Source organism: Bubalus kerabau, chromosome 18 (assembly GCF_029407905.1).
Source record: "Bubalus kerabau isolate K-KA32 ecotype Philippines breed swamp buffalo chromosome 18, PCC_UOA_SB_1v2, whole genome shotgun sequence".
Classification (NCBI taxonomy): domain Eukaryota; kingdom Metazoa; phylum Chordata; class Mammalia; order Artiodactyla; family Bovidae; genus Bubalus; species Bubalus kerabau.
This window is the reverse complement of record NC_073641.1, coordinates 14039526-15192958: the sequence shown is the minus strand read 5'-3', so window position 1 is coordinate 15192958 and position 1153433 is coordinate 14039526. Positions and strand designations below refer to the sequence as shown.

Here is a 1153433-nt window from a genome sequence, read left to right as displayed (position 1 = left end):
GCCATCGGATGCTGGAGCAAAAGGCACCTACCTGGTGTTATTTAAGAGAGAGGTCCTACCTGCAAAATCCATTTGTGAATTCCAAAGCAGCTTGCTTTCAGGGTACATTCTGAAATACTGGCCTTTCCACCAGATGCCTAATTATTTCCAAGGTCCAGCCTGAGTGCCATTTGAAGGCAGCAGTGTTTGCCTTCACTTTCCAAGGTTGGTTTTGCAAGACTAGCCCCTTAGTTCTCATTAGAACTGGTGGTTCTTGACCTTGGCTGCGCATGAGCATTGCTTGGTGAGCTTTAAAAAATTGCTGATGCCTGGACTCCATCCCTAGATGTTCAGGTTTAATTGGTTGAGGTTGAGTCCAGGCGCTAGAATTTTTAATAAGTGCCCCAAATGATTGTACTCTGCAGTCAGGGATGAGAAGCACTATGTTAGAGCATATAGGACACTTGTCTCATGGTTGGTAACTGAAAATTCTGGTTAGCATAGCTTTCCATTCTTTTTATTTGTTTGAGTGAAAGAAACTTTGTGCACTAATTAGTAATTATTTTATTTATTTAAAAGTTCAGTCACATTTAAGTGCTGAATTGAAATATATATACCAGCTCCTAGTTATAATTTGTTCTATAATTTAATCTAATGTTTTTCAAAGGGTTTTTTGGATCATTCACATTACAATATGTGTGTGTGTGTGTGTGTGTGTGCTCAGTCATATCTTGATTTTTTGCGACCCCAAGGACTGGGGCCCACCAAGCTCCTCTGTCCACGCGGATTCTCCAGGCAAAAATACTGCAGTAGGTAGCCATTTCTTTCCGCAGGGGATCTCCCTGACCCAGGGATCGAACCTGTCTCCTATATTGGTAGGCGGATCATCAGTCACCGTTGAGTCACCTCGGAAGCCCTGTCAGAATGGAGGGTATTTGTTGACATGCAGGTTCCTGGGCTCCCTTCCAGACTGAATGGAGCCCTCTGGGTGGAAGCCCAGGAATCTGCATCGTGGCAGCTGTTCAGGGGTTCTTGGTGAGAGACTGCAGCAATACTTAACAGATTTTAATGAATGTTAACACTGTTTGTCCTGAGGGCATTAGTAAATCTTAGTACTTATAGTATTTTATTTTGTTTTGTTTCTGAAATGGCAAGGCTTCTAGCCCTGTAGCCCTTTGTCACTTCTCTGTCAGAACCATTAAGTATTTATCTGTGTAGGCTGTTTGCTGATGAGAGGGATTGCCTGATTTAACCTTTCTGGCATTCCTGACCAGCTAAAAGATCCCTTGTATCTTTCCTCAATTCTGTCACAAAAAAGGAAGAAAAAATGAAGTGGCAGCATGATGTCACTGGTGTGCTTAAGAACCCCATGACTGTCTATTTCCAATTAGCAGTCTCCCTGCTGGCTGGCTCCTAAGTCTTTCCAAGCTTGCCCTGGTGTCAGGTTATCCAGCTGTTTGGTGTTTGTTGATTTATTTGCATCAAATAGTCCCCTAATAACTGTGTCTCACAGGATCAAACACTTCTGCTTTTTGGCATGGTTTTCTCTCAAGAGTTTGGAGTTAAACAAAGCCAAGTTCTATCCATGATGTTGCAAATCAGTTTTAGAGAACACAATATAATTGTGAAGTAGCTGTAAAGAGGTTTTTTTCCATGTAGATGAAATCTTTCATATCCCTGCTTTGCTGTGGTCCCTCTCCTGGTTCTGGTCTTTCTAATGGCAAACAGATTCTCAGTGGGTGCCTTACTCGTACTCTCAAACTTTTCTAAAATCAAGCTGCCTTGTATCTTATTCCCAGTTACACTGAAGAATTAATGTGATGAAGTCTGAATCGAAGAGTCAAACTGAACACATGCTAAGGATCCTATTCCCATATCAAACATATAGAAATGGCCAAAAACAATTATTCAAAGTCAAAAGAAGCCAAGAAGAAATCTTGAAAATGAGAAACAGTCGTTGACCTAAAAAGCTCAATAGATGAGTTATAGGACAGTTTAGACACAGGTAAGGAGAGAATTAATATTTGGAAGATAGAACTGACATCGTTTTCCCTATGTAGCAGAGCGCGATTGACAGAAATTGAGAAATGAAGGATATGATGAGAAATGCCAACTTATATCGAATAGGAACTCCATAAAAAAAGAATATGACAATGATGGAAAGCCAAGATTCACAGAAGCAATGGCCAAGTATTTTCTGAATACGAAGATATAACATTTTAGAAAAAGTCAGAATGCCAAGAAGGATTGAAAAAGAAAAAAAATCCTTCTGTAGGTTCCAATTATAGTAGAATGGCAGAATACAAAATTATAATATCCACCGGAACTACCTACAAGGCAGTGGCCATCAGACTGACAGAAGACTTCTCATCAGTAGATGCTGGAAGATAATAGCTTTTATTCTGGAACACTCTACCTCAGAATTTCATATCCAGCTGTTAAGAGCTCAACTAAGTCTATTCAATTGCCGCTTTATTCTTTTGGTAAATTTTGGTGGCTTCTAGTAATTGGGAGTGAGTGAAGTCCCCTTCTGTACAATTTTGCCACCAGGTAGAATGTAATAATGAAAACAAATATTATACAGAATTCTGCCCCACTCCCAAACATTTTTGGTAAGCAGGCATGTTAGGGGCCAGAGTGAGGCACTCAGCCCATGAGGAAGGAGGCTCGACATACGCAAAGGTGGGATCGAGCCTCAGGAGTCCCCCTGGAAATCTTTGAGCATCTACCCCCATAACCAGAGCCTGCCTACTTTACTACTTTGTGCTCTCATCTACACCTCTGACTTTACGGGGGGCTGTCCCCCACCACCTCTTTCGGAGAAGGAGTTAACTTAGAGCTCCAGTTAATAAAAACTTCTGGGCATGACAAGAGTGTTTTAACCTAGAAACTCCTCTGAAGGTTCTCTAGCCTGCCTGACAGGCTTGTCCGGCCACATGTGATTGCTCACAGCCTCCCAACCGTGAGAGGCACGAGATGCTTTAAACCTTCAAAAAACAGGTTCCTTAGAAAAGTTAGAAAACCATTAGTATAAGTATAGTGGGCTGATTAGAAATTGTATTGGTGAAGGGTTTTCATTTATTGAGCCAATGTTTACTGCTAAGTCTCCACATCCCCTGCCCTTACACACATTAATGAATATATAGAAGAAATAAGTATTAACCTTTGGTATTAATCACATTAGACCTTAGGCTAAGTAAATTCTTTCCTTAACTAAAACCCACTACACCCTTACCCTATAGGAATGTAACTTTATTTGGGTGGTGTCTGTTTTAAGAATAATCACCCCTGGAGAAATAAGTGTCCTGGTTGACTGACCGCTGTCACAAGGAGAGGGTCATAAATTGTCAGCAGGCCCCCTGGCCAGAAGATGATGTAACACCCCTAAGACCTCTGTATACATTTGTATGAAGCACCTGACTTTGATAAAAGTCAGGACTGCTGACCCCGCGTGACTTCTGCATAACATCTTAGTGTATAAAAGTAGACCATGGAAAATAAAGAATTGGGATCAGTTCCTCGAAAGATTGGTCTCCCCATGTCTCTCTCTCTCTCTCTCTCAAATTCTGGCTGAGTCTCCATCTGGAGCACGGAACCCACCATGCTTACTAATTATGCCTGGGCTTCTAAGATCCGACCAGGGAGGCCTCAGTGTCTCCTCTCCTTCAGGAGAATGGAAGGATGCCTGCGGCCTACGTAAGTGGTGCAAACTTCTTGTCTTGAAGTTTTATTGGTCTCCCGCGTAAACCAAGCTACTCAGCCTCTTTTCTCCACTGAATTTTCCTACTGAGCTATCCTCATTCTATTACTCTTTACATCTTTAATTAATATCTAATTGAAGCCATTGTATCCTGATCCTCGCCAACGCCGTCCCCGCTTCGAATACCCTGGATCAGCCGAGGCAGGACCCCGGCACAGGCATAAATACTAATCATTCCTGCTCTTAGAAGGTCAAGGAAATTCCAGTTTGGCATCTTTTAGGCATTTCAGCCAATGCCTTGCATAAAGTATTTCATAGAGGCAGATGTGACATTATTCTAGAAGAAGGATATTCTTGCTGGATCAAATGACACGAGTCCTCCTTTAAATGGTGGAATGCTGGTCAAAAGGGAGCGTCCTGCTTTGCAGGGAGGTAAGTGGTTGGGCTGACCCAGTTCTGTACCCTATTTATACAGGAGCACAGAAGGTGTCTACTCAATATTTCTAACCAATCCATGTAGCCTGACCACCAATTATTTCAACAATGAGAAATATTTCTATAAAACTGTGATAATTAACATGCTCTCTCTGTGGTTTTGGATAGCAGTCTTTATGAGGCTTGCAGAAGTTGCCTCTGGGGAGTCTTGAATGGAACCTTTTAAATTCAAATTGTAACTAACCACACTTAGAGTGTTTATTATTAATTAGGGTACTCCCAGTCTTAACCAACCACAACTGTAGATTAAAACTAGCATACATTTTCATAGATGTATGTCATGCTGCTGCTGCTGCTGCTGCTAAGTTACTTCAGTTGTGTCCAACTCTGTGTGACCCCATAGACGGCAGCCCACCAGGCTCCCCCGTCCCTGGGATTCTCCAGGCAAGAACACTGGAGTGGGTTGCCATTTCCTTCTCCAATGCACGAAAGTGAAAAATGAAAGGGAAGTCACTCAGTTGTGTCCGACTCTTAGCGACCCCATGGACTGCAGCCTACCAGGCTCCTCCGTCCATGGGATTTGCCAGGCAAGAATACTGGAGTGGGGTGCCATCGCCTTCTCCGTATGTCATGCTATCTCTGCTGAAATATTTAAAAGTAAATTATAGACTATATAACATCAGCCAAATAATATTTCTAAGAGTGAGGGCAAAATTTTTAAACATAAAAGAACTTGAATAATTTACTACTTACAGATAGAGAGAATTCATAAAGAATGTCCTAGGGGCTTCTCTGGTGGTCCAGTGGTTAAGAATTCACCTTGCAATGCAAGGGACACTGGTTCAGTCTCAGGTCCAGGAAGATCCCACATGCCACAGACCAACTGAGCCTGTGCGCTGTGACTACTGAGCCCATGCGCTGAAAATACTGAAGCCTGAGCACGCTAGCGCCCACACATCACAACAAAGAGTAGCCACCTCCCCTAACCCACTCACTGCAACTAGAGAAAGCCTGTGTGCAGCAACGAAGACCCATCACAGCTAAATAAATAAATCTAAAAAAAAAAAAAAAAAAAAAGCATGGATGCAAATAAACCTGGAAGGAAGATATGGGATGCAAAAGCAAAGCAATTTATGTACCTGTTTAAAAGCGAAATATAACTAAAACTCTTGGTTATAAAACAACAAAGGTTTAAGACTGAGTAAGTTTGGGAGGGAAGCTAAAGCAAGCAAAAATTTGGAAGGTGGAATGCAGGTATCAAATAACTCTAGATTTAGTTGCGAAAATAGGAAGTTAGGTATGTATTTTAAAATCTTAAGGGTGACCGTTGAAAAATAGAACTGGAAAGTGAGATCAGGAGTGAAAAATAAAGGGTTATGAATGTAAAGTTGTAGGAAAAAATGGATGGAAAGATATCTGCTAAACTTCCTGGTACTGAAGGCTGGCAGGAGAGTAAAGATGGGGGGATAAGGCTTGTGAAAAAAGAGATAGCGAACAAAATGATTAATTCTGCGTGGTGGGAATACAGACTTTTTTGGTGTTGTTTAAAAAACTAAGTCTTAAAACAGGAAAATGCATGTTGCAGCTTTGGACCAATTTAAGTGTAGCTGCTGAGAGACAAAGACTTGGGTGCAAGGCACATAAACTGAGCACTTTAGGAGCTGGGATCAAGCTCATAGTAGAAGCTCAATTCATGCTTATAGCTACAGATTTGTCTCTAAATGCTGACATATTTGATTTCTGGGAATTTCAACCCCCTTGAACCACTTTCTCAGAAGGTCCAACGTTGCTCTTGTCACTCTCTGCTGTACCCTCTCTCCATCTGTTCTTCCTGGGGTCCCTGCCCCAGCACACCCCACAGTGACTAGAACTTTTAGCTCATCCCACAATATTGGGCCTTCAAGTATATTCAGGACAACTAAGGAAAGTCTGTTCTCAGACAATGTAGGTGCAAAGGTCCCCACTGGGCCCTCACCTGTCCCATTGACATTGTCACTCCTCTTCTGTTGGGAGGAGGCTGCTGGGAGGACCTAGACTGGGTAGGAGCCATACAGCCTGAAGGGTCTTAGACTACTTGGGTTTGCATCCCTGTCCTGCTCCTCACCAGCTCAGGATCCCAGGCAAGTTACTTAAGCTCATGCTGTCTCAGTTTCCACATCTGTGAAATGGGGATAATAATGGTGCTACTTCACAGTATTTCTGTGAGAAGAAAATGAATTATTTTACGGTGATGGCTGAGAACTACTAAGAATTCCTGGCACAGTGTATACTTGTCGACTATATGGAATGTGGGAAGGTGGGGCTCTGAGGAGCGGAGGAATCTCAGAGAAGAGGTTCAGATTGTGCTCTGCCATCTACAGGCTCTGCGTCCGTGGAGGAGTTCTTTAGCCTTTTAAAGTCTAAGTTTTATGTGTGTATCATGGAGAATATAGCATCTGTACCAGGTGGTGTTGAGGATTAAAGGAGATAAAGGATGTAGAATATCCAGCAGTGTTTGTCATACATAATAATCTTTCAGCACATGTTATATTGGTAGTAAAATGTCTCACTGAAGGTTTAGCTTGTGTTCTGTGTGAGAGATGAAATCCCTGGGATGAAACTCAGGGAGTAGCTTTGTTCTTTTTGGGGTGAGGATGGGCAGGGGAAGAAAGAAGATGGAGTTGGCACTGGGAAGAGGAAGGGATGGGGAAGGTGGGGGAGGGAGCAGAGAAGGAGAGGGAACGGGAGCTGGCAGAGTAGGGGCGGGCTGAAGACAATTAGGACAGCCCTCCTTGATTGTTTTGAGAGCTACTGAATTTCAAAGCTGAAAAGAAAACTCAGCTTGCCATCAGAGGTCTAGATTCAGGGAACTGAAAGGGAAAGCAGGCTCTAGCCACATGAGTGAATTCTTATAGAGAGCTCCTGAGAACTCTGACATCTGGTGAACAGGTCAGGAGGGAGGGGGGACCATCAACTAAGAACTGCTGTCCTGGGAACCCACGTTAGGGTAGGCATCCTTCGCTGAACTTGGAATTGAAGGCCAGTGTCCCCTCTCGGAAGACCAAGGGTACTGGATCAGCACAAGGTGGACGGACAATCAGATTTCAACAGCCTCTCTGGTGGCAGCAAGAAGCCTGGCGGAAGGGAACCACTAGAGACCGGGGTTTGCCTTGGTTAGCATGGAAGGTAGGCTGGCCTTGATCTGGAGGATATAGTGAGAAAAAATACTGGACATAGTGCTGTGTGGTAGGTGGGTGATTGAGCCAGTTCTGGATTTGTTTCAGAAAAGAGATTGAGGGAGGGAGGAGAGAAAGAGAGCAAGAGAGAGAAAGGGAGGGAGAGAGGGAAAGGAGGAGAGAGGCGGGGAGCTGTTTCCTGAATCAGCAGGGCAGGTCTTTCCTTTTCTGTCTTTTTGGAGGAAAAATGGGGGAGTCCTTTACTACTGCCAGAGTTGCCTTTTTCCATGGGCTGAGGTCAGGAAAGGTGGCTACTCTGTGACAAGAGTCTCCGGGCTGGACCCATGCCTCTCCTCACACAGGATACCCACAACAGGAATTTGTACCCACTTTGAGTTTCATCCATGACTTCTGCCGCACAATTATCACAACAACCCTGAGAATCAATATTTCTATCCATTTTACCAATGAGAAAACAATCCTAGAGAGATGTTGGAACTTGCTCCGGGTCTCACGGGGAGGTGCTGCTGTCTGATCTAAAATGCCACATCGCTTCCACTCCCCCATTCCCTGCCCCATGCAGTCTCTCTCAGTCCTTGAGTGAGCATACCCCTAATGTTAGAATTGAATACAATGGCAGTTCTATCACATGATTTCATTTTTCTTTATTGTTCTGAGTCTAGGCTTCTTTAAGTCCATAAATAATACATAAATTAGTATGTTGAGCTGATTGCCACCTTTTTTCAACAAGCCTTCAGTTCTTCCTGAGATCAATAAAGCTTAAAAGAGAAGAAAAATGCCAGCTCAGCTTGTGTCTGGATCCTGGACCTTGCTCTAATTCAGACCCCTTTCTTAGCGTTTAGGAAGCCATGCTTGACAGCTCAGCTTTCTTGTCACTAATGAGATGGGATGTGATTGTGCATTCCAAATCTAGTAAGGATGAAGCCAGTGCACTTGGATCCACAATGCTGATTAAACATGGGTGCAAAGAAATTTCTTTTTGAGGGGATGTGTAAGAGGAGAGGCAGAGGTTTCTTGTGTGTGCAATGCTTCCTCTGAACCATGGCTATGCTAGGGGCTGCTCAACTTTCCACAGGGGACAGCAGAGATCAAATCACATAGGCAAAATTAAAGAAAAAAAAAATAACCAAATACCAGGGGGGAAAGGCTGGGGGGAGGGATAGATTGGGAGTTTGGGATTGACATGCACCCATGGCTATATTTAAAATGGATAATCAATGTATAGCACAGGGAACTTTACTCAATACTCTGTAATACCCTAAATGGGAAAAGAATTTTAAAAAAGGATTGATGCATGTATGTGTACAACTGAATCACTTTGCTGTACTCCTGAAACTAACATAACTTTATCAATCAACTACATTCCAATATAAAATAAAAATTTTAAAAAGAAAATTAAAAAAGAAAGAACTGGAAAACAAATAACCAAAGAAGAAAAGAGCAACAATTCAACATGATGAGAAGAAACAACACCCTAACGTGCTCTTTGGCTCAACGCCTCATACAGAAGAAGCTACCCAGTAAGAGCCCAGAGAAGCTGCCAGTTCAGATGGCATTTGGTGCCAAGTGGGAAAGGGAGCCTCTGTAGGCACACAAAGATCTATGTGGGCTGAATTTCAGGTCCACTCACCTCTCATCCAGGCCCCCTTGCACAGGGGACCCCCCCTTATAGCTGTGCATGGGGCCCTGAGGGTCCGCAGGTAATCATGTCATATTTCTAGCCTTTCCTTTTGTCAGATTTTTTTTTTTTTTTAAAGATTCAGGAGCTACTTTATTTTTTTAGGACTATGAGGCAGCAGCCTCTGACATGATATATAGATAAAAGATGTCACAGGGATAAGAGCTGGAGAAAGCTTTAATGAGAAGAGCTTAGACCATTTTCAAAGCACCACCACGGTACACGGAGAGGCCCCAGAGCTGGTGGAGTGCTGGGTGACACGCATGGGTGCCACACCATGGCTGTGGGCTCTTGCTTGTGCAAGGCCTTGCTCTGATGAGCTGGGCAATTGGAGGACTGTTTGAACAGACCAAAGAAAAATATCAAAAGGCAAATTGGAGTCAGGGAGAAAATGAATAGCCCATGATCTCCAAGGGAGATTACAGAGGTAATGACAAAGCAGTCAGGTTTTAAAAGGAAGTGTTATTCGAAGAAAGGTAATTTTGTTCAACTTTTTTTTTTTTTTAATGGAAAAGAGGATGAAGAGATCAGTACCAGCTAAATCATCACTGTCAGATAAAAGATAAATCTTTCATTAGGAAACATTTCTTTGCGTGCCCTTTTGACACTGAAGAATATATTTGATGTAAGGATTTGTGGCTTTATCAAAACTGTAATATGCTAAAATAAACAAAACCGTGATGCGATGTTTTATTGGAGAAGAGCAGCAGTGGGGAAAAAAAAAAGGAACAGAACTTTCAAGATTAATAGTGTATTTTCCCTATAGGGGGAAACTCTTTTTAATCGTTTTTTAAGATCTGTACTCAGGAATGTTTGCACATTCAGCAAACACGGGCTTGGATAAGGAGAATGGCTGCTTTGACCCCTAGAGATTCAGGTGCAAACTCCCATCCAGAGATTTCCTCTGCCTGCAGAGCTTGGTTTCCTAAATAGGTTTCTTGCCCCAGACCACTGCTGAGATCTTGCCTCTATCCTCAGCGGGTATGTTAACTGTCCACCACCCCTCCCAATTTCCCAGTTCCCAAACGTCTGCAGGCACAGGTTGCCATTCATTCTGGGGCCAATGAGAGAGAGAGAGAAGGTGTTAGTCACTCAGTTGTGTCTGACTCTTTGCGACCCTATGGACTGTAGCCTATCAGGCTTCTCTGACAATGGAATTTTTCAGGCAAGGATACTAGAGTTGGTTGCCATGTCCTCCTCCAGGGGATTTTCCCGACCCAGGCATCGAACCTGGGTCTCCTGCATTGCAAGCAAGTTCTTTACCATCTGAGCCACCGGGGAAGCCTGGGGGATGAATGAGGAGAAATTAAAGAAACTCTCCCGAGATGTGATCAGCCACTGGTCCTGCTGGGACCCAGTGCTTCTGCATGGTCCTGGCCTTCTCTCTTGCCATCACACCTCCCCCCCATCCCCCTGCCATCAGCACAGGGCTGCGCATCCACCAAGTCTCCGTGGGATTTGTGTTTTGCCCACATCATGACCCCTGCCTCTGACTTCCTTAAGGCTGCCTCCAACCCCCATATAAACTGTTCCCATCCCCTGGCAAGAGCTCTGCCACTGGGCAGAATCCCACTCATGACCCTGGGCTGTAATTCTGGGGTCACCCCTGTGTGAAGCCCCAGTTTCTCTGTACACCATCTGGTGACTGCGGGGTGCCCTCCTACAGCCTGAGCTGTGCCAAGGCCTCAGTATCTGACCTAGCCTCCTGGACAGATGTGTTCTCCAGGTTACCAACCCCCTAGTCTCACCTATAAAACTCTATCCTAGTCAGGGAGTTCTTGGCTTTTCGTTTTAGAGTGCTGCCATTAACACAACACAGACACACCCTCTTGGAACATCTGCTCCAATCTCTTGTGGATTATACTTCTCATCCTCCACTTAATATGGGTTCTCTACCAAGTGTCTCCATTACTCGCAGTATGTGCTCCCTTAGAACTTAGCTTCTGCAGGGCCCATTTAGCCTTTGTGTCTCTCCTCTCCCTCTCTGTGTGTCTCTCTTTCTGTCTCTGTATATCTGTCTCTCCACCTCTATGTATCTTTAGAGAGAGAGACATATGTAGACATTTATGTATTTATAGAAATAAAATCATGTATTTATACAGATGTTCGATATAGGCATTTCTCTGGTTCTGTAGTAGGCACTACCCCTGGGCCCTGCCCAGATCCCCATTACTGGGCCAGTGGGCTCATCCCCCAGCTGCCATGAGCATTGCCTGCTAAAGCTCCCAGCTGCTCCTTTCCCTGGAGCATTATCTATCCACTACAGATAGGAAGGCAGACCCTACCATCCCAGGGGAGACATGTAGCTGGCTCTCCAGGTCAAGACTAGACTTTTTCTGAGGTCACAGCTTTTCTAAGCACTTCCCTCTTTTCTGCACTGCTTCACTTGCTCCCTCATAGGTTTTTCCTGAAGAACACTCCCTCAATAAACCATGTGTGCTGGAATCCTTGTCTCAAGCTCTGCTTTTAGGGAGCATGATTTAAGCAGGAACTCAGTTTACTTCTCTGCAAAGTGAAGTAGGAAGCTGGGTTAATGAGCTCTGAAGTCCCTTCCTACCCTGATGACACTTGGTGCTTTTCCTGTGCATTGTCCACTTCTATTTCCCAAAAAGACAAGGCTTAGAAGAAAACTAGTGGTCAAACAGGAGATGGGAAGAGTGAACACTGACATTTTAGGAATCTGTGAACTAAAATGGACTGGAATGGGTGAATTTAACTAAGTTGATCATTATATCTACTACCGTGGGCAAGAATCCCTTAGAAGAAATTGAATAGCCCTCATAGTGACTTAGCAGCAGAAGCAGCAGCATAGTCAAAAAAGAGTCCAAAATGCAGTACTTGGATGCAGTCTCAAAAATGACAGAGTGATATCTGTTTGGTTCCAAGGCAAACCATTCAATATCACAATAGTCCAAGTCGGTATGCCCCAACCAGTAATGCTGAAGAAGCTGAAGTTGAATGGTTTTATGAAGACCTACAAGACCTTCTAGAACCAACACCCCCCCCAAAAGATGTATTTTTCATCATAGGTGACTGGAATGCAAAAGTATGAAGTCAAGAGATACCTGGAGTAACAGGCAAATTTGGCCTTGGAGTGCAGAGTGAAGCAGGGCAAAGGCTAATAGAGTTTTGCCAAGAGAACACACTGATCATAGCAAATACCCTCTTCCAACAATGCAAGAGAAGACTCTACACATGGACATCACCAGATGGTCAATACTGAAATCAGATTGATTATATTCTTTGTAGCCAAAGATGGAGAAGCTGTATACAGTTAGCAAAAACAAGACCTGGAGCTGACTGTAGCTCAGTTCATGAGCTCCTTATTGCCAAATTCAGACTTAAATTGAAGAAAGTAGGGAAACCACTAGACCATTCAGGTATGACCTAAATCAGCTCCCTTACCATTATACAGTGGAAGGGACAGATAGATTCAAGGGATTAGATCTGATAGACAGAGGGCCTGAAGAACTATGGACGGAGGTTAGTGACATTGTACAGGAGGCAGTGATCAAGACCATCCCCAAGAAAAAGAAAGGCAAAAAGGCAAAATGGCTATCTGATGAGGCCTTAAAAATAGCTGAGAAAAGAAGGAAGCTAAAGGCAAAGGAGAAAAGGAAAGATATACCCATTTGAATGCCGAGTTGCAAAGAATAGCAAGGAGAGACAAGAAAGCCTTCCTCGGTAATCAGTGCAAAGAAATAGAGGAAAACAATAGAATGGGGAAGACTAGAAATCTCTTCAAGAAAATTAGAGATACCAAGGGAACATTTCATGCAAAAATGAGCACAATAAAGGATAGAAATGGTATGGACCTAACAGAATCAGAAGATATTAAGAAGAGGTGGCAAGAATACACAGAAGACCTATACAAAAAAGATCTTCATGACCCAGATAACCACAATGGTGTGATCACTCACCTAGAGTCAGACATCCTGGAATGCAAAGTCAAGTGGACCTTACGAAGCATCATTGTGAACAAAGCTAGTGGAGATGATGGAATTCCAGTTGAACTATTTCAAATCCTAAAAGATGATGCTGTGAAAGTGCTGCACTTAATATGTCAGCAAATTTGGAAAACTCAGCAGTGGCCACAGGACTGAAAAAGCTCAGTTTTCATTCCAATCCCAAAGAAAGGCAATGCCAAAGAATGCTCAAACTACTGCACAATTGCACTCATCTCACACGCTAGTAAAGTAATGCTCAAAATTCTCCAAGCCAGGCTTCAACAGTACATGAACTGTGAACTTCCAGATGCTCAAGCTGGATTTAGAAAACGCAGAGGAACCACAGATCAAATTGCCAACATTTGCTGGATCATTGAAAAAGCAAGAGAGTTCCAGAAAAACATCTACTTCTGCTTTATTGACTATGCCAAAGCCTTTGACTGTGGATCACAACAAACTGTGGAAAATTCTGAAAGAGATGGGAATACCAGACCACCTAACCTGCCTCCTGAGCAATCTGTATGTAGGTCAAGAAGCAACAGTTAGAACTGGACATGGAACAACAGACTGGTTCCAAATCAGGAAAGGAGTATGTCAAGGCTGTATATTGCCACCCTGATTATTTAACTTATATGCAGAGTACATCATGAGAAATGCTGGACTGGATGAAGCACAAGCTGGAATCAAGATTGCCGGGAGAAATATCAATAACCTCAGAAACTCAGATTACAACACCCTTAGGGCAGAAAGTGAAGAGGAACTAAAGAGCCTCTTGATTAAAGTGAAGGAGGAGAGTGAAAAATTTGTCTTAACACTCAACATTCAGAAAACTAAGATCATGGCACCTGGTCCCATCACTTCATGGAAAATAGATGGGGAAACAATGGAAACAGTGAGAGAGTTTGTTTTGGTGGTGCTCCAAAATCACTGCAGATGGTGACTACAGCCATGAAATTAAAAGACACTTACTCCTTGGAAGAAAATCTATAACCAACCTAGACAGCATATTAAAAACCAGAGACATTACTTTGCTGAGAAAGGTCCATCTAGTCAAAGCTATGGTTTTTCCAGTGGTCATGTATGGATGTGAGACTTGGACTGTGAAGAAGGCTGAGCGCTGAAGAACTGATGCTTTTGAACTGTGGTGTTGGAGAAGACTCTTGAGAGTCCCTTGGACTGCAAGGAGATCCAACCAGTCCATTCTGAAGGAGATCAGCCCTGGGATTTCTTTGGAAGGAATGATGCTAAAGCTGAAACTCCAGTACTTTGGCCACGTCATGCGAAGAGTTGACTGATTGGAAAAGACTCTGATGCTGGGAGGGACTGGGGGCAGGAGGAGAAAGGGACGACAGGGGCTGAGATGGTTGGATGGCATTACCGACTCAACGGACATGAGTCTGAGCCAGCTCCGGGAGTTGGTGATGGACAGGGAGGCCTGGCATGCTTACAGTCCATTGGGTCGGAAAGAGTTGGACACAGCTGAGCAACTGAACTGAACTGATTGATAAAACTGAAATGGCTGTGTTTCTGTGTAGCTTGTAAGATAATTGACTCAGGCTAAGGGATGTCTTAGCCAATTAGATTGTAGCACTTACTTTGGGCCTCTGGCAACAGGATCTGGAGAAGTTCTGGGGGTGACCACCACGGAGTGTTTTCATCAGCCTGGGTGCTATTTTCACATGAGGTTCTTAACTTGCTGAGCCATGCAGACATTTCAGGGTCCCAGGTTCCTGGAATGTAGACCCAGGCAGTCACTGATACCAGCCCAACTTGGTGCCTGGTGACAGCTATGTAGACATTTAAAGTATCATGTCATCTCCACGTGAGCAATATGTAGATCATTGAGAGAAACAGGCAGGCTGTGTTCCAAATTATTTGTCTAGAAAATGTTAGTTGTACACAATGATGTTATCGACTGTTGTCAGTCTTGGCTTGGGTCATGGAAAAACTGAAGATGAATTAGATCATGCAAGTTAATAGCGCAAACAACCCTGCAAAAAAAAGTATCTTCTTCCAAATTAAAATTCTTACAGCTCCTGTGTGGCTGTTCTAAGCATACAATGTCTTGCTTTTATGCACTTTGCAGTTACCCACATCTGCCAGAACTGTATCACGTGGCTGTTGTCAAGGAGCCATGAATTGCTTTCATTTAGGGAACCTCATTAAACTTATCTATTGGACATGTGGGTTTTGGCCTGGAACTAAAGACCTGACTGCTCTCTTGTCTACTGACTTCACCTTGTTAGCATAACAGGCACTCAACACTCATGTGGCTGCACAGGCTGAGTCATCAATGGAAGATAATAATTATTCCCAAAAGTTTCTATGAGAGTTGCTTAGGAGACACTTAAAAGGTGCTTGCCACACCTCCAGTAGGGCTCTAAGCCAGCCCGCAGTGTCCCCTGAAACACACATGCCTACCTGGGGTTATGGGAACACAGAATTCAGAAGTAAGTGATCTGAGTACAGTCTGGGACAGAGACCTCCTCAGGAGGTTGTTTTGCTTTGATCTGTACTTTGAACTCTTCATGGGGGACGTGGTGGAAGAGGAAGGATTGTGAAGAATTAATATTTTCTTAAGGCCTTTATGCTAATAGCATTGCCTTTTGCCAAAGGGAGCCAAGGAGAAGACTGCAGGCTCCTTTCACCTCTTGCTATGTGGTCTCTGCATTCCTTTTCCTCATTCCCAGAGGCTTCAGTCTCCTAGGGTCCAGGACAGGTAGTCTGGAAGGGTTCAGTGGAGCTGGGCTCTGGAGGCAGATGACCAGGCTCTAAAGACCACTGTGAGCTTGGCCAAGTCAGTCTGCTTCCCAGGACATAGATTCCCTCATCTGAAACAGAAGAGATGGAGGGAAAATATCCCTTTCAATCACAAAATTGTGTCCTTTTAGATAAGATCTAGCTCCAGAAAGTGTTAGTTGCTCAGCTGTGTCTGACTCTTTGCAACCCCATGAACTGTAGCCCACCAGGCTCCTCTGTCCATGGAATTCTCCAGAAGTGGGTATCCAGTCCCTTCTCCAGGGGATCGTCCCAGGGATCAAATCTATGTCTCCTGTGCTGTAGGCAGATTCTTTTCCAACTGAGCCACCAGGGAAGCTCTAAAACTTACTGATGGATGAAGAAACAGAGCCCAGTCACTTCTCCCAACTCCTAAATCTGTGCTCAGAGTCCCTCAGCAGTGCAGCCAGCCTCCCTGTGACTGCTTACTGAGCCATTGTCCCCGTGACGACTTCCTGAGCACCTTCCAGGCTTGGTGTCCCTGGTCAGACTACCCAGCCTCAGCTTTGACCACGTTGGCAACCCAGAGTTAGTTTCAGGGTTTGGTTTGAAGGTGGACTTTGGACAGTTCCTGGCACCTAATTTGCATGCATTCCTTGTGTCCTGTGTAGGTGGAGTGGAGGTGTAAAGGGTAATTCAAATTTTTTTAGAGTTCCAAGTTTCTTGTATATCAGAAGAAAAGGTAAGGGGTTCAAGACTGCACTACTCAGTGGGGAGGGGGTGCAGTGGACACAGATACCCTGGGACACTTGGCACTGGGCCTGAGCCCTGCTCAGATCACAGTGTGGTGGAGATGGAGGGGGATGGGGAGTGTGACACCAGCTTGGGGATAGAAGGGTATTCGATCCTTAGCGCACTTCCTGGTGTCATTCACTTTAAAGGGCTGTGGACTACTTCCTTAAAAGAGTCTGGTGGGCTCTAGGCAGGGACATTGATGTGAATTGTCTTCCAGAGATGAGCTGAAAAAATACTTAGCTGGCTTACCAGGATGGAGTTACAGTACAGGGACCTGAGGGAGATTTCCAAAGCACTTGGCAGGAATCCCTTTTGGGTGTGGGTGTGTGGGGAGGGAGGGAGAGAAAAATAGAGGAGCCAAAACCCAGAGGCTGAGTTTGAGGAGACATTTCTAAGTGAAGCTTTCCACCATCCCTTTGTTGGTATGGGGGACATACCAACTCTCTTAAGGGACATCCCTTTAAGAGAGAAAGAGGCTAGCACATGTCTGGGGAAATACAGAGTTTTCCACCAGTAAACCTAGGAACCTCCTAAATTCTAAGTGGGGAAGTGAATGCTTAGTCAAACCCTTGAATTAAAACTTGATATCACAGTCTGAGTGGGAATGGGTGGGGTGAGGATTGAGAATGGCTTGGGTGTCTCACCTGAACAAATGAATCATGGAAAAGAGCTTAAGTCATGCAGCCCTGCCTCGCTTCCACCACAGAACCCCTCACATGCAGCTCAGCCAGATGAGCACACATCTTCTGTTTCAGTTCTTCCACTGAAAGGAAACTTACTCATCATATCTCTTAACAACGATAGACTTGAATATTCCGTGGTGGGGTAGGCTTAATTATTAAAAGCTGCTTCCTTGTGTGAAATTAAAGAAGCCTCCCCTTGGTCATAGTTTTGTCCTCTAGATCTAAATATTCGAGTATATTGACTTTCAGAGTATTTTCATTGAAATTCCTGAAGGGAGGGTGTTAGCGCTCTGCAGCCACCTTTGCTCTCCCCCTACCAAGTGGCTGGGGCTTCCCTGGTGGCTCCGCAGTAAGGAATCTGCCTGCCAATGCAGGAGACACGGGTTCAAACCCTGGGCTGGGATGATGTCCTAGAGAATGATATATAGCAATCCACTCCAGTATTCTTGCCTAGAAAATCCCACCCAGAGGAGCCTGGCAGGTCTACAGTCCAGTTCAGTTCAGTTCAGTCGCTCAGTTGTGTCCAATTCTTTGTGACCCCATGGAGTGCAGCACGCCAGGCCTCCCTGTCCATCACCAACTCCCGGAGTTTACTCAAAATCATGTCCATTGAGTCAGTGATGCCATCCAGCCATCTCGTCCTCTGTCGCCCCTTCTCCTCCTGCCTTCAATCTTTCCCAGCATCAGGGTGTTTTCAAATGAGCCAGTTCTTCACATCAGGTGGCCAAAGTATTGCAGTTTCAGCTTCAGCATCAGGCATTCCAATGAATATTCAGGACTGATTTCCTTTAGGATGGACTGGTTGGATCTCCTTGCAGTCCAAGGGACTCTCAAGAATCTTCTTCAACACCACAATTCAAAACATCAATTCTTCAGCGCACAGCTTTCTTTATAGTCCAACTCTCACATCCATACATGACTGCTGGAAAAACCATAGCTTTGACTAGATGGACCTTTGTTGGGCTACAGTCCATGGGGTCACAAAAGAGTCAGGTACAACTTGGTGACTAAACAATGACAACCAAGTGGCTGACGATCTTCAGCTCATTCAATTGTTGATCATACATGACACAACTCTAGACCCATTCCCGTTTCACCCAATGTGCTCTGGCTTGTCAGTGTGAGCTGTGACCCACCTCCTTTCTTCTCTCTGCAATCCAGGAGGATCATAACACCAGGCTTTCTTGTGTATGGAGTCTGGGAGTCTTTTGAGCCTCTCCAAGAGATTTTCTGGTGCAGTCTGGCTTGCTCTGTGCCTGCTGACCATGTGTGGCAGCCCAAAGGCAAGGGGTTTTCTCATGTGGGAATACTGAGACCTGGTAAAATGGATGTTCCCAACAAGCATGGGAAAAGTAGGTTGATAAAGACTTGCCTGTTCTCTTTGAGGGTCTGCATATGCCCCAGATTTTTTCTCATTTTCCCCCAGACTATGGCCTCCTAAAGCCCAGGGTTACAGCACAAAATTAACTTTGGCCCTGAAGAAGAATGGATAATGATCTGACATCCCTTACCTCCATCCGTCCATCCACTCACATATGTAATCTTTGGTCAGTATATATTGAGCACTATTTCAGGCCATTTACTAGGCTTGGTGATAGCACCTGTGAGATGTGGGTTCCTGCCAACTAATTTTTTTCGTCTTCTTGAACCCCACTTCTCTGAGCAGCCAGAGATCCAAAGATTTAAGAAGATCCAAGCAGATTAAGACAGAGCCTCAAAAGGGTCACAATCTCAAATAACTTTAAATTGAGTATTTCCAATTGGGGGACAAAATTTCTCAATTAAGTGTGTATTAGAATCTCAGGCAGTTGGGGTGGGAATGGTGGTAGGAAAATTGGAGAGAGAGAAAAGTAGTAAGCTTAGTTCAGAAAGCATATGCTTATATCACCATTATGCCTTTTACTTAATTGAAGTCAGTATACTAATTTACTTGAAATTTATATAACTCTAAAAGAGGGTGAGAGGTTTTCATATTTAATACAGTGGGACCTGGAGTTTAGATAATGCCAAGAGCTCCTGTCTCAGATTTGGAAGGGTGGCCTCTTCCGTTATTCTGTTTTCTCCCTTCCTCCTGAGATGGATATAGCTATTTTTACTCTCACTGCTTGTGGCTTACAGTTCACTGATTCTGATGAATGGGGACTCTTTCCTTGGCACATCCTGTAGATCAGCTTCTCGGATCTTCTCTCCTTTCTCTGGCTGCTCAGAGGCAGGACTCTCATAGAGAAAGAGAAAAGAGGTTAGTCAGCAGGAGCCTGCATCTTGCCTCTGCGCCCTCTATCCACTCTCTGGCTGCTTTTCAGACCACTTTCTCCAGGATATCCCAAAATCTTGCTGCCTCTATGGCCGGGGATCTCTGGCCACCCCAAAACTCAAAACTTTCCCACAGGGCAAGGTAGTCTAGGTCAAAGGTGACAGATTACTTCCTGGCCAATCTGAGATCCCAGAGGATCACACCTAGGGATGCAGAACATCTGACAATAATGCAATTCATAGAGGGCAGGACACCTTTTTTTTAAAAAATTGAAGAATAGTTGATTTACAATGCTGTGTTAGTTTCAGGTATAAAGCAAAGTGATTCAGTTTATATATATGTATATATACATACTTTTTCGGATTCTTTTCCATTTTAGGTTATTGTAAGATACTGAATTAGGCAGGACACTTCTTAACAGCAGACAGGGAAATATGACAGGGTTTATAGCATCTCATCCAAATGCCTTTCCTGGCTGCTGGAGTGGGAGACAACACTGCCCTACTTCTGGGTTCTCATCCCCATTCCAAAATGTACACTTTCTTCCTGGCAACAGTCTCCAGGTCACATTGCCCAAAGACATATCTTACTCTAGGTTCTGGAGAACATTGTTCCCTTAGCTAATCACCTGTCCGCTGTAGGTGGGATTTGCGTGTGGCCAGGAAGACAGGGTCCAGTAGGGCCCAGCTGAGCACTTGGTACCTGGGGTGTGCATGCTTAGTTGCTCAGTCATGTCCAACTCTTTGTGACCCCAGGGACTGCATGGGATTCTCCAGGCAAGAACACTTCAGTGGGTTGCCATGTCCTTCTCCAGGGGATCTTCCCAACCCAGGGATTGAACCCAAGTCTCCCGCATTGCAGGCAGATTCTTTACTGTCTGAGCCACCGGGGAAGACTGTGGTAGGCACTCAATAGAAGTTGGTTGAATGGAAGGCTGATGAGGCTGGACAAGGGATGGTTTCTGCCAGGTTGAAGTCTTGAATTCTGGAAAGAGTTTTCATGGAGGGGAATGTTTCCTTGTATTTTGAAAGTGAGGACCTGGTACATATTTTTACCCACTCTGTTACCCACAGAGAAACTGGGGTGGGTTCTATGGATTAGGCAGTCTGGAGCTGAGAAGGAGAACCTAGCGGTCTTGGTGTGCCCACACACTGGGAGACAGAGGGGCAGTGATGGTTGTCCAACTCTGGAGGCCCTGAGAAGGAGGTGGCCTGCCTCAGAGATGGCCAATTAAAACTCCTTCAGTCTCAGTCAGTAGGAACAGGGCTGGCCATGCAGTTTGCAGGGCCTACTGCAAAGGCAGTCTCTTGTTCAAAAACGATTTAGAGTCTCAAGATGCTGACAGCAGGGCACTAAACTCAGCACAAGCTCTTCTCAGTGCGCGGCCTGTGTGGGCACCCGAGGCCTCCGGGGCTGCGAGGCGTTGCTTCTTCTTGTTTCAGAAGCAGCTGAGTCGGCTTCTCTGCAGTGCATCCCTTTTCCCTCTCTCCTGGGCCCAGTCACATCAAGTCCACTTTGCTCTTGTTCTGGATCCACTGCATTTGTTCCATCTTGTTTCTTTGCTCTGTTGTTTAGTTCAGTTCACTTGCTCAGTTGTGTCCGACTCTTTGCGACCCCATGAACTGCAGCACGCCAGGCCTCCCTGTCCATCACCAACTCCCAGAGTCCACTCAGACTCATGTCCATTGAGTCGGTGATGCCATCCAGCCATCTCATCCTCTGTTGTCCCCTTCTCCTCCTGCCCCCAATCCCTCCCAGCATCAGAGTCTTTTCCAGTGAGGCAACTCTTCTCATGAGGTGGCCAAAGTACTGGAGTTTCAGTTTTAGCATCATTCCTTCCAAAGAAATCCCAGGGCTGATCTCCTTTAGAATGGACTGGTTGGATCTCCTTGCTCTGTTGTTAGGTGCTTACAAGTCTGAGGTTCTGCGCAGCTAGTAATGCTGTTGCCATTTCGTAAGGTCACCATGCCTCTGGCAGAAGTGCCTTGTATACATTATCTTTATCTATTCAGAAACACTTGGTGGTAAGTAGTTTTATCCCCTTTAATAGAGACACAAAGTGACTTGGCCAAGGCCACACAATTTCTAAAAGACTGAACCAAGATCAGGATGGCTTCAGAAGCCCAGGCTCTTTCCTTTTACCACTTGGTCTTGGCACAGTTGTCTCTTGTTAATTTTGTTCATCTTCAGGGCCTTGTGGTTTCCCTGATGGCTCAGCGTTGAAGAATCTGGCTGCCAATGAAAGCAACATGGGTTCTATCCCTGGGTCAGGAAGACCCCCTGGAGAAGAAAATGACAACCCACTCCAGTATTCTTGCCTGGGAAATCCCATGGACAGGGGAGCCTGGTGGGCTACAGTCTACAGGGTCGCAAAAGAGTCAGCCACGACTGAGCAACTAAACAACGACAACAGGGCCTTGCAGATTGCAGGCCCTCAGTATTTTGCTTTGTTTTCTGAGTGCCAGGGTATGGGGTAGGAGAAGCAGTCACATGTGGAACTAGAGTGAATTAGGGGTCTCAGCTCCAGGCAGCTCTCTGTCTCCCACACCTCTGTGCCCTCCTGTCCTGGTCTGAGCTCAGTGGGAGAGACCTGGGAGTGGGAGAGACCTGGGCAGTGGAAGGCGCTGTGGTACACTGGGGCCTTCTGGATTCTGGACCCCATTGACGTTAGGGCTTCCCTGACTTGGGCCTGACTTGCACGTCTTTCTGCCTCTCACAGGCACTGAGCCCATTCCAGCCGAGTGCATCTTTCTCCTGGGTCATCTGCCTACACCTTATCACTTCTCCAGCAGGGATGTAGGCTGATAATGTGGGAGTTAAGCAATTCCCCTCATTTCCCAAAGGCTTGGCCAGCGTGGGAGTGGAACAGCTACTTTTTGCTCTCTTCCCCCAGGCTTCACCCTGACTCCTCTCCACCTTCCAGAGGGCCTTCCAAACAGAAGCCTTCCCAAGCAGAGGACTCTCCCAGTCACAATAATTTTTCCAGGAAAGAGAGCGAATGAACATGTGAGCAAAGAGGTTTTTACTGTGATTCCACTTCCCACCTGAGGCAGGAGGGGCACAGGAGGTGAGTAACATTCCAGACAAGGCTGTTGTGTGTGGCTGAGGCCTCATCTTATGTTTAACCAGCCCTTTCAATTGGAAGGGTGCATTTGGCCAACACTATACGACTCTCGTGGAGAAGGCAATGGCACCCCACTCCAGTACTCTTGCCTGGAAAATCCCATGGATGGAGGAGTCTGGTAGGCTGCGTCTATGGAGTCGCTAAGAGTTGGATACGACTGAGCGACTTCACTTTCAATTTTCACTTTCATGCATTGGAGAAGGAAATGGCAACCCACTCCAGTGTTCTTGCCTGGAGAATCCCAGGGACGGGGGAGCCTGGTGGGCTGCCGTCTATGGGGTAGCACAGAGTCGGACACGACTGAAGCGACTTCGCAGCAGCAGCAGCAGCAGCATACGACTCATGTACAATAAAACCTTGTTGCCCTCCTGCTTTCTAAAGCAAGACTCATATGCACCCATGACTGTACTTGACACACACACCCACTGTGGACAGGTGGTGTGGCCCGAAGGCCTTTGCTCGGGGACACTGTTGTCGCCCCCTGCAGGCCTCATAGCCTGACGCCTCATTAGCCCGGCTCTTTGTGACTTAGATCTATTTGGTGTTCTGTCTCACTAGGTTCCTCCGAGTCTCCGAGTTTGTCCACTAAGAGTCTTCATCTTGTTTTCCTCTCAATAGGATTAGGTTAGTGCCTTTGTGCAGCTTGTAAATAGTGGCTCAGAGGGTAAAGTGTCTGCCTCCAATGCGGGAGACCTGGGTTCGATTCCTGGGTAGGGAAGATCCCCTGGAGAAGAAAATGGCAACCCACTCCAGTACTCTTGCTTGGAAAATCCCATGGATGGAGTAGCCTGGTAGGCTATAGTCCATGGGTCGCAAAGAGTCGGACATGACTGAGCAACTTCACTTTGTGTGGCTTGGGATCTCACTTAGCTGAGTTCCTTTCACCCTGGCTTATAATGAAGAATAAATTGAGAGGATTCCTAGGTATGTTCTGCTGATTCTTGCTGTTCAGGGAAAATGGGGTGGTGCTGGCAGATCTCATTTGGAAGCTGTCACTTCTCGGTCTAGAATATTTAGCAGGACGGGTTTTTACATAAATAATGTGGACAATTGATGATATGTACCTGCTGGGCCCTCAGGGATTTCCTCTTTGAAACAGCAGTTTAAGCGATGAGATTCCGAGAAGCTGAGCTAACTGGAGTTTCCATTTGGAAGATCTTGATCTCTGGAGTCTTCCGCATGAGCTAGTTTGGCTTTCTTGCTGTTTCACTCATCTCTGTTCAGATTTTGTAGCAGTGGAGGAAGACTAAAACTTCTGATGTTTATTTGACTATTGAGGTGAACTGTCAGTTTGCTGAAAGGGTCTCTCTTGGACTGCAAGGAGATCCAACCAGTCCATTCTAAAGAAGATCAGTCCTGGGTGTTCATTGGAGGGACTGATGTTGAAGCTGAAACTCCAATACTTTGGCTGCCTGATGCGAAGAGCTGACTCATTTGAAAAGACCCTGGGAGGGATTGAGGGCAGGAGGAGAAGGGGACGACAGAGGATGAGATGGCTGGATGGCATCACCGACTTGATGGATGTGAGTTTGGGTGAACTCCGGGAGTTGGTGTTGGACAGGGAGGCCTGGCGTGCTGCAATTCATGAGGTCGCAAAGAGTTGGACACGACTGAGCAACTGAACTGAACTGAAGGGGTGAATGGAGTGTTTTTATGTGGACCTGGTTATTCACTTGCTTCTGTGTGTTAGAGAATTAGACACGAGCACCAAGCTTAAAATAAAGACAAGAGCATTTTATAAAGAACACTTTCCTTTTTTTCTTCTCCTGCAGAAGGTGCCGCCTTTCAGCTGTAATTACACCTTCTGTTTACCGCTGTGAATCAGTTACACAGGTCCGGGCAAACTGTTGCATCGTCATGTTTCTCTTTTGATGTATAATTGTGGTTGAAAGACAAAAGGCATGATTGGATTTCAGGAGGGAGAAGGAAGCTGGAATCTGAGATCACAGCACTCTATAAATGTCAGACTTCAGGGAGAGGATTCTGTCTCCTGACTTGGGGTGTAGACCGTGCCTCAAAACCCAGGCAGGCATCCGTGGACACTTAGAAAAACCATTTCCCTAGAATAGGTAAGACGAGGAGAGGTGGTAAGAGACTGCCCGAGACTTTAGCCACCAGAGACTAATGCTGATGAAAATTGTGCATATCTGAAAGAGCGAATCACTCTTCTTTTTTTCAGTGATTGCCCTGGATTTTGAAATTAAACCCAGTGGGGAGAACGTACCTGCCTATAAGGTCGGGAGCAGCACGGGGTTTGTGGGCTTGTGAACTGAGAGCATCTATTTTTCAAGCTCTGGAGCTCTGTGTCTGCCCGGCTGTAGCTGCTATGTGGCAGATTTCCCTTTTTAGCCCACTTTAGGTGGAGAGGAAGCCCATTTTACCCTGGGAGCCTGTTGGGGAGGGGAAGGCATGGTGACTCAGGTAGTAGACCCCAGCCCCTTCTTCTGTTCTCACGTCTGGGAGGCATTTGTTCCATTGCTCATGCTACCCTTGGGGGAGGATGTAAACCTTCCAAAGTAAAAAACAGCTCTCAGAAAGCCTTCAACATTTCTGATTCAATTAGAGTTTACTCAGTGCTCAACAGAGGTGCTGGCACGTCTCTTTTTTAAGGGAGGTTTGGCTTCCAAAGGCTGTATGGAGGGTGAACATTGTATATAGTCAGATTTATGCCTGAAGTTCCCCTAACTCGCCTGCGTGTACATGGCAAGATGTTCAGGACAGTTGGGGCTGGGAAAGCGGCCCTGTTGGTGGGAAGGCTCATGTCACCCTCTCCTCTGGAGCTCACTTTGTGCTCCCTGATAGAAGGCAAGGAGGACTCGCAATATTGAAATTGTTCTCCCCTACCTCATCCAGCCAGGTAGGCATTCTTGGATTTTCTTAAGTTAAATCCATGTAGTATGCAGGTTCATGGTACCAATGAGTGGTCCAAAAATATGCATTTGCTTGTGTGGAAGAAAAGAGAAGGCAAGTGAAAAGAAGAGAGAGAGGGAGAGAGACTGGGAACGCAGGTGTTAAAAGCCCCAGCCTGAGCTCAGGGACTCTTAGGTTTCACTGTGACATGTTTATAGGGCCTCTAGCTCTTGAGTCCCTTGGACAGCAAGGAGATTAAACCAGTCAATCCTAAAGGAAATCAACCCTGAATATACATTGGAAGGACTGATGCTGAAGCTGAAGCTCCAATACTATGGCCATCTGATTCGAAGAGCCAACTCTTCAGAAAAGACCCTGATGCTGGGAAAGATTGAGAGCAGGAGGAGAAGGGGACAACAGAGAATGAGATGGTTGGATGGCGTCATCAACTCAATGGACATGGAGTTTGAGCAAACTCTGGAAGATGCTGAAGGACAGGGAAGCCTGGTGTGCTGCAGCTCATGGGGTCTCAGAGTTGGACACAACTGATCAACTGAACAACAACAGCAAGCTAATAATAATAGCTAATATATTGCACTGAAAAATAGAAAAATAGGTAAATAAAATAATTGCTGGCATATTGCTAGGCACTGGTCTAAGCACTTTTCATATATTAACTCATTCGATACTCACAACAACTTTAGAAGGAGGAACTTTATCCCATGTTTAGATGAGGAAACAAAGTCTTAGAACCCATTCACAGTTTGTCCCTGAAGTAGCTTAACCTGAAGATGATGCAGAAGCCTGAGGGCAGAGCCCCCAGAGGAACTGGAACTCTTCTTCTTTCCTGGGATGCGGTGAGGGTGCTGCAGCGGAGGACCTGCCCTTTTGGGCGCAGTGATGCACCCAGGTTCAGCTGCCTTTCCTCTGTCTCTGGGCTTTAGCATGGCCTGGTCATCCCCCTCCTCCTCCTGCTCATGCCTCCTTGGCTCTGGGAGCTGGATGAGGGTCCAACCACCTGCTCCTCCCCCTCCTCCCCACTTACTCTGTTGGCGCTCTGGCCCCATCCCGGGGCTCTTCCAGACCCAGACACAGTGCTGGGCTCACAGTACTCAGTCAGTGTTCCTGCATGGGTGTGGAGTAAGTACGGAGGTATAGGGCATCACTTTCTATCCAGTTTCTAAAATACTGTCTCCTCCCATTTAACACCAGTAATCTGCTTCTAAAAGTCAGATGGTCTACATGAAAAATGCCAACTAGAGCCTATTTCTTATTATTTGAAGTGGGAAAAATTACACTGTTACACATCAATTCTAAGTCTCCACACAATTTCCTAAAACATCACGGAAACATAGTAAAACATGCATGCATGCTAAGTCGCTTCAGTCATGTCCAACTCTGTGCGACCCCATGGACTGTAGCCTGCCAGGCTCATCTGTCCATGGAATTCTCCAGGGAAGAATACTGGAGTGGGTAGCCATTCACTTCTCCAGGGGATCTTCCCAACCCAGGAACTGAACGCACATCTCTTATGTCTCCTGTACTGGCAGGTACCACTAGCACCACCTGGGAAGCCCATGGTACAACACCTACGTGGAGCTAGAAGACTCTCCTATTGGGATGTAAGATGCTTAAAACATTCCTTCCTAATCCCAGGCCATTAGTGTGGTTGTTGACAAGCAACGTCTCTGTGTGCAGTAAGATTTCCTCTTTCAATGTCATGGCTTTCCTCTCGTTTCCAACTTTTTCTTCAATACTTTCTCAGATTTGAGGGGACTTGTATAACACTAAGCAAAAACCAGGGCAGATTACCCAAGGCTTGCAGAAATATGTTCCGGGCAAGAATACAACAGGCAGAGAGTGGTTCATACTGAATATGAAATCTTACCAGTTGAATTTGGAATGTTATTCAAGTCTTTCACCACACGTTGTTTTGTGGAAAATGATGCACTGAGTTTTGCAGATGTAAATATAATTTTCCCCTCAAATTCATACTCTGTATGAAAAAGATTCGATCTGAGCCAGTGCCTTTTCCCACACAGGATAAAGTTAGTAGAAGAGATTTCCAGAACCAGTTACCAAGAAGTGTGGGAGTTTTCAGCTGTTAATTTCCTTATGTTGGCTGGCTTGAACTTTGCTCTTGATAGAATCAGGCCTTGGGGTGAACCAATCCTTTTGCACAGTGGCTTCAGCCAAACAGGAGGGAGATAAGCCTCATGCCTTCTGAGCAGCTTGCCTACATCCTTAGCCCTCTGTCCTTGGATTTTTATCTTTTTGTTTGGAAAAAATATCACAAGGACATGGAGCCTAACAGCATTGATTGTCTTGATAGTTTGTTGATTAAGTCCAGGAGATGCTGGCATCTGCAAATACATCTTATTAGGTGTGATCAGGCAAGTAAATTGTCCCTGCCCTCCAGCATGCAGCAATAATTAACTCTAACACTAATAACCAAAAGGTAATCACAGCACGTGCAAAGCTGGGCTCTCTTTTGTCTGCATGCAGAACCTCTTTCCCACCATGGCTTCAAGGTGTTAGTCCTGAGACTTGGAACAGGTTCTTTGAAAAAGAGCCTTTTCTTCCAGTAAAATTGTTCCACATATTATTATTTTAATTTAATTAGGTTTTAAAAAGGTTAACCATGACATTTTAATAGCTTAAGCTCACATTAATATTCTGAGAACACAGTTTAGCCCAACCAAATGTGATTCAAAAAGGATGTTTTTCCAGAAAAGGAATTGGCTTTTAGGACAATTACTGAAAAATAGCTTTCATTTGATTCAGACAGGTATCTTACTATTAAAAGATAGTTATTGAAATAAAATACGTATAAGACATTGAAAAATGTTAAAGCCTTAGCATGACACTGTTTATCTAGTAGAAAGGGAGTCTGGGCAGTGTGTTTATGGAGATTATCCCAAAGGTGGCTGATGTCCTTCGGCAATGAGCGAATTAGTGAACTGTGCTTGTGATGTGCTAAGTGTTGTCAACCTAATGTTTTATTTATTTGGCTGAGAGCTGCTATCTTCATTAGGGAGTTTAGAGAGCAAAGATGATATTTATTAGCCTGGCAAACTAATAAACTCTGCTCATGTTTCTTCTTTTGCTGTCATAGCTAATTCTGGTGGTGGTGGTTTTTTTTTGAATAGCCATTCAATGTGAGAATGGATCCTGTGGGAAGAGGAATTGACCATCCCTTCCTGTTGAGGGAGGCAGCGAGGAAGAGCACAGCCTTACATGTGTGTATGGCCGCTGGGTGCAGGCGTTGTGCTTGCTCTAGGGATTCAGGGATGGGGAGGCTGTGGGCCAGCCCTCCAGACACTCCCAGTTAGCAGGGAGCTGACACCGATTATACAGCTCACTCTAATTATACAGTGGAATAGGCGCTCTTCTCTCCCCAAAGAAGCACAAGGGACAAGTAATTAGTTCAGCTTGGTGGGATTGGAGATGGCTGCAAAAAAGAAGGGAGGAGCTGGGGCTGGAAGGACTGGAGAGATGTTGCCGGGAGAAGGAGGTCCTCTGAGGCCGACAGTTGATTACCCCAGTGGTTCTCGAAGTGTAACCCCCAGCAGCAGCAGCAGCACCTAGAACTTGTTGGAAATGCCCATTCCTGGGCCTCCCACAGGACCTGCTGAGTCAGAGTGGCAGGAGAGTGTGTGTGTCAGGATGTGTAACCATCTTTCCAGGTGATTCTGATGCTTGTGGAAGTTAAGAATGGTATGTATTCATGGTCCCTCTGGTCCACTGTGAAAAGTTGGACTTGACCAGAGCTCTGAGTTTGATGGGGGCGTGAGATGGAGAGATGGGGTAACAGGCAATGCAGTTGAAAAGGTTAATTGGGATCAACTATGAAGGAAAGAAGGGGAGGATAATAATATTTATATTGGCTATCTTTGTATGTGTATGTGTTCATAATAATGATGGTTCCTGAGCCAGGTAACAGGACCTACCATGAAATAATTTAAACAAAGGAAATACATTGAAAAGATATCATGCTATCTCGTTGCTACACAAGGGAGAATTCAACAACCAGAGGTCAGGAAAGATTTTTTTTTCTCTGTATTTCATATTATTTCCTTAGGATAAATTCCCAGATGTAAAGTTACTGGTTCAGAGAGTGTGAACAATTTCATGGCTCCTGATATGTATGGGTACACAGCTTCTAAATGGTGGTAGTAGCAGATGGGGCCACCAGTGTGGAGCAGAAACACCAGTTTTACTGCATCCTTATCAACTTCACTTCTACTGTTTCTAATGAGGGGAATGATACACCACTGTTGTTGCTGGAAATCAGTTGGCTATTACAGAAGTCAACTATTTAAAATTGCTTATTTACTAATTGTATGTGTTGCTTGAAAGGAGGTTTTTTCCTTATTTTAGCAGGATGGGATTTCCTCTCTAAATTCTGTCCAGAGATTCAGAATAAAAGTCATTCTATTGAAATAAAGAGGAAATCATATTACTTTTGGTTGCTACAGAGGCAGTCAGCTTACTACTGATCCACCCTCATGAGAATCCTCACCAGTGACTGAATGGTCCAGAGGGTCAGGAAACAGTGTCCAAATCCCAGCTCTGCCACTTACAGGCCTTGTGATTTGCTGTGAGTTTCTGCACTCCTGTGAGTCCCAGTCTCCTCATCTGGAAAATAGGACTAATTTCTTCTCTCTGCCTGCGTGGTATTTTGAAGATCAGAACAAGGTCAGGTCCTGGAAAATGCTTAAAGCCCTGTAAACACGTAGATACTGCTGTTGTAACACTGGCTATATGAACATTCTCCCTGAGCTTGTGCCGGCTCAGGACTTTGGCTGTTGACTTTCAAACAAGCACCTCTGGTTTAGTGCTAGACTTTCTCACTTTTCACACAGATGGGACTTAATTCACAGATGCAAGTTCAGGAGAGACCTGGCTGGTGGCTCCGGCGTTCTTCCTCCTGCCAGCAGGTAATAGGCATCACAGACAGGGAGAGGACCTAAAATTTTATACCTTTTGGAGGCATGGTCTCCTTCCTCCCACCCCTCCTCCCTTCCCTGTCCTGAGCAAATAGAGAGCCACCCGGCCTTCACTCTGAAGGCTTTGATGTATTCATTCACTGCCCTTGATGGGGGTCTTCAGTGTACTGAGCAGTGCTTTACATTTCTCAGGTATGTTTAGAGTGATGCATGTATTAGCCACTTCCATCATGAGAAGGGCTCAGAAGCATGATCTTCTGAAGTCTAGGTGGTTAGGTGACTTGATCATGAGGTGGAATAAGCAGTGGGGTCTGGCCCTGTGCTGGAGCCCCGAGTGCCGGCTTGAGCACCTTTCCCCAGCACCACACTCATCAGCCCTTCTCATCCTTCTGTTTACAGTGGATTCCATTCAGCTCTGCTTTGAAGAGGGAATGGAAATGATGGGATTCCCCTCTATAACCGCAGTTCACCCAAGGCCTAGGTTGGCTTTTGTTGTGTGAAATGTGGTCCCACACGTGATTAAGAAGAGGAAGCCTGACAGCCAGAAATTAAAAAGCTAAAGGAGAACAAAGTACCATCTGGGAAAGTCCCTACTGACCTCAAAAGCCAGGCAGTAGGTCCGCTGAGGAAAGGGAGACTGCAGATTGGAGGAGGGGCTGCGGGGGCTCAGCTCTGCTTTCTGATGGAAACATGTCCCCTCCAGTCAGTGGAATGACAGGAGATGACTGTGAGGGATAAAGGGAAGTAAGTGAGCCAGATAGAAAAGCTTGCAGAAAATTGAATAAAACCAGCAGAAGATGAGATGGGCCAAAAAAAAAGCAGCTCAGAGAATCTCAGTAAGAGAAGTCACCTGTGATTCTCAGGCCATCTTCATGTCAAGGGAGAGTAAAAGGTGCCATGGTAGCTGGCAGTCTACATCACCTGTCAGATGGGATGGCCAGGCTGAGACTCAGGCTGGGAGGGGCAGCTTCTCTCTCTCTCAAGCCCCTGTGTACCTGGTGGCTATACAGCAGGTGAGTTTCTCACCTGACCGTCTCTTCTACTTGGACCTTGGAAAAAGCAGAGTTGCCCAGGCCAGCTTTTCCTTCCTGCAGGTGGAAGGGTGACCCTGGAAGGCTCAGGTGACCCTGGAAGCAACAGGAGTCATGGGATTGTGCTAGACAAGGCCGGCCCCACTGGTGTTTAAGATGTTAAGATTTTCAAGCCATTGAGATATTTTTCACACAAATTAAAGATGCCATTACATATCAAATATTGCCTGACCCACATTAGGTAACCATCTTGGAACCGGACTTGGGAATTATTCTGCAGCATGAATCCACAGGTGAGTCAGAGAGGTGGGACAATTAATTCAGTCCAAGGTGATTTTTTTAAAAATCCAAATTTCCAGGAAATTGCCTGATTCTCTCCTTTAATTTGAAGGAAGAATAGTTTGACTGTTGGTTCCTCAGTCTGCTATGGGCTGTATCACCTCCAGTGAGCAGAAATAGCCAGCTCTCAGGCTTTACCTTCTGACCCCTGAAATAGAAGAAGGAAAGAAGGAACCTCTTTTCTGTGCCGGCGTCCCTACTTTGTCCTTCCCTTTTCCCTCTTCCCCAGTCTTGTTCGTACTCTCAGCTGAGAACAATACGACTTTCAGTTCAGTTCAGTTCAGTCGCTCAGTCGTGTCCGACTCTTTGCGACCCCATGAATCGCAGCATGCCAGGCCTCCCTGTCCATCACCAACTCCCAGAGTTCACTCAGACTCACGTCCATCAAGTCAGTGATGCCATCCAGCCATCTCATCCTCTGTCATCCCCTTTTCCTCCTGCCCCCAATCCCTCCCAGCATCAGAGTCTTTTCCAATGAGTCAACTCTTTGCATGAGGTGGCCAAAGTACTGGAGTTTCAGCTTTAGCATCATTCCTTCCAAAGAAATCCCAGGGCTCATCTCCTTCAGAATGGACTGGTTGGGTCTCCTTGCAGTCCAAGGGACTCTCAAGAGTCTTCTCCAACACCACAGTTCAAAAGCATCAATTCTTCGGCGCTCAGCTTTCTTCACAGTCCAACTCTCACATCCATACATGACCACAGGAAAAACCATAGCCTTGACTAGACGGACTTTTGTTGGCAAAGTAATGTCTCTGCTTTTGAATATGCTATCTAGGTTGGTCATAACTTTCCTTCCAAGGAGTAAGCGTCTTTTAATTTCATGGCTGCAATCACCATCTGCAGTGATTTTGGAGCCCCCCAAAATAAAGTCTGCCACTGTTTCTCGACTTTAGAGACCTGTAACCCAGATGCTGTCTGACTGTTGTTATCCCGTGTTTTGGGGCCATGCTTCCAGTTGGTGGCCCCATAAAATGACTTGAGCCTCCCTCTCCTTCTTGGGAAGCTCGGTGTTTCCCCATATCTCCAGGAATTGTAGACAGCCCTCTGTTTCGTCTCTAGCTCCAAGTTCCTGTTTCTGGTGAATTCTTTCTTGATCTCTTCTCATCTTTCCTCCTGTACACACTATCCTTTAAGCACATCATCTCCCCCACATGGACACAGCCCCCTTTCTTTCAATTCTCCAGGGCGGCCATGCACATAAGGCCATGACTTTATTGAAAGACCATAGGTTCTGAAGCTGGTTACATTGCCATAATACTTAACAGACGATTTTCACAAAATCAAAAGGAAAATTGGATATTAGATACCCCTGCTGTTGGAACATCCTCATACTCCCTGGCTCTGCTTGCTAGTGTGGTCTTCTTTGGTCTTCCACATTCTTTTTCCTTCCTGATCTCTCTCTTTTCCCTCTTCCCATTTGCTTTACCTTTGGAAACCTAGCAGATCACCTCCCCTTAACAGATCAGCTTTGGAAACCAACTCCCAGGAAGAAGAAGAGGAGACACTGAGCTGAGTCACCCCAGTTATTCTCCTGAAACTTATCGATCATGGGATGCACTGGGGAAGAGAAACTCCCAAGAGGAGGGATTAGAACCCGGGTGGGGAGAGCCCAGGATACATTCTCATCTTGGAAGTGATCCTAAGCCTGTTGCAACTTGTTAGTTTCTCATTGTCTATTCTCAGCATGGCCTGACTAAATTTCATCTCTAAATGTAAAACAATGGCCGAAAAGAGTCTGTGGTTTTCAGTGCTTCACTGCTTAGAGAGCTTCAGCATGCATTCTTTCTGCTGTTTAACTGCCACCATCCTTCTGTAGATGCAATGTATCATGTGCTGACCAGAAGACATTTTAAACATTTATGGGTTTTTTAAAATTTATTTTTTCCTGCTTCCTATAATTATCTTTTCTTCTAGTTGTATTAAGATATAATCAATCTATAGCACTATATATAAGTTTAAGGCATACTGCAAAATGATTTGCCTCATATCATGAAATGATCATCATAATGAGATTAGTGAATATTCATTATCCCATATAGATACAAAATTAAAAAAATAGAAAAAAAATTTCTTTGTGATGTGAGCTCTTAGGATTTACTTTATTAATAACCATACAACACTGTTAATTATATTTATCATGTTGTACATTATATCCTTGAAAATGCTAGTCACTTAGTCGTGTCCAACTCTTTTAACTCCATGGATTGTAGCCCACCAGGCTCTTGGAACATCCTCATACTCCCTGGCTCTGCTTGTTAGTGTAGTCTTCTTTGGTCCATGGAAATCCAGGCAAGAATACTGGAGCGAGTTGCCATGCACTCCACCAGGGGATCTTCCTGACCCAGGGATTGAACCTAGGTCTCTTGCATTGCTGGCAGATTCTTTACCATCTGAGCCATCAGGGAAGCCCTGATATTTATTTATTTGAACTTTTACTGTTGAATTTCGTTTTCCTCTTATTTCATGACAGCTGTCATTTAATATCAACATTTATTGAGAGATGGAATATACAAATATAATTAAAACATGCTTCCTGGAGAATTCCCTGGCTATCCAGTGGTTAGGACTCCTAGCTTCCACCGCAGGAGGCATGGGTTCCATCCCTGGTTGGAGAACTAAGATCCTACAAGCTGTGTAACATGGCCAAAAGATAAATAAATAAAAGGAATAATAAAAAAAAAAGACATGCTTCCTGCCCTTGAGGAAATCATGATCCAGTAGAAGATAAGTATAGCATATGCTATTATCTTTAACATGCTTCTGAAAATATTATCCTACAATACCTGTGCAGTAGGGAAGGGGGATGATGATCTGATGTGAAGAATGACAGAAGAACAACTTGGTGATATTCAGTTCAGACTTGCACAGCTAGTACGTGATAGACCAGAATCGGGCTTTATTCCTGGTCCATTCCCCTTCCTACTTCCTCCACCCACACTGGGTGCATCACTCCCACTTGAAGCACATTCCCAGAAAAAGGAAGTATTCTGAAGATGATTGGATTGGTTCCAAAAATGGAGAAGGAAACTCACTAGGTTGTGGGGAAAAGAATATGTTGTGGTAGGGAGTAGTTTTCTTTTTTCTCTTAAAAGTCAGTGTTCAAATCTATGTCAGTCCCATAAATCATATCAGGGTGATTTTCAGGAGAACTGTTTGTTCTCTAAAAGATGTTTAGATGAGGTTTATTTTGGGTTAGCTAGACATGAATTCTTATTTTGAGAAGGTTGTTATCCTGTTCTCAGGTAGATTTTTAAGCAAATGTTACTTGTGAGAGCTGAATAATTGTTGACATCCCCAAAGCTCAATAAATGTTTATTGAATTCACATTAGGCAAATTGTGTGATAAAATCTATTTAGGCACAATTCATTATTTTTAAAAGTTTATGTTGACTGTTCTGGTAGGAGAAACCCAAAAAGGAAGCCATGTTACATGAATATACAAAGCTCTCAGGGTGGTAGAATCCTAGAAAACAGGCAGCAGAGCAGACCCTGAGCTGCTTTTCTGCACTTTCCAAACCAGGTGTCCACAGCACAGTTTCATCTCCTGTGTACCAGGCTTTGTGCATTCCAGAACAGCCAGCAGCCATATTGAAGTACATGTGCATGTACTTCTGTATCCAGAGCCACAGCGCAAAGTAATGGAGAGCATCTTTGTGTCATTATTGAGCTGCTGATCAAACAGTTCCCAAAACTGCCTTACTTCTGGTCTTGCTTCCTTATTGTTGGGTCAGATTGATTTGAGGCTTTTGATTATTTGCATAAAACTCAGAACGAATGAGAGAAAACTTATCTACTGTTTCAGATTGTCTTTCTGTACTCTCCAATTAGTACAAATAATTGAAAGTTGTCTGGTTCTAGGATTTCTGGTTTGAACAGGGTCAAAGTTCTATAGTGCTATGTACAAGTTATCAAAATATGTGGAGGTCCTTTCTCTGCTCTGGTCACAGACAAATATATGAAAGTAGTGTGTGTGTTAGCCTGTGACAAAAAAGTCATGGTGGTTGACATAAATTAACCAGCCCCTGGCCTGGTGCCTGGCATGAAAGCTCAATAAATATTTGTCGACTGTCTCACTATAGCTTCAGTAAGTGTTTGTTGACTACTAATGTAGATTACATTATCATTTCTTTCTTGAAACTATCACCATGAAATTAAGCACTTATTCTCATATGGCTTAAATATGCCTGGTCATATTACTTGGTATTATTTGATAAATAATAACATCATTGTTTGAGAAGATTAATAATTGTTACCATTTATTGTTTGCTAAGTGCTAGGATCTGTGTTAAGTGTTTCATATGTGTTATTTCATCTTGCTAGAATTCTATAATGTATTATTATCCTCACTTTATCAATGAGAAAATTGAAGCTGAAACTGTTCTTATATTCTGATGAAAATATTCCTAACTTTAAAATATTTAAATTAATTAATCTTTTATTTATAAACAATGTGTCTTCTTTAAGAAATCTTTCCCTATTAGAAGGCCTAAAATATATTCATCTAAATTTTCTTCTATAAGTTTTAAAGTTTTGTTTTTGACATGTAAGACTATCTGGAGTTGATTTTTACATGTGGTGTCATTTAAGGATTCTGTTTTATCTTAGTCCCTATGGAAAATTATTTTATTTTCTATCTCTATGTAGCTGAGTTTCTCTTTTCCCCACTGATATGCCTTACTAAATCTGACATACATGGGTGATCCACATAGGCATTCCCATAATGAGGTGTCATATGGCAGTTTAAAATACGCCACCTATATGCAACAATGTGAATGAATCATTGCAATATGCTGGATTAATGATGAGAAGATGTCATGAATCAAGGATTGTGATGAACTGAATTCTGTCTGTTGGAGGTCCTAGGGAAAAACAAACCAACCAGCCCAGGGCTAAAAGAAGTTAAATGATTTGCCCAAGCTCATTTGGCTGGAAAAGTGGTAGAACTAGAACTCAAAAATGGCTCATCCAATTCCAAATGCCAAGGTTTTCCATTAGATGGTGTGGTACAGCCAGTTCACAACCTCTCTAGAAACATATCATTCCTTATGAAGGCATCAGCACTTAATCATCGATTATTCCTACTATCTCAGCTCTGGAGACATGGCTGTTATACCTACTGGTAAACAGAATACCAAACAGTTAGAAGGCTCTAGATCTTGCTCCCTTCCTGAATCCCTGAGGTCCTCAAACCACTAGTTACCCTCCGCTCCCCTGCATCTTCTACCTCTGCCTCTTCTAGGCTCCTTTCCATTAGTGGCTAGGCTTGGATTCTTGAGTTTGCGTGGCTATGCTTGCATCTTTGCATCTTGATTGAAGAAGCACAAAAGCCCCTTTGGCCACTGCCATATCCCCTCTCAGCACTGTGTCCTGTCGGTCCTCAGCTGTTTGTCTCCCTCTGCCCAGAAAGCCCTGCAGGAGCAAGGTTAGCTGCCTCACTGTTGCACCTGGTGTCTAGTCTCCTGACCAGCACATAGTATGCCCTCAGTCAATATTGATCTAAGGAAAGAAGAAAGGTGCTATATTAGGTTAACCAAAACATTCGTTAAGATTTTTCCATAAGCTCTTGTGGAAGAACTGAAATGAACATTTTTACAGACCCAATAGTTACATGTTTATATTTCATACTTATATTTCTCCCCTTGGCTTTTTAGAAGAGTCTTGTTTTAGGATGAGGGAATTTAAATGGCCAACTGGTGATTTAATAAGCCAGCATTGACAAGCCCACTGTGACCATGTTTTAAGTTCTAGTAACTGGTTCTTGTTTCATTCCTAGTTGATAAGCCTATGCCTTTGATTTCAGCTCCAATAAACAGATCCCTGCTCCATTCCTCTGGCAGCTCCAGGGAACACAAACCCTGCAATGAGCCTTGGTCCTTGACTATTTCCCTGCCGCCCTCACTACATGCCCAAGAGGCAGTTCTGCCCTCAACCACGGACTTCTCTGTGCAGCCTGAACCCCATCTCCCTGATGCTCTGCCCTCATGCTTATTGCTGGGGCCTGGCAGAGAGCTGCCCTACCCAATGCGTGTCCAGCCTCTGAGTCCACTCACTCTTCTCCACGTGAGTGCCTGCTCTCACATACTGCTGAGCCCTGGAGTGACCCAGCCACCATCTAGGGTGTCCTTAGAGTCACCACACGCAGAACCACTGATGCCCAGATCCTTATGTTCTGTGAAGATGGAGGGATAGGAAGGCAGGAGAAAAGCAGAGAGGAAAGTCCCAGGAAACTAGCAGGAACCAGTATTGCTCTAGGTCCCACACCCTGACTGGAGAGAAGATTCTATCCCAGTGGGAGTGGTGGCCCAACTCTGAAGAGTGTGAGCACGTGTTGTGGGGGAAACATAACTTGTTTGTCTTCTTATCCCCAACACCTGCCGTGGAACCTGCCATAAACAGGTTATCAGGCAGCAGATGTTATGGAGTGGCATGGACACATCCCAGCCCAAGCTGTGTCCCTCACACCCTGTGTGACATTGAATTAGTAGGTTCACCTCTGGGCCTCAATATTCCCATCTGTTAGATGTGGATCATAGTATTTTCATATCATTGATTCAAGGAAAAAGTAATTTAATGAATTTGGGAATGCGACATCTGTAGCCTCCAATATTTTTTCAGCATGAGCTCCTATTCACAGGAAGTTTTAAATATGCATCCTGTTAGATTTTATATATATATACATAAATGACACACATGTTCTGCTACATATTTACATAGTATGTGTTTTTAATGGCTGAAACAAAAAATAAATAGATTTTCTAATATATTCTTCCTGTAACCTAATGAATAATCTTATGAAACCTTGGGGTGTGTTTATCTTCTTTGGAGGGCATGACTTTAAAGTCTGATATATATATATATATCCTTAAGGAGGAAGAGATAAACTCTTGAACTGCTCTTATTCACAACACTTCTGACATTAAATGCATAGGATCTTTTTAATACCACTTCAACCCACTGATACCAGCTGGGTGTCCCACAATTCCATTCCATTTTGAAACTATCTACCTGGAATTGGCATTAGATCCTAGGAGTTAAGGGCTTAGTCCCACAAGCCTGCCCCCACTTTAGATACCAGTCACAAATCCCAGATTGTCACTTCTGACCAATCAGCTATAAACTCAAGTGTTCCTACAACCCCCTCCTTAGGTTTGATGATTTGTTGGAATGACTCACAGAACTCAGGAAAGTGCTTCATTTACTATTACTGTGTGTGTCTGTGTTAGTTGCTCAGTCAGGTCTGAATCTTTGCTACCCCATGGACTGTAACCCAGCAGGCTCCTCTGTTCATGGAATTCTCCAGGCAAGCATACTGGAGTTGGTTGCCATTCCCTTCTCCGGGGGATCTTCCCAACCCAGGGATTGAACCCGTGTCTCCTGCATTGCAGGCAGATTCTTTACTGTCTGAGCCTCCAGGGAAGCCCACTTAACTATTACTAGTTGATTATAAAGGATAATTCAAGAATAGCCAAATGGAGGAGCTGCAGAGGTCGAGGTACAGGGGAAGGGGCACAGGACCCCCATGCTCTCTTCCTAGCCCCTTGATGTGTTCACCAACCTGGAAAATCTCCAAAGTCCACTGTAGAGGGGTTTTTAATGGAGGTTTCATTACATAGGCATGATTTATTGTATCACTGGCCACTGGTGATTAAATTCAGTCTCCAGCCACTTTCCCTCCCCAGAGGTGGTGGGAGTGGGGGCTGCACAGCAGTCAGCAGTCGAAAGTTCCAATCGTCTGATCACGTGGTTGGTTCTTTTGGCAACCAGCCCCATCCTGAAGCTATCTAGGGGCCCATCAAGAGTCACCTCATTATAGTAAAACTCTGGTAAGGTTGAAAAGGGCTTGTTATGAATAACAAAAGACACTCCTATTACCTCTACCCCTCAGGAAATTCTGAGGGTTTTAGAAGCTCTCTGTCAGGAACCAGGGGCAAAGACCAAATACCTATTTCTTATTATGTCACAGACATCTATGAATCACTGTTCCTATTAGCATTTTAGTGGTTCAAAAGTAATGCCTATTGCCCACTGATATGTGTCTGATCAATAAAGTACATTATTGCAGTGGTAAAAATACACACCATTTCTTCCTCCCCATAGGAGTCAGTAAAGTTATTTTCATATTAAATTTTTAAATACTGATCATAAACATTTGTATTTTTCCTGAGTTGGCTCTCAAGCAGAAAAGGTTGCTCACCACTGGTTTAATGTCACTAGTAACCACATGTGTTTTTTGCCAATGTAAATTCTTAGGCTTGTTAAGGCAAAATGCTCCCTAGGGTACTCTAAACAGATGTTGTGGAGGCATTACCCACATCAACAGAGAAAACTTCACTCTTCTGCTTGCTCCATCAAAGAAGTTACATGGGCAATAAGCTGGGCAATATTCCTTCATTTAACAAATACTTATTGAGTGCTGGACACCTGGCTAGTATTTGGAAATGAAAGATGAAACATGAACAATGAAGGTTTTACCTTCATGGAGTTTACGTACTAACTGATGTGAAAGACAACAATAAGAACCAGCAAATGGAACGATTACAGGTAGGATGAGTCTAGGCTAGGAGTCGGAGAAGGCAATGGCACCCCACTCCAGTACTCATGCCTGGAAAATCCCATGGATGGAGGAGCCTGGTAGGCTGCAGTCCATGGGTTCGCTAAGAGTCGGACACGACTGAGTGACTTCCCTTTCACTTTTCACTTTCCTGCATTGGAGAAGGAAATGGCAACCCACTCCAGTGTTCTTGCCTGGAGAATCCCAGGGACAGGGGAGCCTGGTGGGCTGCCGTCTATGGGGTCGCACAGAGTTGGACATGACTGAAGTGACTTAGCATCAGCAGCAGGCTAGGAGTTCTCAGTGTTGAGGCAGGGAACTGGGGGATAGGAGAAGATGGGTGTGTGTGTGTGTTAGTTGCTCAGTCACATCCAACTTTGTGACTCCATGGACTGTAGCTCGCCAGGCTCCTCTGTCCATAGAATTCTCCAGGAAAGAATACTGAAGTACATTGCCATTCCCTTCTCCAGGGGATCTTCCCAACCCAGGGTTCAAACCTGGTCTCCTGCATTGCAGGCAGATTCTTTACCATCTGAGCCACGAGGGAAGCCCAGAAGATGGTAAGGAACCTCATGAGAGTCAAAGAGCTTTCCAGGACAGACGACAGCCTGTCTTATCAATAAGAAGCCTTAGGGAGAGTGTGTAAGCAGCACAGAACAGAGTGTTGGAAAGCAATGGGTAGGAAAGGGTCTAGCAAGCGTGAGACTAGAAAGGATGCTACTGTGGCTGGAGAGTGTTAGCTCAGGAAAGAAGGGGACAAGGCACAGATGGAGCGGGAGGCAGAGCCTGGATGACGCAGGAAGGCTGGGACCATGGCCTGGCTGACCTCCTGAGGTCATGGTACGGAACTGGGATTTTATTTTAACTGCAATAAAAAGTCACTGAAGCTGTACACCCAAAACTAACACAACATTGTAAATCAACTATACTTCAATTAAAAAAAAAAAAAGGGCATAGAAGGGCAGGGGAGGCAGTGTGCCTGGGATATGCTATGAATAGAGTCTCAAGCATGGAATAGGGAGACACTATGTCCATTATTAGGCACGGTGGGTATGGCTGAAACCTCAAACATGCTGTTGCAGAAATGCAGCTTGAAATCTTTTTTTTCTACACAGTTCAGCTTTCAAATTCCCATTCTTCTAGGTAGTGGAAACTTTTGCCTACAGTCTAGATTGTCTAGACAATTCAAGATAAACAGTCACTTCTTTGTTTGCTTTGTCATTTTAGGATTCTGCCCCTCCTCCTTTTCCTCCTTTCCCCCCACCCGGCCGGGGGTGCTCTGAGTTCTGGGGTTGATTTCCATGCTGTCCTGTCCCTGACCAACTGGATTCTGCTCCTTGGGTCTCATCATCCTCTGTACCCAGTGGCTCTCCTGAGATGAATAGCCCCTCTGGGACTTTTACCATCTTTTCCCACTCTTGTCAGGTTCTTGCCAATCAAACACATTTTGGCTATTGAGACTACCAACTCTCTCATGAAATAAAAAAAAAACTACTTAGAAACTCAGTTGACTTGTACCCTTTCCTGTCACTGAGATAGGTGTGAATGTCCATTGGTCAGAGCTCTTGGATCTTTGGGCACCAGGTTTGGGGGACAAAGAGAGGCGTGGGGCAGATGCAATAAGAAAAAGGAGGCTGATAGATCCAAATTTCCTCTCTCTCTTTTTTCATCTAGTAAAGCTTTGAATAGCTTCTTATGCCCTTTTGCAGTCACTCCCCCCACCTCATTATCTGTAGCAGGGAGTTGGGGCAGAACACTAGAGAAGATATTCTTTTTGTGGATCTGTACTTTTCAGGAAAATGTGCCTCAGTGGTTTCTGTTGCATCAAGGGGATAAGGACATTATACTAGGAGTGCAAAGATTAAAAAAGTTGCCTAGCTTCCACCGTGAAGTACCAAAAAAGATCCTGCTTATCAAGACAGGCAACGTCTAGCTAGAAAAAGATGTTTTGGACATTTATGAGCTAAGATCCTGGACTAACCAAGAGACAGAGAAGATGAGTCAACAAGCTCTCTGTTCCCAGAGATGAGATGTTTCCCAGGTTAGAAGAGCAGAGGTGAAGAATGGACTGCTGTCCACTACAGAATATGGTATCTTAGCTTCCAGAAGAAAGTGAGAGACAGAGTTAAAGAATAAAGCCTAGTTTTCTGTCACAGGAAATGATTCTCTTTGTGTAGCCTTACACCCTGCAGTACCGGGGTCGGCGGGGGTGTGTGTGTCGGGGTGGTGGTGCAAGAACACAACCCAGGGTAAAATGGAAGAGACCAGAATGAGGTTTCAGTTAATTCAAGAGGCAGAGCGACTGTTTAGTGACAAGGGTGAGGCTTGGGGAATTTGTTTTTCACAGAATGTGTGTTATGTGTGTTCTAGGAAACCTTGGGAGTCAGCCCTGTGAAAGGAGATAAGGTTAGGAGGATTGAAGCCTAAAGATGGTAGATAAGATAATCAGCTAATCACGTGCATCTTGGGTAGGGACCAGGATACAGAACTGTGAGGCTCAGTGGGTTTGTGTGGCTGTGAGGCTTCCATCTTTAGGAGCTGGAAGGACTCAGGTTTCCTGATGGAACTCTGACCAGAGAACCAGGGATTCCCACCAGCAGCTTCTTGTGACTAAAGGAACATTTATGAGACTGTGGCCCCCAGAATAAGGACAACGATCACAGGTAGTGTCAAGCTTTGGATCCCTCAGAGTACTTTCTGCTTTATCCAGTCAATACTAGGTACCTAGAGAACATACAATGAATAAATAAAAATGTGACTCTGTATTGTTTTGGTTTGCTAGGACTGCCATACTGGGTGGCCTTGTTGTTGCTGTTTAGCTGCTAAGTTGTGTCTGACTCTTTTGTGACCCATGGACTGTAGCCCAGCAGGCTCCTCTGTCCATGGGATTTCCCAGGCAAGAATACAGGAGTGGGTTCCCACTTCCTTCTCCAGGGGGTCTTCTTGACCTCGGGATCGAACTTGTGTCTCCTGCATTGCAGGCGGATTCTTTACTGCTGAGCACTGGGTGGCTTAAATAACAGCAGTTTATCTGATAGTTCTGGAGGCTAGAAGTCCGAGATCAAGGTGTCCATTGGGTTGGCTCCCAATGAGGACTGTGAGGCACAATCTGTCGTGCACACTTCTTGTAGCTCGTGGTCATTTGCCAGCAATGTTTGCTGTTCATTGACTTGTAGGTATGCCACCCAGATCTCTGCTTTCCTGTTCAACGTGCTCTTCCTGTGTCTGTCTACACAAAGTTGTCTTCTTATAAAGATACTAGTCATATTGGGTGAGGGGCCACCCTACACCAGCATGATTTCATCTTACTAATTACATCTGCCGTAACCCTATTTCCAGGAGAAGAAAATGGCAACCCACTCCAGTGTTCTTGCCTGCAGAATCCCAGGGATGGGGGAGCCTGGTGGGCTGCTGTCTATGGGGTCGCACAGAGTCAGACACGACTGAAGTGACTTAGCAGCTGCAGCAGCAACCCTATTTCCAAGTCAAGTCCCATTATAAAGTACTGGGGGTTAGGACTTGAGCATATGAACTCTTGGGGGTCACAGTTCAACTCATAACACCCATCTTTTGAAATTCAACCCATTATGGTGTCCCCAAAGTATTGCCTGTGAAATATGACTTCAAGCCACCCACTTCTCTCCAGCTCTTCTTCTGCTCTTTAATCCAGGCTGCCATCAACACCCACTCAGACTCCTGCTCTAGCCCAGGGAGTTGGAGTCACACTTCGTATGTGCAGAGATATAAGTTATTCTTTAGCTTTACTGAGTTTCTACCTCTAGTCACCATAGTGACTGATGTAGGAAGCTCAATCTAGTCACGCCCAGGTCAACTCAGGGAACTTCAGTGATTTCTCAGTTTTCTTGAGTTTGTGCTCCATCAGATCAAGTATTTTTCTCTCCCTCCCTCTCCTTGGCAAGGCAAGACTGTTCCTTTTGGGGGGGACATCATAGTGATGTGGCATTACTGGGGCAGGATTTGTGGTCACTCTGAGCTGGCATCTGCATTCCACAGCGCTGTCCGGTCTCGACTGTTGGCTCCTGTGAAGACCCCCACCGGGATGTGCTGCAGCAGCCTGGGTCCACGTCTCAGGGCCAGGCTGCCATCTCTAGCTGCATCTCATCTTCCTGACTGTGGTTCTCATCAAGCTCCTCCCCTGGAACCTGGGAGGGTTTGTCTGCTGTCCCTGCAGCTGCTGGGATCTACAGAACTCCAGAAGGCTGACCCCAGGACCAGTGGCCTGGACACCTTGCGCAGTGATTGGTCATCCATGGATTCATCAGTGTGGTTTTCCAGGGTTCCAGAACTCCAGGTAGCAAGTCAGCACCAGCCTCTCTTATTCCCAGATTTCCCGAAATCTGTTTGAGGGTTCGATTGTCTGTTTTCGAGGAACACGCCGTCGTTGGAGTCTTATTTCCTTGTGTGTCTTTAGTAGAATAGAAGCCTCCCGTCACCTTTGTATCCCTTGGAATTAGCACAGTGTCTGGCATGGTGTAGATGCTCAGTAAAGTGTCTGCTGGGTGAATGATTCTCCAGCTATCTGACACCTCTGGTGGATGACACACCTTAGGACTCTCAATGCAATGGGGAAATGGTGGGCTTTGGAGGCAGAGCAGACCCTCCTTCAGATCCCAGCCCTGCCCTTTGCTGCTTGGGCCACCTTGGGCAAGTGACTTTTTCTCTATAAGTTTGAGCTTTCTCAGACATAGATGGGAAACTACTTCACAGGTTGAGATTGGGTGTAAATTAGATAATGTATATTAAAGCACTTAGCCTACCTCCTGCTGCTTAAGTAAGTGCGCTATGAATGGCTTTTTATTATCACTGTGCTTTCTTTAGCTCCTGTGAGCCCCTCAGAATTTGCAGTTAGAATGCTTTCTGTGAGGTTTGAAGGAGGGACCCATCCTGCTTAGCCTCAAATCCTTCCTTGGCTGAGGGTGGGTTGAGTTTTCAAAGTTCTCAACAGGAGGATGTGAGAGCAGTCAGGACTGATGCCTCCACTTCCGGCTCTCGCTGAGAGCTATGATCGTCCTGGGTTTGACTCTCACGTGTCAGCTGGAAGGTTGCATGACAGTGGCAGCTGTTGACGTGCTCAGAAGGGATGAAATTTACTGTGGTTGAAACATGAAAACCACTTCTTTTTCCTTAGAAGGCACCAGATAATGGGTTTGAACTTCAAGTTCCAGAAGCAGAGATAGATCAGGAGATTCTAGACTGGGGGGCAAGAAAGGAATGTATTTTCCTGGCCGGAGTTCCTCTTGGGATTTGGTGAAAGCTGCTCCATGAACATTGGTCATTTGCTCTCATTATAGTCATAAAACAGCGGGATCTCGCTGCCTTCTCGTCTGTCTGTTCTTTATTTCACTAGTTGTATTCAGAAGGCTGGGAAGTGGTGACATCACTGGTTTCTGTCTCTAGGTCTGAGTAGGTGCCAGCTTGAAGGCCTGCTCCTGTTTGCCACAATGAGGTCCCTCTTTGTTGGGGAAATTTTCCAACGCACCATTCCAAATATTTTGAGCCCTGTGCTTTTATTTTTACGGGGGAACTGAATGAAGTCTAGCGGGTCTGAAATGTAGGTGAGTTGGCCAGAAATACTGGCCTCCTTGTTTCTAGAAGGCACCAGGGGAAAATAAAATGACAACAAGTAGTACATACACACCAAAAATCATTCTAATGTTCAGAGTGGAATTTAATGGAATAAGCAATGAAACAGAAGGCTGAGTTCCAGACGTGGCTCCAGCAACAACTGGCTGCCTTGGCTCACTTGTTTGTAAAACAGGGACAACAATAGTAAACCCAATAAAATCACTGCCAGTTAACTAAGCTCCTGCTAGTGAGAACTGATGGCATTTTTTAGCATGATGTGCTGGGTGCTGTTATAGACGGAGGAAACCGAGGCCAAGGGAAGTCATGTCTGACTCTTTGCAACACCATGGACTGTAGCCTGCCAGGCTTCTCTATCCATGGAATTCTCCAGCAAGAATGCTGGAGTGGGTTTCCATTTCCTTCTCCAGGGGATCTTTCCTACCCAGGGATTGAACCTGGGTCTTCTGCACTGCAGGCAGATTCTTTACCATTCTTGAGCCAGCAGGGAAGCCTAGATTACTATTAAGCTCCCATGGTAAGAATTGATGGCATTTTTTTTTAGCATGATGTAGGAAACAAAGGCAAAGAGAACTTCCAAAATTTGCCCAAGTTTGTGCAACCAGGAAGGCCAGGACCAGGACGGGGCCCAAGGGGTCTGACCAGGTCTGTCTGGCCCTATCCATGCTGTCTTCTGACCTTGAACATGAAGCCCTTCACAGGCTGCTGGTGAGCAGTGCAAGGTGGTCCTTTGCTAGGAGCAAAATGAAGTGATGGTAGAAAAGTGCATTTTCTGATAAGGGATGTGTGTACACTGTAAGGGTCTAAGTCTAATGTTAGCCATTTGATGAAGGCCTTCCACACACATCTCTTTCCCTCTCTTCTTAAACACAGTGTAGACAAATATTTGTTTATACCCTAACATATTTAGCCCAACCTGCATACTCTGTGTCAAAGCTGTTCCAAGTGCTTTGCCTGCGTTATTGAACACCAATCCCCAACCAACCAGGGAGGCTGAGAATAACCCTTTTTACTGATAATAAAACTAAATCACAGAGGTTGGAGCTTCCCTGGTAGCTCAGATAGTACAGAATCTGCCTGCGATGGGGAGACCCGGGTTCTGATCCCTGGGTTGGGAAGATTCTCTGGAGAAAGGAATGGCAACCCACTCCAGTATTCCTGCCTGGGGAATTCGATGGACAGAGGAGCCTGGAGGGTTACAGTCCATGGGATCACAGAGTCAGACACGACTGTGTCTGACTCAGTGACTGGCCCTGGGCCACAAAGCTAGGACTGAACCTGGGTTTGAACTCAGGCTCTGGCTCCAGGGCCTGTGCTCTTACTGACCAGAAGTTCTCAGTTACAAACCAGTGGGCTGCACAGGGCAGCATGAGAGGAATGGGCATGTTTGTGGTTACTGATCCCTGAATCTGTGCCAAGCACTGTGCCAGGAGCTACACAAGACTTCACTCATTCAGTGCTTCCCACAAGCCAGAAGTCAGGTGCCTCTGTAGCTCCGCCTTGTAGCTCAGGGAGTAAAGAGGTAGAGAAGTTAAGTCAAGTGCCCACATCATACAGCTCATAAGTGTCAGAGCTGAGGTTCAAATTTATGCTCTGTGGCAGGAGGTCCAAAGTTCTCCAGCTGCTCAGTGTGGCCCAGTAAAAGGTCAGGCTTGCTAGCGGGTGTGTGTATGGGGTGTGTGGTATATTAGGGTCTCATTTGGCTGTATGCTCTTTGCTCTCTCCCACCAGCTTCATCCAATATGTGAAGTAGCTGATATCATGAGCTGCATCTCTTTGACTCATGTATCTTTCTCAATCGATTCTAAAATCAGAGGGCAGGGGTATAGTTTGTTGTTTTCCTTAAGTCCTAACACAGGATAAGCACTATCACAGAAATATGAAGAGGGGACTGTGAGGCCAAAGAGGCAGGTCTGCACAGGAACACCTTCACCGAGGAGGTGACTTTGGAGCTGGGACTTGAAGAGAAGGGCTTTTGCCTGGTGGAGACCCAGAGGCTTGATGAGCTACACCTGATTGGTCTTTGCTCATCTCTCAGCCTAAGCACAGGGCAGGGCTCCCGGCAAGGGTTCCCTACCTTTCTAGGGGATGGGAAGATGATGAGCCCTGGCTCATGACTGACGTGCAGGTGAGCAGATGCCTGCCGGTGGCTGGGGAAGTAGAAAAGCAGAGATAAGAGGATACAAGGTTGGGGTGTGAGGAAAATCTAGGGAGAGTTTAGAAGTCAAGAAAACTCAGGAGCTTAAAGCAAATGGCCTTTGAAGTTAGGTATTTCCTTGGAAGAGAAACCAAGGCAAGCAATTCAGTTAGGTGAGGAGCAATTCAGTTAGGTGAGGAGCAATTCAGTTAGGTGAGGGGCAATTCAGACTTTTTCTAATACAGAATGCCAACTTTGCGAGAGTTTTTTTTTTTTTCCCTGTGAATTTATGGTGGGTAAAAGCATTCAGGAACTCTGGGAAAAACCAATGCACAGGCAGAAAATCAACTCTAGCTGAAAATAAAGGACTGGAAAATTATTATTGAAGAATTGTTTTTCTGTGGTTCATCTTTCCATATCCGAGACAAGAATTTCTTTCATCCATGTGATTAGTGATTGGATTTTCTACAGGACACTTGTCATGTCAAGCAGGAAATGGTTCCAAAGAAGAGGGTGGGTGGGGCTGCACAGAAAGAAAAAAGTGGCAGGCTGATGCTGTTGAGGGGGTGCAATTGGATTCAGCAAAGGCACCCTGCTTGCACCATGAGTAAACTCTTAGGCATCAGCAAGCCTGAGCTGACTTTTGAAATGTAGTTGAAATCCTGTGGTAATACACCCTCAGGAGCTCCAAGTGATTTGACTATGGTGGAGCTTTGCCAGCTCAATTCAAGTTCACTTCATCTTTCTATCTTGCTCTCTTTCTTTCTCTTCTCCCTTCTTTCCTCCCCACTTCTCCCTCCCTCCCCAACTGCCCCCCCCACCCCCGTCTCTCTCTCTTTCCTCTCTACTAGGTATTAGTAATACTCAGATGAAGACTTCCTTGGAGGTCAGGTGGTTAAGACTTTGCCTTCCCAGGCAGGTGGTGTATTGGTCTGGGAGCTGAAATCCCATGTGCCTCATGGCCAAAAACCCAAAACATAAAGCAGAGGCAATATTGTAACAGATAAAATAAAGGCTTTAAAATGGTCTCCATCAAAAAAAATCTTAAAACATTCAGATGAAAAAGAGATAGCCTCTGTCCTTATAAGAGAGAGAGGAGTAAGTCGGCAGGACAGTGCAGTGTGGTAGGTGTTGTGAGAGGATTCTGAATGGGACACATTGAAGGGTCATCTACCCAAACCTGGAGCAAGGTCACCAGAGAGACCATACTGCCTGGAATGAGTTAATTACCTGGTTGTGGCTGTTAATGTCTTCCTTGGAGTTAATGCTTCAACTCTGTTCTTTTTATTTCACTCTCTTCTTGGAACCTTCCCTTCTAGCCCTTCACTTTTGACCCTGCCTTCCCTGTCCATTGGAGCTACCATCAGTATCCACAGTCTCTTTGGCTCCTACCCACTTCCTCACCCGCGGTGGTCCAGCTGTGACAGCTGGCTGTGGTTATCTGGTTCACTCCCCGGCCTTGCTTTCCTGGGTCCCTGTGTAATCAGTCAGGCTTCCCCAGGTGTGAGGATGAAAGCATGCTCCAGAGTGGGGATGAGTTGTGAAGGTCACTGGAAATAGAAGGCGAATAGATGGCACCCCACTCTAGTACTCTTGCCTGGAAAATCCCATGGACAGAGGAGCCTGGTGGGCTGCAGTCCATGGGGTCGATAAGAGTCAGACATGACTGAGCGACTTCATTTTCACTTTTCACTTTCATGCCTTGGAGAAGGAAATGGCAACCCACTCCAGTGTTCTTGCCTGGAGAATCCCAGGGACGGGGGAGCCTGGTGGGCTGCCGTCTATGGGGTCGCACAGAGTCGGACACGACTGAAGCAATTTGGCAGCAAATCTCATCAGGTGTGCAGCCAGGCCTCCAGAGGATCTAGACCATGGTTCTGGGGTAGGCAGCATGGTTTCCATCTATCATGGGCTATGACAGACTCTCCCAGTTCAAGCAGCTCTGTTGTGCAGGATGTTCAGTTCAGTTCAGTCACTCAGTCGTGTCCGACTCTTTGCGACCCTATGAATCGCAGCACGCCAGGCCTCCCTGTCCATCACCAGCTCCCGGAGTTCACTCAGACTCACGTCCATCGAGTCAGTTATGCCATCCAGCCATCTCATCCTCTGTCGTCCCCTTCTCCTCCTGCCCCCGATCCCTCCCAGCATCAGAGTCTTTTCTAATGAGTCAACTCTTCGCATGAGGTGGCCAAAGTATTGGAGTTTCAGCTTTAGCATCATTCCTTCCAAAGAACACCCAGGACTGATCTCCTTTAGGATGGACTGGCTGGACCTCCTTGCAGTCCAAGGGACTCTCAAGAGTCTTCTCCAACACCACAGTTCAAAAGCATCAATTCTTCGGCACTCAGCCTTCTTCACAGTCCAACTCTCACATCCATACATGACCACTGGAAAAACCATAGCCTTGACTAGACGGACCTTTGTTGGCAAAGTAACATCTCTGCTTTTGAATATGCTATCTAGGTTGGTCATAACTTTCCTTCCAAGAAGTAAGCGTCTTTTAATTTCCTGGCTGCAGTCACCATCTGCAGTGATTTTGGAGCCCAAAAATGTCTGACACTGTTTCCACTATTTCCCCATCTATTTCCCATGAAGTGATGGGACCAGATGCCATGATCTTAGTTTTCTGAATATTGAGCTTTAAGCCAACTTTTTCACTCTCCTCTTTCGCTTTCATCAAGAGGCTTTTTAGTTCCTCTTCACTTTCTGCCATAAGGGTGGTGTCATCTGCATATCCGAGGTTATTGATATTTCTCCCGGCAATCTTGATTCCAGCTTGTGCTTCTTCCAGCCCAGCGTTTCTCATGATCTACTCTGCGTATAAGTTAAATAAGCAGGGCGACAATATACAGCCTTGACGGACTCCTTTTCCTATTTGGAACCAGTCTGTTGTTCCATGTTCAGTTCTAACTGTTGCTTCCTGACCTGCATATAGATCAGGATGTTCGGCTTCTCTCATCTCTGAGTTGTCTACTCTTGCTGATGATCTTGCCTGCTGTTTCTTCCCCTCTGCATCCCCCCTTGCATTTAAGCATCTTCAAGAAACTTCTTCCCCAATTTTGCATTTAGTTGGCATTTTTTGGGGGCAGCACCTTTTCTTGACACTGTGTGTGTGCCAGGAGCCACTCGATCTTAGAGCAGGGCCTGGGCATGACAGAAACATAGATCTCTACCAACTGGCTGACATGGGGGTGAGTTTCCATTCCTGACCATACACTTAGACCTAAGCTCCCAAGCATTCTGATCTTAGCTCCAGGGTCTAGCCTGGCACCAGGGTTCCTACAAGAATCTACTTCATGCTCCTAATTCTGATCCCACCCCTCACTCTGACATCACAGCATTTTACCTTCTCAAACTATTATTGCTTTAAAACAATGTTGTTGGAGGCTCAAGAGGAAGGCAATATGTGTACAATTATGGCTGATTTGTGTTGTTGTACAGCAGAAACCAACACAACATTGTAATTTTCCTCTAATTAAAAAAATAATAAAAAATAAAACAAGGCTGTCATGCCTTAAGATGGACCATGAGGGCTATTTTTCCAGGTTTGTGGAGTGACCACCCTGCTGCAAAGACTTGCAGTCTGTAGTCTGAGCTCAGCTCTGCTGCTTTGGTGCCCAAGGCACTGACTGGCTGTTAGTTCTTTCTTTTGCCTCAGCAGACTTCCTTTTGTTCCTATTGCTCTACTTGTTATAGGTGTAGATTATATTCCTTTAAAAAAGTCTTTCTTTTGTGTCATATCAAAAGTTCTTCTTTTTTAAAATGGAGGACAAGAAGCTCTGGGTCAGGGGTTCAGACCAGGTTCAAACAAGGCAGTCCAACTCCATAAGCCCTCTGATGCCCTGGAACATCTCCCAGATGACTCCTGGAAAGCCTCCAAGGTTGCAAAGCTAGTCCTTTGGAGAAGGTCCACAATTCCCCCACATGCAGTGACGCTCCTTTGGACACTCTGCAGAGCTGAAGAAGGAGGAGTCCATCTAGAGGACTATAAATTCAGTCTCAAAATAACCTAGTAGAGCTATTAGATATTGGTGATGTTTATGAGATCATTCAGGGCATGTGCTTCTGTGTTGTGCAAGTCGCTTCAGTCGTATCCGACTCCTTGTGGGCCCACGGACTGTAGCCCACCAGGCTCCTCTGTCCTTGGGATTCTCCAGGTAAGAATACTGGAGTGGGTTGCCATGCCCTCCTCCAGGGGATCTTCCTGACCCAGGGATCAAACCCACATCTCTTACATCTCTGGCATTGGCAGGCAGGTTTTTTAACCACTAACTAACCCCACCTGCGCAGCTCCCTTCAGGGTATATGTTAGTGTATTTATTGACCTTACTAGGTCTCCCACCTTCTGCTCTTGCCAGATCTGCCAGGGAGCATATATTATGCACTTGGGTGTAGTCAGTGTTTCTCTAATTTAAGTCTTTCATATACTCATTTTCATCTTTTTGACTTTGTTAAACTATTATTTATTTAACTCTTTCTGTAAATCAGCTCAAGCAATTAAGCATAAATATCTTAATCTTGTCCTAAACAAGTATCCATGAAATCATATTTTTGGTTTATTACTTATATTTTCCTAATTAACATTAAACAAATTCAGAATAATTATTATAAAACATTTGCTTGCATACAAATGAAATCCTTTTATACACCTGCATGGACCCATGTATCACACTTTGTAAAGGACAGGCTTAGAAGGAACTTAAAGTGACTAGATCCTTTACACTGGGAGAATCTATTCTATCTAACTCATCCACCTTCTCTCAAGATAGGATTTCCGGAGGATTCTCCTTGATGCAGCTATTCTGGATGCTTTATTATTGTGGAGATCAAGGTCACTTTCACCAGGAACTTTAATTTTTCACAGTGACTACGATTCTAAACTCTCTTAATTCAACAAATATTTGAGTCAGCCTAGTGCCTGTGAGGTACTGTGGGTGGGGCACTCCTGGCCCTACATTTCGCAGCTCCCCTTTCCTGTGAAGTTTCAGAGGATGGTGGCAAAGGCAGGCAGAGTTCCATGGGCTACAACACAATGTGCCAGAAACCCCAGTGAGGAAGTCTGTGGCTTGGGCTGGAGGCCTGAAAGGAAGCTCTCCCTCCTCTGAAACCCAGGCCATTTGATCACTCATCAGTCACATCAGGGGACAGAAAATGGAGCAGATGAGAGAGCTTGGGGGAGAAGAAAAGAGAGAGAGCTGGGTGGCCAGATTTCCTTGTGCACTTTTGTACCTGCCACATGGAGAGAAAACCATTCATGGCTAGGAACTTTGACCACACTGCAACCTCATCCTTTGTAAACAAGATCTAGTCGCATCCTGGACTCTTCAGGCCAAGGCCCTCTGTGATCCCTCATGGGGAATAGGAAGGGAGACCCATGGCATCAAGACAGATTTTCCAAGAGTAAGATTGTCTTCAAATGCGTTTGTAGATTTAAAGTTCCATTTGGGGGCAGAAATGTTGGTTCTTTCTGCCATCACCTCTATGGCCAACCTCCATTCTGTATTCAAATATGAATTAAATCTGTAATTATCCACAAGAGGAAATTACTGTGATAGGAATCCCTGGAATAACCTCCCTGAGGTCCTGGGTCTCTCCAAGAAAATGCTCCTTTATGAAAGAAGCTTTTTTTGGTTGCCAGCCTGTGCTAGAGAGTAGGAAAGGCATATAGCCTTAGGTATGTGTTGTTGTTGCACATGGATTGGGATACTGCATTTAGAATAGACGTGTCAGTGCAAGGATGGACGTTTTGCTGTGTGATTGTCTTTTAGTCATGTACATGTTTTTGTAAGGCCCATGTTTGAAAGTAGCCCTCCACAAGAGGCAGAACCAAACTGGTCCCATTTGAGAAGAAGCCCAGTGCCCCTCCCATGGGGTCAGCCGAAGGAACAGGACCTGTGCTGGGTCCCTGCCACTGCTCTTCCTCCCACTGGGATGCTATAAAACATTGAGATGGCACCAGTGCCCCTTCCGACCATCAGGATGAGCATAATTCTGCCTAGTGGGGTGAGAAATTATAACCCTGAGCTCCCCACTTTATTCAGGGACCCTTCCTTTTCTTCCTCACTGGATCTGAGGTGAATGGGAGGCAGAAGGAAAGCCATCTTGGGTTTTAGCCATTCTGTGAGTCTGGCTGTCTGTGCACACTGCTAGCAGCATAGAAGAAAAAGAACCTGCTTTATTTCTACCACAGAAATGAGCAAATTAGTTTTTAGCAGCTGAATGCAACATCGATGCTGCCACCAGATCACCAGGTGTCTAAAGAGAGCGGATGACTCTTTAGACCACAGCAGCAACACATGGCACTTCATGCCCTTGAGAGCGACTCCACTGGAAGGTATCTGCAACCTAGCAATTGCTAAAGACCACTTGAGACATCTGTCACTTGAAAGAGGCCGTCTAAGGGACATGCTGCACGTCACCTTCGCTCCATCCTCTAAGCACCATCTGTATATTAGTTCAGGTTTCCAGGAAACAGCACACAAATGCTTTTGAGTCCCTTAAAGAAAGGTCTAGCAGGAGAGATGACTGAGGGTTAGTTATGCCTTTGTAAGTCCTGAGAGTTAGTACAGCAAAGGATCCGTTTTCGTAAGTGTTTTTGTATCTTTTGTATATCTCTTTTTGAACGTGTCAGTCATTACACAATTCATACATTTCCTGAAATTCATTGCTAGGAAAAAGCTTTTTTGACCAGATTAATTTATTAATTCTCCCAACAAACCTTTACTGAATGTCTGTTGTGTGCCAGGCACTGGGGTAGGGATTGGAACGTAGATGAACCAGGATGTTTTCTTGTATTTGACATAAGCACTAAGTCAGCCAAGGTGTATTCAGTTTTGCTAGATCTGGCAGGAGCGCCAAACTCAACTGAGCTTTCAGTACATTGACTCCTTCTTTCCAAGGAGGACTTTTTTATACTCTTCTCATTTTTATTGTTAATTAAAGCTGTATTATAAAGAGATATATTCTCATTTAAATTTTTTTTATAAGACAGAAAAGTTCATAAGTTTTCTGCTCTTCATATCTGCTCTTCAAACATCCTCTAATTCCACTCCTAGGTGTGACCGCTATTAACTGTGTGTTGTTATCATCTGGCTACTAAGCATGCACGTGAGCACACACACACACACTGACATTCCAAGAACAAGGAGATCCACCCCAGGTGCAGACTGAGGTGCATTGTTAGGAAAGAACTGTAAAAAATAATGAAGACTCCTAAAAGTCAGTCTGTTTTTTATTAGCACCATATACCAGCAATTCTAAACAATGTCACAGATAAAATACTCCTCCTTATGGGGTGGACTGCTCTCACCAGTTCACCTTCTCCAATGCTGTAACTCTGAACATACATATATACATAACAAATGCATATGGATACGCCTATATATGCAGACAGGTGTACAAATATGTACTTGTACAACATATATCTTTTGCAAAGTACAGATGGGTTATCAGACATTATTCTTATAATATTTTTCTATTTATTTATTTTGGATTTCTTTCTACATCATTCTTACACATCCAGATCTTTCTGCTGTGCTGTTCTTAGTCACTCAGTCATGTCTGACTCTTTGCGACCCCATGGACTGTAGCCTGCCAGGCTCCTCTGTCCATAGGGATTCTCCAGGGAAGAATACTGGAGTGGGTTGCTGTTCCTTTCTCCAGGGGATCTTCTCAACCCAGGAATTGAACTGGGGTCTCCTGCATTGCAGGCAGATTCGTTACCAACTGAGCTACCAGGGAAGCCCAGTTCCTTCTGAATGATTGCCAAATTTTTTGTGATATGAATGTATCCTAAATTTTTTATCCAAGCCTTCATTGTTTCGCTATTAGCATGATAAGTAGGTGAGTTTTACTAATCCAGACTGATGGTCTTTTTCTTTTGTTAGGTACAGCTGCCTCATTTACATTTATTTTTTTATAACATATATTTATTACACTTAATTTTATTACAATATTTGTTTGGTGATAGTATCTGTTTATATTATTGTTGCAAAATTTATTTTGGTTATTTTGTTCTGTCTGTGCCTTCTTTGCTTTGCTTTGTCTTCCTGTTTCTCCTAATAATATTTGAAACTTTGATAGTTAAACATCTCTTTCTTGTTTTGTCAATGTTGGGCAGATTTACACCTCATCGTGAAAGAAGAGGAAGATTTATACTTTGCACATCCTCTCAGCTTCTTTCACTCATCTCACTTTTATTATTATTATTTTCTATATTACCAAGATTTACAACTTACACAGAACTGAGCTCTGAGAATGTAATTACACACTCAGTGGTCACCAATAGTCCTTTCATCCATGGCTTTCCTGATCATGACATGACTTCAAATATTTTTTTACTTATCTTTGGGTTGGCTGGATTTGTTGTGTCTTTTTTTTTTTTTTTAAAGAAGGGCTCATAAGTGCTATGTTATCAGATTCTTTGCATTATTAAAACTGTCTTTAGACATAAAACATATAATTCTCGGGTCACACGTTTTTCTCCATCAGAATTCTGTAGATATTGTTCACCTACTGCTTGTATTGAATGTTGATATGGAGAAGGCTGAGGTCAGCCATTTTCTCTCATTGGGAAACATGCTTTATTTCATTTCTGAATGTCCATAGGAATCTTTTTTAATTCTTGAACTTCATGGTTTCCACTAAGATATGGTTCAAATTTGAGACTGTATTTTTCCTTGATCAAAAAGTCTATTTTCTGGAGATTTTAATCAGTGGATTCATATTTTTTTGTTATTTAAGAAAACGTTTCTTCCTTGTTATATTGAATATTTGTTCTGCTTTCCACTTTAGGAATATTAGCTATACATATAATGAGCTTCCTCACCCATCTGTCATCTTCTCTATACTCTTATTTTTTAGAATTCTCCTTCATTTTTTGTTATACAAATTTCTTAAGGTATACCTCTATCTCCATATGGCTTCCCTAGTGGCTCAGCTGGTAAAGAATCCACCTGCAATGTGGGAGACCTGGGCTCGATCCCTGGGTTGGGAAGATCCCCTGGAGAAGGGAAAGGCTACCCACTCCAGTATTCTGGCCTGGAGAATTCCATGGACTGTATAGTCCATGGGGTTGCAAAGAGTCAGACATGACTGAGTGACTTTCACTTCACTTTCACTATGTCCATATACCTAGCTGTGTTATCTACTCTTGCTGCTTCTGATGTAACTTTCATTCTTATGCTTTTATTATCTTAAACTTTTTTCAAATGTTACTTCAGGTTATATTTTATTTCCTTTTGATATTTCATACTCCAATCTTTGATTGTCTGATTTCTTTTCTATCTCTCCTTAAAGAGCCTAAGTTCTCTTTCTTTAAAAAGATGTGTGTGTCCAGTCAGAATGGCTGCGATCCAAAAGTCTACAAGTAATAAATGCTGGAGAGGGTGTGGAGAAAAGGGAACCCGCTTACACTGTTGGTGGGAATGCAAACTAGTACAGCCACTATGGAGAACATTGTGGAGATTCCTTAAAAAACTGGAAATAGAACTGCCTTATGATCCAGCAATCCCACTGCTGGGCATACACACTGAGGAAACCAGAAGGGAAAGAGACACGTGTACCCCAATGTTCATTGCAGCACTGTTTATAATAGCCAGGACATGGAAGCAACCTAGATGTCCATCAGCAGATGAATGGATAAGAAAGCTGTGGTACATATACACAATGGAGTATTACTCAGCCATTAAAAAGAATACATTTGAATCAGTTCTAATGAGGTGGATGAAACTGGAGCCTATTATACAGAGTGAAGTAAGCCAGAAAGAAAAACACCAATACAGTATACTAACACATATATATGGAATTTAGAAAGATGGTAACAATAACCCTGTGTATGAGACAGCAAAAGAGACACTGATGTATAGAACAGTCTTATGGACTCTGAGAGAGAGGGAGAGGGTGGGAAGATTTGGGAGAATGGCATTGAAACATGTAAAATATCATGTATGAAACGAGTTGCCAGTCCAGGTTCGATGCACGATACTGGATGCTTGGGGCTGGTGCACTGGGACGACCCAGAGGGATGGTGTGGGGAGGGAGGAGGGAGGAGGGTTCAGGATGGGGAACACATGTATACCTGTGGCGGATTCATTTTGATATTTGGCAAAACTAATACAATTATGTAAAGTTTAAAAAATAAAATTAAAAAAAAAAAAAAAAGATGTGTGTGTGTGCTCAATCGTATCTGACTCTTTGTGATACCATGGACTGTAGTCTGCCAGGCTCCTCTGTCCATGGGATTCTCCAGGCAAGAATACTGGAGTGGGTTGCCATTTCCTTTTCCAGGGGATCTTCCCAACCCAGGGATTGAACTTGCATCTCTTGGATCTCCTGCACTGGCAGGCAGATTCTTTATACCACTAGTGCCATTTGGGAAGCCTCCAAAGTAGATATAAGTATATGAAAATTTCTTCTCTTTTCTGAAGTAATTCTCTTTCTGAATAGTTTTTAAAAAATCTGCTGTTATCTGGTAGGTTCATTTCTTGTTAGGTACTATCTTTACATGGGTCCCCTTTTGCTTTCTTTGTGGTAATATGTGAAGGAGACAAGTCTACACAGGCGGAGAGTAATAGGGAAAGTCACGAATGTCAATCTGGGCAACATCTTCACAGAACTCTTTCCAGATTTCCCTTCTTCTGCCTGGAGGGCTTGTCTTGCCTCAGATTTTTGTTCTTTTCCATTTGGGCGGAGCAGATCACCCGAACGGGAGGTCACTGTGGCTCCAAGTAGAGCCTCCAGCTCATGATTGATTGTTCAAACATTCTTTATAAAGAATTCAAACAGTACGACAAGATGTACGTTGAAAAACAAGTCTACCCCACACTTAACCCTTTCCCCTGAGTAACCACTCTTACTGGTTTTCTATGTCTTCCGGACCGAGAGTCTATGTGTATACAACTTGGTAAAATAGTATCTACAACGCTTGTGTTTTCTTAATAATAGATGCTGGCAGTTGTTCCATATTAGCAGATATCTTTCAACTTCAGTCTTGTTAATAGCTGCAGAGTGTTCTTTCAAACTCACACTCAGGGCATACTGAATAATTCAGGCTTTCTCAGCCAGCACATAATTTCTGATAATAATGAGGGGGTATTTTCCTTCCTCTTTGTTTCTTCTGTGTGTTCTGCCACCTCTCGGGTTGCCTGAGTTGTCAGCATCCCCTGAAGGCCTAGTTAGGATCGGGGACAGAGCCAGGAGGGATCTTGTTGGAGATGAAAGGACGATCATTAATTCCTGCTTGTACCTACATCTGCCGAACCGTAAAGTACAGGACTAGGAGGAACAGAATGGTGGGCACTCGGTTATACAGACATTAAAACAAGAAAGAAAGTTATGTAAGTGAACATGGTATCGAAAGACTCTTCATTTTCTCTCTAGTTCCCCTTTCTACAAGGAACGAAAACCCGGAAGATACAAAGTGTGTTTAGTTTTGGCCAGTCAGAAGTTTGGCTTGTACAGCTGTCTTCAGTCTATACTCTAAATGTTTTCCCTAAAAACAATATAGTTATATCTGAGATAGGGACAAAAAATAAGTTAACCATATCAGATAGATTAAGCAAACAGATTCAAGAAGGGTTGAGATAAACCACTGGAAGTTTTAACCTCAGTGAGATTGTTCAAACACGAATCTTGGATCTGATCTCCCAACTTGTATTTATTATCCTCCATGAAGACAAATAGGAATCTCTCCAGGGGGTTATTTGGAGTGCTTTCCCTGGTGAGGTAAGACTCTTTCCTGTGGCACTTTCAACCAGAGGAGAATTCAGCATAAACAGAGTCCCCACATAAACCCTCTGTACAACCCTTCATATTGCAGATCTGATCTGTTGGTTGCAGTGAGACTGGAGAAAGGGCGGGGCACTCTTAGTTAAAAAGATTCTTGAAAAATTTATTATATGTGCTTATTACGTGCCTGGCACCATGCAGAGCATTTTATGGGCATTATCTCATTTAATTTTCACAAATAGCATCATGAAGAAGGTGGAGTCATCTTCCTAGGATCAAATTCCGACTCTGCCAGTTCTAATTCTTGGTGAGATCATTTAACTCCTCTGTCTCCCCATTTTTCATAAAATGAATTAAATGAGGTATAATGCAAAGAAAGGTCCAAGCAGAGTGCCAGGGACCTGGTCAGCACTCATTAAATGTCTGATTATATCTGTACTATTACTCTTAGTACTCCCATTTTACAAATGAAGAAACGGGTCCACAGAGGGAGTGTTTTTGCCATGTCACCCAGCTAATAACGTGGAGCCAAGATCCAGACCTGGGTCTGTCCCATTGTAGAGACTGGGATTTTAAACATGAAGCTCTCTGGTCCCTTCATCACACCCAACACTGAAGCTCAGATGTGGGGCTCAGAGCTCTTTGGGCATGTCAGGTACTCTAACAAGACAAAATGCCTTTGAACTTCCATCTATAATAGGTGTATTCTGAAAAATTATGTTCGTGTTGAATCCTGTTTTTCCTTGGCTTTCATTACATGAATAATTTTATGATAGTACCTTTCTTGCTCAATATTTTCACTCAGAGACTCATAAACACATCTGAATCCTAGTTTACTCTCTGGAATCTTTAGTATTCTTTTGGAGTTTTCATCCATTTACTATAAAATTAAGCTCCAGCTAGAGTTATTCATAGGACTAGCTCACTAACCCTTTGTTGAATGCCATTAGGAATCTCACTAATATGTCCCTTCATCAATGAGTGAGTGCATTGCTAAAATATTCTGCTTAGAACAAAAGATTGTTTTGTGTAAATCCAGGCAGGCATTTATATGTGAGAGTTGTTTTTGTTATGCCTTTCAGAAGTGTGACATTATATGTGGAGATAAGAATATAGGTTTTGTTATTTTAAAATCTTCTTTAGAAGATAAAATCTTTTTCTAGAAGCTCAAAAACAAATGGAAGCACCATTGATTCTAATTATTTGTGGTAATTATTGGGTTGGCTTAAAGCTCATTTAGAAAACCTGAATGAACTTTTTGGACAACCCGATATATTCTATGAATGAACTTTTTGGACTACTCAGTATATTCTATGAATATTTTTTTTTGTTGCTGCTCAGTTGCCCAGTTGTGTCTGACTCTTTGCACCCCCATGAACTGCAGCACATCAGGCCTCTCTGTCCCTCACCATCTCCCGAAGTTTGCCCAAGTTCACGTCCATTGCATTGGTGATGCCATCCAGCCATCTCATCCTCTGACACCTACTTCTACTTCTGCCTTCAGTTTTTCCCAGCATCAGGTACTTTTTCCAATGAATCAGCTGTTCACATCAGATGACCAAAATACTAGAGTGTCAGCTTCAGCATCAGTCCTTCCAGTGAGTATTCAGGGTTGATTTCCCTTAAGATTGACTGGTTTAATCTCCCTGCTGTCCAAGGGACTCTCAGGAGTCTTCTCCAGCACCACAATTTGAAGGCATCAATTCTTTGGTGCTCTGCCTTCTTTACAGTCCAGCTCTCACGACCATATGTGCTGCTGCTGCTGCTAAGTTGCTTCAGTCGTGTCTGACTCTGCGTGACCCCATAGATGGCAGCCCACCAGGGTCCCTCATCCCTGGGATTCTCCAGGCAAGAACATTGGAGTGGACTGCCATTTCCTTCTCCAATGCATGAAAGTGAAAAGTGTAAGTGAAGTCACTCAGTCGTGTCTGACTCTTAGCGACCCCATGGACTATATCCTACCAGGCTCCTCCATCCATGTGATTTTCCAGGCAAGAGTACTGGAATGGGGTGCCATTGCCTTCTCCACAACCGTATGTGACCACTGGGAAAACCATAGCCGTGACTATATGGACCTTTGTTGGCAGAGTTAAGTCTCTGCTTTTCAACACACTGTATAGCTTTGTCATAGCTTTCCTGCCAAGAAGCAAACATCTTCAAATTTCATGACTATGGTCAGCATCCGCAGTGATTTAGGAGCCCAAGAAGAGGAAATCTGTCACTACTTCCACCTTTTCCCCTCTATCTGGTGTGAAGTAATGGGGCTGAATGCCATAATCTTAGTTTTTTAAATATTTAGTTTTAAGCCAGCTCTTTCACTCTCCTCCTTCACCCTCATCAAGAGGCTCTTTATTTCCTCTTTGCTTTCTGCCATTACAGTGGTATCATCCACATATCTGAGGTTGTTTATGTTTCTCCTGGCAATCTTGATTCTGGCTTATAGCTCATCCAGCCCAGCATTTTTCATGATGTGCTTAGTGTATAGATTAAACAAATGGGGTGGCAGCAGACCACCCCATCATACTCCTTTCTTAATCTTGAGCCAATCAGTTATTCCATGTTCCATACAGGGTTCTGACTATTGCTTCTTGATTGGCATACAGGTTTCTCAGGAGACAGGTAAGATGGTCTGGTACTCCCATCTCTTTAAAAGCTTTCCACAGTTTATTATGGTCCACACAATTTGTTTGCCGTATATGCAGAGTACATCATGTGAAATGCCAGGCTGGATGAAGCACAAGCTGGAATCAAGATTGCCCAGAGAAATATCAATAACTGCAGATATACAGATGACACCACCCTTATGGCAGAAAGTGAAGAGGAACTCAAAAGCCTCTTGAAGGTGAAAGAGGAGAGTAAAAAAAGCTGGCTTGAAACTCAACATTCAAAACACGAAGATCATGGCATCTTGTCCCATCACTTCATGGCAAATAGATGGGGAAACAATGGAAACAGTGGCAGACTTTATTTTTTGGGGCTCCCAAATCACTGCAGATGGTGAGTGTAGCCATGAAATTAAAAGATGCTTGCTCCTTGGAAGAAAAGCTATGACAAACCTAGACAGCATATTAAAAAGCAGAAACATCACTTTACCAACAGAGATCCATCTAGCCAAAGCTATAGTTTTTCCAGTAGTCATGTATGGATGTGAGAGTGGGACTATAAAGAAGGCTGAGTGCCAAAGGATTGATGCTTCTGAACTGTGTTGGAGAAGACTCTTGAGAGTCCCTTGGACTGCAAGGATATCAAACCAGTCAATCCTAAAGGAAATCAATCCTGAATATTCATTGGAAGGACTGATGCTGAAGCTGAAACTCCAGTACTTTGGCCACCTGATGCAAAGAGCTGACTCATTAGAAAAGACTTTGATTCTGGGAAAGATTGAAGGTAGGAGAAGGGGACGGCAGAAGGGGATGGTTGGATGGCACCACCAACTCAATGGACATGAGCAAGCTCTGGGAGGTGATGAAGGACAGGGAAGCCTGGCATGCTGCAGTCCATGGGGTTACAAAGAGTTGGACAGGACTAGCACAACAACAACATCGTCAAAAGCTTTTGCATAGTCAATGAAACAGAAGTAGATGTTTTTCTGGAATTCCTTAGTTTTCCCTATGATCCAGAGAATGTTGGCAATTTGATCTCTGGTTCCTCTTCCTTTTCTAAATCCCTCTTGGATATCTGGAAGTTCTTGGTTCGCATAATGCTGAAGCCTGGCATGCAAAATTTTAAGCATGACCTTGCTAGCATGGGACGGAGAAGGCACTGGCACCCCACTCCAGTACTCTTGCCTGGAGAATCCCATGGACGGAGGAGCCTGGTAGGCTGCAGTCCATGGGGTCGCTAAGAGTCAGACACGACTGAGTGATTTCACTTTCACTTTTCAGTTTCATGCATTGGAGAAGGAAATGGCAACCCACTCCAGTGTTCTTGCCAAAGAATCCCAGGAACGGGGGAGCCTGGTGGGCTGCTGTCTATGGGGTTGCACAGAATCGGACACGACTGAAGCAACTTAGCAGCAGCAGCAGTTAGCATGGGAGATGAGTACAATTGTCTGATGGTTACCACATTCTTTAGTATTACCCTTCTTGGAAATGGGGAGGAGGATTGACCTTTTCCAGTCCTGTGGCCACTTCTGGGTCTTCCAGATTTGCTAACGTATTGAATGTAGCACCTTGATGGTATCATGTTTTAGGATTTGAAATAGTTCTACTGGAATGCCATTGCATCCACTAGCTTTATTAACAGCAGGGCTTCCTAAGACCCACTTGACTTTGCTCTCTAGAATGTCTGACTCTGGGTGGCTGACCACATCATTGTAGTCATCCAGTTCATTTGGATCTTTTTTTATACAGTTCTTCTGTGTATTCTTTCCATCACTTCTTGATCTCTTCAGTGTCTACTAGATCGCTACCATTTATGTCCTTTATTGTGCCCGTATTTGGGCAAAATGTTCCCTTGATTCTCTAGTTTTCCTGAAGAGAGCTCTAGTCTTTCCCCTTCTGTTGTTTTCCTCTATTTTTGTACATTGTTCATTGAAGAAGGTCTTCTTGTCTCTCCATTTTATTCTTTGGAAATCTGCATCCTTTCCCTTTTCCCCTTGCTTTTCACTTCTCTTCCATCTTTAGCTATTTGTAAGGCCTCCTCAGATAACCACTTTGCTTTCTTGCTTTTTTTTTTTCCCCTTTGGGATGGTTTTGCTTGCTTCCTCCTGTACAATATTATAACCTCTGTCCATAGTTCTTCAGGCACACTGTTTATAGGTTCTAACCCCTTGAATCTATTTGTTACTCCCATTGCATACTCACAGGTGATTTGATTTAAATCGTACCTGGCTGACCTAGTGGTTTTCCCCACCTTCTTTAGTTTAGGCCTGAATTTTGCTATGAGAAGCTGATGATCTGAGTCACAGTCAGCTCCAGGTCTTGTTTTTGCTGACTGTATACAGCTTCTCCATCTTTGGCTACAAAGAATGTAATCAGTTTGATTTTGGTATTGGCCATTTGGTGATGCTTTTGAACTGTGGTGCTGGAGAAGACTCTTGAAAGTCCCTTGGACTGCAAGGAGATCCAACCAGTCCATCCTAAAGGAGATCAGTCCTGGGTGTTCATTGGAAGGACTGATGCTGAGGCTGAAACTCCAATACTTTGGCCACCTCATGCAAAGAGTTGACTCATTGGAAAAAACTCTGATGCTGGGAGGGATTGGGGGCAGGAGGAGAAGGGGAAGACAGAGATGGCTGGATGGTGTCACCGACTTGATGCACATGAGTTTGGGTGAACTCCGGGAGTTGGTGATGGACAGGGCGGCCTGGTGTCCTGCGATTCATGGGGTCGCAAAGAGTCAGACACAACTGAGCGACTGAACTGAACTGATGTGCAAAGTCATCTCTTGTGTTGTTGAAAAAGGTTATTTTCTATGATCAATTCATTCTCTTGACAGAATCAGTTAGCCTTTGCCCTGCTTCATTTTGTTTGCCAAGGCCAAACTTGCCTGTTACTCCAGGTATCTCTTGACTTCCTACTTGTACATTCCAATCCCCAATGATGAATAGAACATCTTTTTTTGGTGCTAGTTCTAGGTCTTCTAGGTCTTCATAAAACTGATCAACTTCAGCTTCTTTGGCATCAGTGGTAGAGGCATAGACTTGGATTCCTGTGATGTTAAATGGCTGGCCTCGGAAACCAACCGAGATCATTGTGTCACTTTTGAGACTGCACTCAAGTACTGCACTTCAGGCTCTTTTGTTGACTTTGAGGGCTACTCCATTTCTTCTAAGGGATTCTTGCCCACAGTAATAGATATAATGGTCATCTGAATTAAATCTACCCATTCCTGTCCATTTTAGTTCACTGATTCCTAAGATGTTCATGCTTATTCTTGCCATCTCCTGCTTGACCACATCCAGTTTACCTTGATTCATGGACCTAACATTCCAGGTTCCTATGCAGTACTGTTCTTTGCAGCATCAGATTTTACTTTCATCACCAGACACATCCACAACTGAGCATCATTTCCACTTTGGCCCAGCTGCTTCATTCTTTCTGGGGCTATTAGGAGTTGTCCTCTGCTCTTCCCAGTGGCATATGGGACACCTTCAGATCTGGGGGACTCATCTTGCAGTGTCAAATCTTTTTGTCCTTTTACATAGTTCATGAGGTTCTTATGGCAAGTATACTGGGGCGGTTTGCCATTCCCTCCTCCAGAATGTATTACAAACACTGAATGTGTGAGCATTGACCCATTGCTCATAGGGGAAATGTAAGGTTAGGTTCCTGTGAGCCTCTAGTCAAAACATTTCAGCTTATCAATATATAACTTTGTTTTATGTGTCTGTCTGCTTAAAAACACCTTTTAAAATATATATTGCTGACTCATTAACATGGAGGTCATGGTCAGTAATACTGTAACTCATGCCTTGAAGAAAGCTTATATACCACGTTTTTCTTCCCCTTAAGGCACATCTCAGCCTTCTTGTGCTTGGGAAAACCAGATAGCACTTCAGCACCACACTTGGGGGCCATTTTAAACAGTGAAATCACTGATAAAAAGGACAAAAAATGCAAAAATGTTGGTATTATGCATACTGTTAAAAGAACACTTGCATTGTAGTATGAGAGCTGAAACACAAGAGCAGAGCATCTCCTTGTTCAACTTCTGTCCAGGGCATGTATAAATTTCCACTGCTCTGTGCACATAGAGCATGATTGGCAAAGTGTCCCCAGCCAATGAGGGTGAGGTTACAAGCAAATTTTAGCAAGGAAGCAAATTTTCATATACGGAATCTTCAGATAATGAGGAACTACTGTATTTTGCTTTCAAAATGTCCCTTTTTGCTCCTTTTCAGGTTTTAATTTGGGAACTATGAGAGATTAATTGCATTTATGGCCACCATATTGGTCTCCTGGTATCAGGCTGTCTGTCCTATAACTCTTGGTCCCCTCCTACATTAATTCCAGACTTGGGCATGTGACTTGGCTTGGCCAATGGAATATTAACAACTCTGTGCAGGTAAAAGCTTTAGAGGTACCTGTGCATTTCTTCCTTTTCTTTTGGACCCCTGCCACCATCATGAGAACATAGCCTCCAAGAAGGGAGTGGGAGATACGTGGAAGAGAGTGAAATTGTCTTATACAAGGCCATTTAGACCAGCTAGCCATTAGTTGACCACAGATGCATGAGGGAGCCCAGCCAGCTAAGATCAGCCAAACCTGGCTCAGGTCAGCCAGTTGACCAACCCAATCCATCGACCATGAGATATAAACAGTAGATTTTCTTTTTAAAATCCACCATATTTGAGGGTGGTTTTCTGCACATCACTAACTAACTGATCTAGAGCCAGACATTCTAGAATGTGAAGTCAAGTGGGCCTTAGAAAGCAACACTATGAACAAAGCTAGTGGAGGTGATGGAATTCCAGTGGAGCTATTTCAAATCCTGAAAGATGATGCTGTGAAAGTGCTGCACTCAATATGCCAGCAAATTTGGAAAACTCAGCAGTGGCCACAGGACTGGAAAAGGGCAGTTTTCATTCCAATCCCAAAGAAAGGCAATGTCAAAGAATGCTCAAACTACCGCACAATTGCACTCATCTCACACGCTAGTAAAGTAATGCTCAAAATTCTCCAAGCCAGGCTTCAGCAATACGTGAACCGTGAACTTCCTGATGTTCAAGCTGGTTTTAGAAAAGGCAGAGGAACCAGAGATCAAATTGCCAACATCTGCTGGATCATGGAAAAAGCAAGAAAGTTCCAGAAAAACATCTATTTCTGCTTTATTGACTATGCCAAAGCCTTTGACTGTGTGGATCACAATCAACTGTGGAAAATTCTGAAAGAGATGGGAATACCAGACCACCTGACCTGCCTCTTGAGAAATCTGTATGCCGGTCAGGAAGCAACAGTTAGAACTGGACATGGAACAACAGACTGGTTCCAAATCAGGAAAGGAATATGTCAGGGCTGTATATTGTCACCCTGCTTATTTAATTTATATGCAGAGTACATCATGAGAAACGCTGGACTGGAAGAAACACAAGCTGGAATCAAGATTGCTGGGAGAAATATCAATACCTCAGATATGCAGATGACACCACCCTTATGGCAGAAAGTGAAGAGGAACTAAAAAGCCTCTAGATGAAAGTGAAAGTGGAAAGTGAAAAAGTTGGCTTGAAGTTCAACATTCAGAAAATGAAGGTCATGGCATCTGGTTCCATCACTTCATGGGAAATAGATGAGGAAACAGTGGAAACAGTGTCAGACTTTATTTTTGGGGCCTCCAAAGTCACTGCAGATGGTGACTGCAGCCATGAAATTAAAAGACACTTACTCCTTGGAAGGAAAGTTGTGACCAACCTAGATAGCATATTGAAAAGCAGAGACATTACTTTGCCAACAAAGGTCTGTCTGATCAAGGCTATGGTTTTTCCTGTGGTCATGTATGGATGTGAGAGTTGGACTGTGAAGAAGGCAGAACGCTTGAAGAATTGATGTTTTTGAACTGTGGTGTTGGAGAAGACTCTTGAGAGTCCCTTGGACTGCAAGGAGATCCAACCAGTCCATTCTAAAGGAGATCAGCCCTGGGATTTCTTTGGAAGGAATGCTGTTAAAGCTGAAATTCCAGTACTTTGGCCACCTCATGCAAAGAGTTGACTCATTGGAAAAGACTCTGATGCTGGGAGGGATTGGGGGCAGGAGGAGAAGGGGACGTCAGAGGATGAGATGGCTGGATGGCATCACTGACTCGATGGACGTAAGTCTGAGTGAACTCCGGGAGTTGGTGATGGACAGGGAGGCCTGGCCTGCTGCGATTCTTGGGGTCGCAAAGAGTTGGACACGACTGAGCGACTGAACTGAACTGAACTGAACTAACTGATCCAAGGATTTGAGCATCTCCAGTTTTAATTTCGGAGCTTTAGCATTCTAGATCCTCTAGAAGAGCATCAGGCAGCCACTTCAGCTGAAGGTTGATGCCTGCCTGTCTGTCATGTGAAGATGGAAAAGATCAATCATTTCAACTTAGACCAGGGAAGAGAGAAGGGAGATAATGGTCAACAGGGAAGGTCATTAGACTGGGGTAGAACTCAGAGTGTAGTTTTTCACATCTACCTTCTCAGGTCTTAATGAGTATCTTCCAATTATTTTAATTTAACTTTGGCTTGGCTTGGCTCAAATGTGACTGTTAAGCTTTTTTTCCCCTTTTACAGGTAATAATGGTTTTTTAAATTTATTTTGCACTGAAAGAGGAGAAAAAGAGGCAGCCAGGGAAAAGGTGGGGTAGAGGAGGAAAGAAGGTAGTAAATTATGTACAGAAAATAATTTCTCTCGTTTCAGTCTCAGAACATGAAGGGAAATTCACAAGGGGTACCATACATCAATAACAACACTGTGTTTCTCTAGAAAAGCTACTGGCCCCAAGGCATAATAAAAGTTACACTTAAGAATACCATAAACCTTTTAAAAGTCACTGAATCAAAATAATCTTCTGATAAAATATTAATTCTCAAAATGAATTGTAAAATATGAACACAAAACAGCTTAGGCGATTTTTATTTCTGACAATAAAGTTAAAATATCCTGGAGAAAGTGACAGGTACTAGGAGGTGGTTCTCAGAATCAATGAATGAAAATGTGAGTCTGAAATTGCCTCAGATTCTATTCCGTCTTTTAGTTCTCAGTTACTGGGAAGGTGCCAGGCTCCATGCTTGGCCCTATATGGGGCTTCAGGCCAGGCTGTCAAAAGGAAATCTCAAAACACAGTTGGAGCTCAAAATGCAACTTTAGGGTAACTCATCACCCTTTGGTTGGTCTGAATTTATTTCCTGGACACTGGCTCTTTAAATGAAAGATAGATCTTAGCTAAAGATACAAATCAGAGGCAATTATTTTAAAATGCAGAAAAAAATGAACTCACTTATTGAAGGACAGCTCTGAGTGGAAGTAAAAATTCTGTGAAGTAATTAGCTGAAAATTACCTTACGGAAATTTATGCTAATCTAGTACTTTACCGCTAATGTTAAAAGGATCAGTTCCCTTAATTTATAAATTTTACTGTTGGGATTTTTGGTATAGCAAATATTGGTTTTATCACATATACCTGTGATAACACAGGTCTCTGGAGTCAGACTCCTTGCATTCAGCTCTTAACTTCATCTGCAAAAACCTGTAATTTTAGGTAAACTCCTTGACCTTTCTGTGCCCCAATTTCTTCATCTATAAAATAGAAATAATAATGTTACCCATTTCCTTTCTTTTGCTCTGTGAATTAAATGAGGTGATGTGTATAAGGGGTCATTCCATGTCAGCTAATAATAAATATACATTAGTGTCAGTTAAGAAACCCAAGCCTTCATCTGACATTTCCCCAATACATTGTCTGACCTGTCCTGAGTGTTGGTTTCAGATCCACCAACCTTCATGCTCGCCTCTGCTTTTCCTCAATGGTAGGTGAATTTCAGATATTACTATGAAAGTCCTTTCCCACCAGGAGCACTGCCCTCCTGTGTAACGTAAAATCAACATAAGTACTTCCAGATTTGGATAACAATATTTAATTCAGCTTGTTTGTATAGGAGACTATATGAATCAAGACTCTTCAATGAACCCATTCCTATGCTGATCCGCTAAAAGTTTCTTTCCTGTCCTCCCAAACTCTGCCCATTACCTCCAACCTCAACTGTCCTGCTCATCCTCTGCAACCTAGAAATTTCCTGGGCTTGAGAAGTCACTGCTGTGTCAGGGCTGGGCCCTGGTGATGACATTTTATGAGGTTAGTTAAAGCATTTGTTGACATTTTTGTTGGATGTCTATATGCAGTCTTTGGACATAACTGAACTATAACTCTTTACAAATTCGCTCATTCATATTTTCCTTACGTTAAAACAACCTCCTATTTATAGTTGTAAATCTCTGGGGATTTCCTGCTCCACCTTAGGAAATCCGATGTGCCTGGTGGACTCTGAGGCCCAGATACAACTGAATGTACATCCTTGTTTTCCTCCCAGCCCCCTTTCAAATCTATTTAAATGCAATTCCAGTCCAGAGCCTTTGGCAACTCCCTCCCAATCTCCCTGAGCCAACCCCCTGATTGACTGTTGATAGATCAATTCTCATCTTGCCTCGTTTAACTCATACGCTCTCTTAAGCTGCTGTTACACAAACACAGAGTGGGGGAGGTCAGGGGGGTTATAAATAATTTAGAGTCCACGACGAGGTGCAGTTTGGAAAGGCCTGACTTCAGCTGACCCAGCCTCCAGCCATAATTCCACATCGCCATCCACACTGCCCTTCATCAATCTTTCCTCTTCCAATTAGCCCCCTTCCCTAAAGAAAGTGACATGCTCACAGTTACAGGGCATCCAGTAACAAAGTTAATTAGGAGTTAGGTCTCTAAGTAGTATCGCCTTTCCCTGGGAAAAAATTCCTCCTGTTACCAGAAAATGGAGTTTGAAACCAAGCAAAACAGAAAATGCCATGATTGAGCACAACAGTGTCTCTGTGAAATGGAGCCGTGCATGGTAGCATGTTTGTTTGGAATAGAAAAGACAAAGGCAGAGTGTGTTGTATTATTTAAATAATAATAATAATAACAATAATGGCTACCATTTACTAAGCGTATACAATATGCTATGCGTTGTGGCAAGATTTCTTATTTCTTATTTTGATTCCCATGACAGCGCTATTCTTCATCAGAAGGCCTATATGCTTACCATGTGCTCAATAAATTAAAAAAGGATATAGGTGTGGTAGGGATAATATTTGGAGAAGGGAATGGCAACCCACTCCAGTATTTTTGCCAGGATAATCTCATGGACAGAGGGGCCTGGTGGACTATAATCCATGGAGTTTCAAAAGAGCCAGACACAACTGAGTGACTGAGCACACAGGGATACTATTTTCAAAATATTGAGGCAGTACGTTTAAACTTTTTTCCTGCATAGTGTCTGGTGGCCACCCTCCCCTGTAGGATCTGGGAAAGGGAAGCAGTACTGTAGGATGTGCATTGTGGGTATACGGGAAGGTCAAGGATGGAAGGGGAGAGGAAGTGGAAATCCTGTTGCTGGGGTTGTGGGAAGAAGAAGGGCATAAAACACGGGGAAGGTGTGCTGGCAGCATGTGGATCCTGGCCTTGCTTGCTCTGGCTGGAGTCCAGGGGGATATGAAAATGTGTGTTTATGGGAGGGAGACTGTTAGGTGGAGTTACAAGCTGAGAGTAGAAGAGATCTTGGGACTCATGATGAAAACTATCTTGCAGAATGAACCACAACATGGGGCTGCCAGGCTATGAGGCAGAAAGAAAGCCTGGGCAAGAACTCTAGAACCTGAATGGGATGAAATAGATGCACAAATTCCTGTAGGTCAGCAGTGATGGCTGGCTATTTCCCAAATTTTAACTCATTTATCTTCTAAAATAAGAGAAGCCTATTTCCCAGATTTTAACTCATTTGCCTTCTAAAATAAGAGAAGCCTATTTTGGGGACAGAAAATCACCCAATTGAAAGCCTACATTATAGCTAGATATGACTGTAGAAGTAAATTATGGACAATGAAATGTAAGCAAAAAATTGAATAGAACTGGAGTGGCTCCTTAAAGGAAGCTGACCCATCAGAGGGACACTCCCTATCCTTCTTGCTATTGCTTGGAAGCTGGACAAAACGGCTGGAGCTTCAGCTGCCATTCTGTAACACAAGCACCTTGTAACTAAATGTCTGGGGAAGGTAAAAAGATGTGTAGAGTGTATATGCAGCTCCTCCCAAAGGATCGATACTTTTTACTTGTTAATGTCTAAAGTTTAGTTCTGTAAGCTATTGACTAAGATTTATATCTATGATGTACTCTACCTAGCTATGAAAGAAAGTGTTAGTTGCTCAGTCGTGTCTGACTCTTTGCGACCCCATGGACTGTAGCCCTGCCAGGCTCCTCTGTCCATGGGATTTTCCAGGCAAGAATAATGGAGTAGGTAGCCATTCCCTTCTCCAGGGGATCTTCTTGACCCAGGAATCAAATCCGGGTCTCCTGAATTGCATGTATACAAATGTTAGATGAATATGCCCTTTGATGGAGCAATTCCACTTCCAGGAATGTATCCTTATGGATATACTTGAACATGTGCTGAAATATATATACATATTAAGAGTAGCATCGTGTCAAATAACAAAAGCCTGGAAACAACCTAAATAGATAGGTATATGAAACTGATGGAATAAATTCTAGTATAAAGTGGAATACTCTGAAGCTATGAACAAGACTGGGCCCAAACTGTTGATCTACTTCTATTGATCTTGCAGGGAACAATTCCAGCATATATCATTAAGTAAGAAAGTTCAAGGAACAGAAGTATGAATACAATGGTACTATTTCAGTAGTGGCCCAGTTGGTGGAAAAAATTACAGAGGAAACCAAAAATTGAAGAAAACATTTCTTTCTCATAATTACTGAAAAGCATGTGCTAAGTGTGAAAGCCTGAAATTGTGCAGTATGCCCTGAGTGTGAGTCTAAGAGACAACTGATTCCTTATAATAATATAGATATTTATGTTCAGCTGAAAGGTTTGATGCTCATGACATGGCTGAGCTAAGCAGGACCTTAGATCAGCAGTCAGAGAGGTGATGGGGTGGCTGCCATGTGCTGCCTTTGCTGTTCCTCAGATGAGGCAGGAAGAGGTCTGGGGAAAGCAGAGGGAGGTTCAAATTTGGAAACCAAAATGAGGAAGGGACAGGAAGCAGGGAGGGGCAGTGGAAGGCCAGGAGACAGAGATCCTGTGCTCTGGAGGGTAGATGGGGAGCAGCCTTTCTCTCTAACTTCCTTGTTTCTTTCCCGGATCTTCTGTCCGTGGGGAAAACTCCCCATGGAGAAGTTCTGCTCCATCACCCGCATTGGAGAGGATTTGCTGAAGGAAGAGGGGAAGGAGGCTGTAGCCCTGCACCAGAGCTAACTAGGCAGCTTCTCTGAAGGCAGGTCTCCCAGGGCTCTCCATGGGCCCAGCCGTCTCTATGTACTTGACATGAGAAATTCATTAATCATTCAAATGGACAGCTTCATGGTGGGCAAACAGCTCTGTGTCACCATTCCCCTTGGGAATAGCATGTGAACAGAATTAGATATTTGTAAAAACTGGGTGACAGATGGGCTGTTTGGAACAGTTTCATTTACGGTCATTAAATGGCACCTTTTGCAACAGCATCTGGGATGTTGGTGGTCCCTTTCAGGAACAAATTGTAAAACCTGCACAATCCAGTGTTCGGTTCCATGTGTTTCCCAGAGTTGCAGGGACTGCACAATTGGGTCCTTGGTCTCCCCTCTCCTGGGGCTGAAACTACCACGAACCCTGCTGTCTTCCTCTCCTCATCTCAGCACCTTCGGGGCCTCACCCCATCCTGCTATGGTCCTTCACCACTGGGAAGCAGTTTTCCATTCCCGGAGAACAGACACTGGGGGGATATTGTCCTAACACAGCTAGAGGAATGCCTAGCCACCCCTGCCTTAGCCTGGCCCATTCCTGAATCTTCTTTCCTTTCTAATTTTGTTTTAAAAGTAAAATACTCAAGTGAAAAATATTGATCTGTGTTTCCTGTTCAGACATTGTCACCAGCCCTCAGGAAGGCTGATGTGTGTTAGGTACTATGGGCCTAGGGATCCTAGATCCAAGGAATGCTAGGATCTCAGAATCCGCTTGTCACCCTGCGATGGGCCACGGAGGCCCAGCCCCTCCCCCTGCATGTTTGGGCCAAGCCCCAGAGTTGTAAAGTGCCTTCCGAGGTGGCACAGCTGGGCGTCCCATGCCCCACAGCTGTCCTCACAGCCGTTTCTCTCGATTCCCATATTACATGGATGCAGTGATGTGGTGTGTGAGAGGCTGCTTTTCCAGGGAAAGGGGGAAGGCCCTCCTTTGCTGTTTCTCCCATTCTGAAGTGAATATAGAGCCCTGGAAGTGTCAGGCTCAACGAGGTTACGTCTCTATACACGTTGATGGTGTGGACATTCCGTCATCCTCTGACCCCAGGGTCAGAGGTCATTTCCCAGAGCCTTCAGCCACTAACACCCTTCTCCACTCTTGCCCTCACATGCCCTCATCCCCTCTGAGGTGGAACCTCCCTCTCCCAGCAGCCCCTCCAACAATCCCCTCCAGCCTTCACCACTCCTGAGGCTCGCTCCACACTCTGACTCAACAGGCGGGTAGGTTTCATGTGTGTGTCTTCTCTCCCTGGCCTGCTTCATGGAACACACAAGTCATACTTGAAAAGGACAGTGAGGTCTGATGAAGAATCAATATTGTTAGCCTCACGAGGGCCTTCTGGGGCCAGAAATTTCCTGCTGGATATGCCTTGACCTTCTTCCCCATGACATCTGCTTTCCCTCAGGCTCTGGTATTGAAGGGCTCTCTGAAGCATGTGAGTCAGGCAGCAGAAGTTTCAAGTGGAAGCTTGGGTTAAGACACATTCTTATGAGCTCTTGGAGCAGTGGGGATTGGGGCTGATGCACTAATCCAGAGAGTGAAGGCAGGGGGCGTCTCCCAAGGATAGCTGGGTGATGAGGAACTTTGGCGGCTTTGGGTGAGCAGAAGCATGGACCATGGGGCCAGGAATAAGGTCTCAGTTCAGAGTTTCTGCCAAATTCTTGCCCTGTTGGCTTTGTAGAATCTTACCGTAAGGCAAGACTACAGACAGCAAGACCCAATGTTCCACATCCCTGACCTGCCCACTTGGCACCTGCTTGTATATATCCAGTGACAGATATCTGACTGCTCCGGGAGGAAGTCCATTGCCTATTGGGTCCCTCTAGTGCCATCAGCTGAACTTTATCTCCTTGTGACTTCTGGCTGACTCAAGGTCCACTCATGGAATAACAGATAACAGTTTATCTTTCAGATAATAACACTTTAAATATTCAAAGGGAGATACCAGTTTCTTCCCTGCCTGCCTCTACTCTGAAGTCTCCTCTAGGCTCTGCATTTTCAGTGTCTTGGATGCCCTTGTGTGGACTTACTCCATCCATTAAGAGAGTATCATATAGTGGACAAAGCATAGGCTTTGAGTCAAATGAGGGTTCTAATCTACATTAACTTTGGATCAGCATCATCATCTGAAAATGGGGATAAAGTGCTGTAATGGGCGAGTTATTATTGGGCAAGCTCGGGCATTCTCCATAGGTTCAGATTGTTCCCCATTGGGGCAGGCATGCATGGGCCTTACCCTACTCCTATGATGGCCAGTGAAAATCAGAAGAAAACCAAGAAAGACCTTGACCACATGCTGGGTGGTTTTCAGTGGAGTGAAGTTCCCATGGAATCTTTCTCGGGGACTGATCAGCAGAGTCTCTGAGGATGGAGATGGATGCTGCTCACTTGAATGGAGGCTCCCACTTGGATCGCCAAGTGGTACCATTCATGGTGCTCTGTCCACCTGCTATTGCTGGGTAGAGAGCCCTCTATCTTCTTGGACAACTTCCCTTTAATTTGCTCCCAGACTTCTGGGTACAAGAGTTCCAGTCCATGGAACTAGCTCACCTTTTCTCAAAGAGTGACGTGAAGTGGGGCTTAAACTTGTACTCCCTAGTGCAGGGAAGAAAAGGAAGAAAAACAAAATGGTTGTATTTCTATATTAACATAGTCTTAGCAGGTTATTATTATGAAGGTACCAGAAATGCCTGGGCTTCCCTGGTGGCTCACTGGAAAAGAATCCACCTGCCAATGCGGGAGATGTAGGTTCGATCCCTGGGTCGGGAATATCCCCTTGAGAAGGAAATGGCAATGTCCTCTGATATTCTTGCCTTGGAAATCCCATAGACAGAGGAGCCTGGTGGGCTACAGTCCATGGGGTTGCAAAGAATTGGGCACAGTTTAGTGACTAAACAATGACAACAACTAGAAATGCCCAGCTCTTGTCCTGGCCTGGCCATGGAGGATGCTCATTGAGTGAGGGTCTTGATCCTCCCTAGTAGTAATCCTGTGAAAGGTAAAGTGTGTGGTTCCCAGTTGAAAGCAACACTTCAGAAGCAGTTTGCCAGGGCAGAGCAATGCAGAAGCATTATTTCCCTTAATCGGAGCACCTTTCTTCCACTGAACTGTGTTGAAGCTGCAAAATCATTGTTGGGACTTGCATCATTCTTTTAACTTTCACTGGGCTGTTGTAACTAAACTCCTAGTTTTATTATTGCTTGTGAACCACATATAGTTTAGCCAAATCTCTCCTGTTCTCTACTTCTGCAATTAGTTAAAAAACTTATGTTGTATAATTTCTTCTTCCACCTGTATGTCATTTTGTTTTAGAGAAGGCAATGGCAACCCACTCCAGTATTCTTGCCTGGAGAATCCCATGGACGGAGGAGCCTGGTGGGCTACAGTCCACAGGGTCGCAAAGAGTCGGACACGACTGAGCGATTTCACTTCACTTCACTTCAAAGCTTAGCTTTCTTATCTGAAAACTGAAGGATTTGGGCTTTGTGATCTTGAAGGTTTTGTCCAGCTCTGACAGCCTTGTATTTCATAAGTTGTGTCCCTCCTTAGATTTTTTCAGCAGTTTAACAAATATCTCACATCCAATTTGTTTTTCAGCTCTGCTTTCACTGCAAATCTGGGCCTTCATCCTCATCTGACAACTTCCAGCCCTAGAGCCAAGGACAGAACTTTGTCAGGGTGATGGTTAATTTTGTGTGTCAAGTTGATTGGACCACGGGTACCCAGATATCTGGTCAAATGTTATTCTAGGTGTGATTGTCAGGGTGTTACTGGATGAGACTAACATTAAAATCTGCAGACTAAGTAAAGCAGATTGTCCTAACCAATGTGAGTGAACATTATCCAATTAGTTCAAGGTCTGAATAAAAAAAGGTGGCTGACCTCCTCTGAATAAGAAAGAATTCTTCTTGCCTAATTGTCTTTGGGATCAGATATTGGAAATTTCCACCCCCTGCACCCCCAGTCTTTGGACTACAATTGGAACATTAGTTCTTCCTGGGTCTCCAGTCTGCCAGCTTTCAGGCTGAAAACCATTGGCTCTTCTGGTTCTTAGGCCTTTAGACTCTGATATAACTAAATTGACAGTTCTCCCAGGTCACCAGCTTGCTGACACTTTGCAGATCTTGGGACTTGTTTCCATAATCATGTGGTTAAATTCCTTATAATAATTCTGTCTCTAACTTTACATATATAGTGGCTCAGACGGTAAGCGTCTACCTACAATGTGGGAGACCCGGGTTCAATCCCTGGGTCGGGAAGATCTCCTGGAGAAGGAAATGGCAACCCACTCCAGTATTCTTACCTGGAAAATCCCATAGACAGAGGAACCTGGTAGGCTACAGTCCATGCTGTAGCAAAAAGTCAGACATGACTGAGCCACTTCATTTTCTTTCTTTCTTTCACTTTCTATGACTTATACATATATACATTTTGTTTTTCTATATGCATAAATTACACACTTTTATACATCTAAATCATATATATATATATAAATTCATGTCCAACTCTTTGCCATCCCATGGACTGTAGCCCGCCAGGCTCCTCTGTCCATGGGGATTCTCCAGGCAAGAATACTGGAGTGGGTTGCCATGCCCTCCTCAGGGGATCTTCCCAACCCAGAGATCAAAACCAGGTCTCCCACTTTGCAGGTGAATTCTTTACCATCTGAGCCACCAGGGAAGACCAAATTATACATATTTGCATACATATATGGAAACAGTGGAAACAGTGTCAGACTTTATTTTGGGGGGCTCCAAAATCACTGCAGATGGTGACTGCTGCCATGAAATTAAAAGATGCTTACTCCTTGGAAGGAAAGTTATGACCAACCTAGATAGCATATTGAAAAGTAGAGACATTACTTTGCCAACAAAGGTCCGTCTAGTCAAGGCTATGGTTTTTTCCAGTGGTCATGTATGGATGCGAGAGTTGGACTGTGAAGAAAGCTGAGCACCGAAGAATTGATGCTTTTGAACTGTGGTATTGGAGAAGACTCTTGAGAGTCCCTTGGACTGCAAGGAGATCCAACCAGTCCATTCTGAAGGAGATCAGCCCTGGGATTTCTTTGGAAGGAATGATGCTAAAGCTGAAACTCCAGTACTTTGGCCACCTCATGCGAAGAGTTGACTCATTGGAAAAGACTCTGATGCTGGGAGGGATTGGGGGCAGGAGGAGATGGGGATGACAGAGGATGAGATAGCTGGATGGCATCACTGACTCGATGGACGTGAGTCTAAGTGAACTCCAGGAGTTGGTGATGGACAGGGAGGCCTGGCATGCTGCAATTCACGGGGTTGCAAAGAGTCGGACACCACTGAGCGACTGAACTGAACTGAACTGAACTGATAAATAATATGTATATATATATATAATTAGATTTATAATTATACCTATGAAATTTATAATAATGTAAATATAAAAAACATATGCACTATTGGTTACTCTGAAAAAACTTGATTAATACTCCAGGAGAAGTTTCCATCTGTGTTGAGTGAATCTCATCAATTAATCCACTAAAATTAGGGTCAGCAAACTATGGCCTCCATCTGTTTTTGTAAATAAAGTTTACTGGAACACAGCCACGCCCACTTGTTTATGTACTGTCCGTAGCTGCCTTCACACTACATTGACAGAGGTGAGCAGGTTATGGCAGAGACCACCTGTCCTGCAAAGTGCAAAACACTTGATTTCTAGCTTTTTCAGGAAAATGTTTGCTGACCTCTGCTTTAGGATATAGTTGTTCAGTTCACCTTACCTACTCACACTACTTTTCTTAACTTGCTTCTTTTCTTAATTGTCCACCTCTAAAATGTGGGCCATGTGCATTTCTGAATGTCAAGGCTTTAGCTCCAAGCTGGTTTTTGCCATGCCATCTCGGAATTGCTGCTTTTAAGGAGATGGACTGTTTCTAGAGCCATTTGCTGAGTGGTCTAGATTTAGTGCTTTCCTGGTGGCTCAGACAGTAAAGAATCTGCCTTCAGTGCAGGAGACGAGGTTTGATCCCTGGGTGGGGAAGATCCCCTGTGGAAGGGAATGGCAACCCACTCCAGTATTCTTGCCTGGAGAAGTCCATGGACAGAAGATCCTGGCGGGTTATGGTTCATGGAGTTGCAAAGAGTTGGACACCACTGAGCAACGAACAGTTTCACTAGATTTCCAGGTTCTGCCACTATCAACTACAGATGGAAATATTTAGGTGAGATATAAGAAAGGACTTCTCAATGATGTTGGTACCTTCGGACATCAGTACTGTCAGGATTTTGGGAACTTTACCTGGAGAACCTAGAGAATAGTACAAGGAAAACCTAATCATTTAAGTCAGGTGAAATTCTGTTCTGAGCTGGAAGGATGGATTAGATCTGTGGTTTCTGAAATACGGTATGGTTTGCATCCAGTGAAGAGCATGTAAGATAACTTTCAATGATATGTGGGTCAACACTTCTTATTTTAATATTAATATCCTAATTTTAATGAATTATATAAACATTCCAACTTTAATGTGTATTTTAAAGAGGTGAAACCAGCATATCTAAGCTCTAATTTTATGATCACTATTACTTAGGATAGGGTTAAAGAAAAGCAAATCAATAGAGTTGATTTAAGGGAAATATTAAATGAATAAAATTACAGGTATTATGCAGCAATGGCAAAAACTGCAAAAGTGAAGCTCAAATGACAGAGATTGGGAAAACACTGATTGGACTCAGTGACAAAGTTACTGCCTTTGTCTCTTGCTGTCATGACCTCTGTAAGAATTTCAACACAATTTAGATCTTTAAGGTCTCTTTCTTCTACCCGCTGTCAGTGTGACACAAGAGATTTTGGCGGGCTAACATGATTTTCAGGTATTTGGTGCAGAGGCCCTGCAGCCTGACCCGGGTAATAGAGTTCATCTCCCCGGTAGCCTGGGCAGCTTATCATCTGTGCCTGATGTGTGGCCACTGATGAAGATGGAATGGTCGGGCCGGCAGTGTTATTAACGCCAGTGCCGCATCCATGAGCATCTGCAAGTGAAACTGAGTGAGATGCCCTTCACTTAAGCCCACGAGGACAATGAAAGCCAGTGTGCCGCTTGGCTGGGGGCCAGAAGCCGGCCTGCTGTCAGAGTAAAGAAATTCATTAGAGGAGAGCTTGCAGCAAGGACTGAAGAGAAAAAGGAAGAGGGGGTGGGTGTTGATGGAGCGACAGCAAATTAAAACTTTGTCCATTGCTCCAGTATGTACTTCGGTCCCTGCTTCTTGAGGGGATATATGATGTAGTGGCCCACGAGAGGGGCTTTCAAATGCCTGTGATCATCCAGCCATACCACACCCCCTTCCATGCCCAGAACAGAGGGCAAAATGATAGTCTGCGATCCACTGGTCAGAATTTGCAAATTTAAGGTATGAGGGCGGTCATGTAGCCTGAAGTGGGCCAGGAGTAGGTGGCACTGGGAAGAGGTGGAGACTACAGCAGCCTCGGAGCTTCATGTCCCATTAAAAGGGGGAGTCACTCTGGGCACCAGCCTTTGTTTTGATGAGGAAATCCAGGTCCTTGTTTCTAGATGGCTGATGTCTCTGCACATATGCATGCTAAGTCGCTTCAGACATGTCCCATTCTTTGTGACCCCATGGACCGTAGCCCACCAGGCTCCTCTATCCATGGGATTCTCCAGGCAAGAATACTAGAGTGGGTTGCCATTCCCTCCTCCAGGGGATCTTCTCGACCCAGGGATCAAACCCACATGTCTTGTGTCTCCTGCATTGGCAGGTGGGTTCTTGACCACTAGCTCCACCTGGAAAGCCCCTGAGGTTTCTAGATGTGGATAGCTTAAAAATACACAAAACCTCTCAACTTAAAAATCTTTAACCTACATTTCTAAAAAAATATTTTTTAAAGATAAAAGAAAAGGAAAACACTGGACTGATAAAACCCATGTCTTGTGGGTCTCTATGGAGGAGAAGGGGACGACAGAGGATGAGATGGCTGGATGGCATCACTGACTCGATGGACTTGAGTCTGAGTGAACTCCAGGAGTTGGTGATGGACAGGGAGGCCTGGCGTGCTGCGATTCATGGGGTCGCAAAGAGTCGGACATGACTGAGCGACTGATCTGATCTGATGGTAAGTAGAATAATCCCCTAGACAAAGATGTCTGATTCTTAATTCCCAGGACCTGTGAATGTGCTTTGTTACATGGCAAATGGGCTTCCCAGGTGGTGCTAGTAGTAAAAAGTCTGCCTGTCAATGCAGGAGACACAAGAGACTCAGGTTCAATCCCTGGGTTGGGAAGATAACAGGAACAGGAAATGGTACTCCTTCCAATATTCTTGCTTGGAAAATTCCATGGGCAGATGAGCCTGGTGGGCTATAGTCTGTGGGGCCACAAAGAATTGGACACAACTGAGCGACTGAGCACCACCACAAAGGATATACAGATGGAATTAAGTTGCTAATGGCTGACTTTAAGATAGGAAGATTGGCTTGCATTATCCTCATCGTCTCAACACAATCACAATTGTCCTTAAAAGTGGACAGAGGAGGCTGGAGAGTCCGTGTCAGAGTGATAAGATATGAGAATGACTCAGTGCAGAGCTGCTGCTTTGAAGTTGGAAGGGGACCATGAGCCAAGGAGTGTGGGTGGCCGCTGGAAGGCGGAAAAGCCAAGGAAACAGATCCTCCTGTAGACCTTATGGAAAGGGAATCAGTTCTGCTGACCCTTGATTTTAGCCCAATAAGACCCATTTTAGATGCCTCAGCTACAGAAGTGTAAGGTGATAAGTCTATGTTCTTTAAACCACCAAACTTGTAATTTGTTAAAGCAGCAAAAGAAAATTAATACAGCCTCTATTTTCAAACTCCAATATGGAGAATGAAAGGCAAGTCCAGTCAAAGAGGAGAAATGCTGTGGTCCTCTATTTGCCCTTCATCATAATGAGGGAAGGACAAGAGAGAATGAATGCTAGGCTTGGTTTCTTCAATTCCTCAGTGACTGTTTTGATGAAAAAATACCTGCCCAGTTAAGCAAATACATTTGATCTTTTAATTCTGAGATACTCTGGCCTGTCTGGGAACAGTTTTGGAGCAGTGATCCAGGGGCTTTCTAGGTCAGTACACCTAAATCAAAGCCTTTGACTGTGTGTATCACAATAAACTTTGGAAAATTCTGAAAGACATGGGAATACCAGACCACCTGATCTGCCTCTTGAGAAATCTGTATGCAGGTCAGGAAGCAACAGTTAGAACTGGACATGGAACGACAGACTGGTTCCAAATAGGAAAAGGAGTACATCAAGGCTGTGTATTGTCACCCTGCTTATTTAACTTATATGCAGAGTACATCATGAGAAATGCTGGGCTGGAGGAAGCACAAGCTGGAATCAAGATTGCTGGGAGAAATATCAATAACCTCAGATATGCAGATGACACCACCCTTATGGCAGAAAGTGAAGAGGAACTAAGAAGACTCTTGATGAAAGTGAAAGAGGAGAGTGAAAAGGTTGGCTTAAAACTCAACATTCAGAAAACAAAGATCATGGCATCTGGTCCCATCTCTTCATGGGAAATAGATGGGGAAACAGTGGAAACAGTGTCAGACTTTATTTTGGGGGGGCTCCAAAATCACTGCAGATGGTGACTGTAGCCATGAAATTAAAAGAGGCTTACTCCTTGGAAGAAAGTTTATGACCAACCTAGACAATGTATTAAAAAGCAGAGACATTACTTTGCCAACAAATGTCCGTCTATTCAAGGCTATGGATTTTCCAGTTGTCATGTATGGATGTGAGAGTTGAACTATAAAGAAAGATGAGTGCTGAAGAATTGATGCTTTTGAACTGTGGTGTTGGAGAAGACTCTTGAGAGTCCCTTGGACTGCAAGGAGATCCAACCAGTCCATCCTAAAGGAGATCAGTCCTGGGTGTCCATTGGAAGGACTGCTGTTGAAGCTGAAACTCCAGTACTTTGGCCACCTTATGCAAAGAGCTGACTCATTGGAAAAGGTTGATGCTGGGAGGGATTGGGGGCAGGAGGGGAAGGGGACGACAGAGGATGAGATGGCTGGATGGTATCACTGACTCGATGGACGTGAGTTTGAGTGAACTCTGGGAGTTGGTGATGGACAACATCCAGGATGTTGCAATTCATGGGGTCACAAAGAGTCGGACACGACTGAGCGACTGAACTGAGCACCTAGTTTGGAGACTAGGTGGGGGAGACCCTCAGTGCTCCCCAATAATCTGTGAGATTGGCTGTTTTCCTTCGTCTCCCTTGAAGTTGGGTTGGGGCTACATGGCCAGTGGGATATAGACAGACGTGATACAGGCTACTTCCAGGCTTGGCCCTTCAATGAATCCATACGATCGCTTTCTCTTTTCCTGCCCATGGTGACCCTGTAGTCCATTTTCCCAGCTGATTTAGGTACAAGGTGGAGGAGCGCTGCCCCATATGTATTCTGAGCAAGGAATATACTCTCATTTTGTTGAACCATTAAGATTTTAGTATTGTCTATGGCAACATTCGGAGAAGGCAATGGCACCCCACTCCAGTACTCTTGCCTGGAGAATCCCATGGATGGAGGAGCCTGGTAGGCTGCAGTCCATGGGGTTGCTAAGAGTCGGGCACGACTGAGCGACTTCACTTTCACTTTTCACTTTCATGCATTGGGGAAGGAAATGGCAACCCACTCCAGTGTTCTTGCCTGGAGAATCCCAGGGACAGGGGAGCCTGGTGGGCTGTTGTCTATGGGGTCACACAGAGTCGGACACGACTGAAGCGACTTAGCAGCAGCAGCAGCAGCATGGCAACATTACTTATCAGTTATTAAATCCAAAATGGACAAAAAATCTGCCTTGGGGGAATGTGACTATGGAAAGATAAGTGATAAGTTGGAACCCAGGAGAGAAGATGTGTGATGGTTCAGAGAGTAACCATGTTTTTCCAAGTGTAATCTGTAAACCATTAATGGTAACTGAGCATATGTAGATGGCAAACTTTAAAAATTTTAATGGGCAAATGTTTATTTGACTATGTAGTAGAAAAAATTTTACTCAACATCAATGTCTATCCTGTAATTTAATAATTTTTGCTTAGGAGTCAATTAGAAGTAGAGTTAGAAAAAATTTAAATAACAAATGTACAAGTGGTACATAGGGATGGAATAAAAATGCGGAGGTGGCAATAACTAAAATTTAGGGGCCAGGAAAATAGGCCATAGGAAAATCAAGGAGGCTTGGAATATATCTGAAAAGAATAGAGAGCTGTCATGGCTTTTGCTGTGAGAAGTTATATATTTAGCTAGAAAATTCTAGGAATTAAGGGGGACCTAAAATTATCAGCTCCTTGCTGCCTTTATAATGATGTCCAACTTCCTTGGCCTGGCATTCAAAACCTTCTAGATTTCTAGCATCTAACAGTAATTTAACTTGTTTGTTTAATTTCTATTGGCTGTTGTGTATGATTCCACAAGTTAATTCCACTCAACTTGTAAGCCGTAGCTCAAACTTCATCCTCCGTGAAGCTTTACCTTATTGTCCCTCACCCTAGTAAAAGTGATCTCACCCTCTTGAAAAGCCCTAGACCACCTATTAGGTACTAACCAGATATACAATCCTAAAGTCATTTCTGTGAGCATCTTTTCTTCCCATTTAAACTCTAAGCTCCTGGACAAGACTAATCTTATTCTTACAATATTTCTTTGAATCTTTCATACTTCATGATAATTTTCCATAACACACAATCAATATGTTGTAATTTTTTGTTGTAAAACATCTGTTTCTCATGCTTCAGAGCTTTTCAAAGTATAAGCCAAGAATTGCAAGGTATGATGGAATTGAATTCCTATGACATGAGGATAATTTAATGAGCTTTCTGTGTGATGAAACTTCTAGGCTCTAAGGAAGGTGTCTATTGGGAATTATATGAGGCTTGCTGTTACCTGGTTTATTATAATGGTCATGTTGTTGAAATGTTTTCAGGCAGGATGTTAATGTAATGGTAGCTGCTAAAGTAAGTAGACTTCAAAATTAAATAATAGAATTTTACTTCCCACTTATATAATAGTCAAGGAAAGTCAGCTTTCCTCAACACAGGTATCCAGGCTCCTTTCATCACATGGCTCAGCCATTCTCTAAGCCCTGTTGCCATCTGCATCCTACTGGAAGAAGATGAAAGGGAATGTGAAGCAGATACTCCCACTTTTAAAAACCTCTGATTAGGAAATGAGATACATGATTCTAACTTGAATTCCATGGGTGAGAACTGGTCATCTGGTCACATCTAGATGTCAAGGGGCCAGGAAAATGTCATCCCTTTGAGAAATTATGGATTGGAGAGTGTGAACTCTACTTGGATGGTTGACTGTTTTTTGCACACAGCTGGGTCAGCCTGCCAGCTGCCTTCCAAGTTTAGCCACCACTTAATTTGACATTTACAAGGAAATGTGGAAGAGCTTGAGAAATAATTGGAGCAACAGAGGAAAACGGTGGAATAAGATAACCGAGAAATAAGCGAAATGGAAACAAAGCCCATCTGGGTTCCTAAACGACTGTCTTCATCTTTTTAGGAGATGGAGAGAGGCTAGCTTAGATGCTGGAATTCAGGTGTGCTGGCTTCTGGAATGGGGAAGCATAGGTGCAGGGTGACTTTTGTTTGTTTGTTTTGGCTATGTGAATATGTTTTTAAACCTTTGTGTTTTGTTTTATTTAAAAAATTTTTAACTTTTTATTTTATGTGGAGTAGAGTTGATTAGCAACACTGTGTTAATTTCAGGTGTACAGCAAAACGGTACAGTTGTTCATGTATCTGTTCTTTTTCAAGTTCTTTTCCCATTTAGGATGTTACATAATCTGTGTGCTTCTAAGAGTTGCTTTGGGATTCTGGCCGAGAGGAGGAGTCATACTGCCAGTCCCTTCCATCTGGACTGCAGGCCAATTTATGCTGCTTCCCTGACTACTGGACGTGGGCCAGAACCCAGAGCACTGGCTTTAGGTAGAACGCTTCTTTTTTGTTGTTGTTGGATTTTCACTTGTTCCCTTATTTAACTTAGAATAATTTGGTATAATAGAGAATATTACCACTTAACAGGCTTGAAAAGTGAGTCATGGAAATGCCCCAAGCTCTCTCATGAGTGAGTCAGGACTAGACCCTTAATCCTCTGACTCTAGTTTCAAGGCCCAATGCATTATAATGCAGTCTCCCCTCTGGGAAACAGTTGGCTTTCGGTAAAGAGGAGAAGGTCAGTTCTGCCCTTCAGTCTTCCAGGTTCATTTTTTCTAAGACCGTTTGCCCTCTTGGTTCCTAACGTCAATCCAGACTTGCTCTGATCTCCTTGGTTGTGCTGACTTGTGCCTGTCCTGGAGGTATTTGCATCTTTTTCTAGGCTAAATAGGAAGAGATGTGGCTTTACCGGTGGCACCCTGCGGGAGGGTATCAGTGAGCATGAGGGCCTGTGGCAGCACCTGTGAAACATAATTAAACAATCATATGCTCCATAAAGCCAGTCCTGCTTCAGCCAGCATTGCTTTAACCATCTCCTCTTGCCAGAGCATGAATCTCACAAGTCAGATTTTAGAGCTTCAAAGGCTTTTAGAAATCACCCAATCTAGCTATTTATGTTTGGGTAATAAATATATGAGTACTTGAAAAGATGCTTACTCCCACTAGTGAGTAGAGCAGTGCAATTAAAGTAAGAAAACAAAGTTTTCCTCGGGCAGGTTGGCAAAAACAGAACCATATCCAATGTTACCAGACAGGTGGACAAATTGTCTCTCTCCTACACTGTTGGATGAGTATGGATTGATAACAACTTTTGGGGGGCACTCTAATACATTTCAAAGCAAAACCTGAAATAATAAAAAATTAAAAAGCAATGTAAAAGGCAAAAAAAATAGCAAAATATTAAAAGCAAAAATTAAAGGGACATAGTAATTTCAAGTGCAAGAATCCCTATATTTATGGAGGTGTACAAAATTAGATGTTCATGAATGATTGTGATTAATTGTGATTATAAAAGAAAAATGGAGAAAACATGAATGCATTTCAATAGAGAAAATGTTGAATTAACTATGGAAAATCTATGTTGCTATTTTGTAGAATTTTGCATAGATTAAAAAAAATGAATTAGAAATGTAAAATGATACAGCTGTTTTGGGAAGCACTTGGCAATTCCTCAAAAAGTTAAAGAATTATCATATGACCCAGCAGGATATAACCAATAATCCTGAAAGCCTATGTCTACACAAAACTTGTGCACAAATGTTTGTAGCAGCATTATTCATAATAGCCAACAAGGTGAAACTGGGCTTCCCAGGCGGCTCAGTGGGTAAAGAATCTGCCAGCAGTGCAGGAGATACAGGAAACATGGGTTCGATCCCTGGGTTGGGAAAATCCCCTGGAAGAGGGCATGACAACCCACTCTGGTATTCTTGCTTGGAGAATCCCACAGACAAAGGAGGCTGTGGGCTATGGTCCATAGGGTCACAAAGAATTGGACATGATTGAAGCACCTGAGCACGCACCCACAAGTGGGAACAACCAAAATTTCCATCAGCTAATGAATGGGTAAGCAAAATGTGGCATAGCCATACAATGGAATGTTGCTGCTGCTGCTGCTAAGTCACTTCAGTCATGTCCGACTCTGTGTGACCCCATAGATGGCAGCCCACAAGGCTCCCCTGTCCCTGGGATTCTCCAAGCAAGAACACTGGAGTGGGTTGCCATTTCCTTCTCCAATGCATGAAAGTGAAAAGTGAAAGTGAAGTCGCTTAGTCGTGTCTGACTCTTCGCGATCCCATGGACTGCAGCCCACCAGGCTCCTCTGTCTATGGGATTTTCCAGGCAAGAGTACTGGAGTGGGGTGCCATTTTCTTCTCCGGCAATGAAATGTTACTCAGCTGTAAACAGAAATGATGTACTGATTCTTGCTATAAGGTGGTTGAGCTTTGGAAACATTATGCTAAGTGTAAAAAGCTGGACATAAAAGTTCATGGATTGATTATGTGATTCCATTTATATCAAATGTCAAAAAAGAGGCAAGTTCATAGAGATGAAAAATATGTTGATAGTTTCCAGGGACTGGGGAGAGGGAAATAATAGCAGGTGACTGCTAATGAATACAGATAGAGTTTCTTAGGGCAGTAATAAAAATATTCTAGAATTAGACAGTGGTGATGGTTACACAACTTTGTGAACAATATATACTAAAACCACTGAGTTGTAAACTTTAAAAGGTATACATGTGAATCAGTTCTAATGAGGTGGATGAAACTGGAGCCTATTATACAGAGTGAAGTAAGCCAGTAAGAAAAACACCAATACAGTATACTAACGTATATATATGGAATTTAGAAAGATGGTAACAATAACCCTGTATACGAGACAGCAAAAGAGACACAGATGTATAGAACAGTCTTTTGGACTCTGTGGGAGAGGGAGAGGGTGGAATGATTTGGGAGAATGGCATTGAAACATGTATAATATCATATGTGAAACGAGTCGCCAGTCCAGGTTTGATGCACGATACTGGATGCTTGGGGCTGGTCCACTGGGACGACCCAGAGGGATGGAATGGGGAGGGAGGAGGGAGGAGGGTTCAGGATGGGGAACACGTGTATACCTGTGGCAGATTCATGTTGATATATGGCAAAACCAATACAATATTGTAAAGTTAAAAAATAAAATAAAATATATAAAAAAAATAAAAGGGTGAATTTTATGGTATGTGAACTGTATCTGAAAAAAAAAAAGAGAGAAATTCTGTTTGTCTGAAATAGAGGGGTGTCCCTGATACATTGTAGGTTTCAGGAACAAGTTGTTGAACAATATATAGGTTATTTTTTTATTGGAGTATAGTTGGTTTACAATGTTGCATTAGTTTCAGGTATACAGGGAAATGCTTCAGATATATCTCTCTATATATTCTTTTCTAGATTCTTTTCCCTTATAGGTTATTACAAAATATTGAGTATAGTTCCCTATGCTATACAGTAGGTCCTTGTTATTTATCTACTTTATATATGGTAGTGTGTATGCGTTAATCTCGAACTCCTAATTTATCCCTCCCCCAGTCCCCATTTCTCCTTTGGTAACCATTAGTTTGTTTTCTATGTCTGTGGATCTTTATAGCTTATTTTTATTACAACAAAACACACTCTTATCAGTTTTGGAAAATAAAAAGTCCTATAAATATTTAAAGGCAAGAAACTTTTACACAGGGAACTGATTACAAAGGTGAAAAGCACCCTTACACTGGGGAGGCAGAGTGAGGAGACAGTATTCTTGCCAGAGCGACTCATGTGCGTGGCGGGCCCATCTCATGCGAGCTGAACCCATGGAGGAGTTGTAGCCATGAGAGAGAAGCCACAGGAAGCAGGATGAGGGGGAGAGATAACTTTTTCTTCTCCCCTCCTCCTACTGTCCAGTCTTCCCCTATCATAGCCTACTGGTCATATCTACTCAGAAGCCAGGGGAAAGAGAGCCTGAGAAATGTAGTTCCCTGAAGTACAGAATAGAGCAGAAGAGGAATGGGAAGTGTCTATGAAAGCAATCAGGTGTTGACCTCCAGATTGTATCTCTTTTGCAATCTGGTGTCCATTCTCACCTGCCAGACTTAAGATGTGTCATATAAGCCAAAATATTCTCACCCTCTCAACAAGGGGAGACCCGAAGTCACCTCATTGTCATCACCTGCTTCAAGCACATAGCTTCTGGTTGATCGCATCCTTCCCAAAGGTCTGGGTGTGGGTTCTCATAGTCTGGTGGTTCGCTGACTTAATAAAGTTAAAATCTCTGACACTTGGTGTAAGAAATAAGAGAACAGAAAACAAAAAAAGAATTGAATGATAGAAATGTAACAAAATATTCATAGCTGTTAAAGCCATCATCAGACTTCCTTGATAGTTCAGTTGGTAAAGAATCCACCTGCAATGCAGGAGACCCCAATTTGATACCTGGGTCAGGAAGATCCCCTGGAGAAGGGATAGGCTACCCACTCCGGTTTTCTTGGGCTTCCCTTGTGGCTCAGCTGATAAAGAATCCGCCTGCAAGGCGGGAGACCTGGGTTTGATCCCTGGGTTGGGAAGATCCCCCAGAGAAGGGAAAGGCTACTCACTCCAGTATTGTGGCCTGGAGAATTTGGACTGTATAGTCCAAGGGGTCGCAACTGAGCGACTTGCACTTCACTTCACAAAGCCATCATCTCTGTCACTGGTCATGAGAGCACAGTTGATGTTTATATCTTCCTCTTTCTTCCACCCATTCCATTTTACCTTGCTGTTAGTCAGTGCTCCACTTGGTTGGGGTTCTTGACCTGCTGGGGTGATTAAAATCACAAATCCTGCAGGTTCTGAGCCTGTGCCTTTTGTGGATGGCTCTATACGTCTATTTGGAAGTAATAAGCAGCATCTAAGATTATCCCTGTGGAGAAGGCAATGGCACCCCACTCCAGTACTCTTGCCTGGAAAATCCCATGGACGGAGGGGCCTGGTGGGCTGCAGTCCATGGGGTCGCTAGGAATCGGACACGACTGAGCGACTTCACTTTCACTTTTCACTTTCATGCATTGGAGAAGGAAATGGCAACCCACTCCAGTGTTCTTGCCTGGAGAATCCCAGGGACGGGGGAGCCTGGTGGGCTGCCGTCTATGGGGTCGCACAGAGTCAGACACGACTGAAGCGACTTAGCAGCAGTAGCAGCAGCAAGATTATCCCTGGGCTCCTGTGATGGCCTCTTTGCCTCCACTGTGTGGAAGCAACCCAATATCCCTCTGATAATTGAAATCAACCCTATTTTCTGTTGATCCAGGAACATGGGGAAATCCTACTAGCTAGATGGCAGTCTCCTCGTCCTCTTCCCTATGGAAGCAGTCACTCCTTGGAACACCTCCAAGATTGCAGAGACAGTAAGCAAATCTCTGAGAATGGGTATAATAGTGAATGGAGCCAGTCCTCATCTCTTGGTTCCCAGATCTGTATGTTCTGATTATAGAAGAAAGAGCAGTGACCATTTATTTCAGTTTAAAGCATATATTGCATCCTCCGGGACAGTATCCCGCCTCACAGGGTATGGCCTCCTATCTGACTCTGTGACCGAGTCTGTAACAACCCATTCCATCAGGCCAGCTTCTTCAAGGCATTTGAGAGGTGTGTCAAGGCCAGTGAATTCCATGTGTGTGAAGCCACTGCTGCACCGCCTTCACTATAAAATGTATTCCTCGTTCAGAATGTCGTGTGAGATACCCTCATGATAAATGAGGCATTCCCTAAATCCATGGACTGTGCTGCTGACAGGAACATGCAAAGCTCATTATACTAGGGAAGTTTTAGTATCTTGATGTAATTGAATGTAAGCAGTTGAGTCCAAGGCTCAGTCAACCAATCAAGGACACTGTTGGAGCTATTTCTGGCTGCAGGAGCTACAACATTATCTGGAATCTTGAGTAAAGGTATCCTTATTGACAAATTTGGCCTCATCTAATTTTATTTTCTATTCTTAGGCTGTTAGCCTTAGAATCTGACTGCACAGTTGTTCTCTAGGTTTCTGCTCTTAAGAATTAGCAAGAGTGTACAATTCCTTTGGTGTATAGGATGTCGTTCCCAGAGCACACCTTGCAATTCATCCCTTACAGTGGGATCGGATTCTACTTTTGGGTCCGGAGGCAGTAAGATCTAGTAGGAATGGGTCTTGAGAATAGTATCCCATTGCAAAAGTGCTTAAGGTAAGATCATTATTTTACATTACAGTGACTTTAAGCAAGGGAAGGATAGTTTCTAGAGATAAGGGAAGATGGACTGCTTGCAAGGTTCTAAGCATCGTCAAACTATTTAATATTCAAATGTCCTCCTCTCAAGGCTCAGGATCCTACTCCTTTACAACTAGTTCTGACATTAATATATGAGACATAGCTAGGTTTTGTACTCAGGTAACAGTGTTATTTTGTGACATGTACTATATGCTTTGGGACCAAATTTTCAGACAAATCTACCCAGTGAAGAAAGGCAATGCCAAAGAATGCTCAAACTACCACACAATTGTACTCATCTCACATGCTAGTAAAGTAATGGTCAAAATTCTCCAAGTCAATCTTCAACAGTGCATGAACTGTGAACTTCCAGATGTTCAAGCTGGTTTTAGAAAAGGCAGAGAAACCAGAGATCAAATTGCCAACATCTGCTGGATCATCAAAAAAGCCAGAGAGTTCCAGAAAAACATCTATTTCTGTTTTTATTGACTATGCTAAAGACTTTGACTGTGTGGATCACAATAAACTGTGGAAAATTTTGAAAGAGATGGGAATACCAGACCACCTGACCTGCCTCTTGAGAAACCTGTATGCAGGTCAGGAAGCAACAGTTAGAACTGGACATGGAACAACAGACTGGTTCCAAATCAGGAAAGGAGTATGTCAAGGCTGTATATTGTCACCCTGCTTATTTAACTTATATGCAGAGTACATCATGAGAAACGCTGGGCTGGAGGAAGTGCAAGCTGGAATCAAGACTGGCAGGAGAAATATCAATACCTCAGATATGCAGATGACACCATCCTTATGGCAGAAAGAGAAGAGGAACTAAAAAGCCTCTTGATGAAAGTGAAAGAGGAAAGTGAAAAAGTTGGCTTAAAGCTCAATATTCAGAAAACTAAGATGATGGCATCTGGTCCCATCACTTCATGGCAAATAGATGGGAAACAGTGGAAACGGTGGCTGACTTTATATTTTTGGGCTCCAAAATCACTGCAGATGGTGACTGTAGCCATGAAATTAAAAGAGGCTTACTCCTTGGAAGAAAAGTTATGACCAACCTAGACAGCATACTAAAAAGCAGAGATATTACTTTGCCAACAAATTTCCATCTAGTCAAAGCTATGGTTTTTCCAATAGTCATGTATGGATGTGAGAGTTGGAATATAAAGAAAGCTGAGCGCTAAAGAATTGATGCTTTTGAACTGTGGTGTTGGAGGAGACTCTTGAGAGTCCCTTGGACTGCAAAGAGATCCAACCAGTCCATCCTAAAGGAAATCAGTCCTGAATATTCATTGGAAGGACTGATGCTGAAGCTGAAACTCCAATACTTTGGCCACCTGATGTGAAGAGCTGACTCACTTGAAAAGACCCTGATGCTGGAAAAGATTGAGGGCAGGAGGAGAAGGGGATGACAGAGGATAAGATAGTTGGATGACATCACTGACTGAATGGATACGAGTTTGAATAAATTCCGGAATTGGTGATGGACAGGGATGCCTGGCATGGTGCAGTCCATGGGGTCGCAAAGAGTCAGACACGACTGAGTGACTGAACTGAACTGAACTGAACTCAGTGACTACTAGAAATAAGAGACATTTCTAAAGACATCAAGGCATCTCAGTGGTTCTGTGCCTGACTTTATAGTTTCCTTTCTGAAAGCTCTCAGCACCTTTAGAAGTAGCTGGCCACCTAACAGCTTACACCAGTTGAGTGCAGGAGTCATTTGATTTCCCAAAGCCTTGTCTTAACTGGCACATGATCCCAGGCAATCTTCAGCTGATAATTTAAGTGAAGATGTTGCCACTGCATGCCAGATATGACTTCCATTTGCAAGGAGACCATCATTATATTAATGCTATAACAGGTGAACAATCCAAACCAGAATTCTACTTTGAAAACCTGTTTGTTTGTTTTTTCAAACCAATCCAAGAGCTATATCATCCAGGAGAATGAGAAACTTCTCTAGAACTTAAAATAGACCGAATCTATAGTGTGGTGAATATGCTTTATGCTACTGAACTGCACACTCAGAAATGGTTAAGATGATGTTATGAGTGAATTTAGTACAGTGAATTGGTTTCAGGAGATGGAAGAACGGAGAAGCCAATAGAAGATCTTGAGATCATCCAGGGATGAGCAACAGCAACATCCCTCTGCTAGAGAAGCAAGAGGAGAAGACAGCTGGACAGGCCTCCAGAGTCAGGGTCACACTCCAGAGCCGAACGTGGGGGGCCTGGTCCTTCTATGGAGGGGATGCCATAGGGAGCTGAGGAAGGCTTCCTCCTGCCTCCTCCCCTCCAGCCTTCCACCAGGACCTTCACTGGCAGAGCTGACCACAGATATAGGAGCAGAGCAGAGGAAGAACAAACAGGCAGCTGACTTGCACACAGGGCTCTTTGCAGATATGTATAAAGGAAAAAAAAAATCTGGAAATGTACAGTCCAGTAACAAAGCAGACTGCATCTCTCAGGAGGATGCAGCCACTGCTAGACAGCCTCTCCCCTGGAGCACCTCCTGCCTTCGAGGAGAGGCCCCGCTGTGTGCCAGGAGCAGAGAGATGCAGCCAGCCCACATCAAACCGTGAGAGGGTCTGGTCCCTCCAGGCAAGTGGTCACGACACCGTCGTCTGTGATCTTCCCGACACTGTCTTTCAGTCAGGAGGAGCAGGGGCCATGCTGGCAAAGCCGGAAGCAGAAGGGGAAGGTGGCTGTGCTGAATGGTGAGTGGGGGTTTTTCGGGAGCACAGGCTGGAAGGGGTGGGGAGTGAGTCGGCTGAATACAGACCTGCCCCTGTTACTGTGTCAAATCCTCAAGAGGAGCCAGACAGCAGGGAGGCGGGGCAGGAGGCTGGAAGCCTCAGAATATTTTGGCTGCCCGTATATTTGACTCTCTCAGTTCCAACACGTTCACCTCAATCTGGCAGTCAGCAGTGCTTTTTCCAGTAACACGAATCAAATATTCTATTGGGTCGGTGCAGAGCAGTCAGGAAGGGGCCCTGCTCGGGGAACTGGGGGCATCACTGTTGTCAAACTGGTGCTTCGCTGTCAAGTAGGCACAGGTCTGGCCACAAAGGCTCAGTTATTTAGTGACCCAGACTCGACCGTGGGGACAGTGGGAACTGTGCCCTTGTAATCACCAGCCTTCATTCTGCATGGATCAGCACTCTGCCTTCACTGAATTACGTAAATATTCATGTTTTTATGTAACGATGAGGCAATTGCTTAAACAGAATACATAGTTTTTTGGTGGCTGTTTGTCTGCTGCCTGTAAGGGGTCAAGGGCAAGGCAACCTTCAAGTACTTTGCAATGCTGGGAGTGCCCACGGCAGGGCAAGGTCCGAAGAGCAGGAAGGAGTCCCCTCACTCTGACAGGCCTGTGGGATCGCTCCAGGGGCTTCGTTATTAGTATTCTGGCCCAGTGCTCCCCTGTTGCTGGCCAGGAGCTGAGGTGAATACAGACGCCTGCGCAGGCAGGAGGTGTGCCTTCCCTTGCCAGCCCAAGATTTAGAGGAGGAGTGGCTGGTCCTCGAGCCCTGGGAAGAACAGGGGAGGCATGGTCGAGCCTCCCCCAAGCCCGCGGTGCTGGGCTACTGAGGTTGGCCACTGAGGCCTGCCCATCTGCCACCCCGCCTTGGTTTTAATGAAAACCGTCCATGGGTTGCTGCTCATTCCTAATTATCTGCTCTGGCCTGGCTGGCCGACGTGTTTATTTTGCGGCTGCCAGCCTGGTGGAGATGGCTCTTTCATAAAGAATCACACCCCTTTCAAGTTGAGTTTCCTTTTTGCCCATCATTTGTTTTTGCAAACATTTCAGGATTAATTGAACACTCTTCCCCCTTCCAACCAAAACACATGGTTGCGTTCCCTGTGCAATATGGCAATCTTGGCATTTGATCATCTCCGCACGCTTTAATTTCTGAGTCCCCAGTGCTGACAAAAGGCGGGTCTCAAGTAACCTCAGGCCGCTGACTTGGAGCAAATTGAGTTTCATTTCAGATTAGCCTCTTCAGTTTCTGTCTCTGAAAAGCTCATTTTCTATAAATTTAGGTTTGGGTATCTGCAGGCGCACCTTGAGTGTGCAACTGCATATCTTTTGCTCATCTTTTTAATTATAACTATGGGTTTGGAAGCCTCACACAATATGTCATGTTTTGAGTAAGGGAAGAAGGAGGAAAGAGCTCTGGGCAGACTTTAATAAGTGTCAGGTAAAACTTGTTCTTCTCTAACATGATTTCACTATTAAGACCCCATTGGAAAAAAACAAAGCTAGGAGTTGAAATGATTGTCGTTTTTTATTTCTGCTATGCACACCTCATTTTAAAAGGCAAAACAAAGGTAAAAACTCTATCAATTCCATTATCATTCTCTTCCTCTGTCTAGGGTTGCTTAATCCTGGCTGCTCAGAAGAATCACTGGGGGTTTAATTTTACCCATATGTGAAGTCAGAATACCTGCCTTCCAGAGATGTCCATGTCCTAATCCCTAGGACCCGTTACCTTCCCTGTGATTAAGTTAAGATCTCATGGAATGGAGTTGTCCTGAATTATCCAGGTAATCATGGGGGTCTTTAAAAGTGGGAAAAGGCCTCAGAAGAAGAGGGGAAGAAGGAGATGTTACTATGGAAGAAACAGAGAGAAGCAACATTGCCGGCTTTGAAGATGGATGAAGGGGGCCTTTAGAAGCTGCAAAAGGTAAGAAAACAGATTTTCCCTGGAGTCTCTAGAAGAAATGGAGCTCTGTTGATACCTTTGGTTTGGTCCAGTGAGACCCTGGAGGACTTCCGACCTACAGAACTATGAGATATTTGTATTGCTTTAAGCCACTAAGTTTGTGGCCATTTGTTCCAGCAGCGGTAAGAGACAAACACATCGTGTAAATTTGCCTTTGGAGAGAGGGCTCTGCAGGTGATTCTTGTACAGCAGGTTTGAGTGCCCGTGGGCTGTGCCGTGTCCATTTCCTCACACCTGCTTGCCCCCTTGGTCCACTGCAGTCTGGCCCCTATTCCAGTAATATCTGGACTCTTCTTATGCACCAGCCACCTCTTGTTGACAAATTGAGTGGACACTATGCCCTACTTATGTTACTGCATGTTTGACACCACTGGGCCATTTCTTCCTGCAGAAGCAGTTCCTTTCTTTGGCTTCCCAGATACCACTCATCTGTTTTCCCTCTTACCTCCTGATTATCTTCGTGATTCTCTTGGCTACTGCTTTTCTTCAGCCCATTCTTGAGTGTCAGTGCTCTGAGGGTTTGATCCTAGTGTCTGCTCTCTTCTTGCCCTGTGTGATATTCTTGGGATGTTTTGTCTGTCACTTTGGCTTCTGTATATAGTGATGGATACCTAATCTCAATTATCTTCCCTAACTTTCAAAACCATGCATTCAACAATCTACTTCAAACTCAACATGTCCAACCACCTTAATTTCATTTTCCCACCTCAATTCCCTTCCTCTTTATGTGGCTTTCTCGTCCACGCCATAACTGAAGTCAGAAACCTGGGAGTCATCCTGTCTCCTCCTGCTCCCTCGCCTCCTCCTCTCCTGGGTGTAACAAATCATGTCTCTTCATCTATTCAGTATCATCCTGGTTCAGGCTACTTTGATCTCTCCCTAATTATTGTGATGGCCAAAGCCACTTCTCAAAAATAAAAATGTCATAACTCTACATAAAACACTTTATCATCTCCCTCTTCCTCAGGAATAAACCTCAAGCTTTTCACTTGTCTTCTAGATGCAGTGACACTCCCTTCCTGTTTTCCTAACATCATCCTCTCCCATTCTTGGCCTCTTTATCCCCTGCCTACCCCCACCCAACCCTGGGCCCCATCCATTAGGAATTACTTTAGTCATCTAAACTCACCACACCTCCTCTTGTCCCAGGCTTTGCTCATGCTCTTCCTAAACATACATTTTTCTCACCTGAGATTAGCTAAGTCTTCCCCAGGCCTCAGCCTCTGCTTAGCTGTTGTCACGGACTTGGGTCATTTCTTGGGCTGTGTTCACCCTTCCTTTAGCGTCTTGATTGCCTTCTGGAGAATAAACCCTTTTTTGTGTATCCTTGGCTAGATGGTAAACTCAAGTGTCTGTTATCACTGAACCTAAAGCAAGTTATTTCCTTTCTTTCCTGGCCTTGGTACAACTGGATAGATGAACTGTGATCTGAACTGATCAATCAGATGCCTTTTTCTAAAACTTGAATATTGAATAAACAATGCCAGGAGAAAAGAAATGGGGATTCCTCCTTGCCTGGGGCAGGGTTCTGACCGGACTGTTCTGACTCAGAGACTCTGCCTGGGTTCCTATTTTCCAACCTTTCAAATCCGCCCTGATTTCTGTCTTTTTATAAGCCTACTTCTCCATCTATTCTGTTGATTCTACTTGGACCAGTATCCTTTCACAACTTTCTTAATGTCTTCCTGACTGTGTCTGGTCTTAGCTGGGGCATGCAGGACCTTTCGTTGAGGCACTCGGGTTCGTTAGCCATGGTGCGCTGGCTCAGCTGCCCCACCGCGAGTGGGATCTTATTTCCCCAGCCTGGCATAGAACCTGCGTCCCCTGCCCTGGAAGGTGCACTCCCAAGCACTGGACCACCAGGGAAATCCCTACATTTCTTTATTTTTGAGTTAGAAAGAGTTGGTTTCTACCCTTTTTTCATATACAAACTACTCCATGGCTCCCTTGCCCTCCTATGTGTTACCAATGAACCTAAAACAAGTTAGGTTAGATGCTTTAATTACATTAATTTAATTAACTTAATGTGATCTAAGTTAGAATTCACCTAGTTAAAGCGAATTTTTTTAAATTGTTAATTAATTTTATTACATTTTGGAGTATAGTTGATTTACCATTCTGTGTCAATTTCAGGTACATAGCAAAGTGATCCATTTATACATATACCTATATTCATTCTTTTTCATGTTCTTTCCTCCAAACTCACTTTTCCTTTGCTATTCTCAGGCATGAATCTCAGCCCATCTGAAGCTTCGAGATTTATATTTCAAGGTTTCCCTTGGCTGCTTTTTATTGATTTGTAGATATCTGAAACCATGAATGCTACACTCAATATTCTTTTATATTGTTTCTTTTTTTTATAGGAGTACAGTTGCTTTACACTGCTGTGTCAGTTTCTGTAGGACAGCAAAGTGAATCAGCCACACATATACATATATCCTATGGGTATATTCTTATTATGGTAATTATTACTCCACAGTGTATTAAAATATCACTTCTCTGTTTCTCCTTTTAGACTGTAAACTTCTTGAGAGCAAGGCCAATGCTTTGTTCATTATTCTACATCCAGAGTGAAGCACAGTGGCTGGTACATAGTAAACATTCAGTAAGGAATTAAGAAATGTATGAATGCATTTTCATTCTCTGATAAGGTCAGAATAAATGTGGAAAAGAATCACTGATGCTAATGTTTTCAAAACTATTGCCAGTTTATAAATTATCACCAGAAAGTTTCATTAATGCTTTCTCTGCCCAGTGACAGAAACATGCATATAATTGTGCAAAACCCAAAACAAACTAAAAATACCAAAACAAGAACTTCTACTTTCAAGGAGATAGAATGGACATACTTTTCCCTTTTCTCTCACATGAGTACAACAAAAATCCCTGGACAAACATCACTTAGCAAAACCACAATGAGGTGTTATCTCACACTTATTAGAATGGCTATTATCAAAAAGACAAGAAATAACAAGTACAGCAAGGAGGTGGAAAAAAAGGGAACCCTTGAGCGCCTAAGAATTGATACTTTTGAATTGTGGTGTTGGAGAAGACTCTTGAGAGTCCCTTGGACTGCAAGGAGATCCAACCAGTCCATTCTGAAGGAGATCAGCCCTGGGATTTCTTTGGAAGGAATGATGTTAAAGCTGAAACTCCAGTACTTTGGCCACCTCATGCGAAGAGCTGACTCATTGGAAAAGACTCTGATGCTGGGAGGGATTGGAGGCAAGAGGAGAAGGGGACGACAGAGGATGAGATGGCTGGATGGCATCACTGACTCGATGGACATGAGTCTGAGTGAACTCCGGGAGTTGGTGATGGACAGGGAGGCCTGGCATGCTGCGATTCATGGGGTCGCAAAGAGTCGGACACGACTGAGCGACTGATCTGATCTGATCTGACTACAGAAAACAGTATAGAGATTCCTCAAAAAATTAAAAATAAAACTACCTTATGATCCAGCAATTCTACGTCTGGGTATATATCCAAAGGAAATGAAATCACTATCTCAAGGATATCTGTACTTCCATGTTCCTTGCTGCATTATCAACAATGGTCAAGATATGGAAACAAACTTAGTGTCTATCAAAGGATGAATGGATAAAGAAAATGTAGTATGTATGTATACGGTGGAACAGTATTCACCCATTAAAAAAAAAAAAAGGAAATCCAACCATGTGTGACAAAATGGATGGAGCTTGAGAGTGTTATGCTAAGTTAAATAAGTCAGAGGAAGACAAATACTCTATGATTTCAGTTATATATAGAATCTAAAAAAATTCATAGAAACAGATCAGATTTGTGGGATGGGGCTGGAGGAATTAGAAGGTGATCAAAAGGTATAAACTTCCAGTAATAACATAAATAAGTTCTGGGATGTGAGGTACATGATAGCAATAGTGTTAGTCGCTCAGTTGTGTATGACTCTTTGCAAACCCACGGATTATAGCCTGCCAGGGTCCTCTGTCCATGGGATTCTCCAGGCAAGAATATTGGAGTGGGTTGCCACTCCCTTCTCCAGAGGATCTTCCTGACCCAGGGATCGAATCCAGGTCTCCTGCACTACAGGCAGATTCTTTATCATTGGAGCTACAGGGAAATCCTGATGATGTACATGATAACTATAGTTAATCAAAATGTATTGTATATTTAAAAGTTGCTAAGAGAGTAGCTCTTAAAGGTGCTCATTTCAAGAAAATGTAACTGTGAGGTGATGGATGTTAACTACACTTATTGAGTAATCATTTCACAGTATATACACGTATATCAAATAATCACATTTATATATCTTAAAATTATAAAATATTATATAATTTAAAATTTTTATTTATAATTAATAAAATTTATTTATAAATTAATAAAACAATATATTTTATTTAAAATAAAATTTATTGCAATAAAATTAGAAAAAAGAAAATAATAAAAATAACCCTAAAATGTAACAGTATACACGAAAAATAATGTGTAATTAGTCATCAAGGAGGGCTTCCCTTGTGGCTCAGATGGTAAAAAATCCACCTGCAATGCGGGAGACCTGGGATCCTTGGGTTGGGAATATCCCTTGGAGGAGGGTGTGGCAACCCACTCCAGTATTCTTGCCTGGAGAATCCCCATGGACAGAGGAGCCTTGGGCTACAGTCCATGGGGTCACAAAGAGTCAGACACAACTGAGTGACTAAGATCAGTCATCAAGGAAATGCAAAACTAAAATGCAACACCACCACTACACACCCACCAGAATAACCGGAATGAAAAAGTGTTGATAAGGATGTGGAAGAACTGGGACTCTCATATGTTACTGATGGGAATGTAAATTGGTGTGTGTGTGTGTGTATGTCTGTTAGTTGCTCAGTTATGTCTGATTCTTTGTGACCCCATAGACTGTAGCCTTCCAGGCTCCTCTGTCCATGGAATTCTCCAGGCAAGAATACTGGAATGGGTAGCCATTCCCTTCTTCAAGGGTAAATTGGTATACTCACCACTGAAAACAGGCAGTTTCTACTAAAGCTGAACATATACATAACACTGTGACTCTAAATGGATGGAGAAACATACAATGTTTGTGGCTTGGAAGAAACAACACAATAAAGATGTCAGTTCTCCTTAAAATGATTGACAGGTTTTACGCAATTCCCATTAAAATCCCAGAAATTTGTTTTACGGATACAGATAAGATTATTCTAAAATTTATGTGGAACGGAAAAGGGACTGGACTAGCTAAAACAATTCTGGGAAAGAATAAAGCGGGAGGAATCTGTCTTCATGGTTTTACTATTTATATAACTATAGTAATTAAGATTGTGTGGCTTTGGGGGAGGACAGACCCATAAATCAGTGGAACATAATAGAGAACAATATAACCTTTCCAACAAATGGCACTGGAACTTGGACATTCACAGGCCAAAAAGAAAAAAAAAAAAAAGGAAGAAATGGAAGAAGGGAGGAAGAAAGACCTAAATCTCATATCTTAATATAAAGCTTAACTCAAAACAGTTCATGGATGTAAATGTCAACTATAAACACTAAAAAAAACATGATGTCCAAATAGCCAATAGGTAAATTAAAAATATGTTTGTATTGAAATAAAAATATTGAAATAATCCAAGAGAACAAATAAGAAAATGATAGCTCTAAATCCAGCCATGTCAATAATTAGATAAAGTGTAAGTTATCTAAACACATGAAGAAAGCTGATTTAAATATAAAGATATAGATAAAAGTATAGAGAAAGATATGACATGCAAACAAAAATCAAAAGAGAGCTGGAGTGACTATATTAATATCAGACAAAGCAGACTTGAGAACAAGGACTGTTACCAGCAGTAAAGAGGCAGTATACAATGACAAAAATATCAATTCACCAAGAAGATATAATAATTCTAATTGTGTATTCAGGATTTGTTGCAGTTTGACAAAATAACAAGTTGGTTAGTTTTTTGGGGGGATGGGGGTGGGGAACAGCCTTGGGAGAGCCTAAAAAATGAGTTTAGTATATATCAGAAATATAAAGTCACATTTATTGTTTCCTGCAGTAGTTTCTAAAACGAATTCTTAGTTGTTTCTCAGTCAATGAAACATCCCTTGGAAGTGTGTATTCCTCTGCCATCATAAAGGGTAGGAATCCTGAGCAAATATGGCAAATGCCTTCTGACAGGCTGACTTCTGATTTCTGACCCTAAAAGGTATGAGCGTGTGAAGCTATAACTCAAGCCTGGAGTGAGCAATCATAAATGACCCCGCACTTACTGCCCTCAATCCCAGTTTACAGCATGCTGCTTTTCAACTTCATGAAAAGCACACATCTAGAAACCAAAGCAATGAGCTCCGGGGCTCCACAACCTGCTTCTCACTGGCTGCAGAAAGCCCCGGTGGGCAGATCTTCGTCTGACCTGCTGCTAGGAGTGTTTCTAGTTTCCTTTCTTTACTGCGTGGAGAGTCATTACCTGATTCTCATTCTTTCTGTATTTCCTCACAAGTTAAGCGAGAGGTTATAGGCTAGTCTAACTACTGGATTTTGACCCATCTGCCAACTGTTTCTTTTCATCTCAGAATAGAACATATGAAGGGAAATAAGTAACCAAAAAGACGTTCATAGATTGCTGCAATAAAATAAAAACAGGAGATGAAATTATCAGGAATAAATATCAAACCTAATATTTATGTTTAAAAGATCAGTTTCACTGTAATCGGCATATAGGAGGTCATTGTAAGGAACCCTGAGGAAACTGGTAGCAAGGTCACTATCTGAGAGTGAAGCTGGTAAAAATGGATTTAAAATGAATGAGGACAGAGAGTACCCACGTACATGTATAAGCCTACAGACCAATTTCACTCATGATAATCGATGCAGAAATCCTAAAGAAAATATATGCAAACAGATAGCATATTAAAAGATTAATATTACATGACCAAAGGAATTTATTCCATAAATGCAAGGATGTTTCAGTATTTGTATATTTATTAATGTGGTTCCCATTAATGGATGTAAATAGAAAAATCATGTGATCATTCTATGAATGTTGTAAAGGTTTTTGAGAAAATCCAATGCCTATTCTTTATTTTTTGAGAAGTTTTAACAGAATGGAAATCAGATATTATTCTTTTGTGCCAAGCCCAGCAATATAAAATAGAGAAAGAGTAGGAGCATTCCTATTTAAATCTGAACAAGGAATAGACACTATTACCATTAATTGTCATGGTCTGGTGGTGTTCTTTAGCACAATTAGAGAAGAGAAAGAAAAGAATGGTTTAAAAGCTGAAGTAGAGGACATAAAATTCAAATTATTATCAGATAATATAGCTTTTTGCCTCAAAAATGCAAAGGAGAGGAAATTGAAGTACTGTTACAGTCAGGGAATTCATTAAATTCATATATGGAAATCAATATCTTTCATATATGCAAGCTATAATCAATCAGAGCAAGATATGCCCAGAATAAATACAAAATGTATGGAATAGTTATAAGTAAACCTAACAAGAAATGTTCAAAGTCTATAGAAAGAACATTTTAAATACTAGCGAGGATCACAAAGGGAGAAATGAACAAATGTATACCAAATTCATAGACAGGTAATTTTATTTTCCTCAAGATATTATAATACTTCTCCCTAAGATATACTAAAATTATAATATACTTTCAATAAGCTGCAGACTGAAGTTTTTTGGAAGTATGCAAGCTAACTCTAAAATTTATATGGAAAAATAAATAACCCAGGAAAGCTAGGAAATTTCTAAGAGAATAAAATGAGAAGAGATTGTCTTTACCAGATACAAAAACATAATATTCAAAACAGTATTAACACTAAAACTTAAATAGACTAATGAGGAAAAATTGTCTGGACGCAGAGCCTCACATGTGGGGAAATTTATTGTGTGGTAAACATGGCTTTTCAAATCAGTGGGTGGGCTAATTTTTTTGTTAGCACTCAGCTCTGGTCTTAACCTTCTGTGCTTTCATGAGTTACAAAGGTGCTGGCTGAAAGCCAGTATGCTCTGTTTCTAGATTCCCTCATCAGCTTGCTTTGGTTAGGTTCTGTGAATGGGAAGGTTTTGTTAGCGTCGTGCTTCCCTGGTAGCTCAAATGGTAAAGAATCTGCCTGCAATTCACTAGACCTGGGTTCAATCCCTGGGTTGAGAAGATCCCTTGGAGAAGGCAATGGTTACCCACTCCAGTATTCTTTCCTGGAGAATCCCATGGACAGAGGAGCCTGGTGGGCTACTGTCCATGGGGTCACAAAGAGTTGGACACAACTGAACGAGCGACTAACTTTTTTGAATGGAAGGCATTGGTTGGGATTGAGGAGTAAGAAATAAGAAAAGGCCATTTTTATGCCTCCAATGTCTCCTCTTGCAGTGGTAGCAGTAACGGCTGGTAATTTGGGCTCCACTCTACAGAAATTTGTATGCAGGTCAGGAAGCAACAGTTAGAACTGGACATGGAACAATAGACTGGTTCCAGATAGGAAAAGGAGTACGTCAAGGCTGTATATTGTCACCCTGCTTATTTAACTTATATGCAGAGTACATCATGAGAAATGCTGGGCTGGAAGAAGCACAGGCTGGAATCAAGATTGCCGGGAGAAATATCAATAACCTCAAATATGTAGATGACACCACCCTTATGGCAGAAAGTGAAGAGGAACTAAGAAGACTCTTGATGAAAGTGAAAGAGGAGAGTGAAAAGGTTGGCTTAAAACTCAACATTCAGAAAACGAAGATCATGGCATCTGGTCCCATCTCTTCATGGGAAATAGATGGGGAAACAGTGGAAACAGTGTCAGACTTTATTTTTTGGGGCTCCAAAATCACTGCAGATGGTGACTGCAGCCATGAAATTAAAAGACGCTTACTCCTTGGAAGGAAAGTTATGACCAACCTAGACAGCATATTAAAAAGCAGAGACATTACTTGGCCAACAAAGGTCCATCTAGTCAAGGCTACGGTTTTTCCAGTGGTCATGTATGGATGTGAGAGTTGGACTGTGAAGAAAGCTGAGCACCGAAGAATTGATGCTTTTGAACTGTGGTGTTGGAGAAGACTCTTGAGAGTCCCTTGGACTGCAAGGAGATCCAACCAGTCCATTCTGAAGAAGATCAGCCCTGGGATTTCTTTGGAAGGAATGATGCTAAAGCTGAAACTCCAGTACTTTGGCCCCCTCATGCTAAGAGTTGACTCATTGGAAAAGACTCTGATGCTGGGAGGGATTGGGGGCAAGAGGAGAAGGGGATGACAGAGGATGAGATGGCTGGATGGCATCACTGACTCGATGGACATGAGTCTGAGTGAACTCCGGGAGCTGGTGATGGACAGGGAGGCCTGGCATGCCGCGATTCATGGGGTCGCAAAGAGTCGGACACGACTGAACGACTGAACTGAACTGAGCATTAGTGAGAAAGATGGAGGTTTTGAAAGTGAATATCACTCAGTCGTACCTGACTCTTTGTGACCCCATGGACTATACAGTCCATGGAATTCTCCAGGCCAGGATACTGGAGTGGGTAACCTATCCCTTCTCCAGTGGATCATCCTAACCCAGGAATCCAACTGGGGTCTCCTGCATTGCAGGCAGATTCTTTACCAACTGAGCTATCAGGGAAGCCCAGTATCATTAAAGTTTAAGTTCCTGAATTTCTGTTCAGTGTTTACGGTGAGATTCCAAAAAAAAAGAAAGAAAGAAAGAAAGAAAACCAATGGCCATACTGCCAGCAGTTATGATCAGTGAGCACCATCTGCTGGTCTCCAGCCGGGGGTACCAGGGGCTTCATGATCATTGACTAATCTCAGTTTCCCCTTTGTTACTTTGGTCCAATGTCTTTGTCACTAATTCAGATCATTGAATTGCCCTCTGCTTGAAATATTTAGAGTGCTTTCACAATTCCTGACAGGACACTAACTAATGTAAGGAGAAAATAACAATTATTCAATAAATGATAATTGGTGAAACTAGGTAATTCAGAATGTTGGGGAGTGGAAATAAGGTTTGGTTCTCTCCCTTACATCTTATACCAAAATACATTTTAGATGACTCAAAGATTTGAATATAAGAGAAATAAACCATAAAAATACAGAAGAAAACATGATGGATTAAGAAAAAATCTCAGGGATGTTCCAGATAAAAAACATTAGAAAAATTTAATCCCATAAAAATGTTGGCATAACAACAAAAAGTCCAGCATGTATAAAACCAACAGGAAAAATATTTACAATGTCTATCCATAGACAAATACCAAAACCCCAACAGAAAAATCCACAAAGATCCCAGACAGAAAGTTTACAGAAAGAATATATAAATGATTCTTTTAAAAAATATACTCAGAAGTCATTAGTGAAACCATCAGGTCATGGGCTTTTCTTTGCTGGGAGGTTTTGATTACTGATTGAATCTCCCTACTTGTCAGTCTGTTGAGATTTTCCATTTCTTCATGATTCAGTTTTAGTAAGTTGTGTGTATCTAGGGATTTCTTTCTTTCTTCCATGTTATCCAATTTCTTGGCATGTAATTGTTCATAGTAGTCTCCTATGATCCTTTTTATTTCTCTGGTATTAGTTGTAATGTCTTCTCTTTCATTTCTGGTTTTGTTAATTTTCTTTTTTCTTAGTTATTCTAGCTAAAGTTTTGTCAATCTTGTTTATCTTGGAATGTGTTGGATATGTCTGTTATCTTGATTGTGGTGATGGTGTCATGAGTGTTTTATAATTTGTCCAAACTCATCAAATTGTGTTTATTAAGTATGTGCAGTTTTTGTGCACATGCTTAATATACAGTGAAGTTGTTATAAATAGTCTCACTCATAATAAGGAAATGCACATTAAAACCCTATCTACCTACTTACCTATCTATAACGAAATCACTTTGCTGTATACCTGAAACTAACACAATATTGTAAATCAGCAATACTTCAATTATAAAAAGGGTAGATATCATCAATAATAGAATGCGTAAATAAATTATAATATATTCATAAAAATTTGCAAATAGATACCATTTCTACTTACCAGATTGGTAAAAAAAAAAAATCCGCAAATTCTTTGACATTTTACCTCTTTAAGAGAGGAAACAGTTTTCCTCTGAGTGTGGACTAGACTTCGAGGCTCACTTTTCCTGAATAAAATGTAGTAGGTGTGATGGTTTGTGACTTCTGAGACAAGGTCAGGAATGATCACGATAGGCACTGCTGTTTCCTGAAGTGAAATAAAGTGAAAATCACTCAGTTGTGTCCAACTCCTAGTGACCTCATGGACTGTACAGTCCATGAAATTCTCCAGGCCAGAATACTGGAGTGGGTTCCCTTCTCCAGGGGATCTTTTCAACCCAGGGATCAAACCTAGGTCTCCTGCATTGCAGGCAGATTCTTTTCCAGCTGAGCCACCAGGGAAGCTCTGCTGTTTTCTACTTGCTCTCTTTTGGATCACTTGCTCTGGGGAAAGCCAATTCCTATGTCATGAATACTCTCAGGGAGCCCTGAGGAGAAATCCATGTGCTGAGAGAAACTGAGCCATCCTGCCAGCAGTCAGCAAGGAGCTGAGATCTTCTGCTACTAGTCCTGTGAGTGCGACATTTTGGAAGTGGATCACCCAGCCCCAGGTCAGTCTCTGGATGGCTGCTGCATTGGTTAACCAACAGAGACCCTGAAGCAGGACTGTCTAGCTATACTCCTCTTAAATTTCTGTCTTGCGTAAACTGTGAGATAATGCATGTTGTCTTTGGCTATTTAGTGTTGTGGTTATTTGTTACACAGCTTAGATAACTAATGAACTTGCTCTGTGGTAGGTATGTGGGAAGAGGCACCCTCATAAATTGCTGGTAGGGTATACACTGGATCAGTGCCATGGAGACATGTTAGGTGATATCTATTACAGTAAAAATGTAATTCCACATCTATAAATAGTTCCAAAGATATACTTGCACATGCGTGAAATGTTAATTAAACAACCCTGTTTATTGCAGTATTGTTTGTAATGGCAGACTGGCAACAGTCTAAATGTATATTGTTATTGTTGTTCAGTTGCTCAGTTGTGTCTGACTTTTTATGACCCCATGGACTGCAGCACGCCAGGCTTCCCTGTCCTTCACTATCTCCTGGAGTTTGCTTAAGCTCATGTCCACTGAGTCAATGATGCCACCCAACCAGCTCATCCTCTAGTCACCCCCTTCTTTTCCTGCTCTCAGTCTTTCCCAGCATCAGAGTTTTTTCCAATGAGTCAGCTCTTCGCATCAGTTGGCCAAAGTGTTGGAGCTTCAGCTTCAGCATCAGTTCTTCCAATGAATATTCAGGACTGATTTCCTTTAGGATTGACTGTTCGGATCTCCTTGCAGTCCAAAGGACTCTCACGAGTCTTCTCCAGCACCACATTTCAAAAGCATCAATTCTTTGGCTCTCAGCCTTCTTTATGGTCTAACTCTCACATTCATATGTGACTACTTGAAAAACCATAGCTTTGACTGTATGGACCTTTGTTGGCAAAGTGATGTCTCTGCTTGTTAATATGCTATCTAGGTTTGTCATAGCTTTTCTTCCAAGAAGCCAGTGTCTTTTAATTTCCTGGCTGCAGTCACTGTCTGTAGTGATTTTGGAGCCCAAGAAAATAAAGTCTGTTACTGTTTCCATTCCCGCCCCCCCCATCTATTTGCCATGAAATGATGGGACCAGATGGCATGATCTTCATTTTTTACATGTTGAGTTTTAAGGCAGCTTTTTCACTCTTCCTCTTTCACCATCAAGAGGCTCTTTAGTCCCTCTTTGCTTTCTGCCATAAGGGTGGTGTCATCTGCATATCTGAGATTATTGATATTTCTCCTGGCAATCTTGATTCCAGCTTGTGCTTCAGCCAGCCTGGCACTTCACATGTTGTACTCTGTATATAAGTTAAATGTTGGGACTAGTTAATTAAATATGATACACCCACACAGTGGAACTCTATACAGTTGTTAACAAATAATATAATTCTATGAACAAGTAACAAAATAATGTGGATAATATACTACAATTTATGTAATGCAAAAGAAAATAATATGTATAGATTATCTTTGGATGAATGCACAAGAGACTGATAACAGATTGGGGAGGAGATTGGGGATCAGGAGTGGGTGAGAACTTTTTCACTATACATCTTTTTTTGTGTATCTTTTGAAATAAATTTCTTATACCATGTGCATTCATTATATATTCAAAAATGTCAGTAATTGGGAAGCTAAAATAGATGAAAGGTCACCCATGTTAAGAGATAGTTTCTAAATGTGTAGCTGACAGTGAACTGGAAAACCTTCTACTGCAATCATGATAGCTGCAATGCCTTCATGCTTGGAACATAACTTAAGAAGACTACTACCTAAACCGTTGTATTTTCTCCTGTTTAGATAAAGAATAGATTTGCAGGAGGTGAGTGGTCTGTTTAGAGTCAAGAAAAAGAGAAATTAGATAGTATGGATTTGTCATTATTTGCCCAAACCAAGGAAGAAAGGCAATGGTTAGCAGACATGATGTTGAGTACTTTCCTATTAGGAGGGAATATTTTATGTAGCACAAGAGCATTCAGTTCTCTTGGTTTAGATTCTGTACTCAATTTAGCAATTACTAATTGGGCTTCCCTAAGGTTTTACAAGCAATCCCTTTCATATTAAACCCATATATTGTAGTCACTATAAAACCACAGCCCCCATTAGAACTTTTGAAAGGGCACCTTAGTTTATATATCAATCTTTTTGGAGTTAGATGTGCATGACTCAGGCCCAAGAGCCTGAATAACAATGACTACTGTGATATGATGAGTCTTTTGGTGCAAAAAACCGAGGAGTAGCATCCCATCTCCTTCTGAAGCCAGTGGAGTAGCCAGCCATCTCTTTTGTGTCCTCTTTTTATTTGTGATAAGCACAAACAAAGCATGAGGGAGAGCTTACTGCAGAGCAGTCCCTATGAAAAAGCCCTGTGTGATCTGATGGTGACCCAGCTAAGAGAAGAAGGCTGATGAAAGCTCAGCTTCCACAATTATCAGAGGGACCAGATAGTCAGCTCACTGTATTCCTTTAGTCCATTTGGAAAGTCTTTCACTTTTATAATTTGAGAGGAATCTGATCTCAGAATCTTGCAAACTCCCAGAATTCCTGATATCACAGAAGAATATCATTTGTACTATAAAACACATGTATAATAAAAGTCAAATTGGGATTTAGATGTTGAAGCATCAGCTAAGTACCCTCACTAGCTAAATGCCTTAACTATCACATCAACCTGGTGGCATCAATTTGGATTTCCTTTTTGCGATAGCCAAATAGCACTAGTATAGGTTATCTTCAGTTTAGTTCAGTCGCTCAGTCATGTCTGACTCTTTGTGACCCCATGAATTGCAGCACGCCAGGCCTCCCTGTCCATCACCAACTCCCGGAGTTCACTCAGACTCACATCCATCGAGTCAGTGATGCCATCCAGGCATCTCATCCTCTGTCATCCCCTTCTCCTCCTGCCCCCAATTCCTCCCAGCATCAGAGTCTTTTCCAATGAGTCAACTCTTTGCATGAGGTGGCCAAAGTACTGGAGTTTCAGCTTTAGCATCATTCCTTCCAAAGAAATCCCAGGGCTGATCTCCTTCAGAATGGACTGGTTGGATCTCCTTGCAGTCCAAGGGACTCTCAAGAGTCTTCTCCAACACCACAGTTCAAAAGCATCAATTCTTCAGTGCTCAGCCTTCTTCACAGTCCAACTCTCACATCCATACATGACCACAGGAAAAACCATAGCCTTGATTAGACGGACGTTTGTTATCTTGGTGACTGTGAAAAGTCAACTGTACTGAGTCCAGGTCTAGGAACCTTACTTAGAGAGGATTTGTTCACCAACTTGAGAACATGGGAAGGTTAACCTCTGTGTCCACCCCTGCATTAATCTATCTATTCACTTGTTTGTTTATTTAATTCACCAACAGTACGTTGTGGGATTGTCTGCTATGAGAAGCAGCTGAGGGAACTTCAGCTGTACCACCCAAAGAGAAGATTTAAAGGGGCCATGAGAGCTGTTTTCAAGGGTATGACGAAGGAGGAGGCTTATCTGTGTTTTTCCAGAGGGCACAAGTAGGGAAAGTGAGTTGATGATAAAGGGTGTCAGACTTGGGCATAAATTATAAAAGAAACTTTTGACTTTGGAATGAGCTGCCCGACAATGGAATGTACTGCCTTGCAAAACAGTGATCTTCCAGCCAGTCAAGGGACCTGCCAAAGCACAGATAAGGAAGATGGGGCCCAGAAAGATGAAATAACCTGGATAAAAATGCATAGCCAGTTAGTGTAGGGGGTCTGGCTTGGCACCCAGAATTCAAGTCAGCCCAAGCCAGTCAACCCTTGGCATGCAATGATTTAACTTTGTTCTTTCAACCTCAAAGCTCCATGGTTGTCGTAATTTATAATTTTGATGAAACACACGCTCCAAGGCTAGCGTGTGGGAGTGAGTCCCTGAGCTCGCAAGCAAATACTCACATCTCCAAGAGACTTTGAAGTGCTCTGCTTGTAGAGGACACAGTCATTCTGGTGATATATTACAACTTCTTTCTCATGATGGAAAGTAGTTAATGGGCAAATGAGCAAAAAAATAAAGTAATGAGCAAAAATACAGAGATAACCTAGAAAGTGAAGGTTCCTATCACAAATAAAATTTCAGATAAACTTGAGTGTCCTGGCATGTGAAATTGGGAGGTGACGCGGATGGTGAAATTGTTTCACAGAATGTTCCACAGTTTTGGCAATGGGCCACAGAAGTGTTGGGAAAATGTTCAAGAAGAACAAGGGTATTCTGTCTTCATTCCATTGTATTCCACAGTCTCCCTTGATCCTTTGCTGTAAATCACTTGAATGACTTTGGTCATGAGGAAGGAGAGAAAGAGAGGATCCATAATGAATCTTACTATTCAGGCAGGGAATTGCACATTGCCTGTCCTGTACTTCCAGGCGGGCCGGGGGAGGACCTGGCTCTGTGTGACTCAGATGTTCCAGGTTGATGTAAGACCAAATACAGTCCCCCAGTACAGCCACCGAGTTGAAGATGTCCATGCCTTCCTCTTCAAGGAATGCTCCTATTCCTGTCAGCTCTGGGCCTGAGAGCATTGTTTCAGAGATAACCACTCTCACCTTTCCCCAGGATATCAATAGATTTGAATCCTGAAGACAGAACAGGACTTTTGGGGAATGCCTCAGCCCCCCAAGTTTTCCTAACGTAGGAGTTCTCAAAGTGCAATCTCTGGACCAGCAGCATCTGCATCCCTTGTTAGTACTTAATAGATCTACAGCTGGAACTTGTTAGAAATGCAAATTTCCACTCTCCTCCCCGAACCTCAGAAGCGCTGAACGGTAAACTCTGAGGGTAGGAGCATGTGTGCATGCTCAGATGCTTCAGTCATGTCTGACTCTTTGTGACCCTATGGACTGTAGCCCACCAGGCTCCTCCATGGGATTCTCCAGGCAAGAATACTAGAGTGGGTTGCCATTTCCTCCTCCAGGGGATCTCTCCAACCCAAGGATTGAACCTGCGTCGCCTGTGTCTCCTGCTTTGCAGGCAGATTCTTTACCCACTGAGCCACCTGGGAAACCCTGGGGGTAGGCGGGGTCTTAGCAATTAGTGTTTTGACAAGCTCTGCCAGTGATACTGATGGGTGCTGGAGACTGAGGACCGAGAGAAGACATTCAGGAGTGGGAAGAGTGGCTTGGGTTTAATGGTTGGTTCAAAGTCCAGCCTTGACTTCCCAACCTCCTTCTCCCCTGAAAAGGAGAGAGCTCACGGAAGCCAACGCTGACCCATGTCATCTCTGCATCCAGAATCTACGAGTTATGCTGGGATTTCCTGGAAGACAGAGCAGTAAGTAGAAAACGCTTGAGACACTTTCTGTTTGGCTTTCTGAGGCCTTGCCAAGGTTTAAGTGGCACCCAGATTTTTCATAAATGAAAAATTGAGATGTCAGCACACCCATGAACAGGGAGGCTGTTTGCACAAATCGTGCCGAGACCCCCAAACCAGCTGCTTTCTGCACATTTCTACCTGCGAGGCTGTCAACACAGCACTTTTACCAGCTCCAGTTTTACTTGAGAAAGCCAAAGCCCGACCATTTACAGGATTCATCTTTTAGGATGAGACCTTTACCAAATTAAATGTTTAATAACTAAAGTAACAAATTCTTCGTTTGTATATGTGTGTGTTGTTCACCCAGTAAATACTTCAATCCAGTTATTTCCCTCCCCTGCTTAGTCGCTTGGCTCTTGTTCTGCTTCTTTATGGCAGGCTGTGTTTACGTGACAGCTGTTTTACATTGATATAAACATGCACCCCACTCCAAGTGAATCAATGTCAGGAGAACAGCAGGAAGCCTATGTCTTCCTGTTACATCCTACCCCTGCTGTAAATGTGTGTGCCCACTAATGACAAGCAACATTTGCAGCATCCGCACCTGGAAGCTAAGAGGTTGTCCACATTCCAGGAAGAGCCCCCGGGGTTCGGGAGGCCTGAATGAAAAACCCCAGTGGACCTTCCATGGCAGGGCTCTGCCACCCACTTTTTATTTAAACTCATAGTGTGTTTATGGGGTTGATAAACAGGGTAAATAAACAAACTGCTGGGAGGAAAGAGTGGGAGAGGAGAAAGACCTGAATTCACGTCAGCAGTCCTGTGTAGCAACACCTCGTAATTGAGCGGATTGTTTGGGAACACATTACTAACACTTCTGGGTCTTACCTGCTTAAAAAACATATAATATCTGTCAGCTCTGAAGGTTCAGATTTCCAGGTGGTGCTCTGGTGAACAGATGGTTAACTGCTTAGTAAAGTCTGTTCCTCTTTTCATTGAGGCCAGCTGATTTCAGCCCTTAACCCTGAGATCTCGGCTCTTTTTCTTGTGGTCTGAAGGAAGGAAAGAGGGAAGGGAAGGGTAAAAAATTTAGGTATTATGAGGAGAAATTCTGATCACTAAGTCCTGAAGATATATCCTCATTGGAAATTTAACTTTAAAAATGTGAGACGTGGTTCCCTCTGGCTGGCAAGTGGTCAGGGAGGCTCCCTTGCACGCCTCCACTCTATTTTCCTGGTTGTGGGTGCTGGGGGCCAAATGAAGAACTGGCCCTGGTTCCACTGCTTCATTAAGGCCTATATAAAGTTATTCTGGGTTCATGGATAGAAGTGGGCCTCTCCTTATAAACCTCTCTCTAGTAGTTAAAGAAATGGTGATCTTTTGTGAATAGACCAACCTGGGTTAGCCTTTACTTGGTTGGCAGAATTCATTCTGAAAGCATGCGTGTTTTTATACAAAGCTCTATGTGCTAAATAAAGGTCAAGGGAACAGTAGGCAGCCGGTTTCATCCCATTATTTCCTTCCCATGTCACAAACCAGTTTAGCCTCCAAACCTTCCTGACAATGCAAGGCTTTGCAGGTGGCTGTGGGTGAGAGGACTGTCCCACTGTTCTGTTTACACTCATTGTTCTGAATAGCATTCAGGATCCTTGTGGGATCTGGTATGGATGAGATTGTAGCTCAGTCGTGGGGCAGGGACTGGCTCAAGCTCATGGGGAGTCTTGGGCCCCCACAGGCATCTGTGATATGAAAACAAAAATTAGAGAGAGGGGAGGGATTGATAGGAAATTGGTTGGAGGAAAGATCCAGCAGGATATATGGGTTATAAAACAGAGCTGTTCTAAAAATGGGGGCCCCAGAACAAATCGATGTGTTCCCCTCCAAATATTTTACCATGTGCAGTCACACTGAAATGAACTAGAAGAGACAGACTGAAGGTAACATGTATTGGGAGTCCTTGCTATGTGGTGGGCATTGTTCATAATATATGGTGTGAATTCTCTCTCATCGGCCTTAATGCAATGGATTCTTTCATTTAATCCTCATAATAACCTCTGATGTAGACAGTCTTATTGTCCCTAATTTCACAGATGAGTGAATGGGAGTTAAGGAACATGCCTGGGGTCACATGGATGGTTTGAGTGGAGACTCAGGGGTGCTAATTCAGATGCTATAAATTCGGCGTCTACCCTGAATCACTGGAAAAATGAGTCTCAAAGTTTAATGAACCTATGAATCATGGAGAGATCTTGTGAGGAGCAGGAACTAATTTCATTGGTTTGAGGTGAGACCTGGAAGTCTATTTTTCACAGGCTCCCAGTTGCTGCTACGACTGGTGAGCTGTTCCTGGCTTAACGGCCTCCTCCAGGCAGAAGGCAAATGATTTGACTAAGAGCCCAGGGCCTGGTCTCCCATCTCCAGACAACACGCTTCCCATGGTACACCTGCCCTGGCCACCATCCTCTCCTTGTTAATCCAGGAAGGAGATGGGGAAGAGAGTTCTGGAATTTCCACGGTTGTGCTCATCCCTAGGCTGCTGGGAAGGCCTGTGAACCCCCACCCACGCACCCTCCTCCCTCGTGTTTTCAGGGCTCCCAGGGGCAGCGTGTGCAGCAGCGAGAACACAAGCCATGCTACTCCAAGCTGTGGCTTCCCGTCTGTCACCCCTACCCTTGGCTCTGCTCTTGTATTCTGAGCAAGAAAGCCTTGTGTGCATCTCTTGTGTGTATCTTGTGTGGGATGGAAAACAGCCCTGGACTGGAAGGCAGGAACAGGAGTTCCATCCACAGCTTACGTCTTGATCTGCTCAGTGACCGGAAGCTAGAAACTTAACCTTTCTAAGCCTTTCTTTTCTCTATCTGTAAATGGAGCTAATAAAACTAATCCTCATTCTATAGTTGAGGAATACTCCAAAGATTAAGAAACTTGTATGTGTAAAATTATTTGAGCTCCCTCAGAACTAAGTGCTTATTATGGAAATGTATAAATAATAATATCATTATGGCCAAAGTCTGTGAATGCCTTCTGTGGCATTCAGCCACTCCTGAGGCTTAATGACCAGCTCTCCTCTTTGGTTTTAAAAAGCTCTCTTCATGACAACCTTTCCCTGAAGTAGTCAAAGGAAATGGCCTGCTTGAAATTCACATTCAATTTCACCATCAGTCAAACCCCATTGAAGTGCCAAGACACTGCATTTCTAGAGAGTGAATTCCTTATTTCTGACCCAGGCTGGAGCCATGCATGGCTGGGCTTCTGTACAGAAAGAGTAAAAAATGAGGCAGCTCCATAGAACATACTCGATACAGACATGCAGATGGGCTACAGTGCAACCCAAACTGTTGCTTTGCTGCCTTAAGAACAGTCAGTCCATTGATGAGTTCGACAAGTTCATATTCCCATCGCCAGTTTGGGGGTGCATGCGGGGGGCTGGATTAATCAGAACAGCAAGAGAGAATTCTCTCGGCAGGTGTCCAGAGCTTGGGATGGATGGCAGGCTCTGAGAACACGTCTGACAGGCACTTTCAATCCCTTATCCAAAGTGCCACTTCGCACTTCCTCTGCAATATGCAGGGAAATTGTTCTTGTCTCAGGGCTAGATTGCTTTATTCGAAAGGGGGAAGTTCACCCGGTGTATTGTCTGCCAGGGAATCAGGCAATCACGTCACTGAGATGATGATTTATCTTGTACCTGGGATGTCTTAACAATCTCTCAATCACTTCATTACAAGGTTATGTTTCTGCTTCCCCCGTCTCTTGACAAGCGGCATGGAGTTCTCCTGCCTTTTCCCATTTGATTTTCATTTGTTCTTCCACTGCATGCATTAGGAGGCTAGGGGTTCTCATTGCTGGACTGAGGACTCAGAAATTATTTCTAAGCAGCTGGGACAGGGCTGCACAAATCCAAGTGCACTCAGAGACCCAGAGGGTTTGTTTTTGTTCATTTCCTGCCAAATAAATTATCTTTCATTTTCATGTAAAGAGATGAAATGGCAACTGGAGTCCACAGTTCTCCAAGTGCCCCTCATTCTAATTCATCGCCCCTCTCACAGACTGTCTCCCAAGGCTGGTCGCTCTGGTCCACCTCCCTCATTGGTAGTTTAAATTATGCTCCCTTCCTCTAGGTCACTTCGGCTTCCCTTCTCCCCTCTTTGCTCTTTTCTTCTTCTTCCAAGTCTTTGTCTCTGGAACCATTTCCTATTTTCCTTGTCGCCTTAGGTAAGACTCTGGTTTCCAAATTGTTTTCCTCTAATAAATCTCACCAAGTAAACCTAGATGTAATCCATTCTGTAATCGCAGCATGACCCCCTCAATTCCCCTCTCCTCTTTAGTTTTCAATTATATCTTTAAATGTCAGAATTGACTATCACCTTTCTGGGTGGGTTTGAATCCATCATAGTGGTAGAAGTATGAAAATCTCCCTCAGATGCTATGGGAACAAAATGCCACCCCTCAGCTGGTGCCCAAGCATCATCTGGGCACCTGTTTTCTGGTTCTGCCTGACTGACCATGGCAATGGGAGTGAAATAATTTAGGTTCTAGGGGGAAAAGGTTTATCCCAAATTTCAGGATAGCTCATTCTCTTCTTTTAATGGAACACTGAGTACTTTTTATTTAGGTCTATGATTTTCTATCTTTTTATTTTAATTTAAAATTTTCATATTGAAATATAGTTGATTTACAATGTTAGTTTCAGGTGTACTACAAAGTGAGTCATACATATGTGTGTGTGTGTGTGTGTGTGTGCGCGCGCGCGCGTGCGCGCTCAGTCATGTCCAACTCTCTGCGGCCCCGTGGACTGTAGCCTGCCAGATTCCTCTGTCCATGGAATTTTCCAGGCAAGAATACTGGAATGGGTTGCCATTTCCTCCTCCAGGGGAATCTTCCTGACCCAGGGATCGAACCTGAGTCTCTCATATCTCCTGCATTGTCAGGTGGATTCTTTACCACTAGCACCACTTGGAAAACCCATATGTGTATATATGTATGTAAATATATATATGTTCTTTATATTCTCTATTAAAGGTTATTGAGTATATTGAGTATAGTTCCCTGTGCTATGCAGTAGATGGTTTATTTTATATAGTATTGTGTGTATATGTTAATCCCAAACTCCTAATTTATCCCTCCCCTCTTTCCCCTTTGGTAACTGTAAGTGTGTTTTCTATGTCTGTGGGTCTATTTCTGTCTTGTAAATAAATTCATTTGTATTTTTTTTGAGGTTCCACATATAATAAATGACATGATATTTGTCTTTCTCTGTCTGGCTTACTTCACTTAGTATAATAATCTCTACATACACCCATGTTACAACAAATGCAGGATAGCCCAATCTTTGTTTTTTTTTTCCTTTTGGCCCCACTTCATGGCATGTGGAACTTCTCTGACCAGGGATTAAACCCACACTCACGCAGTGGAAGCAGTGAGTCTTAAACCAATGGACCACTAGAGAAGCCAGGATAGCCCAGTCTTGGTGGTAGGCCAGAACTGAGTGAAGTACTCTCAGGCTGCTGGCTGCCACGTGGGAGCACGGGTTTCACCACTAGCTGGCTTTACTTTCCAATAGCTGTTTGAACTTGAGCTTCATATCCCCATCTGTAAAACAGGAGTGATAGTATGTACCACATGGGATGATTATGAGGCTAAAACAAACAAAAAAAACTTTTAAGTAAAACATTTAGTATGGAGCCTGGCATATATTATGAAAATGATAGTTAATTCCTTTAGTCATCAAATACCTACAAAGTATGGAACTACAAAGATCCATTTATAATGTGAACGTACTTCTGAAGAACTTTGTCTTCCCTGCACGGTTCTTCATCACTTTATACTGAACTCTTTGAACCCTGTCAATTTACAAGTCAGTTCTCCTTTTCTCAACCTTTATTTTTGGCCCTGAATACCGACATGGCCCAGCCTGAATAGAGGTGGAATCCATTCTATACAACTTAACCCCTAGAAGAAAATACCTTTTTCCTCCACAGAATTTTTTTCTCCCAGTGAAGAACCATAATAGTTATCATTATTATGTAAACAAAAGTTCCTTTATGGATTTTGGAGAGGGCTTTATCTATGTGGTTTTAGAATGCTCTATTACACTTAACAATCACAAAGCGTTGATATCAAGCAAACAAAATAGTTCACATTTTCTTCATATAAAGTGCCCTTCACTCACTTACCTCATTCAGTGCATTTGATAAAATATATTTTTGAGACAACTTTCCAGTAGTGGAGCCAGCTGCTAGATGGTTTATATTTCTTCCCAATAAAACATCCAGGATACCATGCTGACCCCTCATTTACATGTTCCTTCTGGTAATACGCTTAAGGGGCACCGTTTCACTTTCATTTTAAGTGCTTTAGATTTTAAGGAATTGAGTTTTGTTTGAATTTATTTTAGGGGCGTGTGTGTGTGTATTACTGCCTGCCAGTATCCCTCCCTTCTTTCCTCCTTTTTATCTGTCTTTGCCCAAACAAATGAATGACACCTATATGCTTTTCAAGTATAATAGTAAGATTCAGCACCTATTAAGCACTGGAAAGTTCTCTTTAGTTATTTAAAGTAAGGATGCAGCGAGTGTGGTCTATGCTGTGTGCTTAGTCGCTCAGTTGTGTCCGACTCTTTGCGCCCCCATGGACTGCAGCCCGCCAGGCTCCTCTGTCCATGGGGATTCTCCAGGCAAGAATACTGGAGTGGGTTGCCCTGCCCTCCTCCAGGGGATCTTCCCAGCCCAGTGATCGAACCCAGGTCTCCCACATTGTGGGCAGATTCTTTACAGTCTGAGCCACCAGGCTCTAAATCAGGTGATTCAAATGTCAGTATACTGACTACATTCAGGTCAATTGGCCTTAATCTTTAAGCCCCTGGTTTGATTTGACTTACCTAGATCGACCATTTTGCCTCAACAGCCTAACTTTCCTGCAATATACTATATTATTTGTTTTCTATTATTCGTTATTATTATGACTGTGAAACAACCAAGTAGAAACGAAAATTATGAAAGAGGTGTACCAGGAGGACAATTTTCAACCTCTGTCTAAATTAGGCTTACAGTTACAACGGGTCTAGACTAAGGCTCTGAATGAAATTCCGGGGCTAATCATTTTTTAAAATTGGTTTAACTGTTTAATTTAATCAAAACCCCTACTAAATTGATCAGGTGTCAAATTGACTGATAACGTATCTGGCATGGAGTTTATACAGCAGCTTATCCAAAATGGCCACTACAGCAACCGCATTCACTCATTCATTTACTCATTCGTTCAGCACAAATGCCTGAGCATCCTTCTGTGTTCTCAGAGTTCTGGCAACTGGAAATACAATGAGGAACAGAGCAGTCTAGAAACGAAATAGACAATAAGCAAGAAAGCATTTAATCTACTTAAGCAATTGACTTAATGGAAGTGCTCTAGAGAAAATGAAAGTGAGAGATTGGAGAACAGCAAAGGGGATCATGTGACTGAATGATTTGGGTGAGCCAGCCTGCACAGGTGATATCTGAGTCACCTCCTTTAACTGTGGTGAACCCACTATGTTCTTTCTCTCAGGCTGTCCCCACTGTTCTGGGAGGAAGCCTGACATTTTTCATTTTTAATCAATTTCCCTACAGTTCACAAGAAACTACTCCTAAACTGGCCCACCACTGTGGTTTCTCAGAGCTTTTGATTCTGCAGGTTTTTACAAATTGTAAGAGATGGTACCGATGAGCAGATTTTTCCAAAAGCCACAAACATGTCTTTTTCGATTTTTTCCTTTGATTTGTGATTTAAGAGCTCTTTTTATTTTCCCACAAAATAATGGACACTGTAAACAGAACTTAAGCAAAAACTCTGGCAAAAGTCCATTTCAGGATATAGACATGAAACAGTTGTACCACAGAGTGTCTCTTCCCTCCAAATTTCACTTCTTAAATAGCATTTTAGTCAAAAGTCCAAAAGCTTGCTCCAAAAAAGCAAATGCCTTTGAAATGCTTGTAGTTCCAACCATGAAATGTCTGTAGTGAGTTTTTGGTTTCGTTTCAAACATTTTTTTCTCCCTTACTGATTTCATCTAACTGAAGTATCCGAAGCAGTTGGGATTTTTTCCCACATTTTGTTTAGTTGAACTGAAGATGCTAATTGAATTTAGGAGTTTGTCCAAGAGGAGATCATGGCTGTAGGAATGTATGATTGCCCATATGGATTCAACACGTCTGAAAGAGCAAGGTTCAGCTCTGTGGGTTTAGGAAGGCAGATTTCCCCCAAGGCCTAGGTTATTCTTCAGAAATTATACTAACAACTAACATTTTCTAATGCTTTCTACATGCCAGGTGGCCAAACCAGAAATAAAAGCCAGGCAGTCTGGATCTGAAGCCCACTCTCTTAACTTCCACCTTACACTGTGCCTCAATCGTAATCAGTGAGGGTCTTGGGAGGTGCACACTCAGCCACAGACATAGGTGAGACCTATGCGGTTTATGTGCCAGCATCCCTCCTGATTGGTTGAAGGTTCATTCTGATTGGTGGGTGCCCATACTATATTGATTGTTAAAAATTTTGGCTCTATGATGGTTTTAATACATTTCCTTCATTCTCTATATAAGGAGGAGAGAAATTTTTCACTACGTGGTATCCAAAGCATCTTCCATCAAAGCACCTGCCAAAGCTATAATGCCAAAATAGCTGATTTCCATGAAACTGTTCTACCTGGTCCTACAGATCTCCCCTCTCTGGTCTTCTGTGTGGCCTCATTTCCTCTCTCTTTATCTAGATACACATATAAACACATGTATTATATATGCCTATATCTCTACCTATCTACTGAGAGAATGTATGACATATTGGTGCTCTCCAGGGGTCCAGGCTCAATCTACTTCCCAAAGAATACATTCAAATACATTCTCCTGGTTAACTTTCAACCAACAGGTGCTCGTTTACCACTGACACATCAATGATCTACATCTATTTCTGGGCTCCTCTTCTCTCCCAAGATACTGACCTCTATTTCAAAGCCTCAGTGGCTCAAGCTCAACATATCCGAAAATAAAACATGTTATCTTCCCCCAAAACCTATTCTCCTATATTCTTCATCCGTCAACTCCATCTTTGTTAACACCAATGTTGTCAACCTGGCATCCCAAACACTATGACTCCGGGTCCCTTGCTCACATAATATTAATTGTCAAGCCCTATTGATTTTACCACTGAAGTATCTCAATTGTGACTACTTCTCTCCACTTTGACTTTAATTCAGGCTTCCTTATCTCTCTCCTGGATATTTTAAAATTCTGAATTGAAGTATAATGTGCATACAGAGGAGTACACGCCTCCTAGTGTACAACTGACCACACCCACGTGACCCACACTCGGGTCAAGAAGTGTAGTGTCACTTGGAGTCTTATCTCCTCCATGACAGGGTCTCAAATTCCTGTTGATATTTAATGACTTTAAAGCTCTAATATGTCTCAAAACTCAAATATCCACAGTGGTGCAGCATTTTAGGTTATTGTCAGGTATTGCTAAGTGTGTGTGAATGATTTAAGAACACAGTTTGGTAAATGTGGGGAGGAAAGGCAGGGCCACTGGGGAATTAAGAGATTAAAAATAGTCTCCACCAAGGGATTGAGAGTTCTGAGAGGCGTGGCCCGGGATGCCGACCTTGACTACCAAAGACGAACTGCTTGATAGTTGCTCGAAGGACAGGCTCCTATGTAACTAAATAGGGTAATAAGACTCTCTTGCCCCCAATGTTCTATTCCTTTTATTCAATTACTTGTTGAAAATACAAAAGTTGGGATGAAACTCATGAGGGCTTCAAAGTTAGAGTAGGTGAGCCCAAAGGATTAAAAATCCACTTATGTGAATTACCCTAGTTTGTTATATCACATTCATTCTCAACCTCATAATAAATCAAAGTAAAATTCTCTGCATTAAACTGTATTTGAAGAGAGGTCTTGAACAGCACATTCCTTATTCCTAATTAAATCCATGGGAAAAAGCCTCTTGGAGCAAGCCGTCTGTAAGGTCCTCATTTCTCTTCTAGAAGGCATCTTTCTCTAACTTTAGAATTGCAATTTGTACCTTCTATTGCTGCTGCTGCTGCTGCTAAGTCGCTTCAGTCATGTCCGACTCTGTGCGACCCCAGAGACGGCAGCCCACCAGGCTTCCCCATCCCTGGGATTCTCCAGGCAAGAACACTGGAGTGGGTTGCCATTTCCTTCTCCAATGCATGAAAGTGAAAAGTGAAAGTGAAGTCGCTCAGTCGTGTCCGACTCCTAGTGACCCCATGGACTGCAGCCTACCGAGCTCCTCCGTCCATGGGATTTTCCAGGCAAGAGTACTGGAGTGGGGTGCCATCACCTTCTCCGTGTACCATACCTTCTACTAGATTTATGTTTTGGCCACTACTGCCACTTATTTAAATAGCTATTTGTTTAGAAATGCTCTCTCTAGCTTTCTTTATAACCATTAGAAGAACATTCAGATTTATTTTTTGATGACTAAAAATAGATTACTATTCAGGTCAAAAATTGTTTAAAAGGTTTACTCCTAGGGTGGCTTTCATGCAGAGAACAATTGTTACATGTCATGGAACAACTGTTACATGTTACATGTCATAGAGTTATGTCAAAATAATTTTTAAACCCAATTGAATAGTGAGAAGTTTTCAGATGCAATTGAATTGCTCCCAACTCTATCAGACACTGTTCAGTTGCCCTTGAAGATGTATCAACAAGCAACTCAATTGCATCCGATTTCTTCAGAAACAATTGAATTGCTTCAGAGTAATTCAAATGATTCTCACCTTCTTGGGCAGAGCTCAGCTGTATAAAAAAGGAAAGACATGTAGTTAAAGGAATTCTCAGTGAATGTCAGCTAAGAATTCACCGGATGCTTTTCTGAGCCAGAAAGGTTGTTAGACTGGAGCAAGGGAAAAAAACATGCGGAGTACAGTAACATACATGAACTATACATTTACTCTTTCAGTGAACAGTCTACGCTGTGCCAGGCGCTCAGGCTGTAGAGACTAGGTAGACTACTACTCATTTCCCTCCCCAACTCAATTCTTCTTCTGGTTATGGTCTCTGACTTTGGGAATGAGGAATCCACCCTTCATGCTGGATCCATGTAGTCTTGGGGAATTTACCTCCAAAATTCAGAGGTAACATATCATCATGGTTTAAGCCAACCACTGGATCGTATTTTCATGACCACGATGATTGATTCAAGAGACGCATGTGACTTAACCTAGTCCAGTCAGAGGGCGCCTCAGACTTGTAAAGAGGACTTTACAAAAACATTTGCTATTTTGCCCACTTGAGAGGTTTTAGCCACTGTGTGGCTGGTTTTAACTACCACAAAGAGCTCAAGCTGTCAGGAGTTCATCATGGAGTCTAAGCATTAAACCAATATAGTAGGAGGCTCTGCCATAGGATGGTGAAAAATAGTCACAATGAGTTATTTGATGTCTGAATCTAATTGTACCTGAATCCAGCCCTGTATTCCCATCTCTTGTAGCCCCATATCCATTTTTCAGTAACAGATGGGAATGAAATGAATAGTGTGTCTATAGGGGAAAAAACCTGAGCTGAATGGGTCTTCAGTCTGAATTAGCATCAAGAAAACTGATACAGGTTTTCATTAGGAAATAGTGAAAGAGGCAGGTACTGGGATATTGTGTGGTGAAAGGAAGAACTAAGAAACAGAAAACAAAATAATAGGAAAATTGTTCTTGCGTAGCTTGGGGAATGGGTATCAATATTTGAGAGTCACCTCATTTAAAAGTCAACTTTCTCTAAACTTTGAAAAGAGCTATATAAGTATATAATTCAATCAGTACTTAAAAAAACTAGTAAAACATTGGCACAAGGTTGATGATATATGTTGCACTCAAGGCAGAATTTCATAGGTCCCATGTATCTATATTTAAATTTCAGGCTTAATTCCATAGCAGGACATTTAAAAATCCATTTTACAATGTAAAGTAATAGTATCATTTGAAAACTGCCGTGGAGTAGTTGGGTTAATTGTAATGGTTCACTATGTATTTTTCTCTGTGACATCATGGTGAAAATTTGATTCAATTATGGTGGATAATCTGTTGGGAAGAAGTGCCAATGATGTTTTTAAAAGGAGCTGTGGATACTTTGATTTCAAAGTAATTAATTCCAAGGGGACCCTTTCTGAGATGAAATAGTGAGGTTATTTGGTCATGAGAGCATTCATAGTCATGAAGGAAAAAGGAAGCACCATTCTTTTATTAAATTGACATTGCATCAGGAAAACGAGCTAAAAATGATTGATTGCAAATATAATGTAGGGGAGAGAAGCATCTGGTTCAGGCATAAATAACAAAGGCTCTTCAACATATGGCACTAATTTGTGATTATGCTTGTGTAATCTCACCTTTTCAAATGGATGTGCCTATCTCAAGATGGGCTATTCTGGGTACCAGCATAGAACAGGATAGTACAAGTGAGAATCATTTTCTTCCTGGCCTTTTCTGTGAGAAAGGGTGTTCAGTATTAACACAGGGGCTTGAGGCAAGTAAATGTTTCTGGCTCTAATTCATCCATAGTCATAGCTGCAAACCCCAAACCTGCATTAAGTCTAAGGGCCTTGGTTAGAAATCCCACTCAAGATGCTGAAGGCAGAGCACTTCAAAGGTTTAACTGAGGCTTAAATTCTCCTCATTTCTAATGCAAAACCAAAAGCCTAACTTTGGAGAAGCACAAGCAGATAGGATTTTTTAGGCCTGCATCACCATACCCAAAGGAAGTTTGCTCTGTTTGGCTTTAAGGAAGCCAGAGAGCACTAAACGCCTCTTTCAAAGTTGGTGGTATCAACAAACCTTCCTTCACTGGTGAAGAAGAGGACCAGCAGCATCTCTTCTTCCTTACACTCTGGTAGTACATTGGTCCCTGCTGTTGCTTTGTCGCTTCAGTCATGTCCAACTCAGTAGGCTCCTCTGTCCATGGGATTCTCTAGGCAAGAGTGCTACCGTGGCTTGCCATGCTCTCCTCCAGGGAATCTTCCTGACCCAGGGATCGAACCCAGGTCTTCTGCATGGCAGGCAGATTCTTTACCACTGAACCACCAGGGAAGCCCACAATGGTTACTAGGCATCTTTAATCCCAGTGCAGCCCTGTAAGCACCAGATGTTGGACCTCATCACTCTGCTCCTAAGAGCTCACAGAATACACAACCAAAAGTACACTAGCAGACAGGCCTATTGATATCCAATAGACCTCAGATAATAAAGAGTAATATTTCCTTTGGATTTAACGCTTGGGAAAAATGTCCCTCCCCCTGGCCCCTGTTACGTTTCAGTCTGCTTTCTCTCAGTTAGATGAAGGGCTCTAACTCCTGGCATGATCCAGAGTGCTTCTGCTCAGCCTGACCCTGACTCAAGACAGCTCAGTTACTCAGCCCACAGCCAGCTGTGGCTGTGACCTTGAGCATAATTTCAGGTTACCGTCCTTGACAATACCAAGTCCTGTTCTTATAACAGCTGTTCTGTCTCTTCCTGGAAGAAACTGTTCAACTTTTCACAACTATTTCTCATAAATCTAATTTTTAAATTCAATTTTTCTTAAAACAATAGAAAAGTTGCTGCTCTCTGAGCTGACTGGTTTCCTTCTTCCCTCTAGCCAGCTGCCTGCCTCTCCATGGGGCAAAAGCCTCACACGATGTCCTAAGTGTCTAAAGCTAGACAGGAAGTTTTACTAAGTCTAAACTTTAAAAATGGGTATCTGACTTTTCATTTTTTATTTAATCGCTGACACATCTGAATTCTTCTAGCAATAGAACTTCAAGTCTTATCACTCTGGGACAAGAATCTCTCATGTTCTGATCTCAGCAGTTGATTTAATAGGATTTTTGAGACTTCCTTGATGGTCCAGTGGTCAAGACTTGATACTTCCACTACAGTGGGCACCAATTTGATCCCTGGCTGGGGAAACTAAGATTCTGCTATGCTGTGTGGCCAAAACCAAAAAATTTTTAAAAATAAAAAATAAATATTTTCCCTCAGAAATGGCTTAAATGTGTGTTTCATGATTGTGTAGATAAAGCATATAGTTCTACTTTTTTCATACTTGAAAAACCTCATTTTGATGCCTAATAAATTTTGAAATACAGATTTCAGCTCAGATTTTCTAATTATGAAACCCATCCTATATTCTAAATTTATCTTCCAAAGATTTATAATGTGCTCAGTAGATCCGCCGTGTTCCTTGCACCCCCATGGACTATAGCCCACCAGGTTCCTCTGCCCATGGAATTTTCCAGGCCAGAATACTGGAGTTGAGTACCATTTCCTACTCCAGGGAGTCTTTCTGACCCAGGGATTGAACTTGCATCTCTTGCATTTCCTGCATTGGCAGGGGGATTTTTTTTTTTTTTTTTAACCACTAATACCACCTGGGAAGCCCCGTGAAAATCCAATTGAATAGTAGATGAAAATATATTTTGGACTCATAATAGTTTCCTGCTCCAGGGAATACAAACAACAAATTGAAATACAAACAAACAACACCTTTGTACCCAATTAACCTTTTCCTGTAAGTATGATGGTTGCTGAAATGCTTTGATATCTCCAGGAAAGTGCCATTCTCAAAAATCTACACCTAATATGGTGAGAAGGATGGGAGATGATTTAGAGGACAAAAGAGCAATTGAATGTCTATTGGAAAAGTCTTTTGTGTGACTAGTCTTACTCTGGAAACTGTATTGTATTTACCTAAGTTACAAAAAGTAGCTGTTGGCACACATTTCTATAAAACTTTGGAAACACCAAATTACATCAGCAAGAACTACCACACTGTAGACTGAATAGAGTGTCAAGTGTGCTGGTAAACAGCAAGCTACATATGGGCTCTGTGGCAGCAAAGGCTCTGGAGCAGCCTGGGGAGGAAGGAGATGAAAGGCTCTGGGCACTTAGTGCTTTCTGGGAAGACGTCATGGCTCTCCACAGGAGCTTAGAAAGCCAGAAGCAGCTGTCAGCTTGGGCCGAATGGAAAGTGCATGACATATGCTCAGTCTGAGCCTCTTTCATTATTATGTTTCATCTTGGTGGGTGCTGAGTCTTTAAACCTAATGGAAGGAAGTCTTGTAAAAATAAATCTCAATGTTTTAAGAGTAATTATAAGCATTATCCATACCAATGGTGGTTATTCATTCATGTAGTATTTTGAGGACTTGAAGAGATAGAGAAAACACCCCTGATTTTGCAAGCTGATTCATTTCTTTCCTGTTCTCCTCCTTGCTACTTTGAATAAGAGGCATTGAGCCAGAAGTTACATAATGCGAGCAGCATTAGGCATAGTTTGTATATAGACAGCTGGAAAATATCAGTAATCAAATTAAAACATGACTTCTGTCAATACTCAGTAACAGATGAACCCGTGGGAGACATCTCTGTTCCCTTCTAAATGAACCTTTTGACCTTCTGCCCCTTTTCCATTCCTCCCAGATTGTCCTTTCCCCCCTGTCTTTACCTGTTAATATTACATGATATTATTACAGCACAAAACACAAGCCTTTTAGGGGCCAGACATGATTTCTACCTCTGATCTCTATAGACTTAATTTCTGTGCAAGGCGTTTGACATTTATCTTTCAATGGCTTGCAGTAGAGTTAGCACGACATGTCCTGATTTGACCGCAAAGTCCAGATTAACCTCTTTCCTAGCATCATTTCTTATGTAGCATTTGCCTCGGATTTTGGGGTTTTGTCTTAAACAAAGTCTTATTATTAACAATGACGTTGCAATAACCAGGATGGACTGGATGGATCGCCATTGTGCAGTTCTTTCTTCTGCCAACGTTGCATCTAGGAGTGTGCGAGGAACATGTGCACTGAACAAAGTTCTCACTTTAACATGTAAATTAAAGATGATCAGCAGTAACCTGTCTCTTTTCCTGACCTTTTAAAGATACAGTATCAGCTAATATTTCCATCTCAAGGACAGCAAGCAGGACACTCACTGATAAAAACAAGTGCTGGAAACAGAAGGGGTAAAGGACAACTTGCTCATGCCAGCCCACAGTGGTGGGGGAAGTGATTGACTCTGTCACTCCAGCTGGATACTGATCATCTAGTCAGTTGTGCCAGGACCTCTAGGAGCATGAAGCAAGGTCTCCAGGCCACTTGGCATGAGGATCAGTGGGAAATTGGGGAAATTACAGGTTGTACCATGGAATATGTCCAGTAAACAGAGGCTGAACAATTCTGCCATAGTGCATACAGAGAAGACTATTGAAATGCTTTTGTTGCAACAGCTCTCTCGTTTATCATATGGTGCAAACCAACACTGATTTATTTTATTGCTTGGCAGCACTTTTTATTTTACAAAAAAAATTCCTGTTGTCAGCATGAGCTTTATTATTATGGATGAGATTAAATCCACATAGCATAAAATTCACCATTTCAACCAGTATAAAGTGTTTAATTCAGTGGTTTTTAGTATGTTCACAGTGTTGTGCAATCATAACCACCGTCAAATTCTGGAACATTTCCAGAATCCCCCCGCCCCAGTCCGTACCTGTTTGCAGCCACTCCCAACTTCCCTCTCCTCTTCTGGCAATTGTCAGTCCGCTTCATTGTGTCTCCAGGGTTTTGCCTATTCTGGATATTTTAAATAGATGAGTCACAGAATATGAAGGCTTTTGTATCTGGATTCTTTTACTTAGGTTCATCCACATTGTAATGTATATCAGTACTTCATTCCTTTTTATTTTTGAATTATATTCTGTTGTGTAAATAAATATACTACATTTTGTTTTCCATTCATTTAATGGACATTTGTGGTGTTTCCAGTTTTTGGCTACTATGAATAATGTAGCTATGAATATCTGTGGACATAAGTTTTCCATTTTCTTGGATTATATACCTGAGATTGGAATTGTTGGATCATATGGTAATTTTTTGAAAGACTACCAAACTGTTTTCCGAAGTAGCTATATCATTTCACATTCCCACCAGGAAAGTATGAGAGTTCCAACTTCTCTACTTCCTAACCAACACTTGTAACTACCTGTTATTTGATTAGAGCCATCCTAGTGGATGTGAGTTGGTATCTTATTCTGGCTTTGATTTACATTTACCTAGTGATGGATGATGGAGAAGGCAATGCCACCCCACTCCAGCACTCTTGCCTGGAAAATCCCATGGACGGAGGAGCCTGGTAGGCAGCAGTCCATGGGGTCGCGAAGAGTCAGACACGACTGAACGACTTCCCTTTCACTTTTCACTTTCCTGCATTGGAGAAGGAAATGGCAACCCACTCCAGTGTTCTTGCCTGGAGAGTCCCAGGGGTGGTGGAGCCTGGTGGGCTGCCATCTATGGGGTCGCACAGAGTCAGACACGACTGAAGCAACTTAGCAGCAGCAGCAGCAATGATGGATGATGTTGAACATCTTCTCTTGTGTATAGTGGCCATTTACAAATCTTCTTTGCAGAAATGTGTATTCAAATTCCTCGTACATTTTTCAGTTGTGTGGTGTGTCTTTTTATTATTGAGTTGTAAGTGTTCATTATATGTCTGGATACTAGCCCAGCGAGAGATACATGATTTACAAATATTTTCTGCCATTGTGTCGGCTGTCTTTGCACGCTCTTGGTAGTGTCCTTTGATGTACAAAGGCTTTTAATTTGGATGATGTCTAATCCCATGGACGGAGGAGCTTGCTGAGCTACAGTCCACGGGTCGCAAAGAGGTGGATACGACTGAGTGACGTCACTTTAATTTTATCCATTTTCTTTTGCTGTTTGTGACTTTGGAGTCTTATTTAAGAAACCACTGCCTGTTTTAAGGTTGTGAAGACTTAACCTTATATTTCCTTCTAAGCATTTTCAGTTTTACATTTAGACCGTTTTATCCAGTTTTTATATATGATATGTGGTAAGGATCCATCTTCATTCTTTTGCACGTGGCTATCCAATTGTCTCAGCACTATTTGTTGAAAATATTCTTTCCTGGTGAATGGTCTTGGCATCCTTTTTGAAAATCAGTTGACCATAGTTATATGAGTTTATTGCTGGACTCTTAGTTGTATCCATTGCTCTCTATATCTGTCCTTATGCCAGGGCCACACTATTTTGATTGCTGTAGCGTTGTAGTAAATTTTGAAATCAGAAAGCGTGTGTCCTCCAACTTTGTTCTTCTTTTCATGATTGTTTTAGTTGTTCAAGTTTCCTGAATAGCCTGGCTTAGTGTTCAGCTAATGACTGAATAGGAAATGCCTAGAACCATTACAGAGGGATTTTATGTGTGTATTGGGACATGCCTTCAACACTCAGACAGGAGCCTGACAACCCTGCCCTAACCTTCACTTTCTGCTTCTTCAGAGTCTCAAAGTCAGCCCAAGGTTGAAGTGTAGGGCCTTCTCAGGTCTTTTATGAGCATGAAGACAGCTAACTATAAGTTTGAGCTTTAGCATGTGTGTCTAAGTTTCCTGCTCTGAAACTTTCTTCCCAAGCTTCTTCATCTGCTGTTTTCTCCAAATGTTGTTTATTTCACTGGGTAGCAGCGACTAAAACATTTGCTTATAAATGTTTTTCAACAAAAAGTCCTTGCCCCTATTATCAGCTTTAGCACTCTTAAATGAGAGTTTCTGTCAGTTGAGGTAAAGACAAACCTTTTAAAAACAGTAATTTTGTTGAAGTATAATTGATGTACAATTTTGTGTTGACTTCTACTCTACAGCAAAGTGATTCAGTTATACACACACATATATATATATACACACACACACACACATCTTTTTCATATTCTTTTCCATTATGGTTTATCACATGTGGTTCCTTCCCTGTGTGATACAGCGGGAGCCTGTTGTTTACCCATTCTACATGTAATAGTTTGCATCTGCTAATCCCAAGCTCCCAGTTCATCTGTCCTCCTGCCCCTTGGCAACCACAAATCTGATCTCTATGTCTGTGAATCTGTTTCTGGTTTGTAGATAAGCTCATTTGTGTCATAGTTTAGATTCCACATATAAGTGATATCATGATATTTGTCTTTCTTTTTCTGACTTACTTCATTTAATATGATAATCTCCAGGCCCATCCATATTGCTGTAAATGGATGTTTCCTTCTTTTTTATGGCTAAGTAGTATTCCATTGTGTATATATACCACATCTTCTTTATCCATTCATTTGTCAATGGACTTTTGCATCATTTCCATGTCTTGGCTATTGTAAATAGTGCTGCAGTGAACATTGGGGTATATGTATCCTCTTGAACTATTTTCTCCAGATGTATGCCCAGGAGTGGGATTGATGGATCATAAGGCAACTCTATTTGTAGTTTTTTTGAGGAATCTCCATATGGTTTTCCATAGTGGCTGCACCAATTTACATTCCCACAAACAGTGTAGGAAGGTTCCTTTTTCTCCACATTCTCTTTAGCATTTGTTATTTGTGAACTTTTTAATGACCATTCTGACTGGTGTGAGGTGGTATCTCATTATGGCTTTGATTTGCATTTCTCTAATAATTAGCTGTGTTGAACATCTTTTCATGTGTCTGTTGGCCATGTGTATAAAAGACAGCCTTTTGAGAAGCTCCTCCAGAAAGCCAGACAGAACAACCAAGAACAGTTTGCAAAGGTCATCTGTTTTCTCTCCTCTACCAGTAGCAGGAATGCAGGCTGCTATTTTCTAGGCTACTGTTGAGCTGGGGGACTGGAATACATTAAAGTAAGATGCCACAGAGCTCACTGCTCTTACTGAGATTCAGTCATCTTTCTTGAATAAGTTCTCCCTGGGTTGCTGCACGCTTTTAGTTAGTTTCCAAAGTTCAAAAAGTTGTTGATAATTTTTTTAAAATCAGTTTTTTTTATTGCTCTTATGTAGGGGCAAGATTTCAGCATTCCTTATCCCCCTATTTTGAAAAGTTAAGAACTGAATTTTAACTTCTCAAGAAAGTCAATGGTAAATATGAAATCTGAGCAAAGTCACTTCCATTTTACATTCACCATTGAGTCAGCAGTGATAGCTCTGACCACTGAAAACAGGGGGTAGAAATTTGCTGAAGAACTATCCTCATTTACTTGAGAAGTTGGTATTTATTCTAAGAATACCACGTTTAAGATAATTTAACAAGTACAGCTGCAGAAAGTGTGTTTAGGCATCACTCTGTGAAATCACTTTTTTTGAAGGTTGACTCTTGTTCCAAATTCATTTGCCTCATTTTTAATTCTAAATTCTCTTGCACATGTACCAGAAAAAATGAAGTGAGAGATGTCAATGTGTTGTCTCCATTAGTAAAGAAAGAATTTGTAAACAACTGATGCCTGTTTCATATCTGTGACATCACATGCTTCAGACAGAAATCAGTTGGATTAATACCAATAATGATTCATTTTTTAAAATCAAATCAATAGAGTCAGAGTATCTTTTGAAAGCTCATTGTATTGAATTTGAAATATTTGACATTATAGTGAATTTCACTGCGAATACAGTTCAAAAGTTTAACATTGAAGATAAAATAATTTGTTTTTGTAGTCATAATACAAACAAATTTTGGGAAGGCACAGAATCATAGTAATAACAGTGTTCTCACTAAATTAGGAAACTATAGAGCAGAAATATATTTGGAACTGGTTGTATGCATGTATGATTCACAATTGTGTATTCAAACAAGCTGTAGTATCCTACCAATAAAAATAAAAATTGTAGTTGTTAAGATTTACAAATATTTTTGTATCTGCATAGAGTAACTGAATCATAAAAATTTTGGTGACAAAGCTGATGCTGAATTCATAAAGTTATTTCATCCTAGCCACAATTGTTTTCTCCCCTCATTGTTCATTATCAAATGGAATTCAGAAAATTTTAAATCTTTGAAGAACCATAAATCCACCAAAGTGATCTACAATGGTATATTATTTTGTAAATGAGTTCTTTAAGTTTTGGTTGTATTTTATTCAGAAAACAGCATTTAAAGATCAACAGAGACTGCATATTTGGCAAGTTTTATCCTATAAAATTAGTTATAAAACAAAATTACTCTGAATAGAGGCAAAAAGGTAGTATGTGTGAAAATACAGTGTTCAAATATCTACACATTTCAATAAGAGCTCTTACACCTAGGTAAGAAGAATCTTTAGAAACTAAAACAGACAAAATGGAGAGAAAATTATTGTCAAAAATATGCAATAATTCTTAGGAATGAAGGATTAGCATCTCCATACATAAAGACTACATCAAATTTCCTGCCCAAAGAATAACAATAATTTTTAGAAATCCACATGAGTGCACATTAAAGAGGGAAAAAAAGCTGGTGTCAAATGACAAAGCTAAAACAATTTAGTCACATGTTTGATATCCTTTAGGGCTTCCCAGGTGGCGCAGTGGTAAAGAATCCGCCTGCCAGTGCAGGAGCCGTGGGTTCAATCAGCTGGGTAGTTTCCCTGGAGTAGGAAATGGCAACCCACTCCAGTATTCCTGCTTGGAAAATTCTGCAGAGGAGCCTGGTGGGCTACAGTCCATGGGGTCATGAAGAGTCAAACACAACTGAGCTACTCACACACACACACACACACACACACACACACACAGTCCATGGGGTCATGAAGAGTCAAACACAATTGAGCTACTAACACACACACACACACACACACACACACACACACACTCAGGAAGCAGAGCATGATCGACTAGGAAGTCAGAGATTTCCTTCTAAGCCAGCAGGTTTTATTTTCTAGGATAAGATGAGCCGGCTGAGGTGGAGGACTCTGATTGGCATTTGGTTTTCTTGTCAGGCATTTCCTGTAAGTGCAGGATGTCTTATGTTTAGATTTGTGACTTGGGCCAGACCACTGTGGAGTCCTCCGTTTTGTGGTTTCTGACATGCAAATTCACTTTATCTCAGGTCAAACACTACACACCAGGAATCAGAATGACAGCAGGCTTCTTGCTGGCACCACAGAAACCTTGAAGACAATGGAACAAGGCCTTCAAAATCTGAGTAAAAGTGACTTCTTAACCCAGTCAAATGATCCATCACGTGTGAGGGTTGAATAATGACATTTTCAGATACTTACATTCTTTCCAAGCACTGTCTCAAGAAACAACTGGAACATGTTCTCTAGCAAAACAAGACAGAAGATCTAGACAGGAAAGGACAAGAGTCCAGTTAACAGGTTCCAGGAGGGCCTTGAAAAGAGAAGCCCCAAGAAAACTGACCTGGCACCCTGGGCTCTTGAGGGCAGGTTCCCTGAGGCCTTGGTACAGATGTACCCTATTCCTTTGTGAAAGACTATCCCTTTAAATGGACAGCAATTTACACTTGAAAAGGATTTCTTAAATTTGTGATTTCATTGCAGCATTCTTTTTATTATGAGCTTGGGCTTCCCTGGTAGCTCAGCTGGTAAAGAATTTGTCTGCAATGTGGGAGACCTCAGTTCGATTCCTGGGTCAGGAAGATCTGCTGGAGTAGGGATAGACCACCTACTCCATTATTCTTGGGCTTCCCAAGTGGCTCAGCTGGTAAAGAATCCACCTGCAATATGGGAGAATTTGCCTGGGTTTAATACCTGGGTTGGGAAGATCCCCTGGAGAAGGGATAGACTAACCACTCCAGTATTCTGGCCTGGAGAATTCCATGGACTGCATAGTCCATGGGGTCACAAAGAGTTGGACATGATTAAGCGACTTTCACTTCACTTCTGCATTCTTTCCCTATTTGTTTACAGACCATTAAGTGATGCATAAAGAGAGGTATCACTGGAATCCTAAATTTCCTCTCCTGTGAGAGAGAGAGAATCTTGTGTCTTTGAACTTTAAATATACTTCACTGTCCCTTCTCTGCTCTATCTTATGTTCTGGCAGAAGACTAAGTTCCATAAGGATCGCTGGTTTCCTTGGGGCTCTCTGGGTATGAGTCCTTCTAAGATTGATTCATGTGGAGCACTCATGATGGACCCCTGCACTGAGGCATAAGTGAGCCACTTAATTCAGAAATAGGATGGCTGTCCTGCTTCCACACATCATTGGGAGGTCTAGTTAGGCCTGAAGGTGAATGACCTCCTTAACAAGAATGTAGAACATTTGCTGAAAGGAAAAAATTATAGAATAAAACATTAGGCCTCTCCTTTCAGAGAAAGGAACCTAGCATAGTGCTGTGTCCCATAGAACTTTCTGTTATGGTGGAAATATTCTGGGTCATCTAATCACTTAGCTGTGGCTATTAAGTACTTGATAGTGAATGAGACCAAGGAACTGGAATTTTCATTTCATTTAGCTTTAGTTCACTTAAATTTATATTTAAATAGCCATTCTTGGCTAGTGGCTGCCATATTGGACAATGCAGGTCTAGAAAGAAGTTGTCAGTGTTTCTGGTTCAGTAAGTTATGTTTATAACTTCTTAGGGTTTTCTGAACCCATTATTTCCTCTCCTTTAGAGACAAATTATAACCTAGAACTCCAAGGGTTAGATGAATTATTTCAGGGAGAAGGGAAAGAGGGAAAGTAGAGGCTTCAGTTCAATTGCTCAGTCGTGTCCGACTCTTTGCGACCCCATGAAACGCAGCACACCAGGCCTCCCTGTCCCTCACCAACTCCCGGAGTTCGCCCAGACTCACATCCATCGATTCAGTGATGCCATCCAGCCATCTCATCCTCTGTCATCCCCTTCTTCTCCTGCCCCCAATCCCTCCCAGCATCAGAGTCTTTTCCAATGAGTCAACTCTTCGCACGAGGTGGCTAAAGTACTGGAGTTTCAGCTTCAGCATCATTCCTTCCAAGGAATTCCCAGGGCTGATCTCCTTCAGAATGGATTGGTTGGATCTCCTTGCAGTCCAAGGGACTCTCAAGAGTCTTCTCCAACACCACAGTTCAAAAGCATCAATTCTTCGGTGCTCAGCTTTCTTCACAGTCCAACTCTCACATCCATACATGACCACAGGAAAAACCATAGCTTTGACTAGATGGACCCTTGTTGGCAAAGTAATGCTATCTAGCTGCTTTTGAATATGCTATCTAGGTTGGTCATAACTTTCCTTCCAAGAAGTAAGCCTCTTTTAATTTCATGGCTGCAGTCACCATCTGCAGTGATTTTGGAGCCCCCCAAAATAAAGTCTGACACTGTTTCCATTGTTTCCCCATCTATTTCTCATGAAGTGATGGGACCAGATGCCATGATCTTCATTTTCTGAATGTTGAGTTTTAAGCCAACTTTTTCACTCTCCTCTTTCACCTTCATCAAGAGGCTTTTTAGTTCCTCTTCACTTTCTGCCATAAGGGTGAAGGGATGGAGCCAAAGCAAAAACAATACCCAGTTGTGGATGTGACTGGTGATAGAAGCAAGGTCCGATGCTGTAAAGAGCAATATTGCATAGGAACCTGGAATGTCAGGTCCATGAATCAAGGCAAATTGCAAGTGGTCAAACAAGAGATGGCAAGAGTGAACGTCGACATTCTAGGAATCAGCGAACTAAAATGTACTGGAATGGGTAAATTTAACTCAGATGACCATTATATCTACTACTGCGGGCAGGAATCCCTCAGAAGAAATGGAGTAGCCATCATGGTCAACAAAAGAGTTCGAAATGCAGTACTTGGATGCAATCTCAAAAATGACAGAATGATCTCTGTTCGTTTCCAAGGCAAACCATTCAATATGACAATAATCCAAGTCTGTGCCCCAAACAGTAACACTGAAGAAGCTGAAGTTGAACAGTTCTATGAAGACCTACAAGACCTTTTAGAACTAACACCGAAAAAAGATGTGCTTTTCATTATAGGGGACTGGAATGCAAAAGTAGGAAGTCAAGAAACACCTGGAGTAACAGGCAAATTTGGCTTTGGAATATGGAATGAAGCAGGGCAAAGGCTAATAGAGTTGTGCCAAGAGAATGCACTGGTCATAGCAAACACCCTCTTCCAACAACACAAGAGAAGACTCTACCCATGGACGTCACCAGATGGTCAACACTGAAATCAGATTGATTATATTCCTTGCAGCCAAAGATGGAGAAGCTCTATACAGTCAACAAAAACAAGACCAGGAGCTGACTGTGGCTCAGATCACGAACTCCTTATTGCCAAATTCAGACTTAAATTGAAGAAAGTAGGGAAAACCACTAGACCATTCAAGTGGAGGCTTAGGGAATGAAATAACCTCAAGGGAAGACTGTGGGAGCAGCTAAAAATAAGAAAGGCAGAAGTATTGATATTGACTAGTTTTGGTAGACGATGGAGGGCAGGAGGAAGGAAGCGAGTTTAGAAAGCCTGTCAAGGATGAATGACTGAGTCTGGGTGCTCAGCTGGCCCATTGCTAGGGGAGCCCAGCCTGGGAGATCACACTGCAAATAGCGTGAACTCACTTCTTTCATTCATTTTTCAAAATTAATTGCTCATTTTTTAAATAATATCTATCAATTTAAATACTTAAAATTACAATGAATAAACAAAATGTGTTTCACTTTGGTTAGCATAATCAAGGCAGTGATTCATTTTAAAATTAATAGATGAAGTCTAATGTGAACATTTACTAACCATTTGAACACCAGAAAGTGCACAATGACACATGTGTGCACATACACTGCAAATCTCATCTAACAGCCTTTCTATAAATGATCTAGGTACTTCCCTAATTGATTGACTGAGGAAACATGAGCAGAGATCTAAAGGAATTTCCTGTCCCTGCTCTAGAATGCATGATTTCCTTCCCTCAACTTGGCAGTAGGGCCCTGACCTACATTATAGAACTTGCACATGTCTCTCTTTCACACACACACACACACACGTACTCCTTAATTTTTCATAAACCTGTGGATAAATGAATAGATAACCAGTCTTCTGAGGCTTTTACTTTCTCTCAGAAGAAATATCAAGTTTCTCCAGTCCATATTTGGCCAAATGTCTTCTGTCTTCAGGGAAGTATCAACATTTACTTCAAACTATTGTGGATCTGGAGGACCAGAAAAATACTCTTTGGAAAGTAATAAAAAATTTAAATAACTTAGATTTGATTCAGAACACTCTTACCAGGGTACATTGCCTCAGGAAAAATATTGACTATCATAGGGAACTGTGTGAAGGTGCTGTATTAAGTTTGATGGAAAAAAAAACCAACTCAATGCTATTTATTTACAACAAACACAAATAGCTATAGCAGTACTCAAAGTAATATGCTCTAATATATTTAGGACTTTAAATTGGATCTGAAACCCTTCTTTCAAAAGTAAAAATCTGTTCAACAAGTCTTTATTTCAAGATCTCAAAAGATTGGCACTTAAGCAAATTTCAGCAGATTAGTGAGGGGGAAAAAAAATCATTCAGGAAAAGAAAAACAGACATTTTGGATAAAATGTTCTTCAGAGGGGCTAGAAATGCTATCATCTTTTCTTTTCTAGCTCTTTCAGTTCTCATACCAGAAATTTCCAAGTGTCCAGGAATACGAATAGTCATATACGTTTGTCGGTCAGTTACATTAATTGGGTCTGTCCTCTATGCCAAATGTGAACTGACGGCATGGGGGAGATTCAAAAGAATTGCAAGATCAGATTTTCCTCTCTGCATGTGAGAAACTGCATATGAAAAGCATATTCATAGACTAATATACAGTGAGAGCATATGAATAGTGGAAAATCTCGAGGTACATAATTAATGAAGGCTCATTGAGTACAGGAATTAAGAGAATTAGGTCAAGTTAATCAGGAAAAGTTCTTAGGAAGTGATTTTGAAGCCAGATTTGAAAGGTAAGAGAGAGTTTAATGGAATGGTATGAGAAAATACCTCCCCTTTTGCCTGACCATCTCCCTTTGAGGATGATTATAATTTGGGGCTTGTCTTGTCATTGTTGCTCTGGTTAATGGTATGAATGAAGCCAGGCCTCGTGGCACTGCAGATGCTGTTGTGCCAAGCTACAGATCAGGCAGAGGATGGGGTACTATTCTATGATCCCTCTCTTTGAGTGCCAGGTTTCAAGCCAACTTCAGATCAAATGAGGGTACAGATCCTTCTTAAGAAAACAAGAGGCAATTGAGGACAGGAAAGCATGCTGTGCTTTTTGAAACAAAAGAGTAGCTTAAGAGCAGAGGCACCTTGGAGTCACAGGGAAAGGAAGGAGCACCCTTGGAGGAGAGTGGTCCTCTATGGACCCCTGGGGGCGGTTGATGAGGGCTTGATAGGGATCTAGGTGTTTCCTAGAGGTTTGGTGGAAGGGTGTAGCTGAATATCTGCTTCTATTTAGATAAGGTGGTCACTTCTGTCAAGGATGAGGAAGGGGTGGAGACGGGCAGGGGGGTGCGTGGAAGAGTGATGAGTTCAGGCAGTTGGGACATGGTGGGCAAATGCTATGACTGAGCAGAGTGAGGATGCAGTAGGAACGAAGTGATTTATTTATTTTTTTAAATTTATTTTTATTTATTTGGTTGTGCTGGGTCTCATAGAGTCGGACACGACTGAAGCGACTTAGCAGCAGCAGCTGGGTCTCAGCTGTGACAGATGGGATCTTAGACCTCTGTTGTAGCATGTGGCATCTTCAGTTGGTGCATGTAGGATCTAGTTCCCTGCCCAGGGAGTGAACCTGGACGCTCTGCATTGGGAGCACAGTCTTAGCCAGTGGACTTCCAGGGAAGTTTCCCGGTGATATATTCTGCTGAGGGAATGTGTGAAGATGTTACAGAGTTTTAAGCAACATTGACTCAGGCCCTGAAAACTGAGTTGTTGATTTTCAGGTAGAAAAGCAGGGAGGGCACTTCAGATAGTGGGAGAAGCTGGGCAGAAAGCATGACAGGGCAATATGTCCAAAGAGGCTGCATCTGCACTAAGGAGGAAAGTCCCCTTCCTTTATCAGGGGAGATGGGGGAAATAGGGAGAGGAGGGAATTTTGGTCACTAGGCTTGTTAAAGCCAAGCAATGTAATGACTCCATCTTCTAGTTCAGTGTTGCCATTGGCAAAGTCCAGACAATAGCAGACTCTACCCATTCAACCGCCTGAAGTCTTCAACAAATAAATTATAAGGAAAAGAGAAGAATTTGGGTGGGGGGAGGTTTAAGGAGGCTTAAAGTACATCTTTATCACTTGAGTGAAAAACTACACAGGAGCATAAGAAAGGCAACAATAAAAATCAGAGTGGTAATTACTTCAGGAGGAAGGGAAGAGCTTACGATGGGGGCATATGATGGGGCAATATTCTATTTATTGACCTGAATCGTAGTTATAAAAGTGTTTGCCCTAATCATTTTCTTAAGCTGTACATTTGTTTGGTGAAATTGTCTGAGTTTCTGAAGGAAGGTTTTAAAAATAAAGGAACGAGTGACACTTTTCCAAGAGTGAACTGACTTTCATGCAGAGCTGGGTATTACGTGTAGAAGAGATCTTGCCAACATCCACCCCGGCACCATTCTCAGTGAGGTGAGCTGAAGTGTTGATGACAGGGAAGCCCAAACACCCTGACAGTGGCAAAGATCAGCTTGGTGTCGCCCTGGCTGTTCAGAGCTTGGGAGCTGAAGGCACAGCGTGCTCTAATTTGTGAACCACCAGCTTCCACAACTCGCCTTTCACAAAGCAGCAGCTTATATTAAAAAAAAAACAATGAATACAACACCCATGACCACAGGTTCCCCTGACCAGAAGGTCTCAGGTCTTTGCATTCTACTTTGCATGGGTAGGGGCTTCCCTGGTAGTTCAGCTGGTAAAGAATCCGCCTGCAACACAGGAGACCCTGGTTTGATTCTTGGGTCACAAAGATTCAGTGGAGAAGGGATAGACTACCCACTCCAGTATTCTTAGGCTTCCCTGGTGTCTCAGTTGGTAAAAGAATCTGCCTGCAATGCGGGAGACCTAGGTTCAAACCCTGGGTTGAGAAGATCCCATGGAAGAATTATCCTTTTAGAGAAGGAAATGGCAACCCGCTCCAGTATTCTTGCCTGAGAAATCCTACGGACAGAGGGGCCTGGTGGGCTACAGTCCATGGGATCACAAGAGTTGGATACAACTGAGCGACTAACCCACCACCACTTGCTTGTGTAGCTTAAATTTAGATTGCTTGGCTTAAAGTATATTAATCAACTCTTCAGTCTGCATTTTAAGATGAGGATCAATGTGGTTCAAGGGCAGAAAAAAAAAATGCATGAAAACTCCATGCCTTTCTCTCTTATCAATAATCTCTGCATTGTGCTGGTTGGGTGTTGAGTTTCGGATCACATCCCCCAGTTCCTCAGTTTCGCGTGTTTGTTTTGGAGTAAGGAGTTAAACATCTCAAACTGTGGATTCCAGCGCTGAGCATACACGAGTACAGGCAGACTTTAAGCTGGAATTAATAAAGCAATAAGGAATATGGCTAAACAAATACGTTCCCAATCCCCTTTGTCTTCTTCAAACAGCTAATGCAGATGTCTCTGTCCTTATTAGCCAAGCACTTGGCTTCGCCTGCCCTTCCCCTGGCACCGGTGGAAGCTGCATTTCTTAAACAACACTTTCCTATGAAAAAGGCTGTCAGACTCTCTTAAATATAAACAAGAGAAAGTGACTAGGGACTATTTTTGTGTGTGTGATGCTTTTGGGTACTGGTCCCTGTAGTAATTCTGGCTTGCTTACTGTAATGAGTGAGGTTTGGACCTTGCTGTCCTCATATGTATATTAACTCTTCACACAAAGGCAGGGAGGATATGGTGTGAATAACAAATAGAGGATCAGATGCTCAGGTCAACAGGGCTTTTACAAATGAACACTGTTCAATGTCCTAGCCAAGGTCAACTGAAACTGGAATGCTACTTGGCAGAGGGAGAAGAGACTGAGAAAGTGCTTTCACAGTTTGAAGGCAATTAACTATCAAGAGTTAACCAGCAAGTGTCAGCTATATTTATAAAAGAAAGTTCACTTTTGAATAGTTTTCATGGTGATCTCTTGCATGGAATTTGTGGAAGAGTAAAGTCTCAGCTTTCTACTACCCTTTTGGAATGGGTCATTCTATGTAGCTGAGCACTCTTTATAGCCAGAAATTTAATGAAGGTCAGAGAAGGTTGTGAGCACACATTTGGGGAGAATTGCAGCAGCCAGGGACAGTCTGGGAGCTGGGCTTGTAGGGGGTGGGTGGAGCAGATGAACTCTGTCTCCTCTCTACAGGCTGAGGACACAGTTATCAGCCAAGAACAGAGATGAACCTAAGGGGGGAATGGAAGTAGCTGAACGGTGCTTGACATAGATGACTTCCAACCTGGCAACAACAACTCTCCGAGTTGGTTACAAAGGAGGAAAAATAGGGAGTTAGGTAACTTGCTTGAGCTAGTGAATGGGGCAGGTATGTCTGAGTACAGATCCCTTACACTGAGATGTCTCTGGAAAGAACGAGATGAAGATTGACTACTCTTTTTCTGTCTGCTCAGCATCTTTGGCCTCTGGAAATGGTCTGTCAGTCATGTAGCCTTCCCTTTCCCATGGCGTGGATGATGAGAGGGAGTAGCAGGGTTTGGGCTGGCCAATCAGATTGCTCAATATCCCTGGGCTTAGTGAACTGTGTGGGAGTGAAGGCACCCCACTTCCACTTGCCTGGAAAATCCCATGGGCGGAGGAGCCTGGTAAGCTGCAGAATATGAGGTTGTGAAGAGGCGGACACGACTGAGTGACTTCACTTTCACTTTTCAGTTTCATGCATTGGAGAAGGAAATGGCAACCCACTCCAGTGTTCTTGCCTGGAGATTCCCAGGGACGGGGGAGCCTGGTGGGCTGCCATCTAGGGGTTCGCACAGAGCCGGATACGACTGAAGTGACTTAGCAGCAGCAGCATATGAACCAAGGGGGCCAGGGCATTTTCATAGATGATATAGATGCTGGCAAGAGGGGTTCTCTTTCTTCTTGCTGGGACTGGAAGCCAGAAGATGGTATAAACCTGGAGCTAATTGGAACATGTTTCCTGCCATTTGGAGTCTGTTTGAGGCTGAAGTCATTGTGATGTATAATTTGAGGATGCTTTAACATAAGGGAAACATCCTTTTTTGTTTTCTTGAGCTACTTTGATTTGGATCTGTACTATTGACTGTGTATGTTGATTAATATAACACCAGTTGCCCACATTTATCCTGGTGGTAAAGCTGATGGTACCTCTGGGAAGTGTTGAGCTGCTAATCAAAAGCGAATGTGATATTTTGAAAGATAAGGACTTCTGTTTCTAATAAGGATGGCCTAACACTGGTTATTCAAGTTTTCTTAACAGGAAACCAATTATTATCTTGTATGTGAGTCAAAAATGGCAACTTCCTTTAGGTTGGTCTAAGTTCCATAATAACTTATTCTGACATATAATTAGGGTGTTCTGTCTGGGAAATACCTAAACTTTGTAAAAAGGTGAGCTGAGTTAAAGGAAAATAATTAAAATATGATCAGCGTACAGCAACACTGAACCGGATTTTTCTCAGAGTCTGAGCAAAAGGGAAAATGAAGACGCTTTAGATCTTAAACCGCAGGCCCAAACAGCATACTTCTTTCTGATAAGCTATAAGAATGTCAGTGTCTGAAATTACTCATTGAAGATAGGTACCAACAGACATCTGGGAAAATCGTCTCAGCAGCAGCCCACCTAGGAAATGATCCGTTAGGGCTACAGCTAAGACTTGGGTATTTCTGAATTTCAGAAAGAGGGTTTAGGTGAGGACCTTACAAGAAAGCCATCGACTTAAGCACAACTACTGTAGGCTATAGATATGCTATAATCTTCCAAACAGGGAGGTATAAAGACAAGTCTTAACAATTCAATACAGAATATTTCGAAAAGAAGGTTGTTGAGTACTAATCCAGACTTGTATCTGGAATGAAGATACTACCTAAGCCTGAAATCCCAGGTTCCCATGACTGGCTTAATACACCTCTTTAGGCCTCCTCAGGATCCACTAAGCCGCTACTTCATGTTTCTTTGGCTTTATAAGATAATTGCATTAACTGGTGTTTGAGGGGGTTCCACTTTCAGGGAAAGAGTTACTACTTCCCCTTTTTTTCTGAGACGATATTTCTGAAAGGATCCTTGAAAGTGCCTTCTAGCACTTCTTGTCTCAAAGATTGTGATCCCTATTGCACACAGGGATCAAACCCTCCTTCCAACCCTGACACAAAATTTTAATGTGACAGATGCATTCAGTCCCAGACACATTTGCAAAGCCCTATTATCTTCTGAGGGCTAACTGGCTTCCCCAAGCTCTCGGCTCTAATCTCTCCTAACCTCCTTTACAGCATGGCATTGAACAACTCATTAGTACGTTAGCAAATACACATGCATTTATGTGTACATGTAGTCTGTCTTAAATATGAAGATAAATGGCAACAAGATAGGCAAATCTTTGCCTTTTTAGAGTTTATATCCTCTGAATAACTTACATGCAAATACAGGTTGGCAGGGGGAAACTTCTCAACTAATTGTCCCAACCCATTCCATAAAGACACTTCTCTGTATCCACATCCACCTTTTTCCACATCTTAGTGGAGAAGCTGTCCCATTACCTGTTCAAGACTAACCTTGATATCTGAGACATTTCCCATCCTTGACTCCTCATGGCATTTTCTTCTTTAATCAATTCGTTATTCAGCAATCTTGGCCTTTTCCATTTTTGTTATCTAGTTTCCCTTTGCAGATAAATAAAAGCCAAATATAGGGTAATCAGATGGTGATTGTATGAAAGCAAATACACCTATACAAGTCACAGAATAGTAATGCATTTTTTGTTGCTTGTATATTATTAATCAGTTTCCTAGCATGCTTCTTGAACTGAAGAAAATTAAACTCTTGGCAAACAGTGATCCCACAAAGATAGTACCAACTGGTGAAATATTTTTGAAATAATTAGCTTTTCCCATCTGTCTTAGTTCAGGCTGCTGTCACAAAATACCATAGACTGGATGGTTTAAGCAACACATACTTATTTCTCACAACTCTGGAGGCTAGAAGAGATGCCATAAGATTCAGGGTCTGGTGAAGGCCCTTTTCCTGGTTTGTGGATGGCTGCCTTTTTGATATATTGTCACATGGTGGAGAGGGGAAGGAGGTTAGATGGTACTCTGGTCTCTCCCTGTAAGGGCACTAATCCCATCATTAAGACTCCACCCTCATGACCTCAGTTCAGTTCAGCTCAGTCATGTCCATCTCTTTGCAACCCCATGGACTGCAGCATGCCAGGCTTCCCTGTCTATCACCAACTACCAGAGCTTGCTCAACTCATATCCATCGAGTCAGTGATGTCAGCCAACCAACCATCTCATCCTCTGTTGTCCCCTTCTCCTCCTGCCTTCAATCTTTCCCAGTATCGGGGTCTTTTACAATGAGTGAGGTGGCCAAAGTATTGGAGCTTCAGCTTTAGCATCAGTCCTTCCAAAGAATATTCAGTACTTGTCACCTCATCTAGACCTAATTACCATTGAGGGCTAAGTTTAAACAGATGACTTTAGGGAAGGAGGGGAACACAACATTCCATTCACAGCACCAGCTCCTGGTAATTCTGCCTAAATTTGCTTTGTACATATTAAGACTATATTGTTAGATGCCTATTCAAAAAATTTTTAAACCATTAAAACTTTTTCCTTTTATCAGAGCATAATGATCTGTTTTATTTCTAATATTACTGTTCAGATGACACCACCCTTATGGCAGAAAGTGAAGAGGAACTAAAAAGCCTCTTGATGAAAGTGAAAGAGGAGAGTGAAAAAGTTGGCTGAAAGCTAAACATTCAGAAAACGAAGATCATGGCATCCAATCCCATCACTTCATGGGAATTTGATGGGGAAACAGTGAAAACAGTGTCAGACTTTCTTTTTTGGGGCTCCAAAATCACTGCAGATGGTGACTGCAGCCATGAAATTAAAAGATGCTTACTCCTTGGAAGGAAAATTATGACCAAACTAGATAGCATATTGAAAAGCAGAGACATTACTTTGCCAACAAAGGTTCATCTAGTCAAGGCTATGGTTTTTCCTGTGGTCATGTATGGATGTGAGAGTTGGACTGAAGAAAGCTGAGGGCCAAAGAATTGATTCTTTTGAACTGTGGTGTTGGAGAAGACTCTTGAGAGTCCCTTGGACTGCAAGGAGATCCAACCAATCCATTCTGAAGGAGATCAGCCCTGGGATTTCTTTGGAAGGAATGATGCTAAAGCTGAAACTCCAGTACTTTGGCCACCTAATGCAAAGAGTTGACTCATTGGAAAGGACTCTGATGCTGGGAGGGATTGGGGGCAGGAGGAAAAGGAGACATCAGAGGATGAGATGGCTGGATGGCATCACTGACTCGATGCACGTGAGTCTGAGTGAACTCCGGGAGTTGGTGATGGACAGGGAGGCTTGGCGTGCTGCAATTCATGGGGTCACAAAGAGTCGGACACCACTGAGCGACTGAACTGAACTGAGTTTGTCTGAAAATAGTATTGTCACAGATCTATTTTATTAGCATTTCCTTAGTCTATTATTTCCATCTTTTAAACCTTTTGTGTTAAGTTCTAGGTGTGACTCTTATTCCTAATTTGATTTTGTTGTTATATTTAAAAAAATAACCTGAGAACTTCTGTCTTTTAAACCCACTTGATGCAGTTTCTTGTGTATCTGAATTGATTTCTGCCTATTATTTTGTTTTCCCATGAATCTTTCTTTCTTTTCCTTTTCCAACTCCTATTGGATTTAATCTTTTTTTAAATTAACTTTTAATTCTTTTATTGGTTTTGGAAGTTAAGCATTCCATTTTTTTTCTTTTTTTGGTTTCTTCCCTTAACTTGTACCACTTGACTTAAAATCTAAATTATTGTTGCCTAGTATTGTGGTTCTGTCTTATTTTTAAGATCTTGGACATCACTTATTATCATTAAAACATGTTTAAATTACCCACAGAAAATGAGTCTCTTCTCAGCATGGTGCTCAATTACTTCCTTTTGGATTCAATTTCCTTCTATCTGAAGTGTGTCTTCCACTAGTCCTTTCAGTGAGGGTATGTGACTTGTAAACTGTTTCAGAATTTGTTTCAAAGTGTCTTTATTTTGCCCTCATTCTTTAGTGATAGTTTTTCATGGTATCTAATTATAGATTGACTACTTTTTTCCCCAGTTCTGTGAAGATTTGATTCTTTTGTTTTGGATTTTATTTCTTGCTGATGAGAAATGTGCTATCAGCTGATCCTTTATAGATACTCTACTTTTTTTCTGGCTGTGGATAAAATTTTTCTCTTGATCCTTGTATTCAGGAGCTTCATTACTATGTGACTCAGTGTGCTTTACTTTTATTTATTTCACTTTGGACATTGTATGCATCCTCATCCTAAAGGTCAAGCATTTAAAAATTCAGGAAAATTCTCTACTCTTTTATCAAATATTGACTTTCATCTCTTATCTCTGGCCAAAAGTCAGTAATCTATGACCTGGGGCAAAAATCTTGCCATTGCTTGTTTTTATAAAATTTTATTGGAACACAGCCATGCCCATTTGTTTACATATTTGTCTATGACTGCTTTTGCATTACAGCTTCAAAGTAGGGTAGTTGTAAAAGGAATTCTATGGCCCATGAAGCCTAAACAATTTATTTTTTGATTCTCCACAGGGGAAAAAAAATTGCCAATCTCTGCTCTGCACCTTCATTCTAGAACTATTAGACATAAGTGGACATCTTGAATTTATTATATTATATTAATAATAATCTCAAGTTGGAATAATTTTTTTTTTGCTGCATTCTGGGTAATTTTATTTTTTTTTTAGTTTGGCAATTTTCTGCTTTATTTTGTTCTGCTTGATTTTATTTATATCACTTCTACGTAAAAACTGGTTAGCCAGTCTGGCATATTTTTGAAACCAGAAATTTGTCTAGCTTTTAATACATCATCCTAACCAAAACACTCATGACAGCTATCAAGAAGTGATCTGATCATCTTATGTATCAGGTTTCTGCAGATAAATAGAAATCAATTCAGAGAAAGAGAATATATGTAGAAAGAGATTTGTCTAAGGAATTGACTCACAGAATTATGGAGGTTGGCAAGTCCAGAATCTGCAGGGTGGGCCAGAAGTGGAGACTTCAGGAAGAGCCAGCGATGCAGTTCAAGTGCAAAGGCCGTCTTCTGGAGAATTCACTCTTGTGCAGGCATCTTTTGCTCTATTCAGTCCTTTAACTCATTGGATGAGACCTACCCACATTATAGTTTGCAATTTGCCTTACTCAAAGTCCGCCAGTTTAGAGTTAATCTCATCCAAAACCATCCCCACAGAATCAACCAGAATAATAATTAACAAAATATCTGGCACTGTGGTCCAACCAAGGTGACACAATCTTAACCATCACAAATCCACCCCCTGGCAACTTGGCACCCACATGCATCTTAAACCATGTTAATCTCTAAATACAGACAGTTATAAGGTCATACTTATGCCTAACATGATACAACTATCCTATATCCAACTGAAAATACACTAACTCTCCTCTCAGAAAAGGATGTCAAATCCTTGGTAATTTTTACTTTTCTCCTTGATATCCTTTAACTGAAATACTATGAAGTGAAGTGAAGTGAAGTGAAGTAGCTCAGTCGTGTCCGACTCTCTGCCACCCCGTGGACTGTAGCCTACCAGGCTTCTCCCTCCATGGGATTCTCTAGGCAAGAATACTGGAGTGGGTAGCCATTTCCTTCTCCAGGGGATCTTCCCAACCCAGGGATTGAACCCAGGTCTCCTGCATTGCAGGCAGATGCTTTAACCTCTGAGCCACCAGGGAAGTGGCTATGATGTGAAGTTAAAAATACTTAAATACTATGATATGAAGTAAATACAGTTTGTGTTATATGTTAAGGGGGTAAGAGAGGGGGAAAAACAAAGATATTTGCTATATATACATATACACACAAATATATTCATAAATATATTCATTGGAAGGACTGATGCTGAAGCTGAAACTCCAATACTTTGGCCACTGATGTGAAGAACTGACTCATTTGAAAAGACTCTGATGCTGGGAAAGATTGAAGGCAGGAGGAGAAGGGGATGACAGAGGATGAGATGGTTGACTGGCATTACCGACTCAATGGACAAAAGTTTGAGCAAGCTCTGGGAGTTGGCGATGGACAGGGAAGCCTTGCATGCTGCAGTCCATGGGTTCGCAAAGAGTCGGACATGACTGAACTGACTGATATTCAAAACAAAATAAAGAAGACATATTCGTGGCAATTACAGTCCTTGTTTCTGTGACTAGTGTTGTGGTTGTAACTGGTGTTTATAACTGTGTCTTCCAAAACTCATTCTGTATTTCTTTTGCTCTCAGCAAGCACCTCATCTGCTCATGGTTCTTAGTCTGGTGGGGTGACCCAAATCTTCATTCCTGAAGGATCTCAGTTACTAATAGTCCTTTTTGGATTGGGTTGATATAGTTTTCTATCGATTGTAATCACAGGACATGGCAATACTAAGAGAAGTCCTAAGGGATCTCCTCGGAGAAGGCAATGGCACCCCACTCCAGTACTCTTGCCTGGAAAATCTCATGGATGGAGGAGCCTGGTGGGCTGCAGTCCATGGGGTCGCTAGAGTCGGACACGACTGAGCGACTTCACTTTCACTTTTCACTTTCATGCATTGGAGAAGGAAATGGCAACCCACTCCAGTGTTCTTGCCTGGAGAATCCCAGGGATGGGGGAGCCTGGTGGGCTGCCGTCTGTGGGGTCACACAGAGTCGGACACGACTGAAGCAACTTAGCAGCAGCAGCTGCAAGGGATCTCCTGCACTCCAGACACCCTTTCTTACCTCCACCGTGGCACAGCAGTCCAATTTCTCCTAGGTAGTCAGAATCACTCGCCCCAGCCAGCACAGAGACTCCCTTTCTGAACTGTTGATTTAGAGGCATAAGGAGCCCAAAGTGACTGGGTGGCAGCCCTAACTTCTAGCTCAGTGGAATCACTATTGTGTCTCCCGGTAGAAGCATTCCTCTATTAGGAACTAAAAACTCTAGGGCATCAGATCATAAGGTTGCAGAGAGAGGAAGCAAATAATTTGCTATTCAGTCACTAGGGGTAATAGAAGTGTCATTCTTGTTTCTACCCCTTGACCCCCTGACCCATAAATCCTGGCTGTAGGAGAGAAAGCACCATTTATTGGAGATGTGAAGCATAGACAGCCTCCTAGAGAACCTGTTCCAGTCCGAGATGCTGCCGTCTAACTGGGGCTGTTACCGAGTCTTCAAAAGGCTGTACCATTGTTTTATCAAGCCAGTTGCTTCAGGCTGGTGGGAACCATATTAAGATCAGTGAAGTCCATGAGTATGGGCCCATTGCTGTACTTTATCTGCTATGGAGTGATTTACCAGTACCATGACAGTAGATGAGTCCATGGATGGTAGTTTTGACAGAAACAATGAATGCAGGGAAGACAACTCTGTATCCATAATAAGTGTCTCAACTTTTTTCCCCCTGGCACATGCTCTCCTGTCACTTCTCCTTTCTAAAACTGTGTATAATCATAAACATAGCTGACTGACTTGTTGCAGGTACCAGAAATAAACTAGAACTGTGGGAAGCTCATGAATGAGTTAACAGTATTTAAAAACCAGGAAAAATGTAATAGATCTTTATATAACATCACTGAACCCACAAGAGTATTGAAGCATTTATATGTCATAAATCAACCTGGGCTATAGAAATGCTTGAGTAAAACCTCTGCAAATATATACTCAGGGGCTTCCCTGGTGGCTCAGATGGTAAAGAATCTGCCTGCAATGCAGGAGACCAGGATTCGATCCCTGGATTGGGAAGATTCCCCTGGAGAAGGGAATGGCAACCCACTCCAGTATTCTTGCCTGGAAAATCCCAAGGACAGAGAAGCCTGGCAGGTCATATAGTCCATGGGGTCAGACAAAATTGGGCAAAACTGAGTGACTAACACTTCCACTTTCCCCTTGTACTAAACATAACCATCTTGGAAAGGGAAACACCAGTGGCCCATATTTTAAACTAAAACGCATACTGCTTTTAGGAAAAAAGGAAAGTCATTTAAGGCAGTTAATTAAAATGCCATTTAAGCAATTACAGTGGGTAACAGGATCATAAAATCATTAGCAAAGTAGAAGCTTGTCACTGAAGCTCGCATATGATCTTACTGACTAGAAGATCAGGCTTCATAGACATCAGATAACTGAAGTCTCCAAGCTTCATCAAGTCCTCAAGTTTCAGTGTCCTGGTTTTTTTCTCAGAAGTACTAAAGCAAATAAAAGGAAAAGCTATGGTAAGAAAAATATGGCATGACTTGTGGTAAGAATTGATCTGAAGTTTTGGCATAAAAACTTGTTCTATATATATAAGCCAGGTAGGTCAAGTACCTGCTGAATTCTTACACATGTTAGCACTTTGCCAGCTACTCTGGGGAAGGACAGAAGAGAGATTAAATGCTATGAGATGCTTCTGCCAAGGTGAAAAAACCTAGCCATACTACAATTAGAGCCCAAGACAGTGGGTTTTACAAGAATTAACCATGCTGTGCCAACTAATAATATTATCTATGGACATCAGGGATGAACTCACACCTGGAAATATTATATATTATTTGGTTCCAATTTGGATGAAATCTTTTTAGTATTCCAACCACTCAGTTGTTTGTGTTGCCTGGAATAAGAGCTTCCAAGGAAGCTTAGCACTCCCGTCCTGCTTCAGTTATAAACTCCATGCCTATGGGGGCTTATTTCTCTGGCTCTAAGTACATACCTGTAAGGCCCTGACCAGGCAGCTCCTGGTCATATAAAGTGTGATGGGACAGGGTGGCTCATTCTGGGTGCAGCACTAAGGTGGCTCCCCCTTTACAGTGCTGTTCCCCAGCTCTGGACGCAGATGTCCCCGTGCCTACACCTTTCGGCCAAGCCTCATCCGTTCTGCCTCTCCTCTCCTCTGCGTGGAGGAGGTTGGCCACCTGCTTCCAATTCTGTCTCCTCCCCTTGACGGCCTCCATAGTGCCTCTTTCCCGAGATACCAGCAGGTCTTTTAAACACCACTGACACCCGAATCCACTGTATCCTGATTACTGCACTGTGATAAGTGGCAGAGGAAGAAAATCTTTTAAGTGACTGTTCTCAGGGGCCCAGTGGTAGTGTTCTGCTCTGCCTTTACCTGTGGCTTTTCCTCAGACTCCTGTCAACTCACTTCTTTTTCACCGCTACACACACTCCCTGGACAACCTCATTCACACCTCTGGATTCCACGTCTCTGTTTTCTCTGATGAACCCCTGGTTCCTCTTTCAGGTTTCTGAATGCGGACTTCTCAGGGATCTCAGTTGTAATCCACAGAGGCTGGCTTGAGCAGAAATGTGAATTATTAATATCAAAGAAATATTGTATATCAATAGCTCTCAGAATTGTTGGCAAACTGAATAACAAGACTCAGAAAATGGACTGGGAGAAAGGGAAGCCAGAGTTACTCTCCCTCCCTCCTTAAAGTCACTGGTCATCAAATCCTATGGATTATGCATTATAAATGTTTCTTAAATACATACCCTTTAAATTTAATTTTCTTTTATTTTTTAAATTTATTTTTGATTGAAGGATAATTGCTTTACAATGTTGTGTTGGTTTCTGACGTACCTCAACATGCATCAGTCATAGGTAGGCATATGTCCCTTCCCTCTTGAACCTCCCTCTTACCTCCCACCACATCCCACTCCTCTAGGTTGTCACAGAGCCCTGGTTTGAGCTCCTTGAGTCATACAGCAAATTCCTCCTGGCTATCTATTTTACATATGGTAGTTTATGTATTTCCATGCTACTCTCTCCATTCATCCCACCCTCTTCTCCCCACCACCACTGTGTCTACAGCTCTGTTCTCTATGTCTCTGTCTCCATTACTGCCCTGCAAAGAGGTTCATCAGTACCATCTTTCTAGAGTCCATATATATGTGTTAGTATACGATATTTCCTTTTCCTTTTCTGTCTTTCTTCATTCTGTATAATAGCCTCTAGGTTCATCCACCTCATTAGAACTGACTCAAGTACACTCCTTTTTACGGCCAAGTAATATTCCATTGTATATATGTACCATAGCTTCTTTATCCATTCATCTGTTGATGGACATCTAGGTTGCTTCCATGTCCTAACTATTGTTAATAGTGCTGCAATGAATATTGGGCTGCTTGTGTCTTTTTCAATTATGGTTTCGTCAGGGTGTATGTCCGGTAGTGGGATTATTGAGTCATACAATAATTTTATTCCTAGTTTTTTAAGGACTCTCTGTAACTGTCCTCATAGTGGCAGCATCAATTTAGGTTCCCACCAAGAGTGCAAGAGGGTTCCATTTTCTCCACACCCTCTCCAGCATTTCTTGTCTGTAGATTCATTCTGCCCACTGTGAGATGATATCTCATTGTAGTTTTGATTTGCATTTCTCTAATAATGAGCAATGTTAAGCGTCTTTTCATGTGTTTATTAGCCATCTGTATGTCTTCCTTGGAGAAATGGCTGTTTAGGTTACTCTGTCCACTCTTCCATTGTTTTTTTTGTTGTTGTTGTTTTTTCTGGTATTGAGTTACATGAGTTGCTTGTATGTTTGGGAGATTAATCCTTTGTCAGTTATTTCGTTTGCTGTTATTTTCTCCCATTCTGAGGGTTGTTTTTTCACCTTGTTTATAGTTTCCTTTGCTGTGCAAACGCTTTTAGGTTTAATTAAGGCCCACTTACTTATTTTTGTTTTCATTTCCATTACTCTAGAAGATGGGTCATAGAAGACCTTGTGTGATTTATGTCAAACAGTGTTCTGCATATGTTTTCCTTTAAGAGTTTTTGTAGTTTCTGGTCCTACATTTAGGTCTTTAATCCATTTTGAGTTTATCTTTATGTATGGTATTAGGAAATGTGCTAGTTTCATTCTTTTAGCTGCAGCTGTCCAGCTTTCCCAGCACCACTATTGAAGAGGCTATCTTTTCTGTTGTATATTCTTGCCTCCTTTGTCAAAGATAAGGTGCCCAAAGGTGTGTGGGCTTATCTCTGGGCTTTCCATCCTGTTCCATTGGTCTATATTTCTGTTTTTGTGCCAATGACATAGTGGCTTGATGACTCTAGCTTTGTAGTATAGTCTGAGGATTGATTCCTCCAGCTCCATTCTTCTTTCTCAAGATTGCTTTGGCTATTTGGGGTCTTTTGTGTTTCTATATGAATTATGAAATTTTTTGTTCTAATTATGTGAAAAATGGCATTGGTAATTTGATAGGGATCACACTGGGATCTGTATATCGCATTTGATAGAATAGTCATTTCCACAATATTGATTCTTTCAACCCAGGAACATGGAGTATCTCTCCATCTGTTTATGCTGTCTTTGATTTCTTTCATCAGTGTCCTCTAGTTTTCTGTATACAGCTCTTTTGTCTCCTTTATGCCTAGGTATTTTATTCTTTTTGTTACAATGGTAAATGAGATTGATTCCTTAATTTCTCTTTCTGATATTTCATTGTTAGTGTATAGGAATGCAAGTGATTTCTGTGTACTAATTTTGAATCCTGTGACTTTACTGAATTCATTGATTAGCTCTAGTCATTTTCTGAAGGTTTTTTAAGGGTTTTCTATGTATAGTATCATGTCATCTGCAAACATGATAGTTTTACTTCTTCTTTTCCAGTTTAGATTCCTTTTATTTCATTTTCTTCTCTGATTACCATAGCTAGGACTTCCAAAACTATTTTGAATAATAGTGAAGACAGTGGGCACCCATGTCTTATTCCTGATCTTAGAGGAAATGTTTTCAGTTTTTCACCATTGAGAATAATGTTTGCTGTGGGTTTATCATATACGGCCTTTTTATGTTGATGTAGGTTCCTTCTAAGCCCATTTTTGAAGAGTTTTTTTTCCCCCTATAAATGGGTGCTGAATTTTGTCAAAAGATTTTTCTGCATCTATTGAGATTATCATATGGTTTTTAATTACATTGATTGATTTGCATGTATTGAAGAATCTTGCATCCCTGGGATAAACCTGACTTGATCATGGTATATGATCTTTTTAATGTGTTGTTAAATTCTGTTTGCTAGAATTTGTTGAGGATTTTTTTATATTCATCAATGATAATGGCCTATAACTTTCTTTTGTTGTGCTGTCTTTACCTGATTTTGGTATCAAGGTGATGGTGGCCTCGTAGAATGAGTTTGGAAATGTTCCTTCCTCTGCAGTTTTTTGGAAGAGTTTCACAAGAATAGACATTAGCTCTTTTCTAAATGTTTGATAGAATTCACCTATGAAGCCATCTGGCCCCGGGGTTTTGTTTTTTGGGAGATTTTTGATATTCTCTTAAAAAATTTTCTCAGACCCTTTCTTTTTCACTTCTTATTCTGGGACCCCTATAATTTGAAGGTCGGTATGTCTGGTTCCAAATAGGAAAGAGAGTACGTCAAGGCTGTATATTGCCACCCTGTTTATTTAACTTATATGCAGAATACATCATGAGAAATGCTGGGCTGGAAGAAACACAATCTGGAATCAAGATTGCCGGGAGAAATATCAATAACCTCAGATATGCAGATGACACCACCCTTATGGCAGAAAGTGAAGAGGAACTAAAAAGCCTCTTGATGGAAGTAAAAGAATAGAGTGGAAAAGTTGGCTTAAAGCTCAACATTCAGAAAATGAAGATCATGGCATCCGGTCCCATCACTTCATGGGAAATAGGTGGGGAAACAGTGGAAACAGTGTCAGACTTTATTTTGGGGGGCTCCAAAATCACTGCAGATGGTGACTGCAGCCATGAAATTAAAAGACACTTACTCCTTGGAAGGAAAGTTATAACCTACCTAGATAGTATATTCAAAAGCAGAGACAGTACTTTGCCAACAAAGGTTCGTCTAGTCAAGGCTATGGTTTTTCCAGTGGTCATGTATGGATGTGAGAGTTGGACTGTGAAGAAAGCTGAGCACTGAAGAATTGATGCTTTTGAACTGTGGTGTTGGAGAAGACTCTTGAGAGTCCCTTGGACTGCAAAGGAGATCCAACCAGTCCATTCTAAAGGAGATCAGCCCTGGCATTTCTTTGGAAGGAATGATGCTAAAGCTGAAATTCCAGTACTTTGTCACCTCATGCGAAGAGTTGACTCATTGGAAAAGACTCTGATGCTGGGAGGAATTGGGGGCAAGAGGAGAAGGGGACGACAGAGGATGAGATGGCTGGATGGCATCACTGACTCGATGGATGTGAGTCTGAGTGAACTCCGGGAGTTGGTGATGGAAGGGAGGCCTTGGCGTGCTGCAATTCATGGGGTTGCAAAGAGTTGGACACGACTGAGCGACTAATCTGATCTGATGTTTAATATTGTCCCAGAGGTCTCTGAGACTATCCTCAACTCTTTTCATTCTTTTTCCTTTATTCTGCTCTTTAGCAGTTATTTCCACCATTCTATCTTCCAGCTCACTTATCCGTTTTCTGCCTCAGTTATTCTGCTGTTTTTTTAACTTTAGCAATTGTGCATTATTAGGGTATTTTTAATTTCAGTAATTGTGTTGTTCATCTCTATTTAGTCTTTATTTCTTCTAGGTCCTTGTTAAATGTTTTAATTTATTCTTGCATTTTCTCCATTCTGTTTTTGAGATTTTAGATCATCTTTACCATCATTACTCTAAATTCTTTTTTGGGTAGTTTGCTTATTTCCTCTTCATTTATTTGGTCTTGTGGGTTTTGCCTTGTTCATTTGCACTATATGTCTCTCTTTACATTTTTTCCTAACTTACTGTGTTTGAGGTTTCCTTTCCCCAGGCTTTAGGGTTGTATTCCTTCTTCCTTTTGGTTTCTGCCCTTGGTGGGCGAGGTTGCCAGTGGTTAGAGTAAGCTTCGCATTGGGAGGGACTTGTGCCTGTGTTCTGGTGTGACAAGGTGCTTTGTTTTTTCTCCCCCTTATCAGCAGGATTGTGTGAGATGGTATGTTTTGGAGTGTCTGTGGGGATCCTGTCTGCTGGTGATTGGGGTTGTGTTTAGGCTTGCTTGTTATTTGGGTGAGACATCCTGCACTGGGAGCTGCTGGTAGTTGGGTGATGCTGAGTCTCACAGGCAGAGGCCTTCAGGGGCGTTCTCACTAATTAATACTCTTTGGGGTCAGGAGTTCTCTGGCCAGCTAGTGTCCTGGACTCAGTGCTTCCACTCGAAAGGCTCAGCCCAGATCTCTAGCCAGGTAACCAAGGTTCCACAATCCTCGTGTTAATGGCATTAAAGAGGATTAAAACAAACACTCAAAAACAAAAAAACAAGAAGAAAGACAAACCCCAGACAAATGGTAAATACAAAATCAGATAAACGAAAACAAAGGAACACACACACACATATACACATACACACACACAAAACCAAACAGTCCAAGGAAAAGAAAGTACAAGAGTAACCCAACAAGCAAAGGAAACCAAAATGATATCAACCAATTAAAACCAAAACACAAACCTAAAAACAAAACCAAAGCAGAGTGCCAAGTGAAGAATAAAGCAAAGGAGGAAAACAAAACGTGGTGAAGTAGAGAAAGAAAAGGAAGAAAAGAAAAAAAAAAGAAAAGTAAAGTTAAATAGAAGTATATAAAAAAGATTTATGTATATTAAAGAATAACTACAGCAGGAAAAGAACAATAAGAAAAGCAAACACATAAATAAAACAAAACCAAAATTTAAAAAAGAAAAATTCCACAGAACCACAAAAAGCCAGCACAGAGATAGAAGTATATAAAGGAAATAAAAAGTGTGATTTAAAAAAATGTTCTCAAAAGTTTAAATAGAGTTAACAGAAAAAAATAAATTCAACAACTGGAGCAAAAGAGAAAAGAAAAAATAATCCAGAACCAACCAGTCAAAATATAGGAATAATAATAAATGTTTTTCTCAGATCTCAGTTGTCAGCATTCTTTCCCTTGCTGTAAGTCACGGTCTACCTCTGCCTCCTAGGATATCCTCCAGTACTGGACTGGTCTCTGGACCTGTTGTGGGGACAGCTCAGGCTCTAACGTGGCCCTACATTAACCTTGCCTTCAGTGTCCGCAAACGCCAGATCTACTGCATTTTCTTTTCTGTAGACACAGTCTGCCTAGTTGATTGTGTGGATTTAAACTGTAGCTCGTACAACTGGTGGAAAGGTTTTTGATCTTCTTCCTTACCCACACTGACCCTGGAGTTCAGCTCTGGTTTTATCTCCATGTCTGCATGTAGGTCATCCACAGTTTACTCCTGAGGCTGCTCTGGAAACTTGGGTTTGCCCCAGGGAGGTCCATGTGTGGACATAGGGCAGCTGCTTGGATTGCAAGGACCCTGGTAGTGCCAGATACACAGGGGAGCTGCTGGCCATGGGAGCAGGAGATACGGTGCTATTAGGGTGTTTTTCCTTAGCCTCTGGCAGCTCTGGTCCAGTGAGGATTGAGCATGGAGGTGGTGCAGCTGCTTGGATCACGGGGACCTTGGTGGCACCAAGTGTGCAGGATGACAACAGCCTCAGGCTCAGGAGCGGTGGCGCTATAGAGTCTTTTTCTAGCCTCTGGCAGCTGGTGTCCAAAGGGCCTGCCTGGCTGGGGTCCTTCTCTATTGCTCGGCACATCAGGCACTTAAAGGGCCACCCTCTCTGGGGTCTTTCTCTATTAGTCAGCTGCTGGTGCTGGCACATGGCGGGAGGCTACAGTGATCAGTGATGGCTCCACCCCTACACATGACTCCGCAGTATTGCCTTGCTTCCATGGCTGCCCAGCTCTCTTCCAAAGGCGTTCGGCACCACAATCTCCTCCCTCACATCCCCTCCGGCCATCTCCCCACAGTCAATGACAGGCCTCACTCTGCAAATGCTCTCCAATTCCTAAGCTCCAGCTCCCAGATGCCATGTGTTCCAGGGGACTTGCATCCCTGTCTGGGCTATGGAGGGCTGCAGCAAGGATCGTCTTTGTGGTTCTTACCCCATTCAAACTGTCACAGATCAGTTGCTGCACTCTATAACAGCCCCACACTCTTCCCCTTTGTCCTAAACAATTGCTGTGCCATAGGGGTCTGACCTCTGCTTCAGTTCCCCCACCCCCCTGGGTTCAGGTCCAGTCCTGCTCACTCTCCTCTTTTTCCCTTCCTCCATCCTACCAAGTTTTGTGTGCATCTGTATATTCCTTTCCAGTGGTCAGGGACTCCTGCCAAATCTTAGCTGTATTCTATGAGATCTTCTGCATCTGAAGGTATATTTCTGATGCATTCAAGGAGAGAGATGTGCTCCACATTCACCCACTCCTCTGCCATCTTCTCTCTGCAGTGCATCTCATTTTCTGAAAGCCCTCTGCACGGCTTTCAGCAGATCCCTACAGCAAATTCAAAATTCATCATTTCTTGTCTAGATTACCCAGGTGCTCCCTAACTATTCTCACAGCTTCTGACACCACTCCAAGGCCCTTGTTAGAGTTGCCATCCCATTTTTTATGGGATTATTTGACTGCCTCTTCTTATTTTCTAATTCTACTTTCTTCAGCTTTGTTAATCTCATCTTTTCAGCTATCTAAAGGTAGAACAATGAGAGAAGCATCTCTAGATAAATGGAATTAAGTTGTATCATGACAGCTTAGATTACCACTGTCTGCATTTTCTCACTCTGAGATCAAGAATGCTCCTCTGTAAAAACTGACTCTTAGGAAAGAGTAAACTGAAAGGAAAAGATGAGAGGCCAGGTATATCAACTTTGTTATCTGCTCTGGACTTTGATTATAACATGATGCTTATTCTCATTGTTGAACTCAGATTGCAGTAATAGCTTCCTAGATGATATCTAGTGGGCCACAGCTCCTAGCATATATTCTTTTATATTTCCAGACTATTGAATATAGGCTATACCTATGCTTCTGTTTAACCAATAGCATTTGGGAGAAATGACCTTATGTTGGTCCTGGGTCTTGGGAAGACTTGGCAGATTTTACTTCTGTGCTTTTGGGCATCCTGAGTTGCCATATTGGAAGTCCAGCTACGTTGCTGGAGAAATTACATGGAGATACCTGCTAGAGAGGCCATATGGAGAGGACAGGCCTGGAAATTACATGGGGAGACAGCGAGTCCCAACTGTCCCATGTCCCAGCTGTACCCAACCTTCCAGTTGTCTCCACCAAGGCATCAGTCATAGGAGACAGCCATCATGGATGTTCCAGTTCAGTCAAGTCTGCAGAGGACCACAGCCTCAGCTGATATCATGTAGAGCAGAACTTCCCAGATGAGCCCAATCAATGTGCTTAATTATAAGGGTAATGCATGGTTTTTGTTTAAAGTCACTGTTTGGAAGTGGTTTCTTACACAGCTATAGATAACTGAAACAGGGATCATTGATTATATGTGTGGTCCTGTTTAATTATTCATTTAGGTGAACTTCACTTCCAGGCATGTAGTATGTTTTTCCATGGGTTATATTAACTGTTCAATGCTGAATCCCTCTAGTTCAGCATCGGCACAAGGCTCTGACTTTGTTTTTTAAAGATGGACTCACATGATGGCCCTTATCAATATTTGAAGCCCAGAAAAGCACACACATAACAAACTCACAGGCTTCGGGCTATAAATTTAATTGACCAGATTCTTCCGCTCTTTCCTACATCAGACTTAGTGTAGCAGAATTACCTTGACTCGTGAAGATAGTTGTTCAAGACTTGAAATAATTGATCTCAAATTCCTTTGGAAAGAAGTAAGGAAAATGATAAGCAGAAGAGGAATGAAATTTTAATTTGGAGAAATTTTATGCACTAAGAGAAAAATAAATAATGTCCATCATATTTAAAGATGCTATCATTTGACCCACTGACAGCATAGACTGAATGCTGTATAATGGTGATATTATATTCCCCCTTGTATAGATAGAATGGAGTTGCCATTGGGAAGCAGCTGGCTGGCCAGGGGCTTTGTTTCCCAGAAACTTCTGTATCTAGATGTGGCCATGTGGCTAGTTCTTACCAGTGGGAAAGTGGAAGTGATGTCTGATGAACCAAGGCTTTTCAGAAGTCATTATGCCTTTTCTATGCTGTCTCTCTCCCCTTGTGCCAGCTGGATATAAATGACTTCAAGGCCTTGGGATGGCAGAACTCCCAGATGGAAGAAATGTGCATGTCTGAATCATGGTGTGGAGGATCATTTGCCAACTAGGAACAAGCATTGTAAAAGTTACCTGGAAGAAATACACATCTTTTGTGTTTGAGCTTTCAAAAACTCAAGGTTTATTTGTTATAGCAGCTAGCATTCCCCTAATGAATATAGTCATTCATTCATTTGGAAATTCATTTAATTTTTTTCATAGACGAGATCATTGCTTGTTTTGAAATTGTGGATATGTCCATTTATTTTCCTTAGCCTCAGTTGTCATATCTATAAAATGGGACTAATGGTATATACTTCATAGGATTATTGTCATTCTTAATAAGACATTGTAGTATCTCATTTATTGAGCATTATCATGTATCAGACCCTGTGCTAAACACTTCACATAACTTATCTCACTGAATCACCTCAATAGTGCTATGATATGTTCTATTAATTTCCATGTTTCTCAAATGATAAAAAAAAAGGAGCTTAGAGAGGTTAAGTACCTCTCTGATGTTTCATGGCCAGTAATGGCAGAGTTGGGCTTTCAACCGAGGCAGGCTGACTTCATAGACCACATGCCTGAGCTCTAGGCTGCTCTGATTAGGACCAGAACAAAGCCTGACACATAATAAATGCACAATAGACATGAATTCTATTTTCCTTCCACTTCAAGGAAAGAAGTGGTATAGACTTAGGATAAATGTGTCCAGTTTTGGCGAAGTGCACAACACATACACACAAACACACACACACAAACTTACACAGCCTTACTTTTGTTTACACTCATATTTGGCTTTGTGTGTTCCAATTAGAAGTAAACTAGAATTACTTATGTTCACTGCATACATAGGTCTTCTCAATTGAGAATATTATTATTTTGTGCTCATAGCCCAACTTCAGCTTGCATGATCAAAAGAACACTGAAGAAATGAATCCCAAAATGACTAATGCATTTTAAAGCTGCTTGTGAAACATTCGTGTTATCGACCTGCTGGATGGAAATTGACAGAAAACTCAGCTCAGAATGGACATAACTCCAGGAAGTCTAGGAATTCTGGGTCCCTGAAGTCTTTCACATTTCACTTAATATACCACATATTTCTTGAAGCAAGCTAGTTTAAAACATCCAGTCTGAGGTATATCTTAGAAATAGACTGACCTTTATAGTTTTGGTCATGTGGAATTTTATAAAGCTGAAATAAATTTCAAAAATTACAGTCCATAGTAGGAGTGCTAGTACTTTCTCTAAAGTCATATCAGCTAGTATTAGATTGTCTACAGAATCAAGTTCAGAGTGCTTTTTCAAAACGGTACAGTAATTTTCCCCATTCTAATTGCTATACCAAGAGTAATTTGTCTTCTGGGCTTTGGAGCTGCTGAACCACTTTCTTCTTTCGCTTGAAGTTTCATCAAGGCAATATGCTTAATCAATGTTTGCTGATGTTTATGGTCTAATGCTTACTGACAGCAGGTGCAAAGAAAAAAAGAGTACATCCCCATCTGCATAAAAATCTTTCTTAAATTCCCTAGCATGCTGTTTTGCTGTAATTTTAGTAGACAGGTGATTTTTCACGGCACCTTCACGAGTCTTTTCCCCCTCCATGGCTGGCTCCGTTTTCTTACCTGCTGTTCCAAGAAGCTGTGCTCTGACGCACACCACCGCGTGGTAGCTCCTTTCAGGGTCTCTACTGAGCTTGAGATGAACTCTCCTTGGTGCTTCATTTCCACAGTCTGGTCCAGCAAATAGCCTCTATCCCTGAGTAATTTAGAAGCTGTTGTTAATGCATCAGTTAAGCCAAACCAGAGATGGGGTTGTACCTTTTGGATAACAGCAGAGACCCTAAAAGAGCTTCAATGACCCAAAGGATCTATTTCCAATGGTATACAATGGAAAGGAATTTAACCAAGGGAAGTCCATTAACCTTAATGATAAGTCACTTGGATAATTATCCATCAAGGCCCTGGAAATGTGCATCTAACTACAGCCTCCTCCTCATTATTTGTTTACTGAAGCCAAAGGAGGTGGCTCGCCTTTCTGCTCCCCATTAAGAAAGGGGAGTTTGTAAACTGAAGATTGTGTGTACGATGCTCTGGGCAGGCATTTTTTTCATTTTGGATTCTGCATTTCAGTTGGTCTTAGATCCTTTTAGGCAAAGAATACAGTTTATTATCCATTTCTCTGAGGAGGAGAGAAAAGGAGGAGGGTTTAGCCTGATCGAGAAATTCCTGTTGACCCCTCTGGCTTATCAGTGTTTCTATGTCTATTCCTGTTCTGCCAGTATACAAGGGTGCACTGAAAATCATTTGAGTGTTAATGTAGATTTTTAATTTTAAAGTGGTATATAAAGTTAAGGCATTGTTTTACTCCATAGAATTAAAATTTTGGTAGCACCATGCGTGGACTGCAAATGTCTTTGGAACTCAGGAAACGACAATAAAGACAGCAAAACTAAACTACAATATTAAATGACTGTTTATTTAACTTGCTGTTAAGATGTGGAAAATATACAACTGCCCTAAGCAGAAGCCCTCCAAAGATTCCCTGAGGATATGACAGACATTTTAAAATGTAACCTGGTTGTGAACACATCACTGCCAAGATCCCAGTGCCTCTCTCCTGCCACGCCCTACCCCCAGCGCACACATTATTTCTAAAACATTACATGATGATCGTGCTAAATCAGCTTAAAAAATAAGAAAAAAGAGAAAAAGAGATGGGGAGTGGAAATCTAGCCCCTCAGGGGGTTCAAAGTTCAGACATAAAACGACAAGCAAGAGAGAATTAAACAAAGCCTAGAGAGAGAAATCGCAAAACAAGATGCATCAGAACCAATAGAAATTCAAGATCAATTGTGTCAGCAGATCAAAGGCAAGACCCAGCCTAGTGAAGAGTGTTAGCTATCATCAGGGGAGACATATCCTACTTGCTAGAGTGAAATAGACACTTTGCTTCTCTGTGGTGATCAGGCTGACTTTTGAGTAAAGATAACCAAACTGAGCAAAACAGATACATTTACACATAGATTGGGATTAGAAACTGAGGGAAAAACATATTAGCCCTGTAAAAGATGTTCTAGAGAGTTTAGACCCTAGAGATTTTAGAGGCTAGAGTTCATCATCTCTATTAAAGGAACTGTTCTGCCTAAACAGAATCTAGATCCCATTGACAGGTATTTTGCAGGAAGATTCCCTCTGACTGCTTCCATGAGTAACCCTTAGTGCTTATCTGGCAGATAAGCAAAAAACCTGTTCCTCCATTTAAATTTAGCAGACTTAAATAAATGTATTGTTGGCTGAGAATCAGGACCATGGAGTGATGGTAACAGTCATGGTAGAAAGACTTGGCAGGAGCAACTGCACAGATTTGTCCAGACTCTATTTAGAGACCTGCATGAGATGGAGGGTGATAGACTGCCAGTACTGTCTAGCTGCCAGAATCCTATATTCATTTCAATACTGAAACATTTAAAACAACGCTCAAAATGAACCACACTGTTCATGCAGTACAAGTGATATGCATACCTAGATAAGCAAAAATTTTACCAAGTAGGACTGTGACATTGAAGTCTTCTGAATGTTTATCTTTTTGGTTAAGATAAGAAACAGTGCTCTCTTATCAAGATAAGACAAGGGACCATATTCCTGATGGCCCACAGTCAATAGTAAAATAATCTGTGATTCCTAAGGAACAGAATGGTGTAAACAGAGCTAAAGCATTGCAAACAACTGTGATTAAACAGATGATTCAAATGCAATAGAACTGTTATATCTTGGTTATCGACAAGCAAATAGAGGAAAATGGGATAGTTGGGCTGTTAATTGAATATCTGTATAAGCTCTGTAATGATCATTATTGGGAAGTAAATTATTATCACCATAGGGTAACGGAGAAAACTAACCCACAGAAGAGTAAGATTGGCCCATCTGCTCTACAGAATGGGTAGATATATTTTGGATGATCATTCAGTTTCTGATCTGTTGGTTAGCTCATTGTAGCATAGTACCTGACTCCTGCTAAATACATATTAAGGTATAATGGAATCAATTTGCTGTGCACCTGAAACCAGCAAATTGTAAAACAACTGTACTCCAATAAAATTAAAATAAAAAACACATATTAGGATTTTTTTTTTTAACTGAAATAGTCCTGTCAGTCCATAATCGGTTGATATGGAAAATTATCTCCTTGAGACTCCAGACAGGTAGTCCTTTCTCAGGTCCTCCAAAAATCTATCAGTTAATAAAGTCTAGGCAGAAACCTTAAGATTTCAGATGAAACTTGGGCTTTATCTTAATTTCTTTGGCTTGAATAAAGAGAGGATGGTGAATCATCACTTAGAATAATTTCTTCAGTAGAAAATATATAACACCCACAGCAACCATCTAAAACAGTTCTCACTTGTGAATGAGGATCCAAAAGAGAGATTAAATGAACAAATGAGCTAGCTAATTTATTCTCAAAGTATTTTCAAACCTCTCAATCAGATTGTGGATTCATCCATTGTTCCTTAAAGTGCTTTAAATTTTTGCTTTATATAGTTAAACACTATATTATTATATGCATAAAACTATAAAATAATTTTTCTTTCTGATGAATGTTTTATCATTATAAAGTATTCCTCTTTAGTCTAATAATGCTTTTTGTCTTAAGTTTTACTTTCTCAGATATTAAAATAGTCACAGTATTTTTATTTTGGTTAGTGTTTGGATGCTATATGTTTTTCCATTGTTTTGCTTTTGATCTTTATATATCCTTATTTTTGATATTACATCTTTTAAGCATCATATTTTTGTTTTTTGTAAATATTGGCTGGTTACTTTTTTTTGTCTTTTAACTAAGACATTTGGTTCACTTCATGTATATTGAGATTTAAATCTACCCTCTTACTTTATTGTTTCTATTTCCATCTTTCTTGCCACTCTTCAGGTTGATTTGTTGCTGTTCAGTCGCTAAGTCACGTCCAGCTCTTTGCAACCCCATGAATTGCAGCATGCCAGGTTCCCCTGTCCTTTACTATCTCCCCGAGTTTGCTCAAAGTCATGTCCATTGAGTTAGTGATGCCATCCAACCATCTTATCCTCTGTTGCCCTCTTATTCTCTGCTTTCAGTCTTTCCCAGCATCAGGGTCCCCTCCAATGAGTCAGCTCTTCACATCTGATGGCCAAAGTATTGGAGTTTCAGCTTCAGCATCAGTCCTTCCAATGAATATTCAGGATTGACTTCCTTTAGAATTGATTATTGCTAATAATCCTTTAGGACAAAAATTATTAGCAAGTGTGATCTCCTTGCTGCCCAAGAGACTCTCAAAAGTCTTCTCCAGCACAACAGTTCAAAAACATCAATTCTTCAGCACTCAGGCTTCTTTATGGCCCAACTCTCAAATCCGTACATGACTACTGGAAAAACCATCGCTCTGACTAGACAGACTTATCAGCAAAGTGATGTCTCTGTTTTGTAATATGCTGTCTAGGTTTGTCATAGCTTTTCTTCCAAGGAGCAAGTGTCTTAATTTTATGGCTGCAGTTACCATCTGCAGTGATTTTGGAAACCAAGAAAAAAAATCTGTCACTGTTTCCACTTTTTCCCCATCTATTTGCCATGAAGTGATGGGACCAGATGCCTTGATCTTCATTTTTTGAATGTTGAGTTTTAAGCCAGCTTTTTCACTGTCCTCTTTAACCCTCATCAAGATGCTCTTTAGCTTCATTTGAGTAGTTATTATTTCATTCCTCACCCTACTTCCTAGCTTGGTAGCTGTTCTGGTTATCTATTGTGGTTTAAAAAACCACCTTAAAATTTAAGAGATTACAATAATCACTTTAGTTTTATCGTGATTTTGTAAGTTAAAGACTCAAGAAGGACTTACTTGAGTAGCTCATTTCTGATTTACATGGTACAGCTGTAGGATTAACTTTTGGATGGCTTCTTGTATATCTGATACATGGTGGTGCTCCTTGGCTTCTCTTTTTCTTTTTTTCTCTCTCTCCAAAAATGCCATTTTGTAGAGTCTCTTTACTTTGCTGGTTTTAGAAAAGGCAGAAGAACCAGAGATCAAATTGCCAACATCAGCTGGATCATCAAAAAAACAAGAGAGTTCCAGAAAAACATCTATTTCTGCTTTATGGAATATGCCAAAGCCATATTTGAGTGTGTGGATCACAATAAACTGTGGAAAATTCTGAAAGAGATGGGAATACCAGACCACCTGACCTGCCTCTTGAGAAATCTGTATGCAGGTCAGGAAGCAACAGTTAGAACTGGACATGGAACAACAGACTGGTTCCAAATAGGAAAAGGAGTACGTCAAGGCTGTATATTGTCACCCTGCTTATTTAACTTATATGCAGAGTACATCATGAGAAACATTGGGCTGGAGGAAGCACAGGCTGGAATCAAGATTGCAGGGAGAAATATCAATAACCTCAGATATGCAGATGACACCACCCTTATGGTAGAAAGTGAAGAAGAACTAAAGAGCCTCTTGATAAAAGTGAAAGAGGAGAGTGAAAAAGTTGGCTTAAAACTCAACATTCAGAAAATGAAGATCATGGCATCTGGTCCCATCACTTCATGGGAAATAGATGGGGAAACAGTGTCAAACTTTATTTTTTGGGGCTCCAGAATCACTGCAGATGGTGATTGCAGCCATGAAATTAAAAGACGCTTACTCCTTGGAAGGAAAGTTATGTCCAACCTAGACAGCATATTAAAAAGCAGAGACATTACTTTGTCAACAAAGGTTCGTCTAGTCAAGGCTATGGTTTTTCCAGTGGTCATGTATGGATGTGAGAGTTGGACTGTGAAGAAAGCTGAGCGCCGAAGAATTGATGCTTTTGAACTGTGGTGTTGGAGAAGACTCTTGAGAGTCCCTTGGACTGCAAGGAGATCCAACCAGTCCATCCTAAAGGAGATCAGTCCTGAGTGTTCATTGGAGGGAATGATGTTGAAGCTGAAACTCCAATACTTTGGCCACCTGATGTGAAGAGCTGACTCATTTGAAAAGACCCTGATGTTGGGAAAGATTGAGGGCAGGAGGAGAAGGGGGTGACAGAGGATGAGATGGTTGGATGGCATCACCAACTCGATGGATGTGAGTTTGAGCAAGCTCCGGGAGTTGGTGATGGACAGGGAAGCCTGGCATGCTGCATTCCATGGGTTATAAAGAGTTGGACATGATTAAGCGACTGAACTGACTGAAGCGTCATGAGCTGTTTATAAATTTTGGAGATTATTCCTTTATCGGTCACATCATTTGCAAATATTTTCTCCAAACTTGTGGGCTGTCTTTTCATTTTGTTTATTGTTTCCTTTGGTATGGTATCTGTTTTTAATTTTTAAAGGAAGCTCCATATTGTTTTCCACAGTGGTTGCACCAATCTGCATTCCCACCAACAGTTCCCTGTTCTCCACATCCTCACCAACACTTGTTATTTCTTGTGTTTTTGTTTTAAGGATAGCCATTCTAACAGGTATGAGGTGATAACTCAGTGAACACTTTAAATCCCTCCATTCTTACATATATGCTATTGTTGTCGTGTATTTTTAATTCTATATCTAGTTTAAATAACATAAGAAATTATTATTACCATTTTAAATAGTATTCCTTGATATTTTTCCATGTTTACTGTTTGGTTGCTTGTCATTCTTCCCTGTATCTTTGAGCTTCTAACTAGGATCACTTTCATGGCATGCCCTATAATATGTGTCTGCCAGCAACAAATTCCCCCCACTTCCAATTTATCTTTTTATATCAAATTATCTATGAGAGTGAGTGAGTGAAAGTCCCTCAGTTGTGTCAGACTCTTTGAAACCCTATGGACTGTAGCCTCCCAGGCCACTCTGTCCATGGAATTCTCCAAGCAAGAATACTGGAGTGGGTTGCCATTCCCTTCTCCAGGGGATCTTCCCCACCCAAGGATCGACTTGGGTCTCCTGCATTGCAGGCAGATTCTTTACTGTCTGAGCCATTGTTGCATGTTGCTCAGTTGTATCCAACTCTTTGCAACCCCATGAACTGTAGCCTGCCAGGCTCCTCTGTCCATGGGATTTTCCAGGCAAGAATACTGGAGTGGGTTGCTATTTCTTTCTGAGCCATCACGGAAGCTCTTAAATTATCTATATTCCACTTTTATTCTTGAAGGGTGTTTTCCCCTACATATAGAATTTTAGTTTTCAGGTATTTTCTTTGAGGATGTCAATCTATCCTGTCTTAACTTTCATTGTTTCTGGAAAGAAGTGTGATGTCAATCTAATTATTGCTTCTTTAAAGTTCATATTATTCTTTTGCTAAATTCAGACTTAAATTGAAGAAAGTACGGAAAACCACTAGGTCATTCAGGTATGACCTAAATCAAATCCCTTATGATTATACAGTGGAAGTGAGAAATAGATTTAAGGGCCTAGATCTGATAGATAGAGTGCCTGATGAGCTATGGAATGAGGTTCGTGACATTGTACAGGAGGCAGGGATCAAGACCATCCCCATGGAAAAGAAATCCAAAAAAGCCTCCCCTGTCTGGGGAGGCCTTACAAATAGCTGTGAAAAGAAGAGAAGCGAAAACCAAAGGAGAAAAGGAAAGATATAAGCATCTGAATGCAGAGTTCCAAAGAATAGCAAGAAGAGATAAGAAAGGCTTCTTCAGCGATCAATGCAAACAAATAGAGGAAGACAACAGAATGGAAAAGATTAGAGATCTCTTCAAGAAAATCAGAGATACCAAAGGAACATTTCATGCAAAGATGGGCTCGATAAAGGACAGAAATGGTATGGACCTAAAAGAAGCAGAAGATATTAAGAAGAGATGGCAAGAATACACAGAAGAACTGTACAAAAAAGATCTTCACGATCCAGATAATCACGATGGTGTGACCACTGACCTAGAGCCAGACATCCTGGAATGTGAAGTCAAGTGGGCCTTAGGAAGCATCACTATGAACAAAGCTAGTGGAGGTGATGGAATTCCAGTTGAGCTATTTCAGATCCTGAAAGATGATGCTGTGAAAGTGCTGCACTCAATATGCCAGCAAATTTGGAAAACTCAGCAGTGGCCACAGGACTGGAAAAGGTCAGTTTTCATTCCAATCCTAAAGAAAGGCAATGCCAAAGAATGCTCAAACTACCGCACAATTGCACTCATCTCACACGCTAGTAAAGTAATGCTCAAAATTCTCCAAGCCAGGCTTCAGCAATATGTGAACCGTGAACTTCCTGATGTTCAAGCTGGATTTAGAAAACGCAGAGGAACCAGAGATTAAATTGCCAGCATCTGCTGGATCATGGAAAAAGCAAGAGAGTTCCAGAAAAACATCTATTTCTGCTTTGTTGACTATGCCAAAGCCTTTGACTGTGTGGATCACAATAAACTGTGGAAAATTCTGAAAGAGATGGGAATACCAGACCACCTGACCTGCCTCTCGAGAAATTTGTATGCAGGTCAGGAAGCAACAGTTAGAACTGGACATGAAACGACAGACGGGTTCCAAATAGGAAAAAGAGTACGTCAAGGCTGTATATTGTCACCCTGTTTATTTAACTTATATGCAGAGTACATCATGAGAAATGCTGGACTGGAAGAAACACAAACTGGAATCAAGATTGCAGGGAGAAATATCAATAACCTCAGATATGCAGATGACACCACCCTTATGGCAGAAAGTGAAGAGGAACTAAAAAGCCTCTTGATAAAGGTGAAAGTGGAGAGTGAAAAAGTTGGCTTAAAGCTCAACATTCAGAAAATGAAGATCATGGCATCCAGTCCCATCACTTCATGGAAAATAGATGGGGAAACAGTGGAAACAGTGTCAGATTTTATTTTTGGGGGCTCCAAAATCACTGCAGATGGTGACTGCAGCCATGAAATTAAAAGACACTTACTCCTTGGAAGGAAAGTTATGACCAACCTAGATAGCATATTCAAAAGCAGAGACATTACTTTGCCAACAAAGGTCCGTCTAATCAAGGCTATGGTTTTTCCAGTGGTCATGTATGGATGTGAGAGTTGGACTGTGACGAAGCCTGAGTGCCGAAGAATTGATGCTTTTGAACTGTGGTGTTGGAGAAGACTCTTGAGAGTCCCTTGGACTGCAAGGAGATCCAACCAGTCCATTCTGAAGGAGATCAGCCCTGGGATTTCTTTGGAAGGAATGATGCTAAAGCTGAAACTCCAGTACTTTGTCACCTCATGTGAAGAGTTGACTCATTGGAAAAGACTCTGATGCTGGGAGGGATTGGGGGCAAGGGGAGAAGGGGTCGACAGAGGATGAGGTGGCTGAATGGCATCACTGACTCGATGGACATGAGTCTGAGTGAACTCCGGGAGTTGGTGATGGACAGGGAGGCCTGGCGTGCTGTGATCGTGGGGTTGCAAAGAGTCGGACATGACTGAGTGACTGATCTGATCTTATCTGATCTGATTATTCTTTTGGTTGCTTTCAAGATTTTCATTTTTGTTTTATGGATATTTGCTTGCTTTCAGCAGTTTCATTATGATATACCTTGCGATTTTATACAGAATTATAATGCTTGACATTTGTAGAGCTCCTTAAAAATTAGGCTTAGTGATTATCATTATTTCATTATTTGGGGAGAAAATTCTCAATCCTTATCTCTCTAAATACTGCTATGCCTTTATCTCTCTTTTAACCTTTGGTACTTCCATTACATGCATGTTAGAACTTTTTCATTAACCCACCCATGTCTCTTATAGTGAAAATCACTCAGTCATTTTTGACTCTTTGCAACCCCATGGACTATACAGTCTATGGAATTCTCTTGGCCAGAATACCGGAATGGGTAGCCTTTCCCTTCTCCGAGGGATCTATCTTCCCAGCCCAGGGATCAATCCCAGGTCTCTTGCATTGCAGGTGGATTCTTTACCAGCTGATCCACAAGGGAAGCTCAAGAATACTAGAATGGGTAGCCTATCTCTTCTCCGGCGGATCTTCCCAACCCAGGAATTGAACTAGGGTCTCCTGCATTGCAGGCAGATTCTTTACCAACTGAGCTATCAGGAAAGCCCCATGTCTCTTATACTCATTCCTAATTTTTTTCCATTCTTTTTTTGTTTTTGTATTTTATTTTGGGTATTTTCCCTTCTAGTTCATGAATTCTTTCTTTTGGTGTATCTAATATGCAATTAAACCTTCAATGAGTTCTTCATTTCAATTATTATATTTTTTCAGTTCTAGAATTTATATCTTGTTCTTTTAAAATATAGTGTACAGATTCCAAATGGACATACTTATAATGTTTGTTGTTTATCTTGTTTTGAAATTACATCATCTTGTCGGTTCATGTGCCTGATAATTTTTTATTATTTACTGGACATTATCTTTTCTAAAATGTGAAAATAATTTGAAGCATAAGAGGATTTATATTTGTTTTTAGTAGACAGCCAGGGCCCAGATCACCCTCATACTAAGATAGGGATTGGGGTTATTTTAAGATAGGCTTCAGTGTAAGTGAGGGACAGGCTACTCTAGTTCACTTTTTTCCCCTAAGGTGCAACCCGTAGGAATTCTAACCAAAAGCATGGGATGTCTCCTCTTCCCTGGTGAGTCCCGACCTCTCACTTTCATTCCCTTGGTGAGGCTGACAAAGATTAGTGTTTAACTTAATTTCTTGGATGACTCTTTTAATTGCCAGATGCTCCTAGGGGAAAATCTGATTTAAATGCTGAGCATAACTTTCTGGTATTTCTTTTTTTTCTTGTATCTTTGCCTCACAGTTCTTCACTGTCTTCGTTGTTCTCCTATGGTCTCAATATTTCTCAAAAGGGGGGCTGTTCTACATTACCCAGTCTAATATTAATTGGAGCAGGAGTCCTATTCTCAAAGTACTTAATTTAATATTTATAAAAGAAACTGAATTTTATCTTATCCTCACTAGAGCTGGAATTGATTCAGAAAAAATGCTAAGAATAATGAAATATATGCCAGTTTCGTGTTACTTTTTAAATATGATAGAATATGTGGGTCTTCAGTTCAGTTCAGTCGCTCAGTCTTGTCTGACTCTTTGCGACCCCATGAATTGCAGCATGCCAGGCCTCCCTGTCCATCACCATCTCCCGGAATTTACTCAGACTCACGTCCATCAAGTCGGTGATGCCATCCAGCCATCTCATCCTCTGTCATCCCCTTTTCCTCCTGCCCCCAATCCCTCCCAGCATCAGAGTCTTTTCCAATGAGTCAACTCTTCACATGAGGTGGCCAAAGTACTGGAGTTTCAGCTTTAGCATCATTCCTTTCAAAGAACACCCAGAACTGATCTCCTTTAGAATGGACTGGTTGGATCTCCTTGCAGTCCAAGGGACTCTTTTTTGCAAATTCAAGGTAAGCAAAATCTGTTAAATCATAAATGGACATATTCATTTTAAGTTCCTATACCATTGTCACTCACCCATGTAAAGTCTTCTGACTTACATCATTAAATAGGCCTGTTATTCAAGATATACTTTTATGGCTAAAATAGAAGCAGAAAATCAGTTTCTCAATCCAGAAAAAGTAAATAAATTTTGTGCCACAAATGGACAGGGCAATAGTTGATAACTGTTTATGATGTTCCAAGCCCAAGTGAATAGCAACATCTGAAGAACAAGTTAATATCTATATAATTTAAAAATAATAATTAAGCAATAGCTGGCAATAAGACAGTATGCTATGTTCTACTGAGAACACAACTTTTGATAACTTGTCTTTTTTTTTTTTTTTTTCAGAAATTTGCAGTTATCTATTATCAAGAGCAGATTCCCACCTGATATCAAGATACACATTACAAAGTCATAGTTCAATAAGACAAAAGTGTGGTGCTTGCCAGAAGCAGGCAGATGATGCCCCAGTGAAACAAAAAAGAAATCTCTAAAAGACTCACAAGTCAGATACTCACAAGTACCTGAAGACTTGATGAATATAATGAGGTGGCATCCCAAATCAATGTTGAAATAAGAGGTTAGTTAATAAATCATCCTGGGACAAATGGCTTTCTGTCTGAGAAAATAAAATTGATCCTCCATATCAAGTGAAATAAAAACCTATGTGTAAAAGGTAAAATTATAAAGCTACTGGCAGAAAGTAGAGGAGAATATTTTTGTGACTTTGAGCAACAATCTCTTAAACAAGACTCAAAAAAAAGCACAAACCATAAAAGGAAAAAATGATGAGTTTGACTGAATCAATATTAAAGATTTCTGAGTAACAAAGGGGACCATGGATAAAGTTAACAGATGAGTATCCTTCTGGGAAAAGATATACAGAGCATTTTTAAATGGACAAATGATCCCAATGGAAGTAGTATATACCATACACAAGAAATTCCTCCTTCAGATCTCTAGTCAAACATTACAATCTCAGAAAGGACTTCCCTGACTTTCTATCCAAAATACTACTCCCCCCTTACTTAAAAAAAAAAATTATTTATTTATTTTACAATTATGTTTTGCCTGTGCTGGGTCTTTGTTGCTGTGCTTGGGCTTTCTCTAGCTACAGCGAGTCGGGCTACTCTTCATTGTCGTGTGCAGGCTTCGCATGGCAGTGGCTTCTCTTGTTGCTGAGCATGGGTTCTAGAGTCAAGCTTCAGCAGCTGTGGCTCTTAGCCTTCATTGCTCCGCAGCATGTGGGATCTTCCCAGACCAGGGATCGAACCAGTGTCCCCAGCATTGCAAGGTGGATTCTCAACAACTGGAACAGCAAGGAAGCCCCTTCCTTACTTTAATCCCTTAATTTTTTTTTCTTTATAATACCTATCAAAACCCAAGATTATATGGTTATTTATTCATTGTTTTTCCCCCCTATAAATTCTAAGCTCAGTCACGTCAGATCTTTTTTCTACTCTGTTCACTTAGCTCTACTCTGTTCACAACCCCTGACATACAGTAGATGCCCAATAAATATCTAAGTAAATCAGTGAATTCTGCAAATAGACATGAAAAAGAGCAGAATCCCATAGAAAAGAGATGAGTAGGCAATTACCCAAAGGGAAAGTCCTAATGGCCAGTAATACATGAAAAGATGGTTAATTTCATATCAGAAAAATACAAATAAAAAGAAGTATGATATAATGTTCAATGTCCATCAAATTGGCAAAAGATCAAACATCAGATGATAAAAAGAAAGTGGAGAAGTGGAAACCCCCAAGCACTGCTGGTAGGAGTGTAAATTGACACAGCCATCCTAGAGAGCCTTCTGAAAGTAGTCAACAAAATTAAGTGTGTATGTATTTTGCAACTCCAATGATCCCATTTCTAGATGTCTACCTAGAATAACTCTCACATTGATCCCAAAAGAGAAATGTATGCAGTTTTCCACGGAAGCATTTTTTTTTTTTTTTTGTAGTAGCAGAGTAGAAAGCACTCTGCATGTCCTTTACCAAAGAACTTGAGCACTATAATGTTATATGCATACAAAGGAATATTATGTGGCAGTCATATGAAATAAACTAAATTTACATGTAGCAGCATGGAAAGAGCTTTTAGTTCTTTTTTTACTCATTGAAATAAAGCAACAAAAAAAAGTGAAAGTGTTAGTTGCTCAGTTATGTCTGACTCTTTGCAACCTCATGGCCTATAGCCTGCTAGGCTCCTCTGTCCATGGGATTCTCCAGGCATGAATACTGGAGTGGGTAGCATTCCTTTCTCCAGGGGATCTTCCTGACCCAGGGATTGTACCCAGATCTCCCACATTACAGGCAGATTTTTTTTTTTTTTTTTTTTTACCATTTGAGCCACCAGGGAAGCCCAAAATAAAGCAATAGATTATTTCAAAACTAACCTAAAAACAGATAAGCAAAATGAAATAAGTAACCATCGATTATCTATTTCCTATGAGTCTGTGGCTCTTGGTACATAAAAGATCCTCAAACTCTAATAAAGGCTTTCTCCCCTTAGCAATTTTGGAATCTTAAAATCCACCTGGCCTAGGAAGTTTACTAATATACTTACGTTCATTTCAGAGGATCGCTTCATCTGCAGTCTCTGGTCTGTCTTTGATTCTAAATGCTAACCTTAGGGAATGACCTATGGGGTATATAGTATCGTTCCTGGGTCTTCACTTGCTTCATAGTTTTGAAATTGGATGAAATTTTTAGGTGAAGGCCTCTTCAACTGGAAATCTTGTTAAAATGTGGATTTGGATTCAGTAGGTCTAGGAGGTCCTATCTTGGGTTGTTAGACTAGATTTTTAACAACCTGCTCAGTCCTTTTTAAAGAAATGCTACTAGGGAGGTGGGTGGGAGGCTAAAGAGGGAGGGGATATAGGTATACATATAGCTGATTCTGGGCTTCCCTGGTGGCTCAGCTGGTAAAGAATCTGCCTGCAGTGTGGGAGACCTGGGTTTGATCCCTGGGTTGGGAAGATCCCCTGGAGGAGGGCATGGCAACCCACTCCAGTACTCTTGCCTGGAAAATCCCATGGATGGAGGAGCCTGCTAGGCTACAGTCCATGGGGCCGCTAAGAGTCGGACACAACTTAGCGACTTCACTTTCACTTTTCACTTTCATGCATTGGAGAAGGAAATGGCAACCCACTCCAGTGTTCTTGCCTGGAGAATCCCAGGGACAGAAGAGCCTGGTGGGCTTCCGTCTATGGGGTCGCACAGAGTCGGACATGACTGATGCGACCTAGCAGTAGCAGCAGCAGGAGGACCTAAGATTCTGCATTTCTGACAAGCTCTCGTATGTGGCCAAAATTTTTGGACCACACTTTGGGTACAAGCCTCACCAGGAACACCCTGTGGAAGGGGCTACTTTAGGATCTCTGAAAGCTCACTGTGGGTCCAGAACGTTCCCTCAATTTATGTACGTTCAGCAAAAGATTTCTGGTGACGAGCATTTAGGGGAACTGCACTATGAGACAGAACAAGGGCTTGCTCCCCCAAAGCCACCACAGAGAAAGGCAAGCACATTCCCCGCAGAGCATTGTGCAATGATGTACCGACTCCCACTTATGCTTGAGCTGTGTGCACATGTCTCATCTCAACTCCACGCTTAGTGACATAATGTTGGTAGCTTGAAATCACCTTTAATTTCAAGGTATTGACACCATGGAAATGGGCAAATGCTGCAATTCAAGGCTTTTCCCCACAAAGAGCCAGTTTACCGGTATACCACTCTGACCACAGTGTTCAGTGAGGAGACTACACAGATCCCCTTGTGTGACCCAGGGGCGGGAACAAGAAGTTTCTGCCATGGTTTCTGGCTGGGATAGGAGTCATTTCCAGAGGCATCTCATAGTGACTGGCCCATCTAAAAGGGTATGGCAATTACCATATGTAAAGTAGATAGCCAATGGCACTTTGTAATCTGACTTAGGGAACTCAAACCGGACTCTAACATCCTACAGGGGTGGAATGGGGCGGGAGATGGAAGTGAGGTTCAAGAGGGAGGGGACACATGTATACTTACGGCTGATTCGTGTTGATGTTTGGCAGAAACCAACACAATGTTGGGAGAAGGCAATGGCAACCCACTCCAGTACTCTTGCCTGGAAAATCCCATAGATGGAGGAGCCTGGTAGGCTGCAGTCCATGGGGTTGCTAGGAGTCGGACACGACTGAGCGACTTCACTTTCACTTTTCACTTTCATGCATTGGAGGAGGAAATGGCAACCCACTCCTGTTCTTGCCTGGAGAATCCCAGGGACGGCGGGGCCTGGTGGGCTGCTGTCTGTGTGGTCGCACAGAGTCGGACACGACTGAAGCGACTTAGCAGCAGCAGCAGCAGCAACACAATGTTGTAAAGCATTTACCCTTCAATTAAAGATACATTAAAAAATAAAAGCACATGGCAGAGAAAAAGAAGAGATTACATAAGAAAATAGGAAATAGGGCTTTAAAATAAACTCCAGTTTCTTCTCTATCCATGGTCCTCATTCTAATCATATATAGGCCAACAATGAAAGAACTATGGCTGCAGTGAGCTGTCTGTAGCAGAAGCTGAAAAACTCTTGAAAACAAATATATTATTTTAAGTATTCATAGAAATTAAATTCAGGAATGGAAAAATAGAGAAAATCAATTATTTAGAACAAGAAAAATTTCATTAAAAAATTAGTGAATCTTTAGTGTTCACTAGGAGCACAGATTTCTGCTTTATTGACTATGCCAAAGCCTTTGACTGTGTGGATCACAATAAACTGTGGAAAATTCTGAAAGAGATGGGAATACCAGAGCACCTGACATGCCTCTTGAGAAACCTATATGCAGGTCAGGAAGCAACAGTTAGAGCTGGACATGGAACAACAGACTGGTTGCAAATAGGAAAAGGAGTATGTCAAGGCTGCATATTGTCACCCTGCTTATTTAACTTCTATGCAGAGTACATCATGAGAAACCCTGGGCTGGAAGAAGCACAAGCTGGAATCAAGATTGCCGGGAGAAATATCAATACCTCAGATATGCAGATGACACCACCCTTATGGCAGAAAGTGAAGAGGAACTCAAAAGCCTCTTGATGAAAGTGAAAGTGGAGAGTGAAAAAGTTGGCTTAAAGCTCAACATTCAGAAAACTAAGATCATGGTATCCAGTCCCATCACTTCATGGGAAATAGATGGGGAAACAGTGGAAACAGTGTCAGTCTTTATTTTTCTGGCCTCCAAAAATCACTGCAGATGGTGATTGCAGCCATGAAATTAAAAGACGCTTACTCCTTGGAAGGAAAGTTATGACCAACCTAGATAGCATATTCAAAAGCAGAGACATCACTTTGCCAACAAAGGTCCGTCTAGTCAAGGCTATGGTTTTTCCAGTGGTCATGTATGGATGTGAGAGGTGGACTGTGAAGAAAGCTGAGCGCTGAAGAATTGATGCTTTTGAACTGTGGTGTTGGAGAAGACTCTTGAGAGTCCCTTGGACTGCAAGGAGCTCCAACCAGTCCATTCTAAAGGAGACTGGTCCTGGGTGTTCTTTGAACTGAACTGAGGAGCACAGAGGAGTCACTGCAGTAACTGGGGAGTTGAGTTCCTATTCAGTTCAGTTCAACTCAGTCGCTCAGTCGTGTCCGACTCTTTGTGGCCCCATGAATCACAGCACACCAGGCCTCCCTGTCCATCACCAACTCCCGGATTCACTCAAACTCATGTCCATCGAGTCAGTGATGCCATCCAGCCATCTCATCCTCTGTCATCCCCTCCTCCTCCTGCCCACAATCCCTCCCAACATCAGGGTCTTTTCCAATGAGTCAACTCTTCGTATGAGGTGGCCAAAGTATTGGAGTTTCAGCTTCAGCATCAGTCCTTCCTATGAACACCCAGAACTGATCTCCTTTAGGATGGACTGATGTGATCTCCTTGCAGTCCAAGGGACTCTCAAGAGTCTTCTCCAACACCACAGTTCAAAAGCATCAATTCTTCAGTGCTCAGCTTTCTTCACAGTCCTATTAAAAGACTACTAATCAGCTTATCTAATAGCTTTAGACAAGTTCTATATTTTTTCCCCACACTTTGATAACTTGTAAAATAAGAGTTAAGATAGCTTTCATCCACCTCACTTCACAAGTTCCACAGCATTTTATGATAATAAATTAGATTGAAATACAGGTTAGTAAATACCTGTGAACTACTTTGATTAAGAAAGAAATGCCTATGTTGTTGTTCAGTCACTAAATCGTGTCCCACTCTTTGTGAACCCATGGACTGCAGCATGCCAGGCTTCCCTGTCTTTCACTGTCTCCGGAGTTTGCTCAATTCATGTCCATTGAGTGGTGATGCTATCTAACCATCACATCCTCTTCTGCTCCCTTCCTTTTTTTGCCTTCAATCTTTACCAGCATCAGGGTCTTTTCCAATGAGTATTGTCTTCTGCAATGGGAGACCTATGTCTTCTTAGGATTAATTCAATTCCACACAACCCAATTAGAAAGTCTAGTAAGTATATGGAAGAAGCAGACTATGGCAAACCTCACTGAACCATCACAGGAAAGAGCAGAAAGACACGTTGACATTTGTCACTCCAAAAACATGTTTTCTTCATTTGTACCCACTCTAGTATTCTTGCCTGGAGAATCCCATGGACTGGGGAGCCTGGTGGGCAACAGTCCATGGGATCACAGAGAGTTGGACATGACTAAGTGACTAAGCACACACAGTCCTATATTATAGAGAAGAAAGTTCAATATTATGGCCACTTCCTATGTGATATCTGTTCTGTGGCTACCTTGGGTCTTTCATTGCTTCTCCTTGGCATTCACTAAAAGAACATTGGAAAACATATTTGAGAAAGTTGAACTCTGGCCTTTCAAGGAACCAGTCACATGACATAATTTCTATTCTGATTCAAAATTATTTTTAAAAATCTAGTTGCAAAACATTGAAGATATGGTCCTAAGTTTACTAAAAACGTGTGCCTTCAAAAATATGGGAAGTTATTTTCCAAATTATTTCTACAATTATCTCAGATCAGTGGAATTATGGATGATACTAATTTGCTGTTATATGTATTTTTACATATCCTAAATTTTAAAAAATGAAGATATATTATTAGAAAAGAATAACACATTTTGATCACTTTTCCATGTATAAGCCTATCACTTTCAACAGCACTTTAGATTCTTAAGGCAACACCTTCAAATAGGAGAGCTAAAGGATATAATTTGATTATCCTTCAGTATGGCCATGGAGTTCATATCTGAGATGTATTTTGAAAGTAGCTGCTGATCAGACTCTTCATAGCTCTGTAAGAGGCATTCACTTAGATGGTGAATTGAAGTTTTAGGATATGCTGATTTGTGGTGTCTCTTAAAGTGACGTTTTTCTGTTTTACCACCCTGTACTTCATCTTCAGGGTTATGCTGACTGCCTTCAGTCTTCAAAATCCTATAACTTGCAAGGCATGGCTTGCCAGCTGGAACTAGACTCACAGCAAACTAAGTATTGACATCATCTGGCCAAATGCAAAGCCAAGGAAATGAACATGCCTGATATATGTGTGTCCTGATTTACTTTGGAACGTTCTTCCACTGCATAAAAAGTCAGTTGTACTTTTTCCATATTGCATCCCAAACCCACATACTACCGGCCAAAGTTTAGAGTGTTCTAAATGGTAAGGAAAGACAGGAAAACCTGCCGCATCATATGTACTCTCAACTGTCTGATTAGGGAGGGATTATTCAGTGTTATGTTTAGAATACTGGAACTCCAGGATTTGCATTCTAGAAGGAGTGACTTCACCTGGTTATAATTTGAGTTTTACTGAGAGAGTCAGCAGAGCACTCACCCACCCCTGTGGAGACATTACCTCATCGGTCCTCCATGTGATCCTTTGGGAGAGATGGGTCAGGCGTGCCAGGGAAGAGAAAGTTCCTGTCTCTCAGGAACTCAGCTCAGAGGTGTGGGTCCCTGTCACAGAGGACAGGGGCTCCTGAGTCCATGGTGGGGCTTCTGTCCCTGGGGCTTCTGTCCCAGCAGGAGAGATGTTTCTCTAACTCAGCACACCCCCTGTTTCTGCTCCACACAGTAGATTCAGGGGGCCTTCTGGGGGGAGTTCTATTTGTTGGCATTCTCTTCCCTCCCAATTTAATTCCTTGGCATACCCCAAAGCCTTTTTGAATTTAGCTCAAAGTATCAATACACAAACTTTCTTGTTTGGTCTCCTAAAGGTCAAGCTGTGGTGTTTGATCTCTTTATCCAGACTGTCAACTTTTTATCACAGGGATGATATTTTATGATTTCTGCCATTACTCACAGCTCCTGCCTAGCTAGCCCAGTGCAGTGCCTACCTACCTCCGCCTACCTCACCCCTTTGTACCCTTCTCCAGGCACTGTTTTTGTGATTTGTGCTTACTGTTTGGTGTGTGCTTTCTCCTACTAGAATGTAACTTCCTTAAAGGCAGGAACTTTTTCTGTATTGTTCATTGCTGCCTCCCAAGTACCTGGCGCACAGGAGGCCCTCAATACATATACATTGAATGAAAGAACTAATATTTACAGGAGCAGCTCAGTAAGGTTATATATTTTTGTTATTAATTACTGGGTGCTGGTTCTTCAGTCATTCTGCTTGGAAAATCTTCTTTTTTTCTGCATTCAAAGCGACCAAGCAAAAGATCACAATCGATGACTTTTGAGTTTACACAGATGATGAGCCTATTTTAAATGGAGAATAGATGAAGGAGAGCAGAGAAACAGCTGAATTTCATATTTAGAGAAGATATACTTCCTGGCATTGAAGAGAGCATTTCATAGCAAATGACTTAGAAAAAATGCACCGTCTAATAGAGGGGCCAGGGAGAGTGTCACTGAGGTGCAAATAGGAACATAGCACTTTACCTTTCCTTGTGTGCTGTGTGCTTAGTCGCTCAGTAGTGTCTGACTCTTTGTGACGCTATGGACTGTAGCCCACCTGGCTCCTCTGTCCATGGGGATTCACCAGGGAAGAATACCGGAGTGGGTTGCTATGCCCTTCTCCAGGGGATCTTCCCAACCCAGGAATCGAACTGGGGTCTCCTGCATTGCAGGTAGATTCTTTACCAGCTGAGCTACCAGGGAAGCTGGTACCTTTTCTTAGACTTACAGAATCCCAACAGAAGCTGAACCCTAGGTGAGGAAACAGGAGTGCAGAGAGTTGAAGTAATTTACTCCCAAGTCACACAGCAAAATAATATCAGAGCTGACCTTTGTCAATGCAATATGCTAAATACTATTTAAAAGAAGTATTTACTTATACATCTACTGGGACCCCACTACTAGTAAGCTTCCAAGGTTTCTGGAAATCCCATAAGTTGCTTAGCTAGTTTTACAATCAGTGATCATGTGGAATCAAGTGCAGAATTTTGTACAGATTGTGGTTGAGTTCAGTTCAGTCGCTCAGTCGTGTCCGACTCTTTGCAACCCCATGAATCACAGCACACCAGGCCTCCCTGTCCATCACCAACTCTCGCAGTTCACTCAAACTCACGTCCATCGAGTCAGTGATGCCATCCAGCCATCTCATCCTCTGTCATCCCCTTTTCCTCCTGCCCCCAATCCCTCCCAGCATCAATCTTTTCCAATGAGGCAACTCTTCACATGAGGTGGCCAAAGTACTGGAGTTTCAGCTTTAGCATCATTCCTTCCAAAGAATACCCAGGACTGATCTCCTTTAGAATGGACTGGTTGGATCTCCTTGCAGTCCAAGGGACTCTCAAGAGTCTTCTCCAACACCACAGTTCAAAAGCATCAATTCTTCAGTGCTCAGCTTTCTTCACAGTCCAACTCTCACATCTATACATGACCACTGGAAAAACCATAGCCTTGACCAGATGGACCTTTGTTGGCAAAGTAATGTCTCTGCTTTTCAATATGCTATCTAGGTTGGTCATAATTTTCCTTCCAAGGAGTAAGCGTCTTTTCATTTCATGGCTGCAGTCACCATCTGCAGTGATTTTGGAGCCCCCAAAAATAAAGTCTGACACTGTTTCCACTGTTTCCCCATCTATTCCCCAAGAAGTGATGGGACCAGATGCCATGATCTTCATTTTCTGAATGTTGAGCTTTAAGCCAACTTTTTCACTCTCCTCTTTCACTTTCATCAAGAGGCTTTTTAGTTCCTCTTCACTTTCTGCCATAAGGGTGGTGTCATCTGCATATCTGAGGTATTGATATTTCTCCCGGCAATCTTGATTCCAGCTTGTGCTTCTTCCAGCCCAGGGTTTCTCATGATGTACTCTGCATAGAAGTTAAATAAGCAGGGTGACAATATGCAGCCTTGACATACTCCTTTTCCTATTTGGAACCAGTCTGTTGTTCCATGTCCAGTTCTAACTGTTGCTTCCTGACCTGCATATAGATTTCTCGAGAGGCAGGTTAGGTGTTCTGGTATTCCCATCTCTTTCAGAATTTTCCACAGTTTATTGTGATCCACACAGTCAAAGGCTTTGGCATAGTCAACAAAGCAGAAATAGATGTTTTTCTGGAACTCTCTTGCTTTTTCCACGATCCAGCGGATGTTGGCAATTTGACTCTGGTTCCTCTGCCTTTTCTAAAACCAGCTTGAACATCAGGAAGTTTACGGTTCACATATTGCTGAAGCCTGGCTTGGAGAATTTTAAGCATTACTTTACTAATATGTGAGATGAGTGCAATTGTGCGGTAGTTTGAGCATTCTTTGGCATTGCCTTTCTTTAGGATTGGAATGAAAACTGACCTTTTCCAGTCCTGTGGCCACTGCTGAGTTTTCCAAATTTGCTGGCATATTGAGTGCAGTACTTTCATGGCATCATCTTTCAGGATTTAAAATAGCTCAACTGGAATTCCATCACCTCCACTAGCTTTGTTTGTAGTGATGCTTTCTAAGGGCCACTTGACTTCACATTCCAGGATGTCTGGCTCTAGGTGAGTGATCACACCATTGTGATTATCTTGGTCATGATTATCTTGGTCATGAAGTTCTTTTTTGTATAGTTCTTCTGTGTATTCTTGCCACCTCTTTTTATTTTTTTATTTTTATTAATTTAATTTTATTTTATCTTTAAACTTTACATAATTGTATTAGTTTTGCCAAATATCAAAATGAATCCACCACAGGTATACATGTGTTCCCCATCCTGAACCCTCCTCCCTCCTCCCTCCCCATTCCATCCCTCTGGGTCGTCCCAGTGCACCAGGCCCAAGCATCCAGTATCGTGCTCGAACCTGGACTGGCAACTCGTTTCATACATGATATTTTACATGTTTCAATGCCATTCTCCCAAATCTTCCCACCCTCTCCCTCTCTCACAGAGTCCATAAGACTGTTCTATACATCAGTGTCTCTTTTGCTGTCTCGTACACAGGGTTATTGTTACCATCTTTCTAAATTCCATATATATGTGTTAGTATACTGTATTGGTGTTTTTCTTTCTGGCTTACTTCACTCTGTATAATAGGCTCCAGTTTCATCCACCTCATTAGAACTGATTCAAATGTATTCTTTTTAATGGCTGAGTAATACTCCATTGTGTATATGTACCACGGCTTTCTTATCCATTCATCTGCTGATGGACATCTAGGCTGCTTCCATGTCCTGGCTATTATAAACAGTGCTGCGATGAACATTGGGGTACATGTGTCTCTTTCCCTTCTGGTTTCCTCAGTGTGTATGCCCAGCAGTGGGATTGCTGGATCATAAGGCAGTTCTATTTCCAGTTTTTTAAGGAATCTCCACACTGTTCTCCATAGTGGCTATACTAGTTTGCATTCCCACCAACAGTGTAAGAGGGTTCCCTTTTCTCCACACCCTCTCCAGCATTTATTGCTTATAGACTTTTGGATCGCAGCCATTCTGACTGGTGTGAAATGGTACCTCATAGTGGTTTTGATTTGCATTTCTCTGATAATGAGTGATGTTGAGCATCTTTTCATGTGTTTGTTAGCCATCTGTATGTCTTCTTTGGAGAAATGTCTATTTAGTTCTTTGGCCCATTTTTTGATTGGGTCATTTATTTTTCTGGAGTTGAGCTGTAGGAGTTGCTTGTATATTCTCGAGATTAGCTGTTTGTCAGTTGCTTCATTTGCTATTATCTTCTCCCATTCTGAAGGCTGTCTTTTCACCTTGCTGATAGTTTCCTTTGATGTGCAGAAGCTTTTAAGTTTAATTAGGTCCCATTTGTTTATTTTTGCTTTTATTTCCAATATTCTGGGAGGTGGGTCATAGAGGATCCTGCTGTGATGTATGTCAGAGAGTGTTTTGCCTATGTTCTCCTCTAGGAGTTTTATAGTTTCTGGTCTTACATTTAGATCTTTAATCCATTTTGAGTTTATTTTTGTGTATGGTGTTAGAAAGTGTTCTAGTTTCATTCTTTTACAAGTGGTTGACCAGATTTCCCAGCACCACTTGTTAAAGAGATTGTCTTTAATCCATTGTATATTCTTGCCTCCTTTGTCAAAGATAAGGTGTCCATATGTGCATGGACTTATCTCTGGGCTTTCTATTTTGTTCCATTGATCTATATTTCTGTCTTTGTGCCAGTACCATACTGTCTTGATAACTGTGGCTTTGTAGTAGAGCCTGAAGTCAGGTAGGTTGATTCCTCCAGTTCCATTCTTCTTTCTCAAGATCGCTTTGGCTATTCGAGGTTTTTTGTATTTCCATACAGATTGTGAAATTATTTGTTCTAGCTCTGTGAAGAATGCTGTTGGTAGCTTGATAGGGATTGCATTGAATCTATAGATTGCTTTGGGTAGTATACTCATTTTCACTATATTGATTCTTCCAATCCATGAACATGGTATATTTCTCCATCTGTTAGTGTCCTCTTTGATTTCTTTCACCAGTGTTTTATAGTTTTCTATATATAGGTCTTTAGTTTCTTTAGGTAGATATATTCCTAAGTATTTTATTCTTTTTGTTGCAATGGTGAATGGAATTGTTTCCTTAATTTCTCTTTCTGTTTTCTCATTATTAGTGTATAGGAATGCAAGAGATTTCTGTGTGTTGATTTTATATCCTGCAACTTTACTATAGTCATTGATTAGTTCTAGTAATTTTCTGGTGGAGTCTTTAGGGTTTTCTATGTAGAGGATCATGTCATCTGCAAACAGTGAGAGCTTTACTTCTTCTTTTCCAATTTGGATTCCTTTTATTTCTTTTTCTGCTCTGATTGCTGTGGCCAAAACTTCCAAAACTATGTTGAATAGTAATGGTGAAAGTGGGCACCCTTGTCTTGTTCCTGATTTTAGAGGAAATGCTTTCAATTTTTCACCATTGAGGATAATGTTTGCTGTGGGTTTGTCATATATAGCTTTTATTATGTTGAGGTATGTTCCTTCTATTCCTGCTTTCTGGAGAGTTTTGATCATAAATGGATGTTGAATTTTGTCAAAGGCTTTCTCTGCATCTATTGAGATAATCATATGGTTTTTATTTTTCAATTTGTTAATGTGGTGTATTACATTGATTGATTTGCGGATATTGAAGAATCCTTGCATCCCTGGGATAAAGCCCACTTGGTCATGGTGTATGATCTTTTTAATGTGTTGTTGGTTTCTGATTGCTAGAATTTTGTTAAGGATTTTTGCATCTATGTTCATCAGTGATATTGGCCTGTAGTTTTCTTTTTTTGTGGCATCTTTGTCAGGTTTTGGTATTAGGGTGATGGTGGCCTCATAGAATGAGTTTGGAAGTTTACCATCCTCTGCAATTTTCTGGAAGAGTTTGAGCAGGATAGGTGTTAGCTCTTCTCTAAATTTTTGGTAGAATTCAGCTGTGAAACCGTCTGGACCTGGGCTTTTGTTTGCTGGAAGATTTTTGATTACAGTTTCAATTTCTGTGCTTGTGATGGGTCTGTTAAGATTTTCTATTTCTTCCTGATCGAGTTTTGGAAAGTTGTACTTTTCTAAGAATTTGTCCATTTCTTCCTCGTTGTCCATTTTATTGGCATATAATTGTTGATAGTACTCTCTTATGATTCTTTGTATTTCTGTGTTGTCTGTTGTGATCTCTCCATTTTCATTTCTAATTTTATGGATTTGATTTTTCTCCCTTTGTCTCTTGATGAGTCTGGCTAATGGTTTGTCAATTTTATTTATCCTTTCAAAAAACCAGCTTTTGGTTTTGTTGATTTTTGCTATGATCTCCTTTGTTTCTTTTGCATTTATTTCTGCTCTAATTTTTAAGATTTCTTTCCTTCTACTAACCCTGGGGTTCTTCATTTCTTCCTTTTCTAGTTGCTTTAGGTGTAGAGTTAGGTTATTTATTTGACTTTTTTCTTGTTTCTTGAGGTGTGCCTGTATTGCTATGAACTTTCCCCTTAGGACTGCTTTTACCGTGTCCCACAGGTTTTGGGTTGTTGTGTTTTCATTTTCATTCGTTTCTATGCAAATTTTGATTTCTTTTTTGATCTCTTCTGTGATTTGTTGGTTATTCAGCAGCGTGTTGTTCAGCCTCCATATGTTGGAATTTTTAATAGTTTTTCTCTTGTAATTGAGATCTAATCTTACTGCATTGTGGTCAGAAAAGATGCTTGGAATGATTTCTATTTTTTTGAATTTACCAAGGCTAGCTTTATGGCCCAGGATGTGATCTATCCTGGAGAAGGTTCCATGTGCGCTTGAGAAAAAGGTGAAATTCATTGTTTTGGGATGAAATGTCCTATAGATATCAATTAGGTCTAACTGGTCTATTGTATCGTTTAAAGTTTGTGTTTCCTTGTTAATTTTCTGTTTAGTTGATCTATCCATAGGTGTGAGTGGGGTATTAAAGTCTCCCACTATTATTGTGTTATTGTTAATTTCTCCTTTCATACTTGTTTGCCACCTCTTTTTAATATCTACTGCTTCTGTTAGGTCCATACCGTTCCTATCCTTTATCGAGCCCATCTTTGCATGAAATGTTCCCTTGGTATCTCTAATTTTCTTGAAGAGATCTCTAGTCTTTCCCATTCTGTAGTTTTCCTCTATTTCTTTGCATTGATCGCTGAAGAAGGCTTTCTTATCTCTCCTTGCTATTCTTTGGAACTTTGCATTCAGATGCTTATATCTTTCCTTTTCTCCTTTGCTTTTCACTTCTCTTCTTTTCACAGCTATTTGTAAGGCCTCCCCAGACAGCCATTTTGCTTTTTTGCATTTCTTTTCCATGGGGATGGTCTTGATCCCTGTCTGCTGTACAATGTCATGAACCTCATTCCATAGCTCATCAGGCACTCTATCTATCAGATCTAGGCCCTTAAATCTATTTCTCACTTCCATTGTATAATCATAGGGGATTTGATTTAGGTCATACCTGAACGGTCTAGTGGTTTTCCCTACTTTCTTCAATTCAAGTCTGAATTTGGCAATAAGAAGTTCATGATCTGAGCCACAGTCAGTTCCTGGTCTTGTTTTTGCTGACTGTATAGAGCTTCTCCATCTTTGGCTGCAAGGAATATAATCAATCTGATTTCAGTGTTGACCATCTGGTGATGTCCATGTGTAGAGTCTTCTCTTGTGTTGTTGGAAGAGGGTGTTTGCTATGACTAGTGCATTCTTTTGGCAAAATTCTATTAGCCTTTGCCCTGGTTCATTCCGTATTCCAAGGCCAAATTTGCCTGTTAACTCCAGGTATTTCTTGACTTCCTACTTTTGCATTCTAGTCCCCTATAATGAAAAGGACATCTTTTTTGGGTGTTAGTTCTAAAAGGTCTTGTAGGTCATCATAGAACCGTTCAACTTCAGCTTCTTCAGTGTTACTGGTTGGGGCATAGACTTGGATTACTGTGATATTGAATGTTTTGCCTTGGAAACTAACAGATCATTCTGTTGTTTTTGAGATTGCATCCAAGTACTGCATTTCAGACTCTTTTGTTGACCATGATGGCTACTCCATTTCTTCTAAGGGATTCCTGCCCGCAGTAGTAGATATAATGGTCATTTGAGTTAAATTCACCCATTCCAGTCCATTTTAGTTCACTGATTCCTAGAATATCGACATTCACTCTTGCCATCTCCTGTTTGATCACTTCCAATTTGCCTTGATTCATGGACCTAATATTCCAGGTTCCTATGCAATATTGTGCTTTAGAGCATTGGATCTTGCTTCTATCACCAGTCACATCCACAGCTGGGTATTGTTTTTGCGTTGGCTCCATCCCTTCATTCTTTCTGGAGTTATGTCTCCACTGATCTCCAGTAGTATATTGGGCACCTACTGACCTGGGGAGTTCCTCTTTCAGTATCCTATCATTTTGCCTTTTCATACTGTTCATGGGGTTCTCAAGGCAAGAATCCTTAAGTGGTTTGCCATTCCCTTCTCCAGTGGACCACATTCTGTCCAACCTCTCCACCATGACCCGTCCGTCTTGGGTGGCCCCACAGGACATGGCTTAGTTTCATTGAGTTAGACAAGGCTGTGGTCCATGTGATCAGATTGGCTAGTTTACTGTGAGTATGGTTTCAGTGTGTCTGCCCTCTGATGCCTTCTTGCAACACCTACCGTCTTACTTGGGTTTCTTTTACCTTGGGCGTAGGGTATCTCTTCACAGCTGCTCCAGCAAAGCGCAGCCGCTGCTCCTTACCTTGGACGAGGGGTATCTCCTCACCACCGCCCCTCCTGATCTTGAACGTGGAGTAGCTCCTCTCGGCCCTTCTGCGCTCACAGCCACCGCTCCTTGGACGTGGGGTAGCTCCTCCCGGCCGACGCCCCTGACCTAGGACGTGGGGTAACTCCTCTCGGCCCTCCTGTGCTCGCAGCCACTGCTCCTTGGATGTGGGGTTGCTCGTCTCCGCCGCCGCCCCTGGCCTCAGGCTGGGGTAGCTCCTCCCTGCCGCCGACCCTGACCTCCAACGCAGGGTTGCTCTTCTTGGCTGCTCCTGTGCTGTCGCATCCTGGCACTCTCGCCCCCGCCCCTAACCTCAGCCACGCTTTTGCGAGGTCCGTCGCAGCCAGCTCGCTTCTCAAAAGGTGGCTTAGGGCCTAGGAATTCACACTTTTTTAAATTTTGCACCAAGCAATATGGAAGAGTCAGGGGAAAAAATGCTTTGTGGGGAGTGGGACTCGAACTCTATAAGCTATGGCTCTCCATTTCCCGCCCATAGGTGAGCTACAAGATCAGAGAACAAGGATGGTGGTTATATCAGCTCTAATCAGGTAACGGCTTGGTTTAGATGAGTGAGACAAACCTTACAGGAAGACAAAGGTCCTTAATCCATCTGCTTCAGGAGAATTCGAATTGCCTACTGCCTGGTGAGTTTGCAAATCATCACCCTTGCTGTAGGGGTGGGGAGTGGAAGGAAGGCTTTTCAGTACCCCCAGTTTGTGGCTGTCTTTTGAAAAGCTGAGCAGAGTTAGAATCAGGGATTTGCTACCAGGCTGACAGCTTGAGTGCTGCTTTTTAAGATTTTGTTTTTTTAATGTGGACCACTTTCAAAGTTTTTAATTGGAGTTGTATGATACTGGTTCTGTTTTCTGCTTTGGTTTTTTGGCCACAAGGCATGTGGGATCTTAGCTCTCCAGCAGGGATTGAACCTGTACCCCCTGCATTGGAAGGTGAAGTCTTAACCACTGGACCACCAGGGAAGCCTCGAGTGCTGCTCTTTGATCTGGAGCAGGGCAGAATTGCAGTACACTTCACTCGAGGAGGCCTTGAAATAGGAGTACTACTTCTCGACTCAGCGCTCCTGGTGATCCTTGCCCGTGGCATAGCTTTCTGACTGCCTCTCCTCTTTGGCTGTGCTTGTGGACAGAGAATAATGCTGGAGTGATTCCAAGAGGTTTATAGACAAATTAAAACCATTGCTTGGGGCTGGTGCACTGGGACGACCCAGAGGGATGGAATGGGGAGGGAGGAGGGAGGAGGGTTCAGGATGGGGAACACATGTATACCTGTGGCGGATTCATTTTGATATTTGGCAAAACTAATACAATTATGTAAAGTTTAAAAAATAAAATAAAATTAAAAAAAAAATAAAATATATATGAAAAATAAAAAATAAATAAATAAATAAATAAAACCATTGCAACAATTTGAAGCAAGTTGATGCTCTCTGTATTAACACGGTACCTGTATTACGGAAATACTAACTTTGATATTGTAAGTTCACTCGGGAATAGGCTGCTTAGAAATACATTGTTCTTAGTGGAACAGAAGTTAATGGTGCACAGGAGCTGAAAGCTGATGCTCTGTGACAGCATAGAGGGGTGGGGTGGGGAGGGAGGTAGGAGGGGTTTCAAGAGGGATGGAACATGAGACAGGGGGCTCAGGGCTGGTGCACTGGGATGACCCTGAGGGATGGGATGGGGAGAGAGGTGCCACGGGGGTTCAGGATGGGGAACACATGTACACCCACGGCTGACTCATGTCAATGTATGGCAAAAACCCCACTACAATATTGTAAAGTAATTAGCCTCCAACTAAAATAAATGAATTAATTAAAAAAAGGGGGGGGGGAATGGAACATTTGTATACCTATGGCTGATTCATGTTCATGTATGGTGGAAACCATCACAATATTGTAAAGAAATTATCCTCTAATTTTTAAAAAAGTGCAAAAAGTGTTGAGGTATATCCTGCTGTTGTCTTTATGTTGCGGTTTCTCTCTTCTCTACCCTCACTCTTTTATCCATCCTTTCCTGTTGATCCTACCTTCCTCCTGGCCGCCTCCTCCTCTCTCTTCCTCTCTCCTTTTCTCTTCTCTCCTGCCCAGGTCTTTGGCCTGCCAGGGACTCTACAGTCATCTTAGTTCTCTGATCAGCAGACAGGACTGAAAAGAGACAGAAAGAAGTTCCCAGCCTCTCCACAATTGTCAAGATGTTCGTGAAAGTGACAGTCGCTCAGCTGTGTCCGACTTTTTTCGACCCCATGGGCTATACAGTCCATGGACTCCTCCAGGCCAGAATACTGGAGTGGGTAGCCTTTCCCTTCTCCAGGGGATCTTCCCAATGCAGGGATCAAACCCAGGACTCCCACATTGCAGTCAGATTCTTTATGAGCTGAGCCACAAGGGAAGCCCCAGGATGTTCTTAAATATGGTAATTTCCCTCTATTTAAATAGAATATTTAAGGCTGTGGTTTCCTTTGCTGTTGAAACAAATGACCACAAACCCCATGGCTTAAAACAACACAAATTTATTATCTTATTTCTGGAAACAAAGGAGTCCTAAAAATTCAAGGTGTCAGCAGAACTGAGTTGTCCTGGAGAATCTGTGACTTTGCCTTTTCCAGCGTCTAGAGGCCACCAGCATTTATTGGCCATGGTCCTTCATCTACCCTCAAGGCCAGTAGCATAGCATCTTCAAATGCTCCCCTCCTCTGCTCCCACCGTCACTGGTCCTTCTCTGACCCTCTTCTTATACGGACCTTTGTGATTATGTTGGGTCTACTAGGATAATCATTTATTGATTTCATTTTTTTTGGCTGCACAGAGTCTTAACCACTAAACCAGCAGGTAAGTCCGTGGGCAAGGAGAGCTTTGAAACAAACTGGACTTAGGGTTTGAAGTCCAGCTCTGGCATTTGCTGTGAGATCTTGGATGCATTTGTTTAACTGTAAAATAGGAATGATAATTCTTCCCTCGTGAGATTGGAGGACTAAATTAAATTATGTATATAATATACCTAGTATGGTTCCTGGCATATAGAGGATGCTTCCTAAAAGTTATTACTTTTAACTCTTTCCTCTGTGATTAGACAAAAGGTCAAGAATGTAATTATAATGTGGCCAAAAGTAATTAGTCTGAGAGGACTCAAATGGATGTTGAGCAATGGAATTTTAAAATCAGAGGATACACCCACACAATCCAATGGGAACTGACAAAGCTATTTCTTCTAATCTGGCTTCAGTCTAATTACATTTTATGTCTTCTAAATTGAATGAAGATGTGGAAGGGAAGACTTGATCTGTCTCACATCTATATCTAAGGAATTGTGGAAACATAACAGGATTTCTCTCATTCCCAAATTTGACAGAAACATACCCTAAGGATGCAGTGGATCTTTAGGTACCATCTAGGACACCCTCCTAACAAATGTCAGCACCTTGTCTTAAACACTTTCCACAATGGGAGGGTCACTACTTTTTGAAATAGGTCATTGCATTTTTGTCTAGTTTTTATTAGAAAGTTCTTCCTTATTTTCAGCCAGGAAACTGCTTCCCTAACTGTTCCATCTTTTGATTCTAATTGTGCCCTCTAAACTTAAAAAACCTGATACAATTTTTACAATAACAATCCTACAGAGGCACCCACTGTGAGTCTTTTCTTTTCCAAGTTAGAATTCCAGTTTTTTCTAAAACCATTTATCATTTACTTTTCTTTTTGAGTCTTACCCAATCTTCCGATTGTCTTCTCTCACTGTGCTCCAGTTTATCAATGCCTCCCTTAGAATGAGTTGCCCAGCGCTAAAGAGAATCATTCCAGATATGGTCAGATTAGTGTACATATGCTGGAACTTATATTTTCTGTTGAATCTGGATATTTTTTCATCAATGAAGTCTGATTGCATCAGGTTTTTCAAAAAGTAACCTCATAACTCTGTCATTTGGCTTATTCTGAGCTGGCAGTCAATCAAATCACCAGGTGCTTTGCAAACAAGCTTTTGTTTCCCCCTTATCCTTACTTGTCCAACTGATTCATGATAACTTTCGTTGTACAAACAATATCATGAAAAGATACATAAAAATGAAATAAATGACCTAGAATCTCATTAGGCCCACTTTGGCAATTTTCAACTGTCCAAGTTTTTTTCTAGCCCTTGCTCTTAAGCTTACATAAATTTTATATACATTTCAGCATAGCCTAGATAATTTTTCATGTTCTGACTTTGAGGGCTAACAAAACAACATTTTCCCAAGCTACTGTATTATTTTTTATAATTATACTTTAATATAGCTGCATTAATTCCATAGTTAGATGTACCATATTTACTTATTTACTCTCTGTCTCAGACATTGAGGTGGTTCTATCATTGTACAGAAATTGGTTACTTTGGGGGTGATTTTAATGTAGTCCTGAAATCAAATGATGTTTTGGGCCACAATGAAGATTTTATGTTTCTCTATCTAAAATTTTCTCCTTTTTCATTGCCATCCTTGTCTAGACTTATGTGGGACCACTTCCCCTATCTTCCTCCCCTTTGCTCTTCACATTTTTCAATTCTGGATACATATAATAGAAAAATAAGACAAGATTATGAGACTTTAAGCTTTAATATCCATATTAATACCTCCAGCGGGTTTGTAACCCTCTCACCCTGGCACAACAACCTCTCTCAGTGCCAGCCTGTGACTTCCTGTTTGGGGCAGTTAGGAAATCCAGCCCCACGCCAGACTACTCCTTTCTTGCGGTAAGCTGATGCCTGCAATTAATGGAGGCCAAAGTTTCTAAGTTTCTTGGGGGCAGGCTCTGCTTTGCTTTCACTTATCATATTCCAACTTAGTCATGGAAGGCTCTCAGTGAATACTTCTTAGGAGAAGGAATGAAAGAATATAATTAAAGATAGGACTTAACAGTTTAATTCAGCCTGGGGGAGATACCACTTCATTCACACTAACGAGTAAATTGCTGGTATTAGATAGTTCCCCGGGCACAGGTTTTACTACGAGGAAGGGCATGATGCACTCCAGTCCTATCTGAGAAGGTGGCAATGGACTTGAGACACCCAAATAGGAATATTATACTTTTTCCAGGGGCCAGTCTTAGGTTTATAAAGCCTAAGACTTTATATCCCAGACTATTGTATCGGTTGCTTTGTGACCTTCTATAATTTCCGACTTGGCCTATTTTGGGGAGAGACACCCCAATTGCAGGATCTTAGTTCCCTGAGCAGGGATTGAACCCACACCCGTGGCAGTGAAAGCATGGAGTCCTAACCACTGGAATGCCAGTCCCTCAGACTTGCCCTTTTAATTTGCACTGATGTTACCAAGCAACAGAACTTGCCTTTGCTGCTACTACAAAACAGCAAATGTCTGGGGAGAGGGGTTGGGGAGGGGAGACACTGGGAAATAGTGAGTCTTGGTAGTATATATATATTGAGCCCCTGCTGCTGCTGCTGCTAAGTCGCTTCAGTCGTGTCCGACTCTGTGTGACCCCAGAGGCGGCAGCCCACCAGGCTCCTCTGTCTCTGGGATTCTCCAGGCAAGAACACTGGAATGGGTTGCCATTTCCTTCTCCAATGCATGAAAGTGAAAAGTGAAAGTGAAGTCGCTCAGTCGTGTCCGACTCATAGCGACCCCATGGCCTGCAGCCTACCAGGCTCCTCCGTCAATGGGATTCTCCAGGCAAGAGTATTGGAGTGGAGTGCCATTGCCTTCTCCAAATATTGAGCCCTACTACTTCTTTATTAAAGATCTAGCCAGGTTACAGATAGAAGATTGATGTCCTTATCTGGTATTCCTCACCTCACCCAAGTCAGGGCCTGACCCGGGTAAGAAGGAATATTAGAGTGACCCACTGAATGAGTTTGTCTAGGACTCTCCTGGTTTTAAAACTGAGAGTTCCACATCCCCGGAGCCTCCCAGTCCTGGACTAACCAGGACAGTTGGCCCCCCTCATCCAAAAGCTGCTGGCAGTCTTGATTGGATTCTCTGAGAATTAAGCTGAAAAAGGCAAAAATAGTCCTAGCTCCCTGGACATCTCTTTGCTCTCTGGCCCTGCCCCTTAGCAATGGCCCATAGAAGGTAGTCCTGCCTCCCCAGGCTGAATCAAAGTTCTACACGATGTGACCTAAGAAGCTATGCCTGTAGTAACTCCCCTATCCGAACTTGTCTTCCCTACAGACCTGTCAACTGATCAAGACATCTTTGGAACCTAACTGGATATTTCTAGAAAATCCTCTAGAATCATCTAGAAAATCATAATTGCCCCTGCAGATTAATTAGCATTCCCATTCAGATACGTATGGGTAAGTTTCACACACCATAACTTAGAATAGTATTCTGAAATTAGAGGACAGCAGATTGGAATGTTTCAGTGGGGCCAGGGCAATAACGAAATCTAGGTGTGGTGCTCTAGTGAATACCTCAGTGCCCTTCCTGTCTAACCAGAGCAGCAAGAGGCCCTAGGTCCTTTGGAAGAAAGTACCAATTATTTATGATCCAACTTTTGATTTGTGCCTTCACTTACTTTCCAGAGTAGAGACACTGCGTGCTACCACCTTAGACAGTGAACATCCGTGTGATTCACCAGACACCGATTCGCCTCTTGTCACTGCACAGATGCATGGCCTCTGCATTTGGGTCTCATTCATTAGACCACCCCCAAACAGCTCCTGGTACCAGACTTATGTCCATTTTATTTTTTCCTTTTGCTTTGCTTTTCATAGATCATTCCTTTTTCTATACACACATGCTCTTTTCTTTAAACTTCTTTCCCTCTTTCCCCTGATTTAGAGGTACCTCAGGAAAATCTTTCTTCTGACATTTTATCCTTTCTTGTCCTTCCTGTGTCCCTTTTATGGGTATATACATTCATATATTAATATATGTGTGTGTGTACACCTTTGGACGTGTGCACATACACACCCCCTTCATCTATATCTTAATAGTTTTCTGATGTATACCTATTTGAAGTAAAAAGAACAGTCAGAGATTTTACATTAAACATAATACAGACTTGGGAGCTTTACCTACAATTTCTAGATAATTTGAAAGTGCTCAGAAGATTTCCTTTAAAATTTTTACCAAAATCTCTGTCTGCCCCTCTATGGTCCACTAATTTAACCAGCTTTCCTCAAGTACTGCTGCTGCTGCTGCTAAGTCGCTTCAGTGGTGTCCAACTCTGTGCAACCCCATAGACGGCAGCCCACCAGGCTCCCCTGTCCCTTGGATTCTCCAGGCAAAAACACTGGAGTGGGTTGCCATTTCCTCAAGTACTAGTATTCAGCATAAATAGAAGAAAATAATTTCCTACCATTTTTTTCTTTTTTTTTTTTACTTAAAAAAAATGATAGCTAACATAATAGCACCTTTTTCTAGTTTTCATTGTAAATCTAAGGCATGTGCAATAATATTATGTGTTAAAGAGGGTTTTGTGGACTATGTGGAAATTTAAGCACTATTTTACTAGGAATTATTAGAAAGTGAGGAAAAGCAGGTGGTGAGGTGGTTTATGGAAGGAGACTACATGTTTGAGAAAATAAAACACAAAAGCACATCAGGCTTTTGAGCGGCATCTTTTATTTGTTAGGGGAGGGGACTCAAATCTTTAAGAGAGATGGGAAACCTGGTATGTGATTGAAAATAGAGCAGAAGGATCCAGTGTGTTCTGGCAAAAAAAAGAAAAGGAAGTGAAGATGTTAGTCACTCAGTCATGCCTGACTCTGTGCCACCCCATGGACATGCCAGGCTCCTCCGTCCATGGGATTTCCCAGGCAAGAATACTGGAGTAGATCTTCCCCACCCAGGGACTGAACCCAGGTCTCCTATATTGCAGGCAGTTTCTTTACCATCTGAGCCACCAGGGAAGCCCGTTATATTCCAGTGGGTTCTGGCCTTAAGTGGTCACTGAGGGTTGTTCTAAGAGGAGGTAAACCCTGGACAAAGAAGACATGTTCAGAACTGTGGGTCTGTGGGCAAGCTCGATGACTTCCTGGCTGTGAGAAAAGACAGTCCGCTGGTCTTGCCCTTGATGCTGGATCTACTTGCCTGAGGTCCTGACTGCTGGGATGGGAGAAGGTTAGGGGTGCGGCTCCAGGTTATCTGAGTTCCAAACAGTGGATTTCAGTTGCGTTTGTATGCCAGAGATGTTTTACATCTTAGAAAGGTCTTTTTATTAATTCACATGGCAAACCTGTAAAACATAGCCATTATCACCATTTTTATAGATGCTAAGTAATTTGCCCAAGTTAATAGTATATTTGACTTCTTTCTCTCCCTCAGCTCCGAAAATCAAGCCCTGTTGATTTTCCTTCAACATGCTACTCACCCCTTGCCCTCTTGTCATTCCACTGCTACCTATCTTGTCCTAGGCCTGTAGAATTTCATGCCTGAAAGTGAAAAAGTGTTAGTTACTCAGTCGTGTCTGCGTCTTTGGGACCCCATGGAGTACAACCCATGAGGCTCCTTTGTCCATGGGATTCTCCAGGCAAATAGTGGAGTGGGCAGCCATTCCCTTCTCCAGGGGATCTTCCCAAACCAGGAGTTGAACTGGGCTTCTTGTATTGAAAGCAAATTCTTTTGCCATCTGAGCCACCAGGAAAGCCCTCTCCAATAGCCTCCAAACCACCCTCTGTGCTCCATCCTGCCTCGGCTTCAGTATATTCAAATATTACTGCAAGGGTTCAATGTCAGATTCATTGTCACAATGCCGCTTTTGCTACATCACTTCTATAGTCAAATCATCAATGACATCCCCATCTCACTGTGGGATAAGGACTAAATCCTTCAGCCTGATGAGTAAAGTCTTTCATGGTATTTCCTCAGCCTTCTCTTGCAGTCTTAGTTCTCTTTACCCTGCATGACAAACCCTTACCGTCTTTGTGCATTAAACAACACTTGCCCTCCACATTCACACATCTGCTTGCTGTGTGTTCCCACCTGAAATTCTGACTCTTCTCGCCTCTTACCCATCAGAAGCTGTGTAGCTCAGACCTCACCTTTCAGTGAACAGCCACACTTAGGGTCTGTACCACGCCTGAGTGATGAATCATGTAGATCTGGGTGACATCTCCTCTGTTTAATATTGTTACTTTACTCTTCATGGTTATTAACGTTTCATGAATTTCCCCATTTTTCATGTTTCCTCAGTTATATAGGCAGCTTGGAGGCAACAATCCTGTTTTCTACTATTTTGATGTCACAAGATAACATCTTGAAATGTTAATCTTTGTGCTTTTGTTTTCCTCTTGTCCTTGCAAGTGACTTCCCCCCTCTTAGGCAGAGGCCTCTATACTGCCTTGGGGAGAAAAACAGGAATAAGAGAAAAAGTAGGAAACTGTTAATGTTCCAGATTTCCTTTCTTCCTTAACTTTCGAAACAGAGTTTTTGAAAATTCAAAAGGGGAAGTCTGAAGACTTTGCACCATCCCCAAGGTTTATGCCATAGCCATGCAATTGGAAAGAGAATGTGGCATATTGGCCACAGTCCACTCAGCTGATGGAGACCTGCATCTGCCTCAAGATTTTCCTGAGACTTAATCCAAATATTCCGCATAGACACCTTCCGCCAATGTCCTGGTCCAGGATGGTCATGGTGGCATCAACCTGGAAAAAAGGAGGGCTTTGATCACCTGGAGGAGAGAGAAGTGGGCAAGGAAAAGCCGAGGGTTAAGATCTGGGAGGACAGACAGTGGGGAACTCTGCTGTTACCATTTGTCTTGTCTCGTGGCCACTAACCACGTGTGGCTGTTAAGTACCTGAAATGGGACAAATGTGACAAAGGAGTTGAATTGCAATCGTCACCGGTGACTGGTGACTACTATGTTGACTCCTGTGTGGAGCACCTGACCACTGTCTGTCTGATTCCAGTGTCTCACAGAGTCCAGCACCATTCCTGATGCTCGATAAATATTTCTAGAGTAAATGAATGGCACACATTATAAAAGCAATAAATGTGAGTTGATCACTGGTCCAAGATAGACCTGAAACCTCATAACTTCAATATTTTCTGTTCTGTAGATCACATATAGACACTACTGCAGCTTACTCCATATAAAAAACTTTATAGGAATTGATTTTCTAGGGGTGCATAATTCTAAAACCATTGACATCAACTGACAGCTGGCTATTGAGCCTGACCGTCACTGTGCTGCTTTGAATCTGAAAGCGCCTAGATCAAACTTGCCAGAGCTTCAAATGACCATCTCTGTAACATTCCAAAGGGAACTGGGGTAACATGCTTTTTCATTCTCCCAGTTGAATTGAGCGTTGTTTTATATTATATTTGTAACTTGACTGTGCCAAGCCTTACCAACCTGCGGATAAAGAAATATGCTGCTGCTGCTGCTAGGTGGCTTCAGTCATGCTAGTATTCAGATTACAACAGCTATAGTACTTTAGGCCCTCTCTAGGTTTCTTTGGTGTTTTTACCGTTGTTTCTACTGTACTGTCGTGTAAGAGAACACTGGAACTAGGCACAGCTGACTTTTCCTTGGGGCTACTCCAAATCCCTAAAGGGCCCAGGCTTCAAAGGGTTCTAGGGTTGACCTCTGTTCTTCCTGGGCCCTGAATCAAGTCTCTTATGCTCTGAGTCCCATTATAGGTTCTGCTTTGTTTTTTTGTTTGTTTCAACGAACACTAATCTTTCCGCTTCTGGCTCTCCCCATTCTTTTGGGGATCAAAATTCATTCATTAGGCAGAAGGATTAAACTGAATTAGATAATCAACAAATAATTATGGATTCTATTTTGTATAAAGATTTTATGTTTTAAAATGAATATGTGTGTGCTCAGTCACATTCGACTCTTTGCGACCCCATGGACTGTAGCCTGCCAGGCTCCTCTGTCCATAGGATTTTCTTGGCAAGAAAACTGCAGTGGGTTGCCATGTCCTCCTCCAGGGAATCTTCCCCACCCAGGGATTGAACCCGTGTCTCCTGCATCTCCTGCTTTGCAGGTGGATTCTTTACTGCTGATCCACAAGTAGATACCTAACATATACTATCATCTTTAATATCCAGACATCTTGCTGGACTCCCACCTTCCATGTCCCTTTCCTTCATCTAGGAAACCTGAAACTCCCGGGCATCTCAGTTCATGGCAAGAGACCTGTGAGGATCACTGGTTACTCAAGTAGCCAGATGCTGAAACCTAGCTTTGGCTCAGTTGGGAGCAGTCACTCCTGAACCTAGAGGTTGTTCAGTGTGTATCAAAATCACCTGAAGGGCTTATTAAAACATAGATTGCTGGACTCCACCTACAAAGTTTCTGATTCAGTAGGTCTTGGGTAGGACCCAAGGATCTGCATTTCTGACAAGTTCCCAGAAGATGCTGGTGCTGATCTAAAGACACACTTGGAGAATCACTGCTTTGATCATCTGGTAACTAGCTTTCTAGAAAAAGAGCTCATGGATGCATGACAGTCCTCCAACTTCATCTTAGTTTTTCCTTGCTCTAAAACTTTTGTCAATAAAGACCTTTCTTGCCTGAATCCAAGAAGATAATTTTGGAATATGATGAGAATTCTCAATACCTTCATTTTTCTATTTTAAAAAAAATATCAGTTTGGGGTTTTTAATAAGCTTTTGAACAGCTTGGTTTATAGGTGGCAGAGAGCAGTGAATCACTGGAGAGTCAGGACACTGAGTAATTTTAGTAAATCTCGCTGTAATCTCACTGAAAACACTTGACTAATTAGGTGGAGCTCTGTCTGCTGTATGTATGAGCCCAGAGGAACAGGTCCACTGCCAGATGGAGATTGTTATTCTAATTATATAAGATAAATTATTCCCTCCAAAAGGTCAGACAGAAGATGACTCCTTTGCTTTTTATTATTTGGGTGAAATTTCCCCAAAGCCTCAAAACATTTACTCAGTTCAATCAATCCATTAAAAAATCCAGTTACCTTACAGATGTTTTATCTACATAACTCTGAAAGGTCAGCTGGATGAGATTTTTAATATCACCAGATGTTTTGCTGTCAGGAAAACATAGCTTCACTTGAAATGTTGGGAGAACCTAGATTTTTCTCTGTGCTTAATCACCCTCCTGGTTAATAAATTGTACTTTCAGTGACCACATTTCATTGTTGAAATTTAGACTCACTTCTTCATGTTTCTATCTTGTGTAGTAGGAATGAGCAATACTGCTAATTATCTATTGGTAATTACTCTTAATTTATTTGAAGACAGCTAGTCACTCTTTATCTTTTTCTTTTTCATGCAAAATTACCTCCAACCCTTTTTAAAGCTTCCTTCATAGATCCTCATTTAAGTCTCCTTAATTTGTTCATAACTGTCCTTATCGACCCAGTTTTTTACAGGCCCTTCTTTTGTTTCAGTTCAGTTCAGTCGCTCAGTCGTGTCTGACTCTTTGCAACCCCATGAATCGTAGCACACCAGGCCTCCCTGTCCATCACCAACTCCTGCAGTTCACTCAAACTCATGTCCATCAAGTCGGTGATGCCATCCAGCTATCTCATCCTCTGCCGTCCCTTTCTCCTCCTGCCCCCAATCCCTCCCAGCATCAGGGTCTTTTCCAATGAGTCAACTCTTCACATCAGGTGGCCAAAATATTGGAGTTTCAGCTTCAGCATCAGTCCTTCCAATCAACACCCAGGACTGATCTCCTTTAGGATGGACTGGTTGGATCTCCTTGCAGTCCAAGGGACTCTCAAGAGTCTTCTCCAACACCACAGTTCACAAGCATCAATTCTTTGGTGCTCAGCTTTCTTCACAGTCCAACTCTCACATCCATACATGACCACTGGAAAAACCATAGCCTTGACTAGACAGACCTTTGTTGGCAAAGTAATGTCTCTGCTTTTGAATACGCTATCTAGGTTGTTCATAACTTTCCTTCTAAGCAGTAAGCATCTTTTAATTTCATGGCTGAAATCACCATCTGCAGTGATTTTGGAGCCCCCCAAAATAAAGTCTGACACTGTTTCCCCATCTATTTCCCATAAAGTGATGGGACCAGATGCCATGATCTTCATTTTCTGAATGTTGAGCTTTAAGCCAACTTTTTCACTCTCCTCTTTCACTTTCATCAAGAGGCTTTTTAGTTCCTCTTCACTTTCTGCCATAAGGGTGGTGTCATCTGCATATCTGAGGTTATTGATATTTCTCCCAGCAATCTTGATTCCAGCTTGTGCTTCTTCCAGTCCAGCATTTCTCATGATGTACTCTGCATAGAAGTTAAATAAGCAGGGTGACAATATACAGCCTTGACGTATTCCTTTTCCTATTTGGAACCAGTCTGTTCCATGTCCAGTTCTAACTGTTGCTTCCTGACCTGCATACAGGTTTCTCAAGAGGCATGTCAGGTGGTCTGGTATTCCCATCTCTTGAAGAATTTTCCACAATTTGTTGTTATCCACAGAGTCAAAGGCTTTGGCGTAGTCAATAAAGCAGAAATAGATGTTTTTCTGGAACTCTCTTGCTTTTTCCATGATCCAACGGATGTTGGCAATTTGACTCTGGTTTCTCTGCCTTTTCTAAAACCAGCTTGAACATCTGGAAGCTCATGGTTCATGTATTGCTGAAGCCTGGCTTGGAGAATTTTGAGCATTACTTTTTGTTTTGTTTTGTTTTGTTTAATTTTATTTTATTTTTAAACTTTACATAATACTAGCATGTGAGATGAGTGCAATTGTGTGGTAGTTTGAGCATTCTTTGACATTGCCTTTCTTTGGGATTGGAATGAAAATGGACCTTTTCCAGTCCTGTGGCCACTGCTGAGTTTTCCAAATTTGCTGACATATTGAGTGCAGCACTTTCACAGCATCATCTTTCAGGATCTGAAATAGCTCAACTGGAATTCCATCACCTCCACTAGCTTTGTTCGTAGTGATGCTTTCTAAGGCCCACTTGACTTCACATTCCAGGATGTCTGGCTCTTAGTATTTTTATTTAGTTTTTAAAAAATAATTTTATCTATTTACTGATTTATTTTTGGCTGCGCTGGGTCTTCGTTGCTGTGTGGGCTTTTCTCTAGTTGTAATGAGTAGGGGTACTCTACTTGTAGGGCAAAGGCTTCTCATTGCGGTGGTTTCTCTTGTTGCAGAGCACAGGCTCTAGGTGGCTCAGCTCTAGGTGTGGGTTCAGTAGTTACAGCTGGTGGGCTCTAGAGCACAGGCTCAGTAGTTGTGGTACACAGGCTTAGTTGCCCCACGGTGGCATGTGGCATCTTCCCGGACCAGGTGTCGAACCTGTGTCCCCTGCATTGGGAGGTGGACTCTTTACTACTGAGCCATCAGGTCAGCCCTGGGCTCTCTTTTTAAAGCTCAGACCAAAACTGTGACTCCCTGCTCCTAAAGGATGTGCCCTCATCACCTGGGTCCTGAGCAATGCAAGCTCCTAAGCCTGTGATCCCTGGATTCCCCAGCCTTGTTTTGCCATGCCTCCATCCTGTGAAGTGGGAAAGTCTCACAGCCAGCCTCATCAAGTTTGAAGAATATGGTAATGTTGCAGAATTTTGTGTCTAATAATTATTTTTTTAACATATGAATTCAAAGAAGCCATTAGATTTATATAAATTGACTCAGTTCACAGTAAAGTGAAATTGACATTGGGTTAAATAAGTGAATGCAAATCATCGAGTTCATATTTATTTGGAGTTCACACTTAAGGCAGAATTAAAAAAATATTTTTTTATAGAAATAAAAGTTAAGATAGCTCTCATGGGTATGTGATAAAAATACTTAATTTTTTAAGTTGTGAGAAACCTGTTGCTCTAGGCTCTTGCCAGGGGAAAATCAAGCCAGGAGAAAATCAAGTTATAGACAAGAATTGTGGTGTTCTTTATCCTCATCCTCCACAACCCTGTTACATTTTGTGACCCGAGGGCTTTCCAGCTCTTTTCTTCCAGTGGGTTCTATGTGGCTCAAACCCTTGATAGCATTACGATCTTTTCATTATTCTAGTTATGGTAGGGCAGGATGAAGAAGAGATCTCTCCTCACAAATTACACTTAGATCAGCATGCAGCCTATGAAGCTTACAACCGGTATTTTCATTTCTGCCTGCTCATCTTTTGTGATATTGTTATACGTTTCACTTCTCATATACTATATAATGCATTTTCAGAATGCATTTTCATTATTCTTATTTTTTAAAAGTTACTTTAAAAAAGATTTTTTAAAAGAGAAAAAATTTCTATTTATTCACGTATTTACCATTTCTGGCTCTATTCCTTTATGCATTTCCATCTACCTGAAGATTTCATTTTCCTTCTGCCTAATGAACTTTCTTTAACATTGCTTATAATTCATGTAAGCTGGCAATGTATTTGGTTTGCCTGAAATACCTTTAGTTTGCCTTCAAGTATGAAAATTCTCTTTTTATGGGAAAAGAATTTTAAATTTCTATTTTATTCTTTTCATGCTTTAAAGATGACTTTTCGTCATATTCTGACTTGCATAGTTTCTGATAAGATGCTTACTGTAATTTTTGTCCTTCTTCCTCTGTGTATATAATATCTTTTTCTTCTGGCCACTTTACATTTTTTTTCTCTTTATCATTGGCTTTAGTCATTTAATTATAATGTGCCTTTTTAATTTTTTGCTTTTTCTGCTCAAATTTATTGAGCTTCTCAAATCTGTGAGTTTATGGATTTCATCAAATTTGAAAAACTTTGTCATTTCCTTAAATATTTTTTATTCCCTTTCCCCCTGTTTTCCTGAAACTTCAGTTGCACATATATTAGCCCACCTGATGGTATCCCACAGGTCACGGCTTGTCTCTTATTTTTTCAGTTTCATTTTGAATATTTTTACTATTGTGCCTTCAAAGTCATTGAACTTTTTAACATTTAGTCTTCTTTTAATCCCAGTGCATTGTTCATTTCATATGTTGAATTTTTTTTGTCATTCATTTGGGTAATTTTTATATCTTTACTTTTCTCTACATTATGGTCATGTTTTTCTCTACTTCTCAAGCATTTGAAGAATTTTTACAACAGCTGTTCTAACTTTTTTTTTTTAGATTCTTATATGCCAGTTCCATTCTCTCCCTCTTTTGGATCTGTTTCTATTGATTGAGTTATATTGATCGGTTTGGGGCTTTATTTGCTGCTACTATGCCTGCCTACTAATTTCTTAATGGAAGTTAGACATTGTGAATTTTGCATTATTGTTTGTTGGATTTTTTTTTTTTTTTTTTTTTTTTTTAGATATTTGAAATACAACTTTATTCTGATTCTAAACGAAAATTTTGTGGTATATTTTCAAATAATGTTGGGTTTTGCTCTGGTATACAATTAATTTACTTGGAATTAGTTGAAGCTTTAGAGGCTTCCTCTTAACTTTTGTTAGGACAAGTCCAGAGCAACCTTTAGTATAGGCTGAAGAATATCTGAGGATTCTACTCCATGTCATGTGGATTATGATCACTTCCATCTTGCCCTGTGTGAACTCTGGAAATTGTTCTGTTTACTCCTTCCTGATGGTTATTTCCCTGTATTCAAGTAGTTTGTTCTCAGACATATACAGATTAGCACTCAACCAGAGACTCAAGGGGACCCCTCAGTAGACTTCCTGAGATTACTCTCTGCAGATAGTACTCTGACTCATAAAATCTTACTACCTTGGCCTCTCTCTTCACTTCATAGATAGAGAACTCTGATTTCCCCTTTCATGCAACACAGCTCAGAACTGCCTTCTGACAGTTAGCTGGTATGGTTGTTCCACTGGCTTTGATTGTTATTCTTCTGTTAGAAATCACAGACTCTTGATATCTGTTGTTTAATATCTGTGGTAGGCAGCTTCTAAAGTGGCCCCCAATGGTACCCACCTTCTGGTATTCATACTTTGAGTGAAGGTATGATCCAATAAGTAACAGATACATAGCAAGTGTAGTAGATATCATTTCTATGTTACAGAATACTCTGACTTCCATCTTGCTAGCAGACTCTCCCTCTTGCTTGCTTTAATGAAGCACAGTCTCATGTTAGGGAGGCCTACATGCCAAGGAACTAAGAGTAGCATCTGGTCAACAGCCAGAGAGTAATGGAGGCCCTCAGTCCAACCACCAAGGGGACCTGAGTCTTGCCAAAGACTGTATGAGTGAACTTAGAAGTGGATTCTTTTTCAGTCTAGCATAAACATGACACCATGGCACTGGCCAACACTCCAGCTGCAGCCTTGGGAGAGACTCTGAGCTAAAAGATCATTCTTGAAAATTTGTGACAATTTCATACTACTTAAACCATGCCTGGCCTCCTGAGCCACAAAAACTGTGAGGAAATAACTGTGTTTTTTTGAGCGCTAAATATGTGGGTAACTTGTTACTCAGCAATAGATAGTGAATAAAGTCTGAAGATCATAGTCTGCTATTTTTGTTCTGTCATTTAAGGCAGGAAGGATAAATTAGATATCTGCGACTCAATCTTGATTAGAAAGAAGTCCCAGACCATTCAAATTACAGCTTATGAAGGTGAGACCCAGACATCAGTGTTTTGTAAAACTTTCCAGGTAATTCCAATACACAGATAACTATGAAAATCATTCCCTTAGATCAGTGATTCTCAGCCATTAATGCAGGAGATCCCGGTTTGATTCCTGGGTCAGGAAGATCCCCTGGAGAAGGGATAGGTTACCCATTCCAGTATTCTTGGGCTTCCCTGTGGCTCAGCTGGTAAAGAATATGCCTGCAATATGGAAGACCTGGGTTTGATCCCTGGGTTGGGAAGATCCTCTGGAGAAGGGAATGACCACCCACTCCAGTATTCTGGCCTGGAGAATTCCATGGCCTGTACAGTTAATGGGTTTGCAAATAGTCAGACACGACTGAGCAACTTTCACTTTCACTTCAGTCATTAATGCACATGTGAATCATGGAAGGATCTTGTTAGAATCAACGTTCTGATTCAGTAGTTCTAGACTGGACCTGGGATTCTGCATTTGCAACAAGCTTTCAGATCATCCTGATGCTGCTGGCTTGAGGACCGTGCTTTGGATAGCAAGGACGTAGATTATTGAGTGCCTTCTTTTTATCCCAATTACTGAGGAACTTGGAACAAATTCCTTAGTGTCTGTACCAAAGAATATTTGGAGATATGAAAGGCCTCTCCAGTGGATAAATCAGAGAGCTGCTTTCTGAGAGAATGAATACTGGACTATTACCTATGCTTCCTCTCTTTTCTTAAGAGTCTTAGTCTTGGTATCTTTTGCTCTCATGCAAATTGGACTCCTGGTGTTCTGCCCTAAAGTCTCAGAACCCTGAGATAGGTATGCAGATTAGGTTCCTTCTTCTGCAGCTCTGGCAATCTTCACTCTCTGTGTTTAAGCAAATGTATTTAAGAAATATCTTTTTATTTTTAGCCTTGTTAGTTTTACTATAGGGAAGGTTCAGATATCAAAAATGACTATCTTTCATTTTTATCTCTGCTCATTTCTCAGAGGATGGAATGGGGAGTGGAGTAGATAGAAATGGCATATTCCATAATTTTTTTTTATCTGTGACTGAGTTCCTGACATTTCCCTCTAGGAGACTTATTTGTTGCTGTAAAACCCTTTTCAGCAATCTTCCAAATTATTTCAGATTAACTAATGAAAGTAACCAATGAATTTAACTGTGTAGAAAACAAAGCGGAAAATTTTAAGCTTTGTTCCATCGGGATCAAAAGAGACTGTTTCTTTTGTAGAATAGCTAGTGCACTGCAGGCTTATGAAATGACAATAACCCAGTGTTTTTCCCCTTGAGGTGGAAAAATCAGCCACTTACTCTCTCTTCACAATTTTCCAATAAAGCTCAAGGGGCAAGCCCGACTCAATCTTCCTCATAGAACATAAGGACCTTTAGCTGTTATTACCCTGAACCTAAACCCAACTTAGCCTCTCCAGAAGAGGTGTGGTTAGGGAGATGATGTTGCTGGTAAGTAGTCCAGCAAAGTCCTTGTACAAGTTCACAGATTATAAGAACATTAGGATCCTAGAATCAAGTAGTAATAGCATCCAGTGGAAGACATATTTTCTTCTAATTACAAAGACTCAGGGGTTTACTTTCAAAAGTCTAAGGAAAGAATCCAAGTGAATAACTGCTGTTCGAGGTCCGTAATCCTGATTGTGATCAAGATGAGAGTAAGTGTAAGAAATGATCACACAAGATGTGATCAAGTGTGAGAGTAAGGCACACTGCCATAGTGTCAGTTACTTTTGCTGTGTAACACACAGCTCTAGAACCTAGTGTAGAGGGAATGAAAGTGTTAGTCACTCAGTTGTGTCTGACTGTTGGTGACCCCATGGACTGTAGCCCACCAGGCTCCTCTGTCCTTGGAATTCTGCAGGCAAGAATACTGGAGTGGGTTGCCATTTCCTACTCTAAGATATCTAGAGATTGAACCCAGGTCTCCTGCATTGCAGGCAGATTCTTTACCATTTAAGCCACCAGGGAAGCCCATGGCTTAAAGCAATAAATGCTTATACTTTTTACTTATTCTTTGGGAGTTTTTGTTTTTATTTTTTACTGGAGTATAATTGCTTTACAACGTTAGTGTTAGTTTCTGCTGTACAACAATGTGAATCAGCTCTATGTATACATATATCTCCTCCTTCTTGAGCCTCCCTCCTTTCCTCACATCCCATCCCTCTAGGTTGTCACAGAGCACCGAGCTGAGCTCCCTGTGCTATGCAGGATGTTCCCTCTAGGTATCTGTTTTACACATCAGTTCAGTTCATTTCAGTCGCTCAGTCGTGTCCAACTCTTTGTGACCCCATGAATTGCAGCACGCCAGGCCTCCCTGTCCATCACCAACTCCCGGAGTTCACTCAAACTCATGTCCATCAAGTTGGTGATGCCATCCAGCCATCTCATCCTCTGTTGTCCCCTTCTTCTCCTGCCCCCAGTCCCTCCCAGCATCAGAGTCTTTTCCAATGAGTCAACTCTTCACATGAGGTGGCCAAAGTACTGGAGTTTCAGCTTTAGCATCATTCCTTCCAAAGAACACCCAGGGCTGATCTCCTTCAGAATGGACTAGTCAGATCTCCTTGCAGTCCAAGGGACTCTCAAGAGTCTTCTCCAACACCACAGTTCAAAAGCATCAATTCTTCAGCGCTGAGCTTTCTTCACAGTCCAACTCTCACATCCATACATGACCACTGGAAAAACCATAGCCTTGACTAGATGGACCTTGGTTGGCAAAGTAATGTCTCTGCGTTTTAATATGCTGTCTAGGTTGTCATAAGTTACTTCCAACGAGTAAATGTCTTTTAATTTCATGGCTGCAATCACCATCTGCAGTGATTTTGGAGCCCAAAAAAATCAAGTGCCACTGTTTCCACTGTTTCCCCATCTATTTGCCATGAAGACGTTGGTGTATAAGTGTCGGTGCTGCTCACTCAGTTTGTCCCACCCTCCCCTCCCCCACCTGTGTCCACATGCCCATTCTCTACATCTGCATCTCTAGTCCTGCTTATGGGCACTTCTTCAGGCCAACCAAGCTGAGGTGCGATTGTTTAGATTGGTGTCACTCGTGTGTATACGCGATGTAGGAATAGCTGGAATAGAGCCTCTGTCCATTAGGCCTCTCACCCTCCAGGAGGCTAGCCTGGCCTTGTTCACATGATGGTGAAAGAATTCCCAGGGAACAGCAAGAGCTGGTCGATGTGTAAGCACTTTTCAAGCTTCTGCTTATGTCATGGTTGTTGATGACCCATCTGTCAAAACGAGTTACCTGGCCATGCCCAAATTCAAGGAATGAAGATATAGACCCACCTCTTGATGGGAGAGGAGTGAAGTCACATTGAAAAGGGTGTGGATGTAAGAGATGGCAGTCTACAGTAGGCAGCCACAACTTGCTTCTCCTGCTTCCAACACCCTGGTTAAATCATCCCATGCATCAGTTATTCCAGACAGTCAAGTAAATCAAGACTGGCTGCTGATGGTAACATTCAGAATTACTTACTATCAGTCGTACTACCAGCCAGTCACCTCTAGGGTGACTTTATTCCATTTAAGTTACTCTTGTCTCTTACCAAATACACTTCACATCTCTAGCCTCTACACGTGTAGTTGCATCAGGCTGGAGGGCCCACCTACAGGATATTTGTTAGTATATTATTAATATATTAATCTAATGAACTCCTCCAGATATGCTGATCCCAAGTTTAAATATTACTGCAGTTGAATGCTTTTGCGACCTGCTCAGGTGGGTCTAAGTGAGCTCACACCCTTGCCCTCTTAGATCACAGTGTTCATAACTCTAGGGTTGTCCTGTAATATCACATCAAAATATTTTGTCTATCTCTTGTGCTGGTCTATAACTCTTAGAAATTCAGGGAAGGCATTTTGTCTTCTTCAGTCTTTGTATTCCAGGTGACTAGCCCAGGCTCTGGCTCCAAGGGGGGGGCCTAATCATTGTTGACTGGGTATATGACACATAGCATAAGTAATGCTATATTCAGGTAGTTTGTGGTTTGGTTGTAGAAATAGTATACTCACCTGTGAAACATCTAGGCAATAATATTAATTATTTGCTATATGAAACAAGAGCAGGTAAAAGTATTTCCTAATTCAGTTTATAACATCTAATTCACCTTAAATTCTTCCTTTTACAACTTTTCTGTCTCCCTCTACCCCCAAATGTAATCTGTCATCCTTTCCCATGTCTCTGGAAACAGATGCATTGGGTCCTGATCCACATTACCTGGGCTTCCCTGGTGGCTCAGATGGTAAAGAATTCACCTCAATGCAGGAGACACGGGTACGATTCTTGGATTGGGAAGATCCCCTGGAGAAGGGCATAGCAACCCACTCCAGTATTCTTGGCTAGAGAATTCCATGGACAGAGGAGCCTGGTGAGCTACAGTCCATGGGGTTGCAAAGAGTCAGACATGACTGACTAACACACATGGGCATACCACATCACCTACTGACCTTTTACAAATTACTTAATCTCTGAAAGTCTCAGTTTCCTCATCTTTTTTCTGAGGTTCTCTGAGGATTAAGTAAGTTAAGATACTTACAAGCACTTGGCACTGTGATTAGTAAATGTTAGTTTCAAGTGATGTTCCTAATATCACTAACCCCATTACATATCCAATGCTACTCCTCCTGCTTTCATTTCAGTCCCTGTTATTCCTCTCCTGGACTCTTGTAATCACTTTCTCAATACTTTTACCCCCCATCCATCCTACAATTTCACCTGATTGCCTTTCCTATAGGACAATGCTGACCACTTCCTTTAGATGCCTTGAAACCGTCTCTGACTTTCCTTTGGCTCATGACTCAAGTTCAGACTTCCTAGCAATCTCCGAGTGATACTAGACAACGGTCAGTGGCCCTGAATATGCCCACCTGTTTTAAAGATCCTTGTTTTGTGCAGATGCAGATGAGCGATAATGCTCATGAACCTTTTGCTCAGGGCCCATCATTTGTACCTGTTCCTTCCAAGGCTTGGCATGTTCTCAGCTGGGAGTGGGGTTGTAGGGGGGAGGGTTCCTGAGCCAAGGAGCACAGCCACACCCTGGAGGGTAGTCCTGGGGTGATGGGCGGGCCCAGTGGGCTGCTCGTATTCCTCCCCACCTGCCCAGATTTCAATGATAGCCTGCCCCTGGCCACCTCACAGAGCATCTGCCGGTCTTTGACCTCCAAGGGTCAAAGACATATGAACTGGAAGCCTCTCTGCTCCTGCTTGGGGGCCACCATGCCTCAGGCTCCACAACCGTCTCACACATCCACCTCCATCCCAGCGGCACCATCAAGAGATGGGGAACCTTGGAGGCTTTCCTCTGCCCCCAGAAAGTTACTACAGAGGAAGTTACCAATGAGGCATGGCTGATAACGAAGTAATAAAGCCAGGAGAAATTTTTAAAACCATCAGTAACAAGAACCCGATTTCTCCATGCCTTGCCACAGGCAAGATTGAATTGTCTTCCCAGTTTCTCTGTTGAAAAAGATAATAAAAAATCAATCCCAGGAGGAGGCCAAAGTATAGGGGGAAAATATCATGGAAATATTTTGAGCAGGTAATTAATAAAAATAACAAAATGTGTTGTTCTTGTGGAATTTGTGAACCTTGGGTTTATAAACTTTGGAAAATCTGTCATTTCACCTGACATTGTACTTTTATCATGGCACTGTAGTTTTTTGGGGGGCTGTGCCACTCAGTACATGATATCGTAGTTCTCCAACCAGGGATTGAAACTGCATCCCCTTCAGTAGAAGCAGGGAGTCTTAACCACTGGAGCGCTGTGGAAGTCCTAAAATTGCATTCTTTTTTTAATCTTTTTTTTAATTATGATTTTTTTTAACTGGAGGATAATTGCTTTTTAATATTGTGTTGGCCTCTGCCATATATCAACATGAATCAGCCATAGGTATACATATGTCCCCCCCCTCTTGAAACCCCCTCCCATCTCCTACCCCATCTAGGTCAAAAGCCCCTGATGGCATTTGCTTCAGGCCCCATAAACTGAATCTGTCCCCACAGCACACGAGGCTCCCTCCTCACTGGATGTTCGTTTCCGCTGACAACACAATGTAAAGGGCGTCCCCTCGGACAGAACTGACGTCCCCTTTGCTAGACCGTCACTGTGCTTCCTGCAGGCGCCTTTCCCGCTGCCCATTGCACAGCGGTCAGAACTCACTGTTACCTCCTCTGTGGGCGTCCTCAGGCCAGGAGGCTGGTCTGATCCATCTTTGTATTCCCTGCACCTCATATTGTGTCTGTTGTGTAACCGCTGCTTCATAATGCTTCTTAACTACAAGAATGAAGGAATAAATGGGTGAATATCTGGATAGACCAGATAGGGCAAAATCAGAGATTCACAGAGACATGGAGTTTGCATGATATCTTGACAGATGAGTTTTGTAGTTTTTTTTGAAAGAGCAGAGAAGTAGGGGACGCTCAAGGTAGTTATATCAGCAGAAAAGCTCTGTCAGTGGTTATGGTGGGATGAAGGGGTGACTAAAGCCAGAGCGCTGTAGATGGAGCTTTTGGGGAAAGTGGAATTGTTCTATATTTTCATCTGTCTTTTTCATCTATATTTTATTTTTGATTATTCTATATTTTGATTATGGTGGTGGTTGCATGAATCTACACATGTATTGACATGGAGTGTACAACCACACATCAAAAGAAAAAAGTAAATTTTACTGTATTTTAAAAAATAAAATTTCTGTAAAAGAAAATTAGGGCCAGACAAATTGTTTGGTATTTGTGACAGACTATAAAAAATTAATTTGATGAAAATAAAGGATTAAGCCTTTTACTTGCATGATATTAATATAATTTTTAAAATAAAATAGTGCAAATAATTCTTATTGGGAAATGGTGGCAGATAAAAGTGAACTGGCTAAATATTGGGCCTTAAGTTAGAATTGATATTTAGCTTTGATTCAATACATAACAGAGTGTGTTCCTTACAAAGACAGGCAGGTTAGGAGATCAATCAGGGATAAGAATGGGTGTAAATTATTCATACAGAGATGGCAATAGCAATACATACAGTGAAAGTCAGAGAGCCAAGACAGATTGAAGGGAAGAGTTGACAACATATAAAACATTTTTTTGGATACAGGGAGTGGAGAGAGTCAAAGATAATTTCAGGATTTCAAATCTGACAGAGGAACAATGAGGCTGAGAGAAATGGTGAGACTGGAAGGAGAAGGTGATTATGGGAAGAATGAAAGGAAGTTCCCAGAAAGCACAAGGTACCCCCTAGGAGATGGAGGCCCACATGGGAGGAAGACTGGACTTCCTGGTATAGGAAGTATTGGGAGGAGGCACTTCCCAGACCTCCAGATGCCCTATTCCACCAAAGGAGAACTGTCACCCAGAAGAGCTGGTTTCTCAGTTAAGCAGAAAATGTCAGTCAGGCTATCAGGGGTTATGGTAGGATGAAGGGGTGACTCTAAAAACATGGGTCTATAGATGGGGTTTTTGGAGAGAACTCCATCTATAGAGCTCTTACTGTATGTCAGGCTGCATGCGAAGCATTTTAGCTACACTCCACCTTCTTTAATTTTCTCAGCAACTCAGTGATGTCAATGCTATTTTATCCTCATATTATAAATAAGGAAATCGATGCTTAAAGGGTTTAAGTAATTTTCCCAAACTTATAACTAGGAAAAAGAGGTGCTAGAGTTAAAAAAAAAAACAAACAAAAAAACCTCTTGAACTCGACTAGTACATTATATTACCTCTCTCCAATAACCTAAAATCACTTTTGGATTCTATTTATTTTACGATATCATTAAGAAAATATGCCCCAAATTGTATTTAATGTTAAGGATATCACAATTTCTACCAAAGTGGCAGAGAGTCTTCGTCTATTCTTTTTACTTCATGTTGCACAAAGTGTTGCTTAGTGTAATAAGCTAAGGTTTGAGTCTTTTGGACACACAGCAGACCACAGTTACATCTTGGTGTGTGGTGGAGGCTTTTTCGAGCGCCATGTTACTTCCACTTGAAGTCTCTCTAGAACTGTTGACATTTCTTTTGGAAGGATCCATTTCACTGAGTTCTCTGTAGTTGGTTCTGGGGATGCTGAGCACGCATGCTCTGTTCAAAGTATGCGAGTGAACTGCTTCTCTCTGGTCAAAGTGGACTCACCTGTAACTATGTCTTGCTTGGCTTCATTTCCCCAAGAATGTAGCTCTCTGTCCTCGCCAAACCAAAGATGAGTGAAGCAGTGAGTCACACGCATGATCATCACTGTTTTCTCAGTATTTTACAAGGGAACCTACAGACACTTGTATGTTTTCATTCTTTCAGCTGATCCTTCTTGTGTAGAGCAAGAGATCAGAGCAAAGGGATGTGAATCACTGGAAATGATGAACAATGGCCTCAGGCAGAGAAAAGTATATGTCAGGTATGTGGTTTTGCCAACCCTAAAATATTTGCTTTCAATGCACTTAGCAGGGTTATAATTATAGGGTGTTAAACTCTTTGAAGTGCTGTGCCTACACAGCAGTACATTTGATCATTTAAAAAAAAAATAGCAGCTTTATTGAAATGCAGTTTGTGCATGTACCATCACCAATATCCAATTTCAGAACATTTTCATACCTGATGAGAGATTGTGTACCTGTTAACTTTTGTTTCCTATTCCTCCCTCCCCTAGCCCCTGGGAAATGCTTGTCCACTTTTGGTCTCTAGGGATTTGCCTGATCCGGACATTCCATACAAACAGAATCATACAGTGTGTGACCCTCTGTGTCTGGCTTCTTTTACTTAGCACAGTATTTTCAAAGTTTTTCCACTCTGTAGTACGCATTACTTTTCATGGCTGAGTAATATTCCATTACATGAATTTACAACATTTTGTTTATCAGTTCATCAGTTGATTTACATTTGAATTGTTTCTACTTTTTGGCTATTATGAATAATGGTTCATTAAACATTCACATACAGGTTTTTGTGTGGAAATGGGTTGTAAATTCTCCTGGGTATAAACTTTTGGATTATATGGTAACTCTATGTTTGGCTGTTTGAGAAATTACTAGCCTGTTTTCCAAAGTGGCTGCATTGTTTAACACTTCTACCAACAGTATATGAGGGTTCTGATTCTTCCACGTCCTTCCCAACACTTGCTATCATTTCTCATTTTGATTATAGCTATCCAGTGGGCATAAAATAGCACTTCCTTGTAGTTTCTAACTTTATCATATAAAATATAAATAACATGACATTTACCATTTTAACCACTTTAATTCAGTGACATTAAGGACATTCGCATATTGGGCAATCATCATCACCATCCACTTCCAGAAGTTTTTCATCATCCCAAACTCCCTGTTCAACAATAACTCACTACTCCCCTCTCTTAATTGTGGTTTGGATTTGTGTTTTTCTAATGGCTAATGTTTTTCTAATGGCTGACATCTTTTCATATGCTTATTGGCTGGCCATGTGTACCTCTTCTTTGAAAATGTGTCTGTTCAAATCCTTTGCCTGTTTTTAAATTGGGTTGTCTTTTTATCATTGAGTTATAAGAGCTATTTGTATTTCCTGGATACAAGTCCACTATTAGATGTATAAGTTGCCAATATTTTCTTGGATTCTGTGGAATGTCTTTTGCTTTCTTGAAGAAAGCACAGAAGTTTTAAATTTTGATTGTCTCACTTACCTACGTTTTCTTTTGTTGTTTGTGTATTTGATGTAAATCTAAGAAACCATTGCCTAATCCAAGATCACAAAGATTTGCCTCTATATTTTCTTCTCATTATTGGATAGTTTTAGCTCTTACATTTAGTCTCTGATTTTCTGTTGCTTTTTTGAAGATGGTGTAAAATAGGGATCTGTCTTCATTCTTCCTGGTGAATGTCCTGCTGTCCCAGCACCATTTGTTGAAAAGGCTCTTTTCCCTCACTGAGTTGTCTGGCACATTATAAAAACTTAATTGGCCATAAATGAACATTTACATCTATTCCATTGATCTATATGGAGAAGGCAATGGCACCCCAGTCCAGTACTCTTCCCTGGAAAATCCCATGGACGGAGGAGCCTGGTAGGCTGCAGTCCATGGGGTCGCTAGGAGTCGGACACGACTGAGCGACTTCACTTTCACTTTTCACTTTCACGCATCGGAGAAGGAAATGGCAACCCACTCCAGTGTTCTTGCCTGGAGAATCCCAGGGACAGAGGAGCCTGGTGGGCTGCCGTCTCTGGGGTCACACAGAGTTGGACATGATTGAAGTGACTTAGCAGCAGCAGCATTGATCTATATATCTGTCCTTAGGCCAGTACCACACTGTCTTAGTTACTGCAGCTGTAGTAAGTTTTGAAAGTGGGAAGCATGAGTCTTCCAACTTTGTCCTTTTTTCAGATTGATTTGGTTCTTCTGGGTTCCTTGCATTTCCCATTCATTTTATCATAGCATGTCAATTTCTGCAAAAAAGTCTGTTGAGATTTTTGACAAGGATTGCATTGAATCTGTAGATCAGTTTAGATGGTATTGACTTCCTTAATAACATTAAGTCTTTAGATTCATAAATACAATACCTTTTTGTTTATTGAGGTCTTCTTTAACTTTTTCAGCATTGTTTTATACATTTTCTTTTGTTAAGTTTGTGTGTATGTGTTGGTTGCTCAATCGTATCCGACTCTTTGCGACTCCATGAACTGTAGCCCTCCAGGCTCCTCTGTCCTTGGAATTCTCCAGGCAAGAATACTAGAGTGGGTAGCCAGTCTCTTCTCCAAGGATCTTCCTGACCCAGGAATCGAAATTGGGTCTCCTGCATTGCAGGCAGATTCTTTACCATCTGAGGACCAGGGAAGCCCTTTTTTTAAGTTTATTTCTAAGTATATTAATTCATTTTGGTGCTATTATAGCTATAGTTGTGATCTTAATTTCATTTCTGGATAGTTCACTGCTAATTTATATAAATACAATTGATTTTTGAATATCAATATTTAACACTACAACCTTGTTGAACTTGTTTATAATCATGTTTTTAGTGGATTCTTCAGAATTGTCCATAGATAAGATCATGTTATCTGCCAAGAGAAATAGATATACTTCTTCCTTTCCAATCTGAATGTCTTTTATTTCTTTTTATTGCTGGATTTCCCTGACTCATTGAGTATTTTAAATCCAATTTAAGATGAGTTGGAGAATTTAGAATTTCTTTTGTCAGAAGAGAAAAAGTTCAGAAGGGCTAGGCCCAAGAATATCTAGGAATCCAGAATCTTGCAAATAAATCCATTTGTTGGTTTTCTTTTTTCCTCATTCCCAATTAAGCCATCTAGAGAGATTCTTCTCTGATCCCTTATTTAGAAAAGAATATGTATTTGAAGCAGAGTACTTTTTTTCCTTTATAAAACTGTATCCTTTGATATTCTCCAGTGTTCCAGAAAATAGCATTCTTCTAGTTCTCTTTCACCCCAACCTTCTGTATCATCTTATACCACCATACTGGATACAAAGTTTGGCAAATGTAAACTTTAAACAATAGAAACCATACAAGTAACCAACTTAGTTTACTTTTCATTTATATACCTGGACTGGCACCCTCAAATAACCAGATTAGTGACTATCAGTTTTCCTTTCCTGGCTTCCTTACCCTGGCTTGGGATATCTGATTTTTTAAAAAATATTCCCATCTATGTCCATGTTGGGAAATAAACATCCCAACTTAAAGGCTATGTGTATTATCTGGTCTTTGCTGAACATGTGGTATTTAGCCTCCTGATTACCTGGCCAATGCAGAGAATTTAAACATAAATCTAATTTTAATTTTCTCCCAATAAGAACTGAAAAATATGTCTAATTATAAGAATGCTACATACTACAATGGGAGAATATTCAGTTCCTACTGATAAACTTGACACATCTGAAATCATGTGTTATTTTTGGAATTCCTATATTGCTCTTTGAGCTGTTAGGGCTATTTTTCAGGGAAGCAGCTGTAAAGCGACAGGAAGAACACCGTGCTCTGAGCCCCAGCCTGGGCTCGGGTTCTTCTTCTACAGTTAGCTAGGTGTGTGGCTTTGACTAAGTTAAGTCACTTAAGATCTCAGGGCCTGAAATGAAGGGATTAGACTAAAGAATCCTTGCAAGCTGTGCTATTCTGTGGATGAGAAGTGCTATTCGCAAGCTGAGTACTGTGTCATTTCGAGAGCTATGTACGTTCAGCAAGAACATTGCAGATGCAGTGAAATCACAGCTGTTGGTAGCAGAAGCTCTTGAAGGAGGGCACATATGTGAGGTTTTGTTTTTACATTTCTACCTACAAGCTTGTATGTATAGTCTTTCCTTTCAAAGACCACAGAGGGGTGGGTGATCATATGATGAGAAAGGGGTACTGGAGAATGAGTTCTAGGATTGGTTCTCCCAATAGTTAATAAATAGACAATCCTTAAGAACAGAGTTCATCTAAACAGAAGGCAGTGTAAACCCACAGTCTGCTTCACTGGCTCATGCACAGGCTAAAGACTTTCCTCTCTGGTGCTCCTCCCTCCTCGTCCTTGTGACCAGTCCTGAAGCAGGGGCTGGCGGGCCAGGTGCAGAACCAGGAAAGGTCCTCCAGCTGCGGGTTCAGAACCCAGTCCACCAGCGTATGACTCCTCATCCTGGTTCTCCCAGGACAGAGTCTGCTTATGCCTGTTATTTCAGAATAATTGCTGATAGAACCCCTGTCCTCTCCAAAGTCTCCTAGTTTAAGTAATAAATTATATAGTCACCATAAAAGCATATTTATTCCTGGATTCATGTATTCATTTGCTTTTAAAAGTAGTAAAGTAGCTTAAAACATTATCCAGTCCCTTCACTTGCTTCATTTTCTTGCCTAAAGAACATTATTAGCTCCCATTTATTCTGTACCCACTTGCAGCACATTCTGGGCCAAAGTTTATACGTGAAATCTTATCCTCAGCCACTCGACACAATGAGTAGTATTAGTTCTCTTGACAGATGAGAAAACGGAGGCTCTGAGAGGAAAATCAAAGCCAGAACTTGAACCTAGGTCTGTTGGCATCAATAGTCTTTTGTCATTATTATCATTATTTACCATTATGTGTGTTCAGAAACAAAACGGGTTACAGCAATCTCCTTTGCATTTCTAGATTTAGAGTGCTGATAATAAAAGGAATGAAGCGTTTCAAATGGCGTCCACACTCATTGTGTAGGCTTTCTGTTCCTCAGTCTCCTCTTCAGAAAAGTGGGAAGGTTAATAGTTTCTACCCCATAGAGGTGTGCTGAGGATTGAGAGCCGATACATGTAAAGTGCTTAGACCAGCCCCTGGTACATTGTAATCTCTCAGTAAGTGTTAGTGGTACCATCACCATCGATTTAGAGTTGAATTAAGCGCTGCCAGTGCCCACAATGCCTGAAGAAATTACGAGCCTGGCTGCTGTCGTCCTCAGCTGACGCATCCTCCATGACCACACCGTACCCTCTTACCTTGCCATCTGCCTCTGGTGATAGTAATTTTATGGGGAATCCTAGTTCCCTATGGAATCAGGAATTGAACCTGCACCCCCAGGGACGTCCCCTATATTACCTTTTCATTAACATCTCTTTGCTGTTATCATTTCAATGAGTACAAAACATGTAAGAATTTTATGTTTTCGCTATCAGCACATATGGTTTTCCTCTGGCTACCAACTCATTTACCCAGCTTGGAAAAACTAAAGGCCTCTGCAGTAACATTTGAAACATAATTTGAAAAGGAAACTATTTAAAACATCGGTGGTAGTTTCTCAGTTTTGCAGCAATTCACAGTATTATTTCATCCCTCAGTTTCTTTACCTCTGAAAGGGATAACTAACAACAAGTTTTGAGATTCTTATTAAAGTTTAGTCTTAAGATGAAGGATTGGTAGTTAACTTGATTTAGGCATCATAATGGTTGAAAATTTTAAAATGCTGAGAATCATGTAGCAAGCATACTTTTAAAGTTAAAAATGATTTCTTCCCTATTACCAGAAAGAATAACATGTTCATGGCTGTATAAATTCCTGGTGTGTTCTTTTTTTAAAAAAATTTATTTATTTTAACTGGAGGCTAATTACTTTACAATATTGTAGTGCGTTTTGCCATACATTGACATGAATCAGCCATGGGTGTACATGTGTTCCCATCCTGAACCCCCCTCCCACCTCCCTCCCCATCCCATCCCTCAGGGTCATCCCAGTGCACCAGCCCTGAGCACCCTGTCTCTTGCATCAAACCTGGACTAGTGATCTGTTTCACATATGATAATATACGTGTTTCAGTACTATTCTCTCAAATCATCCCACCCTAGCCCTTTCCCACAGAGGCCGATAGACTGCTCTATACATCTGTGTCTCTTTTGCTGTCCTGCATATAGGGTTATTGTTACTGTCTTTCTAAATTCCATATATATGCATTAGTATACTGTATTGGTGTTTTTCTTTCTGACTTACTTCACTCTGTAAATAGGTTCCAGTTTCATCCACCTCATTAGAACTGATTCAAATATATTCTTTTTAATGGCTGAGTAATATTCCATTGTATACCATAGCTTTCTTATCCATTCATCTGCTGATGGACATCTAGGTTGCTTCCATGTCCTGGCTATTATAAACAGTGCTGCGATGAACATTGGGGTACACGTGTCTCTTTCAATTCTGATTTCCTCAGTGTGTATGCCCAGCAGTGGGATTGCTGGGTCATATCGCAGTTCTATTTCCAGTTTTTTAAGGAATCTCCACACTGTTCTCCATAGTGGCTGTACTAGTTTGCATTCCCACCAACAGTGTAAGAGGGTTCCCTTTTCTCCACATCCTTTCCAGCGTTTATTGCTTGTAGACTTTTGAATAGCAGCCATTCTGACTGGCATGAGATGGTACCTCATTGTGGTTTTGATTTGCGTTTCTCTGATAATGAGTGATGTTGAGCATCTTTTCTTGTGTTTGTTAGCCATCTGTATGTCTTCCTTGGAGAAATGTCTATTTAGTTCTTTGGCCCATTTTTTGATTGGGTCGTTTATTTTTCTGGAATTGAGCTGCAGGAGTTGCTTGTATATTTTTGAGATTAGTTGTTTGTCAGTTGCTTCCTTTGCTATTATTTTCTCCCATTCTGAAGGCTGTCTTTTCACCTTGCTTATAGTTTCCTTTGTTTTGCAGAAGCTTTTAAGTTTAATTAGGTCCCATTTGTTTATTTTTGCTTTTATTTCCATTATTCTGGGAGGTGGGTCATAGAGGATCCTGCTGTGATTTATGTCGGAGAGTGTTTTGCTTATGTTTTCCTCTAGGAGTTTTATAGTTTCTGGTCTTACATTTAGATCTTTAGTCCATTTTGAGTTTATTTTGTGTATGGTGTTAGAAAGTGTTCTAGTTTCATTCTTTTACAAGTGGTTGACCGGTTTTCCCAGCACCACTTGTTAAAGAGATTGTCTTTTCTCCATTGTATATTCTTGCATCCTTTGTCAAAGATAAGGTGTCCATAGGTGCATGGATTTATCTCTGGGCTTTCTATTTTGTTCCATTGAGCTATATTTCTGTCTTTGTGCCAGTACCATACTGTCTTGATGACTGTAGCTTTGTGGTATAGCCTGAAGTCAGGCAGGTTGATTCCTCCAGTTCCATTCTCAAAAAAACTGGCATGGGTAGCCATTCTCTTCTCTAGGGGATCTTCCTGACCCAGCGATAGAACCCAGCTCTCCTGCATTGCAGGCAGATTGTTTACCATCTGAGCCACCAAGGAAGCCTTATCTAATATATATATAAAAGATTTTTATATATACATATATATATGAAGTGAAGTGAAGTGAAAGTCACTCAGTTGTGTCTGACTCTGCAACTCCATGGACTATATAGTCCATGGAATTCTCTAGGCCAGAATATTGGAGTGGATAGCCTTTCCCTTCTCCAAGGGGTATAAATATATACATACTATATATATATATATACACACATACATATATATATGCATGCATATATATATGCATATATGCATGTGTGTATATGTATGTATATATGTATATATGTGTATGTGTCTATGCATAAATGTACACACACATACATATGCATGTATACACACATGTATGTATGTATACACGTGTGTGTATACACACATATACATATACACATACATATACATACAACTGTATGTACATATGTGAAGTTGCTCAGTCATGTCCGACTCTTTGCGACCCTATGGACTATAGCCTACCAGGCTCCTCTGTCGATGGGATTTTCCAGGCAAGAGTACTAGAGTGGGTTGCCATTTCCTTCTCCAGGGGATCATCCTGACCCAGGGAATGAACGAGGGCCTCCCACATTGTAGGCAGATGCTTTACCATCTGAACCACAAGGGAAGACACACATACATACATGCACACACAAACACACATATATGTACACATACATGCACATATAATACATGCATACACATATGTACACACATACATGTGTATGTATGTATACACACATATGCGTGTGTGTATATGTATGTATATATGTGTGTATGTGATTGCATGTATATAGGTATATATGTGCATGTATGGATATACACATACATACATGCATACATACATATATAATGTGTATGTATATACATATGTATATGTGTATGTTTGTATGTACGTATATATATATACACTCATTTTTATATATTCTCATATATATAGCTTATACATGCATAGTAATAAAAATGAGATGAAACTAGTTTTACAGTATATTTTATTTCACTTCATGAAATATTATAGATATCTTTGTATTTCAGTTATATTCAGACAATCATATTCAACTATTTTTGGCAGCAGAACTAATTTTTCAAAACAAGCCACCCTACATGAAACATAAAATTCAAGCTTTTGAGGGCAAGACAGGAATGGGAGATCCAGGGCCCCACTCACTCAGGCTCCCACTGGCTTTCTTCCTTCCATACCTACCCTCCATCCTGTGGGCCCTAAGGCACAAGAAAGGCACCCGTGGACCCAAGAGTCATTAGAAATATGTCATAATGTATTTAGCCAATCTCTCTTCATTTAGGTTATTTCCAAAGGCTTCCTACTATAATCAATACTGCAGTGAACATCTTTATAGTTAATCTTGGCACATATGCTTATTTATATATTTATTTATTTCCTTGGATACTTTTTTTTAGAAACAGAAAATCTGGGTCAAAGGGTATGCCTATTTTAAGAGTCTTTGTTTTTTTTTTTAATCAATGTTGCAAAAGTTGTCTTTCAGAAAGTCTGTACAAATTAACCTGCTAACCCTGGATATTTTCATTAAAAATAAAATCCTGGCCAAGTATGTTGGTTAATAGCAAAACTTTAAATAAAATTTAGAACCTATACCAGATCCTATTAACTTAATAGAGAAACAGAGACAAGCTCTCCTCCCACCCCCCCACCCAAAGAATTCTATTCTTTAATACTTGAGAGAATTTCAAAGCAAAGACCCTGTCCTCAAAGAGCTTATATTTTACAGTAAAAATAAAATAGAGAGCGATAAATAAACATGGAGAAACTCTTGTTCATGCCTATAAACTGAGCTTAGAATAGGACTAACAAAGCAAATACTCTTGGAGTAGGAAGAACCATGAGTTAAACTGGCCTCAATAGTAGAAAGCCACAAGAGTTAAACTGGCCTTAATACTGTGGGCACTTCTGCAGGCATTGCTGTAAGAGAAGATTCAACCCAACCACACAGTATAGCTTTGTCTGCCACCATGATCATACATTTTGCCCCCTGGGCACTGGGATTATGAGTTTAATGGTCATCAGTGTAAGGGAGAGTTCTTGAAAAAGCCATCTAGAAATCGCTCCATGAAATCAGTTCCAGATACCTGAAAGTGCTGTCTTGCTCCTGATCATCTGCCACTAGACCTCTAACCCTAAAATATTAAGGTGTAAGGAGGTCACCCTGGGTGGGAGCTACAACCTTGGGTGAAATAGCAGTGAAACATCATCTCCTTCAAATTGGGTAGAATTTCTTTTCCCTTTTTTTCCTTTCAAAGAAGTCATTGGCTTAATTTTCCCAGGAGGTTCTTGTGTTCTTGCACTGACTATCTTTGAAAGTCAAAGTTGGCTTAAAGCTCAACATTCAGAAAATGAAGATCATGGCATCTGGTCCCATCACTTCTTGGGAAATAGATGGGGAAACAGTGGAAACAGTGTCAGACTTTATTTTGGGGGTCTCCAAAATCACTGCAGATGGTGACTGCAGCCATGAAATTAAAAGACACTTACTCCTTGGAAGGAAAGTTATGACCAACCTAGATAGCATATTCAAAAGCAGAGACATTACTTTGCCAACAAAGGTCCATCTAGTCAAGGCTATGGTTTTTCCAGTGGTCATGTATGGATGTGAGAGGTGGACTGTGAAGAAAGCTGAGCGCTGAAGAATTGATGCTTTTGAACTGTGGTGTTGGAGAAGACTCTTGAGAGTCCCTTGGACTGCAAGGAGATGCAACCAGTCCATCCTAAAGGAGATCAGTCCTGGGTGTTCATTGGAAGGACTGATGCTAAAGCTGAAACTCCAATACTTCGGCCATCTCATGCGAAGAGTTGACTCATTGGAAAAGACTCTGATTCTGGGGGGGACTGGGGGCAGAGGAGAAGGGGACGAAAGAGGATGAGATGGCTGGATGGCATCACCGACTCAATGGAGGTGAGTTTGAGTGAACTGCAGGAGTTGGTAATGGACAGGGAGGCCTGGTGTGCTGCGATTCATGGGGTTGCAAAGAGTCAGACACGACTGAGTGACTGAACTGAACTAAAGGTCTTTGCAGATCTTTCTGCAAAGAAAAGCTAACTAAAAAGTTTGATGTTGGGAACCTTAAGTATATAGCAATGCTTTTCTTTTGTACTGGATGCCTCCTTTTATGGTAGGTTGCTAAAGTGAAGTGAATTGAAGTCGCTTAGTTGTGTCTGACTCTTTGCAACCCCATGGACTGTAGCCTACCATGCTTCTCTGTCCATGGGATTTTACAGGCAAAAGAGTACTGGAGTGGGTTGCCATTTCCTTCTCCAGAGGATCTTCCCAACCCAGGGATTGAACCTGGGTCTCCCGCATTGTAGGCAGACGCTTTACCATCTGAGACACCAGGGAAGTCCTAGCATAGTGCATGAATTTGAAGTCTTTAAAACTAAACCAAGTGAAAGTCTTTTCATAGATAATTTCCTAGATATAAGTCATCCTTCAGGTTATTTTATGTCATAGGTTGCTAGAACATTTCCAGGCCCAATGCTGCATGTGAGCAGAGTACTAAACTGCCTGCCTTTTTGATGATTTGAAGCACACGTCATCAATGTGACTCAACTCTCCCAAAGATTCTCAATGGTGGCAACACACTGGAACCTCTTGGAGAACTTTGGAAACAGATCTCTGGATCCAGTCCCACAGACAGTCCCAGATCTTCTGACATAATTGGCCTGGGGTGGTAACTGGGCATGGAACTATTTTAAGAGCTCCCTTGTGATTCCAATGTGCAGCCAGAATTAAAAATCTGGATTTAACCCAGTACTTCTCTGGTTTCTTATTTTTGTCTAAGAGTTGAGTTGAATGGAAAGTAGTCATTTTAAGGAGACTAGAGAAAAAGAGATTAGAGAAGTGATTTGTCTATTTTAAGAATGTCCCACTCTCCAAAGAAAGTGTTAGCCATTCAGGTGTGTCCAACTCTTTGTGACCCCATGGGCTGTAGCACACCAGGCTCCTCTGTCCATGAAATTGTCCAGGCAAGAATACTGGAGTGGATAGCCATTCCCTTCTCCAAGGGATCCTCCCAACCCAGGGATCGAACCTGGGTCTCCCGCATAGCAGGCAGATTCTTTACTGTCTGAGCCACCAGGGACGCCCACTCTCCTGAAATAATGCATAAATATTGGGACAGAATTATTGTTCTCTGGCCTTAATTGACCTGGAAGGAGGTCAGTATCAGGGCAAGACCATGGGCAGTGTGAAAGGAGACAGCATGAAATTAATATCGGTTTAACATAAGTAGCATCTTCTTATGGTGTGTGTGTGTGTGTGTGTGTGCTAGGTCATTTCAGTCGTGTCTGACTCTCTGCGATGCTATGCACGGTAGCCTGCCAGAGCTACAGTGGGGATTCTCCAGGCAAGAATATGGGAGTGGGTTGCCATGATCTCCCCTAGGGGATCTTCCCAACCCAGGGATTGAATTCATGTCTTTTACATTTCCTGCTTTGGCAGGCAGGTTCTTTACTCCTAGCGCCACATAGGAAGCCCTCCTTCTTATGGCCTCACTGCTCAATGACCTTTGTAGTTCTAGCCATCATTCCAAACTAAGTTCTTGGCACTTCGGAATAAGGCCACACTTTTTCCTCAGGATCAAGCATTTCATTACTTAATTTGTCTGGGATCTTATTGTGAAACTCATTACTAAATCCATCAGGGCCCAATGGGTGTCAGAATGATTTAGCAGTCTTATAAATTTCTCTATATTCTTTTGTAGTTCTCATTGTATGTTAAATGCTTTGGAATTACAGGAAGATGTAACTTATAAAAATGATTTTTAAAATATCTTTTTTTAAAAAAAGAGGAGAAGAGAATTATGGAAAGAATCTTTTAAATCCCCAAGTTAATATTTAACTACTCTGCTACTGCTAAGTCACTTCAGTCGTGTCCGACTCTGTGCAACCCCATAGACAGCAGCCACCAGGCTCCCCATCCCTGGGATTCTCCAAGCAAGAACACTGGAGTGGGTTGCCATTTCCTTCTCCAATGCATGAAAGTGAAGTCACTCAGTCATGTCCGACTCTTAGCGACCCCATGGACTGCAGCCTACCAGTCTCCTCCATCCATGGGATTTTCCAGGCAAGAGTACTGGAGTGGGGTGCCATCGCCTTCTCCAAATATTTAACTAAGTTAATATTAAACCTGTTCTCATTCAAGTCCTTGATTGCTTTATTAGAAGTAATTACTTACTTTGGTTTAAGAGGATTGGCTAGAGCAGGTTACTCGCTTTCATGTCTCCTTCATACCAACTTTATATTAAGTATTTTAAATGCGTTTTAACTTTTAAAGTTTTGCAAATTAGACAAGAACCTGCAGAAATAAGAGGTATGCTATTTTTTCCATCGATATATTACTCCTATTAAGAATATCATTCCCACTAATGTCAAATGGACTTTTGGTACCTAATGATCTTGACAAGAACAAATACAGCCATGTGGATTTGGAATCAGGAGAGAATAGGGTCATTTATCTGTGGTGCTGTGGGAGACACATTTTCTTTTTCCATTTTCTTCCTCCGTTTTCTTATTACAATTACTGTTTGGGTTCATTATGACAACCTTCATCATTATGACTTTTCGAGCTCTCAAGCTGGAGAAAGATTAATGGTAGAAGGAAATACGGTCTTTGGCTTTAGAGCTACATCTAGCTGTTAATATAACATAGCAGAAGTACATGGAATCCATTTATTAGATTTATGCTTGTGATGGAGAAAGTGGTATAAGGTATAAAATGTTAAGATGTAGAACCTGAAATATTGGCAGGTGGCATGTATATTTAATCCATTCATTCACTTTTTCATTCAACAAATCTTAAGCATCAATTATGTGTGCATGCCATTCACTGAGCTAAAAAATAGGCTTTCATAAGACCTAATCTGAAAGGGATGTTGGACAGGAAGGGTGCACGGGGGCAGGGGAATGGGGGGAGCTACTTACCTGGTTTTGCTCATTCTGAAGACTATTTTGATTCTGAATATTTGGCAAGAGCTCCTGGATCTAGGTGTCTATAAAATTGATAACTAGAGGTTGTTTAAGACAAGCTTTGTTAAAGATCAGTGAATCTAGATATGAAAACTGTATCTTTACCAATTCATCCTGTAGTATATGGGCAATAAATGTTCCAACAGTGAGTCTGATACGAGCCTCTAATTTTTCCTCACCAGAGAAATTGGTAATCCTTTTTTAATGATCACAGCAAAGAGAAAAGTTCTGGTCCTGAACTTGGTTGTTTTCTTCCAATGTAGCTGTGTATCTATGTGATGTCCTCCTGTGATGGGTTTAGAGATACCTTCCTTGCCACAGACCTCTTATTACTAGCCCTAGAGAGTGATTAATTAGACTTCGTTGCTTAACATTGGCAAGGACTACTCTAGGTCTGTTTACAAGAGCTCTCCAAGTGTTCTCTCTGTGGGATTTTGTTTCTCAGCCCTATGGCTTTGGGTAGGGCATTTAAAAGACGCTTTGAAGCAAAAAGAGTCATTTCCTGCTTGGAGGTCTAACTGTAAAGACCTTTGTCATAGCTCAGAATTAGGGAATCGTGACCAATTGCTGTGCAACTCTATTTGACACCCTCCCTGGTAGAAATAGGTAAGGAGTAGCTCAGGGGTGTTTCCCTTAAATCTCTTATTACTCAGTATCATGTAGGTTAAAGTCAACACTGCTTGGCACAGAAGATACAATTGAAGAGCAGTGTCCCTGTCCCCATGGAGCTCAGAGTCTGGTGAGGGACTCACACAATTATAAAATGATGTGATTAGTGCCATGATAGAGTGTAGGAGTGTGGGGCAAGGTGGGTAGAGGGTAATGTGTTGTAGGATTATCCAGAAAGTTGACTTAACCCAGAAAGTCTATAAACATTTACAACTTTGCTAAGTATCACAATTTTTAGAATATTGATCACTCCAAAATAGCCTGGGTAGCTCAGTTGGTAAAAAATCTGCTTGCAAGGCAGGAGACCAGGGTTCGATTCCTGGGTTGGGAAGATCCCCTGGAGAAAGGAATGGCAACCCACTCCAGTATTCTTGCCTGGAGAACCTTATGGACAGAGGAACCTGGCACACTACTGTCCATGGGGTTGCAAGAGTCGGACACGACTTAGCGACTAAACCACCACCATCACCATATGAAAATATAAACTGGTGAATCCTGTACAATGTTTGTCAAGGTAGCATTGTGTTGCTGTTTAATTTTATCAGCTCTTAAATTGTGAGATGTATTAAGGAGTGGTCAGGGTAGATTTTCCACTAAGATCCTATCAGAGCTAGGGTTTAAAGTCAAATGACAGTAAGTCAGAGAAAATCAAGAAGGGAAACAATCTTCTTTGCAGAGGAAATAGCACTCGGAAAGGTCTGACAACAAGAGGCAGTGGGTTAGGAGAGCTAGGTCTATACTTTCCATGGCAGTGGGGACGGGTGCCTAGGACTACAGAGGAATGGCGCTGAATGGGTCAGCAGGGGTATGATCATGGAGAACCTTAGGTACTGAATAATGAGTGAGTTAAAGCTTATCTTGAATGAAGGCAGTGGATGAAAGGGAGATAACCAAAGCCTTTGAACAGGAATGGGACAAAATCAGATTTGTATTTTAAATAGAACACTATGGCTGTACTTGGATCATGAACCGGAGAGATGAGACTGGAGACACAGAAGACCCTGGAAAGGCTGAGGCAATAAATTAGGGAAAGTAAGCTGGTAGCATGAACTTGGGCAAGGAAGACTGGAGGATAGAAAGAAACAATGGACTAGATAGGTAATTACTTGGACTGGATTTGGTGAGGAAGGGATAATTGCAGGGGGAACCCTATTCAGCCTGGGTATCAGCCAGTGGGTACTGAATCTGTCTTGACCAATAGTAAGTGTTCAATGAAAGGAAAGAAACTATAACAAACCATATAAATAGATCATTCCCTTCCTTTATCATCAACACCATATTTTAAGTATTTTTATGTTATCTTCTGTCTTTTAAATTTTTACTATTTGTTTTGAATAAGAAATGCATTCATATGTTTCAAAATTCAAAAACTTCTTAACAAAGTAAACATGAAGCAGTCTCTTTCCCTCTCATCTACTTATTTCTTATGTTTCCTTGCAGGGGTCTTTGTGCAGATACCAGCAAATACAAATACCTATTATCCCTTTCTTCCACAAAAGGCAGAAGCCTACTTGATACTGTGACTTTTACCTCGATCTTTTTTGTTGTTTTGTTTTGCTTTATTTTGTTTTTTCAACCTAATAGTACATCCTGCGTAACTTTCCCTATCAATATCAGTTCAGTTCAGTTGCTCAGTTGTGTCCGACTCTTTGTGACCCCATGGATTGTAGCGTGCCAAGCTTCCTTGTCCATCATCAACTCCTGAACCTTGCTCAAACTCGTGTACATTGAGTCAGTGATGCCATCCAACCATCTCATCCTCTGTTGTCCCCTTCTCCTCCTGCCTTCAATCTTTCCCAGCATCTGGGTCTTTTCCAATGAGTCAGTTCTTCCCATCAAGTGGCCAAAGTATTGTAGTTTTACCTTCAGCATCAGTCTTTCCAATGACTATTCAGGACTAATTTCCTTAGGATTGACTGGTTTGTTCTCCTTACAGTCCAAGGGATTCTCAAGAGTCTTCTCCAACACCACATCCAAAGGCATCAATTTGTCAGCACTCAGCTTTCTTCACAGTCCAACTCTCACATCCATAATGACTACTGGAAAAACTATAGCTTTGACTAGACAGACCTTTGTCAGCAAAGTAATGTCTCTGCTTTTTAATATGCTGTCTAGGTTGGTCATAGCTTTTCTTTCAAGGAGCAAGCATCTTTTAATTTCATGGCTGCAGTCACCATCCGCAGTGATTTTGGAGCCCTTCAAAAAATAAAGTCTCTCACTGTTTTCATTGTTTCCCACATATTTGCCATGAGGTGATGGGACAAGATACCATGATGTTAGTTTTTTGAATGTTGAAGTTTTAAGCCAACTTTTTCATTCTCCTTTTTCACTTTCATCAAGAGGCTCTTCAGTTCCTCTTCTCTTTCTACCATAAGGGTGGTGTCATCTGCATATCTGAGGTTATTGATATTTCTCCTGGCAATTTTGATTCCATCTTGTGCTTCATCCAGCCTGACATTTCACATGGTAATCTCTGCATAGAAGTTAAATAAACAGGGTGACAATAAACAACCTTGACATACTTCTTTCCCAATTTGGAACCAGTCTGTTGTTCCATGTCTTGTTGTAACTGTTGCTTCTTGACCTGCATACAGATTTCTCAGGAGGCAGGTGAGGTGGTCTGGTCTTCCTATCTCTTTAAGAATTTCCACAGTTGTGATCCACACAATCAAAAGCTTTGGCATAGTCAATAAAGCAGAAGTAGATGTTTTTCTGGAAGTCTCTTGCTTTTTCGATGATCCAGTGGATGTTGGCAATTTGATCTCTTGTTTTTTTGCCTTTTCTAAATCCAGCTTGAACATCTGGAAGTTCACAGTTCATGTACTGTTGGAGCCTGGCTTGGAGAATTTTGAGCATTGCTTTACTAGTGTGAGATGAGTGCAATTGTATGGTAGTTTGAACATTCTTTGACATTGCCTTTCTTTGGGATTGGAATGAAAACTGACATTTTCCAGTCCTGTGGCCACTGCTGAGTTTTCTAAATTTGCTGACATATTGAGTGCAGCACTTTCACAGCATCATCTTTCAGGATTTGAAATAGCTCAACTGTAACTCCATCACCTCCACTAGCTTTGTTCATAGTGATGCTTCCTAAGGCCCACTTGACTTCACACTCCAGGATATCTGGCTTTAGGTGAGTGATCATACCATTGTGGTTATCTGGGTTATGAAGATCTTTTTTGTATAGTTCTGTGTATTCTTGCCACCTCTTCTTAATATCTTTTGATTCTGTTAGGTCCATACAATTTCTGTCCGTTATTGTGCCCGTCTTTGCATGAAATGTTCCCTTGGTATCTCTAATTTTCTTGAAGAGACCTCTAGTCTTTCCCATTTTGTTTTCCTCTATTTCTTTGCATTATTCATAGACAGTGACTTTCTTCTGTTTTGCTTACAGCTGCATAATATTCAATGGTGTGGATATACTGGAGTTTATTAAACTGGTTACTCACTTAGATTCTTTCCAGTCTGCTGGTATTATTTTAAAAAATGCTTCAAATAAGCATCTTATATTTTCATCATTTTGTATGTGGGTATGTGTATCTGTCAAAATATTTTTGACATATCAAAAGGAAAAACATTTATAAGTTTGATACATAGAAGTATGTTTTAAAAATTGATCACTCTACTCAGGAAATTTTCTTGAAGATACCTTGGGTTTACATATTAAAATATGATCTGATTTGGCATGGTATCACCCTATTATTATTCAGTTGTATTAACCTTTAAAGTAGCAGCTGTGATATACTGATATTTTTGTGTTACCTGAGAAGATAACTTCCAAAGCACCACAAAAACAAGGCTTGGAGTCACTAAGCCTCTATTTGTTAGTAATAATAAATAGGAAATTTAAGTGATAATTTTATAATTTTTCTCCTCATATTTCTTAAATCACTCATCTTTCTAAGAGATGACAGATCCCTGATGCTAGCTGGTCATGGGCAGGCAAGAGGAGATACATTTATTACATGTTTAACATTTCAAGACTGTCTATGCTCATACTTTTAAAATCAGGTGTTGATCAGAACAAACAAGTCTTTCTTGGATCTGGGCTATTTTATAGGTAGAACTGAGTTTTAGATAAATGTGTTCAATTATACATGTTTTAGGTAAATTTGCAGTAGAAACAAGACAACTTTTCCCTTTAAATCTCTGCTGCAAGAAACCAGCTTCCAGCTTAGAGCTGACAATACAAATTCCAAGAGGCTTACTACCCATGGAGGCACATCTATTCTTCCTATCCAGAGGTGTGGGCTTTGGACATTGGCACCTTGTGAAACATTTACAGCCCCCCTGCCGCCTGGGGGCACATGATATTTCATTTCTGGCACTCTCGGAGTCAGGGAGTCCTCCCTATGCTAACTCTAGGTCTGTAAGGTAGAGCCCATTGAGTCTGTTGTAGTTCCATTTGCATTAAAGTTTTTGTCAGTAAGGAAGTTGAGATGATATTGAATTTCTCCAAGTCTTACTGAGAGGCAGAGATGCTGCTTAGATCTTGAATACCCTTAAGCCTTCAGCAAGAGAGAAAAAAAAAATGTTATGGTAAAAGGGTGGGGTTGTCTTGGCTTTTCCTCTGTTTGTAATGTAAGCCCACCTTGTGTGGGGTGCCTGCACACCCATCCAGCATCTGGTATCCATCAACCTTCATTATGCCCAAACTGCCTTCCCCAGATGTTCCTTTATCTGGTCTCTCAACTTTGGACTGAGACTGTTCCCTCCCTCCCTTTTTCTCCCTGCCATAATTCTGCCAAGAGAAGGACTCTGCCCTGTCCCTACAGTTCTTAAACCTTGCTGTGCTTCAGAATCCCTGGGGGTATTTGTTAAAATCCTGGGCCACTTGTCCTGTGTTTCTGAACTTGCGAATCTGCATTTTAACCAGCAGGCTCCATCTCCCACCCTAGGTCATTCTGACTTGGTTAGGAGATGACACTTTGAACAACCCTGTGCTATTCATCTCGGTGGGAGGGTTGCCAGGGAAGGGGAGCGGTGTTAGTTTCAGCTCTGCCCACCCAGCCCCAGCAGTCCCTGGCCTGGCTTCAAATAAGTCACTCTAACTGTCAGTGCTTCTCTTTCCTTCTCTAAAGCACATGAGAGCAGAGAGGGAATTGCACTGTGTGCTGTGCTTAGCCACTCAGTTGTGTCCTACTCTTTGTGACCCCATGGACCATAGCCCTCCAGGGTCCTCTGTCCACGGGGATTCTCTAGGCAAGAATACTGGAGTGGGTTGCCATGCCCTTCTCCAAGGGATCTTCCTAACTTATAAATTGAACCCAGGTCTCCCACATTGCAGGTGGATTCTTTACCATCTGAGCCACCAGGGAAGTCCACTTAACTTAAACTCACTTGTCCCCTTGTCTTTCCTTCTTGTCTGGCTGGAAAACTCCAGCTCCAAATGGTGCTACTATCTGGCTTCTCTTCCCTGCATCCTGGCTGTTGAGTGTGACTGGAGAAAACCAGGGACTCAGGCCAATCATCCCTGCTCAACCAAGCTCTCAACCCTGCAAATACCACAGTGCCTCTCCAGACAGCTCACTGTCTCATTCTGCATAAGGACAGTCCCAAACGTTCTCTCTCCTCAAACTTCAGACCCAGCCTCTTCCCCCACATCCTAACTTATGAACTTACTTTCCAATTCACAGATAAAATAGGAGCCATGAGAAACCCACCACCAAACCTACAGATGCACCTCTTTCCACATCCGCTTCCTTCTATTGAGTTGCCTCTCCTAGCTAAGCCAGGACCTTCCCAGATGCTCTGGCTCTCGTTCCTCAATGTGTCCCTCATCTCCTCCATCTCTTCTCAACCTCTTCCTCTCTTCCATTTCTGGGTCTGCCAAAACATTCCTTTTGTTTTTAAGTAAAAATAAAAAACATTTTTCACTTTCACTGAGAACTTTATTGAACAACATATTCACTGTTTTGTTCCACTATCTTCTGCCATTTTTCAGGCAACTTCATAATTCTGTCTTCCCAAAACTTTTAATCTTTTTGAGCAAAGAACTATTTCAGGTGCATTTTACAGTCTTTCAGGGAATTGAAATTTTTCCATTAAGAGAATTTTGGAAAGACGTAAATAAATGGAAATCTGAAGGTACAATGTCTGGTGAAGATGGTGGATGAATCAGAACTTCCTAGCCAAGCTGTAAGTTTTTGCCTGGTCAGCAAAGAGACTTGCAGTCTTTCATTATCCTGATGAAAGGGTATGCATTTGTTCTCTATTGACTAATTTTGGATGCTTTTCATCGAGTGCATCTTTCAGTTGGTCTAATTGGGAGCAGTACTTGTTGGAATTAATCATCTGGTTTTCCAGAAGGAGCTCATAATAGAGGACTCCCTTCCAATTCTACCATATATACAGCATCACCTTCTTTGGATGAAGACTGGCCTTTGGTGTGGTTGCTGGTGGTTCATTTCACTTGTCCCATGATCTCTTCTGTTCCACATTATTATATAGCATCCACTTTTCATTGCCAGTCACAATTTGTTTTAAAAACAGAATGGTTTCATTACATTTATGTAGAGAATCACATGTGGTAATATGGTCAAGAAGGTTTTATTTTCACTTAAATTATGTAGAATGCAAACATAAAAGCAATTAACATAGCCAAGCTGGTGCAAATGATTTTCAAAGCTGGATTGGATATTTGGGGTATGTTGGCTATTTCCCGTGTGGTATAATACTGATTTTTCTAGTTAATGTCTCAGTTTGATCACTATCAACTTCAATTGGTCTACCCAACCATGGAGCATTGTCTAGTGAGAAATATCCTGCACAGAACTTTGCAAACCACTTTTGACATGTTTGACCAGTCACAGCACCTTCTCCATACACTGCACTAATCTTTTCTAGCATTTCAGTTGCATTTTTACCTTTCTTGAAATAATAAAGCATATTATGCCCCAAATGTTGCTTTTTTCTTCCATCTGCAATATTAAAATGGCCACACAAAAATTCACCAATTTTGATACTTTTTTTAAATGACAGCTGTCACAATTATAGTCCAACAAAGTTGTTTCGAATGAAGTTTAAGGCAACTAAATGCTACTGGAGCCATTGGATGAACCTTTTGGCGAACCCAGTATATTCTTACTACCCAGAAATTATACTGTTAACATATTGCTATATTTCCTTTTAGTCTCTTTATACATATATAAGCATACATTTTATACACCATTGGGCTTTTTCTCTGTTACAGTTCAAACAGGGGAGCACTGTCACCATGCTATGGGATTTATCATATGAGTTGGACCTTCCACAGTTGTGAGGAGGAGAGAAGTAAAAGTCCATGATGGGGATGCTGGGGATGCAGTGGAGTTGTTAACCAGAAAACTAAGAAGCCAAACACATTATCCTGACTATCCAGGTGGGCGCAATATCATGTGTCCTTATACGAGGGGAAGTAGGAGATTTAACCACAGCAGTCGGAAATGTGATGACAGTTGGAGCCGTGTGAGGAAGGGTCCTGAGCCAAGGAAAGCAGGTGGCCTCCAGAAGCTAGAAAAGGCAAGGAAACAGATTCTCCCATTGAGCTTCCAGAAGGAACCCATCCTGCTGACACTGGGGCTTCAGTTGAGTGAAACAGATTTTGGACATCTGGCTTCCAGAATTGCGAGAAAGTAAAGTTGTGTTGTCTTAAGCCACTAAGTTTGTGGTTCATTACAGGAGCAAGTCATAAAGTGAGATCACTAAGGGAATGGGTCTAAAGAAAGCTATCCAAAGCTGTTACCTCTGTATAGCTGAGCTCTCTATGGACCTGCGGATGCATCTGGTGCTGGGCCTGAGACCACTGTTGTTTGGTCAGCAAGATCAGAAGCCAGACATACTGGACACAGAGCAGAGAAGAGCTGGAACCATCCTGGTCACCTCTTGATCTATCCTGTACTCCATCTGGCCACAAAGGCCTTCGGAAAGCAATTGTGGCCTTGTCAGTTTTGCCTTCTGAATCTCACACGAGTTTCTCTCTGGGCCAGATCTAACCCATGTAGGGAACAGAATTCAGAGTTCAAGGACCTGTGGTTCCCAGCTAAACTAAGGCTACACAGCATATTCCAACCCAAGATCATGTAGCTGATAGGTTTTCGTCTGGCTTCCCCCCTCTTCCCACTTAACATAGCAAGAACATTGTCCAATATCACTGAATATGCCTCTTAAACTAATTTGTAAGAAATTCTGATAAACCATTATTTATTTCACCATCCCTGTATTATTGGTAACTTAGAATGTTTTATGTTTCTCTATATTACAAACAGCACTGCAGTAACTCTGTGCATGTAAATCTTTGTCGGTATCTCTGACATTTCTTGGGAATGGATTCCTAGAAAGATGGTTACTGGGTTAAAGGAAATAAATTTCTACAGATCATGGTGATTCCTGCCTAGCTGCTTTCCAGAAATGATGTATCAACTTTTGTTTCTACTAATACCGGGCCTTGGCCTGCAGTGAATACTGTGTTTTCAGTCCTTTCAGTGAGGCATTTCTTGACCTTTTCTGATGCTGGTGATCATTATTGCTTGAGATTTGGATGTGAGCTGAGCAGGCTGCAACACATACGTCCAACTGGCTGGTTGGGCTGGAGACACCTTCCTCCTCCCCGCTCCATGGACATTTGTACCTTCAGAAGCTGCATGGGAAAGGGGAAACCTGTTCTGATAGGGAATCCAGCATTTTTCAGTCAATGACTTGGGCAAATATATTACTTAAAATGAAACATGTACTCAGTAAACACTGTGTACAAAGGAAACTGTCACTCTTGTTTCACAAATAAAGAAGCAGAAATAATAGGAAAGCAAATGACATCTCCAACTATAGCTGGCAAGTCTCTAGCTGAGTCACAATTAGTATTTACATTCCTAAAGTTTTCATGATTTAAGACATTTCAAAGTCTTGTGGTTATTGGAACAAAAACTAGATTCTGTATCAGATATAGGAAAGGAATGATCTTTGATTTAGTGTTAAAACACTAAAGCATTGGCTAATTCCTACTGCAAAGATTTAGATTAATAAGGATAGTTTCATGGCACACTATTTTAAATAATCTTTTTGATTCTCAGCTTTATTGCAACAGAAATAAAAAAATAAAATATGATTGTTTCATGGAAGTGGCTCAAGGAGAAAAGCTGCCACGCCAGAGGATGTTGTGTAGGGAGTGATTAGGTAGTCTGCTGCATGTTTTCCCAGATTTATATTTCAGCTGAAATGTAGTGGTTAGGTGGAGGAAGCAGTAATTGGTACATTGAGAAAAGAAATTAATACTGACTTATCTTTTTCCAAACTGCAAAGTGTATTTTTTATCTACCACCTCAGAATGCTAATAAAAGAATCTAGTTTCCATTTATCAAAATTAGAGATGTTGACATTTCTGATGACTGGTTTGTATGAAATCCTATTTTAGTGTTATCAGACTGTCTGAGATCTTTAGGGAATTTCGGTGTCAAGTGAGACAACCAACAAACAAACATCCACTTAACATGTACAGAATTATAGAAGGCTGAGCTATGAGGGGCACAGCAGAGATGATCAGCAGTTCTCAGAGTGGTCTGCAAACCAGCAGTATCAGCATCCCTTTGGAGATGATCAGAAGTGCACGTTCTCAGGGCCCACTTAGTCCTACTGGATCCGAATCTCTGGGGGGTTGCGCCGGCCAATTTGTGTTTTAACAAGTCCTCTGATGCATGCTGAATTTTATTCAAGAACTACTGATTTAGAATGATGTCTTCATTCTGCAGGTGAGGATGCTGAAGCCCAGCGAGGTTGGGTTTCACTCCCTAAATCATATAAGATGCTAACGGCGTATTGGGACCAGACTCCCTAGTCTCTAGGCAATTTCAATAGTCTTTATACAACACGTAGTTTCTCTGAGGTATGCAGTGAGGATGAAAAGTGTGTTAAGCATGTTCTGCCAGTGTAGCCAGGCCAGCAACGGGTGATGTGCTTGGGGAGGAAAATTTAGTGCTATAAGAAGTAACATGTGCAAAGCTTGCTACTGTTGTTTAGTCGCTAAGTCATGTACGACTCTTTTGAAATCCCATGAACTGTAGCCTTGCCGGGCTCCTCTGTCCATGAGATTTCCCAGGCAAGAATACTGGCGTGGGTTGCCTTTTATTTCTCCAGGGGATCTTCCCCACCCAGGGATTGAACTTGCATCTCCTGCATTGGCAGGCAAGTTCTTCACCACTGAGCCACCAGGGAAGCCCATGCAAAGCTTAGCCACTAAGAAAATTCATCTCTGTGAAACAGCCAACCAGCGCGTCAATGACCTAGATGAATAATCTATTACTATAGGGTTGGCTATTTTAATAATAAGCATTAGGGAGAACTCTATATTTAGAGATCACAAAAGTTCTCACAGAATTCTGTATAAAATCTGCTCAGTATCTGCCTTATAAAATGTAAAAAAGCTGTGGAGCTCTACCCCTTTGTGGGTATTACCTTGTTCAAAAGATCTTATTCATTGGGGGCAGGGGAAAATGTGGAGAAATTACACCAAATTGCATCCACACAGTTTATGATCTCAAATCAAAGAGAATTTTTTTTTTTTGAAAGAGAAACTCTTATCAAAATACCAACGGGAACAGAATTTGATATAACTGATTTTTGTGGTATGTTAGAATCTCAGAGATGATAAAGAAAAAATCAAGTAGTTTCTCACTTATACTGTGACCTTACTTAAATAATTAAGTTTCTCTTCATTTAATCAAGTTGTCTTTCACCAGGTGGAAGAAGGGATTTATTTGATCGAATTTTTTTCATAGTCAGCAAGAACATCTTAAGTCTTACAATCATCTAGGGTAGGATACCTGAATTTTAACACTTCCACAGTTCAACAAGGATCAGATGACCCACATGGCCTTGTCTTAACTAAGATATAGGTCTATCGCACATGTATCCAAAAATACCCAAGACATTGATTGGCACTTTTCTTTTAAGTTGTGACCATAGTCTATGACTTTAGAAAGATTTGTAGCAGATATGTATGGAATTCTCATATAAATTCATAGGTACATATATATGCTACAATGGCATTTAATGAAAATCAGGATGGGACTGTGGGCAGAATATAAAAAACCAGCCCAATAGGAATAGAAATGTAATATGAACCACATATGCAATTTGAAATTTTCTAGAAGCCACATTTAAAAACTACAAAGGAACAGATGAAATTAATTTTAATAATAGTTTTATTTAACCCAGTATATCCAAATATTTTTAATATGTGATCATATAAAAATTATGAGAATTTACATTCTTCCTTGTATTTTCTGAAATCCACTGTGTCTTTTATACATATCTCAATTTGATAAGCCATATTTCAAGTGCTCCACCAGCCACAGGTGGCAGGTGACGACAGTGTAGGACAGGACAGGTAGGTATAGACTCACTAATCCACTGAACATATTTCCAGATGCTTCCCATAGCCTGCCTTCCCCCTAATCCCAATTTTCAAATTGTCAGGCTTACTCTCTGATCTCTATAAGTAACTCTGAAATGCCCCTGGGGTTTCATTCTCCACCCTATTCTCCTTTTCTCTCCTTTTTCTTCTTAGCCCCTATGACTTTAAATACTGGCCTTGTGCTGATGACTCTCAAATTTGTCTCCAGCCCAGACCTCTCCTATGAGCTGCAGACAGTCATATCCAACTACGTATTCGACATTTCCTCTCGGATGTATAATTAACACAGAAAATGTAACATGACCAACATAAGTACTGATTACCAACCCCCAGTATAATCACCATATTTGCTGCCCCATAAACCTTTCTTAAGGCAATAAATGGTACCACTGCCTATACAGGGGTTCAGCTAATTTCTTCTCTTTCCCACACACTTACAACCTACATCCAATCCAACAGCCAACTCTGTTGTCTCTGCCTCCATAATGTATCTGTATTCTAGCTCCTCTTTACTTTGACTATTATAAGCTGAGTCCAAGACACTATCACCCGCCTCTGGATCACTGCCGCTGTCTCCTAACTAGTCTCCTATCTATAGTTGAGCTGCCATTTAGTCATCAGATTGAGCTTTAATGCATAAACTACATCATATCTCCTTCTTGCTTACAACTTGTCCATTGGTAATAAGGACAGAAAAAATTCTCAGATTCATTAGTCATTAAGGAAATTCAAATTAAGTCCCCAGTGAGATATCATTTCATACTTATTTAGAATGACTATCATAAAGAAGACATACAACAACAAATGTTGGTGAATATGCTGAGAAATGGGAGCCTCATACATTGCTGGTGGGAATGTAAGATGGTGCAGCCACTTTGGAAAACAATTTGGCAGTTTCTCCAAATGTTAAATATAAAACCATCCTGCAAACCAGCAATTCCGCTTTTAGGTATCTACGCAAGAGGAATGAGAACATCTGTCCACACACAGACTTGCATGCAACTATTTATAGCAACATCATTCATATCAGCCCCAAACTGGAACGACCTGCGTGTTCGTCAGCAGGTAAATGGACAAACAAACCCTGGTGTATCCAAATAGTGGGACATGTTCAGCAATAAAAAGGCATTAACTATTGACACATGCCATGGAAACTTACAAACATTATGCCAAGCGAAAGACGCTGGACACAAGAATATACTATGTATTATATGATTCCATTTGCATGAAATGCTAGAAAAGGCACATTTCAAAAAGCAGATATTAGATGAGCAGCTGCATGGGGCTAAGTGGGAACAGGTGATAACTGTAAGTGGGCATGAGAGGTTTCATTGAGAGGATAAAAGTATCCTAAAACTGATTTACGGTGATGGTTGCACCCTTTAGTTGAACTACTTTTAAAAAAAAGAATTGCATGCCTGAAATAGGTGAATTCTACGATATATAAAATGTAGCTTAATAACAATGTTTTAAAAATAGCTTCCTATTGAAGTTGGAATAAAACCCAAACTCCTTACCATAGTGCACAAAGCTCTACACCCCTACCTACCTTTCAGACCTTGTTTCTTACTGGCCCCCTCTTGGCTCACAGTATCCCAACTCCACTGGTCCTGGTTTTATCCCTCTAACATGCCAAGATCATTACTGTCTTAAGATGTTTGTTCCTCTGCTAGGGATACTGTTTTCTCAGATCTTTACACACCTGTCTCCTTCTCAACTTTGGAAATTCAGCCCAGAGAACTTCTCCAACTCCATCAGAGCCAAAGCAGAGATCCCCTACCCACCATAGCCCATGTCATCTTTTGCAACTTGTTTATCATCCTTGTGGCAGTTACCAGCACCTTGAAATTATATGCACTGCTGTGGTATGAATGTTTATGCCCCTTTCCCAAATGTATATGTTAAAATCTTGACCCCTGAAGGTGATGGTATGAAGAAATGGTAACTTTGGGAGGTAAAAGTTACTAGTGTCTTTACAAAAGAGGCTGCAGAGAGATCCCTCACCCCTTCCGCCATGAGAAGATTCAGAGAGGAATCAGGGACCTGGAAGAGGTTCCTTCACCCAATCATGCTGGCACCCTGACCTCAAACTTCCAACCTCTAGAACTGTGAGAAATCCATCTTTGTTGTTTGTAAGCCACTCAGTCTGTGGTATTTCATTATAGAAGCCCAAAAGGACTAAGACATGCACTTAAGACATGTGTTTGTTTTTCATTTATGAATCTTTATTTTGTATGGGCTATGGCGGGTAGGGGATCTCTGCTTTGGCTCTGATGGAGTTGGGGAAGTTCTCTGGACTGAATTTCCAAAGTTGAGAAGGAGACAGGTGTGTAAAGATCTGAGAAAACAGTATCCCTAGGCAGAGGAACAAACATCTTAAGACAGTAATGATCTTGGCATGTTAGAGGGATAAAACCAGGACCAGTGGAGTTGGGATACTGTGAGCCAAGAGAAGGCAATTAACCAGAGAAAGCAATGGCACCCCACTCCAGTACTCTTGCCTGGAAAATCCCATGGGCGAAGGAACCTGGTGGGCTACAGTCCATGGGGTCTAGACCAGTTGGGCACGAGTGAGCGACTTCACTTTCACTTTTCACTTTCATGCATTGGAGAAGGAAATGGCAACCCACTCCAGTGTTCTTGCCTTGAGAATCCCAGGGACGGCGGAGCCTGGTGGGCTGCTGAGTGGGGTCGCAGAGTCGGATACGACTGAAGCGACTTAGCAGCAGCAGCATAGACCATTAACAATGTTGTGATAGCTTCAGGTGAATGGCAGAGGAACTCAGCCATACATATACATGTATCCATTCTCCCCCAAACTCCCCTCCCATCCCGGCTGCTGCATAACATTTAGCAGAAATCCATGAGCTATATGTGGAACCTAAAAAGACATGATACAAAGGAACTTACAAAATAGAAAGAGATTCACAGACTTAGAGAACAAACCTATGATTGCCAGGGGTGGGTAGTGGGGGAAAGAAGGGGGGAAGGGATAGACAGGGAATTTGAGATGGGCGTGAACACACTGCTATATTTTAAAATGACACATGTTTGCTACCTGCCTCCCCCTGCTAGCCCCCAGGTTCAGTGTTGAAACTTTCCAGCTTTTGGCCTGTGTTCAGAACAGCAATTGCCGACACATAGGAGGTATTTATGAAGCCAGCCTGAGTGACTTGCTGAATGTTCTTTGACGTTTCATTAAATGCTCTGGGCTGAAAATTATCCTTCTCTAAAATAACAGATAATAATTATATCTGTCCTTCCCACCTAACAGGGCTCTTTGTGAGGGCTGAAGCAGAATTATGCAAGAGCCCTGTGGACACAAACCTAGCTCTTATTATTTTACGAGAGGCTTACCTTGTGATTCCCTTGGACCACCCTCCTGTTTACGTATTTTGGGGTCGGGAAAATACCGTAAGCGAATGATACTTTATATACACCGGGCTAAGGGAGACATTGTACAAACCGCCATTTTATCTATGTGGTTATTTGAGGAAACTGCTCTATTGTTATGCAGGGCAAGCAATGCTCTTTCTGGGCACCTAATTCCATAAGTAAAAGAGGATCTCATGCAGTCTCCTAGGAAGCCAGCTATTCTTCCGGTGACGATGAGGAATCTGTATGGAAGTAGATCTGTGTGCCCTTTTCCTTGCCATGGAAAGGGAACAAGGAGAGAGCACTTGGCATGTCTGCTGAGAATGTAAAACCCCTAATTCCAAATATAGGAAATTGAACTTCAGAACAAGCTTGTTTCACATGAGTCACTAAATGGATGTTGGAGGGTGATGACTTTTCACAGCTCTTTATCCAAGCTGCTGAAGAAAGTTGTTTTCAACCTTCTCCGTCTTTCTTCCCTTCTTCCCTCCCATCCTTCCTCTTTCTTTCTCCTCTCTCCCCCTTTCTTCCTTTCATTTGCAGTAATCTTTCTTTTAACACTTGATTTTTTAAAGAGTAGTTTTAGGTTCACAACAAGATTAAAAGGAAGGTTCAGAGAGTTCTCAGTTGGTAAAGAATCTGCCTGCAATGCAGGAGACCCCAGTTTGATTCTTGGGTCGGGAAGATCCTCTGGAGAAGGGATAGGCTACACACCCCAGTATTCTTGGGCTTCCCTTGTGGCTCAGCTGGTAAAGAATCCACCTGCAATGTGGAAGACCTGGGTTCGATCCCTGGGTTGGGAAGATCCCCTGGAGAAGGGAAAAGCTACCCACTCCAGTATTCTGGCCTAGAGAATTCCATGGACTATACAGTCCATGGATTCGCAAAGAGTCGGACACGACTGAGTGACTTTCACTTTCAGAGTTCTCATATACTCCCTGCCCCCACTCATGCATAGCCTCCCCCATTACCAACACACCACCTCCCCCCTCCCCCAACCCAGTACTAATTTTTGTTACAACTGATGAACCTACATGAGCACGTCATTATCACCCAAAGTCCACAGTTTACATTACTCTTGGTGAACGTTCTGTAGGTTGGGACAAATGTATATTGACATGTAACATCTTTATAGTATCATACCGAGCATTTTCAGTTCCCTAAAAATCCTCTATGCTCTGCCTATTCATCCCCTCTGATCCTGATCTTTTTACTGTCTCCATACATTTGCCTTTTCCAGAATGTCATATAGCTGGAACCATGATACATGTAGTCTTCTCAGATTGGCTTCTTAGTCATATGTATTTAAGGTTCTTCCATGTCTCTTCATGGTTGATAGGTCATTTCTTTTTAGCAGTGAATAATATTCCATTGTCTGAATGTACCAAGGTTTATTTTTCCATTCATCAGGATACTGAAGGATGTGTTGGTTGTTTCCAGGTGCTGGCAATTATGAATAAAACCTTTATAAGCATCTATGTAAGTTTTTATCTGGACATAAGTTTTCAGCTCCTTTGGATGAATATCAAAGAGCATAAGTACTGGATCATATAGTTCAGTTCAGTTCAGTTCAGATGCTCAGTCGTGTCTGACTCTTTGTGACCACATGAACTGCAGCATGCCAGGCCTCCCTGTCCATCACCAACTCCCGGAGTTTACCCAAACTCACGTCCATCGAGTCAGTGATACCATCCAGCCATCTCATCCTCTGTTGTCCCCTTCTCCTCCTGCCCCCAATCCCTCCCAGCATCAGGGTCTTTTCCAAAGAGTCAACTCTTCGCATGAGGTGGCCAAAGTATTGGAGTTTCAGCTTCAACATCAGTCCTTCCAATGAACATCCAGCACTGATCTCCTTTAGGATGGACTGGTTGCATCTCCTTGCAGTCTGAAGGACTCTCAAGAGTCTTCTCCAACACCACAGTTCAAAAGCATCAATTCTTCAGCGCTCAGCTTTCTTCACAGTCCAACTCTCACACCCATACATGACTACTGGAAAATTCATAGCCTTGACTAGACGGACCTTTGTTGGCAAAGTAATGTCTCTGCTTTTTCATATGCTGTCTAGGTTGGATCATATGGTAGAAGTATGTTTAATTTTTTAAGAAACTGCCAAGGTGTCTTGCAAGTTGGCCATACCATTTTGCACTCCTCCTGGCCATAAATAAGAGTTCCCGTGCCTCCACATTCCCACCAGCATTCGGTGTTGTCAGTGTTCCAGATTTTGGCCATTTTAATACATGCTTAGTATGTGTGTAGTGGTGCCTTATTGTTATTTTTATTTGTGCTTCCCTGATGACGTATGAGATGAAGCATCTTTTCAAATGCTTATTTGCATCTGTGTATCGTCATTAGTGAGAGTTGGACTGTGAAGAAAGCTGAGCACCAAAGAATTGATGCTTTTGAACTGTGGTGTTGGAGAAGACTCTTGAGAGTCCCTTGGACTGCAAGGAGATCCAACCAGTCCATTCTGAAGATCAGCCCTGGGATTTCTTTGGAAGGAATGCTGCTAAAGCTGAAACTCCAGTACTTTGGCCACCTCATGTGAAGAGTTGACTCATTGGAAAAGACTCTGATGCTGGGAGGGATTGGGGGCAGGAGGAGAAGGGGATGACAGAGGATGAGATGGCTGGATGGCATCACTGACTCGATGGACGTGAGTCTGAGTGAATTCAGGGAGTTGGTGATGGACAGGGAGGCCTGGCATGCTGCGATTCATGGGGTCACAAAGAGTCGGACATGACTGAGCGACTGAACTGAACTGATCCTCATTAGTGAGGTATCTTTGGCTCAGTTTTTGTTTCGGTTGTTTGTTTTCTTATTGTTGAGTGTTAACAGTTATTTGTATGTTTTGGATAATAGTCCTTTATCAGTTGTGTCTTTTTTCCCCCAGTTTGTGGCTTATCTTCTAATTTCTTGATACCATATTTTGAGAAGCAATAAATTTAATTTTAATGAAGTCGAGCCTACTAATTTTATTTCATGAATTATGTCTTTGATGTATCTTAAAAATCATCACCATATCCAAGGTCATCTAGGTTTTTCCCCTATGTTTCAATTTTAGATTTTACATTTAGGTCTGTGATCCATTTTAAGTTAATTTTTGTGAAGGGAATAAGGCCTGTGGGTAGATTCTCTTTCTTTTTTAAAAATGTTTCTTCTTTTTTAGATTTGTTTTTTTGCATGTAGATGTCCAGTTGTACTCGCCCCATTTGTTGAGAAGACTACCTTTGCTCCATTCTTTTTCTTCTTTCAGTGTACATCTTTACAAATTTTGCTGGATATTCTTGGGAGTTATTTTAAAGGCTATCAAAATCATGCTTCCTCTCAAAAAAGGAAATACAATTTCCCAACTGTCTTATCATTTTAAGCCTTTAATCCCCTTATAAATTCTTTATTGCAATGTTTCTTATATTTAAAATTGTCATTTTTTTTGTTGTTGTCCTTTAACTTCAACGTTAGTTTTTCTAGGATAAAATATTCTGTTTAGAATACTTTTCTCTAAAAAAATTGAGTAGATTTCCTAATGTCAGTTAGCAACCAGTGTTTCTGCTGAGAAGTGTGATACCATATTGATTCTTGTTCCAAGTAATCTTTTCTTCTGTCTCTCTCTTTGGGAACTTTCTCCTGGTATTAGGAAATTTAATTAAGATGTGTCTATTTAAATCTATTTAGCATTCTATGCGGAGAAGGCAATGGCAACCCACTCCAGTACTCTTGCCTGGAAAATCCCATGGACAGAGGAGCCTCGTAGGCTGCAGTCCATGGGGTCACTAAGAGTTGGACACGACTGAGCGACTTCACTTTCACTTTTCACTTTCATGCATTGGAGAAGGAAATGGCAACCCACTCCAGTGTTCTTGCCTGGAGACTCCCAGGGACGGGGGAGCCTGGTAGGCTGCTGTCTATGGGGTCACACAGAGTAGGACATGACTGAAGCAACTTAGCAGCAGCATCAGCAGCGTTTTATGGGAACTTTAAATCTAAAAGCTAGTGTCACTGTTGAGTTTGGAGAAATTTCTTTGATTTTTATTTTTTTATTCTGTGAGTTTTAGTATTCTTCCATTCCAAAGTTCCTATTAAACTATTTCCACTCCCTTAGTTGTATTTTTTCTACATATTTTGGTCATGGTTTCCTGTACCCTATATGATTATATTAGCCTTAATTTTTAAGGATTTCTTCAAAATTCCTGGATTGATGGCAACACACAATTCTACTTTTCTAGGGCTAACATTTTGTGTGTGTTAGTTTGGGATCTGAGGCTTGGAGTTAAAAATCTGTGATGAATTTGCCATATTGATCCAGGTTATCAAGTGATCGTTTCTATGAGGCTGGATCCTGCTTATATTACATGTAGAGGTTCCTAGTCAGGGATTTCATAATGCTTTCCTCAGACAAACTTTTGGAAGAAAAATGTTTTTTGTGGATGCTGTTGTTGTTCAGTCGTTCAGTTATGTCTGAGTATTTGTGACCCCATGGACTGCAGCACGCAGGCTTTTCTGTCCTTCACCATCTCCCAGAGCTAGCTCAAACTCATGTCCAATGAGTTAATTATGCCATCCAACCATCTCATCCTCTGTCGTCCCCTTCTCCTCCTATCTTCTCTCTTTCCCAGAATCAGGGTCTTTTCCAATGCATCATCTCTTCACATCAGGTGGCCAAAGTACTGGAGCTTCAGTTTCATAATCAGTTCTTCTAATGAATATTCAGGATTGATTTCCTCTAGGATTGATTGGTTGATGTCCTTGAAGTGCAAGGGATTCTCAAGAATCTTCTCCAACACCACAGTTCAAAAGTAGCAATTATTTGGTGCTCAGCCTTCATTATGGTCCAACTCTCATATCCATACATGACTACTGGAAAAACCATAACCTTGACTAGACTGACCTTTGTTAGCAAAGTAATGTCTCTGCTTTTTTAATATGCTGTCTAGATTTGTCATAGCTTTTCTTACAAGGAGCAAACATCTTTTAATTTCGTGACTGCAGTCACCATTTGCAATGATTTTGGAGCCCAAGAACATAAAGTCTATCACTGTTTCCATTTTTTCCTCATCTGTTTGCCATGAAGTTATGGGACTGGATGCCATGATCTTAGTTTTTTGAATGTTGAGTTTTAAGCCAGCTTTTTCACTCTCCTCTTTCCCTTTCATCAAGAGACTCGTTAGTTCCTCTTCACTTTCTGCCATAAGGGTGGTGTCATCTGCATATCTGAGGTTATTGATATTTCTCCCAGCAATCTTGATTCCAGCTTGTGCTTCAGCCAGCCTGGCATTTCACATGATGTACTCTTCATATAAGTTAAATAAGCAGAGTGACAATATACAGCCTTGATGTACTCCTTTCCCAATTTGGAATCAATCGGTTGTTCCATGTCCACTTCTAACTGTTGCTTCTTGACCTGCACACAGGTTTCTCAGGAGGCAGGTAAGGTGGTCTGGTATTCCCATCTCTTTAAGAATTTTCCATGGTTTGTTGTGATCCACATGGTCAAAGGCTTTAGCACAGTCAATGAAACAGAAGTAGATGTTTTCCTGGAATTCTCTTGCTTTTTCTATGATGCTGAATTCTATGATGTTGAATTTCTATGATTTGGCAGTTTGATCTCTGATTCCTCTGCCTTTTCTAAATCCAGCTTGAACATCTGGAAGTTCTCGGTTCATGCACTTTTTAAGCCTGACTTGGAGAATTTTGAGCATTACTTTGCTAGCATGTGAAATGAGCACAATTGTGTGTAGCTTGAACATTCTTTTGCATTGCCCTTCTTTGGGATTGTAATGAAAACTGATCTTTTCCAGTCCTGTGGCCACTGCTGAGTTTTCCAAATTTGCTGGCATATTGAGTGCAGCATCATCATTTAGGATTTTAAATAGCTTAGCTGGAATTCCATCACCTCCACTAGCGTTGTTCATAGTGATACATGTTAGGGCCCACTTGACTTTGCACTCCAAGATGTCTGGCTCTAGGTGAGTGATCTGGGTCATGAGGATCTTTTTTTATTGTTCTGTGTATTCTTGCCACCTCTTCTTCATATCTTCTGCTTCTGTTAGATCCATACTGTTTCTGTCCTTTATTGTGCCCATCTTTGCATGAAATATTCCCCTGGTATCTCTAATTTTTTTTTTGAAGAGCTCTCTAGTCTTTCCCATTCTATTGTTTTCCTCTATTTCTTTGCATTGATCATTGAGTAAGGCTTTCTTATCTCTCCTGGCTATTCTTTGGAACTCTGCATTCAGATAGGTGTATCTTTCCTTTTCTCCTTTGCCTTTAGCTTCTCTTCTTTTCTCAGCTATTTGTAAGGCCTCCTCAGAGAGCCATTTTGCCTTTTTGCATTTCTTTTTCTTGAGGATGGTTTTGATCACCGCCTCCTGTACAATGTCACAGACCTCCATCCATAGTTCTTCAGGCATCATGTCGATCAGATCTCATCCCTTGAATCTATCTGTCACTTCCACTGTATAATCATAAGGGGTTTGATTTAGGTCAAACCACTGAATGGTCTAGTGGTTTTCTCTACTTTATTCAATTTAAGTCTGAATTGTGGATGTGGAAAACAAAAATTATTCCATTATTGCTCTCGTTCCATATAAGTCAACCTTGGCCATTTTAGCTTATTATATTCCTTTTATCTGTAAATATTTGTGATTGTTCTTAATACTGTATTAATCTATATGGAATATAAATGGAGTCATCACAGGGAAGAAAGGAAATTTTTGTCCTGTAATTCTTGAGAAGAGATAGTTCTTTTATGTGGTTCAGGGCTGGAGGTAGAGGGCTTTTTAAAACATGCTGCTTGGTGAATTAACCTTATGTCAGTAACACCTTTATAAGTTCTAGACATTTGAAAGGAAGAAAGATCATTAGAGAAAGAAAGTGGTCATGCTTCTCAACTCTGTAGTCTGGGAACCAGTCAAAGGAATAATAATGTTCCAGCCAGAGTAATCAGAGCAGATATGGCTAATAGGTTTCAACTTGAGTTGAAATAAATGATTGATAGGGTCTGCCTGGAGCACAGCTGTGTTGGAAAGGATTTTGAGGCCACATCTGGGTTCACAGGACAAAGTGTGATTAATGATGTCTGCCAAGGTTGTGAGAGGATGTGGTGGTGGTGGTAGCCATGCCATGTATTTTTAATACCCGAATAAGAATCTTCTGATGAATAGAACTATTCATCCATGAGGTTGCCAGATTGCAGTTGGAAGATTATGGGCATTTCTGACAGCGTGAAGATAAGATGCTAATGCTGTTTTACTAATTTTGTTCAACTTATAGTCAGGATGATTTCCTGACACCCCAATGCTTGTAAGTTGAAGAATAAAATATGTCATATCTGTATACCCACTGCTTGGTTCAAACTCAAGCCAGGATCACAATGCATCCTCATGCAGACACAAGCATGACGTTACACAGAAAAATGAGATATTAAGCTATTCAAATGATCGTTCTAATAAAAATCTTTCTGTGTCCCAGAAAATAGGGGTGGATTATTTTTTTCCCTTGCTCTATATTACTACATTCAGTAAGTATAGAAAGAGTATAGAAAGAAGAGACTGGTATTTACTGACAATACTTCTGAGATAAATATTGTGAATATTTTGGTTTAGAACCCTCTAGACTGTTTTCTATGTATATGTTTAATGGATCATACCATGCATACCATTTTTAGCCTAAACTTTTAATTTGATGAAGTCTAGACCTCTTTCTAAGTTAATAATAAAGATGACTACATTATAGTATCTAATGGACCAATAATATTTTATTGTGTGTGTGTATATATATATATATATGCACACCATCATTTATTTAATCAAGCTTCATAGATTGTTTCTCATAGTTTGGTATTATAATAACACTTTGATGAATAACCTTGTGTATAAGTATTAGTGAACTGATTATTTCCTTAGAGTAATTTTCTAGAATATTTACTAGGTCAAATTCATAAATCTTCATTTTCATTTTCAGAGTTTTGATAATGTCTTCCAAAAGGTATTAACAATATACACACTAAATTTTAAAGAGAGTGACACAGAAAGCACAATAAATTGTTAAGATCACTACTCTGAGTGAAGAGCCTGAACTATTTTCCACCCACATACTCACATACTCTCTTTTCTTAACTCATAATATTATGTATATTTGACTATGGAGACCATTATAATTCAAAACTGCATCATCGAATTCAGAAGTTGGCACTCAGGCCTGTAGAGTGAAGCTAGATATGCTCACAGGGGTTTTCTTTATTCTACAGACAAAATACTCTATGGCTCCAGCTGTCTTGACAGTCTGAGCTCTTGGGAGGCACCAAGCATTCTTTTCTTGTACTTCCTAGGACATGCTGGGCTTGTGTGGACGGATTTTGCAGGCCCTCGGTTCCATTATACTGGTTCATCTCTGAGGTTACCTGCAGGTCTGCAGAGCTTGGGAGACTGGGGACTAGAGAGGGCTGGTGAAGTCTGGAAGAGGAAGAGGCTGCACTTCCCCCGAGGAGGGGCAAGGTGGGGTATTGCTCAGAGTGAATGTGATGAGGAGTTTTCAGTTACTGACTTCCTCTTGTACATAAATGCGCTTTCTCTATTCACCCCTAGACTCCTCTCTTATCCCATTCCATTGCTTTCTTTGTCCTTGAAGTACTTTTCTACCTTCAGAATGTTTCCTTTGTCATCTGTGGCACTTGAACAAGTATTTGGTGCTGTATATAAATTGTCATTGTTGTTCAGTCACTAAGTCGTGTCCAACTCTTTGTGACCCCGTTGGACTGTAGCCCACCGGATACTGGAACAAATAAATCACAGTTAATAGTATCCTATATCATAGGTAACAGTATCTATAAAAAGTAGGAAACTAAACATCACAGAATCATTTTGGAGGAAAATAAGCATTTTAGAGAAGTTGTCTTTATTTAATTTTCAAATAATAGCATGAATATTTAGTGATTCTATCTTCAAAGTTTAATTCTTCTCATAAAATGTTATGTTGTTGCATTTTAAAAACTGGTAACCAGAGTAACTAGGACAACTACCTCTGCGTGTAGGAATGCACAGTGAGTGAGAAAACATGATGGGAAACTGTTAGCTTATCCGATTTGCAGGGCAAGTTTCCAAACACACCCAGTCTGAGTAGGTGTCATGAACAGTCATTATCAGTAATAACAGTTTAGTTTCAGACCTAGAAAATCCTGTTGGCAAACACACACATACACACATGCACACACACATATATTTCCCAGGAGACTAGGAAAAAGTACAATTTTCACATGTCATTTGTTTTCTAAGATGATGTTAATAGAAAATTTTTCTTTTTGTTTAAAAGAAGAGTTACAGAATTTAAGCGTAGGGGAAAAAAAACTACAAACGATGGAGAAATTAGATATGTACTGAAACTTAGTTCTGGAAAATTTTCACTCAGTTTTGTATGGGGAATTTGTAATTTTTTTTCTTTGTTTACAAAGTGATACATATATGCCCATTGCAGAAAATGTATATATGAAAGTTTGAAAAGGGGAATAACAATGACTTAAATTCCCACCACCCAGATATCACTCAAATATAAGCAGTTTGGTTTCTTCTTCAGTATGGAGAAAGAAATGGCAACCGGCTCCAGTGTTCTTGCCTGGAGAATTCCAGGGATGGTGGAGCCTGATGGGCTGCCATCTATGGGGTCTCACAGAGTCGGACACGACTGAAGTGATGCAGCAGCAGCAGCAGCAGCAGCAGTATATATATACATATGTATGTATGTATGTATGTATGTATATATATATATGTATGTACGTATTCTTGCCTGGGAAGGCTCATGGACAGAGGAGCCTGGAGACTTAGCGACTAAACAACAACAATATAATAATTGTTTAGTCACTGAGTCTCCAGGCTCCTCTGTCCATGAGCCTTCCCAGGCAAGAATACTGGAGCGGGCTGCCATTTCCTTCTCCCAGGGCTCTTCCCGACCCAGGGATCAAAGCCATGTCCCCTGCATTGGCAGGCAGATTCTTTACCACTGAGCCACCTGGGAAGCCTTCATGTGATTATATACACACACATAATATCTCTTCTTTATCTTCTTCTCAGTTTGGATCAGATTTTATACATATTTTTGTATTTTGTTTTCTTTACCAGAAGTTTTATCATGACCGTCCCCTCAGATTGTTAATATTTACTTAGCAACTATTGTTTTAGTGCTTACAATGTGTCAGGTATTTTTCCAGGCACTTGGGATATTAATTAAAAACCAGACATGGCCCTTGGTGTTTGTGGTTGATTAAGAAGACATGCGATTAAAAAGCAACTACAATGAAATGAGGTAAGTAGTATAACATGAAATAGAAAATGAGAGAGTAGCACCTATCTGAAGAGATTTTCTAGAAGTGAGCAGATAGTCAAAGGATTAGTAGAGGCTAGCCTAAAAATATGATTGTTTTTATGGCTGTATAATATTTCATAGTATGCTGCTGCTGTTGCTGCTGAGTAGCTTCAGTCGTGTCCAACTCTGTGCGACCCCATAACGGCAGCCCACTAGGCTCCCCCGTCCCTGGGAGTCTCCAGGCAAGAACACTGGAGTGGGTTGCCATTTCCTTCTCCAATGCATGAAAGTGAAAAGTGAATGTGAAGCCGCTCAGTCGTGTCCGACTCTTAGCGACCCCACGGACTGCAGCCTACCAGGCTCCTCTGTCCATGGGATTTTCCAGGCAAGAGTACTGGAGTGGGGTGCCACTGCCTTCTCCAATTTCATAGTATAAGTATGCCCAATTTAACTAGTCTCATTACTGAGCAGGAAGAGTGTATCTGATTCCTTACTACTATAAATACTATTGTAACGAACAAACTTATACTAAAATCTTTGTCATCATTGCTGATTCTTGTATCAGATTCCTAGAAATTATTAATAAACCACTAGGTGAAAGAAAAAAAAAAACCTCTTGATATTTCTTGAAACATATTGCTGAATTACTTTCCAGTTACATTGACTCTAAACCAACACCTGAGAACATGATGGTACCCATAATGCTACTCTCTTGCTATTAAATATTATCATTTAATAAAGGATACAAAAATGATAAAAAAGCAACATATTTGACTGTGGATTAATTGATCTGTATTTAATTACCAGAGACACTGAATATTCTCTTTTGCATGTATTGGTCTTTGGGGTTCTTCTTTAGTATAATTAAGGGCTTCCTTGATGGCTCAGATGGTAAAGAATCTGCCTGCAATGAAGGAGACCCAGGTTCAATCTCTGGGTTGGGAAGATCCCCTGGAAAAGGAAATGGCAGCCCACTCCAGTATTCTTGCCTGGAAAATTTCATAGCAGAGGAGCCTAGTGGACTACATCCAAATTACCCCTTTATGCCTCTTACCCAATTTTCTTTTGGAAGTTAATGGATTTTTCATGAAAATTTTTAAGAGCTATTTTTATATTAGGGATTATTTGAGGGGTGTGTATGTGTGTGTTTGTGTTTAGAAGGGTGGTTTTAGGAATGATTTTCCCTCTAGAAGTATCACATTACTTGAATTATTTGTTTCCTGTCACCATACCTTGCTATGAACAAGAATGGAAGGTTACTGAATGAACACAGATGCTGAGCAATGTTGATAAAAGGGCAAGCATTCAGGGCATAATCTTGCTTTAGGTTCTCCTGTTCCAAATGAATGAGCATGGGAAGCACTCTAAAAAGAATGTCAAAAGTCTTGTGCTGGACAAATTTGAAGGCAGATAGGGATTTAAGATGAAGTAACTCTTAATGTACTGACCCGTTTAGGTCTATTTCCTAACTACACAAAGCCAGGAACAGGAAATGCCCACTGAGAGTAGCTCCCATCTCCAGTGGAGGAGAGGTGTGGGAGTTAAGACCCAGGGCCACATCTGTAGGTCTCTCGTATCAACCCTAGAGATGAAGGTTGGGAAGGTACCTTACCTGGGAGGAGTTGCTGTGAGGTTCAAGAAAGAAGTGGATGTTTCATTGGTCATCAAAATATCTATCACAAGACACAAAGCTTCAGCCTAGGGTTGAGGGCTTTTAGGGACAAAAGAGCTTTTATCAGAAATGCTTCATCTACCTTATTGCCCAAGAGAGAGTTTGCTGTAAAACCTGGACCAGAGAGTCTAATTTGACTGGTTTCATGTGTTTTAGAAAAGAACTTGGAAATCTGTAGGAGTGCTGTTTTTATCTGTGACTTAGTTCTAACCCAAGGCTAAGTCTAACCCAGAAAACTACCTTCTGTTCAATTGTTGGTCCTATACTTAAATATTTAAAATTCCTTATTATCAAGCTATAAATTGATTTTACTTCTTTTTCAATAAATGTGAATAATGCTATCTATATAGAGTTTGGTATTGTGCTATTTAACTTGACATCATTTCCCAATTTCATTAAATATCTTCAAAACTTCATTTAATGACTGTACATTGTTGTTTAGTTGCTGAGTCATGTCTGACTCTTTTTTGACCCCATGGGCTGTAGCCTACCAGGCTTTTCTGTCCATGGATTTCCCAGTCAAGAATACTGGAATGGGTTGTGTTTTCTTCTCCAGGGGATCTTCCCAGCCCAGGGATCAAACCCATGTCTCCTGTATTGGCAGGCAGATTCTTTACCACTGAGCCACCAGGGAAGCTAATGTTTGAAACAGGCATATCACATTAAATTGACCAGTTTCTAAATTATCTATTATTTTAAAAATTATAATAAACTCTATAATGAGCACCTGTATATACAACTCTTTTTTATGCATTTCTTATTACCTTTTTAGGATGAAAGTTAGAATTGGGCCAGCCTGGGGAATTTCATCCCAAGCATTTATATGTTAAAAAATGGGTATCATGCTGTACATATGGATTTCCACTCAGATTTTTCACTTAGCAGATTGTGAGCATTATTCCATGTCATTAAATATTCATTGAAAACATGATTTTTCTTTAGTGGCTATATGTTAATTTTATGATAATTTAATTTTTAAAAAATATATTATAATCTATCATTTTTTAGCCATTCTCTTAAATAATCCAGTTATTTCTACCTTTTTGGTGTTACAAATATTGTTACTGTGAACATCTTTATGTACACATTTAATTACAAAACCAGAATAGAATAATGAACTTCCTCATCCTATTATCCTGTGTCAACAATTATCAACAGATGCCAATCTCGTTTTGCTTATAACCTCCAAATCTCCATTCCCCAGAGGATTATTTTGAAGCAAATAGCCCAGAACATTTTTTGTCTCATAAGACATAATAGGAAAATGACCATTGTGAGGCAGATATCATTTCATGGTTTTTTTGTTGGACATATCTGACATTTTTAGCTTAGTAATTTATTTGAAAAAATATTCAAAGATTCATAAGAAGTAGAAAAGAACATTGTTGAAAACGTGGTTCTCAAACACATCATTTTTCATTAGTAAAATTAAGTAAATTAGTTAAAATTAAGTAAAGCTTAGGTTATGCCTGGTTGCCTGAGAACAAGGAGTCATCACTGATAGTCTCTGGCCAAAGACTCTCTGAAATAGAGGAAGTAGGTGCCACCCTTCCTGGATAAACAAATGTTACCTCTAATCTCCACAAATGGTAAAGACAGAAAAGGTTGAAAATAACTAGGAGACATACTTACTTTATAAATCATATACAATTTTCTGTCACTTCATTTGTGCCTTTAGCACTGCAGCTTGAAAGCAAAAGGGTGATGGTTCATATGAGGGACAGATTGTTCAGTGTGGCCCTTCTAAAGTCAGTGAAGGGGCTTTTTTTAGAGTGTGGTGCACCAGTTACCCATCCACTGGGAGCCATGGGAAGGAGACCACAGCGATAAACATATCACTAAAATATTTAAGTACGTCATAGATCAGGTACCAGCAGCAGATGTTCCCCTTTTTGTAATCCAGCTGAATTTTCTCTGCACAGAAAATTGTCAGCCACTTCCTCACTCACACACTCCAGCTTCCTCCATGAACCTCCTACCCTAGCTTGTGTCAAGGAAGTATGTACAAATAACTTGCAGGGGACCGAATGAGGTATTAGATGCTACTTTGTTGTTGTGGTTGTTATAATTCTTTTTCTTTAAATTTTATTATTATTATTATTTTTTTTTTTTTTTTTTTTTGCTTTACAATATTGTATTGGTTTTGCCATACATTGACATGAATCTGCCATGGGTATACACATGTTCCCAATCCTGAACCCCACTCCCACCTCCCTCCCCATACCATCCCTCTGGGTTGTCCCAGTGCACCAGCCCCAAGCTTCCTGTATCCTGCATCGAACCTGGACTGGTGATTTGTTTCTTATATGATATTATACATGTTTTAATGCCATTCTCCCAAATCATCCCCCCCCTCCCTCTCCCACGGAGTCCAAAAGACTGTTCCATACATCTGTGTCTCTTTTGCTGTCTTGCATACAGGGTTGTTGTTACCATCTTTCTAAATTCCATATATATACATTAGTATACTATATTGGTGTTTTTCTTTCTGGCTTACTTCACTCTGTATAATAGGCTCCAGTTTCATCCACCTCATTAGAACTGATTCAAATATATTCTTTTTAATGGCTGAGTAATACTCCGTTGTGTATACGTACCACAGCTTTCTTATCCATTCATCTGCTGATGGACATCTAGGTTGCTTCCATGTCCTGGCTATTAGACACTACTTTTAAATTGCTTCACTCACTGTAAATACTACAACAAAAATATTTTTTTTTCCAACCATAGGACCAATATTTCCTTCATTCTGTTTTTGAAATCATCTGTATGTTCCTCCTTTTCCCTCATTGACTTTATTTACTTTTTGAGGAGATAGTTAAGAATTTTATTAGGATTTATGTTCCCAGATTTTTTAAATATTAATTTAATTTATTTATTTTGGTTGCCCTAAGCAGAGACATTACTTTAGCAACAAAGGTCCATCTAGTCAAAGCTATGGTTTTTCCAGTAGTCATGTATGGATGTGAGAGTTGGGTTATAAAGAAAGCTGAGCACCAAAGAAGTGATGCTTTTGAACTGTGGTGTTGGAGAAGACTCTTGAGAGTCCCTTGGACTGCAAGGAGATCCAACCAGTCCATCCTTAAAGGAAATCAGTCATGAATATTCATTGGAAGGACTGATGCTGAAGCTGAAACTCCAATACTTTGGCCACCAGATGCAAAGAGCCAACTCGTTCGAAAAGACCCTGATGCTGGGAAAGGTAGAAGGCAGGAGGAAAAGCGGGTGACAGAGGATGAGACGGTTGGATGGCATCACTGACGCGATGAACATGAGTTTAAGTAGGCTCCGGGGGTTGGTGATGGGCAGGGAAGCCTGGTGTGCTGCAGTCCATGGGGTTGCAAAGAGTAGGACGCGACTGAGTGACTAAACTGAACTGGGCCTTCATTGCTTTGTACAGGCTTTCTCTAGTTGCAGCAAGGAGGGGCTACTCTGGTTGCAGTGTGTGGGCTTCTCATTGTGATGGCTTTTCTTGTTGTGGAGCCTGGGCTTTAGGTGCTGAGGCTTTAATAGCTGTGGCACGTGGGCTCAGTAGTGTGACCAGATTTTTAAAACAAATTTTACTGAAATATAGTTGATTTGCAATATTGTGTTAGTTTCAGGTGTACAGCAAAGTGAATCTGTTATACAAATAAATATATCCACTCACTTTTAGGTTCTTTTCCCCTATAGGTCATTACAGAGTGTGGAGTAGAATTCCCTGTGCTACATAGTAGGTCCTGATTAGTTATCTGTGTTATATATAGTAGCATGTATATGTCAGTCCCAATATCCCTATTTATCCCTTCCCTCCAACCCCCTTAATAACATTAACACTCCAACCTCTCCTTAAAGCAATCTGATTCAGTCTTTTTTTCTTTAATAACATTTTGTTTTCTTATTATTTTCTCCCACCATTGTTTTATTTTCAATAACTTTATTTCCCCAACTTTGCTATATTTGCAGGTCACTACCTAAGATTTGATTGACTCTTACCTCCTCAGTCACCTCTCTATCCTCTTCCTTGTGTTAAACAAAAACAAAAACAGTCAAGGGCATGTATTCGCCCCTAAAATTTTTGCCTTGCTTTTCTGCTAGTGGAAAGTTAGCCCAACTAGGATAACATTACTTTTTATCTCTTTTTTAAAAATCCAAGACTCTAACTAGAAAAAGTAACTTTTGATAAGCTTTGCTTTGCAAACCTAGCCTATTTTGAAAGCAGTTTTACATATGAAGTCACGATTCAGGATTGAATACTAGATGAAACAGTTAGGTTTCCTGAGGTACTACATGTCTCTATACACATTTCTCTCTCTCAATTTCTGTTACGATTCCAGAAAAAAGAGAAAAAGGGTGAGGATATATGCTTAAAAGAAGAGAATTAGAATTTATGGGAAATTGCTTGAATAGTACCCTGAAAAAACAAACAGTTACAAAAACATTCCTTAATCAGAAATAGTCAAAGGGGTATCAGTTGGGAAAGTGGTCCAGAAAATTGAGGTTTGATTTAGGGGAAGATAAAGGGTGTGTTATTTCTCTTTAAATTCAGGATGAACCCAGGATTAAATTAAGCAATGATTAACAACACGATTATGAGAAAGGAGGATGTAGTTTTATATTTATTTAGTCTTATATTTATTTAAATTATCTCTTAATTATATGTCCCATTTAAGCAGAGCAATTATGTAGGAATATTAATAAGTATTTGTGTTTGTCTGTTTTAATAAAGAGTTTTACTTTCATGCAAAGAAGGATAATTACAGGGGAAAACACACTAATCTTTATTTCTTATTTAATAATGCCCACGGGACATCATTTTTGGGGACAGCAAAGCCATAACCACCAGCAACACTATGATAGTTGATACTATTTATAGATTAAATGTTTATAGTTTAAGTCCTAGTAATGGAATAGGATCCTTTAAAGATTGATCAATGAAACACCAAATTTATAAAAAAGACAGCAATGTTAGGCCAATTCAGTTGCCTTTCTCATAACAAATAACCATCAACAAATATTTTAAATTACATAATTTAATCACTTACTATTTGCATAACCAATAGAATTGGGTAATATTTGAAAAAAAATATTATATGTATTTTTTTGTTCCTGGAAAAATCTTAGTTGTCCTATTTTCTCTCTATTGTATCAATAACATTTATCAGTCAGGACATGGAGAATAATACAGTCTAAAATAAAGCAATGTTGACTTTCAAAACAGGTATTAAAATCCAGAGCAGAGAAAGTCATCTGATAGCCAAAACAGTTTTGATTTTCAAGAGCTCTTCAGTGTCTTAAGAGAGAATAGGTTTTGAGAGAGATTTTGAAAACTTGGCTTCATGTATGAAATTCTATGCCCTAAATTGGTATTGTGACATAATATTAATAAGAAATATATAACAGAAGTGGGGTGTTTTTAAAGGTGTAAATTTGAGAGAATGTCTGCCATGAGCTCTCAGGAAGCTCCATGTTCATGGGTTCTTGGGAGGTGGAGGAGGAATGACTGAGGGAGATGTCCAGGGCTCCCGGGACTGTGGTTGCTGTAGTGGAGGACAAGGTAACTGCTAAGTAGCAGACTTGAGAGAGAACAGAGATGATTCAGGTTGCCTTGATCAACAGAAGTAGGCTATGATGGGGCCTCAGACATTAGCAGTGGATACAATGAAGAAACAGTTGTGTTTTGTTTTTTTTTTCTATAATGTTTTTTATTTTTGGCTCTGCTGGGTCTTTGTTTCTGAGTGGGCTTTTTATATAGTTGCAGCAAGCTGGGGCTACTCTCTAGATGCGGTGCAAGGGCTTCTCACTGAGGTGGCTTCCCTTGCTGCGGGGCATGGGCTCTAGGGTTTGCAGTCTTCAGTAGCTGCAGAGCCATGGCTCAATAGTTGTGGCCCCAGGGCTCCAGAACACAGGCTCAGTAGTCGTGGCACCCAGGCTTAGCTGCTCCACAGCACATAGGAACTTCTCCAACCAGGGATTGAACCCATATCTCCTGCACTGGCAGGCAGATTCTCTACCACTGAGCCTCAGGAAAGCCCCAAATGAAGACATAGGTTGATGTTCAAAATCTGAGGGAAGAGTGTCACCCAAGCAGAGGCCAGCACATTCAGTGGACGCTAATGGGAAACAGGCTCTCTGCCGGGACCAAACATCAGTACCCCTGAGAACCCAGATATTCTTGGCTTTGAACATGTAGTAAGAAAAAGGAATGTGTTTCAAAATAGAAATAAATACATTGCAAGGATGATGGCAAGATTAAATCTGCCATCAGCAGGAATGGGAACCAGATAGTTCCTTTCAGTTAACAAAAAATTGTTTTCATTTTATCCATCTGAGTCTTGTAACTATGTGAAATTTGCAACAGAAACACTTGCTGTCCACAGAGACCATGAAGCTTTAGAGAGACCATAATACCTGAAAGCGTTTTCATGTAATTATCCTAGACCACAATGAAATGAATATCAGAGACATTCTGATTGTCTACATCAACATTACGCTTCTCGGGCCTGATTTAAGTGGCCCTCACAGCATTTCGCATAGTTGACCACCCCCACGCCCAACGCCCATCCTTGAAATACCCATTGACCTTGATCTGAGGGACTCACAGACTTCAGTTCCCTTGCCTTTTCTCTGACCCTTCTTTTCCTTTGAAGGACACTCTTCCTTTGTGTTCAAGTTCTTGCCTGGGTGGGGCTTCCCACTCCAGTTTCTGGGGAATCTCATCCATGCTTATGCTTTCGCTATCATCAAGGGTTGGTGGCTCCCAAATCTAACTCTCTAGCCCACTTCTCTCTGCAGAACCTCAGATTCACATACTCAGTTATTTCCAGGATAATTCTGCATCAATGTCTCATAGCCTATAAAAATTAGCATTTTCAAACTCATCTCTTTGTGGCACACTGCCCTGCACAAAATAGATGCTCAAATATTTATCATAGGCATAAGGTATTACTGCCTGTTTTCTCATCTTTCTCCATCAGACTCTAAATACCTGTGAGCAGGAATTAGTGTCTTCCTCAAAATCTGTTGCTTCCCCAGTATCCAGCATATGGGTCTATATGACTTAGTAGATGCTTTAATTAATGTTGCCAGAATGAATGATAATAGAGAATAATTGCTATGGAATTTAAAAGAGAGATGACTCTAGAATTGGGAGGTAAGTAAGGGAGATGATTCATAGGAATATTCTAATTACTATCGTTGCATAGCAAATTACCCTCCAAACTTAGTGGCTTAACATAACCATTTGTTTTGATTTGATTTGAGGGTCAGGAATTTGGCTAAGGCTTGGTGGAGCAATTCGTTACTTGGATGTTGATGGGGAGTCACCTGAAGGCTCTGTGAGCTGGACATCAAAGAGGTCTCCTTCCTTGATGGGCATTTATGCTAGAGTTCAGACGGGCTGTTATCAGAATATTTAGATGAAGTCCTTCCATCATGGTTCCTGATTGTCCCTACAGCAGGCATTCCAAGACAAGCAGGCATCAGGCACATGGGCATTTCTGATGGAGCCTTGAAAATTATGCAGCCTCCCCTCTGCTGCTTTCTATAAAAGAGAATCCCTAAAGATCAACCCACACTTAAAGAAGGGGGCCTAGACTCCAGTTCTCAGTGGGAGAAGTGTCAAAGAATTGGAGGACATGTTTTAAAACTGCCACCAATGGGACTGGATTTTAGTTGAGTTTTGGCAGAAAAATAGAATTTAAGCTGTTGCTGGATTTGATTGGGTGGCTGGTGCTGCTGCTAAGTTGCTTCAGTCGTGTTCTACTCTGTGCAACCCCATAGACGGCAGCCCACCAGGCTCCTCCGTCCCTGGGATTCTCCAGGCAAGAATAATGGAGTGGGTTGCCATTTCCTTCTCTAATGCATGAATGTGAAAAGTGAAAGTGATTGGGTGGCAAAAAGGGCTAAATAGGCTTCTAGTTGCACTGAAACTTATGGGTGAGAAGATTGGAGCAGAGTCTGCATCACAAATGATGAATTATCCAGTTTGGCTCATGCCAAACTGTAAGGTCTGTGGAGTGAAACTTGGAAGGTGAACCTGGAAAGATATGGGGTCTTGCATGCTAGGCTAAGAATGTTGGCCTTCATCTTGCTGATTTGTAAGAGAGTGGCATGATCAAAGCAGAATTTCTGGAAGATTAACCTGGCATGGGAATATAAGATAAAATGGAAGAGCTGGACTACTCTAAGCTAGAAAATCATTCAGAGGGCTCATGCTGTAATCTTACCGGTGATAGAAACCTGTGGAAGGGAAGCTGAATTTAACATGGAAAAGAGGCACTGAATGAGAAAGTTACATGAAGGAAAAATCAACAAGACTTGATAACCAATTGGTTGTGGAGGGAATCCTGAGAGCTAGGGCATGATCTGTTTCCTACTGAGGCAAAATAATATGGCTCAGCCTTCCTATGCCAGTGGTGATCTGAAGAATTCCTTACCTCCCGCTCCTGCACTGGGCATCTAGATGAATAAGTACAATTAAGCTTCATCCAAGTGATATAATATATAATAGTTTGAAGTTATGAGCTACAATAGTTGGAAGAAAGGGCTTCCCAGGTGGCACTAGTGGTAAAGAGCCCACCTACCAATGCAGGAGACATAAGAGACAAGGGTTCGATCCCTGGGTCAGGAAGATTCATTGGAGAAGGGCATGGCAACCCACTCTAGTATTCTTGTCTGGAGAATCATGGACACAGGAGCCTGGCAGGCTACAGTCCATAGGATCTCAGAGTCAGACACAACTGAAGCAACTTACCATAGCCTAGCATAGCATAGTTGAAAGAAAACATCAAAAGTACTCTGTTTTCAAGATTTATCCTTTGTCTCTTTTCCCTGCCACCTGCTTCATGAATGTCATATGCTGACTCCTTACATTAGATACCACAAATAATTGTTAATTTATTTATATTTTTTTCTTTATGAAAACTACTCAAGGAAAAAAAAAAAAAGCCAACAACAATAACAGCAAGAACAGCCAGAACCACCAATTGAACTTCCTACTACCTGCCATTTTACCCTGTTTGAGATGAGCTCTTGACTTTCCATGTGATCATCCATATTTCCATGAGTATGAACAGGCTGAGCTATGGAAATCACTCATTGTTTTTATTTATGGCCTATTCCACAGCCTTGAAATTAAGTTTACATCTGGTGTTAGTAGATATTCATTACCTTTCTAAAATGCCATTTAAAAAACTGATTGCTTGGGGACTAGATGGCAAAGAAGGGGCTATTTCACACCCTGATGGTTGACCCTGTTCATAAAATACCACATTTAGACAGTCTTCTATATTTATGGGGCTTACTGCTACTTCTACAAGTGGGCCAAGCTAACTCTCCTGGGCTCCTTTGCATCTTTCTGCTTTAAAACAATTGTTATGTTATTTCTGGAATAAAGCTTTTGGGTTCTGTAAAAATAATACACATGTTGACAGCAAGACATAAATAATGAACCATCCAAAGCAACATTCTAGCTAGCTAACACGATTTGAGTGGCTTATTTATATTGGCATTTAAAAAAACACAACAAATGGAAAGAGGAGAAGAGGCAACCCCCTAGAAATGAAAAACTAAGAAGTAAACAAGTCGTTCTTCACAAAGAACTTCCTGCGATGTATGCCTGTGAGGCTCAGAAATCATTCAGTCCTAGAAGTTGTAAGCCAAGCCTTCTCCAAGGTGCTTTTCTTTCCCCCAAAGAAGTCATAACAGGTATATAGAGAGATCTATAATGCCTTCCTGTTGGGGAAATGAAAGTACTTTCAAAACAATCTCATAACATTGTGATGGAGGAAATGATGGCAGGTTTTATATTACCCCATTCATACAGGTGATGGAGGCCATGATAAATGGAGTTGGTGACAAAGTCACAAATAGATGCTAGGCCTTCTGATGTATAGCTAGGACTTCAGTAGTTAAATGAAAAATATGTTTCTGTTTTGCTCAGCCCTTTCTCATCTTGTACAAAGAACTTTTCTCTTCAGTTTTAACCCTTGCTCATTCCTACATAGATATGTATTCCTCCCCACCATCCCCAAGAGATAAGGCTCTTGATTAAAATTTAAAATTTTGATCTTATATTACAAAATGATATCCTAGTCAATAAATGATAAGATTAAAAAAATTAGTTGGAGTGTACCCCCATCCCCAACAACAGGTTCATGATCACAAACAGATGAACTATACCTTTGGGTAGTACAGTGGTTCATTACTGTTTGAAGGTCATGTGCCCCTTTGGAAATCTGATAAAAGCTAAAGATGCCTCCCCCTCAGAAAGATGCACACTCACAGTTACAAGGGCTCCTGAACCCACTACCTCCTTCACTGGGTTCATGAATGGCCTACATAAAAGTCTAACATACAGATCTTCCTTGAACTACAGTGGGGTTGTGTCCTGATGAACACATCCCAAGTGGAAAGTGCATTTTATACACTTACCCTACTGAACATCAGAGCTTAGCCTAGCCTACCTCAGACATGCTCAGAACACTTATGTTAGTAGTTGGGCAAAATCATCTAACATGAAACCTATCTTATAATAAAGTGTTAAATGTCTCAAGTAGTTTATAGAATATTGTACTGAAGGTGAAAAACAGCAATGTTGTATGAGATCAGAATGGTTGTGAATGAATCAGTTGTTTCCACTGGTGATGGCGTGGCTGATTGGGAGGGAGGCACCCAGGCTCATCAGAGAGTATAGCGTGGGGAAAGATCAAAATTTGAAGTATGGTTTCTACGGAACATGTATTGCTTTTGCACCATCATGAAATAAAATTGTAAGTAAAATCATTGTAAGCAGAGGACCAACTGTATTACAAAGAACATAACTGGAGAGAGAGGGACCTTAGATTAAATCCTAGCCCTATGTTACTGAGGGACTTTAAGAAAAACTATTAACTTTCTCAACACCAAATTTTTATCTATAAAATGATGACTGTACCATTGGACTGGGTTATGGAGGCGATTAAATACCCAATGCATATAAAGCATAGGGCTTCCCTTGTGGCTCAGATGGTAAAGAGTCTGCCTGCAGTGCGGGAGACCTGGGTTCGATATTGGGAAGATCCCCTGGAGAAGGCAATGGCAACCCACTCCAGGATTCTTGCCTGGAGAATTCCATGGACAGAGAGGAGCCTGGCATGCTACAGTTCATGGGGTCACAGAGAGTTGGACACGACTGAGCGACTTCACTTTCTGTCACGTAGAATGTGTCCAGTATATGACAATTCTTTCCCCTGTTGAGATGTTTAGCAGGGAAATGACTGGAGTTGCGGGCAAGCCTCTTGAAGCTGATATTCAGGCCCACTTCAAGCTGATGGCTGAAAACATTACGCCAGGGGGCAGATCAGTACAATTAATCAAGAACTGGAGCCTTTTAAATTCTAAACCATTCTAGTTTACCTTGTTAGCCAAATCTTTTGACACTCCTACATTTATGATGGTTCCCTATGGTGTGAATTCCAACCTTCCCAGGATAGAATGCAAAGCCCCCACATTTCTCAGTTTCCTTTGCCTCCAGGGAGCATCATGTGACTGAGGTTCTGCTAATGAGATGCACATACAGAGATGTGGATACAGAAGTGATTTATGTGAGGGAGCAGGTGGGGTGCAGGGCATCTATTTTGTAGGCACAGATGGTGGGAGAGGCAGTGTGGTTCTAGAATCATCAGGACCAGCAATTCCTTCCTCAGCCAGTTCTGCGCTGTGGTTCTGGGGACTGTTTCTGGAAGCTCACTCCACAGACTACTTCTTTATTTCTGCCAAAAAACTTTGTGAGGATTCTAATATTTTTTCATAAATCACTTTCTACTTTAACCACATTAGAGTAGATTCTGTGGTTGGCAACCAAGAACTCTGAGTTGTACAATGCTGAAACATTCCATTATTTCATTTCATCTTCCTCCCGCCACCACCATCTCCTTGCTTTAATTATGCAACACTGATATAGTCACTAAGCCATGTCAGACTCTTGTGACCTCATGAACTGTAGCCCACCAGGCTCCTCTGTCCATGGGATTTCCCAGGCAAGAATACTGGAGTGGGTTGCCATTTCCTTCTCCAGGGGATCGTCCCCATCCGGGGATAGAACCTGGGTCTTCTGCATTGCAGATTCTTTAGCAACTGAGCCACCAGGGAAGCCCCTGTGAAACACTGGCTAAGTGTAATAATGGGTCTTAATATTCTAAGAATGGAGTTTCTGTACAAATGAGGCTTTCTATAAGTAAGGGCACAGACTGTTCCCACCCTGTAGGATCCTGAGTGGTGTCCTTGGGCTGCTGGCAGGAAGCTGTCTTGCCAATAGGTTAAATGCTCCTCAAGTGTTCTTCTACCTTATTCACTTCACATGCAGGCAATTCTTATTAGTTTGGCTGTTTTAGGAAGGCAAGTAGCTGGGACGGAACTTTGGTGAGCAAGACAGTAACAGTGGTAGTTTGAGCTGAAGCTTTTTATGTAATTATTATTTTTATTAAAGTGAGGAACTGTTTGGGAATGAGGCTACAATTGATCCATTAACAGATTTTTTTCTTCCTACACAACTTTTTGGGTTCTTCTAATTGACCTATATAAGTCTTGGACTGAGCAGAATTTAGATTAATGTAGTTTTAATAAATTGATTTAAAAAGTCATGTGGTGGCAATCACTTTATCCATTCATTCAATAGTTATTTATTACGAGCTATTTTATGTCAGATTTTGTGCTAGGTGCTAAATAAATAATATTTGGTTTGATTTTGCCCTCAAGACTTCTCATAACCGGGTAGAAAGACAGTTCTGCCACAGTGTGTGCTAAGATCTATTTCTGCCATAACTTGTAATGTCTTTTTCTCTGTAAGTGCATTCTTTTTTCACAAGTATTTGAATCTCCAGTAAGACAGATCCTTTCTTCTACCTGAAACATCAACAATGTCCTTAAATTTGACCCTATTGAGGTCAGGAGTACATCTCTAAATTTAGGACCACGAAGAGTTTTTGGATGGCATTCAGATGTCTGCTTCCCATCTGGATTGGGTGACAAGTGGATTTAGGTCAACAGACCTGTATTTCTTAGTTTCCTGGTGTGAAGCAATAGCTGATTTTAGATAATTCAACCAGAAGGAAGTGCGATTGGTAACTCAGAGGATTGAAGGAAAAGCCAGAGACTAGGACTGGAGTACTGGAATCACAGCAGCTCTAGATATTGTTAAGAGGAATTAATTGATAGCTTTGTCTAGATATCACTGTCCTTGTGTTACTCTTCTCAAGATTCAGAATCCAAGGATGGCCTACTCCTGAAAGGACAAGACCATCAGAGGGAAACAGGCAATACCTGAGAAATGAATTGGGGTGCTCTTATCAAAAGGAGACAGAACAGGTGCAGGGCAGCCAGGTACCATGTGTGTCTATCATTATGTTTATGCCCCAAGGGTGTCTCTGGGTATAGCATCAGTGCTGCCCCCTGTCGCAACCATCCCAAGCTAGCCTGCTTGATGAGGGCAAGATAGGAAACAATTATTTTTCTTGTGTAAGAAGAAAGGAGGGAAGGGAGGACATGAGCCATTGAGGGTGGAATTCTCAACTTTGCCTATTACTATATTCACCTAGGGACTTTGCTTTTTAACTTTGTACTTTGAACTAATTTAAGATTTACAGAAAAGTTGCAAAATAGTACAAAGAGTTCCTTAATATCCCTTACTCTGATTCCTCTGATGTTACATAAGCATAGTATAGTTGTCAAGGCATTAATATTGATAAAATATTATTAACCAAACTGCAGACTCAAATTTCACCCTTTTCCCCTCTAATATCCTTTCTGTGGTTCCAGAATTCTACCCAAGAGCCCACATTTTATTTAGTTATTACTTTGTAGTTTCTCTTAATGGTTCCTCACACTTTCCTTATTTTTCATCACCTTGATATGTTTGAAGAGTCCTAATCAGTAATTCTGACCAACATCTCTCCATTTGGATTTGTCATGTTTTCTTATGACTGGAGTTAGTCATACATTTTTTGGTCAAGAATACCAGAAAATTAGTGATGTACCTCATAGCAAGGGGTTCAGGATGCTGATATTTCCTATTACCAGTGATATTTATATGGATAAGTTGGTGTGTGTTGGGTTTCTGTACTGTAAAGTGGATTTAACTTTGTGGTGGTAGATTTCATATTTGTAAGTATTGTGGGGGAAGTACTTCAAGTCTACACAAAACCTTTTTCTCAAACTTTTGCCTTGCTGATTTGAGCACATATTTTTGGATCTTGTCTGTTGCATTTGGGGCTTCCCCAGTGGCTCAGTGGTGAAGAATCCTCTGGCCAAGCAGGAGACATGGGTTCGATCCTTGCGTCAGGAAGATTCTCTGGAGAAGGAAATGGCAACCCATTCTAATATTCTTTCCGGGAAAATCCCATGGGCAGAGGAGCCTGGCCGAGTACAGTCCCCGGGCTTGTAAAACAAACATGACTAAGTAGCTAAACAGCAGCAGCAGAAGCTGCTACATTTATTCTCATGCACAATAAATAGTGGTGTTTGCTTAATGGTGATTCTTATTTCAAATTCTTTCTTTCTACATCTGTTAATTGGAATTGTAAGGAAGAATTATCTCTGCATACCCATTTACCTTCTTATTTCATTATTTATATGAGTATGGATTCACAAATATTGATTTTATTCTATGGTTTAAAACCCACATCATCATGATTTATTTTGTCACTTAGATTATTCTGGCTTTGGCAACTGAGAACTCCTTTAGGCTGGTACCTGTGTTCTGCTGACAAGGTCCTATCTTTTTTTTTGAGCAATTTCTTAGTTTGTGGCACCATGAATCGTTGTAGGCTTATCTTGTATTTCGCCACTTTGGCCCTAAGATAAACCACTTCCAACTTGGGGAACCTGTTAAATCCTGTTGTCCTGACAACAACCCAGACCAGTTAAATCAGAAGATCTTGAGGGGTGGACCCAAAGGGTCAGTCATTTCTAAAGTTCCACAGGTGGTTCTAACATAGAACCACATGTGAGAACCAAACGAAAGTGATGCTTTTCTAACTGTCACATGGATATGAAGTCCCTGGGAATCTTGTTGAGATTCTGATAGAGTGGGTCTGAGGCAGGAACTATGAGTCTGCATTTCTAACATGTTCTTGGGTTGGCTGAATGGCAAACCACACTTTGAGGGGAAAGGGATTGGAAGGCTTTTTTCTTCAAGTACAAAAACCCTTAAACATTACCTCTAGGGCTGCAAGCTGGCTTATGATTGAGGAGAGTTGCTACTTGCTAGGTTACTATTCCAACCCACTCCAGTACTCTTGTCTGGAAAATCCCATGGATGGAGGAGCCTGGTGGGCTGCAGTCCATGGGGTCGTGAAGAGTCGGACATGACTTAGTGACTTCACTTTCACTTTTCACTTTAATGCATTGGAGAAGAAAATGGCACCCCACTACAGTGTTCTTGCCTGGAGAATCCCAGGGATGGTGGAGCCCGGTGGGCTGCTGTCTATGGGGTCACACAGAGTTGGACACAACTGAAGTGACTTAGCAGCAGCAGCAGGTTACTATTCAGCATTGTTTTATCTTCTAATTAGTTGGGGTGGGTGGTAGAAGGAACTGCTTGCTATGCAGTGTAGACAGGGTCAGGGAGGTTGCTGTAGGAATTGAAAATGGAAGTTTTTGACTCTGAAAGTAAACCACTCCAATGAATAAAAATGAGTAAATGTGTTCGCTTTTCTTCTATTTCTAAACAGGCGAAGAGTCCTGAATAAATCTTTTTGAAAAATGAAGAATGATAATAAAAGAACACTTCATGCTGAAAGCATAACAACAACAAAAAAAATCCCAGATGTGAATATCCATCTTATCTATCTTGGAAAGGCAAATGCCAAAGAGTGGAGTCTTCTGTGTGAAATAGGTCACCATTTTGAATTTTATGTAAACAGAATTCTCAAGGGTTCTCTTTGTGTATTAGCTCAGTTTTCCCAGCTGTTTGCAGAATATGCATATTCCTGTCCAGCTGCTAAGCTGCCTTCGTCTCCCCAAGATAGTTGTCCTCCAAGAACAAAGAGGTCCAGAGAGACACAGACTGCAATCCGTCAAGCTCGTTATAGTCACTTTCTACAGAGCCGTGCACACGTGTGCCACAAAGCAGCTCTCTGATCTTCAAATTAGGATCATCTTCAGTAATCCTTAAGCTTCAGTACTCTTGATACATGTGTGGGGCATTCCTTAAAGATGCAGATCCCCAAACCTTTGGCTGGAGCCACGAAACAAGCACCTTGTTCCTCTGTTTGTATCTTGGCCATGCGAAGCAAGTGCCCCACATACAGCACATGGAGAAGCGTTGACCTAAGAGAACAGATTGCAGCATCCTCTTGTTTGGTCCATTGGTGGCTCAGATGGTAAAGAATCTGCCCACAATGCAGGAGACCAAGGTTCGATTTCTGGTTTGGGAAGATCCCCTGGCAAAGGGAATGGCAGCCCACTCCAGTATTCTTGCCTGGAAAATTCCATGGACAGAGGCTACAGTCCAGGGGGTTGCAAAAGAGTTGGACATGACTGAGAATAACACACACACAGGCTTATTTTAATTTGCTAGTAAAACAGCTTCTCACCCTTCTCGATCTCTAGGTCAGAGACTCCAACAGAGGCAAATCATGATATTATTGGTCCTCCCCTGTCCTTTTCAACTATCACTTAAGAAATTCTCTACTCCTCTTCTGACACCTGTATACTACAACCTTTCCTTTCCTAGCTTCTCAAACACAAACAGAAAGTTAAGATGCTATGAGAGCTTTTTATTCCAGCTGGATGGTCAGAAACCATCATGGTGCATATCATGATACACCCTCTGATATAAATCAAAAACCCCAGTCGAGACCACCTCAGTGTCCACATTTTTTTTAATTTAATTATTTTAATTATAGGCTAATTACTTTACAATATTGTATTGGTTTTGCCATACATCAACATGAATCCACCACGGGTGTACATGTGTTCCCAATCCTGAACCCCCTCCCACCTCCCTCCCCATACCATCCCTCTGGGTCATCCCAGTGCACCAGCCCCAAGCATCCTGTATCCTGCATCAAACCTGGACTGGCGATTCGTTTCTTATATGATATTATACATGTTTCAAAGCCATTCTCCCAAATCATCCCCCCGCCCCCCACAGAGTCCAAAAGACTGTTCTATACATCTGTGTCTCTTTTGCTGTCTTACATACAGGGTTGTCGTTACCATCTTTCTAAATTTCATATATATGTGTTAGTATACTGTATTGGTGTTTTTCTTTCTGGCTTACTTCACTCTGTATAATCAGCTCCAGTTTCAACCACCTCATTAGAACTGATTCAAATGCATTCTTTTTAATGGCTGAGTAATACTCCATTGTGTATATGTACCACAGCTTTCTTATCCATTCATCTGCTGATGGACGTCTAGGTTGCTTCCATGTCCTGGCTATTATAAACAGTGCTGCAATGAACATTGGGGTACACATGTCTCTTTCAATTCTGGTTTCCTTGGTGTGTATGCCCAGCAGTGGGATTGCTGGGTCGTATGGCAGTTCTATTTCCAGTTTTTTTAAGGAATCTCCACACTGTTCTCCATAGTGGCTGTACTAGTTTGAATTCCCACCAACAGTGTAAGAGGGTTCCCTTTTCTCCACACCCTCTCCAGCATTTATTGCTTGTAGACTTTTGGATCACAGCCATTCTGACTGGCGTGAAATGGTACCTCATAGTGGTTTTGATTTGCATTTCTCTGATAATGAGTGATGTTGAGCATCTTTTCATGTGTTTGTTAGCCATCTGTATGTCTTCTTTGGAGAAATATCTAGTTCTTTAGTGGCCACATTTTTATAGATGTTTACTTTGTCACAAAATTGAACTTTATTGGTCACAGGGCAGCAGGCAGATTTATTATTAATAATTAAGACTTAAAAAACCTACCTACCAAAGGTGAAATCTTAAAAACCTACCAAAGGTAAAGATGATATTTCATGTTTATAATCCAAAGATCATATGGTATTTAAGATTTGGGGAGTATTGAATATGAATATGTAACTTTGCAAAAATATCTGTTCTGAATTCATAATGTTCTCATTTTATGTAAGGAAAAAGGATAACTGACTTCAAGTTTATCAAGTGCTAAACTTGGGGGGAAAGTCATGACACATGAATAGACTAAGTGTGTGATGACTTGTCCTCAAAAATCCTCCATCTCTTAGAGACAGGACTTGACACTGACCGTCACACTTGGCCCACCCACACTGCAGAGATTGGCAGAGACAACAGAGCCTCTCAGAGGCAATATCTCCCATAACCTGGGAGAACAACACGGAAAACTGACGCCAGTGTCCAGTCACAAAACAAAATGAACACTCAGTGCCTGGGGTGCTTGTTCCAGAGCCAGACTTGGGAACATGTCCAGTAGAATGCGCGATTCCTGATTACCTTGGAGTAGCCTGACCCTGTCCTTCCCCCTCTATAGGCTAATCTGGCTCTGCCTTTCAAGCTACACTATCGGCTTCTCAGGAGTAATGACTAAGTTGTTTTTATTTTTCTTGCCCTTGCTGACAGTGACACAGCAGGAAAAAAGCCACGCTTTTATAACTATCTCTGGTCCCAAAGTCTCCAACCTTAGGGACATTTTATGAGATGTTCTCTTGGAGAGGTGCTTTCCTGGTCACCGAGGAAGGTGTTTATAATTTAATTAGTAAGAAAGGTGAGCTGTAGGATTTAAATCAAAACTGGTCAAGTGGTTTGGTTGTACCCTAACATTTGTCTATAGGTCCAGTTGGGTTGACTTTGGGGAACTATCCTGACCTTCTGATCATCTTCTATTTATAGAGTCACCCTTTGAGCTTGCATAGTTCTGGTGTGGAAATTCTCAGCCTGAACCTGAGTCGTATTTCCCTCATAGGTCAGCTGTGGAGATGATTAAGTACACTGCCTGCAACTGCATGTGTCCAAGTGGAATCCATTTTGCTGATCACAACTAGCATTTTTATTTTCAATAAAATGTAATAAAAAAAATTCCAGTGCCCATAGGAAGGGTAAGTATTGTTTCATGAAATTTTATTTATATTTGTATGCATGTACATGTGTCATGAGTTGCAATGTAAAATATATTTCTTATTTGAGCTTAAAAAGTTTAGGAAATATTGATCTAGTACTTGATTTTGATCTGTAAGGGTTAAGAGCATGAATGCCGGGGTCCAATTGCTCTAATATGAACCCTGGCTCCGTTACTTTCTAGCTGTGTGGCTTTAGGAAAATAACCTGACTTCTCTGTGCCATAGTTTTCACACATATCACGTATTAAATATGAGAATAATACTGGCTACCTTATAGGGTTGATATGGGGATTAAGAAAATTAATACTTGTCAAGTGCTTGAAACTTTGCCTGGCACATGCTAAGTGCCTTATATAGGAGTTTGTGGAGGAAAAATCTGTTTTGCAAGTATCCTTTTATAACCTTTTATATATCCTTTATAATCCTTTATATATCCTTTTATAACCTTTTGTGTTTTAAATCAAGACAATAGAGTCCCTGCCCTATGGATATTTGTAGTTTAATATATATGTATACTTGAACAAGTCCCCTTCTGAGTGCAATATATTGGAATATTTAAGAACAGGCCTTGGACCAGATTGTCAAATCACTGTTCTGCTACTGACTTGCTGTGTAACCTTTGGCAAGTTATTTGGCCTTGCAGATCCTCAGTTTCTTAATCTATAAAGTGGGGTTAACAGACAGTCTCATAAGGTTGTTGCCAGGATTACACGAGACTATCCATGGATGCTTGGGTAGAAGCAATAATAGCTATTAGCATTCTTCCCATTGGCAATTCAGGTCATGTCTTTGCCTCTATTCTGATGTACTGAAAAGTAGCCCTCCTCCTCCTTCATGTGAATGGCTTGCTTAAGTCATCATTTTACTTCAGCTGTGGTGAATCAACCACATAGGGGCTCAGATAAAGACCAATACTCCTGACTAGAAAAGCAATTGTGAGGCCCAGGATTGGATTCAGACTGCCCCACTGGGCTCTCTCTTTAGCCTCGCTCTCACAGCTAGTCAAGGCCCTAGAACTGTTCTTTTACCTCAGCGGGTCTTCACAGCCCCTAGGATAATTCCGAAGTGTCACAATGGAAGCCTGACAGCCCGAGGTGTTTTTCAGTATGGCTCTCTGTGACGGTGGGGTCACATCATATTTCCTTCCCCTTCATCTTGGGGGAGGAAACTGATCCAGACAAAGCTTGCTGTCCAACATGATGAAGCACTTTGTATGATGTATCGCTTCTAAATACAGTGATAGCATAAAAGGGCTCATTAGCTGAAGGGGCTTTCAGCTTGAGTCCTCCAGTTCTTAAGGACCTTTGGCAAGGCTGTTCTGACAAAGAGAAATCTAAGATGCTTGAGGACTCCTGAGCTTGAGGACCTAAACTGTTTTTCTGTCACTCTCCCCTCTTCTTCTGTGGTACATTGTTCCTGCAGCACTACCATAGCTTTCAAAAATTAATAACGGAGCTATATTATGCAGCATCAATCTCTTGCTTGACCGTAAGCTCCTCAAGGGCAGGAGACTTGCCTTATTCATCTTTGTATCCCCTGCAAGCACTGGGCACACATCTCAATCAACATCTGTGAAATTGAATCTGGTTGAATTTATCTCCCAGGTTGCAGTGCCAGAGCTCAGAATAGGAATGGAGCTGAAGGTGAGTGAGGAATCATTTTTTTTTTCCCCACTGCTGAGCTGCCTGCTGGCTTCTGAGAAATTCAAGTCACCCCATCACCCTGAAGGCTACCCGGGGGAGAGGCTGTTAAGGTGATTCTATTGGTATCCTTGGTGGAAGTTCTTTCTCCTGGTTCTTAGAGGTAAAGAAAATGAATCAACTAGTCCTGCATTTTGTTGGTTTGCAAGCCAGGGCTAGGAGAAAGTAAAGTGGAAATGTGATCTCTTTTCATCCTCTGCTTGGCTGATGTAGAAAGACAGGCAATGGTGGGCCAGCACTCCTCTCTAATTTAGCTTTGTCTAGTATCTGGTACAGAGCTGGGCATATTCTTGGTCCTAATTAAATTGTTGTTTAGTTGCTTATTCCTGTCGGACTCTTTTGCGACCCCAGGGACTGTAGCCCACAAGGCTTCTCAGTCCATGGACTTTTCCAGGCAAGAATACTGGAGTGGGTTGCCGTTTCCTCTCCAGGGGCTCTTTCCGACCCAGGAACCCCAGCCTCCTGCATTGCAGGTGGATTCTTTACCACTGAGCCACCATAGGGGCATAATTTGTCATTTCCCTCCCTTTCAAAAGGTACACACATCTTTATTCAATTGCCAAACAGAAATAAAGAGAGAAAATAGTCTTTTGAAAACCCTCCATGTGTCTAAGCCAGGCAGTCTGCTGAAGCTGTGTATATATTTGCTCTAACTCTGCTCATAGGGAGACAAGACAGGTGTGAACGTCTTCATTTCCAGTTGAGGATACTGAAGCCCGTGGAGCTCAGGTGGAGAATCTGGGATCGGAGATCAGCTCGGTTTGGACGCACTCACCATACCATGAAGTTTCCCCCTTTCTCCTCCAGCACGCAGGTGATTGTGTTTCCTTTTACCCCTAAAGCCCCGCTACTTCTGCTTCTGGTCAGTTTCCTGGATTCCACTTTTTCGAAACAAAGTCCAGTTCTCCAAGGCTGCACTGCCCTCCTCGGCCATCTCCTTTCCCCCTGGGGTTCCCAGGACCGCCAGCCACTCCTTGGCTAAATTCAGAGTCCCAGCCTTCGGCTCGGATTCCGGGCTCCACTGCAACCCTCCAGGGCCGGGGGTCTCCCTCGGGTCCACGGGGCCCCGGGGCCCCGGGAGCTGTGGCGGGACCCTGCAGCCCGCGCCTCGGCCCCGCCTCCCCTACCTAACGCCGGTGCGCCTGAGGCGCCGTAGCCTCCGCCCACCGGGGCGCCTGTCCTGCCATTGGCTCCCCCTGCTGCCCGTCTCTTTCGCCGGCCCCGTTCGGTCCCAGAGGCAGGTTTTGCCCGAGAAGCCGCAGTCCCGGCGGCTCCGGCGCAGAGTCGGAGGACTGTGGAGCTGAGTGCGGACCGGCACTGGCATGTCTCTTCTCCAGGGAGCTCCCGTCAGCCGCCAGGCCCGGGCGGCTGCTAACTTGGCTGCAGGCTCCGGCGGTCCGGCCGCGGCCATGTAGTCACCGGTGGGGCTCCCCGCAGCCCGGGAGCAGCAGCGAGAGCAAGCCGGAGCCCAGCAGCTCGCGGCTTCCCCGGGAGGCGCTGAGTGCGCGCCTCGCACCCGCCGCCCCTTGGGCCGCACTTTGGGTCCGAGAGGGAAATGGGGGAGAAAGTTTCGGAGGCGCCTGAGCCAGTGCCCCGCGGCTGCAGCAGTCACGGTGCTCCGACTCCCGCCCCTGCGGTGGCTGCCGAGTCCTCGCCCGGCGCTTCCTCGGCGGAGTCCTCCTCGGGCTCGGAAACTCTGTCGGAGGAAGGGGAGCCTGGCTTCTCCCGCGAGCAGCCGCCGCCGCCGCCGCCGCCGGGTGGAGCTCGGCCGGCCGCCGCGTGGGCTCCGGCGCTCTCGGTGCCGGAGCGTGGAGTCTCAGCGCCACCGCCGCGCCCGGGAGGAGCCGCGCCACCCGCGCCCCGGGGCAGCAGCGCGTCCCAGGAGGAGCAGGACGAGGAGGTGGGCCCCGCCTTCCCCACCTCGACCCCTCTGGTCCGGGCTGCCAGGCGACCCCAGGTCTCTACCCCGCACGCGAGTGGTGGGCAGTGCGCACTGGGGCATGGAGCTGGGAAGGGACCCCAGGTGCTGTGCGCCGTGCCCCGGGTAATGACAGTTAGGAGCCTCGCTGTGGGTCATTGGTTTCCCAGTGGCTGTCACTTGTGTGTGTGTGTGTGTGTGTGTGTGTGTTCGTGTACATGTGCTGGCTGACAGTGTGCTTATACAGTATCAAAGCAGCAAACTCCTTCAGGTCTGGATTTGCTCCGCTGGGTGTGTGAATGGATGTGACGCTGACCACCTGGTTTGTCCCCACAACTAAGACTTCCTTCTCCGAAGTGGGCGTTGCTTCGCGCCGTAGCGCTTGGGCACAGGGGAATGGGGCGAAGGGATGGGTGTGAGAGTAGAGTGGGTGTGTGGGGGTGGGGGGCAGTTGGTGGCAGTACCCGCGAAGTTGCGCTGCGGGTTTCGGTGGCATCTGCCCCAGGATAGCGGGAGGGTGATTTTGGCTGTTCTCCCGGCGTCGGTTCTTCGAGAGAGGGGGACTTCTAGCTCTGGGCTGGCAGCGCTGAACTGAGCTTCTGCATCTCCCATTTGGACTCGTTCCGGGGTGTCCAGATGCGTGCCGGTCGCCAGACTGAATAGGGAATGCAGCCCCTTCTTCGGGAGACTTTGTCCATCCTGGTTTATTCGTCCACCCTGGTTTCTTGGAAGAATATTTGTGTGAAACTTGTGGGTCGCGTCCTGATACATCGAGACCGTGACTTGGTGTCCTCCCGCTTGTTTTCTCTGGCTTTTTCCTGTCTTTGGAGGACAATTATGGAAGCATAAGATTCTTGGTATCTTTGATTGTTTGCTTTGGACGTTTCTTGTGGGGAAGTCATCTTGATCAGGCAGGGCCATAAATAAAACACAACAGAACCGCCTCCTTGTGAAGTTAGTTCCTCGGTGCCAGAGTTGTATTTTCCTTCTGTCTGCTGGGGTTAGCTTTAGTAAGTAATTGTCTTTGCTCCTCAGCACATGCAGACTGAGGCCAGTGCTCTGACAGTAGCCTCCTGGGGACGCCAGCCTGCAGGCAAAGACTGGATCTGGTACAGAATGAGAAGAGTCAAGTCCTAGCCCCGCAGAGATGGAGCAAACCCTAGAGGTTGGCCAACCTTCTGGCAGTAACCAGGACCCATTCCCCAATGCCTGGTGGAGCGTGGAGATCCTGGACAGGGGTCTGGAGATATTTTTCCTAGAACTGCCTGTGCTCCTGAACTGTGAGACCTCGGATGAGTTGATTCCCTGGAGGTCAGTTTAATAATCTGTAAAGTGAGGGGTATGACTAGTGAACTTCAAGGTAAAGTTTATTGTCACACGAACACTCCCCTTTTTTGATCAGGACTTTAGGATGGATCCAAAGTTCAGATGGATCCAAAGTTCAGGTTGAACCTAAGAACAGAGTACCAAGAGTTAAGCTGAGCACCCCACCTGTCACAGAGCTACCTGGGGATATGACCCAACTTAATGATTTATTAATACTATTAGATTCCAATATAGTGTTGCCATTGGTAGAGAAGGTGGTACAGTTAGTTGCCCTGTGTTTTCTGGGAGGCTGGGAGTATGCTTCATGATACATAACAAGGTCTTGCAGATCCCAGGCGGAGGAAGACAGGAACTTCTCACTTTCGATCGGGATCCTGTAGCTGGTTTATTGCTTGGCCTCAGGGTGACAGTGTTTTATTTTCTTGGAAGTGGATGTAATGATAGCTTATTTCACAGGCACTGCAGTGAGGATTGGTTGATTGAAACACATTTTGAAAAGTGGAATGACTAAATAACATTGGTCAGTATTTGTGAAGTCTCAATTGGATGTAAAGTGATACAGTATTGCAATTTATTGTGTAACTTAACCTGTGGCAGGGGATGCTGGAAATTGTCCAGGAGTGGAAATCTTGACTTGCTCTGAGAATTTTAAAGCAAGACTGAAACTGTGGAGTAGAGAAATGATAGTCTTTGTGGCAGGGGTTGAAGTCCAGTGCACATTTTCTGGCTCTTACACTGGTGCAGGGAGTCCCGCCTTCGAGGGGGTGCAGTGGGTCTCTTTGAGAACCTAATGAAAGCTCTCCATCCTCTCCTCAGGAAACAGGCATCATTATAAATACCATTCTAGTGGGTTGAGTGAGGAATACTGGGTTACACAGTCTCAGTTTGGTAGAAAGAGGTGGGTTTGATTTCCAGCTCTGCCACCTTACTGTATGTGGGGTGTGGACTCCTCCACTGATGTAAGGCCTGATTTTCCCCCTCTTAAATGGAAATGATAATAGTAGAGCCATTTGGCATTTTATACATGCCACCTAATTTAATCCTAGCATAGTATCTAGAATTGAATTCTAAGTGAATATTAATTTTTCCGGTTCATTTGTGATTAAAAATGTTGTGAAAGGACGTACAAGTTTGGGCTGGCTTATTTTATTTATGCATAATTAATCTGCTCCCTACTTTCAGAGGACCGAAGGCTGTGGCTTTTCTGTTTATTACCATTGTATTAGTACAAGCTGTGAAGCAGTTTTGGTTTGTATCAGATGTATTATGGCAAGGCACTTGTAGTGTAGTATTAGTTTTGCAATAGCAAGGTACTGAGTATAAAGCCTTTAAAAGGCTTAAGTGAAACCCATAAAATGGAAGAAGATTCATTTAGATTTAAAAATTGTATGTCTAGCTTGGGATAATCACTGTTTTCCAAAATGTTTTTTCATCACTTATTGCATCAATTTTTAAAAAGCAGCAAAATTAAATTTCCTAGTGTATGATTGTAGTGCTAATTTTTGGTGCACCTTTATTAAAGCTGCTTGCATACACTAGCGGAGGAGGTGATGGCACCCCACTCCAGTACTCTTGCCTGGAAAATCCCATGGATGGAGGAGCCTGGTAGCCTGCAGTCCATGGGGTCACGAAGAGTCGGACACGACTGAAGCGACTTAGTGGCAGCAGCATACGCTAGTAATATCAGCAGTGATGAACTACTTCATATTTTATCTTATTGTCAGTATTTGTGTAAACTTACAAAGTCTCATAGACTTACATCAACCCTTTAAGCTTTTGGTGTCTAAAAAACAATAGTTTAACATGACAACAGTTGTAATTTTCATGTATCTAATAATCAAACACATGAGAGAGATGGTGTATGGTTTTTTGTTTGAATAAAGTGCCTTTGATTTTCCCCTTGATTCCCCAAACCTGTGGACTTCGGGGTCTCTGCAAGTTGAGGGTAACAGGCTGTGTTTCGAGTAGTCACGATGAGCTAAATTGGAGTGTCCCTCTTACCACATTTCTGCGATTTGCTCTCAGGCACATCTCTGCCCTGTCCCTTCTCAGAGCACCTGTGCTGACCCTCATAAAGTACTCAGTGCTGCCTGTTGTGTGTCAATGAACTCCTGAGGGCAGGAATTTTGTATTTGTGTGTTAGCCCAGTGTTTCTTATACATTAGTGGAGGCTCAGTACATATATTTTGAATGAAAGAGGAAAATACATCTTTGAAAACAGTTGCACATTTGACTGAAGGGTGACCATATGAGTATTCTTTTGTTGTGAATTATGCTTAAACCTCTAGATTTCTTTTATATATATATATATATATATATAAAAGCCTCATGGATCCCAGTGAAAATATTATGAGCAGTTTTTCCAGGTAAATTTTGAAGAAAGTCAAATCAGTGAGGATCCACTCACAATGCCTGTGCAAGGACTTGTGTGTTACTCTGCTTTTCACTGTGTGTGTTAGAACTTGAAACTTTCAGGGATTCTTAGCATGGTAGAAAAAAGGCTTAGTAGCTAAAAGGATTTTCAGCTCAATATAAAGCGTTTCATTCATACTTTGCTACCCTAAAGAATTTACTTTACTGCCAAGCGGGGGAAAACAGTTGCCCTTATTAACAATAGGCACAATTAGGGGCTGTTGTTTAAATGTTCTATTAATGATCTGAGCTTGAAGACTGCTTTTAATATCATGCATAGATGAATGTCTAGACTTCATTGGTGAAGAGAATAAGTAGCAAAACAGCAGCCCTGAGTTCAGTGAAGCTTTTCAGGGAATTGATATTTTATGAATCACAGCAGCTACATAATTAAAAAAAAAGTAGTACGTAAATCTTGACACATTTATCATTGAGTCTTGTCTTTGACTCCCTGATTCAATAAGAGTCACAGGTTTACAGTGTCAGACAGCAGACAGCCAAAGTATGCTGAGTCTGACGCCTGAGAAGCAGCACCCTGGGTGCTGAAGATATGAAGGTGGGCAAGACAGAGATAGTCTTGACCTCACGAAGCTTCTAGTCTAGTGGGGGAGATACTCCTGAAACTCATGACTCTTCAGTAATTGATTTCCAAGGTGATAGGTAGATGGGGAACAGGCATCGAGGGAGTTTATACCTCTTCTCACCTGGGAGGTGGGAACTGCCTTCCTGGGGAGTTATTGGAGAAGGGAAGCGATAGAGTAATGTGGGTAGCAGAGAGAGCTTGTGGGTCTAGGGGCTAAGAGACATCTGCGTTGTGTGCATGAAGCAGAGAAGGGCCTGGCATCAGGGCATGTGGGAGAGAGAAGCAGTGGCTGGGTCATGCATGGGCTTTGGACTTTATTCTGAGGCCCTGGGAGCACACTGAAGGGTTTGAAGCAAGGAAATGACTCAATCAGACTGGCATTCCCGGAGGTCAGGCAGTGTGGAGCCCACCTGTTGATGCTGCAGTGTAGCTGGTTGAAATGTTCCAGGTTACCTGGGAGCTGACGACCTAAGAAGATGGCACCTTAGTAAACGGCATGTTGATGGAAAGTGGAGCTCAGGAATCCATGTAAACACACAGGAAATGGAACAGGAAATGAGTTTAGGTCTATTCGAGAGAACACCTTCGTGTCTGCAGTGTTGGCTTAAGACTAGGATCTCTTGAAGGAAAACCTTTAGTGATGAATGGAGACTGAGAAGAGGGCCTTGCAAATGCTCGTTTCCACAGTCAGTTGCAGGGGCCATTGACCTGAGGTGAAAATAAGGGGTGATTGCCCAGAGGGGGCGTGAGATTCTCTGGCCATGGCAAGTGCGGTGTCTGTGAGCTAATAACACACGTTCTGAGAGTCTGGCTTGTTTGCATGCATGTTCCGAGAGAAGGAAGGGTCAGCGTCAGGGAAACAAGGCTTTTGCCTTTTCCACCCCGGGTCTGAGGTGTTCTAGGAAATGTCAATCCACCAGTGTTTTGGAGCCAGTGACAAAGGCTGACCATATGTTCGCTCACACTGACTGGATATGGTGTTGCAGCCCAGCGGTTTGTGTTTTTGCCCCTGTGAAGAAGGGGGTGAGTGCGCATTAGAGTGCAGGCTGTGAAGATGGCGAACTGTGGGGAGAATCCTGGTAGAAAAGTTCTCTCAATGCAAAGGATCCGTAACCAGGTGGCTTGGTGTTAGAGGAGACTGAATGAGGTTGTGTGTGTGTGTGTGTGCACGTGCGTGCATGTGTGTATGTGTTGGTGTACATGCCCTTGTATATCTAAGAAGAAATAATTGTCCTTTTGAGATGAAAGATACCGTAGGTCATTTATGAGCAAGGTCGCACATTTTATGGTGATGCCTGGGAAGGACTTGTGCTCCCCTTCACCATCGCTTCAGACCAGCAGCCAGTGTTCCCTGCCCTGGGGTCAGGGTCTGTAGGGCCTAAGGGTAGAGACTAATGACCCGGTTCAGCCACATCTAGGCTGTGTGCCTTTGGAACAGTTATTAATACCGAGACTGTTTCCTTCTCTGTAAAAGGGACATGCTAGTATTTACTGCAGAGGGTTGTTATGAGAATTTTATATAGGGGTCCCAGCACAATTCCTGACATACAGTGTGCATTCCATGATGGCGTTTGCTAGTATGACTGCGGAAAAGCTGGTTTATGCAGAATGTCAGCGCCATAGCCAGGAATAATCAGCACCTGGACGTCCCTTCCCTGATGGATTATGCTGCCAGCATGGTTTGCTGATGGTTCTGGGAGGCCCTTTCATTCATGAGTAGGTAGATGTGTAACATAGAGATCACTTTTAATTTCATGGACACAGCATTTCTTACGATATACTAATAGCAAAGCTTTATGGACTATGGTTCATTAACTCTTCTGTAAGACACGATCCCTCTTTTGCTCCTGGAACCTGCTGTTAGTGATCCCTTATTAAATGATGTCCTCAAAGACTCTGTGAACATGCAAATTACTAACTCAGCCCAGGAAGTTAGTCAGAAGGCGGCATGTCAGCCATGTGGTGAGGCTGGTGGCATGACCCGGTACTTCGTGATGATTGGGGGCTGAGAAGAGAGTGACAAGGAAATGAAATGATTTTCTGGAAGCCAACTTTGGTTCATATAAGAATTGGGTGGAGGGGCAGGTGGTCCAGGGGCCACCCCCACCCCCAACTTCACAGAGAGGAATCTGTTAGAAATGAGATAGAACTGTTAAAAATGCAAGAACTTAAAAGTCTCTTTCATCCCTTTGGAGCAGTGTAAACATTTCAATTTTTGAAGGCAAAATTGCAAAAACCTAGGATCCACTTTTGCTACAACTCAGATAAATACTGGTGCAGTGACTGCAGGTGGCTTTGCTTCCACCAGCCTGGTGCTCTGCCCCGTGTACCTGTTTAGGTTGACATTTACACAGCTTTCCATCACTCTCTTCAAGGCTGATTGTGCCCTTTGTGCCTCTATTTAGTCTGGTATTAATCAGATATTTCTTATTGGGTCCTGTTATTTTGGGGTAGAGCATAAGATCAAATACAGTCAAGCAGAAATCTCTTTCTCCATCAGCTTGTGGGCACTAATTTCTTTCCCCCTTTTTGTCCTTTTCTCTCCACCTTCAGAATTCCTGGAAAGGATTGGACAGTAGTCACGTGTCAATGCATTTCTCTCCTAAGTAAGGCTTAGGAGAGAAATGCATGCATGCATGCTCAGTTTGCTTCAGTCATGTCCCACAGCCTGTGGGCTGCAGCCTGCCAGGCTGCTCTGTCCATGGGATTCTCCAGGCAAGAATACTAGAGTGGATAGCTGTTCCCTTCTCCAGGGGATCTTTCCAAGCCGGGGATTGAACCTGGGTCTCTTATGTTGCAGGCTGGCTTCTTTACTGCTGAGCCTCTGAGGAAACTCCTAGGAAAGAACACCCTTCCCTAAATGTGAAACGTCAGTTCAGGACCGTGGTCAGCGGTACACATACACATACATTTAAGTGTATAGAACTTGTGTGGAATTTCTGGTTGCTTCTCCAACTTCTTTTAATGAAAAAGTTCACTTCTTATTTAATGATTTGAATTCATAACCAGGTACATGTGTCTCTGAAACAGCTGATAAATTTGTACCCTATGCCTGCACTCTTTTGCTGGCCCATCAATTCTCCTGTTGGACACAGTCCATATACTTTTGATTATGATACTACTTCCACTGAACATTTCAGTTCTAATGCTTTGTACTGATATTGGGGGCAGGGTTTGGTAGAGGGGAGGCTGGGGATGATGACAAATTGGCTTTCTTTTCTTAACTAATTTCATAGGCTATGGTGTGGAAAATGAAAACTTAATTATTATGGTGTGGAAAACTTTATAATGTTCTTGACTTTGTATTTGGGGGGTGTTTTCAGTGGCCAGCGACTCACAGGAATGCCCACTTTAGTGTGGGTAGCAGAATATACATTTGAAACTCATCTCAGGTGTGGGCATTTTGGCCTCTGCCTTAAGACTTGCTCAGTTACTTTTTTTAATAAGCTGAGCAGTTAGGTAGGTAGCTTCTGGTAGATGATTTTATGCCTTTCCAAGTTTGTTTTAAAAACAAACAAAAAATAATAAGATCATCATACCTTGGGATTCCAGTGTTAACATTTGTTTTTTCAGGCATTTCTTTATGCAGAGATGGATGTACCTTCAAATGCAGGAAGGGTCCCGGTGCCTCACCAGTGATAGGGAAATAAAGTAAAATCAAGTTAAAGTCGGTGGTTAAAATCTTATGTCGCTGTACGCCGCCCTTGAGACTTATATTCTCAGAAATTACAGATTCACAATTGCTTCTTAGGGCAATCATTGCTAGGTAAACTGCATTAAGATATTGAAATAGAATGCAGTTGTGACGAAGTTCATTTTATGTATAAAGGTTTAAAATGATTAATTTCACAAAGAGGTTCTTGATGAATAAATTGGCTCCATAGGAATGTGTCCAGCTCCTGGACACTCAAACTCAGGAATTTGCTTTGCCACTCCTTTAGTTTTATTTAGTTAGTTTTAGTTTTTTAATTAAAAAAATGCAACTAGAATGGAGCGAGTGCTTAATTGAAAGCACCTGAGTCGTAACTAAAGTCATCATCAGCCCAGGCTTCTCCGTTTAAAAGGGCAGCTCCCAGGCTCCTCACCAAGATGCAGCCACGAAGAGAGCAGCTCCAGAGAAAAGGGCAATCCCGAATGTTTGTTTGGAGGGAAAGGACCATTGAGGAGTTTTACTTAAGGAGAACTTCTGACTCATCTCAAGTCAGTAGAGTACAAATCAGGAAGACCCAAGAAAATGCCCACCTTCCTGTTCTTCTGCCTCTTATGAGACGAGTAAGTCAGATTGCTAGGTTAAGCCAGCGTGGTCTTAAAGACTCAGCGAGCACATGTGAGCATGAGAGAGTAAAGGAGAACAAGAAAACCTGCTGGTCAGGTAAGGAAAGACTTATCTTCTTTCCCTGTTACATTTTGATACTTTATATATTGTTGAAATTTTACTTTTGTATGTTTTATTTCATGTACCACTTTGGAAATGTTTTTTGTTGTTGTTGTTGTTGTTGTTCTACAAACACTGTTTGCCTATAAGCTACCCCAGTTCATTGTTGGCTGGGAAGAGGAGTATGGTTCAAAATGGCCTCTTGAGACCTTTTGCTGCTGCTGCTGCTAAGTCGCTTCAGTCGTGTCCAACTCTGTGCGACCCCATAGACGGCAGCCCACCAGGCTCCCCCGTCCCTGGGATTCTCCAGGCAAGAACACTGGAGTGGGTTGCCATTTCCTTCTCCAATGCATGAAAGTGAAAAGTGAAAGTGAAGTCGCTCAGTCGTGTCCGACTCCTAGCGACCCCATGGACTGCAGCCCACCAGGTTCCTCCATGCATGGGATTTTCCAGGCAAGAACACTGGAGTGGGTTGCCATTTCCTTCTCCAATGCATGAAAGTGAAAAGTGAAAGTGAAGTCGCTCAGTCGTGTCCGACTCCTAGCGACCCCATGGACTGCAGCCCACCAGGTTCCTCCATGCATGGGATTTTCCAGGCAAGAGTACTGGAGTGGGGTGCCATCGCCTTCAGAACTCACTTTAATCCCTGGTGATGGTGGGTCCTAGCCCTGATGCTGAGTCTCTATAGGACAAGAGAGAACATGGAAATACTAACTGTGAACTCTCTTAGTTTTCTTTATTATAATGTCAGTGTCACTTTGACTTTTTAAGAATTCCATTTTTTAAATGAAAACATTTCTACCTGGAGAAAGCTGACGGCAATAGTTTTAACGTTATAGAATAAGTCCTGTTGGGAAGAGTTAGATTGTAGAGTAACAGTGTGACAGTTGTGTACCCTGGTACTGTCATGCTGTTTTAAATTCCTTTAAAATTATTTGAGTCATCACTTTCTGTGTGTTATGTTACCTGTCATTCTGTGTTCTAATTCATCCCTGTTTCTTTCAGCCCCTTCCTACCTATAGCTTAGTCATCAGCATTTTAAAAAGAACAGCAGAGATCACTTTGGTTGGAAGACTGTCGTAAAACCTTTGTTTAAACAGAATATTTGGGGGAGAGACTTTTTTTGGTTACTCAATCTTATGATTCACTAAAAATTAACTGAAAAGCTCTTTTGTTCTCACTTTGTTGTTTACCTTTTTTCTTGATGTGGATTTTCTGCCTTATTTTGTGATGAACAAGCTAGCTTTTCTTTTTAGCGATTAGGCATATTATAATGCTTTAGGGATCTCACTTTGGCTATCAGTAATCTTCAAAGCCTTCTGAAGATGGGAAAAGTGCATAAGAAGTAGTAGAAAGTATAAAATTGAGTGTGCTATTAACAAAAGTAGATGATCTTGATTTCTTTAACTTTAGAAGTTGGAGTTAGCAAAGCACTTTTTCTTCTGAGAGCTTTGCTTCATTATCTTTGCTCCTGGGTTATGCCAGATCATGTATATATTGTTAATATTTGTAAAGTACTGAGCAGTTTTCACAGCCTTTCCTGATACTATTTAAACTGTTCTCTCATTCTCATTTTTGTACACACATCTTCTTGTCGTGTAGTTAATAGTTTCTCTGTCTCTCTCCCACTAGACTGTATGATGTTGAGAGGGTCACTTAGCCAGTATGGTAGTGTGGGCCAATTGAATTGTCAATTAAGCTTAAAAAGACTTTGGCAAACATTGAGTAAATGCATGTAAAACACTCAGAATGATGTCTTAACACACAATGTCCCTCAGTGGAAATTTGGGGGCAGTGCTTTATTGTTACCCACTATATGTCCTGTGCGTTTGGCATTAAGAGTTTAAGTGTCTAAAGAACTTTAAAGATCAGGGTGAAGATTTAGTTCAGTTCAGTCACTCAGTCATGTCCAACTCTTTGCGAGCCCATGGACTGCAGCATGCCAGGCTTCCTGGTCCATCACCAACTCCCAGAGCTTACTCAAACTCATTTCCATTGAGTTGGTGATGCCATCCAGCCATCTCATCCTCTGTCGCCCCCTTCTCCTCCTGCCTTCAACTTTCCCAGCATCAGGATCTTTAACAGTGAATCAGTTCTTCACATTAGGTGGTCAAAGTATTGGAGTTTCAGCTTCAGCATCAGTCCTTCCAATGAAGGACTGATTTCCTTTAGGATGGACTGACTGGATCTCCTTGCAGTCCAAGGGACTCTCAAGAGTCTTTTTCAACACCACAGTTCAAAAGCATCAGTTCTTCAGTGCTCAGCTTTCTTTATAGTCCAACTCTCACATCCATACATGACTACTGGAAAAACCACATCTTTGACTAGATAGACCTTTCTTGGCAAAGTGATGTCTCTGCTTTTTAATATGCAGTCTAGGTTGGTCATAGCTTTTCTTCCAAGGAGCAAGCATCTTTTAATTTCATGGCTGCAGTCACCATCTGCAGTGATTTTGGAGCCCCCCCACCCCCTCCAAAATAAAGTCTCTCACTGTTTCCATTGCTTCCCCATCTATTTGCCGTGAAGTGATGGGACCAGATGCTATGATCTTAGCTTTCTGAATGTTTAGTTTTAAGCCAGCTTTTTCACTCTCCTCTTTCACTTTCATCAAGAGGCTCTTTAGTTCTTCTTCACTTTCTGCCATAATGGTGGTATCAGTTGCATATTTGAGGTTGCTGATATTTCTCCCAGCAATCTTGATTCCAGGTTGTGCTTCATCCAGCCCAGCATTTAGCATGATGTACTCTGCATATAAGTTAAATAAGCAGGGTGACAATATACAGCCTTGACATACTTCTTTCATGATTTGTAACTAGCCTGTTGTTCCATGTCCAGTTCTAACTGTTGCTTCTTAACCTGCAAACAGATTTCTCAGGAGGCAGGTCAGATGGTCTGGTATTCCCATCTCTTGAAGAATTTGCCACAGTTTGTGGTGATCCACAGAGTCAAAGGCTTTGGCATAGTCAATAAAGCAGAAGTAGATGTTTTTCTGGAAGTCTCTTGCTTTTTTGATGATCCAGTGGATGTTGGCAATTTAATCTCTGCTTCCTCTGCCTTTTCTAAATCCAGCTTGAACATCTGGAAGTTCACAGTTCACGTACTGTTGAAGACTGACTCAGAGAATTTTGAGCATTACTTGTGTGTAAGATGAGTGCAATTGTGCAGTAGTTTTAACATTCTTTGGCATTGCCTTTCTTTGTGCTTGGAATGAAAACTGACCTTTTCCAGTCCTGTGGCCACTGCTGAGTTTTCCAAGTTTGCTGGCATATTGAGTGCAACACTTTCACAGCATCATCTTTTAGGATTTGAAGTAGCTCAACTGGAATTCCATCACCTCCACTAGCTTTGTTTGTAGTGATGCTTCCTAAGGCCCACTTGACTTTGCATTCCAGGATGTCTGGCTCTAGGTGACTGATCACACCATTGTAGTTATCTGGATCATGAAGATCTTTTTTATATAGTTCTTCTGTGTATTCTTTCCACCTCTTCTTAATAACTTATGCTTTTGTTAGGTCCATACCATTTCTGTGCTTTATTGTGCCCACCTTTGCATGAAATGGTCCCTTTGTATCTCTAATTTTCTTGAAGAGATCTATAGTCTTTCCCATTCTATTGTTTTCCTCTATTTCTTTGCACTGATCACTGAAAAAGTCTTTCTTATTTTCCTTGCTATTTGGAACTCTGCATTCAAATGGGTGTCTTTCCTTTGCCTTTCACTTCTCTTCTTTTCTCAGCTATTTGTAAGGCCTTCTCAGACAACCATTTTGCCTTTTTGCATTTTTTCCCCCTTGGGGATGGTTTTGATCACTGCCTCCTGTACAGTGTCACGAACCTCCATCCATAGTTCTTCAGGCGCTCTGTCTATCAGATCTAATTCCTTGAATCTGTTTGTCACGTCCACTGTATAATTGTGAGGGATTTGATTTAGGTCATACCTGAATGATCTAGTGGTTTTCCCTACTTTTCGATTTGAGTCTGAATTTGGCAATAAGGTGTTCACGACTTGAGCCACAATCAGCTCCCAGTCTTATTTTTGTTGACTGCATAGAGCTTCTCCATCTTTGGCTGCAAAGAATATAATCAATTTGATTTCGGTATTGACCATCTGGTGATGTCAATGTGTAGAGTCTTCTCTTGTGTTGTTGGAAGAGGGTATTTGCTATGACCAATGCGTTCTCTTGGCAAAATTCTGTTAGCCTTTGCCCTGCTTCATTTTGTACTCCAGTGCCAAATTTGCCTGTTACTCCAGGTATCTCTTCACTTCCTACTTTTGTATTCCAGTCCCCTGTAATGCAAAGGATATCCATTTTTGGTGTTAGTTCTAGAAGGTCTTGTAGGTCTTCATAGAACCGTTCAACCTCAGCTTCTTCAGCATTACCGGTCAGGGCATAGACTTGGATTACGGTGATACTGAATGGTTTGCCTTGGAAACGAACAGAGATCATTTTGTCATTTTTGAGATTGCCTCCAAGTACTGCATTTTGGACTCTTTTGTTGACTATGATAGCTACTCCATTTCTTCTAAGGGATTCTTGCCCACAGTTGTAGGTATAATGGTCATCTCAGATAAATTGACCTATTTCAGTCCATTTTAGTTCTCTGATTCTTAAGATGTTGATGTTCACTCTTGCCATCTCCTGTCTGACCACTTCCAATTTGCCTTGATTCATGGACCTGACATTCCAGGTTCCTATGCAATATTGTTCTTTACAGCAGCAGACTTTACTTCCATTACCAGTCACATCCACAAATGGGTGTTGTTTTTGCTCTCGGTCCATCTCTTCATTCTTTCTGGAGTTATTTCTCCACTGATCTCCAGTAGCATAATGGGCACCTATTGTCCTGGGGAGTTCATCTTTCAGTGTCCTATCTTTTTGCCTTTTCATACTGTTCATGAGGTTCTCAAGGCAAGAATACTGAAGTGGTTTTCCATTCCCTTCTCCAGTGGACCACATTTTGTCAGAACTCTCCTCCATGACCTGTCTGTCTTGCGTGGTCATACACAGCATTTCTTACAGTTTCATTGAGTTAGGCAAAGGATGAAGATGGTGGAGTAGAAGGACGTGCATTCATCCTCCCCTGCAATAACTCCAAAATTACAACTTGCTGCTGAACAACCATCAGTAGGAGAATGTTGGAGCCCACCAAAAAAAGATACTTCACATCCAAGGGCAAAGGAGAAGCCCCAGCAAGATGGTACGAAGGGTGAAATTGTGTTTAGAATCAAACCCCATACCTGCCAGAGATGCTCGGAGAGCTCAAACAAACCATGTGCATGCCAGGACCCAGAGACTGAGCCAGAACTGTGTTCGAGTGTCTCTTGTGGAGGTACGGGTCAGCAGTGGACTGCTGCAGGGGCTCTGGGTGCAGTAGACCTGGGTATGGCATAAGCCCTCTTTGAGGGGGTTGCCATTAACCTCACCATAGAGCCACCAGAACCTACACAGGACTGGGGAAACAGACTCTTGGAGGGCACAAACAAAAGCTTGTATGCACCAGGCCCAGGAGAAAGGAGCAGTGATCCCACAAGAGACTGCCCCAGACTTGGCTGTGAGTGTCCAGGAGTCTCTGGCAGAGGTGTGGGTTGGCAGTGGCTTGCTGCAGGGTTGGGGGCACTGAGGGCAGCAGGGTGTGCATGGGACCTTTTGAAGGTCGCCATTATCTTCATTCCCTCCACCATAGTTTGGCCTCAGGTCAAACAGCAGAGAGGGAGCACAGCCCTGCCCTTCAAGAGAAAACTGGATTAAAGATTTACTGAGCATGGCCCCACCCATCAGAACAAGACCCAGTTTCCCCCTCAGTCAGTCTTTCCCATCAGGAAGCTTCCACTTTAAGCCTCTTATCCTTCTCCATCAGAGGGCAGACAAAGTGAAAACCACAATCACAAATAAGTAACCAATCTGATCACATGGACCACAGCCTTGTCTAACTCAATGAAACTATGAGCCATGCTGTATGAAGATTTATTGTTACTGCTGCTGCTAAGTCGCTTCAGTCATGTCCTACTCTGTGCAACCCCATAGATGGCAGCCCACCAGGCTCTGCCGTCCCTGGGATTCTCCAGGCAAGAACACTGGAGTGGGTTGCCATTTCCTTCTCCAGTGCATGAAAGTGAAAAGTGAAAGTGGAGTTGCTCAGTCGTGTCCGACTCTTAGCGACCCCATGGACTGCAGCCTACCAGGCTCCTCCATCCATGGGATTTTCCAGGCAAGAGTACTGGAGTGGGTTGCTATTGGTGGCCTAAAACCCAAGATCATAGGTTTAATTTGCTGAGTGGGTTTCAACAAATGAAAAGTTTTTGATGTTAAACCAATTCTTATTTTGCTGTTAGCATTGGGAAACTGTATTCTGCCAATTCTATTCATTACAACCACATTTGTAACTCTGAGCCATTTTTGGCCAGATGTTTCAAGGAATTATTTTAATTGCTGTTGACATTTTGACAACTAGCCTTAAAATTTTAACAGTGGTACTGGGCTGTACTCATTGGTGCTCAGGATAAACGGCTGTCAGTAGAAATGTCAGAAATTCTGGCGACTTTGTCAGGACTGGATGAGTGTTGGTGGAGAAGTTAGGAGTTCTGAGTTGTGCCTGTGCTCCTGGCTAGGTGAGATATTAACCCATGGAGTTCACATGGGATGAAAGGTGGTCCTTTCCAGCTCCCATTTTTGTTGTTTCCTCTTACTACAGAAACTTTGATTTAACATTTTAAAGTTGTCATCAGTATATAATTTGTTACAGAACTGTTCATTTACATTTGTCTTTTGACAAATCTGCTTTTGCGCATCTTGTAAAATTATTTGGTATGTTTCTGTTGGTCATAATAATACATGTTGAGTGTGCTCTTACCTCCCAAGCCCTGCAGAGGAATTGGACTCTGGGTAACAGGGCCAGTCTTGTATTTTTCTTGACGCACTAAGTAGCATGCTGTTGTGTGCACCAGGAATTACTGTTGTAGGTGAAATGATGGTTTGTAGTGCTTTCAGAGGCTTATTGCAGAAGAGCATCTGCAGATTCTTAGTTCAGTAGCAGAATCTGCTTATTACAATAGGCTCCAAACAGAAAAGACTTGGGTTTCCTGTCTGGAATTACTCTGGGCCATACATCCTGTCACAAGCCTATCTAGACCAGAAATCTTTGGTTTTTAAAACAATCATTCTTAAATTTAAAAGATTTATATGGTCTTTAGCTTCCCCAGCAGGCTTCCCTGGTAGCTTAGCTGGTAAAGAATTTACCTGCAATGCAGGAGACCCTGGTTCAATTCCTGGGTCAGGAAAATCCCCTGGAGAATGGATAGGCTACCCACTCCAGGATTATTGGGCTTCCCTTGTGGCTCAGATGGTGAAGAATCAGCCCCTGCATTGCAGGAGACTAGTGTCCAATCCCTGGTTTGGGAAGATCCCCTGGAGGAGGGCATGGCAATTCACTCCAGTATTCTTGCCTGGAGAATCCCCATGGACAGAGGAAACCATGGGGTCACAGGGAGTCAGACTCAACTGATCAGCTAAGCACAGCTCCCCTAGGCCAGCCAGGGCCCTCCTGTACTGTTCTGGATCTTAGCCACCCACCCCATGTAGTGGACTAAAGTTTGTTTGTGAAGGTAAATTAGAATCTATCAGGAGAAATTACATTTACCAGTGTTTTTTATTATTTTATTTTCTTCAAACCAGAGGCTGGCACTTCTAATCTAAGCTGTTAGCCTGAGCTTTTGGGATTAGTTGGAGCTTGGAGTGTGAAGTTCCGTAGAGATATTTTAAATGGTGATTTGGTTTCTAGGGCTTCCCTAGTGACTTAGGTGGTAAAGAATTTGCCTGCAATGCAGGAGATGCAGGTTTGATCCCTGGATTGGGAAGGTCCCCTGGAGTAAGTAATGGCAACGCACTCCAGTATTCTAGCCTGGAGAGTTCCATGGACAGAGGAGCCTGGTGGGCTACAGTCCATGGGATCGCAGAGTCACGACTTAGTGACTGAACATTAGTTCTCAACATCTGATTGCCTGGATGAGGGCCCTGCCCTCCCTTCACTAACTCCCTTCTGTGTTAGTGAAAGTTGAGCTGGGGGAGGGAGAATCCACATGCTCAGCCTCTGCTGTAGCCACTTGGTGGCTCTGGGTATCGTCCTGAAGGTGTAATGATTTCTCTTTGTCTTTAGGACACCCATATGATGCCCAAGACTCCTTCCCATATTGGGGCAGATTATTTTAACCCGAAGCATTATCTCCTGCCACTTTTCAGCTCAGTTCTAATGGAGAAAGACTGTGAAGGCTCAGAATTTAAGGCAGAAGGTGGTAGATATCATCTTATGCCTGTTAGGATGGCTGTTATCAAAAAGACAAGTGTGGGCATTCTCCCATGCTGTTCTTTTAGTTTAACTCAGGTAATAGGATTGATACATCTTGTGGATGAGGCTCTAAATAATTGCCACATATCCTTGTTCCATTGGGGCTTTACACTTGAATGTGTATTTTAAGGCCATTTTACCCAGAACCCGAATCCAGAGTTGAGGAGTGGTGCTGTTTTATGGCACCTGTACGATGGTTTTCTTCATGGTGCCACAAGCTGCTGTTTTTCTTTGTTTTCTCTCCCCTCCCTTCACGCGAAGGTTAAGACTGAGTTATAGAATTAGTGCAATTTTTTAAAAAGTGGGGGTGAAGGCCCCCCTCCAAATAATTCATAGCCAGGTTCCAGCAATGAGGATAATGTCATCAGAGCCTCTTTAAAGGTCCCTTTAGAGATCGTTTGTGGTAATTAAAAGGAAAATGAAACACAGATTTTTGAAAAATGATAAATATAGGTTTACCAGGTGATTTCATGATGCTAGATGGAAGCCCTGCTGAGAAACATCCTGGGTACTCACTTTATACTCCCAAGAAACCTGTAATCAGATGGGCACTGTTGTGAAATTGTTCAGATACCGTTACCTGCGGTTTGTAGAAATTTATTTTGACACTTAAGGACATCTAAGGATGTAAATTTAATTACTGCTGCTGCTGCTTTCTCTGTGGGCTTGAATGAAAAGTGGCAGATTATATACTGAAATTGCCACTAAGATGTAGTTTTTTTAAGTTTCATGGGGGCTTAAAATTTTCTAAACTTGCAATATGGATGGATGACTTTTAAAGCATTAACAGAGTCTTCTTGGGCAATCGCACTCATTTAACTTGGAGGGGGGCAGATTTCAGTTTGATGTGGTTCAAACAGCTGCTCACTTAGGATATTCTAGAAGAGTAGAGCTTGAATACGGTATGTTTTCCATGTGGGTCTCCTTTTAATCCAGACTGACAGTGGAGCTATAGATCTGGTATTATTAAAGTCCAGAGTGGCAAGGAAGCTGAGCCAAGTCCACTTCTTCTTGGGTCTCTCTCTTGCACTTTTTTTTTTTTTTGGCAATGTTTCTTTCTTTCCTTTGCCTGTTGGCCTGCACGTGTGAGAAGCAGAGAGAGAGGTCTTGTTTAAGTATCAGATGGGTGGACGCAAGTCCTAGAAGAAGTAAGGGCGTTAATGTTAGCATGACGTAGCAACAGTAGGTGCCGGTGAAGATGCTCTTGTTGAAGGTGAGGACTCCTCCCTGGTATCCAGGCTGCAGCTAACCCTCCGTGCTGTGGGGTAGAGCTGGTGTGAAAATGCAGGGTTTCTTTGGCCGAATCCAGAGGTTTTAGTGAGCCCTGCTGTTCTTGAAGCTCTGTAGGAGTTAGCAGTGGGAGGGACAGGAGATGTAAAAGCGCTAAGAAATCTGGTCAGTGCCTAATGCCGCAGACAGTCAGGTTAGGAGGCCAAGCACAGGCAGAGTGAGTTGCCCTTTCAGCAAGCGAAACGGTGCACATTTCAGCAAGCGAAAGTGTGAATGGGAAGGGCGCTGAGCACAGAATCAGCAACATGGTGGGATGTATCTGGGAGCTGGCTTTCCTGGTGCCCTTGAAGATGCAAACGTTGGAAAGAAAAAGTGCTTGTGTCAGATTAAAGGATTTGCCCTGTCCAGTATGTTCAGCAGATACAGCTGTAGTCTTAGGAAAGTCTTGTCTCTTTAAAAGTGGTAATATTTAGAAGGAGTGGTAATTGGCAGTTGATTTTTTTTTTCCCATTTGTTTATGGTTTACTCTTGCTGTAATTTTAAATTACTGGTAAACATATACTACCGGAATTGTAGTATTTTTCTCTAATATCAGCTTATTTATGGCTTCATAACTTTCTAATCAAGAGTACTAAAAAAAAAAAAGGAGTACTTCTTTAAGCTTATTTCCCTAGATAACTGAGCAATATTTCCAACTAATACTTTTTTAATAACTGTTTTAACAAGCTTGTTTGTTGTGAAGACAGTTTAGGGAGAAGGCATGTCGGGTGTGAATTTACCAGGTAAGCCATTTTTGGTGCTATCTCTTGAAAATAGCACTTTTTTGCTTGGGTATCTTTTGGTTACTCAGTAGTTGAAATTTACCAAGTTTGGAGAGCAATGGTGTTTTGAGCCCAGCTGGAATTTCAAACACTCCTTCAATCTTCTTCTCCTTTTCTTCAAAGTACATTTGAAAATCTTGAAGGATAAGCTCTCACCCTCTGGGTCTTTGGCAGGAATCGTGGCCTTAATTGGACCAGAGCCCCCTGCACAGTGGAGGACTTGCCTGATGGCCATGGCAGCCTGTGCCCTGGCAGCTTCCTGAGTCCTTGGAGCCATGTGAACTTACTTGATCCTCAGGCATCCACAGACCAACTGGTCTTATGAGGCGGAGCCTGTGATTTTTATAAAAGGTGGTGTCTCCAAGCCTCACACACCTGTGGGCATGATGACACAGACATGCTGGGTTTCCAGGGCCCTTGGGTGCTGCCAGGGTAACTAGTTCCCTGTGTTTTCAGGTGCAGAGGAAAGTGAATGGAGAAGGAAATGGCAACCCACTCCAGTATTCTTGCCTGGAGAATCCTGTGGACAGAGGAGCCTAGTGGGCTGCTGTCCATGGGGTTGCACAGAGTCAGACACGACTGAAGCAACTTTGCATGCATGCATGCATTGGAGAAGGAAATGGCAACCCACTCCAGTATTCTTGCCTGGAGAATCCCAAGGACAGAGGAGCCTGGTAGGCTGCCATCTATGGGGTCGCACAGAGTCGGACACGACTAAAGTGACTTAGCAGCAGCAGCAGGGAAGTGAACCTACCGAGGTTAAGAGAGACTGTTGCAAAGTCCCTTGGGACTTTATCTGTCTCCTTCAGGAATCTGCAGGCATAGGGGAAAATTCCTTCACCTGCGAGTTAATGGGTGCTAGCTAGTCATGGTCTACCAGTGTGGGGGCCGTGTGTGACATGGAGGCTGCTGGCAAAAGCCGCAAAGTTGCACGGCCGGGGAGCTGGAAAAATGAGTTTATGGCATTAGTGGGGAGAACTTAGAGGTGGTGTTACTTACGTATGGCCAAACAAAGGTGGGAGGATGAGGTTAGTTCTGCTTTTATAATTAACTTGAAGCTCCCAGATGAAGCAGCTTTTAGCCCCACCCCCTCTTTCCTGGCCCAGCACATCTTCCCCTTCACTTTTCCCTCAGGAAAAATAATGAAGAAAGCAGCCTGTGAGCCCCGGGTGCCTGTCTGGCCAGTTCCATGATTTCTTCAAAGATTCTCTGTCCCAGTTATTTTTATGCTAACCACAGTGTGTATGCTCTGGACTTTTGAAATTTACAGTTACAACTATGCTATTAATCTCAACTCTGAAAACTAAACATTCACTCTTCACCCCAAGCTGGCAGACAGCCTGGATGATGCATGAGATGATTGAGAGAGTAGCAGCTAGTCCTATAAACCTTGCATCATCTGGCCGATGAAATCAAGGAGTTGGTTTGCCCTCAAGGAAAGGTGTCTGGGTGTCTAGATTTCTTTGACTCTTGAGGAGGGCAGTGAGATCCCAATCTTAGATTAAGCTATGAAGCAAATCTTGTTGGAGATTTTCTGTGCTGCAGAAGGAAGACCACGCAAGGGACCCCTACTTTCTTATTCTTAGAGGCTCCTATTCTTTGAGCTGGCAGACTTCTTTTGTGCCAAAAAGACATGGTACTTCGCACACGTCCAAGCAGGAAGGGGCTGCTGGGACAGTGATTTGGGGAGGAAGGAACCTCTCAGGGTCCACAGGTCAGAAGAGATGTGGGGACCTGTCTTGTGGGAGGTGCATCTATCTATACAGCTGAAGACAAGTCATCCTTTGTGATGCTCTGTTAGAGGGGGTCACCTATGACAGGGAAATCTATTTTTTTTTAAGCTTTTAAACCTCTTTCGCTTTTTGCTTTTCTTCTTCTCTGATGTTTTAAGTGGAAACTGGGACGGTGGTAATTCATTGCCTTGGGGATAGAAAACTGAAGCAGTTGGAAGAACAGGTTCTTCTCAGTCTGTGCCTAAGAAATAGAGAACACTGTGTGTCCTGGCCTGGGGGATGGTTTTCCAGCGAGGACAGGGAGACAGGAAGCAGATTGCCTGAACTGGGAAAAGGGGTCAGGGTGGGTGGGGTACTGGGGGTGGGGTTCATGATCTTTGGTGGCAGCCTGACCCACTAGCCCCTGGGTGGGGCCTGGGAGCTCTACAACTTAGACACCTGAGCTTCCTGCTTTGACAAAGATCCTGGGGCACCTGTGGGCATGGCAGTACGAGCAGGCTGGGTTTCCAGGGCCCTTGGGTGCTGGCTGAGCATGAGCATCAAGCGTGGCAGCCCCCCCTTGGTGCCACATTGCAGGAACCGCTCTGAGGGATCAGTTTCTTGACCGTGGGCTTTGGAATTGGAATTAATTTGACTTCAAGAAAAGAGTGGTTGTTTTGTTTGTTTGTTTTGGTACATCTAACTTTGTAAATTGAGGTCTTAGACCCGCTGTACCCATGATCCAAATGTAGGTTCCTGGATTGAAATGCTGCATGTGTGCTAAGCTGATTCAGTCGTGTCCGACCCTTTGCGACCCTATGGGCTGTAGCCCACCAGGCTCCTCTGTCTGTGGGATTCTCCAGGCAAGAATGCTGGAGTGGGTTGCCATGCCCTCCTCCAGGGGATCTTCCCAACCCAGTAAATAAACCCCCCTCTCCTGTGACTCCTGCATTGCAGGCGAATTCTTTACCACTGAACCCCTGGGGTAGCCCGATGAACCATCGGGGAAGCTACTGCCCCATGTACTTCTTGGTCCTGCCCTTCTGTGTGATTTTACTAAAATAGTGTGAGATTTGTGCAGACAGACCAGATGAGGCACTGAGAGCTCCCTTCGTGCGTCCCCTTTGCCCTCCCGGCACGTGCGTGGCTTCTGGCACTGGGTGTCACTCACCGGCCTGCGCTGTCCTCAACACACTTCGAGCTCCATGAGAGCAGAGGCCCTGCCTTACTCATTTTCACGGCCTCAGCAGCTGCCTCCCGTGTGCAATAAGTCTTTGAATAACTAAACACATGGAGAAAACTTTGCAGCTTAAGGGAAGCTCTGAAATGGGCACTGGCCCTGAAAGACTAATCCAAAAAGAACTCCGAGATAGAACCTCCTCACTTTAGCTTGATGACTGTAGGTGGGTACAGAGCGTAAGGTTTTCACATTCGTTCCACGTCCGCTTGTCAAAGGGGAGTGATTCAGAATGGGGCTCAATGCAGATTTTTTTTTTTATTAAAATATTTTTTTCCATTACAGCGTTGTGTTGGTTTCTGCTGTACAACAGTGAGAATCAGCCATGGTTTTGCATACCTCCTCTCCCTCTTAGGCCTCCCTCCCTTCGCCACATCCCTCCCCTCTAGGTTGTCACAGAGTACCAGGCTGGGCTCCCTGTGTTGCGCAGCAAATTCCCACCCTCTGTCTGTTTTACACAGGATCGTGTGTTTATGTCGCTGCTGCTTTCTCCGTCCGTCCCACTCTCTGTTTCCCCCACAGTGCCCACAAGTCTGTTCTCTGTATCTGTGAAGATCTTAAGGTTTTAAACCATTTTTGAGGCGTACATGTTGAAGTTCTATGTAAGAATCAGTCTCTAGAAGGCTGGCAGTGCTGGCTGGCCAGCTGTGAGCAGTCAGGCAGATCTGCCTGGCGAAAGGCCAGTGCAGGCTGGCTGGACCTCCGAGTGGACAGCTCAGGGCTCCCGGTCCTCTTCCCATGACTGCTGAGAGCTGGTCAAGGAGAGGATGAAGCCCAAGGCCGGCCCTCTTGTAGGTGAAGGGCTTCTGTTCTGAATTGACAAGTTCTGTGTGGCCCTGGGGAAACCAGGGTTTTGCTTTCTCAAGCCCCCAGGGTAAGCAGCTGGCAGGGGCATCTGTGTGAGTGGGTGTGGGTGCTCCATCCTCTGAACAGGCAAACATTTAAAAATGTTTGCAAAAGCAAATTCTAGAGAGAAGTCCAGGACTTTCTTATGCAGATACTTGGTAAGTCCTGCTCCTTTTTTTTTTCTTTTGCTAATTAATTTCCCTGACAGCCTTGCTGGTAGCTCTTCGCCACAATCAGTTGCTGAATTGTAAAGCTCAATTATCTGTGTAATAACATGCTATAAAAATATATAAAGCCAGGAAAAAAAATGATTGCAACCAAAGAGGCTGAGCCTTGGGAATAGACACCTTGTATATTCACATCTGGGCTGAAAGGAGACCACAGGATCTTTCAGTAATGATTTGATAGACTGACTTTCTTTCTAAAAACGTAAAAGAAAACACTTAATTTGAGGATGAGGCACTTAAGTTACCTTCAAATACAAGCAGAAGCAATATCTCATTAATATATTTGAGTCTTGTGATGCAGTGTATTAGAATTGGCTCCCTAACTTTTGAAAATGTTAAAGCATTTCTACACAGGCCTTTTTAGAAGCCTGCTATGTGCTAGGCACTTGTGCTTACATACATAAATTTTTTTAAAAGAATTTTGATGTGGACCATTTAAAAAATCTTTATTGAATTCGTTATAATGTTGCTTCTGTTTATGTTGTGGTTTTTTGGCCGAGAGGCATGTGGGATCATAGCTCCCAGACCAGGGATTGAACGCAACCCCGCTGCATTGGAGGTGAAGTCCTAAACCACTGGACCTCCAGGGAAGTACATTATATATTTTTTAATCCTGCCTGTGATCTTACAGGGAAGATAGGAAGATCTCCATCTCTCAGTTAAGAAAAATGAAACTCAAGAATTTGGTGTAAAAACCAGTGCTTCTCTCACAGTTGGTCAGTAGAAGCAGAGAGGAGCTGATTTTTTAAAAAAGTTGTTCATGAACAGATTGACCAACCTTTTGTAACAGTTGCTTTTAAAAAATATATATATATAAAAATTTGGAGCAGAATTGCTGAACCCTATCTGAATTCTTGGCTCATAAAATTGTGAAATAAGATGAAACAGTTGTTTTAAGCCTCTAAGTTTTGGGATAGAATGTACCACATGCCAGATAAGCATCTTCCATGTCTTGGTTCTTTGTTTCTCTGGCTGAAGAGGCTTACTGTTCTGTCATAAGCCGTCTCTCCGACAGTAGCACCTTGAGGTAGCTTATTGTGGGAGCACAAATGTGGAAAGGCCAATGACAGTTAAGGAAATAAATTACCAGGGATTTCCCTGGTTGCCCAGTGGTTAAGACCCTGTGCTTCCATTGCAGGGGAAATAGGTTTGATCCCTGGTCAGGGAACTAAGATCCCGCAATGCTTCATGGTATGCCCCCCACCAAAAAAAGAATTCACCAAAGCAGACTATTAAAGGGGGAAAGATAATGCCTGGGAAAAGTAGAAGCAGAATAACATTTTTAGCCTGTGTTTCCTGCAGCCAGGGTGGAATAGAGAAATAGGTGGTATGACAGTGTTTTTGGTTTCAGCTTTGACTGTATTCAAATTCCCTTTGGAGCTCTGACACGCCAGACTCCAACTGGGAGATTGCTCTCTGCCTGCATGTCTGGTAAAGGCTTCCAGGTGGTTCTGTGAGCGGCCAGGGACGGTAGAAATGTTGGCCAGGCTCCCAGTGGCATATGGAGAAAGGCCACGTTTATTGCACGTGTATTTACCCAGGGCCTTCATGCACAGGAGCCGTGCTGGTTACTCTGCATACATCCTTTCAGTCCTCACCGCAGGTCCACTAGGTTGGGGGGAGAATCCTCATGTTATAGGTGATGGGACAGGCGTGTCTGAGAACTGTCATTGGTGCCCAGTCTTCTAATTGGTAATAGGGATATGATTGGAACTCATCTGTTTGTCTTTCAACTATCTAAATTTTTACACTTGGTTTTCTCCTGATCTTCATTTTCTTTACTTTTCTTTCTTTTGGCTGCACTATGCAGCATGCAGGATCTTAGTTCCTAGACCAGGAATTGAACCTGTGCCCGCTGCAGTGGAAACATGGCATTCTAACCATTGGACCAGGGAGGTCCTTCCTGACTTCCAGTTTTGACTTGAGGGATTTATGTAAAGGACACTGACCTGTGTCCTCAGATTAGCAAAGGATTTTGCATACTTGGCACTACTTACTGCATTGTTGATGAATATTTTGTAACTTTTAGAAGACTTGAAGAGGGTATGGGGGTGTGTGTGTGTGTGTGTTTGAAAGCATAGCTCCTTGTAAATTTATATCCTCGCCACAACCTAACTTTTGGACAAATGTTAATGTCTCATTACAGAGCTAACCGCTTTTCTCTTCATTGAGGGACAACAAACATGGTAGCTTGAAAGGCCTCAGATTAATTGGATGCAACTTCAGGTGTTTATCCTGATTATCTTTGGGTGGATCCTCAAATAGCAAGGAAATTAAAAAGTGTCATTCCTATTAGGAGTGTTGTGCTTTTCATTTCCTTTAGTAGTCTGAGGATTGCTAGTACACATTTCTACAAAAAGAGAAAGTTTTTTTTTTTTTTTTCTGGCTTAATTTTGCTGAACTGTTGGATATTTTGGAATGTGAGAGAGAAGAAACGGAAAAACATGCCTACCTCTCTCCCTTTCTGGGGTGCCAGTGTCTATATTTGGTTGTTAAGCCAGCAAAAGGAGGTTCCAACGGAAACACCATTTATGAATATAGTATTGTCTCCATGCAACATTCTGTGTGCCAACCTGTCACCCCAGGGCAGGCCCATAACCCATGTGGAGGGCAATGTGGATGGTGAAAACAGTGGCAGAGAGGAGACTGGTGGTGGTTTAGTCACTAAAGTCGTGTCTGACTCTTGCAACCCGTGGACTGTAGCCCACAGGCTCCTCTGTCCATGGGATTTCCCAGGCAAGAATACTGGAGTGGGCTGCCGTTTCCTTCTCTAGGGGATCTTCCCAACATAGGGATCGAACCCACGTCTCCCGCATTGCAGGAGGATTCTTTACTGCTGATTCACCAGGTAAGTCCCGACTCGCTTATCTAATAGATTTTGGCCATCATTTGGTTACTTCTCCTGGAGTCTCTCGAGTAGAGGATTTTACCCTTGGGTCTTGATGTGGTTCCTGTCCTGAACCTTGGATCCCTGAACACAGTGGGGGCTCCCTGGGTGCTGAGTTAACTGCTGTGACTTGGCAAGTGGGAACACGTGGGTGTATGTACTTCACTTACTCAAAGCTGTCAGGTCTTACCAACCTTTTGTAAAAAATATTTTTTTTTCTCCCTGAAAACTCATAAAAATTCATGTTACGATTTCAGAGCCCACAGGATCCTGTAGAATTTTGTTGAGCTGCTTATCCTCTTTTCTCCTAATAGATACATCTCTCTCCTCATGCACACAGGGACAGATGTGTGCTTGTGAGTCTGTACAGGAGCTCCTGTATATGCCACAGTGGCTTTGCTGAAGGAAATCAACTAATTTCCCCCAACTGGTTCAATGTGACTAAGATATCTTTATGCATCTTCTCAAGACTCCATTCCAATGACTATTTTAAATTTCATTAACCTTGCCTACATTTTGCCAGATACCTTTTCAGTATGTCTATTTATTTTATTATCACAATGATGCTTTGCTTGCTTGTGTATCTAGAAAGAAATAAAATTAGTGGATTTAATTTTTTTTTTATGATGAACGAGGTCACTTTTTGTGTTAGTATTTAAAAATAACAGTTACCCAGGAATGATAGTGCATCATTTCCAAAATATTCTCTAGGCAAAGTTGTCCTTCATCACGCTTAACTCTGTAAGGTGAAACCCTGATGCAGAGTAAAAGGCATAGCTGGTCGTTCTCCGCCAGCACTTTTGTTAGAAGGTGATGACACTGTATGGTGTGTGGGTGCATCTCTGAGTGGGAGGATACACGGAACTACAGGACTGTCCTTTTCCACCTCAAAATGATGTAGACTTACACCTGTAACTGTTTCAAAGGCTCAGGACAATTTTGAATTGAGCATGTTATATGGGACCTGTGCTTCCAATCTGCCTGCCAATGCAGGAGACGGGTGTTTGATGCCTGTATCGGAAAGATCCCCTGGAGGAGCAAATGGCTACCCATGCCAGTATTCTTTTTTTTTTTTTTAATTTAAATTTATTTTAATTGGAGGCTAATTACTTTACAATATTGCTTTGGTTCTGCCACACATCAGCATGAGTCCGCCACCGGCGTACATTTGTTCCCCGTCCTGAACCCCGCTCCCACTTCCCTCCCCATACCCTCCCTCCGGGTCATCCCAGTGCACCAGCCCCAAGGATTCTGTACCGAACCTGGACTGCATGCCAGTATTCTTGACTGAAAAATCTCATGGCGGGCCACAATTTATGGGGTCACGAAGAGTCAGACATGACTGAGTGAGCGCTCAGTCACATGTGGGTGTGGTGTTTTTTATTTAAAAAAAATTTATTATAAATGAAGAAGTTACAATGTGAAATTCGGAGAAGGCAATGGCACCCCACTCCAGTACTCTTGCCTGGAAAATCCCATGGACGGAGGAGCCTGGTAGGCTGCAGTCCATGGGGTCGCTAGGAGTCGGACATGACTGAGTGGCTTCACTTTCACTTTTCACTTTCATGCATTGGAGAAGGAAATGGCAACCCACTCCAGTGTTCTTGCCTGGAGAATTCCAGGGACGGGGGAGCCTTGTGGGCTGCCGTCTATGGGGTCACACAGAGTCGGACACGACTGAAGTGACTTACCTTACCTTATGATGTGAGGTTAGAATGGGCAGATCATCCGTGATATTATTACAGCAGTCAGCCTTCATGGACTTTAGAAAAATTAGAACATGTTTTATTTTGTAAAAACAAAGCAATATGTAGCATTCCTGGTTGTAGAGAAGAATTGAGCTCTGTGGGCAGTAGTTTCATTTATGGAATATTAACTATGTATAAATTGTGACTGAACATTCTTATGAGTTTTTTAAGGGAACATAAAAATGCCTTTTTTTTTTTCCCCCCCGCTGCTAATGCTTTTTTTCCTTCTGCCTCTCTGTCCATCCTTTTCTCCTACCTCACTTGAGGATGATTCTGGTTTTACAGATCTCGATTTTTTTCCTTATGTCTCACCAGAAGTGTTAATTCACTTTGCTAGAATGGTAGTGATCTCAAAAGTGGAGGATTATGACTCCAGGTGGGGCTTCATCAGCCTGAGCAGGTGCATTCTAAGTAAGAGAGGTACTGTTTTAATGCAAATGTCCCCCCTCATTCCGGGGAAGGGAGATGTGGATAGGAATTGACACAGTGGTTAAGCCAGAATTGTTTCTAAATAGATTGTTTTTTTTCCCCCTGAATTCTCTGGGAACCAGCAGCAGTGTCTTGTTAATAAATGGAAGAGAAATATAGAGGCAGAGAAGTTGAGGGTGACTGTCTTAATTCTTTGTTCTGAGGGATCACAAATGCTTAAGGAAAATGAAGTTGGAGGCTCACATAAATACTTGGGAGCCTCAGTGATACGTGCTCATATGAGAGTGGAATTGAATTCAGGGACCCCAGATAAGACGGGATGGTTGTATTAAAATGCCGTAAGCCCTACTGGGAGGCAACTTAACATGAGCCTTAACAGAGTGGCTTTAGAGTGAGGGTCCAGAATTTTTCCTGTCCTTTCTTTGTTTTGAAGTGTGCTATTGTCTGAGAAGGAGCCAGCGAACACTAGAGTAGTGTCTAAGAACCAGGGCATGCAGAGTGAACCAGGGCTCTGCTGTGCTGTGGACAGAGTTTTCATGTCAGGTATAACTCCACTTTGCATCTTTCTATGCTGTGGATTTTTAGGGAAACACAATGTTTTGACTGAAAATGCCTTAGCCACATTTCCCTCCTTGGGTGGTAGGTATGTGAGTGTTAATAATTTATTACACTATACGTTTAGGTATTTTTTTGTTCATTTAAAAATAAAAAGGGCTTATGGAAAAGTCATCAGTGTGTCAGCCATGTGAAATTCATTATTTATTCCTCCATCTACTCAACATACATTTATTGAGCACCTACTATGCACCGGAGCCTGTCCTGGCTCTGGGAATACAGTAATGAATAAAAGCAAGTAAAAGTCCCCGATCTCATTACTTTAGAGAGGGACAGACAAGACGTTAAGCCACATGTTAGAGCAGGCTGTCAGCAGCCTTTTTCCATAAGGGGCTAGAGAGTAAACAGTCTAGGTTTTGTGGGCCAGGGGGCTTCTGTCTTTGGAGTGAGAAAGCAGCTATAGACGTTATACACGAGTGGGTATGACTCTGTGCCAACAAAATGTTACTTACAGAATCAGGTGGTGGGCTAGATTTGCCCTGCAGCCTGTAGTTTGAAGACTCCTGTGTTAGCTGGTAGTGTGTCCTAAGGAGAAAATAGAAAGGGAATGGGAAGGTTGGGGTGTGGGACAAGGTATGTTGCAGTTCTTGACACAGTGGTCAGGGAAGACCTCACTGAGAAGGTGACTTACGTAAAAGTTTGGGTAAACTGGGTTCAGCTATGTGTATATCTGGGGAAAAGAATGATCCAGACTGAGGGAACAGCACGGGCAAGGGTCCTGAGGTCAAACATAGGTGGGGAATTCAAGGAGTGGGAAGAAGGTCAGGGTGTTGGGAGCAGAATAAGTGATGGGAGAGTGGTGGAAGGTGAGGTCAGAGGCACAGTCTGAAGGTGAAGGATGAGGTCACATCATGGCACCTTGTAAGCCTTTTTTATTTTTCTTTGCAAGTCAGTTGGGTAGTCATTGGGAGATTTTGAGTAGAAGGCTGATAGAATGTAACTTTTAATAGGATCCCTGGTTTCTGTATGGATAACAGACTGTAGGGGGGCTGGGGTGGAAACCTAGAGAACCAAGAGGTATTCAGGTAAGCAGGTTAGAGGTGATGTGCTTGGACAGGCTTGTGGTGGCGGACATGGTGAGAAACAGCCACTCCGCGATGCGCGTTGGCCATGGTCTCAACAGGAATTGCTCACCGTGGAAGTGGGGTGTGAGGACTGGAGGAGTCCACGATGACTCCAAAGTAAACTGGGAGGGTGGGGTGCTGCTCACCCAGTGGGGAAGCTGGTAGGACAGCCAGCAGCCTCCTGCACAGAGCCCTGATACGGCATACAGCCTAAGACTCGAGGCAAGTCTGCCACCGCCTGGATGTGTGTGTGCCGTGGTGGCTTTAAGTGTCCCCGGGCTGAGGTCCTGTGTCCATGCTGAGGTTTGTCGCAGGCTTGGCCTTTTGCTGTGGTTCATATCTTGTGCTGGTACGAGTTCCTGAGATTTTGGGGGTAGGTGATGTTTCCACTTACAAATTCTTTGAGTGAACCCATTTTAATTCATGAAGTTGTTGAAAGAAATCCTGATACCCAGTGCATCACCACATAGGCCCTCAAACACAGGGAGATATGTAGGCTGACATCTAGCAGCTGCAAGAGCCAGGGTCTTAAATGAATCGTCGATTCTACACACTGCTGATGGTTCTCTGTGCTTCTCATGGAAGGTGTAATACTCTCCCGCTCCGCAGTTGCTGTGCATATAAATAACATGTAGAATTCAGTGCCAAAAAGCAATTCAGGAAATCATGTCTGTTTAGAGGGTTCTATAAATTGTCTGCTAAAACATCTGCAGACTGTTTTTCAAATGCAATGCCAAATTTAAGACAGTAAAAGTATAATAATGATTTGAAGACTCCAAGTGGTGGTTCTTGTTTCTAAGGAGATAGATGCTTTGGCCTTACCTTTATCTTGTTAGGGAGTTGTATGTCAGTTTAAGATTTGGCAAATCTAATACAGTTATGTAAAGTTTAAAAATAAAATAAAATTAAAAAAAAATAAAAAATAAAAAAAAAAAAGAAAATAGTAAATCCTATTAAGTGCTGGTGGGGAGGAGTTGAGATTTCTATTGGACATCCAGGTGGAGATGTGAAGAAGGTAGTATAAATGAGTCTGGAGGTGAGGAAAGACAAGGCTAGAGAGACAGAGATTTGGGGAGTCTTTCGTGGTAGACAAAGTTGTGGGACCAATGGGATCACTGGGAGAGTTGACATAGATAGAAGAGAACTAAATTCCTAGGGGCAACAAGCGAGGAGACTAGGAGGAAAGGCCAAAAGGGAAGGAAGACCAGTGGTGTCCTGGAAGTCAAGTAAAGATTATGTTTTGAGGAGAATGTGATTAGCTATGTTGAATACTGTTGGAAGGTCAAGGAGGGTTGGACTGAGAAGTGAGCCTTTACCAGGATACAAGACATCATCAACTTTAGAACAGTAATAGATAGTGTAGTGTGTTTATGATGGAACATTTGGGTCAATATTGCAAATGAACTCAGTATGTATACAGTTTGGGCAGTTGTGGCCTGTATTAATCATTGCCATTTTTCTTCTAACCACTTACCATTCATCATCATTAATATTTTAGTAGTACTATTTATAGAAAAACCAAGTCTATAACAAAATTCTTTTACAAAACCTTCACTGGTTTTTCTCAGTTAAGCTATGTGATTTTGGAATCTTGCTTGTTGTCAGTACAGTTTCACATCCTTTTCTTTCAGATTTGCTAAAAATTTGTATGTATTTATTAAATACACTTTAGCTCCTCTTGGGCACAATGCTATCAGTGCTTCCTTTTTAAAAAAAATAAATTTAGGTCACGGTACTATGAAACAAGGGACAAGGAGCATTCTTGTCAGTAGATCAGAGATATAAGGGAAGTTGTAGCCTATTTTGCCAAAATCACATGTTGATTATGTATAATTGCTTCATCTAACATGGTCAGGTTGAATTTCTTCTTGTAAATCATAGAGGAAACTTTTTCCTGTGCTTAGAGGATAAAATTAATAGATTAGAAAATTGGAGCAAAGGGAAAATTAAGGGTAGAGGGAGAAAAGTCATGAAGAGGTTAGCATACACAAGAATGTGTGAGGGTAGATCCTATGTAGTTGCTGGAAAAGGGCCAAAATTTGAGTCTGATTTTGATAGAATTATAGCAGTTTAGGTCAAGAAAGAAGCATTATTGTTATGTGGTTTAGTGTTAAAGAAGGCAAAAACAAACTGGTTACTCGGGTGAAGGAGAGCTTCCCTACATCATAGGGAATGGTGAATGATGAGAGTGCAGTGTCCTCAACAACGTCACCATAGTAGGTATTCCAGAGTTACCTAGAATTGCATCTTACATTGAGGGACAATGCTAAAAGCATACTTATGTTAAGGATCCAAAAATTCTGCTTAAAAATTTTTTTATTTTATATTGGATTATAGTCAATTTACAATATGTTAATTTCAGGTGTACTGCAAAGTGATTGTTATACATAAACACATATCTATTTTTTCAAATTGTTTTCCCATTTGGGTTATTACAGAATATTGAGCAGAGTTCCTGGTGCTACACAGTAGGTCCTTGTTGGTTATTTTAAATATAGAAGTGTGCATATGTCAATCCCACAGTCCCCATTTATCGCCCTTCCACCATCCCCATTGGCAACCATAAGATTGCTTTGGTTCTCTAAGTCTGTAAGTCTGTTTCTGTTTTGTAAATAATTTCATTTGTATCAGTGTTTTTAGATTCCACATATGTGAGATATCATACGATATTTGTCTTCCTCTGATTTACTTCACTTAATATGTGAATCTCCATGTCCATCCATGTGGCTGCAAATGGCATTTTCATCCTTTTGTATGGCTAAGTAATATTCCATTATATATATGTACCATATCTTCTTTATGCATTCCTCTACCAGTGAACACTTAGGTTGCTTCTGTGTCTTGGCTATTGTAAACAGTTGCGCAGTGAACATTGTAGTGCATATATCATTTTGAACCGTGTTTTTCTCCAGATATATTACCTAGGACTGAGATTGCAGGGTCATATGGTAGTTCCAGTTTTAGTTTTTTAAGGAACCTCCATACTCTTCACCATAGTGGCTGTATCAAATTACATTCCCACCAACAGTGTAAGAGGCCTTCCTTTTCTCCACTTCCTCTCCAGAATTCAGTTTGCAGATTTTTTGATGATGACCATTCTGACTGGTGTGAGATGATCATGTAATTTTGATTTGCATTTCTCTAATAATTAATGAGGCTTCCCTGGTGGCTTAGAGGTAGAGAATCCATCTGCCAATGGAGAAGATGTGAGTTTGATCCCTGTGTTGGGAAGATCCCTTGGAAAAGGAAATGGCAACCCACTCCAGTATTCTTGCCTGGAAGATCCAATGGACAGAGGAGCCTGGTAGGCTACAGTCCACGGGGTGGTGGAAGAGTTGGGCACAACTTAGTGACTCAATAACAATGATAATTAACAATACTGAGTATCTTTTCATATGCCTCTTGGCCATCTGTATGTCTTCTTTGGAGAAATGTCTCTTTAGGTCTTCTGCCCATTTTTTGATTGGGTTGCTTGTTTTTATGATGTTAAGTTGCAGGAGTTGTTTGTAGATTTTGGAGGCTAATCCCATGTCAGTTCCATTGTTTGCAAATGTTTTCTCCCATTCTGTGGGCTTTCTTTTTGTTTTGTTTATGGTTTGCTGTGTAAATGTTTTTGAGTTTGATTATGTTCCAGTTGTTTATTTTTGCTTTTATTTCCATAACTCTGGGAGATGGATAGAAAAAGATATTGCTGTGATTTATGTCAAAGCATGTTCTGCCTATGATTCCTCTAAGAGTTTTATAGGATCTGGTCTTACATCTAGGTCTTTAATCCATTTGGAATTTATTTTTGTGTATGGTATTAAATAATGTTGTAATTCTTTTACATGTAACTGTCCAGTTTTTCCAGCACCATTTATTAAGAGACTGTCTTTTCCCCATTGTGTAGTATTGTCTCCTTTGTCAGGGTGCATGGGCTTATTTCTGGGCTTTCTCTTCTGTTCTGTTGATCTATATGTCTGTTTTTGTGTCAGTACCAGTACCATACTGTTTTGATTACCATAGCTTTATAGTCTAGTGTGAAGTCAAGGAAAGTGATTCCTCCAGCTCTGTTTCTCTTTACGAAGATTGCTTTGGCTCTTTGAGGTCTTCTGCATCTCCATTAATGAATTCCATAAAGTTGCAGGATACAAAATTAATGCACAAAAATCTCATGCATTTCTATACAGTAATAATGAAAGATCAGAAACAGAAATTAAAGAAACAATCTCATTTACCATCACATAAAAAGGTAGTTTTACCCCTAGGTATTTTATTCTAAGGAGGCAAAAGACCTGTACTCTGAAAACTGTAGAATGCTGATGAAAGTAATCAAAGATGACACAGACATATGGAAAGATATACCATGTTCTTGGACTGGAAGAATCAATATTGTCAAAATGACTATACTGCCCAAGGCAATCTACAAATTTAGTGTAATCTCTCTCAATTTACCAATGCCATTTTTCGCAGAATGCTATTGTTTTTTAGGGAAACTTGCTTTACTGATAATTGATGCTGTCAGTTTAAATCATCTCCATGTTTTTAACAGTTAAGAGAATGAAGTGCAAGCCAGGGACTGACTTTGGTTATTAAGCCTCTTTGGGCTGTTTGCCTCCCTGGGGAGGGGAGGCAAGGGAGAGCTGCACCTCTTCCGTACTGCAATTCCTTTAGATAAAGAAAAACATACTTGGCAATTGAAAACATGCCCTTCCTGCCCTCAGACTCCATTAGATGGTCCAGTGTGAATTCTGGTTTTGGTGCTGATGGCTTTAGTGAAAGCTGGAAAAGGTAAAGAGGTTGCTATAAACACATTTCTGGAGAGGTCCTGCGTCTGATACCTGTGAGTCCAGCTGTGTGATTAGCTTAGGCAAGCTCCGATCCACTTGTGGACTAGCCTTTCCCTTTGAAAGTCTTTTTCTTTACCATCCCAGCTGTCTTACACTGTTCAGGGTTTAGCAAATTACTTTAGAATATTTCATATTATACATCATGAGTCATTTCTACCTAGGCCTATATATGTCTCCATTTGTCTCCCTAAAAGATTTTAAAGTAAAGCTTCAATGTGTTTTCCAGCATTTATAGCAGCTGCTGTCTCCCTGTCTCTTATTGGCTTTCTTTGGTGTAGCTCAGTATTTAGTGGAACAGTCTGAGATATTGTCAGACCACTAATTGTCTGCTCATTTGCCCTGGATGCTGGTACAGGAATGACTGAGAATGTGCAAACTAACAGTAAAACAACTTACTACAAAGCCAGTGCTTACTAAGTGTAGTCAATGGTAAAGGATATCTGTTGTTGCTAAGTTGCTTCAGCCATATCCAACTCTTTGTGACTCCATGAACTCTATCCTGCGAGGCTCCTCTGTTCATGGGATTCTCCAGGCAAGAATACTGGAGTGGGTTGCCATACACTTCTCCAGGGCAACCTCCCAACCCCGGGATTGAAACTGCATCTCTTATGTCTCCTGCTTTGGCAGGCGGGTTCTTTACCACTAGCACCATCTGCCAAATCTGAAAGATTGCTGCTGCTAAGTCGCTTCAGTCGTGTCTGACTCTGTGCAACCCCATAGACGGCAGCCCACCAGGCTCTCCTGTCCGGGGGATTTTCAAGGCAAGAACACTGGAGTGGGTTGCCATTTCCTTCTCCAATGCATGAAGGTGAAAAGTGAAAGTGAAGTCGCTCAGTTGTGTCCAACTCTTAGTGACCCCATGGACTGTAGCCCACCAGGCTCCTCCGTCCATGGGATTTTCCAGGCAAGAGTACTGGAGTGGGGTGCCATTGAAAGATGTCTATGAGTTGTTAATGTGCACATTTAGGTAGAAATTTTTGTGTTTGTTTTGAAACTTTGAAATAGTTGGGTTAAAACAGTTGATTTGCAAATGAAGTTGGAATAAGGGGCTCTTTCAGAATAAAGTGCAGGATTGAACACAATTTTTAGCTCATTACATTTGATCTTTATTGATGAGAACAGGCCATTTTAGGGCAGTGGTTCTCATCCTGGTTGTCATTTGAGTTTGAAGGGGAAAAACAATCCCTGGCCGATCTAACTTTCTGGGATGGAACCTCACTGCATCAACCATAGGAAACTAACATAGATTGCTGGAAAAAAGTTCTCTGAGATCAAAGAGTAATCTTAAACTCACTGCTATTCAATAACTCTCTGAAACTCTGAAAAATTATAGCATAGATGCCTGTTATTTCTTCCTGGCTTCCTTCTTTTCTAGATAACTGTCCCTACCCATCTGCTGTGCATTGTTTTCTTTAATGTCATCTTGCTCCACAGCTGATTGGACCAAGCTGGGTACCTGACCCTGGGGAAAACAATTGGATTGGCTCTTCAGATGATCAGGAATTGAAATACAGAGAGTTGTTAGGGAGCTGAGTGTAAAAGTCGTGAGAGTATATAGATGTATTACCAAGTCACTTTGCTGTATAGCAGTATTAACACAACATTTTAAATCAACCATACTTGAATAAGAAATTAAAAAATCAAGGTCATGTGGACATTCAGAAGCAGTCTTGGAAGAGTTGTAAGCAAGTGAGTGGACAGAGAAAGCTTGTCTCAGTGACAGAGGAGAAGGAAGCAGAAGAGGGATAAGCATAGAGACCATTGGCTCTAGAGTGCAAGAGAATTCTAGAGCTGCTGTCTTGATTCTTGATGCTGTACGATTTGGGGGTTGAATTTTTTTGATGCCCAGTTGTCCTTATTGCATGTGGACTTGGGCGAAACCACTATTTGTGTTTATTAAATTCCTGTGAGTTTCAGTTCTTAGAATCAAATGAACCCTGATGGAAATAGAGAAATGGCATAACAGAAGGCTGCCTGAAGGATTGATAGTATCTCTGTCCCTCTGTAGCTTCCAGAACCTGTCCCTTAATTCAGCCTGGTCTCTGGAGAGTTTTTAGTCTGGACTCACCATATTGGTCCTCTTAAAATTTTATTGTCAGACTTGTCTTGTTGGGACGCATTCTTAGGGCTCCAAACTGATTTTGGTAATACCAAAATAGTAAAAGGGATGTATCAATACATCCTACAAACTTTGAGCATAACTCTTTTACAGAAACTTACCAGCAATTATTTGCTAATCAACAATTTATATTAACTTTCTTGGTAGCCTAGTAAACCATTTATATTTTAATAGCTTGGTGATTATCTTGCAAAATTGAGAATTTGACTTGGAAGATCTACAGAATTTCTTCCTCCAAAATGATAATTATAATTTTTATCCAGAGAGCACACATAACTTCTGGTTGTTTTATATGAGGCATTGCATATTTAAGAACTTAAAAATCTCTGTTATCATCACTTTAGGGCTGGAGGCCTAGCAGGCCAGTTGCATTATGTAAATCAGAAAACAAGTAGGAAAAGAGTTCAGCAAAACTTGGCCTTGGGGGCGACTTACTGGTCTTGAATCTCCAGTGGACAACACACCGTTTTTGCAGAGGTGGAGCATACCTGGAGAACATCTTCAAAATAAGCATCCACAACCTCAGTCTTTAAAAATATGACTTTGAGTGGAGGGTGGGAGGGTGTGCGTGACTCCTGAAACAGTTAAATGCCGTCTAGAAGAAAGGCGTCATGCTTTGACTGGATGTATATCTTAGTTTGATTTTTAATTTTTATCCTGCATTCCTTACATAGAACCCACATAGACAGAGTCAAACGTGACAGCCGTCCATTGCTTTCCTCTGCCCTGGGGAGATTTACTGCCCTGTTCCCTCGCGGTTAGAGTTTTCTCACTCTGCCATTGGAAATGTGTGACAGTTGCCATATTTTTAAGCTGTAAACTCTGGCTTCTTGGGCTCACATTGAACTGCAGGCAGGTCTGAGGCACAGCTACGCTGCTCTTGATAGTTGTGAGTTGATTGCCTTCTGAGGAAGGCTGTTGGAAGGAATGCAGATTTATTTCCTTCGTGTGTTTAATTTATTCTTCTGTAAAGTAGCTCTGCTGGGGTGGAAGAGATCTCAGGAGTACTTTTAAATAGCAATCCTAATGATGCCATTAATACTGTGAGTAAATATTGGTAGTATAATAGGTGGGAAGCATGGTGGCTGAGCAGGGACAGGGGGCCAGTAGACCTGTGCTGATATCCCCAGCTGTGAGGTGGGGATGGGAAGGCCTCTCTTGTATGGTGTGTATTTGGTAGAAGAGCTTATTAGCTATTACCCTCCCTTGCATCTGTCTGGAATTTACCTACCATTCCTGTGCACATTGTCTGCAGCCCAGCACTCTTTTCTAAAAAGTTTTTTCAGGGAGTTTGTTATAAAGTTCTTTACCCTAATTTACCTTGGTGAAGTGTGGTATGTGTTGGTGGCTGAAAGAGGTGCTTGATCATAGTCAGTATAAAATATTTTCTAGGCTAAAGATTATTCTGGCCTTGAGATGTAGAAGAGTATCTTATACAATTCAGGTATTATTGGTAAGTGAAAAATCAAGTGTATTAAATATATATACATAATGTTACATATATACATTATGTATATATATAGATATTATATATATACACATAAATGTTATATATGTTCTATATAAATAATAAACTTTTTTATGACTATATATCTTAGTATGGATGAGTTTGAATTTTTTTCTTTCTATTGACCTAATTTTCTTTGTGTGTCTTCAGACTACCTGAATTAGTGGTAAGTGCTAGTTCCTAGGTATTTGGCAGCATACCTCATAGCAGCAGACTTTTTAAACATTTTGTTAGAGTATAGATGGCTTATAATATTGTTTTAGTTTCTCCTGTACAGCAAAGTGACCCAATTATATATTCTTTTTTATATTCTTTTCCATTATGCTTTATCACAGAATATTGGATATAGTTCCCTGTAGTATACAGTAGGACCTTAATGTTTATCCATTCTGTGTGTAATAGTCTCATTTGCTAATCCCAAACTCGCCATCTTTGTCTCCGCTACCCCCCTCTCTACTGTGAACCACAACCCTGTTCTCTATACCTGTTTATCTGTTTTGGCTTGTAGATATGTTGACTAGTATCATATTTTAAATTCCATATATAAGTGATATTATGATATTTGTTCACTGATGCTGCTACAAATGGCATTATTTCATTTTTTATGGCTGAGTAATATTCCATTGTGTGCATACACCACATCTTCATCCATTAGTCTGTTGGTGGACATTGAGATTGTTTCTGTGTCTTGGCTGTTGTAAATAATGCTGCTGTAAACACAGAGGTGCATGCATCTTTTTGAATTATAATTTGTCTGCGTATGTGCCCAGAAGTGGGATTACTGGGTCTTGTGGCAGCTCTACTTTTAGATTTGTGGGGAATCTCCTTACTGTTTTTTATATTGGCTGCACTGATTTACATTACCTCGAACAGGGTAGGAGGGTTCCCTTTTCTCCACACGCTCTCCAGCAATTGTTATTTGTAGACTTTTTGATGATGGCCATTCTGACTGGTGTGAAGTGATACCTCACTGTAGTTTCGATTTGCCTTTCTCTAATAGTTAGCAACGTTGAGCTTCTATTCATGTGCCACTTGGCCATCACAGCAGACTTTTCTTTCAGATCTTCTCTTTTTACTTCGAGAATCATGTACGTTTTGCATTCTGCCACAAATACAGCATGTTAATTTCTTTAAAATGACTGCTTAACACCATAAAAGGGATACATTAGACAGATGTCCCATGTCCGTTCTGTGGCTTCCACGTACCATCACGTATCACGTTCACTTTGGAGTACAGCTGCTGTAGTTTGAGAAGCCTGATTCTGGAGCCTCGGATGCCCACATTTCTTGTGTGGAAGAAGGCCTTAAAGTTATTTTTCGAGGGAAATCTGGCCATGCCTATTGCTGCTTCCTCAGCTGACTTCTCTGCAAAGGTGGGAATGCCTTCTGCTGAGGGATAGTTTCTTCTGAGCCAGCACCACCGTCTTGGTTCACATAACATACTGGGGTTTGCACTGGGGGGCAGTGGAAGTGTCTGTTCTCCTCCAGGTTCTTTGTGAGGAGTCCAAACAAGAATCTGTTGCCATTCAATTATCTAATGCTAGGTCGGGAGCATAATAGTTACGAAGAATTGCCTTAAGGGTATGCTGTCAATCCTTGTTCTTCTAATTAGGATATTTTATTATGACCAGGGCTTACACGCCTATCATCTGGTCCAAAGTATCACATACCCAGTTTCATAACAGTCTCAGAAGTTCCCAAGATCACTCTGGCATCCTATTGCATTCTGAAGCTGAAAAGGTTGAAATTTCAGTAATTAAGATCTTTAAAATACAGTTTCGGAGAATTCAAAAGTGGTAAAGTGTTTTATTTTTTTTCACAACCAGGGTGCCTGCCTGTGTTCTTCAATTTTTAAAATACATACATAGCATTAAATTCTTCTAGATAGTCTAAAGTTTGTTGCTGCATCAACTTCAGCTCACCAGACAGCTGAGTTCCTAAAAGCCTAGGGTTAGACCCTTGGAACTGGCTCTTCAGCATCCCTTGAATAGTGCTGGTTGGAGGCTGTCAGCTTACACTGAGGCACACTCCTGAGAAAAATCCCCTGAAACCCTTATTTACCTTAAGGATCCTGTTACACAGTCGCCTCATTATGAGGCCACAGGGGACAAATTTCTCCCTGGCCTTGGTCCTGAGAATTGTGCTGCTCCCGAGTAACTAGTTTGTTTGTTCTTAGGGACCTTGTTTTTCATGTAACTGATTCTGTTTCTTTCTCATGCTGATGATGAACATGATAAAATGTCTAAATTGTGGCCTAACTATAGTGCTCAGAGCTGGAAATCTTTTTCTGCTTTCATTTGATTTTTAAAAGTTAAACTCATCTGTTAAAAAAAAAAAAAATCTTACCTTTTCCCCCTTGAACTCTTATTTCTTCCTTTGTAGAAATTTGCACACATTTGATGAACTGCTTTAAGTAGATTTTGAACACAGGGACAAAAGAACCCTAAGTGACCCTCAGTGACTGTGGAAGCACGTTCACTGTAGTCTTGGCCAAGGTCAGCAGAGCTCCATGGAAGGTGTTAGCCCTTTGGCTCTATTAATAGCCACTGCACCCTGGGTGTGAGTGTCCTGGCATAGGTCCCAGGGATGGCCCAATGATGGAACCAAGCTCTGCCCAGTGACCCCAATCAAGCCAGCCTGGCCCACTCTGCTGAAACCCTAGGCCCCTCTGCTTCCTGTCCTAGGATAGTGCTCCCTGTCACCCTGCTGGTCCTGCCCCTTCAGTGCTCTAAATATGACCAGACCTGCTGAAAACCTGAGCCCGCTTCCAGGATGTGAGCCCTTCCCTGTTTGTGTTTCCACTGAAAATCTTAGGGCCTAAGTTCCCAAAAGAGAGAGGTCTGTACCTTCTTGTTTTTGTACATCAGGTATATCCATTCACATAGGCAGATACAAACACCACCAAATCTCTGTAGCTTAGAACAGCATCAGGCTCTTCACAGGTCCACAGGTGTATCATGGTCACTTGGGGACGCAGAGTCGCTGAACAGCCTCTGTTTCTAACCTTGCTGGGCACAGTGCCAGAGGAAAAGAGCCCCGAGGGGTTTCCATCAGCAGTTAAATGTGCTGGTCTGGAAATGACGTGTGTTAGTTCTGCTCACAGCTTATTGCTAGGCCTCGTTACATGGTCTGCAACTAGGAAGGCCAGTGTTGTCCCGTGTCCGGAAAAGGAGAGGACTGGAAATAGAAGGCCATCACACTGATGATTCTCAGACTAGGTTTTGGAATTAGCGTGATGTTGTTGTTGTTGATCGTCCTTTCCCTGTCTCTGTTCCCTCCAAATCAGTTTTCTGGAATAGGTAAACTTCAGCAGAACAGTAAATTAAAAGCTGGTTAGTACAGGGATGTGGACTGGAACCAGGTATGCGGCTACTGCAAATGCATCCCAAGATAAACTGTGTATTTGCTGAAGGTGGGCATTAAATGAAACTTTCTAGCAGCCCATGTGAAAAGAGAGCTTGTGGGAAGGAAGCTTGGCCCGTGAGATGTGAATTCTTAACCTGGAGACAGGGGAGATGTCTCTGCAGTCCTTGAAATTGTTTGCAAACTGTGGGGTGTGCATATGGAGAGGACTCACAGCTTTCATCAGAGTCTCAGGAGCATATGTGACCATACCCACCTCCCCACCCCGCTCCCCGCCCCACGTAAGGTTAGAAACCACTGCCATGAGATAGAGACCATTTACTCAGAAGAAACACTACAGACTTGTGATGCTAATCCCAGGCAGGAATTCCTCCTAGGGGGGACAGATTCTCCCCTCACGATGGACACAATGATGAATTTCATAGGCATGTTTGGTACACACTCCATGATATAGACTGATGGAATTCCACAGATGCTCGGTCAGTAGGAGCAAGTCTATAAGAGACTGGGAGCGGTAGGTTTAATATCCAGAGGTGATGGTTGGAACAAATGAGGTCAAAACTGCTTCTCTGCTGATTTTGGCTCACTCTAGACGCAGAATAGGAAAGAAAGATGGATTGCATATCCGTCAGGTCATGATTCCTCAAACTTGTTTCCCTTCACCCAGCTTTTGATAAGTATTTGGTGGTACTTACGTAAGAGAGTAAATTACTAATTGTACCTGGGATATTGCTTTCTTGTGTTGAATATTTAGTAAGGCATATGTGGCCAGGGTATGAGGTAAGCAGAAGGGCATGCCACCTTGACTTGAAGATACTTCAAAGTATGAGGAATGTACCATGATTGTCTTTAGAAGTCATCTTGTTTAAGAGGATATTTGCTTTTCATCTTACTCTATAGCTCAGAATATTTTAAACAGGGTAATTTCATTTTTAAAGGATACTTTTTATTAAAAAATTAATATGTTATTTTGTTAAATACCAGAAAATTAAATTATAAAAAGCCATTTGTATATGACCTAGAGGTGACACTACTCTGGAAATGTTGATAGCCTTCAGGGTTTTATGTACATAAAAATAAAACCAAGATGTGGCCCGTAAGAGACATATAAATTCATAATCTAGCTCTTCCACTTAACACATCTTAAATACTTTTCCATATCAGAAAAACTAGACTTTTGTTTTAAATGATTGCACATTGTATGAATGTCCCATAATTTCTTCCCTAGTGGCTCAGTTGGTAAAGAATCTGCCTGCAATGCAGGAGACCTGGGTTCGATCTCTAGGTTGGGAAGATCCCCTGGAGAAGGGACTGGCAGGCCACTCCAGTATTTTTGCCTGGAGAATCCCATGGACACAGAAGCCTGGCGGGCTACTGTCCATGGGGTCACAAAGAGCTGGACATGCAGGAGCGAGTCACAATTTCATTTCACTTTTTTTGTACATGTGTTTTATTCTCCTTCATTAAAAAAGTTGTACACCATGCTTTGATCACATACTTTCACATGAATCTTTTATGCAGTTGTGTGATCTTCCTCTTAGGATAAATTCCTAGAAGTTGAATTGCTTAAAGAAAGAGTTGATACATTTTTAAGATGTTGCATGTGTATGCCATGTTGTCCTTTAGAAAAACAATATAATGTATATGAATATTTATCTTTACTTTTTGCTTGTATTAAGTAGTATTGTTGTTCAGTCTCTAAGTCATGTCTAACTTTTTGTGACCCCATGGACTGCAGCTCGCCAGGCTCCTCTGTCCTCCTGGAGTTTACTCGAATTCATGTACATTAAGTTGGTAATGTTATCTAATTATTATTATTATCTTTCTTTAAGATTTGTTTGTCTGGTAGATGAAAATATCCTATTTCAGTTTGTAGTTCTTTGATTACTGAAGTAGAAAATTATCATATTTTGTGGACAGTTTAGTTTTTTTCTAATTTACTAATTTGTGTCCTTTGACATTTTTTTATTGGATCTTTTTCTTTCTGATTTGTAAGAGTTCTCTATATTCATAGGGTACTGGTTCCTTCCTGTCAGTTTTAGTGGTATATGAATGGGTTAAATTATCCATTTTTTTGTGGCTTAAAAATTTCTCCTATTTTAAAACTTTTTTGGCCATATCTTCTGTTTTCTTGGTTAAATTTTCATTGACTTCATTTCTGTATCGAAGATTTTAAAATTAACTACCTAGTCACCTTTATGAATTGTCAAGGATTGCTTATTACACTATATGGAAGTTCCAGGTCAGGAGTTCTTTAACCTTCTGTGTCGTGAGCCTGTTGGATGTCTGGGGAGGTCTGTGGTAGTCTAGATAACTGTGTTTCGAGGGAAGGGTGATGGGAGTGGTCCATTCTGGGAGTGGGTAAAATGGGGATGCATGGCCTGGAGAGAACTTAAAAATAATACTAAAATGGACAAAAGAGCCAGTCTCCTTTTCATTGTCACCATGCACTGGCAGTTCTGAGCAAGTCAATAAATGAATACTTGTCCCCATCAGGATGGATTTCTTTTACCTCTTAGTCCTTCATTATATCACTAGCATGTGGACCCAAGCGATACTTTAAATGCATAAAACACAAGGGTTACAAAGGAAACCAATCATATTGAAATAGTTATCAAAATATTAAAAATGTATAATACATAAAAGTATTTGCTCCCTTATTAAAGCCCTGACTGACAAGATCTAGCAGTATGTTTAATAATTGTAATTTCAAGGTAGTGATGATGTTAAATGCTATTTCACGATGTTTAAATTATGAGATATGAAAACACCTGAAGGTTTCCATTGGTGACAAAGTTACAGGTTGCAACTAGTTTGTAGTCAACCTTCATAGTGACAGGGAATGCTAAATTTGAGGTTTTGAACAAAAACATGGAGTTGTTTTCTCACCCCAGTTCATGGCCCTCTGAAATCTATCTTTGGATTCACTGGGAGTCTGTGTACCAAAGGACTCTTTTCTAAATAGAAAAGTCACTGTAGGCTTCATTTTAAGGCCTGTCTATCTGCACATAGTCCAATGAGATAAAACTAAGAAATGGGCTGGGTGTTCTGTAATTCTTGAGTAGAGGAAGAAGCAGAAGGACTCCATTACCAAGTGAGCCAGAAATACAGAAGGAATACTTGGGGATTAAATCTGCTGATGCTCAATAAGTAGTACATATACATACATACATACATATATATATATATATATATATATATATATATATATATAGTGCATTACATCAGCCAGTGCAGAGAGCAGTATGCAAACCGTCCCTCCATGAGAAGTTAATGGGGTGGTGATACATAATTAAATGTAAGCTGAAGTGATAGGCACAGGGCTTGTGAGGGAGGACTCCTTAGAGGTGACATTTAAGCAGAGAGCTAAAGAATGAGGTGGAGCCAGCCATGTGAAGATGGAAGAAGAGTGCAGTGAAGAGCTTGCAAGCCGATCAACTACCTGTGCAGAGATTGTGAGGCAAAGAAGAATCTGGATTGAGAGGAGGATTTCACTTGAGGATTGAGAGGAGGCCCCTGGGGGCAAGCAGAGAGCAGGAGAATGTAACAAAAGGGAGTGGAAAGGAACACAGGGTCGTTCATGCAGGACCTAGCAGGCTTTGAGAGAGATTTAGAATTCAAGAATGAAGGAAGGGCATCGGTCCATTTTACACTTCCATGTGGTATGTTCAAGTTAGTCTGGAAAAGGACCACTCTGGATGCTGGGTGATGCCTCGTGTGGAGAGAGGCATGAAGCTTGGAGGCCTGTGAGGAGAATGTAGAGGTTCCTGAGGAGAGAAGGGGGCCGGGTGGGCGTGTAGAACGAGAGATGGAGAAGAGGGGACAGGAAATAGATGACCCACAACTTCACAACAAGACTGGGTAAGAAGTGTGAAGCAGAGGCAGCAATCAAAGATGATGCTTGAGTTTTCAGTTTGAGTAACTGGGTGCCATTTCCTGAGCTGAGGGGACAGGAGGGCCACAGTTGTGGAAACGGTAGTGATTTAGGGTTCTGCTTTGTATGCGCTTGAGGTGTTTATTAGACACCCGAGCATCAAAGTTTTATAGATAGTTGGGTACCTGAGTCTGGAGCTCACAGGAGAGCTTCAGGTTGGAGATAGAAATTTGAAGCCATTAGCATAGAGATGATATTTAATGGCGTAGGAACAGATAACTTGCTGGGGGAAAGGTGTAGACAGGAGAAAAGATTCTGGTTTGAACCCCGAGGAGCTCCATTAAGTATATTGATAGGTTCAAGAGAAGGAACAATAGGAGAGTGAGAAGGGAAAACCAGAGAGACAAGGGCAGTCTGCACAGGATGGTGTAGAAACCAAGAGGGAGAGCGGGGTCAGCATGTTGGTTGCTGCTGAGAGGCAGCTTACGTTAAACAGTGCACGAGAAAAACTGAAAGGGAAAAAAGAAAAGTAAATGTCTTACATAATTAAAAAGCAAACTTAAAGTTAAAAATTGGGCCTAGATAGTTAATAATTATCCCCCAGTACTCTTGCTTGGAAAATCCCATGGACGGAGGAGCCTGGTGGGCTCCATGGGGTCGCTAAGAGTCGGACACGACTGAGCGACCTCACTTTCACTTTTCACTTTCATGCATTGGAGAAGGAAATGGCAACCCACTCCAGTGCTCTTGCCTGGAGAATCCCAGGGATGGGGGAGCCTGATGGGCTGCTGTCTCTGGGGTCACACAGAGTTGGACATGACTGAAGTGACTTAGCAGCAGCAGCAGCAGTTAATAATTATGTATTATGCATTTAAAGCTTTGTTAAGAATAAATCTCATGCTAAATGTTCTTACTACAGTAAACAACAAAGAACTTGAAAAAAGAGAAAAAAACATTTATCCTGGCTCTCCAGTTGGAATTATTCCTCAGGATAACTAAATAATTGTTTGGTTTCTCTTTACAGATGTTTCTCTTTACAGAAGTTTTATTTTGTTTGCTAATAAATGAAGAAGAATTTATCTAGAATATTACTGTTTTGCCAGCAGTAATAAAATACAGTTAACCCTTGAACAAGCCAGGTTTGACCTGCATGGGTCCACTTATATGTGGATATTTTTCAATAAATACTATGGTCCTATAAATTCTGTGGTTGATTCTGTTTGTGGATGTGGAACTGTGGTTATAGAGGGCCAGTTGCAAAGTTATATGCAGATTTTCAACAGCATGATGGTTAGCACTCGAACCCCTCTATTGTTCAAGGGTCAGTGATAATGGATTTAGGGAATGATCATTAATAACCACTAACATCACACAGAGATAACTGAATATTATGAACCTCCAAATGGAAGTAGACAATACCACCTAGGGTATATTTTAGCAGAAAAAGAACAACACCACAAGTTTTATGTTCAAGTCTTGATTTTGTTCAAGTCTCTGGACCTGTCAGCTTACTTACACGAAATACAAGGGAAGAGAGAGACCTGTTAAATGAGACCTTGGGGATACAATCAACAAAGTCTGAATCATGGAAAACTGCATGTAGAACAAACCATGTGGCTTTGCCAAGTGGGGTGAATTGGATAAGAACAGAGTATGAACCTAAAGATTAAAAACTCCTTTAAAAAGATATGAATGGCAATGTGTGAATGCCACATGCATATCAGTTCAATCAAATGAAAACCATTTTGAGACAACTAGGGACACTGAGCGATGCCCAGATATTTACTAGTAAGGAATTAACTGTTTGGCTTTTTCAGATGTGATTTTTGTGGCAATGATTAAAAAAGTTATCCTTTAAATATATAGATAGAAATTTTAAGGGGTGCAATGAAATGATGCCTGGAGGGTGGGGAGGTGGGTAGGGACAGAGGAAACAAGAATGACCATGAGTTGATGATAAGGCCTGGATCATTTTACTCTCCTTTTGTCTAAGTTTGAAATTTTTCTTTCTAAAATGACTCTTAATCTTACCCCCCATCAAGAATCACTAGATATAATTATGGTGTTATTACTCATAATTATACATGCTGAGATACTCAATTCTGAGAGGAATGAAATTCAGTAGCTGAACACTTTGTCAAATACTGGTTCTTAATTGTATTGCACTCTTACTTTGTCTAGTGTTTTTTCTGGGACGGACATGGCACTAATAATACCTTAGATTATGATTTGCTGTGAATTGTATGTTATTGCTTGTGTTCTTAATCTAAAATTAAATCTGTAGCTTTTGAACATAAACTGTCCCATAAGTGTGAATTATTGAACATGTATCAATTAATTTCTCTTTCAATGGACTTAATGATTGTTAATATATATATTAATAAGCCGACATAGGCTAATGCTCAGATATATTTTATTAAGAGAGGAATGATTTTTGGTTGAGTCATTTATCTGACATTTATAGAATTAAATATGAGAAGTACTTGCAGGATAGACTTGGGCAAAATCCACTTGATACATTTTTGGTTCCTGTGAAATGTCAGGGGAAGTGTATTTTTTCAAAAGTAGGGGCCATTAGGAAGGGCCTTCCTGGAGTGCTGACTTAAGGAAGTCTGTGTGGAAATTCCCTTATTATTGAGGTATTATCTTTTGAAGCTATTGATATGCACTGTGTCATATGGTGTCTCATATTACAATAGCCACACATATGTTCTAAATTCAAAATTTGATTTTCAGCATTTGTTACAGTTGCATGTAAAGTTCATGGTAGCAAAAGGAAATAAAAAGGGTGAGAATGTAAAACATAAATGAATTCGGATGGGTGTGTGTAGGCTTTTAATGTGAGGTGTTCTTCAGTACTTAATGTTATGCAGAAGGTGGGACTCCATATTCCATCTCCATCAGACCAGGCATCAGAGTGCTGTTTTTTCAAATTTCTTTTTGGCTTCAGCTGCTTTTTTTTTTTTATAATATCAGGCTTTTTCTTTTGACATTCTTTTTATTTTGCCTCGTTTAAATTAGTTTTTTTCCCCCGTAAAACAACATATTCCTCTGGGTTCAATCTCCCTCCAAAAAATTAAGCTGTATTCCTTCTGGTTAAGTCATCATTAAGTATAAATGCAAACGGAAAATCCATTTACATTCCTAAATTGTTGCCGATGTTTCTAAGGGATTTATTTGGAGGGAAAGAAGAACATGACTTGATTTTTATCATATTCAAGTGACCCAAATAGCTTTCAGAAGTAGAAAATGAATTTTGACAAAGAGTTTTAATAGTATTTGCAGTATGAGTTTGTGTTCTGTTTTATAGAATCATATAAATAAGTATTCATTTACAAATCTTTTTTTAAGTTTTGAAATATGCTCTTTGATTTTTTGGTACCTATAAAATTTTGATAGTTAATAAACTGTTGAGGAAAATTTCAGTTTGACTTACTTTTTCCTTTTTTTCAGATTTAAAAGGAAATGTTAAGATTCCATTAGATACATGTGTGAACAATATCAATAGCTCTTAAATTCTTTATGTACTAAGGAACTACAGATCAGATCTTCATTTCTCCAGGAATTAAAGAGGTTATGGGCATTTTTGCTAGTTTTCGTTTAGGCAGAGGAAAGCATGAAAATGGTTATTACACGTTTATTGTGTCAATCAAAATCTGTACTCTGGGTAATCTTTGTTCATACTTTCCTACCATCTTACTCTACTTGATTTGTTTCTTAATTCACATTATTGAGAGAGAGAGACAGAGAGGGAGCTCATAAGCTCAGCTCAGTTTATGGATCGAATCTCCCTGAGAGAGGCACGCATGTCTTGGGAATTATTATTGTTCCAGAATGGGGGCATTCTAGGGCTGGCTTCCAAGGGCTCACGGTGGGGATGGTCAAGCCTACAGGAGCTGGGATCCAAACTGACACTATGTAATATCCCAAATAGGAGCCTAGAAGAGATGAGCACAAAGACACAGTTCTAATGAGTTAGGGTTCTTTGTTCTGGAGAGCTATAGTTCAAGTAGTTGATTTTTTTTTTTTTTAATTGAAGTTGAAGAAGCTGTCACTTACAGGACATTTCTTAGCTCTCTGAAATGTACTTGACCGTGTCATAGCAAGGCTCTAACCTCTCATCAAATGGGCATGGCCCAGTATATCCATTTTGAAAAGTGATTTATCAAGGGATGGTATACCCTGATAACAGGGTCAGAATGTGAGAACTAAGTTGGGCCTGAGAAGTCCTGAAGTGTAGGGATTAGAAGTGGGGTTGAGGTGTGGGCTTCAAGACACACAGTGGTCACATACCAAGTGATGAGCATGTGTCCTTTTTTAAATTTTTTTCTTGCAGGGGGAGGTCCTGGGGATTTCATTATAAATACCAGGAACGCTTAGAATCACTGTTAACCCACCTTTTTCATGTTACTGATGATGACACTAAGGCTCAGAGAGTTGAAGAGCCATACTTCATACCATTTTTCTGAGTCATCAGAAAATTCTAGATTAAGACCTAAGTTTTTGTTACTACTTGTCTGGTGTTTTTATGGGCACACAGATTTCATAAACAGTTATCTAAAATGTGGCATCCTAGGCTTAGTTCTTCCAGGCTTTGAAGTGCAAGGGGAAAAGTGACTTCAGTTAGTTTCTCAAGATGAGGGGCAAAGAGCATGTCCAGGGCAATTCTGTTTTGAGAATGTAACAACAGAGCCAGGGCTTCTGGGAGCTGGTAGTGGTATTGGGCAATCTGGGGTTAAAGAATGTTTATTTCAGCTTTATGATTTTCAATTACACATGTCCATCATTCCCAGCCAGTGGAAGATGGTTAGGCAAGCTGATTTTTTTGCTTTAACTAACTTACTGTCTACGTGTAAAGGGAGACTTAGATGAAGTTTTTTCTCCCAAGTAATTAAATGTCTTAAAAGTACTCTTAGAGTATTTGCTTGGCTGCCCCGTTATTATTAACAAAGAGAAATATTGGCTGTAAAGTTATGTGCTTTTATAATAATAAGCCACTTTAAACTGCTTGGAATTCTCTAGCAGCCTTTGCGATTTTACTTTGAATTTTAACTTTGTATGTTGCTGCTGCTGCTAAGTCGCTTCAGTCGTGTCCGACTCTGTGCAACCCCATAGATGGCAGCCCACCAGGCTCCTCCGTCCCTGGGATTCTCCAGGCAAGAACACTGGAGTGGGGTGCCATTTCCTTCTCCAATGCATGAAAGTGAAAAGGGAAAGTGAAGTCGCTCAGTCGTATCCAACTCTTCGCGACCCCATGGACTGCAGCCCACCAGGCTCCTCCATCCATGGGATTTTCCAGGCAAGAGTACTGGAGTGAGGTGCCATTGTGTGTTAGCCTTCTTATTTTGTCCTTCCAATTGCAGTGAAGTCCGCCTTTCCTCCCCTTTCCTCCTCCTCCTGGTAGGGCATTCTTCCCAGATTTGAATCCCACCCCCACCCCACCCCTGCTTTTAGTTTTAGAACATTTTGCAGAGGAGTATCTTCTTTGTTCATGTAAGACCTGAGATAGTTGTATCTTTTGCTCCATATAATGCTAATGGCTCTGATTTTACTATAACAGGTTAACATGTTCTGGAATTGAGATTGGTACCATGAGAAGTTATAAGGCATTTGATAACAAGTGAGACCATGTGCCTTTTTTTGTACCTTTCACTGCCCGCGCCACCTCTGCCACCGCCAACCATTGCTTCATATTATTTCCCTTGACAACATGCAATGGGTAAATGTCATAAACTCCTCATTTTGCCATTCAGTCAGATATCTGGATGAGAGAACTTTCTGGTCATTAATCACTGATAAAAGATATACTTAGAGAAAATGTTTTGTTATAAATCATTTTGACTGCTTTTAGGAGCCCCAGATTTATACGGTATGGTGTGGGTTATAGGCAGACATCAGAAATTGAATTGTGACAGTGACATATTTTAAATCGCAATTATAGACTCTGATTTTAATCCTTTACTTCTTGCTGAAGCCTTGAGCTTCTCTAAGTGCTAAAAATTCTCTTCAACTGCTACCTTTGAAAAAGTAACAGTCTCTTGCTACTTAACTTGTCCTTTTAGCTTATGTAGGAATACCAAAAATGTGGTGATAAAATGTCAATCTTGCACAAATTTTTTCCAGAAAGCTAGTATTATTTTGGAGAAGGCAATGGCACCCCACTCTAGTACTCTTGCCTGGAAAATCCCATGGATGGAGGAGCCTGGTAGGCTGCAGTCCATGGGGTCGCTAGGAGTCGGACACGACTGAGTGACTTCACTTTCACTTTTCACTGTCATGCATTGGAGAAGGAAATGGCACCCCACTCCAGTGTTCTTGCCTGGAGAATCCCAGGGACGGGGGAGCCTGGTGGGCTGCCGTCTCTGGGGTCGCACAGAGTCGGACACGACTGAAGTGACTTAGCAGCAGCAGTATCATTTTTGGGAAGAATGCAACATTTATTATCTAAGTTCATACAGATATTATTAATTTCTTTATTAATCTGTTTTAACACTAAGTATTAGAAAATCATTGTACCCTTTATTTTCCGTTTAATTCTAAGTCAGGTTTCACTTATTTCTCAGCTTTAGTGGATAATGCCAGATGTGCTGTGAGAACTTTATGGAACCATTTATTGCAACCAAAGAATAGGCTAGATAGTAAGACTGCTCTAGCCCCAAGCAGCTACCCTGGCTGATAGAAACCACTGTCAGACTTGAGATTGACGTCATGTTTCTTCGTAACACCTTGGCTTAAAGCCTGCAACTTCTACAATCTTATTGTTATCAATGTGATTGAACTTTTAAATGACTTTTAAAATAACCTTTAAATTAGGTGGTCCAACTCAGCTATTTAAGTCATTTCTGTTAATTTCACAATTGGAGATTTGTCCTCTGCCTCCAAATATCATAGAACGTGGGTTGGTTTCCACAGGGCATGTCAGTGCTTCTTAAACAGGCTTCTAAATGACCTTCATATGCTGAATCCCTGGCCAAGTAAGCTGGCGGCTCCTAACCTGTATCCCCATTCTCCTCTGAAAAGTGACAGTTTTCAAAAGTTTAGCTCCAGAATCATTGACTGGGACATCATTTAAATATTTTGTATATCTAGAACAACATTTTAAATCTTTAAGGAAAGGGTGAGTTGGAAGAGCTCTCTTCAAAACTAGTTATTCACACCTCTTGAGTCACTCTGTCCTCCTGCTCCTGAGTGACTACCCTTTTACCCTTGATTCCAACAGCTAAATAATTCATTTCAAAATATCTAATAGACTCCCTCCCCCCAACAAATGACTTAGATATTGAGTAAAAAAAATTATTACAAGCAAAAGCTATGTGTTAACTGTATCCTGAAGGCTGGAAGTTATCTAATGTTTTGCATAGATCAGCCAGTTCTTAAGAAAAACAGTACCTAGAATTATTTGCATTGTTTTATTAAGGAGGAGAAACATGAGAAGTTAAAATGTCCGAAATCTAATCCAACTCTGCTTTAGGTGCTTTGTAGTTTGATTGAAGCCTTAGCGTCCACATAACCAAACAGAGACGTGGGGGTGATGGGGTTTGGGCTACCGCCATGTGGTACGGGAAGTAAAGGCCCATTATATACCCACACAGGTGGAATGCCTGTGTCCTTTGCCGCTGGTGGGCCATTGTCGCTTCTTGGGAATTGACTGGACCATTCAGTTTTGGTGCCTTGAGCTTTGCTGCCTTAAACATAAAGGGGAAAAGACCAAGTTTGGGGATGAACTTTAGAAATACAGAGGTCAAGGCAGGAATGAGGCCCAAGTCTAATAACCTGCACTTTAATTTTATCTGATGAGTTACTTTTATATTGTGTGTACAGTTTGAAGGAGATTCTTAAGTTTAAGTGGTTAATGTAGCCCGTGTGTGTGTGTGTGAACTGCATTTAGTATTTACATGCTCTTTCAGACTTTGTGGCAGTGTGGTAACGCTGACCATAATATTTTTAAAAATCTTAATTCTGCAGCAGCTTTTTGTTATAGGTCCTAGTTGTTTTAAGGAAGCTTTACTTAGTTATTTTTACCAGAGTTCACTGTGCTATGATTAGAACAAGAAGATTTGGGAAAGTTTAACTTGGTATGGCAGAGATTCAAGCTGAGCAGAAAAAAATACTTGGTGAATAAAGAATGTACAGGATGCTCAGGAGTAAAGTCCAGCAGAAGCAGAAAAATAAAACAGGGTGACTGTCTCTTGCACAGTTTACATTTTGGTTTTTATGCTGGAAATGCCTCAAGTGTATATTTAAGTAGTAGCAGAGAAAGACAGTAATGAACTGGTAATTTGACTTCATTTTTTTCTTAAATTAAATGAGTCTATCCTGTCTGTGGCATTCCTATTGTGTTTTTATCCAAATCTCTGAAGGAAATGTCCTTATTAATTTTAATATTTGATTGCAGGCTCACAATTTCAGAAGAGATTGGTGGTCGATTGAACTGTACCCTGAGATATTTCTAAATGAAAGCCTTGTCAAATATTTTATTTTCCTTCTGTGTTCCAATATTTGAATTGTCATCTAGTGAAATGGCTTTTGTATGCTTGATGTACCAGCGTGGCTAAAATGAAGTTGGTTTTTACATTATTTGCGCAGTGGTTGTACTTGCAGAATTAATTCTTAAAGTAAAAATCTTAAAGTAAGACCTTCATTTAAAATAAAAAGTAAAAACCTTCATTTCAGGTTTGAAATCACGATCATCTAGTATTAATTGAAACTATTTGAATTATAAAGTTAAATTTCAGGATACCTTTACATTTTATTTTTCTATTGAAATGTCTTATTTTAGCTGGGTAGTTTGGACGTATCTTCATAAGTGTGAGTAATAGATGTGTACATTTTACTTCCAAAGCACATGCAGTAGCACTTGCAATAGTAAAATGTAGTAAAATAATCAGGCAGTTGTGAATTTTGAGTAACTTTTAAAATGTTTATCTTTAAATTTATGTAATTGAATTTTCATTAATGGTTTGTTGTGTTTAACAACTGGCCTGTAAATTGCTGACAATTTAACAAGGGGTTTTCCTGGGCTGGTACAAGCGGGCTGCAGTGTGTCACGGTGCAACCCAGACACACAATGTGCGGGAAAACCTAGGCTCAGAACCACCACATGGTCACTTTTGTTCACATCCCAACAATCGAAGCCAATATTGTGGCAGAGATCAAAGTGAATGGACGGGGAAGACTAGAGGGAGGAGCTGCAGGGTCAGCTGGCAAAGGGTATGGCTGGTGATTCAGTGCATCACACATGGTTACTAGATGTCTAGTAACCATTCCATACCAGACAGTGTATCTCCATGCCCAGGACCACTGAAAAAAATATATCTGTATTATGTTAATTTTCATTTAATCATGTCTCTGAAATGCTTAAATCATATTTCTTATGGAAGTAGCCTTGGATATAAATTCTAAGTTAGCAGATTTGCTTAAGATAGTAATCCTTTTCTTTTTTAAAGTATGTCTCATACAGTGTAACAGCTGTTACTCAGGAAAGATTTAGGGATAAAAAAATGAAGTCTGAAATTCTGCTCTGTATGTTGTGAGGCAGTGACAGGCAACCGCAGCTGAGGGGTTGTTTTTTAAAGTAGGCTGTTCCTATATCATTTAGTATATTCTTTGATGCTAAGTTTTTCCCTCTAAAGACTTTTGTCTGATAGTAATGTTCATTCTTACTCTCCATTTATGTTTTGGCCCCGTGTGTCCCAAGTAGCACAGCTATCTTCATAGAATTTGTCAAAATTCTTCTTTGAATGGCTGATTCACCTCTAATTTGGGATAGGACCATTGATGAATTAATTAGATTCCATATCTGTTATGTTGTTCAGTTGCTCAGTCCTATCTGACTCTTTGAAACATGCCAGGCTTCCCTGTCCTTCACCATCTCCTGGAGTTTGCTCAAACTCATGCCCATTAAGTTGGTGATATCATCCAACCATCTCATCCTCTGTCATCCCCTTCTCCTCCTGCATCAGGGTCTTTTCCAATGAGTCATCTCTTTGTATCAGGTGGCCAAAGTATTGGAGCTTCAGCTTCAGCATCAGTCCTTCCAATGAATATTCAGGGTTGATTTCCTTTAGGATTGACTGGTTTGAGATCTTTGCTGTCCGAGGGACGAGCACCACAGTTGAAAAGCATCAACTCTTTGGCGTTCAGCCTTCTTTATGGTCCAACTCCCACATCCATACATGACTACTGGAAAAACCATGGATTTGACTAGATGGATCTTTGTTGGCGGTGTAATGTCGCTTCTTTTGAATACGCTGTCTAGGTTTGTCATAGCTTTTCTTCTAAAGACCAAGCGTCTTTTAATCTTATGGGTGCAGTCACCCTCCACAGTGATTTTGGAACCCAACAAAATAAAGTCTGTCACTGTTTCCATTTTTTTCCCCATCTATTTGCCATGAAGTGATGGGACCACATGCCATGATCTTAGCTTTCGGTATGCTGAGTTTTAAGCCAGCTTTTTCACTCTCCTCTTTCACTTTCATCAAGAGGCTCTTTAGTTCTTCACTTTCTGCCATTAGAGTGGTGTCTCCTGCATATCTGAGGTTATTGATATTTCTCCCAGCAATCTTGATTCTAGCCTGAGCTTCATCCAGCCCAGCATTTTGCATGATGTACTCTTCATATAAGTTACATAAGCAGAGTGACAATATATAGGTTGACATACTCTTTTTCCCAATTTGGAACCAGTCTGTTCTTCCATGACCGGTTCTAACTGTTGCTTCTTGAACTGCATACAGGTTTCTCAGGAGGCAGGTAAGGTGGTCTGGTATTCCCATCTCTTTAAGAATTTTCTACAGTTTGTTGTGATCCACACAGTCAAAGGCTTTAGTATAGTCAAGGAAGCAGAAGTAGATGTTTTTCTGAAATTCTCTTGCTTTTTCTGTAATCCAGTGGATGTTGGCAATTTGATCTCTCATTTCTCTGCCTTTTATGTATCCAGCTTGTGCATCTGGAAGTTCTCAGTTCACGTACTGCTAAAGACTAGCTTGAATGATTTTGAGCGTGACCTTGCTGGCATGTGAAATGAGTGCAATTGTGTGGTAGTTTGGACATTCTTTGGCATTGCCCTTCTTTGGGATTGGAGTGAAAACTGACCTTTTCCAGTCCTGTGGCCACTGCTGAGTTTTCTAAACTTGCTGGCATATTGAGTGTAGCACTTTCACAGCATCATCTTATATATTATAGTAATGAATAGAAAATAGATTACTTTTATTCAAGACTAGGATGATTTTAAGAGGACTTTAAAATTGTGTTTGCCATTGTCCCAGGTATAATTTTTTTTAACTTTATATACTGTACTTTATTTTATAAATTGTATTTATATTATTATCTATTGCTGTGGACAAATTCCTCCAAAATTAGCAGCTATTTATTATCTCCCAGCTTCTGGTGATCAGGAGTCTAGATATGGCTTGTGCCTGCCTTGGCCTCAAGGTTTATCATAAGAGTACAGTTAAAGTATCATAAGACTACAGTCAATGTGTCAGCCAGGTCTGAAGTCCCGTCTGAGTCCTCATCTTGGAGACAGGCCACTTGATTCATTTCCTGATGGCTGCTGGACTGAAGGTCTCAGTTTTGCATGACGATTGGCCAGAGAACTCCCACAGTGCCTTGCTACATGGGATTTCTCCATAGGCTGACCAAAACCAAAGTGACAGTCTTTCCATCACGTGGTCAAGAAGCAAGTCACTAGGTCCAGTCCACATTTTAAGGGAGGGATGACACCAGGGCATGGTTTTGAGGAAGCGGCAATTGTTGGGTCTTTTCTAGTGGCTGCCCACCATAGTTACACTGTTGTATTTGGTGCCCTATAAAATTCCTATTTTTCAGATTAGGAAGTGAGAGGTTGGAGAGGTTAAATTATTTGTTTCCAAGGCTCAGATGCCAGTATGTAATGTAACTGGTTCTTCAGATTGGAATCGTCTCCATCCCAGAAGACCAAAACGCTGAGGCCAAAGCAAATGCTCGGACAGAGACTTGATGAAGGAGGTACTTGTTGTTCTGTATTACCCTCAATGTGCTAGAAATGTAGTCAATATTCCATACACATGTGTAGGGAAGAATGATGAAATGGTCATGATAGTGTGACTTTCTTAGCTGTTCTATTGCTCTGGTTTTCTTTGTGTTTATTTCCTTAACTGTAGACAAAAATACCATACCATATAGCAAACACATTTAAATACTTTCCAAGCTTGAAAACGCTAATCCTTCAGCTTGGATTATTCATGCTGCTCCAACCTGTTTAAAGATCATTGCTCTCCACTAAAATAATATAGCTAATTTATCAACAAAGAGGTTACAGTTACATTTAGGCTTTATTTCCTAATGAGGTATAGAGAGCAATATGATAACTATCTACCAGGAGCCGTTTATGTCCCTAAATACCCATGTTGCCTAAGAAACAGAATTCAATCTCAAATGCAAGCCGAGAGATAATATAGTTTTCCTACTTTTTCTTTTTTTAAACAGTTCTTTGGTCGTAGTGTTGAGTTGGCTAAAAAGTTCATTTGGGTTTTTCCGTTAACAGCTAATGGGAAAACCAAAGGAACTTTTTGGTCAACCTACTAGGTCTTAAGAGTCTTAGAAACATGCATGGATTTGGGCATAGACTAACGTTACTTTTAACTTGTCTTAATTTTTACTTAAGGAAGACAAATTATCTGTTCTACTTGAGGCAAATACTCCTTTGTCTGCTTCTCTAAGTACCCACCTTGAACATTTGAATTAGTGTGATTTTGAACTTTGCCTTGTTAACATGGATCCTGGTTTCAGAAGAGGCCAGCCATGTGGCTCTGTTGTTTTGCACATATTCTGGGAGCAGTTCACATAGGAGTCTATGGTGGTTCCCAGGGGCAGAGCTGTGCTGGGTCCATGATAGATTTTCAGTGTTTCCTTCTTGAAATCAGCCTTGCTTAGCTTGTCTTAAGTGTGACCAGTTGGCAAACAGAGGTGGTTAGGTTCTGAAGGAGTTGCTGTGGAATAGCTAAGTCTTACCTGCTGTGAAGTAGGTAAGTCTCTCTAGGAGCTTCTTGAAAGAACTGGGGACCCAGAGACAGTGATTGGCAGTCAGAGAAGATGCTGGAAGGGAACTTGAGAACAGAGACAGTGCTGCACATGTTGGGGCCTTGCAGTGACTGATTCAGAGAAGAGATGGAGCAGGGAGGGAAATGTTCAGATGAAAAGGGTAGATAGAAAAAAACATTTAACTTTTTAGTTAAATGTTTTTATACATTTAAAATACAGAAGCCCTTTTTAGTACAAATTATGTAGCAAAGGTGGAAAGGAGGTTTAGAGGAGAGAATAATCACTATGTCAATATACCTTTTTTTCCCCTTTTGTTGAAGTATAGTTGATTTTCTGTGTTTTACATTAGTTTCAAGTGTGTAGCAAAGTGATTCAGTTACACATATATTCTTCTTCAGATTCTTTTCCATTTTAGGTTATTATAAGGTATTTAATGTAATTCCCTGTGCTATACAGTAGGTCCTTGTTGTTTTTCTATTTTATAAATAGACTGAAGCGACTTAGCAGCAGCAGCAGCAGCAGTGCATATCTGATAATCCCAGCTCCTCATTTATCATTCACTTCCCCTTTCCCTTTAGTTGCTTTCTGTGTCTGAGTCTTGTTTCTGTTTTGTAAGTAAATTCATTTGTACTTTTTAGATTCCGCATGTAAGTGATATCATATGATATTTGTCTTTGTCTGACTTCCTTCATTCAGCATGATAATCGCTAGGTTCATCCATGTTGCTCCAAATGGCTTTCTTTCTTTCTTTTTTATTGCTGCATAGTATTCCAGTGTGTGTATGTGTGTGTATATATATATATGTGTGTGTGTGTGTGTGTGTGTCTCACATCTTTATACATTCACCTCTCGATGAATACTTAGGTTGCTTCCATGTCTTTGCTCATGTAACTAGTGCTATGAACTTGGAGTGCATGTATCTTTTCTAATTAGAGTTTTTATCTTTTCTGGATGTATTAAAAAGGTATATATATATACCTGTTTGATAGAATAAAATGGGTTTCTTCAGAATTATGTTCAGATGATTTTTTAGCATGAAACAAGATTCTTGTGAGAGATGAGAGGATCACACAAAATACAGAAATTCTGCATTGCTGGGATGTGCTTTCTCTTAATTGTATGATGTGTAGTGGCCAAGTGAATACATTATGACGCCCCCCCCCCCCTTTTTTAAAGGAGTGTCTAAACAGACTTAGTTCTGCCAACTTACTTACATTGAGATTATGAGTTTTGATGAAACCTATAGAACTAGTTCCAGTTGTATTTGTTTTAATATTGATAGCTGACTTATTTGTTGAGTGCTTTACTGAACACCAGGCATTAAGCAAACTTACGTTCGTTACTTGATTGAACCTTTACTACAAACAGCAACACTGTGAGGCAGATGCTGCTTTTAGGCCATTGAATCAGCTCAGACGTGTTGTGTTGTGACTGGAGTCTAGAACTTTGGTGCTAAATGCTTTGAAACTCACTTGAGTATTAGGATATTAATGCTTTTGTTAGAATATTGCTGTGCTTTAAAATGGTTTAAAAAAACATTTTAAATGTAGAATCATGAAACTTTTATGGAGGAGTTAGGCTTCAGCATTTTGAAGCTGAGGGAGAGAAGTAGAAGTGATTTACTCCAGTTACATAACTGGATGGTGGCAGAGCTGGAGCGAAAACCCAGGTATTTGGCTCCCAGTCAGCCATAAAAGAAGACAAAGAGCCCATTTTATATGGAAGACTTAAATGGAAAGAACAGTTATCCGGATGTTAAGAAATGTCCATTTTAAGGGCGAATTGGCTGAAGACTAATAATCTCAGCCATGTTGGGTAGCCTTTGTCCCAAGTTTCTTCTTCAGGAAACCAGCCTAGGTGGGTCCAGCCTGCTCTGCAGCAAATGCTCAAACCTAGGAGCTCTGAGAAAATGTAAAGAAACCACCCTGAGAAGTTTTGCTCTCAAGGAGTCTACACCCCATCTTGGGAAACGAGATGCATCACTTTGCTGTGATGCTGCACTTACTCATGTGTCGAAATGCAGTGTGAAGTGCCTTTGTGTTATCATTTGCACGGTGGAAATGGGCTCATTAATATACAGGCCAACCCAGCTGAAGCATATAGTACCTGTCCTGAGTGCAAATGAGTGGCATGATTCAGAACTTTTACTGTGTGTGTGTGGTTTTTTTTTTTTTTAATCCACAAACCCTTAGTCCTTCTTTTGAATTTGGAAAATATTTTTGAAAATTAAACTCCTTAGTAACTTGATAGCTTTAAAAGTTGAAGAGTGGCATACGAAAGTTGGGGATGGCAGCGTGAAGGCGGTGAGCCAAGAGCCTGGTGATGAAGAAAGGGACTCGACGACAGGGCAGAGGAGGTGGGAAAGGCCGGTTTGGGGGAGCTGGGAATCCACAGCGGGGACTCTGTGAGGGCTGGGAACTTTCTGTTCTGTCTTAATGGGCCCCTGTACATCAAATACTGCTCAGGTTGTTGTTGTTTTGAAATAACCTTGAAATGTGAAGGCTGTCTCTCCATTGTCTTTCATGAGATTTATCTTCTCTAGCATATTTTCCTCAGAAATTGCCTGTTTGCTTGCTGATGAGGTTGGGAACGTTGTTAAATCCTATTCCATTAAATTCCACATTTAACCCTTTTCCATTTATTCAGTAATTGAAATGGCTTCCCTGGGTATGTTAACTCTGTTTAACAGTGGAAAATAAGCTTGTGCGTATCTCCCATCAGTCACAGGGTTATCTGGTCTTTTGTAATTGGGGAAGAGGAAGCTGTGAGGAATATTGATGAGAAGACAGTGTGGGTGGGACTCTCAATTCGATTAAAGAAACTCTGATAACCTCACTTGATTAGGTTCACTGGGTTTTCCATGTAATGGAGAGATGAATCTAAGATAGCTTGCTTTATTGGCTAAAAGAATGCTTTTTGCATTGCAAGCGCATCTTTTTGCTTCTGTGATTTGACTTTATGGGAAAAAAAAAAAATGCCTCTCCGTTTTAAAGTACTATGAAGTGTTAGGTTCACATATGTTTTATAAATTGTTAAATGAAATGTTTTCCTTCTCTAGTGCCTTGGAAAGGCAAAATGCCATTTTATACCTGTGAGACATAATTCTTGGGTATATAATGCAGGTAAGTTCAAATATTGGTTATATCGGTTTCATTTTTCTCAAGCAAAATTGAGTTTAGAGAGCCCATATATCTTACTTTGCCCAGTAGTATCCAATATCTTTCTCTCTTATATCCATTTACTTTTACAGTTGTAGAGTAGATGTTGTTCACCATACTTCTGGGAAGATTCAGTAGAGGTAAGAAACTTACCTGAAAAATACTCATTCCAGAGGTTTTTAAAATAATTTCTGCTTTCTGGACTGATTGCTGATCAACTACATAAAACTGATCTGTCTTTTCCTTCTCTTAATGACTGAATTTATTCACTGTTCATTGTTGTTCAGGTTTTTGGATGTCTAGACTGAATCAATAGCCTATCTAGTTTACTGGGTGACAAGTGCAGATAAAAATTATCATTGTTTTAACAGAGGACACTGCCTTATCACCAAGGAGAACATCTTCAGAGTTTCTAATAGTTAAGCAATCTGCAATCTGATGACAGTTGGACAACACCCAGAGACCCTTTAAAACTCCAATTGTATCCTCATAAAAGGACACTACCCTAACATTGCATGAAGAAGAAATTGCATATTCTCTGTTAATGTGCTGATATTCCATCCCCGCATCTCCCCCCAATTCAGTGGCAATAGTTTTCTTCAGCATCTTATAACAAAGTGAAATCGGTATCTGTAATATAATTCCCCCTATACATTTCCAGTTAATCGAATTGTGCTTTTGTAAATGTATCATCCTGATTGAAAGATGTGTGTGTGAATCCTATCAGCAAGGGAAGTTTAATTTCCATTCAGTTTGAGTTGTGCTTATTTCTATGTGTTCTCTCTCCTGTCATTTTCCTTATTAATCATGAAGATGACTGGAAAATATGCTTTGGTTACTGATGGGTATGTGGGGATATTTAGCCCTGGTAAAATGTGGTAAACCATGAAAACAGTTAAATGAAACCTGCCTATGCAGGAGATGGCAGAGCTGAAAATAAAGGAGGGAGGTAAAAAATGAAGCACGCTTTCGAAAATTCCTCTCTAGTGCTCCTATGTGGAGGAATATGTGTGTGTTGAACCGACCAAAGAAGGACTGTATGCAAATTTAGTGTCCACAGGTAAACATTTATTTTCTGGATACTAGTAAGCTTTGGACTATCAGTTTGCCTTTTCCAGTGTAAGCTGCTACTTGCTGCTTCAGAACAGCAGTTCCCCTCTGAAGAGAAGCACTGATTGGAATGTGTATGGTATATAAAGAGAACCTGGAAATAGATGAACACAGGCTACATTATTCCATGTTTTCACTTTGCATCATGAAAACACATAGATTAAGTTGGTTTTTAGGCACAATTGTGAACGTGCCCTTGATTCTCCAGCTGAACATTGAGGTTGGCCTGTCTAGCCTGAAAAGGAATGCATTTCCATTGTAGAGAAGACAAAGTGTCACAGAAACCAGACTGTTTCCAACCGAGTTGTATGAAAGCTTAACTGTTCATTGTAGAATAGTTATGGGTTCCTCCCCTCCCCTGCCCTCTTTCCTTTTAAATCAATATCAAATTAAACCCAGGCATGTGGGATTGTCAAGGCAACATGGCATACAGTCTTTCAAGAAAACACTGAGGGGCTTCCCTGGTGGCTCAGTGGTTAAGAGTCCACCTGCCAGTATAGGAGACACAGGTTCGTTCCCTGGTCTGGGAAGATCCCATGTGCTGCAGAGCAGCTGAGCCCGTGCGCCGCGACTATTGAGCCTGGGTTCTAGAGCCTGGGTGCCCCAACTGCTGAAGCCCACCCGCGAGCCCATGTGCTGCAACAAGAGAAGCCATCACAGTGAGCACGCCTGCACACCACTACTGGAGAGGAAGCCCTGCTCGCCAGAATTAGAGAAAAGCCCGCGCGGCAACCAAGACCCAGCACAACCAAAAGTAAATAAACAAATAACATTTTAAGAAAAGGAAACACTAAGAAGAGAACCAGTAACCCGCAGTTGGAACCCGAAGATAAAGGGAAGTGGGATTTTTGTAAGGAAGCATTGTGAGCCTACACAGTGTGGTAGGCAAAGACCTAGTCTTTGAGGCCCGACGCTGTGTCTTCTCTGGGTCAGTGATTCGCTGACATGTGCCTGCTCCTTAGGAGCCAGACAGTGTGCTCTGGCTTGGCAGGAGAGCAGCAGCTAATAAGAAATTTTATCCTCAAAGCAGCCTGCAGGGTTGGTGGGAGAGCAGTTACTGCCTGGAAGTAGCTGGGCTGGGACCTGAACTTGAGTCATCATATTTCCGGCGTTATCTCTGATACAGGACATCTCCACACAGTCTCCACCTCATCTGGGTGCTGTCGCTTCGTCAGACAGCCTCTGGGCAAACAAACACTCAAGCACTTTTCAAATGTAAGGTGGCCTTTGATATCCAGGTTTAAAAGATACCTAGGCCAAAAAGTGAATAAAACAAGTCTCTTTTCCTTTAAAACTTTCATCTAAAGTCAGCTTAGCCCTACATACGTCCTGTAAGTCACAACTTAAATTTGGATGCATTTTCCCATGATATTGGCAGTGTAAACGCCATCATGTATTCATTGAATCATTCAATCTGTCATTCAGCAAACTGTGATTATTCGTACATGGGTTTTATGGCTCTTAGGGATGCAAAGATGAAGAGAGTGGAGTCTTGGTGAGCAGTTTATAGCTCACCAAGAAATAAGAAATATCAGATATACAAAGAGACAGTCATAATGCTATGGAGAACGTGCTGATGTAAAGGTGGGAATGTAAAGGATTGAGGGAATAACCATCGCAGAGTAGATAGTTCTGAGTCTTTAAGGGTTGGTAGTAGTTTGCTGGCTGAGGAGGTGGTGGAAGGACTCTCTGGCACATGGCGCAGTGCTAGTGAAGACGGGGATGGGCTTCACCGCTGAGCATTGCCCAGGGTGCAGGAGTCACTGTGAAATGTGATGTTTATGAGCAGTAGCTTCTCTTCTCCAAAACCAGAGGCTGAGTTTGTATAGGCTTCCATCATCTCCAGCCTCCAATGACCAAGACTTATTTAAAGAACATCAGTGAGTGTTTAGTAAAACTTCATTGTTTTGTCTGCACAACACAAAATATATTGTCTGCATAACTCAAAATTTATGATAAATACAGTAAGGCTGGTCTGACTTGCTGACTGTGGTGTAGGAACCATTGGTCTCATGTTACAAGTCAATGGTTTTGGGCATGCTTTGGGGAGGGATTTTAGTGTTTGAGATTCAACTGTTTTTTTGATGGTAGCAAATATTTTTGAAATATTCTTTATATACAAATAATTATCTTAATTATAAAGATAAAAGAGAGAAAATTAAATTCTATTATTCAGACATTCGTTAGTGGTGCTTAAATTTCCCAACCCCTATGCGAATTTTTTAAGTTAATTTTATTTAATAAAGGAACGTGCCTTCTTAAAGTTTAATTTCTGTTAGCAACAGACAACAATTAGTCTCTCAATGCCATTGCCTTGCTTAAAATGTGGGAAATCAGATATTAGTATGTAGTTTGTTTTCAGTTTTATACATATGTCAAGTTAAGTTTAGGCAAAGTAGTACCAAAAGCTATCGTTTCATTTCCTCCCATCTTCTAGTCCCCATTAATATCTGTATCCATGAGGATTCAAGTCTGCATCACGAAATACAACCTGAAAACAGTGGCTTTGACCTCGTGAGAAGTTCTATTTTCAGTGAAGGAAAACCTCTGGTAGGCAGTACGTAGGTGGTGTGATAGCTTCTCTGTTCCCTCGGGGATCTAGATGTTTCTTTCCCTGTTGTGTAAGCTGGCTTTGGTGTGCGCACATCCCCTCATGGTCTTAAGACAGCGTCTGTGCTTCTGGTATTGTATCTGCATTACAGCAGGACGAAGGGAATAGGTAAAAGGCACACTCCTGCTGTGTGCCTGACTAGTACCTCCTCTAACCACTGTTTAATTCTAGGTAGGCATGTTGCTATTTGGAAACCAACCTGGAGTCTGCTAGTGAGAAAGAACGAGAAAAGGATACTTGATAGACAAGTATCGTGTATGAGCTTTCCTGTGGCTCAGATGGTGATGAATCCGCACGCAATGCAAGAGAACCAGGTTTGATTCCTGAATAAGGAAGATCTCTTGGAGAAGTGAATGACAACCCACTTCAGTATCCTTGCCTGAAAAATCCCATGGCAGAGGAGCCTGGCAGGCTACAGTCCATGGGGTCACAGAGTAGAAATGACTGAATGATTAAGCATGCATGCATACTGTATGTCACCATACCCAAGGTAGGGATCTTCAGGTATGCCTGGTTAGAGCTTCGGTTCTTCATGCATTTGCCCCATCACTTTGAAGATGGAATTAATATTCACTCCAGGTAGGGATGAACTGAAAAGAAAAAAAAAAAAAAAGCCAAAGTAGACACCTCTATTGGCCACTAATAAATTGAGAAATAGGCTACACAAAGAATTTCTTAATAGTTTTAACTGAAGGGTGTATTCTCAAATATTGAGCAAGGGGGAGTTCCAAGAGTCAATTTTAGGTCCACCTAAGTTTTTATTTTGAAAGAACCTGCAGAATGTAATACTAATCTATTATATAAGCTTGCTTTTTCCCCCCTCTAAAATAATGCTTTTCAGATGCTGCTGCTGCTAAGTTGCTTCAGTCATGTCCGACTCTGTGTGACCCCAGAGACGGCAGCCCGCCAGGCTCCCCCGTCCCTGGGATTCTCCAGGCAGGAACACTGGAGTGGGTTGCCATTTCCTTCTCCAATGCATGAAAGTGAAAAGTGAAAGTGAAGTCACTCAGTCCTGTCCAACTCTTCGTGACCCCATGGACTGCAGCCTACCAGGCTCCTCCGTCCATGGGATTTTCCAGGCAAGAGTACTGGAGTGGGGTGCCATTGCCTTTCAGATGCTAGCCAAACCAAAAGGGAGCCATGCAAGAGAGTTGGTATTTTATTGATGGTGGTAGTAATCAAAACAAGTCATTTTGCCTTATACTGTGTCCAGTATTCATGGTACTACTTAACCCTTCAGTTTTTTTTTTTGTTTGTTTGTTTGCTTGTTTTATGAGCACTTGACATAGATCAGACTGTATTCTAAGCTCCTGGGATATAACCATGAAGAACAGAAGAATAAACCTCTACCCTCATAGAACTTGCAATCTAATGTTGAGTGATCTCTTCATAATAATTGGTTATTAAAGAAAAACACTCTTTGGACTATTATTGGCCTTCCATTTTGTTTTTCTATCTTTGAAACTTTTGTAGACTGAAATGTGATGGTTGATTAATTAAGCCATAGTCTTCCATTTCAGAGAGACCATACACAAGCAATCAAAAGTCATGAGCAGAAAAATTTCTTTGGAACTGTCATGTCATTTCATTTTAAGCTCTTCATTTCACATTTCCATCATGTAAAGTACCTTAATTACAGAATTCTTTTCTTTTCCTAATTAAATATTGTAATATAGTCAAGGATTTTTGTTCTTTAGGCACTTCTTAATGTGTTCAAGAGCACTTAATATTCTGAACTTTGGGCGTGTAAACAGTTTATTTTAAAATTAAAGGGACAGTGGCATTTTAAGAGAGCTATAGTCAAGTAATTAGCACGCTGAGCTTGCTGGATGCCTTTTATTGCTTCCATCTGTTTAAAGATAATGAAAAGAAACTGGGGAAAAAAATCTTCTAGAAGACTAAAGATTGTTAGCTGCAGAATGTGCTTTTGAAAGGGAAATATTTGGTCTCTCTAAGATATTTATGCAGTTACAAAATCTTTAACACATTTGATATTTCATTGCTGAAGCCAGTATTGGTACTTGTGTTGTATGCTGCTTTGGTTGTTGTGCATTTTCTAGTATTAAACATAGAAAGTCATAAATCCTTAAAAAGATACCCTTTTTAGGAATGGTCTTCATCTGTTCATAGAAGTCTGACAGGTACAAAGTGATCCATTAACTTGGTTCTTCATTATTCATCATTACTGTCTTCATTGGTTGAGTACCTACCACCTGCAAGGCCCTGATATCACAGAAGTGAACGAAACAGATGAAATTCCTGCTCTCATAGAGCTTGAACTCTAGAAAAGAGAGGCAATTAAAACTAATAAAACAGATGCATGCTCGTGCTTAGTTGTTCAGCCGTGTCCCGCTCTTTGCGACCCCCATGGACTGTACTGTAGTCTGCTAGGCTCCTCTGTCCGTGGAATTCTCTAGGCAAGAATACTGGAGTGGGTTACCATGTCCTTCTCCAGGGGATCTCCCCAACCCAGGGTTTGAACCTAAAATCGCGTGCATCTCCTGCATTGACAGGCGGATTCTTACCATGTACCACCTGGGAAGTCCGTGGGAATAAAACACACAATTAATGCTAAATAGTGAAAACTTCTGTGGCGAAAAATAAAGTTAAGGGAAGTAAAGGGAAAGTAAAGTTAAAGTAAAGTTAAGTTAAAGTAAAGGGAAGAAGTGATGGGAGGGGTTATTTATGTACTTGTTTAATCAGTTAATTGTGTGGCAGGTCCTTGAGAAGGTGATTTATTTGGATAAAGACCTAGGGAAGTGAGGGAGTTATTTCTTCCATAGCTGTCAGGGGCTAGAATGTTGAAGATAGAGGGAACCAAAGCACCAGGTCATGAAAGAGAGGGTGTCTGCCTTCTGACCTGTTCAGAGCACATTAAGGAGCGGCTGTGGTTGAAGTGGAGTGAGCAAGTGACAGGAAGCAGATGTGCTCAGAGAGATAGCAGGGAAGAGCACAGAGGGACTTAAGCACCATTTGGAGAACTCTGCTGCTTATACTGCTTGAGAGGAGAGGCCAGAGGAAGGCTTTGAACAAAGGAGTGAATGATACTTCGTAAGTCTTCAAGCCAAGATCATGCTGGCTCTTGTGTTGATAGATTGTGGGAAACCGAGGGAGGAGCAGGAAGTGCCCAGCTGGGAAGCCGAGGCAGTAATGCACAGGGTGATGCGTGGGCCAGGCTGCTGGTGTTGGTAGAAGCAAAGGTGTTGAGAAGTGGCTGCATCCTAGGTTTTGAAGGTAGACCCAAGGATTGACTGATGGACTTGGATGTGGGGTGTCAGGCAGACAGGAGATACTGGTGACTCCATAGTTTCTGATCCAAGGAACAAAAGTATAATTGCCATGTCTGAAGAGCTGAGAGATTGCTAGACGAGGTAATAAAAATAAAGTTTGGTTTTGGACATGTTAACTTTGATGATATGTTTATGAGATTGTCAAGTACAGATATTCAGCAGGCAATAGAGATAAGAATTTGAATTTAAGGGGAGCTGTTGCTGCTGCTAAGTCGCTTCAGTCATGTTTGACTCTGTGCAACCCCGTAGACGGCAGCCCACTAGGCTCCTCCGTCCCTGGGATTCTCCAGGCAAGAATACTGGAATGGGTTGCCATTTCTTTCTCCAATGCATGAAAGTGAAAAGTGAAAGTGAAGTCGCTCAGTTGTGCCTGACCCTTAGCGACCCCATAGACTGCAGCCTACCAGGCTCCTCCATCCATGGGATTTTCCAGGCAAGAGTACTGGAGTGGGTTGCCATTGCCTTCTCCATTAAGGGGAGAGATTAAGGCTAAAAATACCAATTTGGAGTAATCACCATAAAGGAGGTATTTAAACACAGGGCTGGATGAGGTCATGAAGGAGATCACTGTGGAAGAGGAGAGAAGAAGAAGGAAAAGTTAAGACCTGTCCAAGGAAAAAATAGAAACTGACTCATGGAAATGGAGAAAATGAATACAAACTTTAATGTTCAGTATGTTCAAGTATGTTTAAGGAATTAAAAGATGAGATGAAGAATTTTGTCAGAACTAGAAATTAGAAAAGCAAGTGGAAATAGTGTAACCAGAAGATAATAAAAATAATGAACTTAATGAATGGGTTTAATGGAAGATTAAGCTCCATTGGAAAGTTAATTAAGTATATTCTTACCATGTGATCAAGCAGTTATACTCCTTGGTATTTATAGAAAGGAGTTAAAAACTTATATCTACACAAAGACCTGTATACAGATGTTTATAGCAGCTTTATTTGTAATTTACCAAATTTGGAAGCAACCAAAATGCCTTTTAGTATATAATGGATAAATAAGCTGTGGTATATCCAGAATGTGGAATATTATTCAGCATTAAAAAGAAATGAGCTATCAATCTGTGAAATGACACAGAGAAGCCTTAAATGCATATTACTAATTGAAAGAAGTCAGTCTTAAAATGTTGCATTCTGTATGATTCCAGCTTAGACAGAAGTCTGGAGTCGGTAAGAAGACCAGTGGAAGGAGAGATGAATAGGTGAAGCACAGGATTTTTAGGGCAGTGAAAACACTCTGTATGATACCAGTGATGGATGCTGTTGTTGTTTAGTCACTAGGTCGTGTCTGACTATTTTGTGACTCCCTGGACTGTAAAGGCTCCTCTGCTCATGGCATTTCCCAGACAAGAATACTTGACTGGTTTGCCATTTCCTTCTGCAGGGGATCTTCCTGACCCATGGACTGAACCCATATTTCCTGCATTGGCAGGCAGATTCTTTACTGCTGACTCACCAGTGAAGCCCATAATGGTAGAGACATGTCAGTAAATATACATTTGTCTAAACCCATAGACGCTTCCTCGGTGGCTCAGTGGTAAAGAATCCGCCTGAAGTGCAAGAACTACAGGAGATGCGGGTTTGATCCATGGGTCAGGAAGATCCCCTGGAGGAGGAATTGGCAACCCACTCCAGTATGCTTGCCTAGAGAATCCAATGGACAGAGGAGCGTGGCAGGCTATAGTCCAGAGGGTTGCAAAGAGTCAGACATGACTGAAGCGACTAAGCACAGCACACACAGAAGGTATAACACCAAAACTGAACCGTAATATAAACTATGGACTTTGGTGATTGTGTAGCAATCAGTGTAGGTTCATTGATGGTAACAAATGTACCACTTCAGTGAGGGATGTCGATAGCGGGGGAAGCTATCCATGAGCAGGGGCGGGTTTACATGGGTGTCTCTGTACCTTCCTCTCAATTTTCCTGGAAACCTAAAACTGCTCTAAAATGCAAGGGTAGGGCCAGTCTTATGCAGAATTTTAAAGAAGTCAACTGAAAGATGAATCATATAAAAATCTTCAGACTGCAGCAGAGAAAAGAACTGAAGAGCTACATGAGGTCTGGTAGGAAGGTTTTATGTACAAGTCACTGGGGTCCAAAAAAAAACAAAAAACAGAGAATCCAACACAGCAATATTTGAAGAGATTGTGGCTGAGAATTTTTCAAAACTGATCAAAGCAGAATGGGAGAAGCATTTATACGATAAAGGTAGAGAATTCTTTTGAAGAGTTTTTTGTCAAGGGGAACAGGGAAACTAGGTGATGGCTTATAGAGCATGGGGAAAAGCAAGGGTTTTGGGTTTCATTTTAGATATTGTAACATGTTTATATGTTGATAGGAATGATCCAGGAGACAGTGGATAGAGAAGAGTGGGGACCCCTGCTTGTACTACATCCTTCAGTTGGTAACATTGACTAGGAGCCAATGGCAAGAGAATTACCAGCATGTCTGCATAGCTGCCTCCAAGTCCCTATTTGGCTTTAAATGATGTAGATAGGAAAGTAGATCAGCTATCACAATATTTCTTAAAAAGCAAAAAAGTATTTTAAATTGTATAATTCTCAGTACCATTGACTTGTTTAGTGTTAATAGCATATTTAAGCAAAATCCTTCTCTTGTCTCACTCTGCGCTCCACCTAAGCCTCCCCTCCCCAAGCCATATTAGATATGGAGGCCTCTACTTGGGACCTCTGGGGTTGTTCTTTAGTGGGAATATTTCTACTTCAGAGTTCTTATGAGAGCTGACTTGGGTAGGAGACAACTGAGGTCTGAGTTCTATTTTCTTCACTTATTAGATGGGGAAATTGGACAAGTTAGTTAACCTGTTGGAGCCTCCGTTTCCTTGTGGGTAAAATGTGGTGGGATGGTTATTGTGAGTGTTGATTGAGTCAGTACAGCTCCCTGGAATAGTGTCTAGCACATAGGAAATAGTAAATGTTTCTTGCTGTCATCTCTGATTCAGGGAAAACCTGTTGGAAGATGAATAGTTCTCATTGGTTGTAAAAGGTTTATAGGGTCTCTTAAAAAAATTCCCATAGCTGGGCTTTATCCCTTGAAGTTGTAATTTAATTGGCCTATGGTCAAGTCCCTAAGCCATTAGTACTTTGTAGATCATTAGTACTTTGTTTAAAGACAAAAATAGTTCAATTACTCCAATTTGTAACTAGGGTTGCACTTGCCCTAGGTTTTTGATTCCATCATTCAGCATCCCCTGCCCCCAAGAAACTTTGTATTAGGCGTCAGTTTGCCAAGACCATGTTTACAAATGTGCTTTGGGTTGAGCCTTCAAAATTTGACTTATGTTTTTCATTCTGGGAGACTTTGAAATGTCTCTGAGGGTAATGATGTTTATCTCTACAAACTCCTAACCAGCTAGAAAAAGTATGTATCCTTCTCGTTCCCCATGTCATATCTGGTAATCTGTGTTCTGCTGTATGCTTCCCTTATATGGAACTTTGTAGTCTGGGAGAAATTGCACAAATCACACCAAATGAATTGTGCGGCATGCCAAAAATAAAATGGAGTATTCATTCCTGTACGTTTGCTTTTTTTCTTTTTTTTTTGCACGTTTGCTTTTTATGTGACTTAGAATGTACAGCCTTTGGGACAGTTGTTATCACATTGACTCCATTATGGCAAAGAAAGCTAATTTAGTGGTGAAATTGGCTGGAGTGTCTCCCCTAATAGAAATAAACATGAAACCACTTTAGTGTCTCTTCTTTTCAAGGACTGCTGTTTTTCCATAAAAGTTGCAAGCCTGCAGATTGATACAGAAGCCCCAGCAACTCATGTGGCTGTGACTGTATAATTTAAAATTTTATTTCACCATAAATTAATAAAATTGAGAAATGTGAGGCCATTTTAAAATCACAGCATGCAAATGAAATTTAGGAATAAATTTTGGGCATAGCTAGTAAAGTGGCCAGAAGAGTAAACAGACGTTTATAATAAAATGTAGCAAATGCTGGGGTAAGAATAGGTGCTGGGGTGCAAGCAGGCACTTAGCAGGGCAATTCACCAGCGTCTTGAAGGGTGGAGGGAATCAGTCCAGGGAAAAAGGCAGCATCTACACTGAAAGCAGGAGGCTGAGTAGGAGGAGCCAGATGTGAAGAGGAGTGGGTGGGGGTTATTGAATGGTAAATATCACGAGATATTTATGCTTATTAAGTAAAAGTATAATAATAACATCCCTTGTACTCCCTGGTGGCTCAGAGGTTAAAGCATCTGCCTGCAATGCAGGAGGCCTGGGTTAGATCCCTGGGTTGGGAAGATCCCCTGGAGAAGGAAATAGCAATCCACTCCAGTATTCTGGCCTGCAGAATCCCATGGATGGAGGAGCCTGGTGGGCTACAGTCCACGGGGTCGCACAGAGTTGGACACGACTGAGCGACTTCACTTTCACTTTTGTACTTGCAAAAATGAATTGATTTGGATGATGTTATGTATAAAGTTCCTCTACCCATGGTTAAGCTTTATACCAAGGAATGATACAAGAAAATGTAGAGGCATTTAACTCATTAGATTCTCTCCTTTCAAATGGCTTATCGTTCATACCTAGATAATTAGTCCTTGTAAAATAGAGGATTGTCCTAAATAATACTACTATAATATTATCACCAATGTCTTGTTCCTCAAGGTGTGTGTTGCGGGGGGGTGGGGGGTGGTGGTGGTGGTTGGAATTTCTTGTTTTATATTTTTCATTCTTTTTCATGAAATCCGTTCCCATATTCGGAGAAGGCAATGGCACCCCACTCCAGCACTCTTGCCTGGAAAATCCCATGGACGGAGGAGCCTGCAGTCCATGGGGTCGTGAAAAGTCGGACATGACTGAGCAACTTCCCTTTCACTTCTCACTTTCATGCATTGGAGAAGGAAATGGCAACCCACTCCAGTGTTCTTGCCTGGAGAATCCCAGGGGCAGCGGAGCCTGGTGGGCTGCCGTCTATGGGGTCACACAGAGTCGGACATGACTGAAGCGACTTAGCAGCAGCAGCAGCATTCCCATATTAGGATATATGATCATCTTACCATGTTTTTGTTGGCCCTTGTACCTTCTTCTTCTTTTCATTTTTAAAAATCATCTGTGGCCTGGACTAGACTGCCAAATGCTTTTGGCAGCCTTATCCAGTTCAGTGAACCCCTAGTTGCTGCCGTTCTTGCTGTTGAGTTGCTAAGTCGTGGCTGACTCTTTGCAACCCCCATGGACTGTAGCCCTCCATGCTCCTCTGTCCATGGGATTTCCCAGGTAAGAATATGGAGTGGGTAGCCATTTCCCTCTCCAGGGAGTCTTCCCAACCCAAGGACCAAACCTGTGTCTCCTGCTTGGCAGGTGGATTCTTCACCACTGAGCCACCTGGAAGCCCAGCCCCCAAGTTAGCATCCCTCAATTCGTGGTTTATTTCAAGTTGTCACCTAGTTAGTCTTTGTTGATGTTGATTCCCCACTCCACCATTTATCATTATAAATGAATTTTGTTCTGTTCTTCATTTTGCTGCCCACAAACTGAAATCTTGGTAACACTGTTTGCCTGATGCTTTTGGTCTCTGGGATGCTGCTGCTAATAGTATCTCCGAGAAATGATTGAGTTTTTGTTCTCCAGCAAATGGGAATTGAATTTGGTATTCACATTGTCAAAATGCAATTTGTTTTCATCTAGTTATCATAATTTGAAAGTGTTAAGGACCAGCTCCACTGTCTATCAGTAGTAAGACTGACTTTTAAAAGGATTGCATTTTAGAGTTTGTCGTAATAGTTGATGACTTAATTTTTTCCTCATGCATTGAACTTTGGATTGATTAATTTATTGAATCACTTCCTATTCGCTCTATATTACGGAAAATCATCCACTTGAATTCCAACAAGGAGAAAGTAGTTCTATGGGGTTAATAAGTTAGCCCATGGCTTTGCACTGATTGCCAGACTACTCAGAGTGCAATCAAAGTTGGGTGAATTTGGAACAATTTGATTTTGTAATGATCACAATTTGAGATGCAAAGGAAGAACTAGAGTTATAATTTTTATCTTTAGCTTTATATTCTGTAATTAGACATCAATACCCATGGTCAGAAAGCTTAAGCAGTTAAATCTAATTTTAAGTTGATTTTATATACAGTTTTCATCCTCACAGAGTCTCCATTACAGCCCTTCTGAGTATTAGCTTCACCTCTACTTAATTACTTGCTTTGACATTTTAGTTCTTTTGCATGTAGCAAGTGCGTGAGATGTTTGAAATCCAGTCTCCAAGCTTTGCTCCCACCTTTTTAGAAAGGATTTGAAAGATGGCTTTTTTGACTTAGGATGGTAATTTGTACCTATTTAAGAAAGGACTTGAGCTGATTTGGGGAGGTCCTGAAGGTGGGGGGTGGGCGGTAATCTTAGGAGTAGCTGAGCAGCTTTACCCCCCATCCTAGTGAGGTCCCCAAAGAGGGTCAGTTTCCTTCCCTGTAAAATGGGGCAGCAGTAGTCCACACCCCACAAGGTGATTGTGAGATCTAAATGTCAATTCCAGTAAAGTGGTTAGCAGTGTGCCCGGCACATAGAAGTGTAGCTATGTTCACTGTTACGGGTTTTGTATAATTTTGTTTCAGAGAATCTTCAGGACATCAGACTTACTGTCTCAAGAAAACTGTCCACACTTGCAAGATATGATTTGCTTAATAACCAGAGGTAGTAGAGAGAAGCTGGTGGGTAGGAGGAAAGCTGGCCTTGGCTGAATTTGATCTCCAGCTGCTGGTTGCTTGGAGACCAGGCGCAGTGGGAATTAACTGTTGTTGCAGGCAGAGGAGGAATCCTGTGCAGGAGAAATCTGAAAGCTACCCTTGATGGGAAAAGTCGGGAAGTGGCCTAAGTTCTAAGAATAAGACCTTAGTGGCTATCGCAAGAACGAGCTGTCCATGATACAAGTTCCTTTTTTAAAATCTCAGTCTAGTGCCTGTGTAAGAATTCAATTCAAGGATAACTGTAGAATCAACATGAGAGAATTTGCCTTTCACCCAGAATCTATTATATCTCAGGCTTAGGTCTCAGAGAAGCTAGTTGTAGAGAGATACAAGGGAGATGTTCTCAAATAATCTCTAGCTCAGGATGCTCTGGGTCTAGGGTGCTTCCTGCATCCTGGCCATCTAGAAATGTGCTCCGTTTCTATAGAAAAGATGCCGTTGATGGGGAGAGGCTGGGGTACCATTTCTTCTTTAGTGAAAATGAGCAGAGATGATGGTTGCAGTGATAGGTCTCTGACTTCAGAGAGCTCGGTTTCTTTGGGAGACTTGCAGGGCTAAAGCTGCCTGGGGTTGTTTGGGTGAGATGGGAGTGGGGAATGAGGGCTCTGGGAGGGAGCTGGTGAGGACCCTACAAACACAGGATTGTAGACTATCGCAGCCCTTGGGAGATTTTTTCCCCCTGAACTCAGCAGTTGTGGGGCCGGGTGGGGAGCAGAGGTCAGGAAAGCAGAACAGAGCCAGGGTCGGCAGCGCACTGGACTTAGAAGACGGACAGGCAAGGAGAGTGTGCACTTGACCCTGTGAGCTGCAGAGGGTGTTTGAAGCGATTATCCACAACACCCAGAATGGAGAAAAGGGCCTGGGGAGCTCTGCCAGTGCCTAGGGGCACTGTTTCTGGAATGAGTGAGCTAGTTCAGCAGGGAGCATAGAGGAAGGAATTATACTTTTGGCCTGGGTCACTTGGCGTCAGCATTTGAAAAGAGAGTGACATGTGAGTTGCACCTTGAATGAAGAATAGATGTTTGCCAGGAGAAAAGGGGACAAAGGCAGAGTCGGAGGACAGAGCTTATCTCCCAAGTGTGAACGCCTGCCCAGCGTTCAGCGAGTAGGGGAAAGTGACAGGACACGAGCCGGGGAAGCCAGGTTACTGCTGGGACGTGCAGGGCTTTGTAAAGCCCTGTTAGGGTTTGCTGGTTTACCCTGCAGAATTGGGGTGATTCCCAGTGAAGGTGTGGCAATTAACCTTGTGCACTACGTGGGTATAATTTCTGTGAGGCTATTACAGAAGCTTACAGTCGCGTGTGTCCTGATCTTATTCAAAAGGAAGTATAAGAACAAATGCTCCAAGGTCAAATATAAATGCCTCTTGGAATTCCTGTTACTTGGAATCAGTCATAGCTCTATAGATTCTTCTCCAGTGTATCTGCTTGGCTGTTTGTGGGTCTCAGTATTAGGAAAGATGTAATTAAAATATTTTAACTTTCAAAATACTCATTTGAAATAATTTGCCATTACCTAATCTTTGATTTACTTTTCTTCTGGGTTGATCTATTTTTCTAGCGTGTGTGAGCTAAGTCGCTTCAGTTGTGTCCGCCTCTGTGTGACCCTATGGACTGTTGCCCACCAGGATTCTCTGTCCATGGGATTCTCCAGGCAAGAATATTGGAGTGGGTTGCCATGCCCTCCTCCAGGGGATCTTCCCAACCCAGGGATCGAACCTGCGTCTCTCACGTCTCCTGCGTTGGCAAACGGGTTCTTTACCACTAGTGCTACCTGGGAAGCCCCAGTTTTTCCAGAGTTTGTGACAAATCAGGATTCTGGAAGCCACTTAATTATGTTATCTGATGAATGTGAGTTGTATTTTGGATAAAATATGCTAATTTTCCAGGAGGTTTTGCCTGGGGAAATTCTGAGAAAAATAACTTTCAAGGTTTTCTTTTCACTGAGGATTGCAGGGAGTGTGCACATAACAACACAAGTTTGGTGCTGACTTCTTTATAAGAACAAGCACAGAGTCCATTCCAAAGGAGATGAAAGGCTATGTTTAGGAAGTCCATTAGAGAAGTAAACATGAAGTTTTTGCTCTTTTGTAATTGAAAAGGTGAGATAAAGGTGAACATTTTTGAACAAACTGAAACATGGCTCATGTATTGCATTGCTGCACAGTTTCCGTATGTTTTCATTGCTGCTCTATCAGTTAGGAATGCCTTTAGCTGAACCTCAACTAGTAGTGGCTTCCCAGCATGGATTTTGTTTAACTTAAAAAACAGTCTGAAAATAGGTGGTCTAGCGCTGCTCAACGGAAAAGGCAATGGCACCCCACTCCAGTACTCTTGCCTGGAAAATCCCATGGACGGGGGAGCCTGGTGGGCTGCAGTCCATTGGGTCGTGAAGAGTCGAACACAACTGAGCGACTTCACTTTCACTTTTCACTTTCATGCATTGGAGAAGGAAATGGCAACGCACTCCAGTACTCTTGCCTGGAAAATCCCATGGACGGAGGAGCCTGGTAGGCTGCAGTCCATGGGGTCGCTAAGAGCCGGACACGACTGAAGCGACTTAGCAGCAGCAGCAGCAGGGCTGCTCAAGGATGTTGTTAAGAATGGAGACCCTGTCTTTCCATTCCACCATCTTGGGGGCATGACTTTTATCCCTTGCCTCACTCTTGGCATTGTTTTTATGTTCATTGGAGGCAGAGGCCTTGGTGGTGGGGAGGGAATGGCAAAGGGCCAAAGAGGCCCTGCCAGCTTAGTCTACTCCTTGGTAGAAATTTTTCCCTAAGATGGATCTAGCAATTTCTGTGAATGTCATGTTGGCCAAAAGTGGGCTCCATGCTTCCTCAGCTGCAAGTGAAATTTTCAAGTTCTTTGTTAGAGGAGGACTAGGAAAAACCATCTGTTAGAGGTAGCCAATCCATAGCATCTGCCAGAGCGATAAGATATTCTTTTGTTCATAGAAGTGATGATTTTGGGGATAATTCCCTTTAAGAGTTAGCCATGCACCACCACAAACCCCTATAACATCATGACTGAGCAAGGACTATGAGAGGTCAAGTTGAGCTCCCTCAAGTGAGGTCTTACACAATGTCCAACTTAATTTTTTCCCTAATATAATTCTGAAAAATCTAACTGATTCACCAACTGCATCGAGTGTTTCATTAGCTTAGATTGTGTTAAGCATGACCAACTCTGCAAGGTACTTAATGTCATTAAAATTTGGGGGAAAAAGTGCTGTGTAATTTTAAAAGCATCTTATAATGTCAAGTATTATGTTGGCAAACCAACCTTAATTTTTCCCATTTTTAGCTGAGCTAGAAACTTACCAAAGATGTGCATGAATATTCTAATTCCTTCAAATCTGTGTAAGTGCCTTAATTTTGTTTAAATTAAATATCCCATGTGTTTTATGATGTCTGGTGCTGCTATGAATACAAACCATGTTATGTAAGTGTTGGTTACAAGTAACAAAATGTAACTGAATTATACGTATGTATATATAGGCTTTAGTTGGGCTTACCCAGCTATGCATACTGACCTAGCCTTCCCTAGCTTCCTTTCCTGGTCCCAGTGAAAAATTACCCCTCACCATTGACACCTGGGAAATATTTTTTTTGCAAGTTGAGTGGGCAGTCAATTTAAGTGCATCTTTTTACTTGAGCTATTGCAAAGTATTATTTGAATGCATTTATATTTTTTATTATATATTTTATGTTGCTTCTCTTTATATTGTTTATATTCCCAGGGATATTTCCAAGGTAGAAGAAAGAGAAAGGATACCTAGTATCTTAAAAGCAAGTAGTATAAAACCTTTCTGCTTTTGTCTGCTCCACACAGTGATTCTCAGATCAGTTCTGTGTTGCTGTGCAGACATGAAATCCATGTATCCAACTGCCACCTGGGCTGCCTCCCACATTTAGTTCTCTACTTTGTCATTGGTTGGTACTTAGGCTGCCTCCTGATTATCCAGCATGTGTAACCCCACAGTGGTGTGGCGGACACTTCCCAGGTCTCACTTCATGGGCCATGGACATCCCTTTACACCTAATTACCTGTTCATTGATTTTACCCTGGGAGAGTTTCACTCATCAGCAATGCAAGCCCTGTCAGGGTAAGGGGCCACTTTTATCAGAGTGCAACCTCTCTTAGGCCCCAGAGAGAGGGGATGACACAAAGGACTCTCCAGTGAGCATTCCTGTTGATGCTGCCTCTGGTTCTGTAGGGCTTCCCTGGTGGCTCAGTTGGTAAGGAATCCACCTGCAGTGCAGGAGACCCTGGTTCGATTCCTGGGTTGGGAAGATTCACTGGAGAAGGGATAGGCTACCCACGCCAGTATTCTTGGGCTTCCTTTGTGGCTCAGCTGGTAAAGAATCCACCTGCAATGTGGGAGACCTGGGTTCAATCCCCGGGTTGGGAAGATCCCCTGGAGAAGGAAAGGCTACCCATTCCAGTATCCTGGCCTGGAGGATTCCCATAGTCCATGGGGTTGCAAAGAGCTGGACACGACTGAGCGGCTTTGACTTTCTGGTTCTGTGAGAGCACTTTCGTGGACCTTCACACAGGAGCAGAGCTGTTGGGTCACAGGGTACGCAGATACATGGTTTTACATCCCCAGTGCCCAAGTGCACCCTCTAGTGGTCACCCCAGGTGCATTTCTGTGAGCTTTTCCCCTTTCCCCACATACCTGCCTGCACTAGGTATTGTCCGCTGGTGCCACTAGTGATAACCTGCCTGCCAGTGCGGGAGGCGTCAGAAACACAGGTTCGATCCCTGCGTTGGGAAGATCCCTTGGAGGGGGGCACGGTAACCCACTCCAGTATTCTTACTTGGAGAATCCCATGGACAGAGGAGCCTGGTGGGCTACCGTCCATAGGGTTGCACAGAGTCAGATACGACTGACGTGTCTTAGCACTTATGCACTTTGCTGATATTTGCCAACTTGAATGGTGTCAGGTAGTAACTCCTTGTTCTCATAGTTTTTCTCTGATTACCAGTGTGTTTGAGCATGTCATCAACTACATATTTTTTAATGTGTAGTTTTCTTTTCAGCAGATTGCTTGCTCACACCCTTGTTTTTCTAATGAAGGTATCTTTCTTTTGTCGATTTGTCGAGGTTTTTATATACCTGATTGTAGAAACGAATTATCTGTACCGTTGTATATGTATAAAATTGTATCTCCCTACAATCCTCAGCTATTTATTGACTTCATTCATGTATCCTCTATACAGAAATTTTAAATTTTGATGATATCATAGTCAGTGTTTTTGTTGTTTGTATTTATGGATTCCTAGGCCACTAAACTGGCTCATTTCTTGGTGTTATATTTTTCTGAAAGTAGTTATTGTGTCTTAATTTTGAAGGAACATCATTTTTACTTACAGTGATCTCTCCTGTGAGATCACTGTGCCTTTCCAAAACATAAATTGCTGTATTTTTATCTATTTGAACTCTTAATAGTCTAGATTTTTTAACTACTCTGTTGACAGACCAGTTTCAACTTCACTGAAATAGTTGAAAGGTTTAGCTTCTTTAATGGCTTTTGAGCCTTTAACTTTTGTCAACATAACAAACTGGTCATCTAAATGAAATTGTACTTTGCATTTTTATGTTTAGGTAAACATTTAAAAACAGCATTATGTAGTATAAGGCTTCCTAGATTTCACAAAATCTGAAAAGTCATGTTATGGAAAATCTGTTAATCTCAGCTTTGTTTCCCAGAAAAGAACTTAGATCTATAACGTGAAATTAAAGTTTCACAAGAATGTGCCTAGCCATCGAATCATAGCATCTGATGTTCCCTTAAAATAAGAATGACTATGTGATGTGGGAATTTTTATAGTCTAACCTTGGGAAGTGTGACTTGGGAATAAAATTATTTTATTGACTTGTGCTGGGGACAAAGTGTAATGACTAACTTTTTGAGAGAAGGAGAAAGGTAATAGGTAATAGTTTGGGGGAGAGTGCCTGGCTTCCTTTTGAATACTACACCCATAGGTTAACCCCTTGCTTGCTTTGCTATCAGAGAGTTTCTAGACCTCATGGGCAGTCACAGAGATAATGAGAGTATTTATGGGAGTTCTGGATGGATGACAGAGAAGATTAAAACTACTAAGGTTCTGTTTTGCTTCCTCCTTAAAGAGAATGTTAAGCTGATTAGGAATGGTAGGAACAAACCTTGGGAAGAGGGTTTTCACTCATCTTAGAAACCTAAGATGAGTGAAAAGACTGGACAAAAAGCACCTTTCCATCTAAATGAGTTCAGAGTCTTTGTTTTGGATGAGTTGCATCCCAGTGCACTGAGAAAAATGTATGGATGAAATTGCTGAACTTACAGCTGACCCAGCCTTCAGAACTCCTAGGGTGAGAACGGCGCCAGAAATGGAGATGGTGTTCTCTACTTTCTAAAGGAGATAAGAGGTGGAGTGCATCTTGGTGTAGACATTGGGCAGTGTTCTAGCCTGATTGACTGTGATACTGTTAACAGTCCTTGGTTGTGAACAGCAGAGTCTAACTCTGATTAACTTAAATAGAGATGGGTCTTATTAGAGGGATATTAGATATCTTGATGGGAGCACGAGACAACCAGTCTCAGGAAATACCAGACACTAAGAAAGCCAGAGAGTTAAAGCAGTCAGCTTATGCTGAGGGAAAGTTGTCAGAAAACTCTCACTGGCCCTGCTTTTAGACATTCATTGCCGCCTGCTTGGGCTCTTGACTCTGCCACCAGCATGCGTTGTGAATTGCCCTGGCTTTTTTTGAGCCATTCCCTGCAAACGCAGAATCCCAGGTAGGCACAGCAGTTTGCTGAGCTCAAACTACCTGTGTTCTGGCAAGAGATGCATGTATTTAGCTTCCTTTGTACTTTCTTTAGAAGAAAGTGAGGCTCCCTCATCCCCACCAAGTCTCCCTCACTAATAGAACCCTCGTGTGTAGGAAGAGTGTCCAAAAATTGGAGAGCATTCAGGGATGGTGTATCTGAGCCACCACGACTCAGACGGTAAAGCGTCTGCCTATAATGCGGGAGACCCAGGTTCGATCCATGGGTCAGGAAGATCCTCTGGAGAAGGAAATGGCAACCCACTCCAGCACTCTTGCCTGGAAAATCCCATGGACCAAGGAGTGTGGTAGGCTAGAGTCCATGGGGTTGCGAAGAGTCGGACACGACTGAGCAACTTCACTTTCAGGGATGGTATGTGGTCACTACAGGAGTCATGTAACAGAGATCGCCTTTGGGAACCAGCAAGGTTAACTATGGGCCATTCAGAACAAATAAAACTCCTTTTTGTTGGGATGCTTCAGTTACAGTGAGTGGCACAAAGATGGTTATTCTGAATTTTAGAAAGATCTTTGCTAAACTCCCCCACCAGCCCAGTGCCTCATGTACAAGTCATAACTGATGGAACATCTGACCTCAGAGATTGTTGGGTAATGTGAGTGATGCCCTGAGGCATCTCTGGAGGGCATGTCCAGGCTCCTTCACGACTTGGCTGAGAACATCAGGGGGTGCGCATGAGACCCGCTTTTGAAGTTAAGCGGGAATGGATATAGTAAGTACATTGGGACAAAGAGCTGACTCTAACGGGATGAAATTTCATAGGGAATAGATACTATGCCTTATTCTGATATTTGAAAAACCAGCAGTGTTTACGTGTTGGATAAAGAAGTTAGCACTTTACAGCATCACAAGTGGAAGTGCCTTGAACATCCCAGTTGAATGGAAGCCTTGTGTGAGTCAATAGTTTGACGTCTTTTTTAAAAAAACAGACAAAACTCTTAAGGTGATCTTACAGTGTTTGTGAAAATAAAGTGTCCATCACAAAGGAGGGATTTCCCTGTTACTTTCCTGGGATCCTGTGACATATGAGGTATGCGTTGATTCTGGCCACAATTAAGAATGCTTTTGGGGGGGCAGAGAGTGACAGGAATGCAAAGGGATATAAAATCATGGCATGTGAGGGGCAGTTAAAGGGGTGAGTTGTTCCCCTGGAGACCTGGGGAGTGTGGCCGCTGCCTGCACATACAGGCAGGCATCCAGAAGCAGGGGTAGGTGGTGTGACCATAGAGGTGAAGCTGAAGCCAGTGGATCTCAGGATTTCTAGGGACTTCTCTGGTGGGCCAGTGGTTAAGAATCTGCCTGCTGGTGCAGGGGTCACGAGTTCAATCCCTGGTCCAGAGAGATCTCACATGCTGAGGAGCCGCTATTGAAGCCCGTGCCCCTAAGAGCCCGTGTACTGCGACAGAGAGTAGCTCCTGCTTACTGTAACTCAAGGAAGCCTCCACGCACAGCAACCGAGGCCCAGTGCAGCCAAAAAAAACAGGGGTTTCTAATACCAAGAGCTAGGTGAGTCCACCTTGAAGGGAAGTGTCATAAATTGCCCAATGCTTGTGACCACTCACTGTGAGCAGCTAGGTCATGGGTCCGTTTCAAACGTTTCACTGGCATATTTGCAAACACTGTTGTCACAGGTTTTAAAGTTGCCTGATGGTTGAAATTCCCCTAAAGCTCTCCTCACAAGGCTATTGAACACTTTTTAATATCTGTACGAGGTTAGCAAAAGACTCAGAGTAACTTTCAGACCTGGGAATATTAATTTATCATAAAGCTGGAAGGGAAGTTCTTATCAAAGGGAGCTACGTGAGATGATCAATATTTGATTTGAGAAGATGAGCTCATAAACCAATCAACTGAGCACTTGCTGAGAAGGACGTTTTTCTTAATTGGCATCAGGCTGCCATAACCCAAGTGGCCACCCTTTAGGGGGCTCGTGGTTTCCCATTAAAGGTGTTTCCTTTAAACTTATTTTCATCCTTCAGATGTCAGTATGTTAGAATTGTCTGGCTGATGAAGTAAATTCTAAAAGTAATTGTTATGGGAGTTTAACTTGCCAGAGACTTCGAGCAGTCTCTTTCATACTTTAAAAAATATAAACAAGTTGCAAAATAATAATTCTGTCAAGAAAATTACATATTGATTCATCATCCAGTATTGGGAATTGGGCTAAAGAGTTTGTTCCTGGAACATCTCCTTTTGGAAGGTCATTTAGTGGAGGAGCAGCTTTTTGGGCTTTGTACACTGTGTAGGCTGCATCGATTGCCATGCACCTCGGTGGACGTTTATTGAGTACCTCTTGCATTCATTATTGCAACTGAGGCAAGTTCTAGGGCCTGGCCCCAGAGTGGAAATTAAAAGTTGAAAAAATGATGTTTTCCAGATTTTTGGCCTTTATGATGCCAGCCAGTGTTTGTGTCTTCAGCAGAGGTATTTATTGAGAGATTAGCATAAAAGTAGTCAGCCTGCAGCACGATTTGAAAATTACAGCCTTGTAAAGGATCCCAAGTTGGAAATGTACAGTCATGAGAAACCACGCTGTAAAAGTCTGTGCTGATCCCTGGACTCACTCGGGCATTGCTCTTCCCAATCTCTAACCTCTCTCTTCATGTATTGTTCTGGGGCAATGAAAGCTCCTCTGAAGGTAAACATGGCCAGCTCTCCATCACCTGGTGAACACGCTGAAAAGGTACATTCATGGACCCAACTCCCCCATCAGCTGGGATTCTCTCAAGGTGGGGCCAGGCTTATCCAAATGCGAAGTCCCACAGAGTCTGAGAACCCTCTGTTGTGAAAATTGAGAGCATTTGAAAAATAGAGAGCTGGCGAGTGCTTTATCTGATTAGATTTTGGAAAGGTTCCTGTGCCAGTGGCAACAAATGACGGTGATGTGAGACTCGAGGTAGACGGGATGCGGTGATAGTTCAGAGGGGAGATAAGGGCCGGGATCAAAGCTGCCAAGGGGGTTGGTCAGGAGGTGGCAGATCCAAGTTGTATTTCGGAGATAGAATTGACCAGATGTGGTGATGACCGGATGTGGCTGAGTGGACAAGGCCTCCCTTGCTGGCAGAACTCAAGGGCGCTCTGTGTTCAGAAAGCTGTTTCAGAAGCACCGTGGGGGCAGCTGCGCTGGTGGCAGGCGTGGGTCCCAAACCCCTTCTGTGTGTGGCGTTTGCTGTCTCTGGTCCCTAACAGAGGAGAGAAGCCACTTAGAAGCCTTGTGTGTAGACCCCACAAAAGAGGGAGCCTGGTGAAATTTTTTCCTTCCCAGCTGCCATAACCTTCTAGCCCTCTTTCTTGCTTTCTGCTTAAACTTGATAAACTTGGTACTCCTAGAGCAACTGTGCTGTATGAAAAGCACCCAGAGCTACACCATTATAGCAGTTCTAAAGAGTCCCTTGGACTACAAGGAGATCCAACCAGTCCATCCTAAAGGAAATCAGTCCTGAATATTCAATGGAAGGACTGATGCTGAAGCTGAAACTCCAGTACTTTGGCCACCTGATGCGAAGAGCGAACTCATTGGAAAAGACCCTGATGCTAGGAAAGATTGAGGACAGGAGGAGAAAGGGGCAACAGAGGATGAGATGGTTGGATGGCATCACTCACTCAAGGGACATGAGTTAGAGCAAACTCCGGGAGATAGTGGAGGACAGGGAAGCCTGGCGTGCTGCAGTCCATGGGGTCACAAAGAGTCAGACATGACTGAGTGGCCGGACAACAATGAGATGAAAGCTGTGGGCTTCTCGGTGGGTTGCAAGCTTTCCCCTGTGTTGGAGCGGCGCTTTTGAGCATGCACACTCTCCACTGTGCTCTGTGCAGGACTGTCAAATGGCTTTCACTTGTCCAGTGCCTTTGGGCTGATGGTGGAATTTGTCATCCTCCAAGGCCTATATTCTGAATAGCTGAGAGTTGATGATGCACAGGGAAGCCTGGCATGCTGCAGTCCATTGGGTCGCAAAGAGTTGGACACGACTGAGCAACTGAACTGAAGCTCAGTGTAGATTTTTTTTCTTCATGTTACAGTTGCTATTACTCAAATATTATTGTTCTTTAGCACATGAATTTACAAACTCCCTGAGTGTAACTAACTCCTGTTTTCCCCCTTTGGATAAAGGCTGATCTTGTTCACCCTGAAGAATGAAGGAGAATGTGATATCCATAGCAGAGCCTGGCTTTATTGTTAACATCCGGTCTGTGGCCTCCACTTGAAATGCTGCTCCTAGATTGAAGGTTGAGCCAGGAATGGCTGGAAATACACTTTGTGAACCTGGGTCTCTTTCAATTTTTTAGTTCCTGGCTCTTTTCGTACTGGAAAGAGACACCAGATCAAGGCAGAGTTCCATGGACTTTTTTTTTTTTTTTTCTTTATAGGATTCACTGGCTGGTAATCTAATTTATTTGCTTGTCTGAGAAGGAAATAAGGGAAGAGCCAGGCAGCAGTTACGAGGCCTGTCTCTGTGCTCTCGTTCATCCCCCTTCAGGGTCCCTCCTGTCCTTGTGGACAGTCCCCTCCATCCCTGCTGCTGAGCCCCCGCCCTTAGTAATTAAAGAGGAATGAGAGTGCCAGCCCAGCTGTGCGCTCAGTGTCTGCACTGCCCACAGATCTTATTTTAGGGCAAGGCCTTTCCCCCCAGCTTCTTTAGACCCCCTATTAATTCAGATGCTTTGTTTACTGAACAAACAAGCTGTGGTTTCACAGAGAAGAGTGAACAAGCACTGTTCTTCTCGGGGGAGAAAAGCTCTTGGTGCAGGTGTGCCCGTGCTGAAGCGACACCAAGGTCTCCCTCCATCCCTCGGGTGCCATTCTTCCCCCACATCTCCCCCTGGAAGGCAAATCTAAAGTAGTAAAGAGTCAAGACTGCAGTGATGGCCTTTCCCCTGGGCAGACACGGGATTAGTCTTCTTGAGAGCAGCGGTCCCTTGACTTGGAGCGCATACACACGTGGGAGCAAGATGCTCCATCTGAAGAGCCCAAGGGGCTGGGCAGGCCTCCCTCGCATCTGGCCGGTTGTTGACACCCTTCCGTGTCACCTGCACCTCTGACCTCCTAGTCACAGGACATGCGCCTTTGGTCACAAGAGAGACTGTGGCAGAGCACGTGTTCAACTCTAGGCGGTTTGAACAGCGATGCTCGCAAATCCAGTCTGGTATCCCCCCTCACACCCAGGTGCATCCCTGTGCACACCGAAGGTGCTAACTTGGAGAGTTCAGGAAGCAAAAATGTGTCAGGCTACCAGGCTTGCTGTCACACGCACTTTTCACAGTCATGGTATTTCAGAGCTAGAAGGGAGCCTGAGAGATCATTTCCATTCTCTGTATTTGACAGGAAAAGACATCCAGAGACATCAGATAACTTTGCCCGGGTCCTGACACTCCTGAGCAACAAGAGGTGGGAGTTGAGCCCAGGCCTCCAGCTCTTTATCCAGAAGCACTCTTGCAGGTGCTGGGTGGAGATGGCCAAGTCAGCATTCGACCCAGTGTGGCCCAAGCACCTGCCTCAGGTCCCCTGGGGCCCATCGAGGAGGCAGATTCCGGGCCCCGCTCCAGGACTGCATCAGCATCCAGGAGGGGTGGGTCTCAGCTACCTGCATTTGGAACAGACTTCCTGGGCAACTGACCCCCCTGATGTGTGAACACTGCTGGAGGAGACCCTACTGGTTTAGCTTTGACCCCATCCTTCCCTTGTTCAACCGCAAGCTTAATTGTGAACATGCCTCCTTAGCCCTAATTGCTTTATGTTTCTTCTTCTCATGCTAAAGGGCACGGCTTGGCTGACAAGAGGAAATTTCTGGGAAGGTCTGGGTAGCTTTGGGACCATCTGTGGTGGCAATCGTGCGGCTGCTGAATGCTGACCCACCTGTATGTCTGTCCTTTGTCTTCTCTCGAATTGCCTATTCATGACGTGACAACAAACTTGCCTTCAATTGTCACCACTGTCCTGCACACCTCTTCTCTTAACTAGCATTCTCCTCCAGTCCCTGCACCGCCAAATAGCTTTACCATCATAAACTCCTCATTATAGGATCATTCTGGGGGTTGGATAAAGGTGATGGATCATTGGTTAAGGTGACGGGTAACTTGAGAGTAGGCAAGAGGAGGGGACGGCCGGGCAGTCTAGTGTGTTTGTGTGTATTTTAACTGCTTTAATGTGTAGACAGGCATCCAGACTTTATTTTAGATCATAAACACACTTGTTCCCTGACCTATATGAAGTCGTCTGGTTGGATGGGTCTGCTATCACTTCCTGTGGACATAAGGAAGCAGAGCCAAGAGCCAGTCATGGATAGACCCACAGCCCAGAAATGGATTAGAAAGTGTCAGGCACACCTGGCCTTAAGTGCTTGATGCCTAAATTCTGGGGGCATGGAGGTGAATTTCATCAGCATTGTCAGTAATCTCAGTTATAGTTCCTTAAGTGCCTTCATATGCTTGTGAGTCCCCAAAGGGCAGTGTGAGGAATCACCTAGACACTAAAAGTTTTCACACCTGAAAGATGCTATGTCAGTGCTGATGCTGAGAGCAGGGAATTGTACCAAGAGATACGCTAAAAATAAAGGTGGATTCAGTTTAGTTAGGGCTCTAGAGTTGTGACTGGTTTAAATTCTAGATCTGTTGTTTGACAGCATTGCATCTGGGCAAAGAGGACAATCGTGGGGCCTATCTCTTGAGACTGTTAAATTAGATAATACATAATAGCGTTCAGTACAGTGCCTGGCACAGGAGTGAGGGGATAAATGTTACGTATTGTTCTTACTGCCTGAGAGGGAGAATGCCATTGGTAATAACCTACTTATCTGAAGAGGTGAAGGGGGTGTGGGACAAATCATTGCATATGTAAGCTAGAAAATCATCTGAGTGTTTCTTCTGCAAAGGTTGACCTTTGTTTTTCTGTTGTTGTTTTCTGCATTGTTTTTTGGCTGTTCCCTTGGCTGGTGGTATTGAGGAGCTACAGATGGAATGAAAGATGGGAAAGGAATGGTGGGGTCTTTGGAAGAAAGAAGTACCCCCTAGGTGAGGCTCAGCCCCCAGGCTCACCTCTGTTAGAAAGTAAGACCCTGAGTTTTAGAAATGGGTATTCACTTCCTTCTGATTGAAGAGCAGCTCCCTCACTGTCCTATATAGCACAAGCTCCTTTTTCTCCAGGGTCTTGTCAACATTATTTTGGCTGCCACTTATGGAGAAGGCAATGGCACCCCACTCCAGTACTCTTGCCTGGAAAATCCCATGGATGGAGGAGCCTGGTAGGCTGCAGTCCATGGGGTTGCTAAGAGTCGGACACGACTGAGCGACTTCCCTTTTACTTTTCACTTTCATGCATTGGAGAAGGAAATGGCAACCCACTCCAGTGTTCTTGCCTGGAGAATCCCAGGGACGGGGGAGCCTGATGGGCTGCCATCTCTGGGGTTGCACAGAGTTGGACATGACTGAAGTGACTTAGCAGTAAAAGATTAAACACCTTAATTCAGCCTCAGCTCTAGCTATGGATATTAGCCCTTTGGCATCATGTAGACTGAAGCAAGGTACCCTCATCAACATAGAAACTGACAGGATGCCCCTGTCCTGCAGTTATTTTGTTTCTTTGGACCATTCGATGAGTTCTGCTGGCTGCTGACCACGTGCATATAAAAGGTACATGTAATAGCGTTTCCCACAGTAACCTAGATCTAGTGTCTGACCTGATGGAGTAGACATCTGTCTTCAAACTGCTGTTCTCTAAGTTGACCAGTCTTCAAGTCTACCAGTTAGGATCAGGGCTGAAGGACCACTTAAAGTAATGAAAGAATGCCCCAAAGCTGATTTAGCTGGCACTCCAGCACCTCTGGAGCAGATTTCCCTGGTCATCTGTGAATATGTAACATTAATGTTCCAAGGCCTGTTTCAGTTCAGTTTCAGTTCAGTTGCTCGGTCATGTCTGACTCTTTGCGACCCCATGGACTGCAGCACTCCAGGCTTCCCTGTCCATCACCAACTCCTGGAGCTTACTCAAACTCATGTCCATTGAGTTGGTGATGCCATTCAACCACCTCATCCTCTGTCTTCCCCTTCTCCTCCTGCCTTCAATCTTTCCCAGCATCAGGGTCTTTTCCATTGAGTCAGTTCTTCACATCAGGTGGCCAAAGTATTGGAGTTTCAGCTTCAGTATCAGTCCTTCCAAAGAATATTCAGGACTGATTTCCTTTAGGATGGACTGGTTGGATCTCCTTGCAATCCAAGGGACTCTCAAGAGTCTCTTGAGAGACTTTCTAAAGCATCAATTCTTTTACGCTTGGGTTTCTTTATAGTCCAACTCTCACATCCATAAATGACTACTTTGGGGAGTCATTAAATGTTGTATGTCCTCAGAAGATGACCTAAGACTGAGATTTGGTTTGCCCCAGATAAACTAGACCCCTGAGACACATCATCCAGCTCCCTTTTTTAGCTCGGAGATAACCAGTGGGTCAAGGTTAAATATTAGTGTTCCCCTTAGCAGTGGAAGGGGGGCTGACATAAGACGTAGAAACTGGTGTTCATGTGGACCTAGAATCCAAGCATGCTCAGAGAGAGTGGAGTGTGAGGGCTTGAGTTGGGAAGACAGGTACTATACCTTAGGAATTACAGTATTGGCATACAAATGTTATGTGTTTTTCAGCCTAATCTCTTAGATTTTGGAGAGAAGGCCTCACTGTTTTAGGTACTAATATGGGAGCTTAGTTTAAACGGCACAGTAGGGCGAGTGGATGTGTAAAGGAGATCCGTGGGTTCCATTCCACACTTGAGATGAAAGCCGAGGCAGTGCTTGTTCCACAGAGCCTGTTTCAACATCTTGCCTTCCAAATAGGGTAGACATTTGAGTGACCCTTTTCCTGCCTGGCCGTGCAGGCCGGCGTGCCCACAGCACTTGAAGCTAACAGTGAACCTGGAGAAATGGGAAGAAGTCTATTGTATAACCATTGAGGAAACGTGTAGTCATTTCTTGAATCTTCCAGCTGTACTAGAAGCTCTTTTCCTCTTTTCCTTTTTATGTTCTGTTCTCCAAGAGCACTAGTTAATAATTCACACGCAGTTACCAATTAAGTAGAAACTTCATCTGAAGCAACCGTAGGTTCAATTAAATGTGTTTGGAAATCGGGTGCATAAATTGTCCTGGAAGGCATTTGTTTTATATGTATGTATATATAAATATTCATATATATTCGGGTGTATATCTGTGAATGTGGGTGTGGGTATAAGTGCATGTGTCTTTTTATACATACATTTGGCTAAAAGTTAGTGATAAAAAATTGCCTGAAGGGCTAGTTGCCAGTCACATGTCTAATTAGTTAGTCAGGTTAGTTGTTGTTGCTGTTCAGTCACTAAGTCATGTCCAGCTCTTTGTGACCCCCTGGACTGCAGAACGCCAGGCTTCTCTGTCCTCTGCTGTCTCCCGGATTTTGCTCAAATTCATGTCCGTGGAGTTGGTGATGCCATCCAACTATTTCACCCTCTGCCACCCCCCTTCTCCTTTTGCTTTCAACCTTTTCCAGCATTAGTCTTTTCCCATAAGTTGGCTCTTCGCATTAGGTGGCCAGAGTATCGGAGCTTCAACATCATTCCTTCCAATGAATATTCAGGGTTGATTTCTTTAGTATTGACTGGTTTGATCTTCTTGTAGTCGAAGGGACTCTCAAGAGTGTTCTCCAACACCACAGTTCGAAATCATCAGTTCTTTGGCATTTGGCCTTCTTTGTGGTTAGGCCGAGATGGTGTAACAGTTGCTTTGTCAGTTATAGGCAGGGAGATTTTCATTGTTATCCCACTTCCTGGAAGGAGTAGGACTCTAATTTTTTAGGGCTTACAGTAGGTGAGAGGAAGGGTTATGGAAAGGGGTCACCTTGACAGTTGAGAAATGCTGCAGGGAACCAGAATTTGCTGGTGCTAAGTCAGCACCTCTGCACTCTTGTGGGAGATGGAGGGCCTGCTGCTGGCCTCTAAGGGTCCTACTGGTTCTTAGAGTATAAGGACAGGAACAGAGGGGCAAGGCTTGGACTTGGTACTTAGCAAAATAACAGCTACACACATGGTCAAAGGAGTTCTGCAGAGGTAATCTGGTAAGTTCTAAAGGATCAGAGAAATAAAACTAGAAATTAGGAATATTATTAGGAACTAAGAAATAATTATTTCAGGAGTTAGGAAATAAAATATTTCTTAGGGATTAGGACGTAACATATTAGCATAGTTATTTCAATAGAATTAAAAAATAAAACATTTGTATAGTTCTTTTAATCAGTTCAGTTCAGTCGCTCAGTTGTGTCTGACTCTGCAGCCCTATGGACTGCAGCACCCCAGGCTTCGCTGTCCATCACCAACTCCCAGAGTTTACTCAAATTCATGTCTGTTGAGTCGGTGATGCCATCAACCCTCTCATCCTCTGTCATCCCCTTCTCCTCCTGCCTTCAATCTTTCTTAGCATCAAGGTCTTTTCCAATGAGTTGGCTCTTTGCATCAGGTGGCCAGTGTATTGGAGTTTCAGCTTCAGCATCAGTCCTTCCAATGAATATTCAGGACTGACTTCCTTTAGGATGGACTGGTTTGATCCCCTTGCAGTTCAAGGGACTCTCAAGAGTCTTCTCCAACACCACAGTTCAAAAGCATCAATCTTTGGCGCTCAGGCTTCTTTATGACCCTACTCTCACAACCATACATGACCACTGGAAAAACCATAGTTTTCACTATACAAACCTTTGTCAGCAAAGGTTGTTTCAATAGAGGCAAACATAGTTGATCATTTGGCTTTTCTTCCTCTCTAGAGAATTTTTTTTCCAAAAGAAATCATTAATAAGAGAGTAGATATGGAAGGATAAAGTCTCCTCAGAATGGTAGTCATTGAGTTAGCTATGTATTTCATAGAAACGAGTAGATTCACCATAATTTTGTCCTTTGTTTCAGGAACCATGTGTAGGAGAGAGGTCTTCTTTCTGTGTGCGTGACTACAGTAAGAGGATGTATTTCCTACTGGAGTTTGCTTTAGAGGAAAGTGTGGCAATAAATTCCATCAGAGCATGGGGGTTAGAAATGTGGGCACTAGAGTCAGACCATCTAGGTTAAAGTCTTGGCCCTGACAGTAGTTCTGTGATTTAGGGTGGTAGTAACCTCTCTATACCTTAGTTTCTTTATCAGTAAAATGGGGATAATAACATTCCTTAACCTCAGACTGTGCTTATAGGATTAACTGAGTTAATATATTTCAGTACTTAAACAGTATCTGGCCTAATAATGTGCATTCAACAAATATCAGCCATTAGTAGTTATTACTCCTACTATTGTTATTATGTTTTTATTATAGCTGTATATGGAGGTTTTATAGAAATGTCTTGTTCTAAGTAAGCAACCTGAAGATTTGAATTTCCTAATTTGGAGATTTGAAAATTAGATTAAAAAATCTGTCATGGAAGTAAGACTATTTTATTCAGATTTAAAGGAAGGGCTCCTCTTTGTCTTTCTCAGCTGTCCCCTGCTAGGACAAAGTTTTCCTTCATTAGCTCCTCTGCCAGAATGAAACTTAAAAGCAGCATATTTCACAATATCAAAATTCCGATTGTATGCTTTGAATTGGATTACTTCCTCCTTAGCCCATAATCAGCTCTTTCCCTGTGCTTCTTCCCTACTCTCACCCTTACATTTTTATGCTCTTGAAAAAAATTACTTTCTGGGTTCCAATTTCTCCTCACTTCATTTCTCAACTTCTCCCCCTTCCTCCCCACTCCCCACCCCCTCTTCCCCTTGTAAGAGTGTGTGACGTCTGTGGGCAGGAATTATAGCACAGACACTTTTGGTATTGTCAAATACTTAATTTGGTACCTTATGCATGGAAAGCGTTTACACAAAATTTACATTGTAAAAGCATAGCCATTACATTAATATTTGAACCTTACTTTAGACTTTTTATCTCAAGGGGTTTTGAGTTGGCTGTTGTTTGGAAGGCTGAAAGTCAGGTGTGCAAAGAATGTTCTTCCTTAAAAAAAAAAAAAAAAAAAAACCTTTTTTTTTTTTTTTTTTAGTGGATTGGGTGGAAATCCTAACTTCAATTGCTTACCTGAAACTGGTTTCATAACTTTGTTTTCCAGCAGCTGATTTCTTTTTTTTTTTTTAAGGAGAAAATTGATTTTTAAAAAGACACTGGTCCTAAATTCAGTTATTTTCTGTTGTATTTGAACATGATGCAGTAATTCTCCAGGTGCATACATGTGGCACGGAACATTAGCTTGTGATAATGCTGCATAAATAGTTGAACTGTCCCTACGTCCAAAACTTAGATCCATGACAGTTGTCAGACTTTTCCACTGTCAAGTAAGCCTTTGGTTTACCAGATGTTTGAACATCCATACAGCATGATTCACTCTCAATGTAAGGTCAGGTAGCTTCAGATTTATCTTAGCACCGTTCCCACTGGACTCAGGTGCTTCTACCTTCGAGCACATCCATGCCAAGTAGATCAGGGTGAGTGATCTATACTGTCCAACATAGGTGTGCCAGGGCACATTGGCAAGAGTGCCAGCAGCTTTGACATGCCCACTCAAATAGGTATGAAGTAACCTTAGGAATGTTCTGGCAATCATACCTCTTGAAGCACTATCTGGAAGCAGTTCTGTTCATGGTTACAGACCAAGGTTGGATGTGCTGAGCCTTTCTGGCCAGGCTGGTTCCCACAGCTGCCCTTTAGTAGAGCTGAATTTCACAGAGGTTGAACCTACAGGGGTGACCTGTGCTCTGGTGAGGAAAAGGATGAAAAGGGGCTGACTTTTAATACTTTACTCTATTTCTTTGGGCAAGAAAAGAACCAGCCTTCCCACAGACTCTCTTAGATGGGTATTAAATAGAATGGTATCTTTTCTAGTACTTCTGGAATGAGACAAAGAGGAAGCATGACTGCTATATTGAATAAGGTTAACTTACAGAAAAATTATTCCCATTCAGTGATTTCACGGAATGGGAATGAGGGTGATGTTCTGAACTTTTAGCTAGGATAGGGGATAGGTGGGGAGAGATGGGGAAGGAACTTTCTTAGACCAAAACTGACCATTAAGGCCAGGCAGCCCTTCTGGTATGTGGGGACCAGGGATATACCAGGAGCATTTGGGGGAAAATGTGGTTTAAAAGGCTTACATGCGAATTTATCCTGTAAAATGATATTCTCCTCATCAGAACAGAACCACAAAAGGACTTCTTCCAGGCATTTCAGGCACTTTATTTCAGGCATTTTATTCTATCCTTGGAGAAAAAAAAAAATGTTAAAGAAGGATTTGAGGGTCTCCTAGTAACAGTGTCTTAAGTGTCAGTAACTGCTCTGCTTAAACACTTTCTCTTTTTGCAATTTAAGCTTTAGTGAAAATGAAAACAGTTGGTTACTTTGATCTCTGTAAAAATTCTTCATATTCGTGGAGACCATTAATTGCTACTTAGTATTCTTTTCTTCAGGCTATCTGATCCCATGCTGCGTTATCATTTTATCTTGGGTCTCCCCTGAAACAGCTAGTGAGCACTTAGAAGAGATTCCAGGGCCAGATTGGATCTGTTTTGGACCCTGATCAGGATTTCTTCAGTCTCAAGGAGAGGAGGAAATGGGTCTTCTTGGAGTACTCACGTCTACTGAACCCCTAGTGACCACTCTGTACTCTTCTGCTTCCTGGATATTGACTTTTCTCCTGGCAATTGACTTTCCCTTCTCAGAGGGTACTCTCTCTCTCACTTTCCTTTCTAAACCTACCTCCGCCCCATCCTTCCTGAGAAAGTTCAGCCCAGTGCATGCTAAGTTACTTCAGCCATGTCCAACTCTTTGTGACCCTATGGACTGTAACCAACCAGACTCCTCTGTCCATGGGGATTCTCCAGGCAAGAAGACTCAAGTAGGTTGCCATGCCCTCCTCCAGGGGATCTTCCCCACCCAGAGACTGAACTCACATCTCTTTATGTTTCCTGCATTGACAGATGGATTCTTTACCATTAGCGCCACCTGGGTAGCCCACTTATTGTTTATTTGGTCTACCTAGATCTTAAAATCCAATGGCTTCCAAATTGTTGTAAATTCTAAGCCTTGTCAGTATGTGCTGGTTAGTTTTGGCTCTTTGTCCCTAAAGTTGATGAATAACATTTCCGGTGACTAGGTAACCTTAGTTTCTGATTAGTTTACTTTATATTCTGAAACTAATTAAAATGGACGGTAGCTGGTAGTATTATACATTGTGTAGTACTGTCCCTATGGAAAGCATAAGTGTTATAAGAGGGCAATAGAATGTCAAATTTTCTACATTCTACTGAGTAGTAACGTAGATCATTTGGGTTTTGGTTTTCTCACATGACTTGGGTACACCTGGAATAGGCCTCCTCTGTTGCAAAGCTTTAAGTGCATTATAGGCATGTGATGTGGAAACTTTTTAGTCCTTGCAGTCACATTCGTCTCATCAGCAATAATTAATCTATGTGGGGTAAAGGAATAGCTCTGATTTCAATTCAGTTCAGTTCAGTCGCTCAGTCGTGTCCGACTCTTTGTGACCCCCATGAACCGCAGCACACCAGGCCTCCCTGTCCATCACCAACTCCCGGAGTCCACCCAAACCCATGTCCATCGAGTCGGTGATGCCATCCAACCATCTCATCCTCTGTCACCCCCTTCTCCTCCTGCCCTCAGTCTTTCCCAGCATCAGGGTCTTTTCTAATGAGTCAGCTCTTTGCATCATGTGGCCAAAGTATTGGAGTTTCAGCTTCAACATCAGTTCCTCCAGTGAACACCCAGGACTGATCTCCTTTAGAATGGACTGGTTGGATCTCCTTGCAGTCCAAGGGACTCTCAAGAGTCTTCTCCAACACCACAGTTCAAAAGCATCAATTCTTCGGTGCTCAGCTTTCTTTATAGTCCAACTCTCACATCCATACATGACCACTGGAAAAACCATAGCCTTGACTAGACGGACCTTTGTTGGCAGAGTAATGTCTCTGCTTTTGAATACGCTATCTAGGTTGGTCATAACTTTCCTTGCAAGGATCAAGCGTCTTTTAATTTCATGGCTGCAGTCACCATCCACAGTGATTTTGGAGCCCCCAAAAATAAAGTCTGACACTGTTTCCCCATCTATTTGCCATGAAGTGATGGGACCAGATGCCATGATCTTCGTTTTCTGAATGTTGAGCTTTAAGCCAACTTTTTCACTCTTCTCTTTCACTTTCATCAAGAGGCTGTTTAGTTCTTCTTCACTTTCTGCCAGAAGGGTGTTGTCATCTGCATATCTGAGGTTATTGATATTTCTCCCAGCAATCTTGATTCCAGCTGGAAACTCTATTCCTGTCCCCTCACTAACTGGACTTGTCGCCTTGGACAAACTATTTAGCTTTTAATGTCTCAGTTTCTTCATTTTTAGAGAGCCATGATACCCACCTTGAGTGCTTCACAGGATTGCTAATTTCAGTGTTAAGTAATGAATGAAGGAGAATTTGAAAAGCTTTGGAATATTTTGTCAGTATAATATACTTAGGGCTGCTAGTTCATAAGTATGTATGGGAAGAAGGTTTTCATATTTTGGTAACCACATGAGGAATTGTGTGTTTGTTTTCATTGCTGGGGTTAGTATTTGCTTTAGTTTTCTTCTAGTTATTGCTTTCCAGTCTTGAACTAAAACTTCATAGGTCATTAGCTGTTAATTTTCAGAAAATCTTCAAACTCCCTTTTCTTGAAATACTAGAATGTTCTGAAAGACATCTGGTTCTTCCCTTCTCTTACCTCAGTTATGATCACTTCATTCAAGCAGTTGACCCTTTATGCGCCTTCTTTGTGTACTTGTGTGAATTTTCAGAGAAGAAAGAGTTAAAGAATTTTTTATCTAGCACTGTTGACAATTCAAAGAGGTGAATTTGAGGGGCACCAGAACCATAGAACTGCTGGTGAAGTTGTTGCCTCTAATGACCTTATTCCTGTAGTTCTGGAGTGTGAATGTGCCCACTGGTGATTCTGCAGATGATGCCTTTATGAAGGGTGGCTGCTCTCTCCAGCGTTATGGAGCCTGTGGGACATCGTGAACTTGAATATTGACAGCCGCTGTCAATTTAGGTGGTAAATAAGAAACGGGCACTTTCATTTCAACATGCTTATTGTGTGACTGTTACTGAGTCCACTCTGTTAAGTGACATAGTACTGCCTAATTTTATTTTATTCTCCAGGTAAGTCTTTTAGAGTGACAGTAAGGTAGTAAGTCAGGTTAACAACTTGCCTAAGGTACCAAAACCTGGCAAAGGGGAGACTGCAATTATTACTGTTGTCAAGCGTTAAAATAGAATTGATTTCCTCTTCCCACGTATATGCTAAGAAATGTTGACTCAATAAGATAAATTTCCTTGGGACAAAAACAGGGAATTTCAGATCCCTTTGCTGGAGAAATCTTTTTTGAGAAATCATTACTTTTTTGTACTATTGGTTAAGATGGTTTAATTCTAAATTACTGGTTTTTCCAAGTGGCTTAATTTCCCTAGGCTTCTTGCCAAAGCCACAGAAATATAAAATATTAAGGCCATTTTTAATGTGTGAACATTAAATTGAGTAAAACCTTTTTTAGAGTAGGCAGGTGATAATAACAAAAGACTACATAGAAAATGATCTAGATAATGGCCATCTTTTAGTTGTTTATGGTAATGATCGTTCATGTCCAAGATTACGGCTTTATTAATAATGTACAATTAATTAGTGGTACCCAATTTTATTTTGACTACACAGAGGGAGGAACTATGTGTGTGTCTATAAATTATGATAGGAGTTCAAGGACATACATAGGATATCCCTAGTGAGAGTCTGATTTATTTTTGTGTAGCCTTGAAAGATAATTCCTTGTTAGACTACAACCTCTGATAAGTTATACAAAAGGTGCTTTTCCTTCTCTCATTCTTGAGAGTTCAATTCCACCATAAAAAAAAAAAAAAAAAACTTTGCAAGGAATTAAAAGAAAATTCAACCTTAATTCTAACTTAACTGTGATTGGATCAGAGATTCAGGCACACTTCTTCCTCTTATTACTTTTTCACATCCTGTTTTTCCTATATAAATGCTTTTGTGCTTATATTCATTCTTTGATCAAGTCCACCCCTCTTTGATTGGGTCTTGCTTGGTCTTATTTTGTTGTTGTTTAGTTACTAAGTCGTGTCCGCCTCTTTGTGACACTGTGGACTGGGACCTGTCAGTCTCCTCTGTCCATGGAATTTCCGGGCAAGAATACTGTAGTGGGTTGCCATTTCCTTCTCCAGAGGATCTTCCTGACTCAGGGATCAAACTCATGTCTCCTGCATTGGCAGGTGAATTCTTTGCCTCTGAGACACCAGGGAAGCCCGTGGCCTTACTTTAGAGCTGTCCTTAAATCACATGAGCTAGACCCAGCTTGCAGAACAGCTCATGTTCCTCTTCCATCCCTGAAGGTGATTTTCTTTTTTTAGTATATTAGCGGCAATAGCTGTTCACCACCAGAACATTCAAGTGGGTCTTTTACTGACTGCTTCCAGGTAGTGGGCTCATTAAACTATTTTGCTAGAAGATAATTAATCAACTCGTTTGCATTTCATTCTTCATTTTTTGATTCCCCAACTGTTCTGCAGTAAGTTTCTCAATATGCTTTGAAATAGGTCAGTGTCTGGCAGGTAAGAAGAAAAATGAAAGGGGTGGTATTAGACAGTCTTGTAAAAAAAACTGAAAAATGAAAATCTTTAGCTTACATGAATACAGAAATTTTGTGTGTGTGTGTGAAGCTTGACTGTATCATTTTTCATTGGATTAAGAAAGCTCCCAAACAAACAAGCCACGACAGTGTAAAGGTTACAAGATTTCACAAGATTTTTTTCCTGGGGACTAGTAAATCTCTTGCCCCATTGAACATGTTCTTGGGACTGAAAGTTAGAAGGTCCTCTGTTGGGAGGTAGCAGCTAGCCTCCCATGGTACCTCCTTACTGATATCTCACATCCTGTGCTTTGCATAGCTTTCAACAGTCTTTAAAGATCAATATTGCAATCATATGAAGTGTAAGAGTTTTACAAATGTTGATGCCTGTAATATAATTTTACAATTGAAATACATTTTAAAGCAATCCAAGATTAAAATATTTTAAAATGTGTGAATATTTTACAGGGAAATGAAAGTTATAAAATAAAGGCTTTATTATTCATTTTCACATTGTTTTAATAAGTGAAACCCTTTGAGGAATACCCTAATTTCAGGGAAACCCTTTGAGGAACACCCTAATTTCAGGGAATATCTGAACTACCAAATGTCTGTTTTATTTTCACTTTGCCACAAGATTATGAAAGAAATCCACTTGCCACAGTCAGAGTATGAGCAAAATGTGATTTTTAGATCATGTATTTTATATGTCCATGATTGTAAAACACCGTGCTAGTAGCTATGAAATCTCCTAAGATACAGCCCCAACTCACCAGGCGCCTTCACTCCAGATGGGACCATAGCATATTTAGAGATAGCACAGTAACACATGGGTGTGTAACTATGGAAAGAGAAACAGGCCAGCAAGTACAGTGGAGGGTAGGAGGCCTTCAAGATTGCGATGATTACAAAAAAGCTATAAACAAGGGAATGGTTTTGCTCCAACTCTGAAGGTATGCATAAGGCTTACATAGGTAGGGATAGAATATTTTAGGTAAAGGAGATGATGTGTGCACGTACTTGGGGGAAAGCTCAAGCTCTTTAAGTGGGCTGGAATAGAGGCTTTTTAGAGGTGAGAGTAAGTTCAAATGGCATTTCTACCACCTGCCAATGGCTTTCAACGTGGACTAAGCATCAGAATCATCAGGGAGATCAATGAAAGAATAAGTTGCCCAGAGTCCACCCCAGACTTCTTGTATTTGAATTTCTTGGTGTGGAGCCCTAAGCTTGGTTGTTTTTTAAAAGCTCCTTAGGTGACTATAAGGTTTGGAACTGAGACCCATGGCATAGGTAAGAGAAGCTGGTGAAGGTGTGCCAAGGGCATGCCGTCTCACTGGTTTATGGCAGCCAGTGGTCCTTTTCCCTTACCTGGTCAGAACTTGGAAGCTGGGAAGTACTCTCACTGTGGCTGATGCCACTTCCAAGCTATTGTTCCTTCTTTCTCCTTAGAAAATCTGCACTTGTTTGAAGCATCTGTCATCAGGCTTTAGCAGCCCCTACAGGCTTTTGTGTCTCCCTAGACTCACCTGTTCATTCATGAGTGTCATCTCCTCATTTTTCCCCCTTTCCCTTAATGTTCCTGTCTTTCTCAGTAACATCAGCACCCATATGATGGTTGAGTCAACATTTGGGTCTCTCAGGTCTTTGGCTTTCTCAGTCCAACACCTTCTTCTCTCTCCGAGTTCAGCCATGCACACATGTTCATAGCCATACCCTGGCATAATAGTTCTTGACCCATGGTCTGTGGACTTCTTGGGGTCCACTGGACATTTTCAAAGGTCTGCACGGTCACAGTTTTCATAATAATACTAATATATTATTTTTACTGTGTTGATGTCTGTATCATCTGTGGACAAAAGCAATGGCGAAAATTCTGGCACCTTCACACCAAAAGGTAGAAGCTGTTACTTTTTTCTTCACTCTTACTTGCAGTAAATAATGCCAGTTGCACTTAGGAATGTTATTGATGGAACAGTAAAATACTATTAATTGTATTATATCTCAGCCCTTTAAAGCACGTCTTTTTATTATTCTGTGTGCTGGAATGGGAAGTAGCATGAAACATCTCTGCAGAATGAAGTATGGTGGCTGTGGCAAGGAAAGGCACTTGAGTGAGGGATTGAATTGTGGGGTGAACTAGTCACTTTTTTTCTCCATGGAACACCATTTTTGTTTGAAAGCATGACTTGGTTATTTGGCAGACATTTTCTTGACAGAAGTCAGCTTGCTTCTTCAGGAAAATAACTGATTATATTTGTTACCAGTGATAAATTTAAGTCTTCAAGTGAAAATTAGAATATTGGAAAACTTAACATCTACCGTCCTGAGATTGAAGACTTCTTGGATACTTTAAAGACTTTTCTGATGTATCATTTTTTTTTTTAATCTGTGTAATGTAAGGAAGCTGTACTTTCCAAGTGACTAAAACATGACTTAACAAAATTCTGCATGGATAAAAGATTTGTAAGATCTGTCCATTCGAAATGCAATTTGGACCAAAGTGCATGATAGACCAATGTGTGTAATTTATAGAGTCTGAACTATTCATTAATATGGTTTCATATTACTATCGTAACTAACCTTTAAGAGATTAACACTTGTTGAGGCTTAGTGTGTAATATTAAGGAATAATATCCCCAATTATCTGAAAAGCTATTATAATATTTCTCCCTTTTTCAACTCCGTATATCTGTGCAAGGTCAAATTTTCTTTATATACTTCAACCAAGATAATATATTGCAGTAGACTGAATGAAGAATCAGATATGGAAATGCAACTTTCTTCTTCTTATATTAGAGATTTGCAAATAGATTTCCATTGTATTTTGAAAACACAGTTATTTGTTTATAGGAATAGTATTTATGTTTACATGTAGTGGATTTAGTTTAAAATGAATTAGTATTTTTTAATTTAATTTTTATTTTTTCTCTTTTGGTCATACCCTGTGCCTTGCGGGATCTTAGTTCCCCGGAGATGGATTGAGCCCAGTAACTGGCAGTGGAAGCACTGAGTTTTAACATTGGACTCTCAGGAAAAAACACCATGAATTAGTGTTTTTAAATGTCTGTTTTAATTACTATTGTGGTAACTATTAACAGGTATAACCACAATAATTTGTAATAGATATGATACTTAGTAACTTTCAAGAGTTCAAAGGTACCCTGAACCTTTGGTATCCTAGGCCAAGGCAACAACCAACAATATACCATCTCCAAAATCTGAATTTCAAATATTTCATTATCTGAACACCACCACTTCCTATCCTTTAGCATAGCTACACCCTCATTTTTGCTTGGGAGTCTCTAGTTCACTGCCCCTCCTGTTTTGCAGCCCATCAGCCCTCTCATGGCCTGGCTTCCTTCCGAATATAGAGTGTATAGTCTGGGCTCTCACCAATCCCTTGCCCCTCTCTCTGTCTTCCCCAGTGAACTGGCCTTAACACAGCTCTGACTTTGCAGAATCCAAGCATCTGCTCCCTCAGCACCTCTAGCTGAGTATTCCGGAGACAGTCACACAACCAAGCCCATTGGCTGACCTTGGCTCTGCTAGGCCTCTCGCTGCTGTTCCCATTCCTTGAGATGACCATGTCACATCACCTTCCCTTCTCTCTCCTCTAACTTTTTAACCTCCATTGCATTGTCTATCCCTGTCCACCCACCCCTCTTCGTTTGCCTATTGGAACCGCATGTACTCTTGGTTTTTCTTCTCTATTTTACAGGGACCTCCTCTTTGGGTCCATCTGCAAGGGCTGAAATAGTTTAGAGCTTTGTCCTTGACTCTCTTCTCCATCTAGACATTTGCTTTAAGTGACCTAGCTAATTCCTTGATTGTGCACACACCTGTGAGGTGGTGTTTCCTGTCCTGATGTCTCCCGTGAGGTCCAGATTCATAATTCAACTGTCTTCCTGGTGTCTCCACCTTGAAATCTACTAATTAATAAGCACAAGATAGAGTTCTTGGTTTCTCTTCTCAAAAGTAGCACCACCATGTACCTTCAGCCCCCATCCCCCAAAATGTGAATGGCTCTTCATTTCCCCATGTTCTTTAAACCTGCAATCCAAGCTCTGCACATTCTGTGGTCTCTACCTTTAAACTGCCTCCTTGCCACCTCCTCCAGTGTCACTACCCTTGATCTCTAGGACACCACCTTTTCCTCACTTGAATTCTTGTATATTACAAATGTTCCATCTTTGGCTTCTCCTTCCTGCAGTCCATCCTCCATTTATTAGCTTGTATCTTGTTTAAAACATATCTTGTTCAAAGCATGCGTTATATCATTCCTCTGCTTAAAATCTGCTGCAGTGACATGTCAGTCCACTCAGGATAAAGCCCAATTTCTTTTTGCCACCTCCAGGCAGCCCTGTGTGATCTGGCCCCTTCTCTCACTCTGCCCCCATCCCCACCCCCGTGCCCCAACCCAGCAAGGTCTCTTCAACCACAATGGCTGTTATTCTTCCCTCATGAATACTGAGTTCTCATCTCAGTCTCTGAAATTACTCTTGTTTCTTCTCTTAAGTGCTGTTTACCTTAGATGCTATGGTTGTGTCTTCTCCTCATTTAATTCTCAAATACTGACTTTCTTAGGAAAATATTCTGATTGCCCTAGCTGAGGCAGGACATCCATCCCCCACCCCAGGCCCTGGCATTCCTGAGCATGTTATCCTACTTCTTGTCTTCAGAGGACCCATGTCCCCTGCTGATAGTCATCCGTTGCTATTTGAGCAGGAGTTCTGAAGGCGCTTTGCCTTGGTGACCACTCCGTCCATAGTGCTGGTCTTCTGGTAGGAGTTCAACACATATTATTGTATGAAGAAATCAACTGGCAGTGCAGCTGTGGTTGTGAAACTGGAATATGATAGATGCTGCATGGACGCTGTTTGCGGTCATTTTTGGTGTTCGTGGTAGCCTTGTTTCATTTTAAACTTGTTGGCCTTACAGCCATTTCCCTCCCTTCTTTCCATGTAGTATTAGAATGTTGAATGAAAACTGATACTTCTGTGCTTGCTTTATTGGGAGCAGAGAGAATATAAATCGTAGTTTAAAAGCAGAATTATATTACTTTTGTGTTTCTTAGCACCGAGATATTTGATAAAAATGTGTCTGTTAAAAAAAAAAAAAATGTGTCTGTTGCTGTTTCAGAATGGGAAATTCTGATAGTTTATCACTCTCCACTCTAATCCCATACACATTTTTGCCCTGTCTCTTCTTTAGTGTTCAGGTTGTCTTTAATCTTGGTAAAATCCTCTAAGCCTTAGATTGTGATATGATACACATAAATGACTTGTGCTAATCTTGTTAGAACTTGTTAAAATTGGGCAGCCTATTGGAATTTGATAAGCCAAAAAAGGCACACAAGCAGAAGAATATTGCTTATTGGAAAACTTTGCCAATAGTTAAGATATTTCTTTTTTTCTTAAACTTCTCAATGCATTTCTTGTATAGACTATTTAGCAATTTAGATCATTGAGAAGTGTGCGTTCTAGTTGATTTGTCCTGGATTAAAGATTCTCCTGCTTCAAAGTGTATCTTCTCCATGGGGCCTTTTGCTTTTGAGGATTCATCTGTTGTGATGTGAAGCAAAACTGTGAGCAAGTGTTTTCCCTGTATGAAAATAAGGCTATGGGGGAAAAATGTATTCACACACACATTCACATATATGTGTGTATTTTGCTGTAAGATGTTACAGGAAAACCAATCCAATACACACACACATACAGATACACACAAACGTACATATATACACACTCATATATACATACATACACTGTATAGAATTTCTAGATAGCAAGTTCAAATATTTTTAGTTTCTAAAGCAGATTGGCTAATTTATGGCCTTTTAGGTCTTTACATATTCACAAATAGAACTTGGGAGTGATTTAAGATTGATTAGGAAATATATTTTAAATTTTGGGGATTGCATTGTAAATGCTATTTTCATTGCTATTTATATTGATACTATAATGTACATTTATTATGAATCATAGTTTATTATTAATCACTAATGTATTATTAATCATACATTAATCATAATCATATATATCATAGTCATAATTACATAGTCATTAATGTAATTAATAATTGTTAAAAGGATTATTGATTATCACTAATGATTATTCTATTGAAGTTACTTCTAGTGCATATTTTAAACATTTCAACAAATGGTGGTTAATTTAAATTTGAATTTTAGTGACTAAAACTTGGGTAAATATTTCTGCATTGGTTTGATATGCATTGAGTAATTCACATGGCCTTTGAGATAAATTATACAACTTGCTTTTCTCTAAATTTACCTTAAATGTATTTTGGAAGATGATGACACTGTTGTCTGATGTCTGGTGGTGCCTGGGTGTGTTTTCTTTTGTGTTGTTTGGCCTCTGTTCCATTTTATAATTAGCAAGGTGCGTTACTGTGTATCTCCTTACAGAGGTCTGTACCTTTTAGATCTAATCTTCTGTTTCATTTAATGGTTTTCCTGCACCTGTATCTTATTTTAGACAAGTCACTGTGTCTTTACCCCTCTAGCATCTTACAGCACGTTAGACCTTGATTTTCTGATCTGGTCGCTATTGGAATTTAGATGTGTCTTCAGTTAGGGTTTCACTTCAAAGATCATTTTTCCTTTTTTAGAACTCTGTTTTCAATAAAAACAACATACAAATAATGGGGGGGGGGGAGTGGATATGAAATGGAAGAACTAAGTCAAGTCCTGATGCTAGAATTTCACGGCCTTGAGCAAGTTGCTTAACCTTTCCTAACCTTTCTGTTCGCTCTTTTACCAAAGGGAAATTGGTGATCATACCTACCTCATAGGGTTGTTGTTGGGGGAAAAAAGTGAAAAATGCCTTATAGATATTAGTTTTCACCTCTCAGAGGACTTTGCTGTACCAAAAACATGGACTTTTCAAGTTAAAAACATGTAAAAAATATTAAATTCACATACAGTTCAGAATATACAAGGCTGTTGTATTCGTGTTTATTTTATTTTCATTCACTTTTATATATTTTTTTATTATATCTATTTTTCTATCACTGAAAAATATTTTTTTTTGAATATTCCTTTTTGAAGGGTGATGGTTTTTGCCCAGATAATTGTGGGTCTGAGTGAGTACCACTTCCAGGAGCAGACTTAGAATTTCCATGATGAAAAAAGTCTCTAATGTTGAATTTCTTCTTGGCCCTCTCCTCTCTCCTTCCATAGGAGATGGGAGTGTTTGGCTTCTGGGAATTTGTAACTACCCTTGTATAAAGCAGAACATCTTAATCCCAAGTGGACTATCACCTTTCTGACATAAGGTTCACTTTTTTAAAAATTCACTCACTACCACCAAGAATTTATGAAGAACTGAAGATAGTCTTTCTTCTCATGGACTGATAGTCAGGTGTAGAGAATGTAAGACACGAGCAACACATGAGTAATTATATATGGTCAGATGGTGATGAGCGCTAAGACAAGGTGTGTGTGTGTTGGGGAGTGTGTGTGGTGGAGGGGGTTGTATATTGATACAGGGAAGGCCTTTCAGGTAGCATGACATGTCTGGGAGGGCAGAATGAAGTGAACAGGCTGGTTTCTAGGATATCTGTGGCAAGAATCCTTCAGGAAAAGGAATGGCAGGTACAAAGGCCCTGAGGTGGGACTGTGTGTGCATGCGAAGAAAGAGGTTGATGTGACCTGAATGGAGTGAGGGACAGGATGTTAGGAAAGGAAGTCAGAAGTGTCAGGGACTGAATGAGATAGAGCTTTGAGGCTGTTGTCAGGGTTTGGGCTCTAATTCTGAATAGATGGGAAGCAGCTGGAGGATTTTGATCAGAGGAGCAGCATCTCACTGGCCCGTGTGTTGAGAATAGACAAGAGGGAAGATGGATGGGAGCAGAGAGATAGGTAAAGAGGCTGAGGCAACAGTTGAGAGGGGACAGAGCCGTGGCTTCAGCCAAGAAGTAGTGACATGTGACCAGAATCTGGATCGAGGTTAGATCTGCTAGAAATCAATATGAGTTAGGTGCACAGCTTCATGGCTTCCCCAGGGTAGCCACATTGCACTTATCACCTCATTTCTCACACTCTTCAGGAGTGTCTTCTCAAAGGTGGTCATGAGGGAATGAAGGGAAAGTTCCTAGCCTTTCTGGAATTCTTTTGGTAACTGGAGGAAGGTTCAATTCCCAGCAAACATCTTTAGGAAAAAGATGGCACTGACATGACAGATGTTCTTAATATTAAGCTCATTTTGTGTGGCATGTATGGCATAAGCCACCTTAGAAATGATACCTTTTAAAAATGTTATTAAAAAGTTAGGATAATCTTGAAGGTATTACATAGTATAATCATTTTCATCTGGAAGGTATTACATAGTCTCTGAAAGAAGTATAATCATACTCATAAAAAAAAAATCCCCTTACATTTTGAGTAATATGTGGGTTTTATACTTGAATCCCTGGAGGGATTGGGGAAGTGTGGTAGGGAAACAGAACTACTTTTTTCCAGTGAGTAATTCTCAGGGTGAATTCTACAGGCATGTAGCAAAGGAGAATTGTTGTTTCATTGGGGTATAATTCATATACCATAAAATTTACCCATTTTTAGTGTACAATTCAGTGGTTTTTAATAAATTAAAGAGTTGGATAGCCATCACCATAATCTAATTTTAGATAATTTCTCAAAGATCCTTCATGACCGTTTGCAATCTTTCCCTGTCCCATGCATCCAGAGGAATGGTTTTGTTACTCTTAGGAAAGTCCAGAGTTCAGAAATGGCCATTCATTTTGTATATAAAAGATCAAATAAAGAAAAATGATGTTTATGCTCTAGTTTGAACTCCTTAGGCAAATAGAAAATACAAGCTGTCTTAAAACACAAAGATAATGATATTTTGAGTCATAAACTTTTATAGGAACATGAAGCATGAACACATGCAAACACTGTCAGCTTATCCATATTTAATTAGAGGGCAAGAATGCTGTAGGTAGGTGAGGTTGGCTGGTGCGTTTTAATGATGGATTATGGTGGAAGAGGCCAGAAGGCTCAAATGGACTAATTTTCATTAACATTATGGTTTGTGTTCCAGAGTTTATGATTAAGACACATTCTTCTTGAAAACCTGATTTTTTTCCCCTGTAACCATTTATATCTCATTATGCCATGTCTGTTTAGAGTGCCAAATTTATCCTTCTAAAAGTAGATTTCATTGGATCAACTTTGTCAGTGTATTGTGTGCTTATTAAGTGCCATGTGTATTCCATCTGTGAAAGGGGACTCTTAACAACTACCTCCAGGGTTGTTCAAAAGACTTACTAAGTGTGTGTGTGTTAGTTGCTGTGTCTGACTCTTTGCAATCCTGTGGACTGTAGCCTGCCAGGCTCCTCTGTACATGGGATTGTCCAGGCAAGAATACTAGAGTGGATAGCCATTCCTTTCTCCAGGGGATGTTCCCAACCCAGGGATTGAACCCCGGTCTCCTGCATTGCAGACAGATTTATTAACAAGTAGTGTAAGCAACGCATATGGCAATAAAGAAATAACTTTTCAGCAATGTGCTTAGTTGCTCAGTCATGTCTGACTCTTTATGACCCCATGGGCTGTAGCCCACCAGGCTCTGTCCATGAGGATTCTCCAGGCAAGAATACTGGAGTGGGTTGCCATGCCCTCCTCCAGGGGATCTTCCCAAGCCAGGAATCGAACCCAGGTCTCTCATATTACAGGCAGATTGTTTACCATCTGAGCTATCAGGGGAGCCCATGAGTATTGGAGTGGATAGCCTATCCCTTCTCCAGGGGATCTTCCTGACCTAGGAATCGAACCGGGGTCTCCTGCATTGCAGGTGGACCCTTTACCAGCTAAGCTACCTATTTTCAGCAATAGGTTGTCATTAATAATCATTACTCCCATCTGCAGTATTATGTCCAGTCTTAAACACAAGACTGTACTGTGTGTACCTCCTGCTCCTCTACTTTCTCCTTTCATGTCTTTCCATGCTTGAGAATCCCCCATCTTTCAGAGAAATGGAAATTTCATGTGTTTCAGGGCGCTGGGTACCCTGGAGGAGGGACGTCACTCAGCCCAGCTCAAGGGCTCTGGAGTGTTCTGGCATAGGATAAGCCATGAACATTTGGTGCCCACCTAGGCACAGACATTGCCCTGCCGTCATCTTTACAGTTCTTCTGGGGTCCTAGTTTTTGGATGGGGACCCATTTGAAAAATGCTCCCGAAGCTAACTCTGGAGAGTGCATATTGGAGGAGCAGATTTCCTGCTTTTTATTTACATGCAGTAATTTGGAATTCTGCTTGCACAAATTCATTTGAGATCATCTGAAGATTAAACTTACTGTGTGCTGTCTGCATTTCCCTGTAGCTTCCTTTTTTTCTGTTCTTAATGGGGATAGCATGAGCATGTTTAGAATGATAATGCCAGAAGCCTCACCGTAATTAAATACATGTGCCTCTTCAGTTCTGCAGAAGTCCCCGGTGGGTTTCTAATCTCTGCTTTACTAGTATGTAGGGATTTTTTTTTAAGATAAAAACAAAAGATAGAAATGATAAAAAAAAATCTGAGCTAAATACATAATTATATAGTCGAATTCTGTGGTGTGATATTGGACAGCAAAGTCAAATAATGTTTCACAGAAACAGTTTCAGGTTCCCCCGAGTCTGCTGTGACACCTCCATTTGAGATGCTGTGAAATGAGAGCCTCTCTGACGACAGAACTGCTTTTTCAGAACGTGTTCTTACAGCCATATGCCTGGCATTTACCATTAAATATTAGTTAAACTGAGTGCTCCAAGCTTTTGGATTTTTAATCCGAAGACATGTTTCCATGGTTCCTTTAGAATATTCACTTTGCTGTAATGAAGGGTTAATGCATCACCCAACCCAAATTAATCAATTTAAAGTCCTTTTGCATACCGTAATAATAATTTTTAGGATTTTTGAATATTTCAGTCGGTTGGGCAGTATGTGGCAAACTTTCTGTACATTATTGGCTGTTATCCTTCAACACTTCTCCGAAGTACATAATGTTGTTGTGGCATCTCGATTATAGACAGGGGATCAAGGGTGAGGAAGGTGAGTTAACTTATCCACGGTCACACATGCTGTAAGTGACTGTGTCTGATTCCACAACCCCATGGCCTCAGCAGTTAACTCTCTGCTGCTTTGGATCTTAAACTGCACTCTATATAGGAATCAATTGAGGGGCTTGATTAATATGAAGATTCCTGGGTGCAGTCCTAGAGTTAATAAATTAAATCTAGGTGTGGCCCAGGGATCTGCATTTTCAGCAAGCCTCCTGCTGTGATCCAGGGACTTCTCTGAGAAATACTGCTCTGCTGTCCCCAGAGTCCTTTCCATCTTCACCAACACAAAGGATGTTAGGGGAACACAGAGACCTTCATGATCTAATCTCTGTGATCGCGACTGTACTATGTGCCCAGGGCAGAGGAGGTGAGTTGGAGGACAAAGCCAAGCTCCAAACCTACCTCTTATTCACCATGCTCTGTGAAATGGGAAGGCAATTTATAACTCAAAATTTAACTGAAACTCATTGTAAAAGGAGGTGGCGTTTGAGCTTAATAAGACATGTTATCCTATATATTCTTTTAAGGAATGTTTATGACTTGTCATAATGAATGTTCTTCATAGCTTCTTTCACTGAATGATACTCTGAAAAGATGTAGAATTTTCCAGGGAAATGTGTGTTCTATGCGAGTAACAATGGAAGAAATAAATAGTAATTTTTGTTCTTTAAAATGATCAGATAAAGCTCTCAAACTAATGATTCATAAACATTCTTCATCTTTGGGTAGTCCATTTCATTCTTCAAACCAGACATTTTGAATAATTGCCATCATGTGAAAAGGGGATTTAGTTCTCTGGGGATGAGCTAGCAGAGTTTGACTTAGATTTATGAAGAGCCACAACTGAATTACTCGTTGTCTAATAAATGTTTTGGCCACAAGAAACTTTGCTCTAAGGCCTCATTTAAATGTCTAATAATCATAGTAATAACAATACAATTTCATCATAATCAGATAAAAGTCAAGAAATGACCAATGCAATGCTAGCCCTGCAAAGCTATTGTGAATTTTCCTTGTGGTCATCCCCACCATAGCTTTGAAACTTTGTGGTGCCCCTGGTTGTTAGGACATCGAGGCTCCATTTTTTGTGCCTTCCATCTTCAGGGGATCTTCCCAACCCAGGGATCAAATCCGGGTCTCCTGTATTACAGGCAGATTCTTTACTATCTGAACCATCAGGGAAATCCCTGTCTCCCTTCAGGTCAACCTCATTTCTCTTAAGAAGTTACCAGGAGGAGACCAGGGCTCTCCTGTTCCTGGATTCCAATCCCTCCTCATGAAATCCTGTGAACTAGCCACTAATGCTGAAAAAGGTTGGTCATTTTGTGGGCTATAAATGCCAGGATGGCTACATAACAGGTTGCCACTCATTGGTGAGCCAGCCGATTTTCTGGCACCTTGTGAGTGACAGTGGAATCACAGCTGGGTATTTTTCATCCTGAGCTGAGCTGCATGCAGGGGGAAGATGGCACTGGGTGGGTGTGTTGGTCTGCTGGGGCTGCCTTAACAGAGTATCAGGGAGTGGGTGGCTTACAGAGCAGACATTAATTTTATCACACTTTCAGAGGCTGCAAGTCCAAGATCAAGGTTTCAGCAGGTTTGGTCTTTTCTGAGATCTCTCAGCTTCCTCTTCCATTGTCTGCACACGGTCTTTCCTCTGTGCCTATGTTTTAAACTCCTTTTAAGGACACCAGTCATATTGGATTTAGCTTTTCATTAGCTTTTTAAAGACCCTGTCTCCAAATATGGTCACATTCTGAGATAGTGGGAGTTACAACTTAAACATAACGAATTTGTGGGGGATATGAATCAGTCCCCAGCAGTGGGAAAGCTGTTAGATCCTGGAGTGATGGAGACCAAGGGCATATGCTGTGATAAAGAGCAGAGCCTTTCAAACTCTTTTAGTCAGTGGAATCCTTTTGTGTTGGTTTCGTAAAGATGATTCCTTCTTGTAGCGTGCTTTACGGAAGACTTACTACGAGGATAGGACCTGTGTTATTGACATTAGCAACAGCTACCATTTGAGTACCTGAAGGTTCCAAACCCTTTACACATGATTCTTCTTCTTCCAGGGAGGGGAGTGGTGCTGGTAGATCTATTTTAAAGGTGAGAAGACTGAAATGCAAAGAAATGAAGCAACTTTTCTTTAAAAATTTTTTTCTTGGAGTCAAGTTGCTTTACAGTGTTGTAGTAACACTGTAGTTTCTACTGTACAGCACAATCAGCTACATGTATACATATTTAAGTGACTTCTCTAGTCATACAACTACTAAGTGGGATTCAAACCCAGTTCTGTAAAGCCCATCCTAATTTTATCACACTGTCTGGCCTTTGCAGCCTGCTTGCTTCTATTATTTGTAGAAAGAGTATGGAAGATGGAAGACAATTGGAATCTTGGCTCAGCCACTGAAATCTGGCCAGCTTGGGTCATGCATAGCTCTGTTTGACCTTCAGTTTCCTGATAGGTGAAGTGGTGTGGGGGTTAATATCTCTATATCACCAGATGGCGGAGAGGGTGAAATGAAGAGTGTGAATAGACCTCTCACAGTCTCAGTAAGCCCTCAGTCATGTTGAATTTTGTTGGTAAGGGCAGAATTGCATGAATGCACAAATATAGTACTGGAACCCGTCTTACCTAACTGACTCTGGGAAGCCACTTGAACTCTGAACTTTAGTTCCTTTTCTGCAAAAAGGGAAAAAAAGTAGTGGCTGGCAAGTGGTAAGCATTGTTGAGTGTTCCAAATTCCTTATCAGGATCCTGTTTGCTGTTGGCTTTCTGCTTTGTGTAAACTAGGCCTTCTGTTGGTGAAAGGGAAACACTCATTTTTCCCTTGGTGATAGTGAGCTGCACATTTGGCTGTCATTAAAGTTTTAGTTAGGCTGTTTGTTGCAAACCCGTTTATTAGCAATTAATCATTTAAAACAGCAATAACATCCCCAAAAGTTCTTTCAGTTTCCATGTGTTCCCTTTGTCCAAAAGTGAATTTATTTCCTGGGGTGGTGGCAGTGTTTCAGAAAATATAAATGATCAGGGGAAACACAACATTAAAAAAATGCTGACACTTAAAAATAATGAGAAAAATGAGTAGATATTAGTAAGAATTTATATTGAGAGGTAATTACGGGCCATGCACATGGAAAGCATATTATTTTCCTTATTTGGGCTTTGATTGACTTTCAAACTTAGGGTTCCCCTTCTTTTATATCTGTTACTTTATCCAAAGGCACCTAAAACATTTTTACAGGTGGCTGGTTTATAGAAAATTTCTATAAAATTCTTTTTATCCTTTTTTCTGTTAAAATTATGAAACATTCCACACTTCCAGAAAAGCACCAAAAATGTCACAGACACTACCCAGATTTAGCTGGTTTTGACATCTTGATTTGTTTTAGATGAAAAAAAAAATCTCAGTTTTCTGAAGCTTAGAAATCTTTCACTGTGCTACCTTATAAACCAGAGAATGTGTGTTTTGGGCTCGACCGTATTACCTTCAGAGATACTGAAGTTTCAAAATTCATTTTTATAGCTAAAATGACATTTTTGGCTCTTTATCTCTTTTCTCTTTTAGATTTAATGACCAAACTTATGTTTGATTATATGAATTCAATGAAAATTCAATGAAGTTCAGATGAATTCAGTGCAATGTTGATATTATATCTGAATTTGATAGTTTAGTATAATATTAAAACTAGTCTCAAATCAACATACTAATGCTGGCACTCCTTCACCAGAGGCTGAATGTGGAAAAGAACCACTGCCAGAGTGTTTAAAAATCCCCACTTGGTGACTAGCTAGCTTTGTGATTCCCAGCCTCTCGGAGCCTCCTTTTGCTCCTGTGGGTGTTGCAGTAAAGTGATTTTAAGCTTTAGAAAATGAAGTATTTCACCAAAGTTGGTGCCATACAGGTATGTGGACTGTGAACTATTTCAGCCTTGTGACTGCTTAGCTTTTCAAGCTTGGTTTTTCTGTTAATAGTTGTCCACCATATAACTTGATCCCCTTGGCTCCAGAAGTTTAATGGAAGGAGAAAGGGCTAGTTTTCTGCTGCCTCTCTTCTTCCTTTTCTGTCAAGCCTCCTCGAGTTGATGTGATTCATCTCTGCTTTGCCCCTGATATAGTGCTTCTAGTTTAGTTTCTTCTATCTCTCTCTAGATTTATTAATTTTAATTATGGAAGTGATGCTGCTTTCCATTCTGACTCATTCTGATCTGATTTGCCAGAGGAAGCAATGATAGTCTTTTTTTTTTTTCCCAAACAGAAAGAAGTTTGTTTTACACTCGGCTGTGGTATAGAGTGTTGTTATATTTTATAATATATATCATATCAAGGTCAACAAATTACTACTTTTATTTTTCTTTCACTTGGTAAGAACCAAAGAGAAGGGGACCTTGTAGCAGCACCTTGACCTTGTTAGATGGACAGGGCTTTTATCACTCATCATTTTCATTCCCTTTCATCTTTCTTCCCTAGACATGAGCCTACAGACGCTTGTGTATCTTCCTGAGCCCAGTGGATACACTAGAATGTCTCTACTAAATTCTTACTCTCCCGTGCCTAATACAAAGTAATAGACCACGTTTTTGGAAACAAAGAATTTTAGGTATGGAGTCTTTTTAGTTAGAAAAACATATCATCTTCCTTCTGCTAGAAACTTTGGTTTATTTTTGTTTGCTGGAGACCTCGTTCTTCCGGTTCCCATATCGACTGTTTGAGTCTAGTCTGTGGCCTCCTTATCTTGGTTCCTTTCCCTTACTGTGTGAGAACGGCCAAGCTCTCAGATCGCTCCCAGCCAGTGCTTCCCCAAGAGGCACTTATTTTGTAAGTCATTGGGACCTAATGATTTTTTAAAAACATAGTTTTTTTTTTTTTTTTTTTTTTAAAGGAAAAATCCCCTTTTGTTTATGTATATGGGGATTCCCAGCTGGCTCAGTGGGTAAAGAATCCACCTGCAGTGCAGGAGATCTGGGTTTGATCCCTGGTTTGGGAAGATCCCCTGAAGGAGGGCGCGGCTACCCACTCCAGTATTCTTGCCTGCAGAATCCCATCGACAGAGGAGCCTGGCAGGCTACAGTCCATAGGGTCACAAAGACTTGGACACAACTGAAGTGACTTAGCACGCACATTATGTGTATACACTTTAAATTTTCCGGGAGTACATATGCCTGTGTAACCAGCACCCGAGGGAAGAGACACTTACTGCAGATGCCCCTTCAACTGCCTTCAAGTCAGTGCCACTTCCCTTCAATCACTGCTATCCTGACCTCTAACCCTGTGCATTAATTAGGGCTGTTTTTTTTGTTTGTTTGTTTGTTTTATTTTTTAAATTTTATTTTTAGACTTTACATAACTGTATTAGTTTTGCCAAATATCAAAATGAATCCGCCATAGATATACATGTGTTCCCCATCCCGAACGCCCCCTCCCTCCTCCCTCCCCATTCCATCCCTCTGGGTCATCCCAGTGCACCAGCCCCAAGCATCCAGTATTGTGCATCGAACCTGGACTGGCAACTCGTTTCATACATGATATTTTACATGTTTCAGTGCCATTCTCCCAAATCTTCCCACCCTCTCCCTCTCTCACAGAGTCCATAAGACTGTTCTATACATCAGTGTCTCTTTTGCTGTCTCGTACACAGGGTTATTGTTACCATCTTTCTAAATTCCATGTATATGCGTTAGTATGCTGTATTGGTGTTTTTCTTTCTGGCTTACTTCACTCTGTATAATAGGCTCCAGTTTCATCCACCTCATTAGAACTGATTCAAATGTATTCTTTTTAATGGCTGAATAATACTCCATTGTGTATATGTACCACAGCTTTCTTATCCATTCATCTGCTGATGGATATCTAGGTTGCTTCCATGTCCTGGCTATTATAAACAGTGCTGCGATGAACAATTAGGGCTGTTTTTGAACTTTCAGTGAATGCTCTTATGCAGTGTGTCCCATTCTGTCTTTTTTTTTTTAAGTTTTATTTATTTATTTGGGGTTGTGCTGAATCTTCGTTGCTGCACTCAGGCTTTCTGTCAGCCTGAGCACTTTCTCAGCCTTGCAGTCAGCCCCTGCAGCGAGCAGGGGCTATTCTTCATTGCAGTGCAAGGGCGTCTCAATGCGGTGGCTTCTCTTGTTGCAGAGCATGGGCTCTAGGCACATGGGCTTCAGTAGTTACAGAACATTATGGTTCACAGGCTTAGTTACTCTGCAGCGGCATGTGGAATCTTCCTGGACCAGGAACTGAACCCATGTCCCCTGCATTGACAGATAGATTCTTATCCACTCTACCACCAGGGAAGTCCTGTCCCATTGTATCTTGTATTACTTACCAAACACTTTGTCTGTGAGAATGGTGTTTCTTATTGTGTGTAACAGTTTACTCTTTCTCATTTCTGTATAGTATAGCATTAGCTCCCTGTTACTCATGTGACAAATGATAACAAAGCTAGTACCTTAAAATAACACACCTTAATTCTTTCAGAGATCTGCTGGTGAGAGTATGACATCATTTTTGCAGGGCCCTTGTCAAGGTGTTGGCAGGGATCCTTTTTACTGTGGGCTCTGAAGGGAGAATCCATTTCCCTCTCTTTCCCGGCTCCAGTGACCCTGTATATTCCTTGGCTTGTCACTGCTTCTTCCACCTTCAACGTGCATCACTGCAGTATCTGCCTCCTCGCCACCTCACCTCTTCTATCATCAAATCTCCCTCTTCCTTGCACACGTGCACACACAAATGCGCACACGACACAAGTACATTTCCCTTGTATATATATCTAATAATCAGTTCTTTGGAAAGTTTAAGTTCAACCCTTCAAGTTAATGCTAGTTTTCCAAAGTGGCTGCATCAACTTAGACCCATCCAAAAGTGTAATAGCATGCCACATACCTTTCATAAAGAATAGAGCATAGTTTGAACCTGACTGTTGTGCTTCAGAATTTAACTTATTGATAGACCCGCATTTTATTTTTTTAAATTTACTTATTTTTAATTATTTATGTTGTTGCTTTTATACATCAGCATGAGTCAGCCAAAGGTATACATGTTTCCCCCCATCTTGAACCTTCTTCCATGTCCCACCCCATCCCACGCCTCTATGTTGTCACAGAGCACCGGATTTGAGCTTCCTGCATCATACAGCAAATTCCCACTGGCTGTCTAATTTTACATATGGTAATGTATATATTTCAATGCTGCTGTCTCAATTTGTCCCACTCTTTCCCCACTGTGTCCATAAGTCTGTGCTCTATGTCTGCTTCTCCATTGCTGCCCTGAAAATAGACTTATCAGTACCATCTTTCTAGATTCTGTATATATATGTTAATATGTGATATTTGTTTTTCTCTTTTTTGATTTACTTCATTCTGTATAATAGGCTCTAGGTTCATCTACCTCATTAGAACCAACTCAAATGTATTTCTTTTCACGACTGAGTCATATTCCATTGTATCTGTTTGCCACAGCTTCTGTATCTATTCATCTGTTGATGGGTATCTAGGTTGCTTCCATGTCCTGAAAAGTGAAAGTGAACATACCAGTTGCTCAGTTGTGTCTGACTCTTTGCCACCCCATAGACTGTAGCCCCGGAGAAGGCAATGGCACCCCGCTCCAGTACTCTTGCCTGGAAAATCCCATGCACGGAGGAGCCTAGTAGGCTGCAGTCCATGGGGTCGAGAAGAGTTGGACACGACTGAGCGACTTCACTTTCACTTTTCACTTTCATGCATTGGAGACGGAAATGGCCACCCACTCCAGTGTTCTTGCCTGGAGAATCCCAGGGACGGGGGAGCCTGGTGGGCTGCCGTCTATGGGGTCGCACAGAGTTGGACACGACTGAAGTGACTTAGCAGCAGCAGCAGCAGCAGACTGTAGCCCACCAGGCTCCTCTGTCCATGGAATTCCCCAGGCAATAATACTGGAGTGGGTCGCCACCTTCTCCAGGGGATCTTTCTAACCCAGGGATCAAACCTGGGTCTCCTGCTTTGCAGGCAGATTCTTTACCATCTGAGCCACCAGGGAAACCCTGTAAATAATGCTGCAGTGAATGCTGGGGTGTCTTTTAAAATCATTGTTTCTTCAGGATATATGCCCAGTAGTGGGATTGTTGTAGACCTACATTTTAGACCCGTTATTTATAATCCAGGATTCTCCAAGTGTGTTGATGTTAAGAGTCCTGAGAGATACCCCTGTAGGAGAAATGTTTCTTTTATCAAATGAATTGGTGAAATAGTGGCATCTACTTGGAGATTTACTTTGCGGATGAACATGTGAAATGTTTTAAGCCTGTTTAGTCTTACCTTTGTTTGAATTAAGTCTTCCAAGTGGGTTTAACTTTGACTCCGTTTCCTTCTATTGAGATCTCAAAGAAAAAGAGTTCCAAGGAATACCTTTGAAAATTCAGAATTAAACCATGGTTTCTTTTTAAAAGAAAAGATTTTATTGGTCTTTAAGAATATTTTTTAGGCTCTCAGAAAAGCTGAGAGGAAGATACGAGGTTTCCTATGTGCTCCCTGTCCCCACACATGCGTAGCACCCACCCTCACCCTGACCCCATCAACCGTGCCCACAGGTGATGCGTTTGTCACAGCTGATGAACCTGCTCTGACACATCGTAGTTGCTCAAAACCCATAGTTTACCTTAGGGTTCACTCTTGGCCCTGTTTATTCTGTGGGTTTAGACAAATGTATGCAGGCATGCCTTGTCTTGTGCTTCACAGGCACTTTGATCTTTTTTTTTTAAAAACAAAGAGTTGTAGTATTAAGACCTAGTTCATTGCTAAAAAAAGGCAATTTCTTTAGAATATTATGTAAACTTAGTTAATAAAGCAGTGGAAGTGATTGAGAGGATTAACTCCAGTTTTGAAGGAACTTCCAATGTGGGTAAAATGCTATCAAATAGCCTTGCATGCTGTAGAGAAATCCTTCTTAAAAGGACGCGTCCATCAATGTGGCAAACTTTATTGTTGTTGTTGTTTTTTCTTGTTTTAATTTTTTTAAATTTATTTATTTTAATCAGAGGCTAATTGCTTTACAATATTGTATTGGTTTTGCCATACATCAGCATTATCTTAAGGAATTACCACAGCCCCCAACCTTCAGCAACTACCAACCTCATCAGTCAGCAGGTATCAACACTGAGGCAAGACCCTTCACTGGCAAAAAGATTACAACTCACCAAAGGCTCAGATGATGGTTAGCATTTTTAGCAGTAAAGTATTTTTTAAATTCAGGTATGTACATTGTTTTTTAGACATACTTCTATTGCACACTTGATCGACTAAAGTTTAGAGTAGACATAACTTTTATATGCACTGTGAAACCAAAAAATTCATGTGACTCGTTTTATTGCAATATTTCTTTATGGCAGTGGCCTGAAACCAAACCTGTAAGGTGAGCCTGTAATGACATGTATTCATCATTATAGGATCATATGGAGCATTTTCATTGCCCTAGAAACCCCTGGTGCTCTGCCTATTCGTTATTCCCTCCTAACCTGTGGCAACCATGAATCTTTTTAGTGTCTCCATAGTTTTGCCTTTTCTCAAATATCAGATAGTTGGAATCACACAGTGATTGACTTCTTTTATTTGATAATAGGCGTTTCAGGTTCCCCACTGTGTCTTCATGACCTGGTAGCACATTTCCTTTTAGCACTGAAAAATATTCTGTTATCTGGATGTACCACAGTTTATTTATCCATTTACCTCCTGAGGGACAGGGTGTTTCCAAGTTTGGCAATTATGAATAGGACTGCTAAAAACACTTGTGTATGGGTCTTTGTGTGGATGCAAGTTTTCAGCTCCTTTTGTTATATTTATACCAAGGAGCTTGATTGCTGGATCATATGCTAAGAGTTGTTTAGTTTTGTCAGAAACTTCCAAATTGTTTTCTACAGTGGCTGTACCATTCTGCAACCTCCTCACAGTAAATGAGAGTTCCTGTGGCTCCATATCCTTGTCAGCATTCTAAAAGGTGTATGAAAGTGAAGGTCACTATTGTGTCTGACTCCTCATTACCCCATGGACTGTAACCTGCCAGGCTCTGCTGTCCATGGAATTCTCCAGCAAGAGTACTAGAGTGGGTTGCCATTCCCTTCTCCTGGCATCTTATTCTTATTTTGATTTGCATTTTCCTGATGACGTATGATGTGGAGCATCTTTGCATATGCTTATGTACCACTTTGGAGAAGGCAATGGCATCCCACTCCAGTACTCTTGCCTGGAAAATCCCAAGGGCGGAGGAGCCTGGTAGGCTGCAGTCCATGGGGTCACGAAGAGTCCGACATGACTGAGCGACTTCCCTTTTACTTTTCACTTTCATACATTGGAGAAGGAAATGGCAATCCACCCCAGTGTTCTTGCCTGGAGAATCCCAGGGACGGGGGAGCCTGGTGGGCTGCCATCTATGCAGTCGCACAGAGTCGGATACGACTGAAGCAACTTAGCAGCAGCAGCAGCATGTACCGCTTATGTATCTTCCCTGGCTCACGTCTTGGACCCATTTTTAAAATTGGGTTGTTTTGTTATTGTTGAGCCTTAATAATTATCTGTATATTTTGGATAACATTTCTTTATCAGAACAGTATTTGTTACCTTTTGCAAATATTTACTCCCTATGTGGATTTTCTCATTCTCTTGACATTGTCTCTTTGCAAACAAGCTTTAAATTTTAATGAAATCCAGCTTATCAATCCAGGTTATCTCTTGGTCTGGCTCTAGGTTTTTTCCTTGTTTGCATCTCCTGATGACCCTCTTTATATCATCACAAAGACTCCCTCCTGCTCTTGGCACCTAGAAGCTACTTAAGTCTCCTCCCTCAAACAGCCCCTTTCTTTTACTGCTTAGGTATTAATCTTCTGCTGGTATTGGTCTGGTGGAGAAGGAAAGGCAGAGACTGATATGGCCATGGAAAATGAGTAGAAGAAACTTAAAATAATCAGTTTTTGTTGAACATTCTCTCCATAATTCCTTCATCCTCCTGCCTTGGGAAATACTAATTACCAAGCAAACATGATACAGAGGACATTGATCAAATGATAATAATTTAGACTATTAGGTTTGGGGTTAATTGCTTATCCTCTTTTTCTGCATTTCTTATTCACTTGGATCAAGATCTTCAATAGAATTTTTTATGTTTTAGTTTTGTATTTCTTATTGCAACTAACAGTTACGGGAGAAATAGACCTTTGTGGGAATGTTGTGCTTTTACTAGTGGCTTAGTTGTCTTTACTTTTCCCCACAGGGGCTGGTGAGGCCAGTAGAAAATTTGAACTGAGGTTCTCTTCAGAGGTTGGTCATCTCAGTTTTAGATTTGAATACTTAGAAATGGGGCCTGGACCACATGGCCTCTTATTATTATTATTTTTTGCAGACCTTTAAATTCTTTCCCCAGTTTTATTGAGATATAGTTGATATGCATTACTATATAAGTTCAGGGTATATAGGTTAATGATTTCAGTAACTTTTTGATGTGGCTTAGTTTCCTCTTGGAAATTATGGTAATCATGATAGCTAGAACTTATTTCCATATACCTGTTACTACTAATGCCCTATATATTATAAATATATATGTGTGTGTGTATATGTATGTGTATGTGTGTGTGTATGTGTGTGTGAGTGTACGAGCTTCCTAGGTGGCTCAATGGTGAAGAATCTGCCTGCCAGTGTAAAATACTTGGGAGATGCAGGTTCAATCCCTGGGTCAGGAAGATCCCCTGAAGGAGGAAAGGCAAGCCACTCCAGTATTCTTGCCTGGAGAATCCCATGGACAGAGGAGCCTGGTGGACTACAGTCAAAGGGTCACAAAGAGTTGGACATGACTGAGCGCGTACACACACACACATATATATATACACCTATATACACATATATATATTCATTGATCCTCATGATAACCTCATGAGGAAGGTATTTTTGATACCCTCATTTTACAAATAGAAAATTGAGGCACAGAGCCTTAAGATTACTCAGCAAGCTGGTAAGTAGAGGGGTCAGGATTCACATTCAGGAAATCTAGCCCCGGAGTCCATGTTCTTAATCCTTCTGGTAGATGGCCTCTCTGACTACACAACTAACCAGTCCAAGTTTTCTTGGTTCTTTCTTGTCCCTGGTGTGCAGAGCATTGTCTTTTGCTGGTAAATCATATTTCTCCAATGAAAATGATTTCTTCCTCTCCCTCTGTATTTTCTTAAACCCTGTATCTAAATATAATGTCCTAAGCCTTTTAAGCCTTTGCTTCTTGTGTTTATGTTTTTACTGCTCTTTGCACACAGCCACCCCCGCCCCACCCCCCTGCCCCCCACTAACTTCTTTAAATGTAACATTTTAGGTGGCGTATTTTTTCTTTTCTACATTTTGAGTGGGAGCCCCTGCTCAGCTGTGGCCAGTGGAGAAGCACAGGGTTTGCTTGCTGTACTTTGTGGTGGAGGGGGTGTGCTACCTGTGTCTCTGCTGGGCTTGTTTTGTCTTCTGCTCCACTGAAGAGCTGACTTCTCTATTCCACATTCTCTCTTTCTTCTGCTGGTTTTTGTGTCAGTTGCTCAGTCGTGTCTGACTCTTTGCAGCCCTATGGACTATAGCCTGCCAGGTTCTGCTGTCCATGGAATTTTCCAGGCAAGAGTACTGGAGTGGGTTGCCTTTTCCTGCTCCAGGGGATCTTCCCGACTCACGGTATTTGTATCTATTTTCTCTACCTAGGGATAGACCGCTGGCATTCTGGCCCATGAAGTCAACAGACTCGGGTGTGTCACTTCTAGGGGTACATGAAGACTGTAGGAGGTACTGGGCCCATGCAGGGTTCTGAGGAAACTATTCAGACCTTAACCTTCCTGTGTGCATGTGTGTGTGCTAAGTTGCTTCAGTCATGTCCAACTCTTTGTGACCTTATAGACTGTAGCCTGCCAGGCTCCTCTGTCCATGGGATTGTCCAGGAAAGAATTCTGCACTGGGTTGCCATGCCCCTCTTCAGGGGTCTTCCCAACCCAGGGATCGAACCTGCATGTCTTATGTCTCCTGCATTGGCAGGCAGGCTCTATACCACTCGCACCACCTGGGAAACCCCACCATACCAGTACTAATGGGTTGCCTGACTTTACCTCTCCCAAATTGCATCATGATATATTGTCACAGGAAATCACCTCCTCTACTTTGTCTGGGGTGTCAAAGAGACATTACTGAGGAAAACAAATAAATCTAATGACTTGGAAATTAATCCTTTTGCAAATCAAGTGGCTTCTATTTTTTTTTAAACAAAATTGAGGATGACTCAAAATAGTTTGTCAAGGAATACTGATTATCATAAAATTATATTGAATTATCTATGGTTTGGGAGACATAAATCTCAGAAGGAACTCAAAGAATTAAGTACCACTGGTATAGTAAAACTTTCATTCTCTAAAATAATTCATATGAACAAGGTTTTTTACTTTGTATTTCTAACACAAAAAAATGGGAATAGAATTGCTGTTGAAACTCTTTTTATTCTGGTAATAAAGAATATTTGTTCATGGATAAATGAACTACTTTGAAAAAATAAACTATCACCATTCATCTCATTAAGAAATGCATTTCCAATAAAAAATGACTTATGCTTGCTTTAATTTTTAGCTATTACAATTGGACATTTGTTTTGGAAAATTGCATTGTGTTAATATTAATAATTGAATCCAGATGAAGTTTTAAAAAATTAGAGCCATTTGATCACAGGAAATAAAAAATTTAATTTTAATAAGTTTTTGTTGCAGAGAAATATTGATAGTGTGATCAATAAAAACCTCCATAGAAGTATTACATTATGTGGGAGAAATGAAATGGAAGTACAAGTTTAAGGGGGGAAAAAAAAACTATAAAAATAGAGGAAAGCAAAAGAAAGGTTGTTCATGTATTTTTAATATGGATCTTGGGTATCAAATCCCTGCAGTATTTAGATAACAATAGACACATTGAAAAGCTTGAAGAAAAGAAGTTTCATTTAAAAATGTCAATATTTACGAAATGCTAGAAATTAGATTCTGTGCCACTATTTAAACCTAGGTTGAACAAGCTTAGATGTCAACTTTAAATTGAGTTAGGACCTATATCGTTTTTCACATTTCTTTGGATGAGTTTGGAGACCAAAATATTTGCAAACCACTTCTCCAAGGACTTTGACTTGGGCAAGTAAGGCTCATGACCTCCTTGTTCTATTTTTCTGGCCCATCACCTCGGTCACATTAATCACCGTAGTAGAGTCCCATGGCCAGAACTGATGTTACCTTTATCAATTGTTTCTTTTCTTCTGTTTTGACTCAGCCCCGGGTAAGTCAACATTCACTCATTACTCACATGCCTCCCACTGTATCTCACAGCCGGAGGGGACAGAGTACCCCATCAAGGAGCTGGGGTCTGTAGAGAGAGACTGGCCATTTGATAAAGGTGAGGAGCACTAAGCTAGAGTGAAGCAAGAGTTTTCCATGGTGCTTTGGTCTTTAATAGGACACTTTTCTAGCAGAGCCAGGACTTTCACCTAAGTTGAGTCCTGGAGGATGAAGACCCAGGATTGGATCAGGACTGTTTCATCAGGTGAGAAAGGTGGAAAGGAAGGATTTACTTCCAGTAAAAACACTGCTATTAAGATAGAAAGAAGGCCAACATTCCTGCTCTTCACCTCCTCCCCCCATGATTTTGTCCTATGGTCTTTTATACATTTTCTCTTTAAATAATGATCCAGACAAAGGACAAAATATTTTTAATAATACAGAGTCATAGCTTATGCTCCTATCTGAAAAGGAAAGATTCCTTTGGCACTTTTAGTTTTGAATTTTTCCTTGCAAATCGTAAGTACCATATCCAATGTATTAGTTTTGACATATGGTTACACCCAGTGTAGCCTCAGCCAAGCTGTCTCTGGGGATTACAAAGGCATAGAGTTAAATTTCCCAAGTTGGAAAAGAGACTTTCAGAAATGAATTTCTCACTCCACTCTGAGTGACTTTGCTACAATTTCCCTGGGGAGGTTGCTAGGCATTTAATAGATCTCCATGTTCAGAAAATTCTTCCTAGCATTTCAGTCTTAGGTGTTTTTTTTCCCCTCCCTTGGCCTCAGTTTTATGTTGTTGAGGCTGCATCTAATTGCCTTTATGTTCATATTTATAAAATCTCTCTTGAAGGTTCTCTCTTAACCTGTTGTCATTCGGATACTCCTCAGGTATTAGTTGTCCTAGTCATTTCCAGTTAGCAAAGCCCAATTAACTAAGTGAAGAAAGGGAGGAGGCCACGTGAGAACCGAGTCCAGGCCGGTTCCCACCACCTCTGCACTGCTGTCAGCCTTCTTCCACCCCTAAGCTCTCCCTGGGACGTGAGGGCTCCACTTCAGCTGTGACCGTGCCTTGTTGCTCTTGGCACTGCACAGTAGCTTACATCCTGTGTGCTTAGAAAAGAGAAAGTCATTTTTTTCAAAGACTCTTTTCGGTATCTATAGGGCTTATATCAGAGAAAGCGATGGCACCCCACTCTAGTACTCTTGCCTGGAGAATCCAGGGACGGGGGAGCCTGGTGGGCTGCTGTCTATGGGGTCGCACAGAGTCCTACACGACTGAAGCGACTTAGCAGCAGCAGCAGCAGGGTTTTTATGGTGTCACACACACATATACACACACACACACACAGCGACACACAAAATTTGAAACCATTGTTAGCTTTGCTAAGGAAATAAAGCATAAGCAAAATGAAAGAGGCCATATTTGAAAGTTGGGGTTTTTTTTTTAAAGCAGCCCTAAAGCTTGCCCTTAAGGTTATTAAAATATAACATCTTCTTACTCATTAAATCAGACACCTGGCCTCTTTTAACTGCTAGTATTTTGTTAGTTTATAGAGACTTTTCCTAGTGACGGTTTTTTGCATATCTACTAAACCTGAGGGGCCCATGAGGGTCTGGATCCGCGTGAAGTGCCAGGCAGAGCATGGTCAGAATACGCCTGATTGTCTCACTGTGCGCATGCGCCTGCCTCCAGCTAGATCACGTGGCACAATCATGGCTGCCACATCCCCCAGGCGGCTGTTACAAGAGAAGGAGGCTATGGGGTTGCTGGTTAACCTTGAAGATATCAATTACAAGGTTTTTGTGTGTGTTTGAAAATGATTCAGTTTTAACTTCTTCAAGAAATACCAGTTTTGAGGTTTTCGCTAATTCCTAATCTTCTCAAATTTACTTGGATTGTGCCCTGTGGGTGCAATACTTTTTACTCTTTTCTTCTTCCTTCTGCAAATGTATCCTGCATTTGAGGTCTTTTTCCCTCTTGGTTACTCTCTATGCTATTTTGTTTCTCTTCTTTGCCTCTTACTTGGATGTGTCCAGTTGAGTTCGCCAATAAAGCTTTGCGTTTTGCAAGAGTGACCTTGTACTATTCTTAGTTATATCTTTGTATGTTCATGTGTTTAACTGGCTGTGAAGTCCTTCTTTTGGTCTTTAACAGTTAAGTGCAGTTATAGCGTGGCATTTCCCAAGAAACACTGAATTTCCTGAATCCTCTGGAGGAGAAGCAGTAGATCTTTCAAATACAGAGGTGTTGGAGTGAGTTAACAGAAGTCATGTGCATGTGTTTGGAAATTATTTTCTTTTAGGAAGCTAAGTATCCAACTGCAGTGGATAGCATGGAGTTGCTTTGAAGTCAGGTGAACTACTACCAAGAAGACACCATATTTACTGATGAACCTATTTGCAGGGAAGTGATGGAGATGCGGACGTAGAGAACAGACTTATGGACCCAAGCCGGGGAGGGGAAGGAGAGGATGAAAGGCATGGAGAAAGTAGCATGGAAGCATATACACTACCATATGTAAAATAGATAACCAATGGAAATTTGCTGTATGACTCAGGGAACTCAAACTGGGGCTCTGTAACAACCTAGAGGGGTGGGAAAGGGTGGGAGGTGGGAGGGAGATTTTAGCGGGAGGGGACACATATATACCTAGGGCTAATTCACTTGAATCTGTGGCAGAAACCAAACCAATATTGTAAAGCAATTTCCCTTCAATTAAAAATAAATAAATTTAAAAAGATGAAGGCACCATCTTGCTTACTTCCTTTTGCTTGATGATTTAAAAAGGTTTCTCAGACCTCAAGAGTTGCAAATAAGGATGTAACTAATCCTTTTTGGAGGAAATATAAACTAATTCGATTCCTAATAAGCCTTCTTCCCAGTAGGAAATCACAGTGAATTAAAGTTGGAAAAGAAAAGCAAGTGTTTTTAAAGTCTTCTTTTCCTCCTTAAGCTGAGAATGTCCTGTTTGTAAACTGTCAGCTGAATAAACATTATGAGCAAATGTTTAGTGGGTTATACATTATCATGAATTATTTACAAAGTGAGATGAAGTAAAATATTCTTGCTTCACTGTTCAGTGTTTCACAGATTTGCTTTTCTTAATTCATTGAAATTTGGGCAAACATCAAGATCTATGACGTTAAGACAAAATGCAATTAAAACAGGCATTTTTTTCTTGAAGTATTTGTGCCTTGTGTTTTATTTCAGAAAGGTTTGTGATCAGCTTGTCTGATTTATGCTCAGGTTTTTTTAAAAAAATATTTTATTGAAGTATAGTTGATTTGTAGTAAATTCTACTGTATAGTGGAGTGATTTCCTTACATGTATATATATAGGTTTTTCTTCATATTCTTTTCAGGTATGGCTTATTACAGGATATTGAATGTAGTTTCCTATGATACACAGTAGGACCTTGTGTTTATGTATTCTGTGTATACTAGTTTGCATCTGCCAGTCCCAAACTCCCAATCCATCCCACCGCCCGCCTTCCACCTTGGCAACCACAGGTCTGTTCTCTATGCCTATGTGTCTGCTGCTTCCATAAGTTCATTTGTGTCATATTTTATATTCCACATTCAAGCAATATATTAGTCGCTCAGTTCTGTCCAACTGTTTGCAACCCCATGGACTGTAGCCCATCATGCATCTCAGCCTGCCATGTTCCTCTGTCCATGGAATTCTCTGGGCAAGAATACTGGAATGGGTAGCCATTCCCTTCTCCAGGAAATCTTCCCAACCCAGGGGTCGAACCTGGGTCTCCCCCACTGCAGGCAGATTCTTCACTGTGTCTGAGGCACCAGGGAAGCCCTACATCTAAATGATACCGTATGGTATTTGTCTTGCTCTGTCTGACTTACTTTACTTAGTGTGATAATCTCTAGGTCCACTCATGTTCCTGCAAATGGTAGCTTTCATCCCTTTTTATGGTTGAGTGGTATTTCATGGTATATATGTACCGTATCTTCTTTGTCCATTACTCTGTTAATGGACATTTAGATTGTTTCCACGTCTTGTCTATTTTAAATAGTGCTCTTAAGAACATTGAGTACACATGTCTCTTCAAATTAGAGTTTTGTTTGGATATGTGCCAAGGAGTAGGACTGCAAGATCCACGACAACTCTAGTTTTAGTTTTTTGAGGAACTTCCATACTGTTTTCCATAGTGGCTACACAAAGTTACATTCCTACGAACAGTGTAGGAAGTGTTAGAAGATTCCTTTTTTGCCACATTTTCGCCAGCATTGTTATTTGTAGGCTTTTTAATGGTGGCCATTCTGACCAGTGTGAGGTGTTACCTCATTGTAGTTTTGATTTATATTTCTCTAATAATTAGCAATATTGAGCATCTTTTCATGTGTCTATTGGCCATCCATATGTGTTCTTTGGAGAAATGTCTACTTAGGTCTTCTACCCATTTTTTGTTTGGATTGTTTTATTTATGTCATTAAGTTGTATAAGCTGTTTGTATGTTTTGGAAATTAAGCCCTTGTTGGTTGCATGATTTTCTACTCAAGTGTTTTTAAGCTTTGGCTGCCATCATTGGGCCATTACCTTCATTGAGGACTGGGAAGAGTTGCCTTGTACAGAGATGTAAAATATCAGTAGTAGGAACTGACATTCTTGTTTTAATCTACTGTTTCTGCAGCTAGTGTTTCTGAAGCTAACATTAATTGAGCCCTTATCATGTATTTCTGCAGTTGATGAGAAGGCCTTTGGTAGTTCATTGTGAAATAGGATCTCAAATGTTGGTTAGTGATAGATATTGTGAGTTTACTAAAATTTTTTATTAGGAATTTTTTTGGATTTTTTTTTTTCAAGTGCAGTTTTGGCATCTAACATAATCACATTATAGATGTATTGGACTTGTAATTATTTTAGAATTTTTGATATACTTAAATATATTAGATGTTTCTTATAGAGTTTTTTGAAGTTTTGATGCCAAGGTTATGCTGGGTTTTAGAAAGTGAAGTGTGAAATTTGATTTCTTTCTTCTATATCATGTAATGTTTTAAATAGCATAAAAATTCTGTCTTAAAAGTTCGGTATTGCTCCCCTGCTAAATCACTGTCAACATTGTTTATTTCTGTATAGTTATTGAATTCTTCAGAGTCTACTTCTTGAGTCAATTTTGATAATTTGTTTCCTTAGGAATCATCTTCTTCATCTGGTATTTCAAATTTTCAGTATAGAATTATATATATCCCATTCTACTTGTATTAAATCTCCTTTGTCTCTTTGGTTATATCCATTTTCTTATTTCCAAGGTTGTGTAATTGTATTTTTTTTTCTCTTCCTTGATGAGCTTTGCAAGAGTTTTGTATATTTTATTCATCTTTTCAAAGAACCAGCTGTTCTACTGTTTGTATTCTAATCCCTTAATTTCTGCTTTTATCTTTTTAGTGATTCTTTTGGTTCCCTTAGGTTTGATTTTTTTCAAAGCTTGAGTTGAATAATTTAATTAAAATTTTTTTCTTATTTAAAAATGACAGTGTCTTTTTTTTTTTCCAGTGTTATTTCCTGACCTTGTTTCTCTTCAAACCTTAAGCATCTCTCCTTCCATCTTCACTAGAGGCTGATGATTCCTACGTTGGTGAGAACTGAGACAGAAGAGAGGTTCCAGACATTCCCTTACCCATCCCCCACCCAGCATCCTCTCTGCTAGGCTCTCTTCCTGCTTGTTGAATAGGGCTTTCCTGGTAGCTCAGATGGTAAAGAATCTACCTGCAATGCAGGAGACCCTGTTTCAATCCCTGGGTTGGGAAGATCCCCTGGAGAAGGAAATGGCAACCCACTCCAGTATTTCTTGTCTGAAAAATTCCATGGACAGAGGAGCCTGACAGGATACAGTCTATGGGGTTGCAGAGAGTCAGACTGGACTGAGTGACTTTCACTTTAGTCACAATTAACTGTTCAAGCTCCTGTGTAAAGGAAGTTTCTCTTCAATGCCCCCATCCTGTCTCCTCTTGCCTAGGCAAATGAAGCTATCCTATGGAGGATGGGGAGATTGGGGAAGTGTTGTCTGAGGGTACAAACTTTTAACTCACGGATAAATAAGTTCTAGAGGTCTACTGCGCAGCACAGTGAATGTAATCAACAATATTATAATCTTCAAAGTTGCTAAATGATTGCATCTTGTCTGTGTAAAAAGGAAATGATAATTATGTGCATGATAAAGACGTTCTGTCTTGCTACTATGATAATCATGCTGCAATATATAAATGTTTTAAATCAATGCAATATATACCTTAAATGCACACAAAGTTATATGTCAGTTATATCTCAAGAATGAAAGAAACCACCCTAGCACTTCTCCCTTCTCTCTTATACCTGAGATATATCCTTCCCTGACCCTGCTTGTTATAGCCCCATCTTTCAAGAAATTTGCTCTTGCTCATGCTTTTCCACCAGATGCCTGCTATTTCATTGTTCTATTGCACAAACTTCTGCAAAGAGTTATTTATACACACTGTCTCAAATTGACCTTTCTCTCAGTTCAGTTCAGTTCAGTCGCTCAGTCGTGTCCAACTCCCTGGGACCCCATGAACTGCAGCACACCAGGCCTCCCTGTCCATCACCAACTCCCGGAGTTCACTCAAACTCATGTCCATCGAGTCAGTGAAGCCATCCAGCCATCTCATCCTCTGTTGTCCCCTTCTCCTCCTGCCCCCAATCCCTCCCAGCATCAAAGTCTTTTCCAATGAGTCAGCTCTTTGCATGAGGTGGCCAAAGTATTGGAGTTTCAGCTTTAGCATCAGTCCTTCCAATAAACACCCACGACTGATCTCCTTCAGAATGGACTGGTTGGATCTCCTTGCAGTCCAAGGGACTCTCAAGAGTCTTTTCCAACACCATAGTTGAAAAGAATTAATTCTTTGGCGCTCAGCTTTCTTCACGGTCCAACTCTCACATCCATACATGACCACTGGAAAAACCATAGCCTTGACTAGATGAACCTTTGTTGGCAAAGTAATGTCTCTGCTTTTCAATATGCTATCTAGGTTGGTCATAACTTTCCTTCCAAGGAGTAAGCGTCTTTTAATTTCATGGCTGCAGTCACCATCTGCAGTGATTTTGGAGCTCAAAAAAACAAAGTCTGACACTGTTTCCACTGTTTCCCCATCTATTTCCCATGAAGTGATGGGACCAGATGCCATGATCTTCGTTTTCTGAATGTTGAGCTTTAAGCCAACTTTTCCACTCTCCTCTTTCACTTTCATCAAGAGGCTTTTTAGTTCCTCTTCATTTTCTGTCATAAGGGTGGTATCATCTGCATATCTGAGGTTATTGATATTTCTCCTGGCAATCTTGATTCCAGCTTGTGCTTCTTCCAGCCCAGCATTTCTCATGACGTACTCTACATCGAAGTTAAATAAGCAGGGTGACAATATACAGCCTTGACGTACTCCTTTTCCTATTTGGAACCAGTCTGTTGTTCCATGGCCAGTTCTAACTGTTGCTTCCTGACCTGCATATAGGTTTCTCAAGAGGCAGGTCAGGTGGTCTGGTATTCCCATCTCTTTCAGAATTTTCCACAGTTTATTGTGATCCACACAGTCAAAGGCTTTGGCATAGTCAATAAAGCAGAAATAGATGTTTTTCTGGAACTCTCTTGCTTTTTCCATGATCCAGTGGATGTTGGCAATTTGATCTCTGGTTCCTCTGCCTTTTCTAAAACCAGCTTGAACATATGGGAGTTCATAGTTCATGTGTTGCTGAAGCCTGGCTTGGAGAATTTTGAGCATTACTTTACTAGTGTGTGAGATGAGTGCAATTGTGTGGTAGTTTGAGCATTCTTTGGCATTGCCTTTCTTTGGGATTGGAATGAAAACTTTTCCAGTCCTGTGGCCACTGCTGAGTTTTCCAAATTTGCTGACCTTCTCTAGTTTCTCTTAAACTCAGTATAGACTTTCATCCCCTCACTCCATAGAGACTACTCTTATTGGGGTTATTGATGCCCTTCAATGGTGACTGAACTCCAGTGGTCAGTTCTCAGACCTCATGTATTATGGTTAGTCCTTCCTTTTTTGTCATATGTAGTTCTTATTTGACCTCCAGGGCTGCTCAGAATCTTGGCCGTCTTTATACATCACTAGTTGCTCCTTATCACTCTTCTTTGCTGGTTCCTCCTTTCTCCCTTGGCCCAGAGTGTATTCTTAGTCTTCCTCTCTTGTCTATTTTTACTCGGTCCTTCGTGATCTTACCTGGTATGATGGCTACCACATCTGTATACGTATGGCCTCTGACTTTAAGTCTCTAGCCCTGAATTTTCTCCCAGACTCTAGATGAGCATATCCAACTGCCTACTTGATATGTATCTCTACTTGAATGACATATAGGTATCTTGGACTTAACGTGTCTCACACTGAGCTTTTCATTTGCTTCAAATCCTGTTTGACAAGTCTTTCCCATCTTAGTAAATGATTTCATCTTTCTACTTGCTCAGGCTATGCTGAAAGCATCCCTAACTTTTGATCCTTTCTCATGCCATATCCAGAACAGTTCTCTTAGCCTTACTTTCATACATAGCCAGGATCTGGTCAATTCTCGTCTTCTTTTTGCTACTACCCTGGCCCGAGTCACCATGTCTTCTCATTGTTGGTACTTCTGTGGTCTCCTAAATCATGCCCCTGCTTCCATCACGGCCCACCTACATCCAAAAGAGCAGCCAAAGTGATCCTTTCAAAATGTGAGTCAGATCAACCTGCTTTCCTGCTCAAAACTCTGCAGTTACTCCAGAGTACAGAGGATTAAAGCCAAAGTCCTTAAACATGACTAGGGCCATTACTTCTTAGACCTTCCCAACTCCTATTGGGTTGGCCAAAATTCATTTGGATTTTTCCAGAACAGCTTACCGAAGAATCCAAATTAACTTCTTGGCCAACCTGATACTTTTCCCCTCCCTTGCATGCTGTCCAACATGTGGCTTCCTTGCTGTTGTTTGGATGTGCCAGGCATGCTGTTGCCTCAGGGTCCCTGCCATGGCTGTTTCAAGCTTCTGTCTAGAAATTCTCCCCCTGGATATCCAACAGGTGAATTCCCTCAACTCCTTTGAGCCTTTACCAAATGTCATCTTCTCCTTGAGACTCACACTGGCCACCCTATTTAAAATTGACACCCCTCCCATCCACTTCCAACTCCATTGACGGTGTCTAATTTTTTTTTTTTTTTTGGTTTACATTGTGCTTTAAATTTTCTACGAGATTATATAACTTTCTATATCTGTTTATTATCTGCCTCCCTCATTAGAATGTAAATTCTAGAAGGGCAGGGATCTTTGTCTTTTTATTTTCCACACAAATGTGTCCAGAGCACATGGAATGGTGCTTGGCAAATAGAGGGATCTCAATGAGTGTCTGTCAGATGCATGTGAGTGAAGTCTACAATTTGACTGTGAGAAATATTGGCAGCAGCTCATATACTTTGATGCTCAACATACTCATTGACCTTGGTTTCTAAATAGCTCTCTGGGATTTATGTCTCTTTCTGAGTGGAGAGAGATGACCACTGTGAGAGGCAGTCACAGGGGCAGTAGCAAGGGAGATGTATTCAGGAAGCAGTGCTCTCCTTAATTCCCAGATCACTGTTTGAAGTGGAGAATGAAACTGCTGGTGTCATTTTCATTGAAAAGATACATGCTTGAGTCAAGGAAGTGGTGCTGTGCTGTGCTTAGTCGCTCAGTTGTGTCCAACTCTTTGCAATCCCATGGACTATAGCCTGCCAGGCTCCTCTGTCCATGGGATTCTCTAGGCAAGAATCCTGGAGTGGGTTGCATTCCCTTCTCCAGGGGATCTTCCCGACCCAGGGTTCAAACCCACATCTCCTGTATTGGCAGGCAGATTCTTTACCTCTGAAACACCAGGGAAGCCCCAAAGTGGTAGAAAGGTTATAAAGCCAATTCCCATGTTTAAAAATAGAGTCTAGTAATGAAGTGAAATGAGGGTGTGCTGTGAGCAGAAGCATGGGGATATTTCTGTCTTATCATTACAATGGTTACTTGCCAGATTCTGCTAGTCCTTAGTGTTTTCAGCAAGCTTGATGTTGGAGGTACTATGAATATTCACTCCTTTCTAAGTCTTCAGTGACATTTTGGTGAGAAGTTAGGAGAGGCAGCACCAGGAACTTAGATGGACACCACTTTTAATAAGAAGTCTCTTCTTTTAAGATGTGTCTATAGAGATCTTTGTCTAGAATATTGGCTGATCATTTCCAATTCCTGAAAGATGGTTCTTTCCATTGGTTATTGAAATATCTTTTTAAACACAATGAAGTCTATTTTAGACTTCTTGACTCTAGCTCTCCTATTAAGCCTAGTTTATTAAGTGGCCTGAGAAATAGCCCAGAGCCAAGTTTGCTTCCCTACTATATGGCACTGCTGTGGGCTAACATCACTAAAAAGAGCTTTAGCTATTGCATTGCTGAATGTGCCCTTTCAGAGGATGTCCTTCTAGAAATCTGGAGAATGTCATAAACCTTAGTGATAAGAAAATTGCTAATTATTTTTCATATTGCATAGAGGTATAAAGAATTTGATACATTAAGAGAAATTGCTTAGAAATTGCTTATTCCTTTATAAAAACTTGAACTTTCTTTGTGGCTGTCTAGGAAAAGGGGAATCTGCAGAGATGGTACTCGAATGTTTTTCCCAGGAACGATCTCAAATTGGTTCTTTTTTCCTTTTTAGTCAGATTATTGCATAATACATTTTTGTCACTTAACTAGGTCATTTAAGAGGAGAAACCAAATTACTTAGAACTAAATCACATTTTTATTAAAACCTGATGCTTTATGAAACTGACTTCTCTTAGTTTGTCTCCTTTTTGTTTTTTGTTTTTTTTTAAAGAATACTTTAGGCAGAACATTTGGTGATGGTGAAACTTAAACCAGGCACTTTCTCCCAAATCAGTCTCAGGAACACCGCCCCACATCTCCCTTTGCCAATATGTGGCCAGGATATTTCTGGGGATGTCAAGCTGAAGGGAAACAAGGAACATATTTTGGAGGTTTGACTCAAGGATATAAAGTATGAGATTGTCACTTTTAGTGGAATTACTCTTATTTTATTTCCAAGCAAATATGATGATTGCCTATTGGGCCACCTTATTAAGCAAGGTATTAATTTTTTTCCAGGCCAAGGAAGGAATTCTTTTTTTTTCCTTTAGCCACAGTTCTATCATTATTCTTGAGATTTTAGTTGTTGCTTTTAAATACACTTAGAAAGCATGGAGCACAGAAGTACAGGGCAGGGTTTTGTGTATTGAACTGTCTCCCTGGTTAACCAAGCATATTTCATGGTCAGAGCAAGTTTAAAACTCATATATGGTAAACTCCCCAACCAGCTGGAACTCTGACTGCTAGTAATGAGTTAGAGATTTGATTTTGGGTCATTCTTGCCATAACTTAGTAACTAGTGATTATTTTTGTACATTATGAAATATCAAACCTTTTCAAGAAATATTAAGTTAAATGGTTCTTCTATAGGCTGTAACCATCCTTTTTTTTCTCTCTCTCTTTAAATGTCCCATAAAAAAAAAAAAAAAAAAAAAAAAAAAAACCAAAGTGGTTCTTTCCTTATTTACCACCTACATCTCCTGTGCTCTTAATGAACGATTTTGTCATTTTTAAGAAATGCCACTACTTTTCTGGTTGTATGATTTCACCTTTTCTTTTTAAATTTCTGCCAGTTGTGTTTAATTTATGTCTTAAGGATGAAGTAGTATACTTTTCTTACTAGAACATCTATATTAATCTTTTATTTGATCTGAAGAGATGCTTTAAAAATGGCTTCATATTTTTTAGTTTTAAGTATTGTTCATGAATTTGTGCTTTAACAGAAATCATTACAGTACATGTGTGAGACTTAGTGTTAAGCCTCAAGAACATATGCATATTTTATCATTCTCCTTACATTCTTAATCTGATTTTCAAAATGATTATAAATATTGGATGTGCCCATGACTTATTACCAAGTAAGATCCTCCTTCCGCCAAAAGAATAAGATACCTGGTGAGTCATTTGCTTCAGATGCCTTCAGAGCTTTAATGATTTTAATATCAACAAATAAGAGTGTTGAAAATATGGATATTAAAAGCTTTTAACCTTTATGTATTCATGCCAAATTAGTAAATGTCTCTTCTTATAGTACTGGCTTACAAGATCCCTCAACATTTCTTAGATAGCTTGCTTACCCATTATCCAGGTATGATGGTATTTCAAAATTTGTGCTTCTCTTTTGGTCTGCTAACTGTCTAGCCTTGTCTTCCTGTGTCCTTGTATCTACTAAAAGGATACAAGTCTGAAGCAAAAAAAAAAAAAAAAAAAAAAGCTTGTACTTTTTAAAATGCAAGCATTTATTATGTATCAGCTCTGCAGTAGGCACAGTGATAATGTGCTGGAGGCTCAAAGTTGACTCTGTTGTGATATCTGATTTTGATGGTATTCATTCATTTATTCATTAAACAAGAATTTATTGAGAACATGTTATGTGTCAGGCATTGGAATATAGCCATATTAAAACAGATAAAAGTGAAGTTGGCATTCCTAATTGGGGAAACAGATAGTAAACAAGGTCTTGGGTTAAAAATATGTACATTGTATTAACTTGTATACATATACCTAATATGGGCATGCATGCACTCAAGTTAGTGGTAAGTGATAAAGAGAGCAAAGAAGCCAGTGGAGGGAGCCAAGATGGGGATGGGAAGGCAGCCATAGGTTCAAAATTTATATACGGTGGTCAAGGAAGGTCTTACTAAGGAGATAACATTTAAATAAAGACCTGGAGAAAGTGGATAAAAACCTTGCCTAGCGGAAGAGATAAACACATAGGAAATGTTTTGTTTGCTTGCCTTTTCATTTTATTGGAGTATTGTTGCTCTGTGATGTATTAGTTTACACTGTGCAGCAAAGTGAATCAACCATATGTTCCCTCCCTTTTGGACTTCCTTCCCACTCAGGTCACAACAGTGCAGTAAGTAGAGTTCTCTGTGCTATACAGTATGTTCAGATTAGTTTTCTGTTTTCTACATAGTATCAATACTGTATCTGTGTCAATCCCTCTTTAAGTAAGAGATTGACAGGGTCAGATCTTCATTTTGAATAGGTCATTCTGGCAAAGGATGTGGATTTAAGGGGATGTGACAATGTAACAGATTGGTTTGGAGGCCATTCTAATGGTTCTGGTGAGAGATGGTGGCTTAACCTAGGAAGTGGTGTGCAGGGAGTTGGGGCTTGAGACAATGTGGTCAGTATATACTTAGGAAGTAATCTCAGCAGAGGATGAAACGGTTGGGTGGCATCACTAATTCAATGGACATAAACTTGGGCAAACTCTGGGAGATGGTGAGGAACAGGGAGGCCTGGCGTGATGCAGTCCATGGGGTCGCAAAGAGGCACAACTTGGCAACTGAATGACAACAGCCTCAGCAGAGCTTGGTAGTTGCCCCGAGGGGTAAGGTGAGAGAAGTCAAGTAATCTTTCTAACCTACAATAAGAAATACATTTTGTATCTCAGTTCAGTACACATGCTGATAAATATGCAACTGATTACGGAATACGTTGCTGAAGTGGAGTTACTTAGAACAGTCCTTTACCCAATTGTCTGTAACAATATTCTGATATTTTCTAATTCACTCAATTTTGATTTCTTTAAAATGTTGACTTTGACTTGTTAAATAGATTCTGCTGATGGATCTTGACCCACAGAGTGGAAAACACCTGCTCAGGTTTATTCATGTCATCTTCTAACAGGCAGGATATCCCCCTCGGAGTTCTTTGTGGTCTCCAGTCTCCAGACACCTTCACTCAGCAGAGTAGGGAGAGGCAGAAGGCAGGAAAAGGTATTATTTCCAAGTGCACTGTGCTGTGGAAGCATTTCCTTTGAGGAAATAACATGCTAAGGCAACTGATGATGTCTCAGGGGGGCAGTTGAAGAGCCATACACAACATGTCCCTGCCAGTTACCTAGGTAACACATCACTGCAGAGAAGGTGGTTAGTTGTGCTGGAAACATCTTTTATGCAGGTTTTTATTTGGTGGAGGGAGTGGAGAGGGAGAGAGAGAGAAAGTCTTTCTCTATTCTCTTTGCTGCTAAAGTTGCCTGTCCTCATTAGATACAGAATGGCAAAATTTGGGGTGCTGCACTTTTTTCTGTGGGACCCTAGGTTGGGCCCATGTTGGAAACCATTGTTGGTTTTCTCCAACCAAATAGCTCAGGTTTTCAGCTACAAAATGGGAGATAATACTACCTACCTGGTTGGTTTGTTTCATGAAGATTATGTGAGATAACATGTAGAAAGCACAGTGAAGTATAGGAAGCATTTTGAATAAATGACCACTGTTATTTTCTTCATGCAACTAAAGTATTATTGGCATTAGACCATTTTGACCATTTTAATTAACACTAGGAAAGATGTGGGACTTTTCTGAGTTTCATATTATAGAGTAAGTTAAAATCAAAATTCTTATGCTGGTGTGTGCTGAAATTTTTAAGAGTATAAATCTCCATAAAAATGCATTTGAATTCAGATAGGAAAGATATTAAAGTGTATCTAAGTTGAGATAGTTCTATAGGCGGCTTCTGAAAGGTCTTGGCTCTTTGTAAGAACACACCCTGAATTTGGAGTAAACAAAGCTTTTTTATGACCCATAAATTACATGTAAATGCATATGATCTTGAATATTTTAATATTCTTGTTCTCACTCTTTGCATGGTAGGTCTCCAGTGCATTTCAGATAGCTAAGCTTAATTTCTGAAATATGAGATTCCTTTGAATGATGAAAAAGTCATGGCTGTAAAAGGTTTGATTTCTGCTGAGCAGTAAACAAGCTTAGCTCAAAGATGTCACTGGGAGAATCTATGGAAACAGGCAACAGAGGACACCTCCATCAGAAGAATTTTACTGAGACCAATTTTCACTTTCCCTTTAAGTAAAATGTAGAAACAGGATGAAGGAACCCTTTCTTTTGGAAGGGGTTGGCAAAATGCTCCTTAACAAAAGTCATGATGGCTATCTTTACACCAGTAGGTACTAAATATAACTTTTTAGGGAAATAGCACCGAGAAGTCAGTCCCCAATATTTGGGTCTGGTGGAGGTACTGGTGGGATAAGCTAAGGGGAGGAAAGAGGGGGGACTGCTGAGTGCTGTGTGTTTCCTTGCTTTCCTTGAGTTGTTGTTGTTCAGTCGACAAGTTGTATCTGACTCTTTGCATCTCCATGGACCACAGCATGCCAGGCTTCCCTGTCCTTCATTATCTCCCAGAGTTTGCTCAGATTCATGTCCACTGAGTCAGTGATGCCATCCAACCATCTCATCTTTGAGTACTATTTTCTTTTTTGGTAGTTTTTGCTCTGTTTTATAAACACAATACTACATTTTCCATGAAGTTAATTGAAGCAAAAACATATTTAGCTGTTAGATTTGCTTTTTGGAAAAGGAAAGAATTGGAGCAGCACTTAATTGACCCATTTAATAGGACAGATAAGGTAAATGTGTGTTTTACTTGAGTGAGTACAATGATCATGCAATTAGGGGTGGTATTTAGTTATGGATTTTGGGATGCAGTCTGAGTAAGAATAGTATGGTTTTTATTGCCAGGTTTTGAAGGGAATGTGTCTGGTAAATGATAAAGTATATTAGGAAATAGGTCTTTGGAATGTGTGTATGTGTTAATGAGGACATTTAAGTTACAAGTGAAATATTTCAAGGGGCTTTGTTTAAGAGAAATTACAGAGATGATGGTGTTGATTAGCTCTATTCCCTGGAATTCTATGTATTTAAGCAGTGTGGTACACACTTTGCTTGTCTACAGCATGCCCAAGCATTTAGTCTGAAGATAGCATTCTTTTTCATAATGAAATGTACATTAACTATGCAGACCCTTCATAGAGCAGTGTTTTAATCATGCTCTATTGATTTATACATCACTTCAATGCTGCGTATTGAGGGCCTCTTGTTCTGCTTTACTCGGATTCTCATTCTCTCTACCTGACTTGCATAATGCTCTGCGACCCTGTTAAATTTTTTTCCCGTGGGAAGCAGTCATGACTAGGAAGCCACAAAAGGTCAACCGTGTTGTCGCTCTCTTTCAGCTTTCTTAGGTGCAAAGAACCAGTGATGGGCTTAGAGAAGTGTTGTCATTGTCCATAACTGATAGTGGGCTATCAGAACTTCCTTAAAATGAATAAATGCTGAGTTTCCAGCTTTGGCATGAACCTGAGTGATTTATTGGAAGCTGCTGATGCCAAGTGGGTGTTTTACATGTACTGAAGGAGTGGGGTGATAGCGAGAAGACTGTCAGTGGTTCCTGGTTTCACTACCAGGGGACCATTCCAGGCAGGGCCATTGTGAGCAGCCTTATGAACAGTGATGGTTCTCTGAAACTCAGGTTGTTGCTACAAGCTACCCAATACAAATGGGAATATGTTATCATTTTTCTTTTGTCTTAATGTTAATTTGAGAAGAAATGTAAATCTAGTTGGTATGGATTAAGGATGCCTGCATGGACTGCAATAAATAAGTCGAATTCCTTGCCCTCCACCTGCAACTTCTAGAATCTCATTTGGATGGAAAGACTAGAGCTAGATTTTACACAGGAATAAAACTCTGCTTGCTTCATTATTATTCATGGTCAGATCCCCAAATCTCCTCCCTGAAGAGATGTATTCTTCCCAGCAAATTAAAACATCCTTTTTTTCTAGAGGCCAAATGATGGTGGTGTCAACTATTGATGAAGATGAATAGGTAATTCTTTTCTCAAATTATACATTCCTTCCCCCCGCCCCCTACTGTTCAGGATGTGTTGGGGGGTGGAGGGTTTGCTCATTTAAACCAAGAGCCAGTATTTCATTTCCTCTCCTCTCCATAGGTTGTATGCATTGTGTTAATCTCCTGGTTAGGTAATGGAGGAAAATATTAGAAAGTGTGATGGCTCATTATAAGGGCATTTGACATAAGCATATTTGCTGATGACGGATTGCCGGTCAGTGGTAATTTAAAGGGATTCTGAGCAGTGGTTAAGGTAGAACATTTTTCTTGCATTAATCAGTTAGAATCAGGATAGCCTAAATTACAGAGATCTGTCAAAGTCTTTAAGTGAAAGGTAGATTTTAGAAGCTGGTTATCAGTTGAACATATGCACATCTTATGCTTACCTGCTGTGTTTCTCCTCAACTTAATCAAATCCTCATGAAAGAAGATCTGGGTTAACAACTTGCTGTTTTACTTTATGTACTGGTATATTAATTCATTCTCAGAAAGGAAAAAAATACTTTAAAACACATTTTAGGAAATGAAAACTGGGGCTAGAGTGGGAATATTGACTTTCAAAATTTTCAAGATATTGGCAGTAGAAACACATCAAATTCTAACCTAAATAGATCTGGAACTTTAATCAAGTGTGTCTTGAGCAGTGTGACCTAGTTACACATACTCCTTAAAACAGACATTAGTCCACCTCTGAAAATTATTGGAGTGGTTATGTTTTCATTTATTGGAAAATATCTTGGATGTGCTCCCAGGTGAAAAATAGTTGTTTAGAGGCATTTTGGAGCTCCCAAAGAGATGCGTGAGTGCATGATAACACTTCAGTTTCATCATGACATGCTTTATGATAAAGCAGCTTTGGGCACAGCTTAGCAATATCCAAAGATCAGAACAGCTGTTATCTGCAGAGCCACTGGGGTGTATCTGTCAGATGTTTGCATATAGAACAAGGTGTTCCAGTTAATATGATAGTTTAATTACATCACCTTTCCTGGGAGTTTACTTGATTCCTGGTTCAAGAGCATCCAGTGAGATGGCATTCTATCAATTTCTCTTCCTTTAACAGCGTTCATTTTTCTTACTATTGGGTCTAGGTTATGTATATTAATTTCTAAAATATATGTTGAAATAAATAAGTCTTATATATAAATAACTTTTTCTGTCCCTCCCTACTAAATTCCTGAATGCTAAGATGTCTTATTGTTTTAGCACTTTCTTTCTCTGCAGAGCATGCATAGATATTAGGAACTCAGGAAATGTTGTTATTAGCTGGTAAACAGGAATAATCCACAGATCTTCCACTGGCTGGCAGCTCCAGAGACACTTGGATCTTAGATGGAGTCCAAGGTACTTTGTGCTGTGCTGTGTAATATAGGACCATTTTCCATTGCTCTCAAAATTCTCTATCTGAACAGTTTTCTACCTCCTTTGTTCCTTTATAAATAGAACTTAGCTGAAAATAGTTTGTCTCTGAATCTATGTACTTTATGTTCAAGACTAATTAGATTCTTAATGTTTTACTTTCCAGAATGGAATGGTGCTATCCAGCAGACCTTTCTGAGATGATGGAAATGTTCCAGACTCGGCAGTGTCCAATATGGTAGCCATTAGCTGCACATAGCTTTTAAGCTCTTGAAATGAGGCTGAATCAACTGTGGAACTAAAATTTTCATTTAAACTGAACTTAAATAGCCATGTGTGGTTGGTGGCTACCATATTGGACAGCACAGTCCTAGAAGCTTGAAAACAACTCAATTCATGTGTCTTTCCTGTTTTCCAGTTGTTCTTTATTTTTTCTCTTAGTTCTACTTACTCTTCATTCCTTCCATCTGAACAACCTGTTAGCATTGTATCTGGGAACATGTTTCTTAGGAGACACTGCAGAAATGATGAGAAAAGATTTTCAAAAAATCTCTTGTGCCTTGTATAAATACAAGTGATGTAGAGAAATGGAGCTTTTCTAAGAATTCAAATATACAAGTGAATTTTTGTACCAAAAGTACAGCAAAAAAAATTATTTAAGCCATTGAAACAATTGAAGTGCTCAGCTTGCTATTTTGGAGCTAAAGGAAATGTCTGTATTCAGAATTAATTGAATAGAATAACTACACCGAGTATAAGGAGGCAGTTCAAAATGATTTAGGTTTCACACAAAGTTAATTTCATTTTAATTACTATTACCTGCAAAAAGTGATGCCAGACATGGTAGTAAATATTACTTTCACATGAATACATGTATTTGTCCTCTACTGTATCTGGTGCATGATTTTTCCTCCCAGTAGATGAAGAAGTACTTACTGTAGGATTCATGGACCTTAAGGATTTACAGATAGCCTGAGACTGTTAGCAAAGTGTTGTGTTTTTTTTCGGCCTCTGTGTTTGGGGAAAAGAGTTGTAATTTTTGTAGAATCTGAGAACTTCAAAGGTCAAGTCACTTATTAGATTGAGATATTCCTGATTGCAGGGGCTATGTTTACTTACCACTCTATCCTCCCATTTCCGTTATAGTACCCTCACATTCAATCAACATTTTTGGAATGTAATTGGAAACCATTTCTTTCAAAGTTGATGCATTGCCTTTCTTTTTATCCAAGTGTTAAAATGAATCCATAATAACTTTTATTTTTTCTTTGCTTCTGGTGTAAGGTTTCTACTGCTCTCCCTCATATGGTGAAGTGGAACACTTAATCCTAGAGGAAATAGCTCTGGCATTTGGAGGATCAGGAGAAGTTAATGTCCCCATTTCCCACCACTTGCTTTCTGTTGAAGCTGACTGATTTCACTGCAAACCTTAGCACCATCCTGTTTTAACCTTACCTGACCTTCATACCTCTCTTTCTTTCCTTTCTTCATCCAGGGTGGGTTAGTGACTCAGTTAACTATTTTTTTCAGAAACTAAACCTTAGACTGTTTAATGAGCATCTCTCTGGGCTTGCCAGGTGGCTCAGAGGGTAAAGAATCTGCGAGCAAGGCAGGAGACCTGGATTCGATCCCTGGGTCAGGAAGTTCCCCTGGAGAAGGGAATTGCTACCCAGTACAGTATTCTTGCCTGGGAAATCCCATGCACAGAGGAGCCTGGAGGGCTACAGTCCATGGGGTCACAAAGAGTTGGACACAAATGAGCGACTGAGCATGCACTGCCATTACTTATATCTGCAATTCGGACAGAGGCACAAGATGCAAAATGCCAGAAGTGGAAGACACTTCAGTAACCATGTGTTTGGTTGCTTTCTGCTCTTTAATGTGTGTGTGCCTTGGCTTATGTGTGCTTCCCAACCTGCTGACACACACATGATTTGAGCCATGTTTTTACTCTGTACCACTCACCGAATTACTGTTTAATAAGATGGTAAATAACCTGGAGAGTCAAATGCAAGTTCCAAGGAGAGGTAGGAAGGCTGTAACAACTATTAGATAACTGAAAATGGCACTTGGTTAGTGTCAAAGGAAGAGACTCCTACTAGAGTTATTCTATCAAATTATGTGACTTCTTGGAAAAAAGTTAGAATATGAAAAAAGATATGAGTAGTTGGTTTCATAGTCTTATATTCACTTACTGGCAGCAGTGGCCCATTCCTTGTTTTCCCCTCTGTTCTTCAGTAGTTTTTGAGTCATGGTGAAGTGACAGGTCCATCTTGATGATAGATGGTGTGATATATATATACACACAGAGAAGATCTTGATAGCAATGAAGGAAAGTACTATTCTATGCTTGAATATGACAAAGGATTGGGATTAGGGACCAGGGGGAGTGCTATCCTTGGTTGAACATGTTTGCATCCTCTCAGCTATATCTGGGCTATTGGGGTAAGTGTGTTGTCTATCCTATAAAATCACTGTGAACATGTCATTCATACAAAATAAACACACAAGCTCACATCAGAGCCAGAGGACATTTGATATATTACTTATCTTTTGATGTGTAAGATATTATCCCCGCAAACTGAATCTAACAATGCATAAAAAGACTTATATACCATGATTCATCCCAGGATCATAAGGATGCTTCATTATATGCAAATTAATTAATGTGGAACACCACATAGACAAAAGAAAAGATGAAAACTACATGATCATATCAATAGATTCAGAAAAGGTATTTGAATGAATTCAACACCTATTAATGATAAAAAAAAAAATAACCTCTCACCAAAATGGGTATTGAGGAAGCATATGTCAGCATAATAAAAGCTATTTATGACAAAACCCACATCTAACATAATACTCAATGGTGAAAAGTTGAAAGCATTGCTACTAAAATCTGGAACAGTACAAGGATGCCCACTCTCACCAATTCAGCATAGTAGTTTTTATTTTTTTCTGTTGACATATAGGTGGTTTACAGTATTGTGTTACTGTGTACAGCCTATTCAACATGGTATTGAAAGTCCTAGCCAAAGCAATCATATAAGAAAAAGAAATAAAAGGTATCCAAATTGGAAGGAAAGAGGTAAAATTATCATTATATGCAGATGACAAGATATTCTACATTGAAACCCTGAAGACTCCATACAAAAACTATTAAAACAGTTAAATGAATTCAGCAGGGTGGCAGAATACAAGATTTAACATACAGAAATCTGTTGCATTTCTTTATAGTTAAAATGAGATATCAGAAAGAGAAAGTTAAAAAAAAAATTTTTTTTAATTACCTAAAAAAATAAAATACTTTGGAATAGATCTGACCAAGGAGGTAGAAGGCTTATACCCTGAGAACTATTAATATATAATATTGATAAAAGAAATGGAAGATAATTCAAAGAAATGGAAAGATACCCCATGTTGTTAGATTGGAAGAATTAATATTATTAAAATGGTCATACTACCCAAATCAATCTATAGATTTAATGCAATCCATATCAAATTACCTGTAATATTTTTCACAGAACTAGAGCAAATAATCCTAAAATTTATTTGGAACAAAAGACCCCAAGCAATTCTGAGGATAAAGAACAAAGCAGGAGGCATAACCCTCCCCAGACTACAGATAATACTATGAAGCTACTGTAATCAAAACAGCACAGTATTGGCACAATGGTGCAAAATAGAGAGCCCAAAAATAAACCCACATACCTACAGACAATAAATTTTCAATAAGGAGGCAAGAATATATAAAGGAGAAAAGAACATTTCTTCAGCAAGTGGTGCTTGGAGAGCTGGACAGTGCATGTAAATCAATTAAGTTAGGACACTTCCTCACATCATACACAAAAAATAAATTTACAATGGCTTAAAGACTTAAATATAAGACATGGAGCCATAAAACTCCTAAGAGAATATAGGCAAAATATTCTCGGACATAAATTGCAGCAATGTTTTCTTAGGTCTGTCTCCCAAGACAGAAGAAATGAAAGCAAAAATAAGCCAGTGGGACCTAATCAAACTTGGAAGCTTAGGCACAGCAAAAGAAACCATAAACAATATGAAAAGAAACCTACAGAGTGGGAAAAAATATTTGCCAACAATGTTACCAACATGGGATAAATTTCCAAAATATATCAACAGTCTCATACAACTCAAAAAATGGGCATAAGACTTAAATAGACATTTTTCCAAAGAAGATAAATGACCAACAGGCACATGAGAAGTTGTTCAATATTACTAATTATTAGAGAAATGCATATCAACATTATAGTGAAGTATCACCTCACGCCAGTCAGAATGGCTATCATCAACAATAAGTGGTGGAGAGGGTATGGAAAAAGGAATTCCGACAATGCCTGTGGGAATGTAAATTGGTGCAGCCACTACGGGAAACAGTATGAAGGTTCCTTAAAAAGCCAAAAATAGAGTTACCATATGAAACAGCAATCCTACTCCTGGGCATATATCCTGAAAAAACAAAAAGTAATTCAAAAAGATACATGTGTCCCAGTGTTCATAGCAGCACTGTTTATGATAGCCAAGATATGGAACCTACCTAAGTGTCCACTGACAGAGGAATGGATAAAGATGTGGATGGACTATTGCTTGGCCATAAAAAAGAATGAAATAATGCCATTTACAGTAACATGGATCGACTTCATATGAAGTAATTCAGAGAAAGACAAATATCCTATGATACTAGTTGTATGTGGAATCTAAAAAAGTGAGCAGTTCAAGGAAATTGTTCACAAAACAGAAACAGACTCACACCATAGGAAACAAACTTATGTTTACCAAAGTGGAAAGGGAGGAGGAAAAAATTAGGAGCTTGGGATTAATAGATATACAGTGTGTAGGTGTGCGTGCACACTCAGTCATGTCCAACTTTTTGTGACCCCATGGACTGTAGCTGGCCGGCTCCTCTGTCCATGAAATTTTCCATGCAAGAATACTGGAGTGGGTTGCCATTTCCTTCTCCAGGGGCTCTTCCCAACCCAGGGATCAAACCCATGACTCTTACATCTCCTGCATTAGCAGGCAGGTTCTTTACCAGTTAAGCCACCAGGGAAGCCCCAAGATATACAGCACTTAATATCAAATAGGTAAACAAGATCCTACTGCATAGCACAGGAAACTATATTCAATATCTTGTAGTAACCTCTAATGGAAGAGAATCTGAAAAAGAATATATACATATATGTATAAGAGAATCACTTTGCCATCCACCAGAAACTAACACAGCATTGTAAATCAACTATACTTAAAGAAATTATTCCCCAAGTTTAGCACTTTAAAAACAAAACAACACAAAACCAAACCCAGTGAGTTAATACACCAAAGTTTTTTAGTTGGTAATTCAGGAGCAGCTTATCTGGGCACAGTCCTGAGGTCGCAGCCAGGGCTGTGGTCATTCGAAGACTCGACTATGGCAGGGAGACCCCCCTCACTGCCGGCCCACTGCTGCCGGCTGTTGTCAGGAAGCCTCGGTTCCTTACCACACGGACTTCTGCATAGTGATGCTTGAATGTCCTCGTGACGTGGACAGCTGGTTTCTCCCACATGAAATAGTTGATGTATGGAAGAGGAAAAACAGTTGGATGGATGGGGGCTGGGGGTTGGGGGTGGGCATGGGCGGAGAATGGGAGACCAAGGAGAAACTCACAATGCCTTTTACGGCCAAGTTTTAGAAGATATACACCATCATTTCTGTCCTGGTGTGTTAGTTAGAAAAGAGTCATCAAGTGCAGTCTGCTCTGAAGCAGGGAGCATTTCCAAGGTCTACCTCTTAAAGAAAGGAGTACCAAAGAATTCCTGGGCATATAATAAAATCACCATATCTGAGCAACTGAGAGTCCTTCCTGGCCTGGTACTCATTCCTACACTTTGATTTCTTAGTCCTGCTTCTACTTCTAGACTCTTCTCAAGTCTAAAGTCAGTCCTGGAGGGGCTATATTTCACCCTTTCAAATAGCCCTTTTGACCTTTTATTTCAATTTGATTATGACAATTATTAATGAATAAATTCTTGTTGTAAGATATTGTGACGGTGTAAGATTCTGAAATGCAAGAATTCTTTAAAGATGTTAGGTAGATCATTTCCCTCTTTTAGAGCAGTTATTAAAGCCTTGGATGATGGATACCTTCATTGTCATTTTCCTGTAGATTTTCTTTTTTCTTGATTTTTAACTAGCTGTGGTGTGAAGAGTGATTTATTTAGTAAAAAAGTCCTTGATTATGTGATTTGTGTAAAGTCGTTTCTAAGTTTTCAAAAATAATTCTCAGAGTTGACTTTCCAGCTTTTTCCATTGTTTGTATTCATTTGGGAAATATGGAAATGTTGCATAGTTCCACATTTTTAGTATTTGCTTGTGGAACATAAAGTGTAAAATAAATTTACACTTGCAGATAATCCTGCTGTTACTGGCTTCCTCCCCAGACAGAAGACACCCGCCTATTTGGCCACATCTTTCCCCAGTTGTTGGAGGAGAGGTCACCTTATTTATTTTCCTTAACCTTGCTAACCCCCCATGGCAGGAATTCTGGGGAGGAAAAAGAGGAGACAGGTAAGACTGGTTTGCCTCAATCAGAGAAGAGTAGCAGGCAGGTGTGAGGAGTGACTGGGCCGCCTCCTAACCTGGCTGTGGGAAACGTGTGTGTGTGGTGAATCCACCTCAGCTTTTACACACAGGGAGACTTTTTAACCTTATTTCAGTCTTATTTTCATTCCTTGTCAATGGTACATCTTTTAATGCCTCAGGGTAGTTATCATCTAATAATGCTCTCAGGTCCCAAGTAGAAGTTTATTCCTAGAACGCATGTGCTAAATGTTGACTATTCAGGCCTTTTGCTAAATTGTGGGAGGCACAAATAAGTGATTAGGATTCACAGGGGGCCGCAGACATACTAACCAAGGAGGAAATTTGTTTTCCTGTGTATTATCCCAAAATAGAGGAATTGGCAAAGCATTTTTCTAAGATTTTTCTACCGAGCAGAGAAAGTTATTTTTCATCATTCTTGGCACTTATCCGTTCCGTGTTTTATTTATTTATTTTTGGCTGTACCCAGTCTTCATTGCTATGCTGGTTTTCTCTGGTTGTGATGTGCAGGGCTATTCCCTCGTTGCAGTGGGCAGGCTCCTCATTGTGGTGGCTTCTCTTGCTGCAGAGCATGGGTTCTCGGGTGCTTAGGCTTCTTTAGTTGCGACACGTGGGCTCAGTCGCTGCAGCTCCTGGGCCTTAGAGTGCTGGCGTGATAGTTGCGGCTCAGGGGCTTAGTTGCTCTGCAGCATGTGGATCTTCCCAGATCAGGAATCGAATCCGGATCTCCTACATCGACAGGCGGATTCTTCACCACTGAGCCATCAGGGAAGCCTCCCCACCCCATTCCATGTTTTACAGGTAGCATTTATTGAGGTGTGTTCCTTGCTCTCCTAGTACAATTTGTCTTGGAACACTATCATGAATGATTCTTGGTTTCCTAGTAGTAGCATAAATTGAAGGCTACACTGGGGCGTTAGTCCACATACCTTGGAAACGCTTGGGAAATCATGGTAAATCACCAAGTGTCCTAACTGCCCATGGCCTCCTGCGCCTCTAGGAAGAGGTAAATGTGTATATGCACAAATGGTTGCTTTAGGACTAATCAGCTGTGCCCAGGACACCATCATCACACTTGTGAGCAAAGCATAAAGGCTGACATAAGCTCTTAAAGGAGCGAGGGGAGACAGTAGGGCATCAGAGAACATGGGCTGAGATAAGAAGGAATAGGATGTTGCTGTGCGTCTTGTCTCAGGACACTGGACGATGAGTGGTCACAAGGAGCAGCGTAGCCGTACTTGTGGTCCCTAAAAGTTACAGTCTGTCTGTGCTGGATCCCCCTCTGGTGACTCCTGCACTGTGGAATGCAGAAATCTAAATGGAAGATGTTGTGTTTTTCTACTTTGATTTTCTCACCAAGCATCATCTCCCAGAAATAAAGTCCACAATGTATATATCCATGCCTGGCCCACAGAACGCCTTCTGTAAATATTAGTTCCCTTCCTCTTTGCTTCTTGTGCAAGTCATTTCCCTAAGTTGGTGAGGCTTCTATAGCTTGGTGACTTTGTTTTGGAAGTAATTTGAGGAGACTTATGTGACATCAGGGATGGAGGAAGGAGAGGAGTTCAGTGAACATCTGGTCCAAAAACAGAGAGTGGAGAAGGAAGCAGGCTCAGGGAAGCCTCTTCCATCAGTCCAGGTGGCCTGCACCTGCCACCAGGTACCCAGGTACAACAGTCACAGAAAGCTGCAGGGCTGTAGCTGGGTGGCAGGGCTGGTGCTGCCCACATGAAGATGGCATAGAGGAAGAGGATGGGTCTGACAACTAGCCGTGGGCTCAGTCTTTGTTGGTCACTAGTTCTGATGCCAGGGGCAAGTCACTAGAACACCCTAGTCCTCACTTTCCTTATCTTTAAAATGGGGATGACAGTAATACCATGTCAGAGGGTTGTTTTAAAGATGAAATGGGATCACTTGCCTAAAGCACTTAGGATGGTGCTTGGCATGCAGTGAAGCTGTGCCTAGTGAGAGAGGGAGGGATGGGTGGACTGAGACCAGGGAAAGGGGGCGTGGCCCAGACACCAGGATGCTGTTTCTCACGTGATGCTCATTCTCACTCAAAGGCCCTCAAACTTGCCTTTCTCTTGGCATGGAAGCCTCTTCGTCCTTCACTCCTCCTCCCTCCAGGTCTCTGCTCGAATGGCCCCCTGTCAGAGAGATGGTCTCTAACCACCCGTATCCTGCTTCTGCATCATAGCCCTAATTAGTGCCCGAAGAAAGGGGCTGGGTTTTGCCTGTGGCTCCCTCCACAGAGCCCAGACAGCACCCAGCACATAGGCGATGTTCACTAAAGTTACTGAAGACATCAGTTCGGGCAAGGGGGCCAGATAGTAACTATTTTGGGCTTCACGAGCCATATGGTCTCTGGGACAACTGCTCAGCCCTGCTGATGTGGGCAGAGTGGAAGGTATGCGAGCAAACGAGTATGGCTGTGGTCCAGCACATTCTTATCTGGAGTGTGGGCAGCAGTTGACTGGTCTTGGCAATGTCAATGAATGGTGAAGGTCAGGAATGAACATTTAGTGGCTGTGGTGGTTTGAGCTTATGGGAATGGGGTATCTCAGCAGTAGGGGGTGACTATAACCATGGCGGCAGCTGGGGGACAAAGAAAACCCATAGCCCTGATGGGGAAGCAGCCTGGTTTCTGGTAGCTCTGATGATACAAATGGATGGGGATCGTGTACTTCGCTAGCCAGACCAGTCCCGTGGGTGCAGCCTTGGAGATGAGAGCTCTGCTGTCTACATTTGGTGAATGGGTTTTTCTTAAACTTTAAGTAAGCATTTAAATGGTGGAGAAATTCATGTTTAAAATCCCCACAAAGGAGAAGAAATCTAATTTATCCTATTTTTAAGTTTTATATATGAGAACCCTAGATTTAGTGAAAGGAAGACTATACTATATGTAGAGTGGAGTGTTCTGTTCTCAGCCGACTTCAAGCTCAGATTTGAAGCTTTCCCTAATTTAGTGTGTTTCTTGATTCCAGTCTGACACTAGTGGTAAAAGAACCCACCTGATAATGCAGAAAACATACGAGATGCGGGTTTGATCCCTGGGTCGGGAAGATCCCCTGGAGGAGGGCATGGCAACCCACTCCAGTATTCTTCCCTGGAGAATCTCATGGACAGAGGAGCCTGGCAGGCTACAGTCCATAGGGTCACAAAGCATGAGACACGGCTGAAGCAACTTAGCACTCATGCATATTCAACATAGAGCCTCTTCCACCAGCAAGTCTCAGGCAAAAAAGGAAAAATAAAGACCTGAGCATGGGAGCCAGAGCTGGATCAAATACTGACTGTTGAAATGTCCCCAGATGTGGGTCATCTCTTTCAGATATTGGCAGATGTCAGTGTGTTCACGCTTTCTGAGGTAGGACTGGTTGGCTCCGTACCTTGTCAGGAGTTTACTTGGAATTCCTGTGTATTGGGTTGGTTTTGTTCTTTCATGGAAGGGGAACAGAATTGTTTCTTCTTCTTGGCTAAAGTGAATATATTTTTAATAGTAGTTTTAGAGTTCTTGTTTATAGATTTAAAAATACCTTGTTTATAGGTTAAAAAAGAATAAGATTGAACTCTCAATCCTCTTCAACTCTTCTTGTTGCTGTTTTGGTCTTATTTACGCAGCTCTATTCAGTCCTTGGGGGCTGCTTTGAGAACTCAAGGGATTCCTGACAGTGAGTTATCTTCTGTCTGTTTTTACTACTCTGTGGCTTCTGGTGAATGCTTATTTTAGCAGAGTTATGAACCTGTAGCCAAAGGCAAAGTCTTTTCCTGGCCCGATTTCAGTTGGTTGCTGGGAACATCTTGACTTGTCCTTCACTCCTGAAACTGAGAAGAGTTTTCTTCCCAGAATGTGTGGGCTGGTGGGGATGGGGGTTCAGAATAGAGGGCTCCTGTTTGGGGGCCAGACCCTTTTGTGGAGAATACATAAAAGTATATGAGCTTCCAGTAATGGTTGGCCATCCGATCAGACTTTTCAAGAACATTATAATCGGTAATTGGAAGATCAGAGGGATCAAGTTACTCATACACTCATGACCCAACTGAATAGTAGATTATGAAGAAAAGTTAAGATGGAGTCATTTTCTGAGAGTCTATCAAGCTATTCACTGCTCGTGTTTCTCCTCCTCCTTGTTTTTCTCATTGCGTTTCCCACCCTCTCCCTCCCGCCTCTTATGTCTTTCCAAGTCATTTTCTCTTCCCCACGTTTCTCTGGTTCATATTCCCCTGGGGGCTTGTAGGTTAGGGCTCACCTGACTCTTGAGGGCTGGGAGTCCATGTGGTGGACGATGACTTGGGAAGCAGCCCTGGGATGTTGTGACTGAACAAAGGAAAGCTGGGATGTTAGCACTATAACCTAAAGTTCTAGGTGTAGGTCACTCAGTCATGTCCGACTCTTTGCAACCCTTTGGACTGTAGCCCTCCAGGGTCCTCTGTCCATGAAATTCTCCAGGCAAGAATCCTGGAGTGGGTAACCATTCCCTTCTACAGGGAATCTTCCCAACCCAAGAATCGAACCCATGTCTCCTGTATTGCAGGTAGATTCTTTACTGTCTGAGCCACCAGGGAAGCCCAAAGCAAGCCTTAAAACTTCAATGTGGCTCCTAGTGGAGGTGGGGCAGATGTGTGGCAGTGGGCAGACAGGCACTGAAGCCCCACACCATGTTGGGATCTGGTCCTTAGCAGTCTGCCTTTCAGAGGCAAGAGTCAGTTGGTGCCGGACCCTGGACACAAGGCCTGACCTTGAGTTCTGGGGGCCCAGGCCAGGGATTCTAGTAACTAAAGAGCAGAGACTCAGCCTGGGGATCCAGGGTAGACAGCTGGGCAGACTCTGGTCAGAGAGAGACCAAGTGGTAAGAAAGATTTGGTGCTGAGCAAGGGAAAGACTGATTGAAGGTCTCATAATGTATTTATTTAGAATTATGGACTATACTCATTTATACATATTTAATAGATTTAATATATTTGTTTCTTTATTATGTGTTAATTTTGCTAAGGCTTCCCTGGTGTCTCAGATGGTAAAAAACCTGCCTGCAATGCAAAGTTCGATCCCTGGGTCAGGATGATCCCCTGGAGGAGGCCATGGCAACCCACTTCAGAATTCTTGTCTGGAGAATTCCATGGACAGAGGAGCCTGGCAGGCTACATACAGTTCATGGGGTCACAAAGAGTCAGACACGACTGAGCAACTAACACGGTCATACTTTTCAATTTTGCTGAGAGAGAAGGTTTTTAGGCTCTGTGGTGGGGTGGACACAACCAGGCTGAAAGTATGAGGTCATGTCAGAGCAGGTGGGTAGGGTAGGAGCTGGGGAAGGGGCAGGGCAACAGGGCATTAATGTCCCTGAACAGCTCTTGTCAGACTATTCTCCTCTTCCTGTCTCCCTCCCCTTTCTTCCTCGGTCATCTCCTTCTCTTTCTTCTCCATTCCCTTCACATTCTCTGTTATGCTTTCCCTCTTAAAGAAGAAATGAAGCTGATAGAAATAGTTTGCGTGGGCTGGCACTACCTCTGACCCCCAGAGCACTCCTTTGAGTTCTCTATTTGCCAATTTCTCAGTGACTGTTTTTCCTGTCCTTCTAAAATATTTCCATTTAACCAGGTAAGGCCCCTAAGCTGCTAAGAACGCGTGACTCATACTTCTCAGGAATGCTTTTCCGAACAGCGTTTGTTTATCTCTTGGGTCAGGGTTCAGTTTGCTACCGCTACCCACAGCGGAATTGCTCAAACAGCCCTTTTTTCCTCTTAATGTAAAATCACGAAGTGAATATTAATTTATATGTTTTTCCAGTTAAAGAGCACATTATTTTTATAAGAAGGGCAGGTTTCAGTTTTTTCCTAGACACTTGTGGAAAGTTTATTTTTAGGTTCAATAGGTGTTACTGATCAGAAGTTCTAGTGCTTGGTTATTTTCTTTTATGGTTCTGTCAAAATGAACCAGGCTAAGAGGAAATGGAAGGGGGAAGAGAAGAAACATATGAGTGCTATCTCTTGCTAGGAACTTGATATTTCATCCTCTGTCACCCCCTTCTCTTGCCCTCAATCTTTCCCAGCATCAGGGTCTTTTCCAGTGAGTCAGCTCTTCACATCAGGTGACCAAAGTACTGGAACTTCAGCTTCAGCATCAGTCTTTCCAATGAATATCCAGGACTGATTTCCTTTAGGATTGACTGGTTTGATCTCCTTGCAGTCCAAGGGACTCCCAAGAGTCTTCTCCAGCACCACGGTTCAAAAGCATCAGTTCTTTGGCACCCAGCCTTCTTTATGATCCTACTCTCACATCCATACATGACCCTGGAAAAACCGCAGCTTTGACTAGACGGACCTTTGTCAGCATAGTGATGGTTTAGCTGCCAGTTTTCCTCCTCCATTGGTTTTCATTTAGTTGAAAAAACACCTTGTCTTTCAATGCTTATTTTGTATTAAAAAAAACTTTTTATTTTATGCTGGGGTCTAGCAGATTAACAATGTTGTGATAGTTTCTGGTGAACAGTGAAAAGACTCAGCCATACATATACATGGATCCATTCTCCCCAAACTCCCCTCCTGTCCAGGCTGCCGCATAACAGTGGGCAGAGTTCCATGAGCATACAGTAGTTCCTTATTGGTTATCCATTTTAACTATAGCAGTGTGTACATGACCATCCCAAACTCCCTAACCACCCTTTCCGCCATCCTCACATTTTTACATGTTCTTCCTCTTTCCATCTCTGGAGCAGCAAGCAAATCCTTCCTCCTGCCATAGCACGAAATAGTCCTGCTCAGTCTTAGACCCTGTAGACTCAGGTATTTCCCCTATATAATGCTTATCTCAGCAGCTTCTCAACAAAGAGAGATTTCTCTCATAAGTCCTTCTTAGACCACCTTGCTTAGAAAACAGATTTTTTTTCTGTACTCCATTAAAGACAAGTTTGAAAAGCCCAAGCTAGAAGGAAAATTATCAATGTTGTCAATCCTGAAGGAAATCAGTCCTGAATATTCATTAGAGGGACTGATGCTGAAGCTGAAACTCCAATACTTTGGCCACCTGAGGTGAAGAGCCAACTCATTGGAAAAGACCCTGCTGCTGGGAAAGATTGAAGGTGGGAGGAGAAGGGGGTGACAGATGATGAGATGGTTGGATGTCATCACCCACTGACTTGATGGACATGAGTTTGAGTAAGCTCTGGGAGTTGGTGATGGACAGAGAAGCCTGGCGTGCTACAGTCCATGGGGTCACAAAGAGTCAGACACAGCTGAGCAACTGAACTGAACACACCATGCTGTGCTGCTTTCTGCACTGGCTTCAGGGTCCCTGAGAAGATCCTAATCTCTGTGAGTAAATGCTAGTCAACCCCTTCCTGCATTTTAGGCATTAAGTGATGTCAGCATGGCTCAGCCAAAACAGTAAGGACTGGAAATTAATTAGACACTGGACCACAACTCTGCTCAAGGTTATTGTAGTCCCTCACACCTAACTCTGTTGTTACCTTTGCCATGTCATTTCATGACTTTGCTTTTGTGTCTCTCTCCTGCACTGTGGTAGAAGTGCCTGCAGGAAGATGCCTATGTTCATTCTGTTTTCCTTCCTCAGCCCTTAGCACAATGTCAAGTTGTTAAAACAACCATTGGCTGATAGAGCCTGCATGAGCAAAACCCATAGAAAATCACACAAGTCAATTATAATGGAGTGATGGATACCAGTGGGATTGCAGGAGTAGGTAAGGGAGAAAGGCATGAAAGGTAATAAATAGATGATAGGTCTAGAAGTCTGCATTCTGGGCTGGATTCATGCACCAGCTATCTCTGCAAAGCTTAGTGGTTGATTTGGCTGGACCTCTGTCTTCTGAAAAGCTAGGAATTAGACTACGGGTGATTTTATTTTGTAATTCTGTAATTTTGACTTGAGGATTTCGGCTAAGAAATCCTAGAAACTGCTTCTGTCGATGGCCAGTTAGGACTGAACTAGGTCATTCACTGATTGACACCAGGGTGTAAGACTCCGTTTCCTCTGGGGAGCTTTCCCAGAGCAGGGATGGAAGAGGAAATGAAAGTTAACTTTCTGGGGCTCCACGTGCTCCATGGTGGTGACCCCTCTTAAGGAGGCTGTTTGAAACAGTGGAAGCAACATGGGCTTTGGAGTTAGGAATCTTGAGCTTGATTCCTTTTGTACCTCCTGAGCTGATAACTTTGCAGGGGTTACTCTTTCCCAATGTGTTTGCCCATTGGTAAAGTGGGCGTAATACTACTACCTGCCTGGGGGTCTACTATCTTTACCAGAGGGGAAGTGGGCACAGAATGTCAAGTTTTGTGGCCTTGTGGGGACTTTCCCCTCTGAATTTATATGCAGAGACGATGACTGGTGAGGAGAATATTCTCTGCCTCCTTTGTTAACCGCGGTCAGAATCTTTAGTTATATTGCGGATGGGGACATGATGGTACCAGGGGAATTTAATGTCTTCAGATACGTAAACAACTTCAGGCATAGATCAGATCCCTAACTAAAGGTCAAGGACATACCCTGAATATTAAAGAGACAGAAAAATAGGCAATGTGTATGCAAAGTCAAATCAGTATATTCCTTGTACTTCTCAAGTGTTGTCATTTCTAAACTAAGAAAAGTGCTATGTTGCAAAAACCTGTAATATAATATTAACTGTTTTTTCATCTGTAGACAGTTGAATTTATTGCTTCATGTTCAGATCACAATTAAGTGCCTGCTGTGTGGTGCTTTGTCCTTGGGACTGATGATACTGCTGGCGGTGTGTGTAGGGGGCGGGGGGGTGTTCATAAGCAAAGGAATTAACTTTCTTGAAGTTGAATTGACAGACAACAGCGAGATTGTGGTATCAAAGTGCTAATTTACATATTTCTCTCGGGAGGGAAGAAAGAAAATCAATTCTCTTAAGAGATGGAACCAGTGGTGCAGCTCTGTTTAGGTGAATGCCATTGTAGTTTGATCTACTAACGTATGTTAGGATGTTTCTGAAACACTTTTATATTGCTAATTGAAGTTTGTGATTCAAAGAATTAATTACAAAACTGAAGATGGAAAACGATATTGGTATCTAGTACATCTTTCAGTTTAAATATGTTCTATTGAAGTAGCTTTCAAAACATGCATGTTCATTGAGAAAGTGAAATGCAATGAACAGCTAAATAGGTTGGGTAAATTAGTGTAGCTCAGGAAATGGTTTGCTTAACAAATTTTGTTGACATGAACAATTCTCGGTCAGATCCTATCTATGCTCTCTGTTTTTTGCCCACTGCACTCTTGTTCTCAGAAGGTTTTAAGATGACCTATAGTAACACATAACTCAGCAAGATGAGTAACTTGAAAATAGATGAAGACAGACAAAAGCAAGTGTAGAGCAGTGTCTTACCAATGGTATTATGGATGTTTTATGCGGAAATGACCCTGTTGTTGGGGGTTGTCCTGTGCCTTTCAGAGTGTTTAGCAGCATGCCTGGTCTCTGGCCAGTAGATCCCAGCACATGCCCTGCCCGCTTTATGTTGGGCAAACCAAAAATGGTTCCAGACAAACATTGCCAAATGTCCCCCAGGCGGCAAGATTACCATGACTTGAGACCACTGGTGTAGAGAGTGTCTTAGTTTGAACCACTGTAACAAAATACCATGGACATAGACTGGGTACCTTAAAAGCAGAGTGTATTTCTCATAGTTCTGGAGGTTGAGAAGTCCAAGATGGAGCCACTGGCAGATGAGATCACAGCCACAGTCTGATGAGAGCCTGTTTCCTAATTCATAGTCACACCTCTTCTAGCTGTGTTGTCACATGGTAGAAGAGGCAAGGGAACTCTGTGGGATTTCCCGTTTGTGACAACTCTGCCCTCATGAGCCGATCACATCCCAGAGGTCCTACCTACAAATACAATCACTTTGAGGGGTTAGGGGTCGACATACGAATCTGCAGTGGGGACACAAGCATTCAGTCCAGCAGAGGGTAAGGTGAAATCCAGTGCGGTTATGCAGCACCCAGACCCATGACGTCTTGATAGAAACTGGACAGCCACACTTGCTGATGATGGACTGCCAGCTTTACCCTGTGCTTTCTAGTGGCCGAATTAGAGGAACATGATTCGTTTTATGGTTCCTGGGCTTCCTAGGATAAAATAAGACCATAGCCCAGCAGAAGCAGAATGGTTTCTAGTGCAGAGAACTAACAGCATTTTCTCCTGGGCTCTTTCTCTTCAACTGGAATGAAGCTCCTTGTGGACAGGAATTTTTCCCTTTTCTATCCACTCTTGTGCCCAGAGGAATATCTGGTACACAGCTGCTTAATATTTTCATAGCGATGAGTCTTGACAAGGAGGATACTGTTCAATATAGACTGTTATATTTATAGAACAAAGTGGCAGGATTTACAGAGGGCTGTTTCTTACAATATTATTAAATGGAAGCATGCATTCTGGGTGGCACAATCCAAAATGAATGCCAGCAAATTCAGTTCAATGGGCCCCAGAAAAATGTGGTCCAAGATTGTAGCTCTCTCAGTGTCTAACTCAATCTGTAGTGAGAATTTGGGATGCTGGGGAAGGGAGGTTGTATATTATTACTTAGCACTTACATTGCCAAGCACTGTGTCAAGTCCTGTGCATCCATCTTCCCTCTGCATCCTAACTACCTCTGAGGTCCACGAGGTCCACTCTTCAGAGAGGAGTTAAGTAGCATGCCAGTGGGATTCTGTGCCTGAGAATTCAAATTTGGAGTAGGCGTCTCACTTCACACATGCTGAGAACCTCATGATCAAGACCCAGGAGTTGTGCTCTAGGGCCCAGCATGAAAATTACAGCTTGAAATGATTTTTATTTATTTATCTAGTTATTTCCTTTTTGGCCTGAAATAATTTTAAAGCGGTTCATTCAAACCAAGTTCTCATTTGAGTCATAAAGAAAAAGAAAAGACAACTCAGTAAAACTGTAATCAGTTTAATTTCCTTGCAAACCATTTATGATGAAGCGCACATGCAGAGATGTTTCCGAATGAAGTGACTTCCTACACAGGGATGTTAATAACCAGCACAGCTAAATTGTTTTAAGTGCATATATGAATTCTTTTAAACTTCATAACCACCTCAGGAGATAGGTAGTATTCCTATTAACATTTTGTAGATGAGGAAACAAGCGTAGTAATAGTTAAATGTCCTAAATAGGATAGCAAGTATTAGCATTCCTAGACACTGAGGAATTAGTATGAAAACAACAATGACTGTCTTAGCTATAGAACCTTGTCAAATTTTAAAATGTTGTTTATAGGCTTTGGTTTAAATGTAAATAAAACCCAATTTTGCAATAAAGTCATTTCAGGTTTCTAGTTTGATTCCTTTCTGGATGGAAACAACAGAGCAGTTAATTAAGATTACAAGCATAGTCTATGCAGTGGTACAATTATTCATTTATTTTCATATCTATGGTTTCCTAGAATATTTAAAATCAAGAAACAGAATAAGTGAACAGTGTCTTCATAACCCCATGTTACTAGTCATTCTTTCTTTACTGTGAGATCCCATCCATTATGTATGCAGTTGACATTGGTGATCCCTTTGAACTAATGAACTTTGGCCTCGGGACATATGCATTCTGGATTGGTCTTTAAAATACAGGTCCCATATCTTGAGAATCAATGAGGAATTACCAAAAGGGGGAACTGATAGACAAAAGTGATATGCTAGTTCAGTTCAGTTTAGTCGCTCAGTCGTGTCCGACTCTTTGCAACCCCATGAATTGCAGTACACCAGGCCTCCCTGTCCATCACCAACTCCCAGAGTTCACCCAAACTCACGTCCATCGAGTCGGTGATGCCATCCAGCCATCTCATCCTCTGTCATCCCCTTCTCCTCCTGCCTCCAATCCCTCCCAGCATCAGAGTCTTTTCCAATGAGTCAACTCTTCGCATGAGGTGGCCAAAGTACTGGAGTTTCAGCTTTAGCATCATTCCTTCCAAAGAACACCCAGGATTGATCTCCTTTAGAATGGACTGGTTGGATCTCCTTGCAGTCCAAGGGACTCTCAAGAGTCTTCTCCAACACCACAGTTCAAAAGCATCAATTCTTCGACTCTCAGCTTTCTTCATAGTCCAACTCTCACATCCATACATGACCACTGGAAAAACCATAGCCTTGACTAGACGGACCTTTGTTGGCAAAGTAATGTCTCTGCTTTTCAATATGCTACCTAGGTTGGTCATAACTTTCCTTCCAAGGAGTAAGTGTCTTTTAATTTCATGGCTGCAATCACCATCTGCAGTGATTTTGGAGCCCAAAAAAATAAAGTCTGACACTGTTTCCACTGTTTCCCCATCTATTTCCCATGAAGTGATGGGACCAGATGCCATGATCTTCGTTTTCTGAATGTTGAGCTTTAAGCCAACTTTTTCACTCTCCTCTTTCACCTTCATCAAGAAGCTTTTTAGTTCCTCTTCACTTTCTGCCATAAGGGTGGTGTCATCTGCATATCTGAGGTTATTGATATTTCTCCTGGCAATCTTGATTCCAGCTTGTGCTTCTTCCAGCCCAGTGTTTCTCATGATGTACTCTGCATATAAGTTAAATAAGAAGGGTGACAATATACAGCCTTGATGTACTCCTTTTCCTATTGGGAACCAGTCTGTTGTTCCATGTCCAGTTCTAACTGTTGCTTCCTGACCTGCATATAGGTTTCTCAAGAGGCAGGTCAGGTGGTCTGGTATTCCCATCTCTTTCAGAATTTTCCACAGTTTATTGTGATGCACACAGACAAAGGCTTTGGCATAGTCAATAAAGCAGAAATAGATGTTTTTGCTAGTTAGGATAGAGTTAACAGGTCTACTAATTCATTATTAGGAATTACTTTCAGAGGTAGCAGTGCTCAAAAAGTAGCATATTAGTTTGTATTTAGAAAATATTGTTTTCAAGATGCCATTTGGTCAAACCTAAGAGTCTTTTTAATGCATATAGTGTTCAACTTTGTCAAAATTCAAAATGTTAGAGACTCCGTTTAGTATTTTCACACTGAGTAACACTTAATATTCGAAGCTGATTCTATGTTTTCCCAGTAATTGAAAGCCTTTATTGTGTATGTTTTTGTTGTTGTTGTTTAAACCAAATTTAATTTTTTTTTTTGCAATTTTAGAGATTTGCAATTTGTTCCTTCAACCAATATTGACAAGATGCCTTTTATGTAGAACAGTGGACAAAGAGAGGACAAAAGAGTAGTATATAATTTCATGTAACTTACTTTCAAGTGGGAGAAGAAGAAGAAGAAATATGAGAGATCTAACATGCCATGTGGCAATAGATGCTATGGAGGAAAAATTGAAAAGGGAAAAAAGTGGTGGGCATGTCCTTTTGTAACCAAGCAAGATCCTATGGGACTTTCCTGGGACAGAATACTATGGGGCTTTCCTGGGACAGACATCTCCCCCATATTCTCTGCTTTAGCTCCTCTCTGAAGTACCTATATAGTATGCTCAGTTGCTTTAGTCGTGTCGGACTCTTTTGTGACCCTATGGACTGTAGCCTGCCGGTTCCTCTGGCCATGAGGTTTTCTAGGCAAGAATACTGGAATGGGTTGCCATTTCCTTCTCCAGGGGATCTTCCTGACCCAGGGGTTGAACTCACATCTCCTGCCTTGCATGTGGATTCTTTACCACTGAGCCACCAGGGAAGCCCCACCTAGATAGTATCTGATGCATATTCCTGAGTTTTTCTGCAGGAAATGGAAGAAATTCTTGCTTAATGGTCATGAGCACCTAGCCCCCAAACTTCTGCTGCCTAAGGATTGATCATCATCAACCAATCAGAGACTTGTGCATGGGCTGGTGATAAACCCTGGGATGCCCCTCCCTCATCTTCTCTTTAAAAATGCTTTGCTGAAACTCTTCAGTGAGTTTGGGATTTTTGAACACAAGCCACCCATTCTCCTTGATTGGCCCTGCAATAAACCTCTCTCTGCTCCAAATTCTGATGTTTCAATTTGTTTGACTTCACCATACATGGGGCATTCAAATTTGCATTCAGTAACACATTTACATAGGGCAATTAGAAAACCTTCCCCCTGCCAAAAAAAAAAGAATAGAGACCTGGAGGATGTGGGGGAGCATGGTAGCCAGTATCTGCAGTGCATCCCAGATATAGGAGGTGATAGGTGTAAAGGTCATGAATGGAAAGATGCCTGGGGCTTTTCAGGTCCAGCAACAGAAAGGAAGTGGAGTGAGTGGAGGAGTAGGAGCTGGGATCAGAGTGATAAGGGTAGAGGTGGCAGGACCTTGTAGGTCATTGTCAAGACTTAGGCTTTTGTTCTGGGTAGAGGGGAAGTCAGGGGAAGACTCCAAGAAGAGGATCTGGAGCATCTGGCTTACGTTTTACAAGGGTCACTGGCTGCTGTGTCTAGAGTAGGATGGAAGCAGAGAGATTTATTGGGAGGCTATCACAAGAGAGATCTGAAAATCAGAGATAGGAGTGGCAGGAGTAGAAATGGTGATATGATTGGGTTCTGGATGTATTTCAGAGGTTGAGCTAGGGGATTTGCTCATTGGCTATGGAGTAAGAAAGAGAAGTTCAGAGCAAGTGTAAGGTTTGTGACTTAAGAAGCTAGACAAAAGGAGTTGCCATTTACTGAAGTTGAAAAAATCTCTTTAGTTTCCAAATACTGATGGCTATGTGAACGTGTATAAATGAGAGATCCCATATGTTTGGGCAGGAAAATATCAGGAGATGAGTTTGGAGAAAATTGTCAATTAAGAAGGCCGCAAGTTCAATGTTCATCAAAAGTTGTAACATGCCTTTTGAGAAAGAAATGGATGAAAAACTATGGTGTATAGCCATAGAAGAATAAATCCGTGGTTTATGTTTGGAGGTGGTGGTGATGGTGATGGCAGAGACACTAAACAATGTGGTAAGACTGAATCTTATAAATAATTTGCCTTTAATTCATCTTTACTGATGGCAGTAACCATAGTGTAGTTGTGGTGGACTCTTGTGTTTTACTCAGCCTAATACTTGTAAACAGCAAGCAATGGGTGGAGATCAACAATATAAAAAACTGATGTGGATTTCTGGTGATTAGTGCTTCTGCTGCTGCTGCTGCTGCTGCTAAGTCACTTCAGTTGTGTCCGACTCTGTGCAACCCAATGGACGGCAGCCCACCAGGCTCCCCCGTCCCTGGGATTCTCCAGGCAAGAACACTGGAGTGGGTTGCCATTTCCTTCTCTAATGCATGAAAGTGAAAAGTGAAAGTGAAGTCGCTTAGTTGTATCTGACTATTCGCAACCCCATGGACTGCAGCCTACCAGGCTCCTCTGTCCATGGGATTTTCCAGGCAAGAGTACTGGAGTGGGGTGCTGTTGCCTTCTCCAGATTAGTGCTTCTACAGGACTGGTAATTTTGGAAACTTTACCCCAAGTCTGTATCAGACTTATAGTAGTTGTGTATTTGTTCTCTAAAACACTTACATGTGTCCCATGATAAACTATTAGCAAAATCATTACTGAAATGCAAATCAAAACTACAAGTATCTATCATCTCATAGATACATCTCATAGACATCATCTCATAGATACAGTCAGAATGGCCATCATTAAAAAGACTACAAATAATATAAGTACTGGAGAAGGTGTGGAAAAAAAGGCTTCCTACATTCCTGGGTGGAATGTACATTAGTGCAGCTACTATGAGAAACAGTACGGAGGTTCCTTAAAAAAAACAAATAGTTATCATATGATCCAGCAATCCTACTCCTTGGCATATATACAGAAAAGAAAAATACTCTTAAATTGAAAAGATATACGCACCCCAGTATTCATGGCAGCACTATGTACAATAGCCAAAACATGGAAGCAACCCAAGTGTCCCTTGACAGATGAATGGAACCTGTTCCTGGAGAATGCATTTCAATCCAGGATACTTTGTGGCTAGCAGTGTGTTAGGTGAGTATGTGACAAGAAAGAAGGGGCTGGCTTTCTAGGAGTCTACTGACTACTTGGAGAGGGAAATTAGAAATGTTTGGAGCAAGTGTGACAAGTGCAGGCTTAGATGTCCTTGAACATGAGTGAAAGTTGAAAAGACACCCTCTGTTTTCAGTTGAATTCCTTGTAGTATGGAGACTTTTGTGAGTTTGGAAAACATTAAACTGAAATCATTCAGAGGGCAGTGTCCAAAGTGATATGTTGAGTGTCTGCCATAAGCTCCAGGGTCTGATGAATTGTTTTTAAAGGAATCATGAGTGTTTGAAACAGGACAAAAATGAAAAATATATTGCAAGGCTGTAGTGGACCGTTTTGAGAAGCTTTGACTAATTGTAGAAAGAAAAGTAGGGCCACTGACAGCACAGCAAGTTTGGAAAAACGATGTATTTAGAGAGAGCCCTGTTGGGAGTGTGATTTGAGGTGAGGAAGGAAATGGGATCCTGGAATATGGCACAAAAAATACAGGTTTTTCTGCTTATACTGTGTTGGAAACATTTGCGGCGCTCACCATTTACCACCTCGATTTTGCCAAATTTAAAAAAATAATACCCTCCTCTTGGGGTTGTGATTCTGATGAAAAACTTGGGCTTATGGACTAATAGCTTATGATTCTATATGTGATGAAATGGATTTTATTTGCCTACACTTTCTCCTTGATTTCCTTCTCTTTCTTCTACATTTTTTCATGTCTTTTATGGCTTTGTTGGAAACATGTAAGGAAATCACATAATTCCTCCTTAGGAATTATCTTCTTTCCTCTGCTATTTTTTCACCCTCTGTTAATTGGCGATATAACAGTCTTCCCCAGAGAAATTAATTATAATTCCGCAAGCTGAAAAATTTAACTTCAGGTGAAAAATAAGTAGCAGAAGTTGATGAACCTTAAACAATAAATATGTGTATTTTATGCAGCTGCCACTAATAATTAAGAGAAAATGACAAAATGGGAGGAACCCTAACTTCCTTGGTTATTCTGAGGGGTTCCTGGTGCATTTACACAAACAGTAGGGATTATGAAGCATTTTGTTGAATGTCTATGACGCATTGCCACCTTGTGGCTGCAAGCTTTGCTTTCAGTGTAAAAGCAGATTTGTTAATATTTAAGTCTACATGATATTTTGTCTTATTCCTAGCATTTAAACTTCCCTTAGAAAAGGAAAGACTCGCAACAGAAGAATACATACAATACAAGGCAAGAGAATTTACGATAATGCCTCTTCTGTTCTTAGAAGAGGTAGACTGAAGTATTGAGGCGTAGAAATTCACAATGTCTGGAACTAACTCTGCTGTGGGATTGGTGCATTAAAAAGAAAGAGAGATGAGGAGGGAGGAGGGTTCAGGATGGGGAACACATGTATACCTGTGGCAGATTCATTTTGATATATGGCAAAACCAATACAATATTGTAAAGTTAAATAAAATAAAATTTTAAAAAAAAGAAAAAAGAGAGAGAGAGGGAGAACAAGGTCAGCAGTTCACCACTTGTCAAGGGAATATGGTGTTCATTGTATTAAACTTTTCTGTTGTTGTAGATTTGCTTAAATTTCCCCAAAATATTGGCAGAAAAAAGAAAAAACAACCGGGATAAGGCTATAAATGGAGCTAAGAAGGAGGCAGAATCAACCTCTGCATTGTGTAATGGACTGACTGCATTTGGAACCCAGACTGGGTTCTGCATTTTCTAGTAGCTGACGTGTTACTGTCCAAGGTGCCCTTGCTATATTTCATCATCCATAAGGTTTAAGGGCAAAGTGTCTAAGACTAGACAGAAATTGGAGTGTCCTTGGAGGCCCTCCTAAGTAGGACACCGATGAAATGAACAGCAAAGTAACAAGTATTTCCAGAAATACAATCTGTAATTCCTTTTCCCTGCTGGTCAGGGCAGATCCTGGAGTGCGTGCACCACTAGCTTGAGGACCTCTCACTGAACTACTAGGTAGCAATGAAATGTACCAAAATACTGACTGGCAGTGAATTTCAGATGGTACTTATTGACAGGTGCTTGAAATCCAGTTGTTCTGTGTTATCAATGAGTACAGCTGAGCTTGAGGGAGAGTTGACATCATGTAATAGTTGAGCGAGCGTAATCTATGGTTGCATGGCATCACTGACTCAATCAACATGAGTTTGAGTAAACTTTGGAAGTTGGTGATGGACAGGGAGGCCTGGCATGCTGCAGTCCATGGGGTCTCAAAGAGTCGGACACGACTGAGTGACTGAACTGAACTGAACTGAATCGACTTCATCTCAACCAGCTTGAGAGGAGTAACTCATAGGCAAGGTCAGTTTTCTCTTTTGCCATGGTTTTGAATATGCTGCATTGCATAGTCAGACACAGACTATGACTTGACATAGTCAAGTGACTTCACAGATGATTTCATCCCTGATTTATTTTTCCTATGAATACATCCATGAGAGTCTTAATCTGAAAAAACTCTGACAGGTATAAGCAGATGACCTTCTTTCTACCCAAGAAAACAAGACATATCTTAGTGAGTTCAGTTCAGTTGCTCAGTCGTGTCCAACTTTTTGCGACCCCATGGACTGTAGCACACCAGGCTTCACTGTCTATCACCAACTCCCAGAGCTTGCTCAAACTCATGTCCATCAAGTCTGTGATGCCATCCAACCATCTCATCGTCTGTTGGCCTCTTCTCCTCCTGCCTTAATTCTTTCCCAGCATCAGGGTCTTCTCTAGTGAGTCAGTTCTTCACATCAGGTGGCCAAAGTATTGGAGTTTCAGCTTCAGCATCAGTCCTTCCAATGACTATTCAGGACTGATTTCCTTAGGATAGACTGGTTGGATCTCCTTTGCAGTCCAAGGGACTCTCAAGAGTCTTCTCCAACACCATATAATTAAAAATCATCAGTTCTTCAGTGCTCAGCTTTCTTTATTGTCCAGCTCTCACATCCATACATGACTACTGCAAAAACCATAGCTTTGACTAGCGGACCTTTATTGGCAAAGTAATGTCTCTGCTTTTTAATATGATGTCTAGGTTGATTATAGCTTTCCTTCCAAGGAGCAAGCATCTTTTAATTTCATAATTGTGGCCCCATAAGAGACTGACCCAGACTTGCCTGTGAGTATCCAGGAGTCTCCAGCAGATGCGTGGGTTGGTGGTGGCCTGCTGCAGGGTCCGAGGCACAGAGTGCAGCAGTGTGTGCATGGAACCTTTTGAAGGAGGACACCATTATCTATTTCTGCTTTATTGACTATGCCAAAGCCTTTGACTGTGTGGATCACAATAAACTGTGGAAAATTCTGAAAGAGATGGGAATACCAGATCACCTGACCTACCTCTTGAGAAATCTGTATGCAGGTCAGGAAGCAACAGTTAGAACTGGACATGGAACAACAGACTGGTTCCCAATAGGAAAAGGAGTACGTCAAGGCTGTATATTGTCACCCTGCTTATTTAACTTATATGCAGAGTACATCATGAGAAACGCTGGACTGGAAGAAGCACAAGCTGGAATCAAGATTGCTGGGAGAAATATCAATAACCTCAGACATGCAGATGACACCAGCCTTATGGCAGAAAGTGAAGAGGAACTAAAAAGCCTCTTGATGAAAGTGAAAGAGGAGAGTTAAAAAGTTGGCTTAAAGCTCAACATTCAGAAAACGAAGATCATGGCATCTGGTCCCATCACTTCATGGGAAATGGGGAAACAGTGGAAACAGTGTCAGGCTTTATTTTTCTGGGCTCCAAAATCACTATAGATGGTGACTGCAGCCATGAAATTAAAAGACACTTACTCCTTGGAAGAAAAATTGTGACCAACCTAGATAGCATATTCAAAAGCAGAGACATTACTTTGCCAACAAAGGTCCGTCTAGTCAAGGCTATGGTTTTTCCTGTGGTCATGTATGGATGTGAGAGTTGGACTGTGAAGAAAGCTAAGCTCCGAAGACTTGATGCTTTTGAACTGTGGTGTTGGAGAAGACTCTTGAGAGTCCCTTGGACTGCAAGGAGATCCAACCAGTCCATTCTGAAGGAGATCAGCCCTGGGATTTCTTTGGAGGGAATGATGCTGAAGCTGAAACTCCAGTACTTTGGCCACCTCATGCGAAGAGTTGACTCATTGGAAGATTCTGATGCTGGGAGGGATTGGAGGCAGGAGGAGAAGGGGATAACAGAGGATGAGATGGCTGGATGACATCACTGAATCAATGGATGTGAGTCTGGGCGAACTCCGGGAGTTGGTGATGGACAGGGAGGCCTGGCGTGCTGAGATTCATGGGGTCGCAAAGAGTTGGACACAACTGAACGACTGAACTGAAATGAACTGAACTGAACTTCGCATGAACTGAACTGAACCATAATCATCATTACCTTCACCATAGTTTGGCCTCAGGTCAAACAACAGGGAGGAAACACAGCCCTGCCCATCAACAGAAAATTGGATTAAAGATTTACTGAGCATGGCCCCGCCCATCAGAACAAGACCCAGTTTCCCCCTCAGCCAGTCTCTCCCATCAGGAAGCTTCCAAAAGCCTTGTATCCTTCCCCATCTTCATGAAGAGGCCCGTAGAATGCCTGGCTTTGAGCAATGCTCCCCAACTCTTTCTTGTTTTTAAATTTCTGTGAAGTTGATTCCTTTCTGTGGTGGTTGGGGTATGTGTGAATATTTTTTGTAATTCATGTTCCTTCTTAATAACATGCTGAGAATATGGGACTCAGGAATATTTAGTGCTCAGGAATATTTTTGTCTTTAATAACTATCCAGACACATATACATGCCTGTGTACTTACTTGGAGGAAACCATTTAAAAACACAGGGCACTCACTATTCACGTATGAAAGGTTTCCTTTTGAAAGCAGGACAGATCTTGAAATAAGTTTCATGACACAAGGGATTCTTTTGTAGAAAGCTGTCTTTTGAAGTGCCTTTGGTTTCTCTGACTCTTGTGACAGATTTTCTTTTAAGAAGCTATAAAGTGATATAGGGATGTATTGATTTCCGCTAAGGGCTGTGGTGCTTAGAAATTTCCCTTCCCTACATATATTTGTGAGCACCAAAAGCTTGTGAATTTTTTTTTTTTTTTTGGTGAACAACCGGAGAAGTGATCTATGGATTATCCCTAGAATCGATAGAGCAATATTCTTCATTTTTTATGGGGGATCATGGCCCATGTTGTTGTTGTTCAATCACTAAGCCATGTCCAACTCTTTGTGACCCCCTGGACTGCAGCATGCCAGACTTCCCTGTCCTTCACTATCTCCTAGAGTTTGGTCAAACTCATGTCCATTGAGTCAGTGATGCCATCCAACCATTTCTTCCTCTATTGTCCTCTTCTCCTCCTGCCTTCAATCTTTCCCAGCATCAGGGTCTCTTTCTGTGAGTCGGTTCTTTGCATCAGGTGGCCAGAGTATTGGAGCTTCAGCATTCAGTCCTTGGCACATGGAAGTACATATTTTACATAATGACTCTGGATACACACACACCCATGTATAATGTATACAGTTCATGTAACAATTCTTTTCCTTCCTTCCTTGAACTCTGATCATTTCTATTATGTTGCACTAAAAAATACTAGTCACAAACTACAAACTTCATTTCATAATCCACTAATATACCATGGCCCGCAGCTTGAAAAACACTCTGGTAGAGATTGTGCAACCAGCCAGATACTCTTTCAGAGGGAAGACTCGATAGTGGAGCCTGGAGTCTCTAAACCAGGGCTGGGAGAGAGGGATTTAGAGAAGAAAAAGAAGGAAAGAAGTGTGCCTGTGGCTGGGGTCTTTCATTCAGGCTGAAAGTGTCCCCAGCAAGTGATGCCACTGTCCTTCTCTCTGCAGCTTGATCACATATTATCCCCTCCACCTATGCCATTTCGGAAATGCAGCAACCCAGACGTGGCTCCTGGCCCTGGAAAGTCGCTGAAGTTTAAAAGACAGCTGAGTGAGGATGGAAGACAGCTGCGAAGGGGGAGCCTGGGAGGTGCTCTGACTGGTGAGTTGTGTGAGTGGCCTGCTTAACAGATGAAATTGTGTTTAGACAGTACGGGCTTCCCTGGTGGCTCAGATGGTAAAGAATCTGCCTGAAATGTGGGAGACCCAGGTTTGATCCTTGGATCAGGAAGATTCCCTGGAAAAGGGAATGGCAACCCACTCCAGTATTCTTGCCTGGAGAATCCCATGGATAGAGCAGCCTGGCAGAGAGTCAGACAGGACTGAACAACTAAACGACTTTCTAATACAGTCAGCCCTCCATATCCTTGGGTTCTGAACCCACAGATTCAACCACCTGCAGATGAAAAATATATATATATATATATATATATTTCATATATATATGAATTTTACATATATATGTAAAATTCTAGAAAGTTCCCTAAAGCAAAACTTGAGTTTGCTGTCTGCTGACGACTATTTACATTTACATTGTATCAGGTATTATGAGTAACTTAAATGTGGCTTACATTATCCAGTAGGATGTGCATGGTTGATAAACAAATACTATGCCATTTTATATAAGGGATTTGAGTATCTGTGGGCTTGGGTATCTGTGGGAGCCCTGGAACCAATCCCCGTGGATAGGTAGAGACAAGTGTAGACGGTCCCCAATGACAGCAGAGTTCCATGTGTGAGCATCAACCCCTTGAGGGGGTGCCTGCCCCTCCAAAGATGTGGTAAAATCTAATCCAATTCAGAGAGCAGTTAAACTGATGATTAGATTAGTAAATTTTACTGAAGTGTAATTTACATATAAGATGTATTCATTCTATATGCACATATGGATGGGTTTGCTGTTGCTGCTAAGTCGCTTCAGTTGTGTCCGACTCTGTGCGACCCCATAGACAGCAGCCCACCAGGCTCCTCTGTCCCTGGGATTCTCCAGGCAAGAATACTGGAGTGGGTTGCCATTTCCTTCTCCAGTGGATGGGTTTAGCAAATTTATATACCAAAATACCTTGATTTTGGAACTACAACCAAAATCAAGATATAAAACGTTCCCTGCATCCCTTCCCTGGGCCCAGGCCACTCTATCTCTGCTTTTGTCCATATTAATGGAATCATGTGGTACATGTTTTTTTGTGTCTGTCTGCTTTCACTCAGTGTGTTTTTAACATTCATCCATGTTAGTGGAAAAAGAAATGGCAACCCTCTCCAGTATTCTTGCTTGGAGAATCCTGTGGACCGAGGAGCCTGGTGGGCTATAGTCCATAGGGTCGCAAAGAGTCGGACACGACAGAAGTGACTGAGGATGTTCTCAAGCACATGTTACTAGTTGTATCAGTAGCATATGTTGAATTTTATAAGAAACTGCCAAACCGTTTCCAAAATGATTTATTTTTACTTTCCTACCACCACCAACTGAGCTAATTACTCTGCATTCTTAACCACCTGTGGTATTGCTAGGCTTTTTAATTTTAGCCATTTTAGTGGGAAAGTAGTTCTATCACATTCTGGTTTTAATTTGTATTTTCTTGATGACTAAGTGATGTCAAACATCTTTTCGTGTGCTGATTGGACATTCGTATTTTTCCTTTGGTGAAGTGCCTGTTCAGATCTTTCACCCATATTTTTCTTTCCCCATTTTTGTGTTGTTAAAATAAATTAATTGAAAAGCTAAAATCCCTAAATCTATAAATGACTTTTATTGACTTGAAAGATAAATTAAAATTTTAAAAATTAAAATAACTTGAAGTATGTTGTTAAAAAATAACTTGCCACATAAATGTTCATGTTATAAAACTTAATTTTAAATCACTGAAGGTTAGATTTCTATTCATTCTGAGTGCTTTTTCCTCTAAATATAAATATTTTGGGGGAAACTTTATTGTTTTTGAAACCCTGAAACAAAGTTTTCTCTATGAGTGATGGTCTTACCTGCCAGTTCATAAATGACCTCAAAAATAAATTGAGTTGTTTTTTTGGAACATTATGAATTTTCAGTTTTGGAGATGAAATTTCTGGGAACAAAAATGCTTCTATACCATGATCAGTCTAGAACATGTGACCCAGTGTGGGCACACTGCTGGGATCGATGGTGAAGCTGACCTCAGACCAAGGAAAAAAAATTCAAAAAATTGCTATACTTCACTAACATTAAGAAAATGTTCACACTGGAGTTTTACTGATGTTCTTCTAGTGCGTATTAGGACATTTTCCTTGGCTTTCATTTGTATAAATGCACAATTTTTTTTTTTTTTTTTGTAGGATATCCTAAAGGTTTAGTATAACTCTTAGCTTTTTAGGGAGGCATATGGAATCTTATGGGCTCAATAAAGGACAGAAATGGTATGGACCTAACAGAAGCAGAAGATTTTAAGAAGAGGTGGCAAGAATACACAGAAGAACTGTATAAAAAAGAGCTTCACGACCCAGATAATCACGATGGTGTGATCACTCACCTAGAGCCAGACATCCTGGAATGTAAAGACAAGTGGGCCTTAGAAAGCATCACTATGAACAAAGCTAGTGGAAGGGATGGAATTCCAGTTGAGCTGTTTCAAATCCTGAAAGATGATGCTATAAAAGTGCTGCACTCAATATGTTAGCAAATTTGGAAAACTCTGCAGTGGCCACAGGACTGGAAAAGGTCAGTTTTCATTCCAATTCCAAAGAAAGGCAATGCCAAAGAATGCTCAACTACCACACAATTGCACTCATCTCACATGCTAGTAAAGTAATGCTCAAAATTCTCCAAGCCAGGCTTCAGCAATACATGAACTGTGAACTTCCAGATGTTCAAACTGAGAAAAGGCAGAGGAACCAGAGATCAAATTGCCAACATCCATTGGATCATCGAAAAGCAAGAGAGTTCCAGAAAAACATCTATTTCTGCTTTATTGACTATGCCAGAGCCTTTGACTGTGTGGATCACAATAAACTGTGGAAAATTCTGAAAGAGATGGGAATACCGGACCACCTGACCTGCCTCTTGAGAAACCTATATGCAGGTCAGGAAGCAACAGTTAGAACTGGACATGGAACAACAGACTGGTTCCCAATAGGAAAAGGAGTATATCAAGGCTGTATATTGTCACGCTGCTTATTTAACTTATATGCAGAGTACATCATGAGAAACGCTGGACTGGAGGAAGCACAAGCTGGAATCAAGATTGCCGGGAGAAATATCAATAACCTCAGATATGCAGATGACATCACCCTTATGGCAGAAAGTGAAGAGGAACTCAAAAGCCTCTTGATGAAGGTGAAAGTGGAGAGAGAAAAAGTTGGCTTAAAGCTCAACATTCAGAAAACGAAGATCATGGCATCTGGTCCCATCACTTCATGGGAAATAGATGGGGAAACAGTGGAAACAGTGTCAGGCTTTATTTTTCTGGGCTCCAAAATCACTGCAGATGGTGACTGCAGCCATGAAATTAAAAGACGCTTACTCCTTGGAAGGAAAGTTATGACCAACCTAGATAGCATATTCAAAAGCAGAGACATTACTTTGCCAACAAAGGTTCGTCTAGTCAAGGCTATGGTTTTTCCAGTGGTCATGTATGCATGTGAGAGTTGGACTGTGAAGAAGGCTGAGCGCCGAAGAATTGATGCTTTTGAACTGTGGTATTGGAGAAGACTCTTGAGAGTCCCTTGGACTGCAAGGAGATCCAACCAGTCCATTCTGAAGGAGATCAGCCCTGGGATTTGTTTGGAGGGAATGATGCTGAAGCTGAAACTCCAGTACTTTGGCCACCTCATGCGAAGAGTTGAGTCATTGGAAAAGACTCTGATGCTGGGAGGGATTGGGGGCAGGAGGAGAAGGGAATGACAGAGGATGAGATGGCTGGATGGCATCACTGACTCGATGGACATGAGTCTGGGTGAACTCCGCGAGTTGGTGAGGGACAGGGAGGCCTGGCATGCTGTGATTCATGGGGTCGCAAAGAGTCGGACACGACTGAGCTACTGAACTGAACTGAACTAAAGGCTGTATATTGTCACCCTGCTTATTTAACTTATATGTAGAGTACAACATGAGAAACGCTGGACTGGAAGAAGCACAAGCTGGAATCAAGATTGCTGGGAGAAATATCAATAACCTCAGATATGCAGATGACACTACCCTTATGGCAGAAAGTGAAGAGGAACTAAAGAGCCTCTTGAAAGTGAAAGAGGAGAGTGAAAAAGTTGGCTTAAAGCTCATCATTCAGAAAATGAAGATCATGGAATCCGGTCCCATCACTTCATGGGAAATAGATGGGGAAACAGTGGAAACAGTGTCAGACTTTATTTTTGGGGGCTCCGAAATTACTGCAGATGGTGATTGCAGCCATGAAATTAAAAGACGCCTACTCCTTGGAAGGAAAGTTATGACCAACCTAGATAGCATATTGAAAAGCAGAGACATTACTTTGCCAACAAAGGTCCGTCTAGTCAAGGCTATGGTTTTTCCAGTGGTCATGTATGGATATGAGAGTTGGACTGTGAAGAAAGCTGAGCGCCGAAGAATTGATGCTTTTGAACTACGGTGTTGGAGAAGACTCTTGAGAGTCCCTTGGACTGCAAGGAGACCCAACCAGTCCATTCTAAAGGAGATGAGTCGTGGATGTTCATTGGAAGGACTGAGATTGAGACTCCAATACTTTGGCCACCTCACGCAAGAGCTGACTCATTGGAAAAGACCCTGATGCTGGGAAGGATTGGGGGCAGGAGGAGAAGGGGACAACAGAGGATGAGATGGCTGAATGGCATCACCGACTCGATGGACATGAGTTTGAATAAACTCAGGGAGTTGGTGATGGACAGGGAGGCCTGGCGTGCTGTGATTCATGGGGTCACAAAGAGTCGGACATGACTGAGCAACTGAACTGAACTGATCTGATGGAATCTTAGAACTTAAAAGACTCACCCCTTGCTTTCTAATTTCACTTAGGAAATTTACTTTTGTTAAACTACTTTTGACCAAAAGGAGGGAAGGAGTAAGGGTTCTCTCCAATTTTTGCCACAGCAGTTTGCTTAAAACTTTCAAATAATGCAAAAGTATTACAAATATATGACCTGAAACATGAAATTTTGCCTTTGGGCTTCAAAAAAATACTGAACTTCATTCTAGTTTTAAAATAACAAATCTCAACAGCTCCAGCAATTCTAGCCTTATTTATTTTTTGAAGTCGCCCAGTCGTGTCCAACTCTTTGCAACCCCAAGGACTGTAGCCTACCAGCCTCCTCTGCCCATGGGATTTTCCAGGCAAAAGTTCTGGAAAGGATATGGAGTGGGTTGCCATATCCTTCTCCAGAGGATCTTCCTGACCGAGGGATTGAACCCAGGTCTCCCACATTGTAGGCAGATGCTTTACCATCTGAGCTACCAGGGAAGTCTTATCTATGTAATTTAGCTTGGTTTAAAATTAGTTTAGGTAATTAAATCTTTGCTAAGATAATTTTCAAAAATGTTTAGTGGGGGAAAAATGTTTAGTGATCCTTGGGAGAGCTTTAAAAAAAAAATCTCTTGAACATCAGCCCATTTTAAAAAGACAGTCACTTGGAAATTATTTCAGAATATGGAGAAAAAACATTCTTAGTTGGTCTTTTAGATAGCTTTGTTGAGGATTTAATGAAATAACATATTCAGAGCACTTAGCCTAGGGATGGTGGCTATTAGCGCTATGTGCATAGTGAACTGAATTTAGAATTTTTGCAGTTGATGGGTAGCTTGGGCTTGGGAACGTCAGTGTGAAACCTTCATCACCTGAGTTTCTACTTTGTGTCAGGTACTGTACTAGTGTCAGATAGTAGAGCAGAGAGAAAAAGGTCATCTTTGATCATTAAGAAAAGTGGTTTCCACTAGTTTTAGGCAACTGTACATAATCACATACGATCTTCCCTTGGGATAGACCTTGTTGCTAAACGTAAATTAAGTCAAATGGTTTTGCCATCCTAAGTTTGTGGTATTAGATATTCACACCATCAGTTTCTGTAGCTTGAACACCAGTCACCTTCCTACTGTTCACCTTTATTTTGTTTACCTTATTGTTTACCTTTGTTTTATTCCAAGGTTTGTTTTCTTTTAGGAGTTTTCTCCTGCTTTCTTTGAAGCAAAGACTGTATAAAAGGCTAATTTTCACAAAGTCTGAAAATCCAGTTTGAAAATTTTGCTACCCAATTATCCTTTATAAGTTTCACTAAACTCTTAGGTTGTTGAGAAGAAGATCTGTGGTCTTCCTCATCTATTCATCCCTAATGATAGCTAACATGAAGGATTTACTGTGTGGCAGGTACAGTGGTTAGGGAATTACATTTATTCACTTACATCTCTGTGCTCTTATGAGGGAGGCAGTCTTATCCCCACTTTACAGGTGAGAAGACTGAGGCACAGACAAGTTGAGTAAATTGCACAAGATCATGAAAAGGATGATGCCAAGACGTGAACCCAGGTTTTGTGGCTCACAGTCCATGCTTGTAGCCACTACCCTGTGGCTTGGGTACCAGCCTTGCATAGCTGATACCCAATAGGTCTTTAATATGTTCCAGCAGGATTGATTGGAGTAATTTTTTCCAATTAATTGGACAATTTTTGCTCAGTTTATATCTGGAGCTGACTCAATCTGTACAGATCCTGTTTTATTAATTAGAAAATTAAACTAAAAGTAGGCAATTAACACCCATGGAAAGCTTCATAAAATTGGAAGCTTTAAAATTTACGTATTCCTTAACCCAGCCATTCTGTTCCTCAGATTTCATCACAAGGAAATAGTCATGAATATATGTATGGAATTTGCCTTAGTTATGTTTAGAGAGCACCCTTAATAAAGATGGCAAACTATCTAAAATCTAGCTATCTGGCAAAAGAATATTGGTGAAACATAATATGGTATACACATCAAGTGGAAAACAGCCATAAGCATTAAATCATGTTGCAAAAAATATATTTTAACTTTGAAAAAGACTCAATATATTTTTAATGTGAAATCTCATTATTGAATGGACTCATTATCTTTTCATAGGGCTTACTATAATTGTAATTAAATAATTATATTTTTAATGAGAGGGAGGAAAATAATTCCTATCTTCTAAAAAGTTTTCTCAAACTGCAGTTCGATTCATGACTTACTTTTGCCCCTGAGGTTTTCTGTGGCATTAGGTGGTATACCGGTAGACAACAATAATGCTGCTGCTGCTGCTGCTGCTAAGTCGCTTCAGTCGTGTCCGACTCTGTGCGACCCCATAGACGGCCTCCCACCAGGTTCCCCCGTCCCTGGGATTCCCCAGGCAAGAACACTGGAGTGGGTTGCCATTTCCTTCTCCAATGCAAGTGAAAAGTGAAAGTGAAGTCGCTCAGTCATGTCCGACTCTTCACTACCCCATGGACTGCAGCCTACCAGGCTCCTCCGTCCATGGGATTTTCCAGACAAGAGTACTGGAGTGGGGTGCCATCGCCTTCTCTGAACAATAATGCTACATAACCACAAAATTTCACTGTAAAACAACAGTACATGTTCCTTTCTTTCTCCCATGACTGCAGGTCAACTGAGTTTTGAGGGATTTAGCCTGGACTCTGCTGTGATTGCTTCCTGGGGACAGCCTAGGTCAAGATCCGCATGTCTCTCCTGTTCCTTGAACCAGCAGCTACCCAAAATACTATGTTCTCCTTCTAAAAGATGAGAGCAAGGACATGTATATCCACCTGCACAGGCAGATTTCAAGTCTCTTCTGGTGCCATGTCTGCTAACTTTCTATTGGCCAAAGCAAGTCACACGATCAAGGCCTGCATCAAGGGTCAGAAGCATCCCCTACCCACCATGACACCTTGGCAAAGATGCAGATATATAACACAGCTGGGGAGAAATAAAGAATTGGCACCAGTAATTCAGTCTGACACAGTTAGCCTTCCTCTCTTTTTAAACACCATCTTTTAGAATATTTACATTTACCTATTTTTCAATTACATTTACCTATTTTTCAATTAAGAAAGTATTATGTGTTCATTGTAGACAGTTTAGAAGATACAGAGCAACATAAAGGAAAAAAAACTGTAAGGCCATAATGCTACCAAGCAGACACCCTTGATTGAACTTTTGACATTATCTTCCCCAGCTAAAGCTTTGAATGACTTGAGTAGTAGATCAGAAGAAAAAGCAACCAGTACCTTTTATGCAGGGCTGGCATTTCAACAACAGACCTAGAGTTTACCATGCCCATCACTGCCTGCATTTTTTTTTTTTTTTGAGTCTGCTGATGTTTTATATCTTCATGGCCCACGGCTTGCTAAATAGGCACCCAGAAGCATCATGTAAACATTGACTGAGCTTTGGAGCCCCCTGATGAGGAAAAGAAGCATTATTCAAATCGTTATACAGATTCTTAAACCTGAGCATGACTAAGTGGTAATGTGCCTGACGGTTCACAGCAAGGAAGCCGCAGAATGAAGGGCAGAACCTCAGACTGTTGACTCCTGGCTTTTTGCTCTGCAGATAATTGCCCTGAATCCTAGTCCTACATTCCACAGCTGTGATGTCTGTGTATCGCAGCCTTAACAGGCAGAAAATGAGGGAAGACTTCTCTCTCTCATGCAGAGTTGTGTTTTTCAAAACATAACTTGGGTTGTTTGGAATATAAAACCAAGAGGAATCTGTGCATGTGCATCATGTGCGCTAAGTTATAGTAAGAGGTCAGCTTTGTAGACAGTATAAATGGAAACTCCTAAAACCGTTAGCATCATTGTATTCTATCTGGGGGAGAAACTGAGAGACTTTTCCTGCTTGGACTGTGGAAATCAGTTGAAGGTAACATCTGAAAATTCAAAAAAAAGGCATTTCAGAATGAGTTTTACTTTAAGAGGGAAGGGAAAAACAAATCATACAATCCCAGAAAACATTCTTTCCTATAAAATGAACTTGAAGGATATTCTCTTCTAAGTGCTGTATAGAGTTTAATGAGTTTCTCATCCTAAAGGCCTCCTTAGCTTAGTGGGCAAGTCTGAGAAATTTTAGATAAAAGCACATTTACATAAAATATAGCTATGTTGTATGTAGCCTTGCTGCTGTTGTTTAGTCAGTTGCTAAGTCTAGTCCAACTCTTCATGGCCCCATGGACTATATCAGACTCCTCTGTCTGTGGGATTTTCCCAGGCAAGAATACTGGAGCGGGTTGCCAGTTCCTTCCCCAGGGGATCTTCCTGACCCAGGGATTGAACCCACATCTCCTGCATTGGCAACCAGTTTGTTGCCTCTGAGCCACAGGGAAGCCCAGGTAGCCTTGGTATTCAGGAAGTATTGCGTCTGCACAGTCTCCTATGTGCTCTGAATTTCTTCATCTTTGTAATGCCATCGAAAGAATACCTATGTACAAATGGTGTATATTAGGATAATACCACGTGCTACAGCAAGCAAACCAAGGGATCTCTGGGGCTTAACACAGTAGTCATATATTTCTAGCTCATATAAGTTTTTTGGGTTATCAGGCAGCTCTCTCCTCTTGATGAGTTCATGCTCAGTTGCTCAGTTGTGTCTGACTCTGTGCAACCCCTATGGACTGTAGCCCGCCAGGATCCTCTGTCCATGGGATTTTCCAGGCAAGAATACTGGAGTGGGTTGCCATTTCCTTCTCCAGGGCATCTTCCTGGCCCAGGGATTGAACCCGTGCCTTTTGCATCTCCTGCATTGGCAGGTGGATTCTTTACCACCATGCCACCTGGGAAGCACCTGATGAGTCAGGGTCCTATATTCCTTCCACCTTCTGCTTTGTCTCTTCTTTTATGGCCTTGAGATACTCTGTTTCTAGCTGGTAGAAGTGGAACGAAAGGGAAGAAAAACCTTTCTGACTTTTTAGAAGTGCCATCCTGGAAGAGACACACTGTATTTCCATTCCCATTGATTTAACAAGATCCCCTTGCATAGGCAGAGACAAATTCAAGGCTAAGTGTTAGTCAGTCAGTCGTATCTGACTCTTTGTAGCCTGCCAGGCTCCTTGCCCTTGGAATTCTCCAGGTAGGAATACTGGAGTGGGTTGCCATTCCCTCCTCCAGGGGATCTTCCCCACCCAGGGGTTGAACCTGGGTCTCCTGCATTGCAGACAGGTTCTTTATGGTCTGAACCACCAGGGAAGCCTGGGCTATTCGAGGCTAGTACTGGAATTAGGGGAGTGCTAGGAACTATGGACCCTGTTGGAAATGTTGTTACCAAGGCCAGCTACACAAGAGGCAGGGGAGACTGAGAAATGGATTTTAATAAAGAAATTGAGTGTGATTAACTTAGTTTTCAGTACATTAGGTCTGACATGCCTATGAGGCACGTTAAATTGGAATGTCTGGAGAGGATTGTGCAGTAACAGAAGTGGAGAGTCATATTTTGATGAAGTGTGGATAAAACCTAGAGTGAACGAGCTTAGGAGCAAATGGCAATGAAGGACCTTGAGGTAGCCAACGTGTTGATGAGAGTGCAGATAGCTCTTTTGAGAAGTTGCGCAGTGGAAGTGAGTAGAGAAAATGGGTATGACCTGGAAGAATATGAGAGGCCAGAGGAGGCCATTTTGATGTGGGAACCAGGCAAGTATGTTTGTAAGGTGTTGAGAATGGTTCAGAAGAGATGACAGTTGGAGAGGTGAAGTGCTGTGAAAGCAGCCGGCAGGGTATCCAGAGCTGTTTTACACAGTTGGCCTTTGTAGAGAGAGAGGCGCTTCCTTCATCATCATAGGAGGAAGGAGGAGAAAATGGACACAAAAGCAGGTAGTTTAGTTACATCTATACCATGAAATGGGCTTCCCTGATGGTTCAGATGGTAAAGAATCTGACTGCAATACAAGAGACCTGGGTTCGATCCCTGGGTTGGGAAGATCCCCTGGAGGAGGGCATGGCAACCCACTCCAGTATTCTTGCTTGGGGAATCCCCATGGACAGAGGAGCCTGGCGGGCTATAGTCCATGGGGTCAAAAAGAATCCTATGCAACTGAGCGAGTGACTAAGCACAGCACACATACCATGAAATACTACACAGCAATAAAAAGGAACAAACTACCAATTGTTTACTGAAAAAAACACACAACCTATAAGTTGAGAATGATATTTCTTCAGTGCACTTGCTGAGGACTTAAACCAGCCTCTCAGACTGCTCCAAAGAGGTAACGAAGAAGCCAGGATATTGAGGAGTTTTTGGAAACAACAACAACAAAATCAGGCAGCAGAGACATCAAAAGATGGGTGTTAATTCCAGGAAAGAACACATCAAGTTAATGCATTTGGCACTTCTCTGTGTCTGGGAAGATGCAAGATTCTGGGCTCGTTGAAATTATTTTGATGTGCACCTTAACTGTCTCGGGCCGGTATCCCCTTCTCCACCCTGAATTCCCTCAGGGAGCACAGGTGGACGGCAGCTGCAGTGGCAGCTGGCTTGATGTCTGTAATCCTTCATTTACTGATATGGAAGGTGACATTCTTCATCCACATGATGCATGTGACAACCTGGGTGAATCTCCAGAGAATCATGCTGAGTTTAAAAAAAAAAAAAAAAAGAAAAAACAGAAGAAGGAAATGGCAGTCCACTCTAGTATTCTTGCCTGGAAGATACCATGGACAGAAGAGCCGGGAGGGCTGCAGCCCATGGGGTCACATGACTGAGCACACGCACATGAGAGGGGTGGAGGAAGAAGGGTTGGTAGCAATAAACAGAGGTAGAAGTAAAAAAAAAAGGTTACATTCTGTGTAATTTCATTTCTATACTATATTCTTGAAATCACAAAATGTAGAAGTAGAGAACCGATTACCAATTAGAGGTTGATGAGACTTGAGCAGGTCATGGGAGGGAAGTAGGTGTGGCTGTGAACTGGCAACATGAGGAATTCTGCAGGGGTGAACAGGTTCTATATCTTGACTGTATCAGTGTCATTATCCTGGCTGTGATTGTACACCACGGTTTTGTAAGATGTTACCGTTTTTTTAATTGGGGTGTAGTTGCTTTACATTCAGTGTGTTAGTTTCTGCTGTACAAGGAAGTGAATCAGCTATGTGTATACATATATCCCTCCTTGGACCTCCCTCCCAGCCCTTTAGGTCATCACAGAGCATGGAGCTGAGCTCTCTGGGATTTACAGCAACTTCTCACTACTATTTCACATATGTGCAGGGCAGGCATAGAGATGTTACTGTTGAGGGAAACTGGGTAAAGACTATCTGGGATCTCTCTGCATTATTTCTTACAACTGCGTGTGAACCTACAGTTACTTCAAAATAGCTTTAGTTTTAAAATATGTCCTTTCCAGATAAGTGATTTTAATAAATTTTCTTTTCATAAAAAGCAGGTAGTTTAGTTGATTTAGTGGCTTTACTTCTCAGTAAAGATAGCTGATGAGATAGCTGGGTGGGTTTGGAGAGGGTTATATGGGAACTGACAAGAGAAGCAAGTCTGAAATGGTCTCAGAGAATAGGAAGGGGAGCTATAAATGAAGTAGGATTTCTTGGAAGCACTGGCAGCCCATATAAGGCCTTCAATCATGAAAGTGAAGTCCGTGTACGTGTTTGAGGGAAAGTTTAAGGCACCAGGGAAATTTGTGAACTGAGAACATAGTCCCACAGAACATAGCAGAGAGGCCTGGGGCATGGTCACCCAGGAGAGCCATGGGGAGGGTGGAGGGAGCTGAGCTGTGTAAGAGTCAGGGAGGGGAGTTTTGCTGCCCAGCGTGGAATTTTCCAGAGGTAGAGCCAAAGCCCATGGGAGCTTGTATGATAGTGTTTAGACTGAGCAGTGGGTAGGCTGTTCAACTTAACCAGCCTGTGAAGGATGACTGGTACGTTAATATGCTGAAATCTGGCAAGTCTTAAAATGTTTAAAGGGCAAAAGTCTTTACAGTTGTTGTGAATGATGTCCTCATGATGCTCTTGATTTGTGCTCTTGGCCGCTGGCCAACAGGAAAAGGAACCCAGATAATTCATACTTAAGATTATAGTGGCTTAAAAACATCCTGCTTCTATTTGTTTTACTATTTCTCAATACTTACACATTTTCTACTTAAGGTAAGGTAAGTCACTTCAGTTGTGTCCGACTCTGTGCGACCCCATAAACGGCCTCCCACCAGGCTCCCCCATCCCTGGGATTCTCCAGGCAAGAACACTGGAGTGGGTTGCCATTTCCTTCTCCAATGCAGGAAAGTGAAAAGTGAAAGTGAAGTCGCTCAGTCGTGTCCGACTCCTAGCGACCCCATGGACTGCAGCCTACCAGGCTCCTCCATCCATGGGATTTTCCAGGCAAGGGTAGAGGGCATATAACTGGGAGCTGGGATTCTCTTCAGTTGCTCTAGTGCTCTGTTTTAGAACTTGTAACATTGTGTACTTCATCAACAATGGTTTATGAGGCTGCAGAGTATCTCTAACTATTTTTCTGAGTCACTGAACAATCAAAAGGCAAATCCTTTAGCATCTTCCTTTTGGTGAGGGTGCATGATTCTCAGCCTTTACAAATCACTTGCTGGTAGTTCTGTTTTTGGTTTCTTAAGGAACCTCCATTCTGTCCTGTATAGTGGGATGGGGGTGGGTAGGAGGGAGGGAGGTCTAAGAGGGAGGGGATGTATATACGTATAGCTGATTACATATTGCTATATACATATAGCTGATTCACTGCGTTGTATAGCAGAAACTAACATAACATTGTAAAGCAATTACACTCTTTTTAAAAAACAAACAAACCAAAATCACTTGCTGTCTTCACTGCCCCATGTCAGTTTGTCTGGATATTTTATTTTCTATCTAGGTGTTCTAATTGGAAGATGGTGATTTCGGTGTATGTTGTGTTGGCAGCCTCTCCATATCAGCGTAGAAAGCTCTCCTGAGACTCCCACTTAATGGGGCACACAGCTGTTAGCCCACTCCTTTGGCAGAAGCTGCCTCCCCGTGGCTGGCTGTCAGGGGCCTTCTGCTGCAGCTCATCATCCATGCAGATGGCCTACCCATGAGTCATTGCTCCTGGTGATGGGGGTGGGGGGGAAGCATCACATGGCGGGTCCCAAGTCCTGCTTAGGGTCCCCATAGCAATTTATCTCTCTTCCAGTCTCTCTCCCAGTTATCTGTTTCTTTTTCTCCCTATCTCTCCCCGTTATTTCTTGTGTTCAAGTGTGATTCTATAAATAATGGACTTTGGTTATTCCTGCTACCTGGGGATTGCCAAGCGGCCAGCTTGTTCAGAGCCAGGCTGCAGAGTCCTATTTGAGGCTCAGTTCTCTCCCTCAGACATTTTGCACTGTTGACGGCATCACAGGAAGTGATGTCAGGCATGAGAGGAGAACCGAAGGAAGAACCTACATGAGGACTTGAGGACTCAAATGTGTTGCTTGTGTATCGAGAGTCAGATGAGAGGCTGAGCTATTTGCTTTTATGTGTGCAGGAACTCCGGATGGCAGCCCTGCTCCATCAGCAAATCCAGCTCTTCAGAAGTCCTTTCTCAAGTTCTGTACCAGATAGAGTTTGAAGGACTTAAAATTAGTCCCAAGTGTTAAGAACAGATTGTTGCCAGAAGATCTGATTTCTCTTAAGTTTCTTGAAGTGCCTTCTGTGAGGCCAAAAGTAGCTTGGGCCTTAAATCATTGTGACATAGAATTCCAAGACTGCTAGCATAGGAGCATCAGTTGCATACTGAAATAGAGCTAAACTGTGATCACCTGCAAAATGTCATTCTGGACCTTACTGGGTATGTCGGATGTAATCAAAAACAGTGACTGAAATTCGTCAAAGTAACCCCAAAGAAGAGAGTGCCTCGTGGTCATTTAAAGTTTTTGCTGGCGTTATTTTAAAGGTTGTATGTGTCCAAATGTATTTATATAAGGAAGTTCTCTCTACCAATTAGACTAATGAAGAAACTTAACAGAAACTAACCAAAGATGTATGAACTAGGTTTCCCAAAGCTGTTCATCTCTCTCCCAATTCCTCTCCCTGTTTTCACGCTCTGTCTTTCCCCCTTATTTCTTATAGTCAAGTGTGATTCTGTAAATGATGGACTTTGGTTATTCCTGATTGAAAAAATGAATTCATTGAATCCATATATCAAAAATTTAAGTTGCTTGTTCTTAAAATTTTTTTTTAGAACAGAAAATTGATTTCAGGTTTTTTATTGAGGGATTGAAGTTTTTGAAGGGGCATAATCATATTCCCTTTTTTCTCCCCAGTTTTTTGTTTTTTTTTTCAGTGCTCCTCTGAGAATCTGTTTAACTGATAGAGTGGACTGAGGCCTGGGCATGGCTGGACATGGTTTTCCTCTCCTTCATGCTCTGTGTACTTGTAGGTTCTGAGAAGCATGCTGATTCCAAGTTTGGAATATATACAGTTGGAATATATATATACACGCACACACAACTTGGATATATGTTTTGTACGTATATTGTTTTTAAGGGGTGAAGTGATTAGACCCCTGTGACTCTTCAGCATATATGAGAAAGTCACAGAAGTTGAATGAATTGTATTAGTTAAGAATATGAAATTATGAATTTAAATAATGGAAAATTAGTATTGATTATTAAATCCCACATACAGCACTTTTTGAGTCAGCGGAGGTAAGGTTGGGAAAGGCAAGGAAATGGTGGGTGCTGCCATTCCCCGCCACACTGGCACCCAGGTGCGAAGCTGACTCTTGTGGCGATGCTTTCTTACACACAATCTAACTTCAGTGCCACTGCACGAAGGTGCGTGTGTGTGCTAGCTGCACATGTGCTGCAATCAGTAAATGAGGCCACAGGTAAGTCCTCTGGAAAACACGGACATGGCAGTTGGCTATAATACAGTAGTGACTAGGGGAGACACAGATATGAAGGAGAATGGAATGCCTGACTCACACTGAACGGGATGTAAAGACGGGGAAGCAAGTGACTTGTCTGGCTGGGGAGTGTCTCAACATCTGTGCTGATTTTTCAAGGTGTGATGAGAAGGGCCTGAAATGGGTATCTGAGGCTTAGATTTTTGTCCCATGTCAACTGCTCAGTAGCTGTGGCTTTATTTCTGGTTCTCAGTCTTCTTTGTAAAATAAGCACATTGGACCAGATACTTTCAAGGTCCCTTGGAGTTTAAGTAGTAAATGCCTTTAGCTCGCAAGATGAGGAGTAGTGGGAGTCTTTGCAGACACTGGTTTGCTTCATTTTCTCACTTCACACTTACATCCTGGCTCCACTGTTGAGCGGGGAAGCCCGCCTCCTTCCCTGGATGGCAGTTATGTTCTGTCCTCTGAGGCCGAGCACACCAGGCCATCCATCTCCTGTTTAAAACTCATTTTCATGGGCTAATCAAAGATCAGGAATGTAGACTTACTTTTAACTTCCTGGATGGAAACTGAAAATGAAGCTGACTTTTTGTCATCTCCACAGGAACAAGAGTAGGCAAAGAAATGCAAATGCCACCAACCGGGATGTTTAAAGATTGATAAAAATTAGTGTTTCTGATGTATTACTGACCCTGGTGGTGGTAGCCTGCTTTTGTCATTGCCATGTTCTGTTGTCCTTCAAGTACTTAATCAATGCATATTGTCAGGGCTAAATTTATTTTCTTGTGTCTGCCTAGCCAGATCATTTCTCTGTTTTTTGACAGTACTGTCTCAGGCCCCTGCATCCCACCAAGGCCTGAAGGGACAGCTGAAAGTAAGCCTCCTTGTTTTTTAACTCCTTGCTGACTTGATCCCTGGGGGGTAAAACTTTTGAAGAGAGAAAACAGTACCATTTAAAAGTCTGTTTCTCTTTTTCTGAATAACACAGGTGGAGTCCTGACCACTGTGTAAATCATTACCACTGCACCAAATTAGGCTTGAAAAAGAATTTGTTTAAGGTACCTTAACTCCCAGTTGAAAGTCCCTGTAAAGGAGACTTAGGCGTTCACAAGCACATGTGTACACACAACATCGCGTCCTTAGTTTTTATTTAGTGTTGCGTAATGTAAGATGCACCTGCATTTTTGCCCTAAAGTACTCTAGACAACAACTCTACCATTGCCCTTTTATTAAAACCTCAGAGACAAATTGCTCTAAGCTCAGAACAAGGAAAAGGGGGTTAACTTGGTCTAATAAATTTGAATTATTTCTTTTGCTGAGTAGTGAGAGTTGGGTTTCTTACTGTGCTTCTCTCTCTGTTTTGGTTGCCAGGAATCTCAGTGCAAAGTATTTTTATTGTTTTGTTTTCACTCCATTTTGCTAGCTTTTGTCTGCACAGGTATGTATAAATAATGGAAAAATAATGGTAGGTGATACATGCACAGACCCGGAGCAATGAGACCCCCATCTCCAGTGTACAAAACAGGGAGATGAAGCTCACAATTCTTTGTTACATTCACATTCCATTTCAAACCCCTTCACATCACTTTCACAGCCACACTCTCACTCTATCTTTTCTGTTACCATCTTACATTGTTCTTTTCTTCCAGGATGGATCACTTTTAATTTTCTTTTATTTGTGTACCTATCGTCCCTTTTACTACTTAATAGATTCCTTTTCCTGTACCCTCATAAAAAGCCTCCTGCATTGACAATCCTAAGTGCTCAGGAAATAGGGTCACCAGATAAAATACATGACATTCAGTTAAATTTTAATTTCAGAGAGACAAGGAATAATATTTTTAGCACAGAGGTGGCCAGTGTAACATTTGGAGTATGCATATTCAGATTTATTTGAATTCCAGTTTATTTAGGCATCCTATATTTTTCTAAAATCTGGTAACTCTATCAGTAACTACAGCAAGGGTCTGTTCTGAGGCTTTTATGAGAGATGTTGTCTCATAGGTACATGCATGGTAGAAGGGGCAAGAGCCTGGGGCCTTACACATGGACATTAGTACTCTATCCTTTCTCATGCCCCACTTCCCTTCCTTTATTTGGAGACAGGTCACTTGGAGACAGGACCAGCTTTGTAGACAACCATAGGTAGATCTGAGGTGTCAGTATGTGAAAGTCTGTGTGTATATGCCCACTGCCAATCTTTCAGCAGGCACAGTGTTCTCTGTGAACTCAAACAGCAGGAAGTTAAATGCATTTAATGAATGACTGGAAGAAAATGATCAGGCTCTCAGTCTTGAGAGATGACAATTTGGAGGATGATTGGAACAACCAAATGGCTACCTGAGCCCCAGAGCACAGATTTCCTCATAAGCATGACTGAATTCCCTAAAAAGGAATGTTAAATAGCCTAGTGATACTGTTACTTTAAGACATGAAGCACTGACCCTGGAATTCAGGGCTGAATTCACCTGAAGTTTGTAAGGTCACCTGAACTTTCAGAAGTCAGGGGCTAAATAATTGACTAGAAATAGAAAGCCTGAATTCCAACCCTACACTGGTCATTAATTTCCAAGCAGTGCTTGAAGCATTCATGAGACTAATCCTGGCTTAAATTTCTCTCTTCTTAAAAACAAGGGCAATGCCATATTTCGCAAGGCACTAAGTGACTTTGTTAGAATTTAATTTGGGGTGCAGGGCTATAGTTTGGATAACCGTGTTTCCTGAATCCTATCACTTTTAAACCAGGTAGAACAGACATTCACTTTCCTAGTAGGGGTTACAGAGTCCAGGGGTCCCCAACCTCCAGGATCTAAAGCCTGATGATCTGAGGTGGAGCTGATGTGATAATAGTAGAAATGAAGGACACAGCAAATATAATGCACTCCAATCATCTCGAAACCATCTCCCCCCACCTCACACCAGTCTGTGGAAAAGTTGTCTTCCTCGAAACCAGTCCCTGGTGCCAAAAAGGCTGGGGAAGACTGATTAGTCCTTGATTGAGATCTCCCATCCCAGAAACAGGGCATTTTAATAAATTGTCATTTGAAAGTGCTGGACGAGATCTACTATGCAGTATTTGGGGAGAAATTTTACAGCTGTGTCTTAGATTTTCTGTTTATTCATTAACCAGTATCAACAAAGATTTCTTAAGACAAGAATAGTATATTCTTTAGGAAGCATACATAGACATTCAGGAGGAAGAATTTGAATTGTTAGGAACAAAAACCAACATAAAACTAGAAACTGTTCCAAAGAAATATATTTGGAAATACACTGGTGAGTGAATTAGATTGAATATAAATGTTTCCTTATAAAAATATAGAACTTGTTATGAAATTTGGATGTGTCTGGAAGTTTTTGCTTAGATTGTCATATGGAGTTTATTTTCTCTCTGTGGCTGCCTTTGTTCTTTTTGTTTCTCTTGGAAAGCTCTCGATCCCCAATTCCTCCTTGGCCTCTGTCATAACTGTTTAGATGTAGGGCAGTTGTCAGAATGTTTACCATCTCAGGATGCCAGTGACATTTGGGTGTGTCAATCAAAGCATCCTAGCATGCAAAAGAATGTTACTGAGTAGGATTCTTAATTTCTCCAAAAAGTAAGTTACTGACTACAAATTGTTCTCATGTGTACTCAGGTTCATCAGTTTGCTTTGGAAACAGACAGCATTTTGTGGTGGTGTCAGATCCTTTTGGAGAAGGGTTTTAGAAGAGAATATCAAAGCCAGGAGAAGTGACATGATGTTTTTGTATCGTTTTAATGCTGCTGAGCCTTTTCACTATTGTTATGGTTACAAAACAAACAGCTGAACCATATTTAAATATTTGAGGCAATGTTGTTCAGTCGCGTCCGCTTCTTTGCAACCCCATAGACTGCAGGCTTCCCTGTCCTTCACCGTCTCCTGGAGTTTGCCCAAACTTGTGTCCATTGAATTGGTGATGCCATCCTCTATCGTCCCCTTCTCTTCCTGCCTTCAGTCTTTCCCAGAATCAGGGTCTTGTCCTATTTGAGGCAATAGGGATTTAAACAAAGATGGAAAAATCTGAACCTTGGGAGAAATATAAGAGAGACAGAATGGAGAGTTAATATGTATAGACATAAGTATGTGATTCTGTAAAAAGTTTAGTAGGTTCTGTGTACTAGGTGCAAGGTGGGACTACAAAGACAGATGAGATATATTTCCAGCTGACACTGAGTTTCCAGTGGAGGAAAGCATATTGTGTACAGAAATAAAGGGCATTCTATACACAGGCAGCCCCATAGAAGCAGATGGCTGATGGGGGAAGGTAAGGCAAGAAGTGCCCTGGTTGTGGATTCAATGCCAATAATACCAAAATGGGTAAAGCATCTTGGAGGGGACCCGAGCCAGCACTGAACACACCGTGTGTGTGTTCAACACCGCACTGGGCACTTGACACGTGTTACCTACAATCATCCCCACCTGAGGGCTGGACAGGGAAGCTAAGGGAAAGTCATTCATCAAGGGTTTCCAGCGAATAAATGTTGAAACCAGGGTACAAATCCCTGCCTGACTGGTTTCCCGCGCTGCGCTCTTGAGCTCACTTGGTGAATGAATCCCAATGAATTCATGAATGAACCCAATACATGAATGGCATGTATCCCAAAGGGCCCTGAGCTGGAAAGAATTTGATCCAGTTTGAGGATGACACTGAGGAGGAGTGCCCTTCACAGGAAGAGTTGTTTAGCAACGGAAAGTAGAGAGGGTAATAAGCCATTGTTTATTGTGGGCCTTCTGTTTGCCAGATGGTATAACAGGCTCTCAGTTTACATTCTGTGTCCTCACAGTCACCCCAAGATGTTGGTCAGTCATTTCCATTTTAAAGAGCATTTATGGCAACTTGAGGCTTAAGAAGTTAACAAGGTCACGCAGCTACTGTGTGGCAGTAGTCAGGCTTTGAATTTTAGATTTGAGCTTTATGGCTGGGGCCAAAGGCTAGTGGATTTGAATTCAGCCATTTCATTTCATGAGTTTAAAAATTGAAAGTACAGTTGACCCTCAAACAATGAAGTGGTTGAGGATGCCGACCCTCTGCGAAGTCAAAAAGCCTCATGCAACTTAAAGCCAACCGTCTCTAACCATGGTTCCCTCCAGCCATGGTTCCATATCTGCAGATTGAACCCTTCACAGTTTGGGCAGAACTGCAATGTTGACCACTGAAAAAAATCCACAAGTAAGCGGAACCGTGCCATTCCAGCCTGTGTTGTTCAAGGGTCAGCTGTCTTTCCGGGATCCAGAGCAGGCAGCCAACATGTTCGAATGGAATGAAATTTTGGAAAGGGTTGGACTAACTGGTTGAGAAGCCAGAGTATGACAGGGGAGGAGGAGATGGCTCTTATGACTTTGATTATTATTTTAAAAAGATGCTGGTCCTCCAGGAGGGTTTAGAAAGGTGTAGAGAATGCAGAGGAGGGTGAGGAAGGAGAGAGAGGAAGAGAGCACGGGGAGCTGACAAGTAGTTTAACAGCTGCTCCACATATCCGCAAAATGACTCTGAGAAAAAATGGTTCTATTTATTTGCCGTTTCCTTCCATATATCTTCCCAACAGCATTCATCAATATCTGTCATTTCCCAGGGGGTTTAGACATGTCTAGCAATTCATTCTGCTGAATTATATTTCAATACGAGGATGGAGGGAGGCTAGATTGCAGATGTTCACTCTGACCTGTGCCCGGTGTCACTTAGACACCATCCCCTCGCGGCTCCCGGGTGCCCTCACTCACACCGACACTGCAGGCGACGCTGCTTGGTGTCAGATTCATATTACCATGTTCTCATTAGGGTAGCTCTATTTAATACTTCCTTAAAAATCAATTTTAAGTTGTCACGTTAGCCTTTGGTCTGTACAGCTGGAGCTTAGAGCCAAACCATTATGTATTTTTTGATAGGAATTTTATATCCAGACAATCACCCCATGAAAGGTGCAAGGAGTCACTGGTGAGGGCTGGTTGTCATTGCAGGATGGGAGAATTTGCTGGGTGTTGGTCCATCAAACGGAGAAGGCAATGGCCCCCACTCCAGTACTCTTGCCTGGAAAATCCCATGCACGGAGGAGCCTGGTGGGCTGTAGTCCATGGGGTCACTAACAGTCGGCACGACTGAGCAGCTTCACTTTCACTTTTCACTTTCCTGCATTGGAGAAGGAAATGGCAACCTACTCCAGTGTTCTTGCCTGGAGAATCCCAGGGACGGGGGAGCCTGGTGGGCTGCTGTCTCTGGGGTTGCACAGAGTCGGATACGCCGGAAGCGACTTAGCAGCAGGTCCATCAAAAGGCAGCAGTCAAGTACTAAAAACAATAGGAACACCAAAGCTTACTAAGCTCTGTTTCGTGTATTAACTCATATGATCCAAATAGCTTCCCTTATTAGAATTTGGTAATCTCACTAGATGAGAAGAAATATTTCTTCTTTCAGAACAGGTTAAGGGAAAAGAAAAGAAGCCAAATATATTTCTCTTTAAGTGTAGATCTGAATTGTTTCCACTTAAAATAGACCACGTGTTGGCATTTTTGCCCTTTTGTCATTCAATGGCAAGGGTAACAGGGTGTCTCTCTGTGACTGGGGATGAAAAGACCACTGTACTGTTGAGTCATCTTGACACATTTTCCAAAGTTACTTTTGATTAAAAACTGCAGTCGACAGTGGCAGTGGCAGCTTGAGTTGCTGCTCCATAGCCTTGTGGTTTGTCCAGGGGCTTGGATTTCCATAGTTGTGTGTTGTTCTGGTATTTTTCTGCGGTCCCTAGCTCTCTCAGGGTATGGAATTAGGCTTTAGAGACTCCTTGACATATTTGTCATGGACCCAGTCAGTCTGAGCTTGCTCTATCAGTTAGCATCTGCTATTTGCTCTGCTTGCTACAAGCTTCCTTTTGAAGTGTCCCCCTAACTTTGTCAGGTTTCCCAGGTGGTGCTAGTGGTAAAGAACCTGCCTGCCAATGCAGGAGATGTAAAGGACACAGGTTCTGTTCCTGGGTCGGGAAGATCCCCTGGAGGAGGGCATGGCTCATCTGCTCCAGTATTCTTGCCTGGAGAATCCCATGGACAAAGGAGCCTGGCAGGCTACAGTCCATAGCATCACAAAGAGTCAGACATGAGTGAAGCAACTTAGCATGCGTGCACCTTGTCACCTCATCAGGCCCATGTGGTTAGTAATGTTGCCTTGCCATTTCGTGTTTAATATAGAATGCTGCTGATAATATTCTAAGAAGTGAAATTGGGCATCTCTGGTGGGGATGGGTCTTAGTAGTCTGAAGACTCGACTGCTGCATTGGGAGATTAATTTGAATCAGACCTTGATACCCCATTGGCATCACGGCGCTGTGACAACCAGCCTCCCTAAAAGTATGTGTTCTCTCTTCATTTGGCTTTCAGTTCCTGTCAGTGGATATCCCTGGCTAGTAGGCAGTGATGTCTTCAAGGACTTGGGGTCATGCCTATGCTTTGGACTTTTCTTGTGTGAGTCAACACACACTTTTTTTTTTTCTTTTTTTAAGGCTAGAATAGCAGCTCAATATAGGAGTCAGTGAACTTCAGCCCTCCCTGGTCACAAGTCTGTTGGTTTCTCAAATTATATTTATTTATGCCATTAAGAAGAATGATTTAGCAGCATTGTCAATGCTGTCTAGGTATAGTTATTCTTTTGCAGTGGGGACAAGAAATTGGAAGTCAGTCACCCATGTGAGAGGGAAGATGAAAGAGACCGTGTCTCTGTGTTGCAGCAGCCCAGCTGAAGATGAATAAAGGGAGCCTGTAATTGCCTGTGAGCACGACAGCCACTATGATGCAGGAACCGATGTTTAGGGCTGAGCAATGGGGCATAAAAGAGGAATATCCTGATGATGATGGAGTGCACGTGGGGCGATGGCTGCTGACTCGTGGACTCTGTCCAGGTACCGTCAGTGTCTTAGCACGCTCTTTAAGCTCTCTCCATTTTGAAAGTTTGCAGAGGTCTTGAAAAACTCAGTTCCTCTGACTAGTAAATGATTTGGAGGGCTTAAGTATAATTTGAGTATAATTTGTGAAAGCAGGTCCTGATGGAGTTCACTGTAGATACCTTCTTTTGGACAACAAAAGGACCCCCTCATTTTTTCCTATATAAGGTATGATAGTTTTAGCTAGGCAAGGGAGGGTGTGTATGTATATGTGTATGGAAATATACACTTGCTATTTTAACCTTTCGTACTTTATAGTATATTAAGTATACAATTCAGTGGCATTATTAAGTACTTTCGTATTGTTGTGCAACAATCACCACTATCCATCTCCAGAAATTTTTCATCAAATTGAAACTCTGTACTCATTAAACAATAATGCTTCATTCCTGGCTGGGCCTCCTCCCCCAGCCCTCCAGTAACCACTGTTAAACTTTGTATCTCAGTGAATTTGACTATTCCAGGGACCTCAAATAAGTGGAATCATATGATATGTTATAATATGTGTTCTTTTGTATCTGGCCTATTTTACTTAGCATGTTTTAAGGTTCCTTCATGTTGTAGAATGTGTCAGTTTCTCTCCTTTCAAAGGCTAAATCATAATCCATTGTTTGTACATGCTACATTTGGTTATCCATCCATCCATCCATCTATCCATAGACATTAGGGTTGTTTTTACCTTTGGGCTAGTGTGAATAATGCTGCTTTGAACGTGGGATACAAGCTTCTGTTTTGAGTCCTTCCTTTCACTTTTTGTGTGTATATACCCCAAAGTGGAATTAGCAAGGGAGGTTTCAGTAGGCAGCAGGGAGGGTGAACTGGTAGATGTGAACTTTCTGGGGACTGCTGTGGAGCTTCCGTAGATGCTGGTGACGGTAGAGCCTGGTGACAGCCCAAAAAAGAAAGCTGATGGATGAGAGACGGGAGCCTGTGGCCCCCTCTGCGTGCTTGTGGCGCCAGCACCGTGCCAGCTGCCCACTGTTCTTTTTGTCCCAGCTCTTGCCTCTGTAATGCTGCCCCATTCTCCGTTCCTCCCTTCTGTGGCTCCCCCGCCCCTCACCAAAACCCTTGAGAGCAACACACGGGCCACCTGAGCTTCCCTTTCTTCCTGGTGGCTACCTTAGAGGGATAGTCAAACTTTGCCAGCATTCTTATATATAACTGAGCACCAGAAGCCATTTCTCAAGACTTCTTTGTATATAGAGTTCCTAGGTCTATTTTCCCTTTACTGTCCTATTTGTAGTCAAGAGAAGTAACCCAAAATGTTAAGACCATAGCCTGACTGCTAAATCTGTATTGCATTTCAGGTGATAGGGAACTTACTGGAGGCTTTTAAATCTAAGCAGGTACCATTATTCTCTGATGCCAATGTAGGTCTCCAGAGGCTATATTTAATTCTTTATATAGCCATTCTGCTGAATTTGTTGCTGACCTGATATTTTCCTACTTCAGAGGGATACTTCAAGCATACATCTTTGAAAGCATACATCTCATGTTTGAGGACATGTGTTTATGGAGGTCTTGCTTCTTGTTTTTTTTTTTTTTTTTTTTTTTTTAATTTCAGGATGAAAACAAAGGAAAACTCAAACCAGGAAAAAGACCATATGTAACCTAGATAGAACCAAGGTACAATCTGAGCCTTAGTAATGTACTTATTTTTGTACATAACCTTAAAAGGTTGCAGATCTTTCTACTCTGTTGAGTAAAGACCCTGTGACCAAAACAGTGACAATAATCAGTATAAAACTCCATTCCAATAACCCATACCTCTGTGGTTTAAGCTTGACAAATTCTTGTTTCACTCTGACCAACAGATTTCAGCTTTAATATGGACCTCTCTTTATTGCCTCTAAATTTCTAGTTATGTCAGTAGACAGTACCTAATAAAGGTTTTAATAAGCGTATTGGAATTTTAGCAATGTGTTTCCAAAAAACACAAAGCTGATCAAAGTTCCAGTTGTAACAACAAGCTTGATGCAGCATTCAAATAGAGCAGCCAGATTGCTAGGCAAGCTCACCTCTCCTACAACAGAGTGGGAATGGTATTATCCATTAATTTCCACCCTGTGCAGCTGAATAATGCATTGACAGATGCTAATTTTCTTAAATCGTAGGCAGCAAATGATGCATGAATACGGCAGCAACACACTTTCCAGAGGCTCTTGGTAGTCATCAGAAAGAAAATTTGTATAAAGTTTGATGTAATCACTATCAACTATGGCACAATGTTGATGCCTTCTAATGACTGCCTTAAACCCATCTGTTGTCCTCTTTTCCCTATTAACACTAATGGGGGTCCAGGCAGGAATAAAATACTCCAAGTGTTGTGCTATCAGACCCTCCAATTTGTAACAGTCCTTTGATTCCTAGGATGGGACTAGGAATAACATCTAAAATCTTACCTATGACAGGATAATAAACATTATGTAAATGCTTCTTAATGTGATTATTTGTTCCAGTGGATTAACAAAATTTTATGTCTTGCTCACCTTGCCATCCCTCATGTGTTGCATAGCTCTTTGGCTTATTTTTTTAAGTTTATTGAATGTTCATTATATGATGTGTTTTCTTTTTTTTAATTTTAGCACCGCCCTATAAGTTTACCCCTGTTTTACAGCTGAGGAACCTGAGGCTTGGAGAAGGTCTTAAATAAGTGACCCCTCAGTTTGGGGGGTCAGAATGGGCAGTCAGCATTTTTGTATGTAAAAAATTATTGTCTTGCCATAAAATATGAATTCTCACATATTTAATATGGTATGTGCATACATGCTCAGTTGTGACCGACTCTGCGAACCCATGGGTTGAAGCCCACCAGGATCCTCTATCCCTGGAATTTTTCAGGCAAGAATACTGGAGTGGGTTGCCATTTCCTCCTGCAGAGGATCTTCCTGACCCAGGGATCGAACCTGTGTCTCCTGTGTCTCCCTCCTGCATTGGCAGGTGGATTCTTCACCACTGTACCACCTGGGAAGCCCATTTAATACGTTAATATATTTCCACTTATTTCAATAGTTAATATATTGCAATATATTAATACATATTTCAATTGTTATTATATATCAATAGTTATTAACCAGTGGGTGCTTGTGAAGTGCATGCCTAAGGAAAGATATGGGGGTTCTTTTATAAGGAACAGACCTGCTGGGGAGAATACCAGGCACAGTGCTACTTCTGCTGCAGGGTTACCAACCACACGGGCCACAGTCCTCATGAATCTTGGAGGGATGAAGCTGGAGTCCCCATACATGCAGCCCATAGAGGAGAATCTACGGTTTGGTTACTGTCTTTTCATTGTCTTCATGTGTTTTTTGGGAAAGAAGTGCCCACTTGTTCTTTCATCATTCAACAAATATTGAATGAGTACCTGCTATGACCAATTACTGTGCTACAGCAAAATATCAAACATGGTCTCTGTTTTTACTGAGCTTCATTACTATGTGACTATTCACACCCATCCTAACATAAAGGTGTATATCTTATGTGTTGATAACTAGTCTAATCCGTGCACTGAAGAAGTAATACAATGTGAGTTGGTTCAGCTGTTTGACTTTTAAAGACATACACATATATATGAGTTCAAGGTTGATGTAAATTGCTCATTGAACCTACACTGACATTAATGTCCTGCTTTATGCAAATGGATACCATCATCTGTCCTGTGGACACAGCTGGATGAACACCAGTAGCTTCAGAGACAGAGAAGCTGGGAGAAAAGGGCACCAGCCCCATTTCACCTTGAAAGGCTTCCAACTCCTCCTTTTGTCGGTCATGATCTTCGTAGACAGTTTCCTAGTGCATTCCTATATCACTTTCCATATTAGCTGTTTTAAAAGTACATTTCTAAATGCACATGTTCATTTCCACAATGCTGAGGATGCTTTGTATGTTTACATATACATATATATATATATATATATATATATATCCTCAACTCCTCAACATAGTAACAAGACCCTTCCTCTTGCCCTACAAATTCTGGAGATGAAGAGACTTACCTGGGTTTATGTGGGAACTTGGGATCAAAACCTAAAACTGAATCTCCAGACTTGAAACAATCTGCTTCCAGGTGCTATACAATATAATTGTAATGTACGGCTGAAATGGTATATAAGGATTTCTACAGAAGCACTGCCATTCTGCCCACTACTCATACTGCCTTCTTTTTATCCCCAACAGGCAGGTATCTCCTTCCAAACCCGGCAGCGGGGCAAGCCTGGGCCACCTCTGCGGAGACGTCCAACCTCGTGCGCATGCGCAGCCAGGCCCTGGGCCAGTCGGCGCCCTCGCTCACCGCCAGCCTGGTGAGTGTCGTCGGGCTCTGTCTGCGGTCGGTTAGCTTTGCTCCGTGTTACCACCGACGTAGGGAGGTCTAAATTCATTGAGTTTATCGCTCTAGATTTGAACTTAAACCTACATTTAATGTTAAGCTCAGATTTGACACTGAAATTTTTTGTTTCCAGTGTGCTGGTTTTTACCAGATTCTCCCCTTCAATCTAAGTTGGAATATTTTTGTAAACTTAACTCTGTCTCAACTTTTCCCTCGAAAGAAATGAAAATGGTTCTCAGCTTTTTTAAAGCAAAAAACTTATTTGAAAATAATTTCAAACTTACAGGAAAGTTGCACGAATAAGACAAATACATACAGCGCCAGCTGATCCTTTGCCTGGGTTTAAGTATTAACTCTTGCCTATTTGCTGTACTGATTTCTCTCTCCGTGTATATGTATATACACTCGCATATAATGTTTTGAACTCTTTGAGAATAGGTTATATATATCATGGCCTTTTGTTATCGCAGGTAACTTCATTAAATTTGTGCATGAAAGAAGTCTTTTATCTGCTCTGCCATCTGTATTTCATTTTTATCAATTGGCCCAATAATGTCCTCTATAGTATTTTCCCTCCTTCAGCAGAGGATCCAGTCTGGGGTCATGTCTTGTATTTAATTATCCTTTAATCTGGAAACTCTCCCCAGTGTTTCTTTGCCCTTTATGACGCTGACAGTTTTGAAGACTAAGTGACATCCCCACCCCATTTTTTAAAGGAATATTCCTCATATGACAGTGTCTGGTATGTCTGATGTTTTCTTACAGTGAGCTTTGGGTTTTACATTCCAGCCCAGAATGTGACATTGGGGATGTTGTATCCTTTCAGGTCATGCCATGGGCAGGTGATGATATGTCCATCTGCCCATCATTATGATGTTAATTTTTTTCACCCAGACAAGGCATTGGCTAGTTTCTCCACAGTTAGAACTTTTCTCTTGCAGTCAATAAGCCTTTGGCAGGGAGACACTTTGAGGCCATCCAAGCATGTTTCTTCTTATCAAAAATTTCCTTTGGATTCCATATTCATTGGTGATTCTTGCCTGGATCCTTCTCTTCTAGAATCATTGAAAATGGTTATTATTTTCAGCTCCAGCACTCTCTCTACACCTACAGGTTGGCACATGGCATAAATATTTATGCATTTGTTAGAAGCATGGGCTCCTGCTGCTGAGTCACTTCAGTTGTGTCCAACTCTGTGCAACCCCATAGACAGCAGCCCACCAGGCTCCCCCGTCCCTGGGATTCTCCAGGCAAGAACACTGGAGTGGGTTGCCATTTCCTTCTCCAAAGCATGAAAGTGAAAAGTGAAAGTGAAGTCGCTCAGTTGTGTCCGACCCTCAGCGACCCCATGGACTCCTATATTCCTTTAAAAAAAAAAAAGTAATATAGACTTTTATTTTTAACCATGATGCTTATGAGAATTTTGTTTTCCAGTGGGCCCATTACTTTTCAACTTTAACCTTTGGCACAGCCTAGAGGTCTATACAGGTTGCTTTTGTATTGGTGGTGGGATTATATGGTATAGGAATAGATTTTGAAATATCTTTTACTGATGGTGATGCAAATGATATGTCAGTGCCTTATAATTTTATACACTGATAATAAATCATGGGAGATATTTGAAAATCGTTCAGTAATGTAAGAGAGATCTAATTTAGGTCTAACCTCTAATCCTGCTTTTGTCGTTAGGTAGCTATATACGTTTAAGCATATTGCTTAGTTTCTTAGATTTTATTAGCTCTTCAGCAAACTGTGAGATGAAACAACCTATTAAACAGTCTCTGGAATTCAGCATTGAAACTCACTGTTTCTAGTTTCAGAATCATAAAACTTCTGAACATACTGGATAGTTATCCCTGAAAAGTTTCTTTGAGGATATTTTATGACTTCAAAATTGACTATGGTCTTTAAATCAAAATGTATCTTTTACTTCTCAGGAAAATGTGGGGGCTTATTTTTAAAGGTTCAGTTAAATGATGCATTTTAGCATTTTCCCCCATCCCATCCCCGAGTTCAGTTACTTTTCCTTCTTGAGAAATTTTTATTAAAAGCTTATTTTACTTTTGTAAGCATTTACTTTTTAAGGAAAGAAGAAAATTCCTCACAATCAGTGATTTTATTTTTTTTTAAACAGAAGTGCTTTGGGGGCCACTACAATATTATTCTTACATGTAAATAGATAATCCTGTACGTTTATTGCCAAGTAAATCATTCTAATTAAAACAACACTGCCACAAAGTAATGTGTCTAATACTGGTAGTTATGTACTCAGACTAGAAACTGATTGATTGATTGATGAAACACATGTCAGGTGACCTAAGATATTTGGAAATAAGATACAAAACCAAGGAGAAGAGCATTCTTATCAGAGAGTCACTTGTCAGCTTATTTACCCTGCAAGTATTTACAGGGTTTAGGAGCAAGACTAGAGAAAATGTTAAAATACCATGAAAAGCAAAGTTAAAATAGTACCTGGCACCTAGCAAGCCTCAAATATTAGCCAGAGTAAAAATCACATGTGGCACCAAAGCCAGATGGTGACTCACCATTTACTACTAGACAGTGAGGGTTTAAAATGTCACCCTCATCATATCTTTTCTTCAGAGGTTTCCTTGCTTCCTAATTGTTGTCTAAGGAAAACCATTTGCAGGCTATTTGACCATGTCTTCTGTCCCCCACCTTCTGGCGTTTCATGAGCAGGAGCAGCTGGAGGAGAGCTGCCAGGCAGAGCACCGCCTTGATTTCCTCATTGTTCGGCAGCAATTTGCTCAGGTTTCTCTGCCATGTCACTTATTTCAGCATGTCGCTCAGTATACTTTCATGACTTTGCCTGTTTTTTTTGTGCCCTTTGCAGAGTCATTCAAGTTAGTCTATGTTTCTTGGATTGGCTTATATCTAAATTATGCTGATTACACCTAACAGATTTGATAGAGAATGATGCTGGAGGAGTATTAATGTATATCTATTAGACCTTTTTCTTTTTCCTTTCTATCCCCCTTTTTCTTGTCTTCAAAATAAGCCTTATGTTACTGGAAGTGCATTGTACAGTAGAACATTGTTAGTTGCTCATTCATGTCTGACTTTTTGCAACCCCATAGACTGTAGCCCACCAGGCTCCTCTGTCCTTGGAATTCTCCAGGCAAGAATTCTGGCATGGGTAGCCATTCCCTGGGATCGAAACCGAGTCTCCTGCATTGCAGGAGGGTTCTTTATTGTCTGAGCCACCAATACAAGATGCTTCACTCTCATTCTCTCCTGGCCACAATAAGCCCCATTGCCCCCATCTTCGAGCTGTAAGTTTACCTTCCTTCTGACTCAGCGTTTATCAAGGCCCACCTCTGTTTTAGTTCTTTGTGTTTATGCCTAATATCCCCCTGCTAGACTGCACGTTCCTTGAGGGCAGAATTCCTGTCTGATCTGACGTTCTGCTCCTCACTGTTCCTAGCACAACATCGTGCATATAGGAGACATTCAGTAAATAATATTGATGGAATGGATAATCACTAGTGGAAAGTGACAGATTCCTTTAGTTGCAAGGCTGGAGTGATGATGCAATTCTGTATGCTATCATGGGTGTCTAATTAAGACCATCTATCTAAAGTATTTTTGGTTTTGCTGTCCAGTGCATCTTATAATCGTGATTAGCCTCAAAGTCCATGTAATGGACCAAATCCCATTCGGTTGTAAAGAATGCGCCTGCCAGTGTAGGAGACATAAGGGACATGGGTTCGATTCCTGGGTTGGGAAGATCCCCTAGAGTAGGGCATGGCAACCCACTCCAGTGTTTTTGCCTGGAGAATCCCACGGACAGAGGAGCCTGGAGGGCTGCAGTCCATAGAGTTGTAGAGGGTCAGACACAACTAAAGTACACAGGCACGCTATTGAAAGTTCCATATCAGCTGCTAACAAAATACGGTGACAAAATGAAGAAATTATCACAGCCCATATTCAAGGAAGTTTCCTTAACTTGTTTGTGAGTAGTCATGCAGTCACATTGGTTTAAGTATTTTGTTGATTCTTTGAAGAGGAAAGTTGAGGCAACACATATGTTCAAGTGTGGAGAACTTGGTAAAATCAGAATCAACGTGGTTTATGTCTAAATGACAGGATTACATTTGATATCACAGTTTTATGTTCAACACAACAATAGAACATGTGGGGAAAGTATAGACCCTCAATCTGAGAGGTAGTCATATGTTAGTAAGATATAAATGAAGGCCATGGTTGGGGAGGTATGAGTTTCAGTGAATGTATGACCTAGAGTGATTTAAATGCCATAGGCAAGCTTCAAGGTAATGCTAACTACCTTCTCAAGGAGGAGATTAATTCCTAGCCGGAAGTATCTAGTTTTCCTTGGCAATGCTAAATGTAGTTGTGTTCCTTCTCCCAGACACATTGGGCATTTCTGATAAATGGCACATTGCCAATTCATCCTAAGCAGCCTGGTAGCTGGCAGAATACATGCTCAGCCAGTGTCCGCCTGCTGGGGCACCAGCCGGGAGTGCTGATGAAGTGTCAGATGTATACCTCGTATACATTAATCTGAAGAGGGGAAAACTCATTTCCCCATTTGCTTCCTCCATCTTTCTGTCCCTCCCCACACACATGGGTAGTTTATCAAAGAAGTCATAGTCGTCAAAAGCAGGGGATTTATACAGATGCTGCTTTCTGGTAAGAAAGATGGAAATTTCAGGAGGCAAAGCAGGACCCGGGGTAACTTATTTTGTCCGTAGGAAAATAAGGTTGTAAGCCCTGGTGATTAAAGTTTAGAAATGGTATATGTAACCATCATAAGAAATAGTCACTTCTTTTGTTCTTTGGAGTGGTAGATGGATGGCAGAAACACAGTGAAAATTAGTTTCCAGTATTTTCAACAGTTTTCTGTTTGATTTGAATCATGTGACTCATCTGTTCTGATTCTTGTGAGCATCCCTGTCATATTCTTTCTTACTGAGCGCTTCTTTGACCGTTCTGTTTGAAAGTCTTTCCCTCACTGCATGCCACACACCCCACTTTTCTCAATAGCTTTATCTCCTTCCAATACACCACATAATTTGCTTATTGTATATCTCCTATTATTCTGATGAAAAATTCTTGAAGACAGCTATTTTTTTCTGTTTTACCGAGTGTTTCCCTGGGGCCTAGAACAGTCCTTGGCACATAATAGGTGCTCAGTGAAGGCTTGTTGAATGTAAAAGTAAATATATTTCCTTTCTTTACCTTTTAAGTGCCCTAGAACAGACTTGTTTATTTTTTGTTTTTAATCTGTATTTTACCTTTTAGGTTTATATTGTTTAGCCTAATCAAGAAGATATTCCTCAAGCCAGAGAGTAGTTAATTTTGAAAACTGTGTTCAGGAATTAAACTATAATTATTCAGTTGGGCAATGAGAAGCAGAGTGTTTTAGAGATCAGCTCCAGTTTCTACCACTTATTGACTGTGAGAGCCTCAGTTTCTTCATCTGTGAGGTGGGGCTAGTGGATCTAGTTGCTTCATAAGTTTATAATGAGGAATAAATGAGCAAATTCTTGTGCGCTGCTTCGCACAGCATCTGTGACTCAAGAAGTGCTGATGTCAGCGTTCCTGGGGTTGGTAGAAAAAATATTTCCCGGGGTTGTCAGCTGGTCTTAGCCTAAGTGGTATTGTCAGAAGGGAGGAAATCAGATCCTTTGATTTGAGTAGGAGTTTGACCATTTGGTCCTTAGCTTTTTGCAGGCTTGTGAATGCTAGTGGTTAAGAACACACCTGCCAGTGCAAGAGACAAGAGAGATGTGGGTTCAATATCTGGGTCAGAATAATCCCCTGGAAAAATACATGGCAACCCACTCCAGCATTCTTTCCTGGAGAACCAGAGGAGACTGGCAGGCTACTGTCCACTGAGTTTCAAAGAGTTGGACACGACTGAAGCAAGTTACCACAGGACAGCACAGACCACCTTGTGGTTTCTTTCATCCTTATTTTCACTCTAAATTCACCAACCCCACAAACTGAAAGTTTGTTTTTTTTTTAAGAACAGTTAACTGTTTTTAGGGGTGGAAGTACTTTCAAATATTGTTTTTCAATTTTTAATATTAGGTTAAATAGTATAATTTTATGTTTCTTCAGTGGCCCTCTTTTGACACTGTATCCATTTCTTTTAATGGAAAAATTATGTTTCATGATGTATTATAAATATTAAAACCAAACTATTTAAACTGTAATATATTCAGAGAGCCTTAATGAATATTCATCTTTTCCATTTGCAAAAGTGCATTATGAAGAGTCAGGGAAAATTCACTAAACGTATGCAAAAGTGCATTTTTCCTTTTAAATTCATGCAGAATGTACTGACATAATGTCAGCATTTATTTAAGGTACAGACTTTATTTGCAGTCATTTAATATAATATCAATACTTTATTGGCCTTATAACTCAAAAACAAAAACCTGAGCCAAAGTCCAATTAGTTAACTCCGAGAGAGTGTCTGTTAAATATTGATGTAGGAACTATTTGAATGCCCTTGGATAAATTGCTTAACAAAAGTTGTAGAATACAACGTGAATTAGCATTTCTCCTTAGCCATTATGACTCAATTTAAAGGCTGCATAATATTCCAGGCTGCATAAAATTCTCACAATTTATTATACTATTTCCCCCTTTAGGTTATTTCCAGGTTTTACCCATTGAAAATAATGGTAATGAGCAGGCTTTTAATAAGTCTTCGTTCACCTCTGGTTGTTTTGTCAGGGTAGATTCTTGGAGGGGATTAATGTGGCAAATGATATGAGCACGATGTAGGTTTTCCGTACTCTTGCTAAATTGTTTCTAGGAATACTGTACAACTTTGTGCTTCCATATATTGAGAAATCAATATATGGCTTCCCAGGTGGCTCAGAGGTAAAGAATCCACCTGCCAAGCAGGTGATGTGGGTTCGATCCCTGGGTCAGAAAGATCCCCTGGAAGAGGAAATGGCACCCCACTACAGTTTTTTGCCTGAAAAATCTCATGAACAAAGGAGCATGGTGGGCTACAGCCCATGGGGTTGCAAAGTCAGGCACAACTGAGCATAGACATCACAGCGACTGAGTTGAGACTTTATGTCTCTTTATATTCTGGCCAGCAGTCAATATTCCCCCAAAAAACCCACCCTGAACTTCCAAAAAAAACCAAGTTTGTTGGTTTGTTAGGTGAAAAATAATTACTTTTTAAATGTATTTTTTCTTTTTAGTGAAGTTGATATGGTTTTTGCACGTGTTGAACTCTTACGCCAAAGTCCCCCCAGATAAAGCAAATATGAAATTAGGGTTATCTATGTTTTCTCCTCCAACTTCTTCCTTCCATTCCCTAAATCAACTCACCAGCCCAACTACTGGTAACCTGTATTGCTCTTGGGATACAAGAACTGCTGAGTGTGATTACAATGTATGTAGCTGAAGGCATTATTCCACAGCTCAGGGTTTTTTTCATCTGGAAAATAGTAATCTCAATTGTGAAATAGTGCCTTCAGCTGTGGACATTATAATCAAAGTCTCAGGAGTGCTTGTATTCCAGGAGTAATATATCTCCTAGTTATTACCCTCTGAGCTAGGTTCTATTGATAGTAAAGGGATGAATTTTTGTAACTCAGGGCTGAAATAGCAGTAGGGACCCCTAAGTAGGTTCTTATAGGTCAGGCCTAATCCATGAAGATAAATCTCATTGTGGGCTCACCTGAGCCTATCCACAGAGTAACTGGTTTATCAGGGGTCTATTAATCAAAGATCGGCCTAAAAATGATCTATAAAATCCTTGCTGTAATCCAACTCTTGCTTCTGTGAAAAGATACTCTAAATGTGCATCCTTACTCTGAACATGCTTGGGTGCCATGAGAATAACCAGCAGGAAACAGGTGAAGGGTATTGTGATTCAGTGAATGAATGAATGAAGAACTACTAATTATTTGGTGGGGGAGAGTCTTTTCTGAAATTGAGCTCCAGTCAGAAGTAGTCACTTAAAACTTTCTGCCCCAGTTTGCTCTTCTTTACCTTTTGCAGAGGTTAAAAAAAAATTCATTACTTTATGTATGTGTGGTCCTTCCTGGGAAGGACAGAATGCTTGCCGGAGCGGCTCTCTGCGCGGGTGTGCCTGAACAGACTGGCCAAGTGTGGACTTCTTGTCAGAGGTGTTTGAGAGTCCGTGAGATGGATGGCACCAGTAAATATTCTATGGGATTTACAGGGTGGAAATGCATGTTCTCTATTAATTACTGACCATCATAGAGGGGAGCAAAGCAGATTTATAACAGCAATACCGTGTGTGTGTGAAAGCGGGAGAGAGAGATCATAGGTTGTTTTACTTACTACCCACTTACCCAACTGGTATACCTATTTCAGTACCTGACCAACCTGCCTATTAAGAATGATGAGATGACCCAAAGAATGGAGAGTGCTGGCACTCCAGCTTTCTTATCCTCACTGTATCTTTAGCACTGAGGGTAGTTCCTGGTATGTACTGTTTAGTACTTAGATAATGGTAGTTTTTAAAGAAATGTTGAGGAGGTCTTCTCTCTTTTTTTTCTGGATGCACCACATGGCTTGCAGGATCCCAGTTCCCTGACCAGGAATGAACCCAGGCCATGGCAGTGAAAGCCCAGAATCCTAACCATTGAGCAACCAGGAAGCTCCCATAAGGAAGTCTTAATTCAACTTTTGATAGTTTCTGATGGTGGGAAAGATTGAAGGCAGGAGGAGAAGGGGACGGCAGAGGATGAGATGGTTGGATGGCATCACCGACTCAATGGACATGAGTTTGAGTGGACTCTGGGAGTTGGTGATGGACAGGGAAGCCTGGTGTGCTGCAGTCCATGGGGTCGCAAAGAGTCGGACACGACTGAGAAACTGAGCTGAACTGAACCAATGCTCCTGTTCTGCTTCCTGAAGCCCAGACTAGTTGAATCGTTGGGCTGTCAAGAATTTGATTGGGTTGTGTGCCTGGAGAGATGATGGTGAAGGTAGTCATAGGTGCCGTCTTAGAAGTGTCCCTTGGTCCACTGGTGGACAGCTGCCTCTCTGCTGGGCCTCTTGCCTTGACCTTTCTGGTGTCCTTTTGCCCCCGTGGTAAAATTACAGCACTTACCTTTTTGTTATCTTAGTGTGTCGAATGAATTCTACTGTCAGAAACCAAGAAATTCATAGTAATTAGACAGTGCTCTGGGGGAGGGAAGGTATTGGGATGTAACATTTCCGTTCTTGGGAGAAGTGAAAAATTATTATTTTAATTCATGTACTTCTTAGGAAGGTCCTGGTTATTGTGGCTTTGGAAAATCTAACATACTTCAGTATCTTTCCTACCTTATTTTTCTAGAATACTTGGCTGGTTAGCTAAGAATTAGCAGTATTGATAATTATACTTATTCCTAGTTTATTGGCACCCACAGTTTCAATCTGTGGTACTGGATTCTGAATCAGTGTATTCTTTATTATGCACATTAATCAGTTAATTGATTATTAGTGGAGTCTCTATTATACAGCTGGTATTAAAACCTTTATAGAAAAGAGGTCACACATGGTCTTGAATTTTAAGCAGCTTGTAATATAGTTGAAATGAGGCTTCTGAGAAATTAGAGAACAAACTAGAAGATGATTACAGGCTGGAGAGTTTGCAGTGTATTCCTAGACTTTCAGGAATGATATGGGCTGCGGTTCTGGAAGGTTTTGGTTGGGCAAGCTTCAAGGCATAATGGAACTATGTACACAGTAGAATGGGGTGAGGAGTGGTAGATAAAGTGAACAATGTGACGTGGACAGTGATTTTTAACATGGACAGTTTCTTCTTAATGTGATGTTTCTAGCATGGGTAGGGAGGCAAAGGACCACATGAAAACCTGGAAACTCATGGGTGTCTGGGATAGAAGGATTTCTAATTTAATCTGAACTGTAGGAGGTCACCAGGATTTGTACCATCTTTTAATGAGAAAAATGTCTGCATGAAGTAGCTGGGGAGCCTTCAAAGACCCCATCAAGTGATGTGTTTTTCCTTAGGAAGTTTCTTGGGTGGAAAAGCTGTTACCTTCAAGCACTTTAGTCATAAGGAAATAGTCTTTGTATTTGTTAGGTTCATTGATTGGATGTTAATAATGGCTTAAGGGATTATGAGACCTAGTCTTTGTGATTTGACATACTATTGGGGATTTCATTTTTAAGAGTAGAGCCATGTGACAGGTCCAGCTTAGCTATTTGTGATATAATAAATACGTTATTTAATTGTTCAGGGCAGATCAACCTCCATTTAAAGAAAACACTTAAAGAACAGGTGCCAATAAAATTGTACTGAAAAAAAAAAAAAAAAGGAATAAACCTGATCAAGGAACTGAAAGACTTACATACTGAGAACTATAAAACATTAATAAAGGAAATAAAACAGGATTCAGTGAAATGGAAAGACAACCCATGCTCTTGGGTTGGAAGAATTAATGTTGTTAAAATAACAGTACTACCCAAAGCAATCCATAGATTTAATGTGATCCCAATCAAATTATCCATGACATTTTTCACAGAACTAGGACAAATAATTCAAAAATTTACATGGAGCCATAAGAGATCCATATTTGCAAGGGTGGGATGATTTGAGAGTATAGCATTGAAACGTGTATATTGCTGCTGCTGCTGCTGCTACTAAGTCGCTTCAGTTGTGTCCGACTCTGTGTGACCCCATAGACGGCAGCCCACCAGGCTCCCCCATCCCTGGGATTCTCTAGGCAAGAACAATGGAGTGGGTTGCCATTTCCTTCTCCAATGCATGAAAGTGAAAAAATAAAGTGGGGTCGCTAGGAGTGGGTTGCCATTGCCTTCTCCACGAGTATATTACCATATGTGAAATAGATCGCTAGTCCAGGTTAGATGCATGGGACAGGGTGCTCAAGGCCAGTGCACTGGGACAACCCTGAGGGATGGGATGGGAAGGGAGGTGGGAGGGGGGTTCAGGATGGGGACACATGTATACCCATGACTGATTCATGTCAATGTATGGCAAAAACCACTATAATATTGTAAAGTAATTAGCCTTCAATTAAATAAATTAATTAAAAGAAAAGAGATCCATATTTACCAGAGCAATCTGGGGGGGCGGGGGGTGGAAACAGGAGATAAAACTCTCCAAGACATCAAATGATACTACAAAGCTATAGTTATCAAAACAGTGTGGTACTGGTAAAAATCAGGCATATGAATCAATGGAACAGAATAGACAGCCCAGAAATAAACCCACACACCTATGGTCAATTAATCTATGACAAAGGAGGCAATAATATACAGTGAGAAAAAGATGGTCTCTTCAACAAATCATGATGGGGAAGTTAGACAACCATGTTAAATCAATGCAGTTAGAACACACTTCACACCATGCACAAAAATAAACTCAAAATTGTTTAAAGACTTAAGCATAAGACATGACACCATAAAGGCCTAGAAGAGTGCGTAGGCAAAGCATTCTCTGATGTAAATTGTACCAGTGTTTTCTTAGGTCAGCCTCCCATGGCAATAGAAATAAAAGCAAAACTAAGCAAATGTTACCTAATCAAGCTTACACTGCAATGAGATCAAAACCAGTCAATCCTAAAGGAAATCAACCCTGAATATTCACTGGAAGGACTGATGCTAGAGATAAAGCTCCAACACTTTGTCCACCTGATATGAAGAGCTAACTCATTCGAAAAGACCCTGATGCTGGGAAGGATTGAGGACAGGAGGAGAAGGGGGTGACAGAGGATGAGATGGTTAGATAGCATCCTTGACTATGACTATTCATTGAACATGAATTTGAGCAAACTCTGGGAAACAGTAAAGGACAGGGAAGCCTGGCATGTTGCAGTCCACGGGGTTGCAAAGAGTCGGACATGGCTTAGCGACTGAACAACAACAGCAGAGACCATCATACTAAGTGAAGTAAGTCAGACAGAGAAAGACAGATGACGTATGATATCACCTGTATGTGTAATCTGAAAAGTGGCACAAATGAACCTATCTACACAACAGAAACAGACTCATAGACACAGAGAGCAGACTCATGGTTGCTAAGGAGGCCAGGAGAGGAGCAAACTGGGAGCGTGGTGTTGATAGATGCAAACTGTTAATTTAGAATGGATAAACAACCAGGTCCTACTGTGGCTAGCACAGGGAACTGTATTCACTACCCCATGATAAATCATAATGGAAATGAATATAAAAAAGAATGTATCTGTGTATATAACTGAGTCATTTTGCTGCACAGCAGAGGTTGACACAACATTGTAAAGCGACTATACTTCAATTGAAAAAAGAAAGAATGGGTTCTGGGTAGCAGACAGCATTTTTACAAATCTCTGAAAAGACGAAAAAGCTCTAGCTTCAGTTTTGGTAATCCTGACCTCAAAGTAGGACTGATTGTCATTCTAAGCCCTAGTACTCCTGCTGTTTGGCTTCTTTAGATCCCTAACTTCTGTTTCTTCTTTCTTTTACCTGTGTTCTTTCCTTTTTACTATATTAACGAAATATTTCTTTAATAGGAAGTTTTTAGTATGTATATAAAATTTAGTATGTATAGGAAATTTTTGGTACGTATATATGCTCTTCTAGAACTCCTGTGAAATCTCTTCATTACATGAAATCTATTTGTTTTTCTTTCATTATAGATACCTCCTGCTTAACCTATATAGGTGCTCAGTTAAGTAGGTTTCTTTCCTAGTTTGTTTAAGTGTAACACATTTGCTTTTTTTTTTCCTTTTTTGTTCCTATACACAAGCAGTGATGTTTTAGTCTGTAAATAATATGAACCAGTCATATCATTTTGTCTCCCTTTGTACATAGCTCTGATCAAAAACCATTAAGAAACTTCTACACTTTCCCCATTTGCTGGAACATCCCATCCCCTTGAGAGATTCACTTGATGGAGGGTCAGGGGGGGAGGTTCTCATCTTCAAGTGCTTCTAAATTTTGGCTAGATAACCAGGGCAGGCGTGAACCACCTATCATTCCCCAAAAGGTATTAGATTCCTCATCTCATGCCCTTCTTCGCTCTAGAAAGAAAACACCTCTCTATGTACCTCCCTTCTTTCTGCCAGGGCAATACCTGTCTGTACCTTAGCATATGCACTTCCTCTTCCAGGAAGCCTTCCCTGATGTCTCTCCGCATCCTCACATTAATTCTTCTTTGAATTGTGCATGTCCAAACCAAAGCATTTATCACTGAAACTGTAAGGGTCTCTCTGCTTGCTGTCTCCCACTCCCCTCCTCATCTCCAAATGGTCTGGTTGCCTAAAGAGCCCAGGAAAATGACCTATAGCTGATAAAGATGTGAGCCTAAAATACTTCATTTGGTGGGCTATTAAAAATGACACTAGGTAAAATATCATGGATTTATATTAGGTTTTGCCTGTAGGACCTCTCTACATTTTAATTGACCTTTGAGAGCCTTGCTTCTGAAAATAAATCCTGAAACTGGAGAATTTTATGGATGCAATAGACCTTGGGTCAGCCCTTTCCCCTTGCCCAGAGAGACTGCACTTCAGTGGCCTTTATCTAAGTTGTGATCAGTTTTTACAAGCACTTGATTTAGAACTTAATTACTGTAGGCAGTTTAGAGTCATGTTTAAGAGCGTGGACTTCAGAAGCCAGGCTGCCTGGGTTGGCATCTGGACTGTACCACCTTGACCATGGAACGCAACTTTTCTGTGCCTCTGAAAAAAAGGAATATTAGTGGTACCTATCTTATGTGGTTGTTGCTAGAATCAAGTGAGATGGTATCTGTTAAGGTCCTTGGAACATACAGGAATAGAGTAACAGTGTTAACTGTTGTTACCCTCTTGTCCAAGAGGAGAAAACTGTTGTGTTTATTAAACCAGGAAATTTGAGTTTTATTGAATACATGATGTACAGTTTATGGTTGAATGAATTGATGAGGCTGGACTCATAAAGATAAGTTTCTCTGATTGTTTTCAGATAACTGCAGGTCTACTATGTTTTATGCAGGATAATTTGAAAGGCATGAAGCTTGTTTGAAATGTAAAATTGTAGGGAAAGGATAATGTGGTGTTTTCAACAAGAAGTACTCTTTTAGGAACGATGTCACTAAACAATTGAATTGGAAAAAAAAAAAGGCATCCAGACAAAGAAACCCCAACTACTTTCCTTTTCATTCTTCTCTTTGGATTATACATAAGGTTCATGAGTCATCTTTTTATGTCAGGCATACAATTTGCGTCCTTTGGGGTTGACATTTTGTGTCCCGTGTAGCACAGCGCCTGTATGTTTGGACCTTCAGGATGCTAACATCTGCTTTACAGAAAATATGACTAATGTTGCAGTCATTTATTTGCCATTTGCCAAACTTTGCTATTGTTTGTCCATGTGTAACAAAAGTCAGAGGATGCCTGCTGGGCCTCTACTATTTTTGCTGGTTCACACCATCAATAAAACATTTTGAGTATGCATCCCCTAATGTGTGACTATGTTTTAAAATGATTTACACGTAGGCAGAAGAGGTACTAAAAAATATTTTAACAGACCTGTGAGGCTCCCCTAGGAAATCATTAGAACATTGACTGTGGGTTTCAGCAGGGGCCTGGAGGCAGCTCCCTTTGTCAGATGTTAATCATGTAGCTGCCACATCCTGGAGAGGTCCAGGGGGTCCTGGGGTAGGTGACGGGAGAGGTGGAATGTGCTTGGAGTGCTTGAGGCAGTGGCTATTTGGTGTCCTGTAAGGAAGCATTTTAGCCATCAACACTGGTGCCTATCAGCCGAGTGTCAGCCTGAATGCCAAATTATGGACTAAAACCACAAAAAAGGAGAGACGTAGAAAACAAACTGGTATTCTATTTTTTTTTCCCTAAACCCCATTTGATTATACTGTGTTCCCCCTAAGGTGCCCATATTCCAGGTAGTAGATCCTTGGAATAAACTGCAAGGTCTGCCCCCTAAGCCTGCCAGGGCAGCGCTGTATTGATTAAAGAGTTTTGAGTATTCATTGAGGTTGCCTTTTCTTTTTTGGAAAGGTTTTTTACATTTCACTTATAAATGAAAGGAGTAGCAGTTCTTTGCAACACATGTCATTAACTGCTACTAAATTGACACAAATGTTAACAGTTATTGTGTGAACTGCTTCAAAGCTAATTATGTTAATTAGAATGTTACATACCAGTAATTGTATGTATTCAAATATTATACCATCACTTTTTGTGTTTTCTCCTCCAGATGTAACACATTCGTTTATTTGTTGCTTGAAAAGCTGCAGAATTATAGCTAAGATAACAAATAATTGCCGGCAAATAAAATTAATTCTTTAGAAATATGCTTTAATTGGTTAGCTGTGTAAAAGACAGAAACAAATGTTAGCATGTGAATCATATAAATTAGAAACATTGCTTATGAAATCCTTACTTTGGGGGCTTTTCATTTAAATAAGCCTTCTTATTGCAATTAATATTATAGTTTGGTTTATGATCCTTAAAAATATATTCCCTTTCAGCACTTTCTTATACATGTTAGATGATTTGCAATTTAGATTTTAATTTGATTTTCATCCTTTAAAATGACATTTTTTTTGGTATTTCATTTTTATTTAAAGCATGATTCCCTCTATATTCACGGAAGTTAGGCATAAACAAACTCCTAGAAATATGAAGCTTTTAAGTGAGCTGAGAGCATAAAACATTTTAATAGGAATTTCAATAGGAGTAACTAAATAAGTTTTTGAGAGCCCAACCAGAAAATTATGGCTCATCACAAACAAACTTTATGGGACATGATGTTCCTAATTTACCCTCTGTTATAGTTCATAAAAAATAGCATATCTATTAATTAATTTTAAATCCTAACAATTTCTTATATATGTAGAGTCCTAAATATATGCCTCTGCCTGATGATTTGGGGGCCATAACTACTTGAAGACAGAGTTTTGTTCTCCGTAGTTTCTTTTAGAGTTTTGAGTTGTTTTTTTTTTTTTTTTCCCCAGTTGAGAGTGAGTGCCTGTCTTTTCATCTGAGTGTGTGTGTGTGTTTTATGTGACCCACATAAATCAGCCCACGTCTTTCAGTGCCATGGCCTTAATTCTCTAGGACTTGCAATATACCTTTCTCAATTACGTGGACTCATGGTCTGGCTCCGGTGTGATGTGCTCGGTGTGATGTGCTCAGTGTGATGTGCTCAGAAGGGCAGAGCATTTTTCCTAACCCCTCTTAACCACGATCACTGCCTAATTCTGCTGGCAGCTGCTGTGTGCTGCCTGTTTTTCTGCCAAGAATTTTGTTCAGTATATGTGGGGCTCCCATCCAATGGCACCCCACTCCAGTACTCCTGCCTGGAAAATCCCATGCACGGAGGAGCCTGGTGGGCTGCAGTCCATGGGGTCACTAAGAGGAGGACGCGACTGAGCAGCTTCACGTTCACTTTTCACTTTCATGCATTGGAGAAGGTAATGGCAGCCCACTCCAGTGTTCTTGCCTGGAGAATCCCAGGGACGGGGGAGCCTGGTGGGCTGTGTCAATGGGGTCGTGAAGAGTCGGACATGACTGAACCGACTTAGCAGCAGCAGCAGCATCCTTAGCACACAGGCCCTTTGTCTTGCTTTATTTGCAGACTGTTCTTCTAAACATAGCAGATGATGAAAAGGACTGGTGTGTTTGGGTTTGGGAAACTTAGGAATGAATTATTCTAGTACTGACATTTCTAAGGAAACTTGAACCTTGTTGAGGTTGTAGAATGGAAATGGTTAATGCTGACATCATTGTCATTAAGTTAAAGAACATAACACATATCAGAGGTGACTGCTAAGTATTAGGCATTCTTTGTGTGTTTCTTTCTGGACTCTCAATCCTGGATTTGACCAATTTGGCTATTCCATGCCAATATCGTACTTTATTAATTATTGTAACTTCGTAAGATGTCTTATTAATAACTGGACAAGAGAACTCCCATATGTCATTGTTGTTCATTGATTGTTGGCTGTTTTGGGCTTGTTTATCTTTTCTGTAAAATCACTTGTGACATTCTGAAAGCTGATTGAGATTTTAATCAGAATTATGTTAAATCTAGAGATGAGTTTGGGAAATTGACATTTTTATGGGGTTTTACTATTCTAGACCATAGTATATTGCTCCATTTACTCAGGACTTTGTTAATGTTTTTAAATAACTTTTTATTATTTTTTCCTGAAAGAATTTGTATATCCTTTTTAGATTTATTCTTAATAAAGTAAACATGTGTACCTATTTGGTAATGTATGGAAATTTAATAGGTTTTGTATATTTTTAAATTCATCAGCCAGGTTAATTCTTACTGATTCTTTCTCTTCTTTAGATTTGAGGGATGGGAATTTTTTGTAGACAATATAGACAGTGATGATCTTCAAATAAATGCAGCTTTATTTTTTCCTTTTCCAATCTTTTTAACTTTTCTTTTTTTTTTTTTTTTTTAATTTTATTTTATTTTTAAACTTTACATAACTGTATTAGATTTGCCAAATATCAAAATGAATCCGCCACAGGTTTACATGTGTTCCCCATCCTGAACCCTCCTCCCTCCTCCCTCCCCATTCCATCCCTCTGGGTCGTCCCAGTGCACCAGCCCCAAGCATCCAGTATCGTGCATCGAACCTGGACTGGCAACTCATTTCATACATGATATTTACATGTTTAAAAAATCTTTATTTATCATGGCTTCTAGGATTATGTTGAATAGAAATGATGATACCATGCATTCATATTATCCTTAAACACGGAGAGAAAATCTTGAACATTTCATATTAAATATAATGAATACTCTGAGTTGTTGTTGTTGTTGTTTTTTGAAGGGGGAGCTCTACATCTGGTGAAAAATTTCTTTTTACATTTTTATAGAAAAATCCTTGTTCTGTATTTAGTGTTGGTTTTTTATTTTATTATTTACAAATTGTGTTGAGTACAGTTGATTTACAATGCTGTGTTAGTTTCAGGTGTACAGCAAAGTGATTCAGTTTTGTATTTATATACATTCCCACTCTTGTATTTTAATTCTTTTCCCACAGGTCATTACAGAGTAATGAGTAGAGTTCCCTGTGCTGTGCAGTAGATCCTTGTTTAGTTGCTTAGTCATGTCCGACTCTTTGCGACCCTATAGACTGTAGCCCTCTAGGCTCCTCTGTCCATGGGATTTACCAGGCAAGAATACTGGAGTGGGTTGCCATTTCCTTCTCTAGAGCTGCTGCTAAGTCACTTCAGTCGTGTCCAACTCTGTGCGACCCCATAGACGGCAGCCCACCAGGCTCCCCCATCCCTGGGATTCTCCAGGCAAGAACACTGGAGTGGGTTGCCATTTCCTTCTCCAATGCATGAAAGTGAAAAATGAAAGTGAAGTCGCTCAGCCATGTCCAACCCTTAGCGACCCCATGGACTGCAGCCCACCAGGCTCCTCCATCCATGGGATTTTCCAGGCAAGAGTACTGGAGTGGGTTGCCATTGCCTTCTCCATTCTCTAGGGCAGTAGGTCCTTATTAGTTATCCATTTTGTATGTGATTGTGAATATATGTCAATCCCAGTCTCCAAGTTTACCCCTCCCCCTCTTATCCCCTGGTAACCATGAGTTTGTTTTCTACAACCATGACTATACTTCTGTGTTGTAAGTTTGACTGCACCCTTTTTTTAGTCACGTATGGGTAATATCATATGATATTTGTCTTTCTGTGTTTGACTTACTTTACTTAGGAGGACAGTCTCTAGGTCCATTCCATGTTGCTACAAATGACGTTATTTTTTTCTTTCTTATGGCTGAGTGAGATTCCATTGTATGTATGTGCCGCAGCTTGCCTATCTGCTTCTATGTGGATGGACATTTAGGGTGCTTCCTTGACTTGGCTGTTGTAAACAGCGCTGCAGTGAACACCAGGGTGCATGCGTCTTTTGAATCATGGTTTTCTCTGGGTATATGCCCAGGAGTAGATTGCTGGGTCACATGGTAGTTCTATTTTTAGCTTCTTAAGGAGTTTCTTAAGTTACACTTCTCTGTAATGGCTATACCAAGTTACATTCCCACTGACAGTGCGGGAGGGTTCCCTTTTCTCCACACCCTCTTCAGCGTTTTTGGTTTGTAGATTTTTTGATGGTGGACATACTGACCAGTGTGAAATGATACCTCTTTATAGTTTTGGTTTTCATTTCTTTTATAATTAGTGATGTTGAGCATCTTTTCATGTGCTTTTTGGCCATCTATATGTCTTCTTTAGATCTTCCTCCCATTTTTTTTTTTTTTTTTTTGGATTGGGTTTTTTTTTTTTTTTTTTTCATATTGAGCTACATGAACTGTTTCTGTATTTTGGAGATTAATCCCTTGTCAGTTGCTTCATTTTGCAAGTGTTTTTTTTTTTTTTTTTCCATTCTAAGGGTTGTATTTTTGTTTTGCTTAGGGTCTCCTTTGCTGTGCAAAAGCTTTTCAGTTTAATTAGATCCCATTTGTTTTTTTGTTTGTTTGTTTTTTGTTTTCATTACTCTAGGAGGTGGATCAAAAAAGATCTTACTGTAGTTTATGTCAAAGAATGTTCTGCCTGTTTTTCCCTCTAAGAGTTTTTATAGTGGCTGGCCTTATATTTAGGTCTTTAACCCATTTTGAGTTTATTTTTGTGCATAGTGTTAGGGAGTGTTCATTCTTTGACATGTATCTGTCCAATTTTCCCAGCTTTTTGGCGGTGCTTTTTGATGTTACATTTTTTGGGGGAAAAATACATTGTCACAGCAAATAACATGAAAAAAAAATTACATTCTTGCATCCAGCTTACTAGCATTTTTGTTAGAATTTTACCTTCTGTGTTTATAAATGGTAGTCGCTTAGAGTTTCCCTCTTCTGTATGGCCTTTGTTAAGTTATGGTAGTTCAGCAAAATGAATAGGAATGTTTTAGTCATCCCTACACTACTTCTATAATGCTGTGTGATAAAGCAGAGCTCCTCACTGCAGTCTTCAGTAGTATTTGTCTCTTGCTATGTATCTGTGGGTTGGCTTGGGGTGGCTGCCTTGGGGCATGGATCTGTGAATTGGCTTGGCTTCCATCCAGACTGGAGGTCTGAGTTCTGTACTCTCTGTATCTTACTCTGGGGTCCAGGGTGAAGAGCAGCACTTACCTGGGGTGTGGTTGTCCGATGGTGGAGATTGGAAAATCCTGTAAGGGGAAGCAGGAACACTGACTTATTTCTTAAGGGTCAGGCTTGGAACCGAGCCAGCATCACTTCTGCCCACTGGTGAAAACTGGATGCTTAAATCCAGCATCAGGGAGGCAGAGAGTGTGAAGGAAGGAGTATTTGCTACACAATGATTTTACCACCACAGCGAAAGCTCCTTCCTTTTCTCATCTCTGAAAGAGTATCTGTAAGAATGGATGGATCTTCTTCTTGGGTCTTCTGAGTTTTGCCTATAAAGTCATCTGCATCTGATACTTTCTTTGTGGGGACATTCTTGACCTAATTGTTTAATGTTTACCAGAATATTCAGATTATTTGTTTCTTCTTGAGTCTGTTTGGTATTTTGTAATTTTGCATGAATTTGTTTACTAATCTGAATTTGAAAATTATGTTCATTCTGTGTGGCATCTGCAGCTTTGACTCCTTTCCTGTCCTTAATATTGTTTATTAGTTGTGCCTTCTCCTCCTTATTCTTTATTTTTTTGCTTAATTTGGACAGATGCTTGCCTATTAATTTTGAGTGGCTCCTGGATTTTGTGTCATGCTTAGAAAGATTTTTCTTCTTCTCAGATTCTAACTATTATTTCTTTTCTTCTCTCTTTATGGGTTAGTTTTTAATATTTAAACCTCTAATCTACTTGGAGCGTATTTTTGTTAAGGAGTAAAAGAACAGTTCAGTTTATTATTCTTTTTTCTAAGTGGCTAGACTGTTATTCCAACACTATTACCAAACAGCTTTTTCTTCCTGCAATATCTAATACCACTTTTAGCATATACTAAATTCCCGAGTGTATTTTGGGACTATTCCTTGACTCCCTTTTGTTCCTTTGGTTTGTCTTTCTGTATTTATAGTATATATAATCTAATTTCTATAGTTTTGTGCTGTTTTTAACATCTAGTGTGGCTGGTAGGGGAACCTCGTAACTTTTGAAGTAAAATGTCTCTTCAGTTACATTTGAAAGACTGCCTCTCACTTTCACATTTTTCTATCTGTGAGAAATAACTTCCTCACTTTCTTTGAAACCTAGTGAGGGGAAGAAAAAAATCATCCCATGTGAAGTTATTAAACATCAGCGACTTGTATACAATCACAGGCATTTCAGATTGTCATTTCTTCTTTTGTCAGGGTTCCGTGTGCAGCCTCCTGGGCGGTGCCACTGCTCAATGTCAGGGCACCTCTCAGCCCGGCTTTAGTGTGGGTTGTTCTCTGGAGTTGTGCAACACTTAACCCTGGACCTCTCTACCCCTGGAGCGGACTCACCGATTCCTGCCACCACTAACCTGAGAACCTGGAGCTTGCTGATAGTGGGTCTCCAAGGGCTGGGGATGGGGGGTTTCATAGAAGGGGGTTGGCAGTGTCAGATCCGGGACCCCCTCTCCATGTGGAGATTAGCCTCCTTAGTCAGTCTCAGGGGCTACTTCTTTGTTCATGATAGGAGTGACCAGGCTTCCTTATCACTTGCAGCGTGAAAGCATAAATGTCACCAACCGCCGCACTAGCTCTTGAGATGTCCTCTGCTGTAGAGACTTTTTTTGATGGCAGTGTCACAGGAGCCCACAAAGAAGTGAAGCGTTAACAACCCTAGCGGTTTGCTGGCTTGAGCTGGTTCCCTGTTCGGCCTGTATTCTGAGTTACTCAGAACATCCTCCACCTCCTGTGCTGATGAAAAGGATGTGCTCACAAGGAGATGGGCCCTGACAGTGCACAAGGAGTGATGTTCTCATCCATCAAGCCTGACAACCCTTGGAATCCTTGTCCTGTTGGAGCAGGGAGAAGCTTGAACAGGACTGAATGGTCCCCACTCGTCTGGCATTTTAAGCAAATCTGAATTTGGTGTGAAATTAACTAGATGCCACTGAAGTTGTTGGTGGCAACAGTTCTCACCCAAGTCCTAAGCTTATAACCTGTCCCACCTGGCTGAGGATGCGTCAAACTCTCATCTGAATTGTAACCATCCTCTGAACCTATCAGTGCAGAAATTCTTCATTAAGAGGGAAAGATTGGGAATCTGCACCAGGACAAACACAACCACATCTTTGATCACATAAAACTTTATTTAGCTTTCTATCTAAGGAATCTTGGACCCAGTCAATCATTTAGGAAATTTGGGATTTGATAAATTCGGTTTTATTTCATTTTAAAAAGTAAATTTATTTGCATCATAAGCGGGTAGGTTCCCATAGGAATTTTAGAAAATGTTCTTAGAAGATTGGGACAGAAATCATGTATAACAAAGAACCAATCTTAACATCGTTTCTCTAAGTGCATATTTTCTTTTTTGTGCATCCCAGTAATTTATGACAGTGCACATGTATTTCTCATCACTCCCATCTTGTTTCTTTCCAAGAGCCAGTCTTGAGCTGATTACCTGTTAGATTTTAAGGTCTCCCTCTGGCTTTCTTTCTGCTCTTTCCCCTTATCTGTAGATCATAGCTCTGGCAGAGGAACTCTAAAGGTTTCTGTGTCTCAGGAGGTGCCAGCCCTTTGTCCGGGTGCCACGTCTGACGCATCGTTTATTCAGGTGATCCCTTCTCTCTAATTCTTGTAATCCCTTGTGCCCACTTTTGCTGTCACAGGAGTTTCCATTTTGACTCTCTTGAGAATTGTGGAGCTGAAGCGGCTCTGTCTGGCGGGGAATTTCCTCCTTACACACCCTCTCCTCACACAAGCAGAGGACCCGACCCTGGACAAGTACATCCCTCGTACAGCTGCTTCTTAGACTGTGAGGTCCTCCACTTCCAGCATCCTCCACTCTTTTGTGTTGGCTGCGCGGCCATCAAAGCCAATATCCCTAACTGCCTCTAGATGGCAGCATTTCCCTCCCTCTGCCTTGAGGCTAGACTAGACCAGAACAGTTGACTGGAGCCCCAGGGGTGATATTTAGTGCGTCACCCTGGTCTTTACAGCCCTGCCTCCCCTTGCCCTTTCTTCTGTGTCAAGTGCATTTTGAACTGCAGACAGTCATGAAGTGGGAACATCAGATACATCCTTACCCTGGGCTCATCAACTGTCTCCACCTTGCTAAGCCAGAGACAGGAATCCAATTACGCAGCTGTGTTTTGTCCAGTAATTTTGTTGTGAGGAGCATTGCTTCGAAATGTAGCCTGGGGTTTTCTGTTAGTAATTTTTCCAAGGAAGGCTCAGAAGAGCTGGTGGGGAGTGCTGCTGGCATGACGCAGGAACTGAAACGCTAGATGCTGAGCCCTGTTCTCCTAGTTCTTGGCAGACCCTCTGGCTTGCGAAGCTCAGTTTGTTTTTGAGCAACTCAGTTTGACGTAATGTTGAATATACAGCCCCAAATCAAATGAATTATGTTTCCTGGTACAGAATACTTTAAAGAGGAAGATAATGCCGTGTTGAAATCAAATTCAGGAGTGTTCAGCTATTTTAAGAAATATGTATTGCGTAGGAATCTTTGGCTGGTTGTAATTTTTTTCACTCACCTGTCTCCCCTATGAGCTTTGGACTCTCGGAAGCCTGTGTCTTTGTGTCCCCCGTCGTCCTAGGTCAGGGCAGGCACACAAGTTGCCCTGGGATCCTCACTTGGACTGATAGCATTGTCTCTGCCCTACATTCGGTCGTGGTACCTGAGACCATAGCGTAACCCATTTACCTCAGAATATTTAACCATGCATTCTCTCTGCCAGAGCGTCTCTGTTCCGGTGGAGCTGCATTCAGTTGATGTAAACGAAATATCAAACAGCTCAGCGAGCACCTACTTTGTGTTAAATGCAGAACCTGTGTCCTGGGTCAGCCTTTTCTCTGCTGCTACAAAAATTCAACCCAGGGAAAGAGACGAGCCCAGGGTCATAAAGCTGCATTTTTGTACTTTATTGGGAAATGTGTGCGTTGAAGACATCCTCCTCTTCTGAGGAAATTTTTAAACAACACCCAGAATTTCCGCAGGGTTAGGAGAGAACATTCCTAACTCCAGGCCCTCCAGACACTGCTTGTGCACCAGCTAATGCCCCTTCATCCTGTGCTTTTCTTTGCTGGTGCCTTTCTCAGAGTTTGAGTGCTTTTTCTGCCCCACAGAAAGTGCCATTTGGACGAATATCACTGGACTCAGAGGAAAAGCGTATGAACACATCTGGGAGAGAATTTACAAGAGGCTGGCTCTTGAGGCATTTCGTAGTGATCACTTATGGGAAATGCTATTGCACATGTCACTTTTCTAGTAAACAAATAGGGAGCCCTAAGTCCCAAATAAACACATAGGAAAGCCTTACGGTCATTCATGACATCAGTACAGATTCACAGCTGTATGGTTATGCTGGACTATTGATCAGCAGCCACCTCACAGTGTCCTTATTTGGGGAATAATCTGCCTTGCAGGAGGGAAGAGAGCTCATTCCATTTTATTGATAAAATCCTTCCTTCAATGCCCTGATTGACATTTTAATGGTAACCTTTTGTTAATACAAGAATGCATGAAAAAGAGAAGTAACCCAGTGTGTTGCTATCCCTATTGACATTTTTATAAAACTAATACATTCACAATATTAAAATGATATAAAAAATGCACTTCTCCTTCTTGTCCTTTTCCCCAAAAGTAACCCATTGATAATTGTTTCTTTTTACTTGTTTCAGAAAAAAAAATTATGTGTATATCTCTATAAATAAAGCAATAAAAATACTATATATACTGTTGAAGCCTTGCTTTTTGATTTATTAATGATATGAAGATCTCTCATATTAGCGCATACAACTCTACTGTGTCCCTTTTCATGGTGGCACGGTATTTCATCACACGGCTACATCATCGTATAAATTACCCGAGCAGTCCCTTGATCAACCCTCAAACAAGTTGAAAAGCCCTCCAGCTCTGACCTATGTGACATCTGCTGTGTGAATGCTTGCCCACAATTCTTTTTAGTTGGAGGATGATTTGTAGTTGTTGGTGAGGTAAGTTTTCGCCCAGCGTTTAATCAGAGTGGCATGGAGTGTATCATGTCATATAGAAGAAATGACTTGGAAGTTTATTTACTATTATTATTGTTTATTTCTACAAACAGTCGTTTTTCTTCCTTGCCTGCAGGCCATTTTGGCAGAGATATGCTCTGTTCCATGAGATCATTCAGGCTAACAGACATTCTGCCATCTTTATGTCCTTCCCAAGATCACCTTGGGTGTTGACACCCAGATGTGCTTAGTCATTCAGTTGTGTCCGACTCATTGCGACCCCACAGACTGTAGCCTGCCAGGCTCCTCTCTCCATGGGGTTCTCTGGGCAGGAATACTAGAGCGGGCTGCCATGCCCTCCAGGGTATCTTCCCAACCCAGGGATCAAAGCCAGGTTTCCTTCATTGCAGGCATGTTCTTTACCATCTGAGCCACCAGGGAAGCCTGCTGACACCCAGACTGTAAATAGTATAAGAGCAGGAATTGTATGGGAAGTGTTCATGGACAAATCTTTTTTAAAAAAACATTTATTTAGCTGCATAGGGTCTTTGTTGCGTCATGCAGGGGCTTTCGTCATAGCAGGTGGACTCTCTAGTTGTGGCGCATGGGCTCAGCAGTTGCAGTACACGGGCTTAGTTGCTCCAGTACATGTGGGATCTTAGTTCCCCAACTGGGGATCAAACCTGCATCCCCTACATTGCAAGGTAGATTCTTAACCCATAGACCACCAGGGAAGTCCCTTCATGGACAGATCTGAAATAATGGCACACATATACACCATCATCCATTGCCTGGAACTTGGTCTTATGGCCACACCCAAGTGCATGAGAGGCTGGGAGATATAGCTTTGTACCCAGGATCAAAAGGAAATAATTTGAACAAGAAAATAGCCCGTTACCTTGCCAAAACCTTCTGAATGGGATGATATACCTAAGCATCAGTTATCACCACAAATGGTGTGTCTGGCTACCTGTCTTCTCCCTTGAAGTTCCTGGTATTGAGTCTTCTTTCGGGCTGAGTTACTTCAGTCGTGTCTGACTCTGTGCGACCCTAAGGACTGGAGTCCTCTAGGCTCCTCCACCCATGGGATTCTCCAGGCAAGAATATTGGAGTGGGTTGTCATGCCCTCCTCCAGGTATTGCGTCCACTGGCCAGTGAATTCAGAAGAGGTGCTTTATTCTCTGCTCTGTAATGCTTTCTGCCATTCACGCTTGAGACCTGCACAGTTCTTTGATGACCATGAATGTAGTATTTCTGGCTGTGTGCCAAGATCTTAATTTTCAGATGTGTAACTGAACTTGAAGAGAAGTAGCAAAATGGGATGGGAAGGTTTTTGCTGAGTCCCCGGAAAGACTTTACTGTGAAAGCAGAAGTTATGGGGATGCTGCTGTTTCTCTGCAGAAGAGCCTTGTGTCCATTCCCTCAGTCCTTAGAGTGTCTTTTCCTGATGAACATCACTGGGAGCTTCTTCAGTGATATTCTGGAACAGAGGAGGACTAAGCAGGGCTTCCCTGGTGGCTCAGCAGCAAAGAATCTGCCTGCAATGCAAGAGCCGCAGGAAACTCGGGTTCTATTCCTGGGTTGGGAAGATCCCCTGGAGAAGAGCATGGCAACCCACTCCAGTATTCTTGCCTGCAGAATCCCATGGACAGAGCAGCCTGGCGGGCTACAGTCGTGGGGTCGCAATGAGTCGGACACGACTGAAGTGACTGAGCACACATGCGTGCAGGTGCAGGACTTGGGCAGAGGTGGCTCACATTGGTTTCTCTCTCCCCCACCCTGGGCTCCTTGTCAGGTGGTCCTTGAATGCTCGGAGAGAGGGGCAGGGATGTTCTGCTGTCCCTTGCCTCTGCTGCTGAGGGTTCCCAGCTCAGCTGCGCCCGAGTCAGTGGTTTATGGCCGCACACAGCTTAATCATATATTTCTCTGTAGCAGCACTTGTTTTTTGATTTTAACGATATCATTTTAGGATAAGAGTGAAAGAAAAAAAAAAAACTATGTTCTTGGTATATGGGTCATGTTTTCAAACCGAAAAATGACTTAAATCACAGACTTCTCTAAACATGTTTGAGCTTTAACTGAAGATGTGATTCAGAAAATGTTCAAAATTGGTGCTTTGTCCTTCTGTACCCCTCTCCTTTGTCATTTTTTCTTGTGTTTATTCAAGTAAGTTGGATGCATGTCAGACCTTGGGGAAAAGCCTCAACATATTTCTGATGTCTTCATAGAACATACAGGACTTTCTGAGTTGGATAACGTTTGTTACCTTAAGCATCTTACTAGTCAGTCATGTCAGGAAAAGATAATCTGGTCAGCATCTTGATTTAGTTACATATTTAGTCCTAGTGGCTTCCCTGGTGACTCAGATGGTAAAGAATCTGCCTGCAAGGCAGGAGACCTGTTTGGTTCCTGGGCTGGAAGATCCCCTGGAGAAGGCAATGGCAACCCACTCTAGTATTCTTGCCTGGAGAGTACCATTGGACAGAGAATCCTGGCGGGCTACCGTCCATAGGGTTGCGAAGAGTCAGACACGACTGAGCCACTTTTTCACTTTGGTCCTACCACAGTAGTTTGTAAAGGAGGCAAATGGTTATGTTAAAAGGAATAGAAAGACCTGTTTTGTTCCTCTCGACTGATGAAGGCATTGCATACTGCTTAAATAATGATGCCTGTCAGGTTTTTGGACATTTTTCTAAGAAAGGAGAAAAGATATTAAAAAGATAGCTGCGAATGCAACAGGGACTGACAGAAAACCTGGTGACTTAGAGATCGATACTGTAATTGTGTACGTGAGCTGTAATTTATCAAAGCTGCTCCAAGTATTTTATGAAGGCGTTTGGGAGTGCTCTAATTTTACAAATGAAGCAATTCACGGACGACTGTAAACCTTTCCAAGTCTAGGTCGGTTTTGAGTCTGGAGTCAGAGAAGTACAAACAGCAGAATAAAGATCAGAGAGGGCCAGCGGGATAATGGTGTGACCCTCTGCACTGGTGTGCCATCAGTAAGCATCTTTATGGCACAGCCAGTGGAGCCGAGCTGACCGTGGAGCCACACTGGACCAGGAAGGATGCCAAGAAACAATCAATAGAAGATGTATTTCTGAAAATTAATATTCTACTGCTGAATTAATCTTATTGATTCAGGGATTCTGAAAGTAGCCACTGAAACAAAAGCATATGACTTTTTTGAGAAGGCCAGAATAACAAGGAAATCCCATTTCCACCACTGAACCCAGAAACCTGGTTCAGCAAACATAAAACTTTCTCTGTTCATCCTCCGGAGGCCTCTGCCTATGTTGGCTTAGAGAGGTGGTTGACTTGTGAAACCATCTGTGAAGCTTCGTTGGCACTGGTTGAATCTTTGTTCCGATTTGTCTTTTGTTTGTTGTTCAATCATGTCCAACTCTCATGAGCTGTAGCCCGTCAGGCTCCTCTGTTTATGGAATTCTCCAAGGAAGACTACTGGAGTGGGTTGCCATTCCCTTCTCCAGGGGATCTTCCCGACCCAGGGATTGAACCCTGGTTTCCTGCATTGAAGACAGATTCTTTACTGTCTGAGCCACCAGGAAAGCTCCCAGAGAAGCTCCCATAGTACCTATATTTAATGATGTTGTTGAGAGAGACAGTAATAGCATGGGGAAACTAAGAGGGAAAATAGAAATGCTTGGAATGTGTGATGCAGGGTCACACCTTTGAAGGAGGGGGTGTGAGGCTGAGGAAGAAAGGGGAATTCTGGGCATTTGGGAATAGAAGCTTCTGGTCCAGCACCTTGGGAGGGCGGTGCTGCTGCAGGTGAATAGCAGTGGTTTGGGGAGCTGCTGGCCTTGACCGCACCTGACTTCCTCCTCATACGCCTCTGTCCTGTCTTCCTGCTTCTTTCATTTTCCTTCTCACATTCCCACTTCTCTTGTGAGTCTATTATTTATAACGTAAAAGGGGTGGTTGGTGATAAGAAGCAGCCTCCCTGGGTCTCAGTTTTCATGTTTCTAAAAGGAACGGTTTAATGTCTCTAAAAGGTGGCTTCCTGCTCTGGAGTGGGATGATTCTGGGCTTCACCTTAGGCTGACCATCCTTATTGAAGCATTTCCTGAAAAATGTTATTGAGAACTCTTTTGCAGTCCTAAGTTTTTAAAGAAGTCTAATTCCTGATAAAATTGTTCTTGGGAAGCCTTGCTCAGTATATAGTTAATGACCACTTCCCACCTTCTTGTGGGGTTTTTCATCTTTCGATTTTATTATCAAGTTGAGAAAAAGAACAATTTTTGTCTGCATTGTATTTTCACAAATATGGATAGCAAGAAACATTAGGGGAATTGTTTACAATTGGTGAATCAAAGTGGAGACTATGAGGAATGTTGTATTCTTTCAACTTTTTTGTAGGCTTGAAAAAATTTCAGAATGAAATATTGGAGGGTAAAAATGGGCAACTGAGACAAATCACATAAAGCAATTTATTAAATGACTCTCCCAAGGGCAATCAAGGGTTAAGTGGCAGGACCTGGAATGGGTTTTAGTGGCTCAGTTGCCATTCTAGTGCTTCCTGGGCCCTATCTCCTCCCTAAGGGAAAGACTGGTAAAGGAAGGAATTTCCTCCAGGCTACTGCTTCTGAAGGAAATGTCTCTGAGTTTGGCAGCATTTGTATTTCTACTTACAAATTACCCAAATGGGCAAAGCAGGCGATAAGGACCTGTCAGCTCTATAAAAGTGCTCAATGAATGGCATTAGATAAATAACTTCACCCATTGAGAAGAAATGGGTGGCTCTAATTCTGAAGCTGGGATTTTCATTACTGACAACTTTAAACAGAAAAGAATTCCATGCAGTACTTGGTAGTGAAGGAAGGGATGTTAGGTGCACATCTGATAGGAGGAGAGACAAAGTCAAAACAGCACAGTCTATTCCTTCACTGTTTTCCTTGGAAGTGTATTGTGACCAGTGGAGTCTCAGAAGATGCTTGCCCTCTTTCTCTAGCTTAGAACAATTCAGGAGAGAAATGTTGAACACACCTCAGGCTCTGCCTAAACCCAGGCTCACATGGCTTAAGAGGAAGTAGAGGTGTCTCCAGGGGCAGCTTTACATGAACAGAAAGTGGTATTTGCCTGGCACTTTCCCCCATCTCATGTATAGCATGCGCTTAATCGCTCAGTCATGTCCAACTCTTTGCAGCCCTGTGGACTGTAGCCCAGGCTCCTCTGTCCATGGAATTTTCCAGGCAAGAAAACTGAGGCGGTTTGCCATTTCTTTCTCTAGGTGCTCTTCCCAACCCAGGGATTGAACCCATGTCTTTTGCTTGGCAGGAGGATCCTTTATCACTGTGCCACCTGGGAAGCCCTTAGTAACACTATGAAATCAAAATATCTGTGTGTGATGGGTGCACACCTCACTGACATGATGGCATTTGTAAAAAGCTGAGTATCACTTCTCTGTGTAGTCGGTGCTAGGAGCTCTGGGTGAATCGTCAGCTTGGGTGGGAGGCAGTCACTTTCATCCTGGTCTCAAGAAAGCATCGTCCTCTCACAGGTCTATCATGACCTCTGGTTGCCTCCCTTGTGCCTGATCGAGCAGGATGAGCAGCCGTGATGATAGGTAAGAAGCCAGCACTTCCGTCAGAGCCTTCAAAACATCATCACCTAGGGCGCCCTTGATGGGACAGACTCTGTGATTTCTGTTAGATCTCCTTCATATGAAACATATATTCACTTCATCTGCATTAACTCAAAGAAAATCAAGAGTTTTAAAAGCTGAAGAAAGGAAATAAGGTGAACTGCACTGATGCTAATGGTGTGTCCAGTAGGTGGCACCTCAGCAAATCTCATCTGTAGCTGATAGAAGTAAACATCTTGAGAGGATTTTTTAAAAAGACACATTCATGTTGCGTGTGAGAGAAAGGTATGCTCTGGGCGCAGGGTGGTTTCATGAAGTCAACTGGGGGGGGCGGGGGAACAATTGGACTTTGTAAAAATAACTCTCTCACTGTAAGAAAACTGTTGGAAGAACTTATAAAAAGCTAGTGTCTGGTTGAAATTAAAATGCTTCATCACATCACATGGAGATTTTTTACAACATTTGGGCTGCAGATTACTGCTATAAGTAAGACAGTGCTGTTAATCTTGATAGCCTTTTGAGCTTTAGAGAATAATATATGATCAATGTTTTGGTATCAGGTTTGTATATTTGAATTATGTTCAGAATATATTGAATACTCGAGCTAGAGAAATTCCTTCCACTAATATTTTAAGGGACATTTTAGTGCATTGTGTTAGGTGTAATTCTTGAAAGAATAGACTTCGCGTTTCTAGAATGCATTGTTAGAAACTTTTAATGCATGTGCAGTTAAACACCACACCAAATCAGCAGCCTCCTGCTAAGAATCTGTTATGGTTTTTATAACATAAAGAAACACAACTTTATAACACAAAGAAAGATGCTTCTTCAGGAACATGCAAAGGAAGCAGCATTTTCACTCCATAAATACAAGTGTCCCCTCTGAAAACTGAGTAGTGAAATTGGTAACTTATTTCTAAAACATGAACTTCAGAAGGCAAGTAAGAATTTTTTTAAAAAATCCTGCTTTCCAGTCAAGTATTAGAATTGCATTGTATATTTTCCCCTAAAGAAGTCTATATCTTTCCTGATGACTTAAGGCATCTCTGTGTAATGTTTTCCAGAATGAAATCAGAGTTAATCTATTTGTATTTTCTGTAGATAAAATGGTCAGATACACACTCCTATTGTGTTTTGTTTTCTTCAGAGGACAGTTAAAGAACACAATTAATAGGCGCCTCACAAATGCCCTCTCTTGTCTGTCTCAGAGGAGAGTGGCGACAGCCATTCAAGGTTGTCAGGTGAGGTAAAACCATCACCCAAGATCGGGCGGCACTGGGGAAACCTCAAGAAGGACAAGATGAAGGATCCTGTTTGCTTTTAATAATTGAGTCATTGTAATGTGTTTAGTAAGACCAAGACAGATAGGACTTACTCAGTTCACTGGGCTTCAATTTTAGAGAAAGATTGTACAAAAATGCCTTGTCTTTCCATGGAAATACTCATCTTTGATGAAGAGATTAGAAGGCATGTTCTTTCACAGCTATGGGAATCAGTCCTTCCTTTCCTTGCTATTTCCCATCACCTCTCTCCCCTTGCCCTTTTCTCAGGCTGAATCATCACTTACCAAGTAGATGGCAGGGAATTAGTGGTAAGTAGTGGAGACCTTCTGACCACTGGGCTCCTGTCATCTTCCCCATCTACTCCACTCAGTAGTTCCACTTCTTTCAGACCAATGGTTACCAAAGCTTGTCTGCACAGTGGAGTCACCTGGGGAAATTCAGAAATTACTCATATTTGCCTCCCACCCCCACTTCCGCCTAAGAATGGGATTTAATTGGTCTGGGCGTAGCTTTAGTCTTTGGAAATTATGAGGGCTCTTTCAGTGATTCTGATGCACAGATCAATCTGGGAACCATCATTTACTTCCTCTTCCCAAACTTCCCCCATTCTCTACCCACCCTTCTGTGTTTGCAGCACCAGCACCTTGAGTACATATTTGTCCTTGAGATTCCGCCAGTCCCCTTGTTGTTTTGTTTTGGGTTTTTTTTTTTCCCCTGTGTTTTGAGATCCCTTGACTATGTTCCAGTGGAACGGAGTCTCTTCCCTCTTTCTATTCTCGGCATCCATCTTAATGCCTAATCCCTAGCAGCTGTTTAGAGATTGGTTTTTGAATCAAGTGCATAAAATTGTGTGTGTGTGTGTGTGTATGTGTATGTATATATGTATATATAGTAATGCAATAATTTAAACAAGTTGATTCATGTATTTCTGACTCAAGGCATTTTTACTGCTCAGGTAGATACTTCTCCTTTACTTGAAGAGCTGAGATATCCTAATCTCCCATCTTTTCTTAAAGCAATGATAAATACATAAAATTAAAAAGGAATATGTTCTCTTGTGTGGTATTAGCCCGTGTCACAAAATCCAGCTTTAGATAAGGGGACAAAAGAAGACTAAGCCAGTGTTCGATGAAACTCAAGGAAATAAGTATAGAGTGTTGTCAGTCTCTAGCAGGAGAATTTCCTACTGCCTTCCTTGCGTAAAGAATATTAATTTATCTAATTGATGATAATCTGGTCAATTTATTGTAGCATTAAAAATGAAAATCAGTTATCATGCCAAAATATTCAGTGATGTGCCTGAGACTTTTAACATTTTATTTTATGTTATTAGGTGATAATGGGGAGTGTAATTGTTAATGTTTGATTCTGGCAAAATACAATTAGTTTCTGTGAAACACATTGTGCATTAATGATGTCATTAAGATTAATGAATATAAATGAATGAACTAGGGATTTCAAATAGAATTGAGTGACTTTCTATCAGTCTGTAAAACTTGAGATAGATTTCCTTGATTTTTTGAGAAGAAAATGCCAGAGCCCCTGCTGCATTTTCATATAGACTGGAGAGAAATTAAATCAGCTACCCAGACAAACCAAAGTTTTAAAATATTTTTTAGGAAGACTGTGGTATACTGATTTCAGTCTGTGAAAGCTATCTCTTAATTTTACCTTAAGAATTATTTTCAAGACCAGTTTTTAGAAACTTCTATGTCCTCTGTGTGTGTGTGTGTATACACACACACTGGTGTTTAAGAAAATCAGGGTAATAAATCATTGTTCATTAAATTAGAGATGACACTGTGGTGGTGTCTATTCCAGATGTTCCCCAACAGACATCTATTACATTTATATTTAAAATATTATTAAGAAACCCAGACAAGTTAAGCATTTTTCTTGAGCAAACAGACGGAGAAAGGAAAAACTGGGAGAGACTACCTGTCAACGTTTTAGATGAGAGTCAAGGACTAAATGTATAATAACATGACCCTAAGAATCATGGTATTTTGAGTGCTATTGCATGACTCTATGTTCTTGTAGTGTAGACAGCAACTCTGCTACTGCAAGACAAAACAAAAACCCAATGTATCTGTGGTCCATGTACTTGTAATTTAAGCCCTGTGTTTGCAGTATCCTCTTACTGAGCCAGATAGGCAGAGGTACTGTGTCATCAGGTGAAGCTTAATGTGTAAGTTCGTCTCCTTGGTCTGACCTTCAGCTAATGCTTCTGTTTCTCCCTCTCTGCTTGTGCTTGTTTGGTTTTCCTTCTTTCTTTTCTTCATTTGTCTATCTATTTTAAAGTTTTGCAGGGCAGCCCTTGCCCTTCAATTGCAATTGAAGCAATTTTGGACCACAAGAGTGGACCACCAAAGTGAAGGAGGGAGGGAGGGCATTTTGGGAAAGTGGCTGCTGTGTGGGTGCTGGGACCCAGCCTGAGAAGCCCGAATGCTTCCGTTGGCTCTGCCTTTTTGCTGTTTCCTTGACCTTGGGCTCTTCTTTTAACCTCATTGCCTCTCTTTCCTCGTGGGTAAATTGGGCCAGTCTCTTCCTTTTCTCCTTTGAAAGAAGCTGATGAGGATTAATGAGGTAGAATCTGGAGCACGTTTTGTGCTTCTCCAAAGAGTACATTTCAGGGAAGCTGGAAGACAGAGTCAATATAGTAGACAAGTGGAACTCACATTGCTTACTGTGGTAGATGACAGAGTCCCAAGGAGTACTTACTCTCCGTCAACTGAAAATGAGTTGTGGGCACAGCCCCATTTTGGCTCACTTCTAAATCGGATGCCATGTTAGTAGAGGATGATGGAAGGAAAGGCAAACCAATTTGAGGAGGAGTGAAATGACAAACAGGATTCAGGATAGATGTCTGACTGCCACCTGGTTGCCTGAAGGAAAGCAACTTGTTTGTTTTCAATCATTGCTATCTGCACCTCTCCTCAGCATTTTGCAGAAGAGTCACCAAAATTGCTTGATTCTATGAACATAATCCAAAAAAGATCAGAATGAGGTTCCCAGCAAAACCTCAGAATTAATCCAACCTGGAGCCTCAAGGTAGAATAAGGTTCCAGATGTGATCACTGGATTTAAAACAGTTTGCTCGAGGCTCTTCAGATCTATGTCGTAATTCATGTGGATGCAAACAGAGACGAAGAAAGACTGGTTACTTCATGCGTGAACTCCCACCCTAATTTTGTTTAGCATGCTGTCTTTGGTCAATCACCTTTTAAATTCCGAGATGACTAAGCTTGGTTTTTCTTCTTAGAAGATTTTCCATAACTTTTCTTCCCTTGAAGTTACTTTTTTGGAGTAGTTTAGATAGGTAACAGTACAGTTAACCTAGAACTTAGCTTCTTGTCATTGTAGGACTAAAAAAGAAAAGTTCAATGCATGTGTAGCCTAAAAGTGCATTTATAATCTCTGATTCAGTATATATAATCTCTGATTCCATTAAACTCAGAATAAAGTTCAAAATTTGAAAATAATCTTCATCTTTTATCTCTAGGTAGATCTCATCACTTTAGGAATAATTTTAGAAATCTCTGTTTCAGAAGCTCATAAAATACTTAGTTGATGCCAGGAATATTATCATGCATATAAACACATTGCGGAGAAGGCAATGGCACCCCACTCCAGTACTCTTGCCTGGAAAATCCCATGGACGGAGGAGCCTGTTAGGCTGCAGTCCATGGAGTCCCTAAGAGTCGGACACGACTGAGCGACTTCGCTTTCACTTTTCACTTTCATGCATTGGAGAAGGAAATGGCAACCCACTCCAGTGTTCTTGCCTGGAGAATCCCAGGGTCGGGGGAGCCTGCTGGGCTGCCGTCTATGGGGTCACACAGAGTCGGACACGACTGAAGAGACTTAGCGTAGCATAAACACATTGACACACCCATGTCTGACGCTCATGCAGTGGATAGGTAGCCTGTGGTGGCAATACAGCCAGTATCACTCCACTCATCTGCTCCTGTCTCCATCTATATATTAATGTGACATATAGGAGTTTGCTAAATATTAGTTTATGGTCCCAGTGTTAGCTGTGTGTCATTTAGAGATGAAGGGACATAATTGGAAAAAAAAAATTGGAGCCATTTCCCATTGTCAGATCTTCATAAATGCCCCTTGATGAAAAAAATGAAGTTGTATTACCCAGTTTTATCAGAAATGCTATATTTTGTTGGATCCGTGTGTTCACAAAGTAGAGAATATTTTCCTGCCGTGATTGATGTTGGGGCATTTATGAGGATAGTCTGCTATATTTCATATGTATATGAGGGTGTCATTGTTAAAATGTTCAAAAGAAAATTATGTATGTGATTTATATTTTATTATTCCCTCCTAGGATGTAATTTTTTCAATACCATGATTCCCGTCATATTGTCAGTGGTGATTTGATGGCTAATATGCCAGAAATAATTAGATTTTAAAAGGTGATGCAGGCGTAAAGAGGATACAGCTTTCCTCATGTGTGTTACATTGTAGAAGTCACCAATTGCACACATTGTAACAGTCTTCAGGGTTACAGGCAGGATGGAAGATGGAGCTATACCTAGGAAGCGTGGGATGCAGCGTATTTCAGAGGCATATGCTTGCCACTGACCCTACCTGCAGTTTTCGCTAAATGAAACGTGTTTTAGAAAGTGCCACTCTGTGGATAAATTCAGACTTATGTGTATCATCAGTCGGAAGATGTGGATCGTGTCTTTTCTTTTGAAAGTGAGAAAATTCCTCCTCTCCCTAGAAGGCCTCAAGCCCTTTTGTTTTAGTCTCCTTGACAGGTTTACTTTTTTTTTTTCCTTTGGGGAGAAAAAGACATACAGTATGAACAGCAGTTTTTCAACTTTTGAGATTAGAACTTTATTTTCCAGTTTTACACGACCATTTTAAAATACAGGGCAAGGTAATTTGTAGTTTCAGTATTTATTCCTGAGCATAATAGCTCCTGGGACTTTGTAGAAGGGAACCTATTTCTGAGTAGCTTTTGGGCATTGATGACCCTGGTGATCTGTATCACTTGTATGTCACTTTAATGTTTCTGAAGATTAGACTAATGCTGCAATATTCTGGTATTGGACATGGGTGAAGATGAGTGGCCACTGTAGCCAAGCATTTAACAGTTAACATGAAGCCCACAGCGTACTTTTCAGCCCCCACGCTTCAGCACATCCCCGGAGTGCGGGCACTGCTTTGTCACTTGGGAGAGTCCCGATGAGCAGGAGCTGCTGGGAACCTAAGCTCCGCCCTCAACCTCTTGCGTGCACTTGGCCAGTCAAAGGAGCCTGAGACCAGGCAGGTAGCTGAGTGGCATGTGAAGCAGATGCTTGATGAGATGCTCATAGCCTGGAGGAGGAAGGGGAGTTTTGAGTCACGGTTGTGGAGTCAGTAGAGGAGGGACCAGGTGCCCAGTGTGAGGGGCACGGACTGCTCCTGCCCGGGGGGCACTGGGACCCAGTTTCCCAGCAGGTGGCCTCCTCCTCTTTGCAGTTCCCACTGCTAAGCCTGTAGTAACATCTTAATTTCACAAACTGAAGCTCAAAAAGTGGAAGGACTTTCCCTGGCTTCCTGGCTGTCTTGGTGGAGCCTGCCCTGGGGCGCTGGCTCTCAGGGCAGGACACTTTCTTCCAAGGATGCTGGGAAGTCATGACTCCCGGAAAACGGAAGGAAAAGTCAGGGTTGGAATTTCCCCTCCCTTTCAGCTTCTCATCACTGCTCAGGAGAGCCTTGCCCTGAGTCATTTCACCGGAAAGGAAAGAGTGATTTACCAAGTGCCTTCGATGGCAGATTCCAGAAAACTGAAGTGTGTCAGTCTGCAGACTGAAGAGCTTGGAAAAGCCCACAAGTTCATGGGAACGTGTAGAATGCTGGCACCCTAAAACTGCAAAGGGAGCCTTGGTTCTGTAGAATTGACTATTTGTAAACAAATATATGTTATATTTAGAACTGTGTACTTTGGGAGCCAGAAGGGTGAAGAGTTGTGAGAGTAGAACCTTTGGAGGCCCAGGTGCATTTGAGAAGGAACAGAGGCCACACCCCAGAACTATTCCCTGGCTGCTTTCTCCCTCCACCCAACTCTTGGCAAGGGGCATCGGTCTCTCTTCAGCCCTAAAGTAGCCGAGTTGTTGTTCAATCACTCAGTCATGTCCGGCTCTTTGCGACCCCATGGACTGCAGCATGCCAGGCTTCCCTGTCCATCACCAACTCCTGGAGTCCACCCAAACTCATGTCCATTGAATCAGTGATGCCATCCAACCATCTCCTCCTCTGTCGTCCTCTTCTCCTTTTGCCTTTAGTCTTTACCAGCATCAGGGTCTTTTCTAACGACTTGTCTCTTCACACCCTCCTCCTTTTGATTCTTAGAGACCTGTGGCCATGAATCTGGGATTCCACAAGCTCTTTCTGGTATGTTCTGACCAGGGATAGCTTAGAATGTGGTAATTTTCACTTTGAAGCTAAAAAATTTGACACCTCTCATGCATTCTTTTCACCTTGAAAACAGGTTTTTCTTCTGTGTTTAAACATTAAGAGTTAGTAGAGTTGTTAGGAACCCAAACTCCAGAGTCAGCCTGTCAGGATTGGTACCCCAGTTCTGCCCTTCCTTAGCTGTGTAATCTTTGGAAAGTTACTTAACCTCTCTGGTCAGTTCCCTTATCTGTATAATGGGGATGATAATACACCTAATTCATAGGGCTGTTGAAAGAATTAGATGAGATGACTTGTATAAAGTACTTCGAGCAGTGATTGTCACATACTGTGTGATCCGTATTTGTTGGCTGTTATTAGAAATAAAACATGGAGGAAAATAAAGTGCTAAAATTAAGAAGGATTATAAATGTCAACACTGAAATGTATATTTTGAGTAAATCTCACAGCTGCATTCATTACTGGTGTTCAGGGCTCTCTTTACCCCTTAAACTGCCAGAGGAATAATAATAATCACAATAATAGATATTTTTTATGCATTGTCATGAATGACCTGTTTCTTATTTGCAACTTTTTATGACCTTTATGTTACCTTTTTAAAATATGATATATGCATTGGCCACTGGCATTTATCTACGAGTAGAAAAAATAATCAATGAATGAATGAAGGAATTTATCCACTGGCTATATTGGATTTCCTCATGAGTGAACAGAGGCTACAAACCCTTGGTCGGTTGTCTCAAAGTAACAAGATGTTGTGGCTAATGCATTTTGTGGGTGTTTGTCTACCTTGCTAAGAAGAAGTAATGGCTACAAACACACACAAAAGCAAACGTTAAGGACAAATCCATCGCAGATTGTGGCGATGGTGCTAGAAATCACATTCTGAGCACACCCAGAACTCTGCTGAGATGAGGAATGCGGACCCTCCTCCCGCAGGCTGGTCTGGAGGGAGAAGCCTCCTACTCCACCAGGAGGTGACCTCACTCACCACCTCCTTGGCTTTTGGGTAGGTGGTCCAGGAGCCAGAGGCTGAGAGCTGCGGGCAGAGAGTGGATTTAGCCCGTGGAGTAGAGTGGGTCAAGTTAGGTTTGGAAACATCCCCCAGCTTTGGTTTTTTAAAAAAATTGCTCAGTGTTCCTCACCAAGGTTTCCTGGTACGAGGTCAGTTGCTGAAGAGTGGGTAAAATCAGAAGCCACATTTACTTTAGAGAAACCTATGTGGATCAGGAGGAGAGAGGTGTACCTTGGTTTTAAATTTGTGAGAAATGCGTGACTGTGTAAATCAGCTGTACCTTGGTTTTAAATTTGTGAGAAATGCGTGACTGTGTAAATCAGCTGACATTGCTGTGGATGTCGGTGATCACAAAATCTCACTGTGAAAATTTATACAACCGAACTCTTCCCACCTCTCCCCGTGATTTTTCTCCCCTGGGATTTGGGCTTGTTTTTGTTTCTGTGAGCCATTTATTGTAACAATGAATAAAATTTAGATTTGGCCCTTATTACAGTATCCACAGATTTTGAGTATTCTATAAAGTAAATTATGCCTATGATAGTGTATACACGAGGTGTACATATACAAATAATTTTTTAAAAAATCAAGTATCTCAAAGCCTCTGGCTTCAGATTATAATTAATGACTGAGCCTACCAAATTTTGTTTGAATACACATGTAAAAGCTTTACACGTTGAGTTTGGTACTTTGTGAACTGACTCATAATAATATGAGCAGGTTCCACGAAGGTATAAAATTGCAGGAAAAATGAGTTTATTAATGGAAATTAGGCTCGCTCCTAATTATTACCTGTGAATAGTGTCATCATTTGAAGTTTTTATTGCATTTTAACACATGGCTTATCTTGATGAGAAAATATATAGCAAAGGGTAAATGTAGCAATTTTCCTTTTACTATTCCCTCTGCTAAGCCATTATTGCTTGATGTTATTTTTCAGCAGCCTTTCATTTTTGTCCTAAATGTTTTTGCCTCTGGCTGGTTTTATTTCTTTAAAATGTACGTGTATCACTTCTCAAAGTGATACATTTTGACAGGTAATCGATATTTTTTCATACTAGATTTGATGGTGCAATGGTCATAATCTTCATCGTAGACTTAGTTAATGGTTGAATACTATCCTGGATTTTTATCTCAGAATATTCCTTTGTTAAGAAACATACTATTCACCTTTAGCCAAAATCCCTTTTTATCAACCCCAGCCGCCAAACAGGTCCAGCTGCCGAGTGCCTACGATGCCCAGAGCGCACTTATCTGAGACACACATCACCTGACTTTTCATCAGTGTGTCCTCGAAATGTCTTCTGATAACGCTTCCAACCATCTTACTCGATTGGTCACAGAAAAGATACTTCTGGGCTCTACATTTTTTTTTTTTTCCCTCCCAAAGTCCTATGATCTCTGCTTGAAGGGGAAAACTCTTTCCCCTTCCTTTTCTTTAGTGGGAACTTGATGTCCTCTATCAGACCCCACTTTCTCTAGAAGGACCAGCGCAAGGAAGATCACAGCTCTCAGATCACAAGCACATATAAGGACACCATGCTCGGCTTTTGCTTTTCCAAGTTCAGCTTCTTGGGTCATGATTTTTTTTTTTTCTTCTAAATTCAGTTAGGACGTTCTTATGCCTCTGTGGGCAGATAACAATGACATCTAAGTTGGTAAATATATTCTGACCGGCTGCCAAGGTACTTTGTCAAAGCCGGCACTTCAAATTCAGGGAGCTGCTTAAGCTCTTCTCTCAGGAGGGTGAATTGAGGGAGAAAGGGCAACAACTGTCATTCCTTTTGTTTTCATTGAACAGAAAGGTCTTCGTTTTGCAGGAAAAGATTAAAGTACAGGTGGGCCTGTCAAGGATGGGAATCTGTTTCCAACCCCTTTGCAGATTCTCCCACAGTCAGCTCACCGATTCCTCCACTCCAGACCCTAGACTTTTTCTTTTCATTTCTTCTCTGTCCTTTTTTTGTTGTTCCTTCAATTCAAATAAAAATGCATAGTATTTTTAAAAAATCTATAGAAAATTGTGCTAGAAGGTTGGAGGTACATTTTGGTTTGAGCAATGACCAGATTGGTGCCTTTTCTTTGCTTTTAGAGATGGCCTTACTCCTCCACCCAAGAGCAAGAGCTAAAAAGTCTCTGGGGTTTGCTTCCTTTAAGTGGTACCCAATGAACATGCCTCAGTGGTAAAACACCCTGACACCCTTCTCCGTGGATGCTTCTGTGAGGGGTGGGTGGGTGGGGGGCAGCGTTTCTTGATAGAGTTTCTGTTTGTATGTCTAGAGATGTCTGCAAAGATGGTTTGAGAACATAAAATGCAATCAATTTTCCTCAGTGGTTAGATTCATAAATCCCTGAGCTATTTTTAATGACATAATCTAATCAATTGATAGCAAGCCTCCGAGTGTGTTGACAGCCAGAAAGAGACAGAGAGCTAGTGTTAATAGCAGGTGTCTGGGTAGGAACCACTTGTCATTTCTTCCCCACCCCCATGCTTAGAAATTGCTAGATACCTGCATTAGGTAGAACCCAGAAATTACTGACTTTTTAAAAGTAACTTATGCATTATGCCTGCCTTCTTGACTATCATTCTTTCAAGAAAAATAGACTATCTAATGGATAAAGTGAAGAAGGAGGTAGTTCTGAGACAAACTATAGGTAGCCCTAGTATTTGCTTCTCAGGACCATACTGTGCTCCCAATTTAAATCTCTTTAGAAAAGAAATCAAGGGGGAATAATTGATTATAGATTGGTAGTATCAGATATTGTTACTCCTGTGCTAGGTCAGTAATGAAAACTTAATATGCATCTCTTCTGTTGCTTTGAATTGAAATAAGATGAGGATGAGCGGAGTAAACAAGCTGAAACAGACTGTGAAATTGCACGTGATGGGTATCTTTTTCTTTTTAGTTGTTTATGGACTAGAAATAGGTTAATATTCCAACTAATGATGGATCTTAGAATTTCTTCTCCCTTTTTACATTTGGGTCTGGTATCAACAGAGAAAGTTGTTATCATGAGGAAGATTAAAATCTGAACTGTATCTTTGGGCTAGGAATGGGCGGTGAGGTATTTATGTAAATAAATTGGCTTTGGCGCTGGGAGGGGTAAGGGTTCCTCCCCTTGTAAGTGGAGAGCCGCCGCCCTGAGCCCTCGGTTTTCAGGTTTTCCGGCTGCCTGTGTGTTCTATTACATTTTTTTTTTTTTTTTCTCCTTTGATGCCATCAGAAAAGATGAGCGGCAGGAAGGTGGTGCTGCTTGGCTGGCCAGCTGTGCCCTAGTTTCTCACCGTCCCAATCAGCAGCTGCTGTTTGCAGAGGTGTCTGTCACCGCTGATTGACTTAGCTACTTTGACCTTATAGTTGCTTCCGAAGGGACTTGACCCGCGACCACTGCCGAAAGCTATTTTCTGGTCGCTTGGAATGCCAGGGCCAGTATTCCGAAGGAGTAGCGAAAGCAGGGCTCCCACGATTTCTTATCTACTAGCAAGAACCTCCTCTCCCTGGGTGGATGCTTTAGGTGTCTAAGCCCACTTGCTGCGCTTTCCCACCGAACTGCAAGCATCCGTGATCCCCGAAGTTGCTGGAGTGAATAACTAAGCGGGACCAGCTGACTCAGGGCTCCAATCAGCTAGAGCGTGATGTAAGTGTTTAGCAGCTGCCGGGCTCTGAATTAGCTTGCCGAAGTAGCGGTAGTACAGCATGGCTAGACTGTTGTGAGAGGCTCAGAGAAAGCGGAGGGGGAAATGGATGAGTCCAGCATTCTAAGACGAAGAGGGCTCCAGGTAGGAGATCCTTGCGTTCTTGACATGTAGCCTTGCCGGTGGCCAGCAGTGGAGGATTTCAAAGTTCCCTTTTCATTCTTTTTCTGGGCATAAATATATGCACAGTTCTTAGTATCCACTTGGCAACGTGATACGTGATACGCTAAGTCTCTCTTTACAGAACTCAGCGACACATCACAGTGTTCAATGAGAAAGGCTCTATTGTCAGAGACAATAGATCGGACTTTTAGTTTGAGACTTTGTTGCTTGTTTGTTTTGTTTTTCCTGCTAGTTGTTCAAGAATAGTTAAATTGTGGCTGGCAGTGACAGCTGATGAGCCGGTTGGGCTTTCTGTCAAGAGTCTGGGAAGTCTGTTGAGGGTAGCAACTCTGTTCAGTTTTGGGAACACAGGACTCAGTTTTGTGTCAGACTCAGCCCTTGCGGCAGCAGCATCTGTCTGGTTGCCTTGCAGATGTGTGCAGCTGTTGAGAGGTTTCTCCTGTCAGTGAGATGAAAGTTTCTACTAGCAGTTCAATCAGAGTTCCCTGTAATTTGTTTATGTTGAGATGAGGAAAGATGTGTATCATACCGCCTTGATTCTTTGTGCCCAAGTTTCTCTAATTAAATTACTTTGACTTTAGGATACAAATGTATTCCAAGTTAAAACTTGGCAGATCAGAAAACTTGGAAAAAACATCTGCTTGGCAGTTTGTAAGTTTCAGGAAGCCAAAATATGAGTATGTTCAAAATTAGTTTGTTAACTCCTTGTGAATTCTTTTTTTCCTGTATATAAGGGGCAGTGTTCTCTGTGAAAGAATCTAATCATTAGCCATTGATAAACTCTCATTCATTATTTTTGAAACTAAAAAAAAAAGCGCTTGGGAAAACCCACTATACCTTACATGTAGAAATGCCTTTCGGTATTCCTTAATGGTCTTTGACTCACGGCCAGTGTAGGTGTCTGTCAATTGCTAATACTAATATTATTCATATTACTCTAATACCATAATAATATTGTAGATAAACTAAAGGATTATTTGTAGGTAAACAAAAGAGGGATTAAAAAAGTTGGGGTTAGATGTCATCTATTGTTCCAGACCTGAGTAAACAGACTGCCTCTAATGATTTTCAGTGTGGTCATTGTTTTGAATGTACAGTGTGGTTAGTCACTGCTGTGGATTTCCTTTTCTTTGTTTTCATCACATCTATAAAGTTCTGGTAATGCACAGCTGTTTGTGTGGGTCCATGTCCTTTTTGGAGTTGCTAGTTAAATATGGAAAGGTTCTTTGTTAAAAAGGTGATAAACTCTATCAAACTCCTAATGGTCAGATTATTAGTATGTTGATGGCAATTCTCCTGAGAGTTTTCTCTCTCCTTTAATTCATTTTAGATCATTCAAACTGTGTTTTTGATAGGAAACTCCTTTTTGTGATTAATTTCTGTAATATAGATTATCACAATTTCAGAGGATATGATTGAGATATATGGTGCTTTTGAGGGTATAGATTTTGTAGAACTTTTCATTTTAGACATTTTTGTGGCTTTTTAAAATAACCAAGCTATTTTCTACCTAAGATTTGCAACAAAACAAAGGAAACATTGCTGGTTAATATAGTACTTAGACTGTTAGATCTTCATGGTACTTAACATCCTTTTACTATGCCTGCCATACTCTACTATATAATAGATAAAGAATGTCTGCTTTCTATTATAAATGAAATAAAACTCTCCACATTGTGAGAAATAGTAATATAAAAGTGCTTAAAAGTTCTGCCGTCTCATAGTTGCAACTTTATTTTGGCTTAAAACAAAGCCTGTTAATCTTTTACTCCCATTATGTCCAGTATTTATTTTGAAAGACATGGCACATATAGGGTAGCTGTTTTAAGAAATTCCAATATTAGGAAACTTCTTACAAATACCAGATGTAAGTATACATTTGTATTACAAAAGATGTCACTGTTGAGTTCTTATGAGCAACGCCACCTAGTGAATTTAGGAATTAAGTTAATTTTCATATACATACTATATGAAACACTTCAACACACAAACGAGGTACACCTGTGGTGAAGCGAGTCTGAAAGCTACTCTTTAGTAGCTTGATTCTGACGGTGTTGCTAGGTGATCTTGAGCAAGTCACAAACCCTCTTGGCGTCTGCTTATTCTTCTGTAAAAGGCATGCTATAACATGAATTTTGAGTGTACTAGACAGGAGATAAGCATAACTGAATTTTTTTTTAAGTCAGAGGCTATGTAATAAATACACTATCATATACTTGGTCCTGAGTAAGTATTATGTTGTTAAAGCAAAGATGACTTCCATTCTTTATAACATTCCACATCATTACTAGTGAGATAACATAATTATATTTTTATTCCATAATTTGTTGTTTGAATCTATTTTTAAGTTAGAAGAATTACCTGTAAGGACAGTTATCACTATTTATAGGGATCATATGACAGAATATATTATCTAATAATAAGAGATGAATAGATGCTTAGTGTTAGATGCTTAGAATTGGAACAGATTCGTTCTTTAAATAACTTAAAGTCTAGTGTCAGAAATCTGGAGTATACGAATATTCTAATTCTCTAAAATTTAAGTTTGCAATAATGCAGAATGTGTTTAGTAGAGAATAATATAGTACATGTTTAGAACCTGTATTTAGAATTTCAGTACCTCTAGCTCTTAAAACACAGGCCTACTAAGGTGTTTTTAAAATTTGGACTCTGAAAAATTGTTTTTCGTCAGAACACATAATTTCTCAAGGCACGACTACTTCATAAAATGGCAACCAAACTTAGTTGTTCATCTTTGGTGACTGCACGTTTCCATCTTTTCTGTGGACTGTATTAATATTTCCAGTACTACTGATAGCACTTCCATCACTGCCTTTGAAATGAGAATGAGAGAAAGAGGCCCCAGTGGCTTCCCTGGTTAGAGTCTGGGAAACTTTTCAGATTGCATCTCCAAACATGGGAAATTCTGACGGATGGATGGGCTTGGGCAGACCTTGGACTTGGGGCAATTTGAATTTCTAGACAGGTCTAATTCGTCAAAGGATAACTGGCTCCTTTCGGTCCTAATATGCCTCAAACACGGGTCATATTTTTAACTGTCAGGGAAATTAATTGTTTCAGTGATTTCTGTTATGTGTTTCCCTTTTATTTGTTTTAATAAAAGTGTCCCTATCCCTAATGTGATAGATCCCAAGGCTGGAGAAAAATGAAGGAGCATCGTTAAAGCAGGGAGGAGGCACTAAGAGGGGGAGGAGTATCCTGGAAAGGCCTCCTGGGAGCCCATTCCTGCCATTCTCTTGTGTTTTGCTTTGCTTGGTAACCTCTTCTGTTGATTTACCCCATCCCCAGTTAAATCTGACCACTTCCGCCCACTGTCACATGTGGCTGAAATATTAAATTTTTTTTTCAAGTATGGTGTGGTTACCAACTAAATGCTTAGACATCTAGATTTGTGTTTAGGTTTTTGTTTCATGTGAAGACTCTGGGTGGTTACAGGAAAGGAGTCTAGTTAGAAGATTTTAATAGAAATACCTATGATAATTATACTTTGGGATAAGTTACTTTTGATATCCATAAGTTCCCGTAAGGCACAGACATGACTTTGGGACAGAAAGAATCAAAACTATAAATGAACTTTTGGTAGTGATGGGTCCCTAATCAGTGAGACCAGTTATGGGCATATCTGAATGGTGTTTCTTATCCACTGAAGCAGTTGAATTTCTCCCTCTGAAATAGAGATAGAATACTATAGTTTTGGTTTCCTGATCCGCAGGGAGTAAGGATGGAGTGCCCTCAAAATCTTATGCCCACTCAAAAGTGGACATAAGTTCTATTTTGTACCCTAAGAATTGTTTTCTTAATTCTTTGCCTTCAAAATCCTGTCCCATCACCCACTGTCCAGACTTGATGTATCTCCTTTGCCTGCCTTATCCTGTCCTCCAATTCTCCCTGCTCATTAGGGGCCGAAGTGAATTATAATTCTTGCCTGAAATTTTCCATAATTACTGTGCTCCATTCTGAATCTTATCATTGTCATTGTTTTATTTATTTGCACACCTAATCCTATTGCATTATTTTAAAATTATCTGCGTCTTATACCGAAACTGCAAACCCATCGAGGACTAATGTCCGGTGACCATGAGTAGCTCTGTAACTTTGGACCAGCTTCTTCGCCCCTCTATGTCCCCATCTGTAAAATGGAGATAATACATGCTTAAAGATCGAAGGTGGTTGTAAATCGTTAGCACAGCATCTGACTTGTGGTACTTATTCAGTTAAACTTAGTTCACTGCCTCTGGGTTGGCACAGAGCCTTGCATAGTGTCATTTTAAATAATTAACTATGGGAGTATCAGGTGGGGCTTAGGCAATAAAAAAGATGGAGAGCATGAATTGGGTAATTTGAGGAGAGTTTATAAAAAGGGATGCTAATAATATGAACATATTAGCTATTAGTATAAAAGGTGTGGGTGGGGTATAGAGAAAGTTTAAGGGACTGGAAGCAACAGGAAGCCACTAGCTTCACTAGATCTGAAGGGATGAGGGAGGGAGCGGTTATAGAACCTGGAGAGAGAGAGAGAATGAAGGGACACAGCCCATGGTGACTGTAGGGAGATAGACATCTCAACCTTATTTGCCTCCATCCTTCTGAGTGCTTTCTGATGCTCCTTATTAGCAAAACCCAAGAGAAAGCAGAGGGGCACAGGAGCCCCTGGCTGTGGTCCAGGCAGCTAACTCCACAGCCCAGTATAGGGTGGATGATCTGAATTGACAACTGAAGTACATGCAGCATCCTTACAGTGAGCCCATGCTCAACTGCCCCTTGCTCTTAGCACTTGCCACTCAAAGGCAATGTTCAAGTTTCACAGCCACAGATCCCTGGGGCCTGAACTGACTTCAAACATTTGAACAGATTCAGAGCTGCTTTTTTTTTGCAAAAAGTCATGGCCCCCAACCGTTTCCCACTGTTGAATAATTATGTCTTTCCTATCAGGCTCTTAATCCTCCTGGGAAGATGTTAGTCCTTCCCTTTGCACTTCAGTATCTGATACGCATGGGTTTCCTTCGCATTGGTCACACAGTGTGTCTGCACTTCCTCCTGCTGTCTCAATCTGGAATCGCTCTGCTCTTCAGGACCTGGCTGAGAAGTGATGGGGGAGAACAGTAGCCCCAGAGACCTCTTATCATTCATTTCCTGGATCCCCTGAGCTCTGCCCTTTGGCAGATCCTAGCACACGTAGACTGTCCATCTCTGCTCCTCTCCAAATCCCTTTACAGAATTACGACTTCACGTTTTGTCCTTGACTTTTATGGAGGGTTGCTGAAAGAAATGGTTGTGAGAGAACATCTTTGTACTTAAAAAAAAAAATCCCCTTGAAGCCTCACCGATTATGTTATGTGTTGTCTGTTATATGAGGCTCACAGGCTACTGTCTTCAAGTTCAGTAGTCAGAAAGTTTCTTCCTCTCTAGGTAGACCAGTTAGCTTCTTTTAGTCAATAATAACTGGCTTGGCCTTCATTTTTGTCTTAGCTGGTCAGGACAGGGTTTCATACTCAGTTGTAGCAGTTTTGTAGATACTCATAAGCCACCAGTTCTTCACTGTCTAGGTCTTAGTTCCTTCTTGTTAAGAATTATGTGGTTTTATTTATCATATCTTTTGAAAATCTTAAGTTGCCTGAAAAGATTTCACAAAGTGTAATAACATTGCATGTAAAACAGAATGAATAATGAATAGTTTTAGAAGAAGACAAAAAAGACTAAAAGACCAAATTATCAGTAAGCTAGATAAAATATTAAAATTGAGAATTACACGAACTGACAAATATCAGTATGCAAGTAGAGATCATTTTATTGTTGGTACCAGAGTCAAATATGGTGTTGGAATTTACTTGAAGCTTACATTTGAAATAAATTATGTGTAATGATATATTTTTTAAATGTCTTGGTAATCATACATTTGCCTTGAAAGCAACCAAAAGCATGGAGATTGGCATCTAATTTGTGAAACACACAGGTTAGAAGACAACATTGCCATTAAAATCATGCTTTTGACAAATATTTAGTGATATGGGCAAAAGGTTGACAATAATGTCAAGGAAAAGAAGAGGTTACTATACTATGTACTATAACATACATAATGTATGTTGTTATTGTTCAGTCACCCACCCAATCGTGTCCAAGTCTTTGCATCCCCATGGACTGCAGCACACCAGTCTTCCCTTTCCTTCACCATCTCCTGGAGTTTGCCCAAGTTCATGTTTACTGCATTGGTGATGCTGTCCAGCCATCTCATCCTCTGATACCTGCTTCTCCTTCTGCCCTCGATCTTTCCCAGCATCAGGGACTTTTCCAGTGACTCATCTGTTCACATCAGATGACCAAAATACTGGAGCTTCAGCTTTAGCATCAGTCCTTCCAGTGAATATTCAGGACTGATTTCCTTTAGGATTTCCTTTAGGGTTGATCTCCTTGCTGTCCAAGGGACTTTCAGGAGTCTTCTCCAGCACCATAGTCTGAAGGCATCAATTCTTTGACATTCTGCCTTCTTTACAGTCCAGGTCTCACAACCATACGTGACCACTGGGAAGCCTTGTGGTCTTGACTATAGCCATGGCCTTGACTATACGGACCTTTGTCGGCAGAGTAAATGTCTCTGCTTTTCAACACACTGTCTTGGTTTGTCATCACTTTCCTGTCAAGAAACAGTTGTCTTCTGATTACATGGCTGCAGTCACCGTCTGTGGTGATTTTGGAGCCAAAGAAGAGGAGATCTGTCACTACTTCCACTTTTTCCCCCTGTGTTTGCCATGAAGTAATGGGGACTAAGTACAAGAGCAATGGGGCCAGATGCCATGATCTTAGTTTTTTAAATATTTAATCTGAAACTGGCTCTTTCACTCTCCTACTTCACCCGCATCAAGAGGTTCTTTAGTTCCTCTTTGCTTTCTACCATTAGAGTGGTATCATCCACATATCTGAGGTTGTTATTTTTCCCACCTATCTTGATTCCCAGCTTGTAACTCATCCAGCCCATGTATATGCTCCACATATAGGTTAAACAAACAGGGTGACAGCAGACAGCCCTGTTGTACTCCTTTCTTGATCTTGAACCAATCAGTTGTTCCATACAGGGTGTTAACTGTTGCTTCTTGATCCACATAGAGGTTTCTCAGGAGACCAGTAAGATGGTCTGGTATTCCCATTGCTCTAAGAGCTTAGTTGATGAAACAGAGATGGATGTTTTTCTGAAATTCCCTTGCTTTCTCTATAATCCAGCAAATGTTGGCAATTTGATTTCTTATTCCTCTTCCTTTTCTAAACCCAGCTTTAACATCTGGAAGTTCTTGGTTTGCATAATGCTGAAGCCTGCTGCTGCTGCTGCTAAGTCACTTCAGTCATGTCCGACTCTGTGCGACCCTATAGACGGCAGCCCACGAGGCTCCCCCGTCCCTGGGATTCTCCAGGCAAGAACACTGGAGTGGGTTGCCATTTCCTTCTCCAATGCGTGAAAGTGAAAAGTGAAAGTGAAGTCACTCAGTCGTGTCAGACTCTTTGTGACCCCGTGGACTGTAGCCTACCAGGCTCCTCCGTCCATGGGATTCTCCAGGCAAGAGTACTGGAGTGGGTTGCCATTGCCTTCTCTGATGCTGAAGCCTAGCATGCAAGATTTTAAGCATGATCTTATTAGCATGGGAGACGAGTGCAATTGTCCAATGGTTAGCACATTCTTTGGTACTACCCTTCTTGGGGATTGGGATGAGGATTGACATACATTATCCTCTGGGCCAAAGCAGATAGTGTATGTACAATTCTATGTGTGTGTGTGTGTGTGTGTGTGTGTGTGTGTGTGTGTAGGATAGCCCTATGGGATGGAAGGAAAGCACGTGTGTGGGTTTTGGAGTATTTAAGACCATCTTTGCCACTTCGCTGTATGAGTCAGGCTAGTTAATTCTTCACCAATAAAATACACTTACTTGTGGAATTGTTGAGAATGAATTAAAATGAGGTATGAAAAGGCTAAAACATGTCTATCATATCTAACATTTATTAAGAACCTATTTTTTTCTTCATTATCATCACCTAAAATAGTATGAGAAAGTATACTAAAATGTTAGCTCATTATATATTGATGGTGATGCCATAAGAATTTTTTACCTTTAACTCTTCTATGGTAAGCATGTATTGCTTTTATAATCAGTTTAAAAAGTGGCTTTTGGGGTCACTTTAATTTATTTGCTTTATTGTCTAAGAAAAAACTTTATTCCACTCAGTACCATCAATGAAAAGCTCTTAAAGTCTGTTTTGTATCTTGTGCATCCTTTTGGAATCGAGAAAAGTAAATCAGTTCTGTGTGTTCCTTTGCTCCAAAACCTAGGACCACGGTTCAGTGAGGCTGTACTTTTGAACCACCTGGAGAACTTTCTGAACCCTAGGACCTCAGCGCAGTCCACATCAGTTGAATGAGCGTCTCTTGATGGTGTGCAGCCAGGCTTGAGACTCACTGCTCCTAAGGGGTCATGTGTTCAAGGAACTCCTAAGTCATGGCACGTACCACTTCTGTATCCCCCAAATGAAAGGCTTGACAACCTTTAAGATGTCGGGGCCTTGCCTTCTTTCTTCCAGTGAGGCTGGGTTTTATTTTTATGGAGAGGTGCATAGTGTGCACTCATTGTATTTGTCTCTTGACTTCTCAAATAATGGCAAAGGTAGTCATGTGAGAGCTCAGACTATTAACTAACTCACCTTGGGGGACAATTCTTACCGTGGTGTGGCTGGAGGCAACCCTGGATCATTACCCCTAAAGGACCCAGGGTACTGGTGGTATCCAGGTGCAGTTTTACATTTTTTTTAGATTGCTGGAACATGCTCCATGGTTTTGCAATAGGAAACTACCTCCAGGGCATGGTAAGACAGTTGCTTTGCCCCTTGAAGTGTTCTAATGTAGAGACAGCAAACGCTTGTGATTTATCAGAGGCCTTATCATGGACAGATAGTCTTCCTAAAGGTATGTGCTTGAGTTCTCAAAATATTTGCTATTTACTTAGATTGTGAATGCAAATGCTTTTGTTTCAAGCAGTCAAGAAAAATTCCATTCTCTGGCTTCCTTTAAATTAATGTATAACGAACGGTATGCATCATAACAGCAGCAACAGCATATATTGAACAGGCTTGTGTCAGAGAACTGAGTGCTGTGTCTTTCAGTTCAGTTCTGTCACTCAGTCGTGTCCAACTCTTTGCGACCCCATGAATCGCAGCACGCCAGGCCTCCCCGTCCATCACCAACTCCCGGAGTTCACTCAAACTCACGTCCATCGAGTCAGTGATGCCATCCAGCCATCTCATCCTCTGTCGTCCCCTTCTCCTCCTGCCCCCAATCCCTCCCAGCATCAGAGTCTTTTCCAATGAGTCAACTCTTTGCATGAGGTGGCCAAAGTATTGGAGTTTCAGCTTCAGCATCATTCCTTCCAGTGAACACCCAGGACTGATCTCCTTTAGGATGGACTGGTTGGATCTCCTTAAATGTACACAATTGCACCTTTATCAGTCTCTACCAATTTAGAAATGAGTGGAGTATGGTACTGATCTGTGAGGGGTGTATAGCATGGTGGGAGAGACAGACAGCAATTCCTGTAACAGCAAGTTCCATAACCGATGCCAGCTGTGGTGCATGGATGCTGGAGGTAGCGGGTGCCCCCACTGCTGCAGGAAGCTGGGAAGGCTGTGTGTAGACGGGGCTGTTTCTGCCAGATGATGTCGGGTGAACAGGTACCCACTGGGCAAGAAGGGCATTCCAGGCAGGGTAAACGGCAGCGTGTGCAAAGGTGTGGTGGTTATACAAGGTGCATCCTTTTCAAGGTGCTGCAAAATAGTGCATGTGAGAAGCAGAAAGTGATGAGCAGAGTCCCCAAAATGATGCCATATTGGAGGATTTGGACTTTAACAGTAGGAAGCCACTAAGATTTCAAGTAAGGCACAGAAATATTTTACCAACTGTAAGCATTAGTGAAGAATGCTTGGGAAGAAGCCAAGAACAGCTAGGAAGTTAAAAATGGGAGGTGAGCGATGCTGCTGCTGGGTCGAGATGTTGGCAGTGGATGTAAAGACAAGGCAACTGGAGGTACCGTTAACAGGACTTGATGACCTGCTTGAGAAAAAAAAAAAATGCAAGGAGCTGGAGGTGACTCCCAGGTTTCAGGCATAACTAGAAGCAAATGATGTGGATGGTGAGAAGGTGGTTAGTTGGTTCTGTGCATCTTGAGTTTGCAGCATCTGTGGAAGTTTTTAGGTAGAGAGGCTCAGAAAGCAGATGGATGTATGGGCTGAAACTTCTGGAGAGGTCAAGTCTAGATATAGATTCTAAATTCATCCCCTTTAAATAATTAATTGAACTAGGCCGTGAATAAAGAGAGAAGCCAGTTCTCTTAGAGTCATAGGTTTCTGTTAGACTAGTTTTCAAGAATTACCACAATGTGTATTTTAACACTTATTTTGCAGGACTGGTTAAAATTACACACAGAGCAAAGTAGTTTTATAGTTTAGTGTCAGGCCTTGAAAATAATGTATCCAATTTTGAAGATGTGTGTGCTTTTTTTGTATTTTTTTTTTTTTTTTTTTTGCAAATTGCTTTCAACTTTGACAACTTGCCTACCAGTCTCATTCCAATACAATTTTGAAAAGGCAAAATGAAATATCTCAAACTGGAGGCTGTAATGGAAAAAGCAATTCATTCTTAAATGAAGATGATGAGGTGGGTGCCATATTGCTTGAAACGGCAAGTGAATTTAAAACCTGAGTGAGATTACATCAAATCCAAGCAAGATTTTTGTTACATTTGAATGAAATATCTGTAATTGAGGATGAGGGTTCAACCAAGAAAGACACAAGGCAAATGTACAATTTTATCAATTTTCTGACACACTGTTTTCAGTTTGTGTGTGTGTACACAAACAAATAACATTGATTAAAAACTGAACTTTTGTTTTTTTCATTTTGGTGACAAATGAAGATCCAGGCTTAACTTTATTAACTGCAGCACTTTTTGAGTTCCTGCCTGGTAATTTAGTATATTGAGGACATGCAAACTCTCAGTAAAGTGGTGAGGAGTTAGAGGTAGAATAGAATGTATTATGATGAGCTCAAAGTAATTGTAGAAAATGTTAGCTATTTTTTAATGGATTTGTTTTAGCTTATTGCTCAAAGTTAGTGAGATAACAGCTTGGTCTAGAAATATTTCATTTTATAGGATTTTCATCATAGTGATATTTTTCATTATGAGATATTGATAGCTTTTTATTTTCTAACTGCCTCTTCTCTCAATTTTAGCATTGTCATATAGGTGAAGATGGAATAATAACATTGATTTGGCTATTTACACTTTTCCACTAAAACTTTATTCCAAATATAAATTTTTATGCTCATAGGTTCATTTTCCTTTAACTGTTTAGCTATCCAAACCAAAAGGCTTTATGGTAAATACAAGTTGAATTGGGTAGTGTGATAGATTCAATTAAGCTCTTAACTTTTCACTCCTCTGAACAGAAGGATACATTCATTCCCTTGCCCCAGTCTCATGGCCTCATGGCCTGCAGAGATGCTTTCCCTCTCTTAACTTTGGGCTCAGCTCTGTGTCTTACTGAACTTCAGGAATGTGTCCCAAGCAGAGGTTGAAATATACTGTTGTTCGGTGATCTATCAGGAGAGGCCTTGCCCTGGGTAGCCACTGCCCACTTAGCCTGGGTCCCAGAATGCACTCTGGTAGAGTTGACCTATATAAACCTGCAGCCAGAAGCCAGGTCCAACAACCCCAGAGTCTACCTGCAGACCTGCAAATGGTCATTGTCGGTAGTCGCTAGTTGTGTGGGGACTTGTTACCGAGCACGGTGTGGCAATGACTCTTACTGGGGGCAGGCTTGTGTTGTGGGGTTAAGAGAGGAGGCGTTTTAGACTTCTGTGAGAATGTTGATCCACCACCTGCTGGCTCGACTCTCCTGGGCATGCTTCTCACTTCTAAATTTTAGGTTTTTCTCAGTAAAATGAGAATATCACTTAACTCCCAGGAATATTATAAAAGTAAGATGTATGCATGTCAGTTACTTTGAGCAGCTTCAAGCGGATAGTAGTTACTGAGTTTCTAGGCAGGTGAGCCTTCCTCCGCCTCTGTTTGCCTTGCTCCACGTGACTTTACCACATCCTAGCAAAGGATTCTGCGTACTAAGTCACTTCAGTCTTGTCCGACTCTCTGAGACCCCATGGTCTGTAGCCCACCAGTTTCCTCTGTCCAGGGGATTCTCCAGGCAAGAATACTGGAGTGGGTTGCCATGCCCTCCTCCAGGGGATCTTCCTGACCCAGGGATTGAACTTGAGTCTCTTATGTCTCCTGCATTGCCAGGTGGGTTCTTTACCACTAACGCCACCTGGGAAGCCCATGTGACTCTGGAGCAGGTTAAATTTTTTCTGAGGCTTAGTTTCCTTTCCTACTACGTGTGGATACCAACACCTACCTGGTAGAATTATTAAAGAATTACAGCAAAGGGAGGCAAGTATCTGTCAGTTGAGGCTGCTCTAACAGAGTGACAGACGGGGTGACTGAGACAGTAGACATGTGTTTCTTATGGCTCTGCAGGGTGGGAGTCCGAGGTTAAAGTGATGAGAGCCCTCATCCCAGTGTAGAGATTTCGTGTCTCTTCCTCTTTTCTCATGTCTCTTCCTTTTTATAAGGGACTGTCTTGAGGACCCCACCATCGTGACCCAGTCTCACCCTAATTACCTCCCAAATGCTCCACCTCCAAATACAGTCACATTAAGGCTTCAGCATTCAACAGATGAATTTGTGCGGGGCAGGGGTCGGGGACACCCAGTCCATGGCACCAACCATGGCTTGGCGAGTGGGGACTTAGTGCAAGTAGCTTTTCAGAAAATGAAGGAACCAAAGTGCTGCAGTGCAAAAGACATATATTGATAACATCATTCACATATATAATGTCTGTGTTTTATACTTTTGCTCTTGTGGGCATTAAAAAAAATAACTCCTTTAAAATAAGAAAATTTGTAAAGATGAAGGAGTAGCTAATGTGGAGTCAGTGAAGGCTTTGGATGGGAGGATTGAAAAAATGCTAATTAGAAGGGATTTAGGATTAGAATGCATGGATTGAGGTGGAATGTGGAATGACAGGGGCGGCTCATTTATAGCATGTCTGTATTAATCAGTGTAGCAGAGTGGCTTCAAAAATGCCTTTGTTTTAAATGGACAAAATTTGCTAAACTTAACTTTTTTGCCTTCTGGAAAACGTTCTGATGTGTTGGCTGTAAATCTTCTAAGATGTGCCTGTTTTCCTCATTTGCTGTGTACTGCCTTGTCCGTTTCATTTCTGTGTGTGTGTTCTCTGACCACAGCAGCGCTTAGCTCCTGGCATTGTATGCTTCTTACCCAGAATTTGTTCTGTAGAAAGCCTGTGTCCTCAACATACTTGCTTTGAATCTATTTTGATCTGTATCAGCTGGAATAGGTTTTGAGCTGCTGGGTATTAGCTTCTATATGCTTCTTTCTCTAGAAGCTAATTGACTGATTTGGGGTGGAGGCGAGATGAGAGTCTATACATTTGACCAATTTCACAGAGCTTACCTTGCAAGCTATTGAAATGCAAATACAGGCTACACTTAGAGGCTCTAAGAATTCACACATGCAGTTCTTTGTTTTCTTCTGAAAAATAAGCATTCAAAATTCATGCACATTCTATTATTCATGTGCTATATATTTAGGTTCTGCTGGTGTGCCTAGATAAATCTTATCACCATTATTTAAAATTTCATGAATGAAACTTTACATCTCCAGTGCCACACTAGCCTAGACAACTTTACCCAATCAAAATAATTTGAAATGCAACACTTAAAATGAGTTCTTGTGTGTGTCTGTGTATATGCATTTATATATATACACCTATGTCATTGCCTTATCTACAGCTGTTTTTATTCAAATCTACTCTGTGTAAATGGGTTAAGAACTCACAAGCTCCTTTTGGTGTCTTGCCCCCCCAAAAGCCTGAATCTTTAGTATCTGCTGCCTACAAAGCTCCCCTGAGATATACCACTGATGTCAAAGCATTTTTTCTTTGTTTGATAGCTGTCACACTGGTGGTCCTGAAAACGAGACCTTTTTCTGTGCTGTCCGTTCACCTATATTTTCAAAGCAGTCATCCACCACTTTCCATTTGTCTGGTACTTTGAAAGAATATAATGTGTCAGCAAGGCAGTTACTCTGTCATTTGATCTGCTCTGCATCTTAGCCTTCCTGGAACAGTTAATACTTTCAATGGTCCTTTATTTTTCCCCTAAGGTGTGGTCACGTCACCGATGACACTGGAGAGAATGATTTTTGTGGGCAGATCCAGAGCCCTCCTACCCAGCTTCCTGCCTGCTGCCCCTGGATGCTGGCTCCAGCTTTTTCTGATATCAGTGTATGAAAGGCTGCCTGCCTCGCACTGTGTTTGGAAGAAAGCACATAGGCTTACTTGCAATCCTCATTAAGCCTTGTGTCCTCATAGAGGAATATTGGTGATGGTTAGAATTAAGCTGCCACTTTTGGGGAGCAATAGGAAAATGGTTGATTAGTTCTTTATTCTCTTAGCACTCTTGAAGGTTCTGTAATTTCCAAGCAAGGAAGGTCAGTTCTGGGAAAACAGCAAATGTTCATGAGAATTATGACACAAAATTGAGCCAGGGTCTATCAGTGTCCATGCTTGGCACAGAAAAGAGTTGCACACGTTACTGTGACTGGATACTCTATTTCTTTGATGAGTTATCTCAGTTTTCAGCCCTTTCCCCCAGGCCCTCAGATCCGTTTCAGTGGATATGCTGGGGTGAGCAGAGCTGATGGTGAACAGGGGCGGCGTCATTTCCTGCCTCCGCACCAGCGGAGTGTCTTTCATTATAATAGTCCTTCCCGTCATTGTCAGATGCTTTCCTTAAGTTGTTCTAAACTGAAAACTGGTGTGAAGTCTGACATTCATCTCTAACAACTGGTCTCAGTCAGTCCTGTGTGTGTGTGTGTGTCTGTGTTGGTTATGGGCTGTTGGTTTCCGCTTTTTGCAGTTTTCTCCCTAGGTTTTCCCAGTTAGGGACTATGACCTTTTAAACCTTCAGGCACACACTCAGTCTTCTTTCTTCTTTCCTGTTTCCTTAAAAACAGCATCGCTTTGGATATAGTATAAGAATACTGATTTAATTTGAGAAAGTTTCTTTGGATTTCTTTATCCAAAGATATTTACTATGTACTTTTAATTTGTGCAAAGCTAGGGCACCCCACTCCAGTACTTTTGCCTGGAAAATCCCATGGATGGAGGAGCCTGGTGGGCTGCAGTCCATGGGGTCGCTAAGAGTCGGACACAACTGAGCGACTTCACTTTCACTTTTCACTTTCATGCATTGGAGAAGGAAATGGCAACCCACTCCAGTATTCTTGCCTGGAGAATTCCAGGGACGGGGGAGCCTGTTGGGCTGCCGTCTATGGGGTCGCACAGAGTCGGACACAACTGAAGCGACTTAGCAGCAGCAGCAGCAGCAGGGCAACGCACTCCAGTATTCTTGCCAGGAAAATCCCATGGACAGAGAAGCCTGTGGGCTACTGTGGGATACAGTCCATGGGGTCACAAAGAGTCAGACGTGACTGAGCACAGCACAGCAGCAGAAGAGTTATAACTGTTATACACATTTACCAGCTTCTGAGTGCTTTGTGTGTCAATTCATTTCACTTCTACATCGCCCCCTTGAGAAAGGTACTGTTATCCTCAGTTCTCAGAGGGGAGCACTGGGTGGTTAACTAGCCTTTCTGGCTCTTAAAGTTACTAAGTTGCAGAACCTGGCTTCAAATCTAAATGCCTAGATTCAGTCTAGGTGGTTCAACCACACTCTTAATGGATTATGACTTTTTTTTTTTGCTTCTCTGAGGTGGGCAAGACAGCCCAAGTATAATTATCATCTACTGTGACAAGTTCAGTAGAATACTGTAACAAGTTCAGTAGCAAGAATAACATGATAATATGGAAGCCCAGAGATGGGTGTCCATGGTAAGGTGCTTTGCTGGATAGACATAGTAATGAGTTCCATTCATCCATACTCTCCAGTGGCTGTGAGGGGCTAACATTATGTTGTATTTTTGTAACTGTAGGCTTAGATAGTGGTTCTGGGCATTTTATTCATGATAGGCTGGGTGAAATAATGTCCATTGTTCTAAGAGGCAGGCTATCTTGGTCCATGAAATTGTTGCTAGGGATTAGTGAATTGGGTCTTAAAGAAAATAGAGGTAATCCATAATTACAAACTGTATGCTTGTATCAAAAAGGTATATTTTGGTTTAAAACCCCCAGAACATTCTTTGGAATCCTAGAAAGATTTCTTAAACTAGTTGATGTATGAAAAATCTGTTTGTAAACAGGGAGAGGTGGATAAGGCAAAACGATAGATTAAAATTTTAGTTGCTATGTAAGGTCATTTTAGTTCTTGGAAGATAGTATGAAAGACATCCAATGAGCTCATGGAGATAAAAGGGTATTTAAGAACAGTTATTAATATTATTACAGAAATAATTTTGAGTTGGAACCTATAGCTTTGTATGACTTATCCAAATTGAGGTCTTCTTGAATTAGAAGATGTGGTACCTCCCTGACATTCGTTCCTCATTTGCTTCTTCTTAGCATCCCCTGATTTGTACATGGTTTTGGAACAGCTGATGTGGGTCCGTGTCTAGGAGAGCGTGTCATGTGGACTGGGCCCATCAGCATATTCTGTTGCATGGACCGTAGTGAATGTAGCAATGACATGAGACCTAAACTGAGTCCAGCAGAGTGAGCTTCTCTTCGCTTATTGGTTAATGGTGAGGCAAAGATGCTCCTTCTTGCTGGGCGTTAATTAGGAAATGCACAGCCAGAGGAGTAGCTTAAAACTCTTTGGGGTGTATAAACAAAGCATGCTTTAGGAAATCAGCTGTACCGTTACAAGTAGGACCATAGGACGCAAAGAAACCAGGTCCTTAACAGTTTGATTCAGGCTGCTGAATCAAACACGGTCTGAAGCAAAATCTCTCACTGGACTTTTCAGTCCCACCAGTGGGTAGCCCTTTTATATTACTTATGCTGCTTTGAACTGAGTAGTTTGTTACTTGGAATGAAAAGCATCCTCATTACTTGGTGAGTTTTAGTTGCCATTTGCTTAAGATAGCAGTTTTTCCTTGTCAATATTTTGAAACTTTTATTTTGATGCCAAAATAAATTTATTCTCTTTCTCCCCTGAAATATCTTGCTTTCTTTCTTCTGCAAAGATATCTTACTTTTGTTATTTTACAATGTAAATGTGGTTTAATATATAATTTCCTTATGAAGATATTTGAAAATGCACAAGAGATGATACTTAAGAAATGAAAATTTATTTCATTGGCATTTGCCATGACAATGAAATATTTTCTTCTTTGAAGGATTAGTATGTTTGTGTTCTTACTGTGATAACCTCTTAAAAGCAGGCAGGTATTTGTAGTTGTTTAACAACTAAAGAATTATTAGGCATGACTTCACCAATGATCAGTTAACCTAAAAGTTATTTTAATTTTTACCCTAAATGATTTGACAATGATAGATAGCTGATGTGGCAAGTCAGCATAAAGGTTTATTGCCTTTTGTCATTTCTGCTGTAAATAATTGTTCACATCTGTTGGTTATTAGATGCAGTTATGAGGGGATTAGGATGTGTGGAACAGGAAATCCTGCCTAATGATGGTTTTTTATTCTCCATTTCTTTTCCATCAGTTCTTCCCAGTTTTCCTGTTTCGTTAGTGCATAAACTTTATGAAATATTCTCAGATTTGTGCTCATGACTGAAGATCCAGCTCCACAGATGCTCTTGCCAAGCCACATGTATGTCTGTGGCTACAGCATTTATACACATAGGGCAGGCTGCTGGCGTGGTTGGCATGTTCCTAGCAGAAAGCTGCATCGGATATGGCAGAGTAGAGGTGGCTGAGGTTCCTTCTGCCCACCCCAGCTTTGTGGTCTTTTCACATCATGAGTTGATGTGGTGAGATTTGGAGGAGGGTCGATAGCCCCAGCAAACTAAGAAACCTCTCTGACTCGGTGAAAGTAATTGGGGTAGACAGGAGTGTTCCCGTTCTGCGTTCCCGTTTGGTTCTTTTGGGCATCTTTGACTTGTGATGTAGCCAGACTGGGCCTCTGTAGCCTACAGGTTGACCCGAAAGCAGAGTTGATGGATATCTTGAGGGTTCTGTTTAACTTTGCCCAGTTTACTCCATTCTGCTTCCTAGCCTACAGGCGGAGGCTTAGGGAGCAGCAGAAGCCCAGATCTTTTATCAGAGCTTCAGCGGGGAATCACAGCTGCCCCTCTGGCTGCCTTGACTGCCCCGATCTCCTCCAGCATCCTGCTTCCCCCACCATCCCCCACCTTCCCTTTCCTGCGCCTCCCTCTCTTCTCCGTTCCACTCCTCCCTGCCCCGCCTCCCTTCACTCTTTCTCATTTAATCCACCTCTTCGTTTTTCTAGTTTATTTGGACTTAATTTCCCCCGCCCCCCACAGCAGCAACCTTCCTTTCTAAATGCCCAAGCCCAGGGTACCTGTGCCTCTGCAGGTCCCTACCGCCTACCTCAGCTCTTGTCAGACCTCATCATAATTCCAACCCTTATTGTCTCTCTCCACCCCACGTGTCTGTAAACTTCTTTTAAAATATATATATATATATATATATATATATAATTTTTATTTGTCTGTTGGCTTTGCTGGGTCTTTGTTGCTGTGCAGGCTTCTCTCTGGTGGCAAGGAGGGGATCCCTTCTCTGTAGTACTGGGGCTTCTCATCACAGTGGCTTCTCTCCTTGCAGAGCCCAGGCTCTGGGGTACACAGGCTTCGGGAGTTGCAGCGTGTGGGCTCAGGAGTTGCGGCTCCTGGGCTCTAGAGCACTGGGTCCATATTTGTGTCCCACGGGCTGAGTTGCTTTGTGGCATGTGAAATCTTTCCCTACCAGGGATCGAACCTGTGTCTCTTGCATTGGCAGGCAGATTCTTCACCAATGAGCCACCAGGAAAGCCCTAAACTTCTTGAGATTAAGAGAATTGTTTTGGTCCTCTTAGATCCCCAGGACACAGTCAGACTGTGGTAAATGATCAATCGTGTCTGTTATCTCCAAGGGTTACACACGGTTTTAACTCTTTGTGTTTTTGCGTCATTCATTTGTGAACCTATTTGATCCATTTTTACCATCAGAATGGGAAGTTTAAAAAAAGAAATAGAATTTGATAAAAGCTATGTGTGAAGTAAAGGAGAATCTTTCAAGGTCTGTTCCGATGTTAATGGGGTCCTTGGCAGAAAGCATATGACCTCACAGGCATGAGGCAATTATTTATAGTGGTTACATCAGCCTGAGTAAAAACGATAAATTCTAGAGTTCTGTCTCTGTTCTCACGCAGGAGTCCAAGTAAGGAATTTGCCTGATTCGCCTTTCCCTGCCTCTGACACTTTACTAGGGTCCAGGTTTAGAGCTTTTCTGTAAAAAAAAAAAAAAAAGTTTCTTTTTGTTCAACAGCTAATGCATGAGGTGCTTTGAATTAGAGGATCATAGAATTTCAAGTCCAAGAGAGAAAACTTAGATTTAGTCTAGCTTAATTTCTTCATCTTCTGGCTAATAATATTGACTTTTAAGGAAATAAAGTTACTGAACTCAAGTTACCAAAATAGTGAATATCAGAATCAAGGTGTTTGCATGTATAGTCTTCATTCTAGTGTGCTGTGCATAGCAGATGCTTGAGTTCTTTTGTGTGGTCTCCTTGGACTTTTAAATGTTATCTTTTTTGTTGGAAGTATAGTTTATTTACAATGTTGTCTTAGTTTCAGGTGTACAGCAAAGTGATATATTCTTTTTCAGATTCGTTCCCCTTATAGGTTATTATGAAATATTGAATGTAGTTCCCAGTGCTATACAGTGGGTCCTTGTTGGGTATCGCGTGTATATGTTAATCCCAAGTTCCTAATTTATCCCCTTCTTTCCCCTTTGGTAACCGTAAGTATCTTTTCTGTGTCTATGGATATAGTTCTCTTTTGTAAATAAGTTCATTTTGTATCATCTTTTTAGATTCCACGTATAAGTAATATCATATGATATTTGTCTTTCTCTGTCTGACTTCACTCAACATGGTAATCTCTAGATTCATCCATGTTGCGGAAAATGGCATTATTCCATTCTTTTTAATGGCTGAGAAGGAAATGGCAACCCACTCCAGTATTCTTGCCTGGAGAATCCCATGGACAGAGGAGCCTGGCAGGCTCCAGTCCATGGGGTCGCAAGAGTCAGACACAACGGAGCAACTAAACCAGCACCACCACCAATATTCCATTGTAGGTACATACCACTTCTTCTTTATCCTTTCCTCTGGCGATGGACTAAACAATAACATTTTAAATAAAAAACTGGTCCTTGCCTAGCAGAAATGATTCCATTTCAGAAACTTCATTAATATCCTTGAGTGAGGCTTCTGATTTAACTTAAAATGAAAATCTGTCCCAAGTTGTTGCTACCCCTCGTTTACTAGACTTCAAATATGTATGATTTCTTAGCTGTTTATATTTTAGGAGAATAAAGGCAAACCAAAATGCCCTCAGGCAGTAGACACAGAAGGTCCATATGTAAAGGCCACTAGGGAGTCATGGGGCCTGTGGTCAGCACGCAGAGCTTAATCCTTACTAAACGGCATTCAGATTCCATTTTTATTTAAAAACCCTAAACAGAGCATATCTGTAGACCAGAACTAACCTTAGAATCTTTTGTTTGTGATTTCTATCAAACCTAAGGCCTCAAAAATTTTTTTACAAAGAACCTAATATAAGCGTTTTTATTTTTTCTCTTTTAAACACATCACAAAATTGCGTCCAGTGGGAAGAATCTTCTTTTGGAATGGGGAAAGAGTTTCTCTTGCCAGTAGAGGCTGCTTAGGCAGTATTTATACTCAGTGCATGCTGAACATTTCCCCATAGATGGTAACCTCAGTCTTTTATAATTTAGAATGATGTAGCTTCATTCTAAAAACAAATGGGATTTTAGCACAGTATTCCATCTTGGCCCCACTTTTTTCTGTGTAAGAACCATAATCTTGTCTGTCTATTTATCTATCTATTTATATGTATCTACATAAAGACTTGGCAGAAAGGCTTGGAGAAGAGAAAAAGAACCCAGTAAAGCATCTCCTTAACTAGGGTTTAATAGGAGAGGGGCAGGGGCAGCAGTCTAATTGATGAGCCTGCCAGGCAATTTGAACCAACCCGTTAGTTACAAATTTTTGTTACGCAAAATTTAACACCCCATGGCCGGGGCCATAAGGAGGCTGCAAGTAGGCTTGGATGCATTCTTTTTCGTGCTGGCCATTGCTCTTAAAGGACAGTTTAATTTGTGTAAGATACTGTTCCAGCTTGCTGTCTCCTTCACTCCTGGGGAAATGACTCTTTAGAGTCACCATTTTCTTAATGTTTTAAAAACCTGGGGCTACATATCTAAAACCCTTTTTGTTTTTATTAGCTCCACATATCACTGGATTATTATAATGTGTCCACCCTTTCTCTCTGTTGAGCATCTCTTTGCACAGTCTTACTTTGGTGCAGATTTCCTTCTGAAGGTCGGCATTAGTAACCGTGAATAATTCTTTTTAAGAACAGTTCATATCTCTACCTTCCTTTGACTGTTTTCAAACTTGCTAAGTAGTACCTGATTTCATTGCATTGTTTATTTTAGGGCTGGAGAAGTCCTGGAGGACTACCTATTCTGATCCCCGGGTGGCCCAGTGAGGTTATCTGACTCGGGCTACACGTCTCCTGTTTTTTAACCAATAATAATAATAATTTCCATTAACATTTTGAGCAATATCCTCAATGTGGTGAAATATTTTGGAAATACATGATAATAACCTTCCATCGTATAGTGAATGCTACTCAATATTAGCTGCTGTGCTGGACATTTCATGTGTATTGGCTATGATCCTTGAGAGGACCTGTTGAGGCATTATTGACCTTATTTTCTAGAAGAGGAGAGTGAGGCTCAGATGTTCAATAAACATCTGAGATAATGATTGTGCTGACATAATCAGGCTTGTTTTGTGGGTACAAACCTGTGTTTCTTTGGCTTCATAATTTACACTTATCCCCTAAACTATGGTCTGGTCTTTTTTCTTTTTTTAACTTCAAAGTGATTTGGGGAGAGGGACTGGACTGAAAGATATTTTGCATAGCTGAAATACATTAATTTGTACTCTTTTTTTTCCCCCAACATCAGAAACACAGGAATTTCCTTTTATATGGAAAATATTGCAGTGAAGATTCATAGCACTCAATTATGTGCAGGAAATTTACAGAAGTTGCAAAGATACAGGTTAACTATTCTTTTCAAAAGATACCTAACAAAGTATAAACTATTTTCCCTGTGTAAATAGACTTCCTATTGTATTCCTTTTGATGAGTAAGCAAAGAGGTGTGTGGAAAACATGATAAGATGAAGAGGAAGATTACAGTATCATCTCATCTGAAACTGGGAGATGAAATTGAATGACATACTCTCCTTAAGACTGTCATAGTGGGGGCAGCCTCTGGTTGAAGCCCTAAGCTAGTCTAAGAGAGGATGGTTAGTAAATCTGGAGTCCTTTTGTGACCTTCCTTCCCTCACTGTTTTCTATTTTTAAATTTCTTGGTTTATGGCCTTATCCCACTGGTGGAGAGTCAAGGAAGTGCTTCTAATGAAAGTTAGAACTTGCTCAGGCCATGGCTGGCTAAAGAGGATTGTAGGAATGGGAAGAGAAATAGAGCATGTTGGAAAAGGCTGCTCAACCTGTGTGATCATTAGTTAGCTCTCTAAAAGATCTACCTGGAATTATTCTAGCTGTATGTGTCTGATAGGTCCAAGTGTGTCTGTGTATGTTTAAATTCTTCACTGAAAAATCACTTCCCCTTAACGTTTTCTGCTGATTCCCAGAGCTGTTTGTGATGCTGTGGGAAAGCCAATGGTATTTTTGTAGAAAATAAACAAGTAGGACTAAAGAAATATTTTATGAATGAGAGAGAGAGAACATTCCTGCTTTTTTTTTTTTTTTAAATCAGTTTGTTTTTTCCTAGTTAGTATCACGTGTAAAGGAAAAGTTCTATTACAAAAGATGGAAGTCTCACAGAAGTAATATTGTTCAGTAATGTTTAAGTGTTTCAGCTGGGTTTGCACAGTGGCTACCAAGCCTCATCAGAGAGTCAGAGAATGTAGCCCTCCAAGTAGCTGATTTGGAAAACATGACAGAATGTTTGGATATAAAGGTTTCCAGCACACTGCTTTGTGGGTTTTCTGCCTGTGGGAATAGTGTTTTTGAATGAATGGAAGGAAAAGGCCTAATTCCTGTTAAGGACTTCTGTGCAGAAGAAAATCAGAAGTCTTTTCTAAATATATAGCTTATGTTCTGAGCAGATGTGACATACCTTTGGGTATCTTGCATCGAACACAAAGTGCATTCACACAAAAAAGACATTTAATTATATATTTAGTAAATTATACTCAGCAGAAGGTAGACATTTGTGAAAAGTCATAGTTTAGCAAGTTAGTGAAGTTGCATAAAGAGGTTTGCCACAAACCTTGCAAGCTTGCCTTTTCCAAGAATGCATTGACAGTGTCTTTTTAAGTTAACTTTTGTGTCTGCACTGCCCAGGGCATAGTGCGTGCTTATTGAATGAGTATGGGAAAGAACAAGAAGTAGGCATCAGATGTGTGTTGAGACTGTATCCATATCAATGGTAATTTTTAATCATAGCTAGTGTATACACTGGTACGGTGGTATGGCTGCGAAACAAGTAGTCCCAAATATAGCAGTTTCAAACAACAAACATTTATTATGTCAGTTTTCATGGGTCAGGAGTCCAGGAGCAGCTTGGCAGGGTGATCCAGCTCTTGATCTCTGACAAGGCTAAAATCAGGCTATTAAGGTAATTGACTGGAGCCATCATCTCAAGGCTGGATTGGAAGAGAAACTGCTTCCAAGCTCACTCATGTGGTCATTGGTAAGATTCAGCTCCTTGCAGGTCATTGGAAGGGCCTCTGTCCCTCACTGAGTGTTGTCTAGAGCCCATCTTCTGCTCCCTGTCATGTTGGCCTCTCCGTAGGTCAGCTCACAACGAGGCAACTCACTCCCATCAGCAGGAGCAGTCTTCTGAGATCCAGTCTTGGAAGTGACCCCTCTTTACTTTGGTCATATTCTAATCATTCACATGAAATCACTGAGCCCCACTCTGAAGGGGAGGAGATTACAAAAGGAATGAACACCAGGAGCTGAGGATCACTGTAGGTCATTTTAGATAAGGTCTATAGTCAGAAGAGAACACGGGTGGTGTCCTGGGAGCACCTCCACAGGCAGAAGCAGGAAGCCCTATACTTCACAACGTGGTTAGCTTCTACACACCTGGTTTCAGCTCATGCCACACTTCTTCCAAGTGGGTTTGTGTGACTTCTTCCTTACGAGACTGAGTTCCTTAATGACAGGGGCCTTGTCCTGTTTGATTTTGTGAGTGTAGTACACAAGCTGTTTGACCCTCAAATATTTAAAGAATAATGGAACCCATGAATTAAAACACTTGCCTTCAGAGCAGGGCTAGGTGGTATTTGTTCTCTTAATTTGGGTTCACTGGTGGGACTAGTGGTAAAGAATCCGCCTGCCAATGCAGCAGACGTAAGAGACCTGGGTCTCTTCCTGGGTCAGGAAGATCCCCTGGAGAAGGAAATGGCAAACCACTCCAGTATTCTTGTTGGGGAAATCCCATGGACAGAGGAGCCTGGTGGGCTACAGTCCATGGGGTCGCAAAGAATAGGACATGACTGAGCACTTAACACAGAAAGCAGAGCTGGAAATGTGGAAAGTTAAAGGCAAGTTGTTTGAGAGGTGGTCTCAGGATGTGGAAGGAAAGCCTGATCCCTACAACGGGACCTCCTGAGACACGCATGGAAAGAGCGCCCCCCAGAGTCATCCATTGGAAGGACTCCTACTGGAAGCTGGAGGTATCCACCTCTGGCTTCTGTCCCCCTCTGTTGAAGGTTGTGTCTCAGAAGAATTGATTCCTCCTTACTCTGGGCCTCCCAGGCTCCCCTGGTCTTGCAGAATGCATGGGACAGAAGTGGAAAAATGCTTGATGGATGTGTTTGAAATGGGACAAAGTTATTAGCAGCAGGTTTGAGCTTTCTCTGGGTCCCCACTGCAGCTGAGGCTGATGTTGGAGGGGATCAGAGTGGGCCCTGAGAAAGGGGTTGCAGGTCGCCCTTGGGGCCCCTTACAATGGCAGAGGGCAACTGGGTCCATTACACTGATCAGAGGCCTGATCACACTTGGGGACTGTGGACCTTGATGGTCACAGAGGGAAAAGGAGGGAGCTCAAAGACCTCTTTGGCCGCTACCTGGGATATAAATGGATAACTCTCTTTGTACAGGGGTTTCTGGAAGCTTTATGCTATTTTACTTTACTGTTTCCACTTGAACAAAAGGACAACTGAGATGTTGATGTTTTGAAGAGTTATAATTGCCCTCACATATGCCAGTCAATGTCAGTGCTGTCCGGAGGAAGAGATTAGATGTTCCTGTGTGTTGTCTGTATCAGGAAGACGCATACTGCCTGATTGTCTTCCTGATTTTAAATCTGATTTACTTTTTATCTAATTTTGAATCCAGCACTGTGCGTTTGCATAGGGGGAGCCCTTCTGCCCACACTGTTGTAGGGAGATCTTCTGATTGTGCTTTTTATGAAATTGTCTTTGTTTGAAGTATTGACCTAGACAAGAGTTATGGTTACACGGTTACATGGCCAGCTGTTAAATGTGATCTTTTAAAAAATTTGAAAAGTTCATAAAGTAACTAAAAGGATAGAGACTGACGTAGCAAATACCTCTATACCTGACATCTAGAATTAAAAAATGTTTTCCTCTTGTCATTTTTCTTTAGTGTTTTTAATGAAAGCAATTGAACATCTTAACAAGCAAAAACTTAGAATATAAAAGAAGCATGACTGAGAACTCCTCTCCAGGCCTCTGTTCCCTTATCACACTTCCCAGAAGCGACTCCCATCGTCATTTTAGTGTGTATATTTCCAGTCGGTTTTTATTCTCATAAATATTGTGTGGCTTCCCCCACCCCAGAATTTTTTTTTAACTTATATTTATCTTGATTCAAATATATTTAATTCATTCATTTAAAATCCTGACTAGTATTTCATCTTATGGATATACCACAGTTTCCTTTATTCTTTCCCTTCATAAAGATGTTAACTGTTCCTAGTTTTTCGTTTGTTTGTTTTTACTATTATAAGAATGCTTCAGTGGCTATTCACGTATGGATTTCTTGCTGCCTGTGTATAAGAAGTTTAGGATATGTGCCAAGAAGCAAAATTGCTGGGTTTTATGGTATACACGTTTTCAACCTAATAGATACTGCTAACATTTTTGCTAAAGTGCTTTAATCAGTGTACACTTCTACAACAGATTGCTGTTCTCCTTCACACCCTCCAGTACCTGGTATTTTGAAACTTTTAAGATTTTTGCTGTTCTGATTGGTGTAAAGTGACTATTGTGCTCTTTTATTTTGAATTATATGCTAAAGCTGAAGCTCCAGTACTTTGGCCACCTCATGCAAAGAGTTGACTCATTGGAAAAGACTCTGATGCTGGGAGGGATTGGGGGCAGGAAAAGAAGGGGACGACAGAGAATGAGATGGCTGGATGGCATCACTGACTCGATGCACGCGAGTCTGGGTGAACTCCCGGAGTTGGTGATGGATAGGGAGGCCTGGCGTGCTGCGATTCATGGAGTCACAAAGAGTTGGACACGGCTGAGCGACTGACTGAACTGAACTGAAAGAGGTTGTGTATCTTTTTATGTCTAGTGGCCATTAGGTCTCATCTTCTCTAATCTGTGGGTCTTACCTTATGCCCATTGTTTTTATTTCCTTTTTCCTATTTATATATTTTATATATTAGGAATATCTAATTTCAGTCTGAAAGTTAAAGTTGCTCAGTTGTGTGTGACTCTTTGCGGCCCCATGGACTGTAGCACCCCAGGCTCCTCTGTCCTTGGAATTCTCCAGGCAAGAATACTGAAGTGAGTAGCCATTCCCTTCTCTAGGAGATATTCCTGACTCAGGGTGGGTCTCCTGCATTGCAGGCAGATTCTTTACCATATGAGCCACCAGGGAAGCCCAATTTCAGTCTAGCCCTCCTTTAAAATTTATGACATTATTCAGAAGGCTTAAGTTCTGATACCGTCTAGTTTATCAATCTTTTTGTGAGAGTTTTGCATTTTGTAACTGTGTAGGAAATAGGTTCCTAAAAACAGGTCATAAAAATATCTCATACTTCACTTTTTCTTCTAAAATTTTTAAAGTTCTGTTTTGACATTGTTTCTCATTATCCTTCTTATTTATTTCTTAATGTGGTGTGTAGTGTGAATTAAATTAATTTTTCCAGGTTGAAAGTGATTTTTCACCATACTGATCTAATGTATCTTTTGCTCGTGTTGTTTTTTTGCTCCCTTCCCATCTGTGTAAGAGTCTGTTTGGGGGTTCTCTAGCTAACTCCAGTAAATACTATTCTCCAGTGAATACCACATGATTTAATTACTACAATTTTATAATAAATCTTGACTTCTGGAGGACAAGTCCCCTCTTCTTGTTCTTCTTTTATTTGGAGTTGATATGTATATTTTTTGACTATTTAGACTTCTGGATGACTTTTAGAACTCATTTGTGTAAGTCCACCAAACCAAATATACTTAGAATTTTTCAATTAGAATTCTGATGGCTCTTCAGATAAATTGGGGAAGCATTTGAGTCTTCCCATCCATGTATGGTATATGTCTCCTATAATTCTGATATTCACTTGTGCCCATTAAAGTATTTTATAATTTTTACTGTACAGGTCTCATTCATCCTTTTCTTTTACACTGTTTTTTGCACATTTATTCTCTTTTTAATTAGCATATACATTGCATTAGTTTAAATTGTACAGCATAATAATTTGATATATGTGCATGTTGTAAAATAATTGCCACCAAAAATTTAGTTAACATTTGTCACCTCACACAGTTACACACTTTTTTCCCCTGTGATGAGAACTTTTAAGATTTAATCTCTTCAGTTCAGTTCAGTCGCTCAGTCGTGTCCAACTCCCTGCGACCCCACAAATTGCAGCACGCCAGTCCTCCCTGTCCATCACCAACTCCTGGAGTTCACTCAGACTCACATCCATCGAGTCAGTGATGCCATCCAGCCATTTCATCCTCTGTCGTCCCCTTCTCCTCCTGCCCCCAATCCCTCCCAGCATCAGAGTCTTTTCCAATGAGCCAACTCTTCGCATGAGGTGGCCAAAGTACTGGAGTTTCAGCTTTAGCATCATTTCTTCCAAAGAAATCCCAGGGCTGATATCCTTTAGAATGGACTGGTTGGATCTCCTTGCAGTCCAAGGGACTCTCAAGAGTCTTCTCCAACACCACAGTTCAAAAGCATCAATTCTTCGGCGCTCAGCTTTCTTCACAGTCCAACTCTCACATCCATACGTGACCACTGGAAAAACCATAGCCTCGACTAGACAGACCTTTGTTGGCAAAGTAATGTCTCTGGTTTTGAATATGCTATCTGGGTTGGTCATAACTTTCCTTCCAAGGAGTAAGTGAAAGAAAGTGAAAGTGAAGTCACTCAGTCGTGTCTGACTCTTTACGATCCCATGGACTGTAGCCTACCAGGCTCCTCCCTCCATGGGATTTTCCCGGCAAGAGTACTGGAGTGGTTTACCATTTCCTTCTCCAGGGGATCTTCCTGACCCAGGGATTGAACCCAGGTCTCCTGCATTGCAGGCAGATGCTTTACCCTCTGAGCCACGCGTCTTTTAATTTCATGGCTGCAATCACCATCTGCAGTGATTTTGGAGCCCAGAAAAATAAAGTCTTAGCCACTTGCAAATATTTAGTACACTGTTATTAATGGTGGTCACCATGCTGTGCATTATATGCCCAGGACTGATTTACAGCTGGAAATTAGCACATCTGACCACCTTCACCCATTTTGCCTACCCCCTCACACTCTGCCACTGGCAGCCACCAAGCCGTTGTGTTTCTACGAGTTCCATTTTTTAGATTCCACATGGAAGTGAGATTATACAGTATTTGTCTTTCTCTATCTTATTTCAGTTAGCATAATGCCTTCCAGGTCCATCTGTGTTATCATGGATGGTAAGATTTCCATTTTATGGCTGAATAGTATTCCATTGTAGATATATATCACATTTTCTTTATCCATTTATCCATTGATAGACACTTGGATTTTTTCCATGTCTTAGCAATTGTAAATGACGCTGAAATGAACATGAAGGTGCAGAAATTCCCCCCCAAATTCCCCCCCAAATGCCTGGAATGGGAAAACAATAGATATTAGTTATTAACCGTATCAAGCTGGCTCTCAGGAATTGCTTATTTATTGCACATCTAACGTCCACCCACTTCGCTTCCGGTTTTAAACTCCATGTAGTTGATTGTGTGAGAATTTTGAGCATTTGTGAATGAACACAGCCCGAGAGCCTAGACCCCAGAGTTCCAGGCTTTGTGGGATCAGCAATGACTCAGATCCCCTGTCTGCACAGAAAGAAATCACCTTTAACAGAAGCATACAATAGGTGCTATCAGTTCCTGCATTCCAAGGCAAATCCTAGACTAACCTCTGAAAGTGGCTGAGCAGTGACTACAGAGCAGCAGCAGAAGGCCGCGTCGCTGACCCGCAGACCTGGGGCTGTGCTTTGCTACCCGTTACATCGTGTATCCTGACCGCGTTGCACAAGCCCTGTCCACCCCTGGTAACACAGTGACTTTCCCATGCTGTCGGGGTACTTCCACTCTGATTGTCCCAGTCGCCCAGGGGAATGCAAAATAGGAAGGAAACATGCTAAACAATCAATGAACAAAGTTGTTTTTTTTGAAGTGAGAGGATGGGAAGTGGTAGGAGGGAAGTGCTAAAGCCGGGGGAGAATGCCGGCAGACGACAGAAAGACAGAAGCAGAGGAAGCTTTGGGGAAGAAAAACAAGAAAGGCTGCTGACGAAAAAATACTCCAGCAGAAGAAGGAAAAGGTGCTCCTTGCCAAGGAAAATGTGCTAATCTTATGCAGCTGAAACAGATATTTAAAGAAACATTGTAAGACTTCTGTCTTTAACTCCTTAATACTTAGGGCTTCCCAGGTGGCTCAGTGGTTAAAAAAATCTGCCTGCCAATGCAGTAGACACAGGAGACCCTGGTTTGATCCCTGTGTTGGGAAGATCTCCTGGAGGAGGAAATGGCAACTCGCTCCAGTATTCTTGCCTGAAGAATCCCATGGACAGAGCAGCCTAGCAGACGACAGTCCATGGGGATTCAGAGTCAGACACGACTGAGCCACTGACCTCGCAGGCCTTAATACTTAATCTTGAAAAAAATATGTAATCTAAGGCACTCCTAGAGGAATCAGGGGTCCTCTGTGATTTCCATTAAGAACAACACTTCTCTAAGTGTGAACTTGTCTTCTTCTGCAACAACAGAAAACCAAGGTAACATATTTTACTGTCTATATCAAATTGCAAGGTCCTTAGAGGAGAGGAAATATTTTTGTGACTATACATTTTTAAATAGTTAACAGTTATATGGGGCACTTCCTGTCACCTAATTCTCTTGCGTATTACATAAATTAACTACTATCATCCTCCTAACAGCTTTATAAAGTGGGCATTCTTACTAACCCCATTTTACAAATGAGAAAATAAAGGTATACAGAGGTTTGAAATGTGTGTGGCTGACATCACAGAGCTTGTAAGACATGAAGTTGAAATTCAAATCCGAGCCGATTGGTCGTAGTTTCCTTTTATCCACTACCCCAAAGGATCTCTCACTGGTTGTACTCCATCAGTAAAATATATTGAACCATGTATTGAAGGTAGCACTGATTTATCACTTTGGCTTTTTAAGTTCTGTGACCTCAGGTATGCTGAGATGTTTCATAAAGGATGTGTAAATACCTACTAAAACCAAAACCTTACTGCTCTATTAGTACAGTTCTAAGAGATAATTGTGACTTGCAGTCACACTCATGTCCTGGCTTCCCTTACACAGCAGGGCAGCCTTCATCCTACCGCCGCTGCTGCCGTTCACCCTGAAGAGCGTGAGAAGCTCAAGGGCCATCCTGTCCCCATCAGATGTTCTTCCACTTGCACTTACATCATCATTTCATGTGATATTGCACTCGCTGACAAGCTTTCACCCGACTTCTCCAAAACCAGTGGCTGCACATAATTCACTCTTTAGTAGCACTACTTTTCAGTTATCTTTGAATTTGATAAAAATAGATGGCAAGATACAGATACCCTTTGGAAAACTGTTGCATAGTCTGAAGACTTCAGTCTTGTGGAGGCAGCTGTTATGCCCATTTTATAAATGCAAACATCTGCGGCTCTTGGGGAACCTTTTCCAGTATGTTTGGGTGCCTTCCACACTTGCTATGTACCCCGAAAGGGCAAAGCCTAATATGTGGAAACTCTAGTGGAGAAACCAAAATTCGATATTTTACATTCTCCAGATAAAAGTGGGTTTGGGTTCAAGAGTTCAATAAATGGAATTACAGCAATGTGACCTGAACATGAGGCTCTTGCTTTTTTTGTACTTGTTTAAAAAGTTCATGTTTTCTAAGCATCCAGGACCTTATTAATGAAAGTGACAAGATAAACTTTCATCCATATACTGTCCCCCAAGAATTTATAGTGATTCATCTTATGGTTTTAAAAAAACAAAAACACAGGCTTGTCATTGTGTTACGGGTTAGCAGAGTTACATCAGGTGTTCAGTGTTGTCATGATGGTCAGCTGTCTATGTAGGCATTTCATCTCTTTCACACAGGAATCTGCAATAAGCAGCGACGAGATGATGGGGAGAGACAGCAGTTAAACTCTCTCCTACCTTCATGTACAAAGCCAGGTTGCTGCTTCCCCCTTCCTGGGCCCCTGACCATTCTCCCCATGGCTTCTAGAACAGATGAAACAAATCAAAATGCCTTTGAGGAGTCTAGTGCTTCCCTTGGCTTAATTTAAACCCCAATCAAGCCTAATTATCAGAACCATATTACTTGCCGGCAATAATTCGCTTTGGGTGCAACTCAGAGCTGAGTTGAAAATTTTATTTTGCCTTCAGAAAATTGGTTTACCTTTAAATTCCACCCCCCGCCCCCAGACTTCCCTGTGGAAAATTGGTCCTCTTAATTTAGGTATCTTGTAATTTTTCTCATTAAAAAAAGTATGGCATGTGATATCATTAAATTTTTTTTTTTTTTCGAAATTGAAGTGACTTAAGTGGGTTGACATATGTGCTGCAGCATAATTGTGCTGTGTTTTTGGAGCTCAAGTCAGTAATTACATCCATAAACTTATTGTCACTGGTAGAATATGTTAACTGGTCTTCGACACAAAATTCATTAATTTGAATCAATATGTAATGTTCTGAAATGCTCTAACAAAGGATCGTTGACAGATATAATACGGTCTCAGACCCAAACATTTCTCTATGAATGGCAGTAAATGTAAACATTCTCTAAATAGCAGGTCAGTACTGTGATTCCCAAAACACACACATTATGAAGTCTGAAAGAAATCTGAACTATGACATGATGCCAGTAAGTGAATTCACTTGTTTTTAAAACAGGATGTCCTGGATATTTTTGATCTTTACAACATAGAGCTAACTTTCAGAGAAGGTCTTGGAATTTCAAGCGTTCAGATGCATCATGCCTCGTTACAGATGGGGATGCTGGTCCAGGGAGGCTGAGTGACTGACGGGGAGGAGACCAGCCCCCAGCTTGTCTTTTCCCACTACCCCTCAGAGAGTGCCAGAACGCCCTTCTCCTTGGAATCGTAGTGGATTAGACGCAGACTAGCTTTTCTACTTTCCTAATGTGGAATAACTTTAAAAGGCAAATGGAAATGTGCCAGTGTTGGGAAGTAAATTTGAATTCAAAGCAAGAATTTCATCAGAAATCCAATCCCAGGGTTTTCTTTTGATTTGACACTGCAGACCTACCAAAATTACATTAATGTGAAACCTTGACAAAAGAAAAATCCCCTTCATTAGATATGTGGTGCTTCATAGATAATATCTAGTTCACCCTTTCAGCATTTCTGGGAAACGAAAGCCAGAGAAAATAGGTACCATGTGACTTCAGAGGGGTGTGTCCAGCATGCCCAGTGCTAACGCACAGCCCAGGTCGGTACAGCCAGGGCTGGTTTGAAGGTGGAACAACACATGCTGGGGAATAAACTGGAACTTGGCAAGGAGCAGAGAGAGAAGGGAAGCTGCCCCTGTGGTTGCAGCTGGTAACTTGTGCTCTGAGATGCAGTGGGGAGCTTTTGTCTTTTCTTTGGCCTCCAATGAGTTTGCACCTCCCTCTCTCCCTTCCTTTCCCCTACTTCTCTTCCTCTCTTGTCCCCTCTCTTCATCTCCATCCTCCCTGCTCCTTTCTTGCTCTCTCTCTACCTCTATCCCCCTACTTAAGGGGATACCTGCATCTCCCTTCTGGCTTTGGGGTGTCTGGTTCGGTTTGGCCCAGGGGAGGAGCGATGATTGGAGGAAAGGAGGCAGACATAGAAAAAGTGATGGAAGTCACTGTTCTCTGGAGGGATGCTCTTCTGCAGATGACCCTCCACACCTAGCTCTCCTTTCCAGGTTCTGGAAGCAGCGCTCTTCCTTTTGTCTTCTGACCTAGGGGAGGTGAAGGAACCCTCCCCCTAAGTAATTCCTATGTCAGAATTTTCTCAGACCACCTCCTCTGAGGGTGCCCTCTGTTTCCTGCAGAAACTCTGACTGAAACACGGGGTATGGGTGAGCTGATGCTTCATTTAAATACATGTGCTTCATTTGTCATTTTGATAATTATTTAAAATTATTTATCCAGCATCTACCAAGGGGCAGAACTATTAAGACAAAGTTCCTGGCATCACAGAGCTTACAGAAAAAAAGACAAACACATACAAGTTACAGTCAAGCAGTAATAACTGTTATGAAGTAAAGGAGGACAGGGAAAGGGAGTTGTTGACTTAAAAAAATACACAACGTGTGCGAGTTGTGAGTTCATTTTTATTTGAGGCAGAACGAGGGCCTCAGCCTGAGAGTCGGCACCTCAGATAGCTCTGAGAACCTGCTCCAAAGAGGCAGGTGGGAGATCAGCGTATAAGTGATTTTGGTGAAGGGGGAATACATGCAATCAAGCACATATTTTTTTCAGGTTTCTGCTAGTCACAAACAGCAGTCATCACCATGAACGATTTTAGTGCTTTTCCAGATATAAGGCAATACAAGAAATGGACTCATAACTGGCCCCTTAAAGTATCTAACTAGTGGAAGACCTGTCCCGCTAGTTCTTCCCTGAACACCTGCTCGCATGCTCAGTTGCTCAGTCATGTCCAACTCTCTGCGACCCCAGGGACTGTAGCCCACCAGGCTCCTCTGTGCGTGGGGATTCTTCAGGTAAGAATACCGGAGTGGGTTGCCATGCCCTCCTCCAGAGGACCTTCTTCCCAACCCAGGTCTCCTTCACTGCAGGTGGATTCTTTACCACCCGGGTCACCAGGCAAGCCCTCCCTGAGCATAGAGTACCTCTTTTCTGATCTCCACTCTGAGCTTCTTTCCTGGGGTGTTGAAAATCAGCAGCTGCAGCAGCACATGATTTAACTCCTTGTAGAGGTAGGTGGCAAGTGCCAAGGTGTAGTTGACAGAGTGGTGGGTCCCCTTAGAAGAGGGGATAGGTGAAATTTCCAGAATTGAGTGAATAGGCTATAATTTGCAAAAATTAAAAAAAAAAAAAAGTTTTTTTTTTTTTCAGTGAAGGACATCTCCAGGACCCTGAGCTGGGAAGGGGCTTGGAGGGCTCTAGGAATAGCACAAAGACCAGCGTGGCTGCAGTGAGTGAGGGAGAGCCCCTGGAATTCAGAAAACATGCAGGGTGGGTTGCCTGCTGCTTTACAGGATCCAGAAGGACCTGGGGTGACGGGAAAGAAAAGGTATGGAGAATTTGGAAGATAGTGATATTATTTATATATTTTATTAGGGTGGCTTTGTCTGCTATTGGGAGGACAGACTCATCAGAGGCCCAAAGTAGCAGAACACAGATAGGAGTTTATTGCTGGTATATGGATGAGTTGGATGGTGTTATTGGGTTGAATTGCATCTCCCCCGCAGATATGTTGAAGTCTTAGAAGACTTAGAAGAGAAAAACATTCTCTTTTTGAGAATGTGTCCTTATTTGGACATAGGGTCTTTACAGTCAGTGATCAAGTTAGCAAGAATTTTTTGCAAGATCTCTAATCCAGTATAACTAATGTCCTTATAGTTAAGGAGATATTTGGATGTAGCGACAGATGCACAGAAAGGAAAAGTTAAGAGACATGGGACGAACATGGCAGTCTAGAGCCAAGGAGAGAGGCTGGGACAGAGCCTCCCCTCACTGCCTTCAGGAGAAACCAGCCTTGCTGACACCTTGATTTTAGAGTTCTAGCCCCTAGAACTGTGAGGTGGTAGGATCTTGTTGTGTAAGCCACCCCATTTGTGGGATTTTGTCACAGCAGCCCTAGGAACCAAAGACAGAGAAATGACTTGGAAGAGATTGATAATGGTCAGAAGGCTTGAATTTGAGACGCATTCTGCAGTTAACACCAGGAGGATTTGCCGGATTGGAGGCAGGTGGTGGGCTTGATGTTTGGCCCGTGGGAACTGAATTTAAGGATGGGATGGCCGGTGACCCCTAGGTCATTGGGTGAGTGGTGGTGCCCTTTCCTGGAGATTAGGAACACTGAGGATGATAGACTTGGGGGACAGAGGTCCAGAATTGGGTCAGGGACTTGTGAGTTTGTAGTCCCTGTTTGACATCTCAGAGTAGGCAGTTATGGAGGTAGGGGAGATGTCATAACAGAGTCATAAATGGTGACCAGTCCCTCCCCCAACACTGCAGCGCCTGGCCTCTCACTTCCGTGAGCTGCGACTCCAGGCGTCGTGGGCTCCACGGGTGTGCAGAGATGATTCTCTCAGCACACAGGTGCTTTATATGATGTTTAATGTATTTTTCTTAATGTTTGTATGCTCAGGCATGTCCAACTCTTTGTGACCCCATGAAGTGTAGCTCCAAGCTCCTCTGTCCATGGGATTTCCCAGGCAAGAATACTGGAGTGAGGTGCCTTTTCCTCCTCCAGGGGATCTTCCTGAACCAGGGATTAAACCCACGTTTCCTGTGTCTCCTGCATTGCCAGGTGGATTCTTTACCACTGCATCACCTGGGAAGTCCTTTTTTTCCTAATATATACTAGGGGAAAAAAACAAAACAAAACGTAACTAGCACAACCAAGCTATGATTTCAAGATGTTATTACTTAGGCCATCATTAAAATTTGAATATATAAGTTTTTAAAAACCAGAGTCATCTTTTTAAAGAAAACAATTAAGAAATGAGTAGTATCATATATTTAGCAGATGTAATAGTATACGTTGTATGTGGATATGGGGGGGGGGGAAATAAATGACTAAAGTCTGGGACACAGTCTAAAGCCTTTGTAAGGAGTTACTAGGTGATGCCTACCTCATGACAGTTTTTGTTTGTGTTTTGGCCACATGTCATGCAGGGGTCTTAGTTCCTAGACCAGGGATCAAACCTGAGCCCCTGCAGTGGAAGGGCAGGGCCTTAACCGCTTTGTTCTGTTCTGTTTCCTTTTGTTCTAACTGCAAGTCAAATCAGTAGACTTAGTAGTAGAGACCAGCATTTGTTTAAAAAAGAGTTAAACTAGATCAGAAAGTAGAGCATACTGCTGGTGGTATTTGGAGGCATAATTTCATGATGCAAACTGTCTTTCTCAATGAACATCGCAGCGAGAAGTTAGCAAGTCTCTGGCTTTGCTTCCATAGTTGCAGGTATCACTTCCCTTGTCCTGTTTTGGCGACTCTCCTCTTGAGCCAACTTGAAAAACTTGGATTTGTAAGGAGACAAGAAAAAATGATGTACTTTCATCTTTACAAGGTCATGAATAGTTTTTCATAACTATTTCATAACTCCTCTTTCATAGGAGGTTTTCATAAATTACTGTGAGATTAGTTCCACGAGTTTTAGAAGCCTATGATATCATCATCGAAAATATGTAGCCCGTTTCTTCCATGTTCATTTGGGTTTCTGATCCCTATTTTGATACACCTGGTAATTGCTAGATCTCCCAGCTTGTGAATTCTTACAATCGATTTATTTGCATAGAGTTTTTTGACTGCAGGGTCCTAGATTGCTTTATTGATGTGCCTTTACCAGGACCTGTTTGCAATAGCTTTGCTGTACATACTTAAGTATAATGTTGAGTAAGAACTTTGATTGAAAGTGAAATATATTTATTCAAACGAAAGGATGTCTCAGGGTTGTGTGAAAATGCTTATTCTTATACAAGAGTGCATGTGATTCTTTTCAGAATTAAAACTCCTTTGAATGGATTTTTAAGAAGTCCTCTAGGAGCCCTTGCAGCAATTGTGTGATATTTCTTCTTTTTTTTTTCCTTATGATGAAATATCTAGGCTGGAGATGTCTAATGAGATATTTCTTTAAAAAATAATGCCAAAATTATACATACACTTAGTTTTAAATTTTCCCTGTGGCTCTAATTTTGAGATAGAGTAACTTATACCTGAATTAAAGAGTTAGGCGTTTAAATAATCTGATGTCAGCCACTGAATTCATTGGGCACCCATTATTTCACACCTGATATACTGTTTTCCACAGAGCATTCTTCTAAATTTGTTTATGTGATGCAAATTAGGCTAAGTACTACCCCATCAGATCTGTAATGTTTAGGGAACAATAATTTCTCTAAAAGTATAGTTTGCAGTGTTCAGGGATGTTTATATTTCTAAAATGACTTAACGGGAGAAGCCTTGATGAAAGCATTTAGTATGGAGCTGATAGATGTCTCATTAAGTTTCCAGAAAATGCACATGTAAACACTTCTTTAGTCATCTTTCAATAGTTTATTTACATAACTGAGGGCTGCTACTTTTATTAGTGGTGGTTATCACAGCAAAATGATTTAGTAAGTGGACCTAAGTGAGAGAAGACACTTCTGTTTCTAGAAACTACTGGTGAGGAATCCAACCCTCCTCCTTGGCCCCCTACCCTGGCAGCAAAGAGCTTCTGTTTACATATGTAAATAAGTCATTCAGTTGAGAGTCCCTTTGCATCCAAGGTCCAATCTGTTATTTTGCTGATGTTGATGACATTAGCCAGGAGGTAAAGGGTACCAAGAAACTGAAGTCTCAGCCTGGAATGACAGATACCGGAGACCAAAGTCTATCTTTTAAGAGGAGAAGTGGATTCTTGGGACTAAGAATTTAGGAAAAGAAAATAAAGGCACAAATTTTGTCTTTAATGTTGGCCTGAGTGATAGAATTTAATGTTTCTCTTGAACATGGCCAGCTATACGAATGAATATGCTGTGTAAGGATGTTGGTTTCATGACATCCTATTTTTGAGAGCCCTGTTTCCTATTTAAAGAATATAAAATGTTTCATAATTGAACTCATGAAGTTGACTTTGCTCAGATATATGTTGTTTGAACCTGTCTTGGATGTAAGAATCTGGCTTAAAATAAGAAAGGAAAACTTTTAAATTAAGGTCTCCCTAAGCAAGACTGCTGGGAGAAATATCAATAACCTCAGATATGCAGATGACACCACCCTTATGGCAGAAAGTGAGGAAGAACTAAAAAGCCTATTGATGAAAGTGAAAGAGGAGAGTGAAAAAGTTGGCTTAAAGCTCAACATTCAGAAAATGAAGATCATAGCATCTGGTCCCATCACTTCATGGGAAATAGATGGGGAAACAGTGGAAACAGTGTCAGACTTTATTTTTGGGGGCTCCAAAATCACTGCAGATGGTGATTGCAGCCATGAAATTAAAAGACACTTACTCCTTGGAAGGAAAGTTATGACCAACCTAGATAGCATATTAAAAAACAGAGAGATTACTTTGCTAACAAAGGTCCATCTAGTCAAGGCTATGGTTTTTCCAGTGGTCATGTATGGATGTGAGAGTTGGACTGTGAAGAAAGCTGAGCACCGAAGAATTGATGCTTTTGAACTATGGTGTTGGAGAAGACTCTTGAGAGTCCCTTGGACTGCAAGGAGATCCAACCAGTCCATCCTAAAGGAGATCCATGCTGGGTGTTCATTGGAAGGACTAATGCTGAAGCTGAAACTCCAATACTTTGGCCACCTCATGTGAAGAGTTGACTCACTGGAAAAGGCTCTGATGCTGTGAGGGATTGGGGGCAGGAGGAGAAGGGGACGACAGAGGATGAGATGGCTGGATGGCATCACTGACTCAATGGACATGAGTTTGAGTAAACTCCGGGAATTGGTGATGGACAGGGAGGCCTGGCATGCTGCGATTCATGGGGTCGCAAAGAGTCGGACACAACTGAGCGACTGAACTGAACTGAACTGAAAGTGAAGAAAGCAGCATGTCCAGTCTGTAATGAATTGAGTTCTTCTCAAAGGTTCCTGTCTAGTGCATAGCTATGGCTACCTTTCTACAAAGCCTTAGTAACTCAACACATGAGCCACTGACCACCACCAACTTTTTTGTCAACAATAGAATACAGTGTGACTGTTTTTGAAAAATTAAGATTAGGTTAAAACATGAGTCGTATGGAGAAAACCTTGCTGTGAGCTGTTCAGAATTCCCTTATTTCTCTCCCATGTGCAATTCATTAAAATGACATTAATACTCCAGGCTGTTCTTTGGTTTCTATTAAGATGTATTAGTGAAAAAGACAAAAAGATGTATTACTGGAATCTGTGTAAATATATTGATTATCTCATAGGCCTATTTGTTCACCACAAGCAGACTATTGTAACAGAGTCAGTGTACCTGAGAATAAATGAGACAAAATGGAGACCAGGTTTTAAAAACACACTGGCCCCCTCCATTCCCCTTGAAGGGTATGCTTGTGCTTTTAAACCAGCCTTTCAGTAACTGGGAGTTTAAGATTGAGGTTCTCAGTTTAATATCAGCATCTGCCCCCTGCTGAGTTTATGGTGCAATTAGCTAATTAAAAAAAAAATAACATTTTCACCTTGAAGTCAGGAGAAGAGCAATAAACCACAGGCTTAGGATTTAGTTAATTTGCACATTGACTGTAACTGTGTATTTAACGCCAAGATTAACTTTTTTTTTTTCCTGATGAGTGGGAGCCTGGCACTGCATACTGGAACTCTTAAATCAGTTATAATCATTCCACAGGGAGCTTGATAAGGGCAGATAATTCTATAGATATATTAATGAGGATAATTATTTATTTACATCTGGTAACTTTTTTAAGGAGAAAATGCCTTAAAATCACTTTCTGATAAACCATTAAATATAAAGGAGACTTCCGGTTAAATAAATAATCTGTGATTTAAAAAAATACTATTTCTCATGTAAAATCTGTTGCTTCTATTGAATAGAAAGTCATACTCAATTTTTGTTTGTTTGTTTTTCCAAATATTCAGGGACTTAATGAGAACAATTTCTGCTGTCAAAGCTTTTGGTATCTTTTCTAGGTCAACTAAGACTTAAAACTATTGCCTTGCATTTTTTTTTCCGGAAGAGGGTAGGGAAAGAATGCATGTTGGCAGGGCAGTTAGTAGGAAAAACATAATCCTGACTTGCAATCTGCTACTTATGACATTTCCTTTTTGAAAGGTAAGCGTTACACTTTGGATGCCGAAGCAGTGATAGTTGGCAATTCAAGTGGGTGTGATTGATCCATGTCTTTAAAGTAATAGCACTGTTATTCTTGGAAGAAAAAAAGAAAAGAATTCTCAAGTATGGTAATACAGACCCTGCATTTTTACTAATGTAGAAGGTCTTTTCACCCTCCTCTGTGAGCAGATGCTAACACTCATCTGACAGATACTTCACTCCCTGTGGAGAGGCTCACTTGGACCCGGGGCTTTACTCCCAGGGGTTTACAGACCATCTCTCTGTGGCTTTCATCTCCCTGTCCCTGAAGTCTCTGCCCACAGTGGATTGTGCTTGCTTCTTAAATTCTTGTTTACTGTTGCCCAGCTTTGAAAGATGGAAAAGTGAAACTCTATTCCATGCATGGGGGCCCCTATTCCAAACTTTTCCTTTAAAATACAATTGCTTGGGTTTCTTTTGGTGTGTGTGTTTGACATGGAATGAGCAGTGGGAGGTGTTAAGTCTTTCTCTGTGGTTCATTTGTCACGTGTGTGTATTTACAAGGGTTGATCTAAGGAAAAGACCACCCTTCTACACAGGTTAGGTTATAAACTTAATTCTCAATCTCTGAGCCAATAAAGCTTAATTGCATTCAGGGATAGAGCTTTTGGTGGCTGCCAGATACCAGGAATTCTGCCAGGATGACGAAGAGAGGAACTTCTAAGCCAAGAGAGTTTTCATGTTTGGGGAAAGATTGTAATTTCTGTATCTTTTTGGTGTTAACCACATGAGTGACGGGTTTAAGAATGTGTTCTGCTACACTCTAGGAAGAATGATTTCATGTTCAACGAAATCATGCTTCAGTTTTCCTTAATATCCTTGATATAATTAGAGACAGTATCAGGTAATAGGAAAATGCACACTTTGATGGGGAATGTGATACTGGCCTGTGTTTATGACTATCACACACATGCATAGGCAGGGCTGTTTTTAATAAAATGACTTGCACATGGCATGCACCTTTGTGGGCGAGGTGGCGGGGTGGGGGGGAGTTGTGTCATGTGTTTTTATTGCTGGATTTTAGCTGAAACAGACGTGTACAGTGCTGTTAAATGCTGTCCCTTTCCCTTTTCTGACCATTTCCCCATCATCCCACGCCCTGCCTTCTCCTCTCCCACCTCGTTCATCCCCATCTTCCATTCCCTGTCAGGAAGGGCAGCCTCCGAAGAGTCATTTCAACTCAGCCCGACATCGCCAGAGACTAGTGGACCCCGCTGCTTCAAAAGTGAGTGTGCCTGTCGCATGGTGCATGGCGGAGTGGTCCCTGTGACGAAAAGGGGGCTGTGGGCCTTTGTTTATGCTTGTGCCTTTCATGGTCTTAGAGGAGGCAAGGTCTTCTCTACTGATTGAAGACCATCCACATCAAAGGAGTTGTAGTGTTGAACCGCCAGACCTGGAAACCAGCAAAACCCTGCTAGGTAGCACCTGCTGGTTTCCGTGGTTGTAAACATTCCCCCCACGGCCAGTTTCAAGCAGCTGTGTGACATAGGTGACCACAGGGCTGGACAGAGGTGCCCCATAGAGCTCTGTTGTATCCAGACACAATTGACATGCTTCCACGTTAAAATATAGCAAAATAATTAGGAAGTGAACCGTTTGGGCTATCTCTTATCTTTATTTTCAATATAATGTATTTCATTGGAAGTTTAGATAGTTTTAATCAACAATAATGGCTGTTTTTAACAACCAGCTTGTAAAATTCCTGAAAATGTTCCCCAGCTGGTGTACCTGGGCTCTAGTAGAGCAGTTCTGCATATGATATATTTGTTGAGAATAGCTCAAGCCAGTTTCGTCATGTTCAGTTCTGATGGTCTACAGAAAAGTGGCTGAGGTTTTGAGCAAGGATTTGCTCTTCCTACACAGCCTGAGTAAGTCGCAAGTCTGTTCTGCTGCACACAGACTTTTATTAAAGATACATTTACTGGCAAACAGGCACAGAATGTCTCTGCAGCCTGTCCTGTAAACTCGGCGAAGGGCTCTGTGCTCAAGCCTTTTAGGTGCTCCAGCCAGATCTCTTTGGAAGGTTCCACTTAACGTGGATGAACTGACAGCTCTCTGGAGACAGGATGCTCTCATTTCTATGGTGGGCATCATTCACTGGAGTCCCTCTACCCCATCTGCTGAACATAAGGCCATGGCACAGCAGGGCCTCAGCGCCAGACCTAAGGGTCCAATTTACAGACCTTCGTAGATTCTTAGGCTCTGTTCATGCAAGGGTAGAGAGTATCTGTAAACTGACTTTGCCAGGCCACTTACCTTAAAGACCACTAGTGTCAACAATGAAAGCCTTTTCTAACATCCACTGTATTGACCAGGGGACCACGGATTTTGATTTCAGCAATGAAAACCCATTTCAGTACGGGCACATGCGTATACTGGTGTGACTGAGACATGGATACCTCTGATATAATGCTAGTTGACCACCCTGGGGGAGTCAGTGATTAGCATATAATTTTTAATCAATATATAATATTACATTGCCTATGTGGAAATATTTGGAAGTGGCCCCCAAATGTCATAGCATTTTGTGACATTTAGTTAGTACCTGGGGTGTCTCCTCCCCCCTCCCAAGTTCTAAACAACTCAGTTTGACTCAGGATCCTTATGATGAAGTCATGAAAGTTTGTGAGGGGAAAAAATAAACTAGCTCTGAATAAGTTGGATGGTTTCATCATGTAAGAGGTGAATCTTGCTAAGCCTAGTTCAGAGAACACCAGGTCCTTCTCAGACCCAGCCTAAGAGTTTTCATCAATGAGGCAGTAAAACATCCTGAGTTAAGCATATCCCTTGTTATACCCAGCATGTTTCTCTTGGTCAGTGGTGTGTTAAGGACTCAACTTGGCACATGCTTTTGTTCCTACTCTTTCTTTTTTCCTATGTTCGTTTCATTCTGCTGTGGCATTTTCAGAAATACTACTGTGCCTCACCATGCAAAGTGTTGTCTGTTATACTGTAAATTAGACAGGTTTCTTCTATTGAGTCTTTGTTGTTCCATTTTGTCTTGAGTGAGAATCATGGCTTCTTTTTCTAGACACGCTCTAAGAAGATCTCATTAAACTGCTAAAAAGAAGATGTCTGGTGCCTTAATGTGCTGTGTGAATAGGTTCAGCCAATATTCACAAATAGGCTTTAAAGGTCAAATCCTTTCTTCCCCCCAAATACTGCAGTACTAGAAATTTAAGAAAGGCCTAAAATTTTTTTCTAACCTTAGGAACTGATGAGGGGAAACACATTTGCCGTGTGGATTGGTTACTTGGGCAATGAATATAAAATGGAAATGCGCATTAGTGTGGCCAGTGACCTTTCGTTATAAGCACATTGGTGCTTAGACGCTACACTGCATTACCTTCAACTCAGTAACCTGAGTTGTTATAAAAAAAAAAACCCTGGCGGATTCTGGGGTCAGCAATAACTTAGAGTAAACAAGTTACTAAAGTTTTTGAGACTATGGATTCTGTTGAGTCAGCATCGCAATCTGGGGAGAAGTGTGATCAAGCAGAGATACTTGGCTTCCCATTAGCAGTGTGGAGTGGTGAGGAAGAATATCCTTGAGTGGGATGTGCATTAGGCTTTGTCATAAGCCATTTGTGTCTGTGGGCTGCCACATAACACTGAGCCCCCATGGCTCAAGGTTCTCTCCTCTATGAAATGCGTGTGCGTGCTAAGTCGCTTTAGTCATGTCAGACTCTTTGTAACCCTATGGACTGTAGCCTGCCAGGCTTCTTGGTCCATGGGATTCTCCAGGCAGGAATACTAGAGTGGGTTGCCATTTCCTTTTCCAAGGGATCTTCCCAACCCAGGGATCGAACCTACATCTTTTATATCTCCTGCACTGGCAGGCAGGTTCTTTACCACTAGCGCCACCTGGGAAGCCTGTAAAGTGAAAGTCACTCAGTCGTGTCTGTCTGTGATCCCATAGACTGTATAGTCCATGGTATTCTCCACGACAGATTACTGGAGTGGGTAGCCTTTCCCTTCTCCAGGGGATCTTTCCAACCCATGGATCAAACCCAGGTCTCCTGCATTGCAGGCGAATTCTTTACCAGGTGAGCAACAAGGGAAGCCCTCTATTAAATGAGAGTTTATTAAATAGTCTCTTAACCAAATTAAGGAATTATGTTTCTTTTTCATCAAGGCTTTTTATAGCTAGATACTTTCCCATTTAGTATGAGATTTTTGAATGACATTTCTCAGTCCTAAAATTCCTCTAGAAACAGCATCTTTCCTCATGAATTCCAAAGCATTATTTGTGGGCGGTCTTTTATCAGTGTTTTCAATGGATGTTAATTTTTTAAACAGAATTACTTTAAAGCTGTGGGGGAAAATATGGACCAGAAACAAGAGGCTCATTTTCTACTCAGGGAGTTGGCTTTTTTTTTTTTCAGCCTGAATTTTTTAATCTTAGTCTTTGAAAGCTTTTGAAAGTGCTCTGAGTATAGGAAAACAAGCTCTTAAATCTGTTTTATTTGAATAAGAGTTAAAGAGTGAAGGAGAAATCAAAGGTAAGTAATGTACCTCTGATTGGCTAAACTTGTCCACTGGGAATTTCTAAAATATATTTCATTTGGAGAATATGCTCACCTGTCTATCCCCCAGTATGAACCCTTCACACAGTAAATGAACAAAGAAGAAAACAGGCAGCAGGAATAATAGTTCAAAGACCACTGAACAGTTATTTGTGGAGCTGGTAAAGAATTCTGTTAAATAAAAATCAGTTTGATATGGGAGCATCAGGGACACGATCTGGGGAGGCAGGAGGTGGACAGAAAAGAACACGAGAGTGTACAGAGGATTAGTTTTCAAATCTCCTGGCATTTGAGCACAAAAGGATGATGAAGATTTATTCTAGATGAGCTGTCATTTTTCATTGGAAGCTTTGCTGGTCCAGAATAAATAGGTTCATAGAGCTCGTATTGAAATTTTGAGCATGTGACAATAGGTAGTGGTGGGCATAGCATCTAATAAATTTCAAAACCAGAAAGTGTTGTAATATTCTATCCTCTTAAAAAAAAAAAAAAAACCCTCCCTAAATGGACAGATATTCCAGCTAACCAAAACCCTGCATATGATTCTAAGATACATCACTTCAGTGTGCCACAGGGCTTGAAAATCCTTTATACTAATTCTCAGCGATTTCTCTACCTTTTTCTAATGAGAATAAGGTTTATAAAACCTGGGCTCTCCTGCTGGGAAAATCAGCCCTGAGCTATCTCAGAGCAGACCGTCTTCTTTTCTCACTAATATAAACCTTTTAGGATTGATCCTTTTTTTCATTTTTATCTCTCTGAAGAGTAAATGTCTCTGGGACCTTAGAAACCCATTGTTTGGAGGGGGCAAAAGGCTGCATTGACCAGGGTTCATAGTTGCAAACATGATGCAGAATAAAAGCCATGGAAATCATGATATTGTGTTTCTTTCTTTAATAACAAAAGAAATAGTTTTTTTTTTAAGCACTAAGGGGATAGGCTTTAAAATATTGAATATCTACATTTTAGAGCCTTATTATGGATTGAATTTTTGGATGGTAATTAACACCTTCCTAGTCCCAAGAGTTTCAAGTGTTAAAGGATAATTTCTGCTTTTTTGGAGGCTGTAATACTTGTTACTATATTTAAGGAGATATTAATAGAAAGATGGGGAAGGGACTGGGAAGATTGGTTGCCATAATTATTCTGGGAATATTTTAGTTATATAAAATGTTGTTACAACGTAAACTTTTTGTTTGCTTTTACAAAAGATTTTAGGGGTAGTACATTGCTGATAGAAAATTTTGAGGCAGTTTATAATTTTTGTTTGTACATCAGCTGTCTATGAACTTTTGGTCCTGGCTAAAATGGGTGTTGATCTCATATCTGAAACTTAATAGCTATGACATTGGGGCGGTTATTTAATTACCCTAAGAAAGCCTCAGTTTCTTTATCTGAGAACAAAATAGTATCCATCTCATGGGATTGTTTTGAGGATTAAATGGGAGAATGTATAAAAAGTTTTTACTGCACAGGTAGGGACTTAAGTGAAAGTCGCTCCATCGTGTCCAACTCTTTGCAACCCCTTGAACTATACAGTCCATGGAATTCTCCAGGCCAGAATACTAGAGTGGGTAGCCTTTCCCTTCTCCAGGGAATCTTCCCAACTCAGGGATCAAATCCAGGTCTCCTGTATTGCAGGCGGATTCTTTACCAACTGAGCTATCAGGGAAGCTCCAAGGCACTTAATGATAACCAAAAAATTGTAGCTATCCTTTAAATTATGATTATTCTTATTATGGATATCAGGTAATCATTATTTAACTTCTCTAAGATTTTTTTTTCCCTCATGTAAAATAAGGGGTTGAGGTAGAATGTCTGCATTGTTAAAAGTGTGTCCAGTTCTCCTTTTGTTTGATTGTCTGGTGTGTACTCAGCTGTGTGGTAGGCATAGAGGACTATAGCTTGTAGGATTTAGTTCTTACCTTTAAGAATATAATGTAATTGGGAAAGAAATAATGCAGAAACAATAATCAATTGTTTGGTCAACATATCCAAGCTGCATTAATTTCAAACCAAAGGACCTCTGTGGCCACAGTCAGAAAAGTCTTCCTGAAGCTTGTAGGTTTTCATCTGGGTCCTGAAAGAAGCAAAGGACTTTTTAAACCTTATGAGTGTGGGCATGAACATTGTAAGAATGCGTGAGGTAATGTGATGGGCCAGACTGGAATGGTGTGAACGAGGTGACGTGTTCCTGAATGGCTGTTCCTGGTGGGATGCAGACAGGCTTTGCCTTGGGCAGGTTGTTCTCATTGAAGTTCTCTGTACTAGTTGCATGGCCGAGGAAAAGTCTCTTGTTTCCTCATCCATACAGCTCAGGAATAACAATATCTACCTCATTGAGAATGTTGTTACAATGAAATGGTCTGGTGTCACCATTCCATAGAGTGATTGTGCTATTTTGGGGACAAAAATGACAGCTTTTAGCTAAATAAAACAGTCTGCCCTATGACCCAGCAATCCCATAGAATAGAAGTGGCCTCTGTCCAAGGACACAGATGCTTCATGCAGCCTTGTTGTTACACCAGAACATTTGGGGATACTGTGAGTGCACTGAAGGAGTGATTGGGAAAAGAGAGGGCATCGCATAACCCCCGGCAGTTAGAAGCCGCAGCCTTGAAAGGACATGCAGCAGTGTGGATGGAACTGAAAGCGTGTTACTCTGTGAAACCAAGCTTAAACAAATTCAGTTCTTTACTACCATGCTTGTAATGTTGACTAAAAATGCACATACAGCATACAGTTTACGGTTTCCAGGAGCTCATACAAATAGCTGATTGTCCATTGGGCACATTGCAAGGGTAGGCTGGAGGCAGATAAGAGGTGTGAGAAGGTTCTGTCCAAATAAACTAATGGGTGGGAATAATATTCTCCGTCTGAGGAGTATGCTTACCCTCTCCTGTACCCTTGAATTTCCCCACGAGAAAGTAGATAGACCAAGAAATAAGATGTAAGGGAGACTTGAAGAAGTCTCCAGAGGTGAAAGCAATGCTCCTATGCATCGTGGAGCAGCTGACACGTAGGCAGCCCCACAGCGTGTCCGCCTGCTTCTAGGTGCTGTACGCCTGGGACTGACAACTTTAGTCCTCACAGCATCCCCAGGAGGGCCGTACTGTTGATCACCTAGTGGCAGACGAGGCCACGGAAGCTTGCACGAGATCACACGGCTACTAAAACGGGAGCTGGGATTCGAACCCGGGATTCTTGGGCTCTTGGGATCCCTGTGCTTAACCGTCCTGTGTACTATGGCTGTAACTGAAGTGGTGAGGGAGAACCAGGCCTTTTTCTCCCGTGGTGTCCTTGGACCATGCCTCGCAGTTGCCACTACCTTCTTTTTGTGGAAACTGCCAATTGGTGTGTGTCTGTACTTGTATGTGTATGCATGTGTATAAAACTTTTTACACACATTCACAAGTATACAGCTTGATGAATTTACACAAACTGGACAATCCCATGTGACCAGCACCCAGAACAGAACGTGTTGGGCAATGCTGAAAAACCAAAACTTCTTTCACTTTTACTGGGCGTGAAGTTCCAATTGCTGGAAAGCAACATCATGAAAAACCTAAGCCTTTTAAAAGCAAAAAACAATAGAAATATCAAAGATTCTGGAAATGGCTGCAGGTTTTGGGTGTTTGTAAGGTGTAGGAAAAGCCTTCCACCTTTTCTCGATTTTTACCACGGTTGCTTCTGTTACAAATAGTGGAGGACACAGACCACTCCTGAAGGAAAGCAGAAGGTTTTCCAATGAGTTTAGGGTCACCTCACATTATCAAAGGATAAAACAGATTGACCTGCAGGCCTTAGACAGAAATACACATAAACACTTGCATGGTGTGGATCATAAGATGGCTTTGCAATGGACAGGTAAGTGAATTTTCACTTCTCCCCTGGTCGTTCTTTAACTTCCTGGCACCTGTCTTTGATGTTCAGCCTCAACTCCTATGGGCTGCATTTGTCAACATTGCGCTCTAAGGGTGATGCTTTCCCCAAATCCAGACAGTTGGCCTAGGTTCAGACTGAGTCTGAAGTTGCGTTTTGGGGTTACATTTACAATGTGATCTGTCCACCTGGTACCCCTGTGCACATTTTGCTGCCTTTGGCAGACAGCACAGAGAAGTGAAATTCCTTGCAGGAGGCCCAGAGCTAGTACCAGGTGAAGCCCACTTAGTCCCTGTGCAAAGCCACGATGCCATGCCCTTTGTACCGCCATCTCGGAGGGGCGCCTCCCTTTCCCAGGGGACACCCTGTCCCGAGTGGCATTTCTCAAGGTTCAAAAGGAAGGCAACCACAGTTCCCACAGTGGTGTGTTTTCTGCCTCCAGTGCCAGATTCCTCCTTGACCCATAGCCTGCTCTCCTGCCACCGGACTCCACAGTACTGTTGACCTATGTAATGCTGCAAAACTGTCTGAAAAGCTTTCATTTTCCATACCATTTCCTGTGTGTGACTATCCCAGTTTACTGGATTTATTTCTCTGTTAGCATTAACAGAATTCTAGAGCCCTAACAATTCAGCTGAAAAAATGGGCAGAGGGCACCCCCATTTTTTCAGCCTAACATCTCTCTACTCAGACACATACAAGTAATTCTACAGAAAGTGGGTTCCAATTATTTATTTTCTATGATTCTGACTATAATGTATGACATAAACACAGTATTGAAGCACTCAAAATTACAGGGCTGCTACATGCTTTTGGAATTCAGCTCCTGTAGTTCCTACTGAATGATTTGGGTCTTGTGACCGAGCATTACGGGATTTATTTCGTAGACTTAAAGGTGGGCATAGCCTGCTGCTTTTGAAGAATTACTGTTTAATCTTCAACAAAATAATCTTTTCATTGAGGTATAACATATATACAGAAAAGTACAGATATCTTAAGCTTGTTATTATCCCAAAGATCTTAGTAACTGATTTTTTTTTTTCTGTCGTAGTAACATATCCCCAAACTGCAGATTTCAATGAGCTTTCACACACTGACTATGCCCAGGTAACAACTCCAAGGTTTAAAATACAGTGCATTACCAGCACCCTAACAGACCCCTTGTCCTACCCCTGTAGCAGTTTTCAGAATGTTTTAAATTTCCATTTTTGTTTTCAGAGTTACATTTCTTTCCTGATGCTTGTCAACATCCTAATTGATTGTTCAGTAAAATGATGTTTGTCTTTAAGAAAAGAATGGGACTGGGTTTCAAAATTGAAGTAAAGAATATGTGAAAACCATTTTGACTTTTAATATTTTAGTTGCTGGAATTTCTATTTTAAGCCCATTTAAATGTTGTGACTGAAAATATTGAGAACTGTTTGACCTGTTTGTCTTTCCTAACACAGATTTTTTTTTTTTTTTGTAGCAGTTACCTTTTTCTGTTCTTTCTTTGTTTTTTGTTTGTTTTAACTGACAGCAGTTAAGTAGGCATAGGTAAATTGTTACAGCTCAACCTATCTTATCCTTGGGTGGATTTTTTTTTCCCAAGGACTTTAAAGAACTGGTGAATTGCTTTTGTTGACTTTTCTCATAGTTCTCAGAGTAGTGCTTACCAAAGACCTGTAACAGGCAGTTGGCCAAGATGTGATTAGTATTTTATTGGAGGAAGGGTGTAGGAAGTCTTTTTAATTTAGAGGTTAAAAGCTCATCAGCTGGGCTAGGACTCTGATGATGGAAAAGATTAAAGGTAAAAGGAGAAGGAAGCAGCAGAGGATAAGATGGTTAAATAGCACCTGAGGATCGAAAAAAGTCAGACACAACTTAGAGACTAAACGGCAACAATGGACAAGTACAGGTTATCCAATTTAGCTTTAGATTTATTTATGAAGAATTACTGAAATCATTTCTTTACCTTCAAGGAGTCCTGTATCCTGTTTGCCCCTTGTAATCCTCTGCCCCAAGGCAAAAAGAAAAACAAATCAAAATATAGCCAGCAACTCTAAAAGATTAATTTAAACATTTAGCCAGGCAATCCTTGAAAGTGAAGTCGCTCAGTCATGTGCGACTCTTTGCTACCCCGTGGACTGTAGCCCACCAGGCTCCTCCCTCCATGGGATTCCCCAGGCAAGAATACTGGAGTGGGTTGCCATTTCCTTCTCCAGGGGATCTTCCCAACCCAGGGATTGAACCCAGGTCTCCTGCATTGCAGGCAGATGCTTTAACCTCTGAGCCACCAGGGAAGGGAATCCCTATCTAGCCCTTACCTAGTGTTCTGAGGAGTCTGATAGGGTTTTGGAAGGAGTCTCTTTGCTGGCAGTAGTTGAGAAGAGCAGGCTGAGTACCTCAGACACACTTGCTGGCCAATGCTTGGAGACCATGGTATCTTTTGGTAACTGACCTGATTAACTTCATTGCCTCCTTTAATATTTTTATAAGTTAATGGGTTTTTTCTCAAGGTGGGGTAGGATAAGTTCTCCCTTCCCATTATCTCACACACAGTTTTCTGCTTCTTTCCTGAAAGAAAGATTTGACTATGATGTGGCCAAGTACAGTTCTCCTTGTGTTCATTCTGCTTGGAGTTCACAAGTATGCAGACTGATGCCTTTTATCAATTTTTTGGAAAGCCCTTAGCCATTATCTATTCAAATGTGTCTTCTACCTCATTTTCTCTCCTCTCCTTGTGGTACTCTATTTGTACCTGTGTTAGGCAGTTGAAGATTGTTGCACAGATCTTAGACACTGTTTTTTGTTTTTGCTTTATTTTCCTGGTGATTCATTTTGGATAATTTCTATCATTTTGATTTAAACTTTACTTATTCCTTCTTCTGCTTCGCTCAGTCAGCTGGTAAGTCCTTTTATTTTGATCTTTTATTCCAGCTTTTCCTGTTGTTCTTTACTATTATTATAGTTTCTATCTCTCTAGTGAAATTTTCCATGTATTTGTTCACGTTAGGTATCTTTGCCACTGTATCCCTTTGCATAGTTACTTTTGAGTCTTTGTCTGACAATATCATAATCTTGGTTATCTCTGCATCTGTTTGTATTGCCTATTTCTTTTATTGAGTATGGATCCCAACAGTACCCAGCACAGTTCAAGTAGACAGCAGAATGACTCAGCACTCTGACTCAAGTGGTATGACATAGAAAAGACACACCTTTTTTTGGAGCTAAATATTATTTACCTCAATTTCTACTGTTCTCTCATATAAAAATTTTATCTAAACACATGATAAAGGAACATTTATTTCTTAAGCCTCCCCTTCCACTTAGAATGTAGACAATTACAAGAGACCGTTGTTGTTACCTTCAAAATCAAAACAAGGTATGTAAGCTGCAAAACCATACTTTAAAAAATAACTTAAAAAGCTAAGAGCACAGGTAAACCTGGGGCTTCCCAGGTGGTGCTAGTGATAAAGAACCCGCCTGCAAGTGCAGGAGATGCAAGAGATGCATGTTCAATCCCTGGGCCAGGAAGAGCCTGTGGAGAAGGAAATGGCAATCCACTCCAGTATTCCTGCCTGGAGGATCCCAGGGACAGAGGAGCTTCGTGCGTTACAGTTGATGGGGGTCATAAAGAATCGGGCACAATGGTAGTGACCTCGCATGCATACACCAGAAAACCTTAATAAAGTGAATTCCTGAGTGATAAATTCATGAAGGGAAGGGCCCATGGCTATCATGGTGAAATGACAGCAGGAGGAGAAACCTGCCATAGAACAGCAACAGAGGAATCAGACCAAGTGAGAACATACTTTTCATTCCTAGCTTTTCTCCAAATCTTCACTCCTGTAGTTGAAAGTAATGGTCTCTTGTGAATGTCTACTTCTTGAATGGAAGAGGAAGTCTCAGAAATAGATTTGTCCAAGGAGATCAGGGAATTTGTGAATAGGGAAAAGAGAATAAAGATAAGCCTTAAAATAGAAACTGAAGTTGCTCAGTCGTGTCTGACTCTTTGAGACCCCATGGACTGTAGCCTACCAGGTTCCTCCATCATGGGATTTCCTCGGCAAGAATACTGGAATGGGTTGCCTTTTCCTTCTCCAGGGAATCTTCCCAACCCAGGGATCGAACCTGAGTCTCCCACATTGCAGGCAGATGCTTTACTGTCTGAGCCACCCGGGAAACCGTAACGATAAGCCTGCTGCTGCTGCTGCTAAGTCACTTCAGTCGTGTCCGACTCTGTGCGACCCCATAGATGGCAGCCCACCAGGCTCCCCCGTCCCCGGGATTCTCCAGGCAAGAACACTGAAGTGGGTTGCCACTTCCTTCCCCAATGCATGAGAGTGAAAAGTGAAAGTAAAGTCGCTCTGTCGTGTCTGACTCTTAGCGACCCCATAGACTGCAGCCCACCAGGCTCCTCCGTCCATGGGAGTTTCCAGGCAAGAGTACTGGAGTGGGGTGCCATTGCCTTCTCCAAACGATAAGCCTAGCCTAGCCATTCATAAATCCGGGCTTAGTTGTGTCATTCTGTCACTGTTAGAAACACACGGCTATGGTAACAGTCCTTAGTTCCTGGCTGTATCTTTCATATAAACTATAGACCTATGGCATGGTAATCATGTGTCCTTATACTTTGGGTGCATTTCTTTAATGATTTGATCCCTGTTGTGCACAAGGGCTTTGTTTATGTAGCTGTTGTTTTCTGTCTTCTCTTGGATTTGTTGAGCAGTCTTTCAAGGTGCACTAGAGGACATTTGATTGAATTACAGTGTAGGGCACCTACCTCTTTCATCAGAGTGCAATACCAGACTGTGAAATTCAGTTACTGAATGCAGTTGCTGGTGTATCACATGGCAGTAATTTAGTGTCTGCTTCTCTTATGGCCATCCTATCATTGTACCAAAGTAAAGGCTCTGTGAAATGCACATTTCTCAAAGCATATTCTGTGTACATGCCTCAGGGATGGTTCTGCCAAAGTGTTTCATGGTCCCATTAATTTGAGAAACACTCCAGATCATACCCTTGATCTGGTTAAATAAAATGCCTGTAATTTTAAAAAGTCTTGGGGAAATCTTGCAGTGAGTAAATTCTCTGAGATGTATTTAAGTATATTTTCTGAAACTTATTTGAGTACAGAACATTTTACCAAGAAACTTATAAGTTTTTCTTATCAATACCCATTAGCAAAGTTCATTGAGTAATGTTGAGTTAAATGAACCTTGTTCCTCTTTATTTCAAGGAACATGAATAATTCGTATTGGCTGACACTCTCTATACCTGGGAACATCTTCCCCACTGTTTTCTGGTAAGATAACTAGCATTTTTGGAAGGAGGAGGAGCTCTAATCCAGCAGCCTATCAGGTTACAGGATTATACTTAGGGCCTCCTACTTAGGACAGTGGTAATGTTGAGTTCTGCCTTTGTAGATGTATACTGGTCTCCGCTACCTCACTGGTCCAAGGACTCTGCTAGTTTGCTAGTTCAAGAAAATAAGCTAGGTCAGCTGTCATATCCCCCTAAATGAGAAAAGACAGCTAGCTGCCTGGACTGCAATTGGAAGGAAAGGTCAATCAATATATTACCTCTTCTTCCATGTGTTCCTTGCCTGCCGGCTGAGTTGTGCCTTCTCACTAGCGGTGGTAATCTTTTCTGCTAAATTTTATTTTAACCTTGCAAATAGGTGAAAGGAAGGGCACAGTTAATAACATCTTCTCTCCTATACCTCTGAGTATATTATTTGGGCTGACTCTTACTCTCCCTTCCCCCAGCCCCACCCTGCACGGTCCTGCTTAGATGGAGAGTTAGGCAAGTGGCTGGTGTCACGTACTGTGGGAATTTCTCTGAGAACCCTGTCAGGCTCTTGCACAGACAGAATGCAAGCATGTTTGTGATTTTTGACAGTGCCCAGGATCTAGGTGGAATAAAGTTTTTTCAAAACATTTCTCAGTCAATATGTTTACTCTCCTTCGCCAGCCATGCAGTGTGATACGGTGCATCACGGATACTTAAAATAGGCTGCAACAGGAGGTCAGGAGCGGGCACAGATTTTCTAACATGGCATGTTAGATGGAATGATTTTGTGTACTCTGAAGTGGAAAATTCAATCAGAATTTTCCACACTTTTTAGTTAAAGCAACACTGTTGTTTATTGATGAAAGGTAGACTGGGAGAAATAGAGAATGAAAATGGAGTAGATGACAAATCTAGCTTTATTCCTGGCCATAGCAGGAAATACTTTTTCTCTTGTAATTTAATGAAAGCTATATGAGATAAAAGGGGTCTGCTTAAAAGATACACTATGAAATACCTGGAATATATGCCAGCTTGCTTAGCGTGTGTGTGGGTAAAATGCAATCTGGCTTTTTAAGAAGCTTGTGTTTCATTGAGATGGACTTTGTGCTTGACAAAGGGTAGTTAAAAGGCCCAGGTAATCTATTTTGGCTTAGTTTTAATGCAGCAGAACTCATTCGGAAAGCATCTGAGAGAATCAATAAGAAATTCAAGGATAGATTCTGTAAGTTTTCATTCAAGTAGAATATTTAAATGTATTACTAGTTTTCATTCATCTGTGCTTTAGTGCACAGAAGATACATCAGCATAACTACCCATTATGTAGATGAATACTTTATACTTTCAAATTGCAAAACCTTAGGGTTGCTATGTCAGATTTGTGAATGAATATTTAAGAGAGAAAAATAGCCTAGTATTAGTGTGCTCAATGTGTGCCAGTCAATTTTCTAGATACTTCAGGTCTATTCTTTCATTTAATCCGCACAATGACACTATGAGCTCTTATGACTGATCACTTCCAGTGAGGGTATGTCATTTGTCCAAGGCCATCCTCCTAAGCCAGGTTCCTGAGCCACCCTGCCTGGCTGCCCTCCTAGGACTCGGCCATCTCAGCACTTTCATCCTGGTGAGCCTAAGGGCACATGGGTTAGTAACTTAATTCAATTCACATAGAGTACTTAGCACTTAGGGTTTTTATATTTAGATTCTATCTTTAAAAGATAGAATATATATAATGTGTGTGTGTGTGTATGTGTGTGTGTAATATTTTACATGTAGAATCTAAAAAAAAAAAACTGAACTGGAAAAAATGAGAGTAATGGTGTTACCAGGGGCTCAGGATAGAGAAATGGGAGAGATGTTTAAGAGTGCATAGGAACTGCCTGCCAATGCAGGAGAGGTAAGAGATGCAGGTTCGATCCCTGGGTCGGGAAGATCCCTGGAGGAAGGCATGGCAGCCCACTCCAGTATTCTTTCCTGGAGAATCCCATGGAGAGAGGAGCCTGGCAGGTTATGGCCCATAGGGTCAAAAAGAGGTGGCCATGACTGAAGTGACTTGGCATACATGCCTGCATGTACAACTAGCACATGTAAGTCCTGGAGATCTAATACACAGGACAGTGACTATAGACCACAAACTATATTGTAAGCACTAAGCTTGCTAAGAGCCTAAATTTTAATTTTTTCCATCACTAGAAGAAATGATATTTATATAAGGTGATAGAGCTGTTGGCTGACATTACAATGACAATTATATTGCAATACAAATGTATCAGATCAATGTTGTATACCTTGAATTTGTATAATGTTATGTCAATTATATCTGAAGAAAGAGACATGTAGTTCTTTAACCATCTATTTTACTTAACTATTAATGCTTTTTTCCTGATTGATATATAATTCTGATGTTTAGTTTCCTTTCTCTTTTTGTTTCACTACCATTTAAAGTGACAGAACCACTTAAAAGCATTAGTGCAAATTCAGCAACTTGTCTAAATTGTGTGACTTTAAAAGATAGTTTAGGCTGCTTATAATTTTCTGTTCTTCAGTGTGCTAGAGTTGATTATTTCCCTCCTTGTTCATACTATGTTATAGTATAGGTCATTTATAGTGTTTTTTGTTTTTTAATCTTCTAGACTGTGAGTCCAGATTTAACTATCCATTTTAGGTTTCCAAGGTGATAACTGCATAATTCAGTGCGTGAAGACATAGTGTCTGTGGAATATAGTGATCATGGCAGCGCAGTAAGTCTAGTATGCTTTTTATTTTTAAAAGAAAGAACTTAATTAGTGTAAGTAGAAACCAAAGTTGAAACCACCTAAACTCGGTCCTGAATTACAAATGGCAGCATTCACATGTGATAAGGGGGAAACCTTCTTGCCTGGAAATTACTTAATTTTTTCAGTTAATAAAAATAAGATGCCACCTTATGAGAACTTTCTTAGGTCTTCAGTTTAAATGTCCACCCATGTTGTAGTCCTTGTGATCCGAAAACCACACAAAATGTCATCCTGACTTTAAGAGAAAGGATTCTGTCTTTGCAATGAGAATAGAAGTCAGTCTTAGGGAAGAAACAATTAAAACCCAAATTTCATTACTTTCATTACTTTTGATGCTTAAAAAAAGGCAAAAAACTGCTACACTATAATATTTTCTGCTAATTAACTGTCACACATGTGATACCATTAAGTTTGAAGTCACTTCGGTTAACTTCAAAGTCATTATTAACACACACTGTGTGGACCTCCCAAATTGATTTTGGAAAAGGGAACCCCATTGACAGATCTGTAATCAGTGTTTCCAAGAATTTTGCTTCTCATAGAACCTAATCCTAATTTGGGGCTTCTCTGATAGCTCAGCTGATAAAGAATCTGCCTGCAATGCAGGAGACCTGGGTTTGATCCCTGGGTTGGGATGATCCCCTGGAGGAGGGCATGGCTACGCACTCCAGTATTCTTGCCTGGAGTATCCTCATGGACAGAGGAGCCTGGTGGGCTACAGCCCTTGGGGACCCCAGGAGTCCGACCCCAAAGAGTCGGACATGACTGAACGACTAAGCACAAGCACAGCACGTAACTTAATGCTAATTTAAGCAACATTTGGTCATTTCCTCTGGGTAACAAGCACGGGCCCTTCTGATGCTCAGAGATGGTGTCAGGGTTGTCTTCACGCCAGGTATGCTTTTGATACACTGCTCCAAAGCTGACTTGCAAAGTTCACGACTATTTTTGGAGCATATCAGGAACATGTTTAGCTGCCAACGACCAAAAACACAACAAATTGCAGCTTAAATAAATAAGGATTTATTATTTCTCATATAAAAATGTTGGTTGGTTGGGTGTCCAGGGCCGGTGCAGTGTGGGAAAGGGTCACCAAGGCTATGTTGTCTTTGCTCTGCTATCCTTAACATGAGACATCTGACCTTGGCGAAATCACAGGGTTACTTTTCCAGGGCTCAATTTCCCCATCAGAAAAAAATGGTGGTCGCCCTTCCTGTAATTGCAGGGTAGGGTAAGGCTCAAATGAAATCCTGTAGGAAAATATGTGTAGCACAGGGCCTGGTGCCCGCTTGATTACTTATACCACAGCTTCAGCCCCACAGCTCTAGCTTTCATAGTGTGATGGAGGGGAAGGTGTTAAGCTGGAAATACGGGACCCTACCTTCCTCTCTATTCCGTCTTAGGGTTCCCTATTCCAGCGCTCTTTCAACTGATGTTATTTGAAATAACACATTGGACAAATTAACTTCAAAAAAGATCCAGTATCCCTTTAGCAAATAGGACCTATTACTTACTAAGTAAAATATATCCTTTATAAGGCAATTGTTTATTTTATTCTGTGACCTCTTTACAATAAATTTCAATACCATTAAAGGCTTAAGACATATTATTGATTATTTGAATATGTGTGTCATGAATCTTCCCTTGCTCTCATACATTTTATATGTACATTTTAAGTGTCGTCTTTTGCATTTAGATGGAGAAGAGTGGATTAGAAGAAAGCAGACTTGTGGGTATTAGCTTCATATAGCACTTCAAGAGCTCCCTTGCGCTGTTTTGCCTGTAAATTTCTACAGTAAGATGGGCTTTCAGAATAGTGACTGTTAGATCAACTATGGAGTGTCTTTAGTAAATAAAAATGATTAATCTCAGCTGAATAAATTCACTATCACTGGTCAAATAGTCTCATCCAATTCCGTTTCCTCGTTCTATCAAAAGCCTTTTTCTTTTTGTGTTAAAGTTGTCTGTAATTTTAATGGAACCTTTGAGTTATTATCTGATTTTTAAAAATTGGTTCATAAAAGGATATTGATTCTTTAAATTAGGAGTGGTTGAAATGTTGTTTATGGCAAGCAGTCTCCTTTGCTGGAACCTGGAACCCTCGGTCAAGATAACTCATCTTTAATCTGTGTAAAGACACCCTTAAAAAAAAAAATCATAGCTCTTGGAGACCATCTCTGGATTGGACAGTAACATTGGTTTGGAAATGCAGGGGGGAGCCAACAGGTAAAAGATAAAAACTGTTAAGCACAGTCCTTCCTAGTTGCTTAATTTTTATTGCCTGCCATTGATATTCATTTCTTTCCCAGGGTGTTTTCCTGGGTAATGAGAAGATTCTAAAATCAAATAAAGCTTTTGAACAGTGAAGATGTTTGCACTGTTCTCTTGAAGAATCCTATAGATTTATAGTGATCCTAAGAGGTGTCTCATATCCACTATATTAACTAGCCTTTTAGAAGCTTATGAACATTGTAGCTTTTATTGATTCCAGGGAATTGTACCCAACAATAAGCAATAAAAGTCGATGGTAACTTTCTTCCCATATAGGGGTGTGCAGATCAATATTTTGAATTTACTGTAATTTTCTGGTAATGGATGGAAGACTTGAAAAAATTGTGGAGCCTTGCAGGGCACAGCTGTGCAGTGTTGCCTTTTTATCTAAGCTCAGTGTAGGTCACAGGCTTTCCCAAGTAACAAGAAACATAGTTAAGTGGCAGGGCCGATGCGTGTATTTATCACAAGCCTTCATAAGTCTCTTTGGAAGGAAGAAGGAGAATCACAAAACTTGTCCACAGTGACCTTAATTTTCTAGTCCTGAAGGACCTCCAAAGTGTACTGACTTAAAGGCAATTCAGATGTTAAATATCCAATATTTGTATATGATCTCCTTCTGCTAAAGGGATTCTTTGTCCTGATGAGTGACAGGGTGTGTGTTTTCACTGAAGCCTGCTTTGCCTGGAATCTTCCAATTGTTTGACAGAACTGTGCCCAGGTTCTACAGTCAGAGAAGAGGAGATAGGCGTCCTGAGCACTTGCTCCTTGGTTTTACCCATTTCTCACTTGTGCCCCAGGTGGCACATCTGATGTGAGTATCACACTTCAGCCACTAGTGCTGGCTGGCGTCTAGGATGCTGGTGCGTTCAGAGCTGTGCCACGGGCATCGTGTGTGGTCTTGGTCTTCTCAACACCTTATGGCATACGTTATAATAGCCTCATTCTATAACTTAGAAGATTGAGTCTTAGAGATGTTAAAGAGATTTTTCAAGGATGTTTTCCAGCATTGACTTATATTAGAACATAGGTATATCTGAATCTAGATCCTGTTCATTTACTCACTATGAAGTATACAATGAGCTTAAATAAGAATTCCTATTTAACACAAAGTTCGGTTGATCTAACATCCGTTTTCTTGTTTCACTTCTTTTGTTGCACAGGGCTGTGGCTCCTCTAATTTGATCAAAACAAATTTCTTTAATTTCAAAGATGGCACTTTTGCTTGAAAGAAACAGTTTTTATTCTTTAAGAAGAAAATGAACACAGAAAATACTGTATGACTGAGGGCTGAAAGCTCCTAACCTTGAGGAAATAAATTCACCTCATTTAGTATATAGTAAGCACTCAGTCAACTGGAGGTGTTATTAATACTAGCTACTACTAGGGTTCAATCCCTGCTACTCAGGAAACTTTGCAGAAATGTGGAAACTCAAGAGGCAGATTTACCTTATATCATACTGAATTGGAAGGAGGTATGTATATAAATGTGAGATTCTCAAGCTTGATTTTTTGATATCAAGGGTGTAACATGTTAGGAAGCATCAAAACCCTAGTGATTGGCTGGAAAGGAAGCTTGTTTCGTTTGCTCATTTACTTGGGGTTAACCAATAATTTGACTTGCTACGCTTTTTCTATTTTAAAAGATCTGTGTTAAAAGTAATGTGTTTGCAAAGCTTTACTTCAAATAAAGCCAGAGTCTATAAAAATACTTTAAGTGTGAAATTTGCTTAGAAAGAGCTGCAAAACTGTGTTGTAATACTCCTTTCTAAGAGTAATTGCCACTGTGTTATCAAGTATGAATGCAACTCAATATAGCCTACTTGGGGCTGGGGTGTGGGGGCGTGGGGAGAGTGTTATCCCTGGCGGGAGGGAGCGGGGGCATCGCTAGTACAAATACACCAAATCTTACTTGGTGATGAAAAGTAATTAAAACTGTTCTGGACTCAGACTGCTGTGGACTCAAAGACAAGCTAAGCCATTTACCAGCTCTGTGATCTGTGTCAGTGCTCTGTGCCTCAGTTCTGCAAAATGAAAATAATAGTGAAAATTAAAGAAGATAATGTACATCACCACACAGTCCACATTAGGAACTGTGACTAGATGGATAAAGGTGGGCTTAGTAAAGAAATACAATTCCCACTGATTGTGTAAAAAATTTTAAAGTGGAAAAGGAGGTTGTGATTAATGATATTTAACTTTCATACAAGAAAGACTTAGGGGACTGCCTTCGTAGTCCAGTGGTTAAAGACTTTTCTTCCAGTGCAGGGGGTGCAGGTTCAAACTAAGATCCCGCATGTCTCTTGGCCAAAAAGTCAAAGCATAATACAGAAGCTATATTGTGACAAATTCAATAAAGACTTAAAAAATGGTCCACATTAAAAAACAAAAAGTTCTGAAGACCTGTCCTTTGCTCTGATTTTACTTTGCAAACCTCTCTCACATTCTCTCCCATCAGGGACCCTCTGGTCTAAATTAAATGGTCTTGCATCCCCTTACCCACATTCAGATTTCATGATTTAACTTTTGAACGGCCCTCTTCTTTTGTCTCTGGATGGTGCCCGCCCTTGGTAGTGGTTTAGCTGCCCAGACCTATCTGACTCTTTGAGGCCCCATGGACTGTAGCCCATCAGGCTTCTCTGTGCATGGGATTTCCCAGGCAAGAATACTGGAGTGGGTTGCCATTTCCTACTCCAAGGTATCTTTTCTACCCACAGATCAAACCCACATCTCCTGCATCTCCTACAGTGAAGGTGGATTCTTTACTGACTTAGCTCCTAAATGTTCTAAACTTTCCCAGAAGTTAAGTATTTCTTTTCAGCTCCCATAGATCCTAGACACACATTTCTCTCTTGAATCTGCCCCTCCTCTCTTTCCCCACTGTCTCTTTCTTGGTCCTGCCACTGAGCTATGCTTCCTGGATAAATTAATAAGCCTCTGAGTTACTTTCCTTTATAACTCATTTACACCCTGTTACCAGAGTGATCCTTTTAGATGTGTAAATAACCATCTTATTCTACTTAAAATGTTCTCTGAATTCCTCATTGCCTATAGGATAAAGACAGACTCTCCTAAAATCCTATGGCTTTCTCTGTGCCTGCCTCCATACTCATGTCCTGTTGTTTTTTTCTTTCTACCTTCTGTTCTGGCCTTTCCAAGTTTACTAAGAGCTATATGCTGTTTCACCCCACCCTGCTTTGCTGCATCCATTCCCTCTTCTGGAATGCCCCTTTCCTCGCCCACTCCTGAGGCTGCCTCGCCAACTCCCAGATGCCTCTGAAGAAAGGCTAGGCTTACGTGTTGCATCACTTGGAAATACTTGATTTGCAAGGAGAAGAAACAGCAAGTTAAACTGGTTTAAACAAGGAAGGGACTTGATTGGCTCCCATAATTGAGAAATTCAGATAGAGGCAAGACTGGATCCATTAATTCAAAGAAATCACCCAAGACCCAGTTTCTACCTTTCTTCTCTGTCACCTTCTAGCCTGCAGCTGTTGTCAGTGTCTTGGGATTAACGCTCCTCCTTTCTTGCTAGCTCTCTTGGAAAAGGGAAGGAGTTCTTTCCCAGGAGCCCAGAACACACATTATTTGGCATCTTATTTTCCCAGATTGAATCAGGTGCTATCTTTGAAGCAATTACTTTGGCTCAGATGATGAACTTTGTCATCAGTTTAACCTAACCTGAGCTAAGCCTGGCGGTTGAGAACAGTGTCAGTTCCACTAGATTTTGTTTTTATTAATGATGGGAAACATCATTGGGCAAGAAACCATCTTGACTCTCCTTAAAGAAAACTGATTGCCCCCCTCCCTTGGTACTACTGCATATTTTGAAAAAAAAAACAACTCTATTCCAGGCTTTTCCACACTGTATTCTAAAGCAAGCCAAGTCCTTTAACCTCAGCACTTGCCTCAGCAGCCTTTACTAAAGAGTGTTCAATGGATTAAAAAACACAAAAAACATTTTGCTCGCTTCAGTCCCCGCGTGTGCCCCTTGTTCTCACCCGTGGCAGAAGAGTGTGCCTTCTGTTTCTGAAATTACAGGACTCTAAGTAAATTGCTTCAGTTTCCTTTGTTGTTTAAAAGGTATCTGTTCTTACCCATACTTTTCTTCCTTTTAAAAGGAAAAGCTCCCCTCTTTTTAAAAAGCATTTTATTTTTTTTATTAAAGCCAACCCTCTCTGCTTATGTACTCATTCAGACCCCCACTCCCCTCCCTGTTGCTCACATCAACACTTTGACCTGCTTTCTGGCACTTTCCCCTTGGAATGTAGGCAAAAATTGGGGCTGAATAATGCAGGTTTAGATTTTGTGTCCACCGTCTCCTGGCTTTGCAGTCCTAGGTAATCGCTCATCTCTGGACACTTCATGGGAAGGCTGGAGTGTTGTACCAAGCAGCTAAGTGAATTTGTTAGGAAATTCGTAGACTCCATTTTTTATAGAATCTTACAAAACCCAAAGAGCCAGACACCCATATTGTGACTGAGGAACTTGTATATGGAAAGGCATAGGAGGTGAATGCCAAGTCTTGAGGACCATGACTGTTGATTTCAGTTCAAGGCAGAAAAAGCTAACTCAGAAAGGAAGGCAGTGACTACTTGTGTTTTGTCAGAGAAAGTGAGCATGTGGTTGTGATCAAGTAAAATGTACACGAAAACCAAGCAAGCATTTTAGTGTGCCTTTTATGGTTTATTTTGTTGAACTTTACTGCCACAAATAAATATGGTAAAGTGCACTATGGTTATAGATACAGAAATAGAATAAAACCTGCAAGAAAGGGAAATCCTTTAAGATTCTCCACCCAACTCATTCTCACTGTGAGAGAGATTTCAGTGGTATTTTACAGGTTGGATGGTTTAAAAGTCCAGGCATCTCTGTCGATTTCTACTGCTGCTTTTCCAGCTTTATTCTACAGTTTGTATGCAGAGAGCTGTGTACTTTATGGGCAATTCACTGGATTTTTCAAGGGTGGTTTGAACGTGAGCCACTTTTGAGTATAACTCAGTTTCAGAACCAACCTTTCATGTAAGATCTGGTTCTATGGTGTGGTGTGTGTATTCTTCTGTCCTGTTTCTGCTTTCACAAGTAAAAATGGAGGTCAGGAAAATGGGGCTGAAAGCCTTCCTTTAGAAGAGCCAATCCCTGGCTGAGCCTATACCCCTAGTTAAATTTGCACCCCACTAGGTAGGAAGAGTTCCACTTGGGGCACCCTTCCTTGCCCTACCATGCTTCCCACTTGGAAAGGAAATAACAATAAAACCCTCAAACTTCACTACTATAATGACAGCTAGAAAAGTAGTATTCCATTAAAAAAAACAATCCAACTAATGTGCCCTTAAGGGTACTTAGAAGTGCCAGCCTCATGAAACAACATATACAAACAACTCTCTCTCCATCTCCAGGGTGGTGTTCAGACATCGATATTTGTCAAAGCTCCCTGGGTAACACTGAGGGGTAGCCAGGCTGCATTCAGAACCACTGCTTGAGCTGAATTCTCTCATCCCCTTTTATTTTCTCTCCCCTGTTACCATTTACTCATTCAAATTATACTGCATACTCTTGCACCTGGTGATATCTCTCTTGTCCTGGGTATGTGTGTTTCCCCAAGTAGCTTTTAAATCCGTTTTGTTTTCTCCTTATGTGTCCCTAACAGTGCCTGATACACTGCCTCGCACATCCTGGCTCTTTAAACTCTCTCCCTAAATTAATGGTTTGTCAGTGCAGAGTAGTCGGAGTCACCCTTGATGACAGGGTGAGGCCACTGATGACTGATTAAGGGATGATGACATGGAGGAGTATGGGAACTTTAAATCTAATGGTTTCTGGAAAATAGTGAGAAAGTGGTGCGTGCTGGATATCGGGGTTCTGTTTGTTTGCAGGATTTTGCTTTTCTGTTAGGGGTGGAGGGCAAGGTGGGTTACTGAATTCCAAATCCTCTTCCCTTTCTTTCAGAGGACCTCCTGGGTTGTGAAGCCTGGTGGAGCTGGCCCCACCTCCTACTGTGCTCAGGAAGGGAGCCAGAGTTTCCTTGTTCCTGCCCCCTGGGCAGTTAGGGCAGGGCCCCAGGTGTATCATGCTGACACCCACCAGGAATGGGACACTCATGGGGAGTGCCTGCCCGAGTGCTAAGGGAAGGTGCTGGGACCTGTCGAAGGTCCTTCCCAGAGGGAAGATGAGCTGAGCTTTGAGCAGCAGAGGTGTGGTCGTGTTCTCTGGGGGTTCATTTCCTAGTTCCTGCCCATTTTTGGACCTTATCTGTGAAGCCATCTTGTGTGAGAGCTGGTATCTGGTATCTACTCTGTAGTATTTTTGCTTGCTAGCCTCTTTCGGTTTGTGTGGTTTGAGGGTTTGCATAGTCTAGCACATCATTTAACAGCAGGTACTACCTTATGCAAAGAGTTGACTCATTGGAAAAGACCCTGATGCTGGGAGGGGTTGGGGGCAGGAGGAGAAGGAGAGGACAGATGATGAGATGGCTGGATGGCATCACCAACTTGATGGATGTGAGTTTGAGTGAACCCCGGGGGTTGGTGATGGACAGGGAGGCCCGGCATGCTGCGATTGATGGGGTCGCAAAGAGTCGGACACGACGGAGCCACTGAACTGAACTGAACCACGTAGCAAACTTCTCCCCGCTTGTAGATTTGAAGCAGCCCTGTGTGAATACTTATATGTGCTTATACTTATAGACTTTTTCTGTCTGTCCTCTCTTTTCCTATCTCTTCCAGGCCATGGTTTTACATACCATTTTATACATTAATGATTTCAAAGTCTATTTCCAGCCCTGATCTCTTTCCTGAACCCCAGGTTCATTTGTCCGACCACCTGTTTGGAAGTTTCTCTTTGTTATTCTCACAGACATCTTGAACGTGACATATCCAGACTGAAATTCTTCCCTCAAACTCCACTTGATCAGGCCAAGAACTTTGACTCTTTCTGGCTTTCTCTTCCATCTTCCACATCCAGTTCTTTCGTAACTTCTCTGGAAACATATCTCAAACCTGACTCTGACCATTTTCACTGATGGTCCAAGTCACAATCTTCTCTCATTTAAAGACTATTCTGTAACCTTCTAAAATACTGGATTAATGGTGACCTTATAGTAAGTTAGAATATTTCGGTATTTATTAGTTCATACATTCCATGCTCTAACTTAGATGTCCCTAACTTCCAGAGACTGGTACCTCCTGTTAAATCAGCAGCAGCATTAGATTAGAAATCAAGTGCACAGTAAATGAAATGCACTTGAATTACCCAAAACCATCCCCCCTGACACCCAGTCCATGGAAAAAGTATCTTCCACAAAATCAGTTGCTAGTGCCAAAAAGGTTAGGGACCACTGCTCTAAAATACACACATACACACACACACAGTTTTTCTTTCTCTCTACTTCTCTCTCCTCCTTTTAGAGAACTTTAAAAACTTTTGAAATTGTTTGAGATTTGTAGAAAAGTTGCAAGATAGTTGAAGTTTTGCATACCCTTCCCCCAGTTTCCACTAGTGTTAACATCTTATGTAGCCTTAATACACTTGTCAAAATTATGAAATTGACATTTATACAATACTATTAACTAAACTACACACTTTATTTGGCTACCACCAGGTTTTCCACTAATGTCCTTTTTAATGAGTCAAAATCCAGTCTAGGATCCAGCATTGCATGTAGTCACTGTTTATCCTTAGTCTTCTCTGATCTGTGACAGTTTCCCAGTTGTTCCTTGTTTTTCACAACCCTGACATTTTCGAAGATGTTCTATAGAATGACCCTAAGCTTGGGTTTCCCTGGTGTTTTGTTTCTTTTCTCTTTTTCCAGAATGAAACGGGAGCTAAGGATGTGGGGGAGAGAATGCCACAGAGATGAAGTCCTTCCCATCACATCATATCAGGGGCACATGATATCTGTGCTTATCATTGGTATCATTAGCGTTGGTTGGTTCAGATGGTGCTTGTCAGGTTTATCCACTGAAAAGTTGCTGCTTTTCCCTTTCCCTCCTTTCTTTTTGGAAGGGAATCACCGAGTCCAGGGGCTTCCTAGGTGGTGCTAGTGGTGGTAAAAGAAGCCACCTGCCAATGCAGGAGATGTAAGAGACACTAACACTAGCCCGATCCCTGGATCAGGAAGATCCCCTGGAGGAGGGCAGGGCAACCCACTCCAGTATTTTTTCCTGGAGAATCCCCATGGATAGAGGAGCCTGGAGGGCTACAGTCCATGGGGTCACAAAGAGTTGGACATGACTGAAGCGACTTAGCACACATGCGCTAAGTACAGACCCTTTCCAGGGGAAGAGAATTAAGCCCCACCTCTTGAAGGAGGGGATATCTTATTTGTAACACAATCTATGGACATTTCCTTTCTTTTTTAAATCATAACTGGCCTATCAGTTAAAAAGAATAGTTCAAAGATTTCATGGCAGATATAACCATGTTATTTTATTTGTGTATGAAGAGCTAGTAAATACTTCAGAAATAGTATATACTTTTAAAGTTGCCATTGTGGATATTGCATACATATTAAACATTGCAGCTATTTCTCAGTTGTCTTTGTGAATAAGACAAGGTATTTTCTCTGTTTGAGGCCAAGGTTGGCCAAAAGGAAAAGAATCATCTGTTATGCTTTCTCTTTCTGGACTCACAGAAATTCTCCTCACGAACTTGAGGAACCTGTGTGTCTTCAGCCTTATCAAGAGATCACAAGATGAAAACCAAAGTACTTAGGCAGATTAACTTTTCTTCATCTTTATTTTTAGTGTATGTACACTGAAAATATTTTTTCCAGTTAGAATTTATAGAAAAGGAGGTAAAGAAGATCATAATACTAAGAAAATAATGATATAAAGTGATTCTAAAAATATTAGAAGTCACTGAAAAATCAATATCATTGAAAATAATTTTAGAATTCTAATATTCTTAAGTATACTCATATGCATTTCTTTAACCTATGATGATTAATAACCACACTTTTTAGTTCAGATGGATGTTTCTTGCCCTTTTTTCCTCTCTCTGCTCTCTTCCCTTCTCTGTTCTTATGCTACATTTTTAACACATGTTCCACATATACTCAGCACAAGCTTTGGTTTATGACTGGCACTAAAAGGCGGCACAATGGTAAAGAATCTGCCTGCCACTGCAGGAGATGCAAGAGATGCAGTTTCCATCCCTAGGCTTAGAAGATCCCCTGGACTAGGAAATGGCTACCCACTCCAGTATTCATGCCCGAAAAATTCCATGAACAGAGGAGCCTGGTGGGCTGCAGTCCACGGAGTCATGAAGAGTCAGACACGACTGAACGTGCATACACTTGCATGGCACTAATACCATAATTCTCCAGGCAAGAACACTGGAATGGGCTGCCGTTTCCTTCCCCGAGGGGATCTTCCCAACCCAGGGATCAACCTGGGTCTCCTGCATTGCAGGCAGATTCTTTACTGTCTGAGCCACCGGAGAAGCCCAATACCATATGCCTTACCTAATTATATAAGTGTGTGTTAGTGACTTTGTCCTGACACTAAAAGAATAAGATGAGGATACGCACGCAGTATCGCTGGGGTTGGGGCAGTAAGTGCCTAATGTTGCTCATTTACATCCAACCAGTTCAGGTTCATCAGCGTGTGGTCCCAGGAGGCAGGGCCATAGTCCCTCCTGGCTCCATCTGCAGTATCTCAGTCTTCCTGGTATTTGCAGGCTTTTGCAGCCATTGTTCACAAGGTCTTGGCCACAGCACATTCGTTTCTCTCACTTTATTACCGTCACATCTGATTCCAATTTGCTACCAAATTGAGTTTCCAGTTCCACGCCTGACATTCAAGCCGTCAGGTGGATTAGCTCCTCAGCTCGTTTAGCGTGGACCCTGCAGGTCAGTTGACAGTGGCCTATTAAATGTCCCCGGCCCCTCTGCCTGCAACCTCGGCTGCCGTCCTGGGAGCAGCGGTGCGGGGTTTCCCACTGTGACCTTTCTTCTTGTTTAGAACTCATAATTCTAGAGCTGTTGGAAAGACTTTCTGATTAAAAGCAGAGTTGGCTTTGTATCCCTTATCTTGCCATTTCAGCAGTTTTTTTTTTTTTTCCTCAGAGCAAAACAGCCAGCTTTCGGTTGGGTCATTTGGTGGAATATGATTGATTGAACTACTTGGGGATCATTTATTTGGCCCTTCCCCTCTTATCTTCTGAGTGATCTGTTTACCTCAGATGTTGAAACATCTGACTTCTTTTCTGTTATTAATGATAACACCTCAGGTACCCCTCCTTTTCTTTTAAAGCTGCTGTCAGATGAGCTTACTAAACAGAAGTATTTATTTGTTTAATTAAGCTCTAGGCCTTTGCTGTATATTAGGTCTCAGGGATTTCTTTCTCTTTGTTTATGGAAGCATGGTTGCTTTGCCATAGTCTGTCAATTTCAGATGTACAGCACAGTGATTCAGTTACATGTATGAATTCCTTTTCAGATCAGTAATTTCTTTTTAAAAGAAACTCTCTGGTGAATGATTACTTCTAGGGAGTTCGTTTTTCTTTTTCTTTTTAACCTAAATACAAAACAGATTTCTCAGTGCTTGTCATAATCCAAGACACACGTATAGAAAATTATTCATTGGTTGTTCTATTTACATTTCAGTTTTCCAAAGAAAACTGTCTTGGTCAGAGATGCCTCTCTCCTCATTAGAGGCTTTAGCAAATAAAGGTGTATTTATGTTTTGGAAACAGGGGCCTAAGTTCAGCAAACACTATAATTTCTTGGGGCTAATGAAGGATTAAAGAAAAACTCAAAACAACAAAAACCATTCCGCCATTGAACCCTGCAGCCCTTGACAAGAAAATGGTTAGCTATTAGGAAAAGGAAGAAAATACTCTGTCCCTAAAATTGTTTTCTTTTTTTTCTTGTATTTAATCATCTGATTATTATAACTCTATATCAAAATATATTTTCCCGTTAATAAGAGAGTAAAGTAATAACTTTGATTAAGTTCTGTTTAAGGCAGGATCCTCCTCTGGGCTGCTACTCTCAAGTCTGTTTTATTTTTTGGTAAGCTGTGCTGAAGTAAATTGCATGGTTTAGAAGTAAGATGGGAGGCCACAGGCCATGACAAACATTTAAGGATCCAATAAGAACAGGGAGCAGGAAAGGTGAGTTTGAAGTTGAAGGGGGAGCACCTTTCAGAAAATGATGCTTGAACTCCAGGCGGGCAAAAAAATAAATGATAATTATGGGAACGAAGGCCCAAATTTAGGCAAGCCTTTCAAATTTTGAGTTAAAATAGCCAGATGACTCATTGCTTCCTATTCTTTAGTTATCGTCATTAAGTAATCATTCTTGAATGCCCAGGCTTCTGAAAGCTCCATCAGTGGGTGGAAGTATTTCTGTATCCCTTTTTATTGATTTGTTTGGCTTGTTTGCTGGGTGGTTTTGTTTTGTTTTCCCATAGACACTCCATAGAAAGGTAGATAATGATCTTAATTTGAGATAAGTGTGAGAGCACCCTTTGAAACTGTCAAGCAATCTATTAATTGTTGTTGCTGTCTGGTTACCTTTTGAGAGGTTCATTAACCTACTTTAAAAAAAACCCTAAATCATGAATCACATTTTCTTTAAGAAATAACACCAGAAGGAAACCTTTTGCTGTGTTTCTTTTTAAAATTATGATCTTCGGTAGACACAACGTTTTGCGTGAGTTTATTTCTGTTGGGGACAAATAGTCTGATTTAACTCCCTTTTCATTTCACTTTTCACTTGATTATAATCCTGCAGAATTTCCCTTCCTCCTTCTATTTCCTTTTTGGTTAAGTTCTTTGTTTGCTCAGATTTCCCTCACCCTCAATTATAGTGTCACGTACTCAGTATTTGCCTGTCATGGCTTTGGAAGGATTGATGTCTTTTCTGCTCTGGAATTTAGGTAATCTGTGTTTGAACCTTAAACACAGTGTTTAAAAGGGACAATGTAAGAAGGGATTCAGTATAAAATAATTGCACTAAAATCTTTTCAGTATAGAAAGTGCCAAATCAAGCATAACAAGGAAGATACATTTTATGTTACCAGTTTGGTTCCTAGTAGTCCAAGGTTAAGGAAGCATCTCATAAACATGTTTTGTTTTTTCTTTTGCAGAAGGAGCTGAGTCTTCCCAGAAGAGGAAGTCTGTAAGTAGAATAATTTAGTTTCCTTATTGATTCATTCGTATTTTGGGATAAAGCATGTAATGTCATTATTCTCTGACTTGTTAGATTTTCAGTGGCAATCAAAAGATTAATGATAATCAACTGAATTAAGAAAAGACAAAGCTTTGCACTTATTTATAAATGTCAGAATTAATTATTTCAAAATAACTTGAAGAAAATTTCCAGGGTTTGTTCCTCAGGCATACTGTTAGCCAAAATGAATTATTCCTGGGATAATCTTGAATTTAAAAAGTCTATTATGTAATCAAATACATTATTTGGTCTGCAGATAGTTTAAATTGATCTGACTAAAGAATTAGTGCTTTTCTACATGATCTAGAAATCCATGATTGTTCTTTATACTATGAATTTTTGCAGAGTAAATGATACACTTTTGCCTTTGAATTGATGAAGACTTTGCATCCGCTAGCCTTTCTACTAGATCTAGACCTTACTGAGTTGATTCATGTATTGCTCTTGTATTAAAATAGCAAATTTGCAAACATTGTCTTGATTTCTTTATTGTGTGTTTCAACCTTTTCTTTTTAAGGCTAATAGTATATTTGCACAAATCATAGTTTTTTTCATTATCAAGTTGTGGAATAAAATTAATTGCCTTCAATAATGCACTAAGGTCTATACTCTCAACTAGTACTGTGTAAGGGCTGGCCTAGAAATATTTGGATTTGATGTCTGATTTATGTTGAATTTAGAGGATGGGGCAATGTCCTTTTAAAAAAAATAAGTATAACTTTTAAGATAAGTTCATGCAAATCCCAACTTGGAGAATTAGAAACATATGTAGTGACTGTTGAAAGAATTCATTCTTTTGACTACGTTTTGAAAATTTCAGTCTTTGCATCTGGGAACCAAAACTTCATCAGCCAGGAACATTTCAATACTATCCATTTTGATCTCTACTTTTTTAGTTGCCAGGAGGATACTGGATCATTATTCTTGGAGAATATGCGCTACAGGTTGATGGCCTAATAGTTTATCATAGAAAATGTCCTTAGAATCAAAAACCTCCATTCTTCTGCATAATGATTAGGACTCTTCTGCCTAGACTGGTAGAAGTTCAAACTTTTCGCTATTTTCCATCATGATGAGAAATAAGGAACAAGAAAAACAAAAATATCTACATAAAATATATTTATAGATAAAAATCTCTTTCTCTCCTAATTTTTTTAATCTTTAAAGTATCTTAGGCTTGTCTTTTATACTTTATTTAAAAACTTTAGAAATCTAGTCAAATCTTTGTTTTAGCCTTTATAAACATGGTGCTTTTTTCTATTAATATGTTTCCTATAAATTATTATGATGATAATGTTAATTGACAAAGTAGATTCTTCATACTTATTGAAAGGCCATATCTCCTTTTGCATTTGTATAAATCTCAAATCTGATTATATTAGCTGATAGCCATCAGTTGGTGGGAAGAATACATAGGAAAATATTTAAATTTCTTTACTTGAGAGAACGGAATCTTTAACAGAAAAAAAAAAAAGAATGATGGCATTAGTTTGTTTGGATTATATGCTTTGAATACTTAGAGAAAAATAAAATTATATATAAGTCAATTAAAAATCCCCTCCTAATAAAAATCAGCTGATCTATTGATCAAATTATGTGAATAAAGCATCATATACATATCAACATAAATCTACCATTTTTTTAGTGAACTTTGAAAAAATTATCAGTTGCAAGTAAAGCAAATAAGAAATAAACATTCTATTTTTTAATTTTCTATTAAATACAAGTATTCCTCAAAGAATTAATGACTTATGACATCAGTGTTCTGGGATGTAATGCCACTCTGAGAAGACAAGCACGTGTGAGTTTTTCTTAGGTGTTGGTGCTAGCTCACATCATGGTACCTGATCATTAAACCTGTTAACATTTCCTCAGTTTATTTACTGTGCAATTTACTGCACAAATGCTTTCAAGTCTTTTATTACTTCTCCCAGAAAGATTGACGATTTCATCCTGCTCCTCTGTTGTCTTTCTGTGTCAACAGGGAGCAGTTATCCAATGGGGTGTATTCCACGTTGTCTGTGGTACCTGGGCATGTGATTGAACTTTTCAGAGGGCATGTGCCTTCAGAAAAGCTGTCTTTTGAAAGAAGGCCTCTGGTTTTGTTACATCTGCAACTTCTAATTTGTGTGCATGGAAGGATAAATTTTTTAAATGCATTTTCATCATTCAGACATATAGATATATCAGATTTTTAAAAGCTTAGTATTGTTTTAAGTAAGCTTATAGATATTGCTTGTCTGGAATCAAGTGATCAAAACATGTGTGTGATATAATGCATATATATTATATAAAAGTTAAAGCTTTTACAAATAAAAGAACATAAAAGTAGGCTTTTTTTTAAACTACTAATTGAAAAGGACAAAAAGGCAAACTATATTCTGTCTAGAAAAAAAGGAATACAGATTGCCAATAATGTGTAATTCACGATCATTTTCTCCAGGACTAACTTGAGGTCTGTGTTTCTCATGTGTTTTAAAAGATTGTGAAGACAATGATTGCGACTTTTCTGTTTTTAACAGTGCAAATGTCACCAGAAAGAGAGGTTAGGGGAAATTGTTTCTAGACCTGATGTTACTTAATAACCAAGTGACCCCAGATCAGTTTTCCAGAAGTTCTTCCAGCCCTTTACTGACTTCAAGACCCCAAATCCCATCTCTATTCTGACTCCCTGTAGGGTAGGTCTTAGCTAGTTGCCTTCTTCTTACAAAGACTAGCCATTTTCCCAGATTCTTCTAGATCATTCCTTCTATTTGTCCTTGGAACAGAAGTTGCCATACTCTCTGCTCCCCTTCCTCTTAGCTATTTGTCAAAAGCTATATATCCTATCATGAGGTAGTCATGCAATGAAATACTATATACCCAATAGGATGACTAAACTAGAGCAAATTCCTGATTCAAGATGGTAATACCATTTAAGTTGTAAAATTTCCAATAACAGCGAATCTAAACTGTCCATATTTATTAAAAGGTTAATAAAAGGTCTGGTGGGTCCCTTAACTAGTCTTTTGAACATGAGTCCTAAAACGACAATGCTGAGTGATAAAACTCTCTCTGTGTTGTTCGTTTTCAGACAGGGAAAGTGGGAAAAGGGTACAAGCCCAAGGTGTGAGCTGATGGATTGTTCAGAGCAAAACCACGGTCCCCTTTAATTGTAAAGGGCCCCATCATGTTTTGTTAATTGATCAAATAAATAGCCCTACAGGATAAAGGGCTTCTTCTTCTTTTTTTCATGGAATTCCCTGGAGAGAGGAGCAGGCTCTCTGCAGTTACCATTTTATTTTAGTTGAAACAGCAGCTAACACTTGGTGAGTTAGTGTTGGCTTTGTGTTCTTTTGGCCCCACACATCTAGCAGTAGAAACTCAAAGCAGAAAGCAGCTCCTCTTGTGCACACAAGACCTGGAAAAGTGTTTCCTGCATGCTGAGGAATTTCTGGGAGTATTGAAATTGCTGAAAGCAACTTAAGTGTCTTCTTGGCTTAGTTTTAATTTCTCGATCTAGCGACAACACTATTCTCTCCATAGAGTTTTGTCCCTTCTCCATTCCTCCTTTCCTTTCATTGTTATTCTGAGATGGTTGAAGTCCAGTAGGATTGGTCATGGAATAAATAGGGCAAGGTGCTGCTGGCATAACATAGTTTCAGGTCTGCTAGGAAATTCATTTTCCTGTCCATAAAGAAGCATCTTAAACACACTTATCATAATGCCAAACATCCATCCCATTGGATCTGAAAGAACTGAAATTCATTCAGTTGGATCTTAAAGGTGTTTTTTCTCTGGTGGGGTCTCACTGAAATGAACATACCTTTGGGCAGGGTGTCTCTGAGCTGCGTTTAGCACAGCAGAAGCTGAGTCATTAATGGGGTGCTTCTGGTGGACTGACAAGGGACAAAACTAGATAGGGGAAGTGCTGTCAAGAACCATTTTGCAACATGTTAAAAAGTACATGAAAAAGGTGATAAGCTTATTTCACGTCTTTCCCATGTTGTATCTCTTGGGCAGGGGCAAGAAAGGATGTTTAGGTATTAGATAGAAGACCAGGGTGAGCAGCAGAGAGAGGGTGTGTTATTAGAAAGATTAGGACAACAGAGGCAAAAGATCCTGAAAGTTATTGGAAGCTTCTGGATGGAGCCGGGCCTATTGGACTTAGAAGACAGCTTGTCTCACAGTAGATAGGATGAACTGGGTGCACTGGATTAGGACACAGTAGGTCCACTACGTATGAATGAATTCCAGTCTGAGAGCATGTTTGTAAGTCCAGTTTGTTCCTAAGTCCAACAAAGTTAGCCTAGGTACCCAACTAACACAATTGGCTATATAGTTCAGTTCAGTTCAGTTCAGTCGCTCAATTGTGTCCAACTCTTCATGACCCCATGAATTGCAGCATGCCAGGCCTCCTTGTCCATCACCAACTCCCGGAGTTCACTCAAACTCATGTCCATCAAGTCGGTGATGCCATCCAGCCATCTCATCCTCTGTCATCCCCTTCTCCTCCTGCCCCCAATCCCTCCCAGCATCAGAGTCTTTTCCAATGAGTCAACTCTTCACATGAGGTGGCCAAAGTACTGGAGTTTCAGCATCAGCATCAGTCCTTCCAAAGAACACCCAGGACTGATCTCCTTCAGAATGGACTGGTTGGATCTCCTTGCAGTCCAAGGGACTCTCAAGAGTCTTCTCCAACACCACAGTTCAAAAGCATCAATTCTTCGGTGCTCAGCTTTCTTCACAGTCCAACTCTCACATCCTTACATAACCACTGGAAAAACCATAGCCTTGACTAGATGGACCTTTGTTGGCAAAGTAATGTCTCTGCTTTTGAATATGCTATCTAGGTTGGTCATAAGTTTCCTTCCAAGGAGTAAGCGTCTTTTAATTTCATGGCTGCAATCACCATCTGCAGTGATTTTGGAGCCCAGAAAAATAAAGTCTGACACTGTTTCCACTGTTTCCCCATCTATTTCCCATGAAGTGATGGCTATATAGTACCACACTGTAATAGGTTTATAATAGTTTTCACACAAATAATACATGAAAAAACAAACAGAAAACAATAATGACTACATTTTTAATTTCACTACCTTGAAAAGTACAGTAGTACAATAGCTGGCACACAGGGGCACTTTCACATTTTTGAAAATTCACAAATTAAAGGTTCATATTTAGGGGACTTGCTTTATTTCTCAGATTGAAATTCCTTATTTTGATACAAGAAAGGAAGTGGCCTTCTATATAATTGGATAGACTCAGGTTGATGTCATTGGCATATGTAGGTCTCTGTATTTTTTAAAAAGACTTATATTCAGGCCAATTGTATTTCATCCAGAACATACTGCCTTGATGAGCTGTTAGGAAAAGTAGTTTGAGTAAAATGAGGTTGTTTCTAGAATGGAAGGAGAGGGAATCACCCTGGTTTTACAACTGAGTTGAATTAGATTTATGAGATTTTCAGCAAGGTGAAGGCAGGATTTTCTGAAAGAGAGGAAAAGGGCTTAATTCAAGCAAAATAAAGGGCATGTAAACGTATTTGGATAAGTTTTAAAATGAATTTAGTTTTCCTCTTAGTACTTTCTTCCCTCTCACCCCCACAAATATGGAAGCAAAAATTCAAAATAACTATTGTTGAAGCCGATTGGAAGTCCAGTGTCATTTTGAATGTTAGAAACCAAGAAACAAAATGAAGAAAAAATTGAGTGTTGCATCTGAATTAGCATTTAAAGTGGCATGTTTATACAAAAAGAGAATGGTGTAATATATCCTGAGAGTAAAGAGAGGATTTCAGACTGTGAAAGAATGTCAATTGCATTTATGTATTCATCGAATAGCCAGTTTGGTATTTGGTATGTATTTGCAGCATCCCCTATCATGCCTGCATTTATCTTCTGTGAGGGGGTTGGGGGAGGAGACTTGGGAGATAGAAACAATGCAAGATTGATCTTCCCACCTTTGCAAAATTATTAGGAAAACCTTAGCTTTGCTCCAGGGGAGGGAGAGTTGGGTCACCTAGGGAGGTTTATCAAAGTACATGTGCACATTTCTAAACACACTTGGGGGTGCAAATCGAAACCTGTGTGTATGTGTGTTGGGTGCTGAGAAAGGGAGAGTGGGGGGCTTGTGACCTTTCAGCCCATTCTCTGGGTCAATCTAAAATACCACCCTTGGCTGAGAACTGCTGCTCTTAGGGGAGCTGCAGGGTACACGACATGCAGAGTGAGCTTCTGGACGTCCAAAGGCATGAGGGTGAGTTCTCTTTCAAATTTACTAGGATGATTTTTTAGCAAGCCTGAATCAGACAGGAATTTGGAGACTTTTGGGGGGAACATTTCTTTTCAGCATGGGCTTCCCTTATGGCTCAGCTGGTAAAGAATCCTCCTGCAGTACAGGAGACCTAGGTTCGATGCCTGGATTGGGAAGATCCCCTGGAGAAGGGAAAGACTACCCACTCCAGTATTCTGGCCTGGAGAATTCCATGGACTATATAGTCCATGGGGTTGCAAAGAGTCAGATACGACTGAGTGGCTTCCACTTCACATTACTTTTCAGCAAGCAGGAAGATGGCCCACTGCGCTCTCTTCCTAAAAGCCACCTTTTTGGGTCTGTTACTCAGTAGGCATTTCAGAACCACACTGCCTGGATTCAATTCTACCTCTGCCATTTAACCAGCCTATGACTTGCAGAAGGTTATTTCGTCTCTCTGTGTCTTTATTTCCTCATCTGTAAATCATGTATACTATTCTCTCCTGGAATGTTTTGAGGATTAAATTAATAAGTATTTGTAAAATGTTCATAACAGTACCTGACATGCAGTAAGCTCTGTATTTCGTTAAATAAAACATAAAGGGAATGAAACCTACCCCTGCCCTCCCATCACTTCTTCCTGTCCTGTCGAGTTAAGCAAAGGACTGCCAAGTAAACTGAAGAAGTTCTGTTAAAGCCAGATCATTTGAGTAGCACTTTCTAGAGAGTGACAGTGTATACCAACACTTCCGTCAACAGAGGGTATTAGAGAGGGCAGCTGGCCCTGTACTCTTGGGTAGATTTTTTTCCTTGTTTCCCTCCATGGTTAACCCCTCATATCAGGAGATTTCTAGGTGTGTGAAGGAGACAGTCCCCACACATGTTCTGGCTCTGTAGCATCAAACTGTGAGGGAACTCTGTGTGCTCAGGGAGTGGCCTATTTCTAGAATAATCCTTCACTTGACACCTGCCCCTCCTTCTCAGCAAGGTATACAGGTTACTTCTCCTAACTGTGTTTTGAGACAGATATTGAGGAAAATGAAATGGGATATTAAAATGTACATGCAGAAAAGTTTAATCATAGGATCTTGAAGCTGGAAGAAACCTTAACAGAAAACTGCTTTTAAATACCATTGTTTGATAAGTGAGGAGCCAGCAACTTAGAGGATATGAGATTTGCGTGTTGAGATTGCTTCTTGACCATGGCAAGGATTTAGGGTTCCAACCCACCCAGGACTGGAAAGCAACCTTTCCTTCTTTAGGGAAATAATATTTGAGTTAGAAAGAGATGATGAGCAAGGGTGTGGATGCACTCTGTTCTGTAAAGATGTGAATTACAGCATCTTCATCCACAGTGCAGGTCACTTCAAAGGCAGATTTTTGACTGAGTACACTTGACTTCACTGTGCTTGTCATGGTTTCTTTGAAGATTTTTTAAAGTATAGCCTCAAACTCTTCTTAAATATGTGTGCATATAGCTGATTCACTTTGTTGTACAGCAGACCCTAACACAAAATGGTAAAGCAGTTATACTCCATTAAAAAGAAGAGTTTACACCTAAAACTGCAATCGAAAGGAAAACGTTAAGTCACATACCAGCACTACCAGGGTACTGAGTTAACTCAGACTAGTGATGGGACTGGAGAAGGCAATGGCACCCCTCTCCAGTACTCTTGCCTGGAAAATCCCATGGACGGAGGAGCCTGGTAGGCTGCAGTCCATGGGGTCGCTAAGAGTTGGACACAACTGAGCGACTTCACTTTCACTTTTCACTTGCATGCATTGGAGAAGGAAATGGCAACCCGCTCCAGTGTTCTTGCCTGGAGAGTCCCAGGGACTGGGGAGCCTGGTGGGCTGCCGTCTATGGGGTCGCACAGAGTCGGACATGACTGAAGCGACTTAGCAGCAGCAGCAGCAGCAGCAGTGATGGGACTAGTGACGCTACACTGGTGGGGTGTGGCAGTTCCCAAAGCTCCATCATCCAGGAAGCTGTGTGAACGGGGCAGCTGAATTCTGTATTGTTCTCCTGACTCCATTGCTGTAGTAAGTCGGACCCTCTGTGGGGAACCATTGGTCATATCCATTTGCTCCTATAGAGTTTCTCTTTAGAATCACTGCATTTTCCTCTGCCGTTCTGACTCCTGGGAATTAGACTTCTTGCTCTTTGACTCCTTGTGGCAAATGACTGTCAGATGTAAGCGGCTGAGTGAGAAATGGCTTAGGATTTCCCTCTCTGCTTTTCTGCAGTAAAAGGCCTCAACCTCTGAGCCTTCTGGGGGTCATCTCTTTCATCTGAATACACAGGCCTTGTCTTTGAACATGCTTTTATATAAAGCCATCTCTTCTGGGTTAAGGATGAGGACTTTTCCATGCTTCTGTGTTGGAACCTAAGACATGCCCACAGAACATGCCAGGACCTGTACACCTCTCTTTCCAGTGGCCTTCTGGGCTCTGCTTTACTTCTGACATCACCCAGGTAGCTTTTGATTCCTACCATAAGGAAATTGTATGCAGAGAGTTCTGCAAATGCAATTGCATGAGAGGAAAGATTTATTAAGCATATTCTATAAATTTTATTGGCATGTGGAAATGGGTGCCTAGTCTGGAAGGGTAAATTTTGATTTTTGTTAAAGCATAAAAATTCTAATGATAATAAATTTAAATAGGCCTAAGATATTGAAGGAAAGGATTTTTAAATGCCTCTTTCCTAGAACTATAATCTTTCAAGAAATATTTGCCTATTTTGTAGATGCTTAGGTGAAAATGTTCTTCCTCTATTAGAAAGTATTAATCTGGCCTAGGCATTATGCTTTTTATTGTGTGGGAAGAAATGATTTTTAATTTCTGCTGTGTCCTACAGATCAGTGAGATTAAGCTTGGGGTGACATTAGCCCTGATGGCTGAGCTCTTGCTGAAGCCTGATTGTCCGGTGCTGAGTCTACTGATATTGGTGGTGGTATATGTGCTTTTACTCAGGAAGAGGTTGTCTTTAGCGTTTATTTGTGTTTTCCAAAAACTGAGGAGGGCATTTTCATGGCACCCTCTGCATTCTTGTGTCGCTGCTGTGGGACAGATGTTCTGCAGGGTCAGTGTGGATCGTCCTCCGGGGCTGACGGCAGGTCTAGGGAAGGGCGTGGTCTGCTCTCCTGGGCGCCACTTGGCCTCCTGCTGAGAGGATTTGCTCTGTGCAGGGCACAGGAGTGAGTTCACCAGGGGTTTGATATTTCAGGTTGTAAAGCATAGTGTTCAGTATCTCAACAAATCAAGAATCGGTTATCTGGGAGAATAAGCAGAAGGTTTTTTAGGTCTAGGATAAATTAAATGCTAAGACCAGTCCTAGTGGATTAAAGAAGCCTTTGGAAGCCCTGGAGTATATTTTTAAAATGCACTTGACATCATATACTGAAATAAAATTAATAGATCAGTATATGGTTTTATGTCTTAGGGGAACATTGGTGGTTTTTTTAGTGAGATTCTAAGGTATTACCAATTTGTATGTAAATGAAGTTGATTCTGGTAGAATCACAGGGAAAAATCCTGTCATCAAGTTACTTAATTTTTATCTTTGAGAATTCAAGTCGCTTAGCTCTACCCCACTTTTTTTTTTTTTGCTGGAAGATGTTGGTTAGACCACATCCTTAAGACCATAGCAGGGGGTGGTGATGATGGTGGTGATCTGGGAAAGTACTTAAAAGGAGAATTAAAACAAACATAGTTTAGATTGTTACTCCTCAAGGCTCTGTGTAGTTTCTTTTCATCCATGAACCTTTTATTTACTGTTTAACATCACCTCCGCTCTTTTATGTTAAGTACCAGGAATTGTAAATTCTAATTGTATTAAACCACAGCAGAATTTAAAAGAGCACAATGAGACAAAACCACTTCCTGCTATGAAATCCGATGTAACATGAACCAATTTAGGCTTCCCTGGCTTCCCTGGTCGCTCAGTGGTGAAGAATCCATGGCCAAGGAAGAAACATGGGTTTGATCCCTGAATCAGGAAGATGCCCTGGAGAAGGAAATGGCAACCCACTCCAGTATACTTGCCTGAGAAATCCCGTGGACAGAATGAGGCCGGCGGGCTACAGTCCATGAGGTTACAAGAGGGTCAGACATGACTTAGTGACTAAGCAACAAGAGCAGCATAACCCTACATGCTCACAGTATGTAGCATGCTTCCACCTCCCCTTAAAAAAAAAGCTTCATTGACCCATAATTGTGGGTTAATATTTCCCTAACAGCCAACAGTGCTTCCCCCTCCCCTTAAAAACAAAGCTTCATCGAGCCATAATTGACATATCATAAATTATACTTAAAGAACACAATCTCATAAATTGACATGCATACGTATATACAGACACTCCTGTGAAACCAGCTCCAAAGTCAAGGTAATGAAATATCCATTTCCTCCAGAAGTTTCCTCTTACAGGTTTGTAATTGCTCCCTCCCCCTCCCCCAGCATGCCTAATCAGACAGTTACTAATATTTTCCATTCCTAAAGATTAGTTTGCATTTCCTAAAATTTTAAATAAATGGGACAATACTGTTTTTACTCTTTTTTGTCTGGTTTCTTTCACTCAGTGTAATTATTTGGAGATTCAGTTCTTTTGCAGTGTATGTTAATAGTTCATTGCTTTTTATTTCTAGGTAATATCCTATTGGTGGGCACAGCATAGTTTGATTATCCATCCACTTGCTGATAGACATTTGGGTCACGAATAGTTTTGGGCCATTATAAATAAATGGTAGATTTTGGTAGATTGGTAGATTTTCTCCTGGCTTATGGTTTCAGTTGCTTTACAGCATCTATTAAAGAGCAAAATTTTTTAGTTTTTATGAAGTCAAATTTATCAGTTTGTTCTTTAAGTGGTTATGGTTTTGGTGTTGCATCTAAGCCATCTTTCCCTGTTTCAGGGTCACAAAAGTTTTCTCCTCTTTTTCCATAAAATTTATAATTTTAGATTTAAAATTTTAGATGTTTATGTCTATGATCCATTTTGAGATAATTTTTGCGTATGGGTGAAGTATGGATTGAAGTTTTAAGTTCTTGCATGCAGGTATCTAACTATTCCAGCACCATTTATTAAACAGACCATTCTCCGTCCCCTCTCCACTGAATTTCTTTGTAGTTTGGTTGAAAATTGGTTGTCCATATATGGGTGTCTATCTACAGACTTTCTGTTTCATGTCTTGTTTGTCTTATGTCAGTGTCTCCACTGATTGGATTACTGTAGCTTTATAGTAAGTTCAGATATCAGATAGTGTTAGTCATCCAGCTATGTTCTTTTTTTTTTTCTTTCAAAATTGTTTGGACCATTCTAAATTCTTTAGTTTTGGAATCAGCTCATCATTTTCTGCCCCCAAAAGCCAGCTGAGATTTTTATTGGAATACATTAAATCTTTAGAGCAATTTGAGAAGCTATGAAGAAATTTCCAGTGGTTATAAGTCTTAAGGATAGATTAGGGAGAATAGTGTGTCAGTCAATGCAATGTGGACAGACTGGGATGGAATTGTCACCTGTGATATACTGATGGAGGAGATGGGTAACCCAGCTGTGGTAGACTGAGTTGTGGAATAAGTGACCACAGATAAGCAAACATCCCCTCAGAGAAGCCCAAGAGAAATGGGTGGGTGGGTGGTTCAGGGAGCAGCTCAGGTAATGGTTTCAGGCTGAAGTCAGAGAGGACTAGGTGCATTTCTTCTGGAAAGAAGACCTGCAGTGGAGAGCTCGAGCCCAGCCCAGGCAGAGAATAGAGGAGGAAGAGCATGACCAGACAAGGTTTACACATTCATGTCTGGTCTAGGAGAGGGCCACGGGCCTGTAAAGATTGTGACTCAGAAAACACTTAGAGAGGGGAGGCATTTGTCATAAAGCAATGAAGGTCAGCTGTACATTAGAACTAACTATTGGTCTAGAAGAGTGGCTCTCAACCAGAGGTGATATTGTCCCCTTGGGGACATGTGACAGTGTCTAGAGAGATTTTTGATCGTCACAATTACTGGGAGGTGGATTTCTCCTCTCATTTATGGGTATAGAGAGGACAGTGTTGTTGCTAAACATTCTGCAGTGTATGGGAAAACAGCCCCCTCAACAAAGATTTGTCAATCCAATATGTTCCTAGTGCTAGAGGTGGGGACCACTGGTCTAGAGAGGAAGGGCCAGAAAAGAGGGTGAAGTGAGAAAGGAGAGATTGATTGCTCTGATGCCTACTGTCTATATTGTCTTGAGGAGAAATACTCTCTTGTGCAGTGACCGTGCAGTTACCCTGCTTGCTCAGAAATTAGTCTCTGGAAATGTTTTTTGGGAGTGTTTTCGGATATCTGAAAGTGTTATCAAATAAGGATAGTTTAACAAAAGCATGCCTTAACTACGAGGGAAGGAATGTTGAACATTTGAGTTAATTCACTTAAGAAGAAAGTATTTGTTTAGACATGGCATTGTCCACAGATGAATTTATCAATTGGGATATTTTTGATCGCAAGTAATAGAAGAAAACCTAACTGAAAATGGCTGAAAAAAATAAAGGAAATTTACCAGCTAATGTAACTAAAAAGTCCTGGCTTCTGGCAAGGGTTAACCAAGAGTTTCAGTGTTGCCCCAGGGACCCGGTTTCTCCTTCATCCCAGGGCATGCTTCCTTCCTAGTTCATAGATGACTGCCAACAGTTTTCACAGTTTGTTTTTTCTTATCTGTCCTCACCGGGAGTGGATTTTTCTTCTCCTGCCATTATGGGTTTCTCTTTGATTGGGCCATCTTAAATTATGTATCCATCCTTGAATATGACAATATTTATAGCATTACCCTCATTAGCTTAGACTGCTTGGTATGGTAACCACTGGCCACATGTGGCTGTTGAGCTCTTGAAATGTAACTAGTTCAAATTGAGATGGGAAAAAAATGTGAAATATTTAATAATTTGTGTACTAATTGCATGGTGAAAGGGTAATATTTTGGGGTATATTGGGTTAGAATACAAAACCATTATTAAAATTGCTTTCACTTGTTTCTTTTAAATTTGTTTTTAATGTGATTACTAGAAAATTTAAAATTGTATTAGTGGCTCCAAATTGTATTTTTGGTGGGCCAAACTGGCTAAGATTACTCAGGAGGCCCTTCAAATAGAATGGAGTCAACTCCATCCAAATCACATGGCTGATACCCTTATGGGAGAGAGACGGAGTGGATATTGGGCAAGCAATCAGAAATGAACACTGCAGTGACCGGCACAAGCAGAGAAGGGAATATTTGTTGAATTCCCGCTATTTTACTGCAGGTGAATGTCTGGAAATACTTCTGCTCTACTACCACTAAAAAGTTAATATTTTTTCTTAAATATATTTTTGAAAGTTCTAGAGCAAACATATGGCTCATAGTAACTAGTGAAACAGCACAGATGCACTAGGAGGAAGGAAATAATCCCCATTCCGCTCAGTCCTTGCTTCCGCTCCTAACCCTGGGCGGCCCTTGTTGGTCTGGTCTGTGTCCTTCTATACGTGGGAGTGCTGCATGCCCGTCGTTGTGTTGTCTGCTGCTACTGTCATGATGCAGTTACAGCTTTTCAATTTGCTTCTCTCACCTTAGCAAGTCACACTCTACAGCTTTATCCCATTCTTTTGAATAATACACAATATTCTATCTTATGGATGTTCCAACATTTCATTTAACCATTTCCTCACTAATGGACATTAGTGTTATTTCCACTCTCCCCTCTTCCTGTGCCCCACAACAAACAATGCTGCAATAAATATCATTGTGCCTGTGTCCTTACGTACTGGTCCTTTTTTTTTTCCCTATAGGATAGATTCCCAGAAGTGGAATTGCTTGGTCAAACGGTATGTGTATTTTTAATTTTAATGGATATTTCTCAATTCTTTCCCCAAAGAAATAGCAAATCACATTTGCACATAAGAATGCCCATTTTCTACATTTTCACCAGCATTGGATGCCACTGTTTCTTTTCTTTCTTACCAGTCTTAAACCTCTGAGCATTGATTTACGTTTCTTCACTGACTGTCAGTGATGCAGAATATATTCTCATATGTTTATTATCCATTTGAATTTCTCTTTTCTTCATTTCCTATTCATTTCCACTACCCATTTTTCTAGTGTTTTTCTGTCACAATTTCTGGAAGCTATGTATTGTTTTAGAAATGTTAATCCAGTGTTATACCAATGTTATATATGTGCAAATATAGCTTTATGATTCTTGTCTATATGTATGATGTCTTTTACTAAAAGAAAATTATTAGTTATTATTTAATCCAACAATCTATCATTTTCTTTATTGCTTCTGAGTTATCTGTTTTACTCAGGGTGCATTGTCCATCCCATGGTCAAACAAATAGTCTTATAAATATTCTTCCCTATTTTTAAAAATATTCAAGTCTTACTCCAGTTTTACGTTTTGTACATGATATGAAGTAGGATGCTATCTATCTGTTTTCTCCCCAATATATTTAATATAAGAAACCTTATTTTCCATGGGATGGAAATGTTACCCTTGTCATATATAATGGCGCCATGTCCCCTGTGTCAGTCTCTGGCCTCTTCATTCTGACCCCTATCTTTCTCTGCACCAGCACCATTTTTCTTTGAATACAGTGGCTTTTCTAGTGAGTTGTGATGTCTGGTAAGTTCTTCCTCACTGGTCTGTTTTCATACTTTTTATGGTTGTTTTTAGCCATTTATTTTTTGTTTCATGTTGATCTAGCTATATTACATTTTAAAACTTAAAGGTGGGGAATTTTATATTTAAAACATTTAAGATAAAATTCCCCACCTTTAAGTTTTAAAATTTAATATAGTAATATATGATAAATAAAACTGCAAAATGACTTTGCCGTTTGGGAATCTCTTTACTTGATGTTACTGATTGGAAAATAGTTACTGATAACTTAAAGGATTTTCTGTGAATTTTATTTCTTTAAGTGTGACTTTGTTCCTGTGATAATTGTACAACTATCCTAAGATGCAAAAATGGGGATGCAGGCATGATATATTTTAACCAGTCTAAAAATTAGATTATAATAAAGCTAAAGTGACCTTGTAAATAATTTGTATTTCTATTTATATAACAAACTAGAAGTTATATCCATACCTGGATTGGTTGAGGGGTGTGTGTAAATATGACAATATGACAAAGACCTGTAGCTGAAGTTTATGATAAACTATGGGTTTTCAATCTTTTTGCTTTGGATTTTTCTAAAATTTAAACCATGTTGACTTAAGAAATTATCACATTTGAAGTTTGAGGTAAAGTTGTTTTTAATATTTTATGTTTTTGATAATTCTTACATTAAGTTTTTACTAATGTGATATTAATTTTGTTCACTGACATTCTTGATAGTTTTTTTTGGAAACTTTAGTTATAGTATTAAGGTAATAAATACTTCTGCATTTCTCTGAAAGCATCTGAAATTCTAAAGCTGCCTGTGATTTAAAATAATGGTTACATTTCTTACAAATTGAACACATATGCAGATACACATGAGATCTGTATTTTGCTTATGAAAGTGAAGAGAAGTCCTCATGTTGGTCCCTGCCCATTTTCACTTGGTTAATTAGGGAAAAACTATTAGTTTCTTCTATAGCCAAAAAAGGAAATGGTGAAGTAACATATTGTGATTATTATTGAGTGATATAAATACTTGACAAATTATAATTGTGTTTTTAAAAATGATATTTTTAGTACTTTCACTGAAAATATAATTCAAATAAATAGGTATGGCAATTTTTAACATGTGTATAAATATTAAAGATGATAATTTAGAGAAGGAAACTAATTTAAATTGTTTACATGAAAACCAAAAAAGGACTTAGTAAAGTTAAGAGTTCACTTTGAACTTTCTAAATGAATTTATAATTTTATTAGGTCAAAATCAAATATAATTTTCCTGCTCTGTTCTAAATTAGGTAATTAGTAATCACTGCCTGGCTTCCACCCACTACTTACATGAAATCAGCTAGTAGGCACCCCATGGACCCCAGTTTTATCACTAAAACTACTTTGCACTATTCCAAGACTCTGAAACATATCTGGATGCTACAGTTGGGATAAGGGAACACTTTGTTGGTTTCAGAACAGATTTTTTTTTTTTTTTTTAACCAAAGAGCAGGAATGCTTTCAGTAGTGTGTGGAGCTATAAAGAGATTAACCCAACTGAAGTAACTTCTGCTGGCCAACAGTGGAAATTTAGGTGACAGAGCAAATGGTAATTATAAGCCATTGAACAAGCTGAGCCTACCGAGAGCCAAGAGCAATCATGTTTATCAAAGGTTGACAAATGATATAAACTGTACTGTATTAAAGGCATATCACATTTCTCATATTTCCTAATAAGCTGTATTTTAACCAGCTCAAATTGTGTTTCCTGCACTTTTTTTTGTTGTTGTTGTTTAATTGCCAAGTCATGTCTGACTGTCTGCGACCCCATGGACTGCAGCAAGCCACACTGTCTCCCAGAGTTTGCTCAGACTCATATCCATTGAGTCAGTGATGCCATTCAACTATCTCATCCTCTGTCATTCCCTTCTCCACCTGCCTTCAATCTTTCCCAGCATCAGGATCTTTTCCAATGAGTCAGTTCTTCACATCAGGTGTCCAGTCCTTCACACCAGTCCTTCCAATGAATATTCAGGGTTGATTTCCTTTAGGATTGAATGTTTTGATCTCCTTTCCATCCAAGGGACTCTCAAGAGTCTTCTCCAGCACCACAATTTAAAAGCATCAATTCTTCAGTGCTCAGCCTTCTTTACTACCTGCAATGCAGGAGACCCTGGTTCAGTTCCTGTGTTGGGAAGATCTGCTGGAGAAGGGATAGGCTACCCACTCCAATAATCTTGGGCTTCCCTTGTGGCTCAGCTGGTAAAGAATCAGCCCGCAATCCAAGAGACCTGAGTTCGATCCCTGGGTTAGGAAGATCACCTGGAGAAGGGAAAGGCTACCCACTCCAATATTCTGGCCTAGTCACAAAAAGTCGGACAGGACTGAGCAACTTTCCCTTTCACTTTCAGCCTTCTTTATAGCACTTAAGTTTTAATCATCATTAAAACAGACAAAGATGATAATCATAAATATAAAAAGATATTTGTGTTATCAAATATAATATCACTTTTATGTGGAATCTAAATAGTAATACTAATGAGCTTATTTAAAAAACAGAAATAGACTCACAGACATAGAAAAACAAAACTATGATTACCAAAGGAGAAAAGGGGAGGGATAAAGTAGGAGTATGAGATTAACAGATATACACTACAATATATAAATTAACAAAGATTTACTGCATAGCACAGGGAACTATATTTGATATATTATAGTAACTTATAATGGAAAAGAATCTGAAAAAGAATATACATATATATAATATATATACACATATATGTGTGATACTGAATCACTGTACTGTACACCTGAAACTAACACAGTATCATAAATAAACTTTACTTCAGGGGAGGGGCCTGGGTCACCCCACCTTGAGCAGTCCTGACGTCCTCATCCTCTGTCACTGTCCAGTTATCTTTGACTGCCACATATGGGTTCCCACAAATCTCCGAAGGAAACAGTCCTCATTATGGGAGGAGCCTTGGCTGTGCTCTGGACCAGAAGGGCGTCCTTGTGATTCTGTTTGACATCAGCCACCCTGCTCAGACCATTCCAGAAGGCATCCGGTTTATACCAGGAGACATCCTCTGTCTCTCTGATGTAGAGAACGACTTTCGGGGTGTCAGTGTGGCTTGTGTGTTCCATATCATGTCTTACAAGTTAACAGTCCAGCAATGACATGGTGTGTTCATCCAGGAAGGTGACTGTGAGACCAGAGATCAAGCCTTGAGCCTTTGGAGTGGCTCTGACTGATCAAGCACTGACTCCAAGACCCTAGACTACCAGAGAACTAAACCTAGGGAGCATCAAATAGTGAGAACTCACACAAAGGAAACAACTCAAATACAAGACCTGGCATCACCCAACCACCAGTAGCACCCTGTGCAGGATGCCTCATCTAAATAACAAACAAAGCAAAAATACAAACCTAATCATCAGCAGACAGGATTGCCACCTCACTCAGCCTTGCCCATCAGAGGAAAACATACAAAAACTCAGCACAAATTGCACCCTATATGAAGCTTACACAAACCACTGGACCAACCTTACGAGGGCAGAAACCAAAAGGAAGAAAGAATTCAACCCTGAAGCCTGGGAAAAGAAGACCTCAAACACAATAAGTTAATAAAATAATGAAAAGGCAGAGAAATACTACACAAATGAAGGAACAAACTAGAAACACAGAAGTCCAAATAAATGAAGAGGAAATAGGCAAACTACCTGAAAAAGAATTCAGAATAATGATAGTAAAGATGATCAAAAACCCTGAAAACAAAATGGAGAAAATGCAAGAATCAATTAACAAAGACCTAGAAGAATTAATGAATAAATATACTGAGACAAACAACACAATTATTGAAATTAAAAATACTCTAGAAGGAATCAATAGCAGCATATCTGAAGCAGAAGAATAAATCAGTAAGCTGGAAGGTATAATGGTGGAAACAACTTCTGAAGAGCAGAATAAAGTAAAAAGAATGAAAAGAACTGAGGATATTCTCAGAGACCTCTGGGACAATATCAAATGTACCAACATTCGAATTATAGGGGTCTCAGAAGAAGAGAAAAAGAAAAAGTATGAGAAAATTTTTGAAGAGATTATAGTTGAAAATCTCCCCAAGATGGAAAAGGAAATAGTCAAACAAGTCCAAGAGGCACAAACAGTCCCATACAGGATAAACCCAAGGAGAAATACGCCAAGGCACATACTAATCAAACTAACAAAGACTAAGCACAAAGAAAGAATATTAAAAGCAGCAAGGGAGAAACAACAAGTAACATACAGGGGAAACCCCATACGCTTAACAGCTGATCTTTCAGCAGAAACTCTGCAGGCCAGAAGGGAACAGCAGGATATATTTAAAGTACTGAAAGGGAAAATTCTACAACCAAGATTACTGTACTCATCAAGGATCTCATTCAAAATTGATGGAGAAATAAAAAGCTTGTCAGAAAAGCAAAAGTTAAGAGAATTCAGTACTATCAAACCAGCTTTACAACAAATGCTAAAGGAACTTATATGGTCAAGAAATATAAGAGAACAGAAAAGATCTACAAAATCAACCCCAAACAATTAAGAAAATGGCAATAGGAACATATATATAGGTAATTACTTTAAATGTAAATGGATTAAATGTTCCAACCAAAAGACACAAACTGACTGAATGGATACCAAAACAAGAGCCATATATATATATATACTGTCTAAAAGAAACCCACTTCAGACCTAAAGACACATATAGACTGAAACTGAGAGGATGGAAAAATATATTCCATGCAGATGGAAAGCAAAAGGAAGCTGGAGTAGCAGTCCTCATATTAGACAAAATAGACCTTAAAACAAAGAATATTACAAGAGATAAGGAAGGACACTACATAATGATCAAGGGACCAATCCAAGAGGAAGACATAACAATTGTAAATATCTATGCACCCAACATTGGAGCACCTCAATACATAAAACAAACACTGCTGCTGCTGCTGCTAAGTAGCTTCAGTCGTGTCCGACTCTGTGAGACCCCATAGACTGCAGCCCACCAGGCTCCCCCGCCCGTGGGATTCTCCAGGCAAGAACACTGGAGTGGGTTGCCATTTCCTTCTCCAATGCATGGAAGTGAAAAGTGAAAGTGAAGTCGCTCAGTCGTGTCCGACTCTTAGCGACCCCATGGACTGCAGCCTACCAGGCTCCTCCGTCCATGGGATTTTCCAGGCAAGAGTACTGGAGTGGGGTGCCATTGCCTTCTCCAAAACAAACACTAACAGACATAAAAGGAGAAGTTGACAGTAACAAATAATAGTAGAAGACTTTAACACCCAACTCACACCAATGAACAGATCATCAAAACAGAAAATTAATAAGGAAACACAAGTCTTAAATGATACATTAGATGAGATGAATCTCATTGATATCTTCAGTACATTCCATCCAAATGCAGAAGAATACACCTTCTTCTCAAGTACACATGGAACATTCTCCAGGATAGACCACATCTTGGATCACAAATCAAACCTCAGAAAATTTAAGAAAAGTGAAATCGTATCAAGGATCTTCTCTGACCACAAGGCTATGAGACTAGGTATCAGTTACAAGAAAAAAACCTGTAAGAAACACAGGCACAAAAACATGGAGATTAAACAACAGGTTACTAAGTAAACAACAGGTTACTGAAGAAAAAAAAAAAAATTTCTAGAAATAAATGACAATGAAAACACGACAACTCAAAACCTATGGAATACAAAAAGCAGTTATAAGAGGGAAGTTTATAGCAATACAATCCTACCTCAAGAAACAAGAAAAACATTGAATAGACAACCTAACTTTACACCTAAAACAAAAGGAAAAAGAAGAAAAACAAAAAAACCCCAAAATGTGTAGAAGGAAACAAATCATAAAGATCCAAGCAGAAATAAATGAAAAAGAAATGAAAGAAACAATAGTAAAGATTAATAAAAAAAAAAAAAAGGCTGGTTCTTTGAGAAGATAAACAAAATTGATAAATAAACTATATTTCAGGTTTTTAGAAAAGAATAAATTTTAAATATAATTATGCATGTGTGTAAATTCTTTATTGTTAATTATAAACCTATTTTTAAGTGTATGTAGACTATGCAATGGCACCCCACTCCAGTCCTGTTGCCCAGAAAATCCCATGGATGGAGGAGCCTGGTAGGCTGCAGTCCATGGGGTTGCTAAGAGTCAGACACGACTGAGCAACTTCACTTTCACTTTCCACCTTCATGCATTGGAGAAGGAAATGGCAACCCACTCCAGTGTTCTTGCCTGGAGAATCCCATGGATGGAGAGGCCTGGTAGGCTGCGGTCCATGGGGTCACACAGAGTCGGACACGACTGAAGCGACTTAGCAGCAGCAGACTATCACAGGATCTTAAAATCACAGTAAATAAGCAATGAATAAGCATATCATAAGATTAACAATAAAGGACTGTTTCTTTTATCATATACCAAGTATTTAAGACTTTAATTTGCTCCAGGGCTACCTAAGCTTAGACTCTGAAAGACAGAATTCTTAAATTAGGATGGAGAACCTATCTTTCTTTGTAGAACCAATATACATAATCATTTGTGACTAGGTGTTGGAATGGCTGTAGTAGAGTCCATGGGCAAGAAACAGAGTTGTTTGTGTTTGAAGCTAGGAGAACTCTAGCTGCTGCAAGTGCACCATCATAGCCCCCCAAAAACCCCCCAAAACAGTGATATAGAGGATGTGAAGTGATAGACTAGAAAGATATAAGCACTAGAATAATTAAAATAGTGCTCACAGAACCTAAAGAGTAAGGAAAGAAATGCCCCCCAAACTGCAACCTTGGGTACAAATAGTCACATATATTGATTTAAATTATTCAATTCAGGTTATAGTCAGCATCTCTGCCTTACATGAAGATACAAAGCAGGTGATATTACGGTTTTGACCAAAAAACAATGATGTACCTCCAAAAATAATTCAGGTATTATGTTCAAAGCAATGTTCCTTAGGGCCAGAACCCTTCTTAATTCATAGGTGTTCTTAATCTAGATCAAACTGAAGTAAAAACAACAACAACAACAACTTATGTGGCATTGTACTTTTAAAAGACAAAAAAAATCTTACAACTTACAACTAAAAATTAAAACTGAAACAAGGTAAATATTTTGCTCACATTAGTTATCAATTTAAGACTTGTAAGGGTTGCCTACAAATGATCACAAATGATCACAGTAAATTAGAGCAGTAACACTGTTCTAATTCAATACTATTCTCTTGTTCTTGTTTAACTTACCTTCGTTAAATACTACCTTCATGTGTTTGGTACTGTCTTCAGTTAGGTTCAGTCACTCAGTCATGTTTGACTCTTTGAGACTCCACACACACTTAAGCAGGCCAGGCTTCCCTGTCCATCACCAACTCCTGGAGCCTACTCAAACTCATGTCCATTGTGTCAGTGATGCCATCCAACCATCTCATCCTTTGACGTCCCCTTTTCCTCCTGCCTTCAATCTTTCCCAGCATTAGGGTCTTTTCCAATGAGTCGGTTCTTTGCATCAGGTGGCCAAAGTATTGGAATTTCAGCTTCAGCAATCAGTCCTTCCAATGAATATTCAGGACTTTAGGATTGACAGGTTGGATCTCCTTGTAGTCCAAGGGACTTTCAAAAGTCTTCTCCAACACCACACTTTAAAAGCATCAATTCTTCAGCACCCAGCTTTCTTTATAGTCCAACTCTCACATCCATACATGACTACTGGAAAAACCATAGCTTTGACTAGACAGACCTTTTTTGGCAAAGTGATGTCTGTTTTTTAATATGCTGTTTGTGTTGGTCATAGCTTTTCTTCTAAGGAGCAAGCATCTTTTAATTTCATGGCTGCAGTCACCATCTGCAGTGATTTTGGAGCCCCAAAAAATAAAGTCTGAAAAAAAAAATAAAGTCTGTCACTGTTTTCATTGTTTCCCCATCTATTTGCCATGAAGGGGCAATGCCATGATCTTAGTTTTCTGAATGTTGAGTTTTAAGCCAACTTTTTCCACTCTCCTCTTTCACTTTCATCAAGAGGCTCTTTAGTTCTTTTCCACTTTCTGCCAGAATGGTGGTGTCATCTGCATACCTGAGGTTATTGATATTTCTCCTGGAAATCTTGATTCCAGCTTGTGCTTCATCCAGCCCGGTATTTCACATGATGTACTCTGCATATAAGTTAAATAAGCAGGGTGACAATAAACAGCCTTGACGTACTCCTTTCCCAATTTGGAACCAGTCTGTTGTTCCATGTCCTGTTGTTGATTCTTGACCTGCATACAGATTTCTCGGGAGGCAGATCAGGTGGTCTGGTATTCCCATCTCTGTAAAAATTTTCCACGGTTTGTTGTGATCCACACACTCAAAGTCTTTGGCATAGTCAATAAAGTAGATGTTTTTCTGAAATTCTCTTGCTTTTCGATGATCCAACGGATGTTGGCAATTTGATCTCTGGTTCCTCTGCCTTTTCTAAAACCAGCTTGAACACCAGGAAGTTCACGGTTCACATATTGCTGAAGCCTGGCTTGGAGAATTTTGAGCATTACTTTGCTAGCATGTGAGATGAGTGCAATTGTGTGGTAGTTAGAGCATTCCCTGGCATTGCCTTTCTTTGGGATTGGAATGAAAACTGACTTTTTCCAGTCCTGTGGCCTCTGCTGAGTTTTCCAAGTTTGCTGGCATATTGAGTGCAGCACTTTCGCAGCATCATCTTTCAGGATTTGAAATAGCTCAACTGGAATTCTATCACCTCCGCTACCTTTGTTCATAGTGATGCTTTCTAAGGCCCACTTGACTTCACATTCCAGGATATCTGGCTCTAGGTGAGTGATCACACCATCGTGATTATCTGGGCTGTGAATCTCTTTTTTGTACAGTTCTTCTGTGTATTCTTGCCATCTCTTCTTAATATCTTATGCTTCTGTTAGGTCCATACCATTTCTGCCCTTTATCGAGCCCATCTTTGCATGAAATGTTCCCTTGGTATCTCTAATTTTCTTGAAGAGATCTCTAGTCTTTCCCATTCTATTGTTTTCCTCTATTTCTTTGCATTGATTGATGAAGAAGGGTTTCTTTTCTCTCCTTGCTAGTCTTTGGAACTCTGCATTTAAATGGGTATATCTTTCCTTTTCTCCTTTGCCTTTAGCTTCTCTTCTTTTCTCAGCTATTTGTAAGGCCTCCTTAGACAACCATTTTGCCTTTTTGCATTTATTTTTCTTGGGGATGGTCTTGATCACTGCCTGCCTCCTGTACAATGTCACAAACCTCCATCCATAGTTCTTTAGGCACTCTATCAGATCTAATCCCTTGAATCTATTTGTTACTTCCACTGTATAATCATAAGGGATTTGATTTAGGTCATATCTGAATGGAGAAGACAATGACAACCCACTCCAGTACTCTTGCCTGGCAAATCCCATAGACAGAGGAGCCTGGTAGGCTGCAGTCCATGGGGTTGCTAGGAGTCGGACATGACTGAGCGACTTCACTTTCACTTTTCACTTTCCTGCAATGGAGAAGGAAATGGCAACCCACTCCAGCGTTCTTTCCTGGAGAATCCCAGGGATGGGGGAGCCTGGTGGGCTGCCGTCTCTGGGGTTGCACAGAGTCGGACACAATTGAAGTGACTTAGCAGCAGTAGCAGTAGCAGCAGCAGCATACCTGAATGGTCTAGTTGTTTTCCCTACTTCCTTCCATTTAAGTCTGAATTTGGCAATAAGGAGTTCATGATCTGAGCCACAGTCAACTCCCGGTCATGTTTTTGCTGGCTGTATAGAGCTTCTCCATTTTGGCTGTAAATAATATAATCAATCTGCTTTCAGTATTGGCCATCTGATGATGTCCATGTGTAGAGTCTTCTCTTGTGTTGTTGGAAGAGGGTGATTGCTATAACCAATGTGTTCTCTTGGCAAAACTCTGTTAGCCTTTGACCTTCTTCGTTTTGTACTCCAAGGCCAAATTTGCCTGTTATTCCAGGTAGCTCTTGACTTCCTACTTTTGTATTCCCGTCCCCTATAATGAAGAGGACATCTCTTTTGGGCATTAGCTCTAGAAGGTCTTGTAGGTCTTCATAGAACCGTTCAACTTCAGCTTCTTCAGCATTACTGACTGGGGCATAGACTTGAATTACTGTGATATTGAATGGTTTGCCTTGGAAACGAACAGAGATCATTCTGTCGTTTTTGAGATTGCATCCAAGTACTGCATTTTGGACTCTTTTGTTGCCTATGATGGCTCCTCCATTTCTTTTAAGGGATTCTTGCCCACAGTAGTAGATATAATGGTCATCTGTAAAAAATCACCAGCTTCCCATCTTTATTTTGGCTTAATCCACTATTAGAAATGTTAAGCCTCATAGACACAGGAGAGAGTACAAAATACTGATGCAGCAGATCCCAGGCAAGGATGAGGTGTCCTTATTGCTTCACATAGAGACCTAGGGACACTAGTGGTAAAGAGCTCGCCTGCCTATGCAGGAGATATCAGAGATGCTGGTTCCGCCCCTGGGTCGGCAAGATCCCCTGGCAACCCACTCCAGTATTCTTGCCTAGAGAATCCCATGGACCGTCCATAGAGTTGGTCATGACTAAAGCGACTGAGCGTGCATCAGAAGTTCAAGTGTGTTATCACCAGGGAAGATAAGGTTCCTTTGGAGTGACGGTCCAACCCTGTCCCTGGGCTCCTTGCAGAAATTATGAATCAACTATAATTGTGACCTAAGCACTTGTACTTTCTGCTGCCAGGTCTCCTGCCCATTAAGAAATGTGTTGAGACTGCTCCACTTGTTTGTATGAAGCCACTGGGTCAGTAGTCAATGATCCTTATACTGGGTGCCTTAAAGAGGAATAGCCACTCTTTTGAGAAACCTATTGTGAGCGGGTCATATGAGCTTCCAGCTGCATTTAATTTCCAGGTTAGTTAATGTCAGAGGACGGCTTTTTAAAATGATACATTAACTGTGGGGACCAGTTATTAATCCCTACACCTAAATGCCGATCGGGCAGTCTTCTTGAGTTTTGTAATATCTTCTAACATTCAGATTCTGATGAATGAAAGAGCTCTTTGCAAAAAAAGAAAAAAATACCATTGGTCCCTTCTCCTAGTATTGAATTCGTTAAAAGCCATCTCACTGTCTCTTAGCAAGGGATAGGATTATTGAAATGTATGAATAGAAAACTTCAAAAGCGAACCTGTCAAAGCAATACAAAGTAAAAATATTTTAAATATAATTGCAGTTTTATTCAGTAGTGAGAAAAAAAGAGTCAAAGCATTTCTCCTTAATGCCACACTGAGGCATGGAACATTTTGTGAGAATGAGTAGAATATTCACAGGAAGGAGGGCACCTCGGCGTTCTCCAATTTAGGACGGCTCATGACCCCCAACCTCCCGTTTATCTGACCAGATTTCCAACAGCTCTGTTGAGGCCCCTTCATTTTCATCTTCTTAGACACCCCATCATGTAGCATGAGATCACATTTGTAGGGACACTGGGACTGAACAAACACTTTCTTTTACATGGTGCTTTCAGAAGAATTCTTTTATGTCCTAGATGGCTAGGCTCCTTGGATGTCTGAACAATGAAGAATCGGAGCAAGAAATTTCTACACCAGAACCCTGGGAGCATAACATACTTTGAAGTAAATTTCTTTGCTTTGTGGGACCATAGTAAAAAGTGGGGTTTTTCATGATCCTTACATTGATGTCTGCAAAGCCAGATGGCTTTGTAAAATGAGCCCCAAGCAGTATAACTGATTAAAAGAAATGCCATGTAGTTGAAGGCTTTCCTATCCATTATGAGCCTTGCAGATAGAATTGTTCTCTTGGGGTCCATTAATATTGGGGAATCGCACTCTCTATCTTTAGGGGTCAGCCAGTGACAACTGAGGCAGGTGTTGGCAGCAGAAGCCTCCCAAATGAAGGCTGAAAAAGTCTCTCTAGCCAGCCACTGGGAGAACTTCCTCAAAAAGAAATGAAGCTGGCCACTGATGGGAGTGGCAGATTTTATTTTCCTGGCCTCCAAAATCACTATGGATGGTGACTGCAGCCATAAAATTAAAAAACGCTTGCTTCTTGGGAAAAAAGCTATGACAAACCTAGACAGTATATTAAAAAGCAGTGACATCACTTTGACGACAAAGGTCCATCTAATCAAAGCTGTGGCTTTCCCAGTAGTCATGTATGGATATGAGAGTTGGGCCATAAAGAAGGCTGAGTGCTGAAGAATTGATGCTTTTAAATTGCGGTGCTAGAGAAGACTCTTTAGAGTCCCTTGGACAGCAAGATAATCAAACCAGTCAATCCTAAAAGGAAATCAACCTTGAATATTCATTGGAAGGACTGATGCTGAAGCTCCAATACTTTGGTCACCTGATGTGGAGAGCTGACTCATTGGAAAAGACCTTGATGCTGGGAAAGATTGAGCGTAGGAAGAGAAGAGGACGACAAAGGATGAGATAGTCAGATGGCATCACTGACTCAATGAACATGAATTTTAGCATGCTCTGGGACATAGTGAAGGACAGGGAAGCCTGGCATGCTGAAGTCCATGGGGTTGCAGAGTCAAACACGACCGAGTGAACAACACCAACTGAGGGGAATAAGTGCTTTGAGGGTTGTAGGTACTTCCTGAAGTTGTGACTCACGTATTTCAAGTTATCCTCTCATTCTTGGCTTTTTTTTGGTTGTGGTCCTACGTCTGCATCCTCCTGAGCACCCCAAAGCTTCCAACGCCTCGCACCTAGGGGTGACCCTCACTCGTTCATCTTCTCTGTAGAGTGTAAATGACTCTTTTGAGGATACTCAAGCTCTTGCTTTTGTTGTTGCCCGTATAGAAATCATTCAGCCTGTGTTTGTAACCCAGAGCACTAACCTTAATGTAAGAACACAATCATATATTTCAAGTTGTGGGAAAGGAAGGGTTGCTGATGAAACTTGGCCTTCAGGTAGAGGAATTCATAGATGCAACAAATTGTTCTCTGGCTCTATAACTTACTATTTGATTATTGGGAAATGGTATTTGGGCAGAGGAAGGAAAAGCTCATCTTAAGACAAGCTTTAAAACCCTGTTGTAAAAGAGATAGCTGGCCCTGGGTTTAGTTCTGTTCCTGTCATCAGGAAATATTTCAGTCCTGTAGTGTTAGTTATTGGAGACGGCGATGGCACCCCACTCCAGTACTCTTGCCTGGAAAATCCCATGGACGGAGGAGCCTGGTGGGCTGCAGTCCATGGGGTCGCTAAGAGTTGGACACGACTGAGCGACTTCACTTTCACTTTTCACTTCCATGCATTGGAGAAGGAAATGGCAACCCACTCCAGTGTTCTTGCCTGGAGAATCCCAGGGATGGGGGAGCCTGGTGGGCTGCCGTCTATGGGGTTGCACAGAGTCAGACACGACTGAAGCGACTTAGAAGCAGCAGCAGTATTAGTCATAGGCAGTGTTTGAAAACCAAACCACCTCATTCTTCCTTTTCTCCCCATGGCCGTGTCCTCTTGTTGCCTCATCAGAGGTAGTGCTGACTTGCTCACAGAGTAGCAGCAGTGGAGAACCAGTGACTTGTGTCCCATTGAAATAGCTCACTTCCAAAAAGTTTGTACTTTCTGTCTCTCTGAATTTATAAGAATCCTTTCAAAGAAGAAAATAATTCAATCCTAGAGGCATTTCCAAAATTAGTTATTAGAGAATGAACCGATACGTGGTCTCTTATTGTGGTCTATTTTTTTAGTAATAATATAGAATTTATAGCATCTTAGTAGGTTAGGGCTAATTGGTCTTTGTAGAAAATAATCATTTAAACAATACTTTTATCAGTCACACAGGGGGTCATTATAGAACTAGAAAACAGGAAGAATGCATTCAAAATTTCCCTATATCTGACCACTTGAAGAAAAGAGAGTTTAAAAAGCAGAGCATTTACTTTTTACTTATGTCTTTTGATGCATTAGATAATTTCTCTTTTGGTTATTTTTGGTGTTGTAGTCATATAGCTTTTAAGAAATGGGGTAGCATTTTATTTTGCTGTGAAAATTCTTAGATCATAAAGTGTTGATCATTTTTCACAATTACTTCCATTGTAGAAAAGTGGAGAAGTATAAAGAACTGTTTTCATCCATAATCCCGCCTTGTAGAGACAGTCCCCACTAGCATTTTAGTGTATTACTTTTCAGGTTTTCTTCTAAATCCTCGTTCTTTGATGCTTATCGATTCTTGGAGTCCATTTTCTTTCCAGCTGGGAAGTACTTTCTGAAGCCCACCAGTCATATATGAGCTGGGTGACCCACCTGCCCACAGAATTTGCTGTGTCTTCCAACAGAAACAACCAGGAGAGCAGGGTTCTGGGCTGTTTCTAATGGTCACGTATCATCGTTTAGGTTCCTGACCCATTTCCTTCCTTTCAGTAACTCATTTTATAAAGTTCCAAATGAGAACTTTTTTTTTCTACAGCTGTTGGCAATATTTGTTTAGGTTCAGAAAAGCTGTTACTTTTTATGTGTGGGAAATCACTCTGAACAACACATTTTAATAGGTTCCACTGGTCAGCAGAGAGATGCTATATTCATTTAGGGAATAGAACAGATTTTCCTTTGTTTGGCTTTAACACTTGGGGCTTTGTAAGATTTCCCCAGAAACCAGCACTGCGGCCATTCTTAGCCAAGTTGTGATTTGCAGAGTGATTTATCGATCAGGGAGGGTTTCCCAGAGCTCCTCAGGATGTGTCGTTAGAGTAACTTTGCACAAGCTGGAGTAGAGCTGCCCTAGAGCCAGGGAGTTTCGTTCCCTGCGGTGTCCCCTATGTCTAGAATCATACACCAGTTGTTTTATAATTATGGTCTATGTGTGTTTTAAAATCATGTATCTCCCTGTTTTTTTTTAATTTATTTATTTTTTAATTGAAGGGTAATTGCTTTACAGAATTTTGTTGGTTTCTGTCAAACATCAACATGAATCAGCCATAGGTATACATCTGTCCTCTCATGGACTAACCCATTAGTTAAGTTGACTGAGCAATAATTGTATTCCTCCGTTAAGTTATTCCAACTTCCAACAAGAATATGCTGTGCTTCAAATATGAATGTAGATGTTGGGCCCTCCCCTTGATGTATTTGAGTCTAGTGCAATTTTATCTTATTGTTTGCATTTACATCTTTTATGAAAACAGGCAACAGTGATGGATTCATTACTGATTAATGCTTTTATATTTTTCCAGCCCTCTGTCTAAAGAAGTGTAATTTAAATTTAACCTTATCCTAAATTCTAATTTATTTGTTTTGGTTTATTGTCAGAGAATTTTAAGCGTAGGTGACAGAGGCTTTCATTTACCATTTGGCATTGAGGAGTGCCAGACATAGATAACTATTCAAAGCATATTTCCTCTTGGTCTGGCTTGAATTTCCTATATCACAGTTTCACGAAGGGGAGGGAGCAGGTAATGCAGTACATGAAATGGATGTTAGTTGATTGGAATCAGGTTAAGCTTTCTGCAGGTACAATTCCCATGGTTTGAATACATTTATCTGATAATCATTCTTTTGCTAGATGAAGGAGAGAAAGGAAAAGAGACAGTTAAAAAAAAAAAATAATCAATTGGACTGTGACCAAGGAGCACTCTGACTTTAGGTGCGTTGTTTTTTTTTTGGCGGGGGGCGGGGGGGGGCAAGGTATAATGGCTTGCATGAAGGGGACTTTGCTGGTGGTCCAGTGGTTGAGACTGTGTGCTCCCAGTGCAGGGAACACAGGTTTCATCCTTGGTCAGGGAACTAAGATCCCACATGCTACAACTAAAGATCCCATGTACCACAACTAAGACTCGACCCAGCCAAATAAATAAAGATTTTTTAAAAAGGCTTGCATGAGAGTAAGAAACACCAAATTCATGTTGCTGATTACCTCTGGGAGGAGAGAGGGGAGCTAAGATCAGGATGGGTGTTGGGGGTTTCAATGATGTGTGATTTATCAAGGTGAGCAGCTGATACTCAGGTATAGATGGTCATGCCATTATTCCTTTCCTATATTTTTTATTAAAAATTATAAAATATGGAGAGTGGCTGTGCATGGAAGGGAGATTTCCCCCAGGCCACTTGTATCTTTGAAAGATTTAGCTTTCTTTAACAGCTTTTCCAGCCCTTGCCATTCTCAGCCTTTTTCAGACACATCCTGTGGCTAAAAAGGCCAGGAGAGGGGAAAAAAATGGGAAGGTGTTGTGGGCACAGGGAAATGTGTGTGAGAAATATTGACAAGGTATTGACAAGCAGAGGACACTTAGACAGTTGGCTGCTCAGAAATGAGTGATTGCAGTGCCTCTGTCTGCACAATCCTTTACTCTTCCTCCGCTTCACTCAGTTGTTTCTGCATAAGCCTGGGGCAGCTGCATATGCATGCAGTTCGGTCCTGTGTACAGACTCTGAAATGTAGCTACCCTGTTTGACAGGGCCTGATTTCTCCTTATCTTACACAGTGATGCACCCATCACTGTGTTAATCATCCTTGTTAATGGGGGAGGCCCTGTTAGAGGGAAGCACTCACCCTCACCCCGGCCATTAGTGAGTATTCCTGGAACCCACAGGGCTGGAGCCCCAAGTATGTAATGATGGTGGCTGAGAAACCAAGAGCCTCGAGAGACCACTCGAAGCCCACAAAGGAGGTGGACACTTGAAAGACAAAGAGCATCGTGCCCAGCTTGGCAAGGTGGGTGAAGAGGTTCCGCTCACCCCATGAAACTAGTCTGCCAAGGCTGCTGTAACAAAGTGCCACAAGCTCTGGGTGGTTTAAACAGCAGGAACTTCTGGGTTTGGAAGCTAGGAGTCCAAGACCAAGGTGTTGACAGGGCTGGCTTCTCATGAGAGCTGTGAGGGAGGATTGTCCCAGGCCTCTGTCCTAGCTTCTGCAGTTTGCTGACCCGGTCGTCTAACTTGGCTTGATCCTTAGTTGTAGCCACACGTGTGGCTCCCATATCTGCCTTCATCCTCACATCCCCCTGTGTGCATGCCTCCTCCTGCATCCAAATCTCTCCCTTCTGTGCGGACACAGTCACAGAATAGGACCCCACAATGACCTCATTTTAACTTGATCATCGGCAAAGATTCTGTTCCCAGATCGCATTCCCAGGGGCTGGGTGTGTGGACTTCAGCATCTTTAGAAGGACACAGTTTACTCTGCAACACCCCCTCCACTTCTCATCCTCACTGCTTACATCTGAAAGGGAGATTCTACCCGTCAGCTTAAGCTTGTACTGGTCTATGAAATGTCGTCTTGTTTTCTCAAGAATTCCTCTGAATGGACTCCGTCGTCCTGTGACAGAGAGACAAAGGACTGTGGGAAAACACAGAGATAAGACAAGATACCTGTTAGGGAGAGAGCAGTTGAGAGGAGCATTTGCAAGAGAACAAAGCCAGGAAGAAATATGAATTACTCCTTGCTACCATTTCCTTTTTCCTTTTATCCAGACTCTTCTGCACACCTCATTAGAGCAAAGACTAATCTATCAAAATCCAATCGATTCCACTTTAGATGACAGCCAATGAATATGGTTTCTACTAGTTACCTGTGAAAAAGGCCTTTGTGGACAAGCCTGGAAACCTCCCCCACTGTTGATAATGTTGTTTTTCTGAGAATGCAGTCTGACGCCTTAGCCTGACAGATGCACCTACAGAGCGTAGCCCGGCGTATTGTTGAGATGAGCTGGGGAAGTAGGGCTGCCCAGGTTGAGCCGTCCTGGCAGCTTTCTCCCTCCCACGTCAGGGTGCTTGGGGGATACAGAAGGGCACTCTGAGCAATGTTGCTCTTCCCTGCTGGAAGGTTAGCACCTACTTGGTGTCCCTTTGGTCAACAAGGCTGGACCTTCATGTGCCTCAAGGATTTCCCCTGGGAGCTGGACTCATGCCTAACACCACTGGGGCACCTACAGAGACTTTCAGCTGTATCCCCAACATCCATGGTCCCCTTCTGCTTTATGGATATGACTGATTTTTTTCAGGGCGGGGTAACATGCTCAGTTAAAAGACTATGCCTAAGAGCTGCTTTCCCTCACCTCTGGATGTAGTTACGGTATTGTGTTCTGGCCAGTGAGATCTAAGCAGAAGTTTCTTGGAGAATAGACAGCTGGTGAGGATCCTTTTTCTTTTCCTCTGTTTTTGTCTTTCTGTATGTAATGCATTTTTTTTGGCCAGAAATCAGGCAGCCACATGGGTCCCTGAGGTAGAACATGAAGGTAGATTACCAGAAGGATGATAGAACTGAAAGGTGGAAGTACTTTAACCAGATGATTTGGTAGTCACCACATCAACCGTGGATTTCCTGCTTCTGAACCTTTTTCATGTGAGAAAGCAATAAGCTCTTTTGCTTAAACCACATATTGGTGCAGCTGAGGCTATGACCCCTAATCCTAAGCGAGACAGAAATCCTCTCCCAGGAACCCCCATCACTGCTCTTTAGAGTGTATCAGAAAGGCAAGGTTGGTCCAAGGAGAATGAAGACAGGAGAATTCCTCCCTCAGACTTTAAGAAGAACTAGTCTGCTGGGCCCCATGACATCTTTTCCGCAAAGCATTTTTTATGTGATCTGGAAGAGAAGACTCGGAAGCTATGCCCCCTCTAACTGCTCCCTTATTCATTCACAGCTCTCTTTCCTAATACCATAGATAGTGTCAGTCAGTACCATTTTCTACCAACTAGCTTGTGGTTTCAGGAGCATCACCATCGTGGTAGCAAGACACTATTTTGAGTGCTTCATTGCTTTTTACTATTGTTTCAGAAAGTTGACTAGAAAATAGAGCAAGGAACATGCTGATATCAGTGATAAGATATATAGTGCTCATAGATTTAGTGTAGCTGACACCAGAAGGAAATTATTTCTTTCCCAAAAGGACTAATACTTAGCTTCCATCAGACACCCATTGTTCTTTGGCCAATGGTGTATGTATTTGTGAGTGAAAAGAACAAAATTAAAGAATGTGGACAGATTTAACATGTATTGATGAGGAATCATTAAGAAATTTGGATAAAAAAATGCCCTGATTATATATTTGGCTCTGTAGCATGTTTTCAGGAATGTGTGAGGCAGGAAAGAAAATTGCCTTTCTACCTGGATTCACTATCTACTCAGCACTGTTCTCTGATATGAAGCAGGGAATTGGGAGGAAAGGGGGTGAGTGGGCTTGCTTTGGAACTGTACTTGTGGACCTGAAGGAAGGAGAAGCTGAGATTTATAAAACTGCTGGGGCTGGACTGAGGTTGTATATTTTATGTTGAGCAGGGGGCCCACTCCACACAGCTGTGTAGGATAAAGAAAAGTCAGCCCAAATGTTTCTTTATCCACCTTATCTTGTGTCTCTGCATTTCCAAATTCACAGCTACCCTCTAGAGATGAAGATTTTCATGGAGGTCCAGACTTAAGGGAAACCTAGATTCCTAGGACTTATGCGTCTGTGACAAGGGGGCATCGTTCTCTAAGTGTCTCATTTAATGTCACAGTGGTGTGGGATTCTAAAAAGTATCTGCTGCTTGAGGAACTTAGAAGGCAGTTAAAGCCATCCATTTATGGCTTGTTTTAAGTGTATAAAATGTATTTTCTCATGCAGTATGTTTTTCCTTATTTTATTTTCATGGGGTTTCAAAAACTTAGCAAGGCTTTTAAAGGTTCACTCCTAACCTCAATTCCCATTACAGTATTTCTCCCCAAACTATTGATTTCATCACTTGTGGGTTGACCTTTCTTGGTGTTTATCAGGACCCTGATTCTTGAGGTGAGAGATGAATTTCATCATTGTTTTTAAATAAGTATTATTATTTTTTTTATTTCTTTAGCTAGCTAGTGAAGATGGGGAAATGATGAAGTTCATGAAAGGAACCCCACTAACTCTGATACAGTTTTCTCTAACACATTCCCAGTGAAATGATAGTTATCACTTGTAGATAAACTAGGATTGGGTGTGACATTATGCTGGATGTCACTTATTAACTTCTGACTGTCAATCTGAAGCAATCTAGAAAGTTTGAAAATTATTTGTGTTTTATATATTCATATTTTCCTTGGCCTCCATCACCAAAACTATTCAGATCATATTGAAGGCAGTGTTGCTGCCGAGAAGGCCTGCATATATGAAGATACTGTTACAAAGGGGCACATCAGTTTCTCAAATGCACGACTCCAGTGACTTCCCACTGAAATTTCAAGCAGTATGGGGATACTGACACCCGGTGACCCTGTTAGATGGTATTACCGGTATTTATAGGACATTTTGGAAGGAGCCCATGAATCCATGGTATCTTCAGAAAATTATGGAAGCACTATAAAATGAGATTGGTATCCAGCATTCTTTTCTCAGTGGTGGTGATGGTGTGGATGCTATCTTCAAATAATAACCTATCTGGGGAGAAAGAGAACGTTCTGAGAGCTGTGCATTAACGGTCACTTCTGAATTGCTGTACATAAAGTCTTAATCAATGAGCGTTTTTTACAGATGGTCTTGTGTCACACTTCAATATGAATTATCTGAGAGGTTTCCGGAGCTGAGTAAGTAAGAAGTCTTCATTAGGAGAAGCTCTGTCACCTTCACTGGGAAAGATGATGAAACCATCAACTTTATAAGGGATTGGCCTTTTCACTGGGAATTCTTGGGCTCCAGAGAGGAGTGCAAGTCCAGAAATGAATGCCTTGTTTTAACCTCTACTTTGCTCACTCAGTAATTTCATAAGATGCATTTTCATAGAAGATTTTATTATCTTCTGGTAGTTGAATAGTATGATTTCAAAAGTGGAGGTGACCAAGAACTCTAGGCCACCCTGCAGGTTGTGTATTTCAAGAAATAATAGTTTGTTTTCTCATAAAAATAAAAAGGAAAATGTGGAGGAAAAAAGATGAAATACACTTATGTTGAAATTGTGCTTGCACTTTGAATTAAATTCTCTGCATGGCTGGTTTTTATTTATGACCAGAAATGATGAAACCTTGATCTGAAAGTGGCAGTACAAACTGAATAGGCGATGAAGGCTTTCTCTGTTTTGGGGTTGATAATTAGTTATGTGCAGGTCATGGGTTGACAATTAGTTCTGTTCCTCAGAGCATGTCTGCAATCTTTGATATCTACTTAAGCTATGTAAATAATTTGCACAGTTTTTATTATGATTTTTCTGTTAATCTTTGATGGAGTGAAATTTGATGTTTTCTCTATGACAAACCATGAAATTTAGTAATTAAATCCTTTTATTTATTCAAAGTCTGCACTTAGTTAAAATAAATTTCCACAAAGCATTGTGTTGGGGTTTTCAAAATGTTACTTCGTGGTTCTTTTGCAACCAGAAAGTGTATCTTTTCATAAGCATTTCTAATCTGATAGTTTCATTCTTTAATTCTCATCTAAACAGGAATCATTTAAATTGGGAAGCCACAGATTTCTTTGGCCTTTCAGAGCTTAATATGACCAATCCTTTGCATATCTCAAATTTATTATCATTTATTACTACATTTTGGAGAAGGAAATGGTGCCGCATTGCAGTATAATGGATAATCTCTTGAACAGAGGAGCCTGAAGGGCTACAGTCCATGGGGGTTGCAAAGAGCCAGGCACTACTTAGCAACTGAACAACGATTGCTACATTTAACCATTCATAGATTCTTTCCATAGTTCTTTAATTAGAGTAAACAAAGTACTTATATTTCTGGTAACTCCTTATGGCTATATAGTACTTATATGCCCCTCTTATGTAGTAAAACTTCTGATGAAATAGTTCAGTGATGATGAGATTTATGTATTTTGACTCCTTGAAAGTGAGATCTTGTGATTTGGAATTGTATATACTTGTGTTTGAGCAATATTTCCCCCGCCAAACCTACTAACAGTTTTTCCTAATTGTTCTACTGATCTAGCAAATTGTTTTCAGCTTTTTTGGTCCACACTTATTTTCTTTTCTGGCTGCACATCACCATCTCTTTTCCACTTATTAAACGGAATAATTTGCCTTTTATAGATTATTCTTATCCTCTGATTATTTAGACTGTTCTCATCTTAGGGGCTGTGAACAGCATTATGGAATGTATCAACTCCCTGAAGTTATATGTAAATGTGTGTGTTTTCTAAAGCTTTCACCCGAGCCTCAGAAACCTCCTTAAGAAGGCTTATTTTGGAAATTCCCTGGTGGTTCAATGGTTAGGACTCTGTGCTCTCGTGTCAGGGAACTAAGATCCTACATGCTATGCAGCATGATCAAATGAAAAAAAGAAGAAGGCTTAGTTTATTTTTTTTTCTCAAAGAGATCTTTTTTCTCTACCTAAATTTAAGCTTCCTGTGGGAAGGCACTTACACTTGTTCCCTCACTTGTTCTGTAAGGAGTACAGACAGCAGAGTGGCAGCTCATGGGCAATGTTGACTGCTTCTGTGCTTCCCAGACCAATGTAATTTGTGACCATGCATTTAGAAGGGCTCCTCTAAATGGAATGGTGCATGAATTTCTTTTAAAAGTGAAACATTTTCACACTTGCATATCGACTTCAGTATACTTATTTTCATGATAATTGTGAACGCAGAGAGAAATCAGGTATAAACTTGTATTTAATGGTTTTTACCACTACAACTAAAACATATTAAAACAGATATGACTAAACTGCAGAGCACCATTTAACGTAACAATATCAATACTGTATATTAATGATTTACATGAAATATGATTATAAGATATAAAGATATAATGATTTGTCAGAACTAGATCATTCTTAGTAAAACCAATATGCTATTGAGTACTATGGCACCTGCTTCCTTCATGTGTGTTTTGAGTTGACATCTTTGTCATATGTAGTCTAAAGCTCAGTTCTATGACTTTTCTGATAAAAAACCTTTAGTGATGGTTCCATGTTACTCCATGATATTATTTGGCCCTCATTTCACTTGTGTACTTGGGCCTCTGTTATTTTCTCATTAGCTCAGGGCAACTGAAATGGTAATATTTAGCCAACTTGATCCTTAACACAAATGGAAATATGGCACTGAAGCCATATTTAATTAATTTTGAGCAGTCTGAAATTGAAGGATAGTCATTATATAGCATCAATGAAATGTCAATAAAATTTTTAATGTAGCGTGTATTCATATTTCCCTAAGAATCACTTTTAGATTGTGCTCTGAGGAACACTGGCACGCAATATATGTAGGGCCAGAATTGGTGCAAAATACTTTTAGTACATTAATGAATATAACTTGATTTAGTAGTCTAATTGAATATTTATAATTAAAATTGGAGAGCCCAGGTGTAATTAATCCTTGTCTTCATGTACTTTACTGAAATAATTATTTGAACCTAAGCTTGTGGTTGCTGATGTTGTATTTTGTATTTGGCTTTGGTCATCTCTTATTCAAAATCCAGCCTTGCTTTGAGTTGTCTCATGTACTATAGTTAAACTAACCTGGCAGCTCAGGAGGGGTCCCAATGGTGGAGTAGGGAAAAATATCTGCAAACCAGGAGTTAATGAGTTAAAAGAAGGTGGCCATCTATAGTGAGTGGAAACAAGGCATGTTTGACTTGGCAATTTCCTGTTTTCTCTAAAGATTTTCCCCCAAAGTCTGCATTTGAAAGCAATAACTGCTATATTTAAGATCATATGCTTTTTTCAGGACATCAGTGTATCTTCCAGTATAGTTCTGCCATCTCACAGCTATATGACTTTGCCTCTGTTAAAATGGGAATGATGGAAATGAGGATTCAGTGAGAGAGTGCATCAGAACTACTCTGTACAGAGTGTGGCTTGTGCAAGGCAGCAATGAATGTTTGCTGACACCTAATAGAAGGCTAGTATGAGAAGAAAGTATTCAGACTAGCTAATTTCTGACTCATTCCATTTTTCAACATACTCCTTAGATTTCAATACTCTGCAGTGTTTTTGGAGTCAAAGTTGGTGTACCCTTCTTGTTATTTCTTTTATGAGGGGAAGTGCCATCTTCCAAGGTGCCTATGGAGCCAATTATATTGTAACTTTATAACCTTTTTACTGCCCTTTGAATCTGCCCTTTTGCCCTTTTCCAACCTAGTTATCCCTCAACTCCTTTAGGTTCTCTGAGCTATCTTTCTGTCAGTTCTGTGCTCTCTTTCCAGCTCTGTCCTGTGGGACCTCCGCCCCAACATGCCTTGCCCCCTCCCTACTTAGCATGACGCTCAATACTGATGCAACCATACCTGTGTTTGCCACTCTTGTGCCGACTTTGTGCTCCTTAGTTGCCAGGTGCTTCTCCATAGACATTTTTTTTTTCTCAGTCCCTAATTCTGAAGCTAAATTGTATCATCTCCATTTAACTGACATGAAAAGCAAGACCCAGAAAGTTTCTTTTACTTGCCCAGGGTCTCATATCTGGTCACTGATAGAAAGAGGATTGAAATATTGGTCTTCATCTGTCCTTTGCTCCCTTTATTTCTTGTTTTTCTGTATTCTCATCTTAAAAGGAGAAAGTGTTCGTTTGAGGATCATGCATTTCAGATAAACTTTATCATTGGGAAGTTATTAATAGTAGCCTGAATTCAAATCCTGTTTTTACCGCTTAGTAGGTCCATAGTCTTGGTTGAGCAGACGTGGTTACAGTTCAGTTCAGTTCAGTTCAGTCGCTCAGTCGTGTCCGACTCTTTGCGACCCATGAATCGCAGCACTCCAAGCCTCCCTGTCCATCACCAACTCCCGGAGTTCACTCAGACTCACGTCCATCGAGTCAGTGATGCCATCCAGCCATCTCATCCTCTGTCGTCCCCTTCTCCTCCTGCCCCCAATCCCTCCCAGCATCCGAGTCTTTTCCAATGAGTCAACTCTTCGCATGAGGTGACCAAAGTACTGGAGTTTCAGCTTTAGCATCATTCCTTCCAAAGAAATCCCAGGGCTCATTTCCTTAAGAATGGACTGGTTGGATCTCCTTGCAGTCCAAGGGACTCTCAAGAGTCTTCTCCAACACCACAGTTCAAAAGCATCAATTCTTCGGTGTTCAGCCTTTTTCACAGTCCAACTCTCACATCCATACATGACCACTGGAAAAACCATAGCCTTGACTAGACAGACCTTTGTTGGCAAAGTAATGTCTCTGCTTTTCAATATGCTATCTAGGTTGGTCATAACTTTTCTTCCAAGGAGTAAGTGTCCTTTAATTTCATGGCTGCAGTCACCATCTGCAGTGATTTTGGAGCCCCCAAAAATAAAGTCTGACACTGTATCCACTGTTTCTCCATCTATTTCCCGTGAAGTGATGGAACCAGATGCCATGATCTTCGTTTTCTGAATGTTGAGCTTTAAGCCAACTTTTTCACTCTCCACTTTCACCTTCATCAAGAGGCTTTTTAGTTCCTCTTCACTTTCTGCCATAAGGGTGCTGTCATCTGCATATCTGAGGTTATTGATATTTCTCCCAGCAATCTTGATTCCAGCTTGTGCTTCTTCCAGCCCAGCATTTCTTATGATGTACTCTGCATCTAAGTTAAATAAGCAGGGTGACAACAAACAGCCTTGACGTACTCCTTTCCCTATTTGGAACCAGTCTGTTGTTCCATGTCCAGTTCTAACTGTTGCTTCCTGACCTGCATACAGATTTCTCAAGATGCAGGTCAGGTGGTCTGGTATTCCCATCTCTTTTAGAATTTTCCACAGTTTATTGTGATCCACACAGTCAAAGGCTTTGGCATAGTCAATAAGGCAGAAATAGATGTTTTTCTGGAACTCTCTTGCTTTTTCAATGATCCAGTGGATGTTGGCAATTTGATCTCTGATTCCTCTGCCTTTTCTAAAACCAGCTTGAAGAACTAGAAGTTCACGGTTCATGTATCGCTGAAGCCTGGCTTGGAGAATTTTGAGCATTACTGTACAAGCGTGTGAGATGAGTGCAATTGTGCGGTAGTTTGAGCATTCTTTGGCATTATCTTTCTTTGGGATTGGAATAAAAACTGACCTTTTTCAGTGCTGTGGCCACTGCTGAGTTTTCCAAATTTGCTGGCATATTGAGTGCAGCACTTTCACAGCATCATCTTTCAGGATTTGGAATAGCTCAACTGGAATTCCATCACCTCCACTAGCTTTGTTCGTAGTGATGCTTCCTAAGGCCCACTTGTCTTCACATTCCAGGATGTCTGGCTCTAGGTCAGTGATCACACCATCGTGATTATCTGGGTCGTGAAGATCTTTTTTGTACAGTTCTTCTGTGTATTCTTGCCACCTCTTCTTAATATCTTCTGCTTCTGTTAGGTCCATACCATTTCTGTCCTTTATTTAGCCCAGCTTTGCATGAAATGTTCCCTTGGTATCTCTAATTTTCTTGAAGAGATCTCTAGTCTTTCCCATTCTGTTGTTTTCCTCTATTTCTTTGCATTGATCGCTGAGGAAGGCTTTCTGATCTCTTCTTGCTATTCTTTAAGCATTCAGATGCTTATATCTTTCCTTTTCTCCTTTGCTTTTTGCTTCTCTTATTTTCACAGCTATTTGTAAGGCCTCCACAGACAGCCATCTTGCTTTTTTGCATTTCTTTTCCATGGGGATGGTCTTGATCCCTGTCTCCTGTACAATGTCACAAACCTCAGTCCATAGTTCATCAGGCACTCTATCTATGAGATCTAGGCCCTTAAATCTATTTCTCACTTCCACTGTATAATCATAAGGGATTTGATTTAGGTCATACCTAAATGGTCTAGTGGTTTTCCCTACTTTCTTCAATTTAAGTCTGAATTTGGCAATAAGGAGTTCATGATCTGAGCCACAGTCAGCTCCTGGTCTTGTTTTTGTTGACTGTATAGAGCTTCTCCATTTTGGCTGCAAAGAATATAATCAATCTGATTTCGGTGTTGACCATCTGGTGATGTCCATGTGTAGAGTCTTCTCTTGTGTTGTTGGAAGAGGGTGTTTGTTATGACCAGTGCATTTTCTTGGCAAAACTCTATTAGTCTTTGCCCTGCTTCATTCCATATTCCAACGCCAAATTCGCCTGTTACTCCAGGTGTTTCTTGGCTTCCTACTTTTGCATTCCAGTCCCCTATAATGAAAAGGACATCTTTTTTGGGTGTTAGTTCTAAAAGGTCTTGTAGGTCTTCATAGAACCGTTCAACTTCAGCTTCTTCAGCATTACTGGTTGGGGCATAGACTTGGATTACTGTGATATTGAATGGTTTGCCTTGGAAACGAACAGAGATCATTCTGTCGTTTTTGAGATTGCATCCAAGTACTGCATTTCGAACTCTTTTGTTGACCATGATGGCCACTCCATTTCTTCTGAGGGATTCCTGCCCTCAGTAGTAGATATAATGGTCATCTGAGTTAAATTCACCCATTCTAATCCATTTTAGTTTGCTGATTCCTAGAATGTCGACATTCACTCTTGCCATCTCTTGTTTGACCACTTCCAATTTGCCTTGATTCATGGACCTGACATTCCAGGTTCCTATGCAATATTGCTCTTTACAGCATTGGACCTTGCTTCTATCACCAGTCACATCCACAACTGGGTATTGTTTTTGCTTTGGCTCCATCCCTTCATTCTTTCTGGAGTTATTTCTCCACTGATCTCCAGTAGCGTATTGGGCACCTACCGACCTGGGGAGTTCCTCTTTCAGTATCCTATCATTTTGCCTTTTCATACTGTTCATGGGGTTCTCAAGGCAAGAATACTGAAGTGGTTTGCCATTCCCTTCTCCAGTGGACCACATTCTGTCAGACCTCTCCACCATGACCCGCCCGTCTTGGGTGGCCCCACGGGCATGGCTTAGTTTCATTGAGTTAGACAAGGCTGTGGTCCTAGTGTGATTAGATTGACTAGTTTACTGTGAGTATGGTTTCAATGTGTCTGCCCTCTGATGCCCTCTTGCAACACCTACCATCTTACTTGGGTTTCTCTTAGCTTGGATGTGGGGTATCTCTTCACGGCTGCTCCATCAAAGCGCAGCCGCTGCTCCTTACCTTGGACGAGGGGTATCTCCTCACTGCTGCCCCTTCTGACCTTGAACGTGGAATAGCTCCTCTAGGCCCTCCTGTGCCCGTGCAGCCACCGCTCCTTGGAGGTGGGGTAGCTCCTCTCGGCAGCCGCCCCTAACCTCGGACGTGGGGTAGCTCCTCCCAGCCGCTGCCGCGACCTCAGATGTTGGGTAGCTCCTCTCGGCCATTCCTGCGCCGTCGCAGCCTGGCACTCTCGGCTGCTGCCCCTGACCTCGGACCTCGGGTAACTCCTCTTGGCTGCCTCCTCTCAGGCATTTAGCACGGGTGGCTGCGACCGGCACATTTAGCACAGGCGGCTACCCCAAGTCCGAGGTCAGGGGCAGAAGACATGGTCACAATGGCATCCAAATCATGAGTTACTATAAAGATTAAATTATATAGTATTTAGTGATTTTTTTTGTGTTGCATAAATGAAATTTGTTTTTATATATTACATTGTCCTGTCCTTCAATTAAATGCATCTTATGAGCTTACATTTTTGTGAAACTTTTTACTGTGTTTATCCTCTAGAAGTTTTTTTTTTTTCCTTTTTGAGAGATGTTTTATTTTTTTCCTTCCAGTTTCATTAAGATTTAATTGACATACAGAACTATAAAAATTTAAGGTGTACAGCATGGTGATTTGCATTATATACATCAGGAAATGGTTACCAAGATAAGTTTAGTGAACAGTCATTATTTTATAACTGCAAGTTTGTGCCTTTTGGCTACCTTCATCCTAGTCCCTCTCTCCCCACCCTCTCACCGCTGGTAACACATATCTAATCTTTATTTTGATGAGTTGTTTGCTTGTTTTTGAAGTATAATTGACCTATAGCAATATGTTAGTTCCTGGTGTACAGCATAGTGATTCAGTATTTCTGTACGTTTCAATACATTTCCAAATGATCACCACAATAGGTTTAGTTGCCACCTGTCACCATATAAACATACAACATTATTATCAACTATATTCCCCACACTGTACATTTTATACCCATGCCTCATTTATTCTGTAACTAGAAGTTTGCACCTTTTAATCTTCCTCCTTTACTTCTCCTTACTCCTTGCCTCCCACCACAGCAACCACCTGTTTTTTTCCCCATACCTACAACTCTGTTCTGTTTTGTTATGTCTGTTCATTTAGTTTTTAGATTCCACATATAAGCAAACTCATAAAGTATTTCGCTTTTTCTGATTTGTTTTACTTAATGTAATACTCTATAGGTCTGTCCATGCTGTCATCAATGGCAAGATTTCATTCTTTGTTTTACTGCTAAATAGTATTCCATTGTGTATATATACCTCATTTCTTTACCCATTCATCTGCCAGTGGAAGCTTAGGTTACTTTCATATCTTAGCTATTGTAAATAATGCTGCGAGGAACATACAGGGGTGTACTTTTTTTTTTCACATTAGTGTGTGTGTGTGTGTTTCCTTTGGAACAACTCAAGAGTGGATTTGCTGGACCATATGATAGTTTTGTTTTTAATTTTTTGAGAAATCTCCATATTGTTTTGCAAAGCAGCTGTATCAGTTTACATTCCCAGCAAACATGTGTGAGGGTTCCCATTTCTCCACAGCCTCACCAACACATTATTTGTTGTTTTTTTGATAATACGCACTCTGACAGGTGTGAGGTAATACCTCATTGTAGTTCGGTCTGCATTCCCTTGATTACTATTGATGTTAAGCATATTCTCATGTGCCTGTTAACCATCTGTATGTCTTATTTGGAAAATGTTGATTCAAGTCTTCTGCCCAATTTTTAATTTGATTGATTGGGTTATTTTCATGTTGAGTTTTATGAATTCTTTACATATTTTTGTATAGTAACCCTCTATTCAATATATTGCTTGCACATGTCATAGTACGCAACCTTTTTGTTTTGTTGATGGTTTTCTTTGCTCTGCAAAAGCCTTTTAGTGTGAGCAGTCCCATTTGTTTATTTTTGCTTTTGATTCCTTTACCTAAGGAGATATGTTAAAAAAAAAAAATTGCTAAGACCTATGTCAGAAAGCATACTGCCTATGTTTTCTTTTAGAAGTTTTACGGTTTCAAGTCTTGCATTTAAGTATTTAATGCATTTTGAGTTTACTTTTGTATGCAGTGTGGAAAGGTAGCCTATTTTGATTCTTTTGCATATAGCTATCCAGTTTTCCAAGCATCATTTATTAAAGAGGCTGTCTTTTTTCCATTGTATTTTCTTGCCTCCTTTGTTGTAGATTAATTGACCATATAAGTGTGCTCATTTCTGGTCTCATCTTTCTATTCTATTGATCTATGTGTCTTTGTGTGTGTGTGTGTGTGCGCGCGCGCATGCGTGCATGCCAGTACCATACTGTTTTGATTATTGTAGCTTTGTAGTATAGTTTGAAACTAGGGCTCATGATAGCTCTAGCTTTGTTCTTTCTCCAGATTGTTTTGGCTATTAAAGGCCTTCCATGTTTCCATAAAAAATTAGAATTATTTGTCCTAGTTCTGCGAAAAATGTCATTGGCATTTTTTGGTAGGTATTTTATTGATTGTCTTAAGGGGGATGATCATTTTAACAATATTAGTTCTTCCAGTCTGTGAGCACAGTGTATCATTCCAGTTGTTGGTGTTTTCATTGTCTTTTATAAGTGCCTTATAGTGACATATGAAATGAAATAATATTTGTAAAAACACCTAGAAGAGTTTCTGGTATATATGAAACATGGTGTAAATGTGTTAAGCAAATAAAATGACTTCATAATATAAGCTAATGAAAACGTTTTTTTATTTTCATAGAAATGTCTTTTTCTTTTGTAATCTTCATCGCTGAGCTCTTAAGCTACCTGTCTTTGCTTTTAGAAAGTCATAAAACTGAAGTGTTTGGGTCTTTGGTCTTATGCTTGTGATCTTTAGCAATATCTTCTTTGCTACTCAGAGATACTTTCTTCCATTTTTTATTTTATCCTTTTGCTTGGAATCTCTCTCTCCTTCTGAGTACAGTGCCTGGCATAAAGTGAAAAGCTTAAAAGATGTCTTTCTTTAATAAAATCTCCCCCTTGCTCTCTTTCCCTCTAATCATTCTACCAGTGACAAATTGCAATGAACTTTCTGTCTTAGGAAGTAGAAGGATGAGGAGAGCCCAGACTTTTCTATGAGAACCACACATAGGAGAGTACTCGTATTATTTTAAAATACTTACTGTAATTTGTTATTCCATAAATACTCAAGCATCTACTGTACGTCGGGACTGTGTGTGTGGGTGAGAAGGCATTGAGACGTGCTGTGAATAGGACACACTTAGCACCTGCCAAGTTTTATCAGTGATCCCTCAAAGTAGCATATTTCCCACTAGAAGGGGTTGGGGGGGCTTCAGTGCACTTTTGTGTGTACTCCTTCATTTATTGTACTCCTAGTCTGTCTTCATTTTTGAATATCCAATACTGTCATGTCTCATACCAACAGTCACAAAATGTTTCTTCTCTAAATGGATTTGTAATCTGTTCTGTACATAGGATAACATTTTCCTCCCATTTTGCTAACCAGTTGTTCCCTTCTCCCATTAGTAAATAATTCTCTCCCTGCTGATTTGTTAATACTTCATCATATTTAATATATGCTCTATAATTTCTTGCTTGTTTCTGTGCTCTGTGTTTTCTTTAACCAGTACCACACTGTTTTTAAAAACTGTAGACATGTATTTTCGTGTTTATTTTTCTTCAGGTTTTTATGTGATAGGCTCATCTCTTCTTTTTTTTTAAATCTATTCATTTTTCATTCATTCATCTTTTTTTCTAGGTAAATGTTAGAATTATGTTTCTGGTTCAGTCACCACGTCAGTTTTCCCTAAGTGGAATATTAAAAATATTTCATTTAGAAGGAATTGTCATCTTATGGTATTTTTTTTCATTCTAGTAACATTTATTATTTTCAACTTAATAATAATGATAGTTTCTCTTTGTAAAGTGTTTTTTTTTCTTTTTCTTGCAGATCATAGTTTTCTTGATAAGATACCTTGAAGCATTTTTTTTAAACTATTTTTATGTTTAGATAGAATTTTTGAAATCACATTTTCTCTCTGTTATTGGTAGCAAAGTGTTGTATTTTGTATATTTATATGGCATCTGTCCAAGTTACTTAACTCTTTTATTAACTCTGATAGTTTTTCAATTGATTCTGTTTGGCTTTCTTGAAATAACATTATATCATGTACAAATAACAATTTTTATTCTTCAGTATCTTTACCTATTTTTTACTGTCATATCACAGTGAACCCTATTCTCAAATAAGCATTATACAGCAATCATGGTAGCTGGCTTGCTCCTGGAATGCTTCTAGTGCCTTGTAAAGTGAAAGACTTAGTGTGAAATACACTCTCTAGTGTAAGAAATACTACAATTAAAAGGGATATACAACTGAATGTTTTTCTTAAGTTGTATAGAAATTTTCTACGTGTTCTGTTCATATTTAGTTAAGAGTTGCTTGCCATCCAGAAAGAAAAAGAACTTCAAGAAATGAGTAAGTTGCCTGAATTTAGCAGACTGATCCCTTTTAATCAGAAGAATTGTTTCTTGTTTGGTTCTACAGTGAGGATGCTCATTTCTGTGTTCTAGTCATGAGTTTAGAGAGGAGTTGGGTCAAAATCCACCAAACTATCAGTTGAATACCCTAGAGGGCCTGCACTATAGAAACAGAGGCAAGTCAGAAGTAGGCTAAGTCATACCAAAAGTGCAACAACTTGGAATTAGCTCAGGCTGTGATTTATCCTTTCTCTAGAAGAGGAAGAATAACCCTTTTAGGGAGAAGATAACGTTATTTAGAGTTAGTGTTCTTAAAGTGGGTAATCTCTCTCCCGAGGGATTAAACCTTGGTTTTTAAGTGGTAAAAAAAGTATTGACTATTGCAGTTTGTGGCTTTTAAAGGTTACAACATATAAAAAAGATATACAGTTTATCTGTGTCATTATAATACCCTGGTTGGGTGAGGGAAACACTGACTTAGATTCTTCATTTTTTTTTACACAAAACCTAATAATCAAAAGTTATAGGTATACTAAGAGACAAAAGCATATGACTAAAATAGAAGAGAAAACAAAGAGAACATAATTTTGGAATTTTGCCCCAGAGATTGAGGTTAGAATGTAGGGACTTAAAAATAACATGACTAATATGTTTTTTTTTTTTTAAAAAGAGAGAGAGAAAGAAAAGAAAAATTGGAAAGTTTCACTAGGGAATTTAAATTTGTGATAATAAAGGCAATTAGAAAATGTTATGACTGAAAAATACAGTAACCAAAATTAGGAACTCTGTGAATAGGTTTGAAAGCAGATTAGACACAACAGAAGGCAGTATTCATGAACTAGAAAACAAGTTGATAGAAAATATCCACACTGAACTAGAGAGAAGAAATAATATGTGTATGTATTTCTACTAGATAGTGCTTTGATGAGAACCATCTTTTTCTATATCCCTATCAGGAATAGGTGTCTTAACACTGCTTATATTTTATCACTTTGTGTGTAAAGTGGTATTTTATTGTTACTTTAATTTGCATTTAATTCAGTCACAAAACATTTTATGCTTAATTTTATTTTCCTGTTTACGCGTTATTTTCTGAGAAACATCTATTCATATATTTGCTGTTATGTCTCTGAGAGTGTATACCAGTCTTATCAATCTGTGTATTTTCTTGTATATGAGATATAACTTTTCAGTGTCTCCATTACAAGCATATTTATATATATATATATAAATATTTGTGATTAATATGGTGTTTTAATTTGCAGCAAAACTTCTGGATTTGAATACTGACAATTATATTAAAAGAGTATATAACATGATAAAAATTAGCATTTTCAGGGAAGTCAGAGAAAGACAAATATCATATGATATCACATATATGTAGAATCTAAAAAAATTAAATGCTTTAGAGGCAAGTGAACTTACAAATGAACTTATTTACCAAAAAGAAATAGCTTCACAGACATAGAAAACATTCTTATGGTTACCAAAGGGGATAGAAGAGGGGTTGGGGATTAATTAGGAGCTTGGAATTAACATATACACACTATGATATATGAAACAGGTAAACAACAAGGATCTACTGTATAGCACAGGGAACTATACTCAGTATCTTGTAATAAGTTATAACAGAAAAGAATCTGAAAGAGAATACTATATACGTATATATCTGAATCACTTTGCTGTACACTGGAAACTAACACAATATTGTAAATCAACTGTACTTTTAATAAAAAATAGCTTTAACAACATGATTGTATGCTATATTCTTGTCATTATTTTCTATATTCCAGACTGTCATATACACAAGTTTGTGTGTGCATGTACTTTATAACTGCCCTTGTAATTTAGCTTGTATGATAAAAGTTGTTGGAGATAACTTTATATTCTCAGTTAAGTTTCTTAATGATTTTCTTTTTGGTCTTGGATTAATTACATCAGCTTACTCTTTATTTAGAAATTAATGCAATTTGTCTAATTTTCACATTACACATTTATTTAGGTATAATTAAATAGCTAGTAACTTTCATGCAATTTGAGATGGCACTCTGTTATTGGTTCCAGTATGAAAATGTGTCTGTGTGAGAGTGGGGGGAGCGCAAGTGTGTTGTTTTTCTCATATAGATCTAAAACTGTTGGATTATGGAAAAATTTTCCATTGATTTCTCCTGTCTTGGTAAAGTAGCTGCAATAGATGTCACACCTCTATTGTTTCATTAAGGGTCATCGTGTCATGGAAGATGGCTCATCTGGGGATTGCGTGCTTATTTTGGCTGTGCAGACTGGCCATCCTAGTTCTACCACTTACTACTCCACTTAACTTTAAGTAAGTTAAGTAACCTTTCCAGGTCTTAATTTCATTACCAATGAAATAAGGTTGATGGAAGTATCACCTCATGGAATTAAATGTGATAATGCATGTCAAGAGGCTTCCCTGGTGGCTCAGAACTTTAATAATCTGTTTGCAATGCAGGAGACTCGGGTTTGATTGCTGGGTTGGGAAGATTCCCCTGGAGAAGAAAATGGCACCCCGCTCCAGTGATACCTGGAGAATTCAGTGGACAGAGGAGCCTAGCAGGCTACAGTCCATGGGCTTGCAAAGAGTCGGACATGACTAAGCGACTAACACACACCATGCATGTCAAGAACTCACCCAGAGCAAGCACTTTTGAATGGAAACTGTAGTTAGCATTTCTGGTAAAACCTGCCTGTTCACTTTTTGGCTGAGATATAAAAATCACTCTCTGAGATTAAAGAATGTTTAAAGAATCTTTCTTCTGTTCTAAAGTTGTTACTACTTCTAAAAAATGAGCAATGACTGCAGGGAAGTTTCACATGTCCAAATAGTTCTTGATGTCATTATCTCATGGAAGCTGTAAAACAACAGCTAAAATATATTTCTATAAAATTAAGAAATTTAATATAAATATTATATAAAATTAAGGGGACGACAGAAGATGATATGGTTGGATGGCATCACTGACTCAACAGACATGAGTTTGAGTAAACTCTGGGAGTTGGTGATGGACAGGGAGGCCTGGCATGCTGCAGTCCATGGGGTCCCAAAGAGTCGGACACAAATGAGCAACTGAACTGAACTGAAAATTAAGATAGTAACAAATTCCGAGAAGCATATTGGCTTAATAGGACTGCATGGTGAATTCACTTTGTCAAGTTCTGTCTTTAGCAAAATTACTACTAATAGTATTTAAAGCTTTTTAATACTTGTTTGAATATTTCCATTCTTTCTTCCGGAACAATTAAAATACAGAGAACAACGTGCTTACTGAAGAACAGTGTGGTCTTTTCCCTGTGGTTGCATTCCGAAACATTTTGAGGCTATGCTTAATACTTATGTTTTTCTTCTTTTTCTCTTTTTAATATTTATTTGTTTATTTGGTCACACCAGTGAGGCACTCAGGATCTTTAGTTGAAAGCACGCATATTCTCATGTGGGATCTAATTCCATGGCCAGGGATTGAACCTGAGCCCCCTGCATTGGGAGCACCAAGTCTCCACCATTGGACCATGAGGAAAATCCCTTTTTTTTTCTTTTTAAAGAATTAAAGTTAGAGCATGATGAATGGTAGGAATGTAAAATGATTCTGAAGCAGCAAAGGTATGCTTTGCATTCACCTGTCTTGTCTGATAAGTCAGTTTCAGTTTTCAAGGAACCTGAAGGGTTTTGGTGATGTTAACTTTACATATCTTGCATAGATGTTGAGGTTTTTAAGGTATAGATAGCCCTCTTCCTAGTTTCTGCTCTGTGGTTGTGCATGATTCCTATTTTCAAAACATTGTGAGGTATTTTCTGATTTTTCTATTTAAAAAAAGGTCACAATTCATATTTTATTCTGGATAGCTTTGGTGTAATTAATTGTTTTTTGTATTGCTGTGTATGTAATGTTGCATCTATTTCTAAAATAATGGATTAGTTTGCCCATTAAGAGAGAAACTGTTTCTGAATGACCTATATGATCAGCATAACTTTATTTTGTATAGTTGTTTTCAAGGTTGCAATCACCCACCCATTGTTTGCTCTGAGAGTTTTTAAAATAAAAATGTTCAAAGCCAACTTTGGATTATATCCTTTTGCTAGTTAAGATCTGTATCATGATAAGAAAGGTAAAACGTGTTAAGTTGGTGGTAATTTGGCTTTAATTTGAAACTTTATTTTAGAGGAATAGAAGACACTAGAACGCCTTTCTAAATAAAACTGTTTCTTTACAAGAGACATTTGTAAAGCAGCTACCAGAGTGTCTGGCCTGCTGCTGCTGCTGCTGCTGCTGCTGCGTCACTTCAGTCGTGTCCGACTCTGTGCGACCCCATAGACAGCAGCCAACCAGGCTTCCCGTCCCTGGGATTCTCCAGGCAAAAGCACTGGAGTGGGTTGCCATTTCCTTCTCCAATGCATGAAAGTGAAAAGTGAAAGTGAAGTCGCTGAGTCCTGTCCGATTCTTAGCGACCCCATGGACTGCAGCCTACTAGGCTCATCCGTCCATGGGATTTTCCAGGCAAAAGTACTGGAGTGGGGTGCCATTGCTTTCTCCGGTGTCTGGCCTAGTAGATCTCAAATCTCTCCCCTCTCTCTTCCTTTTTCATTGCGTGTATTATGTGTGCTGTGTTACTTCTGATGCCTCTTTTCCCAGTAGTTATGGTAAAAAACATGAATTTATAGATCCGCTCTGTGCCAGTTTTCTATTGTTGTGTAATAAATTACCGTAAACTTAGTGGCTTAAGACAACGCTTATTTATTATCTCCTAGTTCTGGACATCAGAAGTGTGGAAAGGGCTCAGCTCTGTTCTCCTCCCAGCTCATGTCGTCAGCAGAATTCAGCTCCTTACAGTTGTCCAGCTCACCCTGTTTTCCATCTTCCATGGGCTGGGCCAGTGAAGCCGTTCTCTGCTGCTTTACTTTCTTTTGAAGGATTTACCTGGTTAGGTCAGGCCCACACAGGATCATTTCCTGTTGATGAACTCAGAGCCAGCTGTGGGTAATCAGATCATGGGGATGATATTCCATCATCCTGACAGGTCTGGCCACAGTGAGCAGGGGAGGAGTAGTATACATGAGTGTAAGTTACTGGCTTCTCAGAATTCTGCTGCCCATAGCCTTGGTTTTTTAAACTTTTCTCTGAAGAAAGAAATACACGAACATGACTACTTCCTGGTAGTGAGGCAGTGTTATGACTTCCATTTTACGAACAAGTGAAACTTAGACTCACAAGAAACTCCCTGACTTAAAGGACCAAAAAAAAACCCTTAGAGTCAGAATCTCCATTTTAAGTTGCTTTTTCATCAACAGCTACAAGTTTTCAAGTGAGCTCTTCTTTAACAGTTCACATTGAGATCACTCATTTGAGACCTCTGAACAAACTTCCCCAGGGAAGCTATGCCAGAAATGGTGGGTGAGTTCTTAGGCTGCTCCACACAATCTGACCCAACACATACTCTCAGGCAAATTGTTTCAGTAGTCCAGAACCCCTCAGGTCCTAATCCTTGAGCCCCACGGAGGCCACCAAGTCCCGTGGGGCCCCAAGGTCCTGGCACAGTGCAGCTGGTGTCCCTGCCTTGTGTGACGAGGGTCCCCAAGGCTGGGCCACCAAGGTAGGGCAGGAGAAGATGCTGTCCCTCAGCTGTCTCTGTGTCTACTGGCAGGTAGGTGGGAACAGCAGTAACAGCTACTTCTTGTCGTCATAGGAAGAGCCTCCAGTGTTGAGTACTGGGACCATATTTAGCTTATCAATTTGGTAATTATGTTATAGCTTCCCAGGTGGCTCAGAGGTAAAGAATCTGCCTGCCAGTGCAGGAGACAAAAGAAATGCGAGTTTGATCCTTGGCTGGGGAAGATCCCCTGGTGTAGGAAATGGCAACTCACTCCAGTATTTTTGCCTGGAAAATTCCATGGACAGAGGAGCCTGGCAGGCTACAGTCTGTGGGTTTGCAAAGAGTCGGACACAACGGCACACACACAATTATGTTATACTCTCTATATAGAATCTTGTTAGTTGAATTATCTTTTGTATAGCATCAGTTACTGAGTGATGTCAGGTTTTTAAATGGGGCAATTAAACTTGTGCAATAGCTTAAGTGTGAAACTGCTTGACAGTCATTTCTACTCTTTGTTTTTCTTTAGCCATCTTGTTTTGGATCTGTATAGAAAGATGGCTTAGGATACTGATGCTAAACTGATATTTGCATGTTAGAATCATTTCAAAACAAGGCACCCTCTCTTTCTTCTTCCCATCTTGAGTTCTATCACGTTCTTCCTGTCTTTAAAACACGTTTGAGGAAAGAGAGAGAAACATGAATGATTCCCAGGGAATCCCCACAGGAAGGAGGAACCATTCTCAGGCTGAAATTATTGAAGAGAACTGAAGTGATGCCCATGACCAGAATACAGGAGGAACTGTGTAAGTGAAGGTCAGCTCAAAGGTGACTCAAAAGAGAAGTGAGAGGAAGGAATATCTGGTTTTATTTTTCTATAACTCTCTTTGTTGCCTTGCCTTTAGTTTTATGGCTCAGTGTCATGTTTTGTGACTTAGAGGAAATTATTGGACTTTATGGATCTTCAGAACAAAGTGTTGATATTTGCCTACATTTAAACTTTTTTTTTTTAATCCTAAATTTTGCTTTCTTTTCATTCACTGCCTCAGGTAAAATAAATAAATAAATGAATTCTATTCCCTTTTGATCTTCATTTCAGGTTATTCAAAATGTATGGCTGACAGCCTTCAAAGGAATAATGCAGGCATTGGATGTTTTATTCAGTGTATTGCCGCTCTGCCCTTTGGTGCAGCTATTCAAATTGCTACGGAAGTGCCTGAAAGGTTGTCATGGATTTTGCCAGTGGTAAATGACAAGTCGTAATATATATGGCAAACGTTCTAGGTGTATCGGAAATTATGGTTGAGGCACCCCTTTCATGGAAGTTTGTTTGTTTCCCATGTAATACGCAAAGTTCAGTCTACGTTCTTTAGTTAGATTCAGGTCTCGTCTCACATGTAATGTGTGGAGTAAAAATAATTTAGAATGCAATTACGAGTAGGAAACACATAAAAGCACACAGTAACTTTTTAAGCAGATTGTTTCTTTAATAATGCCATGCCGTTGGGACAAATGACATTCCCTTTTTATGCCCTCTCCCTTTAAGATGTCCACTTGCTTTTGCATTGGCTGTAGTGAAACCTTCCGCAGATCATTACCTTAGTGCCCCCTAATGAAATGTAAATAAAATGAATGATTGCAGCTTGATTATGGGGCCAGTATTTATGAGGCTCCTGGTATGGTAACTTGCTGCATAAATTTAAGTATGTGAGTAAATTCTCTCAGGGATAGTCAACGTGAGAGTATTTTTCTTTCCTGTTTTTTATGATGAACTAATTCTTTTCACCTCTGATTTCTTTATTGTTGTTTCTGCCTTAGAAGAAGTAGGACCCTGGAAAAATGGATTTTTTTTTTTTTTTCTGGATGACTTTTATTATGGTCCCTGTAGGGTTTGAACCAGACCTGAGTTTCAGCCCTATCCTGATCTGTCAAAGGAATGTTAAAATAAGGGAACACAGCTTTCCTTTTTAATTCCTGTACCATATTCCACTTCCACATGAGGGGAAAAAAATGCATAAGCAATTCTTTTTTCTGCCTTTTAACATATAAAATTTCAGTCTATATGTTCATGGGAATCACAAGGGAATGGGTTAACACTATTCTCTTGAATACTTGAAATACTTAGGGATTTCAAGTATTTTAAGTTTTCTACTTTGCCGTCTAGATTACTGGAAGTGAACCTCCATCTCTCTTTACTCTCAGTATCATTTTCACTGCAGTCTTTTCTTTCTAGAAGAATGGGACAGTCTCTTCCCTCCTGTAATGCTTGTCCATTCTGCAAAGCGTTTTCTCTGTCAGGAAACAGAATAACCCATAAAGATCATACCAACCGGGCTCATAGCCCACAGGAAAGGCAAATCAAAGTTTAATTTGGATTTGAGATGATAGGTATGTTTTTTAAAAAATGTTTATTTCTTTATTTGGCTGTGCCAGGTCTTATTTGTCACAGGCAAAATCTTTAGTCGTGGCCTGTAGTGTCTAGAGTCCTGACCAGGGATCAAACCCAGGCCCCCTGCATTGGGAGTACAGAGTCTTAGCCACTGAACCACCAGGGAAGTCTCTCATGGGTACATTTTGTGTCTTAGTATTGGTTCTCAAGAATTCAACTCTTTTAGAGGCAACAGCCTGTGATGTGAGGAGGCAGCTAGGACTGAAATTGGCAAAGATGCATTAACATTCATTTCATTACGTTGTGCTCGACGTGTGCTCAGCCGTGTCCCACTCTTTGCACCCCATGGACTATAGCCTGCTACACTCCTCTGCCCATGCAATTTTCCAGTCAAGAACACTGGAGAGGGGTGCCTTTTCCTCTCCCAGGGGATCTTCCTGACCCAGGGATCGAACCCATATCTTTTGCATCTCCTGCATCGGCAGGCGGATTCTTTACAACTAGGGCCACCTGGTAAGTCCATGTTGTGCTATCTGGGGACTTAAATTTTCTCCCATGCAAGATATGTAGGCAAATAGAGCATCAGGATCACGGACTTCTCATATGAAGTGACTGTCCCTCTCATCCACAACGCGGGTGTCATCCGTTCTGAGCACCATGTTTGTAAAGAAGGGGGAGGCAGGGGTGAAGAAGTCTATTGGCTTATAGGATTTAAACCTGCTCAGAGACTGAGTTCCCAAGTTGGCTGAGCAGATAGAAAAGGAAAGGTAAAGATGAAAACCCATGTCAGTTTCTGATTTGGATTATTTGTCTCAGAACCAAAGACTGAGTTCTGTTAGAATGTGAGCATGATAAGAGGTATGTAATCTGATTCCAAGTTTGGGGTTATCTAGAAAGGGGTAAGGCATTAGTGATAGTCACATAAAAATTCTGTCATATAATCAGAGATTCCTCTTGAGCAGTTCTCTGCTATTTGGCATGATAGAATTATAAAAAAATTTGTGGCTTTATACTTTTCCTTACCCACTCCAGTATTCTTGGGCTTCCCTGATGGCTCAGCTGGTAAAGAATCCGCCTGCAATGTGGCAGACCTGGGTTCAGTTCCTGGGCTGGGAAGATCTCCTGGAGAAGGGAAAGGCTACTCGCTCCAGTATTCTGGCCTGGAGAATTCCATGGACTGTATAGTCCATGAGGTTGCAAAGAGTTGGACACAACTGAGCAACTTTCCTTTCACTTTCTCACCTTCTGATACCCAGGTCCTTTTTGTTCCGTCGGTGCTGCTTGTCTGGGCTAGCCACCTCAGGCTCCAGTTTAGATTCCAGGTTACATGACTATTATTGCTGTTTGCATTTGATGCCATCTGTATCACTGGCTTGGATGAACTTGAATGGTTAGTTCGAGTTGGCATGCTGGATTTCTCAAGATAGCCCCAGAGTGATCCTGATATTTCTAGTCAAGAATGATAGCTAAGCCTTCTAGAAATCATCTCCCAGTTGAATTTGATGTCTTAATGCCTGTGACTGTACTTTCAGTTATCTTTGTTAACTATTTGCTTTGTCAAATATTTATGGAGTGCCTTCTACGTGTGAACACTGTGCTAAATAAATACTTAGTATGAAGTAGTGGACAGAAAAGGCATGACCCCTGCCCTTATGGGGTTTATATTAATATTTATTATTTAAATTTTACTCTGTAGTAAGTGTTCTGAAGGAAAAGAACAGAATGACCTAGGTGAAGATAATTGTGGATCTAATTTAGATCAAAAGGGCAGGGGAGACCTTTTTGAGCAAGTAGTGTTTAAGTTGAGGTGAATATTTTAACTTAGCACATTAGCCGAGAGGTGTTTTTTTCTACGATAAATTTGAGTTGTTTTTGGGTCCTTAAAGCAGTTGAAATCATAGATCCTTCATATATATCTAATCTTACAGTACTAACCAAGTAATACACATAAGATGTCACCAAAAAAATAGATAAATAAAATAATTCAAAATGTATAAAATGTTTATAAATAATAATCCATATGAAGGGAAAGAATATTGGGGACAAACAATAAATACTGTGATGAAATAGTTGAGTGTGGAAATAATGAGGGTTGGGACTGGAGATAATTACTTATTTTGGAAATAGGAAAGGTCTGAGTTCATACAACAAATTTCAGTAACTATGATGTGTCAGAATGTGTACTAGGAGACAAGTACTTTGTCAAACTCCACAAGTAAATCATTTAGTTCAGAAACAATGTCCTAAAGTAATCCTAAAAACCAAAAACATTCGGTACACTGGTCTAAGAGGCACTTGCTTTTGGAGAGGGAGCAGATGCTTTAACACAGTGTTGTTAATATTAGGTCAAGAAAATAAAAAGTTAATTAGGATTTGAATGGATCTCTGTTAAATGTTATATGCTATAAATGTAGACTCTGTCTTTCCACTGCACTCTGCAATACTTAAGGAACATTCATCAAATCGATCCTTCATTAGGCTACAGAAAGCGATCTCAATAAATTATGCAAAGCGGACTGTTAAAGGTCCTTCTCTTCCTAGCTGGGTGACCTTGGACAAGTTAATTATTACTTCTTGGCCTCCTTTCTTCATTCATAAAATGGGGGTAAGAATGCCTGTAGGTTTAAGTTTATGAAATTGACATGAGCACTACATGTTAGATAACTTTATATTATAATATTAGAAATTCACATTTTTCAAAGGTTTTGAGAATAATGTTCTCCAAAATAAAATTTGGAGAAGAAAAGAGCGGCTTTATTACTCTGCCAAACAAAGCGAGAATACAGTAGGCTAGCACCTCAAGAACTGCGGGAAATTCTTAAAAAGTTGGAAATACCAGACCACTTTACCAGCCTCCTGAGAAACCTGTATACAGGTCAAGAAGCAACAGCGGGAACAACAGACTGTGTCAAAATTGGGGAAGGAGAATATCAAGGCTGTATATTGTCACCTTGCTATTTAATGTATATACAGAGTACATCATGCGAAATGCCAGACTGGATGAAGCACAAGCTAGAATTAAGATCGCAGGGAGAAATATCAATAACCTCAGATATGCAGATGATACCACTCTAATGGCAGAAAGCTAAGAGGAACTAAAGAGCCTCTGCTGCTAGGTTGCTTCAGTCGTGTCTGACTGTGCGACCCCGTAGACCCACCAGGCTCCCCCGTCCCTGGGATTCTCCAGGCAAGAACACTGGAGTGGGTTGCCATTTCCTCTTCCAATGCATGCAAGTGAAAAGCTAAAGGGAAGTTGCTTAGTCGTGTCCGACCTTTAGTGACCCCATGGGCTGCATCCTACCAGGCTCCTCCATCCATGGGAGTTTCCAGGCAAGAGTACTGGAGTAGGTTGCCATTTCCTTCTCCTAGATGAGAGTGAAAAAGCTAGCTTAAAACTTAGCATTCAAAAAAGTAAGATTGTGGCATTTGGTCCTATCACTTCATGGCAAATAAAAGGGGAAAAGGTGGAAACAGTGACATATTTCCTCTTCTTGGGCTCTAAAATCACTGCAGATGGTAACTGCAGCCACGAAATTAGAAGACGCTTGCATCTTGGAAAGAAAGCTATGACAAACCTCGACAGCATGTTAAAAAGAAAAGACATCACTTTGCTGATAAAGGTTCATATAGTCAAAGCTACTGTTTTTCCAGTAGTCATGTATGGATGTTGGACCATAAAGAAGGCTCAGCACTGAAAGAATTGATGCTTTTGAATTATGGTGCAGGAGAAGACTCTTGAGAGTCCTTTGGACAGCAAGGTGATCAAACCATTCAATCCTAAAGGAAATTAACCCTGAATATTCTTTGGAAGGACTGATGCTAAAGCTGAAGCTCCAATATTTTGGCCACCTGAGGTAAAGAGTTGATGGAAAAGACCCTGATTCTGGGAAAGATTGAGGGCAAGAGGAGAAGCAGAAGACAGAGAATGAGATGGCTGGATGGCATCACCGATTCAATGGACATGAGTTTGAGCAAACTCAGGGAGATAGTGAAGGACAGGGAAGCCTGGTGTGCTGCAGTCCATGGGATTGCAAAGAGTTGGACATGACTTAGCGACTGAACAACAACAAATAAAATTTGACTAAAAGAAAAACATAAAAAGTACAGTTAGAAATTCTTTAGAGGATAATAGTAATGATCAACCAAAATATTGCAAATTTAAAAATTCAAGTTCTGCTCAAGAGAAAATCAATAGTTTGAAATGTTTCTCTGCATATTTCTATAGAATATATTTTGTGTTTTTGGGTAATTCATCTTCATGTATATACCTCAGCAATATATTCTTGCAAAACACATTAATCTTTGATTTTATAAGATGCTTATTTCAACAATTCCTAGTTTTCTAAAACAGGTGCCATATTTGCATTGAAAGATTATAATTTTCAATGGAAGAAATGGGAATTGGAGAAGGATTTTCAGATTAAAAAAGGTGATATTTGTGTTTCAGCCTGCATTCTCTGTTTGGTTTTCTTCTTTGGATTCATGATACCATGCAGGCCCAGCTTATTTGTCCCTGGGGACAGCGCTTACAAGCTAAAAAAAAAAAAAAAAAGAAAGAAAAACTGACTGTAAAGGAGATAAGATAGGATATACTCTTTTAAAAACTGTAAAATACACATCAATGAGAATGGAAAATATCACATTAACAACATGTAATTCTCTTTATGTTGCTTGCCCCATTGAAATAGACACTTTCTTTCTTGCTCAAATAAGATGCTTGAAGTCCAAGCAGATATTTTGACCACAAAGCCAACATTAGTCTTTCTAGGCTTTAATTTCTACTAAATTGCATTATTTAGTAGAACTTGGAATATCAGAATGAAAATCAGTATAACCGCTGTTGTTAGGGCCAGCAAGTTTGAGCCAGCTTGTCCTACCTTCCCTCCCCTTACTTTTTCATTCCTTTCTTCCCCTAAAATGTAGCCAACAGAAACCTTTTCCATAAAATTCTATTTTTAAACCAAGTATACACTTTATAATAAAACTATGAAATACTAATTTTCTTTATTATTTCCAGTATTGCACATATAATAGGTATTCAGTATATGTTTGTCAAAGGAACGATAACCATCAAACATGCAATATAAAGAAATGCCATCTATTTTTCCATTGCTCTACTTGTCTCCATTGTGTGCACTGTGATGGAGACATGTAATTTTGGTGTTTTTGTTACCATGACTTCAAACTGCAGAGCAACACATGCATTTGGGTCATCTGTTACGCATTGTCAGATCATCATAACATTTCATAATAACTAAAGGATATGCTTGACTTGGAATTATGCAAGATATGTTGGGAACAGAAATTTCAGAGAGAGGAGCATTTTTAAAGAAGACTGTAAATCTTCAGTGACAATGCAAACATTTGTGTCTCTACTTTATACTTTGTCTTCCCCAGGCTTCAGAACCTGGTGTCCATAAATGTAGATGATAACATTCACCTGAAAGAGCTTGACTATTATATATGGCCCATTGTCTTTAAAATTTACTGATCACCATCTGAATTTTCACTTCTTTCTTTTAAATGGTTTTGAATTTACCATTCCCCCTCTTTTATTTAAAAAGCAAGATTTTTCTTTGATTTGTCAGTCTTCATGTTACCTCTTTTAGGTCTCTCTAGATTTTACATCTATTATTTATAAAAGTTTTCACAAAGCTCCAGCTGTGGAAAATACCTCAGTTGTGTAATTCACAGTGTGAAATTTTTTTTCTAATATTACAAATCAGACACTATTAGGGTAAGCTATTAAAGCAGGCCTTTCTCTAATGAGGAACTCTGCTAATGTGAGATGAGCTCTTGAAAGATGTTGGTGTGGCTGTTAATGGGTCAGGCCACAAGTGATTAAGCAGTTCACAAAAATAGAAAATAGTAAGGATAGTGCTGTCTACTCCATATCCCTGATAATCTATCCCAACAGGAGATAACCATGGCGTTGCTGAGTGTGGAGACAGAAGAGGTCTTTTGTCAGTTATCACCTCCAGAAAGTACTTTGTGACTCATTTCCCCAAACCCTGTGTCATTTAATATCTTTGTTTGCAGACCATTTTTGACAGAGTTTATCTGTCCAAAAGTAGAGTTTATTAGCTTACCTTTTGGGTTACCTATCCAGAGAATATCTGATTTTATGCAATATATTTTCCAAAATTCTGTTGAAAATCAATTTTTTATGTGAATTAAATATGTTGACTATCTTACCTAGAAAAATGTTCCCGGAATTATTTTGTCAAGTGACTCAATATTTATACTTTATGATCTGGAAAAGTGTAGTGTACTGTATTTAGTAAAAAAGAACAAAGTAGTTGGAGTCAGAAAAATTCAATTTAGAATCCTAACTCAGTCACTTACTAACTATATAATGTTGTGTGAGTAATTAATTATTTTGGTTCCAGATAATGCCATCAAATTTGCCCCTTTACTTTATCAGTCTGCATTTTCTGAATATTTGGTTTCATATTTTCCCATGAATTTGTCCTTCTCTTCTGTTTTCTATTTTCTTTGGTTCTTACTTAATGTACTTCTACTTGTGTGTGTATACTTTTTCACTTTGTTTCATTTGTAATTTACTAAATAGTGAGTAGTATATTCTTATATATTGCCCCAAATCCTGCATGGAATGATGAAGAGTATGAATAACTTTTTGAAAAAGAGGGAGTATGTTAAAGAAGTGTGTGGTGGTGGTAGTTTAGTTGACAAGTTGTAAGTTGTATCAGACCTCATGGGCTGTAGCCAGCCAGGCTCCTCTGTCCATAGGATTTTCCAGGCAAGAATACTGGTTTGGGTTGCCATTTCCTTCTCCAGGGGATCTTCCTGACCCAGGGATCGAACCCACATCTCCTGCGCTGCAAGCAGATTCTTTACCGACTAAGCTACCAGGGAAGCCCAAAAGAGAAGTGTGTGAGAAAACCAAGAGAGATTTTTGCTTTAACAGGAGATGCAACTTTTTTGTCCTTTTGTGACCGGCTTATGTCACTTAGCATCGTATCTTCAAGGTTTATCCATATTATAGCATATATCAAAATATCCTTCTCTTTTAAGACTGAATTGCATTCCATTCCGTCCACCTATCATATCTGGCTTATCTGTTCATCTGTTGATGGACACCGCCATCTTTCTGCTGCAGACTGGTCTGTATGCTCTGTAGGTCTGCTGCATGGCTGTTTTCTTGGGACTCCCCTTTATCGTCATTACCTTCCTCCTGGTAATTCACTACTCCTCCTTTCCATGTACTGTGCTTGCCTTGATCTCACGCATTTCTCTTAAGTGGCTTACTTCATTATTTAGGTGGAGCATATCCCCTAGTAGTTTCTTGAGAAAAGGTATACTGGTGGTTAATTTGATGCCTTAAATGTCTTAAGATATCTTTAGCAAACTATGTAGGTGTTGGCTATAAGCCTTCTCTATTAAGAAATAGTTTCAATTTATTTGGGGAAGGAAGAGGAACAGGAGAGGGCACGAGAAAGGGAAGAGAGCAAGAGTGGAAGATGCTTCTGCTTTGATCTTTCCTCATCTTGTGCCACTAGGAGGGGTCCTATCTTAGCCGTCTTACTTTTTTAATGTGTTGCCCACAGGAAGCACCTGATATATGTCCTTCAGGGAATGGACACATGGCAGTTCCATGATACCTAGTTTATGAAGTGACAGAGAATTGCTGTGAAATCATTTACTGACTTCTCAAAAAGGTCTTCTTGAAAAGCCAATACTCATATTAAAGATATCACTAAAATTAAAACCTGGTTGGTTCTTCATCTCCATGGTGTATACAACATAAAACTGATTCCTCCTTTAATTTATATTCTATCCTTCATCCTGTTTTGCTAAATGATAAAATCCTTAAGAATCAAGCTTGTGTATGATTCATCCTTACATCCCACACAATGCCATGCTTTATATAAATGCTCAACGAATGTTTATGGTGTTACTACAATCAGGCACATGGCTTTCTTTAAACGCCATTAAATGAGCCAGCCTGTCCCAGCTTCAGAGACTTTACGACTGCTATTCTCTCTGCCTGTGGTACTCTTTTCCTGACTCCTCATGAGCTCGTTCCTTTCTTCCTGCAAATGAAGCTTGTACATCGCCGAGTCCTCCTGGTCCCAACCTGAGAGCAGTGTCTGCTCCCGGAGTCACTGATCATCGTGTCACCTGTGAAGGCGCCTCCACAGTACCCGTCCTTATCAGAAATGATCTTAGTCATATCCTTATTTAGTTTCCCCAACTTAAATGGACTCCATAGATGGGTCTTTCTGTCTCATCCACTCCTACATCTCTCATACCTAGAACAAGGACTGCTGAAAAAAATTTTAAGGTTTATTTTTTATTGAAATGTAGTTGATTTACAATGTTTCAGGTATACAGTAAAGTGATTATAAATGATATCAGCTAATGAGAGAGTGAAAATGTTAATAGTGTGGTCTAACTATTATCAGATTATGAGTTGTAAAAGAAGAGATCAGACACACACACACAACTTTTTTGAACATTTCCCTCAACCATGCCCACCTTTTAAGAATATATAAATAATTGAACATTCAGGGAGAGTGATGCTGATTTTCACTCTTGCCTTGGGGTTTTCTATCTTTCTTGTGGAAGCCTTGAGTCTAGAGAGACAAAAACTGAGCAAATATTGGATTGGGGAGATCTGAGCCTTGAATTTCATCTAAGAAGTCAAACCCTTCTGTGTAAATCCCGTCTGCCTGAGTGCCTCAGGTCAATGTGCCTGGCTGGATGCGTGTGCTGCCCATTCACTCATGGCCTCGGTGTCACCATGAGGTTCCTTTGCCTGTAGTTTGGGTTGTCTTGTTTGCAGATTTCTATGTCTAGGTTACCACTCCGGTATGCTTGGAGACCCTGGTAATTAGGTCTGTGATCTAGAGACACTTCTAGGATTCTGTTTCTAAAATGCCCTTCCCCCTGAAAGCAGAATGGAAGAATTACATACACTTAGGTTAGTAATATTGCTGAGAGAAGAAATATTGACTGAGAAATGAAACAATAAGACTGCTCTTTTATTTTTTCCTCCCTAAGCTTAGTGCAATAAAATCAGAAGCAAAATATTTGAAACTGGTTAATGAGGCTGAGGGTCCTGCAAAAACTGATACTTGCTTTTACAGCAGAGTTCCTAGAGTAGCATTGTTGATTTGGGGTGGGTAGTTCTTTGTTGTGGGGGCCGTCTAGTGTGTTGCAGGGTGCTCAGCAATATCCCTGATCTCTGCCCAGGTATGACAACCGAAAATGTCTCCAGACATTGCTGGCCCTGGTTGAGAATTATTACTCTAGAGAATACATAGAAGAACCCTGCCTTAAGCCATGCCACTGCTGTTGCTGCTGCTGCTGCTAAGTCACTTCAGTCATGTCCGACTCTGTGCGACCCCATAGACGGCAGCCCAAGAGGCTCCCCCGTCCCTGGGATTCTCCAGGCAAGAACACTGGAGTGGGTTGCCATTTCCTTCTCCAATGCGTGAAAGTGAAGTTGCTCAGTTGTGTCCAACTCTTAGCGACCCCATGGACTGCAGCCTACCAGGCTCCTCCGTCCATGGGATTTTCCAGGCAAAGTACTGGAGTGGGATGCCCTTGCCTTCTCCGAAGCCATGCCACTGGGTTTGTCCAAATCCATATTGCCACCATTAATGTGATTGCACAGTGATCTTCTCTCGTAAGATGAGAAGGCTGCTTAACTCCAGCCTCTGTGAATGTCTTCTCAGTGATCCCAAAGTAGTTTAAACCAGTTTCTCCACCTACGCACCTCCTGTCAAAACGCAGCACACTAGGCTCGCGTGACCTTGGTTTTCTCCACACCCGCGTGTGAGCACCTGGTCTCTGATGTGTGCCTTGCAGTCAGTGGGGGCTTTTTGGGTCTTCATGTGATGAATGAACATGTCCCAGTTCTCCAGTCTCTTGAAGACAACTCTCTGAGGTCATGGTTCTGACATGTAAGTTCCAACAATTAATGCTGCAGGAATCTATAATTATGAGAAAGAAGAGGCCGAGTCTCTTTGGTTGGCGGTTGCAGCTATATAGGGAGGGACATTTATTCAGCTTTCAGGAGATAGGTATTGGAAACCTATGTGAACTGTTCTTGGCACTGGAGATACGCACGACCTACTCACCTTCTTGGCGCCTCCCTGCATAGGGAAAGGCAAACAATCAGTCAATAAGTACCAATAACATCTAATGATGATAAGTAGAGGAGAAACAGACATCAGGATGATAAGGAAGCACTAGGTGTGGGGAAGGCTTCTCGTTCCACATAGGCAGGATATCTGGACATCTCAAAGGAAAGAGTTCAGGGAGTGGAAATAGTTAGTGCAAAGGCTCTGGGGTAGGAGTGTTCCTGGTATATGTGAAGAACAGCCAGGAATGAGCATGGGAGTTGTAGGAGAGGAGGCCAGGGAGATGGGCCTGTACATGTCACATGGATCATTGCAGTCCTTGTACAAACTCTTCTTCAATTTTTGTTACAGAAAATTTCAGGCATGTGCTAAACAGAACAGTATAATGAACCCCCTATCTACCTATCACCCAGGCCTAATAAATATTTACTCAGGGCCACTTTTCTTTTTGCTTTTCTTCTTCTTCTTTAAAAAAAAAATTTTTTTTTCCTCTATTTATCTGACTGTGTCAGTTCTTGGTTGTAGCATGCGGGCTTAGTTGCCCCATAGCATGTAGGATCTTAGTTTTCTGACCAGGAACTGAACCCATGTCCTCTGTCTTACAAGGCGGGTTCTTAACCATTAGACCACCAGGGAAGTTCCTACTTTTCTCTCATATATCTTTCTCTCTCTAGGTTAACCTGAAGCAAAACTTAGACATTTTATCTGTGAATATTTGGGGGTATATCTCTAGAAGGTGAGAAATTAAAAATGATTGATTCCAATATTATATTTAAAGATAAATTATTAGTATTAACAAATACCCAGTATGTGTGCACATATTTTGGTGTGAGGAGAGTCTATTACAGTAATTGTTTTCTAAATGTTTGATTATATGTTTGATATTAGAATCCCAAAATGTTTATGTGTTGCAATTAGTATTTCTCAAGTCTTTTTTAAGGTTGAGATTCTTTTTCCATCTTTTTTTTTTTTTTTTCACTATTGCTTTGAAAATGTTTAAGGGATCAGATCATTTGTTCTGGCTTTCACAGTGTAGCTTATGCTCATCTTTCTATGGTATTAATATGTTCCCTTGTCACTATGATCCCTGTGAAATGGCATTTTGATGTAGTGGCGCGGTTGTATCCAAGAGTGACGTAGCTTTGTTTGATGAGAAGACTTCAGATGCGTTATATCAAGCAGCACATGGTATCAGGCTATCTCCTAGTGATGTCAGCAGTTACCATTGATTATGACCTAGATCTGTTGATTTGTTGGGGTTTGAAAAATGGCAGTAATCTCATGTTGTCATTCATTCCATATTTACCACTTGGAATATGTCTATGAAGAGAATCATTTTGCATCTATGAGGTTCTGTTCATAGGGAAAGCAGGATAAGTGCTCAATGTTTCCCCTTTACCAGTTTTTAAAATTAATGGGATAGTTTTCTAACATCTTCCAAAGATGACCCTGGCTGCCGGGCTGGCTTCCTTCCTTTTTTCCTTCTTCTTCTATCTCCTGGAGCTCATGGTTTCAACCTTTGGATACATTTTAACATATTGCTATTGTCACTCCTATTGATGCTCAGTTGTCCCATTTTTTGGCCAAATTTGCCAGGTTTTTGGCTTTTACTTGGAATAAGAAGGAAACTAGTGAAGAAGTTTGAGCAGAGGAATGATACATTCTGAAAATGAGCATCTTGGAGTCTGTGTGGCCAACAAAGTGTAGGAGGGTGGCAGGGAGAAAGTAGAGAATTCAGTTAGAAGGAAATGACAGTGACCTAGTCAGGACACAGAATGTCTTGAATCAAGGTGTTTTGGGTGGAAACAATGGTGAGATTCTGGATATTTTACATTGCAAAAAAGTATCCTGGGGGTAGAATGGGGAGCAAAGTTGATCCTTCCTCTTTTGTATTCCATTGTATTTTCATTATTTCTTGTTGTTTTATGCAAAATGCTACTTATGGTTATTAGTTTACACTTTTAGGTGCCTCCTTGCAGTGCTAACCAGTGAGTATTCTCTGTGTGGATATGTTGCCTATAACAGGGCAGAGGATTGATGAGTTCTGTGAGCTCACAAAGAAGCAGAGGTAATATTAACAAATGCCCAGAGCAAGTTGGCAGATTAGGATGTGGAGGTCCAGGGAAGAGCATGTGGACTTCCTCTCGTCCACGTGCACCTTAGTAGGCTCGTAAACAGATGGTCCTCTAGATGGTGCATAGCCGAGTGTAACATTGTAGAAGTGAGGGGACAAAAGAGGTGGAAGCAGCCCAGAGCCTGAGTGCGGGCTTGGCAAAGTGAGAAGCAGGCTGGATTTCAGCCTTGACTTCCCTTCCTGCCCAGCACCCTTGTGCAGGGCACAACCTGAACAGCTGCACAGGACATCCCTATTCTGAAGGCCCCTGGGACAGGAATAAACACACCCGAATCTAATCCCGGTTCTACCACCAACTGTGAGCCCTCAGCTTCCTCATCTGTTAAAAGATGGAGTTTGACTTCATGGCCTTTAAAATGTAACCACTTGAACACAGTTGCTGTGGTGAAACAGCCATGACTTGCTAAAGTAAAATCCTGGTTTATCCTAGTATTTCTTCTCAACAAACCAATGGTTGCCAATTTGTAAATCATTTTAAATTTTGCACTAGAGGAAGTGAGTGAGATACATTCTTCATGCACAGCAATGCAGGCACACTTCGTCCCCAGTTATGAATACTGTGAGAAATTGTGCTCCTTGAATAAATACAGGATGAAACTTTCCGGCTTCCAGAATATATGTTCTCTGTTTCCTTCCTTATTCGTATTTGATCGCTCTTGTTAATGTGCTTAGCACTGCGCTGTTCTTAAAAATCAGTTTTCCAAAATGAAAATACAGGCTCCAATCTCTTGTGTCTCCAGTTGGTATTTTCCCAATTGTAGGGTTTTGCCTGTTCACACAAGTCTTTGCCTCACAGCAGAGTTCAACTTCCCCCAAATTAAGGCAGTTAGTTTATTCCTCTTTCTGATGATTGCCATATATAGAAAAAAAATCTAATTATTTTCATTGGGCAACCGTCCCCCGTGTCTTTCTTGTGGAACATGACTGATTTTGTTAACTCCACCAGGGAAAAAATAAGCAGAACTTCCTGCGGGTGGCCAAATTCTATTCAGGAGCATCCCCAGGAGGCAGGGAATAGTTGAGGTTTGCTGAAATAAACTCTTTTATAAGTATGATGCTGTTGCTTTGTTATTATTTTTTCCAGTCTGCATGGTGAAGAGGACTTTTCATTTCACTGAGGTGAAAACTGGGTCTGTGAGAGGAGCGACTTTCTTTGAAAAAAAAAAAAAAAAATCAGAAACCAATTACTTGATATGCAGAGCCCAAAGCCTCATTCCTTTAACGAAATCAGTGCGGTGTGCACTGTCGTTAACCTGAGGAAAGCGGCTGACATCTCTTGATTACCGCTGGAGGTGGAAGGACCGAAACTTGCAGGATCCCCCTCCCCCTCGAGAGAAGGTTAGTCCAGCCCTTTCTAGAGGTTCATTTCGGCTCTCTGTCATCGCCGGGACGCTGGCAGAGAATGTGTGTCATGGTTACAATAGAGTGTGGTAACATATAACAACCATGAAAGCCCAGCGGGAAAGGCTACAGATTCCGGGGCTGACCTTGGAGTAAGTATTGTCTCTCTTTAATATTTTAATGCTTTCTGCATGGCACTCGCTTTCCTGCAACCAATAGCTCTTTAGCATTTGTTTGTACTGACAGCCTCAGAGCACTGCAGTGTGAACTGGAAGGAACCTGTCTTAAATGTATGGCATTTAATTTCAGCCTATGTGGAAGCCCCGACCCAGCATTTTGCATTGCAGTCAGAGGAAAAGCGCTGCTGCATATTTAAAGTTACTAAACCTCAGTGCTGGAAACATCTTAACAGCTCATTGTGAAAGAATGTATCAGCAGGCCGTGGTGTGTCTTTTTTTTTTTTTTCCCCTTCTCTCTTACTGTTTGTTTATCCCCATGCTGCCTTGTTCTAAAGAAGGGCCTCTGTCTGGCTTGGATAACAGAAGACATTACAATGGATAAGAGTGCAAGAGAAGGGTTATTTGTCACACTCATTAGATGTGATCCATGCTTTATCTGTGCAGCAGAATATTAATGAACTGTAGTACATTTTGCATCCTCTGCAGAGTCTCCAGCCACCTCATGCGGTGTGTTTACCTAGTTGAGCTCTGTGTTTGCTTACCTTTTTTTTTTAAACCCATTAACACATCTGACTTGCCTTCTGATTTGGTGCAGCCACGTAGAATGCCCATATCTAATTTGTGGCGCAGAAGTTAAACATCTGTGATGCAGGAAGTGTCAGCAAATTTTTATTTTAAATCTGTCAAAGATGCAGAAGCTGTGAGTTAGTCTGTGCTGGAACACTTAATAAACAGCACAATAGATTTCTGCTAGAAAAATATAAATATGTTGTCTCACTTGCCATACAGATATAAAATTGCATTTTCATTGAAATCTGCACAACCTTGATCACCTCATTGATGCTGGACTCCTTCCAGGAGGAGACTGCAGGGGAGACCTGTCCCTAGTTCTGAGGAGTCACTCTTCCCCTTAAACCCTGGAAATGCGTCACACAAGGGGAACTGTTTCCTCGGTTGATAAATGAATGAAAACATGACATTTCTGAAGCGATTTGAGTACTTTCTCCATCAGTTCTTGCTCTAAAATTACACACTGATTTTTTAACTAACAAGTGCTCACTTAGAAAACTTAGAGGGCTCCTACAGCCTTCTTGCTAGACATGGCTTTTTATACAACAGAGATACAAAGAGTATCTGCCCAATGCTACTGATTTGTCCCCATCTCCACCCTGGCATTCAGCCCCCCTCATCTGTGTGGAATAGTTTAGTGGCATCCACACGTTTTTCTACTTAATCCTCCTCTCTCTAGCGTTCTGGCACTGCACAGCTCAGATGCCTGTGGCTCTGTGTTCCAGGCCCAGGAACTTAGTTTTAACCCCCGACTTCGCTGTCACCTTTCGTTCTGGTTGTGCCGCTTCCTTGGTATCCCTTTTGGCCTTGGCATGTATCGTTTCACATTACAGTTTTTCTTTCTTTCATTTTTGATATCTCATCCACATTAACAGGAGATACTTCAAAGTTACTTTCTAAAGTACAAACTCAGCTGTACCTACTGTTCCATCTATAATTTGAAAGGCTGAGCTGTGCCACCAATTTTAGGACATTGCCAGTGCTGATGATAACACACAGGTCAGCTCAACACAGGGGGTCCCTGCATTTTGTTTTGGTCCCGGGGCCTTAACCCTTCAGTCTAGCCTCTACCCTGGTATGTGACACTGTGGATCTGAAATAGCTTATTTTGTACCTGAGGAGATTGAGGCAGTAGAATAGAGGATCACTCTTCAATGTCATTGACAATGACAATAGAAATTCACTTTGAACATTTTGTTTACCTTGAAAGGTAAAACTACTCTTAGGTAGACGTAGCTGATTTCATATTCGTTCATGGAGAAAGCTAGTTCTGCAGTCTTTGAGTAAATTCAGTTTCTTACCACTGCAGAGAATGGTTATAATGAAAAGTCCTATCACTGATTTTATTAAGGGCACATTTAATGTATATAATTTTATTTATTTGGGGACCTTATAACAGACAAACTGTGCAGGACAGCTTTTGAATGTTCTCTCATGAGACATTTCTGTTTTTCTTCAGGAAAGTTTATTCCATAGATCCTGCAGCATGGACTCTTACAGTTGCATATTTTACACACTGTAGAGGCAAGTCAGAATTTTCCCATCTGATTTATCAATAACATGAAGTGTTTCTGATTCCTGTTTCAGAAATCGAAATCCTGAACTGAGACAGCAAATATATTAATATTTCAGAAATTAATGGTTACTAATTTATTCAGAATTTTCTCATATTTAGAGAGCCTATGCATGGCTTTCTGATTTCTGAGAAATTGAGTGTTATTTTTTCATTCCTTTTTTTTTTTTTCCCAATTTTAGTGTAGAATTAGGTTCATAGACACTTTATAGCACATATGATAACATGTCTCTGCGTGGAGGCAGAGTGGCTCCGTTGTTTTTTCATGCCTATTTTAGGACCAGAAGAAAAAGATAAGGCTGTGCTTAGACTAGATGACGGCTCTATCAGTGGGCACTCAGGAGGGCTTTCCAGTGAGCTGCTAAGTTAGAGTACAGTATGTTGAAGAGCAGCAGACTCTGAATGTGCTCTGAATGTATAAGGAAATCAGTTCCTTAGTCTACTGAGTACTGGCACCAAGCCCAAGCATGGTTTTAGAAGATATAAAATGTTCCTCCTTTGAAACATTTTATTAAACAAATTGGAGCATTGTGAGCAACGACTCACATTTTGGTTTGAATCAAATACAGCCAAGTCTCAATTACCCACATAATGGGAAGCTAGGATGGCATTAAGAATTTGGTAAGGCTGAATCTGATGTTAGCCACGGCTGCCTCGTCTCTGTTCAGTGAAGGGCACAGCCAGCTTGAATTAGCCAGTGTGCAGCTCAGTTCCAAAAACTCTTTGCCTAAGGTAAGAACATGTACAGTGTAGAGTCATGGACCAAAGGACAGGCAGAAGAATGTTCTTGAAGAAACTCATTGTAATGTAGCAGGAGTTTTCAGGGCTCACTTCAGCTTAAGAGTCGGTACTAGAATACTCAGCTAATTCTTATTTTGATTTTGCCATGTGAAAGTAATTGGAAATCAACTAGTATTTACTTCATATCTTGATAGATCTCTTGGCAGAATTGTTGCAAGTAAATGAGTTGACTAATTTGTTCCCTTTCCTCTCTAAAAGAGAAGAGCCATGAGGCTAAAAGAAAAAAAAGGTAAAGGGACTCTAAGCTTGGGCCCCCATGCTGAATATTTGAGAATTGGCTGCTGAGTATGCTTGAGGGCTTGGATGGGTTGATGGGAGTAGGAGTTACAATGGTCCATTGATAGATGAATTTGAAGGGAAAAAAGAAAACCTCTTGGAGAATAAAATACTTTATAACCATATATGATAAATTTTGAAGTTCCTTATTATGGACATAAGCATAAGAACACTTTTTACTATGAGACTTAGACAACATATTGCTGAGTATTTTTCATTAAAACGTGCTTAAAAATATAACTTCCTATATGGAAATATTTGTTAACTTTGTTTTTTTAAAAATGGCAATATTTAACCTGAATTTTCATCTCTATTCTGGTGACTACTTCTCGATGGTTTTGATACAGACTTACCATTAATTCTTACTTGGAAATAGAATACATGCAATATAAAAAAAATCACCGACTTTTCTTTGCAAAAAATCACACGTCGAACATATCTGCCAAGTTGCTCTGTAACAAAAGGCATAAATAAAAATGGCAGCAGCAGTCTTGAGAATGTAAATTTCAGCAGGCACCATTGTGCTTGTTCTCTGCTTTATAGCTGAGAAGGGGCACGTGATTAGATGGTTACCTAGTGGTACTGATAGGCATGCCGTGATGATTCTGGCCTAAAGGGAACAAAAGTCCCTTCACTGAGCTATGCTATTTTTACTGCCATCATTTCTCCCACTTGGAATGACATTATTTTAACTTTCAGTCTCACTCCAAGGAGCCTGAGTCCAACCCCATCCAGCCCAGGCAGTCCCTGTAGTCCTCTCTTCGCATTTCACTTCTGGAGGTAAGCGCGCTCCAGTGCCTCCCCGGGGCTGCTTTGTCTTGCCTTCCCATCCCCCGTATCCCACCATGAGTATCTGAACACTGTGGACCACAATATGCAATAAAGTTTTTTTTTTCCCCTTAACTATTGTCTTCATGTTAACATATGAAATGAGGAAACTGGTTGAGTTGTTTACCTGATGACTTTACAGAAGCACTGAGAAAATGTACCTTGCTTATTCCACTGAGCGTATCTTACTCATGTTTCACTTAGTGTCCAGAGATAAGTAGTTTGACTCCTGTGTGTATGTTACATGTGGCTTTCCTTAGGAAATGGTCTGCACTGAAAGTCATGAATTTTGATTCATCTTTTATAATAACACTATTTATTACAGTTTCTAGGAAACATTTTCTAATTCACATAGAAATTATTTTATGTATGCTATACATTATTTTATGTCATGTTATTTCCAGGACAAAGTACTTGACTTGTCTAAAACCATTAGTATTTTTGAATTTTTAGAATCCTCACGTATATACCCCCACCCTCTCACTCATAGGCTGATATAAATTCATTCTTCTCTTCTCTGGAGAGAAACATCTTCAAGGAACTCTACTTGCATTTTAGCCCAGCTTATCACCAGAGTACATAATAGAAAATGTTGTTAGCATTGTATGTATAGTGCATACAATCTATTAGGATTTCCGTGAATTCAGTGTCTGTGAATAGAATTCGTCTCGCTGGATCTAATCACAACCCAACTTCCCCTTACCCATTTTTTAAAAAGTATATATATAATTTTCTTTCCATGCCGCATGTGGGATCTTAGTTCCCTGACCGAGTATTGAACCTGTGCCTGCTGTATTGGGATCATGAAGTCTTAACCACTGGATCACCAGAGAAGTCCCCCCCGCCACCCATTTTTTTTAATCCTAAAGTAGAAGGTAGAAGCACACTCTCAGTTGATGCAAAGAGTGACTCAAATTATTTTCTATTAATGGATGCTTTTTATTTCTTATATGCAAATGAATGAAAAATTTGCCATGTGTGGCCAGTTCCTTAAAAATACTACTCTTTGTGACCCCATGGACTATAGTGTGCCAGGCTCCTCCATGGGATTCTCCAGGCAAGAATACTGGAGGGGGTAGCCATTCCCTTCTCCAAGGGATCTTCCTGACCCAGGAATCAAACCCAGGTCTCCTGCATTGTGGGCAGATTCTTTACCTTCTGAGCCACCAGGGAAGACCCATCAGTGGAACAATTTAATGTGTTTCTCTCATTTTTCTACAATAAGACTGAACCAAAATTTGAAGAATTGACTGCAGAAATGAGTGAAAGACTTTGAACTTTGGTTCTACTCTTCTGCTGATGCGATTATATTTATTATTGTCAAAGTGACTTTCAATATGAAAGTTTCATGTAATAACTTTTATAAAGTATCCCCTGAACATAATAGGTCCTAAAGTATAGGAATGATTTTCTCACAATCCAAAGAATTCCATTGCTCTTGTAATTTGTCTATTTTGATGATCCAACCACAAGTAACTGGACTGTCTTCTGAACTTTTTTCCCTCAATGTAGCATGCCTTTATTAAATACCCACATGTCCTTTTCCTTCCTAAAAACAATAGGCTACTTGAAATAAAGTTGCTATCAATAGTGGAGGAGAGAAATGCCGAATAAAACACTGGTAGTGCAGAGGAGGATGAGGTTCTGAAAACTGATTTTGGAAGGAGACGTAGAGATGTCTTTGGAACTGGTGATATTTGAGCTGGACCATGAAAAACTGGGGGGTTTTAATGAGGAGAGTTAGCAGTGAAGGTCAAAATAAACAAAGAATAAAACAGCAAGGAGGTAAGAGAGTGTGGCACATTGAAGAAATGGGTTTATGGCAAGAAGATAGGGTGGATGAAGTAGGAAAAAAGCATGGACTTGTACAGAGATTGATTTGGATTTAAACATTAATTTGGAACTATGCTATGTAAGGTCCTAAATACTCAGCTGAAACGTTTGACTTTCATTTTGCAAGCATTTCAGGGTATTAGAAGATTTTTTCTGAATAAAAAAATGACTGAGAAAATTTACCTTTACCAATCTCCCAATCTGTTTACCAATCTATTCTTTAAGAATAGATAGGACTTTAGTTAGAAGCTCCAGCGAAGGTGCTGGTATGATAACAGGTCCTGCATAAGGACAATTGCAGCCAATTAAATTAAAATTTGCAGAGTACTTGATAGTTGACAGAATGCTTTCTATCTCTTTCAATTTAATCCACCTGACACTAGGCAGGAAGGAATATTGCTTCTGTTTACAGATGAAGATGCTAACACATTTAGATATTTAAGTGGCTTAACTAGCCTTGGATTCAAAATGAAGTCTCAGATCTTTCCACTGTGACTAACTTAAGACATACGCATTGCCATGGGCTCACTTATGTGGGTTTTAATCATCCCGTTCATGTGGACTTTGTGACCTCCTTTAGTGATTTTTATTTCCCCAGTGCCTTGCTCAATTCATGGAATGTAGTAAGCATTTGCAAAATGTTTATTAAAGAATGAGTGAGGGAACTGGAAGTAGAAGGTGTATTGGTTACGGTACTGCTCACAAATAAACCACCAGACAATTGGTTTAGATAAAATGGAATTGTATTTTTCACTCACAGACCAAGAATGTGGAGAGGATCCACTCTACATAGTCATTTAGTAACCCAGAGGGTTCCTCAACACATGGGCTTTAGAGTTGCCCTGGGTATCATTCCAGGTGGTGGAAAACAAAAAGATCACAGGAGATGGTGCGATGCTGGACCTGAGAGTGGCAGGCATTACTCTCACTCCCATTCCATGCTTAGAATTTGGAGTTCTATTATGCCTAATAACAAGGATGACTGGAAAAATACAGCTTCCTTGCATCCAGGAAACAGAGGAAGTGAGTTTGGGAAATAGCAGTCTTTGCCACAGAAGGTGATGAAAGAAACACCACAGTAAGTGTTCAATAGATAGTTTTGAATGAATTTACACGGAGATTTTTAGCATTAATTGAGCAGAAACCAAGAGAGCAGAGTTGGAGAGGGAGGAAAATTAGTCATGATTGAGTTTGGTCCTGAACACACTGAGTCATCTCTAAGTAGAGATTTCTGGTTGATTGCTTGGAGTTGGCTGTCTCTAATAATGTGCCCCCAGATTATGGTCTAATGTAAATCAGAGTCTGTCTAGTCAAAGCTGTGATCTTTCCAGTCGTCATGTATGGATGTGAGAGTTGGACCATAAAGAAAGCTGAGCGCCGAAGAATTGATGCTTTTGAACTGTGGTGTTGGAGAAGATTCTTGAGAGTCCCTTGGACTGCAAGGAGATCCAACCAGTCCATCCTAAAGGAAATCAGTCCTGAATATTCATTGGAGGGACTGATGCTAAAGCTGAAGCTCCAATACTTTGGCCACCTGATGTGAAGAACTGACTCATTGGAAAAGACCCTGATGCTGGGAAAGATTGAAGGCAGGAGGAGAAGGGGAGGACAGAGGATGAGATGGTTGGATGGCATCACCAATTCGATGGACACGAGTTTGAGCAAGCTCCGGGAGTTGGCCTGTCGTGCTGCCGTCCATGGGGTCACAAAGAATTGGACATGACAGAGTGACTGAGCTGAACTGAGATTTTGGAATCCCTGAGATTCCAAATAGATTCATGCTGTTACCACAGAAAAGCATTTATTGTATCTGTGCATAGAATTGTTTTTTCTTCCGCTGATTGTGATGGATCAGATTTCTTCTTTGTTCCTTTTCAATGAGTGGGCGTCGAAGTTCCAGGGAGAGCGGTGGTGGTGAGCATTGTCTGTTTCTGTGCCCTTTGGAGGTGCTGACACACGCAGTTTCTCAATGCTGCGGTGGAAGATGCTGTTCCTTTCATGGTGAAGCCCCGGAGGCAGGCTACGTTGGGACGGGAGTTAGCGTTAGTCTCCATGGGCTTCCTGAAAGTTGCCTGAAAAGGAGAGAAGCACAGCTTCTGGGGCAGCTGAGCTGCTAACCAAAATGTAAGTTTAGCTGAGTATGTCTTGGGGATGTAACCTTGTGCTGCTGCAGGAGGCTATAGCATGCACACTTTGGCTCCCTATGCGGGGAAGAATTTTCCAAGAAAGCCTCACAGTGTAGAATGGATCCTCTCATCAGACTATCAGTTTCATGCTGCTGGAAATCTCCCAGAAGGCCACTTAATTGGAAAGATGTAGAACAGAGAATTCAAGCATGGTATTCCCAAAGGCCCTTTCATCTTGAAATGCTGATGCGCTTATTGTCTTCAGCTAATGCTGAAACCCCCAACAGGGCTGGAGGGAGATGGGCAAATGACACAATTTGTCCACAAGCTTTAAAAAAAAAATGGCCCAGATATCTGTTTATCTATACCAATGTGATAGAAAACATTTAAAAAATCCTAAGTGGAATTTATATATGCCTTCACTTTCCCCCTTCTGGGACAACTATAGCTGCTCAGAATTTCTGCAATCCCCAAGACTTAGCACACTTACCTTAATTTAGTAGCAGTTGATGTAATGAGAACACCAGTGCCTCATGAGTAATGTGAATGTGACCTAGGCCAGCTCATAATCTGGACGGTGATTGTTAGATAGCAAGATTTCAGGATTTCCTCATTTTACATTTGCAGGATCTCTCATGGCACCTGGTAGGCCTCACCCTCAATAGGGACTAGTAAATAGCTGAAGGCTGGCTACCATAACTCAGGGACCACATTGCTGTCGATAGGAAAATGTTGTTTTGCATTTTAATTGCATGGTCCAACTTCTGAGTGGAGGGCATCCCTTAGGGCATCTGTGGCACTTCCTACATCCCTCCTATTTTACTTCTTCCATCCTTCTGTTCACCTCCCCATTTGGTTCCTGGAGTCTCATGGTGGTGGCAGACACACAGCTAAGCTGGAGATGGCAATGGAGTGGCTGTTCCAGTTCTTCTCATCTCTCCCAAATCTCACTCCCTGTTTCAGCTGGGACTGAAGCCACACATGCCCCATGGCTGATAGGATTCAGTGCTAGTTTCAGAGAAAGCTATTGCTACTGTGCCATCAACTTCATGAGGACGAGGATTTTTTTCCCACCACAGATGTATCCACGGACCCTAAAATAGCACCTCTACTAATATATAGTAGAGGTGCCATAAATATGTATGGATGGGATGAATGTTGCTCCCGGGGAATCCAGCCTGTCCTGAGGTTTTCACCTGTGCTCACAACAGGGCACAGTCTTCCTCTTGCTCTTACGTGTGCTTTGCAATTGGTGCTGACACTTTGAGAGGTGGGGCGTGCATTTTGATGATTCCATAAATATTAAATTATAACCTTCAAAATTTAAAAACTGACCAGGTATTAATGATAAATAAAGTAAGGTTCAAGGAGGGAGTAGAAAGGCCTTATTACAGAAAAGTTAACGTCAGAGTCTATTAGTGACCATGCCTGGCTATGGAGAGGGGCAGAGAAAGTGGTCTAGAGGTCGCAACAGATGACATGCTGAAAAGCTAAGTCACTTTGATGAAAGGGAGTTAAATGTAAGCTCTGCGGAATGGAGGCCTGTCTGATTTGCTCCTGCCATCTCCCTGGCACCTGTAAGAGCACTTGTTAGAGGGCAGATACTTCATAAAATCAATTTGTGTGAGTGTTAGTGTGAAAGTATTAGTCACTCAGTCGTGTCTGACTCTTTGCAACCCCATGGACTGTAGCCGCCCAGGCTCCTCTGTCCATGGGATTCTTCAGGCAAGAATACTAGAGTGGGTTGCCATGCCCTTCTCCGGGGTATCTTCCTGACCCGGGGATCGAACCTGATTCTCCCGTGTTGCAGGCAGATTCTTTATCGTCTGAGCCACCAGGGAAGCCCTAAAATCAATTAGCTTTTGTCATTGAAGGAACTTTGAAGCAGCAAACGAGTTCTAACTGGGAACTTTGGGGGCAGCTTTTTAAAAACAGAAGCCCTCCAGTGAGTTAGTGTTTCCTCATGGTGTGAGTCTAGTCTAGCCTAGAGCTGGGCCCCTGCTGCCCGTTTCCTATGGGGCTCCTGTTCCCCACTGTGCAGCAGACCCCACCTGGCTGGCTCCCTTCACTCCCATTACCTGACCAGCCCTGGAGGAGTCGGATTTTGGGACCCCAGTAGACTAGCAGCATGGTGCCTGATCTTGGCCACTGCTCTCCCCATGCACAAGCTTTGAGACTTCGGGCAAGTCATAAATCATGAACTTCATGGACTTTCATTGTCTTCACCTACCTCACCCAAGAATAAGAATAATAGCTTATAGGTATTTAGGGGGATATATTTCTATTAGCAAGAACAGGACCTGTGATGGTCCTAAAGGCCATGGGAAGGCCAAGTAGACAGTACTTTAGCAGAAAAGGGCATCAGGGACAATGGGCACCTAATGCAATTTTGCCAAGAGCTTGTCCATTTGTCCTGCTGCTGCTAGAAAGGCGACTAGGTGTCCGCAGCTCCCTGAATCCCCCATCACTCCACTTGTTGCCATGGTGAGGGGCAGGCATAATAAGCATTTACTAAATACATGGCAGCATGCTGTGAATATGTCTTCTTTTTAAATTTGTATTGAAATATAATTGATTTACAGTGTGTTAGTTTCAGATATATAGTAAAATGCTTCAGATATATATATTCTTTTTTTTTTAACATTCTCTACCATTATAGGTTATTACAAGATTTGAGTATAGTGCTATACTTAATATCCTGTGCTATATTGTAGGTCTTCATTGATTATCCATTTTATATATAGTAGTCTGTATATTTTAATCCCAAACTTCTAATTTATCCCTGTCCCCTGCCTCCCTCTGTTTGTTTTCTATGTCTGTGAAGAAAAGGGAACCTGCCTACAATGTTGGTGGAAATATAAATTAGTGTAGCTGCCACAGAGAACAGTGTGTGTGTGCATGTGTGTACTCAGTTGTGTCCAACTCTTTGCAGCTCCATGGACTGTAGCCCACCAGGCTCTTCTGCCTGTGGAATTTTCCTGGCAAGAATACTGGAGAGGGGTACCATTTCCTCTCCAGAGGATCTTCCCGACCCAGTGATCTAACCTGTGTCTCTTGTGTCTCCTGCATTGACAGGCAGATTCTTTATCACTAGCGCCACCTGAGAAGCCTGGGGAACAGTATGGAGGTTCTTAAAAAAAATTAAAAATAGAACTACCATATGATCTAGCAATCCCACTCCTGGACATATATCAGGAGAAAAACATAATGTGAAAAGATACATGCGCCCCAGTGTTCAGAAGCAGCACTATTTACAATAGCCAATGTATGGAAGCAACCTAAGTGTCCATCAATAGATGAATGGATAAAGAAGATGTGGTACATATATGGAATAGAATATTACTCAGCTGTAAAAAGAATGAATCAATACCATTTGCAGCAACATGGATAGACCTAGAGATTTTCATACCAAGTGAAATAAATGAGACAGAGAAAGACAAATATCATATGATATCGCTAATTTGTAGAATCTAAAATAGGATACAAACGAACTTATTTGTGTCTCCTTTTCAAGGGACACCTGTAAGTGTGGGGAAGTCACCTGACTGATAAACCCATTTAGTTTCACTGAGTTTGTAGGATGAGTAGGACCATTTGTCTTTTCCATTGTTTCTTCTATGTCTGCCCCCCCCACCCCCCGCCACTTCACTTTGTGAAGAATATTGAAAAAAAAAAATCTGAAGAAGCTGGTACCAGATGGCAATTTTTTCATAGTCTGCAGACACCAGTTCCAGTGCTTTTGTGAATGTGATGGTTTAACGAACTGCCTTATGCATCCTGAGTTTTATTTCTGAATTGCTGTGTAGGCTCAGGTCTGTTTAGTACCGGCACTTACGGAATGGCTCTGCGAAGCGCAGACAAGCATGACTGAACACTTGGCGGGCCCTGTAGGTGCGGTCTGGGCAGACATCGGAAGGTTGGGGTCTCAGGTGTCAGTGGTGGCAGGGGAGGTATGGACAGGCCAGTTAGTGCTTCACTCGGCTACTGTGGTTTCTGCAGGTGCTGGCAGCTGGCAGCTTCTGTGTCCTGTAAGAAGGGAGAATGAGAGGCTGTGTGTGGTGGTCCAGTGAGGGGTGGGAAGGGGGCAGAGAGTAGACCGCAATGGAGAAGGGGGATGGAGTAAACTTATTGCAGTTACCAGGCCTGGGGAGTGAGGTTTTAGGAGGTCAGATGGCAAACAGAGCTTTCACATCCCTCTGGGTCCCGGGAACATGTTATCCTCTCAAAGCCTTTGCTCCTGCAGGCCTAGGTGCCCCTGTGGCCAGGCCCTGAGAGCCGTTCAGGGGCCTTGGTCTCTGACATAATGATTCTCCTTTTTTGTTATGCATTCACTTTTTCATGCTAACTTTTCTCTTTGGCTTACTGCTTTGAGCAGGAGGCCCAAATCACTTAGATATCTGCATGTGGGGTGGCTTAGTTTCACTGAGAGCTTGCTACGTGCCCGGGGCTATTCTTAGTGCTCCCCTATTAACTCCTGTAGTCCTCACAGCAGGCCTGTGAGGCCAGGAAGACAGTTTGACAGAAGTGAAAACTGAGACTCAGAAAAACAAACTTATCTGTAGTGACCACACATCTCGGTCTGCCTAGGTGCCATTTGGTTGATGCCTGCTGTCCCGTTGTCATTAGTAAAAGGGCCCCCCTTTCACTTTCACACCCCCCAAGATTGAATAGTGAATTACACCCACAATGTCTGGAAAGTGGCTTGATCCCGTTAAAATTCAGGCCTCTGGTGGAAGAGCCCTCACTCTTATTCTGTGGCATAAAGTCAAAGTGTCTACACTTGAACACACTTCAGTTCCTAGTCATTTCAAGTTTTGCATTCCGAATAGAATATGATGTTTACAGAGAGGTGATTTTGTTACTCTGTCTGAACCTCAGGGCTTCCCTGGTGGCTCAGATGGTAAAAAAAAAAAAAAAAAAAAAAAAATCTGCCTGTGATGCAGGAGACCTGGGTTTGATCCCTGGGTGGGGAAGATCCCCTGGAAAAGGGAATGGCTACCCACTCCAGTATTCTTGCCTGGAGAATGCCATGGATAGAGGAGCCTGGCTGGCCTAAAGTCTGTAGGGTTGCAAAGAGTCAGACAAGACTGGGCAACTAACGTGGGCTTCCCTGGTGTTTTGGGTCACCATACAAGTTAATTTTTTAGTCCTCTGTTGAGAGTGTGGTTGTGGGGCTGGGGGACGTGTTTTGAATTGTGGTGCCCTATATTTCTCTTTTCAAAAAAGTTTTATTTTAGACAGAGCCCAAGTGACACAATGAAGGTTAAATTGCTTTCATTTGGAAATCAGGCCATAGGCCCCCGGGGCACTAATAGCTGCCACTGCTCTATCCTCAGCAGTCTGTACCCCGTTTCCTCGGCCAGGGCCCGCTTGTTGCAGCCCTGGGCTGAGAGTGTCTCCACATTGCTGTGATGGTCTCACACTTTTTGAGCCCTATTAGAAGACCTGCCTCTTCAGGCCTGAAGTAGGAGCTCCACCTAAAGTGCAAGGAGCCTGGAAACTTCCTTTGCACCACCCAGTCTGAGAGACTCATTTGGCTTTCATCAATCAGGAGTATTTATTGTTACATAGTTTTTCTGTACCAAATATTGTGATTTCACGTAACCAAATTTTGATTTTTGGTTCTGGAATATCTTAAAATTATTCGATGTAACGTTTAGCAGTTATCTCTCAGTTATTAGATCATCTTGGAGCAAATGAAAAAAAATACTTTGCTGTGTGTATGTGGGGTAGGGTGCCATGGGGTTCTACCGTATATTCCATTTTGTTACTGCATCGCTTTGAGACTAGGAAAAAAAATCTCACATCACTTAAAAAACTTATTTCCTACACTTAAAATGTGGCCACAGCCATTAACACCCACCCTATTGAAAAGAGAATTAAGTTGTGATATTCTTTGAAAGTAAAAGATGGCAATGAAAATGTGAAGCTCAGAGGTGTCTGAGCAAGAGGAGTGATACAAATGCAGAATTTAAGACAAAAAATTATCAAGTTTCTCCAGCAGTAACATGGGGATAATAATACCTCTTGGAGGTGTTATAAGAATTAATTAGATGCCATTTGTGAAGAGTTCCCAACCTGAGCATTCTGTTTTATTATTATTATTAGCTTCGTATTGTTCTTGGAAACCCAGCATTCAAAATGATCTGCAAAACCCGACCTTTGTTACCAAGGATGTTGCATATGCTAATGGAACATGCCGATGATGAGATATTATGAAAATGGGACAGCTGTACTCATGATCTTAGGTGAAGAGGAAATAAGCTAAATTTCATGGACTTGTATGCTTTTCTACTACTATTTCCATGACAGTATGCTCAGGTGAACTCTTACTGGATCCATTTAATAAAACAGTATGGGGATACTCCAAAGTGAGAGAACATTCATTTTCCTGCAGTGGTACTGGAACTGTTTTTCTTCTCCTCTTCATGTAAAATATCAGCTTGGCTCTAAAGTTCAGAGTCAGAAGTCATATCCCTGGATTTCTAAGCAGCCTCCTAACTTATCTCCCCTCCCCAATCCCCCACCCACCCATCCTCACTTCCGTTCACCATCTGCCCTCCTGTGCTCATTCTTGGTCCAGAGCTCAAAGTGGTCTTTGCTGTGTCTGCCCTTCCTCTGCTCAGAGCCTGCCCGTGGCTGCCCTCCCATGTTCCATGACCTGTTCCTGCTGTCTCTCACTCCTTTCCTTCTGGTCGCATTGGATTCTGATTTTTCTTGACCACTCCAAGAATGTTTGTGTCACAACCTTTTTGTCTCCTGTTCCTGAAATACTCTCACCTACCCTTTCACTTAAAAAAAAAACAAAAAACAAAAAACAAAAAAACTCCAAATCTACAAAAAAATTTGAAAGAATAGTACAGTCGACACCCATGTTCACCTTGATTCACTGATTAACACTTTCTACATTTGCTTTATCTTCCTGCCTTCTTCCTTTTTAGCCCGTATAAATATTAAATGACTGTTTTTGTTTGTTTGTTCATTGAACCATTTCAGAGTAATTTGCAAACATTCAGACATTTCACCCCAAAATACTCCAACATTTATCTCCTGAGGACACGTGCTTTCTCCTTCATAACCATAACATCATTACATCATTATAATACTCCCAAGTTGAACCTGATTATAGTAATATCTGATATGCAGTCCATCTCAAATTTCTCCAATTATCCCCCCCAAAGTTCTTTAGAGTTGCATTTTTAAACTCCATAATCTAGTTTAAAATTACATGTTTCATTTAGTTGCCATGTCTCTTTAGTCTCCTTTAGAACAGTTTAGTTTTTTCTTTCATCTTTTCATAACATTGACATTTATCAGGAATATAGGACAACTGTTTTGTTGACTATCCCACAATCTCAATTTATCTGATGGTTTCTTGCTCATTAGATTCGGGTTAAACATACTTGAGAAGACCGGGTGAAGATGTCTTACTCATAGCATCATACTGCAAAGCCCCAAATCTGGTGCCTGCCAAACTTTTCCCTTGCAGTTTTATGCTTTTGCTTTATTAAGTAATCTCCGGAGCACCGTTTTGAGATAATATGAATATTTCAACAAAATTTTACCCAGTGGTTTTTGCATTCATTGGTGACCTGGCTTGAATCAGTTATTTTGTTGCTATTTGTCAAGTGGCAGTTTTCTAATTCTGTTACTAGCTAGTGTTTTTCTGTTACAGAAGAAATTTCCCTCCTTTCTCCCCATTTTTAGGAATGTTAGTATTGATTCATGCATATTTTTAAAGAATAAAATAGATAACCTGTATTTGGCGTATAAGGATCCGGGACCGGTATTCCTCTTTTTGTTGATCACTTTGTCCCAAAATCCATCAGTGGGAGGTCTTTCCAGCTGACTCCTGGGTCCTTAAGACATGATCTTACTGGTTTTTGAGCACTGCATTTTCTGGCACATCAAGTTATTCTAGCTGATCAGGACAGCTAGAGGAGACTCTCCCTCCTGTTCCTCAGTCACCTGATCTCTTTCACTCAATGTCCGAACTAAATGTCACTGCGGCAGAGAGGCCTTCCCTGCCCCTCTAGGAGAAGTGTGTCCCCCACCCCCAATCCAAACCTGCTTCCTGATGTTTCCTTTGGTGTGTGCTAGTTGCTCAGTTGTGTCCAACTCTTTGTGATGCGGTGGACTGCAGCCTGCCAGGCTCCTCTGTCCATGGGATTCTCCAGGCAAGAATACTGGAGTGGGTTGCCGTTTCCTTCTCTAGGGGATCATCTCAACCCAGGGATCGAACCCAGGTATCCCACATGGCAGGCAGATTCTTCGTGGTCTGAGCCACTGGGGAAGCATATCCCCATTCAATATTTGTTTGTTTACTTGCAGTTTATTTTCCCAACTAGCATGAAATTTTTAAATTGACAACAATTCACGTGTTTTGCTCATGACTGGGTCCCTAGTATCTGGTCCCTAGTATCTGGTCCTCAGCAAATAGTTGTAGAAAAAATTGAGTGAGTGGATTTACCACCCCATCTTAGGGCTTTGTCAAGCTTTTCCAGATTAGCTGCTGCCTTTCTTTCCTTTGCATTGAGATGAATCCGGCTGCATGGAGTTCACACTCATTTGTCCGGCATATATGGCAATTTTACTTCTAGCCGTTCTCCTGCGTTTGTATTCAGGTGACAGTTTGGAACAGTTTTCGCTAACAGTGCATCACGTGACCCTCAGTGCAAGGCCCTTGGCTGTAACAGGGGAAGCATCTACCATGCAGGTCCTCCTTCCCCAGCTTCTCTGATCAGGCAATCTGGGTATTTTAGAAATAAAAAATGAAACACTTGACACTATGTTAGAATTTTTACATGGGCTCCAATGCTGGGAACTAAAAATTAAGTAGAATAAGGGCTTTATTTTCTATATGAACAAATAACACCTTAAAAACCATCATGGTGTATAACAGTTGTTCTTAGCCTCCAAGGATTTCAGTCCTAGTTGTGTTGATGAGAATTAAGAATAGAATATGGAAGTTTTCAACTATTATCTCCTCAAGTACTTTATCAAGCCCTTTCCTTTTGTCTTCTCCTTCTGGGATGCCTGTGATTTGAATGGCGTGTTGTTTAACATTGTCCCAGGGGTCTCTAAGGTAATCCTGTTGCTGGCATATACCCTGAGGAAACCAGAACTGAAAGAGACACATGTACCCCAATGTTCATTACAACACTATTTACAATAGCTAGGACATGGGAGCAACCTAGGTGTCCATCAGCAGATGAATGGACAAAGAAGTTGTGATACATATCCATAATGGAATATTACTCAGCTATAAAAAAATAAAAGAATGTACTTGAGTCAGTTCTGATGAGGAAGATGAACCTGGAGCCTATTATAGAGAGTGAAGTAAGTCAGAAAGAGAAAGACAAACACTGTATATTAACACATATATATGGGATTTAGAAAGACAGTACCAATGATTCTATGTGCAGGGCAGCAAACACAGATGTAAAGAACAGACTTTTGGACTCAATGGGAGAAGATTCAGTTCAGTTCAGTTCAGTTCAGTCGCTCAGTCGTGTCCAACTCTTTACAACCCCATGAACTGCAGCATGCCAGGCCTCCCTGTCCATCAACAACTCCCAGAGTCCACCCAAACCCATGTCCATTGAGTCAGCAATGCTATCCAACCATCTCATCCTCTGTGTCCCCTTCTCCTGCCCTCAATCTTTCCCAGCATCAGGGTCTTTTTCAATGAGTCAGCTCTTCGCATCAGGTAGCCAAAGTATTGGAATTTCAGCTTCAGCATCAGTCCTTCCAATGGATATTCAGGACTTATTTCCTTTAGGATGGACTGGTTGGATCCCCTTGCCGTCCAAGGGACTCTCAAGAGTCTTCTCCAACACCACAGTTCAAAAACATCAATTCTTCGGCACTCAGCTTTCTTTATAGTCCAACTCTCGCATCCATACGTGACTACTGGAAAAACCATAGCCTTGACTAGACGAACCTTTGTTGGCAAAGGGAGAAGGTTAGGGTGTGGTGAATTGAGAGAATAGCATTGAAACATGTACATTACCTTATGTAAATAGATGGCCAGTGCAAGTTTGATGCATGAAGCAGGGCACCCAAAGCCGGTGCTCTGGGACAACCCAGAGGGATGGGGCGGGGAGGGAGATGGAAGGGGGATTCAGGATGGGAGGATACATGTGTACCTGTGACAAATTCATACTGATGTATGCCGAAAGCCATCACAATATTGTAAAGTAATTATCCTCCCATTAAAATTAATTAATTTTAAATAAATAAATGAAAGAATATGTGGCAAGAATTGTACTTTAACACTGAATGTATTTGATGGGTGGAGAGGCCTGAATAGTGGCCCCAAAGATATCGGATCCTAATCCCTGGAACCAACAAATGTTATCTAATTTGGAAAAAGAGCCTTGGCAGCTGTGGTTCATTTTAATGATTTTGAGATGAAGAGATCATGCTGGATTATCCTATGGGTCATAAATCCTATCAACAAATGTACTAAGAGGGATGTTTGACACACAGAGAAACTGGAAGAGGCAAGGAACAGGTTCTCCCCGGTGCCTCCCGAGGGAGCATGGTCTGTTGATACCTTGATTAGGGCCAATTGATACTGATTTTTGGATTTCTGACTACAAGAACTATGAGAGAATCCCTTTCCACTCTTTAAAACGACCAAGTCTGTGTTAATGGGACAGCAGCCATAGAAGCCAAATAGAACTGTAAACTATATTCTCCCACCTTTATTGTGATCCTCAAATGACCCTGTACATGGGCCCCTTTACCTCTGTTTCATAGAAGAAGGACCAAGCGCTGAAGGAGTCATATGACTCGAACCAGCTTTTCTGAGTCTTAATCCAGTGCTCTGTTCACTCCCAGCACCCTGCCTCCTCCTAGGAACGAAAGCCAGTGAACAGCACAGACCGCTAGTCAAGATAGTTCATGAAAGAGACAGACCACTGTGGCTGGAGCCATCAGGGACAGACAGGAGAGAGGTACAAGCCCAAGGGCATCCTTAGGGGTAAAGATACTTAAGATTTGGAAGATGCCTAGCCTTTTTCCTGTGGCCCAGGGGACTTACTCCCTCAGCAAGTGCTGATTTAACCTCCCAGACTCTGGATGCCTTTGAGCGTGTGTGTCCATCTATCTGTCTGTATCTGCTTGGAGGAGAGAACCCCTTGCCATCTCACTGATGGTACGCTTTAGCCCCATCTCATGGAATCTTTGCCTCTTCAGTTTTCCTCTATGTGATGGCTTCCTGACATGTTACAGGCAGTGGGATCCAGGCAAGCTTGAGCAAGGCTCCAGATGAAAGCTACAGAATGACTTGCAGTTCCAGCCCACTGCAGAGTGCTTGCTTTGGCTCACTTTTTCTCCCTGGCAGCTTTTACAGTTCTCTCGTTGGAGGCCCTGCTGTGGACTGTGCTCTAGGCCTCTTGGCGTGCGCGGCTGTTCTGCCACTTACCCTGCCGATGGGGCTCTGTGTGCCCGACTTCACTCACCAGTCATTTTGCTTCTGAGAGCCAGGTGTGGTCTGGAGGAGAAGACAGTAAATGGGATTCCATCCCTCCCCTCAGGGAGCTCTCAGCCGTGTATGAAACAAGCAAGGGAACAGCTTGACAGAAGTGTGGCGAACTAATGGGGCGATGAGAATCCCGCATGGCCCTCCCGCTCCCTTCCTAGGGAAATGTGCCGCGTGTTTAAGAAAGAGGGCTCTGTGGGCTCACTCCTGAGTCCAGGGAATGCTCACAGGGGGATCCGGCAGGAGCATCTGGATGGTTCATATCCCCACAATGTAGATCCAGATATTTTGTGTCTGATGATTTATAATGTGCTTTGGTTTATCCATTCATTGTCCGTTTCCTTTCTATAACTTAGAGCATGGTCTTGAAACCTTGAATGTATGGGCTTTCGGTTTAGCTCAGTGTGAGATGGAGTGTGGGTACATTAGTGACTTATTTATCTTTTCAGCATCCACTGACCACCATCCTCAACTCATTTGCATTTATTGCCTTTTATTAGTGATGGGAGTTATAAAAGGACCTGAATTTTATAGGCATTGTGTGGAGCCCCACAGCAGCTGGGGAGCTTGAAAAGCCTCAGATTTGTGTGGCATTGGGTGACATATGGGGTCAGCATTAGGGATCTGGGGTAGATGGTCTCATCTTTGTCATTCTGGGGATCCTTTTTAATGTCAGGCTTTGTGTAGAACATCCCATACAATCCCCTGATTGAACATTATCTCTTGATTAAGCAGAAAGGTAGAAAGCAGAAAGTGACTGTGAATTTCAGGACATTTAATATTTTCTAATTTATTGATCACAACAACAGCTATAGACATGTTGGGGGGGTGGATACTAGGGCCTCTGTGCGTGGCTTTGTTTTTTCAGGCTGTTGGCAGTATTTGGACTCACAGGTCTCTCATAATAGCTTCATGGTCATGAGTCACTGTCCTCTACCTTAATGACCGATTAGGTTATACTGCAAGCTTACAATGGCCATTGTCTCTTTCCTAAAGGAAGAAAGATAATAATTAGAGCTATTGAAATAAATAAGATTCCACTTGATGTTACATTTTTTGTGTGAAAACAGAACTGAAAGAATTTGACAGAAAATGTGTTTTATTGTTTTGTGCATACTGTCTTGATGACTGTAGCTTTGTAGTATAGTCTAAAGTCAGGAAGGTTGATTCCCCCATCTCTGTTTTTCTTTCTCAAGATTGCTTTGGCTATTTGAGGTTCTTTGTGTTTTCATACAAATTGTAATTTTTTTTTCCTAGTTATGTGAAGAGGGCCATTGGTAGTTTGATAGGGCTTGCATTGAATCTGTAGATTGCTTTGGGTGGCGTAATCGTTTGGTCAATTTTTGCTTAACTGTGTGTGTTCCGATGAAGCAGCAGTGACTGCAGTGGATTGGAGCTCAGCACTTTGAACTTGATGGTTGTCCTGTCTCCAAAGACATTTTCACTTCTATTCCCTGCTTCTGTGGAGCTTCCAGGTGATTTTATTTTTCACTCTGGAGCCCACTATGTAGGTGGCTGAAAAGCATACACATATTTTTATTGTTTGCTTATTCTGAGACACTGTGTTGTTGTATGATATGTAGAAGTTAGTGTGGTTATGAATGAACATGAGAGAGGATATACTTTGAAATTACTGTCATCAATTTAACACATTATTAAAACCAGATATAATTTTCCTTTTGTTTTTATAGAAAATAAGCTTATCTATTTTCCTCTTCCCTCCCAAATGGAAGTTTCTTAAGAGCTTCCAAGGTTGGATAGCCATTGGGTGAGTTGTGGTAATGAGAATAAAGTTTATTAAAGGAAGACAAGACCTAAAATGCACCCATTCTAGTTTTTCTGTGTTCTAAAATCAGTCCTTAGGAAGTCATCTCTCTATTTGTAAGTTGTAGCATATCAGTGAATAAGCAAATAGAACCAACTTTGGTTGGTTTGCTCTGCTGATACTATAAGACATATCAAGAAGAGGAGTTCTGATTTTCCTGGAACTTATTTTGGTTTTGAGTAACAATTTAGTTAAGCCTGGATATCTGAAAAAATAAAATGTAATGGGTTATGTTACAGAGGCCACATGAGTAGCACAGCCAGAGGATTTAGAAATGTAGGAGCATGACTTGAACTGGACCATGAAGGTTGATTGGGGGGAAGTAAGTGAATGAAGGAAGGTCACCAGGGATGAGCACAGGAGTAGGAGTGAAAGGGATGATGAAGACATGATCAGAAATGGAAATGAGCCAGTTTGTCTGAGAGCTTGAATAACCCTGAGTGTGGGCAGAGGGCACTTCATGGGAAGAGTGGTCGGGCACAGACTGTAGTATCTCTCACATGCCAGTCTATGAGACTTGGGTTTTATCTTCTCAGGGTGGGACATGTCTGGGGTTTTTAATCAGGAAAATCTTTAGTAAGGTTTCTGCACTGGAGAAACATGGTATGAATGGAGTGGAGGAAGCAAAGTATAGAAAAGGAAGACAGACAATAGATCTAGAAAGATGAGATTGAGAGGGAAAGGAAGCGTGTGACAGGTGCTAAGGAAGAAGAGTCAACAGGATAAGCTGAAGGATGGGAGGCAGGATGCAGACCAGAGGCACTGTGGTAGCTCAGAAAGAAATAGGAAATTAGGAGAGAAATCATCTGGGGGCATAATAATATCCCTTTTAGTTGTGTTTAGTTATGTCAGATCTGAAAATGAGGGCATAACGGCCAAGTGGGACATCCCACCTGCTGCGGGAGGCACAGCGTCCTGGAGCTCAGTGCTGTTTCCAGGACTTTGATGTGATGGGGTGGAGGTGTGGGAGGAGCAGCAGAGACACTGAGGCCTCTGCTAGGCTGCTGGCGGGAGGCAGATGCTCTACAGAATCTGCCTTGACTTGTGCTCCTGTGGTTTGGGTCTTAATGAGAGAAATGCAGCAACTTCTGTGCAGCTCAGAGTACAGGGCATGGCCTTGAGAAGTGTGTTCAGCTGCAGCCTGCAGCTGAGATTTCTTGAGTCCATCTAACTGGATCATAAGCCTAATGCTCTGAATGGAGAAACACCTTAATATCCTGAATTTGGGTCATCAGCCTCTATGTCCCCTAGAGATGCCCCCAGAAGCCAGGTGGAAAAGCTCCTTTTGTGATTCAGTGAAGACCTGGGAAATTCTAGCAGTGACAGAAGTCCCTCTCTCTCTTTCTCTCTCTTGCTTAAGGAGTTGGACCATAGGGGTGGCTCTTAGCCCGGCCACTGTTCTTTTCTCAAGAAAGAACCTGAACTATACTAAAGAAAAATGAGTGTTGGACTGTGAAGTTCTGTATGGTTCAGTAGGGGAGATGTCATTTAGGCACAGAAACTTTAAAGGGAGAATTTTGTAACCTGGTGCCTTTTTCACATAATACAATAACACAATGTGTGACTCAAGGAGCACTGTGTATTTTCAAGCCTTCTAGTGTGAGGGATTTGCAAAATGTTGTTACCTAGAATAGCTGACCAGATGGTTTAGATGAATGAAATTATTATATAATATATACTTTTATTTGTTGGAAATTATCAGCCCGAAGCAGAAAATTTCATCTTGGAAAGCCATTTGACTGTAAGTCATTTGCTCATTTCACTATTCTAGGGATGGCTAATAATAAACACTTTTCACTACTCTTGTGTAAGAGGCACTCAGAATTCCATGTTAAGATGGATTCTGAGGATCAGTTGCGATCTTAGTGGCTAAACACTAAGGGATCAGTCAAATGGTAAGACCAACTGTGGCAGCAGCACCTGCCAATGGGAATTGTGTTGTGAAATTGGCATAGTTGCATTGGATTTATTTTGATAGAAATTGGCCAGAAGCTTTGGATGCTTCTTAAAAAACAAAACAAAAACAACATTCCTAACTTGTATTTAGGGAAAATGCATTCCATCACCCTATGAATTGATTTGGGTTGCTGAAGGGTAATGGAGGCTAGGGCAGCCTTATTTTTTGCCCCAGTTAATTTTGGAATTCCATTTTTCAAGGGACTCTCTGACCCACTTTGGGTCTGAGGGTTGTACTGCGATATTGCTTCTGGAGAAGCATTCAAAACTCTGTGTCTCTGCCAAGATCAATTTGGCTCAGTAATTGTACAGAGCTCTCCAATTTAAGGACACTTCTCACATGCAAACTCTAATTGGTTCCTCATAAAAGCCCAGTGAGGTCACTCTTACTGTTTATTTGTCTGAACTTTATCCCATCATTTGTTTCTTGGTAATGTTTGAGGCTGCAACTTTGTGGGAAATAGGCAGAGTAGGTGGAATTCTTTGGTGGTGGTGTGCCCTTCACAGGTGAGGAGATCATCCCTAACTTTACAGGATTGAAGTTACCATCCAATGTATCTGAAACTGAACAAATGGCAAAGTCTGGGACCTATTTCTCTTTCTATGACTAGTACATCTCTTTCTATGACTATGTCTAGTACATCTCACCTTTCTATAGGTGAAATGTTCTTTTTCCCTTCACAGCATCTTCTTTACCCCATTCTGTACCAGGACGTCACTGTGTATGTGTCTGTGTGTGCATATCTCCATGTGTACTCACCTTAAGAATCTCCATTTGTCTAGATTCTAACCAATTGATTCTAAACAGCTTTTGGTGTGAGGGTCAATTAGAGAGGCCATAGTGGAAATGGCAACCCACTCCAGTACACTTGCCTGGAAAATCCCATGGACTGAGGAGCCTACCTACAGGCCATGGGGTTGCCAAGAGTCGGACACGACTGAGCAACTTCACTTTCACTTTTCACTTTAATGCACTGGAGAAGGAAATGGCAACCCACTTTGGTATTCTTGCCTGGAGAATCCCAGGGACAGAGGAGCCTGGTGGGCTGCTGTCTGTGGGATCGCACAGAGTTGGACACGACTGAAGCGACTTAGCAGCAGCAGCAGCAGAGTGATATGAATGTGTCTGGACATCATTACCTGCATAGATAGGAAAATCATGTCCAAAAAGGAGTATTTAAGGATGAAAGGACATTTTTATTATTTATCAAAGTGTGTGTTTCTGATGACATCATGACATTCTGTTGGAATCTCCTGTTGCTGATCAGGGAGAGCCAGCGAGTCCTGAAAAAAAAAATGACATCAATAAAAATCACTAAAAGGGCTGACATTAGGAACAAAACCTGTGCTCCCCTTGAGAGTGTCACATTGCAGCTTGAGCCCACAAAGCCTGGGCTGTCTCAGCTTCAGTAATGACACCTGGCCTTTTGTTCCCCCAGCTCATCTTTGGGCGCCAGATACCACCACGTTGGTTCGTGTGCTTCCCCTTCCGTAGGAACTGATTTGACTACAGTTCTCTTAGCTCATATTTTCTCCCTCATTAAAGTGCCTATGTGCAATTTGCTGGAAGGAGGTTGCCAGCCTACAACCACTGTTGGGCTGCAGTGCCCTTTTGCTGGTGATTAATTTCCCTAGCGACACAGGGTTCATTGTCTAGTTAGATTTAGTTTTACAGTCAATCTGCAGTTCACTGGAATATGTATGAGGGAATGCTCCCCCATTCATCAGCGAGTTATGGCTCTGATTTAGCATTTTTATGTAGGGAGTTCAGTGGTGTGCATTGCTGTGGCCACGTAGCCGACTTCATTTCAGAGGAGTGGTAGAGACGCAGTTTAAAGTTCTAACCTTTTGCTGCCAGTGAGCCCTTCTTCCCGTGTTCTTGACAGCTCTGTGCAGCTTCTTCATTAGGAGGATGTGAAACATCTCCAGGGCCATCACAAACTGCAGCGTTGGTGGGTGAGATCCCAAGTGAAGCCAGTGTATGTGTTTGGTTCTGGAGACGTGAGTTAATGTTCCTTGTTTTTTGTGGTGCTGCTTCTTCATGATCACAGATGGCCCCCGCTTAGCTTTGTTCCAGAAATCTGAATGTGTGACTCTGGATCTGATCATTCTCATGATTTTGACAGAAGCTGGGACTTGGGATGCTGATTTAAAGGTGCATAGATAGTTGTTTTGTGTAATATGGTGGCTCAGATGGTAAGGAATCTGCCTGCAATGCAAGAGGCCCTGGGTTTGATCCCTGGATCAGGAAGACCTCCCTGGAGGAAGAAATGGCAACCCACTCCTGTATTCTTGCCTGGAAAATCCCAAGGACAAAGGAGCCTGGTGGGTTACAGTTCATGGGGTCACAAAGAGTGACATGACTAAGTGACTAACATACACACATTGTTTAATATATCTAGACCTCCCTCTGAGATGTTTTAACACACCATTTTCAAGGCTCATGCAGCTTTGTCACTTGCTTTAAAGGACCCTGTTCTACTTATATAGTATTTCTGAGCCCAGGTTCTTCATCTGTATAATAGAGAAGTCAGTGCTTATCTTTCAGTGATGGGGATGATTAAGTACCAGGCACAGAGAAGATGATTAGCAAATAATAGCTACCAAGCTGATGAAGGGAAGGCTGGCTTAGAGTAATTTTTTTAATGTAACTGGCAACTTATTGACAGATGGTCTATTCCAGTGGCATACCTTCTGCAAAATCTTATTAAAGATAGAAATTCTAGAGAAGTACAAAAATTAACTCATGGCATCAGATTATGGAACATAGAGTATAGATTATCATTAAATGTAAATGGAGAAAAGACAGAGATATCTTGGGCTATGCATCCCAAAATCTTTTGGCCAAAAGTATTGAGAGGTGACGTGGGAGACATGAGTGCTGGAATGGACTGACCTTCATTCATACAGCACTCGTGCAGTGTGAGCATCAGTTACTGACGGGGCTGTGTTCTGCTCTGAGGACACATCAGGGAACAGAGTGGAGAAGGTTTCTGCTCTCACGGAGCTAACAACGGGGACAGGGTTCCCAGGTGGCGCAGTGGTAAAGAATCCGCCTGCCAGTGTAGGAGATGCGACAGACTCAGTTTTGATCTCTGGGTCAGGAAGAGCCCCTGGAGTAGGAACTGGCAACCCACTCCAGTATTCTTGCCTGGAAAATTCCATGAGATTTTTTGTTTTGTTTTGTTTTCTAGCAGGCTACAATCTGTGGAATCACATAGAATCAGACACGACTAAGCAACTGAGCATGCGTGCACACGGGGACGGGGAGGTGGGGGGCAGGGAAGAACACTTAGTGTAAACATACAAGCCAAGAAACCATCGGAGAATAGCAAGTGATTTGCCAAGAAATTAAATAGGGTGATCTAATGGCTTCTTTTTCTCTGAGGGTGTGACATGCTAGCTGGACTAGAATGACCAGAATTCCGAGTAGAGAGAACCTCCTCCAGCTAGGGCAAGAGCAGCCTAAGGAAGAGCCATATGGGTGAGGGGGAGAGTGTGTGAGGGAGAGGGGAGGAGTGGGGAGGGGTGGGGGGGGAGGGTATAGGGGGAGATGATGGTGGCTGGCCCAGAGCGGGAGTGGTGAGGTTGGAGAAAAGTGATTGAAGGCAGGCCGTGTTCTGCAGGAGGGTGTGTAGGACTTGCTGGCAGGTGAGTTAGAAGAGGCAGGTCAAGGGAAAATCAAGGACAGCTTCTAGACTGTTGGCCGGAGTAAGAGTAGAAGGTGGTTCAGGTTACTAAGGCAAGGAAGGCTTGAGGAGGGGCAGCTTATGGCAAAACAAGGGTTAGGTTTTATGTGAAATTTGAGAAGTCTGTGTGATACCCATGTGGGGTCTGAATTCCAAAGAAAGGTTCAGTTTGGTCTAGAGAAGCCGGTTGGGGACTTCTAGGCCAGAGGGCGTTACATAAGGCCATGGGAGGTGATGAGGTCAGACAGCAAGAAAGGACTCCAGGCCAGACCCTGTGAGGCCGAAGATCCTGAGATCAAGCAGAGAAGCTGGAGGGGATGTGCCCAGGGGGTAGGAGGAAAACCCAGTGAGCAGTTTCACAGCAGCAAAACGAAGCAGTTTCAGGCAGCAGAGCGGTTGGTCCCCTGTGTAGAGTCATGCTGGGGGGTCCACACTGATCTTGGCAGAGACCCTGGAATTAGGTCTGGGGTGAGGGCACATGGCTGGGAAGTGGTAGACAGGGGCCAGAAGAAACGCTTGACAAATGACAAAGGCCTTTGCGATTCCAGCAGCTTGAGGGTGTTGGCTAAAAAAAGATGTACTTGAGAGTTGCGAGTTAAGTTTTATTTGGGCCAAAATGAGGACTGCAGCCAGGGAGGCAGCACCTCAGATAGCTTGGAGAGACTGCTCCAAAGAGGCAATGGGAGGAAGGTCAATATATAAGGTTTTGGTGAAGGTGGAGTGCAATACTATTAGGTACTCATTTTACAAAAGGTTTTTTGCTCATCAGGAGGATCTGAGGTCATCATGAAGGGATTTAGTGCTTTTCTAGATATGAGGAGATGCAAGGATTGAAATCATAACCTCTGTTCCTAAAGACCTGTCGCACCAGATTTCCTGGAGCACGGAGTGCCTCACTTCATGCTGAACTCCCTCAGGGGGTGCTGAAGGTGAGCACCTGCAGTCGCTCAGGACTCAACCTCTGCAGAGGCAGATGGCAAACGCCCTTGTTGTTCAGTTGTAGGCGATGCTCTTGGCAAGAGCCAATTTGTAGTTGACAAGGGGCACTAGAGTCTCCTCTTGGGAAGATTGGGCTCTTGGTCAAGGCATGATCCTGAGCACTGTTTTGAGACCTTTCCCTTCCCTGTTACCAAATCAGGCTTCTGTAGGGCCAGCCTTACGTGAGCAGTAGGGCCTGGAGTGATTTTACAACTTAAAACTATTTCTTTTCCTTTAGCCTGGAGCCTGCCTGGGCATGTCTGTGTAACTGAGAAAGGCCTTCAGGGTGAATGAGATAGGAGGCCAGTCTTGGAGGAAGGATAAGTTTTGGGTAGATTGAATAAGGGTGTGCCAGATGGGGAGAGGAGTCGAAACACTCCAGCTAGGAAAAAGCTCAGCACTGTATCAACATGGCAATGAAAACTCCAGTAAGTAGCACAGCAGGAAGGGGAGTGTGAGCCTCACTTTTGCTTGTGTACCTCCTACTGCTCAAAGAGATTTGAAGCCACTGACGTGTAGACGCACATTGTAGAACCTGTCACTCATCCTGCAAACACGTATTGATCGCCAGTAATGACTCCGCAACAGAGGCTGGGCTACCAAGATGGGTGACCCATGACCTTCCCTCAGGGAAGACCAACATGAAAACCCTTGACTGTCAAATAATAACAGACAAGGGGAGAGAGAATTAATTCTGTCTGACTTGATTTCAGCAGGAAGCTCCCAGAGGAGATGCTCTTTGGCTGTAGAAGGATGAAAAGATATCAATCAGGAAGAGAAGAGGAGTTGGCGGGGGGTGGGGTGGGGTGGGGTGGGGTGGGGGGGGTGGGCCCACCTGGGCAGAGGGCATGGCAGGGGCAGACAGAGTGGGATGAGAGCCTGTGTTGTGGTTACACCACCAGCAGCATGGTTCCTGGTGAGCACAGTACGGGGAACAAAACAGAAGGGAAGACAGAAGACGTGTTAAGTGCCGAGCCTGGAGAGAGAGCCTGGACCAAGCTGGACTTTATTTTTCTGGGCTGTAGGGATTATAGGGTGTTTTGGGGGGGGGGGGGGTTATTTTAGTCCTTTGGCCTAAAATAAAGGCCAAGATTCTTTTTTTTTTTAATTTTTGACTTTTTATTTAAACAGAACAGTTTTAGGCTCACAGCAAAATTAAGAAAGTACAGACATTTCCCATATACCATATGCCCCTTGGCCTATACATGAATTATTGTTGTTGTTCAGTTGCTAAGTGGTGTCTGACTCTTTGCTACCCCATGGACTGCAGCACACCAGGCATCTCTGTCCTTCCCTGTCTTCTCCCGCAGTTTGCTTAGATTTCATGTTCATTGAGTCAGTGATGCTATTTAACCATCTCATCCTCTGCTGCTCCCTTCTCCTGTTGCCTTTAATCTTTCTAAAGCATCAGGGTCTTTCCCAATAAGTTGGCTCAGGGCATCAGGTTGCCAAAGTATTGGCGCCTCAGCATCAGTCCTTCCAGTGAATATTCAGGGTTCATTTCTTTTAGGGTTGATTGGTTTGAACTCCTTGCTGTCCAAGGGATTCTCAGGAGTGTTCTCCAACACCTCAGTTTGAAAGCATCAATTCTTTAGTAGTCAGCCTTCCTTATGGTCCAACTGTCACATCCATGTAGAAAATTCTTAAAGAAATGGGAATACCAGACCATCTGACCTGCCTCCTGAGAAATCTGTTTGCAGGTCAATAAGCAACAGTTAGAACTGGACATGGAACAATGGACTGGTTCCAAATTGGGAAAGGAGTACATCAAGGCTGTATATTGTCACCTTGCTTATTTAACTTATATTCAGAGTACATCATGCGAAATGCTGGGCTGGATGAAGCACAAGCTTGAATCAAGATTGTTGGGAGAAATATCGATAACCTCAGATATGTAGATGACACCACCCTTATGGCAGAAAGTAAAGAACTAAAGAGCCTCTTGAGGAAAGTGAAAGAGGATAGTGAAAAAGTTGGCTTAAAGCTCAACATTCAGAAAACTAAGATCATGGCATTCAGCCCCATCACTTCATGGCAAATAGGTGGGGAAACAGTGAGAGAATTTATTTTTCTGGGCTCCAAAATCACTGCAGATGGTGACTGCAGCCATGAAATTAAGAGATGCTTTCTCTTTGGCAGAAAAGCTATGACCAACCTAGACAGCATATTAAAAAGCAGAGACATCACTTTGCCAAAAAAGGTCCTTCTACTCAAAGCTATGGTTTTTGTAGTAGTCATGTATGGATGTGAGAGTTGGACTATAAAGGAGGCTGAGCACCGAAGAACTGATGCTTTTGAACTGTGGTGTTGAGAAGACTCTTGAGAGTCCCTTGGACTGCAAGGAGATCCAACCAGTCCATCCTAAAGGAAATCAGTCCTGAATATCCATTGGAAGGACTGATGCTGAAGCTGAAATTCCAATACTTTGGCCACCTGATGCAAAGAACTGACTCATTGCAAAAGACCCTCATGCTGGGAAAGATTGAAAGCAGGAGGAGAAGGGGGCGATGGAGGATGAGATAGTTGGATGGCATCACTGGCTTGATGGACATGAGTTTGAGCAAGCTCTGTGAGTTGGTGATGGACAGGGATGCCTGGCATGCTACAGTCCATGGGGTCGCAAAGAGTCAGACACGACTGAGCAACTGAACTGAGCTGAACTCTGTGTAAAAGTGAAGTAAACAGAGTGACAGTGCATAGCACTGACATAGTCCTTTCCCAGTTCTGAACCGGTCAGTTCTTCCATGTCCTGTTCTAACTGTTGCTTCTTGACCTGCATGCAGGTTTCTCTGAAGACAGGTAAGATGGTCTGCCATTTCTATCTCTTTAAGAATTTTAAACAGTTTGTTGTAATCCACACAGTCAAAGGCTTTAGTATAGAAGTAGATGTTTTTCTGGAATTCCCTGTCTCTGTGATCCAACGAATGTTGGCAATTTGATCTCTAGTTCCTCTGCCTTTTCTAAACCCAACTTGTACATCTGGAAGTTCTTGGTTCACACACTACTGAAGCCTAGCTTGAAGGATTTGGAGTATAACCTTGCTAACATGTTTAATGAATGCAAGTGTATGATAGTTTGAACATTCTTTGGGATTGGAATGAACACTGACCTTTTCCAGTCCTGTGGCCGCCGCTGAGTTTTCCAAAGTTGCTGGCATATTGAGTGCAGCACTTTCACAGCATCACCTTTAGGAATTATACCACTGCCTTCACCAAAGTGGTGAATTTGTTACCCCAGATGAACCTCTATGGATGCATCATTATCACCTCTAGTCCACAGTTCACATTATGATTGACTCTTGGTGTTGTACAGTCTATGGATTTGAACAAATGTAGAATGACATGTATCCATCATTATGGTATCATACAGAGTTTGCTATTTTCATTGCCCTAAAAATTCTGGACCACTGGTTTTTAAACAGAGAGATAATTGAATTTTATTATACAAAGAAGGAGAATACATAAATGTGCATATTTTTTTCTTTTCCACGGCTCATTTCTAGCCCTGTGGGTCCAAATGCTGAGAGAATATTGCTACTTAGATGAATTGCCAACATAGTAAATAAAAATTTCTAAAAATCACAACTTCCTTCTCCAACACAGTATTGTGCTTCACACAGATATGCATGCACATGTATGTATTCTTACACACCTCTCATTATCTTAAGTGAGTATGAAATTATGTAGACTTACTAGGTTCTTCATGGTACTTTACATACTAAAAAATATTCCTTGATGTTGGTGTATTTAATAGCATGAAAGAAAATATATACTTTTTGGAGATGGAAGGAAACAAAAATAAATAAAATACTCTGTTTAATTGGGTGTATTTTATATAAAGTTTTTAAAAATCAACTGTTTATATGAAAAACCAGGAGAGCTTTGTTTTAGAAAGATCTTTGGTGGGTTGACAATTTTTAGCCTTCTTAAGTGAGTTTATAAATGAAAACGTAATCACACTTTTATATTTTATTTGCTATAACCTTCCTTCATCATTATATAGCACATAGCATATGCTGATGAGCCATGTGCAATGTGTTTTTAAAATCAGAACCTTTCAGAAGAGCTGGTTTGAGTGGCTGATATGGTTTAGGACATAAATTGCTAAAAAAGAATTTCAGTACTTTAAAAAGAAAATCTGGTTCCTTTTGCTATATATCCCTTATGTAAAACAACTGTAGTGAAAGATGTGGTATTTTTCTTTTTTTTCCCTGCCTCCTCATACCCCTGAGAAGTTAATGGTTTAAGGAAAACACTCCAAGCCCAACAGATCATGTCAAATATTTGGTTTGGTAGGATTAATATTTTACTACAGAGCAACAGTGGGAGCACTGTCCTAGTTTTAGGGATGATTATGTAAACTAATGAGCCCTGTCCATTAAAAAAAACTTAGGGAAGAAAAAGCTATTTATCATGTGGATTACACTGCCTATATTTAGAGGACCCTGAAGTAGGTGTTAAATACTTACAATGGGGCTACATTTAATTAAAGTTGCTCTTTTCATGATGCTAAGGTTAACAGTTATGACGTTGTACAAATGTTCAATAGTTCTGTGTGAAAAAAACTTGGTTTATTATTTTGCACCTTGCTCTTTAATGGCTTAGAATGGACTTTTCAGTTAAGTTTCTGTGCATGCTTGTTTAGTCACTCGCCAGGCTCCTCTGTCCATGGGACTTTCCAGGCAAGAATACTGAAGTGGGTTGCCATTCCCTTTTCCAGGGATCTCCCTGACCCAGGGATAGAACCTGTGTCTCCTCCATTGGAGGTGGATTCTTTGTGCTCTGAGCCACCAGGGAAGCTCTTCACTTAAGTTTACCATCTTCTCAATTATTTTCTTAACAGACCTAGAGTTACACTTGGCTGGAGAGAGTTGTAATTGAATATCTCAGCCGCTAGAGGGAGCTGACTCTAGTATTTATTCTGGAGAGACAAGGTGTTAACTTCTCTGATCCTGAGCCTGTGTCTTGACCTTTAACCTGGAAAGAATTATCCTTATCATTGGGATCACCGCTGTTCCTAACCCAGAGAAGAATCTCTGGGAAGGAAAAAGGAAGGTAAAGACACTGGTCTAAGACTTGGCATATGGACATGTATCTGCCTGAAGTTTGTGGTCCATCCGCTTCCTTCAACATAGTTCCCGTAGATGAGCCGCTTTGTTGGGGAAAGTGAGTGATTCTTTCAGAACCATTTCATGCATTAAGTTTGAAATAAGAGTAACATGACTAACACTTCTAGAATATCAGGCACTGTTCTCAATGCTCAAAAAAAATACTAGCATAATCCTGGCAATAATCCTGGAAGGTAAGTATTCTTATTCTCATAGAATAGCAAACCAAGGCACTTACCCAACATCACAGAGCCAGTAAGTATTGATGCTGTAATTAGAAACCCAGACAGTGGCTCAAGAATCTGCATTCTCCAATTCTCCACTTTATGGGAGATTGCCTCTCCATACATACCCAGTTTCCCGAGCAAAAACAGACATTTGTAGAATTAGGCCAAGTTTGTTGTGAAGGGGAAAGTGTTTTGGTTCAAAGGGCACAAAAAGAAAACTGAAGAATAAAAATTTATACCATATTTTATCTATGAAAACATAGATTTTTTTCCACATTTTAACATCTGAAGTCAACTTGTGCTTACAGCTTTATTAGAGGAATACTTGCCAACATAGCATGTTGACTTTATTAATTGTTAAATTTAACATTCATAAAAGTATAATTTTTAAAAGCAATTTCTATTTTAGATCTTCACACTTCATGAATTCTCAAGTGTGTGATGATTGTTTAGCTTATAAAGCAAAAATGTGAAATACTCAAAACATATCTCACAGAGGAGAAAATAAAGATTCAATTCATGATTTGGGTGTATTTTAATATGTTTGATAGTATGTCAGATGGAGCTTCCAAGGGTGAGAGTTCTTAGGACCATGATGTTTTTTAAATGGCCCTGAATTTGACCTCTTCTTAGATTCTTAGAAGCACTCTCTCCACCCTTAATTGTACACAATCTGGTTAAGTCTACTTATTTTTGCTTTTGGCAGCCAGCTCATCTAGGCTTCAACAGCAGTAACAGTATAGACCATCTGGGGAAACTGTTTGTCTTCAGAGGGATTGTGCCATCATTGATCACCTGAGGGTCTCACCATCCCACTGAAGTGTGTGTCAGCCCAGAATTACTCAAGTAAACTGGGCAGAGTCTTTGATGTTCGGAATGGGTACATAATAGCAATGCAGCTGTGTGGGTTTGGTTAAAACTCACTGGCACACAAGCACATCCCTGTGAAAATGCTGTTCAATGTGGTGAAGTGTCACTTATCTTCCCCCACTGACATATTGAAACCAACCTCTTTAAGAAAAAAAATACAGTTTCAGATATATTTTTTAAGGGCGTTCCCAAGAGTCTGCAATTACACACACGTTCACCCGAAGTCGAAGTTTTTTCAACCAAGAAAGAAAGGTTTTTCTAGAATAAGTAAAATATGATCAGTATTTTTTACTTAAAACATAAAATAATTTTATACCATTTACCTTAAATCTGTTTTAAATGATGATTGTATTCCATGTCTCCTTTTCATTAATTTTTTTATCTGTAGTCAGTGCCAGAATAGTCACACTGACTCCCTCCCTCCCTCCCTCCCTCCCCCCTCTCTCACGCGCGCACACACACACACACACACACACACAGACACACAGACAAAGTAGCTGAGCATTTTGCTTTCACTGCTTTTTTCTAGATCTCTACCTTAGGGCATTTCTCTGTTCTCTGGCAAGACTACACAGGTTTCATAGGGAGAAACAGAAGAAGTGAAGTTCAGACTTAGAGTTTGCTAGTTGCTGACCACTCTATGGAAGGCCCATTGTGGCAAGAAGTTAATCTAATTTCGTAAGATTGCAGTTGCTGACCACTCTGTGGTGGCGCTTTAGTTGCTAAGTCATGTCCGACTCTTGTGACCCCATGGACTGTAGTCTGCCAGGCTCCTCTGTCCACGTGATTCCCCAGGCAAGAATACTGGAGTGGGTTGCCATTTTGGGAGGTCCCTTGTGGCAAGAAATGAAAATAATTTCATAAGGTGAAATTTATGGATCATTAGTGAGTGTCTGTTCCTCATGTTTTGCTTATTCTGTTTAATCAAAGAAAAATAAAGCTTTATATCACCTTGGAAACATTAGTTTTGTTTTGAGATTATAATAAACTTTAATTAGAAGTGTATTATATTTATGAATTCAGTTTTCATCCTCAACTTTAAAGAACCATATGACCAGAACTATGCTATATTCCTTCATCTCTCAGGTGATGGTAAACTTATTTGGTCAGATTTCTCAATGAGATTTTTTTTTAAGTTACTTAACTACTCTTGGAAACTTCAAGATATGAATCTATTCTAGAAGTTCCAGGAATCTGAGAGGTAGATTAGATGTGATTTCACTGGGAAAAAAAGGTGTCATTGTTTTATTTACTGGGCTATTTGTAGGAAAATAGCATGTTATGATTTTAGTTATTCCCTTCAGAAATGCTGAGTCTTTGAATGAAAAGTAAAAATAAACAAGGTTCAGAATTGTTGTAGTGAACGCTTCTGGAGGCACAATGCCTCAAAATATAGGCCCTTCAATTCCTACTTCACTCAAAAAAGCAGTCATACCTTAGTCTCCTCTGAGATAGCCAGTGGCACAGGAGACGGGGTGTCGCAGACTGCCAGCAGGACACATTCTTGCGGTGCCTTTATATGCTCTGGCTGTCTGGTTTGCATACTCGGATCTGCTCGTTGCTTCCCACTTGCTCTTTCATTTGCTTCCCTGGAAGGAACACACTGAAAAATTCAACAGTCTATGGCACGGCATGCACTTCTCAGACCTCACAAAGTCTTCTTTCCCTCTTCCTTTCCAAAATTGTCCTTGTTTGGATACTTATGTTAACCAGCGGGCTCAACCCACGGATCACCTGTTGGGTGGGTATTTGATCCATCCAGAACTTCCGTTCCTTGACTTGTATTTTTGAAACACAAAAGCCCTTTGTGATTTGTGGGGCTGGGCCAGAGATTTCCATTTATGAAAATTACATGCAGCGGGCTTTGCTTCCCAGAAAAGCTGAAAAGGACAACAATACCTCATGCTTGATATACTCTACAGACACCTGATCACTCACTGAGTTACACAGAGTCATTCCTCGGTATCCACAGGGCCTTGGGTCCAGGATCCCCTGTGGGTACCACAATCTGTAGACACTCATGTTCCTTGTATTAAATCGCATAGGACAGTGGGCCCTCTGTATCAATGGACAGAGGGCCGGTGGTTACGGAGGGCTAGCTGTATCTGTGGAGAAGGCAATGGCACCCCACTCCAGTACTCTTGCCTGGAAAATCCCATGGATGGAGGAGACTGGTGGGCTGCAGTCTATGGGGTCGAGAAGAGTCGGACACGACTGAGTGACTTCACTTTCATTTCTCACTTTCCTGCGTTGGAGAAGGAAATGGCAACCCACTCCAGTGTTCTTGCCTGGAGAATCCCAGGGATGGGGGAGCCTGGTGGGCTGCCGTCTATGGGGTCGCACAGAGTCGGACACGACTGAAGCAACTTAGCAGCAGCAGCAGCAGCAGCAGCTGTATCTGATCCCATTTCTGGGACAGAGTCAATGGATGGATTTTTGAGAGCCATGAATTCTGCAGTGATGTTTTTAAAGCTGTGGTGCTAGATGCTAATATAGGATAAATAGGAGGAAACAATTATTTCAAAGAGGAGAGGAAGGACTTTAATAATGTCAGATGCCACTCTAGATGTTCAGATGTTTAGTTTTGGTTCAGTTTTAGCCTCGTTTAGTGTCTGTGAACAACAGAAGGTTGTCCCTCCCTGAGCCCCCAGCAGAGACTGCCTAAGTGCTCCTGCTTTTTCTATGTGTATTGTATCTGGCAGTGTTATTTAAAGGTGGTTGGTGTTGCTTTGGGGAAGATGAGTTGGCAGCAAGGCAGGTTGATCCAATCATGGAGCAAGTTACTAAAGACCAGGAAATAACTGTTAAAATTTACACTGTGCTTTCATATGTATTAAAACCACAACAGCAGAAATAAAAAACTAAGATAAGTTGCTTGGGATGAACTATGTTCAGTTTTCTATGATGCCTATAAATCTTTTTTTTCTATATACATTTATGATTTTATATGATTATAATCATAGTTAAACTTCTTCTCTTGTCTTTTTCAAGTTACATATAACAAACGATGCTTTTCTGTAATCTATAATGAGCATGTTTGGTGGTGGCATAATGATTACACTTAAGTCTTCTACCCCTGGTGCTTGTGAGGAAACTAGGAGACAGGAGAATCTACATCAGAGATTCAGGGCAAGGGTTCGCATCCTCATGCCTGGTTTTCCGTAATGAAAAGCCGTGGGGAGATGGGATGATGGCTGCCGCTCTTTCGGATCCTTGTCTCTGGGTTCTCACCGGCAGCGTCATCCACTGAACTCAGACCCCCGCAGCCAGGGGTGGACTGTGCCCCACACCTACTCCTTGTGCCTTACTCTAAAAATTTCAATCCTCTCTAAAATGTAAACCCAGCTATATGGAAAAAAGGGAGCCTTGCTACACTGTTGATAGGACTGTAAATTGGTATAGCCACTGTGAAAAAACAGTATAGAGGTTCTTTAAAAAACTAATAGTAGACTTTCTTTATGGTCCAGCATTGCCACTCCTGGGCATACATACAGAAAAAATGAAGACTCTAATTCGAAAAGATATCTGCACCCCAGTGTCCATAGAAGCACTATGTACAATAACCAAGACATGCAAGCAACTTAAATGTTCATCAGCAGATGAATGGATAAAGAATATGTAAGATACATATTTATACATATACATGTGTATACACACAGACAAATATATGTTTATATACATACACATATGTATCAGTTCAATTCAGTTCAGTCACTCAGTCATGTCCAACTCTTTGCAACCCCATTAACCGCAGCACTCCAGGCCTCCCTGTCCATCACCAACTCCCAGAGTCCACCCATGTCCATCAAGTCGGTGATGCTATCTAGCCATCTCATCCTCTGTCATCCCCTTCTCCTCCTGCCCTCAATCTTTCCCAGCATCAGGGTCTTTTCAAATGAGTCAGCTCTTCGCATCAGGGGGCCAAAGTACTGGACTTTCAGCTTCAGCATCAGTCCTTCCAACAAATACCCAGGACTGATCTCCTTTAGGATGGACTGATTGGATCTCCTTGTAGTCCAAGGGACTCTCAAGAGTCTTCTCCAACACCACAGTTTAAAAGCATCAATTCTTCGGTGCTCAGCTTTCTTTATAGTCCAACTCTCACATCTACGTGACCACTGGAAAAACCATAGCCTTGACTAGACAGACCTTTGTTGGCAAAGTAATGTCTCTGCCTTTTAATATGCTGTCTAGGTTGGTCATAACTTGCTTCCAAGGAGTAAGTGTCTTTTAATTTCATGGCTGCAATCACCATCTGCATTGATTTTGAAGCCCAGGAAAGTAAAGTCTGACACTGTTTCTACTGTTTCCCCATCTATCTGCCATGAAGTGATGGGACTGGATGCCATGATCTTAGTTTTCTGAATGTTGAGTTTTAAGCCAACTTTTTCGCTCTCTCCTTTCACTTTCATCAAGAGGCTCTTTAGTTCTTCTTCACTTTCTGCCATAAGGGTGATGCCATCTGCATATCTGAGGTTATTGATATTTCTCCGGGCAATCTTGATTCCAGCTTATGCTTCCAGCATTTCTCATAATGTACTCTGCATAGAAGTTAAATAAGCAGGGTGACAATATACAGCCTTGACGTACTCCTTTTCCTATTTGGAACCAGTCTGTTGTTCCATGTCCAGTTCTAACTGCTGCTTCCTGACCTGCATACAGGTTTCTCAAGAGGCATGTCAGGTGGTCTGGCATTCCCATCTCTTTTAGAATTTTCCACAGTTTATTGTGATCCACACAGTCAAAGGCTTTGGCATAGTCAATAAAGCAGAAATAGATGTTTTTCTGGAACTCTCTTGCTTTTTCCATGATCCAGCAGATGTTGGCAATCTCTGGTTCCTCTGGCTTTTCTAAAACCAGCTTGAACATCTGGAAGTTCACAGTTCACATATTGCTGAAGCCTGGCTTGGAGTATTTTAAGCATTACTTTACTAGCGTGTGAGATGGGTGCAGTTGTTGCATAGTTTGAGCATTCTTTGGCATTGCCTTTCTTTAGGATTGGAATGAAAACTGACCTTTTCCAGTGCTTTGGCCACTGCTGAGTTTTCCAAATTTGCTGGCATATTGAGTGCAGCACTTTCACAGCGTCATCTCTCAAGATTTAAAATAGCTCAACTGGAATTCCATATACATACAATAGAATATTAGTCATTAAAAACAATGAAATAATGCCATTTGTAGGAATAGGGATGGACCTAAAGATTATCATATAAGTGAGGTAAATCAGAGAAAGACAAATATCATATGATATCACTTATATGTGAAATCTAAAAAAATGATACAAATGAAAAACAGGAATAGACCCACAGACATAGGAAAAAAACTTAAGGTTACCCCAGGGGAAAGGACAGGGGTAGAGATATATTAAGAATTTGGGATTAACAGATATATACTATGATATATAAACTAGGTAAACAGCAAGGACCTACTGTATAGCTCAGGGAACTATATTGAATATCTTATAATAACCTGTAATGGAAAAGCACCTGAAAAGGAATATTTATATATACATATGTCTGTATAACTGATTCACTTTGCTATACACCTAAAATGTTATAAATCACCTACACTTGTAAACCCAACAAAATGTAAAGCCAACTACATAGTCACATCTTCCACACTAAAACATCAACTGAAACACTTCTTCTTAGCTAAACTCTCGGAAGGGATTGGTTGACTGTGGAAGAAGAGGGACTGAGATGTAGGGGTGAGTATTTGCGGGAGAGGAAGAGAGGTGCAAGGATGGGAGATGGATGGAGGAGGCGATGGTCAGATGTTGCCCAGATGTGTCCGTTCACCCTTCCAGCTCCTCCTAACCAGGACAGCCAGTTTGGCTGCGGAAGTTGACGTAGCTGAGCTGCAGTCCCGGGCTGTGCGGTGGCCGTCGGCGGGCTGCGCGTCGTGAGCGCTGCTGCTGTGCCGCTCTCAGTCCTTCTCTGATCACAGCGGTGGGTGGTTTATGCGGATCATGTCCCCAGGAAGACTGAGTTTCCAGCCTCAGGTGAAGGTCACCCTGCCCAAGTTCCAGCTTTTAATCACGTTTTTCAAGCAAGACAAAGTAACTCTTTACTTCAGGCATATTTGTTGTGAAGTAAAAAGCTACTTTTTACTTGTTGGACAGACTTTAATTTTGGGGGCTCCAAAATCACTGCAGATGGTGACTGCAGCCATGAAATGAAAAGACGCTTACTCCTTGCAAGAAAAGTTATGAGCAACCTAGACAGCATATGAAAAAGCAGAGACATCACTTTGCCAATGAAGGTCCTTCTAGTCAAAGCTATGGCTTTTGCAGTAAGCATGTATAGATGTGAGAGTTGGACTATAAAGAAAGCTGAGTGCCGAAGAATTGATGCTTTTGAACTGTGGTGTTGGAGAAGACTCCTGAGGGTCCCTTGGACTGCAAGGAGATCCAACCAGTCCATCCTAAAGGAGATCAGTCCTGAATGTTCATTGGAAGGACTGATGCTGAAGCTGAAACTCCAATACTTTGGCCACCTCATGCGAAGAGCTGACTCATTGGAAAAGACCCTGATGCTGGGAAAGATTGAGGGCAGGAGGAGAAGGGGACGACAGAGGATGAGATGGTTGGATGGCATCACTGACTTGATGGGCATGAGTGTGAGTAACCTCCGGGAGCTGGTGATGGACAGGGAGGCCTGGTGTACTGCAGTCCATGGGGTTGCAGAGTCGGACATGACTGAGTGACTGAACTGAACTGAAAAAGCTACTAGTGTTTTTTGATTCATTTGTTAATGAGTTTTAAAAATCTGTCTAAAAATCAGAGATTTAAATTTCTATTGTTCTTTTCATTAATCATCATGAAGGCTGTCAATAATGGCAGTGAATTAAAAAAAAACATCCAACCAGTTGACAAAAACCAAGATTGTTTCATAAGCATCCCTCTAGCGCTTGTGAGTAGAAGCCGATGAGCTTTTTATTAGGGAAAAAGAAAAATAATCAAGTTTAGTGTTTTTTTAAGCTAACTATAGAAAATAATATATATGCATTCACACATTCTTCTGAATACCTAATGTGTACTTTGAGTTATACACAGAGGAATAGAAACTGACCTTGTACTTGGAGAGCTTAAAGCCTAGTGGAGAGTTGGACCTACATACACAGACAATGGTGCACAGTGGAATGAATGATGTAAAAGAGGCATGTATGTGCATAAAATTCAGTAGCGATTCAGGAGGAAAAACACTTAGGCCGGCTGGAGAAAGTTAGGCAGGCTGTGCTGGAGAGGTGACCTTATAGCTCACACTTGAAAGATGAGCACAAGTTTTCCAGGCAGAGGAGGTGGAAACTCTAGAAACAGGGAACAGGATGTGCCCAGGCAATGAGGTATGGCAGAGCTACTGTGTCTGGGGAGCTTAAAGTAATTCAATCTTTCTGACAGGTACATATTTTAGTCTTATTGGAGCATAAACCACGAAGAGGCACACAGCAAAGGACGAGGCAGAAGAGATGACAAGGGACTGCACCATGAAGGCTTCCGTTTAAAGAGGTTTTGATTTTCTTAGGAAGAACCTCTAAAACTTCAGTGTATGTGAGAATCCCCTGGGCACATTCCTAGGCTTCATGTTCTGAAATCCTGCGTCAGTGGGTTTGAAGATGCCTCCATGAATGTGCATTTCTAATAAGCTCTCTAGGTAATTCAAGGATGGTAGGTAGCACAGGAACCAGACTTGAAGAAATGTTACTACATGAGTGGGGAGCCGTTGAACCTTGCTGCACAGGGAGTGAAATGATTGTGTGCGTCCACTGGAGTTGGGAGGCTTTGGAAGAGTAATTTGGAGGGGGAGCAGGGAGAGAAGGGTATTAATCCAGGCAGGAAGTAACGGAGGGCACGACCAGGGTGGGGCCAGTAGGGAGAAAACAGGAACATCCATTATTCTTCATCACTTTATATATAGTAAAACTTTCCCAATTTATTTTTCTCCCATTTTCCTTTTTTTAATTAGTTTTTTGGTTGGAGTATTATTGCTTTACAGGTTCCCAGGTGGCTCATTGAGTAAAGAATCTACATGCAATGCAGGAGAAGCAGGAAACACAGGCCAATCCCTGAGTCAGGAAGATCCCCTGGAGACGGGCATGGCAACTTACTCTAGTATTCTTGCCTGGAGAATCCCATGGACAGAAGAGCCTGGCAGGCTACAGTCCATGGGGTAGCAAAGAGTCAGACACGACTGAAGTGACTGAGCACACACATATGTATATTTGCTTTACAATGCTGTGTTTCTGCTGTGCAAGAACGTGAATGAATTATATGTATACATACTTTTTCCCCATTTTCTAATTTTCCAAACTAGTGTATTTTTCTGCCATTTTAAGTGGGGCTTGCTCTTTCCTCTTTAATTTTCTATTTCTGCCGTGTACATGTCATCTGGCCTTACTTTTCTTTAACCTTGATATATTAACATTCTTTAGAAGTCTGTGTTCTAAGAGTCGCTGGTAGAGATAATTCTTGTTTCATGTTGATAGATGTTCATCCATCTCTCATCTATCACTATAATGGATGACATGATGGGTTTTTGTTATAGCTCTTATTAACCAGAATAACTTATTTTTGAAAGTTTGTTGATCCCCATGAACATTAATATGGTTGTCTTCTATGACATGTATGACAATACATTGGTTCAAAGAATATTTCCATAGTTGGCATTAGAAACTTGGTCGTAGCCTTTCAGTCTTTAGACTCAGCTAAGTAAAGACAGTAAAATCTGAATTATCTAAGCCTCATTAAAAATAATGTTTTGTATGTGTTGGCGAGAGGTGATCCCAAATTATAGCTAATATAATTCTTCACAATTATGAACATCATTTTTTATGGCACACATATTTGGCTAATATTAAAACTGAGCTTGCTTTCAAGAGTATATGATTTTTCTGAGCCATGAAAGAAGAAAGCTTTTATCTGCAGCCCAGTGGAGTGAAGCAGGTCTGGAATTCAAAACTGTTCACATAAAATGCACAGCCTGACGAATCTGCAAGTAATAACATATATATTCAACCCAAAACAAAGCTCTGTATGGATTTATAACCCAGTCAGCTTTGCAAATACCCATTTGCCCAGTTGCCATAGACAGGTAAGAATTTATATATGGAAAAGAGATATTTTTCATTTTTATTTATTATTCTTTTTTAAGAGCAATTTTGGTATTTATTTATAAGGCTTGTAGAGCTTTTACATAATGCATTAATTTTGTTCGTCAAAAATAGCAATCAAATTTATGAAATTTCAGAGTGAAAGTGTGTGTTTCTTAAATTTGTAAAACCTCAAAATATTTGTAAATTCTCAGTAACTTGAACTTTCAGTTCCTATTAAAAATGGCAATTAAAAAATAATATACACTTTTTACTAAAAAGTATAAAGAGGAATAAAATCAACCATAATCCCATACTCATAAGTGTCCACTAAAAATGCTTTATTTCCATCTTTTTATTCATGTACATTCATACTTACTATGTTGTAAATAACTTAGCTCATAGAACTCTTGTTTTTTCCATTTTTAAAAATAGACCTATTTCAAGAACATTTCCCATTTGTTACATATTTTTAAAAAGCATTGTTTAGCTTCCTATGGCCATTGTGACAAATTCCAACAAAGTGGCTTAGGACAACGTATATTTATTCTCTTAGAATTCTGTAGATCGTAAGTCTAAAATCACTTTCACTAGGCTGAAATCAAGGTGTTAGCAGGGCTGAGATCCCTCTAGAAACAAGGAGGTCAATTCGCTTCTGTGCCTTTTCCAGATACTGGAACTGAATTCCTTGTTTCCTTTGCTCCTTCCTCTGTCTTCAAAACTATCAACATAGCATCTAGCTTCAGTGTCATATTACATTCTTCTGTAATCAAATCTCCTGCCTCTCCTTTATAAGACATTTGTGATTACATTTAGGGCCCACCTGGATAATATAGGATAATCTCCTTGTTGCAATATCCTTAATTTAATCACATCTGCAAAATTTCTATTAAGGTAACATATTCATAGATTAAGGAATTAGAACTTTCTATCTTTGGAAGATATTACTCTTTCTACCACAGTGGTCTTTATTGGCTTATAGTATTTCATTTTCTGACTGTTTCAATATTTATTAACAGTTGCCCTTGTCTTGTACCTTTGGGTTTTTTCCAATGTTGTACTATGATGAGGGATTCTAAGATTAATTTTCATATGCATAGATTTTTGTGTGTTCAATTTTATTTGTATAATTTCTAGATGTGGAATTAGTTCAAATATATGTGTGTATATCATTTATATGCCTATATGCACAATGTACATTTATATGTATCTGTGTATATGTGCACATATATAAATACACGTGCATATGTGTAGTGTATGTGTTTTCAACCTCCAGATTACTTTCCAGAAAGTTGGTAAAGCATATTTATCTCCTTGTGCTCTCACCAGCATTCACTATTATCTTTTTTAGTCTTTTCCCGTTAAACTGGTAAAAAGTATCTGATTGTTGTTTTAATTGCATTTCTATGATTTATAAGTTAAACAGGTAAAAAGTATCTGATTGATGTTTTAATTGTATTTCTATGATTTATGAAAAGTGAAGAGGTTACCACTTTTTATCTTAACACCATATTTATTCTCTGATGAATTAGTATTTCTTTAAAATTCTGTATCTTCACTGACATACTATCCTCTCATTTGTGGAATAAGTTGAGTCAACTTTAACAATGGAACAAAATTCTGATTGCTGCGGAAGTTCATGGTTTCTACCTCTGTCTGTATATGCTCCCTATATGGTACTTGAATGGGAAATTCTTATCTCTGATGTTAATGGGATAATTTTCCATAACTTTAGATGTCTGACCTGGAAAAATGTTCAAGAAAAGAAGACCTGATAAATTAACCTTAATCTTATATTACAGAAAGGTCTTAGTGTCAGCTACTAAAGGGCTAAATATAACCACAGTGACCCACTTAATTGACACTTCTTATAATTGCACTGTAATTCATGCTTAGGAGCTGGATGAGAAATGATGTACCTTAGACCAAGCTTCTGGATCAAGAAACACTGTGTCCTTGAAGTTAACTCCAGACTGACAGTCTAATGCAATGATTAGTATCTAAGGTTCACTGTTACTCAAAAAGCATTTTGCATTTCATATAAACTAGTTACACACATATTTACATGTGTCCACATATATACAACCACATATATGTTAGTCACCTAGTCATGTCCAGCTCTTTGTGACCCCATGGAGTGTAGCCAGCCAGGCTTCTCTGTCTATTGAATTCTCTAGGCAAGAATACTGGAGTGGGTAGCCATTCCCTTCTCCAGAGGATCTTCTGGACCCAGGGATCAAACCCAGGTTTCCTGCACTGCAGGCAAATTTTTACCATCTGAGCCGCCAGGGAAACTCACCACTACATATGCATGGCCTCTTTTCTGAGATTTTGAAATCTGAGACAGTAGATCTTCTTAATAGGCACAGCATATATAGATAATATTATGGGCTCATGAAATTCAAAGAATAGTAGGCAAAAAAAGCTTTTTAAAACATAGATGGGGTCAATCTTCACAATATCAGGATTCTAGACCTAACGTTGCTATCAAGTATCTTTCTTACCCTGAGCAAATCCTTCTCCCCTTTCTCCCTTAACATTCATTCTAATGGTTGTATCCGGGATTAAAAGATAGCAATACAGCCTTGCCCCCATGGAGTTCTTACTCTAAGGGGAACTCATCTGCAAACGTGCAGATACTGATATGGTGGGGGAACATTTTTTCTGCACGAGCTCTCAGGAGCAGACCCCAGTAGAGGGATACCTAACCCATTAGGGGTAAGGAGGCTTACAGGAAGGTTGTCTGGAGTAAGTGGCCAGGAAGTTTGGTCATAAAGCGGTCAAGGAGTTAGCCTTCCTATTTGTCAGATGATGGCTTTGGTCTCTAAGCACTACTCTAAGTTCCATAATTGGATTGCTTAGCTCTGTTAGAGGCCAGTGATTTTGAGTGGAGAGACACACTCTTTTCTAGTTTTCTCCCACTAGTCTCCCTCCTACAGGATGAACCTCTCCAGCTCTGTAAAGATAACACATTTTCTAGCAGCCTAACTCCTCTCCCAGTGGGACTTTAAACTATGGGGCTTCTCCCAGAAACTTCCCTGGCTTGAGAGTTGATGATAGGGTACACAGAGTGCAAGAGTGACATGCTTACAATCAGTGATTTTGGTCCTGCATGTTCTAATCTCCTTATCTTTCATACAAATCAAGGAGTCACTAATTTGGGAGAAAAGTACATTTCCCATGTATATTTGTTCTCTCCTCTTTGATTTTGTGAAGTTATTGGTTATTTGCCAGATTTTCTGAGCCTTTAATTCTTCTGGAATCCAGAGAATACCTGAGGAAAATATCACATTCTATTCCCAGTCTGCCTGTCTTTCTGTCTTTCCCCTCCTGGACCTTATCCTTTGACCTGCTTTGGGGATTATATAGTTCTCTACTTAACCTATCAGGAAAGAGAAATCAGTTTTATTTGGTTTATCTATTGTTTTATCTATTCCTTTTAGAAATCTGAATCTCTCTTACCTTGTGATATTGTTTAAACATGTTTTTTAATATTCCGGGCACTATATAACCCCTATTATTATTCATCTTGTGGCTTTGCAGCATTCAGATCTATCCTTACAAGTTAATTTTCATTGATCCTTTTATCTTCCTTCATATTTTAGCAATGGAAGCAAAAACCTTTGCTTAGTAGCTCTAGAAGAGCTTTCTTACAACTTGTTCCTATTGATTCAACTTTCTTCACATTTCTGGCCCAGTTTTTAATTTTTTTTCTTAAGAGGTACAGTGATTATAAGGATGGCTCATTCAGGATGGCCAATTTGCTCTTCATACTCCTAGACTCAAACTCTTCAAGACAGCATTTAGAAGATGACCAAAGTACACCTGTAGATATGGACAGTCTTGGGGATGCAGTCACTCTGGGTACTCTGATGCTAACATTGGATAGAGATCAAAGTTAATGGGTAGCAGAATTCCCAGACCAGGCCAAGATCAGAATACATTTGGAAACTCATTAGGAGCTCCACTTGCCTTGGTGTCTTTTCACTGGACATGGCCTTGTGGCAAGGGTGACAGGGTGGGGAGCTAACAGCTTCCTAGCCTCACACCTACACTAGAAAACTCAATCTCCTGTAGGGTCTAAGTTCAAGGCGAAGTCCTAGGGATAGTATCCTTAATGCTGTTCTATGTAAAGTGGTGGAAACCCAACTGAATGAACATGGGTCAGAGGGTGGGATTTAGACAGAAGAATTAAGTCTGCGAAAAGGATCTGGACTTTTTTATATTAGGAGAAGGTGAATAGTGAAGAATTTGACCCTTCTTTAAATACTTACTTCATCTTAAACTAGCATTTCAGGAGTGTGACAAGCTTATTTTTCAATTTCATTCACCTTTCTCATAAAAACAATGACTGATAATATCAACCTGATTAAATGAATGAGTATTCTGAATCACAAAGCTTGTCCACTGCTGTATAGGCTTAGTTATTGTGCAATAAGTAGAAAATCTTACTGAATATAAGGGACCACAGACCAGCTGTAGTCTTAAGACTTTCCAATAATCTCAGTTTCTTCTTAGTTCTGTAGCCAGAGTTTGACTGCCTTTGCAACTAAAGTATACTTTAGTTTCTACACATGTAATTATTTTGTCTGAATAAAAATGTCAGTAGTTCTGACAATTTTAACTCTTGTATTTGCTGACTGCATTACCTTCTGAATCATAGGTTCCCAAATCAAGTCAAACAGGTTCGGAGACAAGCTACACTTCACTGTCACACCTACTCCCACTCTTAAAGGAGTGTGGGAATACATTAGCCACTTTCACTGTATTAACTAGTTCATTTCTGGCTCTTCACACACTTTACCAATTTTTACTTTTCATCTTGGATACAACCCCAATTCTCGAAGACTTTGAAGTGCAAAAAACATTAAAGTATACTTTCAACATTTAAAGTAAACATTAAAAATATTCAGGTCTTTACCTATTCCTTTGAGAATCTGCATGGTGGAGTCCCCGGAATGTACAAGGTGGAGAGAGTTATGACATCTGCTGCCCACAGATCAGAATGTGTGTCCGTCAGTCAAGGGAAGAAATTCATGTTTTATATCACTGATTTATCCAACTTATTGCTGTCATCTTTGTGGTGTTGCCCACATGCACAGGCTTTTCTGGAAGGACCATGGTGGATATGAGAGCTGGTGGCACAGAGTTGCCCCAGCATTGAGCCATTCTGAATTTGACTCTCACCCACTGCCTCTCCTTCAGTTTGCCTCTCCTCTACACCCACATAGCAAGTCCTTGTTGTTTCAGCCTTTTTCATCTTTGCACTTGAAGATACTTCCAAACGGTAATGATCTCAGTATCCAAGGACAGCTGTTGCTAGTTTCTTAAGTCTTTTCCACATGCATCAGGGTCCTTCAACCCCATAATTTATATAGCACAGTTTCAAGTCCCCTTTCACCAGCCTCATTGTTCTTCCCTGGGCAGTCTCTGATGTGTAATTATCTGGATACCTAAAAAGGGAGCACAAAACATTTTGGGGGCTTATCTCTGGGGATGGGGTGGGAGGTAGGATTCAAAGAGAGTTTACCCTGGATTTGATTGTGACATTTCTTAGAGCCATGTTAAGACCCGAAGAATGTTACCCTAACTACTGTTTCCAGTTACAGAATATAGATAAAAATGAGTCAATAAGAGAAAGTCTTTAGAATTTAAAAATATCCTCATGGGCTTCTTTAAAATTCAAGATTCTTTGAGTAAATCAATAGACCTGCTAAAACTGATAAATTTCAGGGCATCTTAAGAGAAAGAATAGATACCTGAACATCTGAAGTATCCCCATTCAAAAAGCATGTCTTGAATGCTTATATAAATCAGGAACTGTCAGACTGTAGAAATACAGAGATCAATAAAACATGACGTTAGCCTTGAGGAAGCTCACAGACTAATAGGAAAAACAGCCGTAAATAGTCAATTGTAATACAGTGTGACCGGCACCCCCGTAGAAGCATGTTCAGAGCACCATGAAAGCAGAGAGTGTGCTGTGGTATGCCCTCTGCTCCAGGCTTGCATCTCTCCAGCATGGTATTCTTTTGGCTTCTGCAAATTGCCAATATTTATGTGCACTGTGTTCTAGACACTGCATGAAGGGCTTTATGTATGTCATCTCATTTATGTGTGTGAACCTCTTAGAGCTTGGTCCTGTCATGGACCCCATACAAACAGGGAAAGTGGGCAGACATTAACTGACTTGCTTAGGGTCATAGTTAAGTGTTGGATCCAGAATTCAAACCCAGAAATTTTGCTCTTAACCAATATTCTATACTACTTTATTAGAGAAAGCTTTTATCTAGAGTGGTGGTTCTCAACCAGGAGCCATTTTGTCATCCAAGGAACTTATGGCAATGTCTGCAGGTATCATTGAGCATCACAGCTGCTATGTAGTGGGCAGCAATCAAGGAGGCTGCTAAATGCCCTCCTGTGTACAGGACAGCCCCCCAAACAAAAAAATTAGCCTAAAATGTCAGTAGTGCTGAGGCTGGGAAACTGCTCTGGAGTATGGTACCATCTCTGTGTATGCCTTTAAAAGATACTTTTTTGAATATTTAAAACCATTTTTAAAAGAAGATATGACTTAGTATGGGGCAAAATATATTGGACCAAGTTCCTAAGTATCTGATGAAGTGTATTTTGCCACATAAAATTGAGAAAATATTGTCGTCTTTGTCTCCTCTTATAGATTTCAAGGATCTGAGGAGGCCCTAAGAGTTTGAGGAGATAATGCATAAGAAAGCCCTGGAGGAGAATTATCAGAAATTCTTAAGAGTTCTTGGGGCGATAATATATCTGTGGATAACCAGAATTAGATAAAGAATACATCCTAAACCAGACTCTTGTTTTGTTCACCCGGCTCCCTTGTCAGCTGACCACCCCCATGGCCTTTTTCTTCACCTTTCTAAGAGTTGGACATGAATTAGCGACTGAACAACAACATGTATTTCTGTAAGCAAGTTTGTTGCAATATTTACTGGATGAAGTAAACCATCTTTTTAAGTGTTATTTTTGCTTAGACATCTAAAAAAAATTGGTATCTCTTGCCATATTACACCAGATTTGAGGCAGATAATTTAAATTCTAATGTTTTCTTTATATAAGAAAATCGTAACCATTGGTGGGTTTGGGGAGTAATTTGAATACTGTGGCTTTCTTGGAAATGAATAACAACACTGACCCAACCTCCCCTTCATTCCTTCCTTTCCAACTCTTAACATTCCTGGCAGGAAAATGATTCTAGCATTGGTTTACTGAATGCCAGGCAGTGTCTTCACAGGTAGTGGCTGACCAGTCCCGAGAGTGCGTGAAGCCACACATATGTGCATTGCGGCAATTCATCAAATGGACGTACACTCGTAAATTCAGTTTACTGAGGTTTTAGGTGAGTGTGGCATCCCCTTGGCGTGCTTTTTCTACGCAACCAACAGCGTCTCTTGGCAAAGAGTCATTACTGACTTCCTCGGAGCGCTTTCCTGATGATCCAGTCTGCGGTGAATCACGGACCAGCCTCCAGGTGTGCGCAGCATACTCCACCCGGTTCCGGATTGCGCTGGGTTTATTTATGTAGAGGGGAGGACCCGTGATGGGTGAGGGGCTGGGGACGCGGGGGCAGCAGGAGATGCTGGGGGGGCTCACGCTCCGGTCTCGCCTGCCGCCTTTCCCATGAGGCCCCGCTCCTCAGGGGAGTGTCTGCGCTGGGACCGGTCCCCGCCGCCCGGCCCCTTCCCGCGGAGGCTGCACAAAGGTGTCCGGCTGCAGTCCGCCAACAGGCCAGCTTTCTCAAAGTGCTTTTAAGTTTCCCTTTTTTTTTTTTTTTTTTTTTTTGAGGAGGGGTGAAGAAGAGGAGCTTTTCCCATTTACATTCCTTTCCTTGTATGTAGATACCGAGAGGAAACTCAGCACTGGGCATGTTCGGATGTTGAATGGTTTTGCTGATAAGCAACCAGCCCTCCCGGAACCAAAGACTTAAAATAGTCGTCACCCCTCCCCATCCCCACCCCCCCGCAGGAGCTGCAAATGGTATCTGCCAAACAGATGACAAAGTACCTTGGACTGAATCACACACAGACAGCATTTTGAGCCGAACGCACGGCCAAACTCGTGTAATTACTGTTTATAGCTGGCCGAGGCTGACCAGGAGAGGGCAAACCCAAGAGGAAATAAGTTTTTGAACCTTGGAGAAATGGCTGTGAGTTAATTAAAGGCTAGGACGGGTACTTCTCACTCACGCACCAAGTTGTTCTTGAGATCACACGGTTCGCAGCACGTTTTCTCTGGAGGGAGTGAGTAGATAATTGGGATCTTTTTGTCTCCCCCCCCCCCCCCCCTTTTCTTTTTCTCTACTCTCCGTTTTGGTCTTATGGCCTCGAACCCGCAGTGAATTGAAGCGAGAAAGAAATGGATATGTCTGACCCCAATTTTTGGACTGTGCTCTCAAACTTTACTTTGCCTCATTTGAGGAGTGGGAACAGGCTTCGACGAACACAAAGGTAAAAACGCGGGGGTTCCTTTTTGCCTTGCAGAGGGAATGAATGCTTTGGCTTCAGAGGCTGCCCGATGGCCTGGGCCCCCCTTAGCAACGGGGATGTTGTTGATTGGGTAACAGTTTGAGAAGTTTATGCTCTGCCAGGGGCGCCCTGGCTCAGGTGTTCCCTCCTCCTTGCGGATTTCCTGGCTCATCCTGATAAATGTGGTTTTTCGGAATTCTCTTTCTGAAATGTGAAGAATCGGGACCTGGAGTTGTGAGTGGTGGGGAGAGCAGGGAAGCTGGAAGAGATACTTGCTCACTCTCTTTGATCTGATCGCTTGTCCCTTTCATTCACTCCATTGTGGGAGCTTCTGCTTCTCTGTGTAGAGCCTTTCAGATGCTCCCTCCGCTCTATTAAATATTTAACCTTTATACAATGGACATGTCTAATGCAAAGATAGCTCAAGTTTTCCTGTTTCAAGTTGTCTGCTTAAAGAGATAAGTCTGCATAACTTTGCATTTTATTTTTTAAATTGATTTGCTGACATGTATTTCTAGTACAAGACTGGCCTTTTCATTTTGTAACGTATATCTATTAGAGTAGGTGAAAAGAAAAAAGATTTTTAAAATCAAGGTGAAGCTCAAGCCACAAGTGAAAGGCAGTTGAAAGTTAGTTGCTGACAGTTGGGTGAAAGAAAATGATTTTAAAGAAGGCGTGCCTCCTGTCTCTGCATTTGTGTCCAGCACAGGCAGGTGGCATGATTGTGGTTTTAGAGGGGCACACCCTCTGAGTTGTGTAAGTACAGATTCTTTGTTTTTCTTCAGAACTTGCCTTGAACATACACGTGAATACACACGAGGCCACGGTGCAGTCAAATAAACAGGATGCTTGGCTATCAGATTGGAGATTCATAATCTCTGTGCTCCAGTGTTTAAAGAACACAGGAAAATGGTTCATTCTCTTTGGTTGTACTAGTAACTTTTTGAAGTGTTAGTGCAGATAGGTGATACTTTGGAAAACTTAGCAGTTTTTCCTTTTGACCTCTTTCATGGTATTTCTTAAATTTCAAAAGTGTGCTGGAATACACTGACATATGCTGTTTATATATACGTGCATATATACATATAGAAAAATACGTGTGTGTGTGTGTATGTGTGTATGAGAGAAAGGGATTGCATCAGTTTGTAAGTCATACCTTTTCATATCACTTGAACCATGGTGGTACCACTGAACCATGTGATGATCTAAAGCTGTACCTTTTGAATAGAATGGCTGTGCTTTTCTCATCCTGCTACAGTGTTCAGAGAGAAAGAGACTCTTTTGGTATTGGTCATTTTTGTACAGGCTGTTGTCATCCACACACCAGACCCCCCCACACAATGGATCAGTTGAAGAGATACCTACTGTACCGGAATCAGGCCTCTACTCATGGCAGTAAATCCTGTGACTTGTGTGTCAGGAGTCTTAACCGTGTCTAAGGGATGTAGCCTGAGCTGTGATACAGCTGCTTCTCTCACCTGGAGCCACTTCTGGGCGCGAGAAGTCTGCTCTGGCATCATGCCTGTGTGTCTGAAACTGAGGAGCAACTGGAGTGTTTCCTTCCCATACCTACCTGTTTGATGGTATTATTGAGGCAAACACATAAAGGACTCTCAGGCTGGTCCGACCACGGCCTTAGGGCAGTACCTACTCAGCCCGGAACACTCCATTTGAGACATCTCGCCCTGGCAGAGAGCCTCAGTTCTAAAGAAACTTGGGTTCTTCCCAGCCAGATGAGAGTGTGGGAGGGCTGTGTCCATTCCCCAAGTCATGGGCCCGCACCTTCAGTTTCGTGATACAGAGAGAGAGGTGGAGTTTCTTCCCTCCCTTCTCAGAATAGAGGTTGTCACAGCCTGTTTGTTAACTGGGGATTTCCAGGATTCACAGAGTTTGGAAATGTGTATCCTGAAGATCATCTCTAGATACATCTACTTACAGGTTTCCCGGGGCCCCAGCTGCTTTCTGTTTATTATGTAGGTTCGGGAAGATGAAGGGCAGGCGTCCCTCTCTCCGGGTCAGTGTATGTGGCTGTTGCCTTCTCTTATTATACGGTGATCAATGCTAGCTCTGTGTCCTTTTTCCTTGTGTAAGGACACGAAACCTATGCTTGTAGGACGACTCTTCCCCTTCTGTGACCACCCTTAACGGCTTTCAGTCCTTCTCCCTATGTGCCACGTTAGTCCTGTTTCTTACCGCATGATCAGCTCCCCTAAGTCTGCCTTTGAAGAGGACCTCTCCATTCCCAGGTTGCCTGCCCCTTTCGCCAGCCTCGCCGAGGGTGTGCCCAGTGTCCGGGTGAGGATGGCTTGTCCTCATCCTCAGCTGGACGTGCCTGAGCCCTTGAAACAGCTTTCCTGCCCAAGCCCGGCTGCTTCTCTGTACCTTTGCTTGCATATTTTATTTAAGCTGTTTCTTCTGATTACGTTGTAATCCAAAGGAACTTCATGATAACCTTTTCTTCAGTATTAGCCTCTTACATCTATCAGAGAATAAAATCCAGCTTGCAACCTGTGAATGAGTATCTTGGAGTGCCTCGGGATAGAATGTTTGGTACCACTTAGACAAAAGAAAGAGAAGCTGAATGGTTTCCAGCTCTTCTCCTCAGTTTACATTGTGGTAGAAATTGTCATCATGGAGGCCATTGGGTTTTTGCCGGATTGCATCTGCTTTGCCATTCACTGTGGCTCTACGTTGTTGGTTTGAGCTCTCATGGGAATGCTTTTAAGGTTTCTCTTCCAGCTCAAAGCTCTGCCTGGCTCATAACTCCTGAATTCTTGGGGAAAGGCAGTTATAGACTGACCCTCAGGCCTGAACTCTTGAATGGGTCCTGATGCCCTGAAAGCCTGACTTCCCTGTGCTACGTCCCAATGGTGATATTTTGTTCTCTTCATTCCTTTTTGCCTGGCATGTGGCAGACACTGAGTTGTCTGGATGCAAGCTGATTTTGTTTGCTGTTTTGCTGTAAACCCCACATTTCCATTGGTAATGGTGCCTTTTTTACGAGTGGCTTTGCCTACCTATCCACCTCCTTCATTTCCTCAAGGTAGTCTTAATACAGCCATTCACCTGCTGCTTTGAGGGTCAGAAATCTAGGCCTGGATAAACAGGGTATTTCAACCCAAATGTGTTGTTTTAAACTGAAGTAAGAATTGCGCTTTTTAGAGGCTGTGAATTTCATAGATCTTTGGATTCTCCATTCACTGGAGGCTCCCCTGACAACTTAGAATGGGAATTAGTTTGCCTGCTTTGTATTACTATTTGTTTGTAACATCTTTTCCTTTCTCGTTGAATTAAAACTTTTGAGGGAGGCGGGATCAAACATCTCTTTGACTTCTATCTTCTCTATGTCACACTGTAAAAAAACACACAACATCTATTTATAAATGTCGCTGCTTGGTTTTATAGTGCACCCTTAGTTTTGTTGAAGTCTAGTGACTCTGGACGATGCTTGAATTTTAACCTTAATGGTAAGAAATCTGTCATGTTTTCTTTGGGCTTAAATGATAATCTCCAACCCCCGGGGACACGTCAGTCAGTACAATCCTCCCCAGGCCATTGGGTAGTTTGTGACTCAGTTCATCATTTTGACCGAGGCTCCAAATGTATTTTTCTGAGAACACTTGGGGTAAAAGGTTATTTCGGTTTTGCTTTATTTTTGCTGAATTCACATTGCTTAGCCGTCGCCGTGAACAGCAGGAACGTTCAGGGATCTTAAACTCACTGCTGCAGTTGTCAGAATGCATTGGACTTTTATGCCCTCTGTGTCTTCTCTCCAGAAACATCTGGGGTGTTTGGTGAGTTTTTCTTTTGTTTTGAGCATGAATATATGTCTTTAAGAAGGATAGAATATGCTTCCTTCCTGCCCTGGCATGTTAGGTCTTGGTTAACCCGTGCCTACCCCTTTTTCAGAAAGCCCAGTTTAATCCACATTTATTGTGCATCTCTTGTGTGCCTGGGCACTGTGACTCCAAGCTGAAAGTCGTGGGCATGCCGTCAGTGAAGCGGTGCAGGTGAATCATTGCAGACCAGGGCGATCAAGAAGGATTTACCAGGTACACAGGAGCCGAGAGATGTACCATACAGAAAATCGTGCGGAAGTTTTGAAGGGTAGGTTGGCACTTATCAGACAGAAAGACAAGGCCTTCCCAAGGAGCAAGAGTAAGGGTGTGTATGAAGGCATGGTAGCCTCAGCAACACAGAGTTCGAGGGATTATACATAGCTCAGTATTGCTGGAGCATAAAGAACCAGAAGCATAACTTGGTACTGCTGAAGCATAAAGTTTAAAGAGGCTATATTATAGAGCCCAATGGCTAAGAGGGTGGATCTGAAGCCAGTTTACCTGAGTTTGAATCTTAATTCTGTGATATTGTCTATTGAACTAGTTAACTTATTTGGAATTCTGTTGCTCTATCTACAAAATAGGGATAAGTACATCACTTATTTCATAGGATTGTTGTAAGATTAAAATATGTTCACATATGTAAAATGCTGACTGCAATGACTCACATATGAAAACTTTCAATAAACCCCAACTCTTGTTATGGTTACTGTCCTTACAACGAGGGGATGAATAGTGGGCGATGACTGAGGAGAGAGTTGAGGCTCTAGGTATTTGCGGGAGCTTGGCCTTTATCCAGTGCGAGCGAGGCACATCAAGCAATGCTGGGGAGTCTTAGGTCTGAGAAAGGAAAGTGAGACCTCGAAACCAATGGATAAGTTATTGCAGTAGCCTTTTCAGAGGGTTTTGCCTGAGCAAAGAATGTGGTGAGATTACACCTTGAGAGCTATTGAGGATATAAAGTTGGGAGAAGTTGATGAGTTGTTGGCTCTGAGGAATGAAGAAGGGTACCACAGTGGCCTTGGGGGTTTTACCTTGGGGAAATGGAGACTCATCTGTACATATAAGACATGAGAGCTGGGACTTGTAGTCTCCCCTTGTGTCCCCAGAGGGGACAGTTCATCCACATTGAGTGAGCACCTGTCCTGTGCTGTACTGTGGAGCAGCCATTCGCTCATTCAGCCAGAACCATTGGGCCAGGGATGGAGAGGTGAGCCAGACGGAGGGTGTGGGCCTCAGAAATAAGCCAGTGTCTAAGTAAGTCAAGCGCCATGTGGTGGTTGCCGTGTCCTGGATGTGTAAGCAAGAGCTGAGAAGAGAGAGTGCAGAGGCTACTGTAGATAATGTGGTCAGGGAAGGTCTTTGAAGAGATGATATTTAAGAGAAGGTCTAAAGGATGAGAAATACATGTGGGCGGGAAGACTTCGGGAGTAGGCATCCGGGAACAGTCAAGGCTTGGCGGCCGAGAAGACAGAGCCCCTAGGCAGGCCAAGTTGGGTTGTAGGTCTGGGGCCCTTGGGGAGGCTGGACCAGAAATAATAGGCTTGGAAGTCCTCATTAGGACCATGAGAAATGTGCTAGATGAATCTGTGGGAGAGCTGAAGATGTCCCATTTAAGGAAAGGGCAGAGATGGAGATAGGAAGTGGAAAGGAGATGTGGAGGACAGTCCCCTCAGAGGGAAGGGAGCCGGCAGAGGGTTCTCACAGAGCTCCCAAAGGAGCGGCCAGCTGCTGCTCCACAGAGACGAACCGAGGTGTGCATGTGTCTGAAGACTGGGGAGTCCGGGGTGACTTCACCCTGAACCCCGGCCACAGAGGGATGGGGTGGGGGTCGGGAACGGAAGTGAGTGAGGTGGCGGGACCGTGGGTGGCAACCACTCTGTGGGTAGCCAGGCCCAGCAGCGACACAGCCCCATGTCCCAGCCTCTGCATGTTCCCAGCTGGCCTGTCAGTCCTCTTCCCTGAATCATATCCCCTTACTCACTGTTGCTCACTTTACTGTCTGCCTCATCACCCAGATAGGCAATGACAGCTTCCTCTCCCCTCCCCTCTGGAAGCTCAGGTTCCTCCCCTAGCCTCCTCAGTTGTCTCCTTTCTGACGTGTTTTCAGTTGGAGCTGTTCTCTAGCGCCCCTCAGCCCCCTCATTGATTCTGCCAGAGCCTGCACCTGAGCTGAGGGTACAGCCAGACGGAGGGTATGCTGCCTCGTCCCCCCGCCTGTTCCACAGATGGCTGAAGCCTGGTGCTCACGCCCGTGCTCTTGCCCTCTTCACACCTGACCTGCAGTCCCTGCCCCTCCCTGCGTCTCTGCACCCATTCCCTCCCACTCCTTGCTTTGCCCAGGCCTGTTTCATCACCGCTTCCTCTCATCCTCCTTTCTTCATGCTCATGACTGCGTTTTCCGCTGGCAGGACAGGCCTGCCCCTTACTGCAGGGCTTGCCCTTCCATCCTCTCATCTTGTCTCTAGTTCTGACATGGACACTGTCTGTGAGGCAGTCACGCCTGCTACCTTCCCGCAGCCTGATCAGGGGCACCCCTGGGGAAGCAGGGACCACCGAGAGCCCAGGCCAGGAGCTCCTCGCAGTGACTTGTGGGCAGCACCCGGCTGCCCCACACCGGAGCAGCGTGTTCTCGGGTCTTCAAGCTGACCAGACACAAAGGATGTGGGCCAAAATATACACATCTCAGAAATATTGCTTGAAACTTCCAATGGGAAGTTTACAACAGGAGCTGACCGATCATTTGTTTTCCTCCTTGAATGTGTAGGTCTTTTGTAAGGGGAGAGGGAAGGAGTAAGAGGGAGGAGAGGAATGAGAGCGGGCGCAGTGTGTGAGACTGCAAAAAGTAGATTTCAAAAGAAGTTCATTAAAAACAAAGCCTCAGAATATGGAGCATATGTTCCCGGGGGAGGTGTGGGCTGTTGATTGCTGTAACGAGTCGACTCTAGAAGGGGTATACTTGTGTCTTCGCAAGTTCACAGTGAGGAGAGAGAATGTTACATGCTTTTATGGCTCTGTTTGCGTCTCCTTACATATAGATCCTGTTATCAGAAGCCCAAGCGATACCTTTAAAACAGGGGGATCATAAGCCTCAAGATAGAAACCATCTGCCTTCTGGGCTAAAACCCGACAAATGTTGGGGTTGAGAGATTGCCCCTTCACACAACAGTGTGAAGATGACTCATAGAGGAGAAGGCTTGGGGTAGGGCTTTATTCTGAATAATTTGGGAGAGTCCTCCTTGTATTGGTTAAACGGAAGTAGGCTAGTTTCTCAGGGAGCTCAGGACTTGAGGCTCTGAACCCCGGCTCACCTCCCCAGCACTCCCATCTCTCAGTGTGAGTAAGCATGCACAAAGCTATTTTTAATCGAAGCTGTCTTCACTACATGTAACCTAGTCATTTGGGAGTGACATCATGGTAACTGAGTAATCCCTTTGAAAGTTTATCAGAGAGCCAAGATAATAGAATGGTCCTGGGGCTACCTGGATGAAAGTAGGTACAGTTGTGAGTAAAACCATTTATTAAAAGCAGGCCCAGGATCTATTGGTAGAAGACTTGGATATCTAGCAACACGCTGGGTTTTTATGACCCATGGCACATTTTGTAACTAGAGGACTATCTCTAAGTAAAAGTTCATGTAGTTATTAGTACTTGTTCTGATACTTTATTTTCTTTCCCCTATCTTGGTAATTAGGAAAGTTCCCTTGTGAACTTGGTTATAAATTCTGAAAATATTGACCTTAAATCTTATTAATAACATGAGAAGACCAGTGGGAATTTTTTTAGCTACACTAATGGTTATTGGATATGCTTGTTAGGGAGGTAATTATAGCAATATCAAACTGAAACATCATGTTGTTTTGTTTTAAAGAAAAAAGGCTCAAGCAGAGAATTTAGGCTTTGATTAGCATTGAAGGTAAAATAGATGGGTGAAAAGAATAGACAGTCAATGTTTATCTTATCCTAAGCATCTTTATTGCCCATTTTAGGACTTTATACATTCTGCTGACTTTGGAATTTACATTTATCAGTGATTTCTATTTTGTTAGAGTTTGGAGTTTCTTGGGAAACTAATTGCAGGCGAAATTCACTCACACATGTATATGTGTGTTTATGGTGTTTATGTGTGTATATGTGTGTCTATGTGTGTGTATTTATATATATATATGCTTAGTTGCTCAGTCATGTCCTCCTCTTTGTGACCCTATGGATTGTAGCCCGCCAGGCTCCTCTGTCCATGGGGATTCTCCAGGCAAGAATACTAGAATGGGTTGCCATGCCCTCTGCCAGGGGATCTTCCCCACCCAGGGATCGAACCCAGGTCTCCTGCATTGCAGGCAGATTTTTTACTGTCTGAGCCACCAGGGGAGCCCATATATATTGTTATTGTTCAGCCACTTAGTTGTGTCTGACTCTTTGCGACCCCATGGACTGCAGCACGCCAGGCTTCCCTGTCCTTCACCATCTCCTGGAGCTTGCTCAAACTCATGTCCATTGAGTCGGTGATGCCATCCAGCCACCTTATCCTCTGTCATCCCCTTCTCCTCCTGACTTCAATCTTTCCCAGCATCGGGGTCTTTTCTAATGAGTTGGCTCTTCGCATCAGGTGGCCCAAGTATTGGAGCTTCAGCATCAGTCCTTCTTATGAATATTCAGGATTGATTTCCTTTAGGATTGACTGATTTGATCTCCTGGCAGTCCAAGGAGCTCTCAAGAGTCTTCTCCAACACCACAGTTCAAAAGCATCAATTCATTGGCACTCAGCCTTCTTTATCGTCCAACTCTCACATCCATATGTGACTACTGGAAAAACCATAGCTTTGACTATATGTACCTTTGTGGTCAAAGTAATGTCTCTGCTTTTTAATACACTGTCTGTGTTTGTCATAGCTTTTTTTCCAAGGAGCAAGCGTCTTTTAATTTCATGGCTGCAGTCACCATCCATGGTGATTTTAGAGCCCCCCAAAATAAAGTCTGTCACTGTTTCCATTGTTTCCCTATCTATTTGCCATAAAGTGATGGGACTGAATGCCATGATCTTCATTTTTTGTAAGTTGAGTTTTAAGCCAACTTTTTCACTCTCCTCTTTCACCTTCATCAAGAGGCTCTGTAGTTCCTCTTCGCTTCCTGCCATAAGGGTGGTGTCATCTGCATATCTGAGGTTATTGATATTTATCCCGGCAATCTTGATTTCAGCTTCTGCTTCATCCAGCCTGGCATTTCATATGATGTACTCTGCATATAAGTTAAATAAGCAGGGTGACAATATACAGCCTTGACGTACTCCTTTCCCAATTTTGAACCAGCCTGCTTTTCCATGTCTGGTTCTAACTGTTGCTTCTTGACCTGCATACAGATTTATCAGGAGGCAGATAAGGTGGTTTGGTATTCCCATCTCTTTCAAAATTTTCCACAGTTTGTTGTGAGCCACACAGTCAAAGGCTTTAGCGTAGTCAATGAAGTAGTAGTAAATGTTTTTCTGAGTTCTTCTCGAATACGCTTTTATCTCTTCACAGGAAAGAAGGAGCTACATATCTCTGGAAACTTTCTAACCTAACGTGGACATTCATATAGGAGATGGCTTTTTCAGAAAATGTATTAGTTTCAGAGTGAATCACTTGGCTCGAAGGAAGAAGGAACTAGTGAAACTAGGTGAAGTCTCCTAGGGTCATAGAAATCAGAAAGCAAGGAAAGCTGATGGATCCACCAGGCTTATTTTGCCATATGAGTGTCTGCTGAAGCTATCTTTGCCATGTTTTATTCTGTCAAATTTTAAACATTACAGTGCGTGTTGATGTCTCAGGACCCTGACTTTGACCTTACGACATTTCTCTTGAGAGTAACTATTATATCATCTAGCCACTGTCAGATTTCTTAGCCACTAGATCTGAAGAATCTGAACCTGTGGCTGGCATAAAAATCTCCTATGTCCCTTTAATATACCTATTTTTTAAAGTGCAATATGATGGATATCTTTTAATTAGAAGCTATAATTATTGAATGTTTTACTTTTACAGATAGATGAAGGGGTTAAAGGGAAAAAAGTATGTTTGTCATGGGAAAAACTGCTAGCTGAATAAAACACTCTAGGAAATACGGTAAATGAAACCTTTGTTACAGTAAAACAATGGCCATTAAGTGACTATTATGTAATGTTATTTCTTAAGTCTGATCTGGAATGGCTTGTTGCTTTTGGAACTTGGGATAGAGTTCCTGTACAAATATTACTTTCACTTGGCTAATCTCAAGATTTTTGAAACAAAATTGAAGACTTCCCTGCAGCTTATCTACGTCAGACACTGAGCATGAAGATACAGAAGCCATGTCAAATGCATTATTTTTCCAAGTGAAGGTTGGTTTTATCCTCTTTGTACTCTCCATTCTGGGCATCCCATGTGGCTCAATGGTAAAGAGTCTGCCTGCCAGTGAAGGACCTGCAGGAGATGCAGGTTTGATCCCTGGCTGGAATAAGCCCATGGGTACCGGAGCTTGATGGCCTTTAGTCCATGGGGTCGCAAAAAGTGAGACATGACTGAGCATATGCACAGGCTTACATATTCTCCATTCTAGACCCATCTAGATAAACACAAATTATTTGCTAATCCAAAAAATAGTTCACTGTAAAATTAGCCTACTCTTGCTTAACTGCTCCAAAGGGCAGACAGGTGGCAGGACAACTGATAGGCACACTCACCTGACTTGGCAGGTTGAATGAATGACTATGAATTTGCATTTTCCATAAAACATAGTGAAGTGAAAATCGCTCGGTTATGTCTGACTCTTTGTGACCCCATGGAAGCTACAGTCCATGGAATTCTCCAGGCCAGAATACTGGAGCCTTTCCCTTCTCCAGGGGATCTTCCCAGCCCAGGGATCAAACCCAGGTCTCTTGCATTGCAGGTGGATTCTTTACCAGCTGAGTCACAAGGGAAGCCCACATAAAAGATAGGTCCCTAAGTAAAGGAAATTTTTAATTTATGATTCAAATGGTCATGGTGGGACAGGTAGCATATAGGATAGTTCAGGGATGCTTAAGGTCATAGTTGGTGAGGATTCTGCAAAATGAGCTAATAATGTTTATGAATTATAATTTCCTGTGTGCTTTAGGATTTGATGTTTAGGGTTAGATGTTTGGACCACAGAGCTAGTAAGGAATAAAAGTTGCCCCATATTTTTGATATGACCTATAAACTTTGTATGTAGCATTTTTCCTCAATAGATGACTTTTCTCATGTCAATTAAAACAAAAAAAACTAACCTTGGAAATCTAGGACTTTTAAGGTGAAAAGTCAATAGTAGTTTTTATAAACCTCCTTAACATGGTAATCCAGATTCAAGATCAGATCTCTGCTTCCTTCAATGTAGTCCTTAGATCTTAGTGATTTTTGTATGTTATTTTTTTACCAGCATTACCCTGGCCAAGATGCCCTCCTGATTGGTTGACTTAAGTTTTTCTTTGAAATTGTTATTGATTACTGATCATTTGATGGCTTCTTTAAAAAAAAGAAAAAAAAAAACCCTCCTGAAACAAGAAATTTTGGTTTATTTTACCTTTCGAGATTTAATGTTATAATTATTGTACCTTCTCACATCAGACTTAGGGTGACATTTGGATCAAAAGATACAAGTTACTTGAACTGGCTAGATATACTGCAACTTTTTGATGGCATACAAACATTTCATTTCATGGATCCCAGGTTTGAAATCCATGAAGAATAGGGTTCTGACTCTTGGCACGGATAGACATATTCAGAAGTGTTGTATTCAAGCCAGAATAAACATATATGCCCTTTACACTTTCTTTCGGTTAGCAGAAGTCACTTCTGAACACTTATTTTGGCATTAAGGAAGCTCGTCATGACCTATTGTTCCAGAAAGATTATAGTTCTCACTCTAAGCCAGTTTTCTAGTTCCCATGTAAGTGAAATGCCCAGCCGAGAAAACAAGCTTCGCTTTTCAAACCTTCCATTCTTTTAGGTGTGTCCTACAGGCAGGGGCTTGTAGCTGCTCCTTCAGCCTCTTAACAGGTTTGATTTCAAATCTATTTAATAAGAAACTAACATGTTTGGAGGGGATTCATGGCCCAACATTTATGGATTTTGTTGGGAAGTTCCAGGTGTGTATATATCTTAAACTCTATGTTAAGGCATGTGAGACTGAAATGATTTTGGCTTGCTTTGTTTGGTTTGGTTTTTGCCTTCTAGTCATAAGAAGTCTTAGGGATTTGATTGGGAGGGGGCAGCCCCCCATCCTTATGGCCATGTAGCTCCTCTGTCAATTTCTTGTCTTTGGCTGCCTTAAAAGCACTAAAGAAAACTCACATGTTTGTAAACTGGGCCAAAAAAATAGAGAATCCAGAAGCCAGGGCGGATTAACCTCTGAAAGATGGGAAGAAATTACATTTAAAGATACTTGGAGGGACTTATTTATGAGTTATGTATCTCGGTATGATCCTTTTTCTGCTTTGGAGCTCATGGATGAGGCTGAATCACCTTCTGAAAGCTGATACCGTAATAACCTAGTTTAACTCTGTCTGACTTCTGTGGGCAAGTCTGAGGATTTATTGCATTGTCTTATTTATTCATTTGTGTACGAAATATTTATTGAATATCTTTTATATGACCAGGACTATGCTTATCACCTGGGAAACAAAGATATGCATGGCATGGTCCTTCTGTTCAAGTAGCTCAATCTAGTGGGGTTAGAAAGTGATGTGGACAGATAATTACGGTAACCTGTAAGAGCCAGTAGGAGATCCACCAACATCAGCTCAGGAGGAGGGAGAGGAATAATATCTGTTGATGTATGTTGTCTCCTTTAATGCTACCTATAATATCTCTTATATAGATGAAAAAAAAAATTGAGGATTATAGAAGTTAATTAATTGTCCCTAAATTACTAATAGTACAGGGTAAAACTGGATAAAAACATAACTGGCTATCCTGACTCCAAAGGAAATACAGATCCAACATTGTTCTAATTATTGAAAATAGTATTTGTAAAGAAAGATTTTAGTCACTTAATTTTTATTGTACAGCAGCCTTCTGGTAATTCAAAGATATTTGTGGAATACTGAGTGCTGATAATTTTGATCTTTGCTATAGAAATGCCACCTGCTGTCTAAGGGAAGAGAATAAAAAATAGAAGTAGGTTTTACTTTGTTTTAAAATGCCACCTGCTGATTCTCTTTTCCCATTAATGAAAATTGTATATGTATTCTCCTGTAATTTCCCCATCGTAAAGTATCACAGTTTATAATGGTATTTGAGTGGGCTTGTGCTTTTGAAATTGAGGTTTTACTTTATAGTGAAGCTCTGAACAGCTGCTGTCTTACAGGCCTTTTGAATGAATAATACTCTACGACACCCCTGCTTGTATTGCTGAGATTTCTAGGCATTATAAAATCCTGTGCATTCACATGAGTGTATATATTATAGACTTATCTCAAAATCTTTGCCAATCTTGTAATAGAGCATGTAGTTCATTTCGTAGAAGGAATGAAAATTCTAACCTCTTACATGGCAATATGTTGTGAATGCCAGGAAAGATCTGTTGGGGTTTTAGAGATGAATTGCTTACAGGCTGCTTCTTCACTTTTTAAAAACATAGTAATTTCTCTTAAGTATGTTAATGCTAACTACATTCTTAAGGAGATAAATTGATGACACTTAAATGTGTATTATTCTCTTTGAAAAATCATTGAATTTAGAGAACTAGGATGTAACTGCTTTCCTATGCTTAAAACAATTGTGTAAGAATAAAGTGTGAATAATCTATAACATACAAAAGGCACAGATATTGTGTCCAGCGTTCTCTGAACCCCAGAAATCCTTCATTGGCCATGTCTTCGTTCTCAGTGGTGCAGTATGTGAACTGCTTTTGAGAAATGGCTGCCCCTTACCAAGGATGGAGGGGAAAGAAATCTTTCCTTCAGGTACATTTTTTTAAATGTTAAAGAAGGTGTCTCTCACTGCCACCGAACCAGGTTCCTACTGACACAGGGTTTACGGCTCTAACTTACTCACACTAGAAAAAGAATGTCCAGGCAGCCAGGCATGCTTTGCTTTAACACTGTTCATTGAGACAGAATTTACATGTAGTACAACTGTCCTTCTTAGGTATGCAGCTCTTGGAGTTTTGACAAATACATTCATGTAATTATCACAATGAAGATACAGAATATTTCCATCACCTTAAACAGTTTTAGGTACTTTTTAGTTGTTTGGTGATGCTAATAAAGGTTTAGCATAGCAGGTTTTGTTCATCCTCCCCAACCCCCTTTAAAAAGTTAGCTCCATATTTTATTATGTCTTGCCTAGTTGTGCTCCAGGGTCCTTTTTCTATTCCAGAATCCTAGCTAGGATCCCGTGTTACATTGTGTCATCCTTTTAAACAATCATTTTGACGAAGAAGATGGTTATTACATGGTTGGTAATGTCAAGTAGAAACCAGGAAAATGTATCAGAATGAGATACTCGAAAGAGAAGCTTAAACCACCTAAATTGTGTGGTCCATTATTAGTGTATAATAGGCCCTTTGATGCTACATAGGTGAGGAAGTTTTAAGAAACCAGGTAAACAAATTCTACTAGCAGAAAATGGTTATAAATAATTTGGTGGTGTTTACTGGGGAAGGAAACAAAGCTGTGAGGAAGATTGGAAGGTATGTAATTTAAGACATAGATTATGGCTGTTAGAAAATAAAGAGACCCAGAAGGAAGCATGGAGTTTTTCCATGCCAGTCTCCAGTATTCTTGCCTGGAGAATCCCAGGGATGGGGGAGCCTGGTGGGCTGCCTTCTATGGGGTCGCACAGAGTCGGACACGACTGAAGTGACTTAGCAAAGACAGACCAAAACATACATTTTGAGAAAGGTAAAATCAAGATACTTTATTTGCTTTGTAAAATAATATACCATGTCTCTTCATGATTTTTATTATATTTTAATTTCAGTGGAATCTATGTAACTTTGAGAAGAAAATGTAAACTTATGCCTAAGACCGAAAATGGAGAAAATATGAACAACTGTTAAAATCACTCCAAATTCTAGTGCTCAAATATAAGCACTGTAAAAAATATGGTGTTATCCTCCTCTGTATTTATTCCGGGCATGTGTGTGCACATGTGCACATGCGTACCACAAAACTTATATTTTATCGAGCTTTCTGTTTGATGAACTACTTCCCACACCTCTTAAAGAGGTTCCTTTAAACACCCACCTTTACAATGGTAAGATTTCCAAAAATGTTGAAAACTATAATGTACAAGAAGGCATGGGCAGGAGGTTACCTGTAAAATTGAGGGGACGCATTCAGAATCATGCTGTGAAAGCTGGCCTATGAGTGAACAGTCAGTCTCACCTGACGTGGGAGTGTCCACGCCGGCTCACTGGTGTGCGGAGTTGGGCGAGGCCGTGGATGCCCATGATATCACCTTGGATGGTCTCACGTTTAGTTTCTTTTTTTCTCCACCTGTATTCAGATCTCTTTTGAAATGTTCCCTTTAAAAATACTCCTGCTAACTCAGAAAGATTCCAATTACCATCTCCCCACAGGCTTAAATGTTAAACCTCAAGATCTAAACTTTATCCCTTATGTGTGTGAGCAGGCTTGCCAGATGGCAGGCCAATTAATATATTTTTGCAAGGTGTAGAAATGTTTTTTCTCCATAGGGGAACAATGAATCCATCTGCTCCACATCTTCCTTTCCCCTCTGTCCTTTGGGGGAAATCATCATTTAATTTTCAGAAATAAATTGTGCAACTCTCTAAGTAATGCTTTCTGCTTTTTAAGAGAGATGGTTTTAAGAATTGAAACTTTTCCTTACTGTAAGGATGTAACAACCCTATGTCATGGATTAAAATATCTGGACATTGACGTTTCATCCAGGGTACTTTCTTTTTATAAGTTGGACATTACAGAATCATATATTTAAAAGCTAATTTATAGAAGCCTTAACTTGGAAGCAGCTTCGGAAGCATCTAGTCAGACCCCCTCATTGTAAGATGAGGAAGTTGATGCTTAGGTACCAAAGTTTCAAGCTAGTCTCCAGATTCCAAATGAGGACAATGATGTTGAAAACAAAGTCTTTCATTTCTCAAGGGCAATAAAAGGAGCGAGAACCTTGAATAAGATTCAACCAGGAAAAGAAGCACATTCATATTTATTGCCTAGTTTTTCTTGAGTTTTAGACAGAGCTGTGTGCATCACCCTTATAGTTCTTTTCATACCCAAGTGGCAATTGATATCAACAAGTAATTAACTATTTAGTGTCTGTGTGTTGCCTCCAACTCTGTTAAAGTTCCTGAAGGACCGAGTACCATGTCTCTTTTATTTTAAAGTGCTTATAAAGTGTGCTATCTGGGCATGGGATGAATGAATTACTGAATATGTGAATATCAGTGAGGTTAGTTTACAAAATCCTTTCAGGGAGTGTTGGAATTCTAGGAGCGTGACCATCTTAGAGCTTTGCCATAATCTGGCACGTTATAATACAGAGTTCAGTTCTTTTTCCCTTGTGGTTATGAAGGTGTTCAGTACTGGGTATTCCAGAAGCTTCCCTTGGGAGGAATGTTTTACCCCTAACTCTGTTTGCAAGCACTTTTGCTGTCATAGTTGGGCATAGATCGGGTAATATTAAATGAAAGAAAAGATTTAGACTTGAGATTTTATTTTCTTTCTTTCAAGTTGGGTCTTCGTCCTTATCTGCATTTAACCTAATAGACTCTGTTCATATAGTAGAAAAAGTTCAGACTTTGGGGCAAGGAGGCCTTGGTTGGAATCCTGACTCAGTGACAACCTAGACGTGTGATTTTGGCATGTGACCTTACCTCTGAGGCTTGGTTTCCTCATCTGAAGTAGGAATAAATCTTTTTTGTGCCTTAAATAAGATAAATTGTGAAACATTAAAGATCAGGGGCAGACAAGATACAGTCTACAGACCAAATCTGCTCTATTACCTGTTTTTATACATAAAGCTTTATTAGAACTCAGCCACACCAGTTCAATTAGATATTATCTATGGCTTCTGGTAATACAGTAGCATAATCCAGTGCAGAAATTCACATACGAACTAGTTTTGTTCTGAGACTATGTTCAAAAGTCCAGTTTGTTTGTATGTCCAACAAAGTTAGTCTAGATATCCAACTAACGCAATCAGCTATATGGTACTATACTGTAATAGGTTTATAATACTTTCCACACAAATAATACTTTAAACTCAAAAGATAAAGAAAACATTTTAAATCTTACAATACAGTACAACAGCTGGCATACAGGGCACGTTCAGATCTTTGAAAGTTCACTACTTGAATGTTCTCATGTAGGGTACTTACTGTAGTTGTAACATGAGACTCTGGTTTGCAAAGTCAAAAACATGTACTATCTGGCCTTCTACAGAAAATCTTTGCCAAACCAGGAGCTAGGGCAATGCCTCACAAATATAGATGCTCAGTAAATATTAATTTTACCTTCTTCCCATAGATTATTTCAAGCACAGTCTTTCCCTGTAGGCACTCTTAAAAAAAGATGGTGTGGGACAGTCTTCTCTGGTGATTCTTCTAAAGCCCCTGCCCACTTCTGGAGTATGACCAAAGCCTTGAGCCATGACGCAGGCCAGAACACGCCGAGAGAGGTGTCTCCATGGCTCCCACAGCCCTGATGTGGATGGAGCGTGTCTGAACTTGCACTGGGTGTCATTCACGTGACAGGAATAGAGTTTGCTCTAATCCGAGTGTAAATAAAGGCTCTGCTCTTTTGTAACATGTCCAGTTTAGTTCGTATTATTTCTCACGGTGAATTAGTAGGTGGGTCCAACCTACACTTCTTCAGAAGCTTCCCAACACAACTCCTCAAACTGTGGAATTTTTTTCATTTCTACACTAAAAAATCATAGCACATAATAAATACTGTCTTTAGTAAAGGACCTTCTGAAATCTTACAGCAGGATTTTTCTGCAGCAATTGTGGGCCATTTGAAAGAGAAAGTACTCAAAGGAGCAATAACATTTTTTTGGTTTGTTTATTTTGTTTTGGGTTTTAAGCAAAATGAACTCAGAGTTCTTTCGCAGTTTTGATGAGGGACACCCTGGTGTGTAGTAGAAAACTACGACAGGGAATAGACTGCCAGCATGGGCCTGGTGAGGAGTCAGTGATACATGACTACACTCCACCTCCCACACATGGCGGAGAGAAAGATGGAGGGCCGTAAAGAGCTCTTAAAGAGCTCTTAAGGGCTATTTAGACTTGCTTGTCATTTTTTATTTTAAAGAATGTATTGAGGAATTTTTTTCAGAGTAATAAAGGTTATTTTTTTAAAACATTTCAGCACTACATTGTGTCTTTAAAAATAAAACTGGGAAGAAATTATTAAAAGCATTACCTAAAATTTTGTAAAGTCCTCCTTGACTCTCTGCCTTTCTGTTCCAGCACATTTTAGTGTTTGGTGATTCTGCACAGGCTTGTTAGCATTTATCCCAACACGCTGTGATTCTGTATATACTTCTCTGAATTCCCAGCTGATTGTGACTGCCTTGGAGCGGAGACTTTCTGCCAGCGTAGTGCCTGGCATATAATAGGCACTTAATAAAGGTGTATGGAATGAAAGCACTCCACAGTGAGCATATCTGTGCATATAGCTTTTTCTGTCTTTCGGAGCTATTCTGTTAGGATAAATTCCCAGTATAGAGATTTCTAGGCCAAAGTGACATGAACATGTTTATGAATTTTGATACATCGTGCCGGGTAGCTTTTGTGTCTACTTGAGGTTCCTTCCAAGTTTGTGACTCTTATATCACATGTTATGTTATTGCTAGATTGGCAGTCTGGTGGTTCCATATTTTCTCTAGCAAAAAAAAAAAAAAAAATGACAGGAGGGTACCTCATTGCCAGATTCAAGTCTGGAATGAACATTGCATATGCTTTAGGATGAAAAGCTTCTAAAAGAATGAAAATTCCTCCTGTGGAACGTGGGAAATAGAGGGAAGCAAGCAGCAGGGGCAAGATGCAGGGTTAAGGACACTATTATAGGAGCAAATAACTCCTGGACTTTTCCTGCTGCTCTGAACTTTTACTGTACTGTCATCGATATTTCATGAAAGCAATTGGCTATTTCTTTTATTTGTTTTTTACCCTCAGCACATTTAATGTTCAAAAGTGAAACATTACTAAATGCAAAGTGCTATTAATGCACATTCCAAGATCTGCTTTTATCAAGGTTTGAAATTGTTTGTCTAATGTATTATGCATCTCCGTCTTCAATTGATCTGATTTGTGCGTGTGAAATAAGATTGAGTCTCCACGCTGTGACCTTGGGCAGTGCTAGCTTTTTTTGAGTTTGAATTTCCCCTTCCTCATCTAGTACTTGGCAGGCTCATAAATGAGCATGATAAATAACCATTCTACCTTTTGGTACAAATATGCTGTTGGTGCACACCTGGAGTCACCTAAATGCCACTTCATAGATGGCATACGAAGTTTATGGGGGATAAGCCGAATGCAGCAAGTGTGAAGTGAAAGTCGTTCAGTCGTGTCTGACTCTTTGCAACCCCAAGGACTATACAGTCCATGGAATTCTCCAGGCCAGAATAATACTGGAGTGGCTAGCCGTTCCCTTCTCCAGGGGATTTTCCCGACCCAGGAGTTGAACCGGGGTTTCCTGCATTGCAGGTGAATTCTTTACTAGCTGAGCTACCAGGGAAGTCCTGAATATACCAAGGGCATCGTTCAATTAGAAATATCCTGTGTTTAGATTGAGGATTCTCATGAGTACAAAAGTTTAACAGATATTTTAAAGAATTTGTGAATATTCTGTGTTCAATATTCCATTGTGCACATATTCTCTTCCAGCTCAGCTTCAATCCGTTCATACTCAGACCTGTGACTTCAATCTCTGAGAATTAGATGAAGGAATTAAAAAAACTTCCTGTATGCTAGATCTGACTTTCGGGGAATATCCCTCATCTTTTCCAGCAAACTAGAGCCTCTGGGCCTTGATCTAGTTAGACATATGTAGGAGGATCTCTGAGAAGCCAGTAATTATATGGTAGCACATGACCACACTTGGGTCATTTCAAGCCACAGCTGTTAGGGACTCTATGAGCAATGAAGTCAGATGATCTTGTTTTTAGTCACATTTCTGCCACTAACAAGCTGTGTGACATTAGCAAGATTTCCTAGGCTGTCTACTGCTAACCAGTTTTTAAAATCCTGGATTCTATTGACAGTATGGTGAAACCTATGAACCACTTTTCAGAATAGTATCTTTTAAGTGTATAAAATGAAATATATAGAATTATAAAGAAAGCCAATTATATTGAAATCATCATCAAAACATTAAAAATTGATGATTTTTGTGATTCTTTACTAGTACATCAGATATCAGGAGTTAGAAGCGTGTCTCAGTTCAGTTCAGTTCAGTCACTCAGTCGTGTCCTACTCTTTGTGACCCCATGAATCGCAGCACGCCAGGCCTCCCTGTCCATCACCAACTCCTGGGGTTCACTCAGACTCACGTCCATTGAGTCGGTGATGCCATCCAGCCATCTCATCCTCTGTCGTCCCCTTCTCCTCCTGCCCCCAATCCCTCCCAGCATCAGGGTCTTTTCCAGTGAGTTCATCAAAACACTGATTTGGGGCACTGGCATAATTAAGGGATTGTTTTGCCAGGAAAGTAACATTTGATTCACCTGGGAAGTTACCTGGGAAGTTAGTAGTGAGAAATTCCCTGGGTTTCATCTATTGCTTTTATCTAGCATGTAACTAGGGCTTCGTAGGTGGCACCAGTGGTAAAGAACCTGTTTGCCAATGCAAGAGACATAAGGGATGTGGTTTTGATCCCTGGATCAGGAAGAGTCCCTGGAGGAGGAAATGGCAACCCACTCCAGTATTTTTGCCTGGAGAATCCCATGGACAGAGGAGCCTGGAGGGCTACGGTCCATGGGTCTCAAAGAGTCGGATATGACTGAAGCAACTTAACACACACATAGGAAGCTCAGGAAATAGTAACATGGTAGAAACAATTGTAACCCTGGTCCTTTCCCTTTGGAGGGACCCAAAAATCAGAGCTAATGGGAATGTGACTGTGTCCCTGTTCTATGTGTATTAAGCTATGTCTTTTGCTTGCATTGCTAAGTCACTTCAGTCGTGTCCAACTCTGTGCAACCCCACAGACAGCAGCCCACCAGGCTTCCCTGTCCCTGGGATTCTCCAGGCAAGAACACTGGAGTGGGTTGCCATTTCCTTCTCCAATGCATGAAAGTGAAAAGTGAAGTTGCTCAGTCGTGTCCAACTCTTAGCGACCCCATGGACTGCAGCCTACCAGGCTCCTCCATCCATGGGATTTTCCAGGCAAGGGTACTGGAGTGGGTTGCTTGCATTAGAGGAGCCTGTATCTTTCAGCATCTCCCCATCAGAGCATCGCCACGTCTTTGTGATAACCACACATTTTACATAGAGATCGTGTGCTACACCCACCTACTTACCAGGCTCGAATTGTATTGCCTCACTGAAAAGTAAGATCTTTGAAATAAAAAGAAGTTAAGGAATAATAGTGATAAAGCACTACTCATTTACTTAAAGTTGTCTTCTTTCCTGTACTTTCTAAGTGTTTTAATTATGGAGGTCTAAGTATGTTCTATGTGAGAGGAGTGGCAGGCTAAATTTATCCCAATTCTTTCAGAAAATGGAAGCCATTTCTTCTCATTACCTTCCTACCCCCTTCAATTTTGCATTTTGGAGAGAAAAACATTTTTTTTATTGAAGAGAACTGTAAATACTTTTAAGTGTCACACCACTTGCCTAATTCAGCATCGCTTCACAATATTCATTGCAAATGGAAAGCAGGATTCCTTTTAGCTTTGCAGTTGCGTTATAAATGCCTCCATGTTAATCTGGGTACAAACTCTTAGTCTGATAAATCTGGGAGTGGAGAAGTGTTGAGATTTGATTTGTCCATTTGCTTGTGAAAGGTAGTTCATGTAACCATAAGAATGCTTTGTAAACGTGGACTCATTTTCAGGTTAAAAGATCCTCTGCCAAATTAGACTGGAAGCCTGAAGCATAGGCAGTAAGCAATTTTTCCTCCTTTAGGTGCTGCTATGGATCAATATCTGTTATTGACTTTTCTAGGGTTTTCATGCAATTTTCTATCATGGTCATTTATGCTAATCAGCATGAAACAGAATAATTGTAAATCATAGCCCCTTAGGCACATTTTTCTCTCCTGTAATACTTGAGACCACAGAATTATGTTCAAAAGAGATGAGAAAAACAATCCATCAATTTTCACTGACTCATGAAGTTGACGCAGATGTGGATGGTAAGGACTCCTTCCGTCCTTATATTTGGACTTCACTTTATATTTTAATTCTGAATGCCAGTCAGTGCAAATGAAACTCACTGTGAAAAGAAATCAGGTTTAAATTAGCCAGTTACCTTTATTTGTGGAAATGCAAATACATCATGTTAAATATGGAAGGCAGAATAACTATAATATACCCTATTTTAATATTTGTACATAAGATTATTAAAAGTTATCTTCATCAGGATGGCATGTTTATGTAATTATTGTAAATTATCAGAATTATTGCCTGAAGATGTATAAGGATATTTATCTACATATTTAATGATACAATTCAGATAATTAGTGCAGAAGACAGCAATTTTTTAACTTTAATGTTATACTAAGATAGATAGCTTGTACTGTTTACATTTATTTGTAGTATTGAACTCATTAAAATACATAGTTATTACAAAAGCAAAGTAAAATATATCTGTCTTGACCAGTAACTCATACATGTCATGTATGCCTTAGTCTCATCAGAGTTCCAACTATGCCATGGAAGCAGTCAACTTTAGCGGTAATCATATATCCCTGTGCATACCCGCAGATGAATGCGGATGTGTTGTGTACATAACACAGTCTGGCTGGGCTGAGAATACAATTCCAAAAGGAAACCCTATTCAGTAATAGAGGCTTCAGATATGGTGCCTGGAAGCAGAGTTGCCTCTACCTATGGACCTGCATATGAAAGATGGGGAACCTTTTTCTAGTTTTCTTTGGATTGTTCCAAATAAAAACTTGGCTTGTCAAAATGGAAAGCAGAAGCTGTATACTCCCAAAGAAGGATAAGCCTTTTCTGCTTGAGAGTTTTCAGGCTAAAGAAGGTTTGTGGATTGTCACCCAGAAGAGTTGGATGAAGGAGTTGTTTGACTCCCAGTTTGTTTTAAACAATTCAGATACATCCTTACTTCATGGAAGCCATTCCTTAGCATCAATCTGTTGTCATGGCCACTTTTGAGTTTAAAATGTGCTTGAAAGCAAGGGAGATCTCGCTTGGGAGATGAGGCTTGGACCGCGGTGGTGGGGGCAGTCTGCTCCCCGTCCTCTGCATGTTTTGGTTCATGAATTCAGTCCTTATTAGTTGAGCACCTTCTTTATGTCGGATTGTTCTGAGGAGGCAATGGTGAAGAAGACAGGTAGTTCTAGCCCTCTTGAAAGCTTGCGGTTTCATGGGGAGTGCAGTGGAGGGAGACAAGGGGAGAGGAAGACACAAAGGATTAACAAGAATTTACAACCCTGTGTGTGATTATGTCTGTGCTTACCCACTGTTAGCCATGTTGTGGGGGAGGGGGGGGAACATAAAACATTTTGAGAGTGTCCCAGGGATTTGTACCAGAAAGTGGGCTTTCAGAAAATTTAAGCAGGTTGGTTTTTCAGTTTAAGATGGAAGAGAATGTTCCAGGCAAAGAGACAGGTTCCTATAAAGAGACCTGGAGCGAGAGTTGAAAAATATGATGAGAGTGATCATCGGAAGCCTGAAATTTACTCTGTGAGTGGGAGGAACCAGTAAAGGGTTTTACACAGGGTGGTGGTAAGATCATATTTGCCCATTTGGAAGGTTTCTGGTAGTGGAGGCTGAGTTGACATTGGACAGGGGGGCGGCCAGGATTCTAGTTAGAGCAGGCTTCCAGGACAGAGTGGTGGTGATGATAACCACGACCAGGTTGGGGGCTGTGAGGGTGAAGGGAGATGAAATCCATAGGACCAGATGACCAGCTGAGTGATTATTAGCGCTTTAGGCTGTTGGGTAATGGCAACAGTCCCTGAAACTGGAGACTCAGGAAGCAGGGCATCTCTGGTAAAGACGATCATTTCAGTTGGAGAGTCACTGAACTGGTGCTTCCTTAGATACCCTCTTGGAAGTCTGCTGCTGACTGTTGAAAACAAGCATCTGGAACCTGGGAGGAGTTCTGGGTTGGGGATTAAGAGTCATCCACCCAAAGACTAATGGTGGTGGTTGAGTCGCTAAATCATTTCCGACTCTTGTGACCCCATGGACTGCAGCCTGCCAGACTCCTTTGTCCATGAGATTCTCCAGGCAAGAATACTGGAGTGGGCTGCTATTTCCTTCTCCAGGGCATCTTCCTGACCCAGGGATCCAACCTGGGTTTCCTGCTTTGCAGGCAGTCTCCTGCCTTGCAGGCAGATTCTTCACCGACTGAGCCACCAGGGAAGCTCCAGTATTAATGACAAGCGCTCAAGTTACTTAGTGTTGAGTATTTTTCTTCCAAGAGTCTCAAGTATTTAGGACTGCCTAGACCCAGGGGCTGAATCTAATCTTTTGGACCTTCTCGTTTCACAAGTGAAGTGGAGACGATTTGTACATGGTTTAGGGAGTGTTTTCTCTGCAGGACAAGCTGCAGAAACATATACTTATCTTGTACATAGACATGTGCTTTCTTTTACTTTGAAATGGTGTTTGTGATCTAGGTATCTTTGGTCATGGAAAAGCCATAGCTACGGAAGTTGCATGGTAATTCTGGAATTATCCATATAGTTAAAAAGTATGTTGGGAACAATTTCTGTTGTCTCAAATGGCAAGATTTCATTCTTCTTTATGGTATATAGAATATGGTGTATATATGTACCATGCTAAGTCACTTCAGTCATGTCTAACCCTTTGCGACCCCATGGGCTGTAGCCCACCAGGCTTCTCTGTCCATGGGATTCTCCAGGCAAGAATACTGGAGTGGGTTGCTGTGCTCTTCACCAGGGGATCTTCTCAACCCAGGGATCAAACCCACGTTTCTTTACGTTTTTCTGCATTGGTAGGCAGGTTCTTTACCACTAGCACTACCTGGGAAGCTCCATATATGTACGTGTGTGTGTATGTGTATATGTGTGTGCTTGTATATATATATATGATCATGTCTTCTTTATCATCTGTTGATGGGCACTAAGGTTGCTTCTACATATTTTTCTTTCATTGAAGTATAGTTTACAACATTATGTTACTTTTATAGATGTTCAGTACAGTGATTCAGATATACATATGTTCTTTTTCAGATTCTTTTCCCTTCTAGGTATAGTCCCTGTGCTATGCAGTCCATAGCTTGATTGTTGTAAATAATGCTGCAATGAACATAGAGCTGCATGTATTTTTTTAAAATTAATGTTTTTGTTTTCTTTGGATAAATATCCAGGAGTAGAATTGCTGGATCGTATAATAGTTCTTTTTAAAATTTTTTGAAGAACCTCCATACTGTTTTCCATGGCAGTTGCACCAATTTACCTTCCTACCAACAGTGCATGAAGGTTCCCTTTTTCTCCACATCCTCACCAATATTTACTTATTTTCTGTTTGATAATAGCTATTCTGACAGGTGTAAGGTGGTGTCTTTATTGTGGTTTTGGTTTGCATTTCCCTCATGATTGGTGGCGTTGAACACCTTTTCATTTGCCTGCTGACCATCTGTATGTCTTTCTTGCAAAAATATCTCTTCAGATCCTCTGCCTACTTTGCAATCAGGCTTTTTGTTTTTTTTTGGTGTTGAGTTGTGTGAGTTATTTCTGTATGTTGGATATAAATCCCTTATCGGATGTATCATTTGCAAATATCTTCTCCTATTCAGTAGGTGGCCATTTTTTGTTTGTTTGTTTTTTTTGATAGTTCCCTATGCTAAGTGAAATAAAGCAGACAGATAAAGACAAAAAGACAAATAGTGTATGATTTCACTTATGTGTTGAATCTAAAATACAAAAGAAATGAACAAAAAAGAAACAGTTATAGATACAGAGAGCAAACAGGTGGTTGCCAGAGAGGAGGGGACTAGCAGGAGGAAAGAAATAGGTGAGGGAGATTAAGATGTAGAAACTTCCTATTACAAAATAAATGAGTCAGGGTATAAAATTTATCCAGTGTGGGAAATACAATGAATAACTATGTAAGATCTTTGTATGGTGACACATAGTAAGTAAAATTATCATGGTGATCAGTTTGAAATGTATAGAAATATCTAACCACTGTGTTGTATAACTGGAGAAGGCAATGGCACCCCACTCCAGCACTCTTAACTGGAAAATCCCATGGACGGAGGAGCCTGGTGGGCTGCAGTCCATGGGATCATGAAGAGTCGGACATGACTGAGCAACTTCCCTTTCACTTTTCACTTTCCTTCATTGGAGAAGGAAATGGCAACCCACTCCAGTGTTCTTGCCTGGAGAATCCCAGGGACTGTGGAGCCTGGTGGGCTGCCGTTTATGGGGTCGCGCAGAGTCGGACACAACTGAAGCGACTTAGCAGCAGCAGCATGTTGTATAACAGAAACTAACATAGTATTGTAGGTCAATTATACTTCAAAAGCAAACTCAGAAAATGAGATGAGATTTGTGGTTACCAGAGGTGCAGAGTAGGGGGAGGGTGACTTGGATGAAGGCAGTCAAAATGTGCATCCTTCTGTTATAAGATAAATAAGTGCTCAGGACTTAACATACAACATGATACATGTAATTAACTCTGCTGTTTATTACATATGAAAGCTGTTAAGAGAGTAAATCCTAAAAAGTTATCCTCACAAGAAAAATATTCTTTTTTCTATTTCTTTAATTTGTATCTGTATGAGATGATGGACATTCACATGTTCACTGAAGCTTATTGTGATACTCACTTCATGATGTGTCTAAGTCAAAACATGATGCTATACGCGTTACACTTAAACAGAGCTGTGTGTCAATTATATCTCAATAAAACTGGAAGAAAAAAACTACATTGGGGAATCTCGCCATCCTGTATATTCTGTCTCTAAGGAAAAAGAAATGTATGGAAAGAAATAATAGGAGTTGAGTAGGAAATTGAAGTTGCAAAATTCTGTGGCATAGTGATAATAATTTTTGATTGCTCAGTTTTTCTTTGCTATTTCATTGTATTTTTCTTGACAGAAACAAAAGCATTTTTCATTGAAAAGTGCTCTGTTGGCAGCATGATTTCTGGGTCCACATAGAGGAAGAATGAGGTGGACAGAATGGTAGAAATTTTAGAAGGAAAGCATGTTTCCTCATATGGGGAAAAGGGTGGGAGTAAGAAAAACTTGTTTATTCTTGTTAAGTTTAAAATCTGATGTTGACCACATCATCGAAATGGCTTTACAGTTTGTGTTGTGTATGGATCTGTACAAAGTTCCTAATTAACCTGAAAATTAATCCAGGAAGATCCCCTGGAGGAGGGCATGGCAACCCACTGCAGTGTTCTTGCCTGGAGAATCCATGGACAGAGGAGCCTGGCGAGCTATCATCCATAGGGTTGCAAAGAGTTGGACATGACTGAAGTGATTTAGCAGCAGCAGCAATCTGAAAATAAGACATACATTATTTTTATACATTTTGAGATATTTAAAATTACATATTGCATGTAATTTTTTTTAATGTAGATACCTTTAAAGTGGAATTTATGACAGTTTCACAATTCATTGTAAAATGCTGTGTATGTTTAGGAATAGTATAGCATTGTAAGTCCAAATTTCAAATTAAGTATACAGTTGACCCTTGAACCATGCAGGGTTAGGGGGTAGGGGTGCCCCTCAGAGTAGTCAAAAATCTACCTGTAACTTAGAGTCAACTGTTTGTATCCAAGATTTTGCATCTCTGGATTTAGCCAACTGAAATCATATGATACTGTCGTATTTAGTAAAATCCACATGTAAGTGGACTTGTGCAGTTCAAACCTATGATGTTCAAGGGTCAACTGTGTATTTTTATCGAAATGTTTTGTATACGTGTGGATAAAGATCATTCACTTACTTACAGTTCTTCATTTCACAAATAAGTTTCCAGTGCAATTCAGTATTAAAGCTCAGTTAACTTAGAGGCAATATCTGATGCTGTAGATTTTTTCCTTTTGAATCTTGGCTTGACCCAGGCTAGTACTGATTGAAAGCCCTGAGATGACCACCTGGTTAGTGGACGGAATGACGTGTTTGTCCATTTGCTTCTGGATGAGGTAATCATAGCCCTGGGAACAGAAGCACATCATTTGAGTGACATTTTACTTCAAAAAATGTATGTGATGATTTCTGTAAATCTGCATTCTAGAATAGTCTTGTAAGAGTCCCAGGGATAGTATCTGGGATAAGACCTGTTGTGTGTATGGTAATGCGGTTGTGGTTTTAAACTCCTCCATTCTGTCTTATAGTGTCAGGTGGCCCTAGTTTGAAACATTAAAACCATATGGTCTTTATATATTTGGAGTACCTACTGTGTGAGTAAGTGTTCTCTGCCTCAGCCTTTTCCTGTCTTAGGTGTTTGTGTCACTAGCTTGCAATGTCTCATTTTGTAGAACCTTGGATGTCTCAATAGCTCTGTTTTAATTTAGTATCTTGGTTCAGTAGAGCATTGAGCTAAAGATGCCACAGTCATGAGTGTTGATTCCATGCCAGTCAGCTTTTACAGTGAAAATTAATTTTCCTGTAGCCTCAACTGGTGTTTCAGAATTGGCTGATGATATTTGATTACTTTTGTTCAAGTATAGATAAGGCTATCTAATTCATTAACTGTACTGGAGAAAAATAAAACTGATGTCTATTGGGTAGAATTTTTCCAAATGTCCTGGGGATACTGTTTTCTCCTGTGTGAAGAAAAGCATTTCCTTTCATCTGTGGGTAACCTCCCACTAGAGTAAAATCTCTCTACGCATTATTTCCACAAACTTATTTCGATGTAAGTTCTTGGTGAGTGGAGCCTCCAGTCTCCTGGTAGTTGTATCCCGTCCTGCGTCCTCTTCACGGACAGGGAAGCTGTCAGCTTGTGGCTGCTCTGGAATAGATGGCTGATAAGGGTCATCTCTTGTCACCTCTTTAACTGGATTTATTGCTTTCGAATTTTTTAATAAGGACATATTTTAAGGTCTGTCTGGGGACTGAGAGCTCTGATCATTCATGCAGTGAACTTTGAATAAGTTGGTAAGATTGACTGGACCCTATTATCATAATGGATGGTGACTATTTGACATTTACAGTGGTATGCTCCATTTGCACTAAAATAAGTGAATTTGTATTTAAAAATAATTGACCAATCTGATTTCCTATCAAACCTAAAATAGAGGTTATTTGCGTTCAAAGTTAAAACCTGAAAAACTGCATGCAGATTTAGTGACGATTTGCTGAATATGTCCATTGGTGGAACCCCATTCAACCTGATTGAATCGATCTTTAGCCTGAGAAAGAACAGGAATCACGTTACTGTCCTGGGCCTACGTCTAAGTTGTTAGCTTTTCTGAATACATGAGGATTTTTATTAAGTGCATATTTTTCATCAAGCCTATTGGCCTTCCTGCCTACTGACCTATTTCTAGGTCAGGATGGCGGTTCTCCCCACAGAGTCACTGTTAGTTCTAGCTTCTTTCCTTAGAGTTCTGATTTGTACAGCTCTTCCAGGTGGAGACTCAGATCACTGGTACCCTTTGCTGCCCATGATACATGTGGAAATGAGTCAGTGGAAAATTCACTTACTCATTGTGACCTACTTCTGTCTCTTGCATTGAAGGTGTGCTAATTTGTCAAAAGCCATCTGTCCCCCTTCCAGAAACCCTTGCTTCACTGCAACTTTAACCCCTTAGCCTACAGATTCTTTTATAATATTTACAGTTACCTAAATATGTTGATTATCCTGTTGTATTTGCTGTCTGCTTTAGATTCAGCCCTAGAGGCCAGGGATAGGATCTGACTTTGTATAGCTCTCAGGTCATCCTGACCCACGATCTCTGCTTTCTAGTGAAGATTCTTGGCTTTTGAGGAGAAACTATAAAATGGTTAACTTTTACTAATTTAAGAAAGGAAGGTTTATTATGCCAGAGTTTGCTGGGAGCAAACTTCTCACCCATTTTCAGCAAAATTTTCCTTTTCTCAGTTTTATTAGCGTATTCTTAGAGATTACTTATTTATCCAACAAGGTTTAATCAGCTTTTCTGTCAGGTATTGTACGAGGGTCACAAAAACAGTAAGATGCTTGCCTGCAGGAACCTTACAACCCCTAGTAAAAGGACTCCATGCAGTCATTTTAGAGTAAACCAGTTTAAACATCATTTTAACTGAACATTCCACTGTGTGTAGAACCATATAGTCCATGGAATTCCCCAGGCCAGAATACTGGGGTGGGTAGCCATTCCCTTCTCCAGGGGATCTTCCCAACCCAGGGATTGAACCCAGGTCTCCCGCATGGCAGGTGGATTCTTTACCAGCTGAGCCACCAGGGAAGCAGAACATTCCATGCCAACACCCAAATTAGAATTACTTCTTACCTGACTTTGTTGCTTTCAGCGTTATTCTTGCTGCTCTCACTTTATGCAGTCACATATATACTGTCGAACTTCATGGAAATGGTGAAAGAATTTATTGAGAAAAATATGATTCTAAACTCCAGAAAAAGAAAGTGATGTGTCTTATATATTTTTAATTATTAAGCACAGATACAGAAACACACATGTGTAGCAACTACAAACAACATACAGTAGCTCAGATTCACTGCTATTGACTTCATGTCCACTGTTGCACAGACTTCAAAGTATTAAAAGTGATAGACCATATGTACAATTTCAAAAGATATATTTCAGTCCAGCATTATCTAAGATAATCATTGTATGTCTTAGTATATGAATATTTTTTGCCCGAGTCTAACCACATTCTCAGATTAGGAATGAACAGTCTTACTTAAAGTTAATATATGGAGAAGTAAATGGAAACCAGCATTTGACGAGTAGAATAGTATTTTTGAAACCTATCTTGTTCTTGGCAGTTATTTAGTTTTTTACCGTGAACAACTCACCCTTAAAAAACGAAATTCATGCTGACTTAATAGCACTTTTAAAAAAGTGGCAGCTATTAACATTAAAATAATAAAGTAGAGTTTTGTTCTCTGCTCACTGTTGGAGTTGTGAGCACTGCTTTATTTGGATCTTAATTTCTCTGTGCTTTTTTCAGATTGTTGTAGATACCACTCCTTTTTGGGGAAAACTCATAGAGAAGAAACTCAAGATCAGACTGGGCTAGTTTGCTGTGATACATTGCAGCCTAGACATGGTGTTATATTCTAGAAAATGTTCTGCGCTTTTTCACCAGGAGATAGACACTTCTGGTCAACGTTGTGAGTGAAGCAGTCCATTCTAAAGTAACTGAGTGATGGTTAAGCAGAGTTGTAGTGCTGCGGCAAAGATCTGTGGTGCCCTGTGAGTTTTTTCACTGTAGAATGATCTAGATTTTGCTCTATGGATGAGTTGATTAACTTTGACTCTACTGTGGAAAGACAGTTTGCTTGTTTTCATTTTCTCCTTACAGTCGTCACCTTTATCTTTGCTTTTGCAGCCATTTTCTATGATAAGCAAAATAAGTTTGTTTCAAAGGAAAGTATCAGTTTGTTGTCAAATAATATGACATGGTGGATCCTCATCTACATACGGATTCATCGGGAGAGGCACATGAACAATGACATCTGAGAACAGGATTTTGCACTCTATGGCCATTCATTATAGCTGCACCCTCTTTATTTATTTGGTTCTCAGTGAAGGAGACCCTTCATGGTATTTTATTCTTCACACCAGAACACTTTTCCAATAGAGATTAGAACATAAGCCTCAGTTGGCCAGGGACTTAGTATACAATGTCTTATCTGGCTTTGTGCAGTCTCTTCATTTAAAACCACTTACCTGAAAGGCTTATATCTTTTGTTGTGGTGTCATCAGAAGCCACACCTGAGAATTTGGCATTGTTCCTTGGAGCTTATTCAGATGTTTTCTGCTAAGCTGCTTTTTATGTAAGATGTTGAAAATCGAATTAGCCTGTCTGGGCCCTGAACTCCTAGCCTGATTAAAATGATCCCTGTCACCACAAAAGCATGGCATTTCTGCAATCTTTGGAGAAGATTCAGGAGGGGAGGGAATGGGGTCCATGCCCAGTGACACTTGTGGGCATTTGGGTGGGGCTCGAGGGTTATGAAACAGTGATTGCAAAACCACAGGTCCTTCCACCCTCCCTGTGGTGCTGGATTCCTAATTTAGGTTTTTCTTCCACTGGTTCTATGGCCACGAGCTCTGCGATGAGAACTAGGTGGCTTTCCTAAGATCTCAGGCTGTGTAATAACAGGTGAAATGTTCCACATCACTAACTCCAATACTAGAAGCTTTATGCTTTCTTACATGTGACAGTATGATTCCAGTTAGTTCAGCATTGCAGCTTCAGCTTTGCAGGTTTTCTGCAAATTTAACGTAAGACAATATTCCAATGCAATATGCAAGAATTCCACTTGAACATAAATTCAGTAATTAGATCTCTAAGAGGAATGAATAGATTTAATGATGAATGCTGGGGAAAGATGATGTCTATAGAATTCTTTGTTGTTTTAGAGTAGCTGGTTATGTCTACCACTATAGAAATCGTGTACACTGTGGATATTCTAAAAGGATAATCTTCATTAACGAGTGTATTCCTCTAATGCCTGGGGGGTGAATTTATAAGCAAAAGAAAGATTCCTCAGAAGGTTTGCTGATTTTGAGGGAACCATTGTGATGACCTGCATTTACTTTCAAACCTCTGCAACTTCTGAGTTATATGTGGGGCTGTTATTGGCATTTTAAGTCAAGGAGACCTTATTCCTTTTGGCTTTACCATTTGTTGAGCCGACCAAGCCTGCCAAAGTCTTAGCTGTGTCCTCCCCACATCATTAATAACTATTAAAGTTGGGCCGAGCCCAGCTTTGATTAGTACCAACTGTGACTATGCAACCAGCAGCCATTGGATTGTAATTAAAAGGGCATAAACAGTTCCTGCCCTTAGAAAACTGTATGGTCAACATTCTGTGCTTCATGTTTGAAATCACATTTTGAGGAGGGCTGTGCCTTTGCTAAAACAATAAAATGTAATTTACGGATGATTTCCTAAGAGAGACCTTACTGATATTTTGGGTTGCTGTGAGTTAGAACTGGCTGGTATTTCCCAACCAAGGGGATCTGGTGTGCTGTTTTTTCTACTATAGCTGTTGAGTTGTTTCTTTTCTTTTCTTTTTTTATGTCACTTTATTGAGGTAGAGTTGACATAGAAAAAGCTGTGAGTATTTGATGTATACAGTTTGATCAGTTTGGAGAATTATGCACCCATGAAACCATCACCACAAAAAAATTAGCTATGAATCCTGCACCCTCTAAATCTGGAAAAAATATGTGTGCATTGTAAAGAAAAACAGGTGCTTTTGAAAAATACTGCTCACCATGATTCCCAGGAGGAATGGAGAGCGGTAGAGACTTGATGACAAAGTACCTATGACCGGGTCATTCACTGAGATACTAATTTGTGGTATTCTTTCTACTGGGCCTTCCCTGGTGGCTCAGATGATAAGGAATCTGCCTGCAATGCAGGAGACCTGGATTTGATCCCTGGGTCAGGAAGAGTCCCTGGAGGAGGGCATGGCAGCCCACTCCAGTATTTTTGCCTGGAGAATTTCATGGACAGAGGACCCTGGGGGGCTATACAGTCCATGGGGGTCACAAAAAGTTGGACATGACTGAGCGACTGACACTTTCACTTCTTTCTTCAATGCCATACTGTAGCTTCTTGGCCTTTCTGAAATGGTCAATTGGAAACCAGCAGGGACTTCCTACTCACCTATGTCACTTCTAATTGAAGCCCACATGAAATGGTGAGACCTGGTCTGAGCTGGGGTATGGGTACACGAGACGCCTATACTGGGTAAGAACGTCTCTAACTGGCACTGGCAAAGCAAACGTGGCTCCTGTTCCTAACTCTATCACCACGTACCTCTTGAAGCCCTGCTTGAAAAGCAGTGGACACAGGTCACATGGCCAGATACACCACCAGGCACATGAGCCTTCTCGCTTTCCCGCTTTCCTGCCTTGGCCTCAGGGAAGCGCACCCTTGTCTTCTAGGCTTGGGCAGCTCCTCCCTGCCCTCGCCCTGTAGGAGCCTCACTCACAGGCTCTCGCATCCTTAGGGAACGGCCACCTGGGGGAAACGTGCCTTCTGGCTCTTCCTGACTTCTACTGCCACTGAATCCAAAACCTGTTAAAGACCTTCTAAGGCATAGGAGCCCACACTGTGAACACAAAGACTTTTTGGAATGAGGGAAAACCTACCTTTCATTCCTCTCCAGTAGAAAGAATACCACTAATTAATATCTCAGTAAATGACCCTGTTAGGGGTACTTTGTCATCACCCTCTGCCTCTCTCCATTCCTTCTGGAAATGGTGGTGAGCAGTGTGTTTAAAGGCTCTGTTTCTGTTTCTAACACATACATTTTTTTTCCAGATTAAGAGGGTGCAGGGTTCATAGTGAATTTTTTTGTAAACAAAAGTGCAGGGACACACACATCTTCCCCTATTCCCACCACTGAGGAGTACTCGCCATTATTATTTGTGTACATTTCCTTCCAGTCCATGGTCTTCGCTTCCTGTGTATTTTGAGCATATTTGGTGTCAAGCTTTGGACTCTCCACTTTCCACCATTGTAAGCAAGCATTTTGGGAAAAATATCCCATCTTGTGGTTGTAGCATAGCTTATTTAGCTACTTCATTCGGGGTTTTTAGGAGAATAAGGCTGATCATCAAGACCACATCATCCTTTGTTCTCTGCCAGCTCAGGAAAAGGTCTGAAAAGACACATGTGTCTGGGGTGGGGGAGGGGAGGTGGTGTCTTGGCTTGGTTAGAAACAAAAAGGAACTTTCACAGAGAGGAGGCAGTTAATTCTAGGTGATTGTTAGTGATCTTAAGAGAGAGGTGAGTGGGTGAGCAGAGAGCCTTTGTTGCAGGTCCCAGTCGCCTGTCAGCCTCAGTCCTTGGACCTTCTTGGGCCACCTTGTCTTCCCTCAATTCTGGACTTTTTGTCTTTCAAGGCCAGGCTAGGGCAGAGTAGGTCCTTATTGTGAGGTGGATTCTTTAAAATACATATTTCATTTAGGACATAAAAAGTGTTTGGAGGATGGAATGACCCCAGAATGAGCTGTCCTAAGAAAAGTGGCCAACCCTATTTCTATTTCTGAGTCTTATCAATTTTTAAAACACATTTTAAAAGGTTAGGGAAGTAGTTTTCTTCATTTCTCTACAAGTTGATTAACTCTTTCACATAGTTGAGTTAGAGATTAATCTTGTTGGGCTTAAATCATATGTTACATGAAGAGGTAGAAAACTAATCAAAGTTCTTTTTCTGAAAGGAAGTTTTAACAGTCGAAAAATGACTAATCTCTGAAGCAAGGTGGTAACAATGAGGACTGGGGGATAGAGTTATTTATAATTAATATACCAGTAATTCTTCCTAACTTTGGGGCCAGACTCATTGCCAGTATATTTTTTTCAGCTAGAACACAAATATTAATTATTGGTTCTACTGGTCTTTACTGCAATAAAATAATTAAGTTTTTTTTTATTGGAATTATGCTTTGGTTTAACAGCGTATTATGGACACGTTACATAATCTTCCTGGGACCTCCCCTAACCACTCATTTCCTATTTTACATTTCTCAATGATAAAGTTGTTGCCATGTTAATAATCTTTACTATCTCTACTTACTTGAGAAAATGCCTTAAACTAAGTAATAATTTGCCTACCTGGATAACTGAAAGCGTTCTTTAACAGTTGCGTTTCTAATTTAGGTGATTGTATGTTTATTTCATTTTGGTCTTTAGTCTTTTTGTTTTTAAACATCGACTGCCTAGTTTCTGTCAAACCTTGGGTAGGCCTTTTTTTTTTTTGGTTCTTTCAAATACACAATGTCTCCTTGTTAAACAATGGAGCTATTTAAAAACTCAGGGAAATGTCTCCCTCCCCAGATTTCCTGACTGCAAACTCATAAGCACATCTTCTTTGGGGTCCTGGTAACTGTCTTCCCTCGGCCTGGGTCAGAGACTCTAAAAACTCTTGCGGGTTTTGGTGATGTGATCAAACTGCACATCAGAAAAACAAGTTGAGTTAAAACAAGAAAATCAAGTGGATGGCGGTGTTGTTGGAGGAGGGGAAGGAGATAACTTTGTCTTGTGAAACTGGTGGTCACCAAGTGCTAGTCCCCAGCGTGCAGAAAGGTGATAGGACCTATTGCTCACCACTCGTCTGCTGTTTAAATATTATTTTACAGTATTGATGCTTTCAGATGCAAAAGGCATAACTCAATGTGTGATTTTTTTTTTAAGTAAAATGAGACACGGTTTTTGTCATTTGAAGAACATCACAGTGTTTATTTATTTTTTAATTGAAGGATAATTGTTTTACAGATTCGTGCTGATTTCTGCCAAACATACAGTTTTGAGGTACTGTCCTTGAGGCTGATTGGCTGATAGTGCAGTGTTTTTGCTCCTTATTCTATAAGTGTGTGGGGCTTACCAAAGGGCGCTATGGTAAAGAACTCACCTGCCAATGCAACGTAAGAGACTAGGGTTCAATCCCTGGGTCGGGAAGATCCCCTGGAGAAAGGCATGGCAACCCACTCCAGTATTCATGCCTGGAGAATCCAAAGGACCGGGGAGCCTGGTGGGTTATAGTCCATAGGATCGCAGAGAGTCAGACTCATCTGAAGTGACTTACATGCACACATATCCTTGGGTGAGTTCATAAACTTTTGGACCTGCTGTACTAAACAGTGTAGCTAATAATCTGACATCGAAGCAGAAAACACTCTTGTTATATAAGTGAACCCTACAATTTTATGATTATAATGTAAATGAAAATGTGAGGTGGCCACAAAGTCAAAGGACTGACTCACTTGGTAGCTATAGACAGATTTTATTTTCCTGATGATTTAGCTTGTTGTTTTCATACGTATGTTTCCCATTCAATAGGATTGAGGGTCTGTTTAGAAAAAAGGTAAGCCTAAGTAGCCAGTGGGAGAGTTCACATTCATTTCTTTCTTAGTGTCAATGATTTGTTTTCAGTAAGTTGAAGTGTCTTAATTCTACTCATGATATGCAGTTTAATTTCAGGTGGGCAGGTTACACTGGATCCTTTTCAATATGGAAATGTTACACAGTTGGGTGCCATCTCTCTCTACTTTGAATTTCTCCTTTGAAATGTTTTCCTGTGAAGGTCAGGGATTCCATAACTGTAATAAACTGGAGTCCAGGAACACAGTGAAGACGATCTCTCTGAGTCACTGCGTGCAGGGAATGCAGAATGAGTTGAAGTGGGATGGCTGGTGAATGTGGTGAAGAGGCGGAGTGCCTGTGTTGTTCTGGAGCTCAGGGTACTTACTAATAAGGGCCAAATTCCAGGCTGGGACGATGAGGTCACCTCTTTGAACACAAGGCTGACCCTGTGAGAAATAGGTGGCCATGCCCATAAGAGGCAGGATGGTGATTTGAAGGTAGGTGAAGCCAGCAGTAAACTTTTCCTTAGGAAATGACGCTTTCCTGGCGCTCTGCCTTGTCTGAACTCCTGCCATAGTTTTAATGTAATTCACACAATTCACTGAAACCTCTTTCCACAGTCACATTGGCATACATGCTCTCGCAGAGTCTGGGAGGTCTTTGGGAAGTAAGAATGGAGGAAGATGCAGTTACAAGTTAGGGACTAACAGATGCGCACTGCTCTCTATAAAATGAGTAAACAGCAAGGACCTACTGTGTAGCACAGGCGCCGATAGTCAATATCTTGTAATAACCTATTAGCACAAAAAATCTGAAAATGTATGTATGTATATAGTTGGCCAAAGAGTTCATTCGAGTTTTTCCACAAGATGTTATGGGGTTGAATCACTTTGTTGTACGCCTGAAGTTAACACACTTTAATTTTAAAAAATAAGGGAAGATGCCGGACCAAAGGAATGACATCCTGAAAGAATAAGTACAATAGAAGGATCTAAGATTGGGGATCACAGGTTTATAGAAGTGGTAAATGTGTACATTTTATAATGTTGAGTTTGTTGTATTTTGAGACACATCATTTATAAATCCTTCTTTTTTAAAAAAGCTTATCTCAATATATATATATATATATATATATATATATATATATGTTTTAGATCTTCTGCTGGCTAAATTCACTTCCTAATGTATATTATAATATCCTCCTTTCCTCTAAGACCAGTACATACAAAGAGGCTTCACACCACAGCTCCTGATTTCTGTGTTATCTAATCCTTAAAGGGTCAGATATCTAGACATAGAAAAAAAAAAGAAAAAAGCCACGCCATGTTAACGAGGATATGATCCAGAAACTTGGATCTAATTTTAAAGTCTTAACTAAGAAACAATTTAACAAAAGAATATGAATCACACATGCTTAAACACAAGTCCCTTCCCTAGCTGTGTCTGACTAGACCAGCTGGTTTGAGAAGGGATAAGGAGGAAATGCCTGCTTGAAATGGATAGTCTACGTGCCGGTTCATTCATCTGCGTTCGGATCCTTAAGAATACACTGCAGAGAAAGGAATGTCCAAATCGTGACATCTTACTTGTCTGTCTTCTGTGCGCCTGATAACTGCGTGTACAAATATGTGTGTGTGTGTGTGCTCAGTCGTGTCTAGTTCTTTGTGACCCCATGGGCTGTAGGCTGCCAGGCTCCTCTGTCCATGGGATTTTCCAGGCAAGAATACTGGAGTGGGTTGCCATTTCCCTCTCTAAGGGATCTTCTCGACGCAGGAATCAAACCTGTGTCTCCTGCCTTGCAGGCAGATTCTTTACCACTGAGCCACCTGGGAAACCCCCATGTACAAATATATCACAGGACACACTGGGGTGTCTGTCCACCTGGGCCAGGCTTTCTGCTCCTAGAAAAACTTCACAACCTGAGTATGAAGCTTATTAACTTGATCTACCTCATCTATCTGACTGCCAGGCTACAGGCTCAAAAACCCGGTTTGTTGGTATCCCAAGAGCAGCCCCATGTCTTTGGCATGGGTCTGTGGTTAGTAAGCTCACTGATTTATGTATAGGACCAGAAATGCTGAGACATTAATTTACAGCGAGGACAGATAACTGGTACGGGGTTTAGACTCGTCAAAGTTCTTACTCTTTGCTTTATAGAGATTTTTACAAAATGGCTAAAAACGCAGGCTCTGAAGGCACACTGCCTGCGTTTGGATACCTCTCCTACCACTTGTTAGCTGTGTGGTCTTCGGCAAGTTTCTGAATTTCTCAGTTCTTCAGCTTTCAAGTCTGTCAGATGTGGAGAAATATAAGTCTTACCTCAGGATTCTCATGCAGATTAAACGGTTGCTTCTTGTCTTGCATTAAAAGACATTTAGCCTAAATTAGCAGTTGTCATTATTGTTCTTGTTATTCACTTTTGGGCAGATCTCTCCCTGAAGTAGGCAGAAGGTGGCTCGGGGGATATGGTAGCAGAGCCAGGCACGTTAGCTGGCTTACAAGATCCATGGCATCGAGCAGAGGTGGATGGATGCATGTGATTTTGAGAGTTGATCTGAAATGAAGTCTGTGTTGGGTTCAATCCCTTGCATGCCCTTCACCTTGAGGGTGCCGATTTGAAGCCCTTGGAGGCACAGTTGACTTGTGGTTTTGCAGTTTTTGTTTTCCTATGTTTCTACAGCTAATCAATCACCCTTCTTATTGTTACAGTCTTTCTATAACTGTGTTAATATTTACATTTATTGTCAAGTCTGCTGCCTTGGAGCCAGCCTCTTTAGCTCTTGCATAATTCATTGTATTGATTTTAGAAGTTAATTCTATGGGCAATCTTGTGCATCTTGTTCTCCAATCCTTGGGGGAAGAGCCTTAATGTAACATTCTATATAGGAAAGCATATATCCATGAAAGGATGTATTGAAGAAAGAAAGACCAAAATGTTTTCTTTCTTAATTTTTTTTCTTTTAAAACTTTGTATTTTACATTGGAGTGTAGCCGATCAACAATGTTGTGGTAGTTTCAGGTGGGCAGCAATGGGACTCAGCCGTAGCTATACTTGTAACCATTCTCCCCCAAACTCCCCTCCCATTCAGGCTGTCACGTAACATTGCAGAGTTCCCTGTGTTATACAGGAGGACCTTGTTGGTTATCCATTTTAAATGTCACAAAATGTTTTCTTTTGACAGCTTATATTTATGAAGTACTCATTTTGCCAAGCACTCTGATACTTTCTTCACATGCGTTATCTCATTTCATTTCTACTTAACCCTCAGAGGTAGTTCAAATTTTTACCCCTAGTCTACAGATCAGTAAATGACCTCAATTTAAAACTAGCTCTACCAATCAATGGCAAGTTCTTGTATTTTATAACTGTACTCTTCTAAGAAATAGACAATCAGTGAAATCTAAAACCGAACTACCTTTTCCTTTGTGGAATGTGTAATACATAAGACGTAGTTAAATGCATTTCTGTGTCTAATGCAGATATTTCTAACTTTGAGTGTGCCTTGGTTGTGGGAGCCCACATGACCTCCTTTCCTAAGCCTTATTTGCCACAAGTTGGTGGTGCTGCCTTGGAAGTCATTACATCATCTTCCAGAGGTAAAATTCTGTGGCTCAGCCCACAAATTGCAAGAGCAAGGAGACTTCATTCATTACCCAGACTGAGTACTGAGCAATTTAAAGACCAGCATCTTCTGGTATCATCCCAGCCCTCCTGTCTTTAGATACAGAATTGGTTCCTTGTGGCCAATTTCATCTTTGCAAGATGAGAGACTAAGAAAACATCAGTGGATGCAAATGAGGAAAAGAAAAGGCATCTGTCAAGTTAATTAAAGGAAAACATTTCCTTGACCTCTTGGTTTTTTTTTTCTGTGCTTTTCATCAAGTTGGGCTATTCTTTCCTCCTTAGAGATCTGCTCTTCCTTTCATGTTGGCCATGAATAGTAGGGCACTCAACACTTAAGGATGGAAGGAACACGCGACTTATTTTAATATCCATTTGGCAGTTTTCCTGTTGTTTTTCCATTTAGGAAACATTTTCTTCCACTTGTGCCCATTATCACAGCTTTGACATTCCTGTCATTAGCAGAATGTCATTTTGCAAGATTCTGAGTTGGGCACAGCCAGCAACAAAACATACTGAACAGAAAGGGGCTGGCTTTTTGCCACCTGACGTTTCCTCACAGAAAAGCACAAAGTAGAGCTCAGATGTGGGCTTTCCATGTGTGTCTGTTTGTGTTCTGACTGTGGAGGCGCAGGAATCAGAGACAGTTCACTTGTGAGCAAAGCATTATGCCAAATTGCTGTAAATGCAAAATGCTTTCCAGTTGGAAGGGCGTTATACAGTCTTGCTGTTCATTCTGGGCTTGACATAAATTTCTGTCAAGTGTCATAAAAGGAAATCCAGTGGTGACAGAAGTCAACTCCTCCTCCCTTTTTGTGGGTCAGATTGGAGTGGGCCCAGAATCCTCTGAACCAAAAAGGGGGAACTGATTGTATGGGTCATGTTTAGCTTTGTGGTTAAATTACCCTACGAGAGTGAAGCACGGACTTCCCTGCTGGCTCACATGGTAAAGAATCTGCAGGCAACGCAGGAGACCTGGGTTTGATCCCTGTCAGAAAGATCTCCTAGAGAAGGGAATAGCTACCCACTCCAGTATGCTTGCCTGGAGAATTCCATGGACAGAGAAGCCTGGCAGGCCCCAGTCTATGGGATAGGAAAGAGTTGGGTGCTACTTAGTGACCAGCACTTTCACAGTGAAACATATCCACCAAATTCAGTATTTCTAGATGTAGCGAATTAAACAGATTCATTGTATATATGGAGACCCTGGAGTGGGTAAAATAATAGTGTATCACTTCGGCTGCTGCATATATGTTCAAGTAAGATTTGAATATAAGAAAATCTTTCAATCCAGATTTATAGAGCTGGTGACCATTTCTTTAAAGCCATAAAGCAGGAGGTACTAGGTACAGAGGAAAGAAGTTAATAGTAAAATGTCATTATAGTATTTCCAGAAAGGAGAATGGAACATTAGACTTAAGCTGTTGTATTTTCTCTAGTTTGGTGTTGCCACTACTTTCTTAATTTTTTTTTTTTTAATATCTTTGTATAACACTGGCCAACTGAGAAAAATCCAATGCTATTAAATTCATGAAAAGTGATTTTTGTACTTGGCTTTCTGCTGCTTAGTAAATAAAGTGTATCAAGTTGTGACTTTTATCCATGCTGAATATGAAACATGGAAACTTTAAAAAAATGTGTCATGTACATCCCCCACCCCCACAACACAAGAGGTTTAAAAGAACATGAGTTTGTATTTTGTTTATTTTTCCTTAACTCTCAAACATGTCTGTAGACTTACCTTTGGTCCCTGACCAAAGCTGTCCTGAGAACAACCAAAGGCTTGTGTGTTAAAAAGCTGTTTGTTTTTATGACCCTTTACCCAGTTATAAAATTGGGGCCACCACCTCTGTCCCTCCCCACGCTGACTCTCATTGCCTCTTTGATAGCCCAGTCAGAGGTCAGCCCAGCCAGGTGATAGCAGCACAGATTAGACCATAATTTTGAATGACTCCAGACAATGTGTGGCCAGATCAACCTTTGGAGCAGTCTACCAAGATACAGCACATGCTCTTCAACTCTTGACCTTACCTTTGCAGCATTTTCTCCACACCTTCGTCTCAAGTACAGTCTTTAGTATGTGCCTTTCATGAGGTTTAAGCTATTACACTCTGTGTGACTAATCAAAAGTCCAGAATTCATTTCTTCATTGACTGTTCCAGGCTTTAAGTGTCTTCATTCAAATAGATGACTTGCCCTGGTGTCTTAGGATTCCTGGGGGACACGAGTCTAGGTATGTCCTATAACACATGCTGCAGATACATTCCACTGCAAAAATTAACAGGTATTGAGAGTCTTCTCACTTTAATTATTTTTTACTTCTAGCATTTTCAGCAGTTGGACTTAATGTTGCTACCATAAATCCCACATTATTATCAGCTCCTGCTTGACTTTGACCATTATATTATGCCCCCCTCTGAACTCCACCGATTATCCCATTTTGTTTTATTCAGAGTGACATGTATGTAGATTTTCTCAGTAAGATGTTTCACATCATATAAAGCTGTCAGTTCTTTGTGTTTTCTCAGTTATACATGGCCTTGATCAAACTAGTAGAATTAACTGTAATATCATCTTGGATCAGTTTAGTCTTATAGATTAGACTATGTGTGTCCTCCAAGTTAAATTAGAAACTTCTTAAAGGCAGGAACTGTATGTAGTTATTCAAAAATATTTACTGAATCTGTATTCAAATCATTTTTATTTTCTGAGTATCCAAAGAGATTTACTATGTATAAAATACAATCTTTGACCTCAAGGAACTTGTCCCCCATCTCTAGACTGTAAACTCCAGGTGGAATCCCTGGTTATGTTTACTGAATGAATGAGTGACAGCAGAGTGGATGCTCTGCTTGTCAGGGTCACTGGTGCAACATGGTGTGTGTCAGCCCACCCATCCGTCACATGCTCACATATGACATCGGAGCTCACCATGTCAGCCACATAGAGTTAGCTGTGTTCATGTATCTTGCTTTGCAGTAGCCGCAAAATGGAATAATTAAGACGAAATAGGTTTAAAATGTTTGTGTCAGGCAGATCACTGAGTTTAAGGGGTTGTTTAGGGAAGACCTATGAAATGGAGGAACAGTTTGCCCTCCTGAGTATACACTCTAAAATCCTGAGCTGATGGAGGTTTTATCTCACACTTTAGATAGCAGCATATTTTTGTTTGTACATCTCTGCCAGATTCTGCCTAAGAATACAGTTATCTGTGAATCAGTCTTAGCTCTTCTTTTACACTTTAAACACTTTGAGAGTTTTTCTTCATTTTCTTATTTCCCATAGTACTTAGTACATAGGAATAGACATTCCATAAATGTTTATTGCATTGAATAGCATCTTGCCAATATCTATATATTCAGCCATCTCTCTTCCCCTACAAAGATGGAAAGTTGGGCTAGATCTCACCAAGGGCTTATCTTAATGGATTAGATATATTTCTAAGAAGTACTGTATATAGTAACATATATATATATACACACACATATACATATACATACTCCTCTTGAATTTCCTAAGAATTTTTGAAAGCTTCAAGACCTATACCTTCCTCTGGGTATGTAATTAGCCTAAATTTTTTGCTCCTACCTGAAAACTGTATGAGCAGTCATTCATTTCCATGATAATTAATGTCTTTAAAAAGGAGTTTTTCTACTAATGGAAAAGTTAAGTTCAAGTATCAAGCTGATAACATCAGTACTAAGTGTTCATAAAAATATACCCCAGAAAATGATAAACTAGGTTATTACACCGATGCCAGTATGCAGAGGCCTGACACTATCTGCTCAGCCATCAGCACAGTGCTGCCTACCTGCTCTTTCTCCAGCATTCCGGAGGCTGTATGAAAGAGTATGGCTCACTCTCATACTTGCATTGAACCTTGGAGGTGATTTTTGGCATGACTTTTTAAAAGAAATGCTGTATGTTAGAGTTGAGGCATGGAGATGAGAAGGTACTTCTACCACTGCTCACCTGCTTTCTCGCTGGTCTCCTTCCCTCTTCCTCTGGTTAGAATGATTCTCTGAAAACAAAGATCAGCTGGTGTTCAAAACCTTCCGACAGCTTCCCTTTTCGCCCAGAGTAAAACCCGTCTCAGTCCTGTGGCCTACGAGCTGCCACAGTGGGCCGCATCCTCTGTCCATTGGCCTCTTTGCTGCTCGTCTCTGAGCAGCTCCGCTCCTCCTCTCTGGCCTGCTAGCTGCTCCTGGAGCCCTGCTGCCTCGGGGCCTTTGCTCTCACTGAATGCTCACTCCCTCATCCTTCTGGTCTTCCTCGAATACCACCTTCCCAGTGCAGCTTTTCCTAACCCCCTGTTTGAAACTGTGATTCCCACATCCACTGCCGTGTCCTACAGTCTGCATCATTCTTCTCCACTGCCATCTCTCGTACTACAAATACCATCACTATCTCCAATCCTATTCTGCTAATTTATTGTGTTTATAATCTTCCTCCTCTAGAATGCAGGTCTCTAGAGGACAGCAGTGATATTTGTTTGTTTAGAAGAGATGTTGTTCAGTTGCCAAATCTTGCTGACTCTTTGTGACCCCATGAACTGTAGCATGCCAGGCTTTCCTGTGCTTCACTGTCTCCCAGAGTTTTCCTAAAACTCATGTTCCTCGAGTTGGTGATGCCATCCAACCATCTCATCCTCTCATCACCCCCTTCTTTTCCTGCCCTCGATCTTTCCCAGCATCAGGGTCTTTTCCAGTGAGTTGGCCCTTTGCATCAGGTGGCCAGAGTATTGGAGCTTCAGCTTCAGCATCAGTCCTTCCAGTGAATATTCAGGGTTGATTTCTTTTAGGATTGACTGGTTTGATTTCCTTGCTGTCCAAGAGACTCTCAAGAGTCTTCTCCAGCACCATTGTTCAAAAGCATCAATTCTGCAGCACTCAGCCTTCTTTATGGTCCAACTCCCACATCCATACATGACTACTGGATAAAAACCATAAAAACCATAGACTAGACAGACCTTTGTTGAAAAAGTATCTCTGCTTTTTAATATGCTGTCTAAGCTTGTCATAGCTTTTCTTCCAAGGAGAGCAAGCGTCTTTTAATTTTGTGTTTACAGTCACCATCTGCAGTGATTTTGGAGCCCAAAATAGTTTAGAATAGTACCTAGCATGTATTAGGGACTCAAAAAGTAATTTGTTGGATGAATTCATGGAAGCTTGGTTGGAGCCCTAATTTCACAGGGCATAGGGAAGATGTTAACAGTGTCTTAACTTTACCTCGGGCTTCCCTGGTAGCTTAGCTGTGAAAGAATCCGCCTGCAATGCAGGAGACCTTGGTTTGATCCCTGGGTTGGGAAGATCCCCTGGAGAAGGGATAGGCTACCCACTCCAGTATTCTTGGGCTTCCTTGGTGGCTTGGATTGTAAAGTTTCCACCTGCAATGCAGGAAACCCAGGTTCAGTCCCTGGGTTGGGAAGATCCCCTGGAGAAGGGAATGGCTACCCACTCCAGTATTCTTTCCTGGAGAATTCCATGGACAGAGGAGCCTGGCAGGCTACAGTCCATGGGGTCACAAAGAGTTAGACATGACTGAGTGACTTTCACTTAACTTTACCTAAATAACAGAGTCAGGAGTATTAATGCTTTGTTCCCTGTTGCCTTCTCAGGGGGACTAGAGCTTATCCAGCTGGCTGCCAGCTGTGGCCTTGTTGTGCTGTCCAGGAAAAGGGGCAGAGCTGTAGACTTGAAGCAGCCCAGGGGAAGGGCAGATTGATCTACATGTGAGAGACAAAAAGTCATTTCTGGTGAAGACAATAGTATGAAGGCGTACATGGAGAGAAGGGCATGGCAGCATCTGAAGGAATTAAGGATATGAGAGAGAGGTGTCCAAGGGAAATTGTAGGAAGATTTCCTTTCTGTTGCGTGTATGATTTTTCTTTCAAATTTAGTCTCACAGATACTTTTCAAGGCTTTTTTGCAATCAGATTTGCAAATACAGAGAGGCCTAGATACTTAATGTTGCACAAAGAAAAAAAGAAGTGTCCATGATATATATAATTTTAGTGCACTTCAGTTCAGTCGCTGAGTCGTGTCTGACTCTTTGCGACCCCATGAATCGCAGCACGCCAGGCCTCCCTGTCCATCACCAACTCCCAGAGTTCCCTCAAACGCACATCCATTGAGTCAATGATGCCATCCAGCCATCTCATCCTGTCGTCCCCTTCTCCTCCTGCCCCCAATCCCTCCCAGCATCAGAGTCTTTTCCAATGAGTCAATTCTTTGCATGAGGTGGCCAAAGTACTGGAGTTTCACCTTTAGCATCATTCCTTCCAAAGAACTCCCAGGACTGATCTCCTTTAGAATGGACTGGTTGGATCTCTTTGCAGTCCAAGGGACTCTCAAGAGTCTTCTCCAACACCACAGTTCAAAAGCATCAGTTCTTCGGCACTCAGCTTTCTTCACAGTCCAACTCTCATATCCATACATGACCACTGGAAAACCCATAGCCTTGACTAGACGGACCTTTGTTGGCAAAGTAATGTCTCTGCTTTTGAATATGCTATCTAGGTTGGTCATAACTTTCCTTCCAAGGAGTAAGCGTCTTTTAATTCCATGGCTGCAGTCACCATCTGTAGTGATTTTGGAGCACAAAAAAATAAAGTCTGACAATGTTTCCACTGTTTCCCCATCTATTTGCCATGAAGTGATGGGACCAGATGCCATGATCTTAGTTTTCTGAATGTTGAACTTTAAGCCAACTTTTTCACTCTCCTCTTTCACTTTCATCAAGAGGCTTTTTAGTTCCTCTTCACTTTCTGCCATAAGGGTGGTGTCATCTGCATATCTGAGGTTATTGATATTTCTCCCAGCAATCTTAAGAATCTTAAAATCTGCTTCAAATGAATAAAAAAAGCATGAATTAAACCCATCTTTATGTTGTTGTAAAATCTTGAAAATATAATGTTGAGTGAAAAAATTAAGTTATAGAATATCTATAATATATAGTTTGTGCTAAAGTACCATTTATCCAAAAAGTCAGAAATGTGACGGTCATACAAATATAAAATATATGTGTTGAGGATTTAATTTGCTTATTAATGAAGACAACAGTAAGAGATCTTGAAAACCATATATATATATATGTGAATAAATATGTTAAAATATATATATGACATTATATATATATTTAATAAAAATGATGAAATAAAATTTGACAGCAAATATAAAACTAGCTAATATTTTGTAAGACAATGAAATTAAATGTTTGAAGTTACTTTTTTATGAATGGATATTAACTGTATTTGTACTAGACAAAGTTCATTTATGTGTAGTAAATGAATTTACTAGACATTTTATGGTCTAGTAATGTGAACAAGAATCACTTGTGTTACTGCTCATTTTCTCCGACTGAACTCCAACCCCTACAGAGTTTTAAGGTAGCCTAGTCACTAGAAGGAAATGGCACCCCACTCCAGTGTTCTTGCTTGGAGAGTCCCAGGAATGGGGGAGCCTGATGGCCTGCCATCTATGGGGTCGCACAGAGGCGGACACGACTGAAGCGACTTAGCAGCAGCAGCAGCAGTCACTAGAAAGACAGTGAAAGGTATACACCTGAGAGAACCAGATAATCTCTTGGGGGTTCATTGCACAAAGTCCTCCCGGCTACTGAAAGGAAAGCCATTCATCTCTTTTGCACAATTCCAAGTCTTGGTCAGTTTTTCCTGATACATGGCACCAGTACTGTAAATACAGATGCATACACAAATGTTGTTATGCTAAGTCACTTCAGTTATGTCCGACTCTGTGCGACCCCATAGATGGCAGCCCACCAGGCTCCGCCGTCCCTGGGATTCTCCAGGCAAGAACACTGGAGTGGGCTGCCATTTCCTTCTCCAATGCATGAAAGTGAAAAGTCAAAGTGAAGTCGCTCAGTCGTGTCCAACTCTTAGCGACCCCATGGATTGCAGCCCACCAGGCTCCTCCGTCCATGGGATTTTCCAGGCAAGAGTACTGGAGTGGGGTGCCATTGTCTTGGGTATTTGTATATGTATATGAGTATATCAAGAATGGATGGGAAAGCTACCAGCCACAATTGTTTTAGAATTGCCTGGTTGGGGAGTGGAAAATGTTTGTTCATTTGGATATTTTGGATGGCAAAATGTACATTTCCTTCTATATCTTTAGTATATATATATATGTAACATTTACTAAATCCTAGGAATAAATATCACAAAATGATAGCATTGATATTCCAGGTGGTAGGAAGTGTTTGGTTATTTTTTTGTGTATTTTTGATACTTTTAAAATTTCATAAACCAAACAAAAATAGGTAATGACGCCTCTGATCTGGTCCAGCCCCTTCATTGTAAAGATGAGGAAATGGAAGCTTGCCTGTTTTATAACATGTTTTCAGCAATGGCACATTAACTGGATAATTTCTGCCCTCTGGTCACACCCAGTTTTCCTCTGCTTCTGCCTTCCTCTTTGTTTAAAGAGTGTTCGGTGTCAGATTCTATTAAGGTATCAGAATATAGTTAACAGATATTCACATTCCGTACAGCTTTGGTCTATAATTGGCCTCCTGTGCAAATTTATCAAATTTCCCATCGAGATGAATTAATAAATTATAGCCTAGCTGTTCGGAATTCCTGGGGCCCTTCCTTGGCAGTCCCCTGCCCCACAGCCATGGTCAGTCCTCTGTCTTACTGAGTGGTGACCTCTCACATCAGCGGCGACCGTTAGAAATGACTGCCTATTGGGGTTTCGCTTCCTCAGCTTGTCTTGCCGCCATTAGACACAATCAGCATTCATGTCCCCAGATGATTGTAATTTAAAATTAAGCATCATTTCAGCCACTCAGAGCTGTTGCAGAAGGCCACAGCCTGGTGGGCCTCACAGCTTTTACAGCCCTGTCAGAGGATAATTAACTGGTTCCTCTGCCAGGAGAGATGTGACAGATCGAGGTGTGAGACGTGTACATGTCCCTCCAAAGCCTTCATAGGGAGCTCTGAGCAGAAGGACAGTCTAGGCAGCAACAGAATATGGGTCCTCTGGACCGAAAGTCCATACGGCGCTTTCCCCTTCCCTCAGGTGGTAGCTCACGGTCCTTTGTCCCTCACTCTGAGTTAGGCCTGACTTACACAATAGAATGCATGGTTTTGTCTCTCCATGTTCCTGACAAATGAAGGCGCTGTTGGCAGGCACGGGAAGATTGAGGAGCTCCTTGTGAAACTGCCCTGGTGAGCTCAGAGAGCACCCTGTGTGATCCGCAGGTCACCTGCCTTAGCCAAAACACCGTGCTGACAAAGGAAATACTTCCCGGTGGTGGCCTCCCGTCACGCTCAAGAGTCTCCACCTGGGTGCTCGTGCAGCTGTGACAGTCTTCTCACAGAGCTTGTGTCCCCACCCGACTTGCCTCCCAGCCCGCAGGGGCTAGACGGTCCTGCTCACGTGGAAATACTGTCATCACCTTTCCACCTTCCATTCTTCTCAGATCCCAGGTTCCTGGTCAGCAGTAATTGTAGCTTGGGCGTGTGTGTGTGTGTGTGTGTGTGTGTGTGTGTGTGTTGTCTGTCAGTAGGCGGGTCTTTCCAGGGAGGAACCAGAGGAATGAGGAATAAGGAAGGCTCACTTGGCACCATCAGCCTCTGTTGTAGTCCACTGTTTACCTTTCCTGTCGTCTCAAGTTGTATAGGGTTGTCTTCTCGGGCTACATTCAGATTTTGCAAGTAAAGAATCTGTGCCCTTGTGTCACCTTGCCAGATGAGAGGGCAAACTGAGCATGTTGTCCATAGGCCATGCCCCATGCCTGGTTTTCGGCTGGGCGTCCTGAGGAGAAGCAGGCACTCTGTGGGCATTGGCTGTTCCTGGGTTTGGCATTAAGAACCAAGCACCGTCAGGGTGGATGGCTTCCATTTCTTCTTAAAGAATGAAATAAAGAGATTGTATTTAGGGAATGGATGGCTGGAACTTGAATTCATAATGGTTCTTTAGTTTCACTTTTGCAATCAAATACCTTTAAGATTCCTGATGTATCATCTCAAACACAATAAACATGCTCCTGAAGGAAAAAAAAAAAAAAAAGATTCCTAAGGCTGAACTGGACTTTACAAGCTCAAGCGGTTAGAAGAAGGTAAATTTTCAGTTAAGATATTCCTGCTGCAGTAGGAATGATGTTCCCATTGTGCGTGGTAGGATGGCACCTGTTTTTCCCACCTTGACAGGGCTTGAGAAAAAGCAAGCGTGGTTCAACTTGGTTGTGCTGCTGAAAGGAAAGGGACCTTGATTTGGCTCAAGTGGCGATGTCTCCACTGCTTCATCACTTTATGGGTTAGAGGAGCATGGTGTGGTCACCAGCTCCAGGGCAGCCTGCCTCACACTGCTAGCTATGAGCTCCTCCCTTTCATCAGGAAAAGAGTGCGATGCCTGGATAAGTAAATAATGACAACAGAGGTCAGTTCAGCATTTTGCACCAGCGTCATTATTAACGCGGGTAGTGCCAGGTGCTGTGGCAATCTAGATAGTCAATATTCAGGTCCGTCCACTAGGCGTGCTCTTGTTTTGGGGTTAAAGGCAGATTTTAATTCATTTATTTTGAATCAGGTGCTTAGAATAATAAGTGACTCTCAGAGATACCAGAAGTAGGTGACAATGAGATTGGATGACCACCCTCCTCTCCAGCTTTGAAAAGTTAGGTACAGAATATCTCAATAAGGTCCTGTATTTTTAAAGTATACACACACACACACACACACACACACACACACACACACACTTAATATATGGAGAAGGAAATGGCAACCTACTCCAGTATCCTTGCCTGGAAAATTCCATGGGCAGAGAAACCTGGTGGGCTATAGTCCATGGGATCTCAAAGAGTCAGACATGACTGAGCGACTAATACTTTCATATGTGTGTGTGTGTGTGTGTGTGTGTGTGTGTGTGTGTAATCTTAAGCTCTAGGTGCTTTAAGGTTAAATATAATATAAAATATGCCTCTTTACCCTTAAAAATATTAGCAACAAATAAGTTCATTTGAGAGGCCAAGAGCCTGTTTTGTGAGTGTAGAGATGTGTGTACATATCTAAATTTCTGCTTTGACCTGCATCTTATAAAGTCTAGTTTTGCCTTGCTGAGGAACTTTTCATGTTTAAAGCTTCATGTTTGATTTTGAGAGGTTCAAAAATTTTACTTCTCTCTCTAGCTTCATGCTAAAGATCAATATAGAGGTTAGAGAAGACAACCTCAGTTTTGATTGTTCATCACATTTGTCAATAAGATATGCCTCAACTATTTAAGGATTTGTGTAACACAAATTCTGAGGCAACTTGTTTTTAACTTCCTCTAACTTGCTCTTGTGTTATTAGGTAAAGAATCCTATTTTTCTTCATCCTTAATTACGTTCACAATCATCAATTTGTAAAGATTACAAATCTTTTTGGACAATGGGCAAACGTGGGATGAATGTAATATAAACTTTGTTCTTGTTTTTATATTTTATGTTATTATATTGACCACACAAGTGGATTGTTGCTATTGTTCAGTCGTTAAATTATGTCTGACTCCGCAACCCCAAGGAGTGTAGCACACCAGGCTCCTCTGCCTTCCACTGTCTCCGAGAGTTTGCTCAAATTCATATCCACTGAGTCAGTGACGCTATCTAACTGTTTCATCCTCTACCGCCTCCTTCTCATTTGCCTCCAATCTTTCCCAGCATCAGGGTCTTTTCTAATGAGTCAGGTCTTTGCATCAGATGACCAAAGTACTGGAGCTTCAGCTTCAGCATCAGTCCTTCCAATGAATATTCAGGGTTGATGTCCCTTAGTATTGACTGGTTTGAGGAGAAACCAGTAGATGCCATCATTTTAGTCAGACATTTCTTTTTGAGATTTTTTTTTTTGAAATCACATTTTTGAAATCAGTGCTTTTTCAATATCCATTTATTCTGGTAGGCTTTAAATAACTGATATAATTGTGGGAATTTTTGTTTGTGTTTTTCCTTGTTTTAGATACAAATTGTTGGCTACTTCCTTGCTGTGGTACTGGACTAGTTATACTCTATATATGTCTTAGGAAAATTTAATCAAAATATTTTTAAGAAATATCATTTTCTAAATTTTAAGTCAGCATACTTCACTAATATCCCTATGTAAATATTCATTAGATTACTGTTTCTATTGATATATCGATATCAGTAGATATCAATTGATAGATATTTCTTATTCATTTAATTTATATGTGTATAAATTAATAATTGAATGTCAATAGAAAATTTACATAAATGATTTAGATAAAATACTAAATGTAAAAAATAACACATATCCATTTTTGTGCCTGTGTTTTAGCCAGTTTGCTCAAATTAGCAAATGACTTTGGTGAGAGTTCCAGGATATAGATCTGTTGTTTATAATTTCTTTTATTAACATCAGCAAGTTGATATATTTAATATTCCTATATTAACATGAAAGATATTAATTTGAATTAACATAAAATACAGTGTATAAAATATTTCTTTAAAAAAGAAGCACATGATTTGACTTAATTATGAATTTATTAATAGGTCAAATAATGATTCTTGATAGATGAGTTGCTAATACAACATTCCACCTTCATAATTAAGTATCAAGGGTCCATTCTTATGCAACAACTTCTTTAAGGCTGAGTAAACATGATCTTAATTAAACACGTAGATAATGCTAAGGGCTGTTGATTGCCCCAGTAAGGAAAGTAAAATGATGTAGCCTGACCTTAAAAAATTATAAATATGAGAATGTTGACAAATGATAATAGGTAGCAAACATCTAGAAGAGAGGATTGGTTCCCCAAGTCAATATTGTGGAAAGAAATTTGGTTTGGTTTTGAAATGTGTTATTCAAAAGTATTTAGAAATGTTCCTTTCATATATTTTATACAAACTCTCAAATATGTCCACCATATGTTACATAAAAGTAGGTGAAAATTCCTGTTTAAAGAGTACTGTAACAGAGATATATTCTGAATTAAGAAGAAATTACAATAAACCTGTAATGGTGGTTAAGGGCAGCTCTAGTGTAGGAGGATGGAATTCCAGTGAACCTTATAAGTGAATTCAATGAGGTAACCCGCTGGTTTTTATTATCCTTTTCTAACCGTGGTTATGATGTAGCAGTCTGTGCTGCAGAAAAGCAAAGGAAAGTAAGACAATATCCACTTCATCATCAACCATTGTGTTATGCTTTAAGGCTTGTGAAAGTTTGGAGTCAAATTAACCATTTTATAACTTTCTAGTAGCAGAAACAGGAGAAAAATAGTTGCCCTGTAGTTGTTGCCCTGTGCATAAATGTAGCAATTTATTTCACTCACTGGGTACCAGGATAAAAAACAGTAGGTAATGTGCCTGTGAGAAAAGGGCTTCATTGTTATTTTAATACAAACTGGAATCTGTTATTATGATTCCAAAAATATGTTAATAAGGAATTTGAGTGCGGTATGAAGATGAAAAATGAATGAGTAGTGAAATATTGGACATGTATCTTAGGCATCAGCTGTTTTATTGACAAAAGGCACAAGTATGAAATTTGTCTAAATAATTAGATTTTTAATTAGTGGCTCATTGTAAGATTAATGTCATTGCGCTTCATTGCATGTAATTTTGTATTAGAAATTTCATGTCAACAAAGATGCTACCTGTGGTTTGCTGATTTGAATCCTTATCACTTGTGTGTATGGCATGTTACCTATTTGCAGTCAAGAGCCAAAAGAAGGCATTTGATTATAACTTCACTAGTGGTGAAGAATGTTGATTGTGTTATATATGATATGAATATATTATGTTTTCTACTATTCAGGAAACAACCACCTTTCAAATATTAGTGATTGCATATTGCAAAAATTTTAGAAGTAACATGAACAGATAGATTGTTCAATCTAAGCTATGCTACTTTGAACATACTTGAACATTATGGATGCTAGGTTCTCTTGTTTTTTAAAACCATTTTTCCTTTCCTTTTGACAGTTGCCGAACCAGCAACCGGAAAAGCTTGATAGGCAATGGACAGTCCCCAGCATTGCCTCGGCCCCACTCACCTCTTTCTGCTCATGCAGGTAATAAATTACTTTGAGTTCTGTTTTACTTATTCTTGTAGATTTTTTTTTTCTTGCTAGTTTTTAAAAGCTGGGCATTTTGAAATTTAGATGTGTCTCCACACCTTGTTATCTTGGTTTCTCTATTGCTTTATCCCTAAGTCGTTCTTTTTGAGAACTCAGTCCATCCTCTCTTTGAGCACATGAACTCTGAAAGCCGGAATGCCTTTTTACTCCTCACGAGGTCTTATTTCAGTTGTTGTTGTTTTTTCCATGTCTAAATTTGTGATGATGCAAGTCATGTGTCTATGTTAGGATTTCCTTTTGGACATATAACCATGATAATTCACATGCAGTGGATTAGTGTTAAGAACTGTAGAAAAAGAAAAATAGTTTTCTTTCTCCCCTCCTAACTTCTCCACTGGGAACCTCGGCAACCAGAGACAAATTACAAAAGAAAAGCATATATTTTATGGAGCATTCATAAGGAAATGAAAATCCAAAGAAACAGTTAAATTAGATTGTTTTTACAGTTTTGATCAAGAATGGGGAGTCATGCAAATATGTATAGCACAAAGGTGGCCTAATCTTAGTAAGCTGGGGAAAACTCATCAAGACATGTTCAGATTCTTCTGTTGTCCCTTGTCTTCAGAGATAAGAAGGCTCCTTTCCTCCAGGTGTAGAGAGTGTGCCTCTCACATGAAGGTTTTATGACCTGCTTATGGGGCAAGACAGAAAGCCCTTCCTCTATACGTTATTCCTCATATCCCTTCACCTTAAAATATTCAATGTGTCAGTGTTCCATATTTTGGGGTCTCAAGTCCTAAAGTGTGTCAGAACTATTCAGCATTTTTCTCCCTAAAATTGTACTTAACTGTTATATACATTAATTATCACAAACAATGATGCTCTGAGTCTAGAACATGTCTCTTATATGTGGACAAGAGTTTAAAGTCTTACCTTCCAGTGGTATATAAAACTTACCTTTACATCTAGACCCATTGCAGGCACAAAGAAGATCCAAAAGATGAGACTTTTGGCCTCAAGAGCTACTTAGAAGCACGGTAGAGCCACATTACAAAAACTATACAATAAAGACTACTTTTTATTTTTTAAAAAATTCTGTCCAAGGTGGTACAAAAGGGTTAGTTCCAAGCAGGAGAGTTTGGGAGCTATTGAAAGAGCCACTTGCACATGATGTTGAACGGTGAGCAAGACTTGGGGAATTCCTAGTGTGTGGCTAGAGTGTGGGATGTATGTGCTTGATTGTATGGGAATGTAAAGGTGAAAAGAGATATGAGAATCAAAAAAGGGGAATGAATTTTGACTTTGAGTGCCTTTCAGAGATTTTGTGGAGGATCTGTAGGAAGGTGTACTCAAGATTATGGAGGATGTTGGGTTAAAAGGATAAGTGATTAAGCCCTACCTCTGATATACTCTTATGGAAACTCTCACATATAGGTTTTCAGACAGTGTTGATTTTATATTTAAACTAGGGTATGACTGTCCCCTAGAAAGCAGTCCTTTTGCTCAGTGGGGATCTCCAGTTGAGAGTGGAAGTTATCTAAACATGTTTGGGGATGAAACAGGAGAGAGAAAGAGGCAGGTAGATGGCCCTTTGGAATTAAGTTTTATTTTCCTCATAAATAAAAGATGGTAAAGTTAAAAAAGCAAAAGATAAGTTCATAAAATTATGATACTGTATGCAGTAAAACTTCTCAAGTCCAGAAATACTGCTGCTGCTAAGTCACTTCAGTCGTGTCCAACTCTGTGCGACCCCAGAGACAGCAGCCCACCCGTCCCTGGGATTCTCCAGGCAAGAACACTACTCCTAGACAAAACTTTATAGAAATTCCTACATATATATGCAAGAAGACATGTTATAGACTACTCATAGAAATGTTACTTGTAGTAGCTAAACATTTAAAGGAATGCAACCCAAATGTCTGTCAGTTAGAAAATGGGTAAATGAACTGGGGCATAGTTATCCACAAAGCATTGTATACATAGTAAACAAATGAACTAGCACTCAAAGATGGTGTTGGGCATAAAAGCTGGTTGCGAAAGAATCATACGTAAACCCTACCTATAACGTTACCATGATGCTACATGCAATGTTTTCTTTAGAATACACATGCGCACACACACACACACATAAATGTGTATCTGTGTATATACATTTGTGGGCTTCCCAGGTGGCTCAGTGGTAAAGAGTCTGACTGCCAGTGCAGGAGACCTGGGTTCAATCTCTGGGTCAGAAAGATCCCCTGGAGAAGGAAATGGCAACCTACTCCAGTATTCTTACCTGGGAAATTCCATGGACAGAGGAGCCTGGTGGGCTACAGTCCATGGGGTCACAAAGAGTTGGACATGACTTAGCGACTAAACAACAACAGCAACAAATACACATTTGTAATAAGAGTCTAAAGGAAAATACAGTCATCTGAAAGACCCATTTCGTGGTAGCAGTTACATTTGAGAAGGTGTGAGGAGGTATAATTGTGGAAAGGAGTAAGCAGTTGCTAATGTTTCCAAAGCTGAATGGTGAGTACACAACTATTTATATTGTTACTTTTATACTTTGGAGATTTATATTGTATTATTGTCATTTTAGTGAAAGCTGACCAGAGGGTCAAGCAAGATCAAATACTTTACTTAAGGGCTGGAATTTATCCCTTTGTTTTATCTTTTTTATTCCTCTGTCAGAGTGCCACCAGTATATACTAGGTTCTAAGTATATGATAAATTTTATTTCTTTTATATAGTTCAGCTATGATTTAAAACATTTAGTCCTGCTTCTCTTTATAGTGTTCTGTATTGATTGCATGATACTGTTGTGCCCGTTGATTAGGCTTTTATTGCCTCTCTTCAGTTCTGATATTGAGATTAAAGAATATGCAGTAAGACTTTAATGATCCTTTTAATTATTTTTCTTTTCTGTATGGAGAATTCTTTCCCCTTCAAAGCATAGTTTTGTATTTAATCAGAGGAATAATGGGCAAAGAAAATCCTGTTTTTCAGGTTCCAAGAGACTTTTTCTTTATGTTACAGAGGCAACAGGTTGTTATTCACTCAGAAACTGTAGAGAAATCTCAGACTTTTTTGAGAAATGGCATTTATCACAGTCTGGTAGGTTCCTATTTCTCTATAAAAAAGAAGAAAAGGTAAATTAAACAGAGGACCCATCCTCTCATCTTGATAGTGTGAAATGCCTTCTCACTCACCGCGCTTCTCACCTCTTCCTGTTGCTACATTCCCTCCTATGTATGGTCCGCAGACACCAGGGGACACTTCCTGGATGTCCCCGTGAAAAACGAGAAAAAAAAGTAAGTGCCACTCTCAGTGCTTAGTCACCCAGTAGGTACACTTTCTATTTTTCTGAGATGAGGATTATGTGTCAGGCCACTCATCACTGACACAGGAATTTATGCCTGTCAAATGAATCCGTAGAAATGAAAACATTAATTTATTTGTGTGTATGTGTCAGTAATGCATGAGAAGGTGATGACACCCCACTCCAGTACTCTTGCCTGGAAAATCCCATGGACGGAGGAGCCTGGAGGGCAGTCCATGGGGTTGCAAAGAGTCGGACACGACTGAGCGACTTCACTTTCACTTTTCACTTTCATGCATTGGAGAAGGAAATGGCAACCCACTCCAGTGTTCTTGCTTGGAGAATCCCAGGGACGGGGGAGCCTGGTGGGCTGCCATCTATGGGGTCGCACAGAGTCGGACACGACTGAAGTGACTTAGAAGCAGCAGCAGCAGTCAGTAATGCCCTGAGGAAGAAGAGATACTGGCATTGTGTTTTGGAGCTTATCTCTGCAGACAAAATAGTGTTTGTTGACAGATAGGGATTCCTAAAAGAACTATCATCAGGACAGTTCCATTAAAAGAAAAAAGAAAGGTAAAAATCACAAGTTTCTAATGCTAAGTGTGAAATTTAATGCAGAAGCCTCAAAGGAAAAGACTAGTATGTCTCTCCTGAATTGAAAAGTTTTGTATAACAAACAAAATCAAAAGAAAACAAAGTGTGAAAAATATTTTTAAGCCCATAACTAAGAGACATCTGATTGCCTTAATATACGAAGAGCTTGTGTAAATTGATATGGAAGTGGTGAATGTACCAGGATAAAAGTGATCAAAAGATGTAAAAAGGTGTGTCACAGGAAAAAAAATTAAATTGGCCAACAAAAATGTGTGAAATGATGATTCATTTCTATTATAAGAGAAATATGAGCCAGAATAATGAGGCTGTATTGTTAACCTAGCATACTGTCAAAAATTTCCTAACACTGATAGAATTCGATGATAGCAAGGTTGTGGAGAAGCAGCCCCTCTCATCTCACTTAGGTGTTGATGTGAAGGCACAGCACTTTTAGTTAGTTTGTAATATTGGTTAAAACTTCAACTACATTTACCCTTTGGCAAATTCATCTCTAGGAATTTATCTTATTGATATCTCACACAGTAACAGAAAAGAGTAAGTCTAGGAAAATCCCATGGACAGAGGAGCCTGGTGGGCTGCAGTCCATGGGGTCGTGAAGAGTCGGACAGGACTGAGCAACTTCACTTTCACTTTTCACTTTCATGCATTGGAGAAGGAAATGGCAACCCACTCCAGTGTTCTTGCCTGGAGAATCCCAGGGACAGCAGGGCCTGGTGGGCTGCCCTCTATGGGGTCGCACAGAGTCGGACACGACTTAAAGCGACTTAGCAGCAGCAGCAGCAGCATTGCTTATAACTAGCAAATGGAAAATTAAGTTGTTACCACTTTATCTTTTATTGTACCTTTTATTTATTTAGTATACCTTTTATTTATTAAGTGTACCCTTTATTTATTTAGTGTACCTTTTATTTATTAAGCATCAGGTTTAGTAGAAAATAATACAGGTATATAACCCAAGACTTCATGTTTGTTACAAAGAATGAGATGGGGGCTTTTATATTCTGATATATGAACGCTGCCCAAGATAGGCTATTCAGTGAAAAAATACATTGTGTAATTTTATATAAGTGTGTATGTGTGTGTGTGTGAGTGCATGTACACATACATACATACTTGTATACTCATGCATATTCATAAGGAGTTTTGAGAGAGATAAATTTAACAGTTTTTATCTTTGGAGAATAGAAAAGTAGGGAAATTAGTGTATAGTGCTTTTATAATGAAACAAGTTTCTATAAATACAACTGGTAAATGAAACAAAATAATGTCTGATCTAGTTCTCTATTACTATACAATAAATTACCAAAAATTTAGAAGCTTAAGAAAATATCCATTTATTGATCTTATAGTTCTGTACAAATCTAGGTAGGCTTGACTTGTTTGACCTCAGGCGGGCTCTCAGGGTATCTCAAGGGCAAAATCAAAGAAAGAAAAGATAAGTTCCTAGTTCTGTAGGAACCCTCACCTTTTTTTTCTGTTCAGAGTTTTATTCAGCCAGAGTCAGTATTGGTTGTTGACCTTAAAAAAAATTTAAGTAATTTTACCAGCAAAATGAGTTCATTTCGGGATGGCAGAAAGTTGTAATTTGGCACAAGCAAATTTACCTTAAAAGGTAAATTCAAGAAACAGAAGAGAGTGGCTGTTGCCTTTACAGAGGAAAAGAAGAAGTTGGGAGGAGAGTCCAGAGTCTTGGTGGCTTGTTAGTGGCTGAGCTGTTGCTGGGCTTAGAGAAATTCTTAACTCCCTCTGCCGGGGTCTGAGTGATAATGTGTGAGAGCTCCCCCTTTAGGACTTCCCATTCCATTTAAAACAAGTGAGTGAGTGATGTGAAGTCGCTCAGTCGTGTCTGACTCTTGCGACTCCGTGGACTGTAGCCTACCAGGCTTCTACGTCCATGGGATTCTCCAGGCAAGAATACTGGAGTGGTTTACCATTTCGTTCTCCAGGGGATCTTCCCGACCCAGGGATCGAACCTGGGTCTCCCACATTGGAGGCAGATGCTTTAACCTCTGAGCCACCAGGGAACAAGGCTTCATTTATTTTCAGACTGGGCTGGTCCCTTATCTATAGATTGAGAAAGAATCTACTTCAAGCTCATACAGGTTGTGGACAGATTCATATCCTTGCGGTTGTAGAATTAATATCCCCATTTTATCCTGACTGTTAGCAGGAGGCTGTCCTCCTCTGTCTTTAAGCTTGCATTGGCAATCCAGTCATTCTCATGGCTCATATCTGTAACTTACTCTGCTATCAATCAAAGAAAATTATTTTAAAGGGCTTATCTGATAGGGTCAGGCTGAGTCAAATAATCTCTGTATATTAAAGTCAACTGATACAGGACTTTACATCTGCAAAATCCCATCATAGTAGTACCTAGAGGAGTGTTTGCTTGAATAACTGGGGGACAGGCGTCTTGAAAAGACCATTTTTAGAATTCTGCCTACCACAGTGTCACTTATACTTTATTTTGATTCGAACGGCTAAGTATAATCTCTAAGAGATTACAGAGGATGAACCACAGACTAAATGTAGATAAATAAATGAGACCTGTTAGACTTTTAGAGTCCCAAGATCAAATGCTGTCCTATTGGTCAAAATACCTAACCTTTTATGTCTTCAAAGATTATTTTACTGGGAATTTACAGCTGGCTACTTAGATTCATTTATATGTTTTTTGAAGGAAAGATAGAAAAAAAAGTCTCACTTTTCTATTGCAACTCTGGAATTATTAAAAACAAGAAATATTCTTAATCTATTCTATGTTTTCATAACCTATTAAGTTAGTATCTACTTGGGAAAACTTGCATAAATTACTGTCTATCTATTGTACATATGGACCTTGTTTCTGAAGGATTGGTCACCACACTATTTTCTGTTCTGTTCACCAGGCCTCTCTTCAAAGATATAACTCAGCTAAAGGAGGCCCCATACAGGTGAAAATAACCAGAGAACTGGAGAGATTGTGTGAACAATACAACTCCAAGTAGAAACTTGCAAAACTCAGAAAAGTATTAGGGTAGGCATGTGATGGAGAAGGCAATGGCACCCCACTCCAGTACTCTTGCCTGGAAAGTCCCATGGATGGAGGAGCCTGGTAGGCTGCAGTCCATGGGGTTGCTAAGAGTCGGACACGACTGACCGACTTCACTTTGACTTTTCACTTTCATGCGTTGGAGAAGGAAATGGCAACCCACTCCAGTGTTCTTGCCTGGAGAATCCCAGGGATGGGGGAGCCTGGTGGGCTGCCGTCTATGGGGTTGCACAGAGTCGGACACGACTGAAGCGACTTAGCAGCAGCAGGCATGTGAGGTTAGGCAATGAAGCACCCCAAATCTCACTGTTCAAAACATCCTGTGAACATCTTGATGTGCATTTCTTCATTATTTTCCCTTCTCCTCACCTCTACCCTTGGAGCATTGGCTTAACAGACACAACCCAGAGTATAATGTGGCTCCCAAGTAGAAACTATGAGACATCGTGTGCATTTTTTCAATAAAGTTTTTATTATTTCGGAAAACCACGAGGACCTTCCTCTTTTGAGCTTGTGCTGGAGTCTCTTTTTGAGCCACACGTTGGTCTTGCCACTTTAAAACTTGCTCTCCTTGTATTTCTGCTGTATCAATTGTACTCATTCACCAGATGTGATGCTGAATAGGATGGGGTAACAGGCACAGGTTTTGCAGACAGGCATGCTGATGCAAGGATTTGAAAGTCACTAGACTAGCAGGGAAATGGAGATAGTGAAAGATACACAAAGCAGAATAATAAATTCAAAGAAGAGTGTCTGGGATAGAACAAGATTCGTCAACATTCCAGGGTGCCAGAGACGTACGTGAGAGCGTCCCTGATGGCGGCGAGGAAACTCATAGTAACCTGCTGCCCTGAGAATCTGAACCATAAGCTCTGAAGATATGTAGCTGGGGGGTTAGGGGTTTAGTAAAACCTGAAATGTTGGCCCTGTGTGCCAACCAAGTCCTTAAATCACTTACCAACATCCATATGACCCTGTGCCATTTTTAAGGTATGATAAAATCTCATAAGAAATTTTGCAGCCTCTGTTCCCATGACTGTGATCTTCAAGGCTGATGTGGTTAAAAAATAAAATGTGATACTTTGATACGGGACTTTACATCTGCAAAGTCCCATGACAGGAAAGCAGATAGTTTGTTGAAAATATGAGAAATCTATGTGGAAATATAAACCCCCCTTAAACCCACTATCTAAGAATAACCCTGCTAATGTTTTACTGTATCTCTGGTCTTTTTTTCCTATATGTATTGTGTGTGTGTGTCTCTATATCTGTCCGTGTGACTGAAATGCCTATGTTGAAACTATTTCTTTACTCCACCCTTGCCAACACTTGAGTTATAGTTTTTCAGGTTCTATTGATACAGGCCAAACATACTGCCATAGTACCAGTTTTATTGATATATAATTGACATGCAACATTGTATTTAAGATACACAACACAATGATTATATATCTTTTTTTTAAATGACTGCCACACTAAGTCCAGTTAATATCCATCACCTCACATAGTTACCCATTTTTTTTCTTGTGAGGAGAGCCTTTAAGATTTACTCTTTCAGCAACTTTCAGATATTCAATACACTATTGCTAACTGTAGTCACCATGTTATACATTACATCCCCAGTACTTATTTATTTATCATATAGCTAGAAGTTTGTGCTTTTTGATCAGTTCAGTTCAGTTCAGTTGCTCAGTCGTGTCCGACTCTTTGCGACCCCATGGACTGCAGCACGCCAGGCCTCCCTGTCCATCACCAACTCCCGGAGTTTACCCAAACAAATGTCCATTGAGCGGTGACGCCATCTAACCATCTCATCCGCTGTCATCCCCTTTTGGATCACCTTCACCCCCTCCCCCCCCCACTGCTGGCAACCACCGGTCTTGTGGCTTTTCATTTCTTCCATTTTGTTGTTCTGAGTTTGCTTTTTGTTTGGGGATTTTTTGTTTTTAGATTCTATATATTCCTGAGATCATACAATATTTATGTTTCTTTGACTGTTTTCATTTAGCATAATGCCCTCAAGATTCATCCATACTGTTGCAATGGCAGAATTTCTTTCTTTTTTTATGGCTGGAGAATATTCTGTTGTAGACACAGACCCCATTTCCTTTATGCATCCGTCTGTTGACAGATGCTTAGGTTGTCTCCGTATCTTGGCTATTGTAAATAACGGGAGTCCAGATGTCTTTTTAAGATACTGATTGTGTTTCCATCCAGTATGTACCCTGAACTGGAATTGCTAGATCGTACGGTAGTTCCATAAGGAACCTCCGTAGTATTTTCCACAGTGGCTACTCCAATTTACATTCCATCAGTAGTGCGCGAGGGTTCCCTTTCCTCCACATCTTCACCAATGCCTGTTCTCTCTTATCTTTGATAATAGCTATTCTTTGATCAATAGCTTTGACATTCTAGTATCAATAGTTTTGATAATAGCTAGCATGTGTGAACTGAATATCTTAGTCATTTTAATGTGTGCATGTTTTCTTAATCTGTTGTCATTGCACTGAATTTCTTTTCTGATTCATGGTTGACTTTAATGTTGCTTTCTGATTAATATAAGTTTTTTCTTATTTTTAATTTTGTCATCTAGTTTGTCTTTTTCTTTTTGATTTCTTCCATTTTTTGTTTTATCTAGTTGTTGTAGTTTCTTTTTTTTTTTTTAAACAAGACCGGTCTTCCTCTAAGAATCTAACAGGGCTATTCTGACCTCACTGTGTCCCCTGCCTCTTCATGCTTGACAAGCTTACGATCAGTGAAGTGCTTCTTCACCTCCTTGTGTTCTTAGTCTGCCATTTAGGGTGGTGGTTTTCCTAAGCACTGAGTGAATTTTTGAGCAGCAAGAGTTTTCCTGAATTCTTCCTAAACTTTATAGGCTAGCCTATGAAGGGAGGAGATAGCAGTTAAAAAAAAAAAGGCATTAAGTCAGTTTCTGTCAACTTGAGGAGACCATACACATACATATTTCTGCTCAGGTGTTTATGGCCCCATCAAGTTTGCATGCAGCACACAGAGGGAAAGTTATTACTATGAATTTTACTTTGCTGGTGGGAACAACCCAGTCAGTAGAGATGGATGATCTTTAGGTATCAGTGAAAGATTTCTCTTTAGATTAGGTTAGACTAGAGACATCACCCTGAGCGTAAGAGTGCCTTTATTTAATCTTTTTTTGTTTTGTTGAGTTTCACGCTTTCAGCAGATTTTCTGTGCTTGAAATATTATTTGCCAAGTTGTTTAAATATGCTTTGTAGATCTTTAATAAAAATGCTTGATCAGCAGGGCAGTGACCTTCTTTGGCTACACAGACGTGATGGTATAAGACAGATGGCTCCTTTGCCTCTTTATATTTGAAGAGTAGGACAAAGCAAGATTGTGTGCTTCAGAGTCATGGCAAATTGATGGCCGGCCTTAATGGAAATTAAGCTTGCTGATGCCCCATATAACCACTCTTTCTTTGAAGTGATAGAAACTCTTGTTTTACTCAAGAGCAATCGCTGACATGGCCACCTATTATTTTTTTTTTCTAATTCTAGGCAGATCTTAACAAAATCAACTGAAACTTGTGAAACATTGTGTTCAGTTGAGAGTGCTGTAGTGTCCTCCTCACAGTTTCATTTTATGTAGGTCAAATTGGCAAATCATATTGCTAAATCCTTGGGTAGACATTACCTTGGAATCATCTGCTTGTCTGCTTTTATTAAAACCTTAAATGGGCTCAAGACCAGATTTCTTCATCTAGTGTGAGTGTCCACAGTGTACGATTTCATGGTGCATTTGTTCTGTGTCTTCAAGTACTTCATATATCAGTTTCTCTGAATTATAGAGAATACATCTTTTTTATTCCATACTGTACCCACGGTTTTGTTTTTTTCTTTTTTGTTTAAACCTTAGCCTTTGTGTAAATACCAATTGTTGGCTTGAGTAATGACCCATCTTGCCCTTCCTGCTTAAGGAAAAGGATGATAAAATCAGATGAACTGACGTCATTGTGTTTTCCTAGTTTGGAGTATGGCTTTGTGTTGAGTCACTAATCAGGGGTATATACCGACATCATTAGTATTTGTTAATTACTTCATGCAGCTCCATCTGCTCTGTGACCTGCATTTATTGTTTTGTTTCTTTGAGAAGAGTGTAATGTTTATATGTTATTTTCTTAATAATAATTTAATGACTGGCATGGGCTTCCCTCATGGCTCAATGGTGAAGAATTAGCCTGACAATGCAGGAGATGAAGATTCAACCCCTGGAGAAGGAAATGGCAACCCACTCCAATATTCTTGCCTGGAGAATCTCATGTACAGAGAAGCCTGTACAGTCCATGGGATCGGAAGGAATCAGACATGATTGAGCAACAACAGTTCAATCCAATCCGGTCTTTCCCTAATCTCTAGATAGTCTCCTAAATCTAAATGTAGAATTTAACCCAAATGGTCATTGATTTAGCTTTTTGGTTTCTCCTTTATTACAAATTGAAGCTTTTGGAAGCTTACTGCTAAATTTAATGCACCCCTGTGTTAACGAATGTGGCCTTGTTTTGTCTTTGTTTGTGAACTTAGGTCTCTTGGGCAGCACTTAGGAAGATATTACTCCTGCATCCTTTGGGAAGGGCTCTTCCTCTTTTTTTTTTCCCCCAAATCTTTTTGTGTTTATGCATCTACTATGGATTTTCTTCTGCTTGGTTTCTGAAGTACCAATTGGATCATAATTACATATTTTTCAAGTTAGAATTGACAATATCCATCATTGGCAAACTGACGGATTTGTGGGGTAAGATGCAATTAATCAAAGGTGGCTTCCAGATACCTTGCTGAGAATATGGAACAGTGAAAGGGAGGCTTCCCAAGATTCAGGAGACAAGCATAGGTTTGAGTTAGCGCTTAAGAGTTCACTTTGCTGCTTATTGGATTTAAGATGCCCATGAGACATCTAAGTGATGTAAATTAACAGTTGTTACATGGGGGCTGAAACTCAAGAATCCGTACTGGTGAGAACAGTCTGGACTGTGCATTTATAGATAGTATTATAAAACCTGGGGATGGGATAAAATCATTGAGGTAAAGAGTTTCGGAAGTTTTTAAGATGAAACAGTGAACTGAGTCTATAAGGCCAACATTTAGACGTTCGGAGAGGACAAGAAACCAGCAAGAAACTGAGAAGCAGAAACCTGAGAGACAGGAGGGAAAGAGGAGACAGTGTCACAGATGTCCAGAGAAGACAAGTGCTCCCAGAGAGGGACAGGGGAGTTTTAGCATGAGGTCAGTAATCTCTATCAGGCACATAACAAATACTTGTTGAAATATAAGTGAACTGTTTATAAAGAAATACACAGAGATCTTTTTTCCTCTGTTGACCAAAAATGCACCAAACTTCTGATCAAAGGCAAAGTTTGTTTCCCACCCAAAGAGAAAATCCTCTTAAATATCAATCTGAGTACTTGCGAAGCCTTACATATTATAGTGCATTATTTTAATAACCATATTTAAAAGTCATTTTAGTAAGTCTTACATTTACCTTGTCCATAATATAATCTGTTTCCACCGTTGCTGAAAGCTGAGAGGGTGCTATTACCTTTTTTTTCCTCTTCATTAGTTTCAATGCTAAGGTGCTTTACCCCTTCTGAAGTCCACAGAGCAGTCAGGCAAGCCAGCATTTCACCGACATTAAGGAGATCTAAACTATTATCTTTCTGTTTGGGAATTCTTGAAGTTACTTTTTTTTTTTTAATGAGAATAGAGATTCTTATAAATTTTAGACGGGTAACAATACTTAAAAAACTCGGGTCTCAAATAGCCCAATTTCTCGAAAGTTAGTGAGATATAGAATCTTCTTAATTTCAAATTATGGAGATTAAAGTGATTAGCTTATCAACCTTGTCTACTCTGAGTTTAGACATTTTCAGATTTAAATTTCATAAGTAATGATTATGTATTTCACTGTTTTAAAATATATAAATGACATGTATTATTTTTTTTTAATTTTATTTTATTTTTAAACTTTACATAACTGTATTAGTTTTGCCAAATATCAAAATGAATGTATTATTATGTCTTCTAAGTCTCTGGGAAGCTTATGTATTCAAATTGGCCACCCAAGAAACCTTTTTTATCTGCTAGTTGAAAAATATTGGATTGCCTTCTGTTTAGGGTTGCCTTTTTTTTTTAAGAAAACTTTTAATTTTGTATGGGCATATAACTGATTAACAGGGTTGTGATAGCTTCAGGTACATAGCAGAGCAGCTCAGCCATACATATATATATGTGTGTGTATCCATTCTCCCCGCAACTGCTCTAAGTATCCACACTGCCACATGACACCGAGCAGAGTTCCCTGTGCTATATAGTGGGTCCTCGGTGGTTATCTGTTTTCAGTGGAGCGGTGTGTACATGTCCATCCCAATCTCCCTAACTATCTCTTCCCTGCTAGGGTTGCTTTTATTCTAAGAGACATGATCAGTAAACGATGACCTAGAAAGTGAAAAGGTACATTTAAAATTCTTGCAGAATCACTTCTCTCCTCACCCTTGAGGTTCTCCCAGCCTGATGGTCTCAGACAGGACAGTCTGCTTTGGCGACCATCAGGGTGACGTCAGTTTTCTGGCGCTGTGATGCTTCTGGCATCGGCCTCACTAGCTTCTTCCCAGATTATCTCTGAACTTGAGTGAGAAATTCTCAGCTATATGCAAATACAGACGGTCATCTTCAGCCTGTTAGCTGGTGACAGTATGTGGATTCATATCACAGGAAAACTAACTCTTCCCCAGAGATAAAAGAGCTTGAGGCAGGGGTCCTGTTGGCCGGGTGATCAGCCAGCTGTCCTCATTACATGCCCAGGCCCTTGGTGGAAGGCTGTGGGCTCCCTCTCAGGCAACCTGTAAAGGGGAGTTAAAGTCTGTGTTTTTAATTCAAGTACCTATACTAAGGAACATTTTCCTAAATATCACATATAGCAATGCCATCTCTGTCTTTGAACTTAGCCTGGCATAATTACAATTTCTGCCCTAATGACGCCTTAATGCAGATTTTTGTATTTACTGCAGTAATGTGTGAGTACTTCTCCACAAAGCCGTGCAAATTGCAGGCTTTTTAAGTTCTAAGCTTTGATATTAGGAGTTGCAGTGGGTAATTGCAGAGCTTGTCATGGATGTTAAGGTGTACATACACGGGGAATCATCACAAGTTTGGAAGGTTCAGCTGTTGGAACAGGAGCCTATCCACACTCAGATGGTAGAGTTGATAGCAGATTTGGTTTCTGTAGACGAGGGAAGGGAGAGGTGGAGATAATTTAGGAAAGCCTGCATACAAGAAGAGTCACAGACTTTTAGGAAGAAGAGATCAGTTTTGCTTAAAATATGGAATTTTAGGTTTTTAAAAAACATCTTTAAAAACCTTCTTTTTCCTGTTCACAAAAGCTGTACATGTTTATTATGGAAAATTTGAAAAATATAGGAAAGTATAAAGAAAAATATCATCATCATTTATATTCTTATTCACCACTCAAAATTAACCACTTAATTTGATATTTATTCAAATATGTAGATTTTACACATCTACCTCTATTGTAATGTTTATAACATTTATGTGTATGTAAAATTGTACATACAAACATGTGTTTCCCTGGTGGCTCAGCTGGTAAAGAATCCACCTGCAATGTGGGAGACCTGAATTCTATCCCTAGGTTGGGAAGATCCCCTGGAGAAGGGAACGGCTATCCACTCCAGTATCCTGGCCTGGAGAATTCATGGACTACATAGTCCATGGGGTCGCAGAGAGTCAGACACAACTGAGTGACTTTCACTTCACATACAAACTTAAATTTGCATATGCACACATATCTTTGTGTATATGTGTGTGTGTTTGTGTGTGTATATATATGTATATATGTAAGTATGGGATCAGGTATAAGCTCATGTCTATTTTGTTCTGGTATTGAGATTTTTACCTACCATTAAATACTTTTCTTTGTTTCAAATATCTGGTTTTCAGGAGTAAAAAATATTCCATTTCTTGAAAGTGCCATAGTTATCTCCCCGTAATGAGTATTTTGGCTATCTCCAGTTTTTTTTTTTCTTATGAGTAATATTGTGGTGAACAATTTGCAACATGACTCTTTGTGATCAACTTTGATTAGTTTCTCAGCCTAATCTGGGAAGGTATTCATTAAAGTACTGGCTTCTATTGTCTTGTATTTGTGTTGTTGGGCCATCCATTGTTGTCTGACTGAGACTTTTGAGTCCTTAAGAATTACCGATTAGGTCCACAGGAAATGCTATTTAATACTTGCTGCAGATGACATTTAATAAGCATCAAGAATGTGTTGTGTAGGCACCAAAATAATCTTACATGTATCCAAGTACATCTCAAGAGTGTTCTCTTTAGGTGGAACAATAGCTAGCTCTGTAAACTTCCAGGAACTTTGTACCCACTGACATCACGGTGACTTGGTAATGTGAGATAAATGGAGAAGGAACTCTTACACAAAGCTGCGAGTTGTTCCCACTTCACACTGTTCCTGATGTCCCAGGTGTTGAGGACTAGACTAGTGTAGAAACCTCCAGCTACCATGTAACTCAGTAATGCTGCTCCCTGAACCTTTTTAATTTGAGATGTCAAACTATTAATAGAAGTACTAAATGGTGTATCTAATAAACACTGGACCTCTAGCTGTGCCGTGTATCAGCAGTGTTGATTTGGGCAAAGCACTCTCTAAACCTGAACGTCCTTATCTATAAAATGGAAAGAGTAGAACTTTCCCCTTGCAGCCTCAAATGACTGCTTAAATGTATTGTAATGTTATAAAGAGCCTAACAGTGTAGAGTTTTAGGAAACTATCAAAGTATTGTTATAACCAATTTGAATCCACCGTGTAGTTAAAATGCTAAGATACTACAGTGTGTAAAGACAGATCAAATTAGAACACAGGCTTGTTGCAGTCTCCAGGTGGGTTGCTGGCAGTGGGCGTGGCCCCTTGTAACAATCTCTGTTGGCGCGTGTTTGTAGTAGTCTGTGATGCTTTCACTCTGGCATACCAGCCTTTGAAGATCCCTCCCCTGTGTACTGTACTCTGGTTTACAGCTGACTTGGGAAATGAACAGCATTTTTTTTTTTTTTAAGCCAGTTCCAGTGGCTCAGAACCACAGCAGTTACAGTGGAGCTGCCTTGGGGTTAGGGAGTGGGAAGGGATATTTGGAAGTGAGGTTCACACTTCGCTACTCCACCTTTGCTTCAGCCAGAGAAGATCAAACCTTGTCACATTTTGGGCTAGAAAGCAGTCTTTGGCTTGAGTGAAAGATTTAGCATGTACACGTGTTTGCACATACATTCAGGTTTGAAAACGGTTCTATGGGCGTTGAGATGCCATGCAGCCAAGGGTTGAGGATCACATGGCTTGTTGGTGTCAGAGCTGGGTCTGGATCACTGCCTACCATCTCTGTGTCTTGGACTCCTCCCAGTGAGACTGTGGAAGCTGACCCCTAATATATAATACCACTGGAGGGATTAGAGAAGACCTGGGACATCCCCATTGTGAGCTTTCCCCACCCCCTACCCCGGTTTCAGATTTATTTATTCATTTCATTCCTTTGTTCATTCATTTATTATTGGGTGCCCAAATAAACTTTTTGGCTAACCCAGTATTTTTTAACCTTAAATCCTATGTTTCATTTTGTTGTTTCTTTATTGGAGGGTATTTGATTTATAATGTTGAATTAGTTTCAGATGTACAGCAAAGTGATTTGGTTATACATATAGCTATTCTTTTCAGATACTTTTCCTATATAGGTTATTATGGAGTGAGTTCTGTGAGCCGTATAGTTTGTCCTTGTAGATTAACTGTTTGGTATATCACAGTTCAGTTTAGTTCAGTCGCTCAGTCGTGTCCAACTCTTTGCGACCCCATAAATTGCAGCATGCCAGGCCTCCCTGTCCATCACCAACTCCCGGAGTTCACTCAAACTCACGTCCATCTAGTCAGTGATGCCATCCAGCCATCTCATCCTATGTCGTCCTCTTCTTCTCCTGTCCCCAATCCCTCCCAGCATCAGAATCTTTTCCATTGAGTCAACTCTTTGCATGAGCTGGCCAAAGTACTGGAGTTTCAGCTTCAGCATCAGTCCCTCCAAAGAAATCCCAGGACTGATCTCCTTCAGAAAAGACTGGTTGGATCTCCTTGCAGTCCAAGGGACTCTCAAGAGTCTTCTCCAACACCACAGTTCAAAAGCATCAATTCTTCGGTGCTCAGCTTTCTTCACAGTCCAACTCTCACATCCATACATGACCACTGGAAAAACCATAGCCTTAACTAGATGGACCTTTGTTGGCAAAGTAATGTCTCTGCTTTTGAATATGCTGTCTAGGTTGGTCATAACTTTCCTTCCAAGGATTAAGTGTCTTTTAATTTCATGGCTGCAATCACCATCTGTAGTGATTTTGGAACCCCAAAAAATAAAGTCTGACACTGTTTCCACTGTTTCCCCATCTATCTGCCATGAAGTGATTGGACCAGATGCCATGATCTGGTGGTGAGCATAGCTGCCTTTCAGAGTAAGCTTTGATTCACTCTTTTCTAGGGCCAGGCACAGTGTGTAGATAAATGCTTCGTTTCTGATTCTTTACTCTCTCAAAGAGCTTGGTCCCACACCTGAAGTGGAGGAGGGGAGCTCACTTTTTTTTTTTTTTTTTTTTTTTCAAGAAACACATAGGTTTACAGGCATTTTGTTGTTACAGTTATTCATGCTGTGTTTTAAGGATAGAGAAAAGTGCCAGATTATTTTAGGAATGAACTATTGCTCTGATACATGAAAAAAGTGTTCACCAGGTTGTCCTGTATAATGCCTGAAACCCTGAGCTTCCAACCTAGGTGACAGACCTCTGGCTTAATCATGTGCCTCGTTCTGAATCCCCTTAAAGGATGGAAACTATTCGCCTCCTAAATTCACGCCCATTCCCCACTGGGAGTCTGCCAGAAGGTTGCTTCTCTCATTTCCATCAAGAACGGTCCAAGCTCCATCAGTCTTTTCAGTGTTTCTTGACATTTGCTAACCTCTAAATCCCAAATTGTATGAGGCCTGGAGATATTCCCAGTGTGGATTGTACTTTGGGAGAGGGAGAGGGTGGGAAGATTTGGGAGAATGGCATTGAAACATGTAAAATATCATGTATGAAATGAGTTGCCAGTCCAGGTTCGATGCACAATACTGGATGCTTGGGGCTGGTGCACTGGGACGACCCAGAGGGATGGAATGGGGAGGGAGGAGGGAGGAGGGTTCAGGATGGTGAACACATGTATACCTGTGGCGGATTCATTTTGATATTTGGCAAAACTAATACAGTTATGTAAAGTTTAAAAAAAAAAAAAAAAGTAACTGGTAGTCAGGAGATGAGCAGGATAATGGTATACTAACAACCTTCCATGTGACTAAATCATCAAGGATGGTCAGCTGATAATGGTACCTACCAGGTAAACAAGTGGGCTGAGAGAGAGAAGATCCCCCATTTTAATGAAAACTGTAGACCCCCTAATTACACTGCTGCTGAATCTCATGCAGACATCCTCCTCATTGGTGGAGAATCTCTGATACGGGTATACTAAAGGATTTCCCCTCAAGCATAAATGTTCCAAAGGGGTTCATCTGTTAAGCTATCAGATGTTGGTAAACTAAAAGCCAGCGTTTGATTATATGCACTATTTTTCCCTTAGATAAAGAAGCACTGTGTTCATATTTTTCCTTAGATAAAAAGAAATGATATTTCAGGTTAATTTTCTTAAAGTTTTATGGTAGTCTGCTGTCAGTTAAGTCTCTTTTTTGGGCTTTAATTTCTCTTAAAGGAGGAGACTGAATTACATGTATTTTTTTCCTAATAATCTTTTAAAGTATTTCTTTTAAGGCTTTAGTTCCATATTCCTGAATTTTTATTTGTTTGTTTGTTTGTTTTAAAGGGGTTGTTTTCACCCTGTGTTTTTGGTATTGATTCATATTGGTCTTATGTTCTTTATTGGGGTCATGCTTTAGGGTCTGAAGGAAAATGTTTTCTCAGCATCTAAAATATTAAGAAAAATGTTGGTTGGGACAGTAGGTTGGCCTCTGCAGATCTAAATGGAGGCAGGGGGACATGACTGAACACCCCACAAGCGTTTTCTAGATATGGTCACTTTTTTTCATCATCATTTGAGAATGGATGCTCCATTTGGACTTTTGATGGGAAAACTGGTTGCCTGTTGCCTAGGCATCCCAGGCCACCTTGAAGGCTTTTCCCTTGATTAATTGGTATAGTGTTACATCTCAGTTAGTGGTAAATAGATCTATTAACTGGAGCTTTTAGGCTTGAAAACCTCCTTTTGCACATGTGGGAATATTCTGGAACTCTACAATAGTTACCGGAGTGACCAACCAGTCATTAAAGGAATGAATTTCGTTTTGAAGGTTTTGAGAGAGGGAGAGGTGGGGAGTGAGGGGGTGGGAGGGAAGTGTGAGTGAGTGAGTGTGTGTGTGTATGAGATCTTCAGGCAAAGAGCATGCCCCACTTCAGTGTTAAGAGATGCAAATCATATTAGATAGGCCAAAAGCAGGAAATGAAGCCAGTCCCTTAATTGGTTAAAAAAACAAAATAATAGCCTGCTTCCTTGTGGAATCAGTAACTTGGCTCAGGAATGGACATAATTCTAGCATTCTTGAAATTGAAAAAAAAAATATGTGACTTAGTTCACATTTCTTTCTTTTGTGCCATTTTTTCAGTGGGATTCAGGAAATGTGTTTTAGGCTTATCACTAGTCATTTCATTTGACAGTTTTGATTTCAAAAGAAAAAGACCAATGTAAATTCTTCTCCCTCCTCTGGAGACCCAAGCAGACTTTTAACATGGAGAAATGTACACACCTCTCCTGACGGTGAATTTCACATAACCAGAAGCAGTCTGCTTTGTCAGTAGTTCTGTGAAACATTTTATTTCATCCCTCCTATTCTTACTGTTGATACAAATGATGGATACTTATTTCTTCTGGTAATGTGAGGTTTTAACCACTTCTGTTGTGAATATGTCCTGTCTAACCTGCTTCTACTTACCATTCTGTTTCCTGAAATAGCAAGATATAAGTTATTATTTGAACTAGCATAATAGAAGTTACAAAACCTGATTTTAGTCACTGACTTTAACGTACCTCAGAGTGAATGGTTGACATACAGGTCAACCTGTTTGGTGTTTGGTGGTTATTCATGCTTTTCATTGAACTGTTTATAACAGCCCACCAATCCCAATTTGTGAAACTGCAGTAATACCGGAGATTAAGAATATATCAATGATTGGTCACATCTTTAGGGAAAACACAACATGATTCAAAAATAGTTCATGGCTAGATCTCAGGAACAGTATGACAACTCAATAGGCAGAAGCAAAGGTGAATTTCGGCCTCCTACACTACTTAGCCCTACAGCAGTCTTCATTCCTGGGCCAACAACCACAGTATCTGGCAGACACTTCCCACAATAGGAAAGCTGCTTTCTGAGCTGACCAGAGACATCTACTGCCTACTTTGCCCCAACAGCCTCATATTTCTGTGTCAGAATTTTTTCTTTTTTTTAACTAAAAAAAAAAAAAAACTTTATTGGAGTATAGTTGATTTAAAATTTTGTGATAGTTTCAGGTATACAGCAAAGTGACTCAGTTATACCTGTATTCATTCTTTTTCAGAATCTTTAACGCATACAGGTTATCACAGAATATTGAGTAGAGTTTCCTGTGCCATGCAGTTGTTGATCTTATATATAGTAGTGTGTGTTCATCCCAAGCTCCTGATTTATCCCTCCCCCACCTGTGTTTTCCTTTTGGTAAACATAAGTTGTTCAATGTCTGCGTATTTCTGTTTTGTAAATAAGTTCATTTGTATCTTTTTTTAAAACTTAGATTCTATATATGAATGATATCATGATTTGTCTTTCCCTGTTTTCTGTGTTAGATTTAAGAAACTATACTTTATGGTATTAACATCCATGCCAGATAAGTTGGGGATTCATTAATTAATTTATAGCAGTATCTCCTCTTGGTGGGAGACCAGATAAAATGGCACAGAAGCAATCATGTAAGATACTATTATGGAAGACTTTCCAACTTGGAAGAAAAGTTGAGTGAAAACAACAACAAAAAGAAACAGAGAAATAAAACTGTGCCCTAAATATAGTCCCAAGATTTAAATTTTTGAAACTTTTGAGTAATGAAGGGAAAATATCTGAACGGCGGGTGGGGGGGGAGAAAAGACTAATTGCTTACAAAGGAATAAAATTGATACTGGCCTCCGACTTTCCACAAATTGGTTTGTAATGGTGCTGTAGTCAAAGACTTCTATTTGCTAAGATATTATACACATATATATTCGTGTATATAAACATATTTGTATTCATGCATTTTCATATGTTTGAGGTCTCATGAAATATACTTTCCATATCTTTCCTGAGAAACTCACTTAAAGATGAGTAGAAAATGACTGAGAGTTAATTTAAAATGAAGAACTAAAGAATTGGAAGGATGGAGTAAAAGTGTACAGTGGTGAGTATTAATAGCAAAATAAAAGTTTGAAAAGGTTTTTTAAAAGCATAGTAGTATAAATAATGACTCACCAATAGCAATATAGAGTGGAACCAATATCGACTAAAATGAGAGATGAAGGTGTGGCAAAAGTATATATACGCTGACCTCCTTGATTGATTTTGAAAAGTAGGGTAGGAAACAACAGTTATACTGCATCCCTTTTGAATTTATTAATCAGTAAAATATGCATTCAGGTATTTGTCTTAAACGCTTAAAGATAACTTTATCTTTAATAGCATGTAAAACAATGATTTCCTGGTACATTAAGAAAATACTCACACAGCACAAAATAAGAAAACCACCAACCCAATTCATTTTTGAAATGTGAATGTTAAAATTTAATAGAACATTGTAAGAATCATTTACTGTAAACTCCTGAGGTTTATCCCAAGAATGCTGATTGTTTTAATAGTATGAACATAACTAATACATCATAATAGTGGGTCAGCAGTTCATCAGAATAGATGGTGAAAGAACACTATAAAATTAAACATCCATTTCAGCTAAAAATTCTTTTGAGAATGAGAATGAACAAAGAATTCTGTAATGTAGTAAGACATACCTAACTTAGTCTTACTTTAGAAAATACTAGAGGCATTCTGTGAAAATCTCTCCCCATTAATATTTAACTTTATCCTAGAGGTTCTTTGCAGACAAGCAGAAACATAAAACTGAAACAAAAATCTGTAATTCAAAGACAGTAAAATTTGCTAAATACAGATGATATAAATAACCTAGACTATCCAACAGGATAAGGTATGTGTTAAAATTAACAAAAGAACTCATTAAATAGATTGTATACACGATGAATATACAGAAATTAATCTTACTGTATATTGCCAATTGTAACCAGTTAGAAAGGATAGTGAAAGAAAGGCATCAATTCATGATAGCATTCCACTCTCATTCCTCATACTCCCTATTCCCCACAAAAAAGTCATAAAACACCATACCTTTGAATAACTAGAAGGAGATTTGAAAGAGATTTCTATGAAGAAACAACAAAACTTTATTTGAAATGTGAACTATTTTTGCATAATGAAAAGATATGTCATATTTGTTGGAGAAAAGGCTAAAAATTATTTCCCCAAATTATATTACAGTTCTTAGTTCCCATCAAAATCTTCATGTGTGTGTATGTGTGTGTGTGCAACTGTGGCCTTTGTTGCAAGCACCACATGCACTCTTATCTAGTTTATGCAGAGGGATATTTTAAGGTGTATTATGTAGCTCACAGAATTGTCAGCAGGGCCAGAGAGTGAGCACTGAAGGCCACGTGGCCTGAAGGCCGCAGTCCCCAGCCGTATCCTGGTGCTCAGCACTGGTCGTGGCTGCTGCTGACCCTGATCTCTGGATTCCAGAAACTCTGACACTGTCGCCCCCAAAGAGGGACAACTTTGCCACCAGAACTGATTCCTCCAGCGCCTCTGTACTCATACTACCTTCCTTTGAGCTGAAGTTGAGGTTAGACTTCACTTGTGCTCTAGATACAAGGAAAGCTGGAAAAGTGGGTTGTGGCACCAACTTTGGGGAGACAGGTCTCATGATATAGGGAATTTTTCTTATGTAAGGAGGCTGTTCAGAAGATACTGGGTGACCATAAACATGACAAATGCTCACTGTGGTGCTTGGCATGATGATTCTAGAGTACATTTGGAAGTACTTGGCCAATACGGTTGGCCAAGTAAATTCAGTAAGTCAGACCTGACTACCTGAGATTAGTACACATCATAGTAATAACAGCGCGAGCAGCCGTTCACAGGTGAAATAAAAGTTGACAGAGCTTGAAGATAGAATGATGAGGGAAACATCACACACCACTGAGAAAGAAAAAGCTCGATTGGCAAATGGTTTGAAATTGGCTATCTGTATGAAAATATGTGAGGTGAGCTTCCCTCAAACTATATGCTAAAATGGTCTGTATGTACCTTAAGGTATCTGTCAAGCATTATACCCTAAAAAGTAAAATTAATATGCGGTTGAATATTTAACATATTTAGAATGGGGAAATAATTTCTGAGCATAAAATGTAGAACAACTTGCTAAGGAAAAGATTGATAATATGAATATGTTGAATTTAAAGTTCTGTAAGTTAGATACCATAAACAAAATGAAAATGCTAACTAGTAACAGAAAATACCTGCGACAAATATAATGGGCAGAAGTTTAGTAAAGAGCTCATCTAAATAGTTTAAGAAAAAATTCTAATATCCCTCCAAATAAATAGGCAAAATACAGGGACAGACAGCTCGCAAAGGAAGAAATGGAAATGACAAGTAAACAAATGCAAAGTTCAGTCATTCACTAATCAAATGAATGCAAATCAAGATAATGAAATGCCACTTTTCACCTGGATTTGCAAATATTAAAAAGCATATGTGGTAATAATTTTCTGGTGATGGTATAGTGAAATGGATATTCTCAATACACTGATATGAATTTACAGTCTTTTTAGAAAGCAGAGTGATAGTTTATGTCAGGAACCCTAAACATAGTTCATATCACTTGAACTATCATTAGCTCTTCATGAAATATAATTTAAGGAAATCCTCAGAAAAATGCTCAGAAATCCATGTTTCAGGATGTTAATTGCAGCATTATTTATAATGTCACAAAAATAGAAACAGCTTAAACGTTAAATAGTAAGAAAAGTGATGCTTAATTTGTAGTCCATCTGTATAATGAATGGTTTGCAGTCATTAAAAAATCATCATATCTAAAAAAATATTTAATGGCATAGGAAAATTTTAATCACAACCTAATTACAAAGAGCAGGCTACAAAAGCTGAATGTGGTTTATAATCCTATTTAAAAATATGTTTGTGTATACATGTACACGCTATCAAAAAATAGGCCAAAGAAAAACCCCCACATTACATTTTTAGAATTACTCATTTCATTCTTGTAATTTTAGGTATTTTCAAGTCCTCAGCAATGAGTGTGTGTTAGCTTTAGAACTGGATTTTTGTAATTTATTTTAAAAATGAGCAGTTCCTTTTCTATGGATTTTAAATGTTCCACCAGCAAGATCCTGTGTGCATATTGCTTCCACCCTCACCATCTGCCTCCAGTTTAAAGCAGTTAAACAGTTTTATGTCTAGCATTTCCCAGTATCAGTAGCACTACTGAAGTTATCCCCTCAGTCTAATTTATCCTTAATCAGCCCCATGGTGGTGATGGGCATATGCTGCTGTATGCTCCTGTTTTCTACCCTAACAGCGCCTAGAAAAGCTTGCTACTGCTGGAGGATAGTGTTTGATCTGGGTGAAGAGTGGACTGGTTTTTTAAGACATACATTGCTGAATAAAAATGTCTTTTCTTTCTTGTTTCCTTTGGTCTGAGTTAATTGCTGTTGGAAGACATTGCAAAACTATTTAGCAGAACTTTTTCATATATTTTCTAGTAAAAGAGCTGTGGTTAATTAAAGATACCCTGAGTAAAATTGTCCTGTGCTAAGGTTCAACTATTAGGTATTCTAGCCTGTAGAGGAAACATTTTGGTTTGCTATAGCTTCCTATCAGAAAATGTGAAAGCCAACCCCTAATTTGATTTTCTGCCTGATAGCACATTTTTAATATTAGGTTTTAAATCATTCTGTGAAATTATGAGCCATTACAACATGTGAAGTGTTATAAAAATTATAACTTGATTAAATTAATAACCAAATGTAGATGTTATATTCGTTTAATGTCACAGTAAAACAAAGCCAAATATTCCTACTCCAGTACCCTTGGAAAACTAGTTCAGGTCCGACATTGACCAAGATTCACTGAGGATTACCCAGGCATGACACCACTCCTGTCCTACTGCTCTGCTAAAATCATGACCTCCTACTGGTCGAATGCAATGGTATGTTTTTAAAATAATATTACTCAGTGTGAGCACCCTTGCAGGTTTTGATATTAGGAAGCACTTTCTAACTCTTGACTGTTTCTCTTCCCTTGATTCCTATGATACTTCCTTCTATATTTCTGTCTTTCTGTTGGCTCCTTTTAGTTTTTTCATTCATTAAAAAAAAACTCTTAGGATCCCTTGGGTGGCATCCTTTGTCACCCTTCTACTTGTGACAGTCACTTCTTGCCCACTGTCTTTTGATTCATATGTGTGATGAGTTTTCCTGCAGTTTTTATCTCGGCCTTTCCTCTGAGCACAGATGCCTGTTTGTACTTACTAGTACTTTCTCCTTATGAATATGTCCCACCAGCACCTTAAATCCAACTGTTATTCAATACCAAGTTTCTTATCACCAGTTCTGTTTATTCTCAGATATTGGCAACATCATCCATGTGATCCACCCAAGCTAGCAGCTTTGACATCGTCTTTTGTTAAACCCTCCCTGCTGAGTTTTCCCTGAAATATGTTTTAAACCTGGCTTCATTCCCCACCCAGTTGCTCAGGGCTTTTGTGGTGAAATGAGAACTGGGCTCCACCTTTTGCAGGCTCTTATTGCCTCTCAAATCTCTCTTCTAATTGAAGCTGTTATTTTTTAAGACATGAACTTAATTATGTCTTTTAACTAAAGAAAAACATCCCATGGTTTGTCATGACACACACAAGTGTGAAATTTAAAAAAATATTAGCCGCTCAGTCATGTCTCACTCTTTGCAACCCCATGGACTGTAGTCTGCCAGGCTCCTCTGTCCATGGGGATTCTTCAGTCAAGAATACTGGAGTGGGTAGCCATTCTCTCCTCGAGAGGATCTTCCTGATCCAGGGATCGAACTCAAGTCTCCTGCACTGCAGATGGGTTTTTTACCATATGAGCCACAGGTGATCTGCAGATCAGCAGATCAGCGACACCAGAAGACTAGTTAGAAATACAAACTCTCAGGCTCCCACCCATCCTCACTGAGTAACCATGGGGATAGTGCCCAGTAATCTGTGGTCCAGTAAATCCTCAAAGTAATTCTGATGCACTCTGCAGTTTGAGAATGACTGCATTGCCGGTCCTAAAGCCTTGCTGCATATTATAATAACCTGTGGAGCTTAAAAAAAAAGAGAAATACCCAGGTCCCAGACCAATTAAATCAGAAACTTCATCTGTCTGACCTGGCATCAGTATGTATCTTTTTAAGGGCTCCCCAGGGGAATTAGATACGTCGAAAGGTGAGAGAACAGCTTAATCTATACAATTCACTTTCTTTAGCAGAATCTAAAGCAGTGCTTCTCCAACTTGAGTGCACAGTGGAATTGCCTGGGAAGCTTTAAAAATGACTGATGCTTCCCTCACCTCAATCTCCATTCTGATTTAATTGGACTGAAGTGTGACTTGGTCATTGGATTTTTTTTTAAGTTCCCTAGGCTATTTGAATGTAAAACCAATATTAAGAATGAATATTCTAAAGCCATGCTGAAACTCTAGTGTGCCTAAGTATCACCTGGAATACTTAATAAAAGCAGAGACGCCCATCGTCCTGTCCAGGTCAAGAATCACCTGAAATATTGCACTGAAAGATTTTTCCAGCTGGCCTTCATATTTCTCTAGTTTGATCTTGATGCATTCTCTAAGCTCCTCATCATTTACTGCCCTGTCCTAACTTCCTACAACCACCCCCTTGATGGCATCATGTTACTCAGCATACCTTAAATATACCTTACTTAAGTCATTGGGAAAAATGTAGATTATTAAAGTCAGTAGTTTTGAATCAGTTGATTAACTATTTGAAAAAGAAGTTACCTGGATTGCTATAGCTTACTCCTTAAATAAATCCCATGTAGATACAGGAAAAAAAAAAAAAAATTAAAGACCAACCATAGGGAATTCCCTGGTTGTCCATCGGTTAGGACTTCATGCTTCCACTGCAGGAGTCATGGGTTTGCTTGCTAGTGGGTGAACTAAGATCCCATAAAATACAGAGGGTATCAAAAAAATTAAGAACTAGAAGAAAATATGGTTGCACTTAGAAAATAATTTGGGAGGGTGGGAAGACCTGTCTGAATAAGGTACAAAACCTTATAAGCCATAAAGGAAAATGATTGTTAAATCTGATTAAGTAAAATTTTCTCTGCAGAAGAGTTCATATTAACAATATTAAAAGATAAGCACAAATGGAAGAAATGTCTTTAGTGTGTTCAAAGAATTTCCTCAGTGTACAAAAACAAAAACTACAAATTAATTGCAGAAAAAGACTAGCATGATGACTCAGAGTAGTCAAGTATGAAGCAGGTAATTTGGACAAAAAGGAACAAATGGTCACGTAAGATTTTAGAAAATGTTCAGTTTCACTTATCCTAAACAAATTCACATCAAAACAAGATGATACCACCAAAATCTGAAAAAAATGCAGTGTTGATAAGATTGAGGGGAGATGGTGTTCCCAATGCCACTAGTGAGAGTATAAATTAGGGCAGTGTCTTTGGAGAGCAGTTTAGCTATATGCACCAAAGTAAAAAGTGAACTGACTTTGGGGGCCAGTGTAGTCCTGCTTCTAGGAGTTTAACTCCTGGGTATAATCACCTGAGTATACAGAAGATATTCATTGAATAATCAAAACACTGAAATCAGTCTAAATATCTGTTAATAGTGAGTGAGTGAGTGAGTGAAGTCGCTCAGTCGTGTCTGACTCTTTGCGACCCCAAGGACTGTAGCTCATCAGCTCCTACCTCCATGGGATTTTCCAAGCACTGGAGTGGGTTGCCATTTAAGACTGAGTAAATTATGGTATATGACATATTGAAATTTTATTTGATACTAGAGATGACAGATTTAGATGAACTGATACAGAAAGTTGTAGCTAGATTATTAACAAAAAACATCAATTATAGAATGTGCTGTGCTGTGCTGTGCTTAGTCGTGTCTGACTCTTTGCGACCCTGTGGACTGTAGCCCCCCAGGCTCCTCTGTCCATGGGATTCTCCAGGCAAGAATACTGGAGCGGGTTGCCACACCGTCCTCTAGGGGATCTTCCCAACCCAGGGTTCAAACCCAGGTCTCCTGTATTATTTACCATTTGAGCCAGGAAACTCAAGAATACTGGAGTGCATAGCCTAACCCTTCTCCAGGAGATCTTCCTGACCCAGGAATCGAACGGGGATCTCCTGCATTGCAGGTGGATTCTTTACCAGCTGAGCTTAGAACATATATATCTATATATAAACAGTTGACCCTTGAACAACAAAACAGAGGTGCCCACTCTCTGTGCAGTTGAACATCCGAGTATAGCTTAGAATTGGCCCTCTATATCTGAGGTTCTTCTGATTGGCAGTTTCTCTGTATTTGTGATCCATATCCAGAATCAACCAACTGCTGAACATGTGTGGTGGTAAAGAGTATTACTATAGAAGGAAATCCACATGTAAGTGAACCTGCACATTTCAAATCCGTGCTGCTTGCTCAAGGGAAATCGTATATGGCACAGCATTATTTGGCAATTTTTAAAAATATGCATTGTATATACTTGTATATCTATATGTATTTCTGGGTGAATCCGTGCATCTGAAGAGTGGAACTGGGGCCGGGGAGACGACATGGAGCCATAGCTTGTTGCAGCACCTGGCCCATAAAGTGTTTGATTGAAGCAACATGAGAATCAGAGTCTGGAAAAGAATTTCACATACCACCTTTAACTGTTTTCTATACCACCTTTATTTTTTGTAATACCACCTTTAACTCTTTGAACGTTTTTACAATGCATATAATTGTTTTTATAATAAAATGAAGACGTGTAATAATGTGCTATCTGCTTTTGAGACTCTGTCCCTTTCCTCAGTTTCCTCTGCTTCAGAAGGACCACTTTCTTTCTCCTGCAATTGTCCTTTGAGTCAGACGAAAGGTTGCCCCTGTGCAGCCACGCATTCTTCTCTCTTCTGAATGTGTGGCTTCCGCATTTTATGTACACTGGATACACATCACCAGAAGTACAGTATCCTGTCATGTTCTGTTGGGTCTTTCCTTCCTGCCTGGTGGGTGAGAGCATTATCAGGGATGGTGTGATTCATCTAACTTCCTCCAAAGGCTACTAGGGGTCTACCACACTGTAGCCAAAAAGGAGGAAAATATGGCAGTACTTTCCTGTCCAGCTGCTTAGTGCTGGTCTGTGTTACATTCACGCTGACCTGACACCCAAAGTGATTGTCCATTTTTGACCCTTCGAGTATTCTCAGGATACAGAACTCTAGCTTAAACAGTCTCCAGAATACCAGTGTTCCTTTTCATCCAGCATCTTTGCCAACATCACTTGAAGGAGTCTCCCAGTATCAATTACTTACTAGATCTAGAAAGGTATCCAGCAGATATTGACTCTTTTTCTCTCTCAAGCTTTATTGAGATATTGATGACATATAACATAGGCAAGTTTAAGGTATGTAACATGATGATTTGATACGTGTATGTATTGTGAAATTATTACCACAATTAGGTTAGTTAACTCCTATATCCCCTTACATAATTACAATTTTTGTTTGTATGGTGATAACCTTTAAGCTTTACTCTCTTAACAACTTTTAAATATATAATACAGTATTGTTAATTATAGTCACCATACTGTACATTAAATCCCCAAACTTATTTACCTTATAACTAGAAATTTGTATCTTTTAAACATCTCCCCATTTCCTCCACCCCTAGCAACTGGAAAGCAAATTTCTACTCTGTATTTCTGAGTTTTTTAGACTCCACATATAAGAAAGAATATACAATATTTGTCTTTCTCTGTCTTATTTTGCTTACTCTAGTAAGGTCCAGGTCCAGCCCATGTTGTCACAGTAGGCAGAATATCTTTTCTTTGTGACCAGATAACATCCCATTGTGTGTGAGTGTGTCCATTCATCCATCAGGGGACACTTAGGTTGTTAATGTGTCTTCAGTTCAACTCAGTCATGTCCAACTCTGCATCCGCATGGACTGCAGTACACCAGGCTTCCTTCCCTGTCCATCACCAACTGTGTCTTGGTTACTGTAAATAAAGCTGCACTGAACATGGAAGTGCAGATGTCTTTTTGAGATGGTGATGTCATTTTCTTCAGGCTAACACCCAGAAGCGGAATTGCTGGAACATATGGCATTTTTGTGGTTAATTTTTGAGGAGTCTCCATGGTGTTTTCCACAGTAGCTGCACCAGTTTACATTCTCACCAACGATGAATCAAGATTCTCTTTTCTCCACATCGTCGCCAACACTCGTTATCCCTCGTCTTTTTGATAATAACCTTTCTGACAGTCGTGATATGAAATCTCTCTGTGGTCTTGGTCTGCATTTCCCTGATGCTTAGTGATGGTGAGCACCTTTTCATGTGCCTGGTGGCCATTTGTTTGTCTTCTTTGGGAAGATATCTATTCAAGTTATTTCCCCTTTTTTAATCAGATTGGTGGTTTGCTATTGAATTGTATTATTTTTTAATATTAACCCCTTATCAGAGATATAATTTGCACATATTTTAGCTCATTCAGTAAATTGTCTTTTCCTTTTGCTGATTGTTTCTTTTGTTGTGAAGCTTTTTAGTTTGATATAGTCTCATTTGTTTATTTTTGCTTTTGTCGCTTGCTCTTTTGGTGTCATAGCCAAAGAATTATTGCCAATAAAATGCACAGGAAAAGATGTTCAACATCACTAATTGTTAGAGGAATGCAAATCAGAACTATAATGAGGTATCACCTCACACCAGTCAGAATGTAAAAACATCTATAAATAATAGATACTGGAGAGGGTGTGGAGAAAAGGGAATGGTCCTTTGCTGTTAGAGGGACTATAAATTGGTACAGCTATTATAGAGAACAGTATGGAGGTTCTTTAACAAATGAAAAATAGAGCTATCACATGATCCAGCAATCCCAATCCTGGATGTATATCTGGAGAAAATCATAATTAGAAAAGATACATGCACCCCAGGGTTCATTGCAGCACTGTTTTCTTGCTATAGCCAGGACATAGAAGCAACCTAAATGTCCATCAGTAGAGAAATGGATAAAGAAGATGTGGTTTGTGTATACAATAGAACACTGCTCAGCCATAAAAAGAATGAAATAATGTCATTTGCAGCAACGTGGAGAACACAATGGCACCCCACTCCAGTACTCTTGCCTGGTAAATCCCATGGATGGATGAGCCTGGTAGGCTGCAGTCCATGGGGTCGCTAAGAGTGGGACACGATTGAGCGACTTCACTTTCACTTGTCACTTTCATGCATTGGAGAAGGAAATGGCAACCCACTCCAGTGTTCTTACCTGGAGAATCCCAGGGATGGGGGGAGCCTGGTAGGCTGTTGTCTATGGGGTTTCACAGAGTCAGACACGACTGAAATGACTTAGCAGCAGTAGAGATTGTCATACTGAGTGAAATAAGTCAGAGAAAAATATCATATGTTATCACTTATGTGCAGAATCTTTAAAAGGGGTACAAATGAACTTATCTACAGAAGAAAAATAGTTACAGATATAGAAAACAAACTTATGGTTGAAAGTGAAAGTGAAGTTGCTCAGTTGTGTCCGACTCTTTGCGACCCCGTGGACTGTAGCCTACTACGCTCCTCCATCCATGGGATTTTCCAGGCAAGAATACTGGAGTGGGTTGCCCTTTCCTTCGCCAGAGGATCTTCCCGACCCAGGAATTGAACCCGGGTCTTCTGCATTGTAGGCAGACGCTTTACCATCTGAGCCACCAGGAAAGCCCTTATGGTTAAACTTATGGTTACCAGGATGAAAATAAGAAGGAGGGATAAATTGGAAGATTAGGATTAACACATCCACACTATTATTTATAAAACAGATAACTAATAAAGACCTACTGCATACCACGGGGAAGTCTACTCAGTACTCTGTAATGGCCCATATGGGAAAAGAATTTTAAAGAGTGGATTTATATAAATGGGTAACTGATTCACTTATACCTGAAACTAACACATCATTGTAAATCAACTATATGCCAATAAAATTTTTTTTAAAAAAATGTTACCAAAACTAATGTTAAGGAGTTTTTTTCTGTTTCTTTCTAGTAGTTTTATTGTATCAGCTCTTACATTTAATAAGATAAGTATTTGTTAAATGATTCATTATACCAAAGTATGTACCTAATTTTTAATTCAGAGGACCTTAAAGACTCTGTTGTGCTTTTTAAAAGAATAATCACAACTTTTCCCCTGCCTCAACACACCCCAGTATGCCTGAAAGGTTCAACACATTAGAATTAATAGCTGTGGCTCCTTAAGGTAGTGGTTCACTGAAGGTTGATATCTGTGCATTCAGAATCTCAGAGTTGCAAACAAGTGCCCCTCACCACATCCATCAGTTACTTGGGATTGTATGCTAAAAATATGGACACATGTACAGATTGTAAATAGAGTAAGGCCCTGAATGGACACATCCCTATTATGGATAAGGGTTAATCATGTTTTCTGCAAGAAGGAATGATTAGAATAATTAGAATGATTTTAGTTTTGCTTCTGATAATCACTGGTTCAATTGAGTCCCCCCTGCCACATGCATTGGTTTTAACCTTTCTAATAATATTATATGTTCTAATGTTCAGTTCAGTTCAGTTGCTCAGTCGTGTCTGACTCTTTGCGACCCCATGAATCACAGCACGCCAGGCCTCCCTGTCCATCACCAACTCCTGGAGTTCACTCAAACTCGTGTCCATCGAGTCGGTGATGCCATCCAGCCATCTCATCCTCTGTCGTCCCCTTCTCCTCCTGCCCCCAATCCCTCCCAGCATCAGGGTCTTTTCCAATGAGTCAACTCTTCACATGAGGTGGCCAAAGTATTGGAGTTTCAGCTTCAGCATCAGTCCTTCTAATGAACACCCAGGACTGATCTCCTTTAGGATGAACTGGTTGGATCTCCTTGCAGTCCAAGAGACTCTCAAGAGTCTTCTCCAACACCACAGTTCAAAAGCATCAATTCTTTGGTGCTCAGCTTTCTTCACAGTCCAACTCTCACATCCATACATGACCACTGGAAAAACCATAGCCTTTACCTAGGCCAAATATTAGGCATGCTGCTTGTTTAAAAAATGAAAGAATGAGATGTATAGTTTTAAGGCTAATATCTTCTTCATATACTGTTAGATACAAATTATAAAGATAGCTGGCATTTCAGCTTTAAGCAGTCAAATGATTAGAGTTGATAGTAAAAGTATAAACACAGTTGTGGTTAATGAGTGTATTCTTCCCTACAATTTCCTTATACAGAGGCTTTTAACCTTAACCCAGGAACAGAGGAGTGATACACAGCTTAGCTTGGGGTGGGGGTGTTCCTCTTTTAGAAGAGAGGAGAAATTGTGGAAATAATTTTTGAGTTTAGAGAGAGTAACAATAGGACGCCAGTAGAAGACGCGTAATAACTTACTTGATTGACCTGTGACGCCTGTGGACAGGTGGGACTTCTAGAGTGTTGACATGGTGGGATGCTGTTTGTTTAGCTGATGGGGAAGAAATTTCTGGCCTTAGTCCAGTTTTGAGACTACTTGGAGGTCAAAGTGAAGTGAATATATAAAAGGGACATTGAATTAGTATAGCTGAAATAAGAGGCAGGGAAGTTAAGTTATAGAAAGTGGGCAGTGTAAAAACTTCAAGACTTGAGGGCTGTAAATGGCTAATGAAATCTTGAGCTTGATTTACCAGAGTACATGGAAATTCTAAAGTTCTCAACTCTCGCAGCTTACTAGAGTCATTTCATTTAAAAAGGGTAGACTAGGGCCTAGGTATCAGCATTTTTAAACCATCCCAAGTAATTCTCCTGTGCATCTGAGCTTGAGAACTATTTATTGATCCAAGGGCATGGAAGCGGAAAGTGAGGGGGAAAAAAGATACTAGAGGAGAGTCTCAGGGCCAGGGTATTTCCAAGATCTTGTATAGTATGGTTTATGGAATCTGAAAGCCATAATTTTTATTTATTAGATACTTGGCACATTAAATATTATTTTATTATAAAACAGTAGAATTGAATGTATTAGATTCTTTTAAATCTCGAGATATTTCTGGAGTTAGAAACTGAACATAATTAAGTAACTATTAAAAAATACATAACACATATTTTGTTACCTTCAGATGGAATGCCTTTTAATCAGAAGCCAAAAGTACATTTTCCATTTGTTAAATTAAACCACCTTAAATTTAGTATTTATATTTTTAAGGGGAGCTGAAAGGAGGAGATTCATAATAGAGAATACATCTAGATTACATTTAGCAAGTTATAAGGACGTGCAGCATTTCATTTAAATACTTCCTCTTTGACTAGAAATTATTCAGCAGTTGAAGCAAACAATCTGAGAGGAACCAATTTCTTGATATCATCCACCCTTTTTCTAGGTAAAAATGCAAGTTCTTTGCATCTAATTATGTTAAAGAATTGAAATCCCTTCATCTAAGATAGAAAAAAATATGCACACCTTAGGTTACATTCTTTGACTTGGTCTTTTATCTACATTCAGAGACTAATTAATTATCTAAAATTAATAGACTACATCACATTTCATAAAGCTGCATGAAACTTAGGAGTATGTATTATGGTAGCTATGTTCTTATCTCCCCTTTCTTGACCTTACAGACACTCCTCAGTAACTTTATACAGTGGCTAAAAGTAATCTCTTCTCTATTGCCGGGAAGATGAATTACTGTAGATGGCAGGAAAACATACAACTAAAAATCAACTTTCTTCATCACTCTTGACATTCACTAGTCTTTACTCGAGATCACCTTGAGATGTGACATCAATTCAGAGTAATAAGGAAGGGTCAATGAAAAGCTAAAACATTCTTGAAAACCCATTATAACACATCTCCGAGGGATTTGTGTCAATGCCACGGCATTTCAAATACACTACACAAATTTCAGAGGAATGGCTTCATGAAATGGAGACAGCAGGCATCTGTGAGAGTCTTATGACATAGAAATTGACCTGTTATTGGGTCTCTCTCTCACTCCCTACATGTTTTTCACCCTATAAACTCATCAGTCCTTCCTTAAAAAGCAGGGCATGTCCATTTGTTAAGTACCTGTTGTGACACGCTACATCCTCCATGTGGTATCATCATTGAAAATTGGTTTTTAGTGAGTAATTTTGATACATTTGAGATCCAGAATTGATTTCACAAGATGTGTCTAAAGTTGGTATTGTACAGATCTTCTATCAGGAGATTTCTAGTACTTTGGGTCTTGTTTACCTGTTTAATCTGTTCAGCAGGTAGCTCAAAGCTCTGTATATAATAAGAACTTAATACATAGTTGTTGAATTAGAAAAAATTCAGTACAATTCTCATGTACTGTATAACAGACTATGTTAGGCACTGAAAATTCAAAATATGCTTTTTGTGTATCTATACATATGTATAACCAGAGTTTATCCTTCACCAGCATTTAGAATAAGTTAGTGAGAAGTAGCGAGAAATGAAATATAGTATACATCATTATTCCATTCCATTTTACCTATGGTGACAGGACATAGAATGATTGAAATGACCAATATTCAGACTTAAGTGGTTAGCCTGTAAAATTATCTTTCTCTGCAAACCTTTGACCAGCACTGTTGTCTAGTTTGGCCATATTAAACAGACCAAAGCTATCAAATCTGTTAGGCACTAAATAATGTGAGCTGGAAAAATATTATTTGCTCTCAGGTACAATAAAAAAACTGTAATAGAATTTTTATGTTTAGCTGAGTAGTATAAATGCTATGTACAAGAAGTGTAACATTGTTAATTGCATACAGTAGGGAACATAAGTACATTTTGTGTGTGTGCATTCAGTTGCTCAGTTGTGTCCCACTCTGTGGCCCTATGGCCTGTAGCCCACCGGGCTCCTCTACCCATGGAATATTTCAGGCAAGAATACTGGCGTGGTATGCAATTTCCTTCTCTAGGAGACCTTCCCGACCCCAGAGATGAACCTGGATCTCTTGCATCTCCTGCATTGGCAGGTGGATTCTTTACCACGGGCGCCCCCTGGAAAGTACATTTTAATATATTTAAAATGATTTGAAGTGGTGCCTCCATAAATAAAAGAGCATAAATCCCACTCAAATTTTCAAGGGTTTTATTTTGCATTTTTTAAACTAAGTATAATTGATTTATAAGATTGTGTTTCAGGTATACAGCATAGTGATTTGTTTTTTGTTTGTTTGGTTACTTGTTTTTACAGATTATTTCCATTTTAGGTTATCACAAGGAACTAGGTATACTTCTTTGTGTTATACAGTAAATCCTTTATTGCTTATCTATTTTGCAGATAGTACCTAGTTTGTATCTAATAATCCCATACCCCAAATTAGTCCCTCCTTCCTTTCCTCTCTGGTAACCATAAGTTTGTTTTCTAAATCTGTGAGTCAGTTTCATTTCTTATGTAAATTCATGTGTATTACTTTTTAGATTCCATGTATTATAAGTGACTTCATATGGTGCTTGTCTTTCTCTGTCTGACATACTTCACTATGCATAATGCCCTCCAGGTCCATCCATGTTGTTACAGATGGCAGTATTTTGTTCTTCTTTATGGCCGGGTAATATTCCATTGTATATATGCACCACATTCCTTAAGCCAGTCATCTATTGAGAGGCACTTGGGTTGCTTCCGTGTCTTGGTTATTGTTAATTTCTCCTCACATTCCCAACCCTGTCCTCCTTCAGTCTTTTCCATCTCAGTTCAAGTCACTATCTATCTATCTTGCTTAATCCTAAGATTTAGGAGTCATCCTATATACCTATACATATATAGATATAGATACAGGATATATACATAGGATATCTATCTATATATTTATCTATCTATCTATATATATATATATTTTTTTTTTTCCCCACTTTGTGGCTTGCAGGATCTTAAAGGTCCCCTGACCAGGGATCAAATCCAGGCACTGGTGGTGAAAGCTCTAGACCACCAGGGAAGTCCCTAGGAGTCATCCTTGCTTCCTCCCTTTCCCTCATTATTCCACTTGGTCTAGTTTTCCAGTAAATCCTTTTGGGTCCACCATCAGAACATACCTGAGCTCTACTTCCGTTCTCTCCAAACCACCATCACCTCTTACCTTGTCTATGCTATAGCCTCATTTCTGATCTCCCTGCTTCTGCTCATTGCCTGCTTAGAGCCCATTGGACATGGAACAGCACGAGGGCTCTTTCTAAAATGTAAGTCAAATCATACCACTCTTCTCTATTAGGAAAGGATTGATAAGTATTTGTCGAATTAATCAGATGACAGTGTGAAGTGGTACTGGGTGAGGAGAGTCAATGTGACAAGGATGAAAAAACCAAAGAGGTTCAGAGAAGCCAGGTTTTAAGAAAGCCTTGATTTATTGTCCATAATTCTCTTTTTACTTGAAAACCCAGGCATGAAAGTCTATTTATTGGCCTGCTGTACAGGCATGCCTGGTGGTCTAGGTAGTAAAGAACCTGCCTGCCAAAGCAGGAGACGCAAAAAGATATGAGTTCAGTCCCTGGGTTGGGAAGATCCTCTGGAGAAGGAAAAGGCAGCCCACTCCAGTATTCTTACCTGGAAAATTCCATGGGCAAAGGACCCTGGCAGGCTACAGTCCATGGGGTCGCAAAGAGTTGGACGTGACTGAGCGTGCACAGGCTATATACTCTGTTATATTGGCCTGCTGTGAACGCTTAACTGCTTGCCCTAAGAGAGTGCTACTGAAGGCCAATCAAGGTTTTTCTCTGTCCACTTAGAGTCTAAACAGCTGCCCAGGTTTAATTAATATCCCACAATTATATCTGGAGAGTAGCCAGTTTCTGAAATGGCTAAGTGAGAGGAGGATTTTTAACTCTCCTATTGCATCAGCTGGATCTGATAGCATAGACGTCAGCTTCTCAGGTGGATTTGAACTGTTATTTTTCAAAGTCCGCTCAGCCTGCGGTCCCTGCATAACTGTTCAATTGTCCCTTCATCTGCTGCCATTACATTTTGCAAGAGAGTCCTCGGTTTGGTCCTGTGAAGTTTGGACTTCAGGGTTCTCTGCCCTGTCAGTTTATTGCTGAGAATCTCCTGCAGAGCGATGAGGAACACAGTGCTGTTTGTTAGGGTATAGAAAAGTCACAACTCATTTAAGCCGATCATCAAGTAATGACAACAAGGATTAAAGTGGGGGCTTACTCTTTGATCCACCAGGAGTTTCAAATGGCAATTATCATTAATTCTTGGATTCCCTCAGTCCTGATAGAAAATCAAGGCAACCAGAAACTATCATTTTGTAAACAGGCAACTATTAAAAACACATTAATAATCTATAGTGGGTATAGCATATGCCTTTTAAAAAGATTTGCAGCTTGTTTCTCTGTGGTGAAGACGGAGGACTTCTCCAACCTAATTACAAAGCAATCAAACAATTTAATTAATCTGGAAATCACTTTCTTAACAATAACTGCCTCCAAAATGAGGCACCCCGTGTAGCTCCGTTAGGTAAGTACTGTTTTGATGTACTGCCTGTGTGTTCGCCATGCCAGTTTCCCCTGGGAATCACAGAGTTAATTACCTATCCAGCGCCTGCCCACCCACCACTAAGGCTTCCTTTACCAGGTCAGAAGCAGCGGTCTATAAAGTGTCCTGGCACTCAAACATCCAAGAGCCAGCAAATCCCTTTGAACAGCAGGATTTGAGTTATAAGCAAGTGCTGCACATATGGGCAGAGAATTAACTGGCACTGGTTTTCATTTGAGAGTCTCGCAGGTATTGCTTTGCAGATGGGTGGATGAATTCAGAGAGCAGTGCTGTGCATAGTGAAGGTCAAGTATAGGACTCTGGTTACACTCCATCTTGTTTTCTTGTCCTGGGAAAGTGCTACAAGTGTCCAGAGCAGTCTGGTCCTCATCTCCAAGTGAAGAGTGTATAAAGTGTGCTTTATATTTCAATCTGTTCTACATTAGTGTTGTTGTGTATCACAGAACAGTGTCCCTAGGTCCTCAAACACAACTCACAAATCAATGTTTGTTTCAAAGAAGAACAAAGGCCTCAAAGATTGATGTGTGCCTATCTAGTCTACTCATCTTGTAATTTCTCCCTGAGGAAAATTGAGGAATTTTCTGTAACAAATGACACAAAAAGCTCTAGAATACTCATCTATCCTTTTCCTCTACTAGGACTACTGCCCAGTTCTCTCCAAAAGTCCCTGTTATTGGAGCAGTCATCCTCCCAGTCTGCTAACCTTGGAAGTATCAGTTAGTCTGTAATCTTTTTCATCACTTATTTTTGATCCATCACCAGTTACACTTGGTTTGGTCACCAGAACATGCTTTCTGTTGGCTTTCCACACCCTAATCCAGCTCCTTCTTCTTGGCAACTCCTCTGTCCACTCAACATACTCACACCAGGTTAAAATATCGAGTGCCTCTCTTGCGTTCAGATTTCTCTTAAGCCTTCCACTGCTGCTGCCGCTGCTGCTAAGTCGCTTCAGTCGTGTCTGACTCTGTGCGACCCCGTAGACGGCAGCCCACCAGGCTCCTCCATCCATGGGATTCTCCAGGCAAGAACACTGGAGTGGGTTGCCATTGCCTTCTCCCAGCCTCCCACTAGGTAGTTGCAAAACATGTGGTTCACAACTCATTGACTTGACCAGTCTGAATTCCCTGATAGTAGAGTCTGTCTCTCTACTGCATTGCCTAACTGTGGATTGATTCTGTCCCCTTCCTGAAGTCCTTCCGTTCCTTCTCTTATCCTGAGCTTGCTGAACTGCCCTCAAATTAAGCTGCAGTCTCCTGTCTTTAAGGAATTACCAAGTATTCTAGTTCACACTGCCCCTGTTTTCTCCAGTAGCCCACTGTACGTAAGGGCCTTTGTGATAATGTGGAATGTGTGTATTTCTATCTCAACCAGCTCTTCAGTGTGCCCAGAAACAAGAAGAGAGATCTGTAGGAGAATACAAATGGCTATATAACTTGGAGCTGAGGAATGTTTTCAGTGTGTGGGCCTGGAAAGGCCACGTAGAATGAGAAGCCAAAACCCAGGATAAGAAATGGTTGAGGGTAGACCTGATTTTTTCTTTTTGTCCTTTTTTTTTAAAGAGTGGAGTTAAATTAACCTACCTCTCTATCTCTGTCTTTGCCCATTCATCCTCAGTGTGATGGGCCACCATATATTGTAAGAAGTTACATGGTTTCCTGGGGGGGCTGCTTGTTAAAATCTCTAAAAGTGAAAAGGTTCTTAAGACAATTCCTGTTTCTGCCTCCTTCAGATTCTTCAAAATATTTAATAAGCTCCCTCTACTTGTTCTGGTTGATCTCATATAATCTCCAGATATAATGTTCTCTTTACAAAGAACACAGGGCTAAGAATTTGGTGCCAAGTTTTATTGGCCTTATTATTTATTCTCAGGGATTAGAGTAGTAGGGATTGTTTCTCAAAATGCCTTGGCTTCAATCAGTTGTTTTGTTTCTCATAATTTACTGATAGTTTGCTCTGTGTGGGGTGTGAGCAAACCAATTTTTTTTCCCCCCAAATAAAAACAAAATCAACCCAGAGGTTTCTGGCATTTGATCTGTTTCCCTTTAGAAACAAGATTTCTAGCCATCTTGAAATCAAGACCTTTTAAGGAATATGAAGAGCAATGCGCAAACTAACCAGGGGAGGGGCTGGGGAATGAAGGCTGCTGGGAGAAGTTCAAAGAATTTAATTTAGCTGTGTAGATAAAGGACAGAAAGGGTCCTGGATTACCGGATGGCAAAAGCAGAATCCATTTCTCTAGAGGCCCGAGAAACAACAGATGCAAAGGCATGATAAATTTCATTGCAGCAGGGGGAAAATGCTTCTTGATTCTCTATCCATAAAGAAAGGGGCTTTTCAGCGCTTCCCAGTTAAATGACTTTAATTGTGCTGTCTGTCATAAACTTAATGGCATCTGTTGATGCCATCACTACAAAATCTGCAACTTTAAGTTAACTGAAAAATTTCAGTAGAGGTGCAGTCAGTCCAGAAGTAAAGGTAACACTGAAATTATCCCCTTCGATGTGTTAATCTATTCTTTTTGCACGCGGGTAATAAATTGGTTACTAGGTGCCATTTTATGTTCCTTCCACCTAATTACAAATCATCACTTCCAGTGTGAAATCAGCAATGTGGCACACTGGCTTGCTGTTAAGGATTAAACATGTCTTCTTGATTTATTTTCTGTGTTTCAAGAATATGCAGCATTTGTTTGCAGCCTTTCCTAACCTCCTTGTTTAAACCGGCTACAGTCCCATCCGGTCTTCAGGCCATTCTGCCAGCCTAATTAACCATGCAGAGGGAAGCGGGGTGGTCTGGCCTGCCTTGGGCCTCCCCTCACCCACTGCCTGTCAAGCTTGCCCAATGATCAGCAACAGGTTGCATGTTCTGATGGGGAAAGTAGCAAGCCTCCAGACGAGCTGTCACCTTACATAAGCATCCATGTTCCATCCACAACGTAAGAACCTGGGGAAGACACCTTCTGCCAGCCTCTGGGTGGCTGTGGCTTTACAGGCAGCCTGGCCAGTCACCCCCTCAGCTGCCTAGGAGCAGAGGGACTATTGAAGAAGATACTTCTGGACCTCTAGGCTGGGTCGTTTGAGGTCTGAACTGCTGGGGTTCTGCCCCAGTATTTATGCCCTGTTCTGACATTTCTGCCTTTAACATGTGTGCTTTGAGGAATGAGGATTTATTGAGAACTCAGACTTTTATTCTGTTTCGGTAAATAAAAATACTGAGGCTGCCTTCCTAAAACGGAAAGCCTCACCCTCCCAGTTGAAGCTTATCTTCTCTATCTATCCTACTGTGGAAATGTTAACATCTGGAAGAGCAGGAACCAAGACATATGTATGTATTCATTATTCTGTGGGACTGAAATACTTACATTATGCAATATATGGACCTCTGCTGGTTGGTGACATGGGTTTGTTTATTCATATATTACACCCTTGGAAAGTTGTGCTGGAACTCAAGCCAATCCCTTCCTCTCCTCCAAATAAAACGAAAGAAGTTTTTGAGGAGATGGACATTTTACAAAGGTGTACAGAAGCTTACTGCTAAAGAGAAGAGCGTCCTGGATGTAGCTAATGATACAATAATTAAATCTTCATGTCATTTTTTTTTTCTTCTTTCTCTCTACAGGAAATAGCCCTCAAGATAGCCCAAGAAATTTCTCCCCCAGTGCCTCTGCCCATTTTTCATTTGCACGGAGGTAAGAACTTTTTGTGAGTAAAATGATAAAGCGTTATGTGGAGAAACCCTCCCCCCGGCCCCAGTTCCTCCACTCCCCGTTAGAGTTATGGATGCCTCCCTTGGCCCTTCCCTAGATGGTGGGCTCCCACTAAGGGCAGAAAAAACCATTTTCACCTTTTCTCCCATCCCCAGTGTAGTGTCTCGTACATGCTTTTGATGCTCAGCAGCTTTTTACTGCCTTATCTGAGCTTACATTATAAGGACTTGATTCATCCATGTGTCCTGGTGCAGTTGTCATTGTTACTGAAACACTCAAAAATAAGTAAAAGTAAAAATGGCCTTACTTGGGATCACAAGGTATAAACTCTTAAGATGCCTCTTTCCCTGAGAGCACTAAGCCAGCAATTTAGTGACTTTAATGAGTGTTTTCTCTTCCTTTCTTAGTTAGAATTGGACTCCAAACTGTTACCAAAGCTTTTATCTTGGGATCGCCTACTGTGATTTCTCCCAGTCAGAGATGTCTGCACAGCCTCCTCTTCTGTGTGTGAAATTAGCGTACTTCCGCTGTCACATTCATAGCTTCACTTTCCTCCATTCCTCTTCCAGCCAGGGAAAACACACAGAAGATAAAATTGCCCCTTTAGCCAGGTTTCTGAATATTCGGAATGAATTGCTTTTATAGTCCGAATGTCCTGCATATTTATTAAATTTGGTTCAGAGAGCTAATCATAGCCTGAAATGAATTAAAGTCACATTTAATCAAGACATACAGGGAGGGTAAAAAAATAGGTTTAACACACTGTGTGCAAACCTGCAGTGTTGTCACTGCCATTTGGCATCACGCAGTGTGTCTTCTGTTACTAGGTCCAGAGGAAAGGATCTGCTTACAGTGTATTCGCAATTCCTGATAATTAAGATGCTCTTGTCTAATCACACATTCCCCACCACATGGTAAATGCCTATGTGTACCAGGCCTTCCCCATAGGGAGGACACGAAGTAATTGAGATGTGATCTCCAAGGAACTTTCTGAGACCCACACCCTGGTTGTCCCCAATTCCAACTTTGATTATTTTAGTCCTCTTACAGCCCGTAAGCACTGTAAAGAACATGTCACAATTAATGGGTTCCACAAAGCCTGTGTTTGTTTGTCCAATGAATATTAATTCACGATGATGCTACTATTCTAAATGAAAAGGGAAATCCTATAAAAATTGGTTTAAAAAAGAACACAGCATAGTCCTTAAAACACGTTTCTTTGAAAAAGAAAAAAAAAAGTGGGGAGGTGGTGGTGGAATGCGTTTAATTACTTTAAGTAAAAAGAAAATGCACATCTCATAGCGTGTTTTTAGATGTGACCGAAATCAGTCTTTTAATCCTGCCAGATTTATAAAAATGAAGAGAACCTAATAATTGAGTGACCGACTAGAGGACAGATGACTCTGGTTTCTGTGCTATTAAAAAAAAAAAAAATACACAAACCCCCAGGCATGTTAATTTTTGACAAATAAGCTGTAAACCGTAACAGAAAATTATCACAAGAGACCTCTGGTTCATTTTGCAGCAATTTCCAGATGGAACTCACTGCACAGTCTTCAAAAAGTATTAATTTAGATTAGGACCTGAGTGATCATCTTTTAAACTTTTATTCAAGTAAACAGAACCTGTGTTTTCTATGAAAACTCAAATTGGCCTGTTTTTAACATCTGGCATCTTTCTCTTCCATTTTAAAGTTGATTTTTCATTCAAGAAACATGGAAATTCAACCCATGGGTCTCCATTCCCTACCATTTGGTATCATTTCTGAGACCTTAGCAAGTAATGCCATTTGGGGAGTCCCACATTTTATTATTTTGTATATTCAGTTCAACAGATGGAAGAGATTGCCCTGTTTTAAAAATTATTCTTGGGTAAAGGGATAAAGGTCGGACTTAGGAATCTTTTCTGACCCTACTTAAAACGTGTGAGAATTCCCCTCAGTATTCATGTCCTGGTAATATACTAGTTGCAGTTAAGACTGGAAAATAAGACAACACACACTTGCTTTCCATACTGTCTAATATGTGTCTGAGAGTGAAATTATCAAGTTAATTTTTTTAGAATTGGATTAAAATACTAGGATGAAAATGCATGTCATAGTGTAGTGGGTTTTGTCTGGAACAAGGAAACATATTTGTATTTTGCTAGTAGCTGTGATTGTTGTTATTCAATTGCTGAGTCGTGTCAGACTCTTTGCCACCCCGTTGACTGCAGCACACCAAACCAGTAACTGGGATACTGATTTACAATCCACCTGCTTGTGGAGTTACTTAATGTTGTCTTCCTTGGTGGTAAAATGGAGGTGATGACATTGGTCTGCCTTCCCTAGAAGTTGTGTAGAGGTTTACATATCATACATTGCTTTCACTTTCTTAGAAATATTAAGAGAGCCCTGAATAAATGGGGATGTCTCCTGGCTGCCTAGTTGTTATTTATCAGGTGAAATATCAGAATGTATCTCCATAGACAAATTACTGGAACAGATTTGCCCGCTGAGGTCAGGTCATGAGACGCTCATTGAGCACAGGTGGGCTGAAGTTACTCTGGTTACATTATTTTGGCACAGTTCATCTTGTTCTGGTATCAACTAGACCATAAAATGTATCATGCCAGATGACTACAACAAACAAATAATGAAATCTGCTTCCTCTTTATACAGTTGTAATAGCCAGGTTGATACTGGAACTTTTCCTTCTTCCTTTGTTGTACACCACATTAATCTAACTTTTTGTGGTTAGTATTGAAATGATGGAGGCTTGGGGGGAGGGGTGGATTTTAAGCTGGTTGTTTTTGTTTGTTTGCTTTATTGTTGTTGATTTTGCTAGTTGCTTTGTAGCCTGTGTTCCCATCAGATGTTTTTCTCATGTTACTTTTTCATTTAGTTTAACATTGAAATTTCCACCCACAAAGGAAACACACTTTTCAAAAAAAAAAGCCTTGTGGCTTTGGCAAGAATGTAGTTTTGTTTTCAGGTAACATTTTACTGGTAGCTGCTACAAAGAAAAGAAAACATTATTAGTAGCATCCAAATTGTACTTCTGTGGATAGCTTTCTTCAAAAAGGGCATGCTACCTCTTAGAGCACGTATATAGCGTATATAGGAAGTTCTCATGTACAGCTGTCATGGTAATGAAAATGCAGTGGTCCTTTGTGTTCCATTTGAATAAATAGACACAGACAACTCAGGGAACTTTATGAGACACAAATTATTTCTGGTCCATGGCTGTACAGAGTACTGAGCGCATTCTTGTTTAAACATCTTTCTAGTCATGTGTTTTCCAGAGTAAGCAAATGTAATTTATGCTTCAGAACTAATAAGAACATGTCTCCTCTTGGAGTTGTTCATTCATCTGAAATATGTTCATTGATACCTGAGGGAAAGGAGAGTTAATGAATCACAAAGCAGAATCATGGTGGGGGAAATTGTGTCCCTCACTCTTTCCAAAGACTAGTTTCTGATAATTGCTATTAAATGGACTGAATAATTCGTTGAAAGCCATATTCTTTTAAAAATTGGAAGTGTTTAAAATAGAGTCCAGGCATAGGTTCTTAGGTCTGTAATAATTAGCCAAATAAGCCAGGACCAACCTGTGTCCATTTAATTGATGGTCAGTTGTTTTTGGAAACATGTTATTAGAATTAGTTTCTTCTTAAATCTTTTAACATTTTAAATTGTATAAAATTATTTCTAGAGAACTTGTGGCATTTATTTTCATTCCTTTTATCTGATACATTTACAAACATCTTAATTTGCTTCTTTAAAAACAAAAAATACTTGATTCGATTGTACTCCAATCATGGTCACAGAATTGACAGGTAAATTTTACTAAAATCTTAACATTGTACTACTTCTGTGATTTATCCACTTGAATTTCTCATTTTGTCTTTGAGGACTATTTGCATTTATTGGAGGTAAAAATAACATCCATTGTGGCCTATGATTATATTCTCCCTTGATTATAGTTTAGGCTAAGATGTCAGTTTTCTACATAAACATGTGATTGAGACATTTCTCAAATTCAAGTCAAATTCTGAAGAATTCCCTGATGTCCCCTTATAGTGAATGTGTCTGTGGTCAATTTGGTCTACTCTTATCTCTCACTTGGTAAATTAATATAAATCATGAGTTACAAAAAGGCTACATATGGTCAAAGAATGCAGTATAGCTCTTTAGAAAAGTGTGTTTTTCCTTTTCTCCCCATAGCAAATGTGTATATATTTGTCTTCACCATGTTATGTGATTTTGAAGGCATAGTCCTATTCAAAATTGCTAATAAAATAGTCATTTTATTATTTCTAATAAAATAATCCTACTTTAGCAACAGGATTGTCTTCACTGCTTTGACAACTCATCTGAGACCTTTGTAATGATCCCAATTAATAACTATAGAGTTCAACCCAGAAGCTATCCATCCTGTTGCCATTTGGAGATAAAAACCATATTCTATTAAGACTCCTGACAGCTTCACCTCTGTGACTAGCGCAGGTCACTCTACTCTGCATTAGCATCTACCACGAGTGGAGAATTTTCTTTCTTCGCTCCCTGTCACTGGCCAGAGCTGGGCCGCACACTCATAAACTCTGAAAAAGGCATTTACTGGAACACTTTATAAAGCCAGGTCATGTCAGAAGGTAATAACTCTTAAGAGATTGTGAACACAAGGTCAGTCACTTTCTTAGTGCTAAAGTTATTTGCCACTTAAGGCTTGAGCCGGCCACAAGCCCCCTGATCCTCCCTTCCTTTGGTGTGATGAGTAGGATTGTTCTCTTGAAAGTAATAAGCTGGAAGTCTTTAAGATGCGGTGGAAGTCCCCAGAGGCTGTTATACCATGCTGGAATCCAGGCCCTTCCAAAGATCATGGCCCCAGTTATCAGTTTGCACATAGGAGTGTTTTCCTCCTGCCTTTCTATTTTTATTCATCTGAATCTGCTGAGTCCGACCAATGTAATTATCCCTGGTATTCATTTTGTCAAAGTGTATTAGTGAGAGATCAATAATATGGATCAACCCATTCACTTTCTACTTGTTTGGGTGTATTGATTCAGTTTAAATAAAAGTCAACCTGCTGTATAATGTTTGTTTACTCTGGCCCTTGCTGAACATTTCCACATCCTCATTGACTGCGTTTGTGTCATTTGTTCGACTAAGAATCCTCGGTTTCCCTGGGGTTCCCGTGTAACCCTACTCCAGTGTTGGCCTAAGCTAATCGCACTTTCTCCCCAGGACTGATGGACGCCGCTGGTCCTTGGCTTCTCTCCCCTCCTCTGGCTATGGGACAAACACTCCCAGCTCTACGGTCTCTGTAAGTGCCCAGTTTTTCTCTTGTATACCCCAGAGCTCTTGCATGGGCAGCACTTTCTCTGGGTGTTCCATGATGGGGAGGAGAGGATAAATTCTGCATGTCTGCCCCTCCGAGTAGGCTTCACATCAAATGATGAGCTGACAAACACAAAAAGGACATACTCTTTGCTGCAAGCTTTTAAATTATGGTGCACAAATTGAGCGAGTCCCCAGATCACAAGTTGGGAGGAGACTGGGAGCTTTTGTTTTAATACCATTTGGTGTTTGGGGCTAGGGGAGGGAACACAATCTGGTTTTATTGCTTTGGTTCCATGCCAGTGATATTAGTACTGAAAATGCCATTAAACCTTGATGGCCTGGGTCATTTTTTTCTTGTATGGCTTAGATGTAGAGTTCTGTTTTGTTTTGTTTTTTAGTTTTTCTCTTTCAAAGAAAAGAAATGGCAAGCCTTAAATTTTTACCTTCTGGATAAAAACTTTCTTTTAAGGAGAGATTAAAAGAACTTAGCAGTAGGTTGAGATCAATACAGAGACAAGATGAAGCCATGGAAATAGGATAGAGGAAGAAGGATACTGTTGCTGCAAACTACAACATTTCAACAAGAGCCCTAGCAATTACTGAAAGTGATTCAGTGGCTTAGATACATGCCTTCTCCATTTAAATTAGTGATACTGTGGGATATTTGTCTCTACAGAGCTTTATTTTTTTACTTTACTTTTTTATTGAAGTATAGTTGATTTACAATATTGTGTTAATTTCTGCTGTACAGCAAAGTGATTCAGTTATACACATAAACATATATACATTCTTTTTTATATTCTTTTCCATTATGATTTATTCCAGAATACTGAATATAGTTCCCTGTGCTATACTGTAGGACCTTGCTGTTTATCCATTCTTTATATAATAGTTTGCATCTGCTAAACCCCTGACTCCCTATCCATCCCTCCCCTCCCTGCCTCCCCTTCTACAGAGCTTTAGATTTAGAAGCTGGTGGTCATTTAGAAGGACCTAGGATATGGTGTCCCATGGATGGAGGAGCCTAGTAGGCTGCAGTCCATGGGGTCGCTAAGAGTCGGACACGATTGAGTGACTTCACTTTCACTTTTCATTTTCATGCATTGGAGAAGGAAATGGCAACCCATTCCAGTGTTCTTGCCTGGAGAATCCCAGGGACGGGGGAGCCTGGTGGGCTGCCGTCTATGGGGTCGACACGACTGAAGTGACTTAGCAGCTTAGCAGCAGGATATGGTGTAGGTCAATCAATAAGTACCTAATGGAGCAGTCTGAAAGCTCTTGTACCAGCCAGGAACGTGGACCTGATGGTTTTAGAGCCACTTCTGAGTCATTCTCATCTTCATTTTGTCAAAATCTTTGGTTTATCGCAAAGGGGTATCTATGTTTCCCCTCCCCCATAAACCCCAGGACTGTGCTAAGCATATAGGTTCACACTTAATATCGGTGAATTGAAAAGAAGCTGTGATTAAATGTATACACTTTAATTGATATCACCAGCGCCTTATATTTTATGTTTCCAGAGTTCCAGATGCAATGTGACATGGGTTTTCTAGAGCAAAACACTGGCCTGTTAAAATCTGTTGGATTACTTTTACCATCTTCTTATAATATTTTATTGAGGAGCAATAATTTATTTTCCTATCCATTATTCCATTGTGTTGTGGTATGTGAGTTAATTGCCCATTTAGATCGTTTTTGTGACACATCCTGACAACCTTGAATAGTTTCAGTGGCACTTTAGCCTCACATCCAGGAAAGGATATTCACAACTCTTGAGTGGCTTCAGTGGATAGAACTGTCAATAAATAACGGTAAACAAAGTCAGCCTTGTTTTTTGTGTGTGTGTCAGTAAGCAGCATTGTTTATCATTAGCCCATATTTTAGATCTTGAAAGCATTAGCTACCACAGTGTGAAAATGATTGCTGAAACTGACTGACCAGAAAGCAAAAAAGAATAAGAATTTTAAGTGGTATTCTTCCCTAGACTTGTGAGCATCTCCAGTTAAAAGCCAACCACCAGTAAGCAGAGTATTTCTTCCATTTTCCTACATTCTCTCATTGAATCATCCCCATGCCCCAGATTTGTATCTTCTTTCTTGACTTCATATCCTTTTTATTTTAACTATATCACCTTGCTTTGCCTTGCCGTCAAGTCTTATTATAGTTTGGATATATAAGTTTCTCTTTTGCAAGAAAAACAGGGGAGCATGCAGGATCTTCCTTCTTTCTGTCTCTAGCTATTAAATCATATGTCATTTTTAAAAGTGAATCTAAAAAGCGAGGGTGAGCTACATAGACGTGGACCCCATTTGGTACAAACTTTAGAATATTTTTATAAACACTTATTATGTGCTAGATCCTAGTCTCACTATTTACAGTGCATTGGCTCATTAATTGTAAATGAAAAATTTGAAAAAAAATGAAAAAATATAAATTGTAAAATTTAATTGACTTGTTTAATTGTCTCATTTATTTGTAAAAACATACTTTATAATGTAGTTGCCATTGTTTTCATCATTTTATGGCTCAAAGCTCTGAGGCACAGAGAATGAACTGAGGGGCTGTTTACTAACCCCTGTATTGTAGCAATAAGAATACAGTAAGCTTCTCAACCCTGGGCACCTGACTTTTTAAAAAAGGAATTCACAAGGTATTGCTTAAACCAAACTTGATAATTAATAAATCTGACCTGACCATCTGTCATGATGTCATTGCTGTCCCTGACTTACATATATGCCTGAAGAAGCAGCTTTCTGAGGCTGTTTTTAGTCACACACATGTATTGTGTTTCTAACAGCTTCTACCCAGAGGTAAGGCAGCTTTTCTCTTAGGTGTTTATTTTATTGGAAAAGGTGGTATCATATAATTGTGGATCTCGTATTACTCTTTTCCCCTTCAAATTGTAACTTTCAAAATGACAGTCATTTTTGAAATGTATTTTTGAAAATACATTTGAAATAGATTTTTGAAATGTAGGTGCTCTAACAAGTTCAGTTATTTTTTTTCTCCTTATTGGCTATTGATAAAAACGATAATTTAAAATTTGAAATGCTGCTTCTCATTTTCTTCAGTTTCTTTATGTTCTTGCCCTTTAAATGTTAGGACAGAAAATTGTGCAAAGCTGCTCAGGAGTTGCATTTTTTTCTTTTCTAAGTCTAAGCTGAATCACTTTTAGAATCTCATTTTCTGGGTTAACTGGTTGTGATTAATTAGAAATGATTTGGGGTAGTTTTTTGAATAAAAACACAGAATATATATGGATAAAATCACAAACACTTTGAAAATACAGCTTAAGTTTTACAGATATTTGTTGTTAGCTGAGTTCCAAAGTTGCTAATGCTGAAATGTAAATACCATGTCCTTTGGGTATTATAGAAACCGCAAAATTCCCAAATGTTAAAATGCTTCTTTCTGAAATTGAAAAGATTTGGTCATATGAAGTTAATCAGTCCTTCCTTCAGGATATTTAATATTGCTGCTTCTCTTAATTTCAAGTTTTGTAGTTAAAATTAATTTGAGAAAATTTTCCAAAGTAATATTCAGATTATAATTTTTAATTTTAAAATAAGTAATATGGAATTATAGCAGTCAGAAGACATCTCCCATATATTTCTCACAGATAAATTATTTTATGCTGGGGGAAAGAATAAAAATAAGAGTATAAATACTTATAAATATGAGGTCTGACTATAAAATAATATTACTTTAAGTGGAAAACTACACATACATACGAATACTGTCCTTTGCAAAATGCTTATCTTGGGAAACTAGTTTATTTGAATGATACCATTACTCACAACATTTTGGGGAAACTCTTCTAATTGCCTTGAGAACTAGAAGCACAGTTCTTTTTGTAAATCTTCACTCTTTGAAAGTGGATTTGATTTATGATGTAGTCAGAAGTTATATATGCCAACTAGTTGGGTGATGAGACTTACTGGCACCACATTTAGAGAGCATGCTAGAAATATAAAGTCATGGAACTTAATATATTGAGGAATTCCAAACTAATTCTTGAATCTCTAGTAAAAGTGCTGTTCCAAGGATGTATTGACCAGCAGAGGTATCTTTTCAGTAAGCTTGTGAGGTCCTGGGGACAGCGCCTGCAGCCTCCGTCACAAGTTCTCCTCTGAGTCCCCCATCTTTGCTGGAACTGACTCCTGGACTGACCCTCTGTTGTCCATTAGTGACTCGCTCAGGGGGCCCTGTTTGATACCTTTTGAATTCCCCAGCCGTTTGGAGAGCGGCCAGTTGTTCCCTGTTCCATAAACCCATCCGGTGTCACTCGGATAGTGTCGCCCTTTTCCCATTCACACCTCGTTTGTCCCAGCTGAGAGGAGGGACGCTGTCTCCCCAGAGAGGCCCTTTGCCTCTCACTTCTCTAATACTTTTCCCACCTCATCATTCATCCTAACATATCCCCATCAGTAAGCCCTGGACACATTGCTGTGGAGTTCAGTCACATGGTTGTGTATATGGTATAACCACAAAATTTTCCTGTTGGAGTTAGCACCTGTAAACATTTTAGTACATTTGCTACAGCTATTTTTAACATAAACTTTTATTTTTATTAATAAATAAAATATTAAAGTGGAAATAAAGCCCTTCCTGCACAGGCCTTTTCTTTTCCCTCCTCAGAGGGAATCACTCCCTAAAGTCACTGTGTCCTTCTCATGCAAGCACAGGTTCATAATGCCTTACTCTTTAAGTCTGGTGTGGTTCTGGAATTAATTTTCACATTTTACAAAGTTAACATGGTCCTCCCTGTACTGTACATAACAGCCCAGCCGCAACTGGGCCAGCAACTCAGAATCAAATACATTAATATTTCTGTGGCAAAGCTGAATTAACATTCACATCAACTGGATTAACTGCATATTTTAAATGCCTTTCCATCAGTTCAATTGATGGTTTGCCACCAAAAAGTTTATTACTGGGAATTTATGAATAGACATCTGGGTTTTTGAATCTTGGCTACATAATTGTGTACATTGATTTATCTTTGAGACATATATACAAATTCTTAATTCCGGTTTTCCGTTTGCTAATTTCATCGTCTTTGCTTTTATGGCTGCTGCTTCTCTCCTGCTGGCATTGATTTTTCTTATTCTTTTACTGATGTCTTGAGTTGACTTTGTGCGTTTTGTTTCTTTTTTCATAGTGACAGTATTTAAAACTTACTTGTGTTTTGACTTGTGTTATGACTAGAGCTTTGGTTTACCTCAGACGTCTTTCTAGCAGTGTTCTCATTTTTATAGTTTATAGAATAATCTCATTACACTGTAAAAATTCCTCTTTGTCTTAGTATGTACTTAGAAAGCATTTTATAATTTCAAGGTGTAAGGATATTTTAAAGCTTCAGTCTATTAATTTCTAATCACTGCAGTGTAGTGGTGCAGTGTTTATGAAGTGTGCTCTTGATGTGGCAGGTTTTTTTTAATTTAAAAAAAAAAACTCTGCTCGAATGGAATATTCAAATGAGTGGTATCTTTCAAAATATGCTTATTCTACCTGTGTTTCCATTACTCAAACATTTCTCATTTCTTTTGTTAGAATCACTTAAAGAGTTTACCTCTCAATAAAAACAAATAAGCAATCACATTGTTTAATAGTTACATTTCTCAGACTGATTAAAAGCCGTGTTGTTTAGCCATTCTCCTTTTCAACCTTACTTCTCTCTAAGTGCTGAGTGATTTTCAAAGAGCGCATCTAGGTTCAAGGGATTAAAAAAACCTCAACACCACTGAAGCTGTTAAAAAAAAAAATAGCATTAAGTCAGAGAACACAGAAAAAATGTCCAATTCCCAGTTTTTAAAACAATGGCATTAGTGAGACAAATATTTTCTTTTCCCATCCCCTTTTTACCCAGGACTTGTATCGATGATAATCGGATCAAAGGACAGCATGCTTTGTAAAGACAGATCTCATTGCCTTATTACTTATATACATCATAGAGTTCACTTACGATTATACATCATAGAATTAATTTTATGTTACTTACCCGAATAGCAAGTGTTAGAAGCGAGGACGTCACACTCAGCTGAGAACTCAATCTGTCATTTATTGCACCCAAATTCTTACTCCAGTTGTCACTTTCTTCCTCTGGTTTTGACTGGGTCCCGTCCATCTTCAGACCCTGGTTTTTCTTCAGAGAGTAAACTATTTTTGAGTTAATTGTAGACAACCGAGCTAAAATATGGTAGCCATCTAGACCTCTGGAGACCACATCAAGGTATACATACCGTCCATGGGTTGGCAAAAAGTCAGACACGACTGAGCGACTTCACTTTCCACTTTCATTGCCATTATAACATGGAAAGGATGCAGTATAAAATGGTGATATAACAAAATTTAGTGCTGTGACCTAATATTCATTTAAAGCATTTCTCTTTGATATAGTCATTAAACCTCACTTTGGTTTGTTGTAGTCATCCTGTTCCTCCCAGGAGAAGTTGCATCAGTTACCATATCAACCGACACCAGATGAATTACACTTCTTATCAAAACATTTTTGTACCACTGAAAGCATCACCACAGAGAACAGATGCAGAAACACACCCATGCGCCCCCGTTCCCGAAGTTTGAGGTATGTAGACCTGATTGAAATTTTTTTATTAGTTGGATGACCTCTTTTCAACCATTTCAGGGAAAGACTTTTGGTCCTCTAACTCATATATGTGTTCATTGGTTTATGAATTACTATAAATGTAGTGTGATTTTTTTTTTTTTTTGCATCTATGGTGATATAGTAAACTGCCTCTTACTATTTTTCTTTTAAATTCGTAACAAGTTACTAATTGCTGTGGTAACAGAAACCATAGAGCACTACAAGGACCGCCTGAGAAACTTCTAGCCACTGGGAATTTCAAGACCACCTAATTATGGTGCTACATCAATTAATATTTTACAGGGAAGCTTGGCTAAAAAGGAAGGGCAGCGTGGTCAGGTTCACATTTGGAATTCAGATTCCTTTTTACGAAAATCCACCCAGGCCTGGGATTTTGCCTTCTCATCACAAGTCTTACTTTCTCTAGGATTATGAGCTAGTCGTTAGGAGTTTGTGTCCCTTGTATTTTGTCAATGCCAAATGTAGTCCATTTGACATTGAATAGGGCTGGTTTTATTTTGGCCTTGTCTCAGAAAATAATAGACGTCATGGTTTCGTCCCTCTGGAGTGACTCTAACAGAGAGACAAAAATATTTATTAAGGAGTGCTTGGGAATTACACCTGTCGGGGGAAGGAGTGGGTAGTGGGATTGAGCAGAAGAGAAGTCCAGCCACAGTGCAGGCCTAACAGCCACAACCAACTCCATAGGGAGTTCTGAGGATGACATGACCCATCAGAGCTGTCCCTCTGGACCAAATGACCCTTCCTTTCTATCTCCACTCAGTCCTGGGATGTAGTACCTTGGGAAGGACTTGGCCTTGGGTGAGGGGGCTCTGCATGCATGCCAAGTTGCTTCAGTGGTGTCTGATTCTTTGCAGCCCCATGGACTATATAGCCCACTAGGCTCCTCTGTCCATGGAACTCTCCAGGTCAGAATACTGGGTGGGTAGCCATTGCCTTCTTCTGGGGACCTTGCCGACCCAGGGATCAAGCCTGTCTGCTGTGGCTCCTGCCTTGCAGGTGGATTCTTTACCGTGGAGCCACTGGGGAAGCCTGAGGGGATTCTGCGTCTGAGGCCATGTCCAAGGAGACTGACAGCTGAAGGCTTCTACAGCCCCAGCAGCTGGGACAACAGGTCCTTCTCTGCAGGGGAGCAGGGTAGTCCATCTCTGAGTCCTCCAGAATATGAGATCTCCATGGTGTATAGAACTGGCCTGCTTTGATAGGAGAGTTTATTATGAAACTTAGTTTCTCAGGTGTTCAGTTGAACATCAGAGTTTGCGGAGAAGGGTTTTTTTTTTTTTCTTCCCCTGCATACCTGCTTAGTGCTGTATAGTAAACATAGCCAAATGGTGTAATCATGTTAGATTATTTTGAGATATGGAATAAAATGTTATGAATTCATTTAGAGCCATTGTATTTTACCACATGGGTGCCATTTTTGGTATTATGAAAGGAGTTCACAGGATAGCTAGTGCAAGCAGCTATATCTTCTCAGGAATACATAAGGTCACACTGCAGTTGCCCAGCCGTGTTGCCACTAGGAAGGAGCAGGAGCCTAGTATTGAAATAAAAAGAAAACCAGAGTTGGGTGCCTCTGTTTGATACTGCACACGGTGCCTGCCTCAGCATCCCAACCCCGCCTAGAAAATGGATTTCGGTCGTGACACCTGTGCTGTGGAAAATCTTAAATCTCTTCAGTGGTACGTGGCAGAGCGCAGGTGTATGATAACAGTGTGAAATTAGACAGCGCAGCGTGCCCTGGACATTGCTGTTTGTACTCTTTTATATCCCAGTTCATTCATTGGTTTCTGGAACCACACAAGTACACGCTACATACAAAATGTAATTGCAGTTTAAGAATGTTTTATGAACTTTTATATTGCACCTATAGTTAATTTTCAGCATTCTACTTCTGGAGCTTTCTTTTTGAATGGTATTCAGGGTTTCTCTGTGTTTGTGAGTATGTGTGTGTGTGTGTGTGTGTGCTAATGACTGATTTTGTAGTTTATTACCTAATATACTTTTCTTACAAAGGCTGCATAGTACTTTTGTTGCAACCCATTGTTTATAAATAAAAAACTTATTTTCATTTCATGCTGTGGCAAGTTTAAAAGGGTAATTTGCTTTGCTTGCAGCCCTGGACGTTCTCCCGCCTGCTGTGACCATGAAATAATTATGATGAACCATGTCTACAAAGAAAGGTTCCCAAAGGTAATGAATTGAATTGAAGATGTCTAGCATCTAAATGAACAGGCGGCAAAGGTTTAATATCTGTAAGATGGTTTTGTTGAGGGAAGTAATGGTGTGGTCCAGTCATGACTCGCATAAAATAGCACTGTAACCTTCTTTAGAAAGGTAAAATCACTAAGCATTTTTGCTGAGGATTAGCCACACAGTCTGTGGACTGAAATGGCTGTAGAGGAAATCCCATTGGTTCACCTGCCCACTGTGATGAGTTGGAGGTGGGGTTGCTGCTGAGATGCTCCATGCGCGTCTGCTTTGAAAGGCCGCTAGACTCTGGGGCTCCCCCTGGGGCTCCTTCTGCCCATTCTGGGCCTGCTGCTGTTTGGTCCAGCAGAGACTGTTCTGCTTCCTCAGAAGCCTGTAGATTGGTCTATGTCACAAAAGTCTTTGACTTTTTTCACCTAATTTTTCTTTTCTGTGGCTTCCAATCTCTTCAGCAATTATAAGTCTATTCCTCTTTCTTCAGAAGGAGAGTCCAGTTGCAGTGTTCCCCCTTAGAAGGGCCAGTAGAACTTGGACTGAACCAGAGAGCCTTTGGAGACGGGTTGATGCCAGTTGCCCCGGCTGCAAAGAGCTGCTGTCTGCCAGTCCCCATCACCTAGTCTCCATGGCTTTTCCACCAGCATGTTTCTGCACATTTGGGAGAAACAGTCGCTCCATTCTGTCCCCGTTCCTCCCCTTATCACCTTTGTAACCCTAGGCAAGAGAGCAAAAGGAAATCCTCGGCTTCATAAATCAGGAGTAGAGTACTTATTATTTGTAATGAACCCAACATTGATGTCATTGATTACGGTCATTTCAGCCATTTATCACATGTCACTTGTTCACCAGGGAAACAGATCCTGACTTTACCAGTTAATACTGGTTAGGGTTTTAGAAAGGAACAGGAGACAGAGGGAATCTCCCAGGATATACAATAAATGCAAGCAAGGAATATTGATTAGGCAATCGGGGATCCCAGAGAATGAAATAAAAACTGAGAAGGAAATTTTAGACTTATGTTGTCAAGGGAATCCCTTTGACCTTTGTGCCCAAGATGTAGCTTTTTGAGGAAAGGATATTGATGGTATGAGATGCTTGTTCCTGGTACATTAAAATACAGCCAAGAGAGCAAACTGTTGGCCCGTCCTATGGAACTCTAACTTCAGTTCTGATTTTTGAATAGGTAAAAACAGAGCTGTAAGTATTTGATATTTTCAGCAAACTATCTGAAAGAGCCCAAGATCTGAAATAACAGCACAGCAATTCACAGATACTGAGTTATTTGGAGAAGCTTACATGGACCATTTTACGTTTGATAAGGCATAGAAAATAAGTAATTATCACCCTGGGAGATTGAGTTTCTCATATATACTTCTTTTTCCACTTGGTGAGGCTTATTCTTCCTCTTCTTTTTCTTTTTTTTTTCAAATAGACTATATTTTTAAGGCAGTTTTAGATTCATGGCAAAGTTGAACAAAAAGTACGGAGAGTTCCCAAATGCTCCCTGACCCCATACATACACAACCCTCTCTTATCAACAACCCCCTACACACACCCCTGGTCCCAGAGTGGTCCATTTGTTATCACAGACAAACCAATACTGACGCATTGTAATCACCCAAAGTCCATAGTTTACATTAGGGTTCACTCCTGCATTGTATATTCTGTGGGTTTTGACACATGTGTAATGACATATATGTATGTGGCATTTTATAGTATCACACAGAAGTGAGGCTTCTTTTAAATTTAATTTCTAGAATTCTATTTGATAACTTGTAGAGGTCTCCAAAAATCCTAGATAAATGTGGTGATTGTGCTGTTTACCTATTTGTGTTTCCTCCTATTATGTCTGTGTGTGCATGTCTTCTGGGAGCAGGCTACAGCTCAGATGGAAGAGCGCCTAAAGGAGATCATCACCAGCTACTCTCCAGACCACGTTCTCCCCCTTGCAGATGGAGTGCTCAGCTTCACTCACCATCAGATTATCGAACTGGCTCGAGATTGTTTGGATAAATCCCACCAGGGTCTCATCACCTCACGATACTTCCTTGAATTACAGCACAAATTAGATAAGTTACTACAGGAGGTATGGACCTTATAAAGTTTTTTGATTTGTTTTGCTTTTACCCAGAAAAAAGACAAATTTTATGAGTGCATCTGCCTGACAAGTTTCAACCATGAGATGGAGTTCATGTTACAGAGAAGCAAAGAAGAAGAAAAAAATTGATTGCTACTTGCTATAAATTGATTCCAGTCAACATTTAGAGTAATAGAAAGTTAATGTAATAACGTTTACAGGAACCTTGGGACCCAGCAATCTATGGCTGTTGGAGAAGTGGATTGTGAAGGATTCTGAAGCAGTGATTTTTTCCCCCCTCTTTAACCATAAAGTTATAAATTGCCTGAATGTATGTGCATTATTTGATGATGCTCTCTAGTTCTAATATCTGGAAAAGCTAAATGGAAAATTGCTGGCTTCTTTCAGGCCATATGTCCTATTAATTAACCTGCATGTGGTATAGGGTAGTAAATGGCAACTTACATTTTCATTGGTGTCAATATTTCTTCTAACAAAATATTAAATTTCTAAAATGACAGATAAACACAGGCACCTTCCAGGCCTAACACTTGCATGTCTAGCTCCTGATAACACCCAAGACAGGAAGGGAGTGTGCATGGTGGGATGGAATTAGTGCATAATATTGCCGTCCTGATTGAAATTGATCATCCCCAGCCTGCAAGTAAAACCTGTTTCGCCTGTATATTTGGATATATTGTATTTTTGTATCCCATCGGCATACATTATGCCCATGTAAATAAAACCGTAGGTGGTTTTCTCTAAGGATGATTATGTAAATAATTGCATGGAACTGAATGAAAATATTGGCATCCTAGTTTTCTAGGAATCCATCTGTCCTTGCTCATACTGAATTTAGTTGTGGCAAGATGAGACAGTCCTCTCTGACAAGCAGCCACTATTTTTCTTCCCTTTCCCATCTAAACCTCCCAACAGAGTTCTGTGCTCTGTCCCCATTTCTCACATTTCAACCTTTTGTAGCCCACAGAGGCAGTTTTTCTCAGACTATCTTTGTGTGAACACTGTACTCTGGGGTTTTATTGTCAGTTTCCAATGTGTCATAGACCAATTGTACTATAAATTACAATAAAAATGTATTTACCTCTGTGAGATATTTTTTCCTTAATTTCTCAGTTCTGTATCAGGATATTATTATAATTAGCAGTTAAGTTCTGTGGTTCATTCCTTCTTAGGCGTTCTCTGTGAAGGCTTGAATCCATAGCTGAAGCTATTTGCATTGAAATACCCCACTTAATTTTGTTTCTATATGATAGACTTGGAAAGCCGTTTCATGGCAATTAGAAAAAATCTTAGGGTTTCAAAAAATCATCTGAATGCACCATATAAGAGATTAACTGTTGACTTTTAGAGAAATTTTTCTCTTGGGCAGAGGAGTAGATATACGTGTAACATAAAGAGCATCATCAGGATCTATAGTTATAGTTGCCAGTTGGTTGTCTTTAAACACATTTTATTTTATAATCATTCCCCAGTGGTCATTTTCTCTGTTTTTTCTTTTAAATGTTAACTGTTTTGTTTTTGCTTGTATATAGTTTCTCTACCTACATTTTGGAAAGTTGCCTTTGATTTAATTATTCACCTAACATTTGACGTAAGCAGCATACAGCTTCTCCGGTTATATCTGGAAAATCAAGGTTCCTCATCAACTATCCACTCTGCTTGTATCATGTACTTGATGTGTCATAAACCTTTAATGTCTCCTTCATTCATGGCTCACATTAAGAGCCCTAATGTTTGATTTTTAACGCAGAGAATAAATCAACGCTTTGCAATTAAAATGTAGCTAATGGAGCCATTTTGTAGATCTAGATGTTTAGTAGTGTCCGTTTATGTAGAGATAATGTCTGCTTATCAATCTTTTAGAAGTATTTTCTAAGTCACTTAGTTTTTGAATATTTTCAGTTATCTAATTAGCACGCTTTGCTGATTTTCTTTCCCATTTAATGGAGCAACTCTCTCATCATTCTTTTCATTGCTTCCTCATAGGCTCACAATCGTTCCGAAAGTGGAGAGCTGGCATTTATTAAACAACTAGTTCGAAAGATCCTGATTGTTATTGCCCGCCCTGCTCGCTTATTAGAGTGCCTGGTGAGTTGTCCCTCGAGGTGACTTTGTTATTTATTTTTAACTGTGGGAAAGCAGGGACCACCCGAAAGCTCCAGTTGTATTTGGCTTCAGAGACAGAGCTAAATGGAAAGAGTCAAGAAAGAGAAAGTGAAGTCACTCAGTCGTATCTGACTCTTTGAGACCCCATGGACTGTAGCCTGCCAGGCTCCTCCTTCCATGGATTTTACAGGCAAGAATACTGGAGTGGGTTGCCACTTCCTTCTCCAGGGGATCTTCCAAACCCAGGGATCAAACCCAGGTCTCCCACATGGCAGGCATACTCTTTACAGTCTAAGCCACCAGAGAAGCCCAAGAAAGGGTCAAGAGGAACAGCAACTCATGAATGTTGATGACAGCATCTGTGCTTTCCTTCCCTGGTTTTCAGTAAAATTCTAGGACTTGTGTTGCATTAAGAGATGGTCGTTATCACATTCTGGTCAAACCTAAAAAACTGATCATGAAATAATGCACTTGACTTTATCTCAGCATAATTTCGGGCTCATTCAAGACATTCACTGTGCCTCACTTTTCTGGAGATGCCAAAACGCAGAGAAAGGGAAATCAGAGCTAGGATAAATGGTAACCTGTGGTTATAGCTCTTACTTTTGAAGTGTTGCATATTTGAAATAAGGGCTTAGCAGCAGCCCATTTGGAGAATACAGTAGGGCCTTATCCAGATCTCAAGGAATGAGACTTTCCACAATTAGTTTGTTTTATCAATTATACTTTCTTTAGTCAGTGACTATTTTCCTGTTTGAAAATCTTTATTTTATGTTGTTTTATTGAAATGTCAGTCAACACTGTGAACAAAGATGAGGGTTCAAATAAAAGAATAGTTTAATGGGGCTTCAAGTACTATCAAAACTCACTTTTAAGTTCACAAGCCATTGGAGTATTGATATTTATAACACTGCGTACAATACAGCTTTTCAGAATTTTACATGTACACACATATACATACTGGGTGATATTATTTTGGTTTTATTCTTATTGTAATTAAGATTTGTGGTTTTTTTATACCAGTGAAATGTTCACAGCCTCATAAACTTATACCACCGCATAGTGAGATGTGGTAGAGGCTAAGTCTAGAGGAGAAAGGTAGGCGTATGGTGGAGGAAGTCTTTCCATCAATGCAGGGACTCTTAGACTCCTAGACTCAAAAGCACCACTCAGCATTGGAGTGTCTCTGGAAGAATAAAGGGAAAGCAAAATACTCCGGATGCCTCTGGGGGGAGAGCCATGTGACTGCCAGATACCGGCAGAAGGAAGATTGTTTTTTTCCCTGCTCTTTGTGTTGTACCTTTTGAATTATGCACCACAGGCTTGTACTTCCTGCAGTTGTTCAGTTTTGGGGGAAATACCATTTAGCATTGAAATCTGCTTCTCTGGACAGCAGCAGACATGCGAAGAGAGATGTTGGTTTAAAGAGGAAATGACTTTTTTACAGGAATCAATCTTAATCAGAAGAGAAGCAGTAAAGGTCCATGTAGCTTATCAAAGATAGAAACAAGTGAGCTGCTTTTTGAGCTGTTTAAAGCTCAGATGAAACTGGAGTTTGAGAATTTTAGGGACTATTTCTCCCAGCCATTCATCTTAGGCCTGTAGTTCCAATCTTGCCTTGCCTCTGGTTTTAGGTTTCTGTAAAGGGTACTGACGGAGAAGGCAATGGCACCCCACTCCAGTACTTTTGCCTAGAAAATCCCATGGACAAAGGAGCCTGGTGGGCTGCAGTCCATGGGGTCGCTGAGGGTCGGACACGACTGAGCGACTTCACTTTCACTTTTCATTTTCATGCATTGGAGAAGGAAATGGCAACCCACTCCATTGTTCTTGCCTGGAGAATCCCAGGGACGGGGGAGCCTCGTGGGCTGCCGTCTATGGGGTCGCACAGAGTCAGACACAACTGAAGCAACTTAGCAGCAGCAGCAGCAGCAAAGGGTACTGAGTATGGACTTTGTTTGGCTTTACTCCATTTGTAGCGTGCTTTTTCATTTAGAAGCAGCAGCCAGCCAAAGGTAAACTACTTAAGAAAATATTACCAAATTTTTACACAGAGGTAACTAGAAGTACAAGTTTTGTAATTTTCTTTCTTAATGTTCATATCATATGAATATTAATAGCATAATTTTAGAGTTCCATGATAGAAGTGATAATTTTGAGATTTTTCTTTCTAATATTTTTGGACACCTGTAAACTAAAGGAGTTTCCTTCAAAACTTTTCAGAAAAATGCATTCTCATATTGCTTCTTCTTAGGTTCTTTGTGCAGTGAGAGAAACTGAATCTCTTTGGAGGAGATTCATGGATTTTTAAAGCTTTTCTAAAATGGCACAATTAAAAATTCAGACCTGTTCATTTTTAGTAGGATAGATAGCTTAAGTGGAGCCTGGTACCTTCAAAGTCACATTACAAGGAAATTGGAAATGGAAATTATCTTTAGGTTACCAAGTATTTAAATGTCTTAGAATATGATTAGTCTTTGAATATAACCTGAAAATTATATGATTTTTAAATGAAGTAATCCTTTTGCCTTCTTTCAGTATAAATAACTTACAACCATATGTATCCAGCAATTTCACTGTGAATGGGGTTTATGTAATAAAACATTAGACAATTTTGGCTCAAAGAAGTATACATCTGTGTTTGTCTTCTGTTAGGAATTTGATCCTGAAGAATTTTACTACCTATTGGAAGCAGCAGAAGGCCATGCCAAAGAAGGACAGGGTATTAAAACTGACATTCCCAGGTACATCATTAGCCAGCTTGGCCTCAATAAAGATCCTCTGGAAGGTGAGTTGTACCTGGTTGGGTTGACCTTTTACCTGCTTATGCATCATGGCCTCATTGAAGAACTTAGTGGCAAATCTTTCCTTTTTCTTCATGTTTTGGCTCTTTCTGGTGAAAAGGCCAAATCTGGGGGCCAATTGTGATCCAAAGGAAAGAGCTCTAAATCGAATTTTGGGTTTACTTAAAGTGGGGAAGAGACCTTGAAATCCTGAAGGCTTCTCAGCCTGAAACTTATTTCCAGGAAGGGTTAGATTTCCATCTTCTCTGGGTGTTTTTTCTCCTGCAAAGCACTACTTGATTCTTCTCAGGGGTGCACATTTTTTAAATGTTGATAAAGAAATTAATTACATTTAATTTAAAAGTGACATTTCACTGTGAGGAGTAAGGTAACTAATCACTGGTGATTAACTTTAAGTAAGGTGCAATGTTCATAAATCTATTTTTACTTACTTGTTTCAGAAAAGTATGAAAAACAGTAATATATATATTATTATATATATACTGGGGAGCCAGTTGGAGAGAGAAGGCTTTTTAGAACTTAAGCAAGGATTTCTGCTTGATTAAAAAAAAGAAAGTCTACTGCTATTAAATACAGAGAAGGGGAAGCACCCTGTTAGTGGGTTGTTGTTTTTTTTTTTCCAAATCTGATACTGGCAAACCACCAGTCACCACCTTTTCCTGTTCATTATTGTTTGGGATTGTCATTTAAAACACTTAGGTTATATACTGCCTGAAAAGACTCAAAAACAATCATAGACTCTTTTATTCAAAATTGTCTTCCTGGTTCATTAAATTGATTTTGCAAACAGTGTTTATCTTGCTAAATTGTTTGTGATGATGCTAACTGTTGGCACAGATATGTTCCCATCTACAGCCTGGGAACCTGCTGCTCTCTGCCTGCTCTCCTATTTCCCCCGCTTTGTCTGCTCTTATGGCCATCGAATCTTTGCTTCCAGTGAAATGATGCATGCATTACGGGGAGATAATGCCAGATAAATTTATACTGTACTGAAAGCAATACCACAACAGATTCATCACTTATCGGAGACTGGTGGCTGCTTTTCTGAAAAGTTCCCTGGGGAGAGATTTTTCCCCACGGCTTTTAAATTACCATCTTTACCTTTTTGAATCATGAGTCTTCAGAAATGGTTTAAATCAATGAAATAAAAAGGGCAGATGTTTAATGGTATTTAGATGAGTTTTAAAAATCTCTTCAGGCATTACAAAATGATGCCTTAGCTTCCTGCTTCAAAAGCTGACTCTTGGTTCCATTCCATTACTACCCACTGCTTACAAATAATATGTATTTCCCAGATAATAGTTATTTAGCAGCAACTCTATTTAAAACAGAACCATCTTTTAATTTGTTTTTTTATGAAAATAATTGGAGTGGGGGAGGCTGTCAAAGTGTATTATAGTGAGTCTTCACGCTGGTAGAGTTAAGGTTGTGTCAGCCCTTGAATTGTAGACCGAGTGAGCTCTTCACAGTTTTCTTACCTGGCAGGAAATATCGCTGTAGACTGAACCTTTGGTAGGGGAATAATCTGAGGCTATTTATATACGTTTATAGTCTTAAAAAAATGTTTAACACTGATTTTTGACAAGTTTCATGTTTAGTTATACAAATTTATCACTAGGAGTTGTGTTTTTAACTTTGTCATTTTCTGGATTCAGATCCAAGGATAATTTTTAATCTGTTTGCCATAGCACTTAAAACATGATTATTGCAAACTCTGATCTACGTATGTTTGCCTTCTTGTCATCCTGGACACTGGCAGACCCGAAGCTTGGCTTTTGAGGGTCAGGAGTGCAGGTCTGGCGTGGGACTGCCCAGAGGGTCAGCACTGTAGGTGGGTCACCCTGATCACACTGTGATGGGCGTCCTCGTGCCTCAGCGCTTTCCCGAAAACCTGAATAATGGCGCCTCTTCATACGGTTGTTTTAGGGTTATATGAGTTCACCTCTGCACCCAAGATGTATAATAATGCTTAATAAGCTGCTGTTGCTGTTTTGGGGCTTCCCTGGTGACTCAGACGGTAAAGAATCTGCCTGCAGTGCGGGAGACCCAGTTTCGATCCCTGAGTTGGGAAGATCCCCTGGAGAAGGGACTGGCTATTCACTCCAGTATTCTTGCCTGGAGAATTCCACGGATAGAGGAGCCTGGCGGTGTACAGTTCGTAGGATTGCAGACAGTCAGACATGACACACAAATGCATACTTTGAGCCCCTCCAACTGAATACATTATAATTTAACTCCTAGTCCATAAATTCACAGTGCTAGCCACATAGGATGTTGACTCATTTGAGTGACACGAAGAAAGCACACAGTTTTCACTGAGCTCATTTTTAATTCCTGGATTTCCTCTATAAGTAACCTGGTATAGTGTCAATCTCCAGTTATTTTAGTTTCTGGAGTTAATTTTTCTCTAAAGGCAACACTCTAGTGTTGCTTTGCTTCATATCTTTTATGTGTAATCTCTCCCAAGAAAAGGATGATTATATTTATAAGAACGTGAATACATGAAATTCTGAGAGCATAAGAAATAATATTAGATACACACAAAAATATGTAACTAAATATTATAACTTCTTATTACACTTGTTTGATTTTTTAAAATTAGAAATTTCAAATTATTTGTGATCCTGCCACTTAGAGATAACTCCCTATCAAAGTTTTGAAGAAAATTCTTTCATGTTCTTTTTTTTAATAAAATGTGTTTCATTTTTTTCTTCTTAAGTATAAAAATCAAAACAAACCATAAAATGAGTTAGGTTTTCTCATTTACTTATATAAACTCAGGGATGCATTCCAGTATTGGTTGAGCAATTAAATTCTTTGTCTCTTAACTAGACCACTAGGGTAGACTTTAGACTGGTGTCAAGCATGTGGCATCCAGCCCAGAACTGACTACTTTACATGATATAATTAATAGTAATAAATAACAATCAACATTCAATAAGCACTCAATTTTTGTTAGTTAACATGCTAAGAGCTTTACATGCATATCACTTGTCATACTCATAAAAAACTGAGATAAACAGTATTGTTTCCATCCTACAGAGAAAGAGCCCAAGGTTAAAAACTCACTAAGTGCTCTTAGTGGTGGTAGCTCAAGTCATTTCAACTCCAAACTCTCCTTAACACTTACTGTTGCTTCCTTTCTGACAAATTGCAAATTCTTATGTACTAGGAATGCTTGCTCTTGGTGCATGTGAAGGAACGGAGCAAAGGGTGGCTCATCACAACTTGAGACTCAATCTCTGAGCTATAGTCAGTACATCTCTGATGCCCATCGGAGCCTAGGAAACTTGCCTCTCTTGAGTATCTGTTTACAGGCAGAGTCACTGAACCCTCCAAACCCCTTCCACGCTGTGGTGATTGTGTCAACCTGCTAGTGAATCCTGCCAGCATGAGCAGAGGCCCACTTCTGAGTAGGACTATGTCTAAGTGTTCATAAGGAATGCGGTTCTTGGGAAAAGGACATGTAATGAACAGTTTCAAAATATCAGTTGTTGGTTCTTGCCGTTTTGGATTTAAGGTTTCCCCATGTGTCCCTTGGAGTATAGAGTAAATTTTTCTTTTTTTTAATATTGAAGAAAATAGTTTTTCTTTAGTTTTATTAATAGCATAGTTCAGTTCAGTTCAGTCGCTCAGTCGTGTCCGACTCTTTGCGACCCCATGAAGCGCAGCACGCCAGGCCTCCCTGTCCATCACCAACCACCAACTCCCGGAGTTTACCCAAACTCATGTCCATCGAGTCAGTGATGCCATCCAGCCATCTCATCCTCTGTCGTCCCCTTCTCCTCCTGCCCCCAATCCCTCCCAGCATTAGGGTCTTTGTCCTGTCCAATTGCAATAGTCCTATTTCTCTTAAATCTTGCTTTTTTTTTTTTTCAATTTAGAAATGGCTCAACTGGGAAACTATGATAGTGGGACAGCAGAAACACCAGAAACAGATGAATCAGTGAGTGTAAGTATCTTTCTTGATGAAACATGATGTTGGTTTTTCTGTCTATGAGCATCTGGAGATTTTGGCTGTGTTAATTACTTTATTTGTTCAACACATATTTGTTGTGCTTCCATAGATGAGGCACTAGGTATACAACTTTAGCCCCTCTCTTCAAAGAAAAACAAAATAATATAAGGAAATCATACACAAAAAATCAAAATGAGAAACTTGAAGGAGATCGATGAAGAAAAAGGGCCATGTGTTCCTGGAACATAACATAAAGAGATCTACCTTCACCTTGCCAGTCCAGAAAGATCTCCTAAAGAAGGGATGCTTGACATGTGAGGAGTTACTAGGATGAGAAGGAACAGAGGGAACATTCCAGGCCAAGGAAACATTAGGAGACACATGGTAGGAGAGTGCTTCTGAGGGCTTTAGAGTGACGGTGACCATGTAGCCTTCAGCTTCATGTTAAGACTCTCCAGCTGTGCTTAAAACTGGACACAGATGTCCTTGCTGTTCATGTGTGTCAAATCATTTCTTTCGAAGAACAGTGGGAAGCTGTGGTGCTGTGGAGGAAACGTGTGTGTGTTGTGGCATGGGGGTGTGGGGAGGGGAGGAGTAGATAAGGAGATGACCCTGAAAGTTATAGTGGGAAGAAAGTCACACTGATCGCAGTGCAGGAAGTAGGTGGGGTGAAGGGAGCAGGCGGGGGGGGGGGGGGGGGGGTGGCCCTGGGGAAGCCATCTGAAAGGCTGCGGCGGCACAGGTGAGAGGGCCTCATGCTGACGCCATCTTTCCTATTTGTGACAGAGGAAGGGGAACCAGGATGGGCCACCCCCAAGTGTCAGGGGTGGGGAGGAGAGAGGGGCAGCTGTGTAGCCTGGGGGATGAAAAGCCCCGACTCTGGAGTCAGGTTGCCAGATTTCAAGCCTGGCTTCACTTCTCACTAGCTGTGGGAATCTCTCTATACCTCAGTTTCCTCATCTCTAAAATATATATGAAAAATTAACTGAGGTAGTCTGTGTGAAATGATTAGGACAGCATCATGTAGTAAATGCTAAATAAAGGCAACTTTTTAATCAGTTTCATTATAACTGCCAGAATTTTGAATGTGCTAAAGCTGAAGTCCCTTTGAACCATCAAGCAGGCAGTCATTAGTAAGGTGTGGGATCTTCCAGCCCTCAGAGGGAGAGTTTCTGGTGGATGGTCTAGGTGGCTTAGGAGTCATTCACGGGAGTAGGTGAGGAAGCATTAATGAGACAAGAGATTGGTTCAGGGTCTTTGCAGCCCGAGCTGTGGAGAGCAGTCAGAGTGGGGTGGCTGAACAAGTAAGTGGTCCCAGCCTTGGATTATGTTTCCTGAGGTAGAATGCTGGCAGGGGATGAGAAGACCCAGGTCCTGTGGCCAGAGGCCAAGGAGAAGTAGAGAAGGGAGCTGTTTGAGATGAGGAAGCCAGGTAGACCCGGACCACATTGTTTGGTAAGCTCTCTGTGTAGATACTGAAGTCATCCAGGACGGTGAGAGAACCCCGGGTTGAGGAAGGTGGGAAGGTCAGTCTAAGTCTTCCAAGGATGGTGGGCAGCAGGTCAGCGGGTGCCATCTCTGAGCAGGGGAGGATTCCTCAGAGTCATGGAGGTTCTTCCAAAATTATGAGGAGGGGATTCTGGTCTCTGCAGAGGAAGCAAAATGACTGTTAACTCCCTCTCAGTGCTAAGACACATGGAGTGTGAGACAATTTTGTAGAAAAACAAAACACTTTTATTCTTTGAGCTGAACTTTTAAAAGAGCTGTCTTTTTGAAATTTGGTATCTAAACCCTCGTAAGACTTACAGTGAATGGGAGTAAAGAAAGACAGGCATGCTCTGCTTGGCCATCCCAGTCATTGCCAGCTACCTTCTCCAGACAGGAAAGGTTGCCATAGGAGTGAAATAGACATGCTCTGGGTCAGGGGCAGAGAAGTCACATGATCCACTAGCCTGCATAGAGCCACTCCCGCCCATTCTATTCGGATTGACTAAAAGCAGAATTAAGCTTTGGCATTTTGGACTTAACATCTTAAAACTTTAAGATGACTTTAAAGACTTTAAAAGACTAGGATGAAGTTCACCTGAATACTTTACAGAGGTAAATTAAAATCAGAAATATTCAAAACCTTGGTGCCTCTATCTCCCGGAAATGAGGTTCACTTCAGTGAAACTGAGCCACTGTCGTGAGGAACGGTTTATCAGAGCTGCCCTGGAAGATTCATCTTTAAAGTTGTCCCCCAGGTTCCTTTGGCTGTAATACTGCACTTCAACATATTAAACAAGAGAGCATGTAATTCAGATATTAGTTATTTTGCTGCAAAAATCATTTTCTTAAATTCTGTGCTGTTTTTTTTTTAACATCCATATTTTGTCTCCAAGAGCTCTAATGCTTCCCTGAAACTTCGAAGGAAACCTCGGGAAAGTGATTTTGAAACGATTAAATTGATCAGCAATGGAGCCTATGGGTGAGTAATTTAAGAAAACGATTGCGTTTTAACACACCTAAGAAATATATTCTTCACATTGATCTTGTGCCAAATAGATACTGTTGTGGACTTTAGTTTTCAGATCACTGCTCCTTCATTAATGGGTGTAAGGTGAAGCCCAAATAATTTTTCACTGGATACTTTATCAGAAAATATTTCAAGTGACATGGGTGGGAATTATTGTAGAGGGTTGGAGAGAAAGACTTTAGAAAGCAAAAATTTCTAAAGGGAACATTTTTTCATATGTCTGTTTGCATGTAGATATATAGATACATATACACATCTGGCTGTATATTTATATATATATATATATATATATTTGAATATATATAAATTCATTTATAGCATTTCTTTTTGAGAATTAGCCAATATTTCCTGCCTGACCAGCAGTCAGCATTGGAAGAGAAGTACTTAAGAAGGCTGATTGAAAATATAAAGTAATAAAATTCTTTGTCTTTCTGTTACACCAGAATTTTTTTTTCAGTTGGCCTGTATGCTATAGTCTGATCGTATTAGTGGTGCCCCTTCCTTGACTCAGTTTTATAGACACAGAGTTTCTTTCTCATGGCATGAGGTCAGTCCTGACAAGATCCTTCTTGAGTTACTAATAATCTGGAAGGATAATTCATACACAAACTGTGTCCTGATCCACTTTAGACAGCCCAGAATTCTAGTTTAATTAAGTATGAATCCCAATTCCATCTGTAGGTGGAGGGCAATAAACCATCCCGTAGACATTTATTGCCATTTATCACGCACATGAGCAGATGAGATAGAAACGATTTTTGTTATGCCACAAGGGATGTTTCTTCTTAGAATTTTTTTTCACCTCTAATGTTTTCCACACCATTAACTTAGTGAAGAACTTAAATATTTGTGAGTCCTTTCTATGCTTCACTGATTAGTTTTCAGGATTATGTCAAATGGCATATTTCCTGATGTGGCTTATAAATGCTTCTGATGTTTTTGGGGTTTTTTTGCAATGTTTTATTTTTTTCAAGGACCTCACTGAAACTCTTCTGCCTGAGAAGATCGTTTTTAGCATGTGGTTGTTTGTGGGTTTTGTTTATATATTGTTGGCTTTTAGTCCATTTTCGTTCTGGGGATCCTCTGAGGATTTCTTCTTTGATGAGAAAGAAGACTGAATTTTGATTTAAGGGATCTGTGGGTATGAGCACTGCTTGATTTTATTGGAAGTGAAATTCTGGCATAGGATTGTTGGTGAAGCACTTTTATAAAATTTGAGCAAATATCTTAGCTGTATATGGAGTTCTAATTGGTTGAGTAAACTCATTTGTAGTGCAATTAAACCACTGTATAGTAAATGAGGTATATCACACTTTGGGGAATGGTTGGGAATATACAAGAAGTTAAACAAGCTGTGAATCCGTAAACACCCAGGACGCAGGCCAAGTCATTAATGGGCTTACAAGCTGCCTGCGGGAGCCTCTGCTGATCAGCCAAAACTTTTTTTTTTCTCTTTTACTCTTCTCCAAGTTAATCTCTCGCTATGTTTCTAACAGATTTCCTCTAAGATTTAATTATTTTGAACTTAAAGTTTAAATCAAGCCACACCCATTGGCCCACCCGATCAGGATGCTATGGTGGGCTTCTGTGAACTGGCTGAACAGATGGATCCCTTGTGGGCCATGAATTGAAGCCTTTCAAGGTTCTCATGGGCATCCTTGTAGCCAAATCCTTGCTCACATCAGTGACCTGTTCTTTGACTTTCAAAAACTGGTTATGCTGGAAACTAACCCTTTCCTTAGAGAGAGCTGTAACAGGTCAGGATTTTCTCAACATCCCTACTTAGTGACAGTTCATGGCATGAAGGGGGCTTCCCTGGTGGCTCAGATGGTAAAGAATCTGCCTGCAATGCAGGAGACCCGGGTTCGATCCCTAGGTCAGGAAGATCCCCTGGAGAAGAGAGTGGCTACCCATTCCAGTATTCCTGCCTGGAGAATCCGATGGACAGAGGAGCCTGGCAGGCTACGGTCAGAAAGAATCAGACAAGACTGAGTGACTAACACTTTCACTTTCATATGGCATGAAGCCATTTTACCAATTTGATAAGCCCTGAATTTCCTTCTCTGTTTAGTAGGTTTCAGATCCCTGCCTGGAAGCTGAAACTTCCTTCAAGCCAAGCTTAGCACTTTGTAGGAAGTGAACACCTCCTGTGTGCCAGGCATTGGACTAGTCTCTCTGTATACGTCCTCTTCTCACAAGACCCTTTGATGTGGGGAAAGAGGCTTCCAGGCCTGGTCACACACTGACTGCAAGCAGAGTTCTTGCCTCCCTTTATGTTTTGTTTATAACTTTTAGTCATCTCAATTGGGGTATAGAAGTCCTTCTTCCATTGAGTACATCCACCTAGATTTTGTTTTTATTTATTTATTTTTAAATATTTTTGGCCACGAGGCTTGTGAGAGCCTAGTTCCTTGACCAGGAATCAAACCCAGGCCCTTGGCAGTAAGAGCATAAAGTCTTACTCACTGGACGGCCGGGAAATTCCCTCCACCAGGATTTTTAGATAACAATTTTGAGTGAAAGAATAAAACTAATCTAAAATTTTTTAAAGTAAGTAAACTGGATCTGAGAGGCACAGCTCTTCTCCACTTCACATTCCTTTCTTGCCTTGCTGCCCTTTCTTTTTTTCACCCTCAAAGGACAGTGTCATTTACCTGAGAGACCAGGTGTGCAAGCTGACAGATGCGCCCTCTTGATAGCCTTTCCTCTCAGCGTCTCGACAACACACGCACTCTCCTTGCCACGTGAGGCTCTGCCCACGGGGATTCGTGTATCAGGCTCTCAGATTCATGAGTAATTGTATATGCATGAGACATTCACACTCCCCATAGGACTGATTCATTCTGCTCTAGATCCTGCCTGCTTCCCATTCTGCTTCTCCCCCCCACCCCCCACCTCAGTTCTGCTTGAGTGGAGTGATGCTTGGCTCAGTGGATTGCCCCTCCCGACGCATCACCTCCCATCCTTGCCTCTTCCTGTTTCACAGAGGGGTCAGTATAGGAAAAGAGACACAGAGGCCTTTTCAAAGAAAGCAACCCTTGGGGACAGAAAGCAGAGAAATGGGAGCCAAATCAGTGCAGCCTAGTTTTATAACTAGACTTGGGCAGTTTGCAACTCTGCCTCGCAGTGTTAGATGTCTGCTGTCCCACTGCTGTTTGTCTCTATTTCTCTCTCTCTTTCAGCCTCTCCCTCCCTCTCTGTCTCTCCTCTCTCTCTCTGCTGACTTGAGTAGATTTTGAACACTGACTTACAGGAAGGGAGGAAAGGAGTATGTGAGAGAACACTTACTACTAAATGAACAAATTTCAGCATTAGAAATAATATTCCCAAAGCAGTACCGAAATGTAAGAACATAAACAAAACAAACCCAGCTGCAGGGGATTCTAATTAAGTCTAAGTTGACTTTTGCAACTTGAACGAGATATGTTTGTCCTGAGGAAATGGTATCTCAGGCTACCTATAGGATTAATTTCAACTGAAATTAATTTCAATTAATTCCTGAGGATTACCTGATTGTTTTAAATAAAATAGCAAGGGGAAGCAGAAAATCAAATCAAATTTTACGAACTGAAAATCTGAGGACAAAGATTGAAGGCCTTTATTAACACCGTACCTAGTGTAAGTGCTGGTCAAATTGAGCCTGAGGCTTCTTTCTCTTTTGTTCTTTAATAAAGTCATATGCAATCCTATTCTTTTTTCCTTCACTTCCTGTTGTCTTCACACATACTGAATTTTTTTGCAGTTATTTATGTAAGAAATGGTGGTGCTTGGTTGAAAATAAAAATGGCGACCTAGGGCATTCCCTGGCAGTCCAGTGGTTAGAGTTCTGTGCTTCCATAGCAGAGGATATGAGTTCAACCCCTGGTCAGGGAACTAAGATCCCACATGCCTTGTGGCATGGCCAAAAAAGAAAAGAAAGATGTAACAGGGAAAAAAATGGCAACCTACTGATAGTCTAAAAGTGAAATTCTCAATGTCATATGTCTGGACATCCTAGCACTAAACCTACTTAATGTTAAACACTGAAAGAAGAGAGGAATTGAGCTGTACTCCAGATGAGTCTCAAGAATAGGCAAGTGCTTATATAAAGATACTGGCTTTTTCTTTTTAACATTTTCAGTTCTGAGACTAATTTTAAAAAGCAGATTTTGTATTTCAGAAATCCCTCTTCATGACAATATCTGCCAATGCTTGTCTCATATCTAAGCTGAGGCCAAGTTCTTGTCTGTGCTCCCTTTGAGTATGTCTCTTCTACTATCAGCTTCTAATTAGGAGAAGTGCAAGTGTTTTTGAATCTTTTGTTCTACTCTATCCAATTAGTAATCGGAAAAAGGGGGGAATTGGTCAAAGCGTTTGATCGAGAAAGAATGAGTTAAGTTGGTTAATGAAAAAGTTAGTCAAAGTAGGAAATCGCCAAAAAATGATATGTACTTTAAACATTTTAATTTAACTTAAATATATGTAAATTGACCAGCCTTTTGATGTAAGACCTTTATAAGACAGCGAATATAAACCGTAGTTACATAGTCATTCTTTGGTAGTACCTCCCTTGGATACTAAAATCCACAGATGCTCAAGTCTCTTAAATAAAATGGCATCCTCTCATATAGTTTAAATCACCTGTAGACTGCTTATAATACCTAATACAATGTAGTGAAAGTCGCTCAGTTGTGTCTCTTTGCAACCCTATGGAACAGTCCATGGGATTCTCCAGGCCAGAATACTGGAGTGGGTTGCTATTCCCTTCTCCAGGAGATCTTCCCAAGCCAGGGATCGAACCCAAGTCTCCCGCATTGCAGGCAGATTCTTTACCAGCTGAGCCACCAGGGAAGCTCAATACAATATAAATGCTTTGTAAATTGTTGTCAGTGTGGCAAATTCAAGTTTTGCTTTATCGAGTTCTGGAATTTTTTTTAATGTTTTCAGTCCTCAGTTGGTTGAATCTAAGGATACACAGGAGACAGGGACACGTAGGGCTGACTGTATTATGTTGTTTGCTTCCCATCTTTAGCTTCTTTATAGGTAAAGCAAAAACTGAAATCAATCTGTGTCTAGATTTGTATTATTTTCTTAACATTTAGAATCTTTTCACTTTACTGAATCAATGGGAATTTAGTTACTCACATTTATCAGTACTTTCCCAAGTATTCCATTCAGTTTTCTTATAAACAAGGATGTTTTCTTTTTTCACACTCGCTTTCCATCAGTTTAAATATTTGTTTAAATTAGTCAGTTATGGTATCAAGCCTAGTGAGGAGAACAGGTGTAGGAATAAACCCAGCTGGTGGAAGCCCGAATGTCTGGGCATCCTGAAGAGGACACCAAGCCCACATGGAAAGCAGGGAGCACCCAGCTGGCCAGCCCCTATGCCAGGCTATTGTACAGTGGAAATAGGAACACCAGGTTATTCCTCCAGTTGGCTGTGTGGAATGTGGTTCAGACAGCTTGTGTGATTTTGTGAGTCAAGGGAAAATACGGATATAATGAGAAGACAAAGACAAAGATGTACACATTTGATAGAAAGATGAATTCCTAGTTGAGCGCTTAAGAGGAAGATGTGAACGTTGGTTAAATTGAGATTGAATATACTTAAGATTTACATCAGTGGATCACTCTGACATTTTGGTTCAGCAGGCATATAGGGTGTCCTGGTCCCCTTTGTGTTCATTTTTTCAGGGACAATGAAAACCATCAGTGGGAAATGAATCTCAGATAACCCTTTGTTTAGGAAGCATCCTACTGGGTAGAGTTTACTGTGACTAGTAGCTCTTTAGGTAAATTATTCCTTAGTTTATCATTGCATTTGTTTCAGGACAGCCTCATATAACCTATTACACACTTGTAATGATGATAGCTCTTTAGGTAAATTATTAAGTATTTGCACATTGCCTCATGTGAGTTCAGACCTGTTCTCCCTCAATAATGAGATAAGTGAGGAGTAACTTGTGAGAAAAGAAGCCTCTCCAAGACATTTTCCTTGTTGCTCATTATTTCCAGCTGGGGTTTGAAAGATCTTCCTCCTGATTACTTCTTTTCTGTACATCATTTGAAGCTCCAAGGAGTCCATTGTCTTTTCCCGGACAGAACTGGTTCTGTAGAGTATTTGGGTGAGGCTTCTGGCAGAAATTCAATGCAGCCTGCTCATTTTAGGGTAAAGTTGCTGGGCACCTCACCTGTGGGTCAGATGCACCAGAAATGCCATATACTCTGGACCCCTTTTTCAGTTGAGAAATGCATTTCCTGTTGAAACAGGCCTAGGTGTAACTCATGCCGAGGTCTGTAGTGAAGAAATATGCTTCTCTTTGTAGCAGGGTGGGCAGCCCCCTATGACCTATTACACACTTCATATTTATCTAGAAATTTATGTGTGTATGCTATGTCACTTCAGTCATGTCCAATTCTTTGCAACCCTATGGACTGTAGCCCGCCAGGCTCCTCTGTCCATGGGATTCTCCAGGCAAGAATACCGCAGTGGGTTGCCATGCCCTTCTCCAAGGGATCTTCCCAGCCCAGAGATCGAACCGGCATCTCTTCTGTCTCCTGCATTGGCAGGCGGGTTCTTTACCATTAGCACCACCTGAGAAGCCCTGTGAAAGCTAATGTGAAGTAAATTACTCTCAAGTTGGAAGTCAGCTACATTAAGAAGCTATAATCTATGGTCTGTTTTTGTAGATCTCATGTGTATCATATAGAAAATTATTGCTTTAGTCAGTTGTGAAAAAATGCCTAATAGATATCTAATGCTAGAAAGGCTTTAGCTCAGAATATGTATGTACTTTTTTCGTTGTTTTCCTGTTCTAACTTATATATTGGATTTCATTTTATTTATGAAAAAAACTGAAAACAACAGCTAGCTATTGGAAAATAGCTCACTCTGGAGACTGTCCATATCCTTCAGCAGTGAAATGAATTTGATGTCTTATGTGTGACCTGTAACCTTTATTGAAAGGATAAAAAAAAAATCAATCTAGCCAAAGGACTTTGACCTGAAATTGAATGTTGATAGTTGCCAGCATAGCTAATGTGGGCTGAATCCCAGCTGTCATGTGAACTTAAAAAAAGTGGGTGATCACATCCACCTACATGGCTTACTGTACCCAGAAACCTCTCCTCTTCCTTTGAACCCCAACTCCTTGTGCTCCTTTTCAGGGCAGTCTATTTTGTTCGGCATAAGGAATCCCGGCAGAGGTTTGCCATGAAGAAGATTAATAAGCAGAACCTCATCCTCCGAAACCAGATCCAGCAGGCCTTTGTGGAACGGGATATCCTGACTTTTGCAGAAAACCCTTTCGTTGTCAGCATGTACTGCTCCTTTGAGACCAGGCGCCACTTGTGCATGGTCATGGAATATGTGGAAGGTGAGTCAGCCTCTGACACAGCGACCATGGCGCTGGTGCCCAAGGCCACTGTCTTTGTGTGGCTCATGTTTTCGGTCCCTGTGCTTCACAATGGTTGTATCCACAGAGGAACTGAGGCTGGGCACTGAGATGGCTGTATTCCCAGTCATCACCTTCTGATAATTGCCTGTAAAGTGCCAGCTCTATTATAACAAAGGGAGAATTACTGCTATTTGAAAAACAGGTTGTTTTCCTTTTTAAACAGCCTTTCATCCTGAGTACCTCCTCTGAATTGGTCATTAAAGTTAGAATATAGGTGATGGGATTTTTCCTACTTATTTTTATCATGTATCATAAAATCATTCATTACGGTGGATCTTCTTAAATAATGTATTAAAAATATGTCCTTTTCAGTCTATGGTATGAAATTAAAAGTGAGTTAGAAGAAAGATACATTCAAGAAAATCTAACTTCTAAAAAAAGTACAAATCAACTTATTTTCAAAAGCAAAATATGCTCACAGACATAGAAAACAAATTTCTGGTTTTCAAAGTGGAAAGGGGAGGGGGAATAAATTAGGACTATGGGGTTAACAGATATATACCACTATATATAAAATAGATAACAAGGATTTAGTGTATAGCACATGGAACTGTATTCAATATCTTTTAATAACCTATCAATGGAAAGAATCAGAAGCTGTATACCTGAAACTAACAACATTATAAATCAACCACAGTTTAATTTTAAAAAGCTTGTTTTTCTTTTGGAAGCTCATGGTATGTCTTTTAAATACTCCAGGTAATGTTATTTCCATCAATTTTACATGAAATGTTTAGTGTTTCAGTAGCCATGACTTATTAACATAAATAAAACTGTAAAATGAATAGGTAAGCAAGGGCAAAACAGTTTTCAAAGCATCTGATTTAAGCCCTTGTAATTATTTGAACAGAATCCCCAAACTTTACAATTTGAAGAAACATTAAGTAGCATTTTCATTTTGCAGATGAATGAACTGAAACCCAAGTTTCACTAGATATTTAGTGGTAGATACAAGACAAAAACATAACTTGCATGATTTCTACCCAGTGTTCTTTTCACCACACCAGTACTTTAACTTTTGCTGTGGTTATTTTAACAACAATCATTAATGTTTATCACATGTTTAATATGTGTTGACAGCATCCTGAATTCTTTACATAGATTACTTCATTTAATCCTCACAATAAAAGGGATGACGTTATTCATATCCTGACATAACAGACAAAAGGACCAAGACCAGTTTGCCCAAGATATCCCCACCTGTAAGAATCAAAGCTGGAATTTGAACTCAGGCAGCCTGATTCCAGAATCCATGTTTTAAAATGGTTTATTATATATTTTTTTAATTAATTTATTTATTTTAATTGGAGGCTAATTACTTTACAGTATTATAGTGGTTTTTGCCATACATTGACATGAATCAGCCATGGGTTTTATTATATTTTAAATTGTCACACTGTCCCTAAAACACATCATTAGTTCTTCAACTTTTTGTTTCACTTCAGGTCAAACCTGCTCCCTCATGAGCAGTGCTTCTTAAATAGAAGTCTGTATTTTCTTCACAGCACATCTTAAGTAGAAACATGATTACCTAACACCGTCTCCACTTATGAGCACGATGGACTTTGTCTGTGGTTAGAGGCCATTGTGTTTTGAAATTCTGCAATCTAAACTGGTGGTCTTTAATCCCAGCTGATATAGTACTTGCTAAGTCTTTTTCTTGTGTGTTATAGGGGGTGACTGTGCTACCTTAATGAAGAACATGGGTCCTCTCCCCGTTGATATGGCCAGGATGTACTTTGCTGAGACGGTCCTGGCCTTGGAATATCTACATAATTATGGAATTGTACATAGGGATTTGAAACCAGACAAGTATGTACACTGATGCAATATGTCTACTTTTCACATAATACAAATTTTTGTCTTTAAAAAATGTTTTCTTTTAACGCTGCTTTGCACATTTTAAAATTCTCCCATAATGTTCCCCAAAGCTATTTTTAGCAGCATTTATAATTTTTGTATATTCTTTTTAAAGGCTATGATGTTTATAATGATAGCTTATAAGAAACAAACAAAAGAGTATAAAGCCAGGGTTAATTTATAATTTTACGTTTTTTATTATGTAAATAATAGGTACATAGAATGCCATGAGTTGTTTTCTGGATAGTTTCTGCATTTAGAATCATATTTAGATAATTCCTTTCTCCTCCAAGATGATATCCTTGTAGAATCTATTCTGTTTTATTCATAATTTATTATTTATTATTTAATTTTTAATCTATGTGGAGTTCATTTTGAGATACAGATTTGAGATACAGATACACTGTTTTCCCACCAAAGTCTAGGTATTCTTGACGCCATTTATTAAATGTTTCATGCTTTCTCCACTAATTTCAGATACCTCTAGAAGTATTTTTTCAGTGTGCTGAAAACTTTATGATAAAATTAACTCATGCTCATTCCAGAAGATTTGGGAAGTACAAAAAAATTCATTCACAAAATTACCAAACACAACTATTAGAATTTCAGCATATATCCTGATAGCTTTATTTTTTAGACTCCTCCTTTAATTTTTTAAATTATTACAATTTCCTATGCCACTTAAAATGAAAACAAATTCATAAAGCTTTCAAATGTGCATTCTTTGCATGTGTAAGAGATGTAGGTCATGTCCTTAGTAAGTAGAAACTTAAGTTTGAGCCAGAAGTTAAAATCTGAAACAATACTACATTTTTCTTCCAAGTTCTTTATCTCATTTGACTCACAGATTGATAGCTTATCTCAGTTGCTGATGTGTAACACAGGATTATCGGTAGCCCTTTCTCAGTTATTTTTGTATTCTGAAAATACAAAGATGTCAGAGTTCCATACTTGAATTTTTCTGAGTTGCAAGTTGTAAGTGATGCTGTATGCATATGCTCCAAGGAAGACGTGCGGGTCCCGACCTCCAGCCCTCCATTGTGGGTTACACTCAGCTGCCAGATACATAGTAATATATTTAACATCTTTGTGTGACTTCATCTCTTTGCAGGCTGGATTTTATAATGAGATTGATACCTGTATACTACATAGTCTTAAAAACTGTCAGTGGAAGGGAGAAAAGTAAAAACCAAAACTGAGCTTCAAAGGAGTATTGTCATGTATGTTCTTCTGCTTCACAGTTTGCTGGTCACCTCTATGGGGCACATAAAGCTGACCGATTTTGGATTATCCAAGGTGGGACTCATGAGCATGACTACCAATCTTTATGAGGGTCATATTGAGAAGGATGCCCGAGAGTTCCTGGACAAGCAGGTAAGGTCGCACGCTGCTCAGTTCTAGTAAGTGTTAGACCTGTGGTCGGGTCTTACTCTTTGCAACCCCATGGACTATAGCCCACCAGGCTTCTCTGTCCATGGAATTTTCCAGGCAGGAATACTGGAGTGGGTTATCATTTCTAATACAAAGTACAGGATTGCCAATGAGATTCAGAACCAAAACTTGACTCGGCTGTCTTCATATTAGTGCTGGGGCTTTAGATGTCTTGATAAGCCTCACATTTAATAAAGTGCAAATTGCTCCCATTTTTCTCCCAGGACCTCTTTGAACTATAGGTCCCTCCACATTCCTCCCCTAGCATTATGCTCTATTAGTAAGACGAATGATGTAATTGCTCACAAGTGAGAGTGTGAGAGAGACAAATGGAAAACTGTTTTTGTAAGGAATTCGGGAGTCTCAGTAGAGTCCTCATGAAACTCATGATGCGTCGTACAATCACGGGTGCTAAACTCCGAGCCATGGACCATTTCTCTTTAAGCACGCCTCATTACCATGTGCCCACAATCTGTTCACTGTACAGTTACTTAAGGTGAACGTGTCTCAACCATCAGGCTTTTATGAAGTAACCAGGATGTGAATATATTTCAGTTGTATAAATACTAAAACTCTCTGAGAGTGACAGATGAAAAAAAAATGCAATATTATTTTAAATTTCAGGGATTTCAAATGTTTTTGCAAAGTAAGTAAAGCTATTCAAATTTGAAATTAGATGTTACACACAGTTTTCTGTTAAAGCAGCATTTTAAGCTTTGCTTTTGTTTGGCATTTAAGTAATTCACTGCCTTTGGTATGATAGACAATGATTTAGAATCGCTGGTCTTAAGTTCTTTGTCCATGTAGTCGAGCAGGTGCACTCTAGGCAAAATAATTGATATTGAGCCATCTTGCTCATTGTAATTTGTGTCTCATATTCCAATTATTCTAATATTGCAATCATCTTTCAGGTCTGTGGCACACCTGAATACATTGCACCAGAAGTGATTTTGAGGCAGGGCTACGGGAAGCCAGTGGACTGGTGGGCCATGGGGATTATCCTCTATGAATTTCTGGTTGGATGCGTGCCATTCTTTGGGGACACTCCAGAAGAGCTATTTGGACAAGTCATCAGTGGTAAATATTGTCAGGAGTTATCTCTAGGCTCCCGTTGGGAAGCAGCTTTTTAATGTAATTCTGGGGAGTATTACTGTTTTTACTACTAAAATGTTAACCTTTATCAAATGGTTTAGCCACCAAATTAAAAGAACTCACTCATCATAGCATGAAACTGACTTTCACAATCTCAGCGGAGCCATTTGTGTTGGAAATTGATCTGAAGAAGTTTTGTTAACATGGAATTTAGTACTAGCGATGTAACTGATTTTTATGGCGTGCTTTATCTGCAAAAGAAATTGGTGTGGGATTTGCAAATGATTTCACTGCTGTCCAGTCTTCCTTTCCATAATAGGAAAGTTGCACCAGGGAAGAAAAGGTTAATGTGGGTAACATTTGCATAAATGGGGAAAATGGCTATTGGCACAGTGAAGAAATTAGCAAAAATGTAATAAACCCTAAAACAAATGTCTACCAAATAATAAATAATGAGAATGGGGAGGAAGCAAATTTAATCCACAGATTGTTAATGATTTCATTGGTAGTTGTTATGGTGTAATGTTATTTCTTAACAGCTGTTCATCTTTCATTTAAATTCAATAACCTTTAGATCTTAACCTGAAAGCTGACCCTAACTATTGTTATGTGGCTTGTGGCAAAACTAAATGATAATTAAATAGGCCTATTACTACCCTACCTGCTGTTTTTATAAATTTTCCTGAAGCAGAGATCAGAAAGGCCTCTCTTACTCTGAGTTTGTTAGTCATCACTCACATCTTCACCCACCTCTTGTCCCTTCTGGACTGTACTTAGAAGGCCCAACGGCGGAAATAGGGGGATAATTCCTTTTGGTATAAGGAGCCTTTTAATCACAGCATTATTTTCTGTCACTGACTTTGCAAGCCAGGCGTCTTTGTAAACTTGAACAAAGTAGATTTGTGAGTTGCCTGCAGTGTATAACCCTTTTATACAATATCTGAGCTCTTTATGGATTTATAACTAGACTGTCTTCTGATATACCAAGGCCTGAGTGGCAAGAGGAATCAACTGTTTAATTAACACAAGCAGCAAATGCTGGCTTTGTTTTCTCAATGCCTTGCGGCTCAGATGCATATTCATGTTTTATTTTCCAAATCAGATTTAAACTGCAGCAGAGGAAGCTAGAGGCAGGCACACACAGAAATAACTCATGTTTTTATTGCATTTCCATACACACAAGCATGCACACCTATCTTCAGGCCAACTCCTTGAGAATGTAGAACCTATTCTAATATTTATGGCAGATTTTCAATACTTCCATTACTACGATTTCTTTGGGTTCTTTTCTTCTTCTTCTTCAGTCTTTAGCATTTTAACCTTTCCTTTGTCTCTGGAAATAGTTATTTTTACAAAATTATTTTTTACTCCTCAAAGCAGAAGAACTCTAGAGCTGTGGCCAGATTCTCAGTTAAGTATGATAGAAGAGAAAATTTGACTCCCCATGATCCCTGGGTGGGTGATTGCCTTAAACACAGGAGTTTAGAGTTTCCACTATATTGAGGCCTCTTAATATCGAGAGGACTAATTTGCAGTGTCAGTTCTACCAAAGAAAAATGAATCAAAAAGGTAAATGAGAGATACTCATTTGAAATGTTCTCACGCTGCCTTGTTGAAAGCGGTACTATACGTATCTTGTGCAACAGTGCTTCTCAGACTTGACTGATCTAGGAATCGACTGAAGGAATCGGCTGTGGATTCTGATTCAGCTGGTGGAGTGGGACTTGAAGTTCTGCATTTCTGACTCCTGGATGTTATCCATACCGTTGGGACGTGGACCATTTGAGCAATACAGTCCATCAACTACTTTTCTTCCTTCTAGATGAGATCAACTGGCCTGAGAAGGATGAGGCTCCACCCCCTGATGCCCAGGATCTGATTACCTTGCTCCTCAGGCAGAATCCCCTGGAGAGACTGGGAACAGGTTAGAGCACGTATGTTTTAATTTTGCTAATACGCAGGAAATAATGTCAGTGTGGAGCACTCAGAGGTTTGTATTTTTTTTTTTTTTTTGCATGGGAAACATCTGTTGATTGATGCAGAATATGACTACAATACAGTATAACAATATTTAATTTTTTTTTCTGATTCAGAGCAGTATGTATGCTATGAGGGTTGGTGGCTGTTGTTTTGTTGTTGTTCTTTTTTGGAAAGCAGAAATTTTTCTTACATTGTTTCAGTCAGTAAAATTTCTCTGGAAGAAAACTTCAAGGGCAAAGGGCATATGTAACTCTTCTTTCTTGAAAAGCATGAATCTTAAAAATTTGAAACAGAAGGTTAGGAATATGGAGAGTTTTTTTTCCCCTAGAAGGATTTGACCCAGCAGTTACTATCTGCAAGTTTTGAAACAGGTTATCAGTACTTGAACTAATTACTGGAAACGAGTGCCTTGGGTTGAGCCATGCTATCCTATCATGGTGATGAGCACCGTGGCCCAAGAAAGAGGATTAAAAACATTAACTTTCAAGATAAAGGAGGTAGTAGATTTATTTCTTGCTGATTATTTTTTCTGACTGTACTACTACCAGTTTTTTGTTTTTTCCAAACTCCTATTCCTTTTCTTCCTTATATTCTTAATAGGCAGACTTAGAGATTGCAAGACAGTCCTAGCCAACTCCAGTATGTGAATGTACCTAGATGAGTCTACATATTAAATACACATAACGCACACACATGCACACACACATACAGCACACATCGCACATACACACTGTATTGATAAAAATTTTCATCAATGACAGTTGTTGACTTGCTGGGTTGTTTATTCTGAGCTGTTTCATCCTACCCCATTTTACTAGAAAGATAAGAAAATGCTGATGAGATCATTCTCTCACCCAGTTTTTACTAGACAGAAATCATTTGCAAAAACACCAAATATATATATCTTATATTGTGCTCCACTTTTGTTCAGAGCTTCCTCGGTTGGAGAGCTCTTTTCTTGCTTAAGTATGGAATGCTGTGCTACCCAGAGTTTCTGATGATGCATTCAAACCCATGGACCCAAACTTTATTTTGTAAATAAAGTTTTATTGAATCACAGCAGTGCTGTTCACTTGCACATTATCTATGGCTGTCTTCATGCTGCTTGGCTGAGTTGAGTAGTCATGACCAACTCCATGGCCCACAAGGCCTAAAACATCTACTGTCTGGCTCTTGGCAGAAAAACCTTGAAGACCCTGCCTTAGAGAATCTAAGAAGCTTTCAATGGAGCTTTTTTTTGTTTTTTTGGCCACACTACGAGGCTTGCGGAATCTCAGTTCCCCCACCAGGGATTGAACCCAGGTCAATGACAGTGAAAGCCAATGTCCTAACCAGTGTACCACCAGGGAATTCCCAAGAAGTTTTAAAATCAGAACTCAAGTAGGAAAACTAATTTGAGTTGAGTTTTGTACTAGAGTACCTGCCTGCATGCTAAGTCACGTCAGTCGTGCCCGACTTTGTGACCATATGGACTGTAACCTGCCAGGCTCCTCTGTCCATGGGATTCTCCAGGCAAGAAGACTGGAGTGGGTTGCCATGCCCTCCTCCAGGGGAGCTTCCCTACCCAGGGATCGAACTACGTCTCTTCCATCTCCTGCATTGGCAGGCAGATTCTTTGCCACTGGTGCCACCTTGGAAGCCTTTATGCTAGAGTACCATGTGCTTTTTGCTTTATTCCGTGGGTAAGTGGGCCTTTCTCTAGGAAAGGTGATATAATGGAAGGTAAAGGCATAAACTCGGTTGTCAGCTTGCCCGGGTTTAAATCTGAACTGTGTGATCACGAGCAGGTTGCTTCCCTTTCTGTGCCTCACTCCCTCATCTATAAAGTGGAGCTGATAGAAGGTCTACATCCCAGGATGACCGTGAGGATAAAAGATCATCAACACTGTCTGTTGGGACAGATGTGACCCTGCTGCTGGTGTTGTCATTCTGTATTTTTCTTGCTTGTATAATCCCATGCTTTCCCCTTTGGCATATGAGACTTAGGAATGGTGAGGGTGCCCCCACCTTTGGGCTGATTGAACTCTTTGAACAGAATTCTTTATCTTTCTTGTCACCCTATTTGGATTTCCATTTGTCTGAAGTGACTAGCAAACTGGTTATTTCCCTCTGTCTGTCATCTACAGTTGGATTTGCTTTATGGTTCAAGAGATAAGCATAGCTGTCCAAGAATGGGAGTCTAGGCTCTGTGTGGTGCAGAGATTTGAGAGGTGGTTTTACCCACTTGAGTCAAATGTGAGAAGCAGAGGCATTTTAAGATTGCTGCAACAATACAAATATCTGTTTGTGTAGTTTAATCAACTGTCCCAGGGAAGTCTTGTTCTAAGGTAGGGCTAACAAGGTATAGGAATCATATCAGCACTCCCGCTAAAGAGTTCTCTTCAGTGTCCACGCGTCACTTTGGAGAGTTTTCCTATTTACTCTGCCCATTTCCCTCTCCTCGGAATGTGTGGGCTCTTGATTGGCCTTTACTTAACAAGACAGGGCTAGGGATGGTGGTCAGAACATCCACGTCTGTACGTTATATGCTACAAGTTATCTTTGCACATTTTCTCCTTGACTGCTGCTTTCAGTCTTTTCAGGGGTTGACAGATTAAGAAACAAATCTTCTAGCAGAAGCTTGAAAGAGACTTTAAAGGACCCTGCCCAAGCTCTTAGCGTTGTCAAGGAGAGCTTGCCAAACAGGCAGGTCCAATGTGACGGGTCCCAATAGGGCCCAGAGAGCGAGTCTGAGAATCCTGCAAGTCTGCCATGCTGCTTCCAATGACAGTGGTATGGATTTGATGCATATTAAGAGGGCAAAATAATGCACCATGAAAATGTGCAAATGCACATTTGCCCAAGAGACTAGAGAGGCTGAGAAAAGGAGTGTGAAGAACATAATGGATGTTTAAGAAAATTTCGTGAAAGGAGAGAAATGCTCAAGGGAGAACACTAGTGCCAAACCCTAACTTGCAATTTGGGACCTTGTTGTACTTGAACTTGACTTTTGAACTTGTAGAATATTGAGAGCAGCTGGGCTCATTGGACTTGAGACCTGCTCAGATGTGACTGACTCCCACCCATGAGCCAGCTGGGAGGTCGTAAGTCATTTCTTCATTGCCTGGAGTCTCAGTTTCCTAATCTATGGAAATAAGCGTGTTACACACCTCACAGGATTATTGTAGGCTTGAGTGTGGGCATGTTGGAGGAGGTATGTGGTTGCATTAATCTGGTGCATAACAGGAGCTCAAGAAATGGTCACTTTCCCTTCCTTTACCTTTCTGGTGAATTCTTATGGTGAGAGTGACATTTGCATGAGTTCCTATGTCTGATGATTTGTATTTGGCTCATAAAGCCACTATCTATATTATTCCAAGAAGTTGCTGTTCAGTTGCCCAGTCATCTCTGTCTCTTTGTGATCCCATGGACTGTAGTATGCCAGGCCTCCCTGTCCCTCAGCATCTCCCGGAGTTTGACAAAGTCCATGTTCATTGCATCAGTGATGCCATCCAACCATCTCATCCTCTGATGCCCTCTTTTCCTTCTACCCTCAATCTTTCCCAGCTTCAGGGACTTTTCCAATGAATCATCTTTTCGTATCAGATGACCAAAATACTGGAGCTTCAGCATCAGTCCTTCCAGTGAATATTCAGGGTTGATCTCCCTTAAGATTGACTGGTTTGATCTCCTTGCTGTCCAAGGGACTTTCAGGAGTCTTCTCCAGCACCACAGTTCGAAGGCATCAATTCTTTGGCATTCCGCCTTCTTTATGGTCCAGCTCTCACAACTGTACGTGACCACTGAGAAGACTACACAGACCTTCGTCGGCAGAGTAATGTCTCTGCTTTTCAACACACTCTAGGTTTGAGGTTGTGCCATGTGCTTAGTCGCTTAGTTGTGTCCAGCTCTGCGACCCCATGGACTGTAGCCCGCCAGGCTCCTCTGTCCATGAGATTGTGCAGGCAAGAATACTGGAGTGGGTTGCCATGTCCTCTTCCAGGGGATCTTCCCAGCCCAGGGATCGAACTCAGGTCTCCCACATTGCAGGCGGATTCTTTATCTGAGCCACCAGGGAAGCCCAAGAACACTGGAGTAGGTAGTCCATCCCTTCTCTAGGGATGACTTCCCGACTTCCCGACTCAGGAATTGAACTGGGGTCTCCTGAATTGCAGGTGGATTCTTTACCAGCTGAGCTACCCGGGAAGCCTCAGGTTTGAGGTTGTTAGCCCAGGGTTAATTTTTCTCTGTTATGTCCTTTTGATTCTTTTGTTCCCCCTCTCTCCAGAAGTGCATGAAAAACAGGGCTCAGTGATGAGCAGCTGCTTCTCAGTGGGGCACAGAGGCCAATGGGTGAGACCTGGGCATTGGGTCAGCAGTGGGCTGGGCTCCCTGGGGAGGGCCCATTTGTCATTCTCCATAGAGAGCAAGTGAAGGCTCTCACCAATATGCGTCCCAAGGTGGGGGTCAGGGAGCAAACACCCTGGATATGGTCAGGAAGTGTCTTTTGAGCCTTTGGGTCCAGAGAACTATGCTTTTCTGGGTAAAGTTGAGTGACCTGGATGCACCAGGGCTGTCACTTGATGAGGCCCCGAGAGTGGCAGCTGAAGTCATAGTCACTGCTGCACGGTGCTTGGGCGGCCGCTTGGGCGGCCGCTAGGTAGGGCCTGACTCTTTGGACCTCAGTGTCACTGGCACAGTGAGGGCATTGAATTGATGCATATTTAAGCCCTTTTATCATCTCCAAGCAAAGATCACTGGAAGAAAATGTCCCTGGCAGCTGTGTTTGGGGATGTTTGTTGGGGTAGATGAGACCCAGGCTGCATGGAGGACTGGAGTTGGACTAGGCAGGGATGCTGGGGAGCTAGGTGTGTGGCTCCCTTCCCTGATGTCTACATGGTAAATCCATTTGAAAGTTGATGCAAGAGAGAGGGCAGGGTAGGATCCCAGCTAAACCAGGCCTCCCCTTGCATGGCACGTGGTACTGTGGCACGAGGATGGACTGGTGGTCTTTAGACAGACCTCAGCTCAGCCCCTCTAACCCTTACTCACCGGATGATCTTGACCCAGTATGGTTTACTGCGTATTTGCTTTTCACATCCAAAAAATGGAGTTGACAATGCCTACTACGAGGCATTACTTTCAGAGGTTTAATTAAAAGAAGCAAGTTGCCTCTTGTCTCTAGTGCAATACTTGTCAAAATTGGCCCTCAAATCCCAGCTGCTGATGCTGTTGCTGTTGGGCTCAACATCAGACTTGAGTATCGTGCTGTAAACAAAGGAAAAGCCTACTGAATTCTAGAAAAAGATTCTAATCAAATACTTTGTAAAGAACCCATTCTCCCTTTTGGGGGGGTGATTTTTTTCACTTGGCGTTTTTCTCTTCGTTCCATCATTTTCAAAACATTGGTTTCCCTTGGCTGGTTTGGAGCCCTAGCCAACCTGTTCCTTGTGCTCAAGGGACGCCCAGTGAGGACAGAACGATGACTTTGAACTTTACAGATACCTCCCCTGCCCCAAGATTTTTCATTCAGCTTGCATTTCTCATCCTGTTCCTTTTGTACCCCACCGAGGACAGGATGAGAAGCATGAGCAACAACTCCATTAAAGAGGCATTTGCGACCCATGTTGAGGGGCATCTCCTGGTTGGGAGATGGATTAGATCCTGGTACTAGTCTTGTGAGAAGTATCTCTTCCTGAAATTGTTTCAGGATTGAATTTTCTTTATCTCCCCTGTCAACAGTGTGCATGTTGGTGGTAGGATGGGGGTGTGATTCTCATGGTGAGATTTTTATAACATGTGTACCTTCTCTTTACATGGGAGAGTGAAAGTCGCTCAGTCGTGTCTGACTCTTTGTAACCCCGTGAACTATACAGTCCATGGAATTCTCTAGGCCAGAATACTGGAGTGGGTAGCCTTACCCTTCTCCAGGGGACCTTCCCAACCCAAGGATCGAATCCAGGTCTCCCACACTGCAGGCAGATTCTTTACCAGCTGAACCACAAAGGAAGCCCAAGAATACTGGAGTGGATAGCCTATCTCTTCTGCAGAGGATCTTCCCAACACAGGAATCGAACCGGGGTCTCCTGCATTGCAGGCGAATTCTTTACCAACTGAGCTACCAGGGAAGAAAGTATACTATACAGTCCATGGAATTCTCCAGGCCAGAATACTAGAATGGGTAGCCTTTCTCTTCTCCAGGGGATCTTCCCAACCCAGAGATTAAACCCAGGTCTCCCACATTGCAGGTGGATTCTTTACCAGCTGAGCCACCAGGGAAGTCCCTTTACATGGGGGACAGTGTAATACTTTGATGGGGTCTGCCCTTCAAAATCTCTCTTTAAAATCATAAACTGAATTACAAATATTAATTCAATTCACGGAATTGTCCTATCAGGCTCATTTGGTAAAAAGAAACTTAAAACTTAGGAATTGGGATTGCTTTTCATCACACGTATTATAAATCTATCAAACAAGTTTGCCAGTTTCTTATTTAAGAATCTGTAAGCCACAGAATCTAATTCCTACCAATGTTAATGAACAATCCAATAAAATTGAATGATAGCCATTATATATTATCATCTTTATTAAAATCTTACCTTCATACATATACCTATGGCTGATTCATCTTGATGTATGGCAGAAACCAACATAATATTGTAAAGCAGTTATCCTCCAATTAAAAATAAAATTTTTGAACTTATTTGGAGTTCCAGTAGTTAGAATCTGCCTGCCAATGCAGGGAACATGGGTTTGATTCCTGGTCTGGGAATATTTCACATGCCTGGGTCAGCGACTGAACCTTCGTGTCCTAGAGGCCACAGGCCACAACTAGAGAGTGACCCCACTCTCTGCAACTGGAGAAAGCCTGTGTGCAGCAACAAAGACCCAACATAGCCTAGATCTATCTATCTATCTATAATTTTTAAAAAATAAAAAAGAGAAATTGATTGTGGTAGGTACCCCCCCCCCCCCCCAGAAAAAAACACTTACCTCCAGAGGAATTACTGCCATGAGCACGTTTTATACCTTCTTAGAATTTTAGGGGGGTGATAAGCAGCAAGTCTGCTTTGAGCCAGTGTGTGTCCATGTCCCCAGGTTCAGCATAATGGGATTTTAAGTGGCCGTGTCATTAACCTTTGAAAAATGGAGGAAGTCATGGAAAAATTAACAAAGAAAAACTGTGCCATAGCAACTGCTGTTAGCAAAATCAAATCCCCTGCTGATAAATTATGGGAAAATTTTTGGAGCTTTGGGTTGTAGCATGAAAAAGATTTCCCTGATTTCTTTAATTCTCTCTTGATAGAACTTTTTTTTTCTGTTGTTCTTAAAAACTGATGCTTACCTTTGTTGGGAGGATAACTGAACACTTTTCCCTCTGTTCTTTCCCTCCACTCCCTACCCTAAGGTGGTGCATATGAAGTCAAACAGCATCGATTCTTCCGTTGCTTAGACTGGAACAGTTTGCTGAGACAGAAGGCAGAATTCATTCCCCAACTGGAATCTGAAGACGACACAAGTTATTTTGATAGTATGTGCATTATCTGACATAAAACATTATTTGGCCTTTTCTTTGTGGAAAATCAGCTCTGTTTTTGATAGGTACCTTTCAGTCCTGAACCCATGAGTTCTGAAACATAATGTTGCCTTGATAGAGAAACTCATAATTAAAATAGCTAAGTTAAAAGCTGAAATTCTGAATAATTGAAACTGCTTTCCAAACCTTTCCCTGCAGCTCGGTCGGAGAAGTACCATCATATGGAGACTGAGGAAGAAGATGACACGAATGATGAAGACTTTAATGTGGAAATAAGGCAGTTTTCCTCATGTTCACATAGGTTTTCTAAGGTAAATGAAATATGGCATAAGAGGGTCTCTCTTAGAGAATTTCCTCCTGGTCAGATGTGTTGTTGTTGTTTAATTGCTAAATTGTGTCGAACTCTTTGTGACCTCGTAAACTGTAGCCCGCCAGGCTCCTCTGTCCATGGAATTTCCCAGGCAAGAATACTGGAGTGGGCTGCTATTTCCTCCTCCAGGGGATCTTCCCGACCCAGGAATCAAACCCACGTCTCTTGCCCCTGGCAGGAGGATTCTTTACCATTGAGCCACCAGGGAAGCCCGCGGGTTAGATGCTGCTGCTGCTGCTAAGTCACTTCAGTTGTGTCCGACTCTGCACAACCCCATAGACGGCAGCCCACCAGGCTTCCCCATCCCTGGGATTTTCCAGGCAAGAATACCAGAGTGGCTTGCCATTTCCTTCTCCAATGCATGAAAGTAAAAAGTGAAAGCGAAGTCATGCAGTCATGTCCAACTCTTAGCGACCCATGGACTGCAGCCTACCAGGCTCCTCCATCCATGGATTTGGTACCTTAAATACCTTTACAAGATTGTGAAGACCACCTGTGCTGTTGCGGAGCTTGGAGTCTCTTTTAGGGGGAGAAAAGAGTGACCCCATCATTTTGATAAACCAGCATTCCTACCCCCTTGCAGTGGTATATTTCTCTGTTTCCAGCTCCACAGATTAATATCCTTTTTCTTGGAGGCAGAGACTTGAGCTCACGGTTTTTCTTTGGGGAGTGTCTGATACCATCTCCCTGTTGAACCTGGTCTAGCTCTTGCTGGGCCATGGAGGCATCCTCCCATTGCTTTTTTAAGAAGAACTTTGAGCTCATTGTGTGCAGAGCTCTCTTCTAGTATCCCACGGATACAACACAAAGGAGAAGGCTTAGTCCTCGATATAAGCCCAGACACTTGGAGACAGTTGATTGTGAAATGAGACAATCTCTTAATCAATGATAGAAAGTGTAAGATATATTAAAGGGGCAGTAGGCCAGCCAAGCTAGAATTTTAGAAATAGATAAAAATCAATGTTGGAGAAAGGTGCTTTTTGACTGGTAGTGGGAAGATTTAAAAGACAAATAAACCAAAGGCACACCTGATAGTCCTGAGATAAGCAGGGCCCTAGGAAGATAGAAATGAACCTACAGGGCACCCTACCTTCACTTTGCTATTTTCACTCAAGATATGTTTTCTGTTGCCATGGCATTTTGCATCATTATTGTGTAGCTTTTCTATAGCAATGAGTGATTTGAGAGTGTTGAGTAGCTTTTTATAAGTGACTACCCGGAGTGCTCTGCAGATTGGCCGACACTGCCCTCCCCGGATACAGGAATGACACAGAGAGGTAGGGATTTCCCTGGAGGCAAGGCCCAGGTCTAGAGCAGAGCCAGGAAGGAAGCTGAGGACAGTTCCGGGTCTCCCGGTACCTGTTCTCTGGCCCGTCAAAGCCATCCCCTACGCTGCTCCCTCTCTGCTGTCTCCTGCTCTTTGGCTACCTTCCTCCTAATCCCGGGAGACTATAGGAGCTATAAGGGCCATCCCCATGAGAACAGCAGTTGGCTGGCTTGGGTGTAGCGAGTGCTTCCTGGGTTGGACTTTCAGCTCTGTTTCTGCTTCCATCTTGCCGGTGGTACAGCAGAGACCTCAGTTTGCTTAAGCTATGATTCCCTTCAGAAATCCCAGTATCAATACATGAGGCTGCCTGTTGGTATATGTGATTTATAAGCCAAACAAATACCTCACCAAGTACACACTGCATCTCCCCCCAATGAGTCTTGAAATAGGTCATTTATTTTTCTCTTCCCTCTCAATTCCAATTCATTTTTCTACTTCCTGCACCTAACTGGGGGCCATTCAATCTTTTTCTCTGTGATTTTCTTTTTCTGATTGACTTCATGGTTAAATGTAATCTAATGCGTGCATTGATCCCAGGCCTGGAAACCCCAACGCATCTATGGATTTTGTTTGCAGATACAAAGTCCATAGTGAGATATGGTGAGAATGTGATGAAGTCATAGCTCCCCACTCCAAAAGGAAATAAAATTGTACAATTGGCCACTCACCTCAGGACTCAAGTAAATAGCATTGGAAAGTACCTTCTGAATATATGGCCCCAATTCAAACCTTAGTCAAACTCTCAGGTTGTTCTCCAGGACTTTTTTTTTTTTCTTCTGACAATCCCTTTCAAGAAGATATTAATAAGCACTGATATTTTGCCTTGCAGGTTTTCAGCAGTATGGATCGAGGTACTCAGAATTCAGGAGAAGAGAAGGAAGACCCTGGGGACAAAACTAAAAGCACAACTTTGCCATCCACGGAAACGTTAAGCTGGAGTTCAGAGTATTCTGAAATGTATGTGAAATGCTTGTTAAGAAGCATTGTAAACAGTAGCTACCAGGGCAGTGGTTCTTAAACACGAGCATGCATCCGAATCTCCTGGAGGGCCTGTGGAAGCAAAGTGCTGACCCAGGAGGTCTGAGATGAGGGCTGAGAATGCATATTTCTCTTTTCCTTTTTTAAAAAATACAATTGTATATACTTTTACTTTTTTTAATTTATTTATTTTTAACTGAGCTGGGTCTTTGTTGCTGCACGGGCTTCCTCTAACTGCCCTGAGTGGGGGCTGCTCTCTGGTTGCAGTGAGTGGGCTCACTAGTTGTGACGCGTGGGCTCTGCGTGTGCTCAGTACTTGTGGTGCATGGGCTTAGTTGCTCCACAGCATATCAGACCTTCCCAGGGATCAGACCCATTTCCCCTGCATTGGCAGGTGGATTCTAACCACTGGACCACAAGGGAAACCCCAAGAGTGTGCACTTCTGACCGGTTCCTGGGGATACCCCTGGTCTGGCACAGTTTAGAAGTCACTGCCCTCAACATGTGTTGGTTAGGCTATCTCAGTTCCATTTTTACCTGTTTTTTTTTTTTTTTTTTGCCTAAAATTCACCTTGCACACAATTTCCTAGTGTCTATAGATATATGACTTTGTTTTGTGTTTAATTAAGGCAACAGTTATCCACATCCAACTCTTCAGATACTGAAAGCAACAGACATAGACTCGGTGCTGGGCTGCTTCCCAAGCTGGCTGTTTCAGCAGAGGCAGAACACGATGGGGCTGCTCCCCACCCCAGAGAGCTGCACGAGGAGCCGGAAAAGCCAGCCCTGCCTGCTGCAGAGAGTGCTCAGGAGGAGCCCGAGGTCACCACCCCGGCCAGCACCATCAGCAGCTCCACTCTGTCAGGTAAGGCCGTGGGCTGGCCCCTGCCATCCCAGCATCGCCTGCCAAGGTGACAAGGGACTGCAGTGCTCGGAGTCCCAGGCCTGGCTTCGGACAGGCAGTGATGATGGGCGTTTTGTGTTGCTAGACTCTCTTACAGCCCCACTCCTTAGGCTTGGGCAGTGGACTCCTCAGAGCTGAGATCAGACATCTCAGGCCCTCTCCTTACTGCATGGCTGTATGGCCAATCTTTCTTGCTTCACCTGAAGCCTTCACGTCCTCTGATGGGTTTCAGCAGCGCCCTTGGATGGTCTTCAGAAGTAGAAGTAGGGGAGCTTGTTCTTCATTGTGGAGGCAAAGGCACAGCACAGGTCTTGTGGAGCTGCATCTAACTCAAAGTGATGAGTAAGCAGCCCTGTCAGACGGTCAGCAGCACCCTCAAGAGCGTCTTAAATCACCACCTATATAGTGTAAGCCAGTTTTCCCTCCAGTGTTCAGATGGGTAGCTGTTTTCTTGAAGGAGCTGGTTTTTGTTGTGGGGCCACATTATACCCAGTCACTGAATAGTCTCCACTCTAAACCCTCAGTCATTGCAGCAAAATTCTCATGCCATGAGGTTCACGGATTGAGAGGAGAGAGGAGAGTCAGAAATATCAACACAGTTCAAACTGATATCTTGTGTGGCTATGAAACCACTCCACTGCACACAAGTTTCCAGCCTCTAGGTAACTGGTGAAGACATTTCTGAGACACAGTTTGGTGTGTGGGAAGCAGTCCAGGGGGTTAGGCCTTTCCTGGGAGAACTCTTTTTGATGTTAGTTTTGTGTGAAGTAAACCTTCCTGACAAGAAGAGCAGTGTCTCCACAGGTTTTTAGAATGCCTATGTATCGTGGCAGAGAAGGCAATGGCACCCCACTCCAGTACTCTTGCCTGGAAAATCCCATGGATGGAGGAGCCTGGTGGGCTGCAGTCCATGGGGTCGCTAAGAGTCGGACACGACTAAGCGACTGCACTTTCACTTTTCACTTTCATGCATTGGAGGAAATGGCAACCCACTCCAGTGTTCTTGCCTGGAGAATTCCAGGACGGGGAGCCTGGTGGGCTGCCGTCTATGGGTTGCACAGAGTCGGACACGACTGAAGCGACTTAGCTGCAGCAGCAGCAATGTATCATGGATACTTGCGGCCCTTAATCGCAGAGGTGTCCTCAGTAAATGACTGGACTTGCGCTTCCCTCAGAGCAAGCCCTTGAGGTGCATTTCAGATGTTATTTGGTTTATAAAAATGTTATTCATAGCACATCCTTCCACAGAGCAATATGCATTTATGCTTTCAACAAGTAAAAATATGGGTATGGCTTAAGGTTGCTATAATAAATGTTTTCATTAAGCCATATCCAGGATGCTATATTGATAACCATGAATGATTATCATGAACTTTTTTTTAACTAACTGAATATTCAGTGTATAATTTTGTTTTGTTTTGAATCATTTCAAAATAACAACTTTTACAAGCAGGGTTTATTTCCGCCTCACTAAACGGTCTGGTTCTGCAGAGCTTCATGTGAGCTGATAGTTGATCATGGGGAAAAATAATGTTGGGTTTTTCCCTTCTCTCTTTTCCTCTCAGTTCTGTTTCTGTGTGGGATAATTCCACATGTCCTAACTTGGTAGAGCCAAGATAGTAGCAATGAAGAAGTGTGTGAAAACAAGCAAACAAGCTAGTAGCCTAGGATTCCTGTTCATCTTGGTATCGAATCAAATGTGGATATGTCAAGTGCTTTATATTTCTGGTTACTAAGTTGTCATGTGTTTCTTAGTTTATTATTTACTCTGAATAGGGCTGCCTCTATTTCACATTTATTCTTAATATGATGAATTGTTTATGATCTCTTGGACTCTTCTGCCTACTGACTCTCAGAAAGTTATAAGGGAGGGAGAGGGGAATGGTGTCTAAGCATTTGATTGATTACTTTCATAATTAAAAAAAAAATCTGTCTCTGTCCTGCCATGCATTTTGATTAATAGATTCAAACCACCTTTCTCTCTGTCTCCCTCAGACACACACTAAAAATAATCAAAGACCTTGGGGGCCGTACAGAATAGAGAGATGAGCTGATTTGCTCATAGCCAAGGGTAATTAGGAAATCTGAAAACCGTGACTGTAGTAAAATTAAATTTGTTGATTTTTATATTGCTCCACCATCAAAAAGAAAGAACCCTTGACATTTACAGAACATTAAAGTGACATTATCCACCCTTGGCAGGAAAGACTCACACGTTTAAATGCAGTGCTATGAAATGAGATGGCAGAGGCAAGCGGGGGGATGATAGAAGACACGCACTCCAGCATTGAGAGAAGCCCAGCTTTGTACGTGTTCCCTTCTCTCGACTACAATGTATTTGAGTCAGTGAGAAGCAAAAGTCTTGAAAATTTAGGTTAGTGCTCGAACGCATCTGACAAATTATTCATCGTGAAGAGATTCAGCTTTCCAATGCATACTTGTCAGTGATCCCATCCAAACCAAACTAGAAGGGAGGAGTGAGCGTGTAACGTATCCCAGAGCAAGCTGAAGGTTTTTGAGGTGAGATTTGATTTGTGAAGCAGTTTTTGTCTAGTCCCTCAGCAGTTGATTTCTTAGAGTGAATAGGATAGATACACTGTTAAATGGGGTTGAGTTTAGCATATACAAGTGGAAAGAGGGTTGTTATTTGCCTTGAGATTATCTTCTTTAGTAGATATTTGCTATGAGCAAATCAGCTCATCTCTCTATTCTGTACGGCCCCCAAGGTCAGATGGGTGTCGCACAGGTGACGGGGAATCTTCTCCCGTGCCTGCAGCGCCTGGGTGGCCATGGACTGTGCGGTTCTCAAGCCCCACTGTGCCGGGCCCTAGGCTCCCTTAGCGTGGAGCGCGCCTGTGGGGTCATGCCACCTCTGTGAACTAGGACCGAGCTTCAGCCGTACCGTTGTGAGTCTAGCACTGCAAGAGAAATGTGAGTTAAATCCAATTAAGCCTTTTTTCTAGGCAAAGAATGTCATGGTCAGCACTTTACAATGTGCTGGCTGGTCTTCCAAAGGATCATTTATAATGGTATTCAGTTCTCTCTGTGGATTGCATATCTTAATGTGATGATCGTGCTGATGATTTTTAAAGCACAGGGGGCTTCTAATGTAGCATTTAGAAAGAAAAGGGAGATAAGCATTGTTTTTTCTGGACAGACAAATATGTATTGTCAGTGATAAGAAAAAAAGAAAGGAAAAAAACCCAAAAAACTGATAGACCGTGAAAGAAAGAATAGGAGAAACGGAAAGAGATGGTCGTGTTACTTGTTTTTCACTATGTCACTTCTGACAACAGAGAGCTGTCTTCACACTGGGCCTGTGCACTTATCAAACTGGGATCAGTGATTACTCTGCTGAGGGAAGTCCTAATTTTTTAACTTAAAAAAACCCTTCCGGTTTATATTCAGGGTAATAAAATTAAAAATAAAGAAGGCATGTGGCTGGCCTAGAGAGGGACAGATCTTCTCACTGGTCCAGGAATTTCAGGACAGGTCAGCATATGTCTGTGTCAAGACTAAAGCCAAGACGACGTAGTGAGCCATTGGGTAATGCCGCGTGTAGTGAAGGAAACTCTTGGTCTTGGCTTGTGAAATTTACAAGGAGCTTAGAATGAAAGGAGGTGTGGGAGGTCAAAGGTGACACTTTAGGCACTTTTGTGTAAGTTACATCCTGAGCCTAGTGTGAGATGAGTCTTGGAAAGATGGTAGTAGATGACAGGGGCATAAGTCTCTATGAAGTGACTGAATGATGTCCACTTAGCAAAAACCGGTATTAACTGCCTTGCTAATGCTGATCACTAGTATCATAGGATGATCGTAGTACGCTGTGGGCAGTCATGGGGTTCATAAAGTGACGTTTGGTTCATGGCCTTTCACAGTGGGGTCAGGAGGAGGAATTGTCTATTAAAGTTGTAAATGATTCTAAAACACAATTGTTCTTCTAGTTAAATGGAGTCAACTAAGAATTAGTGGACCTGTATACAAGGAGAATGGAATCTGGATGGACAGCTCTTTCATCCTGTCTCCTCCAACTCACCTTTCTCGAACCAGTTGCTTGATTTCCATGTTTGCCTGATACCACGTGGACTCATGTGCCACACGGGCCTCTGTTTCCCAGTGTTCATCCTTCCCTGTCTCTCCTCCCTCCTCCCCAGCTCTCCTATCCAAATTCTTCTGAAATGTTTATCCCTTCTTCTTTGCACAGTTGGCAGTTTTTCAGAGCACTTGGATCAGATAAATGGACGGAGCGAGTGTGTGGACAGTACAGACAATGCCTCCAAGCCCTCCAGTGAGCCCGCCTCTCACATGGCTCGGCAGCGCTTAGAAAGCACAGAGAAACAGAAAGCCTCGGGGAAAGTCACAAAGTCCCTTTCTGCCAGTGCCCTGTCCCTCATGATCCCAGGAGGTAGAGAGACATCGACTCGCATGAAACTGTGTGGCTTGTGCATGTGCCCCCCCCGCTCCCAGTGTGGCATGCTGGCTGAGATGCAAGACTGCTTGAACCAGTAATGGGTGGTGCCCTGGCACAGCCCTCCTGAGTGACTCCCTGCAGGGCCTCCAGGGCTCCCAGAAGACAAACGTGACTTACCCCTTCGCACTTCTTTCAGCAGCAGGAGATGAGGCAGGATCCCTTCCCACAAAGGCTTATTTCTTTTGTTTTCTTTCTTTTTCCTTTCTCCCCTCCCCAAGTTAAGTGATAGATTTCCCTCTTCTGAATAATTTTTCTTCCCTAGACCATGCATCATTTATATCCTTTACAGAGCTGTTTACAGCATCTGTGTCAGAAAGCTAAGTATAGTTTTTCTCATCTAATTAATGAGGAAATCAATACCGAGAACATACGTTTTTCATTTCTGGGGATGCAGAGTGTATCACAGACAGCACTGAAATTACAAGTTTTACCAGCCTTGTCTGTTGGGTTATGCTTCCTCCTACTGGTAGCCCAGTCATTTTCTGCCTTATATTTAAAAACCTGGGCTTAATTATGATTTTGTTGAATTGCAGTATTTTTCGACAACGTAGTTTTGCCTCTACTGATCACAAAATCTGGTGTAATTTCACTGGCTGAGATGAAAATAGACACACTGGTGGTTGTGACTTATCACTCAGATGACAGACAGAAAGAGAATGGAAGTGGCAGTCAAACTATACTGCAGATGGCTTGCAGATGTATATAAGGGATTGTTTACATTTTTGAAATTTCAAATTTGTGCAGAAGGAAATGTTCATTGAGGGGGTAGTGCTCACTGTAGCATGTTCTGTTTTCTGGGAGAGGTCCGTATAGCACCTTAAAACAAACACCCTAGTCTGAATGACTATTCACAACCAAAAGGCAATGACTCCAGTGTGGTCGGTAAGTGGAATGTGGTCTAGTCCACTTTGAAAGCTGGTGAGAAAGCCCACCTCTTGGTGAGCGTGGGTCAGTTATTCAGTTTGGGGAGGTAAGGAAAGATGTATTGAGGAGAAGAGTCAGGGGCATGGCTTTCTTAGCAGTTTGGAGCTGTGTGTCCGCTCAGCCTTCTTCCTGCCTTTGCATGTTTTGAAGTTCCCTGCCTATCAGCCTGGGTCTGTTCAGCTGGCCTTTGGATGAGACAGAAGGTAGCCAGGAAAAAAGTGTCAAGATGCCACATGAAGTCAGAGTGGAAGAGCCTGGACATTGATACATTTAGCTAATTGTTCTCCTTTGGACAGATGTAAGATTCTTGCCTGGATAATCCCATGGACAGAGGAGCCTGGCAGACTACGGTTCATGGGGTCGGAAACAGTCGGACATAACTGAGCACGCACACATCCCAAGAGTTATAACAGAAGATAGTCTGGACACTTTGAGCTTGCTGTGGCCACAGTGTTACTCACTGCACCCCGGGAGTCTTCAGTAGCACTGGCCCTTGCTGAGCTCAGATTTCAACCACAGCATCTTGTTGTGGATTATTCTTTTTCATACACAACACACATACAGGTGTGCGTGCACAATTTCATATGACCAGTTAGGATTTGTTTAGATTCACGTAGATGAAACAGTGACAAGAACCATAAATAAAACGTGTGTTTGTTCATAAAACAAGAAAAACAGGATAGAATTGGTGTTGAAGAATATGAAGTGAGTTTTTCTTTAAATTTCTCTATCCACCTGCATTATCCTCTCAGAAACCTTGCTGGAACTGCAGGTAATATTTGAAGAGAATCAGTTCTGATCATAGTAATCAGGAATGATTCTTTTATAGGAAAGTTACCATTACAGTGTTTTCCTGATGCAAATTGTTTAGTCAGGACTCGCTCAGTAATGCGGCTTCCCTGGTGGCTCAGTCGGTAGAGCTTTGATGACTGGCTTCTTTGTTGCAGATATGTTTGCCGTCTCTCCACTGGGAAGTCCGATGTCTCCCCATTCCCTGTCCTCGGACCCTTCTTCCTCAAGGGATTCCTCTCCCAGCCGAGATTCTTCAGGAGCTTCTGCCAGTCCACACCAGCCCATTGTGATCCACAGTTTGGGGAAGAACTATGGTTTCACCATCCGAGCCATCCGGGTGTACGTGGGAGACAGCGACATTTACACAGTGCATCATATCGTTTGGGTGAGACTCTCTTTCTGGCCAGTTTTCATTCCCAGCAAACTAGAGAATGAATGCATCAGCTGAGGCATAGTTAACAACAGATGAGTTTCCTGGTAAGCTGGCATCTGGGACCTGCTTCATACGCTTGCCCTTTATCTGTGTGGGAGGACTGAATTTAGCAAAAGTTAATTCTTTTTAGTAATTTTGTTAGTCTTCAAATCTGATTATCCACTCTATATACCAAGCTTGTAGAAATAGTACAAAATAATCCTATTTTTATCCTTCTTTTCTTAGTTTTTTCCACCTGGCCTTCTTTTTTTAAAAAATACTTTCTCAGGTCACCGAAATATTGCTTAAGGAATGATAGGAATTACCCTATTTTAGGAAGATGACAGAACAAAAATAGTGAGCCATATTTTACTGGTTTCCTCTTAGAATCACAGGATCATTTGTTGAACTCAGAATATTGTGCTGCAAGAGAACAGTAGGTGTCAGGGTTGTCATTTGTTTGCTTCCTAATGTATCTTCTCTTGAATTTTAGAATGTAGAAGAAGGAAGTCCAGCTTGCCAGGCAGGACTGAAGGCTGGGGATCTGATCACGCACATCAATGGAGAACCGGTGCATGGGCTTGTCCACACAGAAGTTATAGAGCTCCTGCTAAAGGTACTGTCTTTTTTGCTGTTAGGGCCGTCTAGATGAAGCAGGTAGCCCGAAGAACTAGCACCAAAAGTTCTTCACTCAAGTTCTAGTGTTCTTCTATATGGGCTATCCATACACACTCAGTCTCTTTGCTGAGAAAGCGTTCAGTGGTCTGTTTAAGGTAAAGGCAAGAACAACATGAGTTTTTTGGTTTTATATCATGAAATCCACTTTCATGTATCTGCACAGTCACTTCCTAATTTAAGTTTGCTTCTTATCCTAAATTACAAATGGAGTGCTCTTTGTTTTGCGTCTCACACGTAGTAAAATCTGTTTGGAAATCGTCCATCCTCGGTGCGATTTTCTTTAGCAACTTTCAGTACATCTTATTCTATTATGGCAGAAGACAGTGGTATTAAACTGTGAGGTCAGGTCTGAAGCTTGATTTGAGAGTTGAGTTTCTTTGGAAGCTAGAGCTGTGAATATGTAATAGGTGGTAATGGAAGAAGGGATGCTAGCAATCACTAGACCTTTCTCTCCTTGTACAAATAAATTTGAATGTAGATCAGTCTCTACTTGGAATTAAGCTGATTCAAGCCAATGGAGTAGGAAGATCACAAAGAGCATGAATGTGATGAAGAGAGATTGTCTACACTCATTCTCTCATTTCTGTGGGGCTGTTTGCTTTGCCACTGCTAGCTAAAGAATGGAGAAGGCAATGGCAACCCACCCCAGTGCTCTTGCCTGGAGAATCTCATGGGCAGAGGATCCTGGTGGGCTGTAGTCCATGGGGTCGCTAAGAGTCGGACACGACTGGGCGACTTCACTTTCACTTTTCACTTTCATGCACTGGAGAAGGAAATGGCAACCCACTCCAGTGTTCTTGCCTGGAGAATCCCAGGGACGGGGGAGCCTGGTGGGCTGCCGTCTATGAGGTCGCACAGAGTTGGACACGACTGAAGCAACTTAGCAGCAGCAGCAGCAGCAGCTAAAGAATATAAAGTTATAGCCCCAAATATGAATCTGATTAAAACAAAGATGAATCTAAGTCTCAATTTTAAGTTTTTTCAAGGAAAAAATCCTATCTGTGATTAAAGAAAAAATACAGTCATTAATTGTAGGATTATTTTACATGTCAGCAGATTTATAGATGACTTCTCAGTGTGTGAACACAGGGAGGGATTACTAGGGGCTGTCAGAGAGGTGTGAGCCATCGCCTCAGATAGCCTGCAGCCTGTTGAGAAACAAAACATGAGCGTATGCGTGTTATTTAAACAACATGCATTCAGACTATCTCTAGAGCACTTGCTAGGCAGGTACCATGGTAGACACTGGTGACATGTCTAGACACGGTAGACACTGGAAATCAAGGTACAGTTCTTACCTTGCGGACTGTGAGGGACATGTGGGGATGTATGCAGGTAGATGAAGTTCAGCTTGATTAGCCAGAGCCATAGCAGGGGGAGGAATGCCATACTTCTGCAGAGAATATTCTGTGAATAGGGAGAGTCATCGCCGAGAAGTGACACTGAACTGAAACTTGAAAGAAACTTGGGAATTTGGAATTAGTGCAGGTAGGTGGGTGTTCAAAGCGTTTGATAAGTAAGTAAGCCTTTGATAAATGACTTTTATCCTTCTTTTTGTCATCCCCCAGCCAACACAAGTGTATTCTTCAAAAGATTCAGGGTCTGGCCCACATTCTGAGAGTAGTAATAGAATGTACATTCAAAGGTCCGTTGTGAAGTAGCAGATTGTAGGGGAGTTATTGCCATTGATCAGTCCACAGCATTAATGAAATTTTGGTCTTGACTTCAGGCCCCATGGGAGTAGGTGACTGTCTGCTGTCCTCCATACCTACGGGTGGTTCCCCTAACTCTAGTCAACTTTCTCACAAAGGCATAGCATTGCTCACTGGAGGAATAGGATGAATATTGAGGGGACATTGCAGAGCCATAGGCAGTATGGGAAGCCAGCCGTGGCCGTGCTGAACACGTGGCAGATCTGACGACAGCCCCACAGGAGAGACATGGAGCTACTATTAAAGCTCCCCACGTCATCCCTGCATTTACACGGTGCCTGGTTTGCAGCTGGGTGCTCAGAAAATGGTTGTAGAATTGAGGTGACTAGTAGGGTTCTCCCTCGCTTGCTGTCCAAAAGTCACCATGGGAGGAGCCAAGCACCACACAGCTACTTGTGTTATGTCTTCATGTACATGCTGTTCAGTTTGGGAGTAAAACCTTGAGATGGCTGGAGTCTCTCTACGCTTTGCAGTATGCTTACTGAGCAGTGCACCTGTGCTCAGTCTCTCATCGTGTCCGACTCTTTGAAACCCTTTGGACTATAGCCCGCCAGGCTCCTCCATCCACGGGGTTTTTCAGGCAAGAATTCTGGAGCAGGTTGCCATTTCAAAACAGGTAGCATTTCTGGAACCTACATGGGTAAGACTTGAGTTTTCTTCTTTTCATTCACCATCTGTTTCTGATAATATTACTTGTCCAACTGCCATGGAACAACTGTCCCCTAATAAGGGCCCCCAAAATGGGAGGCAGAGCAGGATTGTGGACTTTGAGAGTCCTTGGCTGTGAGAGTCCCCTGAAATGACCTCAGACTTCCCAAGACAAAATTCAAGAAGAGGTCAAAGATTCATGAGTCTGACTGGCCTCTTCTCTCGTAGTACCTGACCCAGTGGTCCAGGGATACCCCATTGCTGGCTCACATCGACCCTTTGTGAGTAAGGGCCCAGGCTCTATCTGCTGTAGCGTGTTTGTCTTTCCAGTGGTGTAGGGACTACAAAGATACGCAGAAAGGTACTTCTCTCTCCCAAGTGCTCCTTGAGCTTTTCTAGGACCTCCCTTTTGTTTAGATAATAAAGCTATGTTTTATATGTGAGTTTCTTTTCGTTGTCAACTCACCTGACTAGAAGTTTTCCAAGTTTTGGCATCAGCAGTTCAAAGATGGTCAGATGGATTTTAAATGGCAATAGGTTTGACCTCTTCCGTTCTTTGTAGCAGTATTACGCTACATGCATCTTAGGTCCTGGCACAGTATATCTTTATATTATTTCTTGCATTTGCTCATAAAATCAGAAGAAGAAATAACAAGCTGAAATATACATATCTTTAGGAAATATGCCTTCTCTTTATTTTGCTGAGACATATTTGATCTCTTTCGTAATTTATTTTATAAAACATTTTCATATGATTTTGGATTTTAAAATGCCTCTTCCGACTTCTGTGAAATTTGAACATATGTTTCTCCTGAATGTCTCTGACAAGGTCTCTGAAAAGGGTCAGTCAATTCCATTTATAACATTTTGTCCTCCTCTGGTTACGGAGTGCCTGCATTCCTGGCTCTGGTTGACCTATGTCCCTGAAATGCCACGAACATGCTGTAACGGAGAGGTTTGGCATCCTCTTGGGCCATGGCGTGCTCTCACATCTAAGCAGAGGATCCTACCTCTGACTCATAAAGGAAGCTCTCAAAAGAGCAACCCGTGTAAGGAAACAAGAGTGGATACAGGGGATTTAATTATCTTCCCAAGGAACTGTGTTATCACGCATCTTTCTCCTAAATGTGAATATTGATTCTTGGCAAAGGATCAAGTGACTAGTACCAGTCCTGGACTCCCATGTGCCGTCAGTGGCAGACCATCAGGGTAGTAGCTATATTTTCGTATTCTCACGTGCTGTTTACCCAATGCTTTATACTTGCAAACTACTTCACAAAATCTCACGGCATCCTCAGAAAAAGGTAGAAGAGCCATCACATAGGGCTATATATATTTTTAGAAATCCATGTGCAATACTAGGCTTCCCTGATGGCTCAGATGATACAGAATCCAGCCTACAGTGCAGGAGACCCCAGTTCGATCCCTGGGTGGCAAAGATCCCCTGGAGAAGGGAAGGGCAACCCACCCCAGTATTCTTGCCTGGAGAATTCCATGGACAGAGGAGCCTGGCGGGCTACAGTCCGTGGGATCACAGACAGACCCAACTAAGCGACTGATACTGTGTGTAATACTTATTTATCTTCTGGATTGTGAACATATTAAGCTTATTCCCTGTGTCATGGCTTCACTTTTGGTCTCACTTACCCTCCCTGCTTCAAAGTGAGCCTGCTGTGAAAGCACTAACTTACGTGCACAAAGAAGCAAAGTCATAGTTATTCGGTTCAGTTCCCCATCGGCTCTGTGAATCCCTGAAAATGTGCTTCCTCGGCGTTGCCTTAGACCTCTCCAGCCACTGGGAGTTAATCACCTCCATCCAGATTACAAGTAGCTTGCTAAAAGAACTTTCCCACAGCACCGAGATCGCTCTCTCCCCACTATGGTGGAATGTGGAGGCCACGTGGACCCAGTCATACCCCCTGCTCACATGATTACCTGCCTAGTGTAGCCTCTCAAATGCAGGAAATCCCCTAATCAGCCAGGTTGCTTTCTTAGGACAGCATTACTTTAAATGCCCAGTCATAAGAGAAGCTAAAATAACACCAGCCACTGCCTCAGTATTTCCTTTCCCTAAACTCTGGGAACCCCTGGGTACTAAAATGGGGGCTAAAAGAGCATCATTATTACGAATTTAACATATTAGCTGGGTCCCCAGAATGTGCAGAGTTGTGTGAGGTACCGAAGGGTCACACAGCAGATGGTGCATATGAATAGTAGGTAGCCAAGAGCACTTTGCATGGATAAATTCAGGTCATCCTCGTAGCCCGTGCACAGGTGCTGCACACAGAAATGTCCCCATTTTGCAGATGAAGAAATTAAAGCAAGGAGAAGCTAGCAAAGCAGCCAAGGTTCTGTGCTAGGAAAGAGCAGAAGAGGATTTGCATACCGGCAGGGCAGCCCCAGAGCCTGAGCTTTCGGCTAGCATACCGCCATGCTCCGCATGTGAGGTCTGGTTGCCAGAAACTTAGAGCTCAGTGTTCGCAGGAGAAACAGTTGCAGGGCTAGCCTACAATCAGGCTGCCAAGCCAAGAACAGTCTGTAAATAGGGCCCAAGTGCGGAAGGAGAGAGAGCTTTCCACCACGATGGGCAGGCAGAGAGCTGGGGGTTTTCTGTGCAGGGCTGTGAAGGATGGGTGGATGTTCATGTAAGGGAAGCAGTGCGGGATGGTCTAGGCACAATAAAATGACACTTTAAACCACAAAAACAGGAAACTCAAAGTACTCGAGGTGCATGAGTAAACCAGTGTGGCTGGAGCCTGAGTTCATGGCATCTGGGATGCAGTGTGCAGGTGGCTAGGGCTGGATCGTGGAGAGTATGAATGGGGCAAGGACGCAGGTATGGGAGGAACGCATTCCCCATGGGTGTTGTGCAGAGGAAGAAATGTGAAAGCAGTGTAGCTCAGGGAGACACCCAAGGCCAGATGATGAACTAATGTGGAGTCAGAGTGAGAGAAGAGGCTGGGCAGCCTGACTTCTGCTTTTGTATTCAGTTCAACCAGCTTAAAGTAACTTCCTCCCCACCATGCACTAATCACACAAGCGGTTTAAAGTAATGCGTAACTTAATAGAACATTTGACAGTCTTCTGGCCCCATTTTGTTGTTGTTGTTTTTTGAAATAGTGCCACAGAATCTCTCTAAGAGATTGTTCCTTCTTCAAAAGAATTTGTTGAGGTCAAAGGACCCAGTAAAACAAATCGCCTCTTCTAGCAACACTTGCTATAGCTGATGGGTCCACCAGGTGGCAGGCTGCACAATTCTCACCTATTCCCCATGAAATTATTTTTCAGTCATTTACTTACCATTTTTGTCATCATTAACTTTTTCAACCAAATGTTTGCACTCTGCATTTTTTTCTGTCTGTATTTCGTCTTAGTTATCTCTTTGTGTATTTCCATAAGTCAAGGGAACTGCCCCCTGAAACAGCCCTATGTAGAAACAAACTAAAAACTAGGTCTGTCTTTTTTGAGTTTTTTCTTTTAATTTCTAAAAATTTTATTTATATTTTAATTGGTGGAAAATTGCTTTACAATTTTGTATTGGTTTCTGCCGTACAACAATGTGAATAATTATATATGCATTCTTTCCCTCCTGAGCCTCCCTCCCCTCCTCCCCACCCCACCCCTTTAGGTCATCACAGAGTGCCAGGCTGGGCTTCTGTGTTCTTTAGCAATTTCCCCTGAAGTATTTTACACATGTCAATACTGCTTGTGGAAAGGGACATTTGTACAAAGCTTAAGGGTACGCTCTGATTCAACAAACTCCAGCCGTAGCTTTTCTAATGAAAAATGTTAAGCATTTTATTATATTTATCTCATACAATGTATATGATTTTTTTAAAATTGGACTGTATTAGGAGGGATAGCAGTGGTTCAGGCTTAGACTGCTCGTGGGCTCCAGCAGCCCCAGTGCTCACTGTGACTCCGTGTCCTCTCTGATGTGATAATAGTAAGGGATGGGAAGAAGCCCGATGATGGACGAACGCCCATCACGGTTGTTGCCCCTTTCCTTCCCCCAAGGCATTTAGGGAAAACCAAAACTTGAGGCTGGCCTCAGTCAAACTGTAAAGAACAAACCCCATTCCAAACAAATTTTGGTAGCCCTTTCATACTTAAAAGTGGAGTTTTCAGTTTAAAGAATAAATTGAATGCCAGTCTGTACTACCAGATAAAGGTTTACTTTGAAAGTTTTGGCATCTGCTTATAAATATAAGACAAGCAATTTATATTTTAAGAATGAAAAGCATTTTTTTCCCTTGTTCAAATTCGAATCCCATTTCCCTAAAATATTTTTTTTTTACAGTTATGGCACTAAGTATGGGATTATATGTGCTTAAATATATAAAGAACTCAAAAATCATTTTCAGTTGATTATTGATTTTTAGATACAAAATTGGATGTAAAACATGAACAAATCATTATCTAAAGAAATAAACACAATGAAAAATAAATGAGACGAAATCCAGCTTTGTTAATACCCAAAGAACAAAGATTAAAACTTGATGTAACTTTTTCCTATAAAATTGGTAATTTATTTAATATTAGTATTCAGTTCTGACAGGTGTGTGCTAAGATGGGTACTCATGTGCTGCTGGTAAGAGTTTAAATTGACATGAACTTTCTGGAAATTAGTGCATTAGTGTGTACCACCAGTCTTTAAAAAGTTCAACTAGACCCTCCAATTCAGTGTACTGAGTCTAGTTAGATAATCTAAGGAAAATGTCAGAGGTTAGGACACTAATTTATAGATAAAGATACTTATTTCAACTTTTACAAGAATTGGAAAATAGAAAACAAGAGCTATAAGGAAATAGTTAAATTGTGATTTACCTATCTCATGGAATACTTTTAAATAGCCAGTAAAAATTATGTGAAGGAATATTCAGTGATAAAGTGCAAGTTTTTCAAAGTTATGAAGTGTGAAGTGAAAGAAAAACTATTAGATTAAGATTAAAATTACTTATAAAGTATGTCTACATATATATATATGCATAATTTTTACATGCTTAATAGAAGACTAGCAGGAAATATATAGAAATATTACCAGCATTAGCTGAGTGGTAGGCTTCTCAGTGATTTTTTAAAATATATATACATTATTGTTTTCTTCTAATAATGGAATGTATTACTTGCCAAGTTGGGTGGAGAAGTGGATGTTGATATTTAAACAATATATTTTTTCAGTCCCCTGCCCGACCATACTCAACTCCACATCTCTTAACATCACTTAGATCTGAGTTGCTAGGCATCTTCCAGGCATAGGCCTTTTAAAAGGCCCTTCTATGTATACTTCTTGTCTTTTTAAGGTAATCAGGACCATCTGTGACTTTGAAAGGATAGGATTCTCTCTTGGTTATTAAGAAATTCAAGAAGAAATCATTGAGAGCGAAGTGAAGGGGGAGGGTTCTGCCCACCTGTCCAGGGCACCCCCTCACCCTGGCCCCTGACTCTGCTATCAAATCCACCCCTAGGGCCTATCCAGCAAGCCCCGGTCCCAGGTTCAAGTCGAGGGGCACAGAAACCCCCAGGAATGACCTTACCGCTCCCAACCTGACAAAGCAGAGGCTGCTTTACACCTGCTGGCATACACTTTCCAGCTCTGCTGGGCTGACAGGTTCTGGTGCTAGAAAAGAAAACTAAAAATAATTAAAGACAAAAGTCTCATTCAGTTGTGCTGCTTTATGATTTCTAGGTCAAAGGAAAAACACAAAAAGGAGAGAGAAGAAAAATAAATCAACCAAGAGCACAGCGTCTCTGGGAATGTTTACACTTAATACATATGCATGAGTGTAACTGTTGTTTATGGAGCCCTTTCCATGTGTCACTCTAGGTGCTAATGGCTTTACACACTATATCCCCTTGATCCTCAGATGAGCCCTAGGAGACAGGTGTGACTCTGCTGCAAGATGGTCCAGAGGAAAACAAGTGCTCAGGTCACAGGCTTGGATTTAAACTCAGCTCTGCTGGGCTTCCCAGTTGGCTCAGTGGTAAAGAATCCACCTGCCAGTGCAGGAAACGGAAGAGATGCAGGTTCAATCCCTGGGTCAGGAAGATCCCCTGGAGTAGGAAATTGCAGCCCACTCCAGTATTCTTGCCTGGAAAATTCCATGGACAGAGGAACCTGGAGGGCAGCAGTTCATGGGTTGCGAGGAGTTTGACGCAACTGAGCACAGCAGCTGTGGGATCCACATCCCGCCACCTTAAGGAGACCTCACATTGTTTGTTTCCACCACGTTTACCAGGACCTCACTACCTGAAGGCTCCTTGACACGTGGTTATGTCCGTCCTTTTGGATGTTTATTTGTCTTTGGATCTCCTATATCTTTTCTGGCCTTGTTTCATCCCAGCATTTCCCTTTAACACCACCTCATTTTTTTATAGAGTGGAAATAAGGTGTCAATCACGACCACCCCATTTGAAAACACATCAATCAAAACGGGACCGGCCAGGAGAAACAGCTATAAGAGCCGGATGGTGAGGCGGAGCAAGAAATCTAAGAAGAAGGAAAGTCTAGAAAGGTGAGTTAGAGCTGTCCTCTTCCTGGGTTTGGTGTGTTCCCACACTGAAGGAAAATTACTCCTCACTTAATTTAAATGCTTGCATGTGAGGAGGATCTATTTCTCTGTAAGACATGTTGCCTTGTGGTTTACATGTATTTATACACTAGAGTTTATATTCATTCATAACAGCATTATGTTTCATAATGAAAAGATTTATGTAGTTACACTGTAGAATTTAGATTACTTTTTCTCATGTGTGAGAACCATGAAAAGCTCTGCTTTTTCTTAAGTTTCCAGACTTCATTTCAGTTGGATTTGAAGAACTAAAACTTCAGGTAGCTTTTAGCATTAAATCTATATTTAATATATTATATTATATCTATCTATATATTATATCTATATTTAATCCATCTAAAAACACCAGGGAAGCCGTGATAGCTCAGTGGTTGGTAAAGAATCTACCTGCAATGCAGGGGATGTGGGTTTGATCCCTGGGTTGGGAAGATCCCCTGGAAGAGGGCATGGAAACCCACTCCAGTTGGGTTGCCTGGAGAATCCCATGGACAGAGGAGCCTGGCAGGCTACAGTCCATGGAGTCGGGAAAGAGTTGGACATGACTTAGCAACTAAACAATAGTAAAAATAAATAATCCAAAAACATACAGTTGCTATTTTTGAATGCCAGATATTCTAAAATAACTAGATCTTCAAAGCATCCAAATAAGCCTAGAAATAAAAAGATTTTGTTTTACTGCCTGAAAGTCTATTACACATTAGCACTATGAAAGGCATCCTGAGTATCATTTAGTGCCCTGTGCAGACACTGGTGAGGGGTGTGTCCGTGTGTGTGTGTGTGTGTGTGTGTGTGTGTGTGTGGAAGTTTCTTCCAAACAGGTATCCAGATGTGCCCCCTGCACGGTGAGGCAGCATCTTGACTCTGCCCATATGAATGTGGTGTGTTGGGTCACAGTGTAAGGACTTGAGTGCTGCTGCTGCTGCTAAGTCACTTCAGTCGTGTCCGACTCTGTGCGACCCCATAGACGGCAGCCCACGAGGCTCCCCCGTCCCTGGGATTCTCCAGGCAACCCAACTGGAGTGGGTTGCCATTTCCTTCTCCAGTGCATGAAAGTGAAAAGTGAAAGTGAAGTCGCTCAGTCATGTCCGACTCTTCGCGAGCCCATGGACTGCAGCCCACCAGGCTCCTCCACCCATGGGATTTTCCAGGCAAGGGTACTGGAGTGGGGTGCCATTGTCTTCTCCGGATTTTAATGCTAGAAAAGAAAAATGCGCAAATGAAAAAAGCAATGATTGTTAACTCCAGGAAAGACAAATTTGTATAAGAAAGGAAAATAGAATTATGCTTTTCATGGCCAAACTATGAACAGTATTAAATAAAGAAAATATCAACCTTTTGTTCCTAACCAAAAAATTTGGTTTAGCTCAACTGGGAGGAAATGTGCTTGTTTAGAAGGGGGATAGATTGTTATAAGGGCTAAATTTTCATCTTCAGTGGTAAGAAATCAACAGATAATTTCTAGGATTGAAAAAACAGCATAAGCACATTTCATAGAAATTTGCAGACAGCTAAAAGAGTAGAAAGAGTTTCACTGGGGATCGGGGACAAGGCAGAACAGAGCTATTTTTCATCATAAGCTTATAAAGCTATTTGACTTTTTGACCCAAGTACATTTATTACTGTGATTAAAAGTACACATCTGCATGCACACACACATACATTGATATCCTTTTTTTTTTTTTTTTTTTAATGTGAGCTTTATATTTTGAGTGTGTGTTGGGTCATATAGAACACACTGCTTCAAGGGATAGTAGAGTGGAAAGTGTGTGACTCAGCCCCTGGAGGTGAAGGAACCCTATACAGCCACCTGCTTTTCAAAGCCACCTGAAGCTGTGCTTTTAACTTTAGGATGTGCTTGTTGGCACTCACTACACATTTGCCCTCTGCTGAAGTGTGGTGTCTGCTGCCCTGCTGATACGATAAGCTTCAGTTCACCTCCTTCAGTTTTTCTGTGTAAATGAACAGCCGCCATTGTCCATAGGAATATTCAGGAGTTCATGATGGAATAAGCACAGCAAACAGCCCCTCAAGGATGAAAGCCTCTACCCAGCAGATCACCATTAAAGAATCCAATATTCCAAATGACAGCTTTTCTCCCAGGGATTTACTTTGTACTGTCTCTTAATTTAATTGTGTCAGTGTGTTCAGAGCTATATACTTGGAAGCTTTCAGCCAAAAAACAGTATCCTCAAAAACCTGACATACAAATAAATGAATAAGCATTTATTCTTAGTTGCTCAGTCATGTCCGGCTCTTTGCGACCCCATGGACTGTAGCCTGCAAGGCTCCTCTGTGCCTGAAATTTTCCAGACAAGAAGACTGGAGTGGGTTGCCCTTGTCTTCTCAGGATCTTCCCAGCCCAGGGATTGAACCCGGGTCTCTTGCATTGCAGGCAGATTCTGAGTCACCAGATATATTTTCCTATTTTTCACAACTTTTCTTAAAGTGCTTGAAATTAAGAGGGTTTCCATTGTGTATTCTCAAAGCCTCTTCCTTTCTAAGTCATAGGAAAGTTTTGAATGTAAAAGTGGAACCCTTCTCTTTAAGAGGACCTGCCCTCATGTCACCATCTCTGGGTGTACTGAATCAGTCCACTGGTGCTTTGGGGAAGGGGGGCTGGTTTTGAATGTAGAATCTGAGCAGTTTTCTCCTGTTTTCACTCTAGGAGGAGATCCCTTTTCAAAAAACTAGCCAAGCAGCCTTCTCCTTTACTCCACACCAGCCGAAGTTTCTCCTGCTTGAACCGATCCCTGTCGTCAGGGGAGAGCCTCCCAGGGTCCCCCACTCACAGCTTGTCTCCCCGATCCCCTACACCCAGCTACCGTTCCACCCCCGACTTCCCATCCGGTGAGTGAACCTCCTCTCATAGCAAGAGCTGAGGGGCCACCAGCTGAGATCCTGGAAGACAAGCTTATTCCAGCTTAAAGAGAGAAGGTGGGGATGTAATTGACAGAAAACAGGATTGACAGGAAGGTCAGAAGATATAGCTATTCAGTCCCTTAGAAAAGACAGGAAGTATTGGGTTAACCTTTGGGGAGGTTTATCTGGAAAGTATTTATTCACTAGACCGAGATGCGGAGACAGTTCGCTGCCCTTATCTAAAACAGCTCGGGTCGGAAAGCCTGGGAAGAAAGGAGAAGGGGGCTCTTGCTCACAATGTCCTGTTTCCCACCCACAGGCACTAACTCCTCCCAGAGCAGCTCCCCAAGCTCCAGCGCTCCCAACTCCCCAGCGGGGTCAGGACACATCCGGCCCAGCACGCTCCATGGTCTGGCCCCCAAACTCAGTGGGCAGCGCTACCGGTCAGGAAGGCGGAAGTCAGCTGGCAGCATCCCCCTGTCTCCGCTGGCCCGGACACCCTCTCCGACCCCACAGCCCACCTCCCCGCAGCGGTCCCCATCCCCTCTGCTGGGGCACTCACTTGGCAATTCCAAGATGGCTCAAGCCTTTCCCAGCAAAATGCACTCCCCACCCACCATTGTCAGGCACGTCGTGAGGCCCAAGAGTGCAGAACCCCCTCGGTCCCCGCTGCTCAAGCGTGTGCAGTCGGAGGAGAAGCTCTCTCCCTCCTATGGAGGCGACAAGAAGCACCTGTGCTCCCGCAAGCATAGCCTTGAGGTCACTCAGGAGGAGGTGCCGCGGGAGCAGCAACAGCGGGAGGTGACCTTGCAGAGCCTGGAGGAAAATGTGTGCGATGCGCCTGCCCTCAGCCGGGCCAGGCCTGTGGAGCAGGGCTGCCTGAAACGCCCCGTGTCCCGGAAGCTGGGCCGCCAGGAGTCTGTGGACGAGCTGGACCGAGAGAAGCTAAAGGCCAAGGTGGTGGTGAAGAAACCTGACGGGCTCTCGGAAAAACAGGAATCCCGCCCGAAGCTCCACGGACTCGGCAGTGACTTGGAAAACCTCTGTGCTTTTAGGCTCGAAGAGAGAGACAAGAAAATCTATCCGAAAGCTTCAGAGAGGTCAAATCATTTTGAAAGCAAAGCAGCCATGCAGGAGGCCCAGCCCCTGTGCAGCCTTTTGAAAGATGCTCTCCACAAGCAGGCCAATGTGCGGGCCAGCGAGGGTGTTGCCTCTGAGGGGGCAACGGCAGCTGGGGACCACGGCCAGGGGACCACCTGTGACCTCAAACGAGCCTCGATGCACAGCACCCTCCAAGACGGCCTCTGTCGTGCCACCCACAGGTCCACCTCCGGGAAGGGGGACACCGCAGAGAAGGCCCCCCAGGCCAAGGAGGGTCTGCGGTGTGAGAAGTTAGACAGCAAGTTGGCCAACATCGATTACCTCCGAAAGAAGATGTCCCTCGAAGACAAAGACGAGAGCCTCTGCTCTGTGCTCAAGCCCAAGGTGACAGCTGGTGCCCAGGACTGCCTGCCCGGGAGCCTGGGCTGGCCCGTGGGAGGGCAGCAGGAGGCCCCACCAGCCTCCGAGGCCCGCACACCGTTCATCAGCAGCGCCCACGCGACTCAGCTCAGCGCCGTCTCCTTTGTCCCTCTCAAGGCCCTTTCTGGCCGGGTGGACAGTGGAACGGAGAAGCCGGGCTTGGCTGCCCCAGAGTCACCTGTCCGGAAAAGCCCCTCAGAGTATAAGCTGGAAGGGCGGTCTGTGTCGTGCCTGAAGCCCATCGAAGGCACCTTGGATATCGCTCTCCTGTCGGGACCTCAGGCCTCCAAGACAGAGCTGCCTTCCCCGGAGCCTGCCCAGAGCCCCAGCCCAGGCAGTGATGTGGAGTCCCCCATGCCCCTCGCTCTCCCCAGCAGCACAGGGAGGAAGGCTGACACTGCGGGTCAGAGAGAGTCCTCCCCTGCCGGCTTCAAGGTGAACAAATCCTACCTGCTTGAGCCCCGGTTCCCACCGGCCAGCCGGGGTCTGCAGAGTTCACCGGTGGCTGCCCCGCCTGACCCAGAGCTGAAGCTGGACAAGAAGGTCTCCCAGGCAGCCCGTGCCCCAGCGACCATCATGGAGAGCCATCCCCAGCGGGGAGAGGGCCACCCCAGCCAACACCAAGACTGCAGCCCCGATGTTAAGCTCCTTCCCTTCCCAGGGCAGAACCTCCAAGGTGCCAACACATCTAGATCCCGCAGCCCACTCTCGCCTGAAAGTGTCCCCCCCAGAGAGAAGCCGAGTGGGAGAGAGTTGTCCGAAAGGGGCCCTTCCATAGTCGGGAGCGAGCGGTCAGCTGCAAGGCCCGACATCCGCAGAGACTCCTCCAAGGAGTTGTATCCCCCAGAAGCTGCTAAACCCAGCAACAACTCCCAAATCCTCCCTGTGGTGGGGAGGACCCGCCCAGATGTCTCCACCCAGACCCAGGCCTTGGAGAAAGCATGCGGGCCTTGCGGGAGAGCAAAGCCCAGAGACGGCCGAGAGGAGGTGAGGCTGTTGGCCAGAGAGGACTACTCTTTGCGCTCTGTGGGGGCTCCTTGTGAGAGAGAGCTGGGCGCAGAGAGTGGCCTGGAATCCAAGATGGAACCTGCTTCTACCAGGTTGTCTCTGGAGCCGCCCAGACCAGAGAGTGAGAAGAGTGGAAGGCCTTCTGGTTTCCAGTCTGTGCAGAAAGATGGTCCCAAGGAACCGGAGAGGAAAGAACAGCCTCTACAAAAGTACCTCACCAGTTCTCAGCCGGGTCCCAAGGAACCAGAAAGGAAAGAACAGTCCCTGCAAAAGCACATCACCAGTAGTTCTCAGCTGGGTCCCAAGGAACCAGAGAGGAAAGAACAGCCTCTGCAAAAGTACCTCCCCAGTAGTTCTCAGCCAGGTCCCAAGGAACCGGAGAGGAAAGAACAGCCCCTGCAAAAGCACGTCACCAGTAGTTCTCAGCCGGGTCCCAAGGAACTGGAAAGGAAAGAACAACCTCCACAAAAGCACCTCACCATTAGCTCTCAGCTGAGTCCCAAGGAACCAGAAAGGAAAGAACAACCTCTGCAAAAGAACGTCACCAGTGGTTCTCAGGCGGTTCCCAAGGAACTGGAAAGGAAAGAACAGCCTCTGCAAGAGCACGTCACCAGTAGCTCTCAGCTGAGTCCCAAGGAACCAGAAAGGAAAGAACAACCTCTACAAAAGAATGTCACCATTAGTTCTCAGGCGGTTCCCAAGGAGCCGGAAAGGAAAGAACAGCCTCTGCAAAAGCACGTCACCAGTAGCTCTCAGCTGAGTCCCAAGGAACCAGAAAGGAAAGAACAGTGTTTGCAGAAGCACCTCACCATTAGCTCTCAGCTGAGTCCCAAGGAACCAGAAAGGAAAGAACAGTGTTTGCAGAAGCACCTCACCATTAGCTCTCAGCTGAGTCCCAAGGAACCAGAAAGGAAAGAACAACCTCTACAAAAGAATGTCACCATTAGTTCTCAGGCGGTTCCCAAGGAGCCGGAAAGGAAAGAACAGCCTCTGCAAAAGCACGTCACCAGTAGCTCTCAGCTGAGTCCCAAGGAACCAGAAAGGAAAGAACAGTGTTTGCAGAAGCACCTCACCAGTAGTTCTCAGCTGTGTCCCAAGGAACCGGAAATGAAAGAACAGCCTCTGCAAAAGCACCTCACCATTAGCTCTCAGCTGAGTCCCAAGGAACCAGAAAGGAAAGAACAACCTCTGCAAAAGAACGTCACCAGTTCTCAGGCGGTTCCCAAGGAGCCGGAAAGGAAAGAACAGCCCCTGCAAAAGCACGTCACCAGTAGCTCTCAGCTGAGTCCCAAGGAACCGGAAAGGAAAGAACAGTGTTTGCAGAAGCACCTCACCAGTAGTTCTCAGGCGGTTCCCAAGGAGCCGGAAAGGAAAGAACAGCCTCTGCAAAAGCACGTCACCAGTAGCTCTCAGCTGAGTCCCAAGGAACCGGAAAGGAAAGAACAGTGTTTGCAGAAGCACCTCACCAGTAGTTCTCAGGTGGTTCCCAAGGAGCCGGAAAGGAAAGAACAGCCTCTGCAAAAGCACGTCACCAGTAGCTCTCAGCTGAGTCCCAAGGAACCGGAAAGGAAAGAACAGTGTTTGCAGAAGCACCTCACCAGTAGTTCTCAGGTGGTTCCCAAGGAGCCGGAAAGGAAAGAACAGCCTCTGCAAAAGCACGTCACCAGTAGCTCTCAGCTGAGTCCCAAGGAACCGGAAAGGAAAGAACAGTGTTTGCAGAAGCACCTCATCAGTAGTTCTCAGGTGGTTCCCAAGGAGCCGGAAAGGAAAGAACAGCCTCTGCAAAAGCACGTCACCAGTAGCTCTCAGCTGAGTCCCAAGGAACTGGAAAGGAAAGAACAGTGTTTGCAGAAGCACCTCACCATTATCTCTCAGCTGAGTCCCAAGGAACCAGAAACGAAAGAACAGCCTCTGCAAAAGCACCTCACCAGTAGTTCTCAGGCGGGTCCCAAGGATCCGGAAAGGAAAGAACAGCCCCCACAAAAGCACGTCACCAGTAAGTCTCAGCCGGGTCCTAAGGAACCGGAAAGGAAAGAACAGTGTTTGCAAAAGCACCTCACCAGTAGTTCTCAGCCGGGTCCCAAGGAACTGGAAAGGAAAGAACAACCTCCACAAAAGCACGTCACCAGTAGCTCTCAGCTGGGTCCCAGGGAACCAGAAAGGAAAGAGCAGCCCCCACAAAAGCACCTCGCCAGTAGCTGTCAGCCCCCACCCCCTACCAAAGAGCTCCCTGGCCCGGCTTGTCAGCACTGCATTCTGCCCAGCCACCCTGCCGCCTCTCTGCTGGGGAGCAAGCCCTGTGCTCCAGACTCCAGCTTCCAGGATGCTCTCAGGCCCACTGCTGTGCACAGTGACAGCAGCAGCCACAAGCCCAGGTCTGACCCCGACCTGGGCCCTCCAAAGTCGAAGTTCCCAGACCGGCCCCTCTCCTCCCAGAAGCCGAGCGCTGAGGCTGCAGTGAGCAAAGAGCCTGGCGCTCCGACCCTCGGCAGAGCTGGGGTGGGGAGTGGTAAGGGTGTGTCAGAGGAGTTCCCTGTCCTCCCAGATCCCCACAACACAGCCTGTGAAGTGATTGGCCAGGGAGCCAGTGGGAACTCCGGCCCCCTGCCCATGGAAGGGGGTCCTCTAGACACAAAGCTGAGACCCACCAGTGCTCGGTGTCCCCCAGAGGCACTAGAGATGCTTGGACATCCACCAGGGCGAGGACTCCTAGGGGCCAGTGAGTCAATGGACCAGAAACTTCCCACCTTCAGGGAAAAGCAAAACCTGTCTCCAAAGGCCCCCACACCATCCACTGTGAAAGATTGTCCCCCTCGATGCAAACAGACAGACAGGAGCCTGAGTCCGCTGGCCACCAGTGCCGACGCCGGCAAGTCTGAAGGCAAGAAACGCACTGAAGCACTTTACACCCCTGCGGATGGTGAGAAGCCGGGGGCCGGCTTGTTCTCGGTGCACAGCGAGGCTGGGCCCAAGGGCACAGAGAAGCTGGCAGTAGCCGCTGGGAAGGGCTGGCCAGAGGCCAAGGGGAAAGGGCTCAGTCCCCAGAAGCCACTGACCGAGGCGAGCAAGCCCAGCGGCATGAAGCGGTCACCTTCAGCCACAGTGCAGAGCTCTCTCCGCTGTACCACCCTCCCAGAGAAGTCTCTGAGCTACTCCGGTGGCTTTCCTGAGGCCAGACCAGCAGTTCCAGAGACTTCTACCACCTCCAGCGACACCTCCTCTGCCAAGGCCAGCGGGCCTGCAGCAGAATCCCCAGCCTCCAGCAGCAGGGACCAGCGGAAACCCCTGCCTGGCGGGGATGGCAGAACCCAAATGACCAAGAGCGACTCCTTGCCATCCTTCCGCAGCTCAGCCATCACTCTGGAGTCCCAGCACCCCAGCCCTGGCCTGGTGGTGGGCACCAGCCACCGGGACAGGGCCCTCTCAGTAACCGCCGCCATGGGAGAAACCAAAGGGAAAGAGCCAGCCCCCACCCAGCCAGCTCAGACCAGGAACCAGAACGTGAGCAGAGAGGCGGCCAAGCCGTCCCCCGCTCCAAGCACTGAGCGCCCCATCGTTCTTCCTTCTGAGAAGGACACTGGGCTGCGGCAGAGGCGGGGGAAAGAGAGTTTGCGCGGCAGCCCCCACAAAAAGGCCTTGTGATGGGGCAGGCCCGGGCAGTACTGGGGAAACCCACCCTGCGTGTGCAAGTGCGTCTTGACTGCCTTGGAAACCAGCATCGTGGGACACCACCCCCCCTGCTATCGGCAGAGCCTGGAGCCTCACTGAAGAAGCCAGGAGACGAGAGAGAGAAAGAGGGGACCTTCTTCCAAATGCCTTCCCAAATTGGAACCGGCAAACTGTTACCAAATAGTGTTTGTACAAAATGAAACAAAAAAAACAAACACAAAAATTCTTTCTGGTTGAGGTTGAGGGTTGTTGAGGGAAAAGATTTTCTCTGTAAATATCTAGCAATGTGTTTGGTTTGGGGTGTAGAGTTGATACTTTGCTGCTGATGGCGTCATTTACTACAACGTTTGGGGTTTTTTTAAGTAGGATTTTTGCTCTACCATTGATCACGAAGTCATGAAGCGAAATGGCTAAAACTGGGTGTTTGTTAAAATATAGATGCATCCGTATTCGTGTATATACACATCCACCCACGTGTTTTGGTCTGTGGTTGAAAAGACTCTTGCAAGGCTACATTTTTTTCTAAGTTAAAACATTCTGAGTAGAGTTGATGGTGAAAGAAAGCCTGAAATACACTAGATTGTGAGTGTGTATGTGTATTTTTAACCAGAAATTTTGATAGCACTGTATCTGGCTACCTACATTTCCAGATCTAAAGCAAGAATGACTCGAATCACTGCATCTGGAATGCTCCTCCATCAGGAATGGCCACAACAGATGGAGCTAGCCATTTTCATTTCACTAATGGCCATTTTGATCCTGGGCCCAACTGTCTCCAAGGCCAGTTGTCCTTGTGTGTGGGTGTGGGTGTCAACTCTTCACCAGAGGTAGAGCGAGGGCTATACACACACGTTGACTTTTATTTCTGTTCTGCTTTCCCTCCTTCTCATGCTCTTAAATAAACTCAGGCCTTTATGCTATGAGTCGCTAGTCCAAGAAGCACACGTTTTGTAGTAGTTCTGCGCCCGCCCTGCTGTTGAACAAAAAAGAAAATAACTGGCCGCACACAAACCTGCTCGTATTTAGGTTGATTAATAAGCACTAGGCATTGGAAGAGGTTTTCACTTTGCTTTTTTGAGGAAAAGTGGAGGGGGTATGGATTTTGGCATCATAGCATATATTTTAAGGAATAATCAGGACATCAGATACATTTTAATACATAGCTGGGGCCTTATGTTGTAGATGAGGCTTGCTGTTTTTAGCAAGTTCCTGGGTTTCACATTCATTCCTGGTGCATCAAGTAGCTCCATACATTTCATAACATGGTCTCTTTATTTGTATGCAAAAAAAATATATACTGTATTAATAAAGAGCAGCATTTTTGTAACAAAAAGACTTGTTGGAGCTATTTGGTGCTTGAATGTGACTGTCCTTTTTACTTTTGCTAAGCCTTATTTAAATTTTGTATACCATGGAATATGTAGGATTTGTCCAATCATTTTAGTGCTGAGGGGGTCTTTGTGTTTTTTGTTGCAGTTTTCCTGGTGGCTCGTTTTGTATTGTAAGAGGGCACTTGCTGACGTAAGTACTAAGGCACTAAGAGAAAATACACACAGATAAGTATTTATAAGATGCTTGGGATCCATAGCAGGATTTTTGTTTTGTTTTGTAAGAGAAAAAAATCACCAGTAAATACTAGTCCAGCACCCAACCCCCCTCCCCGCAGGGATATCTTAGTATCTTCAGGCTATAAAATTGTTCACCTAAGCACAGCATCATCTTACATCCCTGTGGATTGTAAATCATTTAGTGAGGCTGTAAACTCCACTCCAAAAACAAAGGCATAACTTAACCAATTGCTTCGTTGTCCTTCATTGTAAAATGAATTGACAGTGGCTAAAAAACTCTCTTCCTTGCCCCTAATTTTTTTCCCATGAGGTTCTAGCCATTCCCCATCACTGTATTGTGAATTGTAGAAGAAACAAATATTTTGAAAGAACTTACATGGGTTTCAAAAATGGTCTCAACATTTATAATTCATACCTGCATTCAGCGGCTGTCATAACCCAACCCTTCTGCACCCAGACATCTAGACAGGTCTGTCGGGGAGGTAGTGTATGGTTTACAGCCTTTGCTTTTTAACTGTCCAGTTTTCTTTAAAGCACAACTAGCTGCTTGTTTACAAATGATATTTTAAAATGTATATTTTGTATAGTGTATTATCATTTTTGCCAAATATGTTTTTGCATTTTGGATGGCTACCGAGTCCCTAAGATTGCATTCGTGTAATACCTGTTTGTTGTAAACCTCTCCAGTCAGATGGTAGAAGTTCTCCTGTGTTCTGTTTGGTCGGTCTCCTGTGATTGTAAGGTGTGCTCCTCGCTAGTACTCCCAGCTGTAGATTTACCAGCTTAAAGTTTGTTAGGATCTGTGCAATAAAGTGTTTGCAGTCTTATTTTCTCTAAGGAATTCCCTATGGATGTCATAATTGTTGTATATTGAACAAATATTTATACTTATGCAGTTGCATAACATTGAAATAAAAATTTAGCATGAAAAGATAATGGCTATTAAGCTTTTTTTTTTCCCTATCTACACACATGCATAGCATCTCCAAAACATGACAGAATAGAACTCTGTTGTGGAAAGGGTGGTTTTCTGCAGCTCCCTTTTGGTGAGTGGAAAGCGGAAAGGTTTGCTAATTTTAAAAAAACTGAAACAGCGTTCCTTCCTTCAAGACTGTCTGCCTTGAAGTAGACTCCACGCCTCCTTCAGTTCTCCCAAAACTTTGCTCCATCCGTTACCATTGTGTTCTCTCATCTTTCTTTTCCTTCCATCCGATAAGACATCAGGATGGAAGGAAGCAACCTTACACTGATTGTCTGCCTACTCTGTGTGCACACTTAGTGCTGGGCAACATGGGTTTTATCTTCCATCTTCTCTGAGCCCCAACACCAGCCTCAAACCAGATGGTGATGGCATCCCCATTTTACTGAGGAGTGAACAGGCCCGGACTGGCTGTGTGATTTGCTTAACACACACCCTATAAAGACAGCTTACTTTAGGATGTCGATTTTTCTGGTTCTAAAGCTCTTGGCCATTCTAAACATTACCAGGTATCATGCACTTGAATTCAGATCCAGGCTCCTCTGAATGACCTAAGCTACCTCATTTTCTCCTTTTAAGTTTATATGCAGAGAAATCATATGCAAAATTACAAACTTGATGATTAGTGGGAAGCCATAAGCCAAGGAAGCTAATCGTTCTCTATAATAGGGATCCTTTATTAGTTGTAATTAATCAGTAGGCAATTTCCCTTCTAGATTTTTGGTTCACAACACAAATGTTACATGAAAAAGTATAGCTCTATTAACTGTGGAAATTTGCTTGCTTCACTGTAGGCTGGACATTAAGCAACTCAATGGTAGGGCAGTTCACTCAGTTTAATTTCCTTCCTACCAGTGTGTTCTTAACACTTTGCTCAATGTCATCATCTTGTGTATTCCTTTCTCTTTCTACCTCCTTCCTCAGTTAGTGTTGTATGCATCTCATATATCTAGGAAAGCTGGAAATCACCACAGCTTTGTTGAACTTTGGTTTCATTACTTTTTTTTATACTGAAAATCAATCATTTGGCCCAGGTTCAGTTTCTCTGGCAGTTCATACACCTCAGACCCTGGACTGGAGGCTTTAACACCATTAAAAAAACAAACAAACATGCAGCAGCATCTCATGAATTGCTGGGACCATGCATTTCAAAAGACAAGCTCGCCCTCTCGTAACGTCATAGGCTGCGATGGGGCTGTCGATCCCAATACTTGGATGCAGGCAAACACATCAAAAAGGAACTCTGTTCCCAAGACCAAAGTTGCCTGTATGTTTTGTGACATGCCATTGAGTTTGCTCAGATGTAGGGGAAAAGGAAGAAGACCCATTGCATACGGTTTCTAGGAACTGCTCCACAGAGCTTTACAAAAAGGCTCATAATATTATGAAGCTGAAAGCATCTCCCAAAGTCATTGGCTGTCAGAACCTGGAGGTGAAGAAAGAAGCTGTTTGCAAGGCCTAAAGCAAGCATGCTGCCGCTACCCAGCCTTCATATGTAAGCTGGCATCGCCATCTCCTCCAGCTGTAACCTGTCTAAATAAATATCCTTTGCCTGAAAGTTCTGTCTCTTTGGAATACGAACACTGTGAAACTGTTGTGCTGAAGTGACTTTCCTCAGCTGGAGGCAGATTTTCTCGTGTGGGGGACTGAGGGCAGCCCCTGTGGATGGCCTCCCACGTCTGTGAGCTCAGTGCACCCGGTAAGACGACTCTCAGCCCCTTGGCCTGCCGTCCCTTTCCAAAGGGGATCCTTAGAACACCCATGGCTCCTTCTGTTCTCAAGAGAAAGGCGAGAGCAATCCAGGAAGCTTGGGCTTAAGCTTTTGCCTTTGAAATTGCAAAGCTTTAGAAAAAGCCCGCCTCCTTTTTCAGTACTGGAAATTCTCACCATCTCTTTATTCTTGCGCTATTGTGAAAACCAAAAAAGCCTTTAAAAATTCTTATTTTCTTTATTGTGCAATACATAGTCAAATGAAGGCAAATTACAAATATAGAAAAGCAAAAAAAAAAAAAAATTAAGTCACTGCCCTTCCCCAGACACTTTTATTCTTCAATTTATATGGAATTTTATTTTAACCAAAAAAAAAAAAAAAAGAAATAATAGAGGCATGATGTTGGGTAACTTCTGCTTAGTATTAAATCAAAAATAGGCTTCAATGTTTCTAAGTATCCTGCAATACTACGTAATGACCACATGGTATTTCATGTTAAAGACGTGACACAGTATTTTCTCTCATGTACACGTGCATAAGTAGAGAACCTCAGACTTGGATGTTTGAGGTCATCCTGCTCATCGAACTTGGAGCCAGGATTCATTTAACTTACCCCTACACTCCCATCCAGCCTCCTCTCCTGCCCCATAGGCAACTGTTAATTGTTTGTGTTCTTAAAAAATGTAAGTATCATTTTTCTGTATGCATGTATTTTTAATTTATGAAAATCATGTTAATAAGTCATTTGGATGTTTGTTGTTTTTTATTTTTTTCCATTAAGGTCTATATGTTGGTTCACTGGCTCTCATACATGGAAGACAAGGAGAGACCGAAGAGACAGCAGCCCCAAAGTGGTAGGTGGCAGGTTTATAAGCAGGGAAACTCGCCGATGAGGCTTCTCTTTGGTGGCCACAGGACAAGGGGATCTCTGCACCCACCTGCCAGGGTCTTAAAAGTTAACATAGAGGCCTTAACAGGATTCAGGCATGTATAACATGCAGATGATCTCGGCACCTTGCTCTCAAGGCCAAGTCCTTGAAAACGACTCCTGTGGGAGCATCACACATACTTTATGAGGACAGGGGAGGGGGATGAGGAGACTCCAGTTGATGGGTCCAACTTCAGGTCAATTGGTGATCATGTCTTCTCCATGACCTCCTCCAACACTGTACGCTTAAGATTCAGCTACGTTGCTGTAGCTGTGTCTAACTCACCACTTCTAGCTACTGGATGATGCCGCAGGGCGTGCATCTTAGATGGTTTAAATGCCCGTTTCCCTAGTGATGACCCCTCAAATGGCTTTGAACTCGCCCCTAAGGAAACAATGCTGCACTGAATACCACTGTGGAATTGTGAAATTTTCTTGTCATACACACCCAGCATGGGATTGGTGGGTGATGTATTTAATTTGATGAATTTTTGCCTCGTGGTCCTACAATAGCTACACCAGTCTACACCCCTAAGCAGTGTGTGCAGTTCCTATAAGCTCACATCCCACCTACACTAGTATCCAGTCTCCTTTTTTTTTTTTTGCCAGACTACTAGATATAAACCTTATCTTATTTTAATCTGTGTTTCTTAATTCCTTGTAGTATCAGCATACTTATGCTCTTATCCCACCCAAGAACATAGAGTGTCTTTCCTTACCTTATTTAATCCTTTATCTCTTGTTGTATATTTAGATAGTTTCCAAGAAGAGTAGAAAGAGAAAAAGAATGCCCCAGGCCATTTAGAAGGCTCATGAACTGACATGAATGGAGAAGGGGGAGATGGATGAATGCTCAGATGGTTCCCTGTCCTCTGCTTCCCTTTGCAGGATCTAGTATCATGTCTTGAACAGCCAAGTGTTTAGAGAATATTATGTAAAAATGGAGGAAGAGGTGGGCAGCAAGAGGTGAATGTTCAACGTAGTTTACTGTTTAATTTTTCATGAGTAATAATGGCTTTTTAAAACCAAATTTAAAAATGGTAGATTCAGATCAGTTGCTCAGTCATGTCCGACTCTTTGTGACCCCATGGGCTGCAGCGTGCCAGGCTTCCCTGCACATCACCAACTCCCGGAGCTTGCTCAAACTCGTCCATCGAGGTGGTGATGTCATCCAACCATCTCATTCTCTGTCATCCCCTTCTCCTCATGCCTTCAATCTTTCCCAGCATCAGGGTCTTTCAGATGAGTCAGTTCTTCGAATCAGGTGGTCAAAGTATTGGAGTTTCAGCTTCAGCATCCGTCCTTCCATTGGATAGTCAGGACTGATTTCCTTTAAGATCGACTGGTTTGATCTTCTTGCCATCCAAAGGACTCTCAAGAGTCTTCTCCAACACCACAATTCAAAAGCATCAGTTCTTCAGTGTTCAGCTTTCTTTGTTGTCCAGCTCTCACATCATACGTGACTATTGGAAAAACCATAGCTTTGACTATACAGACTTTGTTGGCAAAGTAATGTCTCTGCTTCTTTATATGTCTAGGTTGGTCATAGCTTTTCTTCCAAGGAGCAAGTGTCTTTTAATTTCATGGCTGCACTCACCATCTGCAATGATTTTGGAGCCCAAGAAAATAAAGTCTGTCACTGTTTCCATTGTTTCCCCATCTATTTGCCATGAAGTGATGGGACCAGAAGCCATGATCTTAGTTTTTTGAATGTTGAGGTTTAAGCCAGCTTTTTCACTCTCCTCTTCCACTTTCATCAAGAGACACTTTAGTTCCTCTTTGCTTTCTGCCATAAGAGTGGTGTCATCTGCGTATCTGAGGTTATTGATATTTCTCCTGGCAATCTTGATTCCAGCTTGAGCTGTATCCAGCCTGACATTTTGCATGATGTATTCTGCATTTAAGTTAAATAAGCAGGGTGATGATATACAGCCTTGATGTACTCCTTTCCTAATTTGGAACCAGTCCATTGTTCTATGTCCGGTTCTAACTGTTGCTTCTTGACTTGCATTCAAGTTTCTCAGGTGGCAGATAAGGTGCTCTGGTATTCCCATCTTTAAGAATTTTCCACAGTTTGTTGTGATCCACATAGTCAAAGGCTTTAGCATAGTAAATGAAGCAGAAGTAGATGTTTTTCTGAAATTCTCTTGCATTTCCTATGATCCAACAGGTGTTGGCAATTTGATCTCTGGTTCCTCTGCCTTTTCTAAATCCAGCTTGTGCATCTAGAAGTTCTCGGTTCACGTACTGTTGAAGTCTACCTTGGAGTATTTTGAGCATTACTTTGCTAGTGTGCGAAATGAATGCGATTTTGCTGTAGTTTGAACATTCTTTGGCATTGCCCTTCTTTGGGATTGGAATGAAAACTGACCTTTTCCAGTCCTGTGGCCACTGCTGAGTTTTCCAAATTCCTTTTTCAAGACCCACAGTATTCAATAAGTGATTTCCAGTTGTCAGTAGCTGGAATGGAGTGGGGATGGATAGGTGGCAGAACAAGGTAGCTGAGGAACAGAGGCTTTTGGCCTGGCAGTGATGGCAGAAGAGACTAATGAGCTGCTTGCCAAGGAGCCTCACTCTAGGACTGGAAGCCTCCTTAACCTTTTCTTCCCATTTTGTTGGGACATTTCCTCTTATAGGGTATGGCCTAGTTTTTTAGCTCATGGAATCTGACATGTATTTCTGTTACTGTCTGATAAAGTTAAGGGAAGGATTTTACATGAAATAATTTGGCTAAAAGTCCAAGGCCAACCCTAGTCTAACAGAATCCCAATATCTACAGGGTGGGACATGGAAATCTGTTCTGTAAAGAATTTCCCCAATGATTCTGGTGATAAACTGGTGTCTGAGAGCTCTTGGAGTCACACTGTGCTGCTGACTCCTCTGCAGCCAGACTAACTCCCATCATATTAGGCATCCTAATTCTTAATGTCTCAGGCAGTTGATTCTAGCTCAACACCCAGGACCCCCCTCAGTCATGAACTAATCACATCCTCTCTTGCTGTAATTCAAGTTAATTTTCTCTTCGGCATTCAGAACAGATGGAAAGCAATGTCAGCCACCCCTCTTGCATCCTATAGTAATATATGAAAGTATTATAAAGCCATTTATTTCATACTTTTATAAACTTCAAAATTGCAAGCGTCACTTATTGGGGAATTAGATGAGTAGAAGTAAAATGGCAGTTTCCCGTCCTGAAATTTTACATGGACACATAGATAATGCCTACGTTTGGGTCTGTGCTGTGTTCAGTTAGCAGTCAGGGCTGCTGGCACAGAGGAAAGGTATAATTTGCTTTCAGATTGTGGGAGTTGCAGTTCATTCAGAGCATCCTCTGATGGAGGTCAGTCGGTTTTTATGGACTTCATCGCTGTTTGCTTCAGTACACTTTGAAATGCACGGTCAGCTCACTGAGCTACAACATGCAATAATAACACATTTTTATAGGAGTAGCTTGTCAGAGCAGCAACAACATGCGATACATAAAACCAGTAAACACACTGCAGCTGCAGAGTCTATCCTAGTAACTAGGATAAAGCAATAAAATTGACAGCAGCCATCAAAAAGCTCCCTTTCTGACTTTGCAGGGTGAATTTACTATTGCTTAAAACAAAGGAGCTGTCACAAAGCCCTAGATCAGTGCCCAGTTATGGAGTAGCTCGTGGCGTCGCATAGAAAGACCTGATACAGCAAAGCCGGGCCATTACAGATTGTTAGGGCTTGGGTCCTTCAGTTCACAGCAGTGGTCCCCAACCTTTTTGAGACCAAGGACCAGGTTCCTGAAAAAGTTTTTCCACAGATTGGGGTGGGGAGGGGGGAGATGGTTTGGGGATGATCCAAGCACATTAAATTTATTGTGCACTTTAATTCTTCTTATTATGTGTAATTATTATTACATCAGCTCCGCCTCAGATCATCAGGCATTAGAGCTCAAAGGTTGAGGACTCCCTGCTCTACAGAATGTTTTTGTTTTTCCAAGTTACATGTTACAGAGGACAGTGTGGCAAGGGAGTGGTTAGGTCAGCAGTTAGTATTTCCTGAAAGTGAAAGTCGCTCGGTCGTGTCCGACTGTTTGCGACCCCATGGACTACACAGTCCATGGAATTCTCCTGGCCAGAATACTGGAGTGGGTAGCCTATCCCTTCTCTAGCGGATCTTCCCAACACAGGAATTGAACCGGGGTCTCCTGCATTGCAGGCGGATTCTCTACCAACTGGGCTTTCAGGGAAGCCCTATCTGCAGCTTAAATCCTTAAGGCAGGAAGGAGCTTAAGTTTGCTAGGATACACAGGGAACTGGGGGGTTGGTGTATAATTCTGAATTCTTAAGAGTGTAGACTTTCATCCTCCCTGATAGGATTGAAGGAAGAAGGGAAGAAGAGGAAGGAAAGCAGGAGGTAAGTAATGAAAGGAAGTACAGAGGGAGAGAAAGAGTTAGGAATGTAGGAGGGGAATAAGCAACAAAGAAAGAAAAACAGAAAAGGGAGGGAAGGAGCAGTAAGCCTGGTTTTGGCATCTTCAGGTCACCGCCAGGAATGTCCCTCAAACTTTCCAGAACTGATCACTGAATTTGCTGCAAGCAAATGAACAAAATCAACAACACAAAATAACTGTGTGTCCAGCTATCTCCCAGATATTCACTTCAGTTCCCAGAGGTGAATGCTTCCTGCCCCGCGAGAGTGGGCGGTGTGGATGATGGTCAGAGGGAGCTGTGCTCCCTGACTTGGGAGGGTCGGCTGCCTGCCTGGCTTCAGGTCCCTCGAATGAGGGGCCTTTCCTGTGGCCACAGCTAGGAGGCTCCTGGAAGAGCACCCGCTCAGCACAGGCTGGAGCAGTCATGCCCACTTCTGTGTTAGGTCGCCTCTGAGCCTGAAACTCAAGGGGAAAAGGCCTTGGTCGCTGCCAGACTCAGGGCAGGAACAGTGCAGAAGGGGCTCAGGCCGGCCTTCTCGGGGGCTGCCCACCCTCGTAGGCCCGGGGAGGAATGACAGTGGCTGAAGAGGGGTGTCCCAGGCCCTCAGAGTTCCAGGCACTTTCTTTCTCCTTTAACATGTGTCCTTAAATGACTTCCTTGCCCACACTCCCTCAGGAAAGCCGAGAAAAATTCCTTTTCCACACACCTGTTTTCCCAAACACTGGTGTTTCAGATAATCAAAGCAGGGAATTGTGTGAGTTTTCATTTCATTAGCAGGACGGTGCCCTGCTTGCCCTCTCTCACCAGAGGGTTTTGGTACCCATTCATCTCTGCCACCTCTCTTGGTTTTAAAGGAAGGCTGCAAATCTTTGCGCCCAAAACTTGGGAGGCAGCTGAGGATGAGAACAAGGTATAAGATCTTGAACTCTTCTCCCTGTTTCCAGAGACCAAGGGGAAGGAGGTGGGACATTTTGGAGGAAAACTGAGAAACGGTGCCTGCTAATAGGCCTCCAGGAGCTGGTGGCCAGGGAGTTAGATGGGAGTCCCCACTTCTGACCAGTCCTCAGGGCAAGGGACCGGGTGAGGTGAGTGAGGCACCTACTTGGGTGCCAAATTTAAGGGGGCACCAAAAAAACTCAGTAACAAAGATACATAGCATTTTAATGCAACATTAAAAGAATCAAAACTAATGTAAAATATCCACAATGAACAAAATATCAAAGTTTTAAACAAAGGCAGCATGGTTACTAACAATTTTCCTTTTGCCTCAGGCTCTAATACATTTCAGCATGGCACTGGTGTAGATCCTGGCTATGTTTAAAATCTTTTTGTACTTATTGTGGATTTTTGGCATTAATTTAGAGTTTAAAAAATAAGAATTTTTTTTGCCTTGATTACTGAGTTTTTTGGCTCCCCCTTAAATTTTGCACCCAAAGCAAATGCCTCACTCCCCACCCTGCCCCCACCCCCCATTCCCTGGCCACTGTCTGTGTCCTTAACCAAGAACTCTGGGAATACTTAGGCTCCTATGTAGTATTACACACACACACACACACACACCCCCTAAGACTGCTAAAGCATTTGCAATGTATGTTTATGACTTTCCTTTACTATTCCCTTGTCTTTCCTACTTTTCTGAAGGTACACAGATAAAGAAGAGCTGGTCCCCAAGTTTCTACTCTGTTCCAGTATTATGCCCCCAACCTAAGGTTAATCAATTCGATTGTTAACTAATTTTTACTTTGATATCCAATCAATATTTAATAACTCTGCTATCTCTAACCTAAAATTGGTTATTCTACTTAATCCAGGCCTTATAAATGCAACACCTGAGCACAAGAGCTCAACTCTCTTCTCTGCCAGTGCAGACTTCAGAAGATCGAGGCCTCCGTGGGTGTCACCCTTTGGGCCTTGGGAAGAAGACCTGAGTATAACACTGTTGGCTTCCCAGTTCTCTGTCTGCATTCACTGGCCCTGTCCACTCTCTCTTGCTGGTACCATATTTGCAATATCTCCAGCCTCAACAGAAGCTACTGCTCACTGAGGCAGCTTGTTGGGTTCCCAGTGGCGAGGGTGCCTGAGTGCTTTCTTTCTTCCACTGGTTTTCACTGTAACTGTGCTGTCTCAGTTGCTGTCCCAGGTGAGTAGGCTTTTGAGAGCTGGCTTGGGAACCAAACCACCATTTATCTTATGGTTCCTATGAGAAAGAAGCTTCCAAGGACCAGACATTCAAATGAAAAGAGTGTTTTTCTTTTGAAAAATACACAGCCCACCTGTAAGTTAGGATCTGTAATATAATAAGAGTGAGAACACCAGATAGATTAAAAAGACAAAAAAAAAAGCCTCCTTTGTTCTAAAATGAGGGTGTTCCATGTGCAGAACATCTCAACCTTGGGGGAGGGGCATCTTGGTGAGGGTGTCTTTTTTTTCTTTTTCCTTAGAGCTATTTGTACCGTGGTGGCCTTGTAGAATCCTTGGAGATTTAAGGATTAAAGAAGTTAATGAAGTCAATTTGATGGTAAGATTCATTTCTCAGCCTCTTCTTTTAAATTCATTGTGTTTTCTCCTTTTCAAAATTAAAATACACTTTGAGACTTTATCCCCAACTTGTTTCCCAAATGGCTATATTACTGAGAACTCAGACCCAAGCACAATACCAGAGCTGCAGGAGAGAGAGATGTGGGAGGGTCAAGGTAGGAGGTACCTCCGGGGATGCTCATGAGTGGAAGTGATGACCTCCTAATAGTCTCCTGGCCTTTCCCTGCCGCTGGTCCCCCTCAACTTCTACCCACCTTCCACATGAGCAAAAGGCTCTGTGTCTCTCATAGCTGCATCTGACCCTCTGGCCCTAGTCAGTTTACCTTCCTGGGAGGTTCATCAATTCTGGGACTCCGAAATGTACAGTGAATCCCTACCCAATCCCAGGAACCAGTCAGAAAAACCTAGTCACTAACAGACAGCAGTTTCCTTACCAAGGGCAATTCTGCTAAGCATATTTATTTTCCCTCTCCAGAAACCTTCAGCACTAAATGTGCTGGTATTTCCACCTAAGAATAAATTTAACTGAAAAAATGAGCAGAAGGATGAGCAAGAATACAAATACTACAATAAAGAAAATGCCCACGCCTGTAATCCCACAGTGCAGTTTGACGTCGGACAGTTTCACTCCCCTTAAAGATGGGGGATTTGCACACGTAGTCTCCTCCAAGTCCTCAAGTTTATGTAGATTTTCTTTGTACCATGTTATGAAATGAATATTTGAGCAGGTGCAGTCCAGGGGATTGTGACTTAAATTAATGGTGCTCTGCTGAGACAAGGCAAGGAGGAGATGGGGTGGGATGATGCGAATGTTATTGGAGGCCAGATTAAGGTAGATCCCCTTAAGATGGTTAAGAGCATCCATGCTGTCTCCTGTCAGGCTGTTGTGGCTCAAGTCTAAGTGGTTCACGTTCCCAAGGCCGTGGAATGCTTGCTGGTCTATGGAGAGGAGATTACAGGAGGATAAAATCAGAATCTCCAAGCTGCCTACTGTCTGAAGTAGGTTGGTCTTTGAGATGCTCCCATCTTGAAAGGAATTCCCTTGTAAATTCAGATGCCGGAGATCCCGCAGGCCTGCTAGGAGGTGCTGATTGCTGGTATCAAGGAGGCAGTGAGAGAGATTCAGAACCCGCAGGAGATGGAGGTTTTGGAAAGGGCTGTGTGGAGCCTTAACACGTAGGTGGGTAAATGCCAAATCCAGCAGTTCTAGCTGAGGGCATTCTTTGAACGCCTGATCCTCGAGACCAAGGGGCTCATTGTAGCTCAGGTTTAAGTATTGCAGGTGGCGCAGGTTTTTGAGTTGCAGATTGCAACAGTCAGAAGCCTCGATATCACTGTGGCTTAAATCAAGTTTCTGAAGATTTTCTAGTTTTTCTAAACATCTAGTGCCGAGGTCAAGTTTCCTCATGTTGCCTTTGATATAAAGGTCCCTAAGGGATGGGAAACCGGCAGCATTGATTTGACACAATTGATCAAAATTATTTGCATTGAGAACTAATTTCTTGAGAGAGTTCATACCCTCAATCCCAGAAGGCAATCCATTCAAGTGAGCTGCTGTCAGATCCAACTCCTGGAGTCGAGTGAAGCACCGAAATGTGGACGATGATAAGTCAGAGAAACGGTGCTTTTGTAAGTTGATGCTCTCAACAGACATGTCACAAAGTCCCTCAAATGTGGCTGAAGTGAGATCTTGGTCATCGGTGTCCTCAAATGTCCCCAGCCAAAGAGACTGAATAGTAGAGTTCTGTAGACCTTTAAATATAATATATAAGTCAAGAGACCCTCCAAATTTCACACTTTGAAAGATCTTTGAATTGAAAGCCCCGGGTTCAATGCCTTTAATGTCATTGCCATTGAAGTTAAGGCTTAGGTTGGTGGCCTGTTCCAGAGAATTGGTGTCTTTTCTAGAGATGTAGTGTATAGCATTATTCTGAAAATCCAGGACTTTCAGATTCTGTGTTGGGAAGTTTTCTGGGAGATTAATGGAGGAAATATGGTTGCTTCCAAGATGCAAACTTTCCAAATTTTCCAGGTTGTGCACTGGGATAAACTCGAGATTGGATATTCCTGTTTGGGTTAAGAAAAGATGCTTCAGGAACTTGGGCCCAGTAAATGATGTTTCTGCCATGAATATCAGGGGATTTCCAGTTAACACAATGGTGTTCAGTTGATGATGGCTTTGAAAAGTGTCTTCATGTACCCAGTTAATCTGGCACCTTAAAAAGATAAGAGTGTTTAAGAAGAATTAATTAAGGAAAAGAAAAAAATTCTATTTTAAGTTGAATTCTCAGAGATTTGTGTTTGGAACAATTAGTAGTTTGTTTGTAGACAAAATCAAATTATTATTTACTGTTATAAGCAATATAAAATATGTCATAAACTACATAATGTATAACATGATATATAAAATATGTTATCTATGCCATCCTGGGCAAGTCACAACTTTTCTCAACCTCTGTTTTTTCTTCTATAAAGTATAGCAAACAATGATTGCTTTGTAGAACGGTTGTGATTCAAATGATATATATGAAAATCCTCCATAGAAATATGGAACTAGAGGTTCAGAGAAAACTCATCCTGATATTATACCTCAAAATACTGCACTATACGTCCACGCACACACACACACAGAGCTCCCCTGGAGGTCAATAAGTGAATGGTTTAGAGATGTAGTGTCCAAAGGAAGCTTGAAACCATAGGACCAAGTTCTGGAGCTAGCTGTTTCATATCTGTCAATATCTGCTGATCCTTGGTGGCCTAGAGTCCAGATTTTAATGAGCCACACAGCCCAGTGGCAGGAGACAAAACTTTGGGGATAGAATAGGAGGTCTTTTAAAAAAACCTGCAGACTACCAAGACCCTCAAGGGATCCTTTCAGTGGGTGAACTTAAAAAAAGAAAACTCATCGAGCGAGACTTTGAGGATATATGTTTATCTTGACCTTGCTTCTGGGTAGAAAAACAGGAAGAACAACAAGAAAAACATCCTCTGAGATTCTCTAACTACCACCAGCTTCCACCTATGAAAACTGTAGCCTGAGTTTACACTGTCTCTGTGGACTTCCCCAAAGAAACCCAAATGGACAATTTAGCTTAAAACAGTTCCAGAATGGTAGTGATTTCAGGTAACTAGCAGGGGAAAAGATTTACATAAAAACCATTCCAATTTACATAAAAGTAAAGAGAATAGTACAGTGAATTTCCATATATATATCACACAGATGCAACAGTTCTCACCATTTTGCCATAGTCATTTCTTCTTCTATACCTACTTCTCTCTCTTAAATTAAGTCAAATCCTAGGTGTCTATACATATTTCAGTATGCATTTCAAAAAAAAAAAAGGCTTATTTTCTATAGGCATGATGCCATTGTCACGCATACCAATATTAATAGCTCATTGGTATTATCTAGTTCAAGGAAACATTTTAAATAAAGATTTATACAAAGTTCTACATGATAAATTCTCAAAATAAAAATTAACTAAACACATAAGGAAAACACATTAGCCAAAGTCAGCCAAAAAAAAAAAAAGCTCTACAGAATCAGATTTAAAAAGGCAGTAGATGCCAGAGTTATCAGATATATCTGATAAAGTATACATATATATGTGTGTGTGTGTGTATGCAATATATGTATAAGATGTATAAAGAATAGATAGCATATTCAAAAGCAGAGACATTACTTTGCCAACAAAGGTCCGTCTGGTCAAGGTTATGGTTTTTCCTGTGGTCATGTATGGATGTGAGAGTTGGACTGTGAAGAAGGCTGAGTGCCAAAGAATTGATGCTTCTGAACTGTGGTGTTGGAGAAGACTCTTGAGAGTCCCTTGGACTGCAAGGAGATCCAACCAGTCCATTCTGAAGGAGATCAGCCCTGGGATTTCTTTGGAAGGAATGATGCTAAAGCTGAGACTCCAGTACTTTGGCCACCTCATGCGAAGAGTTGACTCATTGGAAAAGACTCTGATGCTGGGAGGGATTGGGGGCAAGAGGAGAAGGGGATGACAGAGGATGAGATGGCTGGATGGCATCACTGAGTCGATGGACGTGAGTCTGAGTGAACTCCGGGAGTTGGTGATGGACAGGGAGGCCTGGAGTGCTGCAATTCATGGGGTCGCAAAGAGTCGGACACGACTGAGCGACTGAACTGACTGACTGACTGAATCATCCCTTAGAAAACTGATCTGATCTGATCTGATCTGATAAAGAATAGATGATAAAGCTTATATGTATTATTATATCATAAATACACTATGTCAAACATGCTTGATATGCTTAAAGCAAATAGTAAGAACCAAAAGTATGATGAAGGAAAAAATATTAAAACTGACCTCCTATATTTGTAAAATAAAAAATAAATATTAAAACTGAAATTAGAAAACCAATGGATGGCTTATACAAGAGATTAAACACAGCTAAAGAGGATATTATTGGACTAGAAATAAATTTGAGGAAATTACCTAGAATGTAGCCAAAATAAAAAAAAAATGAGTTGGAAAACAATAAAGAGATATTAAGATATATAAAGGACAGTTAAGATGATGCAATATAAGTCTAATCAGAGATCCAAAGATGATACAAGGGTGAGTGGGAGCAAACCAGAGTTCAAATGAATAGTGGCTAGAATATTTTAAAACTGATGAAAGACACCAAACTCAGATTCAAGGAGCCTGACAATCTACACAATGCATCACTGTGATATTATAGAATTCCAAGGACAAAGAGAAGCTATTGAGAATATCCAGAGAAGAAAAGACAGATATTCAATACATGAACAATGACTGGACAGATGGATGACCTCCCAGCAGCAACAGTGGGAGCCTGGAATGATAATCTTGAAGGCTGAGAACAAAACTACGGTCAGCCTAGACAGTTGCCAGAGAGCGATGACATAGGCCAGAAAACGTTATCTTGCAAGAATCAGAGTGAAATAAAAATATTTTCAGAAAATAAAGAACTGAGGAAGTTGACCGCTAACAGACAGTAACCAAAGAAGTGAAATGTCTAAAAAGGAAAAGAATTCCAGAGAGGAAGTTCTGAAAAGCAAAACAGAAGAATGAGCAAAGGGCAAAGAAAGCAAACTGGTAAAGCTAAGGAAACAGCAACTGTGTAAGGTCATGAAAACAGCGCCTCAATTGTAGCCAGATACAGGGTGGGGAGGGGAGCAGAGGGAGGAGGACTTTAGAAAGTATGAGGTCCCATTTTTTACCACTTTTTGAAAATAGCAGAAGAGGAAACTGAGAGTCGTCTAGTTATGAAAGCTCTCCTGGCCTAATACTTCTTAAAAAGTCAAACTCTTCTCATGTGAGAATGAGAAATATTAAAAGAGAAAGTAAATTCTGGACTGGGAGTCAGGAGAGCAAAAGTCTCAGTTTCCTTCCTGTGTGAATTTAAGCAGGCTCGCAAAATCTCCTTGAGCCTCTGTTTTCCCATCTAACGGGGGTGGAATGGCAGCATTTGCCATGCCTGCCTCCCAGTGGCGGTCATGCAGATGTGACTGTATAGTCTTATGGATGTGAAAGGACTTTCCTGGTGGATCAGTGGTAAAGAATCCACCTGCAATGCAAAAGAGGCAGGAGACACAGGTTCAGTCCCTGGGTGGGGAAGATCCCCTGGAGGAGGAAATGGCAACCCACTCCAGTATTCTTGCCTGGGAAATTCCTCGGACAGAGGAGCCTGGTGGGCTACAGTCCATGGGGTCACAAAAGAGTTGGACATGACTTAGTGACTAAACAGCAGCAAAGGATGTAAATGTGCTCCTGCTCTGCAGAAGCTTCAGTTGAAGGACCAAGGTAGAAGGTAGAAGAAATGGAACTTCTGTAAGAGTAGCAGGCTCCATCTACAGACGGAGCCCTCCCCCAACTTACACACACACACACACCCCAGCTGCATTTCTCTCTTGCTCTATCACTTTATTTTCTTCTGGCACTTCTGCCTGCTGGCTCAGAAGCCCTGGGTCAGCATTTAGAATCTTCATCCTGCCTCTAAAACCAATTTTCAGGAAAAAAGTTAGTAGATGGTGTATACATCTCCTCTAACTTTTTTCTTAACATGTCACACCTATTCATAATCAACTCTGCTAAAATATAGTATGATGTAACATCTGATTTAGTACAAGATTATTTTCAGTTGTGTTATTGACATTCTTTCAAACTTCTTCAACAGCACCGCAGACACAATCTATTTTGAGAATCAGCCACTTTCCTCCCCACTGATTGGTGCTTAAATTATATTTTACCTGTGTAAAAATATTTCATGGGAAGGGGTAAACATGCAGAATAAGCAGGTTGTCCTGCTCCCCAGAGGAAGGTCCTGGAAACAGCTTGAATGCACATTGTGTTTTGACCTAAGTAAAACATCAAGCACACACGAAAAACTCAGATACAAACCTGGTCAAATCCAAAAAGATAAGATTTATGAGCCTGCTGAAGGTTGTATTTTGAATTGTAGGCAAGAAGTTGAAGCTGAATTCCAGAACTTCTGTTGTGTTTGGTAGAGTGTCAGGAATTTCTCTGAGACCTAAATTTTCACAGTTGTACGTCCTGTTGCCTTCTTTCTGATAAGAGAAACAGTGTGAGTCAACATCAGACAGCGTATTTACTGGCTTTCTAGTAACATGACAGGTTTTATCCTTTGGGCAGAGGTCTCACTTCTAGGAATCGTCACCAAATAAAATACTTGGAAAAGCACAAAATGACTATGCATAACATTATTCATTGTGGTATTTTTTACAATAGCAAAAGGTTGGCAATAACCAGATTATCTATCCATATAGGCCAGTTGAAATATGTACATTCACAAAATGGAACCCTGTGTAACTAAAAAAGGACTAAGTACAATCTTCATATATAATCATAATGGAGTGATATGCAGGTTAATTGTAAAGTGAAAAAATCAAGATGTAGACATCTATTAGTATATGTCGCATATAATATGTAGTATACCGTATGATACCTAGGGAAAGTATGTGTGCATTTTCTTACATTTACAAAAAGAAACGGGGGAGGTGAGCCCTAAACTGGCTCTATTTAAGGGAAGGGAAGGGAAGGAAGCAGATTGAGGTGTGGTGATAAAAACAAGCCTTTTCTGAACGTAATTTGTTTTATAGTTTTGATTTTGGATGCATAAAAATGTTTTTTTTCCTTCATTTTGAAACAAATACATAACTCTAGTGTCAACAAAAGAAGACAACCAGATATTGCAGACTTGGTGATGTGATGCAGTTTGAAGTACGGAGCTTCCCAGGCGGCACTAGTGGTAAAGAACCCACCTGCAAATGCAGGAGACGCAAGAGATGTGGGTTCACCTGCAAATGCAGGAGACGCAAGAGATGTGGGTTCACCTGCAAATGCAGGAGACGCAAGAGATGTGGGTTCACCTGCAAATGCAGGAGACGCAAGAGATGTGGGTTCACCTGCAAATGCAGGAGACGCAAGAGATGTGGGTTCACCTGCAAATGCAGGAGACACAAGAGATGTGGGTTCCCGGGTGATCTTCCGGGGTGGGGAAGATCTCCTGGAAAAGGAAATGGTCCCACTGCAGTGTTCTTGCCTGGAGAATCCCTGGACTGAGGAGCCTGGCAGGCTACAGTCTATGGAGCTGAAATGACACGATTGAATGAGTAACACTTTCTTCGCTTCTGGCACTTCTTTAGATTCTGATTCAAATAAGGCATTTGGGAAAACATTGTCAGGGAACTTCAAATGAGGACAGGATATTATAGAATATTAAAGAACTGCAAATTTTGTTAATGATAATGACCTTGTAATTATGTAGGAGAGATGTTCTTATTTTTGAGTTACTTTTTGAAGGTTTTAGAGGCAAAATGACATGATGGTGGAGATTTGCTTTGAAATACTTTGGCAAAAAAGGAGAGAGTGGATGGAGGAAATTAGTAGCCAAAATGTTGGTGGTTGCTGAATGTGGAGTGATCCCATTCACAAGGTTCCCTATAACTAACCATTTTTTTTATATATTTAGAAATTTTCTTAATGTTTAAAAAAGAAAAGTACTAGCAGCATGGGACAGACCTTAAGTCATAAGGTCTTATAATCTTGAAGTATGACTCAGTTTAGGCTCCCTGAACTGCAGGCTGCTGATACCAGACCCAGCATAGGGCATAGCTCTGCATGTAAATTCAGAGGACTTCCTCATGCTGGGTCCCACATGCTAATGTGAGAGTCAGGTGTTCTCACATCTGCTGCTTACTGCTTGCTAGATGTGCTAACTCAAGTTACAGATCTTGGACTAAGCAGGTAAAAATGTGAAGGGGTTCTTTAGAGGCCCTTAGAATTATGGGCTCATAAATTTATCTGGCTGATGCCTTAGAATAAAGGGTGGTGGGACAGGTCTGAAGGTATGGTGGGGTATATATTGCATGGGGAGGCTCCAGGGAAAGAAAGAAATGCTTCTCCAAGAGAAGTACAACTTGGAGACACAAAGAAGATAGACATTCCAGAACCACAGACCATCTCGCAGCTCATCTCAGGCTCCACTTGATTTCATCGCACCTTTCAGGCCCTGCTTTCTCCAGGCCACGTGGTGGCCATTGAAATCTGTATCAGCAGCTTTGCTCATGCTGAGTTGCAAACGGGTCTGCTTAAGTGCACACAGAAGCTGGGACACATCTGCCTTTATCTGAAGGGCTTTGAGTTAGAGGTGTCGCCATTTTAATTGCTTTTTGCCGTACTCACTCTCCGACTTCTGCTTAGCCAGGCCCTTTTTTTAAAGCAAAACTGAGAACACTCATTTACAGGAAATCACTGGTTTTCTTCTACATGAAAGTGTTAGTCACTCAGTCGTGTCCGATTCTTTGTGATCCCATGGACTGTAGCCAACCAGGCTCCTCTGTCCATGGAATTTTTGAGGCAAGAATACTGGAGTGGGTTGCCATACCTTTCTCCAGGGGATCTTCCTGACCCAGGGGTCAAACCCAGGTCTCCTGCATTGCAGGCAGATTCTTTACCGTCTGAGCTACCAGAGAAGTCCAGTTTTCTTCTATATTGTGACAATGTTACAAAGTCACCGATGAAAATGCCATATTTATAAACCTTTGTCATCCATAATTGTTTCATAGACCCAAAGTCCTTCAGCCACTGCCGCAAATCCACAGAATGCCCTTGAAATGCACACTTGGCCTTTAAAATATATTTGACTAACTGGTGAGGGAAAACACACCCTGTGAGATCCCTCTTGGTCCCCATAAAGAGAGAAGACCCAGGGAGATGTATGTGCACCTTCTGAGGTTCAGATTAGCTTTGAGGACACCCATTTTTCTTTTCTGATCTCGGCATCACTGACATCATAAATACATGGAGAAATGGGGCCTTCCCTCAGTTGGTCTTGCTCTGTTCTGGCCTTGCAGTAAAAGGCTCAGCATTGGCAATTCCCTCCTTTTCCAGAATATATACATTTCTGTGACAGCTAAATTACTCCTCTTGTATGCTTCACTAAGCACTTCACTGTGTTAATGTGATCCCAAAAGTTGAAAGGGATATGAGCTGTCCTGAACCACTGGCCTAGCAAATGGAAAGGAATAGCTCAGTTTCAACCCTGTGAAAACCCGAGAGCCAGGGCACAACCCTTCCCAGGAGGACTGAGAAGCTCACTGGGAGCCTGGGTTGTAACATTCAATAATCTCTAGTTAGGTAAACTGCAATGAATTATCTGCCCTTGATTCCTAAGGAATGAGGCACATGATAAGAACTCATAAGGAAATTTGAAAACCAAGCCCATTTCAGAGACTATTCTGGGCTCCTCACCATGGCTTTTACATCGCATTTCTGTTCAATCATTATCTCTCATTTCCACATCCCTTCTGTCTCCTTTAATCTGAGCAGATTCTTCAGCCTTTCATGATCTCTACTGACATTGATTAATTTTTTTAAGAATCCTGGCTAGTAGTTTGCAGAATGTTCCTTCTCTGTGGTTTGTTTGCTCATGATTTGATTCAGGTTATACACTTTTTGTAAAACTGTATCAGTGAGATTGTGTCTTTCTCGCTGACAGTTTTCACAGCGAAACTTCCTTAGAGTGAGCTCCCATAGCATAGCACAGGATTCCTGGGCAGCAGACTGATAATAGAAAGGAACCTGAAAGGGTGGGGTGTAGAAGAGAAATCCTGTGTCCCAGCTATGTGGTCACTGCCCCTGTGCTCAGGGCTGGGTCAGCTGCGAGGACCACATGTTCAGTTGCTTTTCTAGGCAGATACCCACCACTGCTTTTGCAGCCCCTGTGGTTTCTTTGAGCCCCACGTGACCACTTCCTATAAACCCAGACTTCGTTGCTAGACCTCAGTCCAGGGTCAGTTTCCAAAGTCACTTTCTCACTCTTCTGCTTTGGCCATTCCACTGCAGTCTGGACCCTTCTGGATGTGAACTTATGCAGGGCTGAGGCAAAGCCCCATGGTATTCAGGACAACTGACCCATGCCCACTTCTATTCCAGTCACGGGCATTTGCACTGGGACCCACGCCCATCCCTTTGTCCAGCTCCACCTCAGAGCGGTGCCATTACACAGAGCGGGGCGCCCAAGTGCTCCATCTGTGTCTGCAATCTCTTTTCCCTCCAGGTACTCATTTGCATTTTTTCAATCATGATCTTATTTTGCTTCTTCCTGCTGTATCTCTGACTCCCTCCCAACCCACAGTATTTCTCTCCTCGCAAGTGCTGAGATCATTTCTGACTTCAGACTCGCTGAGTTTCACACACGCACTGATTCCCACCTGTTTGGATGCCTCCTCTGCACTTGGCACCTGCAGCAGCAGCCAGCTCCCCCAGGCATGGGGAATCTGGGACACTGAGCTCCAACCTTCCCTTGCTAATCACTTCTCTCTATCCAGAGACAGCAATTTGACTGAGTCAAATCCCAGAGTAACAGTTACTCTCTGAAAATAAAAGACTCTGAAGAGGTCACATCCCTAAAATTCTATTGTCAATCTGACTGCAGGCAAAGGGCACTCAGATTAAACGCAGTTCACTTTCTGTGTGTCTTGAGGCAGACTGCCTGGGTTCACATCCCAGCTCTCAACTACCAAGCTGTGTTCTCTGAGCCTCCTGTTTTGCTCAGCTATGGATTGAGGACAATAACCTCTCTTGGTAGACCAGCTCTGAGGATTAACGAGGTAATATACATCAAGCGCCCACAAGAAAAGTCAGCATTTCCTTGGATCATTGAAACATCATTGTCATTGTCTAGAATTATTGGGAAGCCCCTGTATCATGAACTTGGAGTTCTCTTAAAACAGAGCTTTACTAAGCACTTTCCCCCATACTTGGACATGAAGGATTGTCTCCTACCGTGGGTTTGAGAGGACTGAATAGTCATCTGGGAAATCAACCCTGAATCTTCATTGGAAGCACTGATTCTAGAGCTCCAATACTTTGGCCACCTGATTCCAAGAGCTGACTCATTGGAAAAGACCCTGATGCTGGGAAAGATTGAGGGCAGGAGGAGAAGGGGATGACAGAGGATGAGATGGTTTGGATGGCATCACTGACTCAATGGATATGAGTTTGAGAAAACTCTGGGAGATAGTGAAGGACAGGAAGCCTGGCGTGCTGCAGTCCATGGTGTCGCAAAAAGCTGGATATGACTTAGTGACTGTACAGTGAGAAACAGTCATCTGAAAGGAGCAGGGATCCCTATATTCACCAACAATGATGCAAGAGCACGTCTAAAATATCACCTGAATCCAAATCACAGAAGGCTGAACTCCAGCATGGTTTGCGTATTTACCAACCTTCAAAAACTTGGTCATAGATCTAATTTTGTTGTGATACACACCCATACATACATACATTCCATTTAAACATGGAAGATTCTGTGTGGAGTATTTACTGGCATTCATTATAATATTTTGAGAATATTTCAGAATTTTTCAAGGTTTGACATTTTTTTCAAGCAAAAAGCAAAAAAAAAATAAATTTTTATTTAAAAATTCATCTTGATTCCTCTTCTACATCACATGCAAAAAATAATAATAATAAATGATTCCAGATGGACTGTAAATTTACATGTGAAACTTAGAAATAAATACAAAATGATAAAAAAATTATAAAACTTCCAAAAGAAGATATAGGATAATATCTTCACTGCTTTGGCCTGGCAAAATTTCTTAAACAAAATAGACATTCACTTAAAATAAATAAAAGAAAAATGATAAATCAAGCTATGTTAAAATTAAGGACTTCTCTTTTTAAAAAAATATTTAGAATGAAAAGGCAAGCCACAGAGGAGGAGAAGATATTTGCAATCTGATAAAGAAACTGTATCCAGAATACATAAAGAACCACTACCGAAAAAAAAAAAAAAGACAACCAAAAACCCGTGAACAGTCTAAGAGAAAATGGGCCAAAGACTGGAAAAGGCACTCACACACACACACATACACACAGAAATACACAAATATACTCAATTTAATTATCAGGAAAATAATTACCAGGGGCACAATGAAATGCCGCTACTCATCCATCAGAATAGCTAATGTTTTTAAACAAACAATAGCAAATGTTAGTGAGGCATTGGGGCAATCAGAACTCATATCCACTGCTGGTGAGAATAAATGGATACCAACACATTGAAAACTGGCAATATTTACTAAATACATGTGTACCCTATGATGAAATACATCTACTCCCTGACATATACCTGATAAGTATTTGTTCATTTATTTACTAAAGACCTAGATAAGAATGTGGAGCTTCCCAAGAATCTGCCTGCCAATGCAGGAAATGCAGGAGATGGGTTCTATCCCTAGGTTGGGAAGATCCCCTGGAGGAGGACGTGGCAACCCACTCCAATATGCTTGCCTGGATAATCCCATGGACAGAGGAGCCTGGTGGGCTACAGTCCATGGGGTCACAAGAAAGTCAGACATGACCTAGCAAACAACAACAACACAACAGAATACCATTCAGTGATGGAAACGAGCCCATGGTGGCTGCACACAACATCGTTGATAAATCTCATATGCTTGATATTGAGCAAAATCAGCCAGGTACAGAAGAGTTTACACTGGTCTCATGTATACAAAACTCAAAAAAGAGGCAAAATCCATTTTTGGTGATAGAAGTGAGAATATTGGAGGGTCTGAGGGGCTGGTGATCTGGAGGAGACACGAGAGGGCTTCTTAGGTGCTGAGAAGGTTCTGCTTTTTGTTCTGCAGGCTGCTCAGATGTGTCCACTTGGTGAAAACTCATTGAGCTCTACCCTTAAGGGTGGTAGACTTTTCTGTATGTAAATTTTACTTCAGTAAAAAGTTTACTGAACTCAAAACAGAACCAAACCCTTGTTTTCAGGATAGGGCCTGAGAAAAAGGCTGTCAATAAGCCAAGGAAAGGGGCCTTGGCAACCTTGCTGACACCTTGATCTTGGACTGCTAGCCTGCAGAGTTGTACCCAAGTAGGCTCCTGTTGTTGGAGCCATCTGGTCCATGGTACACTATTGTGGCAGATGGAACAATTTCCCCTGGACACTGTACTTCCTTTTGGTCTGAGTGTGCATCCTGATTCCATCCCAATATCAGATCAACAATGCTTCCCAGGTGGCTCGGGGTAAAGAATCCACCTACTGATGTAGGAGACGTAGGTTCGAACCCTGGGTCAGGAATATCCCCTGGATAAGGAAATGGCAACCCACTCCAGTATTCTTTCCTGGATAATTCCATGGACAGAGGAGGCTGGCAGCCCATGGGGTTGTACAGAGTCGGACATGACTTATCTTCTGATCATACACGCACCAGACTAACAAGGTCCTATTGCTTTCTGCTCCTAGGCCTTCTTAAAGTCCTGGCTTCTGTTCTTGCTCTTGGCTGGCAGGTCCTTGCCCCACTTTCCCTGATTCTCCTGACCCTGGGTCTTAAGCTCTGCCTTTCTCCACTGAGCTACTCCTGCCTCTTTTTTGTCATTCAGCTCCAAACTAGGAAAGCAGCCCACTCAGCCACCAAGACTGATGGTCCTTCCTGTCCACAGCCCTTGTCTGACAGGCCATGTGGGGCTGGATACCTGATGGGATCAGAGGTACAGGGAGGAAGATGGTAAGAGAATGATCCTTCTTTCTTTCTCTATTTCATCACCCTGCCCAAGAACTTCCTTTGCGTGCGTGATTGCTAAGTCGCTTCCAGTCATGCCTGACTCCTGCAAACCCATGGACTGTAGCCTGCAGGCTGCTCTGTCCATGGGCTTCTCCAGGCAAGAATACTGGAATGGGTTGCCATGCCCTCCTCCAGGGGATCTTCCCAACCCAGGAATCAAACCCGCATCTCTTATGTCTCCTGCATTGGCAGACAGGTTCTCTGTCATTGGGCCACTTGAGAAGCCCCAAGAACTTCCCACAGGTCGATAAACATTGCTATGGTCCAAACAGAAGGTACAATTTGGCTCTACTCTCAAATGTTACTCCTGTGGGTTAGTGAAACAGATGGAGGGTCTGACTCTAGGAGAAAGCCCAGTTCATTCAGAGTGATCTTTCTCTTCTCTAAAGCCTGACACAGGTGGTCTTCACTTACCTCCACCCTGAATGCCAGGAAACTGAAGGACTCTTTGGGGAAGTGGCCCTGTGGTGGGAGGTTGGACAAACAGCCCCTTTATGCTAGGAAGCAGGTTTGGAGCTCTACTCTTTGCACTGGGAACCTGTTGACATTTTATGACCCAACTGGGATTATTTGGGGGAAATTGTGTGCAGAGGAGAACAACTCTCACCTCTTCCTACTAGGAATCAGTGAGTGCACCTCCCCAGCAGAGCACTTTGGCTCCTTTTTCACAGCAAAGAAAAAGTTCTACACACCCCATTGCCCTTTTAAAGACAGTGGATATTGGAATGCCAAGGCTCAGATACAACTGCGTGCTGAATCTCAACATTTCCAGGCAGTTTAATGTGGACAAAGACAAATAAGTTGGACTCACCTCAGTGCACTTCGGATCTGAGGAGGGGACGGCTTTACAGCTGGCAGAAATCAGCACCGCCAACAGGAAGCAGCTGACACAGGGAGCCATTCCCAGGACTGAGGCCACCCAGCCTGGTGTGGTTAGCTAGAGCCTGGAGCTGAGAAATTGAATCAAGCTATGACAATCTTGGTAATCTGGCAGCCAGAGAGGTGCTCAGAGGGTAATCTGGAAATAAGAAATGCTCTTGACTGCTCAGCATTTGGTAGCTTTGCACTGCAAAAAAGGGGAAGTCCCTTTTGCATTGGACTCATTCTTGCCAAAAATAGCTAAGCACCCAACCTAAGAATGGCCCAGGGCACTTCTGGCAAACAGGAATCAGTTGTGCAGTGCCCTTGCTCTGGTCACATGGACACTTGGGGCAATGGTTCCTAGTGACCCTCGGCAAGCTTCCAGTTCCTCTCCATGAAAGAAGCTTGTGGGAACAGGAGGCTGTCCTCATGGGGGAGGCTACCTTGTTAGTTAGCCTGGGTGAGTGACCAGGAAAGGGACTGGGGTGCACTGGAAGGGCAGAGCACTCTGTGGGCGTGGAGGGAAAGTGCCCTCCAGGGGCACCTGCTGGAGCTGGGAACTAGGGCAAGAGGGAGCAGGGTCATCCCAGAAAGAGGGTGGAGCTGCTGCTTCAGCCTCCCCCGCGGACCCCTCATCTAGTCTCGGTATAGGAGGAAGACAAATCCATCCCATGATGTGATTCAGGCTTGCTGAAGTGGCTGCCATGAAATCCCTTCCCAAGGTGACCCAGGGAAGTAAAGGTCACTGCCATATACAGAGCAGTCCGGCTCAGAGAGAGCAGAGTTAAGGGTGTCAGCCTTGGCTCTATTTCTTCTTAGAAATAGCCTTGAAATAGGATTGCAGCTACCCTCATTATGAGGCAAGATACAATAGTGATTAAAGAAAGTTCATTCATTCCTCACTGGGCTGAATTTAGCTGCCTCAAACACTGTCTGTTTTCAGTCCTTTGGCATATAAGAGACACTTGGCATTACTGTCCTCCCATTCCATTTCCAAGAGCCAATTCTTAGCATTGGAGTTCACGCCTTGAGGTACCACCATTACTGCGTTAGCACCACTAATATGATAATCATAGTAGCTACCGCTTATTGAACACGTATTATGTGTCAGACGCTAAGCAGGTTTTCTTTTGTGTATATCTCCTCATCACATATTATATCAAAGAGGTGCTATTTCCCCCATTTAATAGATGTAGAAACTGATACTTAGAGGAATAAATGACCTCTCCAAGGCCACATGAGCTTCCCTGATGGCTCAATGGGAAAAGAATCTGCCTGCAGGAGACATAGGAGATGCAGGTTCAATCCCTGGGAGGGGGGATCCCCTAGGGGAGGAAATGGCAACCCATTCCAGTATTCTTGACTGGGAAATTCTATGGACAGAGGCACCTGGCAGGCTATAGTCCATGGGGCCACAAGAGTCAGACATGACTGAGTGACTACACACACACATACACACACACACACACACACACACGCAAATTGACAGTGGTGGATCTTTCAGATCTAGACAGCTCATTGCAGAGACCGTGCTGTTACTCTGCATAGTTTAAGAAAAAATTTTCTCTCCTGAAAAAGCTGAAATGTGGACAGGTTAAGGAAAGTTCTTCATCCAGAGATTTCAGAGCAAATGTGAATAAAAAGCAAGGGAGGGAGGGTTGGAGACAATATGTACTTGGCTCTGTGCTAGCGCTATTACAAATAATTAGACTTTTCTGCCCACCTGTAAAATGTCATCTTCATCAACAGAAGCACCTTCAAAGATGCTTTTGGCAAAATGCCATCCATCCAAGCAAACCCAGACTGATGACAAGCACCTTGCTTTAAAGAAGATATGCATCTTAGTGTCATGAAGAGTCTTAGACTGAAAGAAAGTCTACTGCAAAGTCTCAGATCCATCATTCATCAATGGAGCAAAGCTGGGCAAGTCGTTTAACTTTTCTGAATCTATTTCCCATCTGAATAATAGAACAAGAATTCCAATTCCTGTTCTGTCAATATCACAGGGTAATTATGAGGATCAAATGGGATCATTTACGTGAAAATGCTTTCTTAACCTCAAAGTTCTACATAAATGTGAAGAATGTGAGGCAAAAACTCCTCTGAGTAACCAATTCCAACATCCTGTAAATATCACTCTCAGGAAATTGTCTCCTGCCCCAGAGACATTCAAAAGGCATATTATACTTGCCTTCTTAAAGAAAGGTTTGATGGCTCAGTTAAGACCATAAGATTTTGTCATTTTCTGAGGCCATGCTATTTGCATATGATTTGCATGTATTTGCATAATGGATTCTAAAGACTCTCTGCAAGTGTATAAAAGAAAATAAATGAATATGAGTGACCTTCTGCCACAGCATTCAAATCAAATATTCAGGGCATAATACCCTGAAATATGAAATAGATTAAAATTTAAACTATTGCAAACAGATAGGAAGATAGGTTTTAGAGCTTGGAGGCAAGAATGAAACCCTTATTTGGTCCCAAGTTGTAAAGAACCACATACTCTTAAAGGTCACTCTATCCAAATGATTTTCACGCCTGAATTTTCTCCTCCACACCCCTTACCACACCCCTTTCTGTGTACAAAACATACACACTACAGTATCTTCCTGTATTTTCTGAAGTTTCTCTGGTGACAGAAAGCTTACTATCCCCCAACAAATTGTTTTGCCATATTTTGACTGCTTAAAGGATTTTATCTTATACCGACCTACTAAAGTCTTTCCTCTTATCTTCTTATAATTGACCTTGTTTCCTCAGGCCGGGAAGACAAGTTCAAGCCCTTTTACTACGTGTCTGTCCTTCAAGTATTTGAATATAGTCATTATGTCCCTGAACTGTCCCCTTTCTAGGTTAAAAATATCATTCCTTCAACTGTGTCACAAGTTCATGCGTTCCAGTCCCTAACCGTCTGTCTATATGAATATTTTCCAAATCTCCCAAGAAAGGCACTAACTTGAATTCTGGTCCTAGCTTTGCCATTAACTAGTTATGCATTTGGGAAAGTCTGTCTTAATTTCCTTATCAGTAAAATGATGGGGCTGGACTATTTACAAGGCATTTCTCCATCTGAAAAATCCTATCATTCTATTTCCAAACAAAGATTTTATTTTACTTATTTAACAGCCATTGGCTTGGGCCAATAAAACAGAGCTGCTACTGCTAAGTCACTTCAGTCGTGTCCGACTCTGTGAGACCCCATAGACGGCAGCCCACCAGGCCCCGCTGTCCCTGGGATTCTCCAGGCAAGAATACTGGAGTGGGTTGCCATTTCCTTCTCCAATGCATGAAAGTGAAAAGTCAAAGTGAAGTCGCTCAGTCGTGTCCAACTCTTAGCGACCTCATGAACTGCAGCCCACCAGGCTCCTCCGTCCATGGGATTTTCCAGGCAAGAGTACTGGAGTGGGGTGCCGTTGCCTTCTCCAAAACAGAGCTACACTGGCTTTTTGTTGACAATTGCTGTTTCTTTACTAATGTAGGTGGTGGTCTTAACCCTTCTGAGAAAATATAAAAAATAGAGAGGTTTGGCTAGAGCTATGCCCATCATGACTGTTGCAAACTCAATTTATTCACAATGCCTTTGAGGGATGGACTGCCATCACCTGTTATAAGGACCAGTTCTTGCAGAGATACGGAGAGCGATATGAGAAGATGAAAAAAGGCACAGGTAACTCATTTATTTCTACAGATTGGTACCCATGTCAAGTGGAGAAACAACAGATCTGTGGACTGTAGAAATTTTCATAAAATTCAAGTACCCTTATATTACATATTTACATGTAAACCCCAAGCCATTCTTTGTTGTTATTGTATTGTGTCTTATTTTCCACCTGATTTTCGTGAAGTTCATCCCTTGGGTCAGCTGTCACCCTATGGGGACTCCCCATTTTTATGTCTGGGAGGCCTGTGTACTCACCTTTGTGTGTTTCAAGGCAATTATAGTCTGGGAAGCCATGTGGAGTTCTTATATAACTTGTCTGGCTCTTTCTACCCTTTCTTAGCAATGACTAGGGCTAATTGCTTTTTTTCAAGTGTATGCAAACCAAAATGTGCTTTTGTGATTCAATTTTGGCAAAGAACTAGATGTTTAATATGTTTCAGCTTATGGGTACCAGTTGGTATTAAACTGTATTTTTCTTTTCCCCTTCTTGTACATTTAGTTTTTGTTCTGCTTTTTGGGTCACGCCTGCTTTCCCCTCTGTCTCCAGATGGTTAAATCTACCTGCATATAAAATTCTCCTTTAACTTGACTATTTAAATGCATTTTATGGTCAGTTTTACTCCTTATCATTATATTTCTCCATATTTATTTGTGTTACCAAGTTCTTATGACACACGGTTCAGAGCCATAATGGTTGTAAGTTGCCCGCCTGTCTCTATGGTTGTAAGTTGCCCGCCTGTCTCTATGGTTGTAAGTTGCCCACCTCGTCTCTGAGGTGTGAACAGAGCCTGCAAGCCTGTGAGTTGTGCTGTCTGGCTGCTACCTTTGCAGTTGATGGCTCTTGGGAAGCCCCCAGACTAGACAGAACAGGCAGTGCTCGTGGGCCTCTTCCACCTGGAGAGGCGACATGGCTCTTCTTATGTCCTGCTTGAGTCCAAGCTCAGTTGTGTCAGTGGCTTCAATATGCCAGCCTTGATCCTGCTGCTCCAGGCTCTTTCTCTGCCATGTAAACTGATGTTACCATTGCCACCACCATGAAAGCAGGCATAGTGTCTTCCCATGGCATTGCCAACTCCCCTCCATCACTAAAAACACTCTAAGACTTTTCATGTCTCAGAGCCCAAGGCTTCTTGGCTTTGCACTCAGGGAAAGAGGGTATTCTTCTTGCCCCATAATTTCTCTCTCCCAGATATGATCAGTATTAGAAATACCTACTCTCTTGGGCCATAATAACAATTAAAAATCTCTCTGATTTGGTACATTTCTCTAAAACTAGATTTCACTATTCTGTGGTCACCCAGTTATGCACAAGTGGTTCTGGAAATATGTGTAACATAATAGAATATTTGTTCAGCTTTAACTTCTAATTAACAGCGAGTGCCATTTACTAACTTCTCTTTCACCTGGTGTATTTTATAAAGGCAAGGATTTTAAAGGCATCTTTACAGCTTTTCTCTTAAGCTTTAAATGAATATGATATTAATAGGCAGTGAAATGTGGGGACTAGAGCACAGGTCTGGGAATTGGAATTCTCAGATAAACACTCTGAAATATAAGTGATCATAATAGTGGTCCATTAACATCAAAAAATTTAAAGCTAAAAATAAACTTCAAAATAACTTAATCCAACCATGCCATTTTCTTTTTCTTTTAAGAATGTAAAAGAAAACATGAATCTAGCATTCTCCAGAGTTGAGATTATTCATATTATTATTAAGTCATTGACTTTTAGGCCTTCTGGAACATTTTCCACATCCTGTCCCTTGAGACACTTTTTACTGTGAGTGTAGTATTAGTTTAAGTTCCCACAGCCCTTTAGAGTGAAGCATAGGAGAAAAGGAGTTTGTAAAACAGCAAGAGATAGGCCACAATTTCTGTAAATTCGTGCTACGGCCTCCTTTCTTCATCATGGCGGTCCTCTGCGTGTCCTGGCAGCCTGACCGGAAGCGTTTGTTGGGGGTGAGATGATGGTAGTCGGAGGGGAGCATGTTCATTCCTCTGCTCCATGTGTGGCACTGACTTCCTCATGTGAGCACAGGATCTGTAGCACGTAGGAGTGTGTGCAGCTCAGAGGAGTTCAACAGACTTTTTCATCCTCAGAGACTGCTACTGATGTGACCTTGGACAAGCCATTGCCCTCCTAGAGTCTCAGCTTCTGTAGAAGAGAAATACTGTCTGCCCTGCTTCTCTCTCAAGGATGCTTGTGAAAGAAAGGTAACCCATAAAGGACTATAAAGGATTACTTATTATTTCTGATATAAAGCTTATGCATGGTCCCTTGCCCTCATGAAAGTCTGTGTTTTTAAGAAGCACTTCCGCAGAAGGCAAAGTAAAGCTAGGAACAAAAACTAGCAAGACTACAGTCATCTCAAAAATCTGTGAGTCACTGGTTCCAAGACCCCAAGGGAAAGCAACATCCGCAGATGCTCAAGTCTCACATAAAATGGTGTCAGATTTGCATAGAACCTATGACATCTTCCTATATACTTTAAATCATCTCTAGATGAATTATAATGCCTGTCAGTTCAGTTCAGTTGCTCAGTCATGTCTGACTCTTCACAACCCCATGGACTGCAGCATGCCAGTCCACCCTGTCCTTCACTATGTCCTGGAATTTACTCAAACTCATGTCCATTGAGTCAATGATGCCATTCAACTCCTCTCATCCTCTGTCATCCCCTTCTCCTCCTGCCTTCAATCTTACCCAGCATCAGGGTCTTTTCCAATGAGTTGGCTCTTCACATCAGGTGGCCAAAGTATTGAAGTTTTAACTTCAGCATCAGTTCTAACAATAAACATTTAGGGTTGATTTCCTTTAGTATTGACTGGTTTGATCTCCTTGCTATCCAAGGGACTCTCAAGAGTCTTCTCTAGCACCACACTTTGAAAGCATCAATTCTTTAGTGCTCAGCCTTCTTTATGGTCCAACTCTCACATCTTTACATGACTAACCATAGCTTTGACCATTTGACCTTTGTCAACAAAGTGATGTGTCTGCTTCTTAATACTCTATGTTTGTCAGCTTTTCTTCCAAGGAGCAAGCATTTTTTAATTTCATAGCTGCAGTCACTGTCCCCAGTGATTTTGGAGCCCAAGAAAATAAAGTCTGTCACTATTTCCATTATTTCCCCATCTATTTGTCATGAAGTGATGGGACCAGATGCCATGACCTTAGTTTTTTGAATGTTGAGTTTTAAGCCAGGTTTTCACTCTCCTCTTTCACCTTCATCAAGAGGCTCTTTAGTTCCTCTTCATTTTCTGCTATTAGAGTGGTATTGTCTGCATATCTGAGGTTATTGATACCTCTCCTGGCAATCTTGATTGCAGCTTGGGCTTCATCCAGCCTGGCATTTTGCATGATGTACTCTACATAAAAGTTAAATAAGCAGGGTGACTGTATACAACCTTGACGTACTCCCTTCCCAATTTGGAACTAGTCCATTGTTCTAAGTCTGGTTCTGTTTCTTCTTGATATGCATACAGGTTTCTCAGGAGGCAGGTAAGGTGGTCTGGTATTCCCATCTTTTTAAGATTTTTCTATCTTTTGTTGTGATCCACACAGTCAAAGGCTTTAGCATAGTCGATTAAGCAGAAGTAGATGTTTTTCTGGAATTCCCTTGCTTTTTCTCTGACCCAATGGATGATGGCAATTTGATCTCTGGTTCCTCTGCCTTTTCTAAATCCAGTTTGTACATCTGGAAGTTCTTGGTTCATGTACTGTTGGAGCCTAGCTTGAAGGATTTTAACATTACCTTGGTGGCTCAGATGGTAAAGAATCCACCTGCAATGTGGGAGACCTGGGTTCGATCCCTGGGTTTGGAAGATCCCCTGGAGAAGGGACTGGCTATCCACTCTAGTATTCTGGCCTGGAGAATTCCATGGACAAAGGAGCCTGGCAGGTTACAGGCCATGGGGTTGCAAAGAGTTGGACACAACTGAGTGACTTTCGCTCACTCTCTTGCTGGCATGTGAAATGAGTGCAATTGTGCACTAGTTTGAACATTCTTTGGCATTGCCCTTCTTTGGGATTGGGATGAAAACTGACTTTTTCCAGTCCTGTGGCCACTGCTGAATTTTCCATGTAAATGTTGTGTAAACAATTGCTGGTGTGTGACAAATTCAAGTTTTGCTTTCTGGAATTTTCTAGAATTTTTTCCCAAATATTTTCCATCCATGATTGGTTGAATCCATGAATGCAGTACCTGTGGATATGGGGCTGGTGGCAGGGGGTGTATCTTTATGGTAAAGAATCCACTTGCAATTCAGGAGACCTGGTTTAGATCCCTGGGTTGGGAAGATCCCCTGGAGAAGGGAATGGCAACCCGCTCCAGTATTGTCTGGAGAATTCTGTGGACAGAGGAGCCTGGTGGGCTACAGTCCATGGGGTCGCAAAGAGACACGACTAAGTGACAAGCCTGCACAGGGATCATTTACTATGTGCTTGGTACTTTTGTAAGCACTTGATGTGCATGATCTCATAAATCTTCAAAGCAACTTGTTGCAGTAGGTCTTTTTGTTATCCCAGGCTTATAGGTGAGTAAATTGAGGTCAGAGTGGCTTAAGGATATTCACAAGGTCACATGTCAGAAAGCGGAGGAGCCAGGTCTCCTACCCAGATCTTGGGTCCAGTCATGGTCTCACCCCTCAACATTTCCTCTCCAGAAATTCTGTTGCTGTAGTAAAAAAAAATCCCAGAGCCCCAGCCACATGGCAGGAAATTTGCCTGGCGCTGTGTCCCAGGCACTCAGGTTTGCAATTGGGCCCTCTCAGTCTGCCGTCTTCAGGGACTCTTTCTGGCACTGTTTAACAACCCCATTTTCATAGAATGGAGAGGGTATTTGGAAGAGATGTCAGCCTTAGAAATTTAATCAGCTGAGATGAAAGCAATCAAGATGCCATCTGGACAGACTCTGACTTCCTGCCCAGAAGATAAAGACATCTGGACTTAGTAAATGCTAAGGACGTGCTGACTTGTTCCCCAGGCCCATGGTCCACTCCTCATGTTGCACAGATGTGTTTTCTTAATTGTGCAGAACGCAGAGCTCTGAGCTGCTGCTGGCGCCACTGAGTGCCTGATGCTCTCGGCCACCCTGGGCGCTCCTGTTCACCTCCAGTGACCGCCGTGAGCTGTGGTGTCTTTCTACTGCTAAGGATATGGACTGACTGCAAAGGCCCCGTTAATAGTCCCCTTTAATGATGGAGCAGGAGGTGGCTGCCCCAGGCCCAATTTATCATTGTAATTAGAGCCCATCATGACCACTGATTGTTAAGTAGGGCTGAGAGGAAATGTTTGTACATACAAAGAAGCTAATTAAGGTGGCTCAGTGGGTTTGCATACCCATCTAGGCTGCTTCCTCCTATGAGGGAGGCTCTCTCTAGTCATGGGAGTTCTTGAACCAACCTGTGGAGGACAAAGGGCTTTGGGGAAGAGCTGAGGATCAAGGAGTAAAAGGTTAAGATTATGCACAGAGAGCTTTTAATGTGGCAACCTCTGGACCCATTTTCTAAACACATTTCTAGGAAAAGCTTGACTCTCACACACCAGCTTATGTCTGTTTTAAAGCAAAGCAATTCTCTCAATAAGCTGCTGAATTTAGCACAGCTGGAACCAAACTCTTCTCCCTCCTCTTCCCCCATAGAGGTGCCATTTGCCCCAAGTAGACTCCTGAAATCCCAATGCCCAAAAATGGCAGTAATAAAACCTTCTCCAAATACTTCTCTTAGCTCCAAATAGTTGGAACATACTGAAGGCTTTGGGGTTTGGAGGGAAGATTTGCTAGTCTGGGTGTAATCAACATTTGAGTTTTTAATTTCAAAATCATAAAAATATTGTGTCTATAAATGTTTTCCAAGTTACTCTTGTTTCTGACTTAAACACCAAATCAAACCAACCCCAGCAGTAGGAATGTGCCTGTTCAGGTGGAGATAGCTGGAGAAGTGGTCCAAACCTTATCATCTCTCTGGCCTCCTTGCTCAGGAAAAATCCTCTTCTTTCTTCTTCGCTGTCTTATAGGCTGCATGTCTTTTCTTCTTGTCTTGCATTTCACTTCTGTTGCATTTCCTTTCTGAAAACCTTTTTCTTGCCAGGTCTCTGTCTTTTGCTGGCATTTGGTTCGTACTTCAGTTGTGTCTCAGGTTTTCCCCCTCTGATTTTCATATTTTATTTTTGAGCCTCACCTTTAGCAATGGCTGGTCATAATCCTACCATGTCCTTTGTCCCTCACTTGTCAAAACTTGTTTTCTGTAGGATCATTGTATTTCTTGGTCTCTGTCAGGGCCCAAGCAACATGCATTTGTCCTTCCCCTTAGAACTTTGCTTTGTGCCTAACCAATAGTGTGATTGTCGCCTGCTTATTTAACTTCTATGCAGAGCACGTCATGAGAAGCGCTGGGCTGGAAGAGGCACAAGCTGGAATCAAATTTGCAGGGAGAAATATCAATAACCTTAGATATGCAGATGACACCACCCTTATGGCAGAAAGTGAAGAGGAACTAAAGAGCCTCTTGATGAAAGTGAAAGAGGAGAGTGAAAAAGTTGGCTTAAAACTCAGCATTCAGAAAACGAAGATCATGGCATCTGGTCCCATCACTTCATGGGAAATCGATGGGGAAACAGTGGAAACAGTGGCAGACTTTATTTTTTTGGCTCCAAAATCACTGCAGATGGTGATTGCAGCATGAAATGAAAAGACTCTTACTCCTTGCAAGGAAAGTTATGACCAACCTAGATAGCATATTCAAAAGCAGAGATATTACTTTGGCAACAAAGGTCTGTCTAGTCAAGGCTATGGTTTCTCCAGTGGTCATGTATGGATGTGAGAGCTGGACTGTGAAGAGAGCTGAGTGCTGAAGAATTGATGCTTTTGAACTGTGGTGTTGGAGAAGACTCTTGAGAGTCCCTTGGACTGCAAGGAGATCCAATCAGTCCATCCTAAAGGAGATCAGTCCTGGGTGTTCATTGGAAGAACTGATGCTGAGGCTGAAACTCCAATACTTTGGCCACCTGATGCGAAGAGTTGACTCACTGGAAAAGACCCTGATGCTGGGAAGGATTGGGGGCAGGAGGAGAAGGGGACGACAGAGGATGAGATGGCTGGATGGCATCACCAACTCGAAGCACATGAGTTTGGGTGAACTCCGGGAGTTTGTGATGGACAGGGAGGCCTGGTGTGCTGCAGTTCATGGGGTCACAAATAGACACGACTGAGCGACTGAACTGAACTGAACTGAACCAATAGTAGGTGGTTCACTTCTGAGAGGGCACCAGTCTAGATTTTGACCTTTTTTTTGAATGAGATGCAAATATGTGGATTCCTTGGGGGAGGATACAGGGAGCCAAGAACTGGGGTATCTTGAGATTTTCAACAAGGGAGAGAAAATCCATTTTTTATTGCTGAATATATTATGATAAGTCTCACCATAAATTAGCATGAAGTTAAGAGCAAAATCTCTACATGGAGAGTCAATCAATACTAGCTAAGTATAGGAAAATTTTAAGATTGTAGCTTCAACTGTAGCAGAATCTTCCTCTTTAGAACACAATCTGTTCCTGTTGTACTCTGTTCAGTTCAGTTCAGTTTAGTTCAGTCGCTCAGTTGTGTCCGACTCTTTGCGACCTCATGAATCATACCAAACAAAAAAAAGGAGAAGAAGAAAGGGGAAATTCTAAAACTTCCTTTCTACTTTATAAATATGGTTGAATTCACTTTAAGCAAATCAAGCATAAAAATTTAAATTTTATGTAGGACTGAGAAAAATACAACCATTTATTTTATTAAAGAACTCAGTTTGTGACTGCTCTGCATTGTAGAATTCCTCAACCAAATCGTATGCAGTCTATGATCAGATTTTTCAAAATGTAATTACACATATAACTGCTATGAAAAATGAGGCTCATCTGTAGCTTTTAAATACATGCACATTCACTCTTCAAGAGCCAATGAGAAACTAAACAAATGCCAAACACTTTGCTTTATATAAGTCGATAAGGTCCTAATCAAGGTTGAAATTGAGCTACCTGAAGCTGTGTGTATGAGGCTTTTTTGGGAAAAAAAATTGTACAGCCTTGGTGGGACAGTGCAGTTTTGGAGCATCTGGAGAGGTTGCCTGTGATGTCAGAATTCTGTTCTCATACGGGAAATGAGAGACCACCACCACAGTCTTGACCACGGACAGGTCAGAAAGCGTCTGCTGGCTCTGGGGCCTCAGGCTCTGTTTTTCCGTAGGGAGGGGGATGGGGAGCTAGATACCTGGGGGGTTAGATGCTTCCTTGTCAGGAGGTGGCCCATTTCCAATCCAGAATTCTACCAGGAAAAGAGCCTGACCATCGCTCATCATTCTAGAATGGATGTAAATACCTTTTGTTGAGTGGTCACTTTTTTCTTTATAATTTCATCTGAAAATTTGGAACTCAAAGTTGTTTTTTGTCTTTGTTTTAAAATTACAACTTAGAATTCCAACTCCTTACCATCTTCATAAGAAATTGAGAAAAAAAGTTCTCTTTTTTACTTAGAGAAATTAATAATATTTAGCACATAGTGCTTACAGGTACTATTCTATGTGAGTTAGAGACTTGAACTCATTTAATCTGTATGACTATACTCTGTCACCCCTGGGTAAAGAAACACAAGGAAGCTAAATAATTTGCTCAAGGTCATTTGGGTCTGTGGCTAAGGGACGGCTTGAACCTAAAGGGTGTGATGCCAGATAAAGCTGGACAGTGGCAGGGACAGCTGAAGATGTAAAAAGCATAAGAGCCACTTGTTTCCCTTCAAGCTCTGAAGAATACTTGGCAGCCTTTCCCCTGCTCCTCCCCGCCCCAAACCTCACTCTGAACCTGCTCCTTAGGACAGCGTGTGTACTGAGCCCAGTGCCCCTAGAGCAGAGATGGATCCAGCTTTAGAAATGAGGAATTATGTGCAGAGGAAGCTCTGGGTGAGATTTGAGAAACCCACCCAGTCATCCTATGTCCCTAGGACTTGGCTCCACTATCCCTTTGGGATAGAAACAAAAAATGCTTCCAGCTAGAATCCAGCTAGTAGTTAACTGCTACTGGTGGTAATTTTGCAAATGTTAACCCTGCCACCTAGTGACCACTTTCTGAATGTCACATGGAGATTGCCACGTAGAACATCCTGCGTGCACCTCAGCTTGGCAACCACCCTTCCTGACAGCTGATACTTTCTCCTGCTTAGAGGCCCCGGGTGGCTCTGAACCGCTGACATGTCATTACCGTTTGAGGGCTGCTGTAGTCATACCTGCAGAGTAAGAGCTGAGCTGTCATTTCAGTCTGTTTCCTCACAATGATAAGGTGCTCTCGAATGTCTCAAGAACGTCCTCCGTGCCCAGTACTGTGATGGGAGGAGGTGACTTCTGTCCCTACAAAGGTCCAAGTCCCCACTACCCCTTGTGCTTGATTCTATTACAGCTCTTGAATCTTCTGTTTACTCCTGTGCTCCTCTCCTCCATTGAATTATGAAATCGGTGAGGCCGGGGACAACGTCTTGCTTGTTTTTTATCCCCACAGCCTGGTTTGGTGTCTGTCTGATGAATGCCAGTTGAGTGAATGGATGGAAGGTACAGCTATAAATTAGGGCTTCCGTGGTGGCTCAGATGGTAAAGAACCTGCCTGCAATGCAGGAGACCTGGGTTTGATTCCTAGGTCAGTAAGATCCCCTGGAGAATGGAATGGCAACCCACTCCAGTATTCTTGCCTGGAGAATTCCATGGACAGAGGAATCTGGCGGGCTGTAGACCATGGAGTCGTAAAGAGTCAGACACGACTGAGCGACTAACACTCACACATAGCTATGAGTTAATAGCCCTTTCCACACCCTTCCCACATTTTTCCAGTTGAGGCATCTTCCCCTTTCCACTCCAGTATGAACTGTGTCATTTTTTTCTTCAGCTCTCAGAATCCCCCTTACTCCCTTATATACTCCACACATGCTTAGCACTTGACCTTGTCTTAAATTTTGGAATTATAAGGGTGAAGTCAGGAACTTTCTAACTCACACCCACTAAACCTCCAGACTTAGTTTCATCCATATCTGATCCTCCTTGGACCCAATGCCACTCCTTCCAGATGTGTGCTGAATCCTACACCACTCATAGGAATCGGTTGCGAAGCTTTAATGGTGACTGATGCCTAGGTTTCAACTCAGAAAATATGATGTCTTTGGTTTTGAGTGCAAGCTGGGAATCAGGAGTTTTAAAGTGCCCCCAGGGACACTTAACCTATAGCCAGGCTTGAGACCTGACTGCAGCATGCTCCCCCTTTCAGCCTTCTCAGGCTTCATTCAAAGGTAACCTCACCCTCACATATCGTTTCCATTTGTTTTCATTCTTTAGGATTATTTCCAACTCATACACAATGCCCCAAACTCTTCTATCTGAAAATAAGAGCCAAAAGTCCTCCCTGGATCCACTATCCATAGCCACTATCTGCTCTGTTTATGTACGTTCCAAGTCAAACAGAATTCAAGAACAAGGTGCCCTCACAGGCTATCTCTGCTTTCTCATCAACTATTCAATCTTAAATCTACTCCAGACTGGGTTCTGCTCCAGAATTGGTCACTCTGTTGTTCAAAAACATTCACATCTCTTGGCCTCGAAGACCCCAGGTTTTCCTGTTGTTTCCTCCCTGCCTCCCCCTGCCAGGGTGTCTTTCTCCCTGATCTCTCAGTGTTGAGAGTTCCTCAGGTCATGGTATTTGGCCATCTTTCCTTTTCACTCTACTTCTGATGCTTTCCGGGCTCTGGGACCTTGGGGCTGATAACACCTGCTCAGACCATTTCCTCCACCAGCACATCCAAATCCCTGTTTGGTCTTCCCCTCCATTAGGTGTGTGATAGCTATCTCAGAGCTCATGTTCCAGACTGAATGGTGATGTCCCCCTACCTTAAATGATCCTCTTACACTGCTTCTAGCTGTGTTAGTTTCCTATGACTTCTGTAATGAGTTACTACAAATGGATTAGCTTAGAACAGCACATACTTAAACTCTCACAATGGGAAGGCCAGAAATCTAAAACTAGTTCCTCTGGGCTGAATCAAGGTGTCAGCAGGTCTATACTTTCTCTGGAGGCTTCAGAGATGAATCTGTTTCTTGATTGTTCCAGTTTCTGGTGACTGCCAGCATTTCTTGGAGTATTAATGAGGTTTTCTAGAGAAACGGGCTTAGCTTGTGGTTCAGTTGGGAAAGAATCTGCCTGCAATGCGGGAGACCGGGGTTCAATCCCTGGGTTAGGAAGATCCCCTGGAGGAGGGAAAAGCTACCCCCTCTAGTATTCTGGCCTGGAGAATTCCATGAACTGTATTTCACAACCTCACAACCTCTAGAGAAACAATAGTGTGTGTGTGTGTGTGTGTGTGTGTGTGTATGTATGTATGTGTGTGTGCATGTAGTTTTATTATAAGGAACCGGCTCGTGTAGCAACGGAGGGTGAGAAGTTCTGTAGCCATCAGGCTAGCGGCTCAGGAGGGTCCATGCTATAAATTCCAGTCTAGGGGCAGGAGAAGATGACTGTTTTGGTTCAAACAGTTAGGCGGGAAACGTTTCCTCTCTCTCAGACTTTTTGTTCTATTCAGGTCTCCAATTTATTGGATGAGGAACATCCACATTAGGGAGGAGAGTCTGCTTTACTCAGTCCACTGATTCAAACAAATCTCATCAGGAAACACCCTCACAGACACACCCAGAATGATATTCGACCAAATGTCTGGACATCCTGTGGCCCAGTCAAATTGACACATGAAATTGTCACACTTGGCTTGTGGCCACATAATTTCAGCTTTCAAGGTCAGCATGCTCAAATCCCTTTGTCCCATCTTTACATTGCCTTCAAGTGTGTCCATATGTGTTTTAATCTCCCTTTGCTTCCCTCTTATAAGGATACACGTGATTGCATTCAGGGCCCATCCAAATAATACAGAATAATTTCCTGTCCTCGAGATCCTTAAAATAATCATACCCGTAAATGCCTTTTCCAGATAAGGTAGCATTTATGGGTTCCAGAGTTTAAGACATGGATATTTTTAGAGGGTCTATTATTAAGTCTCCTACACTAACTCATGCAAAGGGCACCTTACTCCAGAAATTAAACCAAAAATTCAGGACTCACCTTTGTCAATAAGATTCTCCCCAACCCCATTTAATCCATTGACAACACCTATATTTTCCATCTTCTAAATAATCTTGAATGAGTTCAGCTCTTTCCATTTCTTCTTTTACCAACCTAATCCCAAATAGAATGTCTTTTCTGGACTCTTTTAATAGTACTCTTATGTCAATTGTAATTATCTCTTTATTTGTGGAGTTATTTGTTGAATATCTGCCTCCAGTCACTAAGTTGCAAGGCCCTTGAAGGTAGGACCATATATGTTTTGATCACCATGATATTTTAGACCCCAGCAAAGTGCTTTGTTTGTATAGATTCACTGTGTGTGTGCATGTGTGTGTGTGTATGTGTGTGCGTACACTCAGTCATGCATGTGTGTGTGTATATGTGTGTGTGTACACTCAGTCATGTCCTACTCTTTGCTATCCCATGGATTCTAGCCAGCCAGGCTCCTCTGTCCATGGGATTATCCTGGCAAGAACACTGGAGTGGGTTGCCATTTCCTTCTTCAGGGGATATTCCTCACCCAGAGATCAAACCCGTGTCTCCTGTATTAACAGGTGAACTGTTTACCACTGAGCACCAGGGAAGCCCCATTGATTAGCTGCTCAGTAAACATGTATCCCATGTATGATGGATGGATGGTACTTATCCTGCCGTGGTGGAGCTACTAGTCTGGTAAAGGGGCCATTCAGTGGCTTTGACTGTAAATCATTTCACTTGCTTATTTAAGCTATTTGTATTGAGGGCCATCTATAAGATAGATGTTCTATGAGATTCAAAGCATTAATATTATTACCTATTAACAAACTACATAAAACCCCTTGCTGTTATGAAAATTCACATTTTAGTGTGAGGAAAAACAAATAGAAAGCATAACATACGTAAAACAAATGAATTCTATATATGTATATGTGCCTGTATATCACATTAGATAGCGTTAAATGACATGAAAAAAAAATAGAGCAGTTCAAAGGGGATTTGTACACCTTTGTAGTTTTGGACGGGGTAGAGCTTTCTGAGAATTTCACATTTGAGAAAAGATCTGAGTGAGTTGAGGGGCGAGTCATGACTATATCTGGGGAAAGATCGTCCCAGACTTAGGGATGTGCATTTAAGGAGGTCTCTGAGGCAGGGGTGGTCTTGGTCAGTTCAAGGAGGATGAAGAGGCCAGTGTGGCTGGAGTGAGTGAGTGAGGCTGAAAGCAGGAGATGAGGGCTAAGAAACCATGGAAACAGACTGCACAGGATCTTATAAGACAGTGGGAGGACTTTGGCTTTTCCTCTGAGTAAGATGGGGAGGGTTTCCAGACGAGGAGGGACACTTTCTGACTTACAGATTAAACGTATCTCTCTGGCTGCTGTGTGGAGGCAGGGGAGCAAGGGTGGAAGCAAGAACCCTGGGAAAGTTGTTACAGTAATTGAAGTGTTACGTGGTGCGGCTTGGGCCAGAGTGCTCGATAGTAGCAGCGGTGGTAAGAACTGGGCAGGATTTTCAAAGTAGGACCAATAGGCTTTCCTGATAGGTTGGGTATGGGGTGGGGGCCAGAGAGAGAGAGAGGTCAAGAATGATGCCCAGGTTTTTGGCCAGAGCAACTGGAAGCTAGACTAAATTCAGTTTTGTCTGGAACTCCTACCCCAAACATCTTAATTCCCTAAAGTCACTGGAACGGCCCAGCAGCCCTGAACTTTGCAGACAGCTGCTCAGAGTTGTCATCCATCCTTCCCTGGAGAGTGTCGGATCCCTCCCCTAGATGGACGCCCCCTTTTCTCTCACATCTGTGCACAGAAGCTTGCTCACTGTGCCTTCAGCTCGATGTCAGCCCTCAGCTTTTATTGCATCCATGACACGCAGTCCCAGCGCGTCCTGGGCCTTCCTCTAGAGATCGGCCTGAGCCTTGGCACGCTGCTTGAGGTATCCTTCCGACCCTAGCCTTTGTTCACACTCCGGATTCGAGTTGGGCTGGTTATTATTTTTTCTCATAGAAGTTTCTCATCATTCTAGTCCAGAGCAGTTGAGGTCATTCAGTAGTCCCTGGATCTCTGTTGGCCCCAGGAGCCTGGCCAAGGGCCACTTTAAGTAACAGTGCCGTTTATTCAACTTCTTCCTGAATTTTTAATATTCTAACTGACAGCGGCTTTGGGCTGGGCTGGTTCAGTGGAAAGGCCGTTCCGTCAAGAAGCTGTAGCTGTTACGAAAGACGGCTCACCCTCCCTTGCATGTGTGGTTATGCCGGCACGGGTATCGGGTGCTACAGGGCTTTGGGGAATGTCTGGAAAGTCAGTGGCAGAACAGTTGTCTCCGGCTGGCCTGCTTTGACCCAGTCTCTCACCCCACATAAGCCTCTCAGCGAGTAACAAGAAAGGGTCAGGCATCTCATGTTTCTTCCCTTGATGAGAGTCAGGGTACCAGTGTGATGGCATTTCTCCCCACCGTCCGTTGCTGGGAGACCCGGCTCGTGTGTGCGTTGTGTCCTCCAGTCCATAAACCTATGTGTACTTGGAAAGCAAAGTTTCTTGCAGGAGGGAACGTAAATGAACTCTCAGCTCTTTCTTCAGGAGTTGCAGTCGCCAGCTTCTCTCTAAAAGCCAGCTCTCTAAATTCACAGACACCCACATAAACTCGAGATCCTAGTGGTCTTGCCCTTCCCTGTCCCTGCCCTTCCCCACTGGGTGGCTGCTCCCCCGTGGTGCATGCTGGGTAGGCTGTCAGCGGCAGCGGAAGTGGAAGTGAAAGGCTCCTCAGGTATGGGAGCGGAACAGCAGCAATGCTACGGGCCTCCCCGTGGGGAATTGATAATGGTGTAAATGCGGGCGGTGCGGTGGGTGTGGTTTCGGCAGAGCTTTTGGACAAAGTCGTCCAAACCGAAAACTGCTTCTAGGGGAGCAAAGACTTCTCTGGTGGTCTCCTAAGGCCCCTGCAACTCGCAGCCGAGCCCTCAGTTCAGTTCAGTTCAGTCGCTCAGTCGTGTCTCTTTGCGACCCCATGAATCGCAGCACGCCAGGCCTCCCTGTCCATCACCAACTCCCGGAGTTCACCCAGACTCAGGTCCATCGAGTCAGTGATGCCATCCAGCCATCTCATCCTCCGTCGTCCCCTTCTCCTCCTGCCCCCAATCCCTCCCAGCATCAGAGTCTTTTCCAATGAGTCAACTCTTCGTATGAGGTGGCCAAAGTACTGGAGTTTCAACTTCAGCATCATTCCCTCCAAAGAAATCCCAGGGCTGATCTCCTTCAGAATGGACTGGTTGGATCTCCTTGCAGTCCAAGGGACTCTCAAGAGTCTTCTCCAACACCACAGTTCAAAAGCATCAATTCTTTGGCACTCAGCTTTCTTCACAGTCCAACACTCACATCCATACATGACCACTGGAAAAACCATAGCCTTGACCAGACGGACCTTTGTTGGCAAAGTAATGTCTCTGCTTTTGAATATGCTATCTAGGTTGGTCATAACTTTCCTTCCAAGGAGTAAGCGTCTTTTAATTTCATGGCTGCAGTCACCATCTGCAGTGATTTTGGAGCCCCCCCCAAAAAAGTCTGCCACTGTTTCCACTGTTTCCCCATCTATTTCCCATGAACTGATGGGACCAGATGCCATGATCTTTGTTTTCTGAATGCTGAGCTTTAAGCCAACTTTTTCACTCTCCACTTTCCCTGGTCCTGTTAATTTCTTCATATACACCTCCTGTGAGATCTAATTAGAGGACTCAGTAAGAGAGGTTGGGGGCAGGAGCTGAAGGCCAAAGACCCCCACATTACCTTCTAGAAACACCTCGTGACGAGATGCCGAACTAAATCAGCTTGGGCAAAACTTGGGGGTGTTGATTCAACACAGCTCATAGTACACGGGGGAATTTATCTTTCATCACCATGTAATCAAATGAAAGGGCAAGAATCTGCTTTTTTCTCAGTTTTCTGAAAGGGGTTGCAACAAAACCCGTTAGGAAGCCTTCACTCTTGCATGGGTTGTTTGGACTAGGTGGGATCAGAGGATGGGGAGTGTGACTGCACCGAGGGGACCGTGAGCTCTGGCGGCAGCGTGAGAGGTGACAGCCAAGGCTGCTGGAGCCTGCCTCTGGAACATGAGCAGAAAGAAGCACTTCTGAGCCCTCGTCCTGCAGAACTGCAGCTTTTTTGTGAGGATGTGCTCCTGGGGTCTGATTGGTATGAACTTTAGAATCTTGGAATGTCCTCTGCTAGGTACCATGTGAAGGGTCGTTTACTTCGCATTGATGTTGGGCGAAGTACAAAGGCTTTCCATGTATGAGGCTTACAAGTTACTGCATATTTACAGTTACCAAATATTGTTAAGAACGAAAACCAAGTGGTCTACTAATGTGCATTGAGTTCTTTTGTTCTTATACAAAAGTGATTGTCTTTTGTATATATTTGCAAACAAGAGAAAACTTCTAGAAGGGTGCCCACAGAAATGATACAGCAGTTTTCTTTAGGAGACTGAGAGAAGCCTCAACTCAGGCAGTATGATGTGGGAGAGATATTTTTCATTTAGTACACTTTTGTTCTGTTTGAATTCTTTTAACCATGTGGAATGTATTCCTGTTTCAATTTAAAAAATATTTGTTTTTAAAGAGAATGAAATGAAAACGCTGTAGCCCAAGACAACCTTGTGGATCAGATGCCTTGGGCTGAGTCCTAGAGGACAAGTCCAGAGTAACACAGTGGACAGAGGACCAGGGGACAGGGTGGAGGGGGGGACCTTTGAGGAGATCTATTTTGCCACAAATGAGCTTGCTATCTTGGTGACTGAACAACAGCTCTAATCTCAAATTGAAAGAACTGGAAATGGCAGTTAAAGTTCACCTGATGTGAACCAGTATCAAACTAAAGTAAGAAATATGAAATTGTACCTGTAACTTGCCCTCTGTGCCACTATATTATCATTCTGATCCCCAAGTTACCAGCCAGATAGACAAGGGGTCCTCACTCTCATACTACTGGTTCCTTCCCAGCTGGTGAGAAACTGTGATGTGATTGTCACTGTTACAGGCAGTCAGGAAACTGGCCCAGCCATCTGGTCCTCAAATAGGGAGACAGAAGTCACTGCTATCATTGTGAGGGGTCCAAGACTAATGAGACCCCAAACCTGCCATGCCAAGGAATCCTGCATCTTACAGAGATAAGGCATGACCCATGAACCTTAAATAGAGGCTCTACTGTGTAAAGACCATCAGAGGAATAGATCCAGGGTTACAGGATTTCAGGGAAGAGGATGACACTAGCCAGGAGGTAGTCCAAACAATTATAAAGGACTTCGCTTGGCACTTAGAATGTTCGTAGAGGGAAGGAAGTGGAGGAGAAGCAGGCTGAAAGTCACAGGGAGGGTCCTGAGTTCCATTCTGGGTAAGCAACAGGTACCACTTTAGTTCTGAGCACAGGATTAGTCAGAACTTGAGTCCTTCAGGAAGATGAACTTGGCAGCAGAGTGGAGGTAAAGAGATGAAGGACCTAAGCCTGGGAGATGGATTTGTGGGCTCTGGGATTAGTCCTTCAGCTGAGAGCTAATGAGAGTCAAGGAGAAAGAAAGAAGTGGAGACATTCACGACCAATCTGCAAAGGACACAGAAAAGAAGTGATGATTGATTGGGGAGCCCAACTGGTGGAGTTCTGAGGCTGATTGGCTAAGAGGAAAGGGATAGAATAAGTGGAATTGGTGGCACTGATGCTAAGGAAGAGGATGAGTCAGCACAGGATATTTTGGGGTACTGGTACCCATGTACAGAAGTCTGAGGCTGGAGCTCGGGAGGGAAGCTGGAGATTTTTGTGGGGAGTGAGCTTTGTAGTGGAAGTGGTTGAATCTCAGATATTAGATGATTTTTCAATTAGGGGTTTTTGAAAGAAAAGAAAATGATCAAGCTGGATAAGCTAAAGAAAGGTGATGGCAGAACAATAAGGAAAGAATGGAGTCACCGAATTTTGGTTATTGCAGTTTAACACAGGAGTTTGTGATACCACCCGCCACCCCACACACACACAGAAAGGTGAAGAAAATTAGATGAGAAAGGCTATTTTTTATAGCAGCTATGTGGTCACTGATGACTTTTAAAGAGAACTGTTTTAGAGAGATATAAGGCATGTGTGTTGTTAGTTGCTGTGTCATGTCCGACTCTTTGCAACCCCAGGGACTGGGGCCTGCCAGGCTCCTCTGTCCACGGAATTCTCCAGACAAGAATACCAGAGTGGGTTGCCATTCCCTTCTGCAGGGAATCTTCCCGACCCAGGGATTGAACCCAGGTCTCCCGCATTGTGGGCAAATTCTTTACTGTGGCCACCAATGATTTAAAGCATAGTTTGCAAATTTCATGGCTATAGGGTGAATCCAGAAGAGGTATTTCATTTCATTCTCAGTGTTTAAAAATCAGATTAAAGGCTAGTATTTAGAAATTGTTCAATTTCACTTAAAAACCCCAAATTCCAAACCTACATGAACTAGCCAACTGCAGCCCTCATGCCTCTTGGTTGGATGATGGCTGGATGTTGGCCCTGTGTCTGGAATGTGGAATGGGGACTGTGAGAGGTGGCCATGGGGTGGTGGGAATCTCCAGGCAATCTCCAGGTTGCCCCAGCTACACCCAACCTCATTCTGACATTTCTGCTGTCAGTGTGTTTGCACTTGGTTACGGCTCGTGCAAGGCTTTCCAGACGGCACTGGTAGTAAAGAAGCAGCCTGCCAATGCAGGAGACGTAGAGACTCAGGTTCGATCCTTGGGTCAGGAAGATCCCCTGGAGGAGGGCATGGCAACCCACTCCAGTGTTCTTCCTGGAGAATCCCCATGAACAGAAGAGCCTGGCGGGCTACAGTCCATAGGGTCAGAAAGAGTCAGACCTGACTGAAGGGACTTAGTGTACAAGGCATGTGAAACTGATGAGGAAATAGAAGTCATTTACTCTTTCAAGTAGACCACTCCTTTGAAAGCTTGGAGATGACACGCTGAAGAGAAAAGGATGGTTAATCAGGGTAGTCAGGAGGAGGAGAATGGGTGTGTTAGGGTGAGGGAGACGCATGCTCCATTTGGTGTTACCCAAGAGGAAAAATTGAAGTAAAGAATAAGAGACTGAAGAGGTGGGAGAGGAAGTGATTGATAAAACCAAAATTATATGTGGGAACTGAGGAATAAGCAAGCTGGGGAGGAAAAGGAACCTCTCTGCTATTGAAATAGGAGAAGCCACATACAGAAATAGCAAGGAGGAGAGGAGGGAGTCTGGAAGAAGAGCTGGGATTCATGCTATGTGTGGGTGGGCTAATAAAACTGGGCTGAGTTCAGGGCCAGACCAGCAAGTGGGTGGAACTGGAGGGGCAGAGAGGGGTGATTCTCAGGGCAGGGAAATAGTTTGGCAGTCTTCAAGTGGTTATTCCTTAAATATTTGTCCAGTAGTCATGTTTTTGAAGTGGCAAAGAGAAGCTGATTTTCTCTTTTAAAATTGCATGCCTATGTTTATATTTAGAAATTGGAGTTCATTGCAGGCCCGTATGTACCATAACATTTACACTTAGTTGAAATCGTCTCTCACTTCACATATTTTCTGTAGTGATAGGTACTCTTATTTACTAAGTACAGGAAAAACTACATGAATAGTAGGAAAATATTGTTCAAAATGTATTTAAAAGTTTCTTTTTTCTGACTTGCTGCTGCTGCTGCTAAGTCGCTTCAGTCGTGTCCAACTCTGTGCGACCCCATAGACGGCAGCCCACCAGGCTCCCCCGTCCCTGGGATTCTCCAGGCAAGAACACTGGAGTGGGTTGCCATTTCCTTTTCTGACTTACATAATGGTAAAACACATCTCAGTTTTCTTTAGTTCTCTTTCACTCTGTCCTTTCTTTGAGATTTTTTTTTTTTTTCCTGAGCCAGACAACTTCATAGAAGTCTTAGGTCAGTGCTTTAAACTGAGATAACCATGTGGGTCACTGATAAAGGCTACAATCTGCATCTTGCCGTTCCAGCATTCCGTTGGTCACTTGGTGCTGGCCTCAGCTGTTCTATCAGCTTATCTCAAGATCTGTGGCTCTTTGGGCAAACCATCTAACTTGTTAAAGCAAACTGTAGCAAATGGGCAGTGCCTTACAGAATGCTTGAATACAGTATACATGTTGGTGTATACATGAGCTTCCCTGGTGGCCCAGCGGTAACGAATCTGCCTGCCTGTGCATGAGATGCAGGTTGGATTCCTGGGTTGGGAAGATCCCCTGGGGGAGGAAATGGCAACCCATTCCAGTATTCTTGCCTGAAAAATCCCATGGACATAGGAGCCTGGTAGGCTATAGTTCATGGGGTTTTACAGAGTTGGAGACGACTAAGCAACTAAACAGCAACGGCATGATGGTGAGAGTTGGGCGTGGGCTTCTGTCTGGTCAGTTATGTGAAAAGTTTCATGCAGAAAGCTGAATTCACTGGCATCGTGTTGCAGACTTATTCTTGTGCTGGTTCAGTGCACTTTCCTGATGAATTGGTACCTATAATAGGCGCTTGGTTCTTCTTGTGGATTTGGGTAGGATTTAGGCTGCAATATGGAATCAATTTGTGGGGGATGTTATAGAAGATGTGAAAGTAGATCTATTCAAGGCAAACAAAAGGACCACCTAGACTCAGAGAGGACTTGCCAATTTGTGGCTGAGAGATAAAGGGAGAGACCAGAATGATTTTCTGGAGGCCAGCAGGGCGTTGCAGTGATGGTTGCTGTGGGCTTACGTTGGGCAAGTGGGGTCAGAGTTGAGTGTGGACTGATGGTGGCTTGGAGGCAGTGGGGAAGCAGAGGAAGTGAAGGAAACTCTAATTGGATTTCAGAAGTCTAGTCATTTTAGTGAAATGCTTGTTTTAATGAAATACCCTTATGTTGCTTTTAAAAATGCAGCCGTATAAAATTATAATTAAAAATTCATTTCCATGATGTGTGAATTGCTTGGAGAATTGACTGTCACTATAAGCTTCGTGTGACTAAGAACACTTTCTGTTTCCCAGTTGTCTTTGGGAATCCAAATTGCAGAGCATTTGTGGCAATCTTCAAAATAATAGATTTCTCACGTGACTGCACATGATACATCCCTTTATTTTTCATTTTAGTTTTTCTGAGTTACGCTAGTCATATTGCTGAGCACTGGCAACTTATGTGGATATAGTTAGGTGTCGTTAAAATGATTTGGTGAGCGTTCATGAAGGGATAAACACTAGCATTATTATGATTGTGACTGTTCCTCAATCTACCTGAGTTTTGGTTCCTTTCTTTTAAACTGTGGTGGGGGGAGAGTGGGGGTGGAACGGGCCAGATGATCTCTAAAACACTTTCCCTTTTAAATGTCAGAGAACATGACTATAAGCTAGGATGGTACTTAGGACAGAGTTTGAATGCTGAAAGATAAACTGAGGCTTATTAAAATGTTTAAAAGTTTATTTGAGCGAATATGGGCTCTGATCAGGCAGAGACAAACCAGAGGTAGTTAAGAGTTAGAAGCAAGACTTTGGTAGAGGAGACTTAGAAGGAGAGGAAGGAAATTATATGTTGCCTCATTCAGGAAAGTCTAGTTGGTTGGTTGTGACTGCTTCTGTTTGGTTTCGATTTCTTAACTTTGAGGCTTAGATTTTGGTTTGCTTACGTAGGTGCCAAACATTAGCACTGCATTAAAACATTCGAGTCACCTCAGTCTAACGGCCTCCTCACTTAACTAATTTAAAGAATGATGAGAGTAAGAAGGCTGTGGCATGAATGTCTTAGTTTTGTTAGGAGAGCTAGGTCATTTGGAGCATTACCTCAAAAACTCATGGTCAGTTGCATGTTTAAAGCTCCTTATGGCTAAAATATACATATTTTGGCTACATGGTAGAGCTGTTTGGAGAACACAGGGAGGCCTTGTATAATCAGTGCATACAATATATTATTTATTCTTATTTTGTAGGATTTAGGAGATGATGTTACTACTTTAGTTGATTCTGGAGCTTATGGTTTTTGCCTCTTTGTTTCCCAGTGTTCTGGGATGCCACCACTGTTCAGGATCTGGCATCCAGGCCCCATGAACAAGATTCTCTTTCCTGAAATGACTCCACTCTGACCCCTGCAGGAACTGAAATTTTGCAGGGAAATTCTTAAGGAATTTTGTGGGTTCCCATCATGGTGGTTTTACCTATTTCCCTTGTCATTTGGGAACAGTCAGCCGCTAAGCGCTGTTGACCTTCTATTGATCACTGTTGTACTGTAGGCCATCGTGGGGAGCTCTGCAAGAAAGAAACTATCTCTGACTCCACCTCCCCATTCCAGCAGCCAGAATCCCATTTTCCCAAATCAGTATTACTCTTCTCCACAGAAAGGGTATCATCTGGGGCTTCTCTATCAGGTACCTACTGAATTTCTTGATTGGCTATCTGTAATTCTAGCTTGTTATCCAAGCTTTCTTTCTATATGGTTCCATCTGGGCATCTCTGCACTGGAATGTGGCTGCAGTTACTAAAAGTGGGAAGGTATGACTGCTGAACTCTTGCTTCCTGATATTTAGCTACCAGGCCTGCACTCATCTCACACGCTAGTAAAGTAATGCTCAAAATTCTCCAAGCCAGGCTTTAGCAATACATGAACTGTGAACTTCCAGATGTTCAAGCTGGTTTTAGAAAAGGCAGAGAAACCAGAGATCAAATTGCCAACATCCGCTGGATCATTGAAAAAGCAAGAGAGTTCCAGAAAAACATCTATTTCTGCTTTATTGACTATGCCAAAGCCTTTGACTGTGTGGATCACAATCAACTATGGAAAATTCTGAAAGAGATGGGAATACCAGACCACCTGACCTGCCTCTTGAGAAACTTATATGCAAGACAGGAAGCAACAGTTAGAACTGGACATGGAACAACAGACTGGTTCCAAAAGGAGTACGTCAAAGCTGTATATTGTCACCCTGCTTATTTAACTTATGTGCAGAGTACATCATGAGAAACGCTGGCCTGGAAGAAGCACAAGCTGGAATCAAGATTGCCAGGAGAAATATCAAATACTTCAGGTATGCAGATGACACCACCCTTATGGCAGAAAGTGAAGAGGAACTAAAAAGCCTCTTGATGAAAGTGAAAGTGGAGAGTGAAAAAGTTGGCTTAAAGCTCAACATTCAGAAAACGAAGATCATGGCATCTGGTCCCATCACTTCATGGGAAATAGATGGGGAAACAGTGGAAACAGTGTCAGACTTTATTTTTTTGGCTCCAAAATCACTGCATATGGTGATTGCAGCCATGAAATTAAAAGACGCTTACTGCTTGGAAGGAAAGTTATGACCAACCTAGATAGCATATTCAAAAGCAGAGACATTACTTTGCTATCAAAGGTCCGTCTAGTCAAGGCTATGGTTTTTCCAGTGGTCATGTATGGATGTGAGAGTTGGACTGTGAAGAAGGCTAAGTGCTGAAGAATTGATGCTTTTGAACTGTGGTGTTGGAGAAGACTCTTGAGAGTCCCTTGGACTGCAAGGAGATCCAACCAGTCCATTCTGAAGGAGATCAGCCCTGGGATTTCTTTGGAAGGAACGATGGTAAAGCTGAAACTCCAGAACTTTGGCCACCTCATGCAAAGAGTTGACTCATTGGAAAAGACTCTGATGCTGGGAGGGATTGGGGGCAGGAGGAGAAGGGGACGACAGAGGATGAGATGGCTGGATGGCATCACTGACTCGATGGACGTGAGTCTGGGTGAACTCTGGGAGTTGGTGATGGACAGGGAGGCCTGGAGTGCTGTGATTCATGGGGTAGCAAAGAGTTGGACACGACTGAGCGACTGAACTGAACTAAACTTCTAAAACCTCATTCCTTTTAGATATATTGAAACTTTTTTGTGTGTACTATTATTTTCCTTTCTATTTTTTTTTTGGTTGATGTTTTTAGGCTACAAGGATAATTTTTATCAACAAAGTTAACTTATCATAGTTTTTAATGGTTTATACCTAACTGCCAAATATATACTAGTCAGCTTCAGTTCAGTTCAGTTCAGTCGCTCATTGTGTCTGATTCTGTGAGACCCCAGAAATGGCAGCCCACCAGGCTCCCCCGTCCCTGGGATTCTCCAGGCAAGAACACTGGAGTGGGTTGCCATTTCCTTCTCCAATGCATGAAAGTGAAAAGTGAAAGTGAAGTCGCTCAGTCGTGTCTGACTCTTAGCGACCCCATGGACCACAGCCTACCAGGCTCCTCCGTCCATGGGATTTTCCTGGCGAGAGTACTGGAGTGGGGTGCCATCGCCTTCTCTGGGGTACCCTTGTTAAAGTCTATTAAATTTGTTACAATATTGCTTCTTTTTTTTATGCTTTGGCCTTCAGACATTTGGGATCTTAGTTCCCCTGGCCAAGGATTGAACCCACACCCCCTGCATTGGAAGGCAAAGTCTTAACCACTGGACAGTTAGGGAAGTCCCTACTAAGTTGTTTATAATATTAATTACCATATATCTCTGTTATATTAGTGTATAGTGATTAACATTAAAATTTTCTCTGAGTTTTCTTGGTAGAAAAGAAAAACATGTATTTATGTATATACAGGTATATATATATATATATGTAGACAGCTATAGGGAGAGGGAGTAAAGTCTATGTTAATAAAATGTGTATATTCTTACACATTTAAACAAATTTAATATGGTAAATTTGATGAGGATTTTTTCACTAACTTAAAAAGTCAGATTGTAATTAAAAGAAAAATAGTTGAAATCACTATAATTCAATTCCATAGTGTTTGAAAAGTAGATTATTTAAAGTACTGAGTCATATCCCACCCCACCTCTGCCCTCTTCATGGATAGGTCTTAAATGCTGATCTGAAGATGATCTCAGCCATTTGTAGAAAAGCTTATTGGTCAAAAGGCCCCAAACATGTGCATGCGTGTGTGTGCTAAATTGCTTCAGCTGTGTCTGACTGTGTGACCCTATGGACAGTGGCCCACCAGGCTCCTGAGTCCATGGGATTCTCCAGGCAACAGTGGGTTGCCATGCCCTCCTCCAGGGGATCTTCCTAACCCAGGGATTGAACCCATATATCTCTTGCATTGGCAGGTGGCATTTTTTTAAACCTCTAGTGCCTCCTGGGAAGTCCCAAATACACGCATACAGTATATTTCATATTTCTATTCCATTTTGAATGTTGTCATTTTTATCTCCACCTCTAGATTCTAAGCTCCTCCTGGGTGGAGACCCCTCTTCTGGTTCTCTCCTATCTTTTCAGGGAATGGGTCACAGTCAGGCCCATTATATGTTCACTAATTAGTGGCAGACAATCAAAAGTGCCTTGAGACCCCAAGAGGAGGTGCCCATGAGTAAACAGAGGAAAAAATGAAGAAGACAGAGATGCCTGGCAGGAGAGGCTGACTAAACCGGATGGGAACTGGCCTTGCAGCCTCATCGTCTGCTCATAGGGCTTCTTATTCAGGCTCCAGTAGCCTCAGATGTGGAGACTACAGCGCTTAATGCTGTCGCCCCTTCCTTTCACCGTGAATGGAATGGGGACACTCGCTGGGGTCACAAGGCATTAGTGATCTGTCATGACTCCAGGCTGGGGTGGATGTCCAGGCAGATTTTTTTTTTTTTTGAATGAACAGACAGGCTGTCTCCTGAGATCTGACCGTGCCTAGAACTTGGAGGAGATTCAGCTGGCTTTGGTTCAAACCAGACGAACTAAAACAATACCAACAGTAAGGGAAGGAGTCTAGACCTCGCAAGAAATGCTCCTTCACCTTCAGCCTGAAGTCTGTAAATTCTTAGTGTGAGCCTTCTAGAAGCCCGAGTGTCCTTCTGTATTTCCCCCAACTCACCCTGCACAGAAGCATGAATGAAGAGCTTTCGTGGAGATGGGTAACGGTTGAAGATTTCTCAATAATAATACTCAGTGATATTGCACCCATGTCAACGTGTCATAGGTAGAAACAACAGAAGCTTGTTCACAATATAGAGGATTTTTAGTTGTAGAAAATTAGAGAACTCCTTGGAAAACTCCTAACACTGCTGTTTACTGAGTGTTGACCAGGCCCAGATTGTGAGGCCCATCTAATTGTCTCAACTCATTTGGGTGGAAAACATAATGTCTCTGAGTCCAACTCTTTGTGACCCTATGGACTGTAAGCTGTCAGGCTCCTCTCTCCAGGCAAGAATACTGGAGTGGGTAGCCATTCTCTTCTCCAGGGGATCTTCCTGCCCCAAGAATCAAACCTGGGTCTCTTGCATTGCAGACAGATTCTTCCCGTCTGAAGCACTAGGGAAGCCCAAGAATGAACTAGAATGGAGTCGAGAAGTGGCAAGGGTGTTGTCCATGTTTGTTAGTGCTTTGGAAGCAGGTGGTCTGCTGAGTCTAGCAGCAGCTCAGCGTGGTTCTTTGGGCCCGGTGTCTAATCCTCTGTGCACTCTCCAGGCCTCTTTTGGGTCAGGGCATGAGCAGTAGTCTGAAGCATAGCAGCTAGCTAATTCCATGGCTTCTCCATCTCTTTCTGTCTCTGTCTCCCTCTATTACTGCCTCTGTCTCTCTCAAACACACACTGACATTTGTATGAGGGAGGGCAAAATGGAACACAGAATGCAGTTTAACTTTCAGAAGTTTAAACGATAAGCTCTTTGTTAGTGAAAAGCAAACAAAACAAACTGGCCAAGGGGTCAGCATGCTCTGGAATGCAGAATTGTTTGTCGCCAGTCAAACAGCCGCCTGATGCTGGGTTTACATAATGTTTCAGCAAACCGAAACAATGAGGACATTTACCATTAACTCAAGGCCTGAGCCATAAAATCAGAATGGGGAAAGATGAGGGTCACTGACTCTGTTCTTTAAGGCCCTCTGCAAATAGCTCTGCCCAGGGCAAAGGAGCTCCTTAGACCAAACGGTCCAAATTTATTAAACACCTAGTCTTTTGCCTGAGACTCTGAATAGGAAGATGGAAGACCCCAGTCCCTTCATAGGGCCAGGGCCATGCTGACGTCTAGCTGGCAGACAGAGAACCAAATAATGATGAGGTGATGCTGTTAAAGTGAGTTTCATTTGAGACAAAACTCCCTGTGTGAGAACCGAAGGGAGAGCCCAAGTTCTCACAGGTCGGAAAAGGGGCCCAGAGAGATAGCATTTGAATTGAAACCAGCAGGAAGAGTAGAAGTTTTTCAGGACTGCCTGGAGGTGTGATGGGGTAGGAGGCGAGGTACATGTTAGAAAAAAGGTTAAATAACTGCAAGGCATGAGGGGCCTGGATTATTCCAGAAATGACCAAGAATGACTTAGTGTTGTCCAGTGTGAGGAGTGTCAGGAGAAGGGGTGGGGAGGGTGGTAGTCAGGTTAAGAAGGGTCTTGTGTGCATGTGAGGCCAGGTGCTGTGTGGGGAGGGATGCTGGGGACATCTTTTGAGCTGGCTTGGCCACAATTGCTTCTTGGCCATGGCCCTGAGGAGTACAGGTGGGAAGGAGTAGCTGGAGGGATAAAGTGGTCCTGTGAGGGGAGGGGAGGGCACTTCTGCGGTGGTTGTTCCGAATAGACACACTGAGGAGTCGCCAGGCCCAGGTAAACTGAGACCCGCACAGATAGTGGCGGGATTCATGAGGGGGTCGGTGGATGGCAGGAGTGGGCTGGATGGTCAGCGCCAGCTCCAGGCAAACTCCAGGGCTCACGAATGGCTCTGGGGGGCTCCAGGGTCTCACCTGCCTTTTGAGGGCCATTCTCAATGCTGAGACATAGCGTCACTACCGACCTGGATTTGTGTCAGCTCTGAGGAGTGTCTCTGAGGTCCTGCTTCGTTGCAAGTGTCTGGAGCACAGCAGTGGGTCTTAATACTTGGTGATTGAACCGAGTTGATGATATTGGTACTAATAGAGGAGCTGGGGTGCAGCCCTGGCACCTTCACACAAAACTCCATCCAGGTGGTGAGAGAAGCAATTAACAAAAGAAACACAATGCATAGAAAGCTAGAAGGTGAAATACACCGGAAGGAAACAATAAGGCAGAGAGCGTGGTTTGCGATTTTAAATAAGATGAGCAAAGACCTGGAGGTGGGGAGTACCCCTTTGGATCTGCGGGAGATAAGCATTCCGGGAAGAGGAGAGAGGGCCAGAGTGTGGACTGGGTGTGTGCTTAGTTTGTTGGGAAGCCCCAAGGAGGCCAGCATGGCTGCAGCGAGGTCTGCGAGGTGGAGAAGTGGGGTGAGGGCAGGTGTGTGCTGGGGGGGCTGCCACTGTCCTCAGTCTGAGCGAGGTGGGAAGTCCCACGGATTCTCCTGTGCTGTGTCCCTTTCTCCCCTCCTGCCCCTTCCCGTCACGATCACCACTCACCAGTGCACGTCTTATAGACAGCTGGCGCAGACACAGGCAGGAGCCAACGCCGCTGAAGCGAGAGGTAGAGGACTGCTCTAGTTTCAGGGCCCGAGAAGCTACAGTAATCGAACACCGCGCGTTAATTCTTAGGATAAGGAGGACGACTGGAGTGTGGACTAGTATCAGGCGATATTCGTTGCTCTTGATTTGCTTAGGTGTGATTTTTCTACTAAGGTTACAGAGGAGAATGTCTTCATTCTGAAAAGACACATACTGAACTATTTAGGGGGTGCAGTGTCTTTGATAACAGCAACTTACTTTCAAATGGCTCAGCACACACACACATAGCCACAGTGGAATGGATACAGACAGACAGAATGCCAAAACGTGAACAGCTGCTCCGTCTTGGTGGTGGGGATGCAATTACGAGTTATTCTAGACTATCAGCTTTCACTTTAGAAAATGCTCACGTTAAAAAGTTGGGGGAAACCCCCTCTGCTATGGCCCGTTTCTTTTGACTCTGCCTTTGGTTGCTGTTATTTGTTTTCTTGAGATTCTGCCCAGCCCCCACCGGCAGTTGATTTGCTTTGGGTCAGAAATGCTTGTCTCTGGAGACTTAGACGCAGAGCACAGAGATTCAGGTGAGACGTCAGAGGGGCGGCATCTACCCGCTTTGGGCTGGCAGACCCCAACAGAACAGGCCCGTAGTCAAAGTAAGGCAGGTAGACGCCTGATGATTGTAAGAGACACTCTGCAGGGCAAGAGGAAGACAAAGAAGAAACACAGCCGTGCAGAGGTCATTTCCTCTCTGGAGCGTGTACTTTCCCCCTGATGTCGAGTTTCTAAATTAATTCCACTCTTTACCTGCTGTGTGAGTTGACAAAAGGCTAATGTGATTTAGAAACTCAGCAGTCATCCAGAAAGTCTATTTCCAGTCTGGTGGTTACCAGGCTCTGTCAGAGGATTGAGTTCTGGTGTATTAAATCTGAGATTTAATCCAGGGGCCAATATGTCTGTGAATATCAGAAAGCTCAACCCCCCCTTTGCATGGGTCACATCAATTCCATATGGTATTTTCCATGTGGAAACAAGAAATACTGCATCCAGAAAGTTGGGCTTAGCACCTATGGATCTCCTGATTAAATTTCAGTGTATAGTTAGGATGTGAGGATTTATATACACACAACCTCTGCCAGCCACATAAGACAGGAAAAATAAATAACTCCTTATCATTATTATTATTATTAAGAATAGAGCTCTTTAGAGCTCAGAGAAAAGCCAAATGTAGGTGATAATATATAAAGGACTTCCTAAAGAAAAAGTTATTTGCAGCCTATTTGGTTTTTAAAAAGTCTTTTGTTTTGCTGCAGGAATTAAAATAAGAGACACAAATTATTTGAAACTAAGGGAGGAAGTAGAAAATTGGTCACTATTTGTAGATTTGTCTGTTTTTGGTACAGTAGTAATAATAATAGCAACTAGAGCAACAGTTAATATTTTTGAACACTTACCATATGCCAGGTATAGTTAGCACTTTTGAAATTTAATTCTGTGACAAACCTATGAAGTAGCTACTACTATTATTTTAATTTTTAGTAAGCTGAGGGGCAGAGAAGTTAAATAGCTTGTGTGAAGTCAGGTGACCAGCAGTTACCATGGGTAGTATTCAAGCTGTCTCTTGAAGTGAGCTAAATAAAATTTGATCCTATTTTCTTTTGCAAAATCTTAGTTCCCTGACCAGGAGTCAAACCCATGGCCCCCTGCAGTGAAAGCATGAAGTCCTAACCATTGGATCACCAGTGAATTCCCAATTCTATCCTATTTTTTAGAGGTATATTTTTGTTTTTACCTTTCTCCATGGTAAGGCTTGTCTGGTCCCTCTGGGGGATATACTGAAAATGCTAGTCCATTACATTCCTAGCAAGCCAGGTCTCTAGGTGGCCAGGTCTCACCAGACTGCGAGCGTGGACCATGGCTCCAAAATTGATGGCAGACTTGGCTCCATGACGGAGAGGGCTTGAACACGAGCTGAGGGGCTCTGGATTACCTCTCTAGAAATGGGTCAGCCTCGTCACCCAGCATCAGTATCAGTTTTCGTGAATGGTCTGGCACAGGGAGGAATGGGGGTTCCTCATTCTAGGGGGTGCAGAACCGAAGCCCAGCGACTTGGTTGCCCCTTCAAGCCTTTCTTTTGTCACTATGTCTGTCCCTTCATCTTTAGTGTCACACCTTTAGCTGCTTCTTCCTCCGTGGACACGAGCCCCCTCTTGTATTTGGCACACAAATTCATGTAAAAGGAGCCTTAGAATTACTATTTTTGGCAAATTTATTAAGGTGGCCCTAGTGGTAAAGAACCTGCCGCCAATGCAGGAGACATAAGAGACGTGGGTTCAATCCCTGGGTTGGGAAGATCCTCTGGAAGAGGGCATGGCAACCCACTCCAGTATTCTTGCCTGGAGAATCCCATGGACAGAGGGGCCTGGCAGGCAAATAGCTGGGCACGACCGAAGCAACTTAGCACATTAATATATTGAGAAAGGCAATTTTGTGTATTGGATGCCCGTTACTCATCATCTCAATAAAAAACCCAAATGACTCATTTTCTTCTCGGTGTGGTGGGAAAAAGCAACACTTCTGAATTGAGTCTTAGCAGTAGTCTTCCTGAATTATCACATTGCTTCACAGAGATAAAGGGCTAGGGGAATGACCAGTGGGTTTAAATTATTTCCAGACCTGATTGCAAAGTGCTGTGAATGCTAAATAATAAATAACAGGCTTGCACTGTCACAAAAATCTGATGAAACCTTGTAATGGTTTTCATTTAGTCTTGTGTTTAATTTAGTTATAATGTTCCGTACATTTACAGAAAAATAGGTTATGGTATATTCTATGATTTGAGATGTTTGACAGATCTGAATTATTTTAATCTTGGGATCATCAATATACATAAACTTTAATCTACCTCTGAAATTCCTTTGAGATAATATGAATTCCCTTCCCTGATGTTATTAGAGTTATTGTTCTTAAAAGCAAGTTGAATCACTCCCTTCTTCTTTTTTTTGGTAAAACAATCTTTCTATGTTCCTTTATTGTCAGTAGATAGGATTTCAAGGTACCTGGGATGGGATCCAGTGTTTCATGGTTTGGGCTCTGCTCTCTCTTCATGGTTGACCATTTCCCCAGACATTATCTCTATTTTAACCTTTCTGAAGTCCCTGTATTTTCCTGCATGTATTCTGACTTGTCCAGCTTCCATGGCTTTGCATAAGTGATTTGTTCACTTATCTTGCTTTACTTCCTGGAAAACTCCCAGTGGTCCTTTGAAACCTCTCAGGTATCACCCTCTCTCTGAAGACTTCCTTTATGCGGACCTCCATTCCTTGCTACTCATCTGACAGAGTAGCAGAATCTGTCTGTGTTCACATATTAACCGGCAGTGTTGATCTGAATGCATTAACATGGTTTATTTACGGAATTGTATCCTTCTTTAAAATGGAATTCTGCTTGAACACAAGGACAGCGTCTTCACTGTCCTTCCTTATAGCCTCTTCCACGACCTTTTGACTCCAGTCACTGCTGTGCCAGCTCTCTGCAGTTGTGACCCACTGGGTCCTTGCTTCAACTGCCCCACACAATTCTTGCTTTCTGACCTGGGGCTTTCCTGAGGCTGTTGTTTCCAGAGGCCAAGTTACCATTCTGCCCCGTGCACACACTGGAAGTGGGAGTGAACTAAAACCCCTTGGGGCAATGGTGGGAGCTAGAGGATGAATAATGCCCATGTCCCATACTATTCAGGGAGACCTCAGGGTCTCATTCGACTAGGCATTTCAAAGCATCTCGGGCTCTGGCGCTGTAGTTGCCCGTTTGAGTGACTAGTTCAGTGAAGTGGCTTTGGATCAGCTCAGCTTGCCTTCTTTCCCTGTTTAAATCTGCCCAGTCCTCTACTCCTGTTCCTTGGAATCACATCCCAGGGTAGATGATCTTGTCTCAGGCTCCACTTTTGGGGAGAACCTAAGCTAAGACAGAGCCCTCATGTAAAACCAGCTTCACTATGTCACACTTTTCTAGATTGAGAGATGCTTGGAAACTATTTGCAAGTCTCAAAAAGTAACCCCTAAATGAAGATGGTACCGAATACAAGTAAGTAGGATAGCATCCACCACATAATAATGCTGCAGTGAATGAAATGTTTTGTGAATTAGGCATTTTTATTCCGTCAGTCAGGAGATGGACTCAGACAATTGCTCAGTTTTATAAAAAATAATTCTCCATAATTTTACAGCTGTGTCTTAGGTTGTAACTGAGTTGTGATGGTCTAATCATTGCTTTATAGATGGTGAGGCCCTGACACAGCAGCTTTCCCTGAGCAAGTGGTGAGGCCCGAGAAGACTCATGTCTTTCCCATAAAAGGGCAGTGCAAGGAGCCTGGGTGTGAAATCCTATACGTATACCAGTGGGCCAGATGGCTTGCTCTGATGTGCATGACTGTGTGTGTGTGTGCGCACACACATGTATGTATGTGTATTTGTTTCTTTTTTAAAACACACAAATGGGTTCCAATCTAATGATCTTAAATATTACAATCCTTGGATTATGTATTAAAAAATGACATGTTTTGAAAATAAAAAGTATTGGGCAGTGAAATTGGCATCTAGAACCCTGTGCATTTCAAAGGTTTAAATCACAGGATTTTAGGATCTTTTACAGCTAGGGGAAAAAAAAAAAGTTACTCAGGCAGATGGTTAGTAACAGAACCCAGGCTAGAACCTAGGCCTGGGGAGCAGCCTTCTCGTGGTCCTTCTGTTACACCATACTGCCTTCTCTTGATGTTCCTTCTTTTAAACCAGAGGTTGGCAGACTTTTTCTGTAAAGGTCCAGATAGTAAGTAATTTAGGTCTTGCAGGCCAATGGTTGCTGTCCCAGCTGCTCAATTTTTATGTGAGAGCAGCCGTAGAGGATACTGCCGTGAATGAGCATGGCTGGGTTCCAGAGCAGCTTTAGTTACAAACCCCAGTGGTAGGCCTGATTTGTCCCCTGTTTCACAGCATTGGTGTCATGGTAGTTTCTGCCTGATGGTCACCAAAAGGCTACTGAGTCCTAGAGAATTAAAGCCACCCCCCAGCCTGTTGGTGAGCTGGGCAGTTGCATCAGCGCCCACACACGACTGGGCTTCCTTCCAGGTCAGGGTCTGGTCAGACTCTGAGCCAGCAGCTGAGAGAGTGAGCCTGGCACCCGCAGCACTCTGGTTTCCAGAAGGAATCACAAATCCCCTTCCTGTGCAGATAAAGGAACAATTGTACCACGGGAGAACTTACTGGAAAGTAATGCAGGGTCACCAGGAAGGAAAAGGAATTCACTCCTTGGTCAGAGTCCTTCGTCTGGGTTGGGAGTCGCTCAGACTTGGAAAGGTCAGTGAGGATGCATGTCTGACTTTGGCAGGCCTCCAGGGCTCTGCACTCACGGCATGAAGCACTGTGCTTGGCTGGTTTCTGTGCAGCTTCCTTTGGCTGCTCCAGTGACTCCATCCTCTTCACAGCCAGGTATATAATTCTCCCCACTGTTTCACCCCCTCTCCTACGCTTATCGTCTGCCAGTGCTAAGCTTTTCTTCCTGTTCATCAAAATCTCCAATAGACAAAGATGGTCTCCTCTCAGTTTCATCTTCCACAAAACTTGACAGCTTGACTTGTGAGTCCCAGGTCTGAGGACCTACAGGACCAATGTCTTTCCACAGAAGGTCAATGAAAGAAGCATGGATTAAACCCTATGCTTATGTCAGCGAACTGGATGACTATTTCAGTTCGTGTGCATTAATATGTGTGCATGTGTGGATATGTGTTCACGTGTGTGCCTGTGTGTATATATGTGTGTGTGTATCTGAGTATGACCTTTCAATCAGGAGTTCAGCTTCCCTTTGGGCCTCTCTGAGCAGGAAAGACCCTTTGGTAGCTTGGTAAGATCCTTTGGTAGCTCTTGGCTGGACTCATGAGTGGGTGTTCCCCAACCATCATTCTCAAGTCTTCACTCCTCTCTCAGTTTTCACCCTGTGAATTCATACAGCGGTCTTACAGGTGGGATGATGCTTCCAATGGATTTAATCATCTCATCCTGAAAAGAGTACATGCATCACTTGTTTTGATGATCAACTGGTCAGAACTGCTGCTGGGCATAAGCTCCTAATGGATGTCTAAATCCCGGGGCCTAAAATGACTTAGGAAAACAAGGGGCATTATTAGTAGTTCTCCAAGTAGCACTGTAGCCCCTGGGGAAAGGGTCGCTGGTAGTTCTGTGAGAGGAGCAGAAATGGAGAGGAAGGAAGAAAGGAAAGAATAATTCATAAACAGCCAATTCCTTTAGCACCTGGCTCTGGTTCCTACTGTTGTGAGAAGAATACCAATGGCTTCGATATTCCATTGTTTGTTTCTGGGAAGCATTTGCTTACTGTGCGGAGCGGCCTGGATCTCAGACTGGCAACAGGGCAGAGAATGTGGTCGATATGAAAGGAAAACTCCAGGAAAAATGCTTTAAATCACATTAGTTTTTCTTTTATAACCCACTTTGAAATTCTTCTTACTAAATCTCTGGTTGATTTTTAGTTACACTCGTTTCCTCTGCAGAGTGGCATAGTCTTAAAGGTACAAGTTTTTCTGTTCTCCTCACATTATTGCTATTTTGTTAGTTTCTTTAATGGCCTACTTTGTTTTGGTGAAATCTTTTTCATCCTTCGTAACAAATGCTGAGGAATGATTAATGAATACAAACGAAAAAACAGCTCACAAAACAGAAGCGAGGAAAGGTGAGGGAAGAGATACGACTCTGGGAGGGTGACTGTGAAATGGCTCATAACCACAAGGTGGCGCCATTAAAACACCTCATTTGAAAGTCCGAAGAAGGTTGCAAATGAAGGAAAACAGAGACTCACATAGAAAATGCTTAGTATCAAAGGATCGAAGTGTGTATGTGATTATTTGTGTGTATATGTGTGTGTATTAAAGCTGTAATCATTTGAGGAAGAGTAAGTGTTATGGGGAGCAGTGATAGAATTATGTTTGTTTTTTTGAGGGAAGTGTTTCACAGCTGAACTCTTGTAATTCAAATATTAAATATTTTTATTAGATATTCAATACATTTAATTCCAATCAGGTCTTTCCTGGAAACTTCTGAAGTGTGGCATTGTAGACACCAGAATGATGGATTACGCTTACCATTCCTTAGTGCATTTTCATTCTACACAGAGAGCTTGCACATGGCAAGCCACTCCACTACTCTTGCCTAGAAAATCCCATGGATGGAGAAGCCTGGTGGGCTGCAGTCCATGGGGTCGCTGCAAGTCGGACGCAACTGAGAGACATCACTTTCACTTTTCACTTTCACACAATGGAGAAGGCAATGGCAACCCACTCCAGTGTTCTTGCCTGGAGAATCCCAGGGACGGCAGAGCCTGGTGGGCTGCCGTCTATGGGGTCGCACAGAATCGGACATGACTGAAGCGACTTAGCAGCAGCAGCAGCAGCAGTGCCCCATTAGGGGACACATGAAGTCTGCAGGGTCTCAAATGTTCTTGACTGCTTTGGGAACTTGGTGTGTGGAAAGTTGGTAAATGAATACTCGGAAAATAATGCTTCACTTTAAAACGTGTTGCCTGTTACGTGACTCCCTCGGTGCCAGTACCGGTGTCATTAAAAGTGAACGTTTTGTGTTTGCGTGTTCTGTGTACGCATGGAGTATCCATTTACTGATGGACAGAGAGATAAAAAGCTGATGTTTTTCAAGTCTGTACATTGAAGGTGGGGTATTGATTTAATGGTACAGATAATCTTTCTTGAAGAAAGGCAGGAGTGGCCAGTGTTCTAATGTAAGTAAGTAGAAGCACCCAGAACTTTACACTGATGCTCCTTTATTTTGTCTCCATAGCAACCCTCTGAATCAGATGATGTTAATATCTTCATTCTCAAGGAGAGGGTCTAAGAAGTTAAATAACCTGTCAACAGTCACAAAGCGACTGTGTGGCAGAATCAAGAGGTAAGCCCAGAAATTATTCTTGGGAGAACAGTGCAAGGATGTGAAAGGGAAAAAGGGTCTCCGTTGTCTTGCAATTTCTATTTAGATAAAACCTGGGAAAATGACATAGGTCTCTCTGAAAGGAACAGACCTGTTCTGTTCTAATGCCTGCTTCCCATGCAAGCAGATGAGGGATGTATATATTGTGATACGTACACATTACATATATCGTAATACACACACATTTTTTCTGATTCTTTTATATACATTTTAATCAACTTCTATGTCAGTATAACTATAACGTTTTCCACCATTCACAAAGCAGGAGACCTGGAAAAATTGAATTTTTGCTATAACTGGGGAAAATAGTATAAGTTGATCATGGAAATTGTAGCTGTGGTGTCTCCCAGATAATTCATACTACAGAGGCATTGACCTAACTGGAAATTCAATTCATCATATAGAAATCAACTGGTTCCTGCTTAGGGAAAAATATGCTAATGAGAATATAAAACTCCAAGGACAGTGATATATATCATGCTGGTGGAATGTTAGCCTGTAGAAATATTTTTTAAAAAAGCTTTTTATTATTTTGAAGTGTATGGAAGAACTGTATATCAATTATTAGACTTTATGGCTGAACTGTAGGGTAGTAATGTTTAGCCTTTATTTTGCAGAGGTGCCTCTGGGTCCATCCGGGAAAGTGTATGGAGGGAAATGTTAAGTGTGAAGGCACTGACGGTGTGTGTAGAGGGAGTGTAGCGGGAGATACGGGTTTTAGTCATTCACTTCAGTGTATTCTGAAGCAGCTGGGCTATTTCTGACATAGACAGTGCTTTTGTACATGTGGAATATTCGGTTTTGATGTCAAGTCCCATAATATATCAAGGATCTAAGAGATTTATTTAGGACAGGTTTTCATGCAGTCGTACTTAAAATATTCAGATATTTTGATGCCTTTTTAAAAATGAGAAAATATCCCCCGTGTCCTGTGGCTGCCACTATTGGATGTGACATGATATTTGAGAAGAAAAGTCACTGTAGATTTTAAAGAGATGCATCGCAAAGGAATCAAGTTCCTAATTTTGTACATATAAAAAGGAAAGAATCTCACTCTGTCATGACAAATCTTGAACCAGCTGGAGGCTAATTATCACAGAAGTAAGAGCAACTGAGAAGCCTTTTGATGGAAGCAGAAGACCTGGGTTTATGTTGAAGTTTTTGATGTGTCCTCTGGTGCTCTGGAGCATTGACAGGAGTGCCATGGATTTCATTGTTTCTTTGCTCATTTGTTCACAAGTATATGTGATGAAGGGCTCTCAAATGCCCACTGTAGCAATGCGAATCAGAAGACTCAGATCCACTGCCAGCTGCCAGCCTTCTTTGTTTATGAGAAAGGTGTGCTGTTTACATTCTAGCCGATTAGTTGTATTTTCAGGATAACATCTTTGGTAAAAGGGCCACCTGCTTGTTGTTGCAATTGCACTGTTGCCATTTGCCTGCTTTGCTGATGATTTGCTGCACTTGAAACATGGTGTGACTTGGTCTGGTTCCCAGCTCCTGCTGCTGCTGCTGCTGCTGCTGCGTCGCTTCAGTCGTGTCTGACTCTGTGCCACCCCATCAACAGCAGCCCACCAGGCTCCCCCGTCCCTGGGATTCTCCAGGCAAGAACACTGGAGTGGGTTGCCATTTCCTTCTCCAATGCATGAAAGTGAAGTCGCTCAGTCGTGTCCGACTTGTAGCGACCCCATGCACTGCAGCCCACCAGGCTCCTCCGTCCATGGGATTTTCCAGGCAAGAGTACTGGAGTGGGGTGCCATTGCCTTCTCCTGAGACCACAGCAAACACAGGCAGGTACCTGCTTGACTCTCCAAGGCTGCAGACATTTCTTGGCCTGTGTTGTGCAGCACAGGCTGAACTTCCTGGGCCATCCCATACCCAGCCCTTGGGCCCTCACCTGGAGGGCTTCAAGGAATCTTGGGAAAACTTTGTGGATTTGTGCTCAAGGTCAAGTGATCTGTTTTAGACTTTAGGAAACTTAGCTTAAGGAATACTAAAAGGGCTCATAAAGGATGTTTGGAGGGTTGGCTTGCATTTGGTTTGTTAATGCAACTTCAGAAGCATATCTTGTCTTGCTATTTGATCACTTAATTATTTTTAACATGATATTTTCTTTTTTCTTAAAAAAAAGTTTGTCCCTGACAGTAAAGCATTGGCAAGAATGTAGTCTTCAGTGAATTCCTGGAATATACCTTTTGCTTTTCTTTTATTATGATGTCCCATCTCTCCTCAGTATGGAGAAACAACAGAGGAGAAAGGGAAATCTAGGATAAATACATTCAGCATCAGAAGTCAAACTGGGATATTTGGATTCCAAGTTCAGTACACTGTTTTAGCATGAATAGTCAACCAAGTTTAATAGTTAATCAATGAAGACCTGAGATTGTGGCTTCATTTTTTAAGATTAATTAATTTTCATTGGAGGATAATTACTTTACAATATTGTGGTGGTTTTAGCCACACATAGACATGAATCAGCCATGGGTGCACATGTGTTCCCCCCATCCTGAACCCTCCCCCATCTTCCTCCCCAACCCATCCCTCCAGATTGTCCCAGAGCACTGGCTTTGAGTGCCCTGATTCATGCATCGAACTTGCATTGGTCATCTAATTCTCAAATGGTAATATACAATGCTGTTCTCTCAAGTCATCCCACCCTCACCTTCTCCCACAGAGTCCAAAAGTCTGTTCTTTATATGTGTGTCTCTTTTGCTGTCTTGCATATAGGGTTGTCATTACCATCTTTCTAAATTCCATATACATGCATTAATATACGGTATTGGTGTTTCTCTTTCTGACTTACCTCACTCTGTATAATAGGCTCTAGTCTCATCCACATCATTAGAACTGACTCAAATGTGTTCTTTTTAATAGCTGAGTAATACTCCATTGTGCATATGTACCACAACTTCCTTATCCATTCATCTGCCAATTGACATGTCGGTTGCTTCCATGTCCTAGCTATTGTAAACAGTGCTGCAATGAACATTGGGATACCCGTGTCTGTTTCAATTCTCGTTTCCTCAGTGTGTATGCCCAGCAGTGGGATTGTTGGGTCATATGGCAGTTCTGGTTTCATTTTTGAGATCCATATACACCAAAAACTAGGGGGCAACATCTGAGGGCACATTTATCACTAGCTTACTTATGCAAAGCTCATTCCATAAAGGGAATGAAGTGCTCTGCAACAATGACATGTACAATAAATAATGGCGAATAGTAAACTGGAGGAGCTGGAAGATCTAGGTGAGGACAAAAGACTGATGCAGACTGAACTGAAGGACTTCAAGTGTGTTATGTGAGGGCTCATCGGTTGTTACAGTCTGTTTTCCTCTGTGGCAGCAAGCCAAGCTGAGTTCAAGTGTGAAAGGACCACAGACAGAAAAGAAGAAGCTTTCCCTGATACAAATATCCTCTCTGAGTATTCATCACCACTCAGTTCACTGCACCCTAGAAAGTGAAACAATTTAATAGAGTTAATTTCCCTGTGTAGGAAACCAGCATTTATTGTTAGAGGATGGGGCACGAAGCAGGCAACTTTGTTGGTGAAAGGAGGTCAAGTTGGGAGGTTAGCGCCCTGGGGCCAAGACCAGAGTGGGTAAGGCAAGGATCTGGGCCAGGGAGGGTGGCAGCAGTATGCGAATGGGGAGCTCTGGTGACGGCTGTGACCTACACCACAGTTACTTTCGGTTCTTTCCTAGTATTGGTCCTAGTGTCATAAATTACAAAATAAAAGGAGGCAAAGGATTGCTTGGTAGAGAAATATGCACACTTAGTCCTAAGGAAAGAAAGACAGCTGGCAAGGGACGCCCTCTTTCTACAGAGTAATTTGTTGGTCTTTAGTTATAACAGGGTCATTCTAATGAAGCCAAACCAAGGCATGTGGAAGCGAAGAACTTAGGTTAGCCTGATTTTATTTCACAGTCTTTTGCAAACTTTCATGGGTCATATTGTGATGCAAGGCATTTATGTCTACAGATGACCTTAGGTGCCCTCTCTGGGTGGCCTTGGCAGTGAGTGATTCAGCCAGCCCCCAGGGGGCTCCCCTTGCCAGGAAGAGGGGCTGTAGGTCTGAGCTCAGCTTCTTACCTGAAGCATGGCCTTTCTCCTGAGTGGGGTGGCCTGCAGTCCTGTGTGGATCTCAGATCTCTGGATGCTGGGTGCTGGCTTGCCCTGACAATTCTAGTAGACAGCTAGCATCTAAAGCCGCCCCGCCTCGCACCAGGAACCTGTCTGCTCTTCCTAACGGTGTCACCTTCTCCCGTGTGGCCTTATCAGAGGCAGAGAGGAAAGGGGCTCGGGGTCCTTGACTGGGACGTAAGCCGCACTGCTTGTCTAGTAGGATGCCCTGGCCCCCTCTCCGTGGAGACAGAGGGTGACCCCACCTCCTCTAATATTGTGAGCCTAACTGTGCAAACCTCCACTTCCCTCAACAAAGCCCTTTCTTTAACTTATATTCTGTGACATTGCCCTTCCCTCTAAGGTCCTTACAGACAGATCGCCATCCATGAGATCCATGTTTAGGACAGTTGTTATGAAGGTAACGAGTGATAGTCCTTATATCCTAGGTTTAAATCAGGACTCAGAGGTCCTTCCAAAAACTTACAGCAAAATGGCATTTGCTTCATGATTGAAGATCCTCTTGAGTGCACGGTGAGCTCTCAACCTGGAGCTAACTGGCTCTTCTTAGGCATCGTTACAGCCTTAACGGTAAAATGCTTCCTCTATTTAAATTCTAATCTCAGCCCTGTTAATGTGCTGCTCTCTGTAGGGAAGTACTAAGCAGGCCATAAAATGAAGTGTTTATGATCAGATTTCATACTAACTCCTGAATGAAAGATGCTGAGCTCTATGGGTGGTCTCGTCAAAGCAGTCACCATCACTAATGATTATTTATCCATCTCAGGCCGGGTGCTCTGCTCCACTGGCTGTGTGCTGAGTGGATCCTCGTGCTGGTAACAAATATGAGTTCTAATGTCATGGAAACAGCAAAGTCTTATACGAGTGGAAAGTCATCACTCAATTATTTTTCTTTTTATTTTTGTTAGAACATTAGTTAATTCAATTCTGTCCTCTAAATTGAACTTTAACTATGATTAGTTTTATGACTGTGAAAGACATTGCTTATGAATGAGGGAAAATAGGGATTGAGTTGGTTTTTCACAAGTCTTTAAGCTTTGTGCCTGAACATAGCAGAACTTGTTGTTTTTGTCTTCATTTTTATTAGCATAGTTTATTGTGTAGATTCAAATAGGTCATGAGTCCATAATGTCCTGTAAACAGAACATCTGCTTAAAATCAAAGGCCCCATTATGTGTTTAGCTCACTTATAGATATTGAGCACTGTCTGTCTACCATTTTCAGTATTAACAAAGGATTTTATTAAGCTTTAGACAAAAATATTAAGTAAGATATAACACTGAGTGCTAGTTAAGTTGAAGAGCCATACAAAGATAGAATAATTCTAATAATAGACCGAAGATTATACATTATAGGAAGATTTGCTCTTTTTATTTTTTTTATCCCTAGCTGCATTGAATTTTATTGATCATTAATTATAGTCTTAAGTTCAAGACATGTGTGGTTCAATATTTTTAAATAAGATGAACATCCAGGAACCCACTGCCCATTCCCTGAACAAGGACATAACTGAAAATAACATCTGCTCATATGGTTACTCTTTATAGTAAAGTAGCCTGTATTGCCTTTATTGGTTGCTTTCATTATTATTATCATACTTATAATTTTCTTGAGCTAAGCAACACTTGCAAATACATTTTAGAACTCTATTGGCTATGCAGTTTTATACCCACAGACTATGTAAACTGCATGTCATAGAAGATTAAACTAATACAACCAAATCTGTATACTTTTGATCTGTCAAACATTATCATGCTTGTCTGGGGGTCCTCTATTTTCAGTTTCAACCTCAACTTCATACTTAATGAGAGAATGGTTCTCCTAGCAGGTGTCAACATCCCACGTTCCTAGGCTTCCTAATGGTTTAGTTCCCATCTTTAGTTGATTCATTTGTTCATCCATTCATTTATTTGGAGAACATTTCTCTAGAACTGAGAACTGAGCTTGCCTCTAGGGTTTCAGATGCCAAGGTGGGGAGACAGAATTGCAAAGAGATCACTATACCAGGAAGTGATGCTTCTGACAGAAGCTCTGTTTGGTCAAGAGGCCGAGGGCTGTGCTGTCTGTCCTGGAAGGATTAGGGAATGCCCAAGCAGCTAATTTTTCGTATGGAGAGGTTTCTGGATGAAGAGAAGTGGAGGTTTATGCAACAGTGAATGAAGTTACTCTAATGGAGAACAGGAGGGAGACTTGAGACAACATTTTAGGTGCCTCTCGACCCAGATAATCACTATGGTGTGATCAGTGACCTAGAGCCAGACATCCTGGAATGTGAAGTCAAGTGGGCCTTAGAAAGCATCACTAGGAACAAAGCTAGTGGAGGTGCTGGAATTCCAGTTGAGCTATTTCAAATCCTGAAAGATGATGCTGTGAAAGTGCTGCACTCAATATGCCAGCAAATTTGGAAAACTCAGCAGTGGCCACAGGATTGGAAAAGGTCAGTTTTCATTCCAATCCCAAAGAAAGGCAATGCCAAAGAATGCTCAAACTACCGCACAGTTGCACTCATCTCACATGCTAGTAAAGTAATGCTCAAAATTCTCCAAGCCAGGCTTCAGCAATACGTGAACCGTGAACTTCCTGATGTTCAAGCTGGTTTTAGAAAAGGCAGAGGAACCAGTGACCAAATTGCCAACATCCGCTGGATCATGGAAAAAGCAAGAGAGTTCCAGAAAAACATCTATTTCTGCCTTATTGACTATGCCAAAGCCTTTGACTGTGTGGATCACAATAAACTGTGGAAAATTCTGAAAGAGATGGGAATACCAGACCACCTGACCTGCCTCTTGAGAAATCTGTATGCAGGTCAGGAAGCAACAGTTAGAACTGGACATGGAACAACAGACTGGTTCCAAATAGGAAAAGGAGTACGTCAAGGCTGTATATTATCACCCTGCTTATTTAACTTATATGCAGAGTACATCATAAGAAACGCTGGGCTGGAAGAAGCACAAGCTGGAATCCAGATTGCTGGGAGAAAAACCAATAACCTCAGATATGCAGATGATACCACCCTGATGGCAGAAAGTGAAGAGGAACTAAAAAGCCTCTTGATGAAAGTGAAAGTGGAGAGTGAAAAAGTTGGCTTAAAGCTCAACATTCAGAAAACGAAGATCATGGCATCTGGTCCCATCACTTCATGGGAAATCGATGGGGAAACAGTGGAAACAGTGTCAGACTTTTTTTTCTGGGCTCCAAAATCACTGCATATGGTGATTGCAGCCATGAAATTAAAAGACACTTACTCCTTGGAAGGAAAGTTATGACCAACCTAGATAGCATATTCAAAAGCAGAGACATTACTTTGCCAACAAAGGTCCATCTAGTCAAGGCTATGGTTTTTCCTGTGGTCATGTATGGATGTGAGAGTTGAACTGTGAAGAAGGCTGAATGCCAAAGAATTGATGCTTTTGAATTGTGGTGTTGGAAAAGACTCTTGAGAGTCCCTTGGACTGCCAGGAGATCCAACCAGTCCATTCTGAAGGAGATCAGCCCTGGGATTTCTTTGGAAGGAATGATGCTGAAGCTGAAACTCCAGTACTTTGGCCACCTCATGCGAAGAGTTGACTCATTGGAAAAGACTCTGATGCTGGGAGGGATTGGGGGCAGGAGGAGAAGTGGACGACAGAGGATGAGATGGCTGGATGGCATCACTGACTTGATGGACATGAGTCTGGGTGAACTCCGGGAGTTGGTGATGGACAGGGAGGCCTGGCGTGCTGCGATTCATGGGGTCGCGAAGAGTCGGACACGACTGAGCAACTGAACTGAATTGAACTGTTCTCTGAAAGCCTGCAGGTCTTCAAGTTGTTTACACCTGCTCGTAGCCAGAGAAAGAAAAAGTATGAAATTGTGCTGAGACCCCATCCCTTGGCTAGGGTTTATTCTGTAGGATACTACTGGAGCTACATTTTGTGGGCAAATGGAAAGATATACTTCCAACTGTCTCAGAATGTGCAATGGGCAGATAGAAAGAGCAGCAAGCATATAATCATGAGAAGTCTTTGTGGTTCTAACATCTTTACTAACCCCACTTTCTGTTGAAAGTGTATTGCAATGTCAGTAATAATACAATGCTGGACCAGAAGTCATTGCCCTTCTATCTTTTACACACCACTCAATTCTGTGTCTTTTCTCAATGCAAATACAAAGTGCATTTGGAAGTCCCCCAGAATCAAACAGAATACAGTGTCTCTTGAGGTTTCTGCTTCATCTGCTTGTTAGAGATAATGGGAGGAGAGACCAGTGAATAAAGATTAGGAAAGTATCGTTTGGGTGTACAGTCTACATAATGATGTCGTAGCAACAATCCTTTGTTTCTTACAGTAATCCAGTCAAAGGCTTATCATAATGTGATTCTATAGCCAGACCAGACAGCAGATTTCTGTGGACCTGAGTCTCTCAATTAGATTTCTGTGGCTTTGCCACAGGAAGCCATCAGAGGTTAAAGACTTAATTTTTCTCAATGGTGTGTCCTGAAGAAAAATGATCAGTACGCAGTTTTCCGAACTGCCTCTCTGTCTGGTAACATTTTATTTTCTCTGCTTTCTCCTACCATTGTCATTATGGTTCTTCATTGTTACAATCGTGATGAATGGGCGGGGGTGGGGGGTGGGGGTGGGGGCTGTTGTCTTTGTTCTCAAGTTCTAGAATTATCCTCTGGTTAGGAGCATCTTCCCTGGGTGCCAGAGAGCCACAGTTCATCTGGACTGGCCCGGAATTTGTGAAGAGCCCTCTGTGGTGGTTACCCAGGTTGGGTTCACAAATTACACTTCTTCTTCCCCCTCAGTTAGTCTTAAAGCCATCCCCATCTCATGGTAAAGAAAGCTATTCAGAAGTTTTATTTAAACTTTCTCTTAGCTGATGGGCTGCTCTCATGGAATATACTGAAAATTATTTTCAGATTTCAAAGAGACCACCCAGTACTTAGTGGGCAAAGGTAAGACTCAGCAAGGCAGTAAGTGATGAGGAGCAGGGCACGTCAGACTGACACTCTAAAGAGTTTAAAGGGCTCTTTTCATGCTGAAGCTTTCTATTCTCAGGAGTATTAGAATAACGTTGTCTTATTTGACTTCTTTCAACTCCATGGTGGCCTCAGAAAGTGGAGATTCTGATATCCTGTAGTTGCCAATCCTTACCTTCAGGATCTGTGCCCTGGGAACAGACCATGATTTATAATGATGCCTGTAGAAAGATGCAGGGAGACCTAGAAACCCAAGAACTAGGGTTCCATTTCTGCATCCTCCTTTGATTTTTAAAGTGAATGGGATTGGCTTTTTAAATTCATTTCACTTATAACAGTTTTTCATTTAATAAAAGTATGGCAACTTGTGTTTCCCTCTGACACCTTCTGGGACAAGGTGGGAAAAGGTGAAGAGAGTCCCTGTTCATCACCCCACACATGGTGGGGGTGATTATCCCTTCCCTTCCCTCTGAAGACATATATTCACAGAACAAAAGCACTGAAAATCTTTTTTGAGTTATGATTGAATTAGTAAATGCTTTAGCAAGCTTTACTGAGTTTCTTACAAATTCTTATTTACTCCTCATTACAACCCTACAATGTGGATAATGTTTTTATCATTCTGTTTTACAGACAAGAACACAGAGGCACAGAAAGGCTAAATAATTTGCCTGAGGTTTCACAGCTAGTAAGATGTGAAAAAACACTCAAAGTCTCAGAATATTGCTTTCTTTAAGGCCTTTGGGGTCTTTGTTCCATGCGGAATAGGGATTGAAACTCAGTAGTGTGCTCCAAAGTGCGTGCTTTGAGTCCCTGAGCTTTACTTGCACTCCTGTCTGATGCTGGCTGGCCCTTCTCTTGGGAAAACATATGCTGCATATGTTTTCCCAATATATGCTTGAGCAACATATCCCCCAAACAGCAGAAACCAAAATACAAAACAACAGGCTCATACAATCTTTTTGTAATAGCAGATGATGTATAATTTTGGTCCACTACTTTCCAGGTAGTATTTCAGGTAGAGTGAGCCCTAATCCTAAGTAGGGCCCTCATGATTCGTAAGGTGCCAGAAACTGAGATTATTGGCATTTTTGCTGACCCTAAGTTAGAAAACTTGTATCCATGGGCTTAATCCCTCAAAATATAAATGAAAGAGAAACAAAATGAAGTGACTTCTCAATTGTAAACTCCAAAGGAAAGTATAGAAAAATCAATGATGGTGTTTAGATAGTCAAGGTCAAAGAATTCATTTCCTTTTTCAGAATGAACCACTTTTGCTGTGTCAGACTTTATAGCCTTGTATAATTTATGTACTCCCTTGATGTTGGAGGCGCTTGGAAACTTAGTGAATTTGCTCTAGGAAATCATAATCACCAATTTTTTGAATTTTGGATCCTCCATTGGGGATTATGTTTAACGCTCCTTTTATAATTCCAGTGTACTATGTGACATCTTGCTAATGAGTATTTTCCTCTAATGTGGCATTAAGATTAGAGACCCAAACTATGTTAGTTTGTAGCAAAATAAAAGTTTTTGTTGACTTGTTCAATTGTCCTTGTCTTTAACTCCATGTTCCAATTTAGGGCAGGGAATAATCTGCTGAACAGTCTATTCCTTCTGAATCTCAGAAAACTAGTTGGAACAAAGACCCATCCCAGATGGTAGCATTTGCTTTCTTTCTTTCTTTTTTTTTTTTTACCCAATTTTAAAGTCTTGTTTAATATTGAGGCTCTCTGAGCACTAAATTCCATAGCTCCCCAGCTGTAACATAGATAAAGAAACTAGTTGGTGAGTGGAAGTAGCTCAGGAATGGGCAAAGAACTAACATATCTTGAGTTTTGTGTACCGGGAATTGTACTAATGCTTTATACATTTTTTCATTTAATTATCAAACCAAACATATCAGGCAGTAACTAATCACTCCATTTTTATAACTAAAGAAAGCAATATTCTAAGACTATTTTCCCCAAGGGCTCAAATTAGCTAAGGACTGAGACTGAGAATCAAACATAGGTCTATCTGATTATGAAATGCATGTTGCTTGCACCAAACTGTTCACCATGATTCACAAGGCCTTAGGTTGTTCATTTATTCATTCAGTTCACACATTTTTACTGAGCGCCTGCTCTGTGCCAGGAATTCATCTAGTCCTTAGAGACGCGGTTAAGACAGGAATTATGACTCTTCTGAAACCTTGCCTTCAAGGTGGGAATGTGGCCAGACAAATTGAGGGGAGAAGATACACACTACACAAATAAATAAGTCAACATTTCACGGTAAATTGTTTTAGAAAAATAAAACTGGAGGATGCGATAAGAGAGTGATGGGGTCTACTTTAAATTGAATGGACAGGGAGGACTTTGTTGAGCGTGGCACTTAATGTGAGCTTCAGATGGTCAGCAGGAACGGTCATCTAGAAGAAGAGCTCCCAGGCAGAGGAAGAGCTTGCAGAAAGGTCCTGAGGAGGAGATGGTGATGTGGGAAGCTGAAAGAAGGCAAGGGTGGTGGAGAGTGCTGAGAAAGGAGAACAGGTGGGAAATGTGGTTGGAAAGGGACGTGGGGCCCAAATCCCATAGACTTTGTGGGCCCTAGTAAGGTACTTAGATTAAAGATGCCTGGGCTGGAGTGGGGTGGGGGGAGTGAGTTTAAGCAGGGATGTGATATGATTTGTTCATTTGTGAGATACAAAGAATGAATTAAAACAGGAACTGTGGAGGGCCAGTGACAAAATTATAATAATAGCCCAGGTGAAGTTTGCTGATGCCTTGACCAGTGGTGGTGGAGATGGGGAGAAGTGGACTGTTCAGGGATGCATCCTGGAGACAGAGTCTTTGGAACTAGCTGATGCCTTTATATACTAAGTTCAGTTACAAATAAAATAGGTGACTTAAAAAAAAAAACTCAGGTATCATTATCACATAAAATTATATTATTTTCAGATGTACAACATGATGATTTGAAATGATCACCACAGTAAATCTAGTTAATATCTGTCTCTACCACACATAGTGACAAGTGTCTTTTTTCTTGTGATAAGAACTTTTAAGATCTACTTTTAGTAAATTTCAAATATACAACACAGTATTATTAACTACAGTCACCACACTGTACATTATATCCCCCAAATTGTTTATTTTGTGGCTATAAGTTTGTATTTTTCACCACCTTCACTGAAATGAATGACTTTTAAATGACAATTAGTATTTTTTGGCATCAACTTTACCCTTAAAAGAATGGGAATGGCTTGGAGTTCAGCTATATAAGTCTAAGTTTCACAATAGCCAATTGTTAAATGTAATTGGGAGAAGATTCCATTCATATAATAGGATACATTATAATATATGAAGAAAATAAATGCATTATTAAGAAAACTTGAATTAAATAGACAAGTTTTGCTTGTTCCAGGAAGGAACAGTTTAATCAAATTGTAAGGCTTCAGTTCTTTCCAATTATTCTAGTGATATAACATAGTTCTAACCACAATCCCCCATTTTTCTGAAACTGAAGGGATGCCTTTTAAATGCATTTGAATGAATAAACAGTTGGTAATAATGAAGGGAAAATTGCCCTCTGAGACATTGATGTGGCTTATAAAGCTGTAATGACTAGAACAGATAATAATGGCATAGGAATCAGAAGAAAAAAAATCTATAGAGTAGAACAATAATTCTAGACATAAATATATAAAGTTTTGGTATAAAATAAAAAATTACAAATGAGGTTATGATTTTATAGATCATTTAGTAAATGGTGTTTAGACATCTGGTTTAAAAATTGTAAGAAATAAGCTATATTTTATACCAAGAAATGCTAGATATTAAACATTTAAATGTGAAAAAATCCTTTGAAAGTACAATAAGGAAATTTAAGTTTTTTTAATAATCTTGAAGGAGGGGGAGGTTCTTTGTAAGGATGATGTCAATGACAGAAACCAAAAAAGAAAAGAAAAATTGTTAACATTTTTTATTAAAAAACTAAGAAAATTAATAACAAATGAAAAAATTGGGAAAATATATTTGACACATTATTTTGGCAAGTGATTACTATCTAGTGAGCTGTGAAGTAAAGATTAGCTATTCACATAAGTAGAGATTTCACAAAAGGACTAATACAAATACCAAAAATGAAGAGTGTTCCATTGGCAGAACTAATTATGGAAGAATAACTAAAACATCAGTGAGATCTGTCCATGGGATTCTCCAGGCAAGGGTACTAGAGTGGATTGCCATTTCCTTCTCCAGGGGATCTTCCCGACCCAGGGATCGAACCCGGGTCTCCCACATTCCAGGCAGATGCTTTAACCTCTGAGCCACCAGGGAAGCTTTTAAATTGGCAAAGACGATAAAATATCCAATGCTGGTAATGGTTGGGGGAGAGGATGATTTAATACATTTTTGACAGAAATGAAAATTCATACATTTCCCAAGGTAGTTTGGCAATATGTAAAAACTGTATATCTTGCTTCTAAGAAATTATCTCAGAGATCTAAAGATGTGTGAAGGAGTCATCTATTAGATTATTTATCACAGCATTCTGTATAAGAACCAAAATGTCCAAAAGGAAGATTTATTACATACATTATGGTGTCGGGATAACAATGGAAAACAGTCATTAAATATGATAGGGTAGAAGTGTATTTATTGATGTAAAAAGACCTACACAATATATTTCAAATGAAAAACACAAAGCTTTTACAGCAGTATGTTAAGTATGATCTCTATCTCATTTTTTTTTTAATTGGGGGTGTATTGTCTCTGAGTGTGGTGAAAATTGTTTTTGCTCTCCTTTTTACATATCTAATTTAAAAACATTTCCATCATGAAAGTATTTTAAAGCATTGTAGCCAAGATCATGTTCTCTGAGTTCAGCTGAACCTGTGCATATCCACTAAGTGTCCATTGATACTGGTTACCTAATTAAATCTCAGGCTTCCTCTTATAAAATGTACATCATAATAATACCAAGCCGAAAGATGGTTGTGTTAAAGTAATGCATTGAAAAGTGCATACGATATTTTTGTCAGAGTTAATGCACTTTACTTTTTACAGTTGGTATTTTATCAATAATGAAAACTGCTCTTTCAAAATAGAAAGGATTGATTCTACAATTCAATGAGAACTGAAAAAAATAAGCATCAGCTCCTCTTCTTGGAGGGTCAAAACCAGTAAATTTTATTTCTTATTTTTCACCTGTCCCTTACACGGTCTCTGGATTGTGCAAGGCAGGTTGCCACCAGCCAGGGCAAGGCAGTCAGCACTCCTTGCCAAGATTATAAAACCACCTGGCCATTACCGTTTCTGGGTGCGATCTCTGAGGGTTCCACGTGCTCTTCAGTTTCAGTTGGTCAGCTGTGAAAGTACTTGACTTTGGAGGAGAAAAATAGACTAAGAATAGCCCATGAAAACACCACTAAGTAGTCTTAATGTTTCCCTAAATGATGGGCAAACAAGATAGAGCATATTCAAGCAACAGAGAGCGCCTTGAAAAGTCTGGTTTGGTGCAGAGAGTTTGTGGTACAAACAGTGCATGTAATTCCTTCTGAAGCATGCTAGGAAGAGGGCGGGCGCCAGTCTGGGAATTGTTTGTCATGAGAGGAAAGGTGTCTTTGTTCAGACCTGTGCTCATGGCATGCATGTTTCAAGAAATAATATTTTCTAAAGTGGAGCCTTTTCGGCTTTTGCTCGGCTTCACATACAGTTACATGGGGCTTAAGATGCAGAGGGAGGGTCGGTTATGCCTCAAGTGAGTTGTCTGTCGTTGTGCTTTTGATTGCTCACTCTCCTTTTCTTCTTTTGCTCACTTTCTTCTTTCTCCTTATCTGCGAAACACATTCATCCACTGCTATCAGTTTTTCGTCGAGGAATGGGTGGATATCCCACTTCTAAGGGGTGCTTCATCCATGCTCATTAAACATTTTTGATGTATTTAAACATATTCGTCCATCTGAAGACTGCAGGCAGGACAGTAGTGAGTTATGGTCTCTCTTTGCCCAGTTAAGGAATATCACCAGCATTTTTAAAGGGACTTTCCATCTAGTCCTTTATGCTGGAAGTTAAGAAAGTGGATCAATCCCAGGAACTGGCCAGTGCAGGGTTGTTTTTTTTTTTTTTTCCATTAGGCATTCATTTGAGTCACAAAAGAAGAGCTGGATTCAATAAGATATATGCAGAACGACAAGTGGCTTATTTAACTTAATATGGAAAAATATAAAATAATGGGAACTAGGTCAAAAATGGCAAAAAGGATTAGAGCTTAAATAGAGACAGGCTTCCAGACAGTGAAGGGAAGAGGATCTGGCAGTAATAGTGTCTATAAAGGCTGGCCCATCAGCTTCATGTCTGGCAGTAATTAGGAGGCTAAGGAACACCGCATGAATCTGCTGAGGACAGGATGGAAGGACAAAGGGTTCTTGGGCTCTGTGGAGCGGCATGACTTTCCAGAGGAAGAGGAGAGCTTGCAGGAGACAGTCCCCCAAGGTCAGAGGAAACAGCAGGGGCACCTTCTCTTTGGCTCTTTGTGGGTGGTCAGTTGCTCCACGCATGACAGCAGACAGCGTAGTGGGCGGAGGGAGTGGTGAGCGGTGCATGAGGTTTCCTCCATGACCTGTTGGGATTCAGTCATCCCCAGCCATGATTCTCCAGTATGCCCCCTGTGGGCCTCGTGGCCCACCTCTCACTGCTGATTTCCACCCATCTCCTTAAAACTAGACTCCAAGAAGGAGTCAGCTATTTAGTAGGGTCTTTTTTAGTTACGACACCTCCAGCTTCCTTAACATCTTGCTACTGAATCTTTCTCCCGCCATCCTCCTGCCTCCCAGGGATGCCAAACACACACAGACATGACAGCCGTCTGGACTTCAGCACTGAGCTCTCTGAGACTTGCCAGTCTTCCGTTATTTAACCAGGACACATACCAGCTGGGTTTAAGAGTGCAGCTGGATGCCTTTCAAGGCTCATCTGAGCCTCAGCTGCGGTGTATTTTTTTGTGTGTTTGTCTACATCAGGGATGCCAGTTCATGCTGGGAAGCTGAGCAGGGATCCTTTTTCTTGCATTTACTCTGCAGAACACCATGTGCAAGGTGGTGTCCAGTCATCACTCCAAGACAGTTAGGATTGCTACCAACAGCAGGGGAATGAACTGTGCAAGAAGAACCATAGGCTCAGATAGACACGGAGAGCTCCGGGATTGGAATTAAAATGTGGCTCTCTTCTCCAGATTGAGACAAACACACTGTCCTAGGAAGAGAGGGAAAGGCACAGTCCGCATGGGGCCTTTGTTGAGTCAGTCCTCAGCAGGGGTGTGGTGAGGACCTGAGGCATCTACGGACATAAGAAGAGCTATCAAACAGCTGAGCTTAGCAAGATCCATACTAAGGGAGGGAAATTAACTATTGTGGGCCACCTGAGATGCCTATAGTGTCTGCTACCAGGGAGAACTTAGCATTGGTCTACATGTGTCTTATTTTTAGGACAATCAAGTTTACATGGTAGTGTGTCCTAGTGACTTCACATGACTGTTCGATACCCAGTTGTAGAACAATGGATACTGTAATTTGGATATTTCTTTCATGTTTGCCTTTAGGATACTTCCTAGCAATCAAGATATATGAGGATGCTGTGAAAGTGCTGCACTCAATATGCCAGCAAATTTGGAAAACTCAGCAGTGGCCACAGGACTGGAAAAGGTCAGTTTTCATTCTAATCCTGAAGAAAGGCAATGCCAAAGAATGCTCAAACTGCTGCACAATTGCACTCATCTCACACGCTAGTAAAGTAATACTCAAAATTCTCCAAGCCAGGCTTCAACAATATGTGAACCGTGAACTTCCAGATGTTCAAGCTGGTTTTAGAAAAGGCAGAGGAACCAGAGACCAAATTGCCAACATCCGCTGGATCATTGAAAAAGTAAGAGAGTTCCAGAAAAACATCTATTTCTGCTTTAATGACTGTGCCAAAGCCTTTGACTGTGTGGATCACAATAAACTGTGGAAAATTCTGAAAGAGATGGGAATACCAGACCACCTGACCTGCCTCTTGAGAAATCTGTATGCAGGTCAGGAAGCAACAGTTAGAACTGGACATGGAACAACAGACTGGTTCCAAATAGGAAAAGGAGTACATCAAGGCTGTATATTGTCACCCTGCTTATTTAACTTATATGCAGGGTACATCATGAGAAACGCTGGGCTGGAAGAAGCACAAGCTGGAATCAAGATTGCCGGGAGAAATATCAATAACCTCAGATATGCAGATGATACCACCCTGATGGCAGAAAGTGAAGAGGAACTAAAAAGCCTCTAGATGAAGGTGAAAGAGGAGAGTGAAAAAGTTGGCTTAAAGCTAACATTCAGAAAACGAAGATCATGGCATCTGGTCCCATCACTTCATGGGAAATCGATGGGGAAACAGTGGAAACAGTGTCAGACTTTATTTTTCTGGGCTCCAAAATCACTACAGATGGCGACTGCAGCCATGAAATTAAAAGACGCTCACTCCTTGGAAGAAAAGTTATGACCAACCTAGATAGCATATTCAAAAGCAGAGACCTTACTTTGCCAACAAAGGTCCATCTAGTCAAGGCTATGGTTTTTCCAGTGGTCATGTACGGATGTGAGTCTTGGACTGTGAAGAAAGCTGAGCGCCGAAGAATTGATGCTTTTGAACTGTGGTGTTGGAGAAGACTCTTGAGAGTCCCTTGGACTGCAAAGAGATCCAACAAGTCCATTCTGAAGGAGATCAGCCCTGGGATTTCTTTGGAAGGAATGATGCTAAAGCTGAAACTCCAGTACTCTGGCCACCTCATGTGAAGAGTTGACTCATTGGAAAAGACTGATGCTGGGAGGGATTGGGGGCAGGAGGAGAAGGGGACGACAGAGGATGAGATGGCTGGATGGCATCACTGAGTTGATAGACGTGAGTCTGAGTGAACTCTGGGAGTTGGTGATGGACAGGGAGGCCTGGCGTGCTGTGATTCATGGGGTCGCAAAGAGTCGGACACGACTGAGCGACTGAACTGACTGACTGACTGAATTATCCCTTAGAAAACTAAAGTGAATTCACTCAGTCAGAAATAAGCTTTGCTTTGGGCATGGAGAAGTGTAGCCATCAACAAAAGAGATATAAATTCTTGCCCTCAATGCTCATGCAGCCTTGTGGGTAATCAGGGAAAACACAAAATAAGGTATTCCATATGGGGAATAGATATAGTCAAAGCTATGGTTTTTCTAGCAGTCACGTATGGATGTGAGAGTTGGACCATAAAGAAAGCTGAGCGCGGAAGAATTGATGCTTTTGAACTGTGGTGTTGGAGAAAACTCTTGATAGTCCCTTGGACAGCAAGGAGATTAAACCAATCAATCCTAAAGGAAATCAGTCCTGAATATTCATTGGAAAGACTGATGTTGAAGCTGAAACTCCAATACTTTGGCCACCTGATGCGAAGAACTGACTCATTAGAAAAGACCCTGATGCTGGGAAAGATTGAAGGCACAAGGAGAAGGGGATGACAGAGGATGAGATGGTTGGATGGCATCACGGACTCAACAGACATGAGTTTGAGCAAGCTCCAGGAGTTGATGATGGACAGGGAAGCCTGGCGTGCTGCAGTCCATGGGGTCACAAAAAGGCAGACATGACTGAGCATCTGAACTGAACTGGATATAGGGTATGATAGATGGTGATAAGTACTATGTAAAAATAAGACAAGAGGGACATGGGTAATATTAGGGAAAGGACTGAATTTGACATCTTGAAATATCCAAACATCTAATAATACACAAGCATAATTTTGGATATCTGGGTGATTATTGTCTGTTATCTTATAGATACTCCATTTATATGAATAATAGCCTTAGGTTTGTCTAGTACAGTATAATTTTCAAAGTATTTTCATATCCACAGACTGGCCCTTTGCCAATTTCACATAGATAAACAATTTGCTCTGGTCAGGCAAAGATTTGAAGTGTATTAAATTTGGACTTTACATTTAGGTAACTTAGTGGGGAAATCAGAGAAGGCAATGGCACCCCACTCCAGTACTCTTGCCTGGAAAATCCCATGGACAGAGGAGCCTGGTAGGCTGTAGTCCATGGGGTCGCTAGGAGTCGGACACAACTGAGCGACTTCACTTTCACTTTTCACTTTCATGCATTGGAGAAGGAAATGCAACCCACTCCAGTGTTCTTGCCTGGAGAATCCCAGGGATGGGGGAGCCTGGTGGGCTGCCGTCTCTGGGGTCGCACAGAGTCGGACATGACTGAAGCGACTTAGCAGCAGTAGCAGTGGGGAAATGCCCTTTTCCATCTTTGAATGTCTTGCAGTGAACTGCATCGATCATTCCTTCATGAAACAGAAGAGTGAGACATCTCTCGAGTGGGCTGGTGGACTCTTGAGAAGGCCTGGAATGAGGAAGAGTCATGGAACACAGGAGCATATTAGTGGTCTGTCACACTGCCTTGGCTATTTGTGATGGTAGTCCCACAAATCCTCCTCTGTCATGTACGTGGAGCATGTATGTGACTGAGAGGCCTTGCAGACCATCCCTGTTGGTATGTAGGGACACTCCATGACCACTGTCACGCCAAGGCCCTAGCATCTCATCTCCTACTTGGTATTCAGTCCTCCTTGTGGGTCCCGCTTTCCCATCAGTGCCGTTTGGTCTAAATGAAGCTCATCCTCCCTTGCCTGCCCCTTCTAATCTGGCTTCTCCTCTTGAGTCTTAAGTCTTTGTGGATTCCTTAGATCTTCTTCCCATCCCCCAGCATACTTAGAAATCTGCCCTTTCTTCCTGTCCTTTTTTCCAGTCGCCTCTGGGCCAGTTCAGGACTTTTAAACTGAACAGATGTCTAAAGAATGGCAGTGGTCCTCTCTGATCACTTCCACTTCCATTTCAACATTCTCCTCCTTTCCAGCCTCTCATTGTTTGTGAGCACCAACTTCATGCTCTAACAAGACCAATGTGAAAATTCCTTGCAGGTCCTGGTCTCCATGCACTTGGCTCATCTCCCCTCCCACCAGTCTCCAGTGAGAAAAACCAGTCCCCCTTCTCTTGCCCTTTCTAAATCTGAGTCATCCATTAAGCTCTTGCTCAAAGGCAGCCTCTTCAAAGGTAGGGTTACCAGATAAAATACAGGACGCCCAGTTCAACATGCATTTCAGGTGAATGGATATTTGTTTACTATAAGTAATTTTGCAAATGTTGCATAAGAACTACTTACAAAAAAAAAATCATCACTTACCTAAAAGTCAGATTTCACTGGGCATCCTGTATTTTAATTTGCTGATTATGGCAGCTCTACTCCAAGAAGTCTTCTCTGGCCACTCTGACTTCTGTACTTCCCAGAGTTCTGTGTTTGTGGAAAAGGCTTATAGCATTCATTCACAACCTTGAATCTTGAGGGTAGTGTGTAAGTAGTAAGTTAAAAACTAGTCAGTGTTTATATTCTGTATTTCAGTGACTACTGAAAACCTACTATGTGCCAGAAAGTGTGGGAGGCAATGTGGATTGAAAGATAAAAATAGTTCTGTCCTCAAAGGTGCCTGATACAGCAACAGCCCCGCCTGCACAGTTACAAGGCAGCATTTGGTGTCCCCTGTGCTTGCTATGGAGAAGGCAATGGCACCCCACTCCAGTACTTTTGCCTAGAAAATCCCATGGATGGAGGAGCCTGGTAGGCTGTAGTCCATGGGGTCGCTAGGAGTCGGACACAACTGAGCGACTTCACTTTCACTTTTCACTTTCATGCATTGGAGAAGGAAATGGCAACCCACTCCAGTGTTCTTGCCTGGAGAATCCCAGGGACGGGGGAGCCTGGTGGACTGCCATCTATGGGGTCGCACAGAGTCAGACACGACTGAAGCAACTTAGCAGCAGCAGCAGCAGCAGTGCTTGCTAAGGGGCTTCCCTTGTGGCTCAGCTGGTAAAGAATCTGCCTGCAGTGTGGGAGACCTGGATTCTATCCCTAGGTTGGGAAGATCCCCTGGAGAGGGGAAAGGCTACCCACTCCAGTATTCCGGCCTGGAGAATCCCATGGACTGTATAGTCCGTGCGGTGGCAGAGTCGGACATGACTGCTAAGGGCTGACTTCCTGGTGGAAACCAGGTCTGGAAGGATGATGGTTGGCAGGGGTGGGTTGAGGGGTGTGAGCATGGGGGAGAGGCAGAAGGAAGGTCTTTCTGGGCAGAGAGAGAAAGATGTGCAGAGGCCCAGGTGAGGGAGAGACATGGTTATGGCCAGGGAGTTGGAGGAGCTTCATTGCTCAGGGGGAGTGTGTCGTGTGAGATGACACGGTGTGTCTGGAGGCCTTGGTTGTTAAACATTTCTGAGCGCACCGCTGAAGATGAGGTTCGGAACATGGACAAAAGCCAGGTCATGACAGTTTTGTGTGTCATGCTTCGCAGGCTGAGCTTTATCCTGAAAACTGTGGAAGACTGCTGAACCATTTAGAGGAGTGGCACACTCAGATTTCCCTTCAGACCGAGAACCCGGAGCGCGGGCCTGGGGGATCAGATTGGCAGCAGCGAGACTGATTCAGGCTACAGATGCTGAGGGTGATGGATGTGTGCACAAGATGTGAAGGCATAAATCAGCAGGACTTTCGGCCACACCGGACCCGAGCTGAGGGGGAGTAACGACCGTTCATGGCACGGGCAGCCTGAGGGAAGGCGGAAGCTTCCAGTGAGGTAGAGCGGATAGGAAGTTAAGCAGCTTTGGGGTGGGGTGGGGGTTGTGAAGCGATCCATCAGAGTGTGTTTGATCTCACATTTGGCCTTTTATTCCATTCGGTTGTATTTTGTAATTCATGTTTTCATGCGCTCTGTTCTCTCCCCAGGTGGACCCTGATCTTTCTGAGGTCCTGGACCGTATTACCCTACCTGGGTGAGCCCTGTGCCTTTAACTCACGACCACTCCCTGTGCATTCACCTCCCACACAGGCCACGTGGCGCCCCGCGCCTGGCTCGCCAGCAGCTGCAGCCAGCGTGTCTGCTCAGTTGAGCGTGGCAGGATCTTTGAGCTGGGACACAAGTTCACCAGGGATGTGTTTCCCCTCAGAGGGAAGCTAAACACCCGAGCTGACCTTGCCTCTTTTGGGAGGGAGGGCCCCATCTCCCAGTGGCAGCAGAGGCTTTGGGTCAGTGGGATGATGAACCGGTCCTGGGAGACCCTGCTGTCTCCTTGCAGAACCCCATAAATCCTTCCAAAGGGAGTAATTCCCTCAGGATCAAGAGGGCCCTCCGCATTCCTGAAGCCAGTGAAGGCAACATGGACAGGGATTTCTGAGAAAAGTAAATGTGGCCTGAGCATGATCCTTGGGTGTTACTATGCAGCAGAGGAGTCTTTTTTTTTTTTTTTTTTTTTGCTTCCCTCCGCTGAATGGTGTTCTTTGCTCTCCAGTTAACTCACGCTCTGGATTCGGTCCAAGTACATTTTGTTTCTTGATTTCCAGCCAGGCTTCTCTCCGTTGTGGTGCATTCTCCACTTTGCTCCTGTCCTTCCCCCCGTCCAGTTCTCTCTTTTTATCAGCATTTCAACTTTTCTGTGTGACTGAATCCATACAGAGGCAAACCCCACCAGCTTAGGTGGGGCTTCCGCCCAGAGTGAGGCTGGAGGGATTCTGTGCATGGTGGCCCCTCACCCAGCCACAGCCCATGCCGCAAGGAAGGTCTGCGAGCGGCTGAGGCAGAAAGCGTTTGAACTCTGCCCCCTGCCAAATGATTTCCAGATGTGTAAACTCCAGCCTCCCTCTGTTCTCTGACTGTAGCCCTGCCAACATACATCTGCAGATTGCCAGTGCGGAGGAAACATGAAAGACTATCTTTCACAACATCTGCTCTCTTTCTCTCGTTCTCCCCCTCTGTCCTCTCAGGCTGCCCTATATTTCATCTCCCCCACCTCCGCCCTTAAATAAATTCATTAAGGAATCACCGCACAGCTCTCCGTCTCCCACAGATGCCATGTCATCTGTCCTCATCTCCCCATCCCCCTGATCCCCTCCAAGTCTGTTCTTGTCTCTCTGGACACTTGACCAAAGCACCACCAGACTCATTAAAGAAGCATATCGGACTTGCAGAGGGAAGAAAGAGCTGAGTTTTCTCCATGGGGCTGGTGCCAGTCCACAAGCTGTAAGGGTGAGTTTGGCTATAAGGAGGACAGAGCAGGCCCTGGAGATGAACACGCGTCTCCCTAGAGGGTTCGCTTGCTGCATAGCCTTGGGAAGAGGTGAGGTCTTCTTTCAGGGCAAAACTTTTCTCATGGACATTCAGTTTCTTGAAATCAACAAAGCAGGCTCCTGTAAAGTTGGAAGTATGTATGTGCAGAGTGAGTTCCTGGCCTCCTCTCATCTCCTGGGGGATGGCATCCATCAAACAAGAGGAGAGAGGAAGACCTATTCTTAATGTAACTCAAAGTGGGAGAAAAGAGTCAGTAATCCTTTTAGCAAAGTTGAACAGAATCTTGTTCCTGAGGCCCACACTCTCACTGGGAAGACAATCTGATCAATCTGGGTAAGATTGTCCTGCCTGATTTTAAGGACACAGTGGAAAGAGGGCGGCATTTACACTCTGCTTTAGTAGGTCCAAGCACCTCAATCTCTGGCGTCAGATGAAGCCCTAAGGGATTTGTCTGCATTGTTTGCCACCACGGCCTCCCTATTTGAACAATTAAGAACATCAGCCTCATAACTTCAAATAGGGCTTGTTTTTTTTTTTTTTTTAAACCAAAAACAAAGGAGGAGATAAAGCTGGTTCTGGAATTCCTCTCCATCCACCCATGTCTTTCTGTGCAGCTCCCCAAAGACGTTGAAACACCCCTGCAGCTACGGTAGCTCCATCCTGAAGAAAGGACAGAATCTGTAGAGTCTGCTTTTTAGCCAGGGTGGCTAAAGTAAGGGGTAAACAAAGCTTTCCCTTCTACATGAGAGCTTGTCCGTTGGGTAGCTGTACAGCTATGTTGGGCTTCCCAGGTGGCTCAGTGGTAAAGAATCCACCTGCCGATTCAGGAGACTCTGGTTCGATCACTGGGTCGGGAAGATGCCCTGGAGAAGGAAATGGCAACCCACTCCTGTATTCTTGCATGGAAAATCCCATTTACAGAGGAGCCTGATGGGCCACAGTCATAGGGTCACAAACAGTTGGGCATGACTAAGAGCGTGTGTGCACGCGTGCGTGCACACACACACACACACACACACACACACACTGCCATTACTCTGGCAACCTCTTAAGGGTAAAAGGCAAACTGTATTTCCAAGTAATACTGTGGATGATAAAAACAACCCTGACTGGTGAGTTATGTTTGGGCTGGGAAGAGCTATGAAAGACTGTGCATTTCTGCTAAGGACACGGTTCTTGAGGCCTCCCTGGGTGTGGTGACTTTTATAGGTATCCCTGGAGGGAATGAAAGCCACGTCCAGGGAGTTGTTACAGAAGAGGCTCCTTTGAGGAGTGAAGATACTCAGCCAGGTTAGCTCCCACACCTGCCAGTGTGGCGCTCACCCTCGCACCTGAGCAAAAGCTAGCGCGGAAGGGCTGTGCAGGCTGACGCACAGACTTCCACCGAGGGGGACCCCTGGTGCCGCCCCGCTGGCGACCTGTGGACCTGCCCTACACTGCTCTGAGCAGACCAGAGGGGGCCTGTGATTATCATATAAGTATCTAGGCAAGGCCAAGAAGATCCTCTGATGGGTGATAGGGTATAACTGACTTCCTGTTTCTGTGTGGCTCCCTTCGGGGTGAGCACCTTTTACAGAAGCAAACTAGCGGGTGGAGAGAATACCTGGGTGCCCCGTATGCTGCACATCACCCCTGGGGCTCATTCTGCCTTCAGCACTTTTCATCCCCCCTCAAATGACACAGGGGAAGAAAAGCTGCTGCTGCTGCTAAGTCGCTTCAGTTGTGTCCGACTCTGTGCGACCCCATAGACGGCAGCCCACCAGGCTCCCCCGTCCCTGGGATTCTCCAGGCAAGAACACTGGAGTGGGTTGCCATTTCCTTCTCCAATGCATGAAAGTGAAAAGTGAAAGGGAAGTCGCTCAGTCTTGTCTGACTCTTAGTGAGCCCATGGACTGCAGCCTACCAGGCTCCTCTGTCCATGGGATTTTCCAGGTGAGGGTACTGGAGTGGGGTGCCATTGCCTTCTCCCGGGAAGAAAATGGGTGGTATCTAATTTTGCTTTGCGTGTCCCTATCACCTACAGCTGTTAGAACAGTAAAAAGTCACACTGGCCTTCTACATGACCCTAAAATTCTAACGTCAAAATTCAGGGAGCTGATATTAGGGGTTTCCGTTTTCTAAATTTACCTGTCCCAATTATAGACTCAGTTACTGGAGAAATAAGTACGGATTTCACTGTGACTTGGACCAGGGTGGGACTTTCAGTTATCACCTGTCCTCTGTACTTCTCTAATCAGACAAACGGTAGTAACTGGCATTTACGATTTCTTACAGCAGGCTAAGGTCGAAGCAACTCTGTGTTTCCTTTTCCCCAGTACACAGTACTCTGGTAAGTGTCCCTAGGTCACTTTGGAGAAAGACTGAGGGAAAGCTCATTGTTTATACTTGTGATGGACGGCCAGGGCTCCTCTTCAAGGAGATGCAACCTCACCTTCAGTCAGTGGGCTCTGGGCCTATGAATGAACTTACCTGGGAGCCAGGCAGAGGGCCTTATTTTTTTTCCATTATAGCATCTAATTTCAGCTTTCTTTCCTCTAGCTCTTAAGCTTTTATTATTTTTTTCTTATATATAGAGCTAAAGAAACACTCTACTGCTGTCCATCCATGCTACCCCTTGGAATATCATGGTCTGTATCAGACATCATCACAGGCTAGGAGCAAAGCCCTGCCAGGTGGCACCTGTGTAAGGCTAATCAAGACTTGAGGCTTTGCGGCAGCAGTGGCTTGAATAAGAGGTGGGGGTTGAGAGGATTTGAAATAGGACACACATGTATCTGATGAACCCAGGCCTGGGCTCAGACAGAGTCTGCTGGCCCCAGGTGATTTCTACCTTCTGGCGTTGTGGAAGCCACTCCCCTTGCGCAAGTTCAGTTCAGCCGCTCAGTCGTGTCTCTTTGCGACCCTATGGACTGCAGCAAGCCAGGCCTCCCTGTCCATCACCAATTCCTGGAGCTTACTCAAACTCATGTCCATCAGGTCAGTGATGCCATCCAACCATCTCATCCTCTATCGTCCCCTTCTCCTCCCACCTTCAATCTTTCCCAGCATCAAGGTCTTTTCCAGTGAGTCAGTTCTTCCAATCAGCTGGCCAAAGTATTGGAGTTTCAGCTTCAGCATCAGTCCTTCCAATGAATATTCAGGACTAATTTCCTTTAGGATGGCCTGGTTGGATCTCCTTGCAGTCCAAGGGACTCTTAAGAGTCTTCTCCAACACCACAGTTCAAAAGCATCAATTCTTTGGTGCTCAGCTTTCTTTATAGTCTAACTCTCACATCTGCGTATCTGAGGTCATTTATATTTCCCCCGGCAATCTTGATTCCAGCTTGTTCTTCATCCAGCCCGGCCTTTCCCATAATGTACTCTGCATATCAGTTAAGTAAACAGGTTGACAATATACAGCCTTGACATACTCCTTTTCCTATTTGGAACCAGTCTGTTGTTCCATGTCCAGTTCTAACTGTTGCTTCTTGACCTGCATACAGATTTCTCAGGAGGCAGGTCAGGTGGTCTGGTATTCCCGTCTCTTGAAGAATTTTCCCCGGTTTGTTGTGATCCATGCAGTCAAAGGCTTTGGTGTAGTCAGTAAAGCAGAAGCAGGTGATTTTCTGGAAGCCTCTTGTTTTGCTAGTGTGTGAGATGAGTGCAATTGTGCTGTAGTTTGTGTCAGTTGCTTCTAACCAAAGAAGATGGCAATATGGAAGGGCGATCACTCCGAGGACTAGGTTACCAACAGTGTTACTTCTGCCTCGCTGGAAACTTCTCTCTTTTGGCTTTGATGAAGCAAATTGCTATGTTGGGGAGACCCACATGGCAAGAACTGAGGGTGACCTCCAACCTACAGACAGAGAATAACCGAGGGTTGCGTTCCAACAGCCCCATGGAACCGACTCCTGCAACAACCTTATAAGTAAGCCTGGGTGCAGCTCTTCCCCTGATTGAGCTTTCACGTGAAGCCCTAGCTCTCTTTGACACTTGAACGCAGCCTCCTGAGAGGCCGTGAAGCACAAGTTCCGCTGAGCCTTGCCTGGACTCCTGACTCCCAGACGTTGTGAGCTAAATAAATGTGTATTATTTTAAGCTGCCAAATTTTACAGCATTTTTTAACTCTTTTATTTTATACTGGACTATAGTTGGCTAACAATGTTGTATTAGTTTCAGGTTTACACAGAGTGATTCACTTGTACGCATATTTATTCTTTTTCAAATTCTTTTCCCATTTAGGTGGTTACATAATATTGATCAGAGTTCCCTGTAGTATACAGTAGGTCCTTGTTGGTTATCCATTTTAATATAGCAGTGTGTACCTGTTGTTACTGGGATGACAATCTCAGTTTGCCTGTTCTAGTCTTGGCATTTTAAGGTTTTAAAATTTTTTTTTAGAATTGAGAAATAATTGGTATATAACATTATATTAGTTTCAGGTGTACCACATAATGACTTGTTATTTGTATACATTGCCAAATAATAACCACAATAAGTCTAATTAATACCCACTACCACACATAGTGTTTTTATTGTCATAATGAGAACTTTTAAGATCTTTTTCTCTTAGCAACTTTCAAATATGCAATACAGTATTATTAACTGTCGTCACTATGCTGGACTTTACATCCCCTCACTTATATTCTTATAGCTGAGCATTTGCATATTTTAGCCCCCTTTACCCGTTTCTCCCCTCTTCCCAGTCTTCCACCTCTAGCAGCCACCAATCTGTTTTCTATATCTGTGAGCTTGGTTTATGGTTGTTTTCTAGATTCTATGTGTTAGTGAGCGCTTACAATATTTGTCTTTCCTTATCTGACTTATTTCACATAGAAATAGCATAATACCCCTGAGGCCCATCCATTTTGTTGCAAACAGCGAAACTTCCTTCTTTGTGGTTGGATAGTATTTCTGTGTGTGTGTGTGTGTGTGGCGTTTTCTTTATCCCTTCATTCGCTGGTGGACACTTAGGTTGCTTCCTATTTTAAACAGTGTTGCAGTGAACATGAGGACGCATATATCTTTTCAAGTTAGTGTTTTTGTTTTCTTCAGATAAATACCCAGAAGTGGAATTGCTGGGTTGTATGCTACTTCTGTGTTTAAGTTTTTGATGATTTCCATACTGTTTCCCAAAGTGGCTGTACCAATTTATATTCCCACCAACAGAACACAAGGGTTTCGTTTTTCCTCTGTTCTCACCAGCACTTATTATTTTTTGTCTTTTTGATAATAACCATTCTAACAGGTATAAGGTGATAGATATTTTACTGTGATTTTGACGTGCATTTCCCTGATGGTTAGTGATGCTGAGCATCTTTTTATGTACCTGTTGGCCATCTGTATGTCTTGTTTTGAAAAATATCTATTAGTATTTGGATCTTCTGCTTATTTTAAAATTAGATTGTTTGCTTTTTTGCTGTTGAGTTGTATGAATTTCTCACACAATATTTTGAATATTGTATGAGGATATTTTGAATATACAATGTCTTGAATATTAACCTCTTGTCAGACATATAATTTGCAGATGTTTTCTCTTATTCAGTAGGTTGTCTTTTCATTTTGTTGATGATTTCCTTTGCTGTGGAGAAACTTTTTGGTTTGATGTATTACCACTTGTTTATTTTTGTGTTTGGTGTCAGATAAATCATTGCCAAGACCACTGACAAGCTTACTGAATATGTTCTCTAAATTTTAGGACAGTTTGTTACTAGGATGACCAATAGTCTGAGTTTGCCTGGGATTGTTCTAGTTTGAGTACTGAAAATTATGAGTTTCAGTAAAATCCACAGTCCTGGACAAACCAAGATGATTAGTAGCTGTATTTGTGATGCTACTGCTAAGTCACTTCAGTCGTGTCCGACTCTGTGCGACCCCAGAGACGGCAGCCCACCCGGTTCCCCCGTCCCTGGGATTCTCCAGGCAAGAACACTGGAGTGGGTTGCCATTTCCTTCTCCAATGCATGAAAGTGAAAAGTGAAAGGGAAGTCGCTCAGTCGTGTCCGACTCTTAGCAACCCCATGGACTGCAGCCTACCAGGGTCCTCCATCCATGGGATTTTCCAGGCAAGAGTACTGGAGTGGGGTGCCATTGCCTTCTCCAATTTGTGATGCAGCAATAGATAATTAATACACTTTTGCATCTTCAATATATATTCCTGGAAGTGGATTTTTTGAGGTCTAAATGGTAAATTCATCTAGACTTGTGTTAGATATTTGCAAATTCTCCTTTGTAGGGATTGTAACATTTCATACTCCCATCTGTAATATGAGTGCTTATTCCTCATGCTCTCCTAACAGTTTGTTCTAATTTTTTTTGATAACTAAATATGTTTGATTATATGTGTAACTGTAAGCTGACTCAAACTAGAATTAAAAAGTACATTTAAACATTAACGCTTGTAGAATTAAAGTGCATGATTTATACTTTGTTTATTCACTCATTTCACTGAGTTCCATAGGGAAACAAATGAACCTAACTGAATATAGTCAATCAATCATGGGCTTACACAATGTACGTGTGTATCTGTTTGTTCATTTGTATATGTCTATGTGTGTCTTTCCAACCTCCCTCCCCCATGACTTGATTTCCTGTGACTTTTTGATTAACCTTTCAGTTTAACTTTCAGTCTCTTGCTCCAACATTAGAATTATCCCAAATGGCATGTTTAGCTTCAGTACTGGAAGATGTGATGTGGTGGAGGGAAGAAAAGATGGTGATATGAGCGGACCCCCATGTGATTGCTAGCAGATTTGGCAAATTCAGATGCCTATAAGGTCAGGCATTTAACTCAAGGGAATGAATATGGCTGGGTTAGGAAGCTGATGAGCTGGATAGCACATGCCTGGTCTAAACAATCAACTCTAGCAGTCATGTGGCCATGCAGAAATGCAGGCCCACTGTTGCCATCCCAGTTTTTCAAGATAAACTGAAATTGCAGTTTTAGAAAAATATTTAATTGTAATGTCTTCCTAAAATTAAAAAAGAATCAGAATGAAAACAACCCACAATTTGCAGCAAAATCATGTCTATAGGCCAGCTTTGGCTTGTAGGCTGCCAGCCTGGGGCTATGATATTGTGTGGAAGAAGGGGAAAATAAATCAACATTTACTGAACATCTGTGGCTATTGTTTTTCACCTGATCCTGGGATAAATGTAGTATCACCCTCATTTTCCTGATGAGGACACGGCAGCTCATGGAGGTTAAGTTCATTTAACGATAAAGCTAAGGTCATTTAACAGAATCATGTCAGGCGTGTGTGCAAGGCTTTAGATGCCTACATCTCCATTTTTCCCACACCATCAAACTAAAGTCAGTGCTCTCCATGGTGTGAATGATCTTTCAGTTTTCCTCAGATAAGGAAGCTGAAATTAGAGTGCAATTGAAGTGACTTCTTGTTCCTCTCAATTTTGTTACCCAGAACAGACGCATGAGGGTTACAATTGTTTCAGAAGTGCCCCTGGACACTGGACAGTACACAGTGGAGCTTCAGCCTGTGTGTGTACAGGGGCTTCCTTTCAATGGGAAGTGCACCCAGAAAGAACCTCGCAGTCTTGATTCCCCCTGAACTGTTTTAAACCTCCCTTTTAAGAAACATGGGGGTGAAGGAAACACAAAATTAGATTAGGAGCCCAGTGTAGACGAACAGTTCTGCCTTCCGTCCTGTACCTGGCAGGACTTGTGATCTTGTTTATTATGCTTTCTGTTCCTAGTCCTTGTTTCCCCAAACTGCTCCCCCAGGACAGCCTGGGAGGTGGTTAAATGGAGGGTTTGTAAGGTGGTGTGAATGGGGCTCTTGTAAACACAAGTAAGGCCGAGGAGGTTCAGGCCCACAGGTGATCCGTCCTTCGGGCCACTGGTCCTCTTATAAAAGAACCTCCTGAGGTTATAAAATATTCTTATTCTTATTTAAATCATTTTTTTATTCTAGGTATCTTTTTTATAAATTTGCTTTTAATCACTTCACTCAGCAATTTTCCCTATTAATTCTCCTTATTTGGGAATTTACTTTTTTTTTTAAAGATTTTAGAATTTACATCTCTCTACCTGTTTTGCAGATTTGTTTTTAAAGATCAGAAGAAAGTTGTCTGAATTTTTTAGAATCCATATAAGTCAGCCAGCCTCTACAAAATGCAAAATTACATAGTTTAGTAAGAAAGCGTTTTGGTGCTCTTTAGTACGCTATGTGTGGGTTAAGTCACTTCTGTCGTTTCTGACTCTTTGCGACCTTATGGACTCTAGCCGGCCAGGCTCCTCTGTCCATGGGATTCTCCAGGCAAGAATACTGGCGTGAGTTGCTATGCCCTTCTGCAGGGGATCTTCCCATCCAGGGATCAAGCTTGCATCTCTTATGCCTTGTGCATTGGCAGGTGGGTTCTTTACCACTAGTGCCACCTGGGAAGCTTCTTTGCATACACTGGGTACTAATATAAGAAGATGGGAATTAGCTATAGTAATTTGGCTCCTAAGGTAATTTTTTCCTGATTTGGAACAAGTAACAGGGCTGGGTACTTTCTTCATGCAGTTTTGGGGACATAGAGTGATGTGACTTATAAGTCTTTTGTACATTTTCATTTATTTTCAGTTTAACCGAAAAAGAAAAAAGCAAAGATTAGCAGATTAAGATAATAGGGATTTTTTTATGAGATTGACACATTTGTCCTCAAGAGAGCTAAATCAGGGGAGAAAAATCAAGCTATCCACAACTTTTTAACTTTCTACTTTTAAGTATTATTTAATAAAGCTAATTAGATCCTTATTTAATTCCAATCAGTTAGGAATTGCTTCTGGCTTCTGCTAATAAAGACTCAAAATAGCAATGGCTTTACAAAATAAGGCCCTTCTGCATTTCTTTCATGTGAAATAGAATCAAGCAGCCTAGAACTAGTACAGCAGCTCCATGGTCCTTAGGAACTCAGGCTCCTTTTCTCTTTTTTGCTTTTCTATCCTTAGTGCTTGCTTTCTATGTTCAAGGTCACCTCACTGTCAAGAGATGGCTGTTGGAGCTCTATCCATCACTTCTGCCTTGCAGACAACAGGAAGAAGGAAAGCAGGGTGAGTAAAGGTATTTGCATTTCAATTGAATCATCTTCTTTTAAAGACCTTTCTCTGCAGCTTTTGCCAATAACGTCTACTTAAATCTCATTGGCCGCCTGTATCTAAAAGGGATGTTTGGAAATGTGGTTTGTCTATTGCAGAGTCTAACTGTGTAGGCGTTTCTTACTAAGGACAAAGGGAGAATGGATACTGGGTGTGCAAGCAGCAGCTTCTACTGTAGTCCCTGTGGTTCTGCTGCTTTCTCTGGGCAGGCTCACCACCAGGTGTGATGGTGAGGGGTAGGGAACAATTGAAGCCACAGGGCACCTTGCTCAGTACAATCCAAGAAGAATTCACGTAGGGCCTGCTTATTGTGGCTGAGTTGGGCATATGTACTCATGTCGTTATATTGTTGTCGTTCAGTCAATAAGCTGTGTCTGACTCTTTGTGACCCTATGGACTGCAGCACACCAGGCTCCTCTGCACTCCACAATCACCCACAGTTTGCTCAAATTCGTGTCAAGCCCTTACATTACCAAATCATTATGATGTTTATATTCATTTCCTATAGCCTTCTGTGACAAAAGAAGAAGCCAGTAAACTTGGTGGCTTAAAGCAACAGAAATTTATTCTCTTATAATTTGGGAGGTCAGAGTCCAAGATCAGTTTCACCAAGCTGAAATCAAGGTGAGAGGGCTGTGTTGCTTCCAGCGGCTCATGGGAAGAACCCATTTCTTGCCTTTTCCAGCTGCTGGTGGCTACGTCACTCCAGTCGTCATGTGGCCTCAATCTTCCCACAGCCTCTCCTCTGTGTATCAAACGGCTCCTTCCTTAGAAAGGCACATGTGATTGTGCTTAAGGCAGACCCAGATAATCCTCCTCTCAAGATTAGCTTAATCACATCTTCTCCCATATAAGGTAATATTCCTTCTTCTGTATATTAGGTAACATTCATAGGTTTTGAGGATTAGGATGTGGACGTATCTTGTTGGGCAACCATTCAGTCCACTCTGATGGTGGTGGTTTAGTCGCTCAGTCGTGTCCGACTCTTGCGATCTCATGGACGGTAGCTTGCTGAAATCAAGGATTTCACCTTGATTTCCAGGATCCTCTGTCCTTGGAATTCTCCAGGCAAGAATACTGGAGTGGGTTGCCATTTCCTTCTCTGGAGGATCTTCCTGACCTTGGAATTGAACCTGGGTCTCTGCATTGCAGGCAGATTCTTTACCAACTGACCTATGAGGAAAGCCTCACTGTATATAGTTTATATCCTAAATCACCTTCTCTGGCATCTATATAAATATTTTCTTTGTTGATAATCCAGTTTAGGATAGTTGGTTTTATTCCAGATACATGAAAACTTATATAAATATGATCTAAATCATACAAAGAGCCAGATATTTATCTTCTTTGTATCTTACAGACATTAACTAGTGTTAAACTGACTTGTCACTTAATAGGACTTTGTGTTTTTGTTTTCTTTCTGTGTTTTGGTGCAAAAAAATACTTTTTCTCACTTTTTAAAAATGTAAGGTTTATTGAGGTATCATTTACATACAGTAAAACTCTCCCAGTTTAAGTATATAGTTCTGTAAGTTTTGAAAAACATATATAGTCATGTAATTCCACAAAAGTCAAGTTATAGATATTTTCAAAGCTCTTAGGAAAAGTTCCATCATGCCTCTTTATAATAAATTTTGCCCCTCCACCGTACTCCCTGGAAACCATTGATCTTTTTCTTGTCAACAATGTCATAAAAATGGAATCCCACAGTATTTAGCCTTTTGTATCTCACTTCTTTCACTCAAAACACTGTTTTGAGATTCATCCATGTTTTGCATGTATCAGTAGTCTGTTCTTTTTTACTTCTGAATAGTAGTCCCATTTATAGATGTACCATAATTTCTCTCCCCCCTAGTTGGCTTGTTTCCAGTTTTTGACAATGATTAAAGATGCTATAAACATTTTTTACAGTTTTTATGTGAATATCAATTCTAATTTCCTTTGCAAGATACCTGAGAATGGGTATTGCTGGGTTGTGTGGAAATTTATGTTTAACTTTCTAAGAAATTGCTGAAGAGTTTCCCAAAGTGGGCCTTTTTGTGCCCACTGGCAGTGTATGAGAGTTCCCAGTGCTCTGCATCCTCACTAGCCCATGGTAATGCCACCTTTTATATTTGTCTGTTTATATTCTAATAGGTTTATTGTGGTATCTCAGTGCAATTTTAATGTACATTTCCCTAATGACTAATAGTTTTGAGAGTCTTTTTTATGTTCTTGTTTGCCATCCACATCTCTTTGATGAAGTGTTTCTTCAAATCCTTTGCCCATTTTTAATTAAGGCTGTTTGTTTTCTTATTAAGCTTTGAGAGTTCTTTATGTATTCTGGGTACCAGTCATTATTAGATATGCATTTTGTGCATATTTTCTCAAAGTATGCATTCTCATTTCATTTTCACAGCTGTCTTTTAAGCAGCAGCAACTTTTAATTTTGCTGGATTCCAGCTTGTATGCTCATTGCAGAGGTAGCTGGGAATGCACAGCTAACTACATCAGCTACGCACACAGTTTGATTCTTGTCTTTGCCAGTTACATAGGTAATAAAGAGCAGTTTCTTGAATCAATCAACTTGTTAATCAATGAGTGTTTATGAGTCTCGGCTCTGCCATTTCCCATTTGTATGACCTTTGGCATCCTGCCACTTTGACTATAAAAGCAGAATGAGGAATTTAATAGTACTTAAAAATTTTTTTATTAGCATATAGTTGATTTTACAATATCGTGTTAGTTTCTGCTGTACTGCAAAGTGTATCAGTTATACATATACATATGTCTTCTCTTTTTTAGATTCTTTTCCCATTTAGGTCATTACCAAGTATTCAGTAGAGTTCCCTATAGGTAGGTCCTTATAATAGTACTTTCAATAAAATAGGTACAGTCATAATTGCTTCTTTGCTTTCATGTTGATACTTTTGATGATTTTTAAATGAAAAACAAAAGGTAAAAATATCTTATAAAACATAAAATAGAATCCAAGCATATTGAGCCCTGCTCCATGACCAGTAATCTTCTAGGCCTTTGGAGGAAGAGGGATGTAAGGAATATATAGAATATAATTCTTATAACTGCAGAACTATAAAAATTGGTGCTATTCTATCAATACGTGTGGCATTACTACAGCAACCATGTGTCTAGGATTTCCTGGAACCATCCTCTCTTCCCCCTGCAAATTCTGTGTCAGACATCATGTCTCAACTTTTGGTTCAGAAATACATTAATCACAGCCACAAAGCCTGTTTTACAGGAAAGTTCATAAACCTCATGGAAACTACCAGGGTTTGGGATTACTTCTGTAATAATCATAATTGTTTTAGTTTTCAAAAAGGCAATGGCTTGTTGTGTGAATGTATGACTCCTTTGGCTTTTGATGAGCCTGAGGGGTATGTGTGTGGGTGTTTATATGTTAACCAATATATTTTAATTGGTAAAAAATTAAACCTTTCTTTTCAGGAATAGTATTCACATGATCAGTTTCACTCTCCCCTCATTTGATATAAAGTTGATTTTGAATCAACTAAACACAAGGGAATGCTTTGTCTGAAATGTTTTCTTTCTTTCTTTTTAATTTTTTTTTTTTTTTACTTTCCAGAAACTTGATCCAGCCAAATAAGAGTCTTAGCCAAAAATTTGTTCCCAAATTGATATTATCCTATAGTCTAATTCCAAGAACTAAGAAATAGTTCCTGCTGAAGATAAAGAACCTTTATAAGATCTTTATCTTTAGCAAGAACTGGTATTTTCTTTTCCTTTAGAAAAGAAAGCATGTTCATAAAGAAAGCATGAAAATACCATTTCTGCACTGTGACTGAGCAGGTCAGCAAGGGCAGCCCGCTGAGGTCTGAACATGCAGGGATGGAAAGAGGGGCAGACACTCTGCTCCCTGATGCTGACTTCAGCCGAGGGCCTCTGCTGCCAAACCACAGGAGCGGTGATCGGAACTGTGCATACCGTGTCTTCTCATACATAAGATTTTAAATTAGCACATCATTCAAAACATACTACTTGCACGTCAACCTCTTCTTGGTCATTTCGGAGGTAAACAGCAAGCAGAGACCTCCTAAGCTGTGTTTCTAAGAGCCTGTTGATATGTCTGTGCCCAACATAAACATAAAATCAAACACAGGCGTTTCTAGCCTCGGGGACTTCCACCTGGATTCTAAGGACTCCCTGAATACAAGTCTGGAAATTGAATGGGGGAGCTGAAAGAAATCGGGCTCTTTCCCATCCCTGCTCACCCCTCCCCTTATTTTTTCTCTCCTGCCGCTGCGGGGTGCTCTGTGTCCTTTCCTAGGAAATCCGAGGATCCCAGGATGGACCAGTGTTGAAGGCCACACACACCCCTACCCCACCACGCAAAACTATACACTTCTCTGACCCTGCCCTAAGGCCAGTAGAGTGGTAGGACCCAGATTACTGAAGTGTTCTTTCTTGATGATTCACTGAGTAGATAAGGAATATGCCAACTAACAAAAAACCCTGCCCTGGTTAGGCCTAATCATTCCTGCTCTGATACTGGAAGTGGGGAGAACAGGCAAAAGCTTGTGCTGAATCCAGATCTAGTGGTATGGCTGCTCCGTCATTGCCAGGTTCTGGCATTCTTCCAGCTGGATATACCTGCAGATGAACAGGTTATCTAGGGAAGAAAAGAAACTGAAGTTCCCTTGCCTACCTCGCAGATGCTCTTGGCTGCAGAGATTTTCATCCTGGGTGTGGGAGGAGGGTAGCAGAACTTTCTAGAGGCTTTGTGAATGACACAGTCTCTGAGTCTTCTGCTCTAGTCTCCTACTAATCCCCTTATCGAAAAATCAGGGCCCAAGTGAGCCATGGTTTAGACAGAAAAGTGTCACATCCCTTAGGTAAGGGTGGGGGTACAGCTGGAAAAAAATCAAGAACAACTTTGTTGGTGGACTCGATGATATCATGTGATCTTGTCCTGATTTGCGTCGATAGCCTTACTTCTTCTCTGTATGAGTCAAGTTCAACCAGAGACCCAGAACCAGTAGGAGATAGATACTACAAGGAACTGGGTTGCATGACTGTTGAAGCTGGAATCCATGGGCAGATAGAGCTAAGAAGTGAAGATCAAGAGCAAGCTGGAGCCCACAGGCACAGGCTGAAGCTGTTAGAGGGACAGAAGTGCCAGTGAGGGGAGAGCAGTTAACACCCAGGTGCTACTGGTATGTGGCTCAGGGAATGCCATGCTCTGTTTAAAAGGCATACTCTGGTTAAGTCAGGTCTACCAACATAATTTTGTTTAAAAGGCAGTTGATTAAGGACCTTAATTTGAGCCATAAAACCCCTTCACAGCAGTGCCTAGACTAGTGTGTGAATAACTGGGAGAAGGTATGTGTTTTCTGCAAAAAGGCTGTTGTCATCCCTTCCATCCTTATAGTTTACACCAGTCAATCTAACATCCTGAAACCCAACACACCCTTCCTTCCCTCCCTTCCCTACCTCCCTCCCTTCCTTCCTTTATAAAGAGTTCCAGAACTCTTTTTTCTTTAGGACTTAGAATTCAAGCATTTCCAAGGTGCAGATTAGATTTTTAGAATGTTTTTTGTTGGAAAAATTAGGGCTGTAAGCTAGAACTATGTCAGCACGTGTCCACTGGGTCAGCGTGCTTCTTTGGCTTCTTCCCCCGTCTCAAGACGTCTGTTCATTCTCGGGCTCAAGACACTGGCTGTCCCATGTGCTACCCCATCCTCAGATTATTCCAGGCTGGGCTGTCCAGTCCAGGAGCATGGTAGGCAAAGATCTGTGTAACTGGAGAACCAACCATCAAGCACTCGAAGAATGACTTTAATATGGAAATCTCTATCCCTGCTAAATCTGCACACATGAAGCAGCCACAACAAATGGGGCCGTAAACAATGCCAATTGTGCTGACTCCAGAGCCTACACAGATGCGGCAGCTTTGTAGATTCAGTTTAACAAAGGGATGAGTCAAACTTGTTGGCAAACAATGCTACATTGTCTTCCCTTCTCTCTCCCCCAAGTGGGGCAACATTCTGTGAGCTCTGGGAAGCACCGCATGCTTGGGTGTGAAGCTCTGTGGGGCAGTCAGTGGAGAAACGCCAACTACCCCAAGATCCTGGATTGCCTGACACTCAGCCTGAGCATTGTAAGAATAGGGCAACATTAAATCCTTCAATCCCAGTGATGCTCATCTAGGGCAGATCCTTCTATCAACAAGGCAAGTCCAGAGTTCTGGCCCCCGGGGTGTGTGTTTGGAATGTCTGATGGATTACACAGTCCAACACCACAAAACGGGGCCGCATTGGCCTCTTTTCCCCTCCTCAGTGTTTAGCTGATGTAATTACACATTTATATGATTACAGTCTGCTGTTTACCATGAGGTAATAGGGGGGCCCAAGGAACTTGAATGCAGGAGCTGAAAACACACAGATCATTGACTTTAATGGCTACACAGCCAGAGGAATCAGAATCCCATGACACAGCAGTTTCTCTCAGGCCTCAGCATCCAAGAGCAGTTTGGCCTCTGGGTTCTCCTCCTTGGTGAAGGAATCTTTAATGGGGAAAACAGCCTCTTTCCTCCTGATCCCAGATAGAGGCGCCCAGAATACTCTCTGCTCTTTACTCTTTCCCTCAGTGATCTTAGAGAGAGATAGGCAACTTTTCTTTAAGGGCATGCTAAGTTGCTGCAGTTGTGTCCGACTCTTTGTGGCCCCACGGACTGTAGCTCGCCAGGTTCCTCTGTCCATGGAGTTCTCCCAGCAAGAATACGGGAGTGAGTTGCCATGCCCTCCTCCAGGGGACCTTCCTGACCCAGAGATTGAACCTGGGTCTCTTATGTCTCCTGCACTGGCAGGTGTGTTTTTTACCAGTAGTGCCACCTGCAAAGCCTTTTTTTAAAGGGCCTGATAGTAAATATCTTAGGCACTGGGGGCTGTAAAGTCTCTGTTGCGACTACTCAACTCTGCTCTTGTAGTTTTAAAACTCAGCCACAGACAATATGTAAAGGAACAAGTGGGGCCATGTTCCAATGAAACTTTATTTATGGACACCAAAGCATTTTAATTTTCATGTAATTTTTGCATGTGGTAAAATATTCTTTTGATTTAAATATGTGAAAACCATTCTTGGCTTGTTGTTGTTGCTCAGTCACTCAGTTATGTACAACTCTTTGTGACCCTGTCCTTCACCAACTCCCGGAGCTTGCTCAAACTCACGTCCATTGAGTCAGTGATGCCAATGAACCATCTCATCCTCTGTCATCCCCTTCTCTTCCTGCCTTCAATCTTTCCCAGCATCAGGGTCTTTTCTAATGAGTTGGCTGTTCACATCAGGTGGCAAAGATATTGGAGTTTCAGCATCAGTCCTTCTAATGACTATTCAAGGTTAATTTCCTTTAGGATGGACTGGTTTGATCTCCTTGCAGTCCAAGGGACTCTCAAGTCTTCTCCAGTATCACAGCTGGAGTTGGCCCACAGCTGGAGGTGTTGAATCTTGTCTCAGAGCGTCTTCAGATGCCACTCAGAATTCGGAAAGGAGGCAGCTCTGGTGCTCCTTCCAGCCATAAGGTCTGGCATTTGGTCCAAAACCCTAGACTTGCCCTGGGGTATCTCAGCCTTGGTTTTCTCGTCTGCTCTCTGGTGCTGCCCCCAATTCCCTAGCAGCCTGATGCGCGAATGAATGAATGACGGAAAAGCCTGTAAAGAATCATGAATTCAAGTTCAAACATCCTTTTAACTTTGATTTCCATTTTTTCTCATGTTCACTGCGGTTTTGAAGCATTTTCTTCCCTCTTAGCCACCTGTGCCAAGGGTCTTTTGGTTTCGAGGATGGCAGTAGTTTTGATGAGATAAGCTTGTCACTTAGATTTTGAAGTGTGAAAAGTCACTGAATGTCAACATGCTGATGAGGCTGTGGGAGGCTCTGCCGGTGCTATTTCAGCCAGGTTGAGCGCCCGGTGGAGCCCACTTAAAAGCTTTGTCTTGTCCATTTCTCTGAGTAGAAGAAAACCTTTCCTCAGATGTCTTTTCATTTTAACTCTGATACATTGCATTTGTAAAGCTTTAGATGAAAGAAATGGTTTTGAATATCTATGTGTCAGGCTTGACTCTATCTTGAAAATATAATAACAAGCTCTTTGGATACCATTCCTTGTAAGAATTTAAGCCACAACTTGTAATTTTGCTTTCTTTAAGTCAGAACAAGTTTTTACCATATTTTTAATTTTGCCACCTCCTCTTAGAGAATTTCAGACCCCCCAGCCTCAAATAAAAAGCCAATATATCGAGATAAGAAAAGTGGCAGTGGTCACAATGGCCACCTTTTCCCTCTGTCTGCATTGATTCTGCCTTTACAGAGGAGCTGGGTGATAAGCTTACAGCACTTTGTCATCTGGCAGAGAAAGAATAGGACCACACGAGCACTGGCCCCTCTGTAATTTTCTTTGGCAAAGGAAGACAGAAGGCAATAATTTTATTTGTTTAAATGCACTAAGCTTTGGAAAGGATTTTGAAGTATAGTTTATAGTAAATTATATTGAAAATCACAGTGTCATTCTACACTCAAATGGCACATGGCCTCTGAAATGGTCAAAAGCTTTGCCAGCCACATACAGAACTTTAGCAAGCCACCAAGTCCATATCTGTCACCCTGTCAAGTTCAGACACTGAAGCAGAGTCCAAGGCCAAGCAGAGCTGCCCACAGCTTCAGTGGCTCCAGAGAGATTCTGGCCCTGAGTGGGCTTTACTGTTTAAGGTTGTTCAGGGCCATTCTCCGCACAAGGGAAGCAGCTTTTCTATGCTCCATTCACAGGCGGAGCCCGCCCTCGGGGCTGGGAAACACTGTGCTGGAGGGCAACATGATTTTCCCCAGCCTTGATGAAGCATGTGCCGGGTTTGGAATTTCATAGCAGTAACTGAGAGTTTGCTGTTCTTCAATTTCATTTTCACCAGCAAATGTGGAAGGATGGCTTCTGCAACTGTGACTGCCACAGGGACTTGGTGGCGCAGGAATCGCAGCCCTCGGCTCGCACTCCTGGTCTTTTTCACCACCAGCCATCCCTACCTGTGAGAGGCAGTTGTTATGTTTTTGCCTCTGCCCTATCTCTCCCCAACACATTGCATGTGTGTGTGTGTGTGTGTGTGTGCACATAATTTCCCATGTAAGACTAAGGGCAAGGCATGGTGCTCATTCACAAACTACACAAAGTGTGACCACATCTCGATGTGCAAAAGACAGGAAAAGTGACCTTCAGAATAGTGAGGGCACCCTCGGATCCTTCAGCTCCAAGTGCCTGGTCTTCTCATCTGCTGGCCAAACAAAGAGTAATAAAGGTGGATTTCATTTCTCTTCCCTGTCCCACCTCCTGTCAAGAAATAGAATGATCAGTTCCATGGAAGATATGAAAATCATCCACTGATTATATCAAATAGAGCTTGAGTGCAAATTATATGCCTGGTACTGAGTTAGAGATAAAAGAGTGATGAGAAGAAAAATACTATGCCACTAACCATGTCACTAAATAGCTGTGTGACCCTGGACATGTCACTTAAGTTCTCAGAGCCTGGGCTGCATCTCTCATATTGGCCCCTTTCTCTGATAGTTCAAGAAGTCAATAAAAATGGGGGAAGGAAATGAATAGCTAGCCTAGGCATCAGTGGCAGAAAGGACTCCTGAAATGATGTTCTGTTTGATGACAGTGCTGTCCAGAGGGACAAGTCAGACAACAGTGACCCAGCAGCAGCCACCTGGACACAGGGAGGAAGCAGGCAGGGCGTGGTCAGGGGAGTTCATCACAAGTCAGAGTCCCCTTCCAAAAGGGATCGTTGCTGCTTTCCAAGTAAGGGAGCTTACCCGTCACATGGGTCATTTGTAGAAGGGGGAGGAGGAAGAAGTTCTCTGAGGCTAATTGTCTTGGTCTGTGTCTCTTTACTGAACAGATTGAGGAATCTCAGTTCCTTTAAGTAAGTGTGTGTCCCTTGAGTTTTGGGGATTTAGGATGTGAGAGGAGTTGAGAAAAAGTGAAGGTCTTGAAGCCACTAAAAGCAACCTTGCTTTGATGTCTTGGTGTGTCTTTGATGTCTTCGTGTGTCTGTTTCCTCTCTACAAAGGGGGCTGATAGGATTCTTTCTGTGTGGGTAATGAGTTACACTTTTCCAAATAGCCTTATATGCATGCTTATTTCATTCCTCCAGAGAGCTAGATAGGAAAGCAAGTCGTAATTTGAACAAATCCTTTGATAATGGACTATCCTGTGAACAGTCCATCCACGAGAAGCTTTTGGGCTAGAGCACTAGTCTACATAAAATGTCTTTTCAATTGAGGTTTTAGGAGACCTTCAACTTTGAGGTCCTTCAAAGTTAGAGCAGTTACGGTAGTGGTCATTGTAAATGTCATGGTCAATACCAGTTTCCAGGTCAGCACAAACCATAAACTGGCCCTACGTCTAAGGAGCAAGCCACTCTTTTTCTCATTACTGGTGCAATAAGCTCTTAGAATCATTAGCTATTCCTGGGGGAGGGGTGGTTGGCTTCACTGAGGTAGTACTTCCCAGGTGGTTGGCTTTGTAGTAAAGCACCTAGTGAATACGCGTTTGATTCTTTCATCTAGTCGTTTCTAACCCTTCAGGGTGAACATAAAAATGAAACAGCAGATTTTTTATTCTCCATCTCAATAGAATTTTGAAGGATTCTTGCTGTATTGTGCATTGAAAGCCTTCATTAGTGATGCAAGCACTTCAGAAGGCAGGGAGTGACTCAGACACGTTCCAGAAATAGTACCGAGGAAAATTGCTTTTATGTAATTCTTTCTCAGAATGTCACACTGTGAATTCTTATCATCTCAGCAGAAACACATGGGAAAGATGGCATCTTTCGGGGCTGGCGGGGATGTTCGCATGCCCAGAGCTGTGTCATGCCTCCCAGGCCTCCAGGAGCCATTGGCAACTTGAGGGCAGCTGCCAAGGCACAATGGGGAAGTGAAATGTGAGGGGAAGCCCAGGAAGTGAAAGCCCAAGAAGTGAAATGCGAGGGGAAGCCCATTGCATTCAGTACATGTGATCCAAAGAGGTGACATTTTGATTTATTTTTTGTTAGTGTTACTGTGCTTCCAAATACAGACTCTTCAGACTTATTAAAAATAATTGTGGCAAAATATGGAGAACGTAAAATTTATCCTTTTAAAGTGTATAATTCAAAGACATTAAGTTCGCTCTCCGTGTTCTGCAACCATCATCATCCAACTTTTTCATCTTTCCAAACTGAAACTCCATACCCATTATAAAAGAATCCCCCATTCCCTGTCCTCCCAGCCCCTGACAACCACTGTCCTATCTTTTATCTGTATGATTTTTATACTCTAGATAACCACATACGTGAAAGCATACAGTATTTGTCCTTTTGTGACTGGCTTACTTCACTTAGCAAAAAGTCTTCAGGAGTCATCCATGTTGTAGCATGTGTCAGAATTTTATTCCTTTTTATATGTAAATAATGCACTATTGTATGTATTAATATATATATCGCACTTTGTTTATCCATTCATCTGTAGACAAACTGGGATTGCCTCTACATTTTGGCTCTCGTGAATAATGCTGCTTTAAACATTGGTGTTCTAGTCCCTGCTTTCAGTTGTTTGGGGGTATATATCCAGAAGTGGAATTGCCAAAAAAAGCACTCTTAAAAATGGAAAGGAAAGATCCTGAGGGGAGTAGGCAGTCATACGATTTACGCTATCAACACACTAGAAGAAAAGGGGCAGTGGTAAATGATCCAGACACTGAACCTAGTGGGACTGATGGAAGCAGTCACCTAGGCAAGGAGGCAAAGGTGAGAGGGTGGGTTTGATCTTAAAGAAGATTGAGCTATTGGCGAATTGAAGATTGGATCTTGAGAGGCTCTTCTTCTTGGTGAGGTTGTAGGTGGCTTAGAGTGAGCTGTGGAAAGCTAAGCCAGGGCCAGGACCTCCAGGAGCCACTCCAGGGCACACCGTCAGGCTTGCACGCAGAGGAACCATGCCAGCCCTTCTCCCCTCTCTGCTGGTGAGGGCATGGGCAGCTCTGCACTGTGCCCAGTGATGTTCAGCACTGAGATGTCTGCAGGCTCTCCCATGTGAGAAATGGGATGTTCTGGGCTCCAAGCTGCTCTAGGGTGGTTAGGATAGGTGTATTTCCTGCAGATTCATGCATTCAAATGACCCTTGGAAGCCAAATCAGACTTTGGGGTTTCACATACGGTTTCCCAAATGTGGGGGCCCCCGAAGTTGGCTCAGCTGTGTGTACCCTCTGGGCTGTGAAAGGCCTTTAGGGGAGAGGACAGATGAAAGGAGCACAAGTAGGGGGTCACTGCAAAGCTTAGGATGGTCACCTTTGATGGCCTGGAATGATCTGACCTGGCACCAGGGCCTTCCCTCCCTGGGACCGGCCCAGCCGGTACCCCAAGGACCTGCATTTTTGTTCTATTCTGCCTCTCCCATTAAGCAATGATGATAGCACCTGCAGATAATGACCAGTCTTGGAGAGATTTACATTCTGCCTACTTGGTTAAAAAACTTTTTTATGCAACCGGTGTTCTACTTTTTCCTAGAATCTTTGCCTCTCTAAGGACTAGTCCTTGCTCTTGCAAAGTGAAGGGAGAAAGGGATCCAAAAAATATTGGTCCACAGTAACTTTCACTTAGCATCGTTAGCCAAATGCTCTGAAGTTCTGTGAGAGCCCCCCCAAACTCCTGCTTCGTTATCTACAGGGGCCCTTCACAATAAAATAGCTGACATTTTGGGCCTGGATTTCAAGAGGATTTATTAGTCAGGGCAAGCAGGGAGTTTGGCTCCATGACAACTTGGAACATTTGCCATTTATCTGGAAAGAACGACAGCACACGTTTTGAATAGAGAGTAAAGGGACCGAGTTCTGAGCTGAACACTAATGAGAATAAGATGAAAGTGCTTCAGAAAGATGTCCAGCTTGCAGGTCGTGTGGTGGATGGTTTGAGTACGGAAGCTCACACCCAGGAGGGACTTGTCAGGGAAAAATTGGTACTTAAATTAAGACTATCTAGGTAGCTCTCATCAGAACACTCTTTTCCCAGGGTTTTACAAAAAAATTGCATATAAAAGAACGATGCGCTTGTTTAATTGTCTAGATGCTCTTTCATTTCGCCCTGCGGCCCCTTTAGAGTTGAGTGGCATTGGAAGACGCTGATTTTTATGTAAGTGTCTTGGAACTGAGATATAAAAGAATATAAAGGATAAAAAAAACCTTCGAATGATTTACAAAGCACTGGAAAAATTCTGCTTTAGGAATCGAGGAAGATGGAGCTAGCTTTGGCTCTGCTGCAGCTCTGGCTATTCAAAATGAGAGATTATCTTACCCACTGGCCCTCTGCTGTCTCATTTTATAATGGGGTAGGAAAGGTGGGAGGTGGCTGGATTAGATGTCTTTTGCTTATGATCCAGAGGGCTTCAGAATCTTGTGAGCCCTCCAAGATAGGATAGTTGGTGGTGTGTTATATCTTGGTGCACATGGGCATTTTTCTGGGGAAGGCTCGTTACTTTGGTCCTATTCCCTAAAGTGGTCCATGGCTTCTCAAGTGCTACCAACTCCTAAACTGGATCTTTAAATGCCCTAACAGTCTTTGAATATGCTGTTGCACTTCTGTGATTCTAAAGTTATTCAGGTGTGCTGGAGAAGGCAATGGCACCACACTCCAGTACTCTTGCCTGGAAAATCCCATGGACGGAGGAGCCTGGTGGGCTGCAGTCCATGGAGTTGCGAAGAGTTGGATACGACTGAGCGACTTCACTTTCACTTTTCACTTTCATGCATTGGAGAAGGAAATGGCAAGCCACTCCAGTGTTCTTCCTGGAGAATCCCAGGGACGGGGGAGCCTGGTGGGCTGCCATCTATGGGATTGCATGGAGTCGGACACGACTGAAGCGACTTAGCAGCAGCAGCAGCAGCTCTGAGGGGGCTGTGATTCCCTCAATCTATTATGTTTCATTGTAACATGAGAACATGTTACAATGTAGGTCTGTGCTCTGGTACAGTCCTGTTTCCTGGGCTTGGCTGGGATTTCTGGAGTCAAGTAACTAAGGAGTAAGAAATATGAGTCTTTGGCTTCTCTCATCACTCCAGTTCCTGATTGTGGCTGTTCATCCTGCCCCTGAGGGTCTCAGGCAGCCCCATTGTGAAGCCCAAGCAGGTCTTCTGCTCTCCACCCTCACCGCAGCCCTCTACCCAGACATGCCCATGCGACATCCCTGTCTTCCAACAGTTGATTCTAATTGAAAAGCTTGATGGGGAGTGATCTCTAGGTGGGTGAACCTTTCAGTGTCCTCTGGATACCCTTTCCCTCTGGTAAAAGAACATCTCTGCTGAATTATTAAGCTCTGCATGTGCAGAAGGAGGCAGAGATGGAGGAATGTGTTCCTTTTGAAGGGGAAAGCTCCTGGGGTAGAATTTCGTACTGGGTGAACTTGCCGAGAACACCCACAGAAGTGGCACATCAGACCATTCTGCCCACAAGCTTAAAAAAAAAACAAACAAAAAATGAAATCAAAAGATCCTCTGTTTGACATACACAAAATTCACTGTTTCAAAACACTTTCAGCGTGATTTCTGTTTCGTTAGATTTCTTGCTCCAAGTATCTTGCCCTGCCCAGCATGGGATTGCTGAATATTCTGGGAACTGTGTCTCCTGTCCTGAGTGTGACCTTGGTGTGATACATGGCACAGCGATGGTCACAGACAGAGCATGGGCACCTTAATAGGAGTGGGGCTTAGGGCTGTTGAGGGGATATACCTCTGCCTTGATTACTAAGCTATTTAACAGACATCATTAGCAGCTTTACTTTCCTTCAATTGTGGGAATCCTAGAAATGGCACCTGTGATCGTCCAGTTCTCAGACAAAGGCTGAAAAAGCTGACGAAGTTGCTAGGGCACTGCTGTTAAAGGTTAGCTTGTATCTGCTCTGGATGATTTGGGAAAGTACCAGTGGGACCTTTGTGTGTTTCATGAGTGTTTTGATCTTGTTTCCGAGGATAAATTCAGTCCAAGCCATTTGGAATTCTGAAAATCATCGAATTTCTTCTTTCTTTTTTAAAACAGAAGTCCTTCTTCATTTAAGACATATTCCATACACAACTTTTTAAAAGAAAAATTATTTTCTGGTTATTCAGTTTTACACTTGTTATCCTTCATGTGAATCCATGTGACCTCACCACTCAGCTCACTGTGCGGGATGGATTTCAGAAATTTTTGAAAGCTGGAAGAGTTTTATCATTTCTCTTTCATTAAATGATTCTCTTTTACCAGCTTTGGTATTTTCCCTAGAATGTTTTAAGAAAGAAATTGTATAGAAACTTTTCTATTCACATCACATGTCATTAAGGCCCTGCTGTGGGATGAGGTTTGACTCTTGAACAGAAGTCTTTTGATAGCTCAAAATCTGATGTTCAGCAATTATTGCTTTTTGAGAACTCCAAGTACACCCAGCATTGCAGTTTTTGAAACAATCGTCTCTTTTCTCTGGTTTCTCATCTCACTTGGCTCCCATGGAGACATGAGACAGGCCCTCTGTTTCTGTTTAAGTAGAACAACTGGCATTTATGGCCCAGCTGGAAGGAGAAGGGTGGGTGGACTGATTCAGGCTTTCATTTTTTTTTTTTTTCCAACTAAAAATGTGACATGAGTTTGTTATATGTTTATTTAATCTTAATTCAGGCTCCTCTATAAAAATCCTGGTTGGAGAAAGAACCCAAAGCCTCAACATATGTGTTGAACTTGGAATAAGAAACTTTAATCCTTGGAAAAACAGCATTGTGTCAATTACAGATTGCAACTAATCACAGTATATTCAGACAGTGGCAGGGATATTTTATTTCCCATTTTAATATTCAGTTCATATAATCGTGCATTAAAGTGAACTTTTGAGTGCATATTTTTCCTAAATTTTCTTCAGGGCTATATTTATTTTATTTAACTGAAACCCTGGTGGCCTGTGTGAAGTGAGCCAGATGTTTTCCGTTTGTAGAAGGTGCACCTGATGTGGCCTTAGCAGGTTTGCTGGTTGCCAGCTGTTAGGGGGTGTTCTCAGCAGCAGTGTGCATTTTAACTGCAGAGAACAAATGAGAGGCTCCATTTATTGGTAACTTATATGCTGTTCCCTGTGTTCCATGCTTCAGGCTCATTAGCTGATTTATTACTAAGATGACCTTATGAAGTGGGTCTTCTTACTAGCCTACTACTTTATTGCAGATAAAACCGCAGATCAGAGGAGATACATAACTTTTCCAAGGTCACAAGGATAGAAATTAGAAAGGAAACCTGGGGTGTCTGACTATAAATGATTATTACGTTATACCCCTTTGGCCCAAATGTCAGTTGGGCCCGTCCTGCTGATTCAAATATGAATAAACAAGAAACTCACCGCCATCCAAAAATGCAAGGAAAGTCCAATAGCCTCTTGTGAGTTCCTGGGGATGTTGGCTCTTTTTGGGAGGGGCAGTTCAGCTTCGCGGAGCATGGGCTATAGAAGGTATGATTAACTCCTCTGTGCCTCTCCTTCCTCCTTTGTAACATGGAGATAAGAATGGTCTCCACCTTGCAGGGTGGGTGTGAGGATTAAACTAGTCCATTCATGCTCACACACAGTAATACTCCAGGCCTGATGATTACCATGGGTGTGCTTTTGGACTTGGGATCCTCCTTCTACTCTATACATTCAGTCTATTGAGGATTCATCCTTGGTTTCCCAGGTCTTACTCCCATATCAACCTCATTATAGAACTCAGTCCTCTTGATTTCCATAAACCTGTTTCTCCAGACCCTTGAATTTGTGTTTAAGTAGGTTTTACCAAGGGCTCCAAGGGACTCAGAAGGGAATTTCCATATTGAAAGGCATATAATCTCAGCTGAATATTGGGTGCACTTTTTCTTAAAAGTCCATGTTGTCCACATCATAGCTTTTATTGCCGTGTCTCCTGCTAATTCCTGTTCTCATAGCCTCACATGCTACTGTATGAAGATGAAACAGTTTTCTAAAGAGAATCCTGGAGCTGGCTGTTAAGGTAATTTCTTTTTTGACTCTGACACTGATTTTAAGGGAAAGAAGCCTTTTTTGCTGGTTAATGGTGTTCTTTTTTTCTCCCTTTCTCTCTTTAGCTTCCCTTTCTCCCCACTGCCTGCACAACTTCCATTTTCCTAAATCTAAGAAAAAGACTGAATTCACTGATTAGGTATTTTCTAATATCAAGAACAATGTATGTGTTGAAATGCTACTTTTGTCCCTTTCCAGTTTTATTGAAATTTCCGAGAACCCTTCCTTTTTCTCCTAATTACCTCTTAGAATAGTTCATTGGTCACGCTCACCTCCTAGCTCTCACAGATTGAGTGAGGAGCCCCTGGGGAGCTGTTATTGAGCATGTTGTCCCCTCTGCTTTTCCCAGCGTGCCGTCTCCCATCCTGGCTCTGTGGTCTCTGGAGCAAGACAGCTGGTTAGGGTCAGGGTGCATCTCTAGATTGTCCCCCTCCACTCAAGGGAGGAGCTCACTTCCTCAGGGAGACAAGCCAGAAGGTGGTGAGTGGCTATAGGAGAGGAAAGCCTGGGCAGAAGAGAGAACATGACTGAAGCTGGACTGGCCAGCAGAAGTGTGGTTAATAGGAAGTAGATGTGTCTGAGTGTGCATAATACATACATGTGCACATAAATATGTATACCATTATTTTTCTAATTATATAATTACTGCATATAAAATAATTTTGGTTAGGGGATTTGAAAAATGTGGGAAAAACCCAAAGCAAATAAATAAAAATATCCATAATTTCACCATCCAGAGAAATCTCTGCAAAACATTGCACATTTCTTTCCACTTGTCTTTGTATGACAACATACATGTTGCACATATAACATATTTCAGATCAGAAATGACCTTATGCCAGCTCATTATAGATAACTCTATTTAGGCTAAATTAGAATCAATGTGTTTTTTTTTTGCCTGATGCAGGAAACTTACTCACTGGCCTTCTCTGATCTTTACAGTGTTCTTAGCATCTATGCTTCTTTCCAGTGAGCTCATCATTTAATCTGCTCAGCTCAGTCACATGCCTCTCAGCATTCTTATTTCTGCCCATCCTCTTGAAGAATGCTTTCTTGGCCTTTTGATTAAATCTAAATAGCCTCAATCCTCTGTACCTCTGCTGGCCCCACATAGCCTCCGGTCCCATCACAGACAGGAGGACCCATTTGCAAAAGTTTTTATACACGGCTGAGCTGCAGGAGACACCCGATCCTTCATAGGTGTCTATGAAATGTATCATTTCAAAAGCAAAACAGTAGGTATAAACTTTAGGCTTACAGGTATAAACCTAGATTCAGGTGCATTTCTCTAGACAAAGTTTTAGCCTCTGTAAAGTGAAATATTAAAAGTGAGCATTTGATTCTGGATTAATTTAAGGGTTCAGTGAGATAACTCAGGAAATATGCTCAGTCCCATACACATGATATGAGGAGTCCTCAATTTGTGGGTATCATGGTTCACCAACTTCAAGACGGTAGAACAAAATATTATGTAGAATTCAAGTGACATTTTCCCAAGGTGAAACTTACAAGGTGGGACTTTTCTGCAAAGAGTAACTGACATGGAAGGTGAGTTGAAATGGAAGTAACGGAGCAATACAATGGTAGCAATAGCTACTTGAGTACTTTCTACATTCCAAGCCCTTCACAGGTTTCATTTAATTTTATCTGCAATCCTAAGAAGTGGATACCACTACTTTGTCCATTACAATATTTGAAATTCCAAAAGAAGTCAGCCTAAATGATGAGAAAATTCATTCTCTCTCAGGACAAGAAGTCCAGAATTAGAGCAATCTGTAGAGTCGGTTGATTCATGGATTTAAATTGTCAAGTGCAAGCTTATTTTTTCTCTCTCTCTTCTGCCATCCCTACATTGGCCTCACTCTTGAGCTAGAAGCAAGATGGTGGCAGTAATTTCAGATATCACAGCCAAACACAGCAAAGGCCGGAGTAAGATTATCTCTTTGCATGGCTCTCTCTCAAAAGTGATAACAATTTCCCTAAATATCTGCTGTAGATTTTCTATTACACTTTAGTGTTCAGAATTTTGCCTGTTTCTGAATCAGCCTTTAGAAAAGCAAATGTAATTATTCTTAGGTCAATTTGGTCTACTCCTGGAGTTAAGGGTAGGAATAGCTGCCCCGAAGGTCATGCCTCCAAGGGAAGAGGTGGATACCTGGCAAAACTGGGGTCTTGTTAAGAAGGGAAAATGGATGCAGGGTTGGTACCCAATGCTGCTAAGTCACTTCAGTCATGTCCGACTCTGTGCGACCCCATAGACAGCAGCCCACCAGGCTTCCCCGTCCCTGGGATTCTCCAGGCGAGAACACTGGAGTGGGTTGCCATTTCCTTCTCCAATGCATGAAAGTGAAAAGTCAAAGTGAAGTCACTTAGTCGTGTCCGACTCTAGCGACCCCATGGACTGCAGCCTACCAGGCTCCTCTGTCTATGGGATTTTCTAGGCAAAAGTACTGGAGTGGGGTGCCATTGCCTTCTCCACATCCAGTTAAAGATCACCGCTGTTTTTCAGATGAGGAAACTGGCAATCATAAAGCTTAAGTAACATGTCTGATGTCCTATAGCTAGCAAGGTGCAGAGATAAAAATTATAATGTATGGTTCATCTGACTCCTATGAGTCAGTTCAGTTCGGTTGCTCAGTCGTGTCCAACTCTTTGTGACCCCATGAACCGCAGCACACCAGGCCTCCCTGTCCATCACCAACTCCTGGAGTCCACCCAAACCCATGTCCATTGAGTCAGTGGTGCCATCCAACCATCTCATCCTCTGTCGTCCTCTTCTCCTCCTGCCCTCAATCTTTCCCAGCATCAGGGTCTTTTCAAATGAGTCAGCTCTTCACATCAGGTGGCAAAGTGTTGGAGTTTCAGCTTCAACATCAGTCCTTCCAATGAACACCCAGGACTGATCTCCTTTAGGATGGACTGGTTGGATCTCCTTGCAGTCCAAGGGACTCTCAAGAGTCTTCTCCAACACCACAGTTCAAAAGCATCAATTCTTCGGCGCTCAGCTTTCTTCACAGTTCAACTCTCACATCCATACATGACCACTGGAAAAACCATAGCCTTGACTAGACGGATCTTTGTTGACAAAGTAATGTCTCTGCTTTTTAATATGCTGTCTAGGTTGGTCAGATGGTGACTGCACCCATGAAATTAAAAGACGCTTACTCCTTGGAAGGAAAGTTATGACCAACCTAGATAGCATATTGAAAAGCAGAGACATTACTTTGCCAACAAAGGTCCGTCTAGTCAAGGCTATGGTTTTTCCTGTGGTCATGTATGGATGTGAGAGTTGGACTATAAAGAAAGCTGGGCACAAAAGAATTGATGCTTCTGAACTGTGGTGTTGGAGAAGACTCTTGAGAGTCCCTTGGACTGCAATGAGATCCAATCAATCCATTCTGAAGGAGATCAGCCCTGGGATTTCTTTGGAAGGAATGATGCAAAAGCTGAAACTCCAGTACTTTGGCCACCTCATGCGAGGAGTTGACTCATTGGAAAAGACTCTGATGCTGGGAGGGATTGGGGGCAGGAGGAGAAGGGGATGACAGAGGATGAGATGGCTGGATGGCATCATCAACTTGATGGACGTGAGTTTGAGTGAACTCCGGGAGTTGGTGATGGACAGGGAGGCCTGGCATGCTGCGATTCATGGGGTCACAAAGAGTTGGACACGACTGAGCAACTGAACTGAACTAGGTTGGTCATAACTTTCCTTCCAAGGAGTAAGCATCTTTTAATTTCATGGCTATAATCACCATCTGCAGTGATTTTGGAGCCCAGAAAAATAAAGTCTGCCACTGTTTCCCCATCTATTTCCCATGAAGTGATGGGACCGGGTGCCATGTGATTACACATCCTTAAAATGGGTAAATATATAGCGGCCCTGTGTCTTTTGCAAATACTCAGATCATGAGGGTGCATCTGAAGTAAGATTCTTTTAGGAGATTGTAAAACCTGGTGGAGTAATTGACATCTCATGCTTAGCAACGTGGAATGCTGAGAATGCCATGTGGAGCCAATGTGATTTGGTACATGGCCAGGAGTAGGACAGCACCTCTTGAGAAGCAGTGGAGGTGAAAAGGCTAATCCTTCAGCAGTGACAAGTCATACAAAAAACATGTGTAATCTAGTGCCAGAGTCCACGCTGTCGAAAGAACAGTGTCCCCATCATACATCATTGGTGCTTCCAATGCCAGCTCCCAGACTCTGTATTCTTCACAAACGTTTACTTAGCTGTTCATCATGAGATCAAATAGGGGTAAAATCCTTCTCATATATGTGACGAGAAAAGAAATCTTGAGGAGTCAGAATTTCACGTGTGGCCACAAAGTTAAAACCTGTGTTCGTCCATGACCAGTGCTCCAGCCACATTCTCCTCACTCTGACAGCTCCATGAGCGGCCCTTCCCTTTGTGTGCCCATGGACCCCATCCTTGACCTTCCCCTCAATTTACATGCTCTCCTTGACTATCCTGAAAGACAGCCTGAACGCCAGTGATGTTTAGGCCTGTGTTTCAGACTCCTGTCTTTTGCATAAACTCTGGGACTTTATTGCCTCTACCAATGGATGCCTTTATCTAATCACTTCAGAGGCTCCTCAAACTCAACATGTCCACACATTCGTATCTTCCTGTGCCCACCAGAACCAAAACAAGAACATTTGTTTCTATCCCACAGTCTTTTGAATTGGACACAACCGTCTAGCCCATAGTGTGACGCGGAGTCCTTGGGATTATTTTGACTTTTGACTCCTGATATTTCAGTATACCACATCCTGCTATTTCTGCTTCCCCTCTCCAGTCCTGTCCAGCTCTCCATCCGTATTGACTCTGTTCTAGAGCAGGCTTTCATCCTGTCCCGCTTTGGCTGTTTCAGTAGTCTTTGCCTGTTCTCCCTCTGTCTCTCTTCCACATGAAACACATCCTCCTTCTACCACTGGAGGTACCCCCTAAAAACATAGGCAGAGTCACACCACTTCACTGAGCAAACTCTTGATGAGTCTGAAGGGTAAAATCCATCCTCTTCAGAATATCATATAAGGCTCTTCACAGTCTTGAGCCAATTTGTCCCCAGAGGACTTCCTATCCCATAGAGAACTAAAGTATATCTTTCAAGACTCAGCACACGTATTCCTCCTGGCTTCCCAAGAGAGAATAATTTATTCTTCAGTGCTCCTCTAGCACATGGCACATGTCGTGACACAGTGCTTGTAGCATTACATTGTAATAAGCTTTTCTTTTTAGTCTGTGCCCCTCTAAACTGTGAGGATCATGGTTTTCTTTGTATTTGTAGCTCCCATTCAGCTAGGAGGGCCTGCAAGATAAATTTTGTTGAAAATGAAATAATTGCTTTGAGCTATATATCTACAAATGGTGAATGTTTGTGGTTAAATACTAAACTAACCAATGCTTGTGTATCAGTTGTTGTTGTTTTTCTTAACCTTTACCTCATTCACATAGGCAACATATACTCCTTGTAATAACTCTTATTTTGGAGTGACATGCATGCACCAGATTTTGTTTAAAGGTGTGCAAAGCTGCTTCAGTCATGGCTGACTCTTTATGACCCTATGGGCTGTAGCCTGCCAGGCTCCTCTGTCTGTGGGACTCTCCAGGCAAGAATACTGAGTGGGTTGCCATGCCCTCCTCCAGGGGATCTCTCCGACCCAGGGATGGAACCCATGTCTCTTGTATCTCCTGCATTGACAGGAGGGTTCTTACCACTGGCGCCACCTGGGAAGCCTTTGGGTAGTGACTCTCACTCTTAAACAATGGGGTAGGCGATGGTATTCCTTGCAAATCACTGCTGTATCCCATTACAGATATGTTTCACATGATGAAAGCTATAAGTCTCAAATTTATACTTTGTGCCAGGCCTTCTTCCTCTTTGATATATGTGTATTAAGTCATTTATTTAAATTACTTAAACAACTCAATGATCTTGGTACTACTGTTTCCCCAATTTACAGAGAGCAATGCTAAAGCACAGAGAGGTTAAGTAACTTGTCCAAGTCATTGTCATGCGTGCGTGCTCAGTCATGTTCTACTCTTTGTAACCCCATGAATTGCAGCCCGCTAGGGTCCTCTGTCCATGGAATTTTCCAGGTGAGAATCCTGGAGCCAGTTGCCATTTCCTCCTCCAGGGGATCTTCCTGACACAGGGATCGAAGCTGGGTCTCCTTTGTCTCCTGCGTTTTCAGATGGATTCTTTACCACTGAGCCACCTGGGAAGTCCCACCTTGCCCAAGATCATACCACTTAATCAGTAATCAAGCAGGAAGGGGACGCAGACTGTCTTGTTCCAAAGCCAAGTGATCTGGACCACTAATGATCTGGAACCACTAGCAATGACCCGTTTCCATCGTATAGTCACAGTTAATCATTTGTTTTACCAAAGATATAACACTTTGATTAACATCATGAATGGTCAGGAGCAAATATGAATGTTTGATTTTACTGCTTCTGGCTTCTCTTAACTGGGACTCTCTTCTCATCAACACATTCTTCTACTGGTGCTTGGAATCAAGATGTTCCTCTCACATTCACCCAGATTAACATATGATTATTCTACACAAAGACGAGCAATAAGAAATCTGAGTCATTAATTTGCTAAAATGTTGCCCCGTTAAACACTTCACATCTTTGCCTCTTTTACACTTGTGATAACACACTTATCTTTGTCCTACAAACCCTGATGAATAACAGATAATGTTGGTACACACTGGAAATTTGTGGACTTGGACCTTGAAGAAACAAATAAAATGAATAATCTCCTTGCCCACCCCCCCCCACCCCCCAATCCCTCAAATCAGCAGCCATTGAAGGAAGAGGGCTCTAATTTCTCTGCTAGAATTTGAACCTGTGGTTCCAGGAAGTCTGAGCATTTCACACCCTCAGGCTGAAAATTACCAAACTTTCTGCTCTGTGTGTGTGTGTGTGTGTGTGTATGTACATATATGCAGGTGGGGGAAGGGCAGGTAGTGTTCAGGAAAAGAATAAAATCTACTTTCAATGTCAAGGTTAGCCATCCTTTTGCTTATACTTTGGAGGGAAGAATAAGGATCCTGTCAGTCCAAACATAGCAAACTGCCCCAGAGGAGGTCTTTTCTCTCCTCTCTATTCTCCTTCCCTCCCTCCTTCCCTCTGTTTACATGTAATTGACCGGCTGTTCTTTCCTAGTCAGTGCTGTTGAAGAATCAGTTTGCTGTTCTTTTGCATTTGTTCTGGAGCATTGTGTGCTTTTGTGTGGTTTCTCTTCACCTAGGAGGCCCCGCTTCGTCTTAGCCTCCACTTGTTTTTCTCTCCACACGACCCATTTAGAATGCAGTGTTTCACCTCACATGCATGCAGAGTGCTGGCGAGGACAGGCTTTCTCTGCGGATGAGGAAGTCCTGTTTCCCCACTTGTGATTGCACACTTGTGATAACAGCCCTCCAGGGTTCCTCTTCTGTACAGGGGTGCCCATGCCCTTTCTTGTTCTGTGGGTTTGCATCAAGTGTCCCTGTTAAAATCCGTGACGCTATGTGATGGCTGCTCCGAGAAGCAAGAGAAGGCACAGATGGAAAAAAATCATGAATGTTTAAGGCTGGGTCAACCCTGGGCCTGATTTGCTCCAATTACATGAAATAAACCCTAAGGAGCACTTAGATGAGACTTTGGGATATTAGATGCTAACCAGTGATCTCTCCCTTTTTAAAACTGTAACTAACATTTTTCTTCCCAAACATTTTAAGACCTGCTCAGGCTTCCCTGGTGAAAGGGGTGCTTTGGAGTGCCACAGGGAGAAAGATAGATTCTCAAAGTCATTAGAATCCACTTATAATATTGTTTGCTGGATTTTAAGCTGGCCAGCTCTCATTTTACTAGACATCTTGATTCATTTTGGTATACCTAAGGTCATTTTGTCTATGCAAGGCAGAGAGGGACAGGAGGCAAACAGAAGCCACACACGCACAAAACCCTGATGGTTTGCTGTTCTCTGGAACATGCCAGGGAAGGGGCACAAAGGTTTTGAATTCCCAGCCGGGTGGATATGTGTTCCTTACGTGCTGAGTTGCATCAACCTTCTCTACCTGGTCGAGGCCCTTTATGAGATTCTGAGTGTTGGAGGACCTTTTCAGGGCTGCCGTCGGAAGAGAAACATCCTTCCTAATGGGCTAACTCTCTAACCCTGGAAAATGGAACTTGGCTGGCCCACTGAAGCAGGAATGATTCATTTCCTATCATTAACAGAGTGAGAAAGATGTAGTTCACAGAGTTCTTTAAGCTGGAAAAGCACATTACCCTAAATACTAAATTTCCTGGTGGATGGCATCAGCTTTCCTAATTTCCTTTCTGAAGCAGCCCTGCTCTCAGATATTTCTAGATTCCGGGGGCTGTTGGAACACGTGCTAAGTGGTGCAGATGCTCGACGTGCTGGGAGGAGAGAGGAGATGACACTAACTCAACCCTGGGTTAAAGCAGTGATGTCGGCTTTCTTCTGAATGATACATTGGCGTTTAATCCTCAAGTTGCTGTAGAACCTTTCTAAATATTTAGGTATAGGATCTCAGGCTAAAACTTGCATGTTCAGGCTCATGTGGGCATAAATCAGTCAAAACAAAACAAACAAACCAAAAACCAAAACCCAACCTTCCACTTCAATTCTCAGTGGGTATTATTTGTAGGTAACCCCTTCTTGGGAGACAAGTCTTTCATCTAGAAAAACAAGTTTGCATCAAATAGTCTAAATAGACTAAATAGTTCACTTATTTATATTATGTTGGAGAAGGGCATGGTAACCCACTCCAGTTTCTTGCCTGGAGAATCCTGTGGACAGAGGAGCCTGGTGGGCTACAGTCCATGGGGTCACAAGAACTCGCTCATGACTAAGCGACTAACACACACACACACACACCCTATTATAGGTTTGGATTTATAGTATACTTCTTTTCAAGGAGCTCAAAGAATTTAATCCTCCTATTTATTTGCAGAATGCCCTCAGGAGAAACAAGATAGTAACTAAATTTCCCTTCTAACATATGGCAAACGGCTTAGAATTACAGAGACATCAAGTGATTTGCCTAGGGTTACACAGCGAGGGATGGGATCCGGTACAAACACATAAAAAAAAAATATATATATATATATATATATATATATATATATATATATATATATATATATATATTAGTCACTGTTAATGCTGCCTGCCCATGACATTGGTAATGCATTTCAAGTGACTGATAATTTCTGTGTATGGAGTACCTGAAAAACATACCTTGGGCCACAGACTTGTCTCCTTTCACCACCACTAGGGCTTTATGAGGTTGGCATTGTTATCCCTACTTCACAAGTTAGAAAACAAAAATTCAGGGTCACAGAACTGGCAGAGATAGTGATAGGGATTAGACGCTGATCTGAGTCCACTGTAGCAGCTGCCTGTGGAACATATGAAAACAAAGATATCTGAACATGAAGTATTAATAGATACAGTGGGCAGTGGGTTCATTGACATCTGGGGAGTTAGAATTCTGAGAGAAATTGAAGAGTAAACATTTCAGATCAAGTTTGGTTTGCTAGTTCCTGGTTACAATAAACTCGTTAGTATGTATGTGTTTCCCTTCTGACCAGAGTTAATCTTCTGAAAGAGATTCTGAGGGCTGTTGCAAGCAGATTTTCCCATGAGTGGGGGAAGAAAAGGAGTGTGAAAGGAAAGGAGGGTGATTGAAGAGGACCTGCCCTTGCTGGCCCTGCTTGTCTCTGTAGAGGTCTGACTTGGGGCAAGGACTCTGGGTAGAGAGAGGGAAGGGGCACCACAGGCAGCCCCTAACACGATGCGATGAGCCTGGAAGGGCCTCGGGGCCGCCCTCCCCTCAGTCAAGAAGATACCACCACCACCCAGAGACAAATATTTCAGAGGGAGAAATGAAAACCCCAGAGAGAGGAGGAAAGGGCTTCAGAGAAGCCCAAGAGGGGGAAGAAGACAGTTCCTCGGGCTCAGGCCCTCTTTGCTGGCCTAGGAATGCCAGGAGCTTGGGTGTCAAGTGCAGTCTTGGTATCATCATCGCTAGGGGACTTCTTAGAACTCAGATGCTCAGGCTTCCCCCTAGACCTACTGATTCAGAAATGCTGGAGTGGGGCTCAGCAAGCCAGGCTTTAGCAAGCTGCCCAGGTTTTGAACACACAGCATCTTTGAGAAGTACTGCGCAAAGAAGGATTGGCACTGGACATATAGAGCCATCCAGGTGACCTCTGGTAGCAGAGAGAGAATCTTACCACAGGCACCATTTTACATTTACTAATATGATTATTTGACTAATGGGCATGCACCCCACTCTGAGCTGTAAGTACAGACTGTGTGCCAGTAATGGCTAGATGCTTGTGTACTCTTCTGGGCACCCAGGAAGACTACATTTCCCAGCTTTCCTTGCATTTAGACTGGACAGCCTGTATTTTATACAATAAAACCTAGATTTTATTGTAATAAGTAGTTGAGATTTGGGGCATTGTTTCTCACAATGGCTTCTGTTAACTACTCTGATTAATACAGACTGTAAGTAAAAACAGGGTAAGGGCCAGTCCAGTTTTTTTGTTCATGATTATATTGAGGGGTGGTATAAATGTTAATAGGTGCTATAACCCTGGGACCAACCAATGTATGAGGACACTGTAGTACTGAGTAGGGTCCTGGATACCTTCTGCATTTCCAAGTGTTCACCCTTTAGCTGAGGGATTTGGGGGGACTCTAGGGATTCCAAATGGAGAGGAATTGGCTGGGGCAGTATGGAAGAACTTTAGTATTCTAACAGCCCACACAGTTGTAGTGGTATAATTGGGTATACCCAATTATATCACTAATGCTTAGAACAATGATGGCACAGTAGTTGTCCAATAAATTTTTTTGAGTTGTAACCAGGTAATTTGAATATAATATACTTAGGGTCCCGACTAAGCTTTGAGGTTACAAATTATAGACATCTGTTTTGAGTTCTTCTTAGTTTAAATAGTCCACAGAACCTACAGACATCCATGTGGGCTCCATTTGATCTACTTGTTTGCCCTAAAAGATTACCTAACACTGTACACAAAAATAAACTCAAAATGGATTAAAGACCAAAATGTAAGACCAGACACTATAAAACCCTTGGAAGAAAACATAGGAAAAACAGTCTTTGACATAAACCACAGCAAGATATTTTTTGACCCACCTCCTAGAGTAATGAAAATAAAAACAAACATAAACAGACAGGACCTAATCAAACTTAAAAGCTTTTGCACAGCAAAGGAAACCATAAACAAGACAAAAAGACAACCCTCAGAATGGGAGAAAATATTTACTAATGAAGCAAGGGACAAAGGATTAATCTCCAAAAAAATATACAAACAGTGCATGGAGCACAATATTAAAAAAGCAAACAATCCAATCAAAAAGTGAGTGGAAGACCTAAATAGACATCTCTCCAAAGAAGACATACAGATGGCCAAGAGGCACATGAAAAGATGCTCAATATCACAATTATTAGAGAAACGCAAGTCAAAACTATAATGAGTTATCACCTCATACCAGTCAGAATGGCCATCATCAAAATAATCTATAAACAATAAATGCTGGAGAGGGTGTGGAGAAAAGGGAAACTCTTGCACTGTTGGTGGGAATGTAAATTGATACATCCACTGTGGAGAACAGTATGAAGTTTCCTTAAAAACTAAAAATAGAACTACTATATGACCCAGAAATCCCATTACTGGGCATATATCCCGAGAAAACCCATTCGAAAGGACACATGTACCCCAATGTTGATTGCATACATGGAAGCAACCTAAGTGTCCATTGACAGATGAATGGATAAAGAAAATATGGTGCATACACACAGCGGAATACTACTCAGTCATAAAAAGGAACAAAATTGGGTCTTTTATAGAGATGTGGATGGACCTAGAGTTTGTCATAATGAACTAAGAGAAAAAAAAATCATATATTAATACATATGTGTGAAATCTAGGAAGATGGTACAGATGCACCTGTCCCCGGGGTGGAAATAGAGACACATGGTGGGGTCGGGAGGAAGGCGAAGATGAAGTGAGTGGGAGATGAGGATTGACATATATATACTTCTCGGAGAAGGCAATGGCACCCCACTCCAGTACTCTTGCCTGGAAAATCCCATGGACGGAGGAGCCTGGTGGGCTGCAGTCCATGGGGGTTGCTGAGTGTCGGACACGACTGAGCGACTTCACTTTCACTTTTCACTTTCATGCACTGGAGAAGGAAATGGCAACCCACTCCAGTGTTCTTGCCTGGAGAATCCCAGGGACGGGGGAGCCTGGTGGGCTGCCGTCTACGGGGTCGCACAGAGTCGGACATGACTGAAGTGACTTAGCAATAGCAATAGCAATATATACTTCTGTGCTATGCTGTGCAAGTCACTTCAGTCGTGTCTGACTCTTTGCAACCCCACGGACTGTAGCCCCTCAAGCTCCCCTTTCCATGGGATTCCCCAGGCAAGAATGCTGGAGTGGGTTGCCAATACATACACTACCCTATGTAAAATAGATAGATAGTAGAAACCTGCTTTAAAGCACAGGAAGCTCAGCTCAGTGCTATGTAATGACTTAGATGGGTGGAATTGGTGGAGGGGGAAAGGGTGGGAGAGGAGCCCAAGAGGGAGGGATATATGTATACATACAGCTGATTAAGCTAATACAACATTGTAAAGCAATTGTACTCCAATTAAAAAAAAAAAGATAGATGAGGACCTCTTTTCAAATTATGTCCCTGACCTTTGTTGAGTTTCAAAATCCTCTGGTGTTTAATGAAGTTTATGTTTTCTTCCTAAAGGAGTGCACGTGCACACATAAGTGCAAGGATGAGGATACTGTTTAGGGGGGTTCATGAGTCCTTTGAGGTCCACCTCCAGGAATGAAGAGTGAAACATGGAGGAAAGTAATCCCTGGAAGTGGCTAGATGTGGCCCAGGACCTATTAATATTTGCCGTTGAACAAAAAATACATGTAACTCTTAATAACAGAACTTGGGAGGTTTCTGAAGTGTCTGTAACTTCCAAGATGTTTTATTTTTCTCAGTTCCTATCCTCTTGGCTGTAGTGATTAGTGGCATAAACTCAAAAAAACAAAAAAGGGTTTGTGTCTTTATCTGGAACTGGATATTAGTATTCACGTCATCATTTGTAAATTGAATTTGACTTATACACTGGGGCAGTTTATAGAAACTTGCATGTTGTGTCTATACACTTCCTCTTCTGTCTCAGATCCTGCTTAGAGAAACAGGAGGTTCTTCACGCTGCCAGAGCCTGTTTATTTTAACATCCACCATAGGGGGACCTGCCTTCCTGTTCCCCCACTGGATGTAAAAACTGTTGGATGGTGAATCCTGCTGATCTAAAGGGAGGAATTTCTGGCGGTTGAATGATTCACTTCCTGATGTTAGTACAGTGAGAAAAATCTCATTCATAGAAGTTCTCTCACTTGTAGCAACTTTAACAGGTTTTTATTACTGCATCATTCCAGACCCTGATGTGTCTTTTTGACATGGTCTGGTGATCTGTGAGGATGCTTGTCATTCCACACTCCAGGGACCATAGGTAGACAGTCATCCTACAGCAGAGGTCAAGGTGATGCTAGACACAAGGAAGGGGCAGGTTTTTTTTTAAGGTAGTATGGACTCAACTCCTGCCAAGGTTAAAACATATATATATATATGTAGTGGCTTCCTAGCTCTGTTGCTGTCAAATGAGCCTTCATTTGCTCATGTCTGACAGTTGAGTACTTTAGGGGAAGGGATTTAGAGGGCCTCTGCATTGTGCAGTTGAGCCTGAAGTCCTGAGAGAGGAATGAACTTACTGAAGGTCCATGGCTGTGCAGAGGCTGGCGATGGTTCTGTTTGGCTGAACCTGGTGGAAGGGTCTAGTGAGAATAAAGCTGAAAATTGGCCAAAGGAAAGGATGGTGGTGGGTTTGGAATGCCTCAGCGAGAATTTGTACTCGATCCTGTAGGCCATAAAATCGTTCTCAAATTCTGAGTCTGAGAGTGAGGGAGCCACCGCCAGGATTTGTCTAGGAGATAAGCCAGGACTGGGACAGGCCGGGTGCATTTGGGGGGCGTGTTGAGACATATTGCCTACTTAGTAATTTTGCCTTGGACCTGGCATGAGTTTGCTGCTCCTCAGAGACGTGGTGGTCCCCACCCTGGTGTCCGTGTGGGAGCCCCACACCCACATGGCGGGCTGGCAAGGCTGAGCCAAGGGCAAGGAGGCAATCAGCTTCCAGGAATGAGGGAGGCAAAGAAGAGGCCAGGCAGGGGTGAAGTTATAAACAAAGCTGGAAGCAGAGAGGAGGTCAAAGGTCACAGAATCGGTCAGGCGCTGAGGTGTTTGTGGGATTGGGATGTCCTTAAGTGGAGCTCACCAGAGCCAGGACCTCAGGGCAGACCACTCATCTCCAGAGAGAGGGCAACACGTGTGGGCCTGTGAAGTGGGCGCCGTGCTCCACAGCCTTTGGCTGGTTGCAGGCCTGCAGCAGCCCTGTGGCCAGGGAACTGCCTCAGAGAGGTCGGGTTACTCACACCAAATCACACGTCCTGACTCTGCCAGCGTTGGGGCGAGGACTTGGTCTTAGGTCCATTTAGTGGCCATCTGGGAACTGAGGTGGGGCTGGCCTTGTGGAGGAAATTTTGGTTTTAATCCTGGACGAACAGGAACTGTGGCTGGTGTTTCCTTCAGGCACATCCATTACGTAGATGTAAATGGAGACCCTGCAGGTCCCAGAGGAGCTCAAGACTGTGAGAAAGCTGGGGTTGTGTCTGCCTTCTTTTCACACGGCCTGGCGGATGACCAGGCAGTGAGTGGAAGAGAGGTGTGCTGGGCAGGGGGTTGGGCCACCTTTTCCTTCACCAAGATCACCGCCGTCCTGCAAGGTGGATGGGTTCTTGTGTTCCTTAGCAGGAGAGAAGGAGAAAGCAGAAAATTGGTAGGTCACAAGTGATAAGAGCACCCTTTTCTGGGGGAACTTTTGGTGTTTTTCCTTATATCACTTAGAAAGACAGCTGATAAGAGAAGGAGTTCCAAAGTTAGAAGGTCTGAGTTTTATCCTGGCTCTGTCACTAAGCGGACACATGGCCTTGGGCAAGTTACTTACTTTCCTTGAGACTCTAAAATAAGCTAATGAGTTATCCCCTCATGCATTTGTTTTTAGGATTGAATGAGATGATAAAGGGAGAGCAACAGATTAGTGCCTGACATAGAGTAATCCCTCAAAAATATTTGCTGCAACTACAATGGTGATAATGTCCTCACAGATGACACCAGCGCTTCCCATTGCTGCTTCCCATTTTCACATTTCTCAGCCTATCCTGGGAAGGTGACACTGGGTAGGAAGGTTTTGGTGGTGATTAACCCTATAAAGAGAGTATGTTGGTGGGTTGCCTGGAGGAGGGAGGGTGTACCGTTCCTGAAAAATTACTCTCAGCTGGTGAAACCAACGCTCTTAGGTGACTCAGTGGAGGAAGTGAGCTGCACAGTAGATGATGGGGGAGAACTTTATTCCCAGCTGTGGCACAAATGAAACTGCAGACCAAGTGCCAGCAGTGAAGGTGATGATGGAGGGGCAAGGTGGAGGGAGAAAAAAGGGGATGGGTGTTGGGAGAAAGAACCATTGGCTAGGAACTGAAGCAGAACTTCAACTCAGATGGGAGACAGCTCATGAATCAGCAGTAAAAGTCCCTCATAAAGGCCATATGTGCAGTCCCATGAAAAAGTTTATTCCCCAGATGTGACATTTTAATATGATTAAAACAAGCCTTGACAACGTTGAGCCAGATGGGGGTGGGGGCGAGGCGGTTTCTGAAATCCTGCAGATTCATTGTGAGGTGCAGAAAATGTATAGGAATTCTCTCAAAAGCCTCGGCAGGCCAGTAATTACAGATTTCATGTGGTTCTAATGAGGAAGCATTGAAGTTTGGCAAACACATCGGCGCTGTGTGTCCCCAAGGCCCAGTGGTATTTGTCTGCTTGGCTTTTGAACTCTGGGAAGTGGCACAGCAATCTCCAGTAATCACAGGAGATTTCAGATCACCAATGGATTTATTCCAGAACCTCTTAGCACGGAGCTTAAGAAAACCTCACACTCTTAATTATGTGCTGAAAAAGGTCATTGGGTGGAATTTCCTTAAGAAGGATTCCAGTGTTTCATACAGAGAGGCCGGTAGGCTGAGACCATTTTGACATCCTGCTGTAAAGCCAGCTTTTTGCACAATTTCCATGGAAAAGTGGTGAAGAATTCTGTAGCCTTTAAGTCTATGTGATTTTGGAATGCTTCTCCTTCTGGCAGGGGGGCTTTGGTAAAGAGGCTTCTAAGAGAGTGATGTATGTGGGAAAAGTGGGCAGATTTTGAAGACTTAAAAATAACAAATGCATTCTTGGGGTTCATGTGACTAGTGGTCTATTGTGTGGTTTCTTTGAAGCACTGGGTCCTTTGAATTTTCAAACTCATCTCTCACTGTGGCCTTTGGGAACAGAGCACTAAACCCCAGCCGTGGTTTGTGCTGGGGCGAGAGAGGACGGAAGGTGATTCCGGTCCTCAGAATTCACACTGTGTTCGGATTAGAGAGAGTGAGCCCTCACTTGAGAGCGTGTGGACATGTGTGTGTGTTTGTGGTGATCGTGTCTTACACAAGATGCAGCAATAGTACAAGAGTCATCAGTTGCACGAGCTCCCTGAGGCCAGGAGAGACAGTAGATGAAAACTTTAGATGAGCTGCAGATGCCCAAGTTTCAGGCAGGCCAGATCTGTATATGCCTAGTTCGAAGGCAAGATCTAGTTGGTCTGAGCATGAAAATGGGTTTTATTTCAGTATTTATTGTCCTAGGGGATGTGTAGGACTGAGTTTACCTGTTTAGACAACCTTACCTTGCAAGAGAACAGCTCTACAAGATTGGAAATGAGCAGATTCTGTGTCAGAGCCAAGACTCTTTCTGGAGCCAGTCTACCATTGAAGCTGTCTTTTAAAATAACATTAAGACTTCCTACTAACTCTTCCCTGGTGGCTCAGTCAGTAAAGAATCCGCCTACAATATGGGAGACCTGGGTTTGATCCCTGGGTTGGGACGATCCCCTGGAAGAGGGCATGGCAACCCACTCCAGTATTCTTGCCTGGAGAATCCCCACAGACAGAGGAGCCTGGTGGGCGCAGTCCATGAAGTCACAACTGGGTATTAAGATATACTTGAAGGTTTCTATTCCTGATAGGATAGGACCTCTTAGATCCAGGTTGCCCAAGGAACTGACCGTCAACTTTCAGCATGCCATTCTTTCTCCTCAGCCAACCATCCTTTCCCCCTCTCTCCTGCTGACTGCCTGTTGGGTATTTCTCTACTCACCACACTCTCTGGTTACTTTATTCCTGATAGTACTTTGGCTTTTCTAGGATGGAAAATAAAAGGTTTAGTCCTGTGGAGGAGTTTTCTATTTGGTGGTGCAGCCTGTAGAGTTTAGAAGAACAAGGTATAGAGTCTTAAGTTCAATTTGCAGATATATCTGCTCTTCCTTGCCCTGGGAATATGTTTAGGCTGTGTGTCCTAGCCACCTCTTGGTTGGTAGGGATCATTTGAGTAAACCTGGCAAATGAGTTGTGAGCAGAGTGACAGTCATCACCTCTAAGTTGGAATATCTCATTGCTAATGTGACACCTCCCAGGACTCTCCCTTCCCTCTGGGGAATGCCCATGATGTTGACTTGACTTTGAAAAAGAGGCCCTCTCTGCTGATCCATGATAAACAACCTGCGTTGCTTTTAAGTCATTAAGATTTTGGAATTCTTTGTCATAGCAACATAACCTGGCCTATCTTGACTGATTTTTAGGCAGGTATGTGTCTGATGAAAACTCAGGGTCTTCTTACCCTGTTGTGAAGTAAGTCTGTTGTGATTTATAGGTTCTAGAAAGACTGTTCTACCTTAGCATATCAACACCTCCTCATACCTGCACCCCTTTCCATCCTGCCCTTGAGCTTAACATGCCTGAAGTCATGTGACTTTGGGCAAATCACTCTGTCTTTCTGAGCCTTTGTTCTCTGGCTTTAAGGTGAGGGGCTGGATGAGATGACCTCCATGGCCACAGTTGGCTCTCTGTTATGTTTCAATGGTAATTGGTCTCCTAGGCACATATTCTGGCTAGGCTGACTGCCTAAGATGGGCTTGGAGTTTGTAAATCTTTCTCAGAGGCCACAGGTGCTTCTGCCCAGTCCATCTACGAGGTCTGTGGGTTTTATCCCTTCTGCTGTCGTCACTCAGCCGCAAGGAGCTCGGCTGTTATCTCCCAGAGAGGACTTCCTTGAAACTCACTATCACACACGTTCGTCTCATGTCACTCAATTACATTTTCATCAGAATGCTAGCAGTGCTTGCAGTGGTCACATCTAATTATTATTAATATTTAAATAAATTATTTTTTGTCTCTCTCCCCTTCTAGAAAGTAAACTGCTTTGGAGCAAGGATCTCGTTAATTTTGTTTGTTTCTGTATCCCCCAAGCCTAAAACTGAGTCTGACACATGAGACCCTAAGTACTACTGGTTGAATTCTGGCCTTCTACGCTAAGGACTGTGGAAGCAAAAGAGAACAGAGGTCTGTGCCATATGGGAGCTGTCCCTGGTTTCACATGAAGCAATCTGCTGCCCATGTGCCTGCCCTTCTGGGCAGGGTGTGCATGCAAGAGCTGGTTTACTGGGGGCCTAATGTAAACAGAGGCATTTCCCCTACAACTGGAGAATAGAACTCACAGGATCCATTACCGCCCAGGTAAAGTTTGAGGATTTGCCAGCAACAACTTGTTGCACAGTCTGTCTGTCTGTGCCGAGCGGGGCAGCAAGCAGAAGAAAGGCAAAGCAGGCCTAGGGCCCTGGGAGCACTGGCAGTCTGTGTGGTTCTCTGCCTCTGGCTACAAACCAGTCCAGAAATGCTGCTTTATTTATTTGCTTAGAATGATTAGAGCACTTTGAAGGAAAAACTTTTTAAGGTGATGTCTCCATTCCTGAGGCTCCCACTGTATGTTCTTGGTAGCAAATTTCCAAGGGGGTGCTTGAACACTGGCTTATAAAATCTTGGTCTTCCTTTCATGATCTACTACTGTCCCTTAAAAAAATAAATATGTCTACTCAGTGATAGCCAGAAAGTGAAGTGAAATCCTCACAATAGAATCTCACTTGGCCTTATATGGGAGAAGGGACTAGCTCTTAAAGGAGCATGTGAATTGCCTTGCAATAATGTGGAAAGGGCTTATTTGGAAGCAGACAATTCTGCTTCTTCTGTCACTTTCAAGTGATGCAAAATATAAAGTCAGATCATTGAAAAACTGGTTTTTGGAGTTCTAGACTTTTTCAGAAAGTGTTTAATCATTGCCAAACATCTGGTTCATTGGGTACCATCAAAGTGGTCCTATAACCTTCCTGGATGTTGGGCAAAATGCTGGTTAAGCAACTTGGAGGGAGGGGGCAGGATCAATTAAACTGATTAGGTGCTTTGGTACTATTTTTAAATCTCTGGAGAGTCAATGAATCTGAATGTCTAACTTAAAAATTAGGATTAATTTACCTTTTTTGGAAAAAAATTAATTTGGCTTTTATGTATTACACATTTTTCGTTTCCTTCTTCCTGAAAATGAAAAGAATGACTCCCTCTTTCACATTCAAACTATCTGTAGCTCCATGAGAGGTCTTCCCACCACCCTGGAATTCAGCCTGCAGATGATATGGCCAGAGAGCAAGCTGGGACTGTTCTTGGCTTGGAGCAGAGAGCTGGGCTCAGCAGACTTTCAGCATAAAGCCAGTTTATTCAGGTCCTACTATTGGCAAAGCCGCAAATTGCTCTTTTGTGGGCACTGGGGAATTCACAATTGGTTGTCTGTTCCTTGATGGACACAGTAAAGGGGCAAAGCAGCCTCTTTTCCCCTAGCCTGGGACAGGAATTCAGGAGCTTTGCCTCTAGCCTCCAACTCTTCCACTAACAGGCCCTGGCCCCTTTGGCCCTTCGAGTTGGTCAGCCAAACCCTCTATGACTCAGCTCCTTTCTTTGCAAATTGGGGGTGGTCAGATTAATTTGAGAGCTGTAAGGCATTTTTGAAAGGCCTTTGAAAATCCCCGCTCATGTAGAATGACTGGCTATATCTATGGTTTGGGAACTGGCACCAAGGTTAGGGGAACTTCTCTTTCTTGGGTGGAGGTCTGTGGTGTTCTGTGCAGAAGGTGAAGGGTAATCAGAATTCCTCTGATCTCATCTCTTTCAGCTCAGGACCTGGGCCCCGTGTTTGGGATGCTACCCCAGGCAGTAAAGCCTATAAGCCCTACTTTGTCCCAATTTTCTAGAAACTCCTCCTATTTCTCATAAAAATTCACTTCTAAGAGTCCAAGGATTTGAACAGACGGTTTACGTAGAAGGAAAACAGAGTAAGTGAAACACCACATAGAGTAAATACATAGCTTTGAAAATGACTGAGAAAATGAAAATGACAACTTGAGTTAGCAGAAATAATTGCAGCTGATCCAGCCTAATGGACTCAGGGCACACATACACACTAATTGTTTTATTAGTGGCTCTCTATTATTCTAGCCGTTATAAACAGTGACCTTGCCTGGTACAATAAAGGTTACACACTTTATTGAGGACTATACCCCCCAAAGAAAGAAAGAATGACTTATTAAAACATGTCTACAGCAGTGAGATATACCAGTAAGTAGATATGAAAGAGAACAATCACACAAATGATGATCAGTAGAGTAATGCTTAAGTAAACTCTGGTTCTTCATCACCATGAAATGTTATATTTTGGTGAAGATCAGAATAGGGGTTAGGAGTAAGGGGGCTCCTTGACCACTATTCTAACAAGCCATTGTTACTGGTAGGTGATTATCACCTTCATAAAGGATATTGGGATAGAAAGAATATATATAAATGTATATTGATCTATTTTGTTTATCCATTCTTCTACTGGTGGACTTTTAGGTTTATTTGTTACACAGTGTTGCTGCTGCTGCTGCTAAGTTGCTTCAGTCGTGTCCGACTCTATGCGACCCCATAGACGGCAGCCCACCAGGCTCCCCCATCCCTGGGATTCTTCAGGCAAGAACACTGGAGCAGGTTGCCATTTCCTTCTCCACTGCATGAAAGTGAAAAGTGAAAGTGAAGTCGCTCAGTTGTGTCTGACTCTTAGCGACCCCATGGACTGCAGCCCACCAGGCTCCTCCATCCATGGGATTTTCCAGGCAAGAGTACTGGAGTTGGGTGGGAAATTAAAATGGAGGTAGCCTCATTCAGACTTCAGAAGTAGGGGAGCAGGCCTCTGACTAACATCTGACCTTGCCTGGACTACAAGCCTATTTGCAAACACACCAATTGTCAGCAAGTCAAGCAGCACTTTTGATAAGAAAGGGAATGGGTCTTGGAATTTCTTAAGCCCCTTGGGGCCTGGCCAACACCCTCCGCCACTCAGTGTCTAATGAAATCTTATAATTCAAGGCGAAGCAAACAGCATTATAAAATTTAAAGAAAAACCAGAGCTGCACTTTTGTGTGCAAACTGATGATAATATCAGTTTGTGACCTGGGATTATAAGCAGGAACTCCCAAAGTTGTAATCTGAAGTCTCACCCTTGAGGTAGATGAACTGCCTAGCGCTCTTTCCCAGTTGGGATTCTAGACTGGTATTAATGAGGTACTTCCCAGTGGTGTCCCAGTCTGGATGTAGGTTGTTGGCCCAGTTTAGTGATGTTACTTCTCTCTCTTGTTTCTATCTCTTTTCTTTTAATGACCGTATATTGAGGTTAAGTCAAATAATCTTCTGTAAAAAACTGAAATTGCGTGTAATGAATAATTTCTTTTATTAACAAATACTTCAAACCTAAAACAGAAGTAAAGACTTCTGGCAAAACACCTTGGCAATTGTGAATGGAGCTTCACTGAACATGGGAGTCCTCATATCTCCTTGAGAACCTGATTTAAATTACCCAGGTGAGTGATTACTGTATCAAACAGTAATTCCATTTTTAATTTATTGAGAGAGAAAAAACAAATGTTTTCCATCAAAGCTCTACCATTTTGCATTCACACCAATGGTGCATGTAGTAGTTGTTCCAGCACCTTTGTTGAAAAAGGTATCTTTGCTCCATTGTATTATCAATATTTCTGTTGATATTTTCCTCTAAGTTGAGGGAATTTCTCTCTATTGTTATTTTACTAAAAGTTTTTTTTTTTTTAATCACAAATGAGTATTAGGTTTTGTTAAATGCTGTTTCTGCATCTATCAATAAGATCATGTGATTTTTCTTTTTAGTGTGTTGATGTGATAGATACAGTACATTAATTGGTTTCTGAATAGTGAGCCAGCTTTGCACACCTGGGATGAATTCCGCAGTGTCTTGGTGTATAATTATTTTTATACACGGCTGGGTTTATTTTCTGGAGAAGGAAATGGCAACCCACTCCAGTATTCTTGCCTGGAGAATCCCGTGGACAGAAGATCCTGGTGGGCTGCTGTCCATGGGGTCGCACAGAGTCAGACACAACTGAGGCGACTTAGCAGCAGCAGCAAGGTTTATTTTCTTCTTGTAGTTTCACAGTTTCAGGTCTACATTTAAGACTTTAATTCATTTTGGATTTTTTTTTTTTTTTTGGTATATGCATGCTTTGGCCACCTGATGTGAAGAGCTGACTCATTTGAAAAGACCCTGATGCTGGGAAAGATTGAGGGCAGGAGGAGAAGGATGAGATGGTTGGATGGCATCACCGACTCAATGAACATGGGTTTAAGTAGACTCCGGCAGTTGGTGATGGACAGGGAGGCCTGGTCATGGGGTCACAAAGAGTCAGACACGACTGAGCGACTGAACTGAACTGAACTGATGGTAGAAGATAACGGTCAAGTTCCATTGTTTTATGTATCTGTTCTTGCACCGGTACTATACTGTTTTGGTAATTGTAGCTTTGTTATATATTTTGAAATGAGGTAATGTGATGCCTACGGCATTGACTTTGTAGATCTCTTTGGGCAGTATTGATATTTTAGCAACACTAAGTTTTCCAGTCCCTGAATATAAATGTTTTTTTTTTCATTAAAAAAGATTACTGAAATGTTATATACAATTATTGAATTATATAATTATTAAATTGTGAACATTTAGGTTTATGCAAGAATATGATACATGAACACTAAGTCACTTCAGTCATATCTGACTCTGTGCAACCCTATAGACAGCAGCCCACTAGGCTCCCCCGTCCCTGGGATTCTCCAGGCAAGAACACTGGAGTGGGTTACCATTTCCTTCTCCAATGCATGAAAGTGAAAAGTGAAAGGGAAGTCACTCAGTCGTGTCTGACTCTTAGTGAGCCCATGGACTGCAGCCTACTAGGCTCCTCCGTCCATGGGATTCTCCAGGTAAGAGTACTGGAGTGGGGTGCCATTGCCTTATGACATAATATTTAATGAAAAATATTTTGTAAATAATTATTCTACCTGTGTAAAAAGGCATTTATATGTCTATATGATGCTCTAAAATGTACTCAGAGTGATGGACAATGATATAAATTTCTTTCAAAATTTATTTACTGTAAAATGTGAAGTTTCATGATAAAGTTGATGATAACAAAGCAAGTAAAACAAGCCTCAGCCATTTTCCAGTGTGTTCCTCCGGGACAGGGAGAGGGAGTTTTGCCTTCTTTTCCCCCTGGGCCTGGTACAATGCTTGGCACATCATAAGGGCTCATTGTACATTGGTTGAAAGTTGTTGAATAACATCCAACTGCATTAGGACGAGGCTTCCTGCCAGTTGATCTGTGCAAGTTGTATTGACTAGTTAATATTAAACCATTCCCCTCTCTGCCTCGCCCCTTAATGATTTTATCCAGGTGAGATTCACATGTATCCAGAGGTTTCTTAAGAAACTCAATGTCAGGAATTAAAAAGAATGTATCAGGAAGGGGGAAAGTGATTAGATGGTTTTGGTGAGAAATTCCTTTATTTGCCATTCAAACTAAACAGTAAAGGTAGCTGAATAAATATCACCCAGTAGACCTTGTCCGAGCTAAATAATGAGAGTAGAATGAATTCTCCTTGTCATGATTAGCCTTGTGATGTCCTTTCGTGACCCTCCCCTTCCAGGGGAATAGAGAGCTGCACAAGGGGTTTTACCAAAGTAGCTTTCTGAATGATCATGATTTTCTTATAACCTCTTATAGTAAGCTGAAATTTTCCTTGAAAAAGCCAGTCCTTTTAAGGCAGGAAATTAAGTGTCTCATAAGACTAGAAGAGGGAGATGCTTTCTCTTCTGCGCTCCAAGGTGGCACCACGGTCATAGGGTTGGGATGGGAGAGGAATGGTTTTCTGAACACATTGTGGTTAAGAATTGAAGCCTCTTCTGTCCCCCCTACCCTGACCCTGGGATGGAGGTGTGATAGATTCTTGGAGATAAGTGAGAGAGAGAGAATGTATAATACTACAAGTACACTGCTTCTAACTATAGTAGCATTAGGAGCCCAGGCTACCATGATGTAGAGTAAATAGTGTTGCATGTAACATATATGGAGAGTTTTCTCCATTTGCTGAGAACTTGAGACTTTTCAGTTTATTCAGTGGAGGTGGAATCTTAGCCCAGATTTACTAGAAAATAGCTTGAGGGAAAAGCTTATATGCTTCCCTGTGCTTTATGGAGAAGGTGTCATGTCAGGGAAACCAAGGGGAGGGGAAAAAAGAGGCAAGGGAGGCAGGGAGCGAAAATACAAGGGGATGTGTTACAGAGCAGGGTGTAGCTTCGTGTTCAGTCATGGGAGGTGTGTTCACAGAGCCTTCTGAAGAGGAGTCTCAGAATCACTCACACCCTCTCACTCCTGGGCTGGGAGGCTGGTCACTCTGGGAAACAGCTGGAGGCTGTCACTGCCTCTGTGGCCTCCGCCAGCCTGTGCACAGGCCTCTCCTTGTCAGTGGTGGCGTGGTGATGGAGTAGCACCAGCAACAGATGTTCCATCCATGGGAACATCTGGAGCTGTTGTAGGAATTCTGTGGCTAGGAATCAAAGGACAAAGCACGTGTGTAAAACCTAAGACACAAGCGTCACAAACAGATCAGAATAGGTGGACAGATGCTTGGATGGTCACAGCTCCTTGAGGCCTGTCTGTAGCATCAAGCTGTTGGGATGTCTCAGTCAAGGAAGGGGCAGGCCCAGTTCACTGCACTGTCGCGGCAATTGCAAGGACTGTGTTGAGCTGCTATTTTCAACACCACCAAGTAATGGTTCTGGCAGTGACAGCAGCAGAAAAGGTGGCCATTCCATGGAGGATGCTAAGATTGATTTTGTGCTTCTCTTTCCATGAGGTGACCATTAAGACTGATTCCCCAACATCTTGGGGTCTTGGACTTATCACAAGAAGGGAAGACAGTCAGTCATTCATGGTAAGGAAACTAGAAGTCAGTTAATTAGAACATTTAAAGATAATGATCTCATTTTTATATCCCAACTGAGTGAAAAGGGATCCATCCAAGGTCTACAGTCATCCACACCACTTGATCAAGTACCTAGTTATGAATGAATTTCTTTGTCAAGGTACAAAGACAGAAGGCTGATAGTAGAACAGTAAAGGAGAGGGGACTTATTATTAAATTCCTTCATAGTACTTTGCTTAAATCAATGCGAATGGATATTTTAAGTTGGGAAGGCTCAGCACGTGTATGAAACAAATGCATTCTGATTGTTCAACTTTTAGCAGCATATGAAAAGCACTGTATCAAGAACACTGGGATTCATACCCTTCCATCTTAATGTCTTGGCTCATATGTGCTCTGCTCATCTGGGGAGCATATAATAATTGGCCGTGGAAAATCCAAATAATAAAATATCACATGGTGTGAATGGCAATTGTATTCTTTCAGTCGGTTACCAATAAATATTTACTAAGCACTAAATTGAGTTTTAAATGGCTTTGGTTTAGGCTCAAACTAGGGGTTTTGCCTTGATGTTATGTATTTTTAAACTTTGAGGTTAGATTCAATCAATGAACTTTCCCATTTAGAGTGTTTGGCATTTCTCCCAGGAGCACCATCTGTTAAATATAAGATAGCAAGATTAAATTCTAATATGTCAAACGCTTTCCATCTTGAGGACTTGGTTTGCCTTCTGGGTTTATGATGGCACCAGAACATCTCATTTTTAATCTGTTTAACTGGCCTCATCATCTTGGTGAACTTATAGTTGTGACTACTTCAGAAGGCAATAGCATTAGGCTACAAAATGAATAATTGATTTGACATGTGTATCAATTAGGACCTAATCAATGAAAATAAGAAAACTTATGTTTCTTTTTTTTTTTTTTTTGAAAAATTATGTTTCTATATGGATAGAAGGAGATTCACATTATATGGAGATAGAATAATAGTCTTCAAGTTTAGTTTGATTTCCTATTTTTCTATGCCTGGATAGGATCAGCATCTATTTTTTGTTGGTATACAATGACATTTTTCACATCCTCCGTCATATGAAGGCTATTCCTTTACATCATTTACTTTTTGTCACCTAGGTTTTAAGCTCCTGGAGGTCAGTGGCTATGTCTTAATTTCCATTGCATACCTCATTGGGTTTTAATTTAGTAATTCATGTGTCTTGATGTAAAGATTGAAATTTCTATTAAATTATTCAAAATTAGGTTAGAGTGTGTGTTTCAATTGCTAGAGAACTCTGAAGCTTTTTAGAAATATTCTGATACGTTGCCTGGAATCACATCTCAGTAAGTTCAGTTCAGTTGCTCAGTCATGTCTGACTCTTTGCGACCCCATGGACTGCAGCACGTCAGGCTTCCCTGTCCATCACTAACTCCTGAAGCTAGCTCAAACTCATGTCCATCGAGCTGGCGATGCCATCCAACTATCTCATCCTCTGTCGTCTCCTTCTCCTCCTGCCTTCAATCCTTCCCAGCATCAGGGTCTTTTCCAATGAGACAGTTCTTCGCACGAGGTGGTCAAAGTATTAGAGTTTTAGCTTCAGCATCAGTCCTTCCAATGAATATTCAGGACTGATTTCCTTTAGGATTGACTGGTTGGATCTCCTTGCAGTCCAAGGGACGCTCAAGAGTCTTCTCCAACACCACAGTTCAAAAGCATCGATTCTTTGGTGCTCAGCTTTCTTTCACCAACTCTCACATCCATACATGACCACTAGAAAAACCATAGCTTTGACTAGATGGAACTTTGTTGGCAAAGTAATTCTCTGCTTTTCAGTATGCTGTCTAGGTTGGTCATAGATTTTCTTCCAAGAAGCAATTGTCTTTTAATTTCCTTACATCTTTTACATTAAACATCTTTTAATTTCTTTACATCTCGGTAAAGATTCTTATAAATTATTTCCAAGCAGGTGAACTTTTTTGACTGTCATGTGTGAGGGACCATCTAGGAGCAGCATCAATGTATGAATTTTCAGTGACACTGAAGATATATTCCAAAGGGGTGTGTGTGTGTGTGTGTGTGTGTGTTCTGATTGCAAAACACATTGATTATGTCTGCTAATGCCCTAAATCTTTGAGGGCATCTACATATAACCATCTACATATCTTCTTCCTTGGAGCAGACTCTATTTTCTTGGCAAACATTGGTTCTCATGCTACTCTGAAAACTAAGCTGAGCCCAGGAAATAGAGAGGATGCGGAGGTGCTTCTGGATAGAAAAGCAAGGTGTCCAAATTCCCATGGAGCCAAGTTTTATATTGAGAAATATTACTATTCATTTGGTCCTGCATATTCAGTGCCAGAGTTTCAGTTGGCAGATCATGGTAAAGGTCCCAGAAACTGTGAATGCTCATGACCTTCCAATGTCATGCCAAGAGACAGGCTTAGCAGACTGACAGTGCTCTGGAATTCTGACTGAGGACTTTTGGAGCAGTTTTTATATATTCTGAGAAGTCATCTTTATTTGGTTCTATTTTTCCTGGTTGCTTTCAGCCGTGAGTGCCCAGGTACTCAGCTGAGCCTTGATGGTGGTGTGTATTTGAATCAAGTTCACATTGGACCCCAGTGGTCACCTCTCAGTCCATTGGAGTCTTGGATGTACAGGGCTTGGATAGCTGCATTATCTCCAACATAGTCAACTTTCATGGGGGTGGTGGTGTAGGGTTATGTGAAACCACAAGGCACTGCTTTTCTTCTTTTGAATTTGGAACCCCTCAACCTTTGTGAAGGGCATCCCAGTGAATCCAAGCTGCTGTATAACACTTCCCTGGACGCTCTCCTGAGTTCTTAGAAGGGTGTCCGGGGAAGCTGTGCATGTCCACCATGCCTGAATGGAGGAAAGAAAGATGGCAGCCATGCCAGCGGGTGTGCATGAGTGCTCAGAACAGCAGTCTCTGCAGGGGTCTTGTTTAGGGCCCTCCTTTAGGGAAACAAGCACCCACTCCTCCCCTCCCCATCAAGAATATGCACAAAGTTGGCTATAATTAGGTCACAGAGCAGATGCTATTAATCATATCGTTACTAGGGGAATTGATACATGGTACTACAAAACCACAGGTACAGGATTCTCTCCACATTTGGAGCTTCCTACTTACATTTATCAAGGGATTGTACAGAGCTAGTATAAAGCTGAAATGCCTTCCTTTTACAACAGGGCTCTCTCAGGAACAGACCTTATCTGGCATAAGGAGGAATGTCTTTTTGTGCCAGTGATGATTAAACAACAGCAACTAGCCTTCGTAGTCAGTGCCCGTTGCCATTTCTCATTATTGTAAGAATGTCTTCAGTTGCCCAGGAGTGTATTTTCTCCTTGTTGTTATTGGTTTAATTATGGCGATGCCATCCTATGGGAGAGAACTAATTAACCTTCTGTCAAGAAATCAACTCTGCTATATTGCATATGACATTAATGGCTCTGTGTATTTCAGGGCAAGGTCTTAAAGGTACTTTGCTGTTTTGTTATTGTCAACACCTTGAGAGGAGACCATTTTCTATTAAATACAGATGTATGTAACTCTCTGAGGCAGATATGGGCATCATACTGCTGTTAATGATTATTAAAAAAAAATATGACAAACAGAGGGTAATTCAGTGAATTACAAAAGATATCTCACAGGAGTGTTGACTACGTGGGGTACGTAGAAAACAGAGCCCAGAGTGAGGACGGAGAGAGGGGAGAAAGAAGGGCAGGGGCCTGCTCTACGTTGGCTGCCAACACACACAAGGCACTTTGGAGTGGGTTGGCCAAAAACTTCGTTTGAATTTTTCCATACCATCTTCCAGAAAAAACTGAACAGACGTTTTGGCCAACCCAATAGCTCCACAACCCTGCAGAGTACGATTTATTCTCCTCATTGAAAATTCGAGGTCCTTGGAGGGTGTAGCAGTAGCGCCCAGAGCCAGTGGTCCCAATGGGATTGGCAGGGTACCAAAGCCCAGGCTTTTCTCACAGGAACAAGGAGCGACCTCATAGCACGTGAGACCTTCCTCAGCCCTCTTCTGTCAGTGATGTCACTCACCGTCCTCAGCACTCCCATTTCTGGCTTATCTGTAGCAAATGTTTAGGTCTGTATGTAACAGGCTGTTTTAATTTTATTCCCAGCTCCATTTTATATCCCAAGTCTTGTTTTTTCCTCTCTTAGTCCCATTTTTTTTAGGGGGGGGGGGAGCATTTTATATTCTTACATATTCATGGAGGCCGTCTTAACTCTTCTGAAAGAGCACAAGGTGTCAATAAATAAAAGTAATTTTCACAATAATCCTATAAGGTAAATGTGATTGTTCTCTTTAAATGAGAGAAGTCACTTTCTTAGGCCACCCCTCTATAGTGTAGAAGAACGGAAACCTGAGCTTAGCTCTTTTGATCTCATGTTTATTTCACTTGCATTGCATGGTGTATTTTAAAAATACTAACAAAGGAGAAAAAAAGCACTCAAAGCAAGGACATAATTCAATATTTGGCTTTTACGGAGGGTCCATAGAGTAATATGCTCTTTGAGGAAAGAGAAAATAAGTAAGAAAAAACATTTTCACCTACATGGTAAGCTGAAAGCTAAGCTGGGCCTAACAGTATTAAAATATTTCTGTAGATTTAAATATATTAATTTTTGTAAACTACTTTGTAGTTTGGGTCTATTAAGTCATACCAGTATAGAAATAAATTGTGTATCTGATTTGGGGACCAAGATCTTATTTCTTTACTGGACCCTTGTGTGAGAATGACTCTATCCTCATTGGTATCCTGGCTAACAGTTTACCTAAAATCTTCTGAGCATTTTCTATATCTTCTGAGCTATATACATTTTTAAGGTATAGTATTTTCTCTACTAAGCTTGGAAAGTTACAATAGCCATATGTCTATTGTAAAACAAGGTAGGGTACAAATAAGTGTTACTTCTTAGCAACCAATACTAAAATCTGCATTTATGTATACATACCTTTTTTTTCCGATATTTGAGACTGTGGGAAGAAATTTGAGGATTTGGCCAACTCCCACCTTCTCCCAATGCATAAATGAGAAAACTAAAGCAGAGAGAAGGAAAGTGATTTCCTTCAGTTCAGTTCAGTTCAGTCACTCAGTCGTGTCCGACTCTTTGCTACCCTATGAATCGCAGCATGCCAGGCCTTCCTGTCCCTCACCATCTCCCGGAGTTCACTCAAACTCACGTCCATCAAGTCGATGATGCCATCCAGCCATCTCATCCTCTGTTGTCCCCTTCTTCTCCTGCCCCCAGTCCCTCCCAGCATCAGAGTCTTTTCCAATGAGTCAACTCTTCACATGAGGTGGCCAAAGTACTGGAGTTTCAGCTTTAGCATCATTCCTTCCAAAGAACACCCAGGGCTGATCTCCTTCAGAATAGACTAGTCAGATCTCCTTGCAGTCCAAGGGACTCTCAAGAGTCTTCTCCAACACCACAGTTCAAAAGTATCAATTCTTTGGCACTCAGCCTTCTTCACAGTCCAACTCTCACATCCATACATGACCACTGGAAAAACCATAGCCTTGACTAGACGGACCTTTGTTGGCAAAGTAATGTCTCTGCTTTTCGATATGCTATCTAGGTTGGTCATAACTTTTGTTCCAAGGAGTAAGAGTTACCCAATGAGTGATGGTCTCTAAGTGCTGAAAAACCTGGGTATGATTATCTTGCAGACATTTTTCAGCAAATTTCTGTACCACAAATCCATGCGGAGCTTGTCATTTCACTTTGGAAAAATCAAGTAGAGTTGACTGCTGCTTAAGGTCACATTTGCTCAGAACAGTGATGCACAACGATGTCCCCAGGTCATCCTTGGATTACTTTACCTGTCCTACCTGTGTGATAAAAGACATCACTCATCCCACCTCAGAAGCTAGAAAGCTCCTTCTAGGAAGAAATATCTTCTGAGCCTTGGAGGCAATGCCTAATGACAAATGTATTTCTCTTTCTAAGAGGAATTAATACTGAAATGACTTGGTCAGATTTCAGGACACACCGATGAAGTCACATTTCCTAGTGGGAGGAGCCCCACCTACAGGCATGGCTGTGTGTTTCTGCCAAGAAATTGGCCCTGGATTTGTTTTCTCTTTCTCTTCTATTACCATGCTGTCATCTAGGTAGGATCTCTCTCCTTTTTGCACAGAACCATTTAGGTATTTGGGAATTCTCTTTGCATTTAACTTGGTGGCAGGAAAAGAATGACCATAACGCTTCATCAAGGATTCTTGTCAAATTTACCAGGGACCTCTGCTTTGTGGGTACTGTGTACCTGGTGAGTGGTAAGGTGGAGTTTTACGTCTCAGTTCCCACTGTTCTGTATATACATGTCCCACAGGAAACCACAAAGCTGGAGGTGAGGGATGCGGATACTGGTGAGGAGGATGGAGGGTAGTGCTTACTAAGCCAAGACAGAATTTGGACCTTTCTGTATTATAGTCTCATATGTCCATGTCACTATCTTCTTTCAATTTCCAACATAGTTCTCTTTGGATGCAAATTAGAAAACATTTTTCCTTGGGAGCTGTGTTGGAAAAGGCCACTCTGTGAATGGAGATAACTCTGAGATATGGAAAAAAGAAGTGAGGAACCAAATAGGCCCCAGCCCCCTGGTGAGAGCCTAGGACAGAGAGGGCTTGAAACCTACTTTGCTTCTAGATTTTCTAGTAATTGATCTTAAAATTTTCTTCTGCTATGGATTCAAGATATTTTGAGCTGGGGTTTCTGTTAATGAAACTAAAGTAATTGTAAACCTGCAAGGATGATTTCTAAGGCAGGAAAGTTTGGATGAGGGGAGAAAAGGAGGAAAGTAAAACAAAGAGTGTGGCCAAGCAGAAACTTTCTTTACTTGAGTATTTGCCAACAGCAAATCTTAATCCCAACTGTCTGTCTGTCTGTCTGTCTGTCTCTCTCTCAATCTCTTTCTGTCTTCCAGAATATTTCTGGGGTCATTGTGGGTAAATGGCAACATATTTTCCAGCACACCCAGAAATGTGACTTTACCTGGAACTTAAGCCCCCCCACACTTGATTACCTTGTGTGTAAAGAAATCTAGTACCTGCTTCACAGGGATGGGGGAGGAATGAAGAAAATAGCACATGCAACTTATAGTATACAGCCTGTGCTCGATACTCATGAATCTTTCTCTTGCTTTGGTGGTCTGACAAAGGAAGGCTTAATAATTAAGTCATAGATGAATGTTGAAGCATCTATTCAAAAGTAACTAAATCTATATAAATGCAAATGATGTTTCTAATGTAAATGATGTTGCTGCCAAATTTTATAAGGCCTAGCTGCTACTGCTAAGTCGCTTCAGTCGTGTCCAACTCTGTGTGACCCCATAGTCGGCAGCCCACCAGGCTCCACCGTCCCTGGGATTCTCTAGGCAAGAACACTGGAGCAGGTTGCCATTTCCTTCCCCAATGCAGGAAAGTGAAAAGTGAAAGTGAAGTCGCTCAGTCGTGTCCGACTCCTAGCGACTCCATGGACTGCAGCCCACCAGGCTCTTCCGTCTGTGGGATTTTCCAGGCAAGAGTGCTCGAGTGGGGTGCTATTGCCTTCTCCGATAAGGCCTAGCATTACATATAATTATTTAATCACTTTCAAAACAAGTTTTCAACAATAAGAATCTCAATGAGAGAGCAAATATGGCTTCTGAAATAGATACTGATGGATTTCCTGACATTTCTCTTTTTAATTGGAATGGTTATGGTACAGTTATATGGTTTTGCCCCTCTTAAACCTGGTGGGACTGATTGAAGGATAACTAAATTAATTAGGAAAGAAATTTACTATTTTTGATGAGAAAATACTTGAAGATACAGGAAATACTTGAAGTCCTGTGTTTTTTTTTGTTTTTGTTTTTTTTTTTTACTCTCAAATCCTAGACATTTATGTGTAGAAGACTCAACACATTTTCTTCTGGATGTTTGCGTGAATGGGGCCTGGTACCTGGCAAGATCTAGGTCCTGTGCTGTTTACTCATGGTAAAGCCAAGTGCTATTCTTAAAAATAGTTGATCTATCGAGTTTAATGCAAATTCCCTTTCCCCCTCTGTAACCAGTAGGTGCACGCAATGGTATATGTTTAGTTCATTCCAGCTTGAGTTAAATCTGTGGGCTTCCCCCGTGGCTCAGCGGGGGGAAGTGCGTTTGCTATAGGGAGGTTTTACAGCTTAAAATTCTATCCCAAAGCATTGCGGTCTCTGTGGTCTGTTTTAGGATCCCTCCTTCAGTTTATTGCAGGAGTTTTATATATGTCATTTGTTTCCTATTTTATGCTGTTCCAAATTGTAAACACGCCACAAGTAATTTCCCTTTTTCTTCTTCAAAACCTTGTTTATTTTCTTTGGAATGCTTACAAACACATCTTGATGTTCTGAGGAGCTGTCACTTACATGCTGTCTGGGATCACACTGGCTTTGACCGTGAGAATTGGCATCTTGGAGATCTCATGAGAAAGGGCTCTCCATCAACATTCCAGACCTGGAAAATGCCATCCCATTGCCCCATCGAGTGAGTGTGGGCCACACTGAGACAGAATGAGGCATATTCTGTGATTCTTTGATGATGTGGATGAGCATTTTTTGAGTAACTTTTTATTTGGGCACAATGTTAGATTTATAGAGAAGTTGCCAAAGTAATACGGAGAGTTTCCGTGCACTCCTCACCCAGTTTTTCCTATTGTTAACATCTTACATTACCACATACATTTGTCAAAACTAACAAGCCAACATTGTTACAGTACTATTAAGTAAATTCCAGAGTTTATTTGTGTTTCACAAGTTTCCACATTAATGTCCTTGTTCTGTGCCAGGATCCAATCCAGGGCACCATGCTGCATGAAGTTTTCATCTCCTTAATCTCTTGTCTGTGAGTTCTCAGTCTCTCTTTGCTTTTTAGGATCTTGACAGCCTTTTGAAGAGATCTGGCCAGGTCTTGTACCAGTGTCTCTCGTTTTGGACATGTCTGATGTTTTCTCATTAGTTAGACTGCGGTTAAGGGATTTTGGAAAGAAAACCACAGAGAAGGTACCCCCTCACCAAGGTGCATGTTACTGGGGGGACACGTTATCAACATGATTTTTCACTGATGAGGTTAACCCTGATCATTTGGCTACGGGAGTATTAGCCAGGTTGCTCCACTGTAAAGGTATTATTCTCCTTTTCTATACTTCAAACTCTGTCTGTTGGATGCAAATCACTAAGTCCAACCCATGCTTAAAGCGGGAGTGGCTTAAGCTTCATTTCTAGAGGGATATCTACTTATAGTTGTTGGAATTCTTCTATAATAAAGCACTGTCCCCTCTCTCCTGAATGATTTTTAGAGACGCCAATGTGAGGGAAGTTTTCTGAAGCAGTGAGGGCTGTAGTGCTGGGTGTTTGGGAGAAGAGTAATCTTTGATCTTCCCACCTACTTCCTTGAAAGCATTAGGATACGTGAGAAGTTTGCTCAGGCAGTTACTTCTACATCACCCAGACAATAGGACCACATGCTTTAGATCCTGTGTGGCATTTTTCCAAGCATGTTTCCACCATATGCCCACTTAGAACCTGCATTACCCTTTAAGATCATGCCCCTGGTACCTAGGGCCCTGGACTTTTCTGCTCAAATGATCTTCCATGGTCTTCTTTTCCAAGTCTGAATTCAGAAGTCATCCCGGGTCACTGACATAGAAACTTCTAGGCCTGAAGGGTGGCCAAATGACTGCTGTGGATGGAGCCTGGCCTTGCAGCCTGGATGTCCACATGTGTGGACAGAGATACAGGACAGAGCTGGATTTGGAGTGACTGAGTTTGGGAAGAGGGAAGTCCACAGGTTAGAGGCTAAAGTTGGTTCTCCCCTAGATGCCATCCTCCGATGTCATGTTCTGGTACAAATCCTGAGAATTCTACTTTGAAATCTGACCATCCAAGTTGTTGAAAAAGAATATCTGTGAAGGTAGGTGACTAGAACATATCTAATAGCTTGCTTGTGTGAGTGATAATTCAAATGTATGGCACGTGGCCCTCTATTTATACTCTTGCCTAGGCTCTGAAAATATTTGAGGCATACCTGTTTATGCACAAAGTTGCATATGAGAAAATGTTGGAGCTATTGGCTATCATCTGCTCCCCAGCTCCAGCACTCTGGAATACCATGCCTTCCAGAAAACGGCTAGCACTGTGTCTCTGGGGTCTTCCCTTAGGACACAGTTTAACCTCTTTGAAAGGCATGAGTGGAGAGGCTTCTCTGCTATCATCACGGAGGACTTGTCTTTGCTTTCATCTACCTAAAATCCCCTTTATCTGCCGACATCTTACTCTGACTCTTCCTCACCTATCCAGCACTCTATTTTCTAAAGTTCTACTGTTTTCCATGAAGATTTCCTTGATTCCACAAATGCCTCCTTCAAAAATATGATATTGTTACTGATTTGTAGCTGTGGGTTTCCACGGGTCACTGCCCTTTTCCTCTGGGAACTTTGAGTGCAGTTCTAACACGAGACTGTCAGGTTTGAATGAGCAGTAGCTCCTGAACTAGGGGTCTGCATGGCCCCAGCTCTAGGGTCTCCCAAGTTTTAACTGAGAACTCAGCATGGTTTTACACTCTATGTGCTAAGTACATTATATTTTAAGAGTCTATTTAAATAAGATGTATATTAGAGCAGGGCTGAGAGAAACGCTTAAGAAAAGTAGAAATAGATGGTTACTCAGTAATCATTATTGATTCTTTCATCAAATCATGATTTTCTGCTAGGTTTATTAGAATATTTTCTGTAATTCATCTGCAGTCACTTATCTGACTCAAAAGCTCTTTGAGGAAAAGATGAGAAGCTCTAGGATTTCCAGTAACCCTAGGAGGTGCAAGAGCCCTGCAGTCATTGTCTACTCAAAGAGATTTATTTGCTCTTAGAGGTCACTTTTCTTTTCCAACCATGTGTGGCACCTCAGCTCTTCTCTTTCTTATAATCTGGTTTTTTTTTTTTTTCTCTTATAGTCTGTTGTGTTTTTTTTTTTTTTTTTAAAGTACCTATGAAAGAACTGCTTTTCATCGTTGTGATGAAGCCAACATCCACAGAAGGCAAGGGGACCAGAGAATGATGTCTAGGTTGGAAGGGACTTGTCCTCCTTTTGGACCCCTTCTAACTAATAAAGTATTAAAGGAATATTATTCTTCCTAATTTTTTTTAACAGTTTTCCTTCTCTAAAGATAATATATTCTTTTCCATGTTTCTAATTGTTGCTTTCGAAAATTAGGTCACCATGTCTATAACAGAACATACTTAAAGGAGCAGAAAAAGAAATCAGGGTTTTAAAACAGAAATGTGAAATGATTTCATCATAAAAATTCTATAGCAGGGGTCCCCAGCCTTCAGGATCTAATGCTTGATGATCTGAGGTGGAACTGGTGTAATAATAATAGAAATAAAGTGCACAATAAATGTAATGTGTTTAAATTATCCCCAAACCATTCTCCGAATCCCTCCACCCCAACCCTGGTCCATGGAAAAATTGTCTCCCACAAAACCGGTCCCTCCCGAGTGCCAGTTTGTGTGGGGGCCTGCATTGGCTTTCACTCTGGTGAGACGGGAACTGCCGGAAGGGTTTGAGAAGAGGCATGAGAAGATGTGACTAATGTTTCAAAGAGTTGCTCTGGGTGCTTGTGCAGAAGGGCCCAGGTAGAGCAGGAAGAGAAGCACATGGCCAGTCAGTTCAGGAGGCAGCTGCAGCTGTCAGGTGAGGGGTCATGGGGACTTGGGCCAGTGTGGTTATGACGCAGATGACGAGAAGAGGGCAGATTCTAGAAATATAATTGTACGTGTGTGTATATATGTACTTCCTACTAAGCAGTTTACTGAGATATACCATGCAGTTCATTCATTTAAAGTCTACAACTCAAGGGCTTTTAGTACAGACAAAGATTTATGCAACCATCACCACTATTTATTTTAGAACATTTTCATCATTCCTAGGAGGAATCCTGCACCCGTTAGCCATCATCCCTCAATCTCCCCTCAGCCATAGCAACCCCTATCATGTTCTGTCTCTATAGATTGGCCCATTCTACATATTGCATACACATGGAGTCAAGCAATCTGTAGTCCTTTGTTATGGCTGGCTTCTTTGACTTAACAATGTTTTCAGCCTGGATATATTTTGATAGTAGCATTGAGAGAATTTGCTGACTAGTTTTTGTTTGAGCAGCTGAGATGAGGAAAACTGTCGGAGGTACAGGTTTGGGGGATTATCAAGAGTTTAGTTTTAGACATGCTATTTGAGATGTCTGTTGGATATTTAAGGTGAGAAGGCGAATTGGCATTTGATAAATGATTTAGGAGTCCAGGAGAGGAGGTCTGGCTAAAGTTAAAAATTGGAGAGCCATCAGCTCATACATGTAAATTTTATCTTAATGAGATTGGTAGTTCCTGGAGGTGAGAGACCATTTTATATACTGATGCCCTCCAAGTTGGGCTTCCCAGGTGGTGCTAGAGATAAAGAACCTACCTGCCAAAGCAGGAGATGTAAGAGATCTGGGTTCGATCCCTGGGTCAGGAAGATCCCCTCAAGGAGGGTATGGCAACCCACTTCAGTATTCTTGTCTGGAGAATCTCAACAATAAAGGAGCCTGGCAGGCTATGGTCCATAGGGTTGTAAAGAGTCGGATACGTCTGAAGTCAGACATGACTTAGCACGCATGCATGCCCTCCAAGTTACAGGGATCTTCCTTACAAACATCTCATGTTCATAGTAGTGGACTATTACACAGAAGCTGGCCCAGTCTCCATTTTTACCAACCCGGAGGCTCAGCCCATGTGACAGACTCATGGAAGGGAGCTGCTCGAGCCAACTCTTTTAAGACTATCCCTTTGTCTACTTCCACAACGTCAGGGGTGCTCAGCATGGAACCCAGGAACTGTTCTCCTTTGCTCATTCTTTGTACCTTGCTTTCCCAACCCATGACTTTCCCAACCACTGACTCTTTTTCTGCTTTGTCTTACTCTTAGTATTTGATGGAGCAGATCATCTTCTCAAGTGCATCAAGCCTTAGGTTATCACATTCCAATTCTCCACCTCACTATCTTGTTGTAGAACAGCCTGAAATGACTCACTCTAGTCAGCCAGCCTGTGGCCTTCTTACATGTTGCTCCTTTCCTCCAAGGCAGTTTCTCAGTCTCAGCACTATTAATGTTTGGGGTGGCATTTTGAGTTTTCATTATGGGGAGCTGCCTTGGGCATTGTCGGATGTTAAGCATGTTCCCTGGTCCTTAAATATCAGATGTCAGTACTGTGTCTCTGGAGAAGGCAATGGCACCCCACTCCAGTACTCTTGCCTGGAAAATCCCATGGACCGAGGAGCCTGGTAGGCTTCAGTCCATGGGGTCACTAAGAGTCGGACACGACTGAGCGACTTCCCTTTCACTTTTCACTTTCATGCATTGGAGAAGGAAATGGCAACCCACTCCAGTGTTCTTGCCTGGAGAATCCCAGGGACGGGGGAGCCTGGTGGGCTGCCGTCTATGGGGTCACACAGAATCAGACACGACTGAAGCGACTTAGCAGCAGCAGCAGTCTGTCTCTACTAGGTGTGAAAACCAAAAGTGTCTCCAGACATTGCCTGATGCTCCCCATGGGGAAAACTTCCCCTAACCCCCCTTTTATAAAACACTGCAAAATAGGAAAATGTAATTCTGACTGAGGCCACTGCCAGTTCTAAAAGTCAATTATTCTGTATCTACTGTGTGTTGTCCTTTACTTATGCATGTACTGAGCCTTCTTCATTACTCCTAGTATTTTAGGCTCTCTAGCATTAAGATCTGGGGAAGGCAATGGCACCCTACTCCAGTACTCTTGCCTGGAAAATCCCATGGACAGAGGAGCCTGGAAGGCTGCAGCCCATGGGGTCACTGAGGGTCGAACACGAGGGAGTGATTTCACTTTCACTTTTCACTTTCACACACTGGAGAAGGAAATGGCAACCCACTCCAGTGTTCTTGCCTGGAGAATCCCAGGGACGGGGGAGCCTGGTGGGCTGCCGTCTATGGGGTCGCACAGAGTCGGACACGACTGAAGTGACTTAGCAGCAGCAGCAGCACACTTAAGATCACTTTCATTTTTCTTTCTCTCCTTTATTTTCTCCTTTCTTTTTTCTCCCTCTTCTAAATTCATCTGTGAGCCACAGAATGGTGATACATGTGGAAAATAAACAAAGATCAAGGCACCCCTACATGTTTTGTAGTAGAAGGGAAAATGAGAAGTTTTAATAAACTATCATGAAGAATCGATGCTACCCATCTGGAAAGCTCTTAAAACTATACAAAAGGTCATCTCTGCAATATCATCTGTTGCTACCTCCTGATTGTGGCCTGATGTAAACTATTCGTTAAGCACCAACGTTGGGTTGAATAAAAACCCATTTGGATTTAATTTAACATTGTAGCTATTGATTAGTAGTTTTCTAAGAGTGTGGCTTCCCACTCTGAAGGTCCAGCCTGGAAACAGTGAGAACCAAAGGGGTTGTTTGGGGATCACACACTTGAAGTTCCAATAAATGACTTTGAAATGAACTCTTGGGAAACAGAGTTCATTCTAAGCTGGTGACAGCATCTGCTTTTTATGACTGACTGACAGCGCAGAGTCAGTGTGCAGAGACTGGAAGTGAGATTTGTCAAAGTGAGGGTGTTCCAATGTGGCTTTAAACCAGCTTTGTTTCTAGCACACGAGATGGAGAGTTGAGAGGAACTGTGTTAAGAGTAGTTCCTGGCACCACCCAGCAGCATCCATTACGTTTTTCAGTAAGTGCTGCTTTGCTAGATATTGTGAGGAGTTAAAACAGCCATCATGGTCCTTAAGTAGTAGTCTGTTTATTAAAGCAGGCAAGAAAAATAGGAAGAATGTACAGAAAATGCAAATATATGTAACTGCATTGATGTTGCCATCACCCTGAGAGCTGAATAATTGTTGCCAGTGGGGACAGGATGAATAAGGAGAGCCAAGTGGGGTCAGTCAATAACCACCCAGAATGAATTGCTCATCAGAAGCGAAGCTAGCACAGACTGATGAATAACAAGGTTACTTGGTCTGAAGAAAACCTGCTTCCTCTCAAGTCGGTAATTATATCAATACAGAGAAAAAGACAACTTGGCTTTTGCTGGTTTACAGCCAGATGATGTTGTAAATCAATTATACGTTCGCAGGCACCCTCTCCTACAGTTGCCTGGCAGGGTACAGGCAGCAGCTGATCCCCAGTTGCAGTGCCTGAGCAGCTTAATGACTGCCTTTGTACCTAGCATGTGTCTGTGGAGGAAGCCTGGGCTCATGTCTATGTAGAGCTATGCTTGCAGACGTACCGTGCCCACTAATTACCTGGGGATCTTGTTAAAATGCAGATTCTGATTCAATAGGTCTGGGGAGGAGCTTAGGAATCTGTTTCTAATAAGCTCCCAGGTGATGCTCATCTGTGGAACATCTTTTGATCAGAAGACTACTGGGGAGAAAGAGAGTCCATCAGGGGAGAGAGAAGTGAAATCGAAAGAAGTGAGAATAAAAGTAAGCAATGTGCGGATTTAGTCTCCTCTCCAATCCCTCTTGTTTTGGATTCGTCTCTTTTCTCCCTTCGTGGCTCTTTACCCCTTCCTTTCTGTGCTTGTAACCCCCTGTATACACACTTGGCCAAGGGATCCTGATTCAGTGGCTGTGGGCTGGAGCCTGGGCACTAGGATTTTTAACCAGATGATTGGCTCCTCAGATGACTCTCACATGTAGATGGATTTGAGAGATGCTGATTAATCATCTTTTAAGAACTACTTACTGAGATTGTCTTAATTCAACACATAGATTTATTATATGCAATTAAATTAATAAATGATTTTTTTTGTTGTTGATCAACTACATCTAATATGTACCGGAGTTTGTCTGTGTCCAAATTTGGATGCTCCATGAGAAGCAAGGTGGCAGCGCTTGTCTCTTGGACCCCTTGGACCTCACAACAGCTTCCCATGGCTACTGCTACTTTAGGTTCTAGACAGCCTGTCGGAATCCGGATGCAGGATCCTAGGCCCCTGTTTCAGACCTCAGGAACTAGAACCTGCATTTTAATAGGATCCCCACTTACATGCTTGAGCACTCCCTTTCTGAGTACCGCCTTTGTCTGCTCCTTGCCATGAGCCAGCGGGGCTCAGGGCACCTGTGTGCCACTGGGGAGAATGGAGATGTCTGCTTTCCTTTCACCAGCTCTTCCCTCTGGGCCCATTCTATATTTTTAAGTCTATGAGATGACGGTGCAGCATCTTTCATCTTATGAAATCCTGTACTTGTGGGGTGGAAATCTTTCCCTTATGAAGTCAAGTTTCTGGTTAGATGAATTTCCTTTTGGGTTTGTGCTGATTTCTTGAATGCCAGAGCTGGTTGGGGGCAAGGGTCATTCACTGAAATTCGCTGTCAGGTGGGTGGGTTCTCTATGTCTGACTGATTCTGGTTCTTATGGGGCATCTTGCATTCTAGTTACAGGGCTTCTGCTCAGAGATGGATGGCCTCATAATCACAACACTTTGAGTTCCCATTGGTGGCTCAGACAGTAAAGAATCTGTCTGCAATGCATGAGACCTGGGTTCAATTCATGGGTAGGGAAGATCCCCTGGAGAAGGGAATGGCTATCCACTTCAGCATTCTTGCCTGGAGAATTCCATGGATATAGGAGCCTGGTGGGCTGCAGTCCATGGGGTCGCAGAGTCGGATGCGACTGAGCAACTAACACTTTGGGTTTCTGTTACTCCTTTCTAGAATATCATCTCGACAGCCCAGGTTTCATAAGTGTCCCATTGATGAATGGAAGTATCTGTACTTGAAAATGAACACGCCAAAGTCAGCTCAGACTATTTTTCTCCCTGCAGCTTCCTGTCATTTGTGGTGTTCTCTTCATAAACCACAGGGCTCGGCAGTAACTTGCGGCTGTTTACAGAGCTCCGGCAGCAATTAAATCAAATTGGATCTGCTCTCTTAGTATGGTGAGGAAATAGACTGACATCCATTATGTACAGGCTGGATGTTTGCGGGGTGGGGGGGGAACAAAAACAATTCTTGTCAGTTTTGTACATGTTCAAGCTTGGGAACGTGTAAAGGAAGAGAAATCTGTGTGGAGTGAAAACAGAGGGCTATGTCAGAAGCAGAATTGCTGCTGGAACTCAGTGGTGTTGGGCTGGGAAGAGAGGAGAGGAGAGGCCGGATCTCTGTGGTGGGGATGAGGGGAGCACGCGTAAGTGGACAGACACACGCCCTTGGGGTGTCCTGGCCGGATGGCAGTTAGTCTGCCCTTCCTGATGTCCCCGAGACAGCCCGCTCTAAAAGGCGCCCCTGCCCTGCCTTCCACCCCGGTCCTGCTCCATCCTGTAGCTCTCGTGTGTTTCTTCACGAGGTTAATCACATTCTGAATTAACCCTATTTATTTATTTGATTACTTACTGTTTTTCCTTCCCACTGGAGTCTTAGCCACCTGAGAACAGGGATCTTATTTGTCTTGCCCATTGCTTCGTTCACCGTGAGTAGAGGCCATTAGGAGCTGTATTAATTTCCTGTGGCTGCCATAATAAGCTACCACAACCTGGGTGGTTTCAAACAGCAGAAATGTACTCTCTCCTGGTTCGGGAGGCCAGAAATCAGAAATCAAGGTGTTGGCAGCATCGGTTCCTTCTGGAGGCTCTGAGGCACAGCTTGTTCCCTGCCTGTCTTCTAGCCTCCAGTGGTTGCTGGCAGCCACTGGAATTAGTTCCTTGGCTTGGAGCCGCATGCTCACTCGGGTGCCCGCCTCCATCCTCACGTGGTCTCTTCCTCTTGTGTATCTCTGTGTGTTGCCTCCTCTTCTTGTTAGGACATCAGTCATTGGATTATATCCACAAAGAGGCAAAAGAAGAGGTAGCAGAGGATGAGATGGTTGGGTAGCATCACCGACTCAATGGACATGAGCTTAGGCAAACTCTGGGAGATCATGAAGGACAGGGAGCCCTGGCATGCTTCAGTCCATGGGGTCGAAAATAGTTGGACACAACTTAGCAAGTGAACAACCACAAAAGACAGTCTTTCCAAATAAAGTCACATTCTGAAGTTCTGTGTAGACACGGATTTTTGAGGGACACTGTTCAACCCTCTACAGGTGCTCCACAAACTTTGTTGAATAAATGAGTCATGGGAGGTTTCCAATGACCTTCAGGTGTAAGTCCCAGAGGAAAGAGTGGACAAAAAGAAACAGAGGGGCTACCTGTGATTCTAAACAATCTAGGAGACAGTTCAATCTTAGCTGCTGAGGACAAAAGCCCAGTGTTCTCAGGAATACTCCAGTAGAAAGACACTGGAGAAAAGACTTCATTTTTTCCTATGAAAGCTTGGTGGATTTCTAGGTAGGGGCCATCATGACATTCACAAGGCTCTGGGACTAAGCTCCTCACATGTAATTGGGGGTTCTAACACTGGACCCAGAGCTGTGCTTCTCATGAAACTGAATGACCTGGGGGCACCAGCAGGGAAAAGTTCCAAGGAAAATGGGAGCATCTTGAAGAAGTATTCAAATTTAAAAATGTTTTGAAAAAGTACCAGAATCATCATGATGAGAAAAATGAGAATGTGCTTGGATTTCATTATACTGTGATTTAAGTTTCCTTTTGAATTTCATATCTGCTGGAGGCACTAGAATATTCTCAGCACTCTCCAATGGGTTTAATCCAGCCCTTAGGGAACCTCAGTATCTCTTTCTAAGCTGTTGGTAGTTTCTGCTAGAGGTTTAAGTAGATTCCTCATGTCTGTAACTTGGATCACACAAGATAAAGCCCGAAGCAGGTTCAAGACACTGAGGAATCGAGAGGCCCTGCCTCATGACATGGAAGTGACCTTTCTTTAGCCAGAATGGCATCTCTGAGGGATACTGACCAGAAAAAGGAAAGAGTAAAATGTGTTCTGGTAGAGACACCAGGGATGCCATACTACTTGAAGTCCAATCAGAGGAGAGCATCATCTCCTTCCCTTTCCCCCTAACATCTTGTGGGGGCACTGAGACACAAGCTGCCCACCCCCTAAGCAAGGTCCTGCTCTGTGGATCTTGGGATGGGTGATGTCCAATAGCCTGCTGAAGATTTTCTTTCTGCATTGTTGTTCCTTTGAGTATCCCCCAGCCTGTCTGTAATTAGATATTCTATCTTGGTCTCAGCCATTCTTGAAGGCATTAAAGCTCAGCTCAGGGAGTAGTATTTCAAGGAGAAAGGCAACAGTCTGGACAACTGGTAGTGAGTTGGCAAGTAAAGTTGGCAAGCGCAAATGATGAGTTGAGTTGTCGAGAAACAGGGGGCAGCCTGAAGCGCAGGTGACAGTCAGGATGAATCTCTGTGTTACGTGCAGGCATCTCCAGAAAGATTCAGAAACAGTTGAGGTAGGAAAATTCCTCCCCAAAGTAGGCTTCTTAAAGTTCTGCAGAATGGGTTTTCAAGCTGCTGAGTGTTAAAGGTAACACTGACTTGTGACAGTTGAGGAGATAGGAAACCTGGATTGTACACTCTAATTTATATTCACCCAGAGTTGTTGGCTTTTAACTTTTGCTATGTCCTGATTGAAGCTGTCTGCTGCTGTTAGATATTTTTCTCTCTTGTTGGTATTTAGTGTCCATGGTGACTTTTCAGTTGATCTGCGCCTTGCTTATAAGGTACCACATCACCACCACTGCCCTGGCAGAGTGTGGTTGAGCTGCAGAACCTGGCAGCCAGGCTGAGCAGTGCTGTGCGTGGGGCCTGTGTGGAACTGGGGCTGTGCCAAGTCCTGAAAGGCAGACAGTCATGTTCACTCACAGAAATGCCGGCTGTGGCCAGGCATTGCATGGGAGAATCATTAGCATGTGATTTTTTTAAAAAGTGTTCCTTAATTCAGAGTGGCTGTATTTGTTTTGGTGTTAATAACTGACAATGTCCTATTGGGTGGACTCTGGAAATAAATGTTTCAAATCACGTGTCCTCTTAGAAAAATGACTGGAAGCTTGCACATATTTGCATTGTGCGGTTATCATGCTTGGGAGTCAAGTGAAAGCCTGGTGACTGACCTGCTCCCTTGCCTTCACATGAGGACGTTTGCTCTGTTCCGGGACGAGGGAGGTCCTCACCCATGCAAGGGACTCTGTGGATGCCCAGTTACTCCCAAGAACCCCCTCTGCTTCAGAGTTGACGACATCTTCTGCTCCCCAGCAGAGGGTTGAGCTTGAACTTTTTATGGGCCCTGATAGCAGCTGGGGATTCCTCTCCCCCTCTGTTTTCCTGCCACCCACAGCCTCCCGAGAGGCAGGATAAAAGAGAGTGTTGTTGCTTTTCCTTTCTTCTCTGACTTTGATTTTCTATTCCTCCTCTGTGTTTTGGAAAACAGTAAAACAAGCAAACAAATAAGATAGAGCTCAGTCCCCTCTGAGCTTTGCTTTCCTTCCTGGTCTCCCCTGCATCAACTGTCCTGCCCCCATGATCCTGCACCATTTCCCTGCTGGATTTCTTCTCAGTTTCTCCTCTTTCCTCTTTGTACTAGTTAGGATTTGAATTTGGCTGCTTCAAAGCAGAACAAATAACAGTGATTCAAACGAATGAAAGTTTGAATCTCACATGAAAATATGTGCTGGTCGGTGATCACAGGGACCTGGGCTCCTTCTAGCTTGTCCCACCCTCTTGCCGGGGAGTTACCTGGGTTCTCCATTGTTGACACTCTGTGGCCCGCACATCTGAATTCACTCCCAAATAGAGGGAGAAGGAATATATAGGGATACAGCACCACCTGGTAGGTCCTGGAAAATTGTCCTCAGCACTTCCACTTGCATGCTTTTAACTACATCTTTTGGCTACAAGACAGATTGGGAGAGGAAGTCTCTAGCTGGTGACCAAGCATTCCGCTAAAACCAAGGGATTCTGTTATCAAAAGGAGAAAGCAGAGAATGATATGAGGGGACAAATACCACTCATGCTGTTAAATTACATGCTGGAAAATGATAGAGGGTTATGATAAAGCAGATTAGATTCAAAGTAGCTAATGGAAAAGAAGAAGGAAAAAAAATGTTCAACTACTCCAGTAAGTCCAAATATATTAGTCCCCCAATCATGCCCTATAAATATACAGACCCTAGAGCAGCCTCTCAGCACTTCTTGTGAAAAGTGAAAGCGTTGGTCCCTCAGTTGTATCCGACTCTTTGCGACCCCATGGACTGTAGCCCACCAGGAGTGGAGTGCATTTCTAGTCCCTTCTCCACAGATCTTCCTGACCCAGGGATTGAACCCAGACTCCTGGATTGCAGGCAGATTATTTATTGTCTGAGCCACCAGGGAAGCCCCCTGCAGGTCTTACAGGGAGCAAAAAGAATTTCACAGCCATTTATGCTAAACCAACATGGCTCCAACCCAGCTCTCCCTCTCACTTGCTGTAAGACTTTAGGAAGTGACATAACTTTCCTGAACTTGGATTTCCACATCTATTAAGTGGGGACCGTAATACCTTCTTTGCTGTGATAGTTACAGATGATAATACATAGAAGTTGATTCTTATGATGGTTGCAGCAAGGTGAGCTTGCAAGAAATGTTGGCTGGTGTAGTTTCCCACAAGATAAAAGTTGTTTTGGAAGCTGTACTGGATGTCCCTGAATTAGAATCCACAAACAGAAATGGCAATTGCTATAATGCCAGTGATGGCATTGGGACTCCGTGATGAGGAACTGGGGGGAGCTCCTTATGGAGCCTAAAGGAAGGATTCTTTTGGGTGTATTATTAGGTTGGATATTTCCAGAAGGAGAACTTGAAGGCAAGAAAATTGGAGGTGGTCCAGGAAACACTGATAGGAAGTGGGGAAGTGAGAGAAGGGAAGGAAACCAACCTCATCAAGCAGATTACTGCTCTGTGCAGTGGGACACAATCTGCTGGGCAATTCTGGAGACAGAGTAGAAATAGCTCAGGTTATCCCACCTGAAGAGCCAGCCATCCACCAGCTTCCACCGGTTATGGGTAGAAGTCAGCTCCAGAGCCTATTAACTCCCTGGCACTCGGCCACTCCCTCTACTGGCTCAGTTGGCCAGGGAAAGCCACCTGGCAAAGAGCCATAGGTGCATGCAGGTGGGAGCCACTGGGTTGGCTTGAGCTGAGAATATAGGTGAGGTTCTCACAGAATGGCTTCTGCTGCGCTGGGTGGCCTCACCCGGGGCACAGACCTTCTCCTGTGGTCTGAGGGTGAAGCCCAGGGGTGAGAAGGCCCATCCTCTTCTTATAGTTCTGCTTCCACTCTGTTCAATAGAGAGTAATTTAGTCATTTGCTGTGTTTAATAACAACCAGATCCCTTTGGTGACTGCTGTGAATCAATGCCCAAGGGTTTTGTTTTTCCTAAAATAAAAGTTGATGTGCGGAGAGACCTTGTACCTCATGGATCAGTGGAAGGTGTTTCACGATGGTGACGTGGGAGGATTCTGCAGTCACCTCCTCCCACGGCCACACCTAATTTACAGCAAATCTACATGTGGAACAATTTCCTCTGGAAGAGGCCTGAAAACTAGCTGAGCAACCCCTTCATGTCCGCAAGGAAGCAAATGATGGGGCAGGCTGAGATGCAGTCCTGCCCGGAACACTACCCCAGGCAGGACAACCCACCCTGGGAGGGAACTCCACACCTAAGCGTTCTCCCTGAGGAGCAAAGGGTTTAGGCCCATGTCAGGTGCCCCAGCTTTTAAGGCCTGAACCTGAGGACAAGCCTCCAAACACTTGGCTTTGAAAACCAACAGGGCTTGAGTCCACATGACCAAAAGGGTTGTAATGAGCTGGGAAAGGGCCGGTGCACAGACTAAGTGGCCACGGCGTGCTCAGAAGCACTGTTTGAAAAGTCCTGGACTTTTTGTCAAAGAGCTGCACCTGCTGATCTTGATCTTGGGCAGGCATCATTTTGAATCTTATTAAACCCCGTGGGCTCTTTTTTCAGTTTAGACTTAAGAAAAATACACTTGGTGGGCACCATTTTCCCATTCTCCCACTGCCAGTTCCACAGCATCCGTGGTTCTCGTTGGGGAGCATTCGCAAATGTCAGTGGGTGCCTTGGTTTCTGCAGCAGCTGCCCAGGGGTACCCCTGATGGTCTGACTCTGGAGGTGGGGATCTTGAGCTCCTGGGTCCCTGGGATGGTAACATGCCACCCTCAGGGGACTGCATAGATGGTGGACTGAGATACTCACAATCTTTCCAAGAAAGAGGCCTATTTGCTTGTTCTGGAGCTTTGGTTCAAAGGCAGGCTTCTGGCCTGGCACCCTCCTCCTAGGGGCCAGGAGGGGGGCTCTTGGAACAGAGGCAGGGGGATGCCATCTTTGCACCCTCCCTCTGCTGGGCTCCAGCTCATTGATATTGTCCAGAAAGGCACTTAGACACTTGTCTGGAGCTCTGAGTTTTGTGACTTTCACTCTGGGGACACCTCTAGATTATCTGGCCAGAGGGACTTTTGCATGCATACTAAAGGGTGGTATGTATTTGCATATTTTAAAACCTGCTTCCTGAGAGTCTAGGTGCTGACTCAAATCCCTCCTCCCCTGCCTTGGGACAGTGACAGGTCTTGGCATACCCTCAATCCCTGGGAGCGATTAAAAAATGAAATAGGCTGCTTGGACACTCAAAAATGTTTGAGAGGCAACCAAGAGCCAGGGCAAGATTGAAGGTTCACTTCCTATAAAAGCCCACTGCTTCAAGACTGAGAGAGAGAATTGTTTCCTCTAATATACAGAATCCAAAAAAGAGGGTCAAGCAAAATGAGGAAACAGAGGAGCATGTTCCAAACAAAAGAACAAGATATAACCTCAGAAAGAAGCAATGAAACAGGAAAAATTTGGCAGTTTATCTTGTCATCCAAGGGTGAGATTCTGACTCTGCTGCTGCTGCTAAGTTGCTTCAGTCGTGTCCAACTCTGTGCGATCCCATAGACAGCAGCCCACCAGGCTCCCCAGTCCCTGGGATTCTCCAGGCAAGAACACTGGAGTGGGTTGCCATTTCCTTCTCTACTGCATGAAAGTGAAAAGTGAAAGTGAAGTCGCTGAGTCGTATCCGACTCGTAGCGACCCAATGGACTGCAGCCCACCAGGCTCCTCCGTCCATGGGATTTTCCAGGCAAGAGTACTGGAGTGGGGTGCCACTGCCTAATTCGGATTCTGACTCGGCTTAATCACAATTATGGTCATAATGGATTGAGTGCTTCCACAGTAATAGGGACTGTGCTAAGCACATTGCCGTGTAATCTCGTTAACGCTCATGACTTCCCTGTGATATATGCATTATTCCCATTTAGCAGCTACAGAAGTTGAGGCTTAAAAGTTGGGACAGATTATAAGATGATCATCAGATGGTATCACATGCTTCTTTGCTTTTATAAGACAATGAATGCTTATGTCTAAGACTTGGAGTCTTAGGTTGGGTTTGCGTGATTCTGCCTTAAACTATTCAGAAGGTAGATATCACATACACACACGTGGAGCTCTGTCTCCTCTGGTTGTTCCTTAATTTTGCAACATTGCCCGGCTCTTTTCCTCTTCCTCCCCCTGCCTTTTTAATTTTTTTGCCTCTCAAATCGCTTAAGCCTGGCAGAAGAAAGAAAACTTGCTGGAGGTTACTAGCTGTGTGGTAGGAAATGAGAGCAGAAAGATACAAGGTATTTGGCAAGGGCGGCCCCAGTCAAACATTGCTCATCTTGCTGTGTGGCTGCGGTGAGGCAGTCTCTACAGCTTGTATGGGGAGGGCTCTGTGTAGAAGGCCAGCTTCTCAATTTACTTTAAAAAATAAGTTTAGTACGTCTGAAAGTTCTTCTTCCTATTGTGCAAAATCAGAGTGCAGATTGCTAACGGCTTTCTGGTCAGTCTGCCTTAACCCTGCTGGAGCAAACCTACCTAGGGATGCAGCTAAGTATTAATATTAATAGATATGATGTGTTTTACATTCTTGGCCCTCTTTCTAGGCTGCATTATGAGCGCCAGTGGGGAGAGCAAATCGTATTACAAGGACATATTTCCAATCTGTTAGCTCAACATTTAACTCCTTTTATACAGCCTGGTAAATAGCCCTCAGATGGTAATGAATTCTAATTGTAGCCAAGGAGGAGGAAAAAAGGAATGCAAAGCTCCACTCCCTGTAATCTCTTGGAACAATCTGGTCCTTCAGAAGAGGCTGCTTTCAGAATTATAATTTCTAAATGAAAGGTCTGATTGAATTTGTGCTGGGCAGCCTGGGTGAGTGGATGTGTGGCTGAAAATCCTCCGATGTTCTGCAGGAGCTTGTTAGCAACTTGTTACTCCCCGTGGTTTCTCTTTCATAATTGTGCACAGCAGGCTGGCATGAAGAGTGTAACCTTTCTTTGAAGTGTGAAAATGCATTAACTTATGGTATCATTTTGAAGTCATGACCAGCCTTGGAGTGAGCAATATGGAATAAATATTCACAGGTGACGCAGCACTGTTAAGGGTGTTTATAACTTTCTCTCCTTTCCATTTCTGTTAGCACTCTTGCAATTGCTAAAATAAATAAATAAATGTACCTTTTTAGGCTGTAAAGAATAAAATCTATATCTCTACAGATGGTGACTGCAGCCATGAAATTAAAAGAGGCTTACTCTTTGGAAGGAAAGTTATGACCAACCTAGATAGCATATTCAAGAGCAGAGACATTACTTTGCCAACAAAGGTTCGTCTAGTCAAGGCTATGGTTTTTCCTGTGGTCATGTATGGATGTGAGAGTTGGACTGTGAAGAAGGCTGAGTAACGAAGAATTGATGCTTTTGAACTGTGGTGTTGGAGAAGACTCTTGAGAGTCCCTTGGACTGCAAGGAGATCCAACCAGTCCATTCTGAAGGAGATCAGCCCTGGGATTTCTTTGGAAGGAATGATGCTAAAGCTGAAACTCCCATACTTTGGCCACCTCATGCAAAGAGTTGACTCATTGGAAAAGACTCTGATGCTGGGAGGGATTGGGGGCAGGAGGAGAAGGGGATGACAGAGGATGAGATGGCTGGATGGCATCACTGACTCGATGGACGGGAGTCTGAGTGAACTCCGGGAGTTGGTGATGGACAGGGAGGCCTGGCATGCTGTGATTCATGGGGTGGCAAAGAGTCGGACACAACTGAGCGACTGATCTGATCTGATACACACACACACACACACACACACACACACATTAAGCATTTTTGTTGGTGGTATAGATCAGAATAAAGCATCAACTTTTTTCCCAGAATTACATTTATTTATTCATTAAATATTAATTGATCTGTGACTCTGTGCTGGGTCCTGACTGAATACAAGGACATAAAGAAGAAGACATAAACCCTGCCCTCAAAAAACTCACAGCATTACTCATAAAATAAATCAATGGCCCCATGTTCATTGCATGACTTCTTGGGTGTCAATCAAGAATGATTAGACAGCTTATAATTCATTAAACATATTCAGATATAAATGATAACCCTTCAAAATATATGTATATAAATACATACAATCCCAATCTCTCAATCCATCCCACCCCTCCCTCCCCTTCCCCCCTTGGTATCCATACATTTATTTTCTATGTCTGTGCCTCTATTTCTGCTTTGCAGATAAGTTCATCTGTATCATTTTTGTAGATTCCACATATATGAGTTAATGACTGAAGCGACTTAGCAGCAGCAGCAGCGGACAATATTAGTTTTTCTCTTTTTGACTTATTTCACTCTATATGACTGGGTCCACCCATGTCTCTGCAAATGGCGCAATAAGTATAAAATAGATAATTAATGAGAACCAATCATACAGCACAGGGAACTCTGCGCAGTACTCTGGGGTGACCTAAATTAGAAGAAAATCCAAAAAAGAGGGGATATATGTATACCTGTAGCTGATTCACTTTGCTATACAGCAGAAAATAACATAACACTGTAAAGTAACTATACTGCAATAAAAAAAACAAACAAGCTATGCTCCAATATAAAATAAAAACTGAAAAAACAAACCAACAAAAACAAGCACCCCCCCCGCCAATTGTATATAAGATCTTTTTTTGGCATATGTACTTGCTTTGCACAGTGAAAATATTAAAGAGTAATATGTTTTTATCATAGATATCAACATTCAAACTCTAAATTACTCTGCTACAGGCCTGAAACATGGGATGTAATTATATTTTTATTGCATTGAGGGAAAATTTTAAAGTCCCAGATATTGGTGAATGTCCCTGCTAGGAACCCCTCCATATTTATCTGCATTGCCTTCACTCTTTTCTTCTTACTTTTTCTCAACCCGCCCTCCTCCCACTTTTTTTTGAGCAGTGAGAGGGATATCTCTTCCAGTGCAAAGTTAATTCTTAAAACTTTCCTTCAAGTCTCATCCCTTCCTACCTCTCTAAGGTATCTATCTCAAGTCCCTGTCCCACTTCTTGCTTTTGTAGAAGCTCCCTTAATAATGAGGTGAAGTCTATCAAGATGTCAAAGTATTCTAAACCCAACAGATTAAAAAATCCCCTTCCTGAACTTCATGCCCACTCCTGTAATGGCCCTGTCTCTTCTTATCTCTCTCCTGGTCTATCTACACAGATTTCCTCCTAGTTTTCTCCCATTTCAAAACAGCGATCTACAAATGTATCCTCTTCTCCCATGAAAAGCCTTCCATCAATTCCCTAATGACCTTCTAGTTGCAAAGTTAATGAAGATTTTCCATTTTGACTTTATTTCCCTGCACTATTGATAACTATTGATCACTTTCACCTTTTAAAATTAACTTAAAATATATACAAATATGGTACACACTCTAGGTGAAATATGACATCAATCTTGGAGGTATACCATGTGGTAATTTACAGGCCCCTTCTCTTGTCTATGACTCTCCAGCCTTACTTTCTTAAGGACCTTTTTTTTTTTTTTTTTGACAGTCTCTTGTATGTCCTTCCAGAAATATTCAATTCAGATTCAATATGGAAAAAATACAAGGAGATCATGCCACACATATCATTCTTCAGTGACCTCTTTTCATGTAATGTGTGTTAAACATCTTCACATATCAGCACATTGTTGTAAACTCTCTCCTTCTGAAAAGATCCTGCTCACCAAACCACAACAGTGCTCCTTCTTCTCTCTGTAAGCATCTTCTAGTCTCCTCCGCAGGGACCAGTGCCTGAGTCCTGTTCTAGGGTATCTGAGTCTCAGCTCCCACTGTTTCTATGGCAGAGACCATCAAATGCCATTCACTACTGTATGCTCTTTTACTCTAAGCTGTACCTCCCGGCAAGATCACTTTTCTAACTTCCATACTTAATTGCCTACCATATGCTTCATCTTGAATAGACTGCAGAAATGTGGAATGTAACATATCAGGAACTCAGCTTATGCTGCTTCTCTGTTCTCATTTCCTAACCCTGCTTCTTATCTCTAATTTCCAACCATAGTGACTGCTGTCTCACCCAACAAGTTGCTAATGTCAGACACCTGGAGTCATCATTCGTTTCTCTGTGTCCTTTATCTTCGTATATAATCATCAAGTCTTTTTTAACTCCTAAATGTTTTTTTTAACACAATCACTTATTTACATCCCATTGTTATTCTCCTCATATAAGCCACCAAATTTCTCATCTAAAGTGTTACAATAAACCTCTTTATAAATAACTCTTCCTGTAGTCCTATATTCTCCCCACCAAAGAGTCGTATTTCTAAGATACAAAATAAGACAAAGTCTGAATTTCTTCATAAAGCTAGTAAGAGACTATCCCCCATCACACTCATTACAATTCTTTTTCTTTTATTTTCATCTGCCCCTCCCTCTATACTGTGGGCTTCCCTGGTGGCTCAGATGGTAAAAAATCTACCTGCAATGTGGGAGGCCCAGGTTTGCTCCCTGGGTTGGGAAGATCCCCTGGAGAAGGAAATGGCAACCCACTCCAGTATTCTTGCCTAGAGAATTCCACGGACAGAAGAGCCTGGTGGGCTACGGTCCATGGGGTCAAAATAGACAGACATGATTGAGCAACTAACACTTTCACTTTCACTTTTCCCTCTGTACTAGAGACTTGCTGAAACAACAGTTTTCTTATTTGCATCTCTGTTTGTCCCTACCACCTGGCCAGAGGGACAGCATCATCAAATGTTGTCTTCAAGAGAACTGACAGCCCTTTTCCAATTATCACTTTGTTGATTGGGAGGGAGATGTCCATGTGCTATGTTGGTCCTTTCTCCCAATCTCTGCTTATCGGCAAGTTGTTTATTTTTATTTTAATTTCTCAAATAGGGACTGGATTTCTAGATTCTTTGTAGAATTAGGAAATTGGCCACCTCATGCGAAGAGTTGACTCATTGGAAAAGACTCTGATGCTGGGAGGGATTGGGGGCAGGAGGAGAAGGGGATGACAGAGGATGAGATGGCTGGATGGCATCACTGACTTGATGGACGTGAGTCTGAGTGAACTCCGGGAGTTGGTGATGGACAGGGAGGCCTGGCGTGCTGTGACTCATGGGGTCGCAAAGAGTTGGACATGACTGAGTGACTGGTCTGATCTGATCTGAATAACTTTTTCCAGCATTTGCTCTAATTGATATGCATGTCTGGTCTGTGATGTCCTTCCAGGGCTCAGAGGGGCCAAAGCAGTGTCTACCCTTGGTGTTGGAAACCTCTGCATTGCAGCTTAGAAAGTCATAAGGCTGCAGCTAGTAGACAATGATGGCATTGGCCTAGAAAAGACCTGAATTCTAGAACTCCTAAGAACTGATTATGTGCCAGAAGAGAAATTGGGAGGATTAGAAGAATAAAAATGCCAAAGAAAGTAAAAAATGCACAAGACTTTACTATAGAAGTAAAAATTTATTACTGGCAGCAGAAAATCTATTTGGCTAGAAGGATAATATGTCTCTAGAGCTGTCCTTACAAGAAACCTATATATCCTGGATTTAGTCACTAGGGCTAGCCTGTGGGGCTGGATCTGGGCAGCTCCTAGAAATCCTTGATGCTTTGACTTAATGATGGATTAAGAGGTATGATGGATCCACAAAATATTTGGAATGTGAATATATAAGGTTTCTGATTGGATTTGGGGAATGGGAGTAAGAGAGATTGGAAATAGGTTTCTAACTTGGATAAGTAGATAGGGGTGTGTGTGTGTGTGTGCTCAGTTGTGCCTGACTCTTGTGTCCCCATGTCCCTCCTGTGTCAATGAAACTTTCCAGGCAAGCATATTGGTGCAGAAGGGGTTACCATTTCCTACCAACCCAGGGATTGAACCTGGTGTTTCTTTTCTCTCCTGGATTGGCAGGTGGATTTTTACCACTGGTGCCACCTGGGAAGCCCACTGGATAGATGGTGGTCCCACAAAAAGTGTAGAAAATGGAATGAGAAGTAGGTTTGAAGGTGAATACTGTGGTTTTAGACAGTTTTAGTTTGAGTTCTCTGGAAGATATCCAGGTGGAGATACAAGGCTGTGAAGCTTGTGAGGAGTATTATGCTAGAGATAATAGATTTGGAGAATTCCTTACTATATACATAGTAACTGAAATCAGTGCAATGGGAAGACTTAGCTCTTCATTTTCTCTACACTTATAGTTCAGGCAAGGCTCTCCCACTTACACTTGCTACGTTTACTACAAATTCCCCCACTAGATCCTCCCCTTTCTTGAATCCAGCACTGTCTTCTGAAATCCCAGCAATCTCAGAGAAACCCAAGTGACTCTTTGTATCCAGGAGAGGGAAGGTTAACATGAAGAGTGGGAAAAGTAGTGGTGGCCCCACGTTTCAGAGTTAGGTGGAGACTGAAGACCTCACTGCGGACTCACCCATCTGTCAGAAAAGCAGGCGGGACCCCCAGGAGAACACCAGTTACAGAAGTTAAGTCAGGAGAGCTTCACAAAAGAGAGGTCAAGGAACCACTTATCTGAATTTTCTCCAGTGCTGGTGAACTCCAGGTTGCCTTGGATACATTCTCCAAGAAGCTAGTGACCATAATTGCCCTATTGCATGTTAATTGCTATGATATTTTTTCAAGGGGCAAAAAAACTACTTAGAGAAACTACATTTAAAATGAGTCACATATGGGACTTCGCTGGTGGTCCAGTGGTTAAGATCCTGCGCTTCCATGGCAGGGGGCACAGGGTCGATCCCTGGTCAGGGAACCAAGATCGACATGCCATGCGGTGCGGCCAGAAAAAAGAAGAAGGAAATATAAAATGAGTCACATACCAAGTCCGGTCTATTGTCAGGAGGCTCAGCTAGCTCTGACTCAGACCCTCATCCTTAGGAAGCTATCTCATATCTGTTGACCATAAGGATGGATATGTGCCACTTCAGGATGAAATTTTAAAAATGCGTTTTGCTTAAAAAATTTTTAAATAATTTTTTCAAGCAGTTTAGTGTTCTCAACAAAATTAAGAGGAAGCTACAGAGGTTCCCCGTATGCCCCGTACATGCATGGTCTCCTTCAGTATCAACATCCCGCACTACAGTGCTACATTTGTTACAGCTGATGAGCCCTGACACATCATTTACCACCCCAAATCCATAGTTTACATCAGGATTCACTCTTGGTGTTATACATCGTATAAAAGGAGTGAAAGTATTAATTGCTCAGTCGTGTCTGACTTTTTGTGATCCCATGGACTGTAGCCTGCCAGGCTCCTCTGTCTATGGAATTCTCCAGGCAAGAATACTGGAGTGGGTAGCCAGTCCCATCTCCAGAGGACCTTCCTGATCCAGGGATCAAACCCATATCTCCTGCACTGCAGGCAGATTCTTTACTGTCTGAGCCACTAGGGAAGCCCCACTGGATCACTGAGTAATGATATTAGCATGTTTCAGGTGCTGCTAGTGGTAAAGAAGCCACCTGCCAGAGCAGAAGACACAAGAGATATGGGTTTGATCCCTGGGCCAGGAAAATCCCCTGGAGGAGGGCATGGCAACCCACTCCAGGATTTTTGCCTGGAGAATTCCATGGACAGAAGAGCCTGCCGGGCTACAGTCCAAAGGATCACAAAGAGTCAGAGAGGACTGAAGCGACTTAGCACACACACATACACACACACACACACACACACACACACAGCAATGCATCTTTTGAACAGCATGTTTTGATTAGGTTGCAAAAATAAGCAGTAAAATTTTAGTTTAGAAAAGCTCAATGTGGGAAACATACAACCCTAACCTAACTCTTGAACAAAGGGTTCAGTTAAGATGAAGGTCATGGTTGAAGTAGATCAGTTGATTATCTGTTTTGCACATCACTATAATTTTTTTAAAAAGACATTTTACAGTTTGTTCACCAATGTTTTGATGAGGCCATGTTCTGATATTCTCTAGAAACAACAGTGTCCCTTTCCAGCAAAGATGATCCCAAGTACGGGTTGTATTGCGGAGATGTTAGAGAGGGAGTCTGAGGCAGGCGTGGGGTAGATAGGCAGCAGGAGCAGTTCTCTCAAGTATGGAGTGCTTGTTCTAGCCACATGTTTCATATTTGTGTTAAGGCCACTGGAAAATGAGTTACTGAGTATCAGGCATTGTGTTGGTTGCTTGCCACTCATATATTCTTGTGTAGGTACTATTATCCCCATTTTACCCAGAATGGATGAACTTATCCAAGGGCACATCGTGTAAATTGTAAACATTCATGGTTCATGAAGTCCTCAGGGGAGGAAGACTTCTTAAGAAAAAGATGAGGTGTACACTTGATTTGGGGAACACAATGCCCTTATCATAGAATTGTTTTTGTTTCAGGGCCAATAACCACAATATTTTTCCAGCAAGATACTGATGTTTTGTCTTTTTTTTTTCCCCCACTCACTCAAATGAGTCAGAGACTTAAAAGCTTAAAAAGGTAATTGAATAAACTGTCCTTGTAAAAGCACTCTGGGTTTAAGGAGGTTTGACCATTCCAGCTTATGTTAAAGATGGAAAATTATGTTTTTAAGATAATTACATGTTCCTTTTGATAAAGCAAAAACATTCACAAACACAGATGTAGTTTCAGACTGGTCTGCTGAGCCTGTTGCCAGCTGTGATTAACTTGTGGTAACGACTCTTCTCCTCCCTAGGGAGAAGCCAGCCGCACAGGATGGTGAGGGGAGGTGGTGAGGAAAGAGTAGACTGGCTTAGTAGGGTCACACTTCACATGCAGCTCACACTTTACCTTCAGAGGCCAGTGCCTTGCCTTAGGAGGTCAGGCATGTTACACACTGATGGACATGTAAGAAAAGACATGTAAGAGGCCTTGGGATACACCAGCTAAAGTTGTATGCTGCTAAGTCACTTCAGTCGTGTCCGACTCTGTGCGATCCCAGAGACGGCAGCCCACCAGGCTCCCCCATCCCTGGGATTCTCCAGGCAAGAACACTGGAGTGGGTTGCCATTTCCTTCTCCAATGCATGAAAGTGAAAAGTGAAAGTGAAGTCGCTTAGTCGTGTCCGACTCCTAGCGACCCCATAGACTGCAGCCTACCAGGCCCCTCCGTCCATGGGATTTTCCAGGCAAGAGTACTGGAGTAGGGTGCCATTGCCTTCTCTGTAAAGTTGTATAGCTACTTGCAATGTAATATTTCAACAGAGCGCTTCTGTAACTTGTATAGAACACATATCCACTGATGCTTCCTCCTCTGTGTCCTTTGCTGGTTCCTTTGCATCTTCCAGATCTTTTTACCTCCCAGAGCCAGGTCCTATTTTTCTCTAACTGCATTTACCATATTATCTGAATTCATCAAGTACCACCTGAAAGGTGATGAGTTCCAAAGTTAAATCATCAGCCCAACCTCTCCCCAGACTCCAAACTCATTTTGAATGATCTCCTTAACATTTCCTCTTGATGTTTAGTAAATTTCCTAAACTCATCATGTCCAAAATGGACTGATCTCCTAATCACCAGCCTTCTACCTTTCTGTATCTTAGTGAAATTCCATCTTTCCTGTTGCTTAAGCTAAAGAACTTTTGAGTCATCCTTGACTCCTCTCTCTCCTTCTCTACATGTAAACCATCAACAGGGACTTCCCTGGTGGTCCAGTGGTTAAGACTCTGCGATTCCACTGCAGTGGGTTTGGGTCCTTTGTTGGGGGAACTGCTAAAGCTGAAACTTCAGTACTTTGGCCACCGTATGCGAAGAGTTGACTCATTGGAAAAGACTCTGATGCTGGGAGGGATTGGGGGCAGGAGGAGAAGGGGACGACAGAGGATGAGATGGCTGGATGGCATCACTGACTCGATGGACGTGAGTCTGAGTGAACTCTGGGAGTTGGTGATGGACAGGGAGGCCTGGTGTGCTCTGATTCATGGGGTTGCAAAGAGTCGGACATGACTGAGCGACTGATCTGATCTGATCTGAATATACTGCAAGCTGCACTGGGGGAGAGGGGCAAAAAAAAAAAAAAAAAAAAAAAAGAGTATACAAGCAACACAATTGCTCTTGGCTCTATCTCCAAAATATATCTGGAAGCTAACCACTTCTTACCATATCTATCTCTGTCCCCCTGGGTTCAAACTACTGTCTTTTCTTATCACTCTTGTCTCCACTATCTGTTCCTAACTCAGCAGTCAGAGGAATCTTTCTAAATGAGGTTTAAAGACATTATGTTCTTCTGCTCAAAACCCTCCAGTGGTTTCCTTCTCCTCTTGTTACTGCCTTCCCTCCAGCCACACTGGTTTATTTCTCTAAGAGTCATTGACGATGCCAGGCACAACTCACACTAAGACGGTTTGTTAAGACATGAATTTCCGGGCCCTGCCCCCGGAGTTTGCGATTCATCAGGGCTGGGTTGTGATTAGTTAATTTGCATTTCTGAAAGTTTCCAGGTGACTTTGTTGCTGGTGTTGCAGGACAACACCTTGAAAACCACTGGTGGTGTGCTGATAAATCAGATCCCTGAGAGAGTGGGTGGAATGCCTGAATAAAGTATCTGCTGCTTTCTCTGATGTGAATACCCCCACCTCAGCCAATTTTAACTTCTCAGCCCTATATCAATTGGCTCACAAAATTCCTAAAAATTTAACAATTGCCTCTCAGAAGCACACCCTTGGAATGGAACCACTGATTTAGGACAATTCTCCAGACCCTGCTTAGGGAAGAGGATTAAGGAAAGGAGTGATCACTTAGTTTATAATTACTATGTGCAGGTCACTGTTTTGGTCCTTGACATAAAATGTTTAATTTTGTCCCAGTAACAAATCTGTGAGATTGTATTTTTTTATTTCCATTTTTTTTTTAAGGTGAGGAAATTGAGAAGTCAATTATTACTTTTCTGAGTCACATAACTGAGGTTTGAATTCAGGACTGAGTGAACACAAAGCCCCTCTCCCTCAAAAAATAAAAAAAAAAAAGGCCCTGAACCTCTGTGGATGGCATCATATGACTGTCGTCATCAGCATAGGGCTAGGAAATGAAAAAGTGAGAAGCTAAAAGTAACCTACGGCACAGGTATAGATGTAAGCTGATCTTCGAGATGGCTGAATTCTGTTCAACTGGGTTTTTGGAAAAGAGCTCTGGTGAGTAAACTTATATACAAAGTAGGCTAGCTATGTGGGGACTGCAGCCCTCAGAACTGGTCACAGCCCATGGGCCAAGTGCAACTGGAGAACATGTTTCTTCCCCTGGTGACTGCCTGATAATACAGGAACTGGTAAGTGCAGATCAAAGGAGACAGCATAGCTTGTATATTGAGAATTCTGGTGCCAGGTGCTGAAATAACCTTCCTTTGAGGGCAAGTAAATTCTCTCAATTGATGCAACAGAAGTTGCTCCAAGCAAAGGGCCCACTTGCTCCCCTGCTTAATTGCCTCACTAACCCTCATTCTGGATTGAGCTTCAATCCCTTCACTTTCTAAGCTTGGAACCCCCGGGACAGGTTTCCACTGGCATGCTTTGCAAGCAATGGGGGCAATTATCCAGGCATCAGAACTGCTTTCCTCAGGTCTTTTTTAGCCAAGCTCAGCCTCTGTTCCTCCAAATGGCCTGGAACACTGCCCTCTATCTCACCATCCCGTGCTGGTGGAGACCTGATCTCAGGCTGGGCGATCTGGCTCTCTGGACCAAATGAAAAGACTTCAGGTCTAAACGTTAATGACCTAATGCTGACCCCAAAGTCCAAGGCAGCGCAAAGTGAAGTCCAGTGTGACGAAAATCAAGTTGCATATTCTGAGCTAGTTTGATCTTCATACTTGGCTACTGGGTGAAAAGCTTTTGAGCTTCTGTTGTTCCCAAAGTGTTTCAACGTGGCTCAAAGTGACAGAGGAAAAGTAACCCCAAAGAAGACCAGAGAAGATTCCATCTCTCATACAGATGGGCAAGCAAGGGCTATTCCATTATGTTTTTTTGAAAATCAGTACCTATTCATTCATCCAAATGTTGTTAGAGTAAGTACAGTGGGAAGCTAGGAGAGAGAGACTAGAGAACACTTCTTAGAAAGCTTTAGGAGGGATATTTGGAGATGTAGTTATGAGGTCATGATATGAGGGGAGACCTCAGGCAGTTATCTGCCCAGAATATCTGAATATTAGTTTTTTTTTGGTTTTTGTTTTTTTTCCCACCTGCCCTAAAGGACAAGAATCAAGTTAAAGCCATCAAAGAGTAAAGTTTTCCTAACTTGTTCTGTGCCATCTCAGGGCTTTCTTATACCCCTCAAGATGGATTGAGAAATCTGCCACCATTTCCCTTTCTCCTACAAAGCCATCCTCTACTTCCAGGCCAAAGAACAGAAAGTGTTCTTTTGTCCATTAAAAATCCGATTGGAGTGAAGTCTGTTTTCTTAGAATTCATATCACTGTTTCTCACCTGCAGAAGGCCTTTGAGAGGACCTAATAATGGCTAGAGAACCAAAATGTCACCCTTACTATGATAAAACTTAGTTCGGGTGGTGGTTGTACGACTCTAGGCAAGACAGCCTATGATGCTGAGCCCATAGACTCAAGCAGACATGCCCACCTAAGCCAGCATGGAGGGATGGTGGTGTCTTGGCCCCTGGTGTAGCAGATGCTGGGAGAAGCAGGCTCAGATTATTTTTCCCTTGACCACTTCGCTCTCCTGTGGTCAGATGAAGAAAGGAGAGGACAGAGACCAGGACTGTTATCCTGGGGGATCCCCCTCTACCTGGGCCATAAGGAGTTAGGAAGAAGCAGTTATTCCTAATATTATGCCCTGGTCAAAGAAAGACAAGGTCGCTGGGGCTGTGGTTGTGGGGAATGTCCCCAGTAGAGATGAGGTGAACTTCCCCAAAGCAGAACCATTAGAAACATTGCCAGTGGGGCATTTCTTTTTTTCCCCCCTTCCATGAGATGTTGAGATGGGAAAAATTTACCTCACAGAAACTTTAGTCCCTGGCAGGCCCACCCTGAGTGGGTTCCGTTGACATTCATTTCTGGCAGTCATAAATAAGAAGAGGTAAAAAAGAAAAGACCTGGCTGAGGAAGAGACAGGATTCTGGGGCCTCCGCGGCTTTGGGAATAAGGCAGATTTAACTTGACTCCATCTCTCCAGGACCTTATTAAAAGAAGAAAGGATAATGGGGATTTTGTGAGGCAAGAGTAGAATAAGGCTGAGTTTGTGCTCTTCTGCATTCAAAATAGAAAGAAGGAAAGAAGGACCAAATATGGAGTTGGCCTTGATTTCCAAGCGTGGACCTTCATCACTTTCATCAGTAGCCATCTGGCATGCAGTGTTCTGTGGCATTTCTCTAAAATGACTGGCAACCTCCAACAGTTGCCTTGGCACCACCACTGAGAAGCCTCCGTTCTTAGCAACATGCTAGAAATAGTCAAAGCTCAACACAGGCAGGTAATGATACGTATATAATCAGCACCTTATTCAATCGCAGTACAGTGAAGCCCCCATCCCTGTGTGATATTCCCAGATGCATATTCAGAACTTCTTTGTTTGATTGCTGACTCATATGGCTTCTTGAAAGAGATGCCAGTGATGGGGAAAAATAACAACACACACGTACACACACACATGTAGCCATACACACCCCAATCCTCCCCTCCTTTGGGTTTCACCTCGTTGTATTCACATATCTTTAGAGCACTTAGTCTAATTATCTGTTTATGTATCTGTCTTTTCCAGTAGATTTTAGCACTGAGAGGAGAGAAAATATATCCATTTCATCTGTTTATCTTCATCATTGAGCACAGATGCTCAAGGAGGATTTCGATGGACAAAGGCTTTAACTTTATGCTTTCTATGCTTAGTAAACCAATCACTCATTTTCAGAATATAAATGAAGCTCAACTTTTTCAAGAATGAATGGCTTTGAAGAGGATTTTTTTTTTTTTCATAAAGTACCTTTTCTCAAGGTGCTATGTGACAAACCAAGCCAACACCCAATACAAGTCTGGCCAGTAACCCCCAGGATGCTTTCCACAAGCACAAATGTGTTTACTCTGGTGTTCCAGCCAGCGCTTGGAACTGGCCATTCTTAATCCAAGAATTTATTCAGACTTTTAAGGGAACAAACTGAATCTCTTAGCATTTTGAGAGAAAGAAAATGTACACATAAACCAAGTCACACACATGCATGTTTGAGAGACCCACAAAAGTTTGTGGTGATGCTGTAATAAGTTTGCTCTATGCTAGAGAAAAGAGGGAACACACAGGACCAAGATTTGTCAGAACTAACTTCTTTCAGGAGACCCTATAGAGGGGCAAGCTCCTGTAACATTCTATGGAAAAGAAATCGAATTGATCGAATGACTTCTGTTGATTCAGTTTGCATATCCAAATAGAGTTCTATATATTTTTTTATGTCACACCTGGTTTCTAAACCTGAGGTCCCTGAATATTTCTGTGGGGAAACATGCATGCGTTTTACTCAGTGATACCTGATGATGTCTGATGCCATGCTGAACAAAATAGATGCACCTCTCAACCCTAGGTAATAGCTAAATTGCCTGTATCAGTGTTTGATACGGCAAAATTTCTGGGCAAGTGAAAAACACGGACCATGGAACTTGTCATTCTGTTTTTTGACTTGTAATTTTCTCATCAGAATTTTTAAACGATTAGTGCTCTAGTGTGGAATAACGTCTTTTGTAGGCAAATGTTTCCCAAAATGATAGCTTTGATAATAGTTGTATTGGCTTTTGGATATCTTCCTGCCTACCTTGCAGAGGTTTCATTATTAGAATGTATGTATAAATACCAAGAAAATCTGGACTATCGGTACAGAGCATGCATGATCCACTTTATTGCCCCCCCAAACACCAAGGACATTTATTTTGCTGTCTATCATCTTTGGAAAGTTAAAGTGAAAAGAGAAAGTGTTATTTGCTCAGTCGTGTCCCACCCTTTGCAACTCCATGGACTCTAGTCTGCCAGGCTCGTCTATGTATGGAATTCACCAGGCAAGAATACTGGAATGGGTAGCCATTCCCTTCTCCAGGGAATCTTCTTGACCTATGAATTGAACCTGGGTCTCCCACATTGTGGGCAGATTCTTTACTGTGTAAGCCATTGGAAAGCAAACAGTATTTCTCAAGCTAAGAAACCATATCAGCTCCTTTTAAAAGCAAAAGAAAATAATTCAAGGTTCCCTTGCAGGTCCTTGGAACTCAGTTTGATTGGCATTGAATTTAGAAATCAGAGTTTTAATTTATAGAAATATCTTATCTTTTGAAAGGAAATATCAAAGACCTGTGATTCCTCTAATAATTAATTAAGGAAATATATAGCAATCATTTGGTAGAATTTTACAACTGAAGTTATGAAGGAAGTTGAGATCAAAAGGTGGACTTATAAATGAGGTCTCTAGAACTCTACCCTCCAAAAGTCTGGGTGTTTTGAATCTCAATTCAGTAAATGATGGAAAAGAACTAATGATTTCTCACCTTAAAGACCTGAAGATTAAAGAGATGTCAGTAAACTTCTGAACTGAATACAGATAGCTATTTTAAACTTTTAGAAATATTTTTTAATGTATTATACAGGCATTTCTCTTACATTTCTGTAATCCCAGTTATTAAACTGCAATTCAAATATAATGCTAATTAACTAAAGGACACAAATTGAATGGTGTGAACCCACTGTTTGGAATATGTTTGGAATTTGTAATTAGCACCACAAAAGTCAATCAAATAAAAAGTTGGAAGTGCTTTATTTGAATAGCTGGCCTTTGTTTTTCCACTTCTTGCTGGTGTTAGTGGTGGAGTTGCCAGCAACATTGTTTAAGGCAAAGATGACAGAGGAGATGAGGAGTTCCTGAGTGTGAGAACTGAAGGGCTAACAAGAAAACATTTATGCCTTTGTTCAACCAACTATTTTTAGCTTACAATAAAAAAAAATACTTATACAATAAAATTGTTTTCATTATTAGAAACCTAAAAGAAAAAAAACCACTTTATTATGCAAATGTAAATTTTTCTTGTTTTTCATAGATTTTCTTTCATTGGAACAGATATTATTTTAAACATTGTATGATACCCTAATGTTTTTAAAATCAGAAGTACCATATTACTAACAAACAGGTTGATTTTAATGTTATTATATTTTTAAAATTAAGAGTTTTATATATTCCCTTGTAAAAAATTAACAGCTTTCTAAATCCCCTTGATTAGATGGGAAAAGTTTAAACAACCAAATTATTGTATTCAAATACAGTTGAGTTCCTGCCGTGCATATTGTGGTATCATCATGACAGGAGGGCCATCCTTGTGGTGATGGAAAACTCTGAATTTAAAGCACCCCATACTTGCAAGTAAAAGTTGCATGTAAGAATTTATAAGTCCTGAGCCTCATCTCTGCATTTTTTAATCTTTTTTTTTTGGCTGCACCAGGTCTTAGCTGCAGCGTGGGACTCTTTAGTTGTGGCATGTAGGGTCTAGAGACCTTGCCAGGGATTGAACCCTGGCCCCTGCATTGGGAGTGCAGAATCTTAACCACTGGACCACTGGGGGAGTCCCTGAGGTTTTAATCTTTACACCCTTACATTCTGCTATAGCGGGCTACACCCTGATACTTAAATGCAGGCACTTTCATTTTACCATACTATATTTCGGATTAGAGTGTTTATTTAGAATCCCCTTTCTTATCATTTCACTGTGGCAACATTTTGCTCACTTGAGCTAGTTTGAGTGTCATGTTCTCCAAATCAGTCATCCTTGTATTTCTTTCTTTACGCCATGGTGACTACGGTATGACGGTTATTGACAATTATTGGGCCTCTGTTGTGTGATAATTCTACAGTAGGGTGAGGTTTTGGACGCTGGAGTCAGAAGTATGCAGTAATGGATTGATAGTTCAGTCTCTAGAAACTGGCTATGAGATTAGACAAGTTATTTAGCCACTCTCAGACACAGTTTTCTCAAAGTGGGATTAACTACACTTCAGCAAATTTGTGAGGTCTCAAAGTAGTTAATCCCACTTTGAGAAAACTGTGTCTGAGTGTGGCTAAATAACATATATACACACATATGCAGCATGGTTTCCTATCATATGGTAGACCCTTAGTAAATAGTTATGATTATTTTTGCTATATGGATGTTTGCTTGTCGTTGTGTTTTGACCTACTTGAGGTTAGAGACTGTCTTACAGTAAAACCCTAGAGCAGGGTAGTAGATGAAGAGAGGTTAAGTGATTGAATGTATGAAATGCAAAGTGACTGAATGAATAAATGGTGAAATATCGGAGAAAGTAAAAGAGCCTCCTGACTCCTCATCTTACAAACTACACATTTAAAGTAGTGAGAAAACCTCACACCCATTTCTTAGGCCTTTTTTCCCCTTAATCATCAGGTTATTCAACGATTAGAGCCTGATACTAAGGAAGTTGAGATCTTTGATTCCTAAGTGAAAAACTTCCCAATGTCACTGACAGTATTTTCAGCCACAAAGAATTATTTAGAAATGTTTGCCATCAACCTCCTGGCAATTTGGGTGAGAGAGAGCAAGTGAGGGAAAGAAGGGTCATGATTAGCCCCCAAACCACTATAAATAGTCAATAGGTATGTTTGCCTATTAAAGGTAGGACTTTTATGTTAGAAGTTATATCTTAGAGACAACATTAACACTGGAAAATGGATGAATCTTATAATCAGAGAGTTATAGGATTGTAACTCATGACTTCCAAATCTCAACCCCTTGTATTGGATTCCCTATAATGTTTAATTTTGCATTAACTTGGCTGGATCTTCCTGCCCAGGTATTTGGTCAAATATTATTCTAGATGTTTCTTTGAGAATGTTTAGGTGAGATTTCTATTTAGACTGGTGGCTGTTGAGTAAACCAGATTGCTCTCCCTCCATTCAAGCCTCATTAAATCAGCTGAAGGCTTGAATAGAACAAAAGAATGATCTCTCCTGAGCAACAGCGAGTTCTCTAGCAGACTGCCTTTAGACTTCATCTGTAAATCGGTTCTTCCTAGTTCTATAGCAGACTACTCTGGGATTTGAACTGCAACTCTTTCCTGAATTGCCATCCTGCTAGAGTCCCCAACAGACTTTGAAAATATGCAAGAGTACACACACACACACACACATGCACACACACATATGTGTATGTATGTATGTATGTATGTATACATATGTATGAAATATGAATGGTTCTGTATCTCTGGAGAACCCTGATGAGTGCATGGACCTATAAGATCTATAATTTTATAAATTATTACTATGTTACTTTTCTCCTATGGCATCATTAAGCAAACTCAGATCAACTTTTACCCAATGATTTTCAGAATATTGCCCAGAGAGTCCTCACTTGTTAAACCATGTACCTGTCCAATGAACTTTTTACATCAGAGTCATGAGGGAGCTTTGCTGAAATTCAGATTTCCAGGCTCCACCTCAGACATTGAATCAGAATCTCTTTGAGTGGAACTTGGTGATCTGTATCTTGAACTGGTTCTTCGGATTCTTGTGCACGTGAAAGTTTGAGAACCACTGATTTCTATGGTATTTGTTTTAAAATTTCCTTGGACAGTGAAATTGCTGGAGATGAGACTATTATAACTAAGACCAAAACTAGTAACTGAAGAAGGATTCAGCAGTGAGGAAAATGGTAGATGATAAACTCTAAATGGATTATACATTTTCTTTAAAATATGAATTCAGTTCAGTCGCTCAGTTGTGTCCTACTCTTTGCGACCCCATGGACTGCAGCACACCAGGCCTCCCTGTCCATCACCAACTCCCGGAGTCCACCCAAACCCATGTCCATTGAGTTGATGACGCCATCCAACCGTCTCATCCTCTGTCATCCCCTTCTCCTCCTGCCCTCAATCTTTCCCAGCACCTGGGTCTTTTCAAATGAGTCAGCTCTTGGCATGAGGTGGCCAAAGTATTAGAGTTTCAGCTTCAGCATCAGTTCTCCCAATGAACACCCAGGACTGATCTCCTTTAGGATGGACTGGTTGGATCTCCTTGCAGTCCAAGGGACTCTCAAGAGTCTTCTCTAACACCACAGTTCAAAAGCATCAATTCTTTGGAGCTCAGCTTTCTTTATCATCCAACTCTCACACCTGTACATGACTATTCGAAAAACCATGGCCTTGACAAGATGGACCTTTGTTGGCAAAGTAATGTCTCTGCTTTTTAATATGCTGTCTAGGTTGGTCATAACTTTTCTTCCAAGGATTAAGCATCTTTTAATTTCATGGCTGCAGTCACCATCTGCAGTGATTTTGGAGCCCTAAAAAATAAATAAAAAATATGAATTATGGGTGGATTATATATTTCTTTTAAATGACAATCTACTTACTGTTATTGAATGGAGTTATATGAGAGATTCAAGTTTAAAACATCACAGAAAAAGCCCCAAAGTGTAATTATTTAAAGGGATGGGTAAAACACTAAGAGAATGTACAAAGATGCAAAGGGGAATGGAAGGTGACACTGAGGCCTGTGGAGAATAAACAGGTGCTTATATGAAGCAGCAGGCAGAGACTGATGGTAACCCGGGGCTTGGTTTAGCGGTGCTCCCACAGGAATTGATAGAACACAGGAAACATTCAACTTCTGGCTGTATAGCCAGGCCCTAATTCCCTGAAGGAAGGTGGGGGAAATGAGAAGAAGGATGGACTCTGTCTCTATTGTATAGATGCAATGGCATAATACATAACATATGGGATATGTTTTTAATCAACATTATGCCAAAAAGATTTTGACCCACCTGGTTGTAGAGATGAGTGGGTTTGTGAAACAACTGGCATATGGAATAGATTATGAAGAAGGTCATCTTAGCATCTGGCTTACTGCATCTCCACATTTCCTATAACTCTAGGTCATAAGAAAAGCAATTCCTGTAACAGATTAAGGCCAATAACATTTGAAGAATGACTTATTTTCACCCGGGATAACCTTTGTATTTATTAACATGCTATTGATTTCCTGTTTGCTTTTTCTGAGTCAACATGGCAAATGATCTTTAACCCCTAAAAAAGTTATGAGAACTAAATAGTCAGACAAGTGAATATTGCTGAAAGAACTTAATTCTTTATGTTCATTTTGACTTCTTTGTATGCTATTCATATGGGCTGATGGATTTTTCAGAGAGATTCTGAAAGAGTCTGGTTAAATTCAATGTGCTGACAAATTGTAAAGTTTAGTCTAAGAAGCTCAGAAGCCCCATTTTCTTTTTTTATATCTAGAAATTTTTAGAAACAAAGGACACCATGTAGAAATCCTTGCAAATTTAGAATACATAAGATATTTTTAAATCAAAGGGTTTAGACTGACATTTTTTACCCTGCATAGAAATACAGTCAAATTATTTAGCTCTTTTAGGCAGAAAAATCATTTAGAGATCTATAAGTTCCAAATTTATTTTTAAAATCTTTTAGAAGAGAATTAACTATGAAAAGAAAATAAAAAATGCTATAATTTCTATGGAACAAACAAACACCACTGTTTTCCCCAAACAAAAATAAAAACTAGTGTAAAACCTGAAGGCATCTTTAATTTTATCTGGTTCATGGGACGGAGTGTGAATGCAAAACTGTTCTAGTACAGAGGTTAACAAATTATGGCTTGTAGTGCCAAATCAGTCCACCACCTGTTTTAATATAGCATGTGAGCTGAGATTTTTCCATTCTTAAATATAACAAGAATATGCAAAATTAGCTGTATGTTGCCCACAAAACCTGAAATATTTACTATCTCTTTTAAGTAAAAGTTTGATGACTCCAATATAGTCTAAGTAAGAAAGAGTCTTACTTACTTTGCATGATGTACAGAGTACATCATGCAAAATGCTGGACTGGATGAAGCACAAGCTGGAATCAAGATTGCAGGGAGAAATATCAATAACCTCAGATATGCAGATGATACCAATATTATTGCAGAGAGTGAAGAGGAACTAAAGAACCTCTTGATGAAAGTGAAAGACGAGAGGGAAAAAGCTGGCTTAAAACTCAACATTCAGAAAATAAAGATCATGGCATCTGGTCCCATCACTTCATGACAAATGGATGGGGAAACAATGGAAACAGTGAGAGACTTTATTTTCTTGGGCTCCAAAGTCACTGAAGATGGTGACTGCAGCCATGAAGTTAAAAGGCACTTGCTCCTTGGAAGAAAAGCTGTGACAAACCTAGATAGCATATTAAAAACCAGATACATTACTTTGCCAACAAAGGTTCATCTAGTCAAAGCTATGGTTTTTCCAGTAGTCATGTATTGATGTGAGAGTTGGACCATAAAGAAAGCTAAGCACCAAAGAATTGATGCTTTTGAACTGTGGTTTTGGAGAAGACTCTTGAGAGTCCCTTGGACTGCAAGGAGATCAAACCAGTGAATCCTAAAGGAAATCAGTCCTGAATATTCGTTGGAAGGACTGATGCTGAAACTCTAATATTTTGGCCACCTGATGCAAAGAACTGACTCACTGGAAAAGACCCTGATGCTGGGAAAGATTGAAGGCAGGAGGAGAAGGGAACAACACAGGATGAAATGGTTGGATGGCCTCACTGACTTGATGGACATGAGTTTGAGCAAGCTCCAAGAGTGGGTGATGGACAGGGAAGCCTGGCATGCTGCAGTTCATAGGGTCACAAAGAGTTGGACATGACTGAGCAACTGAACTGAAGAAAGTCTAGAGCTAATCCATCATCTCTGTGACCCCTGGTAAATGGCATGTCTTCTCTGGGCCTATTCCCTTGTCCATGACTTTAGGATGATTAAGCCTGCATGCACGCATGCTCAGTCACTTCAGCCATGTCTGACTTTTTGAGATCCCATGTACTGTTCATGGGATTTTCTAAGCAAGAACACTGGAATGGGTTGCCATTCTCTTCTTTAGGGGATCTTCTTGACCCTGGGATTGAACCCATATCTCCTTCACTGCAGGCAGATTCTTTACCCACTTAGCCACCTGGGAAGCCCCAATTACCTGACAGCCTCACAAATAGAAGAAAATGGTTGGAAAATCTGAAAAGCTTTCAGACATTCCACACAACTAGACATTCATAGGTAGTACTATCTAAAACTGTGGCCTCTTTCCATTGAAAAATAAGAATTTCAAGGAACTGCTTTGAAATTTGGGGAGGGAAAATGATGGACTTATTTTGGACAACTTTGTCTGGGGGACTACACTTTTCATCAAATTATTTGCTTTGAGCACATATTGGACAATGCTCCCAAATATCAGACCTTGGTACTTTGGGTCAAGTTCGAGATGTGACTTATCATTGTTGAGCACATGAAGTCTTCCTTCCCAGATTGTGCCAATTATCATGAGCAGAAAGGTGACTGCATTTCTGAATGTAGAAAGGGGAAACTATTTAAAATACTTGAAATCAAACTCCTTTTAAGTGCCTCATTTTGAAACTCTGAAGATAATACAGCGTCCTGAGTGTTGGAGAAGTATTAAGACCAAGACACAAGTGAAACACCAGTGTCTGAGACAGGGGAACAGTGGCAATTTAGATCAACGTCTTTCTGAGAACTGAGAAAGATCAAAGGAGACCCACGCCTACCAAACAGTGGCGAGGTTATCAATTGGCAGCGGTGCAGAGAAGAATGGGGCAAGTACATTATCAAGTCAAAATAATCAAAATAATCGTGTATGCAATACTTAACCACACTCAAGATCTCAGCTAACCACTTCATGTACATTACTTCATTATATTGTCACAACTGCATTATGAGGTAAACCTAATGATCTCCATTTCATAGATGAAGAAACTGAGCAAGCTCACAGAGAAGTTAAGCAACTCATATAAGGTCTGCCTGCACCAGAGTAACTGGGAACTTCTTGGGAAGAAAAGCAGCAGTGACAACATAGCCAGGAAAACAGATGCCTGGTTGAAGCCCTGAAGCTCAATCTGGATAATGAAACATCTGGATTTTACTGCCTTGATTTCAGCTGTCACCCTGGTGACATCCGAATCCTAAGAACGTCTAACTGAGGGCCCTGCTGGTGGTAATTATAAACCTGATGGAGTTGCGATTAAAAACTTGATTGTGTAGTGAATTTGAGAAAGGAAGAGACAGAGAGGTTTTCTTTTTTTTTTTTATTTTAACTATCCACTCACATGCAAATTAGTGAAATGAAAATAAAAACCACATAGTTTTTTCTTTTCATTAAAGTAGGTTCTTTACTAAGCATTAGCCTAGTTTACTTGAAAGTAACAAAACCTCAAATATTTCATGATCCAGATTGTTGTGAATTTATGCCAATACATTTCTCTATAGAAAAGAGTCATTCAAGTAATTCAAGGAAGAGCTTACTGTTGTTCAAGGATTTAGGGATTAGAGGAACACCTCCATCCTAGTTTATTAATATCTGATCTTCATATCATAGTATTTCATAGGGTTGATCATAAGAAGAAATTTCAGGGAGCATTTAGGGAAACCTCCCTTATTCATAAAAGGAAACTAAGATGCAGAAAGGCCGTGTGACTTGCTCAAGGTTACACAATACATTGGACAGCATAGAGAGTGGTGGCATGAATGGTGCAGCACTTGGATACTGTCCGCTCTGCTGTGCAGTGTTCTACCTATCTGCCAAAGAGCCAAATCTGAGCCCCTAATATACCATATTCCTTTTTTAAAAAATAATGATTTTTGGCTGTGCTGGGTCTTCATTGCTGCACGCGGGCTTTCTCTATTTGCAGCACGCAGGGGCTATTCTCTAGTTGCAATGCGCTTGCTTCTCACTGCAGGGGCTTTTCTTGTTGTGGAGGACAGGATCTAGGTGCACGGTCTAAATAGTTGTGGCACATGGGCTTAGTTGCCCTATGGCATGTGAAATCTTCCCAGACGAGGGATTGATCCTATGTCCCCTGCATTGGCGGGTGGATTCTTAACCACTGGACCACCAGGGAAGTCCCACTGATGGTAAAGTGTCTAAGCTGGGTCTATCCCAGAAGGTCCATGGTTCATCTTCACAGAGATAGAAATCCTGCTCTGGGTATGTGCTAGACTGTTCTGTCTGCATAATCTCAGCCAATACCACTATCCAGGGACTTGCAGAAGGCCTGATCCACAGACATGGATCCAACTAGGGATCTGACTTTGCACAGGGGCAGTGGGAGTGGGACATGAACATAGGATCTACCACATACTGCCCTGCCCACTATCCTATAGGAAATGACTTCAGAAAGCCCTTGAATGACCATCTGAAAGCATGCCTGAAACACCGTCTTAGAGGCAACATTATGAAAGGATGGGAGTGTCATCCTTCAAGAAGCAGTATATGGATTACTACAGAGACCTCTCTACGATGCTGTGTCCCAGTAGGAAAAGTCTGCAAGTCTGGGAAGTAAGGGGTGGGTGCAGGGGCAGCTCCATTTGCCTTCACTCCCAGTGACCTATGGAGATTTCCTCTCCCTGAACTTCTGTGAACTCCCTGAACTTTCCCAGCTCACAGGGTTGAAGAGGACACAATCAGGTCCTGTGAAGTCCAGGTTACCCCTGCTGGCAAAACATTTTGGAGAGACTGTGTCCAGAGCCCAGCAGGCAAGAAGAAAAATTAACTTCCTGTCAGCAGTAACACATTCTGACCAGCAGGAGCAAGAGGTCTGCGTTTGCGCAGTGGGGACCATGGGGAGAGATGTTTGTGGAAACTTTCTGATCCACTTTGGTATCCGCTGGTACTCCCTACCCCTATGGAACTGAGAGTGAGTAAGTGTAGCAACCTGAGGTCCAGAAAGGTGTGATTTCCTAGAAGGGATGAAAGTGTGGGTCCCACTATTAGATAAGCCACCAAGATTTGCCGAGGTGATAGCAGGGGATGCGGGAATGTAGAATTGACAGTGGAGGAGGGAAAGGATGAGAAACAGTGGCGGTCTGAGACCTACTAACCTCCTTCAGTAGGAGACCAACCAGAAGGGATGAAGGAGCTGCTCCTAAGCCTGCATATAGAAAGCCACACCTGTGCAGCACAAGGTAAGTGTGGGTGGCCCTGAAATGCACCCTCAGATCTCATACTGCAGGAGCCTAGTTGGCTGATGGCCCCAGATGCTGTCCTTCTGGATCCGCCACCATTTCCCACTGGAGCCTTACTTCCCACAGGCTTCTCTTGGCCAATGACTGGGCACAGAGCGGGGCTATGCAGGCCCTTCCTTGCCTCTGATTGGTTACTTTGGCTTGAGGACATCCCATTGGGCCAGCCAGGACGTTGCCGGAACTGCACTGCATTCTGGGACTCTTCCTGTCCATCTTCCTTCTTGCCTGCTCTCTTTCCCAGAACTCAGACCTGCATCATGGCCTACAGGTTCTTCCCACCCTTCTCTGGCCCCTTTCCCTGTTCCCTTCACAGGCATTTCCTCCAGTAAATGGCCTACATGTATAACCCTGCCTTGGTTTCTGTCTCTTGGAAGCCCTGAACTAACACAGCGGTGATCCTCACCTTCGCCCTGAGTTTCTGGTCACTTGCTCTGGGTGTGAGCTACCTTCTGACCTTCATCTTCTCCTGCAGCAATACTTGTCGGTTCTCCCAACCTAACATTTCTTCTCCATGGAGTGGACACATCACAAAGGCCCTTTTGTTTCCCTGACTTTCTACCACCACCTACACCCCTGCACAGATTTTTATGTCCCAGACCTTGAGTTAAAGTCTATGCACGCTCCTCAGAAGACTACATGCTACCTTATCTCCTTACGTGAAATGCCTGCTCTGGAACTCAGCTTCTCAGTGACTCCACATGCTGAGGGACATTGTCTGAACATAGTAATCACTCCTTCCTTGCAGACTCAAACTTGCCATGGTCTCATAGCGTCCCTCATAAGTTGAGCACTCTTTCCAGGTATTCAGTCATTCCTTACAACAGCCCCATCAGGTATGGAGCTTTAGTATCCTCTTCTTACCATATAAGGAAGTACAGGTCATTTAAATAATTTGCTCATGAACAGGTATTAATAGTAAATCCTCTAGAAGCAGGATTTGAACTAATGTCAAATGAGAGAGAGAGCAAGGAGACCATAATTAGAGGAGGAGATTGGGTCAAAGGAAGACCTGCTTTGATTTTTCTTTTCTTTTTTAATAAAACAGGCTTGAGTTCCTCCCTCCTTTCCCATGTTTTGGACTTTTTTTTTTTGATCAGCAAAAAGCATGTGTTGGACCAAATGATTTCCTTTCTTGCTTGTTTGTGTAATGATAACAAAAGACTCGCTGGGTTGCAGAAAGCTCTGTGACTCAGTCTTTCTTGCCTTGTCTGTGCTTGGACCTTCTTGGGTTGGCATCTGCAGCACCACAGCTCCTGGACAGTCTCAGTTTGCAGATGTACCAGCCCCAACCTATAACCCCGGAGACTGCGAAGATGGGATTGCTTTCTTTCTCATTCTTTGTTTTTTATCAAAAATAAAAAGAACATACAAACCGTTGTAAGATTCTGCATGACACAAAGCTGGACAGACATGATTTTCTCCTCAGACTTTCTGGACACCACGGGAGTCCTCTGAGAGTGGCGTGTGTGGGGAGGGCAGGGATGGGCTGTGGAACATTCTCAGTAAAGTCTGCCTGTCAGCAGCCTGAGGCGCTCCTGACACCCAGCGGAGTTAGAGTTGGAGCAGAGTTAGATAAAGCCTGGAGGATTTGTGCAGGTAGGGTAGAACAAAAGGACAGAAACAAATGATCAGCTTTTAATGTCTAGGCGGCTAAATCTGGATTAACCTTTTTCGGCTTTTGTGCTGATGAGATTTAGTGAGCCCTGCACGTCTCCTGGCTTAGAAGCAGACTTTTTGCTAAATAAGATTTGTACCGTTTCATAAATATTAACCCAGATATACACAGCCAGTTAAAAGTAATAATGCCCCTGAGTTGAAATCTATATGTTAAATTTCAAATTCTGTTTGAATTGATTGGATTGATATTAGGAGGATTAAAAATCTTTGTCAATTTATGTTTCAAGCCATGCATTAATGAGAAAGGTGAAACACCACAGGCATTTTCTCCAACTTTGTTTTTCAATTTAAGTAGGGATGATGTCATCTTTCTTTCAACAAAATCATTTAGACCCTGATGGCCCTTGTTTTTCCATTGTCTAACAAGCAGCAAGAGCTTTAAATTTATACATCAAGGGTAAGTCACTTAAGTATGAAGATCAATTTGGGGAACTTATTATTTGTAAAGTTTTACTACATTCCAGGCACTCTATTTTCTGTGTAAACCTATTTAATTCTTAAAGCAACCTATGTTAAAATGAGGATTCTGCCACTCAGTGATACTGAAGTAACTTGCCTGCAGCAGGTGGCAGAGCCAGCTTTTAGGCTCACATATTGTGACTCCAAGTCTAGTGCTTTATTCCCACCATATGTAATTTATTTATCTATAGATAAGGGCTTCCCTGGTAACTCAGCTGGTAAAGAGTCTGCCTGCAACGCAGGAGATCCCAGTTCAGTTCCTGGGTTGGGAAGATCCCCTGGAGAAGGGAATGGCTACCCACTCCAGTATTATTGCCTGGGGAATTCCATGGACTGTGTACTCCATGGGGTAACAAAGAGTTGGACGGGACTGAGCGACTTTCACTTTCACTTTAAGGGTAAAAGACCATGGGCTCTGGCAGCAGAAAAACCTGCAATCAAAAGGCATCTCTGTGGCTACTATAGTTGTGTGACCCTTGGAAGCCACTTAATGTCTCTAATCCTCTATTTCCGTATCTGTAACATGGTGATAATTTTTAACAGACTGAGTTGTTTTAGTGATTACATCAGGTAAAACATTTAGCATGTTGCCAGGCACATAGCTAGCTCTGTTACATAGTACTGATTTCAAGCTTTTGTGTGTGTGTGTTTCCTGTTTTAAGTCAACCTTTTGGGTGTTCTTGGTAGAGTAACTCATGGGGAATAATTTTTAGAAACACTACCCTTTTGAAAATATGTGGCAAACCTCCTTCTGTTTTTACTGCATTTTTCTCTTGTAATGAAGTTCTGTGATACACAAGAAAGGTTTTACAAGAAAAGAGAAACAAAATCAATCCTTTATTCTTTATACCCAGGCTGGTTGGATCCTGATGAATATCCACTAACTAGAGGGCACTGGGGCTTGATTAGTGGGCATATATTATAGTGCCATTTGAGCTTACCTAGTCATTATTCATTAACTTAAGGATTCTTTCTGTTCTCATTTTTTTTTGCAGACTGAACCCTAGGGCTCAGTTCAAAGGTGAAAACCATGTAGTTTTAGGATTTGAATATTTGAAGAGCTAACCTGTGGGATGAGATCTCAAGGATAACTTAAAAGGACTGATTCTGCTACTGATGATAGATTCTGTACCCTACGCTGGGGGTTGTGCCAGCAGAGAGAATGGCTCCATCAGGAAGGGCTTCAGCCTTTCATTGATCCACCCTTTGATGGAGCCTTAAATGAACCCATCAAACCTTCTGTCTGTAGAAAAAAAAGGTATGACTAGTTTTCAGGCCAAACACTTTATGAGCTAGTTCATGTCACATTTATGTCTAACCGTACATGTTAGTGGCTCAAATTAGACTTGTCCCACGTTAAGGAAGTCATCTGTCATCAGAGTCGGTGAGCTCATAGCTTGATTCATACCCTGCCTTTCATTACTGTTAATATTAGTCTTCACTTTTCTTCAACTTTGTCTTATTTTGATGATTTCAGCTACCAGTTGTCCTAGGATAATCTGTAGCTTTATTTCATGAAAAATGGTCCATTTTACTTACATAATCCACCATATGAATGCCTAAGCAATCTGTGCTGTTTGCCTAGAAAAAAACTTGTGAATATATAACAGAGCCATTTTCTGGCTTTGTGTAATAACTTTGCCATTTGACTTTAGGGGTAAATTGTACTTATGTCTTTTGTCCTCTGAATCAAGCCATATACTTTTCATCATTGTCCATGCTGCTCCAACTAAGTGGAGAAAGAAAATACCACACTGTGCTGACTTGACAACATAAACATTTGGTTCTGTTCACATCATGTGCATGCCATTATATGAAATATATCATATACAAAGGCTTGGATCTTTGTAACCTGAGGGTTTACTCTGCATGTTTACTTTATTCATCTTTTTTTTTTTTTTTTTTCTGCTCAGAGGTTGGCAGTTATGCACAGATTACTGTGAAAAGGCCCATTCGCACCTAGGGAATCTGAGAAATGGCTTAAGCAAATGTAGGTGGCTGATGTTGATTTGGGTTAATAACCTCCTTGTGTCAATGTCCACATTCTAGAGCTGATTGGAAATAAAGTTGTCCCATCTCTCACAACTTATCTCCTCCATGCATATACTTTTTGTGTGTGCGATTATATAAGAACCTAGACTAAAATGTAGGATACACAGTCAACGTTTAGCATTGAAAATCATGAGGGTTAGGATGGGAGTGTTTATTAACTTTTCGTACAATTTTATATTGTTTAGCTTGTTACGTGAGGCACATAGTACTTTTAAAAAAATCCAATCAAATGAAACAAAAGACAAAATACAGTATTATAAAGAAAAAGTTACAGACTAAATCAGTGTCTAAGATTTAATGTGTGTATAGTTCACCTATTGGAGAAGGAAATGGCAACCCACTCCATTGTTCTTGCTTGGAGAATCCCAGGGACAGAGGAGCCTAGTGGGCTGCTGTCTATGGGGTCGCACAGAGTCGGACACGACTGAAGCGACTTAGCAGCAGCAGTTCACCTATGGATTGTTAAACTGCACATTTTGATTCACTAGTTCTGGGCTGGAGTCTCTGTTGCTATAGTTGCTACAGGATCCCAGGTGGTGTCAATGCCATGGACCAATCCAAGGGTTTAAGCCTAGAAATAGAAACTGGACTTGGTCCTCATCATGGAATGCAAAGGAAATAGTGTTGGTTTTTAGTTCTGCATCAGTTCATCCTATTAAACCAAAAAGAAGATTCTGTTTATTTCTCAAGTCTATCTTAAATTTAAAATATTTTTCAAATCAGGCTAGAGAAATGGCTTAACAGGCAGTTGATATTTCTGGAGCATGGTGCTAGCTCAGAGTGAGTACCCCATATAAACAATTATAGTTAACCCTTGAGCAACATGGATTTGGACTGTGTGCATCCACTTATACACAGATTATTTTTCAGTAGTCGATACTGCAGTAGTACATGATCTACAGTTGGTTGGAACCATAGATACAGATAAATCGTGTATTCAGAGGGCTGACTATAAGTTATATGTAGATTTTCAGTTGTGCAAAGGTTCAGAGTCCCTAACCTCCACGTTGTTCAAAGGTCAGCTGTACTTTGTCAATCAAGCACGCATTTGCTCTAAAAGCATTTAGAAGAATTAGATACAGCCTATGTTCTCAAAGGATTTATTCTCTTGTAGAAATAGGACTTAAAAATCATTTGTGCCTGGTGGGAAGTAATGTTTATAGGAATGTGGGAGATAGGCCTGCTGATAGGCAAATATAAGGTACATACAAGGGCATTGCAAAGAAGGCTGGGATCTCAGGGAGGGAAACCAAACTAGGACTAAATATATAGACCCAGAAGGCATGGAAGGTGCAAAAAGAGCATAGGTTGCCTCTTAGCTGAAGTCATTATTTCTAGAAGGTGACTCTTGGATGCTTGAAAGAAGCTTAGAGTTTTTCCTAGCTTCAGGTTTCATGCAGCCGAAGTGGGATTAGCTACTGATTAGCTAGGAACTGCTGACTAGGATCAGCTCTGTTCAGCAAAATCTCATTCTCCTCATCACATCCTCATATTCAATTACTCTGACTAAAATAAGTATTTGGGTTGTGTCTGCCAGATGGTCAGCTTTCTTTTCTCTAGAAGAGCTGTTCATTAAAGTGGATTAGGGATAAAAAATACTTGGTAGGAAATGTATAAATAAATGAATTACTTATTATATCTTTGTGCTATTATCTGAAGATTCCAGAAGGGAAATAGAAAAGGACAGAAATACTGTTTAACTCAGATTCCTGCTGCTCTCAAAGCAGATTAGGCAGACAGTGGGCCAACCAGCCTGCACCTTCAGATGCAGGTTTTGCAAATATGGTTGATCCACATTATGACTTGGAGCGTGGACTTGTTAGTAATATTTTGTCCCTTGACTAATTCAAATGGGTAGCTTTTTATAGATATTATCATTCTCATGTGATTTTACAACATATATTTTGTATGCACATGACTTTATTTCAATTAGAAACCCACTTTTCCCCCCAGTAAGACAAAATGTAATTTACATAAAATCCAATAGAACAAAGAACTTCTGTGATGAAAGTTGGGTTTAGAAAAATTTTTCAGAGTTATGTTCACAATATTAGGTGGAGGCTACTCTCTTTACCATATGCAATTAAAACATAGCTGGTTGTCTAACATGGAAGAGATGAATTTTTCACATTTTCAGTTGAATTGATGAGAGTTTCATTTGTGTCCGGTGACAATGAGTATGAGGAAAAAAGTGTCAATATATGAGCATTTGCAAATTAGTGCTCGCCTTACAAAATCAGTGAATTCAGAAGTATTTGAATTTTCTTTGAGTAAGTAAGTTTGATCAATAGTATTAACTGATTATATTACTCAGACTTAGCCTTTTAAGTTATATACAGGTGCAGGGTTTTAGAACATGAAGGAATGAGATTAGGTATGGAGGCATAGAACCAGGGGGAGACAGAATTGTCTAGAGGCTAAGGCCTCAGTTCTAAGGATAGAGTTTATTTCTAGATTCAGATACCAGTTTTACCACTTAACTATCTCTGTGATTTTGGAGATGGCTGCTTAACTGAATTTTCTTGTCTTTAAAATGATAGTCTAAATGACATTCAATGAGTTTAAAGCAATTACTTGGTGTGAGATATGGTTGTAAATTCTTTACACAGATTGCTTCATTTAATTATTATGAATAAGAGCATTTTCATAGACATAGAATTATTAAGAAGGGGAATAAATGAATGCATAATAAGGACACCATAAATGTTGGTGGCTGCCAATTATGGGTGTGGTCTTTGTAGTTCTTATCACCAACATCATCATGATCTCAGATGAGATCTACGTCTAGACGTGGGTGACCTCCTGTTCTCACTGAGCAGAGTCTGTCACTGGTTGTGTCTGTTATAGTTAGCAATTTTTAGAGCACTGCTTAAAAGGCTTTTATGTCTATATTGGATATATTTGGAAGAGTAAAACTTTGTCTTTTACTTTTCAACAGGGAATTTAGAACCAAATGCATCTTGAACGTATCTACCCCTCCAAAATATCTATTGTTCTATTATACATTTTGAATATTGACATAATTGTATAAATGTTTAACAATTCTTCATTTAGCAAGAAAACTTGTATCTTCAAAATAATAAGCAGTAATTGGTAAGAAAAAAAGAAGAGCTTGGCTTCTTTCAGCTCATAGAAAGTTCATTTAAGACTATCAACTAAATATACACATCTAATTATCTAAAATAATATATTAATTTAACAAATATCTACTAATGCCTCTCTATGGCAGGAGCAGTTGTAACTTTTGGGGGTGTAGCAATACACAACATGAACAGAAACACCTGTCCTCACTGAACTCACATTCCAGTTGAGGTGACGCCCACACAGAAGGTCATAATTGCACATGTGTATGTCTTGTTTCTCTCTCTCTTTCTCTCTCTCTCCCTTTTTCAGTGGAGAGCAAAGCTAGAGGAGAGCAATACGGGCTGAAATTTTAATGCGGTCCCAGAGTGAGCTACTTGGAGGGATGACATTTGCACACTGATAGGCTCACTATCAGACTTCCCCCGATGGCTCAGCGGGTTAAGAATCCACCTGCAATGCATGAGAAACGAGGGTTCAATTCCTGGATTAGGAAGATCCCCTGGAGGAGGAAATGGCAACCCATTCCAGTATTCTTGCCTGGAAAAATCCCACGGACAGAGGAGCCTGGCGGGCTATGTTCCATGGGGTCGCAGAGTTGGACACGACTGAGTGAGTAAAAGCGCGCGCGCGCGCACACACCCACGCACGCACAAGCTCACTGTGTTAGTTGTCAGTGATACAGCCTTTGCTCTGTTTAAGGGAAATGATGCCCACAGTGTATTTTGGATGCCCTGAAATATTCACTGTCAGCTCCATTTCCCGATATATTAATAGCATGTGAATGTGAGTTAGCTGGAATGAATGACCAACACGGGACAGATGACAGAGTACCCCAGGAGGCTACATATCTGTCACTCTCAGCAGTGGCAGGCAGCCAGAACTGGGCAGGGCTGGAGAGAGAGGCTGAGGGTCATGGGTCAGTCAGCAAACAATAAAAAGTTCAACCACCTAGGAAGAATTCTTTTTCTGTTTTTTAAATATGCCCATCTTCCTGTCAAACAGTTTGAGTTTCCCCCAAGGCTCCTTTCTCCCAGCTCCTTGGACCTGCCTGCTCCAGAAGGCCCTAGCCCATATGCTGGATGGGGCTTGAAATCTTTTACGTTGAGAAAGATGGCGGGAGAGAAATAGGCTGTCAACTCTATTTGGCATTGTGAGCATGCATTGTACCTCCTTGACGAAGTACTCCAAGGTTGCCAGTTGTATTTAAGTTGTTTATGCATTCTACTTCTTTTCTACCTCATTGTAATAAACATTTTTTTTTTTTTTACACTACATCACATTTTTGGATTTTTGAAATCAGAAGTTAACAACTGGTGGATTTTCTGCCTTCACTTTGCAAAAGGAGAAAGATATATTTATTCAATTTTAGTTCTTTTAATTACAGATAAAGTCTTGAGGATAAAGTAAACCTAATTTAGGTTAGGGAAAGCGGTGGGAGGAAGTGGCTTTCACCCTTACCACTTCTCCCACAGATGGCTACATGGGAAATTACCCCATGAATGACTCTCAGTCTTTCCTGTGGCTGACCTAACAGTTTCAAAGGGTTAAAGCACTTTACACACACACACACACACACACACACACACACACACTATTTAGTAGGCCTTTTAAAATATGAAATTACTTTTAGAATCTCTTAGATGTTTTCTTAAAAAGGAAAACTAATATTTCTAGAAAGAGAAAATTGTCAGCATAGAGAATCTCATATTCAAACTCAACAAATTGTATTACGGATAGTAGAAATCAAAAGACAGGGAGAACTCTTTTAAGAAAAAATAAAATCTCTATTTTACCCACTTATTTCCATACTTCAAGGTTTTTTTTACAAAATTTACTTTTTTATTTACTGATTTGCTTTCAAATTTTATTTTGCAGTTAAATAAAATTTGTCTCACTTATTTTCATTTTTTTCTCCTTTGTTTTTAAAGTCCCAGTCGAATCTGTTTGTAGATACTTTTTAATAGTTAGGAGATTTGAGCATTTTTACCTGTATTGAAAAGAATAAATGACTCTGACCTCTGACAAGGGGTCCCTATGTCCAGCTGACATCTGTTTGCTGCCCTTGAATGTAGTCTTTCCTCAGGAGCATCAGGAGGACCCCTTTGCTCTCCCTCCTCTTCATTCCTGTCCTCGCCCTGCTCATGTGTTTTTGGTGGGACAGTCATGTTTATGTAGATGACTCACAGATCTACTTCTCTGGGCCTGACTTCTCTCCTGCGCTCCAATTCCATTTCCCTTTCTTCCTGATAACAGTGCAGTCCTACCCTGCCTTCAATCAGTACAGCTACAACTGAGCTCCACTTTTGAGAAAGCTCTACTTTCTCTTAAGTCCCACGCTAGGTTTCCGTATTTCTTTCAATGCACCTCCATTCTCACTGCACCTGAAAGCTTTAGTCTGCCTTGAGGTATTCCTTTCCCTCCCATCCCTAACATATGTAGCAGTCGTTTGGGACGATCCCATTGGCTCTTCCGTTCTACAGCCTTCTCCTCTTCTCACTTGTTATTTCCCACCAGCAGCACCCCAACCTTAACCCTACTCTCCTCATGCCTGGATTGTAGCGAAGATTGCTGGACTGATTTCCCCTTTTGTCCCTACTCTTTTCTCTTATCTTTTCTCTTTTCATATCTGATTAATATGTACATAAAGGATGGGACTATACCTTAGAACTCTTATATTCTCAGAAGAGAAATTTCCATAATACAGCATTCAAATTCTGTTTTGTTTGGTTTTTCAAAAGGACAAAAGGTCATTTCTAATATTTGCCATATGTGTCTGGTTAGAAATTTGAACTTCAACATTGTGTAGGTTTCATTAAAAGTGTAATGCAGATGTGTTCATTTTCTGTGATTATTAGTTGACTAAGAGGGTCTGTATGGTTTTTCTCAATTTCTAAATTTCCATGATAATGGTAGTATAAGCAGGTTTTAGATGTACAGCACAATGTGAAAAAAACATAATTTGGGCTGCAAATACATATTTTTATTTGAAAAAAGATTTAAATTGAGTAAGAAAATCTTTTATCTTCCCAGTAGCTGAAAGATTTTTAATTTATAGTTGTACCTTCAGCTGTAAAAGAGGATAAATAGACTTTTGAAATATCCATTTTAAGCAAATATTTAAACTCAACAAGAAATAATTCAATCGGCCAAATGGTCTTTTAAAGAAATCAGAGCAGGAATACCTGAAGTTGACCAATAGTGGTTCTTAGTCATGGTAGAATTCAAGTCATTTACTCTGAGGAAAGAATCACAATTTATTTAACCTTTCTCTTCTCAGTGTGAAGAATTTGGGAATAGAGCACATGTATCTTTTAAAATATTTGCCTAGAAATATGATACTTATGCTTTGGAAGGAAAACGGTACAATTTTTCTATGCCACAGTTATGGACAGACTTAGTTTCAAATTTTTATTTAGTAGCAAATAATGAGAACAGTAACAAAACATCTTAACCCATCATCATCAACTCCACGCAAGCAAACAAGATATGCTGTACCTTTTTTACAGTAATTTGGATCCAGTGTTTTCAAATGCTGCTGGGAAGGGGAAGTCAATGCCATCTTATATTTTAGCTAACTTATTTCCTTCATCCAACTCTCTTGTATGCATGTATCACCCATTGTGAAAGGAGCCCTGGGAAGGCTCCAGGACATATGTCTTCAAAAGTGATTCATTATTTACTTTTTTTACCCTGTGGAAATTTTAGTTGCTTCTTCTATGCAGAATTTTTGAATTTTTCATATTACTCCAGGAAGGTGAATTCCTGTGTCTTTATAGTGAATATCACACATGGCCCTTTGAATCACATAACAGCAAATCCTTAAGAAATCTGGGCCATTGTAGTGGCCTGAATTTACATTCAAAATCAGAGGAATCATGTAGTAGAATCATTTTCTCTATAAGTCACTGATGCCTGGATTGTATACCAGTTTCTCTGCAAAAATAATTTTCAGTAACTTTACCAATGACTTCCCAAGTTCCTAACTCCAAAGGATTCACCTTATATTTTGCTCATAGGACCTGGTTAACCATCCCCTTTCTTTGAAAAATTTTCTCTTGGTTTTCAAGACACCATGTTCTTTTGAATTTTTCTTTCTCCTCTTGATGTCTCTTTCTCAGGTTCCTTTGAAGATGTGTTTTTCTCTTGTTGTTGTTCAGTCACTAAAGTCATATCTGACTCTTTGCAGCCCCATGGACGGCCGCACGCCAGGCTGTCCTGTCCTTCACTGTCTCCTGGAGTTTACTCCAATTCATGTCCATTAAATCAGTGATGTTATCTAATCATCTCATCCTGTGCCACCCCCTTCTCCTTTTGCCTTCAATCTTTCCCAGTATCAGGGTCTTTTTCAATGAGTTGTCTCTGCATCAGGTGGATAAAGTATTGGAACTTCAGCTTCAGCATCATTCCTTCCAATGAACATTCAGGATTGATTTTGTTCAGGATTGACTGGATTGATCTCCTTGCAGTCCAAGGGATTCTCAAGAGCCTTCTCCAACACCATAGTTCAAAAGCATCAATTCTTTAGAGCTCTTTATGGCCCAGCTCTCACATCTGTGCAAGACTACTGAAAAAACCATAGCTTTGACTATATGGACCTTTGTTGGCAAGTCATGTCTCTACTTTTTAACATGCTGTCTAGGTTTGTCCTAGCTTTCCTTCCAAGGAGCAAGTTTTTGAATTTGTGGCTGCAGTCACCATCTGCAGCAATTTTGGAGCCTGAAAAAGGAAAATCTGTCAGTGCTTTCATTTTTTTCCCCTACTATTTGCCATGGGGTGATGGGATTGGATGCCATGATCTTAGTTTTTTGAAAGTTGAGTTTTAAGCTAGCTTTTTCACTCTCCTCTTTCATCCTCATCAAGAGGCTTTTTAGTTCCTCTCCACTTTCTGCCATTAGAGTGATATTATTTGCGTATCTGAGCTTGTTGATATTTCTCCTGGCAATCTCTATTCTAGCTTGTGATTCATCCATCATTCTTTCTCTTACCAGCCAGTATTTGTCCTGGGCTCTTTTCTGGTATTACTCTACACTCTTCTTCTAGGCATTTTCATCCTCGGGTTTAAATTCTAGCTCTAAAAAGACACACCCAAAATTTCAATCTCAGACTCACGTGAAGACCAGAACCACATATTCGAAAGGATATTGCAAAAATCACTCTGATATACCACTGGTGTCTCAACAGTCTTTCCCCCAAAGGTGCCCTTCCTCAGTTTTTCTCCTCTAAGTGCACGGTGCTTCTAACAGCCCACTAGCATGAGCTAGAATCTGGAAGCCAGCTTTGACTTCTGCCTGTTTCACTACCCACTCCTCTTCATGACTCCTTTTCCTAGCCTATCTTGAAACCCCATCTCTCCATCTTTGCCTGCCCTACCCTGGATCAGCTCAAAGTCACATTTTCCCTGTAAATACTTTCACAGCTTCCTGCCTTGAGCTTCCTAATTTTTCCTTGTCTTCCTAATAACTCTTCAGATTTCAGACTTTTGTCCTCTTAAAATCCTTTTCCCATACTGCATCCAAATTGATGGTTTACATTTTAAATTGAATTTTACTCCCTTATTTGAAGCTTGCATTGACTTTTTATTAAACTTAGAATAAAACACAAACTTTTCAATAAGACTGGTGCACAGGGCACTGTGGGATCTGAACCTTGCCCACTTCCTTCTCTGGCCTCGTGTTGTGCTTCTTTCTTCTTTGTTTAGGATAAGTTCTTTTTCTTAGTATCAACTACAAATTGACTCTTGCTGTTAGCACTTGCAATCTGCCTCTACAGGATTAATCATGTTCCTGCTACAGCTGCTGATTTTCAACACCCCCTGAGAGGAGTTCAGGGTGGAGAGCAGAAATGAGGCATTCTGGACTCAGGGAAAAACTGCCAGGATGGGTCTTCAGATAGTTAGAGATTTTCAGGAGCTAATTTTATAAGCCCAATTCTTATATCTCCCCCTTATCTAGAAAAACACTAAAATCCTTCATAGTGACAGCTATTCCTCATGACTAGCAAAGCTTCACAAGACTAGTAGAAACCTTCTGAAAAGTATGTGCTTGACTGCATTTATTTCCCCCTTACCAGAATCACATATATATTAGCCTTTCTCCCTGCCTCTTTGGAGCAGTTTCTCAGAGCTATCTGAGGTGCCATCTTCTGGGATGCAGTCCTCATTTTGCCCCCAAATAAAACTTAACTTGCAACTCTCATGTGGTGCATTTTTTAAAAATTGATATTTATTATTATTTTTTGTTGTTGTCAACATTTTGCCCCATTTAATTGAGGTATAATTGACATATAGCAGGTACATTTAAGGTGTACAGTGTGATGACTTGATAAATGCATATATATATTGTGTAATGTTTACCATGATAATGTCAGTTAACACATTCTTCACATCACATAATTATTATTTTTTTGGTATCTGTTATAGTGAGAACAGTTAAGATCTCTGTTCACAGCAACTTTCAAGTATACAATACAGTATTGGCAATAATAGTCACTATGCTAGACATTAAATAAATCCCTGGGATTTGTTCACCTTATAACTGAAAGTCTGTCCCCTATGACTATTATCTCTCCCTATTCCCCACTCCCCCCAACCCCCACCCCAGTTCCTGGTAACTCTCAACTTACTTTCTGTTTCTCTGAGATTAAGGTTTTAAGATTCCACATTTAAATAAGATCGTGCAGTATTTGTTTTCCTCTGTTTGACTTATTTTGCTCAGCATAATGCCTTCAGGGTCCATTCATGTTGATATAAATGGTAGGATTTCCTTTTTTTATGACTGGATAATATGTATTGTATCCCCTGGAGAAGGAAATGGCAACCCACTCCAGTATTCTTGCCCGGAAAATCCCATGGACAGAGGAGCCTAGTGGGCTACAGTCCACGGGGTAGCAAAGAATCGGACACAACTGAGCGACTTCACTTTCAATATGTATTGTATATATGTAAACACAAGAGTGAGATATTTATCTTTCACATTTTCTTTATCCATTCTTCTGTCTATGGATACCTAAGTTGTTTGTCTTGGCTGTTGTGAATAATGCTGCTGTGAACGCTGGAGAGCAGATATCTTTTTGAGATAGTGACTTAATTTTCATTGGATATATACCAAGAAGTGGGTTTGTTGATTAATGGTAGTCCTGTTTTTAATTTTTTGAGGAAACTGCTGACTGTTTTCCATAGTAGCTGCATCAATTTATGTACCCTCTGACAGTGTACTAGAGAACAGGTTTGCCTGTTCTCTGCATTCTTACCAGCAATTGTGAATATTTAAAAGATAATTTTTAGTTAATGGTAAATAATGGCAATAATCATTTGTCTTGTGTTTTTGTGGATAGCCACTCTAACAGGGGTGAGGTCAAAACTATCCTTATGGTTTTGACTTGCATCTCCCTGGTCATTAGTGATGTCGAGTACCTTTTCATGTACTAGTTGGTCATTTGTATGTCTTCTTTGGAAAAATACTCATTCAGGTCCTTTGTACATCTTTTAATTGGATAATTTGCCTTTTTCCCTTTTGAGTTGTATGAGTTCTTTATATGTTTTGGATAGTAACACCTTATCAGCTGTGTGATTTTTCAGACATTTTCTCCCATTCTCTAAGGTGCTTTTTCATCTTGTTGACCGTTTCCTTTGCTGAGCAGAAGCTTTCTGGTGTTCCTCACCCCGTTTGTTGATTTTCGGTTTTGTTGCTTGTGCTTTTGGTGTCGTTACCAATGTCTAGGAGCTTTCCCCCTGTGTTTTCTCCTAGGAGCTTTATGGTTTCACATTTTATGTTTAGGTTCATAATCTATTTTGAGATTATTTTGTGAAAGGTCAAAGAGAATAGCTTGAATTCATTCTTTTACATGTTAAATATCTGGTTTTTCTGAGCACAATTTCTTGAAGAGACTATCTTTTTGGCATTGAGTACTCTTGGCTCCTTTATCAAATATTAGTAGATTCTATGATATCAAAGTTTGATATCAAATATCAAACATGCGATTCTTTCTGGGCTCTCGGTTCTGTTCCACTGACCTATGTGTCTGTTTTTAGGCCAGTGCCATACTGTCACTTTGTAATACAGTTTGAGACCAGGAAATGTGGTGCCTCCAGATTTGTTTTACTTTCTCAAAATTTCTTTGACCATTTAGGGCCTTTTGTGGTCCATACACATTTTAGGATGGTTTTTTTGTATTTCTATGGAAAATGCCATTAGAATTTTGATAGAGATTATACTGATGGCTTTGGATAATGTGGAAATTTTAACAATACTAATCCCTATCCATTAACACTGAATATGTTTCCATTTATGTGTATTTTCTTTAGTTTCTTTCATCAATATTTTACAGATTTGTTGTATATATCATTCACTTTTTAGAATAACTTTATTCCTAATTATTCTATTATCTCTGATGCTATTGTAAATAGTATGTGCTCAGTCTCTCAGTTGTATATGACTCTTTGCGCCCCCATGGACTGTAGCCCGCCAGGCTCCTCTGTCCATGGGGATTCTCCAGGCAAGAATACTGGAGTGGGTTGCCATGCCCTCCTCCAGGGGAATCTTCCCAACCCAAGGATCGAACCCAGGTCTCCCACATTGCGGGTGGATTATTTACTGTCTGAACCACAAGGGAAGCCCATAAATAGTATGGTTTTTAAATTTCTTTTTCAGATAGTTCACTCTTAGTATCTAGAAACACAACGAATGTTTGTATGTTAATTTGGTATCCTGAAACTTTACTGAATTCATTTATTCTAACATTTCTGTTGGTCTTTATAATAATTTTCTATATACGAGATCATGTCATTGACGTGACACAATTTTACTTCTTCCTTTCCAATCTGGAAGTTTTTTATTTCTGGTTTTGATTACTCTGGCTCGGACTCACAGGACAATGTTGAAAAGGAATGTTGAGACTGGGCTGTCTTCTCCTGTTCCTGATCTTAGAGGGAAAGAAGGTGCCTGTGTAGTGACAGGGGCCAGTTGCGGATATACATATGGTGGCGGGGGCCAGGGCCAGCAGCAAGGGCGGGGCCAGCTCCAGCGCACCCGCAGCTGCAGGAGCCCTGATTGTCAGCGCGTGGTCCTGTGGCTGTAGGGTCTCACCACTGGTGTTTGGTGAGGAGAGCTGGGCCTGCGAGATGCAGGTACACAGCTGGAGGAGCGAGCAGCAGTTAAGCCCCACAGGGCAGGCCAGCGACAAGCATCAGGGCCAGATCTGGGACTTGTAAGCAGCTGAAAAGGCTCTGTCTGTCAGCATCCACCCCTGTGTCTCCAGTATCTCAACCAGATTCTCACAGGGAGTATTAGAGAAACATTCCTTTCTAGTTCTTGAAATAGACTTTCTCCAGCTCACTGACTTTGCATTCCATTTCCTGGAGCACTGTCCCCCCCACTCTGCCTGGCAGTACCTACTAATTCTTTAGTAATCAGCCTTAAAATCACCTTGTCAAGAATTTTCTTTAACCAGGGCCCCCTGTTATAACCTCTCATTAATCACTTTATTTTTCCCCTGTAGAAATTATCCTGCATTTATTTGAGAGGTTACCTCTCTTGTTTCACACTCCCTAGGAAACCTGAATCCCTGAAGCCCTGACATTTTTTCTTTCACTCATTCTAAGTTTTGTTTTCTGTTTTCCCAATGTCCACAGAAACACAATGGTGCTCAGGTCATGCCCATCTCTTCCAAGCTCCCTGGTTAGTGAAATCATGTTGGTGGCTTGAAATCAGCTGTGATGAGATAGTATGTGCACCATGGAAATGGGCACTAGTTATAAATCAGGTGCCCCTCCTCCAACTAGTTCTTAAACATTTAGCATCAAACTACTGCACATATATATACATACATATAATTTTTACCGACCCCTTGTGGGGAGGGATTGGGGGCAGGAGGAGAAGGGGATGACAGAGGATGAGATGGCTGGATGGCATCACTGACCCAATGGACGTGAGTCTGAGTAAACTCCGGGAGTTGGTGATGGACAGGGAGGCCTGGCATGCTGTGATTCATGAGGTCACAAAGAGTCGGACATGACTGAGCGACTGAACTGAACTGAACTGAACTGTGTTAGTCACCTTCCTGTTTTAAGATTTATCTCACTTAATATAATAATTACATTGTAGATATTTTTTATCCTCATTTTAGTTATTTTCCATTTAGCTTTGCAAGTGCCAGATTCTCATCACATGCGGCACACACACATCATGTTGCTGCTGCTGCTGCTGCTGCTAAGTCACTTCAGTCGTGTCCGACTCTGTGCAACCCCATAGACGGCAGCCCACCAGGCTCCCCTGTCCCTGGCATTCTCCAGGAAAGAACACTGGAGTGGGTTGCCATTTCCTTCTCCAATGCAGGAAAGTGAAAAGTGGAAGTGAAGTTGCTCAGTCGTGTCCGACCCTCAGTGACCCCATGGACTGCAGCCTTCCAGGCTCCTCCATTCATGGGATTTTCCAGGCAAGAGTACTGGATAGGGGTGCCATTGTCTTCTCTAATGAATCATGTTACCACTTACTAAATATTCGTGTTCATGCTCAGTGGCTTCAGTCATGTCTGACTCTTTGTGACCCCATGGACTATAGCCTGCCAGGTTCCTCTGTCCATGGGATTTTCCTGGCAAGAATACTGGAGTCTTTTGCTATGCCCTCCAGGGGATCTTCCCAACCCAAGGATCGAATCCATGTCTCCTGAATCTCCTGCATTGCTGGCAGATTCTTTACTGACTGAGCTATCAGAGAAAATTTAATAAATATTAAATAATTTTATATAGTTGAAAGAATAACTTGGTAAAGATAAGCCTACAAAAGAAACATTGCTTATCCTTTTTCTATTCTCTTTAATAATAAATAAGTTCTGATTATTTATTATTGCAACATCTAGGATGTTAATTTTCTGTTTTAAATGTTTTTAAATTGTAGGACATCTTTATGTTTTCTTAGAACCCTAACTCTTAATACCTTCCCCATAGCAACAACAAATAATATAAGACAGTTGAATGTTATCTAGGAAGTTTAAGGGAAATATGAGCTAAAAGCTGTGTAACATGATTGCCTTTCAAGTGTAATGTCAACAGACCGAAAATAAAGTTCTTTTTGAATAACTTATTATATTATGAAATCCAGCCCAGCCCAGAGGTGAATCAAAATAATAAATAAATAGAAAAAAAACTTGTAAAAATAATTGATATGACTCTGAATCCTTCTGAGTTTAAAATGTGAAGTCACTATGAGAATTGTGATTGTAGAACTAAATCTAAATATTATAAGCATTAAGCATATGAAAATGATTAACAAAAAAAGATGTGAAGAAAGGTTAAGTAGGAAGATACGTAAGATTAATACTTTATCTCTTACAAGGCATCAGTGGATATCGCCTAAAATTAAAATTATTCTTATTTCTTAAAGGTTTTGTATATTTTTAAACTTTTTATTTAATATTGAGGTCTAGCTGACTAACAATGTTGTGACAGTTTCAGTTGAACAGTGAAGGGACTCAGCCACACATATACATGTATCCATTCTCCCCATACTCCCCTCCCATTCAGACTCGACATAACATTGAGAAGAGTTCCATTTAAAGTATAACAGTGTGTACATGTCCATCCCAAACTCCCTAACTATCCCTTCTTCCCATCCTTACCCCTTCATCCCCAGTAACCATAACTTTTTTCTCGAAGTCTGTGACTCTCTTTCTGTATCGTCAGTATCATTTCTTTTTAGACTCCACCTATATGGGATGTCATATGATATTCCCCTTCTCTGACTTATTTCACTCTATGACAATCTCTAGGTCCATCAGTGTTGCCGCAAATGGCATTATTTCATTCTTTTTAATGGCTGAGCAAATATTCCTTTGTATTGTATATTATATTTTTAATATGGGAAGAATCTGTCTTTGTTGTTCAGTTGTGTCTGACTCTTTGAGACCCCATGGACTGCAGCACACCAGGCTTCCCTGTCCTTCACCATCTCCTAAAGTTTGCTCAAACTCATGTCCATTGAATCAGTGATGCCATCCGACCATCTCATCCTCTGTCGTCCCCTTCTCCTCCTGCCTTCAATCTTTCCCAGCATCAGGGTCTTTTCCAATGAGTCAGTTCTTCACATCAGGTGGTCAGTCCTTCGCACCAGTTCTTCCAATGAATATTTAGGACTGATTTCCTTTATGATTGACTGGTTTGATCTTGCAGCCCAAGGGACTCTCAAGAGTTTTCTCCAGCGCCACAGTTCAAAGGCATCAGTTCTTCAGCCCTCAACCTTTTTATTGTCCAGCTCTCACATCCATACATGACTACTGGAAAAATGGACCTTTGTAGGCAATGTAACATCTCTGCTTTTTAATACACTGTCTAGATTTGTCATTGATTTTCTTCCAAGAGTCTGTCTAAAAGTTAGCTATTTCACTTTACTTTCTTTAATTTCACTGTACAATTTACTTTAATTTCACTTTACTTTCTTCTGTTAAATTTAGATAAAATTAAGCTGAATATTTTTATTCAAAAGTAGAATATATTATGGATCTACTTTAATGAAATTATTGCAATGCATTCATAAATCTGTCTGCCCATGTTTTATTTGTCCATATACATTGAGAGATGTCTATAAAGTTGTCTACCAAACATCAGTGGTAATTCGGGAGATTCAGGTGATTTTTAAAATTCTTTATTATTACTTGATTTATTTGTGAGCAGGATTCACTTTTATAAGTCAACACATTCTTTGTTCTTCAAATAATCATTGAATACTTTGTTTATTGCATTAAATCTGGTTATTAAGAAATTATACTTAGGCAAGATATCACCTAGACAATAGTTTTACTTTGTGTGCCTTAATTAAACATATTGGTGAACAAGGAATCAACTTTGAGTTAGTTTTAAAGAGTAAGTAATTTGGATGTTGGATATTAACTCTCTGTTTTGAGTCCAGTTGAGGAGCAGGGTTTGCACAATCTCTGCTCTCTCTATTAATGAAAAACACTGGCAAGGCATCCCAGGGTTTGTTCCTGGGAAGCAAATGATATGATTTCCCCATTTAGCCACCTTTGACTAATTATGCTAATTATAAAACAAGCTGTAGGGAGCCAGTAAGCATGATGACTTGAATTTTCTCTAAGAATTAGTTTTGAGTTGCTGAACAGAGGCACAGGATGGACTATTAAAACCATTTCTGTATCTGTAACAGGTATCTATGCAAAGAGAAGAGAAGAATTGTTTGTATGGCTATGGGACTTGATTCTAAGTTTAAGAGAAATTTCTTTTAACAAAAGATTTTAGAAATAAGAGCAGTGTTAACTCAAGTACTTATGCTTGACATATTTTAAGTGGTGTACCAATACTTTCAGAAATATTTTCCTCATTAATTGATAAATTGTATAATATTCCAAATCTTGCTCCATTCCCCACCATGACATCTTTCCTTTTCTTCAATGCAACTAGCATGCAAAGTCTTTGTGTGTGGTGAATGAGTCAAACAAAATGAAGATATTATTTATTTGAACTTGTATCACTGGTTTTTAGAAAACTGCTTGTGTTCTAGTATAGTTTTTTAGCATGTGCTGACACACACACACAAATAAATAATATTTTATATGCATATATAAAATAGTAGTTATTCTAGACGTCTGTTTCTCCTTCATATTATATTTTTAATGAACTCTGTGCAGACTCTCTTTGAGGACTGTTGTGTAGGAGGTCTAAGTACTATTAGTTCTTTAGAAACAGATAAAAGGCTAAAAGTAAGGAAAGGGGACACATAAGAAAGAAAACTTGATGCCAGAGGCAATGAAAGAAAGCTATTAAGACTTTAAAGCTCAAAAAAAGCCTGCTTGAATGAAAGATCTGATAAACATTAAGACCTTGACCAACAAATCTTTTAGCGATTTGAGGTTAACTCACTTATTTCTTCTGCACTCAGGGTTGGATCCAAGCCTTTAACTGCCCTTGATCAGCTTTTTTCATCTACCTTTGTTACTAAGGTGTTGAGTTAAATTGTTTTTCTTGGATACAGTGTATCTCAGATGATTAAAACAAAGTAAATGCTGTTGGTATCTGCTTGTGTTAGCAGGTATCAAACATATCCTTTTATGAGGATGATGATTTTACCCTGCCATGTCTTGTATCTGTGACCTGAAAAAACGGTCAACAGTTACTGTAAGACCAGCCACAACAACCACAGGAGGAATTCCTTGAGAACTACTGTTTATCTTCCTATGGGAGGAAGTCCTTGTGGGAGTCCTATCTATAGTTCCATGCAGTGAGACTTGGATTTTTTTCTTTTTTATCTATCTGAAGCTTTATTACTGTCATTTCGGCTTGAATCTACTCTAGAAACACATTTCTGAGTTGACCACATAGGATATTTTGCAGTCCAGGGTGTGGGTCAAGAATACAGATACAAAAACAAAACTTCCAATGTTATCCAACAGCTAACTCCATGTATAAGTATACAGAGGAATCTGATGAACTGAGAGTTTAATCAGTTGGAATTTGGTCTACATATGGAGGAAGGTGGGGGGAAAAAAAGAGGATCAAGTTAATGCCATGAAGCAAGAGGCAGCCTCGTCTGCCTTCAATCATTTTTTCTCTTTTGAAGTTGAAATACTCTGTAAGGATATTCAGGAAAGGATACTTCTGCTGTAGCTCCTTTTGTTTCAGTTGTTTTTGTTTGGTTGTTTTGCTTAAGTAATTTATCGTCTCACAGTCCTGGAGTCTGGAAGGCTGAGATCAAGGTGTCATTAGGATCGGTTCCCTCGGAAGGCTGTGAGGATCTGTTTCAAGGACTCTCTCCTAGCTTCTGGAGGTTTGCTGGCAATCCTTGGTGGTCCCTGATCCCTGCCTTCATCTTCACATCCCATTATTCTTGTGTACGTGGCTCTGTGTCTGAATTTCCTCTTTTTTTAAAAAATTAATCTTCAATTTTTTTAAAGGTTACACTCCATTTACAGTTATTACAAAATATTGGCTCTATACTCCATGTTGCACAAAACATCCGTGTAGCCTTACACCCAGTAGTTATACCCTCCAGTCCTCCACCCCTTATTTGGCCTTCCCCCACCACCTACTGTTAATCACTAGTTTGTTTTCTGTGTCTGTAAGTCTACTTCTTTTTTTGTTATTTTCATTAGTTGTATATTTTAGATTCCACATATAAGTGATATCATGCAATATTTGTCTTTCTCTGTCTGACTTATTTCACTTTAGCATAAGTCCCTCCAAGTCCATCTATGTTGTTGCAAAAGGCAACATTTAATTCTTTTTTATGGCTAAGCATATATTTGTTTGTATATGTATATAGCACATCTTTATCCATTCATCTGTTGGTGGACACTTAGGTTGCTCCCATAACTTGGAAATTGATAATAGTGCTGCTATGAACACTTCATTTTTGATGTCTCCAGAGCTGAGAGGCTTGTATTAATTGAATAGTACAATGAATAAAGAGGCTTTGGCTCCTTGAATTTTTTTTCTTAGAAATCAAAATATGAACTTTTTCCCATTATGGATGGTGGTTATGTGAACAGTGTTGTTTTCCCTCAGCACATACAGTAACTGAGGCTGAGATGGAAAGGGGAAGGAAGTGGTGATAGCCCAAGTTCAGTTCAGTTCATTTCAGTCACTCAGTCATCATCTTTGCGACCCCATGAACCATAGCACACCAGGCCTCCCTGTCCATCACCAACTTCCGGAGTTCACCCAAACTCATGTCCATCGAGTCGGTGATGCCATCCAGCCATCTCATCTTCTGTTGTCCCCTTCTCCTCCCTCCTTCCATCTTTCCCAGCATCAGGGTCTTTTGAAATGAGTCTGTTCTTTGCATCAGGTGGCCAAAGTATTGGAGTTTCAGCTTCAGCATCAGTCCTTCCAGTGAATATTCAGGACTGATTTCCTTTGACTGGTTTGATCTCATTGCAGTCCAAGGGACTCTCAAGAGTCTTCTCCAACACCACAGTTCAAAACCACCAATTCTTCGGTGCTCAGCTTTCTTTATAGTCCAACTCTCACATCCAAACATGACCACTGGAAAAACCATAGCCTTGACTAGACGGCCCTTTGTTGGCAAAGTAATGTCTCTGCTTTTTCATATGCTGTCTAGGTTGGTCATGGCTTTTCTTCCAAGGAGCAAGTATCTTTTAATTTCATGGCTGCAGTCACCATCTGCAGTGATTTTGGAGCCCCAAAACAAAGTCTGTCACTGTTTCCATTGTTTCCCCATTTGCCATGAAGTGATGGGACCAGATGCCATGATCTTAGTTTTCTGAATGTTGAGTTTTAAGCCAACTTTTTCACTCTCCTCTTTCACTTTCATCAAGAGGCTCTTTAGTTCTTCATCACTTTCTGTCATAACTGTGGTGTTCATCTGCATATCTGAGGTTATTGATATTTCTCCCAGCAATCTTGATTCCAACTTGTGCTTCATCCAGCCCAGTGTTTCTCATGATGCACACTTCATATAAGTTAAATAAGCAGGGTGACAATATACAGCCTTGTCATATTCATTTCCTGATTTGTAACCAGTCCGTTGTTCCTTGTCCAGTTCTAACTGTTGCTTCCTGACCTGCATACAGATTTCTCAGGAGGCAGGTCAGGTGGTCTGATATTCCCATCTCTTGAAAAAATTTCCACAGTTTGTTGTGATCCACACAGTCAAAGGCTTTGGCATAGTCAATAAAGCAGAAATAGTTGTTTTTTTCTGGAACTCTCTTGCTTTTTTGATGATCCAATGGATGTTGGCAATTTGATCTCTGGTTCCTCTGCCTTTTCTAAGTCCAGCTTGAACATCTGGAAGTTCACAGTTCATGTACTGTTGAAGCCTGGCTTGGAGAATTTTGAGCATTACTTTGCTAGCGTATGAGATGAGTGCAATTGTGTGGTAGTTTGAGCATTCTTTGGCATTGCCTTTCTTTGGGATTGGAATGAAAACTGACCTTTTCCAGTCCTGTGGCCACTGCTGAGTTTTCCAAATTTGCTGGCATATTGAGTGCAGCACTTTCAGAGCATCATTTTTTAGGATTTGAACTAGCTCAACTGGAATTCCATCACCTCCAGTAGCTTTGTTCATAGTGATGCTTCCTAAGGCCCACTTGACTTCACATACCAGAATGTCTGGTTCTAGGTGAGTGATCACACCATCATGATTATCTGGATCGTGAATATCTTTTTGTATAGTTCTTCTGTATATTCTTGCCCAAAGCTTGTATTTTACCTGAAGGGAGATAATCTCTATCTGCTTGGTCAATAAAGAACAGCTTTCAATTCAATATCTTTTGTTTTATCCTGGTAACTACAGAGGAACTTAGAGTGGAAATGTCTTTTTCTTTATCCTAAAAAGAATTAAATATAATTTTTCTTATTTATTGAAATTTTATTTTAGTACCTGTGATGGGAGCTAGAAATGTACTTGCTAGGATAAGAACCCGTGTCTTCCAAAACTCACTCCAGGCTTTCTTTCATTTCTATGTATTCCAGTTCTCTACTGTCTCTTACCAAGCATAGAAAAATGTAGGTACCACGAATACCCTGAGAAGAGTTAGGGGTGTATTTTGTGTGGCCCTTGAAAACCTGAAGAAACAGTTTTTAATTTGGCCCAAGATTGAGCTGAAATTTTAAGCATCCATCTTATCAGTTTCTAGAGAGAAATACTTCTCTGGTTGCTGAAGATGCTGATTTTTTTTTTTTTTTAAATCTGCCCTGATTAGAAATTCAGATTAGAGTATAAGATGATACAAAGAGGACCGAGACACTCAGACAGCAAAGCCTATTGCTACTCCCTTAATATTGGTATTCCCCAAGGCTCCACTTTATCACTTCTTTCTTAGCCTAAGGACTCTCCTTGGGCATTCTCAACCACTCCCATGGCCTCAGTTTTCTACTGTATCTGCTTATTATTTCCAAATCTATATCTGCAACCAAGACCTCTCTCCTGAAAACAAGTACTATATATGCAACTATTAATATTTCTTCAATTAGTAATTAAATGACTCCTAGGACATATCTGGAGAAGGCAATGGCACCCCACTCCAGTACTCTTGCCTGGAAAATCCCATGGACGGAGGAGCCTGGTAGGCTGCAGTCCACGGGGTTGCTAGGAATCGGACACGACTGAGCGACTTCACTTTCACTTTTCATTTTCATGCATTGGAAAAGGAAATGGCAACCCACTCCAGTGTTCTTGCCTGGAGAATCCCAGGGACAGGGGAGCCTGGTGGGCTGCTGTCTGTGGGGTCGCACAGAGTCAGACACGCCTGATGCGATTTAGCAGCAGCAGCAGCAGCAGGACATATCTAGGACTCAAGTCATAACCTTTCCCCTTCAACCAGGTGCTCCTTCTGTTTTCCTTTATGCTGTTCACATTTACACCATATACTCAAATATTCAATTGTTTAGTCAAACTCAGAAGACTACCTCATATTTGTTTATTCTCTTCCTTCCCGAAACCACCTCTCTAGCTCTGATCTTAGTCATTTCTCTGTTGTCATTATCCCCTAGGTAAATCCTTTCCCTTGCATCTCATTATTATGAACCTCATTTTTTTTTTTTTAGATTTACTGAGATATTATTGACAGGCAATAAATTTCTCATATAAAAAGTATACAATTTGAGAACTTTGGAAACTATCACTGCTTGAAAATAATGAACATACGGTCATCTTCAAAACATTCCCTATGTTCCCTTGTAATCTCCCCCTCGTTCCCCCACCAACATAAATCTATTCCAAGTCAGTTACTGATCTGCTTTCTGTTATTACAGATGTCTGCATTTCCTAGAATTTGATGTAAGTGGAATGTCCTCTCTTTTTCTGACTTCCTTCATTCAGCATAATTATTTATTCCTTTCTAATTAAGATTCCTTTTGTTTATTTATCTTGCTTTATTGCCTTTGCTTGCAGTTCCAGTTCAATGTTGAATACAGGAGGTAAGAAAGGACATCTTTGTCTTGTTCTTGATGCCAGTCTTTGATTGTCAAATATAATGTTAGCTATAGGTTTTCCATAGCTGTCTTTATTCAGGTTGAAAAATTCTCTATTTCTAGTTTGCTGTTGTTTACATACATTTTACTTCTATATATGTTATAAATCCTACAATATATTGTTATTTTTTAGTCCAATTCTCCTTTAAATAAACTTTTTTAAAATTGAAAGAAAAAGTTATTTCCATTGCTCTTCATTCTTTTGGTAGATTCAGATTTCCATATAGTATTACTTCTCTTCCACCCACAGGACCTCCTTTAATTTTATTTATTTATTTATTTTTTAGTATAGGTCTATGAATCCTTCAGCTTTTGTATGTTATGAGTTTGTATTTAATCTGGTTTTGCAAGAAGTTTTATCTGGGTATAAAATTCTAAGTTGACAGTGTGTCTTTTCCTTCAGTATTTTAAAGATGTTGCTCAATGCCTTCTGCTTTACTTTTATATCCAATAAAAACCTTGCTGTTGTTCTTATCTTTATTTCTCTATATGTAATGTTTCCCCCTGACCTTAACTTTGTTTATGATTTTCTATTTATCACTGGTTTTTAACTGACTGGATTATGATGAAACTTGGTGTTATTTTATGCGTATTTCTTATGCTTTGGGGTTCATTTGTCTCTTGGAATCTGTGAGTTTATAGTTTATATCCACGTGGGGTAATTTGATACATTACTCCTTCAAATTTTTTTCTGTCCAGCCTCTTTTTTCTTTCCTTCAGGAACTCAGTGCATGCATATTAGGAAGTTTGTAGTTCTCCAGTGACTCACTAATACTCATTTACTTTTGGGGAGGGATATTATTTTTTCTCTGTGTGTGTTATTTTGGATAGTTTCTAAGACTGTTTCAGATTCATTGCTACTTTTTTTTGGTAGTGTCTAATCTTCTCTTCTGTTAATCCTACCCAGTTTATTTTTCATCTTAGACTTGTTTTGTCTCTAGAGTTAAATTTAGATGTTTTAAAAATATCTTTTAAATCTCTACTTAACAGGCTCAAACATTACTTTGACGTTTGCACATTTGGAATATAGTTATAACTTTTAATGTACTTGTCTGCCAATTCTTTAATCTTTGTCATTCCTCAGTTTGATTCTGTTGATTATTTTTTCTACTCATCATGGACTATATTTTCCCCCAGCTATGCTGAAGCCAAAATTCTCTCTCCACACAGGAATCTTGGGAATCACAGGACTCAGCTAATTTTCCCCCTTCTCAAGAGTCAGTGTCTGACACTACTTGTTGACAATGTCTGAAAACCTTGTTTCATACATCATTTTTTAAAACTAATACAATTTTGTAAAGCTTAAAAATAAAATAAAATTAAAAAAAATAAAATTAATTAATTTATTTTAATTGGAGGATAATTACTTTACAATATTGCGGTGGTTTTTGCCATACATCAACATGAATCAGCCATGGGTGCACCTGTGTCCCCCCATCCTGAACCCCCTTCCCACCTCCCTCCCCACCCCATCCCTCTGGGTTGCCTCAGAGCATGGGCTTTGAATGCCCTGCTTCATTCATCAAACTTGCATTGGTCATCTATTTTACAAAGGGTATTCAATGGTTTTCTCTCAAATCATTCTACCCTCGCTTTCTCCCACATAGTCCAAAATTCTGTTCTTTACATCAGTGTCTCTTTTGCTTCCTTGCATATAGGATTGTTGTTCAGTTCAGTTCAGTTCATTCACTCAGTCGTGTCTGACTCTTTGCGACCCCATGAATCGCAGCACACCAGGCCTCCCTGTCCATCACCAACTCCTGGAGTTCACTCCGATTCATGTCCATCGAGTCAGTGATGCCATCCAGCCATCTCATCCTCTGTCATCCCCTTCTCCTCTTGCCCCCAATCCCTCCCAGCATCACAGTCTTTTCCAATGAGTCAACTCTTCACATGAGGTGGCCCAAGTACTGGAGTTTCAGCTTTAGCATCATTCCTTCCAAAGAAATCCCAGGGCTGATCTCCTTCAGAACGGACTGGTTGGATCTCCTTGCAGTCCAAGGGACTCTCAAGAGTCTTCTCCAACACCACAGTTCAAAAGCATCAATTCTTTGGCACTCAGCTTTCTTCACAGCCCAACTCTCACATCCATACATGACCACAGGAAAAACCATAGCCTTGACTAGACGGACCTTTGTTGGCAAAGTAATGTCTTTGCTTTTGAATATGCTATCTAGGTTGGTCATAACTTTCCTTCCAAGGAGTAAGTGTCTTTTAATTTCATGGCTGCAGTCACCATCTGCAGTGATTTTGGAGCCCCCCAAAATAGTCTGACACTGTTTCCACTGTTTACCCATCAATTTCCCATGAAGTGATGACACCAGATGCCATGATCTTCATTTTCTGAATGTATATATGTGTTAATATACTGTATTGGTGTTTCTCTTTCTGACTTACTTCACTCTCTCTAATAGGCTCCAGTTTCATCTACCTCATTAGAACTAACTCAAATACATTCCTGTTTATAGGTGAGTAATATTCCATTGTATATGTACCACAACTTCCTTATCCATTCATCTGCTGATGGACATCTAGTTTGTTTCCATGTCCTGGTTATTGTAAACAGTGCTGCGATGAACACTGGGGTACATGTGTCTCTTTCAGTTCTGAAAATCTTGTTTCCTATATCTTGTCTAGTTTTTTCAGTTGTTTCAGGCACAAAGTTAAATCTGGTTCCTGTCATTCTACCTGGGCCCAAAGCCAGAGTTTCTTCATAACTAATTTTTTAAACTATTTCCTGAATTAGTGTTTTGATCTCTGGTCTAATTTTGTTATTCTCCTACTTAAAAATCTTTGGTGATAACTTTTTACCTTCAAATCAATGTTCTAACCTTTAATAGAGCATTTAAGGCCCCTCACATTATGACTGTTTTCACACTCATTCTGGTGTGTTAATTCTTCCTTTCCCTACCCCACCTTCTACACATATAGATACCCTGTAATTAACTACATTCTATTAACCACAATTCCTAAAATACACCGTCTTAGTGTTTTGATCATGTTTTTTGTGTACCTTCTTGGGCTGATGAGATCTTACTTACTTTGTAAGTCCATATATCCTGGTTCATATATAGCTTCTTCAGTAAAGCATTCTGTTCTTCACTGTTCCTGGCAAGATTAATAGACTGCAGTTTCGTTGCCGGAATATTTCTGTTCTTTATGGAACTATTACCATAGGGCTTGTTAGCACCCTCACTAAACTGAGAGCCTTTCCAGAGCATCACTTAGCAAATTTATTCTCTAAAGGGCCAGGTAGTAAATATTTTAGAGTCTGAGGGCCTTACAAGTCTTTGTTGCATATTATGACTTACTTTTCTTTACAATCCTTTGAACATATAAAATTGATTCTCTGGTTGTCAGGGGGAGTCAAGAAGAAACATGCTGCTACAGGCTGCAGTCTGCTGACATTACCCATAGAGGAGGGAGATTGTATTTCATTCTGTCACCCAGTAGAGTGACTGACCTTGAGATGGATGTTGATAAAAGTGGGCAACTCTTTAATAATGAACATAAGATTATCCCATAATATTTGAATTCTTCATCTGTGACAGTAATTCTCTTAGTGTAGGTTCTATCATTTGGTTTGCACAAAATCAAATCATATTGTCAGCAGCATTTTATTGATGAGACAGTCATGGCATGGAGATACTGAGGGACTTGCCAAAGAGTATGCAGCTGCAAGTCTTTAAGAAGTTAGAAAAGAAGTTGGACTGGAACAGAGGCAATTGTATACGTTCTTCCTGTCTTGGGTTAGACTCCAAAATAGGACATAATGTCCCTGCAATTGATGTATTCAACATCCCTCTCTCTGATGGAAAACAAACGTAGATTGACACATATCTACAGAACCTTTGAGCAGAGGATTGCATAGTTTCCAGGATAAGTAACCACATTGGCTCATTTTTATGTTTATCATACAGTTGGGAGAAAATAGCAAAATTGGTTTTCTAAAGACAATAGGTATTGCTTTTTAAAACATGAAATGTCTTGGATGTGTTGCCAACATCATATTTGTTTCCTTGAAATCTAGAGAACTTCTGTTCCTTTTTAAATATAATAATGTCCTTCAAACAAAACACTTGGTCTAAATTAGTTTTCTTCAAAGCATATTTAGTTGAATCAGAAGCTAAAGAAACATATGATTTTAAGCCACACACAAATGTTTTGTTTATTTTTTAAATTTCTTGACCAAAAGGAAAAGATAATTGTCTTTGTGCTTTGCAAAGAAAACACGTTACCTCATGGCTGACAGTTTGTGACAGAGCAAACCCATGTGAGCTGATATTGAGAATTTTCATGATGCCTTTTGGAAATTCAACAGACTGGCATTATTAACCTAGTGAAATTGGAAATCCAACAATCAATCAAACCATCATCATGAACCAAAATACCCTCAAAGCAGCTGCCATTTACAATTAAGTGATAATGATCTTTACAGGAAAAATTATGGTGGCATGAAAGCACCTGCTGTCAAAATTAACTTTTCAAAAAGCAGAAGCTATTTCACTGCCGTAATTTTAAGCAATAGTTGTTATTAGGCCTATTTAAAGCAAATTAGCACATGGTTTGTTATTAAATATATAACATATTTACCTCAAGAACCATATTGTAAAGACCATTAATTTTCCCCACTGGAAATTGAATATGTTTTGTCAAATGGCAGCTATGCTTTTTCCCGCACTGAATTCTGCCAGCCAGAAGACAGACACACAGGGCTGCAAGGGAATGGAGGCACTGGATGTGAAGTGGGCTGCCTTAAAATCAAGGGCCCATTCTTTGGAATTATGTAACTGGCATTTGTTTCAGCTTCTAAATATGAATCTCTTTGACTTTTAGTCATTGACATTTCTCCTTCCTTCCAGCATTTTATGTTGCTTATGTCATTGTCTTCATAAGCGTTGTTCTTGACGCCCAAACAAACAAATAAAATGAGCAAAAGAGAAAGTGATGAAGTAGTAGTGTAAATACAGAATGCAGATAGGTTGTTAAGGGTATCACTGAGTATTCATGAAAACTTCAGGGTTACCTCTGAGAATCAGGGAAAATTAGAGTTGTAAATAAAGTTCTATATTCCTTCAAAGTAGACTCCAATGCTGTGTCCTTCTCTGAGGACACATCATTCCTAATCACTAGTTCAGCTTAAGTTGGGTCTTGTGGCCGAAAGCTGAGAGGACTAGGGCTGAGTCAGCTTGACTGTTCAGGGAAACTTGGGAGGAGACAGTTGTTGAGTCCACATCCTTGGCTCACCTGGCAGAAAGCCACACACCTTCCCATGGCAAAATCAGCCAACACACAATGGGGCTGGGGATGGGAACTCTTTCGCTCACTAAATTTAAAAATGAATTTCACACATATTTCATCTGGGGAACAAGAGCACATGCAGTGGCAGGCAAGACTGAGAGGGGCCCTGCATGCTTTAGTCAGTGAGATCATGGTATTACCATCTCACTGGGGAGTTGATCATGTCGTGATGTATGCATTTCTGAAGAGTTGAGCAAATGGTATAGGTAAGTTGAGAATGTTTATTTTACATATTTTATTTATTTTTAAAGCAGTGGCTACCTGAAAAGAATCAGAAACTAGATAATGATTTGTGCATTTCTGCCCTTTTTTTAGAATGCATTATATTCAGTAATGAATCAAACTTTCTCTGTGTCCTTGATCATTTCCCTGTGGAAATGATGTTGCTTCTGTGGGGTCACTGCTGCTGCTGCTGTTGTTAAGTCGCTTCAGTCGTGTCCGACGCTGTGCGACTCCATAGACGGCAGCCCACCGCCTGGGATTCTCTAGGCAAGAACACTGGAGTAGGTTGCCGTTTCCTTCTCCAATGCATGAAAGTGAAAAGTGAAAGTGAAGTGGTTCAGTTGTGTCCAACTCTTAGCGACCCCATGGTCTGCTGCCCACCAGGCTCCTCTGTCCATGGGATTTTCCAGGCAAGAGTACTGGAGTGGGAGCCATTGCCTTCTCCCTGTGGGGTCACTATGAAATATTAAACTCACTAGAAAAGGTCTTCTAGATGGCTTCACACATTGCTCTCTCCTCCCTAATTGCATTAACATCTCCCTTTGGGCTTCCCTGGTGGCTCAGATGGTAAAGTGTCTGTCTGCAATGCAGGAGACCCAGGTTTGATCCCTGGGTTGGGAAGATCCCCTGGAGAAGGAAATGGCAGCCCACTCCGGTATTCTTGCCTGGAAAATCCCATGGACGGCGGAGCCTGGTAGGCTACTGTCCATGGGGTTGCAAAGAGTCAGACACGACTGAGCGAAGGGAAGATTGTTCTCTCCTGGAATCACTTTTTTCTTTATATTTCATAACATAGGGTCTTCAGGCTTATTCCCTTTGTCTAATGCTGGTTTTTAACCCTTGTTCAATTCTTCTCCCCCCCCCCACCCCCCCATTTAAATATTCCACAAGGACCTGATCTAACCACATTCTCTGCTTGGGGAATGTCATGGCATTAGCTTTCACCTTTCTGAATCTTTGTCACTGGCCCCAACTTCCCCTCGAGTTCCTTACCTTTATTTGTTTGTTATTGCAGACAGTACCTTCATTCATGGCTTCCATTGCAAAGTAACACACCTTAAACTCATAATCTTTCTTTCAAACTTTCCCTGCCTCTTTCCTCTTCCATCTTTTTTTAAGTTTTTTCTTTTCTTTTTTTAATTAATTTTTTATTGAAGGATAATTGCTTTATAGAATTTTGTTGTTTTTTGTCAAACCTCAACATGAATCAGCCATAGGTTTACATATATCCACTCCCTTTTGAACCTCCCTCCCATCTCCCTCCCCATCCCACCCCTCTAGGTTGATAAAAAGCCCCGGTTTGAGTTTCCTGAGGCATACAGCAAATTCCCATTGGCTATCTATTTTACATATTGTAATGTAAGGTTCCATGTTACTCTTCCCATGTATCTCATCCTCTCCTCCCCTCTCTCCATGTCCATAAGTCTATTCTCTATGTCTGTTTCTCCATTGCTGCCCTGTAAATAAATTCTTCAGAACCATTTTTCTAGATTCCATATATGTGCGTTAGAATACAACATTTATTTTTCTCTTTCTGACTCACTTCACTCTGTATAATAGGTTCTAGGTTCATCTACCTCATCAGAAATGACTCAAATACATTTCTTTTTATGGCTGAGTACTATTCCATTTTGTACATATACCACAACTTTATCCATTCACCTGTCGATGGACATCTAGGTTGCTTCCACGTTCTAGCTATTGTAAGTAGTGCTGCAATGAACAACGGGAGACATATGTCTTTTTCAACCCTGGTTTCCTCAGGGTATATGCCTAGGAGTGGGATTGCTTTGTCATATGGTGGTTTTAGTCCTGGTTTTTTAAGGAGTCTCCATACCGTCTTCCATAGTGGCTGTATCAATTTACATTCCCACCAACAGTGCAAGAGTGTTCCCTTTTCTCCACACCCTTTCCAGCATTTATTGTTTGTAGACTTTTTGATGATGGCCATTCTGACTGGTGTGAGGTCCTATCTCACTGTGGTTTCGATTTGCATTTCTCTAATAATGAGCAATGTTAAGCATCTTTTCATGTGTTTGTTAGCCATCTGTGTGTCTTCTTTGGAGAAATGTCTATTTAGGTCTTTTCCCTACTATTTGAATGGGCTGTTTGTTTTTCTGGTATTGAGTTGTATGAGCTGCTTGAATATTTTGGAAATTGATCCTTTGTCAGTTGTTTCATTTGCTATTATTTTCTCCCATTCTGAGGGTTGTCTTTTTCCCTTGCTTATAGTCACCTCGGTTGTGCAAAAGCTTTCAAGTTTAAGTAGGTCCCACTTATTTACTTTTGTTTTTATTTCCATTACTCTAGGAGGTGGGTCATAGAAGATCTTGCTTTGATTTATACCCTCAAGTGTTCTGCCTATGTTTTTCTCTAAGAGTTTTATAGTTTCTGGTCCTACATTTAGGTCTTCAATCCATTTTGAGTTTATCTTTGTGTATAGTGTTAGGAAGTGTTCTAATTTCATTCTTTTAATGTAGCTGTCCAGTTTTCCCAGCACCATTTATTGAAGAGGTCGTCTTTGCCCCATTGTATATTCTTGCCTCCTTTGTCAAAAATAAGGTACCCATAGGTGCATGGGTTTATTTCTGGGCTTTCTCTCTTGTTCCATTGGTCTAAATTTCTGGTTTTGTGCCAATACCATACCATTTTGATGACTCTAGCTTTGTAGTATAACCTGTAGTCAGGAAGGTTGATTCCTCCAGCTCCATTCTTCTTCCTCAAGACTGCTTTGGCTATTCTGGGTCTTTTGTATTTCCATATGAATTGTGAAATTTTTTGTTCTAGTGTGGAAAATGCCACTGGTAATTTGATAGGGATTGCATTGAATCTGTAGATTGCATTTGGTAGTATAGTCATTTTCACAGTATTGATTCTTCATACCCAGGAACATGGAATATCTCTCCATCTGTTTATGTCATCTTTGATTTCTTTCATTAGTGTCTTATAATTTTATGTATACAGTTCTTTCATCTCCTTAGGTAAGTTTATTCCTAGATATTTGATTTTTTTTGTTGCAGTGGTGAATGGGATTGATTGCTTAATTTCTCTTTCTGATTTTTCATTGTTAGTATATAGAAATGCAAGTGATTTCTGTGTATTGATTTTGTATCCTGCAACTTTGCTAAATTCACTGATAAGCTCTAGTAATTTTCTGATACTATCTTTAGGGTTTTCTATGTACAGTATCATATCATCTGCAAACAGTGAGAGCTTTACTTCTCTTTTCTGATCTGGATTCCTTTTATTTCTTTTTCTTCTCTGATTGCTGTAGCTAGGACTTCCAGAACTATGTTGAATAATAGAGATGAAAGTGAACACACTTGTCTTGTTGCTGATCTTAGGGGGAATCTCAATTGTTCACCACTGAGAATAATGTTTGCTGTAGGCTTATCATATATGCCTTTACTATGTTGAGGTAGGTTCCTTCTATACCAATTTTTTGAAGAGTTTTCATCATAAGTGGGTACTGAATTTTATCAAAGGCTTTTTCTTCATCTATTGAGATTATTATATGGTTTTTATCTTTCAATTTCTTAATATGGTATATCACATTGATTGGTTTACATATATTGAAGAATCCTTGTGTTCCTGGAATAAATCCAACTTGCTCATGGTGTATGAGCTTTTTGATGTGTTGCTGAATTCTGTTTGCTAAAATTTTGTTGAGGATTTTTGCATCTATGTTCATCAGTGATATTGGCCTGTAGTTTTCTTTTTGTGTGTGTTGTCTTTGTCTGGTTTTGGTATCAGGGTGATGGTGGCCTCATAGAATGAGTTTGTAAGTATTTTTTTCCTGTGCAATTTTTTGAAAGAGTTTTATAAGGATAGGCATTAGCTCTTCTCTAAATGTTTGATAGAATTCTCCTGTGAAACCATCTGGTCCTGGGCTTTTGTTTTGGGGAAGATTTTTGATCACAGCTTCAATTTTGGTGCTTGTAACTGGGTTGCTCATAATTTCTATTTCTTCCTGGTTCAGTCTTGGAAAATTGAACTTTTCTAAGAATCTGTCCATTTCTTCCAGGTTATCCTTTTTATTGCCATATAGTTGTTCATAATAGTCTCTTATGATCCTTTGTATTTCTGCCCTGTCTGTTGTAACCTCTCTTTTTTCATTTCTAATTTTGTTGATTTGATTCTTTCTCTTTTTTTCTTGATGACTCTGGGCTAAATGTTTGTCAATTTTGTTTATCTTTTCAAAGAACTAGCTTTTAGTTTTATTAAGCTTTACTATTATTCCTTTCATTTCCTTTTCATTTATTTCTTCTCGGATCTTTATGATTTCTTTCCTTCTACTAATTTTTTTTTTCTTTCTCCAGATGTTTTAGGTGTAAAGTTAGGCTATTTGATGTTCTTCTTGTTTCTTGAGGTAAGATTGTATTGCTATAAACTTCCCTCTTAGGACTGCTTTTGCTGCACCCCATAGGTTTTGAGTTGTCATGTTTTCATTGTCATTTGTTTCTAAAAATTGCTTGATTTCCCTTTTGACTTCTTCAGTAACCTGTTGGTTATTTAGAAACATGTTGTTCAATCTCCATGTGTTTGTGTTCTTACAGTTTTTTTTTCTTGTAATTGATATCTAGTCTAATAGTGTTGTGGTTGGAGAAGATGCTTGATATAATTTCAATTTTCTTAAATTTACTGAGGTTTGATTTGTGTCCCAAGATGTGGTATGTTCTGGAGAATATTCCATGTGCACTTGAGAAGAATGTGTATTCTTCTGCATTTGGATGGAATGTCCTGAAAATATCAATGAGATCCATCTCATCTAATGTATCATTTAAAACTTGTATTTCCTTATTAATTTTCTGTTTTGATGATTGGTGTGAGTGGGGTGTCAACTTCTCCTTTTATGCGTGTTAGTGTTTGTCTTATGGGTGCATAGATATTTACAGTTGTTATGTCTTCCTCTTGGACTGATCCCTTGATCATTATGTAGTGTCCTTCCTTATCTCTTGTAATCTTCTTTATTTTGAGGTCTATTTTGTCTGATATAAAGATTGCTACTCCAGCTTTCTTTTGCTTCCCATTTGCAAGGAATGTATTTTTCCATCCTCTCACTTTCAGTCTATATGTGTCTTTATGTCTGAAGTGGTTTTCTTGTAGACAGAATGTATATGGGTCTTGTTTTTGTATCCATTCAGCCAGTCTGTCTTTTGGTTGGAGCATTTAATCCATTTACATTTTAAGTAATTATTGAGAGATATATATATATATTCCTATTGCCATTTTCTTAATTGTTTGGGGTTGATTTTGTACATCTTTTTTCTTCTCTTGTATTTCATGACTATATAAGTCCCTTTAACATTTGTTGTAAATCTTGTTTCATGTTATTGAATTCTCTTAACTTTTGCTTTTCTGAAAAGCTTTTAATTTCTCCATCAGTTTTGAATGAGATCCTTGCTGGGTACAGTAATCTTGGTTGTAGATTTTTCCTTTTCAGTATTTTAAATATATCCTCCATTCCTTTCTGGTCTGCAGAGTTTCTGCTGAAAGATCAGCTGTTAATCATATGGGGTTTCCCTTGTATATTACTTGTTGCTTCTCTCTTGCTGCTTTTAATATTCTTTCTTTGTGTTTAGTCTTTGTTAGTTTGGTTAGTGTGTGTCTTGGCATGTTTCTCCTTGGGTTTACCCTGTATGGGACTCTTTGTGCTTCTTTGACTTGATTGACTATTTCCTTTTCCATGTTGGGGAAATTTTCAAGCATAATCTCTTCAAAAATTTTTTCATACCTTTTCTTTTTCTCTTTCTTCTTCTGGGACCCCTATAATTCAAATATTGGTGTGTTTGATATTGTCCCATAGGTTTCTAAGACTATCCTCAGTTCTTTTCACTCTTTTTACTTAAGTCTTCAGAAGTTATTTCCACCATTTTATCTTCCAGCTTACTGATTCGTTCTTCTGCTTCAGATATTCTACTATTGATTCCTTCCAGAGTATTTTAATTTCAGTAATTGTGTTGTTCATCTCTGTATGTTTATTATTTAATTCTTCTAGGTCTTTTAAAATTTATTCTTGCATTTTATCCATTTTGTTTTCAAGGTTTTGGATCATCTTTACTCTCATTATTCTGAATTCTTTTTCAGGTAAATTGCCTATTTCCTCTTCATTTATTTGGATTTCTGTGTTTCTAGTTTGTTCCTTCATTTGTGTGGTATTTCTCTGCCTTTTCATTATTATTATTATTTTTTAAACTTTTTGTGTTTGAGATCTCCTTTTCCCAGGCTTCAAGGTTGAATTCTTTTTTCCTTTTGATTTCTTCCCTCTAAGGTTGGTTCGCTGATTCCTAGAATGTCAACGGTCACTCTTACCATCTCCTGTTTGACCACTTCCAATTTGCCTTGATTCATGGACCTGACATTGAAAGGTTGTTGTTGAATCACGCGAATACACCGGGATTCTTGGCCCCCGGAGGAGAAGAATTCAATCCGGGGCCAGAGACGAGGCTTGATCGCTCAGAGCTTTTGTGTAATAAAGTTTTATTAAAGTATAAAGGAGATAGAGAAAGCTTCTGACATAGGCATCAGAAGGGGCAGAAAGAGTACCCCCCTGCTAGTCTTCAGCTGGATGTTATATAGTCACTAGCAGTCTGTTAATGAAAGAAAGGAATGTCTTAAAATTCAGAATAGCACCAGGCCCCTCACCCATAAGATGTATTTTGGGATAATCTTGGCACCAAATGGTTTATCCTGGGCCATAAAATGATTAACTTGAATCTTAAAGAAGGGTAGACCACCATACAAGTAGTTTCATTTACATAGATTAGGGGAACAATATCTGAGTATAACATACTGGTTTGTCAAGTAGGTTCTGGGCCAAGAGGTGGAACCGACTTGGAGACAGAGTTTGGGGTAAAGGCGTAGTACATTAGCATAGCTTAAGACAAACATTTCCATAAGAAAAAGGCATTGGTTATCTGTAGGCTCAAGAATAGCTAACTTCAGGCGAAACCAGGTGTCATTATGGCAACACAGTATTTTAAGAGAAACCTCTCTTTAAATTTGTATAGAGAAAGAAAAAAATATTGCTAGTTTGTTTCCTCCTGCGGCTTAAGAGAGATAAAAATGTCTCACACTTGCAGGCTATTTCCTCCATTTGGAGACCCCTCTCTCCTTGGGGACCCTTAGATTTCCTATCAACCTGCCTAGGAAATGACTCTCTCAACATTCCAGGTTCCTATGCAATATGGCTCTTTACAGCATCGGACCTTGCTGCTATCACCAGTCACATCCACAACTGGGTACTGTTTTTGCTTTGGCTCCATCCCTTCATTCTTTCTGGAGTTATTTCTCCACTGATCTCCAGTAGCATATTGGGCACCTACTGACCTGGGGAGTTCCTCTTTCAGTATCCTATCATCTTGCCTTTTCATACTGTTCATGGGGTTCTCAGGGCAAGAATACTGAAGTGGTTTGCCATTCCCTTCTCCAGTGGACCACATTCTGTCAGACCTCTCCACCATGACCCGCCCATTTTGGGTTGCCCCACGGGCATGGCTTAGTTTCATTGAGTTAGACAAGGCTGTGGTCCTAGTGTGATTAGATTGACTAGTTTTCTGTGACTACGGTTTCAGTGTGTCTGGTCTCTGATGCCCTTGCAACACTTACCATCTTACTTGGGTTTCTCTTAGCTTGGATGTGGGGTATCTCTCACAGCTGCTCCAGCAAAGTGCAGCCATTGCTCCTTACCTTGGACGAGGGGTATCTGCTCACCGCCGCCCCTCCTGACCTTGAACGTGGAATAGCTCCTCTAGGCCCTCTCAGATGACCATTATATCTACTACTGCAGGCAGGAATCCCTTAGAAGAGATGGAGTAGCCATCATGGTCAACAAAAGAGTCTGAAATGCAGTACTTGGATGCAATCTCAAAAATGACAGAATGATCTCTGTTCATTTCCAAGGCAAACCATTCAATATCACAGTAATCCAAGTCTATGCCCCAACCAGTAATGCTGAAGAAGCTGAAGTTGAACAGTTCTAGGAAGACCTACAAGACCTTTTAGAACTAACACCCAAAAAAGATGTCCTTTTCATTATGGGGGACTGGAATGCAAAAGTAGGAAGTCAAGAAACACCTGGAGTAACAGGCAAATTTGGCCTTGGAATACGGAATGAAGCAGGGCAAAGACTAATAGAGTTTTGCCAAGAAAATGCACTGGTCATAGCAAACACCTTCTTCCAACAACACAAGAGAAGACTGTACACATGGACATCACCAGATGGTCAACACTGAAATCAGATTGATTATATTCTTTGCAGCCAAAGATGAAGAAGATCTATACAGTCAACAAAAAACAAGACCAGGAGCTGACTGTGGCTCACATCATGAACTCCTTATTGCCAAATTCAGACTTAAATTGAAGAAAGTAGGGAAAACCACTAAACCATTCAGGTATGACCTAAATCATATCCCTTATGATTATACAGTGGAAGTGAGAAATAGATTTAAGGGCCTAGATCTGATAGATAGAGTGCCTGATGAACTATGAACAGAGGTTCGTGACATTGTACAGGAGACAGGGAGCAAGACCATCCCCATGGAAAAGAAATGCAAAAAAGCAAAATGGCTGTCTGGAGAGGCCTTACAAATACCTGTGAAAAGAAGAGAAGTGAAAAGCAAAGGAGAAAAGGAAAGATATAAGCATCTGAATGCAGAGTTCCAAAGAATAGCAAGAAGAGATAAGAAAGCCTTCCTCAGTGATCAATGCAAAGAAATAGAGGAAAACAACAGAGTGGGAAAGACTAGAGATCTCTTCAAGAAAATTAGAGATACCAAGGGAACATTTCATGCAAAGATGGGCTCGATAAAGGACAGAAATGGTATGGACCTAACAGAAGCAGAAGATATGAAGAAGAGGTGGCAAGAATACACAGAAGAACTGTACAAAAAAGATCTTCAGAACCCAGATAATCATGATGGTGTGATCACTCACCTAGAACCAGACATCCTGGAATGTGAAGTCAAGTGGGCCTTAGAAAGCATCACTAGGAACAAAGCTAGTGGAGGTGATGGAATTCCAGTTGAGCTCTTTCAAATCCTGAAAGATGATGCTGTGAAAGTGCTGCACTCAATATGCCAGCAAATTTGGAAAACTCAGCAGTGGCCACAGGACTGGAAAAGTTCAGTTTTCATTCCAGTCCCAAAGAAAGGCAATGCCAAGGAATGCTCAAACTACCACACAATTGCACTCATCTCACACGCTAGTAAAGTAATGCTCAAAATTCTCCAAGCCAGACTTCAGCAATATGTGAACCGTGAACTTCCAGATGTTCAAGCTGGTTTTAGAAAAGGCAAGGAACCAGAGGTCAGATTGCCAACATCCGCTATATCATCAAAAAAGCAAGAGAGTTCCAGAAAAACATCTATTTCTGCTTTATTGACTATGCCAAAGCCTTTGACTGTGTGGATCACAATCAACTGTGGGAAATTCTTCAAGAGATGGGAATACCAGACCACCTGACCTGCCTCTTGAGAAACGTGTATGCAGGTCAGGAATCAACAGTTAGAACTGGACATGGAACAACAGACTGGTTCCAAATAGGAAAAGGAGTATGTCAAGGCTGTATATTGTCACCCTGTTTATTTAACTTATATGCAGAAATCATGAGAAACGCTGGGCTGGAAGAAGCACAAGCTAGAATCAAGATTGCCGGGAGAAATATCAATAACCTCAGATATGCAGATGACACCACCCTGATGGCAGAAAGTGAAGAGGAACTAAAAAGCCTCTTGATGAAGGTGAAAGAGGAGAGAGAGAGAAAAAGTTGGCTTAAAGCTCAACATTCAGAAAACGAAGATCATGGCAAGGCCGAGTGAGGTGGTAATCCTGTCTGCTGATGATTGGGTTTGTTTTGTTTGTTTTGTTTGTTTTTTAGATGAGGCATCCTGCCCAGGGTGCTATTGGTGGTTGTGTGATGCAGGGTCTTGCATTACAGTGGTTTCCTTTGTGTGAGTTCTCACTATTTGACACCCCATAGGATTACTTCTCTGGTTCTAGGGTCTTGGAATCAGTGCTTCCACACCAAAGGCTTAGGCTTGATCTCTGGTCAGGAATGAAAATTCCACAAGTGGTTTGTTATGACATCAAGTGAGATTGAAATAAATTTCCAAAAGCAAGAAACCAATGATTAACCCCCAAAAAATGGAAGTTACAAAATCAGTCAAATAATAATTAAAATAATGGAGTATACACATGTACATATACACCCATGAGCAAAGTCAAAACAGTCCAATAAAAGTAAAGTACAATAGATTGATCTGGGGAATAAAGGAAATAAAAAATTATATTTAACAGTTGAGAACAAAACTAACTAAAGCAGAAAACTGGAAAGCAAAACTAAAGCAAGGTGCCAAATTGGGAATAAAGCAATGAAAACAAAACTAACAAATATGTTGAGAGGAAAGAAAAGAAAGAAAGAATAGATATACAAAGTTAAGTAGTGGTAGATGAAGACTTATATATATTAAAGATTAACTGCAAGGGGAAAAGAACAGTAGGAAAGGCAAACAAAGGAATAAATGTAGAAAAAATATAGGGTTAAAAAAATAAAAGTTAAAATTTTAAAAAGGAGAAAAGATTAAAAAAAGAAAAAAAGGAAGAAAAAAGGAAAACACAGAACTGCAAAAGCCCAATGTAGATGCAGAGGTTTATAACAACAATAAAAAGTGTGACTAAATATACACCAATATATACACACCCATAAGGAAAGGCAAAACAGTCCAACAAAAATAAAGTACAATAGATTGACACTGTGAACAAAGTAAACCTAAAATTATATATACCAGAACAAAACTAACTAAAGCACAAACTGGAAAACAAAACTAAAGCAAGGTGCCAACTGGGGAATAAAGCAATGAAAATAAAACTAACAAATATGTTAAGACTAAAGGAAAGAAAGAAAGAATAGCTATGCAAAGTTAAATAGAGGTAGATGAAGAAGATTTATATATATTAAAGATTAACTGCAAGGGAAAAGTACAGTAGAAAAAAAAGGAATAAATATAGAAAAATAATTCTAGGTTTAAAATATTCAAAATTAAAAAAAGAAAAGAAAAAAAAAACAACACACAACTCCCTAGAATTGCAAAAACCCAAAATAGAGGCAGAGGTTTATAACAGCAATAAAACTCATGACTGTGAGGGGGATTAAAAAAAAGCTCAAAAGCTTAGTTAGATTTCATAGTGTCAATAAAATCGACAACTACAACAGAGAGCAAGGGGAAAGGAAGAAAAAAATCCAAAGAATCTACAGAACAAGTCAAAACATAAGAATAATCAATGTTTTTCTTGAGTTACTGCTGTCAGAGTCCTTTCCCTCGCTGGGAGTCACAGTCCACCTCACCTCCCTATGATGCCCTCTAACACTGTGCTGATCTCTGGACCTGCTGTAGGGCAGCTCACATTCTAATCTGGTCCTATTCCTGTGTGTTCTTGCCTCCATTCCACAGCTATCAGAACTAGTGTGTTTTCTTTTGTGGGAGCTCTCAATGACCTTTTATATATTCCATAGACACAGAGTCTGCCTTGTTGATCATGTGGAGTTTGTACAGCTGGTGGGAGGGTTTTGGGTCTTCTTCCTTAGTCACACTGCCCCTGGGTTTCTATTGTGGTTTTATTTCTACCTCTGGATTTGGGTCGTCCAGTGGGGTTTGCTCCTGAGGCTGCCCTGGAGGGCTTGTGTTTGCCCCTGTGAGGGCCAGGTGTGGAGGTGGTGCAGCTGCTTTGGTCGCAGGGGTTCTGGCAGCACCAGGTACTCAGGGGAGGTGGTGGCTGGGGCAGCAGGAAATATAATGCTCTAGAAGGGCATGGCAACCAGTATTGGCCAATAAGCTCCAGTGTTCTTGCCTGGAGAAGAACCTCCTTCCCTGACAGAGAAGCCTGGCAGCTCACAGTCTGCAGGATGGCAAAGAGTTGGACACTACCAAAGTGACCCTGTGTGCACAGGCGCAAGACTTCTTTTGCCTATGGCAACTCTGCCCCAGTGGGGGTTGAGCATGAAGGTGGTGCAGCTGCTTGGCTTGCGGGGACCCAGGCGGCGTCAAGTGTGCAGGGGCACAGACTGCTTCCACCGCAGGAGTTATGGCCCTATCAGAGTCTTTTTTCAAGCCTCTTGTAGCTGGTGATCGGAAGGCCTCTTTGGGCAGTCTTTTTTCATAGCTCCGCCCATTCAGGCACTTAGAGGGCTTCCTTACCTGGGGTCCTTTTCTGTTCGGTGCATCAGGCACATAGAGGACCCCCTCGTCTGGCATCCTACTCTGTAGATAGGCGTGTCAGGCACTTAAGGGGGCACCCTGGGTGGGGTCCTACTCTGTAATTCAGTGCATCAGGTGTTTGATGGGCCAGCCTCTCTATCGTTCAGCTCCCAATGTTGGTGTCGGGGAGAGAGGCTATGGTGATGGCTCCACCCCCTACACGTGACTCAGCAATATAGCCTTGCTTCCATGGCTGCCTGGCTTTCCTCCGCAGGAATTTCCCACCACAATCTCTCCTTCACATCCCCTTGATCCATCTCTCCACCATCAACAGCAGCCCTCGAGCTGGAATTGCTCCACAATCCCTAAACTCCAGCCACTGTGCTGTCTAGGGTATGTATGGTTTTGGCAAGGACCGTCTGATTCTCATTCCACTTAGGCTGCCACAGATCAGCTGTTTCCCTTCGACCTTTAATGTTTCTCCTCTGACTCAGACAATTGCCCGGATGTGGGGATCGGAACCCTGCTTCAGTTCCCCCCACCCACCAAGGGCAGGTCCAGTCTTACTAACACTCTCGTTTTTTCCCTAGTTCCCTCATCCTACCGAGTTTTGCATGGGCCTATATATTCTTTTCTGCTGTTCAGGTTCTCCTCTTTTCTCTCAGAGGGCGTTCTGCATGTGCTTCTGTGTCTGAAGGCGTACTCCTGATGTATCCGTGGAGAGAGATGTACTCCATGGCCACCTACTCCTCCACCGTCTTGTTCTTCCCTCCTCTATCTTTGACAATCACCTCTCCATCTTCCTGACAATCTGGCTTGGGAATCTCTCCATTAATTCTGATTCTTCCTTTTTCCTTGCCTCTCATCAGTCAGTGACCATGTTATTTTATTCTTTAATCTACAGGGAAGCAGTGTACCAGATTGGTTAAAAAAGAAGGTTCAGGAACCAGAGACTGAAGCCCCAAATGGGCGACCATAGGCAAATTTTAATCTTTCTGTACTTCAGTTTTTGCATCTATAAAGGTGAAAGAACAGAACTTAACTCAGAGAGCACTGTGTGATTAAATGATTTACTCACTTAGAACAGTGCCAGGTGCACAGTAAGTACCCAGTAGATGTGAGCTATTGTGATTATTACTACTTTTTTCGTGTATCGCCCCCTCTCCCTCCATTCTCCCTGTAATAATGCTAATCAGGCACTGTTAGTTCTTGGTTGGGCATTGAACTAATTCTTTTAAAAACTATTTATTTATTTAGTTTTGGCTGTGCTGGATCTTCATTGCTCTGTGCAGCTTTCTCTCTGTGCAGCAAGCAGGGGCTACTCTTTTTTGCAGTACGTGGACTTCTCATTGCGGTGGCTTCTCCAGTTACAGAGCACAGGCTCTAGGCCCATAGGCTTTAGCAGTTGCAGCACGCAGGCTTCAGTAGCTGTGGTGCATGGGCTTAGTTGTCCCACAACAAGTGGAATCTTCCTGGTCCAGGGATCGAACTCATGTCCCTTTCATTGGCAGACGGATTCTCAACCAGTGGACCATGAGGGAAGTCCTGAAGTAGTTCTTAATTGATCTCCTCATCCTCAGGATCTTCTCAGTCCAACTCAGCTTACATTTTGCTACCAAATTAATCTGACAGATGGCAAATATTTTTATTCTCGTGCTCAAAAGGATTTAAATTAGAAAATAAGGTCTTTGTTTGGCATAGCAGATTCCCTTCTGTTTTCCACTGTTAGCTGCACTACCCTGTTTCAGGAACCTTCCAGCCCAGCCATGATGAGTGGTTTACTTTTCTCCATTTATGTTTGCAATTGTCCACTTCCTTGCCTTTGCTTATGGTGGACCATCTGGTGGATCACCTTCCTCTTCACACTCTTCACTGTGTGGCCAAGTCTTCCTTTTCTTTAAAGATCTGTTCACAAGACTCTATCCATGGAGACTTCTTTTACCAGGTCATGTCCCTGGCCCCACAGGAAGTAATATGCCCTCCTTTTGCCTTCCGTAGAAACTTATCTGTGTAACTCTGATAATTATTTTTAGCTTTCTGCTGTATTTTTGTAGTACTTAAGTACCTTTATTATTCATAAATTCAGAGCAAATTTATACTTGATACAGCTTTACATTCTTCTCACATCTACACAGTGCCTCACTTATAGCCACTGGTCAGTACCTAGTCCCTGGGTCTGTGGGCTAGTCAATGCCCAGTATATCTTAAAAATATCTTACATGACTTGAAAAAAGAAAGAAAATATTTATTCTTTATTACCAGCCAACATTATTTATTATTCATGGTAAAGGCTGACTCTTTCCAGTAAGAGTTGCATTTGAACTCAGAAACCACAGCATGTGAGAGTCAACATTAACCTTAGAGGGAGTGGTCCAACCCACGATGGGAAAACTAAGGCCAGAGGAAGACAGCGACTAATCCAAAATGCAGACCAAGTTGTAAATAGCTAAGTATCTCTGTAGCAGAGGCTGCTGTAAAGTTCTGTACTCTTGGACTAATGTTTTCTTTTTGATTGTTCTAAAATAATCTCTTTGTGGTCTAAGAGTAGTAATCAGAGAGTTCATATAAAGTTTCTTTCAAACTCTAAAATAATTTCCAAATGGAATAATTATTAATCATTTATGAAGAGGTTATAATTAGCATAGTGGCACATCTTGAAGAATGAAACAATTTAGACTGCTGAATATTTGTGATACTTAAATATAAAAAGCATTGGAAACACCGGAAGCGATGAAAATTATTAGTGTACATGGGTGTTTCTTGATGACAATAGCCAACTCAAACTTCTCATGTAGGACTGGTTATTTGCATATTACCTTTCCTTCCCTCGGGGCTTCCTTGCTAGCTCAGTTGGTAAAGAATCTGCCTGCAATGCAGGAGACCCGGATTCGATTCCTGGGTGGAGAAGATCTGCTGGAGAAGGGACAGGCTACCCACTCCAGTATTCTTGGGCTTTCCTTGTGGCTCAGCTAGTAGAGAATCTGCCTGCAATGTGGGAGACCTGAGTTCAATTCCTGGGTTGGGAAGATCCCCTGGTGAAGGGAAAGGCTACCCACTACAGTATTCTGGCCTGGAGAATTTCAGTCCATGGGTTTGCAAAGAATTGGACAGGACTGAGCGATTTTTGTTTTCACTTTTCCTTCCCTCTATTACAAAGTGACTGTTTTTTCCCTCTTTCTTCAAATTTCACTCAGAGAATGACTTTGCTTATCTGTAAAATGTAGATGATAATGTTAACCTCATTGGATGCAGGAAAATTTATAGAATGTATCAGTTCAGTTCAGTTCAGTCGCTCAGTCATGTCCGACTCTTTGCGACCCCATGAATCGTAGTATGCCAGGCCACCCTGTCCATCACCAATTCCCAGAGTTCACTCAGACTCACTAATGTGAAGCAAGTACTTAATTACTGAGTCCCCATCTCTTCTTTGTCACCCTTCTTGAGATAACAGATGCATAGAAATTATGCTCAAATTAGAACATGTCAAATCTTCCTAATACTTTCTGGCTGAGCTCATGGAGAGCCTTAGAATGACTTTTAGCACTCACTCCAGGCTGCTACTATCAATCAGATAGAGTTCACACGTGAGGTAGGACTTATTTGTCATCCTGTCTTGGATAAATGAGAGATGGTTTTTCCCCCCCGTTTCTAAATGTGGTTCTGCTACATCTATCTGCTTCGTTCCCGCACCATATCAGTCTAGCACTTTGCCTTCTGACTTGGTTTTAGAACAGGGCCTACCCACATTCTACCTTGATTTCTGTTTCTTTTCCTGTATTCCGAAATGGTTCTGAGAAACCAAAGGTGTGGCTTATTATGGCTTGGATATACAAAGTTATTCTATCCTGAGTTGATTGTAATACCTTGTTACTTTGGTTATTCCTCCATTTTAGCAAAAAAAATATGCGTTTCCCATTTGTTTTCGCCTATATATATATAAATACACACAGGATTCTGCAAGGGTACTAGACGCTGGATTGCTAGAGGCCAGCAGCTGTAGTTGCAGCTATTTTATGTTCAATCTCAGGATGTTTCCCTTGGCTAAAAATGCACTAAGTCGTCTGAGAGTTCAAAGCATTCAGCAAGCAGTGGCAAGGCAGATCCACCAGAAGCGGGCACCTAATTTCCATGACAAATACGGTAATGCCATGTTAGCTAGTGGAGCCACTTTCTGTGTTGCTATATGGGTATATACGGCAAAACCAATTGGAATAGAATGGAACCCATCGCCTGTTGGCAGAGTCATCCCAAAGGAACGGAGAGAACAGTAATCATCCCAGCTGGTTTAAAAAACTGAATTGTTTCAAAATCAACTCATAATTAATTCCAAGTAAAAGTACTATGTACTCATTAAAATATGGCATGTTTGAAGAAATAAAGTATACTTGAAACCTTCAAAAAATATATATATATGGAATATTTTAGTCTAAAACTTATTCTTTTGAAAGTTTCAAGACCAGACTAAAAAAAGGAAAAAAAAAAAAAAAAACACTTAGAATCTGAATGTAATATTAGGTAGACAAGTCTCTAAAGATCAGAGAAATCCTAGTTTGAACATATTCTGTTTCTAGATTTTCAAAAATCTTTGAGTAATTTCTAGTCCTTAACTGTGTAATCTTTAAAACCAGAATAAAGCTCTCTCCTTGTTATGAAGACTTAGAATAATTCATGAACAGTGCTCACTGAACAGAGGCTGTCACTGAAATAGGGATTCAATTAAAGAAATTATCAATTTATCCAAGTGTACTTTCAATGTAAAAAACAAAAAAAAGTAATTCTGTAAATTTCCCACTGGGAAAATAGCATCTCATTTCCTTCTTTTGAAAGAATGCATGACCTTTCACAAAAATCTCAACTTAAGCAAAAAATTGCTTAATGAGCTAGTTTGCCAGACTTAATGAGAGATGTAATAAAAGTTCTTTTACATTTAGATCGCCTTTCTTTTTAATAAAATAATTATCTTCAAATATTCTACAGAAATCTAAAATAATTTTTTGAAAAATAAGCTTAATCCAAGGAAACTATAATGGAATTGATTATAAAAAATTTAAACTCAGTTAGCATTAAAGTTATACTTTAAATATAAATGTACTAAATTGTTAAAATAATGTATCTTGATGGTGATGGGTATAGAATTAGAGATAGAAGTAGAGATTCTTCTTAATGTATTTCTGTATTGAATTGTTGCAACAAGCATTACTATTATTTTTGACAGTGAATTTGTAAAAAAGAATTGAAAGTGAAGATGAAGTCGCTTAGTTGTGTCTGGACTTCAAGCCCATTGACGGTAGCCTGCCAGGCTCCTCTGTCCATGGGATTTTCCAGGCAAGAATACTGGAGTGTGTTGCCATTTCCTTCTCCAGGGCATCGTCCCAACCCAGGGATTGAACTCAGGTCTCCCACATTGCAGACAAACTCTTTACCATCTGAGCCACCATTTTTACTAAATTAATTTTTAGTTTTGACTCTTGGTAAAATTGTGATGCAGTTATGCTCGTGGTCTGTATTTTCTGCCTCCTTATTGTGTAAGATTTTTTTCCATTTCCTATTTCCTTATCGTAGTGCTCATGCTATCTATCAAAATTTCCTGCCAAGAAGAGTATGAGAAATCGATACTCTTAAATATATATTATTTCTAAGAGCATATATATTTTTTCCCTTGAATATATATTTGTTATTCAACAAAGATCAAAGTCATAAGGTCAGACATAAAGATCACCTTGCTTGAATTTCTAATTTTTATCAGCAAGAGGAGGGTTTTTTGAATGATGGAGACTTTCTGGCTCCATAAAGTCATATCATTAGATGTTGGAAGTAGTCTGTTCTGCCTTGTGCATAAACATGGACCTGGTTACTGGACCATGGCATTATTGACTGACTGATGCTGATGGTTCTACACCAGCATGTGTAGACCACATAAAGATCTTCCTTGTTTTGTGATTGTTGTTTGCTTGTTTTTCAATAAAGTGAGATGCCACTTCAGAGTTCTGAGCAAATTAGTGACAAGATATACCTTCATTGTAAAATGATTGCTCCAGCTGTTGGGTTGAAACTAGGATATAAGAAAGTGAGGACTGGAAACAGAAAGCTCACTTAGGAGGCTATGCAGTAATGTAACTGAGAAATAGTGGTAGCATGAATGGGAAAGGAACAGTGGTGGTAGTATGAATAGTTCAAATTTAACATCTATTTGAGGGTAGAGCAAACAGGATTCCCTGTAGATTGGATCTAAGACACACGAGTCAACAAAGATTCCATGGTTTTGGCCCAGACAATTAGAAGGATGAAGTTGCCTTCATCTCTGATGGTAATTGGTATTAATTACCAATTTTTAGTAAACAGTTGAAAAGTTTTATTTAGAAGGGTCTGAGAGAGGTTCTGGACCTATTCTTGATTTTTTTTTCCCTCCTCTTTCATCTCCTGGTTCTGAGTAGTCCTCAAGCTTCTTCCAGTTTGTATCTGATTTAGTTCAAATAAATAACTTTCTCATATCATGATCATTAGACTGACTCTTTTTTAATTGCTAAAAAGGTCAAAATTTAAGTTCAGAATCCTCATGAACTGTATTAATAAAGTCACTATGATTTATGTTCTGATTAGTATTCATGCATTCCGATAGTTCAGAATTGAAAGAAACAGTTTTATAATATCTACAATGCCCACAAATGCCTGCTGCGGAGCTCTGGAAATGTTAGAAGCCTGCCTCTTATCGGTGCAGTCCATCAGTGTTGTTGATTGAATACTTTCCTGGCCCAAGCTGCAGCAGCAGGTTTTTTCCTCTTGTTTTAGTTTAAGTATCTCCTGCTCACTTATGCATGGATGGCATCAGACCAATCAAGCCACTGTGAGAAACCTGCCAATTACACGCTGTCATTCACTTATATTACCCTCACCAGCAATAGTACCTATTTCATATCGGTTTAAGGAGAAACAGTGGAGGAGATGTTTGTTCATTTCTCTTTTAAAAATGCTTCCTATCTGGCCAGGACTACAGGACAAAGTTTTTGGAAGAACATTATTATGCTTTCTCCTTAATACCTCAATGGCATGAGAACATTCTGTGGTCATATTTTCTGAGCACAGTCAAAGAAATCAATGGAAACCAAGCTTTAAAATGTTTGGAACATCTGTTAAATAGAATCAAGGGACTAAAGAGAAGAGGGCTGAGGATGCTTTATACTAAAAACCTTTTAAAAAAGACTATGGATAGAATATTTTTCACAGACTAGGATAAAGCTGATCCCTTTAACAGACTATTTATTTTAGTCCCTGCACCATCTTTCCTTCCTTTTCCTCTTTAGTTAATTAGTATTCCCACTAATCAGAATGAGGTAAACAACCTTAAATACATAAAGCAAAAGTATAAGATAAAAACATCTGTACTGTTAAAAATATCAACTTCCCTCACATTGATGTACAGATTCAATGCAATCTCAATAAAAATCCCAGATGTATTTTTGTTATTGTTGAAATTGACAAGCTAATTCTCATGTTTATGGGGAAAATAGAGCATCTAGACGAGAACAAAGGACAAAGTTGAGTAACTTATATGGCTTGATTTTCAAATGGACCATAAAGCTACAGTTAATAAGACAGTGTGGCTGAAGTGAGGTTAGACAAATGGACCAATGGAACAAAACAGAGTCCAGTAATAGATTCAATTGATTTTTGAAGAATGTTCCAAAGCAATCCAGTGAAGAAAGGAAAAGTGAAAGTGTTAGTCCTTTAGTCATGTCCAACTTTTTGCAAGCCCAAGGACTGCAGCCTGCCAGGCTCCTCTGTCCATATACTTCTCCAGGCATGGAGTGGGTTGCCATTCCCTTCTCCAGGGGATTATCTTTACCCAGGGATCAAACCCAGCTCCCCTGCATTGCATGCAGATTCTTTCCCATCTGAGCTACCAGTGCTAGAATAATTAGATATCTTTAAGGGAAAAAAAAACAGGGAAACCAAACTCCTATCTCATATCATAAGCAAAAGATATTAAAAAATAAATAGGCTGGCAGAAAATATTCACAAAACACAAATATAACAAGTTCTTATATCAAGAATCTATAAGGATTCCTATGACTTAATAATAAAAGACAAATATCCCAATTAAAAATTGGATAAAAAACTTGAACAGACACTTCACAAAGGAAAATTTATTAATGGCCTACATAAATATGAAAAAAGTGATCAGTGTAGTTATCAGAGAAGTAAAGAGTAAAACCATAATGAGATACCACTACATACCTTCTAAATTGGCTAAAATTAAAAAGACAAATTACAACTTTTACCCAGGATGTGGAACAGAAGCTTATTACTGGTGAGAGGGTAAAATGCTGCAACCTCCAAAGAAAAAAGGGTTTGCAGGTTAACAAAAATTATTTTATTACAAAGTTAAACTTATAACTGATTTATGATTCTTTTCAGTATTTATTCAAGAAGAATGAAAACAATTGTTCCCAAAAAGGTTTCTTCAGGTATATATGTGAAGATTAATTATTAACAGCCTATTAATTAAAATAACTCAAATGGCTGTCAATAGTGTAATGGACAAACAGTTGTGGTATAGAAATGTAATGTAATCGGAGAAGGCAATGGCACCCCACTCCAGTACTCTTGCCTGGAAAATCCCATGGATGGAGGAGCCTGGAAGGCTGCAGTCCATGAGGTTGCTGAGGGTTGGACACGACTGAGCGACTTCACTTTCACTTTTCACTTTCCTGCATTGGAGAAGGAAATGGCAACCCACTCCAGTGTTCTTGCCTGGAGAATCCCAGAGACGGGGGAGCCTGGTAGGTTGCTGTCTATGGGGTCACACAGTCACACACGACTGAAGCGACTTAGCAGCAGCAGCAGCAATGTAATGTAATACTACTCAACAGTTAAAAGGAACAAAGTACCAATATACCCAATAACATGGATGAATCTCAAAAACGTGCTGTGTGAAAGGAGCCAGGCATGCAAAAAAGTACATATTGGATAACTACATTTTTATGAAATTTTAGTACAGGCAAAATTATTCTATGGAATTAGAAGTCAGTGTTGTTATTGCCTCTTTTGGGGATAGAGAGGAATTGACTGAGAAAGGCTTAGGGACGGTTCTTAGGTGATGAAAATTTTCTATATCTTCACAGGAATAATGGTTATACCAAATTTCACACTTGTTAAAATTTATCAAACTGCAATTAAAATAAAAAAATAACTTAGTATGAGATAACAATAGAAAAAAATTAATGGACACACACAAGTCCATTCTCTCCCCAGAGAGTATAGCAAAAGGAAATAACACTTGCTGTATTTTGAGGGATAAGAAGAGAGGGGAGAGGAATTTCTGCAGATCCAGGCAGAAATTCACTGTTTCAGCACGAAAGATGCAAGATCTATGAGATTTCTTGGCCCTTGGTCACTTTGAGTTGGAGGGTGGTGGCTCTGAATTGAGGTGTTTTGGATCAGTTATGAGGTGACTCAGAGTTCATTTCCTTTTTGATTTATAGCTCATTTTTGAAAGTGTTGTCCAGAACTGTTTTGTAAGTAGAATGATAGACTGAGCCCTGGGCCTGAAATCCAACCTCGTCTCTCCTATCCTGAGTTATTGTATTTGTGTCAAACCCTTAACCTCTGTAGACTTCTGCTGTGGAATAATATAAATTTCATCAGGTGCTACCTGTCAGGGATGTTGAGAAGTAGCAATGAAAAAGTGGTGAGGACAATATTGGTCGTTACTTTATGGCTGTGAAAGTGTTCTCTCCCTCTCAGTGAAACTGGGCTGCTTCAGTGACATTCATGCTGTTTGCCCTGCTGTAAATATCTATTTTGCTGGTAGTTCTGGGTGTGTGTGCTGAAGTTAACTGTAAAACCACCCACTATACTCTGACTTTTCCCCCACATTTGTTCTTAGGGCTTTGAGTTTATCTTTCCTTCTACAGAACACATGCTTTTAATAAACAGTGTTTTTATAAGTCCTGAAGCTCAGATTGAAGATGGGATTTCTAGGACGGTTTTATTTAGAGAGAAGCCCTTAAAGTCCATGGGTTTTATTTAGATAGAAGCACTTAAAGTTCATAGTCAATGTGTTTTGTAAAAAATTTTAGATACTTTGAAGACTCTTTTAGAATAGAAGTTAATATTTAAATATTGGACTTTCCTGGTGGCTCAGGCAGTGAAGAATCTGCCTGCAATGCAGGAGACATGAGTTCGATTCCTGTGTCAGGAAGATCCCCTGGAGAAGGGAATGGCTACCCACTCCAGTATTCTTGCCTGGAGAATTCCAGGGACAGAGGACCCTGGCAGGCTACAGTCTGTATATTATTAATAAATTAATATTTAATCAAACCAAGCTCTAAATATAAAAGTTTATTCACTGCACTCTCATAAGCCTCTGGGCTTTCCCCCTTCAAAATTTACTTGGCCTGGCATGCAAAGAGGTCACTTTTCGTGAACAATGGCTATGTAATTCTTTTTAGGACCTATCTCCAATAGATCAGATCAGATCAGTCGCTCAGTAGTGTCTGACTCTTTGCGACCCCATGAATCGCAGCATGCCAGGCCTCCCTGTCCATCACCAACTCCTGGAGTTCACTCAGACTCACGTCCATCGAGTCAGTGATGCCATCCAGCCATCTCATCCTCTGTCGTCCCCTTCTCCTCTTGCCCCCAATCCCTCCCAGCATCACAGTCTTTTCCAATGAGTCAACTCTTCGCATGAGGTGGCCAAAGTACTGGAGTTTCAGCTTTAGCATCACTCCTTCTAAAGAAATCCCAGGGCTGATCTCCTTTAGAATGGACTGGTTGGATCTCCTTGCAGTCCAAGGGACACTCAAGAGTCTTCTCCAACACCACAGTTCAAAAGCATCAATTCTTCGGCGCTCAGCTTTCTTCACAGTCCAACTCTCACATCCATACATGACCACAGGAAAAACCATAGCCTGGACTAAACGAACCTTTGTTGGCAAAGTAATGTCTCTGCTTTTGAATATGCTATCTAGGTTGGTCATAACTTTCCTTCCAAGGAGTAAGTGTCTTTTAATTTCATGGCTGCAGTCGCCATCTGTAGTGATTTTGGAGCCCAGAAAAATAAAGTCTGACACTGTTTCCACTGTTTCCCCATCTATTTCCCATGAAGTGATAGGACCGGATGCCATGATCTTCATTTTCTGAATGTTGAGCTTTAAGCCAACTTTTTCACTCTCCACTTTCACTTTCATCAAGAGGCTTTTTAGTTCCTCTTCACTTTCTGCCATAAGGGTGGTGTCATCTGTATATCTGAGGTTATTGATATTTCTCCCGGCAATCTTGATTCCAGCTTGTGTTCCTTCCAGTCCAGTGTTTCTCATGATGTACTCTGCATATAAGTTAAATAAGCAGGGTGACAATATACAGCCTTGATGGACTCCTTTTCCTATTTGGAACCAGTCTGTTCAATAAGACTCAAGTTAATCTTTGAGTAGTGATCACTCCCTCTTTTGTGCTTTAATAATTGGACTGTGGGCATTTCGAGAGCAAGGGCTGTGCTTTATTTGTATTTAATTCCAAGTATAGTGTCTAAATGTGTGCTGAGTACAGGAACAAATAATAAATCAGAGAATAAAAGAAATAAGCTTGTAACTACCTAAAGTTCATTTAGGCTTTCAGAAAAAGATAAGAATCGTTTTTTAAGGAAATATACCATGAACAAAGGAACCTCCATTTTACACAGAGCCATAGTATACTTAAAGCTATCTATTAATGAGTTTTTTTTATATCTCTAGTGAATGAATCACCAAGGATAGATATGAATACTTTTGCTTGTGTGGCATAAAAGGAGTCACTTCCTTTCTCACTTGTAGTCCTGGGTCTGTGTCCCGTGTGAGTTGTCTCAGCTACTTGTCACCAACAAGCTGAAGGGTTTAGTATAAACACATAATATGCTTATGTGGCTTTTGTGAAGAGGATTATCATGTCTAATTGAGGAACATTACCTAGGCTACATTCATGGTCAGCTCAATAACCAACATACATTTGACTGCCCTAATTTTAAATATTTCTCAGCAGAAATGCAGTTCTTGGGGGATTAAAACATCAATATTGTCTGTTACTCATAAATGGGCCTTTTGTACCACAAGTGGACATTTTCAACCCCAAGGCCGCATTTTAGGGCTTCCTGGCTGGGAAACGGGAAGCACAAGGATATTTTATGAAGGCTGGACGGGAGGAGACAAGACCGCTAGGATATTGTCAAGTTACAAGATCCAGCACATAGCTTTGGTGATCTTGGTTCTATTGCAAATACATATGTGTGTGTGTGTGTGTGTGTGTGTGTGTGTGTGTGTGTGTATAATGTGTGCTTTCCTGATAAGATTGATTGGATCACTGTGTTTTGTCACTCTCTATCCTTTATACCCTTGCACTTTGTGGGCCAGTAATAGGTAATTGTTGAGTGAATGAATGCATTGGGATATGTGATATAGATCAAACACCACTTAAAAGTAATCTCTCTATCCTGATATTCAAGAAGCTAAACATGTAGTATTTTATCTGGGCAGTTCTTGCATCACTTGTTTTCCACTTATATTAATATATAGTTATTTCAGTGCATATTTAATCATACTACTCTACTGTCAATGTCTTGTACAGAGGAACCATTTCTAATTTACCTTTACATTTCCTACAGTACCTGCACATGTTTAGCAGTCAGTTAGATGACTTGTCAAATGGATGAATTACAAGGAGCCCAGTCAAACATAAAGTGATATTTAGTGGTACACACTAATTAACATTCAATGAAATTTTTATTTGGACAGCAAGGAATTTTACCTCCATTGTATCAGATAGATCAAACTTTTAGTCAGTGACCATTGCTTTTTCCCTGGGCATGTGACTGGTGGAGGCTCTGGACGAAGCCTTGTTTAGGTAGGAGACACTGTGGACAGTGTGAGTTCCTAATTCCATTATGCAGAACTTCTTTAATTGCATTGCCTTTCTATTAGATAAATGTGCTGATTCTCAGAGTGCTTACAGGCGAAAGATCCTTTTAATTATATACCAATTTAGCTTATAAGTGATCAGCAACAAAATTCTGCTTATTAGAGAATCAAATTAAATGTGTGGCCCTTGTGCTATGAACCTTGAATCCTTGGCATCTGGCCTATATTATTGGAATATAAAATGGCTCACTATTTGCTACCACTTTGGGGAAGACTCTGGCAGAGAGGTCTCTGACTCTTAGACAACTTCTTTCAGCTTGAGATTATGAATGTTTCAACCCAAGGTGAATTCGCTTTTCCTTGCTTTCCTCCAGAGTCTTTTCTGAGCTAAATTCTGAAAACACCTTGAATTTGCAAGTAGGAACAAGTGGGCTATCAGACTGAGAGGGTGACACACAGGTTTGAATCCTTTTTATTGTGGGAATGGGAAAAATAGCAAAACAGAATTGGAGATGGAGATTAGCCAAGCATTCTATAGGTAGACCTGGAGAATGCAAGAGAAAAGTAGCAAGTGAAGAAAAAATTAAGAACCTGAACTCTAGTAAGCCCCAATGCCAAAGTCATGGAGAGTTTCAAGAAGGGAAGTTAATGTTACTGAACCAAACTCAGGTCCACCCACCCATGTCAGTAAGGCCAATCTACTGACACCCGATTGTAGTGAAGGAAAGTGCAGTATTTATTATAAGGCACCTGTAAGGAGTTCAGGACATCCAGTGCTCAAAAAGCCTAAACTATCAGAAAGCATTTTTAAAGGTCAGGTGAAGGAAGGGAGTGTCAGAGTAGGTTATAAGCACATGCACAATTCTTTGATTGGTTGATGGTGAGGTAACAGGGTGATGTCATAGGGGAGCATTATCAATCCTTTGGCTCCAGTAGGTGTGCAGGCTAAGTGCTTATGATCATCAAGTAGTTAGCATCTTCCACTGATAGGGGTTTTAACAACTGTGAAACAACTCAGGGAATATGTATCAGATACTGTTATCTAGGTAAATCAGAGAGGAGCTAAAGCAGAGGATGTGGGGCAAGGGTCTGTCCCATAGAGAAGCCCGTATAGAGTCCTGCTAGGTTATATTAACAGAATAAAGGGGCCTCTAGAGTGAACTCCGGGAGTTGGTGATGGACAGGGAGGCCTGGCGTGCTGCGATTCATGGGGTCGTGAAGAGTCGGACACGACTGAGTGACTAAACTGAACTGAACTGAGAGAATGCATAAAACAGGGAATGAATAAAGAAGTAATTTGACTTGTCAGGAAGGGGCTATTGGAGACTCTACAGTGTGCAATTTCAGAAGAGTTGTAAGGAGGGAAGCCGATTGCAAAGAGATAATAAAGAAACAAGTAAAAAAAAAAAAATGGAAGCAATGGCTATAACCCACTTATTCTAGAAATGTGGCCATGTTCTCTGGAAATCATTTTTCATGTCTATTACCTTTCCTTTTCCATTCTGTTGGCCTGTTTGAGTTATAAAAACTTCAAGTCAGGGATGGAAAAGAATTTCCTGTAGCTTGGAAATTTGGGCAGAGTTGGCAAGGTCACCTCTTTGGCTATCTTCATATTCAACATCTTTCTTTATTTTAATAACATTGGATGATGATGAGTGGCTCTGTTTTGACATTAGAACTACTTTCATGGATTCCACATGCAATAAAATGAGATCCAAGTGCCTAAAAGGGAAAATTGGTTGAAATATCAAAGTGACAGTGGGGAGGGGATGAAGAGGAGGAAGCTAGTGGAAGACAGTTGAGAAGATGAAGATTTGGGGAGTGCAGTGGTGGATGTCAAGGGCAATACATTTATTTTAAAGGCAGAGATTCAGGGGCTCAGTGCTTGGTGTTGGCCTTGGGTTAGATGGATTGGCTTGTGTGTTGATGCTTGCACAATGAAAGTCAGGAGAGAAAATTACTGTGTTAGCATTTTGCTCCTTCTGAGTTCCTGCGGCTGTGAGTGGCTCTTATTTAGTCTGGGATGGATATGGGGTGTTTTTGTAGAAACTAATGTTATTTTGTTGAGGATGGTTGGTATGTTTACTATTTGCTTCTTATACTTCTTCAAAGGATAGAGTAGTGGGAAGTTCACTGGTAATCATTCTGTTATTTGCCTTATTACCTTCACCAAAGGAAGAGATGCTACCCAGCATCTCTAAATTTTAATTCTTCTTCTTTTTTTTTTTTTTGGTCTGTAAAATGGCTTGAATAATAAAATCTGCCTTCTTCCAGAGTGGTTGAAGGGTCAAATGAAATATGATAAAAAGCACTTTAAAACCAGAGTGATTATAAATAAAATGCAATATTATCAAACAAAGAAAGAAGGGAAAGACAACAAAGAATGGAGGCAGGGATAAACATCCCTTCTCTTTCTCATTACCTTCATCCCTGTGGGGGTAGCCATGGACCAACTGCCTTTGTGGGCTTTCATAACTCAGCTGAACTAACTTCACACCGAGCCAGGAAGTGAGAGGCAATCTCCAAAGCAGGAAATCAAAGCTCTGGAATTCTGCTGAAACTTTAGTTTGTACAAAATGCCTCTCATTGGGTCTAGAACATATTTAGCACTCAGTAAATGTTTTATATTATTCATTCTTTTTGGCTCTTCTCCTTCCAACCATATATTGACCTTGTTAATACTATTCAAAGATAGATCCAGGTTTGTGGGGCCAAAACCATGACAACATTGGACCATCTATTTAAGTAGAAAATTGCAACAAAATCTCCTTTTACATATTTTACTAAAACATTTAGTCAATTGATCAGATTACTAGGACAGCTCAAGGCCTTGCAAGGGATCCACACACGGGAAGTTTCTTGAAACTTAAATATCAGTAATTGCACATATTTCTGACATTAAAAATTAAATTGAGTTAAAAATGATTTTGGTTTGAGAGTTATATGTATCTATTTGGCAAAACTAATACAATTATGTAAAATTAAAAAAAAAAAAAGAAATGAAAGCATTTGAGAACCTTGAGCTTTTAAATTCTTTTTCAAATTTTTTTCCCATTTAGATTATTACAGAATATTGAACAGAGCTCCCTGTGTTATGCAGTAGATCCTGTTGAGCATCTATTTTAAATATAGCAGTGTGTACACGTCAGTCCCAAGCCCCCAATTTGTCCCTCCCACTTCCCCTAATCTGGTAACCATAAGTTCATTCTTTAAGTCTGTGAGTCTGTTTATGTTTTATAGATAAGTTTATTTGTATCATTTTATTTCTTAGATTCCCCATGTAAGTCATATCGTATGTTATTTGTTTTTCTCTGAGTTACTTCACTTAGTATGATGATCTCCAGGTCCACTCATGTTGCTGAAAATGGCATTATTCATTCTTTTTTATTCATTTTTTATGGCTAGTAATATTCCATTGCATATAGGTACCACATCTTCTTTATTCATTCATCTGCCGATGGACATTTAGGTTGCTTCCATGTCTTGGCTGTGTAAACAGTGCTGCAATGAACATTGGGGTACATGTGTAATTTTAAAGGAAGTTTTTCTCTGGATATAAAATATTGCATGAGAGAATCTCTGCCCAGGTCACTTTGTACTTAAAACTACCTTAAAGTTCAACTTATAAAATGTGTCATTTAGGTATCAGAGGATTTTTCAATTTTTCCTGCTTATAGAGCCAAAAATAACTCAAGTCCTTTGGTCTATCCCACTGCCTGCAGCAGACCACCTAGAAATGATCACTGACAGGCAAGAAGCTGCCCCAGAGAGGAGCCTTTCTTACTTTGCTTTGCTTTTCTTACTTGCTTTGAAAGCTACCACTCTGTTAGGACTTTTTATTTCTGATTGAACAGCCTCAGCATTTAAAGTTTTAAATAGCTCAGCTATTTAAAATAGGTAGTGAAGAGTTCTGACAAAACGTGGTCCCCTGGAGGAGGGAATGGCAAACCACTCCAACATTCTTGCCTCAACAACTCTATGAGCAGTATGAAAAGGCAAAAATATATGACACTGGACGATGCGTCCCCCAGGTTGGAAGGTGTCAAGTATGCTACTGGGGAAGAGCGGAGGGCAATTACTAATAGCTCCAGAAAGAATGAAGTGACTGGCCAAAGCAGAAATGATGCTCAGTGGTAGATGGATCTGGTGCTGAAAGTAAAGTCCAATGCTATAAAGAACAATATTGCATAGTAACCTGGAATGTTAGGTCCGTGAATCAAGGTAAGTTGGACATGGTCAAGCAGGAGTTAACAAGAATGAACATTGATGTCTTAGGAATCAGTGAACTAAAATGGATGAAATGGGAGAATTTAATTCATAAAACATTAAATAGTACATAAAAAGATTAATAAACTTTCATCTAATGGATGTACTTTTGTTCATTGTTATTTTTCTTTGGTCTGGTTCTTTATGTAGGATATTGTAGAAGTAAATAATAGTTTTAACTAAATTGAGTAATCCTCCTATGTATTTTCATTTTAAAGGCCTCAAATAATTAAGTTCTCCAGTATATCCCATCCTCAGAAATAAATGTTATCCGTTTTGCATGTTCCTTCAGTCTTTTTTATGCATTTGTGTTGGTGTATATGAACATCCAGAAAATAGTTTTTCTCGTTTTACTTGTACCTTGCATGTTTGTGGTTTTAAGTTCTATACAATTTTATCACCTGTAAGTTGGTATATTCACCACCTCAGTCAAGATACTGAACAGTTCCAGCCAACACCCTCATGTTGCCCTTTTATAATCACAAATACCATTTTTTCCCCTGCACTAATCTCTGCAACCACAAATATGCCCTTCATTTCTAAAATTTATCCTTTCAAAGATGTTATAAAAATAGAATTTTATAGTGCATAACCTGGACATTTGTAAAGTTAAAGAAAACTTGAATGTCACACACCAGCATTTTCTTCTTTTCTCTTTTTGGAGATGAGAGACATTACTCAGCCCCCCTTGGCTTCACTTTTCTCTTCTGAAGCTTTTGGCTTCTAAAGCCCTCTGCTTTTCAAAGACTCTCATTCTCATCCCAAGTGATTTCTGGCTGTTGGAAATACATTTTGAAGTATAGTAAGAGCATAGAGTGGCCGTGGCCAATGTTGAGGAGGAAATGAAATGAAATCTTGTCTTAAATTATGAGAGTGAGAAAACTCCCCGAGCAGTGAGGGGAAAATGAGTATTTCAGGACCATCATGGTTCCTTTCCATAATGTGTGCCCAGGGAGAAACTACAGTAGGAATCCAGAATTCTGTCTGAGGCTCATTATCAATACGACATAGCAAAGTTGTCAGAAACCAGAAGGAAAGGAAAAGACTCCTTTTCTTTGCTATTGGTTATCAAGGAAAGAAACATCATCAGGATCCTATAGATTTTCCAGTTTTCCTGGTTTGCCACTATACCCGGACATCTGGTATGCCTGGGGCTTCCCAAGTCCTACTACGGAAGGGATCTGGGAAAAGGACTCCCTTCCTGTGATGCCTACCATTTCCAAGACTCTAGATAGTTGACTTCAGGATGATTGTCATACATTGACATATTAAGGTATTTTACCCATCTGGAATTAGAGTTTTGAAATATAATCAAACTAAAATAAGTTCATATGAAATATTTGCAATTTGAGTCTGTTTTTGTAGGAAAAAATAGATGAATAGTAAACTACTAAAGTAGATATTAATGTAAGGTCTCTGATGACTCAGCAGGTAAAGAATCTATCTTCAATGCAGGAGACACAGGACATGCGAGTTTAATCACTGGGTCGGGAAAATCCCCTGGAGGAGGAAACTTGGAGGCAACCCACTCCAGTATTCTTGCCTGGAAAATCCCATGGACAGAGGAGCCTGGTGGGGTACGGTCCAAAGGGTCATTAAGAGTCAGACACAACTGAGCACAATACTATTGTTATTATAATGGGTAGCATCTCATTCCACAAAACTGAGTTGAGGATGAAATAGTTTATTTTTTATAATGATATTATTTTGATCATTTGAGTCCTCATTTCTTTGAGAAGAAAAGATAAATTCCCATCAATTCTGGTCTTCTTTCTCCTCCATTTTCCCTTAAGTTGCATCCAATTTTCAGGTTTTATCTGGTGCAATGGGTGTGTCAATGGGCATTTAGGGGGAAGGAGAGAGTTAAGTATTGATGAGACTTAAGACCTTATTAACATTAATAAAAAGTTTTCCCTCCTCTTGCAGGGTTATCAAGACTAATCTTAAATCAGAAGTAAAGTAGTTAGTAAAGTGTGTCTTGCAAACCATATACACTTCTAGAAGGACTCCCTTCTGGTGTTCCTTCTTCACCCTTCAGGGCAGCAGCGATGGGAGGGGTGGGGGAGGGAGGGAACTCTCCTCCTAAATAGCTTTCAAAGACTCATACTTGAAAGAGGCACCAATCAGGCTGCTCTCCAGCCCAAACCCATTCTCTGTCCTCTCGCATTCAGTCTTCATTGGTCCCACCTCTCCAAATCCCTCCTTTCCCCAATACTTTATCTCAGATATCTATTAGGAAGAAAGGCGTGAGAGGAAACTGTATAATATATAGAGAATATCTACTATGTGCCAATATTAGATTTTGTTCTCTGTCTGTTTCCTCCAATCAATCAGCAAGTCCTATCCTGTCAACCTTGGAAGTGTCTTCAGAATCCAGCCTCTGTTCCCCTTCACCTGCCACCACCCTGGACCAAACCACTACCACCCCTCATGGATGGTCTTCTAAATGGACTCTGCATCTACAGTTGTTGTTTCGTCGCTAAGTCATGTCTGACTCTTTGCCACTCCATGAACTGCAACACATCAGGCTTCCCTATCCTTCACAATCTCCTGGAGTTGGCTTAAATTCATGTCTATTGTATTGATGATGCCATCCAATCGTCTGTTATTCTCTGTCGTCCCCTTCTCCTTTTGCCCTCGATCTTTCCCAGCATCAGGATCTTTTCCAATGAATCGGCTCTTTGCATCAGGTGGCCAAATTATTGGAGCTTCAGCATCAGTCCTTCCAGTGAACATTCAGGGTTGATTTCCTTTAGAATTGACTGGTTTGATCTCCTTTAGAATTGATTGGTTTGATCTCCTTTAGAATTGAAGGGACTCTCAAGAGTTTTCTCCAGCACCATAGTTTGAAAGGATCAATTCTTTGATGCTCAGCCTTCTTATGGTCCAACTCTCACATTCATTAAGTGATTATTGGAAAAACCTAGCTTTGACTATATAGACCTTTGCTGGCAAAGAGATGTCTGTTTTTTAATATGCTGCCTAGGTTTGTCATAGCTTTCCTTCCAAGGAGCAAGTGTCTTTTAATTTCATGGCTGCAATCACAGTCTGCAGTGAGCAGACTGTGATTTTTTGGAGCCCAAGAAAATAAAATCTGCCACTGTTTCCACTTTTTCTCCATCTGTTTGCCATGAAGTGATGGGATCAGATGCCATGATCTTAGTTTTTTGAATTTTGAGTTTTATGCTATGCTATGCTATGCTAAGTCGCTTTAGTCGTGTCCGACTCTGTGCGACCCCATAGACGGCAACCCACCAGGCTCCGCCGTCCCTGGGATTCTCCAGGCAAGAATATGCCAGATTTTTTCTTCTCCTCTTTCACCTTCATTAAGAGGCTCTTTAGTTCCTCTTCACTTTCTACCATTAGAGTGGTGCCATGCGCATATCTGAGGTTGTTGATATTTCTCCTGGCAATCTTGATTCCAGCTTCTACACTTACCTTCCCAGTTTAATCATAACATGGGAGCCAGAGAGATTCTTTCACTACAGAAGTCAGACCGTGTGCTCTCTCTGCTTAGAACTTCCAGAGGTTCCTGTCTTATGCAGAGTAAAACCCAAAGCCCTTGCTTCCACTAGCTTGCAATGCCCCACCATGATGCTCAGCCCTGCTGGTTCTCTGGCCTCATCCCCTACCACTGATGATCTCACTGGCTTGCACCAGCCACCCTGGTGTCTGCACAGATCCTCTCTCAGAGCCTTTGAACCTACTGTGACTTCTGCCAGAATAACTGTTGCATCAATTATCCGCATTACCATCCAGGGCCATTGTTAATCACCTTATCTAAAAATGGAATGCTCTATAGCACTTACCACCAGTCAGCTACCTGTCTGTTAATCATTTGTTTCCTTGAACCCTGCCCCAGTGCCATACCAACACAAACCATTGTCTGCACCAAGATGGCATGGATATTACCTGCTTTGTGCACTGCCGTGTCCCCAGTCCCTGGAAGAGTACCTGACACAAAGGTCTCAATAAATGTTTTGAAATGAATGAATGACACTACACAATAATCTGGGAAGGTAATGATTTATTTATATGGATGAAGCAACAGTGCTCAGAAAGATAATTTATGAACACTCACACAGTTGCTAAAAGGTGGAAACAAGTATATACCACAGGAAGCTTTTCTAGTTAGGATAGAAAAAAGCCAGGCCAGTATTTACAAAATGGCCTTGCAGATAAATAATATGTTGTATATTATCCTTCCTAACATTAGAAATCGGAGAAGGCAATGGCACCCCACTCCAGTACTCTTGCCGGGAAAATCCCACGGATGGAGGAGCCTGGTAGGCTGCAGTCCATGGGGTCGCTAAGAGTCGGACACGACTGAGCGACTTCACTTTCACTTTTCACTTTCATGCATTGGAGAAGGAAATGGCAACCCACTCCAGTGTTCTTGCCTGGAGAATCCCAGGGACGGGGGAGCCTGGTGGGCTGCCGTCTATGGGGTCGCACAGAGTCGGACACAACTGAAGCGACTTAGCAGCAGCAGCAACATTAGGAATTTAATTTAAAAGAAGATTAATTTAAAAAGAGGTTATCTAGGAATAGGCAGTGTCTTAACCCGGGGAAATGTGTTTTTAAGGGAATCTCAGGCACATTGGCAGGTTTTGCTGGTGCTGTCTTGGGGCCAGGAACAAGCTATGCTGCTAGTTCAGTGATTAGGTCATGTGCTGGCGTCTGCTGGGAACTTTGATAAAGTAGATCCTTGGCCAAGCTCACTTTAATATAAAATATGCTTTTGTGGCATTCTGGCCCTGGTTCAATGGACCTTTTCTTTCTTTCATTCAACTTTGGAAAGAAGACTTGGAGTGAGCATTCAGTAGACACACTCTTTTCTATGTCTAATCTGCTATTAAAGCCCTTTCCATATAGGAAAATAGGAGTATGGCAGGCTGGTTAATGTTTCTATTAGAAAAGTAAGAATTGAAGGCAAGAGTCAATGATGGGATAATTCCTTAGAAATGAGAAAACACTATAAATCTAAAGTAGAACAAGAGGCGAGCAAGGCTAAAGGGAGCTTCTTTATTTTTTAACATTGGTTTACTTGCCTTAATTTCAAAAACTACTATATTCCTATTCTTTTTCTTTTATTTTCAAGCACTGTATTTGGCTTAAATGTGCTTTCCCCATTTTATATAGGTGGAGATACATCAATACAATCTAGTGCTTCAAAATCATCCAAATCATGAAGTCTGTAGCCTGACATATTTGGCTGTGACTGATCACTCAACTAGATTTTATTATTTTTGTTAATTTTCAAAAAAGTCTTTCAAAGATAGATGAGTATACAACTGTAATTATTTTCTGACTGGAAAATATATCAATTTACACACACATATGCACACTGGGTTGTGGCCGCAGCCTTGCAAAGACGGAACATGAATACTTAACTGTGTTTGTATCAGTATAATATTATCATAGGTTCGTGTATAAGGGATGAAAGTGAAAGTTGCTCAGTCGTTTCCAACTCTGTGACCTCATGGACTGTAGCCTGCCAGATTCCTCTGTCCATAGAATTCTCCAGGCCAGAATACTGGAGTGGGTACCCTTTCCCTTCTCCAGGGGATCTTCCCAACCCAGGGATCAAACCCAGGTCTCCTGCATTGCAGGTGGATTATTTACAGATTGAGCCACCAGGGAAGTCCCTGTATAAGGGATAGGAAATGGTTAAAGATAAGCTAGAGGGAAGAGTCTTAATTGTTCTTCAAACTTCAGACTACACCATGAATGAGCCTGTAAGGATTTAGAAAAGGTGTAAGGCCTGCCCCAGACCTGGTGTAGGGATTCTGCAGAAGTCACTGGAAACTTGCCCAGTTTATTTATTAATTTATTTTTGTATTTTGACTGTGCTGTGCAGCATGTGGGATGGTTCCCCAACCAGTGATCGAACCCAGGCCTCTGCAGTGAAGGCACTGATCCTAACTTCTGGGTCACCAGGGAACTCTCCACTGCCTTCTTTTTTAGTTTAGAATAATTTATATTTTTCATATTTGTTCAGGATGGTGGGGATACCCTTTGAAGCTGTGGAGTAACTAGCTGTCAGGTAAAATAAGGAAGCTGAATGAGCTTTCCGCTGCTTCTCACAGTATCTTGGGTAGCTTGTTTACGAATAAGGAAGCAGTCATATTAGAAATATATAGGCTAAACATATGGGCTATTGTTTTATATAATTATCTAATTATAATAGTTCTTACAAATCTATTAAATTCACATTAAAAGCACAAATTATTCACACTAAAAACTTTGGGTATCTTTTCTTGCATAAAGAGATATTTTAAATATAGAACTCTAGACTCAATAGGTGTTTCCAAAAACAGCCACTGGAAAACTAAACAAATTGTGTACTCTACCAAAGGAAAGATGTCATGGGCAACAGTGCAAATCCTAACTGAATAAATCCTACTATGGCCAATCAGTTGACATGACGGGCAATCTTTCCTTAAGTAGAAACCTGTTTTATGGAAACAGGTTAAAAACATCATTGTAAAAACTGAGAGTTATGGAACCTCAGAAACTTCTCTCCAATGTATTTATAAATATGCCATCATTTCAACCATAAGATCTCTAACTGGTATGTTCTTTCATGTTCTAACTGGCATGAAAATGAGTAAAAGAAGTAAGTTATCATAGTTCTCCACCATGTGAGGGGTGCTGGACAGAGGTCAAGTCATAAATCAAAAGGAAACTAACATGGAGAGCCAAGCTGAGCATCAGGGGAAGAAAATTTATCTCCGAATTCACCACATGCTTTGGGCAGTCATGTTGCTATCAGTCTAGGTTACAGAAGAGCCAATAGAAAAGAAAGGAATAGCACGTTCTCTCTCTGTGACCGTCTCTTTTTCCTTTTCTGGTTCTTAATTTTCCTCTCTTATGTCCCAGTTATTCTTTCTCCCATTTCCCACTTTGTATTTCACCAGCTTGGTCCTGGAATCCTTGGAGGCTTTCTCTTTGAGATTTACTGTCTGTGTGCAGTCAGGACCTCGCCTTTAACTCTCTGCCTCTCCCTGGATCATGCTGTTCCCTTCTTACCCTCTCAGAATCTCCTCTAGCTGAACACGAGAATGATGTCGGTTCTCAGTGAGGAGAATCTGGGCCTCTCAGTGAGGAGAATCTGGGCCTGCTGGGAGGTAAGCAAGGCACGATGAAGTGTTCACAGACTCAGCCTCTCTTGTGCACTACTCTTCTCTCCTCTGCTCACGTGATGTATCCTGAGGCTCCAAAGTCCATCCCTGGAATTTATGCAGAGCAGAAAAGTGCTATGCAGGGAAATGGAGGGGATAGGAAATTGTACTGAACAATAATGGGAAAGATCATACCCAGTGGTATGATAGCAGTGACTTAAATTCTATTTAATAATTTAAACTAATATTAATTGTTAAATATATTGAAAAGAAATTTTATTTTGGTGTTTTCCAGTTTTTCCTCAGAGCATGCATTTTTAAAACAGAAAAGAAATGCTTTTGCTATACTAAGTGAAAACGAAAATTCAGCTTCATGTATATAGTCTAGCTACAAATGTATAAAAATTATGGCAGAGAAATAAAACTGGTAGGATATCTACCAGCCAATTAAGAGTGACTGCATTTGGATGGTGGGTCTAAGGCTTATTTTGATATTGTTGTTATTGTTAGATATCGTCTAATTTTGCTCAAATGCATGTGTTTCACTTTTACAATAGAGTGTATAAAACATACTTCACTAAAATGGTGTTCCTTCTTTTCCTTTTTATGAAGATAAAAAAGGGAGTTTATAAGCAACATTTGTTGTTTTTTAGTTAAATTTGAAAACATATATCTATATTTAATTAAATGCTGGATATGGAATATAAATTTACTACTCTTTCTTTTGTATAAATAGCACCATGGAGCACGGTATTAGACCAGAGTCAGACAATTGAAACCTCAGTTTCATACTTGTCCCCAGCCATCTAGGTGACCCTGAGTGACACAGATTCCTCCCCCTGCTTCGGTTTTCACTCATTTTGATGCTGAAGAGTTTGGGCCAATCAATGCAATCTGGCACTTTCTGCCTCTAAAATACTCTTGCAGTATCTTTCTGGCTTTGTACCTTCCCTGGTGTATCTCTGCCTCTCTCCTGTGCAAAAAGATATAGTGGCAATGGTTTAAGACATTTTATCCTCAGGGAGTTTAGTAGCAGGTGAGAAAAAAAATTTAATATAAGCAGCATTACATATGAGAGTGAGATCTTGTGGCATTTGTGACTCTAGTATAACTGTATTTTTTTTTCTCTTGCATATAATGTCATTCTACTTCTAAGCTCTGAGAACCAAAGATATACTTTTGCTGCTGCTGCTGCTGCTGCTAAGTCGCTTCAGTCGTGTCCGACCTGTGCAACCCCATGGACTGCAGCCTACCAGGCTTCTCTGTCCATGGGATTCTCCAGGCAAGAACACTGGAGTGGGTTTTGCTACATGTTTTTAAATGAATCCTTTTTTAGTCCATCTGCAAAATGATTGGCCATGAATGGAAACAGTGGTATGGTGCTTCCAGGGGAACATTGGACTGGATTACATAGGAAGAGTCTTGGTGCTGGAGGAGCTGGATGGATTATTAATCCGAGCAAATAGTGACTTTCCTAACATGGTTGAAAGAACACCCTGTTACAACCTTGATGAGATCCTTTTAGACTTTTGATGTTTACTCTCTTTGTCTTATTTATTCAGTCAGATTTGTCACTGATGATATAGATGGCTGTACACCTATTAAAGTTACTGTCATAAACCATAAAGCAAAAGGATGAATGGAACTTCAGAATGAGTTGGGTTTTGTATCTGCAAGAAAGATGGTTTCTTGTTGTTTATACTCCAGCCCAGGGAATAGATTGCAGGGCAAATAATAATGTTAATGATGATGATAATAGTGGCTGACACTTAGCCAGCACTTCCTATGTTCTAGACATTGCTCTAAAACTTTTAAAAGGTTTTAAGTTATGTAATCCCAGAAAGTGCCGTAGTTATCCCCATGTGAAGTGGAAACAGAGGAAGACTAATTGCCCAAGATCACATACCTGAGAACCTGAACTCAGATAATTCTGACCCTAAAGCCTGTGCTCATAAACATACTGCCTCTCTGCTCAGCAGTGTTCAGCAGTCTGTGGAGGACCTTGATGTAGATTATACACGTTCCTCACTTTCTGTTCCCTGTACCAGAGGACCCATTCTGCTATCTCCATGCTTTCCTGCCACATAGAATCATCTTTTCCTAATCCAATATTTGCTGGGACTGTAGTTAGAGATTTAGAAACAAATTGAACTTTAGGCCCACTAAAGTTCTGCTGGTACTGCTTCCAGAGGAATATTGGAATTACACAGGAAGAGTAATAACTCCAAACTTTAGGGATGACCAGTAAAGCAACAATCTGTAAAAGAATGCCTATCTCGGAGCAGGGAAACCTGGGCTTGATTCAGTTCAGCTGGGACACACACTTGGTCCCAAGGGAACAGATTCTGATCCAGTGGGTGAGGTATGGGGCCTTGTAACTATGTACTTAAAATATTTCTCCAAGAAATTCTGACACTCTTCCCAGGTTTGATAATCCCT

The 1153433-nt window shown here is 41.5% G+C and overlaps 3 protein-coding genes, 3 long non-coding RNA genes and 1 other non-coding gene across 25 annotated transcripts; 5 read left to right on the top strand and 2 right to left on the bottom strand.

Annotated features, from left to right (window-relative positions):
• The first annotated feature begins 113549 nt into the window (after nucleotides 1–113549).
• Nucleotides 113550–175808, top strand: LOC129632966 (uncharacterized). Its single transcript, XR_008704777.1, has 3 exons — nucleotides 113550–113913; nucleotides 174866–175161; nucleotides 175545–175808. It is a non-coding gene; the product is annotated as an uncharacterized LOC129632966 (long non-coding RNA).
• Nucleotides 175809–280229: 104421 nt separating this feature from the next.
• MAST4 (microtubule associated serine/threonine kinase family member 4) lies at nucleotides 280230–893924 on the top strand. 17 transcript variants are annotated; one of them, XM_055554690.1, is made up of 32 exons: nucleotides 280230–280880; nucleotides 452659–452812; nucleotides 479614–479709; nucleotides 480610–480734; nucleotides 565888–565962; nucleotides 595560–595591; nucleotides 609675–609710; nucleotides 770925–771013; nucleotides 813533–813602; nucleotides 818845–818923; nucleotides 825369–825526; nucleotides 827686–827761; nucleotides 829653–829862; nucleotides 831861–831962; nucleotides 834636–834768; nucleotides 838669–838736; nucleotides 841124–841209; nucleotides 848407–848615; nucleotides 850370–850508; nucleotides 851798–851930; nucleotides 852899–853064; nucleotides 854902–855003; nucleotides 862447–862569; nucleotides 862774–862886; nucleotides 865102–865229; nucleotides 865880–866115; nucleotides 870359–870559; nucleotides 872497–872726; nucleotides 873247–873369; nucleotides 882170–882306; nucleotides 885029–885210; nucleotides 885542–893924. In XM_055554690.1, the coding sequence occupies exons 1-32, from the start codon at nucleotides 280536–280538 to the stop codon at nucleotides 891391–891393; spliced, it is 10008 nt and encodes a 3335-aa protein (XP_055410665.1). In that variant the 5' UTR covers nucleotides 280230–280535; the 3' UTR covers nucleotides 891394–893924. The 17 variants fall into 17 exon arrangements, with proteins under 17 accessions (XP_055410665.1, XP_055410666.1, XP_055410668.1 ...); XM_055554692.1 differs by lacking the exons at nucleotides 280230–280880; nucleotides 870359–870559 and adding exons at nucleotides 288661–289591; nucleotides 306782–306855; XM_055554691.1 differs by lacking the exon at nucleotides 479614–479709 and having other exon boundaries at nucleotides 280231–280880.
• On the top strand, nucleotides 553273–555587 carry LOC129632945 (uncharacterized). The gene is made up of 2 exons (XR_008704766.1): nucleotides 553273–554506; nucleotides 555066–555587. It is a non-coding gene; the product is annotated as an uncharacterized LOC129632945 (long non-coding RNA).
• TRNAC-ACA (transfer RNA cysteine (anticodon ACA)) lies at nucleotides 803077–803149 on the bottom strand. Its single transcript has one exon. It is a non-coding gene; the product is annotated as a tRNA-Cys (tRNA).
• Nucleotides 893925–904040: 10116 nt separating the features above from the next.
• Nucleotides 904041–918546, bottom strand: CD180 (CD180 molecule). The gene is made up of 3 exons (XM_055555044.1): nucleotides 918457–918546; nucleotides 909943–910109; nucleotides 904041–905769 (listed from the first exon to the last, which is right to left on the bottom strand). Exons 1-3 carry the CDS (start codon nucleotides 918544–918546, stop codon nucleotides 904041–904043), a joined length of 1986 nt encoding a protein of 661 aa, XP_055411019.1.
• Nucleotides 918547–984265: 65719 nt separating this feature from the next.
• On the top strand, nucleotides 984266–1152617 carry LOC129633236 (uncharacterized). Of its 3 annotated transcripts, XR_008704968.1 has the most exons (5): nucleotides 984266–984851; nucleotides 988483–988630; nucleotides 990097–990224; nucleotides 990829–990909; nucleotides 1152151–1152617. It is a non-coding gene; the product is annotated as an uncharacterized LOC129633236 (long non-coding RNA). The 3 variants fall into 3 exon arrangements; XR_008704967.1 differs by lacking the exon at nucleotides 988483–988630 and having other exon boundaries at nucleotides 984274–984851; XR_008704966.1 differs by lacking the exons at nucleotides 988483–988630; nucleotides 990097–990224 and having other exon boundaries at nucleotides 984330–984851.
• LOC129633235 (cytochrome c oxidase subunit 7B, mitochondrial-like) lies at nucleotides 1130701–1131091 on the top strand. The gene has a single exon (XM_055555120.1). The coding sequence runs from the start codon at nucleotides 1130728–1130730 to the stop codon at nucleotides 1130983–1130985; it is 258 nt and encodes an 85-aa protein (XP_055411095.1). The 5' UTR covers nucleotides 1130701–1130727; the 3' UTR covers nucleotides 1130986–1131091.
• Nucleotides 1152618–1153433: the final 816 nt, after the last annotated feature.

Excerpts from the sequence above, each read along its gene's own strand:
- CD180 (XM_055555044.1), bottom strand. The coding sequence starts at position 918,546 with ATGGCTCCCTGTGTCAGCTGCTTCCTGTTGGCGGTGCTGATTTCTGCC. Across the intron at positions 910,110-918,456 it reads CAGATCCGAAGTGCACTGAG|AAAGAAGGCAACAGGACGTA; the intron begins GTGAGTCCAACT and ends TTCTCTTATCAG. Across the intron at positions 905,770-909,942 it reads ATCTTTTTGGATTTGACCAG|GTGCCAGATTAACTGGGTAC; the intron begins GTTTGTATCTGA and ends TATCTTTTTAAG.
- MAST4 (XM_055554690.1), top strand. The coding sequence starts at position 280,536 with ATGGGGGAGAAAGTTTCGGAGGCGCCTGAGCCAGTGCCCCGCGGCTGC. Across the intron at positions 595,592-609,674 it reads CTTCCCAGAAGAGGAAGTCT|GATAGATTCCCAGAAGTGGA; the intron begins GTAAGTAGAATA and ends TTTTCCCTATAG. Across the intron at positions 873,370-882,169 it reads TTATAGAGCTCCTGCTAAAG|AGTGGAAATAAGGTGTCAAT; the intron begins GTACTGTCTTTT and ends ATTTTTTTATAG.
- LOC129633235 (XM_055555120.1), top strand. The coding sequence starts at position 1,130,728 with ATGTTCAATCTCAGGATGTTTCCCTTGGCTAAAAATGCACTAAGTCGT.